We start from the raw sequence: 1,153,433 nt of genomic DNA, 5'->3' as shown, positions 1-1,153,433 counted from the left end.
TAACATATAACTGTCATTCATTCTTTGGGGCACTCCTCTGCTTTCGTGGATGTTTGACAAGAAAAAGAATTTCAGGATGTACATTTCTCTGACATTAAATGTACCTTTTGAGCTATTGAAACTATAATGTAGCAAAAGTGGGTGGGAAGTTGGATGATTGGGAAGTTTTTAAAATCCAGCAAAACGCATCTGAAAAAGCTCTAAGAAAGGAAATATGAGGGCAAACTAGCTGATAATATAAAGCAGGATACTAAAAGTTTCTTCAGTTATGTAAAGAATAAAAGAGAGGTGAGAGTTGATATTGGACCACTGGAAAATTATTTTGGTGAGGTAGTAATGGAGGACAAAGAATGACAGAGGAACTTAATAAGTACTTTGCTTCAGCCTTTACTGTAGAAGACACTATCTGTATGCCACTGGTCTGTAAGTTTCAGGGAACAGGAGTGAGTGCCGTAGCTAATACAAAGGAAAAAGTACTGGGAAAACTCAAAGATCTTAAGGTGGATCAGTCACCTGGACCAGATGCACTACATTTCAGAGCCCTGAGAGAGGTTGCTGAAGAGACAATGGATGCATTGGTCATGATCTTTCAAGAATCACTTGACTCTCGCATGGTCCCACAGAACTGGAAAATTGAAAATGTCACTACACACTTTAAGAAGAGAGGAAGACAAAGGAGGAAATTATAGGCCAGGTAGCCTAACCTCAGTGGTTAGGAACGTGTTGGAATCTATTATTAAGGATGAGGTTTTGGGGTACTTGGAGACCACTGATAAAATAAGTCAAGGTCAGCATGGTCTCTGTGAAGTGAAATCCTGCCTGACAATCTGTTGGAATTCTTCGAGGAAGTAACAAGCAGGATGGACAAAGGAGAGAGGCAGTAGATGTCTTTTACTTAGATTTTCAGAAGACATTTGATAAGGTGCCTCACATGAGGCTGCTTAACAAGATAAGATCCTATGTTGTTACAGGAAAGATATTGGCATAGATAGACGAATGGCTGACAGGCAAGAGGCGGCGAGTAGGAATAAAGGGGGCCTTTTCTGGCTGGCTGCCAGTGACTGGTGGTGTTCCTCAGGGGTCAGTATTGGGATCGCTCCTTTTCACATTGTTTGTCAGTGATTTAGATAGTGGAATTGATGGCTTTGTGGCAAAGTTTGCAGATGATGTGAAGATAGGTGGAGGGGTAGGTAGTGCTGAGGAAGCAATGAAATTTCAGCAGGACAGACAAATTGGAAGAATGGGCAAAAAAGTGGTAGATGGAATACAGTGTTGGGAAATGTATGATAATGCATTTTGGTAAAAGGATCAATAGTGAAGACTATTATCTAAGTGGGGAGAAAATTCAAACATCAGAAGTGTAAAGGCTTAGGATTCCTCGTGCAAGACTCCCAGGATGTTAATTCACCAGTTCAGTCTGTGGTGAAGAAGGCAAATGCAATATTGACATTTATTTCAATAGGAATAGAATATAAAAACAAGGAGATAATGCTGTAGCTTTATAAGACACTAGTCAGGCCACACTTGGAATATTGTCAACCGCTTTGGGCCCCATATCTCAGAAAAGATGTGTTGTCATTGGAGAAAGTCCAAAGGAGGTTCATGAGCTGATGTTCTGGGAATGAAGAGGTTAACATATGAGGTGTGTTTAGCAGCTTTGGGCCTGTACTCACTGGAAATTAGAAGGATGCGAGGGCACCTCATTTAAACCTACTGAATGTTGAAAGGACGAGATAAAGTGGATGTGGAGAGGATGTTTCCTTTTGTGGGGGTATCCAAAACTAGAGGGCACAGCCTCAGAATTGAGGGGCAACCTTTTAGAACAGAAGTAAGGAGGAATTTTTTAGGCAAAGAGTGGTGAATTTGTGAAATGCTATGCTACAGACTGCCATTGAGGCCAATTCCATGGGTATATTGCGCGCGCGACAGTTCCGAATGAATATCGTATGTGTTAACTAGGGGGCCGTGCACAATCCGGATTTGATGGAGAGAGCCGTCAGAAGCACGGAGGAACACCTGGAGGAATTTCTGAAATGCCTGCTTCGCTGCCGCTGCTACTGTGCGATCGAGAATCTCCGGAGGGGAAGGCCCCAAATCCTCGGCTTTGCCTATTGCCTGTTGCCGGGGCCGGGGTCGAAGCGCTCGGCAGAGATGGTGCTCGGTGTCAGAGAGCTGGTCGGAGGCTTGGAGTTTTCGGACGGACTCGGAGTCGGACTGTGGTCGGTTGCCTCCAGGATGCTGCATCGGCAAGTTTGCGACGCTGGAGGTTCACCGTCTGCGTGAGATGATGGGACTTTCGACAGACTTTGAGACTTTTATCGTGCCATGGTCCGTTCTTATCAAATTATGGTATTGTTTTGCACTGTTGTAACTATTATGTTATAATTATGTGGTTTTTGTTAGTTTTTAAGTCGGTTTGTCATGTGTTTCTGTGATATCATTCTGGAAAAGCATTGTATCATTTCTTAATGCATGCATTACAAAATGACAATAAAAGAGGACTGCGTGTCCTCATAATCTAATCTAATATTGAAAGCGAAAGTTGATAAATTCCTGATTGTTTGGTGCATCAAGGGATATGGTGGGAGGGCAGGTGTATGGGGTTGTATAGGATCTGGGATCAGCCATGATGAAATAGCAGTGTGGACTCGATGGGCTGAATGGCCTAATTCTGCTCCTGTCTCTTATGGTCTTATGGTAATATACTATAGGCATAGCCATACTATATACTTTATATAGCATACTTTAGACATAGGCATACTATTTTCATACTGTCATCCTCCTGGATAGAGAATGCATATAGTGTACCTATTCATCAGTAATATTCAATCTGCATCAATGGCTTAACAATTCGATATATAAATAGCTTAAGTGTATAGTTTTGCAAATAAGACATTATCCCTTTGGGTAAATGTAGAGTGTTTCAATGAACACATTGCAAGAAATGTTGAAAGATTTTTGTGTGAAAATTTTAGATGAAGTTGTATACTTAAAACTGATTCTTTTGTGGTGTTTCCTTGTAATCCTCTGGAATATAGTCTCCTCCTCCGAGAGAATGAGAACTTGATTGAAACATTGGTTCCTAAGGGGTTTTGACAGGATGATGGAGAGGATGTTTCTTCCTGTGGGAGAATTTGGAATAGAGTGGTCACTATTTAAAAATAATAGACACTTTTTGCTTCTTAATCAGCATGGGTTGAATAAAACACATAAGGTTTAAATGAAACATAAGGTTTAAAATCAGATAAGCCATAATCTTACTGAATGGCGGAATAGGAACGAGGGCTCATTTGGCCAGGCTCTGCTCCTAATTCTGTTGTCCATATGGTTTTCTTTTACATGTATGTCTCTGGTGTGGTACTTTGCTTGCGGAAGACAGCACCAGGGAGCAACATTCTTCGGTTTTCCAGCCGGTTTTGCTGAACAGCAGTTATAATCAGGAACACAGGGAGACCCATCCCTATACAGTGACAGCACTGGCAAACTGATCTGAGCTACTTAATTGGTCCCAGGGATTGACTCTGGAAGACTCTTATTCATGATTTCAAAAGTACGTTTATTCATTCAGTTGTGAGAGAGGAATTTATGAAACTGATTTTGCCAGATAACCTTAAAGAAACCTGAATATATGCTTGTTGCACGAAGGATTGAAGGAAAAAAAAAAGTCCTGGGTTTCCTTGTCCAAAACAAACTTTTAACTGCATTAATGCAGTGCTCCAGATGATGAAACCATATAACCATATAACAATTACAGCATGGAAACAGGCCATCTTGGCCCTTCTAGTCCGTGCCGAACACTTACTCTCACCTAATCCCATCTACCTGCACTCAGCCCATAACCCTCCATTCCTTTCCTGTCCATATACCTATCCAATTATTTTTAAATGACAAATTCGAACCTGCCTCTACCACTTCTATTGGAAGCTCGTTCCACACAGCTACCACTCTCTGAATAAAGAAGCTCCCCCTCGTCTTACCCCTAAACTTTTGCCCCTTAACTCTCAACTCATATCCTCTTGTTTGAATCTCCCCTACTCTCAATGGAAAAAGCCTATGAACGTCAACTCCAGAACGAGGGGTCACAGTTTGAGGATAAAGGGGAAGCCTTTTAGGACCGAGATTAGGAAAAACTTCTTCACACAGAGAGTGGTGAATCTGTGGAATTCTCTGCCACAGGAAACAGTTGAGGCCAGTTCATTGGGTATATTTAAGAGGGAGTTAGGTATGGCCCTTGTGGCTAGGGGGATCAGGGGGTATGGAGGGAAGGCTGGTGCAGGGTTCTGAGTTGGATGATCAGCCATGATCATAATAAATGGCGGTGCAGGCTCAAAGGGCCGAATGGCCTACTCCTGCACCTATTTTCTATGTTTCTATGTAACTCTATCTATCCCCCTGATAATTTTAAATACCTCTATCAAGTCCCCCCTCAACCTTCTACACTCCAAAGCTGGATTGTTTTAATAAAATGCAAGATAAAGCAGTTTCCAGAAGGGATTTAGTTTGGCAATCAGAGGATACAATTGTCAGTTTTAATGATCCTCGTTGGAAACATTTGACTGCCAGTACAATATCCTTATTTTTATGTTTTTGTCTCTAAACAACCACAGCATGATTATTTATCAATGGGCTAGAAATGAAATCATCAGTTCCAGTAAGGGAGAAATAGTGCAGTTGTCCATAGCTATCAGATAGACTAGACTACTGGCCAGCTGTACAGCCCTTGAGCAAGTGTGACAATAGGCAAAACCCTAACTTTTTTTCATATGTTCATAAGATGAACTTAACAGAGTCTTTGAAGAAACATCTTGTGGACCTTTATGTAACCTATGATATTTTGTATCTATAATGCCTGCGCTCAGCAAGCTGAAGTTGCATTGTTTGATAGTATTTCTGAGTGTATTTAGTATTTATAGAACCTTTTTTGGAATGGTAGCGTAGGGGTTAGCACAAAACTTTACAGTACCAGTGACCCGGGTTCATTTCCTGCCTAGGTTTCCTCTGAGTGTTCCAGTTTCTTCCTATCAATACGAAGAAGTACCAGTTGGTAGGTTAATTGGTCATTGTAAATTGCCCCATGGTTAGGCTAGGGTTAAATTGGGGGATTGCTGTGCAGTGAGGCTCAAAGTGCCGGAAGGGCCTATTCTGTGCTGTATCTCAATAAATAAACAAAAGAACTGAGAGATGTTGAAGTGGGAAACGGGACCACCGCGAAGTCGCAGTTGCCAATGTGAACTCTGTTGCAGTCTGTACTATTGACCACTTGCAAATTCAGTGAAAGAACGAAGGGGATCACAAAGCAAATTAGAATATTAATGAGATACTGGAAATACCAAGCAATCAGATAGCCTCCAGGAAGAGAGAAGCAAAAGTATCAAATAGATTGGTGCACTGGACCTGTTGTGTCATAAAATACAAGCATAAATGTACAAAGGATGAAAAATAGAAGGCTGGCCAGTAAGGCATTGCAATACTTGGGTTCTGATGTAGTGAAGTTAAGGAGAAACACAGACGAGCTGAGAGAGGTCAGTTATATTTGCATATATTTGAGAAATAATTTATTGGTTGTTTACAGCTTAGGACAGGAACAGCTTAGGGTGATAAAATATCAAATAAAATTTTATTCACTCATAGTAGAAATACATCACTTTTTGCATTCCAGCATATATTATCTCCATTTATTCATATTGAATGCATGACTCCTTTATCTTCCTTAGGATTATCTTTTTTGTATTATCTCAAGTTCATAGTTCCTCTTGTCTGTTGATATGTTGAATCTGGTCACCCTGCACCAAAGCTGTAAATCTGGATCATAAACTGGGAATGGATTATAACAACCAGGAACCAAAAGGCAACCTAAGTAACATCTCCAGTTGTCTGGTTAGACCTCGCGAACGCCTACAGGTCTATTCCACATGACCTCATCCTAGAAGGACTTGACCACTACTACATCCCAGTGGCTGTTCGAGACATGATCACCAGCTACCTAGGAGGATTCAAACTCAGATTTACATCAGCCCATTTCACAACTAGTTGGCAGGACCTCCAGAAGGGGATTCCAACAGGGTGCATCATCTCCCCCATCCTATTTATTATGGGAATGAACCTCCTATTATCAGCAGCAGAAGATGTAACCCGTGGCCCGATGCTGGAGTCGAGCATTGTTCATCCGGCTCTACGAGGGTTCATGGATGACATCACAATAACAACTGTGTCACATGTCCAAGCAAGATGGGTATTGGAAACCCTGGACAAAATGTAGCCACTTGGGCGAGGATGTCCTTCAAGGCCAAGAAGTCCAGGTGTATGGTGATCAGAAAGGGCAAAATTACTAGCAAGTTTAGCCTCCAAGTTCAGGATGAGGTCATCCCTTCCATCGAAGAAAACCCAATAAAACGCTTGGGGAAGTGGTTTAATGTGTCACTGACAGACGGGGCCAATGTCACCAATGCTGTGAGGCAAACAGACGAATGGCTGAAGAAGATTGACAAATCTGGACTTCCCGGTAAATTCAAGACCTGGCTGTACCAATATGGCCTTCTGCCCAGGCTTCTCTGGCTCTTCACACTTTATGAGTTCCTCATGACTGCCGTAGAGGGCATTGAGAGGAAAACCAACAAGCACCTGCGGAGATGTTTGGGAGTTCCCCCAAGCTTCTCTTCAGTGGGCCTCTACATTCGTTCTGGGCAACTGCAGCTTCCCCTGTCATCTGTTGTGAAGGAATTCAAGGTGGCAAAATGCAGAACTTTATTAAGCTTGAGAGATTCCAATGACGTCTTGGTAAAGCAAGCAGGTGTTACAACCAGATCCGGGTGCAAGTGGTCAGCCAACGCAGCTGTGGAGGAGGCAGTGTGTTCTCTGAAGCTGTGAGATATCATCAGCAACCCCTGCGTCGGGCAGCAAAGCCTCGGCTCAGTTCACTTCCAGCAGTGGCAAAATGCAAGTATAAGGAACAGGTGAGACATGGTACAGGCAGAAGTACGGATCCGTGAGGAAGAGAAGCGGATTTCAAAGGCAGTGGAACAAGGGTCCCAGGGTGCCTGGACAAAATGGGATCTGCCTAAGCGCAAGATTTCATGGGCAGAGTTATGGAGACTGGAGCCCTTCCGTATTTCCTTCCTCTTGCGATCCGTGTATGACACCCTTCCTTCACCATTACATCTGTACACATGGGGGATGAGAGAGAACCCGAACTGTAAGCTCTGTGGTCAAAAGGGGACACTGGCTCATATACTGTCCGGGTGTAAAACAGCTCTAACTCAAGGACGGTATAGGTGGCGCCATGATAAGGTGCTTCTGGCTCTTGCTGATGCACTAGAGCGGGAGAGATGCAAGAAGAGGACGGCTGGCACAGATTTGAGGAAGGCCATCACCTTCATCAAAGAGGAAGCCAGACCTTTTGTAACCAAACAACCAAAGCCCAATCTGCTGCTAACAGCCAGGTCTTGGGAGATGAGGGTCGATGTGGGAAGGAGGTTGCAGTTCCCAGATGTGGTGCACACAACCCTACGCCCGGACATTGTACTGTGGTCAACTGAAGACAGGAAAATAATTCTGGTTGAGCTGACTGTGCTGTGGGAGGAGGGATGGGAAGAGGCCCATGAGAGAAAGGCCTTGAAGTACCAGCCCTTAGTGCAGGAGTGCAAAGACAAGGGATGACAGGCATGTTTGTTCCCTGTGTTGATCGGCTGCAGAGGTTTCCCAGCCAAATCACCATGGCAGTTGTTGTCAGCTCTGGGCCTGGACGAAAGGAGCAAAAAACAAGCAGCTCGTAAGATGGGGGAAGAGGCAGAATGAACCTTTTGTTGAATTTGGAGTAGGCGAGAGGAGGGGAGTTGGAAGCCAGGAGCAGATGGGCAGTGATTTGGCCACCACTGCCAGCCCACCAACTGTAGAGTGTCGTGGTTAAGGGTCAAAACACTCGGTGAAGGTTGGGAACCACCTGATGACATCTGCTCCTGGCTGAAGGCTACGGTTACCTTATAAGGCATCTGGAGAATACACCCTAGCAGGTGTATGTAACAAGCCTTTAACGTTGACCATTGCTGTTTATTACTTTTTCTTTACTGAACAGTTTTTCATGGGAATTATATTGACTCCAATGAGCCTGAACAGAAAGCAAGTTGTACAAACTGTCCTTACTGGTAACTCAGAAGAAGCATTGAAAATTTAATGTTGAAATTTTTTTTAAAAAGATGCACATATGGAAAATCAGAGTCAGAGCCGAAATTGCTGGGAGTCCTCAGCACATCAAGTAGTACCTGGGGGGAAAAGAAAAATAAGTAATTTTTCAGGTCAATTAAATCAGTATCAGGTTTATAATGTGCAATTTATTACTTTGCAGTCTGAGTATAGTGCAAAGACATAAATGTTACTATAAATTACAAATAAAGGAAATAAATAGTACAAAATAAAAGAATAATGGGTTAGTGTTCATGGATTCTTGGAGAATAGCAGGTTAGTGCTCATGGGTTCTTGGACCATTCAGAAATCTGATGATGGTGGAGAAGAAGCGGGTCCTAAGTCATTAAATGTAGATTTAAAGCTCCTTTGCTTCGTCCCCAATGGCAGTAATGAAAAGGGGGCATGTACCAGATGGCAAGGGTCCTTAGTGATGCATGCCATCTTCTTGAGGCACCGTCTCTTGAAGGTCTTGATGGTGATGAGGCTTTTGTCCATGATGGAGATCGCTGAGTCCACAAACCTCCGAAGATTTTTGTGTTCCTGTACATTGGAGTGTCCCTACCAGGCTATGATGCAGCCAGTCAGAATGTTCTCCACAATACATCTGTAAAAATTTCTAAGAGTCTTTGGTGCCACGCAAAATCTCCTCAAATTCCGAACAAGGTAGAGCTGTGGCATGCCTTATTTGTGACTGTATCAAAATGTTGGGCCCAGGATAGATCATCTGACACGTTGATGGCCAGGAACTTGAAGTTGATCACCCTTTCCACTGCGGACTCCTCAGTGAGGGTTAGATGTGTGTTCTCCTGATTTCCCCTTCCTGAAGTCCACAATCAATTGTTGGTCTTGTTGATGATCAGTGTTGCAACACATTCAACAATAAAAGTTAATATTCAGCAATGTTAATGTTTGAGAAAGAACAAAGTATCGCATCTGCAAACTGGAACTGAGGGACGTTGTTTTTTTCATGTTTCTATCTTTTGCATTTATTTATTTTAAATCTGGATTCTGATGTCATTGTTATTTACCAAAGTTATTTAAGAGGTAAAAGAAATGCTGCTGATTAATTTGTTCAGGTTAACCTACTAAATTACACAGCAATCACAAATTCAATGGCTTCCATTACCGTAAGTGTCTTGCTCAACATTTATCCTTCCATCAATATCATAAAAACGGATGCCTTGGGCATTATAATATTCCTGCCTGTGTGTATAAATTGGTTACTGTCTTCCTGTGTTATAACAATGATGGCTCCCCTTCAGAACTCCTTCGGTAAATATAATGTGCTATTAGATGGCTATACAACTCTGAAACTTCCCTTGCTATCCCATCAGATTGATTCAAGGCTCAAAGAGATTGTGAAATGTAACATCTTCAAGCTGCATGCAGAAATGGAGCTGGAATAGGAAATTACAGGGATACTCCTGCATCTTGTTATCATTCTGTGTTTCTTCTTGCTCATTCTAAACTTAATCACTCCACGATTGGCAACCACCAGGGGACTAATTTTCTAATACTCTCTGCCTCTATTTCCATAATGAAGATACACCTTAAAACTAACATCCTCAATGAAATTTTGGTAAACTATCCTAATATTTTATTTGGGTCATTGTTAGTTTTTTCTTTGATAACATTCCCATGATGTGACTTGAAACTTTGCTGTAGTCATAACTGTAATTGTGTAAAACTGTGTAAACTAAGACACCAATAACATAGGTAGACAAGGTGAGGAGGTCCCGAAGGTATATTTTAGGGAGCTTGGTAGAAAGCTGAGATGAACAGGACCTCCAAGGTACTATCTCTGGATTGATGCCTGTGCCACGTGCTGGTGAGAACATAGAACATAGAACATAGGACAGAGAAATTTACAGCACATTACAAGCCCTTCGGCCCCAATGTTGTGCTGACTATGTAACCAACTCTAGAGACTGCCTAGAATTTCCCTAGGGCATAGCCCTCTATTTTTCTAAGTTCCATCTACCTACCTAAGAGGCTCTTAAAAGACCCTTTTGTATCTGCCTCTACCACTTTTGCAATGCATTCCACACACTGATCACGCTCTGTGTGAAAAACTTACCCCTGACATCCCCTGTGTACCTATTTCCAAGCACCTTAAAACTATGCTCCCCCTTAAAACTATTTCCCCCTGGGAAAAAGCCTCTGGCTACCTACACGATCAATGCCCCTCATCATCTTATACACCTCTATCAGGTCACCTCTCATCCTCCGTCGCTCCAAGGAGAAAAGGCCAAGTACACTAAACCTATTCTCATAAGGTATGCCCTCCAATCCAGGCAACATCCTTGTAAATTGCCTCCGCACTCTCTCTGTAGTATCCACATCCTTCCTGTAGTGAGGTGACCGGAGCTGAACACAGTACTCCAAGTGGGGCCTGACAAAGTTCTTATATAGCTATAACATTACCTCATGATTCCTGAAGTCAGTCCCATGGTTGATGAATGTCTACACATCATACGCCTTCTTAATAACACTGTCAACCTGCGCAGCAGCTTTGAGTGTCGTATCGACACAGACTGCAAGATCTCCCAGGTCCTCCACGTTGCCAAGAGTCTTACCATTTATATTATATTCTGTCTTCAAATTTGACCTACCAAAATGAACCACTTCACACTTATCTGGGTTGAAGTCCATTTGCTACTTCACAGCCCAGTTCTGCATCCTATCGATGTCTCGCTGTAACCTCTGACAACCCTTCACACTATCCACAAAGCCCCCAACCTTTGTGTCATCAGCAAATTTAATAACCCACCTTTCTACTTCTTTATCCAGGTCATCCAGGTTGTGAGGGTAAGAGTAGGACGATTTGACAGGTAAATGTACGTCTGAGGAACTGGTGCAGAGGGCAGGGGTTCAGGTTTATGGATTATTGGGATCTCTTCTGGGGAAGGTTGACCTGTACAAAAGAGATGGGTTACACCTGAATCCGAGGAGGTCCAATATCCTTGCAGCAGGTTGAATGGAGTTGTTTAGGAGGATTTAAACTAATTTGTCATGGAGTTTGAGAACTGGAGTGATAGTGCTGAGGATGAGGTAGTTGGTTTACAAACAAAAGCAATGTGTAATGAGACTCCTAGCCAGGAGATGCTGATGATAGGGCAAAATCGCAGTCAACAGGATGAGTTGCAATTAAAAGGCAGACAAAATCTTAAAGGGTGAACACAGGACTGAAGGTGTTATATTTGAATATGTGCAGTATATGGAATAAGGTAAATGTTGCAGTTGCAGATTGGCATGAATGATGTTGTAGGTATCACTGAGAAAAGATTACAACTGGGAGCTTAATATCCAAGTACACACTGTATCAGAAGGAAAGACAGGAAGGCAGAGGGGTGGCAAAAAATGAAATCAAATCATTAGAAAGAGGTGAATAGGTTCAGAAGGTGTTGAATCATTGTGAATAGAGCCAAGAAAATGCAAAAGTAAAAAAACCCTGATGGGTGTTGTATACAGATCCCCAAACAGTAGTAAGGATGTGGCCTACAAATTACAACAGGAGATAGAAAATTGGAACTTCAATATGCAATTAGATTTGAAAAATCAGGTTGGTGCTAGATTCCAAGAGATGGAATTTCTAGAACGCCAATGAGATTGCTTTTTAAAACAGCTCATAATTCAGCCCACCAGGGGATCTGCTATTCTGGATTGGGTGTTGTGCAATGAATTGTTTAGACAGCCCTTAGGGGATAAGTGATAATCATATGATCAAATTCATCCTGAAATTTGAGAAGGAGAAGCTAAAGTCAGACGTATTAGTATTACAGTGGAGTAAAGGGAATTACAGAGGCATGAGAGAGGAGTTGGCCAGAATTGATTGGAAAAGAACACTGGCAGGGATGACGGAAAAGCAGCAATAGCTGGAATTTCTGGAATCAATTCGGAAGGCAGAGGATATATACATCCCAAGCAGGAAAAAGTAAGAGTGACAGGATAAGACGTGAGAGAATAGTGTATGGAACTGGAGGAGAAAGCAGAGGTACTTAATGAATACTTTGCTTCAGTATTCACTACGGAAAAGGATCTTGGCAATTGCAGGGATGACTTACAGTGGACCAAAAAGCTTGAGCATGTAGATATTAAGAAAGAGGATGTGCTGGAGATTTTGGAAAGCATTAAGTTGGATAAGTCACTGGGACCGGACAGGATGTACCTCAGGCTACTGTGGGAGGCAAGGGTGGAGATTGCTGAGCCTCTGGCAATGATCTTTGCATCATCAATGAGGATGGGAGAGGTCCCAGAGGATTGGAGGGTTGCAGATGTTATTCCATTATTCAAGAAAGGGAGTAGAGATAGCCCAGGAAATTATAGACCAGTGAGTCTTACTTCAGTGGTTGGTAAGTTGATAGAGAAGATCCTGAGAGGCAGGATTTATGAACACTTGGAGAGGCATAATACGATTTGAAATAGTCAGTATAAAGGCAGGTCGTGCCTTACGAGCCTGATTGAATTTTTGGAGGATGTGACTAAGCACATTGAAGAAGGTAAAGCAGTAGATGTAGTGTATATGGATTTCAGCAAGGCACTTGACAAGGTACCCCATGCCAGGCTTATTGAGAAAGTAAGGAGGCATGAGATCCAATGGGACATTGTTTTGTGGATCCAGAACTGGCTTGTCCACAGAAGGCAAAGAGTGGTCGTAGACAGGTCATATTCTGCATGGAGGCCGGTCACCAGTGGTGTTCCTCAGGAATCTGTTCTGGGACCCCTACTCTTCGTGATTTTTATAAATGACTTGGATGAAGAAGTGGAGGGATGGGTTAGTAAATTTGCTGATGACACAAAGGTTGGGGGTGTTGTGGATAGTGTGGAGGGCTGTCAGAAGTTACAGTGGGACATTGATAGGATGCATTAGAGGTGTACAAGATAATGAGAGGCATTGATCTTGTGGACAGTCAGAGGCTTTTTCCCAGGGCTGAAATGGCTAGCACGAGAGGGCACAGGTTTAAGGTGCTTGGAAGCAGGTACAAAGGAGATGTCAGGGGTAAGTTTTTTATGGAGAGAGTGGTGAGTGCATGGAATAGGCTGCCGGCAACGGTTGTGGAGGTGGATATGATAGGGGCTCTTAAGAGACTCCTGAATAGGTACATAGAGCTTAGAAAAAGAGAGGGCTTATGGGTAAGCCTAGTAATTTCTAAGGTAAGGACATATTCGGCACAGCTTTGTGGGCCAAAGGGCCTGTATTGTACTGTAGGTTTTCTATGTTTCTAAAATTGGTCTGAGAAGTTGCAGATGGAGTTCAACCCGGATAAGTGTGAGGTGGTTCATTCTGGTAGGTCAAATATGATGGCAGAATATAGTATTAATGGTAAGACTCTTAGCAGTGTGGAGGATCAGAGGGATCTTGGTGTCTGAGTCCAAGACACTCAAAGCTGCTGCACAGGTTGACTCCGTGGCTAAGAAAGCATACCGTGCATTGGCCTTCATCAACCATGGGATTGAGTTTAAGAACCAAGAGTTAATGTTGCAGCAATATAGGACCCTGGTCAGACCCCACTTGGAGTACTGTGCTCAGTTCTGGTCGCCTCACTATCGGAAGGATGTGGAAACCATAGAAAGGGTGCAGAACAGATTTACAAGGATGTTGCCTGATTGGGGAGCATGCCTTATGAGAATAGGTTGAGTGAACTCAGCCCTTTCTCCTTGGAGCGACGGAGGATGAGAGGTGACCTGATGGAGGTGTACAAGATATTGAGAGGTATTAATCGTGTGGATAGTCAGAGGCTTTTTCCCAGGGCTGAAATGGCTGGCACGAGAGGGCACAGTTAAGGTGCTTGGAAGTAGGTACAGAGGAGATGTCAGGGGTAAGTTTTTCATGCAGAGAGTGGTGAGTGCATGGAATGGGCTGCCGATGACGGTGGTGGAAGTGGATATGATGGGGTCCTTTAAGAGACTCCTGGACAGGTACATGGAGCTCAGAAAAATAGAGGGCTATGGGTAACCCTAGTAATTTCTAAGGTAAGGACATGTTCGGCACAGCTTTGTGGGCCAAAGGGCCTGTATTGTGCTGTAGGTTTTCTATGTTTCTAAGTACTCTAAAGGCAAGAAGAGACAACCATGACTAACAAGAGAAGACAAAGCCAATATGAAAGCCTAAGAGAGGGCATATCATAGAGCAAATATTAGTGGGAAGATAGATGATTTGGGAGCTTTTAAAAACCAACAGAAGGCAACTAAAAAGTCATTAAGAAGCTAAAGATGAATACAAAGTATAAAAGAGAGGTGAGAGTGGATATTGGACCACTGGAAAATGATGCTGAAGTGGTAGTAATGGAGGTCAAGGAAATGGCAGATGAACTGAATAAGTGTTTTGCATCAGTCTTCACTGTAGCAGATACGAGCAGTATGGTGGATGTCGCAGGTGTCAGGGGTCATTAAGTCTGTGAAATTACAATTACTAGGGAAACTGAAAGGTCTGAATGTAGATAAGTCACCTTGACCAGATGGTGTACATCTGGGGTTCTGAAAGAGGTGGCTGATAAGATTGTGGAGGCATCTTTCAAGAAGCACCTAGATTCTGGAGTGGTTCCGGAAGACTGGAAAATTGCAAATGTCACTCTTCCAGAATGGAGAGAGGCAGAAGAAAGGAAATCAAAGACCAGTTAGTTTGACCTCAGTGACTGGAAAGATATTGGGAGTCAATTTGTAAGGATATGTTTTCAGTGTACTTGGAGGCACATGATAAAATAGGCCATAGTCAGCATGGTTTCCTCGAGGGAAAATCTTTCCTGACAAATCTGTTGGAATTCTTTGAGGAAATAACAAGCAGGATAGCTAGTGTAGAATCGGTTGATGTTGTGTACCTGGTACTTCAGAAGGCCCTTGACAAGATGCCATATATGAGGCTGCTTAACAAGTTAAGAGCTCATGGTATTATGGGAAACATTCTAGCATGAATAAACCAGTGACTGATTGGAAGGAGGCCAAGAGTAGGAATAAGGGGAGCCTTTTCTGGTTGGCTGATGGTGACTAGTAGTTTTCCACAGGGGTCTGTGTTAGGACTGATTCTTTTTATGTTATATGTCAATGACTTAGATGTTGGAATTGATGGCTTGGTTGCAAACTTTGCAGCTTATATGAAGATATGTGGAATTCCAGGTAGTTTTGAAGAAGTAGAGAGGCTATAGAAGGACTTAGACATATTAAGAGAATGGACAAGGAAATGGCAGATGGAATACAGTATCAGGAAGTGTATGGTCATGCACATTGGTAGAAGAAATGAAAGGGTTGGCTGTTTTCTAAATGCAGAGAAAATACAAAAAACTAGGTGCAAAGGGACTTGGAAGTCTTTGTGCAATATTCCCTAAAGGATCATTTACAGTTTGAGTCTATGGTAAGGAAAGCAAATGTGATGTTAGCATTCATTTCAAGAGGACTAGAATATAAAAGCAAGGATTTAATGTTAAGACTTCATAAAGCAGTGATGAGGCCTCACTTGGTGTATCATGAGCAGGTTTGGGCTCATTATAAGACCATAAGTCATAGGAGCAGAATTAGGCTATTTGGCCCATCGGGTCTGCTCCACCATTCAATCATGGCTCATCCTTTTTTCCCTTCCTCAGCCCCATTCCCTGGCCTTCTCCCTGTAACCTTTGATGTCTTGTCCAATCAAGAACCTATCTAGCTCTGCCTTAAACACACACAATGACCTAGCCTCTACAGGTGCCTGTGGTAACAAATTCCACAAATTCACCACCCTCGAGCTAAAGAAATTTCTCTGTATCTCTGTTTTAAATGGATGCCCCTCTATCCTGAGGCTGTGCTCTCTTGTCCTAGACTTCCTCACCATGGGAAACATCCTTTCCATATCTACTCTGTCTAGGCCTTTCAACATTCGAAAGGTTTCAATGAGATCCCCACTCTTCATAATCATAGTCATACTTTATTGATCCCGAGGGAAATCGGATTTCGTTACAGTTGCACCATAAATAATTAAATGGTAATAAAACCATAAATAATTAAATACTAATATGTAAGTTATGCCAGGAAATAAGTCCAGGACCAGCCTATTGGCTCAGGGTATCTGACCCTTCAAGGGAGGAGTTGTAAAGTTTGATGGCCACAGGCAGGAATGACTTCCTATGATGCTCGGTGTTGCATCTCAGTGGAATGACTCTCTGGCTGAATGTACTCCTGTGCCCAACCAGTACATTATGTAGAAGGATTGAATCCTTCTAACTACCAGCGAGTACGGACGCAGAGCTATCTAAAAAAGATAGAAAGGATGTGCTGAATCTGGAGAGTGTTCAAAGGAGGGACATAAAATTGATTCCAGGATTGAATGGCTTTTTAGATTAAATGTTCTATTTTTATCTTCTTCTGCAGTCACTTAGTATTGATAATGCTTTTCTTTCACTCGAATTTTTTAGGTCCTGAGGTGGTTGATGAGGTCTGCAGATTCTGCCACGAGTAGGGCACGTGGTTCTTGACAGATGGGGAGGTCAGTAGTTTGGGAGCTGGTGCACTTCCTCTATTGTTCATTACAGGCTTACTGTTTGGTTCCAGGTAGGTGAGTCCTTGTTCTCAATGCCATTTGTACTGATTCTTATGCAGTTTTGAGTATGTTATGGCCAGGATTTCTGTAGAGTGGTAAAGATATAGGACTTCTTCAAGGAAGCATTGATAATATTCTATAATCTTTTCCTTTGTCCACATTGCAGTGACAATGAAAAACCTAGTTTAGGAGTCTGATATCAGGCAGGTGAACAATATGATCTCTCTGTTTGTAGACTTGATGCTGTGGAGGTTGGGCTAGGAAATTGTTTGTGAAATGTACAAAAGTTCAGGTATCATTGCTGCCCAGTAGGCCATGATCTTAGTGCCTAATTTCAGGATTAATCTTCAAACACATATTTCCTTATGAGGCTTCTGCTGCGATGTAGGAGAAGTAGGCCAGTTTTTCCAGGGTCTTGCTGTAGATCGTTGCCGTGGGTTGTGTGTGCAGCAATAGCAGGTTAGTAAAGGGAACATTGTTTTGCAGAGAGTGAGCAATTTCAAGTTCCTGGGTGTCAATACTTCTGAGGAACTAACCTGGACCCAACATATTGACGCAGCTCAAAGAAGGCACGTCAGTGGCTAGGTTTCATTAGGAGTCTGAGGAGATTTGGTATGTCACCTAAAACGCTTGCAAATTTCTACAGATATACTGTGGGTGGGGGGGGCAGGGGGCCTACTGCACAGGACTGAAGAAAGCTGCAGAGTTGAAAACTCAGTCAGCTCCATCATGGGCGCTGGCCTCCGTAGTATCCAGGACAACTTCAAGAAGAGATGCTTCAAAGATGGGAAGTCCATCATTAAGGAGCCCCACCACCCAGGATTTGCCCTTTTCTCACTGTTATCATCAGGAAGGAGGTAAAGAAGCCTAAAGGCACACACTCAATAATTCAGGAACAGCTTCTTCCCCTCTGCCATCCAATTTCTGAATGGACATTGAACCCACAAACTCTACCTCACTACTTTTTTATTTCTATATTTTGCACTACTTATTTATCTATTCACTGTGAATCATACTTACTGTAATTCACAGTTTTTTCTATATTATTGGAAACTTGACAAATTTCCCAACATATGCCAATGATATTAAACCTGATTCTGAGATAATTCCACATCCCATTCCCATTCTGACATGTCCATCCACGGCCTCCTCTACTGTAAAGATGAAGCCACACTCAGGTTGGAGGAACAACACCTTATATTCCGTCTGGGTAGCCTCCAACCTGATGGCATGAACATCGACTTCTCTAACTTCCGCTAAGGCCCCACCTCCCCCTCGTATCCCATCTGTTACTCATTTTTATGCACACATTCTTGCTCTTTTCTCCCTCTGTCCCTCTGAATATACCTCCTGCCCATCCTCTGGGTCCCCCCCCCTTGTCTTTCTTCCCGGACCTCCTGTCCCATGATCCTCTCATATCCCTTTTGCCAATCACCTGTCCAGCTCTTGGCTCCATCCCTCCCCCTCCTGTCTTCTCCTATCATTTTGGATCTCCCCCTCCCCCTCCAACTTTCAAATCCCTTACTCTTCCTTCAGTTAGTCCTGACGAAGTGTCTCGGCCTGAAACGTCGACTGCACCTCTTCCTACAGATGCTGCCTGGCCTGCTGCGTTCACCAGCAACTTTGATGTGTGTTGCTTGAATTTCCAGCATCTGCAGAATTCCTGTTGTTTTTGTCTGAGATATTATATTATATTATATTATATTTACCCAATGTTCTCAGATGCTTGTGTAGATGAATCAATGTTAATTTAAAATAAGTTTATACCTTCTGTGTTAACATAGAACAGCAATAAAATAAGGGTGAATTTTGAGGCCAGTCAAATTTTGGAAAGGTTTCCCATGGACCACTTAATTGATCCTCTGCTACATCCTCTTCACAGAACAATGCCAATGACAGAAACATTGACACAATAAAATCAATGATGCCATATAGTCTCTAGGTCATCGCATCACTGAACTGTTCCTACAACTGACTCACTTTCAAGGACTCTTCACATCATGTTCTCAATATTTATTGATTATTTATTATTACTGTTATTTTTTCTTTATCTTTTATTTGTGCAGCATATTGTCTTTTGCACACTGCTTGTTTGTCCGGCCTGTTGAGTATGGTATTCCATTGATTCTATTGTGTTTCTTGTACTTACTGTGAATACCCACAAGAAAATTAATCTCAAGGTTGTATGTGGTGACACATACTGTATGTACTTTGGTAATAAATTTACTTTGAACGTTGACAAAGATACTACTTCTCCATCAGCACTTCACAACCTGATTACTTTCAAAAATGAGAGCTAAAATTGTTCACAATATCTGGATTGCCCTGAAGCCTCCATATTTAATGTCAGTTTATTGATGGAACTAGGTATAAGATAGAGGAGCAGAATTAGACCATTTAGGGATGGTTTGATTACAATGATCAGAATTCCAGAAGTGAATTAACTGCAAAAAAAAAAGGCACTTAGAATGAAAAACACCAGATCTCAAGGGAAAAGTTAAGGTTCTACATACATACTTTTGAAAGCCGAGTTATAAAACTGGTTTCCTTGAGGACTGCCGTTGGGAGGAAAGAGTGCTGCAGGTCCAGCTGCTTACTGAATTTCATGTTAAAATTCTTCAGTTCAAAGCCATCTATGGGACCAAACACCACCTAACTGAGAGCCCAGGGCAGTGACAAACTTATCAAAGACACCAGGCTATCAGTTTCAACTGAAAGAAAACTCCTCAACCTTGTTTTCTTGTCCTTGATATGAGTAATATTGTTTCCATTTTAAAGCAGCCCATCTGGTCCAGACTACATGAGGGTGAACCCACAGAAAACATCAGACCAAGACAGGGTACCTGGTCGAGTACTAGACCTGTGCTGCTCAACTGGCTGGAGTGTTCACTGGTATCTTTATCATCTCACTTCAGCTGTCTGAGGTACCCACCTGCATCAAGCAGGCTTTCATTATACCAGTGCTAAGAAGAACATGGTAATCTGCCTCAATGACTATCTTCCAGTAGCACTTATATCCACTGTGATGAAGTGCTTTCAGAGATTGGGGATGAAGCATATCAACGCTTGCCTGAGAAGTGACTTGGATCTGTTCCAGGTCAACTACAGATGCCATCTCATTGGCTCTTCACCCAATCCTGGAACATCTGGACAGCAAAGGTGCATGCATCGAAATGTTCTTCATTGACTACACCTTGCCATTCAATAATATCGCCCCCTCAAAACTAATCAATGACCTTCAAGACCTTGGCCTCAATACCTCCTTGTTAAACTGGATGCTCAATTTTTCCTCACTTGCAGACCCCAGAAAGTTCAGATTAGCAACAACATCTCCACAATCTCCCTCAGCACAGGGGCACCATGAGGCTGTGTGCTCAGCCCCCTACTCTACTAGCTTTCTACTTACAACTATGAGGCGAAGCACAACTTTAGTGCCATATTTCAGTTTGCTGATGATACCACAGACACTGGCCAAGTCAAAGGTGGTGATGAGTCAGCATATAGGAAGGAGATTGAAAATCTAGCTGAGTGGTGCCACAACAACAACCTCTCACTCAATGTCAGCAAGACGAAGGGGATGATTAGTGACTTCAGGAGGAGGAAACTGTAGGTCCATGAGCCAGTCCTCATCGGGGGATCAGAGGTGGAAGGGGTCAGCAATTTTGAATTCCTTGATGTTATCATTTCAGAGGATCTGTGATGGGTCCAGCACATATGTGCCACTACAAAGAAAGCACAGCACCACCTCCATTTCCTTAGAAGTCTGTGAAGATTCGGTATGACATCTAAACTTCTGACAAACGTCTATATATGTGTGGTGGAGAGTATATTGACTGGCTGCATCATCCTAGTATGGAAACACCAATGCCCTTGAACATAAAATCTTACAAAAAGTAGTGGATATGGCCCAGTCAGTCACGGATGAAATCCTCCCCACCGTTGAGCACATCTACATGGAGCACTGTCGCAGGAAAGCAGGGAGCAGGGACCCCCACCACCCAGGCCATGCTCTCTTCTCACTGCTGCCATCTGGAAGAAGGTACAGGAGCCTCAGCACCCACACCACCAGGTTCAGGAATAGTTATTACCCCTCAACCATCGGGTTCTTGAATCAAAGGGGAAAACTTCACTGAGTTTCACTTGCCCCATCATTGAAATGTTCCCACAACCTGTGGACTCACCTTTAAAGACTCTTCATCTCATGTTCTTGATATTTATTGTTTTTTTTTTTTTTCCTTTCTTGTTCTATTGCATATAGGTTGGTGTAGTCTTTAACTGATTCTATCGTGTTTCTTGTATTTACTGTGAATGCCCACAAGAAAATGAATCTCAGGTTTGTATATGGTGGCATATATGTACTTTGATAATAAATTTACTTTGCACTTCTCACAATCTCTAAAAAGATGATGTGCATCTGAAAGGCTGCAAGACCTCTAGACCAGAGGATATGCCCACTGAAATTATAAATTTTTTCATGGGTGGCTCTAGAAATCATGGACGCATTGGTAATTATTTTCCAATGTTCTATAGATTCAGGATCAGTTCCTGAGGACTGGAGGGTAGCTAATGTTATCCCACTTTTTAAGAAAGGAGGGAGAGAAAACAGGGAATTATAGACCAGTTAGCCTGATATCAGTGGTGGGGAAGATGCTGGAGTCAATTATAAAAGATGAAATAGCGGCACATTTGGGTAGCGGTAACAGGATTTATGGATTTATGAAGGGGAAATCGTGCTTGACTAATCTTCTGGAATTTTTTGAGGATGTAACTATGAAAATGGACAAGGGAGAGCCAGTGGATGTACTGTACCTGGACTTTCAGAAAGCCTTTGATAAGGTCCCACATAAGAGATTAGTGTGCAAAATTGGAGCACATGGTATTGGTGGTAGGGTACCGACATAGATAGAAAATTGGTTGGCGGACAGGAAACAAAGAGTAGGGATTAATGGGTCCCTTTCAGAATGGCAGGCGGTGACCAGTGGGGTACCAGAAGGCTCGGTGCTGGGACCGCAGCTATTTACAATAATGATTTAGATGAAGGGATTAAAAGTAATGTTAGCAAATTTGCAGATGACACAAAGCTGGGTGGCAGTGTGAAATGTGAGGAGGATGTTATGAGAATGCAGGGTGACTTGGACAGGTTGGGTGAGTGGGCAGATGCATGGCAGATGCAGTTTAATGTGGATAAATGTGAGGTTATTCACTTTGGTGGCAAGAACAGGAAGGCAGATTACTATTTGAATGGCATCAAGTTAGGAAAAGGGGAAGTACAACGAGATCTAGGTGTCCTTGTACATCAGTCACTGAAAGTAAGCATGCAGGTACAGCAAGCAGTGAAGAAAGCTAATGGCATGTTGGCCTTCATAACAAGGGGAGTTGAGTATAGGAGCAAAGAGGTCATTCTGCAGTTGTACAGGGCCCTAGTGAGACCACACCTGGAGTATTGTGTACAGTTCTGGTCTCCAAATTTGAGGAAGAACATTCTGCTATTGAGGGAGTGCAGCGTAGGTTCACAAGGTTAATTCCCAGGATGGCGGGACTGTCATATGTTGAAAGATTGAAGCAACTGGGCTTGTATACACTGGAATTTAGAAGGATGAGAGGGGATCTGATTGAAACATATATTATTAAGGGATTGGACACGCTAGAGGCAGGAAACATGTTCCCGATGTTGGGGGAGTCCAGAACCAGAGGCCACAGTTTAAGAATAAGGGGTAGACCATTTAGAACGGAGCTGAGGAAAAACTTTTTCACCCGGAGAGTTGTGGATCTGTGGAATGCTCTGCCTCAGAAGGCAATGGAGGCCAATTCTCTGGATGCTTTCAAGAAAGAGATGGATAGAGCTCTTAAAGATAGCGGAATCAAAGGTTATGGGGATAAGGCAGGAAACGGATACTGATTGTGGATGATCAGCCATGATCACAGTGAATGGCAGTGCTGGCTCAAAGGGCCGAATGGCCTACTCCTGCACCTATTGTCTATTGTTTGACATATGAGTGATGCAGTTTTTGGTGACCTGAGTTGATGTCTGACCTCCACTAGTTTCTACAGGGACTCTGCATTGAGTGACTGCAGGTTTCCCCAGTTTCCTACCCCATTCCAATGACATGTAGATTAGTTGGTTGATTAATTGATCCAAGTGTTAGAACCTGGGTGAAGTTGAAAGGAATCTGGAGAAATTAAATTGTGATTCATGTAGGATTAATATAAATGGTTAACGCACATAAAATGTTGGAGGAACTGCAAGTTCAGTAGTATCTGTGCATAGAAATAAAGAGCCGACATTTCAGACTGAGACACTTCAACAGGACTGGGAAGGAAATGGGCAGAAGCCAGAATAAAAGGTTGGAGTGGGGGAGAGGGAAAAGAGTACAAGCTGGCAGTGATAGGTGAGAGCAGGTGAAGGGGAGAAGGGGCAAAGGAAGAAAGAAGTTGGGAGGGAATTCAATAGAAGAAGCCTTACGTCTGTGGTGGGAAAGCTGTTGGAAAAGATTCTTCGAGGTAGGATCTATGGGCATTTAAAGAATCATGGTCTGATCGGAGACAGTCAGCATGGCTTTGTGAAGGGCAGATCATGTCTAACAAGCCTAATAGGGTTCTTTGAAGAGCTGACCAGGCATGTAGATGAGGGTAATGCAGTGGATGTGATCTATATAGATTTTAGTAAGGCATTTGACAAGGTTCCACACAGTAGGCTTAGTCAGAAAGTCAGAAGGCATGGGATCCAGGGAAGTTTGGCCAGGTGGATTCAGAATTGGCTCGCCTGCAGAAAGCAGAGGGTCGTGGTGGAGGGAATACATTCGGATTGGAGGGTTGTGACTAGTGGTGTCCCACAAGGATCTGTTCTGGGACTTCCACTTTTCATGATTTTTATTAATGACCTGGATGAGGGGGTAGAAGGGTGGGTTGGCAAGTTTGCAGACAACACAAAGGTTGGTGGTGTTGTGAATAGTGTAGATAATTGTCAAAGATTGTAGAGAGACATGGATGCAGAAGTGGGTTGAGAAGTGGCAAATGGAGTTCAACCCGGAGAAGTGTGAGGTGGTACACTTTGGAAGGACAAACTCCAAGGCAGAGTACAAAGTAAATGGCAGGATACTTGGAAGTGTGGAGGAGCAGAGGGATCTGGGGGGTACATGTCCACAGAGCCCTGAAAGTTGCCTCACAGGTAGATAGGGTAGTTAAGAAAGCTTATGGAGTATTAGCTTTCATAAGTCGAGGGATAGAGTTTAAGAACTGTGAAGTAATGATGCAGCTCTATAAAACTCTGGTTAGGCCACACTTGGAGTACTGTGTCCAGTTCTGGTTGCCTCACTATAGGAAGGATGTGGAAGCATTAGAAAGGGTACAGAGGAGATTTACCAGGATCCTGCCTGGTTTAGAGAGTATGCTTTATGATCAGAGGCTAAGGGAGCTAGGGCTTTACTCTTTGGAGAGAAGGAGGATGAGAGGAGACATGATAGAGGTATACAAGACATTAAGAGGAATAGATAGAGTGGACAGCCAGCGCCTCTTCCCCAGGGCACCACTGCTCAGTACAGGAGGACATGACTTTAAGGTAAGTGGTGGGAAGTTCAAGGGGGATATTAGAGGAAGGTTTTTTTACTCAGAGAGTAGTTGGTGCATGGAATGCACTGCCTGAATCAGTGGTGGAGGCAAATACACTAGTGAAATTTAAGAGACTACTAGACAGGTATATGGAGAAATTTAAGGTGGGGGGTTATATGGGAGGCAGGGTTTAAGGGTCGGCACAACATTGTGGGCTGAAGGGCCTGTACTGTGCTGTACTATTCTATGTTCTATGTTTTTAAGTAAAGGGCTGAAGAAGAAGGAATCTAGTAAGAGAGGATATTAGACCATGGAAGAAAGGAAAGGAGGAGGGAAAACAAGGGAGGTGATGGGCAGGAGAGCAGAAGGGGTAAGAGGGAGACCTGAAAGTGGAATGTAAAAAGAGAGAAGGAAGTAGGGGGAAAAGAAATTTCCGTACAAATGGGTGCTTAGTAGTCCAGAAGGATGCGGTGGGCCAACGAGCCTGGTGCTGTGCTGTATGATTCTCTGACTCTGGGAACCCTGGAGAGAAATTCACAACCTCATGTACTAAATCCGGAAAGAGGAGCTTATTTCTAGTAACTTTAGAGACACCATAGTTGGCTTGTGATAACCACCAGAGTTTTCTTTGCTGCCTGGCTCAGGAAGTACCTTCACCAGCATCCTCTGCCATGTATCCTTCCACCAGCTGAACAGTTGTTCTTTCAACTATTCATCGAGAAGCACAATGAGCAATATTTTAACTGCATATTAATTCCAAGAGAAATGCAAACAGCAGAATCATCACAATGAGTAGCCTATTTAATAGGAATGAGCTGCACTAAATGAATAAAGAAGTCAATAGATTTGGAACAAGCTACACGTCAATTTTCTCATAGCACCCAAAGAGTTAAATTTAATAGCATTAAAGAGTTTGAGAGTTTCTGTTTGCATACAGTAAATCAAAATATATATTTATAGAACATTAACTACCGAATATAGCTGTTTTAATTATTTTAAGGTACATTGGGAAATGAGTTTAATCTCTGTGAGCCATCATGAATATGAATGGGTTTAATCATTTCCTCAAATCCTCTGAAGGCTGAGCATCTGTACTGCTGACGCTGACTCAGCAGTTCGTATGCTCAGTCATCAGAGGAGTTTACATTGCTTTGTCGGCTGTATGGTTGTCATGCCAACAAATCAACTCCCCCCAGTTTTGCTTCTCTTATATATACACAGAAAGACAGACCTGCCATAACTGGTCTTCACTTCTCCAACCTTCACCCTGGCTGTCCCTTCATCACCCTGTGTTCTCTCAAATTGTCCAATCTGGATTCCTAACCTTCTGCAACACATACAAAACGCTGGAGGGAGTCAGCAGGTCAGGCAGCATCCATGGAAATGAACAAACAGTCGACGTTTCGAGCCAAGATCCTTCCTCTTAATCAGAATCAGGTTTGATGTCATGAAATTTGTTAACTTAGCAGCAGCAGTATAATACAATACATGATAAGTACAGCATAAATAAATAGAATAAATAAATAACAGTATATAAAATCATTAAATTTAAAAATAGTTCAAAAACAGAAATTTACAGTAAGGTAGTGTTCATGGGTTTAGTGCCCATTTAGAAATCAGATGGCAGAGGGGAAGAAGCTGTTCCTGAATCACTGAGTGTGTGCCTCACCACAATGAGAAATAAGTAGTGTTACAAAGTGGTTTGACACCTTCTCGCAAAATGCCAGAGAACACATCACCTCTGGGGACTGGATTCAGTGCCAGAATAGGCTGGTGGTTAGCATAATGCTCTTACAATGTCAACACCCTGGGTCCAGTTCCCACTGCTGTCTGCAAGGCATTTGTACATTCTCCCACCCCCCCCCCCCCCCCCACCCCATGACCACGTGGATTCCTCCGGATGCTTCAGAGGTAGGTTTCAACATCACTTTCAGTTCACCAGCACGGCCTTTGGCCAGCTGAGGAAAAAAATGTTTGAAGATAAAGACCTTTTGAGTTTGATACTGACCTTGGGTGCTCTCGGTGTGGAGGTTGTGTGTTCTCTGCGTGGCCAGATGCGTTTCCTCCAGGTACTCCAGTATTCCCACAGCCCAAGGACATGTAACTGATGGGTTCATTGGCCACTGTATTTTGCCCCCGTGTGTAGGTGAGTGGTAGATTCTGGTAGGAGTAGAGGGAATCTTGGGAGGAGAGGTTACAGGGGAAATTAGTGGGGCTAATTGCTTTGTAAGCTGACAAAGGTTTGTTGAGCTGAAATGGCCTCCTTCTATGCCATAAAGGAAAATGTAATATGCCATCTCAAATCCAGAATAAGACTCTTGGAACACACATCAAAGTTGCTGGTGAACGCAGCAGGCCAGGCAGCATCTGTAGGAAGAGGTGCAGTCGACGTTTCAGGCCGAGACCCTTCGTCAGGACTAACTGAAGGAAGAGTGAGTAAGGGATTTGGAAGTTGGAGGGGGAGGGGGAGATCCAAAATGATAGGAGAAGACAGGAGGGGGAGGGATAGAGCCAAGAGCTGGACAGATGATAGGCAAAAGGGGATACGAGAGGATCATGGGACAGGAGGTCCGGGAAGAAAGACAGGGGGGGGGACCCAGAGGATGGGCAAGGGGTATATTCAGAGGGACAGAGGGAGAAAAAGGAGAGTGAAAGAAAGAATGTGTGCATAAAAATGAGTAACAGATGGGATACGAGGGGGAGGTGGGGCCTTAGCGGAAGTTAGAGAAGTCGATGTTCATGCCATCAGGTTGGAGGCTACCCAGACGGAATATAAGGTGTTGTTCCTCCAACCTGAGTGTGGCTTCATCTTTACAGTAGAGGAGGCCGTGGATGGATATGTCAGAATGGGAATGGGATGTGGAATTAAAATGTGTGGCCACTGGGAGATCCTGCTTTCTCTGGCGGACAGAGCGTAGGTGTTCAGCAAAGCGGTCTCCCAGTCTGCGTCGGGTCTCGCCAATATATAAAAGGCCACATTGGGAGCACCGGACGCAGTATATCACCCCAGTTGACTCACAGGTGAAGTGTTGCCTCACCTGGAAGGACTGTTTGGGGCCCTGAATGGTGGTAAGGGAGGAAGTGTAAGGGCATGTGTAGCACTTGTTCCGCTTACACAGACATCTACGCTCTGTCCGCCAGAGAAAGCAGGATCTCCCAGTGGCCACACATTTTAATTCCACATCCCATTCCCATTCTGACATGTCCATCCACGGCCTCCTCTACTGTAAAGATGAAGCCACACTCAGGTTGGAGGAACAACACCTTATATTCCGTCTGGGTAGCCTCCAACCTGATGGCATGAACATCGACTTCTCTAACTTCCGCTAAGGCCCCACCTCCCCCTCGTATCCGATCTGTTACTCATTTTTATGCACACATTCTTTCTCTCACTCTCCTTTTTCTCCCTCTGTCCCTCTGAATATACCTCTTGCCCATCCTCTGGGTCCCCCCCCCCCACTTGTCTTTCTTCCCGGACCTCCTGTCCCATGATCCTCTCGTATCCCCTTTTGCCTATCACCTGTCCAGCTCTTGGCTCTATCCCTCCCCCTCCTGTCTTCTCCTATCATTTTGGATCTCCCCCTCCCCCTCCAACTTTCAAATCCCTTACTCACTCTTCCTTCAGTTAGTCCTGACGAAGGGTCTCGGCCTGAAACGTCGACTGCACCTCTTCCTACAGATGCTGCCTGGCCTGCTGCGTTCACCAACAACTTTGATGTGTGTTGCTTGAATTTCCAGCATCTGCAGAATTCCTGTTGTTTGCATTTAAATAAGACTCATGGTCTACTGGGCAGCAGGGCAGCAGCGATCTTAATGCACTCGGGACATGGACTTCTCTCAACATGCTCACAAAGCACTGAAGAGATGCCATCAATACTGTCTCCATCTGTTCATAAATAAGTTATGATCTCATGATCGAGTCTCTATCAGAGTAAACAATTCAAATATGTTCTCCAAGCCTCCTTAGAAGATAATGACATTTCTGCTGTCTCATGGAAATCCCTGTGCACTCCCCTTTCAAAAATGATGAAGATTCAGGATTCCAGTGCTAAGAGCTCTGTTATGTGTGATATATACCTGCATACATGGATATGCGAAGTGTAGAGAAACCTTGGGATGCAAATTGGCTCCCTGACAGTGGCAACACCAGTAGGTAGGGTGGTAACTAAGGTATATAGCATACAAGTGAAGGCATCAGTCAAGGCATTAAGTATAAAAGTCAGGAAGTCATGTTTCAACAGTATAAAACATTTAGAGTATTGTGTGCGGTTCTGGTCACCACTTCACAGGAACCATGTGGAAGCTTTGAAGAGGTTCACTAGGATGTTGACTGGGTTGGAGAGTACTAGCCACAAGGAGAGGTTGAACAGACTTGGATTATTTTCTCAGGAACTTCGGAGATCGAGGAGTGGTCTAATTAGTATTTTATAAAATTATGAGAAGTATTATAAGGCAGATAGAGTCTTTATCCCAGGGTGAAAATGTCAAATAACTTTAAAGTGAGAGTTGTTCAAAGGAGATGTATGTGTAAGAGTGGTAGGTGCCTGAAATGTGCTGCCATAGGAGGTGGTAAAAGCAGATACAATTGAAATATTTAAGAAGCATTTAGATAGGCATGTGAACTGGCAGGGGACGGTGTGACATAGAACACATGCAGGAAGGTGGGATTTGTTTAAGTTGGCAGAATGGTCAACATAGACATCATGAGCTGAAAGACCTTTCCTATATTGACCTTGTCATTTCTAAACAGCCAGCACTTCCACCTCATACGTGGCAGAGTCCACGGATCTCTTGTTGGTCTTAATTGCTCCCTGGGAACCCAAAAGCCTGAACTGGAAGCAAATCATCATAAACCATGAGGGACTCTATCAGAAGAAGATAAATTAATATTTTACTTTGACTCCTAAAGTGCATTTACTATGCATAATTCCTTTTTTGACTGCTCTTAAATTAGACTTGTCAGGAGGTCACAGTCATTTTATCCGACTTCTGCATGTACTCATTCAAAAGCTGGAGGTCAAAGGGCAGATCCTATCTTTTGTAATGGTGGAGCACTTGAGCTCCAAGAAAATGCTCCACAGGTACCAGGCCCACACCTACATGGACTTTGAATGGGCTGAACCTAGTGTAAACTATCATGGTAAATGTTTCAGTTATTTCACTGCATACTTATTGCTTATTAGTCTGTGAGAAGTTTCTGTTTATTGTTTCAAATTATGTTGATCAATTTTTATGTTTTTTATATACAGTATACCTCTGACCAGTAGAAGCATTATAAACCAGATGAATGGCCAAGAGGGCATTCCAGGAGCAAGGCCCCAGTGCAATAGCCTAAATATCCATTGATAAAGGGTCAGTTATCAGACTTTTGAAATGTGGGAGAAATAATAAGGGTGGGACAGGTGTGAACCATCAGTAACAAGTCCAGACAGCAAGTCACGCCCAACCATTTTTTGAACTGGTGTTGGAATTTGTGCTGCACTTCCTGCCTTTTTTCCTCTCATCATCAAATTATCCTGCATAACATGAAGAGTCACATTTCAGCTGTATGCAAAATTGCATTTTGACAAGCAAATTATTACAAATATTTTAAAACATTTTATTACAAATATTTTTAAAACATTTTGCAAAAGATCCATTAAGTTCTATAAGGAAGTTCATCAAATCTCTGCTCCTTTTGAAAAAAACTATATATATGTCAAATGCTGAGCTCAAGATATTGTAATAGCTGTAGACTAGTGCCTGGGGAGACTTCATAAGTGGACATACAGGAAAACAGCTGTTAGAAACATAGAAACATAGAAAACCTACAGCATAATACAAGCCCTTCGGGCCACAACGCTGTGCCAAACATGTCCTTACCTTAGAAATTACCTTGGGTTACCCATATCTGTCTATTTTTCTGAGCTCCATGTGCCTGTCCAGGATTCCCTTAAAAGACCCTATCATATTCACTTCCACCACTGTCGCCAGCAGCCCATTCCACGCACTCACCACGCTCTGCGTAAAAAAACTTACCTCTGACATCTCCTTTGTACCTACTTCCAAGCACCTTAAAACTTTGCCCTCTCTACTAGCCATTTCAGCCCTGGGAAAAAGCCTCTGACTATCCATATGATCAATGCCTCTCATCATCTTATACAACTCTATCAGGTCACCTCTCATCCTCCGTCACTCCAAGGAGAAAAGGCCGAGTTCACTCAAACAATTCTCATAAGGCATGCTCCCCAATCCAGGCAACATCCTTGTCAATCTCCTCTGCACCCTTTCTATGGTTTTCACATCCTTCCTATAGTGAGGAGAACAGAACTGAGCACAGTACTCCAAGTGGGGTCTGACCAGGGTCCTATATAGCTGCAACGTTACCTCTCGGCTCCTAAACTAATCCCACGATTGATGAAGACCAATACACCATATGCTTTCTTAACCACAGAGTCAACCTGCGCAGCAACTTTGAGTGTCCTATGGACTTGGACCCCAAGATCCCTCTGATCCTCCACACTGCCAAGAATCTTACCATTAACACTATATTCTGCCATCATATTTGACCTACCAAATTGAACCACCTCACATTTATCTGGATTAAGCTCCATCTGCCACTTCTCAGCCCAGTTTTGCATCCTATCAATGTCCCACTGTAATCTCTGACAGCCTTACACACTATCCACAACAGCCCCAACCTTTGTGTCATGAGCAAATTTACTAACCCATCCCTCCACTTCTTCATCCAGGTTATTCATAAAAATCACGAAGAGCAGGGGTCCCAGAACAGATCCCTGAGGCACACCGCTGGTGACTGACCTCCATGCAGAATATGACCTGTCTACAACCACTCTTTGCCTTCTGTGGGCAAGCCAGTTCTAGACCACAAAGCAATGTCCCCTTGGATCCCATGCCTCCTTACTTTTTCAATAAGCCTTGCATGGGGTACCTTGTCAAATGCCTTGCTGAAATCCATATACATTACATCTACAGCTCTACCTTCATCAATGTGTTTTGTCACACCTTCAAAAATTCAATCAGGCTTGTAAGGCACGACTTGCCTTTCACAAAGCCATGCTGACTATTCCTAATCATATTATGCCTCCAACGGAGGCAAACTAATCTTTTAGAACGCTAAGTGTTTGCATGCAGGTCTTCATGTAAGAGAACTGGAGAAATGGATGTTGTATGATACAGTTAAATATGAATCCGGTGAAAGATGCCAAATGGTTAGGTTAGATACCGTTTCAACAACTTAAAGCAGAGGCAGTTATTTGGATGGTAACACAAGCTGCCATAGTTCTAGCTGCAGAGCTGCAGTTTGGGTGCAAAAGACCATAAGACCATAAGACAAAGGAGCAGAAGTCAGCCATTCGGCTCATCAAGTCTGCTCCGCCATTTTATCATGAGCTGATCCATTCTCCCATTTAGTCCCACTCCCCCGCCTTCTCACCATAACCTTTGATGCCCTGGCTACTCAGATACCTATCAATCTCTGCCTTAAATACACCCAATGACTTGGCCTCCACTGCTGCCCGTGGCAACAAATTCCATAGATTCACTACCCTCTGACTAAAAAAATTTCTTCGCATTTCTGTTCTGAATGGGCACCCTTCAATCCTTAAAGTCATGCCCTCTCGTACTAGACTCCCCCATCATGGGAAACAACTTTGTCACATCCACTCTGTCCATGCCTTTTAACATTCAAAATGTTTCTATGAGGTCTCCCCTCATTCTTCTAAACTCCAAGGAATACAGTCCAAGAGCGGACAAACGTTCCTCATATGTTAACCCCCTCATTCCTGGAATCATTCTAGTGAATCTTCTCTGTACCCTCTCCAACTTCAGCACATCCTTTCTTAAATAAGGAGTCCAAAACTGCCCACAGTACCCAAGTGAGGTCTCACCAGTGCCTTATAGAGCCTCAACTTCACATCCCTGCTCCTATACTCTATTCCTCTAGAAATTAATGCCAACATTGCATTCGCCTTCTTCACTACTGATTCAACCTGGAGGTTAACTTTGAGGGTATCCTGTACGAGGACTCCCAAGTCCCGTTGCATCTCCAACTTTGAATTCTTTCCCCATTTAAATAATAGTCTGCCCATTTATTTTTTCTGCCAAAGTGCATAACCATACACTTTCCAACATTGTACTTCATTTGCCACTTCTCTGCCCAGTCTTCCAATCTACCCAAGTCTCTCTGCATACTCTCTGTTTCCTCAGCACTACCGGCCACTCCACCTATCTTCGTATCATCAGCAAATTTAGCCACAAAGCCATCTATTCCATAATCCAAATCGTTGATGTACAATGTAGAAAGAAGTGGCCCCAACACGGACCCCTGTGGAACGCCACTGGTAACCGGCAGCCAACCAGAATCAGATCCCTTTATTCCCACTCTCTGTTTCCTGCCAATCAGCCAATGCTCTATCCATGTATGTAACTTTCCCGTAATTCCATGGCTCTTATCTTGTTAAGTAGCCTCATGTGTGACACCTTGTCAAAGGCCTTCTGAAAATCCAAATGTACAACATCCACTGCATCTCCCTTGTCTAGCCTACTTGTAATTTCCTCAAAAAATTGTAATAGGTTTGTCAGGCAGGATTTTCCTTTAAGGAATCCATGCTGAGTTCTGCCTATCTTGTCATATGCCTCCAGGTACTCTGTGACCTCATCCTTGACAATCGACCCCAACAACTTCCCAACCACCAATGTCAAGCTACCAGGTCTATAATTTCCTTTTTGCTTCCTTGCCCCCTTCTTAAATAGCGGAGTGACATTTGCAATCTTCCAGTCCTCCGGAACCATGCCAGAATCTATCGACTTTTGAAAGATCATCGCTAATGCCGCTGCAATCTCCACAGTTACTTCCTTCAGAACATGCAGGTGCATTCCATCTGGTCCGGGAGATTTATCTACCTTTAGGCTATTCAGCTTCCTGAGTACTTTCTCTGTCATAATTGTGACTGCACATACTTCTCTTCCCTGCCACCATTGAGTGTCCGGTATACTGCTGATGTCTTCCTCAGTGAAGACTCATGCAAAATACTCGTTCAGTTCCTCTGCCATCTCCCTATCTCCCATTACAATTTCTCCAGCATCATTTTCTAACGGTCCTATATCTACTCTCAACTGTCTTTTACTCTTTATATACTTGAAAAAGCTTTTAGTATCCTCTTTGATATTATTTGCTAGCTTCCTTTCATAGTTAATCTTTTCCCTCTTAATGACTTCCTTGGTTTCCTTTTGTAAGGTTTTAAAAACTTCCCAATCCTCTGTCTTCCCACTAATTTTTACTTCCTTGTATGCCCTCTCCTTTGCTTTAACTTTGGCTTTGACTTCTCTTGACAACCATGGTTGCATTTTTTTTCCATTCGAAAATGTCTTCTTTTTTGGAATATATCTGTCTTGCACCTTCCTCACTTCTCGCATAAACCCCAGCCACTGCTGCTCTGCCATCTTTCCCGCCAGTGCCCCTTTCCAGTCAACTTTGGCCAGTTCCTCTCTCATGCCACTGTAATTTCCTTTACTCCACTGAAATATCGACACATCAGATTTCAGCTTCTCTTTTTCTAATTTCACAGTGAACTCAATCATGTTATGATCACTGCCTTCTAAGGGTTCCTTCACCTCAATCTCTCTAATCACCTCTGGTTCATTACACAATACCCAATCCAGTGCAGCCGATCTCCCAGTGGGCTCAACAACAAGCTGTTCTAAAAAGCCATCTCGCAGACATTCTACAAATCCTCTCTCTTGCGATCCAGTGCCGACCTGATTTTCCCAATTCACTCACATGTTAAAATCCCCCACAATTATCATAACACTGCCCTTCTGACAAGCCTTTTCTATTTCCAGTTGTAATTTGTAGTCCACATCCCTGCAGCTGTTTGGAGGCCTATAAATAATTGCCATCAGGGTCCTTTTACCCCCTGCTATTTCTTAGCTCAGCCCATAAAGATTCTTTACCTTCCGATCCTATATCACCTCTTTCTAATGACTTAATATCATTTCTTACCAATAAAGCTACACCTCCCCCTCTGCCTACCTTCCTATCCTTCTGATACACCGTGTATCCTTGGACGTTCAGCTCCCAGAGACATGCATCCTTTAGCCACGTCTCAGTGATGGCCACAATATCATACCTGCCAATCTGTAGCTGTACAACAAGATCATCCACCTTATTCTTTATGCTGCGTGCATTTAAGTATAACACCTTAAGACCTGTATTTGATACTTTTCGCTTTGATTTCACTGCAACTTTATTGCACTGCAACTCATCCCAATGGCTACAAATTTGCCCCATCACCTGCCTGTCTTTCCTGAAATCTAACTGCTCACTATCTTAGATTTATTTCTGTTTTCTCCTTCCTCCGCTCTGTCATTTCGGTTCCCATCCCCCTGCCAAATTAATTAAAACCCTCCCTAACAGCTCTATTAAACTTCCCCGCCAGGATATTGGTCCCCTTCGGGTTCAGGTGTAACCTGTCCTTTTTGAACAGGTCATACTTCCCCCAGAAGAGATCCCAGTTATCCAAGAATCTGAAGCCCTGCCCCCTGCACCAGTCTCTCAGCCACTCATTCATCTGCCTGATCCTACTATTCTTGCCCTCGCTAGCACGTGGTACAGGTAGCAATCCCAAGACTACTACCCTGGAGGTCCTGCTTCTCAGCTTCAGATGTGGATAGACTTTGCATTTCTTTCATGTTCTTAGCCAGTTATATTGTGTTGTAATATATGCATATAGGAAGTATGCAGAGTAAGTATGTCATGTCACCAAGTCTCGTATGTTGGTGATCATTGAGTGGTGAGCATTGCCAAAGCAATTGATGAGTGTAGTTCTGACTGACTTGTGATCTCATACGTTCCACAGTGGGTAGCAGTGAAGAGACCAGTTATCCTCAATTCTTTCTCCTTGGTGTCATTCCAACTGATGATTGTGATATCAACAACTTTAGGCAGCCCACCACTGTGTTGCTGACAGGACAACTGTGTTCAAGAGGTGAATCCAACTACTTTTCCTTGGGCGGCAAGTAACAGCAACAATGGCATGACTAGGAATTTGGCAAATCAGTTCCCCTAAGAAAATAATTCTAAAACAAATTCCTCATAACACCCTTAGATGTTAGTGTTTTGGGACAAGAAGGCAGTCCCATAGAATTCCTTACTTTATATTTTTAGTTCGAGAGATTCTCAGATAGTTAAGATCAACAGTGGAACGCAAAGTTAAACCATATTGAGAGAGAAACTACAAGTGAGCAAAACATCATCCTACTAACCATGAATGAACGCAAATCAAACCTGATCATTACCCAAAACTATATTTATGCATCCAGGCACAGATGAAACAACAGATAATAAGGTGCATGTCCATCATGCCTGCCTTCCTTTTAAACAGGGGTTCCCAAACTTTATTACGCTATGGATCTTTACCATTAACCGTGGTCCATGGAGCCAACCTTGGGGCCCCTGCTTTAACACCAAGTGAATTAGACATTTCAGCTCATTGATTCATCAGTAGTGGGAAAGTTATTGGAATATATTCTAAGGGACCGGATATATGTGTATTTGGATAGACATGGACTAATTAGCAATTGTCAGCATGACTTTGTGCATGGTAGGTCATGTCTAACCAATCTTGTCCAATTTTTTGAGGAAGTTACCAGGAAAGCTGATGAAGGCAAGGCAGTGGATGTTGCCTACATGGACTTTAGCAAGGCATTTTTCACAAGATCCGCACTGGAGGTTGGTTAAAAAGGTTCAGCCACTTTGCATTCAAGATGAGGTAATAAATTGGATTGGACATTGGCTTTGTGGGAGAAGCCAAAGAGTGGTAGTACGTAGATGGTTGCCTTTCTGAGTGAAAGCCTGAGACAAGTGGAGTGGTGCAGGGATATGTGCTGGGACCATCTGTATCAATGATCTGGATGATTCACCTCTTTCACCTCAGACGGTTGAAGAAGTTTGGTATGGGCCCCCAAAGCCTAAGAACTTTCTATAGGGTCACAATTGAGAGCATCCTAACAAGCTGCATTACTGCCTGGTGTGGGGCTCTGCAGAGAGTGGTGCGGACAGCCCAGCACATCTGCAGATGTGAACTTCCCTCTATTCAGGACATTTACAAAGACAGGTGTGTTAAAAGGGCCTGAAGGATCACTGAGGACCTGAGTCACCCCAACTACAAGCTGTTCCAACTGCTACGATCTGGGAAATGGTACTGTAGCATAAACACCAGGACCAACAGGCTCTGGGACAGCTTCTTCCACCAGGCCATCAGACTGCTTAATTCATGCTGACACAACTGTATTTCTATGCTATATTGACTGTCCTGTTGTACATACTATTTATTATAAAAGTTGCACATTGCACATTTAGACGGAGATGTAATGTAAAGATTTTTACTCCTCATGTATGTGAAGGATGTAAGAAATAAAGTCATTTCTTGATAATGTGGTTTACTGGATCAGAAAGTTGGCAGATGACACCAAGATTGGGAGTGTAGTGGACAGTGAGGAAGGTTTTGAGAGCTTGCAGGGGGATCTAGGCCAGCTGAAAATATGGGCTGAAATATGGCAGATGGAATTTAATGCAGACAAGTGTGAGGCATTGCACTTCGGTAGGACCAACCAGGGTAGGTCTTACATAGTGAACGGTAGGGCACTGAGGAGTGCTGTAGAACAAAGGGATCTGGGAATGCAGGTCCGTAATTCATTGAAAGTGGTGTCACAGATAGGTAGTGTTGTAAATAAAGCTTTTGGCACATTGGCCTTCATACATCAAAGTATTGAATACAGGAGATGGGATGTTATGTTGAAGTTCATAAGACCTTGGTGACCATAAGACCGTAAAACATAGGAGCGGAATTAGGCCTTTCAGCCCATCGAGTCTGCTCCACCATTCCATCATGGCTGATCCCAGATCCCACTCACCTGCCTTCTTGGCGTATCCTTTGATGCCCTGACTGATCAGGGAACGATCAACTTCCGCCTTAAATATTCCCATGGACTTGACCTCCACCACAGTCTGTGGCAGAGCATTCCACAGATTCACTACTCTCCGACTAAAAAAATTCTCCTTACCTCTGTTCTGAAAGGTCACCCTTCAATTTTGAGGCTGTTCCCTCTAGTTCTGGATACCCCCACCATAGGAAACATCCTTTCCACATTTACCCTATCTAGTCCTTTCAATATTCGGTAGGTTTCAATGAGATCCCCATGCAGTTTTCAAAATTCCAGTGAGTACAGGACCAAAGCTGCCCAATGTTCCTCATATGTTAACCTTTTCATTCCTGGAATCATCCTCGTGAACCTCCTCTGGACTCTCTCCAATGACAACATATCATTTCTGAGATATGGGACCCAAAACTGTTGACAATACTCCAAGTGTGGCTTGACTAGTCTATATACTACTAAAACCCTCATGCTCTGTTTGTCTGTCCGTGACCTCCAATTAGTGCAAACAGTGCATTACAGCGGCACTATTTTTGGCTAAATTGACTTGAAATGCACTAACTTACAGAATGCAGGCAAAGTTCAGGGTTCTATATTTGTTTAAAATTGCTCACTTGCAAAAATCAACAGCCTCGCTTTCACCCGAGAGCTGATGTCGGCCATGATGGAAACCGCGACGCCACACCACGACGCATGCGCACGGCCAGCCTCAGAAGTGACTCACGATGCTCACAGCAGCAACACCAACCGGAGGAAAAGGGCAGGGCAGCTCTATTTCGAGTGGTCACTTTCTGCTAATCACCATCAGCACGTGCAGGATTGGGACAGATCAAACTGAGACCCATCAATAGATCATTAACTCTTATTGTAATGACGTACTTTGAGACACCTATCAAACCCTTTGCTGCAGTCAAATGGGATTATATCACGTCCATCTATAGAATAGTACAGCAGAGTACAGTCCCTTCGGCCCACATTGTTGTGCCGACCCTCAAACCCTGCCACCCACATAACCCCCCACCTTAAATTCCTCCATATACCTGTCTAGTAGTCTCTTAAATTTCACCAGTGTATCTGCCTCCACCACTGACTCAGGCAGTACATTCCACGCACCAATGACTCTCCGAGTAAAAATCCTTCCTCTAATATCCCCCTTGAACTTCCCACCACTTACCTTAAAGCCACGTCCCCTTGTATTGAGCAGTGGTTCCCTGGGGAAGAGGAGCTGGCTATCCACTCTATCTATTCCTCTTATTATCTTGTACACCTCTATCATGTCTCCTCTCATCCTCCTTCTCTCCAAAGAGTAAAGCACTAGCTCCCTTAATCTCTGATCATAATCCATACTCTCTAAACCAGGCAGCATCCTGGTAAATCTCCTCTGTACCCTTTCCAATGCTTCCACATCCTTCCCATAGTGAGGGGACCAGAACTGAACACAGTACTCCCAAGTGTGGCCTAACCAGAGTTTTATAGAGCTGCATCATTACCTCGCGACTCTTAAACTGTATCACTTGATTTATGAAAGCTAACACCCATAAGCTTTCCTAACTACCCTATCCATCTGTGAGGCAACTTTCAGGGCTCTGTGGACATGTACCCCCAGATCCATCTGCTCCTCCACACTACCAAGTATCCTGCCATTTACTTTGTACTCTGCCTTGGAGTTTGTCCTCCCAAAGTGTACCACCTCACACTTCCTCCGGGTTGAACTCCATCTGCCACTTCTCAGCCCACTTCTGCAACCTATCAATGTCTCTCTGCAATCTTCGACAATCCTCTACAATATTTACAACACCACCAGCCTTTGTGTCATCTGCAAACTTGTCAATCCACCCTTCGGGTCGTTAATAAAAATCACGAAAATTAGAGGTCCCAGAACCGATCCTTGTGGGATACCACTAGTCACAACCCTCCAATCTGAATGTACTCCCTCCACCACGACCCTCTGCCTTCTGTAGGCAAGCTAAAACTGAATCCACCTGGCCAAACTTCCCTGGATCCCATGCCTTCTGACTTTCTGAAAGACGTAAATAAGGTTGAAAGAGTACAGAGAAAATTTACAAAGATGTGGCCGGGACTGGAGGAACTGAGTTACAAGGAAAGATTGAATATGTTAAGACTACATTCCTTGGAATGTAGTAGATTAAGGAGAGATTTGATAGAGGTGTACAAAATTAGGAGAGGTATAGATACGATAAAATCGAGTAGGCTTTTTTACTGAGGCCGGGTGGGACTACAATTAGTCATCATGCATTAGGGGTGAAAGGTGAAAAGTTTAAGGGGAAGGTGAGGGGAAACTTCTTCACTCAGAGGGTGGTGAGAGTGAGGAATGAGCTGCCAGTGCAAGTGGTGCATATGAGCATAATTCCAACATTTCAGAGAAGTTTGGATAAGTATGTGGATGGTAGGGGTTTGGAGGGCTATGGTCCAGGTGCAGGTCAATGGGAGTAGGCAGTTTAAATGATTTGGCATGGACTAGATGGACTGAAGGGCCTGTTTCTGTGACTCTGAGTCTGCTCTACTATTCAATCTTGGCTGATTTATTTTCCGTATCAACCCTATTCCCTTGCCTGTTTCCTGTCACCTTTGAGATTCTTACTATTCAAGAACCTATCAACCTCTGTTTAGACTACTGAAAACATCTTCTCCACGTCCACTCTATCTCGGCCTTTCAATAGTTGGTAGGTTTCAATGAAATCCTCCTTATTTTTCTAGACTCCAGTGTGTACAGGCCCAAAGCCATCAAACACTCTTCATACGTTAAACCTTTTGTTTCTGGGTCTATTCTCATAAACCTCCTCCGGACCTTTTCTGAGCACTGCTCCTTTGGCCAGTGATTGTGTGCATCACTGCACTCATTCCCTGGGATATAATTCCTCATTTTCTGTGGAGAACTTTTTGCCACATTATTGCAACAGCTTTGAGATCCTTTGAACACAGACACTTGGAGCCATACTGACAACATGAGATTGCATGCAATCTTCAACTGGTGTAGCAGTGGAATTTACCGGATTAGCCAGTGGATTTCGTAGAACGATTGGGTGAAGACGTATTCAAACGAACCTGGCTGGAACTTCTATACTGGAAAATAGAGTTCTGGGCTGCTCACAAAGCCTTCCACAACCTGGAGTCAACCTTTAATTTATCTGAACTGTTTCTTTCTCTGCATGTGCTGCTTGACCTTTTAAGTATTTATAGCAGTTCTTTTTTCTTAATTGCAAGGGCTCTCAGTTTGAAGTTGGGAAATAAAAACAGAGTGTTGGTGTTTACAGCTGTAGTTGGATTGAAATATAAGTGACATATTTAATTCTGCTACAGATACACTAGCGAAATTTAAGAGACTGCTAGGCAGGTATATGGAAGAATTTAAGGTGGGGGGTTATATGGGAGGCAGGGTTTAAGAGTCAGCACAACATTGTGGGCCGAAGGGCCTGTACTGTTCTATGTTCTGTATTCATATATTTATTTGAATTAATTATAAGTACCTTTCAATATTTTTACTTAAGCCTAATCTTCAGATCTATACCAATTTTGTAAAATATGCTCTGTAATTAATAGTTTTAAAATGTCACCAAAGACAAACATCTTTTGCAAAAGTTGGCAAAGCTATGAGGAGGATTTTGCCAGCAATAAAATTTTGAAGGACAATTTTTTTTCCTTGGGCTATGAAAAGGTGTTTGGTTTGGAATTCTTTGAGGAAATAACAGGCAGGATAGACAAAGAAGAGTCAATGGATGACTTTTACTTGGATTTTCAGAAGACTTTTGACTCTGAAATTAGACAGTTCAATTGCTTAATTCAGTTTTGCTTCATATTGTACATATTAGTCCCTTTCCAAAAATTCTGGATCTGTATATATGAGATGCATGCAATGACATGGGAGCTATTTCTGATCACACTTAAGATCCAACACTACATGCCTTAGCTCTTCAAGTATTTGGTTAGAAATTATACAGCTGTGGCAAATTTATAGAGGAAAAGCCCTATCAACTTTTGAGAGGGACTGATGCCAATCTAACAGAGGCAAGTCTGTTCACCTATGAAAGGGTGTTTTCTATGCAAAGTGCTCATTAGTGAGAAAATGCTATTTTAAATAGAAGGGACAGTGTTTTATATATATGTTATAAAGCAAGAAAATGTGATGTAATTTCTATTAATTTAAAAAAATGCATTACTTCATCTGCTCCTATAATATAACATCTATTTTTATCTGCAGAAATTATGCCTTAATTCTTTTGGTTGGCAACTGAATGTTCGACATGTCTGACCAGGCTCAAGAGAGCAAATGTGCTCACTGTGCTCTTTCCAAATTTCTGCTTTCTCCTGTTGCGTCTGCCTTGAATTGGTTACAAGGGACTGTAATTCTTTACTGCTTTGGGACAGAGGTGAATGCAATTATCAAGGATATCAAACTTAATTTGAATCAACAACATCTAAATCACACCCAATCCCTTGTGCAAACAAACCTGGCAGACTCTTTGAATCCAGCCTAGTGGACTGTGCTTCGCACTTTCTCAGCACTACCACTTTAACACCTCATTACTTCTTCAGATGCTAAAGACGTGGACTGTACAATTGGGAGAAGCTGTAAAAAGCCCTCTTCAAATTTGGCTACTCACAGAAATTCTCTCCTTTTTATGTTTGTCCATAACAACGGGTAAGCTGTGACACGAACCAAAGAATCTACAACAGCAAAACACACAAAAGCTATTCAATCTTTCCTTATAAATCATGTCCTCCAGACTCGGCAACATCCTTGTAAATTTTCTCTGTACTCTTTCAACCTTGTTTACATCTTTCCTGTAAATAGGTGACTAAAACAGCACACAATACTTCAAATTAGGCTTCACCTACATCTTATACAACTTCAGCATAACATCTCACCTCCTGTACGCAATACATTGATTTATGAAGGCCAATGTGCCAAAAACTTTCTTTATGACCCCATCTACTTGTGACACCACTTTTAATGAATTATGGACCTGTATTCCCAGATTCCTTAGTTCTACCACACTCCTCGGTGCCCTGTGGAAGACCCTACCCTTGTTGGTCCTACTGAAATGCAAAACTTCGCACATGTCTGCATTCAATTCCATCTGCCTTTTATCAGCCCATTTTGTTCCAGCTGATGCAGGTCCCTCTGCAAGCCATGATAGTCTTCCTCACTGTTCACTACCCACCAATCTTGGTGACATCCGCAAATTTGCTATCCAGTTAACCACATTATCTTCCAGATCATTGATACAAAAATGACAAACAACGGACCCAGCATGATCCCTGCGGCACACCACAAGTTACAAGCCTCCAGTCAGAGAGGCCACCCTCCATTGCCACTGTCTGCTTTCTCCCACAAAACCAATACCTAATCTAGTTTACTACCTCATCTTGAAGGCCAAGCAACTGAACCTTCTTCACCAACCTCCTGTGCGGGACCTTGCCAAGTGCCTTGCAGAAGTCCATGTAGACAACATCCACTGCCTTGCCTTCATCAACTTTCCAAGTAACTTCCTTGAAAAACTCAATATGATTCTTTTGACATGACCTACCCCACACAAAGCCATGCTGACTGTCCTTAATCAGTCCATGTCTATCCAAATACTTTTATATCGGGTCCGTAGAATACATTCCAATAACTTTCCCACAACTGATGTCAGACTCACCAGTCTACAATTTCCTTGTTTCTGTTTAGAGTCTTATTTAAAGAGCAGAAAAGTGTTGTCTATCCTCTCCTGTTGGTAAGCATGTTTTAAATATCTTTGCTCAGCCCTGGCAATTTTTGCACTTACCTCCCGCAGGGTCTGAGGGAACACCTTGTCAGGCCCTGGGGATTTATCCACCCTGATTTGCCTCAGGGTAGCAAACACCTCCTCGTCTGTAATCGGTATGGGGTCCATGAAATTGATGCTGCTTTGCCTCATTCTATAGACTTTGTACCTGTCTCCTGAGTAAATACAGATGCAAAGAATTCATTTACAATCTCCCCCATCAGTTTTGGCTCCACACATGGATTACCATTCTTATCTTCCAGAGGAACAATTTTGTCCCTTGCAATCCTTTTGCTCTTAACATATCTGTAGAATACCTTGGGATTCACTTTCACCTTGTCTGCTAAATCAACTTCATGCCTTCTTTTAGCCATCCTGGTTTATTTCTTACATGTTATCTTGCATTTCTTATACTCCATAAGCACCTCATTTTTCCCTACCTGCCAATACCTGCTATGCACCTCTTTTTTTCTAACCAAGGGTTCAATATCTCTTGAAAACTAAGGTTCCCTGCAATTGTCATCTTTACCTTTTATTCTGACAGGCACATACAAGATTTGTACTCTCAAAATTTCTTTTTTGAAGGCCTCTCACTTTCGAAATACACCTTTGCCTGAAAACAGCCTGTCCGAATCCACACTTCCCAGGCCATTTCTGATACCATCAAAATTGGCCTTTCTCCAAATTCTCTCAATCTGCAGACCAGTCATATCTTTTTGCATATTTACTTTGAAACTAATGGCTGTGGTCACTGGATGCATACTTCAGCCCCATCTCATTCCCTAATAGCAGATCCGGTACCGCATGCTCTCTCGTTGGGATGTCAACATGCTGATGAAGGAAACTTTCCTGAACACATTTGACAAACTCTGTCCCATCTGGAACTTCTGCAGTCTGGGTTTCTCAGTCAATATATGGAAATTAGAATCACCTACAATAACAACATTTTGTTTCCTGTAACAGTCTGCCATCTCTTTACAAATCCTCTAAGCACTGTAGGGTGGTCTGTACTATAGCCCATTAACCTTGTCATACCTTTCTTATTTTTCAGTTGCACTCATAATGCCTCTCTAGTCAAGTTCTCCTGACTGTTCTGACAGAGCACTGCCGTGATATTTCCCCAAACTAGTAACACCATCCTTCCTCCTTTAATCCCTCTCACTCAGTCATGTCTAAAACAACAGAACTCCGGAATATTGAGCTGTCAGTCCTGCCCTTCCTATGACCGAGCTTCACTAATGGCTACAATATCATTATTATAGGTGTTAGTCCATGCCCTGAACTTATCTGTGTTCCTACGATACTTCTTGCATTGAAATACACACAGCTCAGGACATTAGTTGCACCATGCTCAACCTTTCGATTCCTGACTGTGTCTATTTTGTCTGAGGTCTTACCAACCTCTGCCTCCACAACCTCTTCACTAACTGTTCTGACACTCTAGTTTCCATCCCATTCCCATTTAGTTTGCTTAGTGTTTGGGGTACAAACACATAATTACTAAGCAGACTAAATAAAGAGCTGAGAAATGATGCTAAGAGGGAAATTAATGCTAAGGCAAAAGAATAAAGATGGCACTTTTATAGATAAATGAAGGGAAATTCCTTAGATAGGATTAAACAAATTACTAGGCTAAATAATTCAAACAAATACATCATGTGAAGTAATGTGTTAATACTGCCAGTGAGTTGGAGAAAAAACAGTTTTGTTAAAAAGTACAAGTCTTATAAAAAGTACTATTTTAATAAAACAGTGATTTCCAACCACTGGTTCTATAAGGGACCCTGGCAGAATGACATATGAATATTCAGAATAATCACTTAAACAAACATAAAAAAGTAATAATGTCCAATAAAAATATCTGTGTTTGAAGTCTTCCCACAGTACTTGTCTTAATCTGGAGTCACCTTAGCTCTCTTGCAGTGGCTGGAATGTATCCACTTAGTTTTACCTTCTACTTTAACTACTGAATTGGTAATTAACAGTACTTGGTAAGGACCTTCCCACGAGCTGCCAAGGATATCTTATGCGGTTTCTTGAACAGAACCCACTCTGCAGGAATCAAGGCGTGTCCTCCTTCCAATGGACTGCTCCAACAGACTGAACAGCTTGTGTTAGTTTTGCACAATAATTAACTAAACTATCTGACATTGCTATTCAAAGGCATCAGAACTGGTGCACGAAGGCAGCGTACAGTGTAATTGGGGGGTGGGGGGGGTGACTGTCCTGGACGTTTCTCTTGTGATCGCAAGACATTGTTGGACATTGATAATGTAAGATATGGTAGGCCTGTTTCCCTTGTTTGGTGGTGAGACAGGAGGTGTGGGAGTTGCATAGCCTCAGTTGTAGCGAGGACTAGGCCTCAAGTGACAGGCTTGCTTGCTGTTACAGTCCAGGTGAAGAAACACTGGAGGCAGTGTAGCATGATGTCTGTGCTCGAATGGGGGCTGGCCTCTCCCATCAGTGCTGCCCTCCAGTGTATGATCGGTGGAATGACAGTTTAGATTGCTGTACCATCAATTTGCAAGACATTTCGCTCAGGGTCTTGGACCTTTTTTTTATGTGTTTTTTTTTAGTGACTATGCTTTTTTTGTTCGCTATTTTGAATGTGCTGTGTACAATATGTTTTGCACCTTGGTGACAGAGGAATGTTGTTTCGTTCGGCTGTTTCTATGTCTGGTTGAATGATAATTAAACTTGATTTGATTTGATAACGTGTATAGATTGAGAACTCCTGATAGTGATATAGGTTGCTCTGTCACCGCTCCAAACATACCCAAACTTGTTTTCTTGATTGAGGTTGCCCTGATGCTGCATAGAACCAAAGGAAGAGCTATAGGCATTGGTACACCACCCTAGTGATACTTAGTCAGCCGTTGTTTGATGATGCCATTGATTCTTACAACTTTTTCTAGATGATGTGGGCAATGAAAAGACCATTCAATGTTCATCAATCAACATAATTCTTGACAATCACATTTTCCAGTGAAATGTGTTCCTTGGTCAGAGTCAATGTGGCATGGTATCCCCATCTAGGAATATAGTCTTGTGTGAGTGGTAGTAGCTTTTCTTGCTGGGATGACTTCCACCCATCTTGAAAATATATCCATTATTACAAACGCATCTGAGTACCCTTGGCACTTCGGTAAAATAATGTGGTCCACTTGTAGATGTAAAAGTGGTCCAGGTGCGGCAGGAGTACTTTGTTGAGGTAGCTTCTCCCTTCATCCAGGGTTTGTTTTCTGCTATGTCATACATCTCTCAACTGTTCGTCGAGCTTGCATCTTGAACTTTGGATTCTACCACCATTGGGAGAATATGTTGACCATCATTTACACTCCAATGTGTCCTAAGAAGTGTATCTACTTCGCCAGGTAAGGAAGCAGCTCAGCTGAGGCTACCAGTCTATGACTAGTCCTGCTTTTCCATACTCCGTTTTTGTTTTATAACCCACCATTTTCCATCCAGAACCACTTTTCTTTATTTGAGCACTGATCTTGCATTTCTTGAATTTCTTGCATGTTTATCTGTGACACAGTGTTTAACTTGGTTTTGTTATTGGGTTTTCTTCCATTTTTCTGATTTTCTTTATATCTTCTCTTGTTCCCCTTTTTGCAGCTTCATCTGCAAAAGTATTTCCATGGTTTTGCATTGTGGTAATTTTAGAGTGACGTTTACATTTTAATACTGCAACTTCTGATGGTAGAGTTATGACTTTCATGATTCCTTGTACTAGTTCACCATTCTTGATTGGCATTCCCTCGGCGGTAAGAAATCCACTTTGTCTCCATAAATTTCCAAAAGTCCGGGAGGATTTCAAAAGCATATTGTGAATCCATGCAGATATCAGCTGATCTTCCTTCTGTGAGCTTACAGGATTCAATTATAGTTATCAGTTCTGCCTGTTGTGCAGGAGCCATGTTTCCAGAGGCTATTACTTCAGTTTCTGTGACAACAGCCCAACCAGCCATTTGAATTCCATCCTCAATGATTGAGGAGCCATCAGTGTACAGAACTAGATCTGGGATCAACAAGGACACTTCTTGGTATCTTCTTGGCATGATATTGGTCTTGCACAGTCATGATCATCACAATCTCCCATTTCCACTGAGACCGGTGTACATAAGCCATCCAAGTTTTGCCCTACCACTGCAGAAAAAGGCTGCATGGGCAAGCCTAGTCATTTTCGCAACTTTGACAACATCTCAATTAGATCTGCAATTGTAGCCTGAAGTGGGTCTGTCCAATCAATGTTTTCCTTCCCTAGTGACGTAGAGGGTTTAGCTTGCCATTGAGGTTGTTGTCCTTGTGATGAAATTGATTTATTATGCCAACAAGATTTAGCCCAACATACTCTTCTACTACATAATTTGCATATGTTGGTTAGCAGGTAGAGTCTGTTGACCCATGTGTATTGATCTTATTCAGACGTCGATATCACACTCCACTTGTTTAGCAGCTTGTACCAGTTCACTGTAGGTAACATCAGTTTGACTCCAATTCGCTTTTGTTAGCTTTGCCATTTGGGCATATCTGGTTTCAAACCATCCATGAAAGTTGAGTTCCGATATTATCTTCTTTTATTCCTGGGACTGTAACTGAGCCAAACTGTTTTATAGTGATCTTCATATTCAGAAACATCATCTGAAGGCTTTTGTTTGCAATCAACCACTTTCTTCTGGTTTGGGGCTTGTCCCTCCAACCATGTCTTAATTGCTTCTCAACCAGCTGGTAAATTCTGCTTATCCTCTCCTATATGATCTTCAACTTGCTGTGTCAGCTGGTTTCTTTGCTGAGTTGTTAGCATAATAGCTAAAATTTGAATGCCATCAAATAGATGCAATTTACATATACAGTATTCTTAATTTGTTGAAGTTCAGCCCAAGACTTTATACTTCCTATTTTTTGGATGTGGAACTTCTCTGGACAATTTGTCAATTTTTTTCTGGATCTGGTGGCTGATGATGACCTCCTGTTTCCTTTCATAATCTCCATCATAAGTTTTGCATGTTTTCACTCTCTTAGATTTTACTGCGACGAGTCTTGCCATGGCTGCCAGACCAATTTCCTTATTACTGTCATCATCGCTTTGTGGTTCCTTGGAGTTCCCAAGGTGTCGCTATTTTTGGGGACTAGTCAATATTGGCTGCCTTTCAACATGATTGACATCAGCGTTAATGCTGCCCACTGGGTTGGCTGAACTACCCACTGAAAGGCTTCTCAATGCCATTCAGATTCATTTCATTTCACTTTGCAACTCAGAATAGAGCTCTTGACTATGGACACATTTTGCTGTTAATACAGAAATCCGTTTTTCTGCTGATGTATTATCCTTTTCATGTTGCTCTTATTGTGTTTTTTTTCCAAATCAGTGTTTTTGGGTTTTGAATTATTGGTCTGGGCTTGCAATTCAATACACTTGCGCCTTCATACCTCTGTAAGGTTGCTAGCATCCAAGCTGTTTTTTAAGTTCCTGACCACATGTTTTTGATCTTCCAACATATTGCTTCAACATCACTTATAAGCTAGTCCTCACCAGTTAGAGCAATGATAGTGCATTACACCTGAATATCTTTTCCAATGGCATTGTTTATATGCATCACTTAAACACCTACAATTCCAGTTAACTTTCCCCACTCTGGTGGGAATGCAAGGGACTCACCAGTCTGTTCCAAAGCTTTGGCTATTGTATCAGTTTCAATCTTAAGGAGTACTTTTCATTGTCAAAAATCTCACAATCCCGTTGTGACTCTAATATCAGGTACAAACAAACAAACATCCATCTGATATCTTAAAACTTTTGTCAGCCTCTTGTCCGACAACTCACACAACTCCATTATGACTATAATATCAGATTCTGCATTTCCGATAATTTATGTTGGCCCCACACAGGTTGTACAACCGTGACTCCACTCACTCTTAAACTCCCTATAAATGATGTGTGGAAGATACTTATCCTCAGACAGTTAAGAAACGAAGGAATGTTTTACCTCCCAGCTGCATGTTTAAAGCTTCCTTTGTTGATCTGGTTTAATGGGCATCAAACAGTTGGATCTCTGTTTATTTTGCGATCCTTAGGATTCTTCCAGGAGTCAGGAATGATGAGCAATCTTAATTCTGAGATTTTAGTTTATTTTAGAGTACAAACAAACATACAAATACTAAGCAAACTAAATAAAGAGCTGAGAAAAGATGCTGAAGGGAATTAAAGCAAAGACAAAATAATAAAGATGACGCTTCAGAAAAATCTATCACTTTTAGAGATAAGAAAAGGGAAATTCCTCAGATTGGATTAAACAAGTTAATAGGCTATATAATTAAAGCAATTACATCACGTGGGTAATGTGCTAATGCTGAGCCAATGAAAAATGAGAAAGGTGATAAACAGTTGGTTTAGTAACTATACCGCTTTCTGGCAGTGAGTGTGAAAATATATGTGTTCTTAAAAAGTACAAATCTTATAAAAAGTATTATTTTTAAAAAACGGTGGTGTCCAACACTATCCACACAGTCGTAGAGAGTAGAACAGTGGGCTAAGCATGCATCCTTGAGGTACGCCAGTGTTGATTAGCAGCATGGAGGAGATAGAATATAGAACAGGCTTTTTGGACACAATGTAGTGCTGAACCAGCTAAAACAAATCAAAATCCCCCAAAAAGTAATCCCTCCTGCCAAATAACGTCCATATCCCTCTATCTTCCTCACATTCATGTGCCCATCTAAACATCTCTTAAAAGCCTCTATTGTATTTACCTTTACCACTATACCAGACAGGACAATCCAGGCATCTACCTCTCTCTGAGTAAAAAACTTACCCCTTGCATCCCCTTCGAACCTAAACCCTCTTGCTTTCAATGCATGCCCTCTGGAATAAGACATCTCTACCCTGGGAAAAAGATACTCTGTCTTTGCATCTCATAATCTTATAAACCTGTATCAGATCTCCCATCAGCTTCAGTCACTGCAAAGAAAACAACCCAGGTTTGTCCAGCCTCTCATACCCTCTAAACCAGGCAGCATCCTGGTAAACTTTTTCTGCACCCTCTCCAAAGCCTCAACATCCTTCCTATAGTGGGGTGACCTGAACAGTATGCAATACTCCAGATGTGGCCTAGTCATACTTTATTGATCCCGGGAGAAATTGGTTTTCGTTACAGTTGCACCATAAATAATAAATAGTAATAGAACCATAAATAGTTAAATAGTAATATGTAAATTATGCCAGTAAATTATGAAATAAATCCAGGACCAGCCTATTGGCTCAGGGTGTCTGACCCTCCAAGGGAGGAGTTGTAAAGTTTGATGGCCACAGGCAGGAATAACTTCCTATGACGCTCTGTGCTGCATCTCGGTGGAATGAGTCTCTGGCTGAGTGTACTCCTGTGCCCAACCAGTACATTATGTAGTGGATGGGAGACATTGACCAAGATGGCATGCAACTTAGACAGCATCCTCTTTTCAGACACCACCGTGAGAGAGTCCAGTTCCATCCCCACAACATCACTGGCCTTAAGAATGAGTTTGTTGATTCTGTTGGTGTCTGCTACCCTCAGCCTGCTGCCCCAGCACACAACAGCAAACGTGATAGCACTGGCCACCACAGACTCATAGAATATCCTCAGCATCGTCCGACAGATGTTAAAGGACTTCAGTCTCCTCAGGACATAGAGACGGCTCTGACCCTTCTTGTAGACAGCCTCAGTGTTCTTTGACCAGTCCAGTTTATTGTTAATTCGTATCCCCAGGTATTTGTAATCCTCCACCATGTCCACACTGACCCCCTGGATGGAAACAGGGGTCACCGGTATCTTAGCTCTCCTCAGGTCTACCACCAGCTTCTTAGTCTTTTTCACATTAAGCTGCAGATAATTCTGCTCACACCATGTGACAAAGTTTCCTACCGTAGCCCTGTACTCAGCCTCATCTCTTTTGCTGGTGCACCCAACTATGGCAGAGTCATCTGAAAACTTCGTAATCTCTTAACTTCTGAACTCAGTCCCTCAACTAATAAAAGCAAACATTCCATAAGGTCTTTTAACCACCCTGTGTAGGCACTTTCATGGAATTATGAACTTAGACCGCGAGATCTCTCTGCTCAGCAACACTGTTAAGAGTCTTGCCCTTTAACAGTGTCCTTGTATTTTCCCTACCAAAGTGCGACACCTCACATTTATCTGTGTTAAACTTCATCTGCCGAAACAGCCAATTCGCCATGGACCCCATGCACCTTCATCTTCTGAATTAGCCTCACATGAAGGACCTTGTCAGACGGCATCATTATCCCCACCATCTTCTTGGTATGCAAACACGATGAAATCTGCAGATGCTGGAATTTCAAGCAACGCACATAAAAATTGCTGGTGAACGCAGCAGGCCAGGCAGCATCTATGGGAAGAGGTACAGTCGACACTTCAGGCCGAGACCTTTCGTCAGGACTTGGTACCTTGGCCCATGACCCTTTGAAATGAAGAAGGAGCACACATGCACCCGTATTGAGAACTAGCTGTGTTCCAGGAGTACATAAAACTACAAGTAAGTATTGGAAGGAGCACACTATCTCATAAATAACTCACCCACCAACCCCATTACTCGTACCCCTGTCCGTGGCAAGGTTTGTGGTTCCAATGACCTCATTAGCCACTTCAGAAGCAGGTCATCCTCAGTCCCTGGGGACAGTTGGAGAAGTTCATGGCACTGTTTTGGAGACAGTGGCGAGTGAAATTCCCAAGAATACCAAGCTTGAATTTCAATAAAGAAGCCTAAATCACACCTGATCCTTGTGTAAACAAGCCAGCCTGCCTCTTTAAATCCAGCTGTGCAGAATATCAAGAGGACTGCTGTGCTTTTAAACAATGTGACCTATTCTACTCAATCCACACTTTCTTTTATTTACATTCTGCACTAAACGTATTACACCTTATCACCTCATTAACAGCTCCATTACATAGTACTATCTCTTTCACCAAGGAACTAAAGCAAATCCTCTGTAACATCTCAGCAGCAGATTGTCCAGAGCCCCAGGGAATATTTAATACCTCTGCCCTCTGTATTCAAATCAGAGTTGTTTGTTTCCCTCAATTGTGTTCATCTATTCAGAACAATTAACCCCTTGAAACACTCCCATTGAATTAAGGGGTCACCAGGGTTCTCTGCACAGCAAAACTGAGAAACCACTTGAGCACCATGAGTAATTTATTGACCTGACAGGTCTCCTTAGTGATATGTGACAAGAGATTCTGATGATGTATCGTGGTATATTTCACAATGATTAATGGCAGTGCTACTGTTGACCACAAATGCATTATAAGGTCCTGTCCATCAAGAGCCTTTACCATGCTAAATAGAAAGTCCTGCAGTAAATATAGAGCTTCAAAAATTAAGATTATCAGTAAGCATAAAAACTCATCTATGATTCTCTTAACTCTTTTCTTGACCACTTCACCTTTAGATTGCATAGTAGTTAACAAATACATACGATTTACGGAAATTTGCATCTGGTAAACAAGGGACAGAAACAGGTCCCTTTATCCCAGCACAAATACGCCAATTATTAAACACAGATTCATACTAATACTACAATAATCTCATTCTATTTCCTTCCCAAGCCCTCATCCGCTCACCACAGATTGTACCTCTCACCTATTTACCAGGGGCAATTAATTTAAAAGCCTGTGTGGCGACCCACTTTCTACACAAGCGAACCGGCTCACAAAATACTCCGTGCGCGGGGAGAGACTTTTGTAATGCACCTCTGACGTCATTTCCACCCAGAGTGGTCTGAAGTTTGCCGTGAATTTTGGATAAACAAGTCTCGAGTGCGACTTGCAGACTGCGTGTCGTTATTTCTAGCTGTGTGTGTAGCACATCGCTACATTGGTGACCCCGACGGTCCAAACAGGATTTGGACCAAAGATGATCGACTCTTCTTCATCTGTTCACGCAGTTTTGCTAAAACTGCCAACTTTCTGGACGCTGCGGCCACGTGTGTGGTTTGACCAAGCAGAAGCCTAGTTCCAGATTCGGCAGATATCTTCGGATTCCACATGTTACTGTTACGTGGTGAGCTCCCTCAACCAGGAGACAGCCGCACGGGTTGGGGATTTCATACAGTCACCCCCCCCCCCCCGAAGAAGGCAAATATGCAGCATTCAAAGCGCTGCTCTTAGAGACCTTTGGCCTCTCACGGCGTGAGTGAGGTGCCCGCTTGCTGCACCTGGACAGTTTGGGAGACAGGCCGCCGTCAGCATTAATGAACGAGATGCTGGCCCTGGCTGAAGGACACAAGCCCTGTCTCATGTTTGAGCAGGTGTTCCTAGAACAACTGCCCGAGGACATACATCTGCTGCTGGCTGACACAGATTTCAGTGACCCCCGGAAGGTGGCAGCCCAGGCAGACGTGCTGTGGAAAGCCAAGAGGGAGAGCGAGGTGTCTGTCGGCTAGATTACCAAGCCACGCGCCCAACAGCAGGCCAGACCAGGCCCGGCAACGGAGCGCACACAACCCAGAGGGAGGAGTGAGGAGGCCAATGAACAGTGGTGTTTCTACCACCAGCAGTGGGGCACAGAAGCCCGCCGCTGTCGCCTGCCCTGCACGTTCCCGGGAAACGCCAGGGCCAGCCGCCGCTAATGGCTACAGCGGCTGGCCACCAGGACAGCCTCCTGTACGTCTGGGACAAACAGTCGGGACGCCGCTTCTTGGTCGACACTGGAGCAGAGATCAGCGTCTTACCCTCGACGGGGTATGACACCCGCAACAGGGCAACAGGACTCACCCTGAGGGCCGCAAACGGCAGCACGATTCGGACCTACGGCACCCGCACAGTGCAGCTACAGTTCGGCGCCAGCCGGTTCACGTGGGACTTCACACTGGCCGCCGTGGCCCAACTACTCCTGGGGGCGGACTTCTTGCGAGCCCACAGCCTGCAGGTCGACTTGCAAGGGAAAAGACTGGCCCATGCCAAGATTTTCCAGACGTTCTCCCTGGGTGCAACCAAGTTGCTGGCCCCACACCTGGACTCCATCACGCTGTCTGACAACGAATTCACCAGAATCCTGGCGGACTTTCCATCGGTTCTGGCACCACAGTTCACGACAGCCATGCCCAGACACAGAGTACAGCACCACATTCCGACCCAGGGACCACCCCTCCATGCCCGTGCTCAAAGGCTTCCCCTGACAAGCTCCGACTGGCGAAGGAGGAGTTCAAGAAGATGAGGAATTGGGGATCATACGATGGTCGGACAGCCCATGGGCCTCTCCCTTGCACACAGTGCCCAAAGCAGCCGGGGGCTGGAGACCATGCGGCGACTACCGCAGACTGGACGAGGCTACAACTCCAGACCGCTACCCCGTGCCGCACAGACAGGACTTTGCAGCAAACCTGCATGGGGCAAGGATCTTTTCCAAAGTAGACCTCGGCCAGGGGTACCATCAAATTCCGGTACACCCTGAAGACATCCCAAAACAGCACTCATCACCCCGTTCGGCCTGCTCGAATTCTTCCGAATGCCATTCAGCCTGAAGAATGCTGCACAGACGTTCCAGCAGCTAATAGATGCGGTGGGACGCGACCTGGACTTCGCATTCATCTATTTGGACGACATCCTCATAGCCAGCAGTAGTCATCAGGAGCATCTGTCCCACCTCCGCCAGCTCTACTCCCGCCTGAGTGTTTTCGGCCTCACGATCAACCCGGCCAAATGTCAGTTCGGACTCGACACCATCGACTTCTTGGGCCACAGGATTACCAAAGACAGGGCAACACCTCTGCTCGCCAGGGTAGATGCGATCCGCCACTTCGCCCGGCCCAACTCAGTCAAAGGCCTGCAGGAGTTCGTTGGTATGGTGAACTTCTACCACCACTTCCTCCCCTCAGCAGCCCGTATCATGCACCCTTTGTTCACCCTGATGTTGGGTAAAGGCAGGACATTACTTGGGACGAAGAGGCTGCGGCCGCTTTCATTAAAGTCAAGGAAGTCTTGGCAGATGCCGCGATGCTGCTGCATCCCAGAACAGACGTTCCAACTACCTTCACAGTGGACGCATCCAACACAGCAGTCGGTGGGGTGCTGGAGCAACTCATCGAGGGGCATTGGCAACCCCTGGCATTCTTCAGCAGGCGCCAACGGCCACCCAAACTCAAGTACAGTGACTTCAACCGGGAGCTGTCGGCACTATATCTGGCAATCGGGCATTTCAGGTACTTCTTAGAAGGCAGGCCGTACACCGCGTTCATGGACCACAAACCGTTGACCTTCGCATTCACGAAGGTGTCCGATCCCTGGTCGGCCCGCCAGCAACGACATCTGTCCTACATCTCCGAGTTGTTGTTGTTGTTGTTGTTCGTCCTTCGTAGTCGAAGATGACCATGGCTTCAAAGTCAAATGGGAGATTGGTGGCTGTGGGTCCGGAGGTGACTGATGAGGCCAATCCGGGCCCTGAAGGCTCGCCCACATGTGGGACACAAGTGGGTGGCTGCTGTCGTGGCAGTGGATGCTGCTCGGGCCTTGCGCACAGCATGCTTTTGTTGCGCCTCGATGATGCGCCTGACTTCAGCTGCACGGGCTCCTGTGGTGATCTTGCTGCGCCAAGCTGGACGGTCGAGGGCAAGTGTCTCCCACGTGTTAATGTCGACACCCAAGCCTTTGAGGGACGCTTTCAGGCAGTCTTTGTAACGTTTCTTCTGCCCCCCGACTGAGCGCTTGCCCTGACACAGTTCTCCAGACAGCAGCTGCTTAGACAATCGGCAGTCTGGCATTCTGACCACATGTCCAGCCCACCTGGCTTGGGCTTTCAGCAGGAGGGTGTAGACGCTGCAGAGCCCAGCTCGTTCCAGGATTTCCGTGTCGGGGACTTTGTCCTGCCGCCTGATGTGGAGGGGTCTGCAGAGACAGCTCAGGTGAAAATGGTTGAGCTGTGTCTGCTGTAGACAGTCCAGGTCTCGCTGGCGTAAAGGAGCGTGGTAAGGACCACTGCACAGTAGACCTTCAGCTTGGTGATAAGCTTACATCACCACCAAGCTTACATCTCCGAGTACACGACGGACATCCAGCATGTCTCGGGAAAGGATAACGTCGGTGGCAGACGCAATCTCTGGACCAGCTATCCAGGCCCTGTCCCAGGGGGTGGACTATGCAGCACTGGCGGAGGCGCAGCAGGCAGACGACGTGATGCCCAGCTACAGGACCACAGTCTCCGGTTTGCAGCTTCAAGACTTCCTCGTAGGCCTAGGTAAGAGGACCCTCCTGTGTGACATGGCTACCCGCCAACCTCGTCCCATCGTCCCGGCAGCCTGGCGGCCATGAGTTTTCAGCTCCATACAGGGCTTGGCGCACTCATCTATCAGGACAACTGTCTGGATGGTCTCCAGCAAGTTCGTGTGGCACGGACTTCGCGAACAGGTCAGTGAATGGGCCAAAACGTGCACTCAGTACCAAACGGCCAAGGTGCAGCGGCACACCAAGGCTCCGCCGCAGCAGTTCGAACCCACCCGCCGGAGGTTCGACCACATCCATGTGGATATCGTGGGGCCCTTGCCAGTGTCGTGAAGAGCGCGGTACCTCCTAACTATCGTAGACCGGTTCACAAGATGGCCGGAGGCGGTCCCACTCAATGACACCACCACTGATTCCTGCGCCCGAGTGCTGATTGCAAACTGGGTTGCACGCTTCGGGATACCGGCCCACATTACCTCCGACAGAGGCGCCCAGTTCACCTCCAGCCTGTGGTCGGCTGTAGCCAGCCTGTTGGGAACACAATTATACCACACAACTTCCTACCACCCACAGTCGAACGGACTAGTGGAACGCTTCCACCGTCACTTAAGTCGGCTGTCATGGCCCACCTGGAGGGGCCTAACTGGGTGGACGAGCTTCCCTGGGTCCTGCTTGGAATCCGCACAGCACCCAAAGAGGATCTGCACACCTCATTGGCCGAGCTGGTGTACGGCGCACCCCTGGTCATCCCAGGACAGTTCATACCAGCCTCAAGGGGGCAAGAGGAAGAACCCGCAGCAGTGCTGGGCAGACTATGCGAAAGGCTCTGCAACCTGGCCCCCATACCCACTTCACAGCATGGACAGATCCTGACCTGTGTACCCAAAGACCTGCAGAACTGTAAGTTTGCATTCGTACGAAGGGGCGCACACCGGGCACCGCTACAGCGGCCGTACGAGGAGCCGTTCAAGGTGATCAGTAACAACGGGTCCACATACGTCCTGGACATTGGGGGGAAAGAGGAGGTTTTCACGGTGGTTTGACTCAAACCAGCCCATGTGGACTTGGCGCAGCCGGTCCGGGCTCAGGCACCACGGCGCAGAGGCAGACCTCCCAAACAGAGACTGATCCAGACTGTGGACATTGGGGGTGTATCGCCAGTTCTGGGGGGGGGGGGGGGGCGGCGGTATGTGGCGACCCACTTTCTACACAAGCGAACCGGCTCCCAAAATAGCCCACGCGCGGGGAGAGATTGCACCTCTGACGTCATTTCCGCCCGGAGAGGGCTGGAAGGGAACTGCTTAAAAGCCAGCACCGCGCAGTTTGAATATACGAGTCTCGAGTGTGACTTACAGACTGCGTGTCGTTATTTCTAGCTCTGTGTGTAGCACATCGCTACACCTGCATGTCTTTCAGATGCAGAGAGGAACGAGAGCACCCAGAGGAAAGCTCTGAGGCAACAGGAGGAACATCCGTATTCCACAGTACCTCTCAGACCGGGATTGAACCCAGGTCACTTGTGGCAGTTTGACTAGCATTGCCAATGGCTTTGTAGGGTTTCTTAAGTTCAAATATGGTGTTTGATACTAATCTGCTTTTGGTAACTTTGTGCTATTACTTACTCTGTTAAGATGCAAAACACAACAGTAAAACTTACCCATAAAGGACAACATATGGTTGTGCTGGTTTGAAACATTAGTAATACGTGTTGTTCAATAATGACATTTTTGTTGTATATATTCCTGCAGGAGCAGATGGTCAGAGCAAATGGCTGGATAACTGTTGAAATCTAGAAAGTTTGAGAAAAAGGAAAATGTCTGCATGCTGAACCTCTAGGAGGCTCATACTAACAAGTGAACAACCATTCTAGCATGATGCGGAACTTTTCTTCCACCGTCTCCGTCTCCGAGCCTACTTCTTCGGCAAGGACTCTTCCACCCCCACCGATGACCCCTTCTCCCGTCTTCAACCCTTCTCTTCTTCATGGACACCCCGCTCTGGTCTTCTGCCTGCTCTGGATCTCTTTATTGCTAACTGCCGACGGGACATCAACCGTCTCGACTTCACCGCACCTTGTCCCCATTCCAACCTCACTCCTTCAGAACGCTCTGCTCTCCACTCCCTCCGCATTAATCCTAACCTTATTATTAAACCCGCCGATAAGGGGGGTGATGCTGTAGTCTGGCGTACTGACCTCTACCTTGCCGAGGCACAGCGACAACTCGCGGATACCTCTTCTTATTTACCCCTCGATCGTGACCCCACTAAGGAGCACCAGGCCATTGTCTCCCACACCATCACCGACTTTATCCGCTCAGGGGATCTCCCATCCACTGTGACCAACCTTATATTTCCCACACCCCACACTTCCCGTTTCTACCTCCTACCCAAGATCCACAAACCTGCCTGTCCTGGCCAACCTATTGTCTCAGCTTGCTCCTGCCCCACCGAACTCATTTCTGCATACCTGGACACTGTTTTATCACCCCTTGTTCAATCCCTTCCGACCTATGTTCGTGACACTTCTCACGCTCTTAAACTTTTCGATGATTTTAAGTTCCCTGGCCCCCACCGCTTTAATTTCACCATGGATGTCCAGTCCTTATATACTTCCATCCCCCATCAGGAAGGTCTCAAAGCTCTACGCTTCTTTTTGGATTCCAGACCTAATCAGTTCCCCTCTACCACCACTCTGCTCCGTCTAGCGGAATTAGTCCTTACTCTTAATAATTTCTCCTTTGGCTCTTCCCACTTCCTCCAAACTAAAGGTGTAGCTATGGGCACCCGTATGGGTCCTAGCTATGCCTGCCTTTTTGTTGGCTTTGTGGTACAATCTATGTTCTGTGCCTATTCTGGTATCTGTCCCCCACTTTTCCTTCGCTACATCGACGACTGCATTGGCGCTGCTTCCTGCACGCATGCAGAACTCGTTGACTTTATTAACTTTGCCTCCAACTTTCACCCTGCCCTCAAGTTTACCTGGTCCATTTCCGACACCTCCCTCCCCTTTCTAGATCTTTCTGTCTCTGTCTCTGGAGACAGCTTATCCACTGATGTCCACTATAAGCCTACTGACTCTCACAGCTATCTGGACTATTCCTCTTCTCACCCTGTCTCTTGCAAAAACGCCATCCCCTTCTCGCAATTCCTCCGTCTCCGCTGCATCTGCTCTCAGGATGAGGCTTTTCATTCTAGGACGAGGGAGATGTCTTCCTTTTTTAAAGAAAGGGGCTTCCCTTCCTCCACTATCAACTCTGCTCTTAAACGCATCTCCCCCATTTCACGTACATCTGCTCTCACTCCATCCTCCCGCCACCCCACTAGGAATAGGGTTCCCCTGGTCCTCACCTACCACCCCACCAGCCTCCGGGTCCAGCATATTATTCTCCATAACTTCCGCCACCTCCAACGGGATCCCACCACTAAGCACGTCTTTCCCTCGCCACCTCTCTCTGCATTCCGCAGGGATCGCTCCCTACACAACTCCCTTGTCCATTCGTCCCCCCCATCCCTCCCCACTGATCTCCCTCCTGGCACTTATCCGTGTAAGCGGAGCAAGTGCTACACATGCCCTTACACTTCCTCCCTTACCACCATTCAGGGCCCCAAACAGTCCTTCCAGGTGAGGCAACACTTCAGCTGTGAGTCAGCTGGGGTGATATACTGCGTCCGGTGCTCCCGATGTGGCCTTTTATATATTGGCGAGACCCGACGCAGACTGGGAGACCGCTTTGCTGAACATCTACGCTCTGTCCACCAGAGAAAGCAGGATCTCCCAGTGGCCACACATTTTAATTCCACATCCCATTCCCATTCTGACATGTCTATCCACGGCCTCCTCTACTGTAAAGATGAAGCCACACTCAGGTTGGAGGAACAACACCTTATATTCCGTCTGGGTAGCCTCCAACCCGATGGCATGAACATCGACTTCTCTAACTTCCACTAAGGTCCCACCTCCCCCTCGTACCCCATCTGTTACTCATTTTTATGCACACATTCTTTCTCTTTTCTCCCTCTGTCCCTCTGAATATACCCCTTGCCCATCCTCTGGGTCCCCCCCCCCCTTGTCTTTCTTCCCGGACCTCCTGTCCCATGATCCTCTCGTATCCTCTTTTGCCTATCACCTGTCCAGCTCTTGGCTCTATCCCTCCCCCTCCTGTCTTCTCCTATCATTTTGGATCTCCCCCTCCCCCTCCAACTTTCAAATCCCTTACTCACTCTTCCTTCAGTTAGTCCTGACGAAGGGTCTCGGCCTGAAACGTCGACTGCACCTCTTCCTACAGATGCTGCTTGGCCTGCTGCATTCACCAGCAACTTTGATGTGTGTTGCTTGAATTTCCAGCATCTGCAGAATTCCTGTTGTAACCATTATAGCTAATAATTTTCAGCCAAGAAAATTCATGTCTTCATTTGGTGAGGCACTATTATCCCAAGGGGCAAAACAGAGAGAGGAAAATAGATAGTGATCAACACAAAACAACAAGGAAAGAACATAATGCTGTGCCCCAGGGAACTTGGAATCAGGAATATCTGACTGTAAACCCAGTAAACTTAGTAATTCTCAGCAAAACTTCATAAAGTTGCTGACTTGCTTGAAAATTTGTGTATATATCTTGCAGGTCAAAATTGGTCAGAAATCCTAAATGAGAAGGTTTGAGTGTCCTCTGCCCATTTGAAGCAGGAAAAATCCATTTCTTTTAGCTTTATCTGTAGATCTTTTAATGATCTGGCAGTTTTGGTTATGGTAGGTATAAGGGAATTTTGTGTCCCATATCAGCTTTTTAAGTATGTATTTATCTACCAAAATTAACTTGGACTATCAGCAGTTGTAATGAAAGCAGCTCGACAAGGAAAAAAAATGTTTGTAAGTAATATGTAATTCATTGAAATGAGATAATCTTATCTTGGTGATTTCAGCTGGAAAATATCAGAATTGTTATTAGTACTTATTGTCCAAAAATGGAAAATATCTGCCATGGTTTCTCCTTCTGATGAACAGCAATTAATTAACCAGCAGCAAATTTATGTAAAAGTCAACTGAGAATGGGCTGTAATTCTCACCTGGAAATATTGTCATATTTACACTTCATAAAATTGCCTACTAGGGATTGCTGTAGAGTTGTGTTCGAACATGTCATTACCTTCAAGATAGGGATCAATGATCATAAGCAAAACAAAATAGAAACTAGACAAATTTATGTCACAGCTGCGCATGATTCCATTTCTAAAGCAACTGCCTTGAAGCTATATTTATCTGCTTTTTGTCAACTTCTTTGACATGCTTTTCCATGGTCTGATTTGAAATCGAGTTGTTTGATTGTAATTGAAAGACACAACAAGCTGCTAAAATTATGATCTCTCTCACTGATGACAATAGTGGACAATAAAACTGGTTTAGATAGTATTAACTAAGTTCCTACAAGGTAGGGGCAACCTTCATAAAAAGGTCAGTTTTGAACATGGTACTTTTTTATGAGTATTGAATTCCATTAATCATAGATTGAAATTGTTAATTCCCAATTATATTCTTTGCATTGAAAGCATACACCTCTTCTCTTCAACCAGTGCCATTATTTAAGTTGATTTGCATGTTGCAGTTGGCAATTTGACTATATCTGCATTTTAAGTATTTCTAATGACTTAAGTAGTATGATTATTATTGCATCTATTGGTGATTGCAGGAGAAACACAGAAAATGAACTTTAAGGGAGAAGATTCGCCACTAACTAATAGTCAACTAGGTGCCATTAAATTTGAACTTATTTAATTAGGCAAGCAATCTCATTTTCTTTCTGCCCACGTTTTTTCAAAGCTAATGTGATAGTGGAGGAAAAGTGGCTTTAATCTTCTTATCTTCCACGAACTAGTTGTAAACTAGAAAATATTTTATAAATGTTATGGTTAAGAAATAAATTCATAGCCAAGGAAGTAATTGTGAAACTACCACAGGAAAAATTTACAGATTTATTCAGGACACTAAAGGCTATAGAATAGAGGCGAAGACCAAAAATATGAAAATGGAGTTAATATTGAGAGATGTAGATATGAATGAATGTGCAATAAACATGTTGTATACATTCTGGGCAAGGTTATATACAGTAACAAAGTCCTTAAAAACCAATTACTTAATTGGTTAACTAATTCTTAAATCCATTTCTCAAACAGTCTCATTTTGCTTTTTTGATAAAATCCATAGAGCAACATGAATTCTGCAGTTTAATTCAATATTATCCTCCCAATAGAAATATATGATAACTTCATGATATGGAACTATGTTCAATAGGAGCAACATGTGAACAACACTCATAGCCTCTTTAACAAGGTGAAATATCCCACAGGCCATCTTGGAAGGATCAGCAGATCCTCAGTATATCTGCCTGAGGAGATGTTACCTACCCATCTTTAAGGCTGTGGGTCATAAAGTAACCCCTTCCCCCCTCCCCCCTCCCTCCTCCCTCTTCCCCCTCCCCCTCCCCCTCCATGAATCTTTTGGAACAAGAAGTATGAGCACATCTCAACCTGCCCCACAGAGGTGACCCTGTATTGGAAGATGATCTTGGAGGATTTCAAGGCAAAGAGCACAGCTTGTCGGCTCTTCGTTCTCTCAGAGTTCCTCCCACTTCCATCCGTTGACTGCAGAAAGAAAATTTGCTGCATCTGTTTGTTTGGAGTTGGCACAATTCCATCTGACTTTCCAAATACCCTTGGGGATGATGAACCTGTTGATGTTTTCCTTGGTCGCTTCCATCAGGTGAATCAGTGAGTTAAAGAGGAGCTTCAAAGTCCTCTTTTTTAATCCTTTGTAATCCTTTTTAAGCTCCTCGATGATCTCTAGAGACAGCAGCTTGTCATTCAACTTTCCACATCCCCCTGCCTGCCTCCTGGTCCTGCTGTAGATAACAGGAGGCTTGAAGATAGCAGTGCTCAGGCATGATGTTGGAGGGCCTGATCATGACTGCCTTTGGGACGAAGATTATCTGGGACTCTGCTGAGCTGCCTTTTCCGGGCTACGTGCTTTGAGGCTAAACTCCAGCTGCAGGGTACTGAAGGCATCACACAACTTTGCATTTTTAACCCCTTCCATCAGGAGTCGGAGGCGCTATATGATCTGTCAGCATTGCCAGGATGTCCAGTCACATCAGTAATATAGTTGAAATCCCAGCCTGAGTGGCTGGCAGGGATGTCACCAGCTGTGGGAGCCCATCAAGTCTGCTCTGCCTTTTTATATATTTTTTATTACAAATTAAGTTTTGTGCTGATGTATACACCGTTGTGGACATATCAAAGTTGGTGATGAATTAGCATTCAGTGAGAAATTGAATGCTCACTTTCAATGCTCAATTGAATGTGAGAAATTGTTGTGGTGGCATTACAACAATCTCGCACTCCATGTCAGCAAGACCAAGGAGCTAATTATAGATTTCAGGAGAGGGAAACCAGAGGTTTGTGAGCAAGTCCTCATCAGAGGATCAGAGAGGAGAGGTCAGTAACTTTAAACTCCAGCACCTCTACTTCCTTAGAAGGCTGTGGAGATTTGGCATGACATCAAAAACCTTGACAAACTTCTATAGGTGTGTAGTGGAAAGTGTATTGACTGGCTGCATTACGGCCTGATGTGGGAACATCAATGCCTATGAAAGGAAAATCCTGCAAAAGGTAGTGGATTCAGCCCAGTACGTAATTGATACCCCCCCCCGCAACCATTGAGCACATCTACATGAAACACTATCGTAGGAAAGCAGCATCTAACATCAAAGATCCTCACCACCCAGGCCATGCTCTTTTCTTGCTGCTGCCATCAGGCAGATGGCACTAGTGCCTCAGGACTCGCACCACCAGGTTCAAGAACAGTTACTACCCCGCAACCATCAGGCTCTTGAAAAAGAGGATTACTACATGGAGATGTTCACACAAACAATGATCTCACTTTAAGGGCCCTTCATCTTGTTATTACATGCTCTCATTATTTACTGCTATTTACTTATAATTGCACTTCAACAGTTTGTTGTCTTCTATGCTTTTATCTTTCATTGATCCTGTTTACAGTTACCATTCTATGGATTTGCTCAATATGCCCACAGGGAAAAACAATCTCAGGGTTGTATGTGGTGACATATACATACAAACTCAGATGATAAATATTACTTGAACTTTGTTTATTTTTGAATTTAAAAATATCTAAATATCACATAGTTTGGTTGTTATCAATTAAGCTATGGAACCAAACCAAATATGCAGATATGTTTGAAGAACCATTTTAGTGGAGGAAAGAGAATTTGAGAGGTTTGCACAGAGAATTGCTCAATGAGTAAACAGTAGCAGAGTCGTGAAAAATGGAATGTTCAGAAGGCCAGAACTGGAAGAGTGGGAAATGGAAACATTATCAATTAGGAATCAATGTATTTCTATTTACATGGGAGTGATAAACAAGTCCAGATTATGCATTAATAGCAACTGTAGGATATAAAATAGATTATAAAATACTTGAGTTTTGCTTTGAATGTTGCAAAGATTAGGTAATATTTATCTGAACATTGTCAGAGCATAGTTTAACATCTTAACAAACTAGCACTATTTCAATGTTGCATGAATTTTCGTTAATAGGAGGCACCTATCAACTTCTGAAGCAAAAAAAAATCAATTTTCTGGAGGAACTCAGTGGGTTAAGTGGCATCTCTAGTTTGATTTACTATTGATGCATATACTGAGATATGGTGAAAAGTTTGTCTTACCTGCTATAAACACACAAGGTTGTGCAAATGCTGGAAATCTTGAGCAACACACAGAAAGTACTGCAGGAATTCAGAAGGCTGGTGAGGAGGAGCTGACAGTACATGCTTTCAGGCTTTTGTACCTTCCGCCTGATGGAAGGAAGAGAGAATGTCTGGGGGTAAATGGGGTCTTTGATTATGCTGGTTTCCTTATGGAGGCAGCAAGAATTTTACACTGAGTATAATTCTTGGAATTCCAGGAGAGTTTGGCTTTCATGGTGTGCTGAGCTGTGCCCACAGCTCGGCAGCTTCTGGTTGTCATGGGCAGATCAGTTGTAATACCAAGCCATGATCCATTCAGCTTTCTGTGGAGTATCAACTAAAAATCAATGGGAGGAAAGGAATTCTCCTCTTCCTTTCCTTTTAAATACCTTTTGAAGTGAATTTAAATTTCTGTTCTCCTACCGCCAGAAATTCAATTTTCTTCCACCAACGCAGCTCAACCCACTGAAATGCTCCGGGTTCTGCTGCTCCAGAATACAGAGCCTGCAGTCGCTTGTATCTCCTATACTGACTTGACAGGAGCATGTAACGACTGAATCAAGCTGGTATCCCCATGGAACTGTTAATCTCCCTCAGTCAGCCACTGTGAGCTTCACAACCACAGTCCTGTTGCTCAGTGTTTTGGGAGTTTGACATGAAATAAAAGTAATTACGTCATCTTTGGATCACTTTTAAGGTTTCTTCTCCAACTAAAGCCAGTATTTGAATGATTCCGATTTGACTCATTTCATAACTAAATATAATATTGATCACCATAACTCTAAGATGCACTAGAGCACAAGTTCACACATGGCATGGAAAGAGTTAACACATTGAATCCTTTGCATGTATATCCATGACTGTGGGAGTATTCACTTCATCCTAGAGTTTAGTCTCCAGTTGTGCCTGTGTGATTTTTGTCATAATCATATGCAAAAAATACACAATGGCATTAGCTTACAGTTATGTGCTAAATGGATGCCATTATCTTCACAGTGCCGCTGGCCATGATGCTCACGGAATTTAGTTAGGGTAATCTGGGGAACATGAAGAGAGAATTGAGTGAAATAATAAAATTTGGACGGCAGTTAAAGTAGATTGATGGGTGGTTAAACACAATAGCCAGCTGAAAAAGTTCATTGTACAGGCCTTTGTAAAGTGAAACCATTTCCGTCTAGGGTTTAATATTGTAATAACAAAAATGAGTCGTGCTAATTTTGATACTGCCGTGCCGAACTGTTGGACAAAGGGATGAGATGCTACAGTATAGCTGAAGGGTGTGTTAACGTTGGCAGGTTTGGAGCCAATTTTCATAAGAAATAGTATCCTGAACAGTGACACTGGTGAAAGATTACATTAACATGAACAGTAATTGTCACAGCAAAATGTGTTAACACTGTGCTTGGAAGATTACGGATTAAAAGAGCTGACTTAAAATTATATATGTACTTGGTGGCCACTTTATTAGGTACACCTGTACACGTACTTGTTAATGCAAATATCTAATCAGCCAATCATGCAGCAGCAACAGCGTACAAAAATGCACGCAAACCTGGTCAAGAGGTTCAGTTGCTGTTCAGACCAGACATCAGAATGGGGAAGAAGTGAGATCCAAGGGACTTTGATCATGGAATGATTGTTGGTGCCAGACGGGGTGGTTCGATAATCTCAGAAACTGCTGATCTCCTGGGAGTTTCACACACAGCCATCTCTAGAGTTTACAGAGAATGATGCAAAAAAACAAAAGTCCAGTGAGTGACAGTTCTGTGAGTGAAAATGCCTTGTTATTGCAAGAGGGCAGAGGAGAATGTCCAAGCTGATTGGAAGGCGATGGTAACTCAAATAATCACGCCTGTACCTAATAAATTGGCAGCTGAGTGTACGTTTAAAAAAACTCCTTTAGGTATCTTTTCCACAACTACGCAAAAGATTAGGAGAGAGAAGCAGAATGTGGAACAATAAAAATGACCCAGTTAAGCATTCAAGTTAAAGTATAGTTCGTGTGTAACATCAGCATGTTACGTATTTAACAAATTATCTGTGTCAACAGCTCTCAGTAGATCCTGATTTTCCCATAAACTTCGACACCCCATAACCTAATGGCTTACTTGCACTGCTGTCAATGCTGGTGTGAGGAATGCTCACTTAAAATTGAAGTTGGGGGAAAATAACTTCCATTTATACTGAAATGTTTATAACCTCAGGACATTCCTTTCAGTGAAAGAAGTACTTTGGATAATTGTTGTTGCTGTACTATAGAGAAAGGTAGGGCCAATATGTGTGGAGCAAGACCCATCAATCTACTATGTGATAATGATTGCATCATCAGTTTTAGTGATGCTGACAGAGGGAGAGCTTTTAACCAGGTCATCTGGGATTGCTCTCCTGGTACTCCTAAAATGTTAATGGTTTATACTCTATAGCCATCAAGAAAAGAAGAGGGTGCTTTGGTTTAATAGCTTGTCCAAAAGGTAGACTGGTGTTCCTTCTATGCTTTACTGATTTGTCAATAAAGATTATGTATTCAGATCTTTGAAGTGGCATATTGACTTGTACTTGAAAGACTAACAAAAAGACCTTGCAAACCAAGCTTTCAATAATTTAGAAAATATCACTACCTGCTGGCTATGAAGCAATGCTGGTTAGTAATTAGGAAGAATAGGGAGCTTCAATTTAATAATTTTAAGTAAAGATTGTTATAATGAAAAGTGGGTGAGTTCATCAGGTTATTAGACGCAACAAACTCTCTACTGGAGGTATCAGTAGGATGAGCAGCATTGGTGTGAGGTTGGTGCTCGGGTGGAGGAATTGTTGACGATTTCAAACCAAAATTTTAACACTTCCTTTCACTCTACAAATAGGTATATAGAGCCGACTCTACTTCCTGAGGAGACTGAGGTCCTTTAAAATCTGTCAGACGATGCTGAGGATGTTCTACGAGTCTGTGGTGGCCAGTGCGATCATGTTTGCTGTTGTGTGCTGGGGCAGCAGGCTGAGGGTAGCAGACACCAACAGAATCAACAAACTCATTCGTAAGGCCAGTGATGTTGTGGGGATGGAACTGGACTCTCTGACGGTGGTGTCTGAAAAGAGGATGCTGCCCAAGTTGCATGCCATCTTGGACAATGTCTCCCATCTACTACATAATGTACTGGGTGGGCACAGGAGTACATTCAGCCAGAGACTCTTTCCACCGAGATGCAACACTGAGCGTCATAGGAAGTCGTTCCTGCCTGTGGCCATCAAACTTTACAACTCCTGACACCCTGAGCCAATAGGCTGGTCCTGGAGTTATTTCCTGGCATAATTTACATATTACTATTTAATTATTTATGGTTTTATTACTATTTAATTATTTATGGTGCAACTGTAACGAAAACCAATTTCCCTTGGGATCAGTAAAGTATGACTATGACTATGACTATAGCTAACGTACCTAAGACTTCTGTGGAGTGGAGAACAAGTTTATGAACCTGACGGGGACAAAGGATGTTGGGAATGGTGAGGGTGGAGTACTATGGGAGGAGTGCCGGGGTGGGGGGGCATTGCTGGTGCTGACACACCCAGCCCCAAGACACCAGGCAAGGTCATTTGATTCCAAACAAGTGGTTCAATGATCATTACAGAATGTCTCTCGAGTGTTTCCCGCTCCCTCCCCTCTCCCTTCCCCTTTTCACAACCATGATTCCCCTCTCCCTGCCCCCTTCCCATTCTCGGTCTACAGTAGAGACCATATCAGAATTGGGTTTATCATCACTCTCATATGTCACTAAATTTGTTTTTTTTATTGCGGCAGCAGTACAGTGCAATACATAAAATTACTACCACACTGCGCAAAAATATGTAGTACCCCAGCTATATATTTGTGCCTAAGACTGTTGCCCGTACTGTAAAATAACGCTAAATTACAAAATAAATAGTGCAAAATAAAGAATCACACTATGGTTTGTGGGTTCAGAAATTTGATGGCGGACAGGAAGAAGCTGTTTCTGAATCTTTGATTCTGAGTCTTCAGGCGCCTGTAGTGAGAAGCAGAGGGCATGTCTTAGGTGGTCAGAGCCTTTTGAAGATGTTCTGGATAGTGGTGAAGGGGGAGGGTGAAGTTATTCCTGTGATGGAACTCGCTGAGTCTACAAACCTCTGCAGCCTCTTGTCATCCTACACATCGGAGACTCCATCCCAGGTTGCGATGCAACTGGTCAGAATTGTTTTGGAGAGATTTGCAAGAGCCCTTGGCAACAGGCAAATCTCAAACCCTTAATGAAGTAGAGCTGCTTGCACGTTTTTCTTTATTATTGCAACAACGTACTGGGCTTGGGACAGATCGTCCAAGATGTTGACACCCAGAACATGACGATGCTTACCCCTTCTGGCTCCTCAAAAATAAGGGTTGGTGTGCGACCTCCTGACTTCCCCTTCCTGAAAACCACAATCAATTCATGCTGATGTTGAGTGTGAGATTGTAGTTGTCATTCTGCGCAACCAGTTGATCTATCTTACTCCTGTATGCTCTCCTCGTCACCATTTGAGATTCTGCCAACAGCAGCAGTGTTATTTGCAAAGTTATAGATGGCATTTGAGTTTTAGCCATGCAGTCATGTGTGTAAAGGAAGTAGAGCAGTGGCAAGGCACACGTCCTTGAGGTGCACATGAGTTGATTGCCAGCAAGGAGGAAATGTTCAGTTCGATCCGCATGACTGTGGTTTCCGATAAGAAAGTTGAGGATTCAGTTGCAGAAGGAGGTACAGAAGCCCAGTTTTAGATAGATAGACACTTCATTGATCCCAAAGGAAATTATAGTGTCACAGTCGCATTGCAAGTGCACAGATATACAAATATTAGAAGAGAAATAAGAAAGAATAAAAAATTATTTACCTGAAACAGCCTAACAGTAGGGGGTCATCACTTCCCCAGCTATGGGTTGACTCATTATACAGTCTAGTCGCCGAGGGTAAGAATGGCCTCTGTTCAGAAGCACAGTTGTCTTATAGTCTATTTCTAAAAGTGCTCCTCTGTTCAGCCAAGGTGACATGCAGAGGGTGAGAAACATTGTCCAGAATTCCAGGATTGTCCATTGAGTACTTTGTTCTACTACAGCCTCCAGTGGACTATTTTCTGAATGCGGTGAAAATTCAGAAATCTGGGATGCAAAGGGACTTGGGAGTCCTTGTGCACAACACCCCAAAAGGTTAACTTGCAGGTTGAGTCTGTGGTGAGGAAGGCAAATGCAACGTGAGCATTCATTTCAGAGGTGTAGAATACAAGAGTAGGGATGCAATGCTGAGGATTTATAAGGCACCAGTGAGGCTTCACCTTGAGTATTGTGTACAGTTTTGGGCTCCTCATTTTAGAGGAGATGTGTTGGCATTGGAGAGGGTCCAGAGGAGGTTCACAAGGATGATTCCAGGAATGAAAGGTTTATCATACGAGGAACATTTGATGCTCTGGGTCTGTACTTGCTGGAACTTAGAAGGATGAGGGGGGATCTCATTGAAACCTTTCGAATGTTGAAAAGCCTGGACAGAGTAGATATGGAAAGGGTGCTTCCCATGTTGGGAGAGTCTAAGACAAGAGGGCACAGACTCAGGATAGAGGGCTGTCCATTCAAAACAGAGGTGCGAAGAACTTTCTTTAGCCAGAGGGTGTTGAATTTGTGGAATTTGTTGCCACAGGCAGCTGTGGAAGCCAGATTATTGGGTGTATTTAAGGCAGAGATTGATAGGTTCTTGAGTGGACATGGCATCAAAGGTTACAGGGAGAAGGCCGGGAAGTGGAACTGAGGAAGAGAAAAAAGGATCAGCCATGATTGAATGGTGGAGCAGACTTGATGGGCCAAATGGCCTAATTCTGCTCCTGTGTCTTATGGTCTTATGGTCAATGTGAGAACACTCACAGAAAAGTCATAGACTTTACAGGAGGGTCGTGCACTGCGTGTGGCAAGATATACAAACTGTAACAGATTACACGTCCACCCTGTGCATCAATGATGGCGACACCTCTCTCCCTGATAGGCTCAATGCTTTCAAAGCCTGATTTGACAAAATGAATGTTGGGACATCAAGGAAAGCTCCCCTCTTCCACTGAGGAACAGGCACCTTGTCTGGCTAGGACCCTAGCCAGGGTAAACCCACACAAGGCTGCGGGGCTGGACAACATACCTGGTCAGGTGCTGAGGGATGGTGCAGCACAGATAACAGAGATCTTAATGGACATCTTTAATGTCTCTTTGCAACGATCCACTGCCCCTGCAGACTTCAAGGGAACCACCATCATTCCGGTGCCCTAGAGAGCAAGCTAACTAGCCAAAATGATTACTGACCTCAGAAATTATGAAGTGCTTGAGTACAGGCAATGGATTGTATAAAATTCCAGCTTCCAGCTATAATGGACATTTTCCTGTTTGCCTACTGTTCAAACCAAAGCACTAATGATGTCTCGTCCCTCCTCTCCATCCAATCCCACCTGGAGAATCATGCCTCATAGCCAAGTTGTTCATTAACTTCAGCTCAGCGTTTAACAAGATCATCCCCTCAGAGACTGGTGGGTAAGCTCTTTCAATTGACTTAACGCCACTCTCTGTAACCAGATTTTGGACTTCTCGATAGAAATATCCCAGTCAGTCCGAGTTGGCAGCAACATCTCAAGCTCCAACTTGTTGAGCACTGGCGCCCCCCCCCCCACACCCCCCCAGGGTTGTGTGCTCAACCCGTTTCTGACTCACAACTGCACTGCCAGATCCAGCTCAAACTGCATCATCAAGTTTGCTGATGTTGGTCTCATCAGTAACATTGATGAGTCACCATTCAGAGCGGAGGTAGAGAGGCTTGTCAAATTAGTGTAAGAACAACAACCAGAATCTCAAGGAGATGTGGACTTCAGGGAGGCGCAAGTTGACCATGGTCCATTGCACATCAATGGCTCTGTCGTGGACAGAGTGAAGAGCACAAAGTTCCTTGGTGTGCACTTAATGAATGATCTAACCTGGACCTACAACACTTCCTCATTAGTCAGGAAGGCCCAGCAGTGTCCGCACTTTTTGAGGACATTGAGGTGTGCAAGGCTCCTTGCCCCCACTCTAACAACTTTCTTCAGGAGCACAATTGAAAGTCTTCTGTCTGGCTGCAACACTGTGTAGTATGGAAACTGCAAGGCATCGGACCGCAAGACCCTACAGAGGATGCATTGCCAAGAGTAACACTAGGGTCTCCCTCCCCCCTATTTGTGACACTTACTGGGCGTGTTGTATACAAAAGGGGCCAAAGCACTGTTGAAGATCCCTCCCATCAATTCCACAGTCATCACTTTGACCCACTACTGACAGGAAGGGGCATCACGACTAGGACTAGGACTGCCAGTCTGTATAACAGCTTCTTCTCTCAGGCTGTGAGACTAACAAATACCTTGCCACCACCAGGGTCTCATCATTAGCACAGCGAACTGTTTACCTGCCCTGCACACTACATGCATTTTTGAATTACATTTTATTTACCTATTTATTGTATAGATTGTTTGATGTGCAATGTATGGTATATGTTTTGGGGGTGCATTGTGTTCTGGAGGAAGGTTGTTTCATTTGCTTATATATACGTTCAGTCAGATGACAATAAACTTGAACTTGAACTGTTAAACTGGATTGAAGTAACTTTTAAAAAGTACAATTTATATAATAAAAAGTATTTAGAGAAAACTTGAAGTACTTCAAGATAATTCAAGGATCAAGACAAACAAAACAAATAAACTATTTATCCAGGCTTTGCTGCTAACTCTGAATAAGTAATTATGTTCAAATAAGTTGGTTTATGCTAATTGTCCCTAGGATAAAGCTGAGCAGAGAGGTGCAAAGTGTATCCAGTCCTGTGTGCTGTGTGCAACTAGCAGCAGGGCAGGAGGTTGATACATACTTATCTGACATCCAGTTAGTCTCCAGCCTGACTGTTTCAGATGCAGTGGTTCAAGAAAAAAATCAGGGTGAGTGGCTAGCTAAAGGCCGCTATGACTTAGCCAAAGATAAAGCAGTTAGGAGCAGTTCTAAAAACCGACCAACCTTGTATAAAACTCCAAAGTCTGCCGAAAGCTTTATACAACAATGGCACAGCCATCAGCCCAAGAGCATGCAGAAAAATCTTCTGTTTGATAACAATAAGATATTAATTTAATACTCTTTCTGCCAAAGTCATAGAATCATTGAATAATACAGCACAGAAACAGACCCTTCGGCCCAACTCCTCCATGCTGGCCAAGGTACCTACCTAAACCAGTCCCATTTGTCTACATTGGCTGATATCCTGCCCATATACTAATCTAAATGTCTTTTAGATGTTATTGTGGGAATTTCTGGCAGTTACCATTAGTAAGTGCTTTTTGTGGATTCTAGTTATTGCTGAGTTCCAGAACCATTGGCATGGATGGCAACAGAGCACAATAAGAAGTTAAAGAACATGAAACACTGCCTTGGGTATTGTGTCAGTCCATTTCAATCTGCAAGCTAGCATAAAGGTGTCTAAAGAAAATGTTTAAAGTTAATCAGAGCTGTTCCATATAGAACTGGTTCTTTCAGAGAGATGTCTGAAGCAAGATGAATTAGCAAACTAAAGTTTTAGCAAAAACCTAAACAAACGAATCTAAGACGATTTGTCTTTTCTTATCTTATAGATTGGGAGTATATATATAACTGACATCTGCAGATGAACGCGTTTTCCATTTTAGCATAATCAGAATGGGGTGACTATTAGTCTGGAAGCAATGGAGTACTTTGTCTTCTTTCCACAGAATTCGTGACCTTGCATTGAAGGGGCATCTTGAAATTTTCATTGTTAAGCAAAGCTTTGAGACTATTTTGTTTTACCTGCTGCCTCAAACTAAGACAAAGGCTCTCTTGTTAAAGTGGTCTTGTGCCTCAAGCAAGCTACAGATTAATACAGAAATATGAAACATGGAATTTCTTAGGAATTTAAACTAAACAAGCTTAAAATTCATTACAGTAGATCCATCAGCAAGTACTGAAGGTACAGAATTGAATAATAGTTTGAGAACAGGGAGGTCAAGTCAAAGACCAATGCAGAGTATAATGTGGGGTGACCAAATGTATTTATCAGAATCAGGTTTAATATCACTAGCACATGTCTTGAAATTTGTTAAGTTATCATACAACACAATACATGATAAACATAGAAAAAAACTGAATTATGGTAATTATATACGTACATTAAAGAGTTAAATTAAAGTAAGTAGTGCAAGAAAAGAAATAAATAAAAAGCATTGAAATGGTGTTCATGGGTTCAATATCCATTGAGAAATTGGATGGCAGAATGGAAGAAGCTGTTTCTGAATCGTTGAGTATGTACCTTCAGGTTCTGTACCTCCCTCCTAATGGTAACAATGAGAAGAGGGCATCTCCTGTGTGGTGGGTGTCCTTAAATGATGGACGCTGCCTTCTTGAGGCACCAATCCTTGAAGATGCCTTGGATACTACACAGGCTAGTTTTACAACTTTCTGCAACTTACTTTGATCCTGAGCAATAGCCCCCTGCCCCATATCAGATAGTGATGCAGCCAGTCAGGATGCTCTCCACGGTACATTTTCGGTGACAAACTGAATCTCCTTAAACTCCAAATGAAATATAGCTGTTGTCTTGCCTTCTATATAGCTGCATTAATATGTGACGACCAGATTAGGTCCTCGGCGATATTGACACCCAGGAACCTGAAATTACCCACTCTCTCCACTTCCGATCCCTTTGTGAGGACTGCTTTGTGTTTCCACATTCAACCCTTTCTGAAGTCCACAATCAGTTCTTTGGTCTTATTAACGTTGAGTGCAAAATTATAGCTACGACACCACTCAACTAGCTGGTATACCTCACTTCCATACACCCTCTCATCACCATCTGAGGTTCTGCCAACAATTTACAGATGGCATTGGAGCTGCCCCTAGCCACACAGCCATGAATGTAGAGAGAGTAGAGCATTGGGTTGTGGTGCTCCTGTATCAATCGTCAGACAGGTGGCGATGTTATTTCTAATCTGCACAGATTGTGGTCTTTTGGTTAAGAGGTTGAGGATCCAATTGCAAAGGGAGTTACAGAGGCCCATGTTCTGTAGCTTTTCAATCAGGACTGTGGGAATGATGGTGTTGAATGTTGAGCTATAGTCAATAAACAGCATCCTGACTTAGGAACTTGTATTGTCCAGGTGATCCAAGGCTGCATTGAGAGCCATTGAGATCGTGTCTGCTGTAGACCTATTGTGGCAATAGGCAAATTCAGAGGGTCCATGAGGAACCTGGTGGCATGGTGCGAAGACAATAACCTATCCCTCAACGTCAGCAAGATGAAGGAATTGGTTGTTGACTTCAGGAGGAGCAGCGGACCGCACGACCCAATTTACATCAGTGGTGCGCGAGTGGAACAGGTCAAAAGCTTTAAGTTCCTTGGGGTCAATATCACAAATGACCTGACTTGGTCCAACCAAGCAGAGTTCACTGCCAAGAAGGCCCACCAGCGCCTTTACTTCCTGAGAAAACTAAAGAAATTTGGTCTGTCCCCTAAAACCCTCACTAATTTTTATAGATGCCCGTAGAAAGCATTCTTCTTGGGCGCATCACAAACTGGTATGGAAGTTGTCCTGTCCAAGACCGAAAGAAGCTGCAGAAGATCGTGAACATGGCGCAGCACATCACACAAACCAATCTTCCATCCTTAGACTCACTTTACACCGCACGCTGTCGGAGCAGTGCTGCCAGGATAATCAAGGACACGACCCACCCAGCCAACACACTTTTCGTCCCTCTTCCCTCCGGGACAAGGCTCAGGAGCTTGAAGACTCGTATGGCCAGTTTTGGGAACAGCTTCTTTCCAACTGTGATAAGACTGCTGAATGGATCCTGACCCGAATCTGGGCTGTACCCTCCAAATATCCAGGCCTGCCTCTCGTTTTTTTTTTGCACTACCTTACTTTCCATTTTTCTATTTTCTATTTATGATTTATAATTTAAATTTTAATATTTACTAATTTTTATTATTTTTAATATTTTTAATATTTAATATTTGTAATCCAGGGAGCGGGAAGCACAGAATCAAATATCGCTGTGATGATTGTATGTTCTCGTATCGATTGTTTGGCGACAATAAAGTATAAAGTATGTCATGTTTATCGATTGAACAGAGGTGATCAACAAAGCACAACCCATATGCTTTAGTCACTCCAATGTTGGAGATGCCACAGTAATATGGAAATGCAAACAAATTCACTTGGAAAGGGTTGTTAGGCCCTGGGTGGGGAAAAGGAAGAGGGAAGAAGGGAAGTTTTGCAAATATCATGGTTGCTTTAGAAGGTGTCTCACCAATCACAGGATACTATACATTTGCACATGCCCACAAGTATAACTATGACCAGCTGCAAAGATGGCAGCTGGCAGCAGAAAGTAGGTGCATTATTTTCACAAATACATATGATAAAGAGGAAAACTAGAATGGTTGGAGGGTGGGAATCAAATTAAAGAGACTAGGAGAGAGGAGGTTAATTCACAGCAGGGGGATGGGAACCAGTGCAGAGAGTCAGAGGGGTGTAAAATGAGGGTAGAAGCAAAAAGTAGTAAGGTGAAAAGTATATGTGGCAGGCCAGCAAATCCAGGGCAAAAATCAAAAAGGGCCACTGTTCAACATAATTGTATAAGGGCTAAGAGTGTTGTAAAAGTGAGCCTGAAGGCTTTGTGTGTCAATGCAAGGAGCATTCGTAACAAGGTGGGTGAATTAAAAGTGCAGATTGTTATTAATGAATATGATATAGTTGGGATCACAGAGACATGATTCCAGGGTGACCAAGGATGGGAGCTCAACATTCAGGGATATTCAATATTCAAGAGGGATAGTCATGAAAGAAAAGGAGGTGGGGTAGCATTGCTGGTTAGAGATGAGATTAATGCAATAGAAAGGAAGGACATTAGCCGGGAGGATGTGGAATCGATATGGGTAGAGCTGCATAACACTAAGGGGCAGAAAACGCTGGTGGGAGTTGTGTACAGGCCACCTAACGGTAGTAGTGAGTTTGGGGATGGTATTAAACAGGAAACTAGAAATGCGTGCAATAAAGGAACAGCAGTTATAATGGGTGACTTCAATCTACATGTAGATTGGGTGAACCAAATTGGTAAGGGTGCTGAGGAAGAGGATTTCTTGGAATGTATGCGGGATGGTTTTTTGAACCAACATGTCGAAGAACCAACTAGAGAGCAGGCTATTCTAGACTGGGTATTGAGCAATGAGGAAGGGTTAATTAGCAGTCTTGTCGTGAGAGGCCCCTTGGGTAAGAGTGACCATAATATGGTGGAATTCTTCATTAAGATGGAGAGTGACATAGTTAATTCAGAAACAAAGGTTCTGAACTTAAAGAAGGGTAACTTTGAAAGTATGAGACGTGAATTAGCTAAGGTAGACTGGTAAATGACACTTAAAGGGTTGATGGTGGATAGGCAATGGCAAGCATTTAAAGATCGCATGGATGAATTACAACAATTGTTCATCCCAGTTTGGCAAAAGAATAAATCAAGGAAGGTAGTGCACCCGTGGCTAACAAAGGAAATTAGGGATAGTATCAATTCCAAAGAAGAAGCATACAAATTAGCCAGAAAAAGTGGCTCATCTGAGGACTGGGAGAAATTCAGAGTTCAGCAGAGGAGGACAAAGTGCTTAATTAGGAAGGAGAAAAAAGATTATGAGAAAAAAATGGCAGGGAACATGAAAACTGACTGTAAAAGCTTTTATAGATATGTGAAAAGAAAAAGATTGGTTAAGACAAATGTAGGTCCCCCAGAGACAGAAACAGGTGAATTGATTATGGGGAGCAAGGACATGGCAGATGAATTGAATAACTACTTTGGTTCTGTCTTCACTAAGGAGAACATAAATAATCTTCCGGAAATAGTAGGGGACAGAGGGTCCGGTGAGATGGAGGAACTGAGGGAAATACATGTTAGTAGGGAAGTGGTGTTAGGTAAATTGAAGGGATTAAGGGCAGATAAATCCCCAGGGCCAGATGGTCTGCATCCCAGACTGCTTAAGGAAGTAGCCCAAGAAATAGTGGATGCATTAGTGATAATTTTTCAAAACTGTTTAGATTCTGGACTAGTACCTGAGGATTGGAGGGTGGCTAATGTAACCCCACTTTTTAAAAAAGGAGGGAGAGAGAAACCGGGGAATTATAGACCGGTTAGCCTAACATCGGTGGTGGGGAAAATGCTAGAGTCAGTTATCAAAGATGTGATAACAGCACATTTGGAAAGCGGTGAAATCATTGGACAAAGTCAACATGGATTTGTGAAAGGAAAATCATGTCTGACGAATCTTATAGAATTTTTTGAGGATGTAACTAGTAGAGTGGATAGGGGAGAACCAGTGGATGTGGTATATTTGGATTTTCAAAAGGCATTTGACAAGGTCCCACACAGGAGATTAGTGTGCAAACTTAAAGCACACAGTATTGGGGGTAAGGTATTGATGTGGATAGAGAATTGATTGGCAGACTGGAAGCAAAGAGTGGGAATAAACAGGACCTTTTCAGAATGGCAGGCAGTGACTAGTGGGGTACCACAAGGCTCAGTGCTGGGACCCCATTTGTTCACAATATATATTAATGACTTAGATGAGGGAATTAAATGCAGCATCTCCAGGTTTGCATTTGACACAAAGCTGGGCGGCAGTGTTAGCTGTGAGGAGGATGCTAAGAGGATGCAGGGTGACTTGGATAGGTTAGGTGAGTGGGCAAATTCATGGCAGATGCAATTTAATGTGGATAAATGTGAGGTTATCCACTTTGGTGGCAAAAACAGGAAAACAGATTATTATCTGAATGGTGGCCGATTAGGAAAAGGGGAGGTGCAACGAGACCTGGGTGTTATTATACACCAGTCATTGAAAGTGGGCATGCAGGTACAGCAGGCGGTGAAAAAGGTGAATGGTATACTGGCATTCATAGCAAGAGGATTGGAATACAGCAGCAGGGAGGTACTACTGCAGTTGTACAAGGCCTTGGTGAGACCACACCTGGAGTATTGTGTGCAGTTTTGGTCCCTTAATCTGAGGAAAGACATCCTTGCCATAGAGGGAGTACAAAGAAGGTTCACCAGATAGATCCCTGGGATGGCAGGACTTTCATATAATGAAGGACTGGATCGACTAGGCTTATACTCATTGGAATTTAGAAGATTGAGGGGGGATCTTATTGAAATATATAAAATCCTAAAGGGATTGGACAGGCTAGATGCAGGAAGATTGTTCCCGATGTTGGGGAAGTCCAGACTGAGGGGTCACAGTTTGCGGATAAAGGGGAAGCCTTTTAGGACCGAGATGAGGAAAAACTTCTTCACACAGAGAGTGGTGAATCTGTGGAATTCTCTGCCACAGGAAACAGTTGAGGCCAATTCATTGGCTATATTTAAGAGGGAGTTAGATATGGCCCTTGTGGCTAAAGGGATCAAGGGGTATGGAGGGAAGGCTGGTACAGAGTTCTGAGTTGGATGATCAGCCATGATCATACTGAATGGCGGTGCAGGCTCGAAGGGCCAAATGGCCTACTCCTGCACCTATTTTCTATGTAAGGAACTGAAGCTCCGATTCACCAACAGTCTAAGGTGTGATGTCCACAGTCACCCATATTCCCTCTAGTTTTGGTTTAAACTAACTTGATGTGAAGAAAACAATCATAGTTACTTTGTCTCACATCCTTCGCTCCTGAGTGCTAAGGTGAATAAAGCCCAATTAAGAAAAAACATTGCACAAAGGGTCTCGGCCTGAAACGTCGACTGCACCTCTTCCTAGAGATGCTGCCTGGCCTGCTGCGTTCACCAGCAACTTTTATGTGTGTTGCTTGAATTTCCAGCATCTGCAGAATTCCTGTTGTTTGCACAAAGAAAATAATGTTTCTGAAGTACGATTTGGTCTGACACCTGGTTATGAAGAAATACTTTTTAAGGACTGCACTGAAAACATAAATAGGTTGATAAACATTGCTTAACTACTACTTCGCACTTCACAGAAATCTATTTTGATTCAATATTGCAAAACGCTGTGCTTGAATGGGCATCGTTTCAAAGCGTATCATGGGAGTCAACTAAGGAGGAAATAAAAGGTTGGGAAAAGATATTTAAGCCCATGAATCAACATTGTCCTTCATTTAAAAACAATGAGGAATGTGATAAAGCAGGAAATTCTCTTGCCCTGTGCTATTGCTCTTTGTGCTTGTATTGTTTTCAGTGAGACAAACAAGTGAGCAAAGAGAGAGGCCCCTAGGGCTGTACAGCACAGGAGTGGGTACTTCAGGCCATTGTGTCCATGCTGGCCATTTCGCACATCAACACTAATCCCATTTACAGTACTTACATTGGGAAACCATACACTTCTGTACGTTGCCTATTTAAATGCCTGTCTAAGTGCTTCTTAAATAAAGTAACTGTATTTGATCTCACCACCATTCTGGAAGCACATTCAACCCCTCTGTATGTGTCTGGGGGGGGGGGGGCGGTGCGAGGACATGTCCTTTAGAACCTCTTTAAAACTCCTTCCTCTCACCTTAAACCTACTGTATGTCTCTTGTTTTGAGGATTCAGGACTTGCCAGTTTTATGATTTCAAGTGCTTATTAAGTTATCTAAACCTCAAGATTGTATTATAGTTCTGCATCAGATGTTATCAAGATATTTTATTATAATGTAATTTAGATATTTCACTTAGATTATTTCTATACTTCTACATTATATTTGGATTGCTTCAGACAAACCATATGTTACTGAAGTTCCCAATAACAATTAGAAATGCTGGCAATCTCAACGTTGACATATTTATTGACCATTTCGGAAGTTGGAACAATAAATCAATAATCCCATAACATTTGTCCTTTATATTTTCCAAGCTGGAGTAATCGTAGGAATACTGCATTTTATCTCCAATTACCTAGTCTTAGTACCTCAAAGGTGTGTGCTTAATCCACTTCTCTACTCTCCCTACAGCCATGACTGTGTGGCGAGGCGCTGCACAAACAGCATCTGTAAATTCACCAATGACACAACTGTTGTCATTAGAATCTCAGATGGCGACGAGGAGACGTACAGGAGTGAGATAGATCAGCTGGTCGAGTGTGTTGCAAAACAACCTGGCACTCAGTGTCACTAAGACCAAGGAATTGATTGTGGACTTCAGGAAGGGGAAGTTGAGGAAACGCACACCAGTCCTTATTGATGGGTCAGCAGTGGAAAGTGTGAGCAGTTCCAATTTCCTGGGTGTCAACATCTCAAAAGATCTATTCTGGGCCCAACATATTGATGCAATCATGAAGAGGACACACTAGTGGATATATTCAATTTGAAGTTTGAGGAGATTTGCTATGTCACCAAAGACTAGCAAATTGCCCATGTAGTCCATGCCGGAACCATTTAAACTGCCTACTCCCATCAACCTGCACCTGGACTATAGCCTTCCATACTTCCATACTCCTACCATCTGTGTACTGGACCTGTTGGAACTTCAGCTAAACATTGAATTTGAGCTCGCATGCACCACTTATGCTGGCAGCTCATTCAGAACCCTCATGACCCTTGGGTGAAGAAGTTGCCCCTCATGTTCCCCCTTAAACTTTTCACCTTTCACCCTTAACCCATGACCTCTGACAGCAGTCCCACCCAACCTCTGTGGAAAAACTCTGCTTGCATTTACCCTATCAATACCCCTCATAATTTTGTATACCTCTGTCAAATCTCCTCTCAATCTTCTAAGTTCTAAGGAATAAAGTAGTATCTCATTCATTATAACTCAGGTCCTCCAGACTCGGCTACATCCTGGTAAATTTTCTCTGTACTCTTTCAACTTTTTTTGTATCTTTCCTGTAGGTAGATGACCAAAACTGTACACAATACTCCAAAATAGGCTGCACCAATGTCTTATACAATTTCAACATAGCTCCTGTACTCAATAAATTGATTTATGAAGGCCAGTGTGCCAAAAGCTTTCTTTACGACCTTATCTACCTGTGACACCACTTTCAATTACCTATGGACCTGTATTCCCAGATCCCTTTGCTCTACTACACTCCTCAGTGCCCTACCGTTCATTGTGTAGGACCTACCCTGGCTGATCCTACCGAAATGCAACACCTCGCACTTAAATTCCATCTGCCATTTTTCAGCCCATTTTTCCAGCTGATGCAGATCCCTTGCAAGCCATGATAGGCCTCCTCGCTGTCCACTACGCTCCCAATCTTTGTGTCTTCCGCAAATATGTTGATCCAGTTAACCATGTTATCATCCAGATCACTGATATAGATGACAAACAGCAATGGACCGAGCGCTAATCTCTGCAACACACCACTAGCCTCAGGCCTCCAGTCAGAGAGGCAACCCTCTACTACTACTCTCTGGCCTCTCCAACAAGGCCAATGTCTAATCCAATTTACTATCTCATTCTGAATGCCGAGTAACTGAATCTTCTTGATCAGCCTCACATGTGGGATCTTGTCAAATGCTTTACTAAAAATCATGCAGACAACATCCACTTTCCTGGTAACTTCCTTGAAAAACTCGATAAGGTTGGTCAGACATGACCCACCACGCACAAAGCCATGCTGACTATCCTTTATCAGACCATGTCTGTTCATATACTTATATATCCGGTCCTTAGAGTACCTTCCAATAACTTTCCGACAACTGATGTCAGACTCAGCAGCCATAACTTCTTGGGTTCTGTTTAGAGCCTTTTTGAAACAGTGGAACAAAATTGGCTATCCTCCAATCTTCAGCTACCTCTCCTGCAACAAATGATAATTTAAGTATTTCTGCCAGGGCCTCGGCAATTTCTGCACTTGCCTCCCATAGGGTCCGAGGGAGCACCTTGTCAGGCCCTGGGGATTTATCCACACTGATTTGCCTTGAGACAGCAAACACCTCCTCCTCTGTAATCTGTACAGGGTCCATGAAGTTGATGCCCCTTTGCCTCATTGATATAGACTTTGTACCTGTCTTCTGAGTAAATACAGATGCAAAAAAATTATTTACCATCTCCTTCATCTGTTTTGGCTCCACACATAGATTGCCATTCTGATCTTCCAGAGGACCAATTTTGTCCCTTGCAATCCTTTTGCTTTTCATGTACTGTATCTATGGAATCCCTAAGGATTCTCCTTCACTTTGTCTGCTAAAGCAACCTCAGGCCTTATTTTAGCTTTCTTGATTTCTTTCTTAAGTGTTCACTCGCATTTCTCATATTCCTCATTTGTTTCCTACCAACTATACCTGCTCTGCACCTCCTTTTCTCTCTTAACCAGGGCCCATATATCGCTTGAAAACCAAGGTTCCCTACACTTCTTATCTTTACCTTTTATTCTGACAGGCACATACAAGCTTTGTACTCTCAAAATTTCACTTTTGAAGACCCCCCTTCTTACCAAGTATACCTTTGCTAGAAAACAGCCTGGCCCAATCCGCACTTGCCAGATCATATCTGACAACATCAAAATTGGCCTTTGTCCAATTTAGAATTTCAACCCATGGACCAGACCTATATTCTTGCATATTTACTTTTAAACTAATGGCACTGTGGTCACTAGAACACTACAAGGTGTTCCCCTACACTGACACCTGCCCTGTCTCATTCCTCAAAAGCAGATCCAGTATCGCACACTCTCTCGGTGGGGACTTCTACGTACCGATGAAGGAAACTTCCCTGAACACATTTGACAAATTCTATCCCATCTAAAACACGAGGAATTCTGCAAATGCTGGAAATTCAAGCAACCCACATCAAAGTTGCTGCAAAGTTGCTCGGCCCGAAACGTCGACTGTACCTCTTCCTAGAGATGCTGCCTGGCCTGTTGCGTTCACCAGCAACTTTGATGTGTGTTGCTTGTCTACCCCATCTAATCTGTTTCCATTATGGGATTCCCAGTCAATATGTGGAAAGTTAGAATCACCTCCTGTAACAACCTTCTGTTTTTTTGCAATAGTCTGTGATCACTCTGCAAATTTGCTCCTCTAAACCCCTAGGAGTTTTGGGTGGTCTGTAATATAGCCCCATTAACATGGACTTACCTTTCTTATTTCTCAGTTCCACCCATAACGGCTCACTAGATGAGTTCTTCCGTTCGTCCTGATGGACAACTGCCGTGACATTTTCCCAGACTAGTAATGCCACCCCTCGTCCTTTCATCCCTCCCACTTTGTCATGTCTAAAACAATGGAACCCTGGAATATTGATCTGCCAGTCCTGCCCCTCCTAAAACCAAGTCTCACTAATGTCTACGATATCAATTTTCCAAGTATTGATTCATCTGCCTTTCCTACGATTGAAATCACTTAAGACATTAGCCGCAGCGTGCTCAACCTTTTGATACCTGATTTTGTCTGAGGTCTTACCAAAATCTATCTCTACAACCACTCCACTAATTGTACTGGCACTTTGGTTCTCATCTCCCTGCAACTCTAGTTTAAAATCCACCGTGCAACAGTAGCAAACTGTCCCGCTAGGCTATTATCCCAGCTAATATCACCACCTGCCCGGGATCAGAAAAAGTTGCAGAGTGTTGTAAATACAGCCAACTCCATCATGGGCACTAGCCTCCCCACCGTCAAGGATATCTTCAAAAGGTGATGCCTCAAAAAGGCTGCATCTATCTTGCAGGACCCCCACCACCGAGGACATGCCCTCTTCTTATTGCTACCGTTAAGAAGGAAGTACAGGAACCTGAACACACACTCAATGTTTTAGGTACAGCTTCTTCCCCTCCATCATCAGATTTCTGAATGGACAATGAACCCACTACCTCACTATTTTTGGCTCACTTTTTGCACTTCTTAATGTTTAAAGGCATCCGTTAGTCTTGCGAGACAATGGATCTGTGCCTGGAAAGTCTTCACTCTCTAGGGCGCAGGCCTGGGCAAGGTTGTATGGAAGACCAGCAGTTGCCCATGCTGCAAGTCTCCCCTCTCCACGACACAAATGTTGTCCAAGGGAAGGGCATTAGGACCCATACAGCTTGGCACCAGTGTCGTCGCAAAGCAATGTGTGATTAAGTGCCTTGCTCAAGGACACAACACGTTGCCTCGGCTGGGGCTCAAACTCACGACCTTCAGTTCGGTAGTCCAATGCCTTAACCACTTGGCCACACGTCCACACATGTTTAAGTGTACTTCTTATTATAATGTATGGTATATTTATATATTGCACTGTATTGCTGCTGCCATGAAACACCAAATTTCATGGCATATGTTGGTGATAATAAATCTGATTCTGATTCTGTTTCTGCAAGGTAAATAATTCACATGCAATCTGAGATATCTGGGGGGCAGCACTGTATCTGCCTATTGCAACTAAACAGGTTATAAACTCTCACTGTCTTTGCTTGGATACATGCGATTCAGGTAAAATATCAGTATTTAAATATTTTTTTAAATGTATTGCCTTGTTGAAAAACATGTTAGCCAGACTTTTCCCCTATTGAATAGGTCATCCTCAGTGTACTGCTAATTAAAATGACTGTCTGTAAAATTATAGGCCTGTAAGCAGAGAAGCAGAAAATTGCAGGCACTGAATTACAAAGTTTGTGATTACTAGTGGTTACATGAGTGGATTACAGGCACAGACAAAAATCTAATGCATTGTCTGACTCATAGCATGGAATCTGGAAAGGAAAATCAGAGTCATAAAGCCATACAGAGGTGAAATGGGTTTTTGTCCCACTGTGTTATCAGATACCGATCTATCTGAATCCTCTTGTCCAGCAGTCGTACATCTTAAAATGTTGTGAGAAGCCTTTGCTTTTACCACTATTAGTTAGCAAGTTCCAGTTTTCAATCACAAACCAGGTGAGAAAATGCCACCTCAAATAATCTATGAATCACCTGTCCCTTATCTTAAATCCATATTCTCAGGTTAGGAATGGGAAAAGTTTATCTACCCTTCTATGCCCCTCATGATTAAATTTCTGCTGCCATTTCTCTGACCATTTGAGACCTCATCTCCGTCCTCCAGTTTTATGCACAAATTGATATTCTGGTTCCAAATAGACCCTTCGCTCACTCTGGATACCTTCTTGCCCTCAGAACAGTTATAAAATGTTGTGGGATTTTCCTTTAATCCTGCCCCCTCTTCATCCTTCTAATTACTTTTATATGTAACACCCCACACATTCAATTCTCCTGTTATCAGCTACCTTTTCCTAATTAATTCTTAATTTATAATTTACGTTCACAGTCTCGCAAACTAGTTGGCCTTGAATTCCAGAGGAACGCGTTAGCCGAAAACTCTCAATATTTCATCTATTTGCAAATTTCATGACACATGCCGGTGGTAATAAACCTGATTCTGATTTAGACTACTCCCAATTCATGTTTACCAATTCTATTTGACCATGATCAGAATTAGTGGTTATAAATGGTCATAAATGAGACTGATTCTCAAACGAAATGCTAATCTGGGGAAAGGATAATTACAACTGTATGAGGCAGGAATGGGGAAACTAGATTGGGAGGACCGATTTGATGGTAAATCCACATCTGGCACAAAGTCTGGGCCTGTGGCTCAGAAGGGTAGGGAAAGGAAGAGGATGGCAGCAGTGATCGGGGACACTATAGTTAGGGGGTCAGACAGGCGATTCTGTGGATGCCGGAAAGAAGAACGGATGGTAGTTTGCCCCCTAGGTCCCAGGGTCCGGAATGTTTCTGATCCCAACCATGATATCCTGAAGTGGGAAGGAGAACAGCCAGAGGTTGTGGTACATATTGGTACCAACTACATAGGCAGGAAAAGGGAGGAGGTCCTGAAAGTAGACTACAGGGAGTTAGGAAGGAAGTTGAGAAGCAGGACCACAAAGGTAGTTTTCTCGGGATTACTGCCTGTGCCACGTGACAGTGAGTATAGGAATAGAGTAAGGTGGAGGATAAATGCGTGGCTGAGGGATTGGAGTAGGGGGCAGGGATTCAGATTTCTGGATCTTTGGGACTTCTCTTGGGGCAGGAGTGAACTGTACAAAGAGGATGGGTTGCACTTGAATCCCAGGGGGAACAATATCCTGGTGGGGAGGTTTGCTAAGGCTTCTGAGGAGAGTTTAAACTAGAATTGCTGGGGGGTGGGACTAAACTGAAGAGATGGAGGAAGGGGCGGTTGGCTCACAAATAGAGAAAGCATGGAGACAGTGCAAGAGGGAGGATAGGGAGGTGATAGAGAAGGACGCGCTCAGACTGATGGTTTGAGATGTGTCTATTTTAACTCAAGGAGTACTATGAACAAAGCGGATGAGCTTAGAGCGTGGATCAGTACTTGGAGCTATGATGTTGTGGCCATTACAGAGACTTGGATGGCTCAGGGGCAGGAATGGTTTCTTCGAGTGCCAGGCTTTAGATGTTTCAGAAAGGACAGGGAGGGAGGCAAAAGAGATGGGGATGTGGCACTGTTGATCAGAGATAGTGACACAGCTGCAGAAATAAAAGAAGACATAGAGGGATTGTCTGCGGAGTCTCTGTGGGTGGAAGTTAGGAACAGGAAGGGGTCAATAACTCTACTGGATGTTTTTCATAGACCACCCAATAGTAACAGGGACATCGAGGAGCAGACAGGGAGACAGATTCTGGAAAGGTGTAATAATAACAGGGTTGTCTTGGTGGGAGATTTTATCGATTGGCATGTCCCTAGAGCAAGGGATTTAGATGGGGTGGAGTTTATTAGGTGTGTTCAGGAATGTTTCCTGACACAGTATGTAGATAAGCCAACAAGAGGAGAGGCTGTACTTGATCCGGTATTGGGAAATGAACCTGGTCAGGTGTCAGATCTCTCAGTGGGAGAGTATTTTGGAGATAGTGATCACAATTGTATCTCCTTTACCACAGCATTGGAGAGGGATAGGAACAGACAAGTTAGGAAAGCGTTTAATTGGAGTAAGGGGAAATATGAGGCTATCAGGCAGGAACCTGGTAGCATAAATTGGGAACAGATGTTCTCAGGGAAATGTGTGGAAGAAATTTGGCAAATGTTCAGGGGATATTTGCGTAGAGTTCTGCATGGGTACGTTCCAATGAGATAGGGAAAGAATGGTAGTGTACAGGAACCGTGATGTACAAAGGCTGTTGTAAATCTAGTGAAGATGAAAAGAAGAGGTTATGAAAAGTTCAAAAAACTAGGTAACGATAAAGATCTAGAAAATTATAAGGATAGCAGGAAGAAGCTTAAGAATGAAATTAAGAGAGCCGGAAGGGGCCATGAGAAGGCCTGGCGGACAGGATTAAGGAAAACCCCAAGGCATTCTACAAATATGTGAAGTGCAGAGGATAAGACGTGAGAGGATAGGACCAATCAAGTGTAACAGTGGAAAAGTGTGTATGGAACTGGAGGAGATAGCAGAGGTATTTATTGAGTACTTTGCTTCAGTATTCACTATGGAAAAGGATCTTGGCAATTGTAGGGATGACTTATAGCAGACTGAAAAGCTTGAGCATGTAGATATTAAGAAAGAGGATGTGCTGGAGCTTTTGGAAAACATCAAGTTGGATAAGTCACTGGGACTGAATGAGATGTACCCCAGGCTACTGCAGGAGGCAAGGGAGGAGATTGCAGAGCCTCTGGCAATGATATTCGCATCATCAATGGGAACCGGGGATGTTCCAGAGGATTGGAGGGTTGAGGATGTTGTTCCATTACTCAAGAAAGGGAGTAGAGATAGCCCAGGAAATTATAGACCAGTGAGTCTTACTTCAGTGGTTGGTAAGTTGATGGAGAAGATCCTGAGAGGCAGGATTTATGAACATTTGGAGAGGCATAATACGATTTGGAATAGTCAGCATAGCTTTGTTAAAGGTAGGTCCTGTCTTACGAGCCTGATTGAATTTTTTGAGGATGGACTAAACACATTGATGAAGGTAGAGCATATGATATAGTTTATATGGATTTCAACAAGGCATTTGACAAGGTACCCCATGCAAGGCTTATTGAGAAAGTAAGGAGGCATGGGATCCAAGGGGACATTGTTTTGTGGATCCAGAACTGGCTTGCCCACAGAAGGCAAAGAGTGGTTGTAGACAGGTCATATTCTGCATGGAGGTCGGTGACCAGTGGTGTGCCTCAGGGATCTGTTCTAGGACCCCTACTCTTTGTGATTTTTATAAATGATTCAGATGAGGAAGTGGAGGGATGGGTTAGTAAATTTGCTGATGACACAAAGGTTGATGGTGTTGTGGATAGTGTGGAGGGCTGTCAGAGGTTACAGTGGGACATTGATAGGTTGCAAAACTGGGCTGCGAAGTGGCAGATGCAGTTCAACCCAGATAAGTGTAAGGTGGTTCATTTTTGTAGATCAAATATGATGGCAGAATATAGTAATTAATAGTAAGACTCTTGGCAGTGTGGAGGATCAGAGGGATCTTGGGGTCTGAGTCCATAGGACACTCAAAGCTGCTGCGCAGGTTGACTCTGTGGTTAAGAAAGAATACAGTGCACTAACCTTTATCAATCGTCAGATTGAGTTTAGGAGCTGAGAGGTAATGTTGCAGCTATATAGGACCCTGGTCAGACCCACTTGGAGCACTGTGCTCAGTTCCAGTCACCTCACTACAGGAAGGATATGGAAACCATAGAAAGGGTACAGAGGAGATTTACAAGGATGTTGCCTGGATTGGGGAGCATTGAGTGAACTCGACCTTTTTCTCTTGGAGCGACAGAGGATGAGCAGTGACCTGATAGAGGTGTATAAGATGGTGAGAGGCATTGATCGTGTGGATAGTCAGAGGCTTTTTCCCAGGGCTGAAATGGCTAGCATGAGAGGGCACAGTTTTAAGGTGCTTGGAAGTAGGTACAGAGGAGATGTCAGGGGTAAGTTTTTTACACAGAGAGTGGTGAGTGCATGGAATGGGCTGCCGGCAACGGTGGTGGAGGCAGATACGATAGGGTCTTTTAAGAGACTCCTGGATAGGTACATGAAGCTCAGAAAAATAGAGGGCTATGGGTAACCCTAGGTAATTTCTAAGGTAAGGACATGTTCAGCACAGCTTTGTGGGCCGAAGGGCCTGTATTTTTACTGTAAGTTTTCTATATTTTCGATGTTTCTATCTGGCATATTTAAAGACCAATTGTTTTAGAGTTCAGAAGCAGCATATTCCTGTGAGTAGGTAAGGTAAGAATGGCCAGAATTAGGAGCCTTGGTTGATTAGAAATATTTAAAGTTTGGTTAAAAAGGAATATGAAACCTGTGTAAGATATACATCTGAAATCAGACAAGGCCCTTGAGGCGTACAAAAGAAACAAGGAATTGTGAGTGCCAAAGTGTCGATGAAATCTCCTTCACAATTAGTATTAAGGAGAATCCTAGAGCATTTTATAACATAGAATAGAAGCAGGACGGTAGCAAGGGAAATGGAAGGTTAACTGAAGGATAATGGAGAGAATTTATGCATTAAGCCGAGCAGGTGGGTAGATCCATAACCAGTATCTCAGATCAGTATTCACAAGAGATTGACATCGATGATAATGGAACTGGGGAAGAGTCTTTTGATATCCTAGTTCATGTCAGGCACGATGACAATGCCCGACGCCGGCCGCCTAGGCCTGAGTCGACGTAGTGGGAGGAGGTGTGTATTGATAAACATTAATATGATTAAGTCCACTGGGCAGAACTGAATCTACTCCAGCAGACAAGGAAAGAGATTGCTGGGGCTCTGACAGAGAGTGTCCTCTTTAGCCACAGGCAAGCTCCCAGAAGACTGGAGAGTAGCCAATGTTTGTTGGATATAGAAAGCATGATTAATATATTTACTAATAACAAAAAGATTGGTGGTGAGCCAGGTTATCTTTAGCTACAGAACATTTGTTACTTAGTGAAAAGGGCAGAGAAATAGCAGGTGAAATTAAATCCCCAAAAATTTGAGAAGCTGCACTTTGGGAGGACTTGCAGAGTTTGGACAATTTCACTGAATGGTAGGACCCAAGGAAGTAGACAGGAACAAAGGATTCCAAGGGACACCTAAAGGCAGCAGCACAGGGAGGTAAGGTGGACAAGAAGCATATTTGCCATTTCTGGCCAGGACGTGGAATACAAGAAGAAAGAGATTATGATACAACAATATGAGACAGAAATTGAGCCACAACTGGAGCAGTAGGTGTATTTCTGATCACATCGCAGAATGACAGGATTGTACTAGTGGAAGTGCAGAGGAGGTTGACAATGACATTGCCTAGGATGAGTGCCAGGAGGGAGATCGGTGGAGAGGGTTGAGTGAACAAGGGATTCATACAGAGAGTGATCCCTGCAGAAAGTGGAGGGCTAATGGTAAAGGAAGGTGCTCTCACCACACTTGAGAAATAATTAACTGGCATGTAAACATTATGGCATAGGAGGCTATTGATCAATTACTGAAAAAGGGACCGGCAAACGTGGACGCAATGAGCCACGAGGTCTGTTTCCGCTCTGTGTGATTTGTAACACTGCGGCTTTCTTTTACAGTTCCTACTGTCAGACAGGTGCATTAAGTGTCACAGAATATCCACACTCAATCTGCACATCCACCAACCATACACAATCTTCCTTCCCCCTATCCTGCCTCATGTCTTGCCTTACCTCTCCTCTAATGATTCCCATTCTCGTCTCCTTTACTGTCAATAGTCAGCAAGGAGACGAGGTCATTTCCTGTGCAGGAATCCAGCACTGCTGTTCCTGTAGCTGCCTCCCATCTCCCCACCCCCACCCACCTTGCTCCATCTGTTCCTTTTTCCCTCTCTCTTTGTCTGACTCCATCTATCATTCACCTACCATAGTTTTCCAACTCCTCCCCCTCCCACCATCCCTACATCCCTCCTCAGTCCACCAATCACCTCCAAGTCGTTTCTTACCACTCCCTTTCTCCTCTCTACACTGGCTGTCTCACCTCTCCACTTTCAGTCCTGATCCAGGGATTCAGCCCAAAATGTTGATCATTTCATTCCTTCCATTTATGCTGCTCGGCGTATTGAGTTCTCCCGGCAGACTGTGTCGCTCTGGATTCCAGCACCTGCATTCTCTTGTGTCAGCATTAAGTTTTTGACTGAGACTCTAGCCTGTCAGCACCAGCACTTTTAATATGATAGGTGAGATTTCCTGCTTCTCTGTTCATCAATTTTACTGCCATCCATCTTATTTTAATTCTAACCTCACCTCCCAGTTAGTGGATGTCATTTGTATGAATGTGAACCATGACCTCAACTCTTCAGAATGCCCTGCAGCAGTCTGTGACATCCTTCATCCTGCTACCAGGGAGGCAACATACATCCGAGATTTAGACCTACAGTTCAACAGAATCACCCGTTTATTCCCTTCACTGTCGGGTTTCTCACCACGATTACCTCTGAAATCTTGCTCCTTCACTATGCAGCTGAGCTACTCAATGTGCTGTGATCTTCATTTAGCTCATTTGAAGGCTTCCCTGCCTCCCGGTCACCTACTCGTTCTCCGACTGCATTTCCCTCACCCACAGGATCCCTAATTCTAAGCACATGCTATTCATATAACCTTCCCTATAGTATCTCCAACACACTCAAAATGAAGGGTCTCGGCCCAAAGTGTCACCTATTTATCCCACTCCATAGATGCCGCCCGGACACCATTTTGTGTGCATTGCCCAAGATTTCCAGCATTTGTATTTGCATTTGCAGAATCTCTTGAGTTTATGCTATCGCACCTCCAGCTGGCATTCAGGCTCTGAAACCTGACATTCAAAGTGATCAAACCAGCGGCAATTCCTACTTCCGTGGCCATCTGTATCGTAATGCATGTCCGTGAACTGTCCACTCGCTGCTGACTATACAACCCTGCTGGAGCTCTCTGGGGTTGCCAGTATTGGACAAGGGCAATGGATGTACAAAGGGGAGCCAGTAGAATTTGTTATTTGGATTTTGGGAAGGAATTCAATTAGGTCCCTCACACAAAGGTGATTAACAGAAGAGAGGGTATTTGGGTAACAGATGGTGATTTGGGTATTGATTATCAGACAGAAAGTAAAGAATGGAAATGTTTCTTAGGTTGGCAGGCAGTTATAGGTGGGTGCTTGAGTCCCTGCTGTTGAGAATCTGCTTTGACAATTTGCCTGAGAGGACAAAATGCCATACACCTACATTTGCTAATGAAACAGAACTAAGTGGGATTTTAAGTACTGAGGAGGATGAAATGAGGCTTCAACCGGATTCAGCTGTGTTGAGTGAGTGGGCAAGAACAGAGCAGATGCAATAATATGAGGAAATGATGTGGAGTTATCCATTTTAGTGTCCAAAACAGAAGAGCAGATTTTTTTAAAAATGGTAAGCGACTGAATAATGTTGCAGTTCAATGGCCTCTATGTATCCTGGTACACAGGTTACTGAAGGATAACATGCAGGTTCAACAAATGATAAGCAAGGTAAACAGTATGTTGGTTTTTATTACAGAGGACTTGAGCAAGGAGCAAAGAGGTCTTACTAAGGAATTCTCTGTGCCGAAGGGTTGTGGAGGGTAGAGCACTGGGGTGGGGGAGGCGGGAGGGTACATGATTCTAAAGGGCCGTTCTGAGACAATGGAGTATTGTGCAAAACACTTACAAAATGTTTGAAGAAACAAACAGGGCAGGCAGCACCAGTGGATGGGAATAAACAGTCGATGCTTCGAGCCGAGACCCTTCATCAGCAGATTCTGGCTCCCGCCCCATTTCCTCCTCATTCCTGGTGGAGGGCCTTGGTCTGAGATGCTGACTGCATATCCTCCTCCACAGATGCTGCCTGACTTGCTGAGTCCTTGCAGCATTTTGTGTGTGTTGCTCAAGATTTTTAGCCTTTGCAGCATCTTTTGTGCTTATGCATCACTCAGCTGTTCTTCCCTCCGAAGGGAAAAACTTGCAAAGGAGATTCACTGGACTGATTCCAGGGATGGTGGGTTTGCCCCGTGAGGAAAGGCTGAGTAAGATTAGGCCTTTATTCATAGTTCATTTGGTGGAAGAATGAGATGCAAAGGGGATGTTGCCCGTGGCTGGGGAGTCTAGAACTGGGCTCAAAGTCTCAGAATAAGAAATGACCCATTTAGGACTGAGATGAGATATTTTGTTATTTAAAGAGTCCTTGGAATTCTTTACTTGGAAGGGCTGTGGAGGCTTTGTTACTGAGAATCAGAATCAGAATTAGGTTTTATATCACCGATGTACGTCGTGAAATTTGTTAAATTTGTGGCAGTAGTACAATGATAATAGAGAGAAAAAAGAAAACTGTGAATGACAGTAAGTATATATATGTCCATGAATGAATTCATTCAAAGTGTGACTGAGCCCTTGGTGTACTTTAGATCTGGCTGTTCGGTGTACTGGATGTGAATGATCCAGAGGAGCCTGCTATGTACAATCGCATTATTCTGCAAACAGTGCAAAACTGACATCACTTGAGCAAACCTCTCCCCCAGTTGTGTGATTTTCCCCCTTGACAGGCTTTGGAGCAGATGTTGTCTGAGGGTTGGGGTCTGATCCAGCATTAGTTGAAAGTTCTAACTGACCTAATCTGGCAGTCTATGGTATCAATTTTCATTAAGGCAAGTTCCCTCTTCCAGAGTGACTGATAACCCCTCTTCCCTGGTCCACCCTGCCAGTCCCATTGTTACAGTCTATCTTTTCTACAACATTTTAATACCCACATTTGCCCCTTATCCCCACATCTTCTCCATAGATTACTTCTCTCCTCTCTCTTTCTGTTGCCTCGCACACTTTCTGCCTTCTTCATTCACCACAATGGATCTGGAACAAATGGCTTAGAGTTGCATGCAATCCCACAATGCACTTCAAATCAGGAATTGTGGCTCATTAACCCATGACAACATGCACTGAGGAATTTCTAGCCTTGGGAGCTACAACAAGTGTTTGTAAACCCAGGGTAGGCCAGAAACCACCAGTTTTAATGAGGGGCAAGGAGATAATGAGCAATTATATAAAAAAAACAGATTGCAGTAAGTTTTCTTGAGGTACTGAGAAAACATAAGAGGGTTCTTTAAATATTACATATCACAGACCACTACCTTAATGTGGTTCCTCTCTCAGTGTAAAACAAGCAAGTCAGCAGCTCTGAAATTCAGTGGAACATCCTTCATGAAATGTGTAGGTGTTCAGAAGGACCTGCATAAATCTTGCAAAGTTAATGAGCAGATTCAGCAAGGAACTAGGAAGGCAAGACACTCATTACAATAATGATCTGTTTATTATAATAATCTGTTTATTATTTTATCATTGAATTTTATTGCACAGGGATTTAAATACAAGAACAGACATTACCTGATGGTGGATCTCTGGAATTCTGTCACCCTAGAAACTTGCATGGGATGGATCATTGGGTTTATGTGAAAAAGGAAGTACATACTTTTATGAAAATCAGTTAATTAAAGGACAGGGGAAGTGGCTCAAAAATATGATGTGAAGCCTGGGGCAAAGCAATCACATTCATATCAAATGCTGGGCTAAGGTTGAGGGGCCAAATGGCCAATTTCATTTTAAAATCTTCTTATTAATTATTACTGAAATTCAACAAAAAATATATTTAAGTAATCAAGTCAACATATCAATATATACAATAAGAATTAAATTATCAAATAACTGATTAACAAAGCTAAACAATATATCAATAATAATAAGAAAAAACAAAATGTCAAAACTATTTTTTGGAAAAAAGAATGAAGGAAAAAAGAACCCCTACTAACTAAAACAAAAAAACCTACTAAAAAAAACACATTGGGAGCACATCCCCAGAGCTACACACCATACAAGCTTCCATAAAAGAAAAACATCAATCCACCAACCAAATCCATTTACACAAGAATCAGAAGGGGACCATCTTAATTAACTCAAATCAAATGATAGTAGCGGGCAAAAGAACCCCACCTTTTCTCAAAGTCAAATGGACGATCAAAAGTTCAACTTCTGATTTTCTCCAAACTAAGACGTAACATCACCTGAGAGAACCATTGTATCAAAGTGGGAGCAGAGGCATCTTTCCATTTCAATAAAATAAGCCCTTCTGGCCTATAGTGTGACAAATGCAATTACATGTTGGTCTGATATAGAAATACTGTGAATATATTGAGGGATTATACCGAACAAAACTGTCAATTTACTAGGTTGTAAATCAATTTTTAAAGCTTTAGAAATTGTCGAGAATAAAGATTTCCAAAACTGTTTCAATATAGAACACGACCAAAACGTATGTGTCAATATAGCTGTCTCAGTTTTACATCTATCACACTGACTATCAACATTAGGAAATATTTTAGACAGCCTCTCCTTTGTCAAATAGTACCGATGTACAATTTTAAATTGAATTAGAGAGTGACTGGTACAAATCGAAGAAGAGTTAACCAACTTCAAAATTCGCAACCAATCTTCTGTTATCAAGGTCATGTTAAGCTCTCTTTCCCAATCTTGCTTAATCTTAAGTAAAGGATAATTGTACTGTTGTAATAGTAAATTATAAATTTTTCCAATAAAACCTTTCACTAAAGGATTCAGTTTTAAAATAATGTCAACAGGTCAGAATCTTGTATACAGGTGTCCCCCACTTTTCGAACGTTCGCTTTACGAAACCTCACTGTTACGAAAGACCTACATTAGTACCCTGTTTTCGCTTTCAGAAGGTGTTTTCACTGTTACGAAGAAAGGCAGCGCGCGATAAAAAGCCACGCGTGCACCGAGCAGCCGCTCTCCCCTGGATTCGGAACGGCATTGCTTAAACACGTTGCATTAAGCAGCCGTTAGCAAGATGAGTTCTAAGGTGTCGGAAAAGCCTGAAAGAGCTCATAAGGTTGTTACACTTAGCGTAAAACTAGACATAATTAAGCGTTTTGATCGTGGTGAACAAAGCAAAGTGAGTTTGGCTTGTGGAAGCTGACGAAGATGATGTTGAAGAGGTTTTGACATCCCATGACCAAGAACTGATAGATGAAGAGCTGATGCAATTGGAAGAGGAAAGGATAACAATCAAAACCGAATGCGGTAGCGAACTGAACGTGAAGCAAACGCGTGAGATTTTCGCTGCAATGATAAAGTACGACTTTAATTTTGAAGGAGTACGTAGGTTTAGGGGATATTTGCAGGATGGTTTGAGTGCTTACAAAGAACTGTGTGATATAAAAATGCTTGAGGCTCAGCAGTCAAGCAAGCCTTCCACATCAGCCACAGCAGACAACGAACCTCAACCTTCGACATCGAGGCAGGCAGTCATAGGAGAAGATGAGCTGCCTGCCCTGATCGACGATGAGATGACACCCCCTGTCCCACCACCCCAACCCCTGGGCCCCGGACAGATACTGTACCGATTCGCGAAGAATGCAGCGGTAGCCGGGAGGCACACAGCACATCTTTAAGAAAAAAGCCGAAATAAACATGTTAATTAATTAGGTGCCGCTGACACATAATTGTCGGTCCAGATCAGAGGTGATGCAATTGACAATCAGCACAGATCTGGGCCGACATTTACGTGCCGGGCAGCACCTAATTAATTAGCATGTTTGTTTCGGCTTTTTTCTTAAAGATGTGCTGTGTGCCTTCCAGCTACCGCTGCATTCTTCGCGGCAATGTATCGGGTCGGCGGCTCAGAGGGTGGGCGCCACTGCACCACTCCAACCTGCGACAACTCAGTCTAACACACCATCATCAGTGTGCTCGGCGCTGTTTTCCCAATTCCGGTAAGTGATACTACACTGTAGATACATTATTTCTACTTTATATTGGCTGTGTATTTTTACGTGTTATTTGGTAGATTTGGCAGCTTCATAGTTTAAAGGTTACTGGAGAACGTCTTTATGCCAAAAGGGCTTGCGTGAGATTTTCTGCCAACAGCGCTTGCGTGAGATTTTCGCTACGTAGATCTGTGCAGGCAATCGTTGTAGAGAAGTATTTCTATATAGGCTGTGTATTTATCATATCATTCCTGCTTTTACTATATGTTACTGTTATTTGGCATGATTTGGTAGGTTAGTTTTGGGTCTGCGAACACTCACAAAATTTTCCCATATAAATAAATGGTAATTGCTTCTTCACTTTACAACATTCCGGCTTACGAACCGTTTCATTGGAATGCTCTACCTTCGGATGGCGGGGAAAACCCGTATATGGAAAATTACTTCAATATTCTTGTAAGAAATGTCTGACCTGAAGATATTGCAAGCAATGTGAGTACGAGAGAAAATATTTAGTTACTAATTTCTCAATAGACATTGATCAGCCTTCTTGAAACAGATCCATGAAGGAATAAAGTCCTTTATTCCTCCAAAGAGAAGTACGATCACTAAGTGAAGGTTTAAATAAATAGTTTCAATAAGTTAAACAAAAGAAGGTTAAATTTTTTAAGATTAAAAAAATTACGAAACTGGTACCAAATTCATAATGACTGCTTAATCATAGGATATAAATTTAGAATAGAAATTTTGGCTAGTTGTACAGGTAAAGAGGCTCCTAATAACGAAGTTAAGTAAAAAGTGGGGCAAAGCAATCACATTCTATCAAATGCTGGGCCAAGCTTGAGGGACCAAATGGCTAGTTCCTACTTGCATTTTCTTAAATATTTCTTGTCACTGTGGAATCAGGATGTAAAAGATTAATTACAAGTGTGGTATTCCAACCCGAGAAAGGCTATAGCTGTGGTAGAGAGAGCGCACCTAAATTTTACCAGGCTGATTTCTGTGATGATGGTAATCAGGTGAGTTCTGTGCTCTCTTCTGTTTGGGACAATGAGAAGATGCTTCATGAAATGTATAAAATCTTTCCTGGGACTGACGGGGTATACGAGGGTTGATGGTTTCCCCACTGAAATGTTTAGGATCAAAGTCTCAAAGTATTGGTTTGGTCCGTTCGGTCCAAGGATGAGAAGAAATCATCCAGCTGAAGATTAATTCTCTCAAGAGCACTGTGGCCAGAATGTGCCCAGTACATTCATTCAGAGATCAGTAAACTTTTAGATATTAAGGAAATTGCAGGAAACTGGCATGGAGGAGAACAACTATGATCTGTTAAAATGGCAGACCAGCCATGAGGGGCTGAATTACTTTCTCCTGTGAAACATTTCTTTTAAGTTGCTTCCAATAATTTCAACACTGTATTGCAATTACTTTTAAAAATCACTGTACAATTTGCAATATTAGCATTTTAACAGCATTCTAATTATGTATTGAAATAAATATGAGGAACACATTAATCGGAATTTAGACTTGACACCCAAACTGATAAAGTCTTTGTGCACTATGAGTGATAGCCTACTTCTGTTAGATAGACTGAGAGTATAGATTAAACTGTAAATTGGTTGAAATATATTAAAATAATGCTTTAGCTTCTCATTAACTCTGTATATTCTTGGAGCTTACATTAATAATTCTGCTCTTTGTCAATGCCAAAATGACTAACCATTCATTAGACAGATTGTATTTCTCTCCTCAAGTGAACAGGGTTGATTTCAACATCTCAGTAAACATTGGAGACCTATATGTTGGCTGAATAAAACATTTCATATTCCATTATATTTTTCTTTGTCTATTCAGTCAACTAAGATTCATGTCTTAAACTCCAATGCTCTTGAATGGGAAAGCCTACAACAGGTAGTGGACACAGCCCCATCCATCACAAGTAAAGACCTCCCCACCACTGAGCACATGATGGAAACCAACATCCATCATCAGGAAGCCGCACCATCGGCACACGCTCTCTTTTTGTTGCTGCCATCAGGAAGGTGGTACAGGAGTCTTAGATCCCACACCGCCAGGTTCAGGAATAGCTATTACCCCTCAACCATCAGGTTCCTGAACCAGAGTGGATAACTTCACTCACCCAAACACTGAGGTCCCAACTGATTCCACAACCTATGGACACAATTTCAAGAACTCTGCAACTCCTGTTCTCATTATTATTTATTACTTATTTAGCTTTTATTATTATTTTGTTTCCGTATTTGCTCAATTTGTTGTTTTTTTGCACACTGGTTGTTTGTCCGTCTCTGAGTGTTGTTTTTTGCACTGATTCTATTGTTTTTATTTGTACTTATTATGAATGCCCACAGGAAAATAAATCTCAGGGTTGTAAACGGTGACATATATGTACATTGATAATAAGTTTACTTTGAACTTTGAATTACAACTGAATTGAAAGTAAACAAGAATCTCACAGTGTAAAGCAATATATCTGAAGCACCTTCAATAACTCCAAAAGACAGAAGTAGGGTGAATACTGAAAGACTTTTATTCGCTGTACAATACAACTTCCATGATGAGTGTCTGCCCCCGGACTGAGGGGGAGGGACAAGGCAAAATCACCTTTATTCAGGGGTCTGTTGGAGGAGCCACAGGGGCAGTCAGCAGAGGGGCCTGTCCAGACAGTCAACCCAGTTACAACATATATATGGTTTACCACATTCACCCCTCCTTTTTTTTTTCAAAAGAGTCCCGCGGAGTGAAGTGACTGACAATATTTAAACAAGTATATTTACAGGTTAAGTCTGTCAGGTGGTCGAGTCCGTTGCTGTGATCTACGTAGCACCGGTGGTGATTGCATCGGCGACGGCGGTTGTGCTGGCTCCGGCCTGACTTGAGGTGCCAGCACGTTAGGCATCGGTAATCCCTCATGCGTGTGCGTTGCGCCCGGTATGGGAGTGTCGTGAGGTGTCTGTGTAGGGCTTGGAGTGCGCGGTCTCTGGTGGGTACATATATCGGTGGATACGGGGTTAATAGTCACCATGGAGTGTTCAGGGTAGGGGCCCGGTGCTCCTGCGGGCTCCAGGTCGCGGATGGAGACCATGTCCTCCCGCCCATCAGGTAAAACCTTATAGGCATACTGGGGGTTCGAATGAAGTAAGTGAACCCTCTCGACCATCGGGGAGTATTTATTGCTCCTCGCATGTCTCTGGAGCAGCACTAACCCCGAGGACGTCAGCCAAATTGGTAGGGTGGTCCCAGTGGTCAACTTTCTGGGAAATGAAAAGAGCCGCTCATGAGGGGTGGCATTGGTGGACGTGCATAACAGGGAGCGGATGGAGTGGAGTGCCTCGGGAAGGACCTCCTGCCAGCGGGAGACCGGCAGTCCCTTTGACCTGAGGGCAAAGAGTGTGGCTTTCCACACCGTGCCATTCTCCTTCTCTACCTGTCCATTCCCCCGGGGATTATAGCTCGTGGTCCTACTAGTTGCAATTCCACTAGCCGGTAGGTATTGGCGCAGCTCGTCACTCATAAACAAGGACCCTCTGTCACTGTGGATATAGCATGGGTATCCGAACAGAGTGAAGAGCCTGCACAGGGCTTTTATAACTGACGTGGTAGTGGCGTCGGGGCAGGGGATGGCGAAGGGGAACCACGAGTACTCGTCAATAACGTTAAGAAGGTACACATTGCGGTCGGTGGAGGGAAGGGGGCCCTTAAAGTCAACACTCAGTCACTCAAAGGGACAGATGGCCTTGATTAGTTGTACCTTTTCGGGTCGGTAGAAGTGCAGTTTGCACTCTGCACAGACTTGGCAGTCTCTGGTCATCGTCCTGATCTCCTCAAGGGAGTAAGGCAGGTTCCGGGCTTTCACGAAGTGGAAAAGCCGGGTGACCCCCGGGTGGCAAGGATCTACATGTAGGGCGTATAGCCGGTCGATCTGCGCGCTGGCACACGTTCCCTGGGATAGGGCATCGGAGGGCTCGTTGAGCTTCCCAGGCCGGTATATGATGTCATAGTTGAAGGTGGAGAGTTCGATTCTCCACCTCAGAATTTTATCATTTTTGATTTTGCCCCGCTGTTGGTTCAAACATGAATTCGTCTGAGCGCTGGTCAGTTAGCAGGGTGCACCTTTTGCCAGCGAGATAGTGCCTCCAGTGCCTAATAGCTTCCACTATGGCCTGGGCCTCTTTCTCCACCGCGGAGTGCCGAATTTCAGGGCCTTGAAGAGTACGGGAGAAGAACGCCACTGGTCTTTCCGCCTGGTTGAGGGTAGCAGCCAGTGCGAAGTCGGAGGCGTCACTCTCTACTTGGAAGGGAATGGCCTCATCCACCGCATGCATTGCTGCTTTGGCAATGTCCCCTTTTATGCGGCTGAAGGCCATGTGGGCCTCGGCTGAGAGGGGGAATGTGGTGGACTTGACCAGGGGGCGGGCCTTGTCTGCGTAGTTAGAGACCCATTGGGCGTAATATGAAAAGAAGCCCAGGCACCTTTTGAGGGCCCCTGAGGGTATTGGGAAGAGGGAGTTCCAACAGGGGGCGCATACGGTCGGGGTCAGGGCCAATGACTCCGTTCTCCATGACACACCCAAGGATAGCAAGTTGGGTGGTCCCAAACACACACTTGTCCTTGTTATAGGTGAGATTGAAAGCTTTGGCCACTTGGAGAAATTTTTGGAGGTTGTCGTCGTGACCGCAGATGGTGATGTTATTCAGATATGGGAATGTGGCCTTCAGTTGGCACTGGTCCACCATCCGGTCCATTGCCCTCTGGAAGACAGATACACCATTCGTGACACCGAAGGGGACGCGCAGGAAATGATAGAGCCTGCTGTCTGCCTCGAAGGCGGTGTAAGGGCGGTCCTCCCGGTGGATGGGGAGCTGATGGTAAGCGGATTTTAGGGCTATGGTCGAGTACCTTGTACTGTGCTATCTGATTGACCATATCTGCGATGCGGGGTAAAGGGTATGCGTCGAGCTGCGTGAACCTATTGATGGTCTGGAAAGGCTTTTATTCGCAGTAAAATATGACTTCCAGCATGCTGAGTGTCTGCCCCTGGACTGAGGGGGAGGAGCAGGGCGAAATCACCTTTATTCAGGGGTCTGTGGGAGGAGCCACAGGAGCAGTCAGCAGAGGGGCGTGTCCAGACAGTTAACCCAGTTACTATATATATATATATATATATATGTGTGTGTGTGTGTGTGTGTGTGTGTGTATGGTTTACCACAATATCACCACTTTATCTTTTTTTTGAGAAAAACAAATGCGTTTCTTTATCTATATATATGGCCTTCACAACAAGCTTTCAGTTCATATGTGGCTAGATTATATCGCATTTGATATGGTCCCCGTCTGGCTGCAGTGTTTAGTCTCAGGAAACCTCCTGCCCAAATTCCAAAGGGGACCTTTGGAAAGATGAAAGTGGGTAATATGGCTTTGCTGTCTTTCATGGGCTATATCACAGCTGCAAGTCAGAGGCCAGTGTCAGGTGGGCTTGGTTTTTTGATTTGTGCCGGAGAACTTGACTGATCTACTTCAAGATCCCAGGAAGGCAGGCAAATTAGGCAATACTAACAAACTATCTTCTTTTGTGACAAAGATTGGCTGTCAGTTTGATGTGTTGAAGCTGAACAGTTGTGGATGGATGAGGAAATACAAAAATGGTTTGCATTGTGGACACAAACGATTCTGTGGATGCTGGAAATCCAGAGTAACACACACAAAATGCCGGAAGAACTCAGCAGGTCAGGCAGCATCTATGGAGAGGAATAAAGATTATTGCATAGGAACAGGCTCTTCTGCCCATAATGTTGACCCGAACCAATTAAAATTATAGTGGGAACAGTGATGCAATACCTGGAAAGGAAGCAGAGTGCATAAATTACATTACATTAGCACCTGTTTCTATGTTGGTGCTTAGCAAAATTATTAGTTAAACAAGTGAGAATTCATAGAAATGAACCAATTTGTATTTTGTGCCCAGTGAAGGGATTGATGAATTTTTGACAAATGCTTGCCCATTCTAAAGCTGACAGAGATCAGAAAACTTGTCTTGTAGAACTTGTAGAATGTGACAACGTTCTGAACATAATTACATTTAAACTGGAGGATAACTAACCAGTGTAGAAACTAATGGACTGATTTAAGCAAAGAGGCAAAAATTTTAGGGATGCTGAAGTAGTTGGAATTTTCATTACCCAGGTTAAGTTGTACACTCTGCTGTCTATTCATTTAGATACCTGATGTGTCATTCTAGTGTGCTTTGCAGTTTTTTTTCTCCTCAGTGTTTTTGTAGCTCCTATCATTACATTTTTCAATTGTGCCCTATATACTCAAGCAATTAAAATAAATTAAGAACAAGAAAATCCTAGGACAGACCCCAGAGGTACACCACTTTCAGGTCTGGTCCAAGCAAAATCCGTTACAACCTCTTTCAAATCCAACAGCCAAGTTTTTATCAATACCATGTGCCCTAATTTTTCCTAATGAACCAGCTATCTGATGCTATCTGACGAGCTGAGGTTCACATTGAGAGATGAGGAATATATATTTGATTCCATCATATGAATGCAGATTTATTGATCATTTCATGTTCACTTCAGCTTACTGATATGAAATTAGCAGAACTGAAATTTCAATTAATCTGCTGTTTTTTGATCAACTGGGCAACAAACTATAATGTAGGATCCACCATTGTTTAAGAATTTGCAAAGTAATCTGTTAAGAAATTTGCAGATTTTTGAATTGACTTGTTTAAAAGCACTTCAATGGACAGTAAGATTGAATGACAATTTAAATATAAAGGTTTATGGTACATACTTATAATATATATTCATTAAATAGATAGGTTTGGTTAAATCTGAGGCTGGAGCTTTTTTGTTTGATATGGGATCAAATTCTTCCTGTGTGAGATATTCCCAACATAGATAATACTTCCACAGATAGTTCACTTGATTCCAGTTTAATTTCACCAACTGAATGTTGGAATCATTTTAGTCCTACTTACTAGTATTATAGTTTATAACCAAAATGCCAGTCGACATTATCATTGTATTGAAATATCAATCCTTTTAATTATCCCCTCGCTTTAAAGTTATTTGCCTTATTTCCACTGTGTATTCAAAGATTCAAAGTCCATTTATTTTCAAAGTATGTATACAGAATACAACTCAAGGATTCATCCACCCACAGGCAGCCAAGAAAGAAAGAAACACCATGGAACTCATTTAAAGAATAACTTCAAACATTGAACGTGTAAGAAAAAGAACAAATTATGCAAAAGGCAAAAAGCGAGCAAAATACATATAGATTATCAACATCAAACCAGGAGTCCATGAGTTTAGCTTAGTTTAATTCTGCGCCGTGCCAGTAACTGACTGCATCCACAGAGCAAGTCTTCAACGAAGCACCCCAGTCCACATCAAACTGCTCAAAAACAGCAAAAAAAGAATAACTAGAATCCAGAAACACACGTAACATGTACCTCAAAATCACCCAAAATTAGTTCACAGCCACAAGCCTCATCGATCAATTCTTGCTACGTGAATCCCTAGACATCTACACTTTCCTCCAACAGCAGCTAGCAAGAGGGAGAGGAAGATCGGTCAAACGCAGGCAAACGGCACCGAGCAACTGCCCATCCGCCACTCTCATCTTCATCGATTTCAACCTTGCTTGATGCCTCAATTGTAGAGAAGCAATGGAGTCGATCGTGGGCTGGCACTCTGTCTCCAGGCTTCCAGGCCATCAGGCCGCACATTCTGCTCCCAACCTCACCAAACTCCCTCGGACTCAACAAAGTGCCAGTCACTCAATCAGCCCAAAATTTTAATCACAGGTTCCAATCGCACACAGCTTTGTAGTGGAATCATACTTGAAAGAGGAAGAAGTAAAAAAAAGCAGTTTTGTGAACTGTCTGCAGGACGTCACTATTGGTCGCGTTGTTTGCTAGCGCCATCTTGACCAATAACATCCGTATATTATTTTACTTCAATTTTCAAAGGCCACATTGAGGCAATGCAATATGTGATGTGGAGAACATCTAACATAGAATCCCCCAACTTAATCCAGATGGAAAAGGCAAGCACAATGTTTTTTACTCCCTAGAAGGTATAAAGACAGAGAGTTTCTTACTATTGGAACTTCATTGTGTTTCAAAAAAGCCAAAAGTAATGTAAAGCTGACTGTCCAAATAATGTTCAAACATATAGTTAATATGAGACTGGAGCAATACCAGATACGGGACAGGATAGGAAAGAAGACGGCTAGAAGAATAACTTTGTATTGGTTTAATAATATGTTGGGCCTGTGTTTCTGTTGGTTACTTTTCAGTTTTTGACAATGTTATCTCATTCTGTCATAATTTCAAGTCATGTGATCAGGACCTCGCATTAACTGAAGTTGTGCCAGAGCAGTGCGATGACAACCAGTTTCCATCAGCTTTCTTGTGTTCAACTTCCTGTTGTTACGTTAGTGCACAAAACAAAAATTGTCAATGTGGTAAGTTTACTCTAAAATTGCTAATATATCTCGTACTTGCTTTATGTCTCCATTCAATTTCATTAACTGACATAGTGAGATAGCTAACCAGTGATCAATTCTAGACATGTTTTAATATTCCTTTTCCATATTCTCAGGAAGACAAGTTATTGAAATTTGCCCCTTTTGCACAAAATGCTGAACTGTCAAATATGTCACCTACTCTAGCAAAGTAAATCCTACCAGCTGAGATTCTGAGGACACATCGTGATTTTCACTTTTGTAAGTTTATAGTTCTCAAATTTGCACAACTTTCAAGGTGATATTTTTAAAATATCATTCTAAACAAAGCTTGAATACACACGCTCAAGAGCATGCTAAACAAAGCTCCAGTCACAAAAAAGATCATCTCTGATAGCTTCCTTGCATTAATCTCTACTCACATCTTGTTTTATTCCTTTTAATATTCTTTACTCTGTCTGCTGCTGGAAGAGAAACATTCTCCCAATTGGCTTGCAAGTGAATATTCTGCATCCTAACTCTGTTGCATTTGACTCCACATAATATTTCTGCCATAATTGTTAGTCTGCTCAACTGTGTGCTCAGCTTTGAAGCCCTACTCCACAATAAGGTAATTTTCCCTCTGATAGCAGCCTTACATTACATGCCACAATGCATTCTTATAAATCCAAGAAATGTTGAGTTGAATTGAAATAGCAGAAAATTGACTCACTGACTTATTTTCAGATGTAACAGTCAAGACCACCTGAAAAGCATAGGCAACTCCAGCTTTTTCTACTGTAATATGTTGTCTTAACCCTCTCTCTGCTGTTTTTGTATTCTCACCTCCAACCATAAGAAAAAGGAACTTGTGCAAATCACTAAAATAAAGAGTCTTTACTCTGCCCCTTCCCTAGGATTAATCGGTCAGCCACCCAGTGCGTTTTCCCTACTGCCTAAGCTCTCATCTTTCACTTGTTTCTGTCCTCCCATAGTCTCCCTCTAGAGTCATAGAGTCATTGAAAAGTACAGCTCAAAAACAGCCCCTGCGGCCCATCCAGTCCATGCTGAACCATTTAAACTGCCTGTTCCCATCGACCATAGCACTCCATACCCCTGCCATCCATGTACCTATCCAAACTTTTCTTAAATGTTGAAATCGAGCTTGCATGCACCGCTATGCTGGCAGTTCGTTCCACGCTGTCATGACCCTTTGAGTGAAGAAGCTTCCCCTTAAACTTTTCACATTTCACCTTAGGCCATGACCCCTGGTTGTAGTCCCACCCAAACTCAGTGGAAAGATCCTGCTTGCATTTACTCTATCTATACCCCTCATAATTTTGTACACCTCTGTCAAATTTCCTCCCAATCATCTATGTTCTAAGGAATAAAGTCCTAACTTATTCAGTCTTTCCTTATAACTCAGGGTCTCCGGACCCATCAACATCCCTGTAAATTTTCACCGTACTCTTTCAATTTTATTTGCATCTTTCCTGCAGATAGGTGACCAAAACTGCACACAATACTTCAAATTAGGCCTCACTAATGTCTTATACAACATAACATCCCTCTGAACCCATTTCATCCATGAGATGCACCCTTTGCTTCCTTGAATCATACTAACCACCCAATTTTTATTTTGGATCCATGTCAATTGATGTAATAAAATCACTCTCCTCAGGTACTGCACTCATCTTTAGGTGTGCCATTATCACTGTCTTCCTAAACAAAAAAGAACTCTGGGTGCCAACAGACAAGTGCCTTCCTTTCTTCAATTTCTAATCTTTTTCAGCATTTTAATGTCCAACCACTTCCTAAATATGTACCCACTTTTCCCAGAACACGAATTTTGAATTAATGCTAACCCTTATGATAGCACCGAAATGGTTATCAACATTGCAGAGACAATGTTCGTGACTAATGTACCATCTCCCTCCCAACTAGTGAGATCTGAATGTAACTCAGGTTAATTAAACCCTGCGGAGGGATGAAAATGAGGTTTACCGATTTAAAAGAAGAGAGAATTTGGAACTGTTAAGAGCAGAATCAGTGGTGAGTATCTTTACCCTACTAACTTGAAACCCTCAGCGTGAAATCTGAGAGACAATAGTGATAAAAGAATTATTGAAGCTACAGCTATAACACGCAGCAGCAATAACGGGAAAATATCGGCAGAGACCAGTGTCCAAGATCCCTACCATGTAGTTGGCAATTAGTTCTGCAAAATCATACCAAGGGATTTGGTCAAGTTTTTGTACAAGTTTGTGAATTGACTTACTGTGGATGATAAATTATTTCATTCCAATGGATCAAGAAACAAGCTGGCGAGCCACCCAAGTTTAAGAACCATGGCGGGAACGAAATGTGCAATGACGCAGAGGATTTATTACGGTTGGATGTATAAGTTAATTTCATTCGAAGTATCCGAATTTCATTCTCTGCATGAACTGATTATTTTTGCAAAGACTTTGATAAGTTACCACATGAGATTTACTTTGTTTAAGAGTTGTGATGTTGGAGAATTGTTGTGAAGGGTGTTCAACTGTGTACAGTATATATAATCTTTAAATTTATATTTAAACTTCTAAAGCCTGGAACTGAAACTGAAGTTAACAATAATACTTAAGAATAGGAATTATGTTTGGTTTTCGAACTAACTAGGGATAAGAAGGAAAATTTAGTCTGTAAACTTTTAAATAGGGAATAACATTAGATCTAATTAGTTAGGGAAATTGGAGTAACAAAGGTTATTCTAATGAATATCACTGATTCTAACTAAACAGGAATTTGGCTTTTGTTGATATCTGAGATTTGGAACCTAAAGAGAATGTTTGAATTTTGATTTGTTCTTGCTCATTAAATGTTTTGTACAAATTGTTCTTTTCTTATAAACAAAACTCATTTCCAGAGTGTGTGGTTTCTATTCACTGATACCTGGATTCTTCTGATGGTCTTCTTGCACGTAGTGTAATGTGATTATCCCAAAAGAGTGCGATGACCAGACACATGATAAGACCGGTGCTACACAGGTGTTACGTGAGCATCCCAACTCCTTTCTTATATCTACAGCTGTAGCAGGGAATGCGTTGCAGTGGGTTTTCTTCCCACTTACACACTTTCTGCTTTGGTGTTTCCTCATCTCCATCTGTGGTGGCCTTTTTAATTTTACCTAAGTTCCATCCTTTAACCATATCTTCTTAAAATACCTCACTGCAGTTATGTTGACAGCATACCCACCACCCCGCCATCAACATCTCTAATATAATTAAGTTTATCTGTTCCTGTTCGGCAATTTAGTCACCACAGCAAACAGTTCTCCAGCTTCTGACTCCATACCTCTCCCTGGACAATTCAACAACTAAGTGAGACTCTCTTTGCAAATTTGCTACAAAATTGAGCAGAAGATGATATGTCCACATCATTTCTATCACTGTTTATATCTACTATTAATATCCCCAAGATCAGAAGATTTGACTGCCAGAATCAGCAACATTTTGGACATTGCAATAATCATGAAGAAGCATGATGAAGATCTGGTATTGGTATTTGGAATCAATTATGTATTGGGGTACTGGTAGTCAGCAGTTTAATAGATGAGTGGGGAAGTTAGAGGAATATCAGAAACTGGCCTTTGTAATCTGGAGTTATGCTGAGGCCTAAAGGAACTTGACTTAATGGAAACACCCAATGCTGGCCTGCAAATTGCGCATGAAAGTTTCCTTGTGTTATACTGAAGCAACCTTCACAGGCACTGTGGAACCTCGCTGCTGGGTGAGTGGCCTGGAAACCTCACTGGATTGCACATTTGCCACTGAAAATTCCAAGAGTAATTGTACCTGATCTTGTGCAGATAACTGCATCGTCACTGGGTCTGCAGACATTAGCATGACGTGCTGAAGGATCGTTTAGAAATTGCAGCTTACAGACCATACTGTAATTGTCCCATTTTGCATATTCTCCATTGTAGTAAAGTGTGATGCCAAGTGATATGATTTATGGGATTTTTTGCAATCATAAATTTTCTAGGAAACTACAGTACTGTGCAAAAGTCTTAGGCACATATATATTGCTAGAGTGCCTAAGGCTTTTGCAAAGTACTGTAGTAATTTTCTGTGGTGCACTGTACTGCCACCCCGAAATAAGACACATTTCATGACATGTGAGCAAAGATAAACCTGATTCCAATATGTGTCTCAACTGTGGACTAAGACTGGGAAGGGGGCAGGGAGAGGGGAATCATGGTTGGGAAAAGGGGAAGGGAAAGGGGAGAGAGCTAGAAGTACCAGAGGGATATTCTGTAGTGATCATTAATCCAATTGTTTGGAACCACATGGCCTTGCCTTGTGCCTCATGACTGGGAGTATCAGCACCTGAAAACCCCCCCGCCCCTGGCACTCTTTCTCTGCCACCTGTTCCACAACCTTCCTGCAGCACTCTACCCGCAACATCCTTTGCTCCCAGCAGATTTATAAACTTGCTCTGTGATCCATATTGACAAATATTGACACATATACACACACACACACACACAGATATGCCTAAGACTTTTGCACGGTGCTATAGTATCTTGTAAAATAATGCAGTTTGGTCTAGTCTGATTGGGAATACTGATAAGTTGTATTACTTTTGAAATAAATGGTATTTTAAAATGGAATCATTAGCTACTAATACAGAAAGCAAGGCTGATAGATGTAGAATTAATTTTAGCTCTGTAATAATCCCTGAGGTTTCTTAATTAAATGCCGTGCTCATGCATTTTTTTAGAATTCAGCACCAAATAATTGCTATTTCATTAATGCTTCCAGGAAGCCTGATAATTTGTAAAACAGCTTCATCCACTTCCAAGCTGGTTTTTAATTACAAGTAGGGTTAATCCACACACTGTGGAAATTGTAATCAAAAGAAATTAATAGGGCATATCAGCAAACACTGGGAAAGCAGTGCAATGGGGTCTCTGTATTTTTGTGGAGAGAGCTGTGCTTACTGCTGACAAATAAGGTTTCTATACATTAAGGAATCTCTGACCATTTTCTGCCCAGGGAACTACATTTCAATGTTTAAACTTTTAAAGCAAAATACACTCAGCGCCCATTTTATTGGGTACCTCCAGAACCTAAAAAGTGGCCACTGAATGTACATTCACAAAATTGCACAGAGACAAAGTTGGATAAAACACCAACAAACCCGTCAATGCAACTATTTCCCAAGCATCAAAGACATGCAATTTGCTGGCCTAGCTTGGTAATTCAACAACTTGGACTGTTTTTGCCCTTGAGTGTTTGGAAAATATTGTCTACTTCAGAGCGCTGCTCTGGTATGAAGACAGAAACAGGAAGGAAGTATAGTTTTAAAGTTCAGCTTTTGAACAAATGCTGAAAAAGGTTGATTTCCCTGGAATTAAAACTTTAAGTATGGGAATGGTTATCAAATTAACTCAAATTATGCAAAAACAAACAAACAAACAACCCAGAGCAAAGTTTTGTGGAGAGAGAAACACATCTGAGGGTTGAGGTGGTGATCTATTGTATTGTAATAGTACACAGTAACTGTGGTTGAAGGTAAAGTACTTTACATGATGATCATGTGCTCTGTTATTTTCTCCCATGCAAAAAATTCTATTCTGTTGCCTACCAGCAATGTCATCTAATGTGCCAGAGTCTGAAATTACAATTTCCTTTGTGTTCTCCCTCCCAATAAGTTATGAATGGCGTGTCCTGAAAAGTACTTAAATGATCTGATCCTACCTTGCAAGCTGAGGTAAGCTTTACAAAGAAACTAGTCTTTCAGTGTTTGTGTTTTGTGGGAACTTGAAAAGGGCTTCTTTCAGAACATTGACTGCAATTGAAATTGTGTTTGATATGATGAGAAATTATATAAATGCAGATATTTTGTTTTTCTTGTCTTTGCATTCATTTTTAACTTTCTTATTTATGTTGTATTGATATGTTAAGTACAGGCAAATTACAGTAAGTTTTCAACTTAATATATTGTGAGTCTGTTGAGAAGGAGGAATTTATTCATCTCCATAGTACAAGTTCTTCTATAGTTTTAGTTGTTATTCATTGAGCCATATCTTTGTTTTTTCTTTTAGCTGCCTGGAAGCTTTGAACCTTTGAGAAATGAATATAATTTTCTCAATGACCCATTTCAAGTAGTTTGTGATTTCTGTAGGGGGACTTTAAAATGGTTGCTGATTTTTTTTTTCATGATCATGGTCTGCATCTTTTAACACCACAGCATATCTTGAGAAAAAACATTTTTCAAATTTATCAACTGTTTAATTAAATTCAACTGCTTTGATTAAAAGTTAATTGCTCCATTATTAATTTCATATTGTATTCACGTTGCCTGTGTTCAACATCTTAACAGTAAAACTATTTAACAAAAGCAAATTTCATAACAAAAGCATGATTTTAAAAAACTCCAAATATCATTTTAAAATTTGGCACATTTAATTTCCCACCTATAGTATGTAAATGTGTACTTCAGAAATACATTTTTGTTGCTTGGATGGCATACAAATGAACTCAACATGGATAACTAGCATAGAGCCTGGTTGTTGTTTTAAGACAACAATGCACATTTATGTGGTCTCAAAGAAATAACCAGGCAAGTGGTGTTCAAAAGCCAGGGACCTCCAGGTTAAAAGGACCACAGAGATGTATAAATTAAGCTAAACTGTTCTGATATTCAAGAGAACGTGTACTTTCAGGTAAGGGAATAGATTTTGGTTATTGAAGGAAGCAATAATTCAGTTGTATGTATGTAATATGAATTACTGCCTTCTCAATATTTCTGTATAATAAAAGTGTATTACACAGCTTTGTCTGATATGAAATTTAACAGGTGGCTTGATCCAGGCTTCTTGAAATGTAGACCAGAAGGGATGATGATCATCAACTAAAAAAAATCTAATCATTTTAAAATTGATTCTAAGGTTAAAATTCAACATCAATCCCCAATTTCTAAATACTGAAAAATCAGACGAAAACCTTTTGTAGATATAAGTTTATTGAAGATAACAATAGCAGAAATAATAATAATGATCCAAAAGAGAGAAGTAAAACATTTGCTTGACATTTCAAAATTTAGTGATAATAATTACTAAATCAGTGATCAGTGCTGGGATCTCTGTTGCTTGTGATAACATATAAATGACTTGGATGTAAATGTGTGAGGGCTGAATAGTAAGTTTGCAGAAAACATTAAAATTGGCAGAGTTGTGGAGAGAGAAGAGATTTGTCAAAGGATACAGTAGGATAGATCAGTTGGCGATTTGGGCAGAGAAATGGCAGATGGAGTTTAATTTAGACATGTGTGAGGTGTAGTTTTGAGAGATCAAATGAAAGGGGAAAGTTGATGGTAAACAGCAGGATCCTTAGGAGTATTGATATGCAACTTCATCGGTCCCTAAAAGTGGAAACACAAGTAGTTAGGGTAGTAAAGAAGGTGCATGGCATGCTTGTCTTCATTGGTCAGGCATTGAATATAAATGCTGGGAAGTCATTTGCAGTTGCACAAGACTTTCATTAGGCCACATTTGCAATACTGTGCGTAATTCTGCTCACCCCATTACAGGAAAGATATAATGAAGACTTTGGAGAGTGTGCAGAAGAGATTCCCCATGACAGTTTTTACACAGAGTGGCAAGTGCCTCGTGTGCAGGATGGTGTGGGTGGTGCGGTGGAGTGTGGGGAGGGTGCGGCAGAAGCAAATAGTGATATTTCAGAAGCATCTACACAGGCAGATTAACAAATAGGGAACAGATGGATATAGAAAATGTGCAGGCACACAGTATAATTAGGATTGGCATCATGACCTAAAGGGACTGTTTCTATGCTGCACTGCCCTATCTTTTTTATGAAGTCACACCAAAGGCCCATCTCAGTCAAAAGTGAAGCAAAAGTTGACCCTACATTTCCAACTATTTTAAACTAGTTAAAAATGAATCAGACTATTTTTAATGCAAAAATAAAATGCCCTTAAATACCAAGACAGTTGAAAAATAGTTAAGCAAATTAATTTAATTAAAAACACGTAAATACCTAATATTACCTGGAGATGTATGGCATGTCCTGAAACAGGTCCATTGGGCAGATTTTCTGATGGAAGTGTTCCGGACATGTATGAGGTTATTTCTCCCTCGCTAGTGGTTTCCACCAATGGAAAATGGTTAATAAGTCCCCATTGCGAAGAACAAGAATTTCAGGGTGTATATTGTATATGAGGGGTGATTGATAAGTTTGTGGCCTAAGGTAGAAGGAGTCAATTTTAGAAAATCTAGCACATTTATTTTTCAACATAGTCCCCTCCTACATTTACACACTTAGTCCAGCAGTCGTGGAGCATACGGATCCCTTCTTTGTAGAAGTCAGCATCTTGGACCTCCAGAAAGTGGTCCACAGCAGGGGTCATTGATAAGTTCGTGGCCTAAGGTAGAAGGAGATGAGTTATACAGATCTTGTTATATGCATGTGCAGTTCAACTCTTTGAGTGATTATGCAGATAGTTTGAAGTTAATAACTCAACTCCTTCTACCTTAGGCCATGAACTTATCAATCACCCCTGCTGTGGACCACTTTCTGGAGATCCAAGACGCTGACTTCTACAAAGGAGGGATCCGTATGCTCCATGACTGCTGGACTAAATGTGTAAATGTAGGAGGGAACTATGTTGAAAAATAAATGTGCTAGGTTTTCTAAAATTGACTCCTTCTACCTTAGGCCATGAACTTATCAATTACCCCTCATACATTCTCTGATATTGAATGGAACTACTGAACTATTGAACTATTTATTCTCTACCATGAGGGATCCCATATTTCATGTACGTCCCTAATTTCCTGACACATACACACACAGAAATGTTAACAGCTACACGATATATTTTTTCAAGAAACTACGAGCCATTATCATTTCTGAGGAATGACCTGTGCTTCATTAACTGTCTACAAGTTGAGTTTGCCTGGTACATATTACAGGTTAGACACAGTAGTCATCTTCTGATTTCTCTGATTTCTCATTATGATAGCCCGGACAAATCATCTGGTCATGTGTACAAATTATGTGCAATGAATTTGAATCAATTGATGGAGTAAATATAAAATAAAAGGGGACAGTGAAAATAAAAGATGGAGATCGTGATCACCCATTTGAATCACAAACATATTTTGGAGAAGGGAATTTGACATCATTGCCTGGATTGCATATAAGAGACCCCAGACCCATAGTGACATGATTAACTTTTTATTGTTCTCTGAAACAGCCCAGCAAATAGATCTAGTGTAAATCGAGATGGAGGATAAATGCTGATCTTTCCAATGATACCCACACCCTTTGAGTTAATTTAAAAAGTAAGTGCATGAAGGAGAATGTGTAAAACTTGATGTCTTTCCAGCAAGCCACTGGGAAGCTTTTGCATTGAACCCTGGCCATGTTTAGTCAATGGGTCACCACCACTGTAGTGTACGGATCTATGTCCTTTTTGTGCAATGACTAAGATTAGCACTATTTATTGACTGATAACTTACCCATGCATATTGATTTGTTGCTGTCTCTGCAAAGTGAACATACAAGTTAACTTCACCTCCGCATGCGTGCCTTTATTGAATTGATATGTAGTTGTACAGACACAGCAAATTGGCAACGAGTATGAATGTGAATGTCAGCGAATATCACCAACTGCACCATCAGTTGCAAAGTGACAGAACTCAGAGGAAGGGAGAGAGACAATGAGAGGAAAGAGTGAATTGGTACAGAGAAGGCAGCTACGGATGCTAGCAAAGGAATGCGTGAGTAACAGTGCACAGTACACAGTGAGAGATGCTCAACTAGCAAAGCTAAAGTGAAAATAATGTGCTGATGGCCTCAGTTGGGAAAGTTGATGAATTTGACGGTGTAAATGAGGACTGGGAATCGTATATCGAGAGGGTTGACCTGTATTGAAATGCTAACAATGTGGATGAGGTAAAGAAAGTCTCCACACTTCTTAGCTTAATAGGAGCTAGAACATAGAGTCTCTTACATTCCTGAAAAGCCAGAAAGCAAGACATTCAACAAAATTGTTGCAATTTTATAAAATCATTTGAGCCCAGATTTCACAAAAGGAACCAGTCAAAGGATGAAAGCATTTCTGCATACATTGCAGAAACTGCACAAACTTTCCCAATACTGTGACTTTGGTGATGGACTTTCTGATACATTAAGGGACATGTTTGCATGTGTAATGTATAGTCAAACCACTCAAAAGAGGCTACTGTCAGAAAGACACTTAACCTTAGAACAGGCATTGACCATTGCAATATCATTGGAGACAGCAGCAAAGGATGCATCAGAACTACAGCAAAATAGTTTAGAATGTGAAACACACAAAATGTTCCTGAATGGTGAAAAAAGCCAGAAATGTTATCAATGTGGCAAATCCTCCCATGATGCAAGTGACTGTTCGCTCAAAGAAAAAGTTTGCAGAAAGTGTCACAGTCAAGGCCATGAAGAGAGAGCATGCAAGTTAAACAAAAGCACAACCAAAGAGAAAAATCACACAAAGTGAAACGTTTCAAACACAAAACAAAACAATACATTAAGTAACTGAATGTGAAACTGAATCAAACAACATGGAGTCTGACAAAGTTAAGCTGTCATGCCTAGAACTGCATAGCATTACTGAAGGAGATCACAAAATCATATGGATCACAACAGATGTGTCTGGTGTAAAACTGAAAATGGATCTGGATACAGGGTCAGCTTTGTCTTTAATTTCAGAGGTTGACTACAACAGACTGTTATCTAAGCTACCATTAGAAAAGACCTCAGTAATGCTAAAGACCTACACAGGTGAAAAAGGCAAACTGAAAGTGATTTTGATGGATGGAGGCAAAACACAGCAGTTAGTGTTTTATGTGTTGAACAGTGGAGTGCCAGCACTTTCCAACTAGACTGGCACACATTCGAACCTCTCAATGTGTCATCAACAGGCAACTGTAGCCTCAACAGTAGCACTAACCAAAGACTGTCACAGCTGCTTAATGCTAATAAGAAGGTGTTTGGGAAGGGTATTGGTAAACTCAAAGGCATGGAGGCCAGAATTGAACTGGATGAAGCAGCAACAGCATGATTCCATAAAGTGCGTCCAGTGCCTTACGCACTATGTCCTAAAGTTGATGCTGAATTTCAGAACTTGGAGGCACCCGGCATTCCCTCCGAGGTTGAGTAGAGTGATTGGGCCATGCCCATTGTCCCAGTGGCCAAGAAAGAGAAGACTGGAGTTGTTTGCACATGCATCAAAGTGAGCATCAACCCTGTGCTGTGTACTGTGCAATATCCCTTGCTGTGAATAGAAGACATTTTGCATCTCTAGCAGGCAGGGAGAGGTTTGCAAAGATTAACTTGTCACAAGCCTATCTGCAAATGGAGATTGAGGAGTCAAACATGAAGTTCCTCACAATCAACACTCACACGGGATTGTTCCTGTATAATTATCTCGTCTTTGGCATCGCATCAGCTCCAGAAATTTGGCAAAGTGCAATGGCCTAAGTACTCCAAAATATCCCAGGAACACAATGCTACCTCGACAACATCATTGTGACTAGCAGGAATGATGAAGAGAACCTCCAGAATCTTGGTAAAGTGCTTACCAGGCTGAATGAGTATGGTCTACATGCAAAGAGAGAGAAATGTGAGCTTTTCGGGAATAGGATTGTGTGCTTGCAACACTGTGTGTCCGACAGAGTGATCAGCAGCACTGGGGCTCCACAGGGGACTGTCTTGTCTCCCTTTCTCTTCACCACCTACACCTTGGACTTCAACTACTGTACGGAGTCTTGTCATCTTCAGAAGTTTTCGGATGACTCTGCCATAGTTGGATGCATCAGTAAGGGAGACGAGGCTGAGTACAGGGCTACGGTAGGAAACTTTGTCACATGGTGTGAGCAGAATTATCTGCAGCTTAATGTGAAAAAGTCTAAGGAGCTGGTGGTAGATCTGAGGAGGGCTAAGGCACCGGTGACCCCTGTTTCCATCCAGGGGGTCAGTGTGGACATGGTGGAGGATTACAAATACCTGGGGATATAAATTGACAATAAACTGGACTGGTCAAAGAACACTGAGGCTGTCTCCAAGAAGGGTCAGAGCCGTCTCTATTTCCTGAGGAGATTGAGGTCCCTTAACATCTGTATTGAAATGCTAACGATGCTGAGGATGTTCTACGAGTCTGTGGTGGCCAGCGCGATCGTATTTGCTGTTGTGTGCTGGGGCAGCAGGCTGAGGGTAGCAGACACCAACAGAATCAACAAACTCATTCGTAAGGCTAGTGATGTTGTGGGGATGGAACTGGACTCTCTGACGGTGGTGTCTGAAAAGAGGATGCTGTCCAATTTGCATGCCATCTTGGACAATGTCTCCTATCCACTACATAATGGACTGGTTGGGCACAGGAGTACATTCAGCCAGAGACTCATTCCACTGAGTTGCAACACAAAGCGTCATAGGAAGTCAATCCTGCCTGTAGCCATCAAACTTTACAACTCCTCCCTTGGAGGGTCAGACACCCTGAGCCAATAGGCTGGTCCTGGAGTTATTTCCTGGCATAATTTACATATTACTATTTAATTATTTATGGTTTTATTACTATTTAATTATTTATCGTGCAACTGTAATGGAAACCAATTTCCCTCGGGATCAATAAACATTGACAAGCATGGCTTACATAAGTCACAAAAGAAGACTCACAACACGCTGGAGGAACTCAGCAGGTTGGGCAGCATCCGTGGAAACGATGAGTCGACGTTTTGGGCCGGAACCCTTCGTCAGGACTGAGGAGGGAAGGGGCAGAGGCCCTATAAAGAAGGTGTGGGAGGGTTGGAAAGAAGAAGAGGGCAAGATTGTTGCCAATGATTGCTGATAAGCAATCATCAGAAACCAATGTAGACACCCACTGTGCATTGCCTCATGTTATACACATCTCACGTTTATATACATACATTCTTTGGAACCCTCCTTCCAACCCTCCCACACCTTCTTTCTAGGGCCTCTGCCCCTTCCCTCTTCAGTCTTGATGAGGGGTTCCAGCCCGAAACGTCGACTCTTCGTTTCCACGGATGCTGCCCGACCTGCTGAGTTCCTCCAGCGTGGTGTGAGTGTTGCTTTGATCCCAGCATCTGCAGATTATTTTGTGTTTACAAAAGAAGACTGAAGCATTGCAAAAGGCACCCAAACCAGAAAATGTGTCACAACTTAGGTCACACTTGGGCTTTGTAAACCACTACCAATGATTTCTCCCAAACATTGCTACAGTGCTGCACCCATTGAATGCACTGCTGCAGACAGGAGCAAAGTGAGAGTTGTCAGAAAGATGTGAAAGAGCATTCAAGGAAACAAAGAGACTAATAACATCAGTTGAACTGCTCACCCATTATGACCCATCTCTGCCCCTCAGACTGGCGTGTGATGGCATTGGTGTCATTTTGTTGCACATTATGAAAAATGGATCTGAACATCTGATTGCTTTTGCTTCAAGATCACCAATGAGTGCAGAACGCAACTACGCACAGATTGACCGAGAGGCCCTTAATCTATTATGGAGAATAAAGAAGTTTCACCACTTTCTCTGTGGACAAAAGTTTACTCTGGAGACAGATCACCAGCCCCTTGTTTCATTTTCAATCCCAGGAAGGGAATTCCAGTGATGATTCTACCCGATTACAATGTTGGGCACTATTCCTATGAGTCCTCTCTTATGACATAGAGTTCTAGGGTACCAAACAACACAGCACCACTGATGGTGTTGACAACTGAAGAAGAAAAGTCTTCATCTTGTGACCCAGCAGAGAATAAGGTTGTGGCTGGACCAGATATCGGTAACAAATTCTGAAATACAAAGAGAAACAAGGAATGACCCAATATTGTCAAAAGTCTATGACATTACCATGCAAGGATAGCCAGCTTATGGTAATCTTATGTTTCCAAAGTTCTCAGTGAGACAAAACCAACTCTCTGTATATCAAATGATGCTGATGTGTGGACCTCGTGTTGTGATTCCCTCTAAACTGTGCACCAGAGTTAGAGAATCTGCATGCAGGATATCTGGATACAGTCAAGTTGAAGAGTCTCACCCCGAGCTACGTGTGGTGGCCGGGAATAGATAGACAGATTGAAGACTTGACTGAGAGCTCTTTGGGATCTCACAAAGTTCAGATTGCACCCACTCAGGCACCTTTACACCCGCAAGAGTGGTCATCTTCACCATGGCAAAGAGTGCATATTGACTTTGCTGACTCATTCATGAAATCCATGTTTCTGTTTGGTGTGGATGCTCATTTGAAGTGGCGTGAGGTCATACCAATGAAGTCAACCACATCAGAACAGACTGATTCCATTCTTTGGAAATGAGTTACTCCAACAAATCTTCAGCAAACTTAGATATGGCATTGGAGCTGTGCTTAACCTCACAGTCATAAGTATAAAGCAAGTAGAGCAGAGGGCTAAGTACTTCCGCTGTGCTGCTTCAGGACTTCAGAACAGGAGTACTTAGTGTGATATCTCACCGGGCACAGATAGTGCCCTATTTCAAACACAACATCAGATGAAGGTGGGATTAGAACCAGTCAATTCCTTCTGGTGGGATCCAACTAGGACAGTTCTTCTGTTCTCTCATAAACTAGGTTACCAGCCCAGATTTCAGTATATTGTGGCTTATAGCCCAGGGAGACTTTATCAATTTTAATTCTAATGATTTGTGATAGGCTTGTGAAAAGATTGTTCAAATCCAATGTAAAAACAATAACTTCTATATACCATAGCAAGAACAAACTTTTTAATATGAGTTGTGAGCTCTTTCCTTTACAAAATGTTGATATTTTCCAATTGGGATTATTGCAGAATATGAAGGTAGCTACAAATGGTCGTCTGTAATGAGTGACTTTTTTCCCTATTGAACACACCCTGGAATTTCAGCTTGTCAAATTGTGTAACATTTTGAATTATTAACAATCATAAAATCTGATGATCATTGTGACCCCTGTGGTTTATGCTAAAATAAGGGATCGAGAGCTAATTAAAGCAGGAGCGAAGGTCCCTTACCACTAACTGAAGTCATTAATGCACGACTGCTTAGGGTTTTTTCAAAAAACATATTTTTCAATAAATCATTTGTGTGCTTCCTTTACTAATAATTAAGATTTCATATTTGTTTTTAGAAGCTAACTTTGATTCTCAGTTTCTTTCTGTAGTCAGGACTGTTTGACAATATTTATAAAGTAAATATTTGGTTTAAACTTTTAAATGTTGGTTTTGTAAATTCAAAATTGCATTGTTCAGTCTTTGGCCACAAATTAATGACAGGATGGCTGACTTAATTCAGTTACAATGAATGTTGTAGCATATTTCCTGCTGGAATAGGCAATAGAGCTGATGAAAGCATAAGCCATAGCTGTGTGCTTTAATCAGCTCATGTTCCCTTGTTGCAACATAAAGCACACCAGCAAGTTCATTATTAAAAGCAGATTTTTTATATATATAAAATTTCACAATATAGAAGGAGATTATTCGGTCCTTCATTGCTCTACTAAGTCTCTGGAATACCTACCATTCCTGTACCATTTCTTTTCCAAGTACAGGACATTTTGGATTAAATGGTACAATTTATTTCTGCAAGTATTGCACATTCTAACAGAACTTAAGTAAATGAAGTTATGTCTCCTAAACATTGCTTCTACTAGTATTATTAAATTATTACCTCAAATTTCTAACCCATTGATCACGGGGATTTTTTTTCAGTGCAGATGCTGGATGTCTTTTTCTTTTGGAGTAATGACTCCCTTTAGCACAACATATGGACAAATAACTTACATATGCATAATGATCTGATCTCTCTCTCACTCTTTCTGAAATATGCATACATCAGTTAACATCTCCGCTCATATGCGTGCCTTTATTTAATTGATATGTAATTGCACAAACACAACAAGTTAGCAATGAGTACGAACCAGAAAGTTAGCGAATATCAGCAATGGCACTGACAGTTATGGGACAACAGAATTCAGAGAGAGACAGCGAGAGGAAAGAGTTAATTGGTATAGAGAAAGCTGTCACGGATGCTAATAAAGGGACGTGTGTGTAACTGCACAGTACACAGTGAAAGACACATAACTAGCAAAGTTAAAGTGAAAATAACGTGATGTTAGCCTTAGTTGGGAAAGTTGATGAATTTGACAGTGCTAATGAGGACTGGGAATCATATTTCGCGGGGGTTTAACTGTATTATACTGCGAACGACGTGAATGAGGAAACAAAAGTAGCCATGCTTCCTAGCTTAATGGGTGCTAAAATGTACAGGCATTTACACAACTTAGTAACTCCTGAAAAGCCAGCAATCATGGTGTTTGACAAAATTGTTACAAAAATCATTTGCACCTTAAACTGTTGGTAGTAGCTGAGATATTTAGATTTTACAAAAGGAACTAATCAAAGGATGAAAGCATTTCTGAATATTCTGTAGAACTGCACAAACTCATCCAATGTGACTTTAGAGATGGACTCTCTGATGCAATATGGGACAGGTCTGTATGTGGCATGCATAGCCAAAGTGCTCAATAGAGGCTACTGGCAGAAAGAGACATAACCTTAGAATGGGTATTGACCATTGCAATATTGTTAGGGACTGCAGCAAAGGATGCAGCAGAACCAAGAAGACAAGTGGACACCCAGTAGGATAGCTACAAAAACAGGAGGTACACAGTGGATGTTGGCGATCATACAGGAAGACATTATGTGGACCAGATACTGGACGCTCAATCAAAGAACACACTTGAGTCGACTACATCCGACAAGACGGACGCATTACAGCCACCGGACTTAACCCTCAGTGATAATCATGTCTCTAACAGCAATGTGATATCGGCACCAGAGTAAGTTGTCTCTGAAAAGACACCGGCCAAATCTGATGCCACTCTAGAGGTCCAGAGGCACTATCCTGAAAGAAAGAGAGCTCCACCCAAAGACTGGATCATTAGTATAATGAAGTTACTTATGGATTATTATTGTGAAAGCACATTTATTTGAATATGGTTTGTGAAAAGGAAGTTGAATATTTTGGTACATATGCAATTTTATGTTACATTTATCTAATGGGGGAGGAAGTGTAATATATGGATTTATTTCTTTTAGAGCAATGACTCCTTTTAACACTACGTATGGACTGATAACTTACCTATGTGCATTGATCTGTTATCTATGCATGCGCATTGATCTCTCTCGGCAATGTGAATACACCAGTTAACCTTACCTCCCGTGTGCATGACTTTATTTAATTGATATGTAGTTGCAGACACAACACTGGAAATCTAAAACGAAGCAAAAAATGCTGGAAACACTCAGTAGGTCAGGCCACATCTCTTGAAAGTGATTTATCTTAGTGTTTTATTGGAAGTTCTCTTTAAAAGCCTTGATAAATTTAAACACTTCTATTCAAACAGCTTATTTTCCCTAAGAAAATCTTCCTATTTTAAAAATTCTTACAGTAAGTTTCTTTAGCACATTTGCATTAATGCAACATTCTTTCCAAAGTAAATTATCAAAATAAGTCTCCCTTGAACAGATTTTTGGTTGTGATTGTGACTGGCTCACAATGTTCCTTGTTTTTTGGAATGGCTCAGGTTTCTGCCTAAACTCACCTATACAACAGCAATTTAAAAAATATTGCACACATGAGGGAAACCTGGCAGTAAACAGGGATATGTTTGTTTTAATGTTCCCATACATTAAAAACATTTCTTAGTGTATTTAAGAACATTGATTTGATGCAATTTTATTAATTAAAAACAGAAAATGCTGCAAAGATGAAGTAGCATCTGTGAAGTGAGGAACAGAGTCAATGTTTTAGACCAAGGCCATTGGAACAGTTCGTTAATACTGAGTAAATACTATGGTACCTTAATTAGATTGAGTATAACATTTGTTCGAAATAATTTAGGTTTTTATTCTGGTTTGACCAATCTGGGTTAATTTTGCTTTTAAGTCTGTGTACTTTTATGCTTGCACTTGAAACACATATTCAATTGAACCTGCAAAGTGCACTGAAGTCCTGATTTTATCATTCAGTATTTGTTTCTCATTTATTTATCACCAAACATATCATGTATGTATATAAACGTGAGATGTGAATAACATGAGGCAATGCACAGTGGGTCTCAACATTGGTTATCAGCAATCATTGGCAACAATCTTGCTCTTTTCTTTGTAGCCAACTAGCAGCTAGCTTCCTATATGGCTTTTTACCCAATTTTCATTCAAAACCCAGATTCCAAGGTTCACTCTGGTTTTTCTTTCTCTGTCCTTGACCAATTCAATCATACCTTTGACAAGGCTCTCCTTAACCAGCCCATATTTTTGAGGACTATTAAGATCATAAAAACAAAACAAAAAAAGTAGGCCACATGGTACCATCCAAAAGATCAAAGCTGATTTTGTGCATCAATTCCACTTCACATCATGCCCACTGACTTCCAGACCCTCTCGTTGTTCAGTGTCAAAAAATTGATTTCAATTTTGATCACACACAAAAACGATGCATCCCAAACCCGTTGTAATGGAAAATTGCAAAATATTACTACATTGCACATAACAAAATAACTTCTTATTTATTTATTTGTCTGTTCATTTGTCCATCAATTTAATTGTATGTTTGTGTACTTATCTATTTATTTGTTTGTTTGTTTGTTTTAGAGAGAGAGCACAGAATAGGCCCTTTTGGCTTAGAGCCACACTGCCCAGCTACCCACCTATTTAAGACTATTAAGTGGGACAATTTACAATGACCAATTAACCTAGTGTTCGGTAAGTCTTTGGACTGTGGGAGGAAATTGGAGCACCCAGAGGAAGCCCACACTCTCACAGGGAGAACATACAAACTCCTTACAGATGGTACCGGATTTGAACTCTGAACTCTGAACCCTGGGACACCCTGAGCTGTAATTGTGTTGTTCTAATAGCTGTGTTACCGCAGTGCCTTAATGATCCAAATGACCAAACATTCCTGAGATTACACATCCATATCTTTGATAGGAATTTACTGTTAAAACATTTCTAGCATCTAACCCATCAACCCTCTCAAATTCTTCTATATCTCAACAAAGTCACTTGCCATTTTATGAACTTGATGAAACGTCGTTCAATCTCTCTTCACAAGACAGTTCTCATTTCAGGAATAAGTCTCTGCTCCAGTGTCTGCTCTGTACGGAAGGCTGATTTATACTTCTGCGTCAACTCGACGCCGTAGGTACGGTGTCGCTGCGAACCCTACGCAGAGCCTACACGGATCCCTACGCCGTCGCCTGACGCGCACCTCTCCCAAAATGTAACTGCGCATCGCAGCAACGCAGACCGCAACAGCTGTAATTGGTCCACCTGGTAGCATCGCATTTCCTCCTACACTGCAATAGCTTCCTATTGGGCGACTGAAGGGCAGGGAAGGAACTCTGGCTGCAATGCTTTCCATAAATCTTTACAGTCCTCTGATATTATGGAGGACACATTTCGCTTTTACGAAAAAAGACGCTCGCTTTAAACTTGTTTACCCCGAGAAAGACTACCATGACCATGAAGTCTTGCATGGGCAGGTGTGTGCGCATGCGCAACATGTGCGAATTGCAGAGCGACGCAGACACACTAACGCATGAGTATAAATGCTCACAATGCGCGTAGGGCACTTGCGTAGGTTACGGCGTCAAGTTACAGCAGAAGTATAAATCAGCCTTGACTCCTCTATGTTCCGTATCTATTCTGGTACCTGTCCCCCACTTTTCCTTCGCTACATCGACGACTGCATTGGCGCTGCTTCCAGCACGCATGCTGAGCTCGTTGACTTCATTAACTTTGTCTCCAACTTTCACCCTGCCCTCAAGTTTACCTGGTCCATTTCTGACACCTCCCTCCCCTTTCTAGATCTTTCTGTCTCTATCTCTGGAGACAGCTTATCTACTGATGTCTACTATAAGCCTACTGATTCTCACAGCTATCTGGACTCTTCTTCTTCTCACCCTGTCTCTTGCAAAAATCCTATCCCCTTCTCGCAATTCCTCCGTCTCCGCCGCATCTGCTCTCAGGATGAGGCTTTTCATTCCAGGACGAGGGAGATGTCTTCCTTTTTTAAAGAAAGAGGCCTCCCTTCCTCCACCATCAACTCTGCTCTCAAACGCATCTCCCCCATTTCACGTACATCTGCTCTCACTCCATCCTCTCGCCACCCCACTAGGAATAGGGCTCCCCTTGTCCTCACCTACCACCCCACCAGCCTTCGGGTCCAACATATTATTCTCCGTAACAATAGGATCCCACCACTAAATACATCTTTCCCACCCCCCCCAGCTTTCCGCAGGGATTGCTTCCTACTCGACTCCCTTGTCCATTCGTTCCCCCCCATCCCTCCCCACCGATCTCCCTCCTGGCACTTATCCTTGTAAGCGGAACAAGTGCTACACATGCCCTTACACTTCCTCCCTTACCACCATTCAGGGCCCCAGACAGTCCTTCCAGGTGAGGCGACACTTCACCTGTGAGTTGGCTGGGGTGATATACTGCGTCCGGTGCTCCCGATGTGGCCTTCTATATATTGCCGAGACCCAAGGCAGACTGGGAGATCATTTCGCTGAACACCTACGCTCCGTCCACCAGAGAAAGCAGGATCTCCCAGTGGCCACACATTTTAATTCCACATCCCATTCCCATTCTGACATATCTATCCACGGCCTCCTCTACTGTAAGGATGAAGCCACACTCAGGTTGGAGGAACAACACCTTATATTCCGTCTGGGTAGCCTCCAACCTGATGGCATGAACATTGACTTCTCAAACTTCCACTAATGCCCCACCTCCCCTCATACCCCATCCCCTATTTATTTATATACACACATTCTTTTTCTCTCTCTCTCCTTTTTCTCCCTCTGTCCCTCTCACTATACCCCTTGCCCATCCTCTGGGTTTCCCCCCTTCCCCCTTTTCTTTCTCCCTGGGCCTCCTGTCCCATGATCCTCTCATATCCCTTTTGCCAATCACCTGTCCAGCTCTTGGCTCCATCCCTCCCCCTCCTGTCTTCTCCTATCATTTTGGATCTCTCCCTCCCCCTCCCACTTTCAAATCTCTTACTAGCTCTTCTTTCAGTTAGTCCTGATGAAGGGTCTCGGCCCAAAACGTCAACTCTACCTCTTCCTAGAGATGCTGCCTGGCCTGCTGCGTTCACCAGCAACTTTGATGTGTGTTTCTCCACAGATACAGCCTGATTCTTTGAGTTCCTATAGCTTTTTGTCTGTTGCTCCAGATTCTAGCACTTACAAATGAGACGTTGCCTGAATTATTGCATGTTGGGACAGAACAGTGGCAACCCTAGTACCACTGATGCTTCACAACTCTATCAGCCCAGCTTTCACCCTAACCTCTGGTGGGTTTTTTTGTGTTCTCCCTATTTTACCCATTCTCTCTGTGACCAAATAGTTTCTTTCTCCTTGTGTTCCAGTTTACTCCCACATCCCAAAGACCTGCCAGGTTAATTGACTGCTGTGAGCTCTAGTGTTAGAGAGTTTCAGGAGGATGGTCGGGTGGGCGTGGGGTCTGTGTAGTGGGGGCCTGTTGATAGGGTTACAAGGGGAAATGGGATTAGTGCAGGTATGTGCTTGATAGTTGGTGTTTTACAACTCTATGAGATTTATATGCATTTTGTTGTTAACTGAGGGGAGAAGTGTTGAATGCCGGTGTTACATTGTACACTGTACTCTCATCTCTGCAACCTGGATTTAAAGGTTAAACAACTAATGTGGACGTTATTTACTTTCTGCTGTCTGAATCATCCTCTGAGAAAATTAATGGATATAACCAAAGCAAGCTCAGAATGTCTGGGAATGTGATGTTTAAAAATGCCCGAGTTCCACACTGCAGGAATAATCTCATTCACAGATAAATTTGAGTGGTCTGGAGTTAGCTATCAGGCTGCATCACTGAGCCAGGGAAGTTACATTTGACAGTGTTTGGATGTGTACATTAACCAGATGCTTATTAAAAATGCAGTTGAACAGTACACTGTGCTTTACACATTAATGGCCATGTCACCAAAACCTAACCTCCTTGGCAGTTCAGATTGTGGTTGAGATATTTTGTTGGAGATTACAGGAAGCTGATGTTAAAAATCAAATTGTGCATTGCCTTGTTTGTTCCACCACATCACCAGTAGAAATAGAAGCTTTGTTCTGGCACTTTGATTCCACTTAAAGTTGTCTAACCCTGCTCTGGGCCATGGCTTATTGTCTGACCTGTTATTCTTTAGTTGAGGGCAGGGTCATGCACAGGAATTTGGCTGCTTTTGGAATAGAATGTTAAACACATGCACATCATAAACGTTTGACAGGTCCTTAGTGAAGTTAATGATTACTGGGCTCTGCCTTCTCATTCACCTTCACTCTGCACACACCATGACTATAGACTGCACAGAATATTGACCTCTTTTTAATTATGTATCTTTTTCATATGGATAGCCATCTGATTTATCATCAATCCTATGCAAACTTTCAGTGACAAACACTTTTTATAGCTATTAATTTCCTCCTGATTGCTTCCCTTCAGAATTTACAGTCTCCCATCTGGTTACAGTGCTAGCACTAATTCACTGCTTTTGTTTCCCTGTTTTCTTTGTCATACTCCCAAAGAGCTGTTGTTCTAATTTGTCCCCCCCCCATACTTTTCATATATTCTCCGTAATTTCTGCAATAAACAGATTTCATGTTGAATTCATTCATGCAGTGTAATAATCTAATTGACATATAGACCATTTTTAACAACTAACAATTTCTGAGGACATAGAGTTAATTAAGTTTGTCAACATACCCAAGCAAAAATTTGGCAAGTTACTAAGCACAGTGACAAGTTTAGAATCCGACTGATCATAAATATAAAATCATCCAAGGGCTTCATCCCTCTTCCAGACAAATGAAAAGCTTGTAAGTTAGATTTTATAGTTCCTGAAAATAGGCATGGCTTATGCCAGCCAATACAAACCATGGCATCAAAAACATAAAATTCTAGAAACACTTTTCATCTTAGACAACATCTATAGAAAGAGAAACAGTTGATGTTTCAGGTCAGAGACCCTTCATCAGAAATGGAAGGGGGAGAAAGCAAGTCACCTTCTAGCCAGCCTATCCCCCCCCCCCAACCCACCTTTTAATTCTGGTGTCTTCCATTTCCATTTCTGTCCTCAAGAAGTGCCTTGGCCCAAAACGTCAACTGTTCACATTAATTTCCATAGATGCTGCCTGACCTGCTGAGTTCCTCCAGCACTGCTTTGGATTTCCAGCATTTGCAGACTTTCTCATGTTTAAGTTGCAAAGAGAATAGAGGAGGGATTAGTATGACAAAGGGAATATTTGACATAGCGGAGCCAGTATTGCTGTGGCGATGGTAAATGGATATGTAAAAACTCAGTTGGAAAGAGAGAGAGAGAAAAAAACAAATAAATAGATATGTTAAAACTGCAAAGTTCAGGTTGGAGCTGTTGAGAATACCCAATTGATCAGTCAGTATTGGAGGTGGGTGACCTACAACAGAAAAAGGAAGTCAACTGAACATATTGAATTGAATATTTATTTATTTTATTTTGAGATACAGCACAGTAATGGACACTTTTGGCCCAAGCAGTCTATGTGACCAATTACCTACGAACCCAAATATCTTTGCAATGTGGAAGGAAACTGGAACACCCAGAGAAAATCCACATGGTCATGGAGAGAAAGTCTGAATTCCTTACGGACAGTGACAGAATTGAACCTGGGTTGCTAGCGCTGTAATTCCACAACTTCATTGCGTTAATCTCTTTTGATCATGAAACGCCTAACCACAACTGATGCAGGGAATATGGCATTGTTTAAAATTGATTCGATATGTATCAGCCAAGGAAGAATGTAAAACAATGTACGGGAAGGACAGTGAAATGGGATTGCAGTAATTATCTCCTGTTGAATAGTTGAAATCAACACAACAAGGAAACTAATGGTTTCATTCTGTGCTGTAGTTTTTATGATGCTGTAAGATGTTGGACAATTCGATTCATTTGGGATCAAAGTTGCCTTGGACTTGAATCAAGGAGATTTGCTTCAGTATAGCCATGATATCCTCCAAAGGGAGTGCTTGGACTGCACACTAGTGTTTCTAAAAATGGGCATTTTTAAAAGTTTTTGTTCTAAGAGTGAATCGGCTTGCTGAAACAAAACTTCCAGTTCACCATCCGGCAGCTGTTGAAATTGCAGCGATCCCTCTCTCACACATGATTCTAAGACATGGTTACCTACAGTGAGCACCTCAAAGCACTGGAAAGATAACATCCATGCTGTCTCCTCAAAACCTTCAAATTTACCGCAAGGAAGGATGAATCAATAGTAGTGTCACCCTCTTGACCATCATCCTCAAAGCTGAGGTCCCATTTACCCAGTTAGTTCTATTGGACAGGCCAAGTCACCCTATGTCCATACTAGACTCTTGAAATGCACTCCACCTGAGTTCTGTCCAGGGTGAGCTTATCAGCAGGATAAATGAACAATTCTAATGAACCTGGTGAAGTCTTCCTTGAAAAATGCTACATCCCCACGGACTCCTGGGAATCTCTGCTCATCATTGCTCTAAGTGGAGAAGGATCATTACAGAGAGCAGTGAAAATTCCATCCTCAATAGCTTTGTGTCTATGTACTGGAACCATAAGGAAGCATTGTAGAAAGGTAGAAAGGATGTGTCATCTCGCCAACTGTTCATCCCTCTTTGAACTCAGCACTGATCTCAGAACCTGCGTAAAGGACTGCTCCTTTGAAAGTTTCTGTTTTATATCTCCTTATAGCTTCAAACTCCAATGGATATGTCTTCCACAGTTGTAGTCAACTTCAAGAAGCTCAATTTCATTTTATTTTTTGTGCATGTCTTTTGAACTTCGCCTATTCATCTCCAACATCCATTCCAAAATATAAGCCGTGCTCTTAAATCAAAGAAGGCTATTCTCATATCATGAGTCAAGGATAAATGTGAATCATTAGGTCATCCAATTTCTCCTCCAGCCTTTAATAAGTCTTTATTAGAACCTTACTTTTGTTTTGGGAATTATTACATAAGCAGTACTTCTCTAAACTTCTGTTTCCTGATCCGAAAATCTCTCAGAAGGGTGTGAAGCAAATAGTCTGAATGCCATAAATAAACTTGGAAACAGGACCAATGAAAAGAATACCCTGACTATTTTAAAAAAAGATAAGAATGTCCTATTAAAAAGGGGAAAGACAGTAGTTCGTTTTGAATAACAGAGGCGTTAAAACTGAAGAGGTATTTTGAAAGACTGGCAAAATGAAAACACTGAAAGAGAATATGAGGATAATAGCTAAATAAGGAAAGTCAAAACAGAAAATGTGTTGGGTAAGGATGAGGAAACCTTTAATCAAAAGGTGAAGAATTTTAATATCTGTAAGAAGAACATTTTATAAACAAACTTTACTCTCTTAGATGGGAAAATTGTAAATTTATAACCGAGTTATCAGTGTAAGTGTTTAATGGATAGTTTGCATTGTCCTTCGATGCAAGAGACATGGATGTGTGTGACAACAGCGTGCAATTAAGATGGATACACTTTACAGTATAAGTACTATTAAGTACAAGATGACTGCGGTAGAAGAAGGCCTGGTGACAGGCAAGAGAAGCAGCTTTATTGATATCATCAATCTATTTTACAAAGGATGGAGAATTCTTCAGAGATTTTGCTCAAACCTTCTGAAACATGCATCAAGCTCCTCGACATGCCTGTTCAGTGATTCTCTTTGCATTGTGTTGCTGAGGTGAATCTGAAGATGGAGTAAGGTCATTTGAGAGAAGTAAAGATGGTCTGCCTTGAGTGCAATATGTGCATGTGATGAAAGTGAGCCAGAATATCTTTTAAAACATTGCGCCTCAGATTATATCACGGGAAAGGGTGAATGACTCTACTAAATGGAGCTGGGTCGATTCACCTCCCTAATCAACCAAAGCAACATCAAAGCAGAATAAGAGCAGCACACACAAAATGCTGGTGAATGCAGCAGGCCAGGCAGCATCTCTAGGAAGAGGTGCAGTCGACGTTTTGGGCCGAGACCCTTCGTCAGGGCTAACTGAAAGAAGAGATAGTAAGAGATTTGAAAGTGGGAGGGGGAGGGGGAGATCCGAAATGATAGGAGAAGACAGGAGGGGGAGGGATGGAGCCAAGAGCTGGAAAGTTAATTGGCAAAAGGGATACAAGACTGGAGAAGGGAGAGGATCATGGGACGGGAGGTCTAGGGAGAAAGAAGGGGGGAAGGGAGTGCCAGAGGAAGATGGACAGCAGGCAAGGAGTTATTGTGAGAGGGACAGATAGAGAAAAAGAGAGCGAAAAAAGGGGAAAAAATAACAAAGAAACAAGCAAACAAACAAACAAATAAATAAATAAGGAATGGAGTAAGAATGGGAGGAGGGGCATTAACAGAAGTTAGAGAAGTCAATGTTCATGCCATCAGGTTGGAGGCTACCCAGACAGGATATAAGGTGTTGTCCTGCAACCTGAGTGTGGCTTCATCTTTACAGTAGAGGAGGCCATGGATAGACATGTCAGAATGGGACATGGAATTAAAATGTGTGGGCACTAGGAGATCCTGCCTTCTCTGGCGGACAGAGCATAGGTGTTCAGCGAAACAGTCTCGCAGTCTGCATCGGGTCCCACCAATATATAGAAGGCCATACTGGGAGCACCGGACGCAGTATATCACACCAGCCGACTCACAGATGACGTGTCGCCTCACCTAAAATAAAAGTATCATCTGTATTTCCAAATGGATTTATGATTCTGATGTCACCATGCCACATCATTCGAAAATTCATGGAGTATGGTGGAAAGAAATCATCCAACTGTCCAATCCAAGCTCTCTTTATTGTTGTGTGGGAAGTAGATGTCACTGCCAAGACCAGAATTTGTTGTTTCCCAATGCATGTATGAAGATGGTGGTGCACCGACTATAATCTTGAAGGATTGTCATAATCACCATAATCTTTGTGGTGTTCCTTCAAAACAATTGGGTATGCACTTCCATGATTTAGACCAGCTGTGAAGTAGGACCAGTGATGTCAGGATGGAATGCAGAAAGCAAACTCTAGTTGGTGTGAACAAGACACCCTGATGGTAAAGCCTTTGCCTTTGGAAGGAACTGTCAGAGTAACCCAAGCAAGAAAGTGTCATGAACTTTGCAGATGGCATGAATTAAAGCCATCACACACTGATGATGGAAGGAATGAATGTTTCAGCTGATAGATGGAGAAATGATCAGGCTCTGGCTTGGGTGTCTCCCAGCACCTGATTTACTCTTGTAGCCAAGGTATTGACATAGCTGGTGCAGTTGAATTTCTAATGGTGCAGTCAAGTATACTGATGGTTCGTTCATTCATTATATTCCATGCTGTACGGCGTGGGCACTCATGCTCTTTCCATGACCATGATTGCTCTTGGAGAATTTTTCTACAGAAGTGGTTTGCCAGTGCCTTCTTCTGGGTAGTGTCTTTACAAGACTGGTGACCCCAGCCATTATCAACACTCTTCAGAGATTGTCTGCCTGGCGTCAGTGGTCACATAACCAGGACTTGTGATATGCATCAGCTCCTTATAACGGCCATCCACCATTTACACCCAAGGCTTCACATGACCCTGATCGGAGGACTAAGCAGGTGCTACACTCTGTCCAATGGTGACCTGCAGGCCCCATACATCTCCTTTGGTCGAGATATATCTCCACCCCACCACTCTTACTGAAGGTAAGAGCTATAATAATGCCTTTCAATATCAAGCAACAATGGCTCAACTCTCTCTTGTTGGAAGTGACGACTACTTGGTACTTTTGTAGATTGAATGTTGTCAAAATCTTGCTGCATGAAGGTATGGTTTGCTGAGGAGTTACACATGTCATTAAACATTAAGCAGACGACAAAAAAGCGGCAGGCAGAGTTTTTTTCTGCCCCACTGTTTATTGTTTTCCTTCTTGTCAGTACCTCCAGTTGAACTTGGTCTTTTTGTGTGTTTTCCCCCTAGCTGCCAGTCTATGGTTTTGTATTGCCATGTGCTCCTGTCCCCGGTCCTGTTCTACTCCGGCTCCTGTATTACTGAGTACTCCGTCTCTCATCTGTTTCTCATTATTACCTGTACTGCTGCCACCTGTGTCTCATTGTGCTCCACCTATCACCTGCCTCTCTGTTTATTGCTCAGCGTATTTCAGTCCTGTGTTTTTGCCAGATTGTGCCAGTAAGTTTTCCTGAGCTTTTCCAGCATTTGTATCTGTCTGTATATGAACTCTGCCTGTTTCCCAGTTCTGGTTTTTAGATTTCTCTGGATGTTTTGATCTCTGCCTGAACTTTGATGCTAACATTGTTTGCTCCTTGGGATTTGTTACTCAATTAAAATTACTGTGTGCACAGTACTGGGTCTGCAATTGGATCCCTGCTCCAGTGCAACTTCTTTATAGTTGCTCTGTTAGAAACAGTAGAGATGCAAGATGGTAGAATGTGCCACTTGTGGGGTTTGGGAAGGTAGCGAAACATCCAATGCCCCAGACAACTACGCCTGCAAGAAGTGCACCTAGGCGCAGCTTCTAACACTCCACGTTCAGGAGTTGGAGCTGGAACAGCATAAACTTTGGATCATTTGGGAGACTGAGAGGGTGATAGATAGGACATTGGGTCATTGACTCCTGCCCCCCCCCCCCCCGAGTAGAGGAACTTCACAGCAGTCAGACCTTTGGTATTGAGTCTGCCTCTGTGACTCAGAAGAGGAGGAGGGAGAAGAGGTGAACAGCGGTGAAAGGGGATTCGTTAGTTAGTGGAACAGAAAGGAGGTTCTGTAGATGAGAATGAGAATCTCTGATGGCATGTTGCCTCCAGAGTTCTAGGGTCCAGGACATCTTGGATCAAGTCCTCAGTATTCTTAAGTGCCAGGTAAATAGCCAGAGGTCATGGTCCATCTAGAGTGATGAGGTTCTGCAATGTGAGTTCAGGACTTGGGTGCTAATTTAAAGGGCAGGACCTCCCAGGTTGTCATCTCAGGATTGCTACCCGTGCCAGGTGCCAATGAGGTTAGAAATAGGAAGATTATACAGTTCAACACATGGCTAAGGAGTTGGTGTAGGAGTGAGGGCATCAGATTTTTAGATCACTGTGCTCTCTTCCAGGGAAGGTGGGACCTGTACAGAAGAGACATTTTGCACCTGCACTGGAAGGGGAATAATATCCAGCTGAAAGGTTTGCTAGTGCTGTCTGGCAGGGGTATGGGAACCGGAATGCCAGAACAGAGAGTGGAGAGATTGTGGAAACAAATGTTGTTAAGACCTCAGACAATGCCAGGAATCAAAAGGTTGAGCATGGTGTGACTAATGGCCTGAGCTGCCTATATTTTAATGCAAGTATTGTAGGAAAGGCAGATGGTCTCAGGGCATGGATTAACATTAGTGTAACCATTAGTGAGACTTGATTGCAGGATGGGCAGGACTAGCAGCTCAGTATTCCAGGGCTCCTTTGTTTTAGACGCGACAGAGAGGAAGGGATTAAAGGAGGAGGCGTGGAGTTGCTAGTCAGGGAAAATGTCACGGCAGTGCTCAGTCAGTAGAGACTGGAGAACTCATCTAGTGAGGTGTGATGGGTGGAACTGAGCAATAAGAAAGGTATGACCAAGTTAATGGGGCAATATTACAGACCAACCAACAGTCTGAGGAATTTAGACGAACAAATGTGTAGAGAGATCGCAGACATGATGTTGTAAGAGTAGGTGATTATAACTTTCCACATATTGACTTTAACACCCTATTCTGTAAAAGAACTAGATAGGAGAGGGTTTGTAAAATGTGTTCAGAATTTTTCCTTCATCAGTACGCAGAAGTCCCCAACGAGAGAGTGTGCGATACAAGATCTGCTACTAAGGAGTGAGACAGGGCAGGTGACAGAAGTTTGTATAGGGAACTGTGCACCTTGTGATTGCAATGCCATTAGTTTCAAAGTAAGTGTGCAAAAATATAGGTCTGATCCACAGGTTGAGATTCTAAGTTGGAGAAAGGCCAACTTTGGGGTGCTATCAGAAAGCTTCTCGCAAGTGCGGGTTGGATAAATCCATCAGTGATAATTTTTCAAAACTCTTTAGATTCTGGACTAGTTCCTGAGGATTGGAGGGTGGCTAATGTAACCCCACTTTTTAAAGAAGGAGGGAGAGAGAATCTGGGGAATTATAGACCCGTTAGCCTAACATTGGTGGTGGGGAAAATGCTAGAGTCAGTTATCAAAGATGTGATAACAGCACATTTGGAAAGTGGTGAAATCATCAGATGAGGTCAGCATGGATTTGTGAAAGGAAAATCATGTCTGACGAATCTCATAGAATTTTTTGAGGATGTAACTAGTAGAGTGGATAGGGGAGAACCAGTGGATGTGGTATATTTGGATTTTCAAAAGGCTTTTGACAAGGTCCCACACAGGAGATTAGTGTGCAAACTTAAAGCACACGGTATTGGGGGTAAGGTATTGGTGTGGGTGGAGAGTTGGTTAGCAGACAGGAAGCAAAGAGTGGGAATAAACGGGACTTTTTCAGAATGGCAGGCAGTGACTAGTGGGGTACCGCAAGGCTCAGTGCTGGGACCCCAGTTGTTCACAATATATATTAATGACTTGGATGAGGGAATTAAATGCAGCATCTCCAGGTTTGCGGTTGACACGAAGCTGGGCGGCAGTGTTAGCTATGAGGAGGATGCTAAGAGGATGCAGGGTGACTTGGATAGGTTAGGTGAGTGGGCAAATTCATGGCGGATGCAATTTAATGTGGATAAATGTGAAGTTATCCATTTTGGTGGCAAAAACAGGAAAACAGATTATTATCTGAATGGTGGCCAATTAGGAAAAGGGGAGGTGCAACAAGACCTGGGTGTTATTATACACCAGTCATTGAAAGTGGGCATGCAGGTACAGCAGGCAGTAAAAAGGTGAATGGTATGCTGGCATTCATAGCAAGAGGATTCGAGTACAGCAGCAGGGAGGTACTACTCCAGTTGTACAAGGCCTTGGTGAGACCACACCTGGAGTATTGTGTGCAGTTTTGGTCCCCTAATCTGAGGAAAGACATTCTCGCTATAGAGGGAGTACAAAGAAGGTTCACCAGATTGATTCCTGGGATGGCAGGACTTTCATATGTTGAAAGACTGGATCAACCAGGCTTATACTCGTTGGAATTTAGAAGATTGAGGGGGGATCTGATTGAAACATATAAAATTCTAAAGGGATTGGACAGGCTAGATGCAGGAAGATTGTTCCCGATGTTGGGGAAGTCCAGAACGAGGGGTCACAGTTTGAGGATAAAGGGGAAGCCTTTTAGGACCGAGATGAGGAAAAACTTCTTCACACAGAGAGTGGTGAATCTGTGGAATTCTCTGCCACAGGAAACAGTTGAGGCCAGTTCATTGGCTATATTTAAGAGGGAGTTAGATATGGCCCTTGTGGCTAAAGGAATCAGGGGGTATGGAGGGAAGGCTGGTACAGGGTTCTGAGTTGGATGATCAGCCATGATCATACTGAATGGCGGTGCAGGCTCAAAGGGCCAAATGGCCTATTCCTGCACCTATTTTCTATGTTTGGCACAGACTGTTTACTGGCAAAGATACACTTGATAAGTGGGAGACCTTCAAAAGTGAAATTTTGAGAATACAAAGCTTGTATGTGCCTTTCAGAATAAAAGGTAGAGATAACAGGTGTAGGGAAGTTTGGTTTTGAGGTGATACTGAGGCCATAGTTAAGAAAAGTAAAAGGAGGTACATAGGTATAGGCAGGTAGGAACAAATAGGGTGTCTATGGAGTATAAGAAATGCAAGAGAACACTTAAAAAAGAAATCAGTAGGGCTAAAGGAAGGCATGAGGTTGCCTTAGCAGACAAGGGGAAGGAAAATCTTCAGGGAATGTTAAGAGCAAAAGGATTGCAAAGGACAAAATTGTTCCTCTATAACTGTTAGCAAACATCCCATGTCTTTCCTTATGAGGGAATGGAATGTCATTAAAGCACCAGCTGAAAATGGTTGAACCTTGGACTACACTGATGACTTGATGCAAAAATAAACCACAGAGATTAACAATAGTTTCTTGATTATACAATCTCCCCATATGAGCAAAGAAAAAAATATGGAGCCAATTCAGGAAATGTAATTTTCCAAAACTCTTCTTGATTCATTAAGTCAATCAACTAAACCTTCAGTTGATGATAACAATCTGTAAATTCTTCCACTGAGTGTGATTGAGAAGCATTGACACATTGCCTCAGTAATGTTTGCAGTCTGTATTTCTCTATGGAAATGCCATTGTTCTAGATTGTTCCCCATTCTTTAAGGCATTTAAAAGTCTGTTGAACAGTATCAGGGTATATTTATCTGGGAAAGCACACAAACATCCCATTTTAGTATTTTTACTTTGCCTCAAGCTCAATCCTCCAGAGTTATGAAACAAGTAGTAAATACTCATTAAGCATAGTTTTAGCTAATTTCTAATCGTTATTCTTTTGCCAAAATACAGTCTAATCCTATTAATTGAAAATAGAGTCCAGCGGGAATATAAAACTCCAAATTACATGTTTATATTTAGCATGAGAAAGCACTGCCCGAGGTGTGACGAAATGTTTTCCAAGTTCCAGCCTTGTATTTTTGCATCTTTTCTAATTACTCTGTGTGTCTTCTTCTTCTGCCTTTCAACTCACTAGTGAGTCGTAAGCACAAAATAATCTGGAGATGCTGGGGTCAAAGCAACACTCACAACACGCTGGAGGAACTCAGCAGTTTGGGCGGCATCCCTGGAAAAGATCGGTCGACGTTTCGGGCCAGAACCCTCCGGCCTGAAACATCAACCGAACTTTTCCACGGATGCTGCCCGACCTGCTGAGTTCCTCCAGCGTGTTGTGAGTGAAACTCACTAGTGAGCATAGGCCATCAACAACCTCTTTCCAGATCAACCTGTCTTGTGCATATCATTCCAGCTGTGACCATGTCATTCCCACTCTTCTAGCGTCAGTTAACACTTCCCTCCTCCATGTGGACTTGGGCCTACCTCGTTTGCCCTGAGGATTCCATGTGAGAGTTTGTCTGGTGATACTATTTGGGGGCTTCCTCAACGTGTGTCCTATCCAGCGGCACTTCCTTCTCTTGATCTCTGCCTCAATTGGTGTCTGGTTGATCCCTTGCCATAATTCTGTATTGTTCACGTAATCTGTCCATGTTAGCCCCAAAATCTGACGCAAGCATTTGTTGATGAAGGTCTGGATTTTTCTGATTACTTCTGATGTCAGTCTCCAAGTTTTAGAGGCATATAGGAGGACAAATTTTACATTTGAGTTGAAGATTCTCAATTTGGTTCTTAACCTTAGTTCTTTTGCCATCCAAACTGTGTGTAGTAGATTATATTTTGATACTGGCACAAACCTTTTCAGAGTTGATAATAATTATTTAATGAAGATCATAGAGTCAATAATTATTACATTAGTTTTTTAAAATAATGCTGTTTGTGTATTAGATGCTAACAGAGCTTGAAATGACTTGAATACCCCTTTTAAGGATGATAGCTGTAAATATTAGTATGAATGAGTGGTTACATAAGTGCAGTGTGAGCCAAGATTGTACCACAGACAATTATTTTTAGAACAGAATTTATTACTGCGGTTACATGTCAGTAATATTTGGTTCAAACCAGCGGTGAAATCTCCATCAAGTGAATTAAGTTTCTGCTGAAATCTAAATGAGTAGTACCATTAATATTCATATTATTGTTAGCTCAGCTAAAAAATTTATGCAAATAATCTTGTAAGAAAATTGTATATATTTGTGTACATAACTCCAGCTGACCTAATTCATAGAGTTTGAACATTTTTTAATTATACATAAACTATTTTGGTTAATCTACTTTTTCCCTGGAGGAAATGTGAATAGAAGCAACTCAAACCATCTCTGTTTTTGAAAAATACCCATTGTTCAATTATGGATTTGCTTGCAACTTATCAGGAAAAGGTCCGTTCTCAAGCCATTAAAAATGGCCACCTACTAGTAAGAATTTTTACACTAGATTTTCCCTTTTCCTTTACCATTGTTAATATAAAGAGATCTCATTGTATCTCATTGAGGCAGGAAAATGCTGATCATGAAGGGTCTACAGGTGAGGTGCCGGAGGATTGGAGAGTGGCTCATGTTGTTCTGTTGTTTAAAAAAGGATCGAAAAGTAATCTGGGAAATTATAGGCCAGTAAGTTTAACATCGGTAGTAGGTAAGTTATTGGAGGGAATACTAAGAGACAGAACCTACAAGCATTTGGATAGACTGGGACTTATTAGGGAGAGTCAACAAGGCTTTGTGCATGGTAGGTCATGTTTGACCAATCTATTGGAGTTTTTCGAGGAGGTTACCAGGAAAGTGGACGAAGGGAAGGCAGTGGATATTGTCTACATGGACTTCAGTAAGGCCTTTGACAAGGTCCCACATGGGAGGTTAGTTAGGAAAATTCAGTCGCTAGGTATACATGGAGGGGTGGTAAATTGGATTAGACATTGGCTCAATGGAAGAAGCCAAAGAGTGGTAGTAGAGAATTGCTTCTCCGAGTGGAGGCCTGTGACTAGTGGTGTGCCACAGGGATCAGTGCTGGGTCCATTGTTATTTGTCATCTATATCAATGATCTCGGTAAATTGGATCAGCAAATTTGCTGATGATACAAAGATTGGAGGTGTAGTAGACAGTGATGAAGGTTTTCAGAGTCTGCAGAGGGACTTGGACCAGCTGGAAAAATGGGCTGAAAAATGGCAGATGGAGTTTAATACTGACAAGTGTGAGGTATTGCACGTTGGAAGGACAAACCAACGTAGAACATACAGGGTTAATGGTAAGGCACTGAGGGGTGCAGTGGAACAGAGGGATCTGGGAATACAGATACAAAATTCCCTAAAAGTGGCGTCACAGGTAGATAGGGTCGCAAAGAGAGCTTTTGGTACATTGGCCTTTATTAATCAAAGTATTGAGTATAAGAGCTGGAATGTTATGATGAGGTTGTATAAGGCATTGGTGAGGCCGAATCTGGAGTATTGTGTTCAGTTTTGGTCACCAAATTACAGGAAGGATATAAATAAGGTTGAAAGGGTGCAGAGAAGGTTTACAAGGATGTTGCCGGGACTTGAGAAACTCAGTTACAGAGAAAGGTTGAATAGGTTGGGACTTTATTCCCTGGAGCATGGAAGAATGAGGGGAGATTTGATAGAGGTATATAAAATTATGATGGGTATAGATAGAGTGAATACAAGCAGGTTTTCTCCACTGAGGCAAGGGGAGAAAAAAACCAGAGGACATGGGTTTAGGGTGAGGGGGGAAAAGTTTAAAGGGAACATTAGCGGGGGGCTTCTTCACACAGAGAGTGGTGGGAGTATAGAATGAGTTGCCAGACGAGGTGGTAAATGCGGGTTCTTTTTTTAACATTTAAGAATAAATTGGACAGATATATGGATGGGAGGTGTATGGAGAGATATGGTCCATGTGCAGGTCAGTGGGACTAGGCAGAAAATGGTTCGGCACAGCCAAGAAGGGCCAAAAGGCCTGTTTCTGTGCTGTAGTTTCTATGGTTTCTATGGGTCTATAAGACCATAAGATATAGGAGCAGAATTAGGCCATTTGGTCCATCAAGTCTGCTCCACCATTTCATCATGGTTGATCCATTTCCCTCTCAGCCCCAATCTCCTGCCTCCTCCCTGTATCCTCTCATGCCCTCACTAATCAAGAATCTGTTAACCTCTACCTTAAATATAGCCAACAACTTGGCCTCCACAGCCACCTGTGGCAATGAATTTCACAGATTCACCACTCTCTACCTAAAGAAATTCCTCCTCATCATTCTAAATGGACACCTCTCTATACTGAGGCTGTGTCATCTGGTCTTAGACTGCCCCCACCACAGAAAACATCCTCTCCACATCCACTCTATTGAGGCCTTTCAATATTTGATAGGTTTCAATGAGATCTCCCCTCATTTTTTTGGATTCCAGCGAGTATAGGCCCAGAGCCATCAAAAGCTCCTCTTATGATAAGCCCTTCAATCCCAGAATCATTTTCGTGAAACTCCTTTGACCCTTGTCCAATGTCAGCACATCCTTTCTTAGATAAGGAGCCAAAATCTGCTCACACTACTCCAAGTGAGCCCTCAGCAGTCCCTTATAAAGCCTCAACATTACATCCTTGCTTTTATATTTTAGTCCTCTCGAAACAAATGCTAACATCACATTGGCCTTCCTCACCACAGACTCAAGCTGCAAATTAACCTTTAGGGAATCCTGCATGAGGACTCCCAAGTGCCTTTGCACCTTAAAGTTTTGAATTTTCTCTCCATCTAGAAACTACTCTACGATTTTATTTCCCCTCCCAAAGTGCAGGACCCGACACTGTATTCTAAGTGTAATCCAGAAGTTTTTCCCTTTTATTTCCTTCTCTGATATTACCATTCCAGTCTAAATCAAGAATATTTAAGTTCCACCTCAGCCTATGGTTCTTACATTTTTCTCCATTTTCTTTTCTTGTGAGTTTACTCCTCTATAGCTTGAAAACTTGGATTGGATAAAATCCATTTGTGACAATCCTAATGACTGCATTCCATCTAACAAGCCCTTTTGGACATGCTTGGAAATGTTTTCACCCATTTCTGTTTGATTTCCTTGAGAAAATTGAGTGACACGCATCCTGTTTCAATTATCTTTACAATGATGTCTTTTCTGCACCTTATCCATAATGTGGACAGTGAAAGTGGGATTTGAAGGTCACAATTTACAACATCGATTATTAATTCTCAGTTCAGTAAGGAGTTCATAGGTGAAACCTAAGTAAATTTAAGTCTTCCCTGGGTTATATTGAAATTCATCTCTTGTAATTTTGATTTTATTTAAGTTCATTACTGGTGATCTTTGGTACATTTATGGTATCAGTAAACTGCCAATTTGACTCAATTGTTAGTGCGAATGTTCACAGTGGCAATGAATGCTGTCCTTACCAGTGGAATTAAATCCTGAAAAATGAATACAGAAACCAGCCAATTCCACCTAGGAGTAGTTGCCCCATAAAACCCATGTACAATAGTGGACCCCAGCGTTTACTCCCTTGCCATGGGGAGATCACTTCAACAGCTGTGATAATTTTCCCTTGGATGGACTATGAAATGTTTTCACAGTTGCCTACTAATATACAGCTATCCAGTTTTGAGGCAAAAACCTCTCCACTTCTGGTTGATAGTATGCTCCCAGCAATGAAATGGAACCCACACACGTTACTTTAACCCTTACAGGACATCTTCGCCCTCCAACAGCACAATATGCTCTTTTTCAATACTGCTGCCATTATTCCTATTAACCACATCCGACCTTCCCAGTCTGCTTTCCTCACACCTTTGCAAATCACAGAAATCTGCATTTTGGATAATAGCAGAAATTGGCAACAATTTCCAAAAGCCCTCATGGCTAACTATTTCCCATTTGCAAGGGCTTCATAAACTTACGAGAACTCAAACTTCAAATTTTAGTACGGTAACATTTAAAAGCAATACTTCATTTTGAAAAGTGATCAATCAGAAATTTTGATAACTTTGGAACTTTGTTACTTTGTGCTCACACATGGTCATTTGAAGTTACAATCCAAGTCCTGTTTATTTAATGTATTTAATGTAGACAAACTGCAAGAGCAGGTGTGCCCTAAATTCTTCAGTGTCTTAAAGACACAACTTGCGTGATAAGTTTTGCATTTTTGTCAATAAACATTATCACAATCAACAATCTGATTAAAACGCAATCAAAACTTAACCTCTTATTCAACAAAATTTTGTCAAATATATTGGCTGCTGTTAAGATACATATGGCACATGGTTAATGAAAGGGAAAAACAGTTTGTAGCTAAAGTAAGCCCCAAATAATGGATTAATTGTGAATTTACTTTTTATCCACTAGCTTGTGCTTTATGGAAAAAATACATAGCTTATAACTGTAGTACCTTTAGATTATGCTACAGATAGTTGGAAGGAATATCAAGAACTGAAATATTCTGATAAAAACATTGTAGTACCTCAAGGAATGGTTGTCTGAAAGATAGCACCTCCACGATACCACACTCCCTTGATGCTGCCCTACATTTTATACTCAATTTGTAGAGCTGGGCTTGAACCCAAACTTCTGACTCAGAATTGGGAGTGCAGCCAAGTGAAGCTGAAGCTCATAAAGTAAGTCACTCCACCAGAAAGAAACAGATCCAATCCATAGATGGGCTTAGAAATCAGTAGAGGGGTTGGCTGCTCATCATCTTTGCAAACAAGAAGAGCAGAGAGAGAATAAGGAATTCAGAAGCCAGGCTCAAGGCTAAAAGAGTTTTTGGATTATATTGTGCCATCCTTTATACTCGCTATCAGTCTCACTATCAGTCATGCATAGAATCTCACAAGCAGCATATTGGAGCTAAGTTCTGGTTTAATGTCTCTCTTGTGATCCTTGCCCCAACATTTGTTGTTTTTTCTGTCAGTTTAGGCCAGGAAGATCAACACACTAGCCCTGTCATTGGCCCAGGTCACAGCAACAGCATTTTGTTAATGTCTATAAGTCATTGTACACATCATGAGGAAGAAATTGATGGGATTTGAGGAAGCAGGATTGGATAAGTCATTGTGCATAGATGAAGAGTTGTAATCCCAGTGGGAAACACAAAATCCAAGCATAGATGTTCATAAAGTTGTCAGCCATACATTTACTTGGCCGTATATGTTTAAACACAAGATCCGTTCCCTTCTCACAGCTCCATGGAATGAATATAATTTGCCCTTGCAAACATTTTAGTAGTCATCATACACTCAGTGTCCACTTTATCATCTACACATGTCCTTTAATGCAATATCTAATCAGCCAATTATGTAGCAGCAGCTCAATGCAGAAAAGCATACAGACCTGGCCAAGCATCAGACTAAACATCAGAATGGGGAAGAAATGTGATCTAAGTGACTTTGACCATTGGTGGTGCCACAAGGGATAGTTTGAGTATGTCAGAAACTGCTGATCTGGGATTTTCATTCACAAGTGTCTCTTGAGTTTACAGAGGATGGCGCAAAAAAAAAAATCCGATGAGTGACAGTTCCGTGGATGAAAACAACTTGTTAATGAAAGAGGTCAGACAAGAATGGCCAGATTGATTCAAGCTGATAGGAATGTGATAGTAACTCAAATAACCATACATTACAACAGTGGTGTGAGAAGAGCATCTGTGAATGCACAACGGGACCTTGAAGTGGATGTGATACAGCAATGAGGACAGGTACGAAGCCAACTTTCTTACTAGGTAAGATTTGAGTCAGAGTGAGGGTTAGAACGCTAGGCATAGTGGCATCTGTCATTCAGCGTCCTGGACTGAGAGCAGACATTTCACTTCAGAGTGGCCAGCCTCAGGCATTGAGATCAGATTTATTGTCCTGCTTTTCCTATCTGCCAAAATGTTTTTCAACAGATCAGCATAACTTAGCTGTTTGTCAGAAAGACTGTTCTAATAACTTACTTGCTCCATCTATTTATTCTGTACATAGCAATAAGCTATACAATAATCATTTTTTTTATGAAAACACCTTTTTGTCTAAACCATTCCCATTCCTGCGAGTTCTTCCGTGTGCCAGGTTGAGTTCCTCTACAGAAATGGGCAGCTCCTGCTACCAATTATTTTAGCATACCTGCAATCAAATCACCATCTGCAGTCACTAAACATTAAAGCTGACATACAAACACGTGGACAGGTGTGCAAATCAAACACGTGAATCAGGAGCGGGAGTAGGCGACTCATTATGTCAAGCCTGTTTTAATAAAGTCATAGCTGATTTGAATGTAACCTCATTTCTGCATTCCCGCCCATCCCCAGTAATCTTGTATTTCCTTGTTTATCAAGAATCTATCTACCTCCTCTTTAAAAATTATTCAAAGTCCCTACTTCCACAGAACTTTAAGGAAGAGAGTTGTAAAGATTCACAGCTCTTTGAGAACAAAAACACTTACATTTCTGCTTCATTGAGGAAGCCCATTATTTCTAAACAATGACAAGTGGTAGCAAACGCTCTACATTCCCACCCCGCACCATCAAGAATCCCCACCAGGGTGTGATATCATTCCTCTTTCTCTATAAGGGACAATGGTCTGCCCTGCGCAGCTGAAGGAGTTAAACAGCACAGAAGCTTATCTCTGCTGGTAGATTGTCCCACTTCATTGGATAGATAAGTGTGGGGGTGGGAAGGTTGTATATGATTTACTGCTGCTTGAGAAAACAATGAAATTCTCAGGTTAACAAGTGCACTCTAAAACTTAGGCTACGCTCATTAGCACTCACAGTGTTTAGATCTTGAGAGAAGTAGCTGTCAGTTCTTCTGATCTCAAACCTTCAATGAGAACGTATCATTTTAATGTTGAAACAATTTCTGTTCTATTTCTTTCAAATGTAGAAAATTAATAATTGGGCCAGAGAAGATAAGAAAATCATACAGAAGCCCTTTATTTAAAAAATTTGAGTAATGCCAAAGAAAACTTCATGCTGCGTCATTTGATAGAAGTTTGTTCCAGATAGATTTCTTAGGTCCTGAATTTTCCCTATTATTTTTTAAGACAATTTTTATACCATTTGCCTGTCCTTCACAAAACCCAACTTGATGCTCAAAAATTAAAATTGATTTGCTGCCATTTTAAAGGTTATAGACCTGTAAAACTTGTGTTCCAGCAGTTTTTTAAAATCTTAATTTGAAACAATTTTAATAACAATGTTGTCAGTAGACCTATAGGGTCATAGGAAAGTACAGCACCGAAACAGGCCCATCAGTTCATTTAATCCATGCTGAACTATTTAAACTCCCTACTCCCATTGACCAGCACTCAGACCATTACCCTCCATACTCCTACCATCCATGTACCTATCCAAACTTCTCTTAAACTTTGAAATCAAACTTGCATGCACCACTTGTGCTATCAGGACGCCCCACACTTTCACGATCCTCTAAGTGAAGAAGTTTCTCCTTCTGTTCCCCTTAAAATTTTCACCTCAACCCATAACCTCTAGTCATAGTCCCAGATCTGGCCAGTTAACATCTTATAGACAGAATTCAATTCAGCAACTCTGAGAACTTACTGTTATGTAATTGTTCCTTCTAAGAAAAATGATTTTAAATCTATATCTTTGTATCAACTAGCTTTAATAATTGAATATTGTTAAGCTTGTCATGGGGACTACTTTGAGGAGTGCAAAGTATCTTTGAAAAAATTCCAGGGGAATATTTATGCCTAGCTGGATAGAAACTGGCATCACTTAGGAGTGGAGATCAAGAAGGCACAATTTTTACTCTCTCTGGATGCTCCAAAGTGCTTTTTGATTTATTTGCATATCTATAGTACACAGCTTCATAGATGTATTGCAATATTTACCGTAAATTCAATTATTTTGAGTGTTGTCAATAGATTTTTTCCAATTGCCTATCATTTTTTCCTAATACATAAGAATAAACAAAAGTAATTTTACTTTAATATAGGGTTTAAAAGGTTATGTCAAATAACGCCCTATTTTAAACAATTACCAGAGAGTGCCATTTTACTGTTATACAAAGAAAATGATTTAAACTCATTTTTAAAAACCTTGGTGTAAGTTATAGAATGACAGCAGCTTATTTTTTAAAAAATAAATTGAGCAAAGCTAAATGCAATGCTCAGCTTTAAGAATAAAAAAATTACATTAGCCTTCCTCAGTAGGTCACTCCCACGTCATTCAGCCATGTTACACATTAACTGTCTTTTCCAATGTGTTTTGCTTGAAATAAAAACATTATTTATTCCATGAGAGGTTACAGAAGTGGAAAGCTGTCATAAGCACAGAGCTATGGAAAACATACAACCAGTCAGTGAGTTCAGTGTGACATTGACTGAGCAAAGAACAGAATTAATACACAAAATATTGTTTATGTAAAACTCCTAAGTTAATGCTGTGTGAAGATTTCAAATGCATTCACTGATTTAAAAAAATTCCCATCTCCTTTTCTTCTCATTCAAAGTAGTTACTCAAGTGAGTACTAGCACTTTAAAACTAATGGGGGTTTCTTCCTCCAAACTGAACACTCCACTGGTGTAATGGAGACTTTCTGTTGCTCAACTCAATGAGTTCACCGTTAGATGCAATACATCATATAGAACTGTACTTTAGTGAAAGCCTTAATAATAAAGTGTGTTAATTACAGGCTTAAACATTAGTATGGGGACTGGATGTTCCAGAGTTCATGTCACACAAAGTGATCACATACTGTCACTTAAATAAAGGAGAGGAAAGAATTGAAAAAGTGGAAAAGAAAAGAAGAAATAGGAGCAGGTGTATGCCAGTCGGCCCCTTGAATTTGCTCTGTCCATTCAATAAGATCACAGCCACAAGGGGTACTGCAGATGCTGGAAATCTAGAGCAATGTACGCAATGTACTGGAGGAGCCCAGAAGGTCAGGCAGCATCCATGGATGGGAATAAACAGTCGACGTTTTGGGCCAAGACCTTTCATCAGGACTGGAAAGGAAGGGGGAAGAAGTCAGAATAAGAAGGTGGGGGGGGAGGGGTGGATGAAGTAGAAGGTTGGAGGTGATGGGTGAAACTGGGAAAGGGAAGAGGGTGAAGTAAAGAGCTTGGAAGTTAGTGGAAGAGATAAAGGGCTGAAGAAGGGGAAATCTGATAGGAGAGGATTATAGCTGAACCTGTCATGGCTTCAATACCACTTACCCTCTGTCTCCATACCCATAATGTCAATATTTACCTTGTTTATGCTTAATGACTCAGCCTGCCTGGCATTCTGGAATAGAGAATTCCAAAACATTTTTGCTCCTTGAGAGAAGAAGTTGAAATTGCTCACTCTTTCCACTTCTGATCCCTCTGTGGACAGGTGTGTGCTCCCTCGTCCTACCCTTTCTGAAGTCCATAAACAGTTCTTTGCTCTTACTGACACTGAGTGCAAGGTTGTTGCTGTGACACCACTCAACTAGCTGATATACTTTGCTCCTGTATGCCTTTGTCTCACTATTTGAAATTCTGCTGACAATGGCTGTAGTGTCAGTAAATTTATAGATGGCACTTGAGCTGAGCCTAGCCACACGATCATAGGTGTAGGGAGAGTAGAGGAGTGCGCTGAGCACACATCCCTGAGGTGGATTGTCAGCAAGGTGGAGATGTTATTTCTTATACGCACAGGTTGTGGTCTTCTAGTTAGGAAGTCGAGGATCCAGTTGCAGAGGAAGGTACAGAGGCCCAGGTTCTGGAGCTTTTCAATCAGAACTGTAGGAATGATGGTGTTAAACACTGAGCTGTAGTCAATAGACGGCATCCTGATATAGGTATTTTTATTGTCCAGGTGATCTAAGACCACATGAAGAGCCAATGAGATCGTGTCCACTGTAGACCTATTTTGGCGGTTGGCAAATTGCAGAGGTTCCAATTCCTTGCTGCTGTTTTAACTGAGTATGTCTTCATTTCTTCTTGGATCCATTTTCCATCTTTCCACCTTACAAAGTTATTTGTGACTATCAGATACTGGAAATACCGACACACGTATTAATCCAAATTTGACCAGTCATGGAATCCTTGCACATAAATTTTATTTCAAGTTTATTTAAACCTGACTGCAGCCAACACCCACTAGGAGCAGTGTGTTGATAAGGGCAACATACACAAGGTGCCGGATGAGTTCAGCAGGCCAGGCAGCAGCTATGAAAATGAATAAACATTTGACATTTTGGCCTGAGATCCTTCATCAGGACTGGAAAGGAAAGGGGAAGAAGTCAGCGTAAGAAGGTGGGGGTTAAAGGTGATAGGTGAAGCAGGTGGGTGCCGGAGGATGTAAGAAGCTGGAAGGTGATAGCTGGAAAAGGGAAAGGGCTGGAGAAGAAGGAATCTGATGCGAGAGGAGAGTGGACGATGGGAGAAAGGGAAGGAAGTGAGGCACCAGAGAGAGGTGATAAGCAGGTGTAATAGTGACTTACAAAGTGTACACAAGTCAGTGATAGGTAGATGATTGAGTGCTAAGAAATTAAGGTGCATTGATCTTGAAGGGGAAGGCACAGCTGTGTGCTGTTATAATGAGGAGAGGTGAGTGGGATGCAAGAGTGGGTTTGTAAAAAGAGGGAAGGAACAAGGGAAAAAATGACCAGAAGTTAGAGAAACTGATGTTCATGCCATCAGTTTGACAGCTACCTATATGGAGTATGCGGTGTTGCTCTTCCAACCTAAGAGTGGCCTCATCGTGGTAGCAGAGGTGGCCATGGACCAACAAGTCAGAATGGGAATGGGATTGGAATTAAAATGGATGGCCACCAGGAAATCCAGCTTTTTGTGGATGGAGCGAAGGTGCTTGACAGAGCAGTCCGTCAATCTATGTTGGGTCTCACCAGTGTAGGGGAGGCTGGATAGGGGGCAACGGATACAGTAGTTGATCCCAACAGATTCACAGGTGAAGTGTTGCTTCACTTGGAAGAACTGTTTGGAGCCCTGAATGGAGGTGAGGGAGGAGTTGAATGGGAGGTGTAGCACTTTTTCCACTTGCAGGGACAATTAGTTGGAGGGAGATTGGTGGGGATAAACAAATGGACAGGAGAATCATGGAGGGAGTGATCTCTGTGAATGCTGGGAGGTAAAAATTTGTTTTATGGTAGGATCCTGGTGAAGATGGTGGAAGTCACAGAGAATGATGTGCTGGATGCAGAGGTTCTTGGGATGGAAGGTGAGGATGAGGAACTATCCTTGTTAAGGATACAGGAAGATGAGGTGAGGGTGGACATCTAGGAAATGGAAGAGATGCATGTGAGCACAGTGTCAATGGTGGAAGAAGGGAAATCTTGTTCTTTGAAGAAGGATGACATCTCTGATGTTCTAGAAAGGAAAGCCTCATCTTGGGAACAAACGTGGCAGAAACAGGAGACTGGTTAAGAAGAGGTATAGACACAATAGTTGAGGGAGTCCGTAGGTTTATAAAAGATATTCATGACTGGTTTATCTTCAGAGATGGAGACAGAAAAATGGAGAAAGGGGGAGAGATGGATAAGAGACAGAAATGTACAGATGTATACTTGTAAATGTAACGGAATGCAATGTTGATAAGAGGTAGCTCTTGCCAACGAGCCTGCAATTTATTCATAAAATGTCAGTCATTTTAGCATTGAGTTAGGGTGGCTTCTAATTTTTTATTATGGATTGAAATGGCAATTTCAAAGCCAAATGTTCCAAATTTAACACGCGATTTATACTCCATGTTGTCTTTTCATCACCTCATGCAACTTTCATGGACAGCCTTTGACAGTGAACCAATCAGACAAATATTGTTTGAAATATTGTGAAATTTTGTGACTATTCAAGATTATATAGCTAAAATCTATTTGGAAGTTGAGAGCAATGCTGAATTTAGCAATGACTTTGTTGACAAAGGATATTGCTCTCACTTGATGGGCATGATTATGGCATCAGGATCTAGGTAAAATTCTGTGCTACCTTCTGAGATACAATATGAGGTAGGCACTGTTTACAGGAGACAATTCAACATTTCCTTCAACTTAAACCTTACAGCCACTTGTACCAGAAATAGGATTATATCTACCTTTCTGTCAATCTTCAGAGTTTCTGCTCAATTAGTCTTTTCCTATCCTTGAAAACCAAATGAAGTTTCTCTATTAACTTCAGTGTAGTTACTGACTGATAATTATCACTCATGTGCATCTCTAACAACAGCTGTGAAATTTAAGTTTAGTTAACATCTGCAAGTTGGAAACATAACAGCTAGTTTTAATATCTAAAGGTGACAATAACTACCAGACTGTTGTGAAAACCCATCTGGCTCACTAATGTACTTTCAGGGAGGAAATTCGCCTTTATGCAATTCCAGATAGACTCCATGTGATTGACACTTCAGTATTCTTTGAAATGGTCTAGCAAACAATTCTACTGTGAATAGCTCACAACCATCTTCCCAAAGGCAATTAGAAATGGGCAATGCAACCTGGTCTTCTCAACAACACCTAGGTGCTGTTAAATGATGGGCAGTAGGGTAGCATAGTGGTTAGCACAACATTTTGCAGTACCAGCAACCAGGGTTCAGTCCTGAAGAAGGGTCTCGGTCTGAAAAGTCGACTGTTTACTCTGTCCCATAGATCTCACAGGTAGATACGGTAGTTAAGAAAGCTTATGGAGTGTTAGTTTTCATAAGTCGAGGGATAGAGTTTAAGAGTCGCAATGTAATGATGCAGCTCTATAAAACTCTGGTTAGGCCACACTTGGAGTACTGTGTCCAGTTCTGGTTGCCTCACTATAGGAAGGATGTGGAAGCATTGGAAAGGGTACAGAGGAGATTTACCAGGATGCTGCCTGGTTTGGAGAGTATGTATTATGATCAGAGGTTAAGGGAGCTAGGGCTTTACTCTTTGGAGAGAAGGAGGATGAGAGAAGACATAATAGAGGTATACAAGATATTAGGAGGAATAGATAGAGTGGATAGCCAGTGCCTCTTCCCCAGGGCACCACTGCTCAATACAAGAGGACATAGCTTTAAGGTAAGGGGTGGGAAGTTCAAGGGGGATATTAGGGGAAGGTTTTTTACTCAGAGAGTGGTTGGTGCGAGGAATGCACTTCCTGAGTCAGTGGTGGAGGCAGATACACTCGTGAAGTTTAAGAGACTACTAGACAGGTATATGGAGGAATTTAAGGTGGAGGGTTATATGAGAGGCAGGGTTTGAGGGTCGGCACAATGTTGTGGGCCGAAGGGCCTGTAATGTGCTGTGTTCTATGTTCTATGTTCTATGCTGCCTGACCTCCTGAGCTCCCTCTGCATTTCGCTTGTGCACTGCTTTTGGACTTGCAGCATCTGCAGGTTTCCCTGTGTTTGTGGGTTGGGTGCAATTCCCACCACTGCCCGTGGGGAATTTGCATGCTCTCCCTGAGACCGCACTGGTGTCCTCAGTGTGCTCCAGTTTCCTGCCACAGCCCAAAGACGTACCAGTTGGTAGGTTCATAGGTAACAGTAAATTGTCCCGTGATTGGGTGAGGATTAAATCAGGGGATTGCTGGGTCGTGCAGCTTGAAGGGCTTATTCTACACTGTTTCAATAAATATATAAACAGATCTTTGAAATTGTGTACACAGACTTGGAACAGAAAGGACGTATAGTGGACAGAAAGAATATTTGAAAGGAAGCAATCAGCTGAAAATCACAACATATGCTGATTCTTATCAAGTAGGTAAGTAGATAAGAAAAGAGCCTAGCAAGTGGAGAAGATAGGTAGGTAGCACCTGATGAAAGAAGTACTTCAAAGAATAGAAGTACTTCAACAAACTTCTCAACCAAGAAAATTTCTTCACGTGAGTGTCCTTGACTCCATCCCAGTGAAAGTATCCAGTTCAGTCTACTACTAACAAAAATAACATAGCTCACAGAGAAACAACAAGGCCTCCAAAGAACCCCAACTGAAATTCTAAAGCTTTTTGGAAAGAGTCTTCAGCTACTTATTCACAATCTCATCTACAACATCTGGCAAAAAGTCATGTTTTTTTTCCGGTGGCCCAATCAAATCAGGAGTGAGTGAGGAAGCAACCCACAGATCTGTTAATGAGATTTTAAAAAGGAGCTTTCGCAGACTTTCAGCATTTTACAGGCAATTCAATCGAATCAAGAGCAAGAGAGGAGGCAACTCGCAGGCCCGTGAGTGAGATTTTAAAAAAAGGGGAACTTGGCATTTTCAGCAGCCCAATCAAATTGCGATTCATTATCAAGGGAAAATAAAAATAAGTCAGGGATAAATGGAGCACTATTGTGTGAGTAGACCAGTGTTAGAGTGCGGCACTTTGGCTCATGTGGCTTCAGCAAGAACTGGCCTGGATGAGGTACATTCACCGTGTACAGTTAGAGCTGTGATATGTTCTTTGTGTGAGATGCAGGAATTCTGGGAGACTGAAGGTCTCCCAGATAACCACACCTGCACCAGGTGCTTCGAGCCTCAGCACCACAGAAAATGTGTGAAGGAACTGGAACTGCAGCTCAATGAACTGGTGCATATGGAAAACTGAGGTGCAGGGACATTGGTTGCAGGAAGCAGGTACCTGGGTGACTGTCAGAAGAGGGAAAGGAAATGGGCAGCCAGTATGGTGTATGCCTGTATCTGTTCCCTCAAAAATAAGTACACCGCTTTGGATACTGTGGTGAGGGAGCGGCAGGGAGTGGGATGATCTACCAGGGGAACCCGCAATGAGAGAGCCTCAGGCCCTGAGTCCGGTCCTGTAGATCAGAAGGGAAGTGGGGAGGAGAAGTGGACTACAGTAGTGATAGGGGATTCCATAGTTAGAGCAGCAGGCAAGAGATTTGACACCCGGATGGTATGTTGCCTCCCACGTGCTAGGGTCAGGGACATCTCGAGTGAGGTCCACAGAATTCTAAACAGGAAGTGTGAGCAGCCAGAAATCTTGGTACATATTGGCACCAATGACATAGGTAGGAAAAGGAAGGAGGTACTGAAGACAGAATTTAGAGAGGTAGGTAGAAAGCTGAAAAACAGGATCTCTGGATTACTGCCTGTGGCATGGGCCAGTGAGGGTAAGAATAGGATGATTTTGCAGATGAATGCGTACAGGGGGGTCAGTGTCTCAGACTTGTGGATAATAGGGGTCTCTTCTGGAGAACATATGACCTGTACGAAAGGGACCGAGTTACACTTGAAGCCGAAGGAGACCAATGTCATTGTGGCATGTTTGCTAGGACTGTTGGGAAGGTTTTTAACTAATTTGGCACAGGGATGGAAACTGAGGATTGGGCATTTGGTTTACAAGCAGAGGCAGTGTGTAGTGAGACTGTCACGAAGGACAAGCAGATGATAGGGCAAAATTGCAGTCAGTGGGATGAGTTGCAGTGTAATGGGGAAAATATCGAAAAGGGTAATGAATACAGTACTGAAGATGTTATATTTGAGTGCACGCTATGTACAGAATAAGGTAGATGATCTTGTAGTGCAGTTAGAGATTGGCAGGTATGATATTTTGAGCATCACTGAGTCATGGCTGAAAGTCATGGCTGAGTTGGGAGTTTAACATCCAAGATTTACATTATATTGAGGGGACAGGCAGGTAGGCAGAGGAGGGTGGCATGGCTCTGTTGCTAACAAGTGAAATTAAATCCTTAGAAAGAGGTAACATAGGATTGGAAGATGCAGAATCATTGTGGATAGAGTTAAGGAACTTCATGGGTAAAATGACCCTGAAAGGAGTTATATATAGGTCTCTGAACAGTAGCCTGGATGTGGGTTACAAATTACGAAGGGAGATAGAAAATGCTTGTCAAAAGGGCAACGTTATGATAGTCATGTGGGGTTTCAATATGTAGGTAGATTGGGAAAATCAGGTTGATGCTGATTTTGGATCCCAAGAAAGGGAGAATTTGTAGAATGCCGACAAGTGGCTTTTTATAGCATCTTGTGATTGAGCCTATTAGGGGATCGGCTATTCTGGATTGTGTGTTGTGTAATAAACCAGATTTGATTAGGCAGTTTAAGGTAAAGGAACTCTTTGGATACAGTGATCAATATGTGATAGAATTTACCCTGCAATTTGAGAGGGAGAAGCTAAAGTCAAATGTATCAGTATTATGGTTGGGAGGGGGGGTAAAGGGAATTACAGGAACATGAGAGAGGAGCTGGCCAAAGTTGGCTGGAAGGGGACGCTGGCAAGGATGACTGCAGAGCTGCAATGGCTGGAATTTTTGGAAGCAATTCAGAAGGCACAGCATAAATACATCCCAAAGAAAAAGTAGTGTTCTAAAGGCAACCATTTTTGACAAGGGAAGTCAAAACCAACATGAACTCAAAAGAGAGGACATATTACGGACAGGAAATATGTGTGTGAGGCCGTTGTTCTGTGCCCAGTGTTAGATGTGGGAAGTCCAGGAGACTCCCAGCCTCTCAGACAGCCACATCTGCGCCAGGTGCACTGAGCTGCGGCTCCTTAGGGACCGGGTTAGGGAACTGGAGATGCAGCTCGATGACCTTCGTCTGGTCAGGGAAAGTGAGGAGGTGATAGATAGGAGCTATAGGCAGGTAGTCACACCGGGGCCTGGGGAGACAGATAAGTGGGTAACACTCAGGAGAAGGAAGGGCAGAAGTCAGAGGTTAGAGAGCACTCCTGTGTTTGTACTCCTGCTTGAGGACTGTTGGGGGGACGGCCTACCTGGGGGAAGTAACAGTGGCCACGCCTCTGGCACATAGTCTGGCTCTGTGACTCAGAAGGGTAGGGAAAGGAAGAGGATGGTAGCAGTGATAGGGGACTCTATAGTTAGGGGGTCAGACAGGTGATTCTGTGGATGCAGAAAAGAAACACGGATGATAGTTTGCCTCCCAGGTGCCAGGGTCAGGGATGTTTCTGATCGTGTCCACGATATCCTGAAGTGCAAAGGAGAACAGCCAGAGGTTGTGGTAAATATTGGCACCAACGACATAGGCAGGAAAAGTGAGGAGGTCCTGAAAGCAGGCTACAGGGAATTAGGAAGGAAGTTGAGAAGCTGGACCACAAAGGTAGCAATCTCGGGATTACTGCCTGTACCACATGACAGTGAGTATAGGAATAGAGTGAGGTGGAGGATAAATGCCTGGCTGAGGGATTGGAGCACGGGACAGGGATTCTGATTTCTGAATCATTGGGACCTCTTCTGGGGCAGGAGTGACCTGTACAAAAAGGATGGGTTGCACTTGAATCCCAGGGGGAACAATGTCCTGGCGGGGAGGTTTGCTAAGGCTATTGGGGAGAGTTTAAACTAGGATTGCTGGGGGGTGGGAACCAAACTGAAGAGACGGTTGGCTCACAAACAGAGAAAGCTTGGAGACAGTGCGAGAGGGAGGATAGGCAGGTGATAGGGAAGAGATGCACTCAGACCAAAGGTTTGAGATGTGTCTATTTTAATGCACGGAGTATTATGAACAAAGCGGATGAGCTTAGAGCGTGGATCAGTACTTGGAGCTATGATGTTGTGGCCATTACAGAGACTTGGATGGCTCAGGGGCAGGAATGGTTACTTCGAATGCCAGGCTTTAGGTGTTTCAGAAAGGACAGGGAGGGAGGCAAAAGAGGTGGGGCATGGCACTGCTGATCAGAGATAGTGTCACGGCTGCAGAAAAGGAGGAAGACATGGAGGGATTGTCTATGGAGTCCCTGTGGGTAGAAGTTAGGAACAGGAAGGGGTCAATAACTCTACTGGGTGTTTTTTAGAGACCAACCATAGTAACAGGGACATCAAGGAGCAGATAGGGAGACAGATTCTGGAAAGGAGTAATAATAACAGGGTTGTTGTGCTGGGAGATGATAATTTCCCAAATATTGATTGCATTTCCCTCCAGTGAAGGGTTTGGATGGGGTAGAGTTTGTTAGGTGTGTTCAGGAATGTTTCTTGACACAATATATCGATAAACCTACAAAAGGAGAGACTGTACTTGATCTGGTATTGGGAAATGAACCTGGTTAGATGTCAGATCTCTCAGTGGGAGAGCATTTTGGAGATAGTGATCACAATGCTATCTCCATTGGAAAGGGATAGGAACAGACGAGTTAGGAAAGCGTTCCATTGGAGTTAAGGGGAAATATGAGGCTATCAGGCAGGAACTTGGAAGCATAAATTGGGAACAGATGTTCTCAGGGAAATGTATAAAAGAAATATGGGAAATGTTCAGGGGATATTTGTTTGGAGTTCTGCATAGGTACGTTCCAATGAGACTGGGAAAGGATGGTAGTGTATAGGAACCATGGTATACAAAGGCTGTTGTAAATCTAATCAAGAAGGAAAGAAGAGCTTACGAAAGGTTCAAAAAACTAGGTAATGATAGAGATCTAGAAGATTATAAGGCTATCGGGAAGGAGCTTAAGAAAGAAATTAGGAGAGCGAGAAGGGGCCATGAGAAGGCCTTGGCAGACAGGATTAAAGAAAACCCCAAGGCATTTTACAAGTATGTGAAGAGCAAGAGGATAAGACGTGAGAGAATAGGACCAATCAAGTGTGACAGTGGAAAAGTGTGTATGGAACTGGAAGAGATAGCAAAGGTTCTTAATGAGTACTTTGCTTCAGTATTCATTACAGAAAAGGATCTTGGCATTTGTAGGGATGACTTACAGTGGACTGAAAAGCTTGAGCATGTAGATATTAAGAAGAGGATGTGATGGAGCTTTTGGAAAGCATCAAGTTGGATAAGTCACCGGGACCGGATGAGATGTACCCCAGGCTACTATGGGAGATGAGGGAGAAGATTGCTGAGCCTCTGGCAATGATCTTTGCATCATCAATGGGGACAGGAGAGGTTCCAGAGAATTGGAGGGTTGTGGATGTTGTTCCCTTATTCAAGAAAGGGAGTAAAGATAGCCCAGGAAATTATAGACCAGTGAGTCCTACTTCAGTGGTTGGTAATTTGATAGAGAAGATCCTGAGAGGCAGGATTTATGAACACTTGGAGAGGCATAATATGATTAGGAGTCCCATGCAAGGCTTATTGAGAAAGTAAGGAGGCATAGGATCCAAGGGGATGTTGCTTTGTAGGTCCAGAACTGGCTTGCCCACAGAGGCAAAGAGTGGTTGTAGATGGGTCATACTCTGCATGGAGGCCGGTGACCAGTGGTGTGCCTCAAGGATCTGTTCTGGGACCCCTACTCTTTGTGATTTTTTTATAAATGACCTGGATGAGGAAGTGGAGGGATGGTTTAGTAAACTTGCTGATGACACAAAGGTTGGGGGTGTTTTGGATGGTGTGGAGGGCTGTCAGAGGTTACAGTTGGACATTGATAGGATGCAAAACTGAGCTGAGAAGTGGCAGATGGAGTTCAATCCAGATAAGTGTGAGGTGGTTCATTTTGGTAGGTCAAATATGATGGCAGAATATAGTATTAATGGTAAGACTCTTGAAACAGTGTGGAGGATCAGAGAGATCTTGGGGTCCGAGTCCACAGGACACTGAAAGCTGTTGCGCAGGTTGACTCTGTGGTTAAGAAAGACTCTGTGGTCTTCACCAATCGTCTGATTGAGTTTAGGAGCCGAGAGATAATGTTGCAGCTATATAGGACCCTGGTCAGACCCTACTTGGAATACTGTGCTCAGTTCTGGTTGCCTTGCTGTAGGAAGGTTGTGGAAACCATAGAAAGGGTGTAGAGGAGATTTACAAGGATGTTGGCTGGATTGGGGAGCATGCCTTATGAGAATAGGTTGAGTGAACTCAGCCTTTTTTCCTTAGAGTGATGGAGGCTGACAGGTGACCTGATAGAGGTGTACAAGATGATGAGAGGCATTGATCATGTGGATATTCAGAGGCCTTTTCCCAGGGCTGGAATAGCTAGCACAAAACGGCACAGTTTTAAGGTGCTTGGAGTAGCTACAGAGGAGATGTCAGGGGTAAATTTTTTACGCAGAGAGTGGTAAGTGCACGGAATGGGCTGCCAGCGACAGTGATGGAGGCAGATAAAAGTCAATGGGAAGTTAGAAGATTGGGAAACTTTTAAAAAAAACAAGATAGCAGCTAAAAAAACTAAAAGGTGGGAAAAGATGGAATATTTGATGAAAAAGATTAGTTAGCTAATAATATCAAAGTCAATACCAAAAGTTTTTTTCAGTTATAAAAAAAGTAAAGGAGAAGTGAGGACAGATACTGGAACACTGGAAAATGATGCTGGAGATGTAGTAATGGGAAACAAGGAAATGGTGGGCAAACTGAATTTTGAGTCACTTTTCATAGTGGAAAGCACTTGCAGTATGCTGGAAGTTCAAGAATGTCAGGGGGCAAAAGCGAGTACAGTTGCTCTTACTAGGGAGAAGGTGCTTGGGAATCTGACAGGTTTGAAGGTAGATAAGTCATCTGGACCAGATGAACCAAACCTCAGGATTCTGAAAGAGGTAGCTGAAGAGATTGTGGATGTATTAGTCACGATTCTTTAAGAATCATTAGATACTGGCATGATTCCAGAGGACTGAAAAATTGCAAATGTCACTCCATTCTTCAAGAAGAGAGGGAGGCAGAAACAATGAAGTTATAGGCCAATTATCCTGACCTCAATGATTGAGAAGATGTTGGAGCTGATTGTTAAGAATGAGATTTTGGGTACTTGGAAGCAGATGGTAAAACAGGCCAAAAGTCAACATAATTTCCTTAAGGAAAAATCTTGCCTGGCAAATTTGTTGGAATTCTTTGAGGAATTAACTAGTGGGAATTAACAAATGAGAAGCACTGGATATTGTGTACTTGGATTTTCAGAATGCCCTTGACAAGGTGTGGTACTTAAGCAAGATATTACACTTAAGGTATTACAGGAAAGAAACCAGCAGGTATAGACTATTGGCTGATTGGCAGGAGGCGAAGAGTGGGAATAAAAGGAAACTTTTTTGAATTGCTGCCAGTGACTCGTGGTGTTCCGCAGGAGTCAGTTTGTGACGGCTTCTTTTTATGTTGTATTGCGATGATATGGATTATGGGATTGAAGGTTCTGTGGAAGAGTTTGCGGACAATCTGAAGATAGGTCGAGGGGCAGGAGCTGAAGAAGCAGAGAGGCTGCAAGAGGACTTAGACAGATTTGAAGAATGTGCAAAAAAGTGGCAGATGGAATACACTGTTGGGAAGTGTATGGTCATGCATTTTGGTAGAAGGAACAACATCAACTATAATCTAAAACGGAAGAAAATTCAAAAATCCAAGGTGCAAGGGTACTTGGGAGTCCTCGTGCAGACTTCCCTAAAGGTTAACTTGCAGGCTGAGCTGGTGGTGAGGAAGGCAAATGCAATGTTAACATTCAATACGAGAAAACTGGAATATAAAAGCAAGAATATAATGTTGAGGCTTTATAAGTCTCTGGTGAGGATCCACTTGGAGTATTATGAGCAGATTTGGGATCATTATCTGAGATAGGATGTGCTGACATTGGAGATGTTTCAAAGGAGGTTCATGAAAATAATTCTGGGATTGAAAGGTTTGTCGTGTGAAGAACATTTGATGGCTCTAAGCCTGTACTCACTGGAATTTAGAAACTTGCAGTGTTTTTGCCTTCAGTAGAAGACTTTTAACAGTTTGCATTTCTCTTTCTTCTTCTCCATTTGCCTGTGGGTACTGTGGACTGCTTGTCTGGTGTTTGAACTTATGGTCCCTAGCAAAGGCTTTGAATTCTATGTAGCTGAATTGTGGACTCTTGTCTGACACAAGTATCTCTAACATTCTACGGTGATCGAATACAGCTTTCAGATGCTGTATAACTGCTGCTGAAGATGTGGAGGACAGCTTGGACACCTCAACGTTCCTTGAGTACTAATCCACAGTGAGAAGATATTTATCTCTTTTCAGCTTGAAAATATGCCATAGAAAGTCTGGGAATTCTGTGAGACAGAGAGGTTCAGCATGATATTTGTGCAGTTTTCTGCATGCTTCACATTGCTTTACATAATCTCCCAGCTGTGTGCTCAGAACAGGCCACCACATGGATTGCCTTATTCTTAGCAGATTTTTTTCAATGCCTTGAAGTCCTTAGTGGATTTGACTGATGATTTTGGTGTGCACAGAATCATGAATGATGAGTCTGGAGCCCTTTAGCAGAATCGAGAGTGTGTCTCTTTCAAGCCAGTAGGGTCTGAGTTTGTGAGCTCCTTTCGGAACAGTTGGCCATCCATGCTTACAGTATTGGTTCACCTTACTGCAGATTTGATCCTTTTTCAACAGCATGGATTTCATCCAGTTTACCCTGTAATCCAAGAATTCTTTGACATACCTCACCTAATTAGATTTTGGTCTTCCATGAGGGTGGAGTCAGCTTCTGTCCTCTCAAATTTGCGTGGCATCCTCGAAAGAGTGTCTGGTGTTGTGGAAGATTTGCTGGGAATGTGTTCAATGTCATAACGGTATCGCATCAGCCTCATTTTGAATCTTTTCAGACGTGGAGATAAGTCATCCAAGTGTTTTGAGCTGAGAAGAATGGCAAGTGACTTGAGGTTTGTTTCAACTAGGAATTTAGTACTTATCAAGTAGCAGCTGAAGCGTTCACAAGCTCACACGAGAGCCTGCATCTCTTTTTGGATTTAGGCGTAACGCTGCTCAGTAGGAGTCAGTATTCTTGATGCATATGCCACCAGTTTCCATACACCACCCCAGTATTGCTTGAGCACTCCCCCAGGCCAAAAGCAGAGGCGTCTGAGCAGACGTTGGTTGCTTTGATCGGATCAATAAACACCAATGCTGGCGGAGAGATAAGCTCTAATTTAATTGACTTCTCCTGTAGCGCATTCCAGGTCCAAACATTTCCCCGAGAGAGGAGGTCAAGTAGTGGCTTTGTTTTCTCTGCCAAATCTGGATTGAACTTTCCCAGCTGGTTCACCAGGCCAAGGAAACTGCGTACCTCTGATACATTCGTAGGTTGCTCCATGTTCCGAATTCTTGCCAGTTTATCTGAATCTGGTTGCACTCCCTCTGACCTAAGAACTTCACATTCCAACTTTGCAAATTCACTTTTCTTTTTGTTCAGGGTGATTGCAGTCTGTTTCTGTTTCTCCAAGTCTATTTTGTTATGTTCCTCACGTGAGTCTCTCAAGATGAGAATTTTGTCCATGGGGCAGACTACACATTCCAGTCCCTCCAGAATGTGGTTCATCCTCATCAGAAAGAGTTCAGGAGTTGATGAGATGCCAAAAGGGAGTTTCTTAAGCATGGTGTGATATCAAGGTTGTGGACTTCTGTGACTCTGGATCTAAATGGATCTTCCAGAGACCTGATTTTGCATATAGTCTGATGAAGAACTTTGCTCCACCTAACATACTCAATTTGTGCTCGGCAGAGGGCAGAATAAACTTCTCCCGCATTATTACATTTTGCTTGATCAACACAGATCCACACTGAGCCATCTGGCTTGGAAACAGGAACAATGCTCACACACTGGTCAGTAGGTCCATTCACTCAAGACTCTGATGAAGTGTCTCAGCCTGAAACGTCAACTGTTTACTCTTTTCCGAAGATGCTGTCTGGCTTGCTGCACTCCCAGCATTTGGTGTGTGTTGCTAAGGATTTTCAGCATCTGCAGGTTTTGTCATGCTTGTGGTCCATTCACTATATTTATGATGTCACATGTCTCTGTTCTTTCAAGTTCAGCACTAACTTCGGTCATCAGTGGAACTGGAATACGCCTTGCTGTGGTCGGAGAGTAAGCTATCACTCCTGGACTCAGTTGGATAAGGTACTCTTCTTTCAGTACCCCCCCCACCCCCCCCGTGAACAACTTCAGGTACTTCTCCTGCCATTGAACATTGTTTAGCAAATCCAACCTGGCAAAGAGGTTCAGTTTCTTGATGGTATGTCGTTCCAATCGTGGTGAGAAGAGATTCCGAACCACATAGATATCCTCTTTTAACTGTTTCTCATTTTTATGGATGGAAGTAGCAAACGTTCCTTTCACATTGAGTTTTTGTTTCCATGGCCCCATGAGCAGTTTCTTTGTTGGGTTTAGTGTAACGTCTGTTTCCTTTAACAGACCTGTGAACAGATATTTGGGGATGGCTGTGACATCAGCCCCAGTGTCCATTTTGAATGTCTCTGCTTCATTTTGTAACTGAACCGTAGTGCACCAGTCTTGAGAGCCCCAGGGAAAGCTCTCTCTTCGTATGAATCATGGTCTTCCTTGATCTCCTGTTTTTGAGTGACATTGGCTTTTACAATGGCCAAATCTGTTACATTGGTGGCATTTCACTTCTTTTGCTGGGCAGAGCTCTTTGGCGAGGAATGGAGACTTGCTGCATTTCCTACAGTTGGACTTTTTATCTGCTCTTTGCTTCGCTTATCTATTTTGTTTGTGCTGACCTCTTTCTGTAGACTTTCTGACTGCATCTTGTTTGTACCCTGTCTTTTGTACAGCTTCTGAGTTTACCTCAGTGTTATTTGTATGCCTGAGTTCTGCCTGTTCCTGACAAACATTCTCACTCTGTCTGACCATGGTAATAGTTTTCTCTAGTGTGAGATTTGCCTGTAACTGAGGTCTCTCTGACAAAAATCCTGTCTCTAATGAGCTCCTCTCTCAGGTTTCCATATGCACAGTTGTCTGACAGGGCATTCAATGCTGTGATGAAGTCATTTACCCTTTCATCTGGCTCCTGCTTTCTGGAGTTGAACTTTGCCCTCTCATATACCACATTTCATTTTCCTGTGAAATATTATTTTAATTTGTCCTGTTCTGTTTTCTAATCCTTTTTCTGAGTATCTGTCAGCCCTAATCATCAGATTTGTCACCCATGAAGTTTATTGGCATGCTTACTTGATGCTGTTCTGAAGCCTAAGTGAGATAGCTTGCAAACCTGAATATCTCAAAACATCTGATCCATCTCTCAAAGTCCCCTAGTTTAGAGAAAACAAATGTTTCGGGAGGCACTGCAGGTATTTGCACCATTTCCCTCTCTGTTTGTTCACATATCATTTTATTTATTTGTTTGGACTGAAAATGTCTTCTTTTCTCTCCCTGAGAGTTTGACTGACTTCTCTGCTGTGTCTGCATCTCTGTGCACTTCACAAGGCTAGCGACGCACAGATTATTACAATATATCCATTTTAGGGTGCAGCTTGAAGGTGTTGCCCAACATTGCTCCCTTCTCAGCTCATGCCTCATGTTAGCAGACTAGCATAGGCAGTTTAGGTTGATAAGTCTCTGGATATGTTTCATAAATATATGCGAACAAGAACAGTCTTTCTGTAAATTTTTCTTGCTGGGCATCTCACTTGGTCTGTAGCAGCAATTCATCAACTGTCAACCACTTCTGACACCATGTTGTGTTTGTTATTAAGGGATAGTGCAGAGCACACCAGGGCACCTGCATGCAGGATACTCAACTGAACTTTATAGACAACTCTGCTCGTCCAGTACAGGAACTCCTCCCATGTGCAAGTGGCTAACTGAATGGAAAAGGAATAACACTGTTAACTACCACAGAGCAAAAGATTACCAGGAAGAAAGAGGAAACTGTTCCAGGATGTTCTCAAGGCCTCCTTGGGGGAAAAATACAACACCTACACCTCAAAGTGGAGGAAAAAGCATTCTGAAAGGAAGAAGGATTCTCTGGGAGCCCCTGAAGTACAGTGAAAATGGTGGGAGGAGCACACTGAATTTCACACTACTTACTGACCCACCCTCTTCAAACATCTCATGACTCATCTGCAGAAGACTATATTGGCCCCACAGTAGCATATCAGCTCAGAGCTAGGACTTGACTGGAAACAAGTCATTGTTAAGCTTGAGCGAGGCGTAAGAAGTGGTACTCAATCAGTTTTGTCATTGTCATTGTACTTAAAGATGTTCTTGGTTTGGCATATCTATCAACCTAACAAAGCTATTATATCTGAGTTACTGGTAATTTTACATTTCAACCTTTGGCAATATTTTTCTTGGTGGCCCATAATTTGTATTTATCCTCTGGCAGAGAAACTTGTACTATCCGAAAGTTTAACACAAACCTCTGGTTGTTTTTAGTACAGATGTAAAAAAAAATCAGATAAATTTTTACAGACATACATACTGGAACTATTTAAAATCTGTTTGCGCAAAAACTTCTTCCATAGTTTTTGCGCACCTTCCCAATCTTTCCTCATGGGATTTGCATTTCCTCCATTTTTTATTTTTGTTCTTTGGCAATTTAATTAGTGTTCCAAAGTTCTACATTTTATGCCTTGTTATTTCCCTAGATTTAAGATCAATATTTGCATTTTGTTCTCTCAGATCCATGTTGACTTTGAGTTGTCCCATCATGCTCTTTGATGGACAACAAATCACACCTTCAACAGGGTTGTATTAGTTTTGCAAAGCAGTTAGTTTTGCATTCTCAAATTCACAATCCTGAACATTTGAATCAGTCTTGGAACATCTTTATCTGGCTCTTTGGTAAACTTTTACAATACTAAACAACACTGATGGCAAGACTTCTGAGAAAATCTATACTCTCCTGTGGAATTATACCTTTTAATGAAGGCATTTTTTTTTTAATTGACAACTCTGAGGACTTTACCAATACCTGTTTAAGTTCATCCTGTCCAGTCTATGTCCAGTATTCTTCATGGTCTTCTTCACTAATTCCAGAAATAAACCTTGAAACATATGTATGTTCTGGCTTCAGTCCTTCAACATGAATAAGTTTTTCCAAGTTTTTGTGCAAATTTCTTCCACATTTTCATGTCATTTTTTTTCATGGATTGTGAAAGCACAACTCATTGGCAGAATATCCCCTGATGCCATTGTGAACATGAATCACTTCTTGAACAATATTGAAAATGGTGTCCACTACCAAAATAACCATCAAAATAATGAATATTATTTGAAAAATGTGCTCATTATCATCTTTAAGGCTTAGAACTTTAAAATCTACCAAAACACATCTAATGAAAAGTTAAACGTCCTTTTACAATCGACATTGTAAAAAGAATGAACCAAAGAAAAACCTTTCTGTATTTTTAAATAACATTCCTAAATTTTGAATCAAGCTGTTTCACTTAATATGAACTGATTCCATCGGATTGGAAAACCATGCACAGCACAAAGACCTATTCATTTTATATCTGTCGATGCATGAGAGATAATTCACAAAAATATTGTCATTACTGTACATGCTTGTAACAAAATTTCAATAAACCACTATAACTTTTTCAATCAATTTTTCAAAAATATTATGACTCCAAAGTGATCATATTTGCAGATTCAAGTTACAATTAATAAGGTACTTTTGGAAGGGACCTGACCACTAGAATCTTAGGAGCAGGAAATCTTACTTTCTAAGTGCTGGAAATATGACACTCCTTTATAGAGAATAATTTTACAGATGTTGGTGGCACAATGGCTGTCTACTATCCATCCTGCTGAAAATTTCTGAAGAATTTATTCTGTCAGACAGAAACAATCAGTCACCTTTGGAGGCTTTTAAGCATTATTCTTTCCATACTTGCAAACCAAGCAGGTGGCACAATTTTTGGCATAAGTTTCCACCCACTTAAGATAAATGAACCCAGTTATTTAACCATAGGGAAATCTTCTTTCAGTGCTTCTATGGCAAAGATACAAGATTCTAAATTTTCAAGGTTATTTTTGATTTGGTAACAATAAATTGTAATCAATTTACCAATAACCTCAGCCTGTTTAGGTATTTTTACCAAAGCAATTTCAACCTAATTATTTTCTTTATAAATTATGTTTTCTGATTCAATCTACTGGTAGAATAAGCACTCAAACAAGAATTTGTGACCTGCTGAAATGTCCTCAATTTCAATACAATATTTACTTGCTCTGTACACTGCCATACAAATGGGGCCAGAAGACAGTTGACCTAACCTGCACCTTGCACTTTCCTTTAGTTACTCTCTGTGGCTACAGTGACACTTCGTGGTCCTGTAAGGCCCATCCAACCCTAGCCATTCCGTGAGTGCTGCTGTTGTGGTGTGGGTGAAGCCACTGGAGAGGCACTGAAGCTAGTGGATACAGAAGTGCTTTATTCAACAAAAAATAATGGCAGGCATCATATTCAGACACTCTTGGAGAAAGAGGCCTCTTGACCCAAAATTACATGACATTTTTATATGCTTAAGATCAAAGGTAGAAGCAGGACAATTCTGTAGATATATCTACAGTGCTTCCTTTGAATTACATATAGTTTTCAAACACCTCCTTCTTCACACCCACACCTCAGGCATCTAAAATGAATGTTAATCCCCATGACTCTAGGCCGCATTCATGCATATGCCGGCATCTAAGATCTAAGAGGAGTGTTTCAATGTTTGTGATTGTCCCGACCTGCAGCTCCAGGAAACCCATTGTTCTGAGCAGCTTTTTAAATTCCATCTGAAATCCACATTCAAATCTGAAGAATGGCTGCTGTTGAACTCAATATTTCTTATATACCGTAACTCTAGAATATGCCCTAATTTTCCCTTAAATACTCTCTGTAGCTGCTGTGACATTTCACGGTCCTATTAGACCTGTCAAACAGGAATCCTCTATTCCCTAGCCATTCCATAAATGGTGACCAGGCCTCAGGTAGTTGAACCTGAAGCTCTGCCTCCAGCACTACCCTGCCAGCCTAAAAAAGCACCATGTCAAAGGTTTGTTTCTCCTTCATTCAGAGTTACTTAACAGTAGCTTTAAATAATTACAAATATAAAAATTACTTACAGATATTTTAAAAAGCCAGTACATTTAGTTGATGCATTATTGCCTCTAATTGAAAACACAACTATAAATAAAAATAAACATATTTAAAAATACATAAAAATGCATAAACATACATTTAGATGTTTCAGAAAGGATAGGGAGGGAGGTAAAAGAGGTGGGGGCGTGGCACTGCTGATCAGAGATAATGTCACCGCTGCAGAAAAGGAGGAAAACATGGAGGGGTTGTCTACGGGGTCTCTGTGGGTGGAAGTTAGGGATAGGAAGGGGTCAATAACTCTACTGGGTGTTTTTTATAGACCACCCAATAGTAACAGGGACATTCTGGAAAGGAGTAATAATAACACGGTTCCTGTGGTGGGAGATTTTAATTTCCCAAATATTGTTTGCATCTCCCTAGAGTGAAGGGTTTAGATGGGGTAGAGTTTGTTAAGGTGTGTTCAGGAAGGTTTCTTGACACAATATGTAGATAAGCCTACAAGAGTAGAGGCTATACTTGATCTGATATTGGGAAATGAACCTAGTGATCTCTCAGTGGGAGAGCATTTTGAAGTTAGTGATCACAATTCTATCTCCTTTACCATAGCATTGGAGAGGGATAGGAACAGGCAAGTTAGGGGAACGCTTAATTGGAGTAAGGAGAAATATGAGGCTATCAGGCAGGAACTTGGAAGCATAAATTGGGAATAGATGTTCTCAGGGAAACGTATGGAAGAAATGTGGCAAATGTTCAGGGGATATTTGCATGGGGTTCTGAGTAGGAACATTCCAATGAGACATGAAAAGGATGGTAGGGTACAAGATCCGTGGTGTACAAAGGCTGTTGTAAATCTAGTCAAGAAGAAAAGAAGAGCTTACGAAAGGTTCAAAAAACTAGGCAATGATAGGAATCTAGAAGATTATAAGGCTAGCAGGAAGGAGCTTAAGAATGAAATTAGGAGAGCCAGAAGGGGACATGAGAAGGCATTGGCAGACAGGATTAAGGAAAACCTCAAGGTATACTACAAGTATATGAAGAGCAAGAGGATAAGACATGAGAGAATAGAACCAATCAAGTGTGACAGTAGAAAAATGTGTATGGGACCGGAAGAAATAGCAGAGGTACTTAATGAATACTTTGCTTCAGCATTCACTACGGAAAAAGGATCTTGGTGATTGTAGGTATACAAGATGATTGTAGGGATGGACTGAAAAGCTTGAGAATGTAGATATTAAGGAAGAGGATGTGCTGGAGCTTTTGGAAAGCAATAAGTTGGATATGTCACTGGGACCGGATGGGATGTACCCCAAGCTACTGTGGGATGCGAGGGAGGAGATTGCTGAGCCTCTGGCAATTATCTTTGCATCATCAATGAGGACGGGAGAGGTTCCGGAGGATTGGAGGGTTGTGGATGTTGTTCCCTTATTCAAGAAAGGGAGTAGGGATAGCCCAGGAAATTATAGACCAGTGAGTCTTACTTCAGTGGTTGGTAAGTTGATGGAGAAGATCCTGAGAGGCAGGATTTATGAACATTTGGAGAGGCATAATATGATTGGGAATAGTCAGCATGGCTTTTGTCAAAGGCAAGTCGTGCCTTATGAGCCCGATTGAATTTTTTGAGGATGTGACTAAACACATCGATGAAGGGAGAGCCACAGATGAAGAGTATATGGATTTCAGCAAGGCATTTGATAAGGTACCCCATGCAAGGCTTATTGAGAAAGTAAGGAGGCATGGGATCCAAGGGGACATTGCTTTGTGGATCCAGAACTGGCTTGCCCACAGAAGGCAAAGAGTGGTTGTAGACAGGTCATATTCTGCATGGAGCTGGTGACCAGTGGTGTGTCTCAGGATCTGTTCTGGGGCCCCAACTCTTTGTGATTTTTATAAATGACCTGGATGAGGAAGTGGAGGGATGGATTAGTAAATTTGCTGATGAAACAAAGGTTGGGTGCGTTGTGGATAGTGTGGAGAGCTATCAGAGGTTTCAACGGGATATTGATAGGATGTAAAACTGGGCTGAGAAGTGGCAGATGGAGTTCAACCCAGATAAGTGTGAGGTGGTTCATTTTGGTAGGTCAAATATGATGGCAAAATATAGCATTAATGGTAAGACTCTTGACAGTATGGAGGATCAGAGGGATCTTGGCGTCCGAGTCCATAGGATACTCAAAGTTGCTAGACAGGTTGACTCTGTGGTTAAGAAGGCATACGGTGCTTTGGCCTTCATTAATCGTGGGATTGTGTTTAAGAGCTGAGAGGTAATGTTACAGCTGTATTGGACCATAGTCAGACCCCAGTTGGAGTACTGTGCTCAATTCTGGTCGCCTCACTACAGGAGGGATGTGGAAACCATAGAAAGGGTGCAGAGGAGATTTACAAGGATACTGCCTGGATTGGGGAGCATGCCTTATGAGAATAGGTTGAATGAACTCGGCCTTTTCTCCTTGGAGTGACAGAGGATGAGAGGTGACCTAATAGAGGTATACAAGATGATGAGAGGCATTGATCATGTGGATAGTCAGAGGCTTTTCCCTGGGGCTGAAATGGCTAGCATGAGAGGGAATAGTTTTAAGGTGCATGGATGTAGGTACAGAGGAGATGTCAGGGGTAAGTTTTTTACGCAGAGAGTGGTGAGTGCGTGAAATGGGCTGCCAGCTACGGTGGTGGAGACGGATACGATAGTGTCTTTTAAGAGACTCCCGGATGGCTACATGGAGCTTAGAAAAATAGAGGGCTATGGGTAAAGCCTAGGTAGTTCTAAGGTAGGGACATGTTTGGGACAGTTTTGTGGGCCGAAGGGCCTGTATTGTGCTGTATGTTTTCATGTTTCTAAAAGAAACCTGATTCTTTTTACTGAAACATGTGATTCCATCTAAATGAATAGGATTGTAGTTAAGACTGCTGGATTGAATACTAGGTACAGTGTTACCTAGGTAACTTCAGTTAGAAAACTGTCTAGAATTAGTGGTCAGTCGAGGAGCAGAGCAGGAAGTTAGTTGTTCTAGCATCTGACTTCCCTGGCTGTTCCAACTTCTTGGCTATAGTATACAGATGTTATGGTTGACAAAGCTTTATATATCAGACAACGAATAGAATTGCCACCACATCCAAGGTTGTTGTGGCCAGTTACCTTCCTGATCACAAGATGATCAAGATGATCCTGGTAATTTAAACTACATAACTCATACAAGACCTTGCTGTCATGATAGATATGCCATTGTACTGCATCAGCTCTGCTTAAATTTCTACTCAATATCAAAGTTGTGGAACAAACCACCACTTTTACAATTCAGACCCTAGTTAATGCTGGGGACTTTACCAAAGCTCTTTTCCCTCTCATTCTCCTTTTCAGCATTCCTTTGGGGATGAGAATACTTTACATTTGCTCCAGCTTAGTGCATCTGATGTCACCATTGAGACAAAAATGGGATGTGAAAACACAGCCACAGATAAAGGCCAAAAGCTTTTTTGTAGGAAATGGCTTTGTGGAAGAGAAAGTGATATAACTCTTCCTACCACTTTTGCTAACTTTCCATATGCTTCTGACAGAGTTTTGAAGCTCTCAGTGCCACCACAGAAACTCGATCTCCATTTTCACTCATAGGCAAGAGAGGAGACTTTGAGAACATCATAATTTTTTCCCGTTTCCTTCATTCACTAACATCAAGGGTTACCTATTACATCTGTGCCATTTTTCTGCATTAACCCTATGTCCTTTGATTGTCTTACTATTCAAACATCTGTCAATCTCTTTGTTGGAAAGTCCTCAGCACTCTTGAGTAAAGAATACCAGAGTCACTCCCTTTTTGGTGAAGAAATTTCTTTTCATTATTTTGTGGCCCCAATTCTAAATTGAATATGCCCACAAAATAACAAATCTCAGGGTTGTATATGATGACATATATGTACTTTGATAATAAATTTACTTTGAACTTTAAAGCACTGCCTGGGGAAATAGCATCTCTGCATTTATTCTTCCAGTCCCTGTAAGAGTTTAGTTTATTTCAATAAGATTAATTATTCTTCCATATTTATTCGATGATAAATAATATCTGCATAAATGTTTCCTCAATGAAGAATTTCCTTCCTGCCGCCTTCTGTTCCTAGGAATTAATCTGGTATATCTTTGTGAACTCCCTCTATCACATGTGTATCCTTGCTGTCCCAATCTTTACTTTAGTTCTGAAACAGGATCACATTAAATATCAAAATATCAATTGTTTCTCTACTTGCTTGCTTTACCTATACATTAACTTACAGAAATTTGCATCCAAGGATATTCAAGTTTCTCCGAATACAACATTTTAAATCACTCAGGAATGAAAAAAAGTACATTCAGTTTCTACTTCAATCAATAACTTTGTGGTTTTTCATTTTGAATACCATTTGCTATGTCCTTGCCCCTTCATTTTGTGTGATTACAGCTCCTTGAAATTTCCCTGCAACTTACATACTGCAATCCTGCTTTGAATCATCAACTAACCAGGACAAATTGAATGTGAACACAGATTGTGAGTAGTTAAGGCCCAGCACTGTTCCCTGTAATAAGTTCTGTTTCCAATCTGAAAATGGCCCATTTATTTCTACTCTGTTTCTGTCCATTAATCCTCAATCTACAGTATGTTTGTATGTCATCCACAGTTTTATGGACTCTGATTTCATTTGTTAGTCTTTAGTGTCTTCCATTATCAGACACCTTTCTTGAAATCCAAATACAACACATGCATTAGCTCCTGCAAGATACAACTTCAGAAACCTCCAGTAAGTCTGTTAGATGTGATATTATTTCCATAAATACATCTTAACTCTACACTATCTTATTATTTCCCAAGAGCTCTATTTACAGGGAAGACATAAAAACTCCTAGAAATACTAGAGCACTAATAGTTCAGGGAAATAAGGAAGTAAAATAACTGTGTTTTCATAAAAATATACTACTAGAGAGACTAACAACACTAAAAGTTGATAATACCTATAGACCTTACAATCCACATCCCATAGCCCTGAAAATAATTGCTATAAAGAAAGCAAATACTTTGGTTACCATCCTCTGGATTCTGTAGATGAGGAAATGCTTCCTAGAGATTGGAGGGTAACAAATGATAGCCAACTATATTAGAAAGAATAATGAGAAGAAAAAAAGGAACTACAAACCTGTTAGTTTGACATTAGTAGCTGGGAAATACTAGAATCTAAATTAAATTATAAACTATCAAGATGCTTTTAAAATAATAGGACTATGCAGAGTCAACATGGAGGAACACAGAGTCTGGTGGAAGAACTCAGTGGGTTGGGCAGGAGGGAAGAAACTATCAACGTACCCTGCATCAACATTGATATTTTCTTTCCTCTACCACTGATGCCTCTTGACACATTGCGTTCCTCCAGTAGTTTGCGTATTGTTCCAGATTCCAGCATCTGCAGACTCTTGTGTCTCCCGTGTCAACATGGATTTCTGAAAGGAAAATCATGTTAGAATTTTATGAGAATGTATCTAGTTATTCATCATTTATATGAATGATATGGCTGTGAAGATCGAATATCACATTTCCAAGTTTGCTGATGATACAAAACTAGATTTGACTATGAGTCAGGAGAGGGTGGAGGGGAGGAAATGTTAAAGGGATTCACAGACAGGTAGAGTAAGAAGGCAAGCACATGGCAAAGGCAGTATAATGTGGAAAAATATGGTTATTTCTTTTGATGCATAAACAGAAAGGCAGGATATTTTTTAAATAGTGAGAAATTATGTAACACTGTTGTTTAAAGGGGCCAAGGTAAGTTGTGGGTATAACAAACAATTAATAAAAAATTAGTCTTCAGAACAAGAGGATATGGGTACAACAAGTTTTCTGCTTTGACAATGGACATAGGGTCTTAGACTGTAAACACATGAAAATCTGCAGATGCTGGAAATCCAAAACAACACACACAAAATGCTGGAGGAACTCAGCAGGTCAGGCAGCATCTATTGAAAAGAGTAAGCAGTCAACTGTTTTCTCTTTTTCATAAATGCTGCTTGACCTGCTAAGTTCCTCCAGCATTTTGTGGGTCTTAGACTGTACCTCGTGTATTGTGAACAGTTTTGACTCTTATCTAAAAAGGAGTACAACAAAGATTTTGCCAATTGCACAGGTGGAATGATTCATTGGATTCAGCCCTCAATGGCTGGAAGAATGAGAGACAATTTCATTGAAGCTTACAAAATTCTTACAGGGCTCAACACTCTGGGTGAAGAAGAATGTTTCCCATGGGCAATTCAATTTCAGGATGAGACTAAGTCATTTAGGACTGAAAGAGGAGAAATTTTTTCACACGGAGGGTGGTGAATTTTTGGAATTCTCTTCCCCAAAAGTCTGTGGAGACTCAGCCCTTGAGCTCATACAAAACAGAGATTGATCGATTTCTGGATATTAACGACATGGAGGGAATACAGATGGGAGAGGAAATGGTTTTGAAGTGAAAGATCAATCATGATCATGTTGGGGCTCAGTGGGACATATGACCCACTGGATCATGATCTTTTGTTACCAAGTTCCTTAATAATAGTTTACAACTTTATTCTTGTCAGGCTAGTTGGTCTGCAGTTCCTAACTTCTTTCTTAAATAGTAGGGTTACTTAGGCTACCTTTAAAATTCTGAGCAACTTCCTTGAATTGCTGAAGAATGGAAGATTGGAAGATGCCCGTGCTTTTTAATACATATATATATATATATATATATGAGTTGGACTTGCCTGCAAAGTTTCACTTGGAGTGGAGAGCAAAGGTAGAGGAAGGGGAAGGGGGAAGAGAAAAAGGGAGGAAGCCTGGATAATGAAAGGAAGGAGGGACCAAGTGGAAGGAGTTGATGGAATAAAGGTGTCAGGGTGGCTGGAAAGGGGCAAGGGTTTGGAAGGAGATTATGCAATGGGAGGAACCTTAAGGAGAGGGATCCAAGAGTGGAAGGGCAGAGGTAGGAGGAGCCATTGGAAGTGAATGGATGAGAGCAGGGAAGATGAAGAGGAAATGGTAGGCAAGACCACGTGCCTGAGATCACCTGTTTATGACTGAGAGTTAACAAGCATTTGGGCATGTCTATCTGGATATTAATTCCAGAAAGCTCTTGCCACTAGACAAGTCCTCTTCCGGTCTGTTCATTTCACCTTTTATTTGCTCAGGTTTTCAAACATTCCAAATCAACCATAAAGGGAAGATTGCCAAGAAAATGCATATTTCGAATGAACTTCTGATTTGTTTCAAATTAAGTCTGTTTTTCAGTTGGGACATCGTTACATAGGAAGAAAACGTCTGGGGAGATTTCCACAAATGACGCTGTACAGGAGAATTTTTTAAAAAAACTTTCTAAAAAAAATCTTCGTAAATTTACTGAACTAATATTGCACATGAGGATCACCATGAAGCCCCTGTTGACTTAAAGGTGTAGACCCTCTAAGTTTTGTGTGATCCAGTGAGATCTTGCGTTGAAATTACACCGTATGCTTATTTAAAAGACGCTCTTTCTCCCATCCATTGAAGTTTATGTTAATTTCACAAGAATCCACGGAGGGTTTCGTCTCGGCCCGGTCGTCAGTGAAACCTGAACAACAAAGGCTGGAGCTGAACGTAACCGAAAAGGCTGGGAATTTTCCACAACGCCATTTTCTACAATGTGACCCAGCTTTGCAAATCAAGCAAGAGCAGGTTCGGAGATTTGCAACAATAAATGAAAGAGCGGGGCAGGGAGCAGGCGACAGGCAAAATAAAGGGGGATGGTCACGCCACCTCACCGGGTTGATACTGTTTAAATTAGGCTATATTATTTTTTTTAATTGGGAAGTGAGTTTTCGGGAGACGATCCGAATTCTTCTTAGAGGATAAAATGTGCAAAAGTAAATGCTTTTAATTTGTTTTCCGGAATGGGAATAGAAAAAAAATGCCTGGTTACTGCAAGAAGGTTGGAATTTCACTAATCTTCCTCTTACCCAGGCCCAGATTATCAGCAAATACTTAGGCATCTGTAAGCGGACAAAAAAAATGTTTGCGAATGTGTTGCGACGAGTTAGAAGCAGAGTGGGTCATGGATGAAAGTGGAGCTCGGCCTCGATGGTGGTGACGTCTCCTGTCAGTTTGAGAATTAGAACCCAAACGTCAGATGAACCACCCAAGTGTCGTCATTTACTGCGGCAATTTTATATAAACGGGGCTCGGCACAGAATCGCTCGTTTGCTGGTTAAAGAAAAAATGCATTGCGCAGTTTAAAAAAATAATGATGCAATATTTTGTTATTTGCAGTTTTAGACGTGTCACTTCAATACATCTGCAGTTAAACAATGACGATACGCTACATCTATCTATCTATATATCTATCTATATATATTCTCATTGGAGAAAGAGAAACGCTTTTGTGAACCAGTTGTTTAAAGTTAACACGCCAGCCTTCATTTTAGGAACATTTTCTGAACGGTTCAGAAGCTTATCGTCGTTTTTTTACTTCCCACCCAAGAGTGAGTTTACAGCACCTGACCTTGGCCTTTGTGGGGGATGGTGTAGAGTGGGTGGGACGGCGGTGAAGAGTGAATTAGTTCAAGATCTCCAGTCAACTGGCTGCATTCATTTTTTTTTCGCGTCGCGATTCCATTACGTATGTTTTAAAAAAAATAAGCCTTAGAATCTTCATTTGGTGTTTTGAGAGGAATATGAGTTATGCACTAGGAGTCAAGGGCATTTTTGCATTTCTGTGGCAATCGCCGAGTGACCGAATGTTTAGACGCAGATCAAAGACAGCGACGTTTACAGTTGAGTTTTTTTATGCCATAGCGGAGTTTGCCCTTTTGCTGGAAGTGACCTAAAAGGCAACTAAGAGCAGATAATTAAGCCACTGCTTGACCGCATGGTATTAAAAACAAGGCATGTTGGGAATACGTACCAATTTCAGCCTGGAAGCTCGAAAGAAAATTAAAGCGACACTTTCTAGGGCAACGAACACAAAAATGCTGGAGGAACTCAGCAGGTCAGGCAGCGTCTATGGAGGGAAATGAACGTTTCGGGCGGAGACCCTTCATCAGGATTTCAAGCGCAATTTTGCAAAGGAATGGCAACGAATAAATCAGGGATACCAATAAATGGATGCAAATAATATTTTGCAGGAAGTTGTTTCCAAATTGTGACCATTCAAGTAAGCTCCTATAAAATACATGATCTAATTTCAGGGACCACTCCGGGGTGCCCTGCTGGGTATGGATATACGTCCCTTAGCGCCCGCGTCAAGTACTTTAGCGCCCCCTAACTTCAATAAAAATTGTAATCAAAATCGTCGCAGATCACATCTGGAGGTCACAGTTGTGAAAGGGTTTCGCTTTATTTGCGGACAGTTAGGACTGATCGCACTCTAATCTATATTTACGTAGTATTGATTACAAATGGCGAGAATGTAGAGATGGAAATTACCAAATCGCAAGATGTGTAGTTCCCAAAGTAAGCATTTGCTATGTGCAACGCTGATTTTGAGCAACTTTTTTGAAGCCCAGCCGAAATGTAAAGCGGTGAAGTTAGTTTATTCAAATAAAAAAGGCAAATCTAAACGTAATTAATTGTGTTTTGACCATCTTGTTAAGTACCAAAAAACTCAAACGTTTAATCAAGCGCACATGTTTTATGAACGTACGGTATTTGTTGCTTTTCCAAACACGGTGGAACAGGAGATTTCTTACAACGTTAAAAAATACTGGTAGCTTTTCACTGGTGTCAAGAGGCAAATAAACAAGTTTGTAATGTTATAATTAAAATATGTGAATCATCATCTTTTATCACCTGCACATGTATGTTTTGGAGTGATTTCGTAGGTTGAAGTCCCACCATGGCTTATAGCTGTTGTAAACTTGCGTAAATACTGTGAACCGACATTGCCATTGGGGCTATCGTCAAAAGTGCAGATGTAAAGAAATTCATGGATTGCTTCTTGATACCATGGAAGGGAAGATGCAGATTTTTACGTCAGTTATCTCTGAGAAATGGTAAAACAGTTACCTTGAAAGGTTTTGAGACCGGCGGTGTAAAAAAAAGGAACACCCCGGTGACAGGCCTAAGAACACGTATGCAACAGTTGTAAAATTCGCCATTGTTGAACATGCATTGTTAAGCTATGAATATTAATAGACATGTATGTTATTTTTATCTGATTTGTGTAGATTTCCTATAGATAGAATTTCTACTAAAGGTTATTTAAAAAAACAATAAACATAACAACGAAGGAGGTGCAATTACACATCCTAATAACCATGGTTTTATTTGATACTTAAACTGAGATATGATTTGAATAAACGTTACTTGAATGAAGTATGGACTTCAAAATTGTAATCACTGAAACTCACTCCTTTGCCATATGGGTATCCAAACTAAAATTCGCAGACGATAAGTTTCCATGTTCGACAACTTCGAACTTGGAAATACTTTCTTCATGTTGCAATCAAAGGAGTGAGTCTCCTTTGTTATGGTGCCAGATATTTTACCCGTAAGTAAGACCAACGGTTAAAATGTGAAACAGAAAATTATCTGTAATCCGGAATTTTATCCTTTCAGAATGATAATCTTGCTCTTCACACTTGTGCAAGGGTAACCTTTGGATTTAGTGACGACATTCAGAGCAGGTCTATTGCCCCTCTCGTTTTCTTTCAAGATGAAAAACAAATTACGTATCTCATGGATAACTGATATAAAGACTTCTTAATTTCCTTTTGCGGGCACCAGGAACTTGACGGAACTTTTTAAGAATGATCAGTTCATTTGAGACTTTTTTAAATACATAATCCTGGGAGAAATGATTCCAACCCAAACCCCATATGCCCTTGTTTAGCAGATTAACTGGTTAACTCAGATTTAAGTTTAAATGCAAAACGTGGTGGTTATTACAAAAAGACCCGAAAGCCAATTGACTATGAATATTTTACCATCAAATACTAGCCAATACAAAGATCAATAAATACTATCAAATTACCATTATATAATATAATGTAACTAATCTATATTCTGATTTTAAACTAATTAGCCATATCTTGACAGCAGTACTTAATATTTTAGTTTGAAATCATGTGGTAAATGTAATAGCTTATTTTATCAACATATAGCATTGATTTAATTAAACAGGAAATACACGTTATTATGAAATATATTTGGGATTTACATTCCAATTCCCACATATATGTAACAATTAGATTGGTTAGTGTGCCAAAGAAGAACCTTAGTAATAATACGCCGAATGGTATCGTAAAACATGACCCTCTGATTTTTTTTATCCAGTTCGTTTTGAAATACGGCCTTCCTGAAGGCAGCAGCAGCAAAATTCTGTTTAAGGTTAAGTTAAGAAAACAAAACCAGTTTGGAGATTTGGCACTTGGTTGGAGAGAATAAATTACTTTTTAATGACAAAAGAAGTTTAAACAGTGTTTTATAAATTCCGAATCAATCTTCTGACTCCAGCTAGAGCTCCACTGTGCGATCTTAGTGTCAGACTTGAACATACTAACTGTATCGATAAGCAAAATTTTATTTGTTGACCTTCACGAATCTATGATAGAGGTTTTATTGCATTGAAATTTAGTTCCTGACTTCAACTTACTTTGCCCGTGGAGACAGAATGGAAATTAGAATTTTAAAAGTTTTAATTGGTCCGTGGTATGATCAAATAAATCGAGAAGGAGGTGGGATATTCAGAAGATACCATTAATTTAAAATAATATGGGGGTAAGCCGGACACATGGTAGTTAATGAGTTTTTATTAATTTTAGCAGGTGATATTGCCAAGGTTGGGGTATTTGTTTACTGATCTCGAGGTCAAGGGATGGAAAAGTGAGAGAGCTGCGTTGAGTAGGTCGGGCTTTAGGACTGCGCGGAAGCCGGGCTCTACCCGGTAGGACTCTGCAGTAAGTGCAGGGGACCTCAAGGAGGCCGCGCCGGCTGGGGAGGACGCTGGAAGAAGCAGCCGAGGGAAAAGGTCCAGGCCTGGATTGGCAACGGGTAATTTACACTCCGATCACTATTAAACTCATCAGCTAATCAATATATTTTCCGATCTTCAACTTTTCGAGGCGATTGCAAACCAAGAAGCAGTAAAAGATGGTGATGTTTTTCCTTTTAATGGGGGTTGGGTGGGGGTAGAGGTTCCATCAGAGGCTCTCTGCAGATGTGCCCTCCCGTATATTTTAACGATTGTTCACTTTCACCGTGAACTTGGGAGGTTTGGATCGGGAGGAACTGCGTTCCCCGATGAAACGGAGGAGGTGTCCGAGATCTAAAATACTCGTTCAGTGTAATCTGGTCGAGTCCGTGCGTGTGATTTTGTTTTTAAAGGCTTGCATCGAACAAAAATGTAGCTAAGCCTTGGTACGTGTTAGTATTCTCTGCAGCTAAAGCCAGTTTATCATCTGAAGCTTGGCTATCTTCCAAAACTCCACTACTATGGTCAGTCTCTGGCACATCCACTGCTCGCTTTCTAACAGCACTGGCTGATCAAAATGGCATCAGATTCTCCAGCAGCGCAGCCCATTGCAGAATTGTGTTTTATTTCCCAGCAATAATAACGATCTCCGAGGATTATTGTTGCGCGAGTGGAATCACGATGGACGTACCTTGCCCCACCTGCACGCAAACCTGGGTGGTGGTGCTGGGTGTGTGTCGGGGCGGGGGGTGTGGGAAGGGATAATGGTTGCTGATAAAAAATTATATACGTTATATACTTATATGCATATTCACATACAGATATCTGTCCCCGCTAAACATGTCAGTGTGTGTTTTATATTTTGTTTCCATAATGTCACTTTGATCTGTAACAAAGTGCAGCAGTTGCTACGTATATTACATAATCAAGCCCGAAGATCTTCGGTGTATCCCGTTTTTGTGGGCGTTACGATTCTGGGATTTTTCCTTATATTTAGTTTAAAAGTTAGTACATTTTTGTGAAAGTGGATGTTTTTCTTGCAATTGTGTGTCGTTTATATATAATATATATATATATATATACGTTGCCCCGTTAATACGGAGATTGATCTGTTTGATGCAGTTAACTGCAAATGACCTGCATAAAAGGGTCATCTGAATAATTTTGGGAATGTCATGATTTAAATGAACCCTTATGCCGTTTTTCCCCCCACTGAAACCGTCTATGAAGGTTAACCTGAAGTTTAAAGTCAGCAGACGCCATGTTAGCGAGCTATTCCCAATGATTCTAGATAAAGGACGGGGAAAAAAGCAATGGAAGGCTCCAGAAAATCTTTCTCACTGCCAAGTACAACATCACACATGGCAAATGCATCAAGGATTTTCCATAGCAACAGGTGCTCAGTCCATTATTTTGACGGGGCGTTATTTTTCCCTCATCCTCCAACGTTTCTATTATTGTAACACTGATACACAGTAATCAGTTATAGTACAGTCAGACTCGCTGAGGTCACCGTTTCTGAGTCAAAACACAGACCAAAGCTCTAATTATTAATCAGATCACAACCCGATGTTTCGAGGAAACAGCTTGTATTCTTATTTTTGTTCTCTGTGTTAACTATGGGGCTCTATTTATTTACACGTTGAGAAATGTTGGTTTCCATTTCAATTACAATCATATTATTTTACTTTGCCAACCCACAGCTGTGGCCAGACAGTTTTTATTCGGTCTGTTCTTTTGAATCGCAAGGATCAACTAAAAAAGCCGAATCGTTTTTGGAAAACACTGAATCCAGTAATGTAATACGTAACATGTAATACGACAGGAGCACCGGATATTTCAAGGGGATCCAGGAGTATCATTCGACTTTGTTATATATTTCAATTGTCCCCACATACTACGACTAGTTTCCGATCGAGTGAGAGAGATACATAAAAATGTTGGACGGGAGATTCTTGCCAGTGAGGTGCAGAAAGCAGGGAATCTGTGCTGATTTGAAGTGTTGCTGACAAGCTTGACAAAGATGAGGGGAAAATGGAAAATGCTGACCAAGCAGAACGTGAGAATGAAACGCCGCTAATAAAATAAAAAAAGGAGATGTATTGTATTTGAAAAGGGTCCCTCTCCTCTGGTCAAAGCGAGTAAAGCAACAAAATGCGCATTTTGGCACCATGTCAAAACCGCCATGTTATAACAGAGAGAGAAAGAGAGGAGAGGGGGGAAACTCATTCAATGTGATAGTGATCTGTTACGGACTTTTTTTTCCAAGGGGAGACAGATACGACAATAATGTCCGGCCGGTTGTCCAACTGTAGACGGCCTGACGTTTACTGACGATCTGTACGATGCTTATTAGAAAAAAATGGTTGGGAACAACTGTCCATCTCCTAACTGAGCGCCACTGCCTGGAACGGCTATCATTTTCGCTAAGGTGGCAAGAGCCACGGCTGCTAAAATAACTGAAGACATTAAGAAATCACTCGAGCCCTGATTTGACGGTTCCAAAATCATCATTTGCTTTCTTTCTGTTTTGAATTTTTTTTTGCAGACAAGGGAAGGCTGAAGGACAGAAGGCACTCCTCCGCTTTATTACATCTAAAATATAGCAATCTATAAAATCAGATCCCATGATGCCGTCCAATACCAACACAAACCCTGCCCCGGAAGAAGGAGTTGAGACACAGATGGTAAGAAATTACCCCTTAAATTTTTAGCACTTTGCACTTTATTCTTTGCATTTCTTTGTTGTTCCCGTAACCGGGTTGGTGTAGGTCGGCAGGACCGGGTCCGATCTTCGCCAACTCTCGGCCACGTTCGGGCGAAATCCCCTCGTTTCTTCCCCTGCCTGTCTGAACTCCTTCCCTGCCTCGGGGTTGGGATCTTACTGAGTGCACCTTGGACATATTTTTTCCCGGGGGGGGGGCGGTTAGTTAGTAGTGGTGTCGACCTATCAGGCGTTGCATTCTGGGATTGTCGCATAGCGCAGGCGAAAAAATAGTAAGCACCAACTTTGAACTCTTTGCACTCATGGGGTGGGGGGGCGGTGTTGGTCGGAAGGGCCCCGTAGCTCTATCTCTCCAGGGCCGTCTAGGCAGCCCCTCCCCCTCGGGCGGCCCTCCGCACGGCGTGAAGGCGGGCGCGCAGATCACCGGGAGCATCACTTCCACATCAGTGCGCCCTGCCTTCAGTTGGCATCAAGGTCAACCCGCAAGATCAAGAGATCTCGGCCGGGCGGTTAGTGCATCCAGTTTACGGACCAGCCACCCTCCCCCTTCTTTCTGCAGGGAGGTGGGAGCCTGGTGACAGCGCCAAAGACACTTGGCCGTTAAGCTGATGGGCATCTCCACTGCATTATATCAGCTGGTTTGTTGTGGTGCTGATGTAATGTGCCAGCTCGTACTAAACAGAGAACGAACTTTCTTTCCACTTCATCGGATGACTGGCCTTGAAACCATTGATTACTTGAATGTAGTTTGTTAAATCACTCTCAAGACATCTAGCTTTGGAAATATTAAACTGTGAGGATAGCGCAGTGGGCTTGATGTGGAATGCTTAGCAATCGCCCTTGCTCTTGAGTTCAGAATGTAAGCAATATGGGGCGAAAATTGCCACTGTTGTTACTGTATATAAATCTAGTTCCCAAAGTCATAGCGTAACTTCAAAACAAGAATAAAATCATCAGACTGTCCCAGATTAGTTGAGGACTTTAATTCATCTCTAAATTGATATGTCTTGCGTTACTTCTGTTCCCATAAAGTTAGGTTTACCCGTGCCAGAATTATTCTGCAATTAGTCAACAGAAAAATTTGGCTTATGTAACAGTGAGTAAACACCAAGCATTTCAAACTTCTTAAAGTGAGTTTCACTTTCGGGTGGTGTTCATTGCAGCAAATAAGAACGTTGAGTTCAACAAACAGCACCTGACTGTGGTTTGAATAGCTGGTTTGAAGGCCTTTGTTATGATTAAATTCTTGATGCCCTTTAAAACAAAGCCCCCAAATGAGAATCATTGTTTAAAAATTAAAATTTTCAGTCAGTTCCCATCTCTCTTAAATGTGTCTGTACCATAAATAATCACTTTAGGTGGTGATATTCCAAATGTAGCCACTGGAAGGTAAGTAAGATTGACATAGATCATCATACTGCCTGATTTTTCCCTCCCGTGTCCAGAGGTGTCTTATTTCAGCTCTATATCTCCTTTATCCTGCACTTAATTGGAAGCTCACTGTGAGTTCACTGTGATCCCAGAGTAAGTCTTCCCTCTCTGTCACACATCTTGGTCCAAAAGCTGCATGTTTCTTGGGCAAGCTTTAATGGTATGTATATATTTTTAAATAATCTCTTTATAAAGTTTTTTAAATACAACAAGTTCAATCATATCCCTTCCCTGTTGGTTATGATTACATCATTTACAGCTATGAAAAAGAAATGGATACCTTTTGAAGTTGCTAGCATATCTGTTTTGTGCTTAATTATGACAAATAGTATATGAAATTCCTTGCCGTGACTTAATTTATAGAGTATCTATTCAGTTTTACTCCGTAAAGGTATAACATGTTTAACTCCAGTTTTCTTTGACAAGTTTTAAAGGAAATTATGAGTATAAACTCCTAGGATATTGTGCAAATTTTATCACCTCTGTAGAATCCGTAAGTTTAATACTGAATAGTGGATGAATCCCCATCCATAGTGAGGTGTTGCTCCACTCGCTACATTAACAAGCTATCTCTTTTCTTTGTCTGGTTGTCTCAATTTCTTTGATTTTTTTTTGCAATTTGCTGACTGACCTATGTCTGTTCATCCATGTTTCTCTTTCTGCCTCCTTTGCAGGTTGCCCTTGTTTCTCTCTCTCTTTCTCGCTCTTTCTCTCTGACTCTTTGAACTTGCTCTGCTGCATTTTGTAGGACTATAATTCTTTTTGTAAATATATGCCTTCAATCATGTCCCTTCGTTGTTGTCATCCTGCTTACCATAAAGGAATCATCTATCTTGCACACAATGCTTATCAACACAAATGCATGTGCATTAGCTCAATTGCTGCTGCTATTGTGACATTACAATCACAGCTGTTGCTGTTCCCATCTTTATCACAGTCCCATATTACATAGAATTAAAATGTTCCTCTTTATATCAAAAGTGTTAGAAATGACTGATAACTGTCAAAATAAGCTGTTTTATTTTGTGCCACCTTCACTGAATCAACCCTTCTGGGAAATAATTTAATATGCAAGTTATTCAACACAGATGCAGCCATTGTGATACAAAGGCAGATGATCAGGGCAGTGACATCTCATTCCTTATAGTGCCCTTCCATAACAAAACAGAGGTTGTATACCATTAGGAATACTTTTGAAGTTTTCTGTTAAATTTTGGAAATAATTTTAAAAGTAATTGAAATTATACTGGACGTAACCTATCAGTGCAGTGAAATGGACACTGCAAATTGAATTTAGAATTTTGTAGAATTTTAAGAATTCTTGTTACATGTTAGTATTTAATTTTTGCTGACATAGTCCATTTTTCATTGTGCATACAGTATATGCAATAAGGGTGTTTGGATTGTCCAGTACTGTGATTAATTTTGCTGATAGTAACATGGGGTTTTCATTAAAGTCACACAGATCCCATGTTTGTTTGGATTTGTTTTGTATTTGGAGCTGCACTTAAGTTCATAACAAGCAGCAAGTGTAGAGTCATAGATCTGCTGCACTGATTTTGCATAAATTTGGTGTTATTTTGAAATTAATAGCACCGGTGTATTAATTTGTGCTCGCTTGTAACAAGGATCTTTAGTGAAACTTGCAAGTGTGCTTGGTGCTTCATGTTGTGTAAATCCTAGCAAGTGAATTGTTTGCTGCTAAGTTCCTCCAGCATTTTGTTTGTGTTGAGCTGAGTTGTTTAATTTTCTGTAAGAATAATGTTTCATTGATACTGATGGATTTATGATGTCGCTGAAATAAAATAGCATTGTTTGGAATAGTGAGTTGAATATAGATAGAAATTGTGCCAGGACATAATTTTCAAAACTTTGTTTCTCTTAGCTTAGTCTTTTTGAAGTTTCGTAAAAACAATTTAGAGGTAGGCCTTCATGTAAAGTTATCGTTTCACATCTTTTAAATAAAAGATCTAATTTTTTACCACAATTTAAGTTCACTTAAGTACTAAGTTGTGATTTTGTTTCCTTGCATTGAAGCAACACTTGTGCAAAGAGATACATAAAAGAAACAATGAAAGTTGTAACTAATGACTATGAAACAATGTGGATTTTGATGAATGTAATCTGAAAATTGAAGCACTTTGTAGTTCTAGAAAGATAGAATGAAACAATTGTACCATGCAAATGACAACCACATTACGGTATAGGACATTTTACTTTTTCAGGCAACATGATTAGTTATTCAACTATAAAATGGCCTTTGGCAGGGTAATCACTTTAAAGAGGTATATACGTACATATTTCATGCAGTAGAGTTTTTCAGTGGCGCCAATTAGTAGTTTGTCTCACCCAGCCAGTTGCCCACATCTCCCTGTCACCCAGCATGCTAGTATTAAATGCATCTGGCTGAAAACTAAGTTTAATGTTAAGCTTGATGTCTTGCCCTTGGACCACTTTGACGTGTATTACTTTAATTTTATTTTTACGAAAGAACCAGCAAGAAAAGGAGTTCATTGATCAGTTCAATTGGTGTTTCTTGAAAACTTTGTAACTACCGCCTAAAACAAAGCTATACTCAAATGTTGGAACCTTGATGGTTATAAATGTCTTGTCAGTCATTAATTCTAGATCACTAACTTAAAGTACAAGGTTGAATTGAAGAATATAAATGAAATAATTACTTAGCCAATGGCATTCATGACTGTTTAAAATAGTGGGGAAGCGCTGGGGAGTTTTCTAGCATTTATCTCTCATGCACTATGACAAAAACATCGGATCTAATCATTTTCATCTGATCATTATAATTCTTGCTGTTTGTGGAATTTTGCTTTATTTGGCTTTGCTTTCATTTGTATTCTATTATTACGTTATTGGCTGCAAAAGACTTCTCGAATGAAAGTTTATTTTATTTATTCATTCAAATTGGGGAAGTTTCTTTGTGCATTTTGTGAAAAAGGAAACATCTTTTTGTTATCCCAATTGGAATAAATCAAAATTGTCTTCAAAAGGTTGCTGTCAGATGCAGTGGTCATGGACATGTAATAAAGTTGCTTGCACTATCACACAGGTTTTCACTGGTTGAGAGGATATTGTCCTATCATATTCATTGTTATGTTTGATTTTGTCTGGATTCACCTCATGGTCAATTGGAAAGTTATTTTAATCTCACTTGCACTTCTTTACGTATGTATGTTGTAACATTTCAAATAATTTCAATCAAACCAGTTATTTTGACTTTATTATCTTCATATATCTTGAAAACTTTTCAGGGTTGGTGTGGAGCCTATAAAGACAGTGAATTCATGCGTGAACTAAGTTTTGGAAAATTTTAAGTTATTTACTACAGTCAGCAACAATGACTGGGTACGTGTATTTCTGTTTGTAGAACTTGCAAATTTTCAATTCAGCCTTTAGGTCCAGTGCATGCACTGTAACTCTTTCACTTGTGTTGTGCCTTACTGATTACTCCAATGGGTAAATGAGCCTAGCTTTGCCAATTTGGTATATTAACACACATGTAAATTTATCTCATCAGACAGAACCTAGCTACAACATAAGAGTCACTACAGATTCTGTTTGGAATCACATGCATTTTATTTAGCATATTTAATTAATTTCAAATGACCAATGTAAATGCTGTCCCATTACAGTTACCATGATGTTTTTACCTCCCTTCTGTTAGTGCTTATTATTTAAAGTTTCAATGTAAGTCCATAGGTCTATTCTAAACAAGCACGTTTACAATTTAATCAGCATAAGAAATATTTACCATTACTGAAACTTTAGTGCCACAATTGTTTAGTAACATTATCCAAACTCATTAGGGTTTTCTAAGTTTCTTGCAAACTTACAGCTATTATAATGAAGAACTCTATAAATTTACTTATTTTTTTTAAAAAAGTCTACATTGAAATTCTGTACCTTTAAGATATGAGTGAGTAATAACAAAATTATCCAAGGCCAGGCATCGTGTAGTATTGCTTTTAAATTAGTAAAAAAAGAAAATCAACAAAATCAAAAGAAATCCCAGACTTGTTGTAAAGTGTAAACTCATTCTACAGGTTGCAAATATGGACCAAAAATTATTAAATTTGACTTATTATAAATCAGTGTGAAAAAATTGAACATTTTTGTTTTATTCTTACAAAAATGTGTATCCATATCTCAAATAAGGCATTTGATCTACTATTTGTTGTATTTTAGCATCATTCAATTTTGTGAGGTTATTTACATCATGTGTCCCTGACTGGCTCAAAATCATGCTTAGGAATAAATTCATAATTAACAAATGGATTTATCAACTGCAACTAAAATGGATGTACAAGCTTCTAACAAAATAATAAGGAATCTATAAATATAACCAAAGCCTCAGTAATACAGTTGGCAAACCAATGACTTAATATTTTTTCAAGGACTTTTTTTTTTGCCTTCAGTGTTTGGTTCTCTGTCAAGCCTAGGATATAATATTGAAAGAAAGAATGAATGAATTTACAAGGAAATGATCAATAGAATTTTGTGTTTTGAATATCTGCGGCATTTCTAGTGGAGGCCTGTGCTTGCCGCAGAAGCCTGAAACTTTAATTCATTAAGATTCAGGGGCCCATAATTCAAGGTCAAGTTCAAGTTTGTTGTCATCTGACTGTACATAGACAGTAAACAACCAAATGAAACAATCAGACCATAGTGCACCCACACAACATATATCACACCCAACACAAAAACCAAAATATAATACAAAATGCATGTAGTAAAGTGCAGGACAGATAAATACAAACCCCATTTCCAGAAAAGTTGGGATATTTTCCAAAATGCAATAAAAACAAAAATCTGTGATATGTTAATTCACATGAACCTTTATTTAACTGATAGCAGTACAAAGAAAAGATTTTCAATAGTTTTACTGACCAACTTAATTGTATTTTGTAAACATACACAAATTTAGAATTTGATGGCTGCAACACACTCAACAAAAGTTGGGACAGAGTTAAAATAAGATTGAAAAGTGCACAGAAAAGTCATGCTACTGTGACAATTATAGCCACCTGGGCTCGGGAGTACTTCGGAAAACCATTGTCACTCAACACAGTCCGTCGCTGCATCCAGAAGTGCAACTTGAAACTGTACTATGCAAAGAGGAAGCCATACATCAAATCTATGCAGAAACGCCGGCAAGTTCTCTGGGCCCGAGCTCATCCCAGATGGACCAAAAGACTGTGGAGCCGTGTGCTGTGGTCAGATGAGTCCACAGTTCAGCTAGTTTTTGGAAAAAACGGGCGTTGAGTTCTCCGTGCCAAAGATGAAAACGACCATCCAGATTGTTATCAGCGAAAGGTGCAAAAGCCAGCATCTGTGATGGTATGGGGGTGCATCAGTGCCCACGGCATGGCTGAGTTGCATATATGTGAAGGTACCATTGACTCTGAGGCGTATATTAGGATTTTAGAGAGACATATATTGCCATTAAGGCGACGTCTCTTCCCGGGACGTCCATGCTTATTTCAGCAGGACAATGCCAGACCACATTCTGCATGGGCTACAACAGCATGGCTTTGTAGACACAGAGTGCAAAACACAGACTGTTGAGCAGCCGAAGTCTTATATCAAGCAAGAATGGACAAAATTTCCAATTGCAAAACTACTACAATTAGTATCCTCAGTTCCAAAACGATTAAAAAGTGTTATTAAAAGGAAAGGTGATGTAACGCAATGGTAAACATGCCTCTGTCCCAACTTTTGTTGAGTGTGTTGCAGCCATCAAATTCTAAATTTGTGTATGTTTACAAAATACAATTAAGTTGATCAGTAAAACTACTGAAAATCTTTTCTTTGTACTTTTGTCAGTTAAATAAAGGTTCACGTGAATTAACATAGCACAGATTTTTGTTTTTATTGCATTTTGGAAAATACCCCCACTTTTTTGGAAATGGGGTTTGTAGTACAGTAAGCTGCTCACTGTCCTGGGGACAAGACCTCAGTGGTGGTCTCTAGCTACTGTGCACTCTAGCTTCTAACCTGAATAGGTACAGTAGTATCATGGTTTATAGCTCCTAATATGTTTTGTGCCGGCAGCTGAGAGTACTTCTTTATTTGATTGATGGGTATATGTACTATTCACTGAGCATGTTAGATCTTGCTGTTGATAAACTCTATCCAGTTTTCAAATTCTACTAATCAAAAATGGTGCTGTTTGAAATGGAGAAGGACAAGTAGTGAAGATTCAAATGGATTCATTCTTCTTAAAAGTTTAAAGCCGTATATCTATATTTTTATTCTGAGGTAACTTTGAAAACAATATACAGTATGCTGTAATTTAGCCAATCACCTTAAACATTGAATGATAATAACAGGAGAGAGTTGAACATGTGAGCAAACAATGAATGAGTGGGATAGACTCAGGAAAACAAGATTGTTTGTCTTTATATGTCCTATTTATTTTAAAATACCCATCAATATTATATCAAGCAACATACACAAAATGCTGGAGGAACTCAGCAGGCCGGGCAGTATCTATGGAAAAGAGTACAGTCGACGTTTTGGGCGAGACCCTTCAGCAGGACCACAAACAAGAGAAAATCTGCAGATGCTGGAGGGTCTCGGCCTGAAACATCGACAGTACTCTTTTCCATAGACGTTGCCTGACCTGCTGAGTTCCTTGAGAACTTTGTGTGTTGCTTGGATTTCCAGCATCTGTAGATGTTCTCTTGTTTGTGATTAGATCAATATTGTATTCATATTTATTCCATTATATGGATATAGATTTATGAATGCTCAGTTTTCAGTCCATTGGTGTACACCGTTTGCTAGGATTTATACTTCCTGTGCATGCAAATTTACTGCAGTTCCCAACAAATGATTCTGCTGTTGACAATCTAATTCCAAGTTCAGAATGTGATTACCTTAATGTCTGATAGTCGAGGGAATTGTTATATCAAACACTAATTTCTTCTAATTGTGTTACATGAAATACATAGCCAAACTACTTCATGGGTTATCAAATAAAAATTGACACATGACCATATTGGGTCAAGTGCCCCATACTTTAGACAAAGAAGTAGGTATTAAGGTAAAAGCTGAAAGATCAATGACTACAAAGTCGTCCTGTGGTGAATTATAATCATGGGTTGAAACTATACCTCATATTCTTGTTACATGAATACCAGTGATGCCAGAATGAAGCAACGTTATCAATTTTTGGGCCAAATATCTTGTATTATAAAACTGTAGTTCTGGTTTTACATACTGTCTAAAGTCTGTACATTTTGCATAGTATGCTCTAGAAGCTCACAATTCAAAGTCCATTTGCCTATTAATAGTTTTGGGTGCTATATTTGGCTTGCAGCCGACAAATTCTTCTGTCTGTGCCAGTATTGTAGGTTTAAAAGTAATATGTAGTTTTATTTTGCTGGAACACTTCATTTTTATAGTGCAACCTGTTTTGCATGTGAATGAATTTTTAATAATTTGTTACCTGGATCAGTGTCCTTTGATAATGCAACCTCGTCAGAAACATACAGTAATTCGTGGGTTGTGAACCACTTGAGGATAATCTGCCATGGAAGGCATGATATAAGTTTTTTTTCCTTGCTATTTAAACATAGTAATTTTGATCATATCCTATTGATATAGATTCTATCAATCTTGTGTATGTTTCTGTACATACATTTGATGCTTTCCTCTGCTTCATTCATATCACTGGTATTTATACTTTTACAAATCTCTTATATCTATTTTGCAGGAGGAAATAGTTCCTCCTTCAGGAGATTTATAATCTCGGGGGGTATAGATAAGTAGTATTCATTAATATCCCCACTATTATATAGAGAAATACCATGGTGCATTTGAATGTGTGTTAGGTGGGGGTATGATTTGTGACCTACAAAATCTATAAGTGTATGTCTCGAGTCTGATGTTTCAAAGTTGTGTATATAATGAATAGCTGCTCATATTGTTTATCTTTCAGTATACATGCCAATGTATACAGATGGATAAACCTAATGGAAAATTAGAGTGGACATCATTTAAAATTGGGTTGAACTTATAACAGCCTTGGATTTGTGCATGTGGCTTGACTTAAAGACATCTTTCTTAAATTAACAAAAAGTTCCAAATGTTTGAAGTGAAGTTTAGTAATATAATATAAGCTTACATATATGGTGTAATGTAAAGTAACTAGATAATTCAATTTATTAGTCTAAAGTCAGAGTGTACTCTGATAGTTTAAAAGCTAAAAGAGGTGGTATTGGCTTGTTATACATCCTACTGGTCATTCCTTTGCATTTATGGAAATACAATTCAAGTAGGTGCTTAGTTAATGTTTGATGATGCCAGTGATGGATGATAGTCAGCTTTATTCTTGGCTATTTAAGTTAGTAGCTGTTCTTGCATGATAGAGTTCTTAAACAAATAAGGAAGATTATTCTTTGCTGTCTGCACCTCATTATTGCATCTTTACTATCATTTTAGGCAATATTTTGAGCTCATAATAGCAGATTTATATATTAATCAATCTTAACTCACAGAAATAAGCATATAGTCTACCCATCGTGCCCCCAAATGTCTTAATTTTCACTGCCCCACCAACATTTCCCAATCCCAGTTCAAAACTGGTTTTAGAAGAGGAACTGGGAACATAAAAAATAGTCAGTGGGAGCACTGAGAGTCCAAAGAGAGCAGAGTCGGCATCCCATCTGCCTTTCTGGTGGGGTGCAGTTTGCCACCTCCCATGATTGCCTCTGTAAGTAAGTGTATGCCTCAAAATTCGTCCTTGGCCGGTAGTACTAAATATACTTCCTAATAGCATCTACACATTGTATCCTTTCTGATTTCATTGCATTGGCACTGCTATGTCCTGTGTGAAGTGCTGCCGACTGAGTATTTGTTTTTTTGGCATCAGTCTTTGACTCTGATGAGCATGAGTCATCTCCGGTAACATGCTCTGGCATGCTTAAGTATTGTTATAGCTATACACTACCAACGTAGGATGTCACCTGAGGAGAACTACACTGATTCTGCTAGGTATTTGAACTTCCTCTTTCTCCTCTCATCCTTGTTCTGCTGAGCTGCAAAATGCTAACTACTAATTGATTCAGTTTTTAGATCATAAAGCTCCCTTATACCACTCTTTGCAGTAGTGATGGTTTGCTAAGTTCCTCTTGGTTAAGACTCCAACTCCATAAATTATTCACTTGTAAAGTTGAAAGTATAGCATTTTTATGATTGATTCATGAATAAAGCTTGACAATTGGGGGGTTACACACTAGTTTAACATTACAGTGCCATTAACTGGGGTTCAACTCAGTGGTTGTCTGAAGGGAGTACATACATTCTCCCTGTGACCGTGTGGGTTTCCTCCAGATGTGATCCAGTTTTGCCCCACATTTCATAAGGCAGGTGGATTAGTAGGTTGTTAGGTCACATGGGAGGAATTGGGTGGTGTCCACTCATTTGCCTGGAAAGGCCAGTTGCCATACCCTAAAAATAAAGCAAATTTGGTCTTTTATTTCTTTCATCTACAGCCATTTTGCTTTAAAAGGTTACACAAATTAAGAACGCTCAAAAATCCTTTCATATAAAAGATGTCCCTTTGCACTGCCAGCTATAGTTTTGACACTTTAATGTATATTTTAGCTGAAATTATTGAAGAGAAATGTATCCAGTCTGAAGAAGGGTCTTGGCCCAAAACGTCAAGTGTTTATTCCTCTCCATAGATGCTGCCTGGCCTACTGAGTTCCTCCAGCATTTTGTGTGTGTTGCTTTGGATTCCCAACATCTGCCGAATTTCTCGTGTTTATTATATATCCAGTCTTCTGTATTTGCAAACCCAAGGCAAAAATACAGAGGGAACTATATGGTTTACTCAGGAGACAACACAGTATGCATGCATTGCAATCACACAGAGCGCAAGGAATACCCTTGTTTCATCCCCTCTTAGCATGTATTTATAATTGGGCTTGGTGCAACCGTTAGTCTCCATATTTGGAATCCTTGATGTTGTGGACAGAAATTAACTCCAATATGGCTGAAGTTTTATTGTACCCAGTAATTTTGTGCCACAAAACAAATTGTAAACCTGTGTAATATATTCTTTGTTGTTCTATTATTTTGATGCTTGTGTATATTTACCCTGGTATTACCTGAACCAGTGTGCGACATTATTAATGGAAAATTCTGTAGAGGAATACTGATTAAAATCCCACCTATCCAATCTGAAACAATAATAGTACATAACAATAAAACAACTTTAAAGATTCTCTATTGTTGATCATTTGACAAATACTTTGTCTACTTTGTGTCAGCTTTATTGAACTTAAGAGATCTACATACCCATCATTCCTAAGTTTGAGTAAATTAAAACCATTTAAATTCATCAAGTCCAAGTAACAAGACACTGAGAACATAAAATGCCATTTTGTCCATGATGGATTGATGTATAGTCAATCTCTAATACAATGCGTACATAAGGGTAGGAGGTATAGATTTCAGATTCTGATCCATCATCTTTGCAGATGACTGTACAATTGTGGGCATTATATTGTTGTGTGAAAGCTGTTACCCAGCTGACTTTTGTGCCTGCCCTATCCACTGATGATAACTCATCCCTAACTGTGGATTTTTTACTCTCCTCCCATCCGGTAGGCACTACAGAAGCCTCCGCTCCCATACCAGCAGGCACAGGAAGAGCTTCTTCCCTGAGGCTGTGACCCTGCTGAACCTCACATCACAGTGCTAAGCAGTATTGCACCCATATTGTACTGTCTCAGTACTTTTATATTTGTGTGCTGTAGCACTTACTTTTTATTCACAGTTATTTTGTAATAACACTGTTCTTTGCATTTCTGGTTAGATGCTAACTGCATTTTATTGGCTTTGTATCTGTACTCGGCACAATGACAATAAAGTTGAACCTAATCTAATCTAATCTTAACGCTACTGAAGTTTCCTGATCGCTATTAACCAATGAGAGATTTTGGATCTTCAAGCTGGATAGGTGCTTCATCTTAGCCAAACTAAATCATCTCTGCCGCCGAATTATTTCAATTTCAAATTGTTCATTAGAGTCAGTAGAGGTCATTGATCCGAAATGGACTCTTCCACCACAAATGCTGCCTCATCTGTTGAGTATTTTTTGTTTTTACCTGTCTTTGTTTAAGAGTTACATTTTTGTTTTGAGAAGACTATATGGCAACTTACTGCAAAGACTGGAACTGAGCAATTTTGGTAGAAATCTGATGGGAGCATTTTCTGCTGCACTGTTACCTTATATATGGCCAGTTGTAGTTCGTTTTATGTGAGCTGAGAGAAGATGAGGTGATTACCAAGTTTTTGTTTAATTACAAAAGAAAATCATGGTTGGCCAAATTAAAATAACTTGCAGTGAATTTGGAATAATTAAACTTTAAGTTACTGAAAAAAATGAGCATTCATTTTTTTAAAGGGTTATGCAAGCTTTCTAAATAATCTTGGCGGAATGTTTTTCTCAGGGTAGGGATGTCAAATATTAAAGTGTTGATGTAATAGGGGAGAAAGTATCAGATTTTTATACAGGGAGTGGTAGGTGTCTGGAAAGTGCTGCCGGGGTGATGGTGGATACACGTGTTTCAGAGGCATTCAGACAGGCACATTAACGTGAAGAATGGAGCAATATGGACTATTGCAGGCAAGTAGGTTGAGTTTAATTTGGCATCATGGTTGGTCAGAACAGACATCAAGGGCTGAAGGGCTTATTCTTGCACTGTACTGGTGTGTTAAGTACTGGTCTGTACTGGTCTGTACAGTGTTTTAAGAAAGTAATTCATCCCCAGCTTTTCCTGCACAATTAGCAATGGGTAATCAATACTGTATTTGCTGGTGAGGCCAGAGTGTGAAAAATAAATAAAATGAAATATATTTTGTTAATGATAATGCCCCAGTACTTTTTGTGAAGAATCAAAAGTATCTTTATGGTAAATATAATCTAGTAGTTTGATGTAAAACTCTGCAGTTAGACTTGTGTAGCAATACCAATATAACACCAATCAGTTACTGTGGCCAGCAACCACTCTTCTAAGTAAACAGTGTCTTGAACGCCATTCATACAAAACTTTTAAGGTCAGTCTAACATTATTGTTACAAAGAAAAAAAGAAACCCGATTAAATGAGTTGATATGAATCTGCCAGAGAATTCCATCTTGGTGCAAGCTTCTGACCATGACAAACCATACAGTAAAGCTGTAACTGTCAAGATACTGTTTTATTGTTTACAGTCCAATTGGCTGAGGCTGAAAAATAATTTCTCAGGTTTGGGATCATGCCAATTGGTTTGAATGAATAATCTATGCTTTATTTTGCTCTGATTTCTGTGGCTGCTTGAAAAAGATAAAACCTTGATTGATAAATCCTGGGGCAGGGCAATGAGGTTCAGGTAATTTCCAGTAGTTCCTCATTCATTAATTTTGGTATGGTACTTTTTTTGTACATTTATGTTCAAAATTGAGACAGCTGACTTTTACTTAAAAATACTTGCAGATCAGAATACAGGTTAACTTTCATTTTCATTCATTAGTTTACAAATTAAAACTGAGCAGAGTTTACAATAGTTGGCCTGTATGCAAAGCTAGTTTAATGCCTTCTGCTAAGTTGAAAGCCTGCCTTGATATTCTTTTTTGATCATGTGTGGAATTTCCATGTCAAAAAAAAGTGCATTATTTTTCATGCTTATCTAGTGTTTCTCTAGTGCTAGGGGTTACATTGTTTCCATGAATAGAAAGTATCTTTTATGTTTCCACTCATGGAAATGGAAAGACAGCACAGTTTCTGCCTCACTGCTTAAGAAACTCAGATTCCATTCTGTGCAAAATTTGCACATTCTCCCTGTAATCCCATAGGTTTCCATCAGCTGCTCCAATTTCTTCCCATGTGTCATGAGGTGAATTGGATACTGCCAAAAAAAATACCGGTAGTGTAGATGAGTGACAGGAGAGTTGGGGTGGGGCATAGTGGGTGGCAGTTGACGAGGGTGCAAGAGGAAAAATACGACGAGTGCAGATGGTGCCTAGGGGTCAGTGTGTATGTGATAGGTAGAGAGTAAGTTTCAATGCTATGCACTACTGAGCTGTAAAATGAATGGGTGTGGGATCAAACATAACTTTTTTTTTGAGTGTTGGCACAAACATTTTGGACTCAAATGTCTTTTGTGCTTTAAGTTACTAAGGTTGCATGTTGTGCATATTCTCTGTCATCTTTAGCCTCCAGTTTTAATGTTTCTGTTACAGATATTTCCTTAACAAGTTCTGTTCTGTTAATCACATTTTTGTTTCTCCCAACTGTAAGGTATGCAATCCCATGCATGCTTCCTTCTCTTTATGTTTGAAGTATGTTGAAATTAACCATTTCCATGCCATTTTATACTGTTTAACTTAGGTCTTCCCAGGATCTGAAAGCTAGCATTTGTTTGTTAAGCTTCTTGCTACAAATTACTGCGTCTTGACTCCATGTCCTGGGAATTGTTCACTTACTGCAGTCTAACTGATCTTAGCTCCCCATCATCTGTATATTATGTAGCCTAACACTAGGCCCTCAATGAGGTGTCCAATAGCAAAAGTGAAAAATTATTGTAAGTATTCACCACTTCAGCAAATTAAATAGCTTGATGATATTTTATATGATTAAATGAATATAAAACTGCACCTAAAATGATTTTGATTCCTCACAAAAATAAGCTGTTGCGGTATTGCATTGATTATGAGGGGGCAGAGTTTCAGATTTCTGGATCATTGGGATCTCCTGTATAAAAGGGGCAGGTGACATCTGAACCCACAATATCCTTGTGGGCACGTTTACTAGAACTGTTGGGGAGGGTTTAAATTAATTTGGCAGGGCGATGGGAAGCTAAGTGATATGACTGAGGATGGGCAGTTGGTCTACAAGCAGAGGCAGTGTGTAGTGAAATTGTCAGGAAGGACAGGCAGGTTATAGGGCAAAATTGTAGTCAGCAGGATGGGTTTCAGTGTAACGGGGACAAGATCAAGAAGGGAGACGAATACAGGATTGAAGGTGCAACACACACACAATATTGGAGGAACTCATTAGACCATGCTGCATCTATGGAAAAGAGTAAATAGTCAACGTCTTGGGCCGAGACCCTTCAACATAAGTCCTGATGAAGGATCTCAGCCTGAAACATCGACTGTTTACTCTTTTCCATAGTTGCTGCTTGGCCTGCTGAGTTCCTCCAGCATTTTGTGTGTGTTACTTGGATTTCCAGCATCTGCAAATTTTTTCTTGACAAGATTGAAAGTGTTATATTTGAATGCACACAGTATACAGAATAAGGTAGATGATCTTGTAGCATTTTTAGAGACTGGCATATATGATGTTGTGGGCACAACTGAATTGTGGCTGAAAGTAGATTAAAGTTGGGAGCTTAACATCCAAGCATACATATTATATCAAAAGGACAGGCAGGTAGGCGGAGGAGGTGGCGGGGCTCTTTTGGTAAAAAATAAAATCAAATCCTTAGAAACAAGTAACATAGGATCAGAAGATGTAGAATCTTTGTGAGTAGAGTTATGGAAATGCAAAGGAAAAAATACCCTGATGTGAATTATATATATAGGCCTCCAACGGAAGCCAGAATGTGGGTTACAACTTACAATGGGAGATAGAAAGTGCACGTCAAAAGGGCAATGTTATGATAGCCATGGGGGTATCAATTTGTAGATAGATTGGGAAAATCAGGTTGGTGCTGAAATTGGATCCCAAGAGAGAATTTGTAGAATGCCTATGAGATGGCTTTTTTGAGCAGCCTGTGGTTGAGCCCACTAGGGAGCAGTTATCCTGGATTGGGTGCTGTGTAACGAGGTGGATTTGATTATGGAACTTAGGAAGCAGTGATCATAACATAATAGAATTCACTGTGTAATTTGAGAAGGAGAAGCTGAAGTCATGTGTATCAGTATTACAGTGGAGTAAAGGGAATTACAGAGGCAAGAGAGAGGAGCAGTCCAAAGTTGACTGGAAGGGCATTCTAGCAGGGATGATGGCAGAACAGCAGTGGCTGGAGCTTCTGGGAGCAATTTAGAAGGTACAAGATAGATGCATCCCAAAGAAGAAGTATACTAATGGCAGGATGACACAACTGTGGCTTACAAGGGAAGTCAAAGCCATCATAAAAGCAAAAGAGAGTACATATAATAGAGTAAAAAATAATGGGAAGTTAAAGGATTAAAAATCAACAGAAGGGGGGGAAATATGAAAGATGATGATAAGTGAGCCCAATAATATCAAAGAGAATACAAAAGTTTTTCAGATATATAAAAAATAAGAGGGAGGCAAGAGTAGATATTGGTCCACTGGAAAATGATGCTGACAAGGAAACGGCACGTAATCTGACTAAATATTTTGCATCAGTCTTCTCTGTGAAGATGCTAGTAGTGTGCCGAAAGTTTGAGAGTGTCAGGGGGCAGAAGTGAGTGCAGTTGCCAATACTAGGGAGAAGGTGCTTGGGAAGTTGAAAGGTCTATAGGTGGTTAAGTCACCCGGACCAGATAAACTAGACCCCAGGGTTCTGATATAGGTAGCTGAAGAGATTGTGGAGATATTAGTAATGATCTTCCAAGAATCACTAGACTTTGGCATGGTTCTGGAGGACTGGAAAATCGCAAATGTTACCCTACTCTTCAAGAATGGAGGGAGGCAAAAGAAAGGAAGTTATAGGCCAATTTGCCTGATCTGAGTGGTTGAGAAGATGTTGGAGTTGATTGCTAAGGAAGAGGTCTTGGAATACTTGAAGGCACATGATAAAATAGGCCAAAGTCAGCATGGTTTTCGTAAGGGAAAATATTACCTGACCTATCTGTTGAAATTCTTTGAGGAAATAGACAAAGAAGAATTGGTAGATGTTGCGCACTTGGATTTTCAGAAGGCCTTTGACAAGGTGCTACACACGAGGCTGCTTAATAAGGTAAGAGTCCATGGTAATACAGGAAAGATACAAGCATGGATAGAGCATTGGCTGACTAGTAGAAGGCAAAGGGTGAGAATACATGGACCTTTTCTGGTTGGCTGCCAGTGACTAGTGGTTGCGTAGGAGTTGGTGTTGGGACTGCATCTATTTATGTTGTATGTCAATGATTTAGATGACAGAATTGATGACTTTGTGGCCAAGTTTGCAGATAATATGAAGATAGATGGAAGGGCATGTAGAGCTGAGGAAGCAGAGAGGGTGCAGAAGGACTTAGACTGATTAGAAGAATAAGCAAAGAAGTGGCAGATAGAATACAGAGTCAGGAAGTGTATGGTCACGCACTTTGGTAGAAGGAATAAAAGCTTAGACTATTTTCTAAAGGGAAGAAAGTTCAATAATCTGAGGTGTAATCCTGTGCAGGATTTCCTAAAGATTAACTTGCAGGTTGAGTCTGTGGTGAGGAAGCCAAATGCAATGTTAGTATTCATTTCAAGAGGACTAGATACGTATAAAAACAAGGATGTAATGCTGAGGCTTTATAAGGTGCTGATGATGTCTCACATGGAGTACAGGTGTGCGCTGCTTAACGTCCATTCGGACAATGTCCGATGGCATGTACGTATGTAGTCCTGATCCGAGAACATGACATAGCGGACGTAACCAATCTCATGTATCGCACGTCTCTCGAGTGCAGTAGCGTTATCTCTCTGTTTAATTTTCTTTCGAAAATATTACCGTAAAGTGCATCATGGCTTCCAAACGCAGGTTATTTGACCTGAAACTCTTCCAGTGGAACACTATGAGGAAGTTGAGAACATTGATGAGGATGATCCTGATCATCTTTGATCAATTGTGTGTGATATAGGCTAAGAAAGTGTTTATATAAAAATTTAAAAAGTGAAAAAATTATAAGGTTAAAATGAAATAAATTATAGTGTGCGTATTATAGTGTACAGTGTACAGTTTTAGTGTAAGTTCTTGGCTATTTAGTCAATACAGGTACACTACAGTGCTCCATATAGGTTTGCTAAGTATATAATATGGTGTTCGCACAACGTCCAAATCACATAACGTCCGATTTCGCAGAACGTATCATGGACGTTAAGTGACGCATACCTGTATTGTGAGCAGTTTTGAAGAAAGGATGTGCTGACATTGGAGTGTATTCAAAGGAGGTTCATGAAAATGGTTCTGGAAATGTAAGGCTTACTATATGAGCAGCATTTAATGGCTCTGGGCCTGTAGTCGATGGAATTTAGAAGAATGAGGAGGATCTCATTGAAACCTATTGAATGTTGAAAAGCCTTGATGGTGTGTATGTGGAGGGGATGTTTCCTATAGTGGGGTAGTCTCGGACCAGCGGGCATAACCTCAAATTAGAGGAACATCCATTTGGAATAGAGGTGAGGAGGAATTTCTTCAGCTGGAGGGTGGAGAGTCTATAGAATTTGTTGCCATATGCAGCTGTGGAGTCCAGGTGTTTGGATTAATTGAAGGTGGAGGTTGGTAGATTCTTGATAAGTCAGGGTGTGAATGGTTATGGGGAAAACGCAGGAGAATGGAGTTGAGAGGGAACTGATTCGGCCATGATCAAATGGCAGAGCAGTCTCAATGGGCTGATTGGCCTACTTCTGCTCCTGTCTCTTACGGTCTTTTTTGTGAAGCTGACTTTGGGATATTAGAATGTACTTGTTCCTTCCGCTCCCCAACACTTGCCAGCTGATTTGAGACATTTAATTGCTGTACCTCTTCTGTGCTTGACTGAAAATATGAAAAGAAAACCAGGCATCGATCCTTTCTTGTTGGGATTTTGCTGCAGCTGTAGGTTAGTCATGTATGATTAGACTTATTGATGCTCTACATAATCGTAGAATTTTTTTTTATACCAGAGAGGGAGGCTGTTTCACCCATTGATTCCTTGCCAGTTTCTAGCAGAATAATTTACTTTGTTCCAATTCCCTGTTTCTTCCACCGATGGAATATACCTATCTAGTTCTACTTGAAAATCTTGATGCTTGCATGCAGTCATCAGCACTTCCTGCACAACAAAAGTTTTTCCTTCCATTGCCTGAGTTTTTTTGTCTGGCACTTTAAATCATTGTTCCTGGTCCTTGAACAGACAGGAACAGGCTCTCCTCATATAGTCTCAATATTCATTATAGTGTTGTATACTCTGTCAAATGTCTGCTCAACCTCCTTTGCTCCAAGAACAATATAAACTCCTGCATTTTAATTTTGTAACTCAAGCTTCTCACCCATGGAGCCGGTCCAGAAATATTCGTCTTCACCCTTTCTTGAACTTTTCAGCCTTCTTGTGGCTAGAATCATATATAATACATACCATTAGCTGCCTGGTATTTTATAATGCTTCTGCATTCCCTCTATGCTTCTGTAATCCATGCCTCTATTTATGAAGTTCTTGTTACAATGTGCGTTTTTTGGCTTCTTTTATTTGCCCATACACCCTAGTTGCTCTCTTCCTGCAAAACATTTTGAACCTGCCATTTAGCCTATATTATCTCCTCGATCTTTCTGCAATAAGTATCACTCACCCTTTACTGTATTAAATTTTACTTGCCACTTTATCCAATTTGCCGGCTTATTTTTCTGTCTCCCTGTTGCCTTTTAATACTGGATTTTTCATGATTTTATTGTATTCAAAGTGCGGGTCCTTCTATATGTGCAGTAAATCACATCATTTGGCAGAGCCAAAAGAAGCTGTGTGCACAAAATAATTGGCAGATAGCTATGAGATGTTCAGAAACATCAAAACTATTAAACTTTTGAAGCATGTTGTTAAGAGTTAACAAAAACTAAAAATGCTTCAATGCTTAATGACAATTAAATGCATTTAATTAAACTCATTTTAAATGGAAATAATCTAAAGTCACGTGAAACTGTTCCTCTCCAGTGAAATGAATAGAGTTGTTGTTTCTAGGCCTGGTTCATCTGGCACAGATTCAGCAGGCAGATTCCACAATGTAAATGCTGGGGAAATGTAGGAAGTTGGCACTCTGCTCGTAGACTCGGTGAGGAATTCAGCATTGGAGTGTTACTGGCAAAACCCCATTGTATACCTGTTGTGAAATTTGGGACTTCTGCATTTGTGCAGGAGGCTCATACTCTTGAGGCTTATAGCCAACAGTTCCACCGGGATGTTTCATATATTTTCCTTGTGATATACAGTTGGCTGTTATTTTGTGTACATTGTTCTTTGGGTTATTGCTTCCAGTGTCAATGATTTGATCACTGTTGTTATTACTGTATGCCATTATTTTCCAGTGAATTCAAAATTTGGTCTGGGGTCAAAGGGCATTGTTTCAAACCACCTTCCCTCCCTCTGCCTCTTATTAAATTCCACACAAGGAGAATGTTAGTCATCACTGGAGCAAATTCCAGAAGCTGTTTCTATGAGCAAATCATGCATTATCCCCCACTCTGTATTTTGTGGTGAATTCCTTATTATTCCAAAAGCCTCTTTATTTGGATATGTGGCCTATGAACTGGGAATCCTTACTTTGTAGTGTTTTTCAGTTATAGATTTATTTAGTTTTTCAGCTTTGAATTCAGTGAGCTGTATGAAAAATCTTAAATAATTCATAATTTGAGTTCCAATATTTCTTTTATTCTGTGTCATCATTTTGGCAGCTTTACAATATCTGGTTGCCAAAAGGGTGATGTAAGACTGATTCAGCATGTTATTCACTGGTGCTGTGGTCAAATGAGCTGCCTGTATAAGAATTACATCATAAGAAACCTCCGATTATCAGCGGCAATTTCAACATGTATTTGAATTGATTACAACAATGCAATGCATCTATTTTAAATGTAGGGTTTATAACACTCATTTATTTGTTTTGTTCATTAGATTTCTTCATTAAAAAAATAAGTATTATACATCCTGGCAGAAGAGAGAGGGAGAATTCCTGATTGTTCCAAATTGTTGATCTCAGATTGGGACAAATAAAGTTAGCTTCATTACAGTTACATCAGGGAGGGTAAAATTTTGATTTAAAAGCACTATTTTGATTGCCCATGTGGGGTTGTCTTTGGTTGAAGAAAGAACCAAACTCACTTCACCTCACAGGAAAAGATAACCCAGCACACGTTCCTGTTTGTACTCATACATTAAAAATGCTAATTTGACAAAGTAGAGATGTAGGACTAACAGGGGTCACAATCATCAAAAGAAGGAGGGTGGGACCTTGGGTGAAAGGTAATTAAAATATATAAATATTATTTCAAAAATAATTTCCTTACTTTCTTCACATCTATTTATCTGTTATCCTCTTCCTTTACATGAGCTTTTCCATAAAGTAACTTTCTGCAGTAATTTCTGTGTCTCCTAATAGTTTTGATGTATGATTTTAAAATGTACTAAAATGTAGCTTAAAGACATGTACACTTGGTGATAGCAATGATGTCCCCAGATGGTGTTATAACATATGTGAATAAGATTGGATTCATTGAGGCCAGAATGCCCTGGTCATATACAGCTTAAAGGCATTGTATAGAAAAATGTGCTAAGAGTAAAGTTTGGGAGATTGGGCATACTGTGAAAGGCTTGGTGAATTATTCTGATTTGAGAATACTCTTGGTGGAGAGAATCCAGAAGAGGTAGAACATAGGAATATTGGGTAAACCTGCTCAGTGATAGCACTGAGACTGTAGCTTGAGAAATGGAAATTGAATTTGGTGGGCTTGTGGCACTTCTCAGAAGGGTCATGACTGAGTTTTCTGCCAATATACTGAGGCCCATAATAATAGTTATTATTATGTCATCACTTTGTGGAACTGCTGAATGTTCTGAATGATAGGTAAAATTCACACTTTCATCACCTGGGAAATCTGTTTTCTGCACTGAAAGGAGTATTAACCCATACATTCATTTGCATTTTGTTAGAGTGGAGATTTGTGCCATAATCCATACAGATTATACTTACTTAAAATAAAAATTTAAGAGGCAGTTCTGTCCTTTGAACTATATAATCTGCGCATAAGATTGGTTAGATTGATGGTTTAATTGCTTTCTGGTGGAAAACTGACTGGAAAAATTGTTACTTAGTTAAAGCTGTGCACTTCAAGGTCACATGAAGGTTACTCTTGTGCTAGGTATAGAAAAGCATTATTAATAAATTTTACCAGTGCAGCACTTTGGTACTTCTATGCATGTGTCCAGTTTCTCTCAGAGGTGTGCTTATATATATTAAAATTTACTGGAAGCACTCAGCAAGTTAATCAGTATTAGTGGAGAGAGAAACAAGAATTAATGGTTCAGTCTAAAGAACCTTTGTCAGAACTGTGGAAGCGGGATCGTAATGTTTTCCATCTGCATGATACGTTGCTTCAGCAAGGCTAGAGGTATCATCAAGGATGCCTGTCAACCCTCACACTTCTGAATTCTAGTGCATACAGGCCCAAAGCCATAAAATGCTCTTCATATGAATAACCATTTTCGTGAACCTCCTTTGAACCCTCTCCAGTTTCAGTACATCCATTCTAAGGGTTCCAAACTTGCTCACAATGCTCCAAGTGAGGCCTCAGCTGTGCTTTATAAAGTTTCAACATTACATCCTTGCTTTTATATTCTAGTCCTCTTGAAATGGATAATAACATCGCATTTGCCTTCCTCACCGCAGACTCAACCTGAAAATTAACCTTAAGGGAATCCTGCACAAGGACTCCCAAGTCCCTTTGCACCTCAGTTTTTTGTACTTTCTCTCCATTTAGAAAGTAGTCAACCCTTTCACTTCTACCAAAGTACATGACCATACACTTCCCAACACTATTCCATCTGCCAATTCTTTGACCATTCTTCTAATTGAAGTCCTTCTGTAGCCTCTCTACTTCCTCAAACCTACCTGCTCCACGGTCTATCTTCATTTTATCTGCAAACGTTGCAACAAAGCCATCAATTCCTTCATGCAAATCATTGACGTAAAACATAAAAAGATTCGGTCCCAACACTGTGGAATACCATGAGTCACTGACAGGTAGCCAGCTAGAAAAGGCTCCCTTCATTCCCACCCTTTGCCTTCTGCCAATTAGCCATTGCCTTATCCATGTTAGAATCTTTCCTGCAATACCATGGGCTCGTAGCTTATTAAACAGCCTCACATGTGGCACCTTGTGAAAGGCCTTCTGAAAATCGAAAAGCACAACGTCAAGCAATTCTCCTTTGTCTATCCTGCTTGTTATTTCTTCAAAGAATTCCAACAGATCTGTGTACTTTATCTATCTGAAGAAATTTTTGGTATCTTTAATACTGTTGACTAGCTTACTTTTGTATTCCATCCTTACCTTCCTAATGACTTTTTTAGCCGTCTCCTGTTGGTTTTTGAAAGCTTCCCAATCCTCTGACTTACCACTATTTTTGCTCTATTACACACCCTCTCTTTGGCTTTTATGTTGGTTTTGACCTCCCTTGTTAGCCACGGTTGTGTTATCTTTCCTTTAGAATACTTCTTCTTCTTTGGGATGTATATATCCTGTGCCTTCTGAATTGCTTCAGGAATTCCAGCCATTGCTGCTCTGCTGTCATCCCTGCCAGTGATCTCTTCCAATCAGTTCTGGCCAGCTCCTCACTCAAGCCTTTATAAATCCCATTACTCCACTGTAATACTGATACATCTGATTTTAAGTTCTCCTTCTCAAATTTCAGGGTGAATTTGATCATATTATGATTACTTGCCCTCAAGACTTCATTTACCTTAAGGTCTCTATTAACATTCTTCGCTCCATTCTGCTATTTTGCACTTGTCATTGTAATTACTGTTGTGGCTATTATTGTCATGTTTCCAGCATTTCTGTTTATTCCATAAGAGATAAAGCACATTAGTTTCAAGCTGCAGAGAAGGCAGAGGGGGGATTGGTAGAATAAATGGAATATAACATAAAATGTTTAAAATTTGTAATTAACTTTAAATACTGTATTTTTATTGAAAATGAAACCAACGCTTCAATTTAGGAATCTCACTGTGAGGGAGTTGCTCTGCTGAGAGAAGTCATGCAAGTTCAAGGCACATTATATTTACTTCCAATATTGTTGGAATAGTAAAGATTATAATTCTATTTTCACCATTAATTTGAGTGTAAATTGATATTGGCACTTTAGTTATAGGCCAACAGTCTTGAAAATAACTTTTTATTCTCCAGCCCATTTTAGTTTGAACCTGTGTATTGTGTTGGTGGTAATGTGGGATACTGTCTTGCATTGGGCATGACAGTCACATCAGAAATTAGTCACACATACCCAATTAATAAAAGGCTGAAGGTCCTGCTGAAGGGTTTGAGCCTGAAACATCGACTGTACTCTTTTCCCCAGATGCTGCCTGGCCTGCTGAGTTCCTCCAGTATTTTGTGTGTGTTGCGAGGATTTCCAGCATCTGCAGATTTTCTCCTGTTTGTGGCTGAAGGTAGCATTATTTTGGGACATTTGTTAACTTTTTGGTAATTACTGAAATTGAAATTCAGGAAAAACTCTGTAAAGTGGTTAAGTAGTATTAGATTTTACGGGAAATTTTATTTACTTTTGAAATTAAAAATACAGATAATAAATCCTATAGGTTATTCTTGGAGAATAGAACTGGAGACCATCTAACTCTGTGTGGTATCTCAGCTAGACCATGTTTAAAATGTGTAATATTTATCCTCCATAAATCAGGAAAGAGGTAGAAAAACTAGAAAAGTTGCTTCTGAGACTTAAAATCACGATTCCAGAAGTGAGAGCTTTTAACCATTGGTAGAAGCTTATTTTCTCTCTGGAAGGCGAAGGAGTGACATAATAGAGATCTTCTGAAATTTTTGCACATAACGTTAGATAGAGTCACGGAGACAAGTACTTTGGCCCAACTGGTCCATGTCAATTATGATACCTATCCAAGCTGGCCCTGTTTGTCCGTGTTTGGCTCATATCCTTCTAAACATTTCCTGTCCATTTACCTGTTCATATGTGGAGCAGGTTTTTGTGGGGAAGGTGGGAGAAATGGGGATGATACCAAATGGTAATATAAATAGGAAGTTTACAACACTGAAGGATTTCAACTCTTCAGCGAGCCCTTTTGAGACTAATAGTGATACATCCATGGATCAAACATAATTTTTTTCTAAAGACGCAATAAGTTCTGTGATGCACAAGACAAAGCTGCTCATGTGATTAGCACTCAGTCAATCATCTTAAAAGTTTAGACCTTGTTTTACCCAGGCAGTAGTGCTATACTTTGACAGCTCCTCACAAATGTCTACCATCAAAGTCCACCATTAAAATTATATACTTCCACTATCCTTTTAGCTAATGAGTTCCTAACCCATACTGAATTTTGTGTGAAAGATAATTTCCTCAACTACTTCTAATCCGTTGAAGTGCAATGATTAACAATAAATCTCGGGAGTATCATATTTACATAGTGCAAAGTTTTAATTGTTACCATTTGTTATCTTTATATCAATATGGCAGATGGATATTGCAGGCAGACCTTAATTTATTACACCTCAATTCATTAACATATCTGTGAGATTATGGTCATAAGATGTCTTCTTCAGTTGCAGTCGATGAGTTGAAGGTGCTCTCAAAATACTTTTAGTTGGGGAGCGGACACAACAATGATGATGTAAAAACTGCCAATGTCAAAATGGAGGGGAACATTTTGGTAGTGGCATTCATTGTCTTTCACTGCAACCCAACAGTAAATTTATAAAGTGTAAGCAGACATCCATTTAATCTGTCCTGGTCATGGGCCAAACACAACGGGGAACCTTCATCCAAATTTGGTGATAATCTGTTTAACACAAGTCATTCTCCATTTGTTAACTTGTGCTGCCTTGTGTCCTATTGTCAGATTTGGCCACCTTGTGTCCATTCAATGCAAGTATTAGTTTGTGTCAATTGGTTCTATGCTGCTTGCTGAATTAGATAAGTCTCTGTTTAGCACCTTTACTTCAGGACTTGGCTACATAATGTCAGTTGATACTGGTGCAGAACTGAAGAAATGTATCATTATCAGATGCTTCAACTTTTAGAGGAACCTTTAAATTACGTTCTAGTTGGAGTAAAATGTTTCCCTAACCAGCATTCTGCCATTGATCTAATTTTCTGTGGGTTAGATATCTGCAAATAGGTTACTTAACTATGGTTACTTCATCTCAAATATTTATTGGCACTGAAGACTCGGAGGACAATTTGCAAAATATGGCATATATAAACCTGAGTGCTTTGCTTTAGAAAATACATAATAGGAGACATATTTTCTTTTCACACTGCTTTTACATATGACAGATTTCCTGGCATTTGGAAACCTTTTCACCAATCTAACTTAGGAACCTTATGGAATACACTCAAACATTTTTGGATGAAATCAGCCCCAACAAATCTTTGGAAGTTGGACATCATCCAGAACAGAGTAGACTGCTTGACTGGCATCCTGTTGATTACCATAACTATTAATTCCATCCACTTTCAGCATACTGAGCCTGCAATGTGTATCATTTACAAAATGCACTGCAGCTGTTCATTCAGATTAGTCTGACAGCATCCCTTAAAGTCACAACCTCTACCAGCAAGGAAGACAATGTTAGCAAGCAGGTGACAATGTCATGACATGCAGATTCCCTTCCAAGTTAGACATCATTCTGATATGGAAATGTCTCCTTTGTTGTCACAAACTTCTGGAACTCCCTGCCCAACAGCAATGTGGATGTTTCTTCCCCCAGGCACTTGATCTGATCAATCATTCAAGTTAGTCCTCCACCAAGCCCCTCTATCTATTACCTCATTTACTGCAATGCACTGTAAACATTTTAAACCACATTTTCTAATGCTGTTCACGTTGTAAATACATGCTGGTATTTATGTACTTGTGTACATTTTATTTCATATCCATGCTTTAACCTCTAACATACAATTCTTTATTCTTCCTAATTGTTAAATGTTTGTTTTTATTGCATGTCATGCCAACACACCACAGCAAGTTCCTAATACATGTAAATGTATACAGCACATAAAGTTGATCTTTGATACAAGGACTAGAACAGTTCAATAAGACATTTCACTGTCACTGAGAGTAGTAGGTGTTGGAAAATAAATATTAAGTTTCCCTGTGTAACTTGCATGAAAAAAATGAAATGATGAGTATCTGTTCCAGACTTGAAATCTGATTTTTCACTGTTGGTTTAAACATTTATATTTTTGACAATATTTTAGCTAAATTGCAAGTGCACAAATGCCATTAATTTTATTGCTGCATATGACTTATTTCTGAGCAAATTTCTTCCTTATCTAAAACTCAGAATTCAAAAGTTCAACTTCCCTTCAGGTTAATTTATCAGCTGTCTCTTTGCAGTGTTGATGCAGAGGGAAATGGAATTAGATTTAAATGTTGAGTGAAATCTGGAGCAGTTAAATATCCAGTGGAGCATGACAAAATAACAATACTTTAAACCTGCCTTTACAATGTTTACGTTGAACGTTTCAAGACTCTCTTTCAAATTTTATGAAGGTATGGATCTTTAACATAGACAGACAATTTATACACATCTGGGGAAGGGTTTTTTCCACCAACATTCATGATCCAGTATGTTAATTTGGACTAGCTTGTGTAATAAATTAGAACATCGCCTTGACACCCCAGAGGCCTTTGGCTCTAAATGCAGCTCTAATTAACCGAGTCTCCCTTTACTTTGAAATGTATTAGCTGTGAAAAAAAACTGGTTATTGATGTGGGCTACCCTATATTTCATTATTTTTATGGAGTTGTGATTTTAAATAAAAACAGGCATGTAATATAAGCACATTGTCTAGTCAAACATGGAACCTAATTGTCTGGAAAAGCTCCCTATACTTTTGTTTTGTCATACATTACCAGTAGTAATATAAACCACAGATAAGGCAATTCCACTCTTAAGTTACACATTTTCTTGTAGCTTAGTCTTGTTTATTGCTCTTGAATGCTGGTGTCTCTATTTTAAATTTATTTAATTTGTTGATTTACAACCTACTGTATTGGTGTTAGACATTTGTCTGATCAACCAATAGCTTCCATGGAAGGACTGCTTCTGGCACTTGTATGTAAAACAGTACAGCCTCTCTCTGCCAGTTCATTTGCCTGTTTAAATGTCCCTTAAACATTGTCATTGTATCTACAAATGTAATTCCACCATTTCTCTTGGTAGCATGTCCCAGAACTTACTGCTCTCTGTGTAGGAAAAAATAAACTTGTCTTGAAAATCTTCTTTAAACCTTTCTTGCTCACCATAAAGTTATGTCGTCTATCTGTAAGGCCCAATTGGCTCAGTTTCTACTGTGCTTGCAAGCAGTGATTTCCAGATGATAACCACTCAATACAAAAGTTATGAAGAACAGCTTCCCTAAATCTAAGCCAGTAATTTTCATGTGCACCTTTATCATATCTCCTCTTAACCTTCTTTACTTTAAAGAGACAGTTCAAATTCTATTTTAATCCTGTGTCCAAAATCTTTACTTTCAAACATTCCAATATATCTTCTCCACATGCACTCTATGACCTTGACATCTTTCATGACCTGATTGGCACAATTTCATTCACCTCTAAACCGTGTGATGATTACTTAATAATGGTTTCTCGTTGACTGTTAATTTAAATTCCTAAACCTAGGTTCCAAGGTTATTTCAAGGTTCCACACGGTAGCCTTATTCAGAAAGTCAGAAAGCATGGGATCCATGGAAGTTTGGCCAGGTGGATTCAGGATTGGCTTGCCTGCAGAAGGCAGAGGGTCGTGGTGGAGGGAGTACATTCAGATTGGAGGATGGTGACTAGTGGTGTCCCACAAGGATCTGTTCTGGGACCTCTACTTTTTGTGATTTTTATTAACGACCTGGATGTGGGGGTAGAAGGGTGGGTTGGCAAGTTTGCAGACGACACAAAGGTTGGTGGTGTTGTAGATAGTGTACAGGATTGTCGAAGATTGCAAGGAGACATTGATAGGTTGTAGAAGTGGGCTGAAAAGTGGCAGATGGAGTTCAACCTGGAGAAGTGTGAGGTGGTACACTTTGGAAGGACAAACTCCAAGGCAGAGTACAAAGTAAATGGCAAGATACTTGGTAGTGTGGAGGAGCAGAGGGATCTGGGGGTACATGTCTACAGATCCCTGAAAGTTGCCTCACAGGTACATAGGGTAGTTAAGAAAGCTTATGGGGTGTTAGCTTTCATAAGTCGAGGGATAGAGTTTAAGAGTCACGATGTAATGATGCAGCTCTATAAAACTCTGGTTAGGCCACACTTGGAGTACTGTGTCCAGTTCTGGTCGCTTCACTATAGGAAGGTTGTGGAAGCATTGGAAGGGGTACAGAGGAGATTTACCAGGATGCTGCTTGGTTTAGAGAGTATGGATTATGATCAGAGATTAAGGGAGCTAGGGCTTTACTCTTTGGAGAGAAGGAGGATGAGAGGAGACATGATAGAGGTGTACAAGATAATAAGAGGAATAGATAGAGTGGATAGCCAGCGCCTCTTTCCCAGGGCACCACTACTCAATACAGGGGACATGGCTTTAAGGTAAGGGGTGGGAAGTTCAAGGGGGATATTAGAGGAAGGTTTTTTACTCAGGGAGTGATTGGTGCGTGGAATGCACTGCCTGAGTCAGTGGTGGAGGCAGATACACTAGTGAAATATAAGAGACTACTGGACAGGTATATGGAGGAATTTAAGGTGGGCGGTTATATAGGAGTCAGGGTTTGAGGGTCGGCACAACAATGGGGGCCGAAGGGCCTGTACTGTGCTGTACTACTCTATGTTCTATGTTCTAAACCTTTTTTCAAATTCTTCCACGGTGAGTCCCTCCAACTCTTTTTTCTTTCTGTAATCTCTTATGGCTCTGCCGCCTGCACCTTTCTCCATTTCTGTATTCACAATACTCATTGTTCCCTGTATTGGCAGCATGCCTTTATGCAGAAGTTGAATTCCTCCCCAAAACACCTTTTTCAATTTCACTCCTCTTTTAAGAGAAAATCTTAATTTTTTCATCTAGATTGTATTTACGCTCATCAACCCTGTTCTTTCTGAGGCATGATGTCAAGTTGGGACAGATTCTTTTGAAGTGCTTCAAGAAGTTTTGCTACACCAAAAGTACTGTGTTTATTTAATCATTATTTTAAATAGTGGGAAAATCTGATGTAATGAACCAGAATTTCAATACTGTTCTTAATTAGGCATCCCACTGAAAGTACAAAGTCTGAAAATGAATACCTCTGGTAACTAGCGAGTTATTACATTCCACACTGAGGAAGGGCTGAACTGAGTTACACAGATTTTAAATAGTTGCACAATATGGCAGTGTAAGTTAACACTCTGAAAACTCAGAATTAAGATGATCCTGCATCTGCTCACACAACTTGAATGTAAGTACAAAGTGCAAGCAAGAATAATGCAAATACATGGCATGCGGCATGCTTTACTGGCAAAATATGTGATAATTTCCAAGCTGCACCTCCTGCAGATGTGCAAGAAGTGCAGAAGTGTAACACGAAGATGGGCTGCTGGCTGCAACCTTGACAGACTTCCTTTTTACCTGGGCTAAACTTGGTCAACTTACTCAACAGTAACTACAAATGCAGTTCCCTCCTCACTCGTTCATTTGTTCTATGCTGTGTCGTATGACATGGGCGATCATGGTCTTCCCATGGCCATGATTGTTCTTGGCAAATTTTTCTTCTGAAGTGCTTAGCCTTCTTTTAGGGAAGGTCTTTCCAAGGTGGGTGACCCCAGTCATTATCAATGCTTTTCAGAGATTGGCTGCCTGGCAACAGTGGTCGCCTAACCAGGATTTGTGATATGCACCAGCTGCTCACACGGCCACCAACCACCTGCTCCCATGGCTTCACATGACCCTGATTGGGGAGCTAAGCTGGTGCTACACCTTGCCCAGTGTGACCTGCAGGCTAGCAGAGGGAAGGACCGCCTTACACCACCTTTGGTAGAGACGTACCTCCACCCCACTGCACATCCTCCTGACTAGCAATTCTATACTCCTCATCTTCCTGTCATCACTGATCATTGTACCCTTGTACCGTCAGCAGTAATGCAAACATCTAGCTTGAGATACGTATTTTATTGCAAATTTATGAAACAATTCACCGCATAATTGTGTGAACGGAAAATGAATCTCAGCATAGTATATAGTGACATTCATGTACTTCAATGATAAATTTACTTAGCACTTTGATAATTGTGTATTCCTTAATAGTATTTTTTCTGCTAATTTTGCCTATGCAAAATATGTGAGGTGCTGTACAGTGATGTAATATTCTGAAGTGCAGTGAAAGACTGCAGGAGAAGTGAATTTGAGCTTTCTGGGGCTGTGGAGGCTAGGTTTTATTCTATACCGACTCAACATGGGACAGTAATCTGAACTGACTGGCTCATGGCAAACAAATAGGGCAGAGGTGAAGTGATAGATATAACCATACAACTATATAACAATTACAGCATGGAAACAGGCCATCTCGGCCCTTCTAGTCTGTGCTAGAACTCTTACTCTCACCTAGTCCCACCAACCTGCACTCAGCCCATAACCATCCATTCCTTTCCTGTCCATATAGCTATCCAACTTAACTTTAAAAGAGTAAAAGACAGGTGAGAGTAGATATAGGACTGATAGAAAATAAAGCTGGAGAAATTGTAATGGGAGATAAGGAGATGGCGGTGGATGTCTTCACTGAGGAAGACATCAGCAGTGTACCGGACACTCAAGGGTGGCAGGGAAGAGAGGTGTGCGCAGTCACAATTACGACAGAGAAAGTACTCAAGAAGCTGAATAGTCTAAAGGTAGACAAATCTCCTGGACCAGATGGAATGCACCCTCGTGTTCTGAAGGAAGTAGCAGTGGAGAATGTGGAGGCATTATACTTTATACTTCATTGTCGCCAAACAATTGGTACTAGAACGTACAATCATCACAGCAATATTTGATTCTGCGCTTCCTGCTCCCTGGATTACAAATATTAAATATAAAAAATAGTTAAAATTAGTAAATATTAAAAATTTAAATTATAAATCATAAATAGAAAATAGAAAAATGGGAAGTAAGGTAGTGCAAATATCCGAGAGGCAGGTCCGGATATTTGGAGGGTACGGCCCAGATCTGGGTCAGGATCCGTTCAGCAGTCTTATCACAGTTGGAAAGAAGCTGTTCCCAAATCTGGCCATATGAGTCTTCAAGCTCCTGAACCTTCTCCCGGAGGGAAGAGGGACGAAAAGTGTGTTGGCTGGGTGGGTCGTGTCCTTGATTATCCTGGCAGCACTGCTCCAACAGCGTGCAGTGTAAAGTGAGTCCACGGACGAAAGATTGGTTTGTGTGATGTGCTGGGCTGTGTTCACAATCTTCTGCAGCTTCTTTCGGTCTCGGACAGGACAACTTCCATACCAGGTTGTGATGCACCCTAAAAGAATGCTTTCTACGGTGCATCTATAAAAATTAGTGAGGGTTTTAGGGGACAGGCCAAATTTCTTTAGTTTTCTCAGGAAGTAAAGGCACTGGTGGGCCTTCTTGGCAGTGAACTGTGCTTGGTTGGACCAAGTCAGGTCATTTGTGATATTGATCCCGAAGAACTTAAAACTTTTGACCTGTTCCACTTGCGCACCACCGATGTAAATTGGGTCGTGCGGTCCGCTACTCCTTCTGAAGTCAACAACCAATTCCGTCGTCTTGCTGACGTTGAGGGATAGGTTATTGCCTTCACACCATGCCACCAGGTTCATAATTTCCCCTCTGTACTCAAACTCATCATTACCCGAGATACGGCCTACAATTGTTGTGTCATCAGCAAACTTATATATTGAGTTCATTAGCGATGATCTTTCAAAAGTTGATAGATTCTGGCATGGTTTCGGAGGACTGGAAGATTGCAGCTATTTAAGAAGGGGGCAAGGAAGCAAAAAGGAAGTTATAGACCTGTTAGCTTGACATCGGTGGTTGGGAAATTGTTGGAGTCGATTGTCAAGGATGAGGTTACGGAGTACTTGGAGGCATATGACAAGATAGGCAGAACTCAGCATGCTTTCCTTAAAGGAAAATCCTGCCTGACAAACATATTACAATTCTTTGAGGAAATTACAAGTAGGGCTAGACAAGGGAGATGCAGTGGATGTTGTATATTTGGATTTTCAGAAGGCCTTTGACAAAGTGCCACACATGAGGCTACTTAAAAAGATAACAGCCCATGGAATTACGGGAACGTTACATACGTGGATAGAGCGTTGGCTGATTGGCAGGAAACAGAGAGTGGGAATAAAGGGATCCTATTCTAGTTGGCTGCCGGTTACCAGAGGTGTTCTACAGGGGTCTGTGTTGGGGCCGCTTCTTTTTACATTGTACATCAACTATTTGGATTATGGAATAGATGGCTTTGTGGCTAAGTTAGCTGATGATATGAAGATAGGTGGAGGGGCCAGTAGTGCTGAGAAAACAGAGAGTCTGCAGAGAGACTTGGATAGATTGGAAGAATGGGCACAGAAGTGGCAAATGAAATACAATGTTGAAAAGTGTATGGTTATGCACTTGGCAGAAGAAATAAACGGGCAGACTATTATTTAAATTGGGAGACAATTCAAAGTTCTGAGATGCAACGGGACTTGGGAGTCCTCGTGCAGGATACCCTTAAGGTTAACCTCCAGGTTGAGTCGGTGCTGAAGAAGGCAAATGCAATGTTGGCATTCATTTCTAGAGGAATAGAGTATAGGAGCAGGGATGTGATGTTGAGGGTCTATAAGGTGCTGGTGAGACCTTACTTGGAGTACTGTGGGCAGTTTTGGTCTCCTTATTTAAGAAGGGATGTGCTGACGTTGGAGAGGGTACAGAGAAGATTCACTAGAATGATTCCGGGAATGAGAGGGTTAACATATGAGGAACGTTGGTCCGCTCTTGGACTGTGTTCCTTGGAGTTTAGAAGAATGAGGGGGGACCTCATAGAAACATTTCGAATGTTGAAAGGCTTGAACAGAGTGGATGTGGCAAAGTTGTTTCCCATGATGGGTGAGTCTAGTACAAGAGGGCATGTGTTAAAGATTGAAGGGCGCCCATTCAGAACAGAGATGCAAAGAAATTTTTTTAGCTAGAGGGTGGTGAATCTATGAAATTTCTTTCCATGGGTGGCAGTGGAGGCCAAGTCATTGGGTGTATTTAAGGCAGAGATTGATAGGTATCTGGGTAGCCAGGGCATCAAAGGTTATGGTGAGAAGGTGGGGGAGTGGAACTAAATGGGAGAATGGATCAGCTCATGATAAAATGGCGGAGCAGACTTGATGGGCCAAATGGCCGACTTCTGCTCCTTTGCCTTATGGTCTAAATGACAACATCGATCCTGCCTCAACCACTTCTGCTGGAAGCTCGTTCCACACAGCTACCACTCTCTGAGTAAAGAAATTCCCCCTCATGTTACCTCTAACCTTTTGCCCTTTAACTCTCAACTCGTGTCCTCTTGTTTGAATCTCCCCCACTCTCAATGGAAAATGCCTAACCATGTCAACTCTATTTATACCCCTCATAATTTTAAATACTTCCATCTAGTCCCCCCTCAACCTTCTACACTCCAAAGAATGAAGACCTAACTTGTTCAACCTGATGCTGCCCGACCTGCTGAGTTCCTCCAGCGTGTTGTGAGTGTTGCTTTGACCCCAGCATCTGCAGATTATTTTGTGTTTTGTTCAACCTTTCTCTGTAACTTAGGAGATGAAACCCAGGTAACATTCTAGTAAATCTTCTCTGTACTCTCTCAATTTTGTTGACATCTTTCCAATAATTCGCTGACCAGAATGGTACACAATACTCCAAATTTGACCTTACCAATGCTTTGTACAATTTCAACATTACATCCCAACTCCTATACTGAATGCTCTGATTTATAAAGGCCAGCATACCAAAAGTTTTCTTCACCACCTTATCCACATGAGATTCCACCTTCAGGGAGCTATGCACCATTATTCCTAGATCCCTCTGTTCTACAGCATTCTTCAATGCCCTACCATTTACCATGTATGTCCTATTTTGATTCGTCCTACCAACATGTAGCACCTCACATTTATCAGCATTAAACTCCATCTGCCATCTTTCAGCCCACTCTTCTAACTGGCCTAAATCTCTCTGCAAGCTTTGAAAACCTACTTCATTATCCACAACTCCTATGTTAGTATCATCTGCATACTTACTAAACCAATTTACCACCCCATCATCCAGATCATTAATATATATGACAAACAATGTTGGACCCAGTACAGATCCCTGAGACACACCACTAGACACCGGCCTCCAATCTGACAACAGTTATCCACCACTACTCTCTGGCGTCTCCCATCCAACCACTGCTGAATCCATTTTACTACTTCAATATTAATACCTAACGATTGAACCTTCCTAACTAACCTTCCATGTGGAACCTTGTCAAATGCCTTACTGAAGTCCATATAGACAACATCCACCGCTTTACCCTCATCAACTTTCCTAGTGACCTCTTCCAAAAATGCAATATTTGTCAAACATGACCTTCCACGCACAAATCCATGTTAACTGTTCCTAATCAGACCCTGTCTATCCAGATAATTATATATACTATCTCTGAGAATACTTTCCATCAATTTACCCACCACTGACGTCAAACTCACAGGCCGATAATTGCTAGTTTTACTCTTAGAACCCTTTTTAAACAATGGAACAACATGAGCAATACACCAATCTTCCGGCACCATCCCCGTTTCTAATGACATTTGAAATATTTCTGTCAGAGCCCCTGCTATTTCTACACTAACTTCCCTCGAGGTCCTAGGGAATATCCTGTCAGGACCCAGAGACTTATCCACTTTTATATTCCTTAAAAGCACCAGTACTTCCTCTTTTTAATCGCCATAGTTTCCATAACTACCCTACTTGTTTCCCTTACCTTACACAATTCAATATCCTTCTCCTTAGTGCAGGGGTCCCCAACCTTTTTTGCACCGCGGATTGGTTTATTATTGACAATATTCCTGCGGACCGGCCGACCGCATGGAGGGGAGGGTTTTTGAGTAGGATTAAACTCACCTCAGCGTGTCTTTTAAAGTTAGGGTTGCCAACTTTCTCACTCCCAAATAAAAGACAAAAGTAGCAGTCAAATCCTGGGACACTTTACCCCAGGAAAGACTACCACGACCATGAAGCCTTGCACGGGCACCTGTGTGCGCATGCATGACATGCCCATATGTGACGTGTGCATGCATGTACGTGCAGATTTTTTTCCCACAAATCAGTTTTGCCTTCATCTTCCTGACTGTACTGCACATACATTATTTCTACTTTATATAGGCTCTGTATTTATCACATCATTCCTGCTTTTACTATATGTTAGTGTTATTTTCAGTTTCATGTGTTATTTGGTATGATTTGGCGAGTTATTTTTTTGGGTCTGGGAATGCTGAAAAATGTTTCCCATATAAATTAATGGTAATTGCTTCTTCGCTTCACGCCATTTCGGCACAAAAGATTTCCTAGGAACGCGAAATACGGGACAAGGGCGATCCGGTATGGGACAAACCAATTTAGCCCAATATATGGGATGTCCCAGCAAATACGGGACAGTTGGCAACCCTATGTTCAAGTTCAACAGTGCGTGACAGGAAATGAGTAAATGTGCAGCTGACTCATATTGTTTCCTCGTGGCCCGGTAGCACGTGCTTTGCGGCCCGGTGGTTGGGGATCGCTGCCTTAGTGAATACCGAAGAAAAGAAATTGTTCAAAATCTCCCCCATCTCTTTTGGGAGTCTTGGTGGAGGCAGTCAGCCCTGCGAGCCGAGGTGCCAAGGGGAATGGGAGCCAACCAGGAGACGCCCACACTTCCCAGCCAGAAGATTTGTGAAAGTTGTTATATGAAAGAGAATATGATATCACTGGCATTAGTAATGTATTGAAAAACATTTTGATGGACTGCTATGGTGCCCTGGAAACTACTTTGCACAAAATATATAACAGCTTATGATAGCAAGCCTCTGAGTCTCAATGAAGCCTTGCATTCTTGTTCTGCAGTGGGAGCTGAGAAATGGGCATGCTGCATGAAACCTGGTTCCACGAGTATTTTGAAGTTCTCCCAATTCGCATTAACTGAGTAAATCCTGATTCTGAAACTTCCTTTGTGAGGGCTAGTATTCTCCAATAGTGGAGATATTCTCTAAACAACTACCTGGACAAGCTTCCCTCAGTTTGATAGGATCTCCTCACATCCTTTTAAACTCCAGTGAATACTGAACTAGTTTGCACAGACATTATTTATAAGACATATTATCTCAAGAATCAGCTGAGAGAATATTCTCTGAACTGCTTCCAAAGTAGCTATGTCCCCTTAAAAGAGGAGAGAGAAATTTTATGTCGCACCCCAGTTGTGATCTCATCAAAAGCAATTTAGTATAAAATGAACAGCCAGCATTTCCTTCTCCTTTCTGTTTGCCTGTTGGATCTATACACTAACTTTCCATGTTTTCATATCCCTCTCTAAAGCAATTTTTAAAAACCTTCATCCAGAGAAATAATAATCTGCTTTGCTGTACTTTTCATGGAAGTGGATAACTTCACATTCTCCAATTTAATATTGCATCTTCCAAACATATACCCTTTATCTGAGCCTGTCTATACAGTATATCCTTTGCAGATTTCGTGTTGTCCTAACAATTTGCTGATGGGTAGAGGAGGGGCAAAAATAAAGATTGTCAAGGTAATACAAATGCAATCTTAAAAGAGGGAGATAAGTGCATGTTAACTGCAGCTGATTGTCCAGGGGAGCATAAATTGGGGGGGGGGGGGAGAAAAGAGTGTTAGTATTGTGATATGCAAAACACAGCATTTATTTCCCCTTCCCTCCCTCCACAGATGCTGCCTCCTAATCACGAGGAAATCTGCAGATGCTGGAATTTCAAGCAACACGCATAAAAGTTGCTGGTGAACGCAGCAGGCCAGGCAGCATCTCTACGAAGAGGTACAGTCGACGTTTTGGGCCCAAAACATCGACTGTACCTCTTCCTAGAGATGCTGCCTGGCCTGCTGCATTCACCAGCAACTTTGATGTGTGTTGCTTGAATTTCCAGCATCTGCAGAATTCCTGTTGTCTGCTGTCTTTAATCTGATTTTTTTTTGGTTTAATTTCAGATTTTCAGCATTGGCAGCTTTTCTCTTTGATAATCAAACCTTGCCAACAGTTTCCAGCTTTCTGTTTTTCCCTTTTGTGAATGAAGTGGGAGGGGTGGTGAATTATGTTTACCGTTTTCTAATCCACTGGAATCTTATCTTACCCTGGAAAATATAGGAAGATCTCAAAACCTTGTACCTCTGCAGCTGCTCTTTAAAGGCAGGGTACAGTATTAGGTCCCAGAGACTTGGCAGCCTGTAGTCTCGTTACTTTGCTGACTACCTTTATTCTGTTGATAGCAATTGTTTGAACTTCTTCTTCTCTCTCTCTCTCTCCTGTGACATGATTTTCCATGATTATTAGGATGCAGTTAGTCTTCTGGTCTTCAGATTCACTAGTCTTGGTTGCTTAATGGGAAGTAATGAAACTTTGTGAGTCATTGCATCAAGATTGTCAGGGTAACATTTCTGTTAGTCACCCCAAGAGATATTGTTTCCAGTGCAAGTACCTGTGCTCAGAGAGTCTCCTGACCCCACTGGTCTTTCTTTCCTTCTCCATTGGTCAGGTTTCAGTCAACTGAAAGCCATAGTCAGTCATTTTTTTCTCTTTTCCAGGCTTGATTGAGCTGGAGAATGAGGCATTTGCCTGCTCCAACTACAGTGCATCTCCCCATTAAGATGCGCAGGCAAGTCCTAAGTGATGCCAGTTAGGAAAGAAATCAGGACTCCGGCTAATATGTATTGGCTAGCTTTAAGCTCTGCAAGTCACTAACAATATTGTGATCCCTACTGATCTGCCCAGGCAATAAACAGAGCTGGGAGAGCTGGCTGAAGGCAACAATTGATGTAATTACCATGAAGCACACATTTGGCACACTGCCCCCATTCCACCCAAAAGGCTTGAATTAGTCATGCATCACAGTCTACCTACCGACTCACCCTTTTTAAGGGCTAACCAGTTTATAGCCCAGGGTGTCTGCGAGCTGAGCAAGACGTGCAGCTGAGACAACCTTTCCAATTCCTTGTCAGTCTGAAAGGTGCAAAACTTAAACAGGGCAGAATTTTACTGCTAATCAGTCTGGGAATATATTGATCATCGTTACTTGATAGTTCAGATTTCAACAATAAACTCTTTCATTTTTTTTTACCCACACACCCTCGTTATGAACCACTGTTTACTTTCATGGGAATTATTAATAAAAATGTAATTATATGTCTTAATAAGGAAGATAATGCTGAAATAGTTATTTGACATATTGAAGCAGTATTTATGATATTCACAGTAGTTCATTGAAATTCATAATATTAAAATGCAAATTTCATACAGAGAATTTTTTTATGGAAATATATTTAAAAATTTCTTTATAGTGACCTATGGAGCATTTGGTATGTATTAGTTCCATTGATTATTACATTTGTCCTTTAACAAAGAACATTTGATAAACGTGCAAAGTATGCCCAGCTGGAATGTGTCCATTGGTGTCGAGCAGTGTGACTCACAGCTGAGTCTGCGGTGGTTAGGTTGTTTCTGTGGGTCCACCTGCTTATCAATGTACAATAGGTTTGTTCAGTTCTCCTGATGGTGAATACTGAAAAAAAAGGGGATTTTATATGTTCTGGATCCCACATTTGGGACTATGATCATTTCCACCCATCATATTGGAGAACACAGGGATATCTCATCATTTCTAGAGCCTAAAAATATCCAGTGACTGCAGGAATCCATGCCTTTGCTCAGTGTTGACCATAATTTGCTTTGGAAATTAGAACAGTATGACACAGGAATAGGCCCTTCAGCTCATGATATGCCAAACTAATTAAACTAATGCTACCTAATCCCTACTGTCGGCACACAGTCCTTATCTTATCCCTCCATTCTCTGTACATTTAGATCATAGACCAAAAGACATAGAAGCGGAATTGGGCCATTTGGCCCATCGAGTCTGCTCTGCCATTCCATCATGGCTGATTTATCATCCCTCTCAACCCCATTCTTCCGCTTTCACCCTGTAACCTTTGATGCTGTGATTAAACAAGAACCTATCAACTTTCACCTTAAATATACCCAATGACTTGGCATGCACAGCTGTCTGTGGCAATGAATGCCACAGATTTACCACCCTCTGGCTAAAGTAATCTTTCCTCATCTCTACTCTAAATTCTGGGGCTGTGCCCTCTGCTCCTAGACTCGCCCATTATAGCAAACATCCTCTCTACCCTCACTTTATCTAGGCCTTCCAATATTCTATAGGTTTCAGTGAGATTCCCCCGACCATTATTCCATACTCCAGTGAGTTTAGGCCCAGAGCCATCAAATGCACCTCATATATTTAACCCTTTCATTCCTGCGATCATTCCCATGAACTTCCTCTGGATTCTCTCCAATGCCGGCAAGCCTTTTCTCAGATAAGGGGCCAAAAATTGTTCACAATTCTCCATGTGGCCTGGCCAATGCTTTATAACACCTTATACAACCTAAATTTAGCTGCCTATTGTATTCAAAGCACCTGCCACTTTCTCTGTTTAAAAAAAAATGACTTGCCCAGCACATGTTCTTTGAACTTTTCCCTTTCACCTTAAATGAAAGCCCTTTGGTTTTAGATATTTTGACCCTAGAAAGAAGACCAGCTTTCTATCTAGCCTCTCATAATTTTATAAACTTTTATCAGGTCTCACCTCAGCATCTGCTGCTGGCAAAAACAGCCCTAGTTTGTCCAAACTTTCTTAATAGCACCTGCCCTTTAATCCATGCAGTGTCTTGGTAAACCTCTTCTACACCATATAAACCAAGCCTACACATTCTACCTATAATTGTGAGACCAGAAGTGAATATAATACTCCAGATGCAGCCTCAGCCGAATTTTATAAAGCTGCATCATAACTTCTGGCACTTTGAACTTAATGCCCCAACTAACAAAGGGAAGCATGTCATACGCGTTCCGTACTAACCCTGTCGATTTGTGTGCCACTTTCAGGAAGCTTGGACAATCACACTTTTAAAGGTCCTGCCATTAATTGTGTACTCTCCCTTTACATTTGATCTTCTAAACTGCAACAACTCACATTTTGCTCTGATTACACTCCATCAACAATTCCTCTGCCCACTTTGCAACTGGTATAATCCAAATTGGGTCTCCTTAACCAAGAAAGGATATACTTACCTTTAGTGGGAACACAGTGAAAATTTACTAACCTGATTTAGATTATGAAGACACGTAGTCCTCTTTTATTGTCATTTAGAAATGCATGCATTAAGAAATGATACATTATTTCCTCCGGTGTGATGTCACAAAACACAGGACAGACCAAGACTGAAAAAACTGACAAAACCACATAATTATATAATTACAAACAGTGCAATAATACCATAACTTGATGACGAAGTCCGTGAGCACAGCAAAGTTCAAAGTTTCTCAAATGTCCCACATCTCACGCAGTTGGAAGAAGGAAGAAAAACTCTCCCTGCCACGCCGACCACAATCCGACTCCGAGTCATCCGAAAACTTTGAGCTCTGATCAGCTGTCCGACACCGAGTACTGAGCGCCATCTCTGTCCGAACGATTCGACCTCCTTCTCGGTCGCCAAAAGCAGGCAAGGCCGGGGATTTTGAGGCCTAACCTCTGAAAGATTCCGGACCACACAGTAACGACAGCAGCGAACAGGCGTTTCAGAAATTTCTCCAGATGTTCCTCTGTACTTTCACATCCATTCTCCATCAAATCAGAATTGTCCACGGCCCCTATTTAACAGATACAATATCATTTTTTCACCGGAGGGCTGCGCACACGCAGGCGCGCTGCCATCTTCTCCTCCCGCCTAATTCAGAGGAGAGCAGGACTACCACATGAGGAGTGATAAGATCAACTTTTGTTTTATTTCCAGTTGTGTTAATAAGAATGAGAGAATATCTAAATGACTGGATGTAGAGAGGATTTCCGGCACCTGCAGATTGTCTTGTGGTTTGTAGTGGTTCATGTTCTTGCAGATCTTGGGTTCAAGGCCTATCCTCAATGAATGGGAGTACAATGGTTTGGAGCTTAGGTTTCACTTGCATTCAAACACTCATGCCATCTGCGTGTGCAGCAGGTCATCTGATGCTCAGGCGGTTTTGGTTCTGGAGTGTGGTCAGTGTAGGTTGAACACCTTCCCATTAGTTTTGAAGTTAGTTAGAGTCAAAGTTCATCAATGAAATGGAAAACAATTGAGAGAGGTACTGGGGGGAGGGGCGATGCCGCAGTCTTGTTTGAAACTTATCTTCATTGACATTGGCTCTGTTGTTGTCCCTTTGCTTTGTAATGTGGCTTGCATACTGTTGTGGATCAAACATAAGATGGAGATAAACTTCAGATAAACTTTGATAATTTAATAAAATCACCAAGACTTGTGCTTATTTACTTATGGAAATAATTTTAAATCATTACTTTTTGAAAATCACCAGAAGTTGCTTTTAAAAGCATTTAAATCCTTAAATTATGTTGCTGCTAGTTACTGATTCATAATAATAACTTGGCAATAAAGTCTGTAGATCTGTGGCTTAGTTTGGGGATATTAAATGTTTATTTTTGTTGCCAATATTTGCCAGTTAGCTCTTACCTTTAATATCTAAGGATTAGAAATATGCATAAAGAATGGACCTTTTGAAGTAAACTGTTGCATTTTAGTTTTCTATAATTATGGCATATTGGATTGACTTTGATTCCATAGGCACCTTGCCACTTTTATCTGTACTCCTAGATTTGACCATGTAATGTGCACTAATACTTCATTGTATGATTATGAAGAATACTGCGTGCAAGTGCCTACCTTATCATGAACCATGAAAATTTGTTATACTGTGGATTCTGATTAATTGGGGTACATCACATTTATTACATTTCAGCTGATTTAAGTGGCTGCCCCAATTAACCAAAGTTTCATGAAAATACTTAAAAAGGTATTGAAAAAAGACAAAATCGTTTAACTGAGTAACAAATTATGTATTTAAATGAAATGCAGAACAAATTAGAACACTACAAATACTACTACGGTACTATAAAACTGTATTAGTTCCTAATAGCTATCGATACAGGATATCAATCAGTAGTAAATTAAGGCAACTGGACTTGCTATGTTGCCTAGAAGATGTGCCTTGAATTACTACTGCTTGATATACAATGACCTAGATGATTGAGAACATTCATCGACATTTCAATACACGAATTCATCCAGTGTATGCTACTGTGTTCTTTTGATTGACAGTAATTGAACAATTAAGTGGCATAGTGTCCCAAATAAATGAAGAGAATGCCTGCTACTTTCTGAATTAGTTTTTGGTCTTTAAGAGTTGTCCCAAATAATTGGCTGCCCTGATTAACTGATGGCCCAGTTAACTGGAATCCACTGTTCTTGGGGTGGGGAAACACAAATTTCTTTCAATGAGCCATGAAGCATTTTGCTCAAAATTTAACCTTGAGATAAACCACTGAGGAGAATTACTGCTTGAGTTGCCATTCTACGCATTGTCTTGATCATCATTGCTGTCATGCATGACTCTGCTTCTTAAAGGTATTGTGATTCATGAAGCATTTGAGACATGGTATTTCTTTTCCTTTTTTTGTTTTATCATGGAACTAACTTCATGCTCCTGTATTATTATTTTCAAGGATTTATCTCTCTAACAGAGGACTAATAATACTATATCCTTCCCACAAAAATTTTTAAGCCACTCCAAGGTGTTTGCTGACCAATTCATGGCCTGACCTTATTAAAATCTCCACCGGTTGTATTTCTTTTACTATTCTGTTGTCATAAAATTATTTAACTTTCCATTTCCTCCACTGTTTTCCAGTCCTGGTCCACCTGTTGTGGCTTTTCCTCCCTGATTTTACTGTATTGACAATAACTACAACATCCTTGTGGGATTATTGGTGGAAGATTGGTTCTGATAAAATGATCAATGTATGAATGACCTTTTGTTCCACATGTCACGTTGCCTGTCTTAATGACAATAAGGTGTTATGCTGATGGCAATGGGATGTCTGCAAAGTCAGCAATCGGTGTACAAAGCTAATTTTCTGACAGCATTAACAACACGGGGGTACAATTTATGGCTATTTCATTTTTTAATTTTACACAGTTCAATGCATATCTGGTGGCAGGATAGACTCCTCCACCACCCAACCCTCCCTATTAACCAGCACAGTTTAAAGGAACACCAACATAGTGTGGGTTAGTTGCTGAGTGTTTTCTACTGGTTGTTGTTCTACAAAGGTGTGCTTTCCAGATTTCTTTGAAATTACTGGTCTAAATGTAATGGCGAACCAGCTGCTGACTGTATTTGTCTTAACTTCAAACCTCTCTGGAAACTGGTTGCTTCTGAACCGTAGTGCATGTTAATTGGGATATCTGCACCCATTTTTTTTTGGGACCTATCCAAAATAACAAATCACCTCTTCAATGGGTTTCAGCTGTTTCACATGCACAGTCTTCTGTTTGCCTATCTCAAGCTTTATCTTTGTTCTCCCTCCCTGTTATCTTCTAACTGCATTAAACAACAGGCATAATATAGAGACATCCAACAGCAGCCATTATCTGGAAACCTGATGTTTGCTGCTCTACCTTCAGGTTGCCCATGTGATATGTTGTGCTGGATCAGTTGTATTTTCCATCAGCTTCAGCTTCAGCTTGGGAAAGCTGAACTCATCCAGTTTAAAAATTCTTTTGTATCTTTTGGGGCTCTGGTGGCAACTGATCAGATTTCTTTTTTTTAATTGCGAGCTGAGGAAAATGATGTGCAAATTTGAAATTAACTTTAATCATAAATTGAGTTTTTTAATAGCAAATTTTGTCATCACCAGGTTTCTATTCTCTCAAAGTAAATTATAAAGTATAATTCCTTCATCATTTTCAGGATGGCATTCTTACATGCAACACCTTTTGAACTCTTGTCTATGTTCAACTAATCTAGAGGTGAAGCTGTCTTCCATACAAAGTTGCACATACCCTCAAATCACTTGAACTGGATCTTGTTCCCCAGCAAATTAACTTCAAGTTCTTTATCATCCTTCAATGGCTTCATTTCAGACTAGTTGAGCAATCTTCTTCACCTGTATATGTCAACCTACATTTTTCTTTTCCTTTAACTTTAATGGGCTGATTTGTTCTTCATTTCTCCAGTCCACCACCAAAGGCTGCTTTTTCAGCCATTGCTCTGAGGAACTCTCATGCTAAACCATGTTGCATGGCTACTTTCTTCTCCTCTTCAAAAACATTCTCAAGAACCAGAATTTCTCTCCTTTCTCCTCCACTTTCTCATTTTGAATTCTTCATTTCTGGTTAAAATTATCTTTGTGATGATCTGTTATCTGAGGAGCACACTGAAAATATGGTGGAGAAGAGATTTCGCACCAATTCATTGGCATCATCTCTGTAGAGATGAATGTTCACGTCAAAAAAATGTTCATTGGAAGAAATTCCATCAGAATCGACAAGTTGCCAGAAAATTAAATAAATTGTAGAGAAGAAATTGTTAGTCGAAGATAACTTAAAGGGTCCTTTACAGTACATTTGAAAATGGCAAATGGAAGATTTTTGCCCTGCTGATCATTCTAATAACCTGCTGCATCATCGTTTATCAAAAAAAGTCATCTGGTTGTCTGTACCTTGTTTTTATGATACAGAATGATGAGCAGCCAGAGAAAAATAGAAACAAGGAGAAAAGACGAGGCAGGCCAGGGAGAAAACGCAAGCAAACGATGGTAAGCACGGATCCTATTGTTAAATGTCCCATGATTTCATATAACAAGTGAGTCCTCTGGTTACTGGTGGGGATGCACTAATGGAATATCACCATTCTTTTAAAAATCTGAATTGTTTGGCTTCCTTTGTTCATTCCACACTTATTAACAGTCTTTTCCAGTGACTGTTTAATGTTTTGCTTTTAATTTCTAATGCAATCCAGTTGCTAGTTGATTGATTATCTCAGCCAGACATGAGACTAAAATAGTTTTCACAGATAATTCCTAGTGGCCTTTTGGGTATTTTTCTATTCCAGATTTATTTCTTGTATCTTGAAATGTTGTTTTATTTTCTCCATAAATCTATTTCCCCATTAATTTCCACTCTGCTTTATAAAAAATCTATTTCGGCATCACATGTTTCCCATTTTGGACTGGGAGGCCAATACAGTGTCCCAGTAGTTTGCTTCCACACAAAACTCATGGCTCTGCCTAGTAGTTTGGAGCAGATTTCATCCATGTTGTTACAATGAATAAAATTATAATGTCAAACACATTTTTATAAGTTGTTACATAAAGCACACCAGCGAATCTGCTAATCCCATCCATTTTTTCCCATTCCCATAGCAAAAGATTTTTCCATTTGAATGTGGATACCAATTCAACAGTAATTAGTGTGAAATTATAGGTCGTGAAACCAGAGTGATGTCATTCCAAAAACTTTTCAGTAAGGGTAAAGCACACAGAAAGCAGCCTTCTCAATTGAGTGAACACATCCCTGAGATTTTCAAACTCATTGCATCATTTATTTGCATTATATTTTGCAGACACACAGGAAACATATCATCACTGTTTCTTGTATCAAGAGAGACATTTAATGGTATGCATCAATTATTTTAATTTGAGATTGATAATACTACCTGTGGATGTCATCAAAACTCTGAATAGTCATGGGACTAGCTCTTCAGAGCCAAATAAGTTGATGTATTTAGTTAGAATAGCAGCTTGTAGGATTCAGCGCATGCTATTTTTCTATGTCTATATGCTGTGCCAAACTTTTTTTTAATCAACAATAGTGCACACTTGTGAATGACCCTAAAAGATAACTAAATTAATTTATCTTTTCCAGGTTCAAATTAATTTGCTCAGAAAGAGAGAGAAAGCCAAGCATAATGTTTATGTGTGTACCTAAATACATGATTTGACTGCCAACTCAACATTCAGTCCTGAAAATTCTGACTGAAAGCAAAATGCTTTATGTTTAAAATTCACTTGTCCAAAACACATAACAAGGTATTACAGATGATGGAAACCTGCTAGTTCCATCTCCACCTCAAAAGGTGCTGAGAATTCATCACAAGTCAGCAACAGAAGTACAGGTGGAAATGAATTTACTGTTTCAGGTCAAATTCTCTTCACATGTAAATCCATTATTTAGAGAATCATTACAGATTACTATCAAGAGATAGTTTGCTTTATGTAGTTGGATTTTTGTCTTAGCTTCAACTGCATCACTCACATATGATTATAAGTTTTCGATGTTCTTTAGTCACCCTTATGAGAGATATTGAAAAGGAACTAGCATGTGTTTTCAAAATGCTGAACAAAGGCTGGCCAAAACCTTGCAGTCATTTCAAATTCGAATATTTTTTTTCTTTCAATACAAACCTTTTGAGTGTTTCCAGCATTTTCTGTTTACGATTTTATTTGCTTTTCTTATGTTTGTTTCTTTGCAGTCATGCAACTAAGTTGAATTTTGTACATATTTTTTCATCTTATTTGTCTGCAAGGTAGAGGCAGTAACCTTTTGTAAAGAAAAACAACTGGTCCATGTTATCCCAGACTACTTCTCAAACTGAGGGTGAAATATCAATTATGCCAACTGTGCCTTAAATTCAGTCACAGCTTTAGTGTAATTGGCTTTAAGTTGGCTCAACCTCTACACTAGATTGTTCAATCAAACCAAAACAATATTGTGATTTCAAAAGTAGTATCTTTTCCAGTCAGGAACTGTTTATACAATATCTGCTCCATGACTAAGTTGCAACCTGAGCATAGAAAACACACAGCTATAATTCACTTTATTACTAGTGGCAAATATCCAACTGAAGCCATTGAGATATGAACCTTACCTGGCTTCAGTAACTTGTCTTATCAGTTTTAGCAGGTGTTGCAAATAAAATAATAGGTAATATTTATTTATGCATTGGAGTCCTAATAACATATGAAAATTGTATTTATTATTGTTAGATAAAAGATAAGCATTTATTTTTTCAATTGCTGTTACATGAAAACCTAGTTACAGGTATATTTTACAAAAAAAGTGTAAGAAAGGAAATATAGGTTAGAAATTCAGAAAATTTCAAATTCAGAATATTTCATGCAGTTCAAAGGTGTTTATTTTCAAAGCATGCTTCAGTTCAGTTCACATTCATTAAACATCTAGTCATTATGAAGACACACAAACAGATGCATGTAAAAAATTGAACAGAAAAAGTCTGGCTGTGACATGAAACCTGTTATAGCTGGTGTAAAGATTAGCTTTTCCTTTCCTGTGAAAATTGCCCATATTTTTGACACAAAGTTAGTTTGTAGTTTAACTCTTCAAGCCATTCTATGTCCTTTCTGGTTTCCTGTATTTGGGTCCCAAGCTGCATGTTTAATTCCAACTGTGACCTTTCCAATGTTCCACAGAAATTCAGCATCATTTCTTGTTTCTTGGTCCTCCATATATCAACCCATAATTTTATTTGGTCTTTATGGGTTTTCCAAACTACATTAACTCTCTTTATTTCCAGTCAGAAGTAGGAGTGCAGATTCTTATGAACATACAATCAGTGAAGAGCGCAAATAAGTCTTAGATCCGTCCAGCTTGAATCACATTTGATTTATTCTGCATCACAATAAATGCACACAAAAACATCAGTGGTCTTCTGGGAAGAACAGATAAATCAAACTATGTACCTTAGCTAATTTGGGGAGAAATAATTGATCAGTTTTCTTTGGCTGATTCAAATAGTGCAGGACATAGACTTCTTTGCACTTTACTCTCCTTTCTTTAACTGAAATAGGTTGTAAATACTTCTGAGCAGTGCCAACTCTCCATGTCTTCAGCCATGGCCAAATTGTTCTGCTGTTATTGTGGACTTCCTGGCATTCCTGGTCAATCTGCTTGCCCTTATTAGTTTGGAAGGATATATTTAAGAAAAGATTGTCAGTAGTCAAGCATTGAGTCTTTAGAATTGTGCTGTGAGATTTTTGTGCACAAATGCTAAATGTATTCATGACAAATCTCTTCCTCTCAATGTCACTTGATAAGTGAATACTTGCCATATTAATAGTTCTTTTTCTCCTTCTCAGAATGAGAAACAAACTTATACAGGTACATTTAGCATCTGAGCATAATTATTTTGGAATGCAGTGTTGGAGCCTGATTCATTTTTTGCGGTAATGGTTAAAAATTATTTTTAAGTTATTTAACGTAATAACATACATCTTTCAAGCTGAATTTATAAGCACTGGACAATGGTGTGATGGGAAGACACACTGAGAGATTGCAGAGGAAATGAGTAACTTATTTTCTAACCATCTGTTGTAATTGATAGACTATCACAGGCACTTTGTCCATAATTTTCCAGGATGATTTTCCTCAAAGTACCTACATTAAGCTCAGGAGCAGTCAGGGTTCAAATTAGCAGAGATTACAACAATTGGTAATACTTGTACAATGCTTTTGACATTGTAAAATGCCTCAAAGTATTTCATAAGAACAATATAAAACAAAGCATATCACGATTCTCCGAGATGAGGCAGAAGGAGGTGAATATCAAGGAGCATCCTGAAGGAAGACAGAAAGGCAGAGAGGGCCAGTTCTTCTAAGTAGGAATTCTAGAGTTTAGAAACTTGAAAGTTGTGAGTTAATGGAGCAAGAACCAAATGTAGAGGAGAACAGATATCTTTGAAAGTTGAGGAGGTCATGCAGTTGAAATGTGTTGATCGATATTCTCATGACGTAGTTGGATTTTATTATCATGGTCAAGTGAGATCTTAAAATTTTCCATCTCCTGCTCAGTAGAGAGTTAAATAATTTGAAAAGAGCATTTGGAATAACCTTGATTGAATTAAGTGATATCTCTTTCCCCAAATCTTTCCAAAATATCTTAAAAGTTGTTGTTTACGCTTCATAGCTTTTTGTGGTGAGAATTTAAATTATTTATGCAAGTTATCATAGTGTATTATCATTTCTCTTTAATTTTGAATTTTAATCATACTTTTCATTAGTCACCACAAGTAGGATTGATTTAGCTTGGTCCTTTCTATTCTAATCTACCCAGTCTTAATCAAGTTGACTCAACCAATTGTCTCACTTCCCACCTCATACTATTTACCTCAAGACTAATCCAAGGATCGATAATTGTCTCCTTCCACTTGTTACTGCACTTAGTGCCCCATGGTGACTCTATCTGCAAATATGGAGTAAGTGACTATCAATAGTCTGGTGATATCCAGCTCTATCTCTTGACCATGCCTCTCAAACATTCAATCCACCTATACTTTCAGAGTTCCTTAATAGCTTTCAGTGCTGGATGAGTTACAGATTTTCAGTCTGCTGAATGCTGAAAAGATTTTTCTTTCTCTTTATACCTAATACTGCCAATATATACTTGCCTCTGCTTGCTCCTTATCTCAGTTTGTCTGTTGTTAAAACTCTCTCAACTTTTAAGACTTGCCAGTCCACGGTTGGTTTCAATAGTAATTCATCCACTCTCCTTCAATGCTGTTTAGATCATGCAGAATTTGTTGATGCTCTAACCAACACAAGTCCGTTTATTCACTATCCTATCCGAGCTAACCTATATTCAATTCTGGTTGCCCAGTAATTAAACAATTATTCTTTAACTATATGTCACCTTCTTAAACTATATGTCAATTTCTCTCACCCCAAATTCCATTTTTTGAAGTTGGTCTCTTATGGACCCAGCTCATTTTAACTTGTGGTGCTCTGCCTTTGGTTTGAAATTATTTTCTTGAACCCCTTTGCTTCTCCCTTTTTCATTAAGGCACGCTATAAAATAGTCCCTTTTCTTTCTGTGTGTACTTATTAATTTTCAGATGTTCTTTGGGTTGGGCTTTAAATTGCTGAAGTATGAGTAAGGTGGTGGTGGCGGGGGGGGGGGGGGGGGAGGTAGCCTGTAAGAATTTGACTCATAGGTACAGCATGTCTACTGGTGACATTCAGCAGTGTTCCCAGTGTTCTGAATCAAATGACATAAGCAATGACTCTCATGAGTTAATTTCAGATCTGGCATTTGAAGGCGCACTGCAAAAACGCGAATTGGATTTTGGAGTTTCTATAACTCAATAGCATTTGAGTATCATTGCAAGACCAGGAAATATTGTCCAACACTTGAATGGAATTGGTTTGTTATTGTCACATGTCTGAGATACAGTGAAAAGCTTTTATTTGCTTACCACCCGGAGGTAGTACAAAGGACACGGATGTTCAGTTACAGAGAAAGTGCAGTGCAGAAAGTGGAAGGGCAACCAGAGGTTAGATTAGGAGATCAAGAGTTCACCTTTTTACTGTATGAGAGGTCAAGAGTCTGATAATGGAGAACCAGGTGGTTCAGGCTCTGAAACCTTTGTATCTTCTGCCTGATGAGAGGTGGAGGGGGTGGAGAAAAGACGATGACTGGGATTCTAATGCTGTCCTTTTCAACTGATGTTGTCCTTTGTGATGAGTGTAGGTGTGTAGTGCTGTTATATAAACAGCTTCATTTAGAGGCAGTGATGATAAAGGCGCAATTATTTTCAAGGCATGATAATATATGACTAAGAGTGGAATGTGGAAATTTCTGATGTTTTCAAATAGTGGGTGCCCCAGGTATTAGAGGTTGCATGTTGGGAAGTTTTATTACTGTAACCTTGGTGAGTGACTGCTGTGTATTTTGTAGTTGATGCATATTCCAGTCATGGTAGAAAGAATTAATGTGTGAGGTGGTGGATTGGGTGCCAGTTCAAGTGGAATGGTTTATCGTTGATGGTAATTGTTGGAGGTGCGCTCACCCAGGAGGTGAAGTGTTTCCAGCATTCTACTGGCTCATGCCTTGTAATGGCTGTTGTCCTAATGTGGCTGGTAAAGTTTCTGTTCTTCAGTTTTGTTAATATGTGGCGGAGGTGGTGTCAGCCTTAGCAGGGAGATTCATTACTTTTCAGTTGTGTCGTGTGACTGCAACTATCCATTCATCAGTGTTGTCCAGGTTGTGCTCTAGAGGCAGTGGAATAGTTTCATGTTTGAAGAGTTGTGACTGGAACAGAGCACTGGGCAATGATCAACAAACATCCCTTCTTCTGACATTGTGATGGAGAGAGTCTCATGGATGAAGAACTGAAGTTCTTTGAGCCTAGGATACTGTGTGAGCATTGGCAGCCAACAATTAAAACCTTCTTTCTTTGTGTGAGGTGCAATGCAGCCACTGGAAATCTTACTCTTAATTCTAATTGACTTGAATTCTTTCAGAGCTCCACAACACTCACTCTATATGTTTCTTTGATTTCAAGGCTCAGTCATTTTTGCTTTTCCTCTGGAATTCAGCTTTTTTATTATTATTATTATATTTGGACTAAAGTTGTAACGAAATCTGGAATTGAAAATGCCTGGAGGAATGCAAGAAGAGTGAGAAGAGCAAGTTATAAGTTTAAAAAAAATGTTTATTGACAATATCAATGCTAGCTGATGATTGAGAGGACAATGGAAAGGTTATAGTTGACTTGTAATGGGATTTTTCTTCCTTTCTAGTGGCTGATCATACCTGGTGAGTTTTCCTAACCATCGGGTTTATGGGATTGTCGTAATTTCACAGAAATATCTTGTATCACAGCATAGCTTATTCTACCACACAAGATTTCAATATGATATTATTAAGACATTGTTGAACTAAAAAGCCTTTGATGTACCTGTGCAGATCCAGTCCGAATCTTATGCAGTGAATCTGATTGGTTATCTCTGATTTCTGAGAGGTTGGGGATCTTTGAGGAAGCTCAGCAAGATCATTCTTCAGGCACTCTGGTTGAGGATGGTTGCCATTTCAGCCTTGACTTATTTACTGTGGTTGATGATAACGTTCATGAACTCTCCTATTCTCAGGTGTTAACCTGCCCAACATTGGTTGAGTCTGCTCGGACAGAAAAGCACCGATCTGATTGATTAGTTATGGCTGGGAGCTCAACAGCAGAAGTGGCAGAATGGAAGTTAAATGTTCAAAGGCTGCATCTTGATTTAGAAGTGCCTCTCTGGAGTTGGTGCTTAGGGAATTAAGGGTTTATAGGGAGATGGTCTTTCCTCTTATCAGAAGGAAGAAACCTTCCTGTGAAAAAATGGAGACGTGGTAGGGGTTTGACAATGAAAGTGATACAATGCTTGAGGGTTCATTAACAAAGCAGAGCAGGAAGGGTGAGTATATTGGTCATTTACCTATAACCTAATGTGATTTCCATCCCATCAGCCTCAGTCTGCCTTCTCAAACCTATTCTAAGCAGATAACCCTTCATACTTATTTTCCATGCAAATATAGCCATTCTTTTACAAATGTATCTCCTTTCACACACTTCTGTTCATCTACTACTCTCATTTAATTTCACCTTTCTGCATTATCATGCTATTCCTCATGGTATACTCAACAATAGTATTTCATCTGTTCTTCCATTCAGCATGTGCTTTGTTCGTCACTCTTAGGTTTTGTGTCCTTGCAGGAGAAGAGAGCACAGACTTATGAGAAAGTGGTCTTCCTGACATTCCTCAGTAGATTTATAGAGGAGGTGCCTGAATTACTAGAATCTCGATGTGGTTGACCATTGGAGGCAGAGAGATAATGGGCCCCAGCTTTCCACTGAATGTAGTAAATGTCAAATACATAATATACAGCACTCATTCATATTGATTTGCTATTAGTGGTAGGTGAAATATGATGCAGTACATAATGATAACGTAGCACTCATTTTCAGCCTGACAACTCTAATTTGGGTCTTTAATCTCCCACAGGAGAGGATCCAAGAGAAAGTCAACAGCTCCTCTGAAGAGGTCACCCCTCATCATTACAGGACACATAAAGACCATGCACTAGCTCAGATACTCACATTTTGGTGCAGTCGCTAAGGCACATAGTTGGACACGTAACAAGTGAGCATGAAAAATATGGACAGTAGATCCACCAGGAGGCCCCTGGATCTTCGAGCTGTATTAGCTGAGTACAAATGCTGCTTCTCAAGGCCTTTGATCAAACAGGCTATTTCTGGAGCAACAACAAAGAATTTATTCTTGGAAGGCAATAGAGTGTGTGGAAGTGATGGCAAGGTTGTTTACAGGACTGCTTTGTGTTGCTCAGACAACATGGGGTCAGGAGTGGTAAGAAAATGTAGCAGTTGTACATGCATGTCAGATGATGAAACTCGAAAGAAACCTCAAAATAAATAGAAACTCTTGGCAACAATGTGCAGTATCAACCACAACCCTGCCTGCTTCTTGGAATCATCCAAACTTACTACTTACTTATTTTAACAGACAATCGTTCAGCTTGTTGAATACATGCTGGCTCTCTGCAGACTAATCACATCATCCCATTTTTCCTTCCTATTTCCCAGTAATTCTGAAATTTTTTTTCTCTCACAAGCTATTTAAATTTTTTTTGCAACTTACCTGCACTAAGGGATAATTTATGTTAATCTACCCATACATCTTTGGGTGGAAACTGGCACACACCTTGAGGATAACCCATGCAGTCGCAGGGTGAACATATGCAGACAGCATTCAACATCATGGTTGAACCTGGGTCACTGGTGCTGTGAATATGCAGCACTAACTGTGGCATCACTGTTCTGTGTCCTGCTCCCTATCTCCTGCAGGTCCAGGACTTGCTCCCGTGGAATTGTAAAACAGCGAATTAAAATTGCATGTCACAGCACAGAAAGAGGTTCTTTGCCCATTGAGTCTGTGCTATCTGTAAAAGTAATCGTGTCAGCCCCACTTCTCAGTTACTGTGTCCCTTGAAAGTAACGATAGTATCTGCTCCTTCTGCTCTTGCATAGCAAATCCCAGATTATAATTACTTGCTATATGAATAGTTTTACTTTGTGAATGCTAGTTCTTTTCGTAATCGCCTTAATTCTGAACCTTCTAATTATAGGCCTTAATTCATTTTGTCCAGATGCTAGATGATATTGAAGATTTTTATTAAATCGCATCTTATCTTCTCTGTTCCCCAGAAAATAATTATTCAAATTTGTTACATACCTGGTGGCTAGAGGAGCAATTATTTCAGGAGTGGGAGGGGGCATATCTAGTTGTCATGGCTCATGTGGGAATCAGTGACGCTGCCAGGACTAAGGAAAACTCTTCTGAGAGTTTTTGAGTGACTCGGGGCGGGGAGGCTAAATTTCAAAGTTCAAAGTAAATTTATTGTCAAAGTATATATATGTCACCATATACTACCTTGAGATTCATTTGCTTGCAGGCATTCGCAGTAGAACAAAGAATTACAATAGAATCAATTACAAATGGCACACAAAGACTGACAACCAATAAGCAAAAGACAAACTTTGCAAATATAAAACAATAAATAAATAAATAAATAATATTGAGAACATCAGTTGTAGAGTCCTTGAAAGTGAGTCCATAGATTGTGGAATCAGTTAGAGTTGAGATTATTCATGTAGGTTCAGGAGCATAGTAAGGGTAGTAACTGTTGAAAATGGTTGAAGGGTAGTAACTGTTATTAAACCTGGAGGTCTGAAAATGCCATCCCAATGGCAGCAGCGAGAAGAGAAATGAAATTTCTTTAATGTCATTGCATAGTACAATTTGTCATGCACCAATACAGCGAAAATGAGTTTGCAACTCTCATACTCAATGCTATAAAACAACCAGTAAAATAAATAAACAATAAATAAAATCAAGTAACCAGCCAGTACAAGCAATGTCCAGCAGTACAAAAGTGCAACTCAGCCATAAAACCAGTATTAAAAGTAGCAAGCAGAGCAATTATAGCTCTGGGGAAAAAGCTATTTTTCAGTCTGGAAGCGCAGGCATAGAGAATCTTATAACGTCTGCTGATGGTAGAAGTTCAAACAGATGATTGCATGGGTGTGTATTGTCCTTACAGATGCTTGTAGCATGATCTGCATGGTGGAGGTCCTTGATGATGGATGCTTTCTTGTGGCACCACTGCTTGTAGATGTGCTCAACAGTGGGGAGGGCTTTGCCTATGATGGGCTGGGATGCATCCACCACTTCTTGGAGGCTTTTCCATTCTTGGGCATTGGTGTTTCCATACCATGCTGTGATGCAGCCAGTCAGGTTACTCTCCACTGTTCATCTATAGAAATTTTCCAGAGTTTTATATGACCTACACAAACTTCTGAGAAAGTAGATGTGCTGTCATGCCTTTTCTGTAATGGCACTTACATGCTGGTCCCACGGCAGAACCTCTGATATGATAATGCCTAGGATTTAAAGATAATGACCCTCTCCACCTCCGTTCCCCTGCTGAGGACTGGCTTATGAACCTCCAGATACTTCCTCCTGGAATCTGGCATCTGTATTGCTAAGGGAAGAGCTGTACCTTTAAACCCTTATGAGTACCAGAGTTCTAGAAAATGGCAAAATGGAAAATAGGTTATTAGTAAAGCACAAAGCCAGTGCAACAGTAAGAGGCTATTATCTCAGTAAATGAAGAAGTGAAAATCTGGGCTGAGCCTAGTGAAGCGAAGCGGTGGAAGATCTCTGACTGACAGTGGTACAGCAGAAGATGGCATTAAGTAAGAAATGGAGGATACATATAGCAAAGATACTACAATAATTGTAGATGACATTAATCTACATGTGGATTGGCTGCACTGAATCACCAATATCTTCAATGAGGAAGTATTCCAGGAATGTGCAAATGATTCTCAGAATGGTGGATTTGCTGGATGAAGAGAGAGAAGGTCATCTCATTTGTATCTCAAGGGAAGACATTTAAGGGAAGTTTGGATAGGTACATGGTTGGTGGGGTATGGAGGGCTATGGTCCTGGGGCAGGTCAATGAGGGTAGGCATTTTAAATGGTTTGACATGGACTAGATGGGCCAAAAGGCCTGTTTCTGTGCTGTACTTTTCTATGACTCTATGACTTTGATAATCTATGTCGGAAATTCAGGAAAATATAGGCTGATCAGTGGCAAGTAAGATTTGTGCCCCGCAAGTGCAAGGTCAGTTCCAAAATATTATCACTTAGCTTTGACATTTGATGGTGTTATCAACACTGAGTCACCCATTGTCAAGACCTTAGGATCACCATTGATACTCAATAGCAGCAATCAATATTCTGAGCAGATCAAAGATGGGGCATCCGATGGGGAGGAAATTAACTGTTCAGCTGTTGATGAATGTGATTGGATCAGCACATAGAATTTTGACATTGCAGCCATTAGTGAGACCTGGTTGCAGAAGTGGCAGGACTGGAAACTCAATGTTCCAGGATTCCATTGTTTTAGATATTATAAAGCAGGAGGGGTAGCATTACTAGTCAGGGAAAATGTCACATTAGTGCTCTAACAGGACAGACTAAAGAGCTCGTCTAGTGAGTAGAACTGAGGAATAATAAAGGTATGACTTTATTATTGGGATGTATTATAGATCACCCAATGGTCCACAGGATTTGTCTAAGGTTGTGGTAGTAGGTGATATTAACTTTCCACATATTGACTGGGACTCCCATACTGAAAAGAGGCTGGATAGGAAAGAGCTTGTGAATTTGTTCGGAAAAGTTTCCTTAATCAGTGCACAGCACGTAGAAGTCCCAACGAGAGAGTGTGATACTAGATCTCCCATTAGGAAATGAGACCGGGTATGTGACAGAAGTTCGTGTAGGGGAACATTTTGCATCTAGTGATCATAATGCCATTAGTTTCAAGGTAATTATGGAAAAGAATATGTATGGTCGTCGGGTTGAGGTTATAATTTGGAGAAAGGCCAATTTTGATGGTATCAAAAAGTGTCTGGTAAGTGTTAATTGGAACAGTGTTGTTTTCTGGCAAAGGTGTACTTGGTAAGTGGGTGGCCTTCAAAAGTGAAATTTTGAAAGTACAGAGTTTGTGTGTTCATGACAGAATAAAAGGGAAGGATAACATGTTAAGGGAACCTTGGTTTTTGAGATATGTTACGGCCCTGGTGAAGAAAAAGAGGAGCAAGCATAGCAAGCAGGAAGGAACAAATGTGTGCTTATAGAGTATAAGAAATGCAAGAGAACACTTAAGAAGGGGGTAGGGCTGAAAGAAGGCATGAGATTGACCTAGAAAACAAGGTGAAGGAGAATCCTAAAGGCTTTTTCAGATAATGTTAAAAGCAAAAAGATTGCAAAGGACAAAATTGGCCCCCTGGAAAACTGGAGTGGAAACCTATGCATGGAGCCAGAAGAGATGGGGGACATTACCCATTTCACAGTGGAAAAACTATTATAGAGTTTTTAAGGAAAGTAACCAGGAAAGTTGATAAGGCAAGGCAAAGTCGATTGGTTTACATGGGGTTCAGCAAGGCCCTTGACTGTGTCCCGAAGTTGGTCAAGAAGGTTTACTCGCTTAACATTCAAAATGAGGCAGTAAATTGGATTAGATATTAGCTTCACAGAAGAAGCCAGGGAATGGTAGTAGATGGTTGCCTCTCTAACTGAAGGGTTGTGATTCCTGGTATGCCACTGGGATCTGTGCTGGGTCCATTGTAGTTTGTCATCTGTATACTGATTTGGGGTGATAATGTGGTAAACTTGATCAGAAAAATTTGCAATTTGTGGACGACACCAAGAATGGGGATAAGGTGGACAGTGAATATTTGCAGTGGGATCCGGACCAGCGGGAAAAATGGACTAAAAAATTACAATTGGATTTTAATATAGACAAGTGTGAAGTTTTGCACTTTAGGAGGACCAACCAGGGTGGGTCTTACTCAGTATACAGTACGTCGCTGAGGAGTGTGTAGAACCAAGGGATCTGGGAATACAGATCACTAATTCCTTGAAAGTGAATCACAGGTAGATAGAGTCATAATGAAACCTTCAGCATGTTGGCCTTCATAAAGCAATGTATTGAGTACAGATGTTGGGATGTTATGTTGAAATTATATAAGATGTTGGTGAAGCCTAATTTGGAGTATTGGTGCAATTTTGGTCGCTTACCTACAGAAAAGATGTAAATAAGGTTGAAAGAGTGCAGAAAAAATTACCAAGGTGTTGCGAGGACTTAAGTACTTGTGTTTTAGGGTAATATTGAGCAGGTTAGGACTTTATTCCTTAGAATGTAGAAGATCGAGAGGAGATTTGATGGAGGTATACAAAACTATGAGGGGTAAAGATAGGGTAAATGCAAGCAGGCTTTTTCCACTGAGGTTGGGTGAAAGTCCAACTAGAGGTCATGGGTTCAGGGTGAAAGGTGAAATGTTTAATGGAAATATGAGGGAAACTCTTCACTCAGAGGGTGGAACGAGCTGCCAGCACAGGTGGTGGATGCAACTCCAATTTCAACATTTAAGGGAACTATGGATAGGTACATGGATGGGAGGGGTAAGGAGGGCTCTGGTCTGGGTGCAAGTCAATAGGTTTGGCATGGATTACATGGCCAGAGGCCTGTTTCTATGCTTTTGTGTTCTATGACTCTGTTCTATGTTCACTTTCCAAGATCTCTTTTACTTGTATATTGAGGTGCAGTGTGGAACAGGGCCTTCTGGCTCTTTGAGCCATGATACACAGAAATCTACATATTTAACCCTAGCCTAATTACAGGACAATTTACAGTGACTAATTAATCTGTATATCTTTGGCATGTGGGAGGAAACTGGAGCACCCAAGGGAAACCCATGCGGTCACGGGGAGAAAGTACAAACTTCTTAGAGGCAGTGGCGGGAATTGAACCCTGGTTGCGGGTGCTGTAAAGTGTTGTGCAAACCACTATGCATTGTAGCATAGTGTTTAGCATCTACGTAGCTTTGTGAAATACTCTTCATTTACCTGGATGGATGTAGTTCTGGCAGTGTATAGGCAGCTTGACACTATCCATAAGACCATCAGACATTGGAGCAGAATTAGGCCATTTATCCCATCAAGTCTGCTCTGCTATTCAATTGTGGCTGATCCTTTTTTTCCCCCTCCTCAGCCCCACTCCCCAGCCTTCTCCCTGTAAAACTTAGATGCTGTGTCCAATCAATAACCTATCAATCTTTGCCTTAAATATACCCAATGGCCTGGCCTCCACAGCTGCCTGTGGTAAAAAAATTCCAGAAATTCACCACCCTCTGGCCAAAGAAACTTATCTGCATCTGCTTTGAGTAGACGTCCCTCTATTTTGAGGCTGTGCCCTTTTGTGCTAGATTCCCCCACCATGGGAAACATCCTTTCCACATCTACTCTGTCTAGGCCTTTCAACATAAGAAGGGTTTCAATGAGATCGCCCCATCATCCTTCTAAATTCCAGTGGGTACAGACTCAGCCAGCAAATCTCCCTCGTATGATAACGCTTTCATTCTCAGAATCATCCTTGTGAACCTTCTCTGAACCCTCTTCAATGCCTGTATATTTTTTCTTAGATGAGGAACCCAAAACTGTTCACAATACTCAAGGTGAAGCCCCACCAGTGCCTAATAAAGACTCAGCATCACATCCCTGCTCTTGTATTCTAGAGAAATGAATTGAAATGAATGCTTCCTCACCGCTGACTCAACCTGCAAGTTAACCTGTTCTGCACAAGAACTCCCAGGTCCCTTTGGATCTCAAATTTTTGGATTTTCTCCCCGTTTAGAAAATAGTCTGAATATTTACTTCTGCTACCAAAGTGCATGACCATGCATTTTCCAAATTATATTTCATTTGGCACTATCTTGCCCATTATCCTAGTTTGTCTTAAGTTCTTCTGCAGCCTATCTGTTTCCTCAACACTACCGCCTCCTCACCAATCTTCGTATCATCTGCAAACTTGGCATCAGGCCACCTACTCCATCATCTAAATCATTGATATACAACATATAAAGAAGTAGTTCCAACACTGACTCATGTAGAACACCATTAGTCATTGGCAGTCAACCAGAAAAGGATCCTTTTATTCCCACTAGCTGTTTCTACTAATCAGCTAATGCTGTAACCATGCCTGTAACTTCTCTGAAATACCATGGGTTCTTAACTTGGTAAGCAGCCTCATGGGTGGCACCTTGTCAAAGGCCTTCTGAAAGTCCAAATATACAACATGCACTGCTTCCCCTTTATCAATCGTACTTGTAATCTCCTCAAAGAATTCCAACAGGTTCATCAGGCAAGATTTTCCCTGAAGGAAACCGTCTGACTTTGTCCTATCTTGTCCTGTGTCACCAAGTACTTCATTACCTCATCCTTAAGGATTGACTCCAATTTCTTCCTAACTACTGAGGTCAGCCTAACTGTCTACAGTTTCCTTTCTGCTGCCTTCTTCCTTTCTAAAGAGTGGAGTGGCATTTGCAATTTTCCAGTCCTCTAGCACGATGCCTGAGTCCAATGATATTTGAAAGATCATTACTAAAGACCACAATCTCTGCCATTACCTCTTTCAGCACCCTAGGGTGCAGTTCATCTGGTTTGGGTGACTTATGTACCCTTAGGTCTTTCAGCTTTTTGAGCACCTTTTCCCTTGTAATAGGAACTGCACTCACTTCTCTTCCCTAACACCCTGCAACATCTGGCACACTGCTAATGTCTTCCACAGTGAAGACAGTTGCAAAAAGCACGTTTAGTTCATCTGCCCTGCCCTTGTCCCCTGTTATTACTTCTTTGGCCTCAATTTCTACCAGTCCTATATCTGCTCAGGAAGAGGTACAGGAGCCTTAGGACCCACACCATCAAGTTTAGGAACGGTTATTACCCCTCACCCATCAGGCTCTTGAACCAGAAGGAATCACTTCAGTCACTCGATTACTGAACTGTTCCCATAAACGATGGACTCTTCATCTCATCTTCTCTATTTTTTTGCTTATTTATTTATTATTGTTTTTTTTCCCTCTTTCCTTTTGTATTTGCATAGTCTTTTTGCACACTCATTGCCTTTCTTGTCTAGTGAGCTCTTTCATTGATTTTATTGTTTTTCTTGGTGATGCCCTCAAGAAAATGAATCCCATGGTTGTATATGGAGATATATATGTACTTTGATAATAATTTTACTTTGAACCTTGAGTTCAGATCCAGTATGGAAAGTGGGCATCAGTACTGGTCCTGCCAGCTGCAGTTGGTTGGATTCTTTTGTCTTTAGTTGTCCCCTCTGCTGGTTCATCATTTATGGTCAGTGTTTCGTCCAGAGCTACGCTCTGATCCTCCACCTTCCAAAGTTTATGCAATTGTGACAAACTTCGATAAGCGTAGTAAAATTTATAAGTCTTGGACCTGTCTGCTCTTAGCATTTTTAATGTATGAAGATTGATACATGGTAAGCATTCAGCAGCCTATTCTCTAATGAGAGCAATGCATCAGTTAGCTTTGGTGATTTTCGTGGGTCAACACTAAATTACTTGTATTTATGATGGTACATTTTGAAGTGTACAAAATTGAGGGATGAGATTGACAAGAAAATGTTAAAACATTTTCATTTCATGAAGACATCCATCCTTTTGTTGATCTTCTTCTAGTCATCTGTGTTCATCAAATGACACTCGTACTGTTTTTATTCTTCAGTCTTTTGTCTGGGCTCTTTTTTGACAGGATGCCCAGACCATGCAGAATTTGTACATGATTACTTTAGCTTTAGACTCCAACCCAATCCACTTGAGATCTATATCTGTAAAGAGAAAAGGCTGCTTGTGATATTTTGGGTGTGCACCTTTGATTTAAATGTCAGGTTCTAATAAAAAGATTACATCATATACTTCGCACAAATGATCTGCTCTAATTTTTACAATTTTGTAACAGTGGTTATTGTGCACTGAAGTGATACAGTGAAGTATTACTACAGAGTGGAACTGATTGATTACATTCTCTGAAAGAATGTATCATTCTGACCATATGGTGAGATAAGCAGCAATTTCTAAGTAATGTATCATTTTCTATTTGTAATAACATCACAACATAATCCTTTTCTACTTCCATCGGTAATGTGCATTGAGTGTGTGCTGAGATTATATACCTTAGAGCAGTGGTCCCCAACCTCCGGGCCGCAGACCGATACCGGGCCGCGAAGCATGCAGGGGTGCAGCGGTAGCCGGAGCGCAGCCAGCCCATCTTTAAGAAAATAGCCGAAATAAACAAGCTAATTAATTAGGTGCCGCCTGGCACGTAAATGTCGGCCCAGATCAGGGGCAATTACCGATTTCACTTGCTCTACGCGATGTTCATTCCTCTTTCTTTTAACCTTTAGCTGTTCCATTGTTTGGTCAATTTAAATACCAGCCCAGACAAGCTGAAAAGACAGGGCTGTTGGGATCGAGGTGACATGTTGAATCTACACAAACTTCTAATAAAGTATAGGTGCTGCCGTGCTTTCTTTCTGAGGACAGTTATGTTCTGGTCCCAGGACAGATCCTCTGACACTTTTCAGAGAGGGAAACGTCAATCCTTAATGCTGAAGAATTTAAAGTTATTGACCCTCTCCACCTCAGTTCCTCTAATGAAGACTGGCCTCTGGGCGGCACCTAATTAATTAGCTTGTGTATTTCAGCTTTTTTCTTAAAGATGTGCTGGGTATGCTCCAGCTACCTCTGAACCCCTGCATGCTTCGCAGGTGGCATGATATCGGTCCGCGGCCTGGAGGTTGGGGACCACTGCCTTAGAGTGTGGTAGAGCAATACCAACATCATATGCTTTAAAAAAAATACTCAGCTGGTAATATCAGATCATTGGCTTTGGAATTTCTTGACTGGTGCCCAAGTTTATTGAGGGAGAAACAGAGAATACAGCCCAGAGAGGTTTAAACTGTTTTTCAACTGTGATGAAATAGCTGACTTCAACTGGGGACATAATATGGATAGTATAGTTAGTTCCAGTCCATATAAGACAGGAAGATGAAATTTGGCCTTTTTTTCCTTTTGATTGCTGTCCATTGTCTTTTTGTGCATCTGTGGATATCGGAGAAGATCAGGATCATGATTAGCTGTGATGTCACTCCAGTTAGAGAGCCAATTAGCACTCAGGAGTTAGGATTGCACACACAAGAATGCTTCAGTCAGTTTGCTTAAGGAGATTTGGACTTTATGAAACCGCATCCATCAATGATTTGCAATTATAGAGTGGGAGGGAGAACAAAAGTAAATTCACTGAAAATAGGAGTCCCCAGTTGAAGCCAAGAGAATATGCTTTGTATTTCTTTCATTAAGGTTATTGGCATTTTATGTTCAATATGCCTGCTGGAAGAAGTTAAGGAATTGAATTTAAGATGAATATTATACAGAATTAAGATATATCCTTGCAGCATTTAGTTTTGCCTCTAAAGTTATTGACAACATACTCATTGAACTATTTGAACATTATAGAGTTTAGGTAAAGGTGGTGTGCTTTAAGTGTAAAATGTAATATCACTTTCATTTTTAAAATGGCAGATCTTTATCATTGGATTTCAATTCACAATTGAGAAAGCCTGAAACTTTTTATTTGGATTTATCTGAAGAAAATAAAAACATTAAATGTTGGAAAATTCCAAGGTCAAGCATCCTCAGTGGAGAGAGAAACAGAGTTTTCAGGATGATTGATGGCTTATCTCCAAGAGCTGCAAGTTAGAAATTGAACATCCTCAGTGAGAACTGAATGACGATGGAATGGTACCATATGGGGTTGATGTAGTGCAGAATGGGGATGCAGGATTGTACTTTTGACTGTGGATGGTGTTGAGTGCTGGGAAGTGTACAAGGAATAAAAATGAAAATGTGTGAGAAGGCTAGAGTGATGAATTGACAAAAGGCATACTTTTTCAAGGCTAAAGATTTGGTAAAAGATCCAAAAAGGGAAAAATGAGATGCATTCAGAGAGAGTGCAGGTGGTAACAGCAGAACCATAACCAGCACCTGCTGTCCACAATACATTGGTATTGAACCCAAACGTCTGCAATTGAAGGATAAAGTATTTTTGATTTACTGTGAAGTTCAGTGGAACATTGTTGGAAGTCAGTCTCAGAGTGGGAGTGGAACAAATCTCACAGTTGTATTTTCAATTCCATGCCAACATTACAACAGCAGTCAGGTATGTAGTTGCATTCTGAAAATCACACTGGCTTGCCAAGTTCTTCCAACTTCATTGTATTTTAGTGTGCTCACTCACTTTTAGAAATTGTGACAGCCAAAAATCTGGAGTGACCAAGTTTTAAGTTCAGTTTCATGAGCCAGATAAATCTTTTGCAATATTTATTCCCATTGGTCAGTGTTTATACGCAATTAATTTCAACATGAAGTTCATGTATTTTTTCTTTGCTGGTGATTTGAGTTCCTCTCCCTGTTACTAAGAAGTAATGCAGTTATCCTGCAAGACATTTAAGAGATTGTCATGTGCCTGTGCAGATGTGTTAGAGAGGCTTCAACAAAGCATTGTCATGCTGGCTAAATGTGCCCTTAGAAGTATGATTCCGATGTCATTAAATATCGTGCTGAGAGTAAAGAAGTAGGAAAGAAAATTTTAAGGTGAATTCTGATCAGCTTGGAATGACATAGATTAACACATTGGATTTTAATGTTCATATTAAAATATATTTAGTAATTACTCATTTTAATCACTTTTTTACATATGTAGAAGTGAGCTAAGGATCCTTCTAAGCTTCCATTTAGAACTAAAATTGAAAAGGCTGGAAATACTCAGCAGGTCAGGCAGCTTCTATAATGACAAGAACAGAGATTTTGTTTCATTTCATTAAGCTCTTTCATTTTAACTGCCTGGCTTGCTAAATCTTTACAGATTTTGCTGTTTTTATTTTTGGTTTAGACCAGACTAGGTTTACAGTAGATCTTAGAACGTTAATGTTTTAATAATATATGTAAATCCCTCAAAATACCTGGGTATGCCAGAGTATATGGTGGTAGTAGTTAGTATTTACTTTGGGTCCAATGAAGAAATCACTTCTCAGTTTCCTACCCACCCCAAAATAAAACAAATCTGACAGCATAATTAATAATGCTGAGAAGAATATTGTGGTTGACTTTTGCTCATTGCTGTGTCCAGATCAAGCACATTCAAGGCATTTCCCACCCTTCAGCTTCAAAATCAAACCTCCACTATTGCATCTTCTTAATCTTTTATTTACTTTTGTCTACTTTGCTTATTTATTTGTGTTTCTTTTGCTTTGAGCTTCTCAACTCACCACCTTTGTCCAGGATCTCTGGTTGATCACACATTAAAGTTGTTAAACCATCATTACTGGCATGATATCAACCCTGGATCATCTTTTTCATGATAGACTCAATATCTAGTGCTTAACAATCGAATCTGCTCACTGAGACCGATCAAGGTAAGTTTCATAAGATAGTCATCTTTGTCCCAGTTTTCTGCTTACATCGTGGTTTGCCATTGATATATGTTAAAGAATTTTCAGTATTGTGGTAATTTATCTGTCATAAAAAATTACAGAATATCAATTTCAAGGAGTTTAATTATAATTTTGTGGAATCTGCTTGCAAAAATAAAAATTCACTGTGCTACTATGTTGAATCTTTTGATGGCTCCAAAGAACTTACATGAAATTTAATGATCTGGCTTGGGGAAAAATGTGTGTGTTGGAAATCGTCAATGTATAAGTTTACCATTATTCAATTTTTGTCAGATTTGTCATCTGATTGTTTTGAAAAAAGAACAATGATGTTTTCACATTCAAATCTTAGCAATATTCTTGTGCAGATCAAGGAAAACCATGTGATTTATTACGGGCTATGCTCAGATTGGGTGTTGTTTTTCTTACATTGCAATATGGTTCAGTTTTTTTGGGAGAAAAGTGCTTTGGAATGTCTTTAAGATTTTGGTCTCAAAGGGTTTGTTCTCATTTATTTGGTTTAGGATTTGGGTGCTGTTGCAGGCTTGTAGAGATGAGTGTAATTCTTGGGGAATTCTGTTTTAGTGAGCTACACCATAAACCTTCTCCTTAGTTGTTGTCATTAAAATGATGACTATGTTCTATATTCTGTATTTCTTTCCAAAATTTGTCCTGTTCAAATCAACAGAAATGAATATATAAGACAGTATAATTTTGTGTTTAGACTTATTGGCCAGTGTCTAACTTCTAGCCATTGCAGTCTTCTTAAGCAGTACTTTTCTGAAGTCTGTCAAAAGAATCAACATTGATTTTGCTCAAATGGTTGATTTAATAAATACTTGTAGTTTGTAATTCATGGATGAAAAAGTTCAAATTCAATTTCATTGCCATACAACCGTACACGTGTATACTGCCAAACGAGACAACGTTCCTCTGGACCATGGTGCACAACACAGTACATATATAACACAAAGTAATATTACCACACATAATTAGGTGCATATGAATCAAGTTTAAAAAGTAAACCATATAATGCCACTGGTACTTCATACATGATGAGACCTTGGTGGTGGCAGGGAGTTCAGTAGTCTTACGGCCTGGGGGAAGAAGCTGCTTCCCATCCTAACAGTTCTTGTTCTAATGCTTTGGTACCTCCTCCCAGATGGTAGGGGGTGAAAGAGATTGTTGGCTGGATGGGAGGGATCACAGACAATTCTTAGTATGTTGTACGTTGGTAGATCTTTCAGTTGCTATGACAGTCACGTGTTTATGGTTTTACACAGACAAAATACAGTATATTTTCAGTCATTTTCAGAATTTCTCTAGACCTAGTCAAGGGGAAGGACCATTGTGTTTAATTTCTGGCTTTCAATTTGTTAATATTTGATTTATTTTTAAATCTCATCATTTCTGGTTTAATGAACAAATATGAGAAAACATAGCAATTAACTATTAAGGATGTGGAGCCAGGATTATGATAAATGTAAATTTTGAATCATGTTGCCAATTTCTTCTGGAGTTTCCATTGTTTCTAGTCCAGTACAGGCAGCGTGCCAAAAAGCATAGCCCACTTTCATTTATTTATACATAATCACTGACACCTAGCCAGCAAAGACTTGCATGAAACACTGAGCCTACATGTTATTGATACCACACTGAACTGCCAGTCAGTTTTGTTCAGAAACTAAAATTTTCCTAATTGAGGAAATTCGAAATCTCTCTAGCCCTGAGACTTGGTAATGAAATAAAGTTCAGATTTAGCTCTGTTAAAATTAAATTTTAGAAAGTATGCATACATTAGTGCTGTTTTGCCACTGAGAACTGACCTGATTTCAGGTAAATTATATAAAGTGGCATTTTGTCACATTCCTAATTTCTGATTATGGCTCAGCAAACAAATTGCCATTGGATCTGGGCAGGGCCTGATATGGGTTTTATATTTTCCTACTAATCAGCCAGTCTGCTATACCAGTTGCACTGTCTTTCAACGTAACGATTGCTAAATGTAGCTTAGAATTTTCAGCAACTGTGCTCCAACATGAGTCACCCTTTATAATCTTACCATTTTGTAACAAGAACATTGATATTTTTCACACTTAAATAAGAGGAATTTTTTTATGTAGATCAAATAAGAACTGCAGCTTTTTTTTATATGACTTGCACCTTTCAAACCCCAGCATTAGAAACTGGTAGAATAATGTTGTAACACTGTAATCTCCCATTTAGTGAATCCTAAGGTGTAGAATATTTGTTAAGGGAATTGGAGGAGCTGTTGATTTTTTTCACTTAACCTCCTGGTGGGAAGCTGTCATGTTATTTTTCTTTGGTCAGTTTTACACCTTGCCCAACTTTACAACCTGTTTAAATCAATGGAGGGGTGTAAAACAGCTGAGAAACCCAATCCTGTGCTCTCCTTGCTTGGAATTTAAACTAACATCACACCCAGCAATTGCTGTTCACAGCAACTTCTGCAAAAATTGGGGCATTATTTGCCTGGTTGAATGCAGGTTGGGAGAAGAAACTTAAGAAAATGAATTTACCAAAAGAGAAAGTAAAATGAAGTATCAAAAACAGCTCAATCTCAATATCATCACTGGGTCCCTGAATAGCTGGGAAATGATTCCATTAAACAGATTGTTTTTATGCAGTAGGTGGAATAGACATGTAATTCTTACAGATTCCATTGAAGCATGATTGAATGCATTACGTTTTTCCCCCAAAGCTGCATATAGTGTGTAATATTACACTTCCTTGTCAATGAACTTGGTCTAAGTATTCTCGTCTTTTTATGTTAAGAAATGATTGACCTAATATCGTACAATTTTAAGTCTTGTTGAGAAGTCATTTGTTGAGTGTGTATCTCTGGACATGCTTTAATGCTAGCTTGAGGTCATATTTAACATTCCAAGCAAGGAGAGCACAGTATTGGGTTCCTCAGCTGTTTTACACCCCTCCATTTAGTAACAAAGGAAACCCTGAAGGGTGTTGTTAGTCTTTCGTTAGGCAGTTGACATAGAGAGCTCAAAAGTGTAATCCTAACAAGCTGGGGCAGCTCCTAACATATTGTGACAATCCAAGGGTCATGAATACCAGCATAATTTCACTGTGCAAAAATCATTTCCGAGTACTTGAAGAATGATTTCCAGTAATTGATGGCCACAATGACCTTGAATACTGCTGAGCTCATACCTTACCTCCAATTTTTTTTAAACCAGTAGTATTCAACTGTAAATAATTTTTGGTGTTCAAGCTATCAATGAAATGTTTTAAAAAGGAAGCAGAATATTTGATGATTTTTTAAATTTATTGATATTTATTAGTTCTCAATCTCTTCATATTATCAAAAGAATATCACATGGGGTTTATCTGCTCTTCATCATATCTTCATCCAATCCTCATAGAGGGATCAGAAGTGGAGAGAGTGAGCAGCTTCAGGTTCCTGGGTGTCAAGATCTCTGAGGATCTAACCTGGTCCCAACATATCGATGTAGTTATAAAGAAGGCAAGATGGCGGCTATACTTTATTAGGACTTTGAAGAGATTTGGCATGTCAACAAATACACTCAGAAACTTCTATATTTGTACTGTGGAGAGCATTCTGACAGGCTGCATCACTGTCTGGTATGGAGGGGCTACTGCACAGGACTGAAAGAAGCTACAGCTCCATGTTGGGTACTAGCCTACAAAGTACCCAGGACATTTTTAGGGAGCGGTGTCTCAGAAAAGCAGCATCCATTATTAAGGATCTCTGGTACCCAGGGCATGCCCTTTACTCACAGTTACCATCAGGCAGGAGATACAAAAACCTGAAGGCACACACTCAGCGATTCAGGAACAGCTTTTTCCCCTTTGCTATCTGATTCCTAAATGGACCTTGAAGCTTTGGACACCACCTAACTTTTTTTTTAATATACAGTATTTCTGTTTTTGCACATTTAAGAAAATCTATTCAATATACGTAATTGATTTACTTTTTTATTATTATTATGTTTTATTTTATTTATTAACTTTTTCTCTCTGCTAGATTATGTATTGCATTGAACTGCTGCTGCTAAGCTAACAAATTTCATGTCACATGCCGGTGATAATAAACCTGATTCTGATTTAGTTGGTAAGCCAACCATAGCCGGGAGGCTGCCAGGGGCGTATGTAGATAAGGGAAAACAATGGGAAGGATGGGGCGGTGGGAGAGAGATGAAATGGTCAGCCTTTTAAGAATCACATTTCCAACAGTACTTAATGAGAGAATCGAGAACAGTGGATGGGTTGGGAGTAGAAGTTCCAGAATTTAATAGTTCAGTGAAGACTGGATATAGAGAGAAGTAAGGTTTCTGAGATCCATTTCAAATTTCAAACTGGTTTATTGTTTTCAGGCTATCTCCAAAATACAGAAGTCAGAAATAACTTATTTGTTGAACTTCGAGCATTTGCATTCCTGTGCCTGAGTCAATCAACAGATTTCTGCAGATCCTCTGACATTGAACTTGCTTTGTCTTTATGAAGCAACTGGATGAACCTCACAGAGGAATGACTATTGAGCAAAGTTTGAAACTGAGCCGTATGAAGAGATAATAGGACACATGATCTGACGCATAGTCAAAGAATTCAGCTTTAAAATATTATGTCTTTTAAGACTCTTGGTGTGATCTCAACAAAGCCAAGTTTATTACAATAAGATGTCTTTCATGTTGTTCTTTATATCTCCTGCAATGAAGGCCATCATTTCATTAGCCTTAATTGGTTTTCTGCACTTGAATGTTCACTTTTGATGATTGGTATGCAAGGGCATTTGGATCACTTTATACATCATTATTTCCCGGTTGTGTACCATTTAAATAATATTTCAAGTATTTCCATTTCAAGAACTTAATATGTCTTCTAACACAAAATACTCTGCAGATGCTAGGGTCAAAATAACACTCACAACACGTTGGAGGAACTCAGCAGGTCGGGCAGCATCCGTGGAAACGATGAGTCGACATTTCAGGCTGGAACCCTTCGTCAGGACTGTAGAGGGAAGGGGCAGAGGCCCCATAAAGAAGGTGGGGGGAGGGTGGGAAGGAGAAGGCTGGTAGGTTCCAGGTGAAAAACCAGTAAGGGGAAAGATAAAGGGGTGGGGGAGGGGATAGGCAGGAAAGGTGAAGAAGGAATAGGGGAAAACACAATGGGTAGTAGAAGGAGGTGGAACCATGAGGGAGGTGATAGGCAGCTGGGGGAGGGGGCAGAGTGAAATAGGGATAGTGAAATGGAGAATTCTATGTTCATACCAAGGGGCTGGAGCCGAGTCTCCAGCCCCTTGGTATGAACATAGAATTCTCCAACTTCCGGTAATTCCCTCCCCCTCCCTTCCTCTATCCCTATTTCACTCTGTCCCCTCCCCCAGCTGCCTATCACCTCCCTCATGGTTCCACCTCCATCTACTACCCATTGTGTTTTCCCCATTCCTTCTTCACCTTTCCTGCCTATCACCTCCCTGCTTCCCCTCCCCCACCCCTTTATCTTTCCCCTTACTGATTTTTCACCTGGAGCCTACCAGCCTTCTCTTTCCCACCCTCCCCCCACCTTCTTTATAGGGCCTCTGCCCCTTCCCTCTACAGTCCTGACGAAGGGTTCCAGCCCGAAATGTTGACTCATCGTTTCCACAGATGCTGCCCGACCTATTGAGTTTCTCCAGTGTGTTGTGAGTGTTGCTTAATATGTCTTCTGTTTTCCTATATCCATCTTGCATTTGCGCAGTCATTCAATTTTACTGAATCCCGTTGGAACTATTTAGTATCTTTTTGGTATCCTATTCACAATTCACAATTCTACCCAGTATTGTGTTGTCTGCAAGCTTAGAAATGTTTCCTCATTCAATTCATTGATATACATTGTGAATAACTGAGGCCAAGTACAAATCCTTGTGCTACCCCACAGGCCTTTCTTGTCATCACAACAGAACACCATTTATTCTTCCTCCATGATTTCCACTTGCTGCCAATTTTCAACCCAGCATATTTACTCTAGATCCTATGTGACTAAATTTTGTATACTTATATAGGGTTCCATCAAAGGCCTTCTGCAAGTTTATATTCACCACGCCTTCTGGTTCTCCCTTAATTATTCTACCATTTAGATCTACAGAATCTTCAGTATGTTTGTCAAATGCAGTTTCCCTTCCATCAATCCACAGTGTCTCTGTCTCATACAGTTGATATTTTCCTCCAATTATTGCATCCTTTATAATAGACTTCAGAACTGTGTAGTCTTAAGACCATAAAATATAAGAGTAGAATTAGGCCATTTTGTCCATCGAATCTGCTCCACCATTTCATTATGACTGATCTATTTCCCTCTCAGCCCCAGTCTCCTGCCTTATCCCCGTATCCCTTTACGTCCTAACTAATCAAGCATCTATGAAACTCTGCCTTAAGTATACCCATTGACTTGGCCTCCATAAATTCCACAGATTCACCACTCTCTGACAAAAGAAATTCCTCCTCATCTGTGTTCTAAATAGACATGCTTCTATTCTGAGACTCTGTCCTCTGGTCTTAGGCTCTGCCACCATAGGAAACCTCCTCTCCACATCCACACAATCGAGGCCTTTCAACATTAGATAGGAATCAGTGAGACCCCCCCTGTTCTCTTCTGAATTCCAGTGAGCATGGGTCCACAGTCATCAAATGCTCCTCATAGGATAAGCCTTTCAATCCCGGAATCATTTTCGTGAACCTCCTTTTAACCCTCTCCAAATTCAGCACATCCTTTGTTTGACAAGAAACCTAAAACGCCGCACAGTACTCCTAGTGAGGCCTCACCAATACCTTATAAAGCTACAGCATTACATCCTTGCTTTTATATTCTAGTCCTCTTGCAATGAATGCATGAAGATTTCCAAATAAGTCCCTTTGCATCTCAGATTTTTAAATTTTCTCTGCACTTAGAATATAGTCTACGCTTTTATTTCTTCTTCCAAAGTGCATGACCATACATTTCCAGACACTGTATTTCACTTTTTTGCCCATTTTCCTCATCAGTCCTCCTCTAGCCTCTTTGCTTCCTTAACACTACCTGCTCCTCCACCTATCTTTGTATTGGCCGCAAAGCCATCAAATCTGTCCTACAAATCATCGACATATAATGTAAAAAGAATCAGTCCCTATACAGACCCCTGTGGAACACTACTAGTCTCTTTATTTATTTCCATTTATTTATTATCTTTATTTCTATTTTTTGCTTCTTGCCAATCAGCCAATGCTCTATCAGTATTTTTAAGTAATACCATGGGCTCCTACTTATTAAGCAGCCTCATGTGTGGCACCTTGCCAAAGGCTTTCTAAGATCCGAGTACATGACATCAACTGATTCTCCTTTGGCTATCCTGCTTGTTATTCCTTCAAAGAATCCCAAGATTTGTCAAGCAAGATTTTCCCTTGAGGAAACCATGCTGACTAAGGCCTATTTTATCATGTGCCTCCAAGTACCTTGAAACCCCATCCTTAACCATAGATTCCAACATCTTCCCAACTGCTGAGGTCAGACTAACTGTACTATAATTTCCTTTCTTCTGCCTCTCTCTCCTCTTGGAGTGGAGTAACATTTGCAATTTTCCTGTCTACCAGAATGATGCCAGAATCCAATGATTTTTGAAAGATCATTACTAATGCCTCCACAGTCTCTTCAGCCACCTCCTTTCAGAACCCTGGGGTGTAGTCCATCTGGTCCAGATAACTTATCTACATTCAGACTTTTCAGTTTCCCAAGTACTTTCACCCCAGAAATGGCACCTTTACTTGCGTCTACCCCCTGACACTGTCGAACTTTTGGCATACTGCTAGTGTTTTCCACAGTAAAGACTGATGCAAAATACTTATTCAGTTTGTCTGCCATTTCCTTGTCCCCAATTAGTACCTCTGCAGCATAATTTCCAGTGGTCCAATATGTACCCTTGCCTCTCTTTTACACTTTATATATCTGAAGAAACTTTTGATATCCTCTTGAATATTATTGGCTAGTTTACATTTGTATTCCATCTTTTTCCTCCTTATGACTTTTTTAGTTGCCTTCTGTTTGTTTTTTTTAAAGTTTCCAAATCCTCTATCTTCCCACTATTTTTTTGCGTCATCATGTGCCCTCTCTTTGGACTTCTCTTATCAGCCACGGTTGCATCAACCTGCCATTAGAATACTTACTCTTTAGGACGTAACTATACTGTGCCTTCCGAATTGCTCCCAGAATCTCCAGCTATTGTTGGCTGCTCTGTTGTCATCCCTGCTAGTGTTTTCTTCCACTTTTGGCCATCTTCTCTCTCGTGCCTCCGTAATTCCCTTTTCTCTACTGTAATACTGCTACATTGGACTTTAGCTCTTCCTTCTCAAATTGCAGGCTGAACTCTCTTATTATGATCACTTGTCCCTTTGGGTTCCTTTCCTTAAGCTCTCTGATGAATTCTGGTTCATTGCACATCACCAAATCCAGCATAGCTGACCCCCTAATGGGCTGAATCTCGAGTTGCTCTAAAAAGCCATCTTATGGGCGTTCTACAAATCCCCGGTCTTAGTATCCAGCACTAACCTGATTTTTCCCAATCTCCCTGAATATTGAAATCCCCCATGACTATTGTAACATTGCCCTTTTGACATGCATTTTGTATCTCCCATTGTATCTCCCACACCTTTGCCACTGTTTGGAGGTTTGTATTTAACTCCCATGAGGGTCTTTTTCCCTTGCAGTTTCTTAGCTCTACCCACAACGATTCTACACCTTCCTATCCCATGTCACTTCTTTCTAATGATTAGATTCTATATTTTACCAACAAAGCCACCCCAACCCCTCTGCCTAGCTGCCTGTCCTTTTGATACAATGTGTATCCTTGGACATTAAGCTCCCAAATATAGTCAAGTCAAGTCACTTTTTATTGTCATTTCAACTATAACTGCTGGTACAGAACATATTAAAAATGAGACAGTGTTTTCCAGGACCATGGTGCTACATGAAACAATACAAAAACTACACTGAACTACATAAGAAAAAACACAAAAACGACACGACAACAGACCTATCTAGGACTACATAAAGTGCACAAAACAGTGCAGGTGCTACAATAAATAATAATAAATAATAAACAAGACAGTAGACACAATCTTTCTGCCATGATTCAGTGATGCCCACAACGTCATACATGCGAATCTGTAACTGTGCTACAAGTTCATCTACCATATTCCATATACTGTATACCAGCATGTATTATTTTCATGGTAATTTTTAGTATTCTGAGATACATATGATCAGGCCATAGGCATTCAGTTCCATTAATTTATTCAGCTCTGCTTTACTAATCTTAATTCATAGGTTTTGCAAGCAAATGTCTGTTACTGTATAATGTTTTTACTATTAAAATATTAGGCAAATAGTATCATCACTCTGTTGAGGTCATTAATCAATGCTGAAATTGGAGAGGGTTTCACGAGTAGGGGCTTGCCCCTGTCATCAGTATAACTTTGACAGTTTCTCCAGATTCTGAGTTGTTGACACTCGATGTATGGATTTCTTCTGTGCTGAATTTCTCTTTTTATAATGTAGATACACCTTAAATCTGTAGTTTGGACTCTGTTCTTCCAAGCTTTTGTTGGAGCTCTGCTTCCAGGATCAGAATCGTTTTTAATATCACCGGCATATATCGTGAAATTTGTTAGCTTAGCGGCAGCAATACAATACAATACATGATAGTATAGGGAAAAAGGGTAAATCAATCACAGTAAGTATATATATATGTGCAAAAACAGGAGTAATTACAGTGAGGTAGTATTCATGGGTTCAATGTCCATTTAGGAATTGGATAGCAGAGGGGAAGAAGCTGTTCCTGAATCGCTGAGTGTACTTCCTTCCTGACGAGAAGAGAACAGGGCATGTTGTGGGTGATGGGGGGATCCCTAATGATGGATGCCTCCTTTTTGAGACACTGCTCCTTGAAGATGTTTTAGATACTATGGATGCTAGAACCCAAGATGGAGCTAACTAATTTTACAACTTTCTGTAGCTTCTTCCGATCCTGTGTAGTAGCACCCATACCAGACAGTCATGCAGCCTGTCAAAATGCTCTACTGTGCATCCGTGTCTTAGGTGACAAATCAAATTTCCTCGAACCCCTAATGAAATATAGCCACTGTCTTGCCCTCCTTATACCTACATTAATATGTTGGGACCAGATTACATGCTCAGACATCTTGACACCCAGGAGCTAATTTGGCAGGGGGGTGGGAACCAGAGTGAAGGGACTCAGGATAGGGCAGATGGTTTAAAAAAAAGCAAAGATATTGTGCAGTCAAACTGTCGGGAAGGGCAGGCAGATGATAGGATATAATTGCAGCCAGCAGGGTGAGTATCAGTGAATTAGGATGCAGAAACAAAAAGGTTAGCAAATGCAGTGCTCATTGTGTTATATCTCAATACATAGAATATAAGAAATAAGGTGGACGATCTTGTTGCACTATTACAGATTGCCAAATATGATGTGGCCATCACTGAATTGTGGCTGAAGGATGGTTGCAGTTGGAAGCTGAATGTTTAAGGTTACAATTTGTATCAGAGGGATAGGAAGGTAGGTAGAGGGGTGGCGTGGCTCTGCTGGTAAAAAATGGCATCAAATCAGTAGAAAAATATGACATAGGATCGGAAGATGTTGAATCCTTGTGGGTTAAGTAAAGAAACTGCAAGGGTAAAAGGAACCTGATGGCAGTTATATACAGACCTCCCAATAGTGGCTGGGAGGTGGACCACAGATTACAAGAGGAAATAGAAAAGGCATGTCAAAAGGGCAGTGTTATGATAGTCATGGGAGATTTCAACATGCAGTGTGATTGGGAAAATCAGGTTGGTAATGGATCTCAAGAGAGTGAGTTTGTTGAATGCCTCCGAGATGGCTTTTTAGAGCAATTTGTCATTGAGTTTACTAGGGGATCAGCTATACCAGATTGGGTGTTATGTAAGGAACTGGAGGCGATTAGTAAGCTTAAGGTAAAAGAACCTTTGGGAACCAGTGATCCCAATATGATTGTATTCAACTTGAAATTTGATAGGGAGAAAGTGAAGTCTGATGTAGCAGTGTTTCAGTGGGGTAAGGGAAATTATAGTGGTAAGAGAGAGGAGTTGGCCAAAGTAAATTGGAAGGAGCTGCTGGCAGCGATGTCAATAGAGCAGCAATGGTGTGCATTTCTGGGAAAAATGAGGAAGGTGCAGCACATGTATTCCAAAAATGAAGAAATACTCAAGATTTATAAAATAGTACAAACCGTGGCTGACAAGGGAAGTCAAAGCTATTGTAGGAGCAAAAGAGAGAGCACACAGCAAAACAAAAATTAGTGGTGGGAAGATAGAGGATTTGGAAGTTTTTAAAAAGCTACAGAGAGCAACTAAAAAAATCAGAAGGGAAAAAATGAAATATGAAAGCAAGCTAGCAAATAATATCAAAGTGGATATAAAAGTTTTTTCAAGTACGTTAAAAATAAAAGATAAATGAGAGTGAATATAGGACCACCAGAAAATGAAGCAAGATAAATAATAACGGGGGACAAGGAGATGGCTGCTGAACTAAATGAGTATTTTGCATCAGTCTTCGCTGTGGAAGACACTAGCAGTGTGCCTGATGTTGTAGAGTGTGAAGGAAGAGAAGTGGATGCAGTTACTGTTACAAGAGAGAAGATGCTCACAAAAGCTGAAAGACCTAAAGGTACATAAGTCACCTGGACCTGATGAACAGCACCCGAGGGTTCGGAAAGAGGTAGTGTTTGGGATTGTGGTGGCATAAGAAATGATCTTACAAAAATTTTGGACTCTGGCATGGTGCCAGAGGACTGGAAAATTACAAACATTACTCCACTTTTTAAGAAAGGAGGAAGGGAGCGGAAAGGAAGTTATAGATGAGTTATCCTGACCTCAGTGATTGGGAAGATATTAGATTCTATTGTTAAGGATGAGGTGATGGAGTACTTGGTGACACAGGACAAGGTAGGACAAAATCAGCATGGTTTCCTTCAGGGAAAATCCTGCCTGACAAACCTGTTGGAATTCTTTGAGGAGATTACGCATAGGATAGATAAAGTGGATGTTGTATATTTGGACTTCTAGGAGGCTTTTGACAAAGTGCCACACATGAGGCTGCTTACCAAGTTAAGAGCCCATGGTATTACAGGAAAGTCAGTGGTATGGTTAGGGCATTGGTTGATTGGTAGGAGGCAACAAGAGGGAATAAAAATATCCTTTTCTGGTTGGCTGCCAGTGACTATTGGTGTACTTCAGGAGTCAATGTTGGGACCCTTTTTTAATGCTGTATATCAATGATTTAGATGATGGAATAGATGGCTTTTTTGTCAAGTTTGCAGATGATATGAATATTTATTTAGGGGCAAGTAGTCTTGAGGAAATGGATAGGCTGCAAAAGGACTTAGATTAGGAGAATGGGCAAGAAAGTGAAAAATGAAATACAATGTTGGAAGATGCATGGTTATGCACTTTGGTAGTAGAAATGAATATGCAGGTTATTTTCTAAATGGGTAGAAAATACAAAAATCTGAGATGCAAAGGGAGTTCTTGTGCAGAACACCATAAAGGTTAACTTGCAGGTAGAGGAAGGCAAATGCAGTGTTAGCATTCATTTCAAAATGTCCTGAATACAAGAGCAGGGATGTGATGCTGAGGCTTTATAAGGCACTGGTGAGGCCTCACCTTGGGTATTGTGAACAGTTTTAGGCTCCTCATTTAAGAAAGGATGTGCTGGCATTGCAGAGGGTTCAGAGGAGGTTCACAAGGATGATTCTGGAAATAGAAGTGTTGTCATACAAGGGACATTTGATAACTCTGGGTCTGCACTGCACATCGAAACCTTTCTAATGTTGAAAGACCTAGAAAGAGTAGATGTGAAAAGGATATTTCCCATGGTGGGGGAATCTAGGACGCGAGGGCTCAGCCTCAGGATAGAATGGTGTGTATTTAAAACAGTGATGTGGAGAAATTTCTTTTGCCAGAATGTGGTGAATTTGTGGAATTTATTACCACAGCCAGGTTGTTGGGTGTATTTAAAGCAGAGCTTGATGGGTTCCTGATTGGACATCACATCAACAGTTACAGGGAGAAGGCTGGAGAGTGGGTCTGAGGAGGGGAAAAAAGGATCAGCCATGATTGAATGATGAAGCAGACTCGATGGGCTAGATGGGCTAAATGGCCTAAATCTGCTCCTATATTTTATGCTCTAACTTGAAATTGCTCACTTCTGTGGGGATTGGTTTCCTACCCTTTCTGAAGGCCACAGTCAGCTCTTTGGTCTTACTGACATTGTGTACAAGGTTGTCTCTACGACACCACTCAACTAATTGGTTTATCTTGCTCCTATACGCCCTCTCGTCTCCGTCTGAGATTCTACCAACAATGGTTGTATTATCAGCAAATTTATAGGTGGCGTTTGAGCTATGCCTAGGTTCACAATCATTGGTATAGAGAGCAGTGGGCTAAGCACATATCCCTGAGGTGCATTAGTGCTGATTGTCAGCAAGGAGGAGTTATTAGTACCAACCCGTACAGAATGTGGTCTTCCGGTTAGGAAGTCAGGGATCCAACTGCAGAGGGAGTTATAGAGTCCCAAGTTCTGTTACTTATCGATCAGACTGTAGGAATGATGGTGTTAAATGCTGAGCTACGGTCAACTAACAGCATCCTGACATAGGTGTTTGTATTGTTCAGGAGATATAAGGCTGCGTGAAGAGCCATTGAGATTGCATCTGCGTAGACCAATTCTGGTGATAGGCAAATTGCAGTGGGTCCAGGTCCTTACTGATGTAGGAGTTGATTCTGGCCATGAACAACTTCTCAAAGCATTTCATCATCATAGATGTGAGTGCTGCTGGACGATAGTCATGAAGGCAGCTCACAATACTCTTCTGAGCCACTGGTATAATTATTGTCCTTTTGAAGCAGATAGGAACTTCTGACCATAGCAATTTGAGGTTGAAAATGTCCTTGAATATACCCGCCAGTTGATTGGCACAAGTTTTCAGAACCTTACCAGATACTCAGTTGGGTCTTGTCGCCTTACGAGGGTTCACACTCCTGAAAGACAGCCTGACATTGGTCTCTGAGGCAGTGATCACAGCGTCACCAGGTGCAGCAGGAACCTTCACAACTGTAGTTATATTCTCCCTTTCAAAGTGGGCATAAAACATATTGAGCTCATCTGGTAGTGAAGCATCACTGCTATTCATGCTATTGGGTTTCGTTGACGTGAGTCGACATGCATCCAATGCCACCTCCAACCTCACTCAGAGTTGTTTCTTGGCTCTTGAAATAGCCCTCTATAAGTTATACCTCTTTTTTTTGTACAAGCCTGAGTCGCCAGACATAAGTACCGCAAGTCTAGCCCTCAGCAGATGATGAACCTCCTGGTTTATCCACAGCATTTAGTTTGGGAATGTACTGCAAGTTTTCGTAGGCACATACTCATCCACACAGGTTTTAATGAAGTCGGTAACAACTGCAGCATACTCATCCAGATTTAAAGATGAATCCCTGAAGACAGTCAAATCCTCCAACTCAAAGCAGTCCTGTAAGTACTCCTGTGGTTCCCTTCTCCATATCTTCTTGGTCCTCACTGCTAGTCTTCAGTCTCCACCTATACTCAGGGAGTAGAAGTACAGCCAGGTGATCAGACTGTCCAAAGAGTGGGCGTAGAATAGCACGACAAGCACGCTTTATCTTAGTGTAACAGTGGTCCAGTGTGTTGTTCTCTCTGGTACTTCTAGTGATTTGTTGATGATAATTGTTTAGTGACATTTTCAAGCTGGGCTGGTTAAAATCCCCCCAAATGACGGTGAGGGCATCAGGGTGTGCTGTTCCAACCATACTGTTACCTTCTGTTTTCCCTTTGGAAACACTAGAAATTTGCAATATTAAACCATTCTGGAGACATTTCCAGATCCTCTTTATAGTGTTCCTGCACTTCCTGCAGCCTTTGCTCAAAGAGTAGTTCTTTTTAAATGCTGCATCTGTGATCTCAGGGTGACTTCCTGGGTCTCCTCTCCATTATGTTCCACCTAGCAGTGTTAGAAAGAGATGACTCCACTTTCTGGTAGATTCAGTGTTGGAATTACTTCTAGATTGTGTGATTTAGGATCTCAAACCGATTAAAAATTTAATTATTTTAAGAACTTTAAGGGAAGTTATGGTATGAGGCTTAATTTAACAGAACAATTGGGCAACTTAGGAAGTAAAAACATTAAATGCGTGTCCATGTCTTATTTTCGGCAGCATTAAGCAAGCTTTATGAGATAAATCATTAGCTGGTCTATATTTTTTAATATATAACTTTCAACAGATCTGTATAATAATTACACAGGTAAATACATCGATTGAATTTGATTGATTACCCAGCAACTTACCTCATTTTAAGTTGCTTACTGAGCTTTGTGCCTTTGTCTGGGGCAACGACACAGTCATCATTGCCTTTTTTTAAAAATTCTGGAATTTTAACAAAGGCAATGTTTAAAAGCAAAGTTTCAGTTTATAGCCAAGAGATCAAATAACTGAATGTTACTTCAACTCATTCTCAACAAGGGGATCTCCAAAAGATCCCTTTTAACATTTTCAGGACAAACACAGCTGGCCACGATCCCTATGAAACGGAAGAATCAAATTTAGCTTAGGTCAAATATTCACCTCAGGTTGGTTGCATGCTGTCCCACAGCTAAATCCTAGGAATGAAAAGGTTAATGTATGAGAACCATTTGCTGGCTCTGTGCCTCTACTTGCTGAGAGGGGATTTGATTGAAACCTGCCAAATATTGAAAGGCCTATATAGCATGGATGTGGAGAGGATCTTTTCCTGTAGTGGAGAGACTAGGAACAGCCTCAGAATAGAAGGATGCCCCTTAAGAACAGAGATGAGGAGGAATTACTTTTCTCAGAGAGAGGGTAATGAATCTGTGGAGCCATAGATGGCCGTGAAGGGCAGGTCATTGGGTATGCTTAAAGCAGAGGTCGATAGATTTTGGATTAGTAAGGACGTCAAAGGTTACAGGGAGAAGGCAGGAGAATGGGGTGAAGAGGGAGAATTAATCAGCCATGATCAAGTGGTGGAGCAAGCTCGATGAGCTGAATGGCCTAATTCTGCTCCTTTGGGTAATGATGTTTAATGGATATGAAGATTTGATGAGTTGAATGGCCTAATTATACTCCTATGGGTTATGGCCTTAAATATAAATACTGAAGAAAAGCTTAATTCCCACAAAACACAGGATAAAAAAAGAGTACTATAAATGAATACCATGTCAAATTCTGAAATGGAAGGGTTAATAGTGACCAATCACTATAACTGAAGTTTGTTTGGAAGGTCTACCAACTCAAAAGTAAATAAAATATTTAAACTACACATACAAAATGGTGGAGGAACGCAGCAGATCAGGCAGTATTTATGGAAATTAATAAACAATTGATGTTTCAGGCCGAGTCCCCCTTCATTCTCAGTCCAGAAGAAGGGTCTCGGCCTGAGCTACGAACTGTTTGTTTATTCATTTCCATAGATGCTGCCTGACCTGCTGAGTTCATCCAGCATTTTCCGTGTGTTGGTTTGGATTTCCAGCATCTGCAGAATTTCTTGTGTTTAAAATATTTAAACTGATTTTTATTTATTTTTCTTCCTTTCTTTCTTGCCTTTCCAATCCATGGTGTAATTTTTCAGGCACTTTCATATTCTTTTTACATTTTTCTGTGCATTTAGCACGGAAGATGATATGACTGTCGAGTCTTAATTTTGTGTTAATTAAAAGTTCAGGGATGGAGAGAAAGAATTGGCATGAGAGACCTCCACCTCAGTATGTTGACATGAGTGATGTCACTGTGCCCTGGCCAAATGAAGTGCAATGACCTCACTGACACAAAAGCTGCTACTGTCTTCTCTATTGTTCACACACTGGCCACAAAGTTGTTCAGCTAAAAAAAAAGGCTCTCTGTAGTTCCTTTGTGTTGTGTACTGGTACATCATAGCACAAGCTCTTTCTTTCCTGTAACTAATCTGCACTCATTGTTTTTCTTGGCCAGGTGCATACAGGTTCATTGCTCCTTTAGCATTGAACTTTTCTGGCCAATAATTCTGGTATTCTGATCCTGTCATTGATTCAGAGGTTAAACTACCACACAGACTCGTCCGATGGCCTCAAACAGCAATGAGAAAAATGACTCATAGGTCCATTGAACAGTGCTAAAATTTGTTTCCATCTGTTTGAAAGTGTCCTTGCTACAATAATTACCAATGCACTCTTAACCCTTAAATATTTTGGCATTCAAGTTTTTTGGATTCCAAAATATTTTTGGACCCAAACTTGAATGTTCATCTTTAGTGTGATCACTGAGAGGGGGTCTGAACATTGTACGGATGGTAGCAGTTATTCCAGTCAGTGAAAAAGAGGTTTAAGAGTATTTTGTTGATATATTTAATCTTCATTCAAACTGCTAAAGTGTCAAGCATTCTCCAAAATTCCTTTCAGATGCCTCCAGAAATAATTGCAGAACAAATAATGCATTGTACCCTCAGTTCGTAAACTATCTTGAAGTACTTCATTGCACTGTATTCACATATAAAAAAAATTATACTGAGCCACAGAAAAGAGAGTTTTCTTCTCTCTTTGACATATTGTTACATACTCAGGAGTAGTTTCTTTCTTTGCCTGTGTCAGTAAGCGGCCGATTGGTGAGATTTTATACTTCCATTCATTGAACCATTGAATAAGAGGCCAATGATGATTCCATGCTAACTAACTGAAAAGAGGCTCAGCCAGAAGTGCATATCTATAAGGCTTTCAAAATAAAGAAGGTGCCTGTGAGTCAAAGTCAGAATTACTTCTTCCTTTCCCACCATTACTTGTTACTGAACTGCCTTGTCAAGAAACTGAACAAGTATGATTTCCCTCAAGTTTAATTTTTAACTGGAATGTTTGAATTTCTGATAACCCAATTGTTCCACATGTGCCATGTTTGCTGACTTGAAATTCAAGTGAGTTGTTATACCAATACCTGAAATATTTTTTTCAGTGCAAACATAGATTTTAAGTTGTTGTATGCAAGTTCTATTATTTAACCTTTATATAAGTAAAGTTATTTGTGATTACATCCATAACTGAGGTTAAATCTTTTAATACTATATTTTTTTATGAGTGTTGCTCTGGATTTTCAGCATCTGCAAAATCCCTTGTGTTACAAAATACAAGGCCTTTGCTTTGGAACAGAGATGAGGAGGAATTTCTTTAGCCAGAGAGTGGTAAATATGTGGGATTTATTGCCAAAGATGGCTGTGAAGGCCAAGTCATTAGGTGCATTTAAAGTAGAGGTTGATAGGTTCTTGAGATTAGTAGGGTGTCAAAAGTTATGGGTAGAAGGGAACTGAATGGGGTTGAGGAGAATAATAAATCAGCCATGATGGAATGGTGAAGCAGACTTGTTGGGCCGAATGGTCTAATTATGCTGCTATATCTTATGTGTTTTGTGGTCTTGTATGTAATATTGATTTGCATTCAGTAAACTTACCGAATTTTACTAATCTTTACAATGGATTATTAGAGTTTAGCTTTTGTTAATGCAACTAAGGCAAAAGCACATCCAAGACAAATATTGATGCTTAATGGTCTGGATTTAGTTGGTAGACTTAATTATTATCAAAGCATTGCACAAATGCCACTGGTGTTATCTTTTGCAAATCCTGCAAATTCACTGGAAAGATTAATTAAACCATGTTAGTGTCCTCTTCTAGCACAGGGTCCTTTCAGTTATCCACATTGAGCAGGCAATGCTATTTGCATGCCCAGTGCCAGAATCCCTAAATAGGTATTCCATTCTGAACTCTGTCATGGGAGGAGCTAAGCAGGTGGATGGAGAAAATGATTCAAGGATATACTCAAATCTTCCTTGACAAAATGCAACATCCTCACTGGCTTCTGAATACATCTGGTTAATAACCATGCAGGAATCTCTGTTCCTACTTCACTCTTCTTCTACTTTCCCTGTGCTGTACATGTGCAAAATATAGTTTCTCCTGAAGGACACTTTGAAAAACTTCACAAGTTTTGAAAAACTCATGGGTCTTGAGGACAAACTAAAATGGATTTTGCAAGATGTACCCATTGTCATAGTACCACAATGCCTCATAGTTCCAAAGACTCAGATTTGATCTTGACTTAGGATGCTATGTTTGTGGAGTTCATATGTTCTCTCAGATTTCTCCAACTTTGCCAGTTCCTGTCTACAACCAAAAAATAGGCTGGTAGGTCAGCTGATGGCAGGAGAATCAGAGGGAAGTGCCATTTGATGGGTATGTGAAAAAGGATGGGATTTCATGGCAATAATTGCAGGATTGGCACAGATGGGTAATAGATGGAGCCTCAAGCAGGAGGGCTATTTGGTCCTGGATAGTGTTGAGCTTTGATTTGTGGAATGACATATTTATAAGAAGAGGTTATAAAAAGATGAAGGGAAGCGAGGAGTGAGCTCTTGCATCACCCCTTCCCTTCGCCTTTTTATACTGACTATCTTTCCTCTATCTTTCAGTTCAGATGAAGGGTGTCAACCCAAAATGTCAACTCTCCATTTCTATCCACAGATGCTAACTGAATTTTGGAAGGCTTGACAGAGTAGATTTGGAATTGAGGTCTCCTTTGACTTGGATTAGTGAAACCAGGAGCCACTACCAGAAAATAAGGGCATGCCAGTCCAGGTCAGAGATACAAACAAATTTCTTCACTAGAAAGTGATGAAACTTTGGAATTTTCTACCCAAGGGGCTATATTTAAATCACAGGCTGATAAATTTATAATTATCCAAGATATCAAGAAACATGAAATCGATGTTGGAAAATTGTAAAAATTAACTATGATGGCATTCAATGGTAGAGCAAGCACAGAAGGACAAATGGTAAAATCCTGATTTTATTATTAACAAGCTTCTTGAATATTGATGCAACTGTGTTCATCCAGATAAGTGAAAAGGATTGTATTTCTCCCATTACGTGTTCCCCGTTGATAGTGGAAGGACTTTGGGGATTTGGAAGATGAAACATACCCTGTTCTTTGTTGCCTCATAACTTGATTATGTTTCTTGATGTTGATATTAATCTTGTTCATTAGCAAGGGTAGCTGAGTTGCCTGACATTTGTGTGGCACTGATGTTCTAATATGGCAGATCAATAGAGAAACTAAAAAGTACATTCATTTCATTGTACTTCAATGTTTTCTAGATAGTTTTTTTTTCTCTCATACTAACAGTTACTCAAAATGCAGAAGTGTATGTTCGAAATGATAATACTAATACCAGTTGTAGGTTTTATAATTGCATAGAACAGTGATTGTGTAATGAGTAAACCTGTTGAAATGTCTACATACAAGGCTTTGTACTCTGTGGTGGTAATGAGCAGCTGAATCCAGTATGGAGAACTACGTCAGTCAAGTGGTTGTTGGAGTAATTGTCCCTCCATAGTGGATTCCAAGTTTCTTGTGGATTGTGAGTTGTTCCACACTATAAAGCAATGTGCAAGGTGGTTTCCTCAGGACAGATGTAAAACTTGCGTGAGTATACAGTACACTCATCTGATGCTTGCTCCTAAAGCTTCTATCGGTGCATTGCATTGTGTTTTACAGCCACCTATAAAGGGTCATAGATGCATAAAACATTTGTAAAGGGCTTCAGAAACACACAGCACAACCTTGAGTTTTGCCATCTGTCATTGGAAGGGTTTATTGAGAGTTACTGTTACAACATGTTGTTCATTCCTTAATTGCAGCAAAATCTCATTCACAAAGGAAGGCAAAGATGTTAATAGTGACACTAAAAATTGTAGGCTTTACATGTTGGAAGAGGATCTGTTACTTTGCTTGACGATATTTTGCACAGTAGTTGACGGAGGTAAAATGTTTTGTAGCAGAATATAAGATAGTGCATTGGAGCTATGAGTAAGCTTCCATTTCCCAGACATCCACGCTCCCCTATTTTCCCACTGACTTAACAGCGATAGAGTTGCCCTGTTCCTCACCTACCATGAGCCTTTGCATCTCGCACATCAATCTCCGCAACTCCCGTCATCCGCATCGGGATCACGGGATCCTATGACCAAACACATCTTCCTGCCCCCCCCCCCAACTCTCTGCTTTCTGCAGGGATAGCTCTCTCCACGATTCCTTGTTCATTCATCACTCCCCACTAATCTCCCACCTTGTACATATCCCTACAGGCAACAGAAATGCTACACCTGTCCATTCAGCTGTTCCCTTACCTCTATTCAGGGTCTCAAACAATCCTTGTAGGTGAGGCAGCACTTCACCTGTGGATCTGTTGGGATCATCTATTGTATTCGGTGAAGAGACCCGATGTAAATTGGGGGACAGCTTTGTCAAGCATCTCTGCTCCATCCATCAAAAGTGGAATTTCACAGAGGCCAACCATTTTTTTTCCTATCCCAATTCTCATTCCAACATGTTGGTCCATGGCCTCCTCTTTTGCCACGATGAGGCCACACTCAGGGTGAAGGAACAACACCTCATATTTTGTCTTCGTAGCTTCCATTCTGATGGCATGAACATCAATTTATCCTCCTGGTAATTTCCCCCCCTTCCCTCTTCTTCTATCCCCCATTCTGGCGTCTTACCTCATCTCCTCACCTGCATATCACCTCCTCTGAGACTCCTTTGAGTCTCAGCCCAAAACGTTGATTGTTCATTCATTTCTATAGATGCTGTCTGATCTGCTGAGTTCCTCCAACATTTTGGATGTGTTGCTCTGCATTTCCAGCACCTACAGAATCTCCTGCTTTTATGAGTAAACCTGCAGTTTTTAGATCGCTTCTGTACATTATGTACAATACTGCAGCTCTAATCAGCATGTGTGTTGCATTTATTTATGGATTCCACTTCACCTAATTTGTATTTAAAATATCGCAAACCTGAAGTTTTTTTATTAAGTGATTTTTTTCAGATTTTATTTATTTCAGGTTTTTGACTCAACAAGTAATACTGAAGGCCTTGCCTCATTTATCAAGCGACAAATTCAGTAATTATTTCAAGTTGAAGACAGCTGATGACTACCAGAAGGAGTAATTAGACAAATAATATATTTACCCTTTTCAGGTGGTCACTCAAGTACAAAGTTAGATTGATAGATATAGTTTCAAACAGGGCTTGTTTGTCTTGTCTTTGGGCCTAGATTTGGTGGTGTTTGAGTAGTAGTGTGTGTCTGAAAAGCAAGACCTGCAATTAAGCCAAATTTTGATTTTATGTTCCATACAAATATACAGTGGATTCTGGTTAATCAGGCCATCGGTTAATTGGGATAGCTGCTTATTTGGGTCAACTTTAAAAGAGCAAGAACAGCTCAAGAGAATTTCTGGGACTCCCTTTGTTTATTTGGGGCACTAGGCCGATTAATTGGTGCAGAGGACTTGCCGAACAGTCACTTGCACTTGTGTAGCCGTTAGACACTACACCATGCTTAGAGCGAACATTTTTAAAATAGTGTTGTATTTGTGTTCAAAAAAGTGTTTTTTTCACTGGTAGTTGACAAAAAAGAAGCAGTAAGACATTTCAGAACTGTGTTGCTCGTGGCAGTATCAAGCATTTAAGCTTGGAGTTGCCAGAAACGGCCAGGACTGAAAACTAAACTATTTCACTACTTCAACAAGTTAGGACCTACGAAGAGTTTGAAGGTATTGCCAATCATCTTGAATGTTCAAAATGAAAATGTTACAATTGGAGGATGCAATCGTCAATATCAATGCATGAAGGCTATTCATTATTTGCACTGGGTGTCTGCACTGATTTTGTTCATTGCACACACTGGATGAATTCCTCTGTTGATAACTGTTAGGAACTCATTCACAGTTTTATGGTACTGTAGTACTATTGGTAGTATTCCATTTATTTCATTTACTCAGTTTTTCTTTTTTCTATTATTTTAGCTATTTCCATGAAACGTCGACTATTTGGGGCAGCTGCTTAATTGGGCCAAAATGAATTGGTCCCGATGTGTCCCAATTAACCAGAATCTACTGTATTAAGAGATCAGCTATTCATGCCTCCAATGAAGTGCCTGTTTCTGCAAAGTTTGGGGTGAAGAAGGTTTCACTTATTTCCTGTTCCACGCTATTCATTTCCTAAAAAATGCTTCGTGCTGCTGTCTAGGACATAGTTAGTAACCAAAGCTTTTATACTACATAGCATCATTTTAATTGTAAATAATAGTGAAAAGCCAACTATAAAAAGTGGCTTTCGAATTTGGAACAGGTCTGTGCTTTTGCTTTTTGCAGAATTGTAAGTCAGCAAAACTATGAATGGAAGAAATTAGACAAATCTAACTATAAAAATATTCCACCAAAAGAGAAATGAAAGTGAAAATATCTTGGGCCACAGCTGATGAAGTAAGAGTGCTTCAGAGCGCTTCCCTTTGTTAGCACTGAAATAGCCATAAAAGGCATAGGCATACTTCAACACTCAGACAGAATGGAGGGCTAAAAGACCTTTTGATCGTGCCTGAAACAACTGAGCTTGTGGCCTAAGTCTTGTAAGTGATTGCCCCTGGTGTCTTCACTAATTGTAATCTCAGTTCTCCCGGAACTGAATTCAATTCAAATTGGAAGATTTGAAAAATAAGAGCTGAATAACGGGAAATGCTTTTCATCAATTGTAAACCAAATGAATAACTCTCCTTTGAGCAACACACATCAAAGTTGCTTGTGAACACAGCAGGCCAGGCAGCATCTCTAGGAAGAGGTACAGTCGACATTTCAGGCCGAGACCCTTCGTCAGGACTAACGGTTAGTCTTGACGAAGGGTCTCGGCCTGAAACGTCAACTGTACCTTTTCCTAGAGATGCTGCCTGGCCTGCTGTGTTCACCAGCAACTTTGATGTGTGTTGCTTGAATTTCCAGCATCTGCAGAATTCCTCATGTTTGTGTTTTTAAACTCTCCTTTGCATGCTTAATGGATCTATTTTTAAATAAATATTCCAAAGGGAACCATGATATAAATTGTTTTAAATTCTCCATTAGTACATATTTTAATGATTGATATTGTCTGTTTTAAATAGTAACCTCTAAAATATGTAATTTTTATCAACTGCTTGATTGAAATGCTTTATATTTTGAAAGCATAATATTCAAAAACTGGGCTCTAATGAAGCAAATTAATACTATTAAAACAAGATTATATGAGATGAAATTAATTAATTTATAAACTGGGACGGCTAATATTCGTACCAGTCTGTATATTTGCACGTGCTTGAAAAATAGTGTAAAGTTCTTACCATAGTAAGTCGTGAAAAACTAGTAGCCTTCTCTCTATCTTAAAGTTCAGAACCGGGGCTTCATACATTCAGTACTATACTCATATCCCCAGATAATGTCCACATGCATGTAGAATGGACCTTGGCTAATAGTAGACAAGTAACTTATGAAGGACATAAATGGCCATAACGAACAGATTTATATTTCCTTTGCATTCTAACATTACTCTGTCATCAACTTTATCATTTTTGAAATCTGATGCATCTTTATTGATCTGATGTTTACTATTTGACCATATAAATACGAATGCAAATTAGGAACCTGTTTTCCTATATTGTGCAGCTCAGTTCCTGACTCCTTGAAGATTACACATTATTTACAATGCAGAAAGGGCCTTTGCGGCCCTTTGAGCCATGCCACCCAGAAATCTTGTGATTCAACCCCAACCTAATCATGGGACAATTTTTTACAATGACAAATTTACCTACAACCCGGTAGACCTTTGGCTTGGGGCAGGGAGGAGTCAGAGCACCTGGAGGAAGCACACACGGTCATTTGGAGGATGTACAAACTGATTACAGGCAGTGGCAGGAATTGAGCCCAGGTCGCCTGTACCATAAAGCATTGTACTGACTATGACACTACTGTGATGCCCCCATCTGGGAAATATAAATTAGAACCAGGATGGAATACATCCTCTCCTTTTCTAAATGAGTGCACTTTCAGTGGCACTCAGGAATCTTGGGAGCAGGTAAATGTGATTAACTCTGTCCAGACCATTTCCAAAAATCATTCATTCCCTCCATTACTGGCTCATTAGCTTCTTTGGCTTAAGCTACAATGTATCAATTCTCAGTGTTTATTAACCACCAATGCCCAAACCTCCAGCCTCAATTACCTAAAGATAAGAGCGGCAGGCACATGAAAATGCCATTTCACAACTTGAAAATGTATCACTGTTCCTTCACTGTTGCCGTGCCAAAATCCTGAAAACTTTTTGGGTGTGCCTTCACTGCACAGACTGTAACAATTTAAAAAGTCAATTCACCAACAGCTTCCCAAGATAATAAAGAATGAATAAGAAACTTTTGCCTTACCAGTGGTGTCCTCATTTCATAAAAACATATTTTAAAAAAAAACCTTCAGGAATGTTTCTCAAGTGTTGTAATAAAGCAGGCAGTTGAATTTTATTGCTTTTTTTTGCTAGAAGCAGTCTGTGGTTTCAGACTTGACAAATAATGTAATTCAGTGAATTTCCTGTTATCAGTGGACAGTAGGGTACAAAACTATACTATGTGCTGATGTAGAATATCTTTCTATGTTTTAAAACAGAAATGTCGATGTACAACAAATATTTTCCAAAATTAATGCTCCAGGCACATAGCTTTCCTTGCATGGAAGATGTAAGGGAATTCAGGCATAGAAGTTAACAGGCTTTACAAGATTTTCCAATCATTAATTTTAAAGGCTGAAGGACCTTGTAGGCACATTGAGCTTTGCACATTAGCTGCTGGTGTGCTCTCTTGGTGAAAGAAGTTCAAGTTTGTAAAGATTATCCCGTACTATTGTATTGCAGAGTTTTACTGGTGTTAATCATGTAAAATCTACAAAATGATTGTGTGATTGACCTAACTGATATTGGTAGCATTCAGAGAAAAAAAAGCAGCAATGAGCTGGTTGAGTGAAGTGATGAAAACTTAACTTTAGACTGCTGAAAGATTAGAAATGAGCGAAGAGGAAAAAATGAAAGCATTGTTTACTGGCCAGTTCCTAAGCATTGTGTTATTGAAATCTATCAAATACATGCATGCACCATAAGATAAAATGATTAATAAACAGTTTATTCTTATCAAAAAGAAACTTGCTTATTAAAATTGAGTTTTATATTTGGCTTACAATTGTCATTTTAGATGTTATCAAGTAGTAGTTGTTGAGGTTCTCTGTTGGTGGGAGCTGACCATGGATGTTGCTTCAAGCTGTCTAAGTGATATGCAAGCCTGTCCATGAGCCAGGGCAGAACGATATGGAGGGTAAGCTGTCATCCATGTAGCAAGCTCCCCTCTCTACACATCTGATGAATCCAAAGGAACGGCAGAGTTTGGCACCAGCAGCAGCATAGGGAGTTGCCAGCCAATATTGAACTCAATGTTGGACTGCCCTATGGACTCCAGCTCCAGATTTTTCCTTGGGATTTACTCCCAAAGCCTTCCCCGTGAGTGAGTACAGGCGCAAGGCAGTGGTGTTTTGAGATCAGAGTTTTCCTTCTCCTAGTTGAGCCGTCAACCATCTGCCTGAAGTGTCCGGTTTTAAGGCACCAGTAACCCACCTTTGCCCCTCCTCCTGCCTGTAGAAATAGTTCTGCTGGGCTTGGTAGCTATACTACACGTGAAGGACGGGAGCTGGACTTGCTTGTCAGAGGCTATTTGAGATGCACACCATTGGGAGCATTTACTAGGTAGTGGAAGCTTATTACCCCCGTTACTCTCAGCTCTAACAACCTTAAGCAACCTGTAGTTCTGGACGCATAATTATTTTAATACTTTTTTGTTGATCCAAAGAAATTTTGTGTACACATAAATGGAAAAAGAAGCAACAACTGAAGTGTTGAGTGACAATATGATAATCAAATGCTTCAGTGCCAAATTGTGCCCTTCTGATTCTGCCTTTACACTAGAACTTGCCTTGAAAGTATATTTCAAAACACTCCTCTCTTTGGAGCATTTAAGACCTTTTCAATTTAATGCTAATAATGTTAAGAGAGAAGGGCACTTAAGTGCCCTCCCTCTTCTGACATTAAAAGTAAACCCAATTGTCACAGTTCGATGCTATGCTATGTAGCCAGCATTGCCAACTGGGTGACAATTCATGAACTTCACTGCAATGAAGAGAAGTGATTCAAAGGGCCATAAAATATAATTAATATATCATCCAGGTCTTTAAAAAGAAATGGCAGTGCAAACAAAGTATTAATTTGGATTGTAGATTGTAGAATCAAGGGACACAGCTTCTCAATAATACAGCAAGGTTGACATAGAAACTTAGTAACTATTATGTACTGTCACTGAAAATATCAACTGCATCCCTGGCAAGCATACAGGTGAGGCATAAGAAGCACACAAACAAGTGAGGCAAAGTTGTTTTAATTCTTGGCTGAGCATGTAAAGCAGTTTTTGATGATAGACAGATATAATGTAGCTTAGAGATTATGGCCTGGATTTTTAGTCAGCTGTGCAGCTACAACGCTCACTTCACTGCTGGGTGTTGAGAGATGGCAAAAGAAGACAGAAATGATGGTAATCAATCAAAAGTTAGATTTGAAGTTCAATATAGATACTTACAGATACTTTTTATAGTACTATAAAATGTAACTGTAATTTCTGGAGAGATAAATCAAACCAGAAAAATCTTGAAGGTACCCAGCAAGGCTGGCAGTGAGGCGGACGTAAAAGCTAAGCTGACACTTTTGTTATAGTTCCTTCATGGAAACTGCAGCATCCAAGTAGATATACTTGATAGAAAGGGGAGAAGCTCATTAGCATCCTTATAACTATCATTAATAAAATGCAAAGTATTCTTAACTAATTCTTCGGTATGCTTCATGGTTGTGTCTCCAGGAATTGTTCCCTTGTTATCCAACAGTAAGGCTTGGCAACTATTATACACCTCCATAAAGTCTGATAACACAGGGCTCTCTGACTCATGAATACTTTGCTGTGTTATTTGCCAAGGGGGTTTGTGATATGCTGAAGGTTTAATCATTTGTAATTATCAGCAACTTGCTAAACAGGGTGAGTGAATAATTGACAATATGTTCTAAACTGTAAAAATGTAATAAGTGCAAGTATGAGGCCGTAACTGCTGAGCCTGTTCAGACAAAGTGCAGTAAGATTGTTGTACTCAGGTCCATTCTTCTGCCTGATTCCCACAATCCTTTGTACCTTTAGTGTCAAAACCTCTATCTGTCTCAGCCTATTACAATGATAGATGCAACACACATCAAAGTTGCTGGTGAACGCAGCAGGCCAGGCAGCATCTCTAGGAAGAGGTACAGTCGACGTTTCAGGCTGAGACCCTTCGTCAGGACTAACTGAAGGAAGAGTTAGTAAGAGATTTGAAAGTGGGAGGGGGAGGGGGAGATCCAAAATGGATATGAGAGGATCATGGGACATCACCTGTCAATCACCTGTCCAGCTCTTGGCTCCATCCCTCCCCCTCCTGTCTTCTCCTATCATTTTGGATCTCCCCCTCCCCCTCCCACTTTGAAATCTCTTACTAACTCTTCCTTCAGTTAGTCCTGACGAAGGGTCTTGGCCTGAAACGTCGACTGTACCTCTTCCTAGTGATGCTGCCTGGCCTGCTGCGTTCACCAGCAACTTTGATGTGTGTTGCTTGAATTTCCAGCATCTGCAGAATTCCTGTTATTTGCATTTTTACAATGATAGATGCCATTGGATAGAGAACTCCAAAAATTCACAGCTCTCTGAGGTATTCCTCCTCACAGGTTTCGTTGATGGACCAAATATTGTGAGAAGGTGGCCCCTCCTAGCCATTACACTATCCATTTTGTCAAGTTCTCAGAAATTAATGTTTTAATCATCACTAATTACGCTTCTAAGTCACAGAGACACAGACACAATCTGTTCATAAGACAGTATCCTCATCCTAAGAATAAGTCTGGTGAACCTTTGCAGGACTACCTCAAGGGCACATGTATTCCACCTTAAATAGTGTATGCAGTGTTGTCACCAAGCATCGTGCTCTTCCTTACTTTCCTTCCTAATTGCTTGGTGTACTCACATCCCCATTTTCTCAATGCTTGAAAATCTATCGCTCTTTCAACATGCTATATCAATTAAATGACACATTTCTGTTCTTTAATGTCACCTTTACTTCATTATACTCTCTCTGATGTCTTTAAGACTACCCACTTAACCTGTCGAAATGGGATTGCAGATACTTTGTGTTCTGCTCACAAATGATTTTCCCACCTGTTCTTGCAGTATTTGCAAACTTGGATATCTTATACTTTCTCCCAATATTGTAGTCAGCAATGTACGTCATATTGGACAAAAACAACTTCTAGGATAGAGGAAAAATTGATAAGGCTAGTTTTACTGTGAATGATTTGGCGAGATCTGATCTGAGAAATTTAAAAAGGACATTAGGGGAAGCTTCCTCACAGGAAGGGTGGTGTGTATTTAGAATGAGTTGCCAGAAATGGTGGTTGAGGCTGGCGCCTCAGCAATGTTTAAAAGCCATACAATTAGATACATAGATAGGAGAGTTATAGAAGGCTCTGGGCCAAATACTGACAGATGGGAGCACAGGACTGTAAGGCGTAGGAGCGGAATTAGGCCATTTGGTCTATCAAATTTCTCCAGTATTCCATCATGGGTGAATTTTTATCCCTTTCAACCCAATTCTCCTGCTTTCTCCATGTAATCTTTGACACCCTGATTAATCATGAATCTATCAACATCCACTTTAGATGTATCCAAAGTATGTAAGGGACTAGCTCTCTGGGCCGCATAGTCAGTATGGACAAGTTGGATTTACTTTTCTTTGTGTCTGGATTTGGCCAGAAACTGACATTGTAAATTTATCTTCGAGACGCAGAGCATGATATAAAGTACAGACAAAGTTTCAGGTAAAAAAAAACTGTACTGAGTGAAATAAGCTCATTTGATTCTGTTCCTATTATCGCTTGGTAAAGAGGGAGAGTGTTGTTCTGTCTGCTTTGCTTTGGTATATACAAAAAATAAACACTAAATTTTGTCCAGGTAGTCCGTAGCAGAGTTCTCCTATTGTGGAAGTCTTGAAATGCACCACTCATAAAATGTAGGACTGAAATTTTAGACATTTTTAGATGAAAGTTGAGGTGAGTGGGGAGGGGGCATGAATTTGATCTTCATGAAAAATCTAAAGTACACTCATAACAAATGAACACCGTCCTTTCTGTTTGCATGATTTTTTTCCAATAACTTCAATAAAAAGGGAAGTTGTGCAGCCTACAAACATGGTTGTGAGATAATAAGTTCAACATATCTGTATATACTAGGAAGAAGTTGGGAATGACAGACACTGGGAACTTGTGCTTGTATTAATTTGTTAAAGAATGTCTTGAGGCATGAGCCTTGATCATTAGGAAGCTGTTTATAAACCCAGTGTTTTTATGTGTTCTGGACTTGGTTGCCATTGATTAGCATTGGCACGAATCTTGAAAAATAGAACATTCCAGTGAGTCTAGGCTTGAACTTGTGAATCCATCAGTTTGATTGCATTAAATCTGGGTGAATAACTATGTTAATAAACACAAAAGAATTGTAGTTATAAAATTGCTGAGAGTTTTAGGAATACTCTGAGAATTTGGGGTTCACCTACTGCGAAACTCAAAGGGGCACTTTTTTTCTGCGACTTGGCCAGAAGGAGTCAAAAATGTAATGACTCCAGACTACTGAACAGTGTGATATATGTGTGGGAGCATATGAACATGCATTAACTTTACTGGCAACAATCATAAATGTATTCACATTTACTAAGTTGGCATGGAAATGGATATTTTGAATAGCAAATACCAAGTACAGATGCAGTAATATGTCTTCTTACAATTTCACAAAACCAAAGGTCCTCCCAAACCTCACAAATACACTTTTTTGTAGTACCTTTGTTACATTATATAATGTAGGCAATTGAGTGACTCCTAATTTAGTTTTGCTTAGTGTCACAGTGAGATCACATCAAAAACCTGGGCAGAAAACTAATTCTGTATATTAAAAGTAAAAGTTATCACCGTAATACTGTGATTGGGAAGCAGAAATAAAACAAACATAGACTATAATACAGACTTCCTGATGACTATAGTCAATTCCACATTGATCACCTAAGTTGCAAATTTTACAGGTCTACTAATAGTCTCCTCTTGCCATATTAATTTCTGTTTTCATGATTGCTATAACTGACCAATAACAACAAAGCTGATAATCATAATTTCATGTTATTGCACAGTTAACCTCTCCTTAGGCACTGTTAATAATTTTTGTTGAATTAAAGAAATTATTTTTCATGGGTGTTACTGATGGAATTTGCAGAGCAGTAACATCAGGGTAAAGAGATTTTGAGTATTATCCAAGTAAAGGTGAGTCCAGTGGTGAAAATATGCATTTTCTCTCATTGTTATTGCAAATTTATCATAAAATTGTTTCAGCAATTGCTTTGTGGAAGCCAGTATATGAGTGGTAACAACACATCTGGCTGGTGTGAAAATTTCCAAACTTAGCTCCCAATCTAGCCTTGCTCATGACGGCAATCAAATTGGCTTTACAAGTTTCTCAAAGTGTTATTAATTTGGGCCATTTTAACTTGTGACTCACCTAGAGAGAGCAAACACACACATGTTCATGCTGAATGAGGGGTTTACTTCCAAAGGCAATGCTACCATTATTATCCAGCGGCGCTTTTAACATTGGCTGACTGTGGCTTGTATTGTCCTGGATCTGCTAATGAAATCTAACAGCAGTGGGAATGTGGCCCATGTGATTCTTTGAGGTTTGCAATTTTAAAAGCTACTTATGGAACACGAGGAGCAGTAACGTTCCTCCTTACCTCACCTATAGATAATAACACCCCCCTCCACGCCACCTCACCCCCGTTACCAGGCTTCACTCCCCTTGTTTAGCTGCCTTGTCTTAGATGTTTCTTTATGTGGGAATTGCAATGGTAACCTTTAAGACTTGTATCCCCCTCCAGCTTCCATTAAGGGTCACAAATTCAGCTCCAGAACCAATATGCCTGGATCAGGTTAAAATAGTCTATACTAATGGTGAGCAGCAAGATATCACAGGTATATCCTCGGGAGCTATGTTTTAATCTATCAGTCTATGGTTAAGATTATTTGTCAAGGCATCTGAGAAAAGAAAGGCTTGAGTAAAAACTCCTTATTTTGTTGTTACCTGGCTCAGCCAAAAACCTGTTCGTTTCTCTTTACCACTCTTGCAATTCCAATGAAAATGGGATAATTGGAGAAAAGTATAAAGGTTGTGTTAACTTTCTATACATATAACTGAAGTTTTAAATTAATTAGGCCTCTAATATAAATTTTGGCAGTTGAATAAATGTAAGAGAGTAGTTTAAATTGACCCAAGTATCTGATTGGTCAAATACAAAAATTAATTCCGTACACAGGACAAGGAAGAAAAGTTATCAACCAGCCAATAACTGGCCTGAATACAATATATTGTTGAAACAGTTTTACTCCAACTTCTTTTGGTTACTGTGTTTCTTTTTCAGCCACTGACTTATAATAGTAAGCACATAAAATTCAAGTAAGTCTCTTAACATTAAACATGCCCATGAGCCTATTTTATTTTAGAAATCCCAATAACAATTTTCCTCTGCATAGGTCTTCTCCTTTCTCTGGCACCGGGCCAGCTGCATTCAAGATAACCGTGTCTACATGCGGCCGAACCAGCAGTCCTTAAAGGGACCGCTGGAGGCTGCCACCATAAAGGTAAGTTTTTGAAAAAAATACTTACCTGAATGTGGATCTGGGAGGTGAGGGAGGGCTCCTCCCAGTTCTGCAGCAGTCCTGTAGACCATTGCCAGCTCCTGCTTGGCCCCCTTCTAGTCAACCCCCTAGTCCTCCTAATCTCTCACCCTGTCTCTGATTCAACTCCTACCCCTCCCTCCTTGTCCCAGAACCTACGTGAGGGCTGCTGCTGGAGCAGCCGGACCATCTTTGTGCTTGTGAAAGAGCGAGTTGCCTCTGGACACCCGGTTGGCATCCGCAGCTTGCTGGTGAGACTCAAGTCTCGATGAGGGGTGAGCCATATGACAAGTGTGGCTGGATCCAGTTTGTGTTACAATGCGTAACACCTTCTTAAGTATATTTTCTATGCAGTGAAATATGTAGAAAATGTGTTTGTTCAATGGCCATAAACGTATAAGTGTTTGTGCTATCTTCTATATTCAGGTAATGATGGAAGTCAGCATCATGAGAAATTGTTTTGCACCATAGTACTGCTGTCTGTGAAAACTAAACAAGTTTAATAGCTTGTGGTGAGAAGAGATTGTGCCTCTGGTCTGAATGATATAACCTCTAACTACCCAAGAAGAATCACAAACAGAGAATGGATGAGGCTGCAGATGATGATGTGTTTGATTGGTTTGGTGCAAGCTAAGTAATTTTTGCAGTGATCTGTGTGGCCAAATTACTGAGTGATCAGCTGTTAGGCCAATGATATCATAGCTCAGACATCATGTACTTTTCCACAGGACATTAAGATGCTCTTGATTTATATTCATCAATGTGCATTAAGATGCTCTTTCATCAAAGTGCATTAAGATGCTCTTGATTTATATTCATCAATTAGTCATGTGATCTTCAGTATAAACATCAAATTAGATGTATGAAGGCATGTTGTAATTATTAGTGTTGGAATTTATCAATCTTCCTGAAGAAACTTTGTCCACTACATCCTTTATGGTCTGGGAAAAATGGATCAGTTGACTATACATGAGGGTAAGCAGGTGAAAAAGTGAAGCAATCAGAGATCTATCATGATCTTTCAGAGCAAAATGGTTTTCACACTCATTGCTCCAATCAGTGCTGTCGACACATTGGAAGGAATGAAAATGTTGCGGTTTTGTTTGATCAATATTCTTTCTAACGTTAATATGGTGCCGGCTCCTGTCGCTACAATCAACCATTGCCACTTGTAACATTGGACGACATGGTGTCATTAAAGCATGTTCTGTCTGGCAGTGAAGTTCAAAGTGAAGGGAGATCCGACAGAGGCAGGTGATCTCCTCCCTGCCCCTCCCCACTCCTGAGGTGCTGATGAACAGAGACGCCATCCTTCAGGTGAGAACATTTGACCAAGGCCTTTCTGCTCTCTCAGGAAAATGGGAAAAATCCCAGGGAGACCCTTCAAAGGTGAGACTAAGCTGGGCTAGCATTAACCACACTACCAACGTCACTGCATTAACCAGTCAGTACTGATGTGCTGTGGGATCCTGTTGCGCAAAGTTTGGATATCAAGTTTCCTACATTGTGACAGTGAGAGTAGTTGGGAGAAGACACTCCAGTCCTCAGTGAGGGGTCCGTGGTAGAAACGGGTGAGCAGCTTCATGTTCCTGTGTCAACATCTCCAAGTATCTGTCCTGGGCCCAACACATGAAGAAGATGCATCAACAGTTCTACTTAATGAGGAGTTTGAAGAGATTCGGTTTGTTATGAATGATTAGCAAATTTGTACAGCTGTGCAGTGGAGAGGTTGTACCATAACCTGGTTTGGATCCACCATTGCATAAGATCAAAAGGCACTGCAGATGGTTGTAGACTCAACCAGCTCCAACTCAGGCACAACACTCAACTATTAAGGATATCTTCAAGAGCTGGTGCCAAAAGAAGGCAGCATCCATCACTAAGGACCCTCAGCATTGGGAAATGCCCTCTTTGCATTACTACCACGAGGGAAAGTGATACAGGAGCTTAAAAACCCACACTTAGTGATTAAGGAGCGGCTTCTTCTGCTCTGCTTCAGATTGCTGAATGGCCCATTAACTCATGAGTACTACCATTTTTGTACTATTTATTTATTTGTGTAATTTATAGTAATTTTATATATTTGTACTGTACTGCTACTGCTAAACAACACACCTCATGTGATATAAGACAGTGATAATAAACGATCTGATATCAAAATACTAAAATATATTATTGATGTGAGATTCCTTAATATTTGTCAGTATAATTTGTCATCTTTTTGTTTCTGATGAAGTGTGAGATTTGATTAGTAGAATTAAAAAAAAATTATGATCCAAGTGTAGATCAAAGCCTTTGGTCTTATTATGTTGATTAGGTGATTAAATATTTATTAATCATATTATGTTAAAGATATTGATTATCTTTTATACTTTGGTAAATAGCAGCTTCAAAGAATTTTAATTTTAAACAGATTTTTACCTTGATTTGATTTAGGGATAAAGCTTGGTCTTTATATGACAATAAATTATTATCTTTGGTACAACATATTGAAGCTATGATTCCGCTTAAAAAGCTACAGTTTGTTAATGCGTAAATGATACCATTCCTTTCACAAAATGCACATGAAATAATCAAAAACATAAAGTAGATAGCTTATCAAATTTTTTGTATCCTTTTTAGTCATAGGTGTTGTGAAATTCACATTTTGTGGAACTCAGAAATTGTGGGCAACTTGCAATCCATCATGGTTTGACTGGTCGTTTTCTTAATTCTGACGGGCAATTCCCAGAAACTCAGAACAATACTACCTTAAGTACTTCTCTAAACTCAAGGCAGAGGCAAATCAATCGCTCCTCTTGGGCGACAGTTGTGAAATTTATCTAGGCTTTTAAGTGTACATTAATATGCTGTGCTACAGAAACAAATGGCAGCCTGGTGTATCGTGAATTCACCTGCAGTCTTAGATAATTCTAGAACATTATCTATCACTGAAAGATTTTGAGAGAATTTAATGTTTTTGATTTATAAAGCATATTGTTGTTTTCAGTTTGTTGGCAAGCTGTGGTAACTTTTTCCTGTGGTCATCAAGCAAGCAAAAGAGTAAGGAGCAATATGCCCTCTAATATAGTTGTGAATGGCAAACAGGGACCCTTTAAGAACTTGAAATAGAATTTGAATGAAAACCTGTTTAGCTTTCATCTCTTAACCTGCACCGTCACAACCACATGGTTTGTTATGTTACATAGGTAAGACGAGCAATAGCTACAATTAAGATGTAGTTAAGAGACCACAGTGTGCTTCATGATCTTCTAAACATACAGAAGGTGCCAACATCTCTTTTCTTGGCACTATTCAGCTCCAAGGCTTTTATTGTTTGGGATCTACAGATGCCAACTTGTGCTTGCTTGCTGCTTGACTTACATCACATATTTGTAGTATAGTTCATTCCTTCCGCTTTGTTGGGAAGGGCAGCAGAACATGTAATAGTCATGCATGCTGGATGATATGGAGCAGGTAGATTCAATGTGCAAGCTGATTTAGTGCCAGAACTGTTAAGTTGAAATTCAGTGATGCAACTGACAATGTGTTCAACTTATATTAAGAACTCAACAGAGAACAACAGGAAGGAGCCATATAACATGTGCTAGGTTCAATAGGTACATTTAGTATCAGAGAAATATTTCCAATATACATCCTGAAATTCTTTTTCTTTTTCTTTGCTATTTAAATTCCTCATATTTTGTTTGTGAATAATTTACCAACTGTAAGTTTAATAAAGTAGGGGAGTTAATCTTTTTTCAGGTCTCGTGGCAACTTTTGAAGTCTACAGCAAACTTGCAAAAGAAGGTATGTGCAGACAACGGAAGTTGTTGACAGCAGAGTGGGAGGCTGGTGACCAGTTCACCACAGTACATTGTGTGAATGAAAATGAGGAGGATGGGACCATCTGTTAAAAGAGAGAGAAGGAGTTCCTCAACCAGAAAATCCATCCAACAAGACTGTGTTCTCTGAAGTCTTCACCCCCGTGCATGTCAGCTGAAATAATCCCTAAAATGATGCTGCTTCATTAAGAACACGCTGTTGGAACTATGCTATAAATTACATCACAACTGGCCTTGCAAAGTAAGTATAGGACTCTTTTTAGTGACTGTGGAAGTCAAGAAGATCATTAGTTTTTGCATGGGACATCTTAAACATTTCACAGTTAGTAACGTGCCATTGTATGAGGAAGATCAAGACATTATCAACTTTAGGAGAGCAGAACTCCTCACCTATGGATGTGGATTCACCAGGATTTATAGGTTTCCAGTGGTGTAAAGTGCCATTGACTGGACTCATGTGGCATGAAAACCTCTATACTTGAATGCTGAAGTACTCCGCGTATTGCAGACTTTCATTTTCTAACTGCACAGCTACCCAGTAACCATACTTTGTGCAATATGATAGTCATTGCTGAATACCCTTTTGGTAGCACAGACTTTTAATTCTTCACAGTAAGCTGTATTTTCCAGCAGTGATTATCTTCACCAGTTTAAAAAGTGAAATGTGAGGTCCATCCTTCTCACCAAATGAATCTTGATTACAGAGTGAAATCATTAAGTTTTTTCAACACATAATGGCTGTCAGTGCTTAGAATCTTTGCCTATCATGGAGCAATGCAGTCAGTAACATTTTTTTTGATTTCTTTCTGAGAACAGTGCTGGCAAAACCTCCAGGTTTTATGTTGTCTGCAAATGGTAAAAGCATTCTGAGCATTCGTATCAGTATTATTGACCTCTGGGGACCACTACGATCCGCTGTCTGAAAATTTGAGTCCCACACTTAAGTCATTTAAATTATCATAGTCTCTTTAATGTCATAGGTTTCAGTTTTACTAACCAGTCTTTGTGTGGGATTTTATCAGAAGTCTTTGGAAAATCCATATGTCAGACATTAATTCCATGAGCCACCTCTGTAACCTCAAAACAATATCTCAAATTGATTTATTCAAATTCAATTTGTTATCAACAAATTTGTCCTGATTCTTCATTAATTCAAACTTCTCCAAGTGAACTATTATTCTTTTACCAGATCATTGTTTCTCGAAGCTTTCCCATCACTAAAGTTAGACAAGGTAGCTTGGAGTTCCTAGCTTTCTGCTTGAATCCATTCCGAGCAAGGGTAAGAAAATGAAATTCTCCAGTTCTTTGACAACACCGCAGTATTTAAGGATGGCTGATGAGGTACGATGAGGGGAAGTGTGTGGTTAGCCATATTGATAGGAAAAATGAAGCATGAGACCTACCTTTGCTTGAATATATCAAAACCCTTCATCAGTGCAAATGAATGGTCTCAACTCAAAGCATTGATTGTCCATATCCCTCCATACCTGGGGGACAAGGAAATAGCAGACAAACTAAATAAGTATTTTACATCAGTTTTCACTGTGGAAGACACTAGCAGTTTGGTGGAAGTTCCAAGTGTCAGGGGCATTAAGTATGTGAAGTTACCATAACTAGAGAGAAAGTTATTGGGAAGATGGAAGATCTGAAGGTAGATAAGTCACCTGGACCCAAATGGCATACACTGCAGAGTTCTGAAAGAGGGGGCTGAAGAGATCGTGGAGGCATTAGTAATGATCTTTCAAGAATCTTTAGATCTGGAGTGGTTCTGGAAGACTGGAAAATTGCAAATGTCACTCTGCTCTTCAAGAAGGGAGAGAGGCAGAAGAAAGGAAACTATAGGCCAGTTAGTCTGACCTCAGTGTTTTGAAAGATGATGGAGTCAATTATTAATGATGAGGTCTCAAGGTACTTGGTGGCACATAATAAAATAGGCTGTAGTCAGCATGGGTTCCACAAGGGAAAATCTTGCCTGACAAATCTGTTGGAATTCTTTGAAGAAATAACAAGCAGGATACACAAAGGAGAATCAGTTGATGTTGTGTTCTTGGATTTTCAGAACACCTTTGAAAGGGTGATGGACATGAGGCTGCTTAACAAGCTACAAGCCCGTGGTATTACAGGAAAGATTCTAGCATGGATAAGACAGTGGCTGATTGGCAGAAGGCAAAGAGTGGGAATAAAGGGAACCTTTTCTGATAGGCTGCCAGTGACTAGTGGTGTTCCACAGAGGTTTGTGTAGGGACCAATTCTTCTTAAAATACACAGATAGATAGATAGATACACTTTATTAATCCCGAGGGAAATTTGGTTTCATTACTGCCGCACCAACCAAGAATAGAGCGAAAAATATAGCAATACAAAAAACCCCAACAATCAAACACCAAAATCAAAAAATACGCCAGATGGAAAATAAGTCCAGGACCAGTCTATTGGTTCAGGGTGTCTGACCCTCCACGGGAGGAGCTGCACGTTCGATGGCCACAGGCAGGAGCAACCTCCCATGCCGCCAGTGTTGTATCATGGTGGAATGTGGCCGAAGTCCAACAGTAAAAAGTTCAGTATCCAGTCTGCAAACACGTTCCTCGATCGTAATATACCCCGGATTGCACCATCCGTTGTTAGCCAGAACAGTAAGCACCCAACTCCTTCACGCTTACCGCTCTCAGTGCACTTCCGGTCAGCCAGAACGGTATTACCCACCGAACTCCTCTTCTCCAAATGTCTCTGTTGTCTCAACCCAGTCCTCTTTCCTCAGCTTTATGATCCCCCTCTGTGTGTTTTCCTCCGGATTTCAGCAGGGGTGTCCACCGCTGTGTTCGCTAAGCCGGCCGGTCTTTGCTGGTCCGTGGAATACACAATGCGACCTTGCTTCTGTCCCACGTGTCGGGATGTAACCATTTCCAGCACTAAAGAAAACCCAAATAAAACTCTCTCTACCAGCATGCTAGAGAGGGTGCAGCTTCGACGTGTTACCGTGAGAAAAAAATACAAAAAATAACGTAAATTAAAAAGTAAGAAGAAGAAAGTAAGAATAGATCGGAACGGCTGTACCAGGCTGCATGCACGACCGGCGCATGCGAATGACTTGGATGATGAAATTGATGGCTTTGTTGCAAAGTTCGCAGATGATATGAAGATAGGTGAAGAGGCAGGTAGTTTTGAGGAAGTAGAGATGCTATAGAAGGAATTAGATAGATTAGCAGAATGGGCAAGGAAATGGCAGATGGAATACAGTGTTGGGAAGTGTTTGGTCATGCACTTTGGTAGAAGAACTGAAAGGGTTGACTACTTACTAAATGGAGAGAAAATTAAAAAGAAACTCAGGTGTAAAGGGACTTGGGAGTCCTTGGGCAGGATTTCCTAAAGGCTAATTTACAGATTGAGTCTGTGGTGAGGAAGGTAAATGCAATATTAGAATTCATTTCAAGAGGACTAGAATATAAAAGCAAGGATGTAATGTTGAGACTTTATAAAGCACTGGTGGGGTCTCACTTGGAGTATTGTGAGCAGTTTTGGGCCCCTTAGAAAGGATGTGCTGAAGCTGGAGAGGGTTCAAAGGAGATTCACGAAAATGATTCCAGGATTGAATGGCTTGTTATATGAAGAGTGTTTGATGGCTCTGGACCTGTATTCATTGGAATTCAGAAGAATGAGGGGTGACTTCATTGAAACCTATCAAATGGTGAAAGGCCTTGATAAAGTGGATGTGGAGAGGATGTTTCCTGTGGTGGGAGAGTCTAAGACCAGAGGATTCAGCCTCATAAGAGAGGGGTGTCCCTTTAGAATAGAGATGAGGAGGAAATTCTTTAGCCAGAGAGTGGAATTCTTTGTAACAGGCAGCTGTAGAGGCCAGGTCTTTATGTATAAGCAGAAGTTGATAGATTCTTGATTGGTCAGGGGATTAAGGGATATAGGGAAGGCAGGAGAGGAAAATTGGACCAGCCATGATGAAATGGCAGAGCAGACTTGATGGGCTGAATGGCCTAATTCTGCTCCTATATTTTATGGTCTTAAGGTCTTGCATGTGTGATTTCATTGATGTTCTTGTGTAATATCATTTGTTCTTTGGAAACTGCCGCCTACTGATCTTACCAGCTCATTTTTCCTTCTGGCACTTTGATGATTCTGAGATGATGCCCTAGTCTCCAATTAGAGCATCCCATTCTTAATCCCCACTTCATCAGTCAGCCTCTTCTGATACATCAGAAAATGTCTCCTGTATTCAGCTATCTCTTCAGCAAACTGTTTGGACGTTGAATGATTCCACCTCCTGCCGTATCTACAAGGCAAACCTCTTTTAAGATGTGAATTTTGGAAGTTGGCTTTAAGCTGTGGAAGTCAGATCCAACTTGTGCCCCTCCCATGGATGAACAGTGGCCTCGTAACTTGGGCATTTTTGTCTGCCCTCCACCAGGTCAAAGAGACACAAATTACTTCAAAACAATGGCCACACTATGTTTATTTGAGCCATCCTGCGAGTTAAAATTGAAGTGTGTGGTATTTTGCACAGAAGGGGAGGTTAAAATGAGTTTACTTAAATTGACTTCTAAGCTGATATTTCTAGTCTGAGGCCCTAGATACACTCTATCAGTCATGTTGCAGAGGCAGTGTCATTCACACGCTTGACACCTGGCTGCCGAAACAGACACCTCATGGGAAGTGATTACCAGGTGACCGGAAAGACTTCAGGGATGTTTCAGAGCCTGCTGGGGAGAAATATATCATTCCCACTGATTCTTGGGAATTCCTAGCTCAATGATGTTCACAATGAAAAAAGAGCATTTTACATGTGTTTGAGAATGTCAAGGTCACACAAAAGCCTTTCATAAGCAACAGTAAGTGCACGTTGCATTATAAATGCCTCCCTATTGCCCATCCCTATAACATCTGGAACTTTCTGCTTATGTGTAGAAACGTCAGTAGTTCCCACAATAGTCTCATTAGTCTTTTCAGAATGCCCAGAAATGGAATGGAAGTAGTCATCCTTGACCCCAAAGAACTGTCTGAAAGTTACCATATGAGGAACATCTGGCAGCTCTTGGGCTGTATTCCCTGGAGTTCAGGAGAATGAGGGGGGATCTCATAGAAACATTCCGAATGTTAAAAGGCCTGAACAGATTAGATATTGAAAGTGGGCATGCAGGTACAGCAGGCGGTGAAAAAGGCGAATGGTATGCTGGCATTTATAGCGAGAGGATTCGAGTACAGGAGCAGGGAGGTACTACTGCAGTTGTACAAGGCCTTGGTGAGACCACACCTGGAGTGTTGTGTGCAGTTTTGGTCCCCTAATCTGAGGAAAGACATCCTTGCCATAGAGGGAGTACAAAGAAGATTCACCAGATTGATTCCTGTGATGGCAGGACTTTCATATGAAGAAAGACTGGATGAACTAGGCTTGTACTCGTTGGAATTTAGAAGACTGAGGGGGGATCTGATTGAAACGTATAAAATCCTAAAAGGATTGGACAGGCTAGATGCAGGAAGATTGTTCCCCATGTTGGGGAAGTCCAGAACGAGGGGTCACAGTTTGAGGATAAGGGGGAAGCCTTTTAGGACTGAGCTTAGGAAAAACTTCTTCACACAGAGAGTGGTGAATCTGTGGAATTCTCTGCCACAGGAAGCAGTTGAGGCCAGTTCATTGGCTATATTTAAGAGGGAGTTAGATATGGCCCTTGTGGCTAAAGGGATCAGGGGGTATGGAGGGAAGGCTGGTGCAGGGTTCTGAGTTGGATGATCAGCCATGATCATAATAAATCGCGGTGCAGGCTCGAAGGGCCGAATGGCCTACTCCTGCACCTATTTTCTATGTTTCTATGTTTCTATATGGCAAAGTTATTTCCCATGGTAGGGGATTCTAGGACAAGAGGGCACGACTTCAGGATTGAAGGACATTCTTTTAGAACTGAGATGCGCAGAAATTACTTTAGTCAGAGGGGGTAAATCTGCGGAATTTGTTGCCATGAGCGGCTGTGGAGGCCAAGTCATTGGGTGTATTTAAGGCAGAGATAGATAGGTTCTTGATCAGCCAGGACATCAAAGGGTATGGGGTGAAGGCAGGGGAGTGGGGGTGACTGGAAGAATTGGATCAGCCCATGATTGAATGGCAGAACATTTTCAATGGGCCAAATGGCCTACTTCTGCTCCTATATCTTATGGTTTAGTTCAAGAGAGGTGGTTTGTGTTCAACGAATAGACTAATGAGAATAGAAATGCCTGGCGATATCTGATTAAAGGGAAAGAGAGTTTAAATTTAATTTTGGTGATCTTTCACCAGAACTGGAAAAATGGCAGTGAGTAACTCAACGTTGAGATTGGAGGGCTGAAGAAAGCTGCTGCTCCTCAGTTTCCAAACATTACCCTAATGCTCCATTTACACCTCATCAAGGGAGATCTTTTCTTTCCTGTGCCACTTTAATTCTCCTTTATCTTCTATTGCCATGTCTTTCATCATTTAAGTTTTCCATCTTTCCATTCTACCGTATGTTACATTTAGTTATTTCTTCCCTCTCATCCTTCACCTTTTTTTAAAGTGCTTTTATTAATGGTTTCTCGTTCCAAATCATGCTCATTGACATGACACTAATGCTCATCCTCCAAAATTTGTATCTCTTTACAGATGCGGCTTGACTCCCTGAATAATTTAGCATTTTACTTTCTTTTACTTCACATTTCCAGCAGCCAGGAGCAGAGTTATACTTCAGTATTAATTGTCTGAATATTACTGGATAACTAAAGTTCAAATAATTGTTTTGGATTCAATGGATACTTCACCATTTCACAATGTTATAATACCTGCAGGACGAAACATAATACTTGTCACCATATGCAGTTCATTTCTCAACAGATTTAGGATAATGGCATCACGTTTCTTCGTAGCTTAATGACATTATCCCATATCACAACTCAAAGGAGGTTGCTACTGGCAGGAGATAGAAAATCAAATAACAGTCCCAAATAAAGTTTCCTTTTTAAAAATAGGAGGCTTAAGAAGTAATAACCGAGTTTATAACCTAATTCCAGGAGTTTCTAGATGGTAACTATATACCACTCAAACTTTGCTATGCAATATACAGTAGCACTTGACTGCTTTAATTAGATTACAACCTAGCAGCAATTCCCAGACATACAGTAATGTGCTGTACTATTCTATATCACACAGATGAAACTCTAAAGAAATTGTATTCTTTTACTAGCCATTCTATATGGTAAAATAGTTGATGTTAGATTTCTGACACCTATAATTAGCCCATCAAAGAATTTGTGATAAGAGTTCATTTCTAGTTCCGTTAATAATATTGCCAGTTTACATGGTGCAAGGGCAACATTGCAAATGGTAATCCCTAATAGCAGCCAAAGTTTTATTACATGAGGTGTAAATCACATTACCTGTCATAATCTGAAAGGAACTAACCAAGATGTTTGATGGAAGTATTCTGACAAAAGTAGACTGAAAATGAATTTTACTTCAGGAAGAATGCCATCAAAATTTATGTTACCTCGAAGTAAAATATACCACATCTTTAAAGAAAATAGGAACTTTAAATATATGCACAATAATTAGCATCTGGTTGTAGAATAATAAACATTTCTTTGCATTTTCATGTCCTATTTCATTATACAGAGTTAATTTAAAAAAATAATGATATAAATTGCATGATAATGATATTGTGACAAGGCGGTGTACATAAGAGAATTAGATTGGCTTTTAGGGTGATATCGGAAAAACAATCTTGTGTGCAATGTCAGGAAGGCAAAAGAATTGATTGTGGACTTGAGGAAGGGTAAGTCTGGAATGAGGGGTCGGCAATGGAAAGAGTGAGCAGCTTCAAGTATGGGTGTCAACATTTCAGAGGGTCTGTCCTAGTCTCAACACATTGATACGATCATGAAGAAGGAATGCCAGCAACTATACTTAATCAGGAGTTTGAGGAGATTTGATATATCATCAAAGACTCTAGCAAATTTCTACAGGTACACCGTGGAGAACGTTCTGAACTGGGTGCTTCACCACCTGGTATAGACTATACAATGCGCAGGATGGAAAGAGGATGCAGAGGATTGTAGGGTTGGCCAGCACCATTACGGGTACTATCCTCCCGACCACCAAAGACTTCTTCAGAAGGCGGTTCGTCAAGAAGGCAGCATCCATCGTTAAGGACCCTCCGCATCCGGTGCATGCCCTCCTCTTATTACTACCATCAAGAAGGAGGTACAGTGGCCTGAAAACCAACACTGAATGTTTTAGGAACAGCTTTTTCCCCCTCTGCCATTAGATTTGTGAGCAGTCCATGAACCCATGAAAACTACCTTATTATTCCTCTTAACAATTGTAATTTATAGTAATTTTTATGTCTTGCACTGTACTGCTACCACAAAGCAACACATTTTATGACATATGTCAGTAGTAATGAACCCGAATCTGATTCTAAGACTTTCAGTTTCAGTTAAGTTAACTTGGCTAACAATATGAGTTCTAAATGGATGGCAGATTAATTGCATCTCAGTCCTAATTATCAATCAAGTACATACGCTGTATTACAATCACCCTCAAACACTTCAGCTGTCAAAATTTGCAGGGAACCAGCATACCAAAAGCACAAAGACACAACAACGCAGCTGGACAGAAGAAATTGTGCCCTTATAAATCCTGCCGAACAATTGAAGAGCCTTTGAATAGCTGTGATATCATTTGCTGTTGGGGATCGGATGTAACATAGTGATGCACAGTAGTGTAAAAAGAATTAATATATTAGCTGATTTCTGATTCTGAATTTGTGTCGGATGATATGTTTTATGTTTATGTTTTAAAGCTAAATTGATTTGTCATCCAGGTAACAATACAAGATGATATTGATTTTAAGTATATTGCAATTAAATATGCAACAACACATCCAGTTATTTTCAGAATAGGATTTTTGCATTAGATCATTGAATAGCACACAACAGATTGGACGTGATTTCTAGAAATAAACATATATTGTTTTAAAAAATATGTAGTATGTAACAGGAACTTCCCAAAATAGAATCTGTCAGATAACCAACAGTTCAGTAGAAACATCTGGAAAAAGTTATTGCTAAAAATAAAGTTGTTGCAGGTATCATTGTGCTACCTCTTGTAATAAGATGGGCGGTGAGAGGATTCTTTGATACCTGACAATGCAAGAAAGAAATAGATACTTGTGATGTTAATAATAAAGAAGTGATTTGGCTGACTGAGGACCATTGGTTTGTTATTCCTTTGTAACAGCAAAAAATCCCGAAGGAAACAATTAAAGTGAAAGCCTTGCTTCATCTTTTTTTAAAATAAGTTAAATTTACATGTAGACTGACCCATCTAAATCAAACAAATGACAGATGCAGCAGGACTCTTAAAACAAGTAAGTCAAACTGCTCATTGTTAGTCACTCAAAAGTTTAGAAACATAGCAATAGAAGAGATCTGCAGATGTTAGAAATCCAAAGTAAAAAATGAAAATGCAGGAGTATTATCAAATATATCATCATATATTTATATAAAATATATAAATGCCAGAGAGCATCCATAGTGAAAGAAACCATCAATATTTCAAACGCTGGTCTGTTGAGTTATTCCATCTTTATCTGCTTTTATTGGAAATGTGACAAATCAGGCTCATCCATATTTTTATGCAACCCTTGGTGGAGTGGAAGTCCAATAGTGAAAATAGCTGCCATTTCTGTAGCACCTTTGGTATAACCAACATCCAAGGCACTTCATAGTAAGATTATCATACTAAATTTGACCAAGGGCAACTTCCTCCAGATGGCTCACAAAACTCCTTCTTTCACTTAGTCTTTTTCTTCCAAATGTGCTATTGTTGGAGCCTGTGATCTGCATTTTGGTGGTGTGTTTTTGGGCTAATTGAGTGATTCGCTGTCTCCAAGTGTCTTCCATGAGGCTTTGAAGGAAGCATGCAGCCTCAAGGCCAAGAAGCCTGGTGATGGTTCTCATAAGTCCATGATCGACTCTTTTTCTCACTGATCTTGCCAGTTAAAGCACTGAGGAAGATTACAATCTTCGAGGCGAGTGCAGCAGGCGAGTGGATGTTCAACCAGTCTCTTGTTCACTGCTGTCGGAGGAAGGTGCCTGCGTGTGACTGTCTCTCTCTCTCTCCTCCTTGCTCGCTGCTCCTGAGGAAAGGTCCTTGCATTTAAATGGTCCCTCTCTCCCTCGATGCTGTCGGAAGATAGTGCTGGAGTCCTGCATCTTGGGCAAGGTTTAATCAACGCCATTTGTGAATTGGACTCTATAGTTCACGTTATGATGTGTTTCTATTTGCTTTTTTTAATTGCTATCTTGGGCAATTTTGAATTGGGGTGGCCGGCAGATAATGAACACTGAGCTGAGCTGAATGTGCCTCCACTCTTTCAATCTTGTATTTTATATTCTGTGTTTTTTGCTTGTTTTTTTCCTTTATGTTGCCATTTGCTCAATTTGTTTTTTTTTCGCGTGTTGGGGGGTTGATTTTTTTCTTTGAATGGGTTCCTTGGTTTTCTTTGTTTCGTGGCTGTCTGTGGGGAAGACGAATCTCAGGGTTGTGTACTGCACACATGCTTTGATAATAAATGTACTTTGTGTCTTTATGACTTAATGGCCTGAGATCTTGCAGGGAAATGCTGCAATATCAGCATGAATCTATTGGCATTTCCTTATGTAAGTGCCACTAAGTTCAGGATTCTCAAGTTTACAGATGTGAATGCAGAAATCCTGATTGCCCTGGCCAATTAATTCCGCCTTTCCCCAACTGTGCTCCAACATGGAATCCAATGGCAGTTCAAAGCTGTGGCATTTATTTGGAGAGGAACAGCTGCATGTGACAAAGGTAATTAAGTGATTTATTGTTTTAAATTAACTGAGATAATTTTTTTTTAGTGCTTAGCTTTTTTTAATGTGTAACAATTTTAACTTGATAGTTCTTGACCACTTTTAGATTTCAGGGACTTTCAGGACTTCCTAAAGTTTCCAACAAGTCTGACAGCCAGTTAAATTGGAGTTAGCTTGGATATGTCTCATTGTTCTTCTTCCACAGATGGGGCTTGTTCTCTTTCACCACCCCTGCAACAAATTGGCTGTATTTATATATAGCCAATTTATAAATTTTTATTTCCTGTTTTCTAAAGTGAATGACTATTTCCAGAGTAGAATGTTTAGGTTTCAATAGGTATATTTAATGCCAGAGAAATGTATACAATATACATCCTGAAATTCTTTTTCTTTACAAACAGGAGAAAACAGAGGAGAGCCCCAAAGAATGAATGACAGTTAAATGTTAGAACCCCAAAGCTCCCTGCCACACACAAGTAGCAGTAAGGTAATGACTCCCCCACCCCCACCCGCAAAAATGCGTCTGCATCCTCCACCGAGCACTTAAGCGTGCAGCAAAGCATCAATAAAGACACAGAATTGCAGTACCCCACCAGCTACTCATTCACACGGTAATTCGACATACCACAGGCTCTCTCTCTCTCCCTAATAAAGGAAAAAGAGGTGTCCCTGTTTCACAGTGAGAGGGGAGCATAACAAACAATTTGCTGATTTGTGATGATAAAGTTCTCTTGCATCTCTTTTTCTGAACTCTGCGCCCAGAGGGTCGGCCCCAGAAAGGCGCAGTTCTCTGAACACACAACCCCTGGCAGCTAATCCGCTGCTCCCGATGTTCCGCGTCTCCCACAACACTTCGGTCAGTAACACCGGCCTAGAATCAGCACGTCCCCAGAGCCATGAAAATCTGGAAGCCCTGAAGGTGTGCTCATTTTCCAGGCCGCGTCCTTGGGATATCAAAAAGCTGCTGGTCATGAGGCCCTGAGAGCGCGTCCCATTCCCGTGATGAACTGAAGTCAGAGTGCAAATCCAGGTCAGGGTCTTCAAAAGAACCTTGAAAAGGAAAAAAAAAATATATCAAAGATAGAAATAGAGCTGTTTCGGAAGATGCAAGCAAAGGAGTTGCCGTTTAGTGCCATCTTAACTTCGGTCCGCCTCCACATTTATGTCTAATGTTTCTAGTTTTGTTTTAGTTTGTGCTGTGTAATAGTTCCTGGATTTTACGTTCATGGCAATAAATGGCTGTTAACATCTAACATTCAGATTAGATTGATTTAGGCCACTTGTGCATCCGTTGCACCAATGTTGAAATAAGCATGTTTGGGAGAAGGTTAGGGATAGAACAGTGAAGGGAGAGTGCTTATAGTAGATGACAAAGCTACTAAAAACTTTGGAGAATGCAAGCACACAATCAGCAGTATGAAATCTGAAACTGCATGAATAGAAGACTTCAAGAGAAAAGTTTAAAGGAAATCAAACCTAGGTATGTGAGCAAGAGGCTGACTAATCGAGAAATACAGCCCACATACCAAATGATTGCCAAACTGGAGGCAGTGATGTACCACTGATGTAGCTGCAAGGTTATTCTTTCTCCGCCCACTGACACTGATTCACTACCCACTTTAAGAAGTATGGTTTTTGCTAGGACAGATACAGACCTTATAATCAAGTGGAAAGGTGGTGAGATCACCACACTTTCCATCTCACTTTCCTGAGTGTACATGTGGAGGAAGTTGACTGGAATCCAAACTTTTGATATCAGTCTATTTTGCTGCCCACATACACTTCTTTCAAATGATAGGATGGCAGGTAGGGGGAAGGGTGGTAGGAAGTGAAAGAGAATTAAAAAAAATGTTCTTTTTTATCTTTATCTAACTGGACAAATATTCAGACTTCTTGATTATTTCTGAAATCAACTAGAATCCTAAAACTAGAAACAAATTGCCTTAATCTCTAGATATAGTTGTCTTCAATCCTTTCTTTCTAGCCAAAAGGTTTTGTGAAGAATAGACATAAGATCACAACTAAGCTTACATGCTGGTTTACATCACATAAAGTTGCAGGATTCTGCTTAAATAAATGCAATGAATTAACACTAGATGACTCTTATATGTTGTGGAGTCTTGCTTTCTCACCCACAATTGAATCATCTCCTTACTCTTCTGAGTTTCTGTTAGAGTTTTTAAAATAAATTGGACCATTATGTTCCAGTATTTTTGATGTAGGTTAGAAAATTGACCAAAAATTTGGATTGTGAATTAGTTGAAACTTACCATTTACATTTGATCAAATGTATGACAGGATTTTCCGAACGTAAGTATAATGGGGTGGTATGGTTAGTCTTTCAAGCCAGTGCTCGTGATAACTCTGCAAGACCAAATACGATCTTTCTTGGACCAAGGACCAAATCAGCTTGTTGAATAAGGAGTTGAAAAATGGCAAATCTCATCTTCCATGGTGTGCAAAAGATATCTTGACTATAATTCAGTTTAAGTCCAGCAATATGATAAAGTATAAAACCTGATACTAAGCCTTTGAGCATGAGATAATGTTCTCAGTGGGTGAGTGATAAGAGCTTTCCCTGTTGAGCAAGAAGTGGTCCTGACATTAGATTTTCAAAGAAATCCAAGTTGTGTCATCTGCAAGTGGAGATTTGATAGAAAGGAGGAAATCATGGGAAAGAACCTAGAATTGTATGACTAGTTAGATTAGTGAAATATTGTGAAGTTATTTAAACATCAAATTGTAATAGGATAATAGTATTTAATAGAAGATGTATGTCCAAGAACGATAACAATTGGAGACCTATAGGCCCAGTGGCCTGAGAGCATGTGCAAGTTGATTCTGTCTGCTATCTTTAGCACGGCTAATATTGTCAGGCCTTATTTCTCAGACTCGTGCTGAAAACAGGAAGTGGGGGTGGTTTCTGTAAGTGACAGGAGAAACATTTAACATTGACAGGAAATGCTGAACTTTTTTTTCAGAGAAAAGGCAGCAAGGAATTGTGTACCTTTGTATCACCTTCTGTGAACTTTAATCAGTGAAGATATTTGAGCTTCTGTTCCATATAATGGTATGTCAAACTTAACCATGGATCTCATTTTAGCTTTTTGTTATTTGTTTCAGCTGCAGCAGTGTTATCTTTCCAGAGTCTGAGAATTGTGTTTCTGGTTTCTAGCATTCTATTATTAAAGCAGATAATGGTAGGACGGTAAGCTTCACTCCATGTCAGAAGGCACTGCTTAACCAGAGAAGGTAGTCTGAAATATTTAAATTTCTAAACCAGCTGTCAATCATGCTGAAAGCTGTCGTGCTCTGACCACATGCTGAATGTTGAGGCCCATTGAAGTGGAAATGTAGAAGTCTATGTAAATGTCTTTTCGTGTCCATGCACGTGCTCAGCACAAGCGCTGGTGTTCAGTCCTTCGATTGTTTCATTAAGGACCAAGATTGTGTGGTTTAATGATTTTCTTCCTCAATCATGGTGACAATACAGAGATAGTCACCATCAGAATCAGGTTTAATATCACCAGCATATACCGTGAAATTTGTTAACTTTGTGGCAGCAATACAATGCAGTACATAATAATATATTTTAAAAAACTGTGAATTATTCTAAGTCTATATATGTATATCAAATAGTTAATTAAGTAGTACAAAAGCAGAAATAAAAAATAGTGAAGTGGTGTTCATGGTTTCAATGTCCATTCAGAAAATTGATGGCAGAGGGGAAGAAGCTGTTCCTGAGTCGCTGAGTGTGTACCTTCAGGTGTCTGTACCTCCTTCCTGTTGGTAACAGTGCGAAGGCATGTCTTGGGTGGTGGGGGTCCTTAATGATGGACAGCACTTTTCTGAGGCACCATTCCTTGAATATGTCTTGGATGCTATGGGAATACAGAATAGTAACTGTACACAATAGTATATGTGTAGATCCCATATAATTTTATATTTGTGCATCATGGAAGTTGGAAGGCAATTTAGTTTTGAACGCAAAACTGACATTGAGGACTTTTAAAAAAAAATGAAGAGTAGGGCCATTTCATGAATATCAGAAAACACTGCAGCTGTTGGAAATATGAAACAAAAATTACTCAGTGGGTCAGCCAGTGCTTGTGGAAAGAGAAATAGAATTAACATTTTAGCTGATAAATTCTTCATCAGAACTGTTTCATATTTTTGTGTTTGCATTTAACTAAGAAATATTAGTCTGGCAGATTGCCACCACCATTGCAGCACTCAGACTAGCTGGTGAGAGATAAATATAGATATATAAAGCTATAGTGAGGTATATATTGGATTTCTAGCATCTACAGATTTTCTGTTGTTTCTGAGGTATATATTCATTTTGTCTATGCCATTGTACCTCACACCCTGATCTGAATGATGTTAGAAACCTCATGGAGCAGGAATCATTGAAGACAGCTGTTATTGTCGATAGTCATTTTGCACTTAACAACAGCTATAGCATTGGACTGGGGTATCTAGGAGTAGTCCAATCACTTGAGTTGACTATAATGTTTTCTCAGGGGATTATTCCCTTACTGGAGAATGGCTTTGTGTGACTTGGTTTAAAGAGGGAGGCTGATGCATGAACAGCCACTACATGGTCCTTGACAGATTAAGGTCAGGGTCCGGTGCTGTGGCATACAAGACGACTAAGGACCTTTCACTTCAGCAGCCTTCCTTTGCCTTCACTGTCATTGTGATGTATCATCATCTCTGCCAGCACCACCGCTGAGGTCTTTGATGAATGGCTGTTTGTCTGGAACCTCCTCCGTGACTTTACCACCATTGGTGACCCTACCAAGAGCTAAGCTCTAGACAGCATCACTCTCAGGATCTAAGAAGCTTACTTGCCTCTCCACTTTGAAAAGGTGGCGATCTTTGGAAAAGATTTAGGAATATAATAATCTCAACATAAGCAGTCATCGTGAGAAGAAATGGGATATTGGAGAAAAGTATTAGAGGATAATTCAGCACCAGCACTTCCACTTTCTTGCTTTCCTTGTTTGTTTAAATTAATTGAATTTGTGTTTCAATTGTGTTATCAAATATGTATCTACCAATCTTTGAAACAATGCAAGCTCTGACTACTTGCTAGATAAGAAGGTTTCCTCTTTATTGCCTTTGTTTCTTTCAAGAGTAACATTAAATTTCTTCTCTCTTGACACCGATCCTTAAGCTATTGGAAACACGTGTTCTTTATTTGCTACATTTAAACATTTCATAGTATCAGACAACTCTATTGAAACTTCTTTGCCATGAAATAATCCAAATTTTGCCTGTCTATTCACGTAACTATTGCCCCTCATCCTTGGGACCATTCCAGTAATTTTTTCCTGAAACCTGTCCAGTAACCTTGTACAACCCTACAAATCCCTCATTTCTTTCTGGAACCTGGAACTTAGCACAGTGATTTTTGGACTGCACTGAAGTGATCCTACTTGCTGCAAGCCTCAAAAAAAGAACAACTTTAGCCAGGAATTATTTAGCAGTCTCCAGGTCCTGGTTTTCTGCTTTCCTGATATGAGCAGCTGTCAGGAGTCATCAAAATGAAGTGGGGGGTTTCAGGCCCTCAAGTAGGCTGTACTGAATGAGATGTGAAAATTTACCCCAATATGTCTGATCCAGAAGAAACTAAGATCAATCCAATTCCTGTCTGATGAGTCAAACATCAGAAATGAGGTAGAACATTGGTGTAAGGTACTACTTCCTCACCGACATGTTCAGTTTGAGTTTCAATAGGACCATTTGGCTCCAAAACTCATTTTTACTTTAGTCTGTGAATACCCAAAGGCGCTGATGAGAATATGCCTGCAACCAACAAACAAACAGAATTTGATTAAGTGTGACATCAAGGACCCATGGTGAAATTCAAGAAGAAGATCTAGAACAAAAGAACATGGGAAAGTTTTTTTGAAGATAGCTCATTCGTTTTCCAGAACATCACTGTAGCTGTTACTCAGGTCACAAGTGGAGATGTCCATTAATTACTCTGAAGACTTCAATTTTATCTGCAAATGCTTGAAAAATGAAGAAATCCCTACCTTCATTTGTCAATTCCTAAGCCATGTTTAGGGGTGGACTGATAATAGGAAGTAACATTTGTACTATTTTGTTGCTGGGTAATGGACACCTCTAATAAAAGATTCTAAATGTCTACTCTCAGATTCAAGACTGTATGATTGCCATTCTCTGACCATCAACATCATGGATATGGTGGGATAAGGGGGAATATTGCTGACTGGACACTGAACAAGATCAGCCATGTCAGTACTTGTCTCCAGGAGCAGTTCACAGACTGGGCATGCTACGATGAGTGACTTACTTGCTGACTTCCAAAATTCTACCATTAACAAGATGCAAGTCAGAAATTTGATGTAATACTGCATATGCTTGGATGAATGCTTCTCCAGCAACAGAGTGCTTCAAACCATCTTGAACAAAACAACATGCTTGATGCAAACAAAAGGAAATCTGCAGATGCTGGAAATTCAAGCAACACACATCAAAGTTGCTGGTGAACACAGCAGGCCAGGCAGCATCTCTAGGAAGAGGTACAGTTGACGTTTCGGGCCGAGACCCTTCGTCAGGACTAACTGAAAGGAGAGCTAGTAAGAGATTTGAAAGTCGGGGGGGAGGTGGGGAGATCCGAAATGATAGAAGAAGACAGGAGGGGGAGGGATGGAGCCAAGAGCTGGACAGGTGATTGGCAAAAGGGATATGAGAGGATCATGGGACAGGAGGCCTAGGGAGAAAGAAGAGGGGGGGGAACCCAGAGGATGGGCAAGGGGTATAGTGAGAGGGACACAGGGAGAAAAAGGAGAGAGAGAAAAAGAATGTGTGTATATGGATGAATAACAGATGGGGTACAAGGGGGAGGTGGGGCATTAGCAGAAGTTTGAGAAGTCAATGTTCATGCCATCAGGTTGGAGGCTACCCAGAAGGAATATAAGGTGTTATTCCTCCAACCTGAGTGTGGCTTCACCTTTACAGTAGAGGAGGCCGTAGATAGACATATCTGAATGGGAATGGGACGTAGAATTAAAATGGGTGGCCACTGGGAGATCCTGCTTTCTGTGGCGGACAGAGCGTAGGTGTTCAGTGAAACGATCTCCCAGTCTGCTTCGGGTCTCGCCAATATATAGAAGGCCACATCAGGAGTACCGAACGCAGTATATCACCCCAGCCGACTCACAGGTGAAGTGTTGCCTCACCTGGAAGGACTATCTGGGGCCCTGAATGGTGGTAAGGGAGGAAGTGTAAGGGCATGTGTAGCACTTGTTCAGCTTACAAGGATAAGTGCAAGGAGGGAGATCGGTGGGGAGGGATGGGGGGGATGAATGGACAAGGGAGTCGTGTAGGGAGCAATCCCTGCGGAAAGCAGAGGTGGGGGGAGGGAAAGATGTGCTTACTGGTGGGATCCAGTTGGAGGTGGCAGAAGTTACGGAGAATAATATGTTGGACCTGGAGGCTGGTGGGTGGTAGGTGAGGACAAGGGGAACCCTATTCCTAGTGGGGTGGCAGGAGGTTGGAGTGAGAACAGATGTGCGTGAAATGGGGGAGATGCGTTTGAGAGCAGAGTTGATGGTGGAGGAAGGGAAACACGTTTCTTTAAAAAAGGAGGACATCTTTTCTTCCTTGATGTCTCATTCTCTACCACCAACATCCTCTTTGTCCTACGGCACTCGTACCTTATTGTTACAAAATGCACCATCTGCAAGATAAATTGTAGCAACTTGCTAAGTCTCCTTCGTCAGCACTTCGCAAAACTATAATGTCCACTGACAAGAGGGACAAGAAAGGACATAACTGAATTGTGCAAAATAAAACAGCCAGTCGCATTGAAGGGTACTGTCAGACACCAAATCAAACAATTCAAAATATTCATCTTTGAATCTTATATTCAAGAATTTTGTAGGGATTAAAATAGACCCTGGAACATAAATATTGGAACTAAGGCAAAGTCAAAATATAAATACAAAATAAAATGAAAATTCAAAACATGTTTTGTGTATGCTAAATCTTTACAAACTCCATTTTGGCTAGCTGGAGCATTGATCTGGAATTTCTGATGGTAAAGCAACAGTCATTGTTCATGGGAACTGTAAGAGCAACACAAATACACAAGCAACTGGCAGTGACTTTCCACTCCCTTCCTGGATATATTGTTGAAATCCTTTCCGGCATAATGAGCAAATATTGTAAATGACTGCGTACACCAAAAGAGGCTGTTAAGACTTGGCATATCATTGAAAGGTGTGTTTTAATTATTTCAGTGTCCTGGTTATTAAAGGTTATTATCTCAGTTTCCTGTGGTCAAATATCCCCTTCCAAATGTCCAATATAAATTCTTTTTTGTCAAGAGTGCATGTTCTCCACAGCATGCCTATCTAAGAACAACATATGGTGCAGTACCAGCCATTGCATGTAGCCTTTCCAGACAATGCAAAAGCCTTTTTCAACATTGAATTTCAGTTCAATGTTCATCATAATTTCTGTCACTGCAGAATCACAGATACCATGCTAACTACCCCCTGTCACACATTACCAAACAAGTCTCAAACTGGACCCTCACAAAGATGGTTCAGTTTCTGTGTCTCAGGGGCTGATTCGCAGTCAGGACAGAAAATGATGCTATTAATCACCACTTCTAGTGATGGTTGGTTGGAAGAAAAATGAGGAGACCAGCCGATGGAGCAAAAGAGGCAATAACCAAGCTCACAGTCTATTAAGCAACAGTGATTGCTCGCTTCCTTTATCACTTTGAGACATGATCAACGGGGAATCAGAACTTAAAACCTCAGAAAATCCACAGACACGTCATAAATGCTTCCTAATGCAATGGCAGGAGAAACAAAGCCTGGTCTATTTTCTGGCAAGCCAATATCCCTTGTCATCAAAGTCCACTGGCACCAGTGAACAGGCCACATTATCTGTTTTTTTGATGCTGGACTCCAAAAATAGGAATTTAATTACTTAATTACAAACTTGATCGTGGCAAAATAATTCTCAGAAAGCTCAGAAAATGCTTCAGGGGTGTTCTTGTAGTCTCTTTGAAAAACGTATGGCCTTTACTGGCTCACAAAAATCCTTAGCCCATGATTGATAAAATGGATCATTCAAGAAGGCGCAACTCAACTCAAATGTCATATTAGGAGCATGTAGAGGCCAAGTACAAACAGCAGAAAGGACACACAGCATCCCAAATAATCACCAAGCTGCTTCATCAAGCACTGACTGCTATTTGTTGATTCCACATAGGCCTGATTTGACTGCAGAAGTGGAGTTGGAGCAAGTAGTTCCCAACCTTAAGGGTTGCCTAAGAATAAGAAACTACAGCAAAAGGAGTCATTTTAATCACAGATTAGTACTCATGGATTCTAAAGGTAACAGCCCTTAAGACTGGTTCAACAGGGTCAGGCCTGGTAATAACACAGATAAGGTATGATAGCAATCAGATTTGCTGTAGATAAGATTGTTCAGAGAGTATTTTCAATGCAAGCAGGCTAATAACCAGTGTTTAGTATAGGTATGGCAGACTGGAGAAGAGGTTTAACACTGATAAAGCAGAATAGATCAATATCTGTGGGGTTCCGGGATAATGGCCGGGATCTGCTCTGTGCGAGAAGGAAGGTGATTGCCATTGGTAGGGGAAGTCCTGGTTTGAATGTGATTTAATCAACATGCAGAGGCATGGAATTTGGCTGACATTTAGGAGATTTTCAATACTTTATAAAATCCAGGTTTTCTCATTTTCCTTTCCATTATGGAAACACATCTGGATTAACAAATAGTTGGAGACGTATATCTATCAGTATTGTGCTCATCAAAATAGCTGCGGGATTCCAGTCATGTTCGCCAACTGTTACTAGACTTGCTGCACTGGCATCAAGATCAAGTGTATACTTAATCCTGCGTCCCACTGATTGACAAAGTAATGGGATGTAAATCTCTGAGACTGCCACAAACCACAAAAATCTTCAACAGGTTAACAAACCATTGAAAGTTGATGTGCCTGATGCAAAAATACAGATCAATCTTTCAACGTAATGCCTATAGTAAGCAGCCATCATGTGGATCTGGAATTGAGGATGGTTTATAAAGAGCCAGGCATGTGAAACAAGAAGCCAACAGCAGAATAATGTTATTTCTTGACTGATCATTACAGATTTGCTATTTAACCCTCACTCTTTGTGTGGACCAAAGCTTGAAAAATAGACACAACCCTTAATAACTTTAAGAAATATAAAAGCAGATCCATTACATATTTCATAAAGTTGGCAATTATAGCAATGGATATCTTTGCAAGTCTAATTAACTGGATGGAACCAAAGAGGCAATTAATGTTCTTTGAGGAAGTAAATTTAGTGCTTACACCCATTTAGTGCCTGCACTTAGGGCACTATGGTTGATTTTCAATTGCTCCATGAATTGATCCTGGACTAGCCATTCAGTGGAAAGGCAGTTAGTGAGAAATGTTGCCCAATCCAACAATATCTACATCCAAACAACAGGAATTCTGCAGATGCTGGAAATTCAAGCAACACACATCAAAGTTGCTGGTGAATGCAGCAGACCAGGCAGCATCTCTAGGAAGAGGTACAGTTAGCATTTCGGGCCGAGACCCTTTGTCAGGACTAACTGAAGGAAGAGTGAGTAAGAGATTTGAAAGTTGGAGGGGGAGGGGGAGGTCCAAAATGATAGGAGAAGACAGGAGGGGGAGGGGTGGATCCAAGAGCTGGACAGGTGATTGGCAAAGGGGATATGAGAGGATCATGGGACAGGAGGTCCGGGGAGAAAGACGGGGGGGGGGGACCCAGAGTATGGGCAAGGGGTATAGAGGGAGAAAAAGGAGAGTGAGAGAATGAATGTGTGTATAAAAATAAATAACGGATGGGGTACAAGGGGGAGGTGGGGCATTAGCGGAAGTTGGAGAAGTCGATGTTCATGCCATCAGGTTGGAGGCTACCCAGACGGAATATAAGGTGTTGTTCCTCCAACCTGAGTGTGGCTTCATCTTTACAGTAGAGGAGGCCTACATCCAATTTACATTAGTGTAGATGCAATGGATCAAATGGCCTCTTCTGTCGAAAGGAAATATGGAATAAATAAATAAGCATAATTGTTAGCCAAATTGTGCTCAGCTGCCTTATTTAGAACATGAGACACACTACCCTTTAGTTTATTTCTTAAACAGGAAAAGTTCTTTCAACTTTGGAGAGCTTTGAGGTATTGAGTTGCAAACTGAAACACGTCTGACACTATAAAAGAGTCAATGGTTAGAGTTTTATATATGTAATGAGCTAGATAATAACTAAACTGCAGAATCAGTTAATAATTACTTGAAAATATCACGATCCCATGGTGTTTGGAAATCTTGTTAAATGGATTAGGAAGAAACAAGCTGAGCTCTTTTCGCATCAATTTCACCCTTGCTTTTTCAAGACAGTCTCTTCCACTACTGTTACTTTTATAAATTCCTCCTGTGCACTCCCTTTTCTTGTTAATGCATTACAACTGGTCTTTACACGTAATAGCAGTGATCAGTTGCTCTATGTGCAAAATAGCTACATTGGCACACTGTGCCCTGGTTTTAATTTTTCCCTAAGCTCTGTGATGCTGACTTCTGCATGAACTTGCTGCAAATAAGCTGAAAGCCTCATTTCATGTATCAACAGTGAAAGTATATTCTAGAAGTAGATCATGGGCACAAAGGGCTTTGGGGTTGGTGATCTTCAGAAGCACTAAATTAATGCAATTTTTTCTTTCTTAAAGAAAAGAGCAAATAACTAAAATTTTACCACTTTCGATTTGGCACCGGTGGCATCTTAGTGGAAAAATAGGTTAAATTTTTATTTCTCAGTTATATTTTAAAATGAGACTTAAATTTCATTGTCAGTTTCTTGAAGCCTTATCTTTGGTGGCTGCAAACTCAATCTTCAGCTACTGTGTAGAAGGGGCTGAGGATAAAGGACAAGGACATACGTTTTACTCAAAGGAGAGTTTAACCTAAAATGGCAGGAAGGGTAGGAAGCATAGTAGTAGGTGGGGGAAAAATAAAATGGATAAATCAAATAAGTGCAGTGGGCAAATTAAGGAGCATGGGAGGGCTGGCAGGTATTTGTTTAATGCAAGGAGACTCCTAAGGAACTCAGGTGATCTCAGAGTTTGGATCAAGGCTTGGAATTAAGATGTTAATGCATTTTTGGAGATGTGGTTAAGAGAAGGGCAAGCTAAAGTAAAAGTTTTAGGCATGATAGAGGGTATGCAAAAGATGAAGAGGTAAGACAGTACTGATTAGCGTAAACATATTAGCAGTATTTAAAGAGAATGGCCAATGTGCAGGAGTAAGTGAGGGAGTGATCTTTGTATAACCATTTGCTGCAGTTATAAGGCACCCAATAATTTGCAGGAATTATAGGAACAAATACCTGAGCAAATCACAGAAAGGTGTAAGAACAATTCATTTAAAATAGTGGGTAATGTTAACTTTCCCAGACTGACTGAGATCGACAGTGCAAGGGATTTAGATAGGGTGGAATTTATTAAACATGCCTAATTAAGTATTTGAGACAACTTGTAAAGAGTTCTACTTGAGATGGGGTAGTACTCAGCCTATCAAAGGATATTACATTGGGCAGGTGGTGAAGTGCCAGTGAGGAAAAACTTTGGAGTGGTAACCATAATTCTGTAAGCTTCAAGGTAGTCATAGAAATAGACAAAGCTGGTCCTCATGTCAAGGTCTTGAATTGGGTTGATTTAAACAGTGTAAGAAAGACAGTGATGAAACTAGATGGGAGCAGATGTCTGTAGTATCTGACAAATGGGAGTCTTTAAAAGAGTGTTAGTAAGAGTTCAGGGACAGCATGTTTTAATCAGGGTGAAAGACAAAGATGGCAAAATTGGGTGACAAAGGATATTGAAGATTTGACCAAGGGGGAGAAAGGGAAGTGTATGGCATCTGCATGGGACTTGATCAAGAAAGTCCATATAGAAATATAGGACAGAACTAGTGTATCTAGGGACCAGGCCATTGGGTGAGGTCCTAAATGCCCCAAGGAGAAGGATGTGGAATATAGTGAGTTCAAGGAGGGTAATGTAGATAAAGTAATAGTCAGGTAACTAGGGACCATTGACCTTTATGTCAGTAGTAGGGTAATTGTTTGAAAAAATCCAAAGTTATAAGAGTTAGATTAAATTCCACTGATAGATGGAATTTAATCCCACAAGTGTGATGTGATGCACTTTTTGAATAACAAATGTGGATGAACAGTAGGAAGTTTTTTGTTTAAGACTATGGCTCTCTGAAGATGGCCACACAGAATGATGTAGAAGGCATATAGCATACTTGTCTTCTTAGGTCAGTGCAGAGAATATAAAAATGACTTGCATCAAGATTTTACCAAACATTGGTTAGACTGTGCTTGGAGCACTGTGTGTAATTCTGGTTGCTACACCACAGGAAGGATGTGGTTGCAGTGGAAAGAATGCAGAGGGGATTCATGGGTTATTATCTGAATAGGAAAGCTTTTGTAATGGAAAGTAATTAGATAGGCTGGGCGTGTTTTCCTGGAGTGCAATATACTGACGGATGACCTGATAGAGGTACAACATATCATAAAATTATAAGAGAAGTAGACAAGGTAAATAGTAATTGTGTCATGCTGTACGTGGAAGCAAACTATTCAGGACACTACGTTCACACCTATCTGTATTATTCCCATCTTCTCGCACTTGGGCCATTGGTTTCTATGTCTAGACATAGAGCTACTTAGAGTTATAGAGATATACAGCACAGAAACAGGCCCTTCAGCCCATCTAATCTGTGCTGAACCATTTTAGTGCACATGCGCCGGTCATGCATGCAGCCTGGTACAGCCATTCCGATCTATTCTTACTTTCTTCTTCTTACTTTTTAATTTACATTATTTTTTGTATTTTTTTTCTCATGGTAACACGTCGAAGCTGCACCCTCTCTAACATGCTGGTAGAGAGAGTTTTATTTGGGTTTTCTTTAGCGCTGGAAATGGTTACATCCCGACACGCGGGACAGAAGCAAGGTCGCATTGTGTATTCCATGGACCAGCAAAGACCGGCCGGCTTAGCGAACAGAGCGGCGGACACCCCTGCTGAAATCCGGAGGAAAACACACAGAGGGGGATCACAAAGCCGAGGAAAGAGGACCGGGTCGAGACAACAGAGACTCTTGGAGAAGTAGAGTTCGGTGGGTAATTCTGTTCCGGCTGACCGGAAGTGCACTGAGAGCGGTAAGCGTAAAGGAGTTGGGTACTTACTGTTTTGGCTAACAACGGATGGTGCAATCCGGGGTATATTACGATTGAGGAACGTGTTTGCAGACTGGATATTGAACTTTTTACTGTTGGACTTTGGCCACATTCCACCATGATACAACACTTGGCGGCACGGGAGGTTGTTCCTGCCTGTGGCCATCGAACGTGCAGCTCCTCCCGTGGAGGGTCAGACACCCTGAGCCAATAGACTGGTCCTGGACTTATTTTCCATCTGGCATAGTTTGCATTTTGGTGTTTGATTGTTGGGGTTTTTTGTATTGATATATTTACGCTATTCTTGGTTGGTGCGGCTGTAACGAAACTAAATTTCCCTCGGGATTACTAAAGTATATCTGTCTGTCTATCTAAACTGCCTGCTGCCATGCTTCTTAGATGCCGTCAGTGACTCTACTTCCACCACTCTCTTGCCAGTGCATTCCAGGTACTCATCCCTCCATGTGAAAAAGATCACTCTCAGATCCTCTCTATACCTTTTACCCCTCATCCTGATCTAGTTTGACCAATGTTTTATAAAGTTGGAGAATAAGCTCTTTGTTGTCCCATATCACAGGGCTTGTATCCCATATCCAAGTTGCTACCTACAATGGTACCTTAAAAACGTCTGTGGAGAGCTACACCAAGGTTCCTCCCTTCCTTAGTACTGCCTGAGACCCAGCCATTCACAGTTTATGTATAGCCTTATTCACGCTCCCTGAAAGTATCACCTTGCATTTATCTGGATTAACTTATATCTGTTTTTATTCTGAGCCCATTTTACCAATGTATTGATAACACACTGTAGCCCAAGACTACCCTTCATACTGCCGACAGTTCCATCATCTTTATGCCATCTGTGAACATACTGATCATATTCCCATATCCACATTTAAATCATTCACATATGTGCAGTATATTACAAACATCAGGGATACTAGCATACTTCCATGTGGAACACCACTAGTCACATATATCCATTCACAATAATAATCTTTTACCATTACTATCTGTCTCCTATTGCCAAGGTAATTTTGAATCCAATTTACCAAATTGTCTTGAATTCTGTGGACTCTAACCTTTAGGAACCAGTCTGCCATCTGATATCTAAGGCCTTACTGAAGTCCTTGTAACAACATATACTGCACTGAACACATTAATTCAGTTTGTTAACTCTTCTATAAAGCTCAACCAGCTTGGTCATATAGGATCTACCCTTGACAAAACCATTCTGGCCATCTCTGATTGGTTCCTTTCCTTCCAAGTGATCATTAATCCTGTCCATTATATTTTAATTTCTAAAAACATCCCTGCTCCTGATATTAGTCTCACAAGTGTGTAATTGCCAGACTTTTTCCTGCTTCTCTATGCATAGAAACCATAGAAACTACAGCACAGAAACAGGCCATTTGGCCCTTCTTGGCTGTGCCGAACCATCTTCTGCCTAGTCCCACTGACCTGCACACGGACCATATCCCTCCATACACCTCCCATCCATGTATCTGTCCAATTTATTCTTAAATGTTAAAAAAAGAACCCGCATTTACCACCTCATCTGGCAGCTCATTCCATACTCCCACCACTCTCTGTGTGAAGAAGCCCCCCCTAATGTTCCCTTTAAACTTTCCCCCCCCCCCACCCTAAACCCATGTCCTCTGGTTTTTTTCTCCCCTTGCCTCAGTGGAAAAAGCCTGCTTGCATTCATTCTATCTATACCCATCATAATTTTATATACCTGTATCAAATCTCCCCTCATTCTTCTATGCTCCAGGGAATAAAGTCCCAACCTATTCAACCTTTCTCTGTAACTGAGTTTCTCAAGTCCCGGCAACATCCTTGTAAACCTTCTCTGCACTCTTTCAACCTTATTTATATCCTTCCTGTAATTTGGTGACCAAAACTGAACACAATACTCCAGATTCGGCCTCACCAATGCCTTATACAACCTCATCATAACATTCCAGCTCTTATACTCAATACTTTGATTAATAAAGGCCAATGTACCAAAAGCTCTCTTTACGACCCTATCTACCTGTGACGCCACTTTTAGGGAATTTTGTATCTGTATTCCCAGATCCCTCTGTTCCACTGCACTCCTCAGTGCCTTACCATTAACCCTGTATGTTCTACCTTGGTTTGTCCTTCCAACTTGCAATACCTCACACTTGCCTGTATTAAACTCCATCTGCCATTTTTTAGCCCATTTTTTCCAGCTGGTCCAAGTTTCAGGCTCTGAAAACCTTCCTCACTGTCTACTACACCTCCAATCTTTGTATCACCAGCAAACTTGCTGATCCAATTTACCACATTATCATCCAAATCATTGATATAGATGACAAATAACATTGGACCCAGCACTGATCCCTGTGGCACACCACTAGTCACAGGCCTCCACTCAGAGAAGCAATTCTCTACCACCACTCTCTGGCTTCTTCCATCGAGCCAATGTCTAATCCAATTTACCACCTCTCCATGTGTACCTAGCGACTGAATTTTCCTAACTAACCTCCCATGCGGGACCTTGTCAAAGGCTTTACTGAAGTCCATGTAGACAATATCCACTGCCTTCCCTTCATCCACTTTCCTGGTAACCTCCTCGAAAAACTCCAATAGATTGGTCAAACATGACCTACCACGCACAAAGCCATGTTGACTCTCCCTAATAAGTCCCAGTCTATCCAAATGCTTGTAGATTCTGTCTGTTAGTACTCCCTCCGATAACTTACCTACTACCGACATTAAACTTACTGGCCTATAATTTCCCGGATTACTTTTCGATCCTTTTTTAAACAACGGAACAACATGAGCCACTCTCCAATCCTCCGGTATCTCACCTGTAGACAGCAACATTTTAAATATTTCAGCCAGGGCCCCTGCAATTTCAACACTAGTCTCCTTCAGGGTCCGAGGGAACACACTGTCAGGTCCCGGGGATTTATCCACTTCAATTTTCCTCAAGACAGCAAGGACCTCCTCCTTTTCGATCTGTACAGTTTCCATGATCTCACTACTTGTTCCCCTTAATTCCATAGACTTCATGCCAGTTTCCTTAGTAAACACAGACGCAAAAAACCTATTTAAGATCTCCCCCATTTCCTTTGGTTCCATAAATAGCTGACCACTCTGATCTTCAAGAGGACCAATTTTATCCCTTACAATCCTTCTGCTCTTAATATACCTGTAAAAGCTCTTTGGATCATCCTTCACTTTGACTGCCAAGGCAACCTCATGTCTTCTTTTAGCCCTCCTGTTTTCTTTCTTAAGTATTTTCTTGCACTTCTTATACTCCTCAAGCACCTTATTTACTCCCTGTTTCTTATACACGTCATACAACTCCCTCTTCTTCTTTATCAGAGTTGCAATATCCCTTGAGAACCAAGGTTCCTTATTCCTATTCACCTTGCCTTTAATCCTGACAGGAACATACAAATTCTGCACTCTCAAAATTTCTGCTTTGAAGGCTTCCCACCTACCGATCACATCCATGCCAGAGAACAACCTGTCCCAATCCACGCTGTCCCAATCTTGCTGTAATGGCAGAATGATCACTATGATCATCATATTCAGAGTGATGGTTAATGATATGCTTGTTTTTATGCTTTAAGAAACTCTTCTATCTGTTATAAATTCATATTTGTGAATAAAATGAGAAAACTGGGGAGTACACCCACGCATGACCTTTATTGTATCGCTTGAGGGATGACATCATTCTCTGTTTGGGCTGTAAATAATATTTTAATCACTCCTCAAGAAGAACATGATACTGATCCCACTAAAGAAAATGGTCTAGATCTTCTTAGTACCTCGTAAGGTTCACATTGCATTTGTAGGTCATTCACAATAACAATGAAACCATTGTTGCCTTATTGTCTTCGCTTACGTTGAAGGGACTAAAGTAATTTTTGTATATGTCTGGAAGAGATATTTCTTATTTTAATCACTAAGCACTAATATGATTATGCTACGTGGTGTGGTGGTTAGAACAACGCTTTACTGTACAAATGATTAGGGTTCAATTCCTGCTACTGTCTGTAAGGAGTTTGTATGTAACCACCCCATGGTCATGTGGGTTTCCCCTGCGCGCTCCGGTACCTCTCACATTGTAAAGACATACGGGTTAGGGTTAACAAGTTGTGGACATGCTATGTTGGTGTTGGAAACATGGCAACACTTGCACGCTGCCCCTAGCATATCCTTGGACTATGTTGGCCATTGCCGCAAACAGTACATTGCACTGACAAATAAAACTAATCGTTAATAAATCTGTTAATATAATCCATAACCTCAGGAAACACTGAGGCTAGTGACTACCCAAAAGTACAGAACCCCACATAGTCTAGCAGATAGGATTGAACTGTCAGGGCCTGCGACATCATTCATTGGAAATGGCAGACTCATCCAAAGTGAAAGAGCCAGGATAGCCCTTGCAGTTCATGTAGTGAAAGGAATCTGGAAAAAAGAAAAGAAGCTGTGTGTTAGACACTTGGATCTTTAATCCAAGGAATACTGTTAGGATGTTTCAAGGATTTGGTCACGGAGAGCAAGATGTGAAATGAATCATCATGAATACTGCACAGCCAGGACATGTCTGTGCCAAATGTGCCTAAGCCAGTTGGCCTCAAAGGTATGAGATTTCACAGTATGGCGATGGGGCTAGGAAATAGTCTATCTTGGAAGCAGAATCATCAATATATAGTTATCAGCTCAGCTGCAGCAGTGTTGACGTGGGTCAAGACCTGGAGGAACGACAGCTGGCAGGGGGATATAAAACAAAGGCCAGTGGCAAAAGAAGCAGGAGGATAAGTTTCTCATATAAGTGGTTTGGATCTGGAATGGACCCAAACATTTAATGGATGCAAACTCCACTGTGGGGTTGAAAAGTTACGTTACTTGGAAAAGAAACAAACTGCCAGGCAACTTGATGAAGTTAATGAATAGCACAAGCTGAATTGTTCCTACAGAGGGCTAGCACAGATGTGATGGACTGAATGATCTCCCATGCCATGACCTTTTGTGATTTGACATTTGTAGGAGGACTGGAAAGAGTGATTTTATTTGCTGTTGATGAGGGATTGAATGAGTAGAGAAATGCAGACATTAATGCAAATGAGCAACTGATCAGTGAGTTAAGCAATGTCCTGTGTTGATATAGGAGCAGAATTAGCCCATTTGGCCCATCAAGTCTGCTGCACCATTTCATTATGGCTGATCCATTTCCTTCTCAGTCCCAATCTCCTGCCTTCACTCCATATCCCTTCATGCTCTAACTAATCAAGAATCTATCAACCTCTGCCTTAAATATTCTCAATGACACAGCCACCTGCAGCAAAGAATTCCACAGATTCACCACTCTCTGGCTAAATAAATTCCTTCTCATCTCTGTTCTAAAAGGATAGCTCGCTTTTCTGAGGCTGTGCCCTCTGGTCTTAGACTTGCCCCATCATAGGAAACACATCCTCATCACATCCAATCTATCTAGGCCTTACAACATTCAGTAGGTTTCAATGAGATCCCCCCTCATTCTTCTAAATTCCAGTAAACCCAAAGCCATTAAATCCTCCTCACATAAGCCTTTCAATCCTGGAATCATTTTTATGAAACTTCTTTGAACCCTCTTCAATATTAGTATATCCTTCTTTAGATGAGGGGCCTGAAACTGCTCAAAATACTCCAAGTGAAGCTTCACCAGTGCCTTATAAAGACTCAACATTACATCTTTGCTTTTATGTTCTAGTCCTTACAAAATGAACACTGGCTCTGCATTTGCTTTCATTGGTGAAAGTGTGAGTGCAGCTGTGTGTAAAGGTGAGGATTAAGGACATGACTACAGGGAAGTAAAACCAGAATGGGCAAAGAGAATCTAGGTCATGATTGAAATCACTTGAAAAGAGGAAATACACTGCGCAGAGGTTAAATGAGGAGAGAAGGAAGGAAATTACAGTGATAAAGTTGCCAAAATACTTTGTAGGATAAGCAATAAATGGTCTTAAGGGACATATGAAATTAGTGTGGCAAAGGTGCAAATGAATTAAGGCAGCCAGTCAAAATGAAACAAGGTTTGGGAAATGCGGAAGTCACTGTGGCAATAGAAAGCTGCAAATGGCTTAAGGCAACCAGGCAAGATGAAAAGAGATTTTGCTGTCCTGCAGTGGCAGATTGAATGTAGTTGAACATGTATTGTAGCTAATACTATGCTAATTTATCAAACCTTGGGCCACTTTTTTTTAATCAAACCTGAGATAATGGTAAAGTTGAAAAGGTGAGAATCTTACCCACAAGGCAGCAGATATTTTGAAGATTAAGAGATCAGAATCCTTGAAAGTTGAAAGAGGGCTAACATCTGATGGTTGGGTAAAATTCAGTGCAGCAAGTTGTGTTCACCTGTTGCTAGCAATTATGCAGAATTTAGAGATCAGTGCCAGTACATATGACCTTCTGATTCACAGCTTCTTATTGTTGAGTTCAGACATGGGATAGTAAGGTGAGAGGCAAAACATTTCTGCCCTTTCAGTGTTACAGCAATCTAGCTGATGTAAAAAGTGCAAGCTCATGAATTTCATTTGGGTTGATGGCCCTATTAAAAGGGCATTTCCAATTAAGAGGTTTATTTACTCTAATTAATTTATTCTTTTTAAAATCTTTTTAACTTAATATGTTATGAATTATTTTTAATTCTTTTAATTATCAGAAACATTGAAAAATAATTTAAAGTTATTTGTTAGTGCAAAAGCTGCCAAAATCCACTGGGATCTTCTGGGAGCCGAGTTGTCAGGTTCAAATTCCAGATGCTGTTTGCAACTGCTCAACTCCATGAGATTAAGGGAATTCATCGTGTATTAAGGGAATCAGTTTGTCCTGCCATCCTTTTCTAGATCAGGTTATTGTGGGTGGTGAGTTCAGGTTGGATCCAGAATGACCTGACCTGATCTGATAAGCCTTGGGCTGCAAAGAGCAATAAGTACAGTTGACCACCTTCCTCAAATCAGAAATGAAGGAGAAATTGGAACTGATGCCTGAAGAGGAGACACCAACCTGCAGATGGTGTTACTGATCACTAATCAGCTCATGGAGAACTAATTTTGGAGAAAGCAGAGTTGTGACATCTAGCGGTTCAGTGGCCTCTACTTTTGAGGTGCACCAGCTTTGCAATCAAACCAAGCAATTTTTAAAGTTTTTACTTTCATTGTAAACTATCAGGAGAGAGCTGTTCCTGCTAAACATTTCATAAATCATCTGTAGCAACACACAAAGTGCTGAAAGAACTTAGCAGGTCAGGCAGCATCTGAATAAACAGTTGACATTTCGGGCTGAGACCCTTGTTCAAGACTCATCTGTTTTAAACTTTGTTTTTCACTCCACCAGTTTGCTTGCAGGTGTCCTAATGAATAGCAGAAGGCTGAGCCAACAGAGAGGGGGCATTTTGTTTTTAATGCATTCATATTTTTCCTTCTGCATGAAATTCAAAAGAGTAACACAATACTAACACATCTAGTGATTGGAATGTCCTGCATTGTAAGTTTTTTCCATTCTCTATGGTTTACACCACAAAATAATCTGTATTGCTTTTACCTTGAACCGAACACAAGCTCACCTAGAAACCACTTCCCATTCCACAGACGGAAAACTCATTACTTATTTTGGCAGAGTGAAATTAATAGGTTCCACAGTTGGGAAATCTTTTTTAATGGTGCAGTTACTATTCATGAATTTTTTCTAATAGGTTTATTGAGGCCTAGTTAGACAGTAATCCATTAATCAATTTAACCACACAAACTTAGTCATTAGTTTAACTATCTGGAAAAGTTCCACATTTGTTTCTTAATGTTATAGTTAAATATTATAATGTAAATATTTGAACAAATCCCTAAACCAAATAGAAATTCAAACTAAGCCATATTAACTATGATGGCTTTGGATTTTTATTTAGTTAAATTAAGTTCCAGTAGCTTGAACATTCTGATTAATTCATTTGTAAACTATGCAAAGCCTTAAGTCTTGCAACGGGCAGGAAGTCTCTCTAATTTTGTCTTTTCCACTGCTTTGCTGAAGTTTCTAAGCAATTCTTTTCTAAGGTAATAGTAGAAAATGTATGATTCAATTTCTGCCTCTCTATACGAACTTTTGAATCTTAAAACCACCACCGTCTTGCACAAGTATAAAGAATGAAGTTAAAATAGCTGGGGAGAAAGTTTTGAGAGACATTTCAAGAAATATTTGAAAGGTAGGGGCAATTTTTTTTTAGCAGTTTTCGCCTCTATGTTTCACCTGGATGTTTTTGAAATGACCAATTCTGCCTATTTTTAGTCCATCGCCCACAATCCAGCATGTGATTATGAACCACCATTAATTGTACTCTCACACTCTATTTGAGAGATTTATTTCACAAGCTCAAGATGTTCCAGAATTCTGCGCAATAAACAAATCACTTTTGAAGTGGTGCTGTTGATTCAGTGGTCCGAGATTGATCCAGATTTCTGGGGCTATCTGTATGAAGTATGCATGTTCTCCCTGTCACTGTGTGGCTTTCTTCTGGATGCCCCTGTTTCCTCCTGTATTCCAGAAGCATGCCGGTACATTAATTGGCTATTTAAATGAACCCAAAGCGACTGGCTGGAGAATTGAGAGTTGATGTGAATTTGGGAGAGAATAGGTAGTAGAAAATGAGAGAGGGGGAACGACACTGATGGGGTTGCTGGGTTGATGTAGTGCGCTGAATGGCTTCCTCTTTATTAAGAAAATACATAAATATTTCTGTGATATTAAATATTAATTAATAATGAGTAAATAACAACCAAATTAGGATGTCTATATCTGTCAGGAACTGGCCTATAAATTTTTTAAGAGGAAAGGCCTAGTCTGAGCTTGGAAGTTCTCAAAATGGTTGGCAGTTGCAGCAGCCTCTGTTGCAGAACACCACTACCTGTGATTATCCTCACATTAATGTCTCTGTCTTTTCAGGCCATCATAGCTGACATCTATATGGAATGTACTGATTAATTAAGCAAACCATGTGGCATTGTGTTCATATGTTACTTTTTCAGTGGATGGGAATGGCAACATGAGAAGCTGCCTTCCTTACAAGGTTGTCCAAATGCCCAGAGATGAGCAGGAATAGCTCTGGGGCCCCATCACCTGGGCTGCAATCTGGAGCATTAGATCACACAGGTTCAATACTTCAGCCAATAGGCAATAGTCACAATTCCTAAGTTCTACGCAATATCTCTGTGCCACTTGTTTAAGGCAGGGAGCTGAACAGATGGCAGCTATTTTGGATATATCATTGGAGACAATTTGGAAGTTCAGCTCCAGTCAGTTCTATGAATCTAAAATCTTTTGACAGAATAACTGTTAACAGTGAGAGAAAACTTGGTAACCAAAGACCACAGATTAGTCATCTGTAAAATAAACTGAGGTGGTATGTTTTTTACAATCCCAATTGTAACGGTCTGGAATTCATTATGAAACAATGATAGAACATAGAATAGTACAGCACAGTACAGGCTCTTCGGCCCACATTGTTGTGCTGACCCTCAAATCCTGCCTCCCATATAACCCCCCACCTTAAATTCCTCCATATACCTGTCCAGTAGTCTCTTAAATTTCACTAGTGTATCTGCCTCCACCACTGACTCAGGCAGTGCATTCCACACACCAACCACTCTCTGAGTAAAAAACCTTCCGCTAATATCCCCCTTGAACTTCCCACCCCTTACCTTAAAGCCATGTCCTCTTGCATTAAGCAGTGGTGCCCTGGGGAAGAGGTGCTGGCTGTCCACTCTATCTATTCCTCTTAAAATGATGGAAGTTGATTCAGTGGGACGTTACAAAATAGATTAGGATAAATGATTAGAATTGAAAATCTTGCTGGGGAAAAAAAAAGAGTAGGGGACTAGGATTAAATTGATACATTTTGCACAGAGCTGGAGTGGTGGATAAATGGCTTTCTCCTTTGCCAACTCATTCTTTAGATCAATTTACAGCACTAAATTTGTGAAAATTTCCATATAAGGAGCTACTAACATACAGAAATTCCAGCTTCTACTTTTTTTTAAGCCTTAAGTGATTGAGTGGATTGCAGTCAGTGCTCAGTGGATCAACAAATGTCATTACACAGGAAGAGGTAAATGAGGCCATTTCACTCATGATAGTGTCCTGAATATGGGAAAGATGAGTACAGGGCAACTTTGAATGTTTATGGCAGAATAGAATAATTCCCAGGCATAAGTCGTGAAATACCAGTTAAAGGTCAGCATTGAAAATGTGGCAAATGTTTTTTGCGCCTGGAATGTATCAGAGAACAAATGGTTAACTCCTCACACCTGTGGGTACATGTTTGTTTGTTTGTTGTTGCTGCTGAGAGCTGTCAAGTCGTGGTTGACTCATGGCGACCCTATGGACAGGGTTTTTGTGACAAGATGCAGAAGTAGATTCCACACGGATACTGCTGCTGGCCAGGTTGGAACCCATCCGCCTCAAAGTCCAGTGCTGATGTCACCAGACCACTGGCCGTTTGTTTGTTTACTTGTTTCTCAATAAATACCCTGAGGTCTGAACTAAAAATTCGCAAACATGAGTTCAACTCACAGCATGACGGATGTGGAATTTGTTTTCATTTACAACGTGAGTAGGAGGGGTACAGAAGGCTATGGTATGGGTGTAGGTTGATGGGACTAGGCAGCTTAAATGGTTCAGCATGGACCAGAGGTGCTGACTGGCCTGTTTCAGTGCTCCGCCTTTCTGTGACACTATGACTCCATTATATGAAAGGGCAGAGCAGACCCAACAGGCTGAATGGCCTAATTCTGCTCCTGTGTCTTATGTTTTGTGTCCTAAAGTGCATTGCAGAACTTTTGTATCCTATGGTGATGAGTCGGCTCCGACACTCGAAACGTTTCTTACCTATCTACTTGACACAAGACAGGTGTGCGGTAGAAGACTTTCCACTTTTCTTGATGTGTGCAGCACTGAAGAATTTCGAAACCATTAGAGACAAAGCATCCCATTTGATTAGCACCCAGTCCACAACTCTGAACATTGATTTTCTCCACCACCACCTTGCTCAAGTACTTGCCAAGGCATCTCAGTACCACAGAAACCTACGACCTCTACCGCCAACAAGGATCAGGGCAACAGACGCATGGGAACATGGAAACTTCCCCTTCAATCACATAGTATCCTGGACTGGAAATGCTTCAGCCCTCTGTCATTGTTGCTGGAAACCTTATCCATCAACACTGTGGAAGTATCTTCAAAGAATTGTCAATTAATGCTGTCCTTTGTAGTGATATTCACATCCCAAACAATGAATAAATATTAAATTTTGCTTTTATCTTGCACCAATTTTTCATCATTGAATCACTCCTGATATATTGTGTATCCTGTTGTGCAGTATTTTACCCTGTAACGATAACACATTTTTGTGAGGTTAACAGTTAAAAGGTTTAGGCTTGTTCGTCCAAATTACGTTTTTATTGCTTTAGTTCCAATGTCCTTGTCTCTTGATTATGTGGTTTCAGGATAGGTTCCAAAGCAAATACGTGTTGTATTTGTTAAAAATACTTGCATCAATGTGGTGAAATAATAAATGTTATTTCCAAAATGTTAATTGCCAGAGAGCATTCATAACGACATTTGAAAAATGTAAAGATATACACACTTTCCAATTGATGTATCCTCATTATCCCATGACCTAACACAGTGTTGAAAGGACTTAAAGAAAGCCATAAGTGCACTGATCTAAGTTTTAACAAAACTTAAGAGAAAGGAAAAAACAATCGGTTTGTTCTACTGATAAACAGTTTTGCAAAATGTTGACATATTTATTTAAACAGCATGATTAACTTGGGAAAATTTTTTACTTGTTTAATCGTATAGGAACTTCAAGTGGAAATGCAGTATTAAGTCAAGGTTATCCTGTCCATTCAGTTCATCTCTTCTCATGAAGGGTGATTCTGCATCACACAACAGAAACTGATTTTGAAAGCCCCAACCTTTGACTGTTTCTTGGCACTGAAAAGAAGCTGCTGCTTCGATTAAGAATGTGAGCTCTATTTTCTAGTGTAGTTGTTTTAAATTTCATCACAGAAAGATGGAAAGAAAATGTAAACCAGAACATTGACTGTGGAAAGAGAATTATTGAGTAAAAGGTACTTTCAAATAGTAATACAAACCATGTGAGAGAGTAAATCACAAACACGAGAAAATCTGCAACTGCTGAAAATCCAAAGCAACGCAACAAAATGCTGGAGAAACTCAGCAGAGCAAGCGGCATCTGTGGAAAAGAGTAAACAGTTGACGATTGGGCACCGACCCTTCATCGAGACATTTTTCTCTCACATGGCTCAAAGGTGCCAAAGCAATTTTGGGCACAAGTATTTTCAAAAAAACACTTGAAAATAGTTTTTTTTTACTTTTTTAGGCCTGTAGATGCTGTAAAAATTATATGAGAGAGGGATAGACATATCTATTCGCAAGCTCTAAACATAAGTCAATGAAAAATGACCCTTTCATGTCTCAGTAAAAAATAGACCACTGATCAGAAAAAGTTCAGTGCTGGCTCCCTGGTTTGTGTTTAGTTACTTGGAGTTGGAACTGCACAGAAGCACTTCAATGCACATTCCTTGACTTGGAGGGAGATAAACAGTTAAGCCACAGTTTCAGTTAGCTCGTTGCTTTACTTCCTTGTCCCAAAAACATGTGACACCCATTCATGAGGCAAGTGTTCATTCTGTAGCTAAAAGCCTTCCGATACTACAGTAGTCATGTTTAAAGGAGCAAAGGCATGGTTCATCTGAGCTTTGGGGAGTGGATAATCCATGAGGAATCAACTGATGGTGAGATGAGTCTAACCAAGTACGGGGGTAATAAAGTGGATCAAGTGAAAGGAAAGCAGCATTTGAGAAACAGGTTCATAATTTCTTTGGGGAAGATTATTGATGGGGAAGATGGATGCCAACAAATTCTTCTGGAGGAAAATTAATTTTGGTAATCTGCAAAACAATTTGGTTCAAGTGGATTGGAATCAATAATTGGAAGGTAAAACACAGGTCCAGATTTCTTTTGGTCACTGCCCAGATGTAACTTCAAAAGTTCAGAAGCACAGAGATTCCTTCATGGCTTCTCCAGTGTGGGAACAAAAACAGAGTCATGTGGGGCTGTTCCAACCAAAAGATCAAAGAAAAAAATCTGGCAGTGGACTAAATCATCCCTCCAGATCTAGTCAATTCTGGCTTTTAAAAAGAGTTTAGAATCTTTTCTTTAAGATTTTGAAATAACAATAAAGAAACTTGAAAGGAGTTCTAAATATTTCCTTACATTTTAAGGAATCTAAATCAGTAAACTGTTGGAGAGATTCTTTGAAAAGAAGACTTGGAAAGATTTTTGAAAATTAGTTGGCTCTTATTACCTTTGTCTTTCACAGCTGTTTTTTTCTACTAAAATCCAAAGGAAAATTCCCTTGTGCTCCTTCCATAAGTTTTGGGCAATTTGCCGAATTTCTCACTACCCTGTTGAATCCTGTGTTGATTTCTGCTTCAAAGTGTTGGCTGCAGGGCCATGTAGTATCACTGAGAGCAGTTTACAGATTTATGTGCTTGAAATTGCACGTGTGGAAATCCTGAAATCTCTGTCAGTTTTGTGAAGTCGTGATAGCGAATGGCAGTAATTTTGTTATCTTTACTCCACAAAGCTTGATCAACTAACAAGACCTTCAAACAGTTGATACTCATGGAAATGTTAGATGTGAAAGCAAAGGAAGGATTAACAAATCTAAAGCCTGCTATCCAGCTCCTTTCCTCTTCACTCAGATAAGTTAAAACGTGATACAGAAAGAGGATACTTATGATGTATTAGTTTTCTAGTTCATCGGGGAAGCAACTGAATGCAAAAGAAATACCTGGAAATTAGTGCCTGGGAAAAGATGGGTAACATTTAACAGCATTCCAAGGTCCTTTATATAGATGCAGAAGTGAGGGTGTGCCAGCAGAGGTTTTGGCTGAGATATTAGAGGTGTACTTTATGTCTATCTTCACAGAAGAGAAAAATTGGTAGTTGCACAAGGGGAAGATATAAAATAGTATTAAAATAATTGAAATAATAGTACTAAAAAACTTCGCAAATCTCAAAATAGAAATATTTACAGTTTGGGTCTGATTTATCCCTAGGTTCTTTAAGGAATAAGCTTCAAATCTAGAGACACTGTTACTGATCTTTCATTCCTCTTTGAGCCACGATGCCATACAACTGGAGCATTCCATTGATATGCCCTTGATCAGTAAAGCGGAGTTGGATATAACCAATCAGTGAATAAGCATTTTAGACATTTAATGGAGGAAATTAACTGGCATCTGAGAAAAAGTGTTTTAATAAATGAAAGCAAGCAGAGATTTCTAGAGGCTGTAATGTTTGACTAAAGTGAAAGAGTTTTTTGATGAAGTAACAGACTCGTGATGAGGGTAGAGAGGTTGATATTGTGCATATGCTCTGACAAATAGCACTCAGTAAATTTTCACACTCCAGCCTTCACATTCTTAACATGCAACTGTAAGATGTCCTCTGTGTGGGAGTGTAAGGAGCAACATGGTGATCTATACTGAGCAGCAAGTGTCCACGTGTTTAAAAAGTCAGCTGCAGTTAATTGCTCAGCTGGGCAAGCAAAGGGCGCATTATTCCACTAGGATTCATAGTATAATTAGAGTGGTTATCTGCGAGAGTGAACAGTTTAAAGGTTGCTTTTTAATCTTGTTAGCTGTAGACTTTTGCAGTTGGCTGCACCTGTTACAACATGCAATGTACTAAGAAAATACAAAAGTTTTTTTAATCCCAACAGTTAAAGATTTCCCAAGTTTGAAGTCAATATAATAATTAACATCATTATAATAGTTAATATCCTTACCACTGATCTGGATTTATGAAACAAATGTTATAAAAACATAGATGACATCCTAGATCTTTCAACTCGTTTTCCAGACTGGTTTTGGGAAACCTTCATAAGACTCTTACAGCTCATAGAGGTGGGAACTGTGATATTTGTGCAAAGTCCCTACTGAGTTAATTGCAGATCAAAAATGAACTTCTCTTGTTTTTTTTTTCATTTTTAAAAAGTAGGGACCTCATTTGTTGCTGGTTGCAAAAGAGGAAAATTATAGGAAAAAGATAATTTGGACAGAGACAACATTGCAAACATTACATTTTCTTTGGTGGTCACCGTGTGTATAATTAATTAGCTGCTGAGTTCAGTTGAACCTGAGTTAGCAGCCATTTATGAACTTATTAAGCCAAAAGAAGGGTTCCACCACGTTTTCATTTGGCCTGTTAGATGATCCTTTCTAAACTTTCAGAGGGCACTTAGGCTGAAAAGGTGGAACTGGTTCTCATTCTCTTCAGATGTTGTACATTATGATTGTGAACAATACTGTTTTGAGCTTTATGAACCCCTTTCATCATGTACAGCATGGAAGCAAGAGACATCAAATACCTAAAATTAAAATGGCTGAACAAGCTTAACTTTTGCACCCAGTAAAGACTTTCTTCCATATAGCGTGTTGGCCTTTATTTGGATTATAAGAATAGTGAGGTTTTGATACAGCTCTAACAGGGTGATGTTGAGCCCACACTTGAATACTATCTTCTGTTTTGGTCATCTTACCTTAAAGAAATAATGATGTAGTGTTAGAGGCAGTCCAGAGACATTTCACCAGGATAAGATGGTTGCCCTGTATCTAAAGAGACCAGGCAGTTTAGGACTTCATTCTTTGAAGAAATGAAGAATGACCTTATTCGAACATATAAGATCCTAAGTGGCTTAACAGGGTAGACATTGGGATGTTTTCATGAATGGGAGAGGCACAGAAAAGGAAACCTAGTTGGAAAATAAAATGCTGGTCATTAATGGCATGAGGACATTTCTTCTCTCAAAAGGTAGTGAATCTCCGGAATTCTCTTTCCCCTGAGGCTGGTGGAGGCCAAATCATTAGCAAAATTAAAAGCAGAGATGAGAGCTTAAAGATGGCTAAATCTGATGGCTGCAGTGAGGAGATTGATGGGCCTCTGCTAAGATCCACACTGGCCACAAGAATGATACAGGTAACTGGAAGATGGTAATATATATTGGATATATTTAAGGCAGAGGTTGATAGATTCTTAATTAGTCAGGGCATGAAGAGATATGGGGAGAAGGCAGGAGATTGAGGCTGAGAGGGACATGGATCAGCCATGATAAAATGGTGGAGCAGACTTGATGGGCCAAATGGCCTAATACTGCTCCTATATCTTATGGTCTAAATGTGCTCCTCCTTTTCAAGAAGGAAAGCAAAGAGATAACTGCTAATGACATAAATGTGAGCCTAATATCAATGGTAGGTAAGTTACTGAGAAAAATTCTGAGGCACAGGATGAATGATTACCTGGAAGAGTAGGCACTACCAGGGATTGTTAGCATGGTTTTATTAGCTGCAGAACTTTTTTGACTGATTGATCGTGTTTTTGAAGAGGTATCAAAATATACTGATGAAGGAATACACATCAAAGTTGCTGGTGAACGCAGCAGGCCAGGCAGCATCTCTAGGAGGAGGTACAGTCGACGTTGCAGGCCGAGACCCTTCGTCAGGACTGAAACGTCGACTGTACCTCCTCCTACCTAGAGATGCTGCCTGGCCTGCTGCGTTCACCAGCAACTTTGATGTGTGTTGCTTGAATTTCCAGCATCTGCAGAATTCCTCGTGTTTGCATACTGATGAGGGAAGTATTTTCTGTACTTCAGTAAAGCCCTTGACAAAGACCCACATGGGAAACTGGTCCTAAAGATGATGTTATTGGCAGAGGGTGGCCTTTGTGATTGGACGCCTGAAACTAGAGTATTGTTCACAGGCATTGGTGCTGGGCCCCTTGCTGTTTGTAATATATACGAATGATTTAGAAGTAGATGTAAGTGGCATGACCAGTAAATTTGCAGATTACATGAAGATTAGTGAAGTTGTTGACAGTGTGGTGAGTGGCCTTAGGCTACAGAATGGTATCAGTATATTGGTGAAATGGGCTGAGAAATGGCAGATTCAGTTTAATCGTGATAAATGTGAACAGATTCGTTTTGGGAGTTCAAATGAGACTTATCAACATGCCATGAATGATAAGCTCCTAGGGAGTATTGAAGAACAAAGGGAGCTTGGTTTGCTAATCTAAACATCCGTGAAGGTGAAGAGCAGTTTGATAATGAGGTTGGGTTCGGGTCATAGTTTCTCTCTGGTAAATTTGGGAACATCATCTTCCCTAAAATAATCCAATTTAAGAGAACTGCTGCAGAGAATGAAATTACATTACACGGCAATATGACCCATAATATTTTTCATTGCTGGACGTTTAGTAAGCATGTTCTTTACATTATTGTCCTAAACTGTATTGTAGCTTTAAATTCTGAAATGCATAGCCGTCTGATTTCTCAGGCCAGTATGAAAGCAAATTATGGCAGGATTGTGGTTGTGGTGGTATCAACACACGTTTGTGTAAAATATACTGAAGCCATTTTAAAATCTGTGGTTAAGTGGTTAACCTTAAAACCCCTGGATTTTAATTTGCATGTCAAATACCGAATCTTGGGAATCAAGTCGTGGTTCCACATGTCATAGCCCAGTTTTGTAATTTGATTGCATAAGTTTCTAGCTCTTCATTGCAAAACAAAAACTTCAGAATGGGTTGATCAGGATAAGATGTGTCATAGCGGTATTGTAAGGGAAAAATCTGTATGTTTGCTTTCCTTGCCACTAACTGCCTGACCATTATCACCAAATATCATAAGTAAACATCAGAGCTGACTTTATCGTGACCAATTTTTTTCCCCCTTGCTAAGTGACTGTGACAAATTGCGGGAGCTATTTCAGCAGAGGTATTTAAATGACTTACAAAGATATTCTCTTTTTTTTTCAAAATGCTTCAATATCCTCTTAAGCACTCAATTTAAAGCTTTTTTGTCATAAATAAAAAGGTGCACATATAGGATTCAGATTTGTAGAGCCCAATGATCTTGACAAGTGTATTAAGTATAGTAATGGCACAAAATAACTTCATGTAATTGAATATTCTCAGTAGTCAAACGTAATTTTTGCTGACTGCCAATCAGCATGGCAGTTATGGCAGTTGTTCAGATGAAGTACCGTATTTGAAGCATTGAATCACCCAAATAAAATGTAGTTTGAATAGATTTCTTCTGATTGATGACTCAAGAAATACTTCGACACACGTAAAATGTATGTTAAATTGATGTTGCATAAAGTACCCACACCACTTTGGGTTGAGTTTGCAAGGCAGAGATTTTTTTTATGCATGGTGCATGCGATTCTATTTTTGTGCACATAATTGTGCATAACGTGCAGTGTCCAAAAGAGTCATGAGAATTTCAAATTTGCCTCATCATGGAGGACCTCATATAGCCTCAATGAGTCAGTGGGGCTGATCAAGGGAAGATTACCATGTTGATGGAAGTGAGGATTTGTTGGTAGACACGACATGGTTTTGATGGAGGATGAGGCATAATATTATTGGAGGTGGGCACTTGGGGAACCCCACTGAGAAAGGGACTTGATCTTGGGACTAGGTTGAAGAGCTGCCATCACTGCTGCATTCCCACTAGTTGTTTAGATAGGGATGGCTACTCAGCAAATACAATAGTAGATCTTCACCTTCCGTGCAGGACTCTCTTTTCCAATCCCAACCCAAGTGATTATGGTGTGCACATTGGACAGTCCTCCTACTGCTTCTGGAAATGGTTTGTGCACACACAGAGTCTCTATTTGGTAACTTGTTTTGCAACACGTATAAAAACCAATGCATCATGTAATTTTGGCCCAAATTGTTATTTAAGTAAATAAATTTATATGGACTATACTGACGATGTGAAGAAATTTTTACGACAACAATAAATTCTTTTTGCGCATGTGTTTAATGTAGCAAAAACCTTTGAAAATACTTCACAGGAGTGTTCTCAAATTTAATAAAAACAGCCATGCTGTTGCAATGTACTTTTTGGACAGATGAATAGATAGCATGTTCAAAGAAGGAGGCTTTTTTTTTGTAATTTATTTTTTATTGAATTTCATCATCAAACAAACATTTCCATAAGATGTATTTCAGATACTGTACATATATATCATATAATCATACTTGTCACAAATCTCCACATAATATTTATCTGAGGTATACACTTATAGAAAGGAGAGGAAAGAAATAATCAAAAGAGGAAAACTATGTACAGAGTGGGGAGTGATTTTTTTTTACAACATATTCATTGACTTGTGAGAATAAAATCAGGCCTATGAGGTGTTATGTAGTTAAACCATTTTTTCCAGTATGAATAAAATTTTTCCAACTTACAATTAACAGGTGCTGTTATCTTCTCCATTTTGTAAATGTCCATTGTAATTTCCATCCATATATTTAAAGTTGGGCTCTCCTGAGATAACCATTTCCTGGTTAGGGTCTTTTTACCAGCCACCAGCAGTATATTCATTAAATATTTATCTCTTTTCAACCATTCTTGAGGTGTATACCCAAAATATATGGTCTTATTTTCTAAGTGTATTTTACATTTAAAGATGTCTTGTAGGGCATTATGTATCCCACTCCAATAGTCTTTGATAACGGGGCATTCCCAGAAAATATGATAATGGTTTACATTTTGATTTCCATAATTTCTCCAGCAAACAGGGAGGTTACTATTATAATGGGATTTCTGAAAGGGTGTAATAAAATATCTTATCAAGTTTTTCCACCCGAACTCCCTCCATTTCTGTGAACTGGTACACCTCCATTGATACCTACATATTATTGTCCAGTCTTCCTCAGATATTATTATCCCTCCTTCCTGCTCCCATTTTGTTTTAATGTATGAAGTTGAATGTTTTAAGATTTGACAAACCCTTATAAACGCTTGAAATGATTCTACTACCGTTGTCTGAATTATATGCTTTTCTAAATAGCTCTATCAGACATGTACTTGCCTTGGTTACATTTTTAACTGTCCTATTAACATATTGTTGCATCTGTAAATACTGGTAAAAGTCTTGTTTTTCTAATAAGTGTTTCTCTTTGAGCATTTCAAAACTGAACAGTGTTCCTTCTTGCATTATATTGCAAATAGCTGTTATTCCTTTAGCTGTCCAGTCCTTAAATCTAGCATCCAGTTTATTTGGCATAAAATCTGAGTCATATGCACACCATTTAAGAATTGCAATGTCTCTCTCTAGTTTATATTTTATAATAGTTTTCCATATTTTAAGAGTCCATTTCACCTACGGGTTGTCAATATTATTTATATAACTTTGTAGGTTGTTATCAGCCAAAATTGCCTGTATGGGGATGGAAATTATCCTCCCCTCAATGTTTTTCCATTGAGCGCCATATGATGGGTTGCACCAGCATATCACAGCTCTCAACTGTGCTGCAAAATAATAATCTCTAAGAGAAGGTAGGCCCCCATCCCCCTTTTTTCTTGGCTAATTGCAAAGTTTTGAGACGAACCCTAGGCCTTTTATCTTGCCATATATATCTTGATAGCATCTTGTTCCATTCATTAAATTGATTTTGGTTAATCTCTATTGGTAGGGTCTGACAGAGATATAGTAGTTGGGGCAGTATATTCATTTTAATAGATTCAATCCTTGAACTGAGACCAAGAAAAGGAATTAAGTTCCAGCTTGTTATATCTTCCTTAATTTTTTTATATATAGGCTGATGATTGCATTCTGATAATTTTGACAAATCTTTTGGCATAATGATGCCCAAATATTTGACGGACTCTGTTTGCCATGCCCAAAGATATCTACTTTCACTTTCTCTTGGTGGGCTATAGTCATATGAAAGTAGTTGGGTTTTATCTATGTTGATCTTGTATCCTGATAATTGGCCATATTGTTCAAAGGATTGCATCAATTTAGGTAAAGAGTATGTTGGTTGCCCTAGATTCCTATTTTTAAAATTTCCTCTAGTGTATCCTGTGCCAAACTCAATTTATGTTCCTTCAGTGTCATCCGCGTAACAGGATGCTCTGTCCATTTAATAGTAATTCCCCTGACATCTTTATTTTGTCTGATGTATTGAGCTAATGGTTCCAGATATAATGCGAAGAGTAGCGGTAACCATGCACAACCCTGTCTCGTGCCCCTTTCTAGGGTAAAACTATTAGATAAATATCCATTGATTTTAATCCTGGCAGTAGGATTCGTATAGTGCCTGTATAGTTTTAGTAATTGTGTCATGTAGATCAAATCTTTGTAAAACTCTGTAAAGAAAATTCCAATTAACCGAACCAAATGCCTTTTCAGCGTCCACGCTTATCACTATTGCTTCAAATTCTTTTTTTTTAATATGATCCATAATGTGAATTGTGCTTCATATATTGTCTTGTGTTTTGCGTTGTTTTATAAAACCTGTCTGATCATTATGTATCAGTGTGGGTAGAAACTCTTCTAATCGTTTGGCCATGATGGAGGTAAATATTCTATAACCCACATTAAGAACAGATATTGGTCTAAGTGACCCACATTCCGTTTTATCCTTGCCTTCTTTCGGTATAGCTGAGATTATCGCCTCCTTCCAGCTGGGTGGCATTTGCGCCTTTCTTAGAGCCCAGTTCAGTGTGGGGAGTAAAACAGGAATTAACTCACTTCTAAACTCTTTATACCACTCTGCAGTATATCCATCTGATCCTGGTGACTTGCTTAATTTAAGCCTACTAATTGTAGTTTTGAGTTCAGCTTCAGTTATGTCAGCAGTCATTGTTCTATTTTGTTCTTTGCTTAAAGTGGGTAACTCTAAAGAATTCAGGAAGGTGTCAATTTGGGTTATGCTTCCTCCTGGAGCTTTGGAATATAGGGTTTTGTAAAACATTTCAAAAGCTTCTTGAATTTCACTTAGCTTATTTTTTATCACTTTTGTTCTTGGATCCCTTATTCTATGAATTGTATTTTCTGCTATCTTTTTTTTCAGTTTCCACGCCAGTATTTTCATAGATTTAGATCCACTTTCATAGTGTCTCTGTTTCAGAAACATAAATTTTTTTCTAATTTCTTGTGTAGCCAAACTATTAATTTCATTCCTATTTTTAAAATTTCCTCTAGTGTATCCTGGTGCCAAACTCAATTTGTGTTTTTTTCCTAGCTCCTTCAGCTTATTTTGTAATTCCTCTAATGTTCTATTCCTTATTTTTTTCTTATATAAAGATATCACTATAATTTTCCCTCTTAAGACAGCCTTCATAGTATCCCATAGAATGGGAGGTGAAACCCCTCCATTATCATTGAATTCTAAGTAAAGACCAATTTCTTTTTTAATTTGTTCCTTAAAATAGGGATCATTGAGTAGACTTGAATTTAGTTTCCAAATAGTATTCTTTGGTTGTAGGTCAAAATCAAGAGATAAATATATTCTGTAGGTGCATGGTCACTTACATCTATTGCCCCAATTCCACAGGTGATTATTTTGTCTCTATCATTTCCAAAAGTTGTGAAATAGTGTATTCTTGTATATAGCGAATTGGGGGCAGGATAATGAGTGTAATCCCTTCTGTTGGGGAAAAGGTCCCTCCGTATATCAGTTAGACCAACATCCTCAAAAAGTGTGTTAACTTTCTTATGTAAGGACTTTGTTTCATAAGTTTTTCTATTGGAAGAGTCTAACTTTGGTTGTAATTGTAAATCTAAGTCGCCCCCACATATCAAGAGACCTTCTGTTTCCATTACCACAATACTAATAATTTTCTGGAAGAAACTGATATCACTTCCTGGGGGTGCGTATATATTCAATAAAGTAACTGGATTTCCATCTATATTCCCCCTTACCAGAATATAGCTGCCCTCCCTATCTCCCATTTTGAATACTTTTTCAAAATTTAGCTTGCTTGAGATGAGAATAGCAACTCCTCTTCTATGTCCTGAGTTATATGAGGAGAAAAACAAATTAGTGAAGCCCATTCTCTTTAATTTTCCATGCTCATTATCACTTAAGTGAGTTTCCTGTAAATATACTACGTGGGCTTCTTCTTTTTTCATTTTTGATTGAATTTTACTGCGCTTGACTGGATTCAACAGCCCATTGACATTAAAAGAAATGAATTTTACTTTGTCCTTAGCCATGTGTATTTATCTGTTAGTGTATCATTAAATTTTGCAGAATATAACTTAATTGATCTACTCCCTGAACAAATAAGAGCCAAGAAACGTGAATAATAATAAAACGAAGGTATGATTCCAAGGCTGGGGTCTCTAGATGACCCTGGGTTGGGCTAGAAGAAAAGTCTAGCCGTGGGAATTAGCCCCTCCTACCTATGGGTTGAGGGCCCCCGTTGCAGTACCTATAAAAGTAAGTGAAAAAAACTATGTCCATTACACAGAAATTATTTCCCTGTGTATACCTCCCATGTATATATGGTGGGGAAAAAGGAATGAGTAATTGGACTTAAAAAAATTCAGTAATATAAAATCCACATTATAACACTTATTTCTCGAGATGGGTATATCACCGTCTATTTTTGCTTCCGTTTAGTTTATCAGCACTTTTAAAGTTAGCCAAACCTTATGGCTCTTCTGTAGGAGGCGAGGGCTGCCCTCGGAGAACTGACAGTCTCTTCCTAATATCCTTCTCTCGTCCTGTTCCTGTCCCCTGCTTTCTAGGTTCTCTTACTATTTCCCAAGCAGCTCGGGAGAACTGCTCAGCCAGACTTTTCCTTGGTTTGACCACGCTAATGGACAGTCCTCTGTTGTTCATGTCTGTAGTCGCCTCCTCCACTGTCTGGTACAGTCACATCCCTTCTTGGTAAAATACCCTCAGTTTAGTAGGGTACGGGGTTTGGAATTTAATCTTTTCTTGCTTTAATATTTGTTTCACTTTGGAATATTCCTTGCGTTTCTGTAGGACCGCCGGGGGGTAATCATGTTCGAAGTATATTAACTTCCCGTTCCAAAAAACTCTCTTTTTACCCCAGGCCCTTCGAAGAATCTCCGCCTTGCTCTTGAATCGAAGGAATTTAAGTACTATCGAGCACGGTTTACTTTGTCTGTCTCCGGGAGGCCACTGGACGAGCGAACGATGTGCCCTCTCAATTTCAATCTCCATAGTCTGGGGAATTGCCAACGCCTCCCGCAGCAGCTTGTCTACAAAGTCTATCATCGATAATCCCTCCACTCCTTCGAGAACATTACAAATCCTGATATTTTTCCGTCGCGATCTTCCCTCCTGGTCAAACAATTTACATTTCTGTTGATTTAATATTTTTATTGTCTTACTTAGTATCTGTTCCCCGTTTTGCACGCGATCTTCCACCTTCTCAATTCGAGTCTCTGCCACTGCGATTTTCTGATTGACGTTGGCGAGCTCTGACTTTATAGCATTGGGTTGCTGCTTTATATCTTTTTGGACTTCCCTTATCTCCTCCAGAATCCTTATAATATTTGCCACTTCACCCGCACAAAGCCCTGCGTCACCCTCGCCAGCACGCGCACGTGTAGGAGAGCCGCGCGCTGTAACCTCTCTCTTCCATTGGCTCCACAGTGGTGCTTTTTTTTATTTCCATTCTTTCTCCCCATTCTTGCCCCCCTTATCAATTCAAATATTTTCGAAAGATCTTATACTTGATGGATTAATGGGGAAAAATGTGTGTTTTTCCGGAGGAGCTGTTGATTTAAGCTGCCATTCTGAACGATGACGTCACCGGAACCCCAAGAAGGAGGCTTTAAGAGGTGTAATACGGATAAAAAAAAAAAGAGGAGCTTCATGAGAAGAGAATTCCAGAGTTTGGGGCAGCGGCAACTGCAAACTCAGTCAGCAATGGTCAAGCAATTACATTTGGGGATTGTCCAGAAATTACATTTGGAGGCACAGGTATCTATGGAAAATAAAGTGAAAGAGGCTGAAAGTGATAGAATGGAGCAATATTATTTGGGAACTTGAAAATGAGAATAAGAATTTAAAAATTCATAAAGGTAACTGGGAGCAAGTATGTGGGTGTTCTGTGCAAATAACAGTGAGAGACTGTTAGTGCAAGGAACAAAGTTTTGGATGACATCAAATGATTCTGTGATTGCCTGACTAAATACTGTCTCACAAAGTCTCATTTAAAAGAGATGGCTAGGACTGGAAGCAATGTACCAACACAGATTTCAAGTACATACAAAATTGTCTTAGTGATTGAAGTAGTTGGAATATCCACCTGCATTCTGCAGATCAAGTACGTCCATTCAACTCTTTATTATGATTCCCAATTTCTGCTCTAGTAAGTTAATATGAAGTATTGGCACTTTGATAAGCAAACGTCCTTATTGGATGGTGTGAGACTGATGGTAACTTCAGTGCTGACTTCTTTACCAAACGAGGTGAGCAGCTTGTGTGGTCTATTCACTCCTCATTGTATTTAGAAACAAAGTAAATAGACTGGATTTCAAATGTACTCCAGTCCTCACTGTAATTGAAAATATGTTTAACATGCACCAGATTTTGCATTGTCTTGACCAGTGATTTCCCAGTGGCAAATGCTTGGGTTTGTTTATTGTTGTTACCAAGGTGCATCGAAAAGGTTGTCTTGCATACTGTTCATACAGATCAAATCATTAGACAGTGCATTGGGTTAGAAAAGATTAAAACAATAATAATACAAAGTGTAAAAGCTACAGAAAAAGTATAGTGTAGCTAAGTGATGAAGTGCAAGATCATAATGAGGTAGATTGTAAGGCCATGAGTCCATCTTGTCATACAAGTTGTCTGTTCAAGAGCCTGATAACAGTGGGATAGAAGCTATTCTTAAGCTAGTTGGGATTCATTTAAGATTAATGTCAAATGATGTTTGATAATTAGCGTGGACTCAGTGGGTCAAAGGGCCTGTTTCCATGGTGGTTAACTCCAGCATCAAAAGAAAAAGTTTGAATTAAGTTGGAGATAAATGATAGTTGAAAATATATTTTCTTTAACTTTTTAAAAAATCTCTGTCATTATGTAAAATATGAAAGACTGAAATTCCATGCTTACTAATGTTAATTTTCAGTGTCATAGAGAATTTGCTTGGTAATCAATGAGATATATAACCTATTCAAAGAGTCCTACTTTAAAAGGTATTGGAATTTTCTGTTGAGTTCACAGGTTAACAGAAAGGTTACCAGGGGAGCTCTGATGGTATTGGAACTGTATCTGGAGAAGGGCATCTTTATTTACATACTTAACTGAACACATGTTATTGCTGAAAGTTGATGTGTGATCTGCATATTGACATTGTTGGCCAAATTTTTAGCTCAAAACACAACTCAGCATTGTATGGAAATTCAATACATTGCAATCTTATGTGGCACAGCCTTTGGAAAGGTGTGTGAACATTCACCATCTGTGGAGCATATTGAATATAAACAGTTAGACATTATAAAGTCTGTCAATATCAAATTCTTAATAAAGGATGTATATCAGACAATTCCTTTGCTTACATGTTTGGTTGAAAAAGGAAGGTGACAGATTAAGATCAGCATTGGGAAAATAAAGCTTTATTCCTTGAAAGAACAGACAAAAGCTCAGAAATTATGATTGGTTAAGTATTGAAGAAAATAATTTTGTCATGCCAGGTCAAAAGTACCAATATCTCCAAAAATAAAAAAATAAACTTGCAACTTGCCTCTTAGAAAAGGTGCTGTTTTAACATTTGGGCATATTTGAATAAGAATTCACCAATTGTAAGATATTTGTGAAAACGTACATATCCAGGCATACTCGTCTCGTGGGATTAACCAGAACCGTAGCTGTCCCTACGGCTGCTGGCAATGACATACTGCAGTCAACTGGCCATGGATATAACGACTTTTCTGTACACTTCTACTAGTCTGCTTCAGGTTGTCAGAGTAAGAATGTTTGCTTTTGATTTACAGCATTCTTACGAGGAGGAAATTGCCAAGCTTCTAACTTTTCCCACAATCCTCAGCAGCTGGTAGCTTGTGACTGCTCTGTGACAGCAGAGCCACCCACATTCCCGACCCGGCTCCAGCTTCAAATTGTTCATGTTCCCAACTCCCAGAATTCCTGATCCCAGATAACACTCTGGACATTGCCTCTGACTACAATACCAGTCATATGTATTCACTAACTCATCCTCTGAAACAATGGTGATTATAGAATCTGGGAGACACAGAGGAGCAACGTACAAAACAGATAGATTTCAACGTACAAAGCTGATCTCCAGTCTGAACTATAAACTGCAGTTCATCCACCTCAGATCCAAGATCACCTAAACCTGTGCAGCATACTTGGAGATTTTTGCTCTTGGAGGATAAGATACAAGATACTGTATCATTGCCTAAATCACATGAGGAAAGAACATTCACACAGCCTCCACATGACAAAAGTCATCGACCAAGTTCAAGGACATGCCAGAAAATGTAATTCTTATATTTTGGCAGCTCCTCTTTGCAAAGGTGGGATTCATTGATGAAATACTTCATTCCTTCAATACACCAGCATTATCTTTGGCCAGTTGAGGAAATGGACAATCGAAATCACAAGCCTGGTAGGAAATTCTTGGTTTATAGCCAGCAGTGATCCCGGACTGCCAATATGCTTCTGAGACCTGGGCTACTTACAGCCAGTACCTTTAGCATTGGAGAGGCACTACCAAGTCTATCTCTGTAAAATCCACCGTATTCAGTGGTAGGATAAGTGAACCTATATCAATACCCTCTCCTTGGCTTAACATCCTAGTTACACTCAGTGAGGCCTGCTAGGCAGGCCACAACCATCCCATGCCCATTAAGACAGTGGTCCCCAACCTCCAGGCTGCAGACTGATACCGGGCTGCGAAGCATGCAGGGGTGCAGCGGTAGCTGGAGCACACCCAGTAGATCTTTAAGAAATAAACAAGTTAATTAATTAGGTGCCGCCTGGCACGTAAATGTCGGCCCAGATCAGAGGCGATTGCTGATTTCACTTGCTGTACGCGATGTTCACTCCTCTTTCCAGGGTGTTGGAGCCTTTAGCTGTTCCATTGTTTAGTCAATTTAAACTCCAGCCCAGGCTGACAGGCTGAAACTACGGGTGTCAGGATCGAGGTGACATGTTGAATCTACACAAACTTCTAATAAAGTATAGGTGCTGCTGTGCTTTCTTTGTAATGACAGTTATGTGCTGGTCCCAGGACAGATCCTCTGACACTTTTCAGAGAGAGAAAAACATCGATCCTAAATGCCGAAGAACTTAAAGTTATTGACCCTCTCCACCTCAGTTCCTCTAATAAAGACTGACTTCTGGCTGGCACGTAATTAATTAGCTTGTTTATTTCATCTTTTTTCTTAAAGATGTGCTGGGTGCTCTCCAGCTACCGCTGCACCCCTACCTGCTTCGCAGCCCGGTATCGGTCTGCGATACTGCAGACTGATACTGTGGTTGGGGACTACTGAATTACAAGACTCCCAAGGAAAGCACCCTTTTTGATATTGTCACAGGAAAAGATTACTGGCGGATGGATGAAAAGATTTAAAGATATTCTCAGCTCTTCCTTTTGGGGCTCCCTGGCCCATGACTGCTCAAACTGGAGAAGATACATTGAGGATAGTACCGAGGATCTTGAATCCTTGTGCCGGGAGCATACAGAAATTCAGTGTGAACTGTAGACTGAGCACACCACCTCACAATTTGTCTACCCACCAGACCTATCAGGCACCCCTGCCCTCGCCCTTGGAAGAAATACACTATCATGCTTTGGCCTCACCAGAACTACTAAACTGTAATGGGAACAATTCTTTATGGATTCTGAGGAATTGTCCAAGAATATCAGAACAGGCTACGGAGTTGGATAGCTACTTTTGCATCAGTTAATTATGTTTGAAAATTCTACTGCTGTAGATGTCAGGAATATACATCCACCACACATTCAGTCAAGTTTTTCAAGTCATGCTAATTCACTGCTTTTCAAAAAAATCTCCTGTGTTACCAATTATCTTTGATTTATGTGCACTACCTATTGATTCGCTAAGCATAAACAGGTTCTTTCCAGTAGCTCATTAAGTTGCTTCCTTTAGTTTGAACTCTTCAATTGACTTCTCGTTTTCATCGATCTCAGAAAGTCAATCCTGATTTTCTCATTCATTCATTCTAGAGGTCATGAGTTAAGGGTGAGAGGTGAAATGTTTAAGGGGAACATGAGGGAAAATCTCTTCACCCAGAGGGTGGCGAGAGTGTGAAGCGAGCTGCCAGTGCAAGTGGTGGATGCAGGGTTGATTTCAACGTTTAAGAGAAATTTGGGTTGGTATATGGATGAGGGGGTATGGAGGGCTATGGTCTGGGTGCAGGTCGATGAGACAGGGCATATTAATGGCTCAGCATGGACAAGATGGTCCTAAGGGCCTTTTTCTATGCTGTTTTATTCTGCACCTCTGACTCTACATAAGTACCACTGTCCTGGTAGTAGTGTGGTAAATGATACTAAATATTGCAGTTAATTTTCAGTATATATTTCAGATTATCAGCATTTACAATATTTTCCTTCTGTACTTTTAGATTATGATTCTACTTCTCCCATTTACACCTCCTCCAGCATGACCTTTTTATTTGTCACTTAATTATGTCATTACCACCATATTTTTCTTCGCATCATTACCATTTTTGAAATTTAATCTCTGGTGTTTTCAATTTGTCATCCCCTCACTCCTTTGCCTGCATCTTAAAGCCTGCTTACATCCAATTTTTCCCATTTCAAATGAAAGATCTTCATTTCTCTCTTCACTGAAGCTGCTGAACAAGTTGCCTGTTTTCAGAATTTTATTTTTATTCAGTTTTCCACTGGCACCAAGCAGAAATTCTATTGGCCTATTAGTCTACACTTGTCATTTATAAAATGCTGAAATCCATTCTCGATCAAGTAATAGCAGGATATTTTGAAGGCAGATTTGTGGTGTTCTTTGTGACGTGAAAAATAGGGTGGATAAAGAGGAGCCAGTAGATGCAGCATCTTTGGATTCTGAGAAAGAATTTGAAGATTCAAAGTACATTTATTATCTTAGTATGTATCAGTATACAACCCTGAGCTTTGTTTTACCACAGAGGCACAAAACAAAGAAAACCATGGTACCCGTTCAAAGGAAAACATCAAACTCCCAACGTGCAAAAAAAAAGAACAAATTGTACAAAGGGGGAAAAAAGTGAAAAACACAGATTACAAAATCCCAAACCACAAATTCATTGGAACAGTCTAGGAATGCAGGTTTGATGTTGTCGTTTAAAGTTAAACTGGACAGCTATATGGACAGGAAAGGAATGGAAGGTTATGGGCTGAGTGCAGGTCGGTGGGATTAGGTGAGAGTAAGAGTTCGGCACGGACTAGAAGGGCCGACATGGCCTGTTTCTGTGCTGTAATTGTTATATGGTTATATGACTACTCAGTTTAGTCCAGCTCAGTGCAACTTAACGCTGCGTCATTCATTGACTGCAGGCCACAGAGCCAGCCCTCCGTCCCAAACAAAATCGTAAAACTAGCAATAAAAAGGAGTAACCAGAAAACAGAAACACATGAGAACACAAAGCACAGACTCCAATACACAAGCTGTGTTAATTAAACCTTGCCCAAGACCCTAGACTCTGGCACCATTGAGTGAGAGGGAGAGAGCGAGAGAGAGACTATTCGGATGCAGGCACCTTTCCCCAGAAGCAGCAAGCAAGGGAGAGAGAGAACGACTGGTCATACATAGGCACTTTCCTCTGGCAGCAACGAGTGAGAGTGAGATAGAGAGGGACCAGTCGAGTGCACACCCACTTGCTTTTCACTCTCATCCTTGTTGATTTCAGTCTTCCTCAATGGCTTAGTTGGCAAGGTCGGTGAGAAATGGTGTCAATCACGGGCTCACACCCCGTCACTGGGCTTCTTGGCCTTCAGGCTGCACACTTTGCTTGATACTTCACTGAACTCCCTTAGAGACATCCTAGTATCAGATCGCTCAATCGGCCTTAAAACACAGCATCAAGATTTAGATCACAGATTCCAATAGTAGCAGAAACATATTTGAAAGAAGAAGCAGCAGCAAAAGAAGTAGTTTTGTGAACTGTCTGAAGGTATCGCCTTTGGTCTTACTGTTCAGTAGCGCCATCTTCGTCATTAAGAAGTTGCATTAATGGTTACTGCACAAGAGAAGAGGGTATGAAGTTTGGATGATTCATGGCAAGGACAAGAGAGTGGGTGACTAACAAAAAGAGTTGCATAAAGGAGCCTACTTTTGGATTGATATTGAGAAGGTAATGGGGTGCCATCGGAGTTAGCAATTTGCCTCAACTATTTAAAATCTATATTGATAACTTGAAGGGTAAGCATAGTGGCACAGTTAATGAAGCTAGTTCCAACGACCCAGTGTCAATCTAGCCCTCTGGTGCTTCCTGTGTAGAATTTATGTATACTTCCACATGAGGCTGTCCTCTAAGTGCTCTGATTTTCTCTTGCATACCAAATGCATGCAGATTTGTAGGATAATTAGCCATAATAAATTGCCGCTTGTGTGTAACCATTGACGGGGATAGGATTTATTGAAGGTGGGGTAAATGAAATATAATTAATGCAGCAAGAGTGTAGATGGATGTTCGATGGCCAGTTTTGACTCTGTGGGCAGAAGGTCCTCTCTTTGCTGGATTTGAGAAAAATATATGTGGGTGAGCAAGTTGTGAGGAGGATACAAAGCTTCAGCAAAGAATACTTGTAACTGGGCGGACTAGGAGTTAGCTAATGGAGAGTAATGTGAAAATGGGAGCAAATTATTATTTAATCTTAAATAGAGATCTTCATGTAGAAAATATAAAATGTTAGTATGCAGGTAAATCAAGTAAGTAGTAAGATTAATAAAATCACACACAAAATGCTGGAGGACCTCAGCAGTCCACACAGCATCTATGGAAAAAAGTACAGTCAACATTTCGAGCCGAAACCTTTCGGCAGGACTGGTGAAAGTAAAGTAGATTTGAAAGGTGGGGGGAGCGGAGAGAGAAACACCAGGTGTTAGGTGAAACTTGGAGGGGGAGGGGGAGGGATGAAGCAAGGAACTAGGAAGTCAATTGATGGAAGAGACAGACGGCCATGGAAGAAAGAAGAAGGGGGAGCACCAGAGGGAGGTGATGGGCAGGCAAGGAGATAACATGAGAGAGGGAAAGGGGATGGGAAATGGTGAAGGGGGAGGGGGGGTGGAGGCAATAATGAAAGCTTGAGAAATCGGTGTTCGTGCCATCAGGTTGGAGGCCACCCAAACAGAATATAAGGTGTTTTTCCTCCAACCTAAGTGTGGCCTCATCACGACAGTGGAGGGGGTTGTGGATGGACATATTGGAATGGGAATGGGAAGTGGAATTAAAATGGGTGGCCACTGGGAGATCCCTCTTGTTCTGGCGGACGGAACATAGATGCTCAGCAAAGTGGTCTCCCAATCTACGTCAGGACTCACTGATATTCAAGAAACTATTATTTTTAATAGAATATTGCCCTTTATTGCAAGGGTATAGAGTATAAAAAAAGTGAAATTTTGATACAGCTTAACAGGCACTAGTGAGACCGTGTCTAAAGTGCTATATATGCATTTGTGGTTTCTATACTTGAGGAAGCTTGTACTTGTATTGGAGACTGGGCAGAGACAGATCATAAGCATGAGTCCTGGGATGAAAGGGTTGCCAAGTACAGTATTATGCACAAGTCTTAGATACATATATATTTGATGAGGGTGCCTTAGACTTTAGCACAGTACTGTAGTAACTTTATATATTGCATTGTACTGCTGCTTAATAAACAAATTTCATGTTCTATTTGAGTGATGATAAACCTGATTCTGAAATGGGCCTCTGTTGTAGACTGAGAGTAGGAATTTATTTACAGTGCGGAATAGGCTCTTTGAGCCCTTTGAGCCACGCCGCCCAGCATCTCCTGACTTAACCTTCAACTAATCACAGGACAATTTTTTTTTTTAGATCCATGGTCTCGCAAGATCCGTTAGTCTTGCGAGACCATGAATCTGCGCCTGGAAAGTCTTCACTCTCCAGGGCGCAGGCCTGGGCAAGGTTGTATGGAAGACAGGCAGCTGCCCATGCTGCAAGTCTCCCCTCTCCATGACACCGATGTTGTCCAAGGGAAGGGCAAGGGTCGATACAGCTTGGCACCAGTGTCGTCGCAGAGCACTGTGTGGTTAAGTGCCTTGCTCAAGAACACAACACGCTGCCTCGGCTGGGGCTCAAACTCACAACCTTCAGGTCGCTAGTCCAATGCCTTAACCACTTGGCCACGTGGCCACACAGGACAATTTACAATGACAATTAACCTACCAACCGGTACATTTTTTGTTCTGCAGAAGGAAACCAGAGCTCCTGGAGGAAGTCCGCGCAGTCATGGGGAGAACGTACAAACTCCTTACAGGCAGCAGCGGGAATTGAACCCAGGTTGCCTGGACTGTAAAGTGTTGTGCTCACCACTACGCTTCCATGCCGTCCAAAATGCAGTATTGTATTGGAAGGGGGCAGGGAGAGGAGAATCATGTTTGAGAAAGTGGGGGAGGGAGAGGGGAGGAAGCAGGAAGCACCAGAGGGACATTCTGCAATGATCAATAAATCAATTGTTTGGAATCAAATGACCTTGCCTGGTTTCTCAGGGCTGGGCGTGACTGCAACAATGCCATTTGCCCCCCCCCCCCCCCCCATTCCTGGCACTCCTCTGCCACCTGACCCACAGCTGGGCCGTAGAAAGTTAAATTCATACCCATGATGATTTATCCAGAAGGGCCAAGTAGAATAAAACTGCAACAGACATTACTTTCATTACTTTATGTAATGAAGGTACGTTTACTTTTAATCTGTCAAGACATTGACTAATGGGGTTTACTGTAAGCAACAACGATCATTGTTCAAATAAAGTGGGATTTCAGGGGAATATTATGAGAAGCTGATTACTGGACTTATTTGTGACTAAAATGGTAAATATAATGAAAAGGAGAATAGAACTTATTGTACATTTGTGCAACCTAAACTAATACTTCAGTTTATTTTGGTTTACAGATTTCTGGGTTGAAACTATTGTGTAGTATTATTTTGTGTGAATGCTTTAATTCATTATTCTAATGAACTAGCTATCATAAAAGGTATTTGTATTATGAAAAGGATTAGGATCAGCTCATCTTTGTTCAAATGACTCTTACCCACTGAACAGAGTCACATTGGAATCTTTGACATGCTCAGAAACACTCATTTAAGAGGAACTCAGCAGGTCAGGCAGCATCTATGGGGAGGAATAAAGAGTCAATGTTTTGGGCTGAGACGCTGCATCGGGGCTAGAAAGGAAAGGCGAGGAAGCCAGAATAAGATTGAGGAGGGAGGGGGCTGAGTACAAGCTGGAAGATGATAGGTGGGTGGGGGAAGGATTTCCAGCATCTGCAGAGTCTCCTATGCTTACGTGCTTAAGATTCCAGGCTGAATTTGGAAACTGGAATTATTTATCTGTTTAATAATTAACTTCATAGCACCGTAGTTATTAATATATACACACCAATGAGTAACTGTGGATACTGCAACAATGTTGATTGACTGCATTTTTTCTTGTGCAGTTCAGAGATCAATGCTGAACATTGCACTGTGTTTATGAGTAAACATGGTGTTTGAAGCTACTACGTTAACTGGATTTCTCCTTTAATGACCCTTCTCTTTAATATGTGTCATAATGTTGTACTCTATGATTCAGAAGGTAGCCCCAATTTATTCTGTCTTATGCTAAGGCTTCCAAGGGTTCTAGTTGACTCCCTAAGCCTTTGCATCCGCTTGCAATTATTGAAAGTCAATATTGAACATTCTCTTCTTCTTTTCTGCAGTTTACTCAGTTTGAACATTTGTAACAATGTGCCTATCATCCACTTTGCAGACATGCTCCACCTATTTGTGCCATGCTCTTGGAGTGGAGCAGTTGTGAAGAGGTTCTAAATGAAAATCTCTTAGTGAGGAATAAAGGAATGGTTTTGATGCAAAGAGGGTTGTATTTGTGTTCATGGACTTTAGGAGCATGTGGAAGAATTTAAATGGTGCAGTGTTCAGAATGCATTTTAAATAGGATGTCGGCTATGCACATAAAAGCATAACCTGCTTCTTTTTGAAGTTCATGGATGGTGTGGAGCTGGTGGTCCTGAGAGTAGGCTGGAAGTTCTGTGTATCATTTATAGTGCTCTCTCCATTGTACCAGTACCCCACTGGCTTTCAGTTTCTTAGACACATGTTTACAGTTTCTGAAAGGGAGTAAAATAATTCCCTTTTAATATTTTGAACTGCTGCACCAGGTAAGTAAAACCACTGTAATACTGGTGCAAATGGAATCTTGGCTGAGGTTTGAAGGTCATGGAATGCTTTCAAAAAAATACGAAGTAGTCACTTAGGTCATTTAAAATGCAGAGATTCATGAAGTCATAAAGCCTGGAAACAGACTCTTTGGCTTACTGAATCATGCCAACTATCAAGTATACCATTTACACTAGTCCCAGATAATACCCCTTCTAATCTTCCAACATTCTCATCAACCCTGCCAGAATTTACTGCTCAGTTACAAATGGGGGGGCAATTTACAGTGGGCAGTTAACCTGCTGATGGCACATCTTTGAGTTCAGGAAGAAAATAGAAAATCAGAGAGAAACCCATGCTGTCACACAAAATGAAGCCGGGTTGTTCAAGCTGTGAGGTAACAGCTCTATTAACTATGTCGTCTTGCTGACCCCCTCATTCAAGTTTAATTTATGTCGTTTAGATATATTTCTCTTCGTTTGACTGTTAATCCTCAGTCACCTCCTGACCTTGTTGGGTACCTGTTTCATGGTGTATCTTTATCCTCTTTTTGCAGATAATGTCTCACAATAATGTTTTGTGTTCATCCATAATCTTTACTCTCTGATCATTTTTATGCAAATAGATCTTTCTCCCCTTAAAAATACCAAGTGATATTAACAGTTAATTTAATACTTGAGTTCCAGACACTGCAGCCTTGCAGATTATGGAGTTATCTCTTTTCCATTTTATCTTGGCCTACATCTTCAGAGTAAACCTGCCCTACAAGATAATTATAGGACCCTGAGATGCATGGAAGGAGACTGTTCAAAGAATAGGTTCTCAGTAATTAATAAAGGTCATCAGCAGGATGTTAGAAAGTAAATACCAGCCAGAAATTGTTGACAGAGAAATAATTCCTGCTCTTGTGGTGCAGCCCCTTCTGTTGCTGCAAATGCTCGAGGCATTATCTAATAATCATGCAGGAATTCTGACAGAACATCTGAAAAAAAAGAGAGAGCATGTCTATAAATGTGGATTATTGTCAGTGATGGTTCTAGTCAATTAAAGGCAGCTGAAATTAGATTCTCTGGATTTAGCTATTCCTTACTGCCATCAGAAAAACTGGAGGAATTTACTTTTCTCACTCATCAGAGGTAAAAATAAAACTCTCAAACATGTGGAGTTTGGAGAGAGAATTTTCTTGTGCTTGACTTCTTAGTTTCAAAATACACAAGTTTTATAATAAAATTTCCCCAGCCTCCCAAAATAAGTGACTTGGCAAATGTTCTTTTGGTGCAGCACACTGGTATGTGATAAGTGTAAACTAGTATTCTTAATTGCCTCTTTACAGCTTTCCTGTGGAAAGCTGACCCATTTCTGTCATACAGCCCTTTTTCAGTTTATAAATGTAACAGTAGCATGCCTGAGGATAAAGCAATCTTTCACTAAACCCTCTGAGAATTTTAGAATTGGGAAATATATATTTGTTCAAGCTTTGGCAAAAGGAGAATCCTCCTAAAATATCAGCTTCCTCTGATTCCAGGGAACAGATATAATATGAGACTACACTCAGACCTTGAAAGTTGACTAGTTTGCATTAGTCAGCCAGGGATATTTGAATTTATCGCCTAACTGCTACTAATATTACTAAGATACAAGTTCACAAATAGAGTGTCAAGGATTTCTGCATTTATGATTCATTTCCTCCCACTCCCCACCCCACTTGCTTAATAAATGTCAGGTACAGAATATCACAAATTAAAAGATTTCTAACTTCAAAGCAATGCTGGCTCTACTTACTACCTGAGTGCATATTGAAACTTCAGACTTCCACCAGAAAAGGGATGCTGATAGGGTATATTGAAATGTACAATGGAACTTGGGTTTATATCAACTATTCTCTTCACAGTAAAATAGGATTAATTACTGACAAAAACGTAGCCACCAACATTTTGCGCGCCACAGTTCCCAAGGAGATATTGGATCACGTAAGGAGAGAGAGTTTAAAAGAAGCGAGCAGGGGCAGCAAGCACATGCTGTGCGCCACAGTTCCTGAAGAGACATTAAGTTGTGTAAAGGGGAGCTAGCTCATCAGGGATTTGGCAAGGAGAGGCATAGGCCGTAGGCAGATTTTTTCATCTTATTGCAGATTTGGAGCTGTGGGATTTAGAGCCATTCAGGTTACTGGAATGCTCCTCTTGCGGGACATGGGAAGGCAGGGAGATCTCCAGTCTCCTTGATGACTATACCTGCAAGAAGTGCATCCAGCTGCAGCTCCTAACAGACCATGTTAAGGAGTTGGAGCTGGAACTGGATGAACTCCGGATCATTCGGGAGGCTGAGAGGTTGATGGACAAGACATTCCTGGAGGTAGTTACCCCCATGGTGCAAGACATAGGTAACTGGGTGACCTTCAGGAGGGGGAAAGGGAATAGGCAGCCAGTGCAGAGTACCCCTATGGCCATCCCTCTCAACAACAGGTAAACTGCTTTGGATACTGCTGGGTGGAGATTACCTAGCAGTCAGGTCCCTGGCACTGAATCTGACTCTGTGGGTCAGAAGGGAAGTGGGGAGAAGAATTGAGCTGAAGTGATAGTGGATTTATTGGTTAGGAGAATAGAAGGTCATCCTGTGGAAGAGAACGAGATCCCAGATGGTATGTTACCTTCCGGGTGCTAGTATCAGAGACATCTCGGATTGAGGCCACAGCGTTCTTAATGATACAGGGAGAAGGGTGATAAGATCCAGCAAAGAGATTTCAGGGAGTTAGGTCCTAAGTTAAAGGAAGTGACTTCCAGGGTTGTGATCTCAGGATTATCCATGCCAGGTGCTAGTAAGGCCAGAAATAGGAAGATCATACAGTTCGACATGTGGCTAAGGAGATGGTGCAGGAGGGAGGAATTCAGATTTTTGCATCATTGGGCTCTCTTCCAGGGAAGGAGGACCTGAACAGAAGGGATGGTTTGTACCTGAACTGGAGGGAGACTAATACTCTAGCGGGAAGGTTTACTAGTGCTGCATTGAGCGGTGGGGGGAGGGTTCTAAATTAGACTTGCTTAGGACATGGAATTATTAGCACATTGAATTATGACATTGTAGCCACTAGTGAGACTTAGTTGACTGGCAGCTCAGTGTGCTGGGGTTTCATTGTTTTAGATGTGATAGAGTGGGAGGGATGGCTTTACTAGTCAGGGAAAATGTCACGGCAGTGCTTAGACGGGACAGACTGAAGAGCTCATCTAGTGAGGCTTTATAGGTAGAACTGGAGAATAAGAAAGGAATGGCCATGTTAAAAGCAAGGATTTAATATTGAAACTTTATAAAGCACTGGTGAGACCTCATTTGGAGTATCGTGAGCAAGGACTCTATTCTTAGAAAGGATGTGCTGAATCTGGGGAGGGTTCGAAGGAGGTTCACTAAAATGATTCCAGGATTGAATGGCTTGTTATATGAAGAGTGTTTGATGACTCTCGGCCTGTATTCACTGGAATTCTGAAGAATAAGGGGTGACCTGCAGAATGAGCTGCAGAATTATCTGCAGCTTAATATGAAAAAGACTAAGGAGTTGGTGGTGGACCTGAGGAGGGCTAAGGCACCGGTGACCCCTGTTTCCATCTTGGGGGTCAGTGTGGACATGGTGGAGGATTTCAAATACCTGGGGATAGTAATTGACAATAAACTGGACTGGTCAAAGAACACTGAGGCTGTCTACAAGAAGGGTCAGAGCCATCTCTATTTCCTGAGGAGACTGAGGTCCTTTAACATCTGTCGGACGATGCTGAGGATGTTCTACGAGTCTGTGGTGGCCAGTGCTATCATGTTTGCTATGGTGTGCTGGGGCAGCAGGCTGAGAGTAGCGGACACCAACAGAATCAACAAACTCATTCGTAAGGCCAGTGATGTTGTGGGGATGGAACTGAACTCTCTGACGGTGGTGTCTGAAAAGAGGATACTGTCCAAGTTGCATGCCATCTTGGACAGTGTCTCCCATTCACTACATGATGTGCTAGTTGGGCACAGGAGTACATTCAGCCAGAGACTCATTCCACCGAGATGCAACACTGAGCGCCATAGGAAGTCATTCCTGCCTGTGGCCATCAAACTTTACAACTCCTCCCTTGGAGGGTCAGACACCCTGAGCCAATAGGCTGGTCCTGGACTTATTTCCTGGCATAATTTACATATTACTATTTAATTAATTAAGGTTTTGTATTGCTATATTTATACTCTGTTCTTGGTTGGGGCAAATAACAAAAATCAATTTCCCTCGGGATCAATAAAGTATGACTATGACCTCGTTGAAACCTAACGGATGGTAAAAGCCCTTTTACCTTTTACCATAGAGTGGGTAGGAAGAGGATGTTTCCTATGGTGGGAGAGTCTGGACAGCCTCAGAATAGAGGGGCATTCTTTTAGAGTGGAGATGAGGAAGAATTTCTTTAGCCAGAGAGCGGTGAATCCGTGGAATTCTTTGCCACAGGCAGCAATTGAGGCCAAGTCTCTAAGTTTATTTAAGGTAGAGGTTAATAGATTCTTGATTGGGCAGGGAATGAAGGGATATGGGGAGAATGCAGGAGATTGGGGCTGAGAGGAAAATTGGATCAGCCATGATGGAATGGGGGAGTAGACTCGATGTGCTGAGTGGCCTAGTTCTGCTCCTTTATCTTATGTTCTTATGTCATAATGGGATCATATTATAGACTGTCCCTGGGTCTTCAGGTTGCGATTCTAAATTGGAGAAAGGTCAACTTTGGTGATATTAGAAAGTAACTGGGAAGTGTAGATTGGGACAAGTTGTTTTCTGGCAAAAGTGGACTTGGTAAGTGGGAGGCCTTCAAAAGTGAAATTTTGAGAGTACAGTGTATGTCCCTGTCAGAATACAAGGCAAGGATAACAGTATTGGGAACATTGGTTTTGAGAGATATTTAGGCCCTAGTCAAAAAAAAAAGGTACATAGTAGTTTGCAACAGGTAGGAACAAATGAGGTACTTGAGTACAAGAAATACAAAAGGACACTTGAGAAGAAAATCAGGGTGACTAAAAGAAGGCATGACATTGCTCTAGCAGACAAGGTGAAGGGGGATAAAATGATGGGGGAGGTCTTAAATGGATATTTTGCATTTGTATTTACTTATGAGCCGGACACAGAGTCAAGAAGTGAAACAAAACAGCAGAGAGGTCATGGACCTTATACAGATTACAAGGAGGAGATGTTTGCAGTCTTGAGGCAAGTTAGGGGAGGATGAATACTTAGGGTCTGACAAGGTGTTCTCTTGAACCCTGTGAGAGGCTTGTGCAGAAATTGCAGGGGTAGAAGAGATACTTAAAATATCCTTAACTGTGCGTGAGATGCCAGAGGATTAGAGGATAGCTAATGTTGTTCACCATGGTTTTGTGTGTGGTCAGATGTGTCCAACCAACCTTAGAGTGTTTTTCAACAAAATTACCAAGAAAATTGATGAAGGCAAGGCAGTGGATGTTGTCTACCTAGACTTTAGCAAAGCCTTTGACAAGGTTCCGCATGGGAGGTTGTTCAAGAAGGTTCAGATGCTTGGCATTCAAGATGAGGTGGATAATTGGATTAGACATTGACTTTGCAGGAGAAGCTAGAGAGTGGTATTAGATGTATGCCTCTCTGACTGGAGGCCTGTAGCTGGTGGAGTGCCACAGGGATCAGTGCTGGGTCTGTTGTTGTTTGTCATCTATATCAATGGTCTGGATGATGATGTGGTAAATTAAATCAGCAAATTTGCAGATGACACCAAGATTGATGGTTTAGTGGACAGTGAAGAAGATTATCTGAGCTTGCAGTGGCAGCTGGAAAAATGGACTGAAAAATGACAGATGGAATTCAACGCAGACAAGTTGGAGGTACAATGTACTGCTGTGGCAAGACAGCAAATTTCATGACATAGAGTACTGTACAAAAGTCATTGGCACCCCAGCTATGTAGATGTGCATGGTACTGTAGATAGCATTGTAAAGAAAGCTTTTAGCACATTGGCATTCATAAATCAATGTATTGAGTAGCAGAGTTGTAATGTTATGTTGATATTGTATAAGACGGTGATGAGGCCTATGGAGTATTATGTGCAATTTAGGTTACCTACCTGCTGGAATGATGTAAGTCAGATGGAAAGAGTGTAGAAAAAAATTACAAGTATGTTGCTGGGACTTGAGGACCTGAGTTTCCGGAAAGTTAGAACAGATTAGGACTTTATTCCCTGAATGTTGAGAGGAGGTGTGATAGAGGTATGCAAAATTATTTAAGGCTATAGATGGGGTACATGCAAGCAAGCTTTTTACACTGAGGTTGGTGAGGCTACAACTAGAGGTCATGGTTGAAGGGTGAAAAGTAGAATGTTTAAGCTGAAGATGAGGGGGAGCTTCACTCAGAGGGTGGTGAGAGTGTGGAATGAACAGCCAGTGGAACTGCGGGCTCAATTCAACATTTAAGAGAAATCTGGATAGGTACATGAATGGGACGGGTACGAAGGGCAATGGTCCAGGTGCAGGTCAATGGGACTAGACAGATTAATGGTTTGGCAGGGATTAGATAGGTAATGGGCCTGTCTATGTGCTGTAGTGTCCTATGTTTTGGTGTGAATGGCATATGGATTTGTTTCAGTATATTTTTATTGAGATTGATTTTCAAGTCACAATGTATGACCACCAATGACCTAGGATATATGAGAATTTTAGTGCTGTCTAAGGAAACATGGCTGCCTTTTACATTCCTGGATTATTATACTCTTGCTGGAGCTACACATGTAAATGGTAGTATAAACAAACCATAAAGCAAGCCACAATAAAATGTACTGGATGTTAGAAATCTGAAAGAAAAACAAAACTTGCTGGAAATTTTCTACTGGTCAGCCTCTGCCTGTGGAGAGTGTGGATAGTACAGTGTAGATAACACAGGTTTAATATTTCAAATTGATGCCCTTTTGTCCAACAAATATAAAGCCATTGACTTAAAAGGCTAACTGTTTGTTCTTCACAGATGCTGTCTAACCTGCTAACTAATTCTAGAATTTGATTTTTGAAATTTAATAAAAATAAAATCTAAATTTTATTTTTATTAAATAAAAATAGGGCTAACCCCTATTGACATTAATGGATCTGGGGTTGAGAGGATAAACAGCTTTAAGTTCCTCGGCATCCTCACTACCGAGGACCTCACGTGGTCTGTACATACCTCTATCACCTCAGATGGTTGAAGAAGTTTGGTGTGGGCCCCCAAATCCTAAGAACTTTCTACAGGGGCACAATTGAGAGCATCCTGATTGGCTGCATCACTGCCTGGTATGGGAACTGTACCTCCCTTAAAATCGCAGGACTCTGCAGTGAGTGGTGCGGACAGCCCAGCACATCTGTAGTTGTGAACTTCCCATGATTCAGGACATTTACAAGGACAGGGTGTGTTAAAAGGGCCTGTAGGATCACTAGCGACCCGAGTCAGTTCAACCACAATCTATACCAGCTGCTACCATCCAGGAAACGGTACCGCAGCATAAAAGCCGGGACGAACAGGCTCCAGGACAGCTTCTTCCACCAGGCCGTCAGACTGATTAACTCACGCTGATTTGAGTGTATTCTATGTTACATTGACTGTTCTATTTATTATAAATTATATAAACTACTACGATTACACATTGCACATTTAGATAGAGATCTAATTTAAAGACTTTTACTCCTCATGTATGTGAAGGATGTAAGAAAAATAAAGTTAATTCAATTCTATATCAGTTGTACTAAAATAAATAACCTTTTGTTAGAATTATTACAAATGTTCTCTTTCCTTTTAAGGGGGAAGCATTTTTCCTTACAATGGGCATAATAAAGAATTGTACAAAAATCTGCAATCCAAATCCTGCAGAATTGAATACAGAGCAAGGGTCCACTTGTAGTTAATTGATGACACAGTGTGTCACTGTAGCCCCGAGGGCTGTTGGGCAGTTGTTAAACTGGACAAGTGAATTTGTTTAGTTCCCAGCCACTATAATCATTTCATTCAGACGATTTATTGCTCTATGACACCTTCCTTAGTGGAGCCCAACATTTTATGGCCACTGCTTTATAGAACCACCAGTTAACCTTTAAATGCCCAGGTTACAATGCTGGTAAATAATTTATTTGTTAAGAACAGTCCACTGATCTACTTATAATTATAAAGTTGGAAAGATAAGTGAAAAGTCCTGGATGACAACATTGCAATCCTTGCACATGATGCTGATATGAATTGAATGGTTAGATTCTTGTATGAAAAGATGCAAATTCAGTGTAAAACCTGTAACTCAGTATTGGTGTATTTTAAAATGCAAGTTGTTTTGACTAGAAAATCTCCATTTTTTTGGGAAAATCAACTGTGAGTTCATTATTCACACAATCATGTACGTTCAAATTGACTAGCAAATTCAGGTGTGGAAGAGACACTATAGTTTGCAGTTGATTACACCACTCCATAATTAGTTTTGCATAAACCACTCACCTTCAACTGAAAATTAGAGTTAAACTTGCACAAGTCTTAATTTAATGTCATGATAATTGCAAAGCAACACCCAACAAATCTTTCTTGACTAGAATGAAAATGATTTAAACTGATGAGGCCTTGCTTGTATGAAGTAGATCTTTCCTAAAAAAAGTACATTCCTTTTCCATTTTTAAAAAGTTTCTCTCTTTCTTTCTCCAAGGAATTATGAATATGTGTAGAGGAAACTTTGAAAATGTCCAATCATTGAGAAAGATTGTGGTTCATCTGTAATCGAGTTCCATACATCCCCAAGTAATTCTGGTCATTGAAAGTCTACCATTCTTGGATTTTCAATAAATAAAGGAATAACAGAAAGTCACCATTTGTGAATTCAAAGTTGTATGATATATACAAGTTTATGTTACCTTCACTCTTGGAGCTGCCAATCTTAATATTTAGACAATGACCCCACTTATCCTTGATTTCTTGAGCAATGAAGATGGTTTTTTTCTCAATCTGTCATTCCAATTTCTCTCAAAGCCTCAATTAACTTGACCCCCAACCTTCAAAATAACAGAAAATGCCAGCCTTGTGCAATATCTTCTTGTAACCTGGTAAATGCACTCTCTCCTTCCCTCTTCTTAATTCTCTTTCAATACCCCGTTCTCCATTGTTCCTCTGTTTATTTCTTGAAAATCTCCGTATTTTAATCTCATTGTTAATCCTGTTATTCACCAAGGTACCAGCTGCTGCATTCCTCTCATTATTAACTCAGACTTCAATGGTCAAAACTTTTGATTTAAAAATGCTATGAAAGAGTGCAACTAATGACATGCTCAGCAATATGTCTCCCTCCAGCAAAGTCCACCTCAGGGGTCCTTTTTCTTCTGGCTGTGACCAATATTTCTGAAAGGAGCCACAACTTCAAAAGGAAGTACATCCTGGAGTTACTCACCTGCACTGAAAAACTCGGAGTTAAATGTTTGAAAAGATAACTGCATATCTAATCAGTATTTATGAATCAGTAATATCTATTTAAATATAAATTTATGTAAATATCCATAGTTTTAAATGTCTACAAAGGTCAAAGACTAAGGCACTGTCTCTAGATTTGCCTTCTGCCAAAGCCTGGGCCTCTGCACCTCCCTCGCTAAGGCTTGGTTGCCACCCAGACCATATTGCCTCACTGTATGCTGCACAAGTCAATTAGATCAGCCTGTTGCAGACAGCCCCAGTCAAGTTTCTAAAAGGGGCCCACTCCAGCACGTTCTGTATATTATGCGGAACAGTAAAAGTGATTGCCCCATAGGCATGTAATTTTTAGCTTAAACTAAGATTTTGTTTGGCATTCAGGATCATCGATTTTGTTCAGTTATTTTCCTGTTAATATTCTATCCTTGAGAAGCTGAAACGAAGAGTAGGCTTTGGCTCTACAACTAGCAAATACACCATTTATCTGCAGCCTCCTGGAAAGTAGCAGTATCATCATGGCTGGAAAAAAAAACTTAGTTCATGACATTTGCCAAAAAAATCTATATCATACTCCAATATATCACATTCCAGCTAATTGCTCAATGGAAGAATAAACTGTAGCAAATCTTTTCCTGAACGATAGTGATGGTCGCAGGAATCGAGCTTTGAGGAAATAAGGGGAAGCAACACACATAAAAGTTGCTGGTGAACACAGCAGGCCAGGCAGCAACTCCAGGAAGAGGTACAGTCGATGTTTCAGGCCGAGACCCTTCGACCCTTATGTGTGTTGCTTGAGATTCCAGCATCTGCAGATTTCCTCGTGTTTGCATTTTTAAATAAGGGGAAGGATAAGTTTGGTAAGTCTCATCTTATACCAACAGTGTAGCTGGTTTATTGTTGCAGAACATGGCCACATATACATTTCATTTGCTTTGACAGATATATTTTCTCAAAATGCTTAAAGGGTATGGTATTCCCTATGTTGTGTATCTGGCCTGTTTACACAACTATGTTATTAATAAAAACGCGGGAGACGGGAGCTAACTTCCATGGTTCTTTACTGGTAGAGTCCGAACTTTTACTCACACACATCCATATGTGCCTAATATCGCATGCAATGATGTGTTACTACAACATAAAGTAGTCCCTTATTATGATGCAGGCTATACGGTACACTCCTCCCCTTTTATTTTAAAAGTGTATCAACTTTTTTTTACTGGGGCACTATGCTAAACAAATACGTTTACCCTTAACATACAAGCACCTACTATTTGTTTACAAATTATAACAAAGTAACTTGATAATATCAAATTATAACTCAAGTCTCGGGGGGCGGTGGGGTGTCTTCTCTGCCTCTCCGGGTAACGTCTGTTCTGAAACGTTTGCTTTGGGGAATGAGTCTCCACAGGTACATCAGGTTGGTCCTCAGCACTGATGACAGGCTTATCTGTAGATGAGGCTGATGTAGTCACATCAGGATTATTTGCTTCTATGTCAGGGGAGTCCGGGCAAAGTGTTGTTGTGTTTTTCACCTGAGCATCCAGGATTTGGTCCACATGACATCTCCATACATTCTCTCCCACCTGTACTCTATGCATCAGTGGCCCGTCTATGGTGGAAATTGTACCCAGCTGCCACTTTTCAGTCCGGTAATCACGTGCAAGAACTGACTGTCCCACATTGAAGCTCGGAGTTGACTTAGCATTCAAGTGTTTGATCTGTCTGTTCTCCACATCACGCCATACATCTGGTTTGAGAAGATTCATGTAGAACCTTAGGTTCCTGTTCGGAAACATCATCGCTGGAGTCTGATTAGTGGCTGCATGTACTGCATTACAATAGGCAAGCAGGAAGCTATCTATCTTGTGTTGCAGTGGTCGATTTTCACTGTCCATTGCCTTGAGGGCTTTCTTGAGTGTCTGCACAAATCTTTCTGCTAAGCCATTTGTGGATGGATGGTAAGGGGTTGATGTAAAGTGCTTGATTCCATTGTTCTTCACAAAACTTTGGAATTCTTCAGAGACAAATTGTCGTCCATTGTCTGTGCAGATTTGTTCTGGTGTGCCATTCCTGGCGAACATGGTCCTCAGAACTGTAATGGTCTTTTCTGATGTGGTTGCCTTCATTTTGATGACCGCTGGCACATTTGGAATGTGCATCGATGGCAATTAAAAGGATAAGAGTCCATGAATGGTCCAGCAAAGTACATGTGCACTCGTTGCCATGGTGATGAGGGCCACTCCCATAGACGGAGAGGGGCTTGTGGTGGTGTGTTCTGGATCTTTTGACATCCAGAGCAGTTCTTGGTCAAGTCCTCAATCTGTTTATCGGTTCCTGGCCACCACACATAGGCACGGGCAAGACTTTTCATTTTCACGGTACCCAGGTGCCCCTCGTGCAGTTCCTCCAGCATTCTGGTGCATAGCTTGGGAGGAATCGCAACTCGTGAACCACACGGTGGTGTTCCCCGACACACTGACAACTGCTCCTTCCTCGCTGAGAAGGCTGGAAACAGTGTGTTACCCCGCGCTGGCCACCCCTTTACCGTGATGTCATACACTTTTGACAATGTAGGGTCATTGCTTGTTTCTCTTTCAATGAGACTATTTGGCACTGGTAATTGTTCAGCACTTGTGTGAAAGACCTCTGCTGAATCCATTTGTGTAGTTTTCTCTGAAGTCGGCAGTGGTAAATATGACAAACCATCAGTGTTGCCATGTTGCTTGGTCCCCTTGTGTTCAATGTCATACATGTGACCTCCTAAGAAAAGAGACCATGGCTGCAGCCTTTGTGCTGTCATCACTGGAATGCCTTTCCTTGGGTTGAAGATTGACACGAGAGGCTGATGGTCAGTCAACAGGGTAAACTTTTGACCGTACAGGTAGTGACTGAATTTCTTGACTCCCCACACGAGGCTTAGGGCCTCTCTGTCAATCTGTGCGTAGTCGCGTTCAGCTGAAGTTAGCGTTCTTGAGGCAAAGGCTATTGGTCTTTTGGAGCCATCTGGAAACGTGTGTGATAACACAGCTCCTGTCCCATGGGGCGAGGCATCACAAGCTAGTCAGATAGGTAAGGAGGGGTCAAAGTGTGCGAGCACCCCATCTGAAGTTATGAGTCTTTTAGTTTCCTGAAACGCTTTCTCACAGCTCTCAGTCCACTTCCATTGTGTCCCTGTCTGTAATAGTGCATTTAGTGGGTGTAGGACTGTGGATAGGTTAGGCAAGAACTTGTGGTAATAGTTCACTAGTCCAAGATACGCGCTCAGCTGAGACACATTTTCAGGTGGTGGTGTCTTAAGCACGGCTTCTATCATGTCTTGAGACATGTGTGAGCCATCCTTGTTGATCACGTGCCCACAGTATGAGATTTCCTTTTTGAAAAACTTACATTTCTGTCAATTAGCTCTGAGCCCATATTCTCGTAACCTGGTGAACACTTGTTTTAGGTTAGAAAGATGTTTATCGTCATCTTTGCTGGTGACAATGATGTCACCCAGGTAACACTGAGTCCCTGGAATCCCCTGCAGGACCTGGTCCATTGCCCTTTGCCCTTTACCAGACTGCAGGTGCTGATGCTATCCCAAACACCAACCTGTTGTACTGGTAAAGTCCTTTGTATGTATTTATTGTCAGGTATTTCTTGGATGCTTCCTCGATTTCCATTTGAAGGTAAGCCTGGGTCAAATCAATTTTTGTGAAATGTTCCCCTCCTGACAGGGAAACAAAGATGTCCGCAATACGAGGTAGAGGATACTGTACTGTGTGGAGAACTGGGTTAACAGTCACTTTAAAGTCACCACATATGCGCACCTTGCTTGGTTTTCCTGGTTTTGTGCTGGAGGTTTTCTTCATCACTGGAACAATAGGGGTGGCCCATTCACTCCAATCCACCTTTGACAGGACCCCAGTCTGCTCCAGATTTTTCAGCTCTGCCTCTACTGTAGGATGGATTGCATATGGTACTGGTCTGGCTTTGTGAAATTTTGGACTTGCATTTTCCTCAATCTCAATCTTTGCCTTCATGTCCGGAAGTGTTCCTATTCCTTTCATGAATACTTCCTCAGGGTCAGCAAGTATTTGTGACAGTCGCTCAGATGTAGCCTTGCTGCCCTCCTTTGCTGACACATCTAGTGCCTTGATGGTGTGCCAATCCAACTGGATTTTCCTGAACCATTCACGTCCCAGCAACGGTGGTTCTCCATCTTTCAGTACATAGAGGTTCATCTGTTGTGTTTTGTCTCCGTAGGTCACTGTCACTTTAATTTTACCTTTGGGACGCACTTTCTGTCTTGTGTAAGTCTTTAGCAGTAGTTTAGTTCGCTTCAGAGGTATGTGAGAAAACAGTCATTTGTAGTCGCGTACAGAGATCACTGTTAAGGCTGAGTCTGTGTACAACTCCATTTTTGGTCTCACACCTGCCACTTGTGGAGTGATCCATATTACTGTTCGATCATCTGTTTCTTTCACGCTGTGAAGTTGCAGACAAGACAATTCACTTTTGTCTGAGTCATTTTCATCAGAACTGCTTTCTTTCATTTTGTGCACATTGTTGTATTTTCCCTTCTGGTGTTTCTTGTTTCTCTGTATTTTGTCCTTTTTCTGTTGTTTACTAGCTTTGCATACTCTGCCAATGTGGCCCTTTTTGCCGCAGTTTCTGCATTCTTTGACTTTAATCCAACCGTCCTCAGGGTTATGTGACATGTTCCCACAATGGTAACATTTCTTTCCTTCATTTCTGTTCAGGGACGTTTTATTTGTTGCATATTCCATAGATTTTTGTTGTATCTCTGAAGCACCCTGTGCTGCTATTTCCAATGATATTGCAATGTTTACCACCTTCTCTAAGGGAAGGTCTTTTTCACACAGGAGCTTCTTCTGTGTGGTTTCACAGTGCATACCATACACTAACCCGTCCCTCAATGTGTCCGATAGACCAGCTCCAAATTGACAATGTTCTGATAATTTGCACAATTCAGCACAATATTCAGAAATGCTTTCATTTTTGCTCTGATTCCGTTTGTGAAATTTAAATCTTTCAGCAATGATGAGTGGTTTGGGGTTTAAATGCTGTTGGAGAGTGTCTACTGTTTGCTTGAACATTTTGTCAGGTGGTTTTTCAAGGGTTAACTAGCTCCGTAGCAGACCGTATGTTTTTGCTCCCATAACACTGAGTAAGACGCTGGCTTTCTTTTCATCATTAACACCGTTAATATCACAACATAACTTTACTCTTTCAATGTAAGTTACCCAGTTTTCAATGCCGCTGTCAAATGCTGTATTGGTTCCAATCATCGCCATCTTTGTTATGTTAATTTAGCCCCATTTTTCCTTGTTTTCTTTTTAGCTAGCTCCTTGCAGTCACAGCACGTTTCACTTGATTTACGTGTCATTTTTGCTAGCACAATGAGCACACTCCATCTAGACGCATGTGTCGCTCCTTTTCCTCTCCCTTCTTTCTCTTCTCTGAGGCTACATCCACACTACGGATAATTTTGAAAACGTCGGTTTCAAGTAAAAACGACAGGCGTCCACACTAAACATTTTTCAAAATATCTCCGTCCACATTAGACGGATATTTGGGCGAATCTCCTCCTACTGGGCATGCGCAGGACACACAGAAAACAAGCGAAGAGGAAACAATATACTTGGTGCGCTTTTGTCCAGTTACAGAGTAGAAAAACTTAAAAGGAATTGCTCTTGGATCTCGCGCAGGAGGACTTAAAACTAAAAAAAACAAATACTGGAGCGTATGGGGGCAATTGACAGGGAGTTCACGGACAGAATGACCCGGCTGACGACGAACATTGAAAAACTGACATTACAATTTAACTCTCACGCCGTTCACACCAACTGCGCGTTATAACAGCCATACAGCAGTGCTTGCGCAGTACCAAGCAGAAGCAGAAAAGCGTTGTTGTTGAGGTGTTGTCATGACAGCATTTTTAAATCTCTCGGTTACCCCGTACATGCTACAACGGATATTTGGCGTTTTCAGATTTATTCACTCTGGAGACCGTTTCTGAAAATCTCCGTTTTCGGGGGCTGAAAACGCCGGCTCAGTGTGGACAGGAGGTCAAAATGAAGAGAAAAAGCTTTGTTTTCAAATTTATCCGGCGTAGTGTGGATGTACCCTGAGTGTGGTTATCAACTAAAACACAGCGTTCTAATAAGATGTAGGTTCATAATTCTCGTCGCCAATTTGTTGTGTATGTGGCCTGTTTACACAACTATGTTATTAATAAAATCGCGGGAGACAGGAGCTAAGTTTCATGATTCTTTACTGGTAGAGTCTGAACTTTTACTCACACACATACAGATGCATACGCACCTAATAGCGCATGCAACAATGTGTTACTACAACATAAAACAGTCCCTTATTATAATGTAGGCTATACTGTACACCCTAATTTGGAGATTGAGCCAGTCATCTATTCTCAGGACTCTAATCAGACACGATCTCACAAGTAATGTAGAAGAGCTGTAGTCTACTCTTTACCTCCTACTTAAAGGAATAGATTCATTACTTTTCCTTAATAATACACGAGATTTGATCTGCTATTTATCTGCAAGTTCTTACATTGGATGGCACTAACCCATGTTAAAAGAATTGTCTCTTTTACAAGTAGAGCAGTCCCAGTGCTATTTTATGGATACAAGTTGCTACATTATTTATATAACTGAAACTAATAGATCTGCAGCATTAGACCAGTGGAGAGAGTTTGAAGCATCTGGCAAAGACATAGATATTGCCCTCCAACTATAAGTGAACATTTTGATTAATTAGTGTGAAAGTGACTAAAGGAAGAGAAACAAGCTGCTTTAATTCTCATAGGGAATTCACATTGTTTGAAATAGCAAGTGAGTGAACATGTTGCAGGGTGGAATCCATTTGAAAACAGCAAGTCTCGTTGGGAGAAATTCTTTTTGAACCAGTAAAAGAAAGGAGTTATACAAAAAGAAAGGATACATTGTTGAAGTGGGTCAGTGTTAGAGTGGTCAGGCTTGGGCCCAACAGCCTTCAGCGAGAATGGACAAAGGCTAAGGGTACTGAGTCATGTAGTTGAATGTAGAACTTAAGCTTAAGGAGTTAGAGCCAAAGGTATAAATAATGTAGGCAGGATGGTAGTTAAGGCAATGGAATGCACCTCCTGTAAAATGTGGGATTGCAGGATACTTAATGGTCTGGATGTTCTCAGGACCATCCTGGAGGCTCAAAACCTCAAAGATGAGACTTTTACTGAGGTGGTCACACCCATAGTGCAGGCTTCAGGTAGCAGATTGGTGATCACTAGAAGTAAGGGGAGTAAAAAGTGATTGCCCTCATTAGCAAGTATACCCATTTGGATACTGCTGGGAGGGATGACCTAACAGGTCACAACAGCTGGGCCAGTGCCACTGTGGCTGGTTCTGAGACTCAGCAGAGAAGGGTAAAATCAGGTTGTGTGATAGGGATAGACACTATAGTTAGGGGGACAGACAGGAGATTCTGTGGCCATGAAAAAGACGCCAGCATTGTATGTTGCCTCCCTAGTGCGAGGGTTAAAGGTGACTCTGAGCTGCTGCCGAATATTCTCAAGAAGGAGGGTGAGCGGCCAGCAGTCATGGTGCTCATTGGCACCAGTGACATGGGTAGAAAGGGGTAAGAGGTCCTGTGCAGTGAGTAGAGGTATTTGGAGAAGAGGCTGAAAAGCAGGACCTCTATGATAGTAATCTCTAGATTACCACAGTGCCACGTGCTTGTCAGGGCAGGAATAGAGTGATGGTACAGATGAACGAGTGGCTGAGGAAGTGGTACAGAGGGCAGGGTTTCAGATTTCTGGATCATTGGGATCTCTTCTGGGAAAGTTATAACCTGTGCAAAAAGATATAACTGAACCTGAAGGGAACCAATGTCCTTGCAGGCAGGCTTGCTAGAACTGTTTGGGAGGATTTAAGCTAATTTGGCCGCTGGATGGGATCTGAAGTGTTGGGGCAGTTGGTATAAAATCCTTAGAAAGAGGTGACATGTGATCAGAAGATGTAGAATATTTGTGGATAGTGTTAAGAAACTGCAAAGATAAAAAAAACCCTGATGAGAAATATACACAGACCTCCAAACAGCAGCCAGGATGTGGGATATAAATTGCAGCGGGAGACAGAAAAGGCACATAAAAAGGGCAATGTTACGATAGTCATGGGGGATTTCAGTATGCAGGTAGATTGGGAAAATCAGGTTGATGCTGGATCCTAAGAGAGAGACTTTGTAGAATTCCTATGAGCTGGTATTTTAGAGTAGTTTGTGGTTGAGCACATTACGGGAAAGGCAATTCTGGATTTGGTTTTGTGTAGTGAGCCAGATTTGATTAAGGATGTAAAAGAACTTTTAGAAGGCAGTGATAAAAAATATGATGGAATTCACCCTGCATTTTGAGAAGGAGAAGATGAAGTTGGATGGAGATAAAATCAGTCTTACAGTGGAATAAAGAGAATCACAAAGGCATGAGAGGGGGATTGGCCAAAGCTTATTGGAAGGAGACACTAGCAGGGATGACGGCAGAACAAAAATGACCGGAGTTTCTGGAGGCAATTTGAAAGGACGTCTCAAAGATGAAGAAGTATTCTAAAGGGAGGATGAGGTAACCATGGCTGGCAAGTGAAGTCAAAGATAGCAGAGAAGGAAAACAGAGAGGGCATATAATAGAGCAGAAAATTAGAGAAAAGTTAGACAATTGGAAAAATTTTAAAAACCAACAGAGGGCAAGTAAATAAGCCATAAGGAGAGAAAAGATGAACTAGGAAAGAAAGCTAGCCAGTAATATAAAAGAGGATAACGAATGATTTTTCAGACATGTAGAGAGTAACTGAAAAGCGAGAGTAGATATTGGATTGCTAGAAAATGACACTGAAGATGTATAGTGCCTATAAAAAGTCCCCCCCCCCCCCGAAGTTTTCATGTTTTATTGTTTTATGACCTTGAATCATAGTGGATTTAATTTGGCTTTTTTTGACACAATCAACAGAAAAAGACTCTTTTGTGTCAAAGTGAAAACAAATCTATATAAAGAGATCTAAATTAATTACAAATATAAAACACAAAATAATTGATTGCATAAAGTATTCACCCCCTTCAAGTCAGTATTTAGTAGATGCACCTTTGGTAGTAATTACAGTCTTGAGTTTGTGTGGATATGTCTCTATCAGCTTTACACATCCAGACATGGCAATTTTTCCCTACTATTCTTTACAAAACTGCTCAAGTTCTGTCAGATTGCGTGGATTGTGAGGGACAGCCCTTTTCAAATTCTCAATTGGATTGAGATCTGGATTCTGACTTGGCCACTCCAAGACATTAACTTCGTTGTTTTTAAGCCATTCCTGTATAGTTTTGGCTTTATGCTTGGGGTCTTCTCCAAGTCACAGTTCTCTTGCAGACTGAATCAGGTTTTCCTCCAGGATTTCCCAGTATTTTGCTGCATTCATTTTACCCACTACCTTCACAAGCCTTCCAGGGTCTGATACAGTGTAACATCCCTCCTGCTTGATGCAGCCACTATTATGCTTGAGAATGGCCTCAAAAATTGAGTGACCCTGCAGGAAGGGAACCGGTGATGTACAGCTGTGCCATATTCTTTCCATTTCTTGATGATCGACTCCAAGGGATATTCAGTGACTTGGAAATTTTCTTGTATCCATCTTCTAACTTGCACTTTTCAAAAACCTTTTTGTAGAGTTGTTTGGAGTGTTCTTTTGTCTTCATGGTGTAGTTTTTGCCAGGATACTGACTTACCAGCAGTTGGACCTTCCAAATACAGGTGTATTTTTACTACAATCAATTGAAACATCTTGACTGCACACAGGTCTCCAAAAACAGATCTCCATTTAACCAATTATATGACAATTATAAGATACTAGCAATATGCCAGAAATTCAAAATTGTCAGGGGCAGAAGTTAGTGTAGTTGCTATTACTGAAGAGAAGGTACTTGGGAAGCTGAAAGGTCTAAATGTAGATACATCACCCAGACCAGAAAGGTTCTGAAATAGGTAGCTGAAGAGATTATGGGGGCATGAGTAATGATCTTTCAAGAATTACTAGATCCTGGAATGGTTCCAGAGGACTGGAAATTTGCAAATGGCACTCCACTATTCAAGAAGGGAGGGAGGCAGAAGAAAGGAAATTATAAGCAAACAGAGGTTGGCAAGATGTCCATTATTAAGGATGAGGTATCAAGTTAAAAGAGGCCAAAGTCAAGATATCCCCTTAAGGAGAAATCTTGCCTGAAAAATCTATTGTAATTCTTTGAAGAAATAACTGGCAGGATAGACAGAGAGCCAGTGAATGTTGTTTACTCAGATTTTCAGACGGCCTTTGACAAGGTACCACACATGAGACTACTTTACAATATAAAAGCCCATGGTATTATAGGAAAGATACTAGCCTGGATAGAAGATTGGCTGACTGGCAGGAGGAAAAGAAGGGAGTAAAGGGGGCTTTTCTGATTGGTTGCTATTGGCTGGTTGTGTTCTGCAGGGGTTGGTATTGGGGCAGCTTCTTTTCATGTTAGATGTGAATGATTTGGGGGATAGAATTCATGCCTTTGTGGCCAAGTTTGCGATGATATGAAGATAAGTGGAGGGGCAAGTAGTGTTGAGGAAGCAAGGAGACTACAGAAGGACTTAAACAGATTGGGAGAATTGGCAAAGAAGTGGCAGATGGAATATAGAGAAGGGAAGTGTATGGTCTTGCATATTGGTAGAAGGAATAAAGACAAAAACTATTTTCTAAATGGAGAGAAAATTCAAAAAATCAGAGGTGTAAAGGAATTTGGAAGTCCTTGTGCTGGGTTCTCTAAAGGCTAACTTGCAGATTGAGTCAGTAGTAAGGAAGGCAAATGCAAAGCTAGCATTCATTTTGAGAGGACTAGAATATAGGAGCAAGAATGTATTTATTTGCTGAGCTTCCAGTCCTTGGAGCCATGCTGCCCAGCAATCCCCTGATTTAATCCTGGTCTAATCATGGTACAGTTTACGATAACCAATTAACCTACCAACCAGTAGGTCTTGGACAGTGGGAGGAAACTGGAAACCACACATTCCAGAGGAAGAATATTACAAACTCCTGACAGGAATTGATGAGATTTGAACCTGGATCGCCTAAAGCATCATGCTAACCACTATGTTACCTTGCTGAAGTTTTGTAAGGCATTGGTCCATCCACACTTGGAGTATTATGTGCAGATTTGGGCCCATTATCCAGGAGAAGATGTGCTGGATTGGAGATGGTTCATGAGAATGGTTCCGGGAATGAAAGGGTTAACTTCTGAGCCGTATATGATGGATCTGGGCCTTTGCTTGCTGGAAGTTAGAGGAATGAGGAGGGATCTCATTGAAACCTATCGCATATTGAAAGACCTTGATAGAGTGGATTTGGAAATGATTTTTCCTGTTGTAGGTGAGTCCAGCAGAAGGATGTCCATTTAGAACAGACAAGAAGGAAGTCCTTTAGCCAGAAGGTGGTAAATCTGTGGAATTCAAAGCCACGGACGGCTGTAGAGGCCAAGTCATTGAGTATATTTAAATCGGAGGCTAATAAATTCTTGATTAGTCGGGGTGTCAGAGATTATTGAGAGAAGGCAGGAGAATGGGGTTGAGAGGGTTAATAAATCAGCTATGATGGAATGGCGTAACAGACTTGATGGGCAGATGTCCTAATTCTGTTCCTATGTCTATGGTTCTATAGATATTTAGTTACCTTCATTTTTTCATGGTTCAGAACCCCATTGGATTGATTCCTAGGAAAACATTGAGGATGACAATGTAGCATTAGTTTAGTGTGGTACCTGGCGGTATGGGCATAAGGAAGCTGCACTCTCCTGCAGAATTTATTTATCTACATTACCTTTTTAATTCAGATGAATAGCCCTATCGCTTCTGTTGCAGTTTAATTAGTATAAAATAGAACACCCTCATCATGAAATAGTCTGCCTCTTGAGAACTGATTTTGTGAAAAGGTCATTGGAATACATTTGTGGGCAAACCTTAGAGTTGTAGCATTTACTGGAGTTCTGGTTCTAAATTCCTGTGTTGAATTTAAGAATATTTCCATTTAGAAGTGTCATAAAATTTGCAGAAGTTACTACAGCAGGCTACTGGAAAATGCACATTTACACTGAGTTAGACATTAGGAATGACATAGGGGTAACGGAGCTTAAGAGCGCATGTGTGCATGGTGCTCTTAAGTTTGGCATTTTCATTTTTACCATTTGCAAACATGTCGGCCTTCTTAATACTACACTATTGTTTTTTCAGTATATTTTTAATCATCATGTTGTTTTCCTCTGTCTCAGATCACAAGCAAACAGCAATTATAGAGTACTCAATAATTTTTATTTGGAGATTGTGTTTCACAATTCCATTAACTTTTTCTCCATAATAGTCCTGATTAAAGTTGATTATAGTCTTGGTGATATAAATGAGAAATGACATAATTCCTGAGGTTTTGTAAAACCTTTCTCCTGTTCACATTTAGTAATATATGATAATTGGACTAACTTCTGCACATACATTAATGGCAAGAACGTACTGTTATGTTGGAAAAAGAAAATAATCCAAAAGATTCCAGATTCGATTATTTTATGATGGTTTACTTTTGGTTTATCAAGGTAAAAAAAACAGGTCTGAATTCACTTTGGAAGTAACAGCAGTGAAAATGCAGTGCTTCGTGAAGCTTTTTCCTGCTAGGAAAAGGATGAAATAAAAACACATTACTCTATAGATACAATTTGAGAACCTCTGAATAAAATTGTCAATCTTAAATTCAGCACTCTGGAATTTGAACTGCTGTACCACATCATTTAAATACATTTTCTATAAATATATGCAATGGGAGATTATGGTGTGAAGGGATCTGATGTGAGGCTACACAATCAAGTTCATTTCACCTTCGAAGTTCATCATTTTCCACATTGATAGAAGCACTGGCATGTAAGTCCAGAGATCATGGTTCTAACAGAGATTGTTGCTATTATTAAAAGCAGTCAGTCTCAATTACAAAACTATTTGTTGTTATTGATCCTTTTTTGTACCACTAAACCAAATGTAAAAGTGGAACATGAACTTGAATTAGATATTGGGAAATAAGGTGTAAAGGTTATTGATCTGAACAATATTTTATTATATTTACTAGTAGTTTTTCTTCCTGTCTGAGTTGTCATTCTTTTCTTTCTATTTACAACTCCTTCAGACAAAGATACAGTTACTTTGATGGAATTATACTTGAGCACCCCACCCAAATAGTGAGCAGGAAATAGCGGCGCATATGTATGTAGGGAAATCATGGTTCCGTTTAGGAACAAGAGGGTTGTAACAGAAGGTGACTTTAACTTCTCTAATATTGATTGAGACTAGCATAGTGTAAAGGAATTAGATGAGACAGAATTTGTTACATGTGTCCAGGAAAGTTTTCTGAATCAACATTTTGATGGCCCAACTAAAGAAAGAACTATTACTCAATCTTCTATTTGAAAAGGAGGCTGGATAGGTGGTTGACATGGTTGTGCAGAAGCAGGTGGGGACCAGTGACCGTATCTCTGTAAGTTTTAAAATAGCCTGAAAAGAAGGTAGTCCTGATCGTCGACATTGGGAGAAGACTAATTTGCAGGAAGACTAATTTGCAGGAAGGCTAATTTTCGATTGATTCAGACAAGAACTCTCTAAAGTTTGATAGCATGAGCTATTAGCAGATAAGGGGGTCTCTGGCAAGTGGGATGCCTTTAAAAGTGAGTTAAGAACTGTTGAGGAGTAGAATATTCTTGTGGGAGCGATGGGCAAAATTGATAGGAATGGGGAAATGTGGTTGACAAAGGAAATTGAGAGTCTGGTCAGGAAAAAGGAGTCATATGTCAAGTGAAGACAGCTAGGATCAAGCAAGTCTTTTGAAGAGTATAGGGGATGTAGTACACTTAAGAAGGAAGTCAGGAGGGCAAAAAGGCCCATGATATATATCCCTGGCAGATAAGATAGAAGGGAATCCTAAGAGGTTTGATAAATATATTTAGAGTAAAAGGGAGAGACTGGATTAATTTGGTGATTCATATGTGGAGCCATCAAAAGTGGGTGAGGTCTCAAAAGAATGCTTTTTGACTGCACACAGTCTATACCCCTCCACCCTCTCCCATTTATTTGACTGTCAGAAGTCTCTTAAATGTTGCTATCATTTCTGCTTCCACCATCTTCCCTGATAGTATGGTCTCGGCACCTCCCACTGTGTGTAAAATAAAAAAAGAATTACTCAGAAGTCTCCTCTAAAATTTATCCTTCAAAGTCCTCTATTATTTGACAGTCCATCCTGTCTTTAACTGTCTACCACATCAGTGCCCCATCATTATTTGAAATATTCCTATCTTATCACCTCCTCACCCTGCAATGCTCCAGACAAAGGAATACTTCCCATTGGTGGTATAGCGAGAAAACCTCTAAAATGCCTTAAAAATATTTTCCTGGTCCATAGCCTTTAAAATGGTATTCCAAAACAAAGCTTAATGAAATTCTGGATTGCGTGCTGCGTAATGAATCGGATTTGATAGGGAGCTTAAGTTAAAGAACCCTTAGGAGGCAGTGATCAGTTCAGTTCAGTTCAGAGCTTTATTGTCATTGCTCAGGGTAATGAAATTACAGAGCTGCTCCGTTCATTGCAAAATAGCATACTGGCAATTCAATTACTAAAGACTAAATTTAAAATAATGTCTGAATTGGTTAGAATGACAAAGTTACAACTTAACTAAAAACAAAAAAGCTCTAAAAGTAAGGGAAACAGAGGCTGTCCCATTCAAGTATTGCACATGACTATTTTATAAAATACAATGATTTAATATAAAATAGCATCAAGAATTAAAGCTTAAATTTAAGTACATGACCATGTATTGCATTTAAAGATTATACATAGTGCCTGTGGATTATAGGTGGGGGTGGGAGGGGAGTGCATTATTCAATTGCACAATAGCCCTAGGGAGAAATCTGTTTTCCAGTCTGTATATCTGTGTAGAGATGCTCCTGTATCTCCTGCTGGATGGTTGGAGATTAAACAGGTGATTACTGGGATGGGATGTGTCCATCATGGTTCTGTGAACTTGCTGTAGGCAGCGTGAGTTATGATAGTTTCCATGTTTGGTAGTTGTGTCCTAATGATCTTCTGTGCAGTTTTTCTCGGTCCAAGAGAGCTCCTCTTTAATGTTCATTCCCAAGACCTTACCGCTGGAGACTCTTCCCACTGCTTCACCATTTATGAGTAGTGGAGCTTGTTCATACCTTCTTGATTTCCTGAAGTCAATATTCATTTCTTTGTTTTTTTATGTTAAATGATAGGTTATGGTTTTTGTACCATTCAGACAGTGTCTGAACCTCCCCTAAGTTTGCTGTTTTGTTGTTATTTGCAATTAATCCAGTCACTGTGGTGTCACCTGCAAGCTTGCTGTTGGAGTTGGTGGCATAGGCAGGGACACAGTCATGGGTGATAAGAGTGTAAAGAAGTGACTCAGTACAAATCCCTGTGATGCACTGGTGTTCAGGGTCAGGGAGGTTGAAATGTACTTACCGAGTCTGACTGGGTGCGATTGATAAGCAAGTCCAGAATCCAGTTGCGAATTGATATATTGAGTTCCAGATTGTGTAGTTTAATGGTGGTAAGTATAGTGTTAAAGGCAGAACTGTAGTCAATACAAAGCATTCTGGCAAGGGTGCTCCAGGTGTTCCAGTACACTGTGGTGAGCAACAGAGATGGTGTCCTTGGTTGATCTGTTTTCCTTATAGGCAAAGTGCTGTTGGTCCAGAGTAGGAGGAATGGCATTCTTAATATGAAACATAACCAGTCTCTCCAACCACTGAGGTTAAGCTAACTGGCTAATAATTTCTTTACTTCTGCCTCCCTCTTTTCTTGAAGTGTGGAGTGACATTTGCAATTTTCCAGTCCTCTGGAACTACTTCAGAATCTCTTGAAAGGTCATTCCTAATGCTTCCACAAACTCTTCAGCTACCTCTTTCAGAATCATCTGGTCCAGGTGACTTATCTACCTTCAGATCTCCCAGCTACCCAAGCACCTTCTCCTTTAGGTGGAGGGTGGTGACTCTGTGGAACTCTGCCATGGACTTCTGTGGAGACCAAATCATTAACTATATTTAAAGCAGGGGATCATACGTTCTTGGTTAGTCAAGGTGTCAAAGGTTACAGTGAGAAGACTGGAGAATGGGGTTGAGAGGAATAATAAAGCAGCCATGAAGGCATAACAGTGCAGTCTCGATGGGCCAAATGGCCTAAATCTGCTCCTATGTTTTATGATCTTATAGTTTTCTGGTGAAAGAAGATATTAAAATTTCTGTCAGAGTCCCAAAAGAGACTAAGCTCACTTGTGTAAAAAAAATAGAATATTCAACTGATTTATTACAACTTGGAAACCACATTTGTTGTTAGACATTGGCCCTACTGCTCTGTTTAACTAATCCCAAACATCACTCATTTTGTCATCCAACTCCCACCTTATCTGCCTCTTAATTTTCTTTTGTCCTTGTGTTAAAATTCTTTTTGTTGCTAACAGATTATTACTTTGCACTGTTACCTGCAGGACATTTGCAGCAGATGTGGGTGACTGCAATTAAATTAATGCAATTGTCTTGCTAGGGTACCAAATGTCACAGAATATAGGATAATTAGTTCTTCTGTGAGCAGTGGGTGGTGGGATAAGTTTCAAATCTCTTCAGCCAGCTCTATTCAGTAATGACATTCTGTGTGTGTTGCATGACATTGTACATTGCTTTTTTTGTTCTTTTATTGTGGGTGTATTTCAGTCTGTTATTTTAGGGAAAGTGTTTAATTTAACGTAATTATATTTCATCACTGTCTTCCTGCATTAATCATGTTCTAAAAATAGATCTATCAGCTATTTACTTAGTAATGTTGCCATTTCTCTTTAAAGTAAAACTAAATGTCATATAACCCTCCACTGTACAGTTTGAAATGTGCGAAGTATATGTATAAGTTTATTGTTCAGAGAGCAAATGCTCTGATTTTCTTCCAAGGCCCAAGCCAGTGCAAAACCAAGGTTTGGGACTGCCCTAAATAACCCAATGTAAGAAAAATGACACCTCCAGCAATCCACAGAATAGTTTCTGGAATATTCTAAAGATCTTCAAAAGACCTGTTACCTCTTGAATGTTTCTTTCTATTTAAACGTGTTTCACATTGGCAGCACCGAACGCTGCCAAATTAAAAATAAATATGTATGTGAAAATGTATTAAGCAACATACTGAAAGAACTGTTTTTTTCACAAAATATGTCAACCCAAACCTTAGTTCCATTATTAGTATGTTATGCTTTCATCTTGTGCTAGTACATTGGGTAAGACTATAAGTGTCCCTAATTCTATAGTAAAATATGTTCCATGGGGAGTTGGTCAAAAGTTTTACTGTGGAGAATACAATCTGTGTTAAATCATTTATTTTTCTTTACTGTAGGTGGACATCAATGAAGCTTCCAGTGAAATGGTGGCAGCCCCAAAGTGCCAATCTTCCCAAGCATCGTCAACACAGGTTCACAATGGAGAGATAGAAAGTAAGCAGCAAGAGATGGGGAACTCACAGCAGACTGGAGAAAAGATCGTTCCTGAAAATGGTGACCGTGGAAGATCTGTCCTTGAGGCTCAGAACTTGAAAGACCAGGAGTCCAACGAAGAAAGTGCAAGTCTGGATGGAGATATTGAAATAGACTTGGAGATAGAGAATAGATGTTACACCCCAAAATATGGCCAGGATTCTGAGAAAGGAGAAAATGAGAAGCTACCGTCTGCTCTTAGAAAGAAGCACAAGAAGCGTCAAGTGGAAGCTGCTGAGAAAGGTTTGAGCATTTTAATAAAACTGTTTTTATATCTTTGGGACACCAGTCTGATCTCAGAGTTAGCTATGGGCTGGGCACCCATCTAAAATCACTTCTATAAAAGTCACTGTTGGCCCAGTTTATGTGAAGTATTTCAGAGCATTAAAGTATTTGCAGTTCAAAGGTATGTTCCTTTCTTTTGTTGCCAGTGAGGTTTTTAAACAAGCATTGAGTTCTCTGAAGCAAAACAGTGTTGGAAATCCAAGTTACATTCAATGTTTGGGAGAATAATGTTTATATAGTTAAGTAATCCTTTTGAAAAAGCAATTCCCAGAGGTCTATGTTGCTGCTGTTAGAATTTAATTGTGAATAAATGGGAATTGTTTTTGTGTTCATCACACTTTATTCAGCTGATAATTAATAATCATTAAGCATACACACCAGCAAAATTATTATGGATGACTTGTGAGATGGTTTGTGGTGTTCCCCGTTTGTGCTCTTTAAAAGTACCATTTAGCCTGTGACATGAAGATTCAGAATGTATTTGGCCTGTTTATTAACTCATTAGAACTACTTGAGTGGTCTTTCTGGTTTTGGAAGGAGTCCAGTCTGACCCCTGATTGTCTCAGCCAGTGTTACTGAATGTATTTGTGTGATGTTTGAGACTGAATAGTCCAATAATTGGGAAGATATTTCACCATTATGCCACTTATCTGAAAACAGGGTGAACATCAGCAATAGGATTTTTGTTTCCTGTGAAACCAAGTCATGTTTGGGGGTGACGACGGAGGTTGATATGAGAGTCTCACTGAAGATTGGATTTCTGTTTAAGTTGAAGTGGTCTAAACACTTGCAAAGGAATTTGCTTAGAAATTAGATCACACAATCCTCTTTATTTTTAGCTGTACCAGGTTGGGTACTGTAAAATCAGACACAACAATGATAATTTCTGATTTCCTTTATGTTGATCTGTAAATTAATTCCTTCATCCTGCTATTTGCCACTCTCATCTGATGTGATTTCTGCATCTTATACGTGCTAAATCATGTATTTTCCTTTTATATATTTCAAAATGAGCATAGCAGTGGAGATTAAAGCAAATCTTCATGAAACATACATTGCTGGTCATAACTCGATCTTCACAGTGTAGCACCAGACTGGAATTTGAAACTCTGAGCCTTTCTGTCCTTCAGACCATAAGCTCCGTGATAGTGATCAACACCTCCACACAATGATATGCTTATTTTTACACACCAATCAATTTTCTTTTCCCCACAGGTTTTTGGAGTTTTGATTCTCTCCTCCAATCCATCACTGTCCTCTGACTGCCTGATCCTCTTTTGGGCCTAACTACCACTTGACCCTCCAGACAGACTTTCAGACTTTGCCCCAAAACTTTCAAACTTTTTTCCTGACCTCCAGTCTCCTTCCTCATAGCATTCCAATCAGCCAGCCATACCAGCACCCCTCAAATTCCATCCAACATCACAACTTTCCAGTCATCTCCATGGGTCCCTGATCGCCCCTACCTTAACCATTAGATTGGCCCAGGAATGCTTCAGTTTTTCCAATGTGTAGGTTGCCTATGATTATGGTATTTCCTGACCCTGGCTCTACCTTTCTACTGGTCTGTCAGCTTCTTGACTCCAGCCTCAGACCTATAAGGCCAATGATTGGATGCCTCCTCTCTCTTTTACTCTATCCCTGACCTGGGGCCCAAATAACATTTTCATGCTTGAGGAATGTAGCACATAATCCAAAATTATTGTTGATGTGCTGATTTGCAACCAACTAAATACCCATTAAGCCTCACTTGGAATGTGCAGGTCATTCTCTTGTTACTTTTTTTGAATTCAGCACCATTTTTCACTGCTTCTGATTTATCCTGGAACTATGGTGAATATATTAGTCCCACTCATATACTAGATTTATTCCTTGGTGAATAATATATATAGCTCTTGAGTTTTTTTTTCTGCTAGAGGCTATGAATTTATTTATTTTATAATAGAACATCAGCAACTGTCTTTGCTATACTGTTGCTGACACTTACCTATGTATGAACAGAGGTATTTTCCTGTGTGTTCAAAACTTGTCAAACTTTTCCTGCAAATTAGAATATAATCCTTATCAGAAAAAAACAGACTTATTGCACCCCTGTAAGTGGCTCTGCAAGGTTTTTGTTTAACATGCTACATACACTAAGGATCTTATAAAAAAGTATGCCTTATGGCAGATGTGCAAGTAAGATTTGTGGAATTCCTTTTTTGCTGAAAGCTCTGTAATATGACTCCCTTCTAACATTTGACATATAATATCTCTCAGTCAGCAAATGTTAATAAAACCACCAAATGCAGGTTGACAGTGTTGTTAAGAAGGCACATGGTGAGTTGGCCTTCATCAACCATGGGATTGAGTTCAAGAGCCATGAGGTAATGTTACAGCTATACAAGACCTTAGTTAACCCCTGCTTGGAGTACTGTGTTCAGTTCTGGTCACCTCACTACAGGAAGGAGTGTGGATACTACAGAGAGAGCGCAGAGGAGATTTACAAGGATATTGCCTGGATTGGAGAGCATGCCTTATGAGAATGATTGAGTGAACTTGGCCTTTTCTCCTTGGAGCGACGAAGATGAGAGGTGACCTGATAGAAGTGTGTAAGATGATGAGAGGCATTGATCATGTAGATAGGCAGAGGCTTTTTCCCAAGGCTGAAGTGGCTAACACGAGGGGGCATAGTTTTAAGGTGCTTGGAAGTAGGTACCAAGGGGATGTCAGAGGTAAGCTTTTCACACAGAGAGTGGTGGGTGCGTGGAATGCACTGCCAGTGATGGTGGTAGAGGTGGATACAATAAGGTCTTTTAAGAGACTCTCAGATAGGTACATGGAGCTTAGAAAAGTAGAGGGTTATGTGGTAGGGAAATTCTAGGCAGTTTCTAGAGTGGGTTACGTGGTCGGCACAACATTGTGGGCCAAAGGGCCTGTAATGTGCTGTAGATTTCTATGTTTCTGTGTAAATAGCTGAGCATCTATGCTGATCTACTTCACTGACTTCCTTCCAAAAGGATTATGTAAATGGAAAAAAAATGCATTAAGAAAGACAGGAAATATTTAACAACCTTTTTTTAACTTATAAGAACAATTCAAATTGGAAATAAAAGTAATGAGAAATTAGCTGAAGTAAAAAATAAACAAGTTAAATGGTATTGAGTCAAAGTATGAGAAAAATGAAAATTAGACATTTAAATTAGACAGTGTATATTTGATGTTCACAGAACAAAAATGTTTTGGGAATAGTATGGGTAGTTGGAGAGTTCCATCCATCTTGATGTACTGCTCAGATTAGGCATTCTTGAACTGTATGTTGAGAAATGATGTCCCAGAGTGGCTTAAAGTTGGCCAGATCTCAGTGATATCCATGTCATTCATTATTCAACCAGTGTAACACTGCTCAAGGTGAAGTCAGAGAGAACCAAAAATGATTATTTATTGTGTAAAACATAAAAACCTTTCTCAATGGTAAACCAACAACAACATTCTATTAAGATAAACTGTGTATTTTCTGGCAATTCTTTCCCAGCACCTTGAGATGCTGTGCTGGTCACAAGACAGGTATATCCATGAGAGTCATTTGCAGATTGGAGTAAGCACTTGACATCGTGGGCCCGCAGTATTAGTGTGATTTCATGCACTAAGACATGCAGGTCTTCCACATTTCTCACTATTTACCTTAGTTGTTTCTTTTGTTGGAGTGTTGTCGCTTCTGAAAACCACTTAACCCTGGCTTTCAACCATGCATTGCACCCCTCCCAACAACCCCTTCCCCAGTAAAGGTTTCCACGTAAGGGTTGTTACGGACTGAAATTATCCCTGGCGTGCATGGGCCCACATGCTGTGACATGACCTTTGACAGGCCCTGTCAGCAGTGCTTCACTTGTGGATGAGAGCTGCTGCAATGAATTGTTGTGTTGTTCCATCTTTTGGTGTGACAGTGATTTGAGAATGAGTGAAAGCTGTCCCAATTTAAAAAAAAATCACTGCAGACACAGCAGTGGAAATTTGTCAGGGTTTCTCTGAAAGGGAAAATGGACTGGATAGGCCAAGTTTGTTTTCTTTGCAGCGGAGAAGGCTGAGAGAGGATCTGACTGCAGTATATCTTATGAGGGATATAGACAGGATGGTAAGAGAAGTTGGTCCTCCTACCAGAAGTATCTATATTCATTGACAAAGATTTAAGATATACTCTCTGACTCAGAGGAAATTTAGATGGAATATATTCTCCTAGAAGGTGATTAAAATCTGGAATACACCTCCTAAGAGGGTAACATAGGCAGGTATATAACAGTTCAGAGGAGGTGGTAGGGGGAGGTGATATTACAATACTAAGATACATTTGGGCAGCTAAATAGATCAGAAAGGTTTGGAGAGATATGGTCAAATGCAGGAAAATGTGATTAATGTAGACAGGAACTTTGGAAGGAATGGACAGATTGGGTTAAAAAGTCTGTTTCCATGCTGTAAAGCCCTAACAATCTATTAATCTATAAAAGTAAGAGCATTGAAACACTAAGGCATACAAGGCTGCAGACTGAGTGCTGGAAAATGGATTGGTATAGCTAGGCTTGTGATGGGCAGCACAGACCTGAATCTGTACTACATCTGTGGCTCTTCCTGGTCCTCAAAACAAAACTAAAAAGAAAATAGTCAATTAAAACAAAAAGCTAAATATTCTTCCCACTTCTCCACCATATTGTCATTTGCAGTGTTCTGTTTAATTTAGGACCCTAACTTCCATATTTAAAAGATCTACTATTCAAAAATAGGAAGGGTATTATGATTGCTCATTGTTAGGACCCCTCCAAGATGTTAGTGTCAGGAAGATACTTGGGTCTCTAACAAACCGATTATAAAGGACAAACAAACTCACACTCTCCCTCAAACTCGTGAAATAGAAATAAAGTTAGTATTTAGCTGTAGTGTGTGTTCTTTTGCAATTGCCACTTGTCACCTTGATTTTGCAGTTTTTTCTGTCTATTTGCATGCTGTTAGACTGCAAAATTGCAAAAGCAAAGTGACAAGTGGCATTGCAAAATATGCATATCTGTGAAGATCTGTCTTCATTAGGCATTTGCCAATAGGAGACAGCAGCTGAAGTATTAAGAGGCTTTTATTTGTAACCAGGATTATAGTCTGAAATGTTGTTGAAATATTGGAATAAATGCTTGAACAGCACTGGACAAGTGTGATGTTAGTCTCTGAAGAGAGAAAATTATTGCAAAGGCTGATGAGGGATTTTAGTGTATGTCTCTCAGAATGGACCTGGACTGCTCCCATCTTTTACTAAATCACAAGATGACAGTGGTACCACATTTAACAGTGAAAGCTGTTTGAAACTGCACGCTTCCTGGATTATCCGACAGTATCTGCACCACATCTGGTGACAGTCTTCGAGAACTGTACAGTACCTTCAGAACAAACCATAAAGTTCCATGATTTCTTGCTTCCATGAAAGGGAAAATCAATAGCTTACACTAGAAGTCAGATTTGTTCATGTACAATATTTCTTAATCAAATGCTAATTCTACAATTTTTTGTCAAATGTGCATGTCTACACAGTGGGATATAATTAATATGAATGTATTTGATGACAATGTTGGAAAAGCTGTGGTTGCTATGCAACCTGCCCCTCCTTTGCATTATTGGCCTTCATTTTACAGTTGATATATCAACAGCTCAGAACGAAAAAAAACTCAATCTGTAAACAAATCGTCTTTTGATATTGGTTGATTGTTATTGATTGATTATTTCAAAATACCCAGTGATATAGCTGAGAGAACCACTCAGCTGTCAACACTGCCTTTTCAAATGGCAGTTAGTGATGGACAGTAAGAGCAGGCCTTGCCAGCAGTCCGCATGCACTGAAAGGAAGAAATTTTAAAGAATTGCTTTGAAAGCAGAACAAATTGAAGAAATTTTTAGCTTAAATAGTGCACTTGATGGTTAAAGCAGTGAATAGTAAAGTTACGTGGAATGGGAAGTTCATACCATTTCTGTCCAGTTCTGCACAAAATTAACAAACCAAGCCAGTATGGTTGCCCATGTACCATTGGACCTCATTTAGTGAGAGGAAGACTGTGTCAGTTTTTTTTTTGTTGATTGATGCTCAGTGGCTTTTTACCGGAAATATGCGCGCAATAGCATCATGTGGGACGAGAACTAGGCTCAGTTGTATTAGCACACACAGTGTCAGACGGATTGTCCAGATTTACTCTCTAGTCTACAACATGAAGGATCCGCACATGCTTGATATATTGCCAACAGGACTAAAGTTATCTCAGCAAGGAGCCAGCACTTTTAAGTCATTTTCTTTTAAGAAAATTGGCAAAGAAGATAGAAAATGTGCATTTTATTCTTGAATCAAGAATGCCTGTCAGATCCTGAGTATTGTAAAAATAATATTACCTGCAGAAAAATGCTGTGCAGGTGTGTAGATTATTCTCTACTCCCATGATGAAACTAGTGACCTTTAAAGTTTTATGATGCTATTGTAAAATCAGTTTTGTTTGCTTGCAGATAATATATTTCCCACTATATTGTGGCTTTGTGTTTAGTTGCATTTTGAAGCTAAATTACAAATCAATTAACAGAGCAAATAAAGATACTTTGCACAAAAGATTGTGCAAAAGCCATTTGATTTGCCTATGGAATCCTCCTTGTCCGTAGGCAAGTCTTGCAAAAGCAATGGTTGCACAAGAGTGGAAAAAAAAACATCTGTTGGCACCCTGCTGCTGGTTGGGTCAGGTAACAGAGAATAAATAAAGACCAACATGTTACTTTCTTTTAGCCTTCACCTCTTCTTTCACCACTAATCTTAAGAGAATATGGTTAAGATTCAGTGGAAGAAATATTGATTAGTTTGGTATTAGCAGTACTGATCTGATGTGTATTACACTGCATTAAAGCCTTCTAGGATAGACTGCCGTGGAATACATTTCTTACATCCTGAAATTTGGAAGAATATAAAACATTTCATGGGTGACTTCAACTTCCTTAATACAAAAAAATTAAGATGGAGTGTGGCCAAAAAGGACTCCTGGCATAGTACATAGGCCGACCACAGGAAAGGTCATACTAGATCTGGTATTAGGCGTGAACCTGGACAGGTGAAAGATCTCTCAGTGGGTGAGCATTTTGGAGGCAATGACCATAGCACCCTGACCTTTACCAAAGCCTTGGACAGGGATAGGAACAGGTGGTAAGGGAAAGTATTTAATTGGGGAAGGGGGAAGATGACCATAAGACATAGGAGCAGAATAAGCTATTTGGCCCTTCAAGTCTGTTCTGCCATTCAATCATGGTTGATCCTCTGTTCCCCCCCTCAGCCCCACTCCATGGCCTTCTCATTGTATCCTTTGATGCCATGCCCAATCAAGAAACTATTAAGCTCTGCCTTAAATACACCCAGCAACCTGGCCTCCACAGCTGCCTGTGGTACCACATTCCACAAATTCACCACCCTTTGGCTAAAGAAATTTCTCTGCATCTCTGTTTTAAATGGACACCCTGCTATCCTGAGGCTGTGTGCTGTTGTCCTAGACTCTCCCATCAAAGGAAATATCTTTTCCACATCTACTCTGTCTAGGTCTTTCAACATTCGAAAGGTTTCAATGAGATCCTCCATCACCTTTCTAAATTCCGGCGAGTACAGACCCACGGCCATCAAATGTTCCTCGTATGTTAAAACTTTCATTTCTGGAATTATCCTTCTGAACCTCTTCTGAACCCTCTCCAATGCCAGCATATCTTTTCTTAGATGAGGGGCCCAAACTGTTCACAATACTCAAGGTGATGAAGCCTCAGCATCACATTCCTGCTCTTGTATTATAGACTTTTTGAAATGAATGCTAACATTGCCTTTGCCTTCCTCACCACCGACTCAACCTGCAAGTTAATCTTGAGGGTGCTCTGCACAAGGACTCCCAAGTCCTTTTGCATCTCAGATTCCTGGATTTTCTTCCCATTTAGAAAATATTTCTACTACCAAAGTGCATGACCGTGCATTTTCCAACATTGTATTTCATTTGTTACTTTCTTGCCCATTCTCCTAATCTGTCAAAGACCTTCTGCAGCCTTCCTGTTTCCTCTACACAACCTGCCCCTTCACCAATCTTTATATTATCTGCCAATTTGGCATCAAAGCCATCTATTCCATCATCTAATTTATTTATATACAGCATACAGAGAAATGGCCTTAATACCCTCCCCTGCGGAACACCACTAGTCACAGGCAGCCAACCAGAGACGGATCCTTTTATTCCCACTAGCTGCCTCCTACTGACCAGCCAATGTTCTAACCATGCCAGTAACTTTCCTGTAATACCATGGGCTCTTAACTTGGTAAGCAGCCTCATGGGTGACACCTTGTCAAAGGCCTTCTGAAAGTTCAAATATGTAACATCCACTGCATCCCCTTTATGTATTCTACTTGTAATCTCCTCAAAGAATTCCAGCAGACTTGTCAGGCAAGATTTTCCCTTAAGTAAATTATGCTGACTTTATCCTGTTTTGTCCTGTGCCACCAAGTACTCCATTACCTCATCCTTAACAATTGATTCTAACATCTTCCTAACCACTGAGGTCAGGCTAACTGGTCTAATATTTCCTTTCTGCTGCCACCCTCCTTTCTTGAAGAGTGGAGTGATATTTGCAATTTTTCATTCCTTTGGCACCATGCCACAGTCCAATGATTTTTGAAAGATCACATGACAAGATAGGCCAAAGCCAGCATGGTTTCCTGAAAGGAAGATCCTGCCTGACAAACCTACTGCAATTCTTTGAGGAAATTATGAGCAGGGTAGACAAAGGAGATGCAGTAGACGTGGTATACTTGGATTTTCAGAAGGCCTTTGACAAGGTGCCGCACATGTGGCTGCTTAGCAAGATAAGAGCCCATGGAATTACTGGGAAGTTACTAGATGGGTAGAGCCTTGCCTGGTCAGCAGAAAATAGAGAGTGGGAATAAAGGGATCCTATTCTGGCTGGCTGGCTTCCGGTTACCAGTGGAATTCCACAGGGGTCAGTGTTGGGATCGTTATTTTTTACGATGTATGTCAATGATTTGGACTATGGTATTAAGGGATTTGTGGCTAAGTTTGCCCATGATACAAAGATAGATGGAGGAGCAGGTAACGTTGAGGAGACAGAGAGCCTGCAGGGTGACTTAGATAGTTTAAGGGAATAGGCAAAGAAGTGGCAAATGAAATGCAACATTGGAAAGTGTATGGTCATACATTTTGGTGGAAGAAATAAACGGGCAGACTATTATTTAGATGGGGAGAGAATTCAAAATGCAGAGATGCAAAGGGACTTGGAAGTCCTTGTGCAGGATACCCTAAAGGTTAACCTCCAGGTTGATTCGGTGGTGAAGAAGGCAAATGGAATGTTGGCATTCATTTCTAGAGGTATAGAATATAGCAGGGATGTGATGTTGAGGCTCTATAAGGCACTCGTGAGACCACACTTGGAGTACTGTGTGCAGTTTTGGGCTCCTTATTTTAGAAAGGATATACTGACTTTGGAGAGGGTTCAGAGAAGGTTCACGAGAATGATTCAGGAATGAAAGAGTTATCGTAAGAGGAACATCTGGCAGCTCTTAGGCTGTATTCCCTGGAGTTCAGGAGAATGAGGGGAGGATCTCATAGAAATATTCCAAATGTTAAAAGACCTGAACAGATTAGATATGGCAAAGTTATTTCTCATGGTAGGGTAGTCTAGGTCAAGAGGGCACGACTTCAGGAATGAAGGACGTTCTTTTAGAACTGAGAGGCGCAGAAATTACTTTAGTCACATTGTGGTAAATCTGTGGAACTTGTTGCCACGAGCGGCTGTGGAGGCCAAGTTTTTGGGTGTATTTAAGGCAGAGATAGATAGGTTCTTGATTAGCCAGGGCATCAAAGGATATGAGGTGAAAACAGGGGAGTGGGATGACTGGATGAAGTGGATCAGCCCATGATTGAATGGCAGAGCAGACTCGTTGGGCCGAATGGCCCACTTCTCCTATATCTTATTGGTCTTATGGTCTTATGATCATTACTAATGCCTCCACAATCTCTGCCACTACCTCTTTCAGCACCCTAGGGTAAAGATCATCTGGCACAGATGACTTATGTATCCTTAGGTCATACAGCTTTTGGAGCACCTTCTCCCTTGTAATATAGTAACTGTACTCACTTCTCTTCCCTCACACCCTTCAACATCTGGCACACTGCTAGTATCTTCCACAATGAAAACTGATGCAGCATACTCAGATAGTTCATCTGCCAACTCCTTGTCCCCTGTTGTTATTTCTCTGGCCTCATTTTCTAGCTGGCCTATGTCCATTAGCTTTGACTTCCCTTGTCAGCCACAGTTGTACTGTTTTGCCATTTGAGTATTTTTTAATTTTTCCCAGAAACTCACATATCTGCTATCATCCCTACCAGCGTCTCCTTCCAATTTGCTGTGACCAACTGCTCTCTCATACCTCTGTAATTTCCTTTGCTCCACTGAAGTACTGCTACGTCAGACTTTACTTTCTCACAATCAAATTTCAAGTTGAACTCAATCATATTGTGATCACTGCCTCCTAAGGGTTCTTTAACCTTAAGCTCCCTAATCATCTCCGGTTCATTACGTAACACCCAATCCGGTATAGCTGATCCCCTGGAAGGCTCAACGACAAACTGCTCTAAAAAGCCATCTCGTAGGCATTCAACAAACTCACTTTCTTGGGATCGATTTCCAACTTGATTTTCCCAATTGACCTGCATGTTGAAATCTCCCATGACTATCATAACATTGCCCTTTTGACACACCTTTTCTATTTTCCGTTGTAATTTGTGGTCCACATCCCAGGTACTGTTGGGATGCCTGTATGTAACTGCCATCTGGGTTCTTTTATCCTTACAGTTTCTTAACTCAATCCACAATGATGCAGCATCTTCCGATCCTATGTCATAGAAACATAGAAAACCTGTAGCACAATACAGGCCCTTTGGCTCACAAAGTTGTGCCGAACATGTCCCTACCTTAGAAATTACTAGGCTTACCCATAGCCCTCTATTTTTCTAAGCTCTATGTACCTATCCAAAAGTCTCTTAAAAGACCCTATTGTATCCACCTCCACCACCGTTGCTGGCAGCCCATTCCACGCACTCACCACTCTCTGCGTAAAAATCTAACCCCTGACATCTCCTCTGTACCTGCTCCCCAGCACCTTAAACCTGTAAACAACAGGAATTCTGCAGATGCTGGAAATTCAAGCAACACACATCAAAGTTGCTTAAAAAATAGCGAGTCTGAGTCAAAGTGTGGTCGAAAAGTTGAAGGGCCGAAGAAATTACAGATGGGGAGCAGTGAGAGATGGTTTCACTGAACTCCCGTCGAAGAGAGGATCTAAACTTCTTCGATGTAGGCATCACCGGAAGAGGCTTCACAGTAGTGAATTTAAACGCAAACAACAGGAATTCTGTAGATGCTGGAAATTCAAGCAACACACATCAAAGTTGCTGACGAAGGGTCTCGGCCTGAAACGTCGACTGCACCTCTTCCTACAGATGCTGCCTGGCCTGCTGCGTTCACCAGCAACTTTGATGTGTGTACCTTAAATCTGTGCCCTCTTGTGGCAACCATTTCAGCCCTGGGAAAAAGCCTCTGATTATACACACGATCAATGCCTCTCATCATCCTATACACCTCTATCAGGTCACTTCTCATCCTCCGTCGCTCTAAGGAGAAAAGGCCAAGTTCATTCAACCTGTTTTCATAAGGCATGCTCTCCAATCCAGGCAACATACTTGTAAATCTCCTCTGCACCCTTTCTATGGTTTCCATATCCTTCCTGTAGTGAGGCGACCAGAACTGAGCACAGTACTCCAAGTGGGGTCTGACCAGTGTCCTATATAACTGTTACATTACCTCTCGGCTCCTAAATTCAGTTCCACGATTGATGAAGGCCGATACATTGTATGCCTTCTTAACCACAGAGTCAACCTGCGCAGTTGCTTTGAGCGTCCCGTGGACTCGGACCCCATATCACATCCTTCTACTGATTTGATGCCATCTTTACCAGCAGAGCTGTGCCATCCCTCTGCCCACCTTCCTATCCTTCTGATACAATGTGTAACCTTGGAAGTTCAGCTCCCAACCACAACAATCCTTCAGCCGTGATTCAGTGATGACCACAGCATCATACCTGCCAATCTGTAATAGTGCAACAAGATCATCCACCTTATTTCTAATATTCCATACACTGAGATATAACACTTTGAGAACTGTACATGCTACCCTTTTTCATTCTGCATCCTTAATGCACTAATACTCACCCTGCTGGCTGCAGTTATGTCCTGAGCAGTCTAACAACAAATTTGAAATAAATACTCTTTCCACTGGATCAATGTTAAAATACTAAGCAGCTGATTTTGTACCTGAAGTAAGTTGGTTACAGCAAGTGCTTATCACAAGCGTGTACGTGAAAACAATACAACCGATTAACGGATGCAGTTTCAGTGGAGCAATTACTCATTTGACCAAAAACTTTCTCTGCTCTCAGAGGCAATGTATAGCAATTACTATTTGCTAAAAATTTGGTTGGACAAAATAGGCCTATTGTAACTTCAAGAAATGAGAGAATGGAGAGCGAGAGGAAATTGAGTATTGCATGTGCCTAACTATGGAGATATCATTTGTGAATCAGGTTAGTGGTCAGGCAGTTCCAATATACAGAGGCATGCAAAAGTTTGGGCAGCCCTGGTCAAAATTTCTGTTACTGTGAATAGCTAAGCAAGTAAAATAGGAACTGATTTCCAAAAGCCATAAAGTTAAAGATGACACATTTCTTTAATATTTTAAGGAAGATTACTTTTTTTATTTCCATCTTTTACAGTTTCAAAATAACAAAAAAGGAAAAGGGCCCGAAGCAAAAGTTTGGGCACCCTGCATGGTCACTACTTAATAACACCCCCTTTGACAAGTATCACAGCTTGTAAATGCTTTCTGTAGCCAGCTAAGAGTCTTTCAATTCTTGTTTGGGGAATTTTTGCCTATTCTTCCTTGCAAAAGGCTTCTAGTTCTGTGAGATTCTTGGGCCATCTTGCATGCACTGCTCTTTTGAGGTCTATCCACAGATTTTCGATGATGTTTAGGTCGGGGGACTGTGAGGGCCATGGCAAAACCTTCAGCTTGCACCTCTTGAGGTAGTCCATTGTGGATTTTGAGGTGTGTTTAGGATCATTATCCTGTTGTAGAAGCCATCCCCTTTTCATCTTCAGCTTTTTTACGGACGGTGTGATGTTTGCTTCCAGAAATTGCTGGTATTTAATTGAATTCATTCTTCCCTCTACTAGTAAAATGTTCCCCATGCCACTGGCTGCAACACAAGCCCAAAGCATGATCGTTCCACCCCCGTACTTAACAGTTGGAGAGGTGTTCTTTTCATGAATTCTGCATTCCCTTTTCTCCAAACATACCTTTGCTCATTACGGCCAAAAAGTTCTATTTTAATTTCTTCAGTCCACAGGACTTGTTTCTAAAATGCATCAGGCTTGTTTGGATGTTCCTTTGCAAACCTCTGACACTGAATTTTGTGGTGAAGATGCAGGAAAGGTTTTCTTCTGATGACTCTTCCATGAAGGTCATATTTGTGCAGGTGTCGCTGCACAGTAGAACAGTGCACCACCACTCCAGAGTCTGCTAAATCTTCCTGAAGGTCTTTTGCAGTCAAACAGGGCTTTGATTTGCCTTTCTAGCAATCCTACAAGCAGTTCTCTCGGAAAGTTTTCTTGGTCTTCCAGACCTCAACTTGACCTCTGCCGTTCCTGTTAACTGCCATGTCTTAATTACATTAAGAACTGAGGAAACGGCTACCTGAAAATGCTTTGCTATCTTCTTATAGCCTTCTCCTGCTTTGTGAGCATCATTTATTTTAATTTTCAGAGTGCCAGGCATCTGCTTAGAGGAGCCCATGGCTGCTGATTGTTGGGACAAGGTTTGAGGAGTCAGGGTATTCAGACATCCCAACCTGCAAAAACTCATTTCAGGGAGGTATCACTACCATTTCAGGGAGGTAGCACCCCCACCCCCCTGCAACACCATATCCCCCCCCCCCCCGACCTCCAAGGGTGTATGTAATACTTTGTTTAGTGATTTTGTCTAATCTGTAAACCAAGTTAGGTGTATGCAACAAATGTGACATTAAAATGTATACTTATATTATATTATCATGTTTATTCTATTACAACTTTAAGCGAGTTTGGCCTCATCACGTAGGACACCAGTAAAGTAGCTCCTTAGCAGCTAGCCAACTAGTTTAAATAACGTTAGCTATGCTGTAATGACACCTGTTAAACTCACCTCAACATGTCTTTTACATTTTAACCCACCATGGGCAATAGAAAAGTCATTGTTGCAAACAGTGCAGCGAGCAGCACTGTCATTATTTTTGAGGTCAACTGTAAAGCCCGCCCACAGAGAAGACTGATAGGTCTACTTAGCAGGGGTCCCCAACATCTTTTAAACTGCAGACCGGTTTAGTATTGACAATATTCTTGCGGCCCGGCCGACCGGGGGGGGGGGAGGGGGGGGGCGGGAGGCGGGAGGGCGGTGTTAATCACGACCGGAATATAGGTGATAAGTCAATAGCATCATAACATTTTAAGTAACGTTTGGATATTAAACACACAGCGCATATTTTCCCTGTATGAACACATAAAATCATTGCGACACACCAATATTGCTGAATCAGTGCGAGCCCTGGGCTTGTTTTCCTGCAACAAGATGGTCCCATCGAGGGGTGATTGGAGACAGCGATACTCGAAGGGGGTTCCAGTCTATTCTGCAATTTCGTTTTCGTTGCATTCATTGCAGAAAACTCTGCTTCACAGTTGGAAATGGAAGCAATGTTTTCAGTGCTTTCGTGGCTATCTCAGGATATTTAGCCTTGGCTTTGATCCAGAATGCCGGCAGAGATGTTATGTCAAACATACTTTTGAGCCCACCGTCATTTACAAGCTCGAGAAGTTGATCTTTTTCCCATGCTGACATGGATGACGCATGCGTAATGACCTCGCGTGCGTTCAAGTTCAACAGTGCGTGACAGGGAATGAGGAAAGGTGCAAATGACTCATATCGTTTCATATCGCCAAATCATATTGTTTCCTCACAGCCCGGTGGTTGGGGACCACTCTTAGCACGAAGAGAGACCAATCAGGATGCTCGCTCTCCCTCTCCCTCTCAAAAAAAATCTATTTCCGGGATATTGTATATAATTTCCGGGCATCAGGGAGCCTCTATCGATATGCGGGACACTCCCGGATCTTCCGGGAGAGGCGGGATGTCCGGGGTATTTATGAAGCTTTGAAATTTGCATCACCTGGCCTTTCTTAACGATGATTGTGAACAAGCCATAGACCGAACAAGCTAATTAAGGTCTGAGACCTTGGTGAAAATTATCTGAGAGCTCAAATCTCTTGGGGTGCTCAAACTTTTGCATGGTGCTCCTTCCCTTTTTTTCACTCTAAAATTGTACAAAACAAAAATAATACACTAACCTTGCTTAAAATGTTGAAAATAATGTTTCATCTTTAATTTATGACTTTTGCAGATCAGTTCATCTTCTACTCACTTAACTATTCACAGTAACAGAAATTTTGACCAGGGTGCCCAAACCTTTGCATGCCACTGTAAGCTCAATAGCACAAGTGTCAAGTGAACTGAAATTCTAAAATAACTTCATCAATGTGACCTGATGGTAGTGTTATCCTGTAAATATTATCTTGCAATACTGGGAGACAAAATGGGACATGCACACTATTCTGATGTCAACTCAAAAATGTGTTTATCTTAAAGAAGAAAATGGAAGTCATACTGATATGAGGTAACACTGAAAGTTGCATGTCTTAAGTTGAGATTTTAAAGACACCATAGTAAGCTTGAAAATTCACTAGAAGTTTCTGGCTCGTGTGAGCAATTTTTTAGAGTGAGAGTCATAGATTTATAGGAAACTACAGCACAGGAACAAACCCTTCAGCTCACTTAGACCATGCTGCAGCATTGAAACTATACCTGCACATAGAGTATGGCCCACTATCTCCTTCCCACCCATGTACCTATCCAAACTTCTCTTAAACGTCGGAATCAAAATTACATCCACAACTTGCATAGGCTGCACATTCCACAGTCTCACCACTCTCTGAGTGAATAGGTTTCCCCTCATGTTCCCCTTAAACGTTTCACCTTTCACTCTTAGACAATGACATCTAGTTGTAGTCTCATCCAACCTCAGCAGAAAAAAAAAGCCTGCTTGCAGTTACCCTATCTATACCATAATTTTGTGTACCCCTATCAAATTGCCCCTCAATTGCCCTTCTCCCAATTAGGAGTTGTCCTAATATGAGGCAAGGGAAGTCCATAAGACATTAATAGCTACCAATAGGAAACCACACTCAGAGCCACAGTTCATTCACTAAAATAAATGCACATTGCCGTTTATTCTGGAATATGCCAAGAAACATGTTCCAATTCTTAATGCCTCACAAGAAGAAATATTTTGGAAATTCAAACACTCTGAGCTCAATGCCCAATATTGCTTCTGCTCTAAGATATATTTCTAAATGGATTCAGGAATTCTTGCAGCACAATCTTTGTTTTTATTTTAACCGTGTCTTAATACAGCATTTTCTCTTTACAAAGTGATATACGTTGGTAAAAGTTGCCAAGATAACCGTGACTTAATATAAAGAAAACAAAATTGAAAAATGCAAATACTGGAAATCTGAAATGAGAAAAGAACTGGAAGTACACGGCTGTTTAATCAACATCTACTCAATGAGAACGCATGTCAAAGCAATACATATCACTCAGAAACAGCAACAGCGGGAACATATCAATGACAAATGTTTTTAAATCGTTTGATTTATGAGGCTTCTGAAAATAATGGATTCAGTAAAAAGGGTGGACACTGAAAACTCAATATACGAAGCAAAGCAATAGCCTAGATTGATTTGAGAAGCTGTTCTTGCAGAACTACCATCCCGCTTTAAAGCTAACCTGCTTCAGTGCTTCAGTTTGTGAGAAAATTGCTTCTGCTAGGACAAATTTACCCTGGAGCTTTTTGTTTCTGTGGGATATACACTGAAGATTTGCTCCCATTCCAAAGCTTGATATTTGCTTTACGTTCTAACAGTGACATAGTCTGAAACTACCTATTTTTTTCACGAAATCAATTTGCCCTGTTGCAATCTGGAACAAAATTAATTGGGTTTGTAGCTACCTTCACAATAGTCTCCTTTCAATGTATACCACATTATCAGTGTAAATGTGATTTACCTTAATTTGAGGCCACTAACACGAGAATAGTCAAATATTGTAATATCTGTGTTTGGATTTGGATAAATGAATGTAAAAAGCTAGTTGTTATTCTGGTATGATTCACTAGACTTAAGTTATCATAGGTCATTTAGAAACAAAAATGTTTTCTTGTGAATTTAGGTTTCAGAGCTGCAGTAAGTAATTCATTAGCTCACACAAATAATGCCCTGAAGTATTGAATTTAACTTAAGTAAAAATTCAAGTCCCAAATAGCTTTAGAAGGAATTTCCAAGGTTTTCATTAGACTGGAAGCACAATTTGCTTTGATTTAAGGAAGACAAAAATTCTGGATGTTTGAACAAGTGTCCCATTGAACATGTGATGCAGCTATAAAGCAGGTTCTTAAAGAATAAAGAAGTTCAAGTTCCAATATAAATGTTGTCTGTAGGTTGAATTTAACATAATGAATATCAATGGTAAAGAGGCCAAGGTTTAGCATCATAGAGTTATACATTGGAAGCACCACAGTAGCGTTTAGCACTATGCCATTACAGCTTGGGGCGTCGGAGTTCGGTGTTCAATTCCGTTTTCTTCTGTAAGAAAGTTTGTATGCCCTGTGAGCACATGGGTTTCCTCCAGGTGTTCTGGTTTCATCTCACAGCACAAAGACATACCGTTTGGTAGATTAATTGATCATGGTAAATTGAACTGTGATTAGGCTAGGGTTAAATTGGTGGGCTGCTAAACGGTGTGGCTCAGTAGGCCAAAAAGGTTAGTTCTGTGCTGTGTCTCCCTAAATAAACAAAAACAGGGAAACATGTCCTTTGAGTTCCAGGAAAAAGATCATTTTCAAAAGTTCTTCAAAATTTCCATCCCTTTTGAGCCTCCTCTTCACCCTCCAATTATTTTTTAAGTTTCTGTGCGCATTCTGTGGACCTGTATGGTCTTATCTATATTCTGAGTATAACTTTATAGCTGATATTGTGCTTGTCTTTTTGAGTCATACCTCTGTTGACAATTAATAGAAATCAGAATAGCATATTTCTGTTAAAGTGTTGTTAAAAAGTCTGTCCTGACAATTTTTCTTTGCTATGCAATTTCATCTTTTGAGAACTCATCGCAGCTGACAAAATGTTCGCCATGGACTTTGATCGTAGAATCATGGATATTTACAGCACAGCGGAAGCCACTTGGACTGCAGTGTGCATACCTGCTGTAAAAGAGGCCTTCAGGCAAATTCTATTTTCCATTTGTTGATCCGCAGCCTTGTAAGTTATGTGACATCGCAGCTCATCCAGATACTTCATAAATGTGATGATATTTCTGGCTTCGCCATGCTATCAAGTGGGACATCCCAGATTGCCATTGCTCTCTAAATGAAAATATTTCTGGAACTCTAAATCTTCTATGAATCTATGCTTCCCAGGTGTTGATCCAACTGCAAAGGGGCCTGAGACTGCACCTAAAATAAATACTCTCATAAGAGTTCTATTCCAAAATAAGAGGCCCAGACTAGTCATAATTTCTTATGAAATGTTTCTTGCAACATTTTCATAAACCTCCTTTGTGCACTCTCCAGTACTTTCAGATTCTGCTTGGATTCTGGTGAGAACTAAATGCAGTATTTTACTGTAAACTTTCTGGTTATTTTTAATGCAACCAACATGATCAGTATCCCTTGAGGGTTTCAGGTTGGGACCTTTCATCTGGACTATCCATTTCTGAACATAATTGCTGCCTGAGCTGTTGAATTCCCCCAGCAGCACACACAAAATGCTGGAGGAACTCAACAGGCCAGGCAGCATCAATGGAAAAGAGTACAGTTGACGTTTCAGGCCGAGACCCATCAACAGTCCTGCTGAAGGCTGTTGGTCTGAAACGTCGACTGTAGTTTTTTCCATATATGTTGCCTGGCCTGATAAGTTCCTCCAGCATTTTGTGCGTATGCTTGGATTTCCAGCATCTACTGGTTTTCTCTTGTTTGCGATTGAAATCCTCCAGCAGTTTATATGTTGTTCCAGATTATGGTGTCTGCAGTCTCTTCTGTCTCCATGTAACATGTTTATCTTGCTTTACTATTCTGTACCTTAAACAACAAAAGGAAATATCCAATATGCATTCACAACTACTACCTTTGCCAGCCCTGCGACTCTCTGGGATCTGTGGGCCTGTATTGATTCAGAACCATTCCTGTATGTTACCTTGGATGTTTTGAGCTGGCGTACTGCATGCGATTAGAATTAATTCTAATCATCATGGTCACTGAATGAGAGCACACAATTGAGGTATATAAAATTATGAGGGGTGTTGATAGAGTAGACTCCAGGAAACTTGTTCCTCTATGAAAGGTGGACATTCTGCAGCTGGAGAGTGTTAAGTACCTAGAAGGCACTGCCTTAGTGTGGTTGAAGCTGGTTAATGAAGGCATTTAATAAGTGTCCTGATAAACACTTGATCACTTGGGCACAGAGTGTTATAGAACCTAAAGATGGGCTTAATAAATTGGGCAAGATTAATTTGTTCCATGCTGTTTGATTCTGTGATTTTAGCTCGCCCCATTTATACAATATCCACTCTGTTCTCCAAGGGTGCAGTTCAGCCTACCATATTGACCCAACCTAGTGGAAAATCTTCAGCCCGTGCCTGCATTAATGGATCTGGCAGAGGAACAACCTCTGTGCATAATTTATCATGCAGTGGTTTAAGTGACAGCAGGTTGACTCAGTCTGCAGTGCCAACAGTTCCATGTGAGCAGTATTACTGAGAGCACTGCACAAGAGCGGGGCTAGGCAAAGCATGGAAGCAGGAACATTATCTCCTGCCCAAATATGGAGAGATGACCTGTTGTCCACCTGATATAATTCATAAACAACAGGAATTCTGCAGATGCTGGAAATTCAAGCAACACACACACACAGTGCTGGAGGAACTCAGTCAGTCAGGCAGCATCTATGGAAAAGAGTAAACAGTCGACGTTTGGGGCCATGATCTTTCATCAGGACAGGAAAAAAAGATGAGAAGTCAGGATAAGAAGGTGGAGAGAGTTTAGAGTGCTGTCTAACCGCAAATATACCAAAAGAAAAAAAATTGATTGAAAAAATGCAGTATTTATTCATGTTTTATGCTGTCCAAAAAATGGGAATAAAAGTAATCAAATAGGAATAATAGATTAGTGGTAAGGTTTTAATTATTTATTTTTATGCGCCAAGATTTAAATAGTTTTTATCTCTATATTTTCCAAAAATAATACTTAATTTTCATTTAATCACAAAACTTTCCTACTCCAGTAATTTAGAGCTGAGAGTAATTTCATAGAACAGTCGAAGTTAAATTATTTGTCAAAGCATTGGCAACACACGAAAAATATTGTAAAACTAAACTTCCTGGCATAGATTTATTTGGGAAATGAATGTTGTTCATTGACCTCCAAATTTTTGTCAACGCAACTCCCTTTTTAGACCAGCAGAAAGTGTTCTTGCCAGTTAGGAGAATCTGCAAGAAAGAACTTGCATTTATATAAGACCTCTTACCACCAAGAAATTACTCTGAGACAGTACCTTGAATGTACAGTATGATTATCATTGTAGTTTAAAGAAACATGGAATGTCAATATCAAATCCCACTTAGTATTGCATCAATCTGTAACATTTCTGTGTTTGTTGTCTGAATTCTTGTTCGGTATACAGTGGTTAACATATTTGAGATTGGGTAAAACCCTGACCTAGAGGATTAAAAGCTGCTCTTGTTTAAAGAAGGTGGATATAACAAACTAAGTAATAACAGACCAGTTACTTTAACACTGAAAGTTGGCAAATTGTTGAATCAGTTCTGAGGGGGTACTGTATTACAAACCTGAAGACCATTTTAAAGGGCAATCAAGGTCTTAACAAGGAGGATGGATAAAAAGGGCAGCAGATGATTTATTTTCCACAAGTCAGAGCAAAATTCCACATTGCAGCTGGCCAAAAATGTAAAAGCTCATGTGATCTATGGCAAATGGTAAATTAGCTTCATATTTCACCAAGAGTAGGAAGCAAAGAGTTGTGGTTACATGATGTTTCTGTGACTAAAATGCTGTCATCAGTGGGGTTTCACAGTGCTCATTACTCAGAAGTGACTTTGACTCAGAGGCGTATGTTAAAAAAAAGTTTGCAAAGATGTGTGACCGAAGGTGAGAAGGGCTTGGACTGTTGGAAGGTATTGATCTGAATAGAAAAATAGGAAGTGAAATTCAGTTTCAGAATCTGTGGTGTGGTATATTTGAGTCAGTTGACAAATCAGAGTTTTGACAAGAGATTGGGGAGTGTGGCTACACAGTAGCTTAGCAGTTAGCATAATGCCATTACAGCGCTAGAGACCCAGGTTCAATTCTGCTGCTGTCTGGTAGGAGTTTGTATGTTCTTCCCCATGGCTATGTGCGATTCCTCCGCGTGCTCCAGTTTCCTCCCACATTCCAAAGACTTGTGGGCTAGTAGGTTAATGGGTCACTTCGGTGTAATTGGATGATGCAGTCTCATTGAGCTGGAAGGATCTGTATCTCTTAAGTAAAAACAAAATAAAATTTGCAGGGCATGTGGCACCATTTGGTGTGCTGAGGGAGATCACTGGGTCAAGTGAAGTCAGAAAATTGAAAAGGCGTCAAGAAGCTTGATGATTGGAGTGGGTGAGGGGCAAAGGGAACTTTATGGTGGTAAGAGCAACTTAAAACAGAAAATGCTGGAAACGGTGCAGGTGAACAGAATCTGTGGAAGGAGTAATTTTGTCGGTTCATTGTAATAGCATGCCTAAAAATATTTCAGTTTCCAAGTTGTTGGTGGCTCTGAATAAAACTAGAGCAAACATGTTAACCCTGGTTTAATTGTGGCTTTCCACTCTGACAGGCCAGTGTTCAAGGCCCAAGCTGCTTTCTCACATTGCAAATGAGTGACTTTAAAAATAAATTATTTCTACCGTGGAAGGAAACCAAAACCACAGTTAAAATAATCATCTGGTTTATCAAGAAAATAGTGTCATTCTAATTAGCCTGGTTTCTGTGAACTTTACATTTCCCAGGCAAGAAGTTGACCTGGAAATTGCAGTACTCCATTTTATTTCTAACATTAAAATGTTCTTGTGGGCTACTTTCATGACATTTGTGAAATTCACATGAAGATTGAGATTTTAAGTAGCGAGATTCACAACAGCATTTTTGTGTTTCTAATTGTGAGTGTGTATGCTGAAACGATCAGTGTCAGTGTTGCATTTCTCATTGCTGTCAGCATGCACCTTGGCAGATGTAATCTTCGCCCCCAGCTCTTAAAGGGTAGCACAGGCAACATTTTTCTCTACAGGAGGTGAACCAGAAAGTAGTTTTAACATCAGTAAAAGGTGGCAAAGCAATTTTCAGGCCGAGCAACTTTTATCTCCAAGAATTGGCAATGTATTGCGCTGATGTCATCATGCATTCTTCAAAATTCATCTTCTTCTGACAGTTGCCTGATCTACTGTACCAGGTTCCTCCATCACTGGGGTCCATTCTCCAATGACCGCCATATGATTTTCTACTGTTATTTACATAATTTAGCAAAGATTTTGATTGACAACTCCACACTGAGTTTTAGCTCCATCCCAGAGCACACTGTTTTAAAGCAAACATTTCATAATCAGCTTAAGAAATATCAGTGCTTTCAATGTTAGATTTCTTATTTTAATTTGAGGAAATGCCACTGTTTTTGTTCAAGTAAAAGTACTTGTACTTTCTCAATGCTCAAAAAATACAATTAAGGAAGTGATGAAAGAATGCTGATCAGTACTTTATGTGAAATCTTTCTCATGACCTTTGTAGGGTGCAATGGAGAGCTTTATCTTTTTCATCAGGGTTGGATCTGATTCTCTGGCCAAGAATTGTAATCTAACCCACTCACCAGGCAATAATTACCTAATGATGGCAGGATTCCAAAACCCTCTGCATTATTCAGAATTTAGTAAAAACAACAATTGAGGATAACAAAGCAAAATATGCGGAAGGATGATTTCTGCATGTTTGAATTGGATCTTTATATTCCTCAACTTTAATAGCAGTGTCCACTTGGTATCAATTCTACACTACTGTGGAACCCTGGCCAGGATCATAAATTGCTTGTGACAACATGTGAACATTAATGATACCTGGTGAGAATCTTTAAATAGGGTGAGAGGGAAACATTCATTCTGTTGATAAATGTTACCAATGTTTGTGTTCAAAACCCTGCTTTGAGATTCATGCAGGGTTTCAATCTGAAAAGGTGACAACACCTCGGCCTTGACCCTACCTTGTGCAGCTGCATCCTGGACTTACTGTCAGGTCACTGGCAGGTGATAAGAGTGAGCTCCCTCACCTCAACCCCTCTGACTCTCAACACAGGAGCACCTCAGGGCTGAGTACTAAGTCCTCTCCTTTACTTCCTGTATAACCTTCACTGTGTCGCCACCGTCAGCTCTAATCTGCTAATTAAATTTGCCGACGAAACTACATTTATTGGCTTAATCTCAAACAATAACAAGGTGGCCTACAGGAAAGAAGTAATCTTCCTGACACAGTGGTGTCAAGAAAACAACTTCTCCCTCAATGTCGCAAAAACAAAGCAGCTGGTTGTTCACTACAGGAGGAATGGAGACAGGCTAACCTCTATTCACATCAATGGATCTGGGGTTGAGAGGGTCAACAGCTTTAAGTTCCTCGGCACAAATATCACTGAAGACCTCACGTGGTCTGCACACACCAGCTGTGTAGTGAAAAAGGCACAACAGCGCCTCTTTCACCTCAGATGGTTGAGGAAGTTTGGCATGGGCCTCCAAATCCTAAGAACTTTCTACAGGGGCACAATTGAGAGCATCCTGACTGGCTGCATCACTGCCTGGTATGGAAACTGTACCTCCCTTAATTGCAGGATTCTGCAGAGAGTGGTACGGACAGCCCAGCGCATCTGTAGTTGTGAACTTCCCATGATTCAGGACACTTGCAAAGGCAATTGTGAAAAAAGGGCCTGAAGGGTCACTGGGGACTCGAGTCACTCCAACCACAATCTATTCCAGCTGCTACCATCAGGAAAACAGTACGCAGCATAACAGCCAGGACCAGCAGGCTCCAGGACACCTTCTTCCACCAGGCCATCAGACTGATTAACTCACTCTGATTTCAGTGTATTTCTATGTTACATTGACTGTTCTATTTATTATAAATTATTACAAATTACTATAACTTGCACATTGCACATTTAGACGGAGATGTAACATAAAGATTTTTACTCCTCATGTATGTGAAGGATGTAAGAAATAAAGTCAATTCAATTCAATTTCCTCCTGTGGATGCTGTTCATCTCTCTGAGTTTTTCTCACTAGATTCCATCATCTGCAGACTCGTCTGTCTCAATATTGTCAGATAAAGGTATTCACTAGTAATTATGTAATAATTTGACATAAGATTCATTATAAGACCATAAGCTATAGGAGCAGAATTAGGCCATTTGGCCTGTCGAGTCTGCTCCGCCATTTCATCATGGCTGATCCATTTCCCTCTCAGCTCCAACCTCCTACCTTCTCCCTGTATCATCTGCAAACTTGGCCACAAAGCCACTCTCCGGCACTGACAAATCCACTTTTTCAATACACAATCAAGATCTTCAATTTTTGCTTTATGTGGTATTTTTCTATCTTTCATTAACTTCTGTTCATTACATATGTGAGGTCACTTCTCAGTACTGTCTGTAGTGCACGGAGACCTGCACATCCCCTGGGAACCGTCCCAACGCCTTGTGGTATTATGCATTTGTGATGTCACGTCAGTGCTCAAAAAAATTGTACTTCTGAAGTTTTCAGAATTTGCAAAAAGTGTGCTAAACCACCTTCCACACCTGCAGTCCTGTATTCATCACCCTTTTCGACTTTTCCCCCATGTTACACTTCAACTCATCTGACTGAATGTAAATTTTCCCAATCATCTACCAGTCCTTCCTCACAGTCTCACTACACACTGCATCTTCTTGCATACCAACAACCCCATCTGCAGCCTTATCATGTCTTTTCCCAAACCCTGCTGAATTACTTTAAATTAGTTTAAAACTCGCAAACAAATTCATAAGGCATGGTCTGCCCTTCACAAAGCCTTACTGACTGTCCTTATGCAGGCCATCTCTCTTAAAATCTGCATAAATCCTATCCTTAAGTATCCTCACCAACAGCCTCCTTACTACTGACATGAAGTTTGTTGGCTAATAATGCTGGTCTGGATTGTCCGGATTTCCCTTATTGAACAAAGGTACAATAATTATTAGCCCCAGTCCTTTGGGACCTTGCTTATTGTTAGTGAAGACACAGAGCTCTTTGTCACACACCCTTACTTGTTTCTTTCAATATTCTGGGATATATATACCATCTCATCCACTTTAATGCTTTTCAGAATATCCAGTAGTAACTCCTTAATCTGAAATATCCCAGAACATCAGCAAGTCAATTTTGTTGTCACTTTCCTCCAAATCCTTCTCCTCGTAAGGTACTTAATTAGTACCTTGACCACTTTCTCTGACTTCAAACACAAATTCCCTCCTTTATCTTTGTGTTGCCCTACCCTTTTCCTTAGTTATCCCTTTTTTTCTTAATAGAAGTATAAAGTGGCTTGGGATTCTCCTTGATCCTGCTCACCAAAGACATTTTACGAGCCCTTTCAGATGAGCCCACCTGAGTTCCTCTTAATTCAAGAGTGCATTAAAATAAATGAAGTCCCATTGTGCTGTGTACAATTAAGTGTTATGGTAGTAGGCTCTAACACAATGCAGACCACACATCAGCTTGCGATGCAACACTCTCAGTTGTGTAGAAGAATTTGTAAATCAAACTTATACTTATAAACCAATTTTATACCTTCTAGATAGGAAAACTCAATCAGAAATGGATAATGATTCTCCCAGCTTTGGAAGCTAATGAAAGTCAAGTTTGTGGTCCCAGAAGTGGTGCATATTAGCCATCCGTTAGTCTTGCGAGACCTTGGATCTGCGCCTGGAAAGTCTTCACTCTCCAGGTCGCAGGCCTGGTTAAGGTTGTATGGAAGACCAGCAGTTGCCCATGCTGCAAGTCTCCCCTCTCCACGACACCGATGTTGTCCAAGGGAAGGGCATTAGGACCCATACAGCTTGGCACCAGTGTCATTGCAGAGCAATGTGTGATTAAGTGCCTTGCTCAAGGACACAACACGTTGCCTTGGCTGGGGCTCAAACTCATGACCTTCAGGTCGCTAGTCCAATGCTTTAACCACTTGGCCACGTGCCCACACACATAAGCCAAACAGCATCTATAATAGACACATTATTGGCTTCTTTCTGAGAGTGCTTCAGAATGTAATTCTTATTTTTAAAAAATTACAAATAATTGTGAAGAGATAAAAAAGGAAACAAAATGTGATCCTGCAGATCCATTTCCTTGTTAGATGCTAAATTCTCACCAGTAGACCAAAATAATCTGAATTTCAAATTAGCAGAAAATTGACCACAGAGTTGACAATATACAGGTACCACCAGGCTTAGGGACAGCTTCTATCCTGCTGCTATTAAACTCTTGAATGAGTAGTTTGTATGTTAAAGAGTAACTCTTTATTTCATAACTTACCTTGTCATGACCCTTGCACCTTATCATTTGCCTGCACTGCACTTTTCGTATAATTGTAACTGTAAGTTATATTCTACATCCTGCTACTACTTTTCTCTTGCACCACCTCAACATACTTACGTTTTGAAATGATTTGTCTGGATGTCTTGCAAAACCAAGATTTTCACTGCAACTGAGTAAATTTGACAATAATAAACCAATACCATACCAATACTCAACACAATCCAATAATTTTCAACATATTCTAACACTGGAAAATATTCTATGAGCTTATTGGCCACTCTAAGGATATCTGCAAAAGGAGTTGGCGCAGCCTCAGAACTGCCAATGTCTCGTAATAGTCACCAGTGGCATAGTTGCAGTTTATTGAGAAGTCTGAGTGAATGTCCATTCTCCTCTTTGCCCTGGGAAGAACTGTCATTGGTTGCACCATCTACGGGGTAATTCACAAATGAGATCATGAAATATCACTTTGAGCAATCAATTTTGAAATATTTCAATATTTTCATGAAAAATTACAGAATAATGTGCAACGTTTTCAGCTTCTGTCATCCTTGTGTATTTAAGTTGTTTCTTCTTTTGTTTATTAAGCTTCCCTTTAAATGTATCAACACCATGCACTTCAACAACTTCTTCTGGATGCAATTTCCACTTCCTCACCACTCTGAATTTACCAACACACATCAAAGTTGCTGGTGTAACGCAGCAGGCCAGGCAGCATCTCTAGGAAGAGGTACAGTCGACGTTTCAGCCCGAGACACTTCATTTTTTGCTTACTATCTTCCATTTTGTTGTTCCACAGATGGATCTACACAATCTGCCTCCATGATCTTTTTTTTGACATTTTAGATCCTCTATTGGACACTTGGTATTCTCATTGTCATAGAAACAAGACTTGGGGTGTTCACCTTTTCCTGCATTCATATAAATAATTTCACCCTTCTCTCCAGCATCACCATATAGTTAATTTAATATGAAAGCCACCTCTACAGAGTACACTAATGTGGTCTAACTAAAGTTTGACACAAGATCAGATGGCTTACAAATTCTTAACTTGCACTGCATTGTTTTGTACGTGGTCCTCAGTCACATGGCAACGTGCATGGTAGAATGGGATTGCACTTTTTGTGCTCTGAGAGCCTTTCCTCAAACAGCTCCACCATAGTCTGAGTTTCTGTTGAAAGGTTAATACCTCAAGTGGTAGGTCAGGGTTACAGTTTGTTGGGGCGGGGGTGGAATTTAATGCAGATTTCCCCCATTGATTCCAATGGACCCACTGTTACAGCTTGGGAGCTGGGAAATCTACAGAAGTTCACACTGTCCAGCAATGGATACATCCACTGGCAGATCAATCTTGAGTCATGGCCAAAGCTTTGCCCTGATGTCACTTTGCGGCTCATTGTTTTTGTCCTCAGCATTTGACTATCCTTTCCAATTTGGTGTCCTTGTCAAAGTTCATATTATTCCTGATTTGAAATTCTAAGTTGGTATAGAAACTTTGGCGGCAGTGATCAGATTGATACGGAGCCTTCTTCCTGCCTTGTTCAACTTGGAATAATTACCCTTTTTCTCATTTTTTTGTCAAATTTTGCCTCTAGCTGGCTCTGCATTGTACAACCTGTCAACCAGACACTGCCTTATTCACCTCTGACCTAATTTATAAGTAACTTATATGGCACCTTGTCAAAAGCTTTTTTGAAATCCAGTTAAATTATATTAATTATATTGTCCTTCAGTGTTTTGTTTTTTATTCGTTCATCAGGGAATTCATTGAAGATGTAAATCAATACTTTCCTTTAAAACCAGTGGGAATTTCATTATTATAATTTTCTGGGAATAGAAATACATCCTTGGTGAACAGTGCTCAGGACATTTTATAGTTGTGACTACACTTTGTATTCCCCTTCCAAAATTCTCTATGTTTTACTGTATTTTAAAGGGACACATGTCATGTGTATTCCCATCTTGCAGGGACACAGAGCAAATGAATTATTTAATATTTCTGCTTTTCACTACTTCTGACTGTAATTTTATCATGACTACCTGTTAGTCGCTCCATCTTGTCCAGCTTTCCGCATATTTTATTTATGTGCCTTAGAATATATAATCATCATTATTTTGTATTATGTTCCTTGGTAACATAGTTTGACAATTTTTGCTAGGCTTTGCTATTTATTTTTTTCATGGCTTGTCTCTTGGTTTCATTGTATTCTGTGTGTACATTCTCCCCTAACTCCATGTGCTTTGTATATGTAATTTTTATAATCCTTTTTCCTATTTACATCTTTATTGATGCCCCATTGGTATTTAGTTGAATTTCTATGTCACTGTTTCTCAATATTATTAATTTTATTTTCCATGTTTTAACTGCACTCCATCATCTTGGCCAGTTCATGCTAATTTATTTACCATGCTGTTTGTTCTCTAATGTTGCATAAGTAGGAAGGTAGTTTGTGCATGTTTTGAGATTTCTCCTATTCTTTTAGCCTTAAATTGGGGATGCATAAAGCAACAATAGGAATGTAACTGACAGAATTCAATTGAAAATATCTGTTGTTGCATTTTGGGGCCATTAATTTTTACTCTGAACACTCAATGTGGTTTCAAATTATCTTTTAAACCTCGTCACAGAATGGGACAGCTTGGAGTCTGGGGAAGGACAATAAGTTTCATTGCTACCGCCCAGATGGTTCACATCTAATTCTGGCACACTCAATGGCCTTCGAAATTGAATTAAACTAACACTGCATGGCCTGACAACCTTTTGTGGACAGACTGCTGGGAAATTCAGAAGTGTTTGAGGCATGAGACAAATGGAGTGTGCCGGGAGGTGGTGATGGGAGAGAGCCCCAGGGACTGGTAGGGGGAAAATGTTTGTAGAGGGCTCAGGGCCAGGGACAGTTGCTGTGTGTTAATTTAGGGGTGAGGGACAGACAATTTCAGGAGGGTGAACGCTTATGTTAAGGAGATTGATCAGCATTTGGGAGATGGGGATCAGTCATTGGGAGTTGGTATTTGTGGTTGAGAAAGGGCGTGTTCTCTAGTGTAAGGTACTGAACCTTTAGGAAAGCTACATAAATGTAATATGCAAATCTGAATGACTATTCCCTGCACTAGCTCATTGCTCATTGAGGCAGGTATTACAGAGATTCTTGGGAAGGCTGCTTCTGCATGAGTGGCCTAGAGTAAGCCACAAGTGCTACTAAATGCAATGTACAGTATTACATATACATGGAGCAAGAACAACAGTGGAGCAGGATGTTTAAATGCTTTTACTGAGTTATGTTAGCCATAGTGCATGCTGGACAACTTACAAAGCAGGGGAGATAAACCAGGCCTGCTGAGGCAAAAGCATGCCCGTACAAGAATAGAGAGGGCCTTCCGAGGCCCAAACCATTCACCGTGTGATACACACTCGCCCCATGCTTGCAGTCGATTCAATATGGTTCTTCTATCCCCCTGTAGATAGGTTCCTACAGTCCAGTACATCCTTAGCTATGTCAAGGATCCCCTGTGTGTGGAAAATACTCAACTTTCTAATCCATCTGCAAGTCCCAGATTATCATTAATGTTTTATTTCTAATAAAGAATGAAACCCTTTGTGCAAAAAAACCAAGTGCTACTACAACACAATTGCTGAGCAAATATCCATTAAACATTTTCTAATACTTACATCTTCCTGGCTATATCTCATTAGTGCTTGAAAACTCATGAATCTTTGATAAGAAACATCAACTATATCATTTTTGAGTTGAACCTTTTGGGATGAATTAGCATAGAAATAGTTCTGTTCTCAAAAGCAACATTAAAAGTAGGCTAACATTTGTTTTGTATGTCAGAGCCCACTACAGTTTTCTGTTGTGCACGAGGCCCAAGATACCATGTGCACTGTAAATGGCTTTGTATATTTTTGCGCACACCAGGGCCTTTCCTCCTTTGCTCCGTGACTGCAAACCTTACTGGTCCTGCTGAAGTGTGGGCTGTCATCAGGATCATAAATGGCTTCTGTGGGAGTATGTGTTCAAGATTCACAGCCAGGGAGATTTTGTCTCCACTCTAACTTGTGCAGGAGCAGCCTTGCAAGCATTGTGAGAATCTACTTCAACCTAAGTAGCCTGCACCTTTCACAGTCTGTCAGTACTTGTCTTTTTGCATGTTTCCCCCTAACTGTCAGTCTGTGGGTTTATATTGCCATGTGCTCCTGTCCCCACTCCTGCTCTACTCCGAACCCTGTACTCCAAGAGTACTCCATCTCTCATCTGCTTCTCATTATTACCTGTACTGCTGCCACCTGTGTCTCATTGTGCTCCACCTATCATCTGCCTCTCTGTGTATTGCTCAGTGTATTTCAGTCCTGTGTGTTGCCAGATTGTGCTAGTGAGTTTTCCTAAGCCTTTCCAGCATTTGTATCTGTACTCTGTCTGAACATTGACTCTGCCTGTTTCCCGATCCTGGTTTTTGGATTTCTCTGAATCTCTGCCTGAACTTTGACGCTGACTTTGTTTGCACCTCGGGATTTGTTACTCAATTAAAATCACTGTGTGCACAGTACTGGGTCTGCGATTAGATCCCTGCTCCAGTGCCCTGACACAGCCACAGTAAACTGAAGTGATCCTTAAGTGAGGGATGGTGTTGCATGTCTGGGTACCTCCATGCGTAAGTGCAGCCTTACAAATGGATCCAGACTGAGTAGCATGCACTCTAATTTGTCACATTGGTGCCATAGCAGGTGCTGCAGCCTGACAACTGTGTTTTTGTCCTGACCTCAGGCATTGTGAGTGTGCAGTGAGCTTCCATAGTCTCCCTGCGACCATATGTTTTCTGTTTGGTGCTCTGATTTCTTCCAGCATCCAGGTTAATGGAGGTAATGGTGGCAAAAATAATGAAAGGGAAGTTGATGGATATTTGTGGGAAAATAAATTGCAGGATTGTGTAGAATTAAGAAGAGGGTTAATGGGACTGCTCTGTAGGTCCCAAAAAAAACAAATGCCCTTCTTTACTCTAATAAGTGAATAAGCACAAACAAATTTTAGCCTGAAGTTAATTCCATTACCAAAAAAAGCATAGTTGTCTTGATTGGATTTCTATCCTGCAGTCTTTTATGATTGCCCAGAACTTGAAAGAGGCTGCAGATGCTGCAATCAGGAACAAGCCACAATGCTGGAAGTGTTCAGCATGTGAGGTGGAGGCAAAACTTGTAAGTAAGTACTTTGGGTTGGGACTCCATATCAGGATTAAGAGAGAAGAAGGAAGATTGCTTGTATATAGAAGTAAAAGGGAGAGATATTGTCCTGAGTTGCATATATTTCAATGCAAGAAGTATCATAACAAAGGTGGATGATAGTGCTGAAGATGAGGTTGCTGGTTTACAAACAGAGGCAATGTGTAGTGAGCAGAGACTGTTGATAGGGCAAAATTGCAGTCAACTGGATGAGTTGCAACATAAAAGGCGAACAAAATGGAAAAAGGTAAATGCAGGACTGAAGGTGTTATATTTGAATGCGCGCAGTATATGAGATAAGGTAGATGGACTTGTAGCATAGTTACAGATTGGCATGTAGGATGTTGTAGGCATCACTGAACCATGGCTGAAAGAAGATTATGGGTGAGAGCTTAATGTCCAAGGATACACATTGTATCAGATAGACAGGCAGGAAGGGGGCAGCATTGCTGTGTTGGTAAAAAATGAAATCAAATCTGTAGAAAGAGGTGATAAGGTGTTGAATCATTGTGGATCGAGCTAAGGAACTGCAAGAGTAAAAAGACCCCGCTAGGTGTTGTATACAGACCCCCCAAACTAGTAAGGATGTGATCCACAATGAATAAACTCTTCTTGGGCTTCCAGCCAGGTACAGATATCGATTAGAATTGATGCTTTGATGACAAACTCTGCCATCTTCACCAGAGGTGATCCCTGATGAAGATGGCAGAGTTTGTCATCGAAACATTGGTTATAGTTAATATTTGTACCTGGCTGAAAGCCAGGGAAGAGTTTATTCGTCATGTGTGCCCGGAAAGCACTAGATTCTTTTTTTATGTTGTCTTCAAATTACAATGGGAAACAGAAAATGCATGCCAAAATGGCATTGTTACAATAATCATGGGGGATATCAACATGCAGGTGGATTGGGAAAATCAAGTTGGTGCTGGATTCCAAGAGGGGGAATTTCTAGAATGTCTATGGGATGGCTTGTTACAGCAGCTCGTGGCTGAGCTCACCTGGGGATCTGGATTGGGTGTTCTGCAATGAACCAGAATTGAGTAGAGAGCTTAAGATAAAGGAAAGCGGTCATAATATGATTGAATTCACCCTGAAATTTGAGAGAAGAAGCTAAAGTTGGATCTATCAGTATAATTACAGTGGAGTAAAGGGATTTACAGAGGCATGAGAGAGGAGTTGGCCAGAATTGATTGAAAATGAACATTGGCAAGGATGATGGCAGAGCAGCAATGGCTGAAATTTCTGCAAAGAATGCAGAAGGCATAGGATATATGCATCAGAAAGAGGAAGAAGTATTCTAAAGGCAAGATGTCACAACCATGGCTAACAAGAGAAGTTAAAGCCAACATAAAAGCCAAAGAGAGGGCATATAATGGAGCAAAAACTGGTGGGAAGTTAGGGGATTGGGAAGTTTTTAAAAACCAACACAATACAACTAAAAAAAAAAGTAATTTAAGAAGGTTAAGATGGAATATGAAAATAAGCTTGCCAATAATAATGAGGATACCAGAAGCTTCTTCAGATATATGAAGTGTAAAAAAAGAGGTGAAAGTGGATATCGGCCCACTGGAAAACAATGCTGGAGAGGTAGTAATGGAGGACAAGGAAATGACAGACAGGCTGAATAAGTATTTGGTACCAGTCTTCACTGTGGAAGACACTAGCAGTATGGTGGAAGTTCCAGGTGTCAGGCGTCATGAAATTACCATAACCAGAGAAGGTTCTTGAGAAACTGAAAGGTCTGAAGGTAGATAAGTCACTTGGACCAGATAGTGTACACCCAAGGTTCTGAAAATGGTAGCTGAAGAAATTGTGGAGGCATTAGTCATGATCGTTCAAGAATCGCTAGATGCTGGAATGGTTCTGGAAGACTAGAAAATTGCAGATGTCGTTCCACTCTTCAAGAAGGGAGAGAGGCAGAAGAAAGGAAACTTGCAGTTAGTCTGACCTCAGTGGTAGGGAAATATTGGAGTTAATTGTTAAAAGGATGTGGTTTTGGGGTACTTGGAGGCACTTGATAAAATAGGCTGTGGTTCACATGGTTTTGTCAAGGAAAAATCTTGCCTGACAAATCTGTTGGAATTTCTTGAAGCAATAGCAGGCAGGGCAGACAAAAGAGATTGATATTGTGTACTTGGATTTTCAGAAGGCCTTTGCCAAGGTGCCCCATATGAGGCTGCTTAACAAGCTACGAACCCATGGTATTACAGGAAAGATTCTAGCACGAATAAAGCAGTAGCTGATTGACAGGAGACAGAGTAGGAATAAAGGGAGCCTTTTCTAATTGGCTACTAGTGACTAGTGGTGTTCCACAGGGGTCTGTGTTGGGACCGGTTTTTCATTATATGTGAATGATTTGGATGATGGAATTGATGGCTTTTTTTCAAAATTTGCAGATGATATGAAGATAGGTGGAAGGGCAGGTAGTTTGAGGAAGTAGTGAGGCTGCAGAAGGACTTGAACAGATTAGGAGAATGGGCAAAGAAGTGGTAGATGGAATACAGTGTTGGAAAGTGTATGGTCATGCACTTTGGTAGAAGAAATGTAAAAAAAAAACTGAGGTGCAAAGGAACTTCTGAGTCCTTGTACAGGATTCCCTAAAGATTAATTTTGCAGGTTGAGCCTGTGGTGAGGAAAGCAAATGCAATGTTAGCATTCATTTCAAGAAGACTTGAATATAAAAGCAAAGGTGTAATGTTGAGACTTTATAAAGTACTGGTGAGGCCTCACTTGGAATATTGTGAGCAGGTTTGGGCCCCTTAGCTTAGAAAGGATGTGCTGAAATTGGAGAGGGCTCAAAGGAGGTTCACGAAAATGATTCCAGGATTGAATGGCTTGTCATATGAAGAGCGTTTGGCCGTACCAAACTGAGGATAGGCTATTATCTAAAAACTTGATGCCTCTGTGATAGCCCTCTTCCCTTGGAGTGATCTAGGGCACTGAGGTGGTATATGTACGTCACCACATAGCAGCTGTCTTACCACCCATGCAGAGCCACAGGTAAGCTCGGGAGCTGCATATCAATTAAATCTCATTCAGTATCCAGGGAGTACCCAACTTCACAGCACCATTTGGTGTGGTCACTGTTGACTCCCTCTCACACTCACTGTGTTCCACTGACTGGTTGGACCTATGCTTATCATACTGCCTGGACCAGCATTCATTTCCCTTCCTTGTCAACTGGAGAATCACTTTCAGAGTCAGGGCCTTTGGGTGAAACAAATCATAATTAATGAAATAGCAGCTCTTTCCACCAGGGGTCACGAAGGCTTAAATTCTTTCAGGCCATTGGGTGAGATTGGCTGAAGTGGATGACCCTCCCCGCCACCTCTTCTCCCCAAAACAGATTACCAAAGTCAGGAGCTGGAAAAGTTTCTCCAACTGCCTTTTTCTTCTGTGAAAGGGATTGGTATTAACGGTAGCCCATTCTGTGGCATGGGTCATAGTCGCCATGAGAATCCAGCAATGTGGCATGTTGAGCCTGCTTGCATATTGATACACCATCCCATATAGAACCCCCCACTGTAGGTCAGCACTACCCCTCCCCTTTGCCATTCTGTAATATAGGGAAACAGGACAACACAAACTCACTCCCTCCCTGGTTAATCATTGGGTATTTAGACTTGTCATTCCTAATAACACTACCCACTGTGTACTCCCTGGTTTGCGCACCACAATCTCCACCCGCCCCACCCACCCACCCACCTTGGTGGTCCCTGTGGCTGCACCACAAACCTTCCCCGATTCTTCTTCCAACTCCACCTCCTCTAGCTCTGGAGGGTGCAGGTAGGGGGTTAACAACTTAATCTGTTGCTTCAACAGCCCATTCACGTGTTGATCAGCCCCACCGCCTGCAGGTAGCAGGGAATGTGGAGCACCCACAGAATGCCAGACTCATCTTCCTCCGAAAACAAGTTTAATTCTTCCTTCCTTCAGAACTTTCACAAGTAACTGCAAAACTAAGAACAAACAATTAATTTCCACAGTTGGAAAACTTTAACACTTTTTCAAAGAACAAAGGGAAAAGAAAAGACGACTGGGTGGGGGCCCCTGACGCACTAACGTGTTCACATAGCTGCTTAAAGGTAAAGGTAAGAACTGCAAATTCAAGCAACACACATAAACGTTGCTGGTGAATGCAGCAGGCCAGGCAGCATCTCTAGGAAGAGGTGCAGTCGACGTTTACAGAATTCCTGTTGTTAACTGCAAATTTACTTCACCGAGTAGCAAAATATTTCAGTTAGTTACTGTTTCCGCTGAAGCATAGGATTAATTCAAACGCCCTTCCAATGTAAATTTAACAACTTTTGGACCCAGCTATGCGTACCTTCTGCCATGTACTCCAACCTCCCGGAGACTGAATTTACGATACCCCCCTACTGCTGGTGCCATTAAAGACGACACCAGCACTTTCAAGTGGGGAGCTGCTGTTCTAACCAAATGCCCTACCCCGGCAAATTCAAGTTCAAGTTTATTGTCACTTGACTCTACATGAATACAACCAAATGATAAAACATTCCACTGGACCAATGTGCACCCACACAACATACGTCACACCCAGCACATAAACCAAATTATTCCACTATAAATAAGTTAATTCAAAACGCATGTAGTAAAGCATAGCACGGGTAACCTGCAGAGTAAACAGCTAGCACATTCCCAATGATTCTTCAGCGCTGGTCACCACCCAGCCTAAAGGGAGCCCCAAGCTAAGATGCAGAGCACCTGGCACACACTATTCATGTACCCTGGGGTGCCTGAAGCCGGTGCGGCAGCTCTCTCAATAGGAGAGAGCTACCACATCCTTTGAATGGGCCACTTACAACTGGCAGGATGGAAGTGGCTTCTGACTGGCAGGTTGATTTTTACTGGATGAGGAGTTCCAGGCTCACCCATCCCTCTGAACTGTAGAACAGCATGAAAAGATTAGAACATTGGTTTGGTGGTTTTCTGCTGAGTTGTGTTGCTGGAGCCTCCAATAGACTGTATGTGCTAACCTGTTTCATTTAGTTCTGTGCATTTTGTATTAGTCTTTAAATCTTTCTCCCTGATGCAATTATGTTGATGGATGGATGAATGGATCATCCTTAACAGTCCCATGTTGTCTGCAAGCTGTGCCTCCTTTACTGCTTATTGGCAAGCTATCATTTGGTTCAGCCTTTTTCATTTGCAGACTGATAGTGAGCACTCTATTTTGCAAAAATCTCTGTTGCAGGAAGCAACATTTCAAGCACCTTGGCAATCAGTACAAGTTATTTTATGCTCGCTGTGTCAGTGAATATCTTGTTACCCAGCAGATGTTTGAGAGCTTGTATCTTTGCTGCAGGATCCACGATAGTGAGCCAAGAGGCAGGTTCGTAAGTTCACACTCTGGAAGCGTCTTGGCATCTGAGAGCACCAGCTCACTGCCAGCCTGTTCTTGAAGTAAACCACCCTCCCACCCGCCCACTTCCAAAGTTGTAAATGACAAACTATTCGTATAGATGTGCTGTTCTCTCACACTTCATGAGTTACAGTAGGACACCTGTTTATCATCCCTAGCTTGTTCCGTCAGTAAGCTCCCATTCTTCAATTGCATTGAATGTGTTCATTTCAGTGAAAAGAGTGTGAACTCTTAGTCAACTGCTCAAGGCAGAGGAAATTTTCTTGGTAGTGTACCAATCTTCAATGCTGTTTAGGAATATCCATTTAAAGAAGATTGTGTTCTGAACTCTTAAACATAGCTATGGGACTTTATATGGTATTTGCCCATGTTTCTCCAAGCATATAATGGTCCTGGGAATGATTTACAAATGCTTTCACATTATCCTGTATGATTTCTTCCAATTAAAAAAAACAAAATCAGAAAACATTGGTGATAAGTATTAGACCTAGTGCCAGATGTAAACAAACTTTTAAATGGGAAAATGAACAAGCTGTTTTAGAGACCAAAGGGTAATGAAACAGTAAGAGGTTAATGGAAGCTATAGTGAAATCTGGAGTTTGGGATACTTATTTGTCCCATGTTGAGCCAATGGATTTAATAGTTAAACAGATTCTGTTAAAAACCATAAAAGATCTGAAATCCAGTGCATAATGTTCAATGCCAGCTTATTGCCTAAACTCTGTATGTTCTTTCTAAATGATTGTTTAGTGGAAGTCAGCTAAAGGTTGTGATAAAACAAACATTTGGAGCTTTTACGCCGGATATAGATAACTGAAGCTTAGCTTGCAGCTACTACAGTCATACTCAATATGAGAAGTAGATTGATGAAATTATGCTGCCTTACTCACCTGCAAGTGTATGTTTTCACTGTCAGAAAGAACTGTGGTTTGGTACTCATTCCCAATAGCAAAGTGGGCTAAGAAAGGAAATTGGACTACACATAGATGCCAATATTTGGGAGATTACCCCAGATAAGTTTTCTAAAGTCATCAGTTACTGAAATCACAAATGTTTTTGAAAAATCATGATGGTTCAAGAGGTAAGTGTAAAACCTGGAAGGACTGTTCTTTTGATAGAAAATTCAATAAGGTTGTGAAAATTACATATTTTTTAATAAGTGCTGCTGAAACTTGGTCAGAGTTTTGTGTTGGGTTCCATGCCATTTCATTTTTATTGCTGTAACTTGAGACCTGGGAATGTAGAAGTAACTTTTGTGTAAGCCAGCTGTGAACTATGACCATATTTCTGACATTAATTAAAGAAAGCAGCTTGTAGCATGCACACGTATTTCATGAGTTTTAATTAAAACCACACTAAACTGTAGGAAATTGTTAATGTATTAGCATAATCATGCAGTTGAGTTTTATTTTTAATTTACATTGAGTATATTAACCAAGGTAACCCAGTGAGACATATCTTTCATGTCTAAGGCTGTAGGGCCTGTGTCTCGTCAAGCATACCACTTTCAAGTTAATATTAATTAACCCTCAGTCTTTCGGCCTGCAGAATAGTTTCCATCACTGTTTCTTACATGAACAATTATTAGACTGTTATTTGTAGAATCATCGTGTTTAAATGTTCAGCAAGCATTGAGATATGTCCTTCAGACTGGCCACAAACTGAAGTGCATTTTTTTAAAAGGTATTACTTCTAAATCTCAGAAGAATCCAATTACATTTATGTTTTTAGCATTAAGAAAATGTTGATACTGCCAGTAATCATTTCACTACCATTCTGAGGCTTCTGAGCAAACAGAGCACAGCTCACACATGTAAATTTTGTGCAGGTTTTTCGAAGTACGAATGTGGCAAGAGGAAAAAAATCTTTTACTCAGTAAGTGGTTAAAGTCTGGAATGTACTGCCAGGAGAAGTTGCAGCGACACGTTGAAAAGTAGATTTCAAACAGGATCTGGATTTGTATCTGAAAGAAGTTAATTTGTAGGGCTGTGGGGAGTTAGAGGAATGGCAGGACCAACATGCTTGTCTTTGACCAAGAACCAGTAGATCCTGATGGGTTGAATGGCCTTCCTATCTTCTAGAATCATTCTGTGTTTTATGCTACAAGGCATGGTAAAATGCAGTCAACCATTTAGATGCAATATTTTTCTAAAACCTCTACAAGATGATGTTGACATGTAATCTTGGATAGTGGTCGTAGCATCCGTTAGTCTCGCGAGACCATGGATCTGCGCCTGGAGCAAGGTTTTATGGAAGACCGGCAGTTGCCCAGGCAGCAAGTTGCCCCTCTCCATGCCACCAATGTTGTCCAAGGGAAGGGCAATGGCTGATACAACTTGGCACCAGTGTCATCGCAGGAGTTGCCAGAACGAGGTTGAAGGCAATGTCGGACTGCCTTAGGGACCCCAGCTCCGGATTTGTCCTCAGGGTTTACTCCCGAAGCCTTTCCCATGAGTGGGTATGGCTGCAAGGCCGCAGAGGTTTGAAATCAGTTTTTCCTCTCCTAGATGACTGCCTTCCCAGGCTGACGAGCTCCATCTACCCCAAGCACTGATTTTAAGGCGCCAGGACCTGCCTTCGCCCCTTCTCCTGTCAGTAGAAACAGTTCTGCCGGGCTTAGAGGCTAAGCCACACGAGAAGGTCAGGAATTGGACTTTGTTGTTAGAGGCTATTTGAGTCATATGCCGTGAGGAGCACTTTTAGGTAGTGGGAGCTTATCCCCACTACCACTCCTCGACTTGACAACCTTAGGAACCGGTATCTTGGATAGTACACAAAGGTAAATAGAACGATTGATTACATCAGAAGTCCTTATTCTGTAAAACACTTTGGGGCACATTGAGGTCATGAAATGTATATTTTTATTGGGATAATTGACCAAAAGCTTGATGAAATGGTGGATGGTGTGGATTTTCATTATCCTTTAAATCAGGGAGAATTTCTTGATGAGATTTCATCTACTTTAGCAAATTTAAATTCAAGTTCAGGTTCAGTAACAATAAGTCTGCCATTGAAGCTTTGATTTGCTACTAATCCATTAAGCTCCTTTGCTGCCTCTTTGGGAGCTGCTTCTTCATTGGTATTTTAATGCATAACGTTTGCAACTTACTCCATGCTAATGAAATTCCCATTGGGAGCTCTTATGTACTGTAGTTGCAAATTGAAAGAACAACAGGTTTTGAAAGGTCACATTTAATGGAGGAAAGTAGCCCAAGGCACATCATAGTAGTGTAAACAGAGGCAAGTTGTCTAAAAGGAAACCAGAAACGAATGTCTCAAATCTTGATCACAGAGGCACATTTCAAGAGCAAGAGGATAACCCACTGAACAGTAGGTTATCTACTTGCTGAACAGAGCCTATTCCCAGTTGGATGAGCAGGGCAGCACTGTGAGGATCATGTTTTTTTATTTCTCATGATTTCAACACCATAAATCCTCATTACTGGGGGAGAAGCTCCATTCAGTGCAGGCTGGCACTTCCATTGCATCCTGGATAATGGACAACCTGACTGGCAGACTACGGTTTGTGCAGCTTCAGAGCTGTGTGTCAGACATGGCAATAAGCAGCACTGGGGTCCCACAGGGGGCTGTATTGGCGCCCTTCCCATTTACCCTGTATACCTCGGACTTTAGATACAACACTGAGTCATGTCATCTGCAGACATTCTCTGATGACTCAGCAATGGTTAGGTGTATAAGGGGAGGACAGGAGGATGAATACAGAGCCCTGGTGGAGAACTTTGTCAAATGGTGCAAGCTGAAACATCTGCAGCTTAACATCAGTAAGACAAAGGAGATAGTGATGGACTTTAGGAAGACTAAACCTGCACTACTCCGTGTTACTATTGGTAATGAGGACATGGATGTGGTGAGGACCTACAGGTACCTGGGGTTGCACCTGGATGACAGACTTGCACCAACACAGAGGCTGGGTATAAGGAGGCCCAGAGTCACCTCTACTTCCTGAGGAGACTGAGGTCCTTTGGAGCATGCAGGCCTCTCCTTCACATGCTATACCAGTCTGTGGTCACCAATACAATCCTCTATGCGGTGGTGTGCTGGGGCAATGGCATCAACAGAGGTGATGCCAACAGGCTCAATAAACTGATTAAAAAGGCTGGCTCTGTTATAGGAATCAAACTGGACACACTGGAGGCTGTGGTAGAACAAAGGACCCTACGGAAAATGCTGGCAATTCTGGACAATGTTTCTCAACTTCTGCATGCCACCTTGGCTGAACAGAGGAGCACTTTTAGTAATAAACTAAAGGCTGATTTATACTTGTGCGTCAAATGGACACCATAACCTACGCAAGTGGCTTACGCGCATGGTGAGCATTTATACTTGTGCGTCGGTGTGTCTGCATCGCTCTTCAATTCGGGCACATCGTACATGCGCACACACCTGCCCGTGCAAGGCTTCATGGTCATCGTAGTCTTTCTCGGAGTAAACAAGTTTAAAGTGAGCATCTTTTTTCGTAAAAGCGAAATGTGTCCTCCATAATTTCGGAGGTCTGTAAAGCTTTATGGAAGCATTGCAGTCAGAGTTCCTTCCCTGCCTTTCAGTCGCCCAATGGGAAGCTATTGCAGCGTAGGAGGAAATGCAATGCTACTAAGCGGACCAATCACAGTTGCGGTCTGCGTTGCCGCGACGCGTACTTACATTTTGGGAGAGGTGTGCGTAGGGTTTGCAGTGACGCCGTACCTACGGCGTCGATTTGACGCAGAAGGATAAATCAGCATTAAGACAACAGTGCTGCTCCAGAGAGCGCTATGTAAGGTCATCCTTACCCTCGCCCATTAGGCTCTATAATGAATGAATCTATAGCACGGGTAGTGATGACCACTTCCTGTTAGACTATTTGAGGTAACTTACTTTTTATTCTTTCTTACTTCTCTAATATTTGTATATTTGTATATCTGTGCACTTATAATGCTACTGTGACACTGTAATTTCCTTTGGGATCAATAAAGCATCTATCTATCCATCTATCTCTATCTGTAAGTATAAAGAGGTTAGGACTACTCAGAGATAAAGAAGGGAACACTTTTGGAGGTAGAAGATGCAGGAGGGATCCCAAATGAATACTTTACCAAGGAAAGGATATGAAGATTGGGGAGATCAGTGTACAGCATACTAATATGCTAGGAAATTTTGAGATGAATAAGGAGTTAGTTTTGGGTCTCTTAAATAGCATTAAGATGTGGAAGTTCCATTGGCTGGGTGGGATATACCCCAATTTATTCAGATAGGAAAGAAATGAAATTGCTGGTGCCTTGACCAATATCTTTGTATCTTCTAGCCACAGGTGAGGTCCTGGAGGACTGATGAGCAGCTAATGGTGTTCCATTATTCAAGAAGGAGAATAGGGATAATCCTGGTGAGTCTTTTGTCAGTGGTAGGGAAGCTAAAGGAGAGGATTCTGAGAGATAAGACTCATGAGCATTTGGAAAACTGGGACCTTATTAGGAACAGTCAGCATGACTTTGTGTGGGGCATCTCATGTCTTACTAACTTGCTGGACTTTTTGAGGACATGATGAATGTAGAGCTGTCGGCATTATTTACATAGCAAATAGGAAGGTGTTTGACAAGGTCCTTCATAGAAGGCTCACCCAGAAGATTAAGATGCATGTGATTTATAGTGAGTTGTCCATTTGGATTGAGAGTTAGCTTGCTCATAGAAGGCAGAGGGTAATGTCAATGGGATTTATTGAGGTCAAAAAAGGACGACGGAAAGGATTCGTTCAGCACAATGTTGTGAGCCAAAGGGGTTTTCTGTACTGTACTATTTTAAGTTCGAGTAATCCCATCTTTTATTGTGTGTTACAGATCTGTGCAAAAGTCTCAAGCACATTTACGGCATATAGCCAGGGTGTTAAGACTCTGGCACAGTACTGAAGTAATTTTATGAATTGTATTGTAATGCTATCACTAAAAGAATAAACTTCATGACATATGTGTGTGATCATAGAAACACAGGAAACCTACAGCACAATACAGGCCCTTCAGCCCACAAAGCTGTGCCAAACATGTCCTTACCTTAGAAATTACCTAGGGTTACCCGTAGCCCTCTATTTTTCGAAGCTCCATGTACGTGTCCAGGAGTCTCTTAAGAGACCTTATTGTATCCGCCTCCACCACCGTCACCGGCAGCCTATTCCATGCACTCACCACTCTCTGTGTAAAAAAAACTTCCTCTGACATCTCCTCTGTACCTACTTCCAAGCACCTTAAAACTGTGCCCTCTCATGCTCACCATTTCAGCCCTGGGAAAAAGCCTCTGACTATCCACACGATCAATGCCTCTCATTATTTTATACACCTCTGTCAGGTCACTTCTCATCCTCCGTCGCTCCTACGAGGAAAGGCCGAGTTCACTCAACCTATTCTCATAAGGCATGTTCCCTAATCTAAGCAACATCCTTGTAGATCTCCTCTGCACCCTTTCTATGGTTTCCACATCCTTCCTGTAGTGAGGCAACCAGAACTGAGCACAGTACTCCAAGTGGGGTCTGACCAGGGTCTTAAACCTGATTCTGATATGGGTCTCTTTTGTGGACTGAAAGTGGGAAGGGGGCAGGGGGAGGGGAATCATGGTTGGAAAAAGAGGAAGAGAGAGGGGATGGAACAGGATGCACCAGAGAGAGATTCTGTAATGATCAATAAGCAAATTGTTTGGAATCTAATGACCTTGCCTGGTGTCTCAGGGCTGGGTGCATCCTCACTCTCACCACCCCACGCCCCTGGCACTCCTTCTCTGCCACCTATCCCACAAACCTGCTGCGGTGCTCCATCCTCGCCATTCCCAACCTGCTTTGCTCCTGCCAGATTTACAAACTCACTCTCTGCTCTACGTTGACAAGTACAGTGCTGTGCAAAAGTCCTTGGTGTGTAAAAATATGCCTGAGACTTTTGCACAGTACTGTACCTCACCTACTTCTCCCTTTTTGACTATTCTTCTGAAATATCTTTATCTAAATTAGTAGTACTCCAGCAATCTGGAGTTGTACTGGTCCACGCTGATCACTGACACCCAGCTCAATTCCCAAGGCCTAGATTTTATGGAGACCGAGGCCTTGTTGCTGTGGCCTTGTTTTTGCTCAAAGTGGAATGGTGACTATGATGTAGACAGTAAAACCTAAGGCCCCATGCCCAGACTATCTATTTTTAGAAATAAAAATTACAATCCATTTCATTAATGTGAATTACTGAAATCATATTACTCAAAATAAAGCCAATGACCTAACAAATTTTCAAACTAGTTTAGCAATCCCATTCAACTGAATGAGGCTGCATTAGTTATATCAGCAACTTCTGGAATTAAACTGCAAGGCCAACTAAATACTCAGTGCCTCTGCCCCTCTGCTGAAGATGTTTAGGCTGCACCTCCCTGCTCAGAGCCTCTGCACCTGATCCAGACATCCCACCCTGCAAAAACTCATTTCAGGGAGGTAGCACATCAATTTGCGGGAGACTCTCGGAACTTCCGGGAGAGGTGGGATGTCTGCAATAGAGTAGCTCCTTAGCAGCTAGCCAGCTAGTTTAAATAACGTTAGGTATGCTAATGAATGAATGACACCTGTTAAACTCACCTCAACATGTCTTTTACAGTCTTAACCCACCATGGGCAATAGAAAAGTCACTGTTGCAAACAGTGCAGCGAGCAACTGTCATTATTTTGACCCCTATTAGGCAGGGGTACACTTTAGGGTAGTCTGGGGTGACGAACGTTTTATATTTTCTTTTTTTTGAAACACTCTGCCATGGCGCGTGCTCGCTGTCGCTTGCGCTCTCTCTCTCTCTCATCGCTCTCTCTCGTCGCTCTCTCTCGCACGCTCTCTCCCTCTTGTGGTCTCTCTCACACGGCTCTCTCTCTTTCACTTGCTCACTCTCAAAAAAATTGATATCCAGGACATTGTATATAATTTGCGGGCATCAGGGAGCCACTATTAATATGCGGGAGACTCCCAGAACTTCCAGGAGCGGTGGGATGTCTGCTGATCTCAAGCACCGTTTTATATTCTATGCCAGAGAGCCAGAATGTACTGACAGACAAGAAGCGTCCCTTTGGAAATACTGGCAAAAGGTAAGTATGTTACGACCCCAAACCTCAGCAGCTCTTTTCTTTCCCGAGATAATACGGTTGATTTGGATGTGCCTCTATTATTCACAGTAGAAAATCTATGCTTAATACACATCAAATATATTGAAATTGACAAGTTCCCTGGTGGACATTATTGATAAAATTGCCTGCCAGCGTCGTTGAATCAAAAATAAACCCTCTCTGGGATACTTTAAACTGTCTGAGTATCATGTAACCATAACTGAGTGTTTTTTTCCACTAATTAACACAGTGTGGCTCCAATTGTCTACATCTTGACTATTTTTATTTTGTTTTATCAATAATTAACATAATTAGATTGTACTTTATTAAAACAGACGATTTCTGACGGGAAACAGTAGTAAGAGATTGCTTTTAGAAAACATGAAGTAACATTTATTATTATACAAAAACAGCTTTCAACCAATGTTGCTTTAATTGGTCCTCTTCTAAGTGTACACAGTATGAAGTTCTCTTAAGTAACTGAAAGACATGACCCTCAGTTCCAAAAATATTAGACACTGCTCTTGTCAATCATATGGAGTTCCCTCTGCTTCACGTTATTGCTCGTCTGCAATTTAGACCACGTTATATACAGTGCCTGGCTTCAAATGACTACCTGCTATGATCAGGAGTTCCAGCTTCCAAATCATCAGCTCTCAAACCTGCAGCATAAATTGGAAAGTTTTGTGAATTCAGGTTAACCTATTAAAATTAAATTAAATTAAGGCATCTGTTAGTCTTGCGAGACCATGGATCTGCGCCTGGAAAGTCTTCACTCTCCAGGGCACAGGCCTGGGCAAGGTTGTATGGAAGACCAGCAGTTGCCCATGCTGCAAGTCTCCCCTCTCCACGACACCGATATTGTCCAAGGGAAGGGCATTAGGACCCATACAGCTTGGCACCAGTGTCATCGAAGAGCAATGTGTGATTAAGTGCCTTGCTCAAGGACACAACACGTTGCCTCGACTGGGACTCGAACTCACGATCTTAACTACTTGACCACGTGTATATTTACTCGTTTAATGTAAATTGGAAATTACATTAAAAGAGTAAATATACACTTATTTAAAACATATCAGAGGTGGAGAGGTCAGCAGCTTTAAATTCCTCAGTGTTGTCATTTCAGAGGACCTGTCCTGGGCCTGGAACAGAAATGCAATTCGAAAGGAAGCAGAGCAGCATCTCTACTTCCTTAGAAGTTTGCAAAGTTTCAGCATGGCATCTAATACTTTGACAAACTTCTATAGATGTGTTTTGGGGAGTATATTAACTGGCTGCATTACAGCCTGTAATGGAAATAATAATGCCCTTGAATGGAAAATCCTACAAACGTAATGGGTGCAGCCCAGTCCATCACAGGTAAAGCCCTCCCCACCATTGAGCATATCTACACAGAGCTTTGTCACAGGAAAGCAGCATCCATCATAAGAGATCCCCACCACCCAGGTTATGCTCTCTTCTCGTTGCTGCCATCAGGAAGAAGATGCAGAAGCCTCAGGACCCACATCACCAGGTTCAGGAACAACTATTACCACTCAACCATCAGGCTCTTGAATCAGAGTGGATAACTTCACTTCCCCCATCACTGAAATGTTCCCACAACCTATGGACTCCCTTTCAAGGACTCTTCAACTCATGTTCTCAATATTTATTGCTTATATATTTATTATTTTTCTTTCTTTCTTTGTACTTGCACAGTCTGCTGTCTTTTGCACACTGGTTGTCCGTCCTGTTGGGTCTTTCATTGATTCTATTATGTTTATAGGATTTATTCAGTATGCCCGCAAGAAAATGAATCTCGAGGTTCTGTGTGGTGACATATATGTACCTTGATAATAAATTTACTTTGAACTGTAATACACCTAATTGAATCTTGCAAAAAGCCTTTGTCCTGGCAGTTGATCTATCCCATGGATTGCAGTCGACTGGGCCACTAGTGTAACAGTGGCACAACTGATATAGCTGCTGTGACTGTCAGGTGAATTCTGACCTCTTGTGTTGAGCTGCCCCTTCACGTTGCTGATTCACTCTTTGACTGTGGCGGTTTCCCCTTTCTGCTCAGAGTTTCTCTCACATTCCAAAGATGTGACCGTTAACTCTATGAAGAGTGAATGGGAATGTGGGGGGAATAAGGCGAAATGTTTGAGGGGAGCTTATTCACTCGGAGGATAGTGAGAGTGTGGGCAAGCTGCCAGCAGAAGTGATGGATGCAGGTCCAATTTCAACATGTAAGAGCTGTTTAAATAAGTGCATAGATGGGAGGGCTATAGAGACCTATGGTCCATTACAGGTGGAAAGGACTAGGCAGGATAATAGTTTGGCGCAAACTTGATGGGCTAAAGGGCATTCTTCAGTGCTATAATGCTATCGGACTCTGTGACTCTAAAATGAATGAGTTCAGTGCAAAATTATTGAAGCGCAGAATCAAATATCGCTGTGATGATTGTACATTCTAGTATCAATTGTTTGCCGACAATAAAGTATAAAGTGTAAAGTAATGGAGCTTTGACTTTCAAGGACTCTTATTCTCATGTTCTCGACATTTATTGTTTTTTTTCTTTTGTATTTGCATAGTTTGTTGTCTTTTGCGCGTTGCTTGTTTGCCCAACCTTCTGGGTGTGGTCTTTCATTGATTCTATTGTGTTTTTTGGACTTACTGTGTATGACCACAAGGAAACGAATCTCAGGATTGTATATGGGGACATATATATACTTTGATAATAAATTTACTTTGAACTTTGATGGTAAGCATGGGCTTAATGGGTCAAAGGGCCTGTTTCTGTACAGTTCAACAGGCAAATCCCCTAGCATGAGAAATGGAAAACACTGCTATAGTGTGCAGTCTACAAGGAGTATAGCTGGGGAGCTTAGACACTAATATTTGGCATATCCACTGGCAGAAATCAACCTAAAATATCAATGTCAGAGATGGAAAGTGCGATTTGGAGTCTAAAAGTCGGAAAGGCGGCCGGAGGAGATAAGATTTCCACTGAAATTTTGAAATCACTTGGTCCGAAAGGAAAAACAAACCTTTTAGCAATATTAAACAACAGTTACATGACAGGAAATCTTCCAGAGGACTTTCTCAAATCGGTATTTATCGCCTTACCAAAAAAGCCAAGGATGATAAATTGTAACAAACACAGTATGATAAGCCTAATGTCTCACTGCGTCAAGCTACTGTTGAAAATAGTGTTCGGCAGAATGAAAGGTACAATCGGCGATGAAATTGGAGAAACACAGTTTGGTTTTTGTAAAGGCTCAGGAACAAGGGAAGGAATATTTGCGATGAGAAACATCATGGAGAGATGCATTGAGGCACAAAAGACCATCTACTTATGCTTTATTGATTATGAAAAGGCTTTTGATAAAGTAAGACACGAGAAAGTAATAGAGGTGCAGAACAAGTATGATCTGGGATGGGAGAATGTGCAGATAATAAGAAAAACTTTCATTGGAAACAGAAAGCGGCGGTCAGGGTAGAAAATGAGCTATCACCATGGGCATGTATTAAACGAGGCATAAGACAAGGCTGTGTTGGATCGCCGGATTTGTTCAACCTCTACAGAGAATGGATTTTTCAGGAATACAACCATCAGGAGACAGTCATTCCAGTCGGAGGCCAGAAGGTGGATAAGATCAGGTATGTGGATGACACTGCGTTGTTGGCTGACAGCAAACTGCAAATTATGCTGAATAAAGTGAATGAGAAAAGCCTTGGCTATGGACTTAAAATCACCCCTAAGAAAACAAAATCAATGGTGATAAGCAAAGCAAACACTAAGGACTCATTCGTGGTATATCATTACAAGTGAATGGACAAGACATTGAACAGGTGCGAAAGTTTGAATATCTTGGCGGTTGTCTGACAGATGATGGGAGATGTGAAGTTGAGATCAGAAGGAGAATAGGTATGGCTAAGACCTAGTTCGTGAAGCTTAAAGATCTACTATGCAATCAGAAGGTAGACATCTAAATTAGAATCCGCTTCCTCAAGTGTTACGAATGGTCAGTACTGAGGTATGGATCAGAAGCATAGACCCTGAAGAAGGATGACATGAAGCGAATTAATGCTTTTGAAATGTGGTGCTATCGACAAACGTTGAAGATCAGCTGGGTAGAGAAAGTTTCAAATGAGAGGGTTTTGCCCAAAGTTGATAGACCATGGATATTGCTGGAGAAGATTATGAAGTTAAAAGTTGCTTATTGTGGATACGTTACACGGAGAGATAACATCTTGTTGGACTTACTATATGGAAAGGTGGAGGGAAAGAAAGGAAGAGGAAGGCAAAGAACAACGTGGCTGGATAACGTGAAAGATTGGACCAAGATGGGCAAGACCGGGGATGTTGTGGACAAGTGTCAGGACAGAGCAGCGTGGAGGGAAATCATCTGCCAACTGGAAGTTCCAGTTATGAGTTAACGATGACTGGCAGTAGTACACTCAAAATGCTGGAGGAACTCAGCAGGTCAGGCAGCATGTATGGAAATAAATAAAGAATTGCTGTTTCTGGCCAATACCAATAATCCTGTCACATCCACTGGCAGATGTGTTGTTGGGCTCAGCAAAGGATTTGCCCCCTATAATATCGCCATTTATGGTTCTGTCTTGAGAAGATGTGACAACTCTTTGCCACATGTTTCAGCAATGGTGCACCTCATGAAGTAAAAAGTGATCTCACATTTGTGTTGGATTCCAATAATGAAGTCAAAGATGTTCTTGAAACTGGGCTAACCAAACATCTATTGCTGACACTGATAACTTGCCTCATGGGTCATTATCACCTAAGGAATATTTTGGCAGTTCTGTATCTGCAAATCTTGCTATGGAGTTCCAGTGTCATAGTTGTTTGCAATTGTTATCAAAATCTTAAATATGGGGAAATGAAAAAGTAACTTGGACACTTATTGTCGTCTAAGTAATTGTGCTTTCCATTGTTCTGAGAATAACTCTGAAGGGGGGAAAGATAAATGTTTTTTCGTTGTGAAGGTTGATCTAGAAATCAAGAAAAATAAGAAGTAATTTTGTAGAATTACTTAAGAGTGGAGGGAATGACTGAAAGGGTGATTATGGAATTCTAGTTAGATTTTTGAATAGGAGGATTTGAAAGTAACGCCCCAGTCGTGTGAGAATTAAATGCACTAAAACTTGGATGTGGTCCGTTTACTGCAATCTCATCTGTTTCTCATTTGGGCTTTTCCTCACTCTGCAGTTGTAACTGTGCTTGTCGGTATCCTTCTACTGGTTACTGCAACAGAATACAGCATGAATTATGATATTGCCTCTTCAAACAAAATTTCTGCATGCTCTGACACATCTTAGAATTAAGAAATTCAATTAAAATGTAAAAGAATGGGTGGTTATTGCTGAATAGATGCAGTAATGTAAAGTACAATCTGATTACCTGTTCATCAAATGAACTAACTGCAAAATCCACTGTAAATATGGAATATCATATGAGGAAAGAAATGGATACCTTATTGTTCATGTTAGTTGTAGAGCTCTAAACAGCTTCTGGGATGTTTTAGATCGTCTGCTTGAATCACAGTGCACAACTATTATAGTCTGTTGGATAGTCCAGTTCTTTAGTTGCAACATCGTTAAGTCCATTGGCTGTGTTTACAAAAATTCATTTGAAATTCCATTCTGCGACAGGGCTTTTTCACCCGGAGAGAATATTTTATGTTCATATTTGCTTAATAGGACCAGGATCAAGGATACTTGCGGTAAATCATTAGAAAATCGTATTTGTTTTTGGAAAGGGAGAGCTGTCTTGCACAGTATATTTTTAATGAAAATAGATAATTTAAACTGTATTAAAATGTTAAATGACCATACACCTAACATGATTATATTTTCTAATTTATGTGTTGTTCTAAAGTGTAATACATTTGAAGGTCAATATGAATGATTTATATTTTGACTCTTCATAACATTAGCTGTATATATCTCTGACCTCCAATACAATTGGACTTGTCTGTGACACGTGTGGTCCGCATATAACTTCAGATGTCATTTCACTAGGTTCTGAAGATTACTGCGGAGGAAACAACAAATATTGCTCCATGTGCAAAAGCAGACAATAATTGATACTAACTTCCACATTTAACTGCGTAGAATCGAGGCCATGGAATATTTTTAGCAAAACCAAAGGCATCAAGGCTAAAGAATTTACCCTTTAAAAATGAGTTGACGGAAACAGTTGTTTTTCAGTCAGGGGGATTGTAGATGATGTGTTCCCCAGAGGTCAGTCGAACGACCACTGCAGTTTTCATATACATGAACTACCTGGACATGAGTGTGGAAATAAAATTTCCTTATTGCTGAAACCAGGCAGTGGAGGGGAAAGTAATAGAATGCAAGAACATAAATGCTCTTTAGGTGCTAATGACATTTTTAGTTGTTGGGTAATTGCGTTACGGCTCAGTTGGACCATGGACACAAGAACCCAGCTGCTTCACATTTTCACACATTTGTCTATATTGTGATTGGTGGTGGAGTGGGTGGGGATTATGGCGATAAGATTGATCGAGAAAATCAGCGAGGGAATTGGGGAAGCAGGCAAACAGCAGGGCTGGAATAATGGGAGGCCTGTGTTGTGTTGAGGGAGCCACATACTAAGTGCTGCCAGAACTCAGCAGATCAGGCAGCATCTATGGAGGGAAATGGATGGCCAGCCTTGCTGATTGAAAACTTTCATCAGGTCAATCCAGCTAATGGTGGGGGGGTGGGAGGGTGGAGGAAGATGATTGATAGGTGAGGGAGGGGAAGAGTGGGAATGATGTAAGAAGTTGAGAGATATTAGTCGGTAGCAGAGGCGAGATGCAAATTAGATGAAGAACACTTCATATTCCACCTTGGTAGACTCCAATTTGATGTCATGAATGTCAGTTTCTCTAACTACCGGTAACCACTTCCCTCTGTCTCCTTTCCTTCCTTAGCCCAGCAACCCTTCCTTTCCCCTCCCCCACCCTGTTAATCTGCCAATCACCCACACAATTCCTCCAACTTTCCCTTCTTCACCTTTCATTCATTCTGTGGTCCACTGTCCTCTCCTGTCAGATTCCATCTTCTTCAGCCTTTTGTCACTTCCAGCTTCATACATCATTCCTGCTCTCTCCCTTTTTCACCTGCTGATCATCCTCCTCTTACCTGGATTCACCTCTCATCCACCAGCTCATGCTGCAACCCTTCCCTCCCCTTTTTTATACTGACTATCTCCTCTTTCTTTCCAGTCCTGATGAAGGGTCTTGACCAGAAATATTGTCTGTCCATATCCCTGAGCAATACACTAAAATGCTGGAGGCAGTCAACAAATCAGGCAGCATCTATGGAGAGGAACAAGTAGTCGATGTTTTGGGTCAAGACTCTTCATTAGGGCCCGAAATATTGACTATTTATTCCCCTCCATGAATGCTGCCTGAATTAGTGACTTCCTCTGGCATTTTGTGTTGCTCAAGACTTTTAACATCAGCAAAATCTCGTGTCCATTTACCTCCTCTGCCTGACCTACTGGGTTCCTCCAGCATTTTGTGTGATGCTTCATATTTCCAGCGGTTACTCCTGTCCCCCCACTGTGAAGTGGGGATGGGAAGACCCTCTGTGTATAGATGGAGTGGGAGATCAGTGTTATATTGAGGAATGAATAGGTGATTGTGGCCTTGGCAGTATATTGGGGAAACAGGAAGCCCATAGTAAATGGGGAAAGGTGGAGACCCACGATATATAAGGGGGGTGGTGAGTTTAAGAAAAAAACAAGGGTGAGTGGGATGTGGGGAGAAGCACAGTGTGTTGGCAGGGGTGCAGAGATCCATGGTGTGTTGGAGAGGGGAGGAGACCCACCGTGTGTTGGTGAGAAGGGGAGTGGTGACACTCAATGTACTTGTGGGTGAAAGGTCATTGAAAAGTAGATTCTGTTCTTCTTAGGAAGACAATAAATAGAAATGAATTTCTTCTGGTGGCCTGATCTCCATTTCTTCCTTTGTCAAACTGATGAATCTAATACAACACTCTCCAGTCCCTGCCGTTCACTCTGGAAGGTCTTCAGAGTCTGTGTGTTGCTTCTCCAAATTAAATTCCATTTCTGATTCCTTGCCCCACATACTCTGCTGATCAAGATCCCTCTATAATTTTTGATAACTATCTCATTGTCCGCAAGGCAGGGTTAGTAAGTTTGCAGATGACACTTAAATAGGTGGTAAACCATTTTCATTATCCTCTTTACCACCTATTTGAGTGTCATCTGCAAAAATACTAACCATGACTTGTACATTCATGTTCAAATCACTGATGTAGATGACAAACAATAATGGACCCAGCACGCCACAGTTCAAGGGCTCGGGTCCAAGAAATAACCACCTTTTATCACTGCAACACACACAAAATGCTGAAGGAACTCAGTAGGACAGGCAGCATCTATAGAAAAGAGCACAGTCAACTTTTCGGGCCTAAACTCTTTGGCAGGACTAGAGAAAAAATGCTGAGGTGTAGATTTAAAAGGTGGCGGAAGGGAGAGAAAAACACCAGGTGATAGGTGAAACCTGAAGGGGGAGGGCCAAAGAAAGGGGCTGGGAAGTTGACTGGTGAAAGAAACGGGGGAGTCTGATAGAAGAGGACAGAAGGCCTTGGAAGAAAGAAAAGGGGGGAGGAGCACCAGAGGGAGGCGATAGGTGGTCAAGGAGATAAGATGAGAAAGAGAAAAGGGAATGAGGAATAGTGAAGGGGGTGGGGGGCATTACCGGAAGTTTGAGAAATTGATGTTCATGCCATCAGTTTGGAGTCTACCCAGACGGAATATACGGTGTTTTTCTTCCAACCCAAGTGCGGCCTCATCACAACAGTGGAGGAGGCCATGGATAGACATATCGGAATAGGAATGGGAAGTGGAATTAAAATGAGTGGCCACTGGGAGATCCTGCTTTTTCTGGCTTCTTTTATCACCTGCTGTTTTCTATCATCAAGCCATTTGTAGATACCCATTAGCCAGCTAACCCTGGATTCCATGCAATCTAACCTTCCTGCGCATCTGCCATACAAAATTTTATCAAAGGCCTTACTGAAATCCACATCAACTGTCCAGCTCTCATTAAGTTTCTTGGCCACCACATCAAAAACCTCAGTAGTCCATAAGACATGGTCTCCCATGCACTAAACAATGCTGTTTGTGAATATCCTTAGTGTGGGTAGTTTAGATACTTTCCCACACAACAAAAGCCTGAATATTCCAAATTAATTTATAGTAAGATGTGTCTGGAGACATTTCAATGACAAACTGTGCTAAATAAATGCAAGATTTGCTTATTTTATGTGGGTTAATCAAGATTTATGACTTTTTTTGAGTACACTAGAGCAGGAATGCCTAATGTTCTGTTATCCATCCCAGTGATGGGGCTTCCTAACTGGCAGGAGCTGAAGTGTCAAGGGATCATTTTAACAAGTTGCCATCATGGACCGTTTATTTTCCATGGAAACAGAAAATGTCAAAGATGAAAATCCAACAGGTCCATCCATCTTCCTGCAATTGCTACAGTTGTAACTTATGTGGCAGTTCTTTTCAAAATACTCACCCAGTTTGACCTGGAAGAGATTTAAGCTACTTAACCCCAAACTATCCCATAATAAGCAGATCAGCTACCCAGCAACGAAGTTTAGAAATTTGAGAAACCCTTGCCGATAGCAAATCTTGTTATATAATTTACCAATCTCTCATGTCATTTGACAGTCTTAAATGACAATGAAAGAGGCCACTGACCCTTTTATGAGCAAAAGGATAATGTGAAATTTACTCAGGGGAAAAATAAACACTATTTTAAGATCAAGTTACAGAGTTTCATTTGCTTCTGATGAAATTTCATGCAATTGTTTTCATTTAACTGCTTTAGTATTTTTTACAAATTGGTTAACTTAAAACTCCTGAGAAATGCTAAAGATTTAAAGCATTGTTTATTATGTGCAATCTCCTGGATAAAATAAGTTAGAAAATCAGTATGCTCACAGTGTACAACTGTAAAGATAGACCTTCCATTATGGTGACCCAGTATGTCAGGGCATACTCCTTGGAAAATCTTTACTGTTACAAATTTGTTTTCTCACAGGATTATCCTTTAAAAAGATGGCCTTTGCAATGAACATTTTTCATATCTTACATTTAACTGAATATCTATGTGGAAAGGAGATTTAGTAATATAGATACAAAGACATCGAATAGCTTGTATCATTAAGAATGTTTTTGAACTTCCAAATGCAGTTGGATATTTTTATATTTATCATGTCACTTTTCTCTTTTTTTGCACCTCCCCTGAGATTAACCTATTTGCATGTATAGAATTTCATGAGAACTACATAGTTTCTGTTATTTGCTGCTGCGCCCTGCCACTGAAGTATTCCCAGACAAGTCCTTGCCCAACATTCACAGAAATAACTCTTCAGTTTGTCAGTGGGGTCCAGGGATAACCTGTTAGAAAGTAAAGGACTTATTTAAAGTTCTAAATTTCAACAGACTAGAAACAGTGAAGATATTTCCCTGGTTAAGGACTCCAAGCAAGCCAATCTGGGAATAATCCTTTCATCCTAAAACGTGTTTTCTTTCTGATAATCAGCTATTAATCCATACTACAACCCTGTCCCTTTGCTTTAGTCTTGTTGATCAATATCCTGTGGTGGGACTTAGTCGAAGGCCTTATGAAAATCCAAAGATAGCACAACCAGTGGTTTGCTTTTATCTGTTCTACAAGTCACTTCCCCACAGAACTCAAGTAGTTTGGTCGAACATAATTTTCCTTCCATAACTTCATGCCAATTCTGCTTAATTCTGTTGTGCCTTGGAGCTGTTCTATTAATGTGTCATTCATAGGTTTCACCATTTTTTCTACGACTGATGTTAAGTTGAGATACGCAATAGCCTGTTTTATTGTATTCTCTTTCATTTCTTAAATAAAGGAACTTATTTGCCACCCATCTTTAATTCACAGGAACAGTTTCAGAATCTATAATATGGAAAGTGGTAAACAGAACAATCAACACCTTTCAAATTTCTGAATGCACATTCTTCGGTCCTAAGCACCTATTGGCTTTTAATCGCACCAACTTCTCCAGAACTATATTTTCACCACTACTTCAGTTCCTTATTCTTGCTAGACTTCTAGTTCTTTGATACTTCAATATTTCTTCCGGGTGATTTTTTTTTGTCTTCTGCCATGAAGATAAACTCCTTAATAATCTCTTTATAGAAGCTCTTAAAATCTTTTTTTATGAACCTAGTCAATCAACTCTCATATTTCATCTTCCGTTATAAATTCCTCAGTCCCCTTTGCAAAGAATTATTAAGTTCTAAAATGCTCCCAGTACTTATGCCCACTGCTATTTCTGGCACTCTCTCCTGCATTTTCAATACTGTCTGTAATTTTTTCCTTTCAGCCATGGATGGACTAATTTTCCAATGAGGGGGTTTTTACCTTAACAAAATCTTTTTCTTCTACCAATTATACACTAGTTCTTTAATTGTTAGCCATCACCTGTCTACTACTATACTTTTCATTTTATTTTCTCAATGAATTGCAGCCAACTCTCCCCTCAGGCCCTTGCAGTTTTCTTTGTTTAGATATAACATCCTAGTTTTGGATTAAACCACATTCCCTTCAAAATCATTGTAAAATTTTATCAATTTATGGGTATTCTTCCCTAAAGGTTTCTTTACAACACAACCAATTTTATTCACTGCAGAATTATAGATGCAGAATTGCTGTTCTTCTAGTTAGATCCTCAAGCACATTTGTACTCACCACCAGCAATTGCTATTTAGATTCTGTGTATTGTTATTATCAGCAGACAATTCCCATACTCAGCAACATACCCTCTCCAGGTAGAAGAAGCTACTCTATGTACGCTGTTATTGAAAGCCTCATGTTGTCTTATCAAATATTGCTGCCAAGGTGTCTGTGACTGACAGATTATATCGATGTCATTTGCTTCTTCACGAGTACATACTCTTCTTACCCACTCACATTCAACAAATTACAAACGTTTGTAGATTCAGCTCCTTCATACTGACTCAAGGCTTCTAAGCTTGCAAAAGCAAAGTTAAAATTAAAACACTGTGTGTGTGTGTGTGTGTGTGTGTGTGTGTGTGTGTGTGTGTGTGTGTGTAATGTACTGACAGTCTTCAGCTATATCACAAGACAAAATGACAATGGGCATTTAAACATGTCTTCTCATAGATGCTGCCTGACCTGCTGAGTTCCTCCAGCATTGTGTGTGCGTTGCTCTGGAGTTCCTCCAGTTCCTTTGTTGCTCCAGAATTCAAGCATATTCTGTCCTTCATGTCTCCACTTTTATTGAGCAAATGCAGCATTCATTTTGACAACACAATAAACCATTAAGTGAATGACCAATAGTCTTTATTAAATGATACAAGCAGGAATGGACATGCATAAAGCTCTCATTTCTTTGACTTGTGTTTTTAGTGTAATTTAAACTAATGGAATAGGTGGAATGAGACATCAGGAGCAAAATACCTCTGACTGTGCAACACTCTCAATCCTGCACTGAAATGCCAGTTTGGAACATATGAATAGAAACTTGATCTTACATCCTAATGGCTCTGAGATGAAAAGACCGTCATGCCATTAAAGGCAAAGTTTCCATGCTGTATGTAATATGCTGTACATTAGAAAGAAGTGGTTGGTTAGACCTCATAATATATTCCTTTGATGTTCTTTCCTTTTTGCCATTTATTTATGTATTCTGGACTATAGAGCACGGCTGGCAGGGATTTATTTATTGTTCATTCCTGGTTGCTTGAATAAGTGAAACTGCTGACATCCTTAGATGGAATTGCTCTCAGACAGTATCAGGGAGAGAATGAGAGAATTTTGACAAAGGAACAATGAATAAATAGTGATAAATGTTTGTCAAACTAATAATAATTTGAAGAGAACGTAAAAGTAACTGGTGTTTCAATAATATTACCTCTCTTATCCAACTTTCAGGGTATTGGATACTGACATAGTAAATAAGTGGAGGGAGGATAGGTGATTATTTTCATGGAGGTTTCTGTAGCATTAATATGCCATTTGTCAGCCCTGTCTTAAGTTTTATTGAGACCTTACTAATGGTTGGCATGGGCTGTTTTATCTTGGAAAGTAAATTAATGATAGAAAAATTAACCAATAAAGCAGTTTAAACAATTTAGCTGAGGAATTAAGAATTTTTAAACAATCTTGCAATGATCCCTTTTTTGCTTATTTTGTGCTTGAAGAATTGCAACCGAGCAATTCTTCAAGCACAAGATAGAGACTCCAGATTCATTCCATGCATAAACTCCTGTGAAAGGTTTTTGGGTTAGGTCAAAAGTAAAATATAAATTACACCCCTACCCCTCATGAGAAAAGTTTTTGAAGAGAGATACACTTCAGCAAAAATTGTCAGGTTTGGCATTTTGTCAATGTGTATGAAGGGATTTAGATTCTGCAACAAATCAGAATCAGGTTTAATATCACCAGCATGTGACGTGAAGTTTGTTAACTTAGCAGCAGCAGTTCAATGCAATACATAATCTAGCACAGACAGAAAAAAATAGTAATGAAATACTGTATATTAAAAAAGTGAGTTAGTGTCCAAAGCTTCAAAGTCTATTCAGGAATCGGATGGCAGAGGGGAAGAAGCTGTTCCTGAATCGCTGACTGTGTTTAATATCACTGGCATATATTGTGAAGATTGTTAACATTGTGGCAGAAGTGCAATCCAATACATGATAATATAGAGAAAAAAAGCACTATGAATTACAATATATACCTTTCTGAAGTCCACAATCAGTTCTTTGGTCTTGCGTTGAGTGCACACTACTCAACTGGCTCCTGATGGCCCACTTGTCACCATCTGAGATGCTGCCAACAATGGTTGTATCATCAGCAAATTTGATGGCATTTGAGCTCTGCCTAGCCACACAGTCATGGGTGTGTAGAGAGTAGAACAGTGGGCTAAGCACACATCCCTCAGGTAACCTTCACAAAACAGAAACCTAGGGATATGGATTACTGGAAAGTAAGGTTCATTTCTTTTGGACCAAGGGATAAGAAAAAAAATCACAGTACCTCTTCTCATCCATCAAGTTTTTATTAGATACTTGTGTGACCTTGATCTAAAAGTTATTGATAGAGTTATTTAATATTGCTTATTTTGACACATTACTGTGCATAATCATTGGCAAATGTAGAGCTGATCTTAATTAGTTTTGGTGCACACACCTGTTTTCAGATTTTTGAGGTACTGACTCTGTGATTTTTGTTAATAGTGTATAAGTGATGCAGGGATTCCTCTGAATATTGCTATAAGTTAATGGAAACCCCAGGTAAACATCTTTCATATCTGGAGGATCTTGAATACTTTAACAACATCATCCCTGAGCAGAGTGAACTTTCTCTCCTTGGTGTAGTTTCTCCTTAGACTTAAGAACTTTAATCCTAGTTATCAGAATAATTCTCCTGAGATGTAAGTTCTGCAGTGCCTGGATGGCTTTCCTATAAATGCTGCAGTTGGTGTAAGACCTGGGTTGCTCTTCCCAAGGTCCTACTTACAATTATTGGGATAAATATAGTGGAGTTTTTATATAATTTTGCTCCATTTTCTTTGCAGTGAAAAGTTGATTAATTTTGTATTATTATGTCAATGTATTTGCTCACATACAAACCAAAAAATCTGCTGAGTAATGCCTCATGCTGCAGATAATTGAAGGAGTACTTTAAATTTGATAGGAGATATATTATGACATGGATGAAGGTTGACAAGCATATAAGACTGAGACAGCAATAACTTTTAAGGGCTCAGGAGAATTATTTTGTCAGTGGAATGAAATTCTGACAGTTAAACCTCTTACAGATTAACTTGCAGAAAGTACTTTTATGTGTTCCAAGCCACTTCATTAGCTAATAATGACCAAGTTTTTCTTACAACTTTCAACTTGTAGATGGATAAGCTGAAAGAAATTGCAGGGATGAAAAAACTGGTGACATATGTAATTATGTTCCCTTGTTATCTCCTTAAATTATTGACTGAGACTTGATCCACTGAACAAAGATGTTAATGGCCTTATATTGTAACATTATTCTTTACAGTTAGGATGAATTTCCCTGGGTTTTCTGTAGATAAATGGACAAAGTAAATTAATGTTTGTGAGGGAGTGGATAGATAAAATAAAAGATGGCTGATACTTGTAGCAATCAAGCTAAATATTGGGCAGATCAAGCTCAATCCAGCTCTTATGTACCCAATCCACTCCAAGCCTATAGTATTTACGTGGATCCAAATAACATTTGCAGCTCCAGAGAATGTAGCAAGCCCCAGGCCTCTGCAATAGTGGAATAGTTCATGAACAGCAAGTTGGCTTCAATCAGGGTAACCAAGAGTTCTGCCTCATACTGTCTTGTTGCTCATGCTGTCAAAGTCTTTTCCAGCTGTTTCCTAGTGCTTCTAATGATAATTATAAATAGATTAAATATAAATAATTTAAAAAGATAAAATACTATCAAAAATTTTAAACAGTATTCATACTTAAAATATATTATGAACTAAATGTTTTGTTTCATTTATAAATAAAACAAACCACTTTTTTGTATTAATTTCATAATCCAGGTGGGTGCCCACATTCAACTGGGTGACATTGTCTTACCTGCACCGGCTACCTTTGATGTGATGTTGAATGGCTAGATAGACTTCAGCTCAGTAGGACTGAATTCTTAAACGTGGACTCTGTCTAAACCAGCAGCTAAGAGGGTGGTCAGACAGAGTAGTTCACCCCCAGCCTCCAACATGTTCCTGTCCACTGTGTTGCAATGCTGTGTGCATAGCGACATTTGTTGGAGTTCGGTTCCTTGTCACCAAATATAAACGTTCAGTGCTGGACAACATTGCATTCAGCATCCCAGCTGAGACTTGATGCTGCAAGTGGAATTGCAAATAGATTTTCTTTTTCTCAGATGCCTATAGGATTGGTAAGCTTCTAAAAACGGAAGTTCAGGATCTGGTTGGTTGACCAGCAGCTCCTGAATTCACTAAGCGTCCTTATGGGCCTCTGGTGTTGTACTGGGAAAGCAGAACCTCCAGGGTAGGGATTCCCTATTCTAGCAGGAAGAGAATCTATCCTTTGACAAGCATGTTTCAAAATCCAAACCATGGCAGGTGCCCCTGCTTTTATCACAAGCTATTGGATTCATATAAGGATGTGGGAACAAAGCAAAAAGCAGAAGAAACTTGACCCAAACAATAACATATCTTCACTTGTACCATCATGCATGCCTGATTTTTTGGATATTCAGTTACTGCCGTGTTTCCAAGAATCCCTTATAATTCCTACAATCTTGTGAATTGCCAAATCTACAAATGTTCTTCTCAACATCGTAAATTTTTGCAAATTTTATGAATAATTTAAACCTCTATCAACCATGCTGTGATGTTTCTGTCAATTCTGATGATACCCCATGCATTAATTTTGGAGAGCACAATTGCTAAATTAACAGAGTTGCTCAAGTTATTGTGGATGCATGTCTGGCTTTGAATCGGAGCCAAAGTAAAAACCATCTCCTGTGCTTTGCCTAGTCAACACTGGCATTAATCCAGCATTCATGCCTCAGGTGGATTATTATTATTCACATTTAAGGTCAAATTGCGACTAGTGCTGGAGTCCTATTGTGTGGTGTAATCAGAGTATAAATAGCCGTCTTGGAAACAGAAGATTTTCATCCCTCTTAGCAACAAATCTGGAAAAAAAAGCAGAAAGCAAAGTCATTACTGTGTCTGGAAAATTACTGACCTGGGGCTAATTTGGAAAAGGACCTAACTGGAATATATTGCCAACTGAAGCCCAAAAACTGTGGGAAACTGGTGCAACAGCTCTGCACAAATTTAACATGGCCAGTGATGTGACCAGAGAAAATTGGTTTGGCAACACTCTCCACCCCCGCCCCCCCCCCCCGCCCCCAGCTACTGGTTATCATGTCTCTTCCTGTTGTAGCGCCAAAGACAGCTCACCAGTTGCAGGAATTTGGAGCTGCTTTCAGAGTTGCAAAGGGGAATGTAAAGCCAGCTCGTTGCAGTAGGGGGTGGGGTGTGGTGGAGGAGTTCAAGTGATCTATAGATTGAATGAGGGGAACAATACTTGAGCTGCTCCTGGATACACATTTGGCCTAAATGTTTTGTATAAAACCCTGGTGTAAAATTGCCTTGGTGCCTGCAGAATCTCATTAAATGATCGTGGCCTGCTGCTTGGAAAATCAGTTGCGCCCAAGGCCAAAGTAACCCATTTTGTATATTATTTCTGCACATTATGTAATAACCACATCCTGATGCCACAACATACCTTTATAAATAACTTAAGCTGTATAATGAGTTTATAACACAGTAAATGCAATGCAAAAGAAAAATAAATAAATTTCAGATAGCCACATTTTACACAATTTAAGATATTGTGCTGTTCTATTTTTCTATCAAGTACAAATGAAAATGGTTTCAATTAAAATCATGAACAATTACTAGACCATTTATTGCCAGCATATTAACTGCATCTTTAGGGGGTCTCAAAACATTTCTGGTGTTTAAATGGAGGTTGCCTATTGAAAAAGTTGGAAAAAGTTACATTAGATGCACAGAACATAGAATCACGCAAGTCATGCCTTGAATCTCCAATTATCGGTTGGGTTTTATTTTGATAGAAGCTCTCCCACATAACCCACTGTTGCAATGCAATCTAATTTCCAGGCATTAACATTTGATGGCAGCTTCTTTATGAGGTCTGTTGATGGGGCTGGACTTGGCAATTTAATCACAGCAGGCTAGACTTGGCAATTTAATCACAGCAGGGCCAAAGCTTACTGTGTTCGTTGTGAGACAATTTTCAATTCATTTCTTAAAGCAAGCATTACAAAATTTATTAGTTTATTGAAGGTGCCTGATACATGTTTAATGTGGCTTCTGGGGAGCCTGTACCATTGTGTTGCAGTACTCTTCACACATGGGAAGGTGGCTCCTAAATTGGATCTCCGTGCACTTGAATTCTGCCTTGAAGCCATTCCACCCAGAACTCCAGTGGAGAAGTGCAGGAAAGAAGCTCAGTGTTTTAATCATGACTGGCTCCCTCTAGGGTTGAATGTCATCATGTTTCAGATTTGCTAGGCTCCGGACAAGCTTTGTGACAGCTAAGCATTCCAATAGTTGCACTGGCCTTAGAAGAGCACAATTCATGGATTTTCTGGAGTAGTACAAGATATGCTTAATGTGGAGAGCAGATGTAGAATGACTCTTTTGAACTTTGCATTCCTATAGAAAGCAAATTTTAATTGGCTGTGAAACAGATGGCAGTCTCTGACGCTATCAGTTTCGGGTCAAGCAGTTTATGGTAAAATTGCCCTCAGGTGCGAAACAATGATATTCGTCGCACATTTCCATAGCACTGCTACTTCCTATATTTTTCATTGGCATTCATCCAATCCCCTAGGCTGTTTTATTGTCAACTGTGAGTGCTTTCCTGGCAAATGATACAGGGAGGTATGCTGCTGACAGGCAATTTTTAGAGAGAAAACAGAATTGTGATGCTTCTTTCTTCTTTATGCTGAAAAATCTGTTTTTACAGTCTGTCCTTCATGCATGTAAATTCATATAGCAGGATGGAATGAAATCTGAAAATCATTTATTTAGTTACTTCATTCTTTGGTGGACTGGTTGAATAAATAAAAAGTTTATGATAAGCAGGAAGACACTGAAATGTGTGGAGGAATGCAGGGACCTTGTATTGAAGGAATAGGGATTAAAAACTGCTTATGCATTTATTGTTGGAAAAACTAGGATCTCAAATAACCGATTCATGGTTATAAAGTTTTAGCGGTTTTCACCAGCCGCGTTGTCATCCATTTAACCAATAGAGATCATTACTCTCTATTGGTGAACAAAGTAAATGTAAGTAAGTTGCGTTGAGCTCATAGAAGTCACTGCACAGGCATGGTAATTTAATAACAGTAAAATGAAGGATTATATCTGAAATCATCTAGATGATAAACATGCTAAAATCTTGAGACAGTCCATGATTTTCTGGGCCAATCTTTCCTTGCTTCATGCTTTGAATATTTCTTTTTTTTCGTAATTTATTTTTTATTGAAGTCATCATTAAACAAACATTTCCATAAGATGTATTTCTATATTGTACATATATATCATATAGTCATATTTGCCACAAATCTCCACATAATATTTATCTGAAGTATACACTTATAGAAAAGAGAGGAAAGAAAAAACAAGCAAAAGGAGAAAACTATGTACAAGTAGGGAGTGATCTTTTTTTTTACAACATATTCCATTGACCTGTGAGAGTAAAGTCAGGCCTATGAGGTGTTATGTAGTTAAACTATTTTTCCCAGTATGAATCAAATTGTTCCAACTTATGATTAACAGATGCTGTTATCTTCTCCATTTTGTAAATGTCCATTGTACTACCCAACATTTCCATGTTGGCGCATAGCCAAGTGGTTAAGGCATCGGTCTAGTGATCTGAAGGTCGCCAGTCGAGCCTCAGCTGAGGCAGCTTGTTGTGTCCTTGAGCAAGGCACTTAACGACACATTGCTCTGCGACGACACCGGTGCCCTAGTGCCCCTCCCTTGGACAACATCAGTGGCGTGGAGAGGGGAGACTTGTAGCATGGGCAACTGCCGGTCTTCCATATAACCTTGCCCAGGCCTGCGCCCTAGAAACCTTCCAAGGCTCAAATCCATGGCCTTACGAGACTAACGGAATGCCTATTAAAAAAAAAATTCCCATCCATGCATTTAAAGTTGGGCTCTCCTGTGATAACCATTTCCTGGTAAGAATCTTTTTACCAGCCACCAGCAGTATATTCATTAAATATTTATCTCTTTTCAACCACTCTTGAGGTATATACCCAAAATATATGGTCTTACTTTCTAAGGGTATTTCACATTTAAAGATGTCTTGTAGGGCATTGTGTATCCCATTCCAAAAGTCTTTGATAACGCGGCATTCCCAGAAAATATGATAATGGTTTGCATTTTGATTTCCACAATTTCTCCAGCAAACAGGGAGGTTACTATCATAATGGGATTTCTGAGAGGGTGTAATAAAATATCTTATCAAGTTTTTCCATCCAAACTCCCTCCATTTCTGTGAACGGGTACACTTCTATTGATACCTCCATATTATTGTCCTTTCTTCCTCAGATATAATTGTCCCTCCTTCCTTCTATCTCTGTATTATTGTCTATACTTCCTCAGATATAATTATCCCCCCTTCCATGCTTTGAATATTTCAAAGTAAATTTACTATCAAGGTACATGGATGTCACCTTACAAAACCCTGAGATTCGTTCTCTTGCGGGCTTACACAGTAAGTCCAAGAAACACAACAGAATCAATGAACAACAAGGCCAAACAAGAAGTCTGCAAAAGATAACAAACTGTGGCAAAACTGTACAAAAGGAAAATAAATAAATAGAAAAAACAATAACTATTAACAACACGAAATGAAGAGTTCTTAAAAGTGAGTCCATAGATTATGGGAACAGTTCAGTGATGAAGAGAGTGGAGTTGAAACCGAAGTAAAGTACTTAAACGAAATTATGGGCTGCAGATTGCAATGAGTGTAGTTTAGAAAAAGTATTTAGAAGTTTTGTACATTGCCATGGTTCACCAGTGCCTTTTTGCGTTATTCATATTGCATTTTCCTGAGTCTTTGCTGTTTTTTTCTCAAGCTGGAAGATTTGAAATGAGTTAATAGCCCCACATGTTCTCTCATGTTCCAGGCTCTGCCTGTTCTATATTTAACAATAGTAAGGATATTAATTTCTCAGTTGTCTTTGTGACCCTAATTTTCTTTCATGTAGTATGTGAAACATACTGTTTTCAGGTTTTATTTATCCATTTGAGGAACACAAATATTTAAGTAAGCATCTATTTTATTTCAGACCTATGATGAGGTTTTCTCAGCAGGAGGCATGGCTAGGGTTGGGTCGAGACCTTATCTTTGAATGGGACAGTGAAAAGATTGAAATAAATCTGCGAACACATTGGGCTAACCAAACAACTAAGAAGAAAAATGAATATTTCATAACTTGAATTATGCTTGGCAATTTGGATCGTATCCAAAAAGCACTTTGTGGTAATTTATAATAAGTATATGCAATCCTGCAAACTTGATAAAATAAAAGGAGGCTATTTAGCCCATTGTACTGATTTGTAAAGTGTTATTTGACCTGACTCCACCTTCCTGGCCCTGTTCATGGCCCTGAAGGTCCTGGCTCTCCTAATACATATCCAGCCACTCGTTTTGTTGACAGTTTCTGCACTTACTGCCATTTCAGGTAGTTCACTTTTGACAATACAAGGAACTGCGCACAAAATGCCAGAGGAACTCAGCAGGACAGGCAGCATTTATGGAAATGAATAAACAGTCAAAGTTTCAAGCCAAGACTCTTCCTCAGGACTGGAAAGGAAGGGCAAAGATGCCAGAAAAAATGGTGGGGGGGAGAGGGTGGAGGACAAGCTAGAAGGTGATGCATGATGCCAAGTGAGTGGGGAAAGCTAGGGCTGGAGAAGAAGGAATCTGATAGGAGAAGGGAGTGGAACATAAGAGAAGGGGAAAGAAGAGGGGCACCGGGGGAGGTAACGGCTGCCAGTGACTTGTGGTGTTCCGCAGGGGCCGATGTTGGGGCCGCTTCTTATTATGCTGTATATCAATGTTTTAGATAATGGAATAGATGGCTTTGTTGTCAAGTTTGCAGATGATACAAAGATAGGTGGAAGGACAGGTAGTGTTGAGGAAACAAGGTAGGCTGCAAGGAAACAGGTAGGCTGTAGAATGACTTGGAAAGATTAGGAGAATGGGCAAGAGAGTGGCAAATGAAATACTACGTTAGAAAATGCATGGATATGCACTTTGGTAGTAGAAATAAATGTGCGGACTATTTTCTAAACCTGGAGAAAATCCAGTAATCTGAGATGCAGAGGGACTTGGGAGTCCTTGTGCAGAAGGTTAACTTGCAGGTTGAGTTGATGGTGAGGAAGGCAAATGCATTGTTAGCATTCATTTCAAGAGGTCAAGAATACAAGAGCAGTATGTATATGTTACCATATACATACTGCTCTTGTATTCTTGACCTCTTGAAATGAATGCTAACAATGTTACCATATACATACTTTGATAACAAATCTACATAAAACTTTAAACTTTTAGGCCCTTCTGCCAGTTACTTCGAATACGTTTTTCTGGGTTAACTTTCTAAATTCATGGAAATAGCTTTTTCGTGTTTAGGGTCTCTCATAATTTTAATGCACCTCTGCTCCAAAGAAAACAATCTTGGCCTATTCACACTTTCCTTATGACTCAAATTTTGCAGTATAAGGAAAGTACATGTAAATCTCTGCACTTAGCCCTCTATAATCATGTCTTTTGTGTAATGCAGTGACCTTTCCAATCTGCTTGTTTATCAGTGTATGCAATAGAAGGTCCTTTGGTTCTCCCACTCATTTCCATATCTGTCTACTTATTGATTACTCCTTCCTAAATTCATTACCTCACACTTCCCTAGGAAATAATTTGTGAGCCAAATGTTTTTATTAAATCTCCACAGAGATAGCAGCTTATTTTACTTCCTAATGCCATTTGAGAACCTGCCATAGAATGCTCTAATGACATATTTTGTTTGGTCTCTGGCATTAATATGGTGATATTCTTTCAAATTTTGTCCACACTCAGATTATATTATTGAAAATAATTACAGCAAACAGTTAAATTTAATAACTCTGTATTAAGCTGAGTGATGATTTATTGAAAGGGCAAATGAAGTCTTTGTGGTCACTTTTGCAATGTAACATGGTAGTCAATGTACACATGCCAAACTCTGACAAATGGGACTGATGTTGCATATCTTGAGCAGCCTCCATAAAATGCTGGAGGGACTCAGCAAGTCAGCAAACGTCTATGGAGGGGTACAGAGGGACGTGATGCTGAGGCTTTATGAGGCACTCGTGAAGCCTCACCTTGAGTACTGTGAACAGTTTTGGAGTCCTCTCTAAGGAAAGATGTGCTGGCATTGGAGAAGGTTCAGAGGAGGATCACAGGGATGATTCCGGGAATGAAAGGGTTATCATATGAGGAATGTTTGATGGCTCTGGGTCTGTATTCGCTGGAGATTAGAAGGATCTCATTGAAACCTTTCGAATGTTGAAAGGCCTAGACAGACTAGATGTGGAAAGGATGTTTCCCATGGTGGGGGTGTCCAGGACAAGAGGGCACAGCCTCAGAATAGAGGGGTGTCCATTTAAAACAGAGGTGTAGAGAAATTTCTTTAGTAAGAGGGTGGTGAATTAGTGGAATTTATTACCACAGGCAGCTGCGGAGGCCAGGTTGTTGGATGCATTTAAGGCAGAGCTCAATTGATTCTAGACTGAACATGTTATCAAAGGTTAAAGGGAAAAGGCTGGGGAGTGGGGCTGAGAAGGGGAAAAAAAAGATTAGCCACGATTGAATGACAGTGCAAACTCGATGGACCAAATGGCCTTATTTTGTTCCTATGTCATATGGTCGATATATGCTGCCTGACTTGTTGAGTTCCTCCAGCATTTTGTGTGTGTTATCACGGTTGAGTTTTGGTCTGGGGCCCAGAATTAATTCTGTGTTTAAAAAAAATAGCTTGCCCAAACAGAAATGCAAGCATTGAAGGGAATGATTGCCCAGGTGTCCACTTCAGATGCAGGGGCTCCCCATCAGCCACAGGACAGCATGTCTTATCAAAAATACCATGCTTAACTGTGCAAGGCCTTAAATGAAGCACTTCTAAAAGTAATAATGAACACTGCAGAGGATAAAAGTCTCTTTGCTTGGAGTTTGTGGTTGCAGGAGCCTCTGAAAAACCATAAGAGCTATTACCCACTAATTTCTTGATTTGAGTTCCTTTAAAATTAGTAGAAAGATCTCAGCAATGATTTCACTAGACATCTAAGCTAGGCTAACTTAGTGAAATGTCCCCAGGAATTCAATGAAGCATCCCACCTCAGATCAGTGACGTCGCAGGTTCAATAAGTAAGTGTCATATATAACCCTCTACATTGATATTTTTATGCTGCAGAACATCGTACATTAGGAGTATGGCAACATTTTGATTTTTTAATGTCAGTGCTGTACATGCAGCAATCTAAAATCTGCTAGGCTGTAATCATTGCTGAAAGTGGCACCAAGAGGTGAGGGTGCCTTTGGAGATCTCAGATCAGAACTTCTTTGTCACGCAAACACGAGGAAATCTGCAGATGCTGGAATTTCAAGCAACACACATAAAGGTTGCTGGTGAACGCAGCAGGCCAGGCAGCATCTCTAGGAAGAGGTACAATCGACGTTTTGGGTCAAGACCCTTCGTCAGGACTAACTGAACGAACTAAGACTAAGAGATTAGAAAGTGGGAGGGGGAGGGGGAGATCCAAAATGATAGGAGAAGACAGGAGGGGGAGGGATGGAGCCAAGAGCTGGACAGTTGATTGGCAAAAGCGATATGAGAGGATCATGGGACAGGAGGTCTAGGGAGAAAGAAAAGGCGGGGGGGTGGGGGGGCGGAGCCCAGAGGATGGGCAGGGAGTATAGTGAGAGGAACAGAGGAAGAAAAAGGAGAGAGAGAGAAAAAAAATGTGTATATAAATAAATAACAGATGGGGTACGAGGGGGAGGTGGGGCATTAGTGGAAGATTGAGAAGTCAATGTTCATGCCATCAGGTTGGAGGCTACCCAGACGGAATATAAGGTGTTGTTCCTCCAACCTGAGTATGGCTTCATCTTTACAGTAGAGGAGGCTGTGGATAGACATATCAGAATGGGAATGGGATGTGGAATTAAAATGTGTGGCCACTGGGAGATCCTGTTTTCTCTGGTGGACAGAGTGTAGGTGTTCAGCAAAGCGGTCTCCCAGTCTGCGTCGGGTCTCGCCAATATATAGAAGGCCACATCGGGAGCACCGGACGCAGTATATCACCCCTGCTGACTCACAGGTGAAGTGTCGCCTCACCTAGAAGGACTGTCTGGGGCCCTGAATGGTGTCTTTCAAATCTCTTACTAGCTCTTCTTTCAGTTATTCTTGACGAAGGGTCTCGGCCTGAAACTCTTCCTATAGATGCTGCCTGGCCTGCTGCGTTCACCAGCAACTTTTATGTGTGTTTCTTTGTCACCATGCCTTTTAATGTCCAACAAAACTGAAAATGCCATTATTTAGTGGAATTTAGCAGGTATCTTCTAGAAATCCAGCCAGCATAGCAATTGAACTTGGGTTGGCGTATGAGTCACACTTAAGAAGGCAGAAAATCAAAGCCATTGTAAGAATTGAAGGGGCTTTTTGGCATTTAATTGGGACCATATCAGGATACTGGATTCTGCAATTAAATATAATACTCTCCCACAATAAGTAGAGCTTGCATGAACCTAGCGGTACTCTGTGGAATCATCAGCTCTGTCGTAACAAAATTCAATCATTCAATCTAACACGGCAGGGTATAAAAGGCCTTTCAACAATTGGAATGTATTTTAAAGGATTTTTGTGTTATGCAGTCCTGCTAAGGCTCAGTTGCAGTATAAAGCAGAGGGCCTATCTGTCTGAGATGCGTTAAAATCCAGGTGCCGAAGGTGAAATAGATTGTGTTGTGACACACTTTGCAACTCGATACTTGTACAACCGCTTATGTCAACCATCTTAACATCAATACATAGGTAAACATAGCTGGCTTAGGCCAGCACTATGAAGGATCTCAGTGAACCTCATTCACTTCAAAGGCTGTTATGTAACAATGTGATGTAATCAGGCTGGGTATAGGAAAGAAATACTTACCAGTTAATTATTTTTTTCTTTGCCAGAATAAGAGGTGTTGAAATTGTTGAGATACTGTTTGAGCATAGTCAAAAGACTAGTGGATAAGGCATAGAAATCTGTTTAATTTACAGCATTATCAATTATGCTGGAGAGTTTTTCTAATAAAGTGGTTTCCAGTTAATTGGAACGCATCAGGACCTGGACATTTTGGTCCAATTATGTAACTGCCCCATTTAGGCAAAGTTTCACTGAAAATAGTTAAAAAGGTATTTAAAAAAAGATAAACAAGCATTTAACTAAGTAAAATATTATGTAATTATAAGAAATACAGAGCAAATATGAACGTAACCAATACTGCTATAGAACTATAAAACTCTATTAGTTCCTAATAGTTATCGGTCAGAGGAATTCATCCAGTATATGCTGCTGTGTTCTTTTGAATGACTGTAAATTAACAAAATCCGACACCTAGAGCAGATAATGTAGTGTCCAAAAATAAATTTCCTGCCATCCTGTGTAGTCACTAGCTCAAGTTCAGATGTGTCATCTTCATCACTTTTCCTCATCTTCATATTTTCTGTCTGGGTGTTTTGATACAATGCTTTCAATGATAACACAAGGGCATGCAACTGACACTATATAAAAACTGTTCACTCTAAGCATGATGTAGTTTCTCAGGGTCACACAAGTGCATGAGACGAACACGAGTTAGAAACTGTTCAGCAACAGTCTCCTATCGCAGTTAAGCGGTAATGAGGAGAATTCTGGCTATTTTCCAAATAGTTTTTGTTCTTTAGAGTTGTCCGAAATAAGTGGCTACCCGGATTAAATGATGGCCCAATTAACTGGAATACACTGTGTTTGAAAATGCTGACATTTTAATAACTTGAATAACTCCAAAATATCATTGCATGCTTTGTTGCCTCGAAATAATAGTCTAATTTCAATTAATCTCTTTTGTTCAGCTGAAAGAAGCTGTATGTTGAGATAGATAGATGGATAGTTTATTGATCCCAAAGGAAATTACAGTGTCACAGTAGCATTACAAGTGCACAGATATAAATATTAGCAGAGAAGTAGAAAGAATAAAAAATAAGTTACTTCAAACGGTCTAACAGGAGGGGGTTGTCACTTCCCGGCTATAAGTTGACACATTACAGTACCTAATAGCCAAGAGTAAGAATGACCTCAATGCAATGGTCTCAGTCTATTACTGAAAGTGCTCCTCTGTTCAGCCAAGGTGGCATGTAACCCATGATTAAAAATTATATTGTAGAAGCATGGCTTAGCACAAAGAAGCAAAACAGCTACTATTTCAATATTATTTGTACTGATCTAATCTTTGGAACATTGCTGACTCTTTCTTTAACCTCATGGAGAAAATGTGTAGCTTTCAAGAGTCTTGGGTTTCATGTTCCTGTGTCATCTCGATCGTGTGTCCATTTGTTATCCTCAACTTTAACTCATTTGATGTTGAAAATAAGAAAAAACATATTTTGTTAACGCAAACAACAGGAATTCTGCAGATGCTGGAAATTCAAGCAACAGACATAAAAGTTGCTGGTGAACGCAGCAGGCCAGGCAGCAGCGTTAGTCCTGACGAAGGGTCTCGGCCTGAAACGTCGACTGCACCTCTTCCTAGAGAAGCTGCCTGGCCTGCTGCGTTCACCAGCAACTTTTATATTTTGTTAACATTTTTTAAAGGAAACATGGGCCAGAAATATCTTTGAGAAAAAGACTGGTTGAACTGTTGGTTTTGCAGGTAAAGGAGTACAATGTGGGGAAAATAAAACACTGTTCCCTTGGGCAAGAAAATAAAACATGTGGGAGGTTGCAGAGAGATTTGGGTGTCTTCGTCCATGATTCACAAAAAGCTGGTACATTAGGCACATAATTAGGAATGTTAACACAATGTTATTATTTATTGCCATGTGAATTGAAAACAGAGATAGGGGGGTTATGCTTCAGGTAGGTAGAGTCCTTGTGAGAGTACATCTGAGGTTTAATACATAAAAGTGGTTTTCTCATTAAAGGAAGTTTATCAGAATGGTGAGCAAAGTTCCATGAAGATTTACTGATACCTGAAAGGGTAGGATGGTTTTAGGAGAAAAGGCTGGAGAGGCAGGTATGTATGTGCTGGAGTTTAGAAAAGTGAGATTAAACAGGATGGCAACGCATAAGGTCCAAGAGATCTTGAACAAAAGGCAGAATGCTGGAAGGACCTAGCTGGTTAAGCAGCATCTGTGCAGGCAAGAGATGTATGTTGACATTTCAGGTAAAGTCCTTGCATGGTTTTGACATTTCAGGACAAGACCTTGCTCTATCTGACCTTCATTGATTCCAAATCTGATTCCACCTATACCAACCTCTACCCATGCCCTACCCCCCATCCCCATCCCAAGTCACCATCCTAATCCCAATCAATCTTTCCACTTCTATCTCAGTTCTCATGCAGGGTCATGGCATAAAATGTCAACCTGTATCTTTTACTTTCATAGATGCTGCTTGACCCACTGAGCTTTGCCACTAGTCTGTTTTCTTTGTTCTAAGTTGCAACATCTGTAATCTCTTATGTCTCCATCCAAGGGACCTTCACAGGGTGGAGATATTTTTATTTTATGGGAGAACTAGATCTAGGCATTACTTAAAAAATAAGGTGTGGTCCATTTAAGACAGTATGGGGAAAATCTTCTCTCAAAGCATTGTGGAAGCAACATCATAAAATATTTTTAAGGTGAGGGTAGACAAATACTCAATAAGTAACGTTACCATGGATATTTGGTTATGTATGTTAAAGTTTCAGCCAGATCAATCATGATCGTATTAAGTGGTGAAACAGGCCTGAGGGACTGACTGGCCTATTCATGTTTACAGTTCATAAACTGTTACTATGAGATAATAAGATATAGGAGCAGATTAGGGTTATTCAATCATGGCTGACTTCTTTTCAACCCTGTTTTCTCATCTTCTCCATGTAGCCCTTAACCCTCTTACAGATCAAGAACCTTTCAATGTTTGCGTTGAATACACTCAGTCACTTGACCGCCACAGCCTTCTGTGGCATCAAGTTCGACAGATTCACTACCCTCTGGCTGATTTCTAAAGGGACATCCCTTTATTCTGGGGCTATGCCATCAGATCATTCTTCTCTCTTACAGCTTTTTCAGTGGTCCTCCCTTGGCTTTTAAAGGCATCCCAGTCTACTGGCTTCCTGCTAATCTATGCCCTATTGTATGCCTTTATTTTGGCTTTTCTGCTATCCCTAATTTCCCTTGTCAGTCACAGTTGCCCACTTAGTATGCTTCTTATTCCTTGAGATGTAATTCTGCTTTCTCTCCCAAATTACTCATAGAAATTCCTGCCATTGCTCAACCACAGTCAAACCTGCTCGTGCGCACCTCCACTCAATATTGGTCAGTTCCTCCTCCAAGCCTTTGAATTTACCTTTACTCAGCTGTATTACCATTACTTAACCGCAAGAAGTTAACGATGGATTTGTACCATATAGTAGTTTTCCATTTTTAGAATATTGTGTGCAGTTTTTGGCACTCAGTTGTAAAAAAGACATTTAGAAAAGAAATGGAAAAGTTTTAACATAGATTTACAAAGATATTGCTCCATAATATTTCTTCGGTGGAATGGAGTCTGTTAAGGGGTGATTTGACAGATGTTTTCAAAATTAGGAAAAATTAAGATACTCAGATTTTACAAGTGTATCCTTTTGTCCCTGTAATAGTCAATCGTATAATAGTCAATAGTATTTTGAATTCAAATACTACTTTTACATAGTACAATTAAATGATGACTATTTCTAAGGAGAGACTTGCTGGAAAAAGTTGAATAAATAGTTCTGAATGTCTAAGTTGGAGAGCTTTGATTGTTCTGGTTGATAGGAAAGACAATTTTGAAGAGATTGCCAGTTTCTTGGTGTAACATGGGAGCATTTGGAAATGTGTTTTTTTTCTTTTTGTTTAAAGAAGTTTTAAATCTGTAAATTATCCAATATTTTGTATGTGATACCTGAATTGTGACAGATTCATGCACAGATTTCTAAATCCATTCTAGAGACAGAGCAATGCTGACGTGGAAGTATTCATCAAGTACATGCATTAAGTTGCACATGACACAGACAAGTTATTGTATCTGTGATCATTGTAATCTATTCCATTCAACCAGAGTAACCAATGTAATTTTAATAAAACTATAAATTAAGAATAATGGGGTTTTGCAAGCTGCATTTAGATTAGATTAGACTATGAGGGCACGCAGTCCTCTTTTATTGTCATTTAGTAATGTGTGCATTAAGAAATGATAGAATATTCCTCCGGTGTGATATCACAGAAACACAGGACAGACCAAAACTGAAAAACTAACAAAATCCACATAATTATAACATATAGTTACAACAGTGCAACAATACCATAACTTGATGTAGAACAGGCCATGGGCACAGTAAAAAAAGTTCAAAGTCTCTCGTAAGTCCCACATCTCACACAGACAGGAAAAGAAAACTCTCCCTGCCATGCCCGACCACAGTCCGACTCTGAGTCGTCCGAAAACTTCGAGCTCTGATCAGTCCTCCGACATCGAGTACCGAGCACCATCTCTGCTGAACGCTTTGACCCCAGCCTCGGTCGCCAGCAGCAGGCAAAGCCGGGGATTTGGGGCCTTCCCCTCCGGAGATCCTTGATCGCACAGTAGCAGCAGCGGCGAACTGGGTATTTCAGAAATTTCTCCAGATTGTCCTCTGTGCTTCTCACATCTGTCTCCATCAAATCAGAATTGTGCACGGCGTCCTACTTACAAATACAATATCATTTCACCGGAGAGCTGCGAGCGCTGTGTTGCGCCATCTTCTCCACCTGCCTTGTAACCTGTAAATTTCAGGCAAATGTGTCTTGATTTAAGACTTACCTAATGGCCAAAAACAAATACTCTCTTCATGTCTAACAAATACTCTTTCCATGTTTATAGAAGCACAAAATTCAACCAGAATAAACCTGCAAGAAATATAGAACTTGATTTAACTATTTTCATTTAATAATCTGGGTTGTGAAAACTAGATTCCTGAGGCTGAGGAGTGATATGTAGCCTTCTGGTCATGGTTTGTACATCTCATCCATGTGGTTAGACTTTGCCTAAGTCCCATCAGAAACTGTTTGCCATTAATTGATCTCTCGTACAGCCTGGGGCTAATACAGAAGTTTCCTTAAAAACTTGACAGGAGGAGTATACATTTGATGCTCCTTCAGAGCTTTACAGTATTTCACACTAATTTTTTGTATCTGAAGTTTAGACACATGAAGTATGATGCATTTCAAAGTTTTTGTATCTAATCAGGAATTTCCTGTGCTCCTAGGAGAGTGATCAGGAGCATTAAGACATGTAATGTACAATGTGACATTCATACATTCAAAGAATTAAATAGAATGAACACAGGCCCGAAAGCCCAACTTGCCCATGCCAACCATGATGCCTATCTTAGCTAACCTTAATTGCTTGCATTTGGTCCATATTCCTCTAAACCATTAATATAAATGTACCCATGCATTTTTTAGTTATAATTCTATTGGCCTTTACTACTTCTTTTGTAAACTCATTACATGAACCCACCACCCTCTAGGTGAACACCTTTCCCCTCAGATCGCCATTAAATATTTTCCCTCTTATCTTAAGCCTACGCCCATTGTTTTAGACTCTCTTACCCTGGGGGGAAATCTGTGACCTTCATAATTTTGTAAACTTCTATAAGGTCACCCCCTGAGCCTCCTTCACTCCAGAGAAAACAGCCCCCCTCCCACTTATTCAGTCTCATTATGATTCAATCCTCCAGTCCAGATAATTTTTTTGTGAACATTTTCTGCAAATGCATCCTTCCTAAAGCATGGTGACCAGAAAATGCAATACTCCAAGAGGGGTCCAACTAACATTTTGTTTAACTGTAACATGATGTCCCAACTCTTGCCACAGCTAGTGAAGGAAAATGTACCATGCAGCTCCTTCATCAGCCTAGCAATACACACAAATTGCTGGAAGAACTCAGCAGGCCAGGCAGCATCTATGGAAAAAAGTACATTCGACGTTTCTGGCTGAAACCCTTCGGCAGGACTGGAGAAAAAAAGCTGAATAGTAGACTTAAAAGGTGGGGGGAGGAAGAGAGAACCACCAGGTGATAGGTGAAACCTGGAGGGGGAGGGATGAAGGAAAGAGCTGGGGAGTTGATTGGTGAAAGAGACAGAAGGCCATGGAAGAAAGAAAGAGACCATAAGACAAAGGAGCAGAAGTCGGCCATTCGGCCCATCGAGTCTACTCCGCCATTTTATCATGAGCTGATCCATTCTCCCATTTAATCCCACTCCCCCACCTTCTCACCATAACCTTTGATGCCCTGGCTACTCAGATACCTAACAATCTCTGCCTTAAATACACCCAATGACTTGGTCTCCACTGCTGCCCGTGGCAACAAATTCCATAGATTCACCACCCTCTGGCTAAAAAAATTTCTTCGCATTTCTGTTCTGAATGGGCGCCCTTCAATCCTTAAGTCATGCCCTCTCGTACTAGACTCCCCCATCATGGGAAACAACTTTGCCACATCCATTCTGTCCATGCTTTTCAACATGTGAAATGTTTCTATGAGGTGCCCCCTCATTCTTCTAAACTCCAAGGAATACAGTCCAAGAGTGGACAAACGTTCCTCATATGTTAACCCTCTCATTCCCGGAATCATTCTAGTGAATCTTCTCTGTACCCTCTCCAACATCAGCACATCCTTTCTAAAATAAGGAGATCAAAACTGCACACAGTACTCCAAGTGAGGTCTCATCAGCGCCTTATAGAGCCTCAACATCACATCCCTGCTCCTATACTCTATTCCTCTAGAAATGAATGCCAACATTGCATTCGCTTTCTTCACTACCAACTCAACCTGGAGGTTAACCTTAAGGGTATCCTGTACAAGGACTCCCAAGTCCTGTTGCATCTCAGAACTTTGAATTCTCTTCCCATTTAAATAATAGTCTGCCCATTTATTTCTTCTGCCAAAGTGCATAACCATACACTTTCCAGCATTGTATTTCATTTGCCTCTTCTTTGCCTATTCTTCCAATCTATCCAAGTCTCTCTGCAGACTCTCAGTTTCCTCAGCACTACCGGCCCCTCCACCTATCTTCATATCGTCAGCAAACTTAGCCACAAAGCCATCTATTCCATAATCCAAATCGTTGATGTACAATGTAAAAAGAAGAGGGGGAAGGAGCACCAGAGGGGAAATGATGGGCGGGCAAGGAGATGAGGTAAGAGAAGGAAAATGGGATGGGAAATGAGAAGGTGTGTGGTGGGGGGTGCATTACCAGAAGTTTGAGAAATTGATGTTCATGCCATCAGGTTGGAAGTGATCCAGATGGAATATAAGGTGTGGTTCCTCCAACCTAAGTGTGGCTTTATCATGACAGTGAAGGAGGCCATGGATGGACTTACCGGAATGGGAATTGGAAGTGGAATTAAAATGGGTGGCCACCGGGAGATCCTGCTTGTTCTGGCGGATGGAGCGTAGATGCTCCACTAAGCAGTCTCCCAGTCTACGTTGGGTCTCACCGATGTATAGGAGGCCACACCGGGAGCATCGAACACAGTAAAGTTTATATAGGGTAATGTCTAATGCCCAGCTTTCATCAATCCTCTTGGTCACCTCTTCAGAAAAATTCAGTCAAATTTCTGAGACATGATTTCTTACACACAAGGCCAAACTGGCTATCCCAAATCAGTCTTTGCCCTTCCAAATGCAAATAGATCCGGTTCTTCATAATCCCTTCTGACAATTTTATCAACACTGATATAAGGCTCCGCAGCCTGTAAGTTCCCTGGCTTTTCCTTGTATCCCTTCTTTAAAAAAGGTACCACATTAGTCACCCTCCCATTTTCTGGTACTGCATCTGTAGCTAATGAAGAAACAAAAACCTCTGTGAAAGTCCCAGTGATTTCTTCCCTTGTATCCCACAACATCCTCAGATATGCCTGGTCAGGCCCTGGGGATTTATCCACTTTTATGTACATCAAGACCACCAACATCTCCTTCAAAATCTCAGTACTGTATGTTTCAGGACACTACTGTTCCCCTGGAGAGCAGCATTATTCTGCTGCTTGGGCAGTATGTGCCATTAGAATAGAGTTTAATTGGTTGACCAAAGCTCTTCAGGGATTGAAATTAAATGAAAATGTCAAGAGAGAGTTCAGATTTTATGTTACAGCTGTTACAGACTCCAGCATCTGCTGTCAACGTGATAAGTGAGCCCAGTTGATGCTGCTCCCTACATTTTTCTTATTTGATGCAAGGTCAAGATAATTATTACCATATCTCTTGATGGAACAAATCCAAATCTGGAAGGAGTTCTGGGCCGTTGGGATGAGGTAGATGAGCAAAATTTTTTTGACCACTTCAAGCAGGGAGATCCCTTTGTAATTATTGCATTCAGACTGATTCCTTGAATACAATCTCGGTGCATTGTGATTCTGTGTTCACTTCCTTTGTGCTCTGTTTCCTGATGAAGAAGATGTGGTCATGGATTCATGCCAGAAATACTTCCTGGGTATTTTTTAGTACTTCAGCAGGGATTTCATCTGCTACAGATGCTTTGTTGTCCTTTTCAGCCTTTTACTAGGCTAGGGAACACTGAGATTGTCATGTTGGGGTGTAATCAAGGCAATTTGCTTCAAATACAGATCCATTTTAAGGATTTTTTTTCCCAACAGGCATTGTCCTTCATTTTTGACTGTCAATGGAGTAAATCCTTGGGAGTTTGGGTCACCGTGTGAGGCCTTTTATTACCTCACTAAAGTCTTTGATTCAAATCCAGCTTTCCTTAGAAGTCCTTAACATTTTGTATCAGCTACACAATTACAAGCAAGCTATGATCCTAACCACTTCTAGATCTTCCTTACTACATTATTGCTTCATATCTGTGAGTCCTTTGTGGCTGTGGGGTTGATCTAAAGGATGAAAAGGAAATGGTCCAAACTTTGACTTTTCACTCCAGAACCAAGATAACCTGTCCTCAGTAATCAATTTGCAATAGGTCCACAATGTTTCCATCCTAGGTTATTTTTCATTCCTTCCTTTGAAAGGATGTACATGCATGATATACAGAATACAGAAGAGAGGAATCCTCTACCAATCAGCCTCAGTGACAAAGCAGTATCATCTGCTGGTCAAAATACACGATAAGACCCTAGAATACTATAACTTTTCAAATCACAGGAGCTACCTCAGTAAGGTAATTGGTGACAAAAGTTGCTCATGTCTCCAGTGCACCCTTCAGTTGACCAATGACAAGAATGATAGAAATCCTCACACCTGGCTCTTAGCCCATGGTCCATCAATCAGCAGGGACTCTGCTCTCCAGTATGCTTTGAATCCCAAACACTGAAGCTTTGATCAAGCTTGATCAAATTTGGAGGACAGGTTACATTGTCTGTGTGACTCAAACCGGGCTCCTAACACAAGTACTATTTCAAACCTTGCCATGGCAAGAAATTTCCAGAAGGACAGTGGAAATACTTTAAGGATATTTTAACTAAAGAAACTCTCAATCTCCTTGAAAACTCACCGACTTGTGAGAGCTCCTGGGCAATGATTCATCAAAGTGCAGAAGAAACATTTTGGGTGGCACAGAGAGCCATAAATCTCTGTCTCGAGGACAGAAGGTCCTTCAAAAATGGTAGAAGTGTGCCATTATCTCTTCAGGCTCACCTATCTGCTTATAAGGTCTCTGCTGCCCACTGGTGGTTAGTTTGTGGATCTAACAAAGGATTCTTTAGCTAATAAATATGCTTTAATTTGAGTTGCACCATTAAAAGCAAAATCATCTGTTATTACATGTTGAGACATAACATGAACAGACCTGTAATGTGCCCTATTGTATCGTCTATCCATGAGGGAATAAAGCATAAGACACAGATTACTTTTTCCAGTGGTGATTTCAACATATTGAGTCTGGGACCAAATATGCTGTATATGTTTGCTCATAGGATGAAAGTGCAGTGTGTAGATGGTCAGACAATTTATTTTTCCTTTAGAACCTGTTACCTGGAACTAAACAAAACAGTCATGGAGCGATGAGAGGCAGTTGAAGGGATCATAAGTTTACATAGTGGTTAAACCAAGTAGGCACTTAAATCTTCTAGGTTTTTATCCTGCTGAGAAGCTTCCCAGATTCACTGCACACCAGGTGGGGAATAGACTGTCAGTATGCAAACACCAAATTTCACCGCCAAAGCCACAGACTTGACAGGAAACTGATTGCTAATGACTGCATAGTGTTCTGTTTGCAACTCCCTGCATAAGGGCGGTGGAAGCAAAATCCATCAACGACTTCAAAAGGATGTGGGTAGAAAGAATAACTTGCAAGTCTTCAGAGGGAAAGAGCTGAGGAATGAGCCCAGAGGTGAAAGTAGGACAGACCAGGCCAGGAGACCATGCCGGTAAGGAAGTGAGCAGTGCCGTATGGGTTAAGTTGGCAATGTTAATGACGTGGCTGTATTCGCAAGTAGCTGTTATCTCTGCATTGGACGAACAGGAACAGCATAGGTGAAGTCTGTTTCTTACAATGGCTTGAGGTTATGAGTCCTATTCAGTCTGTGGAAGGACCCAGGCACAATAGGGAATGAATGGCTCATCGGCCCTACTACTGCCTCACCAGGCCCCCACCCATGTTTCCTTTTAACTTTATCACAGATTTTTCTGCTGCTTTATAATGGATCATGCTGCTCATGATCTGACTCAACTTCAGTGGCCAGCATAGGTATGACATAGAAGATCCTGGCAATGAACACAGCTAATGTAAGTAAACACACTAGAAAAGCTTTAACAGGGAACATCTGCTCTTAGAGTTTATAGCAGGGCTTTTCACCAATTTCCTATTTTTTTGGGCCCATGAATAGAACGATAGCACCACATACAGGGGCCTTATAATACCCCCAAAATAGGGTGTATGTCAATTTCTGGGCAAAAATAATCAGTATTTAATTCAAAATAAATATATATTGGAAGGTATTCTAAGGGACTAGATATGTGAGTATTTGAATAGACACGGACTAATCAGGGTTAGTCAACATGGCTTCGTGCGTGGTAGGTCATGTCTAAGCAAACCTATGGAGCTTTTCGAGGAAGTTGCAGGAAAGTTTATGAAGGCAAGAAAGTGGATGTTATTGACATGGACTTTAGTAAGGCATTTGACAAGGTCCCATATGAGATATTGGTCAAGAGGTTCAGTCACTCTGCATTCAAGCTGATGTAGTAAATTGGATTAGACATTGGCTTTGTGGGAGAAGCCAGAGAGTGGTGGTAGATGGTTGCCTCTCCTACTGGAGACCTGTGACTAGTGGACTGCTGCAGGGATCGTAGCTGGGTCCAGTGTTGTTTGTCATCTGGAGACCAAGATGACATGAAGATTGGGAGTGTAGTGGATAGCAGGGAAGACTACCAGAGCTTGCAGTGGGATCTGGATCAGCTGGAAAACTGGGCTGAAAAATAGCAGAGGAATTTAATGCAGACAAGTGCGAGGTGTTGCACTTTGATAGGACCAACCAGGGTAGGTCTTACACAGTCAACAGTAGTGTGCTGTAGAACAAAGGGATTCGGAAATACAGGTCCATGATTCATTGAAAGTGGTGGCATGGGTAGATAAGGTTGTAAATAAAGCTTTTGACACACAGGCCTTCATAAATCAAAGTACTGAGTACAGGAGAGGCGATATTATGTTGAAGTTGCACACGATGTTGGTGAGGCCCGATTTGGAGTATTGTGTGCAGTTTTGGTCACCAGCCTATAAGGAAGATGTAAATAGGTTGAAAGAGTACAGAGAAGGTTGAAGAGGCTGTTGCCAGGACTGGAGGACCTGAGTTATAAGGAAAGATCGAATAGGTTAGGACTTTTTTCCTTGGAACGTAGAAGATTGAAGGGAGATTTAATAGAGGTATGGATAGGGTAAATGCAAGCAGGCTTTTTCCACGGAGGTTAGGTAGGAGTACAACTAGAGGTCATGGGTTAATAGAGAAAGGTGACTGGTTTAAGGGGAGCATGAGGTCAAATGTCTTCACTGAGAGGGTTGTGAGCGTGTGGAATGAGCTGCCAGCGCAAGTGGTGCATACAAGCTGGATTTCAGCGTTTAAAAGAAGTTTGGATAGGTTGGATAGCTATATGGATGGGAGGTGTATGGGGGTCTTTGGTTCCAGTGCATGGCAATGGGAGTAGGCAGTTGAAATGGTTTGGAATGGACTAGATGGGCTGAAGGGCCTGTTTCTGTTCAGTACTTGTCTATGACTTCATTTGCTGTTGCACAAAAATTCCCAAAATACTCCAACCTGAAAACTGTAAGAGTCCATTTACAGGCCGATGATTTTTGTGAAAAAGAGTTGTACACTAAAATCTGTCAAAATAGGAAATGCGCTGGCTGTGTTACTTCCACCCAAACATTGCACAATAGCTGTAACTGTGGAAGTGTCTGAATTTTCTGTTTATTTGACCATTGGAATGATATAAGTTGCCAAGGCTTTCCTACCTGAGCTTCTTATATCGGTAGGAATGCAAACACTCACACTTTTCCAAGCTTATAAATAGCCATTAGTAAGTTGACAACAAGGCAATAATTAATTTTAAATGCAGATGGTTGAGATTAGTATCCAAATTTGGAATCAGTACATAATAATATGTTTTGGTTTTTTGGCACAGGAAGTGAATGAAATAGAAAGTGAAAGCCCTGAAGCTCTATTTATAAGGAAGATTTTCTGGGCTCTAGCCCAGACACATTGAGTTACCTTAGTGTCGTGATTATCAAGAAAACCAATCACTTTCATTTATAGATACCCCTCAATACTTTGCATCCTATTTGAATTAGTTACATATTTCCCACGGTATAACGTATACTTTAAACCAAAAAAAAAATGGCAGATGCAATTGATGTGTTTGATTCATAAATCTGATTACAACAATTTCCATTGACATCATGCCTTTGATAAAGTAAAATACCCTAAAGCAGTAAATCACAAAAGGAGATGACTGTGAAGATGTAGCTTTAAGGTGTGTCTTAAAGAAAAACAGGTAGATAGAGTGGAGAAATTAATGACGAACTATATGCTAAAGGGCGTGACAACCTAAGTCATGAAAATTATTTGTTGCTTAGGGAAGTGGTTGGAATGAATAATTAATAATGATCTAACAGAGAATGGGAAGGGTGTTACTATGGAAGAATTTGAAAACAGTAAGGATTTTTAAATCAAGATATTTCTCCATTTGGAGGCCATGCTTTTTTTGCACTACTTCCCATTTTTCTATTTTCTATTTATGATTTATAATTCAAATGTTTAATATTTACTCATTTTAACTATTTTAATATGTTTAATATTTAATATTTGTAATCCAGGGAGTGTGAAGCGCAGAATCAAATATCGCTGTGATGATTGTACGTTCTAGTACCAATTGTTTGGTGACAATAAAGTATAAAGTATGTACATTAGAGAGTGGATAGGACTTTCATTCATATTGTTTAATAAAATCGTGTAAAGGCCATAACAAGTAATTTGAAGTTAAAGCTGAGCAAGCCGATGTTTCATAATATGTGCCTTAATAGAGTGTCAAGTCCTTTCTGATTGCATCCATATATAAGCGGAGTGTGGATGTTGTGAAGAGTCACATTCAAACACATGCCTTAACTCTCCTCAGAAACAAAATTATGTAGGCATTATTATTTAAAAATAGGCTTAGAATAATGGTGATAAGTAAATATTTATCATAATGGATAAGATTTTCTGTGTTTCTGATTTGTTTTACGTTTAATTGATTCAGTTTGTGATGATCTATCACCTTGTTATTTGTTCAGAGGGCTTGGGAGCTCAAGGCAACAAATTCAAATTTTAATGAATTTGCTGCCAGTGAAATGATTTTACTGTTTACTTCAGGAATACTATCTTATTAAAAGCATCATGCAAATGTCATGCTCCTGTTTTGGGGAGCCAGGCTTGATTCTGGCTTGTTCCACTTCATTCAAGGAAAGCATGGTGCGATCCCTATTTGTGGTGAGTTGCATAACAGAGGGCAGCAATCCCTGGAAACATGAGCTATTTATCTGACATTGATATAAATGTGTGCTATAATTTTCAGGGATGTATTCTAACATCATTAGTGAATCTCTTTCACCTAGCATTTTAGCTGACCAGGATGTGGCTCATAATCATTGCCTTGATGAAATAATAATTTACTACCTCCCCCCACCCTATTCTTTTATACAAGGGCCAGCAAGAAAGTAGTGATCCAACGCACCAGCAATATTTAAGCACAATTTCATGTGAATAAGCCACATGCAGATGAAATCTGGTGGCTTTTCCAATATTACTGCCGTACCATTGCTTCTCCTAGGAAATGGAAAATTCAAAATCCATAAAAAAAACTGCAGATGCTGGAAATCTGAAAGTAAAGGCAGAATCTGTTGAAACGCTCAACTGGCCAGGCAACATTTGTTCAGCAGGTTTGTTAAAGGTGGGGTGGGTTTAACTTCTGAAGAGGATTGTGTGCCAATCTTCTCTGGAGTTGGAAGAATGGGAGATCTCTTTGACACTCATAACATTCTTATGGAGCTCAGCAGCATGAAAGGAGGGTAGTTTCCCAGGCTATAGCCATAATCTCAACTGAGTATTTGTATCATACTGAGTGAATTGAACTGGTTGACAATTCACTGCTAAGGTGATGGAAGTCTCAGAATGGAATCAATACAATCCTTTCTGTCAGAGTTTTAGCTAGTCATTATTCTAAAAAGCTCAGTCACACCTTGAGCACACATGTCGGCCTATGCCTTCAATGAGGATGGGGATGTTCCTGGAACCCTCGACTCTTGTTAACTGTTTCATTCCTATCACAGAATATGACAGGCCTGCAGAGATTTGATAGAATGTATTCATTCCCAGACTGTTTGTCTTTGCTTGTTGTATGCTCTTTTTGTTGTTGGATACATAGTTTTCACCACAGTTGCAGCTTCTGTAGGTTAACAACTCATTTGGTGCTGCTCCCAACATGTGTTCTTGCCTTCCCATTGAACTGGACAATGCTAATGGATACCCTGGGCAATGCATTACACAGTTGCTACTGATAATGGCACACAGCAGCTGGTGGATGCCCTGTTTTAATCTTCCAGATACCTGTTCCATATCTTTATCATTTTACACAATTATAGTATTCTTGGAGTGAAGATGGGACTGTCTGTCCAGTGGCCTTTGCAAATGCCAACATATATATAAATGAATTTGCCACAAGTAGATTGGTGATGATGAGGTCCAAAAGGGTTATCCCTAGTGTACAAACAGACTCAAGTCTTTTGGGCCTCTGTCATTTTGGCCAGTGCAGGTACAACCAACTGACTCCTAGTGGTGGACAATGAAGTACCCCACCCAAGGTACTTTATGTATCCTTCCAACTTGTGATGTTAGACAACATAGAGGTTCGCTAAGTCAGTAGCTAAAGGAAGCAGTAGGTTCTTGTAATGTATGGATAGATTTCTTTTACACAATGACTCCCCTTCGCTCTACTTATTGACTGATAATTTACCCATGCGGTTTGATCTGTCACGCTCTCTCTCTCTCTCTCTGCGAAGCGAATACACCAGTATGCGTGCCTTTATTGAATTGATATGTAGTTGTACAAACACAACAAATCAGTGATGAGTACGAACCTGAAGGTCAGCGAATATCATCAACTGCATCGACAGTTACGAATTGACAGAGTTTGGAGGAAGAGAGAGAGATAGTGGGAGGGAAGAGTGAACTGATACAGAGAGGGCAGTCACGGATGTGGGACGTGTGAGTAACAGTGCACAGTGAGAGATGCACAACTAGCAAAGTGAAAACAACGTGACAATGGCCTTAGGAAAGTTTGAGAATTTGATAGTGCTAATGAGGACTGGAAATCGTATATCAAGAGTGTTGAACTGTATTGTAATGCAAACGACGTGGATGAGGAAAAAAAAACCTCCACGTGTTTTAGCTTAATAGGTGCTAAAACATACACCCTCTTACACAAACTACGTCCACACTAGACTGGATAAATCCGTAACCGAAGCTTTTTCTCTTCGTTTTGACCCTCTGTTCACACTGAAACGGCGTTTTCCTCCCCTGAAAATGGAGCTTTCCTAAAACAATCTCCAGAATGTTTAAATCTGAAAACGCCGGTTGGCCATTGTAGTGTGTACGGGGTAACCGGAGCTTTTTAAAAACGCTGTCATGACGTGCCAGAACAGATGGTGGCGGCAGCGCAGCATTTCATTGTTTTCTTGAACGCAACCTCCAACACCACAACAACAACATCTGACAATAGATGTGTACCAGCCTAATGTAACATCGTATGGAAATACAAGATAACACTGATGCAGACGTGTTTTATACATTTAACAAGGTGCTTTATTAATGTATTGCTTGAGCAAACATTCAATAGATGCAATTGTCACTACTTCCAAAATGTCATTTTTAAGTAGTAGCTTATGTTTGACATAGACATGGAAATGTTAAGGCCAAAAAAGAAAAATTGTGAGTTTCACTTTTACTCAGGTAAAAATAAAGTCACTTTTGCCCAGTAACTCGTTTTATTGTACACGTTAAATACAGCAAAATAATACAGAAAGACATAGCAAAAATAAAGGCAAACAAATGAGGTAACAGTAAATTTCACTTTTGCCGAGTAATAAGTCTTATTGCATTTAGCTGTAGCTGTCGTCCCTTTCATCGGTGAAGAGACTATGGCTGTAGGAAATGTTTCCAGGGTGACCCCTCTGTGGGAGTGGGGAAGATGTTGGTGGGGCCACCCGGGGGTCTGTGTGTCCATATGTGTAGCTATTGTAGTGGCTATGAGGCTGGTATTGTGGCGGTGAAAAGTACTGGGGGGGGTGGGAAACCATCATATTCCTCATCATTGCAAACCCCTCTGCAACAGAGTTAGTCAATTTTTCAATGCTCGTCGTCAGCCAGGTCATACTGTCCGTGAACTCCCTGTCGGTTGCCTCCATACACTCTAGTATTTGTTTTTTTAATTTTAAGTCCTCCTGCGCGAGAGCCAACAACTGTCCGTCGTTTGGCAATTTCCTTTTAAGTTTTTTTAGTCTGTAACTGGACAAACGCGCACCAAATATACCGTTTCCTCCTCACTTGTTTTCTGTAGATGTGTTCTGCACATGCCCAGTAGGAGGAGTTTCACCCAAATACCCGTTTTAATGTGGACAGAGGTATTTTCAAAAACGCCTGGTGTGGACGCCTATCGTTTTTACGCGAATCCAGTGTTTTCAAAATTATCCAGTCTAGTGTGGATGTAGCCTTAGTAACTCCTGAAAAGCCAGCCGGCAAGATGTTAGATGAAATTGTTGCAATTTTACAAAATCACTTCAGCCCTGAATTGCTAGTAATAGCTGAGAGACTTAGATTTCACAAAAAGAACCAGTCAAAGGATAAAAGCATTTCTGAATACATTGCAGAAATGTGCAAACTTTCCCAACATTGTGACTGTGGAGATGGACTTGCTGATGCATTAAGGCATAGGCTTGTATGTGACATGTATAGTCAAAGCTCTCAGAAGAGGCCACTGTGAAAAAGAGACCTAACTTTAGAATGGGCATTGACTGTTGCAGTATTGTTGAGACAGTAGAAAAGGATGTGCCGAACTACAGAAAAAGAGTTTAGAACATGAAACACACAAAGTGTCACTGAATGGTGCAAAAAGCCAACGAAGTTATTGATGCAGCAAATCTTCCCATGATTCAAATGACTGTTGGTTCAAAGAAGACATTTGCAGGAAGTGTCACAGACAAGGTCACACAGAAAGAATGTGCAAGGCAGACAGAAAGCACAACCAAAGAGAAAAGCCACACAGAGTTAAAAGTTTCAAAGGCAAAACTAAACAAATGCACAAAGTGGCTGAATATGAAACGGAATCAACCAACACAGAGTGATAAAAGTAAGCTGTAATGCCTCAAACTGCATATCATTACTGAAGCAGAAAGCAAAATCATGTGGATCACAACAGATGAGTCTGGTGTAAAGCTGAAAATGGAGCTGGATATAAGGTCAGCTTTGTTTATAATATCAGAGCCTGACTACAACAGATTGTTTTTTAAGTTACTATTACAAAAGACGTCAGTGATGCTAAAAGCTTACAGAGACAGAAAAGTGTCTCCCAAAGGCAGACTGAAAATAAATGTGATGTACAGAGTAAAAGCATAGCAGTTAGAGCTTTATGTGTTGAAAAGTGGAGAGCCAGTGCTTTTTGGATGTGAATGTCTGAGAAAAATCCAACTAGACTGGCGCATAATCAAAGCTCTCAATCTGTCATCAACAGGCAACTGCAGCCCAAATGGTAGCACAAACCAGAGACTGTCACAGCTGCTTAATGCTAATGAGAAGGTGTTTGAGAAAGCACGTCCAGTGCCTTACACACTACGTCTTAAAGTGGATGCTGAACTTCAGAGCTCGGAAGTGTCTGCATTCTTTCCAAGGTTGAGTGGAGTGATTGGGCCATGGCCGTTGTCCTGGTGATCAAGAAAGGGAAAGCTGGAGCTGCTAGCATATTTGGGAACTTCAAAGTGAGCATCAGCCCGGTGCTGCATACTGTGCAGTATCCCTTGCCACGAATAGAAGATATTTTTGCATCTTTGGGTGCCAGGGAGAGGTTTTCATAGATTGACTTGTCTCAAGCCTATCTGCAAATGGAGATTGAGGAGTCAAGCTGGAAGTTCCTCACAATCAACACTCACAGTGGATTGTTCCAAAATAATCATCTCATCTTTGGTGTTGCAGTAGTTCCAGCAATTTGGCAAAGAGTAATGGACCAAGGGGTCATTCTTGGGATGCTGTATCCCCAGAAAACAATGTTACATTGATGATATCATCGTGACTGGCAAGAGTGATGAAGAACACCTCCAGAACTTTGGTAAAGTGCTTACCAGGCTGAGTGAGTATGGTTTGCGTGCAAAGAGAGAGAAATATGAGTTTTTCAAGAATGAAATCTCATACTATGGACATGTCATTGACAAGCATGGCTTACACAAGTCCAAGAAAAGATTGAAGCAGTGCTGCAGGCACCCAAACCTGAAAATGTGTCCCAAGTCAGGTCATACTTGGGCCTTGTAAACTACTACCGCCGGTTACTCCCAAACATTGCTACAGTGCTGCACCCATTGAATGCACTGTACAGACAGGAGCAAAGTGAGAATGGTCAGAAAGATGAGAGAGAGCATTCAAGGAAGCAAGGAGACTAATAATATCGGATGAACTGCTCACCCATTATGTCCCATCTCTGCCCATCAGACTGGTGTGCAATTTGTCCCCTTATGGCATTGGTGCCATTTTGTCACACATTATGAAAGATGGATCAAAATGTCTGATTGCATTTGCTTCAAGATCACTGATGAGTGCAGAATACAACTACACACAGATTGGCGGAGAGTCCAGTATGGGCAATAAAGATGTTCCACCACTACCTCTGTAGACAAAAGTTTACTCCAGTGACAGGCCACCAGCCTCTTGTGTCTATTTTGAATCCCAGTGAGGTCTGCTGCCCGGTTACAACGCTGGACACTTTTCCTAGGAGCCCACTCTTATGACATAGAGTTCAAGGGTACCAAACAACATAGTAACACTGATGGCTTGTCACGTCTTTCAGTGTTGGCAACTAAAGAGGAAAAGTCTTCAATCTGTAACCCAGCAGAGGTGCTCCACACAGCATTGGTGGACTAGTTGCCAGTAACAAATTCTGAAATACAAAGAGAAACAAGGAATGGCCTGACATTGTCAAAAGTGTATGACATCACCATGCAAGTATAGCCAACTCATGGTCATCCTATGTTTCCAGAGTTCTCAATGAGACGAGACCAACTGCCTGTATGGTTAAGAATGCTAATGTATGGATCTTGTGTTGTGGTTCCCTCTAGTCTGCACACCAGAATGCTAGATTACCTGCATGAAGGACTTGAGTCCAGTAAGGATGAGAAGTCTCACCTGGAGCTATGTGTTGTGACTGGGAATACATAGACAGATTGAGGACATGACTAAAGGCTGTTTGGGATGCCACAGAATTCAAAATGCACCCCCACAGATACTGTTACACCCATGGAATGTATCTGCTGATGCATCTGTCTTCACTGTGGAGGACAATAGAAGTGTGCCAGAGGTCTGTGAGTGTCAGGGAGCAGGAGTGACTGCATTTGCTATTACAAAGGAAAGTGCCAGGCAAACTCAAAGGTCTTAAGGTGGATAAGTCACCTGGAGCAGATGGACTACATCCCAGAGCCCTAAGAGAGGTTGCTGAAGGAATAATGGATGCGTTGGTCATGATTTTTCAAGAATCACTTGATTTTGGCATGGTCTCCGGGCATTGAAAGATTGTAAGCATCACTCCGCTCTTTAAAAATCAGAATCAGGTTTATTATCTCCAGCATGTGATGGGAAATTTGTTACTTAGCAGCAGCAGTTCAATGCAATACATAAAATAGAAGAAAAAAAACAATACAAAATAATGGTAATAATAAATAAGTAAATCAATTACACTATACATATATTGAATAGATTAAAAATCGTGCAAAGAAACAGAAATAATATATATTTTAAAATGACATAGAGCCCGAGGGTTCAATGTCCATTGAGGAATCGGATGGCAGAGGGGAAGAAGCTGTTCCTGAATCACTGAGTGTGTGCCTTCAGGCTTCTGTAGTTCCTACTTGATGGTAACAGTGAGAAAAGGGCATGCCCTGGGTGCTGGAGGCCTTTACTAATGGACACCGCCTTTCTGAGACACCATTCCTTGAAGATGTCCTGGTACTTTGTAGGCTAGTAGGCAAGATGGAGTTGACTATATTTTCAACCTTCTACAGCTTCTTTTGGCAGGAAGAAGGGAGGAAGGCAAAAGAAAGAAAATTATAGGCCAGTTAGCCTAACATCAGTGGTTGGGTAAATATTGGAGTCTATTATTAAGGATGAGGTTTCGAGGTACTTGGAGACCAAGAATAAAATAAGTCAAAGTCAGCATGGTTTCTGTAAAGGGAAATCTTGCCTGACAAATCAGTTTTTCAGAAGGCATGTGAAACGGTGCCACACATGATGCTGCTTAACAAGATAAAATCCTGTGGAGTTACAGGAAAGTTACTGGCATGGATAGCAGACAGGCTGACAGGCAGGAAGCAGCAAGTGGGAATAAAAGGGGCCTTTTCTGGTTGGCTGCCAGTGACTAGTGGTGTTCTTCAGGGGACTGCCACCTTTCTCATTGTTTGTCAATGATTTAGATAATGGAATAGTTGGCTTTGTGGCAAAGTTGGCAGATGACATGAAGATAGGTGGAGGAGTTGGTAGTGTTGAGGAAGCAATGTGATTGCAGCAGGATTTAGACAAATTGGAAGAATGGGCAAAAAATAGCAGATGGAATACAGTGTTGGGAGATGCATGATATTGCATTTTGGTAAAAGAAACAATAGTGCGGACTATTATCTAAATGGGGAGAAGGTTCAAACATCAGAGATGCAGAAGGACTTAGAAGCCCTCGTGCAAGACTCCCAAAGGTTAATTTACAGGTTGAGTCTGCAGTAAAGAAGGCAAATGCAATGTTGGCATTTATAGCCGTAGTCATAGTCATAGTCATACTTAATCGATCCTGAGGGAAATTGGTTTTCGTTACATTTGCGCCATAAATAATTAAATAGTAATAAAACCATAAATAATTAAATAGTAATATGTAAATTATGCCAGGAAATGTCCAGGACCAGCCTATTGGCTCAGGGTGTCTGACCCTCCAAGGGAGGAGTTGTAAAGTTTGATGGCCACAGGCAGGAATGACTTCCTATGACGCTCAGTGTTGCATCTCAGTGGAATGAGTCTCTGGCTGAATGTACTCCTGTGCCCAACCAGTCCATTATGTAGTGGATGGGAGCCATTGTCCAAGATGGCATGCAACTTGGACAGCATCCTCTTTTCAGACACCACCGTGAGAGAGTCCATTTCCATCTCCACAACATCACTGGCCTTACGAATGAGTTTGTTGATTCTGTTGGTGTCTGCTACCCTCAGCCTGCTGCCCCAGCACACAACAGCAAACATGATAGCACTGGCCACCACAGACTCGTAGAACATCCTCTGCATTGTCCAACAGATGCTAAAGGACCTCAGTCTCCTCGGGAAATAGAAAATGAAAACAAAGAGATAATGCTAAGCCTTTATAAGACGCTGGTCATACCACACTTGGAGTATTGTCAACAGTTTTGGGCCCCATATCTCAAAGGATGTGTTGTCATTGGAGAGAGGCCAGAGGAGGTTCAGGAGGATGATTCCAGGAATGAAGGGGTTAACATATGAGGAGCATTTGGCAGCTTTGGGCCTGTACTCACTGCAAGTTAGAAGGGTTAGGGGGTTCTCATTGAAACCTACCAAATTTTGAAAGGACTTGATAGGGAGGATGTTTCCTATGGTGGGGATATCCAGAACTAGAGGGCACAACCTCAAAATTGAGGGGCAACCCTTTAGAACAGAGGTAAGGAGGATTTTTTTAGCCAAAGAGTGGTGAATCAGTGGAATGCTCTACCACAGACTGCAGTGGAGGCCAGTCCATGCGTATATTTAGCACGGAAGTTGATTGTTTACTCATCGGACGGGGTATCAAAGGATATGGCGAGAAGGCAGGTGTATGGGGTTGAGTGGGATCCAGGATCAGCCATGATGGAATGGCGGAGCAGACTCAATGGGCTGAATGGCCTAATTCTGCTCCTATGTCTTATGATCTTATGGGAGTGGCCATCTTCACCATGGTAAAGAGTACTTACTGACTTTGCTGGCCATTCATGAACTCAAGTCAGCTCCTCACCACCCAGCAACGCATGGTGGACAACTTCCTTTTTTTGTGTATTGGAACTCTGCTCATGCAATGACAAATCAAACACCTGCAATGCTGTTTATGAGCAGGAATCTGAGATCTCTCACAGACCTCCTGAAACCAGATCTGTGGAGGGAGGTACAGAATAAACAGATCAGCCAGGTGCCAAGTATATCAGCATAGAACTTTGAGATTAGACAGGAAGTCCTCGTACATGATTACCAAGAAGTCAAGTGGACACCTGGTAGGATAACTACAAGAACTGGACCACAGAGGTACACAATAGATGTTGGAGATCATACATGGAGACATGTGGACCAGATACTGGGTGCTCAGCTGAAGAATACACCTGCGTTGACTGCATCCAGCAAGACAGACACATTACAGCCACCGGACTTACCTCTCAGTATGACTGGAAACCGAGAACATTGTCTTTGACAAGACAGCTGCTACTCCACAGGTCCAGAACTGCTATCCTGAAAGAAACAGAGTGCCACCCAAAAGACTGATTCTTTAATATAGTGAAGTTAGTTATGGACTGTTATTGTGAAAGCATGTTTATTTGAATATGGTTTGTTAAAGGGAAATTGAATGTTACATATACAGTTGTTACATATACAGTTTGCCTACTTCTTCGGCAAGGACTTTTCCACCCCCACCGATGACCCCTTCCCCCGTCTTCAACCCTCCTCCTCTTCATGGACACCCCGCTCTGGTCTTCTAACTGCTATGGATGTCTTTGTTGTTAACTGCCGATGGGACATCAACCATCTCAACCTCACCGCACCTTGTTCCCATTCCAAACTTACTCCTTCCGAACGCTCTGCTCTCCACTCCCTCCGCACTAATCCTAACCTCATTATTAAACCCGTTGATAAGGAGGGTGCTGTTGTAGTCTGGCGTACTGACCTCTACCTTGCCGAGGCACAGCGACAACTCGCGGATACCTCCTCTTATTTACCCCTCGATCGTGATCCCACTAAGGAACACCAGGCCATTGTCTCCCACACCATCACCGACTTTATCCGCTCAGGGGATCTCCCATCCACTGCTACCAACCTTATAGTTCCCACACCTCGCACTTCCCGTTTCTGCCTCCTACCCAAGATCCACAAACCGGCCTGTCCTGGCAGACCTATTGTCTCAGCTTGCTCCTGCCCCACCGAACTCATTTCTGCATACCTCGACACAGTTTTATCCCCCCCCTTGTTCAATCCCTTCCTGCCTACGTTCGTGACACTTCTCACGCTCTTAAACTTTTCAATGATTTTAAGTTCCCTGGACCCCACCGCTTTATTTTCATCGTGGATGTCCAGTCTCTATATACCTCCATCCCCCACCAGGAAGGTCTCGAAGTTCTCCGGTTCTTTTTGGATTCCAGAACTAATCAGTTCCCCTCTACCACCACTCTGCTCCGTCTAGTGGAATTAGTCCTTACTCTTAATAATTTCTCCTTTGGCTCCTCCCACTTCCTCCAAACTAAAGGTGTGGCTATGGGCACCTGTATGGGTCCTAGCTATGCCTGCCTTTTTGTTGGCTTTGTGGAACAATCTATGTTCCAAACCTATTCTGGTATCTGTCCCCCACTTTTCCTTCGCTACATCAATGACTGCAGTGGCGCTGCTTCCTGCACGCATGCTGAGCTCGTTGACTTTATTAACGTTCCCTCCAACTTTCACCCTGCCCTCAAGTTTACCTGGTCCATTTCCAACACCTCCCTCCCCTTTCTAGATCTTTCTGTCTCTATCTCTGGAGACAGCTTATCTACTGATGTCTACTATAACCCTACTGACTCACAGCTATCTGGACTATTCCTCTTCTCACCCTGTCTCTTGCAAAAATGCCATCCCATTCTCGCAATTCCTCCGTCTCTGCCGCATCTTCTCTCAGGATGAGGCTTTTCATTCCAGGATGAGAGAGATGTCCTTTTTTAAAGAAAGGGGCTTCCCTTCCTCCACCATCAACTCTGTTCTCAAATGCATCTCCCCTATTTCACGCACATCTGCTCTCACTCCATCCTCCCGCCATCCCACCAGGAATAGGGTTCACCTGGTCCTCACCTACCACCCCACCAACCTCCGGGTCCAACATATTCTCCGTAACTTCTGCCACCTCCAACGGGATCCTACCACTAAGCACATCTTTCCCTCCCCCCACCCCTGCTTTCAGCAGGGATCGCTCCCTACGCGACTCCCTTGTCCATTCGTTCCCCCCCATCCCTCCCCACTGATCTCCCTCCTGGCACTTATCCTTGTAAGCGGAACAAGAGCTACACATGCCCCTACACTTCCTCCCTTACTACCATTCAGGGCCCCAGACAGTCCTTTCAGGTGAGGCGACACTTCACCTGTGAGTCAGCTGGGGTGATATACTGCGTCCGGTGCTCCCGTTGTGACCTTCTATATATTGGCGAGAACCGACGCAGACTGGGAGATCGTTTCGCTGAACACCTACGCTCTGTCCACCAGAGAAAGCAGGATCTCCTAGTGGCCACACATTTTAATTCCACATCCCATTCCCATTCTGATATGTCTATCCACAGCCTCCTCTACTGTAAAGATGAAGCCACACTCAGGTTGGAGGAACAACACCTTATATTCCGTCTGGGTAGTCTCCAACCTGATGGCATGAACATTGACTTCTCTAACTTCCGCTAATGCCCCACCTCCCCCTCATACCCCATCAGTTATTTATTTATATACACACATTCTTTCTCTCACTCTCCTTTTTCTCCCTCTGTCCTTCTGACTATACCCCTTGCCCATCCTTTGGGTTTTCCTTCCCTCCCCCCTTTTTCTTCTCCCTGGGCCTCCTGTCCCATGATCCTCTCATATCCCTTTTGCCAATCACCTGTCCAGCTCTTGGCTCCATCCCTCCCCCTCCTGTCTTCTCCTATCATTTTGGATCTCCCCCTCCCCCTCCCACTTTCAAATCTCTTACTAACCCTTCCTTCAGTTAGTCCTGACGAAGGATCTCAGCCCGAAACGTCGACTGTACCTCCTCCTAGAGATACTGCCTGGCCTGCTGCATTCACCAGTAACTTTGATGTGTTTAGCTTGAATTTCCAGCATCTGCAGAATTCCTCGTATATACAGTTTTATGTTGCATTGGTCAGGTCACTCGTCTGAGTGCTACTGATACCATGTAACCCAGTACTACCTGTTGCTTGGTCAGGTGGTCGGCAACTAAACCAGTTTCCCCCACCAGGCTTGCCTGGTGCGGAGGGTGGCTAGACACCCTGCAGGACAAAAAATGAGACCTGTCAAAGGGCAGATGAACCCTCTTGTAGGGTCAACCGCCATCTAGCAAACACGTGCTGTGAAGCGCGGAAAGGGCATCCCTTGTATCGAAGCTTGGTCTGGCCATTCACTGCAACAGAACTTCCCCAGCTGTCTTGGACCCCACCATGCCGCTGGATCTGGGAGAGGATGTTGAGAGGGTGGGTCTGGACCCGTGCAACCCCCTACTCACCTAAAATCCACTCACGCACATGCTGTTCCTTTCTGAGGAGTGGGGTACCACCCCACTAACAGACTGAAAGGAACCATCATCATCCTATGGGATGGATAGCCAGAGAGAGAGAGAGAGAGATGTTGCATTAATCTAAAGGGGGAGGAAGTGTAATGTATGGATCTATTTCTTTTGGAGCAATGGCTTTCCTTTGCATTACTTATGGACTGATAACTTACCCACGCGGATTGAGCTGTCGCGCTCTCTCTCGCTGCAAAGTGAATACAGCAGTTAACCTCACCTCTGCATGTGTGCATTTATTTATTGATGTGTAGATGTACAGAATGACAGTACTCACATGGTGCTGGGTTCCTTTCACATATTTGGCCTTGTGCTGTTGAACTTCATGGGGTCTGGACTCTTTATTGAGGACTGATAGATTGATCTTCCTGCTATTATCCCACTAAACCTCCATCACTAATGGGTCTAATTTTTGTTCACAGGGCAATGCTTGGAGCCCACCTGATTTTATCCTACATCTGCTTCATGTAGTGGTAGTGGAAACATTCAGCAGTATTGCTTGCTAATCCATGTTTGGATCAGACTGGTGAGACTGAAAAGACTTCCCTGAAAGGACTGGATGAGTTTTAAGACGGTCTCATCAGTGTTTTTTTTTGGTTATCCTTACCACAATTGGTTTTTCAAATTCCTTATTATGAACTATATCTCATTAGTATGGAAATGATGAATTGAAGTTACATCATGAGCATATCCATTGACATAATTTAGGGAAGTCCCAGGAATTTGTTTTCATTGCACCTGCAATCTAGATATTCCCTACAAGGAGAACGCAATCCACCATGACAGATTTAATTGAGTAGGAAACAAAGGCGTTTTATTGGATAGTAGCTAAAGAAAACAACAATCTGAAATATACAGTAAATAGGATATAAACCTCAGCTTCATTATAACCATATAACCATATAACAATTACAGCACGGAAACAGGCCATCTCAGCCCTTCTAGTCCATGCCGAACTCTTACTCTCACCTAGTCCCACCGACCTGCACTCAGCCCATAACCCTCCATTCCTTTCCTGTCCATATAGCTGTCCAATTTAACTTTAAATGAATGGCAAATATCACAATTTGATATAGGCAAGAGTCACAGAATACTATAAGCATGGTCATCTATTTTTGTAGAACATTTCTATTGATTTTTTTTTTAAACTCCTTTTGAACTGTTAAATTTCAGGAGGATAATATGTGGAAAAATTTGTATTTTTACCAATGTGTATCAGAATATATTCCATGGTAGTGAGTTCTTTGCAGTTCTGCAGGTTGATTTATTTACTAGCTATGATGTTACATTTCACTCTCAACACTAGTGCTGTAATTTTAACATCTGTAAATGTTATACTGTGACTTAATTTATAATAAAATTATAAAAATGATTTTATAAAACTGTAATTATTATCAATAATTATTAATTCTGCTTTTTAAATAGTAGAGATGTTAGATAATGGTGTCATAATTCTAAGCTGTTGAAGCAAACATTCCCATCACTTCGCTAGTTTCGGCAATGTAATTTGGTAATTACTCAATTTTACTTTCAAATTAAGGCATTGACACATTCTTTTGTGGGTAAACTGTATAGGGACTTTATCATTAATTATTCCTAGGGGGAATAATTCTAAAATTTAAAAACCACTTTGAAAATTCTCTTGAAGTTCTTACTTAATCTGAGTTTCTTATATTATTTATTGCACTGTTTAAGATTAGCTCTGGATTTCTCAGCCAGAAAGAGACTTGGCAACAAATAACTTATAAAGCAATTTGTAATCCATTTGCAAAACAATTAGATTCAGACTTTATGACACTTTCAAACTTGGGAATTCCATGTGCAGCTCAGAGAATTTTAAATTCATTGCTCATAAATTTTAACAAAGTATACTCTAATCTGAATACATCCATGCCTAATGTTTCTTTTAACAACATACAGAGATTGAAAGCAAATAAGACCATTAGATATAGGAGCAGAATCTAAAATACCTCTGCCTTAAATATACATAGAGACTTGGCCTCCTCAGCTCCCAATGGCAAAGAATTCCATAGATTCACCAGCTAAAGAAATTCCTCCACATGTCTGTTCTAAATGGAAGCCCCTCTATTCTGAGGCTGTGTCTTCTGGTCCTAGACTCTCCCACTATAGAAACATCCTCTCCATATCCACTCTGCCAAAGCCTTTCAACATTTAATTAAGTTTCAATGAGGTCACCCCTCATTCTTCAGAATTCTAGTGAATACAGGCCCAGAGCCATCAAACGCTTCTCATATGACAAGCCATTCAATCCTGGAATCATTTTCATGAACCTCCTTTGAACCCTCTCCATTTTCAGTGCATCCTTTCTAGGATAACGGCCCAAAATTGCTCACAATACTCCAAGTGTGGCCTCACCACTGCTTTATAAAGTCTCAACATTACATCCTTGCTTTTATATTCTGGTGCTCTTGAAATGAATGCTAACATTGCATTTGCCTTCCTCGCCTTAGACTCAACCTGCAAATTAACATTTAGGTCATTTTGCATAAGGACTTCCAAGTCCTTTGCACCTCAGTTTTTTTGTATTTTCTCTTCATTTAGAAAATATTCTACCCTTTTATTTCTTCTACTGAAGTGCATGACCATACACTTCCTGAAACTGTATTCCATCTGCCATTTCCTTGTCCATTCTCCTAATCTGTTGAAGTCCTTCTATAGCCTTGCTACTTCCTCAAAACTGCCTGCCCCTCCACCTATCTTCATATCGCCTGCAAACTTTGCAACAATGCCATCAATTCCATCATCCAAATCATTGACATATAACATAAAAAGAATCAGTCCCAACACAGATCCCTATCACACACTACTAGTCACAGGCAGCCAACTAGAAAAAGCTCCCTTTAATTGCACTCTTTACCTCCTACCAATCAGCCACTGCCTTATCCATGCTAGAATCTTTCCCATAATACCATGGATTCATAACTTGTTAAGCAGCCTCTTGTGTGGCACCTTATCAAAGGCCTTCTGAAAATCCGTGTGCACAATATCAACCAATTCTCCTTTTTTTTCCTTATTGTTATTTCTTCAAAGAATTCTAACAGATTTGTCAGGCAAGATTTTCCCTTGAGGAAACCATACTGTACTATGGTTTATTTGATCAGGTGCCTCCAAGTATCCTGACACCTCATCCTTAATAAACTCTAACATCTTCCCAATCACTAAGGTCAGACTAACTGGCCTATAGTTTCCTTTGTTCTGCATCTCTCCCTTCTTGAAGAGTAGAGTGACATTTGCAATTTTCCAATCTTCCAGAACTATTCCAGAATCTAGTGATTATTGAAAGATCATTACTAATGCCTCCAGAATCTTTTCAGCCACCTCTTTCAGCACCCTAGGGTGTACACTTTCTGGTCCAGGTAACATCTACTTTCAGACCTGTCAGTTTCCTAAGCTCCTTCTCTGTAGTTGTGTGTCACTTGGAACTTCCACCATACTGCTTGTGTCTTTCACAGTGAAGACTGATGCAAAATACATATTCAGTTTGACCAGCATTTCCTTGTTCCCTGTTACTACTTCTCCAGCTTCGTTTTCCAGCAGTCCGATATCCACTCTTACTTCACTTTTACACTTTGTGTATCTGAAGAAAATTTTGGTATCTGCTTTAATATTATTGGCCATCTTTATTTTCCTTCTTTACCCCCTTAATGACTTTTTTAGTTGCCTTTTGTTGGTTTTTAAGAGCTTTCCACTAATTTTTGCTCTATTATCAACTCTGAGACTTTTTTTTACCGTGCCCATGGTCTGTTCTTTATCAAATTACGGTATTGCTTTGCACTGTTGTAACTATATGTTATAATTATGTGGTTTTTGTCAGTTTTTTAGTCTTGGTCTATCTTGTGTTTCTGTGATATCATACTGGAGGAACATTGTATCATTTCTTAATGTATGCATTACTGAATGACAATAAACGAGGACTGCGTGTCCTCATAATCTAATCTAGTTACCTGCCCTTTCTTTGGCTTTTATGTAGGCTTTGACTTTTCTTATTAGCCATGGTTGTATCATCTTGCTTTTAGAATACTTCTTCCTCTTTGGGATGTATATATCCTGTGTGTTCTGAACTGCTTCCAGAAATTCCAGCCATTGCTGCTCTGCTGTCATCCCTGCCAGTGTTCTTTTCCAATCAATTCTGGTCAACTTCTCTTTCATGCCTCTGTAATTCCTTTTCTCCACTGTAATACTGATATATCTGATGTTAGCTTCTCTTTTTCAAATTTCAGGGTGAATTCGATCATATTAAGATCATTTGCCACTAAGGGTTCTTTTACCTTAAGCTCTCTAATCAATTCCAGTTCACTGCACAACACCCAGTCCAGAATAGCTGATCCCCTAGTGCCCTCAACCATGAACTAATCTAAAAAGCCATCCCGTAGGCACTCTGGAGATTCCCCCTCTTGGAATCCAGCGTCAATCTGATTTTCCCAATTTACCTTCATATAGAAGTCCCCCATGACTATTGTAACATTGTTCTTTTGGCATGCATTTTCTATCTCCTGTTGTAATTTGTAGACCACATCCTTGCTACTGTTTGTCGGTCTGTATGTAACCACCATTGGGGTCTTTTTACCATTGTAGTTCCTTAGCTCTATCCACAATGATTCAATACCTTCTGATCCTATGTCACTTCTTTCTAATGATTTGAATTCATTTTTTACCAGCAGAGCAATGCCGCCTCCCCCTGCCTTCCTGCCTGTCTATTTGATACAATGTATATTCTTGGACTTTAAGCTCCCAGCTATAATTTTCCTTCAGCCACGATTCAGTGATTCCTACAACATCATACGTGCCAATCTGTAACTGTGCTACAAGTTCATCTACCTTATTCTCTATACTGCACACCATCAAGTATAACACCTTCACACCTGTATTCACCCTTTTCAATTTTGTTCGCCTTTTATGTTGCAACTCATCCTGTTGACTGCAGTTGTGCCCCTTCAACAGTCTCTCCTCACTACACACTGCTTCTGTTTGTAAACCGGCACTGCATCTTCAGCACTATCACTCCGGTTCCCATGCCCCTGGCAAATTAGTTTAAGCCCTCCTGAACAACTCTAGCCCACCTGCCACCAGGATATTGGACTCCTCGAGTTCATGTGCAGCCATCTGTTTTGTACAGGTTGTATCTTCTCCAGAAGAGATCCCAATGATCCATAAATCTGAACCCCTGCCCCCTGCATCAGTTCCTCAGCCATGCATTCACCTGCCCTCACTGGCACGTGGCACAGGCAGCAATCCAGAGATTACTATGCAGGGGGTCCTTTTTCTCAGCTTTCATGGACTGAAGGTGGAACTAATAAACATAATTAAGATTCAACCTTAAGAAGTTGCTAAAGTTGAGCTGTTGGTGCCTTTCCAGCATATCCACTGCCAACTTTGGTACAACTATTCTTGGGTCTCTACTCCCATGGTCTGGATTGCTAGGCACAGTGATTAACAAGAAAAATTAGCAAATTAAAGGGTATAACTGCAAAGGGACACATGATTCTTCCTTTATTTCATTAAATAAATTGAATGTAAAGTTAATTCCATTGCATGTTTGTGCTCGTCTGTGAAACTTGTAAACAGCAACACGAGAAACAGGCACGAACCTATTCCAAACAATCGCTGCCCACTTTTCACTCAGTGACATTTTTGATTCGATCCACACAGATGTTTTTGCATCAGATATGTGAGACTTCAATGAAGGACTTACAAATCTTACAAAAAAATGAATACCCTGTTGCAGAATTCCTTGATTTTTCTTGCCTACATTCTCTGTTTACTGACCTCAGCTGAGTAAACTAGCTGATGAATGGATGGTTTATTCTGCCCTTCACAAGATTTACTTATGGATGTGCTACAACTTTGCATCCTTTAATTTATAAAGTGGATGTTTGACTTGAGTTCTAACTCCCCATGGTGTTTTTGTCAATTTTATCCACTTTTGCTTTTTCTAACAATTGTGATTTAAATTACTTTAGTCAGCTTTAGAAAATGGGCTCTGTCTTACCAAGTGTGTAAGAGTTGAAACACAAGGATTTCAGGAGGGATGAGAGACAGCTGTGTTTACATAGAGATGAACTGCCTACAAAGGGCCTTACCAAATATAGTTTTGTCTACAGTCTAGTAGTAGACACTTGTAAGTGTCTGAGGAAATCAGTTTTTGCAGGCTCCATTCCCCCGGGAAACCGTGACAGAATTATGTCACATCCTCAAACCTTATCTACAGACAAGATCAACCATTGGGACAGCACTGCCAGTGGCTGTAAAGGTAACAATGCTGCTAAACTTAATGCCTTTGGGTTGTTCCAAAGAAGCAGGGAGGCTACACGTCAAATCAGTCAGCCATGAGCTGGTGCATATAAAAGAGCTGACAGATATGTTGCCCACCAGTACTAACTCATTCTTTTTTCCTCCTCTAAAGCAAACAGCCCTGTGAAAGAGCCTTGACTTTTTTCCACGTGGCAGCATTTCACAAATTATAGGCGTTATTGATTGCTTTCCTGCTCTTTCAGGCCCTGCTTAGAATGGTAAAGTTTTCAGGAAATTAAAGAAATTCAATGGAATAAATTTTCAGGTGGAATATTACCTATCATGGAAACTGAAATCATTTCTTCTGCAGTTGTCATGTTACATAAATTGATCAGTTTGGTAAATTGAGAATATTACATTGCATTGACTTAATGTACTGTAATATGGGACTTAATGTGGGGCAGCACCATAGCAGAGTGGTTAGCAGAATGCTTTTCAGTATCCGCGATCAGAGTTCAATTCCCATCGCTGCCTGCAAGGAGTTTGTAAATTCCTCCAGGTGCCCCAATTTCATCCCACAGTCCCAAAGATGTACCGGTTGTAGTATTTTTCGTTTGTGTTACTTACACAAGAGGCATTCTGAAAGAGCAGGTGGTCAAGAAAGAAACAGAAGAATCTAAGAGCAAAACAGCAATGATACTGCTGTTAATTATTTGAACAACTCAGCTTTGAAACCATAGAAACCATAGAAAAACTACAGCACAGAAACAGGCCTTTTAGCCCTTCTTGGCTGTGCCGAACCATTTTCTGCCTAGTCCCACTGACTTGCAAATGGACCACATCCCTCCATACACCTCCTATCCATGTATCTGTCCAATTTATTCTTAAATGTTAAAAAAGAACCCACATTTACCACCTCGTCTGGCAGCTCATTCCATACTCCCACCACTCTCTGTGTGAAGAAACCCCCACCTAATGTTCCCTTTAAACTTTTCCCCCTTCACCCTTAACCCATGTCCTCTGGTTTTTTTCTCCCCTTGCCTCAGTGGAAAAAGCCTGCTTGCATTCACTCTATCTATACCCATCATAATTTTATATATCTCTATCAAATCTCCCCTCATTCTTCTACACTCCAGGGAATAAAGTCCTAACCTATTCAACCTTCCTCTGTAACTGAGTTTCTCAAGTCCTGGCAACATCCTTGTAAAGCTTCTCTGCAGTCTTTCAACCTTATTAATATCCTTCCTGTAATTTGGTGACCAAAACTGAACACAATACTCCAGATTCGGCCTCACCAATGCCTTATACAACCTCATCATAACATTCCAGCTCTTATTTGATTAATAAAGGCCAATGTACCAAAAGCTCTCTTTACGACCCTATCTACCTGTGACCCCACTTTTAGGGAATTTTGTATCTGTATTCCCAGATCCCTCTGTTCCACTGCACTCCTCAGTGCCTTACCATTTACCCTGTATGTTCTACCTTGGTTTGTCCTTCCAAATTGCAATACCTCACACTTGTCTGTATTAAACTCCATCTGCCATTTTTCAGCCCATTTTTCCAGCTGGTCCAAATCCCTCTGCAAGCTTTGAAAACCTTCCTCACTGTCCACTACACCTCCAATCTTTGTATCATCAGCAAATCTGCTGATCCAATTTACCACATTACCACTTGGTTACGTAGTGGAACTAACTTTAAGCACTTGATATATCAGTTCTGTACTGAATGGGAAAACTGAGGCCTCCATCAGTCAGCGTTGACTGTGGATATTGTGTCCTAGCTGTCTAGATATGTAAGCCTGGGCAGTACGATATGGAGAGCAAGCTGTTGCTCACGTAGCAAGCTCCCCCCCTCCATGCATCTGAGACCGATGCAGTTTGGTATCTGCGGCATCACAGGAATTGCCAGTCAACATTGAACTCAATGTTGGACTGTCCTGGGAACTCATGCTCCAGATCTTTCCCTCAGGGCTTATTCCTGAAGCCACCCCCATGAATGGGTATAGCTGCAAGGCAGCAGAAGCTTGAGATCAGAGTTTTCCTTCTCCTAAATGACCTGCCAACCACGGCTGACGAGCCCTGTCAGCCTGAAGTGATGGGTTTTAAGGCGCAAGTATCCTTACCTTTGCCTCTTCTCCTGTCAGTAGAAACTGTTCCACTAGGCTTAGTAGCTAACACTCATGTGAAGGCCAGGAGCTGGTCTTGGATGTCAGAGGTGCACGCCACTGGGAGCATTTGATAGGTAGTGGGAGCTTGTCCCCTTTATCACCTCCCCCCCCTCCCCCGGCTATAACAACCTTAAGGAAACAAGGGAAAACTACATACACTTAATTGATCAGGCAGTGGAAGAGTCTACCAGAGCAGAAAAATACAGTACAAAGTAATTGGCAGTCCAAAAAGGGACAGTTTGACATGGATAAATGAAAGACTTTGTGTACTACTATTTTCTTTTGTCCTATTAGTTGCAAATGAAAGCAACCCATGTTAAACATTAGAGTGTGTAAGAAAAAGCTGTGTGTGATATTAATATTTCATCAGTTTTGTTATTTTCACATATTAGATAAAATATTGCAAGTATTTTATGGCAGGTTCATCATTAATATTTTTTAAAGCCCTTGATAAACAATATATGTCATTTTGAAAAGGGTAAATTATAATATTAAATAAAAGCAATGCCAGCTGAAAAGCAGCTGAGATCTAACTAATTTGCAAGCAGAAGATCCCTTCAAATGGTGCATCCCGAAGGATGCTGTTGTCTGCTTATTGTGAACATTTCTGACAGATTAAACTGCGGTATGCTGATGCCTCGATGCCTGATTCACTTTGCTGTTGTATGCCACAATAGAGACAGCTTTGTATCTGGAGTGGTGAGTGGATAATGGTAATAGAACTCATGGACAGTGGTATTTCATGAGGACAAATGCAGTTCAAGAGCCCCTGAAACAACTTCTGCTCTCAATCCTTGCTTCTCCACTTTCAGTCCTAATGTAAGGTTTTGGCCCAAAATATTAACAATTTCTTTCCTCACACAAATCAACTGCTGCTCTTGACTGTACAGTAGTTGTTTGTAGACCACCTTCCAAGATGCCTGCAGAATGGCATCATTTCTTTAGAAAACTTCTCTGGACGCTGGATGCCATAATTTCAGTGTACGGTAAATCTGATTGTTCCCATTCACTCATCTGCCTCTGACCTTTCTTTTCTAAGAAAAAAAACCTGCTACCTGAAATTCACTTATACTAGACACTTTAATTGCCTGTTGTAGAAATATATATCTGCTGCATTTTCAGGAGAATATTTTCAGCAATTCTTTTACTTTCTTGAAGGAATAGCTTTCATTTAGACTGCAAAATGACTTTTTGATATTTCAATGCTTTTTTTTGGAAAATAAGGAAAAGGCTTTATCAAGTACTTTTCATAAGAGCAAGACTCCTTTAACATGATGCTAATCATCTGTGCTATGTCCTTACATTGTTTTTACTCATTCTGCAATTGGATTCAAGAATTCTAGATGAAGCTTTTACCATTGGCAAATTGTGCTAGGTTGTCCTTGTTCCCTAAGGAAAGCTGGATTGCCTTGACATTTTTTTGCTGCATGGAATTCTGGGAAAGTGATCTAATTATGTTGTAATATAAATCCTGCCACTTTTCCCAGCTGAGGAGGCCTACTTACACAGCTGCCTATCTCATACCACTTGAGATCTTTAATGAGCAAACCATACTCACTTGTCATGCAGACTAATCAGAAAAGAGAGTTTGGCCAAGAAAAAGTATACTTTTAAATTGTTGGTAAAACTCTTCTCTGGCATTGGCCCCTTAAAGTTAGAGGTGTCATGAATGGAGGCTTCTTGAAGGCATTGTGAATCCTTCATTATGACAATGAGCCATAATTGCAAATCTTAATCCAAGAAAAGAAATGAAGACATCGTAAAAGTCTCATCTCGCATGAAAACATGGAAGAATTTCTGCAATAATCCTAGCAAGTGGAGTACATAACATCTGGAATATTATTATGTTGAACTAAACATAACCTGAATCTTATTTTATTCTGTTTCTGATGCTAGTATATTGAGTGATATCATTTTATTGATTACTGTGTGTTTTGATTTGGATTTTTTTTCACTTTTTGTAGGATCTGAGGAAAACACCACTTCACCACAAGAGTCAGTAAAAGTAGAGGTAATATACATTTTGCCTTGTACATAGGGACATTACTTTTCGTACATGATGCTTTGCCATTTCAGGTGTTTGTCATCCACTTCCTATTGAATAAAGCTGTTATCAAAACTCATATAGAATTTTAATACACCTGAGGTTTTTTGTGAAAAAACAACAGTCTGCAAAATAATGATTTACTGGAACGCTAATCAAGTGAAACAATCTCTATTCATTTTATAAGCATTTAAAATTCAGATTTTTAAAATTATTTTGAATCCTGTTGAACTCATAAAAAATTATTCATAATTTGTGTAGCCTTCTCACTCATATGAATCTGTTACTTGTACGGTATCTGGATACTATACACCCTTTTTAAATCAGAGATTTGGAACCCGTGATCATGCTTGTTATGACAATCTATTTATATGCTACTTCTGTGTAAAGTGTCTGTTACACTGGACAACAAAGATTTTGCTTTCTGATTATTTTTGGGTGTATCATGAATTTTGGCTGCTGATCATGAAAATCACCATGGAATTTCCCTATTACGCACTTTTTTTTTGGAATTCATAATTCAAGTTAGTTAAAATGTTGTGCATAATGCAAGCAAGCTGAAAAGTTTCCTATCTTGCTCAGGCATGCCTGGACATGCTTAGGCAGGGAGGGTGCTTCACTGCAGGACAGGAATATAGCTCAGATTCACCAAGCAATATTGCAATTGGGACAGCTGTACTAAAGAATCTCATTACATTAAAAAGGATTGATCACTGCATAAGCAATTGGTTCCAGGGTAGAAAGGTGTGGCGCATAATCCACTTGTAGACCCAACAAAGATATTTTGCCTCCTCTTCATATAAAACTGAGGTTTGTGAAAAATTTTGTGTAGGCAATGAACAAGGAAGGTAAAGGATTTTGATATTTGAGACAGATGTTTCCCATAGCGGGAAGAGGATACTAAAAGCTTTTTCAAGTATATAAAGAGTAAAGGACAGGTGAGAGTAGATATAGGACCGATAGAAAATGATGCTGGAGAAATTGTAATGGGAGATAAGGAGATGGTGGAGGAACTGAACGAGTATTTTGCATCAGTCTTCACTGAGGAAGACATCAGCAGTATACCGGACACTCAAGGGTGGCAGGGAAGAGGAGCACAGTCACAATTACGACAGAGAAAGTACTCAGGAAGCTGAGTGGTCTAAGGGTAAATAAATCTCCCGGACCAGATGGAATGCACCCGCGTGTTCTGAAGGAAGTAGCTGTGGAGATTGCGGAGGCATTAGCGATGATCTTTCAAAAGTTGATAGATTCTGGCATGGTTCCGGAGGACTGGAAGATTGCAAATGTCACTCCGCTGTTTAAGAAGGGGACAAGGAAGCAAAAAGGAAATTATAGACCTGTTAGCTTGACATCGGTGGTTGGGGAGTTTTTAGAGTCGATTGTCAAGGATGTTATAGAGCACCTGGAGGCATATGACAAGATAGGCAGAACTCAGCATGGTTTCCTTAAAGGAAAATCCTGCCTGACAAACCTATTACAATTTTTTGAGGAAATTACAAGTAGGCTAGACAAGGGAGATGCAGTGGATGTTGTATATTTGGATTTTCAGAAGGCCTTTGACAAAGGGCTACACATGAGGCTGCTAAACAAGATAAGAGCCCATGGAATTATGGGAAATTTACATACGTGGATAGAGCGTTGGCTGATTGGCAGGAAACAGAGAGTGGGAATAAAGGGATCCTATTCTGGTTGGCTGCCGGTTACCAGTGGTGTTCCCCAGGGGTCCGTGTTGGGGCCACTTCTTTTTACATTGTACATCAACGATTTGGATTATGGAATAGATGGCTTTGTGGCTAAGTTTGCTGATGAAACAAAGATAGGTGGAGGGGCCGGTAGTGCTGAGGAAACATAGAGTCTGCAGAGAGACTTGGATAGATTGGAAGAATGGGCAAAGAAGTGGCAAATGAAATACAATGTTGGAAAGTGTATGGTTATGCATGTTAGCAGAAGAAATAAAAGAGCAGACTATTATTTAAATGGGGAGAGAATTCAAAGTTCTGAGATGCAACGGAACTTGGGAGTCCTCATGCAGGATACCCTTAAGGTTAACCTCCAGGTTGAGTCGGTGGTGAAGAAGGCGAATGCAATGTTGGCATTCATTTCTAGAGGAATAGAGTATAGGAGCAGGGATGTGATGTTGAGGCTCTATAAGGTGCTGGTGAGACCTCACTTGGAGTACTGTGTGCAGTTTTGGGCTCCTTATTTAAGAAAGGACGTGCTGACGTTGGAGAGGGTACAGAGAAGATTCAATAGAATGATTCCAGGAATGAGAGGGTTAACATATGAGCAATGTTTGTCTGCTCTAGGACTGTATTCCTTGGAGTTTAGAAGAATGCGGGGGGACCTCATAGAAACATTTCGAATGTTGAAAGGCATGGACAGACTGGATGTGGCAAAGTTGTTTCCTGTGATGGGGGAGTCTAGTACGAGAGGGCATGACTTAAGGATTGAAGGGCGCCCATTCAGAACAGAGATGCGAAGAAATTTTTTTAGTCAGAGGATGGTGAATCTATGGAATTTGTTGCCACAGGCAGCAGTGGAGGCCAAGTCATTGCGTGTATTTAAGGCAGAGATTGATAGGTATCTGAGTAGCCAGGGCATCAAAGGTCATGGTGAGAAGGCGGGGGAGTGGGACTAAATGGGAGAATGGATCAGCTCATGATAAAATGTCGGAGCAGACTCGATGGGCCGAATGGCCGACTTCTGCTCCTTTATCTTATGGTCTTATAATAACTGATGTCAAGATTCAGGAAGGCATTTTTTTGGCAATGACAAAGCACCAAACTACGTGCAGTTGGTTTGACGACATGCTTCAAGCATACAAACTATGAGATGCAACATGTCACTAAAGATTCATTTTCTGCATTCCCATTTAGACTTCTTCCATGCAAATCTTGGTGCTGTCATTGACAAGCATAGTGAAAGGTTTCATCAAGACATTGCGGTCATGGAGAAACAGTATCACAGCAATTGGAATCCATCAATACTGGCTGATTATTGTTGGACACTTAAGTGAGAAGCCTCAGACACTGATACAAACAAAAATAATCAATGAAACTTTTTACCTATGTTGAACTATTGTGAAGTGTCAACACCATTATGCAATTAAACACATTATATTCAATAAAAGGTAATTTCCTGTTCCTCCAAATGTGTATAGTTGTGTACCTGGTACAAGTAGTCTGAAATTGTATTTATGTTCAGCTTCAAGTGGTCTATCATAAACAAAAATGGTATCTGAGGAAGCAACAGTTTCGAAAAAATTTGTTGTCCAGTATTATTTGACCATAAGTAGGAATTTCATGTACCTATATAACCAGTGTTACAACTTAGTTCTTCAAATGTAATGTGGATCAAAAATTGGGTGTTTAATGTGATATTTTCTTCACTTGCGCCATTGAGTCATCATGGCCAGCATTTCAGGGCCCCATTCATTTAAATAGGGTCACTGATATTGATCAGAAAGGTAAGTCAGGTAAATTATTTGTTATTTTGCTTAATTTTGCTTACTCCTAATGGTTTTTGTGAAAAGTTAATTTTACTGAATTGCCTTTTGAGGTAAATTTGTTTTTAAAAGTATATTTTCAACCAGCAAAATCATTTTGAGCTGCTTTTAAGTGTCTCTGAGCATGCATGTCATTCACAAACAATTTAACAGACGAGGATCTAAGACAGCATGATCTGCACCTTGATACAAATCATGGGGCTTCAGTAAGTAAGTGTGACAACAAGAATAGCACAGGGCATGAACATGGGTAGTGAGCCTGACCAAGCATGATCCAGACCGTTGAGGTATAAACATGTTAGAAGGTGGCAATAAAATGCATACACCTTTTTACAAGATATTATTTCAAAGGCCCCTTTGTAGGTGGATCAAAATGCTCAGTAAATACTGGGAAAAGTGAATGTTTAGCATTCACTCAAATACCCACATTTCAAGGAACTATCAGACAAAGCAAATATTAATCTTGAGCCTACTTAACCCCAACAAAATATTCATTATTCTGTGCCTTTAATATTAAAATATAACTTAATTTCATCTTTTTTCAATAGCAGTTTAAGAAAAGTTAAGATTCTTCACACTTTAATCAAATATTCGTGCCACTCATATTGGATAATCCATTTTTAAACAGTTCAATGTTCTTTTTTTAAAAAGTTGTTAGTATTCTTAACCAGCTCTAATTTGTTGAGCATTCTCCTGGTCTTCCATTAGGAAACTGATAAATTTCGCAATCATATTCACACATTATTAAACCCATATTGAAGTCAGAAGTAAACTAAAGATAATTAATATCTTCAAGCTTCCTAATATTGTCAACAAAAATCTATCTTTTGAAACAGGGAGCAAGGGGGCGACATCGTGGCCAATCAGGGTGGGAAAATAGCCTGCGACAGAGACCAGTGCAGCGAATAACTTTCCAAGCTGGTGATCCCTATTATATCAGTAAAAGGAAACGAGATGAGTGGCTGGCTAAATGGAAGAAGGAGGTAAGCTTACATTATGGATAAAACTGACCATCATCAGCAGAGCTCAAAGATCTCAACTCCGAGACTAATTCAGCTGGCAGTTAAATAAAGGTTGATAAATGGCAAATTGAAATTTGTGCTTTAACTCATGCTCTCAGATAAAGATGACAATATTCACTTCAACTCTGTTAACATCAAATAATGGATAATTCAGGTGAAAAGATGCCAGCTCAATCAAATGTTTTCAAAGATATCTCAAATTTCCTCTCATAGATTTCCACAATGATTATTACTTCTTCCTATTACTTTTTGGAAGTTTATGCACAGAAGTATACATTTCTAGTGGCTTTGCAGAATCCTAGTGCTGTAGAAAAATGTTATGTCAGTGAATATTAACTTGAGGTCGGTGTGAGCATATTGATCAAATAATTTCCATAAGACTATAAACAAGGTTTATTGTGACACAACGGTGAGGGGGAAACCCATTAATTTGTGGACATTATCTGAAATGCATTTCAAATTAATTCAGCCAGAAAACTAAATGAATTGCAACCTTATTATAAAATACAGAGAATACCCGATGTGTATACTCACTACTTGCACACTCCCTTTGACATTAACACTATTAGGTGGAGATCAAGAAGAACTGTATTCTAATGTGGCTGTCCATTGTAATAGGGAAGTGGTAGAAGAAGGAAACACCATTCGACGTGGAACTTCCATTTAGTTTTTTGCTTCTTCGTAGCTTGGCAATATTCGTTTCACCATCCAGCAAACACTATGGATGAAAGTGAAATAACACAAGCTTGAATTTGTGGAGCTACTGTGGTTTGATAATAAATGTCAGCACACTATTGCTGTTGTTTAGATACAGTTTTCAATATTTTATTTATATATTAGTAAGAAGGAAAACAAAACAAAATGAAAGGTTTTAGGAACTTGACAGCAAAGCAAATGTGGGCAGCTATGAGGGTAAAATAGCTTGGAGTGATTCAGAGGAACTGCCATATGATTCTGTCCCCAATTTATCCACTGCTTGTCAGCAACTAATACTGGATGAATACAAATGTCCTCTAATTGAACACTGGCATAACCGAAGCCTTTATCTTCGGATCTTGATGCAAACTCCATTCTCCAGCCACCAAACCCAACCCATGACTTGACAACTGTCTGAAATAGATCCAAGCTATTCACCAATTAACAAATGTATTTGACCTTTGGATGGCCCTAACTGATCTTATCCGTTGTTGAAACCCTCCAGGAGAATCTTTGTTACCACGGGGCGATTGTTCCAATGCCCTCCTATCAAGGCTCCTTCAGTCAATGGATCCATGAGCCTGAATTTTTCCAAAGCTTATGTTCTATATGCCAGCTCACTTTCAACCATCCCCATTATGCTTACTGACCTATGGAGGCTTTGAGCAACACCTTGATTTTAAAATACTCATCCCTAAATTTATTTGCTCTACGATTGACCTGCTCTAGCCTCTGGGCTCTTGATTCTTTCCCTAGAATTTTCTACACCTCTAATACCTTCCTCTCCATCTTGAAAACTCACCGTAAAATATTACTTTAAAACAAGTTCATGTCACCTGCTATGATAACAAATTTGGTTTGATAACGTGTCTGTGAAGTGCTTTGGGAGAGTTTGCTCTGATGAAGGCAATTGTCTAAGCGTTAATCACTAACTATAGCCATGCTACTCTTGTACAGTTACCACTGTGCATTTACCCAACAGTGTGGAACCCTGTCCAGATATGTTCTGTTCACTTGCCCAGAGCAAATCCTGTGTGGCTAATTACCACCCAGTCAGTCTACTGTCACTTTTCAGCAAAGTGAAGGATGGTGGTGTTATCACCATTGGGCCCAATCAGATCGATCATTAATCAATCAATTAAGCCTCCAGACAATTTTAAAATGGCTCCAAACCATATGCTCATATCCCAAATGAGCAGCCCAATTTCATATCATTTCTTATCATATTTAGTCACCTGAGCTCCTGCTCACAGGTGTTCGGTTTAGGTTTTGCATATCTCAGCCCAACCTCCATAGGTGGGGTGAGAGTGGCCCCCTTGACAGTAACATAGCATTTGATCATGTAGCATCAAAGATCCCTGATAACAGTGATGTCACGAGGCATCAAGAGGAAAGCATTCTAGCAGTTCGAGTTATAGCTTGTACGAAGGAATATGGTTTTGCTGGAGATCTGTCATCGCAGTCCCAGAATATCCACACCAGATATTGACCCAGGCTGACTCGCCAACCACCCTCTTTCCATTATGTCAGAAGGGAGGATGCTGATTGAATGCAGGTGTCCCCCGCTTTCTGAATGTTCACTTTACGACATTTCGTATTTACGAAAGACCCACATTAGTACCTGTTTTCGCTAACTGAAAGAGGATTTTTGCTTTTACGATAAAAGACGCTCACTTTAAACTTGTGTTTACCCCGAGAAAGACTACCATGACCATGAAGCCTTGCGCGGGCAGGTGTGTGCGCATGCGTGTACGTGCTCATGCGTGTATGTGCCGATTTTTTTCTACAAATTGGTTTTGGCTCAATCTTCCTGATTCTGTTTAGTGAAACTACACTGTACATACATTATTTCTACTTTATATAGGCTGTGTATTTATCATATTATTCCTGCTTTTACTATATGTTAGTGTTATTTTAGGTTTTATGTGCTATTTGGTATGATTTGGTAGGTTATTTTTTGGGTCTGGGAACGCTCAAAAATTTTCCGATATACATTAATGGTAATTGCTTCTTCACTTTACGTCATTTCGGCTTACGAATGGTTTCATAGGAAGGCTCTACCTTCGGATAGTGGTGGAAACCTGTATCGCACAATGTTCAATCTATTTGTACCCCCTCAGAAAATGAAACATTGTGAATCAGGAACATTCGAACTGACTAGAAGGATGCTACCTTATTTTATTTATTGAGATGCAATAAATAAAATAAGGTAGCAGCCCTTCGAGCCATGCTGCCAAGTAGCCCCGATTTAATCTGAGTCTAAGCACGGGACAATTTACAATGACCAATCCAATTAACCAACCTACCGGTACGTCTTTGGACTGTGGGAGGAGACCAGAACAGCCGGAGAAAACCTACGCGGTCGTGGGCAGAACGTACAAACAAGTAGTGGCGGGAATTGAACCTGGGTCGCTGGTAGCATATAGCGTTGTGCAAGTTCACTGCTGGAAGAGTTGATGAGGGGAATACATATATCATAATTGGAAGATGGTTAATAGAATGCAGAGAAGGCTAGGAATTCAGATACTGATTTCTTTAAAGCTGAGGGTACAGGCAGAAAAAAAAATCCACAAATGACAATTGGGATTCTGTACTTTGTGGCAAGGAAGTCACTTTGAATTTATACGAGGAAATCCGCAGGCAAAGTTACACAAGTTCTGAGTGCCATGGCCAACATAGGAGAAATAATAAAGTAAAATAATTACAAAAGGATGTTCTTTTTCACTGGAATTTAAAAACAATTTAAGGAATAGAGTCTTGCAGAGGTTTTTGAAATTGTGGAATCATTTCAGTGGATAGCATGTTATTTTTCATTCTTTAGATGATACTCTGTAGTTTGTGCTGTACTCTGTTACCATTCATTGGTTTCATGGTGCTGTGGATTTTTACTGAAGTGATGTCAGTTTTCAGAAATGCAAATCTCCATAGCTGACTGCAATGGGAGTGTAAAGCTACAGGGATTTTCTAGAACCAGCAGCCTAAAAGACCTGCTAAAATATGTCTTGCTGGCAGTCAGTTTTTGTCAGTCCCAGAACATTTATATTTAACATGTAACCAGCTGTGTGGGATGCACGTTTTGAGTAACTCATAGACTAGTGCACTCAAATGTAAAAACAGTTTCATGTACTTTTGACCGATTGCTTTTTGAGACCCAAGAATGTTTGTGCAGAGATTTCCCTCAGGAAATTAAATAGGTGTGGTTGACTACAACTGGGAGTTTCTATTCATTTAAAACTGACTTGCCCCAGTAACAAAAAAAGCAATGTTGGCTGTCTTCTCTCTAAAACTACAGAAAACATGCTTATATTGGAAATGCAACATTTTGCCTTTGTTTCAATATAAGAGAGATTTAAAGATGTGGCTGTTTTAGAGCTTCACCTTTGCTTACCTTATTTACTCTAGGACAGTTTGGTATCAAGCAAAAATGCATCAGTGCCCAGAAGTTTTTCACATTGCAATGCTGTATCTCATTTCCAAATAGTAGAATGGAACAATCATGACATCACCTCTCCTCTGGACTCAAGGATACCTCAACACCAAGATGTGGTATACAGATGATGCCACATATGTGCACATTCAGATGCTAAACTTCAAATCATCACCTACTCATTCAGCGAAGGGCACTAGGAACCTGGACTTACTCTTATCCTCAGTACAAAACTTCTCTCACAACCAATCCCCACTGTATAGTACTGTCCTCTGACAACGAAGGTTCATAACAATAATGTGGAACACTTTTCTTAATTTAAGAGTCACTGCACAGCAAATATAAACATGGAAATTGAATTCAGCATAACCTTTAGTACAATGATTCAGTCTTTGACTGGACAAAAAAAAATGTTTGAAGGTCAGCATCTGAAATCTGCATAAAACTCCCGGTTTTTAGGGCATCAGTAATACCTCCCTTCTTGTTTGTTTCTGAAACATGAACGACCTACAACAGACAAAGCACCAAAGTGGTATCACCAAAATTACCTCTGTAAAAGTTCCTCGGCATCCACATTACTGAGGACCTCACATGGTCTGTACACACCAGCTGTGTGGTGAAAAAGGCACAACAGCACCTCTTTCACCTCAGACGGTTGAGGAAGTTTAGTATGGGCCCCTAAATCTTAAGAACTTTCTACAGATGCACAATTGAGAGCATCCTGACTGGCTGCATCACTGCCTGGTATGGGAACTGTACCTCCCTTAATCACAGGATTCTGCAGAGAGTGGTGTGGACAGCCCAGTGCATCTGTAGTTGTGAACTTCCCATCATTCAGGACATTTACAAGGACAGGTATGTAAAGAGGGTCCGTAGGATCATTGAGGACCCAAGTCATCCCAACCACAAACTATTCCAGCTGCTACCATCTGGGAAGCGGTACCGCAGCATAAAAGCCAGGACCAACAGGCTCTGGGACAGCTCCTTCCACTAGGCCATCAAACTCACACTAACTTGAGTGTACTCTATATTATATTGACTGTTCTGTTTATTATAACTTACTATGATTTCACATTTAGAGAGAGATGTAACAAAGGTTTTTACTCATGTATGTGAAGGATGTAAGAAATAAAGTCAATTCAATTCAATTCAATTCAAAATCTTTCAAGCCCACTGGCAGTTGAAGTTGTCTCTCCTAGGCCAATATCCTCAGCATAGATGCCGTTGTTACAGTCAGTGCGCTGAGGGCAGCCTTCAGCTGGCTGATACTGGTTTCCAAAAATCAGACACACTATTCCACTTGAGAATTCCATACAGATAGAGGGAAAGAGTCAGGAATATATTCAAATACTTCTTGACGCAGTCACGCTTATCTGAGGTCCATGAGCACTCAAAAGAAGCATCTGGAATACTGTCAGGACCACATGGAAGCACAACATAAATAGTGGAAGGAAAATGTAATTTCTCAAATTACTCAGCTCCCTGCCCCATGAAACACCTTTACATGAAACAGTACCGATCTTGCAAGGGCAGGAATTCAACAGCTGTTGCCCATATATATGTAAATTTCTGTTGCTTTTGCTAAGAACAAATATGGAAAAATATACTTGACTGAAGCCAGATTTTCTTCAACTAATTTATTTCTCTTAATTGCGATTGCATAGGTGCAGTGTCACAGAAAATCAGTAGTCTCTTGTGAATTCTTTTACTGAGACGCCAACATTTCTTCCTGTATTTGAATTTCCACCTAGATTTGAAACATAAGAAACATAGAAAATAAGTGCAGGACTAGGCCATTTGGCCCTTCGAGCCTGCACCGCCATTCAGTATGATCATGGAAATTGAACATGGAAATGGCGTGTGAATCTCTCTTGGGATGAATTTATACATCAGTTTGTGCTAAGGCCAACTGAAACATAGGAACCCAATTTGCCAAGAAGCAGTCTTTAGCATCAAGAGATGGTTGTTCCATATCAACACACAATTGTATGTTTTGAAGATTTATATGTAAGAAACAAATTCTGATTTTATAGCTGGCTTTTAAGTGGGGGTTCTCAGAAGGGAGGGAGCAGAAGATGGAATTTAAATATTGAATTGTGACAAAGGACCAGTAGAGAGCATCAGATGGATTGAAGGGATCATTCATTGGCATATTATTTTAAGAGCATATATAGCTGAGCTATACTACATTAAACGCTCCTTGTTTGAAGGTAATTATATCCTTTATTTTAATTGAATTCTCAGCAAAATTTACATTGCAATTTATTTGCAACACAAAGACTAGCTGAATGAAGAAGCACTCGGCTGACTTTCATTGTTTCTCCCCTCTGCCAAATTGCATACAAACTTATGGTTAAATTGAGTTTATCATGGATAATACCCATAGTTTTACAGCAGAGATCATGTCTTGCCATCATTTGGTGATTGATGTTGGCACTTGTTGTACAACAGCTACTAAGCTATGACCTTTCAAGGGTTGTAGGGAAGATTATTAGTTTGTTCATAATTTCTTATGTAATTCGCTTCACATCTTTTCTGCACACATCTTAACCATGAAGTACATACCATGTGTCTTTCTCCTTTGCCCATTAAGCTACTCATTACCTGATTTCTCTTTGTGTTAAATATGATAACCACTTTAAAAAGGTGAAGTCATTTTGAGGTCATTACTCGTCAGCTTTAAAATCCCCATTAACCTACTATCCTTGAGAACTGGCACAACATCTTTTCCCTCTGGTGTCCTGAATACATTGCTGCAGCCCTGTGCTCTTGTTCTTACCTGTTGCCTCTTCTACAAACCCCATTTCCAGAAAAGTTGGGATATTTTCCAAAATGCACTAAAAACAAAAATCTGTGATATGTTAATTCACGTGAACCTTTATTTAACTGACAAAAGTACAAAGAAAAGATTTTCAGTAGTTTTACTGACCAGCTTAATTGTATTTTGTACACATACACAAATTTAGAATTTGATGGTTGCAACACACTCAACAAAAGTTGGGACAGAGGCATGTTTACCATTGTGTTACATCCCCTTTCCTTTTAATAACACATTTTAATCATTTTGGAACTGAGGATACTAATTGTAGTAGATTTGCAATTGGAAATTCTGTCCATTCTTGCTTGATGTAAGACTTCAGCTGCTCAACAGTCTGTGGTCTCCATTGTCTGATTCTCCTCTTCATGATGCGCCATACATTTTCAATAGGAGATAGATCTGGACTGGCAGCAGGCCAGTCAAGCACACACACTCTGTGTCTACAAAGCCATGCTGTTGTTGCCCGTGCAGAATGTGGTCTGGCATTGTCCTGCTGAAATAAGCATGGATGTCCCGGGAAGAGAAGTCGCCTTGATGGCAACATATGTCTCTCTAAAATCCTAATATATGCCTCAGAGTCAATGGTACCTTTACATACATGCAACTCACCCATGCCGTGGGCACTGATGCACCCCCATGCCATCACAGATGCTGGCTTTTGCACCTTTCGCTGATAACAATCTGGACGGTCGTTTTCATCTTTGGCACGGAGAACTCGATGCCCGTTTTTTCCAAAAACTAGCTGAAATGTGGACTCATCTGACCACAGCACACGGTTCCACAGTCTTTCGGTCCACCTGGGATGAGCTCAGGCCCAGAGAACTCACCGCTGTTTCTGCACAGAGTTGATGTATGGCTTCCTCCTTGCGTAATACAGTTTCAAGTTGCATTTCTAGATGCAGCGACGGACTGTGTTGAGTGACAACGGTTTTCCGAAGTACTCCCGAGCCCAGGTGGCTATAATTGTCACAGTAGCATGACGGTTTCTTAGGCAGTACCGCCTGAGGGCTCGAAGATCACGCGCATTCAACAGTGGTTTCTGACCTTGCCCTTTACGCACTGAGATGTCTCTGAATTCTCTGAATCTTTTCACAATATTATGTACTGTAGATGTTAAAAGACCTAAATTCTCTGCAATCTTGCGTTGAGAAATGTTCCTTTTGAACTGACTAACAATTCCCTCACGAATTTTGGCACAAAGGGGTGAGCCACGACCCATCCTTGCTTGCAAAGACTGAGCCTTTGATGGACGCTACTTGGTCAGTAAAACTATTGAAAATCTTTTCTTTGTACTTTTGTCAGTTAAATAAAGGTTCATGTGAATTAACATATCACAGATTTTTGTTTTTTTTGCATTTTGGAAAATATCCCAACTTTTATGGAAATGGGGTTTGTATTTCTGCCACCCCTTCCCCTCCATACTCCCCATGAAAAATCTATTCCAACTCTGATAGGTTCTTTCTTTCACCCTACCAGTGGCAGATGGTTAAGCCTGTGTTCTGGAATTCTATATTAGTCCCCTAATCACTTCTGCCATTGCAATCCCTCCTTCCCAGCTACTCTTAGTCAAGCACTTCGGCACCAATCATAAGATCTTGTAATGCTTGAACAACACTGTACAAAGAAATTCTTCCTGATCAGTCTCTTACTTAGCAGTTTACTTTTAATTAAACCTTTGTGAAACATGTTTGGATTTTGTTAGCAAAGTGAAAACATATGAATTCTGACGATTGTTATTGAATATGAAATAAGTTTTCACCAAAATTATCAACAAGTTGGTCAACATCCCATTATTTTTTTAAAGGAAAACTAATAGTTGAGCGAAGGGACTGATCAGGAACAATTTCTTTGCATCGTGTTGTTCAAGAATTGAACATTTTCCCTCAGGACTAATTGAGAGGGAAAGAATTGCACTTCTTTGGAGGGAAATGGCAAAATGTTTACGAGGAAGATGTAGGATAGCATGAAAACATTTAGCTGAAGAATTCCCTCTATTGTATAGTTTTATTTTTATGTAAATAAAAATAATACTTCCACCAAGAGTGCTGAACTTCAGCAGTTATCCATTGCTGTTTTTGTTCAAAAGTATATTTATTCCCCTCAAATCTAAATAGTTGAAAATTGATCATTTTATATCAACAGGTTAATCGTGTTGTGCATCCTTTCTTCCCTTTCACTCTTGTTATAGTTTTTATATTTCTGGGTTCAGTTTTCATAGAACTCAAGAATAATTCCGGGGAATAGAAGATAAGACTTAAGTAGTTAGTGAAAACATTTTGTGTTTCTTATTTGCTGGTCTTATCCATGCTGATTGTTTGCTCTTTATCAGTAGTCACAAATAACATCCATGATCATTTCAAGAGCTTGCTGTCCTGATCTCTTGCATAGGTAATTTACCTCTTTGTCTTATATTGCTCTAAAACTGGATAATTAAACTTTCCTTCAAAGAACAAGCCCCTTATTATCTAAGAGAATTAGTTAAGCTCATGAATTATTGTTGGGAAATCATATTATTTGTTAAACCAAATAACATGGCTGATGTGAAAAATTCAGGTAACTTTTCTATGCCTGAGAGGACATGCTTAACATTATTCACCTTCAAAGGTACTCATGTTGTGCCTTACTAAAGGCAAGCCCATGAAAGCAAGACCTGGAAATAGTAAACATGAGTATTTTTAGTAACTTTGAAACTTACATTGCCTATTATGGAATAGCAGGAGCTTCTGTGAGTGCATATGAAACGTCATTTCTAAGGTTTATTAGTATTTAGTTGCATTGACATTCCAAAAAAAAATGTTAAAATTGTGTAAATTAATATCTTTGAAGAACCTGACCTGGAATATGTTTTACGAAGCAGTGAGCTTATAAGGTTAATAAAAGTTAGTTTTGATTGTAACATGGGCTGTTGCGATGATGAACAGGTAATGCCAGGAGGCAATCATTTTAGAATGTCAAGATATTTAGATCAAATGTAATTTTGATTGATCCTTCTTTATGCATGATTAAGAAGCTTCATAGAATCTTTCACTGAAACAGTAAATGAGTTATATTGAATCTGTAAGGGTGGAGATTATATTTGGGGTAGGAACAGAGTACATAATGTACTGAAGTTCATATTCTATGTCCATCAATGGAGTGAGTAAAGAATTACTTCTTTGTTAGTTAAGTGGTGACTCAAGCATGATGGCTCTGTTTCAAATGTATTTAATGTTGCACTGTGAGAATTGCCTGATCTGTTGTGGCTATTTTCCATTCAAGGTTACCACTTAGGAATTGGTGTAAGGAGCTGGTTGATTGTACTCCTGTCCTTTTTGCATTTGACCAGTAAATATATTCAAAAGAGGTTTCTCCAACTCTTTGCAGAAAATCTTTCAAAAAATATTCAACAAGAAAACGAATCTCAGGATTGTATATGGTGACATATACAATATGTACTTTGAAATTTACTTTGAACGTTGAACTTTAATACAGGAAAATATATTATTTCGTACTCTCCCGCAACATATCTTGCACAGAATCATAGCTGATGATTAGATCAAGTACATGTTGGATAATTATTAAACCTGAGAACAGCAATCTCACTTTATCTCCTGGGGAATTTTGAAATGATGCTCGATATTTGTTGAGAAGCTTGATAGTGAACTGATACAAATCAGGGATCTTTGGTGTGATGTTATTGGTCAAAGGTTCATCTGCACTACTTCATCTGTTTTTAGAGCACAAAAAATCTTTCATCATTGGCCCTTTACATACATTATATTATATTTATTAAACATGAAGAGGTCTCAAATTCATTGATGTCACAGAAAGCTGTCTTTGATATATATTTTTATGAGTACATTAATTTGAAGAACATTAGTTCTAGCATAATTTTCCTTAAAATCAAATAGATCTGTACAGAGCATTTCCAACATATTCACACAGACCTGGCCCCAGATGAATAGTGCCAACATTAAGTAAGATGAATGCATGGATGCAATTGCACATTGCTATCATTTTACTCCGTCCTAAGGCAATTGTAGGAAGTAGACGGTATGTGAGCAGGCTGTAATTCCAAGAGAAGCCTAGTAGGAATGAGTGATATAGTTTCCACTGTTAATGGATCTTCCATGTGTATATTAATTTCAGTAATCTTCTTGGCAAGTTTATATGCATAGAATATGCAAGTCATTTTTGCTAGCAGTAGCTTTGCACCGTTCTGGCCATAAAGTCTAATTTTATTACATAAACAAGGTTCAGGACTCTTGGAGTTTAATTTCTCTTTGGGTTGCAGACCAGAATGTCATCACCCATAATAAAATTAAATAAAATAACATAAATGGACACAAAATGTGTGCGTGCACACACACACACACACACACACACACACACACACACACACACACACACACACGTGCATGCGCACACTGGCACACACACACATGCACGCGTGCACACACACACGCGTGCACACGCAGACACTTACGCGCAGACAATCACGCTTTGTTTTACTTGTGCACAAGGAGAACAGTGTGGCCCCTACCACCATATTGTTTCCAAATTCTGAACAGAAAACTATTTTATACAGAATTGGCTTATCAGTTATGGATATTAACCACTTGGTAAACTATGTATGTTTGAATTTGAATTCCTGACACAATGTGTAAGGGTTGTGTTGATCCATTAACACAATAGAGGTGTTAAGAGCCAATAGAAACTAAAAGCTGACAGCCGATGACACTTTGAAGTTAGTATAGAAATTGTCCCTCAGTTGTTGGGTGTGTTTCGCATCCTTCCATTATTCTATCTCAGCTGTCTCGGGCACCCCCTTTTGTGTAAAGGGAAGCTACATTCTTCAAGGATCTTTTTAGAAAGGGTTTCACTTCAGAGGCCCCACTTGCCTTGTTGAATACCCACTGCTGCAGTCACCCTCGCCTGTCTCAGCTGCAGTAAGCGAGGATGGCTTCGGCGGCCTCACTTCAAAGGTCTCCTTGACTGAGTTGACTACACAACGCCACGGTCATTCTTGCCTGGACATTGTCTTTAATCCTTGCCTTCCCGCAGCTTCCACAAGAGCAAGGACGCAAGTTTAAACGTGGCTGAATGGTGCTTACAAATGTGGCGTTGTAGTACAAGCTGAAATTTATGTAAAGTGAGTCATTTATTACCATTATAAATTGACAAATGTCAGCAACTCTGTCCTGTAAACTAGAGGGGAACATGGTATCATCTCACTTTAAAAATATTAAATGGGATTCAAACAACAGCCAGAGTCAATCACTGAATAATTATTTGTTTATATATTACTGCTGTTTTCTTATTAATGTATATTAAATAAGCCTAGCATTAATATATGTGCCAGAATAATATGAGAATATCTGATCTATTTTCGGGTGAAAATGAGTAATCCCAGGAGTCTGAAACTAACGAGTCTCTGTCGTGATAACTATTTAGGGCACGTGGGCAGAAAGGTCACCTAATTTTCTGGAAGCTACCCAGGAGATGCCAACAAGATGACCATTGGTTCATCTGTCACTTGCAGGACACATAAAGCAGAATACAAACAGCAGCCATTTTCAAGATTCAGAAGCAACCCACCATTACCTAAAGAACTCACTCAGCCTCTGGGCCCCTTTTTCGGAGAAAAAAAAATAATCATAGCAAGCTCAAGGGATGATCAGCAACTGTGAATATGAAATTGTATCCATAGACCCTACAAGACAGATTTTAATCCAAAGCATTGGCTCTGATATTTGTAAAGAGAGAATAAGAGCCAGTCGTGCATGCAGCCTGGTACAGCCGTTCCGATCTATTCTTTTACTTTCTTCTTCTTACTTTTTAATTTACGTTATTTTTGTATTTTTTTCTCACGGTAACACGTCGAAGCTGCACCCCCTCTAACATGCTGGTAGAGAGAGTTTTATTTGGGTTTTCTTTAGCGCTGGAGATGGTTACATCCCGACACGCGGGACGGAAGCAAGGTCGTATTGTGTATTCCATGGACCAGCAAAGACCGGCCGGCTTAGCTAACAGAGCGGTGGACACCCCTGCTGAAATCCGGAGGAAAACACACAGACGGGGATCACAAAGCTGAGGAAAGAGGACCGGGTCGAGACAACAGAGACTGATGGAGAAAAGGAGTTCAGTGGGTAATACCGTTCCGGCTGACTGGAAGTGCACCGAGAGCGGTAAGCGTAAAGGAGTTTCGTGCTTACTGATCTGGTTAACAACGGATGGTGCAATCTGGGGTATATTACAATCGAGGAACATGTTTGCAGACTGGATATTGAACTTTTTACTGTTGGACTTCGGCCACATTCCGCTGTGATACAACACTGGCGGCATGGGAGGTCGTTCCTGCCTGTGGCCATCAAACGTGCAGCTCCTCCCGTGGAGGGTCAGACACCCTGAGCCAATAGACTGGTCCTGGACTTATTTTCCATCTGGCTTAGTTTGTATTTTGGTGTTTGATTGTTGGGGTTTTTTGTATTGCTATATTTACGCTCTATTCTTGGTTGGTGCGGCTGTAACGAAACCAAATTTCCCTCAGGATTAATAAAGTATATCTATCTATCTACCTAGAGTAGAAGACCAGAAAACAGCACAAACTGTTAATAGAGTAGAATTTAACACTACATTCTGATTGTTTCATTTTTGCATGCAATTTAAGGTTAACTGCTGCCAGGTGAAAGAAGTTAGCGATATAAAGTTACAAACAGAGAAAAGGAATGGAGGAAAGGCGGAGTATGTGGGTCTGGAAATTAAATCATAAGAAGAGAGTAAGTCCATTTGAGAAGTGGAAATGGGAAGATTGGAGAAGGAATTACAAAATGCTCTGGGTATCTAGAGATCTTAACATAAGGATCTGGATTTCATATTACAGGGATCAGGTCCACAAGATGTACATATCACAAGAAGTCTGTGGGTCACATCACAGAAGGCATAGCTAATTAGATTTAAGGCATCCAGTGCTCAGTTTCATAAAGGAGAATTTGTCGGACCTGTGAGGTATAAGATTATGGAGCTGGCACTTTGAAATGGGCAGGTTTAGGGAGACACAAACATGAAAATCCCATTTTTTTTCCAGTCCTCATGAAGGGTCTCAGCCCGAAACGTCGACTGCTTATTCCTTTCCATACATGCTGCCTGACCTGCTGAGTTCCTCCAGCGTGTAAGCTGAGAGAGATTTTTGACACTGAGTTGTGTTGGTAGAGACTTAACTCAGCAAATGAGTATCCTTTCAGCAGCCAGTTTTCCCATTTCCTCAACTTATATAAAATTTTCATTGGACTAATGTGCCAATCCATCCTATGAAAACAGATGATCACTAAAGCATTTATGGTCAGATTTCCAGCTTAATCCATCAGTGTTCCATCCACACTTACCAGCTAAAATTTTCATCATTTTATCCACAAAATATGTCAGTAATTAATTTATGCAGCTAATTATCGATTTCCCTCAAACATTAAATGATATGTAGAGAAATCAGAAGTTGGAAAAGGGACATCCGTTTGGGAAGGAAGATTTCAATACTGCTGTGCTGCTTATTACAGATCTTCTACACAATTTGCCTTTTCTACTTCCCTTTATCTTTTGATTCCCTTAATATGTGAAAGCCTTTGGATTTTAGCATGACTAAGCTTCCATAACCTCTTGCAACATGGAATTCCAAGGACTTGCATCCATTTTAGTGAAAAAGAATTTCTGCTCAATTGATTGATCCTTTAATTCATCACTGTGATAATAAATTATTGACTTTTTAACCAGCATAAATGCTCTCGAACCTCTTTAGGAATTTTATACATTTTGACGAGTCAACCCCTCATGTTTCTAAACACTGCGGAATGAGATCTACTGAATCTTGCTTCATGAGATAATCCCTATCATCAACCCATTGCACTCCATCTGAAAAATATCCTTGCTAAGGGCAATATTTCAGAAGTTGTCTCATAAAGGCCATATATAATTAGTATTGAACTTCTTTTCAATAGTTTACTCCTTATCTAATAAAAGCTAATACTGTCTTCCCAGTTACTTAATGTGATTTGTGTACAAGAACAACCAGCTCACTCTGATTATTAATACTTATCAGACCATAAGACTATAAGATATAGGAGCAGAAGTAGGCCATTCGGCCCATTGAGTCTACTCAACCATTCAATCATGGGCTGATCCAATTTTTCCAGTAAATCTTCCACTTGCTGGTCTTTAACCTTTTAAAAAAATATTCTGCTTCTCTATTTTTCCTAATTAAGTGGATGACTTCAGATTTCACCAGTGACAGAATGTCAACTCACTTTATCTGTCATAATCCATTTGTACACTCTCTTTTAGCCTCCTCATAGTTTAATTTCACACCTAGCTTTTCAGATTACACTTGATCCCCACACCTAAGGCATCAATATGGATTGTAAATAACTGAAACCCATTTACTAATCATAGAGTCTGCCAGACCGAAAATGAACAATCTATTTGCTTTCTGTCTGCTCACTAATCTTCAAACAAGACATCCCTAAATCCACCCCTAACCTTGTGAACAAAACTGCTGAGGAGCACCTCATCACAGCTTTTTGCTAATCCAAGTACATCATATTTACTGATTCCTACCTATCCACCCTAATGCCTTCAATTAAAGCTGCAATCTTATGCACATTGGTGTCATTTTGTTCAGTCACCTGATCATTTAGTAGATTTGACAAATATGATTTTCCTCTCCTTTCAAAATTTGTTTTGACCCCTGTCCAATCATAACATGATTTACTACGTAGCTCTAATGATGTCACTGATAATATCAGTGCAAAATCAGAATCAGCTATCAACTGTTACTGCATAATCTTTGACATTTGTTACAATTTTGGAGATCCAGTCATCAATGCTGCAGCATGGGTGATGTAGCAGTTAGAGCTGCTGACTTTCAGCTTCAGTGACTTGGGTTCAATCCTGACCTTGGGTCAACACGGAGTTTTAGGTTTTCTCTCTAACGACACGGGCTTCCCTTTCAGATCTAGTCCTAGTTCCCTTTCAGATCTCGAAGATACAGCAATTGTCAATTCAAGTTACCCCCTTGTATCGTTGTGTGTCAGGAGATTTGGAGGGGAGCTGTTAAGCATTGAGAGAGAACAGGTTACAAAGAAATACAGAGAGAATGAAATTGATGTGAAGGCTGTGGAAGCTAGCATGGACCCGATGGGCTGAATAACCTCCTTCTGTGCCATAGGGAAATTGATATGAAATATAATAAGAGTAGAAGGTTCACATGCATATTTTGCTTTGAGATAAAACCATTGTTAGAGTGCCCACTGGTGATTTCAGTATTTCACAAAGACAGTATTGTGCGTACTGTAGAAATGGCAGGAGAGAAACAAGTTAAATCCTGGAAAAAGTACACAGTATTTTGAAAACACCTTTCACATCGTGTACTCCTTAGTTTTTGATGCTGTTTTTTGTTTTCTTCTGACATAGAATCATAGGAGCCACAGTAGTGTAGTGGTTAGCACAATGCTTTGCAGTACAGGTGTCCAGGGTTCAATGTCTACAAAGAGTCTGTATGTTCTCCCTGTGACTGCGTAGGTTTCCTCCGGGTGCTCCAGCTTCCTCTCACAGCCCAAGGTTAGTTGGTCATTGTAAATTGTCCTGTGATTAGGCAAGGGTTAAGTCGGGGATTACAGGGCAGTGAGGTTCGAAGGGCTGGAAGGGCCAATTCCGCCCTGTACCTCAGCAAACAAATAAATAAAAGCTACAGCACAGAAACAGGCCCTTCGGCCCAAGTAGTCCATGATGAACCATTTAAGCTGCCTAGTCTCAACTCCCTGCAGCCCAGACCTTCACCCTCCATACTCCTCCCATCCATGTACCTCTCCAGACAGCTCTAAAATGTTCTGCTGAAATTGCACCGACCACTCGTTTCACACCCTCACCACCCTCTGAGTGAAGAAGTTCCCCTGATGTAACTCTTAAACATTCCACTTTTCACCCTTAATCCATAACCTCTAGTTGTAGTCTCAACCAGCCTCGGTGGAAAAAGCCTGCTTGCTTGTACACTATCTATACCCCTCATAATTTTGTATACCTCTATCCAATCTGCCCTCAATCTTCTATATTCTCAGGAATAAAGTTCTATCCTATTCAATCTTTACTTGTAACACAGCTACTCCAGTCCCAGTAAGATCCTTGTAAATTTTTTCTTTCTCTTCACTGTAGGACAATGACCAAAACTGCACACAGTCTGCAAATTAGGCCTCACCAACATCTTACACAGCTTCACCATAACATCCCAACTCCTGGACTCAGTACTTTGATCGATGAAGGCCAATGCGCCAAAAGCTTTCTTTACGACCCCATCTACCTGTGACACTATTTTCAATGAATTATAGACCTGTATTCCCAGATCTTTTTGTTTTACCACTCTCCTCAGTGCCCTACCATTCACTGTGTAAGACCTGTCATGGTTAGCCCTCGCAAAGTGCAACACCTTACATTAGTCTGCATTAAATTCCATCTGCCATTTTTCAGCCCATTTTTCCATCTGGTCCAGATCCCAGTGCAAGCTTTGATAGTCTTCCTCGCTGTCCACACTCCCAATCTTGGTGTCATCTCCAAATTTGCTGACCCAGTTAACCACATTATTATCTAGACACTGAAAGCAGCTGCGCAGGTTGACTCTGTGCTTAAGAAAGCATACGGTGCATTGGCCTTCATCAATCATGCGAATGAGGTTAAGAGCCGAGAGGTAATGTTGCAGCTATATAGGACCCTGGTCAGACCCCACCTGGAGTACTGTGCTCAGTTCTGGTTGCCTCACTACAGGAAGAATGTGGAAACCATAGAAAGGGTGCAGAGGAGATTTACAAGGATGTTGCTTAGATGAGGGAACATGCCTTATGAGAATAGGTTGAGTGAACTTGGCCATTTTTCCTAGGAGCGACGGAGGATGAGAGGTGACCTGATAGAGGTGTATAAGATAATGAGAGGCATTGATTGTGTGGATAGTCAGAAGCTTTTTCCCAGGGCTGGAATGGCTAGCACGAGAGGGCAGTTTTAAGGTGTTTGAAAGTAGGTACAGAGGAGATGTCAGGGGTAAGTTTTTTACACAGAGAGAGGTGAGTGTGTGGAATGGGCTGCCGGCGATGGTGGTGGAGGCGGAAATGATGGGGTTTTTTAAGAGACTCCTGGACAGGTACATGGAGCTCAGAAAAACAGAGGGCTATGGGTAACCCTGGGTAATTTCTAAGGTAAGGGCATGTTCGGCACAACTTTGTGGGCCAAAGGACCTGTATTGTGCTGCAGGTTTACTGTGATTCTGTGTTTCTATCACTGATCTAGCTGACAAACAACATTGTACCTATTTCAAATAATTAGGTTAAGTCGATATTGTCTAACTGCAAAGGAAGGTCAGATTGTGTAGCACTTGGGTATATTCTGCATCAGTGCACAGCAAAACACGCATTAGGTTCTTGGTTTGCAAAGTGTCTGCATTGCTTGACTTTTGGGAGACTCCCTCCACTTATCCACTGGTCAATAATAGAGGACAGATTTCCTGACATTCACTAATCACAAATCAACTGTGAAGATTGCTCATGATGAGAAGCAAAATAGCTGGTGTAAACCTGTACTGAAAATTAAACTGAGTTTGAATTCTATCCTGCTGATATTATGAGTTCCATATGAAAAAATCGGACTGGCTGTTTAAGTTCTCATGAAAGGACTTTTATCTGAGATATCAATCTTGCTTTTGTCTTCACAGATGTTGGCTGATATTCTGAGTGCTTGTAGTATTTTATATTATTACTATCGGTTGTTAATCAGCTATTTTCCATCAGTTCCATTCAAACTGGCAACAGGGGGCCAGTGCTCCTCCTGCTTCAAAGTAGGACCTATGCTTTGATTGCTGTAAAACTTCTCACTATCACAATCATCCTTAAAGTGTAAAAATGTACATTTATTTTTCTCTTCCTTCTCTGTTTTTTTTTTTGTAATCTTTTCTCTCTTTTCCATTCACTTTGTACTGTTTTTACCCATAGTTTTCAAGCCTATGTTGTAAGAGCAGGAGATGTGTTAAGGCACGTTATAAAAATTGAAGTTGTTGCCAATTCCTTCAGAAACAATAGCTATGTGAACTTATAAACTGCCCTAACACTGTTAAATTACAAGCCAATCTTTTGATGTTGGAGGACAAAAAAAGATGCTGAAATAGATGCTGGAATTTTGGAAGGAGGAGATTGGTTTAAAAAGAGGAAGATAAAGATCAGAATGATTGAAAATGAGAATTTTAGAATGCAGGACACAGGTGGCAGAAGAAAAAGATGCCAATGGTGAGTTCTAAGAAAGGAAAATATGCTGAGTTTAGAACTAAGGAAGCTCAATCATATCAGGGTTGAATTTCTTTTTATGAGACGGTGCTTCTTGACTTCAATTAGATAAAGTTATTTACTGCCCAGCAGCATTTTTTAATTGAAATGCATGGCATTCTGAAACAGTGAAGGAATCTGATAAAACCAATACAACATATTCAGTTGTTGACAAACAAGTTGATGGTCTCTCAGTACCTGGAATGTGTTTAATGCATTGAGCAAGATATATTTTTATATTTTATGCTTCTGTATTGCTCCTCCCTTGGAATGAAAAGGTTGTGAGGTTGTGACTTCAAGCTGCTGTGTAGGAGCGTGCATTGAGGTTGGCAATTCGGTTCAGTAGTGAGCAAGCTCGGTGTTACCAGTTTGCTGCCTTTCTGGTGTGGAATAAACAAGAATTGCTCAGATGGAGGTGAAAGATCCCAGAGCACGTAGTCAGGGAAGAGCTGTAAATTCTCTGTTATCTTGTCTGACATTCCACAAGCAACATCACTGAAAACAACTCAACTGGTATTGTATCTCATTTGTAATCTATGAATACACTTTATGTAAATTAATTACACGATGACAATGGCTGCACTTCAAAATTATTAATTGATGCAGAAGTACTTTAGATTATTTTGAAGAAATTATATCACCGAACTTCTGCTCCATCGGAGTGCTCCACTGTTGAGCTCAACCAGTTAAATTCAATTCTTGTGCAAATTTGCATTTAGGGAGCTGAAAGTCTTCAGCATTTGGGATGAATTATGAGAAGTGCTGGCAGTTCCTTGTAGAACTGCTGGCAAATTGCAACAAAATCCCAAGCTGTTCTGGTTTAGTCACTTGGTTGCGGGAGGGGCAGGACTTGCAACTCAGAGTTCCAGGGTTCTGTTGTTTTAGACGCAATATTAAGGGAGGGATTAAAGGGAGAGGAGTGACATTACTAGTCAGGGAAAATGTCACGGCAGTGCTCAGTTAGGACAGACTAGAGAGTTTGTCAGGTGGCGCCTTATAGGTAGAACTGAGGAATAGGAAAGGTCTGACCACGTTAATGGTATTATACACCACCCAGCAGTCCATGGAATTTAGAGGAGGTGATTTGTAGAGAGATTGCAAACTATTGCAAGAAACATAAGGTTATTATAGTAGGTAATTTTAAATTTCCACATATTGACTGGGGCCATCATACTGTAAAACGGCTAGATGGGAAAGAATTTGTCAAGTGTGTTCAGGAAAGTTTCCTTAATCAGTCCATAGAAGCCCCATCTAGTTGTTTGATTCTAGATCTCCATTATGGAATGAGACAGGGCATATTTGATCAGAGATTAAGGGAGCTAGGGCTTTACTCTTTGGAGAGAAGGAGGATGAGAGGAGACATGATAGAGGTGTACAAGATAATAAGAGGAATAGATAGAGTGGATAGCCAGCACCTCTTCCCCAGGGCACCACTGCTCAGTACAAGAGGACATGGCTTTAAGGTAAGGGGTGGGAAGTTCAAGGGGGATATTAGAGGAAGGATTTTTACTCAGAGAGTGGTTGGTGCGTGGAATGCACTGCCTGAGTCAGTGGTGGAGGAAGATACACTAGTGAAGTTTAAGAGACTACTAGACAGGTATATGGAGGAATTTAAGGTGGGGGGGGTTATATGGGAGGCAGGGTTCGAGGGGTGGCACAACATTGTGGGCCAAAGGGCCTGTACTGTGCTGTACTGTTCTATGTTCTATGTTCTACGTGACAGAAGCTTGTGTTGGGGAACACTTTGCTTCTAATGATCACAATGTCATTGGTTTCAAGGTAAATATGGAAAAGGATAGGTTGGGTCATCAGGTTGAGACTCTAAATTGGAGAAAGGACAATTTTGATGGAATTAGAAAGGATTTGGCAAGTATGGATTGGGACAGGCTATTTTCTGTCAGAGGTATACTTGGTACGTGCGAGGCCTTCAAAGAGTTTATATGTTCCTGTCAGAATGAAAGGCAATGACAACAGGTTTAGGGAACCATTCTTTTCGAGAACTACTGATGCCCTGGTTAAGATAAAGAAGGAGGTGCACAGAAGACATAGTCAGGCAAGAACAAATGAGGTACTTGTGTATAAGAAATGTAAGAGAACACTTAAGAAGGATATCAGGAGGGAAAAATGAAGACATGATGTTGCTGATTGAACGAGAATCCTCGGGGCTTCTACAGACAGATTATTGCATTAGACATTGTCTTCACAGGAGAAGCCAGAAAGTGGTGGAAGATGGTTGCTTCTCTGACTGGAGGGCTATGACTAGTGGCATGCTGCAGGGGTTGGTGTTGTGTCCATTGATGTTTGTCATCTGTATCAATGGTCTGCTGGTTAAACTAGTTGTTCAGTAACACACACAAAATGCAGGTCAGGCAGCACTTATGGAATGAATAAGCAATTGATATTTTGGGCCAGCACCCTTTCTCAAGACTGACAAGGAAGGGGAAAGACACAACAATAAAAAGGTTGGGGGAAGGAAGGATGGGAAGAAGGGTAGCTAGAAGGTGATAGGTGAAGTCAGCTGCACAGGAAAGGTCGAGGATTGGAGAGTAGAGTGAACCATAGGGGAATTGGAAGCAGGAGGGGCACCAAGTGAGAGTATGAGGAGTATTGTTTATGTAGGTGGGAAGGGACTGAACCAATGGGCATAGAATGGAGCCAAAGTATGAGGACACAAGTTCTGTGGGGCTGGAGCAGGCCAAGGCAATGGACCTATCCAGACAAAATGGATCAGCAAATTTGCAGATGACACCAAGATTGAGGGTATAGTGGACAGTGAGGAAGACTATCATAGCTTGCAGCACGATCTGAACCAGCTGGAAAATGGCTCAAAAAAGGCAGGTAGAGTTTAATGCAGACAAACGTGAGGTGTTGCACTTTGGGAGGACCAACCAGGGCAGGTCTTACAAGATGAGGGGAGAACAGAAGGATCTGAGAATAGAGATCCATCATTTCTTAAAAGTAGCATCGTGGGTAGATAGAGTAGAAGATCCTCCTCATGTTCTCCTTAAACATTTCACCTTTTACCCTTAACCCATGACCTCTAGTTGTAGTCTCACCAAACCTAAGTGGAAAAAGCTTGCTTGCATTTACCCTATCTACACCCCTCATGATATTGTTTACCTCTATCAAATCTCTCCTCATTCTTCTACGCTTTAGGGAAATAACGTCCTAACATTTTCAACCTTTCCCTATAACTCACGTCCTCAAGATCCAGCAACATCCTCGTAAATTTCTTCTATTATTTCAATATTATTTATCTGTAGGCAGGTGATCAAAGCTGCACACAGTACTCCAAAATTAAGCCTCACTAATGCCGTGTACAATTCTAATGGCATGAACATCAATTTTTTGCAACTTCCAGTAACTTTCCTCTTCTTCATTCCTGCACTTTGGCTTCCCTCTTACCTGTTCTCCTCACCTGCCTATCACCTCCCCAAGGTGCCCCTTCTTCTTCTCTTTCTCCCATGGTCCACTCTCCTCTCCTATCAAATTTCCTCTTCTCCAGCCCTTTCCCTTTTCCACCTTTCTCCTCCCAGCTTCTTACTTCATCCCCACCTCTCCCACCTACCTGGTTTCAACTATCATCTTCTTGCTTGCTGTCCTTCCCCTCCCACACCTCCTTATTCTGGCATCCTCCCCCTTCCTTTCCCGATCTGATGAAGGGTCTCGGCTTGAAATGCCAACCGTTTATTCATTTCTGTAGATTTTACCTGACTTGCTGAGTTCCTCCAGCATCTTGTGTGTGCTGGGTTGTTAAAGTTTCTTGAGGAGAAGAAGGAATCAGTAAGCTCTCCAAAATATAGTCAGCATTAGTTCACCTGGTCTCCTTATGTATTTCAGCCATCACAAGATCACAATTTTATTGCAAGGAGGGTTATACTTTTCTATTCATTTTCTTCTGAATTTGGCAAAACTAGATGTTTCTCTTTCTGGCTGTATTTCTGCCTCTTCTTTCACTCTTTTCATCTTCTTGGAAGTCCGTTGGGCACAATAAAGATGTCAGTGATGACAGCGAAGTCTTTATGTCACTATCACAGCATTGACCAGCATTTCCTCAATCATGTGAGATCAGCCAGACTCCATCTAAGCACTTTCCAAGTATGTGCTTTAAACATTACTAAAGTAAGAAGAATAAAATATGAATTCTGTCTGGCAGACGTGTATCACTGCTGTGGAACTTCATTGGTGGAAAAAGATTTTGCAATTCTGTTTTGGGAATGAAGTTATGGGTAGGGAGAGTTAGCAGTTTTGTTAACTGTTAGTATAAATGAAAAATAAAAATAGTAAAGCCCAATTGCAGTGAAATAGAATGAAGTTGTTCAAATTTGCTTCTTTTTTTCAGTGTAATAATTTTGTCTCAAGACGGAAGCCAGTATCCACTTTGCTGTGAAATGCTCGTGTCATCATGGCTGTTACCCACAATTACAAATAACTTGTGTTTCCAACATATTTAGTTTACACAGAACAGGATTGCTTTTATTTTCTAAGTTAGTCGTAGATGCATGGAAGGGTACAGCACAGATGCAGATCCTTCCACTCATCAAATTCATCCTGGCCACCAGCCCCCGTTAATACTAATCCCACATTAATCCCGTTATTTATTCCCCCTACTTTCTCAACAATTCCCCCTGCTAACCCGCACACTCGGGGCGACTTGCAGTGGCCAATTAATCTGCCAACCTGCTTGTGTTTGAGATGATTGATTTCCAAGTGGGTGAGAGGCACCATGTAATTAACAGTGATTCATGTAAAAACTGTCAAATTCACTCATATTCCTTGAGGCATGCTCATGAGATTCAAGATCTCCTAGCTTTAAATTACGTTACATTTGATTTATGATACTTGTCTGTTGTCAGCAAATGTCTTTGCATTGATTATGGTGAGGGTTGGGTCTCTGTAAATGAACGTCTGAGATTATGCTTAGCTATACATTTTAGGGAAAAAATGAGCAACTGAAGTATTCTTCATTTTGTTGACAGGATGCCTATTATGTATTCAAATTTGTGAAGTTATTGAAGGCATAACCTATTAGTAAGTTTGATATTTGACCTTTAGCTATTTGCCTTCCGTCTCTGTATTGATCATTGGTTTAAAATGTATATAAAATCCCTTCCCTTGAAGCATTTATTTTAGATTAGATTAGATTCAATTTTTATTGTCATTGTGCCAAGTACAGATACAAAGCCAATGAAATGCAGTTAGCATCTAACCAGAAATGCAAAGAATAGTGTTATTTACAAAATAACTGCAAATAAAAAGTAAGTGCTACAGCATACAAATATAAAAGTACTGAGACAGTCCAATATGGGTGCAATACAGCCTCAGGGAAGAAGCTCTTCTTGTTCCTGTAGCGCCTACCGGATGGGAGGAGAGTAAAAAGTCCCTGGTTAGGGTGAGATGCATCCTTGATAATGCTTTTCGCCCTGCTCAGGCAGCGTTTATGGTAGATGTTCTCAATGGTGGGCAATTGAGTGCCAATAATCTACTGGGCAGTTTTCACCACACACTGGAGTGCTTTGTGGTCTGATTTTGAATCTTTTTCTGAGTTTTTGACCCTTTCTTACTTTCTATTATTTTATTTTATTTAATATTTCCATTGTTATGTCCTTTTCCTGCCTTTCAACCCTCTTCAATTTTCTGAGCATGATTTTCTTGCTTGAAATTTCACCTACAGTACCTTGTCACTTCTTTTAACAGCCTCCTCAAACCAACTTCTTTGACCACATCTCCCGCCTTCCCTAAGCTTTCCGTTGGCATGGCTCAGTCTGGCTATTATGTCTAATGTAGCTCTTTGGAATTTTTTTAAGCAAGATATTATAAAAATGAAAGGTACCACTGGATGCGTGAAAGTTTCTTCACACACTGTAGCTTGAAAGGCACCACTAAGTGCACTCACACAAAATGCTGGCTGACCTCAGCAGGTCAGACAGCATCTATGGAAAACAATAAACAGTTGACGGTTTTGGTCAAGACCCTACACCCAGACTGGAACAGAGGGGGAATAAGCCAGAAGAAGAAGGTGGGGGAAAGGGGAAGAGGACAAGCTAGAAGGTGGGTGGGAGAGGGGAGGTGAAGTAAGAAGCTGGGAGGTGATAAGTGGGAAAGGCAAAGGGCTGGAGAAGATGGAATCTAATAGGAGAGGAAAGTGGATCATGGGAGAAAGGAAAACAGGAGGGATACCAGGGGACAGGTGATAGGCAGGTGAGGCGGTGAGGTAAGAGGCCAGAGTGGGGAAATGAAGAAGAGAGAAGTGGGAGGGGTAAAAATGTCCAGAAGGTGGAGAAATCGATATTCCTGCCATTAGGTTGGAGACTCCCTAGACGGAATATGAGGTGTTGCTCCTCCAGTCTGAGAGTGGCCTCATCGTGACAGAGGATGGAGCTGAGGTGCTAAACAAACAGGATCTCGAATCTATATCATGTTTCACCAATGAAGAGTAGGCTGCACCAGGAGCAAATCCTTTCATTCTTCCCCTTTCCCACTTTATTACCCCACTCAGGCCTCTTCTCCTCACCTGCTTGTCACTTCCCCGGTATTCCTCCTCTTTTCCTTTCTCCTATGATCCACTCTCTTCTCCTATTAGATTCCTTCTTCCCCAGCCCTTTGCCTTTTCACCTCCCAGCTTCTTACTTCATTCCCCCTCCACCATCCACTTGGCTTCACCTATCACTTTCTAGCTTCTCCTCCTCCCCTTCCCTCCACCCTCACCTGCTTATTCTGGTTTCTTCCACTTCCTCCCAGTCCTAATGAAGGGTCATGGCTGCTTATTCGTTTCCATCAATGTTGCCCGACCTGCTGAGCTCCTCCAGCACTTTGTGTGTGCTGCTCTGAAGTTCCAGCATCTGCAGGATCTCTTGTGTATGTAACTCTCGCTTCGCCTAGCTGCTTAATATAGGGGGTGGTAATCCCCAGCCCAGCCAAACTTAAGAAACCTCGTTTGGGTGGATGCTGCGCAATGTTACAGCGATGTCCCCTATTACAAATCAGTACCCCAAAATAACAAACAGTACACAATATGCGATTAAACAATGCTTTATAACTCTTACTTTGACTATATGGTTAGTAGAGAAACGAAATATCTGTAAAAGAAAAAAAAGGGCCCAATCTTATTAAACAGTCTATGCACAAAGTTGGAGCTCACTCATAGGCCTATCATTCACCATCAACCTCCTCCGTTCATCGCTGCCCTTCGGACCCTTGCTCCGAGTCTATACTATCTGACGGTCTACCAAATCTCTCCATTCGCGTCTTCTCTCTTCATCTCTCTCCCTCTCTGGCAAAAGCCCATGAAATCAACTGCTTCCAGATTCACAAGACAGGGCAACAAAATCCTGATTGGCTAACATGCATAACCATAATCCTGTTATCTCCAGCCATAACCCAAACATTGCTGCTGCAGAAAAACCATTACTTCAGCAGTGAAACATTACTGAGAAGCCATTCCTGCGCGTTACATGTATACCACTAAATGCAAGGTCTTTTTCTTTATTTATGTACCTGCTATGCGACATATTTTTGGATCAGTTAAAAGCAAATATTTCCATTTTTCTCCCTTAAGGACAAGTCATTGATAACTACTGAAAACAATTTCAGCAAGCATTAATATATCCATATCTTAACAAGCCATGAGGAGATATTCAAAAGTAAGGTTTACTTGGAATGGGTAAATTATTTTAGAAGAATAGTTTGGATAGGTAAAGCATATATCTGTTGTTCAAAAGAGTGAGGCGTGATTGGATTGAAACATGCATCTAATGATTCCATTACAGGGAATCTATAACTAGACGTGGCTGTGCTTAACTCTGCTTGTTGGTTGCTGAAAATTGTCTTGGCAATCAACCAATCTGTGGTTTAAAAATATGGGGTTGTCCATTTAAGAAAGAGATCATGTTTTTTTTCCCCCGGGAGAAGTGTGAGCCTTTGAAATGCTTTTCCTCCAAGGATAGTGAAAACTGCATCTTTGAATATTTTTAAGGCAGAGGTAGATAGATAAATTCTTAAAAAGCAAGGAAGGTTGGGTGCAGGGTTTGAGTTGAAGTCTCAGTCACATCAGGCATGGCCTTAGTGAATGAGAAAACTGACTCAAGGGGCTGAATGACTCCTAATCTGTATGTTCAGATATAACACTGTACAGGAGCAAAAATTTGCAGCATGCTGGTACGCAGAAGGACTTGTGAGTGCTTGTGCATGAATCACGAACGTTTGGCTTGCAGGTGCAGCAGGCTATCGAGAAGGGAAATAGAATGTTGGCCTTCATTGCTAGAGGGACTGAATTTAAGAACAGGGAGGTTATGCTGCAACTGTACAGGGTGCTGGTGAGGAGGTACCTGGAGTACTGCGTGCAGTCCTGGTCTCCTTACTTAAGAAAGGATATACTGGCTTTGGAGAGGTGCAGAAGAGGTTCACCAGGTTGATTCCAAAGATGAAGGGGTTAGACAATGAAGAGAGTTTGAGTCACCTGGGACTGTACTTCCTGGAATTCAGAAGAATGAGAGGAGATCTTATAGAAAAATGTAGAATTATGAAAAGGGTAGATAAGATAGAGACAAGAAAGTTGTTTCCACTGGTAGGTGAGACTACAACTAGGGGACATAGCTTCAAGATTTGGGAGAATAGATTGAGGATGGAGATGAGGAGGAATTGCTTCTTCCAGAAAACGGTGAATCTGTGGAATTCTCTACCCAATGAAGCAGTGGAGGTTACCTCAGTAAATATATTTAAGACAAGGTTGGATATATGTTTGCATATGAGGGGAATTAAAGGTTATGTGGGAAAGATAGGTAGGTGGAGATGAGTCCATGGCCAGATCAGCCATGATCTTATTGAACAGCGGACCAGGCTTGATGGGCCAGATAGCCTACTCCTGCTCCTATTCCTTATGTTCTTCTGAAAGCCTTTGTGCAGATAGGAAAGGAAGTAAGATAGATGTTCTTTATCCATAGTACATTAAGGGACCCTCCAAATAAATACAAAGATGAGAAAATCTGCAGATGCTGGAAACAGAAAATGCTCGAGGAACTCAGTAGGCCAGGCAGCATCTCCGGAAAAGAGTGAACAGTCAACGTTTCGGGCTGAAATTCTTCATCAAGACTGGGAAAAAAAAAAGAAGAGAAATTAGATCAAGTTAGGGGAGGGGAAGAAGTACAAGATGACAGGTGAAGCCGGGAGAGGGGAAGAGGGGAAGTAAAGAGCTGGAAAGTTGATTTGTGAAAGAGAGAAAGGGCTGGAGAAAGGGGAATCTAATAGGAGAGGGTAGAAGACTGTGGAAAAAAGGGAAGGGAGAGGAGCCCCAAAGGGAGGTGATGGGCAAGTAAGGAGATAAGGTGAGAGAGGGAAACGAATGGGGGAAGATGAAATGGGGGGGGGGGGGCAATTACCAGAAGTTCGAGAAATCAATGTTCATGCCATCAGGTTGGAGGCTACCCGGATGGAATATAAGGTTTTGCCCCTTCAACCTGAGTGTTGTCTCATCGCAGCAGAAGAGGCGACCATGAACTGACGTTTTGGAATGGGACTGGGAAGTTAAACTGAAATGGGTGGCCACCAGGAGATATCGCCATTTCTGGTGGACAGAGCGTAGGTGCTCGGCGAAGCGGACTCCCAATCCCCTGCCCCCAGCTTCTTGCTCTAACTTCCCATCTTGTTTTCCAGTCCTGATGAAGGGTCTCAGCCCGTAACAGTTTACTCTTTTCCATAGATGCTGCCTCCTGCATTTTGTGCGCGTTCCCTCCGGAGAAGTGCTGCTGAAGCAGTGACGAGAGAGAGAGCCCTGGCAGAAACCACTGTGGTTGAGCCTTGTGCCTTCCAAGGTTAAACTAATGCCTTTGTGGTTGTACTTCAACCATGCTTCACGGTCGCCTTGGCATTTCGGCAATCTGTCTCCGTGGATTGATGAGCCACCGTCCTGCAGAGGTGGCCAGGCCTCCAATAGTCCACAAATTGTTTGAAGTCTCAGGATTAACACCATTTCATCTCACACCACAGGCAATCTCTTGACAATCTTGATGCTGCTTATCAGGCAGGTAGTTAAAGTGCTGCTGCTTATGCCAATACGTGACAATCTGGAGTCAGATTTTCCCGGCCCAGAACTGCTCAAGACCATACTCAGAAGCCACTTGCACTGAAAGTCAGCGGTCACACTGCAGCTACCAAGAAATTGCAATTGCAAAATGTACACGTGTTAGTTTCTATGAAGTTTAGTATTTTTTGGTTTACAGATTTGGTGAAAGATGATAATTTGACAAGAGGCAATGAAATTTACTCAGCTGTATTTGAGTGGGGAAGTATAAAACACAACCAGCTTCAGACTGGTAGGATGCAGAAATATCAACTTTCCTAAATACTTGATAGGCAGTGGCATTCCGTTCCTGTCCTGCTTTGAAACTGTAGCTGTCTTTACAATCGTGCACTCTGTTTCTTGCTGGAGTTTGAGTTGGATTGTATTCTCTGTACTCTCTGGGCTGAATTATTTTTCTGAGAGCTTTTCCCATCCTTTGTTGTAATCTGGCTTTGTGCATTCTTTGGTCAGACTGCAGACTACCAATGCATCCATGTCTAGGAGCAACAAGTCTCTGCAAAACCAGGTCCATGAACATTTACCACTCCTCTGCCTGTAGGCTTAATAGCAATTTCAAAGAACTCTAGAAAGCACCAAGTTGTAACAAGTGAAAAAGAAATCAAAATGCCACCAACTGTAATTCACTGGCAAATATCAATACTGGAGAAAGTCCTTCCTCCATCATCAACATAATCAGACGTCCCAACCTGCAGAAACTCATTTCAGGGAGGTAGCACCACCATTTCAGGGAGGTAGCACCCTCATTCCCTGCAACCTCATATCACCCCACCGTTGACCTCCAAGGGTGTATGTAATACTTCGTTTAGTGGTTTTTGTCTAATCTGTAAACCAAATTGGGTATATGCAGCAAATGTGACATTAAAATATGTACTTATATTATCATGTTTATCCTATTACAACTTTAAGCAAGTCTACAGGGAGTTTGGCCTCATACGTAGGACATCAATAGCATAGCTCCTTGGCAGCTAGCCAGCTAGTTTAAATCAGGGGTCCCCAACCCCGGATCGGTTTAATATTGACAATATTCTTGCAGACCGGCCGACGGGGGGCGGAGGGGTGTTAAACGCGACCGGAATATAGGTGATTAGCCAACTGTAAGTCACTTGTAAGTGGCTAATGCACTTAATTTCGTTTCTAAAGGGGTTTATCTAACGAATTTAGTCTTAAACACACAGCGCATATTTTCCTGGCATGAATGTAGTGATAAGTCAATTATAACAGTGGTCCCCAACCTCCGGGCCGCAAAGAATGCAGCGGTACAACGGTGGCCAGAACACACCCAGCACATCTTTAAGAAAAAAGCCGAAATAAGCAAGCTAATTGATTAGGTGCCGCCCGGCACGTAAATGTTGGCCCAGATCAGAGACGACGCAATTGGCAATCGCCTGTGATCTGGGCCGACATTTACGTGCTGGGCGGCACCTAATTAATTAGCTTGTTTATTTCGGCTTTTTTCTTAAAAGCTATAGTCCTCCAGTCCCTCAGTGTCTAGAGGTGGCAACACTCTAGACATTGGTCTTTCACTGCAGAGACTCTGGGCTTCACTGTGTCCCTCACCATGTATTCCTGCACCTTACAATGTGTGGACGGCAGCATTCATTTGCAGACAAGTTTCAGGCAGAACTAAGTGCATCATTCATTGACTTTCAAGCAGCGATTGATGTTTGTCTCAATATGTAACCTGGAGAAAAAAGCTGACGAGCACAGAATCCTGTGCTACACAGTTACTTGGTGCAGTCCTTAACAAGGATCACTCCATTCCTCTCCAGAACTTCTTTACAAATGCATGACCCCTGAGGAAGAAGACAGTTGCTTCATTATGAAGATCACCTTTCTGTGTGGCTACATTAGTGTCTGAGTACACATATTTAATGTTGCTGTCTTCCCACAGTGTTGCAAAGGATGAACCTGGCCTCTTTGCTGCTGTATGTTCCACTTGCAGTAATAATTCCTTTTCAGTGTGTCTTATATTTAATAATTTTTTTCATAAACTATCCCTGCCCACTGTATGGGCTCATCTCATTTGGGCTGAATTACTTTGCCTGAATATGATTTCCTTTAGCTTTCCACAACTTAAAAAAGAAGGGGTTTGTATTTATGTGTGGGATTTGTCAAAATGCTTTGCTGCCTGTGACATATACTTTTGAAGTTTACTCCATGTACTAAGTTAGGAAACACTGCGGGTAATTTGATGACAACAAGCTCATGCAAACGGTAATGTGATAATGATCAGATTGTTTTGGTAATGTTGAGTTAAAAATAAATATTAACAAGGGCAATGTGGATAACATCCTTGATCTTCTTTGGACTAATACTATAGAAACTTTTATATCTGGCTGAAAAACTATAAAAGTTCCATTTTAAAGTTTCAAACAATAGACAATGCCTGTGATGGTCCAGCAGTTCTAGTCAGAGCTGGAGAAGAATTTAATCTCTCAGCTTTTTGACTTCATAGCAGTAACTAAACCAGAGTCAGCATCGACATCTATGAGCCAACAACTGTCCTTTAATCCCCAACTTTCTGCCATCTGATGTTACACGTGTATCCAATTGGTAGCTACTGTTTTGAAGAGTAAACGACCTGAGCCATGGAGATGAGGCCCGGATCGGAATTTCTCAAGGTCTAAATACTGAGATTAGGTGGGTTCTTTTCCCCATGATTCTCACTGTGGGTATACTGTATACAAAAAAATTAGACTAATTTTTATAAACTCAAACTCATCCATGACCAAAACTTTAGACCATAAGTCCACAAGTTATAGGAACAGAATTAGGCCCTTCAGCCCATCGAGCCTTCTCCTCTATTCTATCTTAGCCTTTTTATTATCCCACTCAATCCCATTCTCCTGCCTTCTCCCAGTAACTTTTGGGACCTAACTAATCATCCTCCACTTTAAATTTCCCTAATGACTTTGCCTGCATAGCCATCTGTGGCATTGAATTCCACAGATTCACCACCCTCTGGTTTAAAAAAATCCTCTTCATCTCTGTTTTAAATACACATCCTTCTTCTGAAGCTATGCCAACAAACACAGCTGATACATTAACCTTTCATTTGCAGAACCATTCTTGTGAACCTCCTCTGGACCCTGTCCAAAGCCAGCATATCTTGTATCAGATAAGGTGTCTAAAACTGCTCACAATACTTCGAAGAGTAGTCTGACCAATACCTTGTAAAGCCTCAGCATTACATCCTTGCTTTTACGTTCCAGTCCTCTCAAAACTGAATGCTAACATTTTATTTGCTTTTCTTACAACCAATTCAACCTGCAAATTATCCTTTAGAGAATCCTGCACGAAGACTCCCATTTTCAGGACAAAATAAAATAGGTTTGAAACTAGAATATTTAGTAGAAATATTATTATCTATAGTTCAATAGTTTACCTTCCCAGGTTTCACAGGCCAAACCTTACAGTTAACACAGAAATCGTAAAGTATATTTATAACTGGAAATCACGATTGCACCCATATTAGCACATAGCAGGTAATTTAAATGGTTCTGTGACCCCTCTTCATCTGCCCACTTTTTTCTGGTGCATGAGGTCTGAATAAACTGTGTAATCCAAGGTTTATCCCACCCATTAACAGAGTGTATAAACTTCAGAGCATACATTCTGATTTATGTGATTAGCAGGCATTATGACTATTCAAGCTAGCAAAAATCACAGACATCTGAGAGAATATAATACTTAGCCTCATTTATAATTCTTTTCTAAATTAAACTGATCATCTAACTTGCAACGAGGCCTCTGTATTTGTTACGCTTTAATGTGTATGCACATCTCATTAATAAACAAATATTTTGTAGCAGATTTTACTTCAAACTGAAATGTGAGTCACTTTGCTTATGAGGTAATTTTTATTAGGATTAAAGTAAGGAAATAAGAGCAGCGTCCTACCTTAAAGGAACACTGATTTGTCTTAACAGACAAAAAAAAAGCCTAGTTGTGTCTTTGTAGAAAGTAATATTGGAACCACCATCTGATAGGATTGATACAATTTGTTTCTTCATTGTCAGGGATAGTATTTAATTGTCATTGAAGTGAATAAATCCTCTGGATAGACAAAACATAATGTAAAAAATTGCATGCTTTTGTTCAAAAATTTATACTTGTTACTAGTTATTCATGTTTGAATTTTTGGAAAATTCAGTTTGGTTGCTTCCTTGCTTAGCAAATCCAAGATCATAAAATAAAATTCTCTGTTTCTATGCTATAAAACCCAATGACTCTAAATCTGCTTCTAGTTCTATTGATGTTTATGTCACTTTATTGAAGCATTTCTTCAGAAGTTTACAGAATCATGGCATTTAGAACTCAGAAAAGAGAAGACATTCAACCCTTGAAACCATTATTGATTAATCCTGCATCTTAATACCATAATCCCACTCTAGCCTAATACCCCCTGGTGCCTTTTACAGCCAGAAATTTACCTATTTACTTTTTGAGGGAGTTGCCCTCAACAACTCTTTTAAGTAGCTAATTCAGAATGAGAATCAAATTAATTATCACTGCCATATGTCATGAAACTTGGTGTTTTGCAGCAACAGTTCTGTGCAAGAAATAGAAATGACTCTAAATTACAAACATAAATAAGTGCAAAAGATGAATAATGAGTTAGTGGTTGTAGAGTCATGGACCATTCAGAAATCTGATAATGGAAGGGGAAGAGTCGGTAACCTTCTGCAGCCTCCTGCGATCCTGTGCACTAGAGGCTCTATACTAGGCTGTGATTCACCCAGTGAGAATGTTCACTGTACATCTGTAGAAATTTGAAGGAGTCTGGTGACATACCCAATCTCCTCAAACTCCTGATGAGGCAGAGACACTGGTGTGCCTTCTTCATGACTGCATCAGTCTGTTGATCGATCAGAGGATAGATCTCCTGAGATGTTGATACTAAGGAACCTGAAGCTTCATCACCTGAAGACAAGTATGTTCCCGACTTCCCCTTCCTGAAATCCACAATCAATTCCTTTGTCTTACTGATGTTGAGTACGAGGCTGTTGTTGCGCAACCACTCAGCCAGCTGATCTGCCTTGCTCATGTAAGCTTCCTCATTGCCATCTTAAGGCTGATTTATACTTCTGCATCAAATCGACACCGTAGGTACGGTGTCGCCGCGAACCCTACGCAGTGCCTACGCGGATCCCTACGCCGTAGCCTGACGCGCACCTCTCCCAAAATGTAACTACGCATCGCGGCAACACAGACCGCAACAACTGTGATTGGTCCACTTGGCAGCATCGCATTTCCTCCTACGCTGCAGTAGCTTCCCATTGGGCAATTGAAGGGCAGGGAAGGAACTCTGGCTGCAATGCTTTCCATAAAGCTTTACAGACCTCCGAAATTATGGAAGACACATTTCGCTTTTATGAAAAAAGACACTCGCTTTAAATTTGTTTACCCCGAGAAAGACGACCATGACCGTGAAGCCTTGGACGGGCAGGTATGTGCGCATGCGCGATGTGCCCGAATTGCAGAGTGATGCAGACACACCAACGCACAAGTATAAATGCTCACAACGCGCGTAGGCCACTTACATAGGTTATGGCGCCCATTTGACGCACAAGTATAAATCAGCCTTGAGATTCTGCCAACAACAGTGGTGTCATCAGTGTATTTGTAGATCGTGTTTGAGCTGTGCCGAGCCACACATTCATAGGTGTAGAGAGTAGAGCAATGGGCTAACCACACATCCTTGAGGTGCACCTGTGTTGAATGTCAGTGAGGAGGAAATGTTATTACTGATCCACACTGACTATTGTCACCCGATAAAGAAGATGAGAAACCAGTTGCAGAAAGAGGTACAGAGGCCCAGGATTTGAACCTTGTTGATTAACATGGAGGGAATGAAGATATTGAATGCTGACCAATAATTAATGAACAGCAGCCGAACATGCGTTGTACTGTTGCTCGGGTGCTCCAGATCAGAGTGGAGAGCCAGTGAGATTGCATCCACTGTAGACTTGTTGTGGTGATAGGCAAAGTGCAGCAGGCCCAGGTCCTTGCTCAGGCAGGAGTTAATCCTAGCCATGACCAATCTCTCTAAACACTCCACCACAGTAGATGAGAGTGCTTCCAGAGAGGGCTCACTCTGTGGAATGATGTTCCAGTATATCGGTTTGCCACTCTCAGAGTTTATTTTTCTCATTCCTCACCTACATTTCTTTCCCTCTTGTCTGAGAATATGACCTTTCAATTTATGTCCCACAGCATCCACTCTATTGAGTTTTTGAAGTTTCAATCTTCTTCAATCTCATACTTCTTCACCCACTTGAATACAGATCTAGATGACCTAATCTTTCCTTTCCCTGCAGTCCTGGCAGCCCAGATGGCAGTCTGGTGTACAAAAGCTAGGAAGACAAAATGAACCTTTACAAAGGTTTAGACACTTCTGAAATATTATCACTGGTTCTGGGTGCCAAACCTTTCAAAACATTTCTGGAACTGACTTCAAAGATGAGGGACATGCAATGTATGAATAGAGTGGGGAAGCTGACTTGTTCTTCCTGGAAAAGAGGAGGTTTGAGGGGTTTTCAAATATGTATTTAAAATCTTTACAATTTTGAGATATCGGGTAAAAAATAACAATTCTTACTGATAAAACCAGGGCATAATTTAAATGATTAGCAAACGAACCAAAAAGGACATTTAGGATTAGAAATACATTGTCAGAATAGAAACAAGAGAAAATCTGCAGATACTGGAAATCCAAGCAACACGCACAAAATGCTGGAGGAACTGAGAGGGCCAGGCAGCATCTATGGAAACAAAGTACAGTCAACGCCTTGGGCTGAGTGCTGCTTAGGGGCCTCCGCCCGAGGCTTTGTCTGTACTCTTTTCAATAGATGCTGCCTGGCCTGCTCAGTTCCTCCAGCATTTATTGTGTGTTGCTTGTTAGGGTGGAGAAGGTTTTAGATTCAATTGTAATGTACAAAAGAGAGGTGGATAAGTATCTGACAGGAAAGAATTTGCTGGGCAGCAGGGAAAGGACAGGTGATTAGCATGAGCTGAAATGCTCTGTGTAATACCAGCATAGTCTCTGGTCTATACAGCCTCTTTGTAAACATCAGTGTTTCTTTTCTCAAGACTATCTCTGGGGACTTCATAATAAGCATATAAACAACCTTTCATATCTGAAATCTTTGAAACCCTTCAAAATTATTGCATTGGAGTGTGACATGTTTTGAGAATTTGACAGTGGGTTAAAGTAAAATCATTGTTTTGATCGTCATATCTTCATTGCTAGTTATAATAATTTTGAATAGTCTGTACATTTGCTTTTATTGCTTTATTAATCTCCTAGCCATGACAGTACAGAAGCTTTATATTACTTAAGAAGCTTAGAATCATTCACGTTTGTGTACTTGTGAAATCTTTTCCCATGACCAACAAATGACTTAACAGGGAGAAAGAAAAAAAGGTACAAATTAGGAAAGTAAGAATCATATTACTATCCCAGAAAACAGACAAAAGGGCTCATTCTGCTAGAGTGTCCTTAAGCCTGGGCATGTCATATACAGATCAGTTACAGGAATTTAGAAAAAATATATATATGCATTTAAAATCTTATATTTACATCAATGCTTCATTTCCGTTCCAACCATAAAATGAACTGAGCCTCTTCTATTCAAGCTATAAATTGTCTCTTACAAAAATAATTTGAAACACTAAACAGCAAGTAGTTCTATAATGGCCTGCTGTCATGGTAACCAAAGTACTGCCTATTTGCTCCAAATCCAAAGCTTGTGCGTGTATGTTTGTGTATGTGTGTTGTATAGTCTCCTGCAGTGAAGGGACTCCACAGGCAATAATAAGTCTAGGAAGAAGAAATAGTCGAGAAACTCAAGGTAAATATGCTTGTAATATTATAGATATTTATTGCAAGCAATAAACACATTCCTTAGTTCATCGAGCAATTTAGCTTTTGAGTTTTTTCATACATTTATAACTGTTGTACAGATAATGTTTTAATGCAATAGGGACTCAGAAATATAACAAATGTTCAGTCAACATTAGGCAGATTTTGGCTCTTTGCCAGTTTTTTTTTCAGATGTCAGCCAACCAGAGTTCTTGACAAGAATCATTTGATCTTGAATTCCAGACCAAAGAAGCATCACAAAGTTTCTGGGCATCTGTTCCACAAGAGGAGACAACCCCCCACTGGATAGTAAAAAGAAAAGGTGTACTATACCTAGTTTATAGAAAATGTCCCTATTTTACTGGAGCAGATAGCAGTTGATGTTTTTGTCCTGTGCATTCTGTACAAATATAATGCAGTTCAAGTCCGGCTAAACTACCTAGATGAAAGAATTTTTAAAGTGTAAGATCACTGATCCGGGAGTAAGCTCTTTAAAACCACTTGCTGCATTGCTAAACAGCAAATAATAGATTATTAATTTGATAAATTGGTTTACTCCATACAGATTAATTCATTACAACAATGCATTGAAGTAGTGCAAGGTAAAAATGTAATAGAATACAGAATAAAGTGTTATAGTATAGTAAGGTGCAAAGTCACAGTGAGATAGATTGTGAGATCAAGAGTCCATCTTATTGCAGAAGGAAAATGTTCGGTAGTTTTATAAAAGCAGGATAGAAGTTGTCCTCAAGCCTTGTGGTATGTTCTTTCAGGCTTTTGTATCTTCTGCCCAGTGGGAGATGGGAGAAGAGAAAATGGCCAGGATGAGTGAGATCTTTGAATATGCTAGCTGCTTTACCAAGGCAGTGAGGAGTATGGACAGAGTTCACTGAGGGGAGGTTGCTTTTCATGATGTCATGTGCTACGACCACAACTCTTGGCAGTTTCCACACCAAGCTGCAAAGGTGCATCAGTAAAAATTACTGAGGTGGTGAGGGTCCAATTAGGGTCTTTAGCCTCCTGAAGAAATAGTTTTTATGGCTATGGTGTTAAGATGGTTTTAACAGAGCAGGCTATTGTGATGTACACTCATAGGAGCCAAAAGCTTTCAACCCTCATATCTGCAGCATTGTAGGTATGAACAAAATCATATGCACCACCTCCTTGCTGACGACTCTTTTGTTTTACTGACATTGAAGGAAGTGTAGGTGTCATGAGCCATGTTAGTTTTCTACCTCCTTGTATTCATTATGAGTGTATAGGGGGCAGAATAGAGGGCTGGTGGCAGTGTATTATGGGACAGCATCACTGAAGATTATGGAGGCAGAGCTGTTGCTACATATCCCTGCTGACTGGTGGTTGGGTACTTAAGGATACAGTTTCAAAGGGAGGAGTTGTCCTGCTACACACAAATTGCTGGTGAACACAGCAGGCCAGGGGGCATCTGTAGGAAGAGGTACAGTCGATGTTTCAGGCCGAGACCCTTCGTCAGGACTGACTGAAAGAAGCAATAGTAAGAGATTTGAAAGTCGGAGGGGGAGGAGGAGATCCGAAATGATAGAAGAAGACAGGAGGGGGAGGGATGGAGCTAAGAGCTGGAAAGTTGATTGACAAAAGGGATATGAGAGGATCATGGGATGGGAGGCCTAGGGAGAAAGAAAAGGGGGAGGGGGAAGCTCAGAGGATGGGCAAAGCCCACACCATCACCAACTTTATCCGCTCAGGGGATCTCCCATCCGCTGCTACCAACCTTATAGTTCCCACAACCCGCACTTCCCGTTTCTACCTCCTACCCAAGATCCACAAACCTGCCTGTCCAGGTAGACCCATTGTCTCAGCTTGCTCCTGCCCCACCAAACTCATTTCTGCACACCTCGACACTGTTTTATCCCCCCTTGTTCAATCCCTTCCTACCTATGTTCGTGACACTTCTCACGCTCTGAAACTTTTCGATGATTTTAAGTTCCCTGGCTCCCACCGCTTTATTTTCACCATGGATCTCCAGTCCCTATATACTTCCATCCCCCACCAGGAACGTCTCAAAGCTCTCCACTTGTTTTTGGATTCCAGACCTAACCATTTCCCCACTACCACGTCTAGCGGAATTAGTCCTTACTCATAATAATTTCTCCTTTGTCTCCTCCCACTTCCTCCAAACTAAAGGTGTAGCTATGTGCACCCGTTTGTTGGCTTTGTGAAACAATCCATGTTCCAAGCCTATTCTGGTATCTGTACCCCACTTTTCCTTCGCTACATCGACGACTGCATTGGCGCTGCTTTCTGCACGCATACTGAGCTTGTTGACTTAATTAACTTTGCCTCCAACTTTCACCCTGCCCTCAAGTTTACCTGGTCCGTTTCTGACACCTCTCTCCCCTTTCTAGATCTTTCTGTCTCTATCTCTGGAAACAGCTTATCTACTGATGTCTACTATGTTTGTATAAGCATACGGACTCTCACAGCTACCTGGACTATTCCTCTTCTCACCCTATCTCTTGCAAAAATGCCATCCCCTTCTCAATTCCTCCGTCTCCGCCGCATCTGCTTTCAGAATGAGGCTTTTCATTCCAGGACGAGGGAGATGTCCTCCTTTTTTAAAGAAAGGGGCTTCCCTTCCTCCACCATCAACTCTGCTCTCAAATGCATCTTTCCCATTTCACGCACATCTGCTCTCACTCCATCCTCCCGCCACCCCACTAGGAATAGGGTTCCCCTGGTCCTCACCTACCACCCCACCAGCCTCCGGGTCCAACATATTATTCTCCGTAACTTCCGCCACCTCCAATGGGATCCCACCACTAACACATCTTTCCCTCCCCCGCCCCCGCCACTTTCCACAGGGTTTGCTCCCTACGCGACTCCCTTGTCCATTCGTCCCCCCCATGCCTTCCCACTGATCTCCCTCCCGGCACTTATCCTTATAAGCGGAACAAGTGCTACACATGCCCTTACACTTCCTCCCTTACCACCATTCAGGGCCCCAGACAGTCCTTCCAGGTGAGGCAACACTTCACCTGTGAGTCGGCTGGGGTGATATACTGCGTCCGGTGCTCCCGATGCAGCCTTCTATATATTGGCGAGACCCAACGCAGGCTGGGAAACCATTTCGCTGAACACCTACGCTCTGTCCGCCAGAGAAAGCAGGATCTCCCAGTGGCCACACATTTTAATTCCACATCCCATTCCCATTCTGATATGTCTATCCACGGCCTCCTCTACTGTAAAGATGAAGCCAAACTCAGGTTGGAGGAACAACACCTTATATTCCGTCTGGGTAGCCTCCAACCTGATGGCACGAACATTGACTTCTCTAACTTCCGCTAATGCCCCACCTCCCCTTCGTACCCTATCCCTTATATATTTATTTATTTATTTATCCATTCATTCTCTCTCTCTCTCTCTCTCTCTCCTTTTTCTCCCTCTGTCCCTCTCACTACTTGCCCATCCTCTGGGCTTCCCCCCTCCCCCTTTCTTTCTCCCTGGGCCTCCCATCCCATGATCTTCTCATATCCCTTTTGCCAATCAACTTTCCAGCTCTTAGCTCCATCCCTCCCCCTCCTGTCTTCTCCTATCATTTCAGATCTCCCCCTCCCCCTCCCACTTTCAAATCTCTTACCATCTCTTCTTTCAGTTAGTCTTGATGAAGGGTCTTGGCCCGAAACGTTGACTGTACCTCTTCCTATAGATGCTGCCTGGCCTGCTGCGTTCACCAGCAATTTTTATGTGTGTTGCTTGAAATTCCAGCATCTGTAGATTTCCTCGTGTTCGAGTTGTCCTGCTGAATGTTTTCAGCACAAAATGTCGGCTGTACTCTTTTCCCAGATGCTGCCTGGCCTGCTGACTTCCTCCAGGATTTTGTGTGTTGTAGTTGAGACCCACATCTAGGAATTTGGAGTTGAGTTTGCTTGGAGTTGTTGAAGGTGGAGCTGTGGTCAAGAACCAGTTGTCTTACTCAGGTGTCAGGTACTCCAGGAAGAGTAGGGACAGAGAGACGGCATCAGCTGCAGACCTGTTTCAGCAGTAGGCAAATTGCCTTTGGTTGAGGTAGTCTGGGAGGCTGGAGTTAATGTGTACCATGATCAGCCTGTTGAAGCACTTTGTGATGATAGATATCAGAGCCCCCGAGCGGTGGTCACATAATCTTGTTTTTCTTAGGTATCAGACTGATAGCAGTCTTCTTAAAGTAGCAAATGTTTACCAACTGATTTGCACAGGATCTACGAACCATGGCCGGGGATAACATCTAGGCCAGTTGTTTTCCATGGGTTCACTCTCTGGAAGACTGATTTTGGGTTACTATGGCGATAGTGGATTACATTGGAGGCTCTCAGAGTGGGAAGTGGTATTCCAGTCCCCTCCTGTACAGTGGAATACATTATGCTAATCAGGAAGGGATGCACCTTTGTATCATGAAAACCCAGCCATAACTGATGGCTGAATATACTGATGAGTGTCCAATCTATGTGTGTATTGAAGTGTAATTTCCAAACATAAGGATGGTAAAGAACTTATTATTAATTACTCTTTAAATTTGTATCTGTCTCGACTACGTTGTTAAAATCTCAATCGATGAAATTCATTAATTTTCAAAAGCATAACTGAAATTAGTAAACCAATGTACAGATTTTTCATATGACTTATTTTAAATAGGTTAGCAAGCTGGAAAGTGTTTGAGTCAGCTGTAGAGAGAAACAAAGCAAACAACCAGTTATGTCATTGTATTTTTTGGTCATAAATTATTTTGAGAAGTCCTGTGCTTGTTAAGGATGCTATATAAATAAGTGTTCTTTCATACTCTCAGAAGCACTGTCTGGTATCCCAAGACAACTCAGGTAATCTGTTTTCCAGGATTGTTCAAAAATGCCTGATTCTCCCGGATAGTTTTTGATATTTTGTTTCTCTATATTTGCTGGGGAAAATAATGGAAGAGGTGTTAACACAGTCTTTCAGTGAGATTGGCTTGTTGGTATAACACAGACACTGTCTTTCATAACTGGTTGCATTTTCTAAATGATGGACAACTCCTTGTGACAGCCATGCTTCTATTAATTTAATGACAGTCAGAGTCATATTGATATAAAGACAAAAATAAGGAAAAAGACAAATCTACAGGAAGTTGCCTCTCTTCAGGGAGTTATACTGATATAAAGGTGTGAAGCTCTTGTCTATCTGCACTGCCACTTCAGGGATCTTTGGACTTCTACACCAGGGTCTGTCCTTCCTTTCCTCGGTACTCCCAGGGACCTTGCATTTCATGGTGTATGTCCCAGTCTCATTAGTACTCTCAAATTGCAGCACTTCACACTTACCTTGTCACAGGCATGGCTGAGATACTTTCCCATTATAATTGACACGGAATAGATTGGGTTCCAAACACTTTATTTTCACCTGTGGCTGATGAGCTTATATCCCTTCAGCATAGTCCTTGTGTTGCGCTTAAGGCATTTATTTGATTTTGTTGGGTCTGCGTTTTAAATGATTTGTTTGTAACTATTTTCTAGTTAAGGTTAAAGGTTGATAATTAAGTTACAGTTTAACAAAGGTAAATTCATTGTCTACGGTATATCGTGGCATGCGATGACGTCACCTCTGGTCTTATGTGTAACCTCCGGTTCAGAGAAGGTGTGAAGGTGGGTGCCATGCGTGTAGCATGATCGTGTAGAGCTCCGTTTCTACCCACAGCAAAACATTATAGAAGCAACACCTTTTCACCATACGATGTTAATGTGGAAGAGTGAACAGTAAATGGTTAACCTTACTACGACTCTGTCTTCATTGGCTCTGGTTTAACTTGGTGTTTAGTCAGAGTTTGAACACACTGCACAAGAACACTACAGTCCTGTTTTGAAGATAAGACAGCAGTGAGTTCTACAGTCATGATAATTCAAACTTATTTAAAGGAAGTATATTTATAAGATAATCAATGCTATTTTTATCAAAAAATACACTATTCCATCCATAATGAAATATACCTTAACATTTGAAAATCATTGTATAAGACCCTTTTACATTCTCTGGTGAGAAAAACATTGCTGAATTTCTGTTGCTGTATTGAACACTGTACAACAAACTATCAGGAAAAGGAAGTCTTGAGGGGCGTATTAGTGGTGCCATAACACAATCTCCTGCGAGTTGAGCAGCATTGGTGGGAGGAAAGAAAATGTTGGCATTTCAGGCCAAAACCCGGCATCAGGACTGAGAGTGAAGAGGTGAGATGATCAGTACAGAGAGAAAGAGGGACATTGCAAGAAAGAACTCATGCTTCAGGAAGGAAGACCTGAGTTTAGGAAAATCTTAATTTATGGAACTGAAATACAATAGACCATAAGACATGGGAGCAGAATTAGGCCATTCAGCCCATCGAGGCTGTTCTGCCATTCCATCATGGCTGATCGCGGATCCCACTCAACCCCAAACACCTGCCTTCTCACCATAACCTTTGATGCCCTGACCGATCAGGAAACTATCAAAACTTCCGCCTTAAATATACACACTGACATGGCCTCCGCCGTAGTCTGTGACAGAGCATTTCACAGATTCACTACTCTCTGGGTATTATTTTGTTGGAATCTGTAGTTTAATTATTTACCATGCCCCAGTGTTTATAAAACGGAAAATATTGTTTACTGCCCATTTAGTTCTTTTGATGTAAATTATCTTTTAGTTTTGTACGATCTAGTTTTCTCCTTCTCAAATTGGTCAAAAATGCAATTATTGTAATGTAAATTAAATTAAGATGAAGGAGTTTGAAGGTTTGGAAATAAATGAAGCTAGGGATTTATTGCCTCTGTTTCCATGTGTGTCTGTATGTGTAGCATGCATATAGGTTTGGGGGAATTTATTTGTTAATAATTTGTTGCACTGGTTTTGAGGGGAATTCTTCCTGCTCAATGAGTTAAGTATTTTAACTATTGAAAGTGGATGTACATGGGTGAAGGCAATCCCTCAGCTTCAAATGATTGATCTGCAAATCATGAAGAAATCTTCAACCTTGTTCTTTTTATTAAACCAAAAAAATCTATAAAACAATTAAGAAGTATATTAATAAGTATATTGATTTGAAAATTATTGCATAAAATCCACTGTGGCAGATAAGTTGCAAAATGGTGTCTTTTTAAAATTATTATGATTATGAAATGCAATCATTCATCTGATTGTTGTATCTGTGTTTTGCATGATACTGGAGCAGTGTCTGACATTCTGTTCAGAGACTGACATTGGTTATTACTGTCCTTTATCGATTGTTGGCCTCTTCTGTTTTAGGATTTTTGAATGCTATTAGCGAGCTAGAAAAGAAGTAAATCTATGCAAATCACCTTTAAGTCATTTACATCAAAACAATTCATTCTTAATAAATTGAACATATTCTAATGATCTCATCAGCTGCTGGTAATATTGTGTTATAGACGCACCATACATTTTTAATAAACTCACCTTTTAAAATTATAATTAGGAATGACCAAATTGAAATCTGAAGAATCCCAAAGAGACTATAGTATTTAAAATCAATCATGTTATTTATTACGTTGTTATATTTTGTTCCCTAACCAGCTTCTGTGTCTCATAGATCACTGAACCAGAATGCCCCATGGATAATACACACTGATACTGGATATACAAGCTCAAGTTCTGTTTATTGTTATTCAACCATACACACATATTACTGCCAAATAAAACAATGTTCCTCTGGACCAAGGTGCACAACACAGTACAAATAGATAGATATACTTCATTGATCCCAGGGAAACTGGGCTTCATTACAGTTGCACCAACCAAGAATAGAGTATAAATATAGCAATATAAAACCATAAATAATTAAATAATAATATGTAAATTATGCCAGATGGAAATAAGTCCAGGACCAGCCTACTGGCTCAGGGTGTCTGACCCTCCAAGGGAGGAGTTGTAAAGTTTGATGGCCACAGGCAGGAATGACTTCCTATGACGCTCAGTGTTGCATCTCGGTGGAATGAGTCTCTGGCTGAATGTACTCCTGTGCCCAACCAGTCCATTATGTAGTGGATGGGAGACATTGTCCAAGATGGCTTGCAACTTGGACAGCATCATCTTTTCAGACAGCACCGTCAGAGAGTCCAGTTCCATCCCCACAACATCACTGGCCTTTTGAATGAGTTTGTTCACATGCAGTGACTCACACATTTAATGCGTAAAGAAATATTGCCACTAGTAAATTTACATATAGAAGATGCATTTACGACACAAGGTATAAAATAAACAGAAAAATGTGCTGGCACTTCATGCATGATGAGACCTGTGTGGTGGCAGGAAGTTCAATAGTCTTACAGCCAAGGGAAGGAAGCAGTTTCCCTGGTTCCCATCCTAATTCCTACAGCATTTTGTGTTTTGCTTCATTTTGTAGTCAATCATTTTTCTTCTACATAATACAATTAATTACTTGTAGGCTGTTTTATTAATCATTATGTTAATCTTGATAAAATGGAGGGTTATGCCAATATTTAATTTTCAGAGCTGGTGTTCCTTGAACTCAGTTCGTTGTTGTAATACATAGAATCCCAAACGTTGCAATTGAAAAGAGCAAGATCATTTTTGAAGTGAGTGGAGTTGAAGGCAGATGCACTGTGGGCAAAGTGGACTGCACTTGGAGGAATTTGCTGATTGAAGATAGAAGAGTGTTTGGGAATGGCTGAGTTGGTTAAAGCCATGAAAGCCAGCAGTGCACAGGGAAACTAGCTCCAAACTCACTGCCTTAGGGTGAGTGTAAGCACCTTGGATCAGAGAGGTTAGCAATTAAAATCAGGATGATGGAAGTACTCAGATGATTAAGCAGCATCTCTGGAGAGAGATGTAAGGTTAATGTTTCAGGTCATTGGCCTTTCATCAGAACAGGATTCTGATGAGTTGCAATATAAAGTCATTGACCTGGAACAGCTTTCTTGCTCAATTAGCATTAATTAATTACTCAGTTGGGGTGATATATATCCAGATATTGTATCCATCAGATTTAGTCTTTTTATTGCTTATTGGTGAAAGCAAGGCAAGAACATTGCATGGTCCATTCGCCTCATGGAAATATCCCAACAAATATTCAGCTGTTTTCTTGCTTGTGTCTGCAGGTTGATGTGCTAGTATCAAGAATGCCAACTTGGTCATGGGCTGAATGGACATTGTTGATTGAAGTATTTAATACTCCATTGCACAGTAGAAACCTGGTAATCCTCGACTGTATTCATCAAATTCCCAGAAGGTTCATTTGGCTGAATGCAGACCCTCTTTTCCCGACTCCTTTAAACTCACTGGGGATCATTTCTTGCATTCTACATTGTTCCAGTTTCCATGCCGCTTGAAACTTGCTGGGGTTTCATAAATTTACTGAGTTCGCTTGAAAATCTATTAAATTGTGAAAAAGTGAATTAAAACTATATTGGGGTGTTGAAAGCGATTATACCCAATAGTCAGGAGAATCTATCAGGCCTGCACTTCAAAGGTCCAGAGTGTATCAAATTAACAGATTTTTACCGTATTAGTGAACCTGTTGATGACAGAAAGCATCATCTCACTGACCCACAATATCAAACCCCTCCGGCTTAATCTGGGCTTTATTTTCTGTGCAATATTCATGACTTTACTCAATGATTTTCGTTTTCAAGTAATTACCATCTGTGTTTGACAGGCTGAGCTGGGGTTGCACCTTGTAATACAAACCACTCACTGTTGCATCACTGTCTCAACCATCTGCCGCTCACTTGAGAATCAGTAGTGTGTGCTCCCATCAGTCTGCAGGCCCCACTGAAACACGGGCATGGGACAGGTGGACGATATGCCTGAGTCATGTGACAGGTCACCTCCAAAAGAATGACTGCAACTCCCTGCAAATCTGACTAAATGTATGAAGGAAAAAAGTATAACTAAGAACCATTTAGTTCGTTTGTTCATGAGATATGAACATTTTTAGCAATTTGCCAATCCCAAATTGCCTCTGAACTGATCAGACTAGACCGGTCAAAGGTGACAACTGTCCTTCCTTGAAGAACACGAGTGATCCAGATGGGTTCCTCTGACAATCCAGTACTTTGGAGGTTTGTGTTACTGAGAGCAGCTGTTTCTCTTTGTAACTCCACAGTTTCTGCCTTTAAATTCCTCAGCTGCCAAGGTCCTGAACTCTAGCAGTTGGTCCAGAATCTTAACCAGTACGACATGGTATCCTGACATGCAGGTGTCTGATATTTAATTGTTGTCACGCAATAGCTGGTATCTCACCACTACTGGAGGTCACATGCACAAACTGTTGACTGTATCTCCAGAGCTTCCTCCTGTTCAGCTGTTGTTGTGAGATGGCTGCAAATTCATCTCCATTTATCTCCCATGTGAATCTCTGCACCCTTGTCATATCCGACCAAGGGATGAATGTGATGGCACATGTTCACCCAGAGCAGGGAGTTATTTTGAGGTTAGGTCATGTGGATCTTCACTGTCACTACCTGTCATTGCAAAGATAGTGAAGGCTGTCTGTGATTGGTGATGGCACTGTGGATATTCACAGTCAAGGTCAATTACTAAGATGAAAGAGCTATCCCTATTTGGTCCACTTTTGCTGATGAAAAGGATAGGCGGGGAAGTTTTTAGTGAGGAGAGCACAAACAGGTCTGCAAATGCAAATAGCCTCAAGATTCGGGGGGAGTAGATTTAGGCTGGAAATAAGGAGAAACTGCTTTTCCCAGAAACTAGTGAATTTGTGGTATTCTCTCCCCAGGGAAGCAGAAGAAGCTACCTCATTAAATATATTTAAGACATAGATAGATTTTGTGGAATTAAAGTTGATGGGGAAAAGGCAGGTCAGAGAACCTGAGCCCATGGCTGGATCAGCCATGATTTTATTGAGTGACTAGCTCAACAGGTCCGGTGGCCTACTCCTGCTCTTATATACCTCCCATTTCTTATGATATTGGCCTGTGCCACAAGCGGGCAAAAGTATAGCAGATGAAATAATGAGATCATCCGTTTTTGTAGCAATAGTAAAAGGACAGAATGTTAGTTAGATGGTGTGATCTGAAGGCTCTTGTTCAAGAAACGCACACAAGATAATATGCAGATGCAGCAATTAATTAAGAAGGTAATTTATATGTTGGTCTATATCAGAAAGGGGAAGGAAAACAAGAGGACAAATCCTTGCTACTCTGCTGCTGTGCTTTGATGAGACTACACCTGGAATAATATATACATTTTAGATCTTCCTACTGAAGCAAGTGTGGGCATGTGGCCAAGTGGTTAAGGCATTGGACTAGCAACTTGAAGGTCGTGAGTTTGAGCCCCAGCCGAGGCAATGTGTGTTGTGTCCTTGAGCAAGGCACTTAATCACACATTGCTCTGCGACGACACTGGTACCAAACTGTATGGGTCCTAATGCCCTTCCCTTGGACAATGGTGTCATGGCGAGGGGAGACTTGCAGCATGGGCAACTGCTGGTCTTCCATACAACCTTGCCCAGGAGAGTGAAGACTTTCCAGGCACAGATCCATGGTCTCGCAAGACTAACGGATGCCTTTATTTATTTATTGAAGCAAGGATATGAAATTAGAAGAGAATTCACTGATAAAACAGTTGTCCATGGAGGAAAGATCGAGAAGAATAAGCCTTAGCTGTCTGGAGTTTAGAAAAGTGATCTTAACAAAGTTACAGTATTCTGAGGGATCTAAATAAATGCTGAGAAGGTACTTCCCTTGGAGGGGAATTTAAAATGAGGCCCATTGTCTCTGGATCAGCAATGGCTACTTAAGGGTTGTTTATTATTTGAATCCACTGTGGCTGTGGACTTACTAACTGTGCTTAAAAACAAGATTGATGTACTTTGGACTACGGGGAGATTGAGGGTTATGGGAAATAGGTGAGAGAACAGTGTGAAGGGCAAGAATACATCAGCAACATTCGTGCTGAATGAAGATATGGCTTGAGGGGCTATATGGCCTGTTTCATCCGTTAGGAATCCTTCCACTGAGGATTAATGGTATAAAGATCCAATTACTTTGTTATTAGAATGCGATCAAGTTAATTTGAAGAATTCTGCGAGACAAAAAGGAACTCTGTAAACATTTTCTGTCTGGCATCAGCTGCTCCACTACCAGCCCACTATGCGTGCACGCACACAGACATGCACTTCCCTTCCCTACTCTCACCAATTTGCCGGCTGACTCCAGTCAGAGGCCAGCTGTTTTCCTGCTGCATTGTGCAAGAAGCCAGTGAACCTCAACCTAAGTGTACTTTATCAGTAAAATTTAAATGAGATCCCAAATGGAAAATAGTTTCAGGTCTCCCATCTGGACTAATGTCTCTCTGCCATGTTGGGGCTAACTTGCAATGCACCTTCTTTATATCTCAGATCTGTGGCCACAAAATCAGTTTTAAATAACCCTTGTAGCTATGTATATAAATATTATACATCTGGTAGAGTAAGCTCTTCATTGAGGCCCAGTTGGAAAGAAGGGTTGGCACGGGTCATGAGTGATGCTTGAATTCTCACATTTCCCTTGCAGAGAGAGAGGTGCGAAATGCTGTGGGCCTCATTTAATATTAATTTAGTACAAAGCAGAGGGAATTCTGGACCTTGAGCGCAAGCCATGTTTCTCTTCAAGTTTTTACTTGTATGTTATTTAATACAGATTAATTATTAGAGTGGATTTTAGAAGAGTAACACTGTTGCCAGGCAGTTGTGCAAGCCAGCATCAAAACCAAAACCAACTCCAGCTAAATATTTTTCATTTAAACTCAGCAGCTTCCACTCAAGCCAAGAGAGAAACAGACAGGATTAATTCATGGGGCCTTTTCTCCAAACACGCACGTGAAATGTTAATTTAAAAGATTCTTTCCAGAAAAATAACTCTTCAGAAAACATAATTCTTTTGTGTTTCATATTTTATATTTTTTCATGTTTGCTTACCACAAAGAAAGACACCATTTGGCCCACTGAGTGAAAGACAATTCGCTCACTATTCCCCAGAAACCATTTCTGCCCTAGAATCCATCTAGACTCGGGCTAGTTTGCAGTAACCAATTAACCCATGTGTCAGTACTGTACACCTTTTGGGTGTGGGTAGAAATACATGCCCTCAGTGGAAATAGGTGTGATCACCAGGAAAATGTGCAAATTCCAGACATCAAGATTAAACCTTGGGTGTTGGAGCTGTCAATTAATAATGTCTACATATCTTTTCTTCTCTACAACCAACCATGGTCATCATCATTATGTGCTGTGTCGTATGACATGGCTGATCATGGTCAGCTCTTGGCAAATTTTTCTCCAGAAGTGGTTTGCAATCACCTTCTTCTGGGTAGTGTCTTTATAACATGGGTGATCCTAGATATAATCTACACTCCATATTTTGTCTCCCTGGCATGAGTGGTCACATAACCAGATCTATGCTCATACGACCATCCACCACCTGCTCCCATGGCTTCACATGACCCTAATCAGGAGGCTAAGCGGGTGCTACATATTGCCCAAGGGTGACCTGCAGGCTAGCGGGGAGAAGGGGTGCCTTGTACCTCTTTTGGTAAAGGCATATCTCCATCCTGCTCCTAAACTGCAAGCAAACACAGAAAAAAGTCAAGTATTGAGGTGATAGAGTGTGTAGTTCTAATTCTGATAGCTTACTGTGCCAAGGCAAGTAGACAATATGTTTGCCTCCTCCGACACCCAACCCTTATGTTAACTCCAATAGCAATTCAAGTCTTTTAGTGGTTTCCGCTTGTGTTAGTGGTTGTTGTTCAATATTAAAAGCAACTGCTACATCAACTATACAGATGGATCTCTGGAAAAGAGATCCATTCATGCAAAAGTTATGTCTTGTTTACATTTTAAATACTATGAGGACTTGGATGAAGAAATGGATGTTAAGTTTGCATTGTATGTTTACATTTGCCAGAATATTTTGCTGGAATATTTCCTCTGCAGAAACTTTAACAAATTGTTTGGAAATATTCTTAGTGGTACATTGCTTTCTTTATACAGGGGCATATATCTACTTCAGGAATGCATTAATTGCAAACAAAGCGAAACTCATTATGGCATTATCTTGGCAAAAGGGCTAATCACTGAACTTTAAAATTCAAGGCATCTTTGAGATTGAAATTTCTTTTGTTAGGGGAAAAATAGTGCCAAAGAGAAAGTTTTACTTTGTGCTGACTTTACACTAAATTTATCATCTGAAGAAATCATAGGTTGCTTGCTTATAATGAGATGCAAGCTGCAAACAATATCTGCTCTGTTCCTTTTCCACTGTTCTGAAACCGCATGCTGTTTCCTGCAAGGTTCTATTTTGGTTGTATGTATTACAATAGCAGTGTGTGTAATTGTAGATCTGGCCTATATTGTTGTGGGTTTGTGCCCCAAATCTTTCAGCCACATGTGACTATGTTTGGCTGCTTCTGTCAGCTTTCCAAGTGGGACAAAAGGCAAACCCGTTCCTGCGTCCAGCATCAATTCAGTTGGCTGAATCAGAAGGGGAATATCGTCATAACAAAATAAAACTCACCACTCTTCCAGCTGCAACAGCAAAACCCACAATACACATCTGTTTCTTTTATTACTGTTGGTTTTCCAAGACAGGGCCTAAAAAACCAGATACAAACTTAGGCAACAATTAACAGGAGTGGTATGACTCTCAGATCAGCTACTTTTCTCTGACATCATGTTTTTGCCGTTTTCTGTTAGTAAAAATTTCAAAAAACTTTATTAGATTTGGGGAGGCTCCTACTGTGCAACGGCTGCAGTGTCCTGTCAAAGTTTCACCAAAGCAAAATGACATAATTTTGTAGCACAGATTGTAACAGCTGTACGAATAAACTATGAAGGATAAAAGTACTGGCAGAAGTTAACCAAATGGCAATGTGTAATGAAATGTAAGCACTCAAAATACAAATATTTCATCACCCATTTATTAATTAGTTAACTCCAAAAACAAACTCCTCTCCAGTTTTGTTTCCTGTCTTTGTTACAGAAACACAATGGGGATGATTCATGTTGCTATGTGGGATAGAATGCAGTTGGATTTTTTTATTCACTCTTGAGCCAGTAATGCACAGATCAATTTTGAGCAAGCTTACAGGCTGCCACAGATGTTGCTTTAAATAACAGAAAACTATTTCCCAAAATTTCTATCCTTCATCTAACTTCTTTCATCACAATCACCAAGTTATTCTCCCTTTGCTTTTCATAAATATTGGATTTTCTTCTGTTCTGTTCACCAGAGTGAAATATCTCATTCTGTTCAAATGAACACTTTTGAAGCTCTTTATCTGCAGTAGATTTTCCTGGCTGAGGTGCATCTTAGCATCTGGGCTACTGGATATGTGCAGAAACAGTTTGAGGCTGAAATCTGTTGCTGAGGACTAAAATTCAGTTTGGGGGTCAACTGAACTGATTAAGGAATGGGGTTGGGTGAGCAGTGGTTACGGGGGATTTTGGGTCAGGTGGTTCTGCAGAGTGAGGGGACATGAGGTTGGGCAGGGAGCCTTACCAGTTGCCTAAGCTCATTTGGTGTGGAGGTGGACATTTTAGGTGTGAGAATTCAGCAGGCAAGAACATTAGGGCCCTAGGACTTTAGAGGAGTGGAACCAAGGTGATGTCAAGAGAACAACTTGCCAAGACCTGGTAAATTAAGCATTTAGATCTCAGGAAACTGGATGGTTAGACAGGAAGATCACTGAAAATGTTGATGGGTTGATGTGGAGTTTCCCAAAATTAAAATAATAGAATTTGCTTAATGGTGTCTCAGGCTACGTCCACACTAGACAGGATAATTTTGAAAACACTGGTTTCGCGAAAAACGATAGGCGTCCACACCAAGTGTTTTTGAAAATACCTCCGTCCACATTAAAACGGGTATTTGGGCAAATCTCCACCTACTGGGCATGCACAGGACACATCTACAGAAAACAAGCGGCATGTTTGGTGTCGAATCTCGCTGTGGAAGTGTACATTTGTGCAGTTACAGACTAGAAAAACTTAAAAGGAAATTGTCAAATGATGGACAGCTGTTGGCTCTCATGCAGGAGGACTTAAAACTAAAAAAAAACAAATACTGAAGCGTATGGATTCAACCGACAGAGAGTTCACGGACAGTATGACCTGCCTAACGAACATTGAAAAACTGACTAACTCTGTTGCATTAATAAAGCACCTTGTTAAATGTATAAAACATGTCTGCATCAGTGTTATCTTGTATTTCCATACAATGCTACATTAGGCTGGTACACATCTATTGTCAGAGAAGTACTTGCATAAATAGGTAAACCACCTTCATACAAGCAAGGACAGAAAACAGGACAAAGTGAGTATATTTATTCAGTAGGTTTTGGGTCAAAGTATTTGGTGAGTATATTTCTAACTCTTCTGGCTTCAGTCTCATTGCTGCCTATTCTGAAATTATTAGGTTGTGTGGGGGGGTTGCGATCAAGAAAACAATGAAGTGCCGCGCTGCCGTCACCATCTGTTCCGGCAGGTCATGACAGCGTTTTTAGAAATCTCTGGTTACCCTGTCCACACTATTCTGCCCAATTGGCATTTTCAAATTTACACACTCTGGAGGGTGTTTTAGAAAGGGTTTGTTTTCGGGGAAGAAAATGCCGTTTCAGTGTGGACGGAGGGCCAAAGCGAAGAGAAAAAGCTTCGGTTACGGATTTATCCGGTCTAGTGTGAACGTAGCCTCAGTAAGTGCTACATCGTTAAGACTTAATCAACCTGAGATTAACTTGATTGTCGAGTATTTGTAATGCTCTAAAACAGAGGTTCCTAACCTTTCTTTATGCCATGGACCTGTACCATTAAGCAAAGGTTCTGTGAACTCCAGGTTGGGAACCCCACTCTAAAAGATAGATTACATGGGGAATAATATAATATGTGTACCTTATGGTGGCTTGCAGTGATGAAAAATTGACCCAAATTAGCGTTACTGTTTCACTTGATGGTGAACATTTTCACTGGAGCCAAAATAAGCAATACATCACATTCGACATTCAAGATTCTATTTGAACTCAGAAAGACCCTAACACTGCATCTGAAACTGATCACTTTTGCATGTGTGAGTGTGTCTGTCTGTGCAGTTAATATAGAAATCTTGTATTATCAATAAGAAGCAATGCTAACTCTCATCTGTGTAGGAGATTTGAACCAGAGTTACAATGAAGGAAGGAATTGTATTACCATCCCATCCTCACCTTAATTATTACATAGTGAAATCAGTATTGACACATAATTCTTTCAAATGAAAGAAGTGAAAATGCCACAGCCAACTCTGATGCCGGTCTGGAGTGGAGTGATTACTTAAAACTGCAAGAACTGTTCTGTGCTAATTTGTGAAATTGGACAATTTAAATAATTCATGATTCTGGCCAAGACTATACCTACAAGAAATAAGGTGGATGATCTTGTTGCACCATTACGGATTGTTGGGTATGATGTTGTGGCCATTACTGAATCGTGGATGAAGGATGGTTGTAGTTGGGAGCTGAATGTCCAAGGTTACACTTTGTACTGGAGGGATAGGAAGGTAGGCAGATGGAAAAGCGTGGCTCTGCTGGTAAAGAATGGCATCAAGTCATTAGAAAGATGTGACATAGGAACGGCAGATGTTGAATCCTTCTGGGTTGAGTTAAGAAACTGCAAAGGTAAAAGAACACTGATGGCAGTTATATACAGGCCTCCCAACAGTAGCTGGGATGTGAACCACAGATTACAACAGGAAATAGAAAAGGCACAGGATAGTCACAGGAGGTTTCTACATGGTGGTTGATTGGGAAAATCAGGTTGGGAATGGATCTCAAGAGAGTGAGTTTGTTGAATGCCAATGGCTTTTTAGAGCAGTTTGTCATTGAGCCTACTAGGGGATCAGCTATACTGGATTGGGTGTTATTTAATGAACTGGTGGCGATTAAGGAGCTTAAGGTAAAAGAACCCTGAGGAGTCAGTGATCACAATATGGTTGAGTTCAACTTGAAATTTGATAGGGAGAAAGTAAAGTCTGATGTGGCAGTATTTCAGTGGAGTAAAGGAAATTACAGTGGTATGAGAGAGCATTTGGCCAAAGTAAATGGGAAGAAGATGCTGGCAAGGATGACAGCAGTGCAACACTGGCGTGAATTTCTGGGAAAATTGAATGGACTTTGAAGCTTTGGACACTACCTCACTTTTTTTAATATACAGCATGTCTGTCTTTGCACATTTTTAATAATCTATTCAATATATGTAATTGATTTACTTGTTTATTTATTATTGTTTTATTTTATTTATTATTATTTTTTCTCTCTCTCTGCTAGATTACGTATTGCATTGAACTGCTGCTTCTAAGTTAACAAATTTCACGTCACATGCCAGTGATAATAAACCTGATTCTGATATATTCCAAAAACAAAGAAATACTCAAATGGCAAAATAGTACAACTGTGGCTGACAAAGGAAGTCAAAGCTATTGTAAAAGCAAAAGAGAGGGCATACGACAAAGCAAAAATTAGCAGGAAGAGAGAGAATTGGGAAGTTTTTAAAAACCTACAGGGAGCAACTAGAAGAATCATTAGGAGGGAACAGATGAAATATGAATGTAGGCTAGCAAACAATATCAAAGTGAATAATAAAAGCTTTTCAACTATATAAAAAACAACAGAGAAATGAGAACGGATATAGGACCGCTAGAAAATGAGGTCAGAGAAATAATAACTGGGGCCAAGGAGTTGGTAGATGAATTAAATGAGTATTTTGCATCAGATTTCACTGTGGAAGACACTTGCAGTGTGCCAGATGTTCAAATGTGTGAGGGAAGAGAAGTGATGGCAGTTACTATTACAAGGGAGAAGGTGCTCAAATAGCTCAAAGACCTGAGGATACATAAGTTACATGGACCAGATGAACTGCACTCTAGGGTTCTGAAAAATGTAGCGGTTGAGATTGTGGAGGCATTAGTAATGATCTTTCAAAAAATCATTAGGCTCTGGCATGGTGCCAGAGGACTGGAAAATTGCAAATATAACTCCACTTTTTAAGAAAGGGGGAAGGCAGCAGAAAGGAAATTATAGATCAGTTAGCCTGACCTCAGTGGTTCTGAAGATGTTGGAGTCAATTGTTAAGGTTGCACTTATGGAGTACTTAGTGACACAGGACAAGGTAAGACAAAATTAGCGTGCTTTCCTTAAGGGAAAATCTTGCCTGAAGAATCTCCTGGAATTCTTTGAGGAGATTACAAGTAGGATAGATAAAGGGGATGCAGTGGTTGTTGTATATTTGGACTTTCAGAAGGCCTTTCAAGGTGCCACACATGAGGCTGCTTACCAAGTTAAGAGTCCATGGTATTACAGGAAAGTTATTAACATGGTTAGAGCGTTGGCTGATTGTTAGGAGGCAGTGTGTGGGAATAAAAAGATCCCTTTCTGGTTGGCTGCCAGTGACTAGTGGTGTTCTGCAGGGATCTTGGGACCACTTCTTTTTGTGCTGTATATCAATGATTTAGATGATGGAATAGATGGCTTTGTTGCCAAGTTTGCAGGTGATATGAAGATTGGTGGAGGAGTATGTGGTGTTGAGGAAACAGGTAGACTGCAGAAGGTCGTTGACAGATTAGGAGAATGGGCAAGAAAGTGGCAAATGAAATACAATGTTGGAAAATGCACTTTGGTAGTAGAAATAAATGTGCAGACTATTTTCTAAACGGGGAGAAAATCCAGGAATTTGAGATGCAGAGGGACTTGGGAGTCCTTGTGCAGAACACCCAGATAGCATCAGTGGTGAGGAAGGTAAAATGAATGTTCACATTCATTTCAAGAGTCTAGAATACAAGAGCATGGACGTGATTCTGAGAATGGTGAGACTGCACCTTATGTATTGTGAACAGTTTTGGACTCCTCATCTGAGAAAAGTTGTGCTGGCATTGGAGAGGGTTCAGAGTAGGTTCACAAGGATGATTACGGAAATTAAAGTGTTATCATACAAAAAACATTTGATAGCTCGGGGTCTGTACTCACTGGAATCCAGAAGGATGGGTGGGGATCTCATTGAAGCCTTTTGAATGTTGAAAGGCCTAGACAGAGTCAACGTGGAAAGGATGTTTCCCATGGTGGGGGAGTCTAGGACAAGAAGGCACAGACTCAGAATAGAGGAGCGTCCATTTAAAACAGAGATGCAGAGAAATTTCTTTAGCCAGAAGGTGGTGAATTTGTGGAATTTATTACCACAGACAGCTGTGGAGGCCAAGTCATTGCATGTACTTAAGGCAGAGCTTAATAGGTTCTTGATTGGAGACGGCATCAAAGGTTACAGGGAGAAGGTGGGGAGTGGGGCTGAGGAGGGGACAAAAAGATCAGTCATGAATCGAATAGCAGAGCAAACTCAATGGGCTAAATGGTCTAATTCTGCTCCTATGTCTTATGGTTTACAAGTTAGGGGTTAACTGAAAAGAGCAGGTAGAAGGGAGATTCTGGAGAAATGCCAGTTCGATAGATTGCATTCCCTTGAAACCATGGCTGGAGTAAATGAAATATTTCTAAAATATTATTTCATCTTGTTAACTATGAAGGAGGGAAAAAGCAAGAGATAAAATCCAAGGCAAATCCTACACAAACACATAAAGCAGAGCCAACAAGAGGAAAGTACAGCAGTGCCGTGGCGAACTAGTTAAGGAGGAGTGATACTTCATGAAGTGTTTATGGGAAGCATTGCTTTATTTAACCTTCCAGGGCACACTGTACAAGAGGTGACAAGCTGAGGTTAATACGATGTTAACAACCTGTAGTAGCTGAGAGCAGATGGAATAAAGTGACAGTAAACAATGAATGTGACATGGTAAGGCCATCTCTCTCCCGTATCAGGTGCCACATGGTTGACTATGAAGGCATGTCACAAGGAGGTGCCTAGTAACATATTCCACATTAACTGTGGGTCATTGCCGGATCAGAGCTCAGTGATTACATCCCCTGCATCCCCATTCTGCAGCAGATCACAGGTATGCCCTGTAGGTTGTAATTTTTAAAAAACCTTCTCAAGAGGATTCAAACATTATGTTTTTTTTAACTTTAATATAATAATATAAACTTTAATATTATAACTCCATATAATTATCAGGGATAAAGTGAACAGATAAGCATAAACCGATTGGGAAAAATAGTGCAGCTCTCCTACTGGAACTTTACATTGTTAAAGACAATTGTGTATTTTGATGTGTTACCCAAGATGCTGAGTAAAAATGTTACAGTTAATATTGTCATCTCTGATTTTCAAAAATCCATTTTGATGAAGTACCATTTTTTTATGGCAAGACTGAAGCACACTGGATGACTAAGTGACTAAGTGGGAAACAAAGTTGCCCAATGAAAAAGAAACTGGACCTGTAATGGATTTAAAAATGATTTAAAAACTAGAATGTAATCCAGGTCTCAGTACCATGACAACTCCTATCTTTACTGTATGTTAGTGTCCTGAACTTGGGTTGGCGAGCACGAGTGCAGACGTTGTAAATGATCCAAAACTTTTTAGTGCAGTCATCAGTGAGGAAGATGGCAATGAACCTCGAGCAGTCATTGGCAAGCAGATAAAAATTTGGTGGGAAAAATCAGGAGAGACAATGCAGACTAAGTCATGCAGTAGTAAAGATGGTAACCTTTGGCAGTTGAGTACAGGTCTTTGACAGTGGCATGACATGGTAACCAATCAGTTCATAAAATGTGGTACTTAGTGCTTTATTACAGAGTACAAAATCCAGGAAGTAAGGATAAAGTTATATAAACATGAGTCAAGCCCCAAGGGAATCACTGCAAAACTCCAGTAACTGTTGAACTCAGTATCTATATTGCCACACTAACAGATTGGGACCGGTACATTTTTGCCCAATTGAGTGGCTTCCCCAATTACACAAAGCTTCATGGAAATAGCTAAAAGGTATAAAAAAGAAAAACTAATGTTGAACTAAGCAAGAGTTTATTTATTTAAATGAAATTCAGTGCCAATTAGAACACTACTAATACCTCTTCAGTGCCATACAACTGTGTATTAGTTGCGTTAATGATTGATGAATTCATCCACTGTGCTGCCGTGTTCTTTTGATTGACTGTAAATGAATAAAATCAGCACAGACATCTAATACAGATAATGAACTCCCTTCATACAATGGTTTTGGCAGATGCATCCTTCGAATCTTCATTTTCATTGTAACATTTCAGATAATTGTTGATGCATTCAAATTCTTTGCAGTTTCTAACTTGTTGAAGTAGTGAAATCATTTAATTTTCACTCGCCATTGAATGCTTCTGGCAACTCTAAATCTGATTGCTTGAAACCACAGTGAGCAAAACAGGTATGAATTTCTCTCCAACTATACTGTAAGTGACAAGAATCACTGCTTTTTGAACAGAAATACACACAACTGACACTATGTAAAACCTGTTCATTCTAAGTGCAATGCAATGTCTAACAGTCACACAACTGCACGTGACTAACGCTGGTTAGAAGTTGTTTAGCAACAGTCTCTTGTCCCAATTAAGTAGTATTCTGTCCCAAATAAACAAAGAAAATCCAAGGTATTTTCTCAATTAGTTTTTGTTCTTTAAGAGTTGTCCCAAATAAGTGGCTGGCCCAATTTACTGATAGTCCAATTAAGCAGAATCCACAATAATAAGTTCTCTTTGGAGAAATATTGTTCTGATGAAGGGTCCCTGATCTTTTCACTGTCCCTCTTTTGGAGATGCTGTGCACACGGTTTCGTTTATCAAGCATTTTCTGTTTGTATATCAGACTCAATCACCTCTTTTTTGTTTTTTCTTGGAAAAATAAGTGAATATTTGTGTGGAAAGAAGAAGATGACCAAAGATAATATATTAACCTTGCTATAGCTTCTCACATAGTCAGTTCCATAGATACAACTGTCTTACACTGCACCTCTCAATCTTAGTCCATTGTGGAGATGTGCCCCATTATTCTAACATTCATTCCTTTCTTCAACCACTTTAGATCCAGAGGAACAGATTGATGTTACTGCCTGCTACCCAGTTTCTCATGTTTCTCATAAACCTTGGCAAGTCCAAACTTTGCAACACTTACAGTACCTCAGAGAATGCAGCTGAAGAAATAGCACCAAGAGGAGGAGAAGCTGGTGTGAATAGAAGTAGAAACTCACCTATATTGCTGCCATCAATGGAAGATGCGGCAGATACAGGCAGGCAGTTGTGATGCTGCGGTGTTTTAGTATTTAAGAGCTTAAAGTTTTGACTTTGCAGTGACTACCATTCCTTTTTGTCTTTGGAAATGTATTACTATTACAATTTATCTCATACTTCCTTTCATCAGATCTTAAAACTCAACAAATAGCTCACTGTGCACTGGGGCACTTTGGATCTGAGCAAACTCCAGATAGTTTCCTCCCCATGGGTGGTATTCCCATAAAAAGAGTACTTTCATTTATCTCAGAATGTACCAAACTATTCTATAGGCACTGAAATACCATCTGAAGTGTATGAGTTAATTTCTTCATGTTTCTGAAACTGGAATTTTCCCTTCCTTTTCCTCTCCCCTCCATACACTTTTCCTCTCCCCTCCATTCACTTTTCCTCCTCTACCCCTATCACTTCTTAGCTATCTAAACCTTAATCTCCCAACTTCCTCCTTTCTCACTGCTGCGTTTGACTAGCCCTTTTTTTCTGTTAGGTCTGAAGTAGCTTTATTTTGAATCCTTTAGTCCATCTCCACATGTTTTCTGTTAAATAATTGACATGAAACGTCCTTCCAAGGAAAGCTCATGATAAGCTAACATAACCTTCTTTATAAACAAGACAGTGGCAGTTTGTATGTGTATTTGGCTTAACGATAGCTTGCAGAGTATGATACAGAGGCTTGGTGTTGAGTGTATACATGTTAGACCATAAGGCCATAAGACATAGGAGCAGAATTAGGCCATTCAGCCCATCAAGTCTGCTCCGCCATTCCATCGTGGCTTATCCCAGATCCCACTCAATCCCATACACCTGCCTTCTCACCATATCCTTTGATGCCCTAACTGAACAGGAAACAATCAGCTTCCACCTTAAATATTCCCATGGACTTGGCCTCCATTGCAGTCTATGGCAGAGCATTCCACAGATTCACTACTCTCTGGCTAAAAAAAAATTCCTCCTTACCTCTGTTCTAAAAGGTCACGCCTCACTTTTGAGGCTGTGTCCTCCAGTTCTGGATACCCAGACCATCCTCTCCACATCCACCCTATCTAGTCCTCTCAACATTTGGTAGGTTTCAATGAGATTTCCCCCTCTCCCACATTCTTCTGAATTCCAGTGAGTACAGGCCCAAAGCTGACAAACTTTCCTCATATATTAACCGCTTCATTCCCAGAATCACCCTTGTGAACCTCCTCTGGACTCTCTCCAATGACAACACATCCTTTCTCAGATATGGGGCCCAAAATTATTGACAATACTCTAAGTGTGGCCTGGCTAGTGTCTTAGAAAGACTCAGCATTATCTCCTTGCTTTTATATTTTATTCCCCCTGAAATAAATGCCAACATTGCATTTGCCTTCTTTACCACAGGCTCAAGCTGCAAATTAACCTTCTGGGAGTCTTGCATGAGGACTCCTAAGTTCTCCTGCACCTCTGATGTTTGAACCTTCTTCCCATTTGGATAATAGTCTGCACTATTCTTTCTTCTACCAAATTGCATTATCATACACTCATACATTTGTTATGCATAAATGACCTGTGTGTTTGTAAGAAATACAATGAGGAGTTTTATTGGTGGTAAATGGGAACGGGAGAAGCCAATGCGTTGGAATGGGGAATAACGGTGGTATCATGCACTTGGAGAAATGCTTTATGAAGAGGCAGCTGAATCAGACTGATATTAATGGGGGGACTGCAAAACCAGAAACAAAATAGTACATGCACAGTAGTATTTGAATGTAGCAGAAGGACAAGTTGCTGAGGCACTTGTGAAAGTAATACATTATTTTGAATCTAAAAATGAAGAAGTTGTATCTGCTGAACTTCTGCAGTTCATTCGCTGTGCCTCATTTGCAGTTCTGTGTAAATTTCTGGACATCAGACTGAGGGAAAGATGTTATGGCCTTGGAGAAGATAGAATAGATTTACTATGGCAAGACTAGGGGAAAAAATGGAGGCTCTTGGGTTGTCTTCCTTTTAGTGCAGACAGCTAATGTGGCTTACTTATGTACTTTGTGCATCCTCAAAGCAGTGATTTTATCCAAAGGGTGGTGAAAACTATACACTACCTATAAAAAGTATTCACCCCCCCCCCCCAACCGGGAAGTTTTCATGTTTTATTGTTTTACAACATTGAATTATTGTGGATTTAATTTGGCTTTTTCGACACTGATCAACAGAAAAAGACTCTTTCGTGTCAAAGTGAAAACAGATCTCTATAAAGTGATCTAAATTAATTACTAAATATGAAACAAAATCATTGTTGCATAAGTATTCACCTCCTTCAATATAACACGTCATATCATTACTGGGGTAGCCAATTGGTTTTAGAAGTCACATAATTAGTTAAATGGAGATCACCTGTGTGTAGTCAAGGTGTTTCAACTGAATGTAGTAAAAATACACCTGTATTTGGAAGGTCCAACTGCTAATGAGTCAGTATTCTGGCAAAAACTGCAGCATGAAGACAAAAGAACACTCCAAGCAACTTCTCTGACCAGATTGGTTCAAGCTGTTCGGAAGGCAACAGTGGTGTGCAGAAGAGCACCTCTGAACACACAACACTTTAACAGATGGACGGCAACAGTAGAAGATTACGAATGTACAGTCGATGGCCACGTTATTAGGTACACGGACTACCTAATAAAGTGGCCATTGAATGTAAATCGTATTCCCAACCATCTCTGCCATTAACTCCAAATCAGGATTATTATCCACAGTTCCTTTTTGGGTCTAGAGTTTTCATCTTCAGCCTCACTAAATGACTTTCTTCTGTCTTTCTTCAGCCAGCTTTCATGCATAAAGATGAACCATATTAACGTGGGTGAGAAAACACCATGTGGATCTCTCCCAACAGCATTGGTCAGAATTTTACAACATTTCATAGCATGAAGCTTGCTCTGCCAAATTTAGCTGGCTTTCGCTCAAGATCCCTAAATTATTGATATGTAACAGTAGTAATCCTTCCACTGCAGACAATATGTCTTTCTTGAGATGCGAAGCAGACTCGTAGGCATACATCAGTGCTAATGTTTCATCATGACTGCTTCATAATTCAAAGTTGTATTAATTCTCATCATTCTCACAGTGGTCGAAAATACTTTTTTATATGGAAGGCTGATTGCCTTAACAATCCATCATAAGGATGTGCTGAAACTGGGGAGGGTTCAAAGGAGTTTCATGAAGATGATTCCAAGATTGAGCGGCTTGTCATATGAAGGGTGTTTGATGACCCTGGGACTGTATTCTCTGGAACCAGAAGAATGAATGGTGACCTCATTAAAAACCTATCAGATGGTGAAAGGCCTTCATAGAGTGGATGTGGAGAGGATGTTTCCTCTGGTGTAAGAGTCGAAGACCAGAAGAGACAACCTCAGAGTAGAGGGACAGCCATTTAGAACAAGAGATGAGGAGAAATTTCTTTAGACAGAGAGTGGTGAATCTGTGGAATTCATTGCCACAGGTGGCTGTGGAGGCCAAGTCTGAATATATTTAAGACGAGTCTGGATAGATTTTTGCATAGTAGGGAATTAAGGGTTATGGGAAAAAGGCAGGTAGGTGGAGATGAGTCCATGGCCAGATCAGCTATGATCTTATTGAATGGTGGAGCAGGCTTGACAGGCCAGATGGCCTATCCTGCTTCTACTTCTTATGTCCTTATATATATTTAAGGTGGAGTTTGATGGTTGGTCAGGGCATGAAGGGATATGGGGGGAGGCGGGAGATTGAGGCCAAGAGGAAAAATGGATCAGCCATAATGAAATGATGGAACAGACTCAATGTGTCAAATGGCCTAATTCTGCTCCTATGTCTTATGGTCTAAGATCAATTAAGCCTAAAAATTATTAATCTCCAATTGCTAATTTAGAAAGCGCAGATCATCCCAGCTTTTGGGCTTTCTTTACTGATTATCTGTTTAAAGTAATTTCATTTCTTCTCTTGCTCATGCCCTCAACACTTACTTCAACCTGCAGATATGAAGAACTCTCTCTCATGAAATTTAAGCCCATCAATTGTTATTTCGGAAGCGTCACACCAGTTGCCCACTAAGTCAAAGTTCCCCCAAGACTCTCCTTAATATAGCAATGGATCCATGTTTCTTCACTATCTTTCCCCCTCCCTCTGCCCCACCTCTTACCTTTCACCCTTTCTCCTTTGAATCCCTGTGAGAGAATGGCTGCTAAGTTACTGATGATTTTACATTTCTATTCATAAATTCCATAGATAATAACGTTATCCATATTGCAAGGTCTAGACAACCTCCTGGGTGTGAGCTATTGAGTGTTAAGTGTTCTGCAAGTTTGCACAGCAAGTTCCAAATAATAACCTCTCCAACAAGCGACAATTTAGCCATTTCATCTGGACATTCAGTCCTGGTTGCCAGGTTTCTAACAGCAACATCTTGGGAGTAGTTGGTTCAGGTGTAAGCTGGCTAATGGCAAAACAGTGTGGTGCCACTATTTGCCAGTAATCCAGCTGGACCAAACACAAAATGCTGCGGTTATAAAGACAGACAAAAGGCTGGTCATTCAGGAATGAGTAGGACCAGCTCCGTATATCCAAAAGCTTCTCTATGCAAGGCAAGAGTAGGATGGAATATTCTCCATGTGCTACGCATCCATTGTCAATGAATTGTGCACAGAGTTTGTATGTCTGCTGGATGCACTGCAGCAATTAAGCAAGATGTCTCCAACAATTACCCCCATCCTCTCTCAACCAAAGAACGTCATCAAGTGGATGAGAGCACCACGGCGTCCAGGTCACTCTCATGCACTTCTGTTGCTATTCCCCTTTTAATTCATTGGAACCTACTCCTTTTTCTGATTTTTTTTCCCTTTTGGTTATTATTTTTTTTGTTTTGTAATTTCTCAAATGAAATAGGTTAAGCTTTAAAATAATTTCTGAAATAATATGACATAGAATTGTTGAGTAAAAAGACTTCAACCCATTTTCACCCATTTGGGTTTTGTTCCAATGAGGTGTAGTGAGCTAAAAAGTCTCTCAGCTGGTTGTGTCCACAACTGGTTTCACCACATTGGGTTGCAGCATATTTGAATATTTCTGGAGTACATTACTGCTGATTGTACACTATTGCCATCTGATATGAAGTCTCTGTCTTTAAGTACGTAGCCTGGGTGATAAAAGAAATGGAAGCTCTAACACTGTTTTAAAATATATAGATAGAACAATCTTTATGGAGATTTGTTTGACTTTATTATCCTTGGTTTTGGGTACATTAGCAGTTTTGGAGATAACAATAAGAAAAAAAAACATATTTGATAATGTGTCTCATCCTTGGTATAAACACCAACCATCTGGACCCGGGTTGTTTAGTAGGATGATTAGTTGGGTATCCTTTTGGAGTTGGACTTTACAGCTGGTTTTCAGTATCATCCTATAGTGGCAGCCAAAATGACGTGTTCAAGTCCTGAAGCAGCGTATATATCTACAAACCTCTGGCTCAGAGCCAAGAATGTGGATTGCTGAACCAAACTGAAACCTAAGGGTTGTATTTACAAATGCATATTGCAGGCAGCATGAGCATTGGCTCTGAAAGGCATCTGCAGAATCCCAGTTAAAACTGCATTGCAAAAGCAAAAATTGCAGTGATAACGTTAGAGAAAGTTCCACTCTTTACTAAGGTATTATCAAAGATTTTTGTGTACCCAGTTTGTCCAAATATAGCACCCTGAAGTTTCTGGGAAGATTTTGATCATGAAAGTGAACATTCCATTTCCAAAAGAATAAACTTAATGTTGATCAAAGTGCAAACTCTAACTTATTTTAAGGACTGGACGCAATGCTACAATCATAGGCAGAGTGATCAGAGACCATCCATGCTGATGAACAGCACTTTTATAGCCCTCTGCTGCTCACTGCCGCCGTGCAGATTTTAAAAGAAACCCTGCTAAGTGTGGAACCTTCATCTTTTGTTCAGTGTGACTTTTGCATCTTGGAAGGGGCTTTAGGTGCAGTGGAGTCCTCACAAAAGTGCTACCATTCAAGGAGAATCTCCTTTGCACGACAAAAATTATAAACTTTTGTTAAAAGTTTAAAATCAAAACTGCATCATACTGCAAATACACAGCGGAGCAGAGTATCTCATTAATGTTCTAACTGGAAAACAGAAAACTAAAAACTAACTGTGTCATCTGAGGTCTTCCCTTATATACCCGTGGTGAAAATGTCATCACATGACCTCACATCGGCGGGAAAATTACATCAGGTGACCTCCAAAAGACCATTACATCATTCTCACAAGAAAGTCACAAGATCTCCTTGAGGTATGTAACAACGTGCATATTATTTATAAGTTTGTGCAAGTCCATCTGGCCCTCAAAGGGCAATCCACGCTACCCCAAGCATGCTCTTCTCTCCCGCACTCCCACCACTCTGCTTTTGATCATTGTTGGTTGAACTTAATGCCTAAGAACACTCCCCATTAGCTGAAAGACTGCTGACTCAAGCATGATCTGGCCCTTTCTGTAATTAGAAGGGCAGCTCCTGAGGTAAGTTCAATGTGGGCTGCATACAGAGGTAAGATATTTAATAATGGAGTACAAGAATTTAGCAGAGCAATTACATACTTTGTAACTGTCTTGAAAGAAAATACAAAAAAAACTACAAGAAATATCCAAGAACCAAGGACCCAATGAGAATGAGGAATTGGAGAAAATAAATTTTTGTTTAAAAGTGCACTAGAGACTAAAATCGCAAGGTAGTACATTCCAGAGCTTTGAAAGAGTTGGCTATATAGAGAGTGATTGCACTAATTATCTGGTTATTATCTTGATAACCATGAGCAGGTTATCATCTTCCAGAATCCTGAAATTGCTCACATAGATTCAAATGTGGTAAATGTGGCATCTCTGTTTGAGAAGGGTGCAAGAAAGGGAAAAAGGAACGCCCTACATGTTTGCTGAATGTCAGTAGCAATGAAGATACTGAAGGGAATAATTAAGGATGTGTTAACAGGATTCATTGATACAGTAAGTAGGATTGAACAGGATCAGCGTGGATTTATGAAAGGAAGATCAGGCTTAGAATTCTTCATAGATGTGAAGAGTAGAATAAGGTGGTGGAATCAGTGGATGTGATATATTTGTATTTTCAGAGATTTTCAATAGGAATCCGCACAGGAGGCTGGTCAGCAAGGTGATGTGTGGGTAATGTGCTTATGAGGAATAAGAACTGGCGAAGAGAAGTCATAAATTCTGAGGAAGAAAATATGCCAGTAGGCTACAACCTCGGACCAGTGCCATAGGATGGATGCTCAAATACTTAGTTTTATGATAGGGAGAAATTATTTCACTCATAAGATTGTAATTCTCTGTAATTCTCAGCCCAGATGCTTAGTTCTTTAAAGTTGAAGTTAAAAGATTTTGGGCGTTATGAAAATCAGAAGATCTGGCAATTGAGTTAGGACAGAGTCTGTTATTGACTGGCAGAGGAAACTTTAGAATCAATTGGATTGCAGAATGGTAATGACATCCAGCAAGGTCATTTCACTCTTCAACTCTCTGACAATGCAATACAGGTCATTCCTCTCCTCCCAACCTTTCCCTGTGTCCCTGCAATTTGTTCTCTTTGAAGCTATAAGGCAGCGCTAATTGAATCAAATTCTACCACCATGTCAGACAATCCATTCCAGATGTCCATTGCTCTCTGCGTAGAGGAGATTCTCTTATGTCACTTTTGGTTCTTCTGTTAGTCGCGTTAGACTTGTATCCTCTGATTCTCCGTCCTTCCACCAAATGAAACAGTTTTTCATCAATGACTTTGTGTAGATGCTCATTATTCTGAACACATTTTTCACATACCTCAAACTTCTCAGCTTCAAGTGAAGCCCTCACAGTGTCTCCAGCCTTCTTTATTTTTCATTTGTGGAACTATTCAAGTAAACCTTTTTTGCATCCTGTCCAAAGCCTTCACAATTGAAATAATAATCAGTTGTGGCCAAAAGTTGAAAATTAGCATAACATAGAAGTGAGGGAAACATCACTTCTAAGCTACTTCATCACCTCATTCTTTGGTGAATTTTTCATTTTTGCAAGTGTTTTTTTTCTTTCCAGCTAAATGATGGCAATAACATTGCAGCATGCAATTTTGTACAGTGCAAGTTTTCACTCTCACAGCCTGAAAAACAATGATTCTAATTTACTGAACAAACAGATTTTACTGACTGTGTTCATTGAAGCTGTGCATTTAAAGGATCAATCTTCACACTGTATCCTTTATGCTTACTGGGACCTGTGACTTTTTGTGACCTCAAATACATCCTTACATGTGCTCTGACTGATTTTTTTTTTTCCCATTCAGATCAGAGTCAAGGTCAGTTAACATACCAGCCTCAGGAACATTTCAGTCCATTGCTACTAATATCTGCTACTTCTCACAGCTCACTGGTCCATTGCAGAGGTCATCAAAACTCTATTCCTAAGGAAAGAAGTCACCTCTTCTTTCCTTTCAGTCCAAGGAAGAAGGAAAAGCTGGTACAGCCATCTGCCTGCATTACAAAGTGCAAATATTCATAGACTGCCCTTTTGTTAATACACAGAACTCCCTGGTAATGCCCTTGCACCTTGAAGATGTTCAGTAACCTCCTGGACAAAGAACATACCTCCTGTAGACATTGCGTTCATCAACTGTCCTGATTTTCTTGTTAGTAGACATGGTGTTACCTGGCTGATGCGCAGTATTAGATTTACACCATATGCACCACTTCATATTGAGGGCACTTTAGTCTCATCTAACCAAAAGACCTTCTTCCACCTCTTTACAGTATTTTCTAAGTGACACTTTGCAAAGTCTTTATGGGCAAGGATTTTTTTTATTAGCGGTACATGTGGCGTAAATCTAATAATGTGAACCAGCCAAGTAACACCATCCCTACTGTAAAGTATCATGGAGGTAGCATAATGCTATGGGAATGCTTTTCAGCAGCAGGGACTGGAAATCTGGTCAGGATTGATGAGAAGATGAATACTGCTAAATACAGAGAGATCCTGGATAAAAGCTTACTTGCCTCTGCCAGAAAACTTATACTGAAGAGGAAGTTTGTCTATCTGCAGGACAACGACCCAAAGCACACTGCCAGAGCAACCATGGAGTGGCTTCAAATGACGAAAGTGCCAAGTCAGATTCCTGACCTTAACCTGATTGAACATCTCAGGCAATTTTGTTTTCCATGGAGGAATGGGCAAATTTTGCTCCAGTACATTGTGCAAAGCTAATAGAGGCTTATCTAAAAAGAATACTACTGGCTGTAGTAACTGCAAGAGGTGGTTCAACTAAATACTGAACAAAGGCAATGAGTACTTTTGAACTGGTGACATTTCAGTATTAGAATTTTTAGTTTTCCATGCTTTACAATCTTTCCTGTCTTTTGGGCTCTGCAGTGAAAAAGGAGCATGTGATTCACAAACAAAAATTCTCTGTTAAATTGATCAAAATCCCTGATTGTAATCTCCATTATGTGAACAAAGGATTGGAGCTGAGTACATTTTCAAGGCACTATATGCCATTTATGCTGTGCTCTGCATGAGTAGTTGAGAAAAGAGTGAAGAGTTTACAAGAAAGAAAGAATAAATCTGTTTTTAAGTAGATTTCCCTACAATCTTAGCTTAGTGCAGTTGCAGTTGTCGGGGAAGGTAATTTTTTGAATCTTTCCTGCTGGTGCAAAGGCTTACCAGCCACATGCAGAAACCTGAATATTTAGGTGTGTTACCTACGACTTCCAATCGTTCATCAGGAAGACTGTGTGCTGCACCTGCTTTAAATTCCATTATATACCACGAGCAAGGTGCCCCACTGAAAGATCAGTCAGAAAACCCATCTTTATCATTCATCATTACCGTCGAAGGAGATCTCAGATGTCACTACTTATACTCAAAAAAATGAATTATATTGCAACGTTCTGAGTGCACGTTTCTGAAATGTGTGCAAGAAAAATGTTTTTATAAATTGGAAAGTCACACATGGCCTCTCTCTAAATTTTCAATATTCACGCCTGGCAGTCAAGTCTCCGCGTGCAACCCAAACATAGAAAAACATCCCCTTCACATCTGTAATTCTGACTAAAGAAAGCACAACAGCACCTCTACTTCCTCAGGAGTCTGCGAAGATTCGGCATGTCCTCAAAAACCTTTGCACGGATCTATAGGTGTGTGGTGGAAAGTGTGCTGACTGGCTGCATTACAGCCTGGTCTGGGAACACCAATGCCTTTGAGCAGAAAATCTGACGAAAGGTAGTGGATTCGGTCCAGTAAATCACAGGTAAACCCCTCCCAACACCGAGCACATCCACATGAAACATTGCAGTAGAAAAGCAACATTCATCATCAAAGATCCTCCCCACCCAGGCCATGCTCTTTTCTCGCTGCTGCCATCTGGTAGAAGGTACAAGTGCCCCAGGACCCGCACCACCAGGTTCAAGAACAGTTACTACCCCCCAACCATCAGGCTCTTGAGCAAAAGGGGATAACGACACTGATTCTACTTCTGGGGCTCCCACAACCAACAATCTCACTTTAAGAACTCTTTATCTTGTTATTTCATGCTCGTTATTTATTTAGATCTGTATTTGCACAGTTTGTTGTCCATGAATCCTGCTTACAGTTACTGTTCCACAGATTTGCTAAGAATGTCCGCAGTAAAAGAATCTCAGGGTTGTATGTGGTGACATGTATGTACTCCAATAATAAATTTTACTTTGAAATTTGAACTATAATTCTTGAGTATTTATTTGAAGTTCAAACTTAATTGATTTATTCCATCCAGCTGAGTTTTAATTGATTTCACGCACGGAGGTCATGTGTTCAGACTGTGGTTCATTTTCCATTGAGGGCCTGCACGTAGACACAAAAGCACAAATGAATTTGTAAAGTTAGAATTTTTATCTTGTCCTGGTTGAACAATATTCCCTTGATGGAGTTGCCAAGCAGTGTTATAAATGATTGAATTCAATCAGTGGCTGTTCCATTCAAGTTGGTCTTAAGGTCATATGTTCCTAATGTATTTTATTTAAGTACCCTTTATGTTCATGGGAGATACCTTGTGGGAATAACAGCCAAATTTATGAAACGACACAACCTGAAACTTTGCAATAAATGGGTAAAAAAAACACTCTTATGTAATTCATTAAAATTCAATAGTCAGACCTGTATAATATAATGAAAAGTTAAAAACTATTGGAGTATTTTCTTTGGAGATTATGCCATCATTTTTGGCATAGCTTCTACGTAAAGGAAGGAACTTGTTTCTCTGCTTTGGTTGAGGTATATTTTGTTAGAAAGTGTGTTTATGATATGTATTGGTTTTTTAGAAATGGACAGTATTATTAACTATGGTGGAAATATTTTTCACAATAAATTATGTAATTTATTATGGCCTACAGTGATTACAAATAAAACCAATCTTCATTCAGGAAGAAAGTAATCATTTGACAAATGATTACCTGTTATGTCAGTGCCATTTTCATAACAAGAAATGATTATCATCAGAAATACATGTTTATGATGCTTAACACTCAGACAGATCCTGCTATGAAATGGCATGAGATCTTTGGGTATCTAGAAAAGGCACCAGCTACTTCACTTGATTGCATCAAGTTTCTTATACGGCCCACCTCTCCATGAGTGAAGGTTTATGTAAAATAACAGGTTTATTTACAGCAATCAGAAATCTAATCTAATTATCACTGCCCTTAAAATGGGGCCAAAACTGGGAAGAATTTGTCCAATTCTACCATCTTTGGTGTCCTGATCAAATGAGCAAGTTTATGAATGAAAGGTCAGCTGAGAGGTGGTGCAGCACAAAGGTTCAGAATCTTAAATAGTGTATGGTTGGTGTTTCTCCAAAGGTGAGGCATAAGCATAATGATGTTTACTTAAACAGTACTTGATTGAACACATCCAAAAAAGTTGATGTCAAAATGGTGAAATTTTTAATTATGCTGCCATATACTTGTCTGTAACGTAGGTAAGAAACTCCTAGCAATTTTAAATGTCGACCCCATTCCATAATGGGTGTTCTTTCATTTACTTACATTTTTCCCTTTTTTGTCTTCTTATTCCTTTACTTTAGTCTCTCACCTCCATGCGTCCTTCTCCCGCTAGGAGGGTGAGTAAAAAGGCTGCAGACCCCCTTGATGCATCCCACTTGAATGCCACTCCATTGCTTAGCCAAGAGGAAGCACTCTTACCGTGGGGTGAGATGGAAAGAATGTCATATTTTCCCCGAAGTGGGAATCTTCACCCCCTCCCCCAGACTGAGGTACAGTGTCTAAACCGTTACTCTACTGAGTTGCTTTGTTTCAGTCAATAATTTTGCCACCCAATGCATATAGCAGGGTGCATGGAGTACTCACACAAACTCCTGTGTGAATTATCAGGACAGTTCTGATTAGTTTATGCCATGAGATGCCTTGACAATGTCATAATCTTGTTTTGAAGGATACCATCTTGTCACTAACTAAATGATTGACCTCAAAGGCACAGGTATTGAACAGAAATAGATGCACCCATTGAAAAGTGGCCCTCTCTGGAATTGCTCATCAGAAAATCAAATCCATAAGTGAGGCAGTTTACCACCATAGGCCTCTGGGAGTGCTGCTTTATACCAGGCCCATCTTAGAATTGGTCGGGAATGGAGATTGGAAATACTCAATCAGGGGTGGGTTGACGAAGAATCTTCGAGCATTTCCCAATCTGTGAGGTTCAGCATGTTGATCCAACATCTGCTAATGTGAGGCAGGCTGTGGTATAATTGACCACAGTGTTACACACTGGGCTACGGAGTGATGAATGAAACAAGATACCCAATCCTTGCTGTAGTCTAGAGACATAGAAGTGCTTGTAGGTTGGGTTAGGGGTATCTTGCTTGGGTTATCTTCCTCGATATTATTGTCAAGTAATCTGAGATACTCGTTCAACTCACAAATGAACATCGCTCGCCAATGAATCAGCAAAGTGAGGCAACATACAGCTCAGAAATATATATTAGAGGCAGGAAGCATGTGAAGTACAAAATTCATTTTTTCAAGCTATTTTAGGGAATTTTGTAACTTTAAGTACTTTGAGTGGAATATTACCATCTTTCATTGAGAATGCCAGGACGCCCATTTCATCAGCAAGCTTCCACTTTGATTCCACTTCAAGCCTGTAGCTTCAAAAACCTCAGTGTTCAACAAGTGCGGCCCTTCAATTCTCAGACCTCTGTGGCTGTTTAAAGGTTGTAGAGCTTGTAATAAGTTTTGAAGCTGTTAAATCCATGATCACCACAGCTTCCCTGATTGTAAGTCTTTAAGAAGCATTGAAACAAGATAGTTCTGGAATAAGTGACGTTAGTGAGGAATAAAGCTAGTCTTTAACAATCTTTGAATTTTTTTGCCTCTGTTCATGTGCTCATGGTCTCCCTTGAAATTCACATTTATGTGAAAATATGAAATCTTTCTTTATGATAGAGGATCTTTCTTTGCAATCTTTCTTTAAAGTGTATCAATGTACACTCTGTGCCCATTTTATTAGGGATCTCCAGTACCTAATAAAGTGGCTACTGAGTGATTGTTTGTGGTCTTCTGTTGTTGCAGCCCATCCACTTTAAGGTTCAACATGATGTGCATGAAGAGATGCTTTTCTGCATAGCACTGATGTAGCATGCGGTTGTTTGAGTTCCTGTCAGCTTGAGCCAGTCTGGCCATTCTCCTCTGACTTTTCTCATTATCAGGGTTTTTTCACCCACAGAGCTGCTGCTCACTGGATGTTGTTTTTTGTTTCTTGCACCATTCTCTGTAAACTCTAGAGACTATTATGCATGAAAATCGCAGGAAATCAGCAGTTTCTGAGATACTCAAACCACTCCACATGGCACCAACAATCATTCCATGGTCAAAGTCACAGTTCTTCCCTGTTCTGATATTTGGTCTGAGCAATGACTGAACCTTTTGACCATGTCTGCTTTTGTGCATTAAAGGTCGCTGCCATGTGATTGGCTGATTAGATGTTTGCGTTAACAAGCAGAAGTACTTGATAAAGTGACCACTGAGTATATTGTGGGCTACTTTCAGGAGCCCAGAAAACAGGCAAAAGGATCACAGTGTGGGAATCAACCCATGCAAAGCCAGCAGCATACCAACTTGTTGCTAAATGCTAATTATAATGCTTGTAGTATGTAGATAGCACTTTCTGGGATAGGTGTATCGGCATTCAAGAAGCTTGACGCTGTCCAGGGCAAAGGTATTCCATCCACCAGGTTAAACACATGCTCTCTCCATCACCTAGCACTGTTTGGGAGTGATTGTTTAAGGTGGAAGATGAAATGACAATCTGGATGGTTGCTTCCGGCTGGCTGGTGTTGGCTATTTTAAGTGTTGTTGGAGCTGTAACTACGCATTCAAGTGAAGACTGCTGTTTCATTCTCCTTCCTTCTTTTATCTGGTGGAAGGGCTATGGGGTGGGAGCAGGGGTTCTCGACTTGAGTTCCACAGACAGCTTCCTTAATGGTATTAGTCCATGCTTAGGAACCCCTGGGTGGGAGGAAGGGTCAAGTGCCACACCGTTGACCAACCGTTATGGCTGCAAGGTGGTTGTTACTGATGAATGTCTGAAGAATGATGATGCCTCTGTGTTAATGGCATGACTTTTAACGACAGTGATAACATTGACTTGTAAGGGATAGATAATTGAGATTGGCTTGACAGAGGAATGAAATGATCACAAGAAAAACCAAGTGAAAATGAATCAGAGGGTATTCATTAATCTTCATCATGATCCATAGCAGAAGTAAGAGACTTCATCATCCCAGGACATAAGTAGGCAACAGATGGACACACATGGAGATGCAAGGAGTTCCAAGCAGGTGTTTCTCCCTGCCTCCTATAAACACTCACTTCCATGGATATAGAAATATTGTTAATGTTGTGCCATTTAAAGTAAGCAGAATATTTCAGGAGGATCATTGTAATATGGTTTACTTTTCTAAGTTCCCACAAATTTAAAAATTTTGCGAAGGTCTCTCCATTCAAAATGTGTAACCTTATCGCCACCTAGTGGACGAAAATCATATTGTTATAAAATTTGTTAATCAAATCAATTGAATCTGTGCATATTATCTCAGAATTCCTTCAGTTAGTCCTGACGAAGGGTCTCGGCCTGAAACGTCGACTGCACCTCTTCCTACAGATGCTGCCTGGCCTGCTGCGTTCACCAGCAACTTTGATGTGTGTTATCTCAGAATTGGAATCAGGTTTATTATCACTGACTTACATGATGTGAAATTTGTAGTTTTACAACAACGATATACTGCAAGGGCATAAAATCACTATATATTACAAAAATAAATAAATAATGCAAATAATCAGGAATAGCACGATATTGTCCATGGGTTCATCGACAATTCATAAATCTGATGACAAAGGGGAAGGGGCTGTTTTTGAACCATTGAGCATAGTCTTTCAGGCTTCTGTATCTCCTCTTTGATGGTAATAATAAGAAGAGGTGTGGTTCCTTAGGATGCTACCTTGTTGAGACACTGTCTCTTGAAGATATCCTCAATGGTAGGGATGGTTTTGCTCGTAATGGAGCTGCCTGAGTCGCCCACTTTCCAGTATTTCTTGCGATCCTGCACACTGGAGGCTTCATACCATGCAACAAGTCAGAATGTTCTTCACCACGCATCTATAGAAATTTGAAAGAGTCTTATGTGCCATTTTAAACCTCCCCAAGCTCTGAATGAAGTAGAGCCAGTGACATGCCTTCTTCATGATTGCATCAATGTGTTGGACCCAGGATAGATCCTCTGAGGTGTCGATGTCCAAGAACTTGAAACTGCTCACCACTGCTAACTCCTCAATGAGGACACCTGTGTTTTCTTCCCCCTATGCTTTCCTGAAATCCACAATCAATTCCCTAGTCCTGCTGAAGTTGACTGTGATGTTGTTGTTGTAACACCACTCAACCAGCCAACCTATCTCACCCCTCTGTGTCTCCTTATCACTATCTCAGATTATACTGACAACAGTGGTGTCGTCAGTGAATTTATAGGTGGTGTTTGAGCTGTGCTTAGCCACACAGTCATGAGTATAGAGAAAACAGGAATGAGTGTTAAGCACACATGCATGAGGTGCATCAGTGTTGATTGTCAGTGAGGAGGAGATGTTATTACCGTTCTGCACTGACTGGTCTCTTGATAAGGACATGAGGATCCAGTTGCAGAGGGAGATACAGAGGCCAGGTTTTGAAGTTAAACAATGAAGTTTGGGTTATGAATACAGTAGATCTCAAAAACCGAATCCACGTAACCGCAATTTATTTTTAGCATTTTTCAATCTTTTTAAGCTATTGTATAGTTTAATGATTCAACTTTGCCACAATCTGAATAACTGTTACGTTATTCTAAATCCACAAAATTTGTCTTCAGTAATTTAGCCTAACATATATATGTAATAACAACTCTGCATTTATCCCTGCTTCGCACATTCTATTCCAGATAAACCAAATTCTGGAAGCAGAAGGAATGAGATGAGGAATTAGGATTTTAGTACAGATTCATGATACATGGCTTATAATTTTATTTCCAAAGGTAAAACAAAATTGATTAAAACCTGAACATGCTCATCAGTATTAGAGGAGAGAATAAATAAGTATTAAGAGTAGTGAACATTTCTCCAGAAAGGGAACATAAACAACAGTTGTATTAATTTTATCAGAAACAGAAAATATAATCGTACAAATTTCAAAAAAAAATTGTTCCAAAACATCAATATCAAAAGTAGATCATTCAAGAAAAGAACAATATGAATACAGCAGAAAAAAATGGAGAACCAATAAAGGAATAAATTAAAATTTAGATAACTATGTAAAGTCAGTTTGAAACAGAAGATATATCTGCAGTTTGAAGTTACCAAAGTCAGTTCTCACAAGACAGGGTTGAACATAAGAAATAGGAACAGGAGTAGACCATCTGGCCCATCACACCTGCTCCACCATGGCTGATCTGACCATGGACTCATCTCCACCTACCAGCCTTTTCCCCATAACCCTTAATTCCCCTACTATGCAAAAATCTATCCAACCCTGTCTTAAATACATTTACTGAGGTGGCCTCCTCTGCTTCATTGGCAGAGAATTCCACAGATTCACCACCCTTTGGAAACAGCAGTTCTTCTTCATCTCCGTCCTAAATTTACTTCCCCTGAATCTTGAGGCTATGTCCACTAGTTCTAGTCTCACCTACCAGTTGAAACAACTTTCCTGCCTCTATCTTATCAATCCCTTTCATAATTTAATATGTTTCTATAAGATCTCTCTCATTCTTCTGAACTCCAGGGAGTACAGTCCCAGGCGACTCAATCTCTCCTCATAGTCTAACCCTCTCGTCTCTGGAATCAACCTGCAAAATCAAGAACAATTAGAGATTAATTCATAAACTCTGTGTGGTTTATAGATTATTTATGGAAGTACATTCTGATTTCTTTCATACTGAACCTCCTCTGCATGACCTCCAAAGCCAGTATATCCTTCCTCAAATAAGGAGACCAGAACTGCATGCAGTACTCCAGATGCAGCCTCACCAGTACCCTGTACAGTTGCAGCATAACCTCCCTGCTCTTAAATTCAATCCTTCTAGCAATAAAGGCCAACATTCCATTTGCTTTCTTGATAGCCTGCTGTACCTGCAAACCAACCTTTTGCAATTCATGCACAAGCACCCCCAAGACCTTCTGCACATTCAAATAATCTTTTACCATTCAAATAATAATTTGGTCTTCCAGTTTTCCTTCCAAAGTGGATGACTGCGCATTCCTTCTGCACATTCAAATAATCTTTTACCATTCAAATAATAATTTGGTCTTCCAGTTTTCCTTCCAAAGTGGATGACTGCGCATTTATCAACATTGTACTCTCTCTGCCAGATACTTACCCACTCACTTAACCTATCTCTATCTCTATCTCTCTGCAGTCTCTCCATATCCTCTGTCCAATTTGCTTTTCCATTCAATTTGGTGTCACCAGCAAAATTAGATACACTACACTCATATTTGTGAAGTAGGATGCCGTGCACAATCCTGATTTGATGGACACAGCTGTGAGAAGCACGGAGGAACATCTGGAGAAACTTCTGAAATGCCTGTCTCATTGCCGCTGCTACTGTGCGATCAAGAATCTCTGGAGGGGAAGGCCCCAAATCCTCGGCTTTGCCTATTGCCTGTTGCTAGGGCCGGGGTCGAAGCACTCGGCAGACATAGTGCTCAGTGCTCGGTGTTGGAGAGCTGGTCGGAGGCTCGAAGTTTTCACTCAAAGTTTTCGGGTGCTTCCAGGATGCTGCATCAGCAAGTTTGCGGCGCTGGAAGCTCATGGCAGGGAGAGTTTTCTTCCTTCAACCATCTGCGTGAGATTTTGGGACTTTTGAGAGACTTTGAGACTTTCTTTATCGTGCCCATGGTCTGGTCTTCTATCAAATTACGGTATTGCTTGCACTGTTGTAACTATATGTTATAATTATGTGGTTTTTGTCAGTTTTTTAGTGTTGGTTTGTCTTGTGTTTCTGTGATATCATCCTGGAGGAACAAACTATCACTTCTTAATGCATGCGTTACTAAGTGACAATAAACGAGGTCTGCTGTCCTCTCCATCCCCTGTTCCAGATCGTTAATTTCTATTGTGAACAGTTGTGGGCCCAGCACCAACACCTGTGGCACTCTGCTCACCATTGATTGCCAGCCAGAGAAACACCCATGTATCCCAACTCTCTGCTTTCTATTGATTAACCAATCCTCTATCCATGCTAATGCATCACCCCCAATTCTTATGGATAAGTCTTTTATGTAGCACCTTATCAAACGCCTTCTGGAAATCCAAGTAAATAACATCCATCTGTTCCCCTTTATCAACTGCACTCATTATATCCTCAAAGAACTCCAGTGAGTTTGTCAAACAGGACCTGCCTTTGCTGAGTCCATGCTGTGTCTGCCTGAAGGATCCATTTCTTTCCAGATGCCTCGCTATTTCTTCTTTAATGATAGCTTCAAGCTTTTTCCCAACTACAGATGTTAAACTAACTGGCCTACGAGAAAGGCTGTCTGCAAGAAAATGATCTGGCTTTCCTTCTTGGTTGTGCTGTTACAGAAGTCTTTCACTTTACCATATTGCATATACTTTTTTGGACTTGGACTGTATCTAATATTTGCATTGAGGAGAGATATCATTTCTTCACCCAGCAATAAATAATGGAATACTCTATGGCTAAAGCTCCTTTCATCACTAGACTTCTGTTTAAAATTCTTTCAGATATTTGAAAAATTGCTGATCCACTTTTAGCTTGAATCAATTCTTGGAGAAGCGGGAAAAAAACAGGAGACAAAATTTGTGAGCATCATCTGATTACAAATCGCTCATCAAAATTTCAGTGACCGTTGACATTCTCAACTAAATATAAACTTTGAAGCACATTCATCTTATCAAAATAGTTAAAAGCAAAATCCAGTGTAAAAGCAGCTAAACATAGCTAGAAATGTACACAACAAAATGGAGCAGTTGATAAACAGAATATATCTGTGTCTGCTGTTTCTTTTTTCAGTACCAACAGATTCAGATGAGTTCAATGACATAAACTCTGAATTAAATTTTAAGAATTTTAATATAAAGGGTAGGTATGGCAGGTGAGTATTTTGACAATATATAAAAATGAAAAGCAACATCAAGAACAATTAGAGATTAATTCATAAACTCTCTGTGGTTTATAGATTATTTCTAGAAGTACATTCTGATTTCTTTCATACTGCTTTGCATTGACCAAAAGCATATTTTGATAGATTTTAGCGCACTGTCCTTTACAAAAAATGCAACAAGAGAATCATTACTTTCTATGTAGTTAATTGCAATTTATATTCTATTGTATTTCTGGATTTAACACACCTGTACTGAAAAGTTAATTATTTTCCATATATGAATATATGTTGGAGTGGCTGTTGGTAATAGCCCCTAAGAAGCTGTTCATGCTCTTTCTTTAAAACATTGCACGAGGCATGGTGAAGGTAGCTTTCCAAGCTGCTGTCAGTTGGCAGTCCCATGGTTTTGATCTTAAAGCAATGAAGAATCTTTGATAAATGACTAATGCAGCTTGCATAAAGCTCGTAGTACACCAGTTATGTAGATAGTAGTGGTGCTTAAGGTGTAAAGTAGGCAGGCTGATTTGTGTTGGGCTATTTCAGTGTCGTTAAGGTTACAGTGGCTGCATTCCTCTTGGCAAGAGGGGACTGTTTTATCCATTCCTAACCTAGCCTTTTAAAGCAAAGGAATACTCAGCATACTCAGCCTTTGACTTGCGACCTGTGACCATTGTACTTCTATGGTTGATCCAGTTGAGTGGTTAGGGGTGTGACTCCTCCTCCCAGGATTTTGATGGCGATAGATTCAAAAAATGGTAATGCGATTTACTGACAAGTATAAGTGACAGGATTCTTTGTTAATGAGATGATCATTGGCAGTACGTGCCAACAAAGTCACTTACCAGCTATCAGCCCTAAGACTGAATTTTATTCAGATTTTGCTCATGTATATGTGAGCTGCTTCATTTCCTGAGGAGCTACGAATGGAACCAAGGTTGGTTATGACTCAGTGACCTGGTCTTATAATGGAAGAAAGCTGAAGATGGTTGGGGCTAGAAAGCTGTCCTTTTAAGTATGTCCTGACATAAAGTTAGTGGCTGTCTGTTGTATCCGACGATGACAAGGAAACCTGTGCAGGAGAGCTTTTAAAGTGGAAGAGCCATCGCACTGGGACAACTCCACTCTCTGGACCTCAAAAGTCTGGGTCTGGTAGACATCGCAACTGAGGTCTTCCTTGGTTGCAGTGGATGACCGTGACTTCTCTGTGTCTCATTATGCCTCTCGCTCTTTACAGTGCATTGCAGAACTGCCCTCCTGATCACTGTGGGTCTCATCTGCCCAGTCTGCCAGAGCTGACTTCGCATACTAGGACAGTCATGTCCCTACCACATCAGGGTGTGAGACCCTCCAGCTTCCCTCACCTGGTGTGGCCTGAATGTTGAAGCATAGGTACATCTCCTCCCTGGACACGCCACACACTCCAGAGTGGAGATAGTTGCTTCCTAACAACCACAAGCAACTTCCCTGATTCCTGTCATTAACTCTACCAGTTCTGATAGTGAACTTGATTCAATGATGTTTTATTATAAAGGTAATCATTTTCATCTTAACCTCTGGAATTCTACTTTTTTCCCACTTTTGGACCCGGGCTTGGTGGGCTTTGGAACTCTGTGGTGTCTCAAATCCCAAACAAGGCTGGTTATTAGAAAGTCGGGGTCAGTAGCTTCTCAGCGTCTTTGCTGATGATTGAAAACGGAATGTTGAAATGGTTTTGTGCCAGATCTAATTTCTCCTGGTGCTTGTGAACAAGACATACCTGAGCAGTTTTTCCAATTTGTTGAGAAGATGGCAGTGCTGCAACTATGCAGGAGCACTTTGAAAAGAAATAAAGCAATGAGTTGAATACAAGTCATCAGATGGATCATTGGGGGAACACAAAAGGCTTTGCTGTATTCATTGCATTCAGCTGGAAATTATGTGATGTGAGCTCTGTGGGCTGATATTTGATTTCTGTGATGGTGGGTGGACAAGCTAAGGTAATCAGTAATTTTGTTTCAAAGTGATTCCAAATGTTGCTTCTTTGATTTTTGGATTCCTAATATTTCATTATTATCGATAATAGGGTTGGTTGTTCATTAGGATTCCTCTTTCTGTTAGATGCTTAACTGTGCACTACCAAACATCACTAGATTGGGCAAGAGGCCAAGTTCTGATGTGATTCATTATTTATTCAGTAACATAGCTGGCCTTTTCTGATTACCAAGCACTAGGTCCTGTATTATAGCATCATTAGGACAGATGTTATATTTTTAAGTATGCCTCGTTTGCTTATCTGAACTTCCCTTTGGATCACTGCTGTTCCTCAGCCTTGATAGTGGAGTGAAAGGTATGTCACACTGTGCAATTACAGATTGCCAAGGAATGGTGCTGCTGAATATACATTGTCTGACAAATACCTTGCTCTGCACAGCGGCAGTGTCATGCGTTGCAGTGGGAGTGTGCTCAGTATGAAGATGGGACTTGGTTTAATAAGAACTGTTCAGTGCTCACTCCTATCAGTACATCTGAAACAAATGAACTGATGAAGGCAAGGTCAAGATTGCATTTCTCCGGTGATTGAATTTCTGGCATAGGGTTGAGAGAACAGTCCGGCAATTCTGACCTTCAGACCCTGGCCAACACTGTTTGTGGTGGCACTGGTGAGCTGCCCTTTTGATGAGCACTGGGGTACATACCAGTGCCTTTGCATCTCTCAGTGCTTCTGTCAGGTGTCGTTTAACATGGAGGTACCGTAAGTCATCAGTGGAGAGAGGAAGGTAGGCAGTAATGGGACAACATTGGTTTTCCAACCTTTTCTGTTTTCCATTCCCCTGGATCCAGTCGTAATGTTGAAGACTCTTAGGATTACTTGCCTCTTACTACCTACTACCTAATCTGTTTTGCTAATGAAACAGAATGATGGAGGCACATGGAAATGCATGATTCTATAAGCATTATTCTGACAGGCTGTTGCTTGATATAGTTCTTCATCATGAAGAAGACCTTGCTCAGATATTGGGTCTACTGTACATTTTCTGGTCAGACTCTGTACCTATATTGCTACGAGGTTACTTGTGTTCAGTTTTCCATAATCACGTAGTACAACCGAGTGACTTACCGAACTATTTAACAGGTACTTGAGGGAGCAGGTGCAGGTGGGGTGATGGGAGATCTGGACTGGTGTGGAAGTAGGAGTGTATAAGAGCTAATTACATTGCTTGGGTTTAAACTTCATTAATCGCTGGAAGGATCAATGGTGGTAGATGTTATGCAATTTAAGGAACACTTGAATCGGGGTTTGATGTGATATCAGGCTTCATGAACACTACTGCCTATACTAGCTTTTCATTCATGTAAATGATTAGTTAAGTAAAAAATAATTAAATCTGCGGTCAAGTTCCCTGGTTGCCATCATGGGGATTGAGCTTGTCTGTTGATAATTTTTTTCGGTCTCTGGATTACCAGGCTAATAATCTCTAAAATGGTGTTCCCCTGCTATTGCTTTGCATTTTCTGTCACCAATATGACTGAATGCAGAGCTTTGATCTGATCTGTTGGTTGTGAATCTCCACCATTTGATTTTAAATTATTTGTCTTCTCAGGCCTTTTTCATCCAAACTCCCATGAATGCCCTTTAAAGTTCAATGTTCAAAATGTCTTCATTATCAAAGTATGTCTGCTATATAAAACCTTGAGATTCATCTCCTTACAGGCAGCCATAATACAAAGAGACCCAAAAGAACCCATTAAAAAAAGGCTGTCAGACACCCAATGTGAGAAAAAACAGTCTTGCAAACTAAGCAAATGACATTCAGGACTGAAGCTCCTAAAAGTGAATCCACAGCACGAAGCCAGTCACAGCTGATCCAGGAGCCCGTTAATTGCAGGCCACAGGCTCAATTCGTGGCAGAGATAAGTAAACCTCGCGAACAGCATGTCCCTCTTCTCCGGCCCTGACTGCCTGACCTTTTCAACCTGGCCCAGCGCTTGTTCCTGGTTTTCAGGCCCGGGCCCTGCCGCTACAGCACACCCTTGGGCCCAGGACCCGCCCCCTTGATTTGGCCAGGATGTACGGGCTGTTCAAAAGCTCAACTCCAAACGGGAAGTTACAGGCTATTGATTGTAGTGATCATTTTTGAGGAAAAAGTGTGACTAATGAAGTAGCTTCGTTTGCTGCCAGGAAGTCGTCACTCTGCCTCACCAACGCCATCTTAAACCGTATTGTCTCACATGACATTTGTAGCCACCTGAGCTGCTGAGATGTCTCCAAATGAAGCCAATAACCTGATGCTAGTTGTCACCTAAGTACAAATATTTTTTCTTCCCTGGGAAAAGAGCTGATATTACCCAGCATGGTTTAAAGAACTCAATTGGACTAGGCTAAACTTGAACCTGAGCAGTTCCTTCTCTCTGGTCCTATTGCCTGATGCTGCATTGCTCCAATCAAACCTAACTTATGTTATGAATGCTATTTTTAAGATACAAAAAAGCCTCTCGTAACAATTTATTATTCTCAGAAGAAAGTAACTCAAAATATTGAGCAATATACAAGTTTAGTAGTGCTGAGGCATGGGATTATCATAGTGGATTTAATTACTATTCTCATTATCAATTTTAATTAAAAAGATGTATTTGATTGATGTGTGAAATGAAGTGAAAAATCTATTTATTTTTCATTCACTTTGTGGATATTGTCAGAGCCATCACGTTTTTATTTACTCTAATTCACTCCATTCCTTCCCCATATTATCAATCATCTACTCCCTGCAGGCTGAGAAGAGGGCAAAGCTTGTAGCAGTGATGAGCGCTCAGGAAGATGTCCCAGTTCAGAAAGAGAAAGAAACAAGCACAACCACGCCCCAACAGCCCCCGGATCCAGCACCTCCCAGAGCTGCTAGAACTCCAGAACTTCCAATCATTTCCAATGAGACAGTCGAGAAGGACACTTCCAAAGTGATAGACGAAGAAGCGGAATATGAAGTAAGTTCATTATCCTATTCCTTGCTATAACTTGGACAGATAACTTGAGAATTATTAAAGGTAACATGCTCAGTTCTGCAGAACTCAGAAAAAGAGAACTAATACAATTCTGAAATGACCACTGCACTGATTGGTTCATGGACTTCAGTGTAGTGTGGGCTCCTTTGTAAGAATTGGAGTTTCAGTGCAGAGACAACACAATGGGGCGACATTTGATTACCTGCTTTGTTAATTAGCCTAATGTAACAGTGCCATGATTGAAGGTATTGACTGAGGGGTAACCATTTCATCATGAGAAGGGAATTTTAAGGTCTATCTATACTTAGGTAGGAGTGGGAAAGCACAATTAATGAAAAGATTTGGTTAAGTCTGCAGGTGAACTGAGTCCTTCGGATTACAATGTACATTCATTCAAGGTGACGGTCCCAAAGGAGAATTTTAAAGGGGCCAACAGTATTCTAAATTTACAAGCAGGATCACTTCTTGGCAGTGTTTATTCTGTCCCCTCCAGTAACATAGCCAGAAATTTAGAGGGGTGTTTCGCAAGATTAGTTCATCCAGTGGACTAATCATTGGGTAAACATTGATCAGACTGAATTCAATGAGTTAGCAGCTGACTTATAAATAATATAGACTTGAATTGCAGTGAAAAATTGATCACAAAACACTGTCTATTCCCTATAAAGTGCACGGTCATTGCCTTAGAGTTGTGCAGCATAGAAAAAGGCCCTTTGACCCACCGTATCAATGCCAATCTCTTTAGCCTATCTGCACAAGTCCCACTGCAGCACTGTATCCTTTTATACCTTGTCTATTTAAGTTTGTGTCTGGATACGTCTTAAAGGTGGTAATTGCAAGTGATTTCATCATATCCAGTAGCAACACATTCCAGATATCAATCAATCTCTGTGTAAAAAAAAATAACTTGCCCCTCATATTCATTGTAAAACTCCTTCCTATCACCTTAAACTGATATCCTCATCTTTTTGAAACCTCAATCATAAGAAAACAATTTCGACTGTCTATCCAGTGTATCCCTCTCATAGGTGGGGCATGATAGGTACCTGTTTTATTTGCCCATGCATGCAAATAACACATGTACACTCAGTGGTCACTTTGTTGGGTACCTCCTGTATCTAATAAAGTGGCTGTTGTGTGTGTTCATGGTCTTCTGCTGCTGGATCCCATCCATTTCAAGGTTCGACGTGTTGTGCATTCACAGATGCTCTTCTGCATGCCACAGTTGTAACATTTGAGTTACTGTCAGCTTGAACCAGTCTGGCCATTTTACACTCTTCTCTCTTTGTAACAAGGTGCTTTCATCCACAGAACTGCCACAGTTGCTGGATGTGTTTTTTTTCTGTTTTTTCACACATTCTGTGTAAACTCTGGGGACTGTTATGCGTGAAATTCCCAATGATACTCAAAACAGCTTGTCTGACACCAACAATCATTCCATGGTCAAAGTCACATTTCTCCTCCATTCTGATGTTCAGTCTGAACAACAACTGAACCTTTTGACCATGTCTACATGCTTTTATGCATTGAGTTGCTGCCACATGATTAGTTAATTAGGTAATTGCATTAATGAGCTAGTATATCTAATAAAGTGGCTACTGAGTGTGTATTGCCCTAAATAGTCCTCCCTGCAATTTAGAGTGTAATGGTAAATGGTGTGTTATAGTTGCCGCAACATTTTCTGGAAGTGGCCACCTGTCTCAAGTGAAAATCTTAACTAAGACATTGGACAATTCTCCCTATCCTGTTGGTCATTATTAATCCGAAAGTTGTTAGCTCTTGACATTTAAGTGGTGTGATTGCAAAAGCACGTGTTGTACGAGAGATTCAATATAGTCAGGATGTTTTCTCACCTGGATGCTGAGACAGGTGCTCTGTGCAGCTCCAAAGTGACGAGGTCAAATGGTGTTTCATTGCAGGCAGCAGTGCCAGGCGCGACCACTGCCCATGTATCCACCTGCGCCATAATGTTTAGTGTGTCAACAACTTACATTTCGTGCTGGAGGGTATGAATATCTGACCCCTCATTGGATGGACCAGCAGCAGCTGCTGAACTGACTGGGCTGAGAAGCTCAGTGAATTTCACATACGACCCTGTAGCTCTCGTGCCTTAACAACATCCATAAGATAACAGAAGATCAGCTAGTTATTGTTTCCAAAACCTCACATTTTATAAATATGCGGCAGGGATTTAAATCAGTGTGGGTAATGCTGACTGAGAATCTATCAATCACAAATATGTACTGAACTGATTGATCTCTGCCTCTGTGCTGTAATTTCTGTAAATTGGAGCAATATAGAAAAGCAAAGACACATCATTAAGCCAAAGAAATGGCTTAGTGACCCTGTAGGTGATGCTATCTCAAGTGCTTCTCTGCGTACATATTAAATATAATGAAGGTTTCTATTTAAATCTCCATCTGCTTTACAATGAAATACACTCCCAACACTATTTCTCGACTAATTACCTTAATAATCTAGTTTGTTGATCCTTTGTAACTACTTGTAATTTTACAAGTTCATGATGGCACGGCGGCATAGTGGTTAGCACAATGTTTTACGGTACCAGCGACCCTGGTTCACTTCCTGCCACTACCTGTAAGGCGTCTGTGACCGTGTGGGTCTTCTCTGGGTGCTGTGGTTTCCTCCCATAGTCCAAAGAAGTACCGGTCAGTCGGTTAGTTGGTCATTGTAAATTGTCCCGTGATTAGGCTAGGATTAAATTGGGTGGTTGCTGGGCAACATGGCCAGAAGGGCCGAAGGACCTATTCCACACTAAATAAATGACTATTCATAATTTTACATAGTTCAGTGAAATTGATCCCTTTTTCCTTTGCACTAAAGAAGCAATGCAACCTGAATCGTAGCCAAATACTGAGCATAGAGCCCTGCAGAGATGCAATACAACCAAGCTTCCATTCACCAAAGCATGAACCAACAACTATTGTGCTTTGTTTTCCAACACTTTGCCAATGTCCAGTCCAATGTGTCTCTTTTCTTTGGACCTCAGTGATTTTTACATTTCTACTCAGTCTGCTATGACAGATTTTGTCAACTGATTTGCTGAAATGCATAAAGGTTATATCAACTCAAAAAACAATCACAGTTGTCAGACATTTCATACAAAAGCAAAAAATACTAAATATTAACCTACAGTGGTGCTAGAAAGTTTGTGAACCCCACAGAATTTTCTCTATTTCTGCATAAATATGACCTAAAATGTGGTCAAATCTTCACACAAGTCCTAAAATTGGATAAAGAGAACCCAATTAAATAAATAACACAAAAACATTATACTTGTTCATTTTTTGTTGAGAAAAATTATCCAATGGTACATGTATCCAAAAAAAAACATTGCTGCATATCTCAAGTTTGCAAAATAAAAACCTGGATGTTCTACAACGCTTCTGGGACAATGTTCTGTGGACAGATGAGACAAAAGTTGAACAGAAGTGCACACTGCTATGTTTGGAGGAAAAAGGGCATGCCACACCAACGCCAAAACCTCATCCCAACTGTGAAGCATGGTGGAAGGAGCGTCATGGTCTGGGATTGCTTTGCTGCCTCAGAGCCTGGACAGCTTGCAATTGTTGAGGGAACAATTAATTCAAAATTATATCGAGACATATTATAGGAGAACATTAGGGTAGCAGTCCGTCACCTGAAGCTTAATAGAAGTTGGGTAATGCAACAAGACAATGATCCGAAAGGCAAGAGTAATCAACAACAGAATGGTGTAAAAAGAAGAAAATTCGTGTTTTGGAATGCTGACCTTAATCCTATAGGAATGTTGTGAAGCAAGCAGTTCATGTAAGGAAGACCACCGACATCCCGGAGTTGAAAGAGTTTTGTAAGGAGGAAAGGCTTAAAATTCCTCCAAGCTGATGTGGAGGACTGATCACCAGTTACCAGAAACGTTTGGTTGAAGTTATTGTTGTACAAGGGGGTCACATCAGTTACTGAAAGCAAAGGTTCACATACTTTTTCCAACAGAAACATGTACTATTGGATCATTTTTCTCAACAAAAAAATGAACAAGCTTCATATTTTTGTGTTATTTATTTAATTGAATTTTCCTTATCTAGTTTTAGGACTTGGGTGAAGATCTAATCACATTTTAGGTTATATTTATGCAGAAATAGAGAAAATTCTACAGGGTTCACAAACTTTCTAGCAACACTGTAAAACATTTATTCTGCTTCGCTCATAATGATAGTTGTTTGATTCACTGAGCATTTCTTGCACTTTTAGTACTTAGTTTTTGGAAGAGGTAACAAAATTAGGGTAGTGCACGACCTGAAATGTTAACTGATACCCTCTGCACTGATGATGCTTTATTTGCCGAGTATTTTCAGCATTTTATTTTTATATTTCAGATCTTCCACATTTACATTATTTTGCTTTTAATCAAGCATGTCTTCTCAAGCAAACCCAAGCAGATTGTCTTCGGATAATATGTACCCTTTGAAGTATTGGTTGTACTTATTTAAAAACAAGTGGGTAGAGCAAGAAATGAAGATTTAATCCAACTATTTGTGTTCCTGAAGCAGGGCTTTTCATCTGGCAGGGGAGCCTTTGAAGAATTCAGATATGAACATCAGACAACCCCGTATTTTTTTCTATTAAAGCCAATGTATGAATATAAAATTTCCAAACTAATGAATGGTGACAAATTTGCAACACATTTTAAATTTAGAACTCAGTCCACACATCACGAATATTTTGCAAAAAATGACCAATTCCTTCATTCGCGTTTGCCTCTGAATTTCCCAGGATGGGCGAGGATTTGGCATTGGAGAGCTGGTCTGGGGAAAGCTCAGAGGATTCTCGTGGTGGCCAGGTCGTATTGTGTCCTGGTGGATGACAGGCCGAAGTCGGGCAGCTGAAGGAACACGATGGGTGATGTGGTTTGGAGATGGCAAATTCTCTGTTGTAAGTTTTAATACTTTGGTTTTCAAAAAAAACTTGCATACACTACCTGACAGTGGCAATGCAAATGGAAATATTTTGAAGATTACTTGTTATCCAGACTCTTTAAAAAAAACCTCTGTTTCCCCTCAATATCATCTTTTATTTCAATGCTATGATTAAACCCTCATGAAATATCACTATTTATTTTCTGTTAATTTGACGAAAATTTGCAAATACCATGCATTGCATCCCTCTGTGGTGAAGATTATTAATATGTCAGTAAAAAATACAGTCAAGAGGTGAAGTGCAAAAATACAGCTGGGAGTAAAATAAGGTAGATGTAAGATACTAATCTGATTGTCCTATAGATTGAACTAATCAGATAAAATTTAGGTTTCACCATAGCAGTTACAGAATTTGTTCAATTAAATCAACTGAAAATTAAGAAGCTGGCTTCAAAATGGTGACCATAAAAGCCCACCTGGTTTACTACCCTTTGAAGAAGAAAACATTTCATCCCTTCTCACTTTGGCTGTGTTTGATTCTGAACCAAGGAAGTCATAGAAATTGACGGCACAGAGAGGAAACTATTCAATCCATCATGTTCACAGAAGCTCCTCTCTCCCATTTTCCCTCAGCCACTTCCCAGTCTCCATACCCCACACACTGACGATGAAAAATGATCTCTAAACTAGCCCAGCAGGTCATTGCTGTCAGGCACAATTGGAGGTGGACTCTGTCAGTGAAAGAATAAGAATATTCAATTCTAATTCTACAGAATAATCATTGAAATGCATCCCACTCCTCAACCATACTGAGTTCTCAACTTCAGTGTAGAGAACTGGACTGAGGCCAATAGTCTGACTGAGCAGTAAGAATCTGAGACATTAGTTCTACTTGCTAACCAGCTCTGAGTAATGGAGGCTCACAATAGCACATTTGCCACAGTCCAGCACATTTGCTGCAGTCCAATCTGAGTAGGAATAATTGAGAAAGTTGTGGAATTTCAGTTTTGAAAGAAAATGCATAGGAAGCATTTTGGAAGTTATAGCTTCAAAGCTGTAATTCTAGTCACAGTACCAGTAGGTTCTTAGTCTGCTGCAGGAAAGGAAAGGATGTATGAAGTGTAATTGCTATGTTTTGGTGAAGTTGGAATAATAAACAGAGACCTCCAATAGGCAGGGGATAAATAATGAATGAGGAAAAGAAGAGGAATAAGTATTTCACCCATTCAAACGAATGTGAGGAAGAAATAGAAAGGGTCAATGAAAATAAAGTAGAGGGAGGAAGAATTGTTCAGCAGATACGTTATTTAAGAAAAAGAAGCAGAATAAAATCAAGGAAAAACATCAGGTGGGACCGTGGGAATAAAGAAAAGGTGGTAAAGGAAAGGAAACTTAGAGAATGTGCAACGTAAACTTCTTATTGAATATTTATGGAATGCATGCCCAGGAAGTAACCCAGCAAAGACCTTTCACACTTTTCTAGTTGAGCTCGAACTTGCACAAACAAAAAAGTATTCAGGTAAGTTACCCAAAATAAATAGCATTTATAAAAGGAAAACATGCAAAATATTTGATGGCAAAAAATCACTTTAAGTTCTCCCATTCTTTACCTATGAACCAAATAAATCAAATCCTCATTACTTGAAATATGTAAATAAAACTTAAGCAGGTACATCAATGCTTAGCTATAGGAATGAAGACTTAGAAATTCTAGTGCACTCTAAATATTATATAAATGATTATACCAGCAACACACTACAGACCATTTTAAATGTTGATTCAATCCTACTGAGTGGGCATTGCACATGTTTGAAGTCAAAAATGCGCTTGTTAGATCTGGTGTGTTTATGGGGAGTGGTGGGTAGCAAGCACTGACCTGAGATCAGGGACTAGGATTGACCGGGCAAGCAAGATAAGTGACTAGAAAGGAAAGGGGAGTTAGCAAGAGAGACTGGATCTTGGAGAGACTTTGGAGAAGACACTGGCAAGTGACCAGAGTGGGAATGGCCATCAAGACATTAGGTGTGGGAAGTGTTCAGGTTTGGGTAGGCTGTATTATGGGCCTAGGACTCTCAGGAAGAGATTGGGTCAGGAGCCAGATGAGGTGGGTTGAGCAAAATCAGAGGAGGGGCAAAGGATTGGATGTAAAGTATGAAACTCTGCTGATAATCGTCCCACTCCAGTGCTATGTTATTAAAGGTGAGTTATTCCAGGAGCGCCCTTGTGATGATCAGTCCTGCAGCAACTTGGTCTAAGTTCTTCCAGGATGTTTTCAAAGAGTTTTGCATGGGATATGATGTTTTGCAGAAGACTGAATTAAAACTGTCAGGCTTGCAAGGGCAAATAACACTGTGAAATTTCTGACTGAACTTTTGGATTGTGCAGTGCAACCCAGAAATTATCATCATCATTTTGCAGTCTGGTAAAGTCACTTTTCAATTCTATTAACTAAATGGATAAAACAGCATCATAAAATTGAATTTCTAAACAGCAATGTTTCAAATGTTTCTTTTTCTGAGGGCTGTGAACAAACATTTTGTAATTTATTCTGAGGCGTGTGAATGGTTCTTCCTTTCCTTCAGGTAACATTCCTCTGTCACTTAACAGTACTAAAATTGATTAACTGGCCCTTAATCTCATTCTTCTTTTTGTTAGTTTTAGCTATGGGTAAAATTGGAGCTGCATTTGTTGAAATAACAACAGTCTGACTTCCAGAAAATTCACTGTTTATGACCCACTCAGGTACTTTGGAGAGGAATAATAAAGTGCTTCATAAATCTATCTGCCATTCTTCCCTTCCCAACTTCTCACCTTTTGCAAGGACATCAATCTTGAAGTGTGTGAATGAAAAGACTTGAGCTCTTTTGTCAATGATAGTAACTACCACTGAATTCATCCTTCTCTGGTTGACAGGTCTGTGTGGAAAAGCTGATGCCTTTGAATACTTTTTCTACTGCCTTTCACCAGCCAACCTATAGCAAACAGCCTATGTATAGGAAAGCAATTTTTGAAGTCCTACAGGTATGAGATTCCTTCATTAATCTTTATATACACCTGTCCTTTTTCAGGACTAAATGTGTTTTATTGCTAGTGTTCAAATGCCTATAATTATCCACTGCAATAATAAATTTGTGCATCAGAAAATAAACATCTGTTCCAGTGTTTAAACGTAAAGCCCAAGTTTTTTAGAACAAGCCTTCCTACTTAATCACGGCTAAAGAGATCTGTTCTGCAACATGAAGCTAACTGAATGCAGGAAATGGAAAACATTGAACTGTAATATTTTGTAGATAGAAATGCCTTTCAGCAATGGGGGAAAGAAAAGGTGCACTGGGCAAATCACCAAAGGCAAATGAGCAGAATTACGGAACAGCTATGGGTGGTTAGAAACCAGCTCCTATCTTTCCTGAACTCTGCAGCTGTGATTTGAGCAGTACAAATTCTTAATTTAAAAGATCTATCACCAACATTTGCATAGAATTTAAGGATGTGCTAAATGCACTATACAATTCAATAGGAAGTCTGGAAGAGAAAATGCCTAAAGCATTTAAGATAGACATGAGGAAGAACATTGGCCGTTGGTGGGTTGTGAAATTCTAGGACTCTCTATCCTAAAGGGTTGTGAATGCTTCAGTCAGTGAACATCCTCTATGCCAGAAGTTCCCAAACTTTTTTATGCCATGGACCATAACCATGGATCTGTGAACCCGAGGTAGGGAACCCTTGCTGTAGGCAAAAACAGATGGATTTTGGTCTAGAGAGAATTCAAAGCTATGGGGGACAACCAGGAAAATGAAACCATGGCCAAAGTCAGGTCAACAATTTTCTTATTGAAAGCAAAGACTTGAAGAGTTGTATGACCAGCCCTTACTCTTATTTTTATGTTTTTCTCAGTGCAAAATATATACGGATGCTTCATTGAAATGAATCTAGCACAAAACACAGGGGAGCTCTTAGACCTACTGCAATCAAGATTATAATGATGAGAGCTCCTCTTTACAGCAAAGTATCCAACTCAGACTGTTAGAATGAGGCTTTGATCTCATTTAACAAACATTTTGCTTTTCTCAAGCTTCCAACATTTTGAAGGAGAGACATGTTGCCTAGAGTTTGATAATGAGAGGTTTTACTATTATATTATACACAAGACTCTGTGATTGACGTCGAAGAGCATTGAAAGAGGTGGCTTTGGAAATAATGAATGCACTGCTTATCATGTTCCAATATCCTGTAGGTTCTGGAATACTCCTCTGGCTTGGAATGGAGAACATATTAATATCATAGCGCATGTTGGCCTCACATTAGTAATAAGAACAATGTTGGAATCTTCAATAAAGGGCGTAACAACACATCTTATTGTAATAGTGACAATAAAGGCATGAAGGAAAGACCATGTTGAACTAATTAGTCAGAGGACTTTGAGGATGTGAAAAATAGAATATATCAAGAGAGCTTGTGAACATGGTGTATTCCAGCAGGCTTTCAATAGGCAAAGGAAGTTGATGAACAAGATCAGAGCATGTTCAACTGGAAGTAATATACTAACATGGATTGAATATAGAATATTAGACAGAAAGCAAAGAGTGGGGATGAATAGACTTAGAATAGGATAGGTTGAGAATCTGTGAATACTGGGGAGTAAATATTTGGCAGGGATAGGTGCTTACCTTCTTAGGATCTACATTTGCAATGGGTTGAGCGATAAAATATTTCTAAATTTGCTGATGATACTACGTTTGTAAATCAAGTGGGTCTGCAAGTACAGAGGAGGATGTAAAGGGGCTTTGAGGGGATATGAACAAGTTGAGCAAATGGATGAGATTATAATATAATGGATGGAATATAATGTATAAAAATGGGAAATCGTCCACTTTAGTGCATATCACAGAGAAGCAAAGAACTTGTAAAATGGTAAGAAAATCGGGTAGTTTTGATATTTAAAGGGACCTATTGTACTTCTACATAAGTCATTGAAGACCAATATACAAATGATTTAAAGGGCAAATACTGTGTTAGCCTTAATTAGAAGAAGGTTTGATTCCAGGAAGAGGGAATAGAGAACTGTTGTATTGAACCTTGGGGATACTCTACCTGGAATGTTGCATAGAGTTTGATTTGCTTGCTGTATTCACCATAGAGAGAGTTCAGCAAACAAGACTGTTTCCAGGAATAGGGGGTTTGCCTTATGAGGGAAGGGTGGTTGAATAGATTGGGACTTTATTATTTAGAGTCTAGGAGAAAAGTTCTCACCTATGGTGCAAGGAGTATGTTTCTTCTGACAGAGGAGTGTGTCTAAGACCTGGAAGCACACTTTCAGAATGAGGGGTATGTCACTTAGAAATGTAATGAAGAGAAATTTCTTCAGTGAAAGAATAGTGAACTTTAATGGAAGATGTAAAAATAAAACACCTTTGCAAAAGAACGGATATGGACTAATGAGGTGAGGAACGTGTTTAAGTAATCTAGTAATTGTTAACTAATGTAGGAATTATCCTCTCTAGAGGGTTGTGTAAGCTCACGCACTGAGTCTGTTTGAATATATTATTGGGCATGAAGGCAATCATGGAATATGTGGTTCATGTGAGAACATGACACTGAGACAGAATATTGGCAACGTTTGATAAAAAGCAGAGCAGGCCTGAAGGATCTTCTCACTCTGATTCAACTTGTCCACTTATTCTTAAAAGTTGTGGCTATGCCTAGTGACAAATCTAAGGCTCAACTTGGCATGGACCAGAATGAAGACTGCTGTTTCTAGTCATCACACTTATACGGTAATGACTGGATCACCCTTGCTCACCAGCAGCAGAGCTACCAGAGGAAGTCCTTGCCTTGTTCAACCACCAACACTGTGAGGCACAGTGCAACTTAAATCCAAAATACTCAAATACAGAACAATGTGGCAGCTACCATAATGACTAATTAATCAAGGACACTCAGAAGAAGAACTCTACATTCCGTTTTCTTTCCAACTACATTGTTATGTACCATTCAACTCAATCTTCCAATATACAGAAACAAACTGCAACAAATTCAGAGTGCATCACATTCAGTATTTTACTTACAAGGGGAGCTATACTTACAGCCAAGTTTCATCTGGAAATATAGCTCCAATCTTATGTTTCAACCAAAGCGCTTTTATACTTTTTTACAGGAACAGTAATTAGGATGTTCCATTGCAGTCCTCCATTATCTTTATCTTATCTTGTTCTGACATTTGTTCTGTCAAAATATCCCCTCTGGCCATAAAACAAATTGCCTATATAAAAAAATGAACTTCCTCCCATAGAACATATTGACTTCTGTAAATTTTTCTATGCAAACCAGCAAAGTACCTTGGAATTTCATAGACTGCATTTTGTCACATTACATTTTACAAAGGTTACAAATTCAGGGTTACAGATATACTTCCACAACATCAATGTACTCATATATAAAATGATCTGTCTGGATGGCATGCAAACAGAAGTTTTTCACCATGCCTTAGTACAAATGGCCATCAATTCCAATTCCAACTAGATTGTTCTAGAATATGTTTTTCATTAAGGCTTATTTCCTGAATCTTTAGACACATTTAAGTGTTACAGGGAGCTGGCATAGATTCAATGGGCTGATTGGTCACATTTTCTGCCTGAGCATAGCAAATATCAGTAATGGTACAAATCATTGAAAGACTGCGTCTAGGTTTCCTTCATTGTTAAATGGAGCACTCTCAGAAGGAGTCTATCACAGGTACTCCTCATTTTCCGGTATTTGCTGTGCTTAGGTGAACCAGACTCCAGGAAATAAACATTGTGCTTTATCACCAACTGGAAGCACTGGTGTGAAATATATGAGTCACTTTAATTTATTTCAGCCAAAGGGCAATACCCTGGCAACCCAAGGAGAGGATAGATTAAGACAGCAAATATTTTAGTGAAGCTGGCTTTGACTATTACAAAGTACATATATGGGAGGGCCTTCACGTAGAGGTACAACTAGTAGGGTTGCTGCCCTGCAATTCCAGTGGCTCAGGTTCAATCCTGACTTCTGGTGTTGTCATTGGAGAGTTTGTATGTCCTATATAAATTGTGGATTAATTGACCATTGTAAATTGTGCAGGTGTAGGTGAATGGTAGAATCTGTGGTGAGCTGGTGGGAAAATATAACAGGGAGCTCAGTGGTTACCATTAACTCAGTGAGCCATGGGATCTGTTTCCATGCCCTCTGACCCAATGGCATCAACAACTTCATTGAGTGGCTGATAATTTGTGGAACCACCATACTTTCAGATAAATGCCTCCGCTCAAGAACAAATCTAGGAGACTCATTCGATATTTTCCTGTATGGAGCATGAAAGAAAGCGATGTCCTTAAAAAGTTAATAAGGACAGCATGCTGACTGCAATAAAAATTCTTATCTCTGTTCAATTACTCACTTACTAAACTGCTTAGTGATGTTTTTCTTTCATATAATAAACTCTCAGCTTCAACTTAAATTACTTTTTAATATTAACAAAGACGTTTTTTCATTGAAAATTATCTTAAGGTGTGTTGTTCTGGGGAAACAGAAGACTGTCCTTGTGAACAAAACTGGTCTCAAAGTACAAAATATTCATCCATTCTAAGAGATATATACAAATAATACATAATTTAGCTTTCACATTACTTTTTTTAAAGCTGCATTCTACTGAGATGTGCCTTGATGATATAAAACAATTCATGTTACAAAAAATTATGGGGCAGTTCTTGAACGTAAATTTTATCATGTCCAACGCAAGCTCTAAATGGGAAACCCAATCCAGCTTTTGTTACCTGTGCATACTTACACTCATTGATCACTTACCCAGGATGAAAATCTGAGTAGTATGAATAATTTCTGTGCCATTTTATAAATAATATTTTGAAGAAAACTTCATATGAAGAGTTGTTTCATGCTATCTTTATATAACTACGCTTTCATTGTTACATCCCAATATGTGTTGGTAACTGACAGGGATGTAGCCTGTGCTTTTCAGCTACCAAGCTTCGGGTTCTAAATTTTGTTACTTTCAACTAGGTGGCAAGCAACAGAGCGGGGAAACTCTTTCCAGCGCAATCTGGGAATGATGAGTTGGACTCTGCCAAAGGTGTGGAAAACCAAACCAGGCAGATGATTCAGTGGGCTTTGGACGGATTTCTGCCATTAGGGCCAAAGAGTTTGGATCCACCTGAAGGTAATCATGGGGGTTGATTGGGACAAAGGCAAACTCATTGCCAAGTTCATGTAGAGATGTTTCATCCCAGTAACTGACAGCATTTCCACTTCTCTATTAGAATTAGAAATAGTTACAGTACTGGAATTTATACCCCAAGGAGAGAACCTGAAAGAATACTAGCATTTGAAAGGGGGGGGGAATCATGTGATAAGGTTAAAATTTTAGTGAAATTGCAGAAAAGTAAAGCATCTTAAATTCACGGTGTTCTGATCGACATTGTATAATTGGTTCTACACTAATTTTCTCATTAGCAGTTCATTTGCTCAGCCAGCTTTGGTTGTTCCTCAACTTCATTCTGAATCCACTATTGAATGTGGAGCTGTGAATCAGTAGTAATTGGCAATTTTTACTGAAATGTTGGAGGACTTGCTTCAGAAGCTCTCTTCCAAGCATTCACTGAATATGAAGGCTTACACAAAATCCAGATGGTGTGCTTAATCAGCACTTTGTGTGGAAGAATAAGGTTAGTTGCTGCTCTAACAGGAGAAAATCTGCATTTGCTGGAAATCCAAACACACACGAAGTGCTGGAGGAACTCAGCAGGCCAGGCAGCATCTATGGAAAAAACTACAGTCAACGCTTTGGGCTGAGACTCTTCTGCATGAGGAGTAGATTTAAAATGTATGGGGGGATGGGAGAGAGAAACACAAGGTGATAGGTGAAACTGGGAGGAATGAAGTAAAGAGCTGGGAAATTGATTGATGAGGAAGATACAGGGCAAGAGAGGGGGTAGTCTGATAGGAGAGGACAGAAGGCATTGGAAGAAAGAAAAGGGGGGGGAGGTACACCAGAGGAAGGTGATGGACAGACAAGGAGATGAGGTGTGAGAGGGAAAAGGGGATGGGGAATGGTGAAGGAGAGATGGGGTGGGGGGGCATTACCAGAAGTTCGAGAAATCGATGTTCATGCCATCAGGTTGGAGGCTACCCGAATGGAATAAAAGATGTCGTTCCTCCAACCTGAATATGGCCTCATTGCGACAGTAGAGTCCTAGGATTGTCATATCGGAATGGGAATGAGAAGAGGAATTAAAATGGGTGGCCGCTCAGAGAACCTGCTTCTCTGGCAGAGGGAGCATTTGCTCAGTGAAGCAGTCTCCCAGTCTACATTGGGTTTCACCTATATACAGGAGGCCATACTAGAAGCACCAAATGTAGTATATGTCCCCAATGGACTCCCAGGTGAAGTATCGCCTCACCCGGAAGGACTGTTTGGGGCCCTGAATGACAGTGAGGGAGGAGGTGCAGGGGCAGGTGTAGCACTTGTTCCGCTTGCAATGTTAAGCGCCAGGAGGGAGATCAGTGGGGAGTGATGAATGGACAGGCGAGTCAAGTAGGGAGCGATTCCTATAGAAAGCAGAAAGTTGGGGGGGGAAGGGAAATACGTACTTGGTAGTGGGATCCCGTTGGAGGTGCCAGAAGTTCCAGAGAATTATGTGCTGGACACAGAGGCCGGTGGGGTGGTAGGTGAGGACAAGAGGAACCCTATCCCTGGTAGGGAGGATGGGGTAAGAGCAGACATGTGTGAAATGGAAGAGATGAGGGCGGTGTTGATGGTGGAGGAGGGGAAGCCCCTTTCTTTGAAAAAGGAGGACATCTCCTTCATTCTTGAATAAAGCAGAGGTGTGACCTCCTGTGTATCAATGAGACCCAATGTAGATTAGTAGACCACCTTGCCGAGCAACTACGCTCCATCCACCAGAAGAAGTTGGATCTCCCAGTGGCCACCCATTTTAATTCTACTTCCCATTCCCATTTCAATATGTCAATCCATGGCCTCCTCTACTGATACAATGAGGCCACATTCAGGTTGGAGGAACAACACTTTATATTCTGTCTGGGTAGCATCCAACCTGATGGCATGAACGTCAATTTCTCAGGCTTCCAGTACTGCATCTCCCCACCCCCCTTCACCATTCCCCATCCCCTTTTCCCTCTCTCACCTCCCTCTGGTGATCCTTCCCCCCTTTTCTTTCTTCCATGGCCTTCTGTTCTCTCCAATCAGACTCTGCCTTCTCCAGCCCGGTACCTCTTTCACCAATCAACTTCCCAGCTCTTTACTTCAGCCCTCCCGGTTTCACCGATACCTTGTGTTTCTCTCTCCCCTCCTCCCACCTTTTAAATCTACTCTTCATCTTTTTTTCTCCAGTCCTGCCGTAGAGTCACGGCCCGAAACATCAACTGTACTTTTTTCCATAGATGCTGCCTGGCCTGCTGAGTTCCTCCACCATTTTTTGTGTGTTGTTTAGTTGCAGCTCTGCTACGCCAATTCCTATTTGGCTCTTTGGTATTGTATAGAGAAAATACTTGGTTTCCAGAAATTATGTATTTGCTGTTCTGTGCCTTGGTATAAGAATGCTAAATCCCAGGGATTGTACATTTACTTACATTACTCTGGGCTTGTGGCCATGTTCTAGTTGGAGACAGATAGTACAAACCTTCTTTTCCCTAATTTTCCTTATGATGTTAACATCTTTCATGCTCAGAAAACATAAAATCTGCATCTTATACTACCAGCTATTGTAATCCATAAAGTGGAATTGGATGGAAATTTTGGAAGGTTACAAAACCTTAAAGAAATTTGAGAATGGCATTTTGAGTAATGATAATGATGCCTTTATTATTTTAGAATACTTAACTGTCTCAAATTGAAGTTTAAATCTCCAAAACTAAAACACCATCCCCTCTGTGGACTCTATCTATACTTGATGCTGCCTCAGTAAAGCAGCCTGTATAACAATAACCTGGGCATTATCTCTTCTCCCTGCACCCATTGGGCGGAAGGTACAAAATCCTTACAATCTACCTCATTATGATTATGCATTTTATTTGTTTACCTGCAGTGTGCTCTTTTGGTAACTGTTACACTTTATTCTGCATTGTTATTGTTTTACTTTGTTCTACCTCAATGCACTGATGAACTGTAATGATCTGATCTGTATCTGGGTGCATGCGACGATGATAAACTAATATTTCACATCAGTAGAAAAGGAAATCAAGTGGAGTGTCCATCTTGAAAGATGGCACCATTAAGTAGCAACTGTTTGCATGCAGCTCCATTGGAAATCTTCAGATTTTCCCATTTAGGACTACTACAGCTGAAATCTACAGTCACAGACATGGGTGCTTCAATAGGCAGCATCATTTTAAGAAGTTTAAAAAAATCAATTGATATGCACTATCAATTAAACTGGACATTAGATTCGGGTCACAAGTGCAGTTCCCCTTTAAGAAAATGGAAGCAGGGACACCACATTTATTTGCAAATACGATTGAAACACAGAGGCTTCAGACTCCCATACCTGACTAATCTATTGATGAATGTACAGTCTCTGGAAAATAAAACTGAAGACCCCAGAGCAAGATTCTGTATCAGAGGGACATCAGGGACAGTTGTGTATTTTGCTTCACAGAAACATGGCTATCCCCAACGTTTTGGACACAACACTGCCACCCAGCGTATAGACCGAGACTAAGGACTGCAGCACCAGTGGTGAAGACCAAGAAGGTATGAACAAGGGAGGCAGAGAAGCACTTACACAACTGCTTTGAGCAGTAAGTTAGACAATATTCAGGGATTCATCTTCAAGTCTGAATGAATATGCTACAATTGCCAGCGACTTCATCAAAACCAGTGTGGATGAGTAGGTGATTTGAGAACATACCAGTCATACCCAAACCAATAGCCATGAATGAACCAGGAGATTCGTAGTCTGCAGAGGGCTAAATCTGTGGCATTCAAGATCGGTGATGCAGAACTATACAAGAAAATCCAGGTACGAACTATGGAAGCTATTTTAATGGCAAGAAAAGAATTCCAATTGAGGTTAGAGGTGGAATCGGATGCATTTCAGCCCTGGCAGGGTTTGCAGGGCATTACTTCCTACAAGGCGAAACCTAACATCATAAATGGCTGTGATGCTTCACTCCCAGATGAGCTCAATGCCTTCCATGCACACTTTGAAAGGGAGAATAAATCTACACCTGTGCAAATCCCTGCTGCATCTGGTGACCCTGTGATCTTGTCTAGGAGACTGATGTCAGAATCTCTTTCAAGAAGGTAAACTCTCGCAAGGCATCAGGCTCTCAAGGTGTACCTGGTAGGGCTCTGAAAATCTGTGCCGGCCAAAAGGCGGATGTGTTCAAGGACATCTTCAATCTCTCACTGCTGCAGGCCGAGGTTCCCACATGCTTCAAAAAGGCAACAATCATACCATTGCCTGAGAAGAACAAGGTGAGCTCCATCAATGACTATCACCCAGTGGCACTCACAGCTTTTGTGATGAAGTGCTTCGAGAGGTTAGTCAGGGCCAGAACCAACTCCTGTCTAAGCCAGGACATGGACCCACTGCAATTTGCCTATCGCTAGAATAGGTCTACAGCAATTGCAATCTCACTGGCTTTGGACCATCTGGAGAGTAGTAATCCCTATGTCAAGCTATGGTTTATTGATTAAAGAGTTCAACACAAATGTATCCTTAGTTCTAATCAAAAAGCGCGCAAACCTGGGTCTTTTTACCTCTCTCTGCAACTGGATCCCTGACCTCCTCAATGGGAGACCACAGTCTGTGCAGATCGGAAATAACATCTCCTCCTTGCTGACCATCAACACTGGCACACCTCAAGGATGCAGGACGTTTGTAAGGCCAAGGAATTGATTGTGGACTTAAAGAAGGGAAAGTTGAGGGAACACACACCAGTCCTCATTGAAGTGTTGTAAGTGGATTCGGTGAGCTGGGTGTCAGCATCTCTCTAGATCTACCCTTGGCCCAAGGTATTGATGCAATTACTAAGAAGGCACGACAGTGGCTATATTTCATTAGGAGTTTGGGGAGAATTGGTTTGTCACCAAAGACACTAATTTCTACAGATGTACCATGGAGAGCATACTTACCAACTGCAACTCAGTGTGGCATGGCAATTGTCCCTCATCGGACCGCAAAGCACTCCAGCATGTGATGAAAACTGCCCAGCAGATTATTGGCACCCAATTGCCCACCATTGAGAACACCTACCATAAACGCTGCCTGGGCAGGGCGAAAAGCATTTTCAAGGATGCATCTCACCCTAACCGTGGACTTTTTACTCTCCTCCCATCCGGTAGGCACAACAGGCACAAGAAGAGCTTCTTCCCTGAGGCTGTGACCCTGCTGAACCTGACATCACAGCACTAAGCAGTATTGCATCCATATTGTACTGTCTCAGTGCTTTTATATTTGTGTGCCGTAGCACTTACTTTTTATTCACAGTTATTTTGTAGATAACACTATTTGCATTTCTGGTCAGATGCTAACTGCATTTCATTGGCTTTGTATCTGTTCTTGGCACAATGACAATAAAGTTGAACCTAATCTAATCTAATCTAAGATACTAATTCTAACTGGTTGCATCATCGTCTGGTATAGAGGAGCCACCGCATATGATTAGAAAAAGCTTCAGAAAAATGTAAACTCAGCCACCTTCATTATGGGCGCTAGCTTCCCAAGCTTCAAAAGGCAATACCTCAAAAAGGCATCCATCATTAAAGACACCTATCACCCAGGACCTGCCCTCTTCTCATTGCTACTTTTAAAGATGAGGTACAAGAGCCTGAAGACACAACCTCGACATTTCAGGAACAGCTTTTTCCCTCCTCCATCAGATTTCTGAATTGACAATGAACCCCTGAACACTACCTCAGTATATTCCCCACTCTTTTTGCACTGCTTATTTAATTTAGAACATAGAAATCTACAGCACGTTACAGGCCCTTCAGCCCACAATGTTGTGCCGACCATGTAACCTACTCTAGAAACTGCCTAGAATTTCCCTAGCGCATAACCCTCTGTTTTTCTAAGCTCCATGTACCTACCTAAGAGGCTCTTAAAAGACCCTGTTGTATCTGCAATTTAATTTTCTTTTTTCATATATACATATATACCTATATTTATAGTTTTATTATTATGTATTGTAATATGTTGTTGCCGCAACATTCATAACAGTTGATTTGAATTTGTTATCAATATTAGCAGATCCCTCAGAATTCCTTAGCTGTGGAATATTGTCCTTTGCGTTCTTTAACTGTTCTTGCATTGTCTGATGTAACAAGGATGGCATTGATTTTCAGAGGAGCGAAATCCTTACAAAGAGGTTTATACAGATAATTGGATTGAGCCTGAGGCTACTGCTTACCCTCCACCTCCCCCTGCCAAAAAAGCCAGAAGAAGCACAGAGAAGCTAAAAGTCAAAGAAATTGTAGATGAACGAACTCGAGGTACAAACCTGTGATTCTTATGATTTTTATTATGTGTATTAGATTGCAAGAACCCAAAATGTAAGCAATTCAGAAAAAGATTAATTTTGTGTGCTCAAAAATTGTTTCGAAGTACATATAAACATTAATTTAGGAATAAAAACACATTTATTGCAATACCTACAAAAAGCTGGAAAAACTCAGTGGGTTTATAAGGGCAATAAACAGTTGGCGTTTCAGACCGAGACTCTTCATTGTGGTGAGTTCCTCCAGCATTTGTGTGTGTCACTCCAGATTTCCAGCACCTGCAATCTCTCTTAGATTCATAGAAGAGTACAGCACAGAAACAGGCTCTTTGGCCCATCTAGTCCATGTCGAGCCATTTAAACTGTCTGCTTCCACCGACCAGCACTGAGACCGTAGTCCCCCCGTACCTCTGACATCCATGTACCTATCCAAACTTCTCTTCACTCTCACGGCCCCTCATGTTCCCCTTACACTTTTCACCTTTCACCCTTAGCCCATGACTTCTAGTAGTAGTCCCACCCAGCCTCAATTGGAAAAGCCTGCTTGCATTTACCCTATTTATACCCCTCATTATTTTGTATACCTCTTGTGTTTACATCTATTGCAATATTTCTACTTTCATCTTTCATGGAAACTGTTATTTACATGATGAAAGATCAACTGAAAGTACAATTTTCTTCATTCATAGTGGTAACTTCTGCCCTAAAACTATGTGTTGTGGTCAAAGTAACCTACCAAAACTGAAGTTGCCATTATGTTTGTTATGAATTCTGCAAAGAATCAATAATTGCACCAAAATGGTTAACCATGCACCCGTGCCCAGTACTTAAACTTAAATCAGCAAGAAGACAGTCCACTTACTGAGCAAATGGGGGCTTGGTTGTGTTAAGTAGTTTACCAAAGCACAACAACTGTGTTTAAAATAGTGTTTAAACTTTGTTTAAAATAGTGTTAGGTGCATGTCTTGCATATCTTTTGTCAACTTCTGGAATACTGAGGTTGATCCAAGGATAATTATAATAAAGCACCTTCCCACATTTGAACTTCACCTTGGGGCTCTGGGAACTCAATTTGCATCAACTTCCTTACAGACATGAATTCTGATGGACATGCCAAAGTAGCAGAGTAGAGGAAATCCCGACACCCCGTCCCAACAAAATTTCCAATTGGTAGAAGTTTTCCAGCAACAGAATGTTTGACTTGCCACTTACTGCCTGACCTTTTCCTTCATCTTAAACAACTCTCCCAGGCAGAATTGTCCAAGCTGAATATGTTTTTGATTCCCCAGACTGCTTTGGGCTGAAATCATTTCTTTAGCTAAAGGAGTGTTGCCAAACTGAGGCAGGCTGGGAAGGTAAAAACATAGTCAGCTTGAACATCTCAAGGGTCAGGCACTATATTTATGTCATCTCCTAAATACCTCCAATAACACCAAATCCTTTATTTCCAGTCAAATTACTGACTCTTGAATCTTATTGTAACTAATTACATTTTGTTTGGCATCATGTTGCACTGAAAGGTTTGTTAAAATTTATTTGAGATTAGGTGATCATGAATCTGACTTCCCTGACTTCTGGTATTTCAAGTAGGTGGAAAACATGTTTAACAGTACAAAAGATTTTATCTATAAACCGGGAATAAGTGATGTTTGCACAAGTTACTGACAATGGAAAACACTAATGGATTCAGCTCTGTGATAAGCAAATGATACATAAGAAAAATAATAACTTTTTCATAAATGCGTTTTGTTTTTCCAGAGAGGCTAGTCTATGATGTGAGGCAAAATAGCAGAAACATCGAAGGTAAGTGTATTTGAATTTAATTTTAAAAATGATTTATACAACAAATGTAATTTTACCTTAAACGAAGTATTCTTTTCTTTACTATTGACAGATATCTGCCTTGCCTGTGGAAGTCAAAATATTTCTCTTGAGCACCCACTTTTTATCGGAGGCATGTGTCAAAGTTGTAAAGTAAGTGATATTCTGTATTTTCCATATGGTTTACTGTATTGCTGGGCATGGTTCAAAGCAACAGTACTGCCAACTTCTGTCATTGTCAGCCTGTGAAAAACATGAAACCAATATATTGCTTACAGGTTCAGCCTTGGCATATTAGAGTTCACTCAGGGCAGGAGACAGCGCGATTTAAGTACTTGATGGCTCAGAAGAACTAACTCCACACCAATTGATTATCTCTTTTTTTGTAACCAGAAGCAAAGTGGTAAGATCATTAGCAAACTGGTTATTAGTGTTGCTCAAATACAGTATCCAAGTTTACTGTGTGCCTCTTGCTTTGGAAATGGCCACAGACTTGTTACAAGTGGAAAAAATTAAATATTGAGGCTTTAAAATAAAATGACAAACGAAGTTTAAAAAGGTCAGCAGATTCTAACTCACAGGAGTGGATGAACATGGGCTTTAGAAAATCATCTCCCTATTATTAATGAACATTTATGGTAAGAAAAACAGGGTGGATGCATCCTGACTGTCCAGAGTGTCACCACCCAGTTTCCACCACGAACAGAAGTTTGAATTCAGTCAGGTTTTCTCCCCTGGTCACTTCAGCAAGTTTCCATAAAAGTCACAATTACAAGCTAGAACTAAAAGTTGTGGGAAAGGGGTATTTCACACTCACTCAACCTGCCTTCCATTCTTCTCAATCTTTCAATTCTTAATGGTTTTACTGTATATTGGATTGAGTGGAGATGCATCTGTATGTACACCTGATAGTTTGTTTATTTAAATACCTGTCGATCTAAATGCATATATCTAAGAACTCCAGTTTATATTTGCCTGGGGCATCGCAGGGTAGAAATTTGTTGTTTGTTGTCTGTACTTAATATTTTAAACTTATGCATACTGCATTCTGCTTCTGACAAATTTCTGTCCTCTACTTTCTTCTGCCTTCTATCAATGTCATCTGTAGATTCGCAATTACGTTAGCAATGACTGCTCAAATCGCATATTCCAAAAACAGCAAAACATGGAATTGGAGAGGAGTGGAGCACACTAATCAAAGATGAGGAAAGCAATCAATAAAAACTAGCGGTGAAGTGCATACAAAGGCAATGATTCAACAGCTAGTCACTGTCCTCTATAAGCAAAATAAAGGAGAAAGTAAGCCAGCAACATCGCTCCTAATATCTTGTCCTTTCAGCCATCATCATAATTTATCCATGAATCAAGAATAACATTAGTAACATATTGAAAATTACCAAGGAGAAAGGCTGGAAATTTCTTTGGAGCTATCGCATTTCCGGAAATATTATTTCTCCGAAATTATAATGGAAACCCTTCAATCTTTAAAAATGTGTCCACCACCATGCCTACAGCCAAATGTTATCAGCAATCTGGGGAAGTTACAAGGTGTATTCTGACCATTACGAAAAGTGCTCATGAGGTGATTGTTTCCTTGTCTTTGAGTTTTTATCTGAGCAGACAGAACATTGATGTTGTGCATATTGTCAGGTCCAACACTATTAGCAGAGGAAGTTTTTCAGGCAGACTCCAAGTCTGAGCATGTTCAGTTTCTAGAATATTCAGTGATGTTGACTTCCAACTGGGCATTCACCCTGTTTTTTGGGGGGGTGGGGGAGGAGGCACTGTAAACTCCAGTAGGAAATGATCAAAAATGAAAAGCTCCAGGGAACAATTTAGTGAACAGTGAAAGTAAGCAAAATTGTGTTCCATACACACAAAAGAAGTAGGAATAAGAGGAGGCCCTATGGCCTAACAAAGCAAAGATCAGACATGAAACTTTCTGTTATACCTGAAGTAATTTAGGTCACTATATTAATGCACATTCCACATATATTTGGACTGTTTATTGCATCTAACATATTTGCCAAATCAAAATGTCCAGTAATGACATTCTTGAAAGGCTATTTTTATGTTTTGTTGTGGTTTCATTTGCCACTTTATACATTACTGAGAACTTAAAATTATTTTTTACAAACAGGTAAAATGTTGCTGTTTCCCATTATTCACATCTGCAGGAAAATGCGGAATAACATTTATAAAATATACCCGTGTAGTCTAGACAAATGCATTCTGGGAGTACATGTGAGGCTTGGACATGCACCATGAATAGTTAGATCGCCAGGAGTATTGAGAAGCAGAGTACAAGGCCATAGATCTTTGAGGGTGGCATCACAGGTAGACAACATACTTAGGAAAACCTTATGGATACTAAACATCATTAGAAACCATAGAAAGCATAGAAACTACAGCACAGAAACAGGCCTTTTGGCCCTTCTTGGCTGTGCCGAACCATTTTCTGCCTTGTCCCACTGACCTGCACACGGACCATACACCTCCCATCCATGTATCTGTCCAATTTATTCTTAAATATTAAAAAAGAACCTGCATTTACCACCTCATCTGGCAGCTCATTCCATACTCCCACCACTCTCTGTGTGAAGAAGCTCCCTCTAATGTTCCCTTTAAACTTTTCCCCCCGGGGCATTAGCTGGGGCATTGAATTAAGGAAGTAGGGAGATTATGCTCCAATTTTGTGAATCCTTGGTGAGAGCTCAGCTGGAGTACTGTGTGCAGTGCTGGGAATGGTCTGATAGTGGTGGAAGGTGCGGAGGTGAATCGCCAGGATATTGCCTGAGATAGAGCAGTTCAGTTATGAGAATAGATGGAGAAGTAAGTTCTTTTTTCCCTAAAGTGGAGGAGGTTAAGAAGGGACCTGACTGAGGCATATTAAACTGTGAGGGCTATTCATAAGTTGGACTAGGGTAAACCTTTTCCTGATACCAGAGGTAGCTAATGCTAAAGGACGTGGGTTTAGGATAAAGGGGAAGAGATTAAGACTGGATGGGGAGTGGGAGGTGCCTTCTTCACCCAGAGAATGGTGAGTACCTGGAGTACACTAGTTGAGAGGGAGGGTGAATCCAGGGTGCAGCTATAAGAAGTAGCTAGATGAGTAATCACTTGGACATAGGGGACTACCAGTGATGGGACTAATATCCCATGCTCCCTTCTTGACTTCTCCAAGAGCAGTGTTGCAGTGCTGCAGACTATTGACATGGTTATCATGGAGAATTGTGACCTTCTATGACCTTAATACTGACTCGCATTGCATGGATCATCATTCAATCTCACAGGCTCAGAAACATTCCAGATTGGTGGAAATGACCTATTCCATTGCGTAGGAGTTTGCTGCTTACTTTAGCATTACTAGGTTGCTGATTCTCAATGGCAAGGGAAAAACAACTTCCCCTACTTTCAGCACAGAAGATGAAGCATAGCAAGTCGATGGATTTGCCAGTGTGACTGACTTCTCCCAAGATTCAGGCCATCACTTGAGGTGTTCTCTCTCTCGGAATCCAGGAAACCTAGAAACACACGGACTTCCACTCATTCAAGTCCATTTCTACCAATGAGAAGAAGTTCCTTGCAGCCACCTACATGCATTCTGGAGGTGCATGCCGCTCGCGTTCTGCAGCAGTCACCGCAACTCATTGTCTTTTGGGGATTAAAGGCCAGCGCTCTGTAGCTGATTTTTCTGTGCCTTCCCCAGCCACTGCTTCTGTGCCCAGCAATAATGAAAGTGTGATAGGAAAGGAGATTGGCTGAACCCTGCTGCCGACCTCCCCAAAGTCAGCAGTGTCCGCCTGCAGCCTTCCGTCAGTGCCCTCCGCAAGTCACCAGACAGGGGTCCCGACCTCACCACCCATCATGAACTGCACAATTTAGCAAACCGGAGAGTAAAGCCCACACCTGAGTCCTCCAGCAAGAGGTGGGATGGTAGGAAGCACAGGAAGAACAAGAAGAGGAAATAAAGGAGGAGGATGAAGAAGGTTGGTGCCAGTGGGAAGGAATGAGCAGAAGGGAGGTCCTCCCAGCAGCTGGCATTAGTATCTATCTAATTATCCACAGATCCACATTACTTACAGTGTGGTCGTGTGAACAAAGTCACCAGACAGAAGTACTGGTAGATATGAAGCAGCCTCTTTATTCAACAAAACGGGATACAGCAAGCATCAGATGGAGAGCCTATTGGAGGGAGAAGGTCTGCCTGACCCAACACGACATGACATTTTATCTGCTAAAGATCAGAGAAACGTGCAGGACAATTCCATATTTACAGTGCTTCCTTTAAACTACACACCATCCTCACGCCTCCCTCAGATTCTCATCATTTACAGTGCGTCGCCCTTTCCAGTTCACTTGTTGGCATCTGCCATCACAAAGGGTTTGGCTGTGTTCCTGTTAACAGGCATTTATTCTCCACCAGCAGCACAAGCATTAGCTAGATAAAGATGATCATAAAGTTACACAGCTTGCCATTACCGAAGCACAAGAAAGTCTGCAGATGCTAGAAATCGAAAGCAGCACACACAAAATGCTGGAGGAAGTCAGCAGGTAAGCCAATGACTACGGAGATGAACAAACAGTTGGTGTTTTGGGCCAAGACCCTTCTTCGGCCTTGAGAAGGATGAGGGAAGATGCCAAAATAAAAAGATGGGGGGGAGGGGAAAGAGGCCAGCTGGAAGGGGATAGGTGAAGCTAGATGGGTGGGAAAGCTCAAGGGCTGGTGAAGAAGGAACCTGATAGGAGAGGAGAGTGGACCATAGAAGAAAGGAAGGAGAGGGGGAACCCAGGAGGAAGTAATAGGCAAGTGAGAAAAAGTAAAAGGTCAGAGTGGGGAATAGAGGAACAGGGAGGGGGAAATTTTGTTTACTGGAAGGAGAAATCAATTTTCATGCCATCAAGTTGGAGGCTACCCAGTTAGAATATAATGTGTTGCTTCTCCACCCTGAGGGTAGACGCATTCTGAAGTTTACCGTTCTCGTGTGCAAAATAAAACTCAGATAATCCAGCACTCCAAGCACTTTGGTGTCAAGTGAGTGATTTCCTAAACTATTAGATGTTACTCTTAATAATACCAAAGTCACTTCTTTCGAATTTTACACAATTGTAAAGTATAACTTTAGACAAGTAAACCATCTTTTGGGTGAACTCGTTGAGTGTAAAGGAAGTAGCAAATATGCAAGGACTCTGGAATCTGAATCCACTGTCAGCCACTATTCAACCCATATACCTGACCTTGGCATTCAGGGCCTAATCCTGGCTCTGACCCCACATGAAGCTCACTGTCCTGACGCCCAGCTCTGGCCAGACTTTGGATTTAGCTTCACTTTCTCAGTCCCCAAATTAATGAGTGAGGCAGATGTCTGAACAGTTGGATACTGGATTATTGAAGTTTTATTGTCACTTCCAATTTCTGAGTTGAAATTGCTGTGTAAGGCTGACCAACAATATACCCAAACTTGATGAAAGTGGGCAGAAAGATGGTTTCCTTGGTGATGGCTTCTCGGAATGTCAGTCTATGTACAGATCAGCCTGACTGTACTCACCCACTCTTTAATATCGCAGCGATATTGCACATCAGAGAACTGCATTTAACTGGCTCGACAAATCTGTTGTCAGGACCAAATCCACAAGCAATGCCGCAAGTTAAAAAATATTATTACCATCATTTCTCTGTTGGGCCAAACATCATGCTAAGCACAATAGATAAATTCTAATCCTTTTAAATGTAGAATACTTACTTCAGTAACTTCAACAACTTCAACAACATAATTGTTTATGGGAGGCACCAAGTAAAGCTTGTATGGAATATTGTGAGGAACACCTGTTTCTGATGGTCATATTTTAGAATCTTCACATTTATGTGTTTTACCAAATCACTATGTGTCCACTTGCCAATAAAGAATTCCTACAAGAATTCAAGATGATGATTACCCACAAGGTGCTGATATAACAGTCTTACATTCTTACATTTTTCCACCAAATTCTAAATATTGATTTTTTTCAATGTCAAGTGACCATAAAGAAGAAAGTCATTGTTTTAACTTGTTTAATCTGAAATTTATAAATACATTCTTGATCCATAAAAGGTATTGCTTTTAACAGTTAAACTATGATAAGATATGATAAGACCATAATATGATAAGTTTTAATCTACAATTTGAGAGGAAGAAGGGAAACTTAGAAGTGTCCATATTCCAGTTGAACAAAGGGAACTATGGTGCTATGAGGGAGGAGCTGGCCAAAGTTCAATGGAACAATACCCTAGCAGGGATGACAGTGGAACAGCAATGGCAAGTGTTTCTGGGAATAATGCGGAAGGTGCAGGATCAGTTCATTCCAAAGAGGAAGAAAGATCCTAAGGGGAGTAAGGGGAGGCCGTGGCTGACAAGGGAAGTAATGGACAGTATAAAAATAAAAGAGAAGTATAACATACCAAAGACGAGTGGGAAGCCGGAGGACTGGGAAACTTTTAAAGAGCAACAGAAGGTAACTAAAAAGGCAATACGCTGAGAAAAAATGAGGTACGAAGGTAAACTAGCCAAGAATATAAAGGAGGATAGTAAAAGCTTCTTTAGGTATGTGAAAAGGAAAAAAATAGTTAAGACCAAAATTGGGCCCTTGAAGACAGAAGCAGGTGAATTTATTATGAGGAACAAGGAAATGGCAGACGAGTTGAACAGGTACTTTGGATCTGTCTTCACTAGGGAAGACACAAACAATCTCCCAGATGTAATAGTGGCCAAAGGACCGAGGGTAATGGATGAACTGAAGGAAATTTATATTAGGCAGGAAATGGTGTTGGATAGACTGTTGGGTCTGAAGGCTGATAAGTCCCTGGGACCTGATGGTCTGCATCCCAGGGTACTTAAGGAGGTGGCTTTAGAAATCGTGGATGCATTGGTAATCATTTTCCAATGTTCTATAGATTCAGGATCAGTTCCTGTGGATTGGAGGGTGGCTAATGTTGTCCCTCTCTTCAAGAAGGGAGGAAGAGAGAAAATAGGGAATTATATAAACCAGTTAGCCTGACATCGGTGGTGAGAAAGATGCTGGAGTCAATTATAAAAGATGAAATTACGACACATCTGGATAGCAGTAACAGGATCGGTCTGAGTCAGCATGGATTTACGAAGGGGAAATCGTGCTTGACTAATCTTCTGAAATTTTTTGAGGATGTAACTGTGAAAATGGACAAGGGAGAGCCAGTGGGTGTAGTGTACCTGGAGTTTCAGAAAGCCTTTGATAAAGTCCCACATAGGAGATTAGTGGGCAAAATTAGGGCACATGGTATTGAGGGCAGAGTACTGACATGGATTGAAAATTGGCTGGCTGACAGAAAACAAAGAGTAGTGATTAACGGGTCCCTTTCGGAATGGCAGGCGGTGACCAGTGGGGTACCGCAGGGTTCAGTGCTGGGACCGCAGCTGTTTACAATATATATTAATGATTTAGATGAGAGAATTAAAAGTAACATTAGCAAATTTGTCGATGACACAAAGCTGGGTGGCAGTGTGAAATGTGAGGAGGATGTTATGAGAATGCAGGGTGACTTGGACAGGCTGGGTGAGTGGGCAGATGCATGGCAGATGCAGTTTAATGTGGATAAATGTGAGGTTATCCACTTTGGTGGTAAGAACAGGAAGACAGATTATTATCTAAATGGAGTCAAGTTAGGAAAAGGGGAAGTACAACGAGATCTAGGTGTTCTTGTACATCAGTCACTGAAAGCAAGCATGCAAGTACAGCAGCCAGTGAAGAAAGCTAATGGCATGCTGGCCTTTATAACAAGGGGAATTGAGTATAAGAGCAAAGAGGTTCTTCTGCAGCTGTACAGGGCCCTGGTGAGACCACACATGGAGTACTGTGTGCAGTTTTGGTCTCCAAATTTGAGAAAGGACTTTTTTGCTATTGAGGGAGTGCAGCGTAGGTTCACAAGGTTTAATTCTCGGGATGGTGGGACTGTCATATGTCGAAAGATTGGAGCAACTGGGCTTGTATACTTTGGAATTTAGAAGGCTGAGAGGGGATCTTATTGAAACATATAAGATTATTAAGGGATTGGACATGCTGGAGGCAGGAAGCATGTTCCTGCTGATGGATGAGTCCAGAACCAGAGGCCACAGTTTAAGAATAAGGGGTAGGCCATTTAGAACGGAGTTGAGGAAAAACCTTTTCGCCCAGAGAGTGGTGGATATATGGAATGCTCTGCCCCAGAAGGCTGTGAAGGCCAAGTCTCTGGTGCTTTCAAGAAAGAGATGGATAGAGCTCTTAAAGATAGTGGAATCAAAGGTTATGGGGATAAGGCAGGAACTGGATACAGATTGTGGATGATCAGCCATGATCACAGTGAATGGCGGTGCTGGCTCAAAGGGCCGAATGGCCTATTCCTGCACCTATTGTCTATTGTCTATTTTGTTTTTGTTGTTGCCTTATGAACAATTAGATTGTTTGGCAATCCAGGCACTAAGTTCCATCAAATTTGTACTCATTTTGCAAGGTTTCTCTTCCTTTTTTCCCCTTACATGTGATCAGGCTCCCATTTTTTTGCATCTCTTGTCCAAGTTACTTTTCTGGTTATAAACACAAGAAATTCTGCTAGTGCTGGAAATCCAGAGCAAGTTTTCCCTTAAACATTTCGCCTTTCACTATTAATTTATGACTCTAGTTCTAGTCTCACCCAACCTCAAGGGAGATAGCCTGCATATATTTACCCTTTCTATGCATCTCATAATTTTTATACCTCTTTAAGATCTCATTTCATTTTTCTTCACTCCTGGCAATAAAGTCCTAACCTGTGCAATCTTTCCCTATACATAGAACATATAGAACATGAAAATCTACAGTACATTACAGGCCCTTTGGCCCACAATGTTGTGTCAACCATGTAACCTACTCTAGAGACTGCCTATAATTGCCCTACCGCACATCCTTCTATCTTTCTAAGCTCCATGTACTTACCTAAGACTCTCTTAAAAGACCCTATTGTATCTGCATCCAGCACTGTCACAGGCAATGCATTCCACGTACCCACCACTCTCTGTGTGAAAAACTTACCCCTGACATCCCTTCTTCCAAGCAACTTAAAACTATGCCCTCTTGTTTTAGCCATTTCAGCCCTGGGAAAAAGGTCTTCAAGTCCTGGCAACTTCCTTGTAAATTTTCTCTGCACTCTTGCAAGCTTATGAATTTCATTCCAGCAACCAGAGCTGTACAGCTCACCAACATCTAATAAAACTTCAACATAACATCGAACTCCTGTACTCAATGCTCAGATTTATAGTATGAAGGCCAATGTGCCAAAAGCTTTCTTTACATACATATCTACCTCTGATTTTGAGACCAGTGCCACAGGCAATTTCAAGTTGTTATGGATCTGTCTTCCCGGGTCCCTTCATTCTAAGGCACACCAGTGCCCTATCATTCACTGTGTAAGTCATATCCTGGTTTGTCCTCCCAAAGTACTACAGCTCACACTTGTCTGCATTAAATCCCATCTGCCATTTTTCAGCCCATTTTCCAGCTGGTCTAGATCACGCTCAAGCTTTGATAGCATTCCTTATGGGTTTGACTGAGGAATAAGAAAGTGATATCCACATTAAAGAGTTTATATTACAGACGTCCCAATAGTCAGTGGATTTAGAGGAGCAAATATAGAGGTAGCAGACAATTGCATGAAAGATAAGGTTGTGATAGTAGATGATCTTGACTTTCTGTGTGTTGTCTGGGATTCTCAGAATGCAAAAACTGGATGGGATAGAGTTTGTCAAATGTGTTCAGGAAAGTTTCCTTGTTTTGTCTTATCCATACTGCACCAACCGCTACTGCTGGGCTATAAGCATGCAGGAGCAATGTGTGGTTAAGTGTCTCGCTCAAGGACACAACATGCTGCCTCAGCTGAGGCTCGAACTTGCAACCTTCAGATCACTAGTCCAAAGCCTTAACCACTTGGCCACGCGCCAACACTTAATCAATGCAGAGGTCCCAACTAGAGAGAACATGATCCTGGAGCTTCCTGTCGAGAATGATACAGGGCAGGTGAAAGAAGTTTGTGCAGGAGAGCACTTTGGATCTTGTGATCATAATTCCATTAGTTTCAACATAATTATGGAGAAGCATAGAACTGGTTCTTTGGTTGAGATTCTAAATTGGAGAAAGGCCAATTTTAGTAGTGTTAGAAGAGATCTAGCAGGTCTCTGTTTCCTAGCAAAGGATGCTTGGTAGGTGGGAGGCCTTCTAAAGTGAACTATTGAGAGTATAACCATATGTGTTTCTGTGAGAATAAAAGGCAAAACTAACAGATTTGGGGAACCTTTGTTTTTTGAGGGATGTTGAGGCCCTGGTTAAGAAGAAGAAAGAGGCAAATATCAGGTGCAGGCAGTGAAGATCAAATGAGGTGCTTAGAAACATAGAAAATAGGTGCAGGAGTAGGCCATTCGGCCCTTCGAGCCTGCACCACCATTCAGTATGATCATGGCTGATCATCCAACTCAGAACCCTGTACCTGCCTTCTCTCCATACCCCCTGATCCCTTTAGCCACAAGGGCCATATCTAACTCCCTCTTAAATATAGCCAATGAACTGGCCTCAACTGTTTCCTGTGGCAGAGAATTCCACAGATTCACCACTCTCTGTGTGAAGAAGTTTTTCCTAATCTCGGTCCTAAAAGGCTTCCCCTTTATCCTTAAACTGTGACCCCTCGTTCTGGACTTCCCCAACATCGGGAACAATCTTCCTGCATCTAGCCTGTCCAATCCCTTTAGGATTTTATACGTTTCAATAAGATCCCCCCCCTCAATCTTCTAAATTCCAACGAGTATAAGCCTAGTCGATCCAGCCTTTCATCATATGAAAGTCCTGCCATCGCAGGAATCAATCTGGTGAACCTTCTTTGTACTCCATCTATGGCAAGAATGTCTTTCCTCAGATTAGGGGACCAAAACTGCACACAATACTCCAGGTGTGATCTCACCAAGGCCTTGTACAACTGCAGTAGTACCTCCCTGCTCCTGTACTTGAATCCTCTTGCTATAAATGCCAGCATACCATTTGCCTTTTTCACCGCCTGCTGTGCATGCAAGCCCGCTTTCAATGACTGGTGTATAATGACACCCAGGCCTCGTTGCACCTCCCCATTTCCTAGTTGGCCACCATTCAGCTAATTATCTGTTTTTCCTGTTTTTGCCACCAAAGTGGATAACTTCACACTTATCCACATTAAATTGCATCTGCCATGAATTTGCCCACTCACCTAACCTATCCAAGTCACCCTGCATCCTCTTAGCATCCTCCTCACAGCTAACACTGCCACCCAGCTTCGTGTCATCGGCAAACTTGGAGATGCGCATTTAATTCCCTCGTCTAAGTCATTAATATATATTGTAAACAACTGGGGTCCCAGCACTGAGCCTTGCGGTACCCCACTAGTCACTGCCTGCCATTCTGAAAAGGCCCCGTTTATTTCCACTCTTTGTTTCTTGTCTGCCAACCAATTCTCTATCCACATCAATACCATACTGCCAATACCGTGTGCTTTAAGTTTGCACACTAATCTCCTGTGTGGGACCTTATCAAAAGCCTTTTGAAAATCCAAATATACCACATCCACTGGTTCTCCCCTGTCCACTTTACTAGTTACATCCTCAAAAAATTCTATGAGATTCGACAGACATGATTTTCCTTTCACAAATCCATGGTGACTTTGTCCAATGATTTCACCACTTTCCAAATGTGCTGTTAGACCCTCAAATGTGCTTGAGGGTCTATAGATCTGAGATAAAAGTGTAGTGAAGTCGTGGACAGTATCCAAATTGCAGAAGAGGAGGAGCTTGCTTTCATGAGGAAAATTAGTCTTAAGATAAGTCCCCAGGGTGCCCCTCGAAACTTGCAGTAAGCAAGTGCTGATGTTACAAAGGCCCTGCCAGAGATATTTAAAATATCTTTAGCCACAGGTGAGGTGTTGGAGGATTGGAGGTTAGCAAACATTGTTCCATGGCTCTAAGAGTAGATCGGGAAATAACAGGCCAGTGAGCCTGACTTCAGTCATGGGTAAATTATTGGAACGTATTCTAAAGGACAAGATATATAATTACTTGGATAAGCAGGGCCTGATTAAGGATGGTCAACATGGCTTTGTGCATGGTAGGTCATGTCTAATCAATCTTATAGACATTTTTGAGAAGGTTACAGGAAGGATGATGAAAGAAAGGCAGTGAACATTGTCTACATGGACCTTAGCGAGATCTTTGACCAAGTTCCATATGGGAGGCTGGTCCAGTAGGTTAACTCGCTTGGCATTCTGGATGAAGCAGTGTGCTGATGGTGTACTTTGTATTCTAAAAGAACATAGTCTGTGATTTTGAGACCAGTGCCACAGGCAATTTGCTACTAAGGTGAAGGATGTAAAATAATTAACAGGGAGGACGCATGTATATGCATATATTAATTTGGATGCGATACTGTATCCTATCATGTTATCATGCTGAATTCTGTTATATTCTATATTGATTGAGGCATTCACCTATTTAAAATATACCTCACGAGGTAAGTGCAGATGGTGATATAATCTAGTGTCAGTAGCATAGGAGGTACGTGTATCTGTTATGGTGAGTATCTGTAAGGTCTGAGTAATAATTATTTGATTTAAGCAAATGATCACTATCTGATGACAAGAGGAGGAAATGTATTCATGATACGTGGGATTCTTATGGTGACAGATCACCTCTTGAATTCTGCTTTGCCCAGATGTGTATTATACAGTAGTTTGTCTAGGTGAAAATCCAATTACTTTGAGTATTACAATGCAAATATAAGCTGGTCGGTGGTGTAGTGCCATCTGCATCGGACTTCGAGGTGAGTGGTCCCAGGGTTCAAATCCGGCTGGGTCCTTGCATGCTTTCCACCCCTACTGGGTTAAGCATCAAGCTAGCAACTCAGCCTCGTAAAAAAACAGACAAATGTGAAAGAAGCAGCAAGGTTGCCGCCCGATGTGCCATCAGGCGCAGAGAGAAACAGCAATGCAAATTTTAGTGTTTACCCAAATTTTGGGATGTGCCATAGGTTTAAGAAATTTCACGGTTTGTAGCATATTCCAAATGAAGGTTTAGCTGTCATAAGCCCCTTGTGGACTATTAGATGCATTGGATTTATGAGAAGAAAAGTATTTTTTAGATGTTTTGTTACTGGGATAAGAATGTGGCAAAGGCCTGATGCATGCTTTCACACAGCTCTCTTAATTACCTAATGCTACTCCACCATACACATTCACATTATGTGAAATGTAACGGGCCCTATTTTCAATTGTTTGCCTTGTTGTTTGCGCAGTGATTGCTCAGCTTGCAGAGATGCACTGCAGAACATTTGATAAATTTTCCTTGTGAAGATTTTTGGGATTTGTTAAAAATCTGAACACAGTTCCACCTTGATAAACCCAATTGTAGTTCAGTGATGCACTTTTGTGCAATCACTTGTCAATTATGTCATTGCAGAAAATCAAAAACATTTTTTTATCCTGTTGAATCAGGAAACTCTGAAAAGAAAACAAATTGAAACAGAAGACAATGGCAGCCTTTCCAAACACCACTAACAGTTGGGAAGATGATTCCCCTGAGTGAGGTTATTTCTTGTGCGTTCTATATCCCAAGACACATACACATGCCTTGTCATTTGTAAAACAAAATCACATTTTTTTTAATCTTAATGTATGTTTCTTGTTTCTGCAGGGCTTGTGACAAGCTAAAATTGGGGTAAGTCATGTTCACACAGACCTGACAATTTGCAGCAGTCTATGGGATTTGAGTATCGCATCCTCAGTGCGATAATCCTACAGGAATTGCCTCCAAAACTGCAGAAAATCTTTGTAGGAGCCTTTTTTTTTGTGCAACTGCAATGCACTGTATCTTTAAGAATGGGAAAAATATCATTAAGAATTATGCAAGCACAAAACAAACACTCTGCAAATTATATTTCAGAACAGCAAAAGGTTTGAAAATAGGGCCCAAGGTACATACTGTGAAAGCTGCAAGGGACAGCAAGTACTCAAAGAGTTAATGGGGAGTATATTGGAGTGGGGGGGAGGAAGTGCTTAAAATAATGTGACTTCCACTTCCCCACAATGCGATGGGTGCCACGCAATATTTGGCTTACAACAAAAATAAGTGAAAACTAGTTATGACTTTTGGCCATGTTCCATCATAATAGATAGTTACTTTATTGAAACAGATGTGAAAAGCAAGATGAAAGGGGGAAGGTACTTGATGTCTGTAATATTCTTCCCCTCTTCATGTGTATCTTGCATCTGCTCGTGTCAGATCTCTGATTCTGAAACAAATAGAGTGGATTCTCTGGTTACTTTTCTGCATTAGTTTGAATCCCGTCACTGTGAGACACACATATAAAAAAATACAACCCTTTCCACCACCACCATGGGCATATCCTTTTAAGAGAATATTATCTATTTTCAGTTTTCTTTTTTTTTCCTTTCTCTAGGTCTTCGCCCACCATTTCCTGAAGAATGGGCCAGGAGCCTTTTCAGGCCTCTACCAATGTCTCTCTTTGAGTTGGCTTCTAGGAAGTGCTTGAGTGCACCACAGATTTACTTAACCTCTGATTCTTCCTCCTGGCTGGCAAGCACCCTGTCTTATATCAGATACCCCAGCTAGCTAACAGGCCTGAACCCATGTCCTAAAGCTTTGTAGTATGGCATATTAGTAAAGCAAAGGCACCAGGCTGCTCCAACAGAATGCTAATATTTGGGCAATTATTTAAAAACTGCAAATATGATGTCATGCTAATCAAAGCTTAACGTGGTGGATGATGTTGCAGAGGTATGAGTGAAGGTATGCTGCAAGCACTGATAATCCGAGGTCCAGTGTCCAATAACTTGATCACAGTTATTTTGAGGTGCACAAAAAGGTTGAAGAAAATACAACTGACTCATATGATTGTGAAATTCCTAATGGTGTTGTGGTTGTTTTCAGAATTGCTTCTTGGAATGTGCATACCAGTATGATGATGACGGTTACCAGTCCTACTGTACCATCTGCTGTGGGGGCAGGGAGGTACTCATGTGTGGAAACAATAATTGCTGCAGGTATGAGCAATTCAGTTTTACGACTGGGGACAGGAAAAGAAGAAATGCAGATTGCAAATCATTTTGTTACAAGACAGTGTTACATTTAATGGCACTGGTTAGACAACATCCTGTGTACTGTATTGCTACTTAGAGAATCAATAAAGGTGGTAGGCTGTCCAAAGTAGTGACAGACGATTCAGGAGCGTCCATACTATCTTCCTTACTATTTGAATGTCATTAGGAAATATGGATATTTTACCCAACACTAATATCCAAAATGCACTGAGAAACACCAGTGCCTAGCATCATCTTTTCCAAAAACTCAATGTTTACTATGATGCTGTCTTCCGTTTGTGCTGACACCAACCTTTTTGTCCTTAAGGCTTTGATTGTGTTAACCAGTGATTGATACTTAATCAAGTGTCTTTCATTCATCAACCTTTCTGTTACATCACACCAAAAAATCAGTGTAGTCAGATAGGACTTGCCTCTAATATATGTAACTGGGTTTCCTTTAGAAATAAATCTCCATGTCTATTTTCAGCCCTGATTTGTGTCTCCCAGGAGCTTCACCATCAGCAAGGTTAAACTGATCAGTTACCTGGTACATCCTAATAACTGTGAACTAAGGTCCTGTGTGGTAGACATCTCATTGTGCAGATTTGACCCATCATCCAGAATCACTGTCGCTGAAACCAATTTGTATGATGCGGAGGGCCAATGCTGTTCAGGCTCAGCAGCCAGGTCCAAATATTGACCCAAGCCATGAATGATGTTATCCTGCAGTCTCAGCAATGAAGTATTCCTGTTAGCCCTTGACACGCCAAAGCTAGAGGAGAAGCATTATGTTGTGAGAAAGTTATGAGGGAAATTAACAGTCTTTACAAGGTTATTAAACATACAAGATAAGGCAAATTATTAAAACATTCAGCAGAAGTAAACAACTAATTCTTATTTCCAGTACATCGGAAAATTGCCATTGAAGTGAATTGGGTCTTAAATCTATCACTTACTAGTGGGCATTCTCTCAGGTGCATATCGCTGTACTCAACGTGAAATGAAGTAACGGGTATGTTGCAACTGATTAATTCCTAGACCTTAAAGTAGTTTGGTATGAATCTGAGACTTACTTCTATTGAATGGCTAAACACAGGGGGGTGGGTTCCCTCAGAATTGCCAGGCAAAGCAAGGGATCTTGTTGTCAATGTCCAGTTCAGCCGAGACTTATTAAGCATTTTTCTCTTTTCATTCCACCATTGGGTACTAGACTTTGAGATGACAGGGTTCCACTCCTGGCATTCCTTCGATTTCTCCTGAAATGTTAAACCCAGAAATATTAAATTCCCAGTTAAAATTCTTTGTGCATCTCAGTGTTCCCATGACATTAGAAGAAGTTAGGGAGGATTAGGAGAATATTACAAATTGTGGAGGCTGGGAGTCAGCTGATTCAGGCATCAGGTCTGAAGGAAATATTGCAGCTCCTGGCTGACGAGCAATCTTCTCATGGACTCAATGTCTGTCCAGTTCCATTCACCTGTCATGGATAACTGAACCAAATCTGGTAAAAAATCAGCCTGCAAACATGAAGGCACTCTGCCTTTCCTGTCTCATATGAGCATATTGTTTATGAGTCCCCCAGTCAGCCTTCAGTAAAATTGGATGTGAGTAGGTGTAGGGAATTGTGGTAATAATCTGCTGGAAGATCACAGTGAGTCAAGCAACATTTTTTACAGAGAAAAAGAACTGTCAACATTTTGGACTGAAACCTTGCAAGGTGGCCAGTGTAAGTGATTAGTAAAATACTTTAAAGTGTCAGGGACCCAGCTTTCAATTCCTGTCACCGCTTGTAAGGAGTTTGTATGTTCTCCATGTAACCGTGTGGTTTTCCTCTGGGTGCTGTGGTTTCCTCCCAGTCCGAGGATGTAGGCTAGGGTTGAACTGGGAAAATGCTGGGCGGCATGGCTTGAAGGGCCGGAAGGGCCTATTTACACCGTATCTCAATAGATAGATAGACAGGTGGGGAAGAAGGAATTAGTGAACATAGGAGTGGAGTTGGAAGGCTACGGCAGGTGGATGATAGTTGGAGGCAAACAAAGAGAGAGGAAAATGAAAATAAAACAACAGAGTGAGCAAGCTGGGGGGAGGGGAGAGTGCAGAGAGGTGACAGCTGCTGGAGGAAGATGAGGAATACAAAAGATTATCAGAACTGGATTCAGTTAAGTAAAGCAGATGAGAATAGTAGCCATTAGGGGATGGGAGAATGGCAGATTGAACCACATGAGCAAAACTCATCAATTTTATCACCTTCACCACCAACTTCCATTGCAAATTCATATGGACCATCTCTGACGCCTAACGCCCTTTTATAAGTCCCTCTGTCTCCATCTCAGGAGACAAATATTTGGATAAACCCGCCCACTCCCACTGCTATTTAGAGTACACCCTTTCCACCCTATCTCCTGTAAGGAAGACATTCCTTTCTCCAATTTCTCCAAGATGAGGCTTTCTGTTACAGGACATTGGAAATATCCTCCTTTTTCAGTAAGTGTGCTGTGGCTAATAGAGCTGAATATTGCATTTCCTCCTTTTCTTGTACTTCTGCTCTTACCTGCCTCACTGTCCCCCCACCCCAGCCAGAACAGAAGCAGAATTCCCCTAGTCCTCACCTTTCTCACTATGAACCTCTGTATCTAGTTTATCATTGTTCATTATTTCTGCCAGCTACAATGAGATCCCACCATTATCCACGTCTGCTCTTCCCCCCACCCTTTCTACTTTCCGCAGGGATCTTAATGTTTCTTCCGATAATGTAGTGGTTACTTGGAAAACAGCCCAAAAGCGCTGAGAGACTGAGAGAATTGACACTATGTGACACACTTCCAAATAACTGAGTTCCAAGTTGAAAAAAGTACTTTAGTACAACACCAGCAAAGACAAGCAATCTTATATAGCCATATCAGAATTAGTAAAGTAGGTGAAATGATCAGTCAATAAAAAATATCCAGCCCCTGCTCGGTCTCTATCCCTAACTAAACGCACGGCACAAGGTGTGAATACGTAACTATACTTACTGGCTTCCATCACACCCTAACCTACGTGACACATTGTGGTAACCCATAATAAAACATGCAACACAAAATGCAATACAGACAGGCAGAACATAGATACATGGTTGTGACATCCCAGCCCCTAATAATTGCACTATAATAATCACAGCAACATACTACAAAAATAGGAGACATGATATCTTCAAGGATCAACAACTTAATATTTATGCAAATGTCCTCTTTCATCTTTCTTCTTCAAGTCAAGTCATGTAACAGTCATCTATGCCAGAGGTTTCCAGCACTTAGCCCAGTACAGGGGGATCTTTACCACAACTCTGTCAAGTCAGGAAGTCAGGTCAAAGTCAGGAAATCAGACAACCAAAGTGAGTGAAGCTTCTAGAGTTGTAGTTCCTCAAACCTCTGCCTCCTGTAGAAGACAGATATTTGTTTTAGGCCTGTCCAGACAGCTGGTCTTGGTCTTGATGCACACCTGTCGCACAAATCCTCTTCTGTTTAGAAAGGCTTGAATGACTCTTCCCGTGATCCATAAATTGTGAGGCACTGTGCCATCAACTAAAGCACAATGTCTCCTGGGAGGAAATTGTACTTTATACCTGACCATTTCTGACATTCCTGTAACTCTGGCAAGTACTGCTTGACCTACCATTTCTGAAACAAATTCAACATTTATTGGATCTGCTTCCATCTCTGATGAGCATAATTGTCTTCCTCTTGGAACTCTCCTGATGGTAAGGATGGTGAGGTCTTCAGAAGCAACAGGTGGTTGGATGTTAGTTCTTCTAAATCATTAGGAACAGAGGATGCCTTAGTAATTGGATGACCATTGATAATAGCCTCTACTTTGCAAAGGACTATGAGGAAACCCTCTTCATCAAGATTCTGTACCTTCATGGTGGAATTGAGGACCTTTCGCACAGATCTGATCAATCTCTCCTGTGTTCCCCCATGATGTGAGCCAGCAGGGGCATTAAAAATCTATTTAATTCCTTCTGAAGAAGGACATCACTGATCTGTGAATGGTTCCACTTCTCAAAAACTTCTCTTGATTCACACTCAGCTCCAACTAAGTTTGTCACATTATCAGAGTGCAGTTCATGAACCTGTCCTCGCCTTGCTATAAAGCAGCGAAGTATATTAACAAAGGACTCTGTGTCCAAAGAAGATGCCGCTTAAATGTGAACAGCTCATATAGCTAGCCAGGTAAATATGACTCCATACCTCTCCTTCTGCTCTTCATTTCAAAAGGTCCAAATGTGTATACAGAAATTCATCTGGAGAGAGCCTGTCTAGAGGTAGATCTGCCAGGAGCTGGCATCCTGAAGCTATGTGCAACTCTCGACAAAGAACACACTTAGAAGGCATTCTTCCTAGTACTAGCACCGGGAATCTAGTATTTTTGGTGCAACATAGACAACGTGTGGTTATAGCCACAAAGTCCTACCGCATGATGCAAATGCCTCAGAATGATGTCTGAGATTTGGAGATCCTTTGCCAATGTAACAGGATATTTGACTCTTTAGGCATGGCTGCCCCACTAAGCTGTTCTCCAACTCTCAAGACACCATCTTTAAGTACTTTAAGATTCAGCTTAAAAATATCACTGTTCCTTTTCACACTTTCTCCCCTTTGCAAACCTGAGAATTCATCTGGAAATCTCTTTCTGTGGCAAAACCCAATGATCTCCATTTCAGCCTTTCTAATCTCCTTCACTGAGATACAACCTTGGTTGATCTGACCTTTGGTCTTCTCAATCTCTCTCTCCAATGAATACACTCACTTTTCTTCATTTAAGTCAGACTGAGGAAGAGTGATGATCAATTGTTTCCTCTTCTGACTAAGAAACAAGAGTAGGTTCTTAAATCCAGGGCACTGTCTTCTTCAAATGGGTGCAAGACAAGAAGTGATGGATTGTACGTGTAACCACATCTACCTCCTCTTCAGTCTGCATGACATGCATTGTAGCACTCCGCTTGACTTCTGGATCACTGAGCAAGAGTTCTCCAGAAAAATCAGGATGCACAGGCTATTTCCTTTCAGGCTGAGGAAGATAATGAGGGGCTGATATCCACATTTCATTCTTCAGGAATGTTCAACGTTCTAGAGGCTGCATCTGCCAGGTTACTTGAAGTGTTTACATATCTCCATTGAAATGCCTGTGTGACCTTAAGAATTTCTGAAACGCTGCTTGCAACGAAGGTCCGGAACCTGGAAGTTTCAGTCTTGATATACTTTGATACTACCAGTCCAAAAGATGAGTTATTAAGCTGTATGTGCAATTCCTTCTTCCACAGTGTGTCCATACGGCTTGCCATTGTAGCAGCAGTGAGCTCCATACTACTTCAATGGAGTTATCCTAGATTTTCTCATGATAAAAAAACTGTGCACCTGAGATCACGCATTGTGCAAAAGCAGGTAGGTCACTGCTCCATAGCCGTCTTTGCTTGCATCTGTAAAGTGGTGTAACTGTACAGCAGTAACTTCTCCAAAATCCAGGGGCTTCAAACACCTAACAAACCTGAAGTCTTCCAATTGACAGAGTTCTTCCAGCTCGTCCACTCACGTTGGCATAGTGTCATCCCAGCCAAGTTCTTTCTTGCAAGGTTCCTGAAGGATCATAGACCACTCACCAGAAGGGGAAATCTATCTGGGATCATGATCTTAAACTTAAAAGTATCAGACAGAATGCACTATTGCATACCCATTGCTCTCTCCACCAAAGGTATATCTTGATCCAAATCCAAATTCTTCATCTCTTTCATTCTTTGTTCCTTTGGTATCACAGCTCGCACACGATGTCTGTTGCTTATCCACTTTGTGAATCGAAAGCAAACTATAACACAAACAGATATAAGGTCATGAGACAGAGGTACTGTTTCTTCTTTGGGGGGCACTGACACAGGGCAGTCATTGACTAGAAACAATACAAAACCTTATCCACCATCCTTTAGCTGAACTGTTCTTTATTGTCTTTTGCGCATTCCCTAAGGGCAAACTTGGCACAGTTCAGCGATGAAGCTGCTCCAAAGAGATGTACCACCATTCTAAAGTCCACCATGTGTGGGCTGAGACTGCCATCAAGCCACCACTGAAGCCTCAGCAGATCTTCATCTTCTGCTGGTACTTTAACCTTATGAAATATTGATTCAAATCTGCCATGATCACCACTGATACTTTTCTAAATCTGGTTATGAATCCAATCAGTGAGCTAGTATGATCTGGCCCCTGTAACAGCTGATTTAGTGATGTTCCCTGAAAAGTCACTCCACAGTCAAACACAATTCAGAGTTTCCCTTTTCTGCAGTGAACACCATGATGTAGAGTATACCAGACTTTTCCATCACTGTGTATCAGATCCTCTGCTGGCACTCTTTCGGCATAACCTTTGGAGATTACATCCTTCATGAAAGCTGTTTAATGGTATGAAATGACAAATCCTCCTTAATCCTTCTTCGTAGATTTGGAGCACTTTGTCCTGCAACCTTCTTGTTATTTGGCATGTCAACCTCCTCCTTTCATAAAGGAAAAACGTATCTGCTAGTGGCCATCCACCAGTCCTGCAGAATTTTTAACCAGCTCCATGAACTTGTCTTCTTTAGACAAACCAGGTCATTCATCCTGACTGCATTCAGGAAAGTTTGCTGTGAACCGCCACTGCCAAAGCCCATCCAAGTTCAAAGCTGAAATCCTGTTAACTGTCAGCTCTGGCTATGCACAGTCTCTTCTATCATCATTGTTTTCTTTTAATGGTCCATTTACAGTACAACCCAACATTGATCTAATTACCTAAGTCCCATTACTGACCTTGCAAATCACTGGCAACGGCTCCAATGCTAGACGCACATTCATCCCTGTCAGCAGCTCAATTTCCAACCAGTTTCTGGTAAATGGATTTATTTCAGGTGAGATCATCGCTGGGGACCCCTCTGTCATGGGATGTTCCCTCTGTAGGCAGGCATACATTCCCTGTGTATAGATGTTAGGTCGTTCACACTAGTTTTCACCATCTAAGTCAGCCACTTCCAATACTTATACAATGTACCTACTCACAACCTTCTCTTGACCCATGGTGTGTAAGAGAATGTGTATCCTTTTTCCTGTGCAGTTGAGCTTGTTCATGAGGCCCACTGTGCAGAGCACTGTTGTACTTCCTTGATCTAGGAAAGCATAAGTAACCACTGTCTTGGTACCCTTCTTAGACTTCACTTGTGCTTTTCAATCATGATCACCAGCCCCTATAAGACCATTGGATACCAAGGCACTACTCACTGTTGTGTCTGAATCGTTCTTGGCTTGTTTTGATTCTGCACCCATTTCATCAGAGTGAATATGAAGTATCTGGAATGTTTAAAACTGCATACCTTGCATGAAAGACACTTCCTGCAAACCTTGCTTATGTGTCCTGTACACATACAGCCAAAGCAGACACTGTTTTCCTTTAGGAAGGCAATCTTCTCACTACAAGCCCTTTTCTCCTTCTTAGAGTACAAATCCAATGTGTGTCCCTCGCAAAATAGACATATCTCTTTGGCTGATGAGGCCATTTCCTTTCCATTAGTTCCAGGTTTCGTTTTGGCTTTACTTCTCACAGTAGTGGCAAAACTGCTTCCTTTAGCCTTAGAATGAAGTTGTGTCTTAGTTTTGCTCACACCTTTGCTTACTGCCAGTGATGGAGCATCCTGATAATTCCCAACTGCTGGGTTAGAGCAACCTTTACTTGCCTTTCAATAAAATCAACAATGTCGGTGAAAGTAGTCTTAAGGTTGTGTCTTTCTTGCAGTTCACAGACCACCATCCTCCATATATCCCTAAGCATGACGGACAATTTCTCTATGGCAATCAATGTATTGGCAGGCATCACACTCAAAATGCTGGAAGAACTCAGCAGGCCAGGCAGCATCAAGAAAAAGATTACATTCGACATTTCGGCCCAAAATGTTGACCGTACTCTTTTCCTAGATGCTGCCTGGTCTGCTAAGTTCCTTCAGCATTTTGTGTGTGTTGCTTGGATTTACAGCATCTGCAGATTTTCTCGTTTGATATTCGCAGGTATGTCCAGCTCGCACATGTACTGCACTTCTGCCGTGGCATTGCAACAGCCTCTAAGAAAAAGACTATAATCTTGAAGCATTTTCACCTCTTCAGATTTGTTAGGTACCCAAGAAAGAACCTTTTGCATGTAGGCAGATGCAATTTTCTGTTCATTGCCAAAATATTCCTGTAGTAAAGCCTGAAGCCATGACATATCCTCTCTTAGGGTCAACATGCTAGCAACTTTTGACAAGTTTTCTAGAGCGACCCCTATTGTACTGTTCAAGGAGATAGAGACAATCACTCTGGCTGTCAGTCTTGCTTTTAACACTACTTTCAAAGGTCTTCATAAATGCATGATACTGTAATGGATCACCATCAAATACTTAAATCTCACTTTTCGGAAAAGATAAACTGCGTTGTTGTTGTGGCAATAAGGTTGTTACTTAATTTTGCTTCCTCAAGATATCAATAACACTATTTTGATTTGTATCATCTCAAACAAGATTGTTTCCATGCTGCAAGTGAATGTTCTCATGAGCACTTTGAGCTGTTGGATGTGACATAGGCTCAGAGTGCCTCTTTAGTGCAGGCTGAGAATAAACACCCTGAACTACTTCCTGGGGGTCTTGTTCATGTTTCCCAGACACTTGAGGAACAAATAAATCAGCATTGACATTGGGCGTTTTTGCTTATCTTTGGGTGTTTTCAATATAAGGATTCACATCATATGACTTGCAGCACTTTTAGCATTTGCCTCAGTTGAAGCCCTTAGCACTCTAACTTTAACCAAATATGCACCATAATTTTTCATGCAACTTAAGCTGCTCCTTCCTTTTCCATAGCTGTTCCTCTTGCTCTTCCAGCATGCAGAGGAGTTAGTTGATACAAAAGGTTTTCTTCCAGCAGCAAAGCTTCGAGAGCTTCCATTTGACACACTGTTGCTCAGTTTCAAATCAACTTGCAGGTCACTTGCTGTATGTGTAATCAAAACATGAATTTGAGAAAAAAGTATCTGTTGGAAGGTGAGAAACTCATTCACTTACTGCATCAACATTACCTTCAATGTAATATGTTTGGGTGAACCATTGTTTCACATCCTCTGTGAATGCACTGCTACAGCTATCAATGCTTGAGAAACATTCATTCAGTTTTTCCTGGTTGCCCTCGGAAAGCAAAGAGATCAGTATTTGATGTTGCTTAGCGACTGCTTTGTAGGGATTTGTCAAATTCTCAAGATGAGATTGCACTTGTAGGGCATTTCACTTATTGTTCAAAGGCCCTTATTTGATGGTATTAAACCTTTAATTTTGTTCACATTTGTTTTACATTCCTTTTGAAGACTTTCAATTCTACTCAGCAAAGCTTTGGCAGTGAGTTTAATTTCTCCTTTGCCAGCCCTGAATTTGGGGCCGCTGATGTCAGTCCCATGCTTTAATTCACTCATGTTACTTTCTCCTTATTGCGCAACTCACAACTAACTCTTTGTGTGCCCAAAGCACATTCGCAAAACGTTCAGTATTCCATTCAATAAATGTAGGCAACAAACGAATTGTCCATGTATCCAGAGCACTCAAACCAGACCAAGCAAACAGTATTCAATGTCGGCAACTGGGGCAATAGGGATATGGGGAGAAGGCAGGAGATTGGAGTTAAAAGGGAACATGGATCAGCCATGATGAAATGACAGAGCAGACTCGATGGGCCAAATGGCCTAATTCTGCTTCTATATCGTATGGTCTAATATTTCAACACTGTGTTCAAACTACACAGCATAAATCAACAAAAAGTCACAGATAATCTTACCACAAGTTGCTCCTGTTGCTGATATATTGTTCTCAGTGTTACAATTGCAGTTTCATCAACATGTCCAAGGCAATCCTTTGCCATAAACTGGTGTTCGTTTACCATAACTCTTTTTTGTTGACAAAAATGTAGTGGTTACTTGAAAACAAATGAAAACCAGGAAGAGACTGAGTGAGGGAATTGACACTATGTGACACACTGTCAAATAACTGGGTGCCAAGTTGAAAAAAAGTACGTTCAATTTTTTATTACAAAAGCAGCAAAGATGAGTGATCTTATATAGTGATATCAGAATTGCAAAGTAAATTAAATAAGCAATCACTGAAAAATTTCCAAACCCCTGCCCAGTCTCTACTTCTAACTAAATTAACAGCAACCAAGTGTGATCTGGTATGGAGAGGCTACTGCACAGGACCGAAAGAAGCTGCAGAAGTTGAAATTCTAGTTAGCTCCATCTTGGGCACTAGCCTACAAAGTACCCAGGACATCTTCAAGGAGCGGTGTCTCAGAAAGGCAGCGTCCATTATTAAGGACCTCCAGCACCCAGGGCATGCCCTTTTCTCACTGTTACCATCAGGCAGGAGATACAAAAACCTGAAGGCACACACTCAGCGATTCAGGAACAACTTCTTCCCCTCCGCCATCCGATTCCTAAATGGACATTAAAGCTTTGGACGCTACCTCAGTTTTTTTAATATACAGTATTTCTGTTTTGGCAGATTTTTTAATCTATTCACTATACATAATTGATTTACTTGTTTATTTATTTTTATGTTTTATTTATAATTATTACTGTTTTTTCTCTCTCTGCTATATTATGTATTGCATTGAACTGCTGCTGCTAAGTTAGCAAATTTCACATCGCATGCTGGTGATAATAAACCTGATTCTGATTCTGAATACATAACTATACTCAATTACTTCTACCACACCCCAACCCACGTGACAAATTACCATAACCCCTAATAAAGCACGCAACACAAAATAAAATACAGACAGACAAAAAATGGAATTATGGCTCCTGCAGGTAATAAAACAAAGATTTTGTTTAAACAATTCATGTTTCAATTTTTTTTTAATGATGCCTAATATGTCATTTGGGAACAACTGTAGTGCCTATATAATTCACCAGCGGTGTATGAACTCCAATTTCCAGCCTTGCCCCATTATGGTACTGCAATTTTGATTGAACAGTATTGAGAACTCTCTTTTATTAAAGAAACCAAGACTGGAAGGAAAGATATTATCATAGAGTCATTGATTGGTAGACTAATACAGCACCAGAAGGAAGTGACAGCAGCAAATAAAAATGGAATCTGTCATGGAAGAAATTTCAACTCAGAGGCTTCTAATGGTAGTTTAATTTCTCTGTTAAAAAGTATCAGAGAAATTTGCATTATTTGTGGGATTACAGCACTCAGTACTATGAAGACTATCATTCATTAATTTCTGTCCACAATATTTGCAAAGAGGACTTATTATTTTTCAAGAGTCAAATCTAATACCTTGACATTTAGAATTGCCACATCTGCAATTTATTATTTAAGTTGTTTTGAGCTTGTTCTTAAACAACTCAAATTCATTGGAAGGTTTAGCTGAGTCATTGGACTGGAAGTTTCTTCACCCACCGGAGTGGTGGCCGCCAACAATCTGATCCCTTCCTGTGGTGATGATGCCTGTTTTCTGTTGCGTGTAGATGTTTCTGTGTGGAATGTGTGGACCTACTGGTTGGACCAGGTGCTGCACAGGCAGCAATTAAAGAAGATCCCTGGAACTGTTACATGTGCAATCACAAAGAAATATTTGGACTGCTAAGACGGAGAGAGGATTGGCCAATTCGGCTCCAACAGTTTTTCGCTAATAACCATGACCAGGAATTTGTAAGTATTTGTTTATATGCTGTCTTGAAACTCTACCAAAACATTGTACAACTGGGTTGTTTGAGATGTTCGAAGTATGGGATGGTGTATAATGAAAGAAATGATTTCTCATTGGGGGGGTCTAGGGGAGAGTTAGGAAACGTTTTCACCCAAAATTTGGGTGAAGAAGTCTGGATCTGAAACTCCCTCCACCAAAGGAATTTCTTTAATTGCCAATGTAAAAACTGAGACAGCTTGTTTTTGATTGTTAAGTTGAGGTATTAATGATACAAGAACCAAACTGTGTAATTATTACAAAGCCAAGAAAGAAGGAAGAAGCTATTTTAGTGAATTTTGATGATAAGTCCGTCAAAGTTGAATAAATTGTAATTTATGCAAGTTGTAAAATGTAATTATTTTAAAGCGTTCGGCACGGACTAGAAGGGCTGAGATGGCCTGTTTCCATGCTGTAATTGTTATATGGTTATATCGTTATTAATTTTGTAGCATTCTTTATAACCTTCCTTTTATGATTTGCTCCTTTCAAGTAGCAAAGGGTAATAGGGCAGAGTGAACATGTTATCATTAATGTGATACCAAAAGTGTGAAAATAACTATTTACCACACTTGAATTATATAAAGGAATAGAAGTAAAGATAGATGGGGTTTAGTGAAACAGATAAAAACAGAAAAAAATATTAAAAATCAAGACTTACATCAGTGAATAGGAAATCTCATATCCTCAGATTTTAATTATTGCTGATTTCAAAACATTATTTGTATGTTTCTTTCCTTCGCATTTCTCTCCCTCTAAGTATTTATTCCCTTTTATTTTCTTTCTGCATTTGTCTGTCTATTAAGTATGGCAGCTGAGCTGACAGTTCATGGTTCATTCTTTGCTGGCCTTTATCATTTCTTCAGTCTGATTGATTAAGAGGATTTGAAGGAGCTTTTTTTTATTCACACAAGTCCAAGATGCTTTGTAATTGACATTCATTTATCTGGATAATTAGCAAATGGAGAACTCTCATTGCATAAGCTTATATTGCAAATCTAACGAATGACTTGTATTGATTGTTAGCCCCTCTGATAAAAAATCAAGCTATTAAGTTTTAGAAGCATATCATCAGATTATTATTTTGTGTCAAAACTATTATCAGGATGCTTGATGTGCAAGGCCTTTTTTCATTTGAAATGTTTCAATTTAAGATATAATTTAGGTTATTCAAGTGCTGAAAGGAATAGCTTGTACTCAGATGAAATGGCCTTTTAAGTTGCTTGTGAGAGGTCTTGAAGTCAATAAGTGGAAAGGCAGGCTATATGCCACGGTATTCATTTTCACAGAAATAAATCAGGAACCTTATGTGGATTTCCAGAAAGTGCATCAGGGTTTCATTTCTTTAGATCCGAAACATTTCTCCAAAGCTGAAGATAACCTGATTTACTTTCACATGCTGCAATTTCCTGAAGTTAGTTAATTGCTTTTGCAGAGTGAAGAAGAAATATTTAGTATCCTTTTTCGTCAAAGTATTTTCCTCTCACATCTGGTGAACGTGGGTGGGTTTCTCCTTTATTGTCTCTCATTATCTTTAAACCCACCCGTAATCCGGTGATCGTGGGTGGGTTTAAGGGTGACAAGAGACAATAAAGCCTTCTCCCAACCATGTACCTGAATGTGACAAGCTGAAATTTCTGGTTTTATCTGTTCCTATCTAATTTTCCTGATTTATATCAAAAGCAATTAAATAGTATATCACAAATATCAGATAAAATCCACTGTTCATGACATGATTCATGTGATGGATATCATTGATTCTCTGGTATGTACAGAGGATTCCAGTTAATTGGGACACATCAGGACCAGTACATTTTGACCCATTTAGCCGAAGTTTCATGGAAATTGAAAAATACCTAATAGTTACTGATGAAGAAATTAATCCAGTGTACACTGCTGCATTCTTTTGATTGACTGTAAATGAGCAAAATCAGTGCAGACACTTAATGCAGATAATGGACTGCCTTCATATAATGGTTTTGTCAATTGCATCCTCCAAATCATTTTTATTGTAGTGTTCAAAATGATTGTCGATACCTTCAAATTCTTTAAAGTGCCTAACTTGTTGAAGTCAAGAAATCATTTCATTGCTGGCATTTCCTAGTCTGAATGCTTGAAACTACGATCACCAAAACAGTTCTGAATTGCCTTACCGTTTAGTCCTCGCTATTAGTGAAAAAAGTGCTGTTTTTTGAGCAGAAACACATGCTAAATGACACTATTTTAAAAACTGTTTGTTTTAAGCATGGTGCAATGTCTTAACAGCCACATGCGACTGACACTAGTTAGAAACTGTTCAGCAATGATCTCCTGTCCCAATTAAGCAGCATAGTGTTCCAAATAAAGGAAGGGAATGCCGGCTATTTACTCAATTAGTTTTTGCTCTTTAAGAGTTGTCCTGATTAGCTGATGGCCCAATAACCGGAATCCACTGTATATGGCACCTAATTGTTATCGAGGTGCGTTGTACACCATACCTATCTCTATGCTTATTTGCACACAAATATAATAAACAATGCCGATTATTTGTATTACACAGGGAAATTAACACATCCAAGGGAAATCCATTCATGTAATCTGGTGGGTTAGTGGATTTTTTCTGAAGCACTTGCAGGGTTCTACAAATCTATAAATATTTATTTCTTTAAATTTTCAGGACCCACCAAAGTTGTATGCGCCCATTGCTGCCGAGAAGAGAAAACCTGTCCGAGTACTGTCACTTTTTGATGGCATTGCCACAGGTAGTGTATACAGCCAAGTGCTGGCATTAAGAAAACTGCACATTTTAAAGATAATATTTGATAAGTACTGACCTTTAACTTTTGTCTGACCTCCAGTTCGGAAAGAGATTTATAATGCATATAATTTCCAGCCTCTGCAATTCAAGGATTTGAAGTTTCCATATAAAAGGAATCCAACACTTTTGCAGTCGGAACAGCTGTTTTACTTCTGTTAATTTGCAACTTAAATAACTTTTCCAACTCTTCAAAATTCACTTGCTGAACTTGTGTAGCTGCTTTCTGTCAGCATCAATTTAATCTCCTCAAGTGCTGTAATCATGAAATTATAGAACTAGGTGGTTACCAGTTAACCTGAACATTTTTTTATATAAAGTTAAATTTATTTGGAAAGCCTATTGAATTAGAATCTTCAGTGAGATTTGCCAAAAAAACAATGCATCTGCAATTCTCACATTACAATTAGTTAATTTTGTCCACCATGCCTTTGGACTGGAATAGCATCTGATTAAGTGAATTTCTCAATAAGCAAAAACAGAGGCAAAATTGACATTTTACCAATTAGTAATTGGTATATGTAAATATACATTTATTTATTGTAACTACTTCATCTAACATAATGGTTACATACTGAAAAAGTTTGTTAGATATATAATTCATAACTGATTTAATTTTAAAATACAGGTAATTCTTGTCATTTACAGCTTTAGATAGTTATTAGAAATATGTACTGTATAATGAAACTGCATAATGAAAAATAATCCACCTAGAAAATTGGGATAGATATTTTAACTTTATGAATGAATAAGCATTATGACCTGCCTAAAATGCACCAGCTCAGTTCATTAATTGAATAAATTGCAAGAAGCAGGTTTCCTGCCATGATTTTTAAACATGTATGATTTCCTGAACTCCTAAAGCTGAAAAGGGCTCTGCATGAATAGTTTAACAAGTAAGTGCCCTGCCCTTACAAGTCAGGAAGAATCACCACCTTATCACAGCTTATACTCAGTCAATTGACCTCACCACTGGCAGTACATAAGAGCACTATGCTTGAATGAGAAAACATGCTGGAACTGACCCGATGGGCTGAAAAGCCTAATTCTGCTCCTATGTCTTACAGTCTTAACATGTTCTCGTAAGCATATTCAGCAGTGCTCTGTTTTGAATGCCTTGTGTGTGGTCTGTGGCTGAAGCATTATTAGACCTAAGTATGGACACATACATTGATAATAGCAGGTGAAGTATCACAAGGTGAACAGCAAGAAACCTGCATCTAAGTGACTACCCTCAGGAGAGCAGAAGATAAAATTGTCAATGGAATTAAGAGATGTCAAAATGAAGCTATAGAAGATTATAAAGCCAAAATAGAGAAGCTATATGGATAGAATCAGAAGAACTGAAGATTTGGAACACTTCAACAGAGAAGTTGCTGAGTTAAAGCAATTAACAACCATTGTCCCATTCCCATTCCTCTATCATTTTCCAGTTGTCTACTCTGGACATCTAAGTGAAGCAAGAGGCTCACTACTTGATGCAAATGGTGTCCACAGCCTCGATTACAGTTTAACTGATATCTGGATAAATGTCCATTATGGAAGATCAATAATAGAAATTCCCATTGCAGCAGAGGAGACAAGTATATCATAAAATATATTATAGCCCAGGGAAACTTGGGATGCTTTGAACAGGTCACCCTCTAGGCCTCCTGATTTTGTGCTTGCCCAGAGTTGGCGACTTCATTGGACATTTGGATTGAAGAATGCACTTTGTGAATGAGGCCTTGAAAAAGGACCTGATCTCCCACTGACCACCTATCCCCTTTCAAAGGTTCAAAGATCCAATTCAATGTCGGAGAAATGTATACAATATACATCCTGAAATGCTTTTTCTTCGCAAACATCCATGAAAACAGAGAAGTGCCCCAAAGAATGAACGACAGTTAAACGTGAGAACCCCAAAGTCCCCCCTCCCGCGTGTAAGCGGCAGCAAGCCACAATTCCCCCTCCCCCCACCAGCAAAAAAAAGCAAGCATCTGCACCACCACCGAGCACAAGCATGAGCTAGGCAATAGCAAAGACACAGACTTGCAGTTACCCCAAAGACTTTGCATTTTATCTGGCATCCGACAAACCACAGGCTCTCTCACTCCCTGATAAGTGAGAGGGAGGTGTCCCCCATTTTCACAGCGAGTGGGGAGACATAACAACAACCCGCTGGTTTACGATGTTGAAAGTCCGTTTCGTCACTTTTTATGAGCTCTGTGCCTGAAGATCGCAAGGATCTCGGAACTTCGGGCATACAGTGAAAGATTTTTCGGCCCCCCCGCCCCCCGACAACACATGAGTCTTCTGCCGTGACATCGACCCTCGATCCACCCGTCTCCAGAGCCCCGAGATCTTAGGCTTCCAACTACGAGCAGGACTCTTAGGCCGAACCATTGGCATGTCGGATAACGGCCAGACCTGAAATCCCGAGAATGGGTCCCATTCCCGCAAAGAACCAAAGTCTGCACGTAACTCCAGATCAGGGTCTTCAAAAGAACTATGAAAGGGAAAAATAAAGATATTAAAGATATCATTGATGAAGGTAGAGCGGTAGATGTAGAGTATATGGATTTCAGCAAGGCATTTGATAAGGCTTATTGAGACAGTAAGGAGGCATGGGATCCAAGGGGACATTGTTTTGTGGATCCAGAACTGGCTTGCCCACAGTAGGCAAAGAGTGGTTGTAGATGGGTCATATTCTGCATGGAGGCTGGTGACCAGTGGTGTGCCTCAGGGATCTGTTCTAGGACAGATTGTGATTTTTATAAATGACCTGGATGAGGAAGTGGACGAATGGGTTAGTAAATTTGCTGATGACACAAAGGTTGGAGGTGTTGTTGATAGTGTGGAGGGCTGTCAGAGGTTACAGTGGGACATTGATAGTTTGCAAAACTGGGCTGAGAAGTGGCAGATGGAGTTCAAACCAGAATAGTGTGAAGTAGTTCATTTTGGTAGGTCAAATATGATGGCAGAATATAGAGATGGTAGAAATGGTAAGACTCTTGGCATTGTGAAGGACCAGAGGGATCTTGGGGTCCAAGTCCATAGGACACTCAAAGCTGCTGCGTAGGTTGATTCTGTGGTTAAGAAGGCATACAATGCATTGGCCTTCACCGATTGTGGGATTGAATTTAGGAGCTGAGAGGTAATGTTGCAGCTATATAGGACCCTAGTCAGACCCCACTTGGAGTACTGTGCTCAGTTCTGGTGGCCTCACTAAAGGAAGGATGTGGAAGCCATAGAAAGGGTGCAGAGGGGATTTTCAAGGATTGGGGAGCATGCCTTATGAGAATAGGTGACTGAACTCGGCCTTTTCTCCTTGGAGTGACAGAGGATAAGAGGTGACCTGTTAGGGGTGTATAAGATGATGAGAGGCATTGATCGTGTGGATAGTCAGAGGCTTTTCCCCAGGGCTGAAATGGCTATCATGAGAGGGCATAGTTTTAAGGTGCTTGGAAGTAGGTACAGAGGAGATGTCAGGGATAAGTTTTTTACACAGAGAGTGGTGAGTGCGTGGAATGGGCTGCCGGCAACGGTGGTGGAGGCGGATACATTAGGGTCTTTTAAGAGACTCCTGGATAGGTACATGGAGTTCAGAAAAATAGAGGGCTATAGGTAACCCTAGTTAATTTCTAAGGTAAGGACATGTTCGGCACATCTTTCTGGGCCAAAGGGCCTATATTGTGCTGTAGGTTTTCTATGTTCTGTTGTCTATTAAAGATGGAAATAGAGCTTTTTCTGAAGATGCGAGCAAAGGAGTCACCGTTTAGCGCCATCTAAACTCCGACTTCAGATCGTCCACCCCAGATTGCTAAGACTTTCCCCGGTGAGTGAAGGATGAGGAAAAATTTAGAAGGAAGTTACAGAAAAAGAGCTGAGAGATAGAAATCCATCCTTCATCAGAAGCAGAGTAGATTTGGTAAGATGTAACTAGCCCTAAAATCTTACAGTTCTTCGGCTGTGTGGAGTTGCTGCTGCTGCTGCATCTCCACGTCTGCGTTTGTCAGGCACACTTCCTTACCTGATCTTTCCGAGGGGATACCTGTTCCTCTCTTATGAGATACTCTTCCTAGTCATGATTTTGGCATCATCAGGGGCTAGAATGTGACAAGTCATCATTACCTAATATACGTGGTATTTATTTGAGTTGAGTTTCAAATTCATTGTGTCTTCATGTTTTAGTGGTGACAGATCTTTAGTTCTTCTGTAGTGTCTGATTTCTGGCCACCTTCAGTTGTCATCTTACTCCTTATTCTGGACTTACGGTTCTAGTAGACTTCCTTCGCAGTGACTGAAGTTCTGGTTAATCTATTCATAATTTTCTACGCAGAAATATTTGATACCACTTACCCTTAGAAATTTTATAACTAGAGACACAATTCTGAGCAATTTGTCACCTTCAGCATCTCCTTGGTCACCTTCATTGCCTTTCTCTTTCTCTTTCTCTGTAAAAAGTCAGATGATGTTGTTCAGTTATCTGCTAGCCCTCTGAGGAACTCACAAAATTGTCTGCTGTGAATTGTGACCCATTATCTATAATCAGCATGCCATATCTCTCAGAGTCCTTTGTGTTTGCAAATGGCTGTCATGACTGGGTGCTTTCAAAAAAGTTCACTCCCCAGAAATTTGTAAAATAACCCATTGTCACCAGATACATTTCACTTTCTAGATGAAACAGATCTAACTTGAATTAGCCCTGACCAGTAGGTACTTGCAATCCTCTCAGTCACCACTTTACCGATGTGAAGAGTGAATGCCTTTGGTTACATGATAGTTTTATAGTTGGGAAGCAAATTCACCTCTGAACGTCAGGCTACCTTGAACACCTAACATATCTTTCATAGAAGTGTGGTCTGAAAACATGCTCTCTTCCCTTCCTGTCTGAATGACTCACTTCAGACACAACATTTTTATCATCTCACAGCTTTTTTCAAACACCAGTACTTAAAGGTTAAGAGTTTATAATATGTCTTGTCATGTTGATTTTCTCAAGCTCAGAAACACAGCATCCTGTGCCCTTAAGGTAGGCTCAGAAAAGCATATCAGTTACATACCTCCCATTGACCAAACATTAGCAACCCTGTACATTGTACACATATAATCCTCTGTAGCTCTTCAATCCTCTATGGAAATGCTAAGTAGAAGATTTCCAAGGGAATTTGCCTTTTGTGTATTGGTGAAGCTTTTGCAGACCAATGGTGGCAGCAAATAGCTTGTTGACTAATTAAGGACAACATGAAATGCTGAAATTGCTAAAGTCTTATGTTTGTGGATAAATAAAACAAGTTGTGCTGCTAAGTCACCTGATAACTGGAACTCCAAAGTGTATCTGTTAGAGCTTTTTATCCTACATTTTGCTGAGTAGTTTTAATTCTAGTGAAATATTATGGAAAAAAATTACCAAAAAAAGTTCACACTAAGTTCATCCCTATCAGGATGTTTTATCAATAATTTTAGGTTGTTATTGCATAAAAAATTTGAACTTTAACTGAAAAGTAGATGATGGGACTCAAAGTAGATCTTCTTAATTTTAAAATTAATAGATGAATAGTGACTGTCTTGACAAGAGGAGATGATCCCCATTGTTACTCAGCTTCAACAATGGCTATGGAAACAAATCGACTCCAAGGGTGTGAATCTCTGCACATTTATCTAGATTTGATTAACACCTCAAGCATCAGAAACTGATACAATCAGTTAAATCATTCCTATCTGTTTCTCAGGGATGTAAGTGTGGATTTGAGGATAGAGACTTTGCTGGTAGTTTTTAATGCAATTTTTCTATTAATGTTGTTTATTTTTTAAGCTTGTTGGGAGGCAGAAGAGATTTGACCCACATAAGGCTGATGTCTAATCAGAGATATTAAAATAAATTCAGAATTACAAACGTGGTGAAATTGTTTTTTTTAAGTGAAAGCTGTGCTCTGTAAAAATTGATGACAAAGCCAAAAACAGTTTTTGACAAATTGTGCATTTACTAAGATTTGCTGGTGCAAGCTAGAGCAATACCTTTGCAACATCATTGAAAAGTGAATTTAAAAATAGGCTGAACCTTTTTCATTCTTTTCCGTTTAATCTATCTTCGTCTATTTGCAGGGCTGCTAGTTCTAAGGGATTTGGGGATCCAAGTGGAACGCTACATTGCATCCGAAGTCTGTGATGATTCCATCACAGTGGGTATGGTCCGACACCAGGGGAAGATCATGTATGTGGGAGATGTTCGAAATGTTACTCGAAAACATGTACGTGAATACTTTCGAATATTGATTCCATGCATCTGTATCTGGAAGTAAATTCTATGCAGATCAGTATTTACTAAAAAAAAATAGATTTGGTTTTACAAGTATTTTCAAATATAATTTAAATATCTGATGCAGGTTGCAGCTTCAATATTCTTTTAATGCTTTATTCTAAAGCAAAATTGAACAACATCTTAAGGCAGGTGACTAAAAAGATTAGGCTAAGATACTAGGTGTGCAAGAGAGTATTAAGGAGGAAATTTCAGAGGTTAGTACTGAAGTAGCTCTGGTATTGTTCATTGAAATTTCATTTACAAATTTGAAGAACATCTGATGTACTCTAAGTCAAACTGAGCAAATTAATAATACTGCTTGCATTTTGTGGTTTATTAAAATATTAGATTAGATTAGATTAGATTATCAGGACACACTGTCCTCTTTTATTGTCATTTAGTAATGCATGCATTAAGAAATGATACAATGTTTTTCCAGAATGATATCACAGAAACTCATGACAAACCAAGACTGAAAAACTGACAAAAACCACATAATTATAACATATAGTTACAACAGTGCAAAGCAATACCGTAATTTGATAAGAACAGGCCATGGGCATGGTAAAGTCTCGAAGTCTCTCGAAAGTCCCATCACCTCACGCAGACGGTAAACCAACAGCGCCGCAAACTTGCCGATGCAGCATCCTGGAAGCATCCGACCACAGTCCGACTCCGAGTCCATCTGAAAATTCCGAGCCTCCGACCAGCTCTCCGACACCGAGCACTGAAAACTGAGCACCATCTCTGCCGAGCGCTTCAACCCCGGCCCCGGCAACAGTCAATAGGCAAGGCCGAGGATTTGGGGCCTTCCCCTCTGGAGATTCTCGATCACACAGAAGCAGTGGCAGCAAAGCAAACATTTCGGAAGTTTCTCCAGATGTTCCTCCGTGTTTCTTCACGTCTGTCTCCATCAAATCAGGAGAGTGCACAGCATCCTACTTCACAGATACGATATCATTTGGAACGGCCGGGCGCACTGTGTCACGCCGCCATCTTCTTCTCCCTCCTCTTATTTATTTGATAATATATAATATTTAATTGATAATGAAAATTAAATGATTTTGAAATAGGATGAACAGCATATAAATTACTCCAAATCCAAAAAACAACCCAATTGTCCTAAATTGGATTTCTTTGAATTTCAGATTTGTTTTGGAGCTCAAGCATTATCAAGACCCTTGTGGGAGAGAAAGATATGAGATAAATCATTATTTAAAACTGTCTAACGTGGCGATTAGATGCCTCCATTCTCAAGTAATTTGCTCAAGAAACTTTAAGGTGAATTGAAATAATTGTAATTTTGATACTCCACATATGGCAGGTGACTGTTAGCTCCTTGTACATTAGTTAATCCAAGTTTGCAAGAACTCAGACCAGAGATCAAGATTATCTTCAGCCTGTATTTATTATGAAAAGCATTGTTCATACCAGGAAGTAAAAATGAAGGTAAACATCCGTAATCTGTTCAGGATACTGAAAGCATATTGCAGAATCACGCTATTTTGGTAGAAAAAGACAGAGTAGGACAGAAGTACTCGCAACAGGAGACCATATGTGCTCAGGCTGCTCAGGGAGCAGTTGCTGGAACTTCAATGATGAAGAATGTGTCAGAGCTTCATTAAGAAAAGCCTACCTGGAAACTGCCACCTGTTCAGCCATGATTGCAACATCAGAACAAGAAGAGAACTGCGTTGCCAGTAGCTCGCAAGGTGATTGTGGCTATGAACCTTTATTCATCGGACTCCTCACACAGGAACTGATACAGACAGTGTATCCCAATTTGCTTTCCACTGCTATTTTGAGGACTCAGGCTGAAAGAAAACTAGCTATATAGCTTTTATTCTTGACAGTGAAAAAAAGATAAAGTAGGCATGCAGTGTTTCAAGAATTGCTTGGCTCCCCACAGTGTGGGATCCCATACACTGGAGACTTGTTGCTTATCAGCAATTCTGAAATGCACCAAAGCTGAAAGGAACTTCACTCCTTCACTAACCATCTGGTGTGTGGCCACACCTTGTGGATCAATGTTCAGTATCAATGCAGACTGCACTTCAGAGGAGCACGACTCTTGGTTGACAGTGGTCATCTGTTGATGGTGCAGCTTGTGACTGCAGAGTGCCCACAAAGATGCAGTGAAAGGCACACTAGCACACACTTTAATAGAGCTGACCACTGGAACAGGGAGGAAAAGCTGGTCCGTCATCAGGACCTCAGTGGTGGAGCTCCAGCGTGTTTGGCACATTGAAGTCAAGGTTCCTGGTTTTCTGCTGTGGGCAGCATAACTTCTTCATAATGAAGGCACAGCCATAGCCGCCAATCAGCTTTTCTGTTCTTATCTGGCTGCCTGCCAATCATGCCTGACAATGATACAAGTAAACACAACCCCAATTCCCATTCCTCTACTTCCTTCTGAAGTTGAGCATCACTTTGACTCCTGGCCTGTAGTCCCCAACCCACCCTGTGTGGCCATCTGTTGCCATAATGATGCCTCCAGTCATGACGTGCCTGCAGCAAGGTCACTATCGAGCATCCCCGGAACTTCTCTCTCAACAGGTATCTCTCCCTCTCGGTTGGAAGTCTTAACTTTTAATGTGATCTCCAATTTATGTTGGTGCCGACTGAAAGTAGGTATTATCTTGTACACAATTGATACCAGGAAAACAGAAATGGATTTGAAAAAATGATTGTCATCCAATCTCATTTTTATCGACAAAAATATCCATTGCTGCTTTTTAAATGCTAATTTTTTATTCTTTCAACACTTGCAGTATATTTTTTGTGAAGTGTGTGCGGCCAAATAATCCCAAGCTATTCCTGATCTGCTGCTCTGAATTATTTGTCAACATTTCGTCTGACTTCTTTGCCAATTCCCCTCCTCTTCAGTAGGTACCTTTCTGTTGATGGAGCCTGGTTTTGGACACTGTAAGAACCATGATTCTTATATCATATCACAATGAGACATGAGTACTTTTACATCACACCAAATCTTCATGTGCTATATGATTAGATTTCAGTGGGGAAAAAAATGAAAGGAAAGTTGTGGACTTAACATTGTGGATGGCGGTCTCTGATTGTCCAAGCAGTTGATCTGCTAACAGATGAAAGCCACCAAATCTGCAATCGTACGCCAAGGAAAATCAATCACACATAAACAAGCCTTCAGAGCAAATGTAATATCATGGAGATACAACATGGAGACAATCTTTACAGCCCATCAAGTGCACATTGATTATTAACCACCTATTACATTGATTCTGCGTTAATCACATTTCCTTCTCATTAACCGCTTCAGTTTCTGCTACTTATTTACATACCTGGGCCAACTTACAGGAATTAATAAAGCTACCAGCCAGCACATCTTTGGGACATGAAAGGTAAGTGGAGCTTCTGAAGGAAGCTCACACATTCACAAGGAGAACATGCGAAGTGCACCGAGGCAGGATCCATGGGCATCTCTGACCCTGTGAAGCAGCAGCTCTGTTGACTGTGCTACATTGCAGCCCTGCTGCTTTATTGTAAGGAAAAAGAGGTTCTGTCTGGTGTACACCAGCACTGGAAACCAGCTTCAGATATATTCAACCGAACTTAAAATCTTGCCCTTCGAAGCAAATCTCCCTTGGATCTCACTTTCATTCCATAGGTGCAACCAAAGGCCCAACACCCCTACACACTGAGCTGCACAGTGCCTCCAACAGTCATTAGGAACTTTCAGCATCCCTGATGGTCCACTCAGCTTTCTAAACACCAGGCCTCCCTGACTGACACCTCTCTCTTCTTCAAATCACACTCCTGGAACCCATGAATAGAAATCCTGATTTAGTTGTCAGGGGACCTGCACTCTCCCCAGTGCAGAACATTTGTAGAAAGGTGTCTGATGTGAAAGGCTGGTGCAACTGCATTGGAATACTACTTGTGCCCAGTAGAATTATGCAGCAGGTGGCCCTCAAACTAAAAAAGAAAAATAGCAATAGAAACATAGAAAAACTACAGCACAATACAGGCCCTTCGGCCCGCAAAGATGTGCCGAACATGTCCTTACCTTAGAAATTACCTAGGATTACCCATAGCCCTCTATTTTTCTAAGCTCCATGTACCTGTCCAAGAGTCTCTTAAAAGACCCTATTGTATCTGCCTCCACCACCATCGCCAGCAGCCCATTCCATGCACTCAGCACTCTCTGTGTAAAAAAACTTACCCCTGATAGTCTCCTCTGTAGCTACTTCCAAGCACCTTAAAACTGTGCCCTCTCGTGCTAGCCATTTCAGCCCTGGGAAAAGCCTCTGACTATCCACATAATCAATGCCTCTCATCATTTTATACACAAGAAAATTAATTACAGTACTGTGTAAGAGTCTTGAGCATATATTTACAGCTAGGGTGCCTAAGACTTTTGCAGAGTACTGTATTTGTCAGTGTGGAACAGCAAGTGAGTTTGTAAGCAGCACATATGAATGCTGGAGGAACTCAGCAGGCCAGGCAGCATCAATGGAAAAAAGTAAACATTCAACATTTCGGACCGAGGTCCTTCATCAGGCCAAAACGTCGACTGTTTACTCTTGTCCATCGATGCTGCCTGGCCTGCTGAGTTCCTCCAGCATTTTGTGTGTGTTGATCCAGCATCTACAGATTTTCTCTTGTTTTGTGAAGCGAGTTTGTAAATCTGATGGGAGCAAAGGATGTTGGGAATGGCGAGGGGGGAGCATCATGGTCGGGATGTGGGACAGGTGACAGAGAAGGAGTGCTAAAGGCTGGGGGTGGTGCAGGTACATATATATATACTCACACACACAGCTAAAACTTGATATAAGTGAATCAGTAAGCTTACACAGCTGTATCTAATTAAATGGACTTGATAACAGAGGTATTTAATGAAAGCTCAATAATTATGGTTGGAAATTGTATTGTCTTTTTTTCCTTCAGCTATTGGAGTGGGGTCCATTTGACCTGGTTATTGGTGGAAGTCCTTGCAATGATCTCTCCATTGTGAATCCTGCCAGAAAAGGACTGTATGGTGAGTAATTGTAATGATTAGCAATTGTTCAGCTCATTTTTGGCCCACCAATCTGAATTATGTGTTATCAGTCTCCCAACTTTTAGCTTAGTCAATGGCTTGATTAATTTTCTTTTCAGTTTTTTGTTTTTTTTTCACAGTTTTCTTCATGGGGTATATTCCAAAATTTAGTTCCCATCATTTGAGTGGCAGGGGTTCTGATTGTAGCATAATTCATGACATTTAGCAAAATGGCAAAGGCAGTAATGAGCGCAGAACTTGCAGAAAGTGCAAGTTTTGTTTGTAAAGTCAGTCCCAGAGAAAAGTTGATTTGATGGGACGATGGCGAGGCTGGATGGTCAGAATCCAGATCATATCATGAGTTAGGAAAGCATGGGAAACCCCACAAGAGGAGTCATCACAACCTCCCATACCCTGTAACAGGATCCACAGTTACATGCATGCTTCTCTGTGATGAGTAAGTAGTCTACTTGGTATGTAGATTTTCTGGAGGTTAATCACTGGAGTTTGAAAAGTCAGGAGAATATGAGCAATGACCACTTGCAGCCTTGGTCATCCTTCACGAAAAGGAGTGGGATAAAAAGGCCCACAACACAGGGACACCTGGAGACAAAGGACAGGAAGTCTTATTCTACAATCGGCTTTCATTCAGCATGTCTCTATTGTTAAAGTGACCAGGGAACATGACTGTGCGTCAAAGGTCAGTCAGATATCAGCCACATTACTAATAGTAGTAAAGTCACCACTTCGCTGAGTTGCTCCACTAGACGTACTGGAGGTATTACATACATTTCCCACCACTACGTTATGAAAGCTCTGTATTCATGGAGAGTTGAATTCAATGTCTGCCTCTTGGTTGAAGAGAGGCAGGCAGGGTAAGATCTGGGATTTGGAGATCATGAGCTTCTCAGCAGTATAGCGACTGGATTTACATCACCTTAGGAGATTGCGCAAAACAAACTCACTTCTATGAAGAAGAAATCTGAATCATTCCTTCCTTGACAATAAAGTAGCTTTTTCTACACGTAACTAGACTTGGATAACCCAGCATGAGACCTGAAGTAGCAAGTAACATTTACATTACAGAATTACTTGGTGGTAACATGGCCCAACGAGAGAGGAGCTAACAACCTCCCCTTGAATGCAACTGCAAAATCTTTGCTGAATCCGGCAGTTGCTTCCTTTGAACAGAAACAATTATACTGACAGCAGAGACACAGGGTGTGCAAAATGACTTAACTCCTGATTCCTCAAAGGTTTTCTTAGAGGTACTGGTTAATAGTGTGATAGGAAAGTGGCAGTTTGTCTGGATGAGCACTGTTCCAGTATCTGAAAGACACTTGACATGTTCCAGAGCAAAGCAGACTACTTAATAGGCAAACAACAGGAATTCTGCAGATGCTGGAAATTCAAGCAACACTCATCAAAGTTGCTGGTGAACGCAGCAGGCCAGGCAGCATCTGTAGGAAGAGGTGTAGTCGACGTTTCAGGCCGAGACCCTTCGTCAGGACTAGATAAGTCAGGACTTAATAGGCATTCCACCCGGCAGCCTGAAGTGCAAGGGCAGTATGTTAGATCATATGCAAGGTAAAGAAACCACTGCATACTTCTGCCTTCTGATTTTTTTTCCTGAGCTGTCTGGCTATTAGGCAACAATAAGAAGACTGGCTGAATGGCCTTGATGAAATCGCAAATGCCTTTATCTTGATAATGGACAGCTAATTCGTTCTTCAAGGGGGTTGCTGCAGCTTCCCCAGAGAAACCACTTCAAGAACAAGTAAACTATCGGAAGGCAGATTGCACTCTGCCATTACACCCTCAACTGCCCTTTGAACAGTGGTATCCAGAACCATAATGACAGCAATCTGAACTTAAACAATAATCATCTTGGTTCCTGCTTCAAACACAGATGTGGGGAGGCTTCTACTTATACTAGATTGGATTTGACAAGATGATTGTGTCTTATTATATCCATGATGAGAAGGATGGGTCCCACAGTCCCAAAAGATCCTGTGCAAGCTGGACCCATCACTCCTTAGCATTGCACTTACTTTACTATAGGGCTGCCAATGCACAAATATTTAATTCTGCATGCCCATCAGTCACTTTTCATCAGCTACTCTGTCATTGTTTTCACCTGAGCAAAATTCTGATGTGGAAATTACTCCTCCAGAGAGCTTGTGAGCCTCTGCAATTCTTTTCTCCAGAAAGGTATGAATATAGTCTAAGTTCAGGTAGACAGATTCTCAATTGTTAAAATAATTGAGGTTTGTAGGAAGAAGGGAGGCAGTCGATGAGGAACGCTAGATGCTTGATTTTACTGAATGTTGGAGTAAGCACAAGGGGCTGGCTGACTTATTTCTTATGGTCTTGTGGCCTTCATTTGTGTTCCAAGGTTCTGTAACAGAGGTCACAATCTCCTCTACTGTGGATTATGTACACTATTTCAGTGCCTTCGTTAAGCTACTGTCTACAGTACAGGAAGTGCACGCCTCTGAACTTGATACTTGAAAATGTCTGCTCCACAACAGTTGATGGATGTCCTCTTGCTGGAAAGCTGCTACATGTTAATTCTTGACCTGAGAAGAGAAAGGCACAAGGTGAAGTTATGACATAGGATGGGCTGCAAGGTAGAAGAAAGGCAATGTACTTCAGAAGAGATTATGAGACATGAGAAAGATGATTACACTTGAGGAAATCTGAAAGGCCAGCTGCTACAACTGCACCTTCATACCAGTTTCTGAAGTTGGCCAACCGAGCTGTAATTTTGTGCTGCTTTGGTTTGGTTCTGCACCATGGAGTGGAATAAGCAGTCGATGTTTTAGGTCAAAACCCTTCATTCTGGGCTGAAAAGGAAGGCAGCAGAAGGTTGGGGGAGGGGAAGGAGGACAAGCTAGCAGGTGATAGCTGAGGGAAAGGTAGGCAGATTAGGTGAACAGTGACAGCAGTAAAGGGCTGAAGAGGGACATGATGAGCAAGTGAAAAGAGAAGGGGTGGGATGGTAACCAGAATGGAGAATGCAAAAAGAGACAAGGGAGAGAGGGGTGTACTTACTGAAAGTCAGAAAAATTGATGTTGATGCCATCAGGTTGGAAGCTACCCAAACAGAATATGAAGTGTTGCTCCTTCAAACTGAGTTTGACTTCACTGTAGCAGGAGAGGAGGCCATGGATTGATATGTCTAGTGGTGTTGATGGGGCAGAGAATGCAGAGAAATTTATTTAGCCAGAGAGTGGTGAATTTGTGGAACTTGTTACCGTAGGCAGCTGTGGAGGACAAGTCTTTGGGTGTACTTAAGGCAGAGATTGATAGTTTCTTGATTGGACACGGCATCAAAGGTTACAGGGAGTAGGGCTGAAGAAGGGAGAAAAGGATCAACCATGATTGAATGGCAGAGCAGACTCGATGGGCCAAATGGCCTAATTCTGCTCCTATGTCTTATGGTATTACGACGGAATAGGAGGTTGAATTGAAATGAACAGCCACCAGGAGATCCTGCTCATTGTGGTGGACAAGGTGAAAGGGGTCAACAAAGCGGTCCCCCAGTCTATGTCAGGTTTCCTTGATGGAGAGGTGGCACCACTGGGAGCACTTGGTAGAATAGATTACCCCCAATAAACTCACAGGCAAAGTGTTGCCTTAACTGGAAGAATTGATAGGGCCCTGAGTAGTGGTGGGGGAGGAGGTGTAGGGAAAAGTGCTGCACTTTCACGGATATGTGTCAGGAGGAAGAACAGCAGGGAGGGACGAGTGGTCATAAAGAGCGATCTTTACAGAAAGCAGGGGAAGTGAAAGCTAAAGACATGCTTCGTGGTAAGGTCCCCTTGGAGATGCCAGGAGCTGCAGAGAGCAATGTGCTGGGTACAGAGGACAGTGGTATGTAAGGACAAGAGAACCTTAACCCCATTAAAATGGTAGGAGGATGGGGTAAGGGCAGATGAACAGGAAGTGGAGGCGATTTCATCAGAACCACCAAGGTGCCCATTCCTTCACATATCAACAAGATGCAAAAGCCTGTTAAATGCTACCATACTGTAATTACCACTATCTTCAACTGCATCTGACCATTCAATAAATTGCTTTGGCAATCACGGTCAATAGTGCTCATTAATCACCAAAATCCTGTCAACAGATTCAACGTGTACCCTGCACAAGATCTAACGACAGACTTTCATTGCACAGCCATTTTCCAGCACTATCCAACTTAGCCCTGGAAGCTAATTACCATCGGATGCTAATTTCAAATGGTCATTACAGTGTGAAGTGCTTTCTGATATCAATGGTTCATAAGATAAGTGGAAGCGCAGAGGATATTGGAGAAATTACTTTAGTCAGAGGGTGGTAAATCTGTGGAATTTGTTGCCACAAGCAGCTGTGGAAGCCAAGTCATTGGGTGTATTTAAGTCAGAGATAGACAGGTTCTTGATAAGCCAGGGCATCAAAGGGTATGGGGTGAAAGCAGGGGAGTGGGGATGACTGGAAGAATTAGATCAGCCCATGATTGAATGGTGGAGCAACTCGATGGGCCAAATGGCTGACTTCTACTCCTATATCCTATAGTCTTATGGTCTTATATTGATTAATAAAGCTTCTGTTAATGCATCACAGCAAAGAATTGATAGTTTACCTCAATATCTTGTATCTACTATTATCTCTCTGGTGCTTGCACAAGAGAGACATTCTTCACAGTTATCTGCACAGCAACTGTAGCAATAAAATGATCAATAGTGGGAATAAACTAATACATATTTTCAAATAATTATTGAGTTTGTTTCTTGTTCTTTGTTAAGCATTGTACCTCTGGTGACTGGTGCTCACGGGGGTATTGAGGAGTGATCTCTCAGGAATTACTGAAGGGAACCTGGGCTACATACTTTTTTGAGTAGACTGGATGAGAAGAGCCTAGAAATTACAAGAACATCTCATTTCTGTCAATTTTTGCCCTTTTCTCTAACCACATTTATCTATATTGATTGGCTGGCTTTGAGCTGGAAATGCTGAGAGTTGCCAGGGTATAGACAGGAGCCATTAAAGTCTGTGGCAGTCAATCCGGAGGCATTGTGGTTTTCACAAAAGTGTCATGGTGGTGTTTGAAATTGGGAATGGGGTTGAGGAAGATTCTGGGAGGTTAGGATACTAAATAGATTTTTCAGACCCGGAACTGGGACCTGAATAACAACATTACATGAAAGATCACTGGGCTGTTGGGGAAATAATAACAGACAGCAAATGGGAAACTGAGAACAAATGTGTACAGAAGTCTGGAAATTATGAGAAGGATTATCCCTGCACGCAGCCAAAGTGCGACACCTGCCCATTCACCTCCATTCAGGGCCCCAAACAGTCCTTCCAGGTGTTCCTGATGTGGCCTCCACGACATTGGTCAGACTTGTTGTGAATTGCGGGACCGCTTCATCGAGCATCTCCACTCCATCCGTCAAAAGCGGAACTTTGTGGCCAGTCATTTTAATTTCAGTTCCCATTCCCATTCCAACATGTCAGTCCATGACCTCCTCGTGCTAAGATGAGGCCACCCTCAGGGTGGAGGAGCAACATCTTATATACTGTCTAGGTAGCTTGCAACCTGATGGCATGAATATCGATTTCTCCTTTCCGGTACAAGAAAAAATTCCTTCCCTCTTCTTTCATTCCCCACTCTGGCCTTTTGCCTCTTCTCACCTGCCTATCACCTCTCCTTGGGTCCCTTTCTCCTATGGTCCCCTCTCCTCTCCTATCAGATTCCCTCCGCTCCAGCCCTTTACCTTTCCCACCCACATGGCTACAACTATCACCTTCTAGCTATCTTCCTTCCCCTCCCCCCACTCTTGTATTCTAGCATCTTTCCCCTTCCTTTCCAGAGCTGAAGAAGGGCCTCGGCCCAAAACATTGACTGTTTGTTCATTTCTATAGATGCTGCCTGACCTGCTGAGTTCCCTCAGCATTGTGTTTGTGTTGCTCTGGATTTCCAGCGTCTGCAGACTTCCTCATGTTGAAGGTTATGGAGGAGGTCTGGTTTGATCAGGACAACGGGCAGTTAATTGGAAGTGAGCCGAGGACAGGTGCCAGGATGTGGTTGGTGGCTAGTTGATGAAGTGTATTCAAGGAGACAGACTTTTGTCCTCGTTGTCTGTCTGATTTGGCTGTTGCTGCCTCCCTCTGGCTGCTGGATATCTTGGGTCCTAGGAAATCACCATCTTTAAATAGCTACCAAAGTCAGAGTAATGCAATCATGCATCATATTATCGTGGAGCTGCTTCTCCAGAGAGGTGAACATAATGCACCAATGTTTAAACTGACAGAGGCTCATTTGGGGTGAATTAGGGCTGAGTTTTGTAATTTTACTGATTTAACCTGCACCTCATCCATGATTCTGCTCTTCTGCATGTTGCTTATACCCTGTTTATCATAAAAAGTATTCACTGCGAGTGTGAGGATAAACGTCATCTTGTGCACTATGGTTTGCACACAAGTTCAATACTGAAATTCTGTCTTGATAATTAGACCTAATGACAGAGAAAAAGGAGCTAGTACGCTCCTGGGGTATGTGACAAATAAACTCTTCTCGGGCTTCCAGCCAGGTACAGGTATCAATTATAACCGATGATTCAATGACAAACTCTGTCATTTTCTTCAGAGATGATGCTTGGGCATGCCTAGTCCGGTGGTATTTATACCCCTGTAGTCCTTCCTTCCTGACTGGTTAGTCACCATCCAATCAGGTTTCTGCTCTCCCACCATGTTTAATATCAAATCCCAGTTCTTACTTAGAGCAAGAACTTCGACTTTGTTAAAATTCATCTCCTGTAGTTTTACTTCAATGTCTTCTTTCACCAGGTGGTCCCAAAAGCCATTGGCACAGTACAGTAGTTTTGTGCCATCGAAGTCAATCCTATGGCCATTGTGAATGCAATGTTCTGCTGTCGCCGATTTCTCCGGGTAACCCAAACAATTACACCTCCTGTGCTCCTTGATGCAGGATTCCACCGTGTGTCCCGTCTGGCTGATGTACGCTGCTCCGCATTCACAGGGAATCCTGTAAACACTTGAGTCCCAGGTCATCCTTGACCCGCATAAGCTGTGATTTGAGCTTCCTTATGGGTTTGTGGATGGTATTAATCTGGTACTCTTCAGGATCCTGGCGATCCTACCAGAAACCGTGGAAATATAGGGAAGACAGGCGGTAGCGATTGATTTCACCTCGTCGTTAGGTTCCCCAGAGCAGTATATATTGGACAAGACAGGACACATAGTGGAAACCCGCATCAAGGAGCACAGGAGGTGTATCCGTTTGTGTTACCCAGAGAAATTGACAGTAGCAGAACGTTGCATTTGCAATGGTCATAGGATTGACTTCGGCAGCACAAACTGCTGTGGCTTTTGGGACCAACTGGGAATGGAAGCCATTGAAATAAAGTTAAAGGAATAGAAGTTTAACAAAGATGAAGGTCTCACTTAAGTAAGAACTGGAATTCGATTGTAAACAAGGTGAAGAGCAGAAACCTGATTGGATGAGGACTAACCAGTCAGGGGGGGTGGACTACAGGCTATAAACACCACTGGACTAGACGTGCCCAGGCATCATCTCTGATGAAAATGAGAGAATTTGTCATCAAAAAGTCAGTTAAAACCGATACCTTTACCAAGCTGGAAGCCTGAGAAAAGTTTATTGACTATGACAGAGTTTCAGACCAGACGCTGATTGTTGTAGAACACAGACGTTTTGAGATACGACAAGTACTTGAAACAGGTTTCTGTTGTTTTAAGGTGTCCAATAAAACAGCTATCACTGTGTTATTTTTTATTTACCTTTTAGAGGGCACTGGCCGCCTGTTCTTTGAGTTTTACCGTCTACTTCATGAAACAAGACCCAAAGATGGAGACAACAGGCCATTCTTCTGGCTGTTTGAAAATGTGGTGGCAATGGGAGTCAGTGACAAGAGGGACATCTCGCGCTTTCTAGAGGTCAGTTTCTTGAAAGCAAATATTTTCTTGAGTCCTATCAGATAAAATTATGAAATGACATTGCTGTTTACTCAATCAAAAATAATTACTGTGCATATATTTTATTTATACACTTTTTAAAGATATGGATCTAATAAAAATAATATATAATAAATGTAAATTGTGAAGAACTAAAATTGGATACTATCACCTAGCCTAATATGCATTTCACAGTTGTAGTTCAAAACACTGAATTAACACAGCTAAATTGTCACAGGACTCATCTTTTTAGTTGCATATTGTTGCTGCTTCTTAAAGACCAGGAAGAGACAAAGCGGTGTTAAGAAGGTTTAGATAATCATATATACCACAATGCAAATGGAAAGTTTTCCTGCCATCTTGTCAGAACTGTCAGGTCACCATTCATTCGAGAATACTCCCCTATTAGTGGAGAACAAGCAACATAGGTGACAACAAGGCTTCACTTCCTGATGAGCTCAGTGCCTTCTATGCTGACTTTGACCATCAAAATATGGAGGAACCAGCATGAGCTCCCACAGCCCCAAATGATACTGTGATTTCAGTCTCTGAGGCCAACATGCAAGTATCCTTCAGGAGGGTGAATCCACAGAAAGCATCCGGCCCAGACGGAGTACCTGGCCAAGTACTAAAAACCTGTACTGATCGACTGGCTGGAGTGTTCACTGAGATCTTTAACTACCTCGGCAGTCTGAGGTACCACCTGCTTCAAGCAGACTTCGATTATACCGGTCCCTAAAATGTGCAACTTGCCTCAATGATTATTGTCCAGTAGCACTTAAATGCACTGTGATGAAATATTCTGAGAACAGCTGGTGATGAAATATATCAACTCCTGCCTGAGAAGCAACTTAGATCAGCTTCAATTTGCTGACCAGAGCAAGAGGTCCACAGCGGATGCCATCTCGTTAGCTTTTCACTCAAAATGTATTTACAGAAAGTATTGGATACAGCCCAGCCCATCTTTGGTAAAGCCCTCCCACCATTGAGCACATCTACATGAAATGCTCTCAGAGGAAAGCAGCATCTATCACCAGGTTCAGGAACAGTTATCACCCCTCAACCATCAAACTCCTGAACCAAAGGGGATAACTTCACTCATCTTCACTTGCCTCATCATTGAACGTTGCCACAGTCTATGGACTCAATTTCAAGGACTCTTCACCTCATGATCTCAACATCTATTAATTAATTAATTAATTAGTTCTTTCTTTCTTTCTTTTTGTATTTGCACAGCTTGTTGTCTTTTCCTCACTAGTTGGTGCAGTCTTTCATTGATTGTGTTAAGGTTATTATTATTCTATTATGGATTTATTGAATATGCCTGCAAGAAAATGAATCTCAGGGTTGTATATGGTGACATATGTGTACTTTGTTAATAAATGCAATTTGAACCATGATCTGTGTTGCGATCAAAATTAATTATCTAACAAAAGATGACATACAGATAAAGGAATCAGTATTCCTTTACCTGTCAAATTAAAAACGTTCACATGATATCGGGGAATATGAGATTGTTCAAGGTGAGTAAATGGCTGTATTATTCATTCATGAATGAAGGAAGTGTAAACTATGGGAATTATTTTTAAGCCTTAGTATTATACCTTTACATGAAGGCTATATTTCATTCAAGTAAAAGGGTATACAAAGCAATCTACACAGCATAGTGAGACAATTCATTTATACGCTGCAGTCATATACCATTGTTCTTTCTTAAAGAAACTGGTTTTCAGTTATCAGAACAAGCTTTCTATAAAGCAACCCTGATCTCTGTAATGTATTTTTCCCATAATTTATTATCCATCATTATCCACTTACATATAGCTTTATAAATACAGTAACTCCGGCAATACTTATTGAGCCATACAATGTTTACAAAGAAGTGATATTTTTTAGTCTACCAGGCACAGCTGACTGATAACACGAAACCTGTTCTGTTCTCTAGAGGCGCAGTTCATTTTGTAAGGACATCACTTCCTGTAAATTTTCCTGTGTGGGTTTTGGTTCACTGTGAAGCCCACAGTTCAAGATAAGAGATCTCATTAAAAACTATGAAAAAGGTTTCCGTCTCGGGTGATTTTTGAGAAGTTGTTTAGCTCACTGCATTGCTGTGTGTAGATGCACAGTAAGGGCAATAGTGAACCATTGAATGATTCTGCACCTTGGAACAAAACGAAAGAGCAGTGGATAACTGAAGGTTTCAAATATAAATGAAGCATCATGCCCCCATCCGCTATTTTCATTCTTTGTGGACTTCATCTGCTGCCACACAGATATGCGAAATGACCCTAGTTTTGTGCTCTCAGCTTCCTGCAACACATCATTCAAAGAGAGTTCTCCAGTAAAAGCATGGAAGACCAGAACCCCTATCACAGTCAGCAAAGCTGCAGTAGAGAACTCTATCATGAACCCTGATAGACAACACCCTGTCCATAAGAACCCTCACCCATTATGGAAATACAGCGGTTTCAGAGAAAAACCTCCCGCAGACCGGAGATGCTTTCTTGTAGAGCGTTCAGTATGTCTCAAATGTGCTTCCACAGCACACCAAGCACTGAGTGCAGCGGTGACCAGCACATATCAGCAATTCCTTCAGGGCCGACACCTTGGGCTACAACTGGTTCCGACACACCCACAGCAGAGCACGGTGGGGAGCCAGCTGACCATCCATCAGATCTAGCTACTTCCTCACACACAGAGGTTTGTGGGAAAGGTTTCCAAGGCAACTCCTGCTCTAAAATAAGCCCAGTCAAATGGCCATCCAGAGCAAAAACTAAAGGCATATGTGATATCAGACGATCAAAGCAATGTGTCATTGGCAACATCAATATTCTTTGACATATTCAGTATTCAAAGTTCTGTTTTCCCTAAACACTCTAAAGACATATTCTGGAACATCAGAAGATACTGAACGAAGAGCCGGTGGAACTAAAAATGCAAACAACAGGAATTCTGCAGATGCTGGAAATTCAAGCAACACACATCAAAGTTGCTGGTGAACTCAGCAGGCCAGGCAGCATCTCTAGGAAGAGGTACAGTCGACGTTTCAGGCCGAGACCCTTCGTCAGGACTAACTGAAGGAAGAGTTAGTAAGAGATTTTCAAATCAAAATATCTTACTAACTCTTCCTTCAGTTAGTCCTGATGAAGGGTCTCGGCCTGAAACGTCGACTGTACCGCTTCCTAGAGATGCTGCCTGGCCTGCTGCGTTCACCAGCAACTTTGATGTGTATTGCCGGTGGATGTTATGGAGTCAATAAGGGGGAGAGGGGTTTGGGTCCAATTACCCTTGCCAACCCTCTGAGTGCAGCCAGATTCCCAGCAACAGGGGTGAAATCCTTGAATGACCATGCGGTCATTCACATCTTAAGGACATAGCTGACAAGGTTCCCCCACTTGAAATTTCTGCTGAGATTCTCCTGTTGCTCAGCAGAGTCACCATGATTGGCACATTTCACCCTATGCCCAATAACTGGACCTGGTTTGGCTCATGGTGGATGAAGTCTGCCTGGATAGTACTCATCAGCCCACCATCAGAACACTTAAATGTCCTGGAAAGCAAGCACCTAAGACATTTCAGACCCTGTGAGAGAGGAATCCATATGAAAGAGAAGATTGTAGGTAAGCAAACCAAGCACCCTGAAATACTTACCTTTGCTCAACCAGATTTAGGCAAGCTGGTTGTCGGTCACTCAGGAGATGAATATAAGCCAGCACCTTCCGTCAAAGATGAAGTCTTCCTTGAAATCATGAATAAATAGTTTTCCAACAATGAGTCAAACAGCTGGGTAACTCCTCTTCCTTTCCACTCTCCACAACTGCTATCAACCAACAGACAGGAGGTCCACAGTGGACTCATATCCCTCAGTCACACATTGAGAAGGAAACCAGAAATGAAAGCTCGTTACATGGAGTTCATGGAGACACCCTTCAGGAACAATCATGATCTATCAGATCCCAAAAATGAAAGCTGGTACCTGCCCAACTTTGGTATTTAACACTCCCATAAACAAGGACAAGTACCAATCGCAAACACGAGGAAATCTGCAGATGCTGGAATTTCAAGCAACACACATAAAAGTTGCTGGTGAATGACACATAAAAATTGCTGGCGAACGATGAAGGGTCTTGGCCCGAAACATCGACTGTACCTCTTCCTAGAGATGCTGCCTGGCCTGCTGCGTTCACCAGCAACTTTTATGTGTGTTGCTACAAATACCAATCATCTTTGATTCAAGTCTTTTCTAATGCACATCACTGAACAATGTGCTCTTGCTAGCTCCAGGTCTCAGAAGCAGTCTATTCGGGGTTAGCATGTACTTCAGAACTGAGGCTGTTGCAGTGGTGGTAGACATTGAACAAATGTACAACAGCTTCCTAGTGAGAGAGGATCATCAAGACTACCTCAGGTTGTAAGCAACACACACAAAATACTGAAGAAACTCAGCAGGTCAGGCAGCATCTATGGAAATGGACTAACAATTGAAGTTTTGGGCTGAGACCCTTTTTCATGACTGGAAATTAAGGGGGAAGATGACAGAATAAAAGGGTGGAAGGAAGAGAAGGAGGATAGCTAGAAAGTGATAGGTGAAGCCAGGTGGGTAGGAAAAGTAAAGGGCTGGAGAGAAAGGAGTCAGATAGGAGAGGAGAGTGGACCATAGGAGAAAGGGAGGTAACCCAGGGGAAGGTGATAGGCAAGTGAAAAGAGGTAAGGGGGGTCTTAAGGACATAGCTGACAAGATCCCCCACTTGACTTTTCTGTTGAGATTCTCCTGTTGCTCAGCAGAGACACCATGATTGGCACATTTCACCCTAAGCCCAGTAACTGGACCTGGGTTGGGTCATAGTGGGTGAAGTCTGCAAGTGAGAAGAGGTAAGGGACCAGAGTGGGGTATAGAAGCGGGGGGAGCAGGTGGAATTTTTTTTTACCAGAAGGAGAAATCAATGTTCATGCCATCAGGTTGGAGGCTACAAAGAAGAACTATAAGGTGTTGCTGCTCCATCCTGAGGGTAGCCTCATTGTGGCACAAGAAGGGACCATGAACCAACATGTCAGAACGTGAATGGGAATTGGAAATAAAATGTTTGGCCACTGGGAAGTTCCACATTTGGTGGATGGAGCGGAGATGAAGCAGACTCCAAGTTTAAAACGGGTCTGACTAATGTGGAGGAAGCCACTTCGGGAGCACAATAGATGCGCAGGTGAAATGTTGCCTCACTCAGAAGGACTGTTTGGGGCCCTGAGTGGAGGTGAAAGAGGAGGTATGGGGACAGGGGTCGTACTTTGGCCATTTGCAGGATTTCCTAAAGGTTAACTTGCAGGTTGAGTCAGTGGAAAGGAAGGAAATGCAATGTTAGCATTCATTTCAAGAGGATATACAAGTAAGGGTGTAATGCTGAGGCTTTGCAAGGCATTGGTCAGACTGCATTTGGAGTATTGAGCAGTTTTCGGTTCCTTATCTCTGAGAAGATGTGCTGGCATTGGAGAATGTCCAGAGGAAATTCATAAAAATGATTCTGGGAATGAAGTGGTTAACATATGAGGAGCGTTTGATGACTCTGGGCATGTACTTGCTGGAGTTTAGAGGAATGAGGGGTGTCTCTTTGAAGTCTATTGAATATTGAAAGGCCTAGACAGAGTGGATAAGGAGAGGATGTTTCCTATAGTGGGTGAGTCTAGGACCAGAGGGCATAGCCTCAGAATAAAGGGATGTCCATTTTTCAAGCTGGAGATCACTTACCAGAGCATTTGCCCAGCTCTTACATATTGTCCATTCCTTTACCAGAGTAGCCAATGGCAGCCTTTGCAATGGTTGGCACATTTGTAAGTAATCTCTCAGTGCAGAGCAGATGAATTGGGAAAAGGTTAGAATTCTTCTTCTTGTTCAAAGAGAGGTTTGTGCAGAGAAGTGCAGTGCATTGCAAAGCAGTAATTGCTCCCAAAACAATGTTCCCTTAGTAAACCATGCCCCTTTCTTGACTGAGGGGCTACTGCAAGTTGGAGGAAGTATTAATGCACAACTCGCTTCAGAGGTAACTCACCCAATCATTATTCTAGGTAAGCTCCATGTCTCCTCGCTGCTCATTAGACATTACATCGAGCAAGTATGTCATCAAGGCCAGCATTTTCGAGGTAAAAACGGTTAAAGACTGTGCAGTAAGGCTGTTAGCAAGTCTAGACTCTGAAACTATTCTTCTTTTGCCAAAGATAATAAAATGATCGTTTGACTTTTAGTTTCAGAAATTAAGTTTGACATCCTATGGATGCCAGGCAGGGAGTGTTCAGGCTTCTAGCTGCACAGTTCATTTTGTATGAACATCACTTCCTGTACATAAGCTGTCTTTATATCTTTTCCTTTGCGGGTTTTGATTCGATTTGAACCACACAGTGAAAAGACATGCATCTCCATCCATTCTTTATTTGCCCTTGAAACAGTAATATCTTTTTACAAGTAAGAGATCTCATTAAAAACCTAGAAGAAAGCTTCCACCTTGGGTGATTTTGAGAAATTATTTAGCTCACTGCATTGCTCTGTATCGATGCCCAGTAAGGGCAGTAGAAACCCATTGGGTGATTTTGTACCTTTGACCTGGTTTAAAAAAGAATGTATTTCTGTAAAACAAGATTTTAATGATATAAGATTTCAGTGAAAAGAAATAGAGGGACTAGACCATATGACCCTTCAAGCATGTTCCAATGTTCACAAGGACATGGTTGATCTTTTTCCAGTTCCATCACTTTTGCCATATCCCTTGATTCCCTTAATATGCAGGAATTGATTGATCTCTGTTTTTAATAAACATTATTAAGCACATGTAGCCATTCAACATATAGAATTCCAAGCACTCACCTGCCACTGGGTTAAAAAAAATACTCTCCCCCATCAAATTCTCAAACTGCTCCTGCTGGTCTTAAACTCCACAGAATGGAGAAACACCTTCCCTGCATAATCCTATCAAGCCCTTTAAGAATTTTCCAATTTTGAGTGAATTTTTCTAAATTCCACTGAATACTGTCCTGGTCTACCCAATCTCTCTTCATGTAGTGCAAGCTTGCCATTCCAGGAACTAGTCCAGTGGTTCTTATAGCAAATATATCCCTTCTTTGGAAAGGAGAACAGAACTATACACAATACTCCAGGTATTTTCTATACATGTCCTAACCAGTTGCAACAGGACTTCTTTACTCCTATGTTCATTTGTATAATAGCAGCTAATACACTGGTTGCTCACTTAATTACTCCCAACACTTGCATATTTTCTTCCAGCAAGATTCAATATACAAGAATTGTAGATACTTTAGAACATTAATCCTACCCAATCTCTCACCATTAGACAACTGCTCTGTTTTTCTGTTACCCAAGTGCACCTCACTTTTTCCACATTATATTCCATGTGCCATTTTCTCATCCACTCACGTAGTTTGTTAATAACCTCTTGAAGCTACTTTAAATCTTCCTCTATTTTCAGAAACCCACCTAGTGTGGTATCATCAGCATATCGGAAATACACTGTTTCATCTCCCTGGTCAAACTTGTTGATACAGATTGTGAATAGATAGAGCCCAGCTTCCAATTCCTGTGGGGGCCCCATTATTCATAGCCTGCCAATCTGAGACAATATATTCTTTGTCATTTTTTGCTTTCTACCCAATAGATTGCCAACTATTTCATGAATTTTGACTTCTGGTAAGATGGTGGTATTCTTGGACGTAGTGGCGTCTCAGGGGCTAGCCAAAGTTTTTTTCGCTGTTGGAGTAGACTTACAGTACCCAAAGTTCCTGGAGTCCAGCATTGTTTTGCGATAATAAAAAATGGTCTGGCAGGCTGTAATACCAGTATTTCAGATCAGGAAATATGAATATCATGAACAAAGTTAGTGGATTTAACAACACGCTGGAGGAACTCAGCAGGTCGGGCAGCATCCATGGAAATGAACAGTCAACGTTTTGGGCTGAGACCCTTCGTCAGGACTGAAGAGGGAGGGGGCAAGGGCCCCTCCCTCTTCAGGGCCCCTGCTCCCTCCCTCTTCAGTCCTGATGAAGGGTCTCGGCCTGAAACGTTGACTATTCGTTTCCACGGATGCTGCCCGACCTGCTGCGTTCCTCCAGCGTGGTGTGCGTGTTGCTTTGACCCCAGCATCTGCAGAGTATTTAGTGGATTTAACAAAACTGACCTTGTCTCCATAACATTGTTAAAGGTTGCCTACAAGGAGCTATTCACCTCTTGTTGTTGACCTCTGCCAGAAGGCAATGAATTCAGCTGTATGCCTAGCACAACTATGTTGGATTAACAGTCATGGGAAAAAACATACTTGTGTTCTTCATGGGCATTGTTAATGACCAGAACCTCATGCTAATAGTATAATTGTATACACTGGAATTTAGAAGGATGAGAGGGGATCTGATTGAAACATATAAGATTATCAAGGGATTGGACACGTTAGAGGCAGGAAACATGTCCCCGATGTTGGGGGAGTCCAGAACCAGAGGCCACAGTTTAAGAATAAGGGGTAGACAATTTAGAACGGAGTTGAGGAAAATCTTTTTCACACAGAGGGTTGTGGTTCTGTGGAATGCTCTGCCTCAGAAGGCAGTAGAGGCCAATTCTCTGGATTCTTTCAAGAAAGAGTCAGATAGAGCTCTTAAAGATAGCAGAGTGAAGGGATATGGGGAGAAGGCAGGAAAAGGATACTGATGTGGAAGATCAGCCATGATCACAGTGAATGGTGGTGCTGGCTCGAAGGGCTGAATGGCCTACTCCTGCACCTATTGTCTATTGTCTAATAGGTCAAATTGGTGTTATGGAATGGGAAAGGTGACAAGGGAAGATAGAAGTTTTCACTGAAAGTGCCTTTGTTCAGTTTCATGAAATTAATAAATTTATTTTTCCTCTTCTTTTTAATAGTGTAATCCCGTGATGATTGACGCCAAGGAAGTTTCCGCTGCCCACCGAGCCCGATACTTCTGGGGTAACCTTCCTGGTATGAACAGGTTGGTGAAAGAACGGTGAGGGAGCCATACTGAGAATTAGCCAGTGGACAGCATGACACAGTGAGACTCAGTAGAATATTCTATCCATGGGCAAAGAACCTCTTGTGATGGAGCATAGATATCCATTTGACTCTAGTTTTAATTCTCTGCTTTTTTCCTCTGCAAAGCTCCTTTTGGCAAGGAATATCCTGTTCTGTGTGTATGCCCTCTACATTCTGAATACCAGATAGGTTGTATGTTGATACTTATTGGTCATATTTCCTATTCCTGAAAAGGATGCCCATCTCTGAAGTATATTCTATCTTGACTATGATCTGGTGAAATTCTTTGGCAAGTTGAAAGGAATAGTGAAGACTGAAACTGTTAAGTTCTTGCACACTAGTTAAGCTTAAACTGTCAGTGTTTCCAATTACTGTATTTGACTACATCTTTTATATTTTCATCCATTATGCCTAACAACACATTTTCAGATCCTAAAACACAGTGTAGCATGTGTGTATCACTGGAGATATATTTGTGGTTAAGAGTTGAAGAACTTCTTAAAATCAGCATATTTTATAAATAAAAACAGGAAGTACTAGAAACATAAAGAAGGCCAGGCAGCACCTATGGATGGAAATCAGAGTTTACTGAGAACCAAACATGTTCTACAAATCCTTTAAAGATTTCCATAATTAATCCAATTCTCATGATGGGCATTCTGATGATTTGTAAGGCTGAACATTTTGAATTATAAAGGAACAATGAGAAGATCTGCTCATCTTGATAGTACACCTTGATAAAGGCAATTACAGGACCGCCTTACTTTTTATAAAAAGATGTTGGTGAAAACTTTTAAAAAATTACCGATAGGTGATGGATAGGCACTGAAATAATTCTCACAATTCTGTGTGGCTGACTAATCCACAGATCTATGCATACCAACCAACTTAATGAAAACATCAACAAAAATCAACCTTCTTCTGTCGTAAATCACAGGAATTCAATGGAACTGAATCCCTCATTTCTGACTTACGTGTCTGTTTCGCCTCCTTTCACTGTTTCTCTATCTTTCTATCTCTCAAGTTTTCATTGGTTCCTTGGAGTAATGTTTAACTTTTTCCATAAGCCTAAAAAAGGAAAACTCAGATCAGCTCTCCGCCATGTCTATTATTCTCAATGAACTCTGTGGATGAATATCACATTTTTGATTATTATCTCTATGCATCTCAATATAATTCTGAGATTTTCTCTCTTTCTTTCTCTATTCTTACATGGTTCCTTCATCTTATTTTTCCACACTGCAAAGCTACAATGGAAAATGCTGTGAATTGTCCTGCAAATGTTTTTGCTGCAAAGCATGCATTTGTGTTCATGTGGCTTGGTTTGTATCCTGGAAGGGTTCTCATTGCCACAAAAATAATTTACTAATTGTCAGTCATCTCGTCTTGCTGCACAGTAGAGAGCAAATGCCCAAAATCATGCTCTCAAGCCCAGTGCCTTGGTATATATCATTTCAGTTTTGACTCCCTGCGCCAGTTTTCTCCTGTTCCGTCTTTTGCCCTTAGAGTCTCTGAGGTATATTTCAATGGGCTTTTAAAATCCTTCTCATCATTATTTTAGTGTTAACACTTCTAAAATTATACCTCTACAATAAATGCTAATTTCATATTGTGATTTAAGAGGTGTTGTTTCATTTCTTTGATTCATATGCTAAAATAGTCTGTATTTAATTTTTTTAAACATGAACACTAGAAGAATTAGGCACTAAATTGAAGAACACTCAGATATGAGAGCTGGGATCGGAATGAGCAATAAAGCCACATTGGTTTGAGCTGGAGGAGAGTGGCCACAATATTCAGGCTGCTGCCTCATTACTGCAGTTTCAGCAACCATCCAGTTCTAACCATGTTAATCATGACAGTTGTGGTTCAATTAGTCATTCAACACCTGAACAAATAGCTTCAGATTCAAGTCCACTGACGGCATACTGACTTATTACTTTCTGAGAAAGACACTGCTTATAGATAAAGTCAAATGATGCCTATTTCCTTAAATATAGATTATGTATATAAATATGTATTTGTTATGAAATGAATATCATGTTTATAATTCACTCATATTTCTAAGTGCTAGGATTGGCAAAGGAGGAGTGTTGAGGGGCGAAGGGAGATGTAGGAATTTCGAAGTGGGAGAAATATAGAGGAGTCAGTATGATTTTAAATTTGCTGTTTCTATTCCTTATATGTCATAGGGTCATTTTACTGACCTACAGAACAGCTTACAAAATAATGAAATAATCCATTTCAGAGAGAGAACCATGCTGTTTGTAAGATTGTCAGCCTCAAGAGTTCAGTGTATATTCCTCCTCATTCAGTAGCATTTGCTCTATTTCTGACAGACTTAACACCCTTAATTCAGGGTGCCTTTTCCAGAAGCTGAGAGACTTCCACCCTCTACAGCACTGATACTCCTTAGGAGAGCAATCCAAAAGAAATAGCTTGAAAAAAAGAGTTTCTAAACTTTTCTTAAAATGGAGAAGTTCTGTTTTTGGCTTTTCCATTCATTTCATCTCCTCAGCGTGTATGAAATATCTGCATACTTCATGCATTTATTATACCACTGGCTTATAATGTGAGCATCTTCTTCTACTAATGCCACACTTACATATTGTACCTCAAGCCAAAATGAATTTTCTTAAGGTCTCATGCTTCTACAGTGCCACATTTGGCAGCTTTCTTCTTTGACTTCTTTCGCAAAGGTTTGGGAATTGGATGGTCTGATTAAGTCAAGAAAGTGTTCACATTCCAATTCATTCAAAATTTCAATTGTGAATTAATTCATCTTGTTCTGACCTTTGTCAACGATGGTGCTGAGGGAAATGTGATGTGGTAGAATTATACGATCCTTGGATAAGAGCTCCAATTAAAAAATAGAACAATTAGGTCTTTACTGCTAAGAATAGATCTTTTAGTAGGTGACTTTATTTGGTCAACTATAAGTACAAATAGAGCAGTGCTCAGAAGAATAACTTATTGACATCAAATAAAATACTTGGCATCTGCTATTATAGTTTGGATGCAGTGGTGTGTTTAGCCATGTGGAATAATTCAACAGCCCATCCTTATTTATAAGAACTTACTCTTTCCTTTTGTAAAATCAGCTTCTCAGTGTCCCTTTGCTTATCGGGCACTAGCTCCTCACTAAGTCACCAAGGGGCCATCCTTCCCGTATAAAAAAAAAAGGTATCTGATATCTTTTTATCAGATACTTGTCTCAACAAAGTATTATCTTAAACCTCAAATCATTTTGAAAAACACAGCTCATTTAGAAATTACCTGTTTGGTGATGTTAAGACTAATTGTAAAACATAGAAAACCTGCAGCACAATACAGGCCCTTCAGCCCACAAAGTTGTGCCGAACATGTCCCTACCTTAGAAATTACTAGGCTTACCCATAGCCCTCTATTTTTCTAAGCTCCATGTACCTATCCAAAAGTCTCTTAAAAGACCCTATAGTATCCACCTCCACCACCGTTGCCAGCAGCCCATTCCACGCACTCACCACTCTCTGCGTAAAAAACTTACCCCTGACATCTCCTCTGTACCTACTCCCCGGCACCTTAAATCTGTGACCGCTTGTGGCAACCATTTCAGCCCTGGGAAAAGCCTCTGACGATCCACACAACCAATGCCTCTCATCATCTTATACACAATTGTAATGCTGAATATTTGAAAACACTAACTCAGCATTAACTAGTGATTAAGTCTGGGACTTCTTGGTAAATTACTGCTTGAATCAAGAAATTTAAATTCCTTATTTGATTTTATGAAAGTTCATAACTGTTTTTGTTATGAGGAAATAAATTACTTCAAAAGTAGTTAAGCAGCCAAGAGTTTTTGCAAGTTCTTACTAATTTAGCTGGAGTTCAGAATTGATGGCTACTTCTTGCACAAATAAGGAAGACAGTTGTGTCTTTACATTTGGCGCCAATTACATGTTAGCAATACCTCTTTAGTTTATTTGTGCAATTCGTATGTACTAACATAACCATATTTTCCAAGTCTCCACTTTTCTTGAGACAATTATTGTTCATTGTTCATTCATAATCACCATGCAGACTTGATATTTCATCAGTTATAGAAAAAAGAAACAAAATTACCACACAGCACAGTTTGGTATCCAACTTGCCTTGGAAACATGTAATTGATGTTTACAATGAGGGCTGAAAGATAATTTGGTAAATACAACAGTAGCAGCCGTTGATATTTGCCCACTTATAGGCTCTTGACCCAGTGTTTTGAACTGTAAAATGTGTTTTGAATTAATGTCATCTGACTGTCACTGGTCATAATGTGATAGTAGAAAACTGATCAACTCTTCTTTTTTTTTAGACCACTGGTTGCCATGTATAATGATAAACTTGATCTTCAGAACTGTCTTGAGCATGGCAGGACAGCAAAGGTTAGTACAAATTATCTGTACTTAGTTTTATATTGTTGGATTGAATCATGGGGGAGACCTTGCAACCATCACAGGCAATCAATTCTAAGATGATTAAAAATTGAAATCACATGGTGTATTAATTTCTCTCCTACACTTTTGTTCATGCAGCTGTCCACAATCTCTTCCTAACAAGCTGATAAAGTAGTCTCCAGTCTCTTTTGACATTTATGTCTGTTTACTAGGAGATAAGAATATGGCATCCATTTTCCCATCTCCTTTGCAGAAATACTGTATATTAATTCACTGGCTGCTATATAATAAATCCAAGTTCCTCTGTGCCCAGGGAGAGATCCCAGGCGAAGACTTCTATTAAGAAATAAGTAGCCTGGTATTAGACTGCAGCAACGTAGGACTGAACTAGTGCAGTGCTGATTTAACTACCTGGGACTTGGTGGTATTATGCTCTACTGAACAGAGTGCTTGAGAGGAGTTTTTAAATTTAACCAAAATCATGTGCCACACTGACAGATCTGATTAGGTGCTCAAAATCATATTCAACATTTTATTTGGTGGATTGGGCAGGATTAAATGCATACAGAGTCTATTCATGTTAGTTACTTTTGGCCACCTTGCCACTTAGCAACAGAGTTCCATGATCCCAGGGGAAACTGATAACAACATAATAATATGGAGGGTTCATGTCTTCCTTATAGAATAAGCTATATTACAAGATAAAAGAAAAGTGTTTTACAGTTAATTTTTATGAGGATTCCAACAATTTCAGTTTTGAAATATGATGTTTGGCAACATTGTCTAATATTTTCAACCATCATCAAAAATAAAAAAAAACTGAAGCATGTGTGTTGAATAGAACATAGAGGGATAACATTCATTTTCTTTATTTGTGCTGCATCTTCACTAATTTACCCTTCACCTAAAAATATCTGAATAGTCCTGTTTATTTTCTCCATTGGCCTGTAATTAACAATATTATAAAAGCAAATATCCATATACTTATCGATATTCTTCTGCTGTTTACTGCTGGGAAGTAGCTGATGCTCTAAGCTGAACTTTCCTTCAGATATCATGGACTTCTCCATGATATCATGATTGGCATATTCTGTTTTCGTTCATAATATCCCTATAAGGATTTCTACAAGCTCAAGCTGTTCCCTCGTGCTGATCTCACCATTTCCATAGGGGTGACAAAGAGCAACTGAGAGGCCATGTTAAAAATACAAAAGTATCTATTTAATATTAAAACAATAAATGATCCCTTAGATCTGCTTAAATGACAAACTAATTTGCTAAATGCTTTTGAAATAGTTTGAAAACAACATTAGAACATAGAACACTACAGCACAGAAAACAGGCCATTCAGCCCTTCTAGTCTGTGCCGAAACATTAATCCGCTAGTCTCATTGACCTGCATCCAGTCCATAACCCTCCAGACCTCTCCCATCCATGTACCTATCCAATTTATTCTTAAAACTTAAGAGTGAGCCCGCATTTACCACATCAGATGGCAGCTCGTTCCACACTCCCACCACTCTCTGAGTGAAGAAGTTCCCCTTAATGTTCCCCCTAAACTTTTCCCCTTTCACCCTAAAGCCATGTCCTCTCGTATTTATCTCTCCTAATCGAAGTGGAAAGAGCCTATTCACATTTACTCTGTCTATACCCCTCATAATTTTGTAAACCTCTATCAAATCTCCCTTCATTCTTCTACGCTCCAAGGAATAAAGTCCTAACTTGTTCAATCTTTCCCTGTAACTCAACTCCTGAAGACCCGGCAACATCCTACTAAATCGTCTCTGCACTCTTTCAATCTTACTGATATCCTTCCTATAGTTAGGTGACCAGAACTGCACACAATACTCCAAATTTGGCCTCACCAATGTCTTATACAACCTCCCCATAACATCCCAACTCCTATATTCAATTAGCATGAAATTGGGAATTAATGTTTCACCATTGTATCTTATCAAGACCTTGATAAGAATTTCAACCCTTCAATAAGATATGTTGTAGTAAATATAATTCTCACACATGTCACACCTGTAAAAATATTGTTTTCAATTAATTTTGCTGTTTTATTTGCCCATCTTTGCTTTAACATTAGAAGTCAAGTGGTACACCAACTGGATTCAGATTTCAACAAAGATAAGAAATAAATTACAAAAATGCTGCCTTAAATTTACACCAGTGCACTACTTGCTATTTTAATTAAACTGAATCAAATGTTTGCAGCCTTTAGATCAATTTTGCAAGTACATATATGTCACCATATACACCCCAGAGATTTACTTTCTTGTGGGCAATCACAGTAAATACAAGAAACACAATAGAATCAATGAAAGACCACACCCAGCAGGATGCACAACAACCAATGAGCAAAAAAAAAACAAACTATGCAAAAAGGCAAAGAAAAAATAAATAAATAGGTAAATAAATAAACAAGCAAGCAATAAATATTGAGAACATGAGATGAAGAGTGCTTGAAACTGAGTGCAGTTCAGTGGGAACAGTTCAGTGATAGGGTGAGTAAACTTGAATGAAGTTAACTTCTTTGGTTCAAAAGCTCAATAGTTGGGGAGGGGTTAATAACCAGGCGGTGCAGATCCTGAGGCTCCTGTACCATTTTCCCCATAGCAGCAGTGAGAAGAGAGGATGATGTGGATGATAGGGGTCCTTGATGACGGACGCTGCTTTCCTGTGACAGTGCCCTGTGTAGATGTGCTCACTGGTGGGGAGGGCATTAACCGAGATGGACCGGGCTGTATCCACTCCTATTTGTCGGATTTTCTGCACAAGGGCATTGGTGTTTCTATACAAGGCACCTGGAAGCAACCAGTCAATATACTCTCCTCCACGCATCTATAGAAGTTCGTCAAAGTTTTAGATGACATGTCAAATCTTTGCAAACTTCTAAGAAAGTAGTGGCTTTGCCATGAACTCTTCATAATGGCATTTGCTGGACCCAGGCCAGATCATCTGAAATGATACCACTGAGAAATTTAAAGTTGCTGCCCCCTCACCTCTGATGCATAATGAAGACTGGCTCATGGACCTTCAGTTTCCTCTTCATGAAGTCAACTTAAGTATGGCATTGAAGCTTCACTGTCCAGATGTGCCATGATTGAGTGAAGAGCCAATGAAATGGCATCTGCTGTTGATCTGTTGTGACAGTAGGCATATTGGCATAGATCCGAGTCACTTCTCAGGCAGGAGTTGATACTTTTCATCACAAATCTCTCAAAGCACTTCATCACAGGGGATCGGTGCAAGTGAAGCCCACTTGAAACAGCTGGGTACCTCAGACTGCCGAAGCGAGAGCCAGTAGATCAACGCAGGTCTTTAGTACTCAGCTAGGTACCTCGTCTGGGCCAAATGCTTTCCGTGGGTTCACCTTCCTGAAGGATGCCCTGACATCGGCATCAGAGACTGAAATCACAGGGTCAGGGTCAGTGGATGTTCCTAAAGGTGCCTCCATATTTTGATGGTCTACGAGAGCATGAAAGGCATTCTGGTCATCGGAGGGTGAGGCCTTGTTGTCACAGACTGCATGTCACTTGGTTTTACTTTGTAGGAGGTGATAGCATTCAAGTCCTGCCACAGGTGTCGAGCGTCCTTCAGTGATTCAGGTTAGGTGACAATATTTGCAAGGTCTCTGATTTTTTTAAAGAATGTATAACAGAAATATTATCAGTAGATGTTCAACGTTTTCTGCAAGGTATTGTGGAATATAAAATCAAAAGACCTAGTTCAACTATGAAAACGGCATTTTGTGTGAACGGACTACAACTTGTGGTTAATTAAATGAACAGCAGCCACACTAAGTTCTGCATTTTGATATAGTTAATTTTACAAAAGTGTAATAAAAGAGCAATAGCATGCACAAGCAGTCAGGAGCAAGGAACACAGGCACTCCCAGTAGTAATTAAGTATGAAAAGGACACTCACATATGCAACTGGGTGTATAGTATGATTGTTTAATGTGCCCCTCAAAAAGTCAGATTTGAATTCCTGAACATGCCTCTCCAAAAATGGAAATGAGAGAATTAAGCCAAGAAAATGTTTATAATACTTTATGATGTATACATTAGAGACATGCAACTTGTCCCTCTGGAAGGAGAGGTATATGTAATGCATTTCTAGGAATCACCATTTCTAGTACCTGGGTGTTTCCTGTTTGACTATCTTTTACGATATTTGGCATTACTTTCAACAATAACAGTTACCTCAAGCAACAAAATATAATTCTTCAAAGAACTGCATATAATCTTTTGTAACTTATTGTAACTCCTTACACTATCTGAGATGCTTGTTTAAACTAAACTTTGCTGTTGGTATGTCTCATCACCCTTTAAGGAAACATTTATGCTAAAGTTATAAGAAGAGGTTCATATAAACAGACAGTGACACAAATCAAAGGAATTGAACATGCACTGGAGCAATTCTCTTTGCTGATGTTCCCTAATTATAACTGTTTTAGTTCTTTGCTGCCAAAATAAAGAATGCAGTTTCATACCAGAGGCTTAGTGTTTACAGTGCTTGTCCTTGGATTTCAAAGTCTTTTAACATTACACACATATCCCCGATGTCAAATAAAGTAATTTGAATCAAATTTTACTCCAGGGAAAGTGTTCTATATTCCCAGTGTCACCATACTTAAGATTAAAATCAGTGGACACTTTTAATCATTTTGTGGCAATGGGTATTTGTAAACCAATGGTCCAAATTTTGTTGTCAGCAGTGGGCAGTGACACTTCACACACCCAAAGTTGCAGTCAGATGAATTCCCTCATCTGACAAGATGTGCAGTTTGGCCTCACCTTCAGAGATCAGCATTCACAGTCAGGCAAGCTGAGCAGCTAATTAGGTTGATCAATTCAGCTAAGAAGGGAAAAAACACTGATTATAATAACACTTAATTCATTCACAGTATGTGAGATATAGATTGGTGTAGACACAAGATTTAAATAACAGCAGATGGCATCCCATAATTGGATTAGATTTTTTTATGATCAAGGCATGATTAGAAACTCCATCTCATTAACAATGTTGTCACATTTCCTTTGAAGCAGATAGTGTATGTAAACATGAACGTCACATCAAATCCTGCATGATGGGGATCGGTAATGTTGGATGTCACTTCTTTGAGGCATTGCTCCTTGAAGGTGTTGTGGATGCTGGGTTGGCTAGTGCTCATGATGGAGCAGATTGAATTTACAACTTTCTGCAGCTTATATTGATCTTGTGCAGTGCTTCCCCCTTCTCCCATACCAGAAGGAGATTCAACCAATTAGAATGCTTCCCATGGTACATCTGTAGAAATTTGCAAGTGTCTAGATGCAAGCCGCTCAGCTAGCTGATATATCTCATTCCTGTACTCCTTCTCCTCACCATCCAAAATTCTGCAAACAACAGGTGTATCATCAGCAAATTTATAATCCAGAAACAGGCAAAACATTTTATCTGCTGCCTTCAAAATGGGGTAATATTGTTCCATCGCTTGTCATTTATGGGCTTTGTAGAATATTAGACTTTCTGCTGCGGACAAACAGGGATGTTGCTTCTCTAGGAACTCCACTCTGCTGGCTTATCCACCAATATTCTTTTGCTAGATGGAAGATATTCCGAACCACTTATTTTGGCATGTTTTTTTTCTCCCCACTGTAGATCAGATTTGATTGCAAATGCAGGGAGCTGACCTGACTTTATCACGTTGCAGGGTTAAGGAGCGTGGCCAACTTTCAGGTTCTTTACTTAATAATCTACTTAGTGCTGAAGGTAGCTCACCGTTTGTCCGTCCATTGTCCAATCCTGCCTGTTCCTGTGATGATTTGGTCAATGCTTGTCTTTCATATTGGGAGTTAACCACTCAATAGAGGATTTTGAAAAAGAACTTCACTTTTGATGAATCTGCCAAGTCACTGAAGAAGATAATAATAGCATGGAGCCAAGCACACTTGCCTGAGGGATCCCTGTGTAGGTGTTGAGATACAAAGATGAGCATCTATTAACCATGACATGGTACTTGCTTCTTCTGAGAAAGAGTTGTGCCCAGTTAAGCAGCTAATCCATTTTACCACTTGAGGTTCTCTTGTCAAACAGAGAGGAATGCCATACCCTCTGGAGAGTCAAACGTAGTCAAAAGCTACTGAACTAATTTCCAAGCATACGTCAGGAGAAACAGTCCCATTATTGGATCTTGAGGACAAGGGCATCTGCATCAACTGCTTCACTCTAAAATTGTTATGAAACATAATCATAGGTCACTATGATTTAAGATGTTGTAACAGCTTCTCATTTACCATGGCTTCCATGAGCTCTGAAAGCTTTTGCCAGTGAAGGTACATTTACAGGGTTTGACTCTGATCCCATTTTTCAGACAGATACAATGCCGTTCATTGTTGATGTGACAAGATTGTGAAATTGGTAAGTGAGAGAATCTTTAGCTGGATGCTCTGTCTTGCAGCTGTGTAAAATGGTGCATTCGGGTACCAATTTACTGTCTCATTGAGCCATGAAAATGGTTCTGAGTATTCGCTCTTCTGAAGTTACATGACATGATTCATTCAAGAGTTTAGGAATTTGATCTTGTACAAAGTGTCATGAGCTCACACTCACTGGCAAGAAGACAAAAGGATACACCAAAACCATATAAGATAGAAATATCCAGCAAAACAGATTTTTTGCCAGACTTTGGCTCATTTGTGAAAAATAGAAGGACTTCTGTGAGACCATATTCCTTTACAGCCCTCTTTGATCAGAATGGTATGTAGAGACAAAAGGTCAAGCAAAATCACTTTACATTAAAATATTTCCTTTAATTGCTGCAGATATTTACACTGAAAGAAAGTAAATATCAATTGTATCCAACTTTCTTTAGATATCCATTAAACACCCTCAAGCTGTAAGTTAAACCTTAGCTCCTTAAATTCTGTCATTAAAAACTAATAGCTCATAGTTCTAAAAGCATCTCCTAAAAACAAAACCTCGGTGGAAAATCAAACCAATCTGAATGCATTCATTGAGAAATTAGCCAAGTACATATCATTGTGACCAGACTTGCATTAATCCCTGGCATTCAGCATCCTCAAAAGTAATTCTCTGTGAGGAAATCCATCATCAATGTATTATGTATGATCCAGGTATATCATTTTATATAATTTTGTGTGGGCATGTGGCCAAGTGGTTAAGGCATTCAACTAATGATCTGAAGGTCGTGAGTTGGAGCCCCATCCGAGGCAGCCGTGTTCTGTCCTTGAGCAAGGCACTTAATCACACATTGCTCTGCGACGACACTAGTGCCAAGCTGTATGGGTCATAATGCCCTTCCCTTGGACAACACTGGTGTCATGGAGAGGGGAGACTTGCAGCATGGGCAACTGTTGGTCTTCCATACAACCTTGCCCAGGCCTGCGCCCTGGAGAGTGAAGAATTTCCAGGCGCAGATCCATGGTCTCGCAAGACTAATGGATGCCTAAGAATAATATAATTTTATTATATTATGAAACACCTAGATTTTATAATCCATTGATTCCTAAAAATAATTAATTAAAACATATAAAGAGTCTTTGAGGAAAGAGAAGCAGAATAAAGGGTGGAAAGGTAGGAAGGTAGAAGGGCTAAAGTGTGTGTACTTCAATGCAAGAAGCATCAGGAACAAAGGTGATGAACTGAGAGCTTGGATACATACATGGAATTATGATGTAGTGGCCATTACAGAGACTTGGCTGGCACCAGGGCAGGAATGGATTCTCAATATTCCTGGATTTCAGTGCTTTAAAAGGGATGGTGGGGGGAAGGGGAGGAGGGGTGGCATTGCTGGTCAGGGATAATATTACAGCTAATGAAAGGGTGGGTAATGTAGCAGGATCATCTTTTGAGTCAGTATGGGTAGAAGTCAGGAACAAGAAGGGAGCTGTTACTCCATTGGGAGTATTCTATAGGCCCCCTGGTAGCAGCAGAGATACCAAGGAGCAGATTGGGAGGCAGATTTTGGAAAGGTGCAAAAATAACAGGTTTGTTATCATGGGTGACTTTAACTTCCCTAATATCGATTGGCACTTGATTAACTCCAGTGGTTTAGACGGGGCAGAGTTTGTTAAATGTGTCCAGGATGGATTCCTGTCACAGTATGTTGACATGCAGGCCAACTAGGGGGAATGCCATACTAGATCAAGTATTAGGTAACGAACCAGGTCAGGTCACAGATCTCTCAGTGGGTGAGCATCTGGGGAACAGTGACCACCACTCCCTGGCCTTTAACATTATCATGGAAAAGGATAGAACCAGAGAGGACAATTTTTAATTGGGGAAGGGCAAATTATGAGGCTATAAGGCTAGAAGTTGAGGGTGTGAATTGGGATGATGTTTTTGCAGGGAAATGTACTATGGACATGTGGTCGATGTTTAGGGATCTCTTGCAGGATGTTAGGGATAAATTTGTCCCGGTGAGGAAGATAAAGAATAGTAGGGTGAAGGAACCATGGGTGACAAGTGAGGTGGAAAATCTAGTGAGGTGGAAGAAGGCAGCATACATGAGGTTTAGGAAGCAAGGATCAGCTGGGTCTATTGAGGAATATAGGGAAGCAAGAAAGGAGCTTAAAAGGGGGCTGAGAAGAGCAAGAAGGGGGCGTGAGAAGGCCTTGGCGAGTAGGGTAAAGGAAAACCCCAAGGCATTCTTCAATTATGTGAAGAACAAAAGGCTGACAAGAGTGAAGATAGGACCGATTAGAGATAAAGGTGGGAAGATGTGACTGGAGGCTGTGGAAGTGAGCGAGGTCCTCAGTGAATACTTCTCTTCGGTATTCACCAATGAGAGGGAACTTGATGACGGTGAGGACAATATGAGTGAGGTTGATGTTCTGGAGCATGTTGATATTAAGGAAGAGGAGGTGTTGGAGTTGTTAAAATACATTAGGACGGATAAGTCCCCGGGGCCTGACAGAATATTCCCCAGGCTGCTCCATGAGGCGATGGAAGAGATTGCTGAGCCTCTGGCTAGGATCTTTATGTCCTCGTTGTCCATGGGAATGGTACTGGAGGATTGGAGGGAGGCAAATGTTGTTCCCTTGTTCAAAAAAGGTAGTAGGAATAGTTCGGGTAATTATAGACCAGTGAACCTTACGTCTGTGCTGGAAAAGCTGTTGGAAAAGATTCTTAGAGATAGGATGTATGGGCATTTAGAGAATCATGTTCTGATCAGGGACAGTCAGCATAGCTTTGTGAAGGGCAGATCGTGTCTAACAAGCCTGATAGAGTTCTTTGAGGAGGTGACCAGGCATATAGATGAGGGTAGTGCAGTGGATGTGATCTACATGTACAAACCCCATTTCCAGAAAAGTTGGGATATTTTCCAAAATGCAATAAAAACAAAAATCTGTGATATGTTAATTCACGTGAACCTTTATTTAACTGACAAAAGTACAAAGAAAAGATTTTCAATAGTTTTACTGACCAACTTAATTGTATTTTGTAAATATACACAAAGTTAGAATTTGATGGCTGCAACACACTCAAGAAAAGTTGGGACAGAACATGTTTACCATTGTGTTACATCACCTTTCCTTTTAATACCACTTTTTAATCGTTTTGGAACTGAGGATACTAATTGTAGTAGATTTGCAATTGGAAGTTGAAAACCATTGTCACTCAACACAGTCCATCGTTGCATCCAGAAATGCAACTTGAAACTGTGTTATGCAAGGAGGAAGCCATACATCAACTCTATGCAGAAACTCTATGGTGGAGGGATTATATTCAGATTGGAGGGTTGTATCTAGTGGTGTTCCACAAGGATCGGTTCTTGGATCTCTACTTTTCGTGATTTTTATTAACGACCTGGATGTGGGGGTAGAAGGGTGGGCTGGCACGTTTGCAGATGACGCAAAGGTTGGTGGTGATGTGGATAGTGTAAAGGATTGTCGAAGATTGCTGAGAGACATTGATAGGATGCAGAAGTGGGCTGAGAAGTGGCAGATGGAGTTAACCCAGAGAAGTGTGAGGTGGTACACTTTGGAAGGACAAACTCCAAGGCAGAGTACAAAGTAAACGGCAGGGTACTTGGTAGTGTGGAGAAGCAGAGGGATCTGGAGGTACATGTCCACAGATCCCTGAAAGTTGCCTCACAGGTAGATAGGGTAGTTAGGAAAGCTTATGGGGTGTTAGCTTTCATAAGTCGGGGGATAGAGTTTAAGAGTCACGATGTAATGATGCAGCTCTATAAGACTCTGGTTAGGCCACACTTGGAGTACTGTGTCCAGTTCTGCTCGCCTCACTATAGGAAGAATGTGGAAGCATTGGAAAGGGTACAGAGGAGACTTACCATGATACTGCCTGGTTTAGAGAGTATGCATTATGATCAGAGATTAAGGGAGCTAGGGCTTTACTCTTTGGAGAGAAGGAGGATGAGAGGAGACATGATAGAGGTGGACAAGATAATAAGAGGAATAGATAGAGTGGATAGCCAATGCCTCTTCCCCAGGGCACCACTGCTTAGTACAAGAGGACATTAAGGTAAGGGTTGGGAGGTTCAAGGGGTATATTAGAGGAAGGTTTTTTACTCAGAGAGTGGTTGGTGCATGGAATGCACTGCCTGAGTCAGTGGTGGAGGCAGATACACTAGTGAAATTTAAGAGACTGCTAGACAGGTAATGGAGGAATTTAACGTTGGGGGGGTTATATGGGAGGCAGGGTTTAAGGGTCGGCACAACATTGTGGGCCGAAGGGCCTGTACTGTGCTGTACTATTCTATGTTCTATGTTAAAAGTAACTATTTATTAAAAATTTAAAAATATATATTTTTATTAGAAAAACAATATTTTTATTCTTATCAAATTTCAAATTGACATGTAATTGTTGTGCTTTTTCTGGACCTGAGCTTCCTTGGGAGGTTGATGAAAATTAAAAAGAACTGCATAACCTGGAAATATGAAACAAAAGCAGAATTGACAGAACTCAGTAAGTCTGGGAGCATCTGTACAAAGAGATACAATTAATAATATGTGACTTTTCCTCAGAAGGTGCCCAGTGTAGAATTAGTACAGGGCAGAATCCTTGTTCAGGTCCTGGGCTCAAAAGCATCTGAATATATTGAAAGACTGTGTGGAGGTTTAAAGTTGAAATTAAGGTAACTTCCTCAGGAAATTCAGAATACAGGCTAGCCATGCCATTGGTGGGTGGGTGGGATGACATTGATGAGGAAGGTTCCACTCCATAATTCATGCTACAGTTGCTCAGCAGGCATCCCTGGCATTCAGAACACACAGGAGAGAAATGTGCTGATGGCTTCATTTGGTATCATTCCGCTTTGCATGCATCTGTCCCATTTGTGGCAAGCATAACATATGCTTGCCCAAAAATGGACAAGAAATTTTGGCAGTGGATGAAAGGAGCCTGAATTTAGTACAATCTGGTCCCGCCCTCACTTATGCACAATCTGTGTTCTGCCAGCCTTGAACATGAAAAAAGAAGGAAATTTGGATTTTAAAATCCAGCTGTTTTGTATCTATTGTATCAACTGCCATCCGTTCTATTTATCTAGGGAGTTCTCCTCCACAATCCTGACCACAGTTTATATAGCACCAGCTATAATCAATATAGTCTATGAGATACTGCATGATACTGTCTCCAAGCAAGAAACAGTCCACACTAAAGCATTCCTAGTTGGGGGACTTCAACCAGGTTTATTTGAAGATAACCCTGCGCATTTACCATCAGCATATAACTTGTAGTACCAGAGGTCCCAACACACGAGACCACTTTTATACTAATGCTTACCGTTACATGCCCAGACCACATTTTGGTAAATCAGATCACTTGTCTGTCCTTCTCCAAGCTGCATACAGACAGAGGCTGAAAAGCAAAATCCAGAGCCTCGGACAACAAAAAGGTAGTCACACAAGGTAGAGGAGTATGGGATTGTTTGGAGTCAGTTAACGGGACAATGTTCAAGAACTCATCTGTGGATCTGAAAGTCCATGTTATTCTGGACTTTATTAAAACAGCTGAAGGCAAGGGTGTCCTCACATAATCATTCTAAGTATTCCCCAGTCAGAATCCCTGGATGAACCATGAGATCCACAATCTGCTGAGAGCTGGATCAAAGGCATTCGAGTCTGGTGACTAAGAAGGTTACAAGAGGTCCAGGTACGATCTCCAGAAAGCCACCTCACAGGCAAAGTAGCAATTCTGGACTAAGCTTGAACCATTGAAGGATGCTCGACAGCTGTGGCAGGGCTTGTATACTATCATCTCTTGTAAAGCTAAATCAGGTGAAATTAACGACAGCAGAGCTTCACTTCCAGATTAACTCAATGTCTTCTGTACTTGCTTTGATCATCAAGACATGGGAGAACCATTACGAACCCCCGAATTCCTCAGTGATCCTGTGATATGCTTCTTGAGGCTGGCGTGCAAGCAGCCTTCGGGAAAGTGAACTCACAACAAGCATCCAGCCCAGACACGGCACCAGGCCAAGCACTAAAGACCTGTGCTGACAACTGGCAAGAGTACTCACTGATACCTTTAACCTCTTGCTTTGGCAGTGTGTGGTACCCATCTGCTCAAGCTGGCTTTAATCATGCCAGTGCTGAAGAAGAGCAAGGCGACTTGCCTCAGTGACTATCACCCAGTTGCACTTACATCCACAGTGATGAGGTGCTTTGAGAGGTTGGTGATGAAACATATTAACACCTGCCTGAGAGGCGACTTAGATCCACTCCAATTTACCTACCGGAGCATCAGGACAACAGCAGATGCCATCTCATTTGCTCGTCATTTAACCCTGGAACATCTGGAAGCAAAGATGCACACATCAGGATGCTCTTTATCGACTACAGCTCAGCATCATCTCCTCAAAACTAATCAATAAGCTCCAAGACCTTGGTCTCAATACCTCATTGTGCAATTAGATCCTGGATTTTCTGGATTTCCCCAGTCAGTTCAGATTGGAAACAGCATCTCCTCCATGATCTCCATCAGCGCAAGTGCACCACAAGGCTATGTGCGTAGCCCCCTGCTCTACTCACTTTACACTTAGGACTTTATGGCTAAGCACAGCTCTAGTGCCATATTCAAGTTTGCTGACAACACCAACGTTGTAGGTCAAATCAGAAGTGGTGATGTATCAGCATATAGAAGGGAGATTGAAAATGTAGCTGAATGGTGCCATAACAGCAACCTCTTATTCAATGTCAGCAAGACCAAGAAACTGATTATTGACTTAAGGAGAAGGAAACCAGAGGTCTATGAGCCATTCGTCATTGGACGATTATAGGTGGAGAAGGTTAGCAGCTTAAATTCCTTGGTGTTATTTTGGAGGTCCTGACTATTATGAAGAAAGCACAGCAGCACCTCCACTTCCTTAGGAGTTTGCAAAGACTTAGCATGACATCCAAAACTTCGATAAACTTCTATAGCTGCATAGAGGAGAGTATATTGACTGGCTGCGTCACATCCTGGAATGGAAACACCAATATCCTTAAATGGAAAATCCTACAAAAAGTAGTGGGAATGACCCAGTGCATCATGGGTAAAGCACTCCCAACCATTAAGCATGAAATGCTGTCACAGGAATGTAGCATCCATCATCAGCGACCCCCACCACCCAGGTTATGCTCTCTTCTTGCTGCTGCCATAAGGAAGAAGGTACAGGAGCCTCAGGACTCATACCACCAGCTTCAGGATCAGTTATTACCCCCTCAACCATCAGGCCCTTGAACCAAAGGGAATAACTTGGCTCAGCTTCACTTGCCCGTCACTGAAATGTTCCCATAACCAATGGACTCGCTTTCAAGGACTCGGCTCATGTTCTCGATATTTATTGCTTGCTTGCTTATTTACTTATTTGTTTGTCTGTTTGGTTTTGTATCTACACATTTTGTTGTCTTCTGCAATCTGGTTGAACACCCAAGTTGGGCAGTCTTTCATTGATTATGTTGTGGTTATTATTCTATAGATTTATCGAGTAGGTCCACAAGAAAATCAATCTCAGGGTTGTATATGGTGACATATATGTACATTGATAATAAATTTACTTTGAATTTTGAAGCATTGAAATTCTGGAAAGCTTATAAGCTTACATTACTGTTTTCTGGATACCATCAGGCCATTAATAATATTCTTTAGGATGGCAGCGATAAGTGATGATAAGTTCAATGGAAATCACCAAATATTCCCATTCAGACTACAACTGCTGAAATCCACAGTCACAGCCAGGGGTACTTCAGTCAGCGGCATCATTTTAAGACATGTTAAAAAAATTTCTCGATACTCAAAATCAGCAGACCCCTGATGGCATGTTCAGGTCACAAGTGCACTCAGTTCCCCTTTAAGAAAATGGAAGTGGGGATGACGCGCCAGTGTACCATCACTCCCAACTATCCTGCTGCTGAATGTACAGTCTCTGGAAAATAAAACTGAAGGTCTCAAAGCAAGATTGCAGTACCAGAGAGACATCAGGGACTGCTGTGTACTTTGCTTCCATTTCCAACACAGCACTGTAGCCTGATGGCTTCACCATTCTCTGCAAAGAAAGGACAGCTCAGTCTTTTAAAGGAAGAGGAAGTGGAGTATGCTTTATGATTAACTCATTGTGGTGCACAGACATGGCAGTTCTGTGTCAGTCCTGCTTGCCTGGCCTGGACCACCTAGCCGTGAAGTGTCGTCCCTTTTCTCTGCCGAGGGAGTTTTCTGCTATTATTCTGGTAGTGGAGTACATTCAACCTCAGCCAATGTCAGACAGGCACTGAAGGAGCTGAGCATTGTAATCGGCAGTCACAAAACTGTGCACCCGGATGCCTTCCCTCTCGTTGTGGGATATTTCAAACAGGCCAGCTTCATGAAGTCTCTGAGCAACTACCAACAACATATCACCTGTGGAAACAGAGGAGCAAACATGTTTGACCACTGCTGTACCACCATGAAGAATGCTTACTGTGCCATCTCACACTTTGGAAAGTCCAGTCACCTGGCTGTACTTCTATTCCCAGTGTATGAGCAGAGATTAAAGACCGCAGCACTAGTGGTGAAAACCAAGAAGGTCAGGGAGGTGTAGGAGCACTTACAGGTCTGTTTTAAGGCAGTGGACTGGACAATATTCATGGATCCATCTTCAAACCTGAATGAATACACCACAGTTCCCACCAACTTCAACAAGGCCTGAGTGTATGAGAACATACCAGACATACCCAAACCAAAAGCCATGGATGAACCAGATCATTCATAGTCCACTGAGGGCTAGATCTGTGGCATTCAAGACCAGTGATCCATATCTATATAGAAAGTCCAGATACGACTATGGAAGTTTATTTTAAGAGCAAATAAAGCAATTCCAATTGAGGTTAGAGACAGAATCAGATACAAGGCAGATCTGGCAAGTTTAGCAGACCATTGCTTCTTACAAATCAAAACCTAATATCATGAATGGCTATGATGCTTCACCCCAGATGAGCTTAACCCCATTTATGCATGCTTTGAAAGGGAAAATAAAACTACGTCTGTGCAAATCACTGCGGCATCAGGTGACCCTGTGATCTTTGCTTCAAAGGCCGACTTCAGAACATCTTTCAAGAAGGTGAACCCTTGCAAGGCATCAGGCTCTGATGGCATACCTCATAGGGCTCAGAAAACCTGTGCTAACCAACTGTCGAGTGTTCAAGTATATCATCAATCTCTGCTGCAGGCGGAGTTTCCCACTGCTTCAAAAGGATGATAATTATTCCATTGCCCAAGAAGAGCAGGATGTCTGACTGCAAAAACTATCACCCAGTGGCACTCACATCTACTGTGATGGTGTGCTGTGAGAGAATGGTCACGGTCAGAATCAACTCCTGCCTGAGCAAGGATCTCGACACACTGCAACTTGCCTATTGCCACAATAGGTTTGCAGAAAATGCAATCTCACCAGCTCTCCAATCAGCCTTGGGTCACCTGGATAATAATAATACCTACAGTACATCACCCTGTTTATTGACTACAGCTCAGTGTTCAACACAATCATACCCTCAATTCTAATCAACGAGCTCCTTGGCCTCTGTTGGATCCTTGACTTCCTCACTGAGAGACCACAGTTATTGCCTGTGGGAATTAACATCTTGTCTTCGCTGACAAGCAACACTGTCACACCTCAAGGCTGCATGCATAGCCCACTGCTCTACTCTCTCTACAGTCATGACAGTGTACCTAGGCACAGCTCAAGCACCATCTATAAATTTGATGATGACACAACTGTTGTTGGCAGAATTTTAGATGTTGACAAGGAGGCGTACAGGAGCAAGATAGATCAGCTCGTTGAGTGGTGTCGCATCAATAACCTTGCACTCAACATCGTTAAGATCAAGGAATTGGAAGGGGAAGTTGAGAGAAAATGCACTAGTCCTCATCAAGGGGTCAGCAGTTTCAATTTCCTGGGTGTCAACACCTCAGAAGGTCTTTCCTGGGCCTAACATATTGATGCAATTACAAAGAAGGCACGACAATAGCTACATTTCATTAGGAACTGACAAAACTTGGTATGTAACCAAAGACTCTGCAAACTTCTATAGATGTTATGTGGAGAGCATTTTTACTGGTTGCATCACACCCAGTATGGAGAGGCTACTGCACCGGATTGGAAAAAGCTGCAAAACGTTGTAAACTCAGCCAGCTCCATCATAGGCATGAGCATCCGCAGCATCAAAGGCACCTTCAAAAGGCGCCGTCCGTCATTAAGGGCCCCCATCACCCAAAGTTCAAACTACATTTATTATCAAAGTATGTATACATTATACAACCTTGATATTTGTCTCCTAACAGGCAGCCAGGAAACAAAGAAACCGTATAAAAAAGAAGACCGTTGAACACCCAGTGTGCGGAGAGAGGGAAGAAAACCAATTCATGCTAACAATAACCGCGACAAATAGCGTTCTGGACCAAGGTCCACAAGGAGAGCCTGAGACCCATAGTTCAGCGCAGAGCCGTGTAAACATCGCAGAGCAGTGAGCCGAACCATCCCATCCCTAGTCTCAGGCCCCGACATCCTGACCTTTTCAGTCCAGCCCACCGCCTAAATTGATGTCTAAGCTTCAGGTTCAATCACCTCAATATGCTCTGGGGCTTGGACCCCACTTCCTCAATTTGGCCTGTACCTAACCTTCCCGATTCAGCACGGTACTTAAAGCTCCATTCAAACATCAGGTTCAGTTGCCTTGACATGCTCTGGAGCCTATATCCTCTTCACATTGCTACCATCCAGGTAGAGGTACACGAGCCTGAAGACACACACTGACACAATTGCATTTCTAAGCTATATCGACTGTTCTGTTGTATATCTTACTGTACATACTATTTATTACAAATTACTATAATTTGTACATTGTACATTCAGATAGAGGTAACATAAATATTTTTACTCCTCATGTATGTGAAGGATGTAAGAAATAAAGTCAGTTTAATTCAATTCAATTCAATTCAATTCAGTGTTTCAGGAACAGCTTCTTCTCCTTTGCCATCAGATCCTTGAATGGACAATGAGTCCATGAACACTACCTTACTATTTTTTTCCTTTCTTTTTGCCCTACGTGTTTAATTTAATGTTTTATTTATATTTCTTATTGTAATATGTAGTTTTTTATTATTATGTATTACAATGTACCACTGCCACAAAACAAATTTTGCAGCGTATGCCTGTGATATTAAACCTGATTCTGATTCTCACGTATTATTGTTCAAGTACGATATATTAAAACGTTTTGTTTTTCCAATTAACATTGATTGCTTAACCTATTCAGATAACATTTAAAAAGTTGTCCTCTTGACCAATTGGCATCATTTGACAAAATGAATGAAATATTATGTGGGGTCATTGATATGAAGGAGCATATAAATGAGGTTTTGCTGATACTGAAATCATGCCAAAGTAAGCAGTTAGGAATACTTTCCATCTAACAAGCCCTTAAAAATATGTTGTCACATGCCAGCAGTCTGCAGTAGTGGACAGGGATCATGTGTTGTCAGATAATTTAAACAGGTAAATTTCAACCAATGTTGAGTATTCAGTGTTGAGTTGTAAACCCTTTATTAAGTTCTGCCTCTGACCTCTATTAAATAATCTGTACATGTCAATATTCTCAGAATTAAACCACACCGCCTACAGCTGTTGAAAGCCACATCCATGCCTTGGCTAAATTCAAACTTCTCCTTTGTTGCAATATATGAACTTTAAGATATTCTGAATTTTACTGTCAACTTCATGCCTCACATGTGGTGGTCATTGTCCACTGACTCTGTCCCTGTTTAATTCCTCTTCAACTGATTTTTTTAACCTGCTTAGTTTATATATCCTTATCTGTGCAGACATGTAAACCTTTCTTCATTATCTATGACCACTGTACTGTATTTCCCTTCTTCTCCCATTGTCTGTCATTGATGTCTGTAGCTTCAATAATGTCTACCTGAATACAAAGAAGTAACTACTAAAACATGACACCTTGTCACACCTCAAAAGCGTGTTAATATTTTTGAAGCAACTTCAGATAGCTCACCTCCTTTGGCTTGTGCTTACACTCTGGTCTGAACCTCCAATATAAGGTACTCAGGTTTTTTTCCTGCATTAAGATAGGAAATTAGTGCAGTAATTATTGTTCCCAGATAATGTGGCTTTTCATTTCATTTGCTGGGATTTTCCTGTGCAGAAATTAATTGTTTTATAAATCTGCATAATAAAATGAAAGTACTTCAAAAGATCTGGTGAGCTTTAAAGCATTTTCAGAGTGATTCTATTGTTTGTTTTATGTGGTGCTTTGCATTTTAACGTTTAGGGTAGCATTGTCCATGCAGAAATGCCTTTTTAATTTATTAGATAAATATTTGCATGTATTTGTTCCTCTTAAGCTTAAGAAAACTACAGTATAGTTTGAATGCAGCTTGTAGACCAAACTGCAGATGCTGACCTTGAATTGTTTATATTGTCACATTCAAATTGAGCAGATGTTCAAGCAACAGCCTCCAAGATTGCCAGCTGGTCCCTGCTTCACCTCAGCCATTTAAATGATATTACCAGACAACAATGTATATAACTCAAAGTTATATATATTGCTGTCTCATAATTTAATTATTATCAATGTCCACGGAACATGTGCTCAGGCTAAAAGAAAGTTCTCCAATCATAAGCAGGGAAAGTGTTTATAGCTAGTTCAATGTTGTGTATTATTGACAGCAGTCAGATTTACATGCAGCTGTGAACTATGTCAAGTAAATCTTTGTCTATTTATTTTCAGTTCGTGATTTTTTAAAATTATATTGTTAAAATAATAGCCCAAATTAATAGGACCAATATGCAGACTTTAATTACCTAAGTAACTTTTGTTTTACAATTGATTTTCAGAAAAAAATTGAGTAAGTAGGGAAAAATACCATTTTCTTAAACCCCATGAATTGGACAGAGAGTAAAACTATTTTTTGCTGCCTTAATTTCACATCAGTATAGCTGCACCAATAGGAACTCCCCTACTTACGCTGAGAGAAGTTACTTTTTTAGGAGTGAAATTCTATTGTAAACATTTTTTGTTACATTGGTTATATGTATATCTTGAAATTCCCTCCATTTGTGTAACCAATTCATAAAGAATTTGTAAAAAAAAAAGTGAATTAATTAATGTTAAAAAATAGAGGAAATTTTGTCTCTTTTAGTCACGCATGTACTAAAAGTTCAGAGCTATTTATACACAGATAGTTTATCTTGCACTCTGATACCCAGCAAAAAGGAAACCTACCTAATTGCTTGAGATGTGTTCAAAGCCAGCTTTGAAGCCTCTCAGTTACACATAGCTTCAGTCCTTTATTCCACATTCATGAACAGAGATTAATATTCCCAGTTGCTAGCATCAACTTAGCAAATTACTTATAATGGTGTGAAAAGAGGTGAGCATAGTTGTTAAGTTTTAATGTTTTAAGTAATATCAATTAATTACACAAAATTTGTGTTTACATTCCCTTCCTCTCTATTGTCATCTGACAAATTAGCAAGATTAAATGCCAGGACCACGAAAGCAATATTGAAACTTGGCAGATTAGCAACATCCAACATCCTGTTAATAGAAATATAATTCAATTAAATATTGATCAGGCTAGAAATATTGTCAGGATCCACTTCCCCATTGCTAAGTGAACTTGTTTTTTTACATAACGATGGAGGGCTTCTCTTGGATACCAACTCAATCCATACATCTAGCAACTGTCAGACAATAGAAAGGCTGTTCACTAATTTAGCAGTATGTCTGATCCTAAACTGTGTCCCTAACAACATATCTGTGATATCAGTAAGCCAGGTTATTTTCTCTCAATTCAGTTCTACTTCAGCTCCAAAGTGAGTTTGGGGAGCTAGGTGCTAAGTTGTGATCCAAGGTTGTGCCTCAGGACTGCTACCCACGCCACGTGTTAGTGAGGCCAGAAATAGGAAGATTACACTGTTTAACAAATGTCTAAGGAGATGGTGCAGGAGGTAGGGCTTTAGATTTTTGCATCACTGGGTTCTCTTCTCGGGAAGGTGGGACATTGTTGTCCAGAGACAAAGACAACAAAGAGGTGGTCATGGAAGGCTTCAAGTCGGTGGACTGCACCATGTTCAAGGACTCGTCAATGGATCTGAACGAAGATACTATGATTGTCACGGACTTCATAAAAACAGTCATAGATGAGTGTGGCCCCACAAAATCATTCAGAGTCTTCCTTAACTAGAAGCCCTAAATGAACCATAAGATCTGCAATCTGATAAGGGCCAGATCAGTGGCATTCAGGTGTGCTGAACAAGTTAAATGCAGGAGGTCCAGGTATGACCTCCAGAAAACCATCTCACACACAAAGTGGCAATTCCAGCCTAAACTTGAATCACTGAAGGATGCTTAACAGCTGCGTCAGAGCTTCAATACTATCATATCCTACAAAGTGACATGGGTGACAACAAGGTTTTGCTCCCAGTGAGCTCAATATATGTAATACTCAGTTTGACCATCACAACATTGAAGCACCTTCACAAATTCCCACAGACCCCCAATGGACCTGTGATTTCAGTCTCTGAGGCCAACGTGAGAGACTCCTTCAGGAGGATGAACCTACAGAAAGCATCCAGTCCAGATAGGATGCCTGGTCAAGTACTAAGGACCTCTACTGATCAGCTGGCTGGACTGTTCATCAGTATCTTTAACCTCTCACTTCAGTAGTCTGAGGTACCCACCTGCTTCAAACAGACTTCAATTATATCGGAGCCTAAGAAGAATGTGGTAGCCTGCCTCAATGACTATTGTCCAGTGGCACTTATATCCACTGTGATGAAGTACTTTGAGAGATTGGTGATGAAACATGTCAACTTCTGCCTGAGAAGCAATTTGGATCCGCTCCAATTTGATGACCATCACAACAGCTCAATGACACATTCCATTTTATTGGCTCTTCACTCAATCCTGGGACATCTGGACAGCAAAGGTGTATACATCAGGATGCTGTTCATTGACTACAGCTCGGCATTCAATACTATCATCCCCTCAAAATAAATTAATAAGCTTCAGGTCTGAGGACTTAATACTTTCTTGTCCAACTGGAGCTTTACTTGCAGACCCCTGTCAGTTCAGATTGGCAACAACATTTCCTCCACAATCTCCATCAGCACAGGTGCACCACAAGGCTGTGTTCTTAGCCTTCTGCTTTACTCACTTTATTCTTATGACCGTGAGGCCAAGCACAGTTCCATAGCCATATTTAAATTTGCCATTTAGGAGGGAGACTGGAAATCTGGCTGAGTGGTGCCACAACAACAACCTTGCACTTAATGTCAGCAAGACCACGGAGGTGATTATTGACTTCAGGAGGAGGAGAGCAGAGGTTGATGAACACAAGAAAATCTGCAGATGTTGAAGGTCCAAAGGAACGCACAAAATGCTGGAGGAGCTCGGCAGACCAGACAGCATCTATTGAAATGAGTAACAGTCGATGTTTCATGAGCCAGACCTCATCAGAGGATCAGACGCTGGTCAGCAACTTAAAATTCCTCAGTGCTATCATTTCAGAGGATCTGTCCTGGGTTCAACAAACAAGTGCCATTATAAAGAAAACACGACAGCACCTCTACTTTCTTTGAAGTTTGTGCAGATTCGACTTGTCATCTAAAGTTTTGACAAACTTCTAGAGGTGTGTGGTGGAGAGTGTATTGACTGGCTGCATTGCAGTCTGGTATGAAAACAATAATGCACTTGTACAGAAAAGCCTACAAAAAGTAGTAGATATGGCACCATCTATCATAGATAAAGCCCCCCCTCCCACCATTGAGCACAGCAACGTGGAGTGTTGTTGCAGAAAAGCAGCATCCATTATCAAGGACCTCCAACAACCAGGCCATGTTCTCTTCTCATAGCTGACATCAAGAAAAAGGTACAGGAGCCTCAGGATCCACACCATCAGTTTCAGGAATAGTTATTATTCCTCAACCATCAACTCCTGAACTAGAGGGGATAACTTCACTTAGGATAACTTCACAAAGGAGAATCACCTGATGTTGTGTATTTGGATTTTCTGAAGGCCTTTGACAAGGTGTCACACATGAGGCTGCTTAACAAGCTAAAAGCTCACGGTATTACAGGAAAGATTCTAGTATGGATAAAGCAATAGCTGATTGTCAGGAGGCAAAGAATGGGAATCCAGAGTTACCTGCAAGGCTGCCGGTAACTAGCAGTGTTCCACAAGGGTCTGTGTTGGGACCGATTCTTTGTACATTATATGTTAATAATTTAGATGAATTGATGGCTTTGTTGTAAAATTTGTAGACAATATGAAGATAGGTGGAAGAGCTGGCAGTTTTGAGGAAGTAGAGAGGCTACAGAAGGACAGACAGATTGGGAGAATGGGCAATAAAATGGCAGATGGAAGTGTTAGGAAGTGTATGGCTGTGCACTTTGGTACAAGAAATTAAAGGATCGACTATTTTCTACATGGAGAAAAAATACAAAAAGCTGAGATGCAAAGGAACTTGGGCGTCCTTGTGCAAGAATCCCTAAAGGTTAACTTGCAGGTAGAGTCTGTGTGCAAATGCAATGTTAGCATTCATTTCAAGAGGACTGGAATATAAACAGATAGATAGATAGATATACTTTATTAATCCTGAGGGAAATTTGGTTTTGTTACAGCCGCACCAACCAAGAATAGAGCATAAATATAGTAATAAAAAAAACCCCAACAATCAAACACCAAAATGCAAAACTATGCCAGATGCAAAATAAGTCCAGGACCAGTCTATTGGCTCAGGGTGTCTGACCCTCCACGGAAGGAGCTGCACGTTCGATGGCCACAGGCAGGAACAACCTCCTGTGCCGCCAAGTGTTGTATCACGGTGGAATGTGGCCGAAGTCCAACAGTGAAAAGTTCAATATCCAGTCTGCAAACACGTTCCTCGATCGTAATATACCCCGGATTTCACCATCCGTTGTTAGTCAGAACAGTAAGCACCCAACTCCTTTACGCTTCACTGCTCTCAGTGCACTTCCGGTCAGCCAGAATGGTATTACCCACCGAACTCCTCTTCTCCAAAAGTCTCTGTTGTCTCGACCCGGTCCTCCTTCCTCGGCTTTGTGATCCCCCTCTGTGTGTTTTCCTCCAGATTTCAGCAGGGGTGTCCGCCGCTCTGTTCGCTAAGCCGGCCGGTATTTGCTGGTCCGTGGAATACACAATGCGACCTTGTTTCTGTCCCGCGTGTCGGGATGTAACCATTTCCAGCGCTAAAGAAAACCCAAATAAAACTCTCTCTACCAGCATGTTAGAGAGGGTGCAGCTTCGACGTGTTACCGTGAGAAAAAAAATACAAAAAATAACGTAAGTTAGAAAGTAAGAAGAAGAAAGTAAGAATAGATCGGAACGGCTGTATCAAGCTGCATGCACGACTGGGGCATGCGCACATGAAAGCAAGGATGTAATGTTGAAACTTTATAAAGCATTGGTGAGGCCTCACTTGGAGTATTGTGAGCAGGTTTGGGCCCTTTATCTTAGAAAGAATGCACTGAAACTGGAGAGGGTTCAAAGAAGGTTCACAAAAATGATTCCAGGATTCAATAGCTTGTCATATGAAAAGTGTTTGATGTCTCTGGGCTTGTATTCACTAGAATTCAGAAGAATGAGGGGCAACTTCACTGAAACCTATAGGATAGTGAAAGGCCTTGATATAGTGGATGTGGAAAGGATATCTCCTGTGGTGGGAGAGTCTAAGACCAGAGGACACAGATTCAGAAAAGAGAGGCGTCCTTTAGAATGGAGATGAGGAATTTCTTTCGTCAGAGAGTGGTGAATCTGTGGAATGCGATGCCACAGGCAGCAGTGGAGGCTGTATTTTTATGTATATTTAAGGCAGAGGTTGATAGATTCTTGATTGGTCAGGGCATGAAGGGGTACAGGGAGAATGCAAGAGATTGGTGCTGAGAAGAAAAATGGATCAGCTGTGATGAAATGGCAGAGCAGATGAAATGGGCCAAGTGACCTAATTCTGCTCCTATATCTTATGGATGAGGTTCATTCACCTCATCACCGTACAGTTCCCACTGAAATGGACTCATTTTCAAGGAACACACACAAAATGCCAGAGGAACTCAGCAGGCCAGGCAGCATCTATGGAAAAAAGTACAGTCGAAGTTTTGGGCCGAAACCCTTTGGCAGGACTGGAGAAAAAATGCTGAGGAGTAGATTTAAAAGGTGGGGGGAGGGATTTCTGGCATCTGCAAATTTTCTCTCGTTTGTCAATTTCAAGGGCTCTTCATCTCATTTTCTCAATATTTATTGCTTGTTTATTATTATTATTTCTTATTTTTCTCGTCTTTCGTTGATTCTGTTGTGTTTCTTGTATTTATTGTGATTGTCACTAGAAAATCTCATGGTTGTACATATATGGTGACATATACAGCATGTACTTTGACAATAATTTTACTTTGTACTTTGAACTTTGCACAGATGGGATGGTTTGCATCTGAGCTGCAGGGAGACAATTTCCTTGCGGGATGCTTTGCTAATGCTGCACGGGAGTGGTGCGGGGAAGTGTTGGTTTAAACTAGTATTGAAGGGGGATGGGAACCAGAGGACCAGAGCAGATAGTGGAGTGGTTGTGGGGAATTATGTTATTAAGCCTAATTACGAAGTCAGGAATTTAAAGGTTGAGTACGATGGGGCTAATGTTCTGAATTGTGGATATTTCAGTGTATTATAGAAAAGGCAAATGAGTTTAGGGCATGGATTAGCATGTCGAATTATGGCATTGTAGCCATTAGTGAGACTTGGTTGTAGGAGGGGCAGAACTGGCAGCTCAGTGTTCTGTGCTGCTGTTGCTGTAAACGGGCTAAAGCAGGAGGGATTAATGGAGGAGGGGTAGCAGTACTTGTCAGGGTAATTGTCACATAGTGCTGAGACAGGACAGACTGGAGAACTCATCTACTGAGACCATATGGGTGAAATTGAGGAATAAGAAAAGGATGGCCACATTAATGGGATTATATTATAGACCACTCAACAGTCCACGGGATTTAGAGAAGAAAATTTGTAGGGAGATTGCAGACTTGCAAGAAACATAAGGTTGTGATATAGCTGATTTTAACTTTCCACATATTGACTGGGACTCTTGTACTGTAAAAGGGCTGGATGGGAAAGAGCTGTCAAATATGTTCAGGGAAGTTTCTTTAATCAGTATATAGAGGTCCCAAATGGAGAGAGTGCAATACTAGCTCTCCTATTAGGAAGTGAGTGAGACAGGGCAGGTGACAGAAATTTGTGTCAGAGAACACTTTGCATCTAGTGATCATAATGCTATTAATTTCAAGATAATTATGGAGAAAAATAAGTCTGCTCAGTGGGTTGAGATTCTGAATTGTAGAAAGGCCAATTTTGATGGTATCAGAAAGTACGCATTGGGACAGGTTGTTTTCTAGTAAAGGTGTACTCGGTAAGTGGGAGGCCTTCAAAAGTGAAATTTTTGAAAGTACATGATTTGTATGTTTCTGTCAGAATAAAAGGCAAGTATAAGAAATTTAAGGAACCTTTGTTTTCCAGAGATTGAGGTCCTGGTTAAGAAAAGGAAGAAGGGTGCACAGCAGTCAGGCATTGGCAGGAAGGAATTAATGAGGTAATCCAGAGGCATAAGAAATGCAAGAGAACACATAAGAAGGAAACAAGAGGACTAAGAGGCATGAGTCTTCTCTAACAGATTAGTTGAAGGAGAATCCCAGGGGCTTCTACATACATATTATGAACAAAAGGATAGACAAGGACAAAATTGGTCCTCTGGAAGATCAGAATGGTCATCTATGCATGGAGCTGAATGAGTTGGGGGAGACCTTAAATGGATTTTTTCCATCTGTATTTACTCAGGAGACAGATGCAGAGCCTATAGAAGTGAGACAAAGCAGCAGTGAGATCATAGGTCATATGCAGGTTACAGAAAGGAAGCTGTCTTGAAGCAGATCAGGGTGGAATAATCCCCAGGGCCTGACAGGATGTTCCCTCACACCCTGTGAGATACAAGTGCAGAAATTGCAGGGGCCCTAGTGGAGATGTTTTTAAAAATCATTTGCACAGGTGAGGAGGATTAGGGGATAGCTAATGTTGTTCTGTTGTTTAAAAAAGGCTGTAAGGAATAAGCCAGGAAGGTATAGGCTGGTGATCCTGATATCAGCAGTGTGAAGTCTTTTGGAAGATACCCCTGTATTAAGGGACCATATATAATGTATTTGGATAGACAGGGGCTGATTATTTTATTTCATGCGTAGAACAGGCCCTTCCAGTCTAATAAGCCACATTGCCCAGCAACCACACATTAACCCTGGCCTAATCACAAGACAATTTACAATGACCAGGAATAGTCAACATAACTTCGTGCATGGTAGTTTGTGTCTAACCAATCTTAGAGAGTTTTTTGAGAAAATTACCAGGAATGTTGATGAAAGCAAGGCACTAGATGTTGTCTACATAAACTTAGCAAGGCCTTTGACAAGGTCCCACATGAAAAGGTGGTCATTCAAGAGGAGTTAGTAAATTGGGTTAGACATGGGCTTCATGGGAGGAATGTGATCTAATTGATTTTGACTGTGGAATGATTGTTGGTGCCAGATGAAGTGGTTTGAGTACCTGCTGATCTTCCGTGATTTTCATACACAGTAGTCTCTGGAGTTTGCAGAGAATGGTGCAAAAAACAAACAACCTGCAGTGAGCAGTAGTTCTGTGGGGGAAAACATTTTGTTAATGGGAGAGGTTAGTGGAGAATGGCCAGACTGATTCATATTGACAGGAAGGCAATGGTGATTCAAATAACCATATGTTACAACAGTGGTGTGCAGAAGAACAGTTCTAGTCACAGAGCACGTCGAACCTCGAAGTAGTTGGGCTACAGCAGCAAAACGCCATGAACATACACTCAGTGGCCATTGTATTAGGTACAGAAGATACCTGATAAAGTGACCACTGAGAGTACACCACAATGCAAAGTTCAAAGGTTCAAAAGTTAATTTATTATCAAAGCATGTATCCATCTACAGCTCTAAAATTTGTTTCTCCAGGCAGCCACGAAACAAAGAATATGAAAGTCATTCAGAGAGAAACACCAAACTCACCCTTCCCCCTGCACACACATAATAAAGAACAGCATCCCAATCATCAGTCCCCAAAACCCAACTCCTCCCATACAGAACAGGACAGGAACAACAAGCCCCCCAAAACAACCCTTCTGCGCACAAAAAAATAACAGAACGTGAACCCCCAAACACCCTCTCCTCACACAACAAAACAGAAAAGGAACAATTAATAAAACACACAGAATATAAAAACCCTAAGTCTGAAAAAGTCCACAGTCCATAAGCGCAGAGCCATGATACCATCCTACGATATCACCAACATTCATCAAAAGAGAGGGACACCATGCGAGGCAGAGAGATTGACCCGCCTGCCACAGTGATAGGCCACTCACAGCTTCTTTCTCCAGCAGCAGTCAAAAGGCAGGCAGTCGCTCATCTCCTGCATTCGCATCGATGTCTCAATCTTCCTCAATGCTTTAATCAGTGATTAATGGACTCTTTAAGCGGCAAAATAGCATCGAACGTCGGCCCTTTACATGGAGGCCGTCCAATACACATTTGCTTCCTGCAGTCTTCTTGGAGACAGGAAAGCTTTGATCGCTCAATTGATCTTCAAGCTGTAAATCACAGGCTCTAACAGTCCCAGAAACACATTTGAGATGAAAAACAGACAAGAGCGAAGTATAAAAAACATTTTCATGAGCTATCTGAGAGATGTAGACTGAGGGAGCACTGTTTGCTGGAGCTCAAAGTACATGTATGTCACCGTATACCAGCGGTCCCCAACCACCGGGCCGCGGACCGATACCGGGCCGCAGAGCATGCGCTACCGGGCCGCGAGGAAACGATATGATTTGGCGATGTGAGTCAGCTGCACCTTTCCTCATTCCCTGTCACCCACTGTTGAGCCATTACGCATGTGAGGTCATGACCCGCGCATCATCCATTTCAGCGCGGGAAGGAGATCAACTCCTCGAGCTTGCAAATGACAGCGGGCTGAAAAGTCTGTTTGACATAACATCTCTGCCGGCATTCTGGATCAAAGTCAAGGCTCAATATCCTAAGATAGCCACGGAAGCACTGAAAACGTTGCTTCCATTTCCAACATATCTCTGTGATGAATGTAACAAAAACTAAATTGCGGATTAGACTGGACATAAGGAACCCCGTTCGAGTATCGCTGTCCCCCATCACCCCTCGATAGGACCGTCTTGTTGCAGGAAAGCAAGCCCAGGGCTCCCACTGATTCAGCGATATTGGTGCGTTGCAATGATTTTATAAGTTCATACGGGGAAAACATGCGATGTGTTTAATATCCAAACATTACTTAAAATGTTATGATGCTATTGACTTATATAACCATATAACAATTACAGCACGGAAACAGGCCATCTCTGCCCTTCTAGTCCATGCCGAACGCTACTCTCACCTCGTCCCACTGACCTGCACTCAGCCCATAACGCTCCATTACTTTCCTGTCCATATAGCTATTCAATTTAACTTTAAATGATAATATCGAACCTGCTTCTGACACTTCTACTGGAAGTTTGTTCAACACTTACATCAAGCTCCCCTGTCCCCCCCTGATAATTGACATCGCTATATTCATGCGAGGAAAATGCGCTGTGTATTTAGTATTAAATTCGTTAGATAAAGCCTTTTAGAAATGAAATTGAGTGTATTAGCCATTTATCACCGATATTCCGGTCGTGATTAACATACAGAATCACCAAAAACGATTTGTAGAAAAATAGACACGAGCGCAAGGCTTCATGGTCATTGTAGTCTTTCGCTGGGTAAACGCAACGTATTTGAGTGCTACTCTTGTCCGTTGGCAACCATCCCGCCCCCCCCCCCCCCCCCCGGTCGGCCGGTCTGCCGGTCCGCAAGAATATTGTCAACATGAAACCGGTCCGCACTGCAAAAAATGTTGGGGACCCCTGCTGTATACAACCCTGAGATTCATTTTCTTGTGGGCATACTCAATAAATCCTATAACCATAACAGAATGGAGAAAGAAAGACCACACCAACTGGGCAGACAGCCAGTGTGCAGAGACAAACTGCAAATTAAAATGAAAGAAGAAATAATAAATAAATAAACAAACAAACAAACAAGCAAGCAATAAATATTGAGAGCATGAGATGAAGACTCCTAGAATGTAAGTCCATAGATTGTGGGAACATTTCAAGTGATGGAGCGAGTGAAGTTATTCCCTTTCTTTGTAGTTGCCTTTTTGTGCCGGGCCCAGAACAGGCCCTCTGATCTGGACCCTGACCCTAACCCTAACCCTAACAGTGGGTAAAATAATAATTTCCAGAAATTAGCTCCCCCTTCCACTAAAGTAGCATTTGATAGGTGGTTCACAACTGGTTTATGAATGTTTTTAGTGTGGACTGCACATTTCCACCCTTATCTTTTAATGTGCCACCAATGCAGAGTGAGCAAGGAATTGATGATTATACCTGGAGCTGAGATTATAGTGTCACAAGGTGGAGTCCAGGACCCAGAGTTGTTGGAGATGAACGATGAATAAATAGGTCAGGGAATGTGTAGGTTGGTTGTAGTGGATTGCTGGACGGCCAGGCTATTATAAGAGAAAAGCATAGTTTTTTTTATTATTGTTGATAATTTTTTTGTGTAGTGCTGGTCATCAAGGAGTAAGATTGGAAAAAGATTCTAAATTGAGGAGGTTATTGGTTTTTTATTATTCTTGTCACATATGCCAAAGTACATTTAAAAGCTGGTCTTGCATACTGTTTATACAGATCAAATCATTACACAGTATATTGAGCTAGAATAAGGTAAAACAATAACAATAAGTTTAGGTTTAGGAGCCAGATCAGGGTACATTTGGAAGGTACAACAGATTAATAGAACCACAGAAACATAGAAATCTACAGCACATTACAGGCCCTTCAGCCCACAATGTTGTGCCGACCATGTAAGCCTACTCTAGAAGGTTATAGTTTAGGAGTAGGATTTGTATTTCAAAGTAGGGGAAGGAATGCTAATTGCAGAAGTACAATTGATCAACGGCTGAAGATCAGCAGGCAGGGAAATAATGTTGTTAGTGAGGGCAATATGATTGGCAATCTGGGATGGATTGGCTTTCAGAGGGCAGAGATTCATAATTGGAGACCTCAAAGGTGCAGTCAGAAGTTTAAGGTTGGTAGTTGGGCATGTAGAATTGGTCAGTGGGTTGAGGAAATAGAATGATAGTACTGGTTAAAATAATTAGTTAGGAAATGGTACAGTGCTCAGGAATGAGATGGTTAGTCAGGGGTAAATGATAGGTGAGTAAAATTGGGAACCAGATGGGATTGATAGTGGGGGTTGTAGTTGGGGAGAAGGATGGTTGTTGAACAAGAATTGGAAATCAGGTAGGTGTAATTGGTGAATGATTAAAGCTGTTGGGGTAGGATTGTATTTGGGAGATGGGATTGATAATTGGTGAGCAATGAATTGGTAGGTGGGCTGAGGGTGAGTGGTTGTTGAAGACTGATTTGATAGTCAATATAGCATTGGTAGTAAGACATAAGAGACAGGTTGGTAGTTGGTGTGGTTAGGGGAAGAATTTATAGTAAGTAAGGCAAGCACTGATAATCAAAATTGATAGTCATCCGGTGGTAGTTGGTGAGAAATTAATTTAGTGGATAGGATTGGTTATCAGAAGGTATGGTTAGTTGTCAGTGGGATGGATCTTGTATTTGGGGGTTTGCTTTGTGTTGTTGGAGGATAAGATTAATAATTAAGAAAGAAGGATTGGTGGTCAGGTGGTAGAATTGATAGGAATGTAAATTTGGTAGTTGTGGGTTGGGTAGTTAATGGTCAACTAATGAATGTGTGATTGGTCATCTGATGTTTAGGCGGTTGAGTAGCCCAGTGATTGCAGGGATAAGGTGAAGACTGTGAGCTTGATATTGAGTGCTTGCTTTGGATGTAGGGGTGGGGTTTCAATGGGCTGATGAGAGCCTGCCTTAATGCTGACCTCTTAGTGTGTTTCCAACACCAACAGAGGAACCATTTAAATTATGCAGACGTATGGCTCGTAGACGCTGTAAAAATATGATTCTGCATGAATGGTTCATCAATAATGTAGTCCACAGATGAACAGTTATAAATTCCATCCATATATGGTGTGCTGTTGGAAACATAGAAAACCTATAGCACAATACAGGCCTTTTGGCCCACAATGCTGTGCCGGACATGTATTTACTTTAGAAATTACCTAGGGTAACCCATAGCCCTCTATTTTTCTAAGCTCCATGTACATATCCAGGAGTCTCTTAAAAGGAAGCATGTCTATAGATATAAAGCAAGTACCAAAATGTTTTTAAATGAAATTGTATCACAAAACACTGAAAATATGGTATTATATAAACCAATATCTTGACATAAATACCTTATCTGAAGGCTAAGGTCTTCACTGATATTTCTTGTTTTGGTAGCACTTGTGTTAATAAAGATGGAATGATGAGAATAGAATCTTCTTCAGCTCTGTAATGTTATTCCTCATTATTTTGATACTTTGAATAATATAGCAGAGCATGTATCATTGGTTGACTGTCAATGCAATTGCTGTAAGCTGCTGCTTGAAACAATTGCTTATTGTAACTCATTTTCACACAACCTATTTCTCATATGAGTTAACTTTATATTATTTATGGTAATAAATCACTCCCATTTCTGGAATACCAGTAGTTTGCACAATAATAACCAAGGCCATGTGCATTCTGGGTGAACATTAGAAAATTGCTAAGTTCCTTATGCAATTGCAATTTATTTATATTTTTCTTACTTTGTTCAAACAATTCCTGATTCTGGAATTCCAAGCACATAAGAAAAGCTATTGGCTACTTCTGACTTTTATGATAATTGCACTGTTTTTAAAACATTACTACATTTTTTTGAGATAGAAAACTCCTTGGATACACAGTAATTCTATGTAATTTCATTTCTTGAAGTGCTGCTATTTAAACTTGTATTCTCATCATATCCTTTCCATAGTGTGGCATTCTGTTAAAAGGCAGTAGACAAGTCTTCTGAATGATTTAGTTCTGCCAAGGTTATACACAATTGTGAAATAACTGAGATCATACAGTATACGCTATAGTGTAACTAAGCATCTTCACTAGTTTACAGCTATGTTAAAACTACACCATTGTTCCATCAGCTTGGGTACTCTGATCAGTGCTATTGTAAAGCTTGCTTTAGTCTGCTGAAGGTAGACTAGTTTGTATGCATTCTAAATTAACAGGGAAAGCTTGGCAGTTTGTTATCTGTTCCGATAATACAAGCTGACATCAAGCTCCAAAGTTTGTCAGCAGTATTCATTTGCCTTGACCATTACCAGTCTTGGGATTCTTTTAATGTGAAGGTCAATATACCCTAGAAGTCAACTATCCATCTGTATTGCATTGGGATATCCGAGGGATAAGTTCAAATCCCGAAGGGGCCTTGAATCCACAAAGTTTTACTCAGAGGCAAGAACGTCAAGCTTACAGCTGTTTATATCAGGCTTGTCAAGATAGTTCAAGTGAGAAACTGTTTTCTCAAGTGAGAAACTACAAACTCTACATGCAACCAACATGCTTTAGAGGATATCAAAATCAAGGGTATTAATATTTTAATTACTGAAAAGAAAAGGATATATTTGAATTTGTGCTGAAAGTTATTCATTATCATTAAGAAACCTGCCGAACGTTTGCAGCTCAATGTAACGTTGCAATGGCAATTGATAATTTAAAGCATAATGTCTTGCCTCAGTTTTCTAAGCTTACCCTTTACTTTTTCAAAAAGGATTTTATCCATGTGCAGAATGTACAAAAAAAGATCAAGAGGGAATGCCAAATATCCCTCTCCATCTTGATTTATTTAAATTCTAATTCTTATCAGGAAACATAACATTGCTTTAACAATGATAGGTCGTTATTGTATATCTCCATTTTTGCACTAATGAGAAATGGTTGTCATTGATAAAGATGCAAAAAAATTGAAAGACTTTGACTTTTGTGTTCATATATGCTTGATTATAGAAATCTGTTATTTATGTATGTGGGGAATATCATTAACATGAAACCAACAACTCATGCTGTGCCAGTAATGCAAAAACTATTCTGTTCACATATGCCAATGTTTCTCAGGAAGTTGTTGTAGAATGAAAACTGTTGGTTTCATTATTGCAGGGTTTTTATTTGGTTTTATTGGGTCGTTTTGTCTTAAACTTAACTTTTTTTTCTTTTAGTTCAACAAAGTGAGAACCATCACCACTAGATCTAATTCTGTTAAGCAGGGCAAAGATCAGCATTTTCCAGTCCTAATGAATGAGAAGGAAGACATTCTCTGGTGCACTGAAATGGAAAGGTACTCTTGTTTCAATCATTCATAGTCTTTTTTTTCCTTCACCTCCACTTTGCTGGTAAAATGCTGACCTCTTATTGTCAGGGTAATAAATTGAACACTAATCTGGCATGGTTTAATAAAATGTTTTTTTCTTGGGCAGCATTTTCAAATCTATTTTACTCATTCGTTGTGGGAAGGAGCCTTTGATGGTGTGCAAAATATTCAGATCTATCTTAATATTTGTGAACTGATAATCACAACTCCTCTTAAATTTTCTTACTAACATGATCTTGTATTTTAACTGCCTTTGCCTATGCCTGTACCTACCTGTCTCATTTGCTAAACCTCTGTTTGTTTGTTTATTTATTTATTAAGCTACCAACAAGATTTTTAAACTTTTCATGGATTACTTGAGTCTCTGAGAAAATGCCAGAAAGAGCAATCATAGATATGTTGCCAAATTTCAGCTTGCAGCAAACATTATATTTTAGTCCAACAAAATACAAGCAAAAATAAACCATCCATGGTTCTGGTCATCAATTTATGTTATAACCTGATTATTTTTGAAGAAGGAATATAATTATTCTCTATTAGTTTATGGAAAATTTACTTGGGAGAATACCATTTAGAATAGCTTGTCTGGTTTGTCATCTGAAGTTGGACTCCAACTCAACTGTTTGAAGTAAAAATAATACAGTTTAGAAATCTCTGTCTAAATTTAACAATTTTGCAGATTTCAAATGGAAATAAAAAAGTAGATCAAGTTACTTGCATATGCAAGGACTGGTGAGGTTTTAATGAAGCAAAAGCAACACATGCCTCATTGGTATGAAATTTAATTGAAATATAGCTAGACAATAGAACTATCTTTACTTTCTCTTCAGGGTATTTGGTTTCCCAGTCCATTACACAGATGTCTCCAATATGAGCCGCCTTGCCCGACAAAGACTTCTGGGGAGATCCTGGAGTGTTCCTGTCATACGTCACCTGTTTGCACCACTGAAAGAATATTTTGCCTGTGTTTGAAAGCAAAGAAGACAAAGGAACTTATTATATAAAAAAAGAAATTAATTTACTCCAAGGAAAAATATCATATTCTGTTAGATGTTACTTAATTTCACGTATTTTAAATGTCATCCTTTTTATCCTATTTAATTTTTTAAATGTTTTTAATTTTCAGCTATTTTAATGTGTGATTTTGTAAGTTTTGTTTTTGTTGTGTTCAAGCTGTACTTGAGATGAGGCTGTTCAATCCTTTGCAGCACTGGGAAAAAGACAATTTTGCCTTGTGTAGGTGGATAAGAGCATCAAGAAGAAGCTGGATATGAACAGAGCCTGGAACATCAAGTCAGCCAGCTGAGCCTTACCTTACCAGCACCATTTCTGGTATCTATCTCAAGCAAAAAAATCACAGCTACTTACAAATACTGTACATTTTCAGGTGCCTCCAACCAGAAACCACAAAGAAACAATATATCAGCTGCCAGTATATTTCATTTCATAACACTGATTGTTGTTTGAAAAAGGTACAACTGTGCAACGATTTCTGCAATGGTGCTTTTACAAAAGGTGATTGAAAACATCAGCTCTGATGTTGCCTTATCGTTTACAAGAGGCAGAATTGTAATATAATCAGGAAAGAGCAACATTTAAGGTTGTCGAGGTGGTCTTTAGTGGCTTGGGTTTGAAAATATAGCAATGTTTTCACATGCTCAAGAGGCCACTTTTAAGGACTCTTTACCATGACTGTAATTTTTCTATCATGTTTGTACAATAAGAAAAAATATATAACAGAAAATGGTGCTTTTTTCTTAGGTGTGCATCCTTGGGCCAAGACCTGGTGCTTATCTTACAGGTCACTTATCGGCACCACAAATAGCCAGCCAACATGCAGTGATGTTTTTGGTCATCCAAAACTAAATGACAGGCTGCACTTTTTTACTGAAGGACTGATGAATTTTTTACATCTGTGATTTCCTTTTACTTTTAGTTGATTTTTTTTAAATTTCCTTAGGGGTCTCTTTTATACCAGAATATACCCCTTCTTATAGCTGCATATAAATCAGGTACAAGTCAATACAGTGCAGCTTGATGGTGTAATTTTGCTGTTTGTTTTCTTTTATTTCCATTTCCTTTGTTATCCTTTGGTTTTCTTTTTGTTAGCATACTTTTTTGTTGTTTATAAGTTGTTTATGCGAATCGTATTTCTACTGTCAGTACTTGATCAAACACAGCCAATAGTTTTCCTTGAAGCAGTTCTTGATTCATATGGTGCTACACATTTTTTTCTGAAATATTGAAAAAAATCTGCTATCTTGACTATGATTAATTAAGCTCTCATGGTCAAGGAAAAGCACTATTATTTTACTCTTTTAAGAAAAGAAAAAGGCATTTTAACTTTGTACTTGAAGGAAAAAGAATCAGTTTCATGTGTTTTAGCCTAGGCAGTGCCGTAGTTGGTGCTTATTTGTGGGAATCATGTATTCATATTGAAGACAATGTAGTAAATTTGCTAATCCTTTTACTGTTACATATGTATTTGCTTGATCCCCAGCAGCAGTGCATTTTCTTTCCACATTCCATGCAGCAAGCAGTATGTTTGGTTTTATTCCTTCATTTTACTGTCATTATAACTTTGATAATATTTATTGACAATAATGTGCATTTCAAAGTTAAGAGAATTCACTGAAGGTTGCATTTCAGTGAATATTGTATTACTGTGTATTGCTTGTGACATAGCTGTCTATGGAAAGGTCAGTACGTGCAGCAGATGTAGCAGTCAACCTCCATCCTGTTTTCAATGCCCAATAATGCTCCTTTCTTATGTACTTGTGCTGGAGAACACTTGAATAAATGTATTGTTTTTTTGTGCAAAGTGTACACAGTTGTGTATCGGTTTGTTGTGTATTCTTTTGTTCCTCTAGTATATTGTTTCTTTCTACTGTAGATCCAGTTGGCTAACTTTGAGGAAAAAATATACAACTTTGTCTGATCTGGATCCTACCAATCAGCCAGTTGTTGAGTAGGCGGTTTGCTGTTGAAAGCTGCTTACTTTTTCATTTGGAAAATAGTTTATTCTGAAACGGCCAGCTTTATACATTGACACACTAGAAAAAAACAGTTTCTAGTACTGTATGTGAATGTTTTTAGACTTCCATTTTTCCATTTCTCATGATGAAGGAATTCTGCTGTCCTGAAAGCTAATGTTTTTCAGATATTTGCATCTGGTCCAATGAAAGGAATCATGTGCAACACTTTGGCACGTTTACTAGAAACCAATGGATGCCTAGTGTTCTGAACTGTGCACTGCTGTGTTGTGGGGAAATTAAGCTTGTAACACTGCATTTTTTTCACCACATGGGTGGCCACATATTGCCACCAACTTGCTTACCTGCTGACTTCATTGTGGACATGTTTCCCAGTACAAATGGTCCCAGGTGCGTCACATTAAACAGAGTACTGAGTTGCAAAGTGCTGATATTATTTGACAATACCTACAGTACAATCAGCCTAAAAATTAAGTAATAAGGTGTTAAAGGTAACCTTTAAAAATCTGTTCCATTTGGAACAGTATTAGCCTATAGTTGGGGAAGCACTTTTTAAACTGGTAACAACTTGAAGGACTAAACAGTTCTTGTTTTCCCTCTGCATCCTGACATGCAGTTGTGTTGTCAGAAGGGAACACATTTACAAATAAGACCAGGAGCTTCTAATAAAATGTAAATCCAAACAATACCCCAATTAGGTCAATTAGTACAGATTAGTAACTAATTACTAATACATGATAATTTTGAAAAATATTAAGAATGGGGAACTCTTAATACTCTATTAGCCAGCAGATGAAAATAGCAAGGAGTTCTCCTCACTTAATTATATATTTTTCTATTTATATTCTCTCCCAAGTGTTACCATTTTTCCCCAACATGACTGCTCACCTGAATGCTGCTTTCTTTCAGTTAGGGTAGTGGCGAGCTCCAAGCTGTGACTTTTTCCAAAAAATAAATCACACTATTATTCTTCTGACATCAACATAAAGTCAGCATGCAATCAAGGCCACATGATAAATGGCTGAATTCATTCTAAGTTAAGAAAGTAGATTGAAGCGTTATAAGAGCTTGTGATTTGATGTTGCAGTCTTTGCATTTTAATGTGCTCTAAACATTATAGTTTTGTTTAATATATAGAATATATCCAACATGTAGCTGGTAGAGAAACCCATTTGCTGTGGTGCTAAAGTATTTGTCAAATGACAAGTTTGAACAAAGTTTTATTTGCTTGTGATTGGGTGTCTCCAGCAGAATGTGGAATAAAATTGCCCCCTACTCAATGTTCATTCCTGTTCCGTTATCCCAGAGCAGCAATTCTCCACAGCTTGAACCGTCCCATCCTCCCCACTGAAGTATGAAGCATCATGGTGCTAAAGGGTGGCAACTGTAAGGATTTAAGGGGGAAAAAGTACAAACTATTTTTTTAAATGCTTTAAAAAATACTCAGTACACAGAAATCTAGCTGTGATAAATTTGGAGTCCATTCTGGAGCACATTGTATCACACCAGGGTTAATGGCAACTCCAGTGTCTCTGAGGTTCCTGAACTCCAGTGCACAGAAAAACTATCTTAAAGGGATACTGGGATCAAAAAAAGTGTTTTTTTTTTTTGTTTACATACAATGCAATGATGTAATTTACTCAGATAAAAATAATTTGAATCACTTGATTCAAAATGGTGCATGCCTATTATCTTTTTCCAAACAAAAAGGATTTGTCAAACACTTTTTCATGAAGACGGTATCCCTTTAAATATTAAAATGAGGTATTCTCTCATCTCTTTCCTTTAATATATACCCAACACCCATCATTGATATTATGAATATATAAGGTGTAACCCTGATATGTGACTGTTACTGTAAGGATGATTAATGTAACTGCTCAGAATTTATACTGGTACATTTATTTGTGACTGTATGTCTGTTAAACCTCAATAAAATGTTATACAAAATTGCACTGCTAAGCAATAAATGTATGATTGCCTTCAGTTTGTTAATTCCTTGGTAACTACATTCATGTGATGCTACTTCTATCAGTGTGAAAAGCTCAAGTACAATTCATTCACACTTTCCATATTGTTTACAAAAAAACGTTTTGTTTTATTTATCAAGATACAGCGCGGAATAGACTTGTACGGCCCTTCGAGACATGCTGCCCAGCAATCCCTGATTTAGTCCTAGCCATTTTATAAAGCGATAAAGGTATACATGCAAATAAAAGAGTGGGTTTCTACTAATATTAGCAATGCAAATTTTCAAGACAATCAAAACTTTTCCATGACTGTATGTGTTGACACAGCAAATAAAGTATTGTGAAAGCTGACGGTGCTGAAAAAGCTGATTTAATCATCAATAGTGGATTGCCTCAGACAGAATGGAACTTGTTCTTATATCAAATCAAAATTCATGCTTTATTCTATTCAGCAGCTTTATAATCAGAGATTGATAAGTGGCAGACTAATACCCAAATAATAACATAAAATGTTGGAAGGAACATGCCCATTGAATCATCCCAGCAACCCTGCCCGTCCCCACCCACCTGGGAACACAAATAGTCATTTTCACTAATCAAACAGCACCCATCAGAATATCGAACTCATCTTAAATGCTGTGATCAATTTAACTCCATCAATTCCATTTTCTTTATGGACCTTAATCATTTGAAAATTTTAAAAAATGATCTTTTTAATGATGAAATTGAATTTTGCTTAAACAATCATGTTAACTAGTATTATGGCAATGTTATGTGGAATGGTGGTGGTTATAGAACAACTTCGTCCACAAAGTGAATGTTAATACAATTCCTTGCGGTGGCAGGGCTTTGCACAAGTTTGTGAAGCAGTTATACACGTTAACATCCTACTGTGATATACTTTTCCCAATGAAGCCTCACAATGCAATCTTGTCTGGCAGATTCCATGGTGATTTTGTGTGGAAAGGCAAGCTTGCTTAAACTATGATCAAATTAAATGCGCTCAAATCCTTTTTTTTTCCAACTCTGTTCTTGTTGAGATTTTGTAGTACATCAGAAAAAGGATAGTGTTTTTAGAATTAGGTGTTTAAGGGCAAAAATACTGCGTTAAAACATCACAAAGAGTGTCAGAAGTTAGATCTCTGATCATTACACTTATACAGATGCTGCTCGCAAGACATGCATTTATTGTCTCTGCTTAAATGTCTGCCAACTGGAGCCATACATAAGCCTTGTGATGTAAAGTCAGAGGATATCCATCCTTAAAGGATATTATTGAAACAATTGGATCTTTCTTAAAGAAAATCTAGGTTTTTTTGGTTACTATTACAGACTAGCTTTTTTTATTTTACTACCAGATTTATTAAAGTTGTTTCAAAAGTTGAATACAGACTTCAAACCTTGAGCTCAAATTAGTTGTCACTTCAAGATATTTTGTCTATATTCAGAAATATTTTATTAATCATTCACAGCTGAGTGAAAATCATTGCAGTACTTTGAAATATCAAAAGTACTTTCTCCTCTTGGCATAAGTGAATGTATCCTAAACTTCGTGTCCTTCATCCATACGGTGTAACGCTATGGAGTTTAAATGATTGGAGCTACAATGGTGCCTTAAATAAAATTGATTATAATTCCAAGATTAGATGAAGCATCAGCTTTATATTTTTCATCCTTTTCAAAATTCATTAGTGATAACTTGCATGTAAATTTATCACACGTTTTTCCGTTAATCAATCTATAATTACCAGGGTTATTTTGACTTCTTTGAGCATAAAATGCATTGTCCTTTTTCCCAGTAAACAGGAGAAATACTTTTCCAACAAAATAGATCTACAAAATAAGATTATATTTCACAATTTCTGTATTTTTAAGTTTCTAACAGGTTTTCTTGTTCAAGTTAGGGGCCTGGTGGAATGTCCTCCACCTATGTGTGAATGCAGCTTCAACAATTTTCAGGAAGTCTGACATACATCCCTTGTCTGACACCAAACTCTCCCATAACCAAATATTCCCTCCGATATTGACACATTATTTCTACAATAAATACCATTGAGAAAATAAACCATAGCATCTTGCCAAAGCTACTCTGACAGCAGTTCAAAGACCTCAGGACCTCATGCACCAGAAGGACAAGGGCTGCTGGCATTTTAAAAATCTAACACCTTTAGGTTTCACTTCAAATCTCACAGATACTTGACCTGAAAATATATAAAAACTCTTTTCTTACCACTGGGGTCAAAATTGTAAATATTCCTACCCCAAATCCTGTGAGAATTTAGGAGAAAATTGCTGAGAATGTTAGTGTCTATACTCACTTCTAATTTCTTCTGCGAATATAATGGTGGACTATTTTTTGAACAACTGCAGATCTTCTGAAGTTGTGATTCCCATAGTGTTGTTGGTTAAGGGGCTTTATGACATTACAGAGTTGGGAAGGGCATTGATAGAGCCGAGGGAGAGAGTTAGTTCCCATGAGAGGGGGATAACAACAGGGGATTAAGAATCAAGGTGATTAGCAAAAGAACCAAAAAGGACATGAAGAATTATTGTTACACAAGTGATTGAGAGTAGTAATGAAGTCAGATTCAATTGTCAAATTCCAAAAGAAGCTTGGTAGGTATCTGAAGAATTTGGGGGTCCATGGGGAGGGGGTAACGTTGAAGTAACACACATCAAAGTTGCTGGTGAACGCAGCAGGCCAGGCAGCATCTGTAGGAAGAGGTTCAGTCGACGTTGAAGTAAACCAGCTTAATCAAAAAGGAGAGTTAAACACGCTCTCTATCCCATAGATATAGGACAAATATTACATGCCCTTTTTCATCCCAGGCCTGAATATTATCTGAACTTGCAAGGTTCTGAAGTGGAATGATTCAATTTCAGGGATTTACAATTGGCATTTCTGAACTTATGATAAAGCTGCAAAAGGTAATTGGGTGCAGGGTATTGCTGAATAACATTTGTAGCAAACACAGGTCCACAGAGTGGTTGCCGTAAAACCATAAGACATAGGAGCAGAATTAGGTTATTCAGCCCCATTGAGTCTGCTTCTCCATTTGATCATAGATGATGTATTTCCTTTCTCAATCCCATTCTGCTGCCTTCTTCCTATAACCAGTGATGCCTTTACTAATCAAGAAACTATCAACCTCCACTTTAAATATACCCAATAACTTGTCCTCCATCGCTTTTGGTGACAATGAATTCCAAGGATTCACCATATTCTGACTGTAGAAATTCATCCTCATCATCCTTCTATTCAGAGGCTGTGCCCTCAGGTCCTAGACTCACACACTCCTGGAAACATCCTCTCCACATCCACTCAATCAAGGCCTTCTAATATTTGATAGGTTTCAATGAGATTCCCCACCCCCACCTCAATATTCTAAACTACAGTGAGTTCAAGCCCAGAGCACCAGAGCCATCAAACAATCCTCAAACGATAACCCTTTCATTCACAGGATCACTCTCTTCAAGTTCCTCTGGACCATCTCCAATACCAGCACATAATTTCTTGGCTATGGGGCCTAAGACTGTTTACAATACTCCAATTGTGATCTGACCAATGCCTTATAAAGACTGAGCATTACATTTTTGCTTTTATATGCTAGTTGCCACAAAATAAATGCTAACATTGCATTTGCCTTCCTTACTACTGACTCAGCCTACAAGTTAATCTTTCAGAAATCCTGTACTAGGACTGCCAAGTCCTTTGCACCTCTGATTTCAAATTTGTTCCCCATTTATAAAATAACATTTGTTTCTTCTACCACGGTACATGACCATACAATTCCCCCTACACTGTATTCCATCTGCCATTATTTTGGCCATTCTTCTAATCTGTCCATGTTCTTCTGCAGACACCTTGCTAAAAGGTTACAGTGTTACAACAGTGAAAAGAAGTCTTTCAGCCTACTGATCTGTCATGGCTCTATGTAAAGCAATCCTGTTTCTTTCACTCACTGTCTTCTCCCCACAGACCTGCAATTCCTTTCTGATACATATTCAGTTCTTCATTGAATGTGCCAATTCTTTCCGACCCCTGCCAATGAATTCCTAACCCAAGCACTCACTGGATAAGACAATTTTCCTCATGTTACTTTCAGTCCTTCTTCAAATCATCTGCATTCTCTCTTCCTGGATTTTGGCCCCTTTGCTAATGGGTACAGTTCCTCGCCATCTACATGGTCTATACCCTCCATGATGTTAACTATCTTTGTAAATCTCCACAACTCCCTTTGACCCAAGGAGAGTAACCTAGACTTCTCAAGTCTATCCGTAAAGTTAAAGTCCATCCTCCCTGAAATTAATTTGGAAACTCTGTTCTGCTCTGCCACAACATGTGGCACCCAGAGCTGGTCACAATGCAAGAGTTTTGGCTGAACTCATGTTTTATAAATTTTCAACATGACTTCCCTCTTCTTGTAATATTTGCTTCTACTTATAAAGCCCATCTCATCTTATCCCTTATGCTTTTATAACTACTTCCTCAACATGCCTTCCCATTTTCAGCAAATTATATGCAGGCACTCCTATAGCTATACATTATCATAACCTTTTAAGAATTCTCATCTCCAGTTTGTAGTGAGGCGATTCTCTGTTTCCTCCATGCTCCGCAATCCTTTTCATTCCATCACTTTCAACCTAAATAATAAGCAGTTTCTGTGACACTTTATTAAGTGTCTTTTGCACACCGTATCACATAAGTTGCATTTCTTGATCTGTTGTTTTCTCTCTGTTACTTTCTTAAAAAATTACGTTGATGGCTGGCTGTAATTCGCCTTCGGCAAGTTCATGCTAACTTTCTCAAATCAACCTACACCTATCAAAGACACAGTTAAGTGCAAACACAAGAGATTCTGCAACTGTTGGACGTTTTAGGCAACACACACTGCAAAAACTCAACAAGTCAGGCAGCTTCTATGAAGGGGAAGAAACATTCGATGTTTTGAGCTGAGATCATTCATTAGGAAGTCTCAGTCCAAAATGTTGACTGTTTATTCCCCTCCATAGATGCTGCCTGGCTTGTTGGGTACCGCCAGCATTTTGTGTGTGTTTCTCATGTTTAATTGAGTTGATATTTATTTTTCTAGAATTTCCACAAGGTTTTAAAAGATTATTCTATATTTACTAAATATATCCCTGTATCTATGCTTGACTAAGTGTCTAAAATTAGTAGTGTTCCAATTATCAAGCATCATCCCTAGCTCTAAAGATATCTGTAAGATTATTTTTCAAGGGTAATTCGGGATGTGTGATTAAATGCTGACTCAGCTGCAAAGCACACATCCCTTGAATGAATAAAAAACTAATTAATTATTGTCTGGAAAAATGAATCTTCTTCCCTCCCTTCCCTCAGCAACCTAGGATGCATTAAATCTGGCCTAAGTGATTTATTCACTTTGAATACATCTAGTCTTTCTGATGTCTCCACTTCAAAAAATTTAGTATATTCAGAATCACAGTTACATCTTCTTTAATGGAGACACCAATACATCTTCGTCGTTAGTGAAGAGTGATGTAACAAACTTATTTAGTATCTGAACCCCAAGCTTCCTGGAGTAAACTTCATACTTGATCTCGAATTTTCAGTACTCTTTTCTGTCTTTCAGCTGCCCTGTAAGATTGAGGGTGTAAGGGTGGGTGAAATGATGACTACACTACAAGTTTTTTTGTCTATTATAACTTTACCCATAAAGTGTCGTCTGTTATCACTTGAAATTTTTCACAGGGATCCCAAACTTCAAAATAACTTCTCATAATAAAAATTATCAACAGTTTCGGCATCATTTCTCTGAGTTGAATAAGCTTTTGCCCATGAAGATAATAAACAAAATACAAGTTGATAATCACAACCCATACCTTTAGGTACTTGCATAAAGTTCATTTGGAGAGGTACAAGTAAATTCCTATGGGAGGATCCAGCAGTGGCAGATACCAGCAGTGTCTTTCAAGATTATGTCTCTGGCAAATCATCTAGATGCTGCTATGTTTATTGCAATGATTGAGAATATCTCATTTTCAATTATACCCATCATCCGTAAAAGTTTTGCACAGAGTGTGCTTTAGTCTATAAAGTCCTCTTAGCCTTTGATGCAGCATGCTATAATTGTACAAGCTTATCAAAAGAATTTGGAAAGACCTAGCAGCCTGATCGCTCTGGAGTGCTACATGGCCATAACAATCTGCTGTTGCAACCTTAGCAAAGGAGTCAGCTCATTTTTCCTCTCTAGTTATTTCATCCTTTCCATCAGTATCAGCCGTATAGTTTATAACAGCAAGTAACTGATGAGCAAGAAAAGGTTCATCACTAGTTCACCGTGTTTTATCAGAGTTCCAAAGTGAAAAACCAACATATGACAATAATTGTCTGTTGTCATGTGCTACTCCTAAGGCAGAATAAGAATCAGTGTAAATTGAATTAAACTGACGTTATTTCTTACATCCTTCATATACATGAGGACATTTACATCGGTGGTGCGCAAGTGGAACAGGTCAAAAGCTTTAAGTTCCTTGGGGTCAATATCACAAATGACCTGACTTAGCCCAACCAAGCAGAGTCCACTGCCAAGAAGGCCCACCAGTGCCTTTACTTCCTGAGAAAGCTAAATAAATTTGCTCTGTCCCTTTAAACGCTCACTAATTTTTATAGATGCACCGTAGAAAGCATTCTTCCAGGGTGCATCACAAGCTGGTATGGAAGTTGTCCTGTCCAAGACCGGAAAAAGCTGCAGAAGATCGTGAACATGGTGCAGCACATCACACAAACCAATCTTCTGTCCTTGGACTCACTTTACACCACACACTGTCAGAGCAGTGCTGCCAGGATAATCAAGGACATGACCCACCCAACCAACACACTTTTCATCCCTCTTCCCTCCGGGAGAAGGCTCAGGAGCTTGGAGACTCATACGGCCAGATTTGGGAACAGCTTCTTTCCAACTGTGATAAGACTACTGAACGGATCCTGACCTGGATCTGGGCCATACCCTCCAAATATCCGGACCTGCCTCTCGGTTTTTTTGCACTACCTTACTTTCCATTTTCTATTTATGATTTATAATTTAAATTTTTAATATTTACTATCGATTTGTACTCTAGGGAGCGGGAAGCGCAGAATCAAATATCGCTGTGATGATTTTACGCTCTAGTATCAATTGTTTGGCGACAATGAAGTATAAAGTATAAAATCTTTACATTACGTCTCCGTCTAATGTGCAAGGTGCAAGTTATAGTAATTTATAATAAATAGTACGTACAACAGGACAGTCAATATAACATAGAATTACAATTGTATCAGCATGAGTTAATCAGTCTGATGGCCTGGTGGAAGAAGCTGTCCAGGAGCCTATTAGTCCTGGCTTTTAAGCTGCTGAACCATTTCCCAGATGGTGGCAGCTGGAACAGTTTGTGGTTGGGGTGACTCAGGTCCCCAATGATCCTTCAGGCCCTTTTTGCATGCCTGTCTTTGTAAATGTCCTGAGTAGTGGGAAGTTCACACCTACAAATGCATTGAGCTGTCCGAACCACTCTCTGCAGAATCCTGCGATTGAGGGGAGTACAGTTCCCATACCAGGCAGTGATGCAGCCAGTCAGGATGCTCTCAATTGTGTCCCTGTAGAAAGGTGCAGGCTTTTGATAACGTAAAAGCGTTGAACTGTTTGAGTAAATAGGAGGGAAGATAGCTGTGCCTCCTTGGCTGCTACATGAGGTCCACACATTGGATTTCCAATAGAATTTTCTACTAAAATGTTTTCCCAGTATCAGATCAGGAGCAAAAGCTGTCAAAGAAAGATTGCAGCAGGCATACATCAGGTAGCATTTTAAATGGGCAGAATTAAAATCATACGGGTTCCTAAACACAGTTCAGGAATGGATTATTTAAACTGCGTAGTCTAGAGTGCTGGTGAGTGGTGGAGGCAGAAACTGTTATCAAATTTGCCTTGGCCTGAGGGCATCTTCAAGCACAGCGGCCAGGCTGTCTGTCAATGTTCCCTCTATTTTTTACAACTGTTTTTTCCAAGCAGGAAATTTTTACACAGCCTGAAAACTGCGCAGCACTTTAAATGCTTTTTTTTGGCAATATGCATACTATGAATATGAAAATATAAAAATCACATACTTTTGATTTTATTTATTAATTGAAGGGTATAATGAAATAAATTTCAACAAAGAAAATCTTTTAAGCTTCATAAACTTTTAAACTTAGGGTTCAGCGGGCTGGTAGTTTATTGGCAATGAGCTACCAACTTCTATTCTGTGTTTATCGTTACAATTTTTAATTTCATAATGTTATAAAAGTTCAAAGTTCAAAGTAAATTTATTAGAAAATACACATATGTCACCATATACAAACCTGAGATTCATTTTCTTGCAAGCATACTCGATAAATCCATAATAGAATAATAACCATAATAGAAAGGCCTGCCCCTGTCTGCCAATGGAGTAGCAGTATTTTTCTGCTGCTCTTAGTTTTCTTTCTTTCCCCCTAGTTTAAGCTTTGAACTTAAAATTTTTACTTGTTGATTCTTGAGGGTGATTAATACGTCTATGTCTACAAGAAGTGGGAAGAATTTACCTGAACCTAGTGATAAAGGTAATGGGAAAGGAAAGGTGCAAAAGGAAAGATCTGATGAAATGCCATCGTGGGCTGAAGATATCCTTCGGACACTGAATTCAGTTAAGGATCAGAATGGATCAATTAAAGACCAACTGGAAAAGAATAGTAATGAGATGAAGCCATTTCTGGGAAAACTTGGAAACTCAAGTTATTTCACATGAAGAGGAATTGAAGGTAACTAAGCAAAAGCTGTCTGAAGCTACAACTCGTTTGGAAAGATATCAAAATAAGATTATAGACCTGGAAACTAGGTCTCAACGAAGGAATATAAGAATTGTTGGGCTGCAGGAAGGAGCTGAAGATGGAGATCTAACGGCTTACTTTGGTAAGCTTTTCCACACTTTATTTCCTACCATTCTATCAAAGCCGCCTGCTATAGAAAGGGCACACAGGGCGTTTATCATGAAATCAAAGGACTCTAGTAAACCAAGATCTGTTCTGGTTTGCTTTCATCACTTTAAAGTTAAAGATCAAATAAAATGACAGGCAAGAAAACAGAGAATTTTTAGATTTATGGAATCCGAGCTCCGCTTCTACGAAGATTATTCAAGAGAGATAATGGAACAAAGATCAAAATTTGTCCTGGTAATGAAACAAGCATATGATAAGAATCGTTTCCCGTCTTTGAGGTATCTGACAAAACTTAAAATTTTCCCTCCTAATTCTCCTCCTCGTACTTTTTTTGATCCAAAAGCTGCACTGGATTTTGTTCAGGCTTTGCCTGCCGCTGTCACCGACACCACTGTTGAATGATCCACCTGAAAGGCTGTTTGGCTATTTGTATATTTTTCGCATTTTGGAAAGAAGATTTATGAAGGTCACTTGTATATTTCATCGAGAGACTAATTAAAGAACACGGGGAGTTGTTCTTTATTGCATATTATTGGTTTTCCTTTGGAAAGATTTATGATTTAAGTATCTCTGCTCAAGTGATCTCTGGAGATTTTATAACTGAGGGAAGAAGATAAGGTGATTTGTTCCTTTAATTTAATACTTCGTAGCTAATTGGTAGTTTTTCCTACTAATAGGGCTTTTTATATTTTTTTTGTTCTATTATAACTTTTTATAATTGAATTTAAAGCTTTTTTAGGGAATTAATATTAAACTTAAACATGGCGCTGGTTTTTCTCTCTAAGAGATAACATTATTTTGGTAACACACATCAAAGTTGCTGGTGAACGCAGCAGGCCAGGCAGCATCTCTAGGAAGAGGTACAGTCGACGTTTCAGGCCGAGACCCTTCATCAGGACTAACTGAAGGAAGAGTGAGTAAGAGATTTGAAAGTTGGAGGGGGAGGGGGAGATCCAAAATGATAGGAGAAGACAGGAGGGGGAGGGATGGAGCCAAGAGCTGGACAGGTGATTAGCAAAAGGGATACGAGAGGATCATGGTACAGGAGGTCTGGGAAGAAAGACAAGGAGGGGTGGGGGGAACCCAGAGCATGGGCAAGGGGTATATTCAGAGGGACAGAGGGAGAAAAAGGAGAGTGAGAGAAAGAATGTGTGTATAAAAATAAATAACAGATGGGGTACGAGGGGGAGGTGGGGCATTAGCGGAAGTTAGAGAAGTCGATGTTGATGCCATCAGGTTGGAGGCTACCCAGACGGAATATAAGGTGTTGTTCCTCCAACTTGAGTGTGGCTTCATCTCTACGGTAGAGGAGGCCGTGGATAGACATGTCAGAATGGGAATGGGATGTGGAATTAAAACGTGTGGCCACTGGGAGATCCTGCTTTCTCCGGCGGATAGAGCGTAGGTGTTCAGCAAAGCGGTCTCCCAGTCTGCGTCGGGTCTCACCAATATATAAAAGGCCATATCAGGAGGACCGGACGCAGTATATCACCCCAGCCGACTCACAGGTGAAGTGTCGCCTCACCTGGAAGGACTGTTTGGGGCCCTGAATGGTGGTGAGGGAGGAAGTGTAAGGGCATGTGTAGCACTTGTTCCGCTTACACGGATAAGTGCCAGGAGGGAGATCAGTGGGGAGGGATGGGGGGGACGAATGGACAAGGGAGTCATGTAGGGAGCGATCCCTGCGGAAAGCGGGCGGGGGGGAGGGAAAGATGTGCTTAGTGGTGGGATCCCGTTGGAGGTGGCGGAAGTTACGGAGAATAATATGTTGGACCCGGAGGCTGGTGGGGTGGTAGGTGAGGACCAGGGGAACCCTATTCCTAGTGGGGTGGCGGGACGATGGAGTGAGAGCAGATGTACGTGAAATGGGGGAGATGCATTTAAGAGCAGAGTTGACAGTGGAGGAAGGGAAGCCCCTTTCTTTAAAAAAGGAGGACATCTCCCTCGTCCTAGAATGAAAAGCCTCATCCTGAGAGCAGATGTGGCGGAGACGGAGGAATTGCGAGAAGGGGATGGCGTTTTTGCAAGAGACAGGGTGAGAAGAGGAATAGTCCAGATAGCTGTGAGAGTCAGTAGGCTTATAGTAGACATCAGTGGATAAGCTGTCTCCAGAGACAGAGACAGAAAGATCTAGAAAGGGGAGGTGTTGGAAATGGACCATTATTTTGGTTCTTTCTTGTTTATCAGTCGATGGAATGTAACTACCTTTTTTTCCTGAGACTTTATTGTCTTTTTCACAATGTCACTCTACTTTTTTACTAACTGGGGGAAGGGAAAGAAAACACAGGCAGAGCAGTCAGCAGCTTTGAATTCTATTGTAGATCGCTTGCCTTTTTCGGGTTTCCGGGTGTGGGCAGGTGGGTGTAGAGTTAGTTTTATCCCATTGGGTGGTTCCGGAGCATGCGTGCTTTTTATTTGGTTGTCTTCTTCATCACCGCCACCTTTGATCATCCTGCATTGGTATGTGCTTTGTGCATGTATAAAGTAGAATGAAATTATAGTATGCTGTTCAAACGGATTAATATAGTAAGTTGGAATGTACGTGGTTGGAATCATCCTATTAAACGAAAGAAGACTTTTAAAGTTATTAACCGATTCCAACCTGATATAATTTTTGCTCAAGAGACACATATCAGGGCAGGAGATCAAAATAGATTTTTTAGATGGTGGAATGGTTTGCAATTCCACCCTACTTTTCAGAGTAAAACAAAAGGCGTGTCTATTTTCATTAAACCTAAGATATTTATTCAAGAGGATATTGAATCAGATTCTAATGGTAGATTTTTAATTGTTAAAGGAACAATCTTTAACAGAAAAGTTGTTTTGGTTAATTTGTATGGTCCTAACTTAGATGATCCTTCTTTTTTTAAAAAGGTATTCGCTTTACTGCCTGACTTAAATGAATATATGCTTATAATGGGTGGGGATTTTAATTGTCGTTTAAATCCTATGATTGATAAGAGCTCAACCAATCAGCGACTTCCAAATCGATCCGCGTCATTTATTAATTCCTTTTTGATTGATTTGTGGAAGTATCTTCATCCCGACAATAGAGAATATACTTTCTTCTCACACGTTTATAAAAAATATTTGCAGATCGATTATATTATAATTGATCCCCGCTTCTTGCCTAGTGTTAAAACCTGCGAATAGGACGCTATTGCTATATCTGATCATGCGCCTCTGAGTTTGTCTTTTGAATTTGATGATGTCACTCTTGCCCGCTTGGTGCATGTCTCAGACATTATTGCAAAACTCTGACTTTGCCACTTTCATTGAAACCCAGATAAAAGAATTTTTTTCTTTTTAATGATATAGGGAGTATGTCTAAATTAGTCATATGGGATACATTTAAAGCATTTTTACGTGGTCAGATTATTTCTTATTCAGCTAAACTTAAAAAACAAACTAAAGCAGAATTAGATAGAATTTCAAAACAAATTAAAGATTTAGATAATATTTATGCAATTTCCCCCAATACTGATTTATTTAAACAAAGGGTGGAACTTCAATCACAATATAACCTGTTATTAACTCATCCTATTGAAGGTTATTTGCTTAAGTTAAAGAGCCAATTTTTTATGTCTGGAGATAAAAATAATAAACTGCTTCCACCTCAATTAAAAATGGCTGCAGCCAAAAGGCAAATCATGAAAATTCTTAGGAAAGGTGGTACCTTAGCTCAGGAATATGAGGAAACTAATAAGATTTTTCAAGACTTTTATGCTGAGCTATATAAATCTCAATGTCCGTTAGATTCCTCTAAAATGAATGCTTTTTTACGAAAGATTGTTTTTCCTAAAATCTCGGCTGAGGATCAAAAGATTCTCGATGCTCAAATTACTGAAGCTGAAATCCATAAAGCTATTTTTTCAATGCAATCTTGTAAGTCCCCAGGACTTGATGGCTATCCCGTAGAATTTTATAAAAAATCTGGAAAGTTGCTCTCTCCGTATATGTTGGAAATGTTTAAGGATTCTTTTGTGAAAGGTGACTTACCCTCTACTTTTTATGAGGCCTCTATTTCTTTAATTCTAAAAAAAGATAAAGATCCTACTGACAAACAACAGGAATTCTGCAGATGCTGGAAATTCAAGCAACACACATCAAAGTTGCTGGTGAACGCAGCAGGCCAAGCAGCATCTGTAGGAAGAGGTGCAGTCGACGTTTCAGGCCGAGACCCTTCGTCAGGACTAACTGAAGGCAGGAAGAGAGGATCTAAACTTCTTCGGTGTAGGCATCACCGGAAGAGGCTTCACAGTAGTGAATTTAAGGCAAACAACAGGAATTCTGCAGATGCTGGAAATTCAAGCAACACACATCAAAGTTGCTGGTGAACGCAGCAGGCCAAGCAGCATCTGTAGGAAGAGGTGCAGTCGACGTTTCAGGCCGAGACCCTTCATCAGGACTAACTGAAGGAAGATCCTACTGACTGTGCTTCATATAGACCTATTTCATTACTGAATGTTGACGCTAAGATTTTGTCAAAGATAATGGCCAATCGGTTGGAGAATATTTTGGGTAAAATTATTTGTAAAGATCAAACAGGCTTCATAAAGGGTCGTTATTTCCTTTTCAAATGTTCGGAAACTACATAACATTATATATTCATCCTCTTCTAAAGTACCACCATGTGTTGTATCTTTGGATGCTGAAAAAGCATTCGACCGAGTCGAATGGAAATTTTTATTCAATGCTTTAGAGAAATTTGGCTTTGGTGTTAATTTTAATAATTGGATTAAAATGCAATTGTAGGTCTCCTTTTTTTCAGCTTTCACGGGGGACAAGGCAAGGCTGTCCATTAAGTCCTTTGTTGTTTAATTTAATATTAGAACCTCTTGCTATTGCTCTTCGTGAGGCTAAAAAAATCCATGGGATATTTGTGAATGAGACCATGCATAAGGTCTCTCTTTATGCTGATGATTTATTGGTTTATATATCTAACCCTGATGAATCCATTCCTGCCCTGCTAAAATTATTTAATGAATTCGGAGGTTTTTCAGGATATAAAATTAATTTTAGTAAAAGTGAATTGTTTCCTTTAAATGATTCTGTTTCTATATATGATAATACTCCTTTTAAAGTTTCAGACTCTTTTAGATATTTGGGTATTATAATTACTAAAATATATAAGAATCTTTATAAAGCTAATTTTGTTCCCTTAGTAGACTCTATGAAGTATTTATTTAGTAGATGGAGTCCACTTACATCTTCACTTGTTGGTCGTATTCAAAAAGTTAAAATGATGATTCTACCGAAATTTTTATATTTATTTCAGAATATACCTGTTTTTTTGACAAGGAAGTTTTTTGATCGGATTGATTCTATTATTCTATCTTTTATTTGGAATAATAAAAGACCAAGAATTAGTAAATGTCATTTACAAAAATTGAAAAAAGATGGAGGTCTTGCTTTGCCTAATTTTAGAATGTATTATTGGGCTGTTAATCTGCGATATATGTCTTTTTCATTATACTGGGTTGATAAGAGTGATCAGCCAATTTGGGTAGACCTGGAACTAAAAGTTGTAAAGCAGTTTTATCTAACCTCGTTATTGGGGGCTCCTTTACCTATGCAATTAGTTAAAGTTGTTAATTTAAACCTATATCCTGTGATTAAGTATTCTTTACAAATTTGGCTCCAGTTCCGCAACTTTTTTAATCTTAAAAAATTTAAACTTTGTAGTTTAATTTACTGAAATTACTTTTTTAAGCCTTCCTTGAGTGATCCAATTTTTCTACTTCGGAAAAATAAAGGTATTAATTCTTTTCTGGATTTATTTAAAGAAGATAGATTGATGTCCTTTGAACAATTAATTGATAAATATACTCCTTCATACTCACACTTTCTGCAATACCTTCAAGTTAGACATTTTTCACAAAAATATTTAAGTAATTTCCCTTACATATTGGAGGCTGACCTGTTAGATACTATTATGAGTATGAATCCTTTGATTAAGGGTTCTATTGGGAGAATTTATAATTTACTATTACAATGGGATAAGCGTCCTTTGTCTAAGATTAAACAGGATTGGGAAAAGGAACTTAATTTGACTTTTATGATGGAGGATTGGATGCGGATATTGAAGTTGGTTAACTCTTCTTCAATTTGTACTAGCCATTCATTGATTCAATTTAAAATTGTACTTCGTTATCATTTGACAAAGGAGAGACTTTCTAAAGTCTTTCCTAATGTTGATAGTCATTGTGATAGATGTAAAACTGAGATAGCTACACTGACACATATGTTTTGGTCTTGTTCTATATTGGAACAGTTCTGGAAGTCGGTTTTCTCAACAATTTCTAAAGCACTTAAAGTTAATTTACAACCTAATAAATTAACTGTGCTTTTTGGAATAGTTCCTCAAATATTCATGGTATTTCTGTGTCTGACCAATATGTTATTGCATTTGTTACATTGATAGCTAGGAGGGCCATTTTGTTGAAGTGGAAGGATACATCAGCTCCCACTTTGTCACAATGGTTCTCTCAGGTGATGCTATGTCTTAGTTTGGAGAAAATTAGAAGTCAAACTGATAGAGGTATATAAAATTATGATGGGTATAGATAGAGTGAATGCAAGCAGGCTTTTTCCACTGAGGCAAGGGGAGAAAAAAACCAGAGGACATGGGTTAAGGGTGAGGGGGGAAAAGTTTAAAGGGAACATTAGGGGGGGCTTCTTCACACAGAGAGTGGTGGGAGTATGGAATGAGTTGCCAGATGAGGTGGTAAATGCAGGTTTTTTTTTAACATTTAAGAATAAGTTGGACAGATACATGGATGGGAGATGCATGGAGGGATATGGTCCTTGTGCAGGTCAGTGGGACTAGGCAGAAAATGGTTCGGCACAGCCAAGAAAGGCCAAAAGGCCTGTTTCTGTGCTGTAGTTTCTATGGTTTCTATGGTTTCAAACCTTTGAACCTTTATTTGATTTTGAGAAAAGATGGGGCTCATTTGCTCATTATTATCATTTGAGTTAATTGATATAATTTTTCCACAATCTAATTGTAAATTTTTTTTAGTATATTTTCTTTTCTTGCTGGCAGTTTGATGTTTATTTTTAGAAGCTTTTTGTATGACACATGACTCTGGGGTTGTACGCCTAATGAGTTCTCTTTTTTTTCTCACTTTTCTGCTCTGTAGGTTTTTTTTGTTATCACAAAATTTTGTTTTCATTCTTTAAAATGATGGTTTGTTTTTGAGGCATTGTAAGTGTTGTTACTTCGATGTACTCATGTTATTTTTCCTATATATACAATAAAAAGATTTGAAAAGAGAATAATAACCATAATAGAATCAATGAAAGACCACATCAACTTGGGTGTTCAATCAGTGTGCAAAAGACAACAAACTGTGGAAAGACAAAAAGAAAAAAATAATAATAATAATAAATAAACAATAAGTATTGACAATATGAAGTGAAGACTCCTTGAAAGTCAGTCCATAGGTTATGTGAACATTTCAGTGATAGGGCAAGTGCAGCTGAGTGGTTCAAGAGCCTGATGGTTGAGGGATAATTGTTTTTGAACCTGGTGGTGTTAGTCTTGAGGCTCCTGTACCTTCTTCCTGATGGCAGCAGTGAGAAGAGAGCATGACCTGGGTGTTGACGGTTTCTGATGATGGCTGCTGTTCTCAAAGGTTTCAAAAGTTTTAAGGTTTCAAAGGTACATTTAATGTCAGACGAATGTATAAAATATATATCCTGAAATGCTTTCCCTTCGCAGCCATCCATGAAAACAAAGGACTGCCCCATAGAATGAATGACAGTTAAATGTTAGAACCCCAAAGCCCCCCCCCACACACACACACATAAGCAGCAGCAACGCAACAATCCCCCCTCCCTCACCAGCAAAAAAAAGCATCGGTGCCCCCCCCCACTGAGCACTCAAGCGTGCAGCAAAGCATAAAGACACAGACTCGCAGTATCCCAAAGACTACTCGTTCACCCGGTATACATATATATAAAGAACTCGGGTCTCTGGGCACACAGCTAGCAGTCAGCTTGCTGCTTTCGATCTTCCGTGTACTCCCACGACACACCGATTTCCTGCAGAGGCACTGACCTCCAGTCCGCCCACCTCCAGAGCCACGAAATCCTGAAACTCCAAGGGCGAGCTAATCTTCTAGGCTGCGTCCTTAATATATCGAATAACAGCCAGTCATGATACCCCGAGACCGGGTCCCATTCCTGTAAAGCACCGAGGCCAGCGTGTAACTCCAGGTCAGGGTCTTCAAAAGAACCCTGAAAGGGAAAAATAGAGATATTAAAGATAGAAATAGAGCTGTTTCTGAAGATGCAAGCAAAGGATTCGCCGTTAGGCGCCATTGTCTCCTAAGATCCTGCTTTCCTGCGAGAACGCTCCATATAGATGCTCTCAATGGTCTGGAGAACTTCACCCGTGTTGCGCTAGGCCATATCCATCACTTTTTGTATTTTTCCCATTCAAGGGCATTGGTGTTTCCATACCAGCTGTGAAGCAGCCAGTCAATATACTTTCCACCATGCATTTAGAGAAGTTTGTTAAAGTTTTATATGTCATGCTGAATCTTCGCAAACTCCTAGGGAAGTAGAGGTGCTGCCGTGCTTTCTTCATAATGGCACTTACGTGCTGTGCCCAGGACAAATCCTCCGAAATGATAACACTGAGAAATTTAAAGTTGCTGACCCTCTCTACCTCTGATCCTCTGATGAGGACTGGCTCATAGACCTTTGGTTTCCTCCTCCTGGAGTCAATAATCAGTTCCTTGGTCTTGCTGACTTTTAGTAAGAGGTTGTATAAAAAAATTATATATTTTATATAAAACTAACATTATATAAAGATACACACATAAAAGTTGCCGGTGAACGCAGCAGGCCGGGCAGCATCTCTAGGAAGAGGTACGGCCGAACTTTCGGGCCAAGACTCTTCGTCAGGACTAACTGAAAGAAGAGTCCAGCTCTTGGCTCCATCCCTCCTCCTCCTGTCTTCTCCTATCATTTCGGATCTCCCCCTCCCCCTCCCACTTTCAAATCTCTTACTAGCTCTTCTTCCTGACGAAGGGTCTCAGCCCGAAACGTCGACTGTATCTTTTCCTAGAGATGCTGTCTCGCCTGCTGCATTCACCAGCAACTTTTATGTGTGTTGCTTAAAATTCCAGCATCTGCAGATTTCCTCGTGTTTGCAATTATATAAGGATTCCAGCTGTGCAGCAAGAGAGGCTATGTGTGCAGGAGCATTTCAGTTATTGCACGGCCCGCACACCCACACAGCTTAGAGGGAACTGTGGCTAAAATTGATATCATGCTAACATAATATCAAGAACATATACTGTTTTTTGTGCTTTATATTCAAAAGTCTGATATTGCTAACTTTGATTATTCCTTTGTTAGAAAGCATTAACTTCTATAGAGCAAATATAGAACCAGCTTGGAATAAGGAAAGAGAAACTGACTAATCAATTCAAAATGTTCAAGTTGTTAATAGAGTCGATGGTTGCAACCATTGCATGAGTGTATTTGGATTTTCAGACTTTTGTTAAGATCCCAGTCAGATGTTCGTGAATAGGGAATTTAGGTGATATGCTCTGTGTGGATTAAGAGTTGTTTAATATACAGAAAACAAAAAGTGGGAATACAGTAAATGCATTTTTTCTCAGGACTATGACTAGTGGAATACACAGGTATCATTTCTTGGCACCCCAACCATAACAATACTGAGAGCACTAAATGTAGAATTCATAACAAAAAGTAAGTAATGGTAAATTTGTAATGACAAGCTGTTATAGTGATAAATATGCAAAATATCTTCCAAGTCATATTGGCAAATTGAGTGGTAAATAATATAGAAGATGTAGGTGTAGTGGGAAGATGCGATATCCACTTACATTAAAAGAAACAGAAATGCTGAGTTATTATTAAATGGTTGGAAATGTTAATGTCCGAAGAGACCTGAAACTTGCAGCAGATGTTTGAGAATAAAAATGGTATGTTGGCCTTTATTACAAAAACAATTGTGTTCAAAAGTAAAGGTGTCTTACTACACCTACATATAACCTTGTTCAGAGCTCTCCTGGAGTGTTTTCTATCATTCCAGCCCCTTTATCCCAAAAAACGAGCTACAGAGACAGTGTCGCAAACTAGACAAGAACGGGAAGATAAATCTGCCAAATGCGGTCATATTGAAGATGCCAGATGGCTCTTCTCCAAATTTAGAAGAATCTGAGGCGACCTCATTGCGATCTACAACATTATTAAGAGGGATCAACAGGGCCATCATTAGGAGGATGTTTCCCCCTGACTGACAAGCATAGAACTCAAAGAGGTGGTCGGCCATTTAAGACTGAGGGGAGAGGAATGTCTTCATTTCGAGGGTGGCGAATCTTTAGAATTCTCTGCTTCAGGGACTCTGTCATTGATTTCACTTAGAAATTAGAAGAATCGGGGGAAATGGGGAGAGTGTAGGAAAATGGTGTTGAGTTAGAAAGTCAGGCGCTATCTTGTTAAGCGTTGAAGCAGGTCCGAGCGGTCGAGCGACCTGCTCCCGCACCTATGTCGTGTTCCAATAGTACCTTTGAAACCATAGAAAACAAGTAAGTACTTTTAATTTTAATTGTCTCAAGGTCATCTGGAAGTTCCCAGAAATGTGAATATTTCTCTGGGCTTTCTCAGCCAGTCCCCCTTAAGAAAATACACCGTCTTCAGCACTTAAGGAAGACCTAATGATATTCTGTATTCAATATTCATATAAAGTGTGTGTTCGATAAACAGGTACTAGCCAACTGCTGAACTTAGAAACACGAACAAATTAAAAAATCTCGTTAGAATAGAACACAGAAGGTTCGTGTCACGTCTATCATCGGAGAACATATATCAATTAAAAGCACTATTAAATATAAATTAATGTTTTCAAAGTTTTCCGGATGACTGTAGGACATTATTTCGTAATTGCTTATTAACTACTTTATGCAATAATGCAAATATTTTAAACGGCACAATAAATTATAATCGTCAGCATTTTGGCTGCAAATGAGGATAAACTCAAACAATGCTCCCAGATACAGTATAGCCTCCCTGAACTTGGTATTCAGATTCCAGGACCACGCCAGCTTGTGGGAGGTGACATGGGATATGTAGTTCGCCTACGAGACGTCTCAATGTTTACTGCACCTGCCAGTGTTAAGTCGGAAGACCACAACTCCCAGTGTTCAGTCCGCGGCGCTGTCCAGACCCTCGATGCAGATTGGTCCATTCGCGACAATCGCACAATCCACAGGCTGGTCGGGCTGCGTGTACGCACTTAGCAACCGGCGACGAGGCGAAAGGACGGTTGGCTAGTATTTGGCTGCTTCGCTCACAGATAATAAGAACATTGCGTGGAAAAGGAAGAATAAAGGAGAAACTAATTCTCCGAACAACAAACGTCAGCTGTTTGTCAAGAACAATGCATGCCGGTGCAAGCGCCCTACGGACCCTCATCAAAGGAGGGCGGGTGGTGAACGACGACTGCACCCAGGAGGCCGATGTCTACATCGAGAATGGCGTCATCCAGCAGGTGGGCCGCGAACTCATGATCCCCGGTGGTGCCAGGGTCATCGACGCCACCGGCAAGCTGGTGATGCCGGGTGGCATCGACACCAGCACCCATTTCCAGGAGACCTTTATGAACGTGACGTCCGTGGACGATTACTACCTCGGTACCAAGGTAATGCAAGGATGGGCATTGTTCCCACGCACTCACCACACCCCAGCCACCACCTCTCACGTATTTCGCTCCTTGCAGCCTCCGCACATCCCATCCCACCTCTCCCTCCATCCCATCCGAATCATCTCTGCGTCCTTTCCTCATACTGTCTCTTGTTCTCTCTCACTCTTTCATACACATTTTGATTAGCTCCCAAATACAAAAAAACTGCTTCCCATCACATGCCCATATTTTAATCAGTCAATAAAAATCAACGAAATCTGCCAACTTTCACCAACGCGACAATTATTTCAGATGTTATCAATTTATCGATCCTAATACTGTAGCTGCTTTGCTTTGTGATGACTAGAATGCTTTGATATTATTGTACACTGGGATGAAGCTGGCTGCGATCTATTTGATAGTTTTGGGGAAGAACTGTAAATGCTCTGGGTTGGGGACAGGTGGAGAGTGAATAAGATGGGGTACTGAGAAGAAGAATAATCATCTTGCCAATGGAAGGTGGCGTTGGGATTGTTATGTGTGGTTAAGAGAAGATAAATATAATTTCTTTTCCTAAAATCAACATTAGGTATTTTGTTTGCATTCATTTACATCTTTCGAGAGACTTCGAGACTTTTACCGTTTCATGGTCTGTTCTTATCAAATTACGGTACAGTTTTGCTTTGCACTGTTGTAACTATATGTTATAATTATGTGGTTTTTGTTAGTTTTTAAGTCGGTTTGTCATGTGTTTCTGTGATATCATTCTGGAAAAACATTGTATCATTTCTTAATGCATGCATTACTAAATGACAATAAAATTCGACTGCATGTCCTCATCTAATCTAATCTAATCTAAATTTTGTGTTTGGGGTTGATACTGAAATGTGAAGAAGCTTACAAATCAAGTTGTAGAGATGATCATTGACTTGAGCAATTTTGTAAATCCAAGTTCACAACCTTTGTGCTGCTTGATAGAAGAGTGGCAACACCATACAAGGAAGGTATTTTGGTTACCTTTATTATCACAGAAGGCAAATGAGAGTAGCTGAAGAGAGCACCTTGCATTGTCTGGGCAAGTGGGACTGGAGGGTCTGTTTCTGTGTTATATGAATCCATAACATAACTGATAATGTAACTGCATGGTAACTTATTTACAATTCACATTTTTTCTGGTCTAAAATAAGGAAATTTGAATATACTAATACTTCTTTAAAAATCTATTTTATGAAGAACAAATGGCTGTATATCACTCCCCTGCCACTGCTCCACAGAATAATCGTGCCATTGAATGCCAACGTAAGTGATTAGACCATCTCTTGGTGGAAATGGTCTTCCCCTGGCATTTTTGTGCCCAAGTGTTACTTGGCAGCTCGTTGCTGGATGTCGCCAAGCTCTTGCAGTACGCAAGCAGAGGTTGCTTCATTTGCTGGGCAGTTTGGAATGACAATGAACATGGTGAGTCATCAGCAAACATCCCTACTGTGGTGTTGTGATCAAGAGGAAAGTTTTGATGGAAAAGGAAGTGGATCTTAGACTGGTGCATTGTTGCCATGGGACTAGGATGATTGAACTCCAACAGGCATTGGGCATAGCCAGCTTCCTTCGTGCAAGGGTGTGGCTACAATTATTGGCGTTTTGTCTCTTTTGTTTTACTGGTGTGCCATAATACCACACGGTCAAATGATGCCTTGATAGCAGTCATTTTCTCCTCATGTCTCTAATTCAGTTTTTTAATCTATGAGTGGACCAGGACTGTGCAATAAAAAACCAAACTGAGAGCAGCATGACCAGAGTGAAAATCCATTGTGCACACAGATTTTGTTGCTTTCTTGATGATTGTGAATCAACAGATAGGCAGTGATTTGTTGGATTGGATTTGTCCTTTTTCCTGAATGGGGCATGCATACATTTTTCCACATTTGATTCATAGATGTTAGTGTTGTAGCTTTATTGGAACAGCTTTTTTGGAGGTGTGGCTAATTGTGAAGCAACAACAAGAGCTGAAATGCTGCCTGGGTCCAAAGTCTTCGCTGCTTCCAGTGGTCTCCGTCATTCTTTAAAATCACATGGAGTGAATCAAATTGATTGGAGACTGGTTTTTTTGGCAGTTGCAATCATGGGACACAACCAAGATGAATCATATATTCTGGCTGAATGTATATTCCTCTGGAGTGGCATTGTTCCATCCTTGCTGAAATTTCACAGCATTTAAACTGGGGGAGATTGCTTTCTTGAACCTGTGCCAGTTGGAAATTACATGGAGAAATGTGAAGCTGTCTTGTGAAGCGTATCTGAAACACTGTTTTTAAATTATTTAAATTATTGAATTATTTATCTTCAAGCATTACCCTCCTCTCCTCCTCGAACTCAACTGCATCCCTTAAGACCGTGGCTGTTAAAAGCCAATTAAGTGGGTACCTTTAAATATTAAGAATGAGGTCCCAAGTTCAATCCTGTTGGTGTTGAGAAATAAAATTGCAATCAAGTATACAGCAAAACTTATGATATGCAGGTTAAAACAAAAGCAGGCTGTAGCAGTTTTGCTATTTAAATTTTGGCTCTCCAGTTTTAATTCTACTTACATAAAGAAAGGAAAATTGTGTGGTATCTGATAGAGAAACTTATATTAGTTTTCACTAATACATTCTGTGCTGTTGTTAATCAGGAGTATAACTGACTGAAGATGTTTTATTTAGTTGTGTATTGCTCTTTGATTTTGAATATGAATTTTGTTGGAAACTTAAAAATATTTTGCCTCAACTTTTACAAAGGTTGAAATGAAATGGTGAATAGGAGATTCAGAATTGTTGATTGTAAGTTGTTAACAACACTCGTTCATGCTGATTACTTGTGGTTTCTTGAAACAATTACAATTTTAAAATTATCTATAAAGGGGTTAGGGCAAGATGCAACATTTTTTTGCAATGCTGCACCCAAGGGAATAGGCTGAATATGTATTCATTGTTTAGCAATTCTGTTTGTCCAGCCATAGTAACATCTATTTGGATTCATTGTCTCTCGCCCTAGATATCCATTTAATTCTGTCACAGCAGTATAAATTCTATGCTTGGAAACTTATAAAGGGGCCTAGGAATTGCAGCAGCAGTGGGTGTGATGAGGGTTAAGTGGGGCCAGGAACTGCCTGAGCAATATTTGATATCTTGGAAAACATGTACTTCAATTTGTTTAAGCTTTGTCAAAATTGACCACAAGACTTTGGAGCTACTCGGCCCATCAAGTCTGCTCCACCATACAATCATGCCTGATTACCTCTCAACTCCATTCTCCTGCCTGTTCTCCCGTAACCTTTGATGCCCTGACTAATCAAGAATCTACCAATCTTTGCTTTAGATATTCTGAATGACTCGGCCTCCACAGTCGTCCGTGGCAATGAATTCCACAGATTCACCACTGTCTGGCTAAACAAATTCCTTCTCATCTCTGTTCTAAATGAACATCCCTCTATTCTGAGGCTGTACCCTCTGGTCTTAGACATACCTACTATAGGAACATCATCTCCTCATCCAATATTTGATAGGTTTCATCGAGGTCACCCCTCATTCCTCTAAACTCCAGTGAGTGCAGGCCCAGAGCCGTCAAGCAATCCTTTCATTCCTGGAATCATTCTCGTGAACCTCTGGATCTTCCAGTGCCAACACATCCTTTCTTAGAAAAGGGGCCCAAAAATACTCCAAGTACATTTGCCTTCCTTGTCACTGACTCAACCTGCAAGTTAACCTTCAAGGAATCCTGCACAGACTCCCAAGTCCCTTTGCATCTCTGAATTTTGAACTTTCTCCCCATTTAGAAAATACTCTCTGTCTTTATTCCATCTAAACTTCTCTACACTATATTCCATTTGCCACTTCTTTGCCCATTCTCCCAACATGTCTAAGTCATCCTGCAGACCCCCTGCTTCCTCTACATTACCTGCCCCTCCATCTATCGCTGTATCATCTTCAAACTTGGCCATAAAGCCATCAATTTCATCATCCAAATCGCTGGCATGTAACCTGAAATGAAGCAGTCCCAATACCAACACCTGCGAAAAACCACTTGTCACGGGCAGCCGACCAGAATTGACTGCCTTTATTCCAACTCTTTGCTTCCTCCTCATTAGCCAATCTTCTATCCATGGTAGTGTCTTTCTGGTAATACCATGTACGGCACCTTGTCAAAGGCCTTCAACATCCACTGACTGTATCTACCCTGACTGTTACTTCCTCAAAAGTATTCCAGCAGATTTATCAGGCATGATTTCCCCTTAAGGAAACCATGCTGCCTTTTCCCTTCTTTGTCTGAGTACCCCGAAATCTCATCCTTAATAATTGACTCCAACATCTTCCCAACTACTGAAGTCAGGCTAACTGGCCTATAATTTCCTTTCTTCTGCCTCCCTCCCTCCCTTGAAAATTGCAAAATTCACTCTATTCTTTAAGTCCTCCAGAACCATTCCAGAATCTGGTTACTCTTGAAAGGTCATTACTAATGCCTCCACAATCTCTTCAGCTATCCCTTTCGGAACCCTGGAGTAGTCTATCTCGTCCAGATGTCTTATCTACCTTCAGTTTTTCAGCTTCCCAAGCACCTTCTCCTTAGTAATAACAACTGCAATCACTTCTGCCTCCTGACACTCTTCAATTTTTCTGACAGACTCTAGTGTCTTCCACAGTGAAGACTGACTCAAAATACTTATTAAGTTCGGGTGCTATTACTTTGTCCTCCATTTTTTTTTACTCTCCAGTGTCATTTTCCAGCAATCCAATATCCACTCCCACATCTCTTTTACTCGCTATATATCTGAAAAAGCTTTTGGTATCCTTGATATTTTTGGCTAGCTTACCTTCATATTTCGTCTTTTCTCTCCTTATGGTGTTTTTAGTTGCCTTTTGTTGTTTTTTTTTAAAGCTTCCCAATCCTCAAACTTCCCACTAATTTGTGCTATATTTTATGTACTCTCTTTTCCTTTTATGCTGTCTTTGATGTACCTTGTCAGCTATGGATGCCTCATTCTCCCTTCAGAATACTTCATCTTTAGGATGAATCTATCTTGCGCCTTCCAAATTGTTCCCACAGACTCCAGCCAGCGCTGTTCTGCTGACATCCCTGCTAGATATGCAGGTAGGAGAAGGGCAGCCAAGTGATCATATTTCCTGAAACGAGGCCTGGGCATGCCTTTCTATTATTGGGTAGATATTCCTTATCTTAATATTCAGTGGTCTTATTATGTTGGGTTCTCTGATGCTACAGGTTAAATGTTGATGATAATTGGGCAGGATTTTTTTCAAACAAGCTGATTCAAGTCCCTGCCTAAGATGGGATGGATTGTTTTTTGTTTTGAGACAGCATCATGCATTATCTCAAACGTTTGATTATGGTCAGCTGCTCATGGTCTATAAACTGCAGTCAGGATCACAGAGCCGAATCAGCATATAGGAGGGTGATTGGAAATGTGTCTGAGAGGTGCCACAACAACAACCTCTTACTCAATGTAAGCAAGACCAAGGAGATGATTATTAACTTCAGGAGGAGGAAACTGGAGGTCCATGAACTGGACCATATCAGGGGATGAGAGGTGGAGAGGGTCAGAAACTTTAAATTCCTCAGTGTTATCATTTCAGGGGACCTATCCTGGGCCCAATTATGAAGAAAGCATAAGAGCCCCTCTACTTACTGATGAGCTTGCAAAGATTCACCATGACATCTAAAATGTGTGGTCTCAGAAAGACAGCGTCCATTATTAAAGACCTCCAACACCCAGGGCATGCACTTTTCTCACTGTTACCATCAGGTAGGAGATAATAGAAGCCTGAAGGCACACACTCAGCGATTCAGGAACAGCTTCTTCCCCTCTGTCATCCGATTCCTAAATGGACTTTGAAGCTTTGGACACTACCTCACTTCTTTTAATATACAGTATTTCTGTTTTTGCACATTTTTTAAATAATCTATTCAATATATGTAATTGATTTACTTGTTTATTTTATTTATTTATTTATTTTCTCTCTCTCTCTCTCTCTCTCTCTCTCTCCCTCTCTCTCTCTCTCTCTCTCTCTCTCTCTCTCTCTGCTAGATTATGTTTCGCATTGAACTGCTGCTGCTAAATTAACAAATTTCACATCACATGCTGGTGATAATAATTCTGATTCTGATCCTGATCAAGTATATTGACTAGCTGCATCATAGTCTGGTATGGAAATCCTACAAAAAGTAGTGGATATGGCCCAGTCCATCACAGATTTAAGCCTTTCCCACTGTTGAGTGTATCTACATGGAGTATTGTTGCAGGAAAGCACCATCCATTACCGGGATCCTCACCACCCAGGTCAATCTCCCTGATAGTAGCAGTGAGAAGAAAGACTCACACCACCAATTTCAGGAACAGTTATTACCCATCAACCACTCAAGGACTCTTCATCTCATGTTCTCAATATTTATTGGTTGTTTATTTGTTTACTTTTTGTATTTTCAGTTTGTCTTTTGCACACTGGTTGCAACCCATTTAGTGTGGTCTTTCATTGATTCTATTATGGTTATTGGATTGATTGAGTGTACTCGCACGAAAATGAATCTCAGGGTTGTATATGGTGACATATCTGTACTTTGATAATACACTTACTTTGAAATTTGAACTAGAGTCCCCTTCTAATCAAATTTGGCCAGCTTCTCTCTCATGCCTCTGTAATTCCCTTTTACTCTAATACTGATACATTATTGTCTCCCCCTCAAACTGCTGGGTGAATTCTATCATACTGTCTCCCAAGGGTTCTTTTACCATAAGCACCCTGATCAAATCTGGTTTATTATACAGCACCCAATCTGGAATTGCCTTTCCCCTTGTGGGCGCAACTGCAAGCTGCTCTAGAAAGCCATCTTATAGGCATTCTACAAATTCCCTCTCTTGGAATCCAGCACCAGCCTGATTTTCCCAAGCTGTCTGCATATTAAAATCCTCCATGACTATTGCAACACTGCTGTTATTAAATGCCCTTTCTATTTCCCATTTAAAATTTAATATCCCATATGCTGTCTACTGTTCGGCTGCTTGTAGATAACTCCCATCAGGATCTTTTTACCCTTGCAGTTTCTTAACTCTACCCACAAGGATTTTATATCTTCCAATCCTATGTAACCTCTTTCTCAGGATTTGATTTCATTTTTTGCCAACAGAGCCACTGCTTCCCATCAGCCTACTTATCTTTCCTTTTGATACAAGGTGTATCCTTGGATGTTAAGCTCCCAACAATGATCCTCTTTCAGTTACATCTCAGTGATGCCCACAATGTCATACCTTCCAACCTCTAAATGCGCTACAAGATCATCAAACTTATTCCATTTACTGCGCGCATTCAAATATAATACTTTGTCCTGTATTCATCACAGTTTTTGATTTTTGCCCCCATGTTACACTTCACCTTATTCTATTAACTGCAATTTTGCCCTATCATCTGGCTGCCCAACCACATAGACTCACCTACACACTACATCAACTGGTATAGCAACTGCCCCATCCTCAACCCTATCACTCCGGTTCCCATCCCCCTGTCAACTTAGTTTAAATCCTCCTCCACAGCTCCAGCTAACCTGCCTACAAGGATATTGGTCCCCCTCGGGTTCAGGGGTAACCTGTCCTTTTTGTACAGGTCGTAGCTTCTCCAGAAGAGATCCCAATGATCCAGAAATTTGAAACCCTGTGCCCTGCACCACTTTTCTCAGTTACCCATTTATCTGTATCATCATCCTGTTCCTGCCCTGACTAGTACATGGCACTGTGTGTAATCCAGAGGTTAGTACCTTGTTCTTCAGCCTTTTCTCTACCTCCCTATACTTTCTGTGCAGGACCTTTTCTCCCCCTTTCAACCTATGTGCACCACAACCTCTGGCTGCTCACCCTCCCTCTGGAGAATCTTCAACTGCTCTGAGACATCCTGAACCCTAGCACCTGAGAGGCAATACACCATCCTAGCTTCTCTTTCAAAGGCCACAGAATGGCCTAACCACTCAAACCACTGAGTCTCCTATCATTGCCACTCAGCCTGACTTTACTCTTTCCTTCAGAGCCTCAGAGCTGACCACAGTGCCACTGGCCTGGCTGCTGGCTGCTGTGCCCTGAAAGGTGATCCCCCCAGTGGTATCTAAAGGGATACTGCTTTAACTTTAAATGTTTGTTCAGATAATTAAGAATGTGCTGTGTTATAGTATTTAATGGTAACAAGTTTGAGATTCTCTAAACTGGTATTATTGCAAAATAATCAGTGCAATTTAATGGGGAGCATTTCTTTCACTGTCATCAAAATGGCCACTAGGTTTGGTGCTGATATGTTGTTGGAATGCCTGCCATTTTTATTGTTATTAGTAGGGAATGGAAGAAGGCAGGTACTGGATGAAGCATCATTATTGAAATGCCAGATATGATCAAAATGTAACAGTATATGTTGTGTTCTGGAAAATGCTTTGCAGTTAATGGAGCTGCTGTGAAGTGGTTGATCTGAGAGGAGTAGAAATGAGCCAGCTGCTCCATTCTTGTCATATTGTCACAGCTGAGTAGCTTGGTCAGGATCTGTCTGCCAACCAGACCGTGTAAGTCCTCTGCCAAATGCTGCATTTGCATTAAGAAATAATTAGGTTTGGGATTACATTTACTGCAGGACCTTTATTTAATTGTCAGTATTGATTTTGCTCAACAAGATCTGTAGATATCTTCATGAAATTATCTTCTGTACCGTTCATCATAACATAATCTTTGTTTTGATACCGAAAGTTAAACAAGGCTGACTTTTTTTTGTCTTATCTAGATAATTTTTAATAAATTGGATACTAGTTAATTGGGGCACATCGAGACCAATATATCTTGGTCCAATTAATCAGCTGCCCCAAAAGGTATAAAGAAAAACAAATTGAGTAACAAATTATGTATTTAAATTAAATACAGAACAAATAAAAACACTGCCAATAGTGTTGTCTGTCAAATCTGATGATGACAGGAAATTTGTGCAGTGGACTTTTTGAAGTAGTAAAGCCTTTCCACTGGGATATTTCCACTGTCTTGACGTGGAAAATTGAGTCCAGTGGTAGTTTGAGTAGTTGTCACAAACTGGGATCTTCTCTGGTTGGAGTGAATGCCCATGACTTTTATGCCTCATCGTGCCCTTCATTTTCCACATAGATAGATATACTTTTATTGATCCCGAGGGAAATTGGGTTTTGTTACAGCCACCCAACCAAGAATAGAGCATAAATATAGCAATACAAAAACCACAAACAATCAAACAACAATATGCAAACTATGCCAGATGGAAATAAGTCCAGGACCAGCCTATTGGCTCAGGATGTCCGACCCTCCACGGGAGGAGCTGCAAAGTTCAATGGCCACAGGCAGGAACAATCTCCTGTGACGCCCAGTGTTGTATCTCGGTGGAATACGGCCGGAGTCCAACAGCAAAAAGTTCAATATCCGGTCTACAAACACGTTCCTTGATCGTAATATGACCAGGATTGCACCATCTGTTGTTAACCAGAACAACAAGCCCCCAACTCCTTTACGCTTACCGCTCTCAGTGCACTTCCGGTCAGCCCAAACGGTCTGGTAGCCATCCGTGGAAAAGTTTTGATCGGGTATGTCCTTGTGCAGCCCCGTTTCAGTAAAACACATAACACTGCACTCACTGGTGTTGCAGAACTGCCTTCCTGGCTGTTGGATCTGAGTAGATCTAATTTTCATCTCTCCCCCCCCCCCCCCCCCCCAAACAGTCCACTGACTTTACATGCTAGGACAGGCATGTCCCTAATTCATCAGCGTATGAGACCAGTTGCCTACCCTCACCTGGTTTAGCCTGCCTTTTGAAGCAGTGTATGGGGTGTGGCCTCTGTTGCATGCAAACAGCTATGTGGACCCTCAGGTGAGAGCTGAGTATCCAGTGAGGACGAGAGGTAACATTCAAGATTCAAATTCTTCATAGTCCCTAATGTGCTGAAGTAGTGAAATCATTTCATCGTCACTCCCCACTGTTTCTGGCATTTCCAATTCTGAATGTTTGAAACCACAGTGAGCAAAACAGTTTTGAATTGTTCTACTGCTTATTTATCACCAGCTATCAGTAACAAAGATCATTGTTTTTTGAACACAAACACCTGCAAGTGACACTATTTAAAAGCTGTTGCTCTGAGCATAGTGTAGTGTCTAACGGCCACATTGGAGCAGGCGCCCGATGCTAGTCAGCAGTTCAGCAACAGCTTCTCATCCCAATTAAATAGCATAGTGTCCCACATAAACGAAGGGAATCCTGTCTAATTTCTCAAATAGTTTTTGTTCTTTAGGAGTTGTCCCAAATAACCGGCTGGCCTAATTAATCAGAATCCACTGTATAATATTTTTTCCCACTCTCTACAGTGTAAGGGCGTTTTAGATTTCAGTGCACAGAAATAATGAGCTGTGAAACATCATATTTCTAACTTTTGGTTATTAGTTTCTAACTTTAACTTTCTGATTTAGATTGCTGGGTAGAATATTTTTGAATATAAAATGTTTGGTCTAAATTTTAATTGTTACACCTTTGTTAATGTGGAAGTGAGTTTTACAACAAGGCAACACTGAGTGTGCCTCAAAGAGTCTGGATAAAACTACATTCAAGCGGTAAAAAGCCCTGGCTAGCTAGAATCATTCCTCACAATGTAAGATGGTTATGGTTGCTGAGATGTCATTTAACTAGTCCCAGGTCATTGCTAGATATGTTCCTTGGGTCCAAAGTACAGCTATCTTCATCTCCTTTATCACTTATCTTGCTTTCATTATGAGAGTCAGACAGGGATTTTTGCTTATTGTTTGGCAATATTGAAATTTGATTAAACTTTTTGAACAATAAAGCAGTTGTTAATCTGCATGCAATCAGTTTACGCCTGCATTGATAAATGGCAAACAATATATACTCCATGCAGACCAAAGAGAATGGCTGATTGCAGTGGCATTATCATTGCTAAATCCCCTATTGTCAACTTGGGGAGCTTGGTGGTGTTAGGCAGAGAGGAGTTGATGATCACCATTAATCAGGAACTGATCTTCTCGACCAACCACATAATTTTTGGCTTCAAGTACGGTTCCAGGATGGGTTATTTATTAACAGGTATTTCATCTTCTGATTCTCCAAAGCCTTTCCACCATCCATAATGTGCAAGGCACCAGTGTTAAGGAATAACGTCCACTTGATTAGATGAATATAGTTCCAAAAATCCAATTTTAATACAATCCTAAATTAAGTAGGCTGCTTGAATTGTACTCCCTTCAATACTTATAGATTGTGGCTGTAATGGATACCATGTGCAAAATATTCTGACATTCTGCTATCTCTTTCACTCAGATATGTTAACCTCCAAGATGCATACTGTCCTCCTTTGGAATTTCAAAGTTCAAAGCAAAATTTATTATCAGAGTACATAAATGTCACCATATACAACCCTGAAATTCTTTTTCCTGTGAGAATACTCAGAAAATCTATAGAACAATAACTGTAACAAGATCAATAAGCAACAAACTGTACAAATACAAATATAAATAGATAACAACAAATAATGAGAGCATGAAATAACAAGAGTCCTTAAAGTGAGATCGTTGGTTCTGGGAACACCAGAAATAGAATGAGCGTAGTTATTCGCTTTTGTTCAAGAGCTTGGTGGTTGAGGGGTAGTAACTGTTCTTGAACTTCATGGTGCAGGTCCTGAGGCACTTGTACTTTCTACCTGATGACAGCAATGAGAAAAGAGCATGGCCTGGGTGGTGAGCATCGTTGATGGATGCTGCTTTTCTATGGCAATGTTTCATGTAGATGTGCTCAGTGGTTGGGAGGGTTTTACTCGTGATGTACTAAACTGAATCCATTACCTTTTGTAGGAATTTCTGTTCAAAAGCATTGTTGTTCCCATACCAGGCTGTAATGCAGCCAGTCAGCACACTTTCCACCACAAATTTGTAGAAGTTTGCCAAGATCTGTGATGACATGCTGAATCTCTACAGATTCCTAAGGAAGTAGAGGTGCTGTTGTTGCTTATGTTACTGGTGAGTTTAAATGCTAATCAATAGCATGAGGGAATACTTTCAGTACAAGGACTCGTGATTCAAAAAGACTTCATCATGTCATGGAAAGAGATAACGAAACAGTGCTGCTTTTGCAAGCCCTGCCCATGACATACTGAGATCAATTAAGTTTACGATTCAGTACATTGAGTTACTAGTGTACAAGTTGGCCATTCTCACCATCTGGTTTTTGATTACACCTTATCATATTTCATCACATCATTTAAGTAAGTCCTTCTATCTCTTACTCCTTATTTCATGCCGTTGGGTCTTAAAAGTATTCATGCCATTTGTCCCAGCTGCTCCAAGTAGTAATAAATCAACATCCTGTGTGTACTGATCCACTGTCTTTTAGCTGATAATGCACATGTAAGAATTTTAGATCTGAAGTATCCACAAATTCTAAGATCACTAGATGGAAATCAGCTAAGTTCGCTTTTCCATGTGCAGTGATCTATTTTCTATTGCCCTCCTTTGGATATAGTTAAAGCATAAAGGGATTTAATTTTGTAGTCTTAGTATGACACAATGTGGCAGGTGGTGCCTATACTCAGTGTGCCCTGGGTGTTTAGAGATCCCTTCCAGAAGATTAATCAAAATAACAGTCAGCTGTTGGGTACCCGCATACAAGGTCAAACACTATTAAAAACGAGTGTGGTAGTCTTATGGGCAATATTTCATAGAACACTTTGTGACATTATGTTTAAATTGAAATGAATATTTGTGCAGTTTTGTGAAGTTGTTCATGGCAAAGCAGATAATTGCAAAAATCATGAGTGTTTTTAAAAAAATTCACAAATCTCATAAAATTAAAGGCAAATTGAATAGGAATAAGGAACCTTGGTTCTCAAGGAATATTGCAACTCTGATAAAGAAGAAGAGGGAGTTGTATGAAATGTATAGGAAACGGGATAAATCAGGTGCTTGAAGAGTATAAGAAGTGCAAGAAGATACTTAAGAAAGAAATCAGGAGGGCTAAAAGAAGACATGAGGTTGCCTTGGCAGTCAAAGTGAAGGATAATCCAAAGAGCTTTTACAAGTATATTAAGAGCAAAAGGATTGTAAGGGATAAAATTGGTCCTCTTGAAGATCAGAGTGGTCGGCTTTGTGCGGAACCAAAGGAAATGGGGGAGATCTTAAATAGGTTTTTTTGCATCTGTGTTTACTAAGGAAGCTGGCATGAAATCTATGGAATTGAGGGAATCAAGTAGTGAGACCATGGAAACTGTACAGATTGAAAAGGAGGAGGTGCTTGCTGTCTTGAGGAAAATTAAAGTGGATAAATCCCCGGGACCTGACAGAGTGTTCCCTCGGACCTTGAAGGAGACTAGTGTTGAAATTGCGGGGGCCCTGGCAGAAATATTTAAAATGTCGCTGTCTACGGGTGAAGTGCCGGAGGATTGGAGAGTGGCTCATGTTGTTCCATTGTTTAAAAAGGGATCGAAAAGTAATCCGGGAAATTATAGGCCGGTGAGTTTAACGTCAGTAGTAGGTAAGTTATTGGAGGGAGTACTAAGAGACAGAATCTACAAGCATTTGGATAGACAGGGGTTTATTAGGGAGAGTCAACATGACTTTGTGCGTGGTAGGCCATATTTGACCAATCTGTTGGAGTTTTTCGAGGAGGTTACCAGGAAAGTGGATGAAGGGAAGGCAGTGGATATTGTCTACATGGACTTCAGTAAGGCCTTTGACAAGGTCCCGCATGGGAGGTTAGTTAGGAAAATTCAGTGGCTAGGTATACATGGAGAGGTGGTAAATTGGATTAGACATTGGCTCGATGGAAGAAGCCAGAGAGTGGTGGTAGAGAATTGCTTCTCTGAGTGGAGGCCTGTGACTAGTGGTGTGCCACAGGGATCAGTGCTGGGTCCATTGTTATTTGTCATCTATATCAATGATCTGGATGATAATGTGGTAAATTGGATCAGCAAGTTTGCTGATGATACAAAGATTGGAGGTGTAGTAGACAGTGAGGAAGGTTTTCAGAGCCTGCAGAAGGACTTGAACCAGCTGGAAAAATGGGCTGAAAAATGGCAGATGGAATTTAATACTGACAAGTGTGAGGTATTGCACGTTGGAAGGACAAACCAACGTAGAACATACAGGGTTAATGGTAAGGCACTGAGGGGTGCAGTGGAACAGAGGGATCTGGGAATACAGATACAAAATTCCCTAAAAGTGGCGTCACAGGTAGATAGGGTCGTAAAGAGAGCTTTTGGTACATTGGCCTTTATTAATCAAAGTATTGAGTATAAGAGCTGGAATGTTATGATGAGGTTGTATAAGGCATTGGTGAGGCCGAATCTGGAGTATTGTGTTCAGTTTTGGTCACCAAATTACAGGAAGGATATAAATAAGGTTGAAAGAGTGCACAGAAGGTTTACAAGGATGTTGCTGGGACTTGAGAAACTTAGTTACAGAGAAAGGTTGAATAGGTTAGGACTTTATTCCCTGGAGCGTAGAAGAATGAAGGGAGATTTGATAGAGGTATATAAAATTATGATGGGTATAGATAGAGTGAATGCAAGCAGGCTTTTTCCACTGAGGCAAGGGGAGAAAAAAACCAGAGGACATGGGTTAAGGGTGAGGGGGGAAAAGTTTAAAGGGAATATTAGGGGGGGCTTCTTCACACAGAGAGTGGTGGGAGTATGGAATGAGCTGCCAGACGAGGTGGTAAATGTGGGTTCTTTTTTTAACATTTAAGAATAAATTGGACAGATACATGGATGGGAGGTGTATGGAGGGATATGGTCCGTGTGCAGATCAGTGGGACTAGGCAGAAAATGGTTCGGCACAGCCAAGAAGGGCCAAACGGCCTGTTTCTGTGCTGTAGTTTCTATGGTTCTATGGTTCTAAAATAGATGGCTGATTCTCATGCAACCAGACAAGGCATTTATAAACAGGAGAAAATCCACAGATGCTTGAAATCCAAGCAACACACACAAAATGCTGGAAGAACTAGGTAGGCCCGGGAAAGAATTTTGGATCGAGACCCTTCATCAGGACTGGGGGGAAAAAAGATGACAAGTCAGTGTAAGAAAGTGGGGGAAGGGGAGGAAGAAGTACAAGGTGGTAGGTGAAATCGGGAGGGGTGAAGTGAAGAGCTGGGAAGTTGATTGGTGAAAGATAAAGGGCTGGAGAAGGGGGAATCTGATAGGAGAGGGTAGAAGAGCATGGAAGAAAGGAGTGAAAGGGGGAGGTGCACCAGAGCAAAGTAATGGGTAAGTACAGAGATGAGGTGAGAGGGGGAAACGGGAATGGGAAATGGTGATGGGAGAGGCGGGGCCATTACCAGAAGTTCGAGAAATCAATGTTCATGCCATGAGGTTGGAGGTTACCCAGACAGAATATAAGGTGTTGCTTCACCAACCTGAGTGTGGCCTCATCGTGGCAGTAGACGAGGCCATGGACTGACATGTTAGAATGGGATGTAGAATTGAAATGGGTGACTACCAGGAGATCCAGCTTTTTCTGGCAAAAGGAGTGCAGGTGCGTGGCAAAGTGGTCTCCTAATCTACGGCAGGTCTCACCAATATATAGGAGGCCACACCGGGAGCACCAGACACAGTATATGACCCCAACAGACTCACAGGTGAAGTTTGGGGCCCTGAATGCTAGGGAGGAGGTGTATGGCCAGATGTGCACTTGTTCTGTTTGCAAGGATAAGTACCAGGAGGGAGATTTGGGGGGGGGGGGTAGAGACGAATGGACAAGAGAGTAAGAGAGTCGCATAGGGAGTGATGCCTGTAGAAAACGAAAAATGGAGGGGAGGGAAGTTGTGCTTGGTGGGATCTCGATGAAAATGGGGGAACTTACAGAGAATTATGTGCTGGATGCGGAGGCTAATGGGGTGATAGGTGAGGACAAGAGGAACCTTATCCCTGGTATTGCGGAGAGAGGATGAGGTGAGAGCAGCGTTGATGGTGGAGTAAGGAAAATCCCTTTCTTTGAAGGAGGAGGACGTCTTATTAGTTCTGGAATGAAACCAATCATTTAACCAATTTCCCCCGGGATCAATAAAGTATGACTGTGACTTAAATTGTCCTATGATTACGTTAGGGTTAAATTGAGTTTGTTGGGGGCTGCTAGGGCAGCACTGCTCGAAGGGCTCTCCATGCTGTAATGCTAAATAAATAAATTTCCTCTTTACTCCTTCAATCATTTTGATATCTCTCCTGTAGGTAGATGAACCAAACTGCACACAATACTCCAAATTAGACTTTCACCAGTGTCTTAAACAACTTCAATGTAACATCTCAATTCCTGTAATCAATATTTGATTTACAAAGGTCTACGTACCAAAAGCTCCTTTTATGACCCTGTGATGCCACTTTCAATGAGGGGGAGGGAACATCGACTCAGACCCTGGGAGGCCTGCGTCGGGCATTTTCATACCTTACAAGGCACAGATTGGAAGTCTGTGTGGGGCGCTACTCCTCGCACTTTCAATGAATTATGAGCCTATATTCCCAGATTTCATTGTTCTACTGCACTCCTCAGTGCCCTACTGCTCACAGTGTATGACTTTCCCTGGTTGGTCCTTCCACATCACACTTGCCTGCATTAAATTCCATCTGCCACTTTTCCCTGCTGGTCTTGATCCCGCTGCAAGCTTTGGTAGCCTTCCTCGCTGTCCACTGTGCCCCCAGCCAGAAAAATTATCCACAAATTTGCTGATCCAGTTTACCACATTGTCATTCAGATCGTTGATAAAGATGACAAACAGCAATAGATCCGGCACTGTGACACTCCACTAGTCACAGGCCTCCACTCACATGCAACCATCTATTACCACTTTCTGACTTCTTCTACAAAGCCAATGTCTAATCTATTTTTCTACCTCATCGTGAATGCCAAGTGACTGAATCTTGACCAACCTCCCATGCAGGACCTTGTCAAAGGCCTTGCTGAAGTTCAACTGCCTTTCCTTCATCAACTTTCCTCGTAACTTGAAAAACTATAAGTCTGGTTAGACTCGACCCGCAGCGCACAAAGCCATGTTGACTATCCCTAACCTTGTATATCCCAAATACTTGTATATCCTGTCCCTTAGAATACCTTCCATAACTGACCTACCACTGATGTCAGGCTCATCGGCCTATAATATCTTGGCTTATTCTTAGATATTTCCTTAAACAATAGTATATCATTAGCTGTCCTCCAGTCCTCTTGCACTCACCCATGGCTAAGGGGATTTTAAATACCTGCTAGGGCCCTGTAATTTCTGCATTAGCCTCCCAGTGCCTGAGGATTTATTCAGCCTAATTTCCCTCAAGATAGCAAGCATGTCCTCTACTGTAATCGTATAGTCCATGACTTCACTGGTGTTTTGGCTCAGTTCTATAGATTCTGTGTCTATCTGCCAAGTAAATACAGCTGCAAAAAATCCATTTCAGATCTCCCTCATCTCTTTCGACTCCATCCACGTACTTATTTGAATAAGTACATGGATGGAGGGCCATGGTCCAGGTACAGATTGATGTGACTCAGCACAGACTAGATGGGCCTGTTTCTTGCTCTATGTTCTATGAATCTGTGACTCTTTCAAGTGCTGTTCTAATTAAATTCAGTTGGCAGAGAATGTGTAGAATTTTGGCTTGGTTCTGAATGTTCAAAGTAACTCAAAGTTTAAAGTACAAAGTACATATATTATCAAACTACATATATGTCACCTCATACAACCCTGAGATTCATTTTCTTGCAAGCATACTCAGAGTAGTGGGGCTCTTCAACCCTAACCAGGCCAATCTGATGCAAGACTATGGAAGTAACTGCTGTTGACAATTTTCTTGTATGTATAATGACCAAGTCTTCCCACTTAGGTATTTCACTGTTTTAACTTCAGCCTCTTGTTACCACGAATGAGAATGAGAACTTAGTTTGTTGTCGAAACCTTTGCAATCATGGGAGGTATTTCAGTTTCAAGGAGTTCAAAGTTCAAAATAAAATTATTATCAAAGTATATGTCACCATATAAATACTGAGATTAATTTTCTTCTGGCCATATTCAGTAAAGCTAAGAATCATAATAGAACCTATGAAAGACCTGTTACAAGAATCATGGCCAACAGACTGCACCCAATAGGGCGGACAAACAAGCAAGGTGCAAAAGACAGCACACTGCGTGAATAAAAAAGAAATAATAAATAAATAAGCAGTAAATATCGGGAACATGCGATGAAGAGTCCTTGAACATGAGTCCATTGGTTGTGGGACCAGTTTGGTGATGGGGCAAGTGAAGTTATCTCCTCTGATTCAAGAGCCTGATGGTTGAGGTGTAATAACTGTTCCTAAACCTGGTTGTGCGGGTCCTGAGTCTCCTGTACCTTCTTTCTGAGAAGAGAGCAGGACCTGGGTTTTGGGAGTCGTTGATCATGGATGAAACAGCACTCCGTGTAGATGTGCTTACTGGTGGGGAGGGCTTTACCCATGACGGACTGGGCTGTATCCACTACTTTTTGTAGGATTTTTTGCTCAAGGGCAATGCTGTTTTTATGCCAGGCTCTGATGCAGCCAGACAATATACTCTGTACCGCACATCTATAGATTTAGCCAAGTTTTAGATATCATGCCATATCTTTGCAAACTCCAAAGAGAAAACAGTAACGCCTCTACTTCCTTCATAATTGCACTTGTGTGCTGGGCCAGGACAGGTCCTCTGAAATGATACTAGGGAACTTAAAGTTGCCTTTGCTTCTCCAATGATGACTGGGTCAGGGATCTCCGATTTCCTCCTGCTCAAGTGAATAATTAGCTCCTTGGTCTTGCTGATATTGAGTGAGAAGTTGGTGCTGTGGCACCACTCAGCCAGATTTTCAATCACTGTCCTATATGCTGACTCATCACCATCTTTGATTCAGCCAACCACAGTAATGTCGTCAACAAGCTTAAATATGGCATTGGATCTGTGCTTACCCTCACAGTCACAAGTATAAAGTGAGTTGAGCAGGGGGGTAAACACAGTGCCTTGTGGTGCACTTGTGTTGAGGGAGATTATGGAGGAAATGTTATTGCCAATCTGAATTGTTTCGGGTCTGCAAGCGAGGATCCAATTGCACAAGTAATTGGATTGAGTTGTTTTCCAATCTTGGCAACACAACTCAATCCAACCATCAATCACCCATCTTGTGAATTATTTCCATCAAAGTAAATTTATTATCAAAGTATATATGTTACTATATATTACCTTGAGATTCATTTTCTTGCAGGCATTTACAGGAAAAAAGAGCAATAGTAGAATTTTACAAAAGTTAAAAATAGACAAAGATTAACAATCAACCAAAGTGCAAAAGAACATAACTATGCAAGTAAAAAATAATACTGAAAACTTGAGTTGTAAAGAAATCTTGAAAGTGAGTCTGTAGGTCATAGAATCAGTTCAGAGTAGTGCTGAATGAAGATATCCACATCGGTTCAGGAGCTTGAGATGTTTGTACAGTAATAACTGTTCCTGAAACTGGTGGTATGGGACCTAAAGCTTCTATACATGCTACCCAATGGTAGTAGCGATAAGAGGGCCTGAGCTGGATCAAAGTTCAAAGTACATTTCTTTTCAAAGGTTCAAAGTGCATTTATTATCAAAATATGTATTCAGTATACAACCCGAAGAATTCCCCCTCCTGCATGCAGGCAGTCACAAAATAAAGGAACATCGGGGAACCCATTTAAGGAAAACATCAATTATCTCTTTTTTTTAATTTCATAGAATGAAAACATAACATAGCAATAATACAAATAGTAGGAGATACATTGTTGCACTTAAAATGAGTAATTGTAAGACCAAATAGTATAAATTGACAAAGCTCCCAATCGTGTAGAATAACAATGAATAATACAGGGCAAAAAAAAACTGAAGAAAAATCATGAAAAAGAAAAAAAAAATAGAAAAAAAACCCCATCCCAAAAAAAAACTAAACTAAACAGAATTAGTCAACTAAACTAGAAGACTTGGGCAATTCTAACAACTTAAAAATGGGAGAGAAGAAAACCTTAGTGTCGACGACTCCATTCCTCTCAACCAACAGTACAGAGAAATAAAATAAGTTTGGAAATGGCCAAATTACATGAAATGAAAATGCTGAATGAACAGCCTCCAAGTTTTTTCAAATTTAATGGAAGGGTCATAAACCGCACTTCTAATTTTTTCCAAATTCAAACACACCATAGTTTGTGAAAACCAATGAAATACAGTAGGAGGGTTAATCTCTTTCCAATTCAGCAGAATGGATCTTCTAGCCATTAAAGTAAGAAATGCAATCATCCTGCGTGCTGAAGAGGTTAAATAATTTGTATCTATCATTGGTAATCCAAAGATAGCAGTAATTGGATGAGGTTGTAAGTCTATATTCAAAACCGTTGAAATAATGTCAAAAATATCTTTCCAATATTGTTCCAACAAAGGACATGACCAAAACATGTGAGTTAAAGAAGTTATCTCGAAATGACGTCTATCACATATTGGATTAATGTAAGAATAATAACGAGATAGTTTATCTTTGGACATATGAGCCCTGTGCACTACTTTAAACTGTATCAACACATGTTTAGCACATATAGAGGATAAATTAACCAATTGAAGAATTTTTTCCCATTTTTTAAATCGGTATAATAATCTTAAGTTCTCTTTCCCAATCAGCTTTAATTTTATTGGAAACATCAGGACATAAATTCATAATTATATATAATTGCTACAACACTTTTCTGAGAAAGATTTAAATCTAAAATTTTTTCCAAAGTATCCATTGGATATGGGTGTGGAAAATTAGGAGAAACAGTAATTAAAAAGTTTCTAATCTGTAAATATCTTAAAAAAAAGTGAGAACTGGGTGAGTTCTATTTATTAGAAAGTTGATCAAAAGACATGAAACAATTATCCAAAAATAAATCACGAAAACGTATTATACCTTTGGTTTTCTAATCAAAGTAAGCTTGATCCATAGTGGAAGGTTGCAAAAGGAAATTAGATGTAATAGCACTTGCTAAAATAAATTGATTAAACCCAAAAAATCTTTGGAATTGAAACCATATACGTAAAGTATGCTTAACTATTGGATTATTCATTTGTTTATACAATTTGGAAGAAGTAAAAGGAAGCGAAGTTCCTAAAACCGAACCCAAAGAAAACCCTTGTAATGAATTACATTCAAGATTTACCCAATGTGGATTTAAAGATACATCCAAATCTCATAACCAAAATTTTAAATATCGAATATTAATTGCCCAATAATAGAATCTAAAATTCGGGAGGGCGAGCCCCCCCCTCCTTTTTAGATTGCTGTAAATACCTTTTACCTAACCTAGGATTTTTGTTCTGCCATATATATGAGGAAATTTTTGAGTCTACATTATCGAAAAAAGATTTTGGGATAAAAATTGGAACCGATTGAAATACATATAGAAATTTGGGCAAAATGATCATCTTAATAGCATTAATCCGACCAATCAAAGACAAAGAGATTGGTGACCATTTAGTAAACAAAAGTTTAATCTGATCAATTAAAGGTAAAAAATTAGCTTTAAATAAGTCTTTATACTTTTTCGTAATTGTTATCCCTAAATATATAAATAAATCAGTAACCAATTTAAATGGTAAACGTCCATAAATAGGTACCTGCTTATTTAGGGGGAATAATTCACTCTTATTAAGATTCAATTTGTAACCAGAAAAATTACTAAATTGAGCCAACAAACCTAGAATAGCAGGAATTGACTTCTCCGGATTAGAGATGTATAACAACAATTCATCTACATATAGTGATAATTTATGTATTTCGTTTCCGCGGGTAATACCAAAAATATTGGGCAAGTCGCGGATAGCAATTGCTAAAGGTTCAAGGGCGATATTGAATAATAAAGGACTAAGGGGACATCCTTGCCTAGTACCATGAAAAAGACGAAAAAAAGGAGATCTATGATTATTAGTACAAACCGAGGCTACCGGGGAGTAATATAACATTCTAATCCAAGATATAAATGTCAAACTACTTCAACAAGTTAGGAACTACGAAGAATTTGAAAGTATTGACAGTTACCTGAATGTTATGATGAAAGTGAAGATTTGGAGGATGCAATTGTCTAAAGCATTGTATGAAGGCAGTCCATTATCTGCAGTAGGCATCTGCTATGATTTTTGCTCATTTACAGTCAATCAAAAGAACACAGCAGTGTATGTACATTAGATGAATTCCTCCACTGAAAACCATTAGGAGCTAATACAGTATTATAGTGCTGTAGTGTTCTAGTTTGATCTGTATTTCATTTAAATGCATAATTTGTTACTCAGTTAAATGGTAGTTTACCTTTTTTTTACCTTTTTAGCTGTTTCCAACCTAAATGGGGCAGCCAGTTAATTGGGCCAAAACGTACTAGCCCCAGTGTGTCCCAATTAACTGGAATCAATTCTATTCCAGTTGTAAGAGGAAATGTACGTCCATTTCTGAAAGAGATAACTAATTGTTTTTTCTGGGTGTGCTGTTATCTTGTAATCATCCAATGCAGTTCAACCTTGATGTGATATCGTTAGATATTTTCTAGTCATGTGTCGAACTTGTAGTCAAGGAAAGAACATATTTTGTACCTTGAAGAGAATAAAGTATGTTGAGGTCTCTGTTCAATGTATTTCTCATTTGAAATTGATGTTACTGCTGTTTCAGCAAACTCTTTTCATAAGTAATGCGAGAAAATATTGTCAAATATTTGAATGGAAATAAATTGCAGGAAGTGATTCTGAGACCTGATAGAAATGAAGAGTGTGCAATCACAGAAGTACAGACTCCCAAGTCTGATTTAACAGGAAGTATAAACCAAAATGGTGCATTAAGTTTTCTATACAGTATTAAAGCAAGACATATATTTGCATTGTCCAGTGGTATGGTGTGTAGTATGCCCATCACAATTGCTTTTCTCAAAGCTGTGTATTAATCTTCAAATTTAACTGCTCAAGATTTTGCATTTCTAGTTTCAGAATACCTTGTTATGTCACAAGAATAGCAAATTAATCATCCTTTAGACAACATTTTTCTTTCTGAGTAGGTCAAGGGTTATTGGGAAGTGCTGAACTGACAAATGTAATTACACAGGCTGTTTGTAAAGCAACCCTTGTTTTATGACTGGATGTTAAAACCCCGGTCATCCTGAGAGCTGTTCACTAGAAGGTGCTGAAGTTTTCTTCTATAGTAGAAAGGGACGGTATTCAACATTGCATTTTAAGGGTTCAGGGAGGAGTGTATTGATTTTTTTTTTAAATTCTCTTCCAGATCACGTTTAGAAACATAGAAACATAGAAAATAGGTGCAGGAGTAGGCCATTCGGCCCTTCAAGCCTGCACCGCCATTTATTATGATCATGACTGATCATCCAACTCAGAACCCCGCCCCAGCCTTCCCTCCATACCCCCTAATCCCCGTAGCTACAAGGGCCATATCTAACTCCCTCTTAAATATAGCTAATGAACTGGCCTCAACTGTTTCCTGTGGCAGAGAATTCCACAGATTCACCACTCTCTGGGTGAAGAAGTTTTTCCTAATCTCAGTCCTAAAAAGCTTCCCCTTTATCCTCAAACTGTGACCCCTTGTTCTGGACTTCCTCAACATCGGGAACAATCTTCCTGCATCTAGCCTGTCCAATCCCTTTAGGATTTTATACATTTCAATCAGATCCCCCCTCAATCTTCTAAATTCCAACGAGTACAAGCCCAGTTCATCCAGTCTTTCTTCATATGAAAGTCCTGCCATCCCAGGAATCAACTCTGAATTTCTGAGTTTAACAGTTAATATTTTAAACCACATGGGATGGTTCACAACTTGAGACATTTCTAGATTTTAACTTGCATAGTGCAACAAGATAGTGTTGCTATTTAAAAGAAACAGATTATTTTGCCTTGGCACATTGCTTGCTTGAATCTGTTTATGATTATTTGTGCAGCAAGGCTGAGAAGAAAATGGGCAAAAGTTACAATTCCTTAAGTACTCTGTTAGAAGTAGCGTACATGAAATAGATGTAATTTCGTATGCTTAAAATTTTCACAGCATGATATGTTTCATTTGTCTTTTTGTAGTAAATTTAAATTTTAGTTTCAAATTCACAGGATTAATCAATTTCTCACATTAAATTTAGTTCAATTGAAAAGAAATTTGAGTACCATAATTTTTCTAAAAGTAAACACTGGGGAAAAAGTTAATGGAATAAAATTTTGATTCCATTGTACTCAATCTTGAAGTTATATCACATCAAAACTAAAATAAAAGCTAAAAGAGTGTGTGCAGTTGCAGAGCAAGGTTATAATCTCAATAAAATAAGGACAACATTGTTTAGTAATTATTAAAAATTCATACAAGGGTTCCCTTGCTATCCATCCTTGATATTTAACAATATTATTGTCATTTTAGTTCGGCAGTCTTGTGTCAGAATTCGTCATTGCTTTCCAATTGCTGAATGTTGTTACCACTTATCGGCTGAAATGTTCTGTGTTGTTCAGTCTTGCTGCAGTTGGCATGGGCTGATTCATCTTCTGAGGAGTTGCAAATGAAATTGAATATGTGATATTCACCAAAAGACACCTCTTCTGATCTTGTGGTTGGAGAATTGTTGGTGTTAAAGCAGGTGGAATAAAAATGGAAAATGTTTAGAATTATATTTATTATCAATGACATGATGGGAAATTTGTTGTTTCATGGCAGCCATACAGTGCAAAGCCATAAAAGTACTAAACATTACAAAAATAAATAGAATCAGAATCAGGTTTATTGTCACTGCTATAGTGTCATGAAATTTACTGTTTTGCAGTAGCAGAACAGTGCCATACAAAAATACTATAAATTACAACAAGAAATATGTATTTTAAAACTTCAGTGCAAAAAGAGAGCTAAACTAGTGAAGTTGTGTTCATGGTTAGTTCATTGCCTGTTCAGAGTTCTGCTGGCAGAGGGGAAGCAGCTCTTCCTGAAACACTGAGTGCATGTCTTCAGGTTCCTGTACTTCCTCCCTAATGGTAGTAATGAGAAGAAGGCATGTTCTGGATGGTGAGTGTCATTTGTGAGGGTCCAAGCATATTGATGAAATTACAACAGTGGCTATATTTCATTAGGAGTTTCAGGAGAATTGGTATATCACAAAAGACTCTCACATATTTCTACAGATGTACCGTGGAGAGCGTTCTAACTGGTTGCATCACCATCTCACATGGAGAGACTTTGCATAGGATTGGAAAAAGCTGCAGAAAGTTGTAAACTCAGCCGACTCCATCATGGGCACAAGCCTCCCCAGCATTCAGGACACCTTAAAAAGATGGCATTATCATTACGGACCCCCATTACCCAGGACATGCCCTCTTCTCATTGCTAAGGAAAAGGTATAGGAGCCTGATGACACACACTCAGCATTTCAGGAACAGCTTCTTCCCCTCCATCGGACTTCTGGATGGACAATGAACCAATGAACACCAGCTCAGTATTTTTCCCTCACTTTGCACTAGAGTTGGAGAGATGTACCATACAGAAACAGGCCTTTCAGCCCATCAAATCCACGATGAAACCATTTAAGCTGCCTACCATCAACCTGCACCAGGACCATAGCCCTACATATCCCTACTATCCATGTATCTATCCAAACCTCTCAAATGTTGAAATCGAGTTCGCACACACCGCTTGTGCTGGCAGCACGTTCCACACTGTCACAACCCTCAGAGTGAAAAAGTGTCCTTGCATGTTTCCCTTAAACTTCTCACCTTTCACACTTATCCCATAACCTCTGTAGTTCCATTTCGCCTCAATGGGAAAAGCCTGCTTGCATTTACCCTATCTATATCACTCATAATTTTGTACACCTGTGTCAAATTTCCTCCCAATCTTCTACATCTGAAAAGTACAGTCCTGACCTATTCAATCTTTCTATACAACTCTGGTCTTTCAGACCCAGCAACATCCCTTGTAAATTTCCTCTGCATTCTTTCAATCTTGTTTACATCTTTCCTGAAGGTAGGTATCCAAAACCACACAAAATGTCCATATTAGGCCTCAGCAATATCTTATCCAACTTCAACATAACCTCCCATCTCCTGTACTCAATACATTGATTTATAAAGGGCAATGTGTCAACAGCCTTCTTCACGACCTGGTCTACCTATGATGCCACTTTCAATGAATTATGGAGCTGTATTCCCTGATTCCTTTGTTCTACTCCATTCATCAGTGCCCTTACATTCACTGTGTAAGAACTATACTGGTTGGCCTCCCGAAGTGCAAAACCTCACACTTGTCTGCATTAAATTCCATCTGCCATTTTTGGCCCATTTTTTTCAGCTGACGCAGATCCCTCTGCAAACTAAGATAGCCTTCCTCACTGTCCACTACACCCCCAGTCTTAGTGTCATTTGCATATTTGCTGGTCCAGTTAACTACATTGTTATCCAGATCATTGATATAGATGACAAACAACAAAGGACACAGCACCGATCCCTGCAGCACACCACTAGTCACAGATCTCCAGTCAAAGAGGCAACTATCTACTCCCACTTTTTGGCCTCTCCCACAAAGCCGGTGTCTAATCCAATTTACTACTTCATCCTGAATGTCAAACAACTGAACCTTCTTGACAAGCCTCCCATGCGGGACGTTTTCAAATGCCCACTAGTGTCCATTTGGACAGCATCCACTGCCATTTCTTCATCCACTTTCCTAGTAACTTCCTTAAAAAACTCTATAAGATTGGTTAGACACAACCTACTATGCATGAAGACATGCTGACTATGCTTAATCAGTCCTATGTCTATCCAAATACTTATATATCTGGTCCCTTAATATACCTTCCAATAACTTTCCCACAGCTGATGTCAGATTCACTGGTCTATATTTTCTGATTTATGCTTTGGAGCTTTTTTAAACAGTGGAACAACATTGGCTATTCTCCACTCTGATTTGTATCAGGGTAGCAAACACCTCCTGCTCTGTAGTCTGTACAGGGCCCATGAAGTTGATGCCACTTTGCCTCACTTCTTTGAACTCCGTATCTCTCTTCTGAGTAAATACAGATGCAAAGATTCACTTAAGTACTCCCCCATTTATGTGTATTTTTAATTGTAATTTATAGTTTTTATAAACATGAGAAATTCTGTAGATGCAGGAAGTCCACAGCAACACACACAATGCTGGAGGAACTCAGCAGGTTAGGCAGCATCTATGGAAATGAAAAAGTTGATGTTTTGGGCCGGGACCTTTTGTCAGGACCGTAAAGGGAGGGGGATAATGAGCTAGTATTTGACTTTGGGAATGGAGGATGGGGCACATGCTCCTGTCTACATCAGTTGTGCTGGGGTCGAGAAGATTTGAGGGCTTCAAGTTCCTAGGATCCTGTCCTGATCCGACCTCATAGATGCCATAGCCAAGAAAGTTCACCAACAACTTTACTTCCTCACGAGGCTGAAGAAATTTGGCATGTCACTGTCGACCCTTACCAATCACTATTCATGTATCATAGAAAGCATTTTATCTTAGTCCATCATGCCTTGCCATGGAAACGGTCCTTAACCACAAGAAACTACTGAAAGTTGTGGACGTATCTCAGTACGTCTCCAAAATTACCCTCCCTTCCATGAAGTCTGTCTATATTTCTTGCTGCGTCAGTAAACCAGCCAGCATAATAAAAGACCCCATCCACCCAGACATTTTCTCTTCTCCCCTCTCCCATCAGGCGGAGGATACAAAAGCCTGAAAGCACATACTACCGAGCTCAAGGACAGTTTTTACTCACTGATAGAAAATTATTGAATAGTTCCCTTGTATGGTAAGATGTACTCTTGACCTATCAATCTACCTCATTATGACCTTGCATCTTATTCTACTTGTACTGCACTTTCTCTGCAGCTGTTACACTTTATTTTGCATTTTGTTATTGTTTTACCTTGTATTACTTCATTGCACTGTGTAATGTATTGATCTGTGTGAACTGTGTGCAAGGCAAGCTTTTCATTGTACCTCAGTACATGTAAAAATAACAAACCAATTCCAATTCCAAAGTGATACCAACACAATTTACTTTATTTCTAATTATAATTTTTTTTTTTACAGGCTGCACTTGTTGGAGGAACAACAATGATCATTGGCTATGTATTACCAGATAAAGAAACTTCACTCCTAGAGGCCTATGAAAAATCTAGAAATCTAGCGGATCCCAAAGTCTGCTGTGACTACTCACTCCATGTTGGTGTGACCTGGTGGGCTCCTCAGGTAGGGCTAATTTTTATTGAATGCTTTTTTAATGTTGTCTTTGCTTCTTGTTAATATTAGATGGTTCTTCAAATTAAGTAGCAGAAAAGTTGGTGTGGAAGAATTGTCTTGAAAGACACCGGATAGTACATGAGAAAAATCAGCTCGTCATGTACTTCCTAGAGTGGCTGAGGAGTACCACTCTGGAGTGACAGTCTCTTCCACACTGGCTGTAGGTGAAGGAAGATGGACATCTGATTGGAGTGGTCCTTCCCTTATGCTGAGCTCTCTTGACAGCCAACTCATTGATGTGGGTACTTTATGCTCTTTGCATGCCTTTTTGAACTGCCGGACCCCAGGCAGCCTGGTTGTCTGTATTGTTTTCCCAGTTGTTTACGTCAATGTTGGCTAGCTTTGGATCCTTTTTACAGACATCCTTGAGGCAAAGCTATGGGCGACAACTGGATGTGTATTCTCTGCCAGCTGCCCATTCAGCAGGTCTTTCAGGATTCCACCAGAGCCCATGCGCTTGACGTGCCCTAACCGTCTCAGCAACCTCTAGCTGAGGAGGGCAAACAAGTTAGGGATGCCTGCATATTGTAAGACTTCTGTAGTAGTGGCTCTGTCCTGCCAAGGTATGTGCAGGATCTGTCTGAGGCAGCATAGCTGTTCAAATTCTTTGCTGCTCTTGACATTTCTCCTGCATCTCCCATAGTGAGAAGATCATATCCATAGAGGATCTGCTTGCTCTAAAACCATACTGCTCCTCTGGGTAGACACATTGAGCAAGCTGCTGTAGTCATGCCAAAACGATTCGGACAAAGAACTCTCCCACAGTGCTGAGGAGAAAGATGCTGCAGTAGATGTTACAGTCACTCCAATCACCCTTCTTGTACAATGTGACAATGTGGGCATCTTGCAGGTCTTGTGCTATGTAGCCTTTGTCCCAGCTGAGACAAAGGAGCTCATGCAGTTGATGCAGCATTGCTGGTTTGCCGCTCTTCAAACCTCTGGAGGGATACCATTAGTTCCAGAGGCCTTCCTGCAAGCGAGATAGTCAATAGTTTTGCTCAACCCAGTGTTTACGTGGTGGATCTTCTTTGGTGTGGTCAGTATCACAGTCTGCGCTGTGATAGCCGCGGGCGTCTCAGGAGGGCACTTCTGAGATCTGCATGCCTGGTGATGACAAGGTCTAGCTGGTGCCAGTAGCGATAATGTAGGTGTCTCTGTGAGACCTTGGGGAAACTCCTTGCACTGGAAATGTGTTAGTTGCATACAGTCCATGGTAACAGCACAGTTCTAGCAGCTTCTGCCCATTGTTCCCACGCCCATGTGGGCACAAACAGCTGGGCCAGGCCTCGCTGTTGGCTTATACTGTAGCATTGAAGTCTCCCAATAGGTACAACCCTTCAGTGGTAGGTGCCTTGAACAGTGCTTTATCCAGTGTCCTGTAGAAGAGATCTTCATCTTCAGGGGTGGCACCGAAAGTGGGGCCATAGATGCTGATGAAGTTGAGAGGGCTGGATGATGTTGACAGACAGAGAGTGAGGATTCTGTCTGCCCTCCCCCCCCCCCCCCACAATGGAGGCTCAACAGCTGCTGCAGGTGTATTCCTCGCTGCAAAGCTGACACAACACAGTCGTGCCTCATGCTGAGATTTCCCTTGTCAGAGGTGGTGTAATTTGACTCTCTGATAGAGCCGCTGTCTGCCAGACAAGTGTCCTAAAGGAAGGCAATGTCAATGTCAATTTGATGTAGCTGTGAGTGACTTCTCCAGGGTGCTACCAGCCTAGGCAGATGATATGGAGACCTTGGGGCTACCCAGACGACAAGATCACCTTCTTAGCCTTGCTGATGTAATCCAATGGAAAGTTAGAACCAGTATAATTTGCTACCAGTGGGGCTGCAGGAGTTGCCGGGAGGAGGCGCAATACGCCATCCAGCTGCCTTGGGAGCTCCACTCTGGATCTGCTATCAGTATTTTCTCCCTTAGCCTTCATCTGTCCCGAGACTGACCCACAAGGCAGTAGGCCATTTCCCCATGGCTGCGGCACAGTTGATCAATGCTCAAAGCGTGTCCATGGACCCAGGGTCTTTGCACATCATGACTATCCATCTTGCCTTGACACTTCAAAGGTTTGGAATCAGAGTTTCCCTCCTCCTGGATAAACTGCCTGCCAAGGCTAATGAGCTCTGGCTGCCATTGTAAACTGGAGCCCTATCACAATAATGTTGGCAATTCAATAAAGGGATTTGAGATCTTTAGAACAGGATTAATTAGGAATTAGTAATAATTTCTTGTGACCTGAGGTATTGATCATGTACTCCTAGGATGTCTTCAAATTCCATAACGATTGACTTGCGGTTTTATGCTAAGAAGCCACAGAAAATGCTGAAAGATGGCATGTATTAGTGAGACACTGGAAGTTCTTTTAGACTGGAGGTAAATTAACATTGCCATTTTCAAAAAATGATCTATCAAAACCAATTCAGACACTGACTGTTTTCTCGTAAGTCTTGGATGAATTAACCAAATTGTCTTATGACTTGATAAACATGCTTTGTCATTTTCATGCTTTATCATCTTGATAAATGTTGCTTTACTGCATGGTTAAAAAAGTATGGGTGCAGGATATATGGATGTCCAAAATATCCTTTGCCGAGACAAGAATGAAAGATTTTGACTGGAACTTGGATAAAACATTGGCAACAGATGAAGTTGATTAATGCGTATGACAATGACATCAGGAAGATAGACAGCAACAGTTTTGAAGGAATTTCTTTTAAGCCATTAAATAGGATTTTTTTTCTGGAAGTGCACCATGGACATGATGGAGTTCAACTCCCAAATGCTGTAAAATTCTGTGTATGTTGACTGGAGATGGCTAAATAAACTCAGTATAGATGAGATGAAAATAATCCACAGTGGAGCATAAATGAATTGGACTCATTCAATGACTGATATTTGAAATAATAGACCAAAGATGAATAATGATAAAAATGCATATTGTTGTTTGAACACTCTTGATTGTTGCTAGAAAAAAATCAACAGGCCTTTTCCAAAATTGCCTCAACAACTAACCCCTCCCCCACCCCTACCCACCAAAGCTGTTTTATCAATCTGGAAATAAATGGTGAAGCCGCCATCAAAATGTATCTTTCATTAATGAAAATAAATGAATATTCAAAGGTAAACATACTTGATGAGATTTTTGCTAAAAAAGCTTTCCTTTTCCCATGTAGGTGTTACCTTTAACTTGAGTCAGCTGCGAGACATTATTTTCAAAACTTTGTTGCTTGAGTGTAATTAAATGTGCATGCCTTACTAATGAGTGCTGATGGGAAAAACATGCAGATGGGATTATTTGTATTTACTACTGGATAACAGATTACTCTTGTGGGTGTCTGTTATGTTATTCTTCTCCACACCTTGTGGCACATTGGGCAGCAGCCTTGCTTTTTCCTTAGCATTTTGTCTGTTTTTTGTGAGACCAAATTGCTTGCTCGATGCTCAACCCAGCACGGATGGAAAGCATCCAAGGAGCTGAACCCAGGCCCACTCGCCGTGAAGTCTGGTGCTAATACCACTACACCACCGCTGTCTGTGGGCTCCCCAGAATCTTTTACCAACCATATGCCTGATCAAGACTAATTGTGCTTTGGTTCATCTTTGATTCTGTGCAGAATATAATGCCCATTCTCTCTCCATCTCAAAGATCAGAATATTTTATTCACATGGTTTTTACCTCTACTGTTCAAGAAATTGTTGGAGCAAATACAAATGTTTCATTTGCTGGTTCCTGTTTCCAAGTATTGCTAATTATCAACTTGTTGTAAGGTCTTGAGTTACACTTCACTCTGAGCTCTGGCCTTGCTGACCCATTTCAAAACTTACCACCATTACTTCAAATTCTGAATACATCTTGAAATTGTTGTATGGCTTGCACTTCCTCTATGTCCCGTTTAGTACAGCATTTCTCAGTTCCGGTATTCTGTCCTGTCCATCCTGTATTTGGGTATGTAACTATTGAGGTCAAACAGTCATTCCTTAGATTTACAAAAAATAAAGAATGATCTGCAGAGCATGGGGGCATTGTTTCTATTAAAGGTTCTGTATAAATAAAAAGGTTCTTTTTCCTTCTGTATATTGATACTGAGTGATTTATTTAGTAATTCTAATAGTTCTTGATGCTTCAATTTGATGTGTAGGAATAGAGTGGTGTGTTTCTTTGATAAACTGTGGAAGATCAGGGAGAAGTCACGAGCCCCCAAGAGCTACCTTTGTGGGAAGAATTTTTCTGAGTAGGTGCTGGGCAGTATGTAAAGGGAGGGAGAGTAGCAAGTGGTAGTTGTCCCATATTGGTACTATAACAGTGTAGATGGGAAGAGAGATAAGATCCTGCTGGACAATTTTAGGAAGCATTGTAGAAAGCAGAACCTCTTGGCTTTACTGTTTCACAGACTTGTGAGTGTAGAAGTTGGAGGATAGTACAGTTGAACGTGTGGCTAAAGAGTTCATGTAGAAGCGATGGCTTTTGATACCTGGATCATTGGGCTCTCCTGCAAGGCATGTGGTACTTATACAAGGAGGACAGGTTGCACCAAAACTGAAGGGGTACCAACAGGGGGAGTGGGGTTTGCTAATTCTACTCAGAAAAAGTTTTATATGATGGGGATTTGGAACCAAGGCAGTAGTTCAGCAAGTGGAGTGATTTCTCATGGTAGGCTGGTCCAGAAGATGCATGATTAATTAAATCAACTCATTCCAGTTTTTTTTTGGGGGGGGGTGCAGGGGAAACAGAGAACTAGGAGAATGAACACAACAAGAATGATGACTGCAAGTGTGTTTATTTTAATTTAAGGAGTATAATGGATAAGACAGATGATTTAGAGCCTTGCAGCATAGTACAGGCCCTTTGGTTCATGATGTTGTGCTGACCCTTTTAATTAACCTACTCTTAAGATCAATCTAACCCTTTCCTTCTACATAGTCCTCCATTTTTCTTTCATCCATGTGCCTGTCTAAGAGTTTTTTAGATGCTCCTAATGTATACCTGGCAGGGCACTCCATACACCCACCACTCTTGTTTTTTTTTTAAAAAGACTTGCCTCTGATACAGTATTCCCCCTATACTTCCCTCCAATCACATTAACATTATGCCCCTTCTTATAAGCCATTTCCATGCTAGAAACAAGGCTCTAGCTATCTATTCAATCTGTTTCTTATCTTGTGTACCTCAATCAAGTCACCTTTCATCTTCCCTCGTTCAAAAGAGGAAAAAGCCCTTGCTTGCTCCATCTATCCTCATAAGGCATGTGCTTTAATCTAGGCAGCAGCCTTTTGACGTGCGTTTAAATTGGTCTGATGAAGACCCACCTCTGACCCTTATGAGTACTGCTGTACAAAGGTATCACAGTGCAAATTCATTGCTCGCTGAAAATGTAAACACAGATAGGTAAAGGCCTATGGCACGCTTGCCTTCATTGGTTAGAATGCTGTGCATAAAAGATAGGAATTTTTTTTTACAGGGTTGTGGATGCCCGGTATGCACTACTCGGATAGCTGATAAAGCGGACATGGTATCGGTGTTTAAGAGGCATTTAGGCAGACACATGAATATGCAGCAAATAGAGGGATATGTATGCAGACAGGTGGGATTAATTGAAATTGGCACTTTAGTTGGCACAGATGTGTTAAGCCAAAGGCTTCTTTCTGTACTAACATTGTACCAACCAAAATACCTGACAATGACCAGTTCCACCATTTAACCTTGATATTTAATAGCATTGATTTTGATAACTTCTGGTTCATAAAAATCCTGAGGCTTGCCATCGAACAGAAGTTCCACTGGATAACAATATAAGTACCATGGTGACAAGTGTAGGTCCGCGACTGGGTACCACTAGAGAATGCTCTGGATTGGTGTAGTTCCAACTATGATAAAGCAACTTAACATTCCGCGTACAACCATAACCATTAATTTCCTCCATCACTGGCTTACTGAGACTGCACTGTATTCCATGGACTAATTACACAGCAATTACCTAAGCTATTCCACTAGCAACTCCAAAACATGTACCCTCTGCTACCAATAAGGACAGGGTAGTAGGCACTTGGGAATGCCGCAAGCCCATGCTGATTTCCTTTCAAGCTGCATGTATTGCCTTTGGAAATTTGTCATTGTCACTCCATTGTTGCTGGGTCTGAATACTGGAGCTCCTTCCCCAACAGTGGAAGTTCTGGAGGTACCTTCACTAGAGAACTGAAAGGTTTCAAAGGCATTCTCAATGGCATTTCGGGATTTCCAGTCAATGCAAACCTTGCTGGCAAAGTGTATTCATTTAAGTTGTGCTTCATTAATATACATAATTATTTTTACTAATTCTTGATTTTCAAGCACTAAAGGCTCTCTGTTGAATAAAGTATGATTCTCCAAAAATTAATGTAATCTGTCCATTTCTATTACAAGTGTTGAATTCAAGAAGGGAGAATCAAAAGTAGTTTGAAAGTGCAGTCAAAAGTATTGATACCTTTTATATACGTCTGGTAAATACTGATACTAATGTGGATTTGTGCATTAATAATGACAAGTAATTCGAAAGATAAGATATTGCTTGCCTTTATTGTAAGGGCACTAAGACTACAGGAAGTCTTGCTGCAGTAGTGAAGACGGCACACCTGTAGAACTACAAATTGTATTGTTTCACTAAGGAAATTATTCATTTATCTTAAAAGGAGGAAGTGAGGGAAGCCTTGTGAAGGAATAGAACAGAATATGCTTTCATTTAAAAAAATTATACACAAATCATAGTGAAGTTACTGTTTTAATAAATAGACGTAATAGAATACAGAGGTGAAATTGATTGGTTAATTACTGAAATGTAATTTGCTCTTTGAAGAATGTTTGGAAATCAGGCTCATTGCCACAGGGTGAAGGATCTGCCAGTCAGGACTGAAACGCAAAATTTACCTACTTGGCTTGCTAATCTTTGAAATTTTTACCCAGAGGGCTGTAGCTGCCTTATTGCGGAATAGTTGAAACTGGAATAATAGCATGATGGAATCAGAAGAATGATGTTGAAGTTCAGATATGACACTGAATACTAAAGTGGGTTTGAGGGTCCACATTCCCTCCTTGTTATTTTAGTTTTACTGATGAAACTTCTTGAACTTTTAATAAGTTATGTGCATTTCAGCCAAATCATCAATCCATGTATTTTATAAAATTGTTTTTTAGGTACAACTTGAAATGGAGGAACTAGTGAAGGAGCATGGTGTGAATTCATTCCAAACATACATGACATACAAGGACCAGTACATGCTGCGAGATAATGAACTTTACCAGATTTTTCGTACATGTAAAAGTCTGGGTGCCATAGCTTGTGTTCATGCTGAAAATGGAGACCTTGTTGCAGAGGTAACTGTTCATATATAACCATATAACAATTACAGCACAGAAGCAGGCCATCTCGGCCCTTCTGGTCCGTGCCGAATTCTTACTCTCACCTAATCCCACCAACCTGCACTCAGCCCATAACCCTCCATTCCTTTCCTGTCCATATTGCTGTCTAATTTAACTTTAAATGACAACATTGAACCTGCCTCAACCACTTCTGCTGGAAGCTCGTTCCACACAGCTACCACTCTCTGAGTAAAGAAGTTGCCCCTCATGTTACCCCTAAACTTTTGCCCTTATCTGACATAAAGTGAAGAATATTTGAAACAATTCCACAAGCATTCAAAAAAAGTTTAAAATATAATGTAAGATATCTTTATAGAGAATTTGACAGCAAAATTTCAGATTGCCTTTGAAGCTTTAACTAGTTCATTGTTATTGATATCCTGGAATACAGGTCTTCCTGTGAAAGAATAAGTGAATTATTTTAGGCTAGCTTACTTCCAAGGGATGTTAAAAAAGTGCTTTTCTTTCCAGGGTGCAAAAGAAGCTCTTGAATTGGGAATCACTGGACCTGAGGGAATAGACATCAGCAGGCCTGAAGAGGTTTGTTACATTAAAATGATTGATGCACGCTGAATCTACACAAGTATGACATAATTTATTATCAGTCTTTTATCTTCTGATATTCTGAAAGGGCTTGCTTATTCATATTTTTCACTTGAACAAGAAAACATTTTTGGAGATCAGGGTGAATAAAGAAATGTAGACTAAAAACAGGTATTTCACTTGTGAGAAATACAATAAGTTTATATAAATCTTGTACTATCTGACAATAGTGATACTCTTTCTGCGTGATTCTTTTTGATCCATTGGAAAATCAGGAAATTTCACCTTTTTGTCTAGGAAGGATCTATAAGTTGAAGCTGGCTGTTTCTCTTATTCAGTTCTCAAACTTTCTACTCTCAAAAAGAAAGCTTAAAAATATTAAAAGAAGCTGCTACAGATAGAACATAGAACAGTTTAAACTGAACAGGCATTTCAGCCCACAATGTTATCCTGCTGTCAATTTGTACTAAATATCTTCCTCATATGTATCATCCATATCCCTCCATTCCCTTAACACTGTGTCTATTATAAACTCCACCAAACTGCCTGCTTCCACTACTAGCCCTGGTAAACAATTCAAGACACCTACCACTCTCTGTGCTTTTAAAAATAAAACTTCCCTCTCGCATCAGCTGTAAACTTAAAAACATGTCTTCTGGTGTTTGGCTTTTCCACCCTGGGGAAAAGATTCTGACTGTCAACCCTATCTATACATCTCACAATTTAAAATAGATAGGGCCTCGCCTCAACCTCCGGGGGAGACAACCCAAGTATAGCTAAAGTTTCTTGATAGCTCAATCCTCTATTTCAGACCTCATCCTGGTAAACCACTTCTGCACCCTCCACAGTAGCCATATCCTTTCCTATAACGTGGGAAACAGAACTACAAGCAATACTCCCAAGTATGATCTGACTAAAGTTTTACATAGGTGAACCATGGCTCCTCACTCTTTTACTCAACACCCCTACCATTGAATGCAAGCATGCAGTACACCTTCTTTACCACTTTATCCACTTACATAGCCATTTTCTGTGAACTATGGACCTGATCTCAGGATCCCTCTGTACCTCAATGCTGTTTAGGAGTCTACTATTAACGGCATACTGTCTCCTTTCATTTGATTTCCCAAAGTGTAACACTTCACACTTCCCTGGATTAAACTCCGTCCACTTTTTCTTTGCCCATATCTATTAACTGATTTGTATCCCACTGTAGTTTTTTTTATACTGTTCACAACTCCACCAATTTTGATGTCATGCACAAACTTGCTAATCCATCACCTAAAGATCATAAATGTGTACCACAGACAACAGAGGTCCCAGCACTGATCCTTTCAGAACAGCACTGGTCACGGGACTTCAGTCAGAATAATAGCATTTCACCACTACTCTCTGTCTTCCATGGGCAAGCCAGCTCTGGTCCCCTTTAAATCTTTTCCCTTGCATATTAAATTTATGCCCTCTAGGTTTAGACTCCCCTATTCTGGGGGAAAAAGACTGTGACAATTCACCTTATTATCCCCTTCATGATTTTATATACCACTATAATTTTGTGTGGTTTAAGTTCTTGACAGCTATTTTCAATTAAAGTATTAATTGCATTTTAGTATTCTAATAGTTAGAAAACAGATACATTACTGAAAGAACTATCAGAATTTCCTTGAAATGATTACTTGACCACTGCACAATCTAAGAGAAGACATTTATTGTCCATTTGCGTTATTAAGAAAAGTGCCATAAAAGTTCATTCTAAGATCCAGCAATTATATCTGTTTCTGAGACCTGCTCATATTCTTGTAAGGAAATTAGAAGGCTCTTTTCCCTCCAGTGATTTCTGTTAAATAATGGGTGTTTCTCCGGTTGGCAGTCAGTGGTGAGTGGGGTGCCACAGGGGTCAGTGCTGGACCCACAGCTGTTTACCATTTACATTGATGATTTGGAAGAGGGACTGAGTGTAGCGTAGCAAAATTTGCTGATGACTCTAACTGAGTGGAAAAACAAATTGTGCAGAGGGACTTAAGAGTGCTTGTGCATGAATCGCAAAAAGTTGGCTTGCAGGTGCCACAGGTTATTAAGAAGGCACACGGAATGTTGGCTCATTGCTAGAGGGATTGAATTGAAGAGCAAGGAGGTCATGCTGCTACTATACAGGGTACAGTACTGGTGAGACCACACCTGGAGTACTGTGTGCAGTTCTGGTCTCCATACCTGAGGAAGGATCTGCTGGCTTTGGGGGCAGTGCAGAGGAGGTTCACCAGGTTGATTCCAGAGATGAATGGGGTTAACTTATGAGGAGATATTGAGTCGCCTGGGACTATACTGTCTGGAATTCAGAAGAATGAGAGGGGATCTTATAGAAACATACAAAATTTTGAAAGGGATAGATAAGATAGAAGTAGGAAAGTTGTTTCCATTGGTAGGTGAGACTAGAACTAGGGACATTGCCTGAAGATTCAGGGGAGAAGATTTAGGATGGAGATGAGGAGAAACTGTTTTTCCCAGAGAGTGGTGAATCTGTGGAATTCTCTGCCCAGGAAAGCAGTTGAGGCTTCTTCACTAAATATACTTAAGAAACAGTTAGATAGGTTTTTACATAGTAGGGGAATAAGGATTATGGGGAAAAGGCAGGTAGATGGAGCTGAGTTTACGGACAGATCTGCCATGATCTTATTGAATGGCAGGGCAGGCTAGATGGGCCGAATGGCCTACTCCTGCTCCTATTTCTTATGTTCTTATCTATGTTCCTTTTTAAAAAACATAAAATACTTCTTACTTGTTTCATATAGGTTGAAGCAGAAGCAACACATCGTGCCATCATAATTGCGAATCGAGTGAGTTTTTCAATGAAGTGATTGTTTCAGTATATTTCAGCATTGTAGTGGGAGTTGTTAACTAACTCTAATTTTCCCTTTTAGACCCATTGTCCATTATATTTGGTTAATATCTCAAGCAAGTCAGCAGCTAACGTCATTGCTTCTGCACGGATGCATGGTAAGGTTAGTTACCAGTGTTTTGAAAATAAGACTGTTAAATCTTACGTATTTTTCCCAGATATTCTGCAAAAGACTATTCTTGATTGTCACTATTGGTGTATGAAAGTTGTCTGCTTTTTGAGGTAAAGATACCATTTCCATTCAGTAAGTCTGAGTTGCTTGTTCTTTTAAATATGAATCAATTAAAGATGCATTTAAGCTATATAGTTTGTGGGCAGTCTTATACAATTTCTGTACATGGATAACCTCATCTCAAGAATCAGAGTAATAAACTTATGATAATCATGTATTGAGACAGTGTTGTCAAAGCTGTGCAGACTTGGTATGATCTATTTATCCTAAAACTCATTGAAATAAAGATCACCACATAATTGCCTTCCTGATTGTTTTATTTGCTTTCTGCATTGTTTGAGCCTTCACACATCTCTACAGTTAAAATAATTCTTTCTCTAATCATATCAAATTATATTGTTCCACATTTATGCTCCATCTGTTGCCCGTTAGTTCATTTACTTGATCTATATCCTTTTGGTGACACTTTGCTTCTTCCTTATAATAGATTTCCCATCTGCTTTGTATCATGAACAAATTTGAATAGATTACACTCTATAAATTTCCACTTAATCCATTAACGCAAGTCAAGAATAACTGAGGATTCTGTGATACTTCATAAGTGAGTCTGTCAAACTGTATTCACTTCATTTATTCCTACTGTCTGCTATCCATCCTTTAATAAATCCTCTATCCAGGGTAATTTACCTCTATTTTTTGTTACGGGTCAATAAATGCCTTTTCAAAGTCAAGAGAAGATTCACTGGTTCCCCTTTTTATCTACTCTTTGTTAAATCCCCAAAATGCTCCTTAATTAATTTAATGACCTGATTGAAAAATTATTCATGGTTTTCTCAATGCCCTGTTATTGTGCCTATAATGATAAATCTCAACATTTTGATGACAGATGTGAAATTAAGAAATTAAGTGATCTGCAATTTCTGTTTTGCTTTCTTAATTCTTGTACATGATGTTACATTTTTTGATATTTGATCTTTATCATTTTTAGTCATACATTTTTACTTCTTAAAAGAAAATATGTTATTCTTAACTTTAGTTTCAGCCTTCATTATTCAGTGTACAACCTTCCCACTTATTGTTAGAAAGCTGAACCAAAAGCTTAGTTATTCACATCTCTGCTTCTCAAACTCCACATTTGTGGTGCACTACAAAACACACACACAATGCTGGAGGAACTCAACAGGCCAGGCAGCATCTATGGAAAAGAGTGAACAGTCAATGTTTCGGGCTGAAACTCTCTTCTCTCGATGCTGCCTGGCCTGCTAAGATCACGGTTTAGGATGGCGCATCCAGAATAGTAAGCATCTCTAATGGATTTTTTAAAAAGGTACACACAGCTGCATTGTGCACAATTGTGGGAAATGTATTTGTTGCATGTTTATGATTAACTGCCAAACAAAAGAGGAGCTGTATGGTCTTGAGTGCCACAAGTGTTAAAGGAGCTCCAGTCATCCAGACAAACTAAGAAAATTGGAGTCTTGGGTGCTGGAAAGATTTTGGGTGTTTTAGAGCTTCAGGAAACTTAACCTCTCACTGATTATAACAGTTGCTGTCTTTACATGCATGGTCTGGTTAAGTTTCTGGCCGATGGTGAACCCAGGCTCTGAACGGTTGGAAGCTCAGCAGTGGTAACGCTGAATACCACTAGTAACTGGTCAAATTACCTTGTTGGACATCACCATTGCCTGAGTGCATGAGCCTAAGCAGGCCATACCAAAAATACCAAAATATTGTCTAGGTGTACATGCAAAATGGGCTACTTCATTTTCTAGGGAGTTGTAATGAAAACTGAACTTCACAATCAGAATATTGATTTGTATTTTGACTTGTGTTAGACAAAAGGACATAGATGAGCCAGCTGAAGATAGTTTGGCTTAGAACATTGCTCTGAGGAACTCTGACATATCCTGGTGAGGGGATGAGATACTGCTAATTGTCATGACTACCTTTGTTTGTGTGAGCTTCAACTCCAGCAATGTAGTTGTTCCCTTGATTAGTGTTCCTTTTATTATTTTACCATGCCTCTTCCACACAATATCTGGTATTAAAGGCAGTTGCTCTCACCACAGCTAACAGAATTCATTTCCTTTGTCCACTTTAAGGTTTGGAGAAACATACTCACGGGCAATGGTGAACAGGGTGCTGTTTAATTGCCCCATCAATAACATTTTGCATCATTTTGTTGACTGAGGGTGTGTTAATTTGTTGGATTGATTAGACCTTTTCAAAGTTCAAAGTAAATTTATTATCAAAGTACATATGTCACCATATATAACACTGAAATTTATTTTCTTGTGGGCATACACAGTAAATCCAAGAAACACAGTAGAATTGATGAAAGACTGCACCCAGCAGGGCAAACAAACGTGTAAAGCCAATGTGCAAAAGACATAGTGCAAATACAATAGAAATAAAAATCAAGAACGTGACATGAAGAGTGAGTCCATAGGTTGTGGGGAAAAAATTCAATAATTGGGCGAGTGAAGTTGTCCCCTGTGGTTCAATAGACTGATAATTGAGAGATAATAACTGTTCCTAAACCTGGTGATGTGCATCCTGTTGCTCCTATACCACCTTCCTGATGGCAGCAGTGAGAAGAGAACATGTCCTGGGTGGTGGTCCTTGGTTAGGATGGTCCTGGATAGCTGACAGTGCAGCAAAAATACTGGAAAAAAAAATACAGTAGTTTGAAGCATGGAAGATTTTCAGTGCTAGCAGTGGGATGTTGCCTGGTTCCACTGTCTTTGCTGTCAACTGTTTTTTTAAGTACCCTGTAAATTTAATCAAATTGAAGTTTTGTGTCTGCAATAACATGGGCAGGAGAAAACCAAGGTCCACTCAGATATAAATCATCAACTTTACAGTCAGTAAATGTGACTAGACTGTACTGCCAATGATAATGAAATAATCTGGGAAAAGTTTCCAATTCACTAATGAATTACCTCCCAATATATGCAACTGAAAGTACCAGCCTACAGATGTGATCCATTGATTTAGAGATTACTTAGTTCATCTGTTGCATTCTTACTAGATTTTGGTAGCTTCACCATATTTAGTACCTCATTTTTAGGTACACCAAAACAACTGCAATGAAAGGATAAATTAATATGAGTAGATAGTGAGAATGAAGTGCAGTATGTTTGGTCTTCATGGTCCATTCCCACCCCCCCCCCCCCCCCCGGGCAGCCTTATTCCTGTGATGTAGTTAATAATTGCTTAGCTTGTTACCATCAGTAGAGCCATTCATGGTCATAGTGTACTTTGAAGTTTCCCACTGTGGGTACATTCTCTGTCCTAGCTACTCTCAATACCTTTTCCAAGTGTGGCTCAACATAGAGGAGGATTAATTCATCAGCTGAGTGGACAGGTGGTAATAAATTGGAAGCTGCTTTGTTCATGGAATGGTTTCTAACATGGTAAAACAAATAATTACAAATCTGAAAGTATTTCATGAAAGTAACCAAGTTTCTTTAATAATCATACCTACTGCAAATTAATTTCTCTCCAGTTTACCAAAATTGTCCATTTGTGTAAGACAAATTAATAGAAATGAAAAGGTCACTATCCAACTTGAACAAAACTTAAGTGAACCCTCTATGTGTACATCAATTAACCAGCATGTTATAACTATATAAATTAAGCACTTTGATGTGCAGTTTTAACCAATGTAATTTTTAAAGGCAATATTATATATGGGGAAACAACCTTGGCGCACACGGTTCTGAATGGATCCAGCTATTACCACCCAGACTGGTCTCATGCTGCTGCCCATGTTACTGTTCCTCCACTCCGGCTGGACTCAAGCACTCCCACCCACCTCATGAGCTTGCTAGGCAGGTAAGTTTCTATCACGGGTTTAACAAGGATATCACTTGTTGCCATTTTTGTATTCAGTGATGTTTCACTGAACTGAAAGCAGTTCTATTAATATAATTATGGATATTTATTCAGCTCAAGCTATTTGCAATACTAGAACTTTAAAACAGCAAATGCATTCTTAGAATTTTTGAATAGTGCATAACATTGATTAGAATATAATATTGATTGAAGTGAGATTTATGGTTTAAATTGAAAAATGCCAGTATCTGCATAATGATGGTAATTGTTAATACTTAAAGATTAACCAGTAAAACATTTTTCAATGTTCTTCTTAAACCTACGGATCAGAAAATTTCATGTTAATGATTAGCCCACTCTAAATTCCTTGAGAAACCTTACTGAACCATCCATAACAGCAGCTAAGAGACTGGATATCTTGCAACAATTAACTCAACTCCTGCCTTCCGATGACCTTTATTCCATCTGCATTGTACAAGACAACAATATGATAGAATAGGGTCTGCCTGCTTAAATGAGTGCAGTTTCAACAGCACTGCAGCATATTTGGCTGGCACTCAGTCCAGCTACTTGAAACTTTCATTCCCTCGTTCACTGACATCATCTTCCTTTCATTTGTCATATTGCTCCAAACACTGCAGTAATTGAAGTTGTGCTCACAACAAAGAAGGATGATCGTGATTCTCAGAGGCCAATCATCCCAACCACAGGGCATCACTGTAGAATGAACCCAGATCACCTCCAGTTGCTCTGTAAGTGAACCTCCTTTCATCATGACGTCAGAAGTGGTCCTTTCATCATGACGTCAGAAGTGCAGATTGTACAATGTTCAATTCCATCCGTAACTTATCAGCAAATGAAGCGGTTCATGGCTGTATAAACCGTAGACTGAGAAGTGGCAAGTGACAATTGGGCCACAGAAGTGCCAGGCAATGTCCATATCCAACATAAGAATCTTAACTACCAACCTTGATATTGAATAGCATTGCCATCACCAACTTCCTCACCGTTAATATGCTGGAGATCGTCACTGACTGGATATTCAACTGAATCACATAAATACCATAGTTGAAAGAGTAGATTAAAGGTTGTGTATTCAATGGTGTGTGACTTGCCTTCTGTTACTCAAAGGCTGTTCCACTATTTTCAAAGCACAAGTCAGGAGTGTGATGAAAGAAGTTCCACGTGTGTGAATGAGTGCAAGTGCCACCCTTCAAGAACCTTCACACCATCCAGGACAAAACAGTCCATTTGTCTTCACCAGAACAACTTCTGTGGTTCAAGAAGGCAGTTTGGCACTGCTTTTTCTAGGTCAATTATAGATTACGAATGAATGATAACTTTGCAAGTTAATGTAAATCCTAAAAATAACTTAAAAAGAACCTCCTAGATTGTGGTGCATAGTGTCTACTGTAGTTAATGTTTTTCCATTTTGTAGCAAGGATTCTGCAGTGGCACCTCAACCAAACCAATGGCCTTTGTTGCTTGTGCAGCTGGAAAAGATAATGCCCTTTATTCATTATTAAAGAGTCTACATCCTGGAAGTCCTTATCGTGTATTTCCATGTGAGTGCCTTCACCAGAAGGACTCCAGTAGTTCAAGAATGGAATGACCAAAAAGAGCTGACCTTGCCAGCAACAAGTTCTTCCAACAAATAAAAAAATTGTACTGAGGTTGTGCACATTCAGTCAAATCCTGTAAGATAAGGTTTTTGCCATCCTCTCGTCAAGATGGCGCCGGCAAACTGCGATTCCTTGGGTGACATCTGCCAGATAGCAAATCTTTTAAATTCTTTCACAGTTTCTAGGCCTTCTGCTGCCTTGTATTGTTTATCTTATGGAAACTGTTGGTACCTGTGATGTACAGTTTGGATCTCAGTTGAAGGATCCAGCGCTGTGCTATGTCCAGAGAGCTGCCTCATGAAGATCAGAGTCACTCACCCAAAAAGGACCAAGAACACAAGTTGACTCAAGAGGGAAAAAAAAGGCAGGACGTAGGTCATAAACGACTCCACCTTGAAGCGGCAAGGAAGCTTGAAGCATTGAGGTAAAGGCAATCGGATCCAGTCAGCGAGTGCTGCCAGATTGACAGCATTCAGACCCTGTCAGCAATCACTCCCAACAGAGGCCATAGAGTCAGTGATGCTCCCAACGGGACCAGATGGTCAGTGATTGCTCCCAACAGAGGCCACCGTTCAGACCACGCATGGGTTCTCAGTCACAGAAGGACTGTTCGATGTTTTGATATTTATGTAATTGGACTGTACTTTATATTGGTCTCCTTCAGTTTTTTGGTGTTTTCTTTCTTGTGGTCGGGTGGATGATCTGCAAATTTTTGTGTGTGGGTGGTTGGGGGGAGGTTTGATGCTACTGTTGGTGTTCTTTTTTGCCAGTGAGGGGGTTGGTCACTTTTTTTCTGTGGGGGAGGGGTTGGGGATTTGTTGCTATTGCTGTTTTTTTCTGCTGGGGAGAGAGTCGGGGGTTGTTGTTATTGCTGTTCTGCAGAGAGGGGGTGGAGGATTCTGGGGTCTGTGAGTTTTGTTTCTTTTACATTTTCATGGCCATCTGGAGAAGACAAATATCAAAGTATATGCATACTTTGATAATAAATTGAACCTTGAAGGAATTAGCAATGCCCAAAATGTACATGTACATTGTTAGGTTTCATAGAGTTAGTTTTGGGCATTGCTAATTCCTTCAAGGTTCAATTTATTATCAATGTACATTTAACTGGAAAAAGACACAAAGTGTTGCATAAGTTTTTTTTCAGGAGTTTTTGGGAGGAAGTTATCTGCAACCAGATCGAGCCAAGATAACTAATTAGTTAAAATGCAGGTCGTAGGAGTGCTCAAGTCTTTTCTGCATGGTTCTTGATCAAGGACTTGTGCAAAATCTACAAACCTATTGTAGAAAGTTAGACAAGGGAGAATGTATGTCATAATTAAATTTCAAATATATTGTGCTGTTGATTAACCTTAGATAGAAATGATTGAAACTTTCATAAGGTCAAAATACCTAATGATTAATTTGAACACATCATTATTATTGTTTGATTTTTGTTTCCTAGTGATACTATTAATGTTGTTGCTTCGGATCATCGTCCATTTACTACCAAGCAGAAAGCTGTAGGAAAAGATGATTTTACCAAAATTCCTCATGGTGTAACTGGAGTGCAAGACCGAATGACTGTCATCTGGGAGAAAGGAGTGGTAGGATTGACTGTACTCGAGTTTTATGATGTTACATTTACATAACAAGCTTTCCTTTTTTTCCCCTCAAGATTGCTTTCTATTTCTCATCATTTGTTCCCTTGTTATCATTCTCAGAAATTCGGTATTTTTGTTCCTGTCTGACATCTTCTAAAATCATGCAAAGGATCTCAACAGATGTTAGAAAACATGACTGCTTCATGGATTTCTTTTCTGTCTTTCTGTAGTTTTCGAAAATGTTTTTGTATTCTCCTGGGTATATGTGTTGTTTTATGTAATGGCTGATTCTTAGCAAACATTAAAAAGTGATGACTTTACTTTGTAGACATCAAAGAGAAAGAAAACAACACTTGGTCCCCACACCCTCCAGCCTGCCATTGCAAATTAGTTTGCAAATATAATACCCATACCAAAAAAAAAAGTGGCATGGAATATTTGTATCATATCTGTACACTTCACAGTGAATTTCCAGACTAGAAATTCTGATTTTCAGATTTCCACCACTTATTTAAGTTTGTAGTCTGCTGTATTGTTCTGAAAAGGTATTTGCATTTTAATTGCTAAATACTCTTATTATTTAGGATTACTTAATCAGGAGAAGTGAATAATATACGTATGAATGATCTGTTATATGATGCCTGCCATTGTAGTCTCACAACTAACTGTCCCTGGCTGGAGTGCTTCATGTAGATCTTAGTGGCCCTGGTTACTTTGTCTGCAGATCGCTTCAGAAATTGCAGTTTAAATTCTGTCATATCTCGCTTGAATGTTATTGCTTTGGATCATCATCTACTGCATTTATAATGTAATAAGGCTCCATGTTTAAAAGGGAGCATTCACTTCATAATTTGTAAAATTTAGCAGATGATCTGGCTGTGTATATTTACCCAAAAATCAGTTTGAAAATTTTATTAGCGAGGCGCTGGTTCTAAATGAAAATGAATAATAAAATTTCCCCTCATCATGCAAATACTCTGTAACACACATCCTGTACTCCAGTGCTCGATGATATGCAGCTTGGAACCTTCGATCGTTTGCTGATATTGGAGTAATGAACTATGCATGTTGTATTTAAAACGCCACGTTGGTCATACAGTGGCTTCTAGGGGGACAAGAGCAATATTCTTTAGCCATGCCTCTTACAATATACACTATCGGAAGCACAAAGAAATATCATCTGGAACATAATGGAGACAACCAGTGTTGTCCTCCAGTCTTCAAAATAGGTGACAACTACTCATCAGGGATTTTTCCACAGTGCATGGAAAATCCAACATCTCTACCACCTATAAAGACAAGAACAGTGATTGAGGAATTCCAGTATTTCCAAGGTAACTTTAAGTGATGCAGTACCCTGATCTGGAAATTGCTATTCCTCAATGTTATTCCTTATTCACAATCTTGGAGTTTTCACACTTCCAGTCTAATCATACTGCAGCAATTCATACACCACAAATAGTTCCTCATCCTTCTGTTCAGGAAGTAAGGATGATTATTAAATACCGGACTCCGGTACATGGAATGACATAGTTTCCTCCTTGCTGTCACTCAGCTATAGCTGATTTTCTGTGTCTGCAAAAGTTATCAATATGTGAACTGACCAAATCACTGTGGCATATACGGTATTTATACAGTTTAGTGCTGAAATTCCATATCTTTCCACTCCCTCCCACTCCCATGCACTGCTGCATCAATAGCTAGGGAGGTGAATATGTTTTTTTATTGAGGGGAAAGTTGCTAATGCCTGTGAAGTACAACCTTGGAGCAGCTGAGAACTCGTATTGGGAAGTTAATGTGTTCAGGAAAGTTTCCTTAATCAGTTTATAGTGTGCAATACTTGATACAGGTTTCCCCCACCATCTGAAGGTAGAGCGTTCCTATGAAACGGTTCATAAGCCGGAATGTCGTAAAGCAAAGAAGCAATTACCATTTATTTATATGGGAAAAATTTGTGAGCGTTTGCAAACCCAAAAATAACCTACCGAATCATGCCAAATAACACATAAAACCTAAAATAACAGTAACATATAGTAAAAGCAGGAATGATATGGTAAATCATTATATGTATAATCAATATGTATAGATCAATAAAGTATAAGTACGAAGTATAAAGTAAGTACACAGCCTATATAAAGTAGAAATACTTCTCTACAATCATTGCTGCACTGTTCTCCATAGTGAAAATCTCACGCAAGCGCTCTTGGCAGAAACACTCTCTCCAGTAACCTTTAAGCTATGAAGCTGCCAAGTCATACCAAAAAACACATAAAAATACACAGTCTACATTAAGTAGAAATAATGTATATACAGTGTAGTATCACTTACCAGAATTGGGAAGACAGCACTGAGCACACTGATGGTGTGTTAGGCTGAGTCGTCGGAGGTCAGGGGTGCTGCAGTGGTCCCCACCCTCCGGGCAGCGACCTGATACCGATCCGCGAAGCATGCAGAGATGCAGCGGTGGCCGGGATGCACCCAGCACATCTTTAAGAAAAAAAAGCTGAAATAAACAAGCTAATCAATTAGGTGCCGCCCGGCATGTAAATGTCGGCCCAGATCAGAGGTGATTGCCGATTGCATCGCCTCTGATCTGGGCCGACATCTACGTGCCAGGCGGCACCTAATTAATTAGCTTGTTTATTTCGGCTTTTTTCTTAAAGATGTGTTGGGTGTGTCCCAGCTACCGCTGCATGCTCCGCAGCAATGTATTGGTCCGCGGCCCGGGGGTTGGGGTGGTGGGACACAGGGGTGTCATCTCATCGATCAGGGCAGGCAGGTCATCTTCTTCTATGTTTGCCTGCCTCGATGTCGAAGGTTGAGGTTCGTCGTCTGCTGTGGCTGATGTGGAAGGCTTGCTTGACTGCTTAGCCTCCCATATTTTTCTATCATACAATTCTTTGTAAGCACTCAAACCATCTTGCAAATTTGCCCTAAACCTACATACCCTTTCAAAATTAAAGTCGTACTTTTCTGCAATCATTGTTGTCGATTGCAGCAAAAATCTCATGCAGTTGCTTCATGTTCAGTTCCTGGACGACTTCACTTTTGCTACTGCATTCGGTTTCAATTGTTCTCCTTTCCTCTTCCAATTGCATCAGCTCTTCATCTATCAGTTCTTAGTCATGGGATGCCAAAACCTCTTCAGCATCATTTTAGTCAACTTCCACATGCCAAACTCACTTTGTCCTTACTTCACAAACGCGAGGAAATCTGCAGATGCTGGAATTTCAAGCAATACACGTGAAAGTTGCTGGTGAACGCAGCAGACCAGGCAGCATCTCTAGGAAGAGGTACAGTCGACGTTTCGGGCCAAGACCCTTCGTCAGAACTAACTGAAAGAAGAGCTAGCAAGAGATTTGAAAGTGGGAGGGGGAGATCCGAAATGATAGGAGAAGACAGGAGGGGGAGGGATGGAGCCAAGAGCTGGACATTTGATTGGCAAAAGGGATATGAGAGGATCATGGGACAGTAGGCCTAGGGAGAAGGCCTCCTGTCCCCCCTTCCCCCTCCCCCCCCCCACTTTTTCTTTCTCCCTAGGCCTCCTGTCCCTCCAGTCTGAGCTCAGATGGAAGACATCTGCACTTGTATGCAGTAGTCATATATTGCTGTTGTGAAAGTTAAGACCTCAGCCAGCATGCTGCACGGTGGTTGGCTTCTGAGTCGTGATATGAAGCTTTTTTGTAAAGGGCCTCTGATTTTAAAAAATATATATTCGCAAGGTCAGACCTCACACAGTGCCTGAAAGATGACATTTGCATGTTCATTATCTAATATGCTGCCCTCATCTGAAATTTGCTGATGAGAGTTGTCCAGCCCACATGCTACACCTCCCCTGGATCTGGGTGTAGATTAATTTTGCTTAGTATCCAACAAAGTGCGGAGCTCAGAATCAGTGTGAGAATCAAGTTTGATATCACCAGCATATGTTATGAAATTTCTTGCTCTAAGCAACCCCTGGCTACTACTGGAATGCCATTAGCTGAGATTGTGACACTCAGTGTCACATGAAATGGTAAAATATGTTAGCTTCATACTGAGAATTTTCCAATTGTTTTTAATTTAGTATCTCAAATGAAAAACATAAGATTGCTCTTGATGTGGAAGAAAAGGGACAAGTTTGAACAATTCAAATAAGTGAAATTGAGTGTGAACTGGAGAATTAGAAGTGAGCATACCTATTGTGAGAGTCCTTGTGGCAACTGTTTTGACAAGTGGTGGCACTCAAGATAATAAAGAAGGAAGATTAGATCCAACTACTGCCATTCTGCAGCTATTGTCATCGGCTTCTTGCCTCCTTTTACAAGCTGAGTGAAGTCTGAGTTTAGTGATTGCTATACAATATCTTTATGATCTACCTATCATGATTGAATTTCATGTTTTGAATGGTTTCTTGGACATCAGCATACCTCTATATCCGTACTTCTTCACCTTTTGAACTGTGGTGGTATTTCCAGTTTAATAGCTCTTAGATTGCAACAACAATAACCGTTTGTTTGGAATATTAGGTCCTCTTCCTACCTTTATTGATTATTTTCTCAGAAATTTCATGTATGATCAGAGCATCTCATCAATTAATACTTGTATTCTGGGAAGCCTTATAAAATCAGGTTCTAGTAGCCATCTCATAGCTGGTCCTTCCTTTCTCATTGAAATATTTCTTAAACAGAAAATTGGCTTAGCTACTTTTAGAGCTTCTCCTCTTCACCTAATATTCTTACAGGGTGAGCTGTGAAATAATGACAAGCAATATTTTGTTCTTCCAGAGTTGGAAAGGCTGCATTGACTCTATTCTCATTTTATTAATCTGTTAAGAATATTGGTAAAAGCTTGTATGCTGCTGATTATTTCATAAATTATCAGAATATCGAGGGATATAAGAGAGTGAAGCAAATTTAATTGAAATACAAAGAAAAACTTGTTTTGCATACAACTATTGGTACAATTTGATATTTTCAGGTTGGTGGCAAAATGGATGAAAACTGCTTCGTTGCTGTGACTAGTTCCAATGCTGCAAAAATTTTCAATTTGTATCCCAAGAAAGGAAGAATTGTTCCAGGTGCTGATGCTGATATTGTTGTGTGGGATCCAGAAGCTACAAGGTATGTTTCTAGTACCATGAGTTTTGATTTTTAAAAAAACCTAATCCAAATTTTTGTAGTCGAGATGACCTGCCGCTTGTGCTCAGGAAAGGTCATAAACTAGAATATGGTGGAAACAATTCTAATCTGTTACACTATTAATCCCAAACGCAAGCCTTTCTTTGGACAATAACAAGTGATTTAGGGGTAGAAAATTTTGAGATAGATGTTTAGGTATAATTTTTGTACATGCCAATAGCTGAAGTTCAGATTTTCAAGAACTTTAATTTTCATATTTTCTAGTTGATTTGAAACACTATAAGATTAACTATAGCACACTGACAGTTGTTACTATAACCTAAAGCCCTGAAACTTACTGTAATTTGTTCTGTTTCTTAAATAAGTAAAACTTTAAAAAAATACATATATATTCTTTCCTCTAAATTTGTAACCAGTACCATACTTTCTAACATATTGCTTGGTGGAGGTGCTTTATATTTGTGTGCAAATTGGGGACCTGCTTCTGCCCTGCAAACTTTGAAACTCAACTAGATCAGAAGTTTTACTCAACTCCTGATTCCCAAGAAATATTCTTTTATTTACAAGGCACAAATTGAATGTGTGATGGGATACTCTCAACTAACAGCATTGTTCTACTCTGACAGTACTAAAGAAGCCCATCATCAGTAAATTTTATTGGTATCTAATGCTTTTACTCTCTTCACAGACAGAACTCTGTACCTATGATTTACATAATCTGATAGATGTTGTGTAGCTACTTGCCAACCTCTTTCATTGTGAAGGATTAGATTAACAGTTTTGTACCAAGTCACACAGCAACTTGACTTGGAAGTGTACAGCTGTACCTTCTTCAAACTGGCAAGAACACCCTGATAGCTCTGTGGTTGTATCTTCATTAAGCAGAAGACAAAACTTCAAGAACCCCATCACTTTAAGGGCATTTAAGATGATGCAATAAATGCTGGTTTTGAAAATGGTACCTTTATTCCATGAATAAAAATAATCAGATCAGTTAATGTAAAGCAAAGTTTCTCTCAATCCCACCTCCACACATCAGAAATAAATCTGAGGAGGTCTGTTTCTCACCAAAGTGCATGGGAGCATCAAAGGATATAACAATATCAGGACATCTGTGTATGTTCTTGACACATGTCAAGCTACATCAAAGGCAGCCAAATGCACTTGTAATACTTATTTGCACACTTTCCCTGGGAGTGGTACGTATTACTTGTGTTGGCCAGTGAATGGACTTCTGTGTTCTTCAAATCTAACCAGAAATAATCCTTTATTTTTGATGTGCACATGTGGGCAGTATTATGGTTTGACATTTTATCTGAGTATGACAGTTGTCAACAATTCTTCTGTTTTGCATTGATGTGATAGCCTATATATTAAGCCAGACCATATTAGTTCTGCGATGTGGCATTCTTCTTCTTTGCTTTAACTTTATTCATTATAAAGCAGAATTTTTTAACAGGTCTACTAAATTAAAGGGGTGTATATCATACTTTGTTTTACAGAATACAGATGAGAAAATAAGTTGTGTTCTAAGTTGTAATCTTTCGCAAGCTTTCCTTTGCATTTGTGTTAATAGTTGATTGATTGTTTCAGAACGATCTCTGTGAGTACGCAAGTACAGGGTGGTGATGTGAACCTCTATGAGAATATGCGATGCCATGGTGTTCCTCTGGTGACAATCAGCCGTGGTCGAGTTGTCTATGAAGATGGGATCTTTACATGTGCTGAGGGAACCGGGAAGTTCTGTCCACTTCGACCTTTTTCAGATTTTGTGTACAAAAAACTGATCCAAAGGGAAAAGGTAGAGTTGATTATAATTTAGATATTTCTCCACTTAAATGGAAAAAGTCAAACATTTTTTTTATTGGATCCTTTATGAGACCATGACCAGATGTTTGAAGGAAGCAAAAATAGAATTGTCTTCTCATATTTTATGCTTTGATTAGGTGCCTAATGATACTAAATGATGATCGTGGATAGCCTTCAAATTGAAATTGGGTTATTATTGTTACATATACTGAGATACAATGAAAAGCTTGTCTTGCATACTTTTCATACAGATCAAGTCACAGTGCATTGAGGTAGACAAGGTAAAACAATAGTAGGATGAAGAATAATATCTAACAGCTACAGAGTAAGTGCAGTGCAGGTAAACATTATGGTGCAAGACCATAATGAGGGAGATTGTGAGGTTAGTTCCATCATGTCATACTAGGAAATCAATAAATAGCCTTATAATAGCAGGTTAGAAGCTGTCCTTGAGCCCGTTGGGATGTGATTTTAGGCTTTTGCATCTTGTGTCTGATGTAAGAGGGGAAAAAAAGTGTTTAGGGTGGATGCTATCTTTGATTATGCTGGCTGCTCTAATGGGACAGGTAGAAATATCGACAGGTTCCTTGCAATAGGACTTAAATAGCAGTTACTAAATAACTAAGTAGTAATGAATCAGTTCTGCTGGAGTAAGTTGCATCACCAATTTTCTGAAATTTGTATCTCTTGTTTGAGATGTAGCTGTTAGAATTTGAGAACTATACATAATGGAGAGTTGTGGGCCCAAGGTCTTGTTTATCATGCAAGAGAGCTGGGTTACATGAAAAGTGGTGGGTAAATAGAGGTCAATTCGCTGGCACACTGAAACTGCAACAAGAGCCCAATCGGTTGCAGGCTACAAGGTGGCTGAAGACCACTGGTAAAATTAAGATTTAGTAAATGTTAAATCATAAAATGTAATAGCATAGTTATAGATCATCGAACACAGCAACTATGCTACATCTGGAAATGCTTTCACTTGGTCTTGTAGACTCTCTGCAAAACCTTTTGAAAAGATAATTTTTCAGATACTTATGCACTCATTTTTCATTGATTGTACAAATTGTTTCTTGCAAGTCATTTCATGTCCTAAAAACCTTGTGGATATATAAATACATCTCCATTCATCTTGTTTATTAAATTAAATTAAAATTAAAAGTGGCTAATAATTGCTTTTGGAATTAAAATAGTGCAGAGTAAGAACATTAGAATAGATGACATGTTGGATATGCTCACTATTTCAAGAAGTTCAACACTTTTAATTCAAATTATTCATTCTCAAAATGTTTGATCTTTTATTTTTAATACAAGGAACCATTTCAATGTGCTTCTCATCCTTTTGAGCTTTTAATACTTATTTCTTTTTCTTGTGTCAGATGGAGATGTGGAAAGGTAGGGATTTTAATCATGTGTTTTGATTGTGGATGTATCAGAAATCCCATATTAATCTGACTTCTGTTATTCATCTGAACACAGGGATTTGTAAGAACTCTCTTTGGGAAGAGAGTAGCAATTTTGGTGTTTATTGTTCTTAAATAAGGATATTTGCACAAATCTATTCATTTAGAATTAAACAATAGCTGTATAGTGACATTACTTAAACTATTATATCAGCTGGCAACTAGTGGGAATTTTATGCAGGAGCGAATTTACAGGGAAGTCACGGAAATATGGAAATCCTTGGAGATTTCACTTAAGCAGTGGAAGATTGGGATAGCAACAACAAAATTGGCAAATAGAACTGTTATTGAAGTGTGTTTAGGAGAATTATCTTGAATGTATTTTTCTTATCTATTGAAGTAGCAATGCTGGATTTGATTATGAGAAATGAACTAGGTCAAATGGAGCATTACAATGAAGGGTTAGGGTAGGGAAGTTAAAATCCAGCCCTCCCTGAAAGACCAAACAAAAGGAGGATGTATCAACTCACTGGTGGTGAGAAAAAAGCAATTGAAAACCACACTGATTACAAGGTGGGAAGTAAAGAGAAAGTCAAATTAATAACATTAGGGGAAAATAAACTTTTCCCAAACATGAATGGAAATCCAAAAGTATTCTTCTGGCCTAGGAGTAGCCATGAACAAAATGGAAACTTACCACTAGCAGACAAGAGTATGGCGGATGTATTAGACGTGTAATTAATCTTCAAGGGTGAATATGATGCTGGAGTCGCAGCAAAAGAAGATTTAATTGAGATTCTGAATGGGCTAAAATGAATAAACAATAAGAATTAGAAATACAAGTCACCTGGTCTATTTGCATTCTTGAGAGAAGTAAGAAAGGAAATTGCTGTCCTCTTCTAATTTTCCAAATAACTGCAGATTCACAAGTGATCATTGGGAACTAGATATGCAAACATTACATATTTGCTGAAGAAAAAGTGTAAAAATAAACTCAGTAACTGTAGACCAGTCAGATTAATCTTGGTGCTGGGGAAGAAACAGAAGAAGAAGTTACTTGAACAAATGTGGTTTGATTAGAAGACGTCGGCATGAACCTGTTAAAGAGTAAATTATGTACAATTGACTTGATAAAATTTTTAATAATTGACAGACTTCAAGGAGACAAGCAGTTTTCGGAATGGGTGAATAGGTAGCAAACTGATTTAGAACCATAGAGTTGTAGAAAAGTACAACACAGAAACAGGATTTCAGTCCACCTAGTCCATGCAGAGCTGTTTAAAATGCTTACTCCCATCAACCTGCACTGGGACCATAGCCCTCCATACTCCTATCATCTGTGTACCTACCCAAACTTCTCTTAAATGTTGAAATCGAGCTTGCGTGCGCCACTTGTACTGGCAGCTCATTCCACTCTCGTACAACCCTCTGAGTAGAAAAAGTTTCCACTCATGTTCCCCTTAAACTTTTTGTAGTTGTAGTCCGACCCAAACTTGATGGAAAAAGCCTGCTTGCATTTACCCTATTTATGACCCTCATAATTTTGTATACCTATACCAAATTCCCTCTGAAACTTCTATGTTCCAGGAATAAAGTCCTAACCTATTCAATCTTTCCATATAACTTGGATCCTCCAGACCCGGCAACATCCTTATAAATTTTCTGTATACTTTTTCAACCTTATTTACATCATTCCTGTAGGTAGGTGACCAAAACTGCACACAATACTCCAAATTAGGCCTCACCAGCATCTTGTAAAACTTCATTTAATGCTGAGAGATTTGAGATTTGACACTGGGAAGAAAGAGAAAATGCAAGATAAACTGGAGGTCAGAATTCTAAAAGATCATCAGAATAGAGATATCTGAGCTTTGTAAATGGATTACAAGAGAAATTAATTTGCAGAACAGTGATTCACCCACTTCAGGAATAGTACCTTGTCTTAAGGAAAATATAAGACATTTGGAAAAGGTCCAGAGGAGATTCAGCAAAATGATTGCAGGGTTGAGGAACTGGAGAATCTCAAGTTGGAAAAGGAATCCTTTGGAGATGTTAAAGTCATGAATGGAAGATGGAGAGAAATCTTTTCCAATTGGCAAAAGAAAGAAAAAGAGTGAAATAAGGAAGAACAAAGTTTAGAGCCTGGAATGCACTGGCAAGGGTTGTCATTAAGGTAGATTTAATTGTTAAACTGTGAAGTAACTTGGTTAGATACCAGAAAGAAAATGGAAATAATTTCAAAAGTACAGTACTGTGCAAAAGTAGGCACCCTAGCTATATATCTATATATTTATATATATTTAGGGTGCCTACTTTTGCACAGTACTGTAGTAATTTTATATACTGCATTGTACTGCTGCCACAAAAAAATCAAACTTCATGGCATACGTGAGTGATGATAACCTGATTCTGATACGGGTCTCTATTGTGGACTTGCTGTGCGCGGTGGTGGTAGAATTGGTTGAAACAGGGCCGCGATGTGAACATTTCTACCTTGGCCCTTGGGCAACCTGGAAGTGCCTTAACAGACTTAGGACTGGTGTGGGTCGTTCAAAGGTGTCACTAAGCAAATGGGGATATACAACCAGCCCGACAACTTGTGAATGTGGAACTGAGCCACAAACTATGCAACATCTCCTGCAATGCCCATCACTAGAGGAACCCTGTACTGTTGCAGATCTTGCCGAATTCAACAACAAGGCGCAAAAATATGTCCAGTTCTGGCTGGGCCGTATATAGACTGTCCGTGGACACGATAAGAAGAATTGTGGACTGAGAGTGGGAAGTCAGCAGGGAGCGGGGAGGGAGTGGGAAGCACCAGAGAGACATACTGTAATGACAAGTAAAGCAACAGTTTGAAATCAAATGACCTTGCCTATGTCTCAGCTGGGTGTGCCTGTACCTACCACCGCACTTCTCATATGGCACTCCATTTGCACCATTCCCAGCATCCTTTGCTCCTACCAGATTTGTAAACTTGCTATCTACTCCACGTTGACAAATACACTACTGTGCAAAAGTCTTAGGCACCCTAGCGGTGTATATGTGCAGAAGACCTTTGCACAGTACTGTATGAGGAGAGGGTAGGAATGCATGATAAACTGGATTGTTCCTACAAAGTGCTCAAATGAGCTTCTAGCATTCTCTTCTTATTCTATGACTAGGATTTCAGCTCATGTGTACTAGTTTTCAAATCTTGAAGCTTCTCGGTGCCATCAGTGTAGAATGGAGATGGGAAAAAAAGTAGGCAAATCTGGTAGTAAGTACTGAGTGTCACAACTGTTTTCTTGAGCGATTTTTATAAAACATGTATGAAAAATTGAATTTGGAGTTATTTGAGAAACTTCCTCTTGACTTTTGGTGTATTTGAGCTAAGAGTGAACTTTGCTGTTCACTTTTAAAACTTCATTTGTCCATTATATTTTGCAGTTCTTCAAAGTTACTTAGTGAGATGTTGCTTATACAAAGACGCTTAAAGGAATGAGAATAGAAGGTACAACTTGCAGGATGTCATAACCACTCATTGTTTTCAGTCACAAAGCTGAGTTTCTGTATTGTAACTGAACTCTGGTGCCTTGAAGCTCAAAGTATCACATCAAGCAATGAAAGATATTTTCAGCCTTCTGCCTGCAGGACTTTGTGATCTTGTTCTCCTGATGGCTGTCAACATGACTACTGTCTTCAACTTATTTATCTGGACATTATTTATTGACTTTGCTGTGAATCTATAAGCCATGGACAAATACAATAGGCAGATGACTGGCATTTTGTTTACATTAGCCTTACTACAGAAGAGACCAGTCAAAAACGGGGGGCATCCTATTTTTCAGGTCTTACTGGCTCTCCACAATGCACCAAGCCATCCCTTCCCTTTAACACAGCTGGAGTATTCATACGCCAGGACTTCCACACCTTTCTATTGCAGCTGCTGACCTTTAACCACAATAGGGATCTTTCTCCATTTGTGCATCAATCCTCACCAGATGCCAAGATCCTACATCCTCTGTTTGCCGCCTTTTAATATCTGAGCAAACGTACTATCTACCTGATTGGAGAAAAGGGATGTCACCTTAAAATAGGTCAAAAAGCAGGGTAAATGAAGAGGTATGGTCTATGAGAAATGCGATTAAGTTATCACCAGCACACAGAAGTTGGACTTCTGTTTATGGGCTTCTATGCTCTGGGCATGTATCAAAGGAAAGAGCTCCAAAGGCAAAGAAAAATACAGAGTTAGGGGTGTACCACATAATTGCAAAGAAATGTTTTCATTACAGCAAAAATCACAACATTCAGCAATTAACTGGCCTGAAATCCAGGATGTGAGGCTACATATTGCTATTTGGTGTGGAAAGGTCCTGCTGGTGGGACAAAGGCATGGGCAAAGAGGGTAATATAAGAAAAAGGAACAGTTTCATCCTTCACAGGAGCCCCCAACACTTGCCTGCAGATTATGAGCAGCTGAGCACTGAGCTGCATATCATTGTCATGTGTCTAAGTTGTCTGATAGTTGTTAGGTACTCAGTCATTGCTGCATGCATGAATACCATGATATTGCAAACTCATTCAGTCTCTCTCTGCAAGCATTTGCAATGCAGTTAGAGTGCATTTTTCTTCTGCTTCTGCTGAAGGATACTGTTTTCTAGTGGTCCTTGATGTACACCAGCTGCAGGAACTGAACCACCTTGTTCTGCACCTTCAAACACAGGATTTCTGGTGCTATTTACTGATGCTCATTGTGTGATCTTCTTGTCACTTGTGAAAATAAAATCTGGACTCACCAAAGTCTGAGTACCTCAACTGGTGGGAAGCATGGGTCGTATAATGGTGCATCTGCAGACCGAGTGACCTCTTCAGAAGGGAAACTCTGCATCCTGTCCTTGTGAAATCTCTTTGAATGTTAAAGTCATGAATTAGAAATGTGAAGGTAATTATGTTTAATACTGAGCATCAAACAGGTATGTAATGTGACAGAAGACCGGGAAATTCTCTGAGTCGCTTGTTAAGAAGCAGAGTCAGACTGAGGGCACAATTGTGGAAGCAAACAAACTGTTTTAACTATTAAGACCACATGTTACTCTATATATGTACATTGTTACTGTACAGTATATATTATACTATTATAGAAATATATATTTAAGGTATTCCTATAATTATCTTAGAGTCTGACTGCAAAGCCCGTGGATCGTGCCCCATATGCAGGTGATGTGGCAGTAGTACTTAATGCAAAAAAGGAGATGCCACCTCATTCAGAACATCAATCTCGTGTCACAACACGCCACAGTGGAGTGAGGGATTTGCATGAATCCAGCTTCAGCTTGTCAGGTAAGAATTTACCATATCTTAGAGATTCTTAACACCTTTCTGGATTTTATCTGTAAGTAAGTTACATTTATTATACCTTCTTAAAGTGTTTCTCATTAATAATAGCATTTAACATGGTGAGAAATCAGAAGCAATAGAAATGATTTCTTTATCAGGAAGCATCATTGCTTGTATTTCATAACAGGGTGTGGGAATGGTAGAGATCAGGGCACATTGATAAAGGTTGTCATTGTGAAGCATTAACTGTTTCTCTCTCCACAAATGCTGCCTGTTCTGTTAGATATTTAGAGCATTTTCTGTTTTATTCAAATTTTGATAGATCATATTCTGAAAGTTTCTGGCGTAATTGTATTGCTTCTACTTAAAAATGTTGATCACATTAGTTATTTTGTTTATTATTTTGGTCAATATGATAATTATTAAAAATTCATTACATTGTCATTTTCTTTGACCAGCTTTCTCACTATTCCATGTGGATAATGGGAGCATTTTACTTTTATATGATTCAGTGTTATATTGCTATATTACTGTATTAGTATTTTTTGGAAAATGTGTTAATATTTACCTTTTTGCATGTTATTGGCAAAATATTTTGTATAAACATAACTGTTATGTTCTTTGCAGGATCCCAAGTTGATGATCATGTGCCAAAGCGTCCTGTCTCCAGAGTTCTGGCTCCACCTGGTGGTCATTCTAATGGCATTTGGTAAAAGAATAGCATATTCACAACTGAAACCTTCCACTGAAAACACAAGAGTATGAACGAATAAACTCACCCCACACTGGAGATAACCACAACAGCCTCAGCAACACAGTATTGACATCAAAAGAATGAACGTGCAACTTCTTGGTTATTTTAAGCCTTTTGCAAGACATGGGAGGATATTAGATCAACACAGCAGGAATTTGGTCAGACCTAAAAAGTGGCTAACAACACAATTCATAAATCCATTACTATTGACCCTATGTTAGGCTCTGCTGCTGTGTGCAAAAAGCCCATAATTCTGCCATAATAAACTGCACAAGTGAATCGTAGTGTGTGTATTATACAATCTGAGTACATGTACTGTAACTTTTCCTTAATTCTTTACCTTCAAAAAACTTTGAATCCTTTAAAATGTATTAATATTTACACATAATTTGTAGTATGACTTCAGTTGGTGCATACAAGGATTTTTTTAAATACTAATGTTTTATGCTGCTCTCAGTATAAAATTGTCACTTTGAAAACCGATAATTGCTTTTACATATGTAGATTTTGGACAGTTTCACTGTTCATACTGCTGAAAAACAGAAGGTGGAAACAAGTTGAAATTGTTACAGTAAGTTGTTTATTATGTTTAATTGTTGTATGATTGTCACTAGGGTTACTTAGAATGGGTAGTATAGTTTTTAAACTTTTATTGAAGATTTTTTTTCTTTTTTCTAGAATTAGCAGGTTTATATTCTTTGAGGATTTTGTTACTTAATGTAAAGGATTTGTGTGTTTCCTAAAGGGAAAGCATAATACAGCAAGAATTCTGGAAGGAATATCTTTATTTGGTGAAAACCTGAAATTCATTATTACACAGAATGTGCAGTCATGTACGTAAGGGGAAATTCTAAGTCCTCCAATATCCTCTGTGATTGTACTGTACACAAATTCCTCAAATAATGATGGATCAGTCTTTGATTTTCTTTGGATGTAGTTAGCATATATTTACATTGAGCATGTGACATCCTGAAACCAAGAGTTTCTCCAGTTGTTCCACAACCCAGTAGCATATAAGATCATGCAACTCTTAATATGTTCTAATGCTTTGGAAATTACAACATATGATTGTCTATAACATGATAATTATTTGTTTCAAGAATTGTGAAGATCTTTTATCCGAAGTTGTTTTTCTTAGGGGTCTTCCTACAACTATAAGCATCTATTAAATAATGTAGTCTGTTATAATCAAACTATGTAGATTTGTAGGATATGTGCATTGTTGGCTTCAGTACTAAAAGTGCAGTCTAACTGGGCTGCACAAATTAATGTGATCATTATTTTAAGGGAAAATAGATATTTAATAGCAATACCTTTAACTTATAAAAGAAGCAGATTTTAAAATAATTTCATAAATATAGTTAAAGATGGTGCCCTAAATTAAAATAGATGTTGCAGTTAGTAGGCATTTGTTTTTTTTGCTTGATATTTTCTCCTATTCAGTCCATTTCCCTATTATATTTCAAAGATTGTACACTGTAGGGTTGAGAAAAGTATCTGTAAAGAAATTATATTACAAATAGTATTCTGAGTTTAAACTCAGTTTTATTTAATTTTTAAGGCAATCTGTTATATTAATCTTCAAGTGAGCTAAGCTTGTGTTTCAGATATGTTTTGAGTTCAGATTATTTTCCTCTTTCCAGGATGTTGCATAGCAGCCAGGCTGTTAAGTAAATCAGTCAACTAATGGAAAATTGTTGAAGCAAGGTAAAATTGGGGAAAGTAATTATCATTTGCACCATAAAACTTGTTTTAAAATTATGGTTACAGTTGTACATTGCTGAAAGCTATTACTTGGCTGAAGTATTACAAAAATCTGAAAATAATTTGTAAAACTTGTAATAATTGAAATGTGTTTTTTTTTTAATTCCACCACCATCCCCACAAGTTCTGACTTCTGACTGTGGTGGTTGACTAAGGTGTTATCAATACTGTGAGTTGTTAAGGTTTTCAGATGAAAAGGTCATTTTAATTTTTGAACAAAATTTAAGATATTTATTTCTTAAGGTACAAGTTTGTAATTTAGTCATAAACCTCAGCCCTCCCAGGGATTATGTGCTTTACAAAAATCCCATGTTATTTGTTTTTCAATATAGCAAATACAATGTATTTTGTAAAGCTGAACAGAATTGTTGTGAAGTAATTTGGCCGGAATAAATTAATTCAGTCATTCAAACTGAGAGCATAAATTAATTCAGTCATTCAAACTGAGAGCAAAATTCAATCTGCTTTTTTTTTAAAAAAAAAGGAACAAATGTACAGTGGCATGCAAAAATTTGGGCACCTCTAGTCAAAATTTCTTTTACTGTGAATAGCTAAGCGAGTAAAAGGTGACCTGATTTCCATAAGGTATGAAGTTAAAGATGACACATTTCTTTAATATCTTAAGCAAGATTACTTTTTTTATTTCCCTCTTTTACAGTTTCAAAATAACAAAAAAGGAAAAGGCCCCGAAGCAAAAGTTTGGGCACCCTGCATGGTCAGTACTTAGTAACACCCCCTTTGGCAAGTATCGCAGCTTGTAACCGCTTTCTGTAGCCAGCTAAGAGTCTTTCAGTTCTTGTTTGGGACATTTTCGCCCATTCTTCCTTGCAAAAGGCTTCTAGTTCTGTGAGATTCTTGGGCCGTCTTGTGTGCACTGCTTTCTTGAGGTCTATCCATAGATTTTCGATGATGTTTAGGTCAGGGGACTGTGAGAGCCATGGCAAAACCTTCAGCTTGCACCTCTTGAGGTAGTCCATTGTGGATTTTGAGGTGTGTTTAGGATCGTTATCCTGTTGTAGAAGCCAGCCTCTTTTCATCAGCAGCTTTTTTACAGACGGTGTGATACTTCCTTCCAGAATTTGCTGGTATTTAATTGAATTCATTCTTCCCTCTTACCAGTGAAATGTTCCCCGTGCCACTGGCTGCAACACAAGCCCAAAGCATGATCGTTCCACCCCCTTGCTTAACAGTTGGAGAGATGTTCTTTTCATGAAATTCTGCAGTCTTTTTTCTCCAAACATACCTTTGCTCATTGCGGCCAAAAAATTCTATTTTAACTTCATCAGTCCACAAGACTTGTTTCCAAAATGCATCAGGCTTGTTTAAATGTTCCTTTGCAAACTTCTGACACTGAATTTTGGCCGCAACGAGCAAAGGTATGTTTGGAGAAAAAAGGGTGCAGACTTTCATGAAAAGAACACCTCTCCAACTGTTAAACACAGGGGTAGATTGAACATGCTTTAGGCTTGTGTTGCAGCCAGTGGCACGGGGAACATTTCACTGGTAGAGGGGAGAACAAATTCAATTAAGTACCAGCAAATTCTGGAAGCAAACATGACACCACCTATAAAAGAAAACTGACAATGAAAAGAGGATGGCTTCTACAACAGGATAACGATCAAATACAACTCAAAATCCACAATGGATTACGTCAAGAGGCGCAAGATGAAGATTTTGCCATGGCCCTCACATTCCCCCGACCTAAACATCATCGAAGATCTGTGGATAGACCTCAAAAGAGCAGTGCATGCAAGACAGCCCAAGAGTCTCACAGAACTAGAAGCCTTTTGCAAGGAGGAATGGGCGAAAATGTCCCAAACAAGAACTGAAAGACACTTAGCTGGCTACAGAAAGCGTTTACAAGCTGTGATATTTGCCAAAGGGGGTATTACTAAGTACTGACCATGCAAGGTGCCCAAACTTTTGCTTCAGGTCTTTTTCCTTTTTTTCTTATTTTGAAACTGTAAAAGATGGAAATAAAAATGTAATCTTGCTTAAAATATTAAAGAAATGTGTCACATTTAATTTTATGTCTTTTGAAAATCAGGTCATCTTTTACTCGCTTAGCTATTCACAGCAACAGAAATTTTGACCGTTGTTCCCAAACTTTGGCATGCCACTGTATTTGACTTTTGTGTGTTTGAATTTTGTTTTTTTTTAATGATTATGCTCTGCCATACATTTTGTCAACTTACCAGGCATCTTTGTATTGACCTAATTCCATCTATTTAAGTTTTTTGGGAAATTACTTTGAATAGATCTGACAGTTTTCTAAGGGCACTGAAGAAAATTAGAATAGGAACTTAGCTGTAAATTGTTATTGGCCTTGTGATGTCTAACTAGGCAAACACATGGAAAATGTTTGTTTTTTCTGAACATATTTAAAAGTTGTTTGATGACTAGTACACATGTCCATTTAAGAACCTATCCTAATGTCATTAACTGATTTTATAATGACAAAGCAATATATTTCAATAGAACCTCCTTGTGGTTTTAAAAATTGACCTAGATAGCCATTACATTTTTGAAATAGAACACTGACTTTGTGTGTTAACCAAATCTATTCATACTGTCACCTCAGCATCAGGTTTAAGTTTCCTGAATGTGAAATTGTTTTTTTAAGAGAAAGGGTCATTACTGTATAGAGTCAGAAACTATGTGGGTGTTCTAAAGTTTTTAAAGGGTATTCATGATTCAGCTTACTTTACACATTTTAAAGGTAGATCTAAATAATGCAAATGCTAATAGAATATGAGCATACAAGTGATTGTTGTTCTGGGTACTGTATTTAAAATGTGTAACATGTTAAAGTGTCTAACCAGAGACAAAGGTCCTTACATGAACAAAAGAATTAGATTTCCAATCAGACCTTTTCAATTGAAAAGGGAACAGCTGCATTATTTAATGTGCATGAAAAGTCAATTCCTATTTCTTAATCTTATAAATTATTTTCCTCCACACTAATTAAGGGCTATTTATAGTGCATTGGTCTCTTGGTGATTTATTGGAATTGCCTGCATGCTGCTTACTGCCTTTGACTCTTTTTCAGTACATGGGGTTTTCTGTATAAATGTAACATGTTATTTCTTAAAAATATTTTTCTTTCTCGTGTATTGTTTATTACAAATGCAATTGAGATACAAAACATTAAGTGAGACGAGTATATCAAAAATATTCATATTGAACATCTCATAATGAAACTAAGGATGTACATATGTTTGTCAGTTGTCGACAATGTTGTGACACTTTTTCGGATGGTTTTTGCACTTGTAGACTCGGGACTATTTGCACGTTCTAGAGACAGCTCCACTCTAGAGTGACAGTCTGTCTCACAGCGGCTGCAGGTGAAGGAGGAAGGTGCTCTGGGTGATGCAGCTCTGGCTGTCTTGTTGATGAGCATGTTGGTCCTTGCTATCTCAGCATGTCGTACACCACTTTTGACTGCAGCCCTCCATGCTGTCCAGACTTCAGCTGTTTCCTCCCAGGTGTTGAGGTCAATGCCTGCCAGCTTCATGTCACACTTGCAATCATTCCTGTAGCAGAGGTGTGGTCTTCCTCTTGGGTGGTAACCTTCACTCAGCTCACCATAGAGCATGTGCTTGGGAATGTGTCCCTGGTCCATCCGTTTGACATGGCCCAACCATCTGAGGCGTCTGGCTGAGTAGTGTGTGGGTGCTGGAGGTGTCAACCTGCTGCAGACATTCTGTGTTGGTGATTCTGTCCTACCAGGAGATGTGCAAGATGCGCCTGAGGCAGCGTAGGTGGAATGAGTTTAGCCTCTTGGCTGATGCATGGTGTCCAAGCCTCACTGGCATGAAGGAGTGTGCCGAGCACACAAGCAGCTTGGTCACCTTTGTCAGCTGTCTGTTGCTCCACACTTTCTTGTTCTGTCAGGCCATGACAGCTGCAGCTTTGGCAACCCTGCTGTTCACCTCTGCTTCAAGGGACAGGGAGCTAGTGATGGTCAACCCAAGGTAGGTGATGAAGTGAACTATATCAAGGGATCAACCATCTGTGGTGATGTTTGCAGGAAATTCTGCACCCTGGACCATGACGCTTGTCTTCTTCAGACTGATGGTTAACCCAAACTCCTTGCAGGGATGGGCATAGTTGTTGGAGTCTGCCTTCAGTGTGTGACAAGAATGCTGCGTCTTCTGCAGACAGCGTCTTGCAGATGAGGGCTGCCCTAACGTGGGTCTTGGAGCGCAAGTGAGCAATGTTGAACAGCTTGCCATCAGTTCTTGTGCAAAGTTGGAAGCTTTCAGTGCAGCCAGCGAAAGCATAGTGAAGGAGCATGGAGAAGAGAATTCCAAAGAAGGTCCGTGCCAGGACACACCTTATTTCATTCCGCTGCTCGCTGGAAAGGCATCAGAGGTTGCTCCATTGAACCAGACAGTGCTGTGCATGTCCTCTTGGAAAGATGATATGATGCTGCGCAGTCTGGGGGTGCGGGGGGCAGTCCATCTTTAGTGGGTTTGAGGAGTCTGCTTTTGCTGACGAAGTTGAACGCCTTGGTCACATCATTGAAGGCTGTGTACAGTGGCTTTTGCTGACGAGTTCAAACACCTTGTCAGATCAATGAAGGCTGTGTACAGTGGCTTCTGCTGCTCTCGATGCTTCTCCAGCAGCTGGCACAGTGAGAAAATCATGTCCACTGTAGACCTGCCTGTTCTGAACTCACACTGGGACTCTGGATGCAAGGCTCCGAAGTCATGCCAAGATGACGCAGGTGAACACTTTCCTGCATAATACTAAGGATAGAGATGCCGCGTAGTAGTTACAATCACTGCAGTCGCCTGTGGTTTTGTACAGTGTGACAATGTTGGCATCTCACATATCTTGGACGTGGCGTTTCTCCCAGCAAAGACACAGAAGCACGTGTAAGTGATGCAACAAGGCAGGCTTCCCCACTCTTCAAGACTTCAGGGGAATTCCATCTTTCCCTGGAGCTTTCCCACTGGCAAGACAGTTGATAGCTTTGCTGAGTTCCTCCATAGAAGGCAACGCATCAAACTCTTCCATGACTGACATGTCAGGCAGTGCCTCCAGGGCAGCATCAGTCTCCACATTCCAGGTTGCATACAGCTCCAGGTAGTGTTCTACCCAACATTCAAACCGCTTGCTCTGGTCTGTGACAACTAACCCATTTTTCCACTTCAGTGGGCCTGTCTTGGTGGCTGAAGGACCTGTTGCGGACTTGATGCTGCCAAACATCCCTCTTGCATTCCCACTGTCAGCAGCTGATTGGATTTTGCTGCACAAATTCAGCCAGCAGTTGTTTGCACAACGTCAGGCAGTTTGCTATGCCTTGTTTCTAGCAGCTCTGAGGGCATTGCATGTGCTGGTGCAGGGTAAGCCAGCAGGGCTTTTCTCTTGGCCTCAGTTACTTGGTTGATTTCTTTACAATGCACTTCATACCTGTCTGCATTCTTCTGTTCCTTTTTTCCAAATGCTATTATGGCTGAACTGTTGATGGCATCACGGAGTTGTGACCACTTGGAGTCAATGGAGGTACTCTTATCAGAACTGTTCTTCATTGTGGCTTCAAAGGCATCTGCTAACTGAGTACAGCAGTACGTATATTAGAACTGTAATATAAAGAGGGAAAATCTTCCATTTTGCAGCACAGTTCTGAATACAATCAATAACTGAATCACCTCAGCCTTCTGGGTTAGAAAATTCCAATGATTTGCCACCCTTTTCAGTCAAGAAATTTTTGAGTTATAAGTGGCCTACCCATTATTTTAAGACTGACTTTTATTCTAGCTTCAGGCAGAGGAAATATCCCCTAAGTATCCTCTCCACCTCCTTCTTTCCAGTCAGGCTCTTTAAGAATTTCGTATGTTTCAATGAAATCTTGTCTCATTCATTTTAAACTCCAGAGAACCTAGTTCTAATTGTTCAACTTGTCCTCTTTTAGCAGACCTGCCATCCCAGAAACTGGTTAGGTGAACCTTTGCTTCACTCACTCTAAAGCATACTTACCCTCTAATTTGTAAAATGACCAAAATTGTGCACAATATTTCAGATGTTGACTCACCCTATGTTATTGCAAGAAGAAATCTTTACTCTTGTATTCAAATCCTCTTGCAATCAAGGATAATACTTATTTGCCTTCCTGCAAAGTGCCTGCTGCACCTACTGTACATGCCATCCTTCAGTGAATTGAGTCCCTGAATCCTTTCAACATCATTTCCAATCTCTCATCTTTTACAGAAAATATTCATTTTTCCCTTTTGAACTGGGTAATATTTTTTTTCTTCATTGTGCTCCATCATAACTCTCATCTCCATCATAATTTTCATAAATTTACAACACACCCCATTCAAAGTCAAACTGTATTCTCTGCAACCTTCAGTTAAGGATCAACATTCCAAAAGCTATTTTGAATATTGTTTGTTCTTGTGCATATTCAAATGGTTAATTTATGTGAATAGCTGCTAAATCTCCTCCACTGCAGCAGCTATTCCTTCCCTTTAAGATCTAAAATGGCAAATTCTGTATCCAAAATGGACTGTTTCCAGGAAATCAAATTTGACATGAGTGCTGCCACTTGTCATGTTATCAGAACAAAACGGTGTTATCGGATGAGTTTAAAATCATTTTTTTCCCCTCAGAATTTAGGCTGAGTGCAGGCAAATGAAGGGAGCAAGAGAGCAGAGACTTTACGGGATTCTTCCAACATTTTTGGAGTAGTGGTGGAGGCCTGAGAACAAGTTAGTTTTCTGGCTGGAGCAATAACATTCACCAATAGAAAAAGTAATAAACTTTGGAGTAATATACCAGTTGAATTAAGAGTTAAATAATAACTCTTGGATAATAAAGTTTTGATATTTAGCTAAGGGGTTTGAGTTCAGCTCTTTGAAATTATGCATTTGAGTATTGATTTCTTGCAGTTCATTTATGATATTAGATTTTTTTTTCCACCCACCAAAAATATTTGAAATCCATTTTGCCCCATTTTCATTTCTCTCCATTTCCTGTCTTCCAATTGACCAAACCCTATTGCACCTTTCTTCCCTGAGCCCCAATCTGTGCTTTCATTTTCATCTCAGTCACCTTGGTTTTGAACTTGCAGGTTAAAAGGAATTCTTAAAAGTTCAGAGCTTCCATTCCAGGTGCAATTTTGCAAATAGTTTTTGCTGTAAACTTTCACCTGAATTAGAAAAGATGCTTTCTTTTTGTATACCTTTAGTATTTTTTCCACATATTTGTCACTGTGCATATATTTAAAAAATGAACAGTTAAATCTTTATCATGACCTTAAGGAAGTATTACATTTTAAAATTAATTTTCTTTTCTGTAAGTAATTATTTTACATTTCCCAAACACTAATATATTCAGTGAAGTGCCTCATTTCCAGCAGACATGAAATACCACTTGGATGATCTGTTTTGCACAACACAATACACAGCTATTTTTGAAATTCATGTATAACTGCTCAAAATCCACAACTCCAAATATGGATATGAGGGGCTGCATGGGACAATTCGGTTCTAGGCCTTATGCTCTATGTAATACAATTAATTTCCAGGAAGACTGGAAATATTGAAACTGTGTGAACTTGTTGACTTTGGATATAATCTCCCACTTCAAGAAGCATAAGTCTAAATTGAAAATAACTGTTTGACTTGCTCTGTTTTTGCTCTTCACAAGAGTGTTTTGAACTAATTCAGTTATCTTACTACAACTTTGCATTTCCTTTCCTATAAAGCTTCCTATTTCCCCCTGCAATGTATGCAGCAATCTGCCCATGCCATTTCCTGCAGAAAAACATTTGTGTTCCAAAACTATATTGTTAAACAAATTTCTCCTCACTCTGTTAATTCGAAGTAACCATCCGAAATTAAGGACTCAACTTGCATTGTCCAATCAGTGAAGATAGTGTTTCCTTGTTTGCCGTCAAGCTCTTAGCAAATCTCTTCAATTAGTTCATTTCCAGCGAAAATTACTGAATACCTCAGACTTCTTGCTTAAATACTGCAATCAATTACAGTTTACCAGTTAGCATTGAGACAGTGAGGACTTGACATTTTAGCACTTTGGTAATTACTGATACACACAAATTAATCTGTAGTGCATTACAGTTGTTCAAGGAGTACAAATAATCTGGTTTAAATGCAACACACACAAAATGCTGGAGGAACAACAACCTTATTTGAAGCCACCTGTTACACAATCATATCTGTACCATAATCATATAAGGACCATATTTGATTTATAAGAACATAGAATTTATTTGGTCTGCTCAGGAATTTGAAATGGTGCTAATATAATTTGTAATTGGAAATATTGTCATGGAATTAAGGTGCTAAATGTGCTAAAGACATATTTGAAATGGGATTTTCTCATAACTCCTTTTCTTACAAAGGTGTTTCTTGAGTGCAGTCCTTTCACTTTTATTCTAACAATGGTGTAGATTAGAACTTTGTGGATGAAGTTTGTTTTCTGTGAAACATGACACTACTTGTACCTAGTGCCAATAAGAATATGTAAAAAGAATATTGGCATAATCGGCTGATAATAGAACTGATATTAACATCAAAACAGCTTTTAACTTTTACAATTATTTTCCTCATTCAGTTTCACCCTCTTGTTAATGTGACATCACCAAGAAATGTCTATCAGCCATTTCCTTGAGTGCATTCAATTGACTGCCAAACAGCTCTCTGATGTAGAGAACTCTGAAGAGTTATGACTGAGGGAAGAAATTCTTCTTCAACTTCGTCATAAATTGACACCCTCATTCTGAATCTCTGCCTCTTAATTCTAGGTGGAGGAAATGGTGTCTGAGCATCCACCTTTCAACCCCTCTTAGAAGCTCCTGTTCCGTAAGATCATATTTAATTCATCTAAGCTCTAATGCATATAGGCCTAACTTGTTCATTCACTCTTCATATATTAAACTTTTCATCCCAGTATTCAACCTAGTGAACTTTCTGTGAACCTAGTGCACTTCAACATGTGATTCTATTGTACTACTTCATTTTGTAGGCCCACAATAACCAATAATTTGCTTTTGCAATTTTCCTTGCAAAGTGCAAAACCTCACATTTTTCTGTATGATATTCCATCTGTTAACTTTTTGCCCACTGTTAACCAGAAATTACTGCAGATAGTCTGATTTTACTCTATAGTGGATTTGCATTGATGTTGAATCAATTTTGATGTCTAAATTCATGAATGCTTGCTTTAATCTGTTTCAACATTGGGGAAATTTATAGTGACAACAATATGTTAGACCTGCATATCAAGCTTAAATTAATATATATCACAGTATGAATGCTACTTTAGATTTTCAGTAGGAGCTATGTGTGATTTGGTATGGTGTTTTCCACTTATTTAGTTAAAATGAACTAAACCAACCCTTTTCTGATGTGCTTTAAAAATGCACTGTTCCTAGTGTTTCAATCAGTGGACTTCCATAGTTACAGCTATATTTCAGCCATGTTGGATTTTAGGAGCCAGATTATTTAAAGTGTGTATTGCTTGAGTGAATTACTATTTGGTTCCATTGAAGAAAATATGGAAAGATGTACGTAACTCTAGGATTTGGCTAGATGATGAAAAACGAGATGTGCAGATTTGCATTTTTGTATTGTAATGGTGTGGAGAATTATGCCTTTGGCATTCTGTAGTTTATTTAGAAAACTATTACTGTCAGTGTTGGAAAAGAAAACATTTTGACTTGGAAAATGTAAAAAAAACACTCCATTTTATTATATTACTTGTGATAACAGCTATTTTGTGGTTATTTCATTGTCTTTGTGTGTATGTGTACATAAGGTATGTGACAATTTATGAAAAACTGTATTAAACTTGTTTTGGAGTGCATGCCATTTTACGTGCATTATTTCTTTATACTGTAAACTAAATATATGGGAACAGTCAAAATAGATATGTATAGTATATTTGTGTTTGGCATGTTGCAAATCATTAAAACAATATTTATCATATCCTGTACTATTTAACATTCTAATATTGCAATATAAGTTTCAAAGCAGGTTTTCAAAGTATGAGGTTTAAATACTAATCACATGTGGTTTGTGTTGTTATAATAAAGCTGACACACATTAGGATTTAAATTGCTGCCAATGTTTTTATCTCGTATTCTACAATTAACATCAGTGAGTTTCACTTTCTGCTTCCTTTTCCCCATTTTCAGTAAACAGTTTCCTTTTCAGACAAATGCTACCTGATGTGCTGTTTTTCTTGTGTATTGCTCCTTCATTCACATCAAAATCCTCAAAAGATTGAATACTAGATTTCTATAAATTAGCACACCGATTCCAACTCCTTCAAACTTATTTATATGCATCACAGTTTCCATTTTGGTGTCCTTAAAATTTTATGCTTCCTGCAAAGTGAGGAATTTGTATTGTACTAATTTGATTGAGTCTTTTGAGGAGGTAACCGATGAAATTGCAGGCAGAGCAGTGGCTGGTGTCCATTTGACAAAAGTGTACACAGGCTGAAAAAGAAAGCTAAAACATGGGATTCAAAGCAACCTGGTTAATTGGATTCAAAATTAGCGTGGTGTTAAGACAATAGAAATGGTGGCACGCTTTTCTGATAAGAATTCTATGACTAGCTGTTGGTGCTGGGTGCTGAGAAACAATTACTTCATTTAAGAGGCTTTTAGATAAACACTTAAATTTGTAAGGCATGGAAGAATATGCTTCTTATGCAAGCAAATGGGACTAGTGTTGCAGATTGGCAAGCATAATGTAGGCATCACTGAATTGTGACTGAAAGAAGATTAGAACTGTGAACTTAAAGTCCAAGAATACACATTATATCGAAAGGATGGGCAGGAAGGGAGAGGGGTGGCATGGCTGTGTTGGTTTAAAAAATCAGAATCAAGTTTATTATCATCGGCACGTGTTGTGAAATGTGTTAACTTAGCAGCAGTAAAATGCAATACATGGTAATATAGAAAGAAAACTCAATTACAGTAAGTATATATGCATATTAAATTCAAAATAGTGCAAAAATAGAAGCAATTTTTTTTTTAAAGTGAGGTAGTGTTAAAGGATTCTATGTCCATTTAGGAATCATATTGCAGAGGGGAAGAGGCTGTTCCTGAATCGCTGAGTGTATGCCTTCAGGCTTCAGTACCTCCTCCCTGATGGTAACAGTGAGAAGAGGGTATGCCTTGGGTGATAGGGGTCCTTAATATTGGATGTTGCCTCTCTGAGGCACTGCTCCTTGAGGCTTGTACCCAAGAAGATGCTGACGTGAGAGAGGTGACATAGGATTGGATGGTCTTGATCTGTGGATAGAGCTAAGGATCTGCAAGGGTAAAAAGACACTGATGGGAGTTAAGTACAGGCCCAACCCCCTTCCCCCCCCCCCGCCCCCCCCCCTCAGCCAGTAGTAAGGATGTGATCTACAAATTACAGTGGAGGTAGAAAATACATACCAATAATCATGGGGGATTTCAATATGCAGGTAGATTGGGGAAATAAAGTTGGTGCAGAATTCAAAAGGGGGAATTTCCAGAGTGCCTGCGAGATGGCTTTTAAGAGCAGCTCAGGGTTGAGCCCACTAGGGGATAACCTATTCTGAATTGGGTGTTGTGCAATGAACCAGAATTGATTAGTGAGCTTAAGGTAAAAGAACCCTAAGGGGTATGTGATCATAATATTGTCGAATTCACCTTGATTTTGAGAAGGAGAAGCTAAAGTCAGGTATATCAGTATTACAGTGGAGTAAAGGAAATTACAGAGACACAAGAGAGGGGTTGGCCAGAATTGATTGGAAAAGAGCACTGACAGGGATAACAGCAGAGCAGCAATGGCTGCAATTTCTGGAAGAAATTCAGAAGGCACAGGAAATATACAACCCAAAGAGAAAGTACAGTATTCTAAAGGCAACATGACACAACTGTGGCTAACAAGGGAAGTCAAAGACAACATAAAAGCCAAAGAGAAGGGATATAATAGAGCAAAAATAATTGAGAAGTTAGGGGATTGTGAAGCTTTTGAAACCAACAGAAGGCACCTAAAAAAGTCATTGAGAAGTAAAAGATTAAATACAAAAGTAAGCTAGCCAATAATATTAAAGAGGATACCAGAAGGCCATAGTCAGCAGGGAAAATTTTGCCAGGCAAATCTGTTGGAATTCTTTGAAGAAATAACAAACAGGATAGACAAGGGAGAATTGATTGATGTTGTGTACTTGGATTTTCAGAAGCCCTTTGACAAGGTGCCACACATGAGGCTGCTTAACAAGCTATGAGCCCATGGTATCACAGGAAAGATTCTAGCATGGATTAAGCACTGCCTGGTTGACAGGAGGCAAAGAGTGGGAATAAAGGAAGCCCTTTTCTGGTTGGCTGCTAGTGACTATTGGTGTTCCACAGGGATCTGTGTTGGGACCAATTGTTTTAATGTTATATGTCAATGATTTGGATGATGGAATTGATGGTGGTGTTGCAAAGTTTGTAGATGATACGAAGATAAGTGGAGGGGCAGGTAGTTTTGAGGAAATAGGCTACATAAGGATTTGGACAGATTAGGAGAATGGGCAAAGAAATGGCAGATGGAATACAGTGTCGGGAAGTGTACGGTCATGCACTTTGGTAGAAGAAATGAAAGTGTTGACTATTTTCTAAATGGAGAGAAAATACAAAATTCTGAAGCACAAGGGGATTTGGGAGTCCTTGTGCAGGATTCCCTAAAGGGTAGTTTGCAGGTTGAGTCTGCGGTGAGGAAGGCAAATATGTTGTTAGCATTAATTTCAAGAGGACTAGAATATAAAAGATGTAATATTGAAATGCTATGAAACATTGGTGATGCCTCACTTGGAGAACTGTGAGCTGTTTTGCGCCCCTTATCTTTGAATGGATAGAAACATGGAAAACCTACAGCACAATACAGGCTCTTTGGCCCACAAAGCTGTGCCGAACAGGTCCTTACCTGAGAAATTACCTCGGGTTACCCATAGCCCTCTATTTTTCTGAGCTCTATATACCTGTCCAGGAGTGTTTTAATTGTATCTGCCTCCATTACCATCGCCAGCAGCCCATTCCATGCACTGGAGAGGATGTGCTGAAGCTGGAGAGGGTTCAAAGGAGATTCACGAAAATGATTCCAGGATTAAACGGCTTGTCATATGAATAGCATCTAATGGCTCTGGGCATGTATTTACTAGAATTCAGAAGAATGAGGGGGGACTTCATTGAAAGCTATCAAATGGAGAAAGGCCTTGATAAAGTGGATGTGGAGAGGATGCTTCTCTAAGACCCGAGTACACAGCCTCAGAATAGAGGGTGCGCTTTTAGTACGAAGGTGAGGAGGAATTTCTTTATCCAGAGAGTGGTGAATCTGTAAATTTCGTTGCTGTAGGCAGCTATGGAGGCCAAGTCTTTATGTATATTTCAGGCAGAGTTGATAGAGCCTTGATTGGTCAGAGCATGAAGAGATACTGGGGGGGTGGTGATGACAGGAGACTGGGGCTGAGAGGGAAATGGATAAGCCACGATGAAATGGCAGAGTAGGCTCCATGGGCCAAACGGTCTAATTCTGCTCCTCTATCTTATGGTCTATAGTGTAGATGAAAAAAAAATCACCATGGATGTGATGGAGTGAAGGTCCTGTTTCTGTACTGTACAAATCTATGACTTAGCATTTGGTTCACTATCTTGAATTGCTACTCAATCCATTGAATCACAAAACTCATTACTTGGACTTGGATAACCACTTATGCAAGGGTCCAATGGTCTAAACTAAGCCTAATAACTAGGTCTAAAACATTCCCTGTTACATTAACCTAGACTGGGGACACCCCCATGAACCCAGATACTAAATAGACCACAGAAAACTACACAAGGCAGGGAAGATGTGTCCTCCTTGAACTTACATACATCCTCTGTACATTACTCTACAGATACCACCCCAACACAGACCAATTCAAGTAGCACCCCACTCCATCCCCCAGGTAGATATGGTGCAGCAGGACAAATGCTCCCAGGCAAAAGTCTTTTCCAGCTCTATTTCTATATCTCTCTATCTCTCATCTCTATCTCTCATCTCTCTCTCTCTCTCTCCCTCTCTCTCTCTCTCTCTCTCTCTCTCTCTCTCTCTCTCTCTCTCTCATATCTCTCTCCTCCCTCTCTCTCTCATCTCTCCCTCTCCTCTCTCTCTCTCTCTCATATCTCTCTCATCTCTCCCTCTCTCTCCTCTCTCTCTCTCTCTCTCTCTCTCTCTCTCTCTCATATCTCTCTCTCATCTCTCCCTCTCTCTCCTCTCTCTCTCTCTCTCTCTCTCTCTCTCTCTCTCATCTCTCTCATCTCTCTCTATCTCTCGCTCTCATATCTCTCTATACCAGGTCCCTTCCTCTTCCAGCTTCCTCCCCCCCACCTTTCTTCCAGCCCATACTCTCTCTTCCACAAACTGCTCCCCTCCAGCCCCACAACTCCATCCTCTAACTACTCCTCACTACCACATCCCTCCCTCACTCCTCTAGCCCTCCCCCTGCCACCTACATCCCCTAATCTCCACACCTGTTTCTCTTCCAGCCTCCTTCCTCTATCCTCTAATCTCCTCATCACTCTCAGTTCAATGGGTTACTGTCTTTTCTGAGTTCTGAACTAAGAGTCATCCTTTTACAGTCGTTGTTCGTGGGTTATCGCTGCTGATGTGCTCTGTTTCTTATGTTTTCACATCACTCTCAGAGGGGAGGGGCTCTTAAACCCTAAACTAGCCAATCTGACACAAGAGCATGGAATTGATTGCTCTTGATAGTTTTCTGATGTATGTATAATGACCAAGTCTTCACCTTTGGGTATTTCACTGTTTTAACTTCAGCCTCTGGTTACCACTAATGAGAATGAGAATTTCTAGCTACTGTCAAGACCTTTGAAATCATGGGAGGTTAGATTAGATTAGATTATGAGGACACACAGTCCTCTTCTATTGTCATTTAGTAATGCATGCATTAAGAAATGATACAATGTTCCTCCAGAATGATATCACAGAAACACAAGACAAACCAAGACTAAGAAATCTGGCAAAAACCACATAATTATAACAGATAGTTACAACAGTGCAAAGCAATACCATATTTTGATAAAGAACAGACCATGGGCACAGTAAAAAAAAAAGTCTCAAGGTCTCTCAAAGGTCCCACCATCTCATGCAGACGGTAGAAGGAAGAAAAACTCTCCCTGCCATGAGCTTCCAGGGCCGCAAATTTGCTGATGCAGCACCCTGGAAGCACCCGACCACAGCTGACTCTTGAGTCCGTCCAAAAACTTTGAGCCTCCGACACCAAGCACTGAGCACCATCTCTGCCGAGGACTTCAACCCGGCCCCGGCAATAGGCAAAGCCGAGGATTTGGGGCCATTCCCCTCCGGAGATTCTCGATTGCACAGTAGCAGCGGGAGTGAAGCGGGCGTTTCAGAAGTTTCTCCGGATGTTCCTCCGTGCTTCTCACGTCTGTCTCCATCAAATCAGGATTGTGCACAAGACCTACTTACAAATACGACAGGAGGTAGTTCAGGTTCAAGAAGTTCAAAGTAAATTTATTATCAAAGTACATACTGGGTATGTCACCTATACAACCTTGAGATTCATTTTCTTGCAGCCTTTCGGTAATTCTAAGAGCCATAACAGAAACAATGAAAGACCAATGAAAAACAACCAATGTGCAAAAGACCATAAGACATAGGAGCAGAATTAGACAATCTGGCCCATCAAGACTGCTCTGCCATTCAATCTTGGCTGATCCTTATTTTCTATCTCCTCCTCAACCTCAGTTCTCAGCCTTCTCTCCGGAACCTTTGATGCCATGTCCAATCAAGAACCTATCAATCTCTGCCTTAAATACACCCAATGACCTGGCCTCCACAGCTGCATGTGGCAACAAATTCCACAAATTAACCACCTTTTGGCTAAAGAAATTTCTGTGCATCTCTGTTTTAAATGGACACCTCTCCATCCCGAGGCTGTGCCCTCTTGTCCTAGACTCCCCCACCATGGGAAACATCCTTTCCACATCTACCTTGTATGGGCCTTTCAACATTCAAAAGTTTTCAATGAGATCCCTACTCATCCTTCTGAATTCCAGCGGGTACAGATCCAGAGCTGTCAAACATTCCTTGTATGATAACACTTTCCTTCCTGGAATCATCCTTGTTAACCTCCTCTGGACCCTATCCAATGTCAGCACATCTTTTCTAAGATGAGGGGCCCAAAACTGTTCACAAGACTCAAGGTGAGGCCTCACCAGTACATTATAAAGCCTGAGCATCACATTCTTGCTCTTGGATTCTAGACCTCTTGACATGGACGCTAACATGGCATTTGCCTTCCTCACCACCAACTCAACCTGCAAGTTAACCTTTAGGGTGTTCTGTACAAGGACTCCCAAGTCCCTCTACATCTCAGATTTTGGATTTTCTCCCCTTTTAGAAAATTGTCCACGTTTATTTCTACTACCAAAGTGCATGACCATGCATTTTCCAGCAAAAGATGACAAACTCAAATAAAAAGAAAAAAGAAATAATAATAAATAAGCAATAAATATCGAGGCCATGAGATGAAAAGTCCTTGAAAGCGAGTCCAAAAGTTGTGGGAACAGTTCAGTGCTGGGGCAAGTGAAGTTATACACTCTGATACAAAAGCCCGATGTTTGAGGGATAATAACTGCTCCTGAGTGTGGTGAAATGAATCAAGGCTCCTGTACCTTCTTGCTGATGGCAGCATCAAGAAGAGAGGGTGACCTGGATTGTGGGGTCCCTGAAGATGGATGCTGCTTTGCTGCGTCAGCAGTCCGTGTAGATGTGCTCAATGGGTTTTACCTATGATGGACTGGGCCGTGTCAACTACTTTTATCGGATTTTCTGTTCAAGGGTTAAAGGCATCCGTTATTCTAGCAAGACCATGGATCTGCGCCTGGAAAGTCTTCACTCTCCAGGGCGCAGGCCTGGGCAAGGTTGTATGGAAGACCAGCAGTTGCCCATGCTGCAAGTCTCCCCTCTCCACGACACCAATGTTGTCCAAGGGAAGGGCATTAGGACCCATACAGCTTGGCACCAGTGTCGTCGCAGAGCACTGTGTGATTAAGTGCCTTGCTCAAAGACACAACACGTTGCCTCGGCTGGGGCTCAAACTCATGACCTTCAGATAGCTAGTCGAATGCCTTAACCATTTGGCCACGTGTTCAAGGGTATTGGTGGTTATACTCTCAGGCAATATACTCTCCACTGTACATCTATAGAAGTTTGTCAAAGTATTACATCTCTTGAGACTTAGAGCTAGGAAATGCCATTGAGAATAAGATGAATGAATGTTATTTTCCAACTGTTTTGTTACCTCATGAAGATTTGGTTTCAGTTTGCATCTCACAGTTTAATTTCCACAATTTAATTTATCACAGTAGGTTTGGCTTCTCAATTAGTGAACACTCTATGTTCTCTTGGCATTCTCAGAGAATTAGTTTCTTTTCTCATCGTGTTTTGTAAATGTTTAGCTACTGGACATGCAACTACAGCACATTCAAACACCATCACTCACTGAATTTTCCTCTTTCTGACTAATTTGAAGGAATTGTCTTTGCTTTGTTCCACTTCCTTTTATGCCATAACGTATCTTGCAACAATACCATTCACTCAGGTGCCTTGCCGTTCGACGTGGGCGATCATGCCTCTCCATCCATCATGGTCTCTGACCCTCCGAATTGTAGTTGTTGCCTCCCCTGTTTCTAACCATGATGTTATTCCATCTGTCATTTTCATTCTGTGTCTGCCTCTGCTTCTTTTCCCTTCCAACTTTCCGGTTGTAACTAAATGTTCTAATGTCTCTCTTCGCATGATGTGTCCAAAGAATTTTGATTGCTGTTTTCTGATTTTTTTAAGTAATGTACATTTTGTTTTTGTTCTCCGTAGAACTTCTTTGTTGGTTATCCTGTCCGTATATGATATGCATAGCATTCTTCCGAGGAACCACATCTCTGCTGCATTGATTCTTTTTTCCACTGCATTTGTGATGGTCCATGACTTGCAGCCGTACATCAATATAGGAAGAATGTAGCAGCTGAGAGTTCCAAGGCGGATGTCAATTGCTATTTTCTTGTTCGTTAGGATGTTTCTGATTTCTGTAAATGCTGTTCTTGCCTTTATGTCTGTTTCACATTTGCCATCAGATGTTACCCATGATCCAAAGTACTTGAAGTTGTGAACTTGTTTCAGGATTTCATTTCCCAATATCATCCTACAGTTTGGGATATCAGGTTTCTTTGATATTACCATTACTTCAGTTTTATTTTTGTTTAAGGTTAGACCAAGTCTTTCGCTCCCTGTGTTGATGGTAGATACTAGTTTCTGTAAATTTACTTCACTGTTCGCTATCAGTACTGTATCATCCGCATAGCAGAGGTTGTTGATATTGTATCCTCCTACACTTATTCCAGGTAGGTCTTGTATAGTTCTCATAATGTTTTCACTGTACAGGGAGAACAGGTCAGGTGATAGAACACAACCCTGTCTGACTCCTCGCTTTAGTAGTATTAGTAGTAGTAGTCATACTTTATTGATCCCGGGGGAAATTGGTTTTTGTTACAGTTGCACCATAAATAATAAATACTAATAGAACCATAAATAGTTAAATAGTAATATGTAAATTATGCCAGGAAATTATGAAATAAGTCCAGGACCAGCCTATTGGCTCAGGGTGTCTGACCCTCCAAGGGAGGAGTTGTAAAGTTTGATGGCCACAGGCAGGAATGACTTCCTATGACGCTCTGTGCTGCATCTCGGTGGAATGAGTCTCTGGCTGAATGTACTCCTGTGCCCACCCAGTACATTATGTAGTGGATGGGAAACATTGACCAAGATGGCATGCAACTTAGACAGCATCCTCTTTTCAGACACCACCGTGAGAGAGTCCAGTTCCATCCCCACAACATCACTGGCCTTACGAATGAGTTTGTTGATTCTGTTGGTGTCTGCTGGTGTCTTTATTGGCTGACATTCACCAATCTCGTTGTCTATCCGTACGGCTGAACTTTGTTGCCAGTAGAGATTAGTGATTATTCTTCGACCTTTTCCATCAATATTAATATCTTTAAGCATTTTCATGATGATTTGGTGCTTCACTGTGTCAAAGGCTTTTGTGTAGTCAATGAAACAGAAGTATAGGTCTTGTTGTACTTCTATTGACCTTTCGATAATATTCCTGAGAATACCACTTACAGCATTAAAACTCAAGATGGCGCCAGCAGCCAATACAATCAATGATGATACCATTCAGACATAAACAAAACTAGATTTTAAAAATAATATGCTTCTTCTAATTGACTGTGAGCAATTGAGGCCTGTAATTTACATTTTGATCATGTGTTTTTTGGGAGTGATCTGGTGCTTTTGCTGTCTCCAGGGAAGCTCAGCGAGGCTGAAAGCGGAATGTACGGCCTAATAGCAGGATGAAAACTCATGATGGGCTCCATTACTCACCGCCAGTTAAAGTGTCAACAAGGGCAAGTTGGTGTTCACACAGTCTGCCTGCATTTGACTGGTATCCCTCTCCCTCTGGCGTGATGCTGCCAGCGGAAGGTGAAGGGGTCTTGGTTCCATGCTACAAAGATTGATCGGCGTGACTCTTGGCTCTTTTTCAGAGGACTCTGTGGTGTGGTGTTCAGTGTGTGTGGCTTTGGAGGACTCTGCGGTTCATGTTACGTGTTTCTGGTTTGTGGTTGCTCTTTTTTCTACATTTGTGCGATTTGATTGTGGTGCCTTGGCGTGGACTGTCTCTGCGGCCTGCAGCCAATGAACGACACAACACTAAACAAAACTGAACACTACTAGACTGTTCGATATTCTGTATGTTACTTGCTCAGTTTTTGTTGTTTGCACGATTTGTTTATTTTTCAGTGCATTGATGTTTGATGTTTTAGACCATAATACATAGGAGCAGAATTAGGCCATCTGACCCATCAAGTCTGCTCCACCATTCAATCATGGCTGATCCTTTTTTCTTTCTCCTCCTCAACCCCTGTTTCCGGCCTTCGCTCTGTAACCTCTGATGCCATGTCCAATCAAGAACCTATCAATCTCTGCCTTAAATACATCCAACAACCTGGCCTCCACAGTTGCATGTGGCAACAAATTCCACAAATTCACCACCTTTTGGCTAAAGAAATTTCTCCACATCTCTGTTTTGAAAGGACGCCCCTCTATCCTGAGGCTGTGCCCTCTTGTGCTAGACTCTCCCACCATGGGAAACATACTTTCCACATCTACCCTGTCTAGGCCTTCCAACATTCAAAAGGCTTCAATGAGATCCCCACTCATCCTTCTGAATTCCAGCAGTACAGACCCAGAGCCATCAAACATTCCTCATATGATAACTCTTTCATTCCTGGAATCTTCCTTGTGAACCTCCCCTGGACCCTCTCCAATGCCAGCGCATCTTTTCTAAGATGAGAGGCCCAAAACAGTCTGCACATTTATTTCCACTACCAAAGTGTATGACCATGCATTTTCCAACATTGTATTTCATTTGCCACTTTCTTGCCCATTCTTCTAATCTGTCTAAGTCCTTCTATATCCTTCCTGTTTCCTCAACATGACCTGACCCTCCACCAATCTTCGTATCATCTGCAAACTTGGCAACAAAGCCATGTATTCCATCATCTAAATTATTTATATACAGCATAAAAAGAACACCACTAGTCACTGACAGCCGAACAGAAAATTATCCTTTTATTCCCACTGGCTGCCTCCTACTAATCAGCCAATGCTCTAACCATGTTAGTGACTTCCCTGTAATATAATGGGCTCGTAACTTGGTAAGCAGCTTCATGTGTGGAACCTTGTCAAAGGTCTTCTGAAAGTCCAATATACAACATCCACTACATCCCCTTTGTCTATGCTACTTGTAATCTCCTCAAAGAATTCCAACAGGTTTGTCAGGCAGGATTTTCCCTGAAGGAAACCATGCTGATTTTGTACTATCTTGTCCTGTGTCACCAAGTATTCCATCACTTCATCCTTAACAATTGACTCTAACATCTTCCCAATCACTGAGGTCAGGCTAACTGGTCTATAATTTCCTTTCTGCTACCTTCCTCCTTTCTTAAGAAGTGGAGTGACATTTACAATTTTCCAGTCCTCTGGCATGAATGATTTTTTGAAAGATCATTTCTAACGCCACCATAATCTCTAACTCTACCTGCTTCAGAACCCTAGGGTGCAGTTCATCTGGTCCAGGTGACTTATGTACCTTTAGGTCTTTCAGCTTTGTGAGCACTTTCTCTCTTGTAACAGTAACTGCACCCACTTCTCTTCACACACTAAAACATCAGGCATACTGCTGGTGTCCTCCACAGTGAAGACTGAAGCCAAATACTTATTTAGTTCAGCAGCCATCTCCTTGTCCCCCGTTATTATTTCTCCTTCCTCATTTCTAGCGGTCCTATATCCACTCTCATTCCTCTTTTATTTTTAACATACTTGAAAAACTTTTTCTATCCATTTTGATTTCATTTTTAAATCTTTTTATTAATTATTATTGAAAATTGACAACAAAAAAAAATTAAAATAATCAAGTCAATATGTATAATAAGAGTCAAACTATTAACCAAGCTAAACAGTATATCAATAATAATAATTTTAAAAAACAAAATGTGAAAGCTATTTTTTTTTGAAAAAAGAAGGAAAAAAGAACCTCTACTAACTAAAACAAAAAAAACCAGCTAACAAACAAAAAAAAAAATAAAAAAAAGAAACCCACTTGGAGCCCAGACCCGGAACTATACGCCATACAAGCTTCTATACAAAAAAGACTTCAATCCGCCAACCAAATCCATTTACCCAAGAATCAGAAAGGAACCATTGTGGCGACCCACTTTCTGGCACACACAAACCGGCTCACAACAGCGCGCGCAGTCAGAGGGCCGGCCCCAAAAAGGGCGCCAGGCCATCTTCACCAGCAGGGGGAAAATCCCATGCACAGAAAGGGTCTGGGAATATGCATTCCCCACAGCAGTCCCGCCCCAGGGAGGGCGCGAATGAGAAGGCTTTAAAACAGGCCACGAAGTTTGAATAAACCTCTTTCATCGCAACTCTAACTCACCGACTCCATGTGGTTATTCTAGCGCTGTGTGTAGCACACCGCTACAATTAGTGACCCCAACGGCCCAAACAATATTTGGACCAGAGATGACCGACGCTGCATCTGTTCACGCAGTTTCGTTAAAACTGCCAAGCTTCTGGACGCTGCGACCCCAATTATGGTTCGAACAAGCAGAAGCACAATTCCACATTCGGCAGATAACCTCAGAGTCCACTCGCTACTACTACGTGCTGAGCTCACTCGACCAGGAGACAGCTGCACAAGTTGAGGAGTTTATACAGTCGCCCCCGGAGAACGGCAAATACACAGCATTCAAAGCCCTGCTCATAAGGACTTTCGGACTCTCACGGCACGAACGAGCACGCCGCTTAATGCACCTGGATGGTTTGGGAGACAGGCCGCCGTCGGCATTAATGAACGAGATGCTGGCCCTGGCTGAAGGACACAAACCCTGCCTCATGTTTGAGCAGGCGTTCCTAGAGCAACTGCCCGAGGTCATACGCCTGCTGCTGTCGACGCAGATTTCAGCAACCCCCGGGAGGTGGCGGCCCGAGCAGATGTGCTGTGGAGAGAGGGGCGTCCGTCGCACAGATCACCAAGCCGCGTGCCCAACGGCAGACCAGACCAGGCTCGGCAGCAGAGCCCAATGAACAATGGTGTTTCTACCACCAGCGGTGGGGCACAGAGGCCCGCCGCTGCAGACCACCCTGCAAATTCCCGGGAAACGCCAGGGCCAGCCGCCGCTGATGGCTACGGCGGCTGGCCATCAGGACAGCCTCCTGTACGTCTGGGACAAGCAGTCAGGACGCCGCTTTTTGGTCAACACCAGAGCGGAGATCAGTGTCTTACCTCCAACGAGTTACAACACCCGCAACAGAGAACCGGGACCCACCCTGAGGGCCGCAAGTGGCAGCAAAATACAAACCTACGGCACCCGCACGGTACGGCTACAGTTCAGCTCCAGCCAGTTCACGTGGGACTTCACACTGTCCGCCATGGCCCAACCAATCCTGGGGGCGGATTTTCTACGAGCCCACAGCCTGCTGGTCGACCTGCAAGGGAAGCTATTAGTCCACGCCAAGACTTTTCAAACGTTCTCCCTGGGTGAAGCACAGTTGCCAGCCCCACACCTGGACTCCATCACGCTGTCCGACGATGAATTCACCAGGGTCCTGGCGGATTTCCCATCAGTACTGACACCACAGTTCACGGCAGCCATGCCCAGACACGGAGTACAGCACCACATCCCGACCCAGGGACCACCCCTCCACGCCCGTGCTCGAAGGCTTCCCCCGGACAAGCTCCGACTGGCAAAGGAGGAGTTCAAGAAGATGGAGGAATTAGGGATCATATGACGGTCCGACAGCCCATGGGCCTCCCCCCTTCACATGGTGCCCAAGGCAACGGGGGGCTGGAGGTGACTACCGCAGACTGAACGAGGCTACAATGCCAGACCACTACCCTGTGCCGCACATTCAAGACTTCGCAGCAAACCTACACGGCGCAAGGATCTTTTCCAAGGTAGACCTCATCCGGGGATACCATCAAATCCCTGTACATCCCGACGACATCCCCAAAACAGCACTTATCACCCCATTCGGACTTTTCGAATGCCGTTTGGTCTAAAGAATACCGCACAGACTTTTCAGCGGCTAATGGACGCGGTGGGACGCGACCTGGACTTTGCATTCATCTATTTGGACGACACCCTCATAGCCAGCAGTAGTCGGCAGGAGCATCTGTCCCACCTCCGCCAGCTCTACTCCCGCCTGAGCGAATTCGGCCTTACAATCAACCCAGCCAAGTGCCAGTTCGGACTCGACACCATCGACTTCCTGGGCCACAGGATTACTAAAGACGGGGCAACCCCGCTGCCCGCCAAGGTAGACGCAGTCCGCAACTTCCCCCGACCCAACACAATCAAAGGCTTGCAGGAATTCGTGGGTATGGTGAATTTCTACCACCATTTCCTCCCCTCAGCAGCCCGAACCATGCGCCCCCTGTTCACTCTAATGTCAGGTAAGGGCAAGGACATTACCTGGGACGGAGAGGCCGCAACTGCTTTCATTAAAACCACAGAAGCCTTGGCTAACGCAGCGATGCTAGTGCACCCCAGAACGGACGTTCCTACTGCCCTCACGGTGGACGCATATCCAACACAGCGGTCGGTGGAGTGCTGGAACAACTCACTGAGGGTCGCTGGCAACCCCTGGCATTCTTCAGCAAACACCTACGACCACCCGAACTCAAATACAGTGCTTTCGACCGGGAGCTATTGGCACTATACCTGGCAATCCGGCATTTCAGGTACTTCTTAGAAGGTAGGCCCTTCACCACGTTCACGGACCACAAACCGCTTACCTTTGCATTCACTAAGGTGTCCGACCCCTGGTCATCCCGCCAGCAGCGACATCTGTCCTACATCTCCGAGTACATGACGGACATCCGGCATGTCTCTGGAAAGGACAACGTCGTGGCAAACGCACTTTCCACACCGACCATACAGGCCCTGTCCCAGGGGGTGGACTATGCAGTGCTGGCAGAGGCACAGCAGGCAGACACTGAGATCCCCAGTTACAGGACTGCGGTCTCCGGTTTACAGCTTCAAGACCTCCCCGTAGGCCCGGGTGAGAGGACCCTACTATGTGACGTAGCTACCGGCCAACCCCGCTCCGTCGTCCCAGCAGCCTGGCGCCGGCGGCTTTTCGAGTCCATTCACAACTTAGCGCACCCCTCCATCAGGACAACCGTCTGGCTGGTCGCCAACAGGTTCGTGTGGCATGGACTTCGTAAGCAGGTCAGTGAATGGGCCAAAACGTGCATGCAGTGCCAAACGGCCAAGGTGCAGTGGCATACCAAGGTTCCGCCGCAGCGGTTCGAACCCACCCGCCAGAGGTTCAACCACATCCATGTGGATATCATGGGACCCCTGCCAGTGTCGTGAGGAGCGCGGTATCTCCTAACTATGATAGACCGGTTCACCAGATGGCCAGAGGCAGTCCCGCTCACCGACACCACCTCCGAATCCTGCGCCCGAGCACTGATCGCAACCTGGGTAGCCCGCTTCGGGGTACCGGCCCACATTACCTCCGACAGGGGCGCCCAGTTCACCTCCAGCCTGTGGTCAGCTATGGCCAGCCTTTTAGGATCGCAGCTACACCACACAACTGCCTACCACCCACAGTCGTATGGACTAGTGGAGCGCTTCCACCGTCACCTGAAGTCGGCTCTCATGGCCCGCCTGGAGGGGCCTAACTGGGTGGACAAACTTCCCTGGGTCCTGCTCGGAATCCGCACGGCGCCCAAGGAGGATCTGCACACCTCGTCGGCTGAGTTGGTGTACGGCGCACCCCTGGTAGTCCCAGGAGAGTTCATACCAGCCCCGAGGGGGCAAGAGGAAGAACCCACAGCAGTCCTGGATGGACTACGGGAGAGGCTCGGTAACCTGGCCCCCATACTCATTTCACAGCACGGACAGAGCCCGACCTGCGTACCCAAAGACCTGCAGAACTGTAAGTTTCTTTTTGTACAATGGGGCGGACACCGGGCACCGCTACAGCGGCCCTACGAGGGGCCGTTTAAGGTGATCAGGAACAACAGGTCCACGTTCGTGCTGGACATTGGGAGGAGAGAGGAGGTTTTCACGGTGGACCGACTCAAACCGGCCCATGTGGACTTGGCGCAGCCGGTCCGGGCTCAGGCACTGTGACGCAGAGGCAGACCTCCCAAACAGAGGCCGATCCAGACTGTGGACATTGGGGGAGGTATCGCCGGTTCTGGGGGGGGGGGGTTATGTGGCGACCCACTTTCTGGCACACACGAACTGGCTCACAACAGCGCGCACAGGCAGAGGGCCGGCCCCAAAAAGGGCGCCAGGCCATCTTCAGCAGCAGGGGGAAAATCCCGTGCGCGGAAAGGGTCTGGAAATATGCATTCCTTACAGCAGTCCCGCCTGGGGAGGGCGGGAACGGGAAGGCTTTAAAGCAGGCCGCGAAGTTTGAATAAACCTCTTTCATCGCAACTCTAACTCACCGACTCCGTGTGGTTATTCTAGCGCTGTGTGTAGCACACCGCTACACCATCTTAATTAACTCAAATCAAATGATAGTAGCAGGCAAAAGAGCCCCAGCTTTTCTCAAAGTCAAATTGAGAATCAAAAGTTCGACTTCTGATTTTTTCCAAACTAAGACATAGCATTACCTGAGAGAACCATTGTATCAAAGTGGGAGCAGAAGCATCTTTCCATTTCAATAGAATAGCCCTTCTAGCCAATAATGTAACAAATGCAATTACATGTTGGTCTGATATAGAAATACTATGAATATATTGAGGAATTATACTAAAATAAACTGTCAATTTATTAGGTTGTAAATTAATTTTTAAAGCTTTAGAAATTGTAGAAAAAATTAGATTTCCAAAACTGTTTCAGTACAGAACACAATCAAAACATATGTGTCAATATAGCTATCTCAGTTTTACATCTATCACACTGACTATTAACATTAGGAAATATTTTTGACCGTCTCTCCTTTGTCAAATAATAATGATGTACAATTTTAAATTGAATCAAAGAATGACTGGTGCAAATCAAAGAGGAGTTAACCAATTTCAAAATTTGCAACCAATCCTCTGTTATCAAGGTCATGTTAAGCTCGCTTTCCCAATCTTGCTTAATCTTAAATAGAGGATAATTATCCTGTTGTAATAGTAAATTATACATTATCCCAATAAAACATTTCACTAAAGGGTTGCTTTTTAAAATAGTGTCTAACAGGTCAGAATCTTGTATATATGAAAAATTACTTAAATATTCTTGTAAAAAATGTCTGACCTGAAGATATTGCAAGAAGTGTGAATATGAAAGAGAGTATTTACTTACTAATTTCTCAAAGGACATCAATCGGCCTTCTTGAAACAAATCCATAAAGGAATAAATTCCTTTATTCCTCCGAAGAGAAAAGGTGGGAGCACTAAGTGAAGGTTTAAATAAATAGTTTCGATAAATTAAACTAAGAAGGTTAAATTTTTTAAGATCAAAAAACTTACGAAACTGGTACCAAATTCATAATAACTGCTTAATCATAGGATTAATATTTAAAATACAAATTTTGGCTAGTTGTACAGGTAAAGAAGCTCCTAGTAACGAACTTAAGTAAAATTGTTTCACAGCTTTCAATTCCAAGTCAACCCATGGTGGTCGTTCATTTTTATCGGTCCAATATAACCAAGAACATGCATAGCGTTTATTAACCGCCCAATAATACATTCTTAAATTAGGCAAGGCAAGACCTCCATCCTTTTTTAATTTTTGTAAATGGCATTTTCCAATTCCTGGTCTTTTGTCATTCCAAACAAAAGATGAAATAATAGAGTCAACCTGATCAAAAAACTTCTTAGTTAAAAAATAGGAATATTTTGAAATAAATATAGAAATTTTGGTAAGATCATCATTTTAACTGATGAATTCAACCAACTAACGAAAGTGTAAGAGGATTCCATCTAGAGAATAATAGCTTCATGAAATCCACTAAGGGAACTAAATTAGCTCTATAAAGGTCTCCGTAATTTTTAGTGATGATAATACCTAAATATTTAAAAGAGTCCGTAACTTTAAAAGGAATATCATCATATATAAAAGCAGAATCATTTAAAGGAAATAATTCACTTTTATGCAGGTTTAATTTATATCCTGAAAACTTTCCAAATTCATTTAATAATTTCAATAAACTAGGAATAGATTCTTGAGGATTCGAAATATAAACTAAGAGATCATCAGCATAAAGGGAAATCTTTTGAATAATCCCATTTATGAAAATTCCTTGAATATCCTTAGCTTCACTAAGTGCAATAGCCAAAGGTTCCAGCACCAAATTAAATAACAAAGGACTTAACGGACATTCTTGTCTCGTACCCTGCGAAAGTCGAAAAAAGGGGGATCTACAGTTATAAGTAATCACAGTGGCAGTAGGGCTTTTATATATCATTCTAATCCACTTATTAAAATTAGAACCAAAGCTAAATTTCTCTAAAATGTTAAATAAATATTTCCACTCAACTCTATCAAATGCCTTTTCAGCATCAAGAGAAACAACACATTGGGGAGTTTTCGAGAGGGATGTGTATATATTACGTAACAATCTCCGAGTGTTAGAAAAAGAATAATGGCCTTTTATAAAACCTGTTTGGTCCTGAGAAATAATTTTAGCTAGTATATTCTCCAACCGATTAGCCATTATTTTTGAAAGAATTTTGGCATCTACATTTAGTAATGAGATAGGTCCATATGAAGCACAATCCATAGGGTCTTTATCTTTCTTAAGAATTAAAGAAATAGAAGCTTCATAAAATGTAGCAGGTAACTCTCCTAACAAAATAGAATCTTTAAACAATTCCAACATATAAGGAGTAAGCAAATTTTCAAAATTTTATAAAATCCTACAGAAAAACCATCTAGTCCAGGAGCTTTACCAGATTGCATTGAAAAAATAGCTTTCTGAATTTCTCTTTCAGTAAAAGGAGTATCAAGAATCTGTTGATCTTCAACAGATATTCTAGGAAAATCAATCTTTTGTAAAACGGCATTCATTTTAGAAGGATCAGCTGGAAACTGAGATTTATAGAGTTCACTGTAATAGTCTTGAAAAATTTTATTAATATCTTCATAGTTACAAGCTAAACTACCATCTCCCCTACAAATCTTTAAAATTTGTCTTTTAGCTCTAACTGCTTTTAGTTGGGATGCTAGTAGTTTATTACATATATCTCCAAACACATAAAATTGACTTTTTAATTTAAGCAAATTTCTTTCAATAGGATAAGTTAATAATAAATTATATTGTGATTGTTCAACCCTTTGTTTAAATAAATCAATATTAGGAGAAACTGCGTAAGTGTTATCCAAGTATTTAATTTGTTTTGAAATCCTATCTAACTCTATTTTTGTCTGTTTCTTAAGCTTAGCCAAATAGATTATCTGACCTCACAAATATGCTTTAAGTGTATCCCATATAATCAATTTCGACATATCTTCTGTATTATTAAAAAGAAAAAAATCTTTTATTTGAATCTCTATAAATTTAACAAAGTCCAAACTTTGTAATAAGTTTTCTGGAAAACGCCAAGGCAAGTTTACATTACTAACATCATCCAATTCAAAAGTTAAGCTTAAAGGTGCGTGATCCGAGACAGCAATAGCATCATATTCACATTTCTGGACTTTGGACAAAAATAGTCATAGTCATACCTTATTAATCCCGCGGGAAATTGGCTTTCATTACAGTTGCTCCATGTTGCTCCATAAATAATAAATAGTAATAGAACCATAAATAGTTAAATAGTATTATGTAAATTATGCCAAGAAATTATGAAATAAGTCCAGGATCAGCCTATTGGCTCAGGATGTCTGACCCTCCAAGGGAGGAGTTGTAAAGTTTGATGGCCACAAGCAGGAATGACTTCCTATGACGCTCAGTGCTGCATCTCGGAGGAATGAGTCTCTGGCTGAATGTACTCCTGTGTCCACCCAGTACATTATGTAGTGGATGGGAGACATTGACCAAGATGGCATGCAACTTAGGCAGCATCCTCTTTTCAGACACCACCGTCAGAGAGTCCAGTTCCATCCCCACAACATCACTGGCCTTACGAATGAGTTTGTTGATTCTGTTGGTGTCCGCCACCCTCAGCCTGCTGCCCCAGCACAAAACAGCAAACATGATAGCACTGGCCACCACAGACTCGTAGAACATCCTCAGCATCGTCCGGCAGATGTTAAAGGACCTCAGTCTCCTCAGGAAATAGAGATGGCTCTGGCCCTTCTTGTAGACAGCCTCGGTGTTCTTTGACCAATCCAGTTTATTGTCAATTCGTAATCCCAGGTATCTGTAATCCTCCACCATGTCCACACTGACCCCCTGGATGGAAACCGGGGTCACCGGTACCTTAGCTCTCCTCAGGTCTACCACCAGCTCCTTAGTCTTTTTCACACTGAGCTGCAGATAATTCTGCTCACACCATGTGACAAAGCTTCCTACCGTAGCCCTGTACTCAGCCTCACCTCCCTCGCTGATGCATTCTGAAAATCAGAAATCAGCTATAAAATAATCAATTCATGAGTATTTTTTATGGACATGTGAATAAAAAGAATAATCTCTATCATTAGGATGTAGATTTCTCCAGATTTCTATCAAACCATAATCAATTAAAAAGGAATTAATAAGTGATGCTGAACAAATCGGAAGCTGCTGATTGGTTGAACTCTTGTCAATCAAAGGGTTTAAACAACAGTTGAAGTCACCTCCTATCAGCAGCATATATTCAGTTAAGTCTGGTAATAAACCAAGTACATTTTTAAAAAAAGAAAGATCATCTACATTAGGTCCATATAGATTAACCAAGACAATTTTTCTATTACAAATTGTTCCTTTAATAATTAAAAATCTACCATTGATATCTGAGATGATATCTTCTTGGATAAATAAAATATTAGATTTAATAAAAATAGATACTCCCTTTGTTTTATTTTGACAAGTAGCATGATATTAAAGGCCCTTCCACATTTTAAAAAATCTATTTTGATCGCCCATTCTGATATGCATTTCTTGAATAAAAATTGTATCGGGCTGGAATCGATTAATACTTTTAAAATCTTCTTTCGCTTAACAAGGTGATTCCAGTCACATACGTTCCAATTAATAACGTTTATCTGTTTAATAACCATAGAATATTGTTTTAAACACGAAAATACACGCATACCATCGTGGGCTAATCAAAGATGGTGGTGATGAGTATAACCATATAGAAAACATGCATGTTCCAGAGCTCCATAACGGGAAAAAACCTGAAAAAGAAATCCTATAATAAACCCCAAAATGCAAAAAAAACCTGAATCCTCCCCCCCATCCCAAAAGGTAGAAATCCGGCAAAAAGCAAGGAAAAAGCTGGAATGCCTCCCCAAAGAGAAGAGAAAAGCAGAACTCCTCCTGCGGCTCAATATAAATAGTGATTTAAAAGTTTTTCTCCCAATTCCCCCCCTTCCCTTTACAAAGAAATCACATGACTCTCAGATAAGAAAGCCCAGCAGAGAAGCAGAAAAAAGATGTTCATAGTCAATCATTGAAAATAAACCAGGAATGCAAAAATAGTCTCCAGAGGCGTCAAAACAATGCTATTAAACCTAAACAATACATTCTCTAACAAGAAAAAGACACCATTATTGCTTTAGCTTAAAACTAGCTAATTATCTATTCTAAACACTCCTCACCATATAAGAAAAAGTCTGTATAAACTACATTTGTATGAAAGCTATCACTTAGTTAATAAAAGAAAAGGAAGAAAGAGGCAGATAATCAAACCAGTTAATAAACTGTCTACTGTGTTAGTTCACTCCATGTACCAAACAGACTTCTAAAAAGTCATTCATTAGTCAAACCAAGAAGTTCACCTCTTCTTTAAATAGTTCATCGATCAAAGGAAATCTTCAGCATATCAAAAATCTTCAAAGCCTGTTTTCTTTCAGAAGATTATTCAGCAACCCAAATATCCTTCATGCGTCAGCCAACTCGGCGATAGAGTTAAAAAAGTCCAAAGCTGTTTGGGAATCCAAAAACACATAAAGTGTAGAATCTTTAGGAAATAATTTTAATCTAGCGGGGTAGTGAAGCGATGGAAGAAGTCCCTTTGCATGAGCAGTTTTCATCGCTGGGGCAAATTCGATCCGCTGTTCCATAATCTCCCGTGGATAATCTTCGTAAAAACGGATCTCAGAACTGTTAAATTTTAAAATTCTCTGTTTCCTTGCACATTTTATGATTTGGTCTTTGACTTTAAAGTGAAGAAAGTTAACCAAAATAGGTCGAGGTTTACCTGAAGTCTGGGAATTTGATATGAAAATTCTATGAGCTCCTTCAATATCGGGAGGTTGAGGTAGAATATCTGGAAACAAAGATTGAAACAAATTGGCAAAATAGTCCAATAAATTCCCACTCTCAGAACCTTCCTTCAGTCCGATAATTCGTATGTTATTCTGACAAGACTTCATCTCTAAATCGACAATTTTTCGTTGAGCCTGTTCCAAGCGAGTTGAGATATCCACAATCTGACGTTTCAATTCTTTAAACTCAGTATTCAAGGAAATAATATTTTCCTCAATAGTCTGAAAACTCTGTCGGAACGACTTCAACTCAGAAGTGTTATTGTCTATTTTGTTGTCGAGAGCCATCAACACACGTTCCAAACGCTCAGCCCAGACAGGCATATCTTTCGATTTTTCTTTCAAAGTTTTGCCCTTTCCATTGCTGGATTCAAAAGGCAGCTTTCCACTTCTTAAAGGATATGACATAATGACAACTATTTCCCTCTAAGATCCGAGAAATAAAAGTTAAAAATTCAAGGTTTAAACTGGGGAAAAGGAGGAATTAAAGGCAGCCGCAAAATTTATGTGTTACTCCATCGAGCCGCAGGCGGAAGTCCCCCCATTTTGTTATTATTTGCTAGCTTGCTTTCATATTTCATCTCTTCCCTTCTAATTATTTTTTAGTTGCTCTCTGTAGGTTTTTAAAAACTTTCCAATCCTCTGAAGGAGATTGTTTAATTTTAAAAGACTGGCAGAAGAAAACAAGAGAGCTTGAGCTCATAAAATGAAAATGCTTCTGTGATATTCTGTCGTACACCACTGAGAACTTTAAAATCAAATATGGGAACTTTAAAATCAACTCTCAAAGATTCAGGAAGCCAATGCAGAGTATCACTGATATGCTTAGTTAAAAGTCTAGCAGTGGTGCTCTGAATAAGTTGAAGTTTGTGAATAGATTGCTTTGGAAGGGCAGTGCTGTGTATTTAATATTTCAATAACATTTGAGTAATCTTTTATATATATTGGTTGATTAAGCATTCTTCTTCATTTAAATAATTCATTATGGGTTATATGTAAAAATACGTGAAATGCATACATCATCACTCAATCATTTGATACGCACATACCTCGCTTAAAGTAAACTCGAAGATAGACCCACATTTTGGACTCCTTCCAATTAGTTTAATGTTTTGAAATTACAAAGCACAACTTTGGTGATGAGGCATTTTTAAAACAAACCCAACACAAATACGTACCTGTCGAAGCGCAGCGAGGTGTTTGAACTAAAAAAACACAGCAGGACACGGTCAAGTTACAAAAAAAAAAACAGCCTAGCACATGGAGAGACAATCGAGTTTTTAAAAAATGCAGTGCAGCACAAGTTCTTCGGAAGAGAAGACACGATCCAGTTTATTAAAAAAGTAAGAAAATGGATGAATTCACAGGTTCATAAGGAACAAGTACCGGGCGATATTAATCATAAATAAGAAAAGCAGAAATGGCTAGCTGCATCAGAAAGATTGACACATTTGATTAAACAACAGATAACTGGATTTTATGTACTGAGCAAATGGAACAGTATTTTGAAGCAAATGAAATAGCCAATGACCAAAGAGCACATATTTTGCTGAGTGTATTAGGTTTAAGGGCATTCAATTTGCTTTGAAGTTTGACTGCTCCAAGCAAACCAGTAGATGTAAGATTTGCTGATATTATAAAAAGTGATGCAGGAACACTTAGTACCAAAGATATTGTTGATTGCAGAACACTTTAGGTTTCAAAAGCAGAATCAGTAAGAAGGGGAGTCCATTTCAGTATACACGGCTGAATTGAAGAGATTATCTGAGCATTGTCAGTTCAGTCCTAGGCTTAAAGAACACTGAGAGGTTGTCTAGTTTGTGGAATCTTACAAAAAAGCATTCGAAAATGGCTCTTAACTGAAGCACAATTTACATTAAAAAGAGCTGTTGAAATCACTGTTTCAATGGAAACCGCAGACAGAAGCGCAATTGAGTTACATCAGGAGTGAAAGTGAGCTTGAACAAATTTGCAATGTCTGAACAGAAATCGGGCTTGCTGAAAGAATTGTGTTACTGTTGTGGCAGGATCTCACATACTGCAGACCAATGCAGGTTTCAGGGCAAAACTTGCAAAAAATGCAACAGAGCAGGACACATACAAAGAGCATGTCAGGCAGACAGATATAAATGGACTGCACAGGGAAGAGAAAAATCTAAAAAGTTACGTTTCAAGAAGAGCACTAATCTGCATGCTGTTGATGAAAAATCTGATCATGATGAGAGTTACATAGACCAGGTACCCTTGAGATTTACCATGTGAAAGCTAATGATAGACAAGCAATATGGCTTACCCCAGAAGTGAATGGCAAATTAATGAAAATGGAATTGGCTGCTGCTCTCATTTCACATAATAAGTTTGAACAGCATTTCAAAGATACTAAACTGACGCCTGCAGGTAAGATATCCAGCTAAGAACTTATACAGGAGAAAAGATCATTCCTGTGGGAATAATATTTGTGATAGTGAAATACAACAAGCGAAAGCCACGTTGAGCTTGTATGTGGTGAAAACAGGAGGACCAGCATCGTGAGGGCATGATTGACTGAGCAACCACAACTTAATTGGAGATCCAACCACCATTTGCATGCCATGTTCTCTGCAATGAAGCCATCTGAAAGCAAATTAAGAAAGGTGCTGAAAGATGCTGAACACCATGAACTATTGCCCAACAGAGGACAAAGGAGTGTTGGTCCCAGGTTGGAAGGGGTATTGGACCAAGTGCTGTTTAGGCGAATCATGAAAGTGACGAAAGCAATGGTCCAACTACAACAGTTTTTGTAGGCAACCTATCTGAGAAAATTTCTGATATGTTAATCAGGCAGTTACTTGCAAAATGCAGCTTAGTTTTAAGCTGCAAGAAAGTTCAAGGAGCGTCAGGAAAGTTGCAAGCATTTGACTTTTATGAGCATAAAGAACCAGAATCTTCTCTGTGTGCATTAATGTTATTGTATAACTTCAAGAGGGAGACAAAAAGCTGCTTATAAAAGTAGAGGCAAAGACCAAAGCCCAGCTGGATGAATGAAAGGCCAAAAAGAAAGGAGTCACTGGAGATATGAAAACAGAGGATTTGCGTGACAGGGAGTTCCCAGTAAACACAAAAACACACACATTGCCTTGTCATTCTGCTGTTGTTCTGCTGGGAATGCGCAGTTCAACATCTTCCCCCGGTATGTTCTAATAAAGGGTAGTAAAGGTTTGGCTTTATGGTACTTTTCCCATCATAAATGGCAGAATATTCCATTTCTTTAGTAATGAAGATGTGTAAATGTGTATATATTGTTTGTCTACTATATTTAATGCAGATACTTCTTTCTATTTTTTTAATAATGATTGTAACTACATTGTGGGGTGCTTCATATTCTAATTTCATGTGTAATCTTAAGTTAACTTTGTAGGTAATAAATGATAGTATGTCCTGGTGTCTAATAAATAGAGCTCATCACTCTCATTGGCAGAAAAAGATCAGGACTGCCAGTACTTCATACTGGCCAAATATATGTAGGGAACTATTATTGTGTTTTTAGGTAAATACCTTTTTGCAAATATTGGCGGCTTTCTTTTTCTATTTTTACTACATTTTGTAAATTCAGTTTTTTTTTTAATGCACGTAATAAGCACCCTTGCACAAAAGTGCTGAGCAACTCCTGAGGGTAATGTAATTGGTGGAAATGTACATAATTTACAACCGCCGACAATGAGTTGGGGTTCACTTTAAGAGGTTGGTCTGATGTGATGACGTAATTACGTAAAGGGCCTTTACCACGCTTTGTGTTCAGTTTTTTTTTGGAGTTCCATAAGTGAGTTGTTAGGGTTTCTCTTAAACATAAAATGCCTCACATCATTTTATTTGCAAAAACCTATACTCCAACCATCTTTTCCTTTGGTCATAACCCGGGTATCTAACAATTTGTCAGATGATGCTGTCGATGAGGAAACCAAGAGGAGAGATCAGATTGTAGAAGGATTAATAAGAGAATACTACAGTCAACTAAATGCACCTTCCCAATATCAGGATGCACAAACTGGAAGAAGAGAGAGGAAGAAGAAGAGAGGTGGCTACTGCTGACAGAACCACTTCCTGCAGTCTCAGAATCAACTCCTACAACCACCACAGAGGAGGCCCCAGAACCTGAGATTGTTTCACAGCAACAAGTCTCACCTGCCAAGCAGATGAAACCTTGTCAGGAAATACGTTATCTCACGAGAGTAAGAAATCCTGCACAACAATTAAATCTTCAGGTCTGAAATGGAAATTTAAATTGACTATACTGTGGATGTCTGTATTTAGTAGTTGTATTATATAATATACAGGTACTGTGTATGTAATTGAGCTGCATTCTATTGAGTTGGAGTCTATCGCTAAGCAGGGAAGTGTGTTGTATATTTAACACAATAATATTTGAGTAATCTTGTTTATATATATTGATTGATTAAGCATTGTTCACTTAAATAATTCTTGATGGGCTAGATGTATAATAACATGAACTGCATACGTCATCACACTCCCATGAGATACATACATGCCTTGCTTTAAACTCAAAGTTAGACACACATTTCGGACTACTGTGTCTTCCTTTGAATTAGTTTAATATTTTAAGTTACAAAACATAGCAACCAGTAAGAGGTGCATTGCAGTAATATAGTGTAATCAATAAAAGGTGTGAATTAGTTTTTCCGCTTCATTATGCAACAGAAACAGGTGTGACTTTCAATATTTTTAAGTGTAGAAATGCTGTTCTGGTCACTCTCTTTATGTGGGATTTTATATTCAAATCTGAGTCAAGGATAACATCGAAGCACATTACTTCTGATTTTACAAGGAGAACAAAGTTCCCAAGTCCATCTCTTTTGGCTTTGGTTTTAGGAAATTATTGTTCATCCATTTGTTTATTGCAGCCATACCAGAAATCAAAAAAGATAAGGAGGTATCAGGTTCAACTGAAATAAGCAATTGTATGTTACCTGCGTAACTGTGGAAATCAAGTTCATGCTCTGGAATGATGTCTCCTAAGGGCAGCATGAATAACCATCAGACCATAAGACATAGGAGCAGAATTAGGCCATCTGGCCCATTGAGTCTGCTTTGCCATTTCATCATGGCTGACCCAACTTTCCTCTCAGCCTCGATCTCTTGCCTTCTCCTCTTATCCCTTCATGCCCTGACCAATCAAAAATCTCTCAACCTTTGCCTTAAATATACATACTGACTTAGCCGGTGACAACAAATTCCATAGATTCACCACTCTCTGGCTAAAGGCAATCCTCCTCAACTCCATTCTAAGAGGAAGCCCCTCTATTCTGAGGCTGTGTCCTCTGATCTTAAACTCACCCACCACAGGAAACATCTTCCCCACATCTATTCCATCAAGGCCTTTCACTATTCAGTGAGGTTGCCACTCATTCTTCTGATTTCCAGTGAATACAGGTCCAGAGTCATCAAACGCTCTTCATCTGACAAGCCATTCAATCCTGGAATCATTTTCTTGAAACTCCTTTGAACCCTCTCCAGTTTCAGCACATCCTTTCAAAGAAAGGGGGACCAAAACTGCTCATAATATTCCAAGTGAGGCTTCACCAGTGCTTTATAAATTCTCAATATTATTTCCTTGCTTTCATATTTAGTCCTCTTGGAATGAATGCTAACATTGCATTTGCCTTCCTCACCACAGACTCAAACTACAAATTAGGGAACCCTGCACAAGCACTCCCAAGATGCTTTACACTCCCAAATCCCCTTGTGCCTCAGATTTTTGTATTTTCCCTCCATTTAGAAAATAGTTAAACCTTTCAGTTCTTCTACTAAAGTGCATGACCATACACTTCACAATGCGTATTCCATCTGCCACTTCTTTGCCCGTTCTCCTAATCTATCTAAATCCTTCTGTAGCTTCTTTACTTCCTCAAAACTACCTGCCCCTCCACTGATCTTCTTAACATCTGAAAATTTGCAACAAAGCCATCAATTCTATCATCTAAATCATTGACATATAACGTAAAAACAATCGGTCCCAATACAGACCCCTGTGTAACACCATAGTCACCGGCAGCTAACCAAAAAAGGCTCCCTTTATTTCCACTCTTAGCCTCCTGCCGCTCAGCCACTGTTTTATCCATGCTAGATTCTTCCCTGTAATAGCATGGGCTTGTAGCTTGTTCAGCTGTCCTGTGTGTGGCACCTTGTCATTGTACATGGCCTATCAGTAGTGTCAACAGAGCTTTACCAAGAGGGATTTCTCGCAGGTCAGCTGCGGTTATTTAAAAAGGAAGCTTCGAGAGCATTTGTCCATTGTACGTGGCCTATAAACGGCTATAACCAATGAAATGGCAAATGAAATACAATGCTGAAAAGTGTATGGTCATGCACTTTGGTAGAAGGAATAGATGGGCAGACTGTAGCGGTGTGCTACACACAGCGCTAGAGTAACCACACGGAGTCGGTGAGTTAGAGTTGCGATGAAAGAGATTTATTCAGACTTCGCGGCCCGCTTTAAAGCCTTCCCGTTCCCGCCCTCCCTGGGCGGGATTGCTGTGGGGAATGCATATTCCCAGACCCTTTCTGCATGCGGGATTTTCCCCCTGCTGGTGAAGATGGCCTGGCGCCCTTTTTGGGGCCGGCCCTCTGCCTGCGCGCGCTGATGTGAGCCGGTTCGTGTGTGCCAGAAAGTGGGTCACCACATAACCCCCCCCCCCAGAACCGGCGATACCTCCCCCAATGTCCACAGTCTGGATCGGCCTCTGTTTCGGAGGTCTGCCCCTGCGCCGCGGTGCCTGAGCCCGGACCGGCTGCGCCAAGTCCACATGGGCCGGTTTGAGTTGGTCCACCGTGAAAACCCCCTCTCCCCCCCCAATGTCCAGCACGAACGTGGACCCGTTGTTTCTGATCACTTTAAACAGCCCCTCATAGGGCCGCTGTAGCGGTGCCCGGTGTCCGCCCCATCGTACAAAAAGAAACTTACAGTTCTGCAGGTCTTTGGGTACACAGGTCAGGCTCTGTCCGTGCTGTGAAATGAGTATGGGGGCCAGGTTACCGAGCCTCTCCCGTAGTCCATCCAGGACTGCTGTGGGTTCTTCCTCCTGCCCCCTTGGGGCTGGTATGAACTCTCCTGGGACTACCAGGGGTGCGCCGTACACCAACTCGGCCGACGAGGTGTGCAGATCCTCCTTGGGCGCCGTGCAGATTCCGAGCAGGACCCAGGGAAGTTCATCCACCCAGTTAGGCCCTTCCAGGCAAGCCATGAGAGCCGACTTCAGGTGACTGTGGAAGTGCTCCACTAGTCTGTTTGACTGTGGGTGGTAGGCAGTTGTGCGGTGTAGCTGCGATCCTAAAAGTCTGGCCATAGCCGACCACAGGCTGGAGGTGAACTGGGCGCCCCTGTCGGAGGTAATATGGGCCGGTACCCCAAAGCGTGCTACCCAGGTTGCGATCAGTGCTCAAGCGCTGGATTCGGAGGTGGTGTCGGTGAGCGGGACTGCCTCTGGCCATCTGGTGAACCGGTCTATCATAGTTAGGAGGTACCGTGCTCCTCGCGACACTGACAGGGGCCCCACGATATCCACATGAATGTGGTCAAACCTCCGGCGGGTGGGTTCGAACCGCTGCGGCGGAGCCTTGGTATGCCGCTGCACCTTGGCCGTTTGGCACTGCATGCACGTTTTGGCCCATTAACTGACCTGTTTACGAAGTCCATGCCACACGAACCTGTTGGCGACCAGCCGGACGGTTGTCCTGATGGAGGGGTGCGCTAAGTTGTGAATGGACTCGAAAAGCCGCCGGCGCCAGGCTGCTGGGACGACGGGGCGGGGTTGGCCGGTAGCTACGTCACATAGTAGGGTCCTCTCACCTGGGCCTACAGGGAGGTCTTGAAGCTGTAAACCGGAGACTGCAGTCCTGTAACTGGGGATCTCAGTGTCTGCCTGCTGTGCCTCTGCCAGCACTGCATAGTCCACCCCCTGGGACAGGGCCTGTATGGTAGGTCTGGAAAGTGCGTCCGCCACGACGTTGTTCTTTCCAGAGACATGCCGGATGTCCGTCGTGTACTCGGAGATGTAGGACAGATGTCGCTGCTGGCTGGACGACCAGGGGTCGGACACCTTAGTGAACGCAAAGGTAAGCGGCTTGTGGTCTGTGAACGCGGTGAAGGGCCTACCTTCTAAGAAGTACCTGAAATGCCGGATTGCCAGGTATAGTGCCAATAGCTTCCCGTCGAAAGCACTGTATTTGAGTTTGGGTGGTCGTAGGTGTTTGCTGAAGAACGCCAGGGGTTGCCAGCGACCCTCGATGAGTTGTTCCAGCACTCCACCCACCACTGTGTTGGATGCATCCACCGTGAAGGCAGTAGGAACGTCCGTTCTGGGGTGCACTAGCATCGCAGTGTTTGCCAAGGCTTCTTTGGTTTTAACGAAAGCGGTTGCGGCCTCTTCGTCCCAGGTAATGTCCTTGCCCTTACCCGACATTAGAGTGAACAGGGGTCGCATGGTTCGGGCTGCTGAGGGGAGGAAACGGTGGTAAAAATTCACCATACCCACGAATTCCTGCAAGCCTTTGATTGTGTTGGGTCGGGGGAAGTGGCGGACCGCGTCTACCTTGGTGGGCAGCAGGGTTGCCCCGTCTTTAGTAATCCTGTGGCCCAGGAAGTCAATGGTGTCGAGTCCGAACTGGCATTTGGCTGGATTGATTGTAAGGTGGAATTCGCTCAGGCGGGAGTAGAGCTGGCGGAGGTGGGACAGATGCTCCTGCCGACTACTGCTGGCTATGAGGATGTCGTCCAAATAGATGAATGCAAAGTCCAGGTCGCGTCCCACCGCATCCATTAGCCGCTGGAAAGTCTGTGCGGCATTCTTTAGACCAAACGGCATTCGGAGGAATTCGAAAAGTCCGAACGGGGTGATAAGTGCTGTTTTGGGGATGTCGTCGGGATGTACAGTGATTTGATGGTATCCCCGGACGAGGTCTACCTTGGAAAAGATCTTTACGCCGAAGTTTTGAATGTGCGGCACAAGGTAGCGGTCTGGCGTTGTAGCCTGGCTCAGTCTGCGGTAGTCACCGCATGGTCTCCAGCCCCCCATTGCCTTGGGCACCATGTGAAGTGGGGAGGCCCATGGGCTGTCGGACCGTCGTATGATCCCTAATTCCTCCATCTTCTTGAACTCCTCCTTCGCCAGTCGGAGCTTGTCCGGGGTAAGCCTTCGAGCACGTGCGTGGAGGGGTGGTCCCTGGGTCGGGATGTGGTGCTGTACTCCGTGTCTGGGCATGGCTGCCGTGAACTGCGGTGTCAGTACTGATGGGAAATCCGCCAGGACCCTGGTGAATTCATCGTCGGACAGCGTGATGGAGTCCAGGTGTGGGGCTGGCAACTGTGCTTCACCCAGGGAGAACGTTTGAAAAGTCTTGGCGTGGACTAATCGCTTCCCTTGCAGGTCAACCAGCAGGCTGTGGTCTCGTAGAAAATCTGCCCCCAGCAGTGGTTGGGCCATGGCGGCCAGTGTGAAGTTCCACGTGAACCGGCTGGAGCTGAACTGTAGCCGCACCGTGCGGGTGCCGTAGGTTCGTATTTTGCTGCCATTAGTGGCCCTCAGGGTGGGTCCCGGTTCTCTGTTGCGGGTGTTGTAACTCGTTGGAGGTAAGACGCTGATCTCCGCTCCGGTGTCGACCAAAAAGCGGCGTCCCGACTGCTTGTCCCAGACGTACAGGAGGCTGTCCTGATGGCCAGCCGCCGTAGCCACCAGCGGCAGCTGGCCCCGGGAATTTGCAGGGTGGTCTGCAGCGGCAGGCCTCTGTGCCCCACCGCTGGTGGTAGAAACACCATTGTTCGTTGGGCTCGCGGCTTGGTGATCTGTGCGACGGATGCCCCTCTCTCTTTCCTGGCATTCCACAGCACATCTACTCGGGCCGCCACCTCCCGGGGGTTGCTGAAATCTGCGTTGGACAGCAGCAGGCATATGTCCTCGGGCAGTTGCTCTAGGAACGCCTGCTCAAACATGAGGCAGGGTTTGTGTCCTTCAGCCAGGGCCAGCATCTTGTTCATTAATGCTGACGGCGGCCTGTCTCCCAAACCATCCAGGTGCATTAAGCGGCGTGCTCGTTCGTGCCGTGAGAGTCCGAAAGTCCTTATGAGCAGAGCTTTGAATGCTGTGTATTTGCCGTCCTCCGGGGGCGACTGTATAAACTCCTCAACTTGTGCAGCTGTCTCCTGGTCGAGGGAGCTCAGCACGTAGTAGTAGCGAGTGGACTCCGAGGTTATCTGCCGAATGTGGAATTGTGCTTCTGCTTGTTCGAACCATAATTGGGGTCGCAGCGTCCAGAAGCTTGGCAGTTTTAACGAAACTGCATGAACGGATGCAGCGTTAGTCATCTCTGGTCCAAATATCGTTTGGGCCGTCGAGGTCACCAATTGTAGCGGTGTGCTACACACAGCGCTAGAATAACCACACGAAGTCGGTGAGATAGAGTTGCGATGAAAGAGATTTATTCAAACTTCGTGGCCTGTTTTAAAGCCTTCCCGTTCCTGCCCTCCCTGGGCGGGATTGCTGTGGGGAATGCATATTCCCAGACCCTTTCTGCGCGCGGGATTTTCCCCCTGCTGGTGAAGATGGCCTGGCGCCCTTTTTGGGGCCGGCGCTCTGCCTGCGCACGCTGTTGTGAGCCGGTTCGTGTGTGCCAGAAAGTGGGTCGCCACAAGACTATTATTTAGTTGGGGAGAGAATTCAAAATGCAGGGTGCAAAGGGACTTGGGAGTCTTTGTGCAGGATACCCTAAAGGTTAACCTCTAGGCTGAGTCAGTGGTGAAGAAGGGAAATGCAATGTTGGCATTTATTTCTAGAGGTTTTGAATACAAGAGCAGGGATGTGATGTTGAGGCTCTATAAAGAACTCGTGAGACCGCACTTGGAGTATTTTGTGCTCCTTATTTTAAGAAGGATATACTGACATTAGAGAGGGTTCAGAGAGGATTCATGAGAATGATTCAGGAATGAAAGGGTTACCGTATGAGGAACATCTGACAGCTCTTGGGCTGTATTCCCTGGAGTTCAGGAGAATGAGGGGGGATGTCTTAGAAACATTCTGAATGTTAAAAGGCCTGAACAGTTTAGATATGGCAAAGTTATTTCCCATGTTAGGGGAGTCTTGGACAAGAGGGCATGACTTCAGGATTGAAGAACGTCCATTTAGAACTGAAATGCGGAGAAATTACTTTAGGCAGAGGGTGGTAAATCTGTGGAATTTGTTGCCACAAGTGGCTGTTGAGGCCAAGTCACTGGGTGCATTTAAGGCAGAGATGGATAGGTTCCTGATTAGCCAGGGCATCAAAGGATATGGAGAGAAGGCAGGGGAGTGGGGATGACTGGAAGAATTGGATATGCCCATGATTGAATGGCAGAACAGGCTCGATGGGCCGAATGGCCTACTTCTGCTCCTATATCTTATGGTCTTATGGTCTTATGGACTTCTGAAGATCTAAGTACACAACATCAATCTCTGTCTATCCTGCTTACTTCTTCAAAGAATTCCAAGATTTTCCCTTGAGGAAACCATGCTGACTGCAGCCTATTTAATTATGTGCCTCCAAGTACCCAGAAACCACATCCTTAACAATTGACTCCAACGTCTTCCCAACCACTGAGGCCAGAGTAACTGGCCTATAATTTCCTTTCTTCCACCTCTCTCCCTTCTTGAAGAATGGAGTGACATTCCAGTATTCCAGGACCATTCCATAATCTAGTGATTCTTGAAAGAACATTACTACTGCCTCCGCAATCTCTTCAGCCACCGTTTTCAAAACCCTAAGCTGTACACTAACTGGCCCATGTGACTTATCTACCCTCAGACCTTTCAGTTTCCCAAAAACCTTCTCCCTAGTAATAATAACTTCACACACTTCATGACCCCTGACACCTGGAACTTCCACCATACTGCTACTATCTTCCACAGTGAAGACTGATGCACTTATTCATTTCATCCGCCATTTCCTTGTCCCTCATTACCACCTCTCCAGCATTGTTTTCCAGCAGTCCGATATCCACTCTCGCCTCTCTTTAACACTTTAATGTATCTGAAGACACTTTTGCTATTCTCTTTGATATTATTGGCTAGCTTATTTTCATATTCCATCTTTACCTTCTTAATGACTTTTTAGTAGCCTTCTGTTGGTTTTTAAAAGCTTCCCAATCCTCCAACTTCCAATTTTTGCTCTATTATGTGCCCTGTCTTTGGCTTTTATGTTAGCTTTGACTTCTTTGCCTCCGTTGTGTCATCTTGCCTTTAGAATACTTCTTCCTCTTTGGGATATATATATCCTGTGCCTTCCGTATTGCTTCCAGAAATTCCAGCCATCACTGCTCCACAGTCATTCCAGCCATTTGTCTTTTCCAATGATTCTGGCCAACTCCTCTCTCATGCCTCTGTAATTCCCCTTTCTTCAGTTTAATACTGATACATCTGACTTTAGCTTCTCCTTCACAAAATTCAGAGTGAATTCAATCCTATTATGATCACTCGCCCCTAATAGTTCTTTTATCTTAAACTCTCTAATCAATTCCGGTTCATTCCAATTCATTGCACAACATACAATCCAGAATAGCTGATCCCTTATTGGGCTCAACCATGAGCTGCTCTAAAAAATCCATCTCATAGGCATTCCCTCTTGGAATCCAGCACCAACCTGGTTCTCCCCAATTTACCAGCATATTGAAATCCTTCATGACTATTGTAATATTTCACTTTTGGCATGCATTTTCTATCTCCCGTTGTAATTTGTAAACCATATTCTTACTACCGTTTGGGTGGTCTGTACATAACTCCCATTAAAGTCGTTTTACCCTTGCAGTTCCTTAGCTCTATCCACAATGATTCAACACTTTCTGACCCTATGCCACCTCTTTCTAATGATTTGATTTCAAGTTTTCCCAACAGAGCAATACCACCTCCTTTGCCTTCCCACCTGTCCTTTTGATACAATATGTATCCTTGGGCATTAAGCTCCCAGCTATAATCTTCTTTCAGCCATGATTCAGTGATGCCTACAACATCATACATGTAAATCTGTTACTGTACTACAAGTTCATCTACCTTATTCCATATACTATGTGCATTCAAATACAACACCTTTAGTCCTGTATTCACCCTTTTCAATTTTGTCCACCTTTTACGCTGCAAGTCATCCTGTTGACTGCAATTTTGCCCTATCATCAGCCTAACCTTGCCCGGAGTCTTACTACACACTGCCTCTGTTTGTAAAACAACTACCTAATCTTCAGCACTATCACTCCAGTTCCCAACTCCCTGCCAAATTAGTTTAAACTCACCCAAACAACTCTAGCTAACCTTGCCGCAAGGATATTGGACCCTCTCGGGTTCAGGTTTAGCCGATCCCTTTTGTACAGGTCATACCTTCCCCAGAAAAGATCCCAATGATCCATGAATCTGAACCCTGCTCCCTGAACCAGTTCCTCAGCCACGCATTCATCCTGTTCTTACATTCACTGACACATGGCACAGGCAGCAATCCAGAGATTACTACCCTGGAGGTCCTGTTGCTCAGCTTTCTACCTGGCTCCCAAAAACCTCTCTTCAGGACCTCTTCACTTTGTGTGCTGATATCATTGGTGCCAATATACACCATAGTTCTGGCTACTTACCCTCACCCTTGAGAATGCCATGGACCTGATCCTGGCATCAGGTCCATATCCAAAACTCAGAAAAGTTGGGCAACATTCTCCCTCTCTGTAGCAGAACAGTCTCACCAGCGATAAAATGGAAATCTGCCCTCTCCGTAAAAGAGTAATCTCACCAGCGATAAACAGGCAGTCTCCCCTCTCTGGTAGCAGAATGATCCCCCAGCGATAAAAAGGCAGGCAGCCAGCATTTCAATCTCTCTTGTTGCTTTAATTGGCGAACAATGGATGCCTTAATTGGTGAAATGGTGTTGAACATAGGCTCACAGCCTTCTCACCACAAAATTCCTACACACTGCCTCTATTTCCCGGAATCTCCTCGGAGACTGCAGGGCGCTGAAACACCCAAACGATGTCCAAACTGCAAATCACAGGCTCCAAAAGTGACAAAATCACATTCAAGATGAAAACCAAACGTAAAAAAAACATAAAAGAGTTGAAACATATGCATGGTTTCATGGTCTCTCCAGAAGATGTCAACCCAAGGAGCATTGTACACCAGAAGGTCAAGTTGTTGAGTTGGTTGAAAATGACTTTCTCAAGAACCTTGCCCTGGAAGGGAAGATCAGAAATAGGCCTGTAGTTACCTAGTACCTCACTATTAAGGTTTGGCTTTTGAAGTAGGAGTTTGATAGCCAGAATTTTGAAGGCATTTGGAAAAACTTCAGTTTCAAAGAATGAGTTAATAATTTTCCTAACAGAATTAAAAACACTATTAGAAGAATCCTTAAAGGTGTGGTAGGGACAGGGTTGAGATACCAAGTAGAAAGTTTACACTTTGTTACAATCTTATAGTATTTTGAATCAGAAATACTTGTAAATTTTGACATGATTGCTGTCTTTTTATGAAGTTAACAATACAGGTTACTAGTATCTATAGCTATACTCTCCCTAATGAAAGTAATTTTGTTGATTAAAAAATTGCAAATTCCTCACATTTTGTGGCAGATGCTTGACAGTACATTATAGGTTGGGGCAAGGTTCAACAGTCGGATTATAGTTGGAACAATATTCTTGAATCACCGTTGTTCTCTGTAGTAATCTTGGTAAAATGGCCTCTTGCAAGTGTAAAGTCACCGACTGTGACTTTATCAAAGGGGACTGGTTTTCTGTGGTGGTGCTATCCCCCAGGCAAGGGTGGACACATGGACAACTCCCCACCAGTCAACTCTTTTCCTCTTTTCACTGCAACAGCGATGGATCGATCAGCCTGATCGACTTTTCCTGCGGGCACAACAATGCTCATTCAGTGCCCAGGTCATGTGTCTGAGGTCTGTATCATCTGACCTCCTATTTTATCTTCCCGTACTGAGCATCAACTGTCATTCAAATAACTCCTCCTTCTTTTGTCTGTGTAAGAAATGCAAGCAGGCAAAAAGTCCTTGAAGAAAGTATCAACAACCTGCTGAAAATCATAATATCGAGTGTCCATTAATTAACACCGCCTTCGGTCACCATAGCAACTTACGAGCTGCTCGGTGCTGTCTCTAACTACAGCAGAAATTCAAAAGTTAACCAGTTCTTTCTCGTGCCTTAAAGTGACAGTCCAACCGTTAATCTTCGTCTCTCTCTCTCTTTCCAAAACACAGATATCGGTGGTAAATAACTCTCTCTCTCTCTTTTCAAAAGTACCGTTAATGGGGGTAAACAGACACAGTTCATAGGGGTAATTCAGGATCCCATCACACTTGCTAAAGTCCATATAGACAACATCTACTACCCTGCCTTCAGCTATCCTCTTGGTTACCTCCTCAAGCAAATCCTCAAGCTTAACAGACAAGACTTCTCATTCACAAAGTCATGCTGACTGTCTCAAATTGAACCCTGTCTCTCCAAATGTTGGTAGATCTTATCCCTCAGAATTCCTTTCAGCAATTGACCCACCATTGATGCCAATTCACTGGCCAGTAGCTTTCTGGCTTGTTTTTCCTACACTTTTGAAACAATGGCAACATATTATTCACTTGCCAGTCCTCCAGAATCTCACTTGTGGCCAGAGAAGAAACAAAAATCTCTGTAACCGCTTCTTCAATTTCTTCTCTAGCTTCGTACAAGGTCCAGGAATGGATCGGATCAGGTCCCAGGTGGGGAAGGAGTCTTGGTGAGTTGCTTGGTGAGGTTCTGTTTGAGAAGTACATAAGAGGAGGTGTCTGAGAGTTGTCACTGGGCCTCTGTAAGGTAGCGGTCGGTATGCCAGACTTCTAAAGCGCTCTTCTTATCTGCGAGGTTGATAGTGAGATTAGGATTAGTGCAGAGGGAGTGGAGAGCAGAGCGTTTGGAAGGAGTGAGGTTGGAATTGGAGAGAGGAATGTTGAGTCAAGATGGTTGCCATTCCGTCAGCAGTTGCCAGTGAACTAAGGACCACCGAGCCATTGTCTCCCACACCATCACCAACCTTATTAGCTCTGGGGATCTCATCCACTGCCACCAAACTCATAGTTACCACACCCCACACCTCCCGTTTCTACCTTCTACCCAAGATCCACAAACCCATTTGTCCAGGTTGACCCATTGTTTTAGCTTGTTCCTGCCCCACTGAACTGATATCTGCATACCTACAGTCTGTTTAATCACCCTTAGTTCAGTCCCTTCCTACCTACATCCATGACACTTCACACGTTCAGGATCATTTCAATGATTTCAAGTTCCCTGGCCTCTATCATCTTATTTTTACTATGGATATCCAATCCCTATACACCTTCATCCCCCACCAGGAAGGCCCTATTTCTTTCTGGACACCAGACCAACCAGTTCCCCTCCTCCACCACTCTCCCCCATCTAGCGGAACTTGCCCTCACTCTCAATCATTTCTACTTTGACTCCCCCCACTTCCTTCAAACAAAAGGTGTTGCTGTATATCAGTGAGACCTGACATAGATTTGGTGACTTCTTCGTCCACCAGAAAAACTGGGATCTCCCTCCTTTCCCTCCACCTTTTAACTCCACTTCTCAGCTTTTTTTCTCCAGTCTTGCTGTAGGGTCACGGCTCAAAACGTCAACTATACTGTTTTCCATAGATGCTGCCTGGCCTGCTGAGTTCCTCCAGCATTTTGTGTGTGTTGCTTGGATTTCCTGCATCTGCAGAGTTTCTCACCACACCACCTTTCTCTGTGTTGGATATGGTTCCAACCAGTGGATGATTTTTCCCCGATTCCTACTGACTCCTATCAGCTCCTTGACGCTGTACTTCATCAAGTGCTTCCTTTAAGTTAAGGGTAGTTCCTCTCACTTCAACTCTGGAGTTCAGCAGGTTGTCCAATGCTGTGATGAGGTAAGAAGCTGTGACTTTGATGGATCCATACTAAGTTTCTGTTAGCATCTTTTTGCTAAGTAAGTGCCACTTGATAGCATCTTCACCTCCTCTTCCATCAATTTGCTGATAATTGAATGTAGATGAATGGGGTGGTAACTCTCCAAGTTCATTTTGTCTTGCATCTTGACGTCAGGACATACGTGGGCAAATTTCCACATGGCCAGGGAGTTGCAGCCATCATTAAACAGATTGGCCAAAGGTTTAGTAAGTCTTGGAGCAGAAGTTTTCTATACAGGTTTCCCCACCATCCGAAGGTAGAGCGTTCCTATGAAATGGTTCATAAGCCAGAATGTCGTAAAGTGAAGAAGCAATTAGAACCATAGAACCATAGAACCTACAGCACAGAAACAGGCCTTTTGGCCCTTCTGTGCCGAACCATTTTCTGCCTAGTCCCACTGACCTGCACATGGACCATATCCCTCCATACACCTCCCATCCATGTATCTGTCCTATTTATTCTTAAATGTTAAAAAGGAACCCGCATTTACCACCTCGTCTGGCAGCTCATTCCATACTCCCACCATTCTCTGTGTGAAGAAGCCCCCCTAATGTTACCTTAAAACTTTTCCCCCCTCACCCTTAACCCATGTCCTCTGGTTTTTTTCTCCCCTTGCCTCAGTGGAAAAAGCCTGCTTGCATTCTAATTTTATATACCCATCATAATTTTATATACCTCTATCAAATCTCCCCTCATTCTTCTACGCTCCAGGGAATAAAGTCCTAACCTATTCAACCTTTCTCTGTAACTGAGTTTCTCAAGTCCCGGCAACATCCTTGTAAGCCTTCTCTGCACTCTTTCAACCTTATTTATATCCTTCCTGTAATTTGGTGACCAAAACTGAACACAATACTCCAGATTCGGCCTCACCAATGCCTTATACAACCTCATCATAACATTCCAGCTCTTATATTCAATACTTTGATTAATAAAAGCCAATGTACCAAAAGCTCTCTTTGCGACCCTATCTACCTGTGACACCACTTTCAGGGAATTTTGTATCTGTATTCCCAGATCCCTCTGTTCCACTGCACCCCTCAGTGCCTTACCATTAACCCTGTATGTTCTACCTTGGTTTTTCCTTCCAACATGCAATACCTCACACTTGCCTGTATTAGTCTCCATCTGCCATTTTTCAGCCCATCTTTCCAGCTGGTCCAAATCCCTCTGCAGGCTCTGAAAACCTTCCTCACTGTCTACTACACCTCCAATCTTTGTATCATCAGCAAATTTGCTGATCCAATTTACCACATTATCATCCAGATCATTGATATAGATGACAAATAACAATGGACCCAGCACTGATCCCTGTGGCACACCTCTAGTCACAGGCCTCCACTCAGAGAAGCAATTCTCTACTACCACTCTTTGGCTTCTTCCATTGAGCCAATGTCTAATCCAATTTACCACCTCTCCATGTATACATAGCGACTGAGTTTTCCTAACTAACCTCCCATGCGGGACCTTGTCAAAGCCCTTACTGAAGTCCATGTAGACAATATCCACTGCCTTCCCTTCATCCACTTTCCTGGTAACCTCCTCGAAAAACTCCAATAGATTGGTCAAACATGACTACCATGCACAAAGCCATGTTGACTCTCCCTAATAAGTCCCTGTCTATCCAAATGCTTGTAAATCCTGTCTCTTAGTACTCCCTCCAATAACTTACCTACTACCGACGTTAAACTTACCGGCCTATAATTTCCCGGATTACTTTTTGATCCTTTTTTAAACAATGGAACAACATGAGCCACTCTCCAATTCTCCGGCACCTCACCTGTAGACAGCAACATTTTAAATATTTCTGCCAGGGCCCCTGCAATTTCAACACTAGTCTCCTTCAAGGTCCGAGGGAACACCCTGTCAGGTCCCGGGGATTTATCCACTTTAATTTTCCTCAAGACAGCAAGGACCTCCTCCTTTTCGATCTGTACAGTTCCCATGATCTCACTACTTGTTTCCCTTAATTCCATAGACTTCATGCCAGTTTCCTTAGTAAATACAGATGCAAAAAACCTGTTTAAGATCTCCCCCATTTCCTTTGGTTCCGCACATAGCTGACCACTCCGATCTTCAAGAGGACCAATTTTATCCCTTACAATCCTTTTGCTCTTAATATACCTGTAAAAGCTCTTTGGATCATCCTTCACTTTGACTGCCAAGGCAACCTCATGTCTTCTTTTAGCCCTCCTGATTTCTTTCTTAAGTATTTTCTTGCACTTTTTATACTCCTCAAGCACCTTATTTACTCCCTGCTTCCTATACATGTCATACAACTCCCTCTTCTTCTTTATCAGAGTTGCAATATCCCTTGAGAACCAAGGTTCCTTATTCCTATTCACTTTGTCTTTAATCCTGACAGGATCATACAAATTTTGCACTCTCAAAATTTCTCCTTTGAAGGCTTCCCACCTACCGATCACATCCATGCCAGAGAACAACCTGTCCCAATCCACGCTTTTTAGATCCTTTCTCATTTCTTCAGATTTGGCCTTCTTCCAGTTAAGAACCTCAACCCTAGGACCAGATCTATCCTTGTCCATGATCAAGTTGAAAGTAATGGTGTTATGATCACTGGAACCAAAGTGCTCCCCTACACAGACTTCTGTCACTTGTCCTAACTCATTTCCTAATAGGAGATCCAATATTGCATCCCCTCTAGTTGATCCCTCTATATATTGATTTAGAAAACTTTCCTGAACACATTTTACAAACTCTAAGCCATCTAGACCCCTAACAGTCTGGGAGAACCAATCAATATGTGGAAAATTAAAATCCCCTACCACCACAACTTTATATTTCCTGCAGTTGCCTGCTATCTCTCTGCAGATTTGCTCTTCCAATTCTCGTTGACTATTGGGTGGTCTGTAATACAATCCCACTAACCTTTCCTGTTTCTCAGCTCCACCCACAAGGACTCAGTAGACAAGCCCTCTAATCTGTCCTGCCTGAGCACTGCTGTAATATTTTCCCTAACAAGCAATGCTACTCCCCGACCTTTCATTCCTCTGCCTCGATCACATCTGAAACATCGGAACCCTGGAATATTAAGCTGCCAGTCCTGCCCCTCCTGTAGCCAAGTTTCACTAATTGCTACAACATCATAATTCCACGTGTCAATCCACACCCTCAACTCATCCGCCTTCCCCGCAATACTCCTAGCATTGAAATATATACACCTCAGAAGATTTTTATCACCACTCACAACCTTTCTATTAGTGGATTTGCTTGAACTTTTAACATCATTTATTTTCACCCCAGCCACACTGTCAGCTCTGGCACTCTGGTTCCCATCCCCCTGGTTACCATTTATTTATATGGGAAAAATTTGTGAGCGTTCGCAGACCCAAAAATAACCTACCAAATCTGCCAAATAACACATAAAACTTAAAATAACAGTAACATATAGTAAAAGCAGGAATGGTATGATAAATACACAGCCTATATAAATTAGAAACACTTCTCTACACTGATTGCCTGCACTGTTCTCCGTAGCGAAAATCTCATGCAAGCGCTCTTGGCAGAAACACAGTGCAAGCGCCATCAGCAGAAAATCTCATGCAAGCGCTCTCCAGTAACCTTTAAGCTATGAAGCTGCCAAATCATACCAAATAACACATAAAAATACACAGCCTATATAAAGTAGAAATAATGTATGTACAGCGTAGTTTCACTTACCGGGATTGGGACAGTGCCGAGCACACTGATGATAGTGTGTTAGGCTGAGTCGGAGGTTGGGGTGGTGCAATGGCCCCCACCCTCCGGGCAGCGAACCGATACCGATCCGCGAAGAATGCAGGGGTACAGCGGTAGCCAGGACGTACTCAGCAGATCTTTAAGAAAAAAGCCGAAATAAACAAGCTGATTAATTAGGTGCTGCCCGGCACGTAAATGTCACCCCAGATCAGAGGCAATTGCCGATTACATAGAGCAAGTGAAATCGGCAATCGCTTCTGATCTGGGCTGACATTTTCGTGTCCGGTGGCATCTAATTAATTAGCTTGTTTATTTTGGCTCTTTTCTTAAAGACGTGCTGGGTGCCTCCCGGCTACCGCTGCATTCTCCGTGAATCGGTATCTGTCCGCGGCCCGGGGTTTGGGTTGGTGGGACACTGAAGTTTCGATTGTTATCCTTTCCTCTTCCAATTTCCTCTTCCCTTTCCAATTGCATCAGCTCTTCATCTATCAGTTCTTGGTCATGGGATGCCAAAACCTCTTCAACATCACCTTCGTCAGCTTCCACAAGCCAAACTCACTTTGTCCTTACTTCGTTCACCACAATCGAAATGCTTAATTATGAATAGCTTTACGCTAAGTGTAACACCCTTACGAGCTCTTTCAGGCTTTTCCGATACTTTAGAACTCATCTTGCTAACGGCTGCTCACAGGCACGTGTTTAAGCAATGCCGGCGAGAATGCCATTCTGAATCCGGGAGAAAGCGGCTGCTCGGGGCGCGTGCTGATTTTTTTTTGCACACTGCTTTTTATTGCGCGCAACTTTTTTCGTAACAGTGAAAACACCTTCTGTTAGCGAAAATAGGTAACAAGTGTAGGTCTTTCGTAACAGTGAGGTTTCGTAAAGCGAACGTTCGAAAAGCGGGGGACACCTGTATTATTTTTATAATGTTATCAGAGCCCATAGCATAGCCTTTGCTGTGTCCAATGCCTTCAGCATTTTTGATATAATGAAGAGTGAATCAAATTAACTGAGGACTACTGATGGAGGCTAACATGGATGATTGAATTGGCATTTGGTGTACAGTGTATCTAATAAAGTGGCCACTGATTGTATGATCTGTTGGTTGTTGGAATACATGGCACTGTCTATTTCATGTGGTTTATGTTGCTGGCATGCTAGTCCTGTCTTGTAGATTTGTCAGGTTAACTCCTTATTCTGTGGCATGCCCTCCTGCACTCTTTATTGAATTAGGATTGAAGGCCTGGTTTGATGTTGGTAGTATATTGCGGATGTATCAGGCCATGAGGTTGCAGATTATGATTGAGTATAGATTGGAAGATTAGTACATAATTGGAAGATGGATTAGAGGGAGAGGAGAAAAATATATTTTTCCCACAGGGTTGTATGGGCCTGCAGCTTGCTACCTGAAAAGTGTAATAGAGGCAGAAAATGCCTTCACAGTATTTGAGCATGTAATGGAGAGACATCAGCTAAGGGCAGAGGAATGGAATGTGGGTACATTTTTCAACAAAATGAGTTTGATGGCTTGAATGTCCTCTTGTTTTGTAAATTTTCTATGATTCATCCCCAAAGTGACAGCAGCCCATCTTCATGAATACTGTAGTATGTGATGAAAATACTTGTTCGATAAAATGTTTCAGATTTTCTTCTAGCAAAGATAATGGTGGAATGTAGTATTCCTAAAGTACAAAGACATGAGGTCATGAATTTAGTGAAAATGTTGCATTTAAGGTATTCAAATCCTGTTCATTCAGATGCAATTGGGCCCTGAATGAGTGACTGCGAGAGCAGGGAAATTGTAATTGCCAGTGCCACATAGGCATTTCCCATTGTACAATTCTAAACAGTTTGAGGGGCCAGAAATATCCAGGTATAATAGAATTCTACATGCAAGAGAAAGAGTCTTGGCTTAAAAAGCTAGCATAAGTATGATGAAAAACAAGTTTTGCTTATTCATTGGTAAGCATATTCGAAGAATGATTTAAAATTAGTATAAAACTTGAGTTTTATTTAACCTTGTATGGCTGAGAAGTTTGCAACTTCAACTATGATTCCAGGAACTCATATTGTTTATCTCATTTTAACAAGTCTGTGTAGTAGAGAAACTTTCCTCGTCTTCATGAAGATAGTTGTCAATATCCTGGGATACCCAAATGATCCTCCACTCATAAAAGAATCTCCTCTGATCTTTTGTTCTCTTGAAATATTCATGTTATGCATTGCTGAACATAATATCTGATAGGAAAAACATTGCTTTGTTCTCAATGTTAATCCAAGAGATACAGTTCAGAGCAAAGGTTTTCTCTGAAATGCACAATCAGCTGCCTAACACGTGCAACAACTGTATCTATCCAATTCTACTGTGTTATCCTAGCCCGCAGTTTTAAGCTGTTATTTGATGCAGATCAGCTGTAATTAAATGGCTGGATTTAACAGCTGAGTTAGCCCTGATTTAGCAGGTCCCAAATTCTATTCATGGGGATCAGCTGTTGATTGCAAAATTCTGGTCCTTGTGCCTTTTGAGTTACTATCTCAAAATCATTCTGGTTTGAATTTCCCAGCACTCACTCGTTGGAGGTCAGATAGCTGGTTAAAACAAAACAAAAATTGCTGAAACCTGAAATCAGAAATTACTGGACACACTCAGCATTTGAGCGATATTTGTGGAAAGAGAATAGAGTTATTGTCTTAAATGTGAAAGATTAATTCAGATGGCTGGTTTTGAGGATATTGTAGAGCAAAAGAGCATCTTGCAGACCTGTGCTAATCAACTGACTGGAGTGTTAATGCACATCTTCAACCTCTCACCTCAGCAGTCTGAGGTACCCACCTGCTTCAAGTAGGCTTCAATCATACCAGTGCCAATGAAGAATGGGGTAAACTGCCTCAATTACTATTGTTCAGCAGCACCATGATGAAGCGCTTTGAGAAGTTGGTCGTGAAAGCATATCAACTCATTCCTGAGGATTGACTGTGATCCACCCCAGTTTGCTACTGTCACAATAGGTCAACACCTCATGCTATTTCATTGGCTCTTTTGTCAGCTCTGGAACACATGAACCACAAAGATGTATACAACAGGATGCTCTTTATTTGCTACAGATCAGCATTCAAAACGATCGTCCCTTTTAAACTCATTGTTAAACTCAATACCTCCCTGTGCAACTGGATCCTCAATTTTCTCACTCACAGACCACTGTTGGTGTGGATTGGCTTAACAGCTATGCCATACCATCAGCACAGGTGCACCACGGCCATGTGATGAGCACCTTGTTCTACTCTCTTTATACGTATGATGGTATAGCTAATACAGCTCCAATGCCATATTTAAGTCTACTGATGACACCACTTTGGTTGACTGAATCAAAATTGGTGATGAATTGGCATATAGGAGGGAGATTGAATATCTGGTTGAGTGGTGCCAGATATTCTCTCACCCTTCACTCAATGTCAGCCAAACCAAGGAGCTGATTATTAACTACAAGAGGAAGAAGCTGGAGGTCTGTACGCCAGCTCTCATTAGGGGAACAGAGGTGGGGAGGGTTAGTGGCTTAAATTCCTTGGTGTTGACATACTAGAAGATCTGTCGTGGCAGCGGCACAAAGTGTCCTCACAAAGGTGACATGACACTACCTCTACTTTCCGAGACATTTGCATAGATTCAGCATGTCGTGTGGCATAGTGGTTAGAGCGACGCTATTACAGCATCAGAGTTTGGAGTATAATTCTGACCCCATGTGTAAGGAATCCCCGTACATTCTCCTCGTGGAATACATGGGTTTTCCCTGGGAGATCTAGTTTTTCCCCACAGTCCAAGGATGTACCAGATAGTTTAATTGGTCATTGTAAGTTGTCCTGTAATGAGGTTAGGTTTGACCTAGGTTGTCGGGGGTTGCTGAGGTGGCATAGCTTGAAGGGCTGAAAGGCTTACCCCACACTGTATCACAAAAATAAATATCACAAAAAAGTTTGACAAACTTCCACAGATACACACTGGAGAGTATCCTAACTGGTTACATCTCAGCCTGGTATGGAAACACCAATGCTCAAGAACAGAAAAGGCTACAGAAAGTGATGGATACAGCCCAACCCATCACAGGCAAAGCCCTCCCCATCAGTGAGCACATGTACATGAAGCGCTGCCACGAGAAAGCAGCATCCATCGTCAAAGACCCCCAGCATCCAATTCTTGCTACGACCATTGAGCAAGGGCTATAGAAGCTTTAGTTCCCATACCACTAGGTTCAGGAGCAGCTATTACCCTACAACCATCAGGCTGCTAAATCAGTGTAAATAACTTCAGCCATCACTACTCTGAACTGACTCTATGACCTCCAGACTAACTTTTAAAGACTCTTTGCAACTCATGTTCTCAGTATTTTTAAAATTTGCAGATTTTATTTTTTGCCTATTGGTTGCTTGTCAGTTTTTGTCTGTTTATGTTTAGATTTTTGTAAATTCTGTTGCATTTCTTTCTTTCATGTTAACACCTGCAAGAAAATAAATCTCAAGATTCTGTATGGCACATATACATACTTTGATAATAAATTTACTTTGAATTTTGAATACTGTTTTTTCTCTGTGTTTCAGCCAATCTTTTATCTAATAACAATCAATGTAACACATAAAAATGCAGATTTTTGCCAACACAATATGCTCCCCATCTGATTTCTGCCAGGTGAAGGAAGTTAAATCAGAGTTCTAAATCATTTTTCTATTTCTGTGATTTTAACTAACTACACTGAATGAAAACAGCATTGAGAAATATTTGATATTTTGACACTGGATAAACATATTTTTTATATGTTTAGGTGGTTAATATTCCACCCACCCTTAAAGAAAAATACATTTTCTTTTAGCTGCGGGCAATCAGTCATTTTTGACATCCTGCCTGTATTACTTCTGCTCTACTGTTCTTTGTAATACAATACCTTCGTAGTATTTAGGTACACCCCAAAATTTCAAATGTGCTCTCCCTTCATTTAATTTTGCTCCAATGTACACATCACTGAACAACTCTGAAAGCATGGCAAAATAGTTGTCTCTGTTCTGCATTCAGCTGGACTTCTATGTTTTAAGCAATAGTGAGACTTAAAAGGGTAACTATTTCCTCAGCATGGGAACCGTGTCTGGTCAATGCATAAATAATTTGGTGTTATTTATGCACAGAAATATCTCTTTCTCTTCCCAACATCGAATTTCCGTTGCCTATAGAACATTCTTCTATGTGCCAACTCCCATTCTTCTTACTTGTTGAAATTGACCTCCAAACATTGCCAAGAAAAAGGTTTGTTTGCATAATAATTTGGAATCCTGATTTCAATGAAAACCCAGAGTGTGACCTTTCAGATATTTCCCTGTTATAGGATGTACTATGCAAACTATTGTTCCATTCTTCTTAGCCATTGTCAAATATGTAACTTGAATCCTTTCTCCTATGAATTTCACATTTAAAAGCATGTAAGAGAAATATCCTTAAATTACTGCAAATAATTATTGCATTATCGATCTTCGGCGATTAGTTTGTTTATGACTCCTGTTTAATTTATTCCAAAGACTTTCATTATGTCATCTTTTTTCATTATTTGTAGGGGACATGTTGTTTCTGCAGCTTGTGTCTGTTGTGACTATGAACAAAGTTACCAGAGAGACACTGAATCAAGTGTACATAGAAGCCTTTATTCAGCAAAAACGAGCAACAAGCACCATATTCGAGACTCTCTTTGAAGAAGAGGCCCCTTGACCCCATATTACATGACATTTTATATGCTAAAGATCAAAGGTAACAGCAGGACAATTCTATGGCTACAACATATCTATAACCCTTCCTTCGAATTACAAATACTTTTCAAACACCTCCTTCTTCACACCACACTCCAGACACCCAAAATTAATGTCAATCCACATTGTCTCCTTCTAGTTGCATTCATGCATATCCAGACATCAAGTGAATGTGTGTTTCCTGGTTTGCAATCAATCCCAATCTGCAGCTCCAGGAAGACTTTTGTTCAGAGCAGCATTTTAAATGCTATCTACAATCCACATTCAACTCTGAAGATTGGTTGCTGTTGAAATTAATATTTGCTATATATCCTAACTCCAGAATATGCTCTAACAGTGACAACTCAAAATACAGACATCTGATCTTTTAATGTTTTGTTTGAAATGTTGAAAGAATAATTTACTTATATATTTTGCATCAAAAGCAATACTTCATTTTCTCTCTTTATGCATCCCAATTCCAAGATATATTCTTCTCAGTTTCAAATTTACCTACTCTGAGAGCACGAGGCTTAAACTGCAAGTCCTGTGACCAAATTATGCTTAATCAGAATCAGAATCAGGTTTATTATCACGGGCATGTGTCATCAAATTTGTTAACTTAGCAGCAACAGTTCAATGCAATACATAATACAGAAGAAGAGAAAAAATAATAAATAAATCAATTACAGTATATGTATAATGAATAGATTAAAAATTGTGCAAAAAACAGAAATAATATATATTTAACAAGTGAGGTAGTGTTCACAGGATCAATGTCCATTTAGGAATTGGATGGCAGAGGGGAAGAAGCTGTTCCTGAATCGCTGAGTGTGTGCCTTCAGGCTTCTGTACCTCCTACCTGATGGCAACAGTGAAAAAGGGCATGCCCTGGGTGCTAGGGATCCTTAATAATGAACGCTGCCTTTCTGAGACACCACTCCTTGAAGATGTCCTGGGTACTTTGTAGGCTAGTAGCCAAAATGGGGCTGATATAACTTACAACTCTCTGCAGCTTCTTTTGGTCCTGTGCCGTAGCCCCCCTGCCCCCCACCCACCATATCAAACAGTGATGAGGCCTGTCAGAATGCTCTCCATGGTACATCTGTAGAAGTTTTTGAGTGTATTTGTTGACATACTAAATCTCTTCAAACTCCTAATGAAGTATAGGTGCTGTCTTTCCTTCTTTGTAGCTGCATCGATATGTTAGGACCAGGTTAGGTCCTCAGAGATCTTGACACCCAGGAACTTGAAACTGTTCACTCTCTCCACTTCTGATCCCTCTATGAGGATTGGCATGTGTTCCTTCGTCTTACCCTTCCGGAATCAGCTCTTTCGTCTTACTGATGTTGTGTGCCAGGTTGTTGCTGCAGCACCACTCCACTAGTTGTCATATCTCACTCCTGTACACCCCCTCATCTCCATCTGAGTTTCTACCAACAATGGTTGTATCATCAGCAAATTTATAGGTGGTATTTGAGCTAGGCATAGTTCAATTAGTCATGGGTATAGAGAGAGTAGAGCAGTGGACTAAGCACACACCCCTGAGGTGCACCAGTGTTGATCGTCAGCGAGGAGAAGATATTATCACCAATCTGCACAGATTGTGCTCTTCCGGTTCGGAAGTCGAGGATCCAATTGCAGAGGGAGGTACAGAGGCCGAGGTTCTGTAACTTCTCAATCCGGATTGTGGGAATGATGGTGTTAAATGCTGAGCTATAGTCAATGAACAGCATCCTGACGTAGATGTTGGTATTGTCCAGGTGGTCTAAGGCTGTGTGAAGACCCACTGAGATTGCATCTGCCGTTGACCTATTGTGGTGACAGACAAATTGCAGTGGGTTCATGCAATGCTTTCTGTCCTTTCCAGGTCTGAATCTGTGGAATTTGAATTAGTTCATTTATTTGGTGCTGCCATACAAATGAGTTTCCACCATTTAGTTTGTTTGCTTTATTATTGTTCTCATGTATTATGCCGGCTTGTATTGTTGGCAACATCCTCGCAGCTAAATCTACTATTGATTCAAATACCACTCCACAATCTCAGCACATAAACTCGGATGACATTTCAGAGCTACACAAAGAGTGCTGCTGTGTGAAAAGCTATGTCTGTTGAAATAAAACAACGAACCAAAATCTTATTTGCCAATGGAGGTGGACATAAATCATCCTTTGAAACAACTTGATGAGCAAGGAGAATTCACATGCAAGCCACCATTCCACTTACAACTAAAAAAAATTCAGTATTTGCTGTTTATGGGATAACTATTTGTAAGTTAACTTACACATTTATCTTTGTTAGAACATTATTAAATGTTTCTAGAAATCCTCAAAATATCAAAAAGCTCTTATAAATTCAAGATATTTATTTGTAAAACTTAACTCAATTTCTCCATTCACAGAGTGAAGTTTATCCAGAATCAAAGGTGGACAATATTCAAAATATCTTTCTTCAAAGGGGCAAAAGAGATGCATTGTAAATGTTTACTATCCTTACAAATTCTGGCATATCAACCAGGAGTAGGTATGAATCATAACATTTTAAAGAGTGAGTGACATGATAAAAAGGCAAAAAAAAGAGGCTTCACCAGGCTTAAAGCCCATAGTGTATGTCTGCTACGTGAGTCTCCATCAGAAAGAACCTGCTGTAGCAGCAGAAGAGATTTTTCACATTTATACCATATCGTTGAGCAGCTGCAAACATGCTCCCATGTCCAGTCCTTTCATTCAAAAAGTAATGGATAGAGTAAATCAGCAGGCTTTGAATCCCTGAAAGAAAATGTAGGTTGGTTTATCACATGTTCAAAGGTTCAAAGATTTATTTATTATCAAAGTATATAACTCTGAAATTCTTCAGTTCTCTGTGTAACCATGAAACCAAAAGAGAAAAGAAAGGCAGTGTGATCATCCATTCTACCCCCTCCCCGCAAAACCCACCTCCCTGCAAAAAAAAGACAAACAAAAACAGAACAGGCACACTAAACCCAAATCCTTCCACCTGCACAAAAAAATGAGCAAAACGGATTAGGCACCTGGACCCCAAATTCCTCCTCTCACACAAAACGGCCCAAGAAGATTGGGTGAAAAAAACACAGAATATAAAAACTATAAGACTGAAAAAAAGTCTATAGTCCAAAGCACAGGGTAACCTGGGTAACACTCTCCGGGCACCGCAGCAGGTTCTGCCCTCTCTGGTACAGAGCAACCAATCAAAAGGCAAGCAGCCAGCGTTCACTTGCATCGATGCTTCAATCACCCTCGCCAATTTAATCAGCGAACAATGGAAGGTTTTTTGCCACAAAGTTCGCTCACGCTGCCTCTCGGGACCCTCTCAGAGAATGCAGAGTGCTGAAGCACACAAGTGATCTCCAAACGGCAAAATACAGGCTCCAACAGTTCCAGAATCACATTCAAGATGAGAAACACACGTAAAAGATATAGAAGAAATGAAAAAAGATGGTCTCATGTTCTCAGAAGATGTCAACCAAAGGAGCTGTATGCAGGCATCATCTTGACCAGAATAGTAAATGTAAATGGCATGTTTAAGGTAAGATTTTTGTTGGATAAGGCCATATATATTTATAATGGAGCTGGGTGGAAGATGACCATTCAGTTCTCCTTGGGAAATTTGTAGCACATTGCTTGGTTAAACTGCCATTTGTTTTTCATAAGATAAATTAGGTTGATCTGTGACAAATGTATTTATTGCTGAAAGTAGTTCTTACATCTTCCATATCTACACATTAATTTCCTCCGTACAATCCTACTCAATTTCCTGTTGGACCAAAGCATTTATTACCCTGCACAATCATTTTCAGAATGTAGATTCTATAGACTACAGAACAACGCCCTTATCAATGTGATCCAAATAGTGTTTTTTATATTCATTCATTTTATAAGAATGAATGCATGATGGATTTAAATAAAACCAGTTCTGAAATTGTGAATTACAGTTTTGCTAATTTAATAATAGTGAATAGAAAGACTTTCTCGTTCTTTAAGTACCTTCACTAACTTTAAAGTTGTGCTGCAGTAGATTTAATGATTTTAAATGGCCAACAGCCAGCCTGATGCAAAATTGACTCTTTTTCCCTGTTATGGAAATCACTAAGCAACTCAAGCTATATGTGCCATATGTGCGTCATTGGTTAGCCACAGCTCAGTCATAAGCATGTAATCTAAGGATTTAGAATTATTTCCTATTTCTTCTGATGTACAAACTATGATCCTGGGATAAAGCACACCATTCTCAGAATGTGTCCTGCCAAAAGGATCTCAGCCCAAAACATGAACTGTGCTTTGTTTCCATAGATGCTGCCGGGCCTGCTCAGTTCCTCCAGCATTTTGTGTGCGCTGCTTGGATTTCCAGAATCTGCAGATTTTCTCTTCTTCATTCTCAGATTGACATTTTTGACTGGTAGGATACCACAAGGTTCAGCACTTGCATCTCAGCTGTTTACAATTTATATGGATAATCTAAGTCCTTGATCTCATTGCCTAAGTTTGCTGATGATATGAAGCAAGATGGTAAGGACAGCAAAGCAATGTAAAATGTGAAATGAGTGGGCAAGAAAATGGCACATTGTTCGAAAATAGAAATGCATAAGATTTTCAACTTTAGAAAAATAGTCAGTCACTATAAATTGAGCAAATTGGTAGTCAATACTGAGATTTCTGATAGTGGTGCAGGATATTAGAGGTTCCAGACAGGAGTCACTAAGTCATACCCAAAGAGGTATTTCTATTACCATACAGTATTGGCCTGTGATCCGGCACTATTCAAGAAGTTTATTAGAATGAGAACTGACATGAAAAGAACCAGCTTCCATTGGAATTACACTCACACTTCCTTGAGCCAGTACTCCCACGAGAGGTGATTGATAAGTTCGCGGCCTAAGGTAGGAGTCAATTTTAGAAAACCTAGCACATTTATTTTTCAACATAGTCCCCTCCTACATTTACACACTTACTCCCGCGGTCGTGCAGCATACGGATCTTCGACCTCCAGAAAGCGTCCACAGCAGGGGTGATTGATAACTTCGTGGCCTAAGGTAGAATGAGCCAGTTATTACCGTAAAACTTTCCGCATAATCACTCAAAGAGTTGAACTGCATGTGCATATAACGAGAGCTGTATAACCGATCTTCTATCTTAGGCCACGAACTTATCAATCATCAATCATCCCTGGTACTAGTATTGGCCAGAATAAAAAGGTGGGGATTACCTTCTAGCTATTCTTCTTCCCCTCTCCCAGCCTTTTTATTCTGGCATTCTTCCTTCTTTCTTTCCGGTCCTGAAGCAGGGTCTCGGCGGGAAACTTCGACTTTATTTATTTCAATGGATGCTGCCTGACCTGCTGAGTTTCTGCAACATTTCGTGTGTTTTGCTTTGGATTTCCAGCTTCTGTCTATAGCATTTCTGTGTTTATGAGAATACACGAGATGGTATGGATTTTCTCTTATGATGTAAATACCTCATGATACCTTCGAGCCAGGAAAACCCCTGCGCTTCCTTGTATTGCCTTAACCTGTAGACCCAAGTAGCTGATGAAATCGGATTAAACCTGTTCTTGCTCCCCTTTGGCAGGAAAAAGATGGTGAAGAGTTACGGTTCTACCAATTTATGGTCGTCTCCGGAGTCAGTTGCCACTAACTTTGTGAGCACCACTCACAGTTTTCTCACAGAGCGTGTAAGAGCACTGCACAATATGTTGTTGTACATAGAAGACAGCCATCTAGCTACGAATCTACGAAGCGTATCTATCTCACTGTCTGCTGGCGTGCACGGCTCCGAAAAAGAAGAGATTTGCAGGGTGGATCACTTTCAAAAATAAAACGGTAATAGGCACAGGACAAATATCAGTGAGCGCCTCGCTAAAGGAGAAAAAAACTGTGGGTAAATGTCTCAGCTCTTGTGTTTTTCTTTCGATTAGTTTCTGGAGTTAGAAAACAGAATCGTAAGTTTTCAGCTAACAGGCAGATGCGAGGAAAGATTTAACTCAGGACAGTGATGTTCCAGGTGCGCGTGCACGCGCGGTCCGGAGAGCGCGCACCGCCCACCGGAGCAGTGCCGCAGCGGCAAGGGGACTGCGCACAACCCCGCCTCCTGCTGGAGCACGCAGGCGCAGTGCGGCTCCGGTGAGTTGCGTTGATTCGGAGACAGCGGCCTGAGTGCGGCTTCAGACCTGCTGCAAACGGTGAGTTCGCTGCGCTCCTCCGGTGGCCAATTCCGTCCTCCTCCCCCCCCCCCACTCTCGCCACCCCACCTTCTCCCATTTGCCGCTCACGGCGCTTTCGGGAATTCCTTCGCTGAACACTCCGCCCCCGCTGCATTGCCTTGCCGCCTGGGGCCGCGGTGACAGCCGGCGTTACATAACAACACGGCGGCGTCGAATGCAAACTGTCCTGTTCAAAACCCAACGGCAAAGATCGGCGTCAGCCCCGCCCCGCCCTCACCACCGGGAACCCGTGGGGGGAGGTGGATCAGCATGTATTCCCCCATAGCTCGCTATCCCCCCTCACTCACCCCAACAACCCTCAAACCCCAGTTCCAACACACCTCAAACTCCCACTCCACATCTCTCACCCCCACACATTCTCCTAGCCCGCACCCGTTCGCAACCCCGGCTCCCTGCACCCCAGTCTCCCGCATATCATGCAAGATACCTCTAACTCATTCTACTCATCACGATTGCCTTCCCCCAGCACTCCACTAACGGGCCGAAGCGTGAAACGTCGTCTGTTTATTCCCCTCCTTAGATTGTTACCTGACTTGCTAAATTCTTCCAGCATTTTTTGTGTTGTTGCTCAAGATTTCCAGCATCTGCAGAATTTCTTGGTTTATGAATAACTCTGCTAATATCCCTTTTCCCTGAATGTTCTTTCTCTCTCACACACCCTGTGCAGCGAGGAAAACAAGTTGTTATAAATTGACCTTTGTCACAAGATTTACAGGATTAAATCTGCCCTATACTATTTATCTAAGTCAGGCCAAGGTGAGGCCTGGCCTAGAGAACTGTGTACAGTATTCACCTTGAATAAACGATATACCTGTTGTTGAGGGAATGTATTGAAGATTGTGGTTCACTGTGGCAGTAGAATGAGAAGAAATATTATGAAAGTTTCTTTAAAAAATCTTACTAGGTTTGATAGGATGGATGTTAAGACAAATGGGTGTAAATTTAGGTGTATCTGAAAGGTATAGTTGGATAGAGAGAGATCACATGGGATTAAGTAATTTCATTACATCCTCAATGAAGGAAGATAAAGTCATGAAGCAATAAGCCAATTATATTTTGGATTTAATGTGAAGAAAATGATGAAGACAAATTTAAGGGGAGGCTTGTTAATTAGCATGGAGCACAGAAATATAGTATGAACTGGTTACTCGGCCCTTTGAGTCTGCTCCTTTATTCTTTAATTTGACTTCAGGCCCAAGAACTGAAAACAAATTGACATTCAGCCCAATTACTCTGTGCCGATTAAAACGTCGAGCCAGATCAAGGCCCGAGAGCGGAAAGCCAACTGGTTTTCTATACCATCTGCCTTCATTTGACCCATCGCCTTTCTTCTCACTACTTCCTCAGGTGGGAGGTGCTGGAGTCTTTGGTTCAGGTTTGAGAGCAGTTGTTGCCCTGTGGCCATGGGGCTTCTGACCAGCTTCAATCACCTCAGTGCTGAACTGGCTCTGCAGCTCATGTTCTATGTATTACTTGTTTACTTATTTTATTATTTGCATGATTTGTCCTCTTTTGCACATTAGATGTTTGTCAGTAAATAAATCAATAAAAAAATTGTGCAAAACAAAGACAGACAACCAAGCAAAATGCAAAAGACAACAAATATGCAAATACAAGATAGAAAATGAAATAATAAAGAAATAAGCAATAAATATCAAGAACATAATTTATAGAGACTTTGACTCAGTTCATAGGTTATGAAATGTGTTCCATGTTGGGGTGAGTGAAGTTATCCCCTCTGGTTCAAGAACCTGTTGGATGAGGGAGAATAACTGTCCCTAAACCTGGTGGTATGGAACCTGGGGCTCCTGTACCTCCTTCCTGATGGAAGCAGTGAGAAAAGAACTCACTGTGTGCACAGTAGTGTGGTGGGCTTTACCTACGATGGACTGATTATTTTTTATAGGCTTTTCCATTCTAGAGCATTGGTTGCATCACAGCCTGGTATGGAAATGTCAGTCAGTATACTCTACACCGCACGCCTATAGAAGTTTGTCAAAGGGTTAGATGACATGCTGAATCTTCGCAAGCTACGAAGAAAGTAGAGGCCTTCTTTGTAATGGCAGTTAGCTGCTGGACCCAGGACAGATCCTCTGAAATAATAATGCCAAGGAATTTAAAGTTGCTGACCTCTGCAGCTCTGATCCCCTATGAGGACTGGGTAATTTGCCTCTGGTTTCCTCCTTCCCAAGGCAATGATTAATTCTTTGGTTTTGCAGACATTAAGAGGTGGTTGTTGTGGCAGTATTCAGCCAGATTTTTAATCTCCCTCCCATATGCTGATTCATCACTACCTTTGAATCAGCCAACAACAGAGCTGTACAGCTCCAAATTTAAATCTGAGATTGGAGCTGTACTTAGTCATAGTCATACTTTATTGATCCCGGGGGAAATTGGTTTTTGTTACAATTGCACCATAAATAATAAATAGTAATAAAACCATAAATAGTTAAATAGTAATATGTAAATTATGCCAGTAAGTTATGAAATAAGTCCAGGACCAACCCAATAGCTCCACAGTATAAAGTGAGTAGAACATGGGCTAAGCACACATCCTAGTGCTGCATCCTAGTGGAGCAGATTGGGAGGCAGATTTTGGAACGGTGCAAAAATAATGGGGTTGTTATCATGGGTGACTTTAACTTCCCTAATATTGATTGGCACCTGGTTAGTTCCAAGGGTTTAGACGGGGCAGAGTTTGTTAAGTGTGTCCAGGACGGATTCCTGTCACAGTATGTGGACAGGCTGACTAGGGGGAATGCCATGCTAGATCTAGTACTAGGTAATGAACCGGGTCAGGTCACAGATCTCTCAGTGGGTGAGCATCCGCTCCCTGGCCTTTAGCATTGTCATGGAAAAGGATAGCATCAGAGTGGACAGGAAAATTTTTAATTGGGGAAAGGCAAATTATGAGGATATAAGGCTAGAACTTGTGGGTGTGAATTGGGATGATATTTTTGCAGGGAAATGTACTATGGACATGTGGTCAATGTTCAGAGATCTCTTGCAGGATGTTAGGGATAAATTTGTCCCGGTGAGGAAGATAAAGAATGGTAGGCTGAAGGAACCATGGGTGACATGTGAGGTGGAAAATCTAGTCAGGTGGAAGAAGGCAGCATACATAAAGGTTCAGGAAGCAAGGATCAGATGGGTCTATTGAGGAATATAGGGAAGCAAGAAAGGACTGAGGAGAGCAAGAAGGGGGCATGAGAAGGCCTTAGCGAGTAGGGTAAAGGAAAACCCCAAGGCATTCTTCAATTATGTGAAGAGGAAAAGGATGACAGGAGTGAAGGTAGGACCGATTAGAGATAAAGGGAAGATGTGCCTGGAGGCTGTGGAAGTGAGCGAGGTCCTCAATTGATACTTCTCTTCGGTATTCACCAATGAGAGGGAACTTGATGATGGTGAGGACAATATGAGTGAGGTTGATGTTCTGGAGCATGTTGATATTAAGGGAGAGGAGGTGTTGGAGTTACTAAAATACATTAGGACGGATAAGTCCCCGGGTCCTGATGGAATATTCCCCAGGCTGCTCCACGAGGCGAGGGAAGAGATTGCTGAGCCTCTGGCTAGGATCTTTATGTCCTTGTTGTCCACGGGAATGGTACCGGAGGATTGGAGGGAGGCGAATGTTGTCCCCTTGTTCAAAAAAGGCAGTAGGGATAGTCTGGGTAATTATAGACCAGTGAGCCTTATGTCTGTGGTGGGAAAGCTGTTGGAAAAGATTCTTAGAGATAGGATCTATGCGCATTTAAAGAATCATGGTCTGATCAGGGACAGTCAGCATGGCTTTGTGAAGGGCAATTTGTGTCTAACAAGCCTAATAGAGTTCTTTGAGGAGGTGACCAGGCATATAGATGAGGGTAGTGCAGTGGATGTGATCTCTTTGGATTTTAGTAAGGCATTTGACAAGGTTCCACATGGTAGGCTTATTCAGAAAGTCAGAAGGCATGGGATCCAGGGAAGTTTGGCCAGGTGGATTCAGAATTGGCTTGCCTGCAGAAGGCAGAGGGTCATGGTGGAGGGACTACATTCAGATTGGAGGATTGTGACTAATGGTGTCCCACAAGGATCTGTTCTGGGACTTCTACTTTTCGTGATTTTTATTAACAACCTGTATGTTGGGGTAGAAGAGTGGGTTGGCAAGTTTGCAGACGACACAAAGGTTGGTGGTGTTGTGGATAGTGTAGAGGATTGTCGAAGATTACAGGGAGACATTGACAGGATGCAGAAGTGGCAGATGGAGTTCAACCCGGAGAAGTGTGAGGTGGTACACTTTGGAAGGACAAACTCCAAGGCAGAGTACAAAGTAAATGGCAGGATACTTGGTAGTGTGGAGGAGCAGAGGGATCTGGGGGTACATGTCCACAAATCCCTGAAAGTTGCCTCACAGGTAGATAGGGTAGTTAAGAAAGCTTATGGGGTGTGATCTTTCATAAGTCGAGGGATAGAGTTTAAGAGTCGCGATGTAATGTTGCAGCTCTATAAAACTCTGGTTAGGCCACACTTGGAGTACTGTGTTCAGTTCTGGTCTCCTCACTATGGGAAGGATGTGGAAGCATTGGAAAGGGTACAGAGTAGATTTACCAGGATGCTGCCTGGTTTAGAGGGTATGCATTATGATCAGAGATTAAGGGAGCTAGGGCTTTACTCTTTGGAGAGAAGGAGGATGAGAGGAGACATGATAGAGGTATACAAGATAATAAGAGGAATAGATAGAGTGGATAGCCAGCACCTCTTCCCCAGGGCACCACTGCTCAATACAAGAGGACATGGCTTTAAGGTAAGGGGTGGGAAGTTCAAGGGGTATATTAGAGGAAGGTTTTTTACTCAGAGAGTGGTGGAGGCAGAAACACTAGTGAAGATTAAGAGACTACTGGACAGGTATATGGAGGCAGAGTTTGAGGGTCGGCACAACATTGTGGGCCGAAGGGCCTGTACTGTACTGTTCTATGTTAGCTGATGGTGATTGTGGAGGAGATGTTGTTGCCAATCCGAACTAACTAGGGTCTGTTACAGATTTTACTTTGATAAATCCATGAGTTGGTGTAGAAAACTGGTTTTAAAAAAAACACTCCATCTAGCCTTTGTAATTTTTCGGTATTAGAGATCCCACGGAATATACAGTGGCATGCAAAAGTTTGGGCACCCCTGGTCAAAATTTCTGTTACCGTGAATAGCTAAGCAAGTAGAAGATGACCTGATTTCCAAAAGGCATAAAGTTAAGGATGACACATTTCTTTAATATTTTAAGCAAGATTATTTATTTATTTCCATCTTTTACAGTTTCAAAATAACGAAAAAGGAAAAGGGCCCGAAGCAAAAGTTTGGGCACCTTGCATGTTCAGTACTTAGTAACACCACCTTTGGCAAGTATCGCAGTTTATAGCCAACTAAGAGACTTTCAATTCCTGTTTGGCGGATTTTCGCCCATTCTTCCTTGCAAAAGGCTTCTAGTTCTGTGAGATTCTTGGGCCATCTTGCATGCACTGCTCTTTTGAGGTCTATCCACAGATTTTCGATGATGTTTAGGTCGGGGGACTGGGAGGGCCATGGCAAAACCTTCAACTTGCGCCTTGAGGTAGTCCATTGTGGATTTTGAAGTATGTTCAGGATCATTATCCTGTTGTAGAAGCCATCCTCTTTTCATCTTCAGCTTTTTTTTTTAAACAGACGGTATGATGTTTGCTTCCAGAATTTGCTAGTATTTAATTGAATTCATTCTTTCCTCTACTAGTGAAATGTTCCCCGTGCCACTGGCTGCAACACAAGCCCAAAGCATGATTAACAGTTGGAGAGGTATTCTTTTCATGCAATTCTGCACCCTTTTTTCTCCAAACATACCTTTGCTCATTGCTGGCAAAAAGTTTTATTTTAACTTCTTCAGTCAACAGGACTTGTTTCCAAAATGCGTCAGGCTTGTTTAGATGTTCCTTTGCAAACTTCTGAGGCTGAATTTTGTGGTGAGGACGCAGGAAAAGTTTTCTTCTGATGACTCTTCCATGAAGGTCATATTTGTGCAAGTGTTGCTGCACAGTAGAACAGTGCACCACCACTCCACAGTCTGCTAAATCTTCCTGAAGGTCTTTTGCAGTCAAACGGGGGTTTTGATTTGCCTTTCTAGCAATCCTACGAGCAGTTCTCTCGGAAAATTTTCTTGGTCTTCCAGACCTCAACTTGACTTCTACTATTCCTGTTAACTGCCATTTCTTAATTACATTATGAACTGAGGAAACAGCTACCTAAAAACACTTTGCTATCTTCTTATAGCCTTCTCCTGCTCTGTGGGCATCATTTATTTTAATTTTCAGAGTACCAGGCATCTGCTTAGAGGAGCCCATGGCTGCTGATTGTTGGGACAAGGTGTGAGGAGTCAGAGTATTTATAAAGCTTTGAAATTTGCATCACCTGGCTTTTTCTTAACGATAATTTGAAAAAGCCATAGCCCTTAACAAGCTAATTAAGGTCTGAGACCTTGGTAAAAGTTATCTGAGAGTTCAAATCTCTTGGGGTGCCCAAACTTTTGCATGGTGCTCCTTTCCTCCTTTTCACTCCAAAATTGTACAAAACAAAAATAATACACTAATGTTGCTTAAAATGTTGAAAAGAATGTTTTATCTTTAACTTTATGACTTTTGGAGATCAGTTCATCTTCTACTCAATGAACTATTCACATTAACAGAAACTTTGACCGGGGTGCCCAAACTTTTGTATGCCATTGTAACCCTTATTTCTGTGATCACTCCTTGTAGTATAGTAATTGGTGCTAACAGATTCTTCCGTGGGAAAAATAAAATGATTTATTCTTGTGCCGATATTTTGATACCTAAACTGACAGATCTACTTATGAGATGGGAGAGTTCTAAGCATCATACTTTAGGAAAGATACAGAGATCTTGCAGGGACTAAGCATGTTATAACAGAAACATGCCCACATTGCTCAGGGGAAATTATAAGGAGAAAGCAATAATATGGGATTCGGAAGTTATAGCACGAGTTAAGTTTTGAAGCGAATAATGAGAATAGTAGGGTAGCAACAATATTTTTATTTGTGGTAGGGCTCAGAGTTGAAGAAAAGATAACAGGAAAAGATAAAAATAGAATCAGCTATCTTAGGAATGAAGTCAGGAGTTCCTCCTCAAGAGTTCCTCCTGATTTGATCGTTTAAAGATTAATTTCTGAAAGTAGCATTTTGATAAGCAGAAGTATGATGGATCATGTGAAAATTCAGATATGTGGATTTAGGTCACAGATCACCTGGAATCTCATCGTTCAGACATTTTTATTTCATGTAGTTATGCAATTAATAAGAAAGTGACTATTTGATTCCAACAATTTGATTGCTGCATTTAAGATGGCCTGCCCATTGTGTATGTAATTTGCCTTATAAGCATCAGTTTCCTCTACTGCAGGATTGTTTTCCTTCTCTCAGTTTTCTAACTTGTAGTGAAATTCATAGTTTGTTCATAATTTGTCTTGTCACCTTAAGCAATTTAAAACAGTAAATTGAATAAGGAGTAATTAATTTCTCTACATTCTTGTTTTTTATTAATATATAATACTGATACAATGGTAAGACTAAACTGAGCTATTAAGAACAATTATTTTTGCTGTGGGGTGCAGGTGCAGATTGGACTTGGCTGTATTCTGTGGCGGGTCAGTTTGACTGTCACCATAACTAAATTTTTGCCTTTGGAGCTAATTCCGAGTAAAGGTCAATAATTTTTGGGTGGGAGGCGAAAATGCATTCTTGTTTATCATAGGACCAATTGCTTATTTACTTGGTTTATGTTCAATTTCAAGTTTATCTGATTGTACATATATACAACCAAATGAAACAATATTCCTTCAGATCACGGTGCACCCACAAAACATGTATCACACACAGCATATAAATCAAATATTATACTAGAAATAAATTAATAAAATATGATTTAAAATGCATGTGGTAAAGCACAGCACAGGTAAACAGTTTGTTGTCCTAATGATGAGACCTCGGTGGTGGCAAGGTATTTATTAGTCTCACAGCCTGAGGGAAGAAGCTGTTACCCAGTCTGGCAGTGTGAAGCAAACTGAAAAGTCTTAAAGGTGGATAAGTTATTTGGACCAGATGGACTACATCCCAGAGTTCTGAAAGAGGTTGCTGAAGAGATAGCAGATGCATTGGTTATGATCTTTCAAGAATCACTTGATTCTGGCATGGTACTGGAAAATTGCAAATGTCACTCCTGTCTTTAAGAAGGGAGGAAGGCAGAAGTAAGGAAATTATAGGCCAGGTAGCTTAATCTCAGTGGTTGGAGTCTGTCATTAAGGATGAAGTTTCAGTGTACTTGGAGATTAATGATAAAATAAGTTGAAGTCAGCATGGTTTTTGTAAAGGGAAATCATGCCTGACAAATCTGCTAGAGTTCATCGAGGAAGTAATAAGCAGGATGGACAAAGGAGAGGCAGTGGATGTCACTTACTTGGATTTTCAGAAGGCATTTGTTAGGGTGCCACACATAAGGCTGCTTAGCAAGATAAAATCCCATGGCATTACAGGAAAGATACTGGCCTGTATAGAGGAATGGTTGACAGGCAGGAGGCAGCAAGTGGGACTAAAGGGGGCCTTTTCTGGCTGGCTGCCGGTGACTAGTGGTGTTCTTCAGGGGTCAGTATTGGGTCCGCTAGGTTTCACATTGTTTGTCAATGATTTGGATAGTGGCTTTCTGGCAAAGTTAGCGGGTGATACAAAGATAGGTGGAGGGGTAGGTAGAGCTGTGGAAGCAATGCGATTGCAGAAGGACTTAGGCAAATTGGAAGAATGGGCAAAAAAATGGCAGATGGAATACATTGTTGTGAAATGTATATTAATGCATTTTAGTAACAGGATCAAAAGAGCAGCCTATTATCTAAGTGAGGAGAAAATTCAAACATCAGAGGTGCAGAGGGATTTGGGAGTCCTCATGTAGGACTCCCAGAAGGTTAATTTGCAGATTGAGTGTGTGGTAACGAAGGCAAATGCAATTTTGGCATTCGTTTCAAGCAGAATAGAATATAAAAACAAGGAGATAATGCTGAGGCTTTATAAGACACTGGTCACGTCACACTTGGAGTATTATGGACAGTTTTGGGCCTCATATCTTAGGATGTGTTGTCATTGGAGGGAATCCAGAGGAGGTTCACGAGGATGATTCTGAGAATGAAGGGGTTAACATACGAGGAGTGTTTGGCAGCTTTGGGCTTGTACTCACTGGAATTGAGAAGAACGAGGGGGATCTCATTGAAACCTACCAAATGTTGAAAGGACTAGATAAGGTGGATGTGGAGACGATGTTTTCAATGGCGGGGATGTCCTGAATTAGAGCGCACAGCCTCAAAATTGAGGGGTGACCCTTTTGAACAGGTTAGGAGGATTTTTTTTTGTAGTCAGAGAGTAGTGAATCTGTGGGATGCTCTGCCACAGACAGCTGTGGAGGGCAAGACTGTGGGTATATTTAAAGCGAAAATTGGTAGTTTCCTGATTGGTCAGGGCATCAGAGGTTATGGCAGGAAGGCAGGTGTATGAGGTTGAGTGGAACCTGGGATCAGCCATAATAGAATGCTGGAGCAAACTTGATGGGCTGAATGCTCTAATTCTGCTCGTATGTCTTATGGCCTTATCGGTGCCATTTTCATAACACAAACAGATTGCATACTTTCTGGGAGTATTAAAGTATTTTTCACCATGTCTTAATTTTCATGCTTGAACATTGAGCAGCCAGTCTGTTCCCCAAAGCAAATCTGGGTTCAATCCAGACTTCCATTACTCCCTATGTGGAGTTTGCATGCCCTTGTGAACATATGTTTTTCCTTTGGATGCTCCAGTTTCTAAAGATGTGTGGGATAGTAGGTTAATTATCTCTGTAAATTGCCTCTGCTATGTAGGTGAGTAGAAGAACCTTTGGGAGTTGATGGGAATGTGGGGATAATAAAAAGAATTGACTTGATGGGCCTGTTTACATGTTGCACGACTTCATTCTAACCGTTCATAAGTTATGCATTACCTCTACGTACTCATAACTTGGAAGCTTTATTGCCAAAAATGTTTCTATAAGTTATTAACCTGTACATTTTTGCTTCTCATTTGGATTCTTAGGCTAAAACTGTAAATGCAAACAGAATTTGTTGGTGTAATGCTCAGTTCCAGATGTAATAGGAAATTACAGGCCAGTGCGCACTATGTAGTGTTAGGGAAATTATTGGAGATGTTTCTTGGGAATAGGAATTACACACTTCTGGAAAAATATGGACTTATTTTAAAGTCAGCATGACTTTATGCAAGGCAGGTCATGTTTTATGAACTTAATTGAGTTTTTGAGGTGATGAAGATGATTGAGAGTTAGTTATGGACATTAGTAAAACATTCAGCAAGATCTCTTATGGAAGGCTTATTCATTTATTTATTGAGATGCAGCGTGGATTGGCCCTTCAAGATGTGCCGCCCAGCCATCCCCCAATTTAATCCTAGCCAAATCATGGGACAATTTACGATGACCAATTCACCTACTGACTGGTACATCTTTGCACTGTGGGAGGAAGCCCACATGGTCACGGGGAGAACATACAAGTGCCTTATAGGCAGTGGCAGGAATTGAACCCCAGTCTTCTGTACTGTAAAGTGTTGTGCTGACCACTACACTACTGTGCTGTGTAAACCTTTGGTTAGGCTGCATTTGAAGTATTGCCTGCATCCCCAGTCACTGAATTACAGGAAGGATATGGAGGCTTTGGAGAGGGTGTAGAAGTTACTGAGCTGTTACCTGGTGAGTAAGGAGAGGTTGGACAAACTTTGATTGTCTGGAGCATTGGAAGCTGAGGGGTGACCTGATTAAAATAATGAAAGGCATTAACAGGGTTAATGGGTTGTTTTTGTGAAGTACCAGAACATAGCCACAAGGTGAGATGGGTGAAGTTTAAAGGAGATGTATGAGCCAAGTTTTTTGACACACAAAGCTATCTGGAATGTGTTGCCATTGGAGGTGGTGGAAGCAGATACCATAGCAAATAAACAAGCTGAAAATGGAGAAAAACAGACCACATGCAAACAATGGGAGTGGCTTAATTTGGTGTGGTCAGTACGGACATAGTAGGAGGAGGGGCGTATTCCTGTGCTGTACTGTTCTGTCTGAAGTGCTTGAATTTAATGACCTGGAGATAAACATTTCTAGTGTAGACAAATGGTTCTCTAGAATTACTTATTTATAATAGGACTCAACTGGTAACAGCAGCTCTGAAAATTAAAATGCTTTTGGGAGGGATAAAGTAGATGGTCTAAAGCTTTTGAAGACAAAAACTCCAGGCTAAAACATTATTCTCTTTTTATCACAGAATTGTGAAGGGTATTTCTTTGTATATACAAACATTCCAAATCTTGATAGAACAAAAATTATTTTGGCCATATTTGATGCAATAATTGGCAAAATAGATAGTTTAGAGGTTTTGTTGACTTCTGTCGATTTTTGACTCAGGATGTTTGATTCCTAGTTCAATGTAGTTCAGTTAAGATAACTGTACGAATGACCAATGCATACGAGAATGTCTGATGGTCATGTCAGTTTACAGGGTATAATTCTCCTCTCTCTCAGTTATTTTTGTTTATATATGGAGATATTTAATATATGTGTACTTAGGGATTGTGATAGAATAACCATCATGTTGCGAAGTAATGGATCAGGGCCTCATTCAATTAGAACACAAATTGAGGCCAGAAAGAAGCATAAATGTAGGAAAAGGGAATGATGAGAAAATTGATCGTGTTTGCTTTTAACCTACAGAAGATGTGTTTTTTTTGTAATTTTTTTTTATTGAAGTTCATCATCAAACAAAGCTTTCCGTAGGATGTATTTCAGATACTGCACATATATATCATATGGTCATATTTGTTACAAATCTCCATATAACATTTATCTGAGGTATACACTTATAGAAAGGAGGAAAGAAAGAACAGTCAAAAGAAGAAAGCTATGTACAAAGTGGGGAGTGATCTTTTTTTAAACAACATATTCATTGACTTGTGAGAATAAAATCAGGCCTTTGAGGTGTTATGTTGTTAAACCATTTTTCCCAGTATGAATCAAGTTGTTCCAACTTATGATTAACAGATGCTGTTATCTTCTCCATTTTGTAAATGTCCATTGTAATTTCCATCCATACATTTAAAGTTGGGCTCTCCTGTGATAACCATTTCCTGGTAAGGCTCTTTTTACCAGTCACCAGCAGTATATTCATTAAATATTTATCTCTTTTTCAACCATTCTTGAAGTATATACCCAAAATATATGGTCTAACTTTCTAAGGGTATTTCACATTTAAAGATGTCTTGTAGGGTTTTGTGTATCCCACTCCAATAGTCTTTGATAACGGGGCATTCCCACAAAATATGATAATGGTTTGCATTTTGATTTCCACAATTTCTCCAGCAAACAGGGAGGTTACTATCATAATGGGATTTCTGAGGGGGTGTAATAAAATATCTTATCAAGTTTTTCCACCCAATCTCCCTCCATTTCTGTGAACTGGTACACTTCTATTGATACCTCCATATTATTGTCCATTCTTCCTCATATTATTATCCCTCCTTCCTTCTCCCATTTTGTTTTAATGTATGAAGTTGAATGTGTTTTAAGATTTGACAAACCCTTATACACGCTTGAAATTACTCTACTATCGTTGTCTGAATTATATGCTTTTCTAAATAGCTCTATCAAACATGTACTTGCCTTGGTTACATTTTTAACCGTCTTATTAACGTACTGTTGCATCTGTAAATATCGATAAAAGTCTTGTTTTTCTAATAGGTGTTTCTCTTTGAGCACTTCAAAACTGAACAGTGTTCCTTCTTTCATTATATTGCAAATATCTGTTATTCCTTTAGCTGTCCAGTCCTTAAATCTAGGATCCAGTTTGTTCGGCGTAAAACCTGAGTCACGTGCACACTATTTAAGAATTGCAGTGTCTTTCTCTAGTTTATATTCTTTTATAATCGTTTTCCATATTTTAAGAGTCCATTTCACCCATGAGTTATCAATAGTATTTATGTAACTTTGTAGGTTGTTATCAGCCAAAATTGCCTGTATGGGGACGGGAAGTATCCCCTCCTCAATGTTTTTCCATTGAGTGCCATATGATGGATTGCACCAGCATATCACAGCTCTCAACTGTGCTGCAAAATAGTAATCTCTGAGAGAAGGTAGGCCCCATCCCCCCTTTTCCTTGGCTAACTGCAAAGTTTTGAGACGAATTCTAGGTCTTTTACCTTGCCATATATATCTTGATAGCATCTTGTTCCATTCATTGAATTGATTTTGGTTATTCTCTATTGGTAGGGTTTGACAGAGATATAGTAGTGTGGGCAGTATATTCATTTTAATAGATTCAATCCTTGAACTGACACCAAGAAAAGGAATTAGGTTCCATCTTGTTATATCTTCCTTAATTTTTTTATATATAGGCTGATAATTGCATTCTGATAATTTTGCCAAATCTTTTGTCATAATGATGCCCAAATATTTGTTGGACTCTGTTTGCCATGCCCAAGGATATCTACTTTCAATTTCTCTTGGGCTATAGTTATATGAAAGTAGTTGGGTTTTATCTATGTTGATCTTGTATCCTGATAATTGGCCATATTGTTCAAAGGATTGCATCAATTTAGGTAAAGAGTATGTTGGTAGCCCTAGATAGATCAAAATGTCATCTGCGTAACAGGCCAATTTATGTTCTATCCCTTTAATAGTAATTCCCCTGATATCTTCATTTTGTCTGATGTATTGAGCTGATGGTTCCAGATATAATGCAAAGAGTAGCGGTGATGATGCACAACCCTGTCTCGTGCCCCTTTCTAGGGTAAAAGTATTAGATAACTATCCATTGATTTTAATCCTAGCGGTAGGATTGTCATATAGTGCCTGTATAGTTTTAATAATTGTGTCATGTAGACCAAATCTATGTAAAACTCTGTAAAGAAAATTCCAATTAACTGAATCAAATGCCTTTTCAATGTCCACGCTTATGATTGTTCCTTCAATTTCATTTTTTTTATATGATCCATAATATGAAGTGTCCTTCGTATATTGTCTTGTGTTTGGCGTTGTTGTATAAAACCTTTCTGATCATTATTTATCAATGTGGGTAGAAACTCTTCTAATTGTTTGGCCAAGATGGAGGTAAATAATCTGTAATCCACATTAACAACAGATATTGGTCTAAATGACCCACATTCCATTTTATCCTTGCCTTCTTTCGGAATAGCTGAGATTATCGCCTCCTTCCAGCTGGGTGGCATTTGCGCCTTTCTTAGAGCCCAGTTCAGTGTGGGGAGTAAAACAGGAATTAACTCATTTCTAAATTCCTTATACCACTCTGCCGTACATCCATCTGATCCTGGTGACTTGCTTAATTTAAGCCTACTAATTGTAGTTTTGAGTTCAGCTTCAGTTATGTCAGCAGTCATCGTTCTATTTTGTTCTTTGCTTAAAGTGGGTAACTAAAGAATTCAGGAAGGTGTCAATCTGGGCTATGCTTCCCCCGGAACTTTGAAATATAGAGTTTTGTAAAACATTTCAAAAGCTTCTATAATTTCACTTAGCTATTTTTTTTATCACTTTTGTTCTTGGATCCCTAATTCTATGAATTGTATTTTCTGCTATCTTTTTTTTCAGTTTCCACGCCAGTATTTTCATTAGATCCACTTTCATAGTGTCTCTGTTTCAGAAACATTACATTTTTTCTAACATCTTGTGTAGCCAAACTATTAATTTCATTCCTAAATTTTTAATTTCCTCTAGTGTATCCTGTGCCAAACTCAATTTGCGTTTTTTTTCTAGTCCCTTCAGCTTATTTTGTAATTCCTCTAATGTTTTATTCCTTTTTTTCCTTATATGAAGATTTTGCTACAGTTTTCCCCCTTAAGACAGCCTTCATAGTATCCCATAGAATGGGAGGTGAAACCTCTCCATTATCATTGAGTTCTAAGTAAAGACCAATTTCTTTTTTAATTTGTTCCTTAAAATAGGAATCATTGAGTAGACTTGAATTTAGTTTCCGAATAGTATTCTTTGGTTGTAGGTTATAATTAACAGATAAAAATATAGATGAATGGTCACTTATATCTATTGTCCCAATTCCACAGGTGTTTATTTTGTCTTTATCTTTTCCAAATGTTATGAAATAGTCTATTCTTGTATATACGGAATGGGGGGGCAGAATAATGAGTGTAATTCCTTCTATCAGGGAAAAGATCCCTCCATATATCAGTTAGACCATCATCCTCAAAAAGAGTGTTAACTTTCTTATGTAAGGACTTTGTTTCATAAGTTTTTCTATTGCAAGAGTCTAACTTTGATTGTAATTGTAAATTTCAGTCTCCCCACATATCAAGGGACCTTCTGTTTCCGTTACCATAATATTAGTAATTTTCTGGAAGAAACTAATATCACTTCCTGGGAGTGCGCATATATTCAATAAAGTAACTGAATTTCCGTCTATATTCCCCCTTACCAGAATATATCTGCCCTCCTTATATCCCATTTTGAATACTTTTTCAAAATTTAGCTTGCTTGAGATGAGAATAGCAACTCTTCTATGTCCTGAGTTATATGAGGAGAAAAACAAATTAGTGAAGCCCATTCTCTTTAATTTTCCATGCTCATTATTACTTAAGTGAGTTTCCTGTAAATATACTACATGGGCTTGTTCTTTTTTCATTTTTGATAGAATTGTACTTCATTTGATTGGATTTAACAGCCCATTGACATTGAAAGAAATGAATTTTACTTTGTCCTTAACAATGTGTACTTATCTGTTAGTATATCACTGAAATTTGAAGAATATAATTTAATCAATCTACTCCCTGAACAAATAAGAACCAAGAAATGCGAATAATAAAAAAAAGGTAACGAAGGTGTGATTCCAAGGCTGGGGTCTCTAGATGACCCTGGGTTGAGCTAGAGGAAACGTCTAGCCGTGGGGATTAGCCCCTTGTACCTGTGAGTTGAGGGACCCCGCTGCAGTACCTCTAAAAGTAAGTAAAAAAAAAAATCTATGTCCATTGCACAGAAATGATTTCCCTGTGTATTCCTCCCATATATATATTCTCATTTAGGTGGGGGAAAAGGAGTGAATGAATGAATAAAAAAAAATTGAGTAATATAAAATCCGCATTATAATACGTATTTCTTGAGATAGGTATATCACCGTCTATTTTTGCTTCCGTTTAGTTTATCAGCACTTTTAAAGTTAGCCAAACCTTATGGCTCTTCTGGAGGAGGTGAGGGCTGTCTTCGGAGAACTCACAGTCTCTTTCTAATATCCTTCTCTTGTCCTCCTCCCGTCCCCTGCTTTCTCGGTTCTCTTACTATTTCCCAAGCAGATCGGGATAACTGCTCAGCCAGATTTTCCCTTGCTTTGACCACGCTAACAGGCAGTCCTCTGTTGTTCATGTCTGTAGTCGCGTCTTCCACTGCCTGATATAGCTGTATTTCTCCTTCGTAAAATACTCTCAGTTTAGCAGGGTATGGAGTTTGGAATTTAATCTTTTCTTGCTTTAATATTCGTTTCACTTTGGAATATTCCTACCATTTCTGTAGGACCGCCCGGGGGTTATCATGATCAAAAGATATTAACTTTCCATTTCAAAACACCCTCTTCTTACCCCAGGCCCTTCGTAGAATCTCTGCCTTGCTCTTGAATTGAAGTACTATTGAGTGCAGCTTACTTTCTCTGTCTCTGGGAGGCCTCAAGACGAGTGCACGATGCACCCTCTCAATTTCAATCTCCATAGTCAGGGGAATTTCTAGTGCTTCCTGCAGCAACTTTTCCACAAACTCCATCATCGGCAATCGCTCCACTAACATTATAAATGCAGATATTTTTCTGTCACGATCTTCCCTCCTGGTCAAGCAATTTACTTTCCTGTTGATTTAATATTTTTATCGTCTTAGTATCCGTTCCAGGTTTTGCACGCGATCTTCCACCTTCTCAACTCGAGTCTCTGCCACCGCTATTTTCTGATTGATGTTGGCAAGCTCTGACTTGATATCATTGAGTTGCTGTTCTATAACTTTTTGGACTTCCCTTATCTCTTCCAAAATGCTTATCATATTTGCCGCTTTGCCTGAACGAGGCCCAGCGTCAGCTTCGCCACCACGTGCACGTGTAGGAGAGCCGCGTGTTGTACCTCTCTCTTCCATAGGCTCTGCAGTGATAATTTTTTATCTCCATTCTTTTTCCCCTTCTCAGATATTTTCAGAAGATCTTATACTTGATGGATTAACGGGGCAAAATATGCGTTTTTCCAGAGGAGCTGTTGATTTAAGCTGCCATTCTGGACGATGACGTCACCGGAACCCCCAAGATGTGTTCTTTTAAATTCTTTAAAAGATTTAATTTTTATAATTAATACGACTTTGGAAGCAAGCAATTCTGTTGTTCAAAATTAGTTTAAGACTTAAATTACGTAAGGTCTTTTCCCTGCGCTAAGTAATTATGCACACTTGTTAAGTAGGGCCAATAAATCCATGAGGAACTAAATGAAAAATCTGAGGGAAAAAAATTGGATCAAATCTATTGTGGCATCAAGGAGCCCTGGTACAACTGGTTCTAGCCTGTGAGGGAAGAAGATTCTGCATTATGTCAAAGAAAGATGAATACAAAATAAAAACAAATTTTGGAAGTTGAGGCAAATACAGGTTTCTCCTGCCATCTGAAGGTAGAGCGTCCCTATGAAATGGTTCGTAAGCCAGAATGTCGTAAAGCAAAGAAGCAATTACCATTTATTTATATGGGAAAATTTTGTGAGCATTCACAGACCCAAAAATAACCTACCAAATCATGCCAAATAACACTTAAAACCTAAAATAACAGTAACATACAGTAAAAGCAGGAATGATATGATAAATACACAGCCTATATAAAGTAGAAATACTTTTCCGCAATCATTGCCGGCACTGTTCTCCGTACCGAAAATCTCATGGAAGCGCTCTCAGCAGAAAATCTCACGCAAGTGCTTTTAGCAAAAACACGGCAGAAACACTCTCTCCAGTAACCTTTAAGCTATGAAGCTGCCAAATCATACCAAATAACACGTAAAAATACACAGCCTTTATAAATTAGAAATAATGTATGTACAGTGTAGTATCACGGGAATCGGGAAGACAGCGAGCACACTGATGATGGTGTGTTAGACTGAGTCGTTGGAGTTTGGGTGGTGCAGTGGCCCCCCCCCCACCCTCCAGGCTACCGACCGATACCAATCCGCGAAGCATGCAGTGGTGCAGCGGTGGCCGGGAGGCACACAGCACATCTTTAAGAAAAAAGCCAAAATAAGCATGCTAATTAATTAGGTGCCGCCCGACACGTAAATGTTGGCCCAGATCAGAGGCGACGCAATCGTCTCTGATCTGGGCCAACAATTACGTGCCAGGCGCACCTAATTAATTGGCATGTTTATTTCGGCTTTTTTCTTAAAGATGTGCTGGATGCGTCCCGGCTACCGCTGCATTCTCTGCGAATCAGTATCTGTTCGCGGCCTAGGGGTTGGTGTGGGACACTGAGGTGTCGTCTCATCGTCATTTGTTTCCATTAGGGCACGCAGCTCATCTTCTCCTATAACTGCCCGCCCCGATGTCGAAGGTCGAGGTTCGTCATCTGCTGTGTCTGATGTGGAAGGCTTGAAAAAACAGTACAGTATGCTTGACTGCTGAGCCTCGCGCATTTTTAGACCATACAGTTCTTTATAAGCACTCAAACCATCCTGCAAATATGCCTTAAACGGATGTTCCCTTTCAAAATTAAAGTTGTACTTTATCAGTACTCATTCGGTTTTGATTGTTATCCTTTCCTCTTCCAGTTGCATCAGCTCTTCATCTATCAGTTCTTGGTCATGGGATGCCAAAACCTCTTCAACATCATCTTCGTCAGCTTCCACAAGCCAAACTCACTTTGTCCTTACTTCGTTCGCCACGATCAAAATGCTTAATTATGTCTAGTTTTACACTAAGTGTAACACTCTTACGAGCTCTTTCAGGCTTTTCTGATACCCTAGAACTCATCTTGCTAACAGCTGTTCACAGGCACTTGTTTAAGCAATACCGGCAAGAATGCCGTTCCGATTCCGGGGGAGAGCGGTTGCTCAGGACGTGCACTGCCTTTCTATCGCGCGCTGCTTTTTTTTCGTGCGCTGCCTTTCTTTGTAACAGTGAAAACACCTTCTGTTAGCGAAAACAGGGAACTAATGTAGGTCTTTCATAACAGTGAGGTTTCGTAAAGCGAATGTTGGAAAAGCTGGGGACACCTGTATGGAAAATAGTTCTCGAGAGATCAGAAAAATTTGATCATATCTTCTCAAGGAATTCTGTTTTGAGCAAGGGGTTTGTGAAGTTTTACAATGTGGTTAAAATGCAGTCTACATCTGTTAAGTAAGCTTAAAGTGAGGTGAAGAGCAGCTAGTTCTAAACTGTGACTCTTTAACTTTCACTTTCCACAAAATGCAAATTAGGAATTTAGTGCTCCAACGATGCTAAGGAGAACATAATCTGGTATGTAACAGCTTGTTTGATTGATAACCTGTCCTTCACTCACATGATTTGATTGACTGGGTATCATACTGAAATACCCACAAGTTTCCACAATAGCTCATTTTAAATCTCATCTTTAACGCTCAGGAATACTGGAACAACAAGCACAAGGTAACACCAGTAACTTTCCTATATTCCCAAAAAGCGTATTTCCATAAAATATATACTGAAATTAAATTGATGGTGGTTAATTCCAGCATCCATTAACTTGTTAATGAATACCTTTGATGTGAATACCTTTTTAGAAGTAAGGAGAGCCTTCATTAAGAGAATCAACAAGAATTTGTTTAATTTGGAGTCACCAGTTGTCTGCTTCTCGTTGTCCAAATGGTAACTGCGGTTAACCTTAGATTCAATAGGTACATTTAATATCAGAGAAATGTATTAAAAAAAACATCCTGAAAAAGTTCTTCTTCGCGAACATCCACAAAAAAGAGGAGTGCCCCAAAGAATGAATGACAGCTAAATGTTAGAACCCCAAAGCACACCCCCCCCCCAGCTTCCCCCTCCAATGCACAAGCAGCAGCAAGGCAACAACCAACATTCCCACCAGCAAAAAAGGGTTGGTGTCCTCCACCGAGCACTGAAGCATGCAGCAAAGCATCAATAAAGAGACAGACTTGCAGTACCCCAAAGACTACTCGTTCATCCGGTAATTCAACGTACCACAGGCTCTCTCTCTCTCCCTAATCAGGGAAAAACAGATGTCCCCGTTTCACAGCGAGAGGGGAGACATAGTAAACAACTCGCTGATTTATGATGTTAAAAGTCTTGTGTCACTTTTTCTGAGCTCTGTGCCCAGAGAATCGACTCCGGAAAGGCTCAGGTCTCTGGATACACAGCCAACAGCTAACCTGCTGCTTTCGATGTTCTGTGTTCTCCCGCGACTCCTCAGTAATTGGCACCGGCCTTGGATCAGCCCATCTCTGGAGCCACGAAAATCCGGCACCCTGAAGGCGTGTTAGTCTTCCTTGCATCTTGGAAGGACTTTGCTTTTGTTGTCTTGATCTGCTATCTGCCTCAAGTTATATCTAGATATTCCATTTTTATTTAAGAATTATAGAGCTCTAGTAGCCTCTTTTGAGTCATTATACTGCAAATTACTATAAACACTGAGCACGGGGGCCCCCCCAGGGCTGTGTGCTCAGTCCACTGCTGTTCACTCTGCTGACCCACGACTGTGCTGCAGCCTGTCTCTGAATGTCAACAAAACAAAAGAGATGATTGTTGACTTCAGGAGGACACGGAGTGACCACTCTCCGCTGAACCTCGATGACCCCTCCATAGAGATTGTTAAGAGTACCAAATTTCTTGGTGTTCACCTGGTGGAGAATCTCACCTGGTCCCTCAACACCAGCTCCATAGCAAAGAAAGCCCAACAGCATCTCTACTTTCTGCGAAGGCTGAGGGAAGTCCATCTCCTACCCCCCATCCTCACCACATTCTACACAGATTGTATTGAGAGCATTCTGAGCAGCTGCATCACTGCCTGGTTCAGAAATTGCACCATCTCGGATCGCAAGACCCTGCAGTGGATAGTGAGGTCAGCTGAGAAGATCATCGGGGTCTCTCTTCCCGCCATTACAGACATTTACACCACACACTGCATCCGCAAAGCAAACAGTATTATGAAGGATCCCACGCATCCCTCATACAAACTCTTCTCCCTCCTGCCATCTGGCAAAAGGCACCAAAGCATTCGGGCTGTCACGACCAGACTATGTAACGGTTTCTTCCCCCAAGTCATCAGACTCCTCAATACCCAGAGCCTGGACTGACACCAACCTACTGCCCTCTACTGTGCCTATTGTCTTTTTTGTTATTTGTGGTAATGCCTGCACTGTTTTGTGTACTTTTTGCAGTCCTGGTTAGGTCTGTCGTCTAGTGTAGTTTTTGTGTTGTTTTTACGTAGTTCGGTGTAGTTTTTGTATTGTTTCATGTAGCACCATGGTCCTGAAAAATGTCTCGTTTTTACTGTGTACTGTACCAGCAGTTATGGTGGAAATGACAATAAAAAGTGACTTGACTTGACTTGAAAAGCCTATCAAGTCCATGGCAGTTCCTCAGTAAGCAGCCTGGGCAGCATCATTCTCTGATAAATTAGTTAAAAAGATGCTCAATTTTTTTGTATATTATATCTTACTTTATCTAATTATTGTTGATTTTACTGACAAGTTGTTGACCTGAGATACTTACTTCATTTCTGTCTTCGCAGATGCTAACCTGACTTGATTATTTAGTGTTTACAGTTTTTATTTTGGAAACATGCAAAGTATTGTTTGTAAGGAATGGAATAATGACACTTATATAATTGGAAAGTAAATTCACCACATTACCTGAATTGTCTCACATCTGCATCTGCCCATCAACATACAGTAGGTGGAGAGCATCAATGGTCCCAGTTCTCAAGAAATTAAAACTACTCATCCTTTCCACTGTTGATTCCTCAATGAGGGCTGGTGCATGCCTAAAGTCCACAGTCAATTACATGGTTTTGCTAATGTTGAGTGGGAGATTCTTGCTGTGCCACCACTCAACCAGCTGATCTCCCACTCCTATATTCTCATTCCTGTATGCCTCCTCGTTGCCATCTGAGATTTTACCAACAACAATGGTGTCATCTGTGAATTTATAAATGACTTTTGAGCAGTACTTAGCCATGCAGACATGAATATAGAAAGATTAGAGCAATGGGCTGAGCATGCATCCTTAAGCCGATGTTGATTATCAGCAAGAAGGAGATGTCATCACTGATCTGTACTGACTGTGGTCTTCCAGGAGGAAGTCAAGGATCCAGCTCCATGGGGAGGTTCCAAGGCTCAGGTTTCGAAGCTTGGTTGATTAATATTGATGGGATGATAGTATTGAATGGCATCATATATGTAACCATATATAATATTATAATGTAAGGTATGTGAAATTTACAATATGTTACAATATCAATAGTGATGAAATGCTTCGAGAGGTTGGTTATGTCTAGACTGAACTCCTGCCTCAGCAAGGACCTAGACCCATTGCAATTTGCCTATCGTCACAATAGGTCAATGGCAGACACAATCTCAATGGCCCTCCATACAGCTTTAGACCATCTAGACAACACAAACACCTACGTCAGGATGCTGTTCATTGTCTATAGCTCAGCATTTAATACCATCATTCCCACAATCCTGATTGAGAAGTTGCAGAACCTGGGCCTCTGTACCTCCCTCTGCAATTGGATCCTTGACTTCCTAACTGGAAGACCACAGTCTGTGTGGATTGGTGATAACATATCCTCCTTGCTGATGATCAACACTGGCGCACCTCGGGTGGGTGCTCTATTCTCAATAGACACATGACTGTGTAGCTAGGCATAGTTCAAATACCATCTATAAATTTGCTGATGATACGACCATTGTTGGTAGAATCTCAGGCGGTGCCGAGAGGGTGTACAAGAGTGGAATGGTGCTGCAGCAACAAACTGGCACTCAACATCAGTAAGATGAAAGAGCTGATTGTGGACTTCAGGAAGGGTAAGATGAAGGAACACATACCAATGCTCAGAGGGATCAGAAGTTGAGAGAGTGAGCAGTTTCAAGTTCCTGGGTGTCAAGATCTCTGAGGATCTAACCTGGTCCCAACATATCGATGTAGTTATAAAGAAAGCAAGACAGTGGCTGTACTTTATTAGAAGTTTGGAGAGATTTGGCATGTCAACAAATACACTTAAAAACATCTATAGTTGTACCATGGAGAGCATTCTGACAGGCTGCATCACTGTCTGGTATGGAAGGGCTGCTGCACAGGACCGAAAGAAGCTGCAGAAGGTTGTAAATCGAGTCAGCTCCATCTTGGGCACTAGCCTACAAAGTACCCAGGACATCTTTAGGGAGCAGTGTCTCAGAAAGTTAGCGTCCATTATTAAGGACCTCCAGCACCCAGGGCAAGCCCTTTTCTCACTGTTACCATCAGGCAGGAGATACTGAAGCCTGAAGGCACGCACTCAGCAATTCAGGAACAGCTGTTCCCCTCTGCCATCTGATTCCTAAGTAGTCATTTTTTAAATATACAGTATTTCTGTTTTTGCATGTTTTTTAATCTATTCAATATATGTAATTGATTTACTTGTTAATTTATTATTATTTTGTTTTTTCCCCTCTCTACTAGATTATGTATTGTATTGAACTGCTGCTGCTAAGTTAACAAGTATCATGTCACATGCCGGTGATAATAAACCTGATTCTGATTCTGATCTATACAGGTATAACATGTCACATATCTAACCATGATTCCTTTTTTCTGCTCCAATCTAATCATTTCTCAAAGCACTTGATATTCAAAATACTTTAGCAATTATTTGCCATCATGTTGTGGGAAGTGAGCTTTATTATCTCAGTCAAACAAGCTCCAAAAGTCGGTTGAACCAAATGCTGAGTCACTGCAGCATTTTATTCAATATCATTATGGCTCCTTCCCCACTGCCTGTATTTGTTCTGCATCTGGAAACAGCAGTTCCATTGAAAGCAAGATCTTTGCAAGAACATCATTGTAGGTATGGTGTCGTTTGTGAGATAAATTTGATATACGCCAGGCAACAGTTTAGTAATTTATTTTTCATGTTGGAAAAATATTTATACTTAGTTCTGCAAAATTGTAACATGAAGGAAAGTTATCTTGTGATGTCCGTTGAAGCCAGTGAACGTTGAACATCCAGTTAGTTTAATTTTTAATTATACTGTTCTCCTAATCTAAAAATATTTGTAACTGTTACTTGGTTATACAAAAGCAAGTCTGCTTCGGATATGAAATGTTCTCTGTGTGACATCAAAATCTACAAGTTCATCTACAAGTGGTTCTGATATGTGTTAACAGAATGTAAGGATAGCTTCAAACAATAAGGAAAAAGATTAATTCATTCACAGTTTCAATTTTACAATTTTAATGATGCAATTTACTGTACTTTAAATAGAACATGTAACAGGTTGCCTTAAGAATAAATGGCAATCTGAAACCTTGGAATAAGTATTTTGTGAATCTTTAATCAAAGGTAGAAGAAGCATTAAATTATATAATTAATGAAAATATTTGCCTGGTTACTATGCATAAAATATTATGTCTGAAGATTGATTACATTGTGAAGAACTTATTATCCCTTGTCAGTAAAAAATGATCTCGGAATAACATTCACTTTTTCATTTAGCACTATTCAGACTATTTAAAGTCATTTTCATTAAAAATAGTTATTTATGCAAGTAAAATATTACACTATTTGGCTCTAAGGAAAGCTGCCTCAGTTTTGCATGTTAAGTTGTAAGAAATATTCTGTTTTAGTGCAGTAGGCTCTGTTCCAATGTTGCAGTATAACATCTGCAGTAGAATAGGTTGTAGCATGGTACATTATAAAACTTGAATATATCATTAGTTAAATCTTGGAGCAAATTTGTCATTTAGGCAGTTGGGAATTTACTGCAACCATTCCTTAAGAAATGAGATTTGACTTTGTATTCTGAAATACCTATGAAGGAAAATTTCAAATTTCCTTGATGAGAAAGTCATACTACTATGGATAAATTAATTGTGTTTAATCATGTAAATGAACAATATTTACCACCATTCAACCTTAACTTCATTGGTTTACATTAAAGGAATGTTACAGCCATTAAAATGTCACGTCCATTTTACAACAAGTGCAATATTTATGGAGGCAAAATTGGATTTGTTTTGGTATCTTTTTGACCTTTAGGAAATTGCAGAATTGTTAACCAATTAATGCTAATGAAACAGACCACTAAAATTTAATTCACATCAAAGTTGCTGGTGAACGCAGCAGGCCAGGCAGCATCTGTAGGAAGAGGTGCAGTCGACGTTTCAGGCTGAGACCCTTCGTCAGGAGGGTCCTGATGAAGGGTCTCAGCCTGAAACGTCGACTGCACCCCTTCCTACAGATGCTGCCTGGCCTGCTGCGTTCACCAGCAACTTTGATGTGTGTTGCTTGAATTTCCAGCATCTGCAGAATTCCTGTTGTTTGCGTTTAAAATTTAATTCATCCAGAATTCCAGTACTGTGGCTGATAAACCAGAGAAATTTCCAGTTCAGCTTCCATCTTATATATGGTTGAAACATTTTTGCAATATATCAATAAGAAAGTTTTATTTTGAACAATGAGCTGACTTTTCCTGAAGGTTCAGTATGTGCAATTTTGTCCCAGGAGATGAAACTACTGAAATGCTATTTATTGACGTGGTTTAGGAACATGAAATCTAATAAAGAATTCTGTAAAGTGGCATGAATATATGCATTAACAGAGTTTCCAAAGTTGAAATTGTTCAAATTATTCGTTGGTTTTCTTTTGAGATGGGTGTTACAAAGAACTTATACTTGCAACATTGAATGGTTATCAGTGTGAATGAAATTACAAAACATTTATTGGCTTTAGGTCTACAGCTTGAAAGGAGTGTCATTTTCACAATCAGAATATGTAAATTGATATTACAGTTGGATTTTTTTTTATAAATGTCATCCATGAATAAAGAGTATAAACTGAATGAGGGTTTATGATTTTTTTTGGCCAGTGTTGTATTCAGAGAATTTGTAAATAAAAGATAACAAGAATGAGGTGCAGAATATCAAGGGTATGATTTTACACTGCGTGTTGTGTGAAATACCTTTATTTGGGCAGTGTTCCAGAATAAGACTAATTACTTTTAAGGGGAATAAAGGCATAGTTGTTTTAAGCATAGAGAGCAGAACTGCTTTGGTATAGGTTGAAAGTCTGAATATCTTCATCCATTGCTATAAGTTTCTGAAGTTTTTACAGTATTGTTTCTGCTGCCCCTTGAGATCTTCATTTCCTCTGTACTCTGTGTTGCTTAGCTGGTGTGCTTCCAAATGATTTGAAGCTCATTCAACTCAGCAAATGCATTTCTATTTTGTCAGCAGCTTCTGCTTTCTGATGGCAGCTGTTACAGAGATTGTTTTCTTTGAAACAAAGTCTGAAAAGGGATTTAATTGATTTGTCCATTCTTTAAGTGGAATCCTTGTCACTTTTCACAAATAGCGTCTTGTACAAAACAAAGCTACATGAATTCTGTCTGCACTGTGCTGCTCCTCATTACATTTATGCTCATTAATCTTCATCCTCATCAACCTTCATTAGCCCCTTTCTGTTCAAAGCATGCCTTTTTCTTTTTTACAAATTCCCACTTGACTCTCCATTCTTTCTCTTACATTCATGTGTTCTAATATGCAGGCTTCAATTTCAGCAACTTTCAATTTTCAATGCAAGCTGTTGACAAAGTTTTTTTAAAAAACTGGTTTAGCATTCTCCCCCTTTTTTATAATTGCATAATGTCTTACTGACCTTCATAAAATGCAGTGACCAAACTACCATCAATGAAACTGCCAATTTTAGAAAAAGTTTCCACTGTACACCCCATCTGGCTGATACACGCTGCTCCGCAGAGAATCCTGTAAACACCAGAAAGGGCATATGGTGGAACCCTGCATCAATGAGAACAACAGGTGTATCAATTTAGGTTACCTGGAGTCATCGGCAATAGCAGAACATTGCATTCGCAAAGGTCATAGAATTGACTTTCACGGTACAAATCTACTGTGCCGCTCCAGTGGCTTTTGGGACTGCCTGGTGAAGGAAGCCATTAAAATAAAACTAGAGGAAAAGAATTTTAACTAAGACGAAGATCCTTCTCTAAGTTAGAACTTGAATTCGATTGTAAAGGTGAGACAGTAGAAATCTGATTGGATGAGGACTGACCAATCAGGAGAGACAGATGTCAGTTAAAGTCAATACCTGTACCCAGTTGGAAGCCCAAGAAGACATTATTTGCCAATTTTAAAATTTGTTTATGTAATAAATGCTAAAACTATAGTTTATTCTTGCTTGTTGTACTTACAAAACAAGTTTTTCAGCATAGCATTTTCAATATCATTTAATCCTTTAGCTATTCAGAAAGACTAATTTACAATAGAAGATTTGTTTGTGTCGATATGAGAGTTGGACCTGTAAAAGGTTGGCTGATTTTTAAATATATATTTGCAAATAAAGTTCTGTGGGTTTTTTTTACAAAAAATTAAATACGTTGTTGGATTGTTCTGTTTTTTTGAAATACAATTTTGTATCAAACATAGCCATATAGATGGAATATGTTCATGTGGAAGTTTGCAGTTCTTTTCCTTTGGCACCAAAAGAGAAATGTAAATGTTCCAGAAGAATTGGATAGGGTTGAAATGGGAAGAATTGCAAAGTTTCATAGGAATATACCATTGAAGCTGCAGAATTTCTTAATATTTATCAGATTGGTTATGTTTGACAGTAGTTACAAATTTTATCAGGAGCTCTTCCTGTTACTGTCATCTCCCAAACTGGCATGGAGAAGTAACAGACCTTAACAGGTAAGGACATTAAAAAGAAGTAGGAATAAGTCAGGCAGCTTTTTTTTTATCTTGCTCCACCATTGTTTAGGATAATGTCTGATCTAATCTTGGCTGGAACACTACCACCATTGACAACCCATTTCATGTCATGTTTGATAACAAAGGGTTATCTTTAAAGTGATGATAACCCTCATTCTGTTTCTGAAGCTCACGTCACAGTGCAATGGGTTTTTGCTCAGCCTGCTTGAACTTTTCTTCAAATGTCATCCCCATCTCCTTTGTGAACCTCCTTATGGGGACCTTCACTGTATCAAGTTCTTAAAGAGCCAGTCTTATATCTGACATTAAAATAGAATTCAAGGTATTTTCAGTTTAATTGAAAAGAAAACCTGATCTTCAGTCCACTCCTATAGAAAATTAACGAGAGAGCACGATAAACTATTCATACTTCATATGAATTTCCTTCATTCAACACGTTTCACATTTTCACTTCGATGATGGTGCATATCATGTATGCAGCCTTTATGTAAACTTTTAAGCAGGACCTTGAGGTTACTGGCACAAAGCCTTCAAAAGGAATGTGCATGTTAATTCAGAGCATGCTTTATCAGAATCTTTTTGTGATTGCTGGAATCAAAATCAAGAAGGACAACTTACAATGCTTAATGCAAAACTATGTGCAGTGAGAAAAATGAGTAAGTGAAAAGATTTTGAGACTGTTGAAAGTTTCATTATTTCATTTTCTTAAGTTCTCAAATAATAACTGAAGGAAATAGTTTTATGTGGATTTTTTTTAGTATTAGAGACTTTTTTTTTGCTAATTTCATTATAGAATTGAATATTTACTCACATCACAATATGCAGTTGTTCAAATCTGTGTGGTTAGTGGTATCTTTTTGGACAGTACACTAAAATCTCACCTGAGATGTACATAACTGACATTTAGAAGGTGCCAGTAGAGTGAAACTTGAAGTTGAGTACATAACTGTAACTTCATAATTTACTTAATGTGCATGATCAGACACAGTATATTGCTGATCAATGTATCCCATAATGATGAGCATTATTTTTATTACAAAGTGTGGAACAAAAATTAAAAGGAAAACCTATTGCTACCTATACTTAGTCGGTGAGATCAATTGCTGTTCTTTTTGGAGATCATGTTTGACTTGGGAATCATTCATGCGTAGATTCTTTAATACAGTAGAATTTTGGACAAATCTGATAGATTTTAGAATTGCTATGAATCTGCATAATTCTACTGCCATAATTGTGCTTCACAAATTAGTAATGGTTTTTCCAAAGTTAGACCTAATGCACTCTAGAACTTTCAATTTGTTTGTTTATGTTTCTTTACTTTTGTGACTTTTCATTAATTTTGGGAAGATGTATTCTAAAGTCATTATATTTAAGAATGTAGAGTGTCTCTTTTGAGTCCTGAGAAATTTCTGGGTTTGGGAAAAGAATTCTCTGGATTATGTAGCTTTTATAGGACTTAGAATGCTTTGTTGAATGATACAAGGACTTCTGTGACTTGATATTACTGAACTGGAACTGCAGCTGGATGTTCTTTGGCTCATACGGGAGAATGAAAAGTTGATAAATAGGAGATACAGGGAAGTAATCAATCCCACGTTGCAGGAGGCAGTTAGCTGGGTAACAATCAGGAAAGGGAAAGGGAATAGGCCAACAGTGCAAAGTACCCCTGTGAAGAGGGAGGAACCAGAGTAATGGGACAGTAGGTATAAAATCATAAGAACATAAGACATAGAAACAGAGTTAACCATTCAGCCCATCAAATCTTCTCTGCCATTCTGTCATGGCTGTTCCTTGGTTACAATCAGGACTCATTTGAATTAGTAGTGGGGAGGAGGTCACTAAACAAGCTGTTGTCCATTAATGGACTATTGGGCACATCCTCTCCATGACTTACTGAATAAGCAGCAGAGCACCTTTTCGAACAAACTCATTCAGCTCCGCAGTCACAAGGATCGTTACAGAAAACCTTTCCTACCTATTGCAATAGGTATATACAATAACTCATCTCAGTGCGGCAGGAGAACACACATCATGGTACAATAGTCTGCTTTATTATTGTGTATATTATTATTCTGTACGTAAGTAATAGTTAAGAAAATCTGTAGATGCTGGAAATCCAAAGCAACACACACAAAATGCTCGAGGAACTCAGAAGGCCAGGCAGCATCTAAGGAAAAGAGTAAACAGTTGACATTTTGGGTGGAGACCTTTCATCAGGACAGTGGCTATAGATAGTGTTTATGAATAGTAGGGTATAGCTAGTGGGATAGAATGAATTTGGTTTTGCAAACTCTATTTAAGAAAAGGGAAATGTGGAGTTCTAAAATGACTGAATTATTTTCATCCTCACTCGGCTCCTCCCCTGCAATGCTTCACTCATAATTAATTTCCCTTTGTTCAAATAAATTTAGGTAATCTACTATCGTTTTGTGCCTGAAGTACAAAGAAGAGAAATATACCTTTATTAGGATGTCTGTACCTTTCATTTGTTCTGTGTCTCTCTCAACTAATTTATTGTATTTTTTTCTGTAGCTGGGGGATGGCAGTAAATGTTTATTCCACCTCTGTGACAAGTGAAAATCTGAGCCGACATGATATGTTGGCATGGGTCAATGACTCCCTCCAGCTCGGTTACACCAAAATAGAACAGCTATGTTCTGGTAAGATGATTATTATTGATTCTTTTGTGTAAGTAGTGAGCCTTGTTTGCAATGTGCTATATTTCTTTAGCATCTGAAAGCTGTACAACAGATAAAATGCACAAAATTAGTTTGTCCAGGTTACTGTCTTATCAATAGTACCAATAAGAACAAAAAGAAACACGTTTTATATGAATGTGTTGAAGTATCAGTGTTTTCTTCTATTGAAAACAATTTTGTCATGTATTGATATCTCCATCCATTAATAAAAAGAAGCTCATTTTGGTGATTCCTTGGCCATTCACTGGGAAGTACAAGTAATAATGACAAATATGTTATAATTTAATAAAATGACACATTGATAGGCAATATACAAGTTATCATTCAAGGCATAGAATATAAGAACAGAGAATTACGTTTGAACTCTTTCAGATATCTGTTAGGCTCTAGCTTGTATTTGATACAGTTTTGTCATCACACTGCAAGAAAGATGTGAAAGGAGACAGATTTATAATGATAAACATGAGAATTTCTGCAAATGCTGGAAATTCAAAGCAATACACACACAAAATGCTGGAGGAAATCAGCAGGTTAGGCAGCATCTATGGAACTGAATAAATGGATGATATTTCTGGCTGAGACTCTTTTTCTGTTTGGGTTTGGATGTTTGATCCTCCGCAATATTCCGCATGGGAATTTGAACTGGACGTGGCAGTGTTCTTTACGTGGTTGAGGTTGCGAGCTTGACATCAACCTGGCACGGATGGAGAGCGCGCTCGGGTGCGGTCTGTCACTGGATCGAACTGAGAAATCTCCGTTCTCGAGCCCGGCACTGATCTCACTGCGCCACCAGACTTCCTGTTCTGGAAAGGAAGGGGGAAGATGCCAGAATAAAAAGGTAGTGGGGAGGGAAAGAAGGCTAGCTAGAAGATGATAGGTAAAGCCAAGTGGGTAAAAAGGTGTAAAGGGCTGGAGAAGAAGGGATCCTATTAATGGGGGGGGGGGGGAAGAGAGGATAAATAATAATGTTACCAAGCTGAGGAATTGTAGTTTAATGGGAAGACTGACTCGGTTGATACGGTTTTCTTTGGAACAAGATTGAGAAGAAATTTAATTTTATTATATTAGGTGTGTAGTATAGTTAAATAGATGAGCTATTTCCTTTGCAAGAAAATTGATACCAGCAGGGTCAATTTTAAGTTGATAGGAGAATAAGAGGAAAGTTGAGAAAATTCTTTTCACAAACGTCGTCTGAAATTCAGTATCTTGAAGGATAGTGAAGACAGATCCCATTTAAGGAGTATGTGACTGAGAACTTGAAAGGGTATAATCTATAAGCCTTATGGTCTAAGAGCTGAGAAATGGAAGTGACCTAAGTAACTCCAGCTCTGATCAATCTGGACATGATGGGCTGATTGGCCTCCCGCTGTAACTTTCTATAATTCTGGAGGTAACTTCCAGAGTTTGAAGCATGTTTTAAGAAACTAAAGAATCTTTTCCTGTGCCTATCTTGCACCACTACATTAGGGGCCAGAACTAGGCACAGAATTCTAGATTGGGCATAACCAATATCTTATGCAAGAATATTAAGTTGTGCTGAGTTTCATACTGAATGTTCATTGCAGTGCCGATCAGTGACGCTGTCCTGCTTCTCACTGCAGTTACAGAACACAGTATCAGAGGGCAAGAAAATAGAGGCCTCAATTCCTACTTTATACCCCCATAGCCTTCAATTCCACATTCATTCACCTCCACTGATAAATAACCCTACTGAGTCACCACAGTACTAAGGTGTAGAATGAGACTGTATTTGTTTTTACCTCTTCTTAGAGCTTGAGAATAACATCTTTGTTTTATACCACCAATATAACCACAAGAAAACTGAGTGGCATGCAACAAACTATCTGTCACTTAGAATTATTCCTGAGCAAGCATTACACTTTGGATGAAGTGGCCTCAGACTAGATTCAATTAATTTTTTGTTTTATTTACTTGGACTGACATATGCAATAGCTGGTGAAACTGCACAGGAAACAGAATAGACCTCAAATGTTGGAATCTGGAGCAACAAACAACATACTGGAGGAACATGGTTGGTCATGAAGCATCTGTTGGAGGAAAAGAATTGTTGACATTTTGGGGCAAAGCTCTGCACCAGGATTGAGAATGGAGCTTTTTAGCATGAAGGGAAGGGGAGGGAAATGAGTCAGAGATCATTGGTGGACTGAGGAGGATTGCAAGATGACAGGCAGGTTGTACTAATTCAGCAAGGGGAGCTGGGGGGGGGGGGGGGGGAAGTTCCGAGACAGTAGCAAGTGAATGGTAGCTGGAGGCAAGCAAAGGGAGAAGGGAGATAAATAGATGGAGTAAGGTGGTGCTGGCAAAGTATGGAAATTGGAGACAGCTGCAAGAAGGAGATGATCAGGAACACAAAGCACTATCAGTGTTGGATTCTAGTAAATACAGGAGGGGAGAATGAAAATCATTAGGGAAGCAATTGGAACCAGAACCAAGCAAAGGACAAGGGGTAGAAGACGTGTGTGTGTGTGTTGGATAGATGGAATAAAGGAAGAAAATGGGGGGAAAGGGGGGCAAAATAAGAGGACTACAGGAGAATGGAGGTGGGGAAGGGTAGCAGTGATTGGAAAGGGCTATAAAATCAACCCAGTGGAGGGGAGAGTTGGGCTTTACAACCTGTTCTTTCTCTACCATTTTATTTAAAATGCTGAAGGAAATGGACTTTAAAAGAGGCAGGGCTGTTTCTACAAAAAACATCTTTGGTTGCTGGCTGCAGGGATTTTACATAATATGAATCTAGTTATCAGAATATATGATACAATCTACATGTGAACTAATCTTTCCTGAAAAATACTGTGGAGAATTTTGGTATTATTCCAATTATTCCATTACCTCTCATTATGAGGTAAGCATACTTCCATTGGAAATAACCTTCAACTAGATCTCATTTTAGACTCACAAAAATGTCTTGACATTTATCTCCCACAAAGCACATCAGCTACTCATCAGAACTCAAAGAACAGAGTATGCTAGAGTTTGTCCTAGCATGGAAGTTCTTGATGTTCTTGGCAGGTAACTTGAAATGGAAAACATTCCAACCTACAACACGATCATAAAAAAAGAACTTTAAAAGTAAACCATGATTTCTGAATTCATTTCATGATTCCAAGTGTCACGTACGCCGTGACGGAGATAAAGAAACCAGCAGAAATAGAGTCTCGTATTGCTATAAACTACTAATATTTATTAGTAACTAAGCAATACAGTAATATCAAAGTAAATAAATCACACAGGTTAGCAATGAATATATATATATGTGTGTGTGTGTATGCAAATCAGTAAGTGTGGAAATATATGTATGAAAACCAAGCTTCTTTAAGTCTAGGGGTAAAAAGATACAGTCTTATGATGTTGAGTAAAGTTCAGTTCAATTCGTGTTATGTAGTTGAATAGCGATGGGGAGAGAGAGAGAGTTGAGTCTTCAGGTGAGCTGTTGCCGTCGATCTTCTCGTCGTCCTCCGAAATCCTTCACAAGTCACCGACTGTGACTTTAACCAAGGGGACCGGTTTTCCTGTGGTGGAGCTATCACCCCGGCAAGGGTGGACACATAGACAACTCCCCACCAGTCAACCCCTTCTTCACCGCTGGAATAGCAATTTGGATCGATCCGCCTGATCGGTCCTCCAAAACCCACTTTCTCTGCGGGCACAACAATGCTCATTCAGTGTCCAGATCATGTGTCTGAGGTCTGTACCATCTGTCCTCCTATTTAACTCACCAGGCTAAGCATCACCTGTCATTCTAAGAGTCCCTCCTTCCTTTGTCTGTAAAGGAATGCGAGCAAACAACAAGTCCTTGGAAGTAACATCAATAATGTCCTGTTGGTCACCATAGCAACCTTCGAGCTGCTCAGTTTTTATCTCCAAAGTAAAACTCCAAAGTTAACGCCCGTGTCAGTCCAACCGTCAATCTTGGTCTCTCTCTCCTTTCCAAACAAACCATCAATGATAAATGTCTCTCTCTGTCTCTCTTCAAACAGTTAATAGGGGCACTCCTGGATCCTCTCACGCAAGCAATCCCTCAAGACTGGAGATAATTTACTTCCACACCAGGTAGTGGAGTAACTAATTTTGGAATTGTTAATACTTCCACATGTGGGGCAAGGGCATCAGTCATTTGTGAAGTGCTTTGCTCTGTCTGCCACATAGACAGGATCTATATATACACGCGTGTTTTGCTTCAAGGTTCTCAACATCAGCCCAAATGCTCCTTCTCCACTTTGTGTGGTCATTTGCGTAGTTTCACGAAAAGAGAGGATGTTGCATTTCTTCAAAAAAACTCTGAGCATATAGACTCATAGAAAAGTGCAGCACAGAAACAGGCTTCAGCCCATCTAGTCCATGCCGAACCATTTAAACTGCCTACGCCCGTCTCAACATATTAATCCACATATTAATCTCTTCCTATGATCTAGAATGGATTAGAATACAGTGGCATGCAAAAGTTTGGGCACCCCTGGTCAAAATTTCTGTTACTGCGAGTCGCTAAGCGAGTAAAAAAAATGACTGATTTCCAAAAGGCATAAAGTTAGAGATGACACATTTCTTTAATATTTTAAGCAAGATTACTTTTTTATTTCCATCTTTTACAGTTTCAAAATAACAAAAAAGGAAAAGGGCCCGAAGCAAAAGTTTGGGCACCCTGCATGGTCAGTACGTAGTCACCACCTTTGGCAAGTATAACAACTTGTTAACACTTTCTGTAGCCAGCAAAGAATCTTTTAATTCCCGTTTGGGGGATTTTCTCCCATTCTTCCTTGCAAAGGGCTTCTAGTTCTGTGAGATTCTTGAGCCGTCTTGCATGCACTGCTCTTTTGAGGTCTATCCACAGATTTTTGATGATGTTTAGGTCGGGGGACTGGGAGGGCCATGGGAAAACTTGAGGTAGTCCATTGTGGATTTTGAGGTGTGTTTAGGATCATTATCCTGTTGTAGAAGCCATCCGCTTTTCATCTTCAGCTTTTTTTTTTATAGACTGTGTGATGTTTGCTTCCAGAATTTGCTGGTATTTAATTTAATTCATTCTTCCCTCTACCAGTGAAATGTTCCCCGTGTCACTGGTTGCAACACAAGCCCAAAGCATGATTAACAGTTGGAGAGGTGTTCTTTTCATGAAATTCTGCACCCTTTTTTCTCCAAATATACCTTTGCTCATTGCAGCCAAAAGGTTCTATTTTAACTTATCAGTCCACGGGACTTGTTTCCAAAATGCATCAGGCTTGTTTAGATGTTCCTTTGCAAACTCCTGACGCTGAATTTTGTGGTGAGGACACAGGAAAGGTTTTCTTCTGATGACTGTACCATGAAGGTCATATTTGTGCAGGTGTCACTGCACAGTAGAACAGTGCACTACCACTCCAGAGTCTGCTAAATCTTCCTTGAAGGTCTTTTGCAGTCAAATGGGGTTTTGATTTGCCTTTCTAGCAATCCTACGAGCAGTTCTCTCAGAAAGTTTCCTTGGTCTTCCAGACCTCAACTTGACCTCCACCGTTTCTGTTAACTGCCATTTCTTAATTACATTATGAACTGAGGAAATAGCTACCTGAAAACGCTTTGCTATCATTTATTTTAATTTTCAGAGTGCTAGGCAGCTGCTTAGAGGAGCCCATGGCTGCTGATTGTTGGGACAAAGTTTGAGCAATCAGAGTATTTATAAAGCTTTGAAATTTGTATCACCTGGCCTTTCTTAATGATTATTGTGAACAAGCCATAGCCCTAACAAGCTAATTACGGTCTGAGACCTTGGTAAAAGTTATCTGAGAGCTCAAATCTCTTGGGGTGCCCAAACTTTTGCATGGTGCTCCTTTCCTTTCTTTCACTCTAAAATTGTACAAAACAAAAAATAATACACTAATCTTGCTTAAAATGTTCAAAAAGAATGTTTCATCTTTAACGTTATGACTTTTGGAGATCAGTTCATCTTCTACTCACTTAACTATTCACAGTAACAGAAATTTTGACCGAGGTGCCCAAAGTTTTGCATGCCACTGTATCTGTTTCAGGAATCTGGTGCCATGCGTGCAAATGTTGTGACCTGTCTACTGTGCCAACTGTGTGCAACTGGGAATGATAAACAGAAAGAACTGCATATAGTAGAAGTATGAAAAAAAAACAGACAATACTGGAAACGCTCAGGCTGGCCAGTATGGAAAGAGATACAATGTTAACTTATCAGGTGCAAGATCCTTCAGGAGAAGAAGAGCGATATTCCACAAGATATATAGCCAATGCTATGGACAATTCCAATACTCTAATTTCACATGAGGCTTGACAGAAATAACTAATTTTGACTTTCACCCTAGGAAGTAGGTAAGAGGTTAAGTATGATGGGCTGGATAGCCATAAATCTGTGTTGGGAACTCGCAATGATTATTGGGTCTTGGGTATTCCAGTGCATCCATCAAATAAATGTAGCTTTCAATATTAATGAAATACCTATCTATATTTTAGAATTCCTGAGTAATTTTTAAGAGTAAGTGTACACTCACTAAAATGTAGATTCTTTTCCCAACAGGAACTGCATATTGTCAGTTTATGGATATGCTATTTCCGGGTTGCATTCATCTAAAGAAAGTCAAATTCCATGCAAAATTGGAGCACGAATATATCCAACATTTTAAAATCTTACAGGCAGCCTTCAAGAAAATGAACGTTGATAAAGTATGTATGTGAATTCTGATGAAAGTTGTATCTTTTTCTTTGTAAAGTAGAATTGTTTAAGTTTTTTTCTTTTTCAGTTGGTTGTTTCTTTTTCTTGGGCTATATCACTTACTGTATTTTAAGTGTTTCTGAGATTGATGGTACAGGGCATTTAAAGGGAACAGTACAAAAAGAAATGTGGGAGTCTGTTTGCAAATACATCCCTAAATAAGATGATAAGTATGAAGAAAAAGAATTCTGTAAGGCATGAGCATGTGAAAATAACTGAAAAGGTGAATCGTAATGCAGATTTACAACATTTTTGGAAGTAGAAAAAATAGTGAAGTAAATCTGAGTTAAGAAAATGTGTGTGGTCCTTCATTGAGACCAGCAGGCAGTTATACCCAAGCTTTTTTTGCCCCTTAAAGCCTTTGCCAGTTTTTTTATACTTTGGTTTCAATTTTCCCCTTCCCTTCAATTATGAGCAGGTTAACTGTTCTCCATAAAAATATCTTAATTTGTTGGTTTCTGATAGTGTCAACTCTGTTATTTCATCATTTTCCACCAATGAATTGTTTTGTATCTTACTGGTAGATGTTTCCCATTTCCTCTTTTTTTTAAGTGCCGTGCATATTCCAATTCTGATGAAAGGCAGGCACATTAAAAGTCTTTCTCTCTATGAATGCTCCTTGACCCATGGAGTGTGGAGAACACTTCCTATTTCTAACAATATAAGCTTATTTAAAATATAAACCATTAAATAAGCAATACCACACAATTGCTATGTAGAATATATCTTTTAATCTTTTAAATTCACCACTGCCACTACCATCAGGGAAGAGGCTACATGGCATCCACACTTGGACCACCATAATCAAGAACAATTACTCTTCCCAAGCAGTAAGGTTGATCAACACCTCCACCCACTACACCATTAAACATAGGAGCACAATTAGGCCATTGAGTCTGCTCTGCTATTCCATCATGGTTGATTTTTATCCCTCTCAACCCCATTCTCCCCATAACCTTTAACACTCGCACCTCCACACCCCTCACCATCACTACTTTATCATTTCCTGTCAGTTACCTTAGCACAGACATTCCTGTGCCTAGTATCACTTTACAGACATAGAATCAATCTATGAATAAATTCTCTTACGTATTTATATTTATTGTGTTTTTTTTATTGTTTTCTTTATTATATTGTGCTTTTTTGTGCTGCATCAGATCTGGAGTAACAATTATTTTGTTTTCCTTTATACTTGTGTACTGGAAATGACATTAAATAATCTTGGAATTTGGAAATAATATTTCAAACATTATGTAACTGAATCCACCTTGATATAATGCCATTACAACTTTCCCTGAACCAGGTCCAAGTAAAGATTTAAAGGTGAAAATCCTTTTTCAGAGCTCTATAAGCCGAGAAGTGATTTCTGACAATAATCGTGGCTTTGCAGTTACCTTTAGCACTGTTGTTACTTTGAGTGATTTGCATTGGCACTTAACTGTGGGTGTTGTGCTATTAAGTTGTTTTTAATTGTATTCTGAATATTTCCAGAAAATGACGTTCATTTAAATGGTGTAGCAATTATTGTCCAAGCAGTTGACTTTGACGGTATTAGTTAAATTATACTCATTAATTATCTTTCACTGTTCCAAATGGTGAATTTGTATTATTTTATACCTATTTTATTTATGCATTTTTATACCAAGCATGGAAATTTTAAAATTTGAATTGTAGGTTCTGGTTTTAATCTAGGCATATATGCAAACTGATCTTTCTTATTCAATCCCATGTGCACAGTAAAAGGAAAAGAAACATTCATACATTATTGAGAAAAGGCTTATATTTATTGCTGTAGTTTGTTGTAAAAGTTATTAAAATTGAGGTTTAGATATGTTGAAGGAACATTTGCAATTGTTTTGCTAATAAAGTCATAATAAGTTTATTTAATCAATGGTGTACAAATGAAGAAAGGTAAATTCTAGTCTTGAAAGCTTTTTGGATTTTTTGAGAATTTAAAGGTAAGATCTTGAATTATTGTAGTTTGTTTTAGGTATTAATATTTGTTCTCTTTACAGTTTCTGTATGGTCATCTGATAAAGAGAGTTACATGAATTTTAAGTTAACTTTTCCTGAAGTTGGCCATCAGAAAATGAACTTCACTATCCTGGAGTTCATTCTTTTTTTACATTGAAGCTTGTGCAAAGATAACTATGTTTGCAAGTGTTTTTTATGTGCACATGATGTTGAATATAGAGACAATTAACATTAAAAAAAACTAATGTCTGCACAGTCCTGCATCATTCCATCAAGACATCATACCTCCAGAAAGTATCTTCAATTTCTATGATGTCATACATCCTCCATTATCAGATGAATTGGGTCTGTCATTCAGCAGATGAAATCACAGGAATGCTTTGTGTCCTCCTCAAAGGCTACATGATCTCTCTCACTATTTTGGTTTATCTAACAAGTCAGTCCTTAATCCTTCCTTTTAATTCATTACTGCAGTAGTACCACATTTTTCAGAATGTGAAGAGGAGTGAGGAGCCTCTCTGTGCAAAATGCATGGAGTCTGTCCTGCACTTATTTTCATGGTTACTGGAGCAGTTTAGTTGTTCAGACAAGCAGTTATATAGGTTTATAATTCTCCATGTAGCAAGTTTTCTGTTCATTTCTAAGTGGTCAAAATCTTAGTCTGCGAATTTATACTTGTACACGATCTCAAGCCTTGCACTGGGCTTATTATGGACTGTAAGAAGCAATATGCCTTCCTTTATGCTTTGAAATAATGAACAACCTCAATTACAGTACCTTGAGTACCACCAACAAAATCCCTCCAGTCAGTTGGCTAGATAAGCAAGCCAATGTCACTCTTCTTTTGAGGGCCTACAATCCCAGTATTGAGGCTTTGATCGTGTTAACTGGGCTCTAATAAATAGCAACATTGTCCCCATGCCTGACACCAGCCCACTTGAACAAGCACTATACTCCACATTCCATCACAGGAGATCTTCAGGACAGAAAAAAAATAGTTCAAGGACTCACTGACTCATCCGAATTCTAGTTCTTGACCACTCAAAATGACCATTCAAGAAGGCACCAAGATCTTTATTCCCTGTGAGTGAAAAATGCAGGGATTATTGGCAAGCAAAAAGAAATAACTGCTCATATATCCTATGCCTTCCACTTATTCACCTCATCAGTCTTCACTTGTGGCAGAGTTTGCGGATTCCATAAAATTTTCAGTTAATTCAGAACCCACAGGCTGAAGTGGGAGGAAGTATCATAGACCCCAATAACTGCTTCTGAAGATTTCTTCAATTTTTCCAGATTATCTAAACAGCCTCTTAGAATCTACTCTGTCAGACCCTCTCTTTTCCATTAGTGCAATCATCTCTTACAAACTACAACATGGATTCTTGTTGTATTAACTTTAAGGCAAGGACATCATTCTTCAGATATAGAGACCAAAACTGCTCTCAATAATTCAAGTGAGGTCTTATTTAATCTCACCTTCCTTGTGTGTTTCTCCTCTTTAAATTCCATTGGGGTGAAGGGTCTCGGCCCAAAAAAGTTGACTGTTTATTCCTCTCCATAGATGTTACCTGACCTGCATTCCTCCAGCAGTTTGTGTGCTGCTCTGGATTTCCAGCATCTACAGAATCTTTTGTGTTTACCATTAGCTTTCTTTCAAACAAAAGGTGTAGCCATGGGTACTCACATGGGTCCCAGCTGTGCTTGCCATTTTGTCTGTGTTCCAAGCCTAAACTGGTGTCACTCCCCAACTTGTCCTACGTTACATCAACGACCACATTGGTGCTACTTCCTGAACCCATACAGAGCTCATCGACTTAATCAACTTTGCCTCCAACTTCCACCTTGCTCTCATATTTACCTGGTCCATTTCCGATACCTCCCTCCCCTTTCTCGATCTCTCAGTCTCTATCTCTGGAGCCAGCTTATCTATTGATATCTATTATAAACCCACTGACTCTCAGCTACCTGGACTATACCTCTTCCTCTTCCTACCCTGTTACTTGTAAAAATCCCCTTCTATCAATTCCTCTATCTCTGCCGCATCTGCTCTCAAGATGAGGCTTTCCATTTCTAAACAAAGGAGAGGTCTTCCTTCTTCAAAGAAAGGGGCTTCTCTTCCTTCCCAATCAATATTGCCCTCAACCGCTTCGCTTCCATTTCGCACATGTCTGCTTTCACCCCATTCTCCTGTCACTTTACCAGGGATAGGGTTCCTCTTGTCCTCACCTACCAGCCCACCAGCCTCTGCATCCAGCACATAATTCCTAGTAACTTCTGCCATCTCTAATGGGATCCTACCACCAAGCTTTCCACAGGGATCGCTCCCTACACGACTTCCTTATCCATTCATCCCTCCCCACTGATCTCCCTCCTGGCACTTATCCTTACAAATGGAACAAGTGCTACACCTGCTCCTATACCTCTTCCCTTGCTACCATTCAGGGCCCTTAACATTCCTTCTAGGTGAGGCAAAACTTCACCTGCGAGTCTATTGGGGTCATCTACGGTATCCGCTGCTCCCTGTTTGGCCTCCTGTATATTGGTGAGATCTGACATAGATTGGGATACTGCTTTGCCGAGCACCTACCCTTCATCTGCCAGAAAAAGCGGGATCTCCCAGTGGCCACCTATTTTAATTCCTCTTCCCAAACCCATTCTGACATGTCATGCATGGCTCCTCTACTGTCATGATGAGGCCACACTCAGGTTGGAGAAGCAACACATTATATTCTGTCTGGTGTAGCTAGCCTTCAATCTGATGGCATGAACATCATTTTCTCATACTTTCAGTAATTTCACACACCCCTCCACCATTCCCCGTTCCCTTTTCCTTCTCTTTCTCATCTCTTTACCTGCCCATCACCCCCCTCTGATGCTTCTCCCCTTCTTCTTTCCTCCATGGCCTCTGTCCTCTCCAGGACAGAAGATACCCCTTCTCCAGCCCTGTATCTCTTCCATCAATCAACAACTTTCCAGCTCCTCACTTCACCCCTCCCCCCACCTCCCCGTTTCACCTATCACCTTGTGTTTTTTACTCCTGCCCCCCCCCACCCACCTTTTAACTCTACTCCTCATCTTTTTTTCTCTAGGCTTCATGAAGGGTCTCAGCCCAAAACGTTGCCTATAGATGCTGCCTGACCTGAGTTCCTCCAGCATTTTGTGTATATTGCTCAGATTCCCAGTATCTGTAGATGTTCTTTTACTTGTGCCAACTACTTTTGCATTTTATTTTGTTTTTCAGTTATTCTTCTATTATCAGGATTACTGACTTTTTCCTCTATCTTTCTCAACCCGTAATCACAACCTCATTCATTCTGTTTGTACTTTTAAGTATTAAGTAGTCCAGAATAGTTAATTACTATCCTAGACAACAGCTCTGTAATAATTATCAGGTCAAGCTGACGTGTATGTACTTGTTTCATTGTTGCCACTGTAGTATTGCAAAGGTTCCTTGTTTTCAGATATAATTTTAACCACGTTTTTCCTTTTTATACTGCATATTATGATTAAAATATCTTACTTTCTTGTTTCATTCCACAACTGAATTGCTAATTGGCTCTGCCTTTTTTTATATATGTCTTATTTTCTCTTCACTTGAATCCTTCCATACTCTGGTCTCCTCAAACTTTTTCATGCTGCATCTACAATGTATTACTTGGCTTACAATCACTACTGAATGTTGCTTAATACAATGAATTAACGGAGGTTACTGTATACCTGATATTTAATTTTTTACATAAATTCGCAACTGAAAATTAGTTTATTTTGCTTAACATTACTTTTTTGTTTTTTTTCTGGTTTCAAAAATATACTGAGTACCAAGCAGATGGCAAAATTTAAATACTCAGCTGCATATTCCATTGATTATCGCAAGTATTGAATACACAAAGCAATGCCACTTCATCATGTAGCTGGCTCTGGCTGCTGTGCTTTTCAAATACAAATGACCTACTTGCTTATGGAATGAAATTTGTGCATCAATAAATGGCACATGTCCATTGAAGTGGAAATTGTTGAATACTGTTCAGAATCCTAGCAATTAAAGGTTGTGTTAGTTATCAGTCTCTGAAGAGTCATACAAAATTTTGTATTTATGCTGTGATCTTTCTGCGTTGCAGTTGCATATACTATAGAATATTCCAGAGGATTTTGAAGAGCATAATTCAAATGGCTCTGAAAGCAACTTAGTTTTCAGAATGCAAGATCCTCCAGAAAATTATCTGGATTTATCCTCTTTTGTCTTGTTGAAACTATCTGAAGAAAGAAAATAGTTGTCCAACTTTGTATATTGACCATTCTCTCTTCTTCCTCTCTCTGCATTTGTTTTTGCTGAAGGTATCTGACACATTTTTGGGCAGGCTTGTTTTCATGTATTTATTGTTTTAATTGTTCCAAGTAAGATCCCAGGCACTTTGTCATCCTAGCTGACACTGTTTTCTAAATGCACTTGGAATTAAGATGATTTAGGCATACATTTGCATATTGGCTCTTCTTTCTTCTTCAGATGTAAATGAGCTTCTATGCATAGAACTTTGGAGACACTTGTGATACTTATCACTTTTTCCTCAGCATTTAAGCCATACTCTTGCGATCATCTGACATCTTGCATCATTTGATCTCTTGGTGCTTATTTTTGCATGACAGGGAACTGACATGCTTTGGTGTTGCAGCCACTACTTTGGGGTTCAAGTGCAGACTTCCTCATCCTTCTTTCATTTTTTATTAGAAATATTTTGGATTTTTTCTCTTAAATTCTGTTATCAGAAGTTGATTTCAACATTGAATGTTAACGTAAATGGATTGGATCAGGGGACTATTATGTGAAACAACAACTTGCTCCTTTGAGGTATATTTTCTTGGTGTAAGAATTGCCAAGAAATGCACGGTGGAAGGATAAAAGAGTTTATTTCTCTTTTATAATAAGTTAGCTGTTTTGGCGACTTACTTAAAGGTTTGTTCTACCAAGTCCGTGGCTTCTGAATTGATCATTGCAAAATTAGCTGCTTTTACTTGGGAGTGCCTTGATGCATTTTCAAACACCATTGTTTGGATATATTTGCAAGGGCAAATAACCGCCTTTGCAAGATCAGTTCTGTAAATTGGTATTTAAATCAATTCACAGAATTGCCCATCTCCATTTTTCCAATAATCCCGATATTGTCTTTATCTGGAGAATAAAAATGAGGAAGAAAATATGATGACGCACCTTTGGTATTGATGCTCCCTCACTCTTTACGTATATTTTATCCTCTGAATTAAGAACTTCTGTCTTCCTTCCCTGTTGTCTTCATGCTGAGTTGGAGGTTGATTGTTAATTTTATTTAATTTCTCCTTCGTTATACCACCTCGGTCTACTTTTCAGCCACCTCTGTCAAAAAAAACCTAAGGAGGGATTCGGGATCGATGACTTGTGTACAGTGTGGGAGTGAGGGAGATCACATGGCTGTTGCGAGGAACATTGTTAAAAGGACAGAGTCTTGTGATTTCCCCCCATTGGATGACAGACCTGATTCATCTGCATATGGAGGATAAACTGCACTGAAGTCAGGAAGAAATCCTTATCAAGGTGAGTTATCTTTCTTTGCACAATCCAACAGCAATGGATAACTTGCAGAATTTTGAAAGCTGAAATACGCTGTTTGGTAGTATCAGTCTTTGTTCCTGCAGCATATTCAGAAGTGAATTTTATTTGCTCGATTATGTATACACCAATAACATGCTCACTGGATCATGCGGGTTACTCCTTTTTTCGTGTTTCAATTGAGTGTCTAAGTTTGCAATGGTATTGCGGTTTCATTTGACATAGGCAAGAAAGATCTATTCTAAAAATCTATTTGCCTATTCTTCGGGAATTTACCAGCTATTACTTCTTCTACCCTCTGATATTGTAAGAAGCTATACTTGGATTTGGCAATTAGATTTTTTTTTAGCTTTAGGTTTCACCAGTATAAACATACTCTATCCCATGAATTGTGATAGAAACATGTACTCCACTGTAGAATTGGTCAATTCATGATAATCAAGGTAATTTCTGGCATTAGTCGTGTTGGGTTTATGTAGAGTGTTGCCCTTAACTGATTAGACAGAACACTGACTTGGTGACTGAGCTTGTAAAGCAGAACACAGGAGTAAAAGCACAGTTAAAAGTTCTGACTTTCAACACAATTTTTTGAAAAATGAATAAATGTAGAATTAGAAGTTCATATGTGTAAAGGTAACCACGAGGCTGTTAGATTTAAAAAAATAGCAACTGACTCATTTGCTATGTTTTGAAAGAAACCTGCAGTTCTTTACTAGTATGGTCTTTGTGAATTTATCCCATTGTTGACTTCTAACTTCTTTCTGAAATTATTTACGAAACAATTCAATTTTATGAACTATAGAAAAGAATAAAACCACATAGATGAATCTGTTAACTAGGCAAATTTCTGAATTGCTTGCCATTTTGGTTTGGACCAAAATCCTTCAACACACATTGAGTTCCACAGATTCACTACCCTATGACTAAAGAAATTCCTCCTCAATTCTGTTCTAAATGGACTTCCCTTTATACTGAGTCTGTGCCCTCTGGTCCTAGACTCTCCCACTGTAGGAATAATCCTCTCCACATCTATTCTATCTAGGCATTTAAATATTCAAGAGGTTTCAATGTGATCCTCCCCTTCATTCGTATAAACTCCAGTGAGTATAGGGCTAGAGCTATTAAATGCTTCTCGTATGTTAACCCTTTCATTCCTGGAATTATTTTCGTGAACCTCTTCTGGACCCTCTCCAATACGAGTACATCTTTTCTTAGATACTACTACTACTACGTCGACTCAGGCTTAGGGGGCGGCGTCAGGCACGATGACGGACTCTCCACTTCTCCCTGTCCCTCATCAGTGTGTTCAGTTCATCTACATTAGCCACGCTGCTGTCTTCTAGGAGCGTGTTGACCATACTCTTGGGAGGGTGCCCAGGGTTCATCCTCCCATGCTTGGGCTCCAATATGATGACTAGGCTGGCAGGTAGCTCGGGGTGGCGTAGACAGTGCCCCGCTAGTTGCAGTTTTTTCACCTTGATTTAAGGAGTCCAAAACTGCTCACGACGCTCCAAGTGCAGTCTGACCAATGCCTTATAAAACCTCAGCATTACATTCTTGCCTTCCATACCACTGACTCAACCTGCAAGTTAACCTGTAGAGAACCCTGCGCGAGAACTCCGAAGCCCCTTTGCACCTCTGATTTTTGAATTTTCTCCCCATTTAGAAAATATTGAATTGAATTGACTTTATTTCTTACGTCCTTCACATACATGAGGAGTAAAAATCTTTATGTTATGTCTCTGTCTAAATGTGCAATGTGCAATCATAGTAATTTATAATAAATAGAACAGTCAATGTAACATAGAAATACACGCAAATCAGCATGAGTTAATCAGTCTGATGGCCTGGTGGAAGAAGCTGTCCTGGAGCCTGTTGGTCCTGGCTTTTATGCTGCGGTACCATTTCCCGGATGGTAGCAGCTGGAATAGATTGTGGTTAGGGTGACTCGGGGCCCCCAATGATCCTGTGGGCCCTTTTCTCACACCTGTCTTTGTAATTGTCCTGAATCATGGGAAGTTGACAATTACAGATGCGCTGGGCTGTCCGCACCACTGTCTGCAGAGTCCTGTGATTAAGGGAGGTACAGTTCCCATACCAGGCAGTGACGCAGCCAGTCAGGATGCTCTCAATTGTGCCCCTGTAGAAAGTTCTTAGGACTTGAGGGCCCATGCCAAACTCCCTCAACTGTCTAAGGTGAAAGAGGCACTGTTGTGCCTTTTATACCACACAGCTGGTGTGTACAGACCATGTGAGGTCCTTGGTGATATGGACACCGAGGAACTTAAATCTGTTTACCCTCTCAACCCCAGATACACTGATGTCAATAGGGGTTAGCTTTTCTCCATTCTTGCTGTAACCACAAACGGCTCCTTTGTTTTTGCGACATTGGGGGAGAGCTTGTTTTCTTGACACCACTGTGTCAGAGAGATGACTTCTTCCCTGTAGGCCACCTCGTTATTGTTTGAGATTAGATCAATCAATGTAGTGTCACCGGCAAATTTAATGAGCAGATTAGCAGTGTACGTCTTTATTCCTTCTACCAAAGTGCATGACCATACACTTTCCTACAGTATATTCCATTTGCTACTTTGTTGCTCATTATCCCAATCTTTCTAAGTCCTCCTTCTTCCTCAACATTACCTGCCATTCTACCTATCTTTGTACTGTCCACAAAGCCATTAATTCTGTCGTCCAAATCATGACATGTAACTAAAAAAAGAGGCATTCCCAACACTGAACATTGCGGAACACCACTTGTCACCAGCAGCCAACCAGAAAAGGCCCCCCCTTTATTCCCACTCTTTGCCTTAGGCCAGTCAGCCAGTCTTCTATCAATGACTAGTGTCTTTCCTGTAATACCATATCTTGTTAAGCAGTCTCACATGTGGCACCTTGTCAAAGGCCTTCTGAAAATCCAAGTATACGACCTCCACTTACTCTCCTTACTCTATCCTGCCTATTATTTCCTCAAAGAATTCCAACAGATTTGTTAGGCAAGATTTACCCTTAAGGAAACCATGCTGAATTTGGCCGATTTTATTGTGTACCTCCAAGTACCCTGAAGCTTCATCCTTAGCATTGGACTCCAGTATCTTTACAACCACTGAAGTCAGGCTAACCGGCCTATAATTTCCTTTCTTCCATCTCTATTCCTTCTTGAAGAGTGGAGTGACAGTTGCAATTTTCCAGTCTTCTGTAACCTTTCTTGAATATGGTGATTCTTGAAAAATCTTTATCAATGCCTCCACAATCTCTTCAACTACCTCTTTCAGAACCCTGAGTTATAGTCCACCTGGTCCAGGTGACTTACCTACGCTCAGACCTTTCAGCTTCCCAAGCATCTTCTCTTTATTAATAGCAACTGCACTCGCTTCCGCACCATGACACTCTCGAATTTCTGGTGTACTGCTGGTGTCTTCCGTAATAAAGATTGATGCAAAATACTCGTTAAGTTTGCCTTCCGTTTCTTTGTCCCCCATTACTGTCTCTCCAGCATCAGTTTCCTGCAGTCAAAGTATACACTCTTGCCTCTCTTTTAGTCTTTATATATTTGAAAAAACTTTTGGTACCATCTTCTATATTACTGGCAAGTTTACCTTAAAATTTCATCTTCTCTCTCCTTGTGGCTTTTTGTAAGTTGCCTTCTGTTGGTTTTTAAAAGCTTTCCATTCTTCTAACATCCCACTAATTTATGCCATATTATATGCCTTTTTTGCTTTTATGGTGTCTTTGACTTGTCAGCCCCAGTTGTGTCATCCTCCTTTTAGAGTATTTCTTCATCTTTGGGATGTCGTCTATCTTCTGCCTTCTGAATTGCTCCGAGAGACTCTAGCTGTTGCTTTTCTGCTGTCATCTTTGCTAGTGTTCCCTTCTATTCAACTTTGGCCAGCTCCCCTCTCATGCCTCTGTAATCCCCTTTACTTCAGTGTAATACTGATCCATCTGACTTTAGCTTCTCCCTCTCAAACTGCAGGGTGAATTCTGTCATATTATGATCATTGTCCCTTCGTGGTTCCTGTACCTTAAACTCTCTAATCAAATCCGGGTCATTACACAACACCCAATTTAGAATTGTCTTTTCCCTAGTAGGCTCAACTATAAGCTGTCTTGTGGGCATTCGACAAATTCCAGCTCTTGGGATCCAGCATCAACCTGATTTTCCCAATATGCTTGCATATTGAAATCCCCCATGACTATCATAACATTACCCTTTTTACATGCCTTTTCTATCTCCTTCTATAATTAGTATCCCATATCCTGGCTACTGTTCGGAGGCCTATATATAACTCCCATCAGAGTTTTTTTATCCTTGAAATTTCTTAACTCTATCCACAATTATTATACATCTTCTGATCCAATGTCACTTCTTTTTAAGGATTTTATTTCATTTTTTTACCAACAGAGCCACCCCAGCTCGTCTGCCTGTCCTTTTGATGCAATGTGTAGCCTTGGATATTAAGGTCCCAACTATGATCTTTTTCAGCCACTACTCAGTGATGCCCACAATGTCGTACCTGGCTGCCTAACCCATGTTACACTTCAATTCAGCCCACTGACTGAAATTTTGCCCTAACGTTGCGTGTCCTTCCATACAGTCTCACTATACGCTGTATCTACAGGTATACTAACGACCCATCCTCAGCCCTACACTTTGGTTCTCACCCCTCCTCACCCACCAAATTAGCTCAAACCCTCCCCAACAGCTCTAGCAAACGTGCCCACAAGGATATTTGCCCCCTCCGGTTTAAGTGACACCCATCCTTTTTGTAAAGGTCATACCTTCTCCACAAGAGATTACAATGATCCAGAAGTCTGAAACCCTGTTCCCTGCACCAATTCCTCAGCCAAACCACAACTTCCATCTGCTCACTCTCTCCCTTTAGAATACTGTGAACCTGATCCAAGAAATCTCTGAACCTGGCATCTGGGAGTCAACATACCATTCTGGTGTCTCTTTCACATTCACAGAGTCTCTTGTCTGCTCCTCTAACTATGGAATCCTTGACCTTTCTGCACTTCTCTTCTTCTCCCATCCCCTTCCCTTTTGAGCCACAGAGTTAAACTGCTGTGGCTTTCCTCTGCTATGTCACCTAATACCACCCCCACCCCAACACTATCCAAAGTGGGTATACCTGTTATTTAAGGGGAACAGCCACAGGAGTACTCTGCACTGGTTGTTCCTTTCTCCTTTGTGACAGTCACCCAGTTACCTATGCCCTTTTGTAAGCACGGACATCAGACTTTCACAAAAATGTAGAAATTTGAACTTGCTGCTGAAATTCTGGCAGTATTCCAATTGCATTCTGTTTCTAAGTTTGTCATGGAGCCCATTCTTATCAGCATCCTGCTGTGAGAAAGAAAGGTGAGTCATATTTTTCAAGTAATTGTGTTTTTGTTTATATTTTCAGTGTTGTAGTTGATTTTGTTTATGTTATAAATATTAAAAGTGTTATTGTCCTTTTCATTTTTAACCGTTTTTGGTTGTTTCTGAATGTCAAAAATATTTAGGAGAGCTGAAAAATCTTGAGAGCAAGTTTCTTCAAAGGAGGTCCTTAGACAGGGCTTGTTTTGGTTCACCACCCATGCCTTTGAATCTTGCCAGGCCTTTCCTTCACTCAGTGATTTATCAGAAACATCATGGTCAGCAAATTTACCTTTCCAGATGTATTATGGCTAATAATTGAAGGATCTCCTTATCCTTACTTTCAGGAGTACAAAATGAACAGTGAAGACCAGTAAAGACATTTGGGAAGATTATAGGGGGGAGAAAAAAGGAATCCATGAGGGACACTTTCCATTTTTTCTGTTTGTCAATGTCATTGCAGTTTTCTTGGCAAATAAATTTCAATCCACAAATCTTTTACCACTTCCCTAATCATCTTTGAACAGACTTGTGTAAAACATTATACAGTGTAATTTGAAAATACAGATTAAAAATGCTTAGTGGTCTTTATTCACAAACATAACCAACATTTGTCTGGTTTATAATTCATAGATTTATAACATACGTATTTTTGAAAGCAATATATATTGTTCTTTGCACAGGATTCTTCAAATAACATTTTCCTATTCAGTGTCTTATGTATCTCTCTCTGCTATTGACCTATTTCATTTTCTCTCATTTTGGATCTGAAAAATTAGTTAATGATGCCTCTCTTAGGGCACGGCTTTCTTACATTTTTTCCTATGCTTACAAAAACATGGAAGGGACCATTGGGTCCAAGGCAGCTCCTGCGGTGAGTATCCTGTAGATGGCTCATTTCTTTCCACATCCCAATGATGGGTTGATGGCAACTATCTACTTAGCATAGATAAAGTCAAAAATAATCAAAAGGGAGGTGATGGGTACATCTGAGAGAATAAGTTGTAAAGATGCAGTGAAATTTGGGGGGAAATGGGAATAATGAATTGCCCCCAACATGGACAACTTTGGCATGTGGGTGGGAATGAGAAGTCCTGGAAACAACTCTCATGGTCACAGAGCATGTAAACCTGTCCAGACAGGATCAAACCCATCTCAAGAGCTGTAAAGCAACAACAGTCACTGCTGCAGCACTGTACTGTTTAAATCGTTTAAACCAGGTATTGATAACGAGAATAAAAATAATTAACTTGGCTAAAGTTTGAAATAAGACACTTTCTATGTGAAGTATCAATGGCAATTGTATCTTTTAAGGAGGCAGATACATTGCATTGGTCTATGCCATCAGCATGTATTGTAACATAATTTGAAGGTTAAAAACAAGTAAGATAGGGCCAAAATTAAGTTTATGCTTTTTTCCCCCCACAGATTATTCCAGTCGAAAGATTAGTAAAAGGGAAGTTCCAAGACAATTTTGAATTTGTTCAATGGTTCAAAAAATTCTTCGATGCAAACTATGATGGAAAGGAATATGACCCAGTTTTGGCAAGACAAGGGCAGGATGCAACTCCACCACACAACCCAGGTGAACAAATATTCAACAAACCGAAGAGACCTGTAGGCACTGCAGGTAAATTTATATTGACCTGTTGGGTTGTGGGAATTTCCCCCTTTAAGCATCCACCGATAATAACTCAATGTACTCTTCTTATGTTGAGTTGTATGCAAAGGTTGAGTGCTGAAGATGAATGCAAAATACATTTAATGGACTGAAAAAAATTGGTTATGTAGTTAACAGAATGTGGGACACTTCATGACAGAGTTCAATGCTAAGTTCATTACATAATTGAAAAAGGCATTAAGCTTGGTTAAAGAGGAGGAATATCAGTGCATATGTAAGAAAGCAAAAAAAGTAATGAAACTCAGTGCAAGAAGATCTTAGTATTGATCTTGCTATTGTGGATGAAGAATGAGGTTGATATAAAAGGAGGAAGGGAATAGGTGCCAAAGCCAAATTGGCGGACATGGAAAAGAAGAAAATGATTAACGTTGGACAGGTCAAATTGAGCACTTCTCCTTTGAAATGCTTGGGGCTGGAAGTGTTTCAGATTTTGGAATATTTGCATTCTATATAATGAGCTATGTTGGGGGCTGGGGGTGACCCAAGTCTAAACACAAAATCCATTTACATCACGTATACAGCTTAAACATATACCATGAAGGTTGTTTTGTATAATATTTTTAATAACTTTTATACATGAAGCAATAATATTTACATTAAACCATCAGAAAGGTATGCTTTTATACCTCGGCCACCCAGGAGGACAGTCAGTGGCTGTTTGGAATTGCCATCATTCCCAGCTTTGAATTTATGTACTTTCTGTAAGCAGCCTTTCTTTGTCTTATACTTGTTCATCACACATATGTACTGGTACAGCCATTCAGTATATTAGATTTTCATCAGCGATGTTCTTGGCAAACTCATCAATGAATTTCTGTGCTGCTTAATGATCAGCAGAAGCTTTATCATCAAAAATCTTTGAAAATTTAATGCCGTGCCTTTTCTTAAATTTCTGCAACCAGCCTGTTGAATATTCACAATCACCATCAGTTTTCACTTTGTTATGATAGATCTTTGCTTGTTTCATGATCAGTATACCTTTAAGCAGCATCTGCTCACTCAGACGCTGATGAATCCACTCTTTCGATCACATGAATGAGATCTTTATTTTTTGCTTTTTGCATTTTTCATTTTTAAACCTTTTTATTAATTATTATTGAAAATCGACAACAAAAAATACATTAAAATAATCAAGTCAATACATCAATACATATAATAAGAGTCAAACTATTAACCAAGCTAAACAGTATATTACTAATAATAATTTAAAAAAAAACAAAATGTTAAAGCTTTTCTTTGAACAAAGAAAGAAGGAAAAAAGAACCCCTACTAACTAAAACAAAAAAAAAACCAGCTAACAAAAAAAAACGAGGAAAAAAACCCAATTTGGTGCACAAACCTGGAGCTATACGCCATACAAGCTTCTATTAAAAAAAGACATCAATCCACCAACCAAATCCATTTACCCAGGAATCAGAAGGGGACCATCTTAATTAACTCAAATCAAATGATAGTAGCAGGCAAAAGAGCCCCACCTTTTCTCAAAGTCAAATCGAGGATCAAAAGTTCGACTTCTGATTTTTTCCAAACTAAGACATAGCATCACCTGAGAGAACCATTGTATTAAAGTGGGAGCAGAAGCATCTTTCCATTTTAATAAATTAGCCCTTCTAGCCAATAATGTAACAAATGTAATTACATGTTAGTCTGATATAGAAATACTATGAATATATTGAGGAATTATACCAAACAAAACTCAAATTATTAGGTTGTAAATTAATTTTTAAAGCTTTAGAAATTGTAGAAAAAATAGATTTCCAAAACTGTTTCAATACAGAACACGACCAAAACATATGTGTCAATGTAGCTATCTCAGTTTTACATCTATCACACTGACTATTAACATTAGGAAATATTTTAGACGGTCTCTCCTTTGTCAAATAATAATGATGTACAATTTTAAATTGAATTAAAGAATGACTGGTGCAAATGGAAGAAGAATTAACCAACTTCAAAATTCGCAACCAATCCTCTGTTATCAAGGTCATGTTAAGCTCTCTTTCCCAATCTTGCTTAATCTTAAATAGAGGATAATTATCCTGTTGTAATAATAAATTATAAATTTTCCCAATAAAATCTTTCACTAAAGGGTTCATTTTTAAAATAGTGTCTAACAGGTCAGGATCTTGTATATATGGAAAATTACTTTAATACACTTGTAAAAAATGTCTGACCTGAAGATATTGCAAGAAGTGTGAATATGAAAGAGAGTATTTAGTTACTAATTCCTCAAAGGACATCAATCGGCCTTCTTGAAACAAATCAATTCCTTTATTCCTCCAAAGAGAAAAGGTAGGGTCACTAAGTGAAGGTTTAAATAAATAGTTTCGATAAATTAAACTAAGAAGGTTAAATTTTTTAAGATTAAAAAGCTTAAGAAACGGGTACCAAATTTGTAATGACTGCTTAATCAAAGGATTTATATTTAAAATAAGAATTTTGGCTAGTTGTACAGGTAAAGAAGCTCCTAATAACGAACGTAAGTAAAATTGTTTCACAGCTTTCAATTCCAAATCAACCCATGGTGGTTGTTCATTTTTATCGGTCCAATATAACCAAGAACACGCATGGCGTATATTAACTACCCAATAATACATTCTTAAATTAGGCAAAGTAAGACCTCCATCCTTCTTTAATTTTTGTAAATGACGTTTTCCAATCCTTGGTCTTCTATTATTCCAAACAGAAGATGAAATAATAGAATCAACTTGATCAAAAAGCTTCTTAGTTAAAAAATAGGAATATTTTGAAATACATATAAAAATTTTGGTGAGATCGTCATTTTAACTGCATGAATTCGACCAACTAACGAAAGTGTAAGAAGATTCCATCTAGAGAATAATTGCTTCATGAAATCCACTAAGGGAACTAACTGAGCTCTATAAAGGTGTCCATAATTTTTAGTGATGATAATACCTAAATATTTAAAAGAATCCGTAACTTTAAAAGGAATATCAAACGCCCGCTAAAAAGAGGGCGTTTAGAGATGGAAATAGGGAGGAGCTGAGGGCAATACAGAATGACCTGAAAGCCAGGATCAGGGAGGCTAAAGACAGGTACAGGAGGAAGCTTGAGTGGAAACTCCAGCAGAACAACATGAGAGAGGTCTGGAGGGGGATGAGGACCATCACTGGGTTCCAGCAAACTAGCAATAGAGAAGGCAGTGTGGACAGGGCCAATGAACTTAACCTGTTCTTTAACAGATTTGACAGTGTGGCCCTGCCCATCCCACACATGAGTTGGTTGTCGGCCCCCAACCAACACATATTCCACTGAGGAGACTGAGGTCCTTTAACATCTGCCGGACGATGCTGAGGATATTCTACGAGTCTGTGGTGGCCAGTGCTATCATGTTTGCTGTTGTGTGCTGGGGCAGCAGGCTGAGGGTGGCAGACACCAACAGAATCAACAAACTCATTCGTAAGGCCAGTGATGATGTGGGGATGGAACTGGACTCTCTCACGGTGGTGTCTGAAGAGAGGATGCTGTCTAAGTTGCATGCCATCTTGGTCAATGTCTCCCATCCACTACATAATGTACTGGGTGGGCACAGGAGTACATTCAGTCAGAGGCTCATTCCACCGAGATGTAGCACTGAGCGTCATAGGAAGTCATTCCTGCCTGTGGCCGTCAAACTTTACAACTGCTCCCTTGGAGGGTCAGACATCCTGAGCCAATAGGCTGGTCCTGGACATTTCATAATTTACTGGCATAATTTACGTATTACTATTTAACTATTTATGGTTCTATTACTATTTATTATTTATGGAGCAACTGTAACGAAAACCAATTTCCCCTGGGATTAATAAAATATGACTATGACTATAAAAGCAGAATCTTTTAAAGGAAATAATTCACTTTTATGCAGGTTTAATTTATATCCTGAAAACTTTCCAAATTCATTTAATAATTTCGATAAACTAGGAATAGATTCTTCAGGATTCGAAATATAAACTAAGAGATCATCAGCATAAAGGGAAATCTTTTGAATAATCCCATTTATGAAAATTCCTTGAATATCCTTAGCTTCACTAAGTGCAATAGCCAAAGGTTCCAGCACCAAATTAAATAACAAAGGACTTAACGGACATCCTTGTCTCGTACCCTGCGAAAGTCGAAAAAAGGGGGATCTACAGTTATAAGTAATCACAGTGGCAATAGGGCTTTTATATATCATTCTAATCCACTTATTAAAATTAGAACCAAAGCTAAATTTCTCTAAAATGTTAAATAAATATTTCCACTCAACTCTATCAAATGCCTTTTCAGCATCAAGAGAAACAACACATTGGGGAGTTTTCGAGAGGGATGTGTATATATTATTTAACAATCTCCGAGTGTTAGAAAAAGAATAATGGCCTTCTATGAAACCTGTTTGGTCCTGAGAAATAATTTTAGCTAGTATATTCTCCAACCGATTAGCCATTATTTTTGAAAGAATTTTGGCATCTACGTTTAATAATGAGATAGGTCCATATGAAGCACAATCCTTAGGGTCTTTATCTTTATTAAGAATTAAAGAAATAGAAGCTTCATAAAATGTAGAAGGTAACTCTCCTAACAAAAAAGAATCTTTAAGCATTTCCAACATATAGGGAGTAAGCAAATTTTCAAATTTTTTATAAAATCCTACAGAAAAACCATCTAGTCCAGGAGCTTTACCAGACTGCATTGAAAAAATAGCTTTCTGAATTTCTGGACTTCGAACAAAAATCGGAAATCAGCTATAAAATGATCAATTCGCGAATATTTTTTATGGATGTGAATAAAAAGAATAATCTCTATCATTAGGATGCAGATTTCTATCAAACCATAATAAATTAAAAAGGAATTAATAAGTGATGCTGAACAACTCGGAAGCTGCTGAGTGGTTGAACTCTTGTCAATCAAAGGGTTTAAACAACAGTTGAAGTCACCTCCCATCAGCGGCATATATTCAGTTAAGTCTGGTAATAAACCAAATACATTTTTTAAAAAAGAAGGATCATCTACATTAGGTCCATATAGATTAACCAGGACAATTTTTCTATTACAAATCGTTCCTTTAATAATTAAAAATCTACCATTGATATCTGAGGCAATATCTTCTTCGATAAATAAAATATTAGATTTAATAAAAATAGATATTCCCTTTGTTTTATTTTGACAAGTAGCATGATATTGAACACCCTTCCACATTTTAAAAAATCTATTTTGATCACCCATTCTGATAGCGTTTCTTGAACAAAAATTATATCGGGCTGGAATCGGTTAATAATTTTAAAAGTCTCCTTTCGCTTAATAAAGTGATTCCAGTCACATACGTTCCAACTATTAATGTTTATCTGTTTAATAACCGTAAAATATTGTTTTAAACACGAAAATACACACATACCATCGTGGGCTAATCAAAGATGGCGGTGATGAGTATAACCATATAGAAAACACGCATGTTCCAGAGCTCCATAATGGGAAAAAACCTGAAAAAAACTGAAAAAAACCTGTAATAGACCCCAAAATGCAAAAAAAAACCCCCGAATCCTCCCCCCATCCCAAAAGGTAGAAATCCGGCAAAAAGGAAGGAAAAAGCCGGAATGCCTCCCCAAAGAGAAAAGAAAAAGCAGAACTCTGCGTGCGGCTCAATATAAATAGTGATTTAAAAGTTTTTCTCCCAATTCCCCCCCCCCGACAAAGAAAACACATGACCCTAAGATAAGAAAGCCCAGCAGAGAAGCAGAAAAAAGATGTTTATAGTTAATCATTGAAAATAAACTAGGAATGCAAAATCCGTCTGCAGAAGCACCAAAACAATGCTATTAAACCAAAACAATACAATCTCTAACAAGAAAAATAACCATTATTCCTTTAGCTTACTACCCAACTTTAACAAAGGAAACTAAAGCTAATTATCTATTCGAAACACTCCTCACTATATAAGAAAGGGTCTATATAAACTATGAAAGCTATCACTTAATTAATAAAAGAAAAAGAAGCAGATAATCAAACCAGTTAATAATCTGTCCACTGTGTTAGTTCACTCCATATACCAAACAGACTTCAAAAAAGTCATTCATGAGTCAAACCAGGAAGTTCACCTCTTCAAATATTTTATCGATCAAAGCAAATATTCAGCATATCAAAAATCTTCAAAGCCTGTTTTCTTTCAGAAAATTATTTAGCAAACCCAAATATCCTTCATGTGACAGCCGACTCCACGGTAGAGTTAACAAAGTCCAATGCCGCTTGGGGATCCGAAAACACACGAGATGTGGAATCTTCAGGAAATAATTTTAATTTAGTTGGGTAGCGAAGCGATAGAAAAAGTCCCTTTGCATGAGCAATTTTCATCGCTGGGACAAATTTGATCCACTGTTCCATAATTTCCTGTACATAGTCTTCGTAAAAACGGATCTCGGAACCGTTAAAGTTAAAAACTCTCTGTTTCCTTGCACATTTTATGATTTGGTCTTTAACTTTAAAGGGAAGAAAATTGACCAAAATTGGCCGAGGTTTACCTGAAATCTGAGAATTCGAAATGAAAGTTCTGTGAGCTCTTTCAATATAGGGAGGTTGAGGTAGAATATCCAGAAGCAAAGATTGAAACAAATTGGCAAAGTAGTCCAATAAACGCCCACTCTGAGAACCTTCCTTCAGTCCGATAATTCGTATATTATTTTGACGAGACTTCGCCTTTAAATCGACAATTTTACGTTGAGCCTGTTCCAAGTGGGTTGAAATATCCACAATCTGATGTTTCGATTCTTTAAACTCAGTACTCAAGGAAATAATATTTTCCTCAATAGTCTGAAAACTCTGTCGGAATGACTTCAACTCAGAAGTGTTATTGTCTATTTTGTTGTCAAGAGCCATCAACGCACGTTCCAAATGCTCAGCCCAGACAGGCATATCTTCCGATTTTTCTTTCAAAGTTTTGCCCTTTCCATTGCTGGATTCAAAAGGCAGCTTTCCACTTCTTAAAGAATATGACATAATGACAACTATTTCCCTCTAAGATCCAAGAAATAAAAGTTAAAGATTCAAGGTTTAAACAGGGGAAAAGGAGGAATTAAAGACAGCCGCAAAATTTATGTGTTACTCCATCGAGCCGCAGGCGGAAGTCAATCTTTGCTATTTGCAATGTTTTTCTATTTTTCATTAACTTCTGTTCATTATATATGTGAGGTTCCTTCTCAGAACTGTTTGTGGTGCGCAGAGACCTGCACATCACCTGCACCTTGGGGAATTTTCCACTTGTGATACCATTTCAGCGCTCAAAAAAATTTTATGTTTCAGAGGTTTTTGGATTTGGAATTTCGGAGAAAGGGTGCTTGTTATAATGTGAGCATTAGTAAAAGTAAGTTAGCACTGAATTAGGATAATTGGGGCGGGGGGTTTACTTCCGTTCTTTTTACTTCCGGTGGGCACTGTATATAGTTTCTCTGCCATGCTGTACGAAGTAGCGAAAGCCTGTGTGTGTGTGTGTGTGTGTGTGTGTGTGTGTGTGTGTGTGTGTGTGTGTGTGTGTATATGTATGTATGTATTATATATATTTCAGTTTTGCCGTTCTGGATAAAGTCGTTCTTTGGGCATGAAATTGTCGTGTGGTCCTTTCCAAAGTAGAAGTTACCACATATTTTTGGCGATGAGCTGAACTGGTTTTGTGGACATGGCGGCACGTTTCGAACAGGAGCAGCAGCGCCGATAAGGAGCCTCATGTTCAGATGGCTACGTTTGGGACTATCGGTGAATTTGTAGAGAGAACCGAGGACTGGCCAGAGTATGAGGAAAGGTTGGGTCACTTTTTCTGTGCTAATGGAATTACTGAGGAGGCTAAGAAGCGCTCTGTTCTCCTGAGTGTGTGTGGGGCAAAGACTTACAGGCTAATAAGGAATTTAGCCACACTGCGGAAACCGGGGAACATTCCATATGACGAACTGGTCAAGCTCGTGGGGAACCACTACAATCCGAAACCTTCTGTAATAATACAACGGTTTAAGTTTCACAGCCGTTTTAGAAAGCCAGGTCAGTCTGTGGCCAAGCTTCGGCAGCTGTCAGAGCATTGTGACTTAAGAGCGGTGTTGGATGACATGCTCTGTGATAGATTGGTATGTGGCATTAATAATGACATCACACAACCCCACTGTTGACTTTCAGGAAAGCCTTAGAGATTGCCCAAGGCATGGAAATGGCTGCTAATAATGTCAAGGATATCCAGGAAGGACATGGGGGGTCACAATTGGTGGCAGTGCACTAAGTCAGGAGGGAGATTGGTAAACAGGCAAAGCGGGTGGAACGTTTCTGGTGTGGAGGGACGCACTATGCAAATGATTGCAAATTCCAAAGATACTGTCTGCCATGCTTGTGGTAAAAAGGGACATTTAGCTAAAAAGTGCAGAAGTTCAAAGGGTAAGATTAAGCCTGGGCAGAGAAAGCTCAACAGGCTCAGGCAGCCACACACCATCTAGAAGAAGCAGATGAAGAGGCAGCGTGTGTCTACAACATGTTTACATTGGAAACAGATGAGGAACCTCCTGAACGATATTATGCCACAGTCACTGTTAGGGGAAAGGACATTAAGTTTCGGATTGATTCAGGGGCTATTGCATCGGTTATTAGTGAGGAAACCTACAGGAGGACATGGGGGTCCAACCTGCCTCCGATTAGGCCATCAAAGCTCAAACTTAGGACCTATATGGGGCAGCCCATACCTCATTTAGGGGTGTTATATGTTGACATTTCAGCCGGGGGTCAGAAGGCTGAAGCCAGGCTAGTGATAGCTAAGGGCAGTGGGCCCAGTCTTTTGGGTCGCGATTGGCTTCGCAAAATCTGGTTAAACTGGCATGAAATTAAGTAGGCACACACGACGGAGGACATTCTTCAGTGGTACAATGACGTTTTCAGGGACGAGCTGGGAACACTGAAGGATGTAACAGTGAAACTCCATGTCGACCCTGAGGCTACACCACGTTTTTTTAAGCCCAGGTCGGTGCCCTATGCCATGAAAGGCAAAGTCGAGGAGGAGCTGGAACATTTACAGAGGCTGGGCATTATTGAGCCCGTCCAATTTTTAAGGTGAGCAGCTCCCATTGTTCTAGTTTTGAAGGCAGACAGAACGGTGAGGATATGTGGGGATTATAAACTTATGGTGAATCAGGTCTCTAAGCTGGAGGAGTACCCATTGTCACGGGTGGATGATCTGTTTGCAACCCTGTCAGCGGGTAAGCTGTTCACAAAGCTGGACATGAGCCAAGCCTACCAACAGCTGCTGCTCGACGAAGATTCAAAGGAGTACATCACTATCAATACACATAAGGGATTATTCAAGTACAATCGCCTGGTGTTTGGAGTGGCGTCCGGCCCTGCCATTTTCCAAAGGACACTGGACACTTTGCTGCAGAGGATTCCGCACGTAGCTGTGTACCTTGATGATATTTTGATCACGGAGGTGGAGCATCTGGCTAACTTAGAACGAGTGCTGAAGAGGCTCTCAGACGCAGGGCTGCTGTTGAAACGTGGAAAATGTGTGTTCCTGGCATTGAGTGTGACTTACCTGGGACACAGGATCACAGCTGAGGGGCTTTGCCCTGTGGAAGACAAAATGAGAGCTATTAAGGAAGCCCCAAGCCCCAAGACCGTCATGGAACTCAGATTATTTTTGGGCATGGTGAATTATTATGGCAAGTTTCTTCCTGACCTCTCAAGGGTTTTGACCCCACTGTATAAGCTGCTTCACAATGACACTAAGTGGCAGTGGGGTGAAGAGCAGGAGAAAGCTTTCAAGGAAGTGAAAGAACTCCATTCAGCAAAGCTGCTTGTTCACTATGAGCCAGACAAGGAGATCACCTTTGCATGTGATGCCTCGCCCGATGGAGTCAGGTCAGTTCTCTCACATGTAATGGAGGACCGCTCAGAGAAGCCTATTGGTTTTGCTTCACGTACCCTGACAGCTGCTGAGAAGGGATATTCACAGCTAGACAAAGAAGGTCTGGCCATTGTTTTTGCGGTCAAACATTTCCATCAGTGCCTTTGTGGACACGTATTTACCATTTATACGGACCATAAACCACTGATGAGCCTGTTCAGTGAGACTAGATGCAACCCACCGCTAGCCTTAGCTAGGATACAGCGTTGGACTCTTACATTGTCAGCCTACAGGTACACTTTTGTGTACAGAGCGGGTGGGGATAATGCAAACGCCGATGCACTGAGTCGACTACCTTTACTTGAGACACCTGTTACTACATATGTGCCTCCAGAGACTGTGTTTTCATTGAAGAGGCTGTCAGAGACACCTCGATGGGCCGAATGGCCTACTTCTGCTCCTTTGTCTTATGGTCTAAAGGCGACCCAGATCCAGCAGTGGACAGAGAGGGACCCAATCCTGTCCCAGGTCAAGACTTTTCTTTTACAAGGTTGGCCCAATGTCATGGAAGGAGAGGAACTGAGGCCTTATGCCAAACGCAAGACAGAACTGAGTCTGCAGGATGGCTGAATTTTCTGCGGGGCGAGGGTCATCATGCCTCCCCTGGCCGTTCGCAGATTCTGAAGGAAATTCATGAGACTCATCCGGGGGTGTCTTGAATGAAAAGCCTTGCAAGGTCCTATGTTTGGTGGCCAAGAATGGATCAGGATCTGGAGAACAAGGTAAAATCGTGCACGCAATGTCAGACTAATCAAAATATGCCACCACCAGCTCCTTTGCACCCATTGGAGTGGCCAGACCACCCCTGGTCTAGGCTACTTTTGGACTTTGCTGGCCCTTTTATGGGGCAGATGTTTCTTGTAATGGTAGATGCGCATTCTAGATGGATCGAAGCTCACATCATGAGCAACATCACAGCCCCCTCAACCATAGACAAACTCAGGCAAGTGTTTGCAGTCCACGGGTTGCCTGACACTCTGGTCACTGATAATGGCCCGACGTTCACCAGTGAACCGTTCAGTGAGTTCATGCAGCAGAATGGCATTCATCACATTCGGACGGCCCCTTTCCACCCAGCCTCCAATGGTTTGGCTGAGCGGGCTGTTCAGACAGTGAAGGAAGGCCTGAAGCGGATGACAGGGGACTCTCTTAGCATTCGGCTTTCAAGTTTCCTTTTTAAATACCACCTCACACCACAGACTACGACTGCCCGCACTCCAGCAGAGATGCTGATGGGGCGTAGGCCCAAGTTAAGATTGGACCTGCTGCGCCCGGAGTGAAGGCGAAAGTGGAGAGGAAGCAGGGAAAGCAGAAGGAGGGACATGATCAATACGTGTGAGAGAGGCAGTTAAAACCGTGATGACAATGTCTATGTGAGAAACAATCAGCAATGGTTGCCTGGGGTTATTCTTAAGCAGAGTGGTCCGGTCTCCTATATTGTTAAGCTGACTGATGGGCGTGTTTTCCGCAGACATCAGGACCATGTGAGCCAGCGTCATGATACCGGCTCAGAGGCCAACAGTTCCATGGAGTTTCCACTTGTGAGACAGACTACTGTGGAAGCATGTCCACCAGTGACTTTGCCAGAGGGAGAGACGCTGGCAGAGGAGTTGGGGTCCCCTGAGGAGGATAGACATTCTCACACAGACACACAGACGACTCTCATGCCCCCAAAACCAGATCCACGCAAAACACCGTCACCGGGGGTAGTGCGCAGATCATAGCACACTCGTAAACCTCCTGACAGACTGAATCTTTGATGGGACAGTTTTTTTTTTGTTGTCAGATTGAATGTTGAATCTGTCACGTTTTCCAGATGTTTTGTATTGGTAATCTGTTGCTGAGATATTAGTGTAAGTTTCCAGGAGTACGCAAGTTAATAACACCACTGTTTTTATTTCCAAGTTTTTTACATTTGGTGAATGTTGGATTTTAAAGGGGGAGAAGTGTTATAATGTGAGCATTATTAAAAGTAAGTTAATACTAAATTAGGATAATGGAGGGGGGGGTTTACTTCCGTTTTTATTTCCAGTGGGCACTGTATATAGTTTCTCTGCCATGTCGTACAAAGTAGTGAAAGCCTCTGCGTGTGTGTGTGTGTGTGTATATATGTATGTATCCGTTCTGGATAAAGTCATTCTTTGGGCATGAAATTGTCGTGCGGTCCTTTCCAAAGTAGAAGTTACCACAGTGCTCAACCTGTGCTAGTCTCTTGAAGAGTGCTTTGGGAGGGGGGATCAGTGAAGCAACATGTCTAGCAGGACATTAGCCCAATTTCAGCTTGGATACATGTAGTATTGGAAGTTACAAGTGAACGAATTTTTAATACTGAAGGACTGATTGTCCTAATGCATTTTAGCAAAATAAAACTGCATAACTTTATGGTGCCCAAGATACGGAACTACAAACTCAAAATACCCAAAAAAAACTATCCTTTAAATGTTGATGGTATGTATCAGAAAAGTTAATTGCAGATTTCATGGGTATTATAGGGTAAATGTGAATATTCATCAAAATCTATACATGAGCTCCTCTAATAGATCTGCATATGAAATTAGAGAAAACAGAGTAAAAATACTCGCAGGGGAGCAAAAGGATTCACTTACCACTCAACAGTTGTTGTGAAGTCAACAGAGGTTAGGGTTAATAAGGAAGAACTAAAGAGCTATAAATGCCTATTATAGTTGTAATTAGAGTCAAGCCTTAGTGTCATGATTGATTCAGAAGCTGTACTTGAATGGCAAAAAGCAACAGGAAGTAAGTAGGTGTTGCCTTGGTAGTTGGAAGTTATATCCTTCCAAAGCAGAAGATGACGGTGTCAGGTTTACTGCAGATATTTGAGCATATAATCTTGTTGGTTAATTGAGTGTAGGACTCTTAAGGTTCTGATGATAAGTCTCAGCCTGAAAAGTTAACTGTTTATTTCCTTCTGTAGATGCTGCCTGATTTGCTGAATTCCTACAGCACTGTCTGTATGTTGTATGGTATTCCCTGTTGTGTGAAACTCTCTGCCTCCTTGTGGATCTAAAATTTACCACAGTAATTTTTTTAAAAGCATGGGGAACCTGCTTGCTTTGTCTTCTGTCTGTTCCCAAATCATCCAATGACTTTTGGAATTCTGATTGGGTTTTTCTTTGTTCTAGCCTCCAACTCTCCAAGTGCTCTATGTCCTTCTAATTCTGACTGCTTATTAAATTTCCACTTTCTTTACTGTATCATTCTGGCATCTGTTTCATCTTTATAGCATGCCTCTTTGCCACTTTAGCTTTTATCTTTTGAGATGCTGTGGGAAACTTTTCTCTTTGCCAAACCTATTAGTGATAGCCAGTGAAGGAGTGCAGCTTTGAGGCTTTGACAAGAAGAGGCAGAGGATGAGCTTGTTCCCAGTTTAGTCTTTACAATGCCTCCTGAGATAGTGATGTGCCTCTCATGTGAGATGTGGCAGTCTTGGGGGAACTCCCCTCTCCCGCAGAGTCACATCTGCCAGAAGTGCATGCGGCTGGGCGATCTGGAAGACCATGTAAGGAATCTGGAGCAGCAGCTGGATGACCTTCGACTCGTAAAGGAGAATGAGGCAGTCATAGATGAGAGCTACAGGGAGGTAGTCACATCTAGGCTGCCAGAAGCAGGTCGTTGGGTGACAGTCAGAGGGGGGAAAGCGAAGGTGAATAGACAGGTAGTGCAGAACACCCCTGTAGCCATTCCCCTGAATAATAAGTTTACCATCCTGGATACTGTTGGCGGGGACGACTGACCAAGTGTGAGCCACGGTGGCAGGGCCTCCGGCACTGAGTCTGACCCTGTGGTGCAGAAGGGTGGGATGGAGAAGAGGAGAGCTGTCGTCATTGGAGACTCTATAGTCAGGGGAGCAGACAGGAGACTTTGTGGACGTGAGAAGGACACCCGCATGGTTTGTTGCCTCCCGGGTGCCAGGGTCTGAGATGTCTCTGACTGGGTGCACGACATCCTGGTACAAGAGGGAAAGCAACCAGAAGTCGTGATACATGTAGGGACCAACGACATAGGGAGGAAGAGGGATGAAGTCCTGAAGTGTGAGTTTCAGGAATTAGGCAGAAGGCTGAAGAACAGGACCTCAAGAGTGGTGTTCTCAGGATTGCTGCCAGTGCTACGTGACAGTGATGGTAAGAATTGGAGGAGATGGCAGTTGAATGCATGGCTGAGGAGTTGGTGCAGGGGGCAGGGTTTTAGATTTTTGGATCATTGGGAGCTCTTCTGGGGAAGGTGGGACCTGTACAGATTGGACAGGTTGCACCTGAACTCGAGGGGGAGCAATATCCTTGCAGGTAGGTTTGCTAGTATGGTTCAGGAGGGTTTAAACTAATTTGCAAGGGGGATGGGATGCAGAGCGATGGAGCAGTGAAAGAAGTGCATGGAGTAAAGCCAGATCTAACATATAGAGAGGCTTTGAGGAAAGAGAAGCAGAATAAAGGGTGTAAAGGTAGGAAGGTAGAAGGGCTAAAGTGCGTGTACTTCAGTGCAAGAAGCATCAGGAACAAAGGTGATTAGATTAGATTAGATTATGAGGGCACTCAGTCCTCGCTTATTGTCATTTAGAAATGCATGCTTTAAAAAATGATACAATGTTCCTCCAGAATGATATCACAGAAACACAGGACAACCAAGACTAAGACTGACAAAACCACACAAACTTGCCGATGCAGCACCATTGGAAGCACCCAACTGCAGCGGACTCTGAGTCCGTCCGAAAACTTCGAGCCTCCAATCAGATCCTCAGACACAGCCTCTCCGAGCGCCATACTCTGCTGAGCGCTTCAACCCCGCCCACCGAGCAACAAGCAAAGCCGAGGACTCGGGGCCTTTCCCTCCGGAGATTCTGGACCACACAGTAGCAGCAGCAGCGAAGCAGGCATTTCAGAAGTTTCACCAGATGTTCCCCCGTGCTCTCACGTCTGTCTCCATCAAATCAGGATTGTGCACGGCATCCTACTTGACAAATAACAGACATCACCACCGGAGTGGCCGCTGTGAGCTGCGCCACGTCGCCATCTTCTCCTCCCTCATGAACTGAGAGCTTGGATACATACATGGAATTATGATAGACTTGGCTGGGACCAGGGAAGGAATGGATTCTCAATATTCCTGGATTTCAGTGCTTTAAAAGGGATGGGGGGGGGGAAGCGGAGGAGGGGTGGCATTACTGGTCAGGGATACTATTACAGCTACAGAAAGGGTGGGTAATGTAGCAGGATCCTCTTTTGAGTCAGTATGCGTGGAAGTCAGGAACAGGAAGGGAGCAGTTACTCTATTGGGGGTATTCTGTGGGCCCCCTGGTAGCAGCGGAGATACCGAGGAGCAGGTTGGGAGGCAGATTTTGGAACAGTGCAAAAATAACAGGGTTGTTATCATGGGTGACTTTAACTTCCCTAATATTAGAAACATAGAAAATAGGTGCAGGAGTAGGCCATTCGGCCCTTCGAGCCTGCACCGCCATTTATTATGATCATGGCTGATCATCCAACTCAGAACACCGCCCCAGCCTTCCCTCCATACCCCCTGACCCCCGTAGCCACAAGGGCCATATCTAACTCCCTCTTAAATATAGCCAATGAACTGGCCTCAACTGTTTCCTGTGGCAGAGAATTCCACAGATTCACCACTCTCTGTGTGAAGAAGTTTTTCCTAATCTCGGTCCTAAAAGGCTTCCCCTCTATCCTCAAACTGTGGCCCCTCGTTCTGGACTTCCCCAACATCGGGAACAATCTTCCTGCATCTAGCCTGTCCAATCCCTTTAGGATCTTATACGTTTCAATCAGATCCCCCCTCAATCTTCTAAATTCCAACGAGTACAAGCCCAGTTCATCCAGTCTTTCTTCATATCAAAGTCCTGCCATCCCAGGAATTAATCTGGTGAACCTTCTTTGTACTCCCTCTATGGCAAGGATGTCTTTCCTCAGATTAGGGGACCAAAACTGCACACAATACTCCAGGTGTGGTCTCACCAAGGCCTTGTACAACTGCAGTAGTACCTCCCTGCTCCTGTACTCGAATCCTCTCGCTATAAATGCCAGCATACCATTCGCCTTTTTCACCGCCTGCTGTACCTGCATGCCCACTTTCAATGACTGGTGTATAATGACACCCAGGTCTCATTGCACCTCCCCTTTTCCTAATCGGCCACCATTCAGATAATAATCTGTTTTCCTATTTTTGCCACCAAAGTGGATAACTTCACATTTATCCACATTAAATTGCATCTGCCATGAATTTGCCCACTCACCCAACCTATCCAAGTCACCCTGCATCCTCTTAGCATCCTCCTCACAGCTAACACTGCCACCCAGCTTCGTGTCATCCGCAAACTTGGAGATGCTGCATTTAATTCCCTCATCCAAGTCATTAATATATATTGTAAACAACTGGGGTCCCAGCACTGAGCCTTGCGGTACCCCACTAGTCACCGCCTGCCATTCTGAAAAGGTCCCGTTTATTCCCACTCTTTGGGTTATATGGGAGGCAGGGTCATCACAACAATGTGGGCCGAAGGGCCTGTACTGTGCTGTACTATTCTATATCTATATAATGATCTAATGTCCTCTTCTGTGATTTGATAAAAGATGTGTAATTTTTCTCCAGTGCAGCAAGTTAGTGCAAGCATGTATCTCTTAACTGATTATACTGATGTCAAGTAAAAAGCTTGGCTTTTATGCTGATGTTGAAAAGCTGATTTTAAAATCATATGTTTTTGATGGAGATAATACATTCTCAGGAGATGAAATTATACGGATTAAATCAAAGCAAAGTGAAACCTTGATGATTGATATTTACAGCTTCTTTGTAATAGTGATCTTGGATTTGGGTGCTGAGGTTTGTGAAGAGGATAAGGATAGAATAATGGATGTTCACTATTAAAAATGAACTGATTAGATTCATCAAACATGTAATATTTTACTTTCCAGAAGATTGGTCTGTAAACTTCAATCTTTATATTTTTATGTTTGACCTTATGTTGAAATTATTTCCTATTCAGTGCCACAGAGAACATCTCCTACTGCACCTAAGATTACAAGAATGCCAAATGCACCATCCTCAATGGGCATGAGGAAAGCCCAACATCTTTCTCGAAATGGAGCGAGCGATGCTGATGCCCAGATAATAGAGCTAAATCAGCAGGTTTGTAAAATTGTAGAAATATGCTTTGTTGTTTCAGTCCCACATGAACCAAGTACAAAATGTTCATTGCAGACTGCATCGTTTGTATGAATATGGATATTCACCATCTGAAACACAAAATACCTCCATTATTTTGATTTATAATTTCAAATCATGTAAATTAGCAGAAATATTGAGCAGTGGAGTACAATGTTAATTCAAATTCTAGACATTCTGGAAACGTGAAGAAAATAAATAAAGAATTGTTATTCTTCATGTTGCAGTTTCTCGGCCTTATTTTAATGAGATCAAAATATGAACATCCTCAGAGAACGTATTAAGGAGCTGGAGCTTGAGTGTTATGTGTGTGTTGCTGTTCTAAGATCAGTCTAACCCTTCCTTCGTACATAGCCTTCCATTTTTCCATCATCCATGTGCTATCTAAGAATTTCTTAAATGTCCCTAATCTATCTGCCTCTATTACCATTCCTGACAGGGTGTTCCACAGACTCACTCTCTGAGTAAAAAACCTACCTCTGACATCTCTGACTTTCTACCAATCACCTTAAAATGATTCCCTCTTGTATTAGCCGTCCCATCCTGGGAAAAAGTCACTGACTATCCACTATCTATGCATATTATTATGGCCCTAGCAATATATGGCAACTTCTTGCAGGCAGCTAACAAAACTACCAGATATGCATCTTCTGAACTAAAAGCTTAGTTCGAGGGGACATGGAAAGGATGTTTCCTATGGTGGGGGGAATCTAGAACCAGAAGGCGTAGCCTCAGAATACAAGGATGACCCTTTAGAACAGAGATGAGGAGGAATTTCTTTAACCAGAATGTGGTGAATCTATGGAATTCATTGCCACAGACGGCTGTGGAGGCCAAGTCATTGGATGCATTCAAAGCGGAGGTTGATAAGCTCTTGATTAGTAAGGGCATCAAAGATTATGGGGAGAAGGCAGGAGAATGGGGTTGAGGAATATAATAAATAAGCTGTGATGAAATGGTGGAGTTGAGTCATTGGGCCAAATGGTACAATTCTGCTCCTATGCCTTGTAGTCTTATGAGCTGTTATCGCTGCAATCTGCTGCCTTTAATTTCTCTTTTAGGAAACTCACTTTTGAAATGTCTCAATATGCTTGAAGGATTTGTCATCTTTTGTACATTGGTTGTCAGTCTGATATTTATAGTCTTTTTTATAAATTCCATTGTATTTCTCTGTTCTACTGTAAATGCCTACAAGAAAATGAATCTCAGGGTTTTATATGGTAAGATATACCTACTCTGATAATAAATTTACTTTAAACTTTGAAACGTGACCATGGCAGCAGTGGATGTTATAGTTAACTGACCAGAGTATTAGGGTCAAAACGCAGCAAGATTAGTAAGCTTGATTAATGATGCACCCAGGATCTGCAGCCCAGAGCTTTGAAAGATGTGACCATAATGGTTGTGAATGGTGTGGTTAACACCTTCCATTATTTTATAGATTTTGGAATGGCTTCAGCAGATAAGGGCAGCAAATCTGAGCAATGATGTGCAATTAAAAGGGAGAGAAAAATCAAGACCTTATAGTCTGACATTGGGAAAGAGCTGAATTCTAGACTGTTAGAAAATGTGCTTTCCGGGCCGGCTGGTGGCGCAATGACATCGGTGCCGGACCCGGGGACAGAGGTTCTCGGGTTCGAAACTCGTCGGGTTCGCCCCTGAGTACGCTTTCCATCCGTGCCGGGTTGAGTGACGAGACAGCAACTTGACCTCATAAAACAAAGGGTAAATACTGTGAAGATGTCTGTGTGAGGAGTGGCACGCCACACAGTCTCTCTCTCGCTCTGTGCCTTGTAAAAAGCCATGAAAAATCCATCATCACGGACACGCAGACGCGCATGCACGCAGGCACATGCCAAAAAAAAAAGAGAAAAGAAAATGTGCTTTCCAGCCACTTGAAAAACAATGATCTGATAGGGCAATGTCAATATGATTTTTTGACTGATACATTGTATCTTTGATGTATTGGGTCGAGTTTGGACAAGAAAGTGTAAATCGGATTAGTTGATTCATTACTGTACAGAAAGCAAACCAAAAAGGAGGAAAAAATATGAGATTGTAAGAATCACATGGGAAATTTTAAAACTTTTTTTTAATTGACTGATAGCTCCAGGAATATAGAACATAGAATAGTACAGCACATTACAGGCCCTTCGGCCCACAATGTTGTGCTGACCCTCAAACCCTGCCTCCCATATAACCTCCCACCTTAAATTCCTCCATACACCTGTCTAGTAGTCTCTTAAACTTCACTAGTGTATCTGCCTCCACCACTGACTCAGGAAGTGCATTCCACGCACCAACCACTCTATCACTCCGGGTCCCATCCCCCTTGCAAATTAGTTTAAACCCTCCTGAACCATGCTAGCAAACCTACCTGCAAGGATATTGCTCCCCCTCGAGTTCAGGTGCAACCCATCCAATCTGTACAGGTCCCACCTTCCCCAGAAGAGATCCCAATGATCCAAAAACCAAAAACCTAAAACCCTGCTCCCTGCACCAACTCCTCAGCCACGCATTCAACTGCCATCTCCTCCAATTCTTACCATCACTGTCATGTAGCACTGGCAGCAATCCTGAGAACACCACCCTTGAGGTCCTGTTCTTCAGCCTTCTGCCTAGTTCCTGAAACTCACACTTCAGGACCTCATCCCTCTTCCTGCCTATGTCGTTGGTACCAATATGTATCACGATTTCTGGTTGCTTTCCCTCTCGTACCAGGAGGCAACAAACCATGCAGGTGTCCTTCTCATGTCCACAAGATCTCCTGTCTGCTCCCCTGACTATAGAGTCTCCAATGACGACAGCTCTCCTCTTCTCCGTCCCACCCTGCTGCACCACCGGGTCAGACTCAGTGCCGGAGGCCCTGCCACCGTGGCTCGCACCTGGTCGGTTGTCCCTGCCAACAGTATCCAGGACAGTAAACTTATTATTCAGGGGAATGGCTACAGGGGTGCTCTGCACTACCTGTCTGCTCACCTTCGCTTTCCCCCCTCTGACTGTCACCCAACGACCTTGGTGTGACTACCTCCCTGTAGCTCTCATCTATGACTGCTTCATTCTCCCTTATTAGTCGGTCATCCAGCTGCTGCTCCAGATTCCTTACATGGTCTTCCAGATCGCCCAGCCGCATGCACTTCTGGCGGATGTGACTCTGCAGGAGAGGGGAGTTCCCCCAAGACTGCCACATCTCACATGAGAGGCACATCACCGTCTCAGGAGGCATTGTAAAGACTAACTGCGAGCAAGCTTGTCCTCCACCTCTTCTAGTCGAAGCCTCTCGAGTCAAAGCCTCAAAACTCCACTCCTTCACTGGCCCACTCCCTCGCTGGCCACTCCACTTGAGCTACCCCTCCACTTATCTGTTTGAGCTTTTCAAAATGCTTGGTCACCTGACCTCGATTGCCCAATCAGCTGCTTTCTGCTGAGTCTGAGCTATTCAAATCTTGATTGTCTAATCAACGGCTTTCTACTGATCTATTCAAATCTTGATCGACTTGATTGCACAGACCAACTGCCAAAACTGCCAGAATCTCTTGAGTCAAAGCCTCAAAGCTCCACTCCTTCACTGGCCCACTCACTCACTGGCCGCTTTCCACAGGCTGCTTCGCTTGAGCTACTTCTCTATTTATCTGTTTGACTGAAGAACAAAACTTGTTACTTGTAAAAATTTCACTAATAAAGTTTGTTTTGTAGTGGCTTGGGCTAAACATCCCCTTGAATATCTTTTTTCAAGAATGCACATTGTTGGTAAATTTACTGGAAATGTAGCACAGATTTCTATTAACCACTTTCCATTTGTATCAGGACCAATTGGCTGAGTGAGACTCGTACCATAATTTTTATGGAAGAGCTGGGAAACGCAGACAGATAATTCCTATTTCTTTCTTCAGCGATGGATGAATGTTGTTTCTGTTTTTTCAGTTTTACTCTTTAACAGCAATGATTAATCCTTTGTATGTAAAATAAGGTAAAACTTTGAATAAAAGCATAAAAATGGTTTCATAGTAACTGCCGAGAATAAATTAGTGGAGTTTGCATTACTGCTGTAGGTGAAGTTGATTCAATGTATTTGAACATGAAGTATGATGTATGATGTAATTTCCAAAGTCATCCCATGTTACCTTTGTATCATAACTCTGAGAAAGAAACTGTTATGTTCAGGCAACCTCCTCCACACTATGTGACACATGCATCTTCATCCTTTCACCGCCTTAAAAGCCATATGTCTGCAGCCTGTAATAACTCCTTTGTTCTGTTAAGTGGTACTGTGCACAATTAAATTAAAATTACATCAGTGTACCAACTTCCAGGAAATCAACATGGTAGACCAGATCATTCTAGATCCAGACTAATATTGTCTGACTAAAGAGTGCCTGGTAAATTGATCACCCTAGAGGCCTTTAAAAGTCTGTTTAAATAGTCACATTTACAAAAACATTGTTTAGAACTTTTAAAATATGAATTTAATTAACAGCAATTAAAACTAGCAAGGCACTTATTTACACATGCATAGCTATTAATATATTTTCATGTCAAATATTGAAAAAACAGATGTGATTTGTTTTATTAACTCCTTTATTTTTAAATCCTAAAAGCTAATGGAACTGAAACTGACAGTAGATGGACTTGAGAAGGAGAGAGACTTTTACTTCAGTAAACTAAGAGACATTGAACTCATCTGCCAAGAACATGAAAATGAGAACATCCCTGCAGTTCAGAGGATTGTGGAAGTTCTGTATGCAACTGAGGTATATATTTCAATTACTGTGGTTCCTTTGAAATTCACTTAAGTATTTGGAAATACTAATCATAATGGACTCTTCTTTAAGACTGATTATCTTGAAAGCCAAGTAGAACCTCCTCATATATGCATACTGCTGAAGATTTAGATGAACTTTTTTCTTTTTTTTAGTTTGAATTGATAAGAAGGCAGTAGTATTTTTATCATTGAAAGATTGTTATTGAGTCTTTTTCATTGAAAAAGGTAATAATTTATGATGCACGAGAGTTTACCTTTTATATATTACCCATTTCGTGGTAATATCCCATATTCAGCATCACTTAATAGTTATAAATATGTTTAATGATGCATCACCATTTGACTTTGGGAAAGTTCAACCCAATTGACCTTACTTACTCTGAATGCATTTTAAAGCATTAACTGTACCAGACAACCTACAATCATTACCTGGCGCTCTAAGTAAACACAAAATAATGGACCTTGTAAAGATATGTTACTTCCCAGAGTCATAGAGCACTACATCAAGGAAGTGGTGCGATCCTTTGCCGAACTACTATTATACTGAGTCCCATCAACCTTCACCTGGCCCATAGCCCTCCATACCTCTCTCATTCATGTACTTATCTAAGCTTCTCTTAAATGTTCCATTCAAACCCACATCTACCGCTTCCTCATTCCACACTTTAATCATCCTCAGAGTAAAGAAGATCCCCCTCCAGTTCCCCTTAAATGTTTCACCTTTCACTCTTAACCTGTGACCTCTAGTTCTAGTCTCACCCAACATCAGTGGGGAAAAGTGTACTTGCATTTGCACCATCTATGCCCCCTCGTTGTTTGTTTATTTATTTATTGAGATACTGCATGGAATGGGCCCTTCCGGCCCTTCAAGCTGCACCACCCAGCAATCATCTGATTTAATCCTAGCATAATCATGGGGCAATTTACAATGACCAATTAACCTACCAACTGGTACGTCTACTGACTGTGGCAGGAAACTGGAGCACCCGGAGGAAACCCACGTGGTCATGGGAAGAATGTACAGGCTTCTTACAGCCAGCAGTGAGAGCTGGTATTGTAAAGTGTTGTGTTGACCATTGTCAACACAGTAGTCATAGCTACTGTGCTGCCCCAAATTTTGTATAGCTCTCTCAAATCTCCCTTCAATCTTCTACATTCTAGGAAATAAATTCCTAACCTATTCATCTTTTCCCTATAACTCAGGTCCTCAGGTCCCTGTAACATCCTTGTAAACTTTCTCTGTACTATTTCCATCTTATTGATTTATTTCCTGTTGGTTGGTAACTAAAGCTACACTCAATACTCCAAATTAGGCCATACCAACATTGTATACAACTTCAATGTAATATCCCAACTTTTGTAATCAGTACTCTGACTTAAGAAGGCCAGAAACTCTCTTTACAACCCTATCCACCTGTGATGCCATTTTAACAGAAACCATGGAGGAACTCAGCAGGTCAGGCAGCATTTATGGAGGGCAATAAACAGTCAGCACAGAAACTATTCACTAATCAAGAAGATCAAGGTGATTAAAAAGCATGCGGTTACTCGGATTTAAAAATATGGGTTATTGGAATCTCATCAATTATTGGTTAAGCCTCTGTTGGAGTATTGTGGACAATCAAAGCCATCCTCATGCATCAGAAAAAAAACTCAATAGTACAAAGGAAATACCCAAACAGAATGTTACCTGGTTGGAGGAACTTTAGATAAGTGGAAATGTTTAACTTATTTGTTCTATTTACTGCATAATAAAGCATTGGAGTTACAAATTGACCTTTCAAAAAGAAATCTTTCTAGAGAGAAATGACTTGCACTCTCTAACAGGTGTGCCCATAACCATAGGAATGCAGTTATTGATTATCGCTCTAGAACAGGGGTTCCCAACCTATTTTATGCCATAGACCAACAGCGTTCAGCAAGAGGTCTGTGGACCCCAGGTTGGGAATCCCTGCTCTAGAGGGAAGAGTTGTAAGGCTTTTCGTTCTCAATATCAGGACAGTTAATGTTGCACCTAAAACAGCAGTGGAACCTGATTCTAAAATTACTTAAGTACTGATTCCAAATGAAAGATTCAAAAGTTGTTTGGAAATGCACATACATTTGCAACAGTTTCATTTACAGTAGTATTCACTCATTTTCTTCTTCCTGAATCTAATTTTGATTAATAACAGTCATATGAGGCAGATTGGAGAGTTTTTTTTAAATGTAATAAATGTTAATTTACATGTGAATTATTGAGTCCTGATGAATTAATAAATTGTATTTTTGTTCTGTAGGATGGATTTGCTCCTCCAGATGACGATGACATTAATATAAATCATCCAGAAGATGAGCAGGATGAATATTAAGCTTGTGTAATTGCACCTTTATCTTTCCTAATCTGTCTGCTCTCTGTGATTGAGAATCTCCCAGGCTGTTTACTAACATTACATTGAGTTGCGTTTGTACAGCCACTGCACAGTCACAATAAATCTATACACTCTGTATCACAGATTGCTACAACTATATCATCCTCATCACTATTACTGACAAACTATTATAAAATATATTTAATTTGTATATTTTTCTTAAATGAGTACCTTGCACTTTGGTTTGAAAGTAATCAGAAATCCAGGATGATAATGCAAGTTGTTTGCCTTTGTCTTATAAGCAGCATGCAGTCTAGGTTTCTTTTAAGGTTGAAACAGCTTGGATATACTTAAAGTCACTTTATAAATTCTGAAAGCATGTAGATACTTTAGCAAAATGTTTGTGGCAGGGAAGATGGTGTTTTATGCAAATTAGCTTTGAGAAAGTGACTTGGCAGATTGAAGTCAGGAGTTTAAAATTTTAATAATTTAAAGGTAATTATTTATTATACTTTGCTATATACATGAAGAATAAGGGATGCTTTTTGATGTGACAATGATTAACTCAATTCCAGCTGCTTTTCATCAGAAAACACTAAAATATGCCTTTGACATCACATTTTGCATCACCTTTCTGATACTGTGCCCATGACAGTGGTGTGCAGAAACAAAACCTGCATCTGTGAAATTTTATTTAAAATAAATGTGTGAAAAATTGCAGATGCTTTGTATATTTAATGCCTTTCTTGTTTAAATGTATGTTTGATGTTTACACATCAAGTTTTGACTCATTTCAGTCAGAATGCTGACCTCAATGGACATTAGACTTATAAATAAAAAGAATTAATCAGAGATTGTGAATGCTAACTCTACAAATATATTGGATGCTGGGATTGCACTGGTACTCTGCTCAGTGCTTCAGTGCTGTACCTGAGAGCAGTGATTGAATCTCTAGATCAAACACTCACAGGTGCATACTCACCTCCAGTCTAAAGAAAACATCCACTATTGCTGTGTGCTGCTGGGCTGAGAACCTAGCATGCATCCCTGCTCTACCCACTGCTGGTAACCTATTACAAGGCCCTGCTCTCTGCTGGCACTGCCATAGCAATTACATATGGGTCAATGTAGAGAGTTGCCTCTGAGGACGGGTAGAGTAGGCTGGGACAAGTAGAGTGTCTGTTCAACTCTGAGATATTATCAGAGCTGTACCCTAGCTAGCAAAACAGGTGCAGATATTACCCAGAGCTCACAGTGCCCACTCCATGTGTTGACACACTACATAGATGCTACAGTTACTAATCACTCTTTGTTGGATACTGTGTAATAGAAGCTGCTGTCCACTGTTCTCTTGTCTGGCTATACATGCACCAAAGCCAGTGAACACTTTGAGCTTGCTACAACAGTGAACTCTCTGGGTTGGGAGAGCTGTGTAGGCAGATGAAGAGAGGAGGACACATCAATTTCTAACATATCCAATAAATGATGGTGAAAGAGACTGTAGGAACCAAGCAGTTTGTCAACACAGGTGCTCCCTGTGCTCAACAGGGACGCACGTATCTGATGTTACCTGAGTGCAGAACAGCTGCACTGCTTACACTAGCCCAGCAAACACCTACCAGCACAAGCAGCCTCTTTACACTGAGCGGGGCAAGTTCATTGCTGGATTTTTTCCACGTTTCTGGAATAGTGACAAGTCACAAGGAGAGCATGTGCTCAGGCATAGCAATGTTGTCAGTAATGTATCTCAACAGCTATAACTTTCTAATGACCCATTTAGGCACTAATCCCGTTGGTGCTCACATGAATGCATCCTAAGCACTGTAAGGCACCAGTGAATACTGATTCCCACAATTGTGTTGCACTTAAAAACATATCCTAAGATCACATACTCTATATCATGTTCCAAAGTAATATTTACAACTAGATAAATGTTTGCCTAAATATAAGATAACTATTTAATCATTCTGATCACAAAATTGATGTTTTTGGCCACTAGCTATGGCACAGTTGTTAGTACCCTCAGTTTTAGTTTGGAAGTTGTGGGTTAAATCAACTTGGGTAGATTTATAGATCCCATACACTGCTTTGAGCTACAAGGATGAACTCATTATGGTTTTCCGGCCACCATTTGACACTGTTAATATCACTAAGAAAACAGTTACCTATTGAATATCATATTTCTGTTGTGGGAGTTTGATTTGCAGTCTATTCCAAAGATGGACCACCACTTGAAACAGTGCAGTTGGTTGAGTGAAGGAACTCCCACAACATGGAGACAGCAGCGACGAAGGAAAACCAATATATTTCCATCTAAGGCAGGTATCTGACCTAAAGGCACAGGAGACTGCAGATGCTATAATATGGAGCGAAAGAAAAACTGCTGGAGAAACTCAGTAGGTCAAGCAGCATCTGTGGAAGCAAAAGGGTGGTCAGTGTTTCAGGTTGAGATATTGCATCAGGATGTCTCCACAGAAGTTGCTAGATCTGAGTTTCTCCAGCAGTTTTTTTTTTTTTGCTGCAGATGTTACTGTTCCGGACATTCAGCCTTTTTCCTTAGTGGTTGAGATCATGGCATGCATGGTTTCTTAAGTGCATTTAAAAGCCAAAAACCATTAACAGCTCAGAAGATGTGACTCAATGGCACAGCTCCAGCAACCCAGATTCATTCCTGACCTCGAATGTGTTCCATGGGGTTTCCTCCTGAGTGATGGTCTCCAAACACAGCAAGCATGAGGTTGGTAAATCATTTGACCATGTATGTAGGTAAATGGAGAAATCATGGGAGGTGAGATTTGATTAGGATCATGGGAAGAATGAAATGGAATTAATTTAGGTGCCTGCTTAATGATTAATGCAAATTCTTTTATTCTGTATGAGCAATGCCCAGGGCTCTACCTTTTTGAGAGCCAAGAACCACAGCAAACTCTTTGGGGTCAGGATAGTCAATGTCTGCAGGAAGGAACTCTTCAAAGACTTTCTCAGTAGCAATTCTGTCTTTGACAGGACTCCATTCCACTTGTGTTCAGGCCAGCTTTGTTGCAACTCCTGGCTAACGGGAAATGCGGAGGTGCATCGATCCAAACTGAAAAATAACAAGGCATTGAGGGCAGATGGCATCACTGCAGAAATCATAACAATTCTGGCAAGGAGCTTCAGTGACACAGAGCGTAGAGCAATACCGAACTGGAACAGGCACCTTGGCCCACCATGTCTTTGCCAACAAACCACACCCTCATTCTCATTACCTGTAATCTCACTGTTTGTATCATAAGGCCATAAATATAGGAGCAGATTTAAGCCATTTGGCCCATTGAGTCTGCTCCATCATGGTTGATTTATTATCACTCTCAACCCCATTCTCCTGCCTTTTCCCCATAACCTATTACACCCCGACTAATCAAGAGCCTATCAACCTCTGCATCAAATATACCCAATGAATCTGAAGAGGAATATATTCCAAGGGACTGCAGCGATGTTTTCATAACCATTCATGACTGGTAGAATCTGAAGGGAATTGACAAAAATGCTGCGAGAATAAAAATGGGATGACTGAGTTGGTGTGGACCTAGTGTGCTGAAGGGCCTGTTTCTATGCTGTGTCTCTCTATTTTCACTTACAGCAGGTAGAGAAAATGTGAAAAGTGGAAGAGCAGGTGTGGGAAATTAACAGATTATTCCAATGAACAGGGGACAAACCATGAACTGTGATGTGTGCACAAATGACTTGCATGATTCTTGTCCATGTATTCTTGTCTGAACAAAAAGAATACATGGACAACAAGAGTCATGCAAATCATTTATTGTCTCTGGGTAGTTTCAATATAGGCTTGTACATTAATCACAGGATAAATTCTAAATTACAATTTAAAGGTCGTGTTATCACATAATTCCATGAGCAATTCGATAAACTTATAAAAAATATTTTAAATCATCCTATGCTGGTTGATAAGATTTCTCAAACCAGGAAGTTTATGCATTCTCACAGCTACACTTGCACTATTCAGTTTGAAACCAGTCTGCCATTAATGGAAAAAGTCAAATTATATGTTCAGTCATATTTATTCTATTTCTCCATGGTATTTAACAATAGATAATTATGGAACTTTTGTCCCCAGAGTTTAAAGAGCTCCAGTAGCTATCCATTTTCGAGCTCCCCTGTTTAAAGGCAGAATACTGGTTTTGTCTTTGACGAAGGTCACAGATGAAAAAACATGAACTACCTTTAGAGAATTTGTTCTCTTGAGGGAATATTTTTCACCTTCTTACACATAGACCAGCTTATAATAGCTACCAAAGTGGCAGATGCTTCCAATTTACCTATAGATGTAGAACAATATAAATAAATTAGCAAGAATTACAGAAAAATAGCTAATTACAATGCACCGCAAGGCTCATTTTACATTTGTAAAGCAAGGAACAAACATGCTAGATCAGATAATAGAAATTTGGTAAATCCTGCTGTATCATAAGCAAAGGATGTTGCATTTTTATAGGATAGTGAGCAATATTCAGAATACATGGCTGTAATTCTTATTTGAAAATTGAAGTTGAGACAGTGCTGCACAGCAGTAGTCAGGTCGCTGGGAAAGCCTCATACCAACGATTCCATTGGCCTGGGACTGCAGGATTTCCATGATTCGAAGAGGAGCATCGAGAGCAGCACTGTGAGTTTGAACATAAAGTCTGTGAAATACCAAAAATCACACCGTCTGATATTTTGCTGTGCCAAATCTAGAGAAGTTTGTTTTTGTTGCACTGCAGAGGGGATTGGGGATGGAGACGACTGGATTGTTCTTGCACTGACTACTGAATTATGCAATTTATGAAGAAATGGAGATGGGAGAGATGGTTGACTGTGCCTGTATAGGTTTGTGGAAGGACAGAAATAAAGCTCAGCTCTACCACACAGCTTGAATTTAAAGAGATAGCATCTCTAACAGAATATCCAGTACTTTGGAATGTGGGAGGCACAAGGAAGGCAGGTCTGCAGCATACTTTGGGAAAGATTGCTGTACTTACCAGATGGGTTTTTTACTTGGGCACAATCAGGAAAATGGCCTCAGACTTTTTCTGGTTAACTTTTTAAAGATTACATTAATATTATTTTGCATAATTGGAAGATTTCCATGGACCAGTGTAATTAAATTTACTTGACTCTTTTCTTACATTAAAAATATTCTTTGGTATATTTAAGACAAATAATCTCTTCTTGTTATAAAAACATTAATTTATGATAAAAAGAAAGCTTAATAACAGTATGTCATTAATGATTTAAAATTGCTTCGGAAGATGCACTGATCAGTTTGTTAATTTAAATGGAGTAGATAGGTCAGTTTGTTCATAAACTAAATACTTTTGAAATGAAATTATTTTAAAACTTCTGTTGTAATGTCCATGTGTCCAAAAAATGCAGCGCAATTTGAAGAGCTTCCCTAAGGCTGCTGAAACATTGAATGCCTAATTGGTGAGGTAATTGAATCTGAACCATTATTATCTTCTGTCCCTTGGGACAGAGAATGACTTGTTTCTACTCCATTTCTAAGGAGTGGAAGATGCCTGGGCATGATTTTTTTTTGCCAGCCAATACATTGCTTTGACTAAATAAAAGCAATACCAATAAAATCAATCTCCACTGCCATCCAGGCTAGAAAAGCCTAAAGATACATCACCCAGTAAGTGAAGAAATATCTCTTCACTAAAGATCTAAGTGACCTTCCCCTTATTTTGATACTCTGAACCCTAGATCCAGTTAGAAGAATTTTGTATATTTTCATGATGTCACCTTATTCTTCTAAACTCTAAAGAATTAGAGATCAAGGAACCAGCCTCTTGAATTTTTCCCGACCACTATCATCAGTGAACATACCCGCATCTGAAATGTATTATGGAAGATCTTTGATAAATGTCTGGAAATGGTTGAACCAAGGACACTACCCAGAGGATAGTGATGATTGACCTCTAATAATCAGAATAATCTATATTTGTGCGAGGTATTACTCCAGCATCCAAGTCTCTCTTTTCTCAAAGAGTTTAGTTTTACTGGTCTCTTTAATGACACACTCTTTCAAATGGCTCTTTCAGTCACGGTTGTGATGAAACACAAAATGGACATTAATGAGCAGGATAATAATGCTTAAATGCTACTTGATGCACCAGTCACTGTGAACGTGAGTGGACTGAGCAGTAATTTGCAGCGTAAATTTAACTTTTTGTAATGGACCAAGACATAATAGTCTTTTATAATTTACCTTGCAGGATAGATACCAGTGTTGGAGAGCTGTACTGGCAATAATTTTGCTCAAGCCCCATTTAATTCTGGAACCCAAGTTTTCACTACTGTACTGAATGTTTCTTTGGTCAAATAACTTATGCTATATCTAGTGTTCTCAGCTGTTACATGCTGCTGCATGGGATGAATCACATTTGCTGAAGATTGCTTTCTGTAATGGTGGAATCATAGTGCCCACTACTGAGTGGGCATGGTTGCCAGCTGGCAAATATGATTACAGTTTCATTTTGTATGTTGTTTATAAGCATATTTGTGGGGATCAATTGTGAGAGATGTTGAGAATGAGGGGGAGATTTGTCTTTTTCAGGGGGGTTTGATATTCATCTCAGAATTCGTAAAAAATTGCACATGAACTTTTTAAATAAGTAAATTTAAAGTCTTTAAAAGTACTTTGGATTATAGCCATTGAAATTGTTTTAAGTACAGATATTTCACTGTGCAAAATATCACAGCACATAATCTATTTCAGACTGATGCAAAATAGTCTAATTATAAGACCATAAGACATAGGAGCAAAATTAGGCTTTTTGGCCCATTGAGTCTGCTCCACCATTTCATCATTGTTGATCCATATTTCCTCTCAACCCCAGTCTCCTGCCTTCTCCCCGTATCCATCATGCTCTGAATCTATCATTTATCAACCTCTGCCTTAAATATACCTACAGACTCAGCCTCTACAGCTGCCGGTGGCAACAAATTCCACGGATTCACCACTTCTGGCTTATTTATCCATGGATTATCCAACAGGGAGGGCTCTTTATTTTCACATGTCAGAACATGTTTTCTTCAAATCTGTGTATTTCAAAGAGAAGAGAGAAAAAAAAATGAGGAAAACCTGTTGATGAATAATTGAACAGGAACGTAGTCTGAAAATAGCTCTAAAGACAGAGTTGGTTTTATTAAAACTGGACAGACATAAGTAGTTAAGGCTTCAAGGAACAGTTTTTGGTCCTCAATTATTTATGATTCATAAGTGTCCAAGTTTGCTGACACTGCACAAGTAAAAGGGAAGGCATGTTGTGATGAGCATATTTAGCTTCTGCAAGACAGGTTGAATGAGTTGATGGAAACATGCCAATGGAGTTTAATGTTGGAGAGTGTGAAGTCATGCACTTGAGTAAGAAAAATCAAAAAGCATATTATCTAAATTAAGATTTAATTTGACTCATCAAATTAATGCAGGCTTTTAGAGGGCAATCACATCCTCCCCTCCCCCTATTTTTTTCCTCATATTCCTGGAAATTATTGTTTCTGAAAAGAAAGTCCATTTTGAAAGCCCTATGATTGTATCTATCATCTCTACAGGCAATCAATTCCAGATCTTGCCCTCTCGTTATGCTGTGAAAGTGTGTAAAGTGCTGTTTACCTCGAAAAGTAAGATACTCTATAGTGTATCTATTTCTATGAATGCTATATTGGTGTCTTTATTATTTAGTAGGAACCCACTCCTGGCTTTTCACTATGTTTCTGCTGCTGTGACCTTATAAATCTGCATGTTGCTTATCATTGGAGGACGGTGATCTGATGAGTGGTTTGAAATGTGATTACCAGCTTTTGAACAGCACAAAGAATTCAGTGGACTCAGGAGGCAGTTAATGATGCAATATAATAATTATGAGATAATTATTTGGTGTGCTAATCCATTTATGGGTGACTGGATACTTCATTTCATCATGGAAACCATCTCTCAGGCAGAAGCAAAATGATGGAAGAACTCCATCCAAAAATGAGGATGGTTGGGAGGCCCATGATGGAGCTGGCTGAGTTTTCAACCCTCTGCAGCCTTTTCTGATCCTCAGCATTAGCCCCTCTGTACCATACAGTGATGCAACCAGTGAAAATGCTCTCCATGGTAGTTCTGTAGAAACTTACTAGAGACTTTGGTGACATATCAAATCTGCTCAAGCTCTTAGTGAAATATAGCTACTGGCATGTTGCCTTTGTAACTGCATCAATATGTTGAAACCATGATAGACCTTCTGAGATGTTGACACCCAGGAACTTGAAGCTGCTCACCTTTTCCACCTCTGACCCCTGAATGAGAACCAGTGCGTGTTCTTCTGACTTCCCCTTCCTGCAGTCCACAGTCATTTCATTGGTTTTACTGACATTGAGGGCAAAGTTGGTGCTGCAACGCCACTTAACGAACTGATGTACATCTCCTAGTCACCATCTGAGATTCTGTCAACAACAGTTGTATCATCAGCAAATTTATATGTGGCATTTGAACTGTGCCTATGCACACTATCAGGAGTGTAAAGAAAGAGGAGCAGTGGTCTAAGCACACATCTTTAAGGTGTGCCAATGTTGATTGTCAGCAAGGTGGAGATGTTATTTGCAATCCACACTGATTGATCTCCCAATGACGAAGTTGAGGATCCAGTTGCAAAGGGGTGGGGGTGGGGGGTGGTACAGAGGCCTAGGTTTTAAGCTTGTTGATCAGTACTGAGGGGATAATAATGTTAAACGTGGAGCAGTGGGTCTCACTGTTGTCCAGGTGATCCAATGCTGAGTGGAGAGCCAATGAGATTGCATTCAATGTAGATTAATTAAAGTGGTAAGCAAATTGCAGCATATCCAGGTCCTTGCTTAAGTAAAAGTTAATTCTAGCTATGACCAACCTCTGAAAGAGCTTCATCACAGTACTTGTAATGCGAATGCTACTGGGTGATAGTCGTTGAGGCATTTCACCCTGCTGTTCTTGGGTGCCCGTCTGATTAATGCCCTTTTGATGGAGGTGGAACCTCTGACTGCAGCAGAGAGAGATTGAAATTGTACTTAAACACTCCAGCCAGTTGGTTAGCACAGGTTTTCAGTGCCTTGCCAGGTACACGATCGGGACCTGATGCCTTGTGAAGGTTCCCCTCTTGAAGTTCAAGTTCAGATTTATTGTTATACATGTATACCGCCAAACAAAACAACATTCCTTCAGATCAAGGTGCACAAAACAGTACATACAACTCACACACAACATATAGAGTATATATTATCAAAATTAAATTAACAAATGGTAAAATATATTCCAGAAGATTGACATTAAGTTGAAAGATGTTCAGATGTCTTCTCTGAGACTGATATCACAGGGTCAATACATGCTGCAGAGATTCACGGAGGTATAGTTTTATTCTCCCTTTCAAAGCATGCATAAAAGTCATACAGCTCATCAGGGAGTGAAGTATCACAGCCACTTATGATGTTAGGTTTCACCTTGTAGGAAGTATTGGCCTACAAATCTTGCTATAGCTGACATGCATCCGATTTTATCACCGTATTCACTTGGAATTGTTTTTCCACTCTAAAGATAGTCTTCACTAAGTCATACCTGGCCTTCTTGAAGATTTCTGGATCACCAGTCTTGAACACCACAGATCTAGCCTCAGCAGACTGTGAATTTCGTGGTTCATTCATTGCCTCTGATATGGGTATATTCTCAAATGCGCACCCTCATCCACACAGGTCCTGATAAAGTTGCTAACAGCTGTGGCATATTCATTCAGATCCAGAGATGGGTCCCTAAATGTGGTACAGTCCACTAATAAATACATTGAGAGGGCAGAAGAGAGGGACATGGGTGGAGGGTGTAGTTTGGTGGGTTTAGAGAGTGGATTACTGGAAGCTGGAGAATTCAGTTTTGATGCTACTGGGATGGAGACTATTCAGGTGGAATGTAAGGTGATGCTATCTTAGTTTGCGTTTAACCTCATCATGGCAAGTAGAGGAGACTGAAGATAGACACTTTGGTGTGGGAATGGGAGAATTATGTAAAGTGGCTGACAACCAGGAGATCCAGATGGCCCCGTGCAGGTGTTCATTGAAGTGGTCTCCTAATCTGAAACTGGTCTCACCAATATAGAGCTATGCACTAATGAAACTAATTGAATATTATTGAAGTATTAAATACACTTCTCCCTGCTTATCTATAAACTCCAAACAAACACACACACACACACACACACACACACACACACACACACAGAGCTAGAAAGTTTCTGAACCCTGTAGAATTTCTCTATTTCTCCATAAATATGAACTAAAATGTGATCAGATCTTCACATAAGTCCTAAAACTAGATATAGAGAACACAAATAAATAAAACAAAAAATGTTATACTTCTTCATTTATTTATTGAGAAAAATGATCCAATATTACCTTTAGCATTATTATGGAAAAGAATAGAATCAGAGAGGACAGGAAAATTTTTAATTGGGGAAGGGCAAATTATGAGGCTATAAGGCTAGAACTTGCGGATGTGAATTGGGATGATGTTTTTGCAGGGAAATGTACTATGGACATGTGGTCGACGTTTAGAAATCTCTTGCAGGATGTTAGGGATAAATTTGTCCTGGTGAGGAAGATAAAGAATGGTAAGGTGAAGGAACCATGGGTGACAAGTGAGGTGGAAAATCTAGTCAGGTGGAAGAAGGCAGTATACATGAGGTTTAGGAAGCAAGGATCAGAAGGGTCTTTTGAGGAATATAGGGAAGCAAGAAAGGAGCTTAAGAAGGGGCTGAGAAGAGCAAGAAGGGGGCATGAGAAGGCCTTGGCGAGTAGGGTAAAGGAAAACCCCAAGGCATTCTTCAATTATGTGAAGAGGAAAAGGATGACAGGAGTGAAGGTAGGAACGATAAGAGATAAAGGGGGGAAGATGTGCCTGGAGGCTGTGAGAGTGAGCGAGGTCCTCAGTGAATACTTCTCTTCGGTATTCACCAATGAGAGGGAACTTGATGATGGTGAGGACAACATGAATGAGGTTGATTTTCTGGAGCATGTTGATATTAAGGGAGAGGAGCTGTTGGAGTTGTTAAAATACATTAGGACGGATAAGTCCCCAGGGCCTGATGGAATATTCCCCAGGCTGCTCCACGAGGCGAGGGAAGAGATTGCTGAGCCTCTGGCTAGGATCTTTATGTTCCCGTTGTCCATGGGAATGGTACCGGAGAATTGGAGGGAGGCGAATGTTGTCCCCTTCTTCAAAAAAGGTATTAGGGATAGTCCGGGTAATTATAGACCAGTGAGTCTGTGGTGGGAAAGCTGTTGGAAAAGATTCTTAGAGATAGGATCTATGGGCATTTAGAGTATCATGGTCTGATCAGGGACAGTCAGCATGGCTTTGTGAAGGGCAGATCGCGTCTAACAAGCCTGATAGAGTTGTTTGAGGAGGTGACCAGGCATATAGATGAGGGTAGTGCAGTGGATGTGATCTATATGGAGTTTAGTAAGGCATTTGACAAGGTTCCACACGGTAGGCTTATTCAGAAAGTCAGAAGGCATGGGGTCCAGGGAAGTTTGGCCAGGTGGATTCAGAATTGGCTTGCCTGCAGAAGACAGAGGGTCGTGGAGGAGGGAGTACATTCAGATTGGAGGTTTGTGACTAGTGGTGTCCCACAAGGATCTGTTCTGGGACCTCTACTTTTCGTGATTTTTATTAACGACCTGGATGTTGGGGTAGAAGGGTGGGTTGGCAAGTTTGCAGATGACACAAAGATTTGGTGGTGTTGTAGATAGTGTAGAGGATTGTCGAAGATTGCAGAGAGACATTGATAGGATGCAGAAGTGGGCTGAGAAGTGGCAGATGGATTTCAACCAGGAGAAGTGTGAGGTGGTACACTTTGAAAGGACAAACTCCAAGGCAGAGTACAAAGTAAATGGCAGGATACTTGGTAGTGTGGAGGAGCAGAGGGATCTCGGGGTACATGTCCACAGATCCCTGAAAGTTGCTTCACAGGTGGATAGGGTAGTTAAGAAAGCTTATGGGGTGTTAGTTTTCATAAGTCGAGGGATAGAGTTTAAGAGTCGCAATGTAATGATGCAGCTCTATAAAACTCTGGTTAGGCCACACTTGGAGTACTGTGTCCAGTTCTGGTCACGTCACTATGGGAAGGATGTGGAAGCATTGGAAAGGGTACAGAGGAGATTTACCAGGATGCTGCCTGGTTCAGAGAGTATGCATTATGATCAGAGATTAAGGGAGCTAGGGCTTTACTCTTTGGAGAGAAGGAAGATGAGAGGAGACATGATAGAGGTGTACAAGATAATAAGAGGAATAGATAGAGTGGATAGCCAGCACCTCTTCCCCAGGGCACCACTGCTCAATACAAGAGGACATGGCTTTAAGTTAAGGAGTGGGAAGTTCAAGGGGTATATTAGAGGAAGGTTTTTTACTCAGAGAGTGGTTGGTGCGTGGAATGCACTGCCTGAGTCAGTGGTGGAGGCAGATACACTAGTGAAGTTTAAGAGACTACTGGACAGGTATATGGAGGAGTTTAAGTTGGGGGCTTATATGGGAGGCAGGGTTTGAGGGTCGGCACAACATTGTGGGCCGAAGGGCCTGTACTGTGCTGTACTATTCTATGTTCTATGTTGTATTACATGCATTTGTTGGAAAAAGTATGCTTTCAGTCACTGGTGTGACCCCGTTGTACAGCAATAACTTCAACCAAAGGTTTCCGGTAACTGTTGATCAGTCCTGCACATGGGCTTGGAGGAACTTTAGGCCATTTCTCTTTACACAACTGCTTCCACTCTGGGATGTTGGTGGGCTTCCTTGCATGAACTACTTCCTTCAGATCATTCCACAGGATTTCGAAGGGATTCAGGTCAGGACTTTGACTTGGTCATTCCAAAACACAGATTTTCTTCCTTTCGGACCATTTTGTTGTTGATTTACTCTTTTCTTTTGGATCATTGTCTTGTTGTATTATCCAATTCATTTTAAGCTTCAAGTGATGGACTACTACTCTGACATTCTCCTGTAATATGTCTTGACAAAATTTTAAATTCATTCCCTCAATGATTGTAAGCTGTCCAGGCCCTGAGGCAGCAAAGCAGTCCCACACCATGATGCTCCTTCCACCATGCTTCACAATGGGATGAGGTTTTGGTGTTGGTGTGGCATGCCCTTTTTCCTCTAAACATAGCAGTGTGCATTTCTATCAAAAAGTTCGACTTCAGTCTCATCTGTCCACAGAACATTGTTCCAGAAGCATTGTAGAACATCTAGGTGGTCTTTTGCAAACTTGAGATGTGCAGCATTGATTTTTGTAGAGCATTGACTTCCTCTATGGTGTCCTTCCATGAACACAATTCTTGTTTTGTGTTTTTCTTATAGTGTACACGTGAACAGAGACTTCAGCAAGTTCTAGAGATTTCTGCAGGGCTTTTATTGTTACCCTTAGACTCTTTTTCACCTGCTTCAGCATTTCATGTTGTGCTCTTGGTGTGATCTTTGCAGGATGCTCACTCCTCGGGAGAGTAGCAACAGTACTGAGTTTTCTCCATTTGTAGACAGTTTCTCTTGCTGTGGACTGATGAACACTCAGGTCTTTAGAAAAACTTTTGTAGCCTTTTCCAGCTTCATACAGCTCTACAATTCTTCCTTCTAAGGTCCTCTGAAAGTTGTTTTGATTGAGGCATGGTGCACATGAACAGATCTTTCTTGAGAAGAGCAGGCTCTGTCAGAAATCTGACTTTGTGTCTTTTTTATAGGGCAGGGCACCTCCACAACCCACACCTCCAGTCTCATCTCGTTGATTGAAACTCCTGACTCCAAACAGCTTTTGTAGAAGAGGTTCACATACTTTTCCAACAAATACATGTAATATTGGATCATTTTTATCAATAGATAAATGAACAAGTATAATGTTTTTGTGATATTTATTTAATTGGGTTGTTATCTAGTTTTAGGACTGTCATGAAGATCTAATCACATTTTATACAGGGTTCACCATCTTTCTATCACTGCTGTGTGTGTGTGTATATATATATATATATATATATGTATTTTAATTGCAGTCAAGGATTTCTTACTCTTGTGGGGTGTCAGTCTGCTTGGCAGGTGAGACTTGAGGCTGTGGAAGAATCAAGTGTTCTGGGGCCTCTTCCATAGTCAGGATGGGTAGGTAAGGGGATAAGGTGAGAGAGTGAAACGGGAATAGGGAATGTTGAAGGAGGGGAGGCAATTACTGGAAGTTCAAGAAATCGATGTTCACGCCATCAGGTTGGAGGCTACCCAGGCGTAATAGAAGGTGTTGCTCCTCCAGCCTGATCGTGACCTCATCATGGCAGTAAAGGAAGCCCTGGACTGACACGTGCTACATATGAAGCTGCTTAATAACTTAAGAGCTCATGGTATTACAGGTAAGATACTAGCATGGATAGAGCTGAAGATGGTAGGCAGGAGGCAAAGAGTGGGAATAAAGGGAGTCGTTTCTGGTTGGTTATCGGTGGCTATTGTTGTTCCACGGTGGTCTGTGTTGGCATCACATCCTTTTACATTATGTGCCACTGATTTGATGATGAAAAATAGATGGCTTTGTGGCTAGGTTTGCAGACCATACAAAGATAGGTGGAAGGACAGGTAGTTTTGAGGAAGTAGAGAGTCTGGTGAGGAGGGTGTGAGGACAACAGGCAGGACTAAAAAAAAAACAAGACCTGACAAAGGGCAGATGAGCTCCTTGTGAGCCAATGGCCATCTTCCGTGGACGAGATTAAAGCCTCACCACGTATCTACGAATCATATGTTATGCACCTAGTTAGAAGACATGATGAACGTGGGCGCTGCACCGTGTGCCTGGACCTGCCCAAGGCCTCTGCTTAAGGAAGGGCCGAGCTCGAAAAAGCGGCCGCAGCTGAAGGCCGACACGGCCCCGGGCTCGAGTTCAGCAGGGGCGGCAGAGGGCAGTGCCAAGGCAGCCAGCGAGAACAAACTGGAGGAGAGGCTGTACTCGGTGCTGTCACAAGATCGAAGAAGATGGAGGTGCATAGCCGCCAGCCCCGGATTCGGGACGGCACCCACTGACTGACTGACTGAGAGAGGCTACAAAAAGACAAATTAGGAGAATGGGCAAAGACAGAAAATTAAAAAATCTGAGGTGCGAAGGACTAACAACCCTAACTCCCAAACTAACCTAAAGGTTAATTTGCAGGTTGAATGAGTGGTGAGGAAGGCAAATGCAATATTAGCATTCATTTCAAGACGACTAGAATATAAAAGGAAGGATGTATTAGGGAAGGAGGGAGCTGTTCCATTGGGACAGGCTCCACCTGAACTGTGATGGGACCTGGATCCTGGCGAATCACTTAACTAGGGTTGTGGATAGGGGTTTAAACTAAATAGCTGGGGGATGTGTTCAACAGATTGGACAAGTATGGATAAAGTAAAAGAGAAAAGTGTGGATAAAGATAAAGTAAATGCCCACAGTATTCGTAACAAGGTCAGTGAACTTGTGGCACAAATCAGTATAAAAGGGTATGATTTAGTGGCCATTACAAAAACATGGTTGCAGGGTCGAGAGGATTGGGAATTAAATATCCAAGGATATCAGGTAATATGGAAGGATAGGCAGGGAGGTAAGGGAGATGGGGTAGTGCTCTTGATTAAGGATGAGATCAGGGTGATAGTGAGAGACGATATATGATCTACAGAGCAGAAGGTTGAATCCATCTGGGTAGAGATTAGGAATAGCAAAGGGGAAAAAAATCACTGGTGGGAGTTGTCTATAGGCCACCAAATAATAACATTACAGTGACACAGGCAATAAACAGAGAAATATCTGAGGCATTTAAGAATGGAACAGCAGTTGTCGTGGGAGACTTTAATTTCCACATAAATTGGGTGAATCAAGTTGGTCGAGGCAGTCTTGAGGAGGACTTCATAGAATGTAAACATGATAGCTTTCTTGAACAGCATGTTACTGAACTTACAAGAGAACGAGCTATCTTGGATCTGGTCCTGTGCGATGAGACAGGTAAAATTAGCAAATCTTGTAGTTATGGATCCTCTTGGAAAGAGTGATCACAGTATGATTGAGTTTCTCATACAAATAGAGCGTGCAATAATTTGATCTATTATGCCTAAACAAGAGAGACTGCAATGGGATGAGGGAGGAGTTGGATAGGGTAGACTGGGAATACAGGCTATATGGTGGGAAGGTTGAAAAACAATGGAAGACCTTCAAGGAGAGTATTCACAGTGCTCAACAAAAGTATTGTCCAGTTAAAAGCAAGGGCAGTAAGGGTGGTGAGAGCCAGCCATGGATAACTAGGAAAATAAAGGAAGGTATCAAACTAAAAGCTTGTGTGTACAAAGTTGCCAAGAAACTGGAAGATTGGGAAAATCTTAAAAAGCCACATGGAACCACTATGCATGCAATAAAGAAAGGGAAGATAGATATAACCTAGCACAAAATATACACACAGATAATAAATTTTGTTTACAATTATATCAAGCGGGCAACAGTGGCCAAAGTGAACGTAGGTCCCTTGGAGGACAAGAAGGGGGAAATTGATATTGGGTAATGAGGAAATGGCTGAGGCCTTGAATGACTATTTTGTGTCAGTCTTCATGGTGGAGGACACGTCTAACATGCCAAAGAGAGATGATATGGATGCGATGGGATCTGAGGACCTCAATGCAATAGCTATCACTAAAGACGTAGTGCTGAACAAACTTGTGGGCCTAAAGATAGACAAGTCCTCTGGCCCTGATGGAATGCATTCCAGGGTACTGAAAGAAATGGCAGAAGTTGTAGTAGAGGCTTTGGTGATAATTTACCAAAATCCTCTGGACTGTGGGCAGGTCCTGGCGGATTGGAAGAAGGCAAATGTCACGCCACTATTCAAAAAAGGATGTGGGCAAAAGGCAGGTAACTATAGGCCAGTTAGTTTAACATCTGTAGTTGGGAAAATGCTTGAAGCTATCATTAAAGAAGAAATAGTGAGCCATCTGGAAAGAACTGGATCCATCATGCAGACGCAGCATGGATTCAGCAAAGACAGGTCCTGTTTGACAAACCTACTGGAGTTCTTTGAGGATATAACAAGCACAGTTGATAGAGGGGAACAGATGGATGATATTTTCTTGGATTTCCATAAGACGTTTAATAAGTTGCCACTTAAAAGACTTATCTATAAGATAGGGATGCATAGAGTTGGGGGTGATGTATTAGCATGGAGAGAAGATTGGTTAACCAATAGAAAGCAGGAATTTGGGATACATGGGTGTTTCTCTGGTTGGCAATCAGTGGTAAGCAGTGTGCCGCTGGGGCAGGTGCTGGGCCCGCAACTGTTCATGGTATGCATTAACGATCTAGAAGAGGGGACCAAGTGTAGTAGGCCTCAGTTTACTGATGATACTAAATTGAGTGGAAAAGCAAATTGTGCATAAGATATGAAGAGTCTGCAGAGATATAGATAGGTTAAGTGAGTGGGCAAGGTTCTGGCAGATGGAGTACAATGTTGGTGAATACGAGGTCATCCACTTTGGAAGGAAAAATGGAAGATCAGATTATTATTTAAATAGTAAAAAATTGTAGCATGCTGTTGTGCAGAAGGACTTGGGAGTGCTTGTGTATGAATCGAAAAAGGTTGGTTTGCAGGTGCAGCAGGCTATCAAGAAGGCAAATAGAATGTTGGCCTTCATTGGTAAAGGGACAAATTTAAGAGCAGGGAGGTTATGCTGCAACTGCACAGAGTACTGGTGAGGCTGCACCTGGAATACTGTGTGCAGTTCTGGTCTCCATACTTGAGGAAGGATATACTGGCTTTGGAGGCAGTGCAGAGGAGGTTCAGCAGGTTGATTCCAGAGATGAGGGGGTTAGGTAATGAGAAGAGTTGCCTGGGACTGTACTTGCTGGAATTCAGAAGGATGAGAGGAGGTCTTAAAGAAACATATAATATTATGAAAGAGATAGATAAGAGAGACAGGAAAGTTTTTTCCACTGGTAGGTGAGACTAGAACTAGGGGACATAGACTCAAGATTCAGGGGAGTAAATTTAAGATGGAGATGAGGAGGAACTGCTTTTCCCAAGAGTGGTGAATCTGTGGAATTCTCTGCCCAGTGAAGCAGTGGAGGCGACCGCAGTAAGCATACTTAAGACAAGGTTGGATAGATTTTTGCATAGTAGGGGAATTAGGAGTTATGGGGAAAAGGCAGGTAGGTGGAGATGTGTCCATGGTCAGATCAGCCATGATCTTATTGAATGGTGGAGCAGGCTTGACAGGCCAGATGGCCTACTCCTGCTCCTATTTCTTACTTTCTTACGTAAAGCACTGCTGAGGGCTCATTTGGAGTATTATGAGCAATTTCGGGTCTCTTATCTTAGAAAGGATGTACTGACATTGGAGATGGTTCAAAGGAGGTTTATGAAAATGGTTCTGGGATTGAAAAGCTTGTCATATGAGGAGTGTTTGATGGCTCTGGGCCTCTACTCACTGGAGTTCAGAACAATGAGGGGTGACCTCATTAAAATCTATCAAATGTTGAAAAGCCTCAATAAGGTGGTTGTGGAGAGGATGTTTCCAATGCTGGGGCAGTGTCAGTGGACACAACCTTGGAATAGAGGGGCGACCTTTTAGAACGGAGATGAGGAGGAGTTTCTTTAGCTAGAGACTGGTGAATCTGTGGTATTCATTGCCACAGGTGGCTGTGGAAACCAAGTCATTGGTATATTTAAGTCAGAGGTTGATTGATTTTTGATTAGTCAGGGCATGAAGGGATACGGAGAGATGGCAGGAGATTTGGGCTGAGAGGGAAAATGGATCAGCCATGATGAAATGATAGAGCAGACTCAATGGGCCAAATTCTGCTCGAATCTTATGGTCTTATTGTTTTATACCAAACGGAAGCATCCAGATATCAAACTGAGAGCTTATACTGGAGAAAATATAACCTCTGTGGGAATGACATTCGTGATAGTGCAATATAACAACCAACAAGCCACATTGAGCTTGTGTGTGGTAAAATCTTGAGGACCAACACTGTGGGATCATGAGTGGCAGCAACAACTACAGCTTGAGTGGAAATCCATCCACCATTTGCTTGCCACATCCCCAGAGATAAAGTCAACTGAAAGTGTGTTAAGAAAGGTACTGTATGATGCCACAACTGTCTCCATGTTGAACACCATGAACTGTTGCCCAACAGAGAACAAACAGGTGTTGATGCCAACCTCTATGCCTCTGGTTGGAAATGCGTATTGGACTAAAGATTGACGATGCTGCTCAGAGGAAGCGTGGAAGTGACAAAAGCAGTGGTCCGACCACAACAGTTTTTGCAGGCAACTTATCTGAGAAAGCTTCTGATATGTTAATCAGGCAGATACCTGCAAATGTGGCTTGGTTTTAAGCTGCTCAAGAGTTCAAGGAACTTCGGGAAAATTGCAATCATTTGGCTTTTGCGAGTATAAAGAACCAGAATCTACTCTGCTTGCATTAAAGTTATTACATGAATTTCAAGTGGGAGATGAGAAACTGCTTGTAAAAGTAGATGTAAAGACAAAGCCCAGCTGGATGAATGGAAGGCCAAAAAGAAAAAAGTCAAAGTCAATGGAAAATTAAAACAGAGGATTCCTCAGATGATGTTGTGGATGAAGAAACCAAGAAAAGACATCAGATTGCAAAACAAGCAAGAGAAGGATTGATAAGAGAATACTAAAAGATTCAAAGTGCATTTATTATCAAAGTATGTAAGTACTATACAACCCTGAGGTGCATCTTCCCCACCTCAGGGATGTGTGCTTAGCCCACTGCTCTGCTGTCTCTACACCTTTGACTGTGTGGCTGAGCATCTATAAACCTACTGATGATACAACTATTGCTGGCAGTATTTCAAATGGTGTTGAGAGGGTGTACAGGAGCGAGACATAACCGTGAGTTGAGTGGTGTTGCAGCAGCAACTTGGCATTGAACGTCAGTAAGACCAAAGAAAAGACTGTGGTCTTCAGAAAAGGTACCACCAGTGAACACAATCCAGTCCTCATAGACCGTAAGATATAAGAGCAGAAGTAGGCCGTTCGTCCCATCGGGTCTGCTCTGTCATTCAATCGTGGGCTGATCCAATTCTTCCAGAGGGATCAGAAGTGGAAAGAGTGGGCAATTTCAAGTTCCTGGGTGTCAATATCTCTGAGGATCTAACCTGGATCCAACATAATGGTGCACCTACAAAGAACTGAATTGAATTGACTTTATTTCTTTCATCCTTCACATATAGGAGGAGTAACAATCTTTATGTTACATCTCTATCTGGATGTACAATGTGCAATTTAAAGTAATTTGTAATAAATAGTATGTACAACAGGTCAAATCTGCTTGGCAGCATTATTTCTCCAGTCCTGCCGAAGGGTTTCGGCCCGAAATGTCAACTGTACTTTTTTTCCGTAGATGCTGCCTGGCCTGTTGAGTTCCTCCAGCATTTTGCGTATGTTGCTCGGATTTCCAGCATCTGCAGATTATCTCTTGTTTGTGAGTTGTAAACTTAGTCAGCTCCATCACAGCCACTGGCTTCTATAGTGTACAGGACATCTTCAAGGAGTGATGCCTCTAAAAGGAGGCGGCCATCATTAAGGACCCCCACCACCCAGGTGCCTTGTTCTCATTGCTACCATCAGGAAGGAGGTACCTACTGAAGCCCACCTCTCCAGGAAGATCCGGGAGTCTCCCGCATATCGATAGTGGCTCCCTGATGCCCGGAAATTATATCCAATATCCCGGAGATAGATTTCTTTTGAGAGTGAGAGGGAGAGGGAGAGCGAGCATCCTGATTGGTCTCTCTTCGTGCTAAGTGTGGTCCCCAACCACCGGGCCGTGAGGAAACAATATGATTTGGCGATATGAAACGATATGAGTCATTTGCACCTTTCCTCATTCCCTGTCACGCACTGTTGAACTTGAACACATGCGAGGTCATTAACAGCGCGTCATCCATGTCAGCGCGGGAAGGAGATCAACTCCTCGAGTTTGTAAATGACGGCGGGCTGAAAGGTATAGTTTGACATAACATCTCTGCTTGCATTCTGGATCAAAGGCAAGGCTGAATATCCTGAGATAGCCACGAAAGCACTGAAAACGTTGCTTCCATTTCCAACATCATATCTCTGCGAAGCGGAGTTTTCTGCAATGAATGCAACGAAAACTAAATTGCGGAATAGATTTGACATAAGGACCCCCCTTCGAGTATCGCTGTCTCCCATCACCCCTCGATAGGACCGTGTTGTTGCAGGAAAACAAGCCCAGGGCTCCCACTGATTCAGCGATATTGGTGTGTTGCAATGATTTTATATGTTCATACGGGGAAAATCTGCGCTGTGTTTAATATCTAAACATTACTTAAAATGTTATGATGCTATTGACTTATCACCTATATTCCGGTCGTGATTAACACCCCCCCCCCCACCCGGTCGGCCGGTCCGCAAGAATATTGTCAATATTAAGCCGGTCTGCGGTGCAAAAAATGTTGGGGCCCCCTGCTAAGTAGACCTACCAGTTTTTTCTGTGGGCGGGCTTTACAGTCGACCTCAAAAATAATGACAGTGTTGCTCGCTGCACTGTTTGCAACAGTGACTTTTCTATTGCCCATGGTGGGTGAAAATGTAAAAGACATGTTGAGGTGGGTTTAACAGGTGTCATTCGTTCATTAGCATAGCTAACGTTATTTAAACTAGCTGGCTAACTGCTAAGGAGCTACGCTATTGATGTCCTACGTGATGAGGCCAAACTCCCTGTAGACTTGCTTAAAGTTGTAATAGAATAAACATGGTAATATAATATAAGTACATATTTTAATGTCACATTTGCTGCATATAGCTTGGTTTACAGATTAGACAAAATCACTAAACAAAGTATTACATACACCCTTGGAGGTGGGGGGGGGCGGATATGGTGTTGCGGGGGGGGGGGTGCTACCTCCCTGAAATGAGTTTTTGCACGGTGGGATGGATGTCTGGTGATATCAAATCTGATTTTGATTTAAACAATTTATTACGCGTAATATGTATAAATACGTGTTTGTGTACGTCATCACGCTACCAAGCGATACGTGCACTCCCCGCTTAAAAGTAAACACGGTTAGATTCAGATATCACGTGTCTTCCTTTGAATTAGTTTAATGTTTAAGTTGCAAAACCTAACAAATGTATTTCTGATTCTCTAGAAGTGCTGTGGACCTTGAGTTATTTTCAATGAAAACGGTGAATGATAGGCATGTGACTTTTAAACGAATATGACAACAGTGCAGGAACATGGCGCTGTGGTGGAAAAATTGGCTTAGATATTGATGTTTGTGTGAATGAATGAACCTGGAAGATCAGATAATCCACTACTCATCAATGAGCGAGAAGGTTGTTACGTCACGTTACGTCACTAATCCCGCCCTTCCAACAGCGTCCGCCCCCTCTCCCCACTCGTTGTTTTGTAATAACGGCGCCCTGGCGACGTGGCGCACCGCGTGCGGGGCTGCTGGGCTCGAGCGCTCTGATTGGCTGGGAGACGCCGTTTGAAAGGCGCCCGGCCCAGGAAGGCGGTGGAACAGCCGCTGGTCGCAGTGCCTGGTGTCGTTCATGGCGTCTTCCGGCAAGTGGGAGATCGTCAATAAGAAGAACAAGAAAGCCGCCGTCACCAAGAATGAGAAGAAGTTAGCCCGGAAAGCTCTGTCAGAGAACATGCCTCGGATAGACCCAGTCTGTGAGTATCGAGCGCCGTGCCCTCCCACCTCCGACACGGCGGAGACTCGGGGACTGGGGTGGTGTGTCCCAAGTCGGGAAATGCTAACGACACATGATGAGTGTCTATTCCTTATGTGTACGTTCACAATTTTGTCTCTGAACGTTTTGATGTGAGTGACACTCTGCATTTCCATGTGCTATAATTAGAGCAAAACAACCCCCAAAGCTGCTTGGGAAGCCGATATTTTAACAAAACGCAGAAGCAGGTGGAATAGTGAAAGAAACAAACTGAATGTTTCGGGACAAGGGCCCTCAATCTGGTGAGGAGTATATTTAAATAGAGTCGGGGAAGGAAAGGTACGCGAGTGATAAGATATAGATCAAAGCTCTAATTTACTTTAAAAAGGATTGGGAAAAGTTGAAAGGTTTCGTCAGATCAACGAGAGGAATTAAAGAGATTCTTGTACAGTAGAGTTGGGGTCTGAGGGTGATGAGCTGCGATCACATTGAATGAATGGCGTGCTAGGCTTCAGGGTAGAGTCGCCATGTGTATGTTTAACTTGCTGCTCTCACTGTCTGACCTCTGACTAGCATTTATCCAAAGTATTCCAGAAAGTGAGGATGAACCCTTCTGCTTTTGTATGGATACTGTGCCGCCATCTGGGCTCAACTGGAGTTAGCGATTTTGGAAGTTGTTCTTCATGGATGAGGCTGCAATTTCCACTCCAGTATTTCTCATTTTTTCTTTTAAACTTTTTTAAAAAGTTCTACCAACTGTTAGGCAGTACCTAAACATACCTGTTGTTTCTGTAACATAAAACATATTTGTCTTCTCAGTTTTCTAATACTGATCGAGAACTCTTTAATCCAAAACATTGACTGTTTCCCACTTCCTCCTATTCACCACTGCTAAACAATTCCAGCACTTTTCAGTTTTGCCCTGATGCTGTGCCTGGGTAGGCCAGTATTTTGGTAGCCCAATATTATTTGTACTTTCCCAAATTGATTATAGTGTGGAATAAGCTAAAGTGTTTTATTTTTTCAACAAATGAAAACTTCCTGTGATTTTTGGTGGAGTTGAAAGTATGATTAAATATTTTTAAATGAAGTGCAAGTTCCCTGAAAATTTCAAATTTAACTACCTATGTTGTAAGCTACATATGCCATGTCATCTGCACTATTTATCTTTTCTCATTCGTGTTCATTGATTTTTTTTATTGGTGATAAAACAGTCAAAGAATGTGAACAACCTTGGTACGAGGTTTTCTGTATTTCTATTGCTATTGTTGCCTGCACATAATGACTCTTTGGCATGGTATAGATTTTTTAAAAATGTTATGGGATTATTTTGAAACTGCGTTAAGTTGCATCAGCACTTACACTCGAACCTGTCTTTATCACTGGTAGAAATGCCGAAGTGTTGCAGGTAATTTGATTTATTGTCTTGCCAGCCTTGAAGTTGCTCAACACCTGCAAAGTAATGGAGTTTGTAACTTTTTAGGCCAGTGCGACTTAAACATTGAAATAGCATCATCTCTATTGTTGAGTTATTCATTTGGCAAAAGATTCACTGACTTGTGTAATGTAACTAGCAGGATATTTAGTCCTTTGAACTTGTTTTGCCGTTCATTATCCATTTTTTTTCTCTCACATATGAGACCATTTAGCCTATTTACTGTCTGCTGGCTCAAATTCCCCTACTGATTTTCCTCTTTCTATCTATGCACTCTGAATCTCATCAATTACTTCCCTCCCACTCGCATATACATTTGGGGTAATTTTACAATGGCTAAATAACCTACCAAGTTGCATGTCTTTGGGATGATTAAATTAGATACAGATTTATTTATCACATGTGCATCAAAACATACAATGAAATGCCACATTTGTGTTGTGTTAATAACCAACACCTGCTGATCTGACTATGGGTGTCCTTCCTTGCATGTCCACATCACTGGCCTTCAAGCACAGAGCAGAAGCCTAGACTCCAACCTGACCTGTAACTCCTCCATATCCCTCTCCCTTGCCCTAACCTGACGCCCAACTCCACTCTCCGTTCTTAAAACCTTGAGCTGTGACCTTGATAGTGCCAGCACTATCTTTACTGGAGGTGGGTGGAAACAAGCACCTGTTGAAAACTCTCACAGTCACAGGGAGAATATGCAAACTCCACAAACAGCAATGGAAGTTCTGGCTGGCGCTGCGAGGCAGCATTGTACTGCCCAGTCTTGTACTTCAGTGCCTTTTCCCTGCACCATCTTCACATCCCTTGATTTTCTTCATGTCCAGCTATTTACTAACTGTTCTGAACGAACACAATGACTGAACTTTCACACTTCTCCAGTGTAAAAAATTCCCAAAGTTCAATACTTCCTAACTGAAGAAATGTCATTTCCTCACGCAGACACGAGGAAATCTGTAGATGCTGGAATTTCAAACAACACACATAAAAGTTGCTGGTGAACGCAGCAGGCCAGGCAGCATCTCTAGGAAGAGGTACAGTCAACGTTTCGGGCCGAGACCCTTCGTCAGGACTAATTGAAAGAAGAACTAGTAAGAGATTTGAAAGGGGGAGGGTGAGATGCAAAATGATAGGAGAAGACAGGAGGGGGAGGGATGGAGCCAAGAGCTGGACAGTTGATTGGCAAAAGGGATACAAGAGGATCATGGGATGGGAGGCCTAGGGAGAAAGAAAGGGGGAGAGGGGAACCCAGAGGATGGGCAAGGAGTACAGTGAGATGGACGGAGGGAGAAAAAGAGAAAAAAATTATATGTAATAATAATAAATAACGGATGGGGTATGAAGGGGAGGTGGGGCATTAACGGAAGTTAGAGAAGTCAATGTTCGAGAAGTCAATGTTCATGCCATCTCCCAGTGGCCGTCCATTTTAATTCCACGTCCCATTCCCATTCTGATATGTCTATCCACGACCTCCTGTATTGTCAAGATACAGCCACACTCAGGTTGGAGGAACAACACCTTATATTCCACCTGGGTAGCCTCCAACCTGATGGCATGAACATTGACTTCTCTAACTTCCGTTAATGCCCCACCTCCCCTTCATACCCCATCTGTTATTTATTATTATATATATATTTTTCTCTCTTTTTCTCCCTCCGTCCATCTCGCTATACTCCTTGCCCATCCTCTGGGTTCCCCCCCCCATCTTTCTTTCTCCCTCGGCCCCCCCATCCCATGATCCTCGTGTATCCCTTTTGCCAATCAACTGTCCAGCTCTTAGCTTCATCCCTCCCCCTCCTGTCTTCTCCTATCATTTCAGATCTCCCCTTCCCCCTCCCACTTTCAAATCTCTTACTAGCTCTTCCTTCAGTTAGTCCTGACGAAGGGTCTCGGCCTGAAATGTCGACTGTATCTCTTCCTAGAGATGCTGCCTGGCCTGCTACGTTCACCAGCAATTTGTGTATTGTCTCCAAAGATTATCTTTTTCAGGTATTTTGCTATTTTATCATAGTTTCCATCATTTTCACTACCAGTGTTTGGTACGGGTTCCTCCTTTCTTAAATACAGGTGTTCCCCGCTTTTCAAACGTTCACTTTACGAAACCTCACTGTTACGAAAGACCTACAGTAGTACCCTGTTTTCGCTAACAGAAGGTGTTTTCACTGTTACGAAAAAAATCAGCGTGTTCCCCAAGCAGCCGCTCTCCCCCGGATTCGGAATGGCATTGCTTTAACACTTGCCTGTGAGCAGCCGTTAGCAAGATGAGTTCTATGGTATCGGAAAAGCCTGAAAGAGCTCGTAAAGGTGTTACACTTAGCGTAAAACTGGACATAATTAAGCGTTTCGATCGTGGTGAATGAAGCAAGGACAAAGTGACTTTGGCTTGTGGAAGCTGACGAAGATGATGTTGAAGAGGTTTTGGCATCCCATGACCACAACTTTAATTTTGAAAAGGTACGTAGGTTTAGGGGGTATTTGCTGGATGGTTTGAGTGCTTACAAAGAACTGTATGATAGAAAAATGCGCAAGACTCAGCAGCTAAGCAAGCCTTCCACATCAGCCACAGCAGACGATGAACCTCGACCTTCGACATCGAAGCAGGCAGTCATAGGAGAAGATGAGCTGCCTGCCCTGATCGACGATGAGATGACACCCCAGTGTCCCACCACCCCAACCCCCGGGCCACAGACAAATACCGATTTGCGGAGAATGCTGCGGTAGCCGGGAGGCACACAGCACATCTTTAAGAAGAAAGCCGAAATAAACATGCTAATTAATTAGGTGCTGCCCGACACGTAATTGTCGGCCCAGATCAGAGGCAACGCAATCAGCAATGAGCACTGATCTGGCCCGACAATTGCGTGTCGGGTGGCACGTAATTAATTAGCATGTTTATTTCAGCTTTTTTCTTAAAGATGTGCTGTGTGCCTCCCGGCTACGGCTGCATGCTTCGCAGCAATGTATCGGTCGGCGGTCTGGAGGGTGGGGACCACTGCACCGCCCCAGCCTGCGACGACTCAGTCTAACACACCACCATTAGTGTGCTCAGCGCTTTCCCAATTCCAGTGGGTGATACTACACTGTACATACATTATTTCTACTTTATATAGGCTGTGTATTTTTACGTGTTATTTGGTATAGTTTGGCAGCTTCATAGCTTAAAAGTTACTGGAGAGAGTGTTTTTGCCAACAACGCTTGTGTGAGATTTTCTGCCCAGAGCGCTTGCGTGAGATTTTTGCTTCGGGGAACAGTGCCGGCAATGATTGTGGGAAAGTATTTCTACTTTATATAGGCCGTGTATTTATCATATCATTCCTGCTTTTACTATATGTTACTGTTATTTTAGGTTTTATGTGTTATTTGGCATGATTTGGTAGGTTATTTTTGGGTCTGTGAATGCTCACAAAATTTTCCCATATAAATGGTAATTGCTTCTTCGCTTTACGACATTTCGGCTTATGAACCGTTTCATAGGAACGCTCTACCTTCAGATGGCAGGGGAAACCTGTAGTGGGATTGCACTTGCCACCTCCAATCCATAACAACAGTTCTAGAATCAATGCAACTAAAGTATCTTTAAATATCCATCTTTCAAAACTCTAGGATGCAAATCACTGTCTCCCTTGCATTTGTAAGATTCATCATTCTACTTTTTTTTAGGTCGTGCTAGCTTCCTTTGGCCTTTTTATCACTGGGCCCCAGATTCTTCAGTGGGTTTTGTTTTCTGTGAAAATAGACAAAATATTCACCAACTAATTTTTTTCTTCTTCCCTGCTATAATTTCCCTTGCCCCTGTCTGTAAGGAGCCCATGGCTAATCTTAATAAAAAGTAATTTGATGTTACTGATTTTGTATGTCTTAATAAATCTTGGTATGCTTCCACGCAAAATTGAAAGCATTGGCGGTTATGAAGTCCTGAGGGAGAAGGTATCTTCTACATAGCTACCTCTAGTGAAGAAAGTTTTAAAAAAAAAACTGCTGATGCTCAGGATCAAAATTACATGACAACAGATTGGGCAGATGCTCAAATTAATGAATTGATGTATGGAAAGGTGATATAAAGGTTTGAAATGTTGGGATAAATTTTAAAATGTAGTTCAGTTTATGTGACTGAAGACAATTGAGTAATGGAAGCAGTTTTTTAATGTTCCTTTTTGTTAAAAGTTAGGGGTGAAGTACTATGATGTGTTGATAAAAGAATGGCTGGCCTGTGTTTTAGTATAGACTGCATTAACTATAGCTCTTGTGGGAGATAATTCATCAGGTGTTTTGATTTTTTTTCTTGTTCATGCAGATGTCTCCAATATTGAGATCTGATTTGCAAATAGTTATGAATCTGATATATTCTGTTCATAAACAGAATTAACAATATAGAGCAACGATAATTATCACTCAAGCAGAGCATGTCCATTGGCAAACAATGTTCCCTCTAATTTTTAGTAGTCAGTGTGCGTAAAAATCTTATGTTGTGCAAATTGTTTTCCTGTGACAAAAGTATGTACACACTGAATGCACACATGGGACAGTTTATGTAGGTTTACAAAATATTTGACATAAAACTGCATAGAATAACAAAATAACATACATATTTAAGCCATACACACAAAAAATGCTGGTGAGCACAGCAGGCCAGGCAGCATCTATAGGAAGAGGTACAGTTGACGTTTCGGGCTGAGATCCTTCGTCAGGACTAACTGAAAGAAAAGATAGTAAGAGATTTGAAAGGGGGAGGGGGAGATCCGAAATGATAGGAGAAGACAGGAGGGGGAGGGATGGAGCTAAGAGCTGGAAAATTGATTGGCAAAAGGGATACGAGGCTGGAGAAGGGAGAGGATCATGGGATGGAAGGCCTAGGGAGAAAGAAAGGGGGAGGGGGGAAAGCCCAGAGGATGGGCAAGGAGTTATAGTGAGAGGGACAGAGGGAGAAAAAGGGGGGGAAAGGGGGAAAGAAAAAATATAAATAAGGTATGGGGTACGAAGGGGAGGGGGGCATAAACGGAAGTTAGGGATGTCAATGTTCATGCCATCAGGTTGGAGATATTTAATTTTTATCATATTTAAGTCACTCAATTATTTTTTCTCTTTCCTGTCTTTGGCATTTACCCATTCTTTGTAAACTCATAGAACTTCCATCCCATTGATAGTTTTTGATTCTCATTAACATATCCAAATGACATTCACCTAAACGGTTTCTCAGCTTGTTTTTGAGTTGATTCATTAGGCTAAAACCTCGCTCACAGTCTGCACTAGACGCAAGAAAAGTTCCCCCAATGTCCATCAACTGTACAAGGTCGCAAAACTGTTCATTTTGAAGTACAAATGCCACCATTTGAGCAAAGTTTGAAATTGGTTTGGATTTAATTTTTTCTTGCACGAAAATTTGAATTCATTAAACTGTCTATTACAATATTTTCAGCTATAAAATCATGATATTTTAGACATCAGGCATTAACTTGTTCACCGCCAAATGTGAAGTCACAATCTATAATTGCAGAGAAATCAAAAGCTGACCATACTTGTACCTCAACTTTGATCTCCTCTGGGTTTGATCGTTTTCGCTTCGCTCATCTGCACTCAACCGTAACATGCATAGCACTCCTGTAACAGTTAATGGCGGGTTCTGTTGCCTGAGCTTTTGTACACCGTCCAAATGCGACTTACTTGCCAAATGATGCTTCAAAAAGTCAAGTTTCCAAATATCATCCCACTTCTTTCCACCAGCAAATTCTCCAGCAACTTTTGCATCACGACAATACAAACAGATAACTCCAGTTTCCGAATCATACATAAATATTTCTCGTAGCTGAACGTTCATGACCTCATGAGCTTTCGGTGTACCAGTTTCTGCTATTTTGTTAAGCCATTCAACTTTAAACATATTTGTAGTTCTTTTGCGCTTCACGCCCTTCGCTTCTTTTGAATTTGACACAGTGAATCAATATTTTTTCCAATAAAAACTTAGTAAGCTATTTGAAACAGATCTTCGTAAACTTTACGATATGAACACTGTCCGCTAAACACAGCTGCTGCCGTGAAGCAGCTGTACAAACCAGGATAGGCGAGGTGACGTAAATTAGTGACGTGCATTGTGGTATTTGAAAAAAACGACTAAGTAGTTAACAGAAACAGTTAGCTAAAAGATTATTTTCAATAAGTATAATTATTAACTACATTATTTTAGGTAAATAAACCTTTTGTGTGCACATTAATTTCCTTTGTGCGCTGGTTGAAAAACGTGTGTGCACGCACACAGCTTAGAGGGAACTATGTTGGCAAAGCATCAGCGTTTGGGAGTGTGGCAATAGGGAACCCTGATAAGAGATCAAAGGGGAAATGTTTTACTGACTCACAAAATACAATGATATCCTGAGGGCACCATGGCTAGAGAATAGTTGCCCCACCAAACAAATGATCTGTACTGCATGCAGTACTCTGTGTCTGTATGAGTAATGAAGTAAACTTTTAAATGTTGCTCAAGTAATACTAATAGCAATGTGCTCAAGACAACGTGTCTCACCTAATTTTAAAAGCTAGGATTAAGTATACAAAGGGTAGGATTAAAATGATAAACTCTGGTTTCATTGTTTTGTCCAGCATTGACAAAACAACTACCAGGCATAAACAGAGCTTGGTAAATGTTCACACTTAATAACTGTGTGACTTTCACAGGAACAGAACTGTGCTTAACTCGGGTAGGACATGTACTCTGAATTTGAAGTCTCAGGAAAATGCATGTAGAAAATGGTTCTGAGAAGTGGCTATTACTGGGGAGAGGGTGCTTGGGAAACTGAAAGGTCTAAAGGTAGAAATCACCTGGACCACATGGTCTTCACTCCAGGGTTCTGAAAGGGGTGGTTGAAGAGATTGTGGAAGCATTAGTTCTTTCAAGAATCAATAGTGTCTAGTATGGTTCCTGAGGTCTGGAAAATTGCAATTGTCACTCCACTCTTTAAGAAGGGAGAGAGGCAGAAGAAAGGAAATTATAGGCCAGTTAGACTGACCTCAGTGGTTACGAAATATTGGAGTTGATTGTTAAGGATCTGGTATGATGTGGTTTCAGGGTACTTGGAAGCAAATGGTAAAATAGGCTGTAGTCAGCATGGGTTTCTTGAGGGAAATCTTGCCTGACAAATCTGTTGGGATTCTTTGAAGAAATAACAAGCAGAATATACAAATGAGAATCGGTGGAGTTGTGTCCTTGAATTTTTGGAAGGTCCACATATGAAGCTGCTTAACATGTTAAGAGCCCATGGTATTGCTGGAGGAATACTAGCATTCCTGGCTGATTAGCAGGAAGCAGAGAGTAGGAATAAAGGGAAACTTTTTTGGTTGGCTGCCAGTGACTAGTGGTCTACAATGGTTCCTGGTAAGACTGCTTTTTATGTTTTACCTCAGTGACTTGGATGATGGAATTGATGGCTTTGTGTCCAAGTTTGTGGATGATATAAAGGTGGGTGGAGAGGCAGGTAGTGCTGAGGAAGCAGGGTGGCTGTAGAAGGACTTCATGCAGTTTGGTAGAAGAAATAAAGGTGTAGACAATTTTCTAAATGGAGAGAATTCAAAAATCTGAGGTGCAAAGGGACTTGGAAGAGCTTGTGCAGGATTCCCTAAAGGTTAACTTGCAGGTTGAGATGATGGTAAGGATGGCAAAAGCAAGGATGTGGTGCTGAGGTTTTATAAGGCACTGGTAAGGCCGCCTTTGGAGTATTGTGAGCAGTTTTAGGCCCCTTGTGTAAGAATGGATAAGCTGACATTGGATAGGTTTCAGAGGACGTTCATGAGAATGATTTCGGGTATGAAATGGTTACCATATGAGGACTGTTTGGTTCTGGACCTGTACTCGCTAGAATTCAGAAGAATGAAGTTCCAGTGAGATCCCCCGGCCTATCAAATGTTGAAGGACCTTGATAGAGTGGATGTGAATTTTAGTTTGGGGAGGTTTAGGACCAGAGAACACAGCCTCAGAATAGAGGGGCATCCATTTAGAACAGAGATGAGGATTTTCTTTAGTGCGAGAGTGGTGAATCTGTGGAATTTGTTGCCACAGGTGGCTGTGGAGACCATTGGGATATTTAGGGTAGGTAGATTCTTAGTTAGGGCATGAAGGCAGGAGATTGGGGTTGAGAGGGAAATGGATCAGCCATGTTGAAATGGCGGAGCAGACTCGGTGGGCCGTATGGCCTAAATTTGCTCTAATATCTTATGGTCCTTTCAATGGATTTCTGACGACATTGACATGAGTTTTTCATTTCTAAAGCTCAAGACACCATGAAATCTGGTAAAGTTCAGGCATGTTCTATCCTCACAATCAATTCGTATGCTTCTGAGCTTGGTCAAGTGTATATTTGGAAATTGTCTTGTACACCCAAGTTCATATATTAAGCAAATGTTGAAATGTAATTTTAGTATTTCTTTGTGAAAGCAGAACTATTTGACATTACTTTTTTTAAAAAGCTCCTTTGAAACCTTCTGAAACCCTCTTTGAACTTGGATTTGAGAAAATGGGAAAGAAGCAGAACAAAGAGCAAGTTCCTCCCATATCAACTGAGCAACCACAGCAGAAACCAGCCTCTGGGGGAAAGATGGTCAAGAAATCTAGTGGTGATAGTGGACCGAAACACAAGATATTTCCTTCTTTAGAGGCGGCTGTTAAAGCTGTACGTATTCAAATACTTGTTTTCTATATTTTCTATTTTGTTTTGCCTTTCAGTGTAATATGTTGGAGTTCTCTTAAACTGGTTTTGGTGAAAGTGTTGAAATCTTGCGTTGTACAAAAATTAATATCTACAGTTATGAAAAATATTTATTTTTCAGCTTCTATGGAATACAATAGAAATTATTTTCTGTACTTCAAACATAGTTGACACAATCACTATCACATGGGAACAGAAATGGTCTTTAGCCCCTTGAGCTCATTCAGATTCACAGATTATCTCTTTACAACCTTTAGTTGATAAAAATCCCAAGATTTTCAAATGAGCTATTAGCCTAGAATTGACTTCCATTTACGTAAAAGGTCCAAACATGTATCAGTATTTGCATGCTGGCCATATTTTCTGAACCTACACTCGCAGCAAGTGGAAATTTCTAGATGTGACAAGTAACTTATTTCCCACTGCTGTTAAGGAGCAATTTGATTGTCTCTGACATTCTGAATTCCAGGGCTTTGTATATAATTATCAGAAATAAATTAGCCATTGATTTGCTTTCTGTATGGCATGTTAATTGTTGTATTTGAAGGCTCTAAATTTACCATAGGCTGCACATTTTCAGAATTTGCTAAGTGATATATTCTATCCTTCCTTGAAAGACCTTAGTATTTGTCAACTTAAAAAAACATTTTTCTTCATCTATTAATTATTACTACACAGTATTTCTTCTCTTGGAAAACCAAAACACAATATTATACAATTTTTCTGCCGTATTAATTGAAGTTGAATATCTAACATGCAATTTTTTTTTTTCTGCAGCTTGATTTGAAAGAACTTCAGGAGCAAATGGATAAAAGTCAGGACTTGTTTCCTGGGAACCCATCTGTCTGGGTGAAGGATTTGGCTGGTTACTTAAATTATAAACTGCAGGCACCGGAATCTGAGCCCACCCTCAGTCAGTATTCTTATGGTCAGTTGTACTCCTTATTTATTAGGTGTCTATTAGTATGCATATGTATCAATATATATTCAGTATTTCCAATTAACCTGTCAATTAACATGCTTTGTAGCCATGTTATGGATTGTAGGGTATCTAGTACATGAAATAAAAAGGATCTTTGCTTTTTTTTAAAAAGTCTGCCAAGTGGCTTGTCATATGCACATGTGCAATGAAAAACTTGGCAGCAGCATTATAGGCACATAACATATAAGCAGGATTCACAAGAAATGCAAATTATACACTTTTTTACAAGAGAGAATTCATTTACAACCAAAAAAAATCAGTAAATGATAGTGCCAGGTAGTCAGTGTAGTGGTTACGGTTTAAGAACTAAATGGTTGAAGGTAAGTAGCTTTTTCTTGGATCTGGTAGTATGGCACTTAAGGCTTCTGTACTTCCTGTGAGACGGTGGTACAGCCTGGATGATGGTGATCTTTGTTGGATGTTGCCACCCTGAGGCAATGTCTTGTGTGGATACCGCTGATTGCGGGGAGGGATGTGCCTGTGATGTATCAGGCTGACTCCACCACTCCACAGTTTGTTCTGTTCCATGCAGTCAGGATATTTAAAACTTGGTGTTCAGTCACAAGCTGAACCTCCTTGACCTTCTAAAAAAGTAATGATGCTAGTGTGCCTGTCTTGTAATTGCATCTATGTGCTGGACCCAGGGCAGGTCATTGATATGTTTACACCCAGGAATTTGAAGCAGCTGACCCTCTCCAAGAATCTGCTTGGTTTTCCTGAAGTCAGTAATCAGCTCTTTCATTTTACTGACACAGAACAAGAGGTTGTTGTTATGGCACCACTCAGCCTGGTGTTCTATCAAGCTTTTGTATGCTAATTTACTCCTGATTTATGCACGCAATATGCTCTTGTTGCTAGCTCTCCTTAAACAGAGCTTTGAAAGTACCACCATATTACTATGACCATTGTTTCCTTTCAGGAGCTGGTAGTTTAAATTTTGACTATTTAAAACTTCTAATTAGACATTAAGATGGAATGTTATTGAAATTGATGCTTTTAGTGCTGGATTATCAATTCTTCCCCTTCTCCAGAAACTGTTTGGAGAATGGGGAGGTCAATGATTTTTTTAAAAATGAGCAATTGTAATTTTATTTTCCATGGTGGTAACAAATCTAGTCCGTTGCTGATATCAGTTCCTTTTTGTTGTTGACACAGTTCTATACTCCACTGTAAATATTGGGTGTTCTTTTAAAGGTGTTGGTGCAATGGTGGTTGTTTTTTCATTGGCTACTATGTGTTTTGCTCCATTGACCGACAGTCAATAGTGGCAGGCCCCTTAATCAGCATGTTATAATTGATTAAAATTGAACAGTTTCACTTTGACTCAGAATTTAGTCAATACCTGGCACTAGTCTGGGAAAGAGTTATCAAACTGTGATCTACCTGTTTATGTGGCCCAGGCATCCTTTTGTTGATACCTAATTTTAAGATGTTAGTTCAAAACAAAACCTGCCATCCAGTGCCTGTGCTATCATTTAGCTAAGTGAGCAGCCATTCACATTGCAACATAGTGATAGCAGAATTGTTAATCTTTTTATTTAGCACGTAGGAGCATTAAATAGGTAGTGGTAGTCCTTTGGATTCGAAGAAGACACGCTGTTGTACAGTTCATCTGTAGACACGGAGGTGGCTCTGGAGTCCCAGTCTGGAAGCGCAGAGTCTAGCACAATGGGGGCACTGGAAATCCGTTGTTGTAATAATTGTGGCTGCTGTTTTGTGACGCCGCTCACGGTTTTCCATCAGTTTTTGGCAGCGCCTGTCTTCAAAACTTGTGTAGGCTTCATAGCATAGGGCTCACCAGCAGGTTCTGTCAGCAGCCACAGCTTCTACTTCCCTTGGCTGATGTCACAGTAGCGTAGGGTTTCCTTCACAGCGTCTTTGTAGCGCTTGTGTGGACGACTTTGAGGTCTCTTTCCGGTCTCCAGTTCACCATAGAGCAGCTGGCAAGGCATACGGTGGTCGTCCATTCTGATGACGTGTCCCACCCACTGCATCTGGGCTCTGATGATCAGGGTCTCAATGCTGGTGGACTCCGTGTGATCCAAGACCTCCAGATTGGAGACATGGTCTTGCCAAGGGTGGAGCGGAAGGCACACGTGAAATTTCTCCAGTTGTTTGATGTGTCGTTGGTACAGAGTCCAGGTCTCACATTCATATAGGAGGGAAGGGATGACCACAGCTCTGTAGACTTTCAGCTTTGTGGAGCTGTGGACGTTGTGCTGATTGAGCACCCTGGTATGCAGCCTCCCCAGAGCCTGGCTGGCCTTGCTGATCTTGGAGTCAATTTCTTTGTCAAAAGACCCATCACTGGATGATGCTTCCCAAGTATTTGAAGCTGTTTACATTTGTCAGCTGGGTGTCGTCAACAGTGATTTTTGGTTCTATGGGGTTGGTGTTTGGCACGGGTTGGTGAAGTACTTCAGTCTTGTTCAGGCTGATAGTCAGGCTAAAGGGTGTAGCAGCATCTGAGAATTTGTTCAGCGTGAACTGTAGATCACTGTCTTTGTGTGCCAGGAGCACACAGTCATCAGCAAAGAGGGTTTCTTGAATGACTGTACGGAGGCACTTTCTCCGTGCGTTCAAACGGTGAAGGTCAAAGAGAGCCGCCCAATCGGTACCTGATGTACACTCCCTCCCTCAGACCTTGGACAGCACGTGACAACATACAAGTGAAGAACAGATTGAACAGGACTGGGACTAGTACACAGCCCTGCTTCGCCCCATTGGAAGTGGCAAATGCAGCTGACGTATCACCACTGCAAAGGACCTGTCCTGTCATTCCATTGTGGAGCAGCTGAATCATCTTCCCGAATTTCCTCGGGCATCCGTAACATCTCAGGATGATCTGGAGAGCCTCCCTGTTTACAGTGTCAAATGCCTTTGTCAGGTCAATGAAGACAGAGCAGCTTGTTCTGCTTGATGCACTTCTCCTGGAGTTAACTCACGGCAAATATCCTGTCTACTGTACTCTGTTCTGGCCGAAAGCCACACTACACCTCTGGGAGGCTCCTTTCCGAGACAGTGACAAGTCTGTTCAGGAGAATGCGGGCAAAAATCTTGCCTGCGGTGGACAGCAGTGAGATACCCCTTTAGTTTCCGCAGTCTGATTTGCTTCCCTTGTAGGAGCATTAAATAATGGTAGAGTAATAGACATGGTAAGTATGAAAGCTTAAATACTATTTTAAAACTGAATTACTTATTTTGAAATCTTCATCTGAAGAAATAACAGTAGACAATTGTACTTTAGGGTCAGAGGTTGCAGAATAGTAAATGACCTTGTTTGTCATTTAGAAACCCCAAATCTTGTCTTGTAGCATCCATTGAAATGAGATTCCGTGATTACGGTAGAGATGATTAAAAATGGTGCAGTGTGTAGAGGTGTATGGATTTACTGATGGCAGTGTCACAATTACTGTGTAATAGCGTATCTTTTCAGTTTTGATGGTGCTTCGTGATGTTTGGTCTTGTAGTTGCAAGAACACCTGTTTTTAACTTCAGCTGCCTTTTTGTTAAATACTTTGCAGATTATCCATATTGCCTTACAAGTAAGGAGCTGAGGAACATTATCAAATTACTGCTGGGGAAAGCATCTGACAGCTTGGAGCATTTTTTTGATCACTGTATTTACACAATGCTGCGTGAACAAGACAAGGCTGCTGGTAAGTAGTTGCTGAGACCCATTTCAGGAATTTTACATTTTGTAGTAAGTGGTGTCATATTGGGTCAAACGCAATGGTCCAACCTGAACCTTTATGAATTTAGTTCAAAATCAGTGTTTCATAAATGTTTCGTACGTAGCCTCCTGTTTATCAAGTCTTTGTGCAAAATTACATTACACATTGTAGACTTAGCCATCACACAACCTTAATTTGAGTTATGTTTCTTTTTATCGGTCTTGATGCTTTTGGTCCTGAAACTTGTAATGATTTAAGCTTTAAGGCTATTGATTTTTAAACTTTGGATATGATCCCTTCTTTGCTCATTAAAATGGTGCTAATTTTATAGTTGAATATAGAAGTATTTCAATTACTTCTTTATTAAATTGATACTTTGCATGTTCTACATACTTCAAGGAAATGCTTCTCCTCACTTTTGCCTTCATGCTCTAGTTTGCTTATATTGTTGATATGGTCAACAGTTGATTCTGTAACTGTTGCCTTGATCTACTATAATAAATGTAGTAAAATGTATTTGATTCCAGTAGAGGATCACAGAATTGTAGTAGAGAAAGGAAGATTTATATGCTAATTATGGTGTAAGACGTTGGCAGGTGTTTAAATCTGAGTGGTGCTGGGTACAGATTTTGACGGCCTTGCTAAGAAAGCTTAATGCATGCGTATTTCAATGATGCCTTAAGTAGTGCTGACAGTAGCTGAGACTGATTAAGGTTAGTGGATGAAGGATTGGGTAAGGAGTCCATATTTGAATTACTGTACAAATATTAGAGCTTCACTCACAAGGAAATGAAGATTAGATCACCCTGAATCTTTGTTCAAGAGATTCAAGTACCAGGAGGATCCCCAATGTTTGCAGGAACTCAGGTTTCTCTCGTAGCACAGAAACAGGCCATTTAGCTCAACTTGTCCAATCTGACCATGTTGCTCATATAAGCGAGTGCCATTTGCTTATGTTTAGCCTGTTTTCTTTCTAAACCTTTCCAATCCATGAAATAATCCCCCTTCATCACCCTGTCTACCCGTGATCTCTTTCAAGAAACCATGTACTTGTACTCCAAGGTTCCTCTGTTTTACAATGCTATCCAGGGTCCTACCTTTCGCTATGAAGATCTTGCCCTGTTTAGAAGTGACCTCCTTGAAAGTTTATGGTTGTTAGAGAACTGGATGGCTGAAAATTGGTCTGATGGAAGTAACTTTTCAGCCTGGTTGTAGATGATGCCCAAGTCTTGTGTAAGGGCATGATTTTATCAAGTGCATGTTTGGCTAAGCATTACTAAGTGAAAATTTTCAGGCTGAAAACATTCTGTTCCATGTATGATATAACTTGTAGTTTGTAGAGTTGTTTAATTTAATCACATTGTGGAGTTTGTGGTCTTGGGTCAGAATTCGGGTTGAGAGGATAGTGTCATTTTACATGATTCTGAACTGGTAAGAAATAGAATGGAGTAGTTATGGATGGTCAGTGATATATTGTTCAATGGACATAACTGACGAGCATCCTTGTAATACACGTTCAAATGAAAAAGCCAATACTTAATGAAGATAAATTTGCTGCTTTCAGGTGAATCTCTGCATGGCTACAGAATTTGTATTCAGGCTATTCTGACAGACAAACCTAAAATTGCAACAACAAATTTAGGAAAGGTAAGAAAAATTGGTTTTGTCTTATTGCAAATCTAAACAAAATGTATCTATTATTATAACCACTAGTTAAAGCATTAATAAACATAGAGAATACAGGTTTAAGATAGACTTCAATGAGGAAAAATGGGAAGAGACTGAGTACAACATGTGTTGTCTTGCACTGGTTAAACTAAAGTTGCTATTTACCCTATTAAATACTTTGCCTTGTGGGTGAAAAGCCATGCTTTTAAGGACACGTTGGCTGATATCTGCCATCTCGAAAGGATTCCTTTTTTTTGATTCCTCAATTGTTGTTCAGGGTACTCCACCTCGCTTTCCCATTGGATGTAAACATATTTTGGCCAATTTTTGGACCACATGTCCTTGAATGCACACAAATTAGTTCAAATGTTACTTTTTTCATGTGTCAGCCTCACATTTTGTCTCGATTGCATATCTGGAACTTCAGTTATACATGCTATAAAGTATACTGACTGACTTTCAGTACACAACATATTGCTGTTTCCTCACTCTTTCCTCCAATTCTTATTGATTGCACCATCTTTATCATATTTGATTGTTGAAGATCTGGGTTAATCTGCCCACTGTTTTTTAAAAAAACAATATCATTCTATTTGATGTTTGACTGTTATAATGGAAATTGTTTGAGAAATCTTGGATGAATCAGAATTCTGAAGAGCTGGTTGATGGGTTTCATTTCAGCAATGATCTGAGCATTAGATCATTAGTTTTGATATGGTGGAATAAATCCTGACTTTTTTCTTCTCCATCCTATCTCTCTCTGCATCTGCGCCCCCCCCCCCCCCCCCCTGGGCTCATCTGACATTTCTTTTCGCTTCAAAATAACATAAAGGGCTTTTTGTTTCCTCCTGGCATATTTTGGTTAATGTATTATAAATGACAAGTTTTAAATAAATTTGCATAAGATTTGAAAAGTATGAAATTGCATTAGTATTATAGGAAGTGATTGTTTATAAAGTATATGCAGATCTTCTGGAATTGACCCGTTGAATTGTAAATACAAGTTCCAGTTCAAGATCTGCATACACTTGCAGAACATCCACTGCTGTTTATAGCATGAATGGGGAAAATTAGGGAGCAGTATTTCTGGGGTATTATAAAATTGTTTAATAAATGGTAATAGATTTGTGGCCATTTGGAATAATTTGTATAATAAGTTTCAATTTGCTTTGCTTCATAGCACTATAACATTGGGAGGTTGGGTGATACTTTTTAACATTTACTCAATGATTTCTATTGTGAATACCTTTGGGGCCTTGGGTAATAAGGTTGTGATGTTTATTATTTTGTTATTAATATCAAGTTTTAAGGCAAATAGAGATTCAATTTTGTTTTAATTATAAAGCTTTGTGCTTTAACTTCTAATTTATATTGCAAATATAAAATAGTGAATTTTAAAATTTTCAGTACCTAGAAATGCTGAGATCCCAATATAATAAACCAGCTAAATGCCTTACCATCATGTGGGCTCTAGGGCAAGCAGGAACAGATTTGGCTGAAGGATTGAAAGGTAAGGAATCATAATTAACCTGAAGTGTGAAAATGGAAAAGATTGGCTTAATACTATTAATTTGTTCTATCTGGAGCTTGGTTTATAAGCTTTGCTGTTTATTTTAATGTTGCTAGGAACTCAGAATACTGGAAACACTCAGCAGATCAGGCAGCATTTGTAAAAAAAAAAAAATAAAAAAAAAAAATATTTCAAGCCCCAAACCATTCAGTACAGGGAAAGGAGCTGGGGATAGAATTAATTTTCAGTAGCAGAGAAGGTAACGGAAACGATGAGTAGATGAAAAGGAATATTTCTGGAGTCATACAGCACCAGTAAAGGCCCAACAAGTCTATGCTGACCACAGTCCCCACCCAGCTGATCCCAGTTTCCAGTGTTTAGTTTGTATCCCTCTAAAACAGGGGTTCCCAACCTGGGGTCCATGCTTAATAGTTCATGGCATAAAAAAGATTATGAACCCCTACTCAAGCGTTACCCCTCCGTGTATCAGTTAAGCACTAGAATAGCTACTATTGTACCTGCCTCAACCACGTCCTCTGGTAGCTCATTCCATATGCTCACAACCCCCAGCATGGAAAAAGTTGCCCCTCATACTTTTAAATCTTTTCCCCTCTCACCTAAATATGCCCCCTAATTCTGGACTGTTGCCATCCATCTTATCATTTGCTCTCATAATTTTAAACATTTTTCTAAGGTGTCCCCTCATTCTCTGATTTTCTTAGGAATAACGACAGCCTGGCAAACCTCTCCCTATAACTTAGGCCTTCTGGTTCTAGCTCTAAACAACTTTCAGCCACCACTTTCTGCTTCCGACCTCTGTGTCCAGTTTGAATCTGCTGAACTAGCTCTCCCTGGATTCCATGGGACATCACCTGGGAGATCAGCCTGTCATGTGAGACCTTGAAGGCCTTGTTTGGGTCCAAATAGACAACTTCCACTGCCTAATCAAGTCTAAATTTTTGGTTACCTCAAAGAACTTTAGAAGGTACACCAAGCATGACTTTTCACATAAAGTCACACTGACTCCTTAATCACTCGTCTATCAAAATTGAAAGCTATTGAATGGTGAAAGGCCTTGATAGAGTGGCTGTGGAGAGGATGCTTCCTATGGTGTCCAAGACCAGAGGTCACAGCCTCAAAACAGAGGAATGTCCTTTTGGAATGGAGGTGAGGAGAAATTTCTTTAGCTAGAGGGTGGTGAGTCTGTGGGATTTGTTGCCCCGGGCAGCTGTGTGTATGTATGTGTGTATTGGCATGGTGGAGCAGACTCGATGGGCCAAGTGGCATTATCCTGCTCCTATATTTTGTGGTCTAAAATGTCGTTAGACCCTGACTCTGAGGACTCCCTCCAGTAATGTCCCCACTACTGATCTCAGGCTGACTAGCCTGTAGTTCCCCAGCTTGTCCTTGTTACTCTTAAGCAATGGACCAACATTAGCCACCCTCCAGGCTTTGAGAACTTCATCAGTGTCTAACATACTGTAGGTGTCTCTACAATTCTTCAGCTTCCCACAAAGTCTGAGAATGCACTCAATTAGGCTCTGTGGATTTACTTATTTTACTGCACTGTAAAGCTGCAAATATGTCCTGTCTTGTAATATAAATGATCTCTAAAACATCTCCACTTGTTTCCTTTATTTCTTGAGCAATAGTGATTTTTCTCTTCAGTAAATACCGAGGAGCAGTGTTTGTTTAAAAAAAATTCCACCCATCTCCTGGGGCTCGAGGCATAGGCGGGCAGCCTTACTGATTTCTGAGGGGACCTACTCCCTCACCCTTTTAATATAGCTACAGAACTTATTGGGATTTTCCTTACCATTACCTGCCCGATAATTTTCATACTCTCTCTTTGCCCTCCTCTTTTAAATACATTCTTAATCTTTTCATCGTCATCAAGGAATTCACTCATCCCTGACCTAAATCCAATGAATGCTTCTTCCTTTTTCTTAACCCAAGCCACAACATCTCTCATCAGTTAAGGTTCCCTTGTACAGTGAGATCAAATGGGTTCATGTTTCAGTAACACATTTATGCTTTTTGTGTTGCTAATGACAGGCCATTGACTCCAAGCTATCAAGAATAATGGGGAAAGAAAACCTGGAAACTGTCTGCAGCACAATTGGCCATTTATGCTAGTCAACTCTGATTTTCTATATTTTATACACATCTTATTTCGAGTTTCTGATATTTTGATTTTCAACTTTTTGGGAATTCTTATCTGAAACCCCATTAAATAAACTGATTATCTTTGTCTAAATTTGTCCCCCATTTGTCCAGTCCCTTTCAAGTAATAACAACAAAATATATTAGATCTAAAGCAAATTTAGTGCAGGCGATTCTTTCTTTTGCAACATAGTTTGATCTGAAAACTACTCTGTTCTTCCACTCTAGTATGGCTTAACATTATGCTTCCTGTATTGGGCATCAAAGCACTGTCTGCTTTTGCAATCTGCTATTTGGATAGACTGCTAATGTGAGTATACATAAATATCAAGTGATAAGTTTTGAAAATACATTACAATGTCATTGTATGTCTTGAGTCCAAGATGTATTCAGTACAGTAAAGAATAAACATCATACCACAGAAACTGATGGGGAAACTGTCCTCGCTGGGTCTGAACACTTCCCTCTGCAATTGGATACTGGACTTTGGAACTGTAAGGTCACAGTCAGTCTGTGTGGGCGGCACTGTTATTCATACTGCTGAAGTATGACTGTGTTGCTGGGTCCAGCTCAAACGGTGTCATCAAGTTTGCCTTATTGAGAACAATGACGAGACAGAGTATGTAGAGGAAGTGAAGTGGCTGGTGGACTGGTTTGAGAAGAACAACCGAAGCCTGAACATGGAGAAGACAAAAGAAAATTGTGAACTTCAGGAAAGTGCAGATGAGCCACCCCCCTCTGCGAATACATGGCTTCTCCAAAGAGAGAGTTAAGTGCCTGGAGTTCCTGGCATTTCACATCACGGATGACCTCACCTGGTCCCCTTAATATCACCTCCCTTAACAAGAAGGCACAGCAGCGCCTCCACATCCTAAGAAGATTGACACAAGCAAGGCTCATTCCCACCGCCCCCCTCCCCCGCCCACATCCTAACTGTGTTTTACAGGAGCACTGTTGAGAGCGTCTTGACATGTTGCATCTCCATCTGGTGTGGGAGCGGTTGAGCACTGGACCAGAATTCCCTACAAAGGACTGAGAACTGCTGAGAGGATCATAGGGGTCTTCCTACCCTCCATCGGGAAAAATTATCAGGAGCACTGCATACACAGGGCTCTTAGTATTATTAAGGATCCCAACCATCCATCCAGCATCATCCTTGACTTTCTATTATCGGGCAGGAGACTACGATGCATGAAAACAATTAACAGTTGGAATGAGAAGGTTTCTTCCCCCAGGCCATTAGGCTTCCGAACTCCCTTCCACATCATACTCAAAGTGTCACTGGTTAATCTGTTCTGCACCTTACAATATTTAATATAATGTACTTTTGTGTGTGATTCATCTATAGATTTTATTCCTGCATTTAAAAGTTATTGTGTGTTATGTGTACTACTGTGCTTTGCACCCTGGTTCAAAGAAATGTCTCATTTCTATATACATTATACATGTGTATATAACCATATAGTTAAATGACAAAAGACTTGAGTTGCTTCTCTTTCTAACCGATGAATAAATTTAGGATTCAGCATGTGACTTTTTAAGTTCTCAAATGTAAAACATATCTACCCTGTCCTGCTGTTTTTGTTGGGTTCTCTCAATGCAAGGTCCCTTTGTGTAAGTTTATGAGAATTAAATTGACGAAAGCTTTTAGTCTCTGCATGAGTTTAGTTTAGAAGATAGCTGGTTTGCTTACTTTGGAGAAATGAGAATTGTCAAATACCTGAAGGCAGTCCTACCAGAATTAAGGCTGCCTCAAAACAGACTATTGAACAGGGGGGAAAAAGGGGTTTCATCAACTTTAATGGAGACTATAGACCTTAATAGGGTTGGCTGTGTTGCCCTTAAGTTGAATATTAGGAAGACTCAATAAATACTTTGTTTTTATTCCCCTAATATAGCATTTTTCATATATAAGCACGTAGTAATCATCCCACATCTGTGGTGGTGAAGCACCTCAGCAGCTAATTTTTTAAGCTGCCATGTTTTTTTAAACAAGAATTTTGGTGGAGCTTCTTAACAAAACTAGCTTTGTTTGCTTTTCAGATTAAGATTTAAGTGTTTACATTTTCATTCTAAAATGGCTTGCCCGATGTCAGTGATGATTTGCCTTAATTCTAAAAGTCATGTTTATTTGCAGGCATGAGTCGTGTTTTGATGTGGTGTCTGTGAGCAGGTGAAAACAGTAGCCTATTGGGTAACTTGCTGAATTCTGATTCAAATGCAATCCAAACCTGGAAATATAAATTAGACTGCAATAGTATACAGAATGCACTAAAAATGGGCAAAGACAGATGGAATTAATAAGGCAGATAAGACAGTACACCTTAAGTAGTAATAGTAAACAAAGCTGGAAAGTAATCAGGCAGCATCTGAGGTGTGTGTAACTGTTAATATTCTGGGTTGACGATCCTTTAGTTTGCCCAATCTGCAGATTCGGCTTAGATTTCTAGCATCTGCAGTGTTTTTCTTTACTTTGTCTTAAATTGCTGCTTTTTAAATCTCCAGCATAAATTGTTTTAGAAATCAAGACTACTCTGATTGTAATGTAGATGATTTTTTAAAAAATCTTACACTTGTAGGCAGTGGCTCTTTTTGCAATATCTCTAGTGGGCAACTTGTATGCAGTTGGTTCCCCAATTTGATGCTGTTGGAGTACGTTGTATACCCTCAGATTAAGCAGATTATCTTTTGACAATTTTTTTTTTGTGTTTTTAATAGCATGTGTGCCAATGCAGTGAGTTGCTGTTGAATATACACTTGCTCTTATTCTTAAGACAAAGAACTGTTGCTTTAGTGGAGCATTTGAGTTGCTGTTGTGGTCTTAACTAGCCCACATTTCATTGCTCGATCACAATTAAGAATGAAAAGTGTCATTTAGAAAAATGGGATATTAGTGAGAACTTGACAGGTGTTTACCTGATTATTTATCCCACTTGTGCTGCAGATTAAACTTTTGATCTTCTCTCTGTAATTGCGCTTTAGGATGCATTCTAACTTGTCCAAAGGATTTGGAACAATTGGACCAAAAGATTTTTTCCCACTGCTGGACTTCGCATACATGCCAAACAACTCACTTTCATCTAAGTAAGTTAGAAATTTGAATCCAATGCTAGTGTCTGAAAGCTGACCGCTTCTGGGAATGTTCTGTGTTTGAAGTTGATTTTGAGATTGTGCTTCATTAGATTTCTTCCCAAACAACACAAGTGCACAGATGAAATTAGTACTGAGAGTAAAACTGAATACTTATTCAGCCTGATTCTCAAATGATGTGATACAAATATGACAGCCAAACTGAGCTGTTTTCATAGGTACACATTCAGCTCAGCTTCAATAATATACTGAATGGTATTTGATCACACCATCTTTAATCTTATCCTGGAGTCTGCAGTTTTCAATTTAACATTTATGTATCAAACTGCTTTTGACTTGCTTTAGTATGTGGCTATTTCTTAGGCTGGGGGAAAATATCATATGAAGTACTTTGACTAGCTACGTTTAGGCTTAATGCCATTACATTACATGGGAAGATTTCAGAATTTTAAAGTAAACTAACTACTGGTATTATTGGTAAATGTGAGAACTTTACTTTCCCAAACCCTGTTCTTTACAATGTCACAAATGCGTCAGCACCATTTTTAAAGACAGCTAAAAATTACATACCTTACTGCAACATTAGAATGTTAATCTTTTTTGCTTTGTAAAATAAATGCAGTGTATTCTCAGCTGATTTATATCTATCAAAGCACTGAGTTAGAAATATTATTCAGAAGGTGTGTTGTTTCAGAGCATCTTTTTAGGTTATGAAGACATGTAGTCCTCTTTTATTGTCATTTAGTAATGCATGCATTAAAAATGATACATTATTTCCTCCGTTGTGATATCACAAAACACAGGACAGACCAAGAATGAAAAAACTGACAAAACCATGTAATTATAACATATAGTTACAAACAGTGCAACAACAATACCATAACTTGATGAAGAAGTCCATGAGCACAGTAAAGGTCAAAGTCTCTCAAATGTCCCATATCTCATGCAGACAGGAGAAGGAAGAAATTAAGAATTCTTCTTGTGGCCATGCCGACCACAACCTGACTCTGAGTCATCAGAAAACTTCGAGCTCTGATCAGCTCTCTGACATCGAGTACTGAGTGAACGATTCGACCTCCTTCTCAGTCGCCAAAAGCAGGCAAGGCCGGGGATTTTGAGGCCTACCCTCCGAAAGGTTCCTGACCACACAGTAACGACAGCAGTGAACGGGCGTTTCAGAAATTTCTCCAGATGTTCCTTTGTGCTTTCATGTCCATTCTCCAACAAATCAGAATTGTCCACAGCCCCTATCTTTGTATAACATTTAAGAGCATGGCCTATGTGGTGTAACAGCTTGTGAGCAGGGAAGTAATATTGTAATTGTTTGATAATCTGCTACCACTTTCCAAATTTTTTTAGTTTGCAGGATCAGTTGCGCCAACTTTATCCAAAGCTGAAAGTATTGGCATTTGGAGCCAAACCAGAATCTACACTACACACCTATTTTCCTTCTTTCTTGTCCAGAGCAACGCCCAACTGTCCTCCAGAAATGAAGAAAGAGGTGAGCGAGCAACCCTAATTTTGCAGCAGGCAAATGCAATTTTGAGAGATTAGTTAAGTTCTTATGTCAAGCTGCTTCCTGCAAATGCATTCTCAGTATTTAATTTCTATTTAGAAAAATACCTTGTATCTGGTTGAGATTAAATCAAGTTCCCTGAATTCTGAGGCTTTTCACTGACTTTTTTTTTTAAAAACAAAATCGAACATGGTTGTGCTTGAATTAAAGTAATTTTCCCTTGTCTAAAATCTCTTACTGATTAATATTATAGACTGGGGTGGTGAGCCTCAGGCACATGTATTCAAATTGGCATGCACAAAAGTATTGTTGGCACATGGCATGCAGTGCTGCCCCTCAATTCTTTAAACCTCATCCAGCATAAGAACATACCTAATGAATATCTTGTCAAATGATTATTTTTTTATAACCCAAGGGTAGTGAGATGTTTTTACAGGAAACCTCTCACACTGGCTTGGCACTAGCTAGATATTTGCAAGAAAACATGACATTGGATGAAATACTGTAAAGTCCTCACAGACCTGGTGTCCACATTAGTATTTGGATAATAAACAGTACAATAACAATACTATTTTAAATTGTTATTTTTCAATTACCTTTTAAAAAGATAACTTTTGAAAAGGATTTCTAAAATGCTTTATTTCAATCTCTCTTGCACCTTTATTAATAGACAACAATACATGTAATTAAGCACAGGATTTATCTTTTTTAAAGTTGATCATTGTTACTGATCCATTAATCAATGGTGATCTCTGCTGAAGGTTATGATGGCACTTCAGAGTTTTATAGAAGGTTATTGCCAGTTTGACGACACATGCTCAAAAATGTTCTCCACTCTGATTTACACCTTATGAGGAGATAGTTATATCTGTGTATTTCGAAAATGAAGACACTTCAGATTCAGATTAGTTTATTCTCATATACATCGGCGTGTAATAAGTGTCTTGTATAAAGCTTTGAGTGAATAGTTCATATGGAAGTATGAAATGCAACAATTAGTGTGAAACAACTGAATAGTGAGAGGTACCACAGAATAGTGCAAAGTTACTAGTGCAATCTGAAGTGCTTTCATATTTTTTTTGTCACCTGGAGTAAAATCTGGTGGCATAACTGACAAGATGTGAGGAGTATCAGTGGGTCAATCACAATTGCTGTTGTTTGTAGGTCTGAATTCCATGAAGTCTTTAGTATTTCTCATTCAATTAAATGGGAAATGATTTTGGTCCTAATTACAAGTTAAGGGTTTTATTTTGAAGTATAGACATTTTAACCTTACTACACCAGCACCATGTTAAAATGGCCTGGGCATGGTGACTATCATGTATTCCCCATAAAGAATGCATCTAAGTTATAGAAGGTGTTTTATATCTGTGGAACTTGACTATCTGGAACCTTGGGGAGATTAGTTTGTCAATAAAGATGATTAAAAGGAATAAAACCACAAATGAGAAAATCTGCAGATGCTAGAAATCCGGCAACAAAGTGCTGGAGGAATTCAGCAGGTGTGTGTGTGTGTGTGTGTATTTTTATACTTATATTTATATTTTTTTGATGTTTCAGGCCGAAACCCTTCGGCAAGACTGGAGACAAAAGCTGAGGAGTAGATTCAAAAGGTGGAGGGAGGGGAGAGAGAACCACCAGGTGATAGATGAAACCTGGAGGTGGAGGGATGAAGTGAAGAACTGGGAGGTTGATTGATGAGAGAGGGAAAGGGGGATTGGAAATGGAGAAAGGGGTGGTGTTGGGGGGCATTACCAGAAGTCTGAGAAATCGATGTAGATGCCATCAAGTTAGAGGCTACCCAAACGGATTATAAGGTCTTGTTCTTCCAACCCAAGTGTGGCATCATCACGACACTGGCGGAGGCCATGGATGGACATATTGGAATGGGACGTGGAATTAAAATGGGTGGCAACTGGGAGATCCTGCTTGTTCTGGTGGACTGAACGTAGATGCTCGGCAAAGCGGTCTCCCAGTCTACGTCAGGTCTCACCGATGTACAGGAGGCCACACCGGGAGCACTGAACACAGTGAATAACCCCAACAGACTTGCAGATGAAGTGTCACCTCACCTGGAAGGACTGTTTGGGGCCCTGGATGGTAGTGAGGGAGGTGTAGGGGTAGGGCTAGCACTTGTTCTGCTTGCAAGGATAAGTGCCAGGAGGGAGGTCAGTGGGGAGGGACGAATGGACAAGGGAGTTGCATAGAGTGCGATTCCTGTGGAAAGCTGAAATTGGGTGGGGGGGGGTAAGAGAGAGATGATGTGCTTGGTGGTGGGATCCCGTTGGTGGTGCCGGAAGTTTCGGAGAATTATGCGCTGGATGCGGAGGCTGGTGGGGTGCTAGGTAAGGATTCCACAACCATTCCACGGTCAAAATTGCCTATATCACATTTCTTCCCCATTCTGTTGTTTGGTCTGAACAACAACTGAACCTCTTGACCATGTTTGCATGCTTTTATGAATTGAGTTGCTCCCACATGATTGACTAGATATTTAGCATAGGTGTTCCTAATAAAGTGGCCACTGAGTGTAATGTGCTGATTCTAAATCACATCATAGGTCTTGAGCAGTTTGGTATAAAATGAAGCAAATGTCCTACTTTTAACTTCCAGCTCTTAAGATGTATGGTTGAATGTTTGACCATAGATTCTAACAGCTTCAGCGTTTGGAGACAGCTTTACACCAAACATCTTTCACAGTCCAGGTAAGTAGTCAAACTAAAAGAAATGGTGATTAACAACTTAAAGTTTAGTAGAAAAACTGAGAACCTATCCTTGTATTTATGGTAACTTGTCCGAAATCTATCTTGAGCTAGCATAAGATCCTGGTTTTTTTCTCTCTATTTTAAAAACATAGAAAACCTACAGCACAATACAGACCCTTCGGCCCACAAATGTGTGCCAAACATGTCCATCCTTAGAAATTACCTAGGGTTACCCATAGCCCAAGTGTTTATCTGAGTTCAATGCACATCTTGTCATCAGTAAGTCGAGAATGATTTTTAGCCATATATGTTGGGTTTGACAATAAGCAACTTTGTCATTGAAACCAAATGTCCAGGTCAGTGGTTGAACCCAGCCAGTGTAGTTGCCAGAAGTCATGTATGTTCGTGAGCAGCAGAATTTTGGATTCTTTTTCCCTTGCTCTGTCTCAATAATTTTAAGATGATATTGATGATCTTGTAATCTGGATTAAGTTCACTGAAATGTATTCTTTAGCAGTGTTCAATGTAGAGGGTGTGTTTATGAACTCTGGTATGAGTCAACCAATAATTTGGCAATAGCTACCAACTGTACTAGATAACTTGATTGGTAACAATTTTACTCTTACTGTACTGAGAGGGCAAAAGGGGAAATTCAGGTGATGCAAGGAGTTTTCAGTATGAACAGGGTCAATTGCAGGTCATTGAAGTAATATATCCTATTAGATAGTGATTCTTCAACCCCCCCTCTCTTTTCCCCCCCCCCCTTGCTGTTTTGGAGCTATGCCAGGATAGATCCTTGAGTAAGTGAACTGGTGCTTATTTCACTATGCATGAATCAATATCAGAAGGATCATGATGTTTCAGTTTTTGATGACATGCAAATTCTATGAGCCAGTTCTAGTTGTCATCCAAAGTTTGTATTTTTACTGTCAAAATGTTACTTGTAGAGGTGTGTGATACTGAGAAAAGGACTGGTTACTGAAATTTTAATAGTATGAAAGCCACTGGTTGCTTTTCAACATATTTAATTTACTTAATATTTTTGTGTATCTGACTTCTGGAGAGTTGCAAGATTAATGAAATGGGTACTATTATGTTGATGCCAGGAACAAAGTTAGGCTTGCCATGATATTAACAGTTGCCATCATATTGATATTTCTAACTCAGTTTCGAAGGTGACACTTGAGTGATAACTAGGTTGAAGTAGCCAAGGGTAGTATTTAGTAACATGCAGGTTAATTTGTGGTTTTAAACCCATTGTGTAGTTCTCCACTATTTTTCTTTCAGAGGTTTTGCAACATACTGCAAGGTGCCGTCAAGAATACAGACAGCTGTGTATATTTTTTATATTGAGCTATATAACTGATAATAGCATTAACTGATATTAACCAAGCTGGTTTTCATTAATTAATTTACCTTAGTGCAGCATTTAACATTAAATTTTGTTTGAGGTTACTTAATTCAAAATTTTTTTTGCAGTCCAATTGGATGCAAATACAAAAGGATTATTATCTTCATTTTCCCCTGACAAAGATGTGACCTCCATTTAATTTCATGTTATATAAATCTTTCTGATGAAAAGTTATATTAAAGTCACTTTTATCTTTTTATACTATAAATCTATGGTGCTAAGATGTGAGAAATCAAATGTTTACTCATACAGCACTTTACATGCATGTTTGAATAGTTGAAATTTTGTTTTACTAGCATAGTTGATATAATTTCCAAGGTGAAAAATGTATTGCATATTGAGTGATGATTTTTATTTCAGTCTTCTGCTAAATCGTCTTTTGGAAACCTGGGACAACATTCCAGTCAAGGTAACACAGCAGTTGTTTAAGCAATTTTGATGTTGGAAAGTGTTACTATTAAATTATTTATGGCCTTGGTTTCATTAGCTTTTGCCTGAGCACTAATTGGAATAGAATTGGGGACATTATAACGTTGTTGGGACACAATTCAAATTGATGCAATTCCTTGTATTCCGAAATTTTGCAGTTTTTGGAACGGAGTTGAAATATTGCTCTAATACATAAATGTATGGAGCTGGTGGTTTCAGTAACTATGTATCTGTGACTGAGTGAAGAGTTGTGAATTCTGTTTAGTTAAAGAATTTGTGCCATACAATGTGAGATTTGCTTTATCCTCTACCACAGGCAAAAACATCTTGATGTGATCTTTAACATGGGGTAGTATGGCCACCAATACTACTTGGAATCTGAAGTGTTCCAAATTACAAAATTAGGAAATTTGTAATTAAGTAACTGGTCCATTGTTGACTTCTCTTTTATTATAGGAGTGTTACTGTTTAATATATTTCTTGGAAGTTTGTAATAGTGAAAGCAAATTAAATAACACTGAACCATTGTCATAGCAAAAAAAAATCTTTGGTCATCAGTAAATGAGTGGGAAAAATATACCTCTAAAAATGACAGGTAATGAGCAATCATTGGTTTTATTAATGTGCTCAGTGTTTAATTTTTTTAAATGTACATGTATGCTTGCATAAATAAGTGAACTTTGAAGATCCCTCATTGCAGGTGCAGAAATCTCTGCAGGAAACAGTGCGGTCATTTAAAGTAACAAATGAAGAACTGTCTGGAAAGGGTACCTTGAATTCACAAGAAATAAATGCCTGCGACACTGCATGCAATGTAAGAGTTTAAATAAACTTAATATTTGTGCGCATGCATTAGTATTGGGAAATTACATTATTATTTCTTCTGTTTTATTTGCATGGGAATGTCTGTGGCTGGTCTTGTATACAAGCCTGAATTAATTTTCATTTCCTTTTGTTCCCCCAAGATTTTGTCTCAAAACCTAAGTTGAATATGGTTGTCACTGGTGATGTCCTTTAACTTTATAATTGATTTATTGTCACATGTACTGAGATACAGCAGATAAATTTTGCATGCCATCCAGATTTTAAGACACAAGTAGAACATAGGGAAAAGTAAAGGCATAATGCAGAATCAGAATGATGTTTGTTATCACTGAGTCATGTGAAATTATTTTATGGCAGCAGTACAGTGCAGTGACATTAAATTACTATAAATTAGTGCAAAAATGAATAAAGGAATTGTCTGTGGGTTTATGGACTTTTCAGAAATCCTAATGGCTAGGGGAAGACCTAGTTCCTAAATCATTGAGTATGGGGCTTAGGCTCCTGTGCCTCCTTCCTGGTAGTAGTAACAAGAGGGTGTATCCTGGATGATGAGGATCCCATTTCTTGAAGATGTCCTTAGTGATAGAGCAGGTTGTCCCCATGATGGAACTGAATAAGTCTGCAACCTTCTGCAGTCTCTTAGACTTTTGCAATCCCATGCATTGGAACCTCCATGCCAGGCTGTGATGCAGAATGCTCTCCACCATATATTTATAGAAATTTGTAAAAGTCTTTACTATACCAAGGGTCCTTAGATTTCTAACACAGTTGAGCCACGGACATGCCACCTTCATTATGGCATCAATATGTTGAGCCCAAGATGGATCTCAGATGTTGATACCCAGGAACTTGAAGCTGCTCACGCTTTTCACCACTGACCCCACAATTGGGACTGGTTTGTTCTCACGACTTCATGAATCCTCATTCAATACCTCTGTCTTGCTGATGTTGAATGTGAGGCTGTTGCTTCATTAGTCGGGCATCTGAACAATCTCAGTCCTATACACCTGATTATCATCTGAGATCTTACCAACAACTCTGTCAAATGTGAATTTATAGGTGGTGTTTGAGTTGTGCTTAAGCACAGAAAATGCAGTGGAAATAGACACTAAGGTATAACAGCTGCAATGTACTAAATTGTGAGATCAGGACTTTGTCTTTTTTTTTCTTGAGCTCTATTCAAACATCTAGCAACACGATTGAACAGTCCATGTGAGCATGATCGGGTTGGGAGGGGTCTTTGTTTTGGCTGCATCATCTCTGAGCCAGCAGGAAATGTAGACAAAGTCTGTAGACAAAATGCTGGCTTTCGTGATGTTCTGAGCTGTGTCTACACCTCTTTGCAATTTTTTTTTTAAGTCTTGAGCTGAGCTGTTCCCATTCCTGGTCAGATCCCACTTGGAGTACTGTGCTCAGTTCTGGTCACCTCACTACAGGAAGGATGTGGAAACCATAGAAAGGGTGCAGAGGAGATCTACAAGGATGTTGCCTGGATTGGGGAGCATGCCTTATGAGAATAGCTTGAGTGAACTCGGCCTTTTCTCCTTGGAGTAACAGAGGATGAGAGGTGACTTGATAAAGGTGTACAAGATAATGAGAGGCATTGATCGTGTGGATAGTCAGAGGCTGTTCCCCAGGATGAAACGGTTAGCACGACAGGGCATAGTTTTAAGGCGCTTGAAAGTAGGAACAGAGGAGATGTCAGGATTAAGTTCTTTTTTTTACGCAGAGAGGTGAGTGCGTGGAATGGGCTGCTGGCGGCAGTGGTGGAGGTGGAAACAATAGGGTCTTTTAAGACTCTTGGATAGCTACCTGGAGTTTAGAAGAATAGAAGGCTATGGGTAAGCCTAGGTAGTTCTAAGCTAGGGACATGTTCAGCACAGCTTTGTGGGCCAAAGGGCCTGTATTGTGCTGTATGTTTTCTATGTTTCCAAGCAATGATACATCAGGATAGGATGCTGCCCATTGTGCATTGATTAGAAATTAATGTCACTGGGGCATGCCAAATTGCCTCAGGCTTTGGACATAGTAGGGGTGCTGGTGTACCACCTTGGCCATGGTGTATACGTGGTCAGACCAACTGGTGATATTTACACATCGGCACCATTTATATCATGAGTGTCTATGGAGTAGAGTAAGGGGCTGTGAATGTAGCCTTGCGGGAGACCAGGGAGATCGTGGCAGATGTTGCAGACTGTCTTCTGGTATATTGATCCAGAAGCTAAGCATTCATTCCAAAATTCCCTCATGATGGTGATGAGCTGTTGTCTTGCATCATTACATTCTTTGAAGGCATACCTGCCATTTCAGTAACTGCTAAGTTGCAGGATTTTGGACCCAGTGATGGAACATGCAGGTGGTAGTGGTGGATATCTGCACCTGTTCTTCTCCAGTCCTGGTCCTTGGAGCATGTTAAGATGAGATACCACTTTCTACTTATCAGTCTGAATCTAATTCTATTCTGCTGCCACCTTACTTAGCTTCATTATCTTGTTTATGAAAACCTTTCGTCCTAAATTAAGAAAATCATTTTAAAAATGAGGAAGTCTTGCTTTTCTCTGGCTTTCACTTTCACATTCTGACAGCCTTTTTGAGAGGCAGTTACCTCTGTTTGAAATGCAGAATTAGACTTCCAGTGATATGGAATTAAAAAATGGTGGACGATGTTTGCTTTTCTAAAGTGATGTAGAATATCTCTCGTCTGAATATAAGACAGATAGTAACACATCTGAAAGAGAACACTTTCAGCACATTCGGACTCTTTGGCTATATTTGTGTGCTTGATGGTCATTGTGGTTTGAAGTTTAAATGGCCTTAGTTGATTAAATGCAAAATGTGAATGCCAGATTGTGGGCCTGCTCTTCGTCTTTTTGTGATCAATTGGAGAGCAATATTTTTAGTAATGGATATTAAAAATGTTCACATGTCCATTTTCCAGAATCTTTTGCAGAAGTTGAGAGGCGGTGGCTTTCCCTGGTTTCGTCTGTTACTTGTCCTATTGATTTTTACTGCAGGCTTTGTACTGCATGATATTAAAGTACACGGATCCTTCAATGGTTAGTAAAATTAATTGTCATGGTTGAATGTTACTATTTTTTTTCTTTTGAAGATACTTGATAATGTTCTGGCTGCAATGAATGTGGTCTACCAAGTTAGTGACTGCTTTAAGCACCTTGTTTTACTCCAAACACATATGTTGGGGTAGGTGGTGTTAATGAGGTCTCATTTGTTGGAGTTTTTTTTTATATATTGAAGACTTGCAGTGATTTGCTCTTTCAGTTTTAAAACTTTTATTTGTCACTATTTAAATTTCAAATGTATTAAGTGTCTTGTAAGAGAAAAATGCAGAGCAATCCCTCTTGAGAGTGTTTAAATTATACTTTTCAAACATTAAGCTATAACTTGAAATAGCATGATTTTAGTTGGTAACTAAATAGACCACTTGAATCAGCTCTGGAATTTTGAAAGTTGGCACATGTATAGTCCATCTTTATTCCTAACCTTTTTACTCTGCTTGTGGATAGCATTTTGCTCGCCATGATGCCTTACTACAAAGCCACATCAGAAATTGGCTAGTCACCAATGGAATACAAAGATATGAATGTAATTTGTAGTTGTAAGCTATTAAGATGAATCTGTTCAGCAGTCATTGAAGATTGTTGGATGCTGATCTGGTTGTGGCAAGGCTTCAGGAGGTACAAAGAGCTATCTACAAGCCAAGGGCATTCATTGTGGTGAAAAATGTTCACTGTGCAAACAATTATTTTTGCACTCTTGATACAAAATGTTATGCACTGCTGAAGAACGGAGATGAAGAATTTCTGTAGCCAGAGAGTGGTGAATCTATAGCATTCATTGCTCCAGGCAGCTGTGGAGGCCAAGTCATTGGGTATATTTAAGGCAGAGGTTGATAGATTCTTGATTAGATAGGGGATGTGGGGAGAAGGCAGAACACTGGGGCTGAGAGGGAAATGGATCAGCCATAATGAAATGGTGGAGCAGGCTTGTTGGGCCAAATGTTTCTTATGGTCTTTAAAAAAATTAGAACTAAGTTCAGGGTTGAAAGTTAAAGGATTTATTCTCAAGAGTTTAATGGATATTTTGGCTCCTGTCACCTAAAGGAATACAATTGTTGATTTAATTGTCAAGGCTGCGTAAGTTTTTAACTTGTAGGGGTGTAAAGGCATATGAATTAAAGGCTGGAGGTACAAATTTCTATGGAACAATACCCAGATGCTGGCCATTTTGCTGTGAAATTTGTTTACAGATGATAAAAATTGACATTGAGGATCTTAACATCAGCTTGTATAAATTAATAAGCAGAAGAATGAAAGTGTTTGAGTTCAGTGTGAAATATTCACTTTCCAAAAGGATAATGAGAAGCAATATAATAATGCAATATTAAAGGAATTATGGAAATGTATATCAAGGAATTATACAGAATCTTTTAACGGACAGGGCAAGTTGAAAAGGCATTGGTATATTTTAAAATTGTATTGGCTTTGTGGAGTAACATGAAACATGAACAGGCTGTGCTGAGATTTGGAAAATGCTCGTCAGGCCTGTGTTCAATTTTGGCTATCATATTTTTAATTAAAAAATCCTTGGTGAGGGTGTAGAAGGGATTTGTCAGAACAGTCCAGGGATGAGACTTGCAAGAGTTGAGATGTTTTCAAATGGTTAAGAATTGTTTATTGCTTAATATCAGAATAAAAATCCATACAAATTGTGACAGATGGCAGCTCACAAAATTGGCAATTGTGTAAATCCTTTCTGCTTTTATGGGTGATTTTTAGAGGCCTTAAAGGTCAACACCCCACCCCTTATTGGCATTTTAGATACACACCTCAACTTGCCTGGATCCTGTCCCAGAATATTTATTTACCTGAGTAATTAGTTAAGTAAGAAGGGTTTGCATAACACCAGACCTCACCACCTCATTTCTCCCACAATATTTTAAGACCGCTTTCATGGTCTATATTTGGCTGATGATTGTGCAGAACAAATTCTTTACAGAAGCATAGGCCAAGCTCAAGTAACTTTTGGCAGTTAGCCAGCAGATTGTTTATAATCTAGAGTGTAAGGAAGCCATTTCCTCTGTTTCTACAAATCCTGAACTCAATTTCAAAGGCATGAGAAGTCAGTTTGGTCAATTTATAAACTTATTTGTTATACTATTTCTTACAGACTAGTTATGGGGATATATTGGGTTCATTTTGCTTGATGAAAAGATGGTTAGTTACTAGAGAGGTATGCTGAAAACTTAAGTTTGCATTTGCAGAGGGGTAAACAGGATAGAGATGGTTTTACTATTCACATTTCAAGTTGAGTATATTCAATGTTTTGGATGAAGTTGAAATTTTGTAAATTTTAAATTCTTTAACATGACTCTTTCATTTTGATTGCTCTAATTTCTGTTGAATCGTGCATATGGAGTTCTGCTTTATAGCGCTCAGTTCTCATGAATGTTGAGGGAATGTTCACCAATGCCTTGTTCATATGAGGCACGTATAGCCATATAACAAGTGTGCTGGAACTGCCAATCTCAAGCTTGATTATTGATACCTAACTTGCCTGCGTATTGCAAGTGTATACAGGAAATTGCTATATTTTACCATATTTGATGGAAGGGCATCATAGATTTGAAGCTGGTTCAGGACCTATCAAAGTTTGACAGTGTCTTCCAGCAAGAAATGCAAGTTGGATTGACTATCTCTAGCAATCTACTTACTCTTGTGCTGTCTTCACAAGTGGTAGATTCCAATACATCAGTTTGCAAGATCAACTCTTGTAAATAGAAAAATGTAAAATCATTGGATTTGGTTATTGTAGAAATACAGATGTATGATGCCATTTGAATTTAGACAATTTGTGATATTAAAATAGTTCAGTAACTTCCTATGATCCATTAAGGAAAAACAGTGTTAGCTAATCTTTCAATCAGACTTTATTTATACTCTATTCAATCACATTTTATAGGGAGAAGTTTTCAATCACACAAGTGAGCTTGGATGTGTTCCTTGTAAGATAAAAATGCTTAAGATATGCTTATTGATGTGTTTGTGCCTAATGTGAATTCTTTAGAAAACCTCAGACAGAATTTATAATGTGGATTCTGCTTTCAGATATGTATTTTGCTGGGGGCATATTCATAAACTTGGTATGATTTTAAACCATTGAAATCACTTTTCTAAAAAAAAGCATGTGAATATTATTCGTACTTTCCAGCTATTGATCCTGTTTATTATCTTCCTCAGCCTCGTCTTCAGCTCATATCCTACAACAGTCGGGAGTGATGTCTGTATCTCAGCAGGCGTGGAATAAAGTTTCTTACTATTCAAAGCAAGGATATAGGTGGGTGCAATTGATCAAACTTGTACTCGCAGGAGGAACAATGTTACAGAGTAGTCAAATCATATCAGATTTCCATTAAATCTTTTTCATTTCAGATTTGTTAAAATTTTATATTTTTAAATGGTCATACAATACAGTTAATTTTTCCAGCTGATAAGATGGGGTGGAGGAGGTTATTGAGACTAGTGGGACTTGGGTGAGGGGAGGGGGGAGGAATAGAGGTATGAAACCAGTGGATGCTCCTATACCTGTTGTGAAATTATTTCTCCAATTTCCAATTGTATTCAACTTTCATTTAAAAGAATTATTCCAAAGAATTTGCATACAGTGAATAAACCGACTTGACTTCAAAGTTGTTTTATGATTAGCCTGGTGTCTGTCATCAAACAGTGCACGATGCTTTCTCTCATAATATTTATTTGAAATCTGAGGTTTTCTGTAACATGAATTTACAAAATGGAGACTTGAATATGATCTATAAGCTTATCTCCATCTTTAAAGTGCATTTTATGCTGACTGTCCACATGATTCTGTTTATCATTTTCACAGCTGGATAGAAACAAATACTCCTCATTATTATTCAGAAGCTGTAAGTCTGTTTGGACCAAGTCTTGAACTGGGTTGGACAAAGCTATCTGAATCAGCTGTGTATATAAAGGAGAAGTTATTGATTCATATTGCATGGATCATTGAAAATCTGCCCAGGTTTACAGAGTGGGTAAGTAATGTTTTCATCATTCCATGCATTCAACTAATTTTGATGGAGACTTGTGCAATATGTTTATAAATGCAAAGCGAATACATCAGGTCACTGTAACATAATGAATTGTCACTTTACGTTCATGTTTTGCATGGTTTGATAACAATTTGGTACTAATGCAAAAATGCACAGTGAAATCCCACTGTCTCCATTTTTTGCTCTATATATATATTTGCTCTATATATATATATATATATATATATATATATATATATATATATTTGCTCTATATATATATATATATATATTTATATATTTATATCTATCTCTCAAATGGTAAAGTGGTTATTTTGCATAATTGATAGATGCTCTAATTGTATTGCACTGTCTTTGCTATATATTTCACAAATGGAGTTCAGGTGCTGTGTTGCTCAAGTGGATTCTAATTTGCATGGTACTTCATACATTTGTGAAAATCAAGACTAAATACAATGTGAAGTCTATAGTGCCCTGATTCACTTTGTCTTGTCTCTTCTAGCTTCATTCTAATATACCGGACGCAGTGTTTCACTTTGTAGAATATGTCAAGGAAATGCTTCTCTTTATCCATCAGAATTATATATTACCAGCTGTGGAATATACAAAAATAGTGATAATACAGTGGTGGAAACTATTCGTTAATTCTTGCGAGTAAGTATCTGTTCTGTTATCTACAGTTGTATTTTTCTTTTTTTCCCCCAAGCTGTTTGGAGCCAGCGTAAATCATTTGCGGAGAAATTCGGTGTGTCTTAGCTACTTCTGCGGTACAGCACTTCTGGTCGTTTTATTTGAGTACATTGAAAACTTCCAGTTCAAGATCATCTGACTGTTCGATATTATTATTGATGTACAGTAAATAAGGTGCACCCCCAGGTACTTGTAGGTCCTCTCCATGTACTCACCATCAATAGTAACAGGGAGCAATCATGGGGAAGTATCACTGGATGAGCCAGATGCTGAACCATTAGTATTTCCAGCATTTACTTTATCCGATGATAGTTTGCGAATGCATACTCAGTTAGCCTCATCTTTTAGCTAGCATTTGTAATCTTACTTAAATTTTTTTTTAACACCTTTGCCAAACTTTAGGAACGAAATCAATTGGGACTGTATGAGGAAACATCTTGTGAATGCCACCCAAGTAACGTGGAGTTATCTGCAAAATACTACTACCGCTATCAAAAACTGGGCTGCCTCAATGATCTCCAATCATTAAACAAGAAGCATGTTTGTGTTATTTTGGGAGTAGCGATTGTACAGTTTCAGCAATTTTGAGGCAATTAGAATTTTCTGCTGCCAAGAGCATAGAGATTCAGTTGAACTGAAAGTACAAATTCCACTTTCATTTATAAAAAAACTTACATCAAATGCATGTTTTTTGTACCCAGTTTTTCCAAAATTTTGGTGTCTCTACACTGTATTTACAAGTTCTTTGCTTTATAATTTTGGATGAAAAAACATCAATACCTATTAATGTGCTATAAATTGCTGTTCACACTGATAATTTTGATTCCAGGTAGTATACTGAATATAGTATTTTAATGAATATCCAATATTATACAAATCAATTGTACACTGTTGGCACCATGTGTACAAAATGATTGCAATGTTAACAGCTGATGGCTAGTCTATCAATATTGCTGGTTCGTGTTCAGTTACTACATTAACAAGTCAAAGACATTAACATTGCATGCAGTCTATCAAGAATTTCCATGTGAAATATGGTTTGTAACAAATATGGGTATCTAAGTTCAATAGTACTTGTATGTCACCTTGAAATGGACTCCTTGAAACAGGTTGAAAATCTGTAATTTAAATCTATTTACAGCTCTTGAATATTTGAAATTCTAATAAATGACCTTGAAACAATTTTTGTATTTGTAAAAGCAACTTTTGCCTCATGCTATTAATTATAGTACACGTTTTAACACCAGAATGTTGTCATGTGGCCATCACATTGTGTAGAATTTCTTTTCTGAAAGTGGCACAGTGGCAAAACAGGTGTCTGCTTAATCATAATTTAAAATGCAATCTGGTTATACTAAACATAGTCAATTACAGGGCAAATTATACAGGCATTTTGTTTCTATTTTGCTGGTGCTGCAATTGTAACAGTTTAAAATTCAGTGAAGATGTGTAATTTTAAGATCTGTATTTGGCTATACCTAACTTAAGAAAACAATTGGATGATAAATGAAATATCATCAGTTATCTAATGTGTATTTTGCCTGTGTCCTTGTGACTGTTCCTTTAGAATCCAGATGTAGAACTCAATGTCCTGATCTGAAAAGATGTAAATTTTTTTTGAAGAAATCTACAAATGGATGTTTGATCATGCTTTGTGTCAATGTTTCATTTCAGAAGGCAAATGTAAGACTGATTCATTTGCAAATATAATAGTTAGTTTCTCTTTCTTGCTCCCCGCCCACCCCCGATGGCATCTATAAATTGCAGCAACAACAAATGTTCTTTCAAATGGTTAAAATAGTACTGACTTTGTCTCATTAAATATCATCAGGAGTTCAGTGATTCTGTAAATGAAGAGCCAATATTTTCATTCAGATCTTGTTCCAAATAAATTTGAACAGTGTTTCAAGTTGCTATTTAATTACTTTTTGTCAATGTCACTTTGGTGCACTGTATTCAAATTTGATTGTATATACTGTAAAATGTCCTTTGGTTATCCCTTCATCTGGCTCCATTTATAGGTGACATTTTGTTTTGCTATTGCAATGGAGCACCTGCCTTGTTCAACGACTAATTTATTAAAGGGTAATTTTAACAGGGGCGAATTCTACAATGTACATATGGACCGGAATGCTGGTTAGTGAAACTTTGGCAAGCTGGTTATATTTTATTTCTATTGCAGGAGAAGTTTCTTGTCTTTAAATGTAAATTTCAATTGTGAATTAATCCCTGGTGAAAATAAATGGTATTGAATTAGTCGTTTGAATCTTTAATCTTAATTTCATTCTAAATTGTTCAATATTCTTTAATCTATGAATTTTTAACAAAACACACTGCTGGTTTTTCAAAAATATCTTGAGCTGGTAATACTGGGGTAGTGATTAGTTGGGTATGGAAATAGCAAGTTCCCTGCTGAAGGGTCTTGGCCCGAAACATCGACTACTTGTTTTTTCCATCGATGCTGCCTGGCCTACTGAATCTTCCAGCATCTTGTGTGTGTTGTTAGTGATTAGTTGAGCGGTTTACTTTGGTTTGCTGAACGGGAACGTTCTCAATTTGAGAGATGGAAAGAGTTTTCTCACTTCCACCTTCCTGAAGATACGGTTACACTGTGTTGGGTGTTTGCAGTTCTAATAAGAAGCATCTCTGAAAGGCAAACACCTCTGTATTGAAACTGACCAAAAATCAAACCTCAAGGGTGACCATGATGTTGTGGAACGAAGTAACTGCAAAGAATCTGGATAGGAAATAGCATGAGTGCTATTGGGGAAAAGTCCCATTGAACAAAATGCAAAGCAATGGTTGAGTGTCTAATTGCATGTTAATGTGAACATCAAGGGTGGAACAAACTCAGTTTTCTGGGTGCATTGAACTTGAGAAATGCAGAAGTTTGTTTGCTTTCTATACATCTCACTTGACCTATTTCCAGTTGAGAAGAATTAAGCTTCACATTTCTACCCTGTTGAATACTCAAGGATTTTGGAGATAAAGCCATTGTGTGCTGCTTTCATTTCAACTTGACATTCCCACACCCAGCCCATCTGTGGTAGGCCTTCTCCACTACCCTCAAATGCTAACTAGAGGAACAAATGCTTATTCAACTTGGGTAGACAAAGCAGAGTCAATGGATGTTGTATACTTGTATTTTCAGAAGGCTTTTGACAAGGTGCTGCACGTGAAGCTGCTTAACAAGATACGAGCTATGGTATTACAGGAAAGATACTATCATAGATGTAAGACTGACTGTCAGGAGAGTGGGAATAAAAGGGGCCTCTTATGGTTGGCTGCCTGTGATTAGTAGTGTTCTCGTAAACACAAAATACTCTGCAGATGCTGGGATCTGTGGTGGCCAGTGCTATCGTGTTTGCTGTTGTGTGCTGGGGCAGCAGGCTGAGGGTAGCAGACACCAACAGAATCAACAAACTCATTCATAAGGCCAGTGATGTTGTAGGGATGGAACTGGACTCTCTCACGGTGGTGTCTGAAAAGAGGATGCTGTCTAAGTTGCATGCCATCTTGGTCAATGTCTCCCATCCACTACACAATGTACTGGGTGGGCACAGGAGTACATTCAGCCAGAGACTCATTCCTCCGAGATGCAGCACAGAGCGTCATAGGAAGTCATTCCTGCCTGTGGCCGTCAAACTTTACAACCCCTCCCTTGGAGGGTCAGACACCCTGAGCTGATAGGCTGGTCCTGGACTTAATTCATAATTTACTGGCATAATTTACATATTACTATTTAACTATTTATGGTTCTATTACTGTTTATTATTTATGGTGCAACTGTAACAAAAACCAATTTCCCCCAGGATTAATAAAGTATAAGTATGACTATGACTATCAAAGCAACAATCACAACACGCTGGAGGAACTCAGCAGGTCGGGCAGCATCCGTGGAAACGATCAGTCAACGTTTCGGGCCGGAACCCTTCGTCAGGACTGTAGGGGGAAGGGGCAGAGGCCCTATAAAGAAGGTGGGGGGAGGGTGGGAAGGAGAAGGCTGGTAGGTTCCAGGTGAAAAACCGGTAAGGGGAAAGATAAAGGGGTGGGAGAGGGGAAGCAGGGAGGGGATAGGCAGGAAAGGTGAAGGAGGAATAGGGGAAAACACAATGGGTAGTAGAAGGAGGTGGAACCATGAGGGAGGTGATAGGCAGCTGGGGGAGGAGGCAGAGTGAAATAGAGATAGGGGAAGTGAGGGGGAGGGAATTACCGGAAGTTGGAGAATTCTATGTTCATACCAAGGGGCTGGAGACTACCTAGACGGTATATGAGGTGTTGCTCCTCCAACCTGAGTTTAGCCTCATCATGGCAATAGAGGAGGCCATGTATGGACATATCCAAATGGGAATGTGAAGCAGAGTTGAAGTGGGTGGCAACCGGGAAATCCTGTCTGTTGTGACGGACGGAGCGGAGGTGCTCGACAAAGCGGTCCCCCAATCTACATCGGGTTTCACTGATGTAGAGGAGGCCGCACCGGATGCAATAGATGACCCCAACAGACTCGCAAGTGAAGTGTTGCCTCAGCTGGAAGGACTGTTCAGGGCCCTGAATGGTGGCAAGAGAGGAGGTATAGGGACAGGTGTAGCACTTACACTTAGAGGGATAAGTGCCGGGTGGGAGATCTGTGGGGAGGGACCGATCCCTGCGGAAAGCAGAGAGGGGTGGAGAGGGAAAGATGTGTTTAGTGGTGGGGTCCTGTTGAAGGTGGCGGAAGTTGTGGAGGATAATGTGCTGGATCTGGAGGCTGGTAGGGTGGTAGGTGAAGACAAGGGGAACTCTGTCCCTGTTGTGGTGGCGGGAGGATGGGGTGAGGGCCGAAGTGCGGGAAATGGAGGAGATGCGGGTGAGGGCATCATTGATGATGGTAGAAGGGAAACCACAATCCTTAAAGAAAGAGGACATTTGAGATGTCCTGGAACGGAAAGCCTCATACTGGGAGCAGATGTGGTGGAGACGGAGGAATTGGGAATAGGGAATGGCATTTTTGCACGTGGCGGGGTGGGAAGAGGTATAGTCGAGGTAGTTATGAGAGTCACTGGGCTTGTAGAAGATGTCAGTGGCCAGTCTATCTCCAGAGATGGAGGTCGAGAGATCGAAAAAGGGGAGAGAAGTGTCTGAGATAGACCAAGTGAATTTGAGGGCTGGGGTGGAAGTTTGAAGTAAAGTTGATGAAATTGACAAGCTCAGCATGGGTGCAGGAAGCAGCACCAATGTAGTCATCAATGTACCGAAGGAAAAGTAGTGTTCTGTTGAGTTGATATTGGAACCGCTCCCACTTGTTTTAACTTAGTATGTCAATGATTTGGATGATAGAATTGATGGCTTTGCATGCATGTTTGCAGATGATATGAAGAAAGGTGGAAGAGCAGGTAGTGTTGAGGAAGCAGGAACTTTGACAAATTGGGAGAATGGGGAAGGAGGTGGTAGATGGAATGTAGAATAGGGAAGCAGGTGGTCATGCACAGAAGGAACAAAAGTATAGACCATTTCTCTAAACAGAGAGAATTAAAAAGAAATTAGAGGTGCAAAGGGACTTGGGAGTTCCTGTGCAGGATTCCTAATGGTTAGCTTGCAGGTTGAGTCAGTGGTGAGGAAGGCAAATGTAATGTTAACATTCATTTCAAGAGGACTAGAATATAAAAGCAATGATGTGGTGCTGAGACTTTATAAAGCTTTGGCAGACTGCACTTGAGTATTGTGAGCAGGTTTGGACCCTTTAAGAAAATGTGTGCTGGCATTGGAGAGGGTCCAGAGAATGTTCACGAAAATGATTCTGGGAATGAACGGGGATAACATATTAGGCGTGGACCTGTACTAGCTGGGGTTTAGAAGAATAAGGGGGTATCTCATTGAAATCTATCAAATATTAAAAGCCCTAGATAGGGTGGATGAGTCCAGAACCAGAGGGTACAGCCTCAGAGTAGAGGAATGTCCACGTAGAACAGAGATGAGGAACAATTTCTTTACCCAGAAGATAGTGAATCTGTGGACGGCTGTGAGGCTAAGTCATTAGGTATATTTAAAGTGGAGTTTAAGTTCTTGATTGGTCAGGGCATCAGAGGTTATGGGGAGAAGGTAGGAGAGTGGGGTTCAGTTGGAATGGCAGAGCACAATGGATGGGCTGAATAGCCTAATTCTGCTCCTGTGTCTTTATGGCCTCATATGGGACCTATCAGCAGCATCAACAGAGCTTTATGAAGAGGTATTTCTCGCAGGTCAGTGGCAAAGAACTTCAGGCACTGCAAGTCTGCCCCATTAGTGAGCTACACGTTGACTGGACTCGCCAGCCTGTGTGTTGGAGGAGCTGGACTCTTTAGATCGTGTTGCGGACTGCTACTCGAAGGCTTCAGAGTTGGTGTGTGAAGACAGTGTGCAGTGTAACCGTGAGTGATTGTCTTGAATGTTTTTCTTGTGATTGCAAGATCCTGTTGGACATTAATAATGTAAGATGCTGCAGGCCTGTTTTCCTTGTTTGCTCTCTCGCCAGGTGGCAGGGAAGCTGCGTAGCCTGGGTTGTAGTGATAGTTAGGCCTCAAGCTGTAGTCTTGCCGGCTGCTGCGGTCCAGGAATAGACACCGGAAGTAATTGGGGGCTGTCTTCTATCAGTGCTGCCCTCCAGTGTTTGATTGGTGGAAAGACAGGCTGGATTGCAGTGGCTGTGCACTGCCGGGAACTGTACCATCAATCTGTGGGATGTGTTGCTCAGAGTTGGGCTAAATATATATTTTTTGCATGACAATATATTTTTTGCTTGCTATTTTGAATGTGCTATGTATGTTTTGCACTTGATCCCAGAGGAATGCTGTTTCTTTTGGCTGTATTCATGTATAGTTGAATGATAATTAAACTTGAATTTGATTTGATTTTTGCCTCATTGCATTAATGGTGTTGTAATTGTTTCTCTGATGTTAAAATTTGATCCTTATTGTCTATACTAATGTAGATCGAATATTTCGGATCTGACCATACAATTCCTCTCTCCTTTACTTGAGCCTTTATTCCATCCTCCCATATTTTGTTGTCTGACTTCCAAATACATTATCCAGAGGCAGATGCAGTTCATCTTGGGCTTACACATGAGAGCGGGAGTTGAACTTCATAATTCTCAATGCCTCTAAGTTTCTCTGCTCCTTACCACTTAGTCATTAACTGTAGGATGTTTCCAAGCTCCCCTGAGGCAATGTGCACCTGTAGTTTAACATTGGAAGCAGTAGCTCCTTGCTTGTGGCTAAAAATAAATTGCTGGAGGATTCAAGCATCATTTGTGGAAGGGAAGCAATGGTTAAGTTGGGCATCTACTGCCTTTAGTGCTCTTTACGTAAAAGGTTTAGGGAGGGTGGAATTTGCTAGGTGTGTCCAGGAAGTATTCTTGACACAGTACGTAGACAGGCCCACTAGAGGAGCGGTATACTGTATCTGGTACTAGCAATGAACCTAGACAGGTGACAGATCTCCTGGTGGCTGAGATGGTGACCAAAAATCCCCGACATTAATGAGAGCCTTGGACAGGAATAGAATAAGACAATATACAAAAATAATTGCAGGAGGCTGAACTATGATGCTATAGGCAGGGACTTGGGAGTGGATTTACCACATCTGTAGGTTGTTCAGGGAGCCTGGTGTTCTGGGTAGGTTTGTCCCATTGAGGCAAGAAAATGATGGTTCGGTGAATGATTGACAAGAGATGTGAAACATCTAATCAAGAGAAAGAATGAAGTATACAAACAATTTAAAAAGTAGGGATTGGACAGGGCTCTTGAAAATTACAAGGTGGCTAGGAAGAAGCTTAAGAATGGACTTAAGAGCTAGAAGGGGGCAGGGCAAGGCCTTAGTGAATAGGGTTAAGAACCCCAAGGTATTCAATAGATATGTGAAGAACAGTAGGATGACTGAGGTGATGGTAGGACTGATCAGGGATAAAAGAGAAATTGTCCTGGTGTTGGAGGAGGTGGGAGGTCCTTAAAGAATACTTCAGTATTCACAAGTGAGAGGGACCTTGACAAATGTGTGGTCAGTGTAAATCAGGCTGATATGCTGGAGCATGTCAATGTTAAGAAAAAGGATGTGCTGGAACTTTTGGAAAAAACATTGGAAGAGATAAGTCCCAGTTCAGAGCAGGATGTACTCCAGGTTACTACGGGAAATAGAGGAAGAGACCGCTGCATCTTTGGCGATGATCTTTGAGTTCCCTTTGGCCACAGAAATGGTATTAGAGGATTGGAGGGTAGCAAATGCTGTTCCTTCGTTCAAGAAAGGTAATAGGAATAACCCTGGAAATTATCGACAGGCAAGTCTTACATCAGTGATGGGCAAACTATTGGAGAGAATTCCTAGAGACAGGATTTGCAACAATCTGGAGAAGCACAGTCTGATTAGGGATAGTCAACCTTGCTTTGTGAGGAGCCCGTCAAGCCTCATGAGCCTGATTTGAGAAAATGACAAGACATATTGTTGAAAGCAAAGCAGTTGATGTATATAGATTGTTAAAAAAAAGTGTTTGACATATTAGGTTCATTAAGATAGTCAGGAGGCATGAAATCCAAGGAAACCTGCCTGCTTGAATTCAGAATTGGCTTGTTAACAGATGGCAGAGATGCCTGGAGGTCAGTGACTGCTGGTATTCTACACAGTTCTGTTCTGGGATTCCTGCTCTTTGTGATTTTGATAAATGACAAACGAGGAAATGGAATAGTGCATTAGTCCGTCAACAGATGGCACAAAGGTTGGTGTTGTGGATAGTGTAGAAGGTTGTTTGAAAGTTACAAGGGAAGATCGATAGGATGTGGGCCTGAGCTAAGCAGGGTTCAATCAGGAAAAGTGTGAAGAGATTCAGTTTGGAAGGCCAAAATTAAAGGCAGAATGCAGCATTAATCACAGATTTGGAGGAATAGAGGGATCTTGAGGTTCAATGTCCATACACCCCTTAAAGTTACAATACAAGTTGATAATGCTGTTAAGGCATAAAGAGTGTTGGTCTTCATTAGTTGGGGGATTGAGTTGAAGAGCCACAAGGTAATATTGCAGCTCTATAAAACTTTGATTATAGGAATCTCATTATAGGATTGATGTAGAAGTTTTAGAGAGGGTGCAGATGATATTTATCAGGAAGCTGAATGGATTAGAGAACATGTCTTATGAGGAAAGGTTGAGTGAGCTAGGGTTTTCCTCTTTGGAGAGAAGGAGGATGAAAGATGACCTGATGGAGTATACAAAATGATGAGGCATAGATTAAGTTAACAGTGAGACATTTTCCCAGGCTGGAAATGGCTAATATGTGGGGGCATAAAATTAAGGAGTTAGGGGAAAGCCTAAGGGCGATGTCAAATGTAGGTTTTTTTTACAGAGTGGTAAGTGCATGGAAAATACTGGTGGTGGATGCAAATATCTTAGGGAGATTTAAGAGACTTTTAGATAGGCATATGGATGAAAGAAAAATGGAGGGCTTTGTGGGAGAGAAGGGTTGGACTGATCTTGGTGTAGGTTAAAGGGTCAGCACACCATCGTGACCCCAAGGCTTTGTACTGTGCAGTACTGTTCAATGAAGTGGCCTCCTTCATCGACAAAACCAAGCACTGTAGAACTTCAATGACCATCTGAAACTTTCAGGCAACACACATCAAAGTTGCTGGTGAACGCAGCAGGCCAGGCAGCATCTCTAGGAAGAGGTACAGTCGACGTTTCAGGCCGAGACCCTTCGTCAGGACTAACTGAAGGAAGAGTTAGTAAGAGATTTGAAAGTGGGAGGGGGAGGGGGAGATCCATGAACATTGACTTCTGTAACTTCTGCTAACGCCCCACCTCCCCCTTGTACCCCATCCATTATTTATTTTTATACACACATTCTTTCTCTCACTCTCCTTTTTCTCCCTCTGTCCCTCTGACTTTACCCCTTGCCCATCCTCTGGGTTCTCCCCACCCCCCTTTTCCTTCTCCCTGGGCCTTCTGTCCCATGATCCGATCATATCCCTTTTGCCAATCACCTGTCCAGCTCTTGGCTCCATCCCTCCCCCTCCCATCTTCTCCTATCATTTTGGACCTCCCCCTCCCCCTCCCACTTTCAAATCTCTTACTAGCTCTTCCTTCAGTTAGTTCTGACGAAGCGTCTTGGCCTGAAACATCAACTGTACCTCTTCCTAGAGATGCTGCCAGGCCTGCTGTGTTCACCAGCAACCTTGATGTGTGTTGCCTGAAACTTTGAGTTGCATGCTACCAATTCCCTATTCCCACATTAACCATGGTCTTTTCCACTGCTAAACTGAGGTTAAATGCAAATCTGAAGAACAACACCTGATATTCTACCAGTGCTGTCTATAATCCATTGGTATGAACACTGAATATTCCAGCTTCATGTAACCCAGCACCACCACCCCCCCTTCTGTTCTCTCCTTTTCTCTCTCCTTCAGATTCACCATTTGGTCCCCTCTTCTAGTAAATTCTAATTACTCTTTTTTTCTTTCTCTCTCTCACACTTTCTCTGACACAACACAGAAGCCCCTTAGGGCTGCGTACAGAGTCCCCTCCTTTACTCTCTGTATACCCATGACTGTGTCGCCACCCACAGCTCCAATCTGCTAATTAAATTTGACAACAACACTACATTGATTTTCTTATCTCAAACAATAATGAGGTGGCCTACAGGGAAGAAGTCACCTCTCTGACACAGCGGTGTCAAGAAAACAACCTCTCCCTCAATGTCGCAAAAACAAAGGAGCTAGTTGTGGATTATAGGAGGAATGGAGATGGGCTAACCCCTGTTGACATCAATGGATCAGGGGTTGAGAGGGCATAAACATCACTGGGGATCTCATGTGGTCTGTACATACTGGTTGTGTGGTGAAAAAGGCACAACAGCACCTCTTTCACCTCAGCCGAATGAGGAAGTTTGGTATGAAACATAGAAAATAGGTGCAGGAGTAGGCCATTCAGCCCTTTGACCCTGCACCGCCATTCAGTATGATCATGGCTGATCATCCAACTCAGAACCCTGTACCTGCCTTCTCTCCATACCCACTGATCCCTTTAGCCACAAGGGCCATAACTAACTCCTTCTTAAATGAAAGCAAGCATGCAAGTACAGCAGGCAGTGAAGAAAGCTAATGGCATGCTGGCCTTCATAACAAGGGGAATTGAGTATAAGAGCAAAGAGGTCCTTCTGCAGCTGTACAGGGCCCTGGTAAGACCACACCTGGAGTACTGTGTGCAGTTTTGGTCTCCAAATTTGAGGAAGGACATTCTTGCTATTGAGGGAGTGCAGCGTAGGTTCACAAGGTTAATTCCCGGGATGGCGGGACTGTCATATGTCAAAAGATTGGAGCGACTGGGCTTGTATACTCTGGAATTTATAAGACTGAGAAGGGATCTTATTGAAACATATAAGCTTATTAAGGGATTGGACACGCTGGAGGCAGGAAGCATGTTCCCGCTGATGGGTGAGTCCAGAAGCAGAGGCCACAGTTTAAGAATAAGGGGTAGGCCATTTAGAACGGAGTTGAGGAAAAACTTTTTCACCCAGAGAATGGTGGATATATGGAATGCTCTGCTCCAGAAGGCTGTGGAGGCCAAGTCTCTAGATGCTTTCAAGAAAGAGATGGATAGAGCTCTTAAAGATAGTGGAATCAAAGGTTATGGGGATAAGGCAGGAACTGGATACTGATTGTGAATGATCAGCCATGATCACAGTGAATGGCGGTGCTGGCTCGAAGGGCCGAATGGTCTACTCCTGCACCTGTTGTCTATTGTCTATAAATATAGCCAATGAACTGGCCTCAACTGTTTCCTGTGGCAGAGAATTCCACAGATTCACCACTCTCTGTGTCAAGAAGTTTTTCCTCATCTTGGTCCTAAAAGGCTTCCCCTTTATCCTTAAACTGTGACCCCTCGTTCTGGACTTCCCCAACATCGGAAACAATCTTCCTACATCTAGCCTGTCCAATCCCTTTAGAATTTTATACGTTTCAATAAGATCCCCCCTCAATCTTCTAAATTCCAGCAAGTATAAGCCTAGTCGATCCAGTCTTTCTTCATATGAAAGCCCTGCCATCCCAGGAATCAATCTGGTGAACCTTCTTTGTACTCCCTCTAAGGCAATGATGTCTTTCCTCAGATTAGGGGACCAAAACTGCACACAATACTCCAGGTGTGGTCTCACCAAGGCCTTGTACAACTGCAGTAGTACCTCCCTGCTCCTGTACTCGAGTCCTCTTGCTATGAATGCCAGCATACCATTTGCCTTTTTCACCACCTGCTGTACCTGCATGCCCACTTTCAATGACTGGTGTACAATGACACCCAGGTCTCATTGCACCTCCCCTTTTCCTAATCGGCCACCATTCAGATAATAATCTGTTTTCCTGTTCTTGCCACCAAAGTGGATAACCTCACATTTATCCACATTAAATTGCATCTGCCATGAATTTGCCCACTCACCTAACCTATCCAAGTCACCCTGCATCCTCTTAGCATCCTCCTCACAGCTAACACTGCCGCCCAGCTTCGTGTCATCTGCAAACTTGGAGATGCTACATTTAATTCCCTCATCTAAGTCATTAATATATATTGTAAACAACTGGGGTCCCAGCACTGAGCCTTGCAGTACCCCACTAGTTACTGCCTGCCATCCTGAAAAGGTCCAGTTTATTCCCACTCTTTGCTTCCTGTCTGCCAACCAATTCTCTATCCACATCAATACCTTACCTCCAATAGCGTGTGCTTTAAGTTTGCACACTAATCTCCTGTGTGGGACTTTGTCAAAAGCCTTTTGAAAATCCAAATATACCACATCCACTGGTTCTCCCCTATCCACTCTACTAGTTGCATCCTCAAAAAATTCTATAAGATTCGTCAGACATGATTTTCCTTTCACAAATCCATGTTGACTTTGTCCGATGATTTCACGGCTTTCCAAATGTGCTGTTATCACATCTTTGATAACTGACTCTAGCATTTTCCCCACCACCGATGTCAGGCTAACTGGTCTATAATTTCCCGGTTTCTCTCTCCCTCCTTTTTTAAAAAGTGGGGTTACATTAGCCACCTTCCAATCCTCAGGAACTGGTCCAGAATCTAAAGAGTTTTGAAAAATTATCACTAATACATCCACTATTTCTTGGGCTACTTCCTTAAGCACTCTGGGATGCAGACCATCTGGCCCTGGGGATTTATGGGTATGGGCCCCCAAATCCGAAGAACTTTCTACAGGGGCACAATTGAGAGCATCCTGACTGGCTGCATCACCGCCTGGTATGCGAACTGTACATCCCTTAATTACAGGACTCTGCAGAGAGTGGCGTGTATCTGTAGTTGTGAACTTCCCATGATTCAGGACATTTACAAGGACAGGTGTGTAAAAAGGGCCCTCAGGGTCATCTCAACCACAACCTATTCCAGTTACTACCAATCCGGGAAGCGGTACCGCAGCATAAAAGCCAGGACCGACAGGCTCCGGGACAGCTTCTTCCACCTGGCCATCAGACTGATGAACTCACGCTGATTTGAGTGTGTTTCTGTTACATTGACTGTTCTATTTATTGTAAATTACTATGATTGCACATGGCACATTTAGATAGAGACATAACATAAAAGATTTTTATGTAAGTGAAGGATGTAAGAAATAAAAATTCAAATTCACTCTCTCTCACACCCCTATCCATCTGCCCATTCACCCTTTTCCCAACCCTCCGCCATCTGCCCATTATCCCTCCCTTATTTAGTTCCACGTTACACCTTCCTTAATGATCAGAACCCAGCAATTGTGCTTCTTGTGCCTCCAGATCGTCATCTACCCCCTCCCTCCACCTGGTTCCTTCCCCCTTTTCCCCCAGTCTGTTTCCATCCATCAGCCCCATCACTCACTCTCCCTCCCCCAACCTGCATCCATCTGAATGATCCGAGACTCCACCTACTACTCTTCTCCCTCTTGATCCTGAATCAAGCTCTCGATCTTGATTCAGGATTCAGGATATCAATCCCGAGGCGTTGACCATATCTTTCACTCCATAGATGCTGCCTGACCGGCTGAATTTTTCCAGCATTTAATTTTTTTCCTACAGCATCTGCAGTCCGTTTCGTTTCCTCTACAACAACTGATGGACAGATTAAAAACATATAAAGACACATTACTCACAGCATAAACGGACACAGGAGGCGTGAGAGCGCCTGCTTGCGCAGTGCCTTCGATAGCTCAGCTGGTAGAGCGGAGGACTGTAGGAGCCCTGCTGTAATCCTTAGGTCGCTGGTTCGATTCCGGCTCGAAGGACATCTGTTTTAGTTTCTGACAGTCTTCCTTTTTAGATAGACATTGATACCAAAGGAAATTACAGTGCCATTACAAGTGCACAGATATACAAATATTAGAAAAGAAGAAAGAAATAAGATAAGTAAAAAAAATTATTTACAAGTGAAAGATTACCTGATTTCCAAGTTCACACAAATAAGACGGAAGAATTACCGTATTATACAGTAATTGGTGCACATTCCTGTGCCCAATATTGCACAGTGTCCGCGATAGCAAGGTGTGGTAAACAGAGGTTACTAACAGTGTAAGGAGGGGTCATCACTTACCCGGTTTAGGTTGATTCATTATAGAGCCTAATGGTAAGAGTGACCTCCTACAGCGCTCTTTGGAGCAGCACAGTTGTTTTAGTCTATTACTGAAAGTGCTCCTCTGTTCAGCTAAGGTGGCATGCAGAGGGTGAGAAATATTGTTCAGAATGGCAGGAATTTCTGGAGGGTCCTTTGTCCTACGACAGTCTCCAGTGTGACTCCTACAACAGAGCCAGTCTTTCTAATCAGTTTATTGAGCCTGTTGGCATCACCTGTGCCCCAGCACATCGCCGCAAAGAGGACGTTTTAGGTAAACGCTCCGTGAATAATTTATCGTGCGAGGCTTATATTGGGGGAAAGTGGTTGCAGGAAATCGGGTGATGATGAGAGGGTCTTTTTAGACAGTACTGTATTAAAAGCTTCTTTTGTTAAATTACTATTATTTATACTTCTTCAGAGTACTTCCTGAAGTTGGGTTCGTAGTGGGGGATTAGCTCAAATGGTAGAGCGCTCGCTTAGCATGCGAGAGGTAGCGGGATCGATGCCCGCATCCTCCAAAGTTTTCTATTTGCATTTGTTTGTAGCATTTAGAAACATAGAAAATAGGTGCAGGAGTAGGCCATTCGGCCCTTCGAGCCTGCACCGCCATTTATTATGATCATGGCTGATCATCCAACTCAGAACACCGCCCCAGCCTTCCCTCCATACCCCCTGACCCCTGTAGCCACCAGGGCCATATCTAACTCCCTCTTAAATATAGCCAATGAACTGGCCTCAACTGTTTCCTGTGGCAGAGAATTCCGCAGATTCACCACTCTCCGTGTCAAGAAGTTTTTCCTCATCTTGGTCCTAAAAGGCTTCCCCTTTATCCTTAAACTGTGACCCCTCGTTCTGGACTTCCCCAACATCGGAAACAATCTTCCTACATCTAGCCTGTCCAATCCCTTTAGAATTTTATACGTTTCAATAAGATCCCCCCTCAATCTTCTAAATTCCAGCAAGTATAAGCCTAGTCGATCCAGTCTTTCTTCATATGAAAGCCCTGCCATCCCAGGAATCAATCTGGTGAACCTTCTTTGTACTCCCTCTAAGGCAATGATGTCTTTCCTCAGATTAGGGGACCAAAACTGCACACAATACTCCAGGTGTGGTCTCACCAAGGCCTTGTACAACTGCAGTAGTACCTCCCTGCTCCTGTACTCGAGTCCTCTTGCTATGAATGCCAGCATACCATTTGCCTTTTTCACCACCTGCTGTACCTGCATGCCTCCCTGCGACCCCTCGTTCTGGACTTCCCCAACATTTCTTTCTCACTTGGGCGAGAAATCACTCGCAGTTTGTAATACATATTTTAAGAGTGAAAATTAAACCCTAATATAGCCATGTAATTGGGTTCATATCTACCTTGGCTCTCTTATTGAAGACTGCCGGGCTCACTCGGACTGTCCCCAACCTGGGAGACAAAAAACCAAATGTGACATACTGGATTAGAAAAGAAATTGGGGGTAGACTCTAAACAAATCATTTTTTTTTAACACAGCAGTCCTCGGATTGCAGCGGGGTTTCAGCGTGGTTAATTTGCGATTCGGCCCATTTTAGCACGATCTTATGTACTGGCTTGTTTTTAACTTTCTATACGTTTTATTATAATATGACGGTATGATAATCATTACATCTGTGCTCGTTCGTAGAATATTCCTCTTCCCGACAAGTTCTCCCTGAAACTTATTCACTCCACATTATGCCTCCGACTCGTTTGGGGCAATATTTTGTGGGCAGTAACTTTGGGGAGGGGGGAAACCGCCTGGTCAAAGAGAGAACGTGCGAAAGCCAAACAGAAACTGCTGGGGGCCAGAGTTCTGAACGGCTCTCTTACCCTAGATACCAATAAAACACCCGCACCTCCTCACGCCAGCAACCGAGCGCGCATGCGTTCTAGAAATGGGTCAAGCGCAGTGCTTTGTTGATAACCCAATCAACGTCTACTGTGCTGCTGTGCCAACCACGTCCACTGCGCGCTGGCCAATAGTAGTGGTCGTTGCTGCTGTCAAGCGGGGGGAGGACATGTTGGTATCAGTTTGTTTGGGGAAATAGACAAAGAGCCGGAGTCGCCGTTAGCGACTGAGGCAGTGAGCAAGACGGAGCCCGACAGACCGGCCGGCGGAGACTTCAATATCAGTGGGCAGCGGGCAGCCAGGGTCACGGGCGGAGGAGGCAGCCAGAGACCGAACCAGGAGCGGGTCAGCGACCGGGACGACGGCTCGAGGAGCCGCAGGCAGCGGGAAGTCGAGGAGCGGAGGCGGCGTGACCGTGACGCCGTGACCCAGAACCGGAGAGAACAACTGATCAGCGGCTCTGGAGGAGGGGGCGGCGAGCAGCTGGAGTTCGAGGAGAACCAGCTGGAGGAAGAGGTCGCTGGCACGTCTGAGGACGGCGCCGAGAACCCGGGGAATGGAAGCCGCAGTGCTGGGCTCCAGCTGAGCCCCGCTGCGGGACGGCGGCGTGGCCACTGAGTTCAGGTGAGCGAGGACGGGGAGCTGGCAGCGGCCGACGTGTGACAAGGCAAGTTGCTGCCCGTGTGGACTGCTATTAGCAGTGGGGTGAACGATGAGCTTGTAATATCACTGGCGTCAACTGCTGCCAGGCTGGTAAAAAAGTAATGTTAGTGAACGAGTCAGTGTTCAGTAACCCAAATATGGATGCGACTGGTAGTGGCATTTGTGGGATAACTGACATTCGATACTGATAATTGCTCTGTGTTGTCAGTATTACCAATACCTGTAATTTCTCCTAAACAGTGAATGAAAGTTGTTGCACCGGTGGCTGATTAGAGCTGACTTCAATAATGTAATGGTCAAATGTCGATCTGTTAGGCACTTCATGGTACAACAGAATCTGATGTCGCTAAAAATTGAAGGAAATGCAGTTTTATATTTTTTCTAAACACGAGTGATTCTCGCGGATGCTGGATATCTTGAACAATATGCACAATGCTTAAGGAATTCAGCTAGTTTAAGCAACATTTATGGAGGGGAATAAATAGTCACAGTTTCTGGCCAAACCATTCATTTGGACTGGAAAGGAAGGCGGCAATAGCCAGAATAAGGAGCTGGGGGGGAAGGAAGGAGTACAAGCTGGCAGGTGATAGGTAAGAACAGGTGATGTGGAAGGTAGGTGGATGGGAATGATGTGAGAAGCTGGGAGATGATAGGTGGAAGAACAAAAGGGCTGAAGGAGAGTAAGACAGTGGAGGAAAGAAGGAGGCAAGGGGTGAAGGGTAGTTGAGATGATTAGAGGTGAGTGGGTAACCAGAATAAGGAATGGAAAAAGAAAGGAGGAGGGAGGGGCAGAATTTAACGTGTTGGAGAAATCAAAGTTCATAACATCAACTTGCAGGCTACCCGGGCAAAATATAAGATGTTGCTCCCCCCCACCTCCGTTTGGCTTCATGGTGGCAGTAGAGGAGACCTTGGATAGACGTGTCAGAATGGGAGGTTGAACTGAAATGGGTAGCCACCGGGAGGTCATGCCTTTGGTGGCTGATAGAGCGAAGGTGCTCAGTGAAGTGGTCCCCGAATCTGCGTCCGGTCTCACTGATGTAGAAGTGACTGCACCGGTTTCTAATGGCCCTGACAAACTGAGACGTAGGAAGGACTGTTTGGGGCTCTGAATGTTGGTGGAGGAGGTTAAGGACACGTGTAGCAGTTATTATGCTTGGAGGGAGAACAGTGGGGAAGGACAAGTGGACAAGGTAGTCACGTAGAGCATGATCCATATGGAAAGCTGGGAGGAGGATGGGGGTGGGAAGTAAGATGTGTTTAGTGTTAAGATCCTATTGGATATGGCAGAAGTTGGACAGGGAATGATGTGCTGGATGAAGAGACTCAGTAGGTTAAGGACAAGGGAAACTCTATGCCTCTTGTGATGGCGGGAGGATGGAGTGAGGGGAAATGGGAGGAGATTTGGGTGAGGACAGCGATGATTGTGGTGAAAGGGAAACCTGTTCTTAGGAAAAAGGATATTTTGTGTTCTAGGATAAAAAAAAAAAGCATAATCCTGAGCACAGATACGACAGAGACGGAGCAATTAAGAGGAGAGAATAGCATTTTTTTGGAGTGACAGGGTGATAGGGATTCCTTCTTCCACCCTCAACTCCTCCCCACCTTAATCTGGCTTCTGTCCCCTTCCTTACCAGTCTTGATGAAGGGTCTCAGCCTGAAACATCAGTTTCATAGATGCTGCTTTCCTTACTGAATTCCTCCAGCATCTGTGTGTTTTGCTTAATGTTTTTTCCGGTATTTATATTCATCTGCTCTTAATGAGTTGAAGATCAATTAAAGGCATCTATCTCCTGTTGAGACTAAGTTTTGGTGTAATCAATCTTGCTGGCTGATTGCTACTGATTCTAAAGAAAAGCTTTAGCTACCACACATGTATTCTTCAGTATTCAAGAAGTAGCCTTGGGATACACCTGTTCTTGCAACAGAAAAAAAATTAGATCACCATCCCTTGGTGAAGAGATAAGTGGAGGATAAGATAAGACAAATGGGGAACTCTGTTTCGGACATCAAGAGTTCAATGATCAAACACAAAATGTCGGAGGAACTCAGTGGGTCAGGCAGCGCCTTTGGAGGGAAGTGGACAGTCACTATTTTGGGACTAGATGAAGGGTTACGACCTGAAATGTCAATTGTCCATTCCTTCCATAGATGCTGCCTGACCCACTGAGTTTCTTCAGCATTTTTGTGTTGCTACAGACTTCAGCATCTAGAGTCCTTGTGCCACCAGGACTTCAATACAGCATAATTAAAATGCAATTTTCAAAAATGAAGAGGACATGATAAGAATACTGACAAGTAAAAGGAAAGGAAATCTGAATATGTTTTAAATAATATGTGATAGTCGTAAGATTGAAAAGATGAGCAAGAACAGGGGATAAAGATGTAGCCAGTGTGTGGCTAACATACTTTTGTTTCCAAAAAAGGAGAGGACATCAAAGTTGTTGTTAAGGCAAGATGAGTGAGATATTGGATGCAAACAACATATCAAGGGAAGAAGTATAAAGGGGTTTAAAAGGAGATAAACTGCCAGGCCTGGGTGAGATACCAAAAGCATTAGTGCAAATATGCATTAGAAAAAATTAGGGAGGATCTGGTCATCACTTTTTAATCTTAAATTGACAGAAATGGTGCCATGAAAAAAAGGACTATTCTTGTTTTGCAAAAGGAGGAAAGGAAAAATCTTATAAATATACACAAGTCAGTTTGTCTTTGGTGGGAAAGTTATTGAAATTGAGTTTTTTGAGTAAGAGTGAAAGTCTTTATCGATATGAAATTGAGTGGTTTTAGAAACATAGAAAATCTACAGCACAATACAGGCCCTTCGGCCCACAAAGCTGTGCTGAACATGTCCTTACCTTAGAAATTACTTGGGGTTACCCATAGCCCTCTATTTTTCTGAGCTCCATGTACCTGTCCAGGAGTCTCTTAAAAGACCCTATCGTATCCATCTCCACCACCATCGCTGGCAGCCCATTCCATGCACTCACCACTCTCTATGTTAAAAAAAAACTTAACCCTGACATCTCCTCTGTACCTACTTCCAAGCACCTTAAAACTGTGCTCCTCAACCCAGGCAACATCCTTGTAAAACTCCTCTGCACCCTTTCTATGGTTTCCACATCCTTCCTATAGTGAGATGATCAGAATTGAGCACAGTACTCCAAGTGGGGTCTGATCAGGGTCCTATATAGCTGCAACATTACCTCTTGTCTCCTAAACTCAATCCCACGATTGATGAAGGCCAATGCACCGTATGCTTTCTTAACCACAGAGTCAACCTGCGCAGCAGCTTTGAGTGTCCTGTGGACTTGGACCCCAAGATCCCTCTGATCCTCCACATTGCCAAGACTCTTACCATAAATACTATATTCTGTCATCATATTTGACCTACCAAAGTGAACCACTTCACACTTAACTGGGTTGAACTCCTTCTGCCACTTCTCAGCCCAGATTTGCATACAATCAGTGTGCCGCTGTAACCTCTGACAGCCCTCCACACTATCCACAATACCTCCAACCCTTGTGTCATCAGCAAATTTAGTCACCCATCCTTCCACTTCATCCAGGTCATTTATAAAAATCACGAAGCGTAGGGGTCCCAGAACAGACTCCTGAAACACACCACTCATGACTGACCTCCATGCAGAATATGACCCGTCTACAACAACTCTTTGCCTTCTGTGGGCAAGCTAGTTCTGGATCCACAAAGCAATGTCCTGTTGGATCCCATGCCTCCTTACTTTCTCAATAAGCCTTACATGGTGTACCTTATCAAATGCCTCACTAAAATCCATATACACTACATCTACTGCTCTACCTTCATCAATGCGTTTGGTCACATCCTCAAAAAATTCAATCAGGCTTGTAAGGCATGACCAGTAAGTCAGACTCACTGGTCTAAAATTTCCTGAGCTATCTCTACTCCCTTTCTTGAATAATGGAACAACATCCGCAACCCGCCAATCCTCCAGAACCTCTCCCGTCCCCATTGATGATGCAAAGATCATTGCCAGAGGCTTAGTAATCTCCTCCCTCACCTCCCACAGTAGCCTGGGGTACATCTCGTCTGGTCCCAGTGACTTATCCAACGATGCTTTCCAAAAGCTCCAGCACATCCACTTTCTTACTATCTACATGTTCAAGCTTTTCAGTCCGCTGTAAGTCATCCCTACAATCGGTTTTGAAATCCTATTTTCCACAACAAAATGTTCAAAAGCAGGGATATAGAATCAAGGCAATTGGTCTAAGCATTAAAGGCATGGTGGGGAGGGGGGAATAGTCACTGAAAAGATGTTGCGAATTTATAATTTCTAAATGATAATTTCATCAAAACTTGTTACTCTCTTTTGGATTACCTCCAATGCTATTATTTCCTTCCTTAAATGAGAGTACCAAAGCTCTGCATGGTACTCTAAATGTGATCTTTCCAGTATTTTGTTACAATTGTAATAATACTTCCATGTTTCAAAACACCAGCATTTCTTGACATGAAGACTAATTTGCCTTTTCATTTTCCAACCCCTTAGTGCACCTGTCTGCAAGTTCTGACAATCTTGTATACACTTAATTTTCTCATCTGCAATTTTTATCTGTTTATCTTATAGTTTGCTTAACACTAAAGAGCACAATCTAACGTAGCTCCACTTTAAGCATTGGCTGCCAAGTTTTTACCAATTCACTCAACCTATCTATGGTATATCTTTTTCAGAACTGGTTATGGGAACAGTCCACCAGTTACATCAAGCATGAAAACAATATTTTATTCTGGTTTTGTCTTCTATGCTACAACTAATCTTCAGACAATGGCTATGCAGATCACCAATATTAGGAACTCTTACACATGTCTTTTATGTGGCATAAGACATAGGAGCAGAATTAGGCCATTTGGCCCATCAAGTCTGCTCTGCCATTTCAGTGTGGTTGATCCATTTTCCTTCTCAGCCCCAGTCTTCTGCCTCCCCCCTCCCCCGTACCCCTTCATGCCCTGACCAATAAAGAATCTATCAATCTCTGCCTTAAATATTCATAAGGACTTGACCTCCACAGTTGCCTGTGGCAATGAGATCACCCCTCATTCTTCTGAATTCCAGTGAATACAGGCCGGAGCCATCAAATGCTCTTTATATGACGAGCTGTTGAAACCTCACCAGTGCTTTATAAAGTCCCAACTTTACATCCTTGCTATTGTATTCTAGTCCTCTTGAAATGAATGCTAACATTTCATTTGCCTTCGTCACCACAGACTCAACCTGCAAATTAACCTTTAGGGAATCCTGCACAAGCACTCCCAAGTCCCTTTGCACCTTGATTTTTGTATTTTCTCTTCATTTAGAAAATAGTCAGCTCTTTCCTTTCTTCTAGCAGAGTGCATGACCATACACTTCCTGACACTGTAGTCCATCTGCCATCTCTTTGCCCATTCTCCTAATCTGTCTGAGTCCTTCTGTTGCCTTTCTACTTCCCCAAAACTATCTGCCTCTTCACCTATCTTTGTAACATCTGCAGACTTTGCAACAAAGCCATCGATTCCATCATTCAAAGCATTGACATATAATGTAAAAAGAATTGGTCTCAACACAGACCCCTGTGGAACACCACTAATCACTGGCAGCCATCCAGAAAAGGCTCCCTCTTTGCCTCCTGCCAGTCAGCCATTGCTTTATCCATGCTAGAATATTCGCTTTCTTTCTTTTCTTTTTAAATCTTTTTATTGAATAAGTATACAAAAAGGTAAGCCATATAGGCACTAATACACTGTTAGAATATAATAAAATTACAGGAGATAATAATGCAGAAAAAAAAAGTGATACAAACAATGTAATTTAAACATAACATACTAAGGTAACATAATAGTATACTAATTTTTATATACATATATCAATAGAGAAAAGAAAAAAAAAAACCCAAAAAAACCCACCGTACAACTAACTAAAAGCAAAGCAAAGCAATGGGCTAACAAGTAGAGTTAAAGAACTTAAAATCACGTCCTCAAACCCGACCTCCATTAAAAACAGTAAAAAAAAACAAGAAGGGTATATAAATATGGAGCAAAAAAGAGAAGAAAAAAAATTACATTAAATGAAAATATTGAATAAAAGATCTCCAGGTCTGTTCAAATTTAAGTGAGGAATCATAAAGATTGCTTCTAATTTTCTCCAAATTCAAGCATAATATCGTCTGAGAAAACCAAAAAAAGGTGGTTGGAGCATTAAGCTCTTTCCAATGTTGTAAGATACATCTTTTTGCCATTAAAGTAAGAAATGCAATCATTCTACGGGCTGAAGGAGAAAGATTACTGGAAATTTTAGGTAGTCCAAAGATAGCAGTAATAGGATGAGGAGAGATATCTATATTCAATACCTTTGAGATAATATTAAAAATGTCTCTCCAAAAAGTTTCCAGAGTAGGACAAGACCAAAACATATGAGTTAACGAGGCTATCTGCCCCGGACTTCTATCACAAAAAGGATTAATATGAGAATAAAAGCGAGCTAATTTATCTTTGGACATATGTGCTCTATGAACAACTTTAAATTGAATTAGGGAATGTTTAGCACAGATAGAGGAAGTATTGACTAATTGTAAAATCTGCCCCCAATCATCCACGGAAATGATAGACCCCAATTCCTGTTCCCAATCTACCCTAATCTTATCAAATGGAGCTTTCCTAAGTTTCATAATAATATTATAAATCATAGCCGATGCACCTTTCTGACATGGATTAAGGTTAATTATAGTATCTAAAATGTATGTAGGAGGAAGCATTGGAAAAGAAGAAAGTATAGTACTTAGGAAATTTCTAACTTGTAGATATCTAAAAAAATGTATTCTTGATAAATTATATTTATTAGATAATTGTTCAAAAGACATAAGGGAACCATCTAAAATATTCGCTTTCATACCATGGGCTTGTAGCTTGTTATGCAGCCTCCTGTGTGACACCTTGTCAAAGGCCTTCTAAAAATCCAAAGACATAACATCGACCGATTTTCCTTTGTCTATCCTGCTTGTTATTTCTTCAAAGAATTCTGACAGACTTGTCAGGCAAGATTTTCGCTTGAAGAAACCATACTGACTACGGCATATTTTATCATGTTCCTCGAAGTACCCTGAAACCACATCCTTAACAATTGACTCTAACATCTTATCAAACACTGAGGTCGCACTAACTGGCCTGTAATTTCCTTTCTTCTGCCTCTCCCTTCTTGAAGAGCGAGTGCTATATGCAATTTTGAATTTTTCTGGAAACATACCAGTATCTAGTAATTCTTGAAAGATCATTACTATTGCCTCCAGAATCTCTTCAGCTACCTCTTTCAGAATCTTGGAGTGTACACCATCTGGTCCAGGTGACTTATCCACCTTTCAGTTTCCCAAAAACCTTCTCCCTTAGTAATGATAACTTCATACTTCATGATCCTGACACCTGGGACTTACAGCTAATGTGTTCCACAGTGAAGGCTGATGCAAAATACTTGTTGACAGATGATGAACCTGGGAAGCAGGTTGTGTCCCAAGACTAACCGGCCTTGTATTCACTTGGGCCATCTCTGATGCCTCCCTCCCCTTTCTTGATCTCTCTCTCTCCACATATGGAGGCAGTCAACTGACATCTTTTATAAACCTACTGATTCCTATCGTCACCTCGACTATACAGTGAATTTTCCCTGCTCCTGCATAAGTATGACCTAAAATATGATCAGATCTTCACGCAAGTTCAAAAACTAGATAAAGAGAACCCAATTAATAAAAAACACGAAAAACATTATTTATTTAGAAAAATGATCCAATATTACATGTATTTGTTGGAAAAAGTATTTGAACCTTTGCTTTCAGTAACTGATGTGACCCCCTTGTACAGCAATAACTTCAATCAAATGTTTCTGGTAACTGTTGATCAGTCCTGCACATTGGCTTGGAGGAACTTTAGGCGATTCCTCCTTACAAAACTGCTTCACCTCTGGGATATTGGTGGGCTTCCTTGCATGAACAGCTTGCTTCAGGTCCTTGTACAACATTTCTATAGGATTAAAGTCAGGACTATGACTTGGCCATTCCAAAACTCAAATTTTCTTCTTTTTAAACCAGTCTGTTGTTAATTTACTCTTGTCTTTCGACCATTGTCTTATTGCATTATTCAACTTCTAATAAGCTTCAGGTGACAGACTGCTACTCTGACATTCTCCTATAAAATGTTTTGATACAATTTTGAATTAATTATTCCCCTCAATGACTGCAAGCTGCCCAGGCCTTGGGGCAACAAAACAGTCCCAAGCCATGATGCTTCTTCCATCATGCTTCACAGTTGGAATGACGTTTTGGTTTTGGTGTGCAGTGCCCTTTTTCCTCCAAACATAGCAATGTATATTTCTGTTAAAAGGTTCATCTTTTGTCTCATCTGTCCACAGAACATTCTCCCAGAAGTGTTATAGAACATCCAGGTGGTCTTTTGCAAACCTGAGGAGTGCAGCAATGTTTTTTGGAGAGTGTAAACACGAGGAATTCTGCAGATGCTGGAAATTCAAGCAACACACATCAAGGTTGCTGGTGAACGCAGCAGGCCAGGCAGCATCTCTAGGAAGAAGTACAGTCAAAGTTTCGGGCCGAGACCCTTCGTCAGGACTAACTGAAGGAAGAGCTAGTAAGAGATTTGGGAGGGGGAGATCCAAAATGATAGGAGAAGACGGGAGGGGGAAGGATGGAGCCAAGAGCTGGACAGGTGATTGGCAAAAGGGATATGAGAGGATCATGGGACAGGAGGCGCAGGATGTCCCATGATCCTCTCATATCCCTTTTGCCAATCACCTGTCCAGCTCTTGGCTCCATCCCTCCCCCTCCCGTCTTCTATCATTTTGGATCTCCCTCTCCCCCTCCCACTTTCAAATCTCTTACTAGCTCTTCCTTCAGTTAGTCCTGACGAAGGGTCTCGGCCCGAAACGTCGGCTGTACCTCTTCCTAGAGATGCTGCCTGGCCTGCTGCGTTCACCAGCAACTTTGATGTGTGTTTTTTGGAGAGCAGTGATTTTCTCCCACGGTGACTTCCCATGAACACCATTCTTGGTCAGTGTTTTTCTTATAGTGGATACATAAACAGAGACCTCAGCAAGTTCTGGAAATTTCTGCAAGTCTTTTGCTGTTACCCTTGGATTCTTTTTTACCTGTTTTGGCATTGCATGTTGTGCCGTAGGCGTGATCTGTGGAGGATGCCCACTCTTGGGGCCAGTAGCAACAATATTGAAATTTCTCCATTTCTCTTACTGTGGACTGATAAACACTCACGTCTTTAGAAATGCTTTTGTAGCCTTTTCCAGCTTCATGCATCTCTACAATTTTTCTTCTAAGTTCCTCTGAGAGTTAATTTGATCGAGGCATGGTGCACATAAACAGATCTTTCTTGAGAAGAGCAGGCTCTGTCAGTAAGCTGACTTCGTGTGGCTTTTTTTATAAGGCAAGGCACCTCCACAATCCACACCTCCAGTCTCATCTCATTGATTGGGACACCTGACCCCATCTTCCCACTATCATAATAGTCCCTCTTGTCCTGACCGACCACCCCATGAGCCTTTGCATCCAACACATTATCCTCTGCAACTTCTGCCATCTACAAAGGGATCCTACCACTAAACATGTTTACCTCTCGCACAATCCCTCCACTTTCTGCAGAGATCACTGCCTTCACAATTTTTTTGTTCAATCATCACTAATTTCCCTCCAGGTGCTTATCCCTGCAAGGGGCCTGAGTGCTACACCTGCCCTTACACCTCCTCCCTCACCTCCAGTCAGGGCCCCAAACAGTCCTTTAAGGTGAGACAACACTTCACCTGCAAATCTGCTGGGGTTGTGTATTGTTTTCGGTGCTCCTGATATAGCTGCTTCTACATTGGTGAGGCCTGTTGTAAATTGGGGGGCCACTTCGTCGAGCACCTGCGTACCATCTACCACAAGCAGGACTTCCCTGCGTCTAAACGTTTTATCTATTCCCCATCCTTACCTTTTACTACTGTTCACCTGCCTATTACTTCCCCCTGGGTCCCCTCCTCCTTCCCTTCCTCCTATTGTCCATTCTCCTTTTTGATCAGATTCTTTCTTCTCTAGCCCTTGACCTATCCAACCCATTTGGCTTCACCTATCACCTTCCAGCTAACCTCTTTAACCCCACCTTGTAATTCAGCCATCTCCCCCCTTCCCTCTCAGTCCTGAAGAAGGGTCTCAGCCCGAAACGTTAACTGTTAGCTCATTTCCACAGATAGTGCCTACCTGCTGAGTTCCTCCAGCATTTTGAGTGTATTACTTTGAATTTCCTGCTTCTGCAGGTTTTCTCATGTTTATATTTTTGCATGTTCCTACAGTTGAGAGAGGTGAATTTGGTTAATGTAGTCTGCTCAGTTTGGGTTAGATGGTGCAGTGCAAGATGAGATCTCAGTAGAAGCACAGTAGTGTAGATCTGGAGTCACGTAGAAGTGCAGCCTGGTAATAAGTGGTTATACAGGACTGAGATTTGGTGAAATGTCATGCTACAAGATGTTAATTTTTTGGGGTTGTGAATGCTTGCTTTATAAATATTCAAAATGTGATTGGTAGGTTTGCAGATACCACTAAAATTGAAGGAGATGGGAATTTTTACAGGGAAGTATGCTGAGGCTGTCTTGTGATCTGTTGAATGGGCATATAGATCTGAAGGGCTAAAAAGTCTGCTCCACTCACGTGTTATAGTTGGATGATGTCGCGGTGTTTTTATTTTCTCATTTTCAAGCATCTTGAAGATGTGAATATTAATGTTTATGGAACTGTTTACATTTCTATGAATTTCCAAACTGTTTTCAAACAAGTGTCTCATAAATATATCAGCAAGCCAGAAAAGGCAGGTGAAAAGAGGAGAGCAATGAAGAGAGTAGATTTACATTCTGAAACGCTGTAGACGAGCTCTCCAGTCTGCCTCATCTGAGCACTGCTGTGACACTTTCCTTGATGGGTAATGTAATGCCACCCTCTCTCCTTAATATCTGCTTCCATCATGTCTAAAACAACAGAGCTCTTGACCATTGAGCTGTCAGTCCTGCCACCCACCCCTGCAACTAAATGTGACCAATGGCCACAATGTCCATGCTGTAAGGTCATCTGCCTACATACATTATTCCTTGCATTGAAATAAACACAATTCAAAACTTTAGTCCCACCATCATTAACCTCTTTGCATGTAGGCTTAACATGTACTTTTCCCACAGCCACTCCACTAGCTGATCTGGCATTCTGGTCCCCATTTCCTTGCAACTCTAGTTCAAAAACCACCTGAGCAGCAGTAGCAAATTTTCCTCCAGGTTCTTTGTCCTGGAGATCAGGAAGGAAGCTACAGGAGCCTCAAGACCCACACCATCAGATTTAGAAGCAGTTATCACCCTTCAGCCATCAGGCTCATGAACCAAAGGGGATTACTCAACTCACATCACTGAACTGTTCGCACAACCTATGGAATCACTTTCAAGGACTTGTCCTCTCATGTTCTTGATATTTATTGCTTATTTAATAATTATTTTTCTTTCTATTTGTATTTGCACTGTTTGTCTTTTGCTTACTGGTTGGTTGTTTTGTTGGATGCATTCTTCCATTGATTCTGTTGTGTTTCTTGTATTTACTGTGAATGCCTGGAAGAAAATGAATCTCAGGGTTGTATATCTTGACATGTGTGCTTTGATAATGTACTTTGAACACATAGAAGTCCTGCATGATAGTAGACCAATGTCCTTTTATCTTTTTCAATTTTTTTATTAGTTTCATAATAAACATAACATGGTAATAGGACAAAGTTATTGGGAATACATTGTTATAATTAGCCTAAGTAATTATAAAGCCAGTTGACACTTAAATGATAAAACTCCCAATCATATAGGATACAGATGAACAATATAAAACAAAGAAAAATATCCAAAAAAAATCATGAAAAAGGAAAAAAAAAATTATAAGCCCCCCCCCCCAAAAAAACTAATCTAAACAGAATTAATCAAGTAAACTAAAAAAAAAAGACATGGGCTGTTATGTAACATCATTTAAAAAAAAGAAAAAACCTTAGTGTCGACGACTCCGTTCCTCTCAACCAATATTACAAAGAAATAAAATAAGTTTGGAAAAGGTCAAATTACGTCATATGAAAATGTTGAATAAATGGCTTCCAGGTCTTTTCGAATTTAATAGAGGGATCATAAACAACACTTCTAATTTTCTCCAAATTTAAACTCAGCATAGTCTGAGAGAACCAATGAAATATGGTAGGAGGATTAATCTCTTTCCAATTCAGCAAAATGGATCTTTTAGCCATTAATGTAAGAAATGCAATCATCCGACGAGCTGAAGAGGTTAAATGATTTGATTCTATCATTGGTAACCCAAAAATAGCAGTAATTGGGTGAGTTTGTAAGTCAATATTCAAAACAGTTGAGATAATATCAAAAATATCTTTCCAATATTTTTTCAACAAAGGACATGACTGAAACATATGAGTTAAAGAAGTTATCTCGGAATGACATCTATCACATATAGGATTTATGTAAGAGTAGGGGGAGAAGATGGCGCGATGGCAGCGCGCGCGGCCACTTCGGTGATGATATCTGTTATCTGTCAAGTAGAGGACCATGCACAATTCTAATTTGATGGAGACAGACGTGAGAGCACAGAGGAACATCTGGAAAACTTCTGGAATGCCCGCTTCGCTGCCGCTGCTACTGTGTGTTAACCGGAATCTCCCGAGCTGAAGGCCCCGAAATCCTCGGCTTTGCGTGTTTCAGCGGCTGGGGAGAGGTCGAAGGTGCTCGGCAGAGGATGGCGCTCGGGAGGCTGTATCGGAGCTCGAAGTTTTTGGACGAATGGGCTCAGTGTCGGCTGTGGTTGGCTGCTTCCAAGGTATCGGCAAGTTGACGGTGCCTGGAGGTTTATGGCAGGGAGTTTCCCCCTTTTGCCGCCTGCTGTCGGGGACTTGGGAGTCGATCGACTTGGGACTTTGAGACTTTTTTTTTACTGTGCCCATGGTCTGTTCTTCATCAAATTGTGGTATTGCTTTGCACTGCTGTAACTATATGTTATGTAGTTCTGAAAGTGTTAGTCTTTGGTCTGTCCTGTTTTCTGTGATATCACTCCGGAGAAACATTGTATCATTTCTTAATGCATGTATGCATTTCTAAATGACAATAAAAGAGGTCTGAGTGTTCTCATAATCTAATCTAATGAGATAATTTATCTTTAGACATATGAGCCCTGTGCACTTCTTTAAATTGTATCAACGCATGTTTAGCACATATAGAGGATGAATTAACTAATTGAAAATTTTTTTCCCATTTTTCAATAGGTACAGTGATCTTAAGTTCTCTTTCCCAATCAGTCTTAATTTTATTAGATACATCAGGACATAAATTCATAATTGTATTATAAATAATTGCTACAACACCTTTCTGAAAAAGATTTAAATCTAAAATGTTTTCCAAAATATCCATTGGATATAAATTTGGAAAATTAGGAGAAACAGTATTTAAAAAGTTTCTAACCTGTAGATATCTAAAAAAGTGAGATCTAGGCAAATTATATTTATTAGATAGTTGTTCGAAGGACATAAAACAATTATCCAAAAATAAATCTCGAAATCATACTATACCTTTGATTTTTCCAATCTAAATAAGCTTGATCCATAGTGGAAGGTCGAAAAAAGAAATTAGATATAATAGGACTTGCTAAAATAAATTGGTTCAACCCAAAAAAGTTTTGAAATTGAAACCATATACGTAAAGTATGTTTAACTATTGGGTTATTCATTTGTTTATACAATTTAGAAAGAATAAAAGGAAGCAAAGTCCCTAAAACAGAACCCAGTGAAAACGCTTGTAAAGAATTACATTCAAGATTTACCCAATGTGGACTTGAAATTATATCCAAGTCCCATAACCAAAATTTTAAATATTGAATGTTAATTGCCCAATAGTAAAATCTAAGATACGGGAGTGCTAACCCTCCCCTCTTTTTTAGATTTCTGTAAGTGTCTTTTACCTAACCTAGGGTTTTTGTTCTGCCATATAGATGAGGAAATTTTTGAATCAACATTATCAAAAAAGGATTTTGGAATAAAAATTTGTACTGTTTGAAGTACATATAAAAATTTAGGCAAAATAATCATCTTGATAGCATTGATCTGACCAATCAGTGACAAAGAGATTGGTGACCATTTAGTAAACAAAAGTTTAATCTGATCAATTAAGGGTTAAAAATTAGCTTTAAATAAATCTTATATGCTTTTTCATGATTTTAACCCCTAAATATGTAGAAAGGTCAGTAACCAATTTAACTAGTAGACATCCATAAATAGGAACCTGCTTATTTAGGGGAAATAGTTCGCACTTATTCAGGTTCAATTTATAACCAGAAAAATTATTAAATTGAGCCAACAAAGATAAAATAACGGGAATTGATTTCCCTGGATTAGAGATATATAATAACAAATCATCTGCATATAATTATAATTTATGTATTTCATTTCCACGGGTAATACCAAAAATGTTAGGCGAGTCTCGGATGGCAATTGCTAAAGGTTCAAGGGCAATATCAAATAATAATGGACTAAGAGGGCATCCTTGCCTAGTACCCCGAGATAGACGAAAAAAGGCAGATCTTTGATTATTAGTACAAACCGAAGCTAAAGGGGCATGATATAACAATTTAATCCAAGATATAAATATCGGACTAAAATTAAATTTCTCGAACACACTAAATAAATATGGCCATTCAACTCTATGCTTTCTCAGCATCTAATGAAGTAATACATTCCGGAGTGTTAAATGAAGGAGTATAAACAATATTCATTAACTCCTGATATTAAAAGATGAATAACGGTTTTTAATAAATCCTGTTTGGTCCACAGAGATAATTTGAGGTAATACCTTCTCTAAACTAGTTGCTAAAATCTTTGAAAAAATTTTTGAATCTACGTTCAAAAGAGATATCGGTCTATATGATGCACAATCAGTAGGATCTTTATTCTTTTTAAGAATTAAAAGAAATAGAAGCTTCATAGAACGATTCTGGTAATCTGATTGCTTCTTTGAATATTCTAGACAACCAAGGAGAGAGAATAGAGGAAAAAGACTTAAAAAAAAATTCAGGTGTAAAACCATCAGGACAAGGTGCTTTACCGGAATTCATTGAGAAGATTACAGCTGTTATTTCTTCCTCTGTAATAGGAGTTTCTAATGTTAAACAATCTTCGGGTGATAATTTCAGAAAATTCAATTTTTTAGAAAGTCATGCATGATGTTAAAATCATGAGGGAAGTCAGAATGATATAAGGAGATATAAAATTCTTGAAAAGTTTTGTTTATCTCGTCATGATCAACTGTCAAAGTATGATCATGTTTACGGATCTTAATAATTTGACGTTTAACCGAAGTGGTTTTCAGTTGATTAGCTAATAATTTACCCGATTTATCACTATGAATATAAAACTCACTCCTAGTTTTCATTAATTGATTTTTGATCGAGGATGTTAATAATAAACTATGTTCCATTTGGAGTTCAACTCTGAGTTCAACTCTCTATTTATAAAGCTCCTTGCTAGGAGCAATAGAATATTTTTTTTATCAATTTCTTTAATTTTATCAACCAACAAAAGTATTTCATTCTTAATACGTTTTTTCAAACCAACAGAATAGGAAATAATCTGTCCGCGGATATAAGCTTTAAAAGCGTCCCATACTGTTCTGTTGGAAATTTCTTCCGTAATATTAGTTGAAAAGAAGAAATCAATCTGTTCCTCCATAAACTTAACAAAGTCCAAGTCTTGAAGCAAATTAGAATTAAATCGCCATTGTCTATTAGTAGAAGTAGTATCCATTAACTTAATAGAAAGTTTCATTGGAGCATGATCCGAAATGGCGATAATGTCATAATTGCAATCAATTACAAGTGGAATTAAACGAGAGTCAATAAAAAAGTAGTCAGTTTGAGAATAAGAATGATAAACGTGAGAAGAATGAAAACTCTTTGTCCTTTGGGTGTAGAAATCTCTAAATTTCTGAAATCCCAGAATCAGTCATAAAAGATTTGATAAGAGTAGCCGACTTATTCGGTAGAGCCAGACTACATATGGATCTACCCAACATGTTTTTTAAGCATAAGTTAAAATCACCACCCATTATCAACATATACTCGTTTAAGTTAGGAAAGGAAGTGAATAGGTGCTTAAAAAATTCAGGATAATCCACATTTGGAGCATAAACGTTAACCATAGCAACTTTTTTATTAAAAAGTAACCCAGTAATTAACAAAAATCTACCACTAGGATCTGAGATAATGTCTTGATGAGTAAATGTAATTGAGGAATCTATAAAAATTGAAACTCCTATGACTTTGGCTTGGGAATTTGAGTGCTATTGTTCTTTCTTCCAAAACTTAAAGAAGCATTGATTATCCTCTTTCCTTACATGAGTTTCTTGTGCAAAAATACTGTGAGCATTCAGTCTTTGGAATACTTTGAAAATCTTTTTCCGTTTTATTGGATGGTTTAGACCATTTGTATTCCAAGAGACGAACTTAATAATGTGAGCCATAATTTAATGTTAACCCTTTGGTATATAAAGAGTTAACCATAATGTAAACTCATGAGATCGGAAGAGGAATAAATATTCAGAGCAGAACCGGAAATCACGACACTGCAGACATCTTTGTAGTACTAAATCAGCCCAATAAAAAAAATTAATAAAAAAGAAAAAAGAGACTCCCCCCACCCTCCATCCCTGAAGTCCCCGAACTAAGCCAGAGAAGGCTGAAAAAAGAACTAACTAACACTAAATTTAACCCCATTTCTGCAGGAGGCAACTCCAAAAATATATGTTATAAAGAAAACCCCCCAAAATCTGATAAAATAAAAAAAATTAAATACTGTACTATAATAATCTACATATGATTTCTAAAATACATGAGGGGAAAAAAAAGTTAGCGCCAATACATATAATTACTCAATTACAAACAAAAGTAATTAGAAATGTTGCTTCAAAAAAGAGGAATTATGGGAAGAAGAAACCTAAGAAAATGGCGTACACAGAAAGAACAAAGGAAATTACGCGAAAAGGGAAACAAACCACCATTTTAATTATACAAAATCAAAAATAAAGAAAATGTTCCTCTATATAGTCAAAATTTATCATCAAATCATTGTTGACAATGTCAGAAATCAAATAGTTAAAAATTTACTAGTTAAAAGTAAAATCACTCGCAAGAGAAAAAAAAACTTTAGATGAGTTATGAAAAAATACCTACGGTACTAACCACAGATGAAAATCTTGAACTTATAAAAGACCTTCTTCATACGATAATTGAAGGTTTATTATTTTTTTAAAAAAACACCTGAAAAAAGAGGCGATGCTGAAAGCGCGAAACATTAATTAAAGGATGGTGTCCATATCAGATGGGTAGTGCTCATGCACAAGACTTTGAGCAGCACTTGTGGAATGGAAGACATGATGAGATCTGTCGGAAAGAGAAATTCTTAAATGTGCAGGGTACAATAAGGCCGGTTTGAGATTTTTTTGATAGCATTCCGACATCAGAGGTTTAAAAGCCAGTCGCTCTTTCATCACTTCTGGACTGTAGGCCTCAACCAAACGGAATGAATGTTGTCAATATTAATCATACCTTGCCGGCGGGCAATAGGGATAAGTTGTTCTTTAATGCTAACATAATGGAAACGGAGAATAATTGGCCTCGGTCTAGATTTGGTGGATACCGATTTTGGACACGGTATATGGTGGGCGTGGTCGAGCAATAGCTTCATCGTAATCTCATAAGATAGCTCCGTTTGCTTAGGATCGCCTTTTCTTTTTCCTCCGTTCCCTTCGGAATCTTTCCCATCTTTTGTTTTGGATCTTGTACTCATTTCTTCAGACTTCAGTTACAGTTCGAGTAAAGAGCAGTAAAATAAAATAAATCTTCTAGTGTACGTAAAAATTGGTTAAGTAAGGGAGATCATAGGTTAAAAAAAAAACAATGTGAATGGAGCAAAGCCAAAGACAACCTCACTCCATGAGCGCTCCCTGCAGAATTCGTCAATGTCCTATTCTATTAACATGATAGTTTGCTGTAGTTTTTGTATACAGGTTTCCCCCGCCATCCGAAGTTAGAGCGTTCCTATGAAATGGTTCGTAAGTCAGAATGTCGTAAAGTGAAGAAGCAATTACCATTAATTTATATGGGAAAAATTTATGAGCGTTCGCAGACCAAAAAAAACCTACCAAGTCATGCCAAATAACACATAAAACCTAAAATAACAGTAACATATAGTAAAAGCAGGAATGATATGATAAATACACAGCCTATATAAAGTAGAAATACTTTTCTATAATCATTGCCACACTGTTCTCTGTAGTGAAAATCTCACGCAAGCGCTCTAGGCAGAAGCACTCTCTCCAGTAACCTTTAAGCTATGAAACTGCCAAATCATATCAAATAACACACAAAAATACATAGCCTGTATAAAGTAGAAATAATGTAGACCATAAGACAAAGGAGCAGAAGTCGGCCATTCGGCCCATTGAGTCTGCTCCGCCATTTTATCATGAGCTGATCCATTCTCCCATTTTGTCCCCCCCCCCCCCCACTATAAACTTTGATGCCCTGGCTACTCAGACACCTATCAATCTCTGCCTTAAATACACCCAATGACTTGGCCTCCACTGCCGCCCGTGGCAACAAATTCCATAGATTCACCATCGTCTGGCAAAAAAAATTTCTTCGTATCTCTGTTCTGAATGGGTGCCCTTCAATCCTTAAGTCATGCCCTCTTGTACTAGACTCCTCCATCATGGGAAACAGCTTTGCCACATCCACTCTGTCCATACCTTTCAACATTCGAAATGTTTCTATGAGGTCCCCCCTCATTCTTCTAAACTCCAAGGAATACAGTCCAACAGTGAACAAATGTTCCTCATATGTTAACCCTCTCATTCCCGGAATCATTCTCATGAATCTTCTCTGTACCCTCTCCAACGTCAGCACATCCTTTCTTAAATAAGGAGCCCAAAACTGCCCACAGTACTCCAAGTGAGGTCTTACCACCGCCTTATAGAGCCTCAACATCACATCCTTGCTCCTATATTCTATTCCTCTAGAAATGAATGCCAACATTGCATTTGCCTTCCTCACCACCGACTCAACCTGGAGGTTAACCTGAAGGGTATCCTGCACGAGGACTCCCAAGTCCCGTTGCATCTCAGAACTTTGAATTCTCTCCCCATTTAAATAATAGTCTGCCCGTTTATTTCTTCTGCTAAAGTGCATAACCATACACTTTCCAACATTGTATTTCATTTGCCACTTCTTTGTCCATTCTTCCAATCTATCCAAGTCTCTCTGTAGACTCTGTTTCCTCAGCACTGCCGGCCCCTCCACCTATCTTTGTATCATCAGCAAACTTAGCCACAAAGCCATCTATTCCATAATCCAAATCGTTGATGTACAATGTAAAAAGAAGCGGCCCCAATACAGACCACTGGTAACCGGCAGCCAACCAGAATAGGATCCCTTTATTTCCACTCTGTGTTTCCTGCCAATCAGCCAACGCCCTATCCACGTATGTAACTTCCCGTAATTCCATGTGCGTCCCGGCTACCGCGGCAATGTATCGGTCTGGGAATTGGGGTGGTGGGACACTGGGTTGTCATCTCATCATTGTCTGTTTCCATCAGGGCAGGCAGGTCATCTTCTTCTCTGTCTACCTGCCTCGATGTGGAAGGTCGAGGTTCGTCGTCTGCTGTGGCTGGTGTGGAAGGCTTGAAAAACGACAGTATGCTTGACTGCTTAGCCTCGCGTATTTTTTTTATCATCTCATGCAGTTGCTTCACGTTCAATTCCTGGACCACTTCACTTTCAGTCCATTCGCTACTGCATTTGGTTTCGATTTTTATCCTTTCCTCTTCTAATTGCATCAGCTCTTCATCTATCAGTTCTTGGTCATGGAATGCCAAAACCTCTTCAACATCATCTTTGTCAACTTCTACAAGACCAACTCACTTTGTCCTTGCTTCATTCACCACGATCTGAACGCTTAATTATGTCTAGTTTTACACTAAGTGTAACACCCTTTTGAGCTCTTTTAGGCTTTTCCGATACCTTAGAACTCATCTTGCTAATGGCTGCTCACAAGCACGTGTTTAAGCAAAGCCGGCTCGAATGCAGTTCTGGGGGAGGAACTTGATTGCTCGGGGCGCGCGCTGCCTTTTTTCGTGCGCTCCCTTTTTTCGTAACAGTGAAAACTCCTTCCGTTAGCGAAAACAGGTAACTAGGTCTTTCGTAACAGCGGGGTTTTGTAAAGCGAACATTCGAAAAGCGGGGAACACCTGTATTGTGTAAACCTCTGTTCTGGAATCTCTAAATTATGACCATACCTGTTGATTGATACATTTTAATCTCAATGGAAGGTTTGCTTTATGATGGACAAACATTTGTTAATTTGCACTCCCATATCCTTCAAAAAATATGTATTTGAATGATCAGATAATGATCTAGATAGCTGAGGAAGTATAGTTTTTTTCTATTGATTTCAAATAGAATAATGCATTTTGAATGTGAGTTGGTGGAACTAGAATCTTGCATATGAAATTGGTACAGTCTACACCTGCTTGAAATATTGAGTTCTGGAGTATGGAACAACTTAAACTTACATGATTACATCTGTTAATCGATCCATTTGCAAAAACATAATTGACAAGCCATCTCACGAGAAAGCATAAATAATGCTTTTAAGGAATTGATGTATAATAAAACTGGCATTCAGAAGAAGGCGTTAAGCAGTTCCTATTTCATACTGCTCTGAAAAATTCCAAAAGCCATGTCTCTCTGATTTTGGCATCATATTAATCTCACTCATAACTTAAAGCATGTCTGGAGTTCTAAATCTTTACATCCATTTCCTAAAATATCTGCACCTGTCCCTTATTTAAAATGCTCTTTATAGCTTCCTGTTTAACCAAGATTTTATTCACCTGCCCTAAAAATCATCTTTTGGTCAAATTTTCTTTGATAATACTTTTGTGAGATGAGTTATACTTTACTGGAGTAAATGTACTTTTTATTTGAAGTTTTATTTATGTTTGAGGTATTCTACTTGGATGTAGAAAGGAAAGATAGGTTTTTTTTTAACACTGACATTTTTGTGAACATTTGAGAAACAACCTTGGGTATTATGTTATTTTGACTGTTTTGCTTTTAACTAAGTGAAAGGCATTAGTAAACTAGGGTATTACTGCATATTTCATAAGTTGGATAATAGATTGAGGTGTTAATGGGAATATTGTATGTGCCTTAATTGCATTTATAATTGTCAGAGAGTGGCTTGATAACTAATTTTCTGACAGTAGTTTGGGGGTCCATTTACGATGGAGAAGTGGCACATTCAAGAAAATGTCATGGCTGAGGTGATGTGTATTGCTCAAATACAATGTGCTGAGTGTTTTATTAAATTGCACAGCTTTATTTAGTCATTGCTGAGTCTATAGTGCCATCATTGAAATGTTCCCACAACCCCATGACTTGCTTTCAAGGACTCTTCATCTCATGTTCTCGACATTTATTGCTTATTTACTTTTATTATTTTTTTTCTGTTTGTATTTGCAATTTGTTTACTTTTGCACACTGGTTGAACACCCAAGATGGTGTGGTCGTTCATATGGTTATTAATGTAGAGATTTATTGAGTATACCCACAAGAAAATGGATCTCAGGGTTGTATATAGTGACATATATGTGCTTTGATAATAAATTTACTTAAAACTTTAGTTTAAAAAAATGTGTCTTTGCCCATGAATGGAAGAGCCTACAAAAAGATGACAAGTAGTGGATACAGCCCAGTCCATCATTGGTAAAGCTCTCCCCACCACTGAGCACATCTGTATGGAGTGCAGTCACAGGAAAGCAGCATCCATCATCAAGGATCCCCACAACCCTATCCATGCTCTCTTTTCCCTGCTGCCATCAGGAAGGTACAGGAGCCTCAAGACTCACACCACCAAGTTTAGGAGCAATTATTACCCTTCAGCCATCAGGCTCTTGAACCAGAGGGGATAACTTCATTCACCCCATTACTGAACTGTTCCCAAAACCTGTGGACGCAATTTCAAGGACGTTTCATCTCATGTTCTCGATATCTATCTCTTTTTCCTTTTGTATTTGCACAGTTTTTTGTCTTTTGCATATTGGTTGGGGGCAGTCTTTCATTAATTCTATTGTTTCTTGTATTTAATGTGAATGTCTGCAAGAAAATGAATCTCAGGGTTGTATTCGGTGACGTACATGCATTTTGAACTTTATCTTGATCACTCCCTGACGGCCTTCTCCTTGCCTTTTCTTCCCACTACCATAGTGACAGTATTCAGGACTATTGCTGAGAAACTGTCAAACTTCCCATAAATTATGATTTGAATTATATTATTCCTTTTAGGATAGAAGTTGTACATTAATAGATTGTACATTAATGATCTACTAGTATGCATGGATTTGGCAAGTATGGAATATTGTCACCTAACTTGGAAACCATGCTTAAGAGGATCTAAAACAATCTGCTGGAAAAACTCACTGGGTTGAGCAGCATCTATAGTAGGAAAGGAATTGTTGATGCTTCAAGTGGAAACCTTGCAAATCAAATCTTCGAATACAAATCAAAATTTCAGTTTCAATTTGATTTTGAAAAATCTAGATGTTTAATTTTATAGAGTTCTCTCCATTTACTTTTATTTTAATATAACTTGATCCAATTAGTAATAGTTGTTTCTTTTTTCATCTAGATCTTCAAGGCACAACTCTCCACTCAGCAGGACATAAAAGCATGTCATATGTATTGAAACGCTCTCTCTTGCCACAAAAATGGAAATTCGTTGTGGTGGCTTGCTTTTCAGTTCTATGTTTGATTCCGGAAATATTGCTCAAGTTGAAAAAGTGGAACGTTCTGAAGGAGCAGAAGATTCAGCTCCCGGCAATAATGGAACCTCTGGGAATCTTGGGAATGCCTTATCCACTCCAGATTGTGAATTTAATGTGTGGACCAAACCCGATTGTGCAGGGACTGAGTTTGAAAATAGCAATAGGTAATTCTGCATGTTCCTTCTGCCACCAGATTAAAATTTTATTTTAATCTCAAGATTTCCAAATGTTTCAATGTACGATAGATTTCAGTTAATTGGGACACATCGGGACCAGTACATTTTGGCTCAATTAATCAGCTGCTCCAATTAGCCTAATGTTCATGGAAATTGTTAAAAAGATGTAAAAAAAAGATAAAACTGGGTAACAAATTATGCAATTTTAGAACAAATTAGAACACTGCGAATACTACTACAATACTATAAAGCTGTTTTAGCTCCTTATAGATACCAATGGAGGAATCAAGCTAGTTCTATTCTTTTGACTGTAAATAACCATATAACCATATAACAATTACAGCACGGAAACAGGCCATCTCGGCCCTTTTAGTCTGTGCTGAACTCTTACTCTCACCTAAGTCCCACCGACCTGCACTCAGTCCATAACCCATTCCTTTCCTGTCCATGTATCTATCCAATTTAGCTTTAACCTGCCTCAAAATAAATGGTTTAAGCTTTAAACCAGCATGGTTCTTGTTCGCTAAAATATTGAGTAAATAATTTAATAATGGTGTGGTGAGAAGAATCACTTCCACTGACCATTCTTCGAGTTAAACAAACTCATTTATTTTGATTGACAGTATATTTGCAAATGGGAGCAGGTGATTCATACTTTGCCACTGATTGTATTGAGTTTGGTATGTTGTAGATAACAACATTTTCACCCAATGTACAGACATTCCATTATCACATAGAGCCAATCAGATGAAAGTCAACATATGATCAGTCATAGTTGATAATGCAGTCATTGTGCTTTGTAGGCCCTGCTTCCACCAGAAACTTACTGTGAAAATAGAATGTGCTGTATCAAGAACAGACTGACTGTCTCTACTTCTGCATTCCTCATAAGTGACCTTAGTGGTCTTTGATGCTTTACTTGTAGATAGGGTTGATACAATCTCAATTCTGAATACTGACTGACACAGAAATAATTCCCTCTGCTGCTTATTATTGCATTCCATTGTACCCAACTGTCGCCACATCTTTCAGTCATCTCTGGTTCACCACCCCACCGAACCTATTTTTATCTGTTGTTCTGCTTGTTTTCCTAAAGCCCTCACACAGGGAAGCTGTTACTGGGAGATTTATGTCATCGTTCAAAGCAGATCTCCTCCTCAACGTTTTATACCCTTTAAACCTGAAGACAACTGTGATGATAAACTAGAGTTTCAGTAGTTATAATCACATACCTAGGTTTAACATTCTGAGTGTAGACAGGTAACTTTGAATAGTACATCCTAACCAGCAGAATCCCTTTGAAAATTCAAATACTGGTCGCTGGTCTGAAAGCTTCTGAGCACAAGTTCCAGACACCGAAAATATTCCTGCAGAAGGATGGCTCCCTGAATGTACAACCAACCAGAATATAATTAACAGTACAGACCATCCTGAAATTTGCATTAAATGGACAATATTAATTAATGGGCAATAAAGATAACATGTACGTCGTCTTCTCTGTCTTTATGCATACAGAAATTAGAAATTAGCCCTCTTTGTTACTTACCTTTATATCTATTATTATTCCTTTTATTCAAAAAACCTCTAAAATAATCTTAATTAATTATGGATTTGTGGCATTTCCAAAGAAAAACAAACTCTTATGTTTGAGGACGTTTCCTATTCCGTAATATTCATTGGAGATATTTTATGTAGAAGTTTGCTACTTTATTTTTTAAATGTGCAAAAGCTTGAAGTTATGTTGTATGTTAATTCTCATTTTTGCCTTGATTATATTTAGGTCCTGGTTTTATTTCAGTGTGAAGGGGGGAATTCCGAGTAAAGTCATAAAAATCAACATTATGAATATGAACAAACAAAGCAAATTGTACTCCCAAGGAATGGCACCATTTGTTAGGACCTTGCCTGGAAGACCACGTTGGGAACGTGTGCGAGATAGACCAACGTATGAGGTATGGGAACTGAAATTAGAAATATTGCATGGATTTGTTTTTAAGCCAAGAGTAGACTTGAAAAGTGTGATTAAAGGTCAAATGACTGAATTCTTTAATTTTTCCGGTAAATTGAACCACGTAAAGAGATTCTACTTGAATAACCATGTTCAAAAGGCACATAAGAAATAGGAGCAATTTTGCCCCATTTGCCTATCGTGTTTGCACTGACAAGTACTCATGGCTTATTTTTCTTAAACCTCATACTTCTACGTTGTTCCTATAAACCTTAACCTCCACCCTTTACCAATCAAGAATCTTATCAGCCTCTGGCTTACATACATCCATTGACTTAGACTCCACAGCCTTCCATAATTGCAAGAAAAAATTTGTGAACTTTTTACAGTTATGTTTTTCTGTATTAATTACTCATAAAATGTGGTCTATTCTTCATCTAAGTCACAATAATGGACAAACACAATCTGCCTTAACTAATAACACACTAACAATTTTACTACTTCTCGTCAATACTGAGTACATAATTTAAACAACCGCAGTCTAGGTGCAAAAAGGTATGTGAACCTCTGGGGTAAAGCCTTGTACAAAAGGTATTTGGAGTCAGGTGCTCCAATCAATGAGATGAGATTGGAGGTGTGGGTTATAGAAGTGCCCTGCCCTTAAAAAAAAAAAGACACGCAAAGTCAGGTTACTGACGAGCCTGCTCTTCTCAAGAAAGATATGTTTATGTCCACCATGCCTCAATCAAAACAACTTTCAATGGACCCTACAAGGAGAATTGTAGAGATGTATGAAACTGGAAAGGCTTCAAAAGCATTTCTAAAGATCTGAGAGTTAATCAGTAAGAGAAATTGTCGACAAACGGAGGAAACTTAGTACTGTCTATGTGGGGGAAAAGTACAGCTGACGTTTTGGGCTGAGACCCTTTGGCAGGACTGGAGAAAAAAAAATGAGTAGATTTAAAAGGTAGGGGAGGGGAGAGAGAAACACAAGGTGATAGGTGAAACCAGGAGGGGGGTGGATGAAGTAAAGAGCTGGGAAGTTGACTGGTGAAGGAGAAACAGGGCTGGAGAAGGGAGATCCCACTTCTTCTGTCTCCAACCTGATGGCATGAACATCAATTTCTCGAACTTCGGGTATTGGCCCTGCCCCCTTCACCATTCCCCATCCCCTTTACGCTGTCTCCATTTATCTCCTTGCCTGCTCATTACCTCCCTATGATGATCCACCCCCCTTTTTCTCTCTTCCATGACCTTCTGTTCTCTCCTATGAGACTCCCCCTTCTCCAGCCCTGTATCTCTTTCACCAATCAACTTCTAGCTCTTTACTTCATCCCTCCCCCTCCTGGTTTCACCCACCTCTTTGTGTTTCTGTCTCCCCTCCCCCACCTTCCAAAATCTACTCCTCTTCTTTTTTTTTATCTCCAGTCCTTCCGAATGGTCTCGCCTGAAATGTCGACTGTACTTTTTCCTATAGATGCTGCCTGGCTTGCTGCGTTCCTTCAGCATATTGTGTGTGTTGCTTGGATATCCAGCATCTGCAGATTTTCTCTTGTTTGTTATTTGACATACTGTGATTAAACAATATATTCAATAAAGCCATGAAAAGTACAATTGTTTGTGTGCTATTAGTTTAGGCAGATTGTGTTTGACTATTATTGTGACTTAGATGAAGATCAGACCACATTTTATGTGTAATTAATGCAGAAAGCCAGGTAATTGCAAAGGGTTCATAACCTTTTTCTTAAGACATTCCACAGATTCACCACCCTCTGGCTGAAGAAATTCCTCCACATCTCACTTCTAAAGGGATGTTCTTCAATTTTGAGGCTGTATGCTTCAATCCTAGGATCTTCTACTAATGGAAACATACTTTCCATGTCTCCTCTGTGGAGGATTTTCAATATTTGTTATGTATCAATGATATCATCCCTCATCCTTCTGAACTCCATTTGAGTATAGGGATGTTGTCTGGATTAGAAAATGTGTCTTCTGAGGAAAGGTTGAGTGAGCTTGGGCTTTTCTCTTTGGAAGTCTTGGCAGAAGTGTTATGAGATGATAAGAGGCATAGATAGAGTGATATCTAGCACTTTTTTTTCCAAAGTGGCAGTGGTAGATACGAGAGGACATAATAATTGGGTGACTGGAGGAAAGTATGGGGGAATGTCAGAAGTAGGTGTTTTATACATAGTGGTAAGTTCATGTACTGCCAGGAGTGGTGGTAGAGGCAGAAACATTAGGGATATTTAAGAGGCTCGTAGGTGGGCACATGGAAGTAAGAAAAATGGAGGGCTGTGTGGGAAGAAAGGGTTAGATTGATCTTGGAGTATGTTAAAATGTTAGCATGACATTGTGGAGTGAAGGGCCTGTACTGTGCTGTACAGTTCTGTGTTCCAAAGGTGAAAAGAAAATTAGTAGGTATTCAAATTTTGAACAAAATTTTTTAGTTTTTGATGTTCTCTGCAGCCCAAACAAAATTGGGAAATTCACTGTTTTGTAGTTTCAAAATATTCAAAGCTTTAACAAATGGTGAAAAGTATTTTGAATTTGTGTATACCTGTTTTCTGTCTGTGTTGTATTTTGTATTGCATGTTTATTATGGGTTACAGTAATTTGTCACATTGGTTGGGCGTGTTAGAAGCAAATGAGTATAGTTAAGTATTGTGCTTTGTCCTATTTAGTGCGTTTGGTTTAGTTGTTAGTGAGAGGTAGCCAGGAACAGGATTGATAAATTTTTGTTGACTGCTGCTGAATGCTCTTATTTTGCCATAGGGCTAATTTATTTTAGTTTTTTGTCGCTATATAAAATCATTCATTTTTGCTGCTTTCATAATAAGAATCAAATGTACTTTTTGTTGTCTTGGAGCTTGGTTATTTAGAAGCATGTCATACAGTGTTGAGTCCTTTGCTCAGTCTCTCAGTGGTTTTGATTTATTTAAAATTTTTTTTTCAGCATCTACAGATTTTCTCTTGTTAAAGATATGATAAATTTGGATTTGGATCAAGATGTACCTTCAGTGGAGAGAGTATTGTGTGTACAAAGGTGCATTCAGTCTGATACTTACGTATTTAAGATCACCATCCAAGCCACCATCTCCAGAAAGGGGGACCCTCTCCCCAGTTAGTTCCATCTATAATTCTTTAGGAATCTTGAGTCTGGTGGTGCTGTCTGCCAAAAGACCATACATAAGAAAGAGTTTGGCTGGGATGACACTATACCAACATCAACTGCTCACGAGTGGACGAGCTGACTGGAAGAGCTCTGGCTGTTGGAAGACTTCAGGTTTGTTTGTTTGAAGCCCTGGATTTTGGAGAAGTGACTGCTACACAGTTACATCACTTTATAGATGCAAGCGAAAATGGCTATGGAGCAGTGATATATCTATTGTCGTACAACACGATCTCTCAGGTGCACAGTGCTTTTATTATGGGGAAAATCTAGGGTGGGTCTGTTGAAGTCGCTTCCATCCCTTGTAGGAAGCTCACTGCTGCTACGATGGCAAGCCGTATGGACACATTATGGAAGAAGGAGTTGAGCATGCAGCTTAATGACTCAGTTTTTTCTTTTGACTGAAAGTACTTCTGTGCTGAGGTATGTTAAGAATAAAACTTCCAGTTTCTGAACCTTTGCAAACAGTTTCATAAATTCTTAAGGTCTCACAGAAATCTCTATGGAGGTATGTAAACACTCCAAGCAACCAGGCAGATGTGGCCAATGGAGAGTTGAGAATGAAAAAAGGGTCCATGGACCTCAGTATCTTCTGCAGCCTGAAAGGAAATAGCTTGTGAATCCTGATTGTTCTGGAGAACTGTTAGATGATCTGGAAGTCAAGAAGGGTGTTACATGGTATGCTGTGCAGACTGAAGAGGAGGTGTACGCAGTAACATGTATAATCCATCACTTCTCGTCTTGGATCCATTTGAGGAAGACAGTACTCTGGATTAATAGATTTAAGAACCTGCTCTTGTTTCTGTTGTAGCATGGATGAAATCACCGGAGAGACAGAGTTACTGGTAGATATAAAGCAGCTTCTTTACTCGACACAACAAGGTACAGCAGGCATCATAGGGACGGAGACGCTTTCGGTAGAAAGGTCTGCTAGCCCAATGTGGACTCGATATTTATATGCTAAACACAAAAGCAATCGCTACTTAAAAAGTTATAGACAATGCTTCCATTTGAAGCTACATACAAAACATCACACCTTCTGACTTCATCTTTTCCTTCCGACGCCAACGTGTCTGGGTTGGTATCGACAGCCTTTAGGAATGCAAGTTAAATCCACAATACATTTATTTGGCATTTTACGTGCTAACATAGAAGACAATTCATACCTATGAAGTATAGATAATACTGTCTTTGAAACTACCTGTAAACCTCACACTTCCATCTGCAGCGTCTGGCTAGTATCCTGATATTTACAGCTTTTAGGAAATGCATTGTTGTGAACTCAATCCACAGTACTTTGTCAAATAGAAGGCTGGTGGCCAGAATCATTTAGGCGTAAGTGAATCATCTACCCAAAAACTCACTCTAACAATTTCTTAATTGGAAGAGGAAGCAATTGAGCATCACTCTCGCTCATTCTGACTTGGATGAAAAACAACAAAAATATTGTTATTGCTCTCTGTGGAAGAGCACAGAAAGGCTGAAATGGAGATCATTGGGTTTTGCCACAGAAAGAGATTTCCAGATGAATTCTCAGGTTTGCAAAAGGGAGAAGGTGTGAAAAGGATCAGTGATATTTTTAAGCTCAACCCAGTACTTAATGATGGTGTCTTGAGAGTTCGAGAACAGCTTAGTGAGGCAGCCATGCCTAAAGAGTCAAACATCCTGTTATACCGGCAAAGGATCTCCAAATCTCAGACATCATTCTGAAGTATTTGCATCAAGAAGTAGGACTTGGTGGCCATAACCACATGTTGTCCATGTTGCACCAAAAATAACAGATTCCCAATTCTGGTACCAGGAAGAATCCATAGAAACAGAAACATAGAAAAGTAGAAAATAGGTGTAGGAGTAGGCCATTCAGCCCTTCAAGCCTGCACCGCCATTCAGTATGATCATGGCTGATCATCCAACTCAGAACTCTGTACCTGCCTTCTCTCCATACCCCCTGATGCCTTTAGCCACAAGGGCCATATCTAACTCCCTCTTAAATATAGCCAATGAACTGGCCTCAACTGTTTCCTGTGGCAGAGAATTCCACAGATTCACCACTCTCTGTGTGAAGAAGTTTTTCCTCATCTCGGTCCTAAAAGACTTCCCCTTTATCCTTAAACTGTGACCCCTCGTTCTGGACTTCCCCAACATTGGGAACAAACTTCCTGCATCTAGCCTGTCCAATCTCTTTAGAATTTTATACGTTTCAATAAAATCCCCCCCTCAATCTTCTAAATTCCAGTGAGCATAAGCCTAGTCGATCCAGTCTTTTTTCATATGAAAGTCCTGCCTTCCCAGGAATCAACTTGGTGAACCTTCTTTGTACTCCATCTATGGCAAGGATGTCTTTCCTCAGATTAGGGGACCAAAACTGCACACAATACTCCAGGTGTGGTCTCACCAAGGCCTTGTACAACTGCAGTAGTACCTCCCTGCTCCTGTACTCGAGTCCTCTTGCTATGAATGCCAGCATACCATTCGCCTTTTTCATCGCCTGCTGTACCTGCATGCCCACTTTCAATGACTGGTGTGCAATGACACCCAGGTCTCATTGCACCTCCCCTTTTCCTAATTGGCCACCATTCAGATAATAATCTGTTTTCCTGTTCTTGCCACCAAAGTGGATAACCTCACATTTATCCACATTAAATTGCATCTGCCATGAATTTGCCCACTCACCTAACCTATCCAAGTCACCCTGCATCCTCTTAGCATCCTGCTCACAGCTAACACTGCCGCCCAGCTTCGTGTCATCCGCAAACTTGGAGATGCTGCATTTAATTCCCTCGTCTAAGTCATTAATATATATTGTGAACAATTGGGGTTCCAGCACTGAGCCTTGAGGTACCCCACTAGTCACCGCCTGCCATTCTGAAAAGGTCCCGTTTATTCCCACTCTTTGCTTCCTGTCTGCCAACCAATTCTCTATCCACATCAATACCATACCTCCAATACCGTGTGCTTTAAGTTTGTACACTAATCTCCTGTGTGGGACCTTGTCAAAAGTCTTTTGAAAATCCAAATATACCACATCCACTGGTTCTGCCCTATCCACTCTACTAGTTACATCCTTAAAAAAATTCTGTGAGATTCATCAGACATGATTTTCCTTTCACAAATCCATGCTGACTTTGTCCGATGACCTCACCACTTTCCAAATGTGCTGTTATCACATCTTTGATAACTGACTGTAGTATTTCTTTGCCCACTCTCCTAAACTGACCAAGTCTCTCTGCAACCTTTCCATTTCTTCAGCACTTCCTGCTCCTCTACCTATCTTGGTGTCATCCGCAAACTTAGCCACAAAACCATTTAATCCATAATCTAAATCATCGATATACATTGTAAAAAGAAGCGGCCACAACACTGACCCCTGCGGAACACGACTAGTAATGGGCAACCAATCAGAATAGGATCTCTTTATTCACACCCTTTGTTTTCTGCCTATCAGCCAATGCTCCACCCATTCCAATATCTTTCCTGTAATTCCATGGGCTCTCTTCTTATTAAGCAGCCTCTTATGCGGCACCTTATCGAAGGCCTTTTTGAAAATCCAAATACAAATCCAAATATATTTCTTTGTTATTGCATTTTGATGCTTTATAGCAAGATGAGGTCAAGTCCTTGAACTGTGCTCTGTAATGCAACAAACTTTGTTGGAGCTGAGCGTGAGATGAATCAAGAGTTAGATTTAATATCAACGGCATATGTCATGAAATTTGTTAACTTTACAGCAGTAGTACAAATGAAATACCTGATAAATAAATATAGAGGAAAAAAGTTACATTAAGCATATGTATGTCTATTAAGTTGAGTTAAACTGAGTAGTGCAAAATAACAAATAAAAAGCAATGAGGTAGTGTTCATGGGTTCAATGTCTGTTTAGGAATTGTATGGCAGAGGGGTTGAAGCTGTTCCTGAATCGCTGAGTGTGTGCCTTTAGGCTTCTGTACCTCCTTCCCAAAAGCAACAGTGTGAAGAGGGCATGGCCTGGGTGGTGGGGATCCTTATTGATAGATGTCACCTTCATAAGACACTGCTCCTCGAAGATGTCTTGGATACTACGGATGCTGGTACCCATGACAGAGCTGACTAATCTTATAAATTTCTGCAACTTATTTTGATCTTGCGCAGTAGCCCCTCCCCCCCCGATCCCCAACCTCCAATACCAGATGGTGATGCAGCCAGGCAGAATGCTCTCCACAGTACATTTGCAGAAGTTTTTGAGTGTCTTGGTGAGTGTTCTGGTAAAATATAGGCACTGTCCTGCTTTCTTTATAGTAGCGTCAATATGTTGGGACCAGATTAACACCCAGGAACTTGAAATTGCTCACTCTCTCCACTTCTGATCCCTCATGAGGATTGTTTTGTGTTCCCTTGTCTTACCCTTCCTGAAGTCCACAATTAGCTCTTTGGTCTCGCTGACGCTGAGTGCAAGTTTGTTGCTGAGACACCACTCAACTAACTGGTACAAACTTTTGTCACAATCTGAAATTCTGCCAGCAATGGTTGTATCATCAGCAAATCTATAGATGCCGTTTGAGCTATGTCTAGCCACACAGTAATGGGTGTAGAGAGAGTAGAGCAGTGGGCTAAGCACACATCCCTGTGGAGCGCCAGTGTTAATTGTCAACGAGGTGGAGATGTTGAGAGAAGACATTGAGAAGTGGAACCATTCATGGATCAGTGATGTCCTTGTTCAGAAAGGAATTAAGTGGATTTTTAACCCCCGGCTTGTTCACATCACAGAGGATCATGGAAAAGGTTTTATCAGTTATGTGGGAATGGTCCTCAGTTTCCCTCATGAATGTGCAGAATCTTGACGAAGAGGTTTTCCACACAGTCCTTCATGAAGTAGAGGCTGTTATCAATGACCATCCAATTACTAAGGCATTGATTAGTGCTTCCCAGTGATTTGGAAGCATTAACACCCACCTTCTTTTGCTTCTGAAGATCTAAAGAAGTTCCAAAAGGAAGATGTTTATGCTTGTCGATGATGGAAGCAGGTCCAATACATGTCAAGCAACAAACTCCCTTACCACCATTCAGGGCCCCAAACAGTCCTTCCAGGTGAGGCAACTCTTCACCTGTGAGTCGGCTGGGGTGATATACTGCGTCCGGTGCTCCCGATGTGGCCTTTTATATATTGGCGAGACTCGACGCAGACTGGGAGACCGCTTTGCTGAACACCTACGCTCTGTCCGCCAGAGAAAGCAGGATCTCCCAGTGGCCACACATTTTAATTCCACATCCCATTCCCATTCTGACATGTCTATCCACGGCCTCCTCTACTATAAAGATGAAGCCACACTCAGGTTGGAGGAACAACACCTTATATTCTGTCTGGGTAGCCTCCAACCTGATGGCATGAACATCGACTTCTCTAATTTCTGCTAATGCCCCACCTCTCCCTCGTACCCCATCTGTTACTTATTTTTATGCACACATTCTTTCTCTCACTCTCCTTTTTCTCCCTCTGACCCTCTGAATATACCCCTTGCCCATCCTCTGGGTCCCCCCCCCCCGTCTTTCTTCCTGGACCTCCTGTCCCATGATCCTCTCGTATCCCTTTTTGCCTATCACCTGTCCAGCTCTTGGCTCCATCCCTCCCCCTCCTGTCTTCTCCTATCATTTTGGATCTCCCCCTCCCCCTCCAACTTTCAAATCCCTTACTCACTCTTCCTTCAGTTAGTCCTGATGAAGGGTCTTGGCCTGAAACGTCGACTGCACCTCTTCCTAGAGATGCTGCCTGGCCTGCTGTGTTCACCAGCAACTTTTATGTGTGTTGCCAATACATGTCAATCTTGTTTTGGAAATGGTGGGTCGAGGACTACTTACCACAGTTACAGGAACACCAGAAATGGTCAGGCATAACGTGCAATTTCCTCCCAAGAGACTTTTTTTAGTTGATCAGACAGTACCTCGCAATTCATGGATCATCGGAATAGTCATTGAAGTCTGTCCAGAAAGAAGGGGATTTGTGCGACAGGTGTGCGTCAAGACCAAGACCAGCTGTCTGGACAGGCCTAAAACGAACATCTGTCTTCTACAGGAAGCAGAGATTTGAGGATTTGGGGATAGGGGGGAGAGAAGGCGGGGGGGCTACTGTACAGGATCAAAAGAAGCTACAGAAAGTTGTAGAAATTAGTCAGCTCCATCTTGGGTAATAGCCTCAATAGTATCCAGGACATCTTCAACAAGTGGTGACTTAGAAAGGTGGTGTCCACGATTAAGGACCCCCATCATCCAGGACATGCCTTCTTCTCATTGTTACCAGCAGGAAGGAGGTCCAGAAGCCTGAAAAATTCAGGAACAGCTTCTTCCCCTCTGCCATCCGATTCCTAAATGGACATTGAACCTATGAACACTAACTCACTTTTATTATTTCTGTTTTTGCACATTTTAAAATTTAACTGTTAATATACATATATGTACCTACTGTAATTGATTCACTTATTTTTTCTATATTATAATATATTGGATTGTCCTGCTGCTGCTAAGTTGACAAATCTCATGACATATGCCAGTGATACTAAATCTGATTCTAGAAGCTTCATGACTTTGACTTGACTTACTGACTTAACAGAGTGGTGGTAAAGATCACTCTATATTGGACTAAGTGCTGGTAACCTCTGGCCTAGATAACTGTTACTTGACTTGACCTGAAGAAGAGAAAAAAGAAGGCCGGCTGGTGGCGCAATGACATCAGCGCCGGACCTGGGAGCGAAGGTTCCCGAGTTCGAAACCAGTCGGGTCCACTCCCAAGTACGCTTTCCATCCGTGCCGGGTTGAGTGTCGAGGTCGCAACTCGGCCTTGTAAAATAAACGGGAAAAATACTGCAAAAATGTCTGTGTGAGGAGTGGCGCACCACACAATCTCTCTCTTGCTCTGCGCCTTGTAAAAGCCATGAAAAAGACATCATCACGGACGCATGCACACGCACAGACTCACATGCACGCAGGCACACACCAAAAAAAAGAGAAAAAAGAAAAAGGTTATTTGCATCAATGTTAAGGTGTTTATATTTGAAAATTTCGTTTCTTCTATTTTTGTAGTGTGTAGTTGTAATTATTAGAGTGTAAAAATTAAGGGCTAGTAAGTAGGAGCCATTTATCTAATATCCATCTGTCTGTAGTGTATTTTTTGTTGCACATTTATTATGGGTTATGGTAACTTGTCATGAGGGTCAGGATGCTGGCATTGAACCCCCAAACTCCTACACTTCAAGCTGTAATAGTGTTGTGCTAACTGCTGCAATACTGTGGTTCCTGGTGGAGGATATGAAGATAGGGCTGTGATTTTGTGTGGCGTTTGAAAACTGGAATGTGATTTTTAAATTTGAAGTATTCAACTTAGCAAGTAGGTCACCAACCGCATGGTAGGTTAAATGTTTGGATGAGCAAGAAAGTGGGTAACTCCACGTTGATGGATTGAATCCATTAATTGGTGCCTCAAAATAGTCAAATTTGTGAGCTTGACAAAGTTTGAACAAGAAAGGAGCTGTCACGGGAGGGAAGCTGGTTAGTGTTAGAGTTTAAAGTGGACGATCTTGGTAAATATAGAGGTAGTATATCTATGAGAAATAGGAAATGGCCCAGATGATTCCCAAAGGACACCGTGAATCAACAGGAGAAAAAATATTACAAGTAATTCATTGGCTGTTCTTGAACAGATGGGAATGAGCCTAGCTATGCACTGAGGAGGGGCATTAGACAAACATGCTGAAACTAGCCAAAAATTGAAGATATCCCAAGATGGACAGGAATTGATGAACTATTACCATCAGTAATGAACAATGTTTGGAGGGGGTTTTGAGGTAATGTGCATTGTTTATCGTCTGCTTTGAAAATATTGGACTTATTTTGCTTTATTTTCCTCTTCTTAACCACATTTGTAAGGATGAGACTATTGAGATTCTGAAAGTCTTTGTCGACATTTATTCAGACCTCTAACAGAACAATTTGCTTTATATTTAGTTCTTGACTCATTTTCCCATATATAATTCTGAGACCAAATTTAATACATCAGAACTAAACAAAGCAATTGAGGTTGGTTAAACTTTCTTGAAAACTTCCACTTGATTTCATTCTACCCGTGCTTGAATTTAAATGTCACCTGGTAGAAACATTGAGAAGCTAGGATGGCAAAGTACCTGGGATCTTAGTGAAACCAAGAATCGCTTAATGTTCCTTCTGAGCCAACATGATTTAAGCAATGTGAATAAAATAATCAATGTTGTCAAGAAGGAAAAATTCAATCTAAATATGTTCAGAAAGAAATAATTAGAAGGAAAGAGAATCGTGTAAGAGACAGCGTTTCTAAAAAAAAAACAGTTTGGTAAGTGTCTTTTTTAAATGTCGAGCAATTAAGTGCCTGAAGAAAAGAAACAATCTATTTATTTTCAAATCCGGTGTTAACGCTGGTCACTAAAAATTGCCTCCCTTTATTGTAATTTTAATTGCTGAGAAGCTGGTGAGTACATTAACAATTTAATACAATTTAAACGATAACATATAGAGATATTGAGGAAGAATCTGAGAAGGGGGAAACAAAGTTAACTTTTTAGCATAAACTTACTTATTTTTAATGCCTCTTCAAGAAGAGTTCCTCTTTTCTAATTAAGTATAAACATTTGAAGGATCTTTGCATGATTGTTTCATTACATTATATGAAACAAATTTTCTTTAATCAAACCCAAGATTAGAGTTACGAGATGAGCAGGGTCAGTGTTTGTGCTAACTCACCACTAATTAAATGTTACGAGGGATATTGCTAATCAGCTTGTTTCTCCTTGATATGCATATTTGATGTTTGAATTGATGCCTCCTACATAGAAGATACCAATGTTTATTTCTTATTCCTTTATTTTTCTCCATTTTCTTTCAATTCAGATGGTGGAAAACCAATTTATTCTCTCTTTCATGCATCGCTTTCTTGAATACCGTGGAGCAACTACCTACTTTGCATTTTGTTTTCCATTCACATATGCTGAATGTCAGGAAATGTTGATGCAATTGGATGAAAGATTTGAATATTGTAAATGGCTGACTATGAGCAGGTACTGTACAATCTTAGCACTTCAACAGATTATTCTTAGTGCAATTAGTCTTCCAAGCGATTTACATGAAAATGAAATTATTCTGTTGGAACATCAGTTGCATAATCATAATTGAATGTGTTATTACTGTTTGGATTTGATGAGTAGGAATATACTATTGTCTTTCAGCTTTTGGAATGTGTATTCAATTAATTAATGTTCAGACTGTCTTTAAGTCTGTACAAAAGCTAAATTTACATAGAAAGCCTGTTCCAGTCAGTCAATAGCTAAGATTTGAAGGTTGTGAGAGGAACAGGGAAGAATCATTCGGTGTTTTGCTCAGTCTTGCTTGTGATTTTTAACTTGTTGATAGGTTCTGTTTCAAATTAAAGATGATATTTTTCACATTTTAGACAAAAACCAGAATCAGTAGTCTTCCCTTCTGTTGGGTAAATTTTGTTTCCTTATTATTTTTCTTAGTCTTGCCTATCACTGATAATTTTGGTTCAGTGGTAATGTTCCTATCTATGTGGCGAAATTTATAGTCAAGTCCTTCTTGAGTAATTTTAATGCACCATCCAGGATGGCACTAACAAAATACAGAGGACATGTGGCAATGTCTGAGGTAACTTTTTTTGGATGAGAGGTTGAACTTGGTGATATTAGGTTATGACCAAACAAGTGGGTTGCTATTTTAATGCTCTCTTTTTCTGGGCTTTTTCTGTACTAGCTCAGTTACAAATAATTACATTTCAAAAGTAAGAATTAACTAAAGTACTCTATGATGTTCTGAGATTGTAGAAGTTTGTTTAAACTTGTTACTCTAGTTAGGTGCTGACAATTATCTTGCTGATAGACAACATGTTTCCCTTTCACTGCTTCGAAGTACTGGGATTTTCAGTAAATAGAACTTGCAGACTTTTTTCGACTTGGTATCAAAATCAAGACAAATGATTCTAAATAAATGCATTACAAATGCTGAAGTGGGATGAATAACTGAGTAAGCAGTGGTTCAGTCTTGGTTATGTAAATCAGGTGAAATCTGGACAATAATGATTTAATATGAATAGAGGGAAAGAAATCAGCTCTTATTTATTGAAGGTAGTGGTAGAAAAAATGTACAGTAGTAGCTGTCTTTAGAATAAGTCTATACCTATCCAAAATAGCACTTCCCATCTGTAAGTTATGATTATCTTTGGGCTTTTTTGTTGCATAACTTAGCAATTTGTTGCATAATACGAAAGTGCATATGAATTAAGTGACTACAGTTTTGCTACTGAGCAGTTGTGAGAGATGAGTTTTAATTATGAAATTTACAATGAAATTATGAATGGTATAGCTTTTTAGGGCTGTAGTCATACAGCACGGAAACAGGCCCCTTGGCCCAACTTGTCCTTTTGAATTTCTACAAAGAATCTCTTGAAAAAATTGGAGTCAACTTTTTTTGACTGTAGAATAATCTAAATTATTTGATTTATAATTGAAATTTAATTACAGTACTTAGTATTCATGCTGAAATCAGGTTAAATATTGCCAGAATTATGTTGCCGGTATTGTATTAAAATAAATTGATAGTATTTTTTTATTATGACCAATATAAAACTTAACATTTGTAGCTTTAGGCTAAGGGATGGATATAAGTTGAGTGATGACAGTATGAAATCAATAATATATGCATATCCAGACAAAATGTAGAAGTTATTATTTTGATAGAAGCATCAAATACTTGTTGGGGAATATAGGGCATTATCATGCTTTATTGAAAGATGTGCTGTTGCAATTTTTTTAATACATTCATATCTGTCCCCAAGACTTTGTGTCTTTTAAAATGTGTGTGAATTGGAAAAGCAATTTGGACAGCACAGATAATTAGAATTGTAGTTAATGATTTTCTTTTGAGTTAAAACTAAAATTTCAAGTTTTAAATTCATGTTAAATCTTAAAGGGTTACAATCAGGACCCTGGAGGTGAATAAATAAACAGAATCACTTAAAATTTTCAGAAGTTCCAATGTATGCAGCTAAAGATTTAGGCATTAATCAGTTTAAAATCTTCCAAACCTTTACTGTGTAGAACTCTTTGCCAAAGGTATTGCAAATGATTTTTGAGGAAAGGGTAGACATATGGATCATTGTAAAAGATCTACAATATATCTCACTGTCTGGTGTAAGGTGTTCTTAAGCTGAAGTGGCCAGCTACTGTTCCTGTGGTCGTAGCTGTTGTAACCTATTGTGCCACCATTTTTTTCTGTATGCTTAACTCATAATGGTGTTTCATGTGCTGATGTCCATTGTGTTTCAAAGCTACCGCAGACTGCAGGCCAGAATTTGAAGTTCTCCTTAAGTTCTGTAGTGGAGTCTCTTTACCCTTATCTCTGTAAATTGAAAAGTAATTTGAATTGACCATTGCTTCCTTTTGACATTGTGTGCCCTCTAAAGTGGTTTAATTTTGTGAAGAAATTAACTTGTCAAAACAATATTATTTTCAGCCCTGCTGATACTATTTATTATCACCGTGAGCCTCTGTGTTACTCTCTGGACAATCTACGTATTGACCTCATCACTATTTCTTCATGTCATGGAATGATGGTTGAATGTGAACCAAGATTGGAAAATCTTTTTCCAGACCATTCCATTTCGCGGCCACATCTGTTCTCTGGAAAACAAGTAAGAAAACACTCAAACTCATTTTATGAAGACTTTAATATTGCTTTTTTACTTATTGACTTGTGTATTATGTATCATTACATAATTGATCATTTTGAGTATTTTTTTAAGAACTCAACTGCTCATCTCTCCAGCTTTTTGAAAGGTATCAAGTTTCAATGAGGTAAAGAATCATGCAAATATTTCAGCAGGTTGTCAGGGTTAGCCAATGGGTTAGACTTTATCATCAATGCAACCAGTTTTAATGAGTCTCACAGACCTAGAAAACTCCTTTCCTCCATGAAGCTATTCAGTCCATGAAATCAGAATCTGGTTTATTATCACTGATACGTGTTGTGAAAGTGTAGTTTTGTGGTAGCAGTGCCATGCAAAACATTAAAAAAATTACGAAAAATTACAATAAAAATAAGTTGTGCAAAAGGGAAATAGTGAGGTAGTGTTCATGGATCATTTGGAAATCCGATGGCAGAGGGGAAAAAGCTGTTTCTAAAATGTTGACAGCGGGTCTTCTGGCTCCTGTACCACCTCCCTGATGGTAGTAATAAGAAGTGGGCATGACCCAAGTGGAGAGAGTCCTTAATGATGAATCCTGCCACCTTGAGGCACTATCTTTTGAAGGTGTCCTTGACCGTGGGGAGGCTTGTGCCCAGGATGGAGCAGGCTGAGTCTACAACCCTCTGCATCATCTTTTAATCCTGTGCTTTGGAGCCTCCATACTAGGCTGTAATGCAACCAGCCCGACTATTCTCTACTATACATCTGTCGAAATTTGCTGGAGTCTTTGATGCCGTATCAAATCTCCTTAAAATCCTGCTGAAGTATTAGCTGCTGGTGTGCCTTCTTCATGATTACATTAATATGTTTGGGCCCATAATAGATACTCTGAAATGTTGACACCAGGACAATATTTGTCTTATTGCCAAAAATTTGAAATCCTCCATGAAATTGCCCTTTTACTTCTTTACAATCCCCTTGTCCCAGAGAAAGAAGAATCTTTTAAGAGCTTTTCTCTTATACGTTCTTACAATAGTCAAAATTCTAATGAATTTCTTTCTCTAGTTTATTTGCACTGTGGCTAAAGGATCATTCGCAAGCCATTAGATTCCCTGTCGTTGTTTTAAATCATAAATTCTTTGTAACTTGAGCCACCTTGATGCATGGACTCAATAGTTAGCGGAACAGACAGGAGATTCTGTTGACGTGAATGGAACACCTGAACGGTATGTTGGCTTTCCAGGTGTCTGGGTCAGGGACATCTCGGATCATGTCCTCAGCATCTTGGAGCGGGAGGGAGAGCAGCCAGATGTCTTGGTACTTATTGGTATCAATGACATGGGAAGGAAAAGCAAACAGGCCCTGAAAAGAGAGCTAGGCAGAAAGCTGAGTAGGACCTCCAGGGTTGTAATTTCTGGATTGCTGCCTGTGCCACACGCCAGTGAGGGTAGGACCAGGATGATTTGGCAGATTAATGTGTGGCTAAGAAGCTGGTGCAGGGGGCAGGGCTTTAGTTCTTAGATCATTGGGATCTCTTCTGGGGGAGATATGACCTGTACAAAAGTGATGGGTTGCAGGTTTGTTAGAGCTGTTGGGGAGGTTTTAAGCTAATTTGGCAGGGAGGTGGGAACCGTAGTGAAGGGACTCAGGATAGGACGATGATTTTTTAAAAAGCAAAGACGGCATGCAGTCAGACTGTCAGGGTTAGGCAGATGATAGGACGGAACTGCAGCCAGCAGAGTATCAGTGATGCAGAATCAAAAAGGGTAGCAAATACAGTACTCAAAGTGTTATATCTCAGTGCATGGGGTACAAGAAATAAGGTGGATGATCTTGTTGCACTATTACAGATTACGCTGTTGTGGCCATCACTGAATCATGGCTGAAGTATTGTTGTAGTTGGGAGCTGAATGTCCAAAGCTACACATTGTATCGGAGGGACTGGAAGGTAGGCAGAGAGAGTGGCATGGCTGTGCTGGTAAAGAATGGCATCAAATGAGTAGAAAGTTGTGATTATAGGATTGGAAGATATTAAATTCTTGTAGATTGAGTTAAGAAACTGCAAGGACCCCGATGGCAGTTATATACAGGCCTCCCAACAGTAGCTGGGATGTGGACCACAGATTACAATGGGAAATAGAAAAGGCATATCAAAAGGGTAATGTTATGATAGGCATGGCAGATTTCAACATGCAGGTCAGTTGGGGAAAATCAAGTTAGTAATGGATCTCAAGAGAGTGAGTTTGTTGAATGCCCACGAGATGGCTTTTTAGAGCAGTTTGTAATTTAATTTACTAAGGAATCAGCTATACTGGATTGGGTTGTTATGTAATGAACTGGAGGTGTTTAGGGAGCTTAAGGTAAAAGAATCCTTAGGAGGCTGTGATCAAAACATGATTGAGTTCTACTTGAAATTTTATAGGGAGAAAGTAAAGTCTGACAGAGCAGTATTTTAGTGGAGTAAAGGAAATTACATGGATATGAGAGGGGAATTGACCAAAGTAAGTTGGAAGGAGATGCTGGCAGGGATGACAGCAGAGCAGCAATGGTGTGAGTTTCTGGAGAAAAATGAGGAAGGTGCAGGATAGATGTACAGTATTCCAAAAAATGAAGAAATACCCAAATGGCAAAATAATACAATTGTGGCTGACAAGGGAAGTCAAAGCTAATGTAAAAGCAAAAGAGAGGGCATACAACAAAGCAAAAATGTGTGGGAAGATAGAGATTTGGGAAACTTTTAATTGTTCTGTAGGTTTTTAAAAGAATCACTCGGAGGGAAAAGATGAAATATGAAAGCAAGCTAGCAAACAATATCAAAGTGGGTAGTAAAAGAGGGATGGGTGTGGATATGGGATGACTAGAAAATTAGGCCAGAGAAATAATAACAGGGGCCAAGGAGATGGCAGATGAACTAAATCAGTATTTTGCATCAATCTTCACTGTAGAAGACACTAGCAGTATGCCAGATGTTGAAGGGTGTGAGGGAAGAGAAGTGAGTGCAGTTACTATATTACAAGGGAGAAGGTGCTCCAAAAGCTGTATGACCTAAGGATACATAAGTCACCTGGACCAGATGAGCTGCACCCTAGTGTTCTGAAAGAGGTAGCGGTAGAGATTGTGGAGGCATTAGTAATGATCTTTCAAAAAGCATTGGACTCTGGAATGGTGTCAGAGGACTGGAAAATTGCAAATATCATTCCACTCCAATAAAGAAGGAAGACAGCAGAAAGGAAATTAAAGACCGGTCAGTCTGACCTCAGAGGTTGGGAAGATGTTGGAGTCATTTGTTAAGGATGAAGTTATGGAGTACTTTGTGATACAGGACAAGATAGCACAAAGTCAGCATGGTTTCCTTAAGGGGAAATCTTGCCTGATGAACCTGTTGGAATTCTTTGAAGGATAGATAAAAGCGATGCAGTGGGTGTTGTATATTTGAACTTTGAGAAGGCCTTTGACAAGGTGCCACAAATGAGGCTGCTTACCAAGTTAAGGGCCCATGGTATTACAGGAGAATTACGAACATGGTTAGAGCATTGGCTGATTGGTAGGAGGCAGCAAGTGGGAATAAAAGGACCCTTTTCTGGTTGGCTGCCAGTGACTAGTGGTGTTCTGCAGGGGTCAGTGTTGGGACTGCTTTTTATGCTGTATATCAGTGACTTAGATGATTTTGTTGCCAAGTTTGTACAAGATATGAAGATTGATGGACAGGCAGGTAATGTTGAGAAAACAAGTAGGCTGCAGAAGGACTTGGAGATATTAGGAGAATGGGCAAGAAAGAAAGTGGCAAATGAAATACAGTGTTGGAAAATGCAAGATCATGCACTTTGGTAGAAATAAATGTGCAGACTATTTTCTAAACGGGAGAAAAACCAAAAATCTGAGATGCAAGGGGACTTGGGAGTCCTTGTGCAGAACACCCTGAAGGTTAACTTGCAGGTTGAATCAGTAGTGAGGAAGGCAAATGCCATGTTAGCATTCATTTCAAGAGGCCTAGAATACAAGAGCAAGGATGTGATGCTGAGGCTTTATAAGGCACTGGTGAGGCCTTGCATTGAGTATTGTGAATAGTTTTGGGCTCTTCATCTAAGAAAAGGTGTGATGGCATTGGAGAGTGTTTAGAGGAGGTTCACAAAGATGAATCTGGGAATGAAAGGGTTATCATACAAGGAACGTTTGATGGCTCTGGGTCTGTACTCGCTGGAATTTAGAAGGATGAAGGTGGGATCTCATTGAAACCTTTCAAGTGTTCAAAGGCCTAGACAGTAGATATTGAAAGGATGTTTCCCATGGTGGGGGAGTCTAGGACAAGAGGGCACAGCCTCAGGATAGAGCAGCATGCATTTAAAACAGAGATGCAAAGAAATTTCTGTAGCCAGAGTGTGGTGGATTTTTGGAATTTGTTGCTGCAGGCGGCTGTGGAGGGCAGGTCATTGGGTGCATTTAAGGCAGAGCTCAATAGGTTCTTGATTGGACATGGCATCAAACATTATGGGGAGAATGCTGGGGAGCGGGACTGAGGAGGAGTAAAACGGATCAACCGTGATTGAATGGTGGAGCAGACTTGATGGGCCGAATGATGTAATTCTGCTTTGGTGTCTATGGTCTTATGTTTCTTACAAAAAAAATGCTGAAGAAATTCAATGTACTCAGTCTCCATATTATTTTTAAAGAGAAAGTTCCAAGCTGCTGTCATTCTTTGTGATAATTACTTCCTGATTTCATTCCCAAATGATCTGGCCCAAACTTTTAAAATCTTGGCCTTTTGTTAATGATTTCCTACCATTTGTAGAAATGAATATGGATCACCTATAAGTCATATAACCATATAACAATTACAGCACGGAAAAAGGCCATCTTGGCCCTTCTAGTCCGTGCCGAACCCTTACTCTCACCTAGTCCCACTGACCTGCACTCAGCCCGTAACCCTCCATCCCTTTCCTGTCCATATATCTATCCAATTTAACTTTAAATGACAACATCGAACCTGCCCCAACTACTTCTGCTGGAAGCTTGTTCCATGCAGCTACCACTCTCTGAGTAAAGAAATTCCCCCTCATGTTACCCCTAAACTTTTGCCCTTTAACTTTCAACTCATGTCCTCTTGTTTGAATCTCCCCCACTCTCAGTGGAAAAAGCCTATCCACGTCAACTCTGTCTATCCCCCTCATAATTTTAAATACCTCTATCAAGTCCCCCCTCAACATTCTACACTCCAAAGAATAAAGGCCCAACTTGTAAGCTGTGAATGGAAAAATTAAAATGGTAGAATATAACAGAGTTGAAAGCTTCCATGGTAGAAGATGTAGCAAAATTCTAGAACCATTGGGGAAGTGAGGGTTTAATGTCAATGAGATATTTGAAGAAATTAGCATGCAAAAGATTAGTACTCCAATAACTCCATAAATGATTGTGAATAATTCATGTTCACCTTGTAACCGACATCCCATTGATTAAGAAGGTAGCTGCAGTGCTGGTAGATGGTTTGATTTTTGACCTCCTAGAATTCCATACACAATGGAATTTGACTTTTATTGCTCAGTGGATACATATCCACTCAAGAGAGAAGGAATAATATTGAATAGAACTATAGGTCAGTTAGAAACAATAGTAGAAAATGGTGTAGTATATATGGGAAACTAGCAATTTTTAAATTATTGCCTGATTGGATTCCCTTTTCTCTACTTTAGTGGAAGGTGTTTTGAAAATCATTTCAGAAGAAAACACGTAAGAATTTGGGCTTTATGGTTACAATTCAGATGCTAGCTTGATTGGAAGACTTGATAATGGCTTGAATATAAACTATAATAAGTACATTATGGCATTTTGAATAGTTGAATATAATTGCAGATTAAAGGGATTTGCTGCCCTGGGACATACCAATGCCAATATGCAAGTACAACAACCAACTAGAAAGGCTAGTGAACACTGAACTAGGGACCTCCCCTACCTTCAGGAATGTTTCCCCCTTTATCCCTGAGCAGTCCTATCCTCACTCCAGTCATCGTCCTGTTTTTCTCATTCAAGAACTGGAAGGGGATGTGAGAAAACCTTCGTGTTTTCCTCAGTGCAACCTGCCAAGGTTTTTTCATGTCCCCTTTCAGCTCTTGAATCCCTTCTTAATCTTCTTTCTGACTACTTTGGAGCCTTATCTGATTTTTGTTTCCTTAACCTTAAAGTATGCTTCCTTCTTCCTCTTGACTAAATGTTCTGCATCTTAACCATGGTTCCTTCACCATACTATCCTTTCCGTGTGTCAGTGAGTAAACCTATCCAGAACTCCTTTTAAATGTTTCCTAAACAACCTCAGATTTCTGTTCTGCATCTTCCTGAGAAAATCTATTTCCAATTTATGTTCGAAATTATGCTGCAAATTGCCTCTATCTTTACATCAACTTCCCCACTATCTTTTCTAACACTGTGGTTCCCATTCCCCTGACAATTTAGTTTAAACCCTTCCCAACAGCTCTAGCAAACCTGTCTGCAAGGATGTTGCTCCCTCCCGAGTTCATGTGCAAGCCATCCCTTTTCTACCGATTGCATCTTTCTCAGAAGAGATCCCCAATGATCCACATATCTGAAACCCTGCTCCCTGGACCTACTCTTTAGTCTCACATTCATCTGTCATATCATCCTAGGTTTTCCAAAGCTTAATACCCTTGAGGTCATGCTTTTTACTTCCTACCCCATACTCCCAATTCAGGATTCATCCCTTTTCCAAGTTATGTTGTGGGTAGCAACATGTACCAGGACTTCTGGCTGCTCACCCTCTCCCTTAAGAACGCTGTGACCTTAATCAGAGACATCTAACCCCAACGCCAGGGAACTAACATACCATCCAGGAATCTCGTCCTCATCCACAGAATATGCTTGTCTGTTCCATAACCAATGAATCCTCTATTACAGTCTACTCCTTAAGTGGTCCATAAGGCTTTTTGTCCATCAGAAGGGCAAAATGCTTAAAGGCTTGATTCCGAAACAAAACCATCTTCTACTCCTTCCTTTCTGAGCTACAGAGCCAGATTCAGTACCAGTAACCTGACCACTGGCTTTCCCCTTGTAGGTCATACTCCCAACATTAGCCAAAGCGGTATAATTATTGACGGTAATAGCTATATGGATGCCCCACACTGACTGCCTATTCCTTTTCTTTCTCCTGATGGTCACCCACTTACCTACAACCTAGGTGTGACTACCTCCCTATAACTTCTGTCTATCAACCCCACAGCCTTCCAAGTGATACACAGTTCATCCATCTCCAGTTCCCTGAAGTGGTCTCTAAGGAGCTGCAGTCAGATGCACTTTTATCTGGTGTCATTATTAGGGACACTGGAGGTCTCCCTGATTTTCTATGTCCTGAACCTGAATCTCACCTTAGCCTCCCAAACCAAAGCCTCAATAGTTCTCTTCATTGCACTTCCTTTCTGCATAGCTGCACTCAGAACATTACTTATTTCTTCAATGTGAAGCCTTTTTTTTAAACATAGAGCTGCTCTCCTGACATCTGGGCTATTTACTCCACTACTTCACCTCAAAGCCTCAGAAATGACCCTACACGAGAAAATCTGCAGATGCTCGAAATCCAAGCAACACAGACAACTGACCTTAACTACTTTTTACCGGCTGCTGCCAACTATTATTGATTGGCTAATTAACTAATTGAGGTACATCAATTAATGTACATCATTACACTTCTATTTACTACAATAGATGATAAATTGTTTGATTTAGTTACTGTTAATAATTTGAAAGTAAAATTATAGCCTCTGCTTACTATATCTTTATTCTTGCCCATTTTGTAATTGCCTAGAATTAGCATGTTCTACATACTTGGGGCTTCATATTCAGAGACTGACAGACTTACAAATGCAGCAATTCCTGTGAGATAGAGGTTTCAGGATATCTGTTCAATATATGCAGGCAATGCCATAGGAAATCTAAACAGGAAGAAATAGAGAACTGGGTACAGGCGAGTGCAGTTAAGTGTTTTCTCTCCAACTCTTTTTTTTTACTTTTAAAATCTCCCTTAACCAGTCCCCCTGAGTGGTGTACATTGGGTGTTGTGATTAACATTCAAAATTAGCAATGCTATAACTTAGAATTTGTAAAAAGTGAAAAGATGTTCACTGTTCTGCAGTTATGTTATATTCGTCAGTTATTGTTGCTTGAGATTATATGCATATTATATGCAATAGAACATATTTCTGGAACATAACTGTTCATCAGTCACTGAAAGTAAACATGCAGGTACAGGAGCAAAGAGGTCCTTCTGCAGTTGTACAGGGCCCTGGTGAGACCACACCTGGAGTATTGTGTACAGTTTTGGTCTCCAAATTTGAGGAAGGACATTCTATGCAGGCAATGCCATAGGAAATCTAAACAGGAAGAAATAGAGAACTGGGTACAGGCGAGTGTGTTGAGGGAGTGCAGCGGAGGTTCACGAGATTAATTCCTGGGATCGCGGGACTGTCATATGTCGAAAGATTGGAGCGACTGGGCTTGTATACACTGGAATTTAGAAGGATGAGAGGGGATCTGATTGAAACATATAAGATTATTAAGGGATTGGGCACGCTAGAGGCAGGAAACATGTTTCCGATGTTGGGGGAGTCCAGAATCAGAGGCCACAATTTGAGAATACAGGTAGGCCATTTAGAACGGAGTTGAGGAAAAACTTTTTCACCCAGAGAGTTATGGATCTGTGGAATGCTCTGCCTTAGAAGGCAGTGGAGGCCAATGCTCTGGATGCTTTCAAAAAAGAGTTAGATAGAGCTCTTAATGATAGCAGAGTCAAGGGGTATGGGGAGAAGGCAGGAACAGGGTACTGATTGTGGATGATCAGCCATGATCACAGTGAATGGCGGTGCTGGCTCGAAGGGCCGAATAGCCTACTGCTGCACTTATTGTCTATTGTCTATATTTGATAAATTGACAAATATAAAGTGATTGTTTTCTATTTTAGGTATTTTTCCTCAGCAGTCGTGTGCATCCTGGAGAAACTCCCTCCAGTTTTGTTTTCAATGGTTTTCTGGAGTTTATTTTGCGAGCTGATGATCTTCGTGCTCGGATGTTGAGGCGAATGTATGTCTTTAAACTTATACCCATGTTGAATCCGGATGGTGTAGTGAGGGGACATTATCGGTAAGCTTGTAAATATTTAATTGCTGAAGCATTAAAGCAAAGTCTATAATTAATTTGTTTCCTATAATTCTGTTGGCTAATCTGTATTATGCTGGGAACCCATATGATTGAGCTGAGTATGAGACAGCAGGTTTACAAATAGATGATGGATATAACATGAATGTAAGGAAGGACAAGCCAGTGATTGGGTACAAATGCAGACAGAGTAAAGAGTTAAATTGTACCATAGAGACAAACTTCAAAAGGGTGAAGAATGTAGGACTTGAAGGTGCTGTATTTAAATGTTTGTAGCATTTGGAATAAGGTGGGCGAATTCGTGGTGCAATTAGAGATTGCTCAGTATTACATTGTGGGCATCACTGAGTCATGACTGAATGAATGCCGTAGTTGGGAGCTTAACATCAAAGGATATGCGTTGTAATGAAAGGACAGGCAGGAGGGCATAGGCACCGTACGCTTTGTTGGTAAGAGATGGGATTTCATCATTAGAAAGGGGTGACATAGCATCAGAGAATATTGAATCCTAGTGTGTGGAGTTCAGCTGCAAGGGCTAAAAAAATATAATGGGAATTATATATAGGCCTCCAAATAGTAGCCAAGATGTGGAGTTGAGATTGCAAAGGAAGCTGGAAAAGGCATTTAATAAGGGTAATGACACAATTGTAACGGGGGATTAGGAAAATCAGGTTGGTGTCAGATTGCAAGACCGAGAATTTGTTGAAAGCCTTCGAAGCTTTAGTTGAAAGGTTTTTTCATGAGCTTGTGCTTAAGCCTACTCGGGAAAAATCTTAGATTGGCTATGTATAATAACCCAAATCTTATTAGAGAGGTTATTGTAAAGGAACCCTTAGGAGACAGTGATCACAATATGATTGAATTCATACTGCAGTTTGAGAGGGAGAAGCATAAATCACATGTATCAGTATCACAATGGAGTAAAGGGAATTACAGAGACGTGAGAGAAAGCTTGCTCAGATGGATTGGAAGAGAATACTGGCGTGGATGACAGTAGAACAGAGATGGCCGAAGTTTCAGGGAATAGTTCACGAGGCGCAGGATAGATATGTCCCACAGAAAGAGTTGTTCTCAAATGGCAGGGGCAGACAACCATGGCTGGCAAGGGAGGTTAAGGACTGCATCAAAGCCAAGGAAAGGGCATACAAGTTAGCAAAAGTGAGTGGGACGTTGGATGATTGGGAAGCTTTTAAGATCTAACAAAAGACAACTAAAAAGCTATAAGAAGGGAAAAGATGAAATATAATATAAAGCAAGATACTAAAAGCAAGATACTTTTTCAGTTATATAAAGAGTAAAAGGGAGTTGAGAGTTGATATTGGACCACTAGAAATGATGCGGGTGAGGTAGTAATGAGGAACAAAGAAATGGCAGTTTTAATGAGTCCTTAGCATCTGTCTTCACTGTGGAAGACATTAGCAGTGTATCAGAGGTCCATGAGTGTCAGGGAGCAGGAGTGAGTGCCATTGCTATTACAAAGGAAAGAGTGCTAGGCAAACTCAAAGGTCTTAAGGTGGATAAGTCACCTGGGCAAGATCGACAGCAACCTAGAGTCCTGAGAGAGGTTGCTGAAGAGATAATGGATGCATTGGTAATGATCTTTCAAGAATCACTTGATTCTGGCATGGTCCTGGACGACTGGAAGATTGAAAATGTCACTCTGCTCTTTAAGAAGGGAGTAAAAAAAAGGAAATATAGGCCAGTTGGCCTAACCTCAGTGGTTAGGAATCTGTTGGAGTCTATTATTAAGGATGAGGTTTTGAGGTATATGGAGACGAATGATAAAATAAGTCAAACTCAGCATGGTTTCTGTAAAGGGACATCTACTCTGACAAATCTGTTAGTGTTGTTTGAGGACATAACAAGCAGGGTGGATAAAGGAGAGGCAATGGATGTCATTTACTTGGATTTTCAGAAGGCATTTGATAAAGGCTGCTGAAGTAAATTCCCATGGTGTTACAGGAAAGATACTGGCATGGATGGAGGAATGGCTGACGGGCAGGATGGAGCATTTGGAAATAAAACAGGCCTTTTCTGGTTGACTGCCAGTGACTAATATGTTGACACCGCTACTTTTCACATTGTTTGCCAATGACTTGAATAATGGAAATGATGGCTTCATTAATCCTGAGCCTTTAGAAGATGCTAGTCAGGCCACACCTGGAGTAATGCCAATAATTAAGGGCCCTGTGTCTCAGAAAATTTGCGTTGTCATTGGAGAGAGTCCACAGGAGGTTTATGAGGATGGTTCTGGGAATGAAGAGGTTAACATTTGAGAAGCGCTTGGCAGCTTTGGGCCTGTACTCACTGGAACTTAGAAGAATGTGTGGGGATCTCATTGAAACATACTGAATGTTGAAAGGACCAGATCGAGTGGATGTGGAGGGGATGTTTCCTGTGTTGGGGCTATCCAGAACTAGAGGGCACAACCTTAAAATTGAGAGGCGACCTTTTAGAACAGAAGTAAGGAGGAATTTTTTTTAAACCAGAGAGTAGTGAATGCTCTGCCACAGACTGCAGTGGAGGCCAAGTCTGTGGGTATATTTAAGGCAGAATTTGGTTGTTTCCTGATTGGTCAGGGCATCAAAGGATATGGCGAGGAGGCAGGTGTATGAGGTTGAGTGGGATTTGGGATCAGCCATGATAGAATGACAGATGGGCCGAATATCTAATTCTGTTCATGGTCTTATGGAGACTTGAATTAACAATTTAATCGTATCAAATTATCTTTGTTTTAATCTGACGTGCTTTGTATTTGCCAGGACTGATTCTAGAGGTGTGAATCTGAATCGTTTATATATGAATCCAGATTTTAATTTGCACCCTTCAATTTATGCGGCACGTGCAGTTGTCCTCTATCACCACGTCAACAATCGTGTGCCTTCGGACAATTGTGAATTGAAAATGTTCTCGTCATTTTTGTCCAATGGTCCTTTATGGACAAAAAACTTGAATCATTCCATCAATAACCCTTCAATTTCCTCTGAGATCTCACTGTCAGAATTGGAGAAAAGCAAAAATTTTAAGAATGTTGCAAACAGTGAAGCGGACAGCCTCATTTCCTCTAAAGACCTTGACCAAATCGATCCATTGATTCAAAGACAAAATAATGATAGGCAGTTGTTTCCAGAATCACACAGTGAGAAAATTAATACATCGAATGGTGAAGATACACTCAATGGGAAAGCAATTGATACTTCTGACTCTTCAGAAAATGCAGAGCACATTCCTCCTCATGAGAGTGGGATTGCCTACTATGTGGACTTGCATGGACATGCTTCAAAGCGTGGTTGTTTTATGTATGGAAATTGTCTTCCATCTGAAAGTAACCAGGTTAGTTTCCATTATCTGTTTTTGAATGATTGCTTGGGACACTGCATGCATGAGCCAACAGTAACTTTATTTGATTCCTTTTAAATACTGTGTTTGCTTGGTGGAGTCAATTTTGCTTTGTTCACAAATCTAGGCAATGGATTCCATAACCCCAACTCCAGAAAGAAGCTCTGGTATTACAATTCTTTAATATTGGCTCTTGTATTTTTGAGTCATAATTCCAGAAATATTAAGGACTGTCTTGTTTTATTCTCCATAATTCTAAACACTCAAACTTTAAACACTAGACGCTAACTTTAAACACTAGATTCAGAAAGACAACAACATGAGACAGAGTACTATAAGCAAGATTTTTGTATAGTATCAGTATCAGTATCACCACCCTTCCACTAGCTTTTTTTTTGCTTGTCCTGGATTGATCTTGAAAAGTTGATGATAGCTTCCATCACTTTGCTGGTGATTAACAGAAGAACAACTGGGAGGTAATTTGTCAGACTGCCTGCCAGTATTGTAACTATTCTGGAATAGTTGGCTAAAGTTATAACTAGTTCACGAGCACATCATCAATACCTTAGCTGGGTTCTTGTTCAGTCCAACATTTAGGAATGTCACCCATTTCTTTTTGTGGATGGTTCACACTGCAGCCATGGTGGAAAGAATGTTAATGATGTTCACACATCTGTTGTACTCTGAGGTGTCTGGTGAACTAATAATACAGAATTCTTGAGGTATGCTCAAAAGATAGAAAGCTAATTCCCTTCAGAATGTAATTAAAATAAAATTACATAATGCAGGTCCTTTGCTGACCTGTACCGTAAAGGAATATGAACTCTGCTTTCAGTATTATTCAATTCTAGACTCTTAGACATGGGACCCAACACCTTCCTTTGTAATTGGATTATTGAAGTCCTAACAGATCACAATCAGTAAGGACAGGCAGCAACACCTCCACCGCAATTATCCTCAGCACTGGCACCCCATAAGACTGCATCCTTAACCACTTACTCTACTCCCTATAAAGTAAGACCTACATGGCCAGATTCTGCTCTAACTTCATCTACAAGTTTTCAGATGACACCATCATAGTTTGACGAATCGCAATGATGAGTTGGGGTATAAGAAGAAGATAAGAATTGAGTGATATGGATGTTATGACAGTAACCTTTCCCTTAAATGTCAGCAAAAGAAAAGAGCTGGTCATTTACTGCAGGAAGAAGGGTGGCACGCAAACTCCACCTTAGCTGAATGGGAGTAGGACTTTTGAGTAGTCCATTGAGGAGCTGTACCTGGAAACTTTTTCAGCTGGCTAATTCTTGACACCAAATGTTAGACACTTTGAAAGTTATTTGAATGTCTTTGACATAAGAATCATTGAAAACTATTTTAGGATTAACATTTTTTTAAAACAAGGAGCTAAAAAATCTGAAAATATATAAATAATTAAAGAAAAAAACAGCATCTATCTTGTTATTCATTACTTAAGTGATTGATTTGGATGTGAATGCACAAGAGTTTGCAAGTAAGTAGATTGTTGAAAGGCACTGCTAGAATTTACTTAAGGAACACACAAAATGCTGGAGGAACTCAGAAGGCCAGACAGCATACATGGAGAAGAGTAAATGGTCAACATTTTGGGCTGAGACCCTTCATCAGGATGGGGGGGAAAAAGATGAGAAGTCAGAGCAAGAAGGTGGGGAGGGGATTAAAGAAGTACAAGGTGATAGGTGTATCGGGGAGGGGAGAGGTCTGAAGTAAAGATCTTGGGAAGTTGATTGGTGAAACAGATAAAGAGCTGGAGAAGGAATCTGCACTCGTGCTGAGCTCATCGATTTAATCAACTTTGCCTTCATCTTCCAGCCTGCTCTCAAATTTGCCTGGTCCATTTCTGACATCTCCCTCCCCTTTCTTGATCTGACCCTGTCTCTATCTCTGTAGACAGTTTACTGGTATCTTTTATAAACCCACTGATTGCCACAGCTACCTGGACTTTACCTTTTCTCCATCTTGTTACTTGTAAAAATGCCATGAGCTTCTCTCAGTTCCTCTATCTCTGCCGCATCTGCTCTCAGGATGAGGCTTTTCGTTCCATAGCTAATGAGATGGTCCCCTTTTTCAAAGAAAGGTGGCTTTCCTTCCTCCACCATCAATGCTGCACTGACCTGCAACTCCTCTATTTCACACATGCCTCCCCTCACTCCATCCTCCTGTCACCTCACCAAGGATAGGGTGCTTCTTGTCCTCACCTACCACCCCGCTAGCCTCCGCATTCAGCATATAATTCTCAGTAACTTGCGCCATCTCCAATGGGATCCCATCACCAAGTGCATCTTTCCCTTCCCCACCCCCACTTTCCACTTTCTGCAGGGATCGCTCCCTACGTGGCTCCCTTGTCCATTCATCCCTCCCCACTGATCTCCTTTCTGGCACTTATCCTTGCGAGCGGAACAAGTGCTACACCTGGCCCTACACCTCCTCCCTCACTACTATTATAGGGCCCCAAACAGTCCTTCCAGGTGAGGTGATGCTTACCTGTGAGTCTGTTGGGGTCATCTACTGTATCTGATGCTCCCAGTTTGGCCTCCTTTAAGACCTGACATAGATTAAAATACAGCTTTGCAGAGCACCCATGTTCCGCCTGCCAGAAAAAGTGGGATCTCCTGATGGCCACACATTTTAATTCCACTACCCATTCCCATCCCAACATGTCAGTCCTATACTGTCGCGATGAGGCCACAGTCAAGTTGGAGGAGCAAAACCACTTATTCCGTCTAGGTAGTCTCTAACTTGATGGCACGAACATCGATTTCTCGAGTTTCCAGTAATTGCCCCCTCCTTCCGCTTCATCATTCCCTCATTCCTGTTTTCCTCTCTCACCTTATCTCCTTACATACTGTCGCCTTTCCACTGGTGTTCCTCCCCTTTCCCTTTCTTCCATGGTTTTCTACCCTCTCCCATCAGATTACCCCTTCTCTAGCTCTTTATCTCTTTCACCAGTCTACTTCCTTTCTTTATTTCACACCTTCCCTTTCCCAATTTTCCAATTTCACCTATTACCTACCGCCTTGTATTACTTCCTCCCTTCCACCCTCCCCCCACCCCCCCCAAGTCCTAATGAAGGATCTTGGCCTGAAACATTGACTGTTTACTCTTCTCCATAAATGCTGCCTGGCTTTGAGTTCCTCCAGCATTTTGTATCTGTTGCTTAGATGTCCAGCATCTGCAAATTTTTGCGTGTTTCTGCTAGAATTTACTTGTTTAAATGAAAACACGACCAAGGCTTCAACCAGCATGCTGTCAAGTGCAGAGATCCCAGAATTACTGGCAGCTTTTGAATGCCATTTTATTTTGTCTCCTGTTGTCATTCATCTTTCTTTATGCACACCACTCCAGACAAACCACCTGTAATTCAAGTGTCTTCAGCACACTGTCAACTAGCAGGTTTCCACACCATCATAAGACCATAAGATATAGGAGTAGAAATAGGCCATTTGGCCCATCGGGTCTACTCCGCCATTCAATGATGGGCTGATCCAATTCTTCCAGTCATCCCCACTCCCCTCCCTTCTCCTCATACCTTTTGATGCCCTGGCTAATCAAGAACCTATCTATCTCTGCTTTAAATGCAGCCAATGATTTGGCCTCCACAGCCACTCGTGGCAACAAATTCCACAGATTTACCACCCTCTGACTGAGGTAATTTCTCTGCATCTCTGTTCTAAATGGATGTCCTTCAATCCTGAAGTTGTGTCCTCTTGACCTAGACTCCCCTACCATAGGAAATAACTTTGCCATATCTAATCTGTTCAGGCCTTGTAACATTTGGAATGTTTCTATGAGATCCCTCCTCATTCTGCTGAACTCCAGAGAAAACAGCCCAAGTGAGCTGCCAGACGTTCCTCATATGGTAATCCTTTCATTCCTGGAATCATTCTTGTGAATCTTCTCTGAACCCTCTCCAATGTCAGTATATCCTTTCTAAATTAAGGAGCCCAAAACTGCACACAGTACTCCAAGTGTGGTCTCACGAGTGCCTTATAGAGCCTCAACATCACATTCCTGCTCTTATATTTTATACCTTTAGAAATGAATGCCAACTTTGCATTCGCCTTCATCATCACTGACTCAGCCTGGTGGTTAACCTTTAGGATATCTAGCACAAGGACTCCCAAGTCCCTTTGTATCTCTGCATTTTGAATTCTCTCCCCATCTAAATAATAGTCTCCCCATTTATTTCTTCCACCAAGGTGCTTGACCATACACTTTCCAACATTATATTTCATTTGCCTCTTCTTTGCCCATTTCCCTAAACTATCTACTTGTCTCTGCAGGCTCTGTTTCCTCAAAACTACCTGCTATTCCACCTATGTATCTTTGTATCATCGGCATATTTAGCCACAAATCCATTAATACCGTAGTATAAATCATTGACATATCATATAAAGCAGTGTTCCCAACAACGACCCCTGTGAAATTCCACTGGTAACCGGCAGCCGGCAAGAATAGGATCCCTTTATTTCCACTCTCTGTTTTCTGCCGACCAGCCAATGCTCCACCCATGCTAGTAACTTCCTTGTAATTCCATGGGCTCTTATCTTGCTAAGCAGTCTCATGTGCGGCACCTTGTCAAAGGCCTTCAGAAAATCCAAGGAAACCACGTCTACTGCATATCCTTTGTCTACCCTGCTTGTAATTTCCTCAAAGAATTGCGGTAGGATTGTTAGGCAGGATTTTCCTTTCAGGAAACCATGCGGGCTATGGCCTGTCTTGTCATGTGCCTCCAGATCTTCCGTAATCTCGTCCCTAACAATCGATTCCAACAACTTCCCAACCACTGATGTCAGGCTAATAGATCTATAGTTTCCTTTCTGCTGCCTCCCACCCTTCTTAAACAGCAGAGTAACATTTGCAATTTTCCAGTCATCTGGTACAATGGCAGAATCTATCAATTCTTGAAAGATCATCGTTAATGCCTCCGCAATCTCGCCAGCTACTTCCTTCAAAGCTCGAGGGTACATTCCATCAGGACCGGGAGATTGATCCACCCTCAGACCATTGAGCTTCCTGAGCACCTTCTCAGTCGTATTTTTCACTGCACAAACTTCACTTCCTTGACACTCTTGAATGTCCAGTATACTGCAGATGTCTTCCACTGTGAAGACTGATGCAAAATACGCATTCAGTTCCTCTGCTATCTCTGCATCTCTCATTACAATATTTCCAGCATCATTTTGTATGGGTCCTATATCTACCCCTTGACCCTCGGGAATAGAAGATGGCAGAGCGACGCAGCTCGCAGCGGCCACTCCGGTGGTGATGTCTGTTATTTGTCAAGTAGGGTGCCGTGCACAATCCTGATTTGATGGAGACGGACGTGAGAGCACAGAGGAACATCTGGAGAAACTTCTGAAATGCCTGCTACACTGCTGCTACTGTGTGGTCTGGAATCTCCAGAGGAGAAGGCCCTGAGTCTTCGGCTTTGCTTGTTGCTTGGCAGCTGGGGCGGGGTCAAAGCACTCGGCAGAGGATGGTGCTTGGAGAGGTGTCGGTGGGGGGGGGGGGGCTGGTCAGAGGCTCAAAGTTTTCGGACGGATTCAGAGTCCACTGTGGTCGGATGCTTGCAATGCATCGGCAAATTGTCGGTGCTTGAAGGTTCATGGCAGGGAGAGTTTCTCCATTCCGCTGCCTGCGTTAGATGATGAGTCGATCGGGACTTTGAGACTTTTTTTTACTGTGCCCATGGTCTGCTCTTTATCAAATTATGGTATTGCTTTGCATTGTCGTAACTATATGTTATAATTATGTGGTTTTGTCATGTTTTTTTATGATATCATTCTGGAGGAACATTGTATCATTTTTTAATGCGTGCATTTCTAAATGACAATAAACGAGGACTGAGTGTCCTCATAATCTAATCTAATCTAATCTTTTACTCTTTACATACTTAAAAAAGCTTTTAGTATCTTCTTTGATATTAGTTGCCAGCTTCCTTTCATAATTCATCTTTTCCTTCCTAATGACCACCTTAATTTCCTTCTGCAATTTTTAAAAGTACTGTTTTTTAAAAATAATTATCACAAGTAATTATTTTCCAATCCCATCCCTCACTATTTTGCTGCAACTTTCAGCATATTTTATTCGTAATTCTTCCTAGCTCTGATCAAGGGACATGAAATATTATCTGTATCTCTACATATGCTGTTTTACCAACTGAATAACTGAATACTCTTGGCTTTTTTGTGCTAAATCTGTCAGTTTGATCCACTGCTGAGCTTCACATTCACAGAGCTCTGGGATGCCATCCTTTATAGGGTGTCAAGCTGCAGTTACAAGGTAAAGTGAAGACTCCATCCCCTGTGGTACACGAGTCACTAGCCGCCATGCTGCAGAAACAACCATTAACCACCGCTCTCTGCTTCCTACCTTTGAGCCAATTTTGAATCCATTTTTTTATAATCACTTCTCTCTTGCCTGAACATTCTGAATTCCGAGATGTTAAGTTGCTAGGCCTGTCCATCTTTTTTTTAATCATGTCTCAGTGATGGCAGCAATATCATGGTTCCCACATATTAAAGTCTTAAGAATCTCATTTAGATTCTTTGCATTAAATTAAATGCATTTTAGCTTTGTATTCCCCTAACATGGATTTTACTTTCTGTTTTGACTAGTTGACATTAACATCCCCTTCAGGATGTCCTGCAGTCACTATCAACACCTTGACTATAGCTCCAGAAAGGCAGTATATTGTCCTAGAAACTTGTTTATGTAGCTGCCTCTTCTTCACTCCTCTCTCTTCCCCCCTCCCCCACCATTGATAGTAGAATCCTCTAAAACTGTCATTCCCTAGCCTTAATTTTCCTTTCTATGCAGCAAAGCCTTCCATAGTGTCACAAACTAGGCTTTTGCTGCTTTTTTCTGGGAGACCTGACCGCAACAGTGTCCAACACAGAATACCAATTTTGAGAAGGGAACAAGCACAAGGGCCTCCTGCACTTTCTGCATGCCTGTGTATAAGGGAATGATAGGCAGGTTTCAAGGATTTAGGTCAAGGAAGGAGAGGGAACACAGGGTATTTTATTCGAGTAGAAGTGAAAAGGAAAAGAAACATAAAGATAAATAAAACACTAAGTCTAAAACAATTTATCCCACACCCTTCTACTAAGTAATGCAAAGGATTAACAAAACTACAAGTCTAAAACAAAGTACAGAATAATTAATTCAGTAGCAATTTTTGCACCCTCCTCATTGAGGACTCCAATTTATGACAACTGGGCTAGATTTGGTCCGAGGACAGAAGTTTAATGAGCTTGCTCACTGTTTACACTTATATAAAATAGAAATCATGTACTTACTTTCTAATCTATGCATACCAATCAGCTACAATTCTAAAATTAATTATTTGTTAATAATAGACGTGTAGGGAAGATTTTGTGTTTTGCACTGAACTGGTCTCACTTGTTTCAGAAAATCTTATCAGTCAAGAGTTTACTTTGCCAACCAAAATGGTTTTGCTCATCTTTGAAAAAGAAAACAAGTAACCACATTCCCTAATGGCTTACATCTGTATACTTCAGTGTCTCATGGACCGTATGAATAAAGAGCTTATACTTATCTTTCTCACTAACAGACTTGCTCGTTATGACAAGGAACATTTCTAAACCAAGGTCTCAGTCTGCTGCAATTACAAAACCTAAAATTATTTTTGATAACTGCATTCTTTCTGTTGTCTCCGCAGGTAGAGAATATGTTGTTTCCAAAGTTGATATCCATGAACTCGGCTCATTTTGATTTTGCGGCTTGTAATTTCTCTGAGAGAAACATGTATGCCAAAGATAAAAGGGATGGACAGTCTAAAGAAGGAAGCGGCAGAGTCGCAATTTACAAAGCCACAGGAATTATTCACAGGTGATAGGATGCTTAATGAGCTCATAAATTGGATTGGATGCAAATATTCTTTGGAAATGCTTAAAATCTTGATGCAAACTTATCACGTTTGGTTCTATAGTTTACTTTATTAGCAGCTTGTTTATTCATCAAATATAGATTGGAAACTACATTTTGCATCGGTTACACTGTCTGGCATTACAAACATGGAAAGCTGAAAGTATTACATTTTTCAAATTTGAAGGTAGTTTTTAAAAAAAGTTCAATTTGGCCTAAATACTTCTATTCAAAATGAGCACATTTTCTTCAGTGTGTATAAAATTCTCCAAAGCTTGTACTTTCAAACTTGATAATACTGTTATCTGACCTGTTGGACATAATGAAATACAAATAGGAGTTGATATATTAATCAATAAAACATTCTGCTTTCCCTTTGTGGAAAAAAAAATTGAAATCCATTCTTAATTTAGAGTCAATTAGCTTGTACAAGTTTTTCTTAATGGACTGCATTGAAAGCTACTTGTAAAGTTTAGCTATTTGGAATTTTGGCACTAACTTTGGGGAAGATGATGCCACTTATCTAGATGTTAAATTGATTCTAATCATGACATGGCCATGTGAGCATAAGCGTATCTGGAATGTTATGGTGCTGCTCAGTATATTTTTCTTTTTATGACTTATTTGATTGTGATAGGCAGATAATTCTTGTATGTTTGACATAAGACTGATTGTACTGTATTATATGAAAGAAAAACTGAGCAATTCATAGTGGTTTTTCTTTCTTGTCCGCTTAACCACTTCATTGAATATTAATCTTGCAGAAGGATGTTTCCATAATCTATTCGATTCTTCTGAATTTTTGTATTCTATTCAGCAGCTATACTTTGGAATGCAATTACAACACAGGCCGTTACGTGAATTCAATCCCTCCTGCATGCCATGATAATGGACGAGCAACTCCACCACCAGCACCTACCTTTCCTCCTAAATACACTATAGAAGTCTTTGAGCAAGTATGTGAAATTACAAGTTTACAGTGTGTACTTTACGCGTTCACAAATTTATGATTTTGGCAATGTTGCAGTTTAAGATAATATTTAAATTATAGTTGCATTCAGTACCAGATACATAAGCATCATTGATAATTATTTGTTTTTTGGTAAAGTATAAATGAAGGAATCTGGAGCAGCAGCTGGATGACCTTTGACTCATAAGGGAGAATGAGGCAGTCATAGATGACAGCTACAGGGAGGTAGTCACACTTAGGCTGTCGGAAGCAGGTCGTTGGGTGACAGTCAGAAGGGGGAAAGCAAAGGTGAGCAGACAGGTAGTGCAGAGCACCCCTGTAGCCATTCCCCTGAATAATAAGTTTACCGTCCTGGATACTGTTGGCGGGGACGACCGACCAGGTGTGAGCCACGGTGGCAGGGCCTCCAGCACTGAGTCTGACCCTGTGGTGCAAAAGGGTGGGATGGAGAAGAGGAGAGCTGTCGTCATTGGAGACTCTATAGTCAGGGGAGCAGACAGGAGACTTTGTGGACGTGAGAAGGACACCCGCATGGTTTGTTGCCTCCCGGGTGCCAGGGTCCGGGATGTGTCTGACCGGGTGCACGACATCCTGGTACAAGAGCGAAAGTAACCTAAAGTCGTGATACATGTTGGGACCAACGACATAGGCAGGAAGAGGGATGAGGTCCTGAAGTGTGAGTTTCGGGAATTAGGCAGAAGGCTGAAGAACAGGACCTCAAGGGTGACGTTCTCAGGATTGCTGCCAGTGCTACGTGACAGAGATGGTAAGAATTGGAGGAGATGGTAGTTGAATGCGTGGCTGAGGAGATGGTGCAGGGAGCTGGGTTTTAGATTCTTAGATCATTGGGATCTTCTGGGGAAGGTGGGACCTGTACAGATTGGATGGGTTGCACCTGAACTCAAGGGGGAGCAATATCCTTGCAGGTAGGTTTGCTAGCATGGTTCGGGAGGGATTAAACTAATTTGCGAGGGGGATGGGACCCAGAGCGATAGAGCAGTGAAAGAAGTGCATGGAGTAAAGCCAGATCTAACATACAGAGAGGCTTTGAGGAAATAGAAGCAGAATAAACAGTGTAAAGACAGTAAGGTAGAAGGGCTGAAATGTGTGTATCTCAATGCAAGGAGTATCAGGAACAAAGGTGATGAACTGAGAGCTTGGATACATACATGGAATTATGATGTAGTGGCCATTACAGAGACTTGGCTGGCACCAGGGCAGGAATGGATTCTCAATATTCCTGGATTCCAGTGCTTTAAAAGGGATAGAGAGGACGGAAAAAGGGGAGGAGGGGTGGCATTACTGGTCAGGGATACTATTACAGCTACAGAAAGGGTGGGTAATGTAGCAGGATCCTCTTTGAGTCAATATGCGTGTAAGTCAGGAACAGGAAGGGAGCAATTACTCTACTGGGGGTATTCTGTAGGCCCCCTGGTAGCAGCAGAGATACAGAGGAGCAGATTGGGAGGCAGATTTTGGAAAGGTGCAAAAATAACAGGGTTGTTATCATGGGTGACTTTAACTTCCCTAATATTGATTGGCACCTGATTAGTTCCAAGGGTTTAGATGGGGCAGAATTTGTTAAGTGTGTCCAGGATGGATTCCTGTCACAGTATGTGGACAGGCCGACCAGGGGGAATGCCATACTAGATCTAGTACTAGGTAATGAACCGGGTCAGGTCACAGATCTCTCAGTGGGTGAGCATCTGGGGGACAGTGACCACCGCTCCCTGGCCTTTATAATTATCATGGAAAAGGATAAAATCAAAGAGGACAGGAAAATTTTTAATTGGGGAAAGGCAAATTATGAGGCTATAAGGCTAGAACTTGCGGGTGTGAATTGGGATGATGTTTTTGCAGGGAAATGTACTATGAACATGTGGTCGATGTTTAGAGATCTCTTGCGGGATGTAAGGGATAAATTTGTCCCGGTGAGGAAGATAAAGAATGGTAGGGTGAAGGAACCATGGGTGACAAGTGAGGTGGAAAATCTAGTCAGGAGGAAGAAGGCTGCATACATGAGGTTTAGGAAGCAAGGATCAGCTGGGTCTATTGAGGAATATAGGGAAGCAAGAAAGGAGCTTAAGAAGGGGCTGAGAAGAGCAAGAAGGGGGCATGAGAAGGCCTTGGCGAGTAGGGTAAAGGAAAACCCCAATGCATTCTTCAATTACGTGAAGAAAAAAAGGATGACAGGAGTGAAGGTAGGACCGATTAGAGATAAAGGTGGGAAGATGTGCCTGGCGGCTGTGGAAGTGAGCGAGGTCCTCAATGAATACTTCTCTTTGGTATTCACCAATGAGAGGGACCTTGATGATGGTGAGGACAATATGAGTGAGGTTGATGTTCTGGAGTATGCTGATATTAAGGGAGAGGAGGTGTTGGGAGTTGTTAAAATACATTAGGACAGATAAGTCCCTGGGGCCTGATGGAATATTCCCCAGGCTGCTCCAGGAGGCGAGAGAAGAGATTGCTGAGCCTCTGGCTAGGATCTTTATGTCCTCGTTGTCCACAGGAATGGTACCGGAGGATTGGAGGGAGGCAAATGTTGTTCCCTTGTTCAAAAAAGGTAGTAGGGATAGTCGGGGTAATTATAGACCAGTGAGCCTTACATCTGTGGTGGGAAAGCTGTTGGAAAAGATTCTTAGAGATAGGATCTATCAGCATTTAGAGAATCATGGTCTGATCAGGGACAGTCAGCATGGCTTTGTGAAGGCAGATCGTGTCTAACAAGCCTGATAGAGTTGTTTGAGGAGGTGACCAGGCATATAGATGAGGGTAGTGCAGTGGATGTGATCTATATGGATTTTAGTAAGGCATTTGACAAGGTTCCACACGGTAGGCTTATTCAGAAAGTTAGAAGGCATGGGATCCAGGGAAGTTTGGCCACGTGGATTCAGAATTGGCTTGCCTGCAGAAGGCAGAGGGTGGTGGTGGAGGGAATACATTCAGATTGGAGGATTGTGACTAATGGTGTCCCACAAGGATCTGTTCTGGGACCTCTACTTTTCGTGATTTTTATTAACGGCCTGTATGTTGGGGTAGAAGGTTGGGTTGGCAAGTTTGCAGACGACACAAAGGTTGGTGGTGTTGTAGATAGTGTAGAGGATTGTCAAAGATTGCAGAGAGACATTGATAGGATGCAGAAGTGGACTGAGAGTGGCAGATGGAGTTCAACCCGGAGAAGTGTGAGGTGGTACACTTTGGGAGGACAAACTTCAAGGCAGAGTACAAAGTAAATGGCAGGATACTTGGTAGTGTGGAGGAGCAGAGGGATCTCGGGGTATTTGTCCACAGATCCCTGAAAGTTGCCTCACAGGTGGATAAGGTAGTTAAGAAAGCTTATGGGATGTTAGCTTTCATAAGTTGAGGAATAGAGTTTAAGAGTCGCGATGTAATGATGCAACTCTATAAAACTCTGGTTAGGCCACACTTGGAGTATTGTGTCCAGTTCTGGTCACCTCACTATAGGAAGGATGTGGAAGCATTGGAAAGGGTACAGAGGAGATTTACCAGGATGTTGCCTGGTTTAGAAAGTATGCATTATGATCAGAGATTAAGGGAGCTAGGGCTTTACTCTTTGGAGAGAAGGAGGATGAGAGGAGACATGATAGAGGTGTACAAGATAATAAGAGGAATAGATAGAGTGGATAGCCAGCGCCTCTTCCCCAGGGCACTACTGCTCAATACAAGAGGACATGGCTTTAAGGTAAGGGGTGGGAAGTTCAAGGGGGATATTAGAGGAAGGTTTTTTACTCCGAGAGTGGTTGGTGCGTGGAATGCACTGCCTGAGTCAGTGGTGGAGGCAGATACACTAGTGAAGTTTAAGAGACTACTAGACAGGCATATGGAGGAATCTAAGGTGGGGGCTTATATGGGAGGCAGGGTTTGAGGGTCGGCACAACATTGTGGGCCGAAGGGCCTGTACTGTGCTGTACTATTCTATGTTTTATGTTCTATGTAACAGCCAGGATTTTGAGGTCATCAATGAAAAATGTCCGTCTCCATCTAGAACATTTAGTAGTTGTCCAGAGACTTCATTGACTTTTTGTTATACAGTGATGACTGGGCAACATCACGTATTTTGAATTCATTTCAAACACGTTGCCTTTACAAAGGAGCTGTGCCAGGTGTGAGAAGAACAAATATCAGTGAAGATCTTTAATCAAGCAGATTAAAGAATCTTTGCTGAAGTGCACAAGGTTTAAGCTTGAAAGAATAAATTAGAATAGTTAACTATTGTAAAATTATGTAACCTGGGACTAACACAATTGAAGAAGATTGCAGCGAAATGGGGGAAAAATACATCTGAGGAAATGAGACTACACACATTACAGGTATAGACATTATTTTCAGTTCACAATAGATACCATTGTTAATTCATGATACTTGCACTTGACTTCAGCCCAAATGTTTCTTGTTCTAATTGATAAGGAAAACTGTTCAGTTAAATATTTAGGCTGCCCAAGTCAGCAAGTATTGCAATTTCACAGACAGATATACATTTTGAAACAGTAGTAATCTAATAGGGTAATGTAATTTTATGCTTAACAGGACATGCTTTACTTTTGCAAGAAGTTATTCACTTTACTATATAATAAAGGTGAGTGCTGAAAGCTTCACAAATTTGAAGTAGCAAAAAAGTTTTCATGGTCAGAATGTGTTGTACTTTACTCTTTGGAGAGAAGGAGGATGAGAGGAGACATGATAGAGGTGTACAAGATAATAAGAGGAATAGGTAGAGTGGATAGCCAGCGCCTCTTCCCCAGGGCACCACTGCTCAATACAAGAGGACATGGCTTTAAGGTAAGGGGTGGGAAGTTCAAGGGGGATATTAGAGGATGGTTTTTTACTCAGAGAGTGGTTGGTGCGTGGAATGCACTGCCTGAGTCAGTGGTGGAGGCAGATACACTAGTGAAGTTTAAGAGACTACTGGGCAGGCATATGGAGGAATCTAAGGTGGGGGCTTATATGGGAGGCAGGGTTTGAGGATCGGCACAACATTGTGGGCCGAAGGGCCTGTACTGTGCTGTACTATTCTATGTTCTATACATGTCATACAACTCCCTCTTCTTCTTTATCAGAGTTGCAATATCCCTTGAGAACCAAGGTTCCTTATTCCTATTCACTTTGCCTTTAATGTTGACAGGAACATACAAATTCTGCACTCTCAAAATTTCTCCTTTGAAGGCTTCCCACCTTCCGATCACATCTTTGCTAGAGAACAACCTGTCCCAATCCACGCTTTTTTGATGCTTTCTCATTTCTTCAAATTTGGCCTTTTTCCAGTTCAGAACCTCAACCCTAGGACCAGATCTATCCTTGTCCATGATCAAGTTGAAACTTATGGTGTTATGATCACTGGAACCAAATTGCTCCTCTACACAGACTTCTGTCACTTGTCCTAACTCGTTTCCTAACAGGAGATCCGATATTGCATCCCCTCTAGTTGGTCCCTCTATACATTGATTTAGAAAACTTTCCTGAACACATTTTACAAACTCTAAGCCATCTAGACCCCTAACAGTCTGGGAGTCCCAACCAATATATGGAAAATTAAAATCCCCTACCACCACAACTTTATGTTTCCTGCAGTTGCGTGCTATCTCTCTGCAGATTTGCTCTTCCAATTCTCGTTGACTATTGGGTGGTCTGTAATACAATCCCACTAATGTGGCCATACCTTTCCTGTTTCTCAGCTCCACCCATAAGGACTCAGTAGACAAGCCCTCTAATCTGTCCTGCCTGAGTACTGCTGTAATATTTTCCCTAACAAGCAATGCTACTCCCCCACCTTTTATTCCTCTGCCTTGATCACATCTGAAACATTGGAACCCTGGAATATTAAGCTGCCAGTCCTGCCCCTCCTGTAGCCATGTTTCACTAATTGCTATAACGTCATAATTCCACGTGTCAATCCACGCCCTCAACTGATCCGCCTTCCCCGCAATACTCCTAGCATTGAAATATATACACCTCAGAAGATTTTTACCACCACTCGCAACCTTTCTATTAGTGGATTTGCTTGAACTTTTAACATCATTTATTTTCACCCCAGCCACACTGTCAGCTCTGGCACTCTGGTTCCCATCCCCCTGCAAATCTAGTTTAAAGCCTCCCCAAAAGCACTAACAAACCTCCCTGAAAGGATATTGGTCCCCCTGTAGTTCAAGTGTAACCCGTCTCTCTTGTACGGGTCCCACCTGCCCCAGAAGAGGTCCCAATGATCCTGAAATCTGAAACCCTGCCCCCTACGCCAGTTCCTCAGCCATTTGTTCATCCTCCAGAGCATCCTATTCCTACCCTCACTGGCACGTAGCACAGGTAGCAATCCTGAGATTACCACCCTCGAGGTCCTGCTTTTCAACTTCCTACCAAGCTCTCTATACTCACTCTCCAGGCCCTCTTCACTCTTCCTTGCTATGTCATTGGTACCGATGTGCACCATGCCATCTGGCTGATCACCCCCCCCCACTTCAGAATGTCATGCAATCGATCAGAGACATCCTTGACCCTGGCACCCGGGAGGCAACAAACCATCCTGGATTCTCTGTCATGACCACAGGACCTCCTATCTGTACCTCTAACTATCGAGTCCCCTATCACTGCCGCTCTCCTCTTTTTCCACCCTCCCTTCTGCACTGCAGAGCCAGACTCAGTGCCAGAGATCCGGCTACTGCAGCTAGTCCCAGGTAAGTCATCCCCCCCAACAATATCCAATGCGGTATACTTGTTGAGGGGAATGGCCACAGGGGAACCCTGCTCTGCCTGCCCTTTCCTCTTCCCTCGCCTGACAGTGACCCAATTTCCTGTCCTCTGCTCCTTTGGCGTAACTACCTCCCTGTAGCTACTATCTATAATGGCGCCCCTACTTTCTTCTAAGTTTGCACAGATTTGGCATGTCATCTAGAATTTTGAAAAACTTCTATAGCTGCACAGTGGAGAATATGCTGATTGGTTGCATCATGGCCTGGTATGGGAACACCAACGGCTAAGAATGGAAAAGCCTACAAAATGTGGTGGATGCATCTTAATCCATCATAGGAAAAGGCCTCCCCATTTTTGAGCACATCTACAAAGAGCGCTGCCACAAGAAAATGGCATCCATTATCAAAGAATCCCACCATCCAGGCCATGCTGTCTTCTCATTGCTGCCATTGGGATCGAGGTACAGGGACCTTAGGTTTGGGAACAGTTATTGCCCTTCAAACAACAGGCTCCAGAAACTTCATTCACCTCAACACTGAACTGATCATTCAACACAAACTATGGAATCACTTTCAAGGATTCTGCAATTCGTGTTCTCAATTTTATTTATTCACTTAATTATTTATTATTATTATTGTTTATTTTTCTTTGTATTTGTATAGCTTGTCTTTTGCAAATTGGTGGTTTGTCAGTCTTTGTAGGTTTTCATTGATTATATTGTATTTCTTCTGTGAAAGTCTGCAAGGAAATGAATCTCAGGGTAGTATGTAGTGATATATCTGTACCTTGGTAATATATTTACTTTGAACTTCATGGAAGGCATTCAAGATTTTCTTGATGACCCTATCCAGGAAGCAAATATATAATAGACTGAATCTGAGGCATAGAATTGAATAATATAAGAGTTAGTTAATAATCTTATAGTTATTTATCTTCTGGATTGAGTGACTGAGAAAATTGCATGTTCAAAGGTTCCAGAAGTATGGAATAGATACATGACTTGGTAAATCTGATCTTGCACTTGGTCAGCCATTTGAATGGAATAACAATTATCCATTTGAAGAGAGTGGGGAAGGAAGGAGAGCTATGGCCGTTACCTAAAAGGTATTATTTGCTCTGTTGAATAGCTTTGTGTTCCACTTATTTTCTCAGATAGGGAGAGCTCTAGCCATTGCAGCTTTGGATATAGCTGATTGCAATCCTTGGCCAAGAGTTGTTATGTCAGAGTACAGTTGTCTCACCAAACTTCGAGCATGGATGTTGAAGCATGTTCGGAATATAAGAAGCACAGCAATGTCTAAGAGAAATGGTACAAAAGTTTTGAAAGGTTCCAGGTAGGTAACAAAATATTTTGTGATGGTAATTCATTGTTTCCGACCTGAATGTAACTTTCCTAATTTTCACCATTTTTTTAAAGCTGTTTTTCATTATTGAGGTTTGTGGGAGTCTTTATTAGCAGTAATAACATTGAAATAAACATTTTATAACTATGTGCAAATGGCTATATTTCTATTAAGACCATAAGATTTGGGAGCAGAATTAAGCTTTGGGTCCATGCAATCTGCTCTGCCATTTCATCATGGCTGATCCAATTCCCTCTCAACCCCATTCTCCTGCCTTTTCCACATAACCTTTCAGGCCCTGACTAATCAAGAACCAATTAACCTCCACCTTAAAGACATCGAGTGACCTGGCCTCCGCAGCCACCCATGGCAATGAATTCCACAGATTCACTACCCTCTGGCTAAAGAAATTCCACCTCATCTTTGTCCTAAATGGATGTCCCACTATTTTGTGGCTGTGCTCCCTGGTCCTAGACAGCCCCAGCAAAAGAAACCTCCTCTTCACATCCACTCTATCTAGGCTTTTCAGCATTTGATAGGTTTCAAGGAAATTACCCCCCCCCCCCAACCCCAGTGACTGCAGGCCCAGAGCCTTCAATCGGTACTTATATAATAACCCTTTCATTCCCGGAATCATTCTCGCGAACCTCCGCTGAGCTCTTTTGAATGTCAGCACATCCTTTCTTAAGGGGGCTCAAAACTGCTCACAGTACTTCAAATGAGGCCTCACAAGTATCTTACACAGCCTTGGCATTGCATCCTTGTATTTATATTCTAGTCTCCTTGAAATGAATGCTAACATTACATTTGCCTTCCTCACCACTGATTGAACCTACAAATTAACCTTTAAGGAGTTCTGCACGAGGACTCCCAAAGCCCCTTGTACCTTGGATTTTTGAATTTTCTCCTCAGTTAGAAAATGGTCTTTGCTACTAAAAAGTATTAGTTTTTGCATACCTATTTTAGTGAAACTTAAATTCAAGCATAAGTTCCAGATAGCATATGACTACACAAGTTAGTTATCCATGTTTTAGCACATAATGAAAACAGCACTTCATTTATATTGAAAATTATTATGCATGTTATCGAGTATTTATTCAGCCTTAGACAACTGTATCTATAACTGTTATTCAAAGGAATTGAAGAATACAGTTTAAAATACACATCAATGTGGAGTCAAAATTTAGTTTATTTTCATTATCTAGTTTATTTTCACGGCCCTTAACTGGGATTATCTTAATGTGAAAGGCGGGAGATAGATTTTTTTAAAAGTATGCCCCATGAAATCAGAGGAGAGGATGGACCCAATCTTACTGATGTCGATGGAAAATATTTTGGAGATGATAAGCAGAACTCTTAAGCTTTAACATTGCTATGAAAACGGGATGGAGGATGGATTGGAAATTAGGGTCCTGAATTTGGGATAAGGCCACGAGCAATATCATAATACAGGTTCTGGCAAAAGTACTTTGTAGATTTGGTGCAATTACTCATGGATAATTCTATATCTGACTAGTGAGAGTGATTCAGAAGTGAAATAGTGAGATGTCAGGGTTCCTTAATGTTGAAGGCTAAGGATAACAAGTCTAAGAACCCCTGAATGTCCAGGAATATTGTGGAAAAGATGAAGGAGATATAGCATGTACAGAGAACTAAAAACAGGATGTCTAATAGGAATTTAGAAAGTGTACTTTAATGTACTCAAGAAGTGAAGAAGGCCACATAACATCATTTGCTGACATGATTAAGTAAAATCCCAGAGCATTTTATCTGTATATTAAAGGAAAAAGAGTAAACCAGGGAAAGAGTAGAACACATTAGGGGTCAAGGAGACAATCTGTGAAAGAAGTGAGAAAGTGTACTTGGGTGAGATCTTAAATGAATATTTCTTAGCTGAATTCACTGTAGAGGAGGACATTGGAGTTAGAAGATTTGGGGAAAAGGATGGTGAATTCTAAATTGAGTTCTTATTTAAAAAATAGGACATATTGGATGTTTTAGCACATTAAAGGGCGAATCAATGCCCATGGCTTGATAAAATTTATCCCAGGCTGCTGTCAGGGAGAAGATTGCTGGGGCCCCAACAGATTTTTAAATCTTTACTGACTGAGGATATGGAGCTGGATTGACTGAAGATAGAAAATATGGTATTTTTATTGAAGGACAGTAGATATAGACCAGTTGCTTACAGGCCAGTGAGACTAATTTCTTTGATCAGGAAGCTAATGAAGATTGCTCAGGGAAAAGATTAACCTAATTTTGGGAAAGGAGGGATTGATCAATAATTGATCATGGCTGTGCTAAGTAGTGATGATTTTAAAGTTTTTGAAATCTTAAGTAAGTGTTTTGAAGAAAGCTATGCTATTGATGTAGCCCACATAGACTATGGTAAGGTTCCACGTGGGTTCTGGCCCAAAAGGTGAGGGCCTATGGAATCCAGTGCTGTTTGGCGAATTGACTTGTAGAAGGAGTTAGTTATTTTAGATATATTGTTTCGTGATCGGAAGCCTGTGACCTGTGATCTACCACAGGGATCCTAGCTGGAAATCTTTTTTATCAAACATTAATGATATGTATGTGCATGTAGGAAGTATGATTTTTGTGTCTGGAGACAATATAATTAAAGGTTCTGGAACATGATGATTAGGTAGTGGGAGCAGGTAATTTCATGACATTTACAGTATTGTGCAAAAGTCCTATGGGTGTGTGTGTTTGTATATATATTCTGTGTGTAAACTTGATTTTGTTATGGGTCTCTATAGTGGACTGAGAGTGGTGGGACGAGGGCAGGGAGAGGGGAGGGAGCGGGAAGCACCAGAGAGATTTTCTGTAATGATCAATAAACCAGTCGTTAGGAAGTAAATGACATTGCTTGGTGTCTCAGGTGGATGTGTCTGCACTCTCACCCTCACCCCCATCTGCCTCTGGTACTCTTTTTTTTTGCTATCTGTTCCACACTCCTCCCATGGTTCGCCACCCTTGCTATTCCCAACATAATTTGTTCCCGCCAGATTTACAAACTCGCTCTTCACTCCACATTTGACTGTGTGAAAACCTTAGGCACCCTTGCTTTTTATATGTGTCTAAGGCTTTTGCACAGTACTGTAACTGAGCACATATCTGTAACTGAGCGTGTGAATGGCCAAGCATAGAAGGCCACAGGTCAAATTTTAAAAATGGGATTGGTACAGATGGATACTTGATATTGCCACAGATTTAGTGGGCTGAAAGCCTATTTTTATATGCCTCTGTGACTCTTGATTTAAATCTCACAAAACATCAAAATCAAATCAAATCAAGTTTAATTGTCATTCGAACCAATTTTTGGATACAGCTAAATGAGTCAGAGTTCCTCTGTGGCCAAGGTGCAAATACATACACAAACATTCAAAATAATGATGAGAGGAGAAAAAATAACATTATAACGTAAGAAAACACATTTTTAGTCTAGGACCCTGACAGCATCCAGGGCATGCCCTTTTCTCACTGTTATCATCAGGAAGGAGGTACAGAAGCCTGAAGGCACACACTCAGAGTTTCAGGAACAGCTTCTTCCCCTCTGCCATCCAATTCCTAAATGGACATTGAAGCTTTGGACACTACCTCACTTTCTTAAAAAAAATATAATTCCTATTTTTGCACGTTTTAAAAAAATCTATTCAATATACGTAATTGATTTACTTGTTTATTTACTATTATGTTTTAGTTTATTATTATTTTTTCTCTCTGCTAGATTATGAACTGTGGCTGCTAAGTTAACAAATTTCACATCACATGCCAGTGAACCCGATTCTGACTCTGACAAGTCCCACAAATTGATAGTTCAGCATGTAATTGATGCAGTCCAACATGTATTTCCACTAATCTAACACTGGAGGGCAGCACCAACAGGAGAGGCCATCCCCCCCCAACTGAGCCGGGGTGCAACAGTACCATGCAAGGCCGAGGATTGAGGTCAAGACTTCGCAACAACTGAGGCGACACTGCTGCCTTGATTCTGTCTCTTCACCAAACAAAGGAAGCAGGCCTGTGGCAATCAATGTCCAACAATTGCAAAAGTAACATCCAAAACTGACTCACGGTTTCACAGCATGCTGCTTTCATGCCAACTTGAAGGCACCAACACGGGTGCCTCCAAGTAGCAGGCAGCAGCATGTCCTGGACCCAGGTCAGCTCTTCCGAACCCAGTCCAGCTTCTCCTGCAGCCGACTCAAATTTCCAGGCCTGGTAGCCCGACTCAATTTCCCTGGCCCGATGGCTGGCTACTTTGAACAGTGAGCAGCTCACTGAAGTGGTTGACCTGCTGTTAGTGTTGCCAACTTTTTCACTCCCAAATAAGGGGAAAAATGTAGCAGTCAAATACAGAACACTTGTGTTTACCCTGAGAAAGACAACCATGATCATGAAGCCTTGCACGGGCGCCTTTGTGCACATGCATGTACGTGCTGATTTTTTTTTTTACAAATCAGTTTTGGCTTAATTTTCCCGATTCTGTTGAGTGAAACTATGCTGTACATACATTATTTCTACTTTATATAGGCTGTGTATTTATCATATCATTCCTGCTTTTACTTTATGTTAGTGTTATTTTAGGTTTTATGTGTTATTTGGTATGATTTGGTAGGTTATTTTTTGAGTCTGAGAACGCTCAAAAATTTTTCCCATATAAATTAATGGTAATTGCTGCTTTGCTTTATGCTATTTCGGCTTACTAACGGCTTCATAGGAACGCTCTACCTTAGTGGGGGAAATACGGGACAAGGGCAAGCCAATTTAGCCCAATATACAGGATGTCCCGGCTAATACGGGACAGTTGGCAACCCTACCTGCTATACACGTAATTATTGGAGTCAAGAATAGCGTTACTATGTGTAAAAACACATTTAACAAAGAAAAGGCTCCTTTGGTTGGCCCCTGAGTGGCCGCTGTGTGTGTATGCGCTACCATTTTATACACCTTAAGCATGACAAATAAATTAAAGGAATCTAACTATTTTACATGTAGTTGCCATTTGTTATTATACTAGATATAGCCAAAGGATGTTAGCTACTGATGTTTTGCAGCAAGTTTGTAACATATTAATACCCAAGGAGCTTGTAAGCATTTCTTTTTCCTGTCTAATTTGATCATCTGAACCAAAGCAATTACATTTACAAGTGAAGTAAAATGTTAGCAGCAGTAGTCTAAGCATGTTCAGAAAAAATTACCGAAGGAATTAATACTCGATTTTGCTTCTCTTGGTAAAAATGAGAATATGATTTGTAGAGGAGTTGACTGATCACGGCTCACTTTTCTTGTGAACTGTTATTTAGCTTCTGCTATTTCTAATTTGCATTTTTGTATATAGACATTATCCAGTCAGGTATATGAATGTCCTTTGTCTGTTTCCTCTATTCAAAGTTAATATTGCATTATTATAGTAAACTTTTGAAGATTACTCTTTTAAAGAGTAAAGCACTTAAAATTCACTTCTATCACTACAGATTATTGTTGTTTGTACATTACAAACTGTTTGTTCTCATTTCTTAGTGGGATAACATCTTCAGTCTCAGAAAATTCTCTGAGTAAGACCAGGAGTAATGGGACAGGGATTCATGGAAATAGTAATGTGCATCAAAATCCACCTCAGATAAAAACATCTCCCAGTTTCACATTTGGCTGCAGCTCTGGACTAACCAAAGGGATCTGTACACCAGCATCTAATCATAATTCTCCAAAAGGTGGCCACAAAACACTTGGTCCAGTGAGAGGTAAGATGTCCCTTGATATGTACTTGTGAGTGGTTACTGAAAGCGTCTGCTGTGTTTAGCCTTTAATGCAGAAAATTACTGATGTTGATGGCTTTTTGGATTTATTTGAAATGTTTTTATTTTTAAATCTAGGTATATATACCATCAATATTTTAAATTATTTGGCAAGGAAAAGGATAGAATGTTTTCACTTGGATAAAGATAACTGTTTCTTGAAACATTGGTGATCAGGTGAATAGTCAGAAGTTCAATTTTACTACCAATACACCGGAGTACAAAACCCCATAGGTGTTGTTTGATGATTTTACTTGGAAAGACGGGCAGAATATTGATGTCTGGAGGATACACCATGTAAATGACCAACACGATAGTTACTTAACATTTGTCAACTTTCAAAATATCTTTGTAGTAATTAGCCATAACAATTCTTGAGCAAATTAATTTCATTAAGAGCACCTATAATGCAGTGCACATCACTAAAGGAACCATGAGCTTGTTTTTATCAGTTTGAATAATTCTTTTAACCTTTTATTTATTTGCAGTGCAAATATTTATAACTTTCCTGGTAGTTGTACTTTATTTTCTAGTTTCAAGTCAACTTCAGGGCATTGCAGAAAATGTATTGACATTCTGTATTGTATTTCGTTTGAAGTGTTATCCTTCTGGGCCTTTTATGTACTTGGATTGATTGGTAATAAAAGCACTCATGAGTTTTTTTAGCTTTAGAATTTCTTTCATTTCTTTGTGAATTCTCAAATTAGGTATAAGATGGTGTATACTTCACCAGCAAGAGAAGATGTTTTAGATCTCTGAGATTACTTAAAACTCCAAAATTGTATTCTGTGATAATTAAAGTACTATATATGCTGTTGTCATACAAATCATGTATCAGTTTGTTGCAAAAGTTGACAGTGGAGAATATTAAAAACAATTACTTGTATTTCTTAATCAGAATAAAAGTGCATAAAATTATGTGAGAGCAACACACTCAAAATGCTGGAGGAATTGAGCAGGCTTTGCAGCATCTATGGAAAAGAGTACAGTCGACGTTTCGGGCTGAAACCCTTCCAGTCCTGCCTAAGGGTTTTGGCTTGAACTGTCAACTGTACTCTTTTCCATAGACGCTGCCTGGTTTGTTGAGTTCCTCCAACATTTTGTGTGTGTTGCTTGGATTTCCAGCATCTGCAGATTTCTCTTGTTTACAATTATGTAAAAGCTAGCATAAACAGAAAATATGTAGCTATTGCACCAAAATGTGCTTTGAAATGAATTACATGTCATGCATTGAAATACAGGCTACTAATCTCAGATATGGATTTTCATGAACACAATATTACACTCAGTAACAACTTGGATATTTGTTATGTACTTGTCATTTGCTGATTTGGTCTGGTATGTAATTATTGTTTGTTGCTTCTCTCTTGATTATAGTGCACTCATTGGCATTATATAAAATGATGTGGAATAACTCAGGATTATCATAAATGAGAATATTTTGTTCTTGGTAGTAAATTTGCCTTTTATAAAATTATATTTTGTCATGTGTTAGCAGACTGATAATAAAGTTAGTGGTTTCTTCTTCTCATAGCTATGCCGGTACTTTTCCTTACCTTTATTAAGGTCAACTCCTTACCTTTATTGACTAGACTTTTCTTCCTTTTTAGTTCCTAAGTACTTGAATCAGGCCCAAAGATCCAGTTATAGACAGACCAAATGATTTGCTGTGGTATAATTTCCTGCAACATGCAACCATTTCTAATCCCCATGTTTTGTGATTTGCTGCCTAAACAGTAGACTTTTTATAAAATCCTGGGTCCAATAAAAGTGATTATTATGACTATGAAGAAAGGATGATACTATTTGAACAATAATAAAATCACATGAACAATTGTAAACTATCTGCTGCAGGAATTACTGGTCAATTTAAATGTTTTCCATTGAATAAGGTGTGAAAATAGTCAGCTGCTTTGCATTGGTTAGAACATTTAAAGCGCTTATTCATTCCTACATTATTTTTTTTCTTGTAGTTTTATTGTAGTTTAGTTCCAGGGTGCCTAAGAGTGACTAGAGTAGCAGCAATACTCTCAATGGATACAATTCAATTTTCTTGTTTCAGCCTAAAAAGCACAACTGCTTCCAAGGTCAGTACAGTCAACAAAAGATGTCTTAATGAGTTTAAATGAACTATTGCTGCTTAAAACTGATGGAAACAACTCTGACTGTGGACAGAAGAGCCCACGGAAGAAATATGGTGGTAGATCGGGGTTACAGGTGTGTTTAAGGAAATGGGGTTTTAAACTCCCAATACTGACTATCTTGCTGGCAAACGTGCTGTCTCTGGTGAATAAAATTGATGATCTCAGAGTGAGGGTGCTGAATCAGAGGGACTTCAGGACCACATGTGTCCTTTGTTTCATGGAATCCTGGTTAATCCTTTCCGTACCAGATGCAGCGATTCAGATTGACGTGTGTACAGTAAACCTGTCAGGATAGATCTACAGTCTCTCAAAAGCAGAGACAGAAACATAGAAACATAGAAAATAGGTGCAGGAGTAGGCCATTCGGCCCTTCGAGTCTGCACCGCCATTCAGTATGATCATGGCTGATCATCCAACTCAGAACCATGTACCAGCCTTCCCTCCATACCCCCTGATGCCTTTAGCCACAAGGGCCATATCTAACTCCCTCTTAAATATAGCCAATGAACTGGCCTCAACTGTTTCCTGTGGCAGAGAATTCCACAGATTCACCACTCTCTGTGTGAAGAAGTTTTTCCTAATCTCGGTCCTAAAAGGCTTCCCCATGACCCTCAAACTGTGACTCCCTCGTTCTGAACTTCCCCACCGATGTTAGACTAACCAGTCTATAATTCCCTGGTTTCTCTGTCCCTTTTTTAAAAACTGGGGTTACGTTAGCCACCCTCCAATCCTCAGGAACTAGTCCAGAATTTAAAGAGTTTTGAAAAATTATCACTAATGCATCCACTGTTTCTTGGACTACTTCCTTAAGCACTCTGGGATGCAGACCATCTGGCCCTGGGGATTTATCTGCCTTTAATCCCTTCAATTTACCTAACACCACTTCCCTACTAACATGTATTTCCCTCAGTTCCTCCATCTCACCAGGCCCTCTGTCCTCTACTGTTTCCGGAAGATTATTTATGTCCTCCCTAGTGAAGATAGAACCAAAGTAGTTATTCAATTGGTCTGCCATTTCCTTGTTCCCCATAATCAATTCACCTGTTTCTGTCTGTAGGGGACCTACATTTGTCTCATCTTTTTCTTTTCACATATCTATAAAAGCTTTTACAGTCAGTTTTTATGTTTCCTGCCAGTTTTCTCTTATAATTTTTTTCCCTTTACTAATTAAGCCCTTTGCCCTCCTCTGCTGGACTCTGAATTTCTCCCAGTCCTCAGGTGAGCCGCTTTTTCTAGTTAATTTGTATGCTTCTTTGGAATTGATATTGTCCCTAATTTCCCTTGTCAGCCACGGGTACACTACCTTCCCTGATTTATTCTTTTGCCAAACTGGGATGAACAATCGTTGTAGTTCATCCATGTGATCTTTAAATGCTTGCCATTGCATATCCACCGTTAACCCTTTAAGTATCGTTTGCCAGTCTATCTTAGCTAATTCACATCTCATACCTTTGAAGTTACCCTTCTTTAAGTTCAGAACCTTTGTTTCTGAATTAACTATGTCACTCTCCATCTTAATAAAGAATTCCACCATATTACGGACACTCTTACCCAAGGGGCCTGTCACGACAAGATTGCTAATTAACCCTTCCTCATTGCTCAATACCCAGTCCAGAATAGCCTGCTCTCTAGTTGGTTCCTCGACATGTTGGTTCAAAAAACCATCCCGCATATATTCCAAAAAATCCTCTTCCTCAGCACCCTTACCAATTTGGTTCACCCAATCTATATGTAGATTGAAGTCACCCATTATAACTGCTGTTCCTTTATTGCATGCATTTCTAATTTCCTGTTTAATGCCATCCCCAACCTCACTACTACTGTTAGGTGGCCTGTACACAACTCCCACCAGCGTTTTCTGCCCCATAGTGTTATGCAGCTCCACCCATATCGATTCCACATCCTCCCGGCTAATGTCCTTCCTTTCTATTGCGTTAATCTACTTTCTAACCAGCAATGCTACCCCACCTCCTTTTCTTTCATGTCTATCCCTCCTGAATATTGAATATCCCTGAATGTTGAGCTCCCATCCTTGGTCACCCTGGAGCCATGTCTCTGTGATCCCAGCTATATCATATTCATTAATAACAATCTGCACTTTTAATTCATCCACCTTGTTACGAATGCTCCTTGCATTGACACACAAAGCCTTCGGGCTTGCTTTTACAGCACTCTTAGCCCTTATACAATTACGTTGAAAAGTGGCCCTTTTTGATTTTTGCACTGGAATTGCCGGCCTGTCACTTTTACTTTTCACCTTACTACTTTTTGCCTCTATCCTCATTTTACACCCCTCTGTCTCTCTGCACTTGTTCCCATCCCCCTGTTGTGAACTAACCTCCTCTCTCCTAGTCTCTCTAATTTGATTCCCACCCCCCAACCATTCTAGTTTAAAGTCACCTCAGTAGCCCTCGCAAATCTCCCCGCCAGGATATTGGTCCCCCTAGGATTCAAGTGTAACCCATCCTTTTGGTACAGGTCGCACCTGTGCCAAAAGAGGTCCCAATGATCCAAAAACTTGAATCCTTGCCCTCTGCTCCAATCCCTCAGCCACACATTTATCCTCCACCTCATTGCATTCCTACTCTCACTGTCGCATAGCACAGGCAGTAATCCCAAGATTATTACCTTTTGTGGTCCTTTTTCTCAACTCTCTTCCTAACTCCCGAAAGGACTTTTTCCCTTTTCCTACCTATGTCATTGGTACCTATATGTACCACGACCTCTGGCTCCTCACCCTCTGACTTCAGGATATCTTGGACGCGATCAGAAATATCCCAGACCCTGGCACCAGGGAGGCAAACTACCATCCGGGTCTCTGGACTGCGTCCACAGAATCGCCTATCTGACCCCCTGGTGGAGGAGTATGCCTCATGATCAACTCTTCTTGATGCACAAATATATCAGTGCTGTCCCAATTTTGCTCACCAGACCTGGAATATCTAGCAGTAAAGTGCTGTCCTTTTTACCTACCATGGGAGTTCTCTGGGGTCATTTTGGTAGCAGTATACATTCCACTCAGGCCAATGACAATCAGACTTTACATGATCTGAGCGATGGGAGCAACATGCACAAAACAGTGCATTCTAATGCTTTCACCATTGTTTTGGGAGATTTTAACCAGGCCAGTCTGAAAAAAATCACTAAGCAATTACCATCAACAGATCACTTGCAGTACCAGAGGAAGCAACACACTGGACCATTGCTACACCACCATCAAGAATGCCTACCATGCTATTCCACACCATCACTTCAGGAAGTCTGATTACCTGGCTGTACTTCTACTCCCTGAGTATAGGCAGAGACTGAAGACTGCAGCACCAGTAGTGAGGACCAAGGTGGTATGGACAAGAGAAGCACAGGAGCGCCTACAGGACTGCTTTGAGTTGGTAGACTGGACTGTATTCAGGGATTAATCTTTGAATCTGGATGGGCATGCTGCAGTTGTTACCAACTTCATTAAAACCTGTGTGGATGAGTGTGTGCCTACAAAGACTTACTGTGCGTTCCCAAACCAGAAGCCATGGATGAACCAGGAGATACGACGTCTACTGAATGCTACATCTGTAGCATTCAAGTCTGGCGATCCAGGCCTGTACCAGAAAACCAGGTATGATCAGCGGAGGGCTATTTCAAGTGGAAGGGACAAATTTCTAATGAGGTTGGAGGTAACATCGGATGCACAACATCTCCAGCAGGGCTTGCAAGACATTACTTCCAACAAAGCAAAACCCAATAGCATGAATGGCTGAAATGCTTCACTACCAGATAAACTCAACGCCTTCTATGCCCGCTTTGAAAGGGAGAATACAACTACAGCTATGAAGATCCCCGCTGCACCTCATGACCCTGTGATCTCTGTCTCAGAGGCCAATGTTAGTCTGTCTTTAAAAAGAGTGAACCCTCGCAAGGTGGAAGGTCTAGATGGGGTACCTGGTAAGACTCTGAAAACCTGTGCCAACCAATTGGCAGGAGTATTCAAGGATATTTTCAACCTCGCATTGATATGGGCGGAAGTTCCTACTGGCTTCAAAAAGGCAACAATTATACCAGTGCCCAAGAAGAGTAACGTGAGCACTCAAATCTACAGTGATGAAATGCTTTGAGAGGTTGGTCATGACTAGACTGAGCTCTTGCCTCAGCAAGGACCTGGACCCATTGCAGTTTGCCTATTGCTGCAATAGGTCAACTGCAGATGCAATCTCAATGGCTCTCCAGACGGCTTTAGACCGCATGGACAACACAAACACCTGTATCAGGATGCTGTTCATCGACTATTGCTTAGCATTTAATACCATCGTTCCCACAATCCTGATTGAGAAGTTGCAGAACCTGGGCCTCTGTGCCTCCCTCTGCAATTGGATCCTCAACTTCCTAACTAGAGGACCACAATCTGTGTGGATTGGTGATAACATCTCCTCCTTGCTGATGATCAACACTGGTGCACCTCAAGGGTGTGTGCTTAGCCCACTGCTCTACTCTCTATATACCCATGACTGTGTGGCTAGGCATAGCTCAAATACCATCTATAAATTTGCTGGTGATACAATCATTGTTGGTAGAATCTCAGGTGGTGACGCGAGGGCGTACAGGAGTGAGATATACCAACTAGTGGAGTGGTGCCGCAGCAACAACCTGGCACTCAATGTCAGTAGGATGAAAGAGCTGATTGTGGACTTCAGGAAGGGTAAGATGATTCCTCACAGAGGAATCAGAAGTGGAGAGAGTGAGCAGCTTCAAGTCCTGGGTGTCAAGATCTCTGAGGATCTAACCTGGTCCCAACATGTGGATGTAGTTATAAAGAAAGCAAGACAGCATCTATACTTCATTAGGAGTTTGAAGAAATTTGGCATGTCAACAAATACACTCAAAAGCTTCCATAGTTGTACTATGAGAGAGCATTCTGAAAGGCTGCATCACTGTCTAGTATGGGGGTGGGGGGGCCACTATTGCACAGGACCAAAAGAAGCTGCAGAGGGTTGTAAACTTAGTCAGCTCCATCTTGGATACTAGCCTACAAAGTATCCAGGACATCTTCAAGGAGTGGTGTCTCAGAAAGGCAGCATTCATTATTAAGGACCTCCAGCATCCAGGGCATACCCTTTTCTCACTGTAACCATTGGGAAGGAAGTACAGAAGCCTGAAGGCACACACTCAGTGATCCAGGAATATCCTCTTTCCCTCTGCCATTTGATTCGTAAATGGACATTGGACCCTTGGACACTACCTCACCTTTTTTATATATATACCCTCGTCTCCATTCTAAAAGGGCACCCTTCTATTTTGAGGTTCTGTCCTCCCCCACCATGGGAAACATCCACTCTATCGATGCGTGTTAACATACGATCGGTTTCAATGAGGTCATCCCTCATTGTTCTGAATTCCCCTGAGTAGAGGCCCAGAGCCATCAAATGTTCCTCATTTCCCTCCTATACTCTTCTCTGGGTTGCCCTATACTTATATAATTCATCTTCTACTATCCTACCCTTGTAATTCTTCACAATCTCTTTAATTCTACTATTGTAGTTTTTTAGTGCAGTTCAGATGCACTTCAGTACTTCCAGCTCTCTTCCCCACATCATGTCTTTATCTGACCCATCGGGTGAATACAAAGAATGTTAGAATTATTGAAGTTAAGCATCACTCATGAAGAAAGAAGTTCAGTTAATGTTCTAATGCAGTGAACTTCTGATAAGACATGACTTGAAATAGTACTTATTCCACAAATGCTGGTTGATCCAAGTATTTTCAGAATTGTTTATTTTTATTTTGGGTTCACAGCATCTGTAGTATTTTGATGCTGCATTGGCTATGTTTGCCTGATTACATCAAACTCCATTTTTGTATCTTCTGATACTTTAAAACTGCATGTTTTAAATTTACTGGATTTATCTTTTTAACAAGCTAGTGATCACCCTCTTAATTTCTTCTTCTGTAGTTTGGTATCCACTCTGACTATTTCAAATATGAACTACATTTAGATTTGATTAATGTTGGTTATTGTTATATCTGAGGGTCATTGATGCAACACGACTTGTATACAAGAGTTTAGGCAGAAATGTCAGTACAGGTGTTCCCCGCTTTTTGAACGTTCGCTTTACGAAACCTTGCTGTTACGAAAGACCTACATTAATTGCCTGTTTTCGCTAACAGAAGCAACACTCACAACACGCTGGAGGAACTCAGCAGGTTGGGCAGCATCCGTGGAAACGATCAGTCAACGTTTCGGGCCGGAACCCTTCATGGTGTTCTCACTGTTACGAAAAAAGGCAGCGCGCGCCCCGAGCAGCAAAGCTCCTCCCCCGGAACTGCATTCTAGCCGGCATTGCTTAAACACGTGCCTGTGAGCATCTGTGCATTATATCGATTTATTTTGAGCATCTGTTAGCAAGATGAGTTCTAAGGTATTGGAAAAGCCTAAAAGAACTCGTAAGGGTGTTGCACTTAGCATAAAACTAGACATAATTAAGCATTTCAATTGTGGTGAACGAAGTAAGGACAAAGTGAGTTTGGCTTGTGGAAGTTGCCGAAGATAATGTTGAAGAGGCTTTGGTATCCCATGACCAAGAACTGATAGATGAAGAGCTGATGCAATTGGAAGAGGAAATGATAACAATCGAAACCGAATGCAGTAGCAAACGGACTGAAAGTGAAGTTGTCCAGGAACTGAATGTAAGCAACTGAGTGAGATTTTCACTGCAATGATTGCAGAAAAGTACAACTTTAATTTTGAAAGGGTACGTAGGTTTAGGGCGTATTTGCTGGATGGTTTGAGTGCTTACAAAGAACTGTATGATAGAATAATATGTGAGGCTAAGCAGTCAAGCATACTGTCGTTTTTCAAGCCTTCCACATCAGCCACAGCAGACAACGAACCTTGACCTTCAACATCGAGGCAGGCAAACAGAAGAAGATGACCTGCCTGCCCTGATCGATGAAATGACATCCCAGTGTCCCACCACCCCAACACCCGGGTCGCGGACCGATACTGGGCTGCGAAGAATGCAGCGGTGCTACGGTAGCTGGGACGCACGCAGCACATCCTTAAGAAAAAAGCCGAAATAAACAAACTAATTAATTAGGTGCCGCCCGGCACGTAATTAATTAGCTTGTTTATTTCGGCTTTTTTCTTAAACATGTGCTGGATGCGTCCCGGCTACCGCTACATCCCTGCATGCTTCGCGGATAGGTATCGGTCCGCGGCCTGGAGGTTAGGGTCCACTGCACCACCTCAGCCTCCGACGACTCAGCCTCACACACCATCATCAGTGTACTCGGTGCTGTCTTCCTAATTCTGGTAAGTGATACTACACTGTACATACATTATTTCTACTTTATATAGGCTATGTATTTTTATGTGTTACTTGGTATGATTTGGCAGCTTCATAGCTTAAAGGTTACTGGAGAGAGTGTTTCTGCCGGGAACACTTGCGTAAGATTTTTGCTACGGTGGACAGTTCAGCAATGATTGTAGAAAAGTATTTCTACTTTATATAGGCTGTGTATTTATCATATCATTCCTGCTTTTACTATATGTTACTGTTATTTTAGGTTTTATGTGTTATTTGGCATGATTTGGTAGGTTATTTTTTGGGTCTGCGAACGCTCTCAAATTTTGCCCATATAAATAACTGGTAATTGCTTCACTTTATGACATTCCGGCTTACGAACCGTTTCATAGGAACGCTCTACCTTCGGATGGCGGGGGAAACCTGTATATAGTCAAAGCAGGATGCAAGCAAGAAACACTGACACTGTAGGGCATCTGTCAGACCACATTTGGAGTGTTATGTGCAATTCAAGTTGATACACTATCAGAAGAATTGCAAACATATGAGGGAGCATATGAAGAATTGTGTAAAATATGGGAAAACTGAGAGAAATTAAACCCTGCAATCTTTGGACTTGGCACCAAGGTGAGTTCTTTAAATAGGTCCCAAGTAGTGTCCAATCAAGGGAAAATAATAAACTTTGTGTTTCACCCTAATAAGATGCATGTTTAAATTTTGATATGTTAATTAATATAATGTTAAAACATTGGAGAACATGTTTGGCCATGGCCCCAGCCTAAGGCTGTTTATCTTTCATTAAAATAATTTTTGAACAAACCCTTTCCAAAATAATGCTGGGTTTGAGTTTTTAGTATTCATCCGAAGTCTTACAATGGGCCAGTTATATTTCCTTTTATCTCATGGGCAACATCACAAACCTTCTAAGAATATCTGGGACAGTCCGACCATCTTTCATTGTTTCTGCTTCCCAAGTATAGCCCAGTCATTAAACGTGTGAAACCCACAACGAAGGCTGTTAAGATCTGGCTGGAGGGTGCTGACTCTGTTCTTCAACACCAATTGCAGCACACAGACTGGAGCGCGTTTGCTGCCCATGATTCTGCCCATTTGCTGTCACAGACTCTCAGATTAATATTGACTTGTATACCAACTCTGTCCTTGAGCACATCAACAAGTGTGTAGCTAGAGTGCCATCACAAAAACAAATAAAAGTTTTCCCCAATCAGAAACCATGGATGAACAGAGAGGTTCACCTCCTGCTCAAAGTCAGAGATTCACCCTTCAGGTCTGGAGACCGGGAGGCTTACAGCTCAGCCAGGGCCAACCTGAGGAGAGGAATCTCTCAGGCTAAACACAGAGGATTGAGGTGCATTTCAACTCCTCGGACCCCCGGCACATATGGCATGGCATACAGATTATTACAGACTTCAAACCAACTAGTACTGTGCCCCCTTCAAGCTCTGCTTCCCTCCCTGATGAGCTCAATTATACACTCGCTTTGACCGAGGGAACAAGGAGGTCACCCTCATAGCAGATCTCCCACCTGGTGAACTGCCTCTCTCAGTTTTCATCTCTGATGTTTGCGCCACCCTGAGCAGGGTGAATATACGGAAGGCAGCTCATCCAGATGGAATACCTGGCCGTGTGCTCAGAGTCTGTGCAGGGCAGTTGGGCAGGGTCTTCATTGACATCTTTAATCTGTCCCTGGCCCAGGCAGTTGTTTCCACAAGCTTCAAGATTGCCACTATCATGCCAGTGCTGAAACATTCCACTGCCATGGGCCTGAATGACTTCCGCCCAGTTGCACTCACCCCCATTGTTACAAAGTGCTTTGAGAGACTGGTACTATCACATCTGAAATTTTGTCTGTCCACTACCCTGGACCTCCATCAATTTGCCTATCGCACCAACAGGTCTACAGAAGACGCCATCTTCACAGTACTTCATTCTGCCCTGACCCACCTGTACAGCCCCAACTCTTACGTCAGAATGCTGTTCATTGACTTTAGTTCGGCATTTAATACTGTGATCCCTTCCAAGCTGATCACCAAACTTCGCCAGCTTGGTATCAGCTCATCCCTCTGCAATTGGACCTTGGACTTGCTGACTAACAGACCTCAATCTGTTAAGTTAGACAACCTCTACTCCTCCATTCTCACCCTGAATACTGGCGTGCCTCAAGGCTGTGTGCTGAGCCCTCTTCTGTACTCCCATTTCACCTATGACTCTGTTCCTGTACACAGTTCTAACTCCATAATCAAGTTCACAGGCGACACCACGGTGGTTGGTCTGATCAGAGGGGATGACGAGACGGCCTACAGGGACGAGGCCCAGCACCTGGCCGTGTGGTGTGCCGACAACAACCTGGCCCTTAACACCCAGGAGACCAAGGAGATCATTGTGGACTTCAGGCATGCTAGGAGCCACACTCGCGTCACCATCTGCATCAATGGAGCTGTAGTGGAGCAGGTACCATGCTTCAAATTCCTTGGTGTCCACATTTCCGATGATCTCACCTGGTCCCTGAACTCTTCCATCCTGATCAAAAAGGCGCAACAGGACCTTTATTTCCTGCAGAGCATCAAGAAAGCTCACCTCTGTCCCAGGATACTGAAGGACTTTTACCGCTGTACCGTTGAGAGAATACTCACCAACTTCAAATCAGTGTAGTATGGTAATTGTCCTGTATCAGTCCGCAAAGCACTCCAGCGTGTGGTGAAAACTGCCCAGCGGATTATCGGCACCCAAATGCCCACCACTGAGAACATCTACCATCAACGCTGCCTGGGCAGGGCGAAAAGTATTATTAAGGATGCATCTCACCCTAATCATGGACTTTTTACTCTTCTCCCATCTGGTAGGCGCTACAGGAGCCTCCGCTCCTACACCAGCAGGCTCAGGAAGAGCTTCTTCCCTGAGGCTGTGACCCTGCTGAACCTTACATCACAGCGCTAAGCAGTATTGCACCCATATTGTACTGTCTCAGTACTTTTATATTTGTATGCTGTAGCACTTACTTTTTATTTGCAATTATTTTGTAAATAATACTATTCTTTTGCACTTCTGGTTAGACGCTAATTGCATTTCATTGGCTTTGTATCTGTACTCGGCACAATGACAGTAAAGTTGAATCTAATCTAATCTATATGGTCATTATGATTGAGTTAAAAATGACTCCTGGTTCTTGATTCAGGTCACAGTTGCCAGAAGTGTGAAGGAATGAGAGTTTTTTAAAATCCTTTTTTAATGTAGATTTCTGAATAGAACTTGATTGATCAGTACAGTATCTGATAATTAGAAATAAGTGACAACATTTTATTCCTTGTTTGTGTACCATCTCTTAAAGAATCTTGTGCAGTTATATAGCTTCCATAAGAAATTCAGTGAATACTAATTTTGGGTAGTACAAGGTGAAACAAATAAACAGAGATCAGTCTAACTAAACATATTCCACTTTGGAATTGCTAGCAGAATAAATTGTCCTTGGATGCACTAAACTTTGTACTGTTGATTTAATCATTACTTATTTTTTAAAATCTGTTAATTGGAAATACTGAAGCTTAACCATTATGGTTTCATGGAACTAATATACAAGTAATGCCATGCCAAAATATTACAGGATTCTTGGTAGTATAGTCAATGCATCAGAGAAGTGAGAATAATCAGAATCAGGTTTAATATCACTAGCACATATCATGAAATTTGTTGACTTGGTGGCAGCAGTATAATGTAATACACGATAAATATAGAAGTGTCTGTGCATATTTGTGTGTGTATGTTAACTAGTTAAATAAGCAGTTCAAAAACAAATAAAAAAAAAGTTAGGTAGCGATCATGGGTTCAATGTCCATTTAGAAATTGAATGGCAGACGTGAAGAAGCTGTTTGTGAATCACTGAGTGTGTGCTTTCAGGTTTCTGTACCAATGGTAACAGTGACAAGAGGGCCTGTGCTGTGTGGTGGGGGTCCTTAATGATGGATGCTGCTTTTTTTGAGGCACCACTCCTGGAAGATATCTTGGACATACCAAATCTCCTCAAACTCCAAATGAAATATAGCTGCTGCCTTGTCTTCTTTATAGCTGCATCGACATGTTGGGACCAGGTTAGGTCTTCAGAGATGTTGACACCCAGGAACTTGAGATCAGTCACTATCTCCACCTGAGGATTGGTTTGTGTTCCCTCGTCTTGCCCTATCTGAAATCCAGAATCAGCTCTTTGTTCTTGCTGACGTTGAGTGCACGGTTGTTGCTGCAACGTTACTCAACTAGCTAGTATATCTGCTGTACGCCCTCTCATCACCATCTAAGATTCTGCCAACAGTGGATGTGTCATCAGCAAATTTATAGATGGCATTTGGGCTGTGCCTAGCCACACAGTCATGGTTATAGAGAGAGTAGAACAGTGTTGTTTGTCAGCAATGTGGAGATGTTATTACCAGATTGTCTTCAGTAGGAAGTTGAGGATCCAGTGGAAATCTTGTTATTGACACTGGCTTCAGAAAAGAAACTTGAAGATAATTTTTAAAATTTTTCAGAAAGATTGTATCATATAATCTCTCCTATAATGTATTAAAATCTGGTAACATTTGAAAGCTTGATTAATTTTTGTTTTCATGTTATATTAAGCATTTAATAACAAAATCACTATTTGATCATTCAGTATTTGTCGAGTGTTGTATTTATACAAGAATGAATATCTTCCATATATTCTATTAACCGAAATAAAGTTATTTTGCCTTTCAGAATTGTTCATTTTTTTTCATAAAAACTAAGATGAAAAAAGTTGTTCAAGGTTATGTAACAAGCAAGTTATTTTGGACAGTTAAAACAATTAAGTAATTATCTACATGGTAATTTTATGAAATCAATGTAAAATATTAACTAAACTGTAGAGAGACTTGAAAAGAACATTGTGTGTCTGAAAGTGAACTTGGCATAACTTTAATTTCTACAGTATTCCAACTTAAATTCTTTAATGTGAAGGTTGCATGTCGAATTACAATTCACTAACTCTGTAGCTTTTGTGTTTTGTTCACTTAGAAACCAGAGCACAGGAGAAGCGCCGTCAGCATCAGGCCATGCTGCGAGCAGCAGCAGTCAACAACTCCGGCAGCCAGCGTAATTCTCCTACTTATCGATACATGCAGTGCCCTACAGCTGTCTCCCTTGGATACTCAAGAGACCCAACCCAAGTTCAGCCTTCTAAGTTAGGGTCCTGTACTCTTCAATCGTCCTTCAACATATCAGGTTTGTATGCAATCAAAACTCAAAGCATTTCCAAGTATTACCCATCTCTGAAATCCAGTTCCAAACCAAGTCTGTTGAATGAAGCCTTAAGCAAACACCTGTCACCTCTGCTTCACCCGAGTGTTCCTTCCCTGGGATTTCTGAATGAAAGGAACAGTGTTTTGGGATCTTCGTATAGAATCAAGAGCCAGCAAGGAAGGGAAAATCAGAGTTGACAATAAAATGTGACTAACTGAAAAAGAATACAGTATATACCACATTTTCTTTCTAGAAACTGTTGCAAGAATGAGCGACCAACATGATTCTATTGTTTTGAGGTTATAATTGGTTGTGCATTCGGTTCCACAAGCTGATTAAAAGGTCTGTTCCACCACAAAATGCAATGTCAAATTTACCTTTCTTCCCCTCATTTTGGAATTTGATGGATAGCATTGCTGTTAAAGTAACACAAACAAAATGCTGGAGGAACTCAGCAGGCCAGGCAGCATCTATGGGAAAGAGTGCAGTTGATGTTTCGGGCCCTGTGTGGTTCTTCAGTGTTGACAAATTATCTTTAAAACAGCTAAGTGAATGATTGTTTAATGATAGCTTCTCATGATAATGAAATTATATTTTATAGTTGTCCCAAGTAACCAGGGGATGGATAATTCAGGTTTTTTTTCCAAGTACAGCCATGCTAAAGGGGAGCAAAAATGTATTTGACTTGTAGAGTTCAGTATTATTGAGAATTGCATTACACAGAGAAGGGAACTGATATTTTAAAGCATATGAGTCTGTTTATTTAGTTGTTTGCTATTTCTGTATTATCAATATTTGTTGGCCTCTAGGTAGGCTATTATTTGCTAATTCTTAGTATGTATTTTCTATTTAACATTTAAGAAATGTTTCTTGTCCCAGTCTTTTTGATTTCTGAGATTCCTCCCTACCCAAACTCATACCTTTTAACACAGTTCCATAATCAGAAATCATGCTGTCTTGTCAAGTATAAGGCTGTTCCTTATTTGGATGGGTGTTCGACAAACTGAGCTGGTCCAGTCTGCACATCTACTCTCACTTCCATTGCAATAGGTTCGATGTGAATGATGATAGCTCCAGTTCTGGTAATGGCACTATTACTGAGCATGACAGAAATAATAACTCATTATCTACCCTGTCAAACCCTTTTGGGAGGGTTTGACAGGCTAGATACTAAGATATTATTTCTGTCATGCTCAGTAATAGGATTATTACCAGAACTGAAATCTGCCGTTCCAGCTGAGAATCAATTAGTGAAAAAAAAAGAGCCTAGTTTGGGGATATGGATGAAAAAATAAGAAATGTTCACATCTTAGAATGGCAGTATACCACTGAAGTATATTATGGTATTAAAATATAGAAGGAGACTATGTCCTTTAATTACTGATAAGATGCCAAAAAAGTGGTCTTGGTTTGATTTGAGTTATTGCAAAATTCTTCATTTTTCACACTACCATTCGGAGATCTGTAAGTAATGGAAGAGCATAGAACTTAATGGATGTAGCACTATCATTCCCAAAGTTGAAAAGCAGGTTCTTGCTGAAGAGCAGCTTAATTATCAGGATTGTCTTAGCTACCATAAGGCAGTACAGGGAGAAATACTGGAATATTACATTAATTATGTGCAAATTCTGTAAAATAATTTTTTCAAAAATACTTTGTGGTTCCAATGAGAAGTTTGCCAACAAACTTAATGTAAGAGTGAATATGGATAAAAAGGAGGTTAAGTGGCAAAAACTATGAGAAATTCATTAGTATCTTTCTTCCTGATCCATATACTTGAATGTGCCTGTGTCATTTCTGAAAAACGTAATTTGTTGTTGGATATCGTATCAAAATGTGTGGATAATACAGTGAATTCAGATAATGGTGAATGAGATTGCACTTTAATGTTATCAAGTCAGTAAATTAAATTTAAGTTGGTAGACGTGTGCTAGACGTACTTCTGAGGTGTCGCATGCAGTGGATTTCTGCAGGGGAGTGCCACTTTTCATAATATCCCTCTGTCCGCAGGAAGTTAGAAGCTTTTGAGAGGGTTGACAGGGTAGATACTAGGATATTATTTTCTTAGGCCAGAAAGTCTAAAACCAAAGTTTTAGACTAAGGGTGAGGGCTGAATTAGTGAACAGAGTTTTTATTTTATGAGAAACATGTGGATCTTTCAGAGTTTCTGCAATTGCATTCCACCCCTGGAGACTTGAGCAATGTTCTCAGGTGAAGGGAGTTGTTATTCAGAGAGAACTTCCTCTTCCCCCACATTTGAGTGGCAGTAGCATGGTACAGATAAAAATGGAGTTCTCTGAATGTCTATGTCAATATTTATTTCCAAGCCATTTTCGGAGAAATTACCCGGATGTTTATCACATTGCTTATAGAACTTAGTTGTTTACAAATCAAATGCGTGTGCACCTTTTCCTATGCTTCAAAATTACTTGGCTACAGAATATATTGACACATCCTGAGGTGTTGAACGGTTCTAGTTAAAAGCAGGTTATTTCTTATTTGACTGACTTTCAGAATTGAGGATGTGAGGAGCATAAGCCAGGACCTTCCTGCAGTATTTGATATGTAATAAATAAATTGAAATTATCTGGCCTTCAGTGTGATGCCGAACAGGTCAGCTGGCAATGATGAGATTGATTGTCATTCATACTTTTGTGCATATCTGTAAATAGCATGTATAAGAACTATAAATAAATGATCATATCGATATTGTTTTATGTTTAATACAACTGCAATTTTAAAATTAATCAGCTAAGAATTTAAATTGCCTGTTTTAAGGCCTACTTTTAAAATTGTAGGTGCATGAACATCCACTTTTTGAATTTGATGTACCAATATTAAAAGGTTTCTTCAGATATTGTTTGTGTAAATCTACCCATTTAAACAAGTTTTGAATACTATGGCATTCAAAGTAGCAAACTGATGTGTGCATCTATTGAATTTTGTTGTAACACTGAGCAATACTGCACAGCTATTTTGTATTTTCCATGATTCTACTTTGTATGTGTATTAGTGTAGTACACCATTTTTATACACTCCTGAGATTTGGTTTGAAGCCCTTACAAAACCTTAGTGTCATTACGCGTTGTTGTGGAATCCAGTTTAAAAGGAGATTGAATCCTTCTGCCATTTGCTGGCAATGCTCAGACGTTCAAAATGGTAGACGATGTTTTTCAAGAACATTTTGTTTAGCTTGCAATAGTTTAAATTAAAAAAAGTGTGATGTAAAGTTCCTTTAAACTTCAGTTATAGCAGCAAAGGGAATTGTATTTCCCAATTGGCACAGTGTTTCTTCAATCTCCTTTGGCTCTGGATTGTAGCTTTTGAATCCAGAGATGGAATTTCAGTACCTGGTGTGAATGCTTGTGACCACTCTTCGGCAATATATTGGAATATCATAAACAGGTTGAGTACCCCTTATTCGAAATTCCAAAATCCAAACAACTCTGAAATCCAAAATTTTTTTGAGCGTCATCAAGGGAAAATTCCATAAGGTGCTGGGAAGGTGCGCAGGTCTCTGCATATCTAATGTAGTCTCTGCACGTCTAATGAATAGAAATTAATGAAAGATAGAATAAACACTGCACAAAGCATGATATAAATATCTCAATCGTGTATTATGAGAGTGGATTTGTCAATGTTGGTGTACATATACCACTTAATAGTATGCTGATCATGAAATAGCGAAGATCTATCATGACAAACTGAATATTGAAGGTAATTCTGAGTACTCAGTAGGCTGGTTGCAGAAATTTAAGATGAGGTGTGACATTAAATTTTTAAGGATTCATGATGATAAAGCGTCTGTTGATTACAAAGCACCAGAGAAATTCATTGAGTTTGCCAAGATTATCACTGATGAAAATCTAACCTGCTGAACGGCTGCATCAGTACACAGCGTATGTGTGATGAACAAGTGTAAGACAAAGACTGCTTACTGGTAGCACAAACATTCAATGACAGGGATGATGGTGATGCCAAACAGCCATTGACTGCCCACCTGGGTGGCCGAGGTAGTGATAGCTATTAAAAATGTTATATAAAACTACCTTCAGGGTATATGTAGAAGCTGCATATGTAATGTAACTGTATTTCAAATTTAGACTTGGGTCCCATCCCCAAGGTTTCTGGTTATAAAGATGGAAGTATTCCAAATTCTGAAAAAGTCCGAAATCCAAAGCACTTCTGGCCCCAGGCATTTCGGATAAGGGGTACTCAACCTGTACCTCAATTTGAGAGCCTCCAGATTTATGCTACGTGGAAACTGAAGCATCTTAATTCACGTATCTTTGTCTATTATGGAGGTAATAGAAGTTGAGGGCACATTGTCTTTTGAGATTAAAAGTGATGATTAGAGATTGTAAGCAATTTTATTGCAGTTAAAGATTACAACTTTAAACAAAATAACAAGCACAGTCTTGTAAAAGTCCTGAAGAAGATCTATGAATTAGATGTATCTAACTCCAGTGAAGTTCTATGAAAGTTTGATTAGTACGTAAGAATAAGTCAAGTGATCACACTCTCTTCCTTCCATTTCTACTAAGAAGAGTGTATAAAACTTAAGGGTAATTTAAAATTTTCATCATGGAGATTAGCTACGTGAACTGTGATTAAGCTATCCTTTCTGTTCTCGTGCCACACTATATTAATGTGTGCATGATTTTTGAATAAAGACCCATTCTTACTCATTTATCTTCTAGCAATAGATCTGAATTTGCATATCTAAATTTATTTATTCCACCCAAAGCAGTAATATCCATTATTTGTTTCGCTGATTTAGAATAAAGTTATAGTAAAAGAATACTCAGTAAACAAAGTAAGAACTTGAAATGTTGCCTTAAAGGCAAATTTAAATGGCAAATACGCTACAATATAAAAACATTTACGTCATTGAAGCAATTCTTGACTGAGATAAAGAATCAAAATGGCTACTTTCTTTTGAGGGCAAGTTGCCACTTAAGTTTCTTTATTGTTGATTTTAATTATTAGAAGTCAACCCATTATTAATTTAAAAACTTTGTTTTGTTACATTGCACCTTGTATTAAAATACTATTTGCTTTCTATGAAGATATTTGGTTATGAAATGAGTCATATTTTCTAACCTATTAGAGAAGTGAAGGAGGCCAGATTGGTGAATTATGTTGATTATGAATATGGATGATGCTGTATGTGATTTATCAGATGGAATGTGGAAAAACATGGGCAAGAATTGAAACAACTGACATGGAAACTATTTTCCTGTGTACTTATTACTGTTATGAATGTTAGTGCACATTATTTCATAATTCCTTGTTTGAATTGATACAGTAAAACAGATTCTGGTGTAAAATTGTATTGATGAAAATTGTACACTGAAATTTGGTATCTTGCTAATGAAGTTAAATGTGATTGCAAAAGCACTTTAGAGCCCTCCTCTATCTTTTGTACCTCTAATATTTGACAGTAGTTTGATACTGGGTAATTATATGAAGTTCTTTGAAGAAAGAATCTAAGTGACCTGAATTCTGTTTGGTTTTTCTGAAGTGTGAAAGCATACATTTCAATGGAAATGAGGACTTATCTTTTACTACTTATTCTTCTTTCTGAAAATTTCCATTCCTCACCATTTCGACATTCACAGAAAGTTATATACATGACATTGGAGAAGTTTTAACAGTAACATTCCTGGTTATATTGCTAATAGTTATATGATGATATTTGGCAGTAGGCACTGAATTTTGTTATATAATTTTGACACCATTTTGGTTTTTGTCATATGGCTAAAATGTTGTTCTTGGTAATATCCCGAAAACAAAAGAAAACTGGAACTGGAACTGGAGCTGCTGACACAGTTGTAATTTACTGGTGTATATATATATAATTCAGGTAAAGAAAATGTGAATTCTTTCAATAGAGTCTGTTTTACTGGTTAACAAAGTAAACTTTGTTCCACTACATTAAATATATCAACTAGCTGGCTCTACTGCTCATCTACGTGTAAGATGCTTTATGCTAAAATGACAAGTTGAGGCTCATTTCAAATAACTTCTTGCTTTGTTTATGCTTGATGTAATTACCTGGAGGGATCATTTGCACAGCTGTGAAAATTTCATCAGAATAATTTTATTGACTTTGTCATATAAAAGATGCAGGCTTATAAATGTATTCAGAACTGTTTGAAAACTGATTTGATGGCTTACTAGATTTGCCTTTTTTAACATTTATCTTTCACAGCTGGGTATCAGATAGGATTTGTGATATTTCTGATATTTAAAGATGCATTGGTTTGCTGTCAGAGCGTTTGAGTTGTGCAGTATACTTGTTATGAAAACTAAGTTCTTGTCTATAGGTAATGCACTTGAGATGGAAGTTTATGCAATGCTTCAGAACTTTATAAATTCATTTCGTGAGCTGATTGTGGTAATTTAATAACTTGGTAAGCAATGTCCAACTTCTGGCCTTTGTGGCTTAAAGCTGCACATCGTAAATACCTTCCGCAGGTGACAGTCTGTATGTAAGTATTGGTGCTTTTGTTTTTGCGGCAATTAAGTTGAGTGTACGCAAGTGTTTTCTCAGTGGCACAGCTTGATTCACAACTCAGCCGTGAGTAAAGTGCAGTGTTAAAGAATTTCACACTCCCTATCCTCACTGAAGTGTTTGCTTCTGTTCAGTGCATTCCCCATAATAGTTTGGGTTTGAAAACATCCAAAAAATTGTAAATTGGCAAACAATTTTGCAGTAGTCAGATTTTCCATTAGCATTTATCTGATTCTACAGTAGATGGTTTTAATTGTTTTAGAAATGAACCAATAGTGCTGAACAAGTTTTCGTACTTTTCAGAATTGGATTTGCAGTTTGATAAATAAAATTGCCTTTTATACTGGAAGTTATTTTAGATTGTGTTTTACTGTTGTAGTTTTGCACAGAACTATTGGAGACCTACAGTGTAACCAATGCCAGTGCTTTATTTCTTTTATTTTTTCCGTATGCTAGAATATGAAATATCCTGTTGAGGGGCAGAGGATATGGGGATGAAATTGCAGAATATTTTATGACATGAGGTAAGGTAAGAAAAATTCAGAAATGAGCAAGATATAAAATAGCACAATATTCATTCTGAAACGTGAAAATGGTCACCTTAAAATGAATAATTTAGAGGAAAGGTGAAGGTGCACAAGGTTTGTGCTCTACTGTATAAAATAAGTCCAACATTTCTAATAGCACAAGTACCAAAGCAAGCAAGAATTTTTTTGTAAGTGCTAAAGTTTGTAATTTATCCTTTAGTGTCTAATTGATTGCATTTGATACCTTTGGAATATATTGATACTCCTATGAATAATTGACGATTTCATATCTCTGTAATATCCTTCAATAATTTTGTTATTCTTGTGGAGTTTGTGCAGTTTTTTCATATGTGTGTTTTTGGTAAATAAACTTTATTTATATGTTTTCAAAAATATTTTCTCTTGTATTGTTCCTTTTTTCAATGAGATCATGTGTGCGCACACAATAACCAATGTGTATAAATTACAATAAGAACGTAAACCACTAGAAATACTTGGCATCGTGGGAACAGAGAGTTAACAATTCATCTCTTCATACAGATGTAGTCCAATCTGCTGTGTATTTCCAGTATTTTCTGTTCTTATTTTAGATTTCCAGATTTCCAGCATCTGGATCTTTAAGTTTTTTCTATATATAGGTCCTAAGCCAGTTTATGCACTGATCTATTTTTAGTTAAAGGGTGGACATTAACCTGAATGCCACTTTGCCCATGCCATAAATAGTTTTATTATCTCTATATGGTAGGATATGTCTTGTGTACAATGTCTTATGTTTTACAGTATATACCATACTGTATATGGCGTGTCTTACGAGGATAGGTTGAGCGAGCTAGCACTTTTCTCTTTTGAGTGAAGAAGGTTGCGAGGTGACTTGATATAAATGTACAAATGATAAGAGACATAGATCTCATCATAAAACTTTTTTCCAGGGCGGAAATGGTTGATATGAAGGTACAGAATTTTAACGTGATTGGAGAGACGTATAGGGAGGACGTGAGGGGTACTTTTTTTTACATTAGGGACATTTAAGAAACTCTTGGATCGGCCCATGGTTGATAGAAAAATGGAGGGTTGCACGAGGTAAGGGTTAGACTGATCTTAGAGTAAGTTTTAACACTCAAAGGCAAATAGAGGGCTGTATGGAAAGGAAGTGTTAGATTGATCTTGGAGTAAATTAAAAGGTCGGCACAATTTCTTAGGTCAAAGTGTCTGTACTGTGTGCTATGATATAGTCCTAAACTGCTTTTCCCGCTACAGTACTTTGTGTAATGGAGTTAGTCTTTGGAGAAAGGTCAGGTTAGTTTAACTGGTTATGTAATAAGTCACGTAAATCCCACTGATTAGGAACCTGATCTGATTTGTCACTTGCGTTTGTTAATATTGATTGGTAGGAGCACTACATTTTTAAGATTCAGCTTCCAAGCAATCATCATTCCAGTGGACTTGGATGTTCATCAGAAGGAATTTCCACCAAGTTACCCACAGCCCTTGATGGTGATGTCAACAGAGCATCTTATGAACTTTTTTTTCACGTGGAGAGGATACGAAAATAAAAACACAGTACTTTAGAAAACCTGTGAACATATTGGAAGCAAAAGGACATTGGAGACTTGTAACAGAAACTACACTGAATGTTGAATTGAAATTTGAAACTCTGGTTTTCAGCTGAATTAACATCACTGGTCATTCTGGTAAGAGGACATTATCCTTTTTGATCTGCTGTGCGCTGTTCTATTTAATAATGTAATGAAGACCTATTTTGTTACTGTCATATCACATGCTGCTTTGTTCATTCCAGTGGAGTGAACAGTGTAAGCCAACTATATGTGAAATATTTAAACCAAGACAGGGTTTACAAAGACTCAATAATTTCCTCCTTGTACAGTTTTTTTGTAAGCCAATTCCGTCTGATCTGGCTGCACTGGTTCCCAAGTGAATTGTTCACCTGGTCCTCTGTTATATGTTATGCACATTCAGCCCCCAAATAAGAATCAATTTGTCTCTAAGTTCGCCAAATAAGCTTTCATTTCACCTCTATACCACTTTAAATGTAATGCTTACTACCGCAAGTTGTGGGATATTGAACATTTTTATTTAGCCAAGCGAAGTGTTGAGTACACACAGTACTGTTATGCTAGATGGCAAAAACTGTTTGCAATCTAATTTCATGAAGCTGACTATCTCTTAGTTTCTGTAATAAACTGGCCTACCTAATATCTCGTCAGGAAACATTGGGAATAATTTTAATGTTCAGCACTGGCATTAAATTGGTGATGTAAATCAGCTGTTTGATGAGCACTTGAGAAAGGAAAACTTGACCTTCCAGACAGTTTGATACCACCAGCTGTCTGTCAACCCCAAAACAATCCCTCTTTTTTTTTTATGATGAAATGCTTTGATTTTCCTATTCATTTGTAATATTATAAACAGGACATCAAAATTATACACTTAACAAGTCAAACTTATAAAAATCTGCTTGTGTAACACTGATTTAGAAGATCAAATTAACTAGTATTTCCACGTCGTCTTTTGTGGCTACTGTGAACTAACTGCTGTATCCATTCTAATCTTAAATACAGTATTTTACCCTTAATTCCTCCTTGAGACCATAAGACATTGGAGCAGAATTAAGCCATTTGGCCCATTGAGTCTGCTCCGACATTTCATCATGGCTGTTCCTTTTTCCCTCTCAGTCCCAATAGAAACATAGAAGCATAGAAAGCCTACAGTACGATACAGGCCCTTTGGCCCACAAAGCTGTGCCGAACATGTCCTTACTATAGAAATTACCTAGGGATACCCATAGCCCTCTATTTTTCTAAGCTTCTTGTACCTATCCAGGAGTCTCTTAAGAGACCCTATCGTATCTGCCTCCATCACCATTGCCGGCAGTCCATTCCACTTACTCACCACTCTCTGCGTTTTTTTTAAAAAAAACTAACTAACTAACTAACTAACTTATCCCTGACATCTCTTTACCTACATCCAAGCACCTTAAAACTGTGCCCTCTTGTGTTAGCCATTTCAGCCCTGGGGAAAAAGCTTCTGACTATCCATAAGATCAATGCCTCTCATCATCTTATACAATCTCCTGCCTTTTCCCCATATTCCTTCATGCCCTGACCAATCAAGAATCTATCAACCTCTGCCTTAAATATATGTAAAGACCTGGCCTGTGGCAACAAATTCCACAGATTCACCACTCTTGGGTGAAAGAAATTCCTCCTTATCTCTGATCTAAAAGACACTCCTCTATTCTGAGATTGTGTCCTTGATCCTAGATTCTCCCACCATGGGAAATATCTTCTCCACATCCACTTAACTGAGGTGTTTCAACATACATTACGTTTCAATGAGATCACCCTCATTCTTCTGAAATCCAGTGAATACAGTCCAGAGACATCCATGATGTTTTGGGCTGAAACCTGCATCTCAATGTGTTCTTAAGACTAATGATCGTGCCTTTCCCTGTGACCTTAAGCCCAGGTGTTACACCTTGATCAGAAAGGAAAGTGTAGTTGAGGCCAAAGTTTAAATCAGTCATCATTTTATTGAATGATGGTTAATGGTCAAATCACTCTATCGGTTGTCTCATCAGGATTGCAAATTGTGGAAGAAGCAATTCAGGGCCCCAAACGGTCCTTCCAGGTGAGGCAACACTTTACCTGCGAATAGTTGACTCATCTATTTGTCTGATGCTTCCGATGTGGCAGCCTCTACATTGGTGAGACCCATCGTACATTGGGAAACTGTTTTGTTGAGCACCTCCACACCATCCGCCACAAGTGGGACCTCCTGTTGGCCAACATTTTAATCTGATTCCCATTCCTGTACGGCGTGTTGATCTGTGGCCTCCTATTGTGTCAAAATGAGGCCATCTTCAGGGTGGAGGAGCAACACCTTGTATTCTGTCTGGGTACCCTCCAACCTGATGGTAGGAATATCAATTTCTCTTTCTGGTGAACAAATTCCACCGCCCTCCCCCCAATTACCTTTTACTTCCCCCGGGTCACCTCCCCCTTCCCTTTCTCCTATTGTCCACTCTCCTCTCCTGTCAGATTCTTTCTCCTCCAGTTTTTGAACTTTCCCATCCACCTGGTTTCACCTATCACCTTCCAGCTAGCCTCTTTCCCCTCCCCCCCACCTTTTTATTCTGGGATCTTCCCCCTTTCTTCTCAGTCCTGATGAAAGGTCTCTGCTCGAAACGTTGACTGTTCACCCTGTTTCATAGATGCTGCCTGACTTGCTGGGTTCCTTCAGCATTTTGTATGTATTACTGTGGAAAACACTCAACAATATCCTATTATTTCCCATTTAGGTAATAAATAGATCTTGACTTCCTCTTGTTAAAGTGTCAAATGCAGTCATTGGTGTACATGAAATATAAAGTGATGAAGGTTAACTTTAGCAATGCCACTAAAATGCATGTGGTCTTCTTGATCAATGTCCATTAAACTGGTTTTAAATAAGTATATGAGTTTTTTTATGTACATTGTTAAATTTGTGTTCAAAAGGAAAATTGGATGTAATGGTCTTTTGCCAAATTCAATTTGAGACCTTTACCTATCACCACAGAGTACAACTGATAACTTGAACTGGATTACAATGTGACTTTTATATAGCCTGGAATTTATTTTTGAAATTGATTGTTGCAGCAACGTTCATTTTTTTTAAAACATGCTCTTTATTAATTCCATTCTTATGAGAAAGTTAAGTACAAAAACATTGCAGCAAATGAAAAGTTTGTGCTATGTTTTTAAGGATGGATAAAAATAGGTAAATTAAGTTTGAGATGAGGGTATTCTGTTAGAAGCTTGAAAGAAGATTAAAGCTAATACTTGCATTCACCTAGGCATTCAAGAGTTAGGATTTTAAATATGCTGTGGTAAACAGTAAGCCAAAGTTGAGGATGTTATTTTCTGGAACTTCAGCAGAGAGGATAAATAAACAGAATATAAGACCTGTGCAGAGTGAAGTCAAAATCATCAAAAGAACATCCTGAATAATTGCATAAATACATCTTGATTGTGATTGCGCTGATGTGACTCTACCCAATAAAACTCTGGATATTTATCAGGAATATCCACTTTTATGTGTGAACCTTTGTTCCCCCATCTACTCTGTATCTAATTAAACAAAAGAATTAAAGATTAAAGTGCATTTTCCCCAGGGCAGAACTGGCTAATAAAAGGTGACATAATTCTAAGGTGATCGGAGGAAAGTACTGGGAGGATGTCGCAGTAGTATTTTTACAGAGTTGTGGTGTGCGGAACACACTGCCAAGGGTTGGTGGTAAAGGCAAATACATTTGGAATGTTTAAGAGACTCTTAGATAGGCACATGGAAGTAAAATAAAGGGCTTTGTGGGAAGGAAACCTAGACTGATCTTGGAGTAGGTTAAAGTCAGCACAACATTGTGGACCAAAGGTACTGTACTGTGCAAATAAATACAAAATTCAAAGGAAATTTATTATCGAAGAGTGTGTGTGTGTGTGTGTGTGTGTGTGTGTATACACACACACACACACACACACACACATATCTCTCGCTCTCTCGCTCTCTCTCTGTCTCTCTACACATATAACCCTGAGATTCATTTTCTTACAGGCCTACTCAATAAATCCATAATAGAATAATAACAATAATAGAATCAATATCAATCAATGAAAGACCACACAAAGTTGGGCGATCAACTCGTGTGCAAAAGACAGCAAACTGAAAATACAAAAAGAAAGAAAGGATAATATAATTATTGAGAACATGTGATGAAGAGTTCTTGAAAGAGAGTCCATAGGTTGTGGAAATATTTCAGTGATAGGGCAAGTGAAGTTGAGTGAAGTTATCCTCAAGAGCTTGATGGTTGAGGGGTAATAATTGTTCCTGAACCTGATGGTGTGGGCCGTGAGGCTCCTGTACCTCCTTCCTGATGGCAGCAGCGAGAAGAGAGCATGTGGGTAGTGGGGGTGCTAATGGTGGATGCTGCTTTCCCGTGATAATGCTCCATGTAGATTTGCTCAATGGTGGGGAGGGCTTTACCGGTGATGGACTGGGCTGTATCCACACACAGACATTGTTGTTTCTGTACCAGGCTGTGATGTAGCCAGTCAGTATACTCTTCACCACATATCTGAAGGTTTGTCATGCCAAATCTTTGCAAATTCCTAAGGAAGCAGAGGCGCTGCTATGCTTTCTTCGTAATTGCACTTGCATGCTGGGCCGAGGACAGGTCCTCTGAAGTGATAACACCAAAGAATTTAATGTTGCTGCGCCTCATCACCGCTGAAGAGGACTGGCTCATGGACCTCTAGTTTCTTCCTCCTGAAGTCAATCATCAGCTCCTTAGTATTGCTGACATTGAGTGAGAGACTGTTGTTGTGGTACCACTCAGTTAGATTTTCAATCTCCCTCCTACATGCTGATTTCATCACCACCTTTGATTTGGTCTACGACAATGGTGTTGTCAGCAAACTTGGATATGACATTGGCACAGTACGTAACGGGTAGAGCAGGGGGCTAAGCACACAGCCTTTTGCTGTACCTGTGCCGATGGAGATTCTGGAGGGGATGTTGTTGCCAATCTAAACTGACTGGGATTTGCAAGTGATTAAATTGAGGAATGAGTTGCACAAGGAGGTATTGAGGCTGAGGTCTTGAAACTTATTGATTAATTTTGAGGGGTTGATGGTAAATGCATCATATTGAAAATCAGGTTATTGGAATTAAAAATATACATTGAAGATGTTTATTAAGAGAATTAACTGTCTAAATAGTAAGCTTTTAGTAGCAAGTGCAATTCAATAGAATATTTACAATTCCATTGGAGCTTGATAATTGTAATATGCTGTAAACATGCGATTTTTAATAAGCTTTTGTAGCATAGGATGTTATGTCATTTCAACGACAAAATATGATCAATTTTGTTTTTTTTTCGCTATGCCAGTTTCTGCCATGAGATAGCTTTTCATCAGTGAAAATATAATGACCACGTATCCTTTCAGATACCAAAAAGGATAAACAGTTTATATTTTATTCCAAGCAAGCAAATGTTGAAAAACACTTTTTTGATAACATTTATCCTTTTAGTAATGTTCATACCTGATCAGCATTGGTGCACATTAAATCACAGATGTGTTTCTTTTTGGTATTCTCTTCACTTTTGAAATCATATTCTGAAGATGGTTCACTTCTGTAGCAGAATGCAGCCTGAAAGCCTGCAGGAGACCAATTATGCTGTAAACAAGCTCTCCAATCAGCATTTGCTTGTTGCAGCCTAGCACTTGTACTACTAGGCCTGAGAAGCCCAGGCAGCTTACTTCAATATTTATACAATAATACACATGGCTGACTTTGATTTTTAACCCTTTAAGCATCTGGACTGGAAGCCTGTTAATACTACCTTTGAGTTTCATAAATCTTTGTGGATCTTGTTAATGTTGCAGGTTGTTTCAGAGTAGAGAATATGTCATATTTTAATATTCTGTCTTTTTGAATTACGAACATCTAGCAATAACTTTGCAAAACTTGTGTACTACAGTGATTATTTGGGGTCGTGGATATTTGAAAGAAAACAAAAGCACAATTCTGGTCTTGCATTTCCTGAACAAATTGTTAGACTTATTTTATATTCATGCTTTATATACAGTGAAAGGACCATTCAGATAAAATGCCTCATCTTTTAGAAATTATAGGGTAATGAACTTTGATATTTTCTATTAAATGTTAGTAGTAATTTTCTTCATTGAAGTAGAAAAGGAAAATTTTAACTAGATGTTGCTCTTGATTAAGGTGCTGGAAGGACAGTGATTAAATTACCTTAGAAGTAGCCCAGAGGTCTAGACAAAGAACCTAGAGGCATTCATTCAGATTCCACCACGAACTTTAAATGCATTTAATAATCTAAGTTATTTTAAAAGAAGGAATCTTAGTATTGATCAAGACCAAATCTTCCCAAACCTGAAGCTCTGAATGAACCAGGAGAATGGCAGTCTGCTGAGGCCTAGATCTGTGCTGGTAAAGACCCGTGGTCCAAAATCCAGGTTTTGGTCCAGGTACCAGGTACATCCTACAGAAAGCCATTGTGAGAGCAAAAAGCAGTTCTGAATGGGTTGTGAAATATGTTGTTTTGTGGCTGCGGTACATAGAAATACATAATTTTAAAAATTATAAATTTCAGATATATAATAATTAACTAGTGCAAAAAGAGAAAAATAAATAGTGAGGTAGTGTTCCTGGGTTCATGGTCCATTCAGAAATCTGGTGGTGGTGAAGTTGTTCCCAATATTTTGAGTGTGTGTCTTCAGGTTCTTGTATCTCCTCAGTGGTAGCAATGAGAAGAGGGCATGTCCTGGTTGATGAGGGCCCTTAATGATGGATACTGCCTTTTTTTTTTTTTTTTTTTTTTTTTTTTTTTTTTTTTTGGAAGCATCAACTTTTAAAGTTTCTAATGCCCATGATGGAGCTGCCTGAGTTTGCAGCCTTCTGCAGCATTTTCCAATCCTCCATACCAGATGGTGATGCAATCAATTAGAATGCTCTCTATGGTACATCTGTAGAAATCTGCAAGAGGCATTGGTAACATACCAACTGTCTTCAAACTCCTAATGAAATATAGCCACTGTTGTGTCTTTGTAATTGCATCAATATGTTGCATATACTTGTGGTCTTTGAAAAGGAAAATACCACTACACCTGTGGAAATTTTTACAGCATCTCGTGACTGTGGGATCTCTATCTCTATCTCTATCTCAGAGACCAATGTCTAAACATCCCTGAAGAGAACATCTCGGAAGGCATCCAGTCCTGACAATGTACCTGGCTGGCTACTTAAAACTTATGCTGATCAACTGGCTGGAGTGTTCAAAGACATCTTCAACCTCCCACTGCTTCAGTTTGAGGTTCCCACCTGCTTCAAAAAGGCAATGATCATACCAGTGCCCAAGAAGAACATGGTGAGCTGCCCCAGTGACCATCCCCCAAAAGCACTCACGCTTACTGTGATGAAGTGTTTCAAGAGGTTGGTTATGGCTAGAATTAATTCCTTCCTGAGCAAGGAACTGGACCTACTTCAATAGACAATAGGTGCAGGAGTAGGCCATTTGGCCCTACGAGCCAGCACCGCCATTCACTGTGATCATGGATGATCATCCACAATCAGTACCTTGTTCCTGCCTTCTCCCCATATCCCTTGACTCCGCTGTCTTTAAGATCTCTTTCTTGAAAGCATCCAGAGGATTGGCCTCCACTGCCTTCTGAGGCAGAGCATTCCACAGATACGCAACAGGTCTACAGAGGATACAATCTCACTGGTTTTCCACGCTGCTTTGGAGCGCCTAGGCAACCACAAGAAATATGTCAAACTACTGTTTATCAGTTACAGCTTGGCATTCAACACCATCATTCCTTCAGGACTTTCAAAGAAGCTTTAAATATGTCCAACATATTATTCTCCGTAACTTCCTCCAACGGGATCCAACCACTAAGCACATCTTTCCCTCCCCCCCTCTTTGCTTTCCACAGGGATCGCTCCCTACGCGACTCCCTTGTCTATTCGTCCCCCCATCCCTCCCCACTGATCTCCCTCTTGGCACTTATCCTTGTAAGTGGAACAAGTGCTACACATGCCCTTACACTTCCTCCCTTACCACCATTCAGGGCCCCAAATAGTCCTTCCAGGTGAGGCGACACTTCACCTGTGAGTCGGCTGGGGTGATATACTGCGTCCGGTGCTCCCGATGTGGCCTTCTATATATTGGCGAGACCCGACGCAGACTGGTAGACCGCTTTGCTGAACACCTACGCTCTGTCCGCCAGAGAAAGCAGGATCTCCCAGTGGCCACACATTTTAATTCCACATCCCATTCCCATTCTGACATGTCTATCCACGGCCTCCTCTAATATAAAGATGAAGCCACACTCAGGTTGGAGGAACAACACCTTATATTCCGTCTGGATAGCCTCCAATCTGATGGCATGAACATTGACTTCTCTAACTTACGCTAATGCCCCACCTCCCCCTCATACCCCATCTGTTATTTATTTTTATACACACATTCTTTCTCTCACTCTCCTTTTTCTCCCTCTGTCCCTCTGACTATACCCCTTGCCCATCCTCTGTTTTCCCCCCCCCCCCCCGTCTTTCTCCCCGGATCTCCTGTCCCATGATCCTCTCATATCTCCTTTGCCAACCACCTGTCCAGCTCTTGGCTCCATCCCTCCCCCTCCTGTCTTCTCCTATCATTTTGGATCTCCCCCTCCCCCTCCCACTTTCAAATCTCTTACTAACTCTTCCTTCAGTTAGTCCTGACAAAGGGCCTCGGCCTGAAACGTCGACTGTACCTCTTCCTAGAGATGCTGTCTGGCCTGCTGCGTTCGCCAGCAACTTTGATATGTGTTGCTTGAATTTCCAGCATCTGCAGAATTCCTGTTGTTTAAGCTTTAAACCTGGGTTTCTGTACCTCCCTCTGCAACTGGGTCCTTGACTTTCTTATTGGAAGACCACTTATCAGTGCAGATCAGTAATAACATCTCCTCAATGACAATCAACACACATGCACCTCAAGGATGCATACTTAGCCCACTGCAGTGCTCTGTGCAGTCATGATGGTGCAGCTAAGCACCATAAGTAAATTTGCTGATAACACAACTGTTGGTAAAATCTCAGATGGCGATGAGGTGGTGTACAGGAGAGGGATAGATGGACTGGTTCGGTGACCTTACGACAGCAATCTCACTCATGTCAGCAAGATCAAGGAACTAATTCTTGACCTCAGAAAAGGAAAGTCAGAAAGAAAACACATCAGTCCTCATTGAAGGGTCAACAGCGAAAAGGGTGAGCAACTTCATGTTCCTTGGTATCAACATATCAGAAGATTTATCCGGAGCCCAACACATCGATGCAATCACGAAGAAAGCATGCCAATGTGGCTTTACTTCATTAGGAGTTTGAAGAGATTTGGTGCTGTATGTCATGAAACACTTTAGATTTTTATGGAAGTATATGGAGAACATTCTGTCCAGTTGCATCACTGCCTGGTATAGGGGCTCCAACATGCAGGATTGAAAGAAGCTGCAGAGGGTTGCAGACTCAGCTGATTCTATCATGGGCACAACCTTCCCCACCATTGGTGACAAAAACTTGGCATCAAAAATGTGCTTCAAAAACCATCATTAAGGACCTTCACCATCTGAGACATGACCTCTTTTCCTTACTATCATGAGGTAGAAGATACAGGAGCTTGATGATCATACTCAGTGATTTAGGTACAGCTTCTTCACCTCTGCCGTCAAATTTTTGAGTGGTATGTGAACACCCCTTTGCTATTCCTTTTTTTTTGTACTATTTATCTTTGCATTTTATAGATTTTGGCCTTGCGCTGTGCTGCTGCATGTCAGAGATAATAAATCTGATTCTAAAGTTATCACTGGATTGTTATAAAACTCAAGTGAGTTAACAAATATTCACAGGGAAGGAAATCTGTCATCTTATATGAGACTTGACCTGTATGAGGCTCCAGACCCACAGCAATATGGTTGATTCAGAAATGCCTTTGAAAATTAAACTATTTGGAATGGGAAATAAATGCTGGTCTGGTCAGTTATGTCCAGGTCCAAAAAATGTATAAATAAAATTATAATTTATTACTTAATGTTTCTTGTTGCATAACTTTTACTTGTTTTAATTCTTTTAAAACACTAATATACCAATACATTGAATTGGTTTACAAAATTCTATTGCCCACCTCTGTTATCAACTATATTTTATCTTCCCTGATAGAAGATGGAAAAATCCAAAGGTCAAGGAAGTACTTTTAAAAGCAATTATCTTTGTATATGATGGAGTGGGGTGTGGTGGGGTGGGAGGGAAGATGGTTAAGAATCACTTGAGATCAGCTGTTATTCTGATACAACAAACTGAATACCTTAACCAACAATGAAGTGATAAATGTAATAGGTTATTTTTGACTACAGTTGAAGTTACAGAAAGAGCACTGGAACCACAGAAACCATGCAGATTTTCCAAATACCATATACCATAGCCACTGCCGTGCCTTCAATTCAGTTTTCCTTGTACTGGGGCATATGACTGACAAGAGATAGAAATGTGATTTTTAAAAACAAACTCTTTTATGGGAGGCTACACCTTTCTCAAAGATTTGAGGGCAAATGAAAACTAGATCAAATGTAGCAATCAGCAAGGACAGGGAGCTCTAGGATACACATTTTAGAGGGAGTGATGACAGTTTTAAAAGCAAAGGGGACAGAGGAAACCATTTACAATGGTAATGAAATAGTATCCTGTAAGGGTTGTGGGCAAAGGGTAATAACAGCAGGAGAAGATTTTAAGGGTGAGCAAAGCATTTGACAGGAGATGGAGGAAGGGTTTTGTTTTTGCAACAACAGGCTGCATATGTTTGAAAAATGGGATTGCTGCAACCACATAATTTTCTGTGATGATTTTGAATTATGACAGAGGTGGAGAATAATATCTGACACAGTCCAGCAAAATATGAGTGGTTAAAATAGTTCTGTGTGACACATATACTCCAGTGCATACTCCTTGAGCTTGAGAGTGAATTTGGGGACCAATCAAGAAGAATAATCGGGTGTGAGACCACAACAGTTTTCAGGGGATAAGGACACTAAAACTGGGCATGAGCAGGTGATTGAAGAAGACATAATCTACTGAGATATCCCAGTAAAAGAGAAGCAAAGCCTTGTTTTGTGCAATGCCCAAAATTGTAAATATAAGCAATCTGGGGGAGAGAGTTTTGCCCAGGAGTTGTACAGGAAGAAATGAAGCAAGGCAATGTGGGCACAACAGATTCTGCAGATGCTGGAGGTCCAGAGGTAAGCATACAAATTGCTGGAGGAACTCAGCAGATCAGGTGGCAGCTATGGAGATGCATAAACAGTTGATATTTTGACTGAGACCCTTCATCTAAGACTGGAAAAGAAGAGGGGAGAAGCCAGAATAAGAAGATGGGGAGAGGGGAAGGAATACAAGCTGGCAGGTGATGGGTGAGAGTAAGGTGGGTTGGGTTAGGGGCTTGAATATAAGAGAAAAACACAAAATGCTGGAGGAACTTAGCGGCATCTACGAAGAGGAATAAATAATGAACATTTTGGGCTGAGACCCTTAATACACAAGGCAATGTCATAGGTCAACGGGAAGGGAAATGTATGATTATGGATGGAGAAGATACCTCAGGAAATGGGGGAGGGGTTGCAAATTAATCATCTTGAAGTGATTCATAGCAATTATTTTAAAAGCAAGAAGAGAATCTAAAGAAAGCAAGGTATTCAAATATAGGGAAGAGAGACCCATTTGTTACTTCGTACTCTGAGCAGACAGTTAAGTAACGCCATTGCTATTTACTGCTGATGCAGAGCCAGGGGTGTAGATTCCAATAATTGCTTTGGAGAATGAAGAGAGAAGCATAAAAAGCATTTGTGTGGTTATTTGGGAGGGATGAAAAACTGCTAAGAATTTAAGACTCGAATGAAAAGTGATAAAGACATAGACTGCTGGACAAGAGGAAGGAAAGGTACATCTCTGGATGGCAAGATTAAAATAAATATGTGACAGTAGCCCCCTTAAGAAGCCATAAGTAATTTGCTTTTCCAGTCTATAATGCTAAGTAGAAAACTTTTATTTGCGGGGGACTTGTGAAGGAATCAGTAACTTATCAAAATTTATTTTACTTCAGTCTTGCTTCATTCAAATGCCAGTTTACATTCTAAATATAAAAGTTCATTCCCATCTATCTTTGTCAGGTGGAAGAGCCCGAGGGGCCAAGTGGCCAGCACCTGCTCCTAATTCACATACGGTGGATTCCGGTTAATTGGGATACATCAGGGCCAGTACGTTTTGGACCAATAAAGCAGCTGTCTCAATAAACTGAAGTTTCATGGAAATGGTTAAAAATAGTATAAAGATATAAACTATCACTTAACTGAGTAACAAACTATTTATTTAAATGAAGTACCGAACAAATTAGAACAGTACCAATACCACTACAACTACTATAAAACTGTATTAGCTCCTAATAGTTAAAAAGTGTTCACTCTAAGCATAGTTTAATGTCTAATGACCACACAATTTCACATGACTGATGCTAGTTAGAAACTGTTTGGCAACAGTCTCCTGTCCCAATTGAGCAGCATAGTGTCCCAAATAAATGAAGAGAACCCTGACTATTTTTTGATTAGATTTTGTTCTTTAAGAGTTGTCCCAAATACATGGCTGCCCTGATTAATTGTTGGCCCAATTAACTGAAATCCACTGTACTTTTGTTACTTTTCTTCTGTAGGAAGACTTAAAGGTACTTTGTTCCTTTGATACAATTGGTTGTGGAAAATAGTAAACACCCAAACAGCAATGCCAGTTTGAAATATTTTGAAGCATTAATAGCATTGATTAAATTTCAGAAATAATATTGAAATTTTAACACTACATGATTGCACAAAAATAATAATTTTAGTAACAATTTCATTTATCTTCCCTATAAACTTGTTTTTTCTCTTTTTTCCCCTCATGGTAATCTGGAAACGCCAGGCATTACTGAGTGTTCCTCTGAACCAATTATTAGGTTATGCAAAAAGACTATGAACCATCTCCATGGCAACATAGGTGCTCATTTCCATTACTATTTTGATTCTTTCAGTTCTTTAAGTAAGATCACAGAACTCATTAAGATAGCTAGAAACTTGCTGAGTTTGGAAATAAGAAACTTGTTGAGATTACCATCCTATTTTGAAGAATGAAATATACATGTGCTCGAGTGTTTGTGCAGATGAAAATAGTAACAGTATCTAGAATATATGGAACTTAATGAGTTGTAACAGCAAGAACTGGGAGCAAATTAATTTCCTGAAATAATAATGTCTGAATTGGGAAATGTATGACCAAGACAATTGTAATTCTGTTTAACAGAGTGGTGAAAATTATAAAACTTGCAAAGTGCTGGACGCTTATATTTATAATTATTAACATTCTAGGGTTCAAAGGTACGATCATGCCTGGTGCATTTAACAATGGCATTCCTCAGGAAATTAAAGAACATGCTCAGACATTGGAAAATATTACAGTTACTGGAAGAACAAGCCATGTGCAGGTACAAAACAACTTATTTCAATGCCGTGAATAAGAAGAACAATTCTAAAGTAGTTCTGAAATACAAAACTAAACTGCTGCCTTGTTTCACACAAGTCCTTTGTCCTGACTTTCAAGTGTAATTGAGTAAAGTAATTAGATTACCAATGTATTTGTAGACCACATTTGTGGACTATTAACTAAAACATTAGATCAAGCATGCCAAATACCTTCTATACCACCCTTTCAACTTGTGCAGCCATTGTCAAGGAGCTATGAACTATGAAAACTGTTAAGGTCTTACAATGAGCATTGACCTTTACATTTGACCTACCAAGGACCAACATGTCACATTTGACTGAGTTAAACACCACCTGCGGGCAGATTTGCTAGAGCTGGAGCTTCACATCCAAGGATGCACCTTGTATTGAAAGGACAGGCAGTTAGGTAAAGGGGGTGGGGTGGCTCCGTTGGAAACAAAAATTAAATCTAATCCTTATAAAGACGTGACATAGGATTGGAAGATGTAGAATCCTTGTGGGTAGAATGAAGAAACTGCAAGGGTAAAAAGACCCTGATGTGAATTCTATACACGCCTCCAAACAGTAGCAAGGATGTGGAATACAAATTACAGCAGGAAATAGAAAAGGCATGTAGAAAGGGCCATGTTATAAGACCACAAGACATAGGAGCAGAATCAGGCCATCTGGCCCATCGAGTCTGTTCCACCATTCAATCATGGCTGATCTTTTTTTAATCTCCACCTCAACCCCAGTTCCCGGCCTTCTTCCCGTAACCTTTGATGTCATGTCCAATCAAGAATGAGTATATATCGGGGGGGAGGGGGGAGGGTAGACATTATCTTTTCATGTATTCACTTTGAAAACTCAATAAAAATTATATTTAAAAACAAAAGAACGTAGCAATCTCTGCCTTAAATACACCCAATGATCCGGCCTTCATAGCTACATGTGGCAACAAATTCCACAAATTAACCACCCTTTGGCTAAAGAAATTTCTCTATATCTCTGTTTTGAAAGGTCACCCCTCTATTCTGAAGCCGTGCCTTCTTGTTCTAGACTCTCCCACCATGGGAAACATCCTTTCCACATCTACTCTGTCTAGGCCTTTCAACATTTGAAAGGTGATGAGATCCCTCCTCATCCTGAATTCCAGTGAGTACAGACCTAGAGCCATCAAACACTCTTGTATAATAACCCTTTCATTCCTGGAATCATCCTTGTGAACCTCCTCTGGACCCTCTCCAATGCCAGCACATCTTTTCGAAGATGAGGGGCCCACAACTGTTCACAATAGTCAAGATGAGGCATCACCAGTGCCTTATAAAGCCTCATCATCACATCCTTGCTCTTGTATTCTAGACCTCCTGAAATGAATGCTAACATGGCATTTGCCTTCCTCACCACTAACTCAACCTGCAAGTTAACCTTCAGGGTGTTCTGCACACGGACTCCCAAGTCCCTCTGCATGTCAGATTCCTGGATTTTCTCCCTGTTTAGAAAATAGTCTACACATTTATTTCTACTACCAAAGTGCATGACCGTGCATTTTCCAACACTGTATTTCCATTTGCCACTTTCTTGCCCATTCTCCTAATCTGTCCAAGTCCTTCTGTATCCAACTTGTTTCTTCAATGCTACCTGTCCCTCAACCAATCTTCATATCATCTGAAAACTTGGCAACAAAGCCATCTCTTCCATCATCTAAATCACTGATATACGGCACAAAACAAAGTGGTCCCAACACTGACCCCTGCTGAACACCACCAGTCACTGTCAGCCAACCAGAAAAGGGTCATTTTATTCCCACTCGCTGCCTCCTACCAATCAGCCAATGCTCCAGCCATGTTAGTAACTTTCCTGTAATAGCATAGGCTCTTAACTTGATAAGCAGTCTCATGTGGCACCTTGTCAAAGGCCTTCTGAAAGTCCAGATATACAACATCCACTGCATCCCCTTTATCTATCCTATGTATAATCTCAAAGAATTCCAACAGGTTCTTCAGGCAGGATTTTCCCTGAAGTATACAACGTTGACTTTGTACTATCTTGCCCTTTGTCACCAAGTACTCCATTACCTCATCCTTAACAATTGACTCTAACATCTTTCCAACCACTGAAGTCAGGCTAACTGATCTATAATTTCCTTTCTGCTGCCTTCCTCCTTTCTTAAAGAGTTGAGTGACATTTGCAATTTTCCAGTCCTCTGGCACCATGCCATAGTCCAATGATTTTTGAAAGATCATTCTTAATGTCACCAAAAACTCTAATGCTACCTTTTTCAGAACCCAAGGGTGCAGTTCACCTGATCCGGGTACTTATGTATCTTTAGGTCTTTCAGCGTTTTGAACACCTTCTCTCTTGTAACAGTAACTGCACCCACTTCTCTTCCTTCACACACGACAACATCAGGCATACTGCTAGTGTTTTCCACAGTGAAGACAGATGCAAAATGCTTGCTTACTTCAGGAACCATCTCCTTGTCCCCCGTTATTATTTCTCCTACCTCATTTTCAAGCAGTCCAAAATTCACTGTCATTTCTCTTTTATTTTTAACATACTTGAAATTTTTTTATTTGCTAGCTTGCTTTCATATTTCATCTTTTCCCTTCTAATGATTTTTTTTAGTTCCTCCCTGTAAGTTTTTAAAAACTTCCCAATCCGCTATCTTCCCACTAATTTTTGCTTTGTTGTATGCCCGTTCTTTTGCTTTCACTATAGTTTTGACTTCCTTTGTCAGCCATGGTTGTACTATTTTACCATATGAGTATTTCTTCACTTTTGGAATACACATGTCCTGAACCTTCCTCATTCTTACCAGAAACGCGCACCATTGCTGCTCTATTGACATCCCTGCCAGCAGCTCCTTCCAATTTACTTTGGCCAACTCCTCTCTCTTACCACTGTAATTTCTCTTACCACTGTAATTTCCCTTACTTCACTGAAATACTGCTACATCAGACTTTCTCCCTGCCAAATTTGAAGTTGAACACAATTATATTGTGATCACGAGCTCCTTAAGGGTTATGCAAAGGTGATGGAGCATTTCAATATGCAGGTAGATTGGGAAATTCAAGTTGGAGCTGGATCCCAAGGAGGGAATTTGTAGAATGCCTGTGAGGTGGCTTTTTAGAGCAGCATGTGGTTGAGCCCACGAGGGGAAAGGTAATTCTGGATTAGGTGTTGTGTAATGGAATAAATGTGATTAGGGGCTTTAAAGTAAGTGACCTCTCAGGAACCAGTGTTCATGATATGATATTCACCCCACAGTTTGAGAGAGAGAAGCTAAAGTCAGATGTATCAGTATTACAGTGAAGTAAGGGAATTACAGAGGCATGAGAGAGGAGCTGGCCAAAGTTGATTGGAAGGGGAAACCAGCAGGGTTGATGGCAGAACAACAATGGCTCGAGTTTTATGAGACAATTTGAAAGGCACAGGATAGATGTATCTCAAAGATTAAGAAGTAGTTTAAATGGAAGGTGAGGCATTATCTTCCATTGTGAGTGACTAACAAGGGAAGTCAGATACAGCATAAAAGCAAAAATTAGTGGGAATTGAGGATTGGCAAGCTTTTAAAATCCAACAGGAGGCAACAGGGGAAGGTGGGACCTGTACAGATTGGATGGGTTGCACCTGAACTCGAGAGGGAGCAATATCCTTGCAGGTAGGTTTGCTAGCATGTTTCGTGAGGGTTTAAACTAATTTACGAAGGGGATGGGACCCAGAGCGATAGAGCAGTGAAAGAAGTGCATGGAGTAAAGCCAGATCTAACATACAGAGAGGCTTTGACGAAGGAGAAGCAGAATAAACGGTGTAAAGACAGTAAGGTAGAAGGGCTGAAATGTGTGTACCTCAATGCAAGAAGCATCAGGAACAAAGGTGATGAACTGAGAGCTTGCATACATACATGGAATTATGATGTAGTGGCCATTACAGAGACTTGGCTGGCACCAGGGCAGGAATGGATTCTCAATATTCCTGGATTTCAGTGCTTTAAAAGGGATAGAGAGGGCGGAAAAAGGGGAGGAGGGTAGCATTACTGGTCAGGGATACTATTACAGCTACAGAAAGAGTGGGTAATGTAGCAGGATCCTCTTTTGAGTCAATATGGGTGGAAGTCAGGAACAGGAAGGGAGCAGTTACTCTACTGGGGGTATTCTACCCCCTGGTAGCAGCAGAGATACAGAGGAGCAGATTAGGAGGCAGATTTTGGAAAGGTGCAAAAATAACAGGGTTGTTATCATGGGTGACTTTAACTTCCCTAATATTGATTGGCACCTGATTAGTTCCAAGGGTTTAGATGGGGCAGAGTTTGTTAAGTGTATCCAGGACGAATTCCTGTCATAGTATGTGGACAGGCTGACTAGGGGGGATGCCATACTAGATCTAGTACTAGGTAATGAACCGGGTCAGGTCACAGATCTTTCAGTGGGTGAGCATCTGGGGGACAGTGACCACTGCTCCCTGGCCTTTATAATTATCATGGAAAAGGATAGAATCAAAGAGGACAGGAAAATTTTTAATTGGGGAAAGGCAAATTATGAGGCTATAAGGCTAGAACTTGCGGGTGTGAATTGGGATGATGTTTTTGCAGGGAAATGTACTGTGGACATGTGGTCGATGTTTAGAGATCTCTTGTGGGGTGTAAGGGATAAATTTGTCCCGGTGAGGAAGATAAAGAATGGTAGGGTGAAGGAACAATGGGTGGCAAGTGAGGTGGAAAATCTGGTCAGGTGGAAGAAGGCAGCATACATGAGGTTTAGGAAGCAAGGATCAGATGGGTCTATTGAGGAATATAGGGAAGCAAGAAAGGAGCTTAAGAAGGGGCTGAGAAGAGCAAGAAGGGGGCATGAGAAGGCCTTGGCAAGTAGGGTAAAGGAAAACCCCAAGGCATTCTTCAATTATGTGAAGAAAAAAAGGATGACAGGAGTGAAGGTAGGACCGATTAGAGATAAAGGTGGGAAGATGTGCCTGGAGGCTGTGGAAGTGAGCGAGGTCCTCAATGAATACTTCCCTTCGGTATTCACCAATGAGAGGGAACTTGATGATGGTGAGGACAATATGAGTGAGGTTGATGTTCTGGAGCATGTTGATATTAAAGGAGAGGACGTGTTGGAGTTGTTAAAATACATTAGGACAGATAAGTCCCCGGGGCCTGACGGAATATTCCCCAGGCTGCTCATGAGGCGAGAGAAGAGATTGCTGAGCCTCTGGCTAAGATCTTTATGTCCTCGTTGTCCACGGGAATGGTACCGGAGGATTGGAGGGAGGCGAATGTTGTTCCCTTGTTCAAAAAAGGTAGTAGGGATAGTCTGGGTAATTATAGACCAGTGAGCCTTATGTCTGTGGTGGGAAAGCTGTTGGAAAAGATCCTTAGAGATAGGATCTATAGGCATTTAGAGAATCATGGTCTGATCAGGGACAGTCAGTATGGCTTTGTGAAGGGCAGATCGTGTCTAACAAGCCTGATAGAGTTGTTTGAGGAGGTGACCAGGCATATAGATGAGGGTAGTGCAGTGGATGTGATCTATATGGATTTTAGTAAGGCATTTGACAAGGTTCCACACGGTAGGCTTATTCAGAAAGTTAGAAGGCATGGGATCCAGGGAAGTTTGGCCAGGTGGATTCAGAATTGGCTTGCCTGCAGAAGGCAGAGGGTGGTGGTGGAGAGAATACATTCAGATTGGAGGATCGTGACTAGTGGTGTCCCACAAGGATCTGTTCTGGGATCTCTACTTTTCGTGATTTTTATTAACGACCTGTATGTTGGGGTAGAAGGTTGGGTTGGCAAGTTTGCAGACGACACAAAGGTTGGTGGTGTTGTAGATAGTGTAGAGGATTGTCAAAGATTGCAGAGAGACATTGATAGGATGCAGAAGTGGGCTGAGAAGTGGCAGATGGAGTTCAACCCGGAGAAGTGTGAGGTGGTACACTTTAGGAGGACAAACTCCAAGGCAGAGTACAAAGTAAATGGCAGGATACTTGGTAGTGTGGAGGAGCAGAGGGATCTCGGGGTACATGTCACAGATCCCTGAAAGTTGCCTCACAGGTAGATAGGGGAGTTAAAAAAGCTTATGGGGTGTTAGCTTTCATAAGTCGAGGGATAGAGTTTAAGAGTCGTGATGTAATGATGCAGCTCTATAAAACTCTGGTTAAGTCACACTTGGAGTACTGTGTCCAGTTCTGGTCACCTCACTATAGGAAGGATGTGGAAGCATTGGAAAGGGTACAGAGGAGATTTACCAGGATGCTGCCTGGTTTACAAAGTATGCATTATGATCAGAGATTAAGGGAGCTAGGGCTTTACTCTTTGGAGAGAAGGAGGATGAGAGGAGACATGATAGAGGTGTACAAGATAATAAGAGGAATAGATAGAGTGGATAGCCAGAGCCTCTTCCCCAGGGCACCACTGCTCAATACAAGAGGACATGACTTTAAGGTAAGGGGTGGGAAGTTCAAGGGGAATATTAGAGGAAGGTCTTTTACTCAGAGAGTGGTTGGCGCATGGAATGCACTGCCTGAGTCAGTGGTGGAGGCAGATACACTAGTGAAGTTTAAGAGACTACTGGACAGGTATATGGAGGAATCTAAGGTGGGGTCTTATATGGGAGGCAGGGTTTGAGGGTCGGCACAACATTGTGGGCCGAAGGGCCCGTACTGTGCTGTACTATTCTATGTTCTATAACTAAAAGGCCATAAGGAGGGAAAAGATGAAAGCTGAAGGGACGCTAATCAATAATATAAAGGATACCAGAAGTTTTAAAGAATAAAAGAGACGAGTAGATATCGGACTGCTGGAAAATGATGCTGGAGAGGTCGCAATGGGGCACAAAGAAATGGTGGAGAAACATAATAAGTGCTTTGCATCATTCTTCACTATGGAAGACACTAGAAGTATGCCAGAAGTTTGAGAATGTGGGGTAGTGGGGTACCGCAAGGCTCGGTGCTGGGTCCGCAGCTATTTACAATATACATTAATGATTTAGATGAAGGGATTAAAAGTAACATTTGCAAATTTGCAGATGACACAAAGCTGGATGGCAGTGTGAAATGTGAGGAGGATGTTATGAGAATGCAGGGTGACTTGGACTGGTTGGGTGAATGGGCAGATGCATGGTAGATGCAGTTTAATGTGGATAAATGTGAGCTTATCCACTTTGGTGGCAAGAACAGGAAGGCAGATTACTATCTGAATGGTGTCAAGTTAGGAAAAGGGGAAGTACAATGAGATCTAGGTGTCCTTGTTCATCAGTCACTGAAAGTAGGCATGCAGGTACAGCAGGCAGTGAAGAAAGCTAATGGCATTTTGGCCTCCATAACAAGGGGAGTTAAGTATAGGAGCAAAGAGGTCCTTCTGCTGTTGTACAGGGCCCTGGTGAGACCACACCTGGAGTATTGACATTCTTGCTATTGAGGGAGTGCAGAGTAGGTTCATGAGGTTAATTCCCGGGATGGCGGGACTGTCATATGTTGAAAGGTGCAGCAACTGGGCTTGTATACACTGGAATTTAGGATGAGAGGGGATCTGATTGAAACATATAAGATTATTAAGGGATTGGACACGCTGGAGGCAGGAAACATGTTCCCAATGTTGAGGGAGTCCAGAATCAGATGCCACAGTTTAAGAATAAGGGGTAGGCCTTTTAGAACGGAGTTGAGGAAAAACTTTTTCATCCAGAGAGTTGTGGATCTGTGGAACACTCTGCTGCAAAAGGCAGTGGAGGCCAATTCTCTGGATGCTTTCAAGAAAGAGTTAGAGAGAGCTCTTAAAGATAGTGGAGTCAAGGGATATGGGGAGAATGCAGGAACGGGGTACTGACTGTGGATGATCAGCCATGATCACAGTGAATGGCAGTGCTGGCTCGAAGGGCTGAATGGCCTAGTCCTGCACCTATTGTCTATTGAATGTCAAGAGACAGAAGTGAATGTTGTTGCTATTACTAATGAAAAGGTGCTTGGGAAGATGGAAAGGTCTGAAGATAGAAAAACTGAATTACATACCAGGGTTCCGAAAGAGGTCGCTGAAGAGATTGTGGAGGCATTTTTCAAAAGAATCACAGGATTCTGGAATGGCTCTGCAGGACTGGAAAATTTCATATATCACTCTACTCTTTAGGAAGTGAGGGAGGCAGAAGAAAGAAAATTATAGACCAATTAGCCTGACTTCAATGGTTGGGAAGATGTTATTAAGGATGTGCTTTAAGAGTATTTGGAGTCACATGATAAAATAGGCCAAAGTCAGCAAGCTTTCCTTAAGGGGAAATCTTCCCTGACAAATCTGTTGGAATTCTTTGAGGAAGTAACAGGCAAGGTAGACAAAGGAGAGTTGGTGGATGTTATTTATGAAGGCTTCTGACAAGGTGCCACACATGAGGCTGCTTAACAAGATAGGAGTCGATGGTATTACAGGAAAGATACTAGCCTGGATAGAAGATTGGCTGACTGGTATGCTGCAGGTGACTGGTGGTGTTCCACAGGGATCTATTTTGGGGCTACTTTTTATCACATTATATGGTATGTGAATGACTTGAATAATGGAATTAGTGGCTTTCTGGCCAAATTTGCGGAGAATACGAAGATGGGTGTAGGGGCAAGTAGTGCTGAGGAAGCAGGAAGTCTGCAGAAGGATTTGGACAGATTGAGAGAATGGGCAAAGTGGCAGATGGAATATAGTGTAGGGAAGTGTATGGTCATGCACCTTAATGGAAGAAATAAAGGCACAGACCAGTTTCCAAATGGGAAGATAATTCAAAAATCAGAGGTACAAAGGGATTTGGAAGTCTTGTGCAGAATTTCCTAAAGGTTAACTTACGGTTTGAGTTGGTGGTAAGGAAGGCAAGTGCAATGTTAGCATTCATTTTGAGAGAACTGGAATATACAGTGCCTTGAAAAAAAAATTCAACTCCCAACCCCTTGTTTAGATAAATGACTATTACAACCAGGAATTTTGATCACTTTAACTGAGAATCTTAATTTGTGAATCATATGCTCTTTTCACTGTAGAGCTCAAAATACAGGGAAAATTGCAAAGCATGAAAAATTAAAAACAATCAAAAACTGAAATGGAAGCAATTTACAAGTATTCATCCCCCTTTGCTCAGCACTTAGTTGAACCACCTGTCGCAGCTATTATAACCATTAGTCTTTTTAGACAAGTCTGTATTAGCTTTGCACAATGTGATGAAGCAAGACTTGCCTGCTCCTTGCAACATTGTTCAAGTTGTGCCAGGTCTGAGTTTTGAATTTACTTAAATCTTATATCCATCCCACAACGTGAGAGAGTAAAAATCTTTGCATTATGACTGTTGCAATGTACAGACATGTGAATTTATAAGTCTATTGGCTTGTAGGAAAGAGCTATCCCATAGCCTTTTGGTCTTGGCATTAATCGTGCTGCACCATTTGCCAGATGGAAGCAGCTGAAACAGTTTATGGTTGGGGTGGCTGGTGTACCCGATGATCTTCCAGGTCTTCTTTATGCACCCGCTACTGTAAATGTCCTCAATGGACGGAAGTTCACATCCACAGATGTGCTGGGCTGCCCGTACTACTCTCTGCAGTGCCCAGTGATCAAGGTTGGTACTGTTCCTGTACCAGTTGGTGATACAGCTAGTCAGGATGCTCTCAATGGTGCCCCTATAGAAGGTCTTGAGGACTTGGGGGCTTATGCTGAACTTCAGTCACCTGAGGCAGAAGAGACACTGCTGTGCTTTTTTTTTTTGCCACATAGCCGTTGTGTACAGTCCAGATGAGATCTTCCGTGATGTATTCCATGATCTTCCGTGAGGGAACTTGATGACTGTGAGGACAATATGAGTGAGGTTGATGTTCTGGAGCATGTTGATATTAAGGGAGAGGAGGTGTTGGAGTTATTAAAATACATTAGGACTGTTAAGTCCCTGGGGCCTGATGGAATATTCCCCAGGCTGCTCCATGAGGCGAGAGAAGAGATTGCTGAGCCTCTGGCTAGGATCTTTATGTCCTCGTTGTCCACGGGGATGGTACCGGAGGAGTAGAGGGAGGTCAATATTGTTCCCTTGTTCAAAAAAGGTAGTAAGGATAGTCTGGGTAATTATAGACCAGTGAGCCTTACGTCTGTGGTGGGAAAGCTGTTGGACAAGATTCTTAGAGATAGGATCTATGGGCATTTAGAGAATCATGGTCTGATCAGGGACAGTCAGCATGGCTTTGTGAAGGGCAGATTGTGTCTGACAAGCCTGATAGAGTTGTTTGAGGAGGTGACCAGGCTTATAGATGAGGGTAGTGCAGTGGATGTGATCTATATGGATTTTAGTAAGACATTTGACAAGGTTCCACATGGTAGGCTTATTCAGAAAGTCAGAAGGCATGGGATCCAGGGAAGTTTGGCCAGGTGGATTCAGAATTGGCTTGCCTGCAGAAGGCAGAGGGTTGTGGTGGAGGGAGTACATTCGGATTGGAGGGTTGTGACTAGTACATTCGGCTCTGGGACCTCTACTTCTCGTGATTTTTATTAACGACCTGGATGTGGGGGTGGAAGGATGGGTTGGCAAGTTTGCAGATGAGACAAAGGTTGGTGGTGTTGTAGATAGTGTAGAGGATTGTCAAAGATTGCAGACAGACATTGATAGGATGCAGAATTGGGCTGAGAAGTGGCAGATGGAGTTCAACCCGGAGAAGTGTGAGGTGGTACACTTTGGGAGGGCAAACTCCAAGGCAGAGTACAAAGTAAATGGCAGGATACTTGGTAGCGTGGAGGAGCAGAGGGATCTGGGGTTACATGTCCACAGATCCCTGAAAGTTGCCTCATAGGTAGATAGGGTAGCTCAGAAGGCTTATGGGGTGTTAGCTTTCATAAGTCGAGGGATAGGGTTTAAGAGTCACGATGTAATGATGCAGCTCTATAAAACTCTGGTTAGGCCACACTTGGAATACTGTGTCCAGTTCTGATTGCCTCACTATAGGAAGGATGTGGAAGCATTGGAAAGGGTACAGAGGAGATTTACCAGGATGCTGCCTGGTTTAGAGAGTATGGATTATGATCAGAGATTAAGGGAGCTAGAGCTTTACTCTTTGGAGAGAAGGAGGATGAGAGGAGACATGATAGAGGTATATAAGATATTAAGAGGAATAGATGGAGTGAACAGCCATCGCCTCTTCCCCAGGGCACCACTGCTCAATACAAGAGGAAATGGCTTTAAGGTAAGGGGTGGGAAGTTCAAGGGGGATATTAGAGTATTTGAGGAAGGTTTTTTACTCAGAGTGGTTGGTGCATGGAATGCACTGCCTGAGTCAGTGGTGGAGGCAGATACACTAGTGAAGTTTAAGAGACTACTGGACAGGTATATGGAGGAATTTAAGGTGGGGGGTTATATGGGAGGCAGGGTTTGAGGGTCGGCACAACATTGTGGGCCGAAGGGCCTGTACTGTGCTATACTATTCTATGTTCTATGTATATGCCAAGGAACTTGAAACTACTCACCCTCTCAACTGTGGTCCCATTGATGTTGATCAGGGCTAGCCTGTCTCCATTCTTCCTGTAATCCATGGCCAGCTCTTTTGTTTTTTTGACAATTGAGGAAGAGGTTGTTATCTTGGCACCACTGTGTCAGGATGTTAACTGCTCCTCTGTAAACTGTTTCGCCACCGCTCGAAATAAGGCCGATCAATGTCATGTCATCTGTGAATTTGATGAGCAGATTGGAGCTATGTGTGGCAGCACAGTTGTGGGTGTAAAGGAAGTAGAGGAGGGAATGCGGACACAACCCTTGGGGGCACCTGTGTTGAGGGTCAGAGGGACAGAGGTGAGTGTGCCCATCTTTACCACCTGTGGGCAATCCGATAGCTGGGGAGTGATGGTGGACAGCAATCTTGAGGTCTTGCCAGAGATGTTTGATCAGGCTAAGGGCAGGACTTCTACTGGGCCACTCGTGGACATCAGTTTTCTTCATCTGAAGCCTCTCCATGGTTGCTCTGGCAGTAGGCTTTGGGTCGATGTTCTGCTGAAAGATGGATTTCCTCCCCAGTTTAAGCTTTCTGGTAGAGGTTAGCAGGTTTTTATCCAGGATCTCTGTATTTAGCAGTATTCATCTTCCCATCAGTTCTGACCAGATTTCTAGTCCCTGCTGCTGAAAAGCATCCCCACAGCATTATGTTACCTTCAGCCTACTTTACACTAAGGGTGGTGTTACCTGGGTGATGTGCAATATTAGATTTACACCACATATACCATTTAGTGTTGAGGCCAAAAATTTCCATTTTAGTCCCATCCAAATGCAAGACCATCTTCCACATATTTACAGTATCTTCTAAATGATGCTTTGCACAGTCTTTACGAGCAAGGGTATGCTTTTTTAATGGTAAGTGTGGCATAAATCTAATACTGCTCATCAATGAGGTAACACCATCCCTACTGTAGGGACTGGAAATCTGGTCAGGATTGATAGGAGGATGAATACTGCTAAATACAGAGCGATTCTGATGAAAGCCTGCTAACTTTTGCCAGAAAGCTTAAACTAGGGAGGAAGTTTGTCTTACTGCCAGAGCAACCATGGAGTGGCTTTGAATGAAGAAAACTTATGTCCTTGAGTGGCCCAGTCAGAGTCCTGATCTTAACTTGATCAAACATCTCTGGCAAGACCTCAAGATTGCTGTCCATAGCCACTCCCCAATTAACCTGGCACACCTTGAGCAATTTTGCAACGAGGAATGGGCAAATCTTGCTCCATCACATTGTGCAAAGCTAATAGAGATTTTTTCAAAAAGAGTACTGGCTATAATAATACTGAATACTATTAGAACTAAGTACTGTTCAAAGGGAGATGAATATTTTTGAACTGCTGATATTTCAGTTTTTGATTTTTTTGTTTTTCATGCTTTACAATTTTCCTTTTTTTGGTGGGGGGCTCTTGTTTAAAAGGAGCATGTGATTCACAAAAAACTTCTGAGTTACATTGATCAAAATCCCTGATTGTGATACTCATTTTTTGTGAACAAAGATTGGGGGCTGAATACTTTTTCAAGGCACTGTTAGAGCAAGGATGTAATGCTGAAACTTTATAAGGCATTGGTCAGACTGCACGAAGTATTGTGAGCAGTTTTGGGCTCCTTAATCTAAGAAATAACGTGCTGACATTGGAGAGGGTCCAGAGGGGGTCCACAAGAATGATTCCAGGAATGAAAGGGTGAATGTATGAGGAGTATTTGATGGCTCTGGACCTGTACTGGCTGGAGTTTAGAAGAATGAGGGAGGGATCTCATTGAAACCCACCGAATATTGAAAGGTCTGGATAGAGTGAATGCAGTGAGGATATTTCTTGTTGTGGATGAGTCTTGGACCAGAGGGCACGGCCTCAGAGTTGAGGGATATACGGTTTGTAAATCTGTGGAACTGATTGCTATGAAGACCAAGTCTATCTGCCTCCACCACTGACTCAGGCAGTGCATTCCACGTACCAACCACTCTCTGAGTAAAAAAAACTTCTTCTAATATCCCCCTTGAACTTTCCACCCCTTACCTTAGAAGTCATGTCCTCTTGTATTGAGCAGTCGTGCCCTGGGGAAGAGGCGATGGCTATCCACTCTATCTATTCCTCTTATTATCTTATACACCTCTATCATGTCTCCTCTCATCCTCCTTCTCTCCAAAGAGTAAAGCCCTAGCTCCCTTAATCTCTGATCATAATGCATACTCTCTAAACTAGGCAGCATACTTGTAAATCTCCTCTGTACCCTTTCCAATGCTTCCACATCCTTCCTATAGTGAGGCGACCAGAACTAGACACAGTACTCCAAGTGTGGCCTAACCAGAGTTTTATAGAGCTGCATCATTACATCACGACTCTTAAACTCTATCCCTCGACTTATGAAAGCTAACACCCCATAAGCTTTCTTAACTACCCTATCCACCTGTGAGTCAGCTTTCAGGGATCTGTGGACATGTACCCCGAGATCCCTCTGCTCCTCCACACTACCAAGTATCCTGCCATTTACTTTGTACTCTGCCTTGGAGTTTGTCCTTCCAAAGTGTACCACCTCACACTTCTCCGGGTTGAACTCCATCTGCCACTTCTCAGCCCAATTCTGCATCCTATCAATGTCTCTCTGCAATCTTTGACAATCCTCTACACTATCTACAACACCTCCAACCTTTGTGTCGTCTGCAAACTTGCCAACCTACCCTCCTAACCCCACATCCAGGTCATTAATAAAAATGACGAAAAGTAGAGGTCCCAGAACAGATCCTTGTGGGACACCAATAGTCACAATCCTCCAATCTGAATGTACTCCCTCCACCATGACCATCTGCCTTCTGCAGGCGAGCCAATTCTGAATCCACCTGGCCAAACTTCCCTGGATCCCATGCCTTCTGACTTTCTGAATATGCCTACAGTGTGGAACCTTGTCAAATGTCTTACTAAAATCCATATAGATCACATCCACTGCACTACCCTCATCTATATGCCTGGTCACCTCCTCAAACAACTCTATCAGACTTGTTAGACACGATCTGCCCTTCACAAAGCCATGCTGACTGTCCCTGATCAGACCATGATTCTATCTCTAAGAATCTTTTCCAACAGCTTTCCCACCACAGACGTAAGGCTCACTGGTCTATAATTACCTGGACTATCTCTACTACTTTTTTTGAACAAGGGGAAAACATTCGCCTCCCTCCAATCCTCCGGTACTATTCCCGTGGACAACGAGGACATAAAGATCCTAGCCAGTGGCTCTGCAATCTCTTCCCTCGCTTCGTGAAGCAGCCTGGGGAATATTCCGTCAGGCCCCAGGGACTTATCTGTCCTAATGTATTTTAACAACTCCAACACCTCCTCTTCCTTAATATCAACATGTCAACTTGATGACAACCCTGTTATTTTTGCACCTTTCCAAAATCTGCCTCCCAATCTGCTCCTCTGTATCTCTGCTGCTACCGGGGGGCCTGTAGAATACCCCCAATAGAGTAACTGCTCCCTTCCTATTCCTGACTTCTACTCATACTGACTCAAAAGAGGATCCTGCTACATTACCCACCCTTTCAGTAGCTGTAATAGTGTCCCTGACCAGTAATGCCACCCCTCCTCCCCTTTTTCCGCCCTGTCTATCCCTTTTAAAGCACTGAAATCCAGGAATATTGAGAATCCATTCCTGCCCTGGTGCCAGCCAAGTCTCTGTAATGGCCACTACATCATAATTCCATGTATGTATTCAAGCTCTCAGTTCATCACCTTGTTCCTGATGCTTCTTGCATTGAGGTACACACATTTCAGCCTTTCTACCTTACTGTCTTTACACCATTTATTCTGCTTCTCCTTCTTCAAAGCCTCTCTATATGTTAGATCTGGCTTTATTCCATGCACTTCTTTCACTGCTCTATCACTCTGGGTCCCATCCCCCTTGCAAATTAGTTTAAACCCTCCCGAACGATGCCAGCGAACCTCCCTGCAAGGATATTGCTCCCCCTCGAGTTCAGGTGCGACCCTTCCAATCTGTACAGGTCCCACCTTCCCCAGAAGAGATCCCAATGATCCAAAAATCCAAAACCCTGCTCCCCGCACCAGCTCCTCAGCCACGCATTCAACTGCCATCTCCTCCAATTCTTACCAATTCTTACTGTCGCATAGCACTGGCAGCAATCCTGAGAATGCCACCCTTGAGGTCCTGTTCTTCAGCCTTCTGCCTAGTTCCTGAAACTCACACTTCAGGACCTCATCCCTCTTCCTGCCTATGTTGTTGGTGCCAACATGTATCACGACTTCTGTTTGCTTTCCCTCTCGTACCAGGATGTCGTGCACCCGGTCAGAGACATAAGCCTATCGTAGACCTTTTATGCACTCTTACTGAGTCTAAAAATTCTCTTATCGTGGTGCTTATTATCTCTCCTTATTCCTTTAGTACTCTTTTGCTACATTTCAAACGTTTGGCAAATTAGTATAAGAAGCACGAATACACTCTTTAGTGACAGTTCTTAATGAGGTGGCAACCATCCTGCCTATAGAAATGGCATCTCCCCCAGCACTGGTCCCAATGCCACAGAAATACAATGAGAAAATGTGATCATGTTGCAGGTAGCAAAAAATACTTATTGGAAGAGATCATCTACAAGGTTTGCATGAGGGAGAACTGAGCTCTTTGCTGCCTCTTTGGAGACGGAGACGAAGACATTGGGTGGGTAAAAGGAGATTCTAAAGGATGATGCAGACAAACATTAACGTGAGGGCCTGGAAGTTATCATTGGGTGTGATAAAAGAAAACCTAGTGAAAATTTAGTGAAAACCTAGGGAAGAAAATTTAGCAATGAATCGCTGGATCAGCAATGGGAGATCTTCAAGTACAAGAAGGATGAAGTACATTATGATCATATTCCTTTAAGATGGAAAGGAGTTCACAAGAGAGTAGTGCTGTACCTGTACAGTAACAAAGGAAACCACTATAGAAATCTTTTGATGAAACAGAAGAGTCAAAGTTAAAATCATACAGAATATAAGAAGTGTTATGGTGGAGTGATATAGAAAGATAGAATAGCAGAGCTCAATGGGAGTATCACAGAATGTGGAGGTAATGCAAAGAATGATATTAAGTATTTAAATATATTTATATAACTTGAAGAAACGTGTCTGATATCAAATATTTGCTCACAACGTAGAGGGTAAATGGTGAAAGCCACAGTTAAGATTACCAATATTGGCAAATTCTCTGGATTCCTTAATACAAAATAATTTGAATTAATGTAAAGAAATGCATAGTTAATCAGAAACAGAAATGTAAATGACAGTTAATATGTTTTCCCCTAAAAGTGGTCATTTGCAATTAAGGAATAATAACAGTATAAAGTTTCTGCACTTTTGTAAAGGTTTAATTACTCATCATTCCATGGGCTGAGAAAATTCCAATGCATAGCTCACAGGGACAAACAAGAGAATAAAACAGAGCAAATAAAAAGAACACATGACATAAATCAGATTATTACATACAGTAAGTGAGTAACAGATTAATTATGCAAAGGTCAGAGGGGAAGTAAATCAGTGGGAGTTTACTATCAAATATGAAAGGGAATAGAAAACTACTATTTTTAAAATGTTTATAAGAGGAGAAATAATCAGAGACCAAATGGGAAATTTACTCATAACTGAGGTGCTAAATGAGTACAATTTTTTTTATTGCAAAGGAGGAAGATGCTGTTGAAGACCAAGTAAAGGAAGATATAGTTGAGATTCATAATGGGCTTAAAATTGATGAAGAGGAGGTACTAAAATAGCCATCTATATTCAATGTGTATTGATCATATGGTTAAGATATGGAATTACATCTTTAGAAAGAGGTGATACAGGGTCAGAGAATGTTGAATCTTCGTGGGTGGAGTTAAGAAATTGCAAGGGTAAAAAAAATCATTATGGGAATAATATTTCGGCCTCCAAATAGTAGCCAAGATGTGGGGTTGAGATCACAAAGGGAGCTGGAAAAGGCATGTAATAAGGGTAATGACACAATTGTAATGGGAGACTTCGGTATGGAAGGGGATTGGGAAAATCAGGTTGTTGTCAAAATTGCAAGAGAGGATATTTGTTGAATGGCTACGAATGACTTTTTAGAGTAGCTTGTGCTTGAGCCTGCTCGGGGAAAGGCTATTTTAGATTGGGTATTGTGTAATAACCCAGAATTTATTAGGGAGCTTATTGTAAAGGGCATGTAAGGTAGCAAAAGTGAGTGGCAGTTTGGATGATTGGGAAGCTTTTAAAATCCAACAAAGGGCAACTAAGAAAGCTGTAAGAAGGGAAAGATGAAATATGAGGGCAGACTAGCCAATAATATTAAAGCAGGATATCAAAAGTTTTTTTTCAGTTATATAAAGAGTAAAAGGGAGTTGAGAGTTGATATTGGACCACTAGAAATGATGCGGGTGAGGTAGTAATGAGGAACAAAGAAATGGCAGATGAACTTAATGAGTACTTAGCACCTGTCTTCACAGTGGAAGACATTAGCAGTGTGTCAGAGGTCCATGAGTGTCAAGGAGTAAGAGTGAGTGCCATTGCTACTACAAAGGAAAAAGTGCTAGGCAAGCTCAAAGGTCTTAAGGTGGATAAGTCACCTGGGCCAGATCGACAACATCCTAGAGTCCTGAGAGAGGTTGCTGAAGAGTAATGGGTGCACTGGTCATGATCTTTCAAGAATTACTTGATTTTGGCATGATCCCAGAGGACTGAAAGATTGCAAATGTTACTCCACTCTTTACAAAGGGAGGAAGGCAAAAGTAAGGAAATTATAGGCCAGTTAGCCTAACCTCAGTGGTTGGGAGAGTGTTGGAGTCTATCATTAAGGATGAAGTTTAGGGTACTTGGAGACTAATGATAAAATAAGTCAAAGTCAGCATTGTTTCTGTTAAGGAAAATCTTGCCTGACAAATCTGTTAAGAGTTCTTTGAGCAAGTAACAAGTAAGGTAGACAAAGAAGAGGCAGTGGATGTCATTTACTTTGATCTTCAGAAGGCATTTGATAGGTTACCACACATGAGGCTGCTGAACAAGATAAAATCCTATGATGTTACAGGAAAGATGCTGCCATGGATACTGGAATGGTTGACAGGCAGGAGACAACGAGTGGAAATAAAAGGGAGCCTTTTCTGGTTGACTGCCAGTGAGTAGTGGTGTTCCTTGGGGTCAGTACTGGGACTGCTACTTTTCACATTGTTTGTCAGTGATTTAGATAATGGAACCGATGTCTTTGTGGCAAAGTTTGCGGATGACAGGAAAATAGGTGGGAAGGGTAGGTAGTGCTGAGGGAGCAACGCGATTGCAGCAGGTCTTGGACAAATTGGAAGAATGGGCAAAAAAAAAGTGGCAGATGGAATACAGTGTTGGGAAATGTATCATAATGCATTTGGTAAAATGAACAATAGTGCAGACTATTATTTAAGTGTGGAGAAGGTTCAAACATCAGAGGTGCAGAGGGACTTGGGAGTCCTCATGCAAGATTTCCAGAAGGTTAATTTACAGGTTGAGTCTATGATAAAGAAGGCAAATGCAGTGTTGGCATTTATTTCAAGCGGAATTGAATATAAAAACAAGGAGATAATGCTGAGCCTTTATAAGACACTAGTCAGGCTACGTTTGGAGTATGTCAACAGTTTTGGGCTCCATATCTCAAAAAGGATGTGTTGGCATTGAAGAAAGTCCAGAGGAGGTTCACGAGGATGATTCCAGGAATGAAGGGGTTAACATATGAGAAGCCTTGGGATCCTTGGGCCTATATTGACTGGAATTTGGAAGAATGTTGGGGGATCTCATTGAAACATATTGAATGTGGAAAGGACAGGATAGGGTGGATGTGGAGAGTTTCCTATGCTGGGGATATCCAGCCTCAAAGTTGAGGGGCAATCCTTTAGAACGGAGTTAAGGAGTAGTAAATCTGTGGAATGCTCTGCCACAGACTGTGGTGGAGGCCAGGTCCATGGGTATAGTTAAGGTAGAAGTTGATCGTTTCTTGATCTGTCAGGGCATCAAAGGATATGGCAAGAAGGCAGAGCTATGGGGTTGAGTGGGATCCGGGATTGGTCATGATGAAATGGCAGAGCAGACTGAATGGGCTGAATGGCTTAATTCTGCTCGTATATATTATGGCCTTATTGTCTTAAGGTGGGATGCAAATACAGGTGCATTACAAAGAAAGGCAGGAGATTGCAGAGACTCCGTGTATATGTCAAAAAATTTAGGAGCTGATCCTGAGGAATGAAAATTTGAAATAAGTGTAGATAAACATGATAACTGCTGACTACAGTGCTCCTACGGAATATGATGTTATGGACTGGCCAGTTTAACTCCTGTGGTGGAGAAGTTCAAGAACAATAATTGAACAATAAAGAACAAGTCCAGATTGATTAGAGAAAGGTTTGTTAAAGGCAAATCATTGTTTACTGGATGGAAGCATTCTGATGAAGCAGTAGAAAGAGCCAATGAAAGAAACATGGTTGTAATTGGACTTCCAAAAGGCATTTCACAAATTGCCCATAATTGGCTTGCATTCATAATTAAAAGCCATATAATTTTAAAAATGTAGAAAATTAGCTAAGTGACAAGAAGTAGTGAAATTTGTATAATCATGAGGTTTCTTGCATTGGAGAGATGCATGCAGTAGATTTCCCCAGAGATTGGCACTGGAGCCTCTGGCTTCCTTAATCTATATTAATGATTGGAGCTGGGGTATCCAGTGCAGTTTCCACATGTTAAAAAGATACAAACTGTGGAAACACTGTGAAGTATGAGGAAAGTAGTAATGGACTTCAAGGAGATATAGACAAACTGGTTGAATGGGCTGATAGATGGCAAAATAGAAAAATAAGAAAAGATTAAAACTAATCAGTCGAATTCTGAAAATACAAGAATATAGATATGGGAGCGTGTGTTAAGTTTATTGAAAGTGACATGGCAGGTTTGAAAAGTGATTTTCAAAATCAGTATTTGGAATTTAAGCTTTGTGATTTGGGGGTATGAGGTACAAGGGTAACAATGAATTTTTAGAAACACTGATTTGGCTGCAAGTGAAGTATTACATATATTTCTGTGTGTCTCACTTTAGAAAATAAGTGAAAGTTTTTCAGAGAGTTAGGAATATTTCCAGGAATGAGCATCTTCAGTTATATAGCTGCACTGAAGAAGCTGGGGTTGTTCTTAGAACAGAGATATTACAAGAAGATATGATGGAGATGTTTAGAAAATATGAATGGTGTAGACAGAGAGAAAATATTTTCATTGGCAGAAATGTCAACACTGGCAGACAGGACATGAAAGTTCTGGGCAAAAAGTGAAGTCAAGAGAAGTGTTTTAACAATCCAAGTGGTTATGGTATAAATAATATACTGCCAAGCATAGTACTGGAAGCTAATTCATAATAGAATTAGATCAATATCTGAAAGGAAAAAAACTCGGGGTTTTGTTAGGGGGGATAGGCTTGGGCATTGCTGAATTTCTCTTTACATGGTGTGGTTTCAAGGGACTTAATGGATCTTTGATATTATAACAGTTCTGTGATAGGGAGTTGATGGCTGCCTTTAAGCAGTATCAACGGATAATAGTTACTTTCCTATACTTGTTATATGCCTTACTAGCTTGTTATGCAACTTGTTATAAAAACCTAACAGAGTCATTGCCACAGTGCATATGGGTGAATGAGCTTATCATTTTCTCTTGACAACATGTACTCACATGTGTACAAAGTCTATTTCTAAGCTATTCACTGGGTTAGAAATCATACATGTGATTTTTGTTTTTTGTCGTCTGCTGTGTTTCAGTTGTATTAAAAATCTCCTTTGTTCCCCCAGAACCCACCGAAGAAGAACAAATTAAAATTCAGGGCTTCTTTTGATATCACCAGGTAGTGCAACATATCTTTGTATTCTTAACCAGTTCATTTTCTTATAGAAACTTCTCACACATACCAACTTGTAGTGATTGACAGCATCAAGATCAGCTTAGTAAGATACTCATTTTCATTTCAGTTTCTTTCAGTTGTATTCAATTTCATTTAATGTGCCGTAGAACTATTATTTTTAAAACAGGCAGGAACATTACTTAATGCTCCAGAGGTTTTATCTATGAAATTTAGGCAAATGCACTTTATCTGATTTTATATGACCATAAATCTAAAATTTTAAATGTTCAGTTAATATCCTCTTAAAGTTGAACATAAATTTGTGCAATTTTGTTACATGAGTAATCTAAATGCTATGATGCATGTTCTTTCTATTTAGCCTCTGTTATAATAAACTGCACAATGCCATTAAAAATGGAAACACAAATTCAAGTTTACCTTTTACCTAAAATTTTGAATAGTGTTCCATTTTTATTTTTGTGCATTGCAATGCATTCTGTTTGTTTACTAAAATAATTGGCAATCTCAGAGAAATGGATAATTTTTGCAAATTACTGTATATTCAATTTTGTTCACGCAGGCTAATGTGACCTGAACTATAGTCGAGGAGTTGTGCTGGGTGCACAATTATCTCTGTTTATGTCTGCAAGAAAATACATATTCTATAACTTTCCAATTGCTGATACCTAACTCTATGCAAATCATCTTGATAACAGAACTAAACTGAACTACTCAAATTTGAAAATCACAAAAAAAAGGAAATTGCAGCAGAAACATTATTGAAAAAGTGTGTGATTTAAATGTTATGCTGTTTGGTAAAGCACTGTAAATCAGTTTAAATTAAAAGTTACACTTTCATAACTGCACACTGGTAGATATTTTACCTGGTATTCTTGCCTGCAAGCCTTGCTTAACATTAAACCCTGATAATCTGCTATTCAACTATTTATTAGAATGACTCTAGCATTATGACATGTCAACTGTGGTATTAGACTGGGACACTTGGGGTTGTCTCCTTAGAGAAAATATAATTGAGAGGTGATTGATAGAAGTCTGCTAAGATCAAAGTTGGGCTGATTGAGAGAAACAGTTTTCATTTATGAGTGCTTCAAAAATTGAAGGGATGGATTTAAAAAAATTAAGCAAATGAGGGGAAAGTGGATCTGAAGTTTGTAACTTGTAAGTGTGGTGAAGGCATAATTAAGGCTTTCCAAAGGGAAATAGATCAGCAAATCAATTGATGGAAAATAATTTTCCAAACTACAAGAAAGAGTGGAGGATGGAATTGTACAAAGAGCTGGTACAGACATGATATGCCCAATGGTACTCTTTTACTTCATAATAACTCTTTCATTGTAGGATGACCTATGACAAGATTTAACAGGCACTATGAATCAACAGTGGACTGGATGTGACAATTAATTTGTTGTGAGATCCAATAAATGGGATTGTGATTTTCCTACCTGTTTGAATTATTGGGTAGGATAAATAAATCCTCACATCAGCGAAAGTGAAAGCAATGGAGAGGAGTATTGTGATATTTGGACTACATATGTTCATCCAAACAGGCAGAAAATGCTTTCAGTTCCATCAGCTGCCACCTTTAATGATATAATTTCTTCTGGATGGCAAAAATTCTAAAGCTGAGATTCTTTGTAAAAGTCCTCCCTAGCTACTGCAGGAATAAATCAGTTCGGGAAGTCGTGTATGTATTATGTGCTACCTATATTTAGATACAACTCATACCTTCACAATGATACAATCTCTACCCAAGTCGGGAACCATTTCAAATTGTTTTTGAAGGTACGTAGTGTAAACATTACATAGCAATTGAAATTTATGCCAGAGACATTGTCCTGTTAATAATTATTTCACAAATGTCTACAGGTTCATCTCTTGGTTACTTGTACTCTAAAACAGATAAAGGATGTTTAAAACAAAAGAAAATCTGCAGACGCTGGAAACCTAAGCAACACACACAAAATGCAGGAGGAACTCAGCCGGCCAAGCAGCATCTATGGAAAAAAAATACAGGCAGCGTTTTGGGCCGCGACCCTTCAGCAGGACCAAAGGAACTCGGCCTGAAACGTGATTGTACTGTTTTCCATTGATGCTGCTTGGCTGGCTGAGTTCCTCCTGCATTTTGTGTATTACAAAATCATCATCTGTATGGATGTTTAATTTGGAATTTGCTCTGTAGAACAAAAACAGAAAATGCTGGAAACATTCAGCAGGTACAGCCGCATCTTTGAAAAGAGGAACAGAGCTAACGTTTAAGGATGAAGACCTTTCTTCAGAGTTGAGAAAGAGGGAAAGCAACATTACTATTAAGTTGCAGGGAGCAAAGAATGTATAAGACAAAGGGAATATTTTTGATAGGGCGAGACCAATAGTTGATGGATGAATGGCAGACTCTGAGATTATACTGTGTTTGGACATGTCCTGCAAGTTACCCTGTGCAAATGGAGAGCAAAAAACTGAACCAATATCACAGATGTTTGACTTGCAGTAGAAATGGCCTGTTCTGATACATAGAAACATAGAAAATAGGTGCAGGAGTAGGCCATTCGGCCCTTTGAGCCTGCACCGCCATTCAGTATGATCATGGCTGATCATCCAACTCAGAACCCTATACCAGCCTTCCCTCTATACCCCCTGATCCCTTTAGCCACAAGGGCCATATCTAACTTTCTTAAATATAGCCAATGAACTGGCCTCAACTGTTTCCTGTGGCAGAGAATTCCACAGATTCGCCACTCTCTGTGTGAAGAAGTTTTTCCTAATCTCGGTCCTAAAAGGCTTCCCCTTTATCCTCAAACTGTGACCCCTCGTTCTGGACTTCCCCAACATTGAGAACAATCTTCCTGCATCTAGCCTGTTCAATCCCTTTAGGATTTTATATATTTCAATAAGATCCCCCCTCAGTCTTCTAAATTCCAACGAGTATAAGCCTAGTTGATCCAGTCTTTCATCATATGAAAGTCCTGCCATCCCAGGAATCAATCTGGTGAACCTTTTTTGTACTCCCTCTATGGCAAGGATGTCTTTCCTCAGATTAGGGGACCAAAACTGCACACAATACTCCAGGTGTGCTCTCACCAAGGCCTTGTACAACTGCAGTAGTACCTCCCTGCTCCTGTACTTGAATCCTCTTACTATGAATGCCAGCATACCATTCGCCTTTTTCACCGCCTGCTGTACCTGCATGCCCACTTTCAATGACTGGTGTATAATGACACCCAGGTCTCGTTGCCACAATTCAGGTAATCTGTTTTCCTGTTTTTGCCACTAAAGTGGATAACCTCACATTTATCCACATTAAATTGCATCTGCCATGAATTTGCCCACTCACCTAACCTATCCAAGTCACCCTGCATCCTCTTGGCATCCTCCTCACAGCTAACACTGCTGCCCAGCTTCGTGTCATCCTCAAACTTGGAGATGCTGCATTTAATTCCCTCATCTAAGTCATTAATATATATTGTAAACAAGTGGGGTCCCAGCACTGAGCCTTGTGGTACCTCACTTGTCACTGTCTGCCATTCTGAAAAGGTCCCGTTTATTCCCACTCTTTGCTTCCTGTCTGCCAACCAGTTCTCTATCCACTTCAATACCTTACCCCCAATACCGTGTGCTTTAAGTCAAAAGCCTTTTGAAAATCTAAATGTACCACATCCACTGGTTCTCCCCTATCCACTCTACTAGTTAAATTCTATGAGATCCGTCAGACATGATTTTCCTTTCACAAATCCATGCTGACTTTGTCCGATGATTTCACCGCTTTCCAAATATGCTGTTATCACATCTTCGATAACTGACTCTAGCATTCTCCCCACCACTGATGTTAGTCTAACCGGTCTATAATGTCCTGGTTTCTCTCTCCCTCCTTTTTTTAAAAGTGGGGTTACATTAGCCACTCTCCAATCCCCAGGAACTAGTCCAGAATCTAAAGAGTTTTGAAAAATTATCACTAATGCATCCACTATTTCTTGGGCTACTTCCTTAAGCGCTCTGGGATGCAGACCATCTGGCCCTGGGGATTTATCTGCTTACCTAACACTACTTCCCTACTAACATGTATTTCCCTCAGTTCCTCCATCTCACTGGACCCTCTGTCCCCTACTATTTCCGGAAGATTATTTATGTCCTCCTTAGTGAAGACAGAACCAAAGTAACTATTCAATTGGTCTGCCATGTCCTTGCTCCCCATAATCAATTCACCTGTTGAAAGTGAGTTTCTGAAGATTATAGAATTCAATATTGAGTCCAGAAAGTTGCAATGTGCCCAGACAGATGAGGTGTTGTTCCTCAAGAGTGAAGTATGTCTGGGAGGTATGGCTGTGTGTAGAAGTCAGTTTGACAATAAGTTTCTCAGTTGGATTTTAATGAGCGGGATGTTCAGAAGTGGACAGGTGAAAGTGAGTGAGGGGGTGATAAAATCAAGTCTGTCAAGGTCACAATAGAGTTAGTAAAGAATAAATCTTTAGGGGGGAAGAGTCCCGAAGGAGATATCCAAGTGGATCAGGGGAAGGGGTTTGCACACTGGGATGAAGACTCTCCGCAAAAGAAATGGGCAGAGATGGAGGAAGAAATGTTCAATGTCATGCCAGGCTTGGAATTCATTCAAATGGCGATGTGTGGGAACAGTGCATTGGCCCCTATATATGACTGAGTGTTTCAGCATCAAAAAGGAGAAGTTCAGAAATAGAAATGGTTTCACAAGTATTTCAGAGACTGTCAGGGATGGGAAAAGGGAGGCACTGGTAAAGGAAAGTGAAGGGGGAGCTTTTCATTTTCATAATTCAAATCTAATTCACTGATTACATTCCAAATCTGAACCAGGTAAACACATAAGATTTATTATTTTAGAAATGCTATTTTATGTAGGGGAAGTCTTCGTCAATAAGAAGAGCTGCCTCCTCAGTTCTGAGAAGCAATACTTGATATCACAGTAATGTATACACAGTAAGTAGAAAAATGTTTAAGATGCAAGAAAAGAGCCCCAAAGATGTTTTTCATTTCTTTAAGAAAGTAAGCTACTGAGTCCATTCTAAAAAAAATATTTATTAAAGTTTTCCATTCCTCTTTGCCCTTGAGAAGATGTTGGAGAGACACTATCTTGAACTGTTACAATCTTTCGGCATTGTTTTGTTGTGTGTGTGTTACTGCCCGATTTGTTGCTGGTGTTTAGGGCAGCAATGAAAGTCCTCCATCTCTGGTGGCATTCAAAGCTTCCTTCATCACATCAGAGACTTCCCCTCAGTTTTCATTACTGTCAGTCATGCATGTCCCGGGTGGAGACACACTCAGATGTAGAAGGATTCTTTACTGCTGTTTCGCTAACAATTTTGTTTTACCAATCAGGGTTGTTAGCCCTGAGCTGAGCCCCTGAACCTGGAGGGCTGGTGGACCATTCTTAATCTGGCCTCTGCCCTTTGACCTGTTTGGCACAGATCACCCTACTAAGATCTAAAGCATAATGACTTGACTCCAGTTAGCTTAGCTCTCCATGTCATTGAAGCACACAAGCCTCCAGACCATGACAAGGTTGCAGTCCTTTTGGAGGTTTGTTGTGTGGGGATTCCAAGATTTAGACCCAATAAAGGTCACCAAAATGGTGATCCTCATGCTGATACTGTGAGAAATGTTCACAACAGTTCCATTAAAGTTTGACTGGCAGTAATCCTGGGGAAAGGCCTCACTGGTTATCAAAGCCTAACTGGGATTATTCTGCATTGTCCTATGCTTGTCCAAGGGCAAGCAGACAGGAATCTTGGAAATTGTACGAAGCCTGTCCCATTGTGATCCAGAGTCAATGCTTTTAATCATACTGTTAGACCAGGGCTAGGCAACCTATGGCCCGCGAAGGTATTTTGACTGGCCTGGAAGCAAATATCCCCATATGCTTATCTGGCCCACAAGCGATTTTTCCTTATTCTTAGTGTTTCATGCAGCCTCACTGATGGACATGCATGACGTCTTATTACACTGGCCTCAGGTTCCGTTTTGTTCCAAACCAAACACTGGTATATACGAATGATGGGAAGGCAGACTACCTTATTAGTATGTATTAGATACTCACCGTGCACGAGCAGCTTTTCAGATGGGATCGTTCAAATTTGTAAACAGAAACAGTGTCACTGTGTTCTAACAAGAAATCCACAGTTAGTATCCAGATATTTACATGTGCTACGATACTTGTTGAATAACTCCTGCTTCGAAATAAAGTCGAAGAAAAAAATTCCAATGGCAATGAATGCAAAACGTTGGACACTGTTAGTGTCTAGTTAAACACTGAGTGCCGAAATTTCCAAGACACTTGGACACTAGATTACTACTTCATCGAGCAAGCTGGGAAACCAGTTTGTCTCATTTGCCTAGAAAATGTTGCTGTGAAGTAGGTGGCAAATATCAGGTGACATTATGAGACCTGCCATAGTGGAAATTTGAACAAGTTTACTGGGCAAGCAAGGAAAGATGAAGTTGAGCGAATGGCAAATATCAGGTGACATTATGAGACCTGCCATAGTGGAAATTTGAACAAGTTTACTGGGCAAGCAAGGAAAGATGAAGTTGAGCGAATGAAGGCTAGTTTCGGAAAACAAATGTCATTTTTTTGCGAAGAAAAGCAGTGAAAATGAAGGAAATACCTGTGCCAGCTACGAAGTCTCAAAATGTATTGCAGAAAAGATGAAGCCTTTTACAGATGGAGCGTTTGTCAAAGAATAGTTACTGGCATTGGTGGATATTGTTTGTCCTGAAAAGAAGTCTTTATTTGCATCTATCAGCCTGTCAGCAAGAATGATCTCACGGCGAGTTGAAGAAATGTTGGCAGATGTTAAAAGTTGTTTAAGGGATGCCTGCAATGAATTGCAATTTTTTTCAATTGCACTTGATGAGAGCTTGATTGTTTTGCTGATTTTCACTTGCATGCAAATAAGTTCAAGTTGTTTGCTACTCCATTTGATGTGACAGTTGTCACTGCATCAGATACTTTTCAAATGGAATTGATTGAGATGCAGTGTGATGACATATTGAGATCGAAATTTCATTCTGAAGATGTGTCAGTGCTAGTCTTCTATAGAAAATATACTATCCAAGTGGGAAGTATCCTAACTTAGTGGACCATGCAAAAAAGATGGCATCATTGCTTGCCAGCACTTATCTGTGTGAGCAATTATTTTCAAAAATGAAGCACACCAAGAACTATTTGAGAACAAGGTTGACTGATGCCCATCTGGATAATGCCTTGCTCTTGGCATCAACAAGTCTGACACCCAATATTGAGAAGCTTTCAAGCAGCAAACAGCATCAACTTTCACATTGATTTATCGACTGTTTGCATTAGAATTTTCTTTTTTTAAATTACCACCATTCAATGCATCATGTTCATACGTTTTATTCTTTGTGTCCTTTTAATAGATTCATAAGATGCCTTGATTGAAATAAATTACAACTAAACTTGAGTTATTTGATTACTAATTGGCATCATTGGTTAAGCATAAATGATTTTCTAGCATGTGTTATTCATTAATTTGAGGCAAAACATAATTAGATGTATTTAAATGGATAATTCCCATATTCTAAGTTTTTTTTATGGCATTTATCTGGCCCACAGTCCGCTCATTAATACGTGATCCGGCCCACAAAGGCAAAAAGGTTGCCGACCTCTGTGTTAGACTATATATCCAGCTCATCTATTTAAAAAGCTTTTGGAGCAACAACACAATTTCATCCCACCGATGTCACTCATATTCCTCCAGGATATAAGTTAAAGGTTTTGATATATTTTGTGTCTTTCTGGTCAATGTATTGACTTGTTTTTCTCTTTATTCAGTTCTGAACAGCTGAGACCCAGCAGAATCCCAGTGAGAATAAGTGGCACACTTTTGTCCCAAGGAAATCTCCGCCTGACTAGTTCTGTCAGTCATAACCCACAACTGAAGATATTGAAAAGTGTCCAGCCTAAAGTTGTGCAAAATGAGCCTAAAGGTTGTAAGTTCATGATTCTTGGTTCTATCTGATCTCCCACTTTAGGTTGGTGTTGAGGATATTTTGTTTGATTTTGAAGCACTCGGCTATATCACTGCAACTCAGACTGGCAGTTACTGTGGTACACGTGCTGTGGTTGGGTTGCTGATCTAGGCCCTTGATCCAGTGATGCATGTTCAAGCCCTCCCCCCCACCCCCATGGTAGCTGGGAATTTAAATTTAGCAATCAGATAATTGGATTAATGCAGGTATCACTGTTAAACTTGAAATGACAGGAATTGCATAAAGCACAATTGGTTCAATGATGTCCTTCAGGGAAGCAAATTGTCTATCCTTACCATACTGTACTAAATAAAACTTCTGTTCTACTGAAGTGATTGATAACACCTTTTCAGCTCAGAAGAAATTAGGAATTGACAGTAAATGGAGTATCACATTGTGCATTGTCAATGTCTGTTACTAATTCAGTAGTTGGGAATAGGGAGAAATTGACATGTAAGAAAATGTGCTGTGAAAAGATGAAAGACTATTTTAAAAGTTTGTTTTCACTTGATGTTCCTAATTCAAAGGTGAACTAAATTGCAGTTTCAATCATAAGTATTCCATATAAAATAATTCCTGCTTTTATCCAGGATGAGTGAAGTAAATATTCAACGGATGTTTTTTTGACAGGTGGCATATTGGATTGTTCTGCAATTAGCTTGACTCCAGCAGTGAAACGTAACTCTCAAGATTCTACATGCACTACTAATAATGAAGCAGAAACGCAGCTGGATGTATGTGCAAAGGTACTTGCTACTTATTTGATGTAATTAACAGAATTCAGTGGTTTGACCTGGCCTCGTCTACTGTCATGATGAGGCCACTCTTGGGTAGGAGCAGCAAATCCTCATATTCTGTCTGTGTAGCCTCTGACCTGATGGCATGAAAATTGATTTATCTAACTTCTAGTAATTTCTCCTTTCTTTCTCTCTTCTTCCATTCCCCATTCTGGATCCCCTCTTACCTCTTTTCCCGACATGTCCATAACCTCCCTCTGGTGTCCTTGCTCCTTCCCTTTCTTCTGTGGTCTACTCTCTTCTCCTATCAGATTCTTTCTTCTTCAGCCCTGTACCTTTTTCGCCTATCACCTCTGAGCTTCTAACTTCATCTCCCCCCCCCCCCACCTTCCCCACCTTCCTGGCTTTACTTATCATTCTCTAGCTTATTCTCCTCCCCTCTCCCCTCCCCCCTCCCCAACTTCCTTAAACTGGCTTCTTTCCCCTTCCTTTCCTGTATTGATAAAGGGTCTCAGCCCATGGTGTTGACTTTTTCTTAATTTCCATAGATGCTACCTGACCTGCTGAGTTCCTCCAGCATTTTGTGTGTGTTGCCTAACAGACCTTTGACAGCTTTATTATACTGAGGGACTTAATTGTCTTTAGGACATGAAAGATTTCACTTACTGAAAGGTAAATTAGCAGTTTTATCATGTCTGTCTAGCACAGACATGATTTTTAATGCTAAAATCATGTTGCTCCTTACGTAGTGTATCTAATGTTAAGTCCTCTTGAGACATTTTTGAAAATTTAATGTGTTATTATATAAATCTATCTATTACAATCATTTAGTTCATAAGACATCAGAACAGAATTAGGCCATTTGGCCCATTGAGTCTGCACCACCATTTGACCACGGCTCATTTGTTTTTCCTCTCAGTCCCAGTCTCTTAGCTTCTCTCCATAACCTTTGACATCCTTAATAACCAAAAAATTATCAACCTCTGCTTTAAATATAATGTACCCAAATAACTTGACCTTCACAGATGTCTGTGGCAATGAATTCCACAGATGCTTCATGTCTGTTCCAAAGGGACATTCTGAAGCTGTAACTTTTGGTCCAAGATTCTCCCACTACTTGAAACATCCTCTCCATGTCCAATCTAGATCTTTCAATGTTCAGTAGTTTTCAATTAGATAATCCCCCCCTCCCCATTCTTCTAAAATCTAGAAAGTACAGGCCCAGAGGCAACAAATGTTCTTCATAAATTAAGCCTTTCATTCCTGGGATCATTCTTGTTAACCTCCTCTTCGACAGTCTCCAATACCAGAACATCCTTTCTCGGATCTAGGCCCCAAAACTGATCATGCTCATTACATACTGATCAAAATTTGTACTGTATATGTATATTCTTATTCTAAGAATAACTGGTGTCACAAACTTAATGATGCGGTAAGAGCCTTGGAGAACTGCTAAATCGTGCATGCTATTTACTCTTCTCTTTCTAACTACACTCTTCACATGTAAATATATTATACATACATCGTTCATTTATATAAACTACAGAAGCTGATCCAAACACACCACAGGGTGGTGAAGGACTTGCAATGATTGCAGAAGATACTAGGATGATGCTGTTAACAATGCAGCTCAGGCCACCACAAATGGTATACACTGGAGCTGACCAGCAGGGGTGGGCAACCCTATAATCAGTAGAAGCATTAAGAACACTCAGAAATGTGGATAACATGCATCTGTTCAACAATGCCCTTCAAAAATGATTCTAATTCCTGGCTCCTATACAGAATCCTGCAGAATGTATTGATTGTTATTCAAATAAACCAATTTATGCACAAACTATATCTTTATAAGCAAAATTTTTATTTACTCCATAAAATGCACATAGAAAAGTTTCAGAACAGTTCAAAATCTAAAATGAATTTTAGATTTTAAAAATTTCAGTGCATTTTAACATTTATCAGAACATGGAACAGTACAGCACAGAAACAGAACCTACATCCCATGATATCTCTGTCGACCATGATGTCCACTTAAAATAATCCTATCTCACTGCATGTAGTCTGTATTCCTTTTTTGCCTGACTCTTCTATGGCCTTTTAAACATTGCTGTTTCATTCTTCCTTGGCAGTACATTCCAGGCACTTGCCACTCTCCGTGTAAAGAAAATATTTACTTGCAAATCTCCTTTAAACTTTCCACTCTCACCTTAAAGTTATGTGCTCTAATATTTGACATTTCCACCCTGGGATAAAGATTCTGGCTATTGACCCTATCTATGCCTCTCATAATTTTATATACTTCTATCAGGTTTATTGTCACAGACATAATTCATGAAATTAGTTGCTTTTTGGCATTAGCGTTACTATAAATTACTATAAGTTACAAAAAATAATTAAGTAGTGCAAAAGAGGAATAATGATGTTGGGTTCATGGGTTCAGTAATCTGATGGTAGAGGGGAAGAAATTGTTTCTAAAACATGGAATGTGGGTCTTCAGGCTCCTATACCTCCAATTTACAAACAATCAAAGTTTGCCCAACCTCTCCTTACAACTAATGCTCTCTAATCCAGGTAACATCCTGGTGAACCTTTTCAGAGCCAGTGTATGTCCTTTTCAAAGCCTTCATGTTCTTGGTAATGCAGCAATCATAACTTCTCTCAATTTTTCACATATGGCTTTGTCAAAGTTTTATACAGCTGTAACTTGAATTGCCAACTTTTATATTCACCTCCTTGGTCAGTCAAGGCAAGTATGCCTTTTTATTACTACCCTTTCAACTCGTGTTGCCTCTTGTAGGGAATTCTGGCCTTGCTCCCCAAGATCCCTCTGTACATCAATGCTCCTAAGGATGCTGCCATTTGCTATATACTTTCCTCTTCCATTGGACCTCCCAAAGTGCAGTGCCTCAATGATCTGCATTAAACACAATCATCTGTCTCTCAGCTAATAGTTCAAACTGATCTGTATCTTTTGACAACCTTCCTTATTGTCCACAAATCCACCAATTTTTCTATTGTTTGCAAACTTACTAATCAGCCCACCTATATTTTATCTGTATGGTTTTAACACAGTATATATCACGTACAATAGAGGTTGCCAACACTGATCCTTGTAGAACACCATTGGTTACAGATCTCCACCCAGAATAACAGTCCTTTACCCTTTGTCTTCTAAGGCCAAACCAATTTTGGATCCAATCTACTAGGTGACCCCATGTGTTTTAATCCTCTGGATCAGCCTGCCAATCAAATGCTTTACTGAAGTCCATGTGTACAACATCCACTGCCTTACTCTCATCAGTCATCTTCATCACCTCCTCAAAAGCTCAGTCAATTAAGTTTGTAAGCAAGATCTCCCCACTGAAAGTCATGCTGAATTCCCTAAGCAAATCCATACTTTTCCACGTGAATAAATCCCATCTCTAAAAATCTTCTTGAATAATTACTGTGAATGAAAACTCACTCATTTATAATTTGCCAGATTATCCCTGTTGCCCTTCTTGAACAAGTAAACAATTTTGCTTTCTCGAATACCTCACCTGTGACTGGAGAAGATGCAAAGATATCTGTTTCTCTGTTAAGTCCCCACCAATTCTCCCCTTTGTCTTGAATGGTCTTGCATTTACTTTAACTGCTATCTTTTAAAATGCCTTGGAATTCTTCTTAATCTTACTTGCCAAGGGCATTTTCATCGTGCCTTTTAGCCCTCTTGATTTCCTGTTCAAGTTCTTATCTGATTCTTGTATTCTTCAAGGGCCTTATCCAATTTCAGCTTTCTGAACTGTAGACATGCTTCCTTTTTCTTTTTATCTCAATTTGTAACAACTCATTATTCAAGTTTCTTAAACTTTGCCATTCTTGTCTTTCTTCCTCATAGGAACATGTTGAGTTTCCTTCATGTTTAGTTTCCTTCTGTTGGTTTTTAAAAAATTCCCAATCCTCTAGCTTCCCACTAATTTTTGCTATATTATATGCCCCTTCTTTTGCTTTCATAGTCTTTGACTTCCCTTCTCAGCCATGGTTATGTCATCGTGCCTTTAGAATACTTCCTTTTCTTTGGGCTGTATCTATCCTGTGTCTTCCAAATTGCTTCCAGAAACTCCAGCCATTGTTGCTTGCTGCCATCCCTGCTAGTGTCCCCATCCAGTCAACTGTGGCCAGCTCCTCTCTCATGCCCCTGTAATTCTCTTTACTTCTTGGTAGTATGGATACTACTACTTTGTCTACTTTAACTTTCCTTTCTTAAATTGCAGAGTGAATTCTATCATATTAAGATCACTGTGTTCTAAGGGTTCCTTTACCTGAAGATCCCTGATCATATCCAGTTCATTATACTACACACAATCCAGAATTGATGATCCCCTTAATGGGCTCAACCACAATATGCTCCAAAAAGCCATCTCAGAAGCATTCCACAAATTCGCTCCCTTGGGTTCAACTGGATTTTCCCAATCTATCTGCCTATTGAAATCCCCCATGACTAATGTAACATTGCCTTTTTGACATGATATTGTTAAAATGATATTGGAAATTGTACTTGGCATTTCATTATGTTCTAACAATGCTTGTAATCTGGTAAAGTGTCCAATTGTCCCAAATAAATTACAATAGCAACTATTTGTTACTTTGATCTAGACTGGGAACAGCTGTGTCAAGTGGAGCCATTAGTTAGTGTATTGTTTCTATTTATATGAGCAAACATATTGCAGACTTTTTTAATATCTCTGAAAAGGTGTTCTGGTTTGGAGATTAACTTGCTCTTATTCAGTTAACACCCTGAAGCACTCAGGATTAAGCAAAAGTCAAGGTGGTAACATTTTGTTTAATCCAAGAATAGTTTTAAAGTTTGTTTCTATTTTGAACTATAACCCAAATGCATGTTTTCTGACTTCTTTATTCTGTCACATATGGTGAAGGTTAATAATGGTAATTATTGAAAGATGTATAATGTGGTAAATTGGATTAATATGGTAAATTGGATCAGCAAGTTTGCTGATGACACTAAGATTGGAGGTGTTGTGGACAGTGAGGAAGGCTTTCACAGCTTGCAGAGGGATCTGGACCAACTGGGAAAAATGGGCCAGAAAATGGCAGATGGAATTTAATGCAGACAAGTGTGAGGTGTTGCATTTTGGAAGGACAAATCAAGGTAGGACATACACAGTAAATGGTAGGGCACTGAGGAGTGCGGAGGAACAGAGATCCGAGAGTTCAGATACATAATTCCCTGAAAGTGGCGTCAGAAGTAGACAGGGTTGTAAAGAAGGCTTTTGACATCCTGGCATTCATAAATCATAAATACATAAGTATTGAGTATAGGAGTTGGGATGTTATGGGGAGGTTGTATAAGACATTGGTGAGGCCAAATTTGGAGTATTGTGTACAGTTTTGGTCACCTAACTATAGGAAGGATCTCAGTAAGATTGAAAGAGTGCAGAGAAGATTTACTAGGATGTTGTCAGGTCTTCAGGAGTTGAGTTACAGGGAAAGATTGAACAGGTTAAGACTTTATTCCTTGGAGCGTAGAAGAATAAGGGGAGATTTGATAGATGTTTACAAAATTATGAAGGATATAGACAGAGTAAATGTGAACAGGCTCTTTCCACTTCAATTAGGAGAGATAAATACGAGAGGACATGGCTTTAGGGTGAAAGGGGAAAGGTTTACGGGGAACATTAGGGGGAACTACTTCACTCAGAGAGTGGTGGGAGTGTGGAACAAGCTGCCATCTGACGTGGTAAATGCGGGCTCACTTTTAAGTTTTAAGAATAAATCGGATAGGTACAAGAATGGGAGCGGTCTGGAGGGTTATGGACTGGATGCAGGTCAATTGGACTAGCGGAATAATGTTTCGGTGCAGAGTAGAAGGGCTGAATGGCCTGTTTTCTGTGCTGTAGTGTTCTATGGTTCTATGTGTTTTTAATGCCCTAGGAAGCCTATTTTCTCAGTTGGACTGTCTACCAGCATATTGGAAGGGATTATTATTTGCAACACCAAGATATTCTTATATGTCAGTGGGGTTTTGGAATGTTCTTGGTCCTGCTTGGTATGCAAGGCAAGGCTTTGATATTATTGTTTCTCTTTCCAACTGAACTACAGTCTGTATAACCATACCAATTTATAATCCATGCCTTAATATGTTCCTATGGGATTATTCACAATGTGTTGGCTAACGTAGTGCATCAGAACAACCAGAAGGTAGAATTAGTTCACCGTGCCAACTCTGAATGAATATATTCTATATATAATGATATATACTATTTGTAAGTATGCATGTCAAAATTTACTGACTACAATTTTTTAAAAAAAATCAAGCTCAATTTGTCATTGAAAATAATGAATAGTATTAGAATTTTATTTCTTACATCCATCTCACAACATGAGGGAGTAAAAATCTTTGTTGCATCTCCATCACTATGTACAAGCAATAAGGAAGGGAGATGTAGGAGGATGTTGCCTAAACACTAAGATTATGTACATATTTGTTTAGTGTACATGTATGTACAGTCAGATATGCAATCAGATCAATGTGTATTGACAAATCTGATGGCCTAGTGATAGAAGCTGTCTGGAGCCAGTTGGTCCTGGCCTTAATGCTGTGGTACCGTTTGCCAGACGGAAGCAGCTGAAACAGTTTGTGCTTGGGGGTGGCTGGAGTCCCCAATGATACTTCAGGCCCTTTTCACTCACCTGCTGCTGTAAGTGTCCTGAATAGAGGAAAGTTTACATCCACAGCTGTGCTTGGCTGTCCGCACCACTTTCTGCAGTGCCCTGCCATAGTGGGTAGTACAGTTTCCATACCAGCCGGCAACACAGCCAGTTAGGATGCCCTTGTAGAAAGTCCTGAGGACTTGGGGACTCACACTGAACTTTTTCAGCCGTTTGAGGTGAAAGAGGCACTGTTGTGTTATAGTCTAGGTGAGATCCTCAGTGATGTGCATATTGAGGAGTTTTGAAACTACTCACCCTCTCATCTACAGTCCCATTGATGTCAATGGGAGCTAGCCTGATTCTATTCCTCCTGTAATCCACAATCAACTCCTTCATTATTTTTGACATTGAGGGAGAGGTTTTCTTGGCACCACTGTGACAGGGCGTTGACTTCTCCTATGTACGTTGTCTCATCATTGTTGGAAATGAGGCCTATCGATGTCATGTCATCTGCAAATTTGATCAGATTGGAGTTGTGCATGGCAACACAATCGTGGGTGTATAGGGAGTAGAGGAGAGGCTCAGAACACAGCCCTGGGGGGCTCCTGCGTTGACGGTCAAAGGGGCAGAGGTGAGGGTGCCCGTCCTTACCACTTGCCAGTGATCAGACAAGAAGTTCAGGATCCAGAAGCACAAGGCAGAGTGAAGGCCGAGGTCTCTGAGCTTCTCGTCGAGCCTGGGGGGGATTATGGTGTTGTATGCTGAACTGTACTTCAAGAACAGCATTCTCACACAAGCATCCCTCTTCTCCAGGTGAGTGAGGATAGGGTATAGTGCTCTAACTATGGCAATGTCTGTTGATCGGTTGTGTTGGTAGGTGAATTGTCGGGGGTTCAGTGTGGGTGGTAGCATGCTGCAGATGTAGTCCCTCATTTGAATAGACTTCATTGTTAAGTTATTTGAAAAATGGCTGCTTTATTTTAATTACTACATATCAAATAGACATAAAAATGTCAAAAACAAAGGGCGTCATGAATGTATCTGTTATAGATCTTGTACAACACTGGTGGTATTCAGAATATGTATGATTTGAATGAGGTGTTAAACTATTTTGTTAGTTGGTTAGATATACTTTTACAAAATTCTGTAGTGTTCAATTCCTCATTTCCTATAAATTATCCAGTGGACCTGTGTTCAATTTCCAAAATCTCATCAGTAGGCTTGGGTTTTAGATGTAAACTGCAATTAATTGAAATGATCAAAGAGGATGACATAGCAATGTATTTCAGCACTTGCATGAATAATTTGCTTTCAGATGAATGATGAAAGCATTAGAAATTCTGAATATTATTTACATAGCCACTTTTATATCTTTTCCTACAGCTGCCGTTGGCAACAGGAACAGACCAGATACCCACATATAGGAAGATTTTTTCTTTTTGCACTGATGGTTGATACCCTAATTATACTGTTTCTATGGTTTGTATTGAGCTACTTTCTCAAATATCTTTGAGTCTGCCTGAACTGTGTGTGTATCTGGTGTCAGTTGCTGTGTTTACTTAGAGAAAATACCATCTTTCATTATTGTTAATGAGTTAAAATCTTGAAATTCTCTGACAAAATGGTTTTGGTGGTGCATACTTCCATAGGCAAAATGTAGCATTTCAAAACGATGGCTTCCTATTCTTTTTGAAAGCAATGTTGTATGTGCATTAAATAGAAATGAAGTTTTTAATCCATCTACAGATTTTTAAATCATCTATATATTTTTGAAAACATTGATGCTTGTAGCTCAAAAGTAGCAATGTGCCAATGTAAGGGTTTTTTTTTGAAATTTTGAAGACTTTCCTGCTATGTGTAAACAAGAAAGGATATCAGTCCAAAACACCGGGCAGGTGTTAAGAACGTTTAACACTAGTTCTTAAACATTTCATCAGAGGTTGGATTCTTCAAGAAACTGGCCATGCTTGCAACCACTCGTGATAAAGAAGTAACAGAATTTTTTTTCTAGTTCTCATTTCCTTGAAGCTCTTAAAACTCACATTGCCAGCTGAAGGCAGGCACCACTGGTGATCATCTGGATCACATGTTCTGCCCCTGCATTTAATTTTTTCCTGTTTCTCAAAGAGCTAAAAATGAAATGAGTATTTAAAAACATGGCATAAACAAACATTTGGCCTGACAAGCAGCTATTTCTAGCTGTAAATATTGGGAAATGGGATAGGAAGTAAAGGAGACTTGTATAATATTCTTGTCACTTTGAAGCATTTAAAAATGGGGACGATAGGTGGAGGTTTTTCTACTAAGCTTGCCAGAGAGCCTTTATTTCTCAAGGTAATATATCTGTAATATATCTATTGAGAATTATCTAATGTGTCCTATCTGTCTGTCACTACTTGTGTACAGTTTATTTTTCCAGTCCATTTTTGACAACTCTTTCTTCATTAGGTTTATACTGGATATCTATCTGTGTTTGTGTGTGTGTGTGTGTATATATATATATATATATATTGGGATTCTATGCTGTTATGAACACTCCTCTCAAAAACATGTTTTTAATGTGATCATTCATTCTCATTGGTTGGTACCAGCATTTTTAAAACTGGATTGACATTAGAAATGTCTGAAACAATTGAAATGAAATGTTATCAAATGATGGAATCATCGTGAGATACACAAGAATCCCAGAAGGTATTTTGATGGAACTGAGTAAATACAACTAAATGCAAATATTATCATTTTAATTGCTGCAACTGCAGAAACCCAAAGTGATTTGCAGTGGATGTAAGGTATTGGACTTCAAAGAATTGACTCAGTTATCATCAAGAAACAAAGAAGTTTAATTATCATATTGTATCTGGTTCCAAAAATGTTCGTCTGTATTCATTTCAAAAGACTGCAGATTGTTGCTGTCTGCTGTTATTGCAGTCCGTAACATATTATCTAATTAATGACTTGTTACTTAAGTGCCTGATTGTATGTGTAGAAATATAATTCTTTCAGCACAGAAGTGGCCTGTTTGGTCAGGCAGTTCAGCACTATTTTTGTAGTTTGTAGAAATTGAGAGTTTGTAAAACAAACACTTTGGATATTTGGTTATTGTTTCATATCACTTGATTGGCTCATGCCTACTTTTACATCATTACAGATGTAGTCTGTGTTACTTTTAAAATTTATATTGGCATTTGAATATTTCTTATATTTTTGAATTTAGAACTGGAATACTTTTTTCAGAGCTATGTTGTATTCTTGATAAGCATAATTTCTGAAGTTATTAATTTTCATACAGAAAGTTAGATATTCTGCAATGTGTGAATGTAGGGTAATGTGATTGTTGAAATTATTATACTGGAATTCATTGTTTTGGGATACTGTATATCCAAGTTAAAACATTCCAGTTATTTGAATTATACTGTGATTTAAGACATTAATTTTGCTATCTTTCAAAAATAGACATGTCAATGTAACTTTAATTGTGCAAATGGTATTCATCTGAATTTGTAAATCATTTCAGGGAAATTATTCTCTGTAGCAAATGATTAATGATGATTACACGATTAGTTGTGGAAACAACTTTTAGCTAAAGGAACAGCGGACTGGCTAACTGTGAAACATTCCATTATTTTGATTCAATGTTAAGTATTTGAGTGAAACTTGTGTTTGATTGTTTTCCACCTATATATTGTTGAAAATGACTTATTTATTTGTACAATTGAAGATCTCAGTACAAATTTGAGAATGTTAACTTAAACTTTTTTAATAATGATCTTTCTTCAGTATGGTGTATCTAGCAGGATTTGATAACATTTTTTACTTTTTAAAAGAATGTTCGGACTTTCTGAAGGAATTTTAACACTTTGCACAATATTTCAAAATAAAGCCAGTTCATTAACTGTGAAATAAATACTTCAAAACTGAATTTAGCAATGGAGCTCAAAAACAATACCTTAGGCAGTCTTTTCCTATTTCTCTATCCCACATACCACACCAGAAACTAAACACTCTCTTCTTAGATAACAGGTTTTATTTACATATGGTTGAAAAGACATTTTCTGAAGTTCAAGATGGCAGGTTTTTGTCTGAGTAATGAGGCCAAAAATAAGCACTTCTCTTTGTGGTCACATTGCGCTGATGCGGTCAGAAAAAAATGTCAAAGCGTATTTTATGGTGTAACTTGCATTTACAATAGACACTATACATACAGATAATTTTGTCTATTAAAACTTGCTACCAATTGACAATTTTCACTTTGACTATAGATGTATGTAATAAAAATGTGTTGCAGAAGATTGAATTTGGTGGTGTTGTCAAGATTTGGATGATAAGATTTCCATTTTCTATGTAAAGAAACTGAATAAAAATATGTTCAGAGATTTATTTCTTATTGTTCATGTTAACTACTGGGGCTCTTGCAAATGGTTCAGAAACAAAACTTTCCCAATTCTTCTTTGCAGAAGTAGAAAATTTGAAAATATTGTAAGTTTTATTCTGCAAAACTAAATTCTAACCAATTTTAAAGATGTGCTTTGAGGAAATAGTAATTTGCTTGAAAGCATATAACTAACTATTAGAAAACTATGGAAACTGAGAACACAGTTGAAGTTAATTTGAAAAGTAAGAATTTGTTTTAGTGCAATGATCTGTTTTGCTTATACAGTGCCTATAAAAAGTATTCCTTCTCCCCCCCACCCCCCCCACAAGTTTTCGTGTTTTGTCGTTTTACAACATTGAACCACAGTGGATTTACTTTGGCTTTTTTGGACACTGATCAACAGACACGAACTTTTGTGTTAAAGTGAAATCAGGTCTCTACAAAGTGATCCAAATCAATAAAACACAAAATAATTAATTGCATGAGTATTCACTCCCTTTAATAAGACACACCAAATTATCACTGGTGCAGCCAATTGGTTTTAAAAGTCACATAATTAATTGTGTGCAGTCGAAGTGTTTCAATTGATTGCAGTAAAAATACACGTATCTGGAAGGTCCAACTGCTAGCGAGTCAGTATCCTGGCAAAAACTACACCATGAAGACAAAAGAACACTTCAAGCATCTCCATGAAAAGGTTATTGAAAACCACAAGTCAAGAGCTGTATACTGTACAAGAAAATTTCCAAAGTTACTAAATATCCCTTGGGCACGTGGCCAAGTGGTTAAGGCATTGGACTAGTGACCTAAGGGTCGTGAGTTCGAGCCCCAGCCGAGGGAACGTGTTGTGTCCTTGAGCAAGGCACTTAATCACACATTGCTCTGCGACGACACTGGTGCCAAACTGTGTGGGTCCAAATGCCCTTCCCTTGGACCCTGTATCTGCTCTTCTGAGATATAACAGGTTGTGTATTTGGATTTAGTAAAATCTCTAAACATTGGTGTCATGGAGAGGGGAAACTTGCAGCATGGGCAACTGCTGGTCTTCCATACAACCTTGCCCAGGCTTGCGCCCTGGAGAGTGAAGACTTTCCAGGCGCAGATCCATGATCTCGCAAGACTAATGGATGCCTTTATTATTAAATATCCCTTGGAGTACAGTTGTCAATAATCAAGTGGAAGGAATATGGTACATCTGTAAATCTGCCTAGAGCAGGCTGTCCTCAAAAGCTGAGTGACCATGCAAGAAATGGACTAATGAGGGAGGCTACCAAGAGACCCATGAGAACTTGGAAGGAGTTACAAGCTTCAGTGGCTAAGATGGGAGAGGCTATGCATACAACATCTGTTGCTCAGGTGCTTCACCAGTCACAGCTTTATGGGAGAGGGGTGAAGAGAAGACTACAGTTGGGGGGAAAAAAAACACTCATGAGTTTGCCAGGAGGCATGTGTGAGACTGAGGTCAAGTGGAAGAAGGTTCTATGGTCTGATGAAACCAAAATTGAGCTTTTTGGCCATCAGACTGAACGCTGTGTTTGGCATAAGCTAAACACTGCACATCATAAAAAACACACCATCCCTAATGTGATGCATGGTGGTGGGTGCATCATGCTGTGGGAATGCTTCACTGCGGCAGACCCTGGAAGGCTTGTGAAGGTTGAGGGTAAAATGAATGCAGCAAAATACAGGGAAATCCTGGAGGAAGACCTGATGCAGTCTGCAAGAGAACTGCAACTTGGGAGAAGATTTGTTTTCCAGCAAGACAATGACTCCCAAGCATAAAGCCAAAACTACACAAGAATGGCTTAAAAACAACAAAGTTAATGTCTTGGAGTGGCCAAGTCAGAGTCCAGACCTCAATCCAATTGAGAATTTGTGGCTGGAATTGAAAAGGGCTGTTCTGTCACTATCCCTATGCAATCTGGCAGAGTTTGAGCAGTTTTGTAAAGAATAATGGGGAAAAATTGCAGTGTCCAGATGTGTAAAGCTGATAGAGATCTATCCACATTGACTCGAGGCTGTAATTTCTGCCAAAGGTGCATCTACTAAGTACGGACTGAAGGGAGTGAATACTTATGTAATCAATTATTTTGTGATTTATATTGGTAATTAATTTAGATCACTGTGTAGAGATCTGTTTTCTCTTTGACACAAGAGTCTTTTTCTGTTGATTAGTGTCAAAAAAAAAACGCCAAATTAAATCCACTGTAATTCAATGTTATAAAACAATAAAACATGAACCGCCAAGGGGGGGGGGTGAATATTTTTTATAGACACTGTATCTGCTCTTCTGAGATACAGCAGGTTGTGTATTTGGATTTAGTAAAATCTCTAATTCTAGTAACTCACTAGGTTAGATTGTGCTCCCCATTAGCTTGTGAACTTCTGTGTCATTTTGGGGAAAAAGTTGGAGATCTGATACTAGCACACTTGACAATCTTCAGTGCCAAATAACTCAGCACCATGACCGAAGACAGAGTAAAATTTTATTAATTTGAAGACCTCAAGGTTTTCTGATCTATGCAAGTTGATGTTGAGCAGCCTATTTATTTGAATGGGTTCACTGACCAGGATTGACAAGATTTGTCTCGCTAAGGACTTGAATATTTTTTCTTTAATTTATGGTTTTCTATGATCACAAATGTTTGTTTTTTTAGTTTTTAATAGATTTTAAATTTTTTAATAATTTAAATCTACTTAAATTATTTTAGTTTTCTAATTATCCAAACTATTCAAAACAGTTAAACATTTTTCATAGCAGTAAAAATCGGTACATTCTATGGGTAAGGTTTGAGGATTGGCCATCTGAGGTTGTGTTGCCATCTGCTTGAGGTATGACCATGAGGTTGCAAGATATTAAGTGTAGTCATGTGACTATCTCCCCAGAATGCATCCTACCCAATCAAACACTTAAAATTTAAATGTATTTCATGCAATCTAAGGCAATTGAACAAATCATCTGGTTAAGTTAAGAGAAGCAATATAAATAGTAAACATCTAGAATTCTGAGGAATGGGTGTGCACCTCTGCAAGTCATTGGCTGAAACGACAAGAGCAGAATGTATTTGTGTGGTGCTTAGCTTGGCCAGGGTTGACACTGTTTCTTTCTGCAGAGCTCTTCAAAAATGACTGCAACTGCCATGTTCATATCCTATCTGATTTGGAATTTTCTGTGATCTTAAACTAATTGAATTGAATTTATTACTTACATCTTTCATATACACAAGGAGTAAAAATCTTAATGTTACATCTCCATCTAAGTATGCAATTTATAGTAATTTGTAATAAATAGTATGTACAACAGAACAGTCAATATAACATAGAAATACAATTGTATCAGCATGAATTAATCAGTCTGATGGCCTGATGGATGTCTCGGAGCCTGTTGGTCCTGGCTTTTATGCTGCGGTACTGTTTCCCGGATGGTAGCAGCTGGAATAGTTTGTGGTTCGGGTGACTCGGGTCCCCAATGATCCTTTGGGCCCTTTTCACACGCCTGTCTTTGTAAATGTCCTGAATAGTGGGAAGTTCACATCTACAGATGTGCTGGGCTGTCCGCACCACTCTCTGCAGAGTCCTGTGATTGAAGGAAGTACAGTTCCCATACCAGGCAGTGATGCAGCCAGTTAGGATGCTCTCAATTGTGCCTGTGTAGAAAGTTCTTAGGATTTGGGGCACATACCAAACTTCTTCAACCATCTGAGGTGAAAGAGGTGCTGTTGTGCTTTTTTCACCACACTGCAGACAACGTGAGCTCCTCGGTGATGCGTATGCCAAGGAACTTAAAGCTGTTCACCCTCTCAATCCCAGATCCATTGGTGTCAATAGGAGTTAGCCTGTCTCCATTGCTCCTGTAGTTCACAACCAGCTACTTTGTAATAAAACAACAAAAAATAAGCTTACTGAAATACTGATACAGTAATAGCAATTTCAGCTTAAATTCTCGACCATTCCACCTTAGTGGTTACTTATGTGTGTACATTCTTTTGGTCTCCAAAATGCTGAA

General features: G+C 40.6%; 5 protein-coding genes and 2 non-coding genes across 30 annotated transcripts; all 7 read left to right on the top strand.

Annotated features, from left to right (window-relative positions):
- The first annotated feature begins 180,205 nt into the window (after positions 1 to 180,205).
- dnmt3ab (DNA (cytosine-5-)-methyltransferase 3 alpha b) lies at positions 180,206 to 694,418 on the top strand. 15 transcript variants are annotated; one of them, XM_072251363.1, is made up of 25 exons: positions 180,206 to 180,290; positions 182,759 to 182,897; positions 229,080 to 229,157; positions 282,292 to 282,399; positions 373,580 to 373,958; positions 482,241 to 482,287; positions 486,665 to 486,811; positions 559,304 to 559,492; positions 571,635 to 571,844; positions 576,636 to 576,794; positions 579,692 to 579,799; positions 584,816 to 584,972; positions 591,120 to 591,266; positions 593,030 to 593,074; positions 593,166 to 593,245; positions 608,074 to 608,186; positions 619,767 to 619,950; positions 622,641 to 622,725; positions 628,866 to 629,011; positions 633,985 to 634,075; positions 641,889 to 642,037; positions 650,961 to 651,046; positions 655,421 to 655,490; positions 689,298 to 689,416; positions 690,280 to 694,418. In XM_072251363.1, the coding sequence occupies exons 2-25, from the start codon at positions 182,838 to 182,840 to the stop codon at positions 690,419 to 690,421; spliced, it is 3,099 nt and encodes a 1,032-aa protein (XP_072107464.1). In that variant the 5' UTR covers positions 180,206 to 180,290; positions 182,759 to 182,837; the 3' UTR covers positions 690,422 to 694,418. The 15 variants fall into 15 exon arrangements, with proteins under 15 accessions (XP_072107464.1, XP_072107463.1, XP_072107466.1 ...); XM_072251362.1 differs by having other exon boundaries at positions 650,961 to 651,061; XM_072251365.1 differs by lacking the exon at positions 229,080 to 229,157 and having other exon boundaries at positions 650,961 to 651,061.
- A 20,384-nt stretch (positions 694,419 to 714,802) lies between these two features.
- On the top strand, positions 714,803 to 775,788 carry dpysl5b (dihydropyrimidinase like 5b). Its single transcript, XM_072278870.1, has 12 exons — positions 714,803 to 715,063; positions 743,177 to 743,335; positions 750,553 to 750,732; positions 751,249 to 751,317; positions 754,107 to 754,151; positions 754,236 to 754,311; positions 758,066 to 758,222; positions 761,289 to 761,430; positions 766,387 to 766,529; positions 768,141 to 768,348; positions 774,916 to 775,078; positions 775,703 to 775,788. Exons 1-12 carry the CDS (start codon positions 714,803 to 714,805, stop codon positions 775,786 to 775,788), a joined length of 1,689 nt encoding a protein of 562 aa, XP_072134971.1.
- A 66,371-nt stretch (positions 775,789 to 842,159) lies between these two features.
- On the top strand, positions 842,160 to 918,656 carry mapre3b (microtubule-associated protein, RP/EB family, member 3b). Of its 4 annotated transcripts, none has more exons than XM_072251360.1 (7): positions 842,160 to 842,239; positions 872,821 to 872,948; positions 879,520 to 879,665; positions 894,066 to 894,267; positions 911,229 to 911,371; positions 916,006 to 916,158; positions 918,449 to 918,656. In XM_072251360.1, the coding sequence occupies exons 2-7, from the start codon at positions 872,828 to 872,830 to the stop codon at positions 918,518 to 918,520; spliced, it is 837 nt and encodes a 278-aa protein (XP_072107461.1). In that variant the 5' UTR covers positions 842,160 to 842,239; positions 872,821 to 872,827; the 3' UTR covers positions 918,521 to 918,656. The 4 variants fall into 4 exon arrangements, with proteins under 4 accessions (XP_072107461.1, XP_072107460.1, XP_072107459.1 ...); XM_072251359.1 differs by lacking the exon at positions 842,160 to 842,239 and adding an exon at positions 866,042 to 866,116 and having other exon boundaries at positions 894,066 to 894,222; XM_072251358.1 differs by lacking the exon at positions 842,160 to 842,239 and adding an exon at positions 866,052 to 866,116.
- Positions 918,657 to 941,053: 22,397 nt separating this feature from the next.
- tmem214 (transmembrane protein 214) lies at positions 941,054 to 981,413 on the top strand. Of its 2 annotated transcripts, XM_072251355.1 has the most exons (17): positions 941,054 to 941,267; positions 951,166 to 951,368; positions 952,182 to 952,332; positions 955,911 to 956,045; positions 957,625 to 957,707; positions 959,136 to 959,238; positions 961,630 to 961,711; positions 964,384 to 964,485; positions 965,851 to 965,992; positions 968,621 to 968,712; positions 970,484 to 970,532; positions 971,253 to 971,366; positions 974,316 to 974,433; positions 977,635 to 977,731; positions 978,281 to 978,449; positions 978,970 to 979,121; positions 979,560 to 981,413. In XM_072251355.1, exons 1-17 carry the CDS (start codon positions 941,144 to 941,146, stop codon positions 979,684 to 979,686), a joined length of 2,043 nt encoding a protein of 680 aa, XP_072107456.1. In that variant the 5' UTR covers positions 941,054 to 941,143; the 3' UTR covers positions 979,687 to 981,413. The 2 variants fall into 2 exon arrangements, with proteins under 2 accessions (XP_072107456.1, XP_072107457.1); XM_072251356.1 differs by lacking the exon at positions 951,166 to 951,368 and having other exon boundaries at positions 941,179 to 941,267.
- An 11,915-nt stretch (positions 981,414 to 993,328) lies between these two features.
- trnay-gua (transfer RNA tyrosine (anticodon GUA)) lies at positions 993,329 to 993,414 on the top strand. The gene is given in 2 exon segments: positions 993,329 to 993,365; positions 993,379 to 993,414. It is a non-coding gene; the product is annotated as a tRNA-Tyr (tRNA).
- Positions 993,415 to 994,185: 771 nt separating this feature from the next.
- Positions 994,186 to 994,258, top strand: trnaa-agc (transfer RNA alanine (anticodon AGC)). Its single transcript has one exon. It is a non-coding gene; the product is annotated as a tRNA-Ala (tRNA).
- Positions 994,259 to 995,757: 1,499 nt separating this feature from the next.
- Positions 995,758 to 1,149,369, top strand: agbl5 (AGBL carboxypeptidase 5). Of its 6 annotated transcripts, none has more exons than XM_072251350.1 (19): positions 995,758 to 996,220; positions 1,019,067 to 1,019,366; positions 1,021,159 to 1,021,330; positions 1,033,382 to 1,033,548; positions 1,036,016 to 1,036,193; positions 1,045,147 to 1,045,325; positions 1,048,103 to 1,048,673; positions 1,056,406 to 1,056,575; positions 1,057,432 to 1,057,567; positions 1,065,439 to 1,065,620; positions 1,071,159 to 1,071,379; positions 1,085,910 to 1,086,116; positions 1,108,175 to 1,108,290; positions 1,125,438 to 1,125,515; positions 1,129,584 to 1,129,636; positions 1,137,471 to 1,137,628; positions 1,138,298 to 1,138,413; positions 1,138,953 to 1,139,076; positions 1,146,439 to 1,146,511. In XM_072251350.1, the coding sequence occupies exons 2-18, from the start codon at positions 1,019,146 to 1,019,148 to the stop codon at positions 1,139,028 to 1,139,030; spliced, it is 3,003 nt and encodes a 1,000-aa protein (XP_072107451.1). In that variant the 5' UTR covers positions 995,758 to 996,220; positions 1,019,067 to 1,019,145; the 3' UTR covers positions 1,139,031 to 1,139,076; positions 1,146,439 to 1,146,511. The 6 variants fall into 6 exon arrangements, with proteins under 6 accessions (XP_072107451.1, XP_072107452.1, XP_072107450.1 ...); XM_072251351.1 differs by having other exon boundaries at positions 1,057,429 to 1,057,567; positions 1,137,471 to 1,137,625; XM_072251349.1 differs by having other exon boundaries at positions 1,057,429 to 1,057,567.
- Positions 1,149,370 to 1,153,433: the final 4,064 nt, after the last annotated feature.

The sequence above is a fragment of the Mobula birostris genome, chromosome 2 (assembly GCF_030028105.1).
Source record: "Mobula birostris isolate sMobBir1 chromosome 2, sMobBir1.hap1, whole genome shotgun sequence".
In the NCBI taxonomy this organism is placed as follows: domain Eukaryota; kingdom Metazoa; phylum Chordata; class Chondrichthyes; order Myliobatiformes; family Myliobatidae; genus Mobula; species Mobula birostris.
The sequence above is the reverse complement of the archived record's forward strand: the minus strand, read 5'-3'. Positions and strand labels throughout refer to the sequence as shown.

Bases quoted from the DNA above. Each gene is read 5' to 3' on its own strand.
- dnmt3ab (XM_072251362.1), top strand. From the start codon at position 182,838: ATGATGCCGTCCAATACCAACACAAACCCTGCCCCGGAAGAAGGAGTT. The intron at 229,158-282,291 runs GTAAGCACGGAT...TCCTCTGCATAG, and splicing joins GAAAACGCAAGCAAACGATG to GTCTTCTCCTTTCTCTGGCA. The intron at 593,246-608,073 runs GTAAGTGATATT...GGTTGTTTTCAG, and splicing joins GCATGTGTCAAAGTTGTAAA to AATTGCTTCTTGGAATGTGC.
- dpysl5b (XM_072278870.1), top strand. From the start codon at position 714,803: ATGCATGCCGGTGCAAGCGCCCTACGGACCCTCATCAAAGGAGGGCGG. The intron at 751,318-754,106 runs GTTTGTTACATT...TGTTTCATATAG, and splicing joins ACATCAGCAGGCCTGAAGAG to GTTGAAGCAGAAGCAACACA. The intron at 758,223-761,288 runs GTAAGTTTCTAT...TTTGTTTCCTAG, and splicing joins CTCATGAGCTTGCTAGGCAG to TGATACTATTAATGTTGTTG.
- mapre3b (XM_072251358.1), top strand. From the start codon at position 866,067: ATGTCACATGCCGGTGATAATAAACCTGATTCTGATTCTGATCTATAC. The intron at 872,949-879,519 runs GTAAGATGATTA...TTTTCCCAACAG, and splicing joins AATAGAACAGCTATGTTCTG to GAACTGCATATTGTCAGTTT. The intron at 911,372-916,005 runs GTTTGTAAAATT...AAATCCTAAAAG, and splicing joins TAATAGAGCTAAATCAGCAG to CTAATGGAACTGAAACTGAC.
- tmem214 (XM_072251355.1), top strand. From the start codon at position 941,144: ATGGCGTCTTCCGGCAAGTGGGAGATCGTCAATAAGAAGAACAAGAAA. The intron at 959,239-961,629 runs GTAAGGAATCAT...CTTCCACTCTAG, and splicing joins TTTGGCTGAAGGATTGAAAG to TATGGCTTAACATTATGCTT. The intron at 964,486-965,850 runs GTAAGTTAGAAA...AAATTTTTTTAG, and splicing joins AACAACTCACTTTCATCTAA to TTTGCAGGATCAGTTGCGCC.
- agbl5 (XM_072251349.1), top strand. From the start codon at position 1,019,146: ATGGAAATTCGTTGTGGTGGCTTGCTTTTCAGTTCTATGTTTGATTCC. The intron at 1,125,516-1,129,583 runs GTACTAAAATAG...TTGTTCCCCCAG, and splicing joins TTAAAATTGATGAAGAGGAG to AACCCACCGAAGAAGAACAA. The intron at 1,129,637-1,137,470 runs GTAGTGCAACAT...CTCTTTATTCAG, and splicing joins GCTTCTTTTGATATCACCAG to TTCTGAACAGCTGAGACCCA.